General features: G+C 38.2%; 7 protein-coding genes, 2 long non-coding RNA genes and 3 pseudogenes across 38 annotated transcripts in view; 7 read left to right on the forward strand and 5 right to left on the reverse strand.

Moving 5' to 3' along the window:
- ESR1 (estrogen receptor 1) overlaps positions 1-25,244 on the forward strand; it is a 447,866-nt gene extending 422,622 nt beyond the window's left edge. For 4 of the 8 annotated variants that reach the window (XM_054686430.2, XM_003311549.5, XM_009452245.4 and 1 more), the window contains 2 exons: positions 16,350-16,533; positions 20,704-25,244. In XM_054686430.2, the coding sequence (XP_054542405.1) occupies positions 16,350-16,533; positions 20,704-20,938 (419 nt within the window). In that variant the 3' untranslated portion in view covers positions 20,939-25,244. The remainder of the gene's footprint in view (positions 1-16,349; positions 16,534-20,703) is intronic. The other 4 variants (XM_009452244.4, XM_063813580.1, XM_054686432.2 and 1 more) reach the window with 3 other exon arrangements.
- Positions 25,245-43,023: 17,779 nt separating this feature from the next.
- SYNE1 (spectrin repeat containing nuclear envelope protein 1) lies at positions 43,024-561,729 on the reverse strand. Of its 9 annotated transcripts, none has more exons than XM_016956728.4 (148): positions 561,465-561,689; positions 560,914-561,081; positions 552,877-553,166; positions 464,800-464,861; positions 450,962-451,057; positions 441,686-441,769; positions 432,802-432,822; positions 432,242-432,334; positions 431,424-431,602; positions 426,422-426,618; positions 423,859-423,968; positions 419,965-420,015; positions 409,675-409,782; positions 406,096-406,233; positions 404,350-404,514; positions 393,577-393,689; positions 392,873-393,041; positions 387,247-387,343; positions 386,517-386,719; positions 384,609-384,773; positions 383,994-384,146; positions 382,864-383,007; positions 380,025-380,198; positions 377,164-377,322; positions 376,704-376,868; positions 374,904-375,038; positions 372,353-372,511; positions 371,931-372,139; positions 370,839-370,947; positions 368,777-368,941; positions 365,700-365,867; positions 363,366-363,536; positions 362,421-362,561; positions 357,225-357,385; positions 355,082-355,232; positions 351,738-351,965; positions 351,369-351,467; positions 349,471-349,658; positions 348,959-349,082; positions 346,646-346,812; positions 340,834-340,987; positions 337,658-338,286; positions 334,627-334,806; positions 330,831-330,981; positions 330,344-330,502; positions 328,298-328,480; positions 325,505-325,606; positions 322,435-322,638; positions 320,912-321,119; positions 319,913-320,025; positions 318,070-318,275; positions 316,812-316,967; positions 312,558-312,849; positions 311,570-311,742; positions 308,320-308,629; positions 306,923-307,087; positions 302,251-302,607; positions 298,034-298,170; positions 297,639-297,816; positions 294,293-294,475; positions 290,818-290,961; positions 290,319-290,474; positions 288,565-288,729; positions 286,191-286,363; positions 283,551-283,704; positions 280,700-280,843; positions 279,758-279,922; positions 275,689-276,006; positions 274,620-274,775; positions 274,294-274,464; positions 273,049-273,375; positions 271,640-271,792; positions 271,190-271,357; positions 268,091-268,267; positions 265,110-265,256; positions 260,235-260,360; positions 257,822-257,998; positions 254,989-255,254; positions 250,693-252,853; positions 247,276-247,613; positions 246,938-247,082; positions 246,043-246,261; positions 244,456-244,715; positions 242,673-242,838; positions 242,190-242,342; positions 239,823-239,975; positions 239,041-239,223; positions 237,808-237,945; positions 231,623-231,808; positions 231,330-231,452; positions 230,768-230,950; positions 229,423-229,566; positions 222,808-223,002; positions 221,580-221,720; positions 214,953-215,120; positions 214,581-214,742; positions 205,135-205,329; positions 202,977-203,150; positions 199,273-199,464; positions 190,346-190,477; positions 189,239-189,348; positions 183,212-183,368; positions 177,816-177,947; positions 176,774-176,929; positions 176,063-176,272; positions 170,699-170,800; positions 166,090-166,209; positions 163,793-163,993; positions 161,078-161,251; positions 158,369-158,500; positions 157,657-157,853; positions 156,213-156,345; positions 155,326-155,508; positions 153,663-153,812; positions 152,939-153,115; positions 152,096-152,251; positions 147,272-147,427; positions 145,910-146,080; positions 142,860-142,993; positions 142,276-142,480; positions 140,439-140,621; positions 139,693-139,839; positions 136,392-136,546; positions 135,110-135,257; positions 132,987-133,081; positions 129,467-129,701; positions 127,663-127,857; positions 123,335-123,460; positions 110,726-110,881; positions 101,655-101,813; positions 97,913-98,079; positions 85,676-85,838; positions 77,105-77,292; positions 76,087-76,237; positions 73,154-73,336; positions 72,748-72,885; positions 70,669-70,860; positions 69,240-69,573; positions 66,677-66,745; positions 64,827-64,969; positions 62,422-62,548; positions 61,175-61,386; positions 57,959-58,159; positions 56,446-56,574; positions 54,617-54,829; positions 53,449-53,541; positions 52,050-52,108; positions 43,024-44,011 (listed from the first exon to the last, which is right to left on the reverse strand). In XM_016956728.4, exons 3-148 carry the CDS (start codon positions 552,941-552,943, stop codon positions 43,771-43,773), a joined length of 26,484 nt encoding a protein of 8,827 aa, XP_016812217.3. In that variant the 5' UTR covers positions 552,944-553,166; positions 560,914-561,081; positions 561,465-561,689; the 3' UTR covers positions 43,024-43,770. The 9 variants fall into 9 exon arrangements, with proteins under 9 accessions (XP_016812217.3, XP_016812214.3, XP_016812219.3 ...); XM_016956725.4 differs by having other exon boundaries at positions 190,346-190,480; positions 205,135-205,341; XM_016956730.4 differs by lacking the exon at positions 432,802-432,822 and having other exon boundaries at positions 190,346-190,480; positions 205,135-205,341; positions 561,465-561,729.
- Positions 471,430-471,823, forward strand: NANOGP11 (Nanog homeobox pseudogene 11; annotated as a pseudogene).
- Positions 561,730-564,984: 3,255 nt separating the features above from the next.
- LOC129144341 (uncharacterized) lies at positions 564,985-595,701 on the forward strand. Its single transcript, XR_008548710.2, has 3 exons — positions 564,985-565,129; positions 591,845-591,926; positions 592,302-595,701. It is a non-coding gene; the product is annotated as an uncharacterized LOC129144341 (long non-coding RNA).
- A 27,531-nt stretch (positions 595,702-623,232) lies between these two features.
- Positions 623,233-667,071, forward strand: MYCT1 (MYC target 1). 4 transcript variants are annotated; one of them, XM_024357479.3, is made up of 3 exons: positions 623,239-623,434; positions 643,236-643,744; positions 654,181-656,681. In XM_024357479.3, exons 1-2 carry the CDS (start codon positions 623,239-623,241, stop codon positions 643,742-643,744), a joined length of 705 nt encoding a protein of 234 aa, XP_024213247.1. In that variant the 3' UTR covers positions 654,181-656,681. The 4 variants fall into 4 exon arrangements, with proteins under 4 accessions (XP_001139772.3, XP_024213247.1, XP_063669644.1 ...); XM_063813574.1 differs by lacking the exon at positions 643,236-643,744 and adding an exon at positions 666,984-667,071 and having other exon boundaries at positions 623,296-623,434; positions 654,181-654,380; XM_063813573.1 differs by lacking the exons at positions 623,239-623,434; positions 643,236-643,744 and adding an exon at positions 647,160-647,350 and having other exon boundaries at positions 654,181-654,380; positions 655,395-658,165.
- Positions 667,072-669,632: 2,561 nt separating this feature from the next.
- On the forward strand, positions 669,633-681,042 carry VIP (vasoactive intestinal peptide). 4 transcript variants are annotated; one of them, XM_009452253.5, is made up of 7 exons: positions 669,633-672,367; positions 673,579-673,695; positions 675,571-675,693; positions 676,675-676,779; positions 677,537-677,665; positions 678,496-678,579; positions 680,309-681,042. In XM_009452253.5, exons 2-6 carry the CDS (start codon positions 673,589-673,591, stop codon positions 678,539-678,541), a joined length of 510 nt encoding a protein of 169 aa, XP_009450528.1. In that variant the 5' UTR covers positions 669,633-672,367; positions 673,579-673,588; the 3' UTR covers positions 678,542-678,579; positions 680,309-681,042. The 4 variants fall into 4 exon arrangements, with proteins under 4 accessions (XP_009450528.1, XP_527541.2, XP_009450527.1 ...); XM_527541.7 differs by having other exon boundaries at positions 670,296-672,367; positions 677,534-677,665; XM_009452252.5 differs by having other exon boundaries at positions 672,285-672,367; positions 677,534-677,665; positions 678,499-678,579; positions 680,309-680,417.
- A 112,231-nt stretch (positions 681,043-793,273) lies between these two features.
- On the forward strand, positions 793,274-801,237 carry LOC107975417 (uncharacterized). Of its 2 annotated transcripts, none has more exons than XR_001718944.3 (3): positions 793,274-793,455; positions 798,039-798,245; positions 801,110-801,237. It is a non-coding gene; the product is annotated as an uncharacterized LOC107975417 (long non-coding RNA). The 2 variants fall into 2 exon arrangements; XR_001718945.3 differs by having other exon boundaries at positions 798,039-798,161.
- A 19,182-nt stretch (positions 801,238-820,419) lies between these two features.
- LOC100610998 (tubulin beta chain-like) lies at positions 820,420-828,884 on the forward strand (annotated as a pseudogene).
- A 60,553-nt stretch (positions 828,885-889,437) lies between these two features.
- On the reverse strand, positions 889,438-890,072 carry LOC107975012 (uncharacterized protein C11orf98-like; annotated as a pseudogene).
- Positions 890,073-900,824: 10,752 nt separating this feature from the next.
- FBXO5 (F-box protein 5) lies at positions 900,825-913,931 on the reverse strand. 2 transcript variants are annotated; one of them, XM_001141083.7, is made up of 5 exons: positions 913,354-913,931; positions 905,032-905,746; positions 903,340-903,430; positions 902,564-902,746; positions 900,825-901,706 (listed from the first exon to the last, which is right to left on the reverse strand). In XM_001141083.7, exons 2-5 carry the CDS (start codon positions 905,709-905,711, stop codon positions 901,455-901,457), a joined length of 1,206 nt encoding a protein of 401 aa, XP_001141083.1. In that variant the 5' UTR covers positions 905,712-905,746; positions 913,354-913,931; the 3' UTR covers positions 900,825-901,454. The 2 variants fall into 2 exon arrangements, with proteins under 2 accessions (XP_001141083.1, XP_518817.2); XM_518817.8 differs by having other exon boundaries at positions 912,977-913,754.
- A 4,298-nt stretch (positions 913,932-918,229) lies between these two features.
- MTRF1L (mitochondrial translation release factor 1 like) lies at positions 918,230-933,502 on the reverse strand. 7 transcript variants are annotated; one of them, XR_010158229.1, is made up of 7 exons: positions 932,586-933,401; positions 928,717-928,796; positions 925,302-925,485; positions 924,681-924,844; positions 923,025-923,142; positions 921,350-921,584; positions 918,230-920,254 (listed from the first exon to the last, which is right to left on the reverse strand). XR_010158229.1 is itself a non-coding variant. In XM_518818.9 (7 exons), the coding sequence occupies exons 1-7, from the start codon at positions 932,842-932,844 to the stop codon at positions 920,054-920,056; spliced, it is 1,143 nt and encodes a 380-aa protein (XP_518818.2). In that variant the 5' UTR covers positions 932,845-933,502; the 3' UTR covers positions 918,230-920,053. The 7 variants fall into 7 exon arrangements, 5 of the variants coding, with proteins under 5 accessions (XP_518818.2, XP_009450530.1, XP_001140693.1 ...); XR_010158230.1 differs by having other exon boundaries at positions 925,410-925,485; positions 932,586-932,900; XM_518818.9 differs by having other exon boundaries at positions 921,350-921,486; positions 932,586-933,502.
- A 7,448-nt stretch (positions 933,503-940,950) lies between these two features.
- On the reverse strand, positions 940,951-1,061,177 carry RGS17 (regulator of G protein signaling 17). The gene is made up of 5 exons (XM_016956500.3): positions 1,061,019-1,061,177; positions 974,099-974,242; positions 956,641-956,730; positions 954,452-954,686; positions 940,951-941,927 (listed from the first exon to the last, which is right to left on the reverse strand). Exons 2-5 carry the CDS (start codon positions 974,215-974,217, stop codon positions 941,739-941,741), a joined length of 633 nt encoding a protein of 210 aa, XP_016811989.1. The 5' UTR covers positions 974,218-974,242; positions 1,061,019-1,061,177; the 3' UTR covers positions 940,951-941,738.
- Between the last annotated feature and the right edge of the window lie 92,256 nt (positions 1,061,178-1,153,433).

Genomic DNA, 1,153,433 nt, shown 5'->3' on the forward strand with positions numbered 1-1,153,433 from the left:
CTCTTCTTGAATTATACTCCCATAATTCCAAAGTGTTGTGAGAGGGACCTGGTGGGAAACAATTTGAATCATGAGGCCAGTTTCCCCTATACTGTTCTTGTGGTAGTGAGTAAGTCTCACAAGGTCTCATGGTTTTATCAGGGTTTCCGCTTTTGCATCTTCCTCATTTTCTCTTGCTGCTGCCGTGTAAGAAGTGCCTTTCACAAGCATAAGGAAGAAGTATACTTGCTGGAGCAGCAGGCTGTCCTTCTTCTGACGATATGGACTGCAAGTGCCTATGTTTACTTTGACCAAGATGGCCTTTCTTTTCACAGAAAGCCAGGGTTCACCCCTTGAATTTCATAAGACCTCTCTTTGCAGTGGGTTAGATACTCTTTTATATTTTTATACTCTGTCAGGAAAACTTTTTTTTTCCATTTAAAAATCAATCTTTTGGTTGCTTCCAAGATGGCTGAACAGGAACAGCTCTGGTCTGTAGCTCCCAGCGAGATCGAAGCAGAAGGCAGGTGATTTCTGCATTTCCAACTGAGGCACCTGGTTCATCTCACTGGGACTGGTTGGACAGTGGGTGCAGCCCACGGAGGGTGAGCCGAAGTGGGGCAGGGTGTCACCTCACCCACAAAGTGCAAGGGGTCAAGGGATTTCCCTTTCCTAGCCAAGGGAAGCCATGACAGACTGTAGCTGGAGAAACAGTACACTCCTGACAAAATACTGCACTTTTCCCCACAGTCTTGACAACTGGAAGACCAGGAGATACCCTCCCTTGCCTGACTCAGTGGGTCACACGCCCATGGAGCCTTGCTCACTGCTAGCGCAGCAGTCTGAGATCAACCTGCAATGCTGCTGCTTGATGTGGGGAGGGGCGTCTGCCATTGATGAAGCTTGAGTAGCTCACAGCGTAAACAAAGCAGCAGGGAAGCTTGAACTGGGCAGAGCCCACCTCAGCTCAGCAAGGCCTACTGCCTCTCTAGATTCCACCTCTGGGGGCAGCACATAGCAGAACAAAAGGCAGCAGACAGCTTCCGCAGACTTAAACATCCCTGTCTGACAGCTCTGAAGAGAGCAGTGGTTCTCTCAGCACAGTGTTCAAGCTCCAAGAACCAAGAGACCGCCACCTCAAGCAGGTCCCTGACCCCCATGTAGCCTGACTGGGAGACACCTCCCAGTAGGGGCCGACAGACACTTCAAACAGGCAGGTGCCCTCTGGGACGAAGCTTCCAGAGGAAGGATCAGGCAGCAATATTTGTTGTTCTGCAGCCTCCGCTGGTGATACCCAGGCAAACAGGGTCTGGGGTGGACCTCCAGCAAACTCCAACAGGCCTGCAGCTGAGGGGCCTGACGGTTAGAAGGAAAACTAACAAACAGAAAGGAATAGCATCAACGTCAACAAAAGGGACGTCCACACCAAAACCCCATCTGTAGGTCATCAACATCAAAGACCAAACGTAGATAAAACCACAAAGATGGGGAGAAACCAGAGCAGAAAAGTGGAAAATTCCAAAAACCAGAGCGCCTCTTCTGCTCCAAAGGATTGCAGCTCCTCACCAGCAAGGGAACAAAACTGGATGGAGAATGAGTTTGATGAGTTGACAGAAGTAGGCTTCAGAAGGTCGGTAATAACAAACTTCTCCAAGCTAAAGGAACATGTTCTAACCCATCGCAAGGAGGCTAAAAACCTTGAAAAAAGGTTAGATGAATGGCTAACTAGAATAAACAGTGTAGAGAAGAACTTAAATGACCTGATGGAGCTGAAAACCACAGCATGAGAACTTCGTGATGTATGCGCAAGCTTCGATAGCTGATTTGATCAAGTGGAAGAAAGGATATCAGTGATTGAAGATCAAATTAATGAAATAAAGTGAGAAGACAAGATGAGAGAAAAGAAGAGTGAAAAGAAACAAACAAAGCCTCCAAGAAATATGGGACTATGTGAAAAAAACAAATGTATGTTTCATTGGTGTACTGGGAAGTGATGGGGAGAATGGAACCAAGTTAGAAAACACTCTTCAGGATATTATCCAGGACAACTTCCCCAACCTAGCAAGGCAGGCCAACATTCAAATTCAGGAAATACAGAGAACACTACAAAGATACTCCTCAAGAAGAGCAACCCCAAGACACATAATTTTCAGATTTAAAAAGTATGAAATGAAGGAAAAAATGTTAAGGGCAGCCAGAGAGAAAAGTCGGGTTACCCACAAAGGGAAGCCCATCAGACTAATGGGATCTCTCAGCAGAAACCCTACAAGCCAGAAGAGAGTGGGGGCCAATATTCAACATTCTTAAAAATTCTTAAAAAAAGAAGAATTTTCAACCCAGAATCTCATATCCAGCCAAACTAAGCTTCATAAGTGAAGGAGAAATAAAATCCTTTACAGACAAGCAAATGCTGAGAGATTTTGTCACCACCAGGCCTGCCCTAAAAGAGCTCCTGAAGGAAGCACTAAACATGGAAAGGAACAAACAGTACCAGCCACTGCAAAAACATTCCAAATTGTAAAGACCATCGACGCTATGAAGAAACTGCATCAATTAACGGGCAAAATAACCAGGTAACATCAGAATGACAGGATCAAATTCAAACATAACAATATTAACCTTAAATGTAAATGGGGTAAATGCTCCAATTAAAAGACACAGACTGGCAAATTGGATAAAGAGTCAAGACTGTGCTGTATTCAGGAGACCCATCTCACGTGCAAAAATGCACATAGGCTCAAAATAAAGGGTTGAAGGAAGATCTACTGAGCAAATGGAGAGAAAAAAAAAAAGCAGGGGTTGCAATCCCAGTCTCTGATAAAACAGAATTTAAACCAACAAAGATCAAAAGAGACAAAGACAGCCACAACAAGAAGAGCTAACTACCCTAAATATATATGCACCCAGTACAGGAGCACCCAGATTCATAAAGCAAGTCCTTAGAGACCTACGAAGAGACATAGACTCCCACACAATAATAATGGGAGACTGGGAGACACCCCACAGTCAATATTAAACAGATCAACAAGACAGAAGGTTAACAAGGATATCCAGGACTTGAACTCAGCTCTAGACCAAGTGGACCCAATAGACATCTACAGAACTCTCCACCCCTAATCAACAGAATATACATTCTTCTCAGCACCACATCACACTTATTTTAAAATTGACCACATAATTGGAAGTAAAACACTCCTCAGCAAATGTAAAAGAACAGAAGTCACAACAAACTGTCTCTCAGACCACAGTGCAATCAAATTAGAACTCAGGATTAAGAAACTCACTCAAATCCACACAGCTACGTGGAAACTGAACAACCTGCTCCTGAATGACTACTGGGTAAATAACAAAATGAAGGCAGAAATAAAAATGTTCTTTGAAACCAATGAGAACAAGGACACAATGTACCAGAATTTCTGGGACACATTTAAAGCAGTGTGTAGAGGGAAATTTATAGCACTAAATGCCCACGAGAGAAAGCAGGAAAGATCTAAAATCGACACCCTAACATCATAATTGAAAGAACTAGAGAAGCAAGAGCAAACACATTCAAAAGCTAGCAGAAGGCAAGAAATAACTGAGATCAGAGCAGAACTGAAGGAGACAGAGACACAAAAAGCCGTTCAAAAAATCAATGAATCCAGGAGCTGGTTTTTTGAAAAGATCAACAAAATTGATAGACCACTAGCAAGACTAATAAAGAAGAAAAGAGAGAAGAATCAAATAGATGCAATAAAAAATGATGAAGGGATATCACCACCGATCCCACAGAAATACAAACTACCATCAGAGAATACTATAAACTCCTCTACGCAAATAAACTGGAAAATCTAGAAGAAATGGATAAATTCCTGGACACATACACCCTCCCAAGACTCAACCAGGAAGAAGTTGAATCTCTGAAGACACCAATAACAGGTACTGAACCAAGGTTTGGACCAACCAAAAATGTCCAGGACCAGATGGATTCACAGTTGAATTCTACCAGAGGTACAAAGAGGAGCTTGTACCATTCCTTCAGAAACTATTCCAATCAATAGAAAAAGAGGGACTCCTCCCTAACTCATTTTATGAGGCCAGCATCATCCTGGTACCAAAACCTGGCAGAGACACAACAAAAAAAGAGAATTTTAGGCTAATATCCCTGATGAACATCGTTGTGAAAATCCTCAATAAAATACTGGCAAACCAAATCCAGCAGCACATCAAAAAGCTTATCCACCAAAACCAAGTCAGCTTCATCCCTGGGATGCAAGACTGGTTCAACATACGCAAATAAATAAATGTAATCCATCACATAAACAGAACCAATGACAAAAACCACACGATTATCTCAATAGATGCAGAAAAGGCCTTTGACAAAATTCAACAGCCTTTCTTGCTAAAAACTCTAAATAAATTAGGTATTGATGGAACGTACCTCAAAATAATAAGAGCTATTTATGACAAACCCACAGCCAATATCATACTGAATGGGCAAAACCTGGAAGCATTCCTTTTGAAAACCAGCACAAGATAAGAACGCCCTCTCTCACCACTCCTATTCAACATAGTGTTGGAAGTTCTGGCTAGGGCAATCAGGCAAGAGAAAGAAATAAAGGGTATTCAGTTAGGAAAAGAGGAAGTCAAATTGTCTCTCTTTGCAGATGACACGATTGTATATTTAGAAAACCCCATTGTCTCAGCCCAAAATCTCCTTAAGCTGATAAGCAACTTCAGCAAAGTCTCAGGATACAAAATCAATGTGCAAAAATCACAAGCATTCCTGTACACCAATAATAGACAAACAGAGAGCCAAATCATGAGTGAACTCCCATTCAGAATTACTACAAAGAGAATAAAATACCTAGGAATCCAACTTACAAGGGATGTGAAGGACCTCTTCAAGGAGAACTACAAAACACTGCTCAACGAAATAAAAGAGGACACAAACAAATGGAAGAACATTCCATGCTCGTGGATAGGAATAATCAATATCACGAAAATGGTCATACTGCCCAAGGTAATTTATAGATTCAGTGCTATCCCCATCAAGCTACCATTGACTTTCTTCACAGACTTGGAAAAAACTACTTTAAAGCTCACGTGGAACCAAAAAAGAGCCTGCATAGCCAAGACAATCCTAAGCAAAAAGAACAAAGCTGGAGGCATCACACTACCTGACTTCAAACCATACTACAAGGCTACAGTAACTAAAACAGCATGGTACTGGTACCAAAATAGATATATAGACTAATGGAACAGAACAGAGGCCTCAGAAATGACACCACACATCTGCAACCATCTGATCTTTGACAAACCTGACAAAAACAAGAAATGGGGAAAGGATTCCCTATTTAATAAATGGTGCTGGGAAAACTGGCTAGCCATATGTAGAAAGCTGAAACTGGATCCCTTCCTTACACTGTATACAAAAATTCGCTCAAGAAGGATTAAAGACTTAAATGTAAGACCTAACACCTAGAAGAAAACCTACACAATACCATTCAGGACATAGGCATGGGCAAAGACTTTATGACTAAAACACCAAAAGCAATGGCATCAAAAGCCAAAATAGACAAATTGGATCTAATTAAACTAAAGAGCTTCTGCACAGCAAAGGAAACTATCATCAGAGTGAACAGGCAACCTACAGAGTGGGAGAAAATTTTTGCAATCCACCCATCTGACAAAGGGCTAATATCTTTGTAGAATCTGCAAAGAACTTAAACAAATTTACAAGAAAAAAACAAACCCATCAAAAAAGTGGGCAAAGGATATGAACACCTTTACACTGTTGGTGGGAGTGTAAATTACTTCAACCATTGTGGAAGACAGTGTGGTGATTCCTCAAGGATCTAGAACTAGAAATACCATTTGACCCAGTGATCTCATTAGTGGGTATATACCCAAAGGATTATAAATCATGCTACTATAAAGACACATGCACACATATGTTTATTGCAGCACTATTCACAATACCAAAGACTTGGAACCAACCCAAATGTCCATCAACGATAGACTGGATAAAGAAAATGTGGCACATATACACCATGGAATACAATGCAGCCATAAAAAAGGATGAGTTCCTGTCCTTTGCAGGGACGTGGATGAAGCTGGAAACCATCATTCTAAGCAAACTATCATGAGGACATAAAACCAAACACTGCATATTCTCACTCATAGGTGGGAATTGAACAATGAGAACACACGGACACAGCACAAGGAACATCACACACTGGGGCCTGTCAGGGGTTGGGGGGCTGGGGGAGGGATAGCATTAGGAGAAATACCTAATGTAAATGATGAGTTGATGGGTGCAGCAAACCAACATGGCACATGTATACCTATGTAACAAACCTGCACGTTGTGCACCTGTACCCTAGAACTTAAAGTATAATAAAAAAAAGAAAAGAAAAGAAAAAAAGAAGTGGCTTTTACCTCCCGCCACGATTCTAAGGCCTCTCAGCCATGTGGAACTGTAAGTCCAGTTAAACCTCTTTTTCTTCCCAGTCTCGAGTATGTCTTTATCAGCAGCGTGAAAATGAACTCATACACACACACAGAAGTATATGTTTACAGTTCCCAGGATGGACTGCAAGTTTGGCTCTAAATTTCCTTTGCCTGGCCAAAACAAAAATAACACATTTTATTATAAGGTTCACAGGCTTTTAATTGAAAAAAAAAAACCAGTTATTCAACATGAAAACTCTTTTCCAGACAAAGTTCTACAAAGTCTATTTCTCACAAGTAGGACTTTGGCAAGGATTGTGCAACTGACAATTCAAAGTCATTTATTCCGTGGTGAGAAACCGGAGTACAGATCTTTACCAGTTAGGGGATGATCCATGTGTTTTGATAATTACCTTGGTGGTGATCAGACTAAAGGTCTCCTGTGAAAACCATTAACTTCACACTATAGCTGATAGGATGCACTGAAGCCCTTACCGCTGACTGCATGGATGAGAGCTAGGCCAGAGCATTGGCAGGCAGAGTTTATAACATGGGGCAGGAAGCATTGAAATTCTATTCCACCTCTTGGTGTATCAGGTCAGGAGTCAAATCTCCTATCTTCCTCTTCTGGATCGCTTTCCTCCTGAAGTGTCTGGCATAGATGTCTAGGTATAGCTGGGCATGGTGGTGTGTGCCTATAGACCCAGCTACTTGAGAGGCTGAGGTGGGAGGATTGCTTGAGTGCAGGAGTTTGAGGCTGCAGTGAGCCATGACCACACCACTGTACTCCACCCTGGGTGACAGAGCAAGACCCTGTCTCTCTTTCTAAAAAAACAAAACAAAACAAAAAGAAAAAAAGATGTCCAAGTGTGTTCTGGTTACTGCTGCTGACTGCTAAATTTAACAGCTAGAAAAAAAAACTTTGGACTCTATGGATCATAAATTTGGATAAGACACAGAGGGAATGGCTTGTCTCATGTTCACAATGTCTAAAGTCTTAGATGGGGAGAGTCGTCAACCAGGGGTAATTTAAGAGTTATGGGCTGGAACCACCTTGAGGCATCTTTATTCATAGGCTAGCAATTGATGTTGGCTGTTGGCTGGGACGTCAGCTGGAGCTGTCAACTGGGAGACCTGTCTGATATCCCAGCATAGGACACTAGACCTCTCACAAAGTGGCGAGGGCTCCAGAAGCAAGTGTCCCAGCTGACAAAAAAAAAAAGTTTCATAGCCTTCTATGACATGCACTTAGAAGTGGTAATGTGTGACTTCCAGCCCTTTCTGTTGATTACAAGTGAGTCATGAGTCCACTCAGTTTCAAGGGAGAGGGCCCAGATCCCATATCTCCATGGGAAGAGTGCCAAGAACACCATGTAGAAAAGCTTGTGGATAGGAGATATTGGTGTGGTCATCCTTGGAAAACACAATCTTCCCCAGTGTGCAAGAGAGGCTTCCTGCTCTGCATTGTGGCTTATTGTTGAAATACCAGGCAAGAAAAGGTAGGATCCAGGGAAACAAATGTATCCAGGATGTTTTGGTCTGCCTTTTCTAGGAAAAAAGGAAACCCTCAAAGCCTCTGAGACTAGGTCACCCCAGTGGGACTAGAAGTTCCACGTGGAACCTTCTGCAAACTCCTCTGCAATAGATGGACTGTGCATTTTCCAAATGTGTCTTTACATCATCTCCTTTCTGACCTTGGGAAGATAGTAACTGACTGTGGAGTAGGAAATCCAGAACCCTGATTGTTTTAAAATATATTACAGATACAAGTAATGAAAAGAAGGCTCCTAAGGAAAATATAGATCTGTAATGGCTTTGTCCCAAAAGCTATTAGGCTATAATATTTTATTACAAAGGCTATATTTATTACAAAATGTATTTAAATAAATACTTAATATTTATTTAAATAAATAATATTTATTTTATTACTAATAATTAATATTTAAATAAATAATATTTATTTTATTATTAATAATTAATATTTAAATAAATATAATATTTCTTACAAAAATTAAAAACTGGGACTTTATATTTAAAGGTGAGACATTAAATTCTTTTTAAAAAGTGCACATTTAAGATTTTTTTCTCAAGTCAACTGAACCAGTTCATCAGTTTCACTATGAACGTGTTGATGCACCAAGTATTTACTTTCTAGAACATCTAGTAGACGTCACTAAAAAATTATACCAAGTTGAAAAATGTCACTGAATCAGAGGCATGTGGTTGGTTATGTAGTCATCTGTGCCAACTGGGTATATAGCAATACCAAATGAACAGCACTGCCATGTTCCCTTGCTGGGTTCCAGCAAAAACACTCATCTTCACTGTCATCTCTCTTTCAGACCTCTTAGAGAGGACTTTGATGAGTGTATGGTCTTATACACACTCATCATGTGTATGTCTAACAATACACATTTGCTCAAGGATTGGGTTATGAGCAGGCTCTTCACCTTTCAGGTGAACAATTACACATCAGGAGAAGGATGGAAGTTTCCTATCTATGAACAAATATTTCCCAAAGCAATAATCTCTTTATTCAACTCACATAATGAGAAGTCAGTTCCTCTGTGCCATAAAGCAATCTCTTTGAAGTCTTCAGTAATGTTGAGGGTTTTAATGTTGAGGGCTTTATCAAACTAAACATTCAAGTGTCTTAGGCTTTCCCCTTAGTTCTTTGAGCAAATTGGTTGCTATGAAGTATGTTAGTGTTCCAAATGAATGGATAGCATGATGGGGGATGTCTAGGTGGTTCCAGAATTTAGATTGTGGTTTCCATAACAAAGTGTGGCAGTATTGGCATTAGGGAAGAGAAATGACTTCTAAATAACTTCTCAAAGTTTACTAAAGCCTTAAGAATGTAGGAAATGGCCACAAAAGGAGGTATACAAAACATTCGTCTGTCTTTATTCCTCTTTATACAAACGTATTCACTTTCCCATCAGCAAGTCATAAAATACTTCTCATCTTGCATTACAGTAGGACACCTACTATAACAAATAGGCTACAAAATGTATAATGGCTCAAACACCTAGCAGTTTATTTCTTATTTACTTAACAATGCTGGGTCCATGAACATGTTAATATCATAACCCTCTTTTATGTGGTCACTCAGGGACTCAGGCTGTTGAGGGCTCTGTCATCATGAATGGGTGGCTTCCAAGGTCATCCTAAGAGTTATCTCCATTCTAACCAGTCCAGCCAGAAAGGCAGAACAGGCATGGAGGAGCAAAGATATCCATGGATAGATCATCCTCTTAAAGTCATTGTAGCATTGTGATAGGGCTCTTTTCACAAAACAAGGATACAGTCCATGTTTTCAAGATTTTACATTTTAGTAGCCACAATACAAAGAAGCTAAAATAGTCTTGTGATTTGTCATCATGGCTGTTAATGGAGAGTGTTTTAAAAGCACTGATATCAGGGCTCCACCCTCAGCTTCCAATCATCAGGTTTGGATGGAACCTGACAGCTGCATCTTGTAAAACTCCACGGGAGATTCTGAGAGACAGCCAAGTTTGAGATTCACAAACCTTAAGAGAAAAAATCTCCTTGAATTGCCATAACAAACTACCAGTCTAATAAAACATACATATTCCTTTGACTACTCTTAAATGAAACAAATAGGTAATAATTTACCTGTACATATAATTAAAAATTTAATGTATTTTATAACCATCCTATAAAGGAGAAATTATATTAAACTATATTAAAATAAAATGATATATATTTCAATGCAGATGCCCAAGCTTGACTAAAGTAGGAAACATAATAAAGTAATAAAATGCTTATATGTACTTATAATGAATGTTTGGATATGAGAAGATGATCAGAGGCTTTTTGTCCAAGAAGTACAGGCATATGAAAAAGTAGAGCAAGAGATGGACACCAGACTGAGAAAACTAAAAACTAACCAACTTATTTGTGTATGATAAAAGGAGAGAAAAAAATTGATTAGTAAAAATATGCTACCGTGTGGTCTGAATGTTTGTCCCTTCCAAAACTCATGTTGAAATTTAATCCCCCATGTGGCAGTATTGAGAAGTGGGACCTTTAAGAGGTGATTGGTTCAAGAAGATTCTGCGCTCATGAGTGGTTGAAACCATTCACGGAATAACGGGTTAATGGATCAATGAGTTATCCCAGGAGTGGGACTGGTAGCTTTATAAGAGAAGGAAGAGAGACCTGCGCTAGCACACTCAGCCTCCTTGCCATGTGAGCCATCTCGGGACCCCGCAGAGTCCCCACCAGAAAGAAGGCCCTCACCCAATGTGTCCCCTTGACCTAGGATTTCTCAACCTCCATAACTGTAGGAAATGAATTCCTTTTCTTTGTAAATTATCCAGTTTCAGGTATTCTGTTATAAACAACAGAAAATGGGCTAAAACACACGCCGAGAAAATTGAAAGACTGTGGAAGTGAAAGAAGAATTAAAAATGAAGTAATTTTGCAAATGAGTCTGGCTTTATTATAAGTGTATTGTCAAAGTGATTCCCTTTGTTATAAGATGAAAAAGAGCCAAAATGGATAGAAACATTTATCCTATCTTAATATCCCACTACATTCAAGGCAAATATTCAGTCAGTCTCTAGAACTTAACAAGGCCTTGGAGATGATATCCTTTGGATGAGCAATGGAGAAGACAAGATGGATTGGAAAAAGAAACAAACAAACAAACAAAAAAACATGTAAGAGGCTATCAGGAAAACTCTGGAGACGATGTCAATGTAAAACAGATACAAACCTCAAAATAATTTTAATATGTACATTGCACAAAAATGACTTCTTATCATGTTACAAATTTATTTTAAAACATATAGGAGGCAACAACAATATTTCATTGATGTGTACTATTTTATAATTGTTGGCTCTAATTTTATTTAGTAGAGTCTTACATCTCCTCTCTACATATTTACATCCGGTTGTATTGTTTTTGTAGTACCTGTTCAACTGCACTGAAATCATTTCAATTAAATGCATGGTTGAAAAGCTGACATAATACATTCAATTGCCAAATTGCATAAAGTGAATAAGCTATTTAATAATTTGGAGAAAATATATTCCATTTAAACTTCCTTCTCTATAACCAGTTCATACACTGGATCTTTTGGGCACAGCCATGTGAAAGCTTTTCAAAACTTTTCACTACTTTTTTTTGAGACGGAGTCTCACTCTGTCACCCAGGCTAGAGTGCAGTGGTGCGATCTCGGCTCACTGCAACCTCCACCTCCCAGGTCCAAGTGATTCTCCTGCCTCAGCCTCCCGAGTAGCTGGGATTACAGGCACCTGACACCACACCTGACTAATTTTTGTATTTTTAGTAGAGACAGGATTTCACCATGTTGGCCAGGATCGTCTTGAACTCCTCACCTCAAGTGTTCCGCCTGCCTTGGCCTCCCAAAGTGGTGGGTTACAGGCATGAGCCATTGCACCCAGCCACTGTAGATTTTTATTTGTAGTAGATTTAGTTCAGTAGGGCATTTGAGAGGCATAGGAACTGGAACAAAATCTTCATTGTTTGGGACTGTCTTGCACATTGTAGGACATCCAGTACAGTCCGTTCCACGAAGTGGCAGCAGCAGCCTCGGGCTGTCCAAACACCCTGTTAGGGACAGTGCCACTCCCGGAACCACAGAAGAACCACAATCATAGGAGAAGCATACAACAAACATGGTGTTCATCAGACGGTCAGCTTCGGTGGCACTTTTGAGCAAGCACACTATTTGGTTGTAGAATGAGTTCCTGGCAGGGCACCCGAAAGGCTGATGTGTGACTCATCCCTAGTACCTCTGAGAATGCTGAAAGCTCCTCCTTCTCCAAGCTGAGTGGCAGCTTTCTGGTCCAGACTACTTAAATTGTGACTTGAGGAATTTTCTTCACTTTTTCCTTTGAGTCATTCTGTTTTTGATCAAGATGCGATAGAATGAAGGATTCTTTCAAGGTCTGCTGTCACATCCTTCCTTTGGGAACAGATAGAAAATCTGGCCTGGCTTGAAGAGTTTGTCCTCAAACATCTGGTAAGCCATAGGCATCAGCATCTCTTACTTCTCCAGAGACATTTAGATGTGTCCCCCATCTCCATGGAGGCCCATGGCAAGGGGACCCCTAGTTGTACTAGAGCTTCCTTCTGGGCACAGCCACACTGCACAGGCACTGCAGTGTACAGCACACCTCCTCCAGCTTCCGGAAGACTCCGTTATCTAGAAAAGTGCTGAGAAATGGAGAAGGGGGTTCCTCTGGGGTGGAGATGGAAAGAGGAAAAGGAAGGGAGAATGTCCAAGCAAAATGAGAGAAGGTGAGGGACAGCAGAATTGAGAGTGAGGGAGAGGGAGAGAGCAAGAGACTGGGTTGAGATGTCTTGTACATGGGGGTGTCCTCGTGGCTTCACTCCCCTTTCGTTTATACCACTCCGTTTCCCCAGACTCTTCCTAAATATCCTCTTATTGGCTACAAGATCCAGATTGCCTAGAAGCTCAGATTTGCTGACAGCACCTCAAGACTGGATAATGACATATAGATTTTTTCTTGTTTCCATCTTTGGGATTTGGAGCAATCTCCAGAGTTGCAAAAGCCTACCTTGTTGCAATAATATTTTTGAGGGTCCACACTGTCTGCTCACTTGCTCTATGCTGCTGGGCACAGTGGTGTGGCCATCCAGGGTGGGAGAGACCACCTGGGATATGGAAATTACCAGCAGCCCTGTTTTGCTCTTGCAGTGGTTGCCAAAGCACACGAAGCATTCTGGGAATCTGAATTTCTGTTGTTTCTCCCAAATGGCCCCTGAAGGGCAACAGGCAGCAAACATGGACCACATTTTGCCAGAAAAGTCCAGAAAGAAGATGGCTGCTGTTGTCAACTATTGGCATTTCAACAGGACCTATTTTTATTTCTCAGTATATTTGCACAACTAGGAAGCATCTGCTGACAAGGATGAGATGATAAGCTGTATTGATGCCAAAACAGGACTAGAAAAACAGGCTTGTTCTGCAAATGGCCTGCATCCTGAGAGTCCGTGTTAAGAACATTCTCTCTCTCCAGGCAATATCTGCTCTTAAAACATTAACACTTGAAAGGAAGTAAGGCTTGGAATCCTTAGCACAGTCATGCACACACTAGGTTCTCAGTAAGTGCATGCTGGATGAAGGAACCCACACGCACCTTAAGGAGGATGGAACATTGGCAGCCCAAGAAAAAAGTCACTCCCCAGAGGCCGAGTGCCATGTCTTTGACCTCCATTGGCAAGGTCATGGTGAAATGCTGACTCTTGGGGTCGCTGAGGTCCCAGCACGGTGTGCCTTCACACCGTGCAAACGATAAGAAGAGAAGAGATGCACACATGTCACCTTTCCAGGCAGGGACATCCAAGCTGTTTGAGTCTCCATTCTGTGATTTCCTTGAACAAGAAAGGGATTATTGGTGAATGAGGCCAGCATCCTGGGTGGGAACAAAAAAGGAAATTGGTAGAAAGTACATCATCCAAGTTGGTCTAACTCAGCCCTGTGGCTTGGGCGGGTTCCTAGGATATCCAGCCGGAGGCAGAGGCTCTAGGGGATGTGAGGCTGCACTGGGTATGATGACACAGAGGACTGTGAGAGGCAGAGAAAAGGGGAGATAAGCTGAGGCCCTCCTAGCCCTAACCCCCCAGCTCACACCCTCTGCTATCTGCCACCTCCAGGCCAACACCACGGCCATGGGAGGTTTGCCCATTTTTCTGATAGACACATTCTTTCTCTACCAACAGCCCACATGGAACATAAGTGAAGTAATTCAGCAATTTCCTTCTTAATCTGCTGTCTCTCTGCTGCTTACTCATTCTGTGCTGTTTGCTTTAGATCAAGGTGCCCCAGGGTACCAAAAGCTACATTATCCTATTCAACTGCATGGAAACCAAGATCCCGACCATTCTGGTTTGTTGTTATTGTTACGTTAGTTTTAAACCTTAGCCATTTTCCATTCTGGGCAGTTACAACTCTGTTTACTATGAGTTCCTCTGTGTAGATGTTTCTCCCATACCCGACCTACAAACTGCTACGTGAGCAGTAACTTGTCACCATGTTATCCGCATAAAGTCAGGGATTGATAAACTTGGGAGCCTTTAGCTCTTGAAGGTGCTGATGAGGAAGGGGAGAGGGGAGGAGAAGGAATTTGTTTGTGAGATGGTCAGTGGGCTGAATAGTGGTATGACCAAAAAGTGTTACTATAAATACACATAATCTGGAAAACAAAAATACTGTCATCTCCTCCCTGCAAGGCACTGTGATTAGGCAGGATGGAGCTTATTGCTGCAGTGTTAGAAAATGCGTCCTTGTAGTCCCAAAAAAGCCTGTTCCATCCTGCCCATCTCTTGTTCTCAGTACTTCTTACTTCACTGTCACTCATTTTCTTCCTGTCCTTGGGTTGAGGTCTCAACTTCTTGTAATAGAATTTTTTCAGTTATAAGCGACAGAAATCCAACTCACACTATCTTAAGCAAAAAGGGGATTCACTGATACGTGTGTTAGGAAGAATATATGAAAGCTCAAAGGTCAAGTGAAAAAAATGTAAGAACGAAGACCTTGGTGGGGTGTGGTGGCTCACGCCTATCATCCCAGCATTTTGGGAGGCCGAGGCAGGTGGGTCACAAGGTCAGGAGTTCAAGACCAGCCTGCCCAAGATGGTGAAACCCCATCTCTACTAAAAACACAAAAATTAGCCGGGTGTGGTGGCGGGCTCGTGTATTCCCAGCTACTTGGGAGGCTGAGGCAGAGAACTGTTTAAACCTGGGAGGCAGAGGTTGCAGTGAGTTGAGATGCGCCACTGCACTCCAGCCTGGGCGGCAGAGTGAGACTCTGTCTCAAAAACAAAACAAAACAAACAAACAAACAAAAAAAAACTAAGACCTTGTGACTACTACCTACTACCTGGATCTCTCTCTCTCTCTCTCTCTCACCCCCCCACACTATCACCTCTCCTTGTTGTCAGTAGTTTCCTTTCTGCAGACAGGAGTTCCACGTGCTGGGAAGAGGGCCATTCAGAGCCTCGTATTCTCATCCTCTCAGTTTAGCAATGCTAGAAGAAAAAACTTTTGTCTCACAACCTCATATACAATCTCAGAAATAGGCTCTTATTTTCTGGCTTGAGGCTGTCCAGAAGCACCAGGCACTGTGATGGTCTCACTTTCTGTCCTGGATCTATCTGTGGGGCCCAGAGAGCAGGATCTATTTCAGAAAATAGGCGAGAGAGGAAAAACTTATGTGGCCGTAAAAAACAGCGTTTTTCAAGTGGCCTATCCCCATCCACATCATAAACTTTTCTGCTGAGGCTTAAAAGTGCTTAGACTTCAAACTTGATCTAAAACAGAAATCCTACCTGGAAAAATCACCTTCCAGTCACTTAGCCAATCGCTCATCACTCTCTGTCTCTGAATCTCACCACGAGTTTCACACATCTCCTGAGAGAGCGTCTCCTTTATCATTACCACATGTGGAGTCAGCAGATTGGGTTTCATCTAAGCTCTGCCTACCTACTATCCGAGTTCCCTAGCAGGTTAGTGACTTTCTCTGCCTTTTTGTTTCTTGATGTGAAAAGGAACAACAGTGGCTGCTCACAGGGTTGTCAATTACATGGTCAATTACATTACATGGACAATTCATGATGGTGTCAGACCTGTCTGAGAAAAGGTGGCCCATGTTACCATGACAGGCCCCAAGGCTAACAGCCCCTTTCTGGGTCATGGCTCATACAAAGGAGCCCTCCTTGGTTTGCTGGTGCTCTGAGACTTGCAAATGCATTAGGAATTTTACACTGTAACTTGGTTTTAAATGGGTCCAGAGCATCCCCATTGCTAGACTACTGTGCTAAGGAAGGGCACTGGCTCATTGTTACATCCCATGAACACTCTGGGTCTCCTAGACCTCATCCTCTTTGAGCTTCTCTCTCTCACTCTCTCTCTGCGCATTCAGGAGTGTACACATTTCTGTCCAGCACCCTGAAGTCTCTGGAAGAGAAGGACCATATCCACCGAGTCCTGGACAAGATCACAGACACTTTGATCCACCTGATGGCCAAGGCAGGCCTGACCCTGCAGCAGCAGCACCGGCGGCTGGCCCAGCTCCTCCTCATCCTCTCCCACATCAGGCACATGAGGTGAGGCATCTGTGGGCTTCCTACAGGAGAGACATAAAGAAAACATGCCCCCAAACCTATGTGACAGCTGGCCGGGAAGGACTGGTGCCTGCATATGGAGAGTGCACTTGTGACAGTTCCTGGCATAGAATAAGCATAAATGCTATAGGAGGACAGAAGAGAGAGGTTTTAAATCTGCGAGGGTCACAGGGCAAGTGTCAGAGAAGGCATAGAGGAAGCGATACTTACGCTTGGTTTAAAGCATGTGCTTTGGGGCAGTGGTTTAGAGATTGGGTGCAGTGTGCAAATAGGAGGAGGGGGCCAATCAAGAGAAGTCAGTGAATGTACACATCCCCTGAAGACACTGGGTATATCTGTTATGGTCCCTGTGTACACTCGGATATTCTAAATGAGAGACCCTGGGGCCAGATGCCTCACGGAGAGTCAATGTTGACTCCTTCATACCTGTTGAACCCCTTCTTGTCACCCCCATTGCCATTACCCTAGTCTAAGCCACCATCATTTTCTGTTGGACTTCTGTGCCAGTCACTGGATGTGTATCCCTGCCTGTAATCTAGATCCTTTCTAGATCATTCTCCATGATGTGTCCAGAGTGATCATTCTAGAACCAAATCTGATGTCATCCTCCTGCTTAAAACCCTTAAGTTCTCATTGCTTTTAGATAAAATATAAACCCTTTCACTTTGTTTTTATTACTCCTTATGATTCAGCCCTTACTTAGCTTACGAGGACTTCCTCATGTCTGAGCTCTAGCCATAATAGCTGACTGTTGGATGAGTCATCGGGGGGAGGTTCTTCTTCAGGCTGCAGATTGGCGGTCAGCCCTCCTGACCTCAGCTGGGCTCACTCACACATCTAGGAGGCAGCTGCCTGAGGCCAGGGTGACTCTGCTCTATGCCTCATGTCTCCTATCCTCCTTGTACCCACTTGTTAGCTGAGACATGTTCTCATCGCAATGGCAGAGGCATGAGAAAGTGATCCTGTTTGGGCAAGTGCATTTTACTCTTTTCTTTCACTCATGTCCACTGACATTTCATTGGCCAAGCAAGCATGTGGGGTGTCCAGAGTCAAAGATGGACATGTTGCCGGGTTCATGACTATTTCTGAGCAATAGTCTAACCTATCATAGCTCAGATCTCACTCCTTGCAGGAAGCATCTCCTAATCCTTAAGGCCTAGTTGGAACTTACACTCTGTTCTTCCCTATGGTTACTGCCCATTTTACTATTTTTCTGCCCGTTTAGACTGACAACTCTGTGAGCCATCATTGCAATACGGCTTGCTTACCCAATATCACCTAGCATGATGCAGAGCAGATAGTAAATACTCAACAAATGTTTTCTGTAAGAGCTAAGGAAGGACATCAGCAGACAAAATAGAGTCTTTCTATGCCAAAAGGTGAAAGTGGTCTCATTTCCATTCCATTGTCCTGTAATTTGGCTAGCCAAAAGCTTAGTGGATACCATTCCCATAAGTAGACCTCATCTGCAGGGAAGAGATGGGGAGACTGCTGGGTTATTTATTGCAGACTCCAGCAGGACCACAACAATGATTCAAAGTGATGACACTAGAAGGACAGGTGCCAATGGGTGATGAAGCCACAATGAAAATGTCAAGTGGTATCACTAAAAGGACAGGTACTCATGGGTGATGAAGCCTACATGACCTTGGGCTTACACCAGGACCCTAGGAATGAAAGAGATTCCTTCTCTTAGTGGCTATGAGGGAAGGCCTATGATGTCTTAAGGAGGTTGGATTCGATCATTTTTAAGGGACCTTCAAATCCTTAGACCATGATTCAAATGGCAAGAAGTTTGCTCCATTAAACTCCCAGGCACCACCCTTTCTGGAGACAACCTTAAAAAATTATTAGCTCCTGGGAAAATAGATGTATCTTATTTTCTTTGTATCCCTCACAGTGCCATATGTGAAGACTTACATATGGTATATGCCCGCAACATTACTACTGAGTGAGTGAACAAAGAAATGGGGGAATGAATGGATGAACAAATGGCTCATGGCAGGCTTTTCCCTGCCCTGTGAATTCAGCTTCTACTTGGTAAGAAGGTGATTGCAATCTCTGTTCTCAGGGTTCCCCAAGGATCCCTGTATAACAGATGAAGGAATCACATCTGTCAGGTAGAGTAGGTGACTGCATTCAGAGTATACATTTCCAGTCTCCCCTGTCTTTTTCTTTTGATGAGTATTATAGAGAGGGAAGCCATGAGTGGATTAGATGCCAAAATCCCTGGCTGAGAGAATAACCTTACCCTGGAGGAAAACATATTAGCTTTGACTCTGAGCTGGGAATTTCAGTGATGTTGTAGATTCAATGCATTGCAGTTGGCTGTTTTTATTTGTTGAAAGGAATTGCTGAATTTTCAAATCCATTAACTGCTTGTCAGCATTAGCAAGCCTAATTAGTTAATACTAAGTAAATTTGCACTAAATATACAACCCTGGCTGATTTTACTGGCCACGTCTGGCAGAGGGCAGCAGAAGGGAGAAAGCTCTGTAGAGTTTCTGTTGGAATCGTGTGAAAAGCTGGAGAGAGGTTGCTTCTCTTTCTCTCTCTCTCTCTTTCTCTCTCTCTCTGACACACACACACACACATACACACACACACAATTGTAATAATAATAATATTTTGGTTCCTCACTACAGCCAATCTAAATCGCAGAAGTCTATTTTGTTAAGTAAGCTTGGCCCCAGCCATATGTTGCTACTCAGAGAATTTAATATCAGATTTCATCTGACTGTAAACGTGAATCATCAGGTTGCACGAGGAACACAGTGGCAGATCCAGGGGGCATTTAACTTTTATAGCATTTTAAATGACAAAAAAAAAAAAAAGTAACACTTAAACAAGTAATTTAGACCATGCCGTAGGCCCTGAATAGCTTTGATGTTGTGTTTTCATGGCAAGTCTCCAACTTGAGCTGAATTTTCCCCTACTAAAAATGCAAATTTTTCTAAGATCTTCTCTTGGTCCTGCTACTCATGATACATATTTCTTTTAAAAGAAATTTCAAACTAGATAATAGTTGTTCTCCTCCCCACCCCAGCCACCAGTAGTGTGGTGGGGCAGCAGAGTTGTGGCTAGTGGAGGAGAGCAGAGGAGGAGAGTAGGGAAAGGAGAATGCCATTTGCCTACATTTCCCTCTGCCCATTTCCCCCTGCCCATTTCCCCCCTTGTTTTCCTGAACATGAACTGAGCTCTGGGCACTGTTTTAGGCCTAGCAGGGGACAGGATAAAGCCTGCTTCTCTAGGAATTCGCACTGAGGGTGTGAGTGTGTGCACGTGTGTGTTTGGAGGCGGGGAGAATAAACACAAATAAATAAAAAGGAGAATTTCAGGCAGTGATAAGAGTGCTGAGAAAAACAGAACGGTGTGAAAGAGGAAGGCTGAGCCTGCAGAGGCTTGAGGCTGCTGCCACTGGGTAGCGGTAGGCCTTTCTGAGGAGGCGGCATTTGAAGACCGGAGGAAGGTTCATCCCAGCAAGTAGGAACAGCAAGTGTAGGTCCCCTAAGTCTTGGGGGAGCTTAGTTCCTTTAAGGGCAGCACAAAAATCAGTGTGGCTCCGGAGAGCGCATTAGGGGAGAGAGGCAGGAAGTGCTTGGAGACATGGATGGAAGCTGGGCCAGTTGGGCCTTGTCGAACATGGAAAGACATTTAGATCGTATTCTGAGTTAAATGGGAAGTGACGTGAGAGATTTAACAATGGAGCGTCTTGAACTGCTTTACTCATTTAAAATACCCACTCCTGCTTGGCTGAATATCTCATGTTGTCTTTTTAGAAGCATTGGCGATCCTATCTGAATGCATTTAGATCCTATTGGAGGGGAATAGGATCTCATTTGAGGCCGTGGAGGGCCATGGAAGTCACCTGCATAGCAAATACCCTGAAAGTGGCTGCAGGGAGAGTGTGAGGGTGGGACTGCCCTCGTAGGAGGTGGAAAATGAAAACCACACGGCCATGAGTTCCACATTAGGGCTTCTGAAAGCCCTCAGCTTTCCCAGCTCCCATCCTAAAGTGGGTCTTTAAACAGGAAGAAAGATTGGCTGCTAAGTGTCTTTGGAGTTCCTCTTCCTTCCCCTTCTAGGGATTTCAGCACTCCTGGGGCTCGGGTTGGCTCTAAAGTGGTCCTCTCTGTGTCTTCCCACCTACAGTAACAAAGGCATGGAGCATCTGTACAGCATGAAGTGCAAGAACGTGGTGCCCCTCTATGACCTGCTGCTGGAGATGCTGGACGCCCACCGCCTACATGCGCCCACTAGCCGTGGAGGGGCGCCCGTGGAGGAGACGGACCAAAGCCACTTGGCCACTGCGGGCTCTACTTCATCGCATTCCTTGCAAAAGTATTACATCACGGGGGAGGCAGAGGGTTTCCCTGCCACAGTCTGAGAGTTCCCTGGCTCCCACACGGTTCAGATAATCCCTGCTGCATTTTACCCTCATCATGCACCACTTTAGCCAAATTCTGTCTCCTGCATACACTCCGGCATGCATCCAACACCAATGGCTTTCTAGATGAGTGGCCATTCATTTGCTTGCTCAGTTCTTAGTGGCACATCTTCTGTCTTCTGTTGGGAACAGCCAAAGGGATTCCAAGGCTAAATCTTTGTAACAGCTCTCTTTCCCCCTTGCTATGTTACTAAGCGTGAGGATTCCCGTAGCTCTTCACAGCTGAACTCAGTCTATGGGTTGGGGCTCAGATAACTCTGTGCATTTAAGCTACTTGTAGAGACCCAGGCCTGGAGAGTAGACATTTTGCCTCTGATAAGCACTTTTTAAATGGCTCTAAGAATAAGCCACAGCAAAGAATTTAAAGTGGCTCCTTTAATTGGTGACTTGGAGAAAGCTAGGTCAAGGGTTTATTATAGCACCCTCTTGTATTCCTATGGCAATGCATCCTTTTATGAAAGTGGTACACCTTAAAGCTTTTATATGACTGTAGCAGAGTATCTGGTGATTGTCAATTCATTCCCCCTATAGGAATACAAGGGGCACACAGGGAAGGCAGATCCCCTAGTTGGCAAGACTATTTTAACTTGATACACTGCAGCTTCAGATGTGCTGAAAGCTCTGCCTCTGGCTTTCCGGTCATGGGTTCCAGTTAATTCATGCCTCCCATGGACCTATGGAGAGCAGCAAGTTGATCTTAGTTAAGTCTCCCTATATGAGGGATAAGTTCCTGATTTTTGTTTTTATTTTTGTGTTACAAAAGAAAGCCCTCCCTCCCTGAACTTGCAGTAAGGTCAGCTTCAGGACCTGTTCCAGTGGGCACTGTACTTGGATCTTCCCGGCGTGTGTGTGCCTTACACAGGGGTGAACTGTTCACTGTGGTGATGCATGATGAGAGTAAATGGTAGTTGAAAGGAGCAGGGGCCCTGGTGTTGCATTGAGCCCTGGGGCATGGAGCTGAACAGTACTTGTGCAGGATTGTTGTGGCTACTAGAGAACAAGAGGGAAAGTAGGGCAGAAACTGGATACAGTTCTGAGGCACAGCCAGACTTGCTCAGGGTGGCCCTGCCACAGGCTGCAGCTACCTAGGAACATTCCTTGCAGACCCCGCATTGCCCTTTGGGGGTGCCCTGGGATCCCTGGGGTAGTCCAGCTCTTCTTCATTTCCCAGCGTGGCCCTGGTTGGAAGAAGCAGCTGTCACAGCTGCTGTAGACAGCTGTGTTCCTACAATTGGCCCAGCACCCTGGGGCACGGGAGAAGGGTGGGGACCGTTGCTGTCACTACTCAGGCTGACTGGGGCCTGGTCAGATTACCTATGCCCTTGGTGGTTTAGAGCTAATCCAAAATCAGGGTTTGGTTTGGGGAAGAAAATCCTCCCCCTTCCTCCCCCGCCCCGTTCCCTACCGCCTCCACTCCTGCCAGCTCATTTCCTTCAATTTCCTTTGACCTATAGGCTAAAAAAGAAAGGCTCATTCCAGCCACAGGGCAGCCTTCCCTGGGCCTTTGCTTCTCTAGCACAATTATGGGTTACTTCCTTTTTCTTAACAAAAAAGAATGTTTGATTTCCTCTGGGTGACCTTATTGTCTGTAATTGAAACCCTATTGAGAGGTGATGTCTGTGTTAGCCAATGACCCAGGTGAGCTGCTCGGGCTTCTCTTGGTATGTCTTGTTTGGAAAAGGGGATTTCATTAATTTCTGATTGTCCAGTTAAGTGATCACCAAAGGACTGAGAATCTGGGAGGGCAAAAAAAAAAAAAAGTTTTTATGTGCACTTAAATTTGGGGACAATTTTATGTATCTGTGTTAAGGATATGTTTAAGAACATAATTCTTTTGTTGCTGTTTGTTTAAGAAGCACCTTAGTTTGTTTAAGAAGCACCTTATATAGTATAATATATATTTTTTTGAAATTACATTGCTTGTTTATCAGACAATTGAATGTAGTAATTCTGTTCTGGATTTAATTTGACTGGGTTAACATGCAAAAACCAAGGAAAAATATTTAGTTTGTTTTTTTTTTTGTATACTTTTCAAGCTACCTTGTCATGTATACAGTCATTTATGCCTAAAGCCTGGTGATTATTCATTTAAATGAAGATCACATTTCATATCAACTTTTGTATCCACAGTAGACAAAATAGCACTAATCCAGATGCCTATTGTTGGATATTGAATGACAGACAATCTTATGTAGCAAAGATTATGCCTGAAAAGGAAAATTATTCAGGGCAGCTAATTTTGCTTTTACCAAAATATCAGTAGTAATATTTTTGGACAGTAGCTAATGGGTCAGTGGGTTCTTTTTAATGTTTATACTTAGATTTTCTTTTAAAAAAATTAAAATAAAACAAAAAAAAATTTCTAGGACTAGACGATGTAATACCAGCTAAAGCCAAACAATTATACAGTGGAAGGTTTTACATTATTCATCCAATGTGTTTGTATTCATGTTAAGATACTACTACATTTGAAGTGGGCAGAGAACATCAGATGATTGAAATGTTCGCCCAGGGGTCTCCAGCAACTTTGGAAATCTCTTTGTATTTTTACTTGAAGTGCCACTAATGGACAGCAGATATTTTCTGGCTGATGTTGGTATTGGGTGTAGGAACATGATTAAAAAAAAACTCTTGCCTCTGCTTTCCCCCACTCTGAGGCAAGTTAAAATTTAAAAGATGTGATTTATCTGGGGGGCTCAGGTATGGTGGGGAAATGGATTCAGGAATCTGGGGAATGGCAAATATATTAAGAAGAGTATTGAAAGTATTTGGAGGAAAATGGTTAATTCTGGGTGTGCACCAGGGTTCAGTAGAGTCCACTTCTGCCCTGGAGACCACAAATCAACTAGCTGCATTTACAGCCATTTCTAAAATGGCAGCTTCAGTTCTAGAGAAGAAAGAACAACATCAGCAGTAAAGTCCATGGAGAATAGCTAGTGGTCTGTATTTCTTTTCGCCATTGCCTAGCTTGCCGTAATGATTCTGTAATGCCATCATGCAGCAATTATGAGAGGCTAGGTCATCCAAAGAGAAGACCCTATCAATGTAGGTTGCAAAATCTAACCCCTAAGGAAGTGCAGTCTTTGATTTGATTTCCCTAGTAACCTTGCAGATATGTTTAACCACGCCATAGCCCATGCCTTTTGAGGGCTGAACAAATAAGGGACTTACTGATAATTTACTTTTGATCACATTAAGGTGTTCTCACCTTGAAATCTTATACACTGAAATGGCCATTGATTTAGGCCATTGGCTTAGAGTACTCCTTCCCCTGCATGACACTGATTACAAATCCTTTCCTATTCATACTTTCCAATTATGAGATGGACTGTGGGTACTGGGAATGATCACTAACACCATAGTAATGTCTAATATTCACAGGCAGATCTGCTTGGGGAAGCTAGTTATGTGAAAGGCAAATAGAGTCATACAGTAGCTCAAAAGGCAACCATAATTCTCTTCGGTGCAGGTCTTGGGAGCGTGATCTAGATTACACTGCACCATTCCCAAGTTAATCCCCTGAAAACTTACTCTCAACTGGAGCAAATGAACTTTGGTCCCAAATATCCATCTTTTCAGTAGCGTTAATTATGCTCTGTTTCCAACTGCATTTCCTTTCCAATTGAATTAAAGTGTGGCCTCGTTTTTAGTCATTTAAAATTGTTTTCTAAGTAATTGCTGCCTCTATTATGGCACTTCAATTTTGCACTGTCTTTTGAGATTCAAGAAAAATTTCTATTCTTTTTTTTGCATCCAATTGTGCCTGAACTTTTAAAATATGTAAATGCTGCCATGTTCCAAACCCATCGTCAGTGTGTGTGTTTAGAGCTGTGCACCCTAGAAACAACATATTGTCCCATGAGCAGGTGCCTGAGACACAGACCCCTTTGCATTCACAGAGAGGTCATTGGTTATAGAGACTTGAATTAATAAGTGACATTATGCCAGTTTCTGTTCTCTCACAGGTGATAAACAATGCTTTTTGTGCACTACATACTCTTCAGTGTAGAGCTCTTGTTTTATGGGAAAAGGCTCAAATGCCAAATCGTGTTTGATGGATTAATATGCCCTTTTGCCGATGCATACTATTACTGATGTGACTCGGTTTTGTCGCAGCTTTGCTTTGTTTAATGAAACACACTTGTAAACCTCTTTTGCACTTTGAAAAAGAATCCAGCGGGATGCTCGAGCACCTGTAAACAATTTTCTCAACCTATTTGATGTTCAAATAAAGAATTAAACTAAAGACAACGAGTTTGTTTTTTGTAAGCTCCACTTCTTGCTAGCAGTTCACCACTGATCCTCTAAAATCAAGGTGGTTAAACGATCTGTCATACACAGTGAGTCGGAATGCTAAGGCCTCTCCTCACCTCACTCCCTCTGCCCAACACCCCCAGGTGTATCAGGAAGTGTGTGGACACTGTGGTCAGGCAGAACTGGCCTCAATTCTTGGCTTCACCACTTAAAAATTTTATGATCATTGGCAGTTGATTTTTCAGAGTTTCGGCTTCCTTATCAACAATATGATGATAAGTAATAACACCTAATTCACAGGATGGTGGTGAGGACTAACTGAGGTGCTCATTAAACATAGTTGCTGTTTTTTAATGCCTGGCCCAAATCCTTCCCTGTGAGGGAGAAGAAGGATGCTTGAGAGTGGTTATTTATGAATGAATGAGTGAATGGAAGAATGAGTGATCTGAAATGATATAATTAGCTTAAAAACCTCTCCCTCATTCTGAAGGTAAAGCAGGAACAATTGGTCCACCCCCACCCCAGGTTTCCATTTCAGGACTCCCTTCCCTTTTTAGAGCTACCTGCATGCTTCCTTTACCCATTTTCTCAGATTTAACTGATGAATTGGGAGGGGGTGGGTATAGGACTTACTGAGATGCAACATAATATTCACACAGGCTCTGCAGCTAGATTACTGTTTGAATCTTCATTCTACCTTTTTTTTTTTTTTTTTTTTTTGGCATCACCTTGGGCAAGTTGAGTTCCCTGGGCCTCAGTTTCTTGACTTGTAAAGAGAGATGACAGTGCATCTGCCTGGAAGGGTTCTTTTATGAAGACCACATGGTTCGCTCATGGAGAGTATGGAAGGACCGTGGCTGACACTGCTTCTCCCTTTCCAGAGTCTTCCGAAACTGCACGTTGGACTCATTTCTTTATTAGGATGGGTTGAGGGTCTTCCCATTGTTTGAGTCACATGGATTTCAGGAAACTAATTCATTTTCTTGTCCAAGCATTCCCTTGCCAAGTTCTTCAATCCCTGTTTTCAATGGTTTCCTCATTTCTAAAATAGAAACAAGAATAGCACTTACCCTATAGCAGTACTGTGAAGATTACAAGACTGGACATGTGAAGTGCCCAGGATAGTACCGCACATAGTCAGCACTCAATCCACATTAGCTATTTTTATCACAATTATTGTTGCCCTGTCTGAGCATCTACATTTAATAGAATGATGGATATATTTAGATTTACATTTTTCATGTTATTATCGTTTTGTACATGCCTCCTGTCTTTGTTCCTCTGTTCTTACTGCCTTTCGTTGTTTTAGTGATATTATGGTACAATAAGAAATATATATTTGGTCTCTGGCCCCAGTTTCTGAGACAATTTCTAAAACTCTTGTAGACAGGGGTGCTAGGAGGCTCTTTTGTTCTAATATTTGGTCTTTGACCCTGGTTTCTAACACAGAGCTCCCAAATCCCTTGGAATTTCCTGGGCAATAGAAACTTCTTTTGTTCTAATGAGGCAGCTCCTGGTGGGCTCCTGGATAACCTCAGGATGGGGAATCAGCCATGGCATTAAAGGGTTGGAACTTTCAGCTCTACCCTTTGACCTCTGGAGAGGCTCTTGAGAGGCTCTGGAGAGGGGCTGATGGTTGAATAGATCATCAGTGGCCACTGATGTAATTAATCATGTCTATGTAATGAAGCTGCCATAAAAAACCCAGGAGGACAGTGTTGAGAGAGCTTCTAGGTTGGTGAACACTTGGGGGTGTCTGGAAGACGGCCCACCTGGAGAGGACACGGAGGCTCTTCGCACCTTCCCCCATACCTGGCTCTCTCCATCTCTTCTTTTGTCCATCTGTATCTTTTTCATTATATTATCCTTGATAATAAACTGGTAAATATAAGTGTTTCCCTAAGTTCTATGAGCCACCATAGCAAATGAATCAAGCCCAAGGAGGGGTTTGTGGAAACTCCAATTTATAACCAGTTGGTCAGAGGTATAGGTGACAACTCAGTACTTTGCAATTGGTGTCTGAGATGGGGGGCAGTCTTGTGGGACTGAGCCCTTAACCTGTGGGATCTAACAGAAAACCTTCAACCTTTTCCCCCCAAATTGTTAAATAAATATTTTTAGGGTGTCATTTTAATTCCTCTGTTGATTTAATTTTTTTTTTTTTTTTTTTTGAGATGGAGTTTTGTTCTGTCACCCAGGCTGGAGTGCAGTGGCACAATCTTGGCTCACTGCAACCTCTGCCTCCTGGGTTCAAGTGATTCTCCTGCCTCAGCCTCCCGAATAGCTGGGATTACAGGCGAGCGCCACCACACCTGGTTAATTTTCATATTTTTAGTAGAGACAGTGTTTCACCATGTTGGGAAGGCTGGTCTTGAACTCCTGACCTCAAGTGATCCGCCTGCCTCAGCCTCCCAAATTGCTCAGATTACAGGTGTGAGCCACTGGGCCCAGCCAATTTAATTATTTTTTGAATTATTTTCTTAGTGATTGTTCAGTATGCATCTTAATCTATCACAGTATATTTCAAATTAATAGTAACTTAAATCTGATGACATAAAATGAAAATATTTGCTCCAATGCAGCTCCATTCTCTTATTACCACATATATCTATATCTATATATGCTGTAAGCTCAACCATGTTATTTTATTGCCTTAAACTACTTTCTATCTTTTTAAAAAAATTGACAAGAAATGAGAAAAAAATTTATGGACTTTAGAAATACTAATCTGCGTATTTGCCAATTCCAGTGTGCCTCATTTCTTCCTGTGGATTTGAGTTACTGTCTGGTGTCGTTTTCTTTTAGCCTGAAGCAATTCATTTAGTATTTTTTGTAAGGTGGGTCTACTAGTAATGAATTATCTTGGTCTTTGTTTATCTGGTAATATATTAATTCCACCTTCATTTTTGAAGAGCGGTTTGTAGTTTTTTTGAATGTGGAATTCCTGGTTGATGATCATTGATGTTTTTGTTTCAGCACTTTTTGTTTTGTTGTTTTGTTTTGTTTTTTGAGACAGGGTGTTGCTCTCTCGCCCAGGCTGGCGTGCAGTGGCACAATCTCAGCTCACTGTAGCCTCCATGTTCCAGGCTCAAGTGATCCTTCTACCTCAGCCTCCCGAGTAGCTGGAAGTACAGGCATGTACCACCAAACCCAGCTAATTTTGTTTGTTTGCTTATTTATTTATTTATTGTAGAGATGAGGTCTCATTCTGTTGCCCAGGCTGGTCTTGAACTCCTGGGCTCCAGCAATGCTCCTGCCTTGGTCTCCCAAGGTGCTGAGATTACAAGTGTGAGCCACCATGCCCTGCCCAGCACTTTGTATATGTCATCCCATTGTCTTCAGGCCTCCATTGCTTCCAATACAAAATCAGAGCCACCCATGTTCTGATGCTCACCTGTATCTGACAAGTTACTTTTTCTTTATTGCTTTTAAGATTTTATCTTTGAACAGTATGACTATAATGTGTTTCGGTGTAGATCTTTTTGTATATATTCTACTTGGGAATCACTGAACCTCTTGAATGTGTAAAGTGATGTTTTTCATCAAACTTGGGAAGTTTTTAGCCATTGTTTTTTCAAATAATGTTTTTCCCCCTTCATCTCTCCCCTCCCTTGCTGAGACTCTCTTTACATATATGTTGGTATGCTTGATGTCAATCCCACAAATTTCTGAGCATTTATTTATTTTCTTTTGCCTTTTTTCCTCTCTGTTCTTCAAATTACATAATTTCTATTCATTTATCTTCCAGGGGACTGTTTTTTTTTTCTTCTGCCTTCTTGAATCTGAGGTTGAGCTCTTCTAGTGAATTTTCATTTCCATTATTGTATATTTCAACTACAGAATAAAAATTGATTTTTAAAAACTTATTTCTGTCTCTTAAGAATTCCCATTTGTTGATTCATTGTTGTCATACTTTAATTCTTTAAACATGGTTTCCTTCAGATATTTAAGCATATTTATAATAGCTACATGAAGTCTTTGCTAAATCCAGCATCTGGGAAACACATAGTTTCTTTTGACCTCTGCTATTCCTGAGTGTAGGCCACATTTTCCTGTTTCTTTACATATGTCCTAATTTTTATTGAAAACTGAACATTTTAGATACTCTATTGTAGCAACTCTGGATTCTTATTCTTCCCTGCTTGTTGCTACTGCTTGATTTTGTTGTTTTTATTCATTTTTTAAATAACTCATCTGAATTAAATATATGAGACTTGCCTCTACTAGTATTTGGCCTCTGATGTTTCTGCTAGGTTCTTAAATTATTATTCCTGTTTTTATTTTTAAGCCTGACTTTCTCAGAGTTGCCCCTATCTCCACAGCTGAGCATGTATCCAATGACTAGGCTCAAACACCCTAACCCAGCAAGGCTTCTGTCCTCCACCGATGGATCTGTATGTGGCTGGAGAATGCATTCAATTTTCAGGCTGTTTTCAACTCTGACTCAATTTTTTGCTGGGCCCCTTTGCATCTCCTCTGCACATGCACACAGCCGTCATGGTCAGACAGGAGTCAGGGGCTAGCTAGCCTGGGCACACTCTGATCTCCCCTAGGCATGTTTGCAGCCTAAGCCAGGAATGTGCTTGCCACGGCCACAACCTCAAGCTAGTGAAGACATTGGCCCTGCACACTCATCCACCAAATCAAGTGAGCTCCCCTGTGACTGCAGCAACAAAGCTGTCAGTCCTTCTACCTGTCTTGTTCTGTTGCTGACCAAACTGGGGGAGGTAAGGGTGGGAGCAGCCACAGGCAAGAATGCCACGAATCTGCACTGTACTTATGCAAATTTCAGCAATTTTTCAATATAAACATTTCTCAGATTGTTATACATCTTTGGTCAACTTGCAGAGTGTTGAAATAGTTGTTTTTGTCAATTTTGTTCAACCTTATAGTTTGTTTTTGGAGTGAGGATTTACCAATACTCTCTCTTAGCCATAGCTGGGGATCTCACCTCTCCACATACCCTGTCCATCCTTTATTTCTCTTATCAGAACACCAAGGAGCAGACTTGTCTACATATGCCATGTGTTATTTCTGTGGATCAGCAAGGTTTTGAGAGAATACTGAGCAATCTATGGAGCTTTTAAATGTACCCATTGGAGTGTGCCAATGTAGGAATGCCTGACTGGGGCTGGATTACATACTAGGTAAAGAGCACATTCTCCAGTGTTAGATATTCTTAAGCCTTTGGGAACATTTAAACTCAGAATTACCACGTTTAGATTTGCTTCTCCAAAAATACAGAATGTACGTTGTGTTAGCCCATTCTCACGCTGCTACAAAGAAATACCTGAGCCCGGGTAATTTATAAAGAAAAGAGGTTTAATTGGCTTACGGTTCTGCAGGCTGTACAGGAAGCATGGCAGCATCTGCTCGGCTTCTGGGGAGGCCTCAGGAAACTTTCAATCATGGCAGAAGGTGAAGGGGAAGCAAGGACTTCTTACTTTGCCAGGAGGAGAAGGCAGAGAGAGGTGGGGAGGCGCTACACACTTTTCAACAACCAGATCTCACAATAACTCACTTACTCACTATCACAAGGATAGCACCAGAGGGGATGGTGCTAACCCGTTCAGGAGAACTCCGTCCCATGATCCAATCACCTCCCACCAGGCCCCACCTCCAACAGTAGGGATTACAATTTGACATGAGATTTGACGAGGACACAGATCCAAACTACATCATACGCCTTAAATAAGTAAATTTTCATAGTTTTCATTATTTGGACTATGTGCATTAAGAAGCTAGTTTTAAGTTCACATTCACGGTGGCTTACAATTAAAATATTTGGGGCTGGGCGCAGTGGCTTACACCTGTAATCCCAGCACTTTGAGAGGCCAAGGCGGGCGGATCACCTGAGGTAGGGAGTTTGAGACCAGTCTGGGCAACGTGGAGAAACTCCGTCTCTACTAAAAAAAAAAGAAAGAAAGAAAGAAAATACAAAATTACCTGGGTGTGGTGGTGCATGCCTGTAATCCCAGCTTCTCAGGAGGCTGAGTCAGGAGAATCACTTGAATCCAGGAGGTGGAGGTTGTGGTGAGCCGAGATTGTGCCATCGCACTCCAGCCTGGGCAACAAGAGCAAAACTCTGTCTCAAACGATAACAACAACAACAAAAACAGTTGCAATATTTGTGAATACCATCAAAAGAGCAGAGCTGAGACCAGAGAAAAGATGTTCGTTCAAGACAGAGATACACTTTCTAACAGAACTGCCTATAGATAACCTGGGGCGCCGGTAGAAGGGAAGGGTGGGGAGAATTTCCTGCAACGGGAGACACCTCTGCATGGATCCATAACCATGAAGCTACAATGTTGTTGAAAAGATTCCCTCAGCAGATGGAATGTTCTTTGATTTTTCTTTCTACTGTGAGACAGCATACACACCCACATTCATACACACAAAAGCTACGTACCAGTTTTACACCACTTTTTCAGGTAATCCTCACAGCTACCATATAAGGATAAATTATTATATTTTACAGATGAAGAAACTGAAGCCTAAGGCAATTAAGCAACTCCCAAAGGTCAGAAATCTTGTGAATGGCAGACATGAAATTAGTCTTCCTGACTTTAAACATGAGTGGTACTTGTCAGACCAGGGTTGAGCTTCCTAGGAATTACTGAGAGTTGCTGAGTACATATGGAATTTTACTCAAGGACTAGAGTGAATGTTAGTTTTGCATGTAATGCCTGCCAATGGTAGACTGGATAAGGAAAATGTGGCATATATACATCATGGAATACTATGCAGCCATGAAAAGAATGAGACCATGTTCTCTGCAGGAACATGGATGGCGCTGGAGGCCATTATCCTTAGCAAACTAATGCAGGAACAGAAAACCGAATACTGCATGTTCTCACTTATAAGTGGGAGCTAAATGATGAGAACACAGGGATACATAAAGGGGAACAACACACACTGGGGCCTATCGGGGGGTGGAGGGTGGAAGGAGGGAGACAAACAGGAAAAATAATGAATGGGTACTAGACTTAATACCTGCGTGACAAAATAATTGGTATGCCAAACCCCCATGACACACATTTACCTATATAACCAACCTGCACATGTACTCCTGAACCCAAAATAAAAGTTTTTTTCAAAAATTGCATTTAAACAAGCTTTCACATTTTCTGAGGAGAAAGGAAAACTCATAAGAACTTTGAACGCAGAAGGAGTATTTCATCAAAGAAACATGACACCTTGGACAGGATGCTGAAAGCTATGCCACTCAAATCCTGGAGAAATGTGTCCCGGTTGTCTTTCTGGTGGGCAGCCGTTGGGTAGGCAAGCTTGAGGAGCACTTCCGCCATCTTCCTGGCACCTGGGGGTGCCAGTGCTCTTGGTTTCTGAGGCCCCTTTCCTGCCTCTGCTTCCTGCTGAGGAGTGGTTTTCCTCTGTACCTTGGCACCAGGAGGAGCTCTATTTCTAGCCGATGACCTGAGACCTTGAAGCCTGCAGCGGTGGCACCCTCACTAGCAGCAGGGCCTGTCTCAGCCTCTGACAGTTTCTGGGGCATGCTCACCCTCCCCCCGTTGCCACAAGACCATCTCATGGCCCAGGAAGGGACCACAGCCCACAGTGAAAGCACTTGGCATCTATGTAGAACTGACAAACTAGGAACTGTCACCTCACTAAATGGACGTGAAAAAAGATAAAACTGGAGCAAGGAAGCCTTTGGGCAAACATTTAAAAAAGTGATTTCGAAAGTGGGTGGGCTGACCTCAGTGGCCAGGCCAGGCTGGGTGCCCGGGATGCACTCCAAAGTGGCAGACGCTAGGCCCTTTGCCAAGAGCCAGTCGCCCCAAGGGTTGCAGGACAGACAGCCGTCGGAGCGACTTCCCAGACTCAGTGCGCTGCTAGGCCTTTCTGTGGACCTGCAACCTGCCATCAGCTGCCTTTTCATTGAGAAATCAGTAATTGTGGGAAAGGCCAGTGAAAGGTTTGTGAGCCGGTTAACATTTTTACAAGCTGATTAAATTCTCAAGTTCACCCCGGACTCAATGGAGTTTAAGCTGAAAAGATTCCTGAGTATTTCCACATTTCCAACCAGAAAGAACGTGGTTCAATACCCAGGGCCCCAGACCACAGGCTGGAAGGGAGGGGAGAAGGGCAGAGAGAGGGTGCAGGCAGCTGCAGGAACCGTGTCGCTGTCTCGGTAGCTGCTTTACATGTGGTCTCAGTGCCTTGAGGACGCCAGGCGCAGACCAGTTTTGGGGCTCAACCCCAGCAAGGGAAGCATTTCCTTCCAGTTGGAGGGAAGGGCTGATGGTGCCAAAATTGGAGCTGCCAGATGGTTCCCTAAGAACAGATTACAAACTAGAGTAAACACTCCATCAATTCATCTTTGAATTTATTACTAAATATTTTTAAACACCCTTTAACAATCCCTACAATCTAATCCATTCTCAAATGCTAAAGAAACGTGTATAAAGAAAAACATTAAGTGGGTTTGTCAAAAGATTGGAGGTTTGGATGGAAAAGTTTATTTTAGTTACTTGGCAATGTTGGTAGCCACTGGTTTAGCCCAGCATCACAAGAACCTGGGTCCAGGCAGCAGAAAGACCTGAACCCAAAAAGGACAGAACTCAAGGCGGCTCCAGGCTTCTGTCTATGGAAAAAGCAGCTAAACTTTGATCTAGGTTTAAAAAACAACGGAAAGGCAATGTCAGAGAACTTGAAACAATATGGAGATTTTTTTCATCTATTTTCTGTGATTGCTTAGAAGCAGAAAGTTAAAATAGATGCCCTTTCAAATTTCCTGTATCTCATTTCAAGTCAAGTGTCCCCGACTAGTGAGTTCCTCCTTTCCCCAGCAACTCTGTGACACTGGAGATTCAAGACCTCAGCAGCTACCAGGGATATTTAGGCCTCTGGAGTACACAAAGGCCACCAAAGGAAGAAAGGGCTTAACAATGCCCCCAGGATCCCATCAAGCCAATCAAAAGGATTGAAAACCCTGAATAAGCAAGGTTTATCACCAGCCAAACTATGTCACCATCCTGGTGCCACACTGCCCATTCCCACCGAGCTCTGGGAAACCACATGTGTGCTCTCCTTGCCGGAGGGACATACCCAGCCCCAGAACGAAACTCTGCAGAGGGGCCAGCTACTGGCACTCCTGATGTCAGCACCAGCAGCTGACCTGGCAGGCGCCCCAACCAGGAAACGAACAAGGGAAACTGGAAGCGGCCAAGGGATTTGCAGAACCTTCTGAGCCCACTGCAAAAGACCATGCCATTTCCATTCTGAAGACAAAAACGTGAAGTCCCTGTTCCCAAGACCCCCTACAGAATCCAAGAAAAAACAAAAAGGGAACATCAAAATGAAAGAGAGAATTCTTCATGGATGGATGTCACGAACGTGTTTTCAGGGAAGAACCCCAAATGGCAGTCAGATGGAGGTGGGGCGAGTGCTGAGCTCACCCAAAGAGGATGCCCATTCTGAGAACTGTTTCAGGAGAAAGAAGCGCAAAAGGCCGGGGCCGCTGCCTGTCCCACCCTGCCGCCAGTGCTGTGTGTCTTGGGTGGCTCTATCACAGGTCAGCAAACTTTTTCTGTACAGGGCCAAAGAGTAAGTAGTTTAGGCATTTCTGTTTGTTTGTTTGTTTGTCTCTCTTTGCTTTACAATTCTTTGAAAATATAAAACCCATTCTTAGCTCAAGGGCCTATAAAAACAGGCAGGGACTGTAATTCCCTGACCTTTGTCAGGCACCATCAAGCCACAGGTACCCTCCTGATGAAAGGAGTAAGAGTCCCTGACAGGTGGTCCTCTGCATGGGGCGGGGGGCACCTGGAAAGGGAGGGCCTGGGAAATGCACTCACCTGGGAGGGAGTCTTTCCATTCCCACTGGCTGAGTCCTCAGTTACCGCAGGGCTGTCCAGAGTCTGAGACAGAGGTCTGCCCTACAACATTGTGCTGAGAAGTAACGAACTGAGCTGTACACTGACACATTTGTGAAGAGGGAATATCTCATATTATGTGTGTGTGTGTGTGTGTGTTTAACCACAATCTTAAAAAAGAAAGAAACAACAATTTTAACAATTTTAAGAGACTTTCTCCTCATAAAAAAGATTAAAAACAAGTGTGGGAAGATCTGGTAATTCCCAATAGCGATTTCCAAAACCAAACTAGAGGAACAACTAAAATAGCGTTAACTGTCCCTCAGTCCTCATCAACACATCCTATACATTAATGTATTAACGTCATAACAACCCACGCAGGAGGCACCATTATTATCCCATTTTACAGAGGAAGAAACTGAGGAATAGAAAGTTTAAGTAAGTTGCTCAGGTTATACAGCTAGGAAGTGGCTGAGCTGGGGACTGAGCCAAGGTATTTTTGGCTCCAGAGTCTATGTTATGGAAGGAGCCTCTGTAAGATTTGGACAAAAGGGATTTTATAAATGTCCAGATCATTAGCTACTCTATCAGTTTTCCCACTGTGATTAGCAAACACCATAGGGAAGGTGTGGGAGGGAGGAACTGAGCCCCGTGCCCAAGCCAGGCTTGGGTGGGCAGAATCCTGTGTGAAGCTGTTGAACGGGAACAGATTTCAAGGCAGAAGGAAAGCAGGCTGACTCTCTGGCACCTGCATCAGGAAAGAAAGGTACAGGTAGAGAAGTTGCCTATGACTTTCGAGTCACTGTCCCTCCCCGCCCCATCATTTCTGGGGACCAGTCTGCGACTCAAGAACTGATTTCACCTGTGAGCAGGGTGACTTCTGGAGGCAGGTGGTAGTTTAGGAAGTTGCGGGGTTTTGTGAACATGTAGGTCTCATTTGGACATCTCTCCTAGGAAAGCTCATCTCCTAGGATTCATAAATCCCCCAGTCAGGGAGCCTCCTTACCTCAAATCAGGCCTTTGCTCTTATGCCATGAAACCAACCATGCATTTAAGATGAAAACCTAGAGCAAAGTCATCCATTAGAATTTGGCCACTTTTAATAAATGACTTGTTAACATTTATTTCGGGCATACCAAGAAAATTTTTTTAATTAAAAAGCAAGTCAAATGTTTCCTCATATAAGAACTGAAGTACTTTTCTTTTGTCTTTTAAAATTATCATTATTCTTATAGTAACTTGGATCTAAAAAACCAGTCATGCTCCTTGATGTAATTTAAATACAAATGTTTAAAGTGCTTTCCCCACTCTGACTGCAGTCAAAATGTCAAGCCTTATATTTCACGTCTCTCCAAACTTTCACCTTGCTTCATGCCATTACTATATACACGAGTTTTTCCCTACAAAATGGAATCATATTATTCTATATCTTGTTTTTATAAAATGTAAGAATATATAGTAGGCATTTTCCCTAATCAATACGTATAGATTGATTTCATTTTATAAAAATAGTTACACCATACTGAATACTAGGTATGCACTATAATTAATTCAACAATCCTCCTGCTGATGAACATCTAGGTTGCTAGAAAATTATAACAACAGGGGGCCTCTCTGTCTTGTCCCTGATTGGTTTTGGGACAATTATCTATTCATTTGGAGAATGACAAACTAGTTCCTTACTTCATACTAATGACAAAAATAATTCCAGATAGATTATAGACCTACTAGAAGAAAATGCAAAGCAACTTTTGCATAATCTTAAAATAAAAAAAGGCCTTCTTAATATAGACTAACTAGAATCTACCAAGGAAAAAGAACTTGCCAGGTTTGATGACATAAAAATGAAACTTTCTGTGTGACTGAAAGAACTATATGAAGTCAGGACACTTCATATCCAGATTTAATTTTTCTAATATGCAAAGAGGTCATTGAAAATAATATTAAAAGATAAAAGAAAAATAGAGCATAAAACAGACTTCACAGAAGAGGCAATACAAATGGAAAAATTATTATACAAACTAGCCATGGACATGCAAATTTTAAAAACAATGAGCTACTGTTGCTCTCAATTGGGCAATATTTTTAGAAAACTGATAGCATCTAGGCCAGCCCTTCCCAACCGTCTGCACCTGGGAATCGCCTGGGGACCTTCAAGTAACTACTGATCCCCAGCTACCAATTTAATTGGTTTGGGGTATGGCCTGGGGTTCTACATTTTTAAAAGTTTCCTGAGAGAGTCTAATGTACAGAATTTGAACATTAGTAATTTGGGAATAAGTCCTGTAATTTGGAAACCACTAGTGTACATTAAAGGAGGGTATGAGGCAAAGGAGGTTTTCATCTCTGGTGTGGGTGGGAGTGTAAATCATCACGACTTTTTTAGAAAGCAAACGGGCAGAATTTATTAAAATTTACTAAAAGAAGAATGTACATACCTTTTCATTCAGTAATTCCACTTTGAACAATACATCTTGGAGAAATAAAAGCAGCACTATCAAAAGATACACATGCATATACACGCAAGAGTGTCTACCGCAGCCGTGATTCCTAACAAACCCTGGAAGAAACCAGTGGTTGAAAAAGAGATACTGAGATCTCTAACTCAGTGAGGATGATGGCACAGGTACCAATATGTCTGTGGGACATCGTGAAGTGAAAAATGCAAGTTACAGAATAATAAGAATAGATCCAATTCTTAAAAATGTATATGTTGTTTGCATAAGAACATCAAAAGCCATAGAAAGGTAACATAAAAGCGGGAGATGATGTAGAGAGAGTAGATAGGAAACTTAGTTTTCTGTGAAACACAAGAGGATCTTTTGTAATCAAAATAATTGACTTTAACAATTAGCCTTTAAAATAGACACATACACAGCGAGAAATAAATGAGGCTTTTCCTAAGATGTATTAAAACTTGAAGTAACAAATATACTATACTACTATATTATTAGTTATAGTACATATATATTTGTATTATTTATATCTATTTTATTTTGTTTTTATATTATACAAATATATACATCATTATAATAAATTATACTACATACTGCTATAATTAAAACAGCAATGGCCAGGTAGATCTAACCATTGACTAGAGTTCAGAATAAAAATCCAGATTTATATGGAAACCAATTGTTCGGTGAAGCCAATATATTTTGAGCTAGTGGAGGAGGATGGGGAAGCTTGCTGTTACTGCTTGCTATCATGGCCAACTGGAGAGAGTTAAAGGGCCCAAAGATGGAGAAATCCAGTGCAGGTGGTAGCTTGGAAGCCCAGCCCTAGGGCTGAATGTGGTGCATTCTTAACAGGTTTCCAGGTAATAGTGATTCTTTGAGCCACAGGTGAGCCAAACCCACTCTGAAAGCCATGGCTACTTACATCACCTACAGTGTCCACTCAACCTGTAAATCCCACAAGGAGGTGTGGGGCAAGGGGTGGACATGGCCTCCACTGGGTTCCTGCCAATAAATGGGGTTTGGGGTTGGCTGCCTGGAATTGCTGTCGAAGTTGGCAGCTGCTTGGCAGCTTTGCTTTCTGAGCCCAACAACAGCTTCAAGAATGTGTCCGGCAGGATTTAAGCCTGAGCTGGGAACGCACATCTGTGAGGCTCTGATGTGAATATTCAGCAGGGAGATCTGGATTTCTTCTCGATTGCCTGTAGCATCAAATCTGTGACGAGGCTTACCCAGGACTTTCTTCTCCTGACATAATTGCGGTTTTCAAATTCAGTTATGTTCCCACTCTTGTATTAGGTAACAGGTTAAGCAAATTCATGAGCCTGATTTATTTTTCTGTGACCTTCATATTTTAGAAAGATTATATCCAAGTCCCAACCGGCTTCCTCAGCTCCCCAGATTAAATGTTCTCATTGTTCAGCTTGTGTTACAGCACATCACCCTGCTTCTCATTAATCATTCCCAACTGTCCAGCCCCCTTAGCTTCCTTCGGCTGCAGAAGGCTGCACCTTGTTCATGCACTTATTCATCTGAGTGAGGGTTCTCTCCCAAATTTAGGCCTGTCTGTGGTAGCCTCCAGTGGATTCTTGGTGCATATTTTAAAACTTCAAGGGACAGGTTAGTGAGAAGCTGGGAATTGAAGAATAGAAGTCCTTCGCTTTCAGTTTCATTATCTTTGGGTTACTTTAGGTATGACAATCAGCCACAGTTACCCCAGGGTACTACTAAATCTAAAATTGAGATGACCACACTCAGAAAAACACCTATTTCCTGAATTAACTTCTCAGTGTTATATCTAAGTGAAAAGTTGCCTCCGTGCTTATAAACCACTCCACCTGCCTCCATTTCTGCAGATGGACATTCATACTCTTCAAAAACACATCCCACTGTAATATAAACTGGGTGACCAAGAAGCTAAAAGCAGAGGAATTTGCTCATAGAAAATAGAGATCTAACAGCTTTAATCTCCCTTTCCTCCCCTAAATTAGATATTGTTTCTATTAAATTCCCTTCTAGTTTCCTCATTTGCCTTCATCCCATTTGAGGACATAACTGGTGCTGGGAAATATGGATTCTTCTCTATGTCAAAGGCCCACTGGTGACTGCTTTTAATGAGTCATTAAACAAGAACCCACCCAAATGCCCATCAATGATAGACTGGATAAAGAAAATGTGGCGTGAATACACCATGGAATACTATGCAGCCATAAAAAAGAATGAGTTCTTGTCCTTTGCAGGGACACGGATGAAGACCATCATCCTCAGCAAACTAACACAGGAACAGAAAACCAAACACCACACGTTTTCACTCATAAGTGGGAGACAAACAATGAGAACACATAGACACAGGGAAGGGAGCACCACACACTGGGGCCTGTCAGGGGGTTAGGAGGTAAGGGGTGGGGGCAAGGGGAGGGAGAGCATTAGGGCAAATACCTAATGCATGCAGGGCTTAAAACCTAGATGATGGGTTGATAGGTGCAGCAAACCACCATGGCACATGTATACCTGTGTAACAAACCTGCACATTCAGTACATGTATCCCAGAACCTAAAGTAAAATAAAAAATAAAAATAAAACAAACAAACAAACACAAGAACTTCTGAGGTCCTCCCCGAGAGGACTCCCCGAGGGAGCTTGGAGCAGTTCCTGCCACATAGTGGGCATTCAGTGAACTACTTGAGAGATTAATGGCTGTTGCTCTCCCCAGGCACTTCTGGACCTATCTGGTACACACTCAGGACATTTCAATTTCTCCACAATCCCCTGTGAAGGTTTGGCGATGGTGCTGGTGAATTGGTTGCACCGAACAAGGAACCTGTCCACTGGGCTGCTTTCAGGCAGCCCAGACCAGCCCTGGGAGGCCCGGCTTTTCTGGACACGATTAGCTTTCATAAATCATCTCTCTCCACTATTCTTTGCTTTACGATCTTTTATGTGGTTTGTCAATTAAGTTTTGTAGCTATAATGTCTTAATATTTGGCCCTGGGGTGTAGGCTATCAATCAATCTACTCTAACCTGCATTTTTATAGTAAATCTCAGGCCTCGGCATGCTGAATTTCCCATCTGGGCCTTCAGAAGCCTTCTCTTCTCACTTCTTACAAAAACAAGAGAAGCTACTGTGGGTCCATTTTCCAGGAGGGACATTCCTGCTCCTCAGCCATCATTTCCCAAAAATCCTTTCATTTCTCCCGGGATTTCTTATTAAGTTACTACTTTTAGATTCTAATGCCTTATTTTTCCATGTTAGCTATATTGGATTCTTTGTTCACTTTTCTAATATTTCGCATTTGCTTGTGCAAATCTCCTTACCACCATGTTATTAACCCTTCCCTTCCCATCCTTCCTGGTCAGTGGATGGTCTCTTTAAGCCCTTCCTCACCCAGCACTCACTTGGGACACCATTCCCTCTCTCCAGGCCACAGCAGGGCTCCTGACTGTCCTCACTGCAGAAATGGAAGGTTCTTCAGCAGCCATCAATGTCCTTTTATCTCCTTACTATTCTTTAAACCATCCCACATCCCTTCCATGAAGCTTTTTCTCTCTGTTGCCAGAGCAACCGCTGGGTGCGGGTGAGGATGCTCATGGCCCCATACCCATCTCCCCATCATCTGCGTCTGGCATGGCCCTTGCTAAATTGGCCAATCAATCATCTGGGGAAGAGCCACGACCTCATGGGTTCAATGTTTGCACTCACCAGGGTTCCTTACTTCTTCAAAGGTTCTGTTGTTTAAATCTTCAAAAATGTAATGGAAATGGATGTTCTACACCCCTTTGGGGGTTTCACAGGGTTTTGAGAAAGGCACAGATGGAATGTATGCTAAGATTTTTCTTAATTGAAACCAAATGTTTTTCTCAGCAACATTTGCCATTTGATTCTTCAGTGATGGGAGATGCCTAGGAGGAAGTCAGTTGACAGTGATGTGGAGAAGAAATGCTTCTGAAGTCTCTTGCGCTTGCCTTTTCCATGACGACACTCTTCATTGTGTGGGATTTCCATACCCCCTGAAGGGCAAAACTGCTCTGGAGGGAGGACTTCTCCTTCCAGATATTGGGAGGAGTGACAGGAAAGTGAGGGAAGAGCAAGGCCTGAAGAGTGCTCCATCTCAGATGAGGGTGCAGGGCACCCTTCAACGCCAATGGCCACCGCTGCTCACAGCCTCTCCAGAAGCAGGAAGATGGGACACTTTAACCACAAGGTGGTCTTCTCTATAAAATAACAATGGGCGGGGGGAGATCCATCGTGTTCCCTGTGGAACACGATGGGTTCATGGGCCATAAGATACAGACAACCTGACGGCAAGAAGCCGAGTAGTAGAGAGAAGTCTTAAATACAGTGTGAAAGTGATCAGGAAATTTTTCAAGAAGGAGGTGGCTTGTGAGCTGAGTCCTGTGAGGCAGGCAAGGAGGAATGAAGTTAAGGAAGTAGAGGGCAGTGCTTTTCAGCAGTTAGGAGGAATAAAGTCTCCTCAGGCATCTCTTTAAAATGCCGGCTCCCAGGCCCCATCCCAGACATTGAACTAGAAGGTCTGAAGCAAGTCCAGGACTTGGAAAATTTAGCAAGCCCCAGGAACCCTAGTTGAGATGGACTCAGACTACCTGCATTATGGAAACCGGCAGTTTCAGGCAAGTTGAAGGGCCTCAGTTTGGTTTAAATACTCAATTTAGAGCAGGATTTGTAAACTTAAATACCTCTGGGGCTAGGGTGACACAGACCTTGAGAGAAGTTGAAGGTTTACAAGTACAAATAGGAGATACTCTCTCTCTCTCTCCCAATTCTGGAAGGGACAGCAGCCAACAAGCTCCGGCAATTACTGCCATGCAGGAATATGTGCTCTGGACTAGGGCACCAGAGCTGTCTACCAGAAGAGAAGCCAGAGACCTGAGTTTTACATGCCCCAGAATTATTAAATGATACATTAAAATGCCATGAGCATCACATAATTCCATGAGGGCCACTATAGTAGGCAAGTTCAGAGGAGCAAAATAAAATCTCATTGCATATGGACTTAAAAGAAGAAAACTGTATTTTATCCGGTAGACAATGAACAGAATAGACAATGAATAGAAGGCTTTGCAGCAAAGAAGGGATCTGAACAGAAGTGTGCTTTAAGAAGATTTCTGTGGCTGTTGTCTGCTCGCAATGGAATGGAGAAGGGACCTCAGATATCAGCTCCTAGGAGGCCTCTCCCATGTGCAAAAGGAATGGAGAATAGAGGATGAAAGGTTTCTGGAAGCAAGAATTCAGGAGATTTGATTGACTATGGAAGGAAGAGGAAAAAAAGGAATCACCTGGGGTCTTCTATGTCTAAATCCACGCTGCCTCTTGCCACCCTTTTCCTTTAATATATACTAATGTTCCAGCTTCATTCAATGCACAAAAAAATGATCATTTAGGTTGCATTCTGATCAGTGCCTGCTTAATAATGAAACTTAGAGTTATTTGTTTAGGGAAAAAAACCACAGACAAAATATCTTATAATATCTATAATAAATGCAAAGAAATCAATACAAACAAAACTTGGCTTTAGCAAACTGTACATACATAAATATCTTTTTTTTTACTATAACATTCAACTTTTTTCACATAAAGCCTTCCATGATCTTATTTATTACATCTAGTTTTTCTTTGTACCTCTAAAAAAAAGTGCCTTTTAGATTTACAGCTTGTGCTTCTAAAGCAAAGGTTAAAACATCATGCCCCAAAGGAAAACAAGGTAAAAAGGAAGCTGCCATATAAGCTCTTAAAAATTGTATGTTACAAGGTTCTAAAATCTCTTCAGCACTGGTTGGTTGGTAGATTGTACGACACTGACATGGTGCTTGGGAGGGTCATTTATCTGATGGTTGGAGCAGCACCATGGGAAAGCTGCCCAGATGGTCTACTGAAGTCCTTGGCTGTGCACAGAATGGGCCAAGGGCCCAGAATTCATGAGTCCGGGGAACTCTGGAGGTCCTTACTCAATCTCCTTAGTGCTAAGGTTCAGAGTCTCAAACCAGATTTCTTCCAAACCTTCTTGTTGTCTGTTTGTTCCCCTGTCACTGTTTATCTTCCACCTCTGAAGCCATAATTTGCACACATGTGATCTGGAGGAGGGCTAAAGCTGCCACACCGAGGGCTTTCACCAAGATCAAGGTCCTCTTGTTGGTAGTTTGGGATTGCTTATGACCCGATCCTCCTTATGCTACCAGCACTTCTGCAGATGGCATCTGCTTAGTTCAGAGTGGAGGAGGGCCATTTGTGTATCTGAGCATGGGGTGGAATGACCGGGCAAAGTTGTTGGAGAGGGCACAGCTGTAGTCTTCCTCTGACATTGGTACAAGGCAGGCAAGCCCGATGAGGAGGAGCAGGAGAAGCTGAAGGGGAAGAGCTGCTCGGAGGACTCTGAACAGGAAGCCGCGGCCGGACCGACCTGGCCCTGGCTCAGAAAGGGAGGAATCGGAGCCACCTTTTGTGGACCTGAGAGAAGAATGGATATAAATTACTCAGATAACTCCAGTGTCGGATGGACGCTGCTTTTTGCCTCTGCACCTTCCTGGAAGCTAAAGGGCCATGCCAAGCACACCCCAGCCTGGCGATCAGCTGCCAGCCTTCCACAGTGTGCCCAGGTCACCCCCCACCATCAAATGAAGTTGTTGGAAACTGCACTGACGAGAAATAAACATTTAGTCAGTCAACTAAATGTAACTAATTAGGTTCAAATTCTACTCCTTTTATCCCTTAATTTGGTGAAACATTTTCTATCAACAAAAATAATTGCTCTATACACATTCTACTGGCATGAATTAAGTAGATCCAGAATAATTAAAATGTAGATATTTGATGCAGCATATTTTTGTTTTAAGAATATCACGAACACTGTTAAGCAAAATTAGTTGCTGTCAGAATCATACCAAGTATCCCATCTAGCCATCCTGGATATGCCAAAATCCATGCAGCAAAAATAAAAACAGTCTTTGTCATTTTGCACAGACCCATAAAAGCTTCATTAATCATAGAGCATATCCTGGTTTCATCTTGCACTGAATCAGCATCAGGCCCTGACATTAGCAGGTTCCAAAGCTGTACGAACAAGGAATAGCAGTGGAGTCTGTCTACAGAACACTGGTGTTGTATGATGTAGATGCTAGGCTGAGCCTATCACTGACGTCATTACTTTGGAAAATGGACACCATTTTCTGAGGAGGATGGACTGTCATCCTGCAGCCCCTTCTACACTCAAAGTGACAAGTTTTTCTATTTCACTTATATCTTCCTTTTAAACAGTGCATTAGAGATTGAGTACAGGTTTCAGAACTCTCAAGAAGGACTGCCTGGAAAATACAGAATCTGGAAGTAGATTCTGAGTTGGGTGCTACTGTTTTCTTTTTGTGAACAGCCATTACCTTTTTTTGGTTACTAGCAGAAAAGATGAAGAAAGAAATGTTGTTTACAACAGGCATTTGGTGTACACTCAGACCCATACAACATTGAATGAACAAAAATAAAAGATATAGCCAAAAGAAACATTCCCTCACAACTAGTATAAATTCCCTAAGAGTTTTAATATCACCAAGGATAAGGACATTGTATGTGAGGCTACTGAAATAATATGAGCATGTGAAAGCTGTATTGGTAACTGTAGGTTTGGTCCAGAAGAAAGCACTATGTTTGTAGCTCACCTATTACCTATTAATTTCTGAAGACAGATTACCCTAATATCGGTGGGGGATGCGGAGTGACACCTAAGAAAATAAATGTTAAAAACAGACAGAATCCCCTTAGAAGGGAACAGAGGGAGTATTCAAAACTCTTTTATTAAACCATCAAAGAAAAATGGGAGAGGGCTGGGCACAGTGGCTCCCGCCTGTAATCCCAGCGCTTTGGGAGGCTGAGGTTGGCGGATCACTTGAGGCCAGGAGTTCAAGCCAGCCTGGCCAACATGGTAAAAATACAAAAATTAGTCAGGCCTGGTGGCGTTTGCCTGTAGTCCCAGTTACTTGGGAGGCCGAGGCAGGAAATCGCTTGAACCCGGGAGGCGGAGGCTGCAGTGAGCCATGATCGGAACACCACTGCACTCCATCCTGGGCAACAGAGCGAGACTCTATCTCAAGAACAGATTGGTTCTGCAGAAACCCCAAGAAGCAGGCAGCACGCAGTGTTTCTAGTACACTTCTTGTGGTGTAAGGAAAAATCAAATCACTGGTTTAAATTGGAAGCATGTTCTTTTCTGAAGTCCACACAAGTAACGGCAGTGTAATGTAACCTTGAACAACTCACTTCATCTCTAGGTGTCAACCTCTTCACTAACCTCTTCAAATTAGCATAGATGGTCTTCTAACTTTAAAGTTCACTGTTCGATGTTTTGTCTTCTACTGATTTGTCAGTATAAATAATCTCCCAAGAAGCCACAAGAGCTCAATCACCATCTAGTGGTCAAACTGATTAACTGCCCTTGTGCTAAGACCAATGAGTTATTCCTAATAAGCTGAGGGAAAAAAAAAGTATATTTTGTGAAAATATAGTAGAACATAAAAGAAGTATGTCATATACCTTATTAATGGAAAAGGGAAATAGAAACTTCTTGAGTTACCTGAGCATAAAATATTCATGTTGAGACAGGGCCTTAGAGAGCATCCAATTTATCTCCTAATTTTGTAGGGGAGTAGCTAAGGACAGTTCATGTTTACTCTTCTAATTGCTAGGCAGCACTCTGAGCATTTATGTTGGGTTCTGTCATTTAATCCCCACAGCAGTCCTCTGCGGTGTGTACTTATTAACTTCATTTTACAGATGATGTGAAAGAAAGCTCAGGGAAGTGAAATAACTGGCTCAAGCTCACACAGCCAGTGGCAGAAGATTTCAACCCTGTGATTTTAACTACCAGAACCTGGAGACTCTAGACAGGCTGAATGATTTGCTTCAGATTCTACAATTAAAGGAAGAGGCCTAGCAGGAACTCAGGCTTCCAAAATCCCTGCCCACCGCACTCTCTGCTGTGAAATGTTTTGCTGGTTGGTGATAGGAATAATGGTAATGGTAATTCAGGTCGTATTCATTTCACAGGTATCTCACATGTAGAAGCAAAGAAGAGAATCCTGAACTTGCGTCCTAAAATATTTGGAAACAAGTGGTTTCCTCCTGTCTAAAGCCTCTGGTCGTAAGGCCTCACAGTATCCTGCAGATCATCAAATCCGTGTGTGGACGTGGGGACATTTTGTTTTGAGGCAGTTACATAACCATGGGCAAGTAAATTAGTCTCTCTGGCCTTCAGTTTTCTCATTTGCAATGATTCAATGGTTTGCCTTAAAGTGTCTTAAGAAGGATAGGATAGCTACCCACAAACTTTGGATCAAATTTTCTTCAAAATATCCTTCCCCTGACTTTAAAATATGCCCTGGCAACCAACACTCAACACCTGTAGCTAGATGAGTTATAACAGAGTGACTGAAGAGAGCTCCCACAATTCCTAGTTATTAAATACCTGACTAATTTTCATTAGGAGACATTTAAGAACTTCAGTGATGGGAAGATTTACATATATAATTGATAGTACAATCTGACAGAGCTGAATAGCTCCTGTTTGTCAACTGTTAAATTCTTTGTGCAATTAGGTCAAAGATCAAGATCAAAACAAGGGCTGCCCATTGACCTGTTCACTCCTGAGAAAAATGGCAAACCATTGAATCATAAATCATGACAGCCAAAATAATTTTAGGATATTAACGCACCCCTCATCTTTGCAAATGAGAAAACTGAAGGCCAGAGAGGCTAATTTACTTGCCCATTTTTGATAAAAATGTCACCATTTACAGAATGTGGACTCCTATGTTGGAGTCTGTTGAAGGGCATGGCACATTTAACAGCATCAGAGCATTTTTTATTAAAATTTAATTTGTGCATGACTTCTAATGCTGAAGAACGCCAAGCTAGGAAGAAGTCATGGGCTGAGATGGGGACAGAGAGAACACACAATATTCAGTGACCGTCCATGCAGCTGGCTGCCCTTGAAAATATCCGAACTATCCACTGGGAAAATGCCTGTCCCCTTGGGGTAATTACCAGAGTTTCAACATGCCCAAAGCTGCCTCATCTTCAGGGGGAACTTGTTCTAGCGATTTTAGTATCAAGAAGCTAATGGTCCCAGGGAAAGGGTTATTTTTAATATTTATCTACTGTGCTAAAAATCACCTAAGTTTCTAGAGTCTTGGGAAATTTCATAAGGGAAAGAACAAAGGCAACTTGTTGACTACCCACTGGTCATTCTCCTCTGGTCTTATTACATACATGGATGCCAGTTTAGATTGTGTTTATACAGGAAAAATTAAATGTGTGAGCCTCCTTAAGGAACATCATCAATACAGATATATCAGATAGTTCTGTCCAGCAAAAAATGTGCTTATTTGCTACAAGTAAATTTTTATTTATTTTTCTCACTTCCCTCACTCCTTCAAATTTCCAGGTAAATAGCTGCCCAGGAGTTGCTTCATCTCTGTCCCAAAATACCTAGACAATTGCGGGATAAGGAGAATGGCAGGGAGGGAGTAGTGGCTAAAATCACACCCTTCAAAAGAAAGTGTGTAGGACACACAATTGTGAGAAGTCTGAATGCCATGCACATAGGGTATGACTCACTTTGAAAATTGTATATAATCAAGGAAATGAAAATGAGTTAATTTCGTGCATGCATCATTTAAAGCCAAATGAGAAGAAACTTCTAATTTATTTTGTTACTTTTCGGCTAACACTGGCAGTGTGTAACAGATTTATTTTGCAGAAAAATCTAGATTGTCCGTGATCTTGATCCTGCCCTTATGTGTCTTGTCTTTGAAACCCAGTGTTTCCTGGATATATGGTTCAGGAGACAAGTTTCCAGAATCAAGTTAGGACCCAGGTCTTCTTTTTTTCCAAACCAAACATTCTTGCTAATCCTAAACTACCTGAGGCAGCCTGTGGTGGCCTCAGCTCTAAAACCATTGTTTAAAGGCTTCTACCCATCAATGGCCCTTCAGCAGAGTGGTATGGTTAACGGGGTAGGGTCTGGAGTCAGGGGAGACCTGGGTTCAAATCCTACATCTTTACACCTCTAATCCCCAGTGTCCTTGTCTATAAATTGGGAATATAGCCATGTCATGGGATTCTTGTGAGGGTTAAATGAGGTAAAATACATACAATGCTTAGCATGTATACAATTAAACACTAAATAATTGAAACACATTAAGTACTAAATGAATGTCAGCAACTTATCACTATTATCTGTATAATGATACCAAGGGTGTGCTGACTCATACCCTTAGGGGTTGGCTGGATTCGGCCTTTTCTCTCAGGAAAACATACCTGATTTATTAATATTTTGCTTTCAAGCATGTGATAAATTTCTCAAACTGCCTGTCTTGTTCCCTAGAAACACCAGGAAGGCCTACCTCAAATAGCAACAGAGAAACCTATTGGAGCCTTACCCTACAGCTTTCCTTGGGGCACGGGTGAGCAACCTGCCTTAGAGGGGAGAGGCTCTGTGCTGAGGCTCTTTGAATGCTTTGAATAAATAGATCCCTAGATAATGAAAAGACTTCAAAACAAATTCTACAAGAAACTGAGTAGTGTTTATAGTGAGGCCCTAGTGTACATGCAAAAAACCCCCACTGCCCTTGCTTAAATGTATCTGATTAACTGAATACATTTTTAAATGAGGGCTTTTTTCCCTCTTTCAGTGTTTCAGCCAGTCATTTGCCACTTCTCATTCCATCTTAGTTCTCTGTAAAGAAGGTGCCAGAGACCTAAGGTGCCCAAGGCAATTTTGCATTTTACAATTCTAAGCTTTAGAATGAAGTCATCAATTTGCTACATCCGGACTACAGTGCAATTATTCCTTTGCCTTGCTGGAAATTGGAGTGAAATCTTTCTAGCTGTCAATTTCAACTCAGTTGCAGTAGTGTTTTGAAGAATTAATGGCGATAAGGTTAGAAAATTTTAAGTCAAATGTAGGGGAAAAGTACCAGCTAGACCATCATAAGCATTTGCTTTGAAAGCATGCTTCTAAAGTGTGTTTAACCTCAAATAACAGTCACAAATATGGTTATTATGAATGTATGCACAGATTTTTATGTTTCTAATTTTAAGAAGTTCTAGGGAGCTCCCTGTAACGATTTAGGGAATCTCTAGATTCTGATATACTGCAAGTCTTTTAATGGTAGGAATCACATTGAATTAATTTTGTAGGCCCAGGGCCTAAATTTAGTAGGTGTTCAGTACCTATTGGCATCAATTCATATGTAGGTTTAAAATACTGTATGAAGATATAGAATCACCACCATCAAATCAAACTGAAATATGTAACAGGCTAGTATAATATTAACATCTGACTTTAAACAACAACAAAGAAACCAAATGAGTAACTCCTCCCTTCAAACTAATAGTCAGTTTCTTCCAACTCAGTCTCTTTCTCCTCTCAGGAAGAATGCATATCTAAAAATTTCCCATTGCAGACTGCTGGAAACAACATTCTAAACTATTTATGCTTCTGCAATAACCTTTCCAATTTGCTGGACCAGTGCAAGATTAAACACAAGATATCTCAAGTCTCAATGTAAAGGAACACCACGACAGCCTGGACTGTGGGTGAAGTTCACTCTTCCCCAACAGACTCTGCCCTTCATTCTCGGGGTTGGGTGTGCCCCAAACAGAGGTACCGACGGTAACGAAGCCCAAGAATGTTCAACCACAACCTGTCTGTGAAGGTGTTGGATGACGTTTGCCATTCAGGTGAAGATTATTTATGTTCCAGTCCCACCTGAGTAGCAAAGTGAACACTGTGCTGAATGCTCAGAAAGATGTTAATGAACCGTGCTGGACAGAGCAGAGCTGAAAGGCGCCTTGCGAGTGTCGTAGTGAGAATGTGGCTGTCCCAGCTGCAAAGCCCTGTTAGGAGGCATGAGGAAGCACTTGCTGCCCTAAGAAACGATGCCTTTGACATTTTCAAAAGATCTATGTGGCTGTCTGAAACAATGCGGAGAGCAGATAGACGCAATATTTGGGAACCAAAGAGTGACTGCTGTTGGCGTTGCATCATAACATAAGCGCTTTCCCCCTTCTCGTCACTATCATTTGTATCAACCAAAGAACTGATCTCTGGTATCCTTGAAGGAATGCTGTGGGGATATTCTTCATCTCTGTTCATGGTACATCAGCAATTTGTGGGGAAAAGATGGACTATATAACACAATGATCTGCCTAAAAGAAATTGTCTCTACTTAGAGGGGGCTGAGCAAACCTTAGAGCATCTGCGGGTGCTCATCATTATCTTCAAAAGTCCCCAAGAGTTTTTCTCCATATTTTATTATTGCTATTTTGTTTAGGCTAGAAAAAAAAAACTCATAAAATTGTCTTCAAACCAAACCAAAGGAAATGAAAAGAAAAAAAAACAGTAAAGGGAGGTCTAAAACCAGAGAACAAATGAAAATACGTTCTGCCTGACCTCAGCCGAGTGGGAAGGACCAAATGAAATAGCCAGTCCCTTATGTACAGCTGGAAAACTAAAATTATTACTCAAGGGTTGTTTACAGTTCTACATTTCCTCATCCCCACCCTCCTTCCAGGAATTCAGATTCCTGCTCAGTGGTGATAAGTTTCCAGAGGGACAAGCTACTTTAACAGTGAATTGCTAGGGACTGGAATGAAAACAGGCTCCGAGGACAGTGTTTTCATTTTTTAGAAAGCTGTCTGGGGAAACTTGAACTGATCAGTGGAGGAGCAGAGGAGCACAGACACCACACCGACAACAAAGAAGGCAAAGCACTGCTAACTGCGGGAGTAAGGGGCTGCTGGAGGCCAGGCAGGAAGCGTGGAGTGGCAGCTGTGAGTCGGCTCTCGGGAGGTGACTGGGCAGGGGCACTGGCTGCTGCGGGTTCCAGAGTGAGCTTGCCAAGTGCCCGGAGAGTGAGTGGCTGGGTGTGCTGGATGAAGGGAAGTTTTAGGATAAGCAGAAGAGAGAAGGTACTTATAAATTTTCAATGAACACCAAATTAGGACTTGCCATTTTGAGATTCCAAAACCCACAATCTGGATAAAACATGAAAATAAAATAAAAAGTTGGGGATGTTAGTATATTTTATTCAGATATGCGGGTTTTGTGAATGGTAAAAGAATTCACTGATCGATTACCTGTCTTATTGTAAACTCTAGAAATAAAGAGGATGATAAAAGTCTGCCATGAATCAAATGGCAGTGGTGCCACCAATTGTAATCAAATCCTTATTGACAATTTGATGAAAAGTACCAGATGGGCTATGTTGAGACAAACAGAATTTTCACGGAGTCCAAATATTTTATGCTCTGAAATTTACTTGAACATTTCATTTAGAAACATCTCTTCCAATTTACGAGGAAAGGGTGTGGACTGAAATGAGTAATTTCCCAACTACCCTGAGGCAGACCAGATATAGGCCAACCTAAGTCATGGACAATTTTCATCATCCTCTTGGGGTTCTAGAACAGTGTGGAAACCAGGAGAAGGAGGTACCTGCTATGTGGACTGCTGACAGAGGGTCCAGGCTGTGAGAGACTACACTTGCCTCGTGGCTGTTTGCAATGAACAGGGGGTAAAGAAAGAAGAATGTTCAGTCCAGGCAAATAAAGACAAGCTACTAATGAAAATTAAACTAAAAGTGCAGCAAAGGAAAAATAAATCAAATGAAATGATCAGTACCCATGAATTAAGGAAACTGGCTTTTCTTTTGTTGAAGAAGTAAAATAAATTTATATCTATGTGATTAGCCACTGATAAAACATTAAGTTGGGATTCTGGAGTCCATACTATGGTGGGCATAATTCTCATGACTTTTCATGGTAGAAACACATGTGTATATTTACATGCAATAAATGTAAAATGCACTATGCCATATCACATATTTCAAAGACACTTAATATATTTTTTTTCATCTTTTAGAATAGTAAAACAGTGTTAAAATTCTTGGCCCATAAGAAATAACAATGGCAATATGAGATTGGTCTTTGTAGTGATGAAGCCCAACTTAAATATTCAACTTAAAGAAAGGTTAAAATTTGACTTGAAAAGCCAGTATTCCTTCACATTCTTAAACTAGGATCTATAGGAAACTAGTGAATGTAGTAAAAAAAAAAAAATCCTAAAAAAGATAATACATTTATCAGCATAGAACATAAATGTTTATAACAAAAAAGTCAAATGAAATCAAAACTTCTAAAAACTAAGGAAAAATGGAATGAATATAATCATAAAGCTGGACAAAAAATATATAACAAAACAAAAAACAAGCTTCTAATTACACAGAGAAATCAAGGCATAGAGGGTAGCAGGGGCCGAATTTGTCCTTTCATCCTCTTTGTGTTCAGTGAGGCAGCCCCCGCCAAGGCCTGTGGGTGAGTTGTTGCCATTTTAGGGGCGGTACAATTGCCGCAAACCTTCAGGACCACCACCCAGAAGCGGCTTAGCTTGAGAGTCAACAGAACCTCCACTTGCCTTAACGAGTCAACGGCTCACAGGCGTTCACGGTTCTGTGCACCTCCAGCCGAGGCGCCCCGCAAGTGGAGGCCTACCTTTTAAGATAGTCGTGGCAGCCATGGCTTGAAGAAAGGAGCCACCAAAGGGACAAATGGGCACCATTCTAGAAATTTTCTTATTTGAGCAAGAAAAATAAATGTTCTCCCTGCATACCAGCCACACGTTGAGTCCTGATTCTTTTGAAAACCAGAATCGCTCTTTTCTATTCCTGAGCGCATGCTGGGAGGGGACGTGGCAGGGCTGAGGAAGCGCGCTACCCTGTGTGACAGCCCTCCTCTGGAGGGGACGCCTGCCTGTGAACCCTGTGGTGGGTGCAAATACTGTCACTTCCCAGTGTTCACTCCCACGGGCCAACTGAAAACGACCAGTGGAAAGTTACCGTTTTCTGTCTGTTTGGGGTGCTCCTTCCTGATGTGGGACTCACAGACCCTGAGGTGTCCAGTTCATCAGCAGAAGACCAGGAAGACAAATCCTATGTGGGAGAAAGATTCTTTTAACAACTCCATGTCCCAGACCCACGGGGGCCCTCTGTTGCACCACGTTATCTCCCACTCCATCTCCATCCACCCCCATGTCTCCACCATAAAAATCAAACCATTCCTTGGGGAAAATGGAACCAGACAGGTACAAGAATAGGGCCAAATTCTTCTAGTGTGTTGGGATTTCCTAGCTGTCCGTTTGGCCGTTCTGGAAAATATAGCTATGATTTTGTTATTGCTATGTTTCACTTATAGCTTTATTATTTCTTGGAGACATGGATGTGAATGAATTGATATTGGCTTGGGAGGGGAAGAAACCTGCTGTAGAGCCTGCTGGTCACTCAGGCTGAACAGAAGTCAATACATTCCAGTTGGAAACAAAAGATAGTCATCCAGGAGTCTGCCTTTTTGCATTAGAGGACTTTACTATTTCAGACACTGCTGCTATTCAGAGTAGATTGTTCTTTTGCATGCTTACAGCAGGGCAAAGCATGTGTTCATGGCAGGATTTCACAGCAGAATGGTTGAAATCTTACCAGGCATCACCACATCTCACCTGCAAATGCATTTCTCAAAACCAATAATACCACAATGGAGTTGATTGTAGAAAAAAAAATATAAAAAATTAAATGAGCAGAGGACTGTTTTTTAATTTTTTTTTTTTTTTTTTTTTTTTTTTTACTGTATACATAATGGAGAATTCATGCCTGAGAGTGGTTAAATACAAAACTCAGATACAACAATTGGTTTGCTCTACCATGGCTGTGTAATTAAAGTGTGTAAATTCTTAAACAGGGTGAAATAAAATGCCACAGCAGTTGTGGTAATAGCATTAGTAGCAACAACAAGAGAGCTTTTGGATTTAACAGAATCAAAAGCAGTGTCCTGTTGTAAAAGTTTATGTGGCTGCTTTTTTATTTTGAGATAGGACTTGTAAGAGCAGTGGCTGAAAGGAGACACTCCATTCTGACAAGTACTATATTTAAAGTCTTTCTAAAATGCATGAAGATGATGCTTCTTTGGTCTCCGGTAAGAAATGCTACACGATGATGTCTGTTTAGAGCTTACCTGCTGACTACTTGACACGTCTAATAACTTCTCCAGTTCCTTGATATGACGACTGACCTCCTTCAAGAGAAGTTTGAGCCGATTTCCAATAACATGGACTTTTTCTTTGGCTTCTAAACAGTCTGTTCCTTCAGCATTCACCAGTAGTTGGCAAGACATGTCTTGCAAAGAGGCTACTCTGAGTTGGGATTCCAACAGCTCATGCTTTATTTGCTATGCATACAAAAACAAATTAATTTTTCTAAGCATTTTTGATAATTGGCAAAAGCTCCAAAAGTGCAGAATGAAATCAACTTAACTTGGTGGGAAATTATACCTGAGCATCAAACGTGGAGCTCACACACTAAAGGATGCAGCAGCTCACGGCCTGAGTTCTAATCCTGCCTCTGCCAAAAATATTCTATAAGACCCCTGACCCTCTCTGATCTCAGTTTGATTTGATGCCTGGTCCACAGTATTATTGGAAGGTTCAAATTAGTTAATGTATATATGACAGTACTTAAAATATAGATTAGTATGCAAGTGAGATGTAAGATAATCTTTTAAACAGAAAAGCACAACATTAAATATAGCCAAGCAGAAGTATGTCTAGGTATCCTCTGATATCTAGTCAAGATTTGAAAAAAAAAAGGGGTGATTCGTCATTCACAGCTTGATGCCAGAGGTCAAAGTGAAGTAAAAATGCAGTTCCACAGCTATTTCCTCTAGGTTTCTAAGACTATTATGGTACTGAATTAAAAGGTACCAATTCTGTAGTTTAGGTGAGTGTTAAATGTTAAGACATAACATTTTAAAAATACAGAGAGCCACAAAGTGCATAATATTTTCTTCTAATGGAACTCAAATATGCTTCCTTATCTTCTATAAAGTCACTTAAATATACTGTACATTATATTGTCCAAAGATCCTTGTATAAGAGTCTACCAGTTAATTTCCTCTTGAATTTAGTGCTAGAAAAAGTTTCTCCTTCCTTGAGAAGTGGTATGTTTTGTTTTTGCCAGATAATGAAAGTAAGTTTACTCCTTGTTTCCCATTTTGTCTTGGCTTTCAGAAAACTTGATGCTAAGGTTCATGTTTAATCTGATGTATTTAATTCCTCTTTGAAAGACTTGGCTGGGTGTGGTGGCTCATGCCTGTAATCCCAGCACTTTGGGAGGCTGAGGCAGGTGGATCACCTACGGCCAGGAGTTCGAGACCAGCCTGGCCAACATGGTGAAACCCTGTCTCTACTAAAAATACAAATATTAGCGAGGCGTGGTGGCTTACACCTGTAGTCCCACCTACTCGGGAGGGTGAGGCAGGAGAATTGGCAGGAGAATTGCTCGAATCCCGGAGGCGGAGATTGCAGTGAGCCGAGATCGCACCACTGCACTCCACCCTGGGCAACAGAGTGAGACTCTGTCTCAAAAAACAACGACAACAAAAACAAACAAAAGACTTAATTGTCTCGTTCTATTCTAATATTTTAATGACCTTTTACTACAAGCCACCAAATATACTTTTGGGCCATAGATGTAACATGAAGTTTAAATTAAGCTGCCTTAATAAACAACACAAGCTAATTAAGATTGCTTGAGAACACTAAGATTTTTACAACTGAGCAACAACTTTAGAATCAGATTCTAAAGCTAGCAGATATCATCTTCTATGCACATGTTTGCTTTACAAAGATTGGAAACCACAGGGAGTTAAAAAAGTGTAAAGTAGAGACTATAATGCAAAAAGTTAAAAAAAAAAGAAACAACACTTACCACTTATATTCATTTTCTGTAAATGAAATGCAACCCTGCTAAAAATAACTGGAGGCTGCCAGAGTTCACACATCTTACCATAAGCTGTTTATGATGGTCCTGAAGTATCTCTGCATCAAGGTTAGAATCAATAGGGACAATTTCATTTTTCCTTCTGTCAATGTTCTCCAGCATAAGAAGCAAACCATGGCTCATTTCATGGAAACCCTACAGAAAACAGTTTAAAGTAACTGTAAATAAAATATTTTTATTTCTCTCAAAACTTAAATGTCTTTCAACTGCCACCATTAGCAAACATACTTGGTTTTAAGAACGTACATGCAACTCCTTTCTGAGGAAGGCACTGGTGCTGTTGTAATGACCTGATCGTGAGTTCACGTTCTTACCAAAAGCATCTAATTTATTACTTGGAGGACAATTTAGACGAAAGGAAAATTGGCATCAAAATACGTTATTTCTGTAAAAAGGGTAGTGCTATTATACAGTTTGGAAGGAAGCAACTCTGCTGCCCTCTCTTCTCTGTGTAGTCAAATCTTCCCATATTTTAAGGCCCACCTAGGCTGAATCTCATATCCCCTTCATTCATTCATTTATTCACTCATTCATTCATCCATTTATTTATTCAACATACAGTTACTAAAGATCTCCTACAGATAAGGCACTGTACTAGGAGTGGGTGCAGAGGTGACACAGCAGTTTAGGTACCCGCTTTCAAGGAACTATTATATTACTCTTGGGGCACATATAAACCTGGAGAGCAGGCTTCAACTCCTTCCAGGGCTTTCCATGGCGCTCAGAATATGATCCAATCTCCTGGCCTGGACCTACAAAGCCATCTGGTTCCTGACCACCTCCTCAGTCTTTCTTATCACTCCCTGGCTCAGCTCACCGACTACACTCTGGTCACAATGGCCTGTTTTCTGTTCCTAAAGACACTAAGTCCTTTCCTGCTTCTGGGACTTTCCATTTATTATATTACCTTCATAGCAACATCCTTCCAATGTTAGTTCAAAGAGCCAAATAAATTCCCTGACTACCCTCTCAAAGTGGCTTTTCTCAGTTACTTTTATCATCCACGTCTGCAAGTATCTGGTTTAACTATTTGCTTGCATTTTATTGATCTTGTCTTCCCCAACAAAAGCAGAGGCCATGCTGTATTCAATGTTTTAGCACCACGTCTGCCATACGGTGGACGCCCAGCAAGTAATTACAGTATGAATGGATAAACAAATATTGCAATGCTCACTTTGATGTTCAAGAAAGGTCTGCCTACTTGCCCAGTAAACATCTGTTGAATAAATAAAGGAAATAAATGAATGAGTCATAGAAGGAGCGTTGCGACGGAGATAAACATGAGGAATAGTCTCTTCTTATCTGGACAGAAGATAGGACCTAGAGATTTTGAACATGGTCATGAACATGTAGAAATGCTCCAGTAAAATGAAAAGTTTGGGCACAAGGTTATCTCACTGAAATACTGACTTTGGGGGGCAACTGCGTCCCTCTAGAAACCATGATACATCAAGTCACACACTCAGCTAAATGGCTAATGTCTCGCTCTGAGTCACCTCCTGCCCAAAGCTCTACAGACCTGGCACTGCATCAGGGCATCCTGCAGCAGGCCCCGCCACTCCTCCAGCAGAGAGCACACTCGGTCCCAGCGCCCATTCATCTGCGACAAGCGATCCTGCAGGTCCCGGCTCTCCTTGCTGTCAGCCTGGGTGAACTCAGGGCTGCAGAGATTGATGGAGAGGATGATGGCTTTGCGGTGGTCCACAGCTTTCTGGAGCTCCTGAAAAGAACAAAAAAGACAATCAAACAAGGACAATAACGACAAAGATATTTTCCCTTGAAAATGTTTCACATGAATGAAAAGATCCATTAATTTAAACTGGCCTTAACAGGATGGCTAGGTAAAAGACAGAGGGTGCATACCACTGAGAACTGTATGGCAGTTGGAAGAAATGAATTAGATGAGTACTTAACAACATGGATGAATCTTAAGAAAACAGGGTGTAGAGTGAAAACGTCAGAAACAGAATGTTACGTGGAACACAACAGCCTCAATACATTCACACACACAAATCCACATTTTTAAAGAATATATCTGAACAAAGAAGGTCTGCTACATATTTCAGAATAGCTACCATTTTGAAAATCAAATGGGAACTTAGAGTTCAGCCAGGGTAGGGGGTGCAGGGGGGAGGAATAAAGAGAAGAAGAGTCTTGTGGGAAGCAACAATAACGCTAGGCAATGACCTCATTAAGGAGTATGATTGAGTCCACACTCTGTACAGAGGTTCAACCAACAAAATTCAAATTTGTGGGCCTAAGAATGAAGCAAAGAAAACAGATGCCAGGGCCCTGGGATCCAGATGTACTGAATCTGCAGGCTCAGTGACCCACAGGCTGAGAATACTGCCTGTGCCACACTGATGTGAAGGTAGAGAGAATGAATTGGGTATTTCATGCGCTAACCAGTTAGGTTTGATTTCACAAAAACCAGGTGACTGATTTTTGGCTTTGTGCATTTCCAAAACACCCAGTGCTCAATTCCAAGAACTTGAGCACAGGAGTCTGTATTAGTAATTGAGTATCTAGGTACTGTTTAAAGTCCCCCAATCCAGTTAGGGTGAGAGATCCTGGAAGTCACATTGACCTAGGCTGCATTTTGAAATCATTTCTCACTAGCCCTGCTATGATCCCAATCTGTCTTGATTTCTCACTTTTCAATAGGTTCTTAACATACTGTAGAACAGATTCAACCACACAGACAACATGGGTTTAAGAGACACTGTGGAAAATACTTGATTATTCCACAGATTTATTCAGAGAAAATACAGACAGGAAGCATCAGGAGAAAGTACAAAGGAGGGTGTCTTTTTTCTTGTCATGCAGGATGACTTTCAAGGTCTTATTTCCCTACCCTAATCTCTCTGAGGTCTCAGACCCTGGCCAGCATTTGCTTCATCAACTTTTTAAGGAATCTGGTTATAATGCAACATGGCCTTACTAGAGTAATTTAGGGACTCTAGATAAAAATGCATTTCATAATGCAGCCATTGTAAATCTCTCTCACGTGGTACTTTGTCCTGAAATTCATGGGGTAGTGTAGAGGCCTTTCTATAGGGATGCACCTTTTGGATCACCTGGAGGGGAGATTCATTTCTCTTGTTCGAAGTTTTCTGTTTGAAAATTTAAAACAGGCCAGGCGCAATGGCTCACGCTTGTAATCCCAGCAATTTGGGAGGCCGAGGCGGGCGGATCACTTGAGGTCGGGAATTCGAGACCAGCCTGGCCAACATGGCGAAACCCTGTCTCTACTAAAAATACAGTAAATAGCCGGGCATGGTGGTGCATGCCTGTAGTCCCAGCTACTCAGGAGGCCGAGGCAGGAGAATCGCTTGAACCCAGGAGACAGAGGTTACAGTGAGCCAAGATCGCACCACTGCACTCTAGCCTGGGTGATAGAGCGAGACTCTGTCTCAAAAATAAATAAATAAATAAACAAATAAAATAAAACAAAATCACACAATCACTAAAAGCAAGCCAAAAAACATCAACCCCAGATAAAAAGCATATACTAAAACCACAGAAACACAACAGCAGCACACACTTCATTCCTTATCCTGACCCCGGAGAGCCTAGGCGGCCACATTTTGGGAGGAGCATGTCTTAATACTGTCCAAACAGGAGAAAACAAGCACTGATGGGTTTTAAAAAGAAACTGAGCTCTCAGTTCAGGAGATGCTCACAATAGTCTCCATATATCAAAGCATTTTAGTATCTGGGTTAAGGAGGATTTTAAGATCTAGACCTGGAGTTAAGGTGTACTATATCCACGCGGGCCAAGCCAAAATCAAACGCAAATGCCAGGTGTTTCACCGCAATTACTCTATAGTTTTATTTATTACAGCAAAAATTGCTTCTACCACTACTGTAATCAATTTCAGAAGTTTCACTTACTTGAGGTCAAATAACTTCATTATGTCCCCCACAAATTCATGCAGATACAATTTTGGAGAGGATTTCTCTCTAGCTCTAGATATAGACCTGTAGGAGCCTGGTCATTCTGTATTTCGCTTACAAAGAGTTCTCGTAGGTCCCAGAAGTACCTGGATGCTTCATGAAATTTTAATTGGACATTTCTTAACATATCAATTCATTAAATCGTGTGTGCTTATTTACATGGTGGATAGTTCTACAATATGGTCCCCTTTTCTGCCCTTGAAAACCATCTTTGTGGCCGGGCACGGTGGCTCACGCCTGTAATCCCAACACTTTGGGAGGCTGAGGTGGGTGGATCACCTGGGGTTAGGAGTTTGAGACCAGCCTGGCCAACATGGCAAAACCCCATCTCTACTACAAATACAAAAATTAGCCAGGCATGGTGGCGCGTGCCTGTAATCCCAGCTACTAGTGGGGCTGAGGCAGGAGGATGGCTTGAACCTGGGAGGCAGAGGTTGCACTGAGCCGAGATCATGCCACTGCACTCCAGCCTGGGCAACAGAGTGAGACTCCATCAAAAAAAAAAAAAAAAGAAAGGAAGGAAGGAAAGAGAGAGAAAGAGAAAAAGAAAGAAAGAAAGAAAGCAAGAAAGAAAGAAAGAAGAAAAAAAAGAAAACCATCTTTGTGGAATACAGGAATTTGGGATGGCTGGAGGTGAGGAAGAGCATTCTCACTCATTTTTGTTAGATCCCTTTTCTGCTGCTGTGTAAGAGCAGCTCGAACTAGAGGTGCCATCTGCACAGTCGTTCACGCGGTGGCTCTCTGTTTGTCCGCCGTGGGAAAGGCAAGGGGCAGCTACCTTGAGCTTTTTGATCTGGAGCTCAATGGTCTGGATGTCAGTGCTGAGTTCCAGACGCTGGAGCTGTTCCAACTCCTCCTCCGTGTCCCCCAGCCAGGCCCAGATGCTGTTCAAGTCTGAGTTAAACTGCTGCCACTTCTGGAGGTTCTGCTTCATCCTCAACTCCTTGCTCAATGCCTGGGCCTGGAGAAGCTCCCATCGGTCAATCACACCTGGCAAGACATGCATAGAACAGTGAGGTTATTTTCCTCTACATGTGATGTTTATGAAATGCTTTAAACATAGGTTGGCGGCCAACTTTAAATAGCAACAGAAAGAAAAGTAATTCCACTGGGCATTTTCGTTGTTGTCATCTGGAAATAACAGTTACATGGGTACAATGGCTGTGTTTTTTCTATTTGTATTTCTAATAATAATGAAGCAAAAAAGTTACATGGGCATTCACACTGTAAAGAGCTTTACGAAGTAATAAGCAGTCATGAGCACGAACTATCGTTCAATTCTTGGATCCTGTCTACAATAGGGCTCTGAGCACACACATATAAAATGCCTGATTAGATATGTGAGAAACAGTGCATTAAAATAATTGGAACATGAGAGCTGGGGTGGTAGTGCGCGCCTGTAATCCCAGCTACTCGAGGGGAGGTGGGAGGATTACTTGAGCCCAGGAGTTGGAGTCTAGTTTGGGCAACACAGCGAGACTTCATCTCACTATTAAAAATAATAATAATAAATGAAACATGGGCAAACACTACCACGATGGCATGCATCATCCCCTCACTGTCAAAGGAGACTGTTGGCCGGGCACGGTGGCTCACGCCTGCAATCCCAGCACTTTGGGAGGCCGAGGCGGGTGGATCACGAGGTCAGGAGATGGAGACCATCCTGGCTAACATGGTGAAACCCCGTCTCTACTAAAAATACAAAAAAATTTAGCTGCACGTGGTGGCAGGCACCTGTAGTCTCAGCTACTCGGGAGGCTGAGGCGGGAGAATGCCGTGAACCTGGGAGGCGGAACTTGCAGTGAGCCCAGATAGCGCCGCTGCACTCCAGCCTGGGCGACAGAGCGCCACTCCGCCTCAAAACAAAAACAAAAAAAAAAAGGAGACTGTTATAACTTGGAAGGAAGTTCTCGGGATAGAACGGTGTAGAAGAAGGCCAAGCAGCCTAAGTGGAATTTCGCTGTTAACAAAGTGCTTCAGGATCTTCTATTTCATTCACTCTTGAACTGGATGCTACGCACTCACCAGCCGTTTGGGTTTCGGTACTATGCAGGTTAACAAAGCCAGGAAGGCTCTCCTCTTCCTCCTTCAGTTTGTGCTCCAGTCTCTTCACGGAGTCTATACTGCCACTGCATTCGCCCAGCAGTTTCATCTGTTTAGACATAAACAACCGGCCCCTGTCACCCAAATCTTCATGAGTGCAAAAGCTTCCGGGGAAAATATCTTTGTAATTTCTCAGCAAGAGATGTGTCTCTGTTTGGCTCCTCTGTGCCACCCTGCTAAAAATAAGCCAAGATGGCCGAGTGTGGTGTCTCAGGCCTGTGATCCCAGCACTTTGGGAGGCCGAGGAAGATAACTCAGGAGTTTGAGACCAGGCTGGGGAACATGGCAAAACTCTGTCTCTACAAAATATATAAGAAATTTAGCTGGGCATGGTGGCATGCATCTGTAGTCTCAGCTACCTGGGAGGCTGAGGTGGATCACCTGAGTTCAGAGGGTCGAGGCTACAGTGAACAATAATTGTGCTACTGCACTCCAGCCTATGCGACAGAGTGAGACCCAGTCTCAAAAAAAAGAAAAAAGAAAAAATAAGCAGAGGTAGGCTGGGCACGGTGGCTCCTGCCTCTAATCCCAGCACTTCGGGGGCCGAGGTGGGAGGATCAGTTGAGCCTAGGAGTTTGACACCAGCCTGGGCAACATAGCAAGACCCTGTCTCTATAAAATATTTAAAAAATGAGCCAGGAGTGGTGGTGAGCACCTGTAGTCCCAGCTATTCAGGGCACTAAGGTGAGAAGGTTGCTTGAGCCCAGGAATTCAGCTGCATGCAGTGAGCTAAGACCATGACACCGCACTCAAGCCTGGGTGACAAGAGTGTGAGACCCTGTCTCTTAAAAAAAAAAATTAAATAAGCAAAGTTCAAAAACATGCCTTTTAAACGGGTGATACATTCACATATACAAAAAACAATGCCTTAAAGATATACTTTGCATACATGATTTTGCATGAGAAGTCCTTGAAGTTTCTTTACGATTCATGAATCAAAACAGATTAAACCAATCTGCAATTTAAAACTCAGAGCCCTCAGCTGGTAATGCAGTATATAATTTTTGGCAAGTTGCTCCCTCTTTCTCTTTCTTAAATTGAAATGTGGGAACGTTAATGTTACAACAAATCTCATGGGAACTTTCTTGCATTAAATAATTAAAATACTTAAAATTATAGAGCAATATTAAAGCCAGCTGTTTTATCAAAAAATGTAAGCAATGTTTAATAGGCATCAAGGGACTAAATTCTAAAGTCAAAGAAAAGCTTCCAAATTCATTTTTAATATCACATACAGTATTCAAAGATTAAAAGAACAAATCATTTCAAGATACTCCTGCTGTGCTTACCATAAATCCTTTAACAAATCACAATGCCAGTAGGACTGTTACTCTGATTACTTTTGATTGAGGTTAAGTGTAATCCCAGTGATGTCAGTATGATTACCATAAAACTATATCATAGCTATTTTTAAAAAGTGGTTTCACTATAATAGAAGTTGGTATAATAGGCCAAACTGAACAGGAAACAAACTCATAATTGACCGCTCTTCTGTAATTGTAAGGATAATAAAATCAACATATATAGCTAGAACAGTTTTCTTCCCTAATTTCAAAAAGTAGAACATGTGAGTTGTGACCAGACTTGGGGAAATTCATTTTTCTTTCCTTGTACTAACCAGTCTTTTGGATATGAAAGAAGACGTGAGGCAGAGAAGAGACTGGCTTTAAAATTCTCTTCCTTAAGTACACGTAGGAAAGCAGGTAGTTCTCTAGGGAAAATTAACTGGTCAGTAACTTGAGTAGGGCAAATAACCCTCTGCTAGACTTTATCATACACAGCCAATAGCCACATAGACAGAACTGGTAGTATATCCAATGCCTTGCTATCTTTTCCCCAAATCCCTCTTGTTAGAACTGTTTTCTTCAGAATGAGCACACTAAAAACAAGAGAAAAACATTCCCAAGGTCATTCGGCGAACCCAGGAAAAGAACTACAAAAAAACTGCATGTTAGTAATCTATTAGCTAAAATCTGCTGCTGCAAGGATAACCTTGGTCCAAAAATTATTAGTTGAATTTGGAAAAATGCCTAATGACTTTTGGGAGCCAAAGTATTTTGTTGCTCTCAATGAAAAGGATCTCCCTAAGTGCTCAGTGTAAAGGAACAGGTTTGTCATTACAACAGTTTTGTGGGCCTAAAAACAGACAAGTTCTACTCAAATGGTAACTTAATAACAGGGCTTGGCTTTGCACATCCAGGTTCACGAGTTCAAGGGCAGCATGGTATTCAGAGACCACATAAAGCCCTTACGCTGCAGACGAACTGTTCTTTGACACAGAACTGTGGTTTCGTACAGGTCGGAATCAGGATGGCCAGGATACTTACGTAGCCTTTGTAGCTGGTGTCTAGCTCCGGCCCCGTGGGAGTTTTGCTGCGAATGATATTTTCGGTTTGCTGTATCTGAAAGCGGCTATCATCCAGGGCTTTGCCCAGTTGTCGGATCTGTGACTCTAGGGCACTGTGGTCCCCTGCGGTGGCAACCATAAGAATCTTTACTGGACAAACTATTTGTCTTATTTAAAGCTTGATATTCAAGGAGAAGTTTCAGAAATGATTTCAGTTACAGCAGCATAGAAATGGCAGGTGTGGGTAATTACAAAGCAAATTTAGTACCATCGTGCCGGTAGGTTAGACATTAAAATGGCCAAACCAATGAAGGTGCTTGACTGAGAGCCCTAGCAGATTGGACGTTGCAAAATGGCTCTCCAGTCTGTTTTGAACAGCTTAGTGCACCCGACCCTCTTCCAGCTGAACCCCTGATCATCTGAATGTTGTCAGTGTGGAAGGCCTTTCTAAAAATCTGCAATGGTGTCTACTGCATCTCAGTAAGGAGAAAGCTGTTCTTTTTCTCAGGTTCTTTCTGCTATCGCTTAGTGAGCAGGGGAAGATCCTCCCTCTGATTTTTCTTCATGCACCTCAGGGGAAGATAGTGTCACGGAAGGCTCAGGTTGCTGCATCATTTACTGAAGGCATAAATTCATTAATCAAGAAAAGAGTGCCTCAGAATAGATATATACAGAGATATCAAACTAGCAACGACTTGCTTTTTATCTAAGATCTGAAACAAAACCAGGAGAAAGCTAAGATTTTAACATTTCCATCTAGGCAGGTTCTTACTCATAGCCTAGAATTCTGGCTCATTCTCCTCTCAAAGTTGTAACATTTCTTTGTAAAATTACTGAGTGCGTGTGTGTGTGTGTGTGTGTCAAAGTCTTTGAACTACACAGGAACATTTGATCATCAGAGTGAAGCTAGCATGGGGTGAAAGCAGAACAAATATTAGTAAGCTTTATTAAATGTTTTTATTTGTTTCTTAAAAAGGCCTTCTGGATACACCTAGAAGAGGTCTCTCCCTGGGAATCACCCTCTCAGTAATGTTACTTTGCTTTCTGTCCTTTTGATTTTCTTCAAAAACTGAAGCGCAAACTAGTAACTCCGTGATTCAATATCATATCACTGCGTTCAAACTCTATTCCCCGCCGACATCCCACATCACTGATCCTGAACTCCTGCACTACAGTTTGTCTAACACAACACTAAGCAAAACTACTTCCATTTTTCTTTCTTTAATTCTTCTTGTTTCAGGAATAGTTCTGTCCTTATCTATGGCTCAGCATACCGTGGAATACATTTTTCATTTCAAATTATCTTTTACGACCTCTTAAATTAAAATTACATATATTTTTTAGAGCTGAAATCTGATCTCATACGGGATTCCTGAGATGAGGACAATAAAGTGGTGGATGTGCCTAAGGTCACGCATGCAGGCTGGCGGACTTGGGACCAGAGCCTGCACCCTGAGTCTCCAGCCACAGGTAGGTCTGCGCGCAGTGAAGCTGAAATTACCACACCACGTAGAACACTAGGGCGCAGAGGCTGATGACTGGGTTTTCCTTCTCATATTTTCTGCAGTTAATGGACATGAGAGGTCTATACCTAATGAGACCAATCACCATTTAACAAGTTGAGAAGTTATTTTATTTCGCTCGATTAGTGAAATCTTATTCTTGGTGTGGATTTAACCAGCTGTTTTTTCTAGTACAGCAGTAAGAGAGGAAGGCTGTGCCTTAACATGCTAGAGCCACAAAGCTGGGAGAGAGACAGCAGATGTGCTAAGAGAGGAGGATTGCTATACAGGGGAGGGAGGGAGGCTGGCTCCGGCTTGTTGTGCCTACCGGAGGTATTTTTGATTGCATTTTCTGTGAGTTTTACATAGGCCTCAGGGCTTTCGGGGATCATTACATCTGCAAAAAAAGCACAGTCTAAGTTGACAGCTAAGTTCTGGAAACCTTGAATCCCTTGTGCAGGAAAATAACTTTCCTAGGGGAAAAAAAGGAAGTCAGTTATTCTAGACACGTAGCTCCTGAGCGCACAGAGGAGCGTGCAGGCTCACCAAAGGTTTCCTGAAATGAATCATAAGAATTCACAGTGGGCGGGGCATGGTGGCTCACGCCTGTAATCCCAGCACTTTGGGAGGCCAAGGCGGGTGGATCACCTGAGGTCAGGAATTCAAGACCAGCCTGGCCGACATGGTGGAACCCCATCTCTACTAAAAATACAAAAATTAGCCAGGTGTGGTGACAGGTGCCTGTAATCCCAGCTACATGGGAGGCTGAGGCAGGAGGATCGCTTTAACCTGGGAGGCGGAGGTTGCAGTGAGCCGAGATGGTGCCACTGCACTCCAGCCTGGGCAACAGAACTAGACTTCGTCTCAAAAAAAAAAAAAAAAAAAAAAGAACTCACAGTGACTGAGAGTGTTTTTATGAGCCAGGCTCTGGTCTGAGCACAAATTTATCACATAGAAACCCTATAGGGTACCTGGGAATGTTATTCCCATTTTATAGATGAGAAAACTGAGGCACAGAGGAATTAGGTTCCTTATCTAAGTTTAAACAGAAAGTACATGGCAGAACTGAGATTTCAGCCCAGACAGTCAGACTCCAGAGCAGCGCTGTCCCATATATTTCTATGTGAACTATATATGTAATCTTAAAGGTTTCATAGCCACATTAGAAACGTAAAAAGAAACTGATAAAATTAATTTTAACACTATATTAGATAGGGATTATAACATGTAATCAATATAATTATTAATATTTTATTTTCTTTCTTTGTACTAAGTCTTTGAAATTCATGTAAGCATGTTTTCCACGCACAACCCATCTCAATTTGCACAGTCCCATCTCAGAGCTCAACAGTCCCAATTGACCAGTGGCTGGTTTTGGACAGCTCTGCTTCAGATGCCATATGCCTGACTAATAGGCCTTACTGTAAAGACAAAATAGAAATGAGAGAAATCATTTTCTTTTTAGAACAGTGTCATCCCTTGGGAATCTGATGTGAACCACCAGAACCAAACAGAAATTCCCCAGATGTCCTTTGACAGAATGTATGAGATACATTTCCAAGTGCCACAAATCAGCCTCCAACTCTTTATTCTATTTTTATTCACCTTCCTTACAGAGTTTCTGTTTCTCTGTCCATCCCTTCACTGCATGTGTGGCTTGGGTGGTGGTCCTTCTTGTTTTCCTTCACACGCTCTTCCTGTGTGAGCTCCTCCGTTCACTCCAAGACCATTGCCATTTACATGTGAATACCTACCCAATCTGCATTTCTGGCTTCTGCACTTCACACCGTGCATCTACGACTGGACTTTTGCATTTGGATATTCTGCAGGTATCTCAAGATCAGGATGCACACAAGCAAACTCATCCCCTCCCTGCTCTCACAGCCCCACCTCCCTTGCCCACCTGTACCCACAGTGCTCCTTCCCTCTTGTGGTCCTCAGGGCCTAGGACCACCTGCATCTTTCACCAAGATGCCCAGCCCAGAAAATAGCCTCCATCCCAGTTCAACGGACTGAGAGTTCTGGAGGAGTCTTCTCTGTGTGATTTCTCACATCATTCCCATTCTCCCCATTCCCAATGCTGCTTCCCTTAGTTCAGGCCACCACCCTACTTCTGTCTGAGGTTGTAAAAGGTTTCATTTGGACTCTCTCCACCGAATATGCCCTTCTCCCTGTGGTATCCAGAAAGATACAATATGAAAATCTGCACATCCCTGAGGAGGGAGGATCCCAGCACCTCCCTCCGCAGATCCTGCTGTGGCTCCACGACCATCAGGATAGGAGCCAAAGCTCTTTTCCATGGTGAACAGGCTGCTTCACAGCCAGGCTCTTCTCCACTTTGTCCATTCCATGCCTGTCATTCCAGACAAACTGCCGATGATCAAAAGCACCAGGCCAATCACAAAGCAGGGAGGCTTCCTCTCCTTTCTTCCTTTAAGCACTTCCGAGCCCACCTGACCAACTGCAATTCACCCTCTGGACTCTGCTCCATGGTTTCTTTCCCGAAGCCTCTCCCAGGACTCCGGCTTTGTTGCCCCTGCTTGTGTGTCCTGCCACCACACTGCCATCTGAGCCCCAAACACTTCATACAGTGGTTTCTCACTGTGTCCCACACTAGAGTGGAAGCTCTGGGAGAAGAAGAGGAACTGTGTATCCCTAGAACCTGGCAAAGCGCTTGTCACCTACTACCACAAATCTACATGGAATAAATCAATGGCCACACCAAATTTTGCATTTTGTAATCACATTCATATCTAAGTGTTCACTTAGGTACAATTTCCCCGCATGAAAGAAGGAAGCAAATGATTCTGGATAGCTGTCATGTTTCCAGGGCAATATTAATTCCCTCTGACTTTCCTTTAAGCTGGCAAACTGGAGAGGCTCTTTCCTACCTGATAAGCCAACAGCTCCCCGGAGGTAGAAATCTTTGTCATCCTGACCCTCTTCATCCTCAGAGGGCAGAGCTCTGGACATTGCAGACTCCAGGTCCCGACTGAGGTCATAGTCGTGATCCCACTCCAGGGGGATGGAGTCCACACTAGCCGGGGTGTCTCGTCCTGACCGCTCGCTCCGGAGGGGCTGAGCGAGCGAGAGGGAGGGGTTGGAGGAAGGCTGTGGAGAAAGCAGGCTGTCTGCAGAGCGGTCGTGCCAGTGCAGGTCTGACAGAGCTGCAGAGTCTTCCAGCTCCAGCTCTCTGTCTGAGAGGTCATGCTCATCGTCTGGGAGCTAGAAGGGAAGTCAAGGCAACCCTGTCACTGTAGTGGTCAGACTAGCTTCTTATCTGGGCCACCTGCCTACCATGTGGGGACAATTTTTAACTTCTTATGAGCAAATAAATAAGAATCTTCTGATCACAGAAATACAGGGGACAGTGCTGCTCTAGAGTTTGACTGTCTGGGTTGAAATCTCAGTTACGCTGTGTGCTTCCTGTTTAAGCTTGGATAAGGAACTTAATTCCTCTGGGCCTCAGTTTTCTCATCTATAAAATGGGAATAACAGTCCCAGGCATCCCACAGGGTTTTTTTTTGAGTGGGAAAAAATTAAAAAGTCTTATAAGTTATCCTACATAAGCCTCAGTTTCATTGTTGGTAAAATGGGAATAACATTAAAACATACTTCAAATAATTAATATAAGATTAAATAAATATTATAAAGAAAGGCAATCCACTACCATGCCCACCACACAACACCTACACACTGGCACGGATCGGAAATAAGAGCAAATTACTAAGACCTTAGCTTGTCCTTATAGCCCAGATATAAAATAGGTTTGATCGTAGAAGATTCCAAATACTCGAATAACATCTCTATAGGTAAGATGTGATTATGGTAGCAATTAGGAAAACAGAAGAATGAAAATTCACCTAAACCTAACCTCATCAATTAAGAAGCTGTTCACTTTGCTTCCTTTTATTATATTTCTTCTACAGGCTTCTCTTATTTCTTCTAGAGGCTTCTCTAGAGCAGTGCTGCCCCATGTTTCTGTGATCAAAAGATTCTTATTTATCTTCCATAGAAGATATGAGCCAAATGTTCTTCTAAACTCTTTGTATACATTAACTCATCTAATGCTCAAAACAATCCTTTGTACAGGGTAGTTACTGCTACTAAACCACTTTCACTTTCGAGGAAGCTGAGGCAAGAAGGGTGAAGTCAGTAGCTTGCCGAAGGTGACAGCAACAATGCAGGACAAAGCTAGGACTTGAACTCAGGTGCTCCGGCTCCAGAGTCTGAGCTCTCACCCACTATCAATACAACCCAATCCCACACGATTTATTCTCTTTAGATTTAATGACAACTAAGAAAATCAATGTTACATACAGGCAGGCGGATCAGTTTCTTATGGTATCTTTCCACACGCCCGAAGACCTCCTGGCAGTACCGTCGGAGCTCATCTAGTTCCTCCTCGATGATCGCTGCATCCAAGGGCTCACTCTTTTCTATCAGCTGTTCTCCTTGGGCAATTATCTGCTCAATCTTATTGTGGTTCAGTGAAATTTCCTGCTGGAAGGCCTAGGGAGTACAAATCTCATGTGATTTTGCTATTGTTGTTGCTTACATTGATATAAAAGAATCATAATAGATGTATTTCTCATTACATTAAAAAAGACATGTAGGGGCTATTTAATTGACCATATACAATCACAAGACAAGAGGCTATTACCATCTAAAGTAAAACATACGCATTTTCAGCCAGAACAGGAGTCATAAATAGAAACATTCGAATTCCATGATCAGAAAAGCGCTTTTGGCTAATAAAATTTACCATCACAGGTAGTGTGGGTAGAGAATAACAGGGGAAAATATTCAAACCCACCGTAAGTTGACAGCACTGGTTATCCCTAATGAAAGCAATGGCAGTCAATATACTGCCACTGAAATAAATGTAGCATTTTAAAGAAATATCCCGATCATTTTAATTTCAGATGTCCTCATCCTATGTCAAAGATGACTAAGAGAAGCCATCCAATGCCACGCCTTCTTCTCAGGTGATTCTTTTATTATTTCAGAACATAGGCAGGTAAAGTTATAATGATTTGAAAAACAAGGAATTCCAGGAGGATTATTTAGACTCATTCTATGTGTTGCAAAAGATTTAAATCACTGGGTATGTTTCAGTGTTCACTTTTAATTCAATACAATAATAAATTGTGGAAGAGCTGAATTGTCCAATGGTGAAAAAGACTCCCAGGAGAGAAGGGAGGGTAGTAATAAGTTCCATCATCCTGCCAGGGTCCCAAGGGACAAGATTCAATTACCACTTGGCAGAAACTTTCTGTGGAAGGATGTAAATGTTGATTCGCCTGTGAGATGACAGGAGAGAGGAATCAGGGGAGAGGGTGAGGCAGAATAGCAGGGTTTACTGTTTCTTCCATCCTGAGAATCCATGTTTACGGGCAAATTCCTTGTTTTATTATAACAACCCAAAGGTTATGGGCGTCATGACCATTCTTTAAAAAAATCCATCTATCTTGGGAAGAAAATTTCATAAGCTGCCTTGGAAAATACTCAATTTGTTAAATACTCCCACTTTTAGGAAATCCTTACATCTAATGTATATCCCTCCTATTCGAATTTCTAGCTAGCCACTGTGTTTGAATTATATAGTGAAAAATACAAAATGTATTTAAAATTAACTTGGCATCTAAGAATGCAGACTATGAGGAATGAAATCCCAACATAGGAAAGTTGTATTGCTTTGCAACATGGAGGTTAAAGGAACCATGTGAAGGTGCTACAAACACATTAGAAAAAATAAACGAAAACAACAACAACAAGGCCAGGAAGGGTGGCTCACACCTGTAATCCCAGCACTTTGGGAGGCCAAAGCAGCCGGATCACTTGAGGTTAGGAGTTCGAGACCAGCCTGGCCAGCATAGTGAAACCCCATCTTTACTAAAAAAATACAAAAATACAAAAATTCACCGGACTTGGTGGTATGTGCCTGTAATCTCAGCTCCTTGGCAGGCTGAGGCAGGAGAATTGCTTGAACCAGGGAAGCAGAGGTTGCAGTGAGCCAAGATTGTGCCACTGCACTTCAGCCTGGGCGACAGAGTGAGACTCTCTCTAAAAAAAACAAAACAAAACAACAACAGCAGAACATCCCTAACACCCTGGCAATCAAGCTGATTGAAAATCAATCAAGCTGTTGAAAAATATCAACAACAATATCGATATCAAATAAGATAAGAGCACTACCCAGATATAAGCAATAGTGGTTATTTCTGGGTAGTGCTCTTTATCTGATTTTTTATATATTTTACATTTTCTGAATTTTTTTGCCGTCCAGAACTAATTTTTCAAAAGAAAAGTTATTTGCTATGTTCTTCACAAAAGAGCCACAAATCCTTTCCTTTTCAGGCTTTCTTCACATTGGTAACTTGAAAAATAATCTATTACCTTGAGTTGCTTTATTTTAGCTTGAACATCACACTCAGAAAAATGTTCAATATTAGTGAGCTGCAGATCCATCTCTGTGAGCCAGACCAGAATGCTGTCCCGCGCAGTCTCAAACTCCTCACGCTGGCCAATAAAATGCTGGAAGGCAAGAGGAAAGTAGTAACAATTATTTTTATTAAAAGTCCTTCTAAACATATGGAGATGGCACAGAGAATTCCAGTGTTCTGTAAAGTCATTTTCTCAGCAAGCAATGAGAAGCCTGCAATCCTTTGCTATATCACTCCCCAGTTTACTCCTCCTGCCATCCCATTCTTACAAAATCACTGAGACTGTGTCTCAAGACTGCATTCAAATGGCCCAATCCCATCCTCTGGCCTCTAAATTACAGACGAGGCATGGCAAAAACCTTGAGTCTGCGCAAGATGGAGGTGACACGCTTTTGCAGGTTGTCCCATCTCTGGTTGCCTTCGTGAACCATCTGTTTGAGGCTACACGCTGAATCAGTGCGGTTCTCCCTGGCCAGGCGGCGGTACTGCTTGTTGATCAGTTCCAGCTGCGTCAGGCACTCGTGGACCTGTCGCTGGAAAGCCTAAGGCCACAGAGAAGCATATCAGTGTGAGAAATCAGCGAAGGACTCTCAGTAGTGGCTCCTGGTTTTCTTATTGTAGCGTCTGGGAGAATGGGAAGTTACACTATCACAGAGGGAAAGAATGATGTCTAATAACGGTACACTTCCCCTTGTTAATGCAAAGTCATCTAGTCAGCGTAACTTAAAGGAAAGGGAGAATCTATCAAAAAAATATGAAAATGGGGAGTAGTAATGAATAAACACACACGCACCCAACACACATATATAGACACACACACATACATACACACACATATACACGTAGCTTTAAAAATATTTAATGTCCTGGAAACAAATATTCCCACAAAGCAAACCACTATAAAAAATATACACGTGTGTGTGGAAATGTGAGTTTGAAATGTTGACGACTTCTGCTGTCAATATGGAGAAAAAGATATCTATAATGGAACTGTTTATTTGTAAAATATGTACTTTTCTAAAAATCTAGAAATTACCTCAATTCTGCTGTCCATTAGGAAAAAACTTAAAACTACCTTTTGCAAAAGGTCTTCCAAAAAATCAAGCTGTTATAAGCTTTTAAGAAAAGTAATTTAGTAAAATACAAGTAACTTTATATTTTAAAAAATTTGGAACATGCTCTGTTTCTTTTTTGTTGTTCCTGTGATTTAATTAGTTTTTATAAAACATGTTAGAGCTAGTGTACCAGCCACACAGTAGCATCAATTTACTTTTGAGGCTATCCCAGGGTCAGTTTAGAGATTCTGAAGGTAAAATATTCTTTTCTGCCTTTTCCCTCCAATGTAGAAGAGCCCTATAGCATAAGAGTCATTTGGCCAAAATAAAATGAAGCTTTAAAAAAAATCATTTGTATGATTTATGACTGATTTTTATCTTGGCATTAGACCAAAATGAAAACTATAATTAATAAATTGAACTGCACTCATCAAATCCCCAAATTTCTGTTTTCCTTGGCTCATCACACTGTTTACATGTGACCACATTTCTGTCTCTTAAATTGCTTTCCTTGTGAGAGCTGCTTTCAGAGCCTTCATCCTAGGAAATCCTAGCTTCCAGTCTAAAAACCTTAAGTTATTTCTCCAGCAAAGGGAGTGGTAAGGAAAGTTCAGCTCTGGCCATGACTGGAAGTCCCAGTACGTGTTTGCCCACTGGGGTAAGGTTGGAGTACCCCCAGGCAGATACCCCAGCACACCCACGTCCATCCCAAACGTTCATGCGATTGGACCAGCTAAAGACTGCCCCCAAGCACAACTTCGTTTCTGCAATTCATTTCTGTCTCTTAAGAAAATTAACTACAAAATTCATGATAAATAATAAAATCAATCATTATAGAAGCTAACTATAAGGCTAACTTTTGCTTTAAAATCTGAGAGTCTAAAATAGCATCAAAAAGAATCTTATATAATCTGCTTTGCAGTATAAGCCAATTATAAAAGGTTTTAACCTTTATGAAGCGAGGGTGTAAGATGCAGTTGAGCAGCTCTCCACTAGCATTCATTCACATCGAGATGACCTGGAATCTACTGCAGAGTTTACTGTGCTTTTTACTAGTAGTTTTCTAAGGGAGTATCTTTTATATAGGAATAAAAGTGTTGTTTATTTTAATTTAGTGGTCTAGTTACATATGAATTCATTCATCATTCAGACATCAGAGTAATTCATCCATTTCAAAGTATTTGAACATTTTTCTAGATTCATATAGCTGTCCATGTACAACCCTGAGATTTTAAACTCCATAAGAATAAAAAGCGAACTTCTTATTTCCCATCATAGGCCTCAGTAAATGCCTGGTTACCTGATGTTGCAAGGTAAAAATGAATGCAGCTACATTTCATTACATTTTCAGTCTTATTTCTAAAGATCTCGAGGAACTTGGGGGCATAATTAGCAATGGTCAGAATGCTTCTGAACTCTTTGCTGTTAACATACCTGAGTACACAACTGCCTATTAGTGGGAACTGAAGGGAAAAACACCTTCAAATTTAAAAATGGTCAATTTTGGGCTAGGTCAGGTCTTCCATGAAAATGAAAGGCAGCTGAGAAGTCAGAGCTTCATTGTACAACAGTGATAGAGTGGACTCGAGATTGTGCAAGCAGGCAAGGTATTGGAATCAATTCTTGGATAACTTCTTTCTTTATGAATAGGATTACACTACAGCTATTTTCATCTCAGAGCAATTGAAAAGTTTTGGTGACTCAAGACCAGTACTACTCTTCACTGTGTAATTAGAAATGAATTCTAATGAAAATGTTTTATTCCATTCTAGAGTCAACTCTTTTATCAAACACACACACACACACACACACACACACACACATATACACGCTGCGATTAGGTAAAGAAAATACAAAAAATGTATGTGGAAGGTAGATTTTTATGGTATAAAAAAATCATATTTTAATCTTAGAAAAGATGGTTGACTGTGGAATAATTCTGAAATAAAAATCATACCAAGATCTTTTGGGAGGAATCACGATTCTTCTTTTCTAATAGAATCTCTCTTCATTACTACAGTATTTATGCTTCTTGATAATCTTAAAATAAAAACCTCTTTTTCCCCCTTCATACATATGACTATGTATGAGGTCATAATAAAGATGGCTGCAAAGTCCTCATGCAGCAATTTGAGCAGATAACGTGGTGAACAGCTAGTTTAGGTCTTGGAACTCCAACTACCAGCTGGCTACTTTAATAGCAAAATAAGGACTAAAAATTTGGAATTATAGATTACCTCAAATTTCTTTAGTTCTTCCTTGGCAACTGTATAGATCACCCCAGAAGAGCTGGGAAAAGCAGCTGTCCTTTCTGAAGACTTCAGCCAATCTTCAAAACGTGAATAGTCATCCAGAAATTTCTGCCACAATCGCCACGTCTCTTCGATTCTGGGGCAGAAAATGAAAGAACAGATTCAGATTATTGGAGACTGTTTTCGCTCCAGAACCCGGTCTGCTGCCTGCGACTGGATTAAGGGTGCCCACAGAGGCAACTGTTGTGCCAAACGATAACCATTCCTCGAGCCAAATTTGACCAGAGAGCAAGAGAGACAACTGCTTGAGCTAAAATAAAACAGCTGTTTTATTTTTTTAAAAACACGTCCTGCAACTCTGGATTTTGAATTAGTCAAATTGAAAATTACAAGCACATCACACGAGCTGCCTTGAATGTGCGCAACAAGTTTAGAAAAGCAACACCAGGTTTACAGTGTGCACTCAGGCCAGTGTCTTACGGAAATAAAGACAAGGTCGGAAAATCCATTTAAGTCCAACATTCAACTCACACTGACAAAAGTCAATCTATGACAGCAGGACAAATATTAAGCTTTCAACAGTTTACCAGAGAGCACAGCCATGATGATCACTTTGTAACACAGCACGATTTTCTGCCACCTTGAATTTCAAAGGGCTTAAAGATAAATCTGCTTTTATTATTTAATTTTTAATAAAAGAATGTTACTGTTCTCACAGCCACACATTCTGTAATGTTATGCTTGTTTGACAAGGGTGTATTTTTATGTTTCCGTATTATATTTCAACTGTTAGGTCAGACATAACTTGGCTTGTTATATTTATATATTACCTTTATACCTACTTATTTTCCCAACTAAATGTAGACAATAGTAAGTTTGGGAAGCCACAGCTATTTTTGGACATTGTAACCAACAGGAAAGAGTGAATAGTGGATACTCTGGGTGATTTTTATTTTCTTTTTGGTCTTTCCTCTTCCCTATCTGTTTCAGCATCCCAGCTCACTTCAGCCTCCTTTCCATGGACATAGCACAAATGTTTCTCCACCGCCGGTCCAGGTTTCTCGTAGCCTGCTGTATAGAGTCACACTCGGCATCAGTGGCACAGGCGTCACAGTCGTGCAGCAGGACTTCACACAGGTTGAGGACAGATGCAACACCTGTACTGTGCTTCTCTATGTCTCTCTGAAGCTCCTGCAGGGGAACGTAACAGGCTTTATTCAACAATTACATGTATACAGATGAGAGAAACTGAAGCAACCTATGTTGGTAAATGGCTAGGCTACATCTTGACAAATATTTAATTTCCTTGAATGTATGACATTTATTGAGCCTCATTTATGAAATCCAGCAAGCTCAAAAGTACTAGAAAATGGATGTAGAAATGTTTTGGCTATGCGAGCAATGCCAAAATATAGACTGAACAAATGAAATAGTCTACACCAAGAGTAAAACTAACTTCTTTAATCAATAAAAAATGAATCTTGCCCCAGACTCTACTTCACGAATACATCACTTTCATGCCAATCAATCAATCATCATCTCTTAGTATCTGTCAGGGGATTGGTTCCAGACCTTCCCTCGGACACCAAAACCCATGGATGCTTAAGTCCTTGATATTGAATGCTGTAGTATTTGCATACCTCCTACACACATCCTTCCGTACACTTTAAATCATCTTGAGATTACTTATAATACCTAATACAATGTAAATGCTATAGAAATTGTTCTTATACTGTATTGTTTAGGGAATCATGACAAGAATAAAAAGTCTGTATGTATTCAATACAGATGCAAATTGTTTTCCAAATACTTTTGATCTACGGTTGGTGGAATCCACCAGTGTAGAACCGTAGATACCGAGGGCCTGTATATATGCATGTGCTAGACCTGGCACTCAAGAACTGGGCTTTAAGATCCAAAGATTTACTTTTTTTTTTTTTTTGGGATGGAGTCTCACTCTGTCACCCAGGCTGGAGAGCAATGGCACAATATCAGCTCATGGAAACTTCTGCCTCCCGAGTTCAAGTGATTTTCCTGCCTCAGCCTCCCAAGTAGCTGGGATTACAGGTACCCGCCATCATGCCTGGCTGGTTTTTGTATTTTTGTAGAGACAGGGTTTTACCATGTTGGCCAGGCTGGTCTTGAACTCCTGACCTCAGGTGATCCACCCACCTAGGCCTTCCAAAGTGCTGGGATTACAAGTGTGAGCCACCACGCCCAGCTGATTTGCATTCTTTTTTAAACAGTTAATTCCACCATCATTAAAAGGTAACATGGTTATCAATGGACGAACAAATAAAGAAAAAGTGGCATATATATACACAATGGAATATTATTCGGTCATAAAAAAATGAAATTATGTTGTTTGCAGCAACATGGATGGAACTGGAGGTCACTATGTTAAGTGAAATAAGCCAGGTACAAAAACACAAATATCACACATTCTCACTTGTATGTGGGAGCTAAAAAAGTTGATCTCATGGAGGTAGAGAGTAGAACGCCAGATAGCAGAGGCTGGGAAGAGTGTTTGGGGGCAATGAAGTGAGGTGTCAATAGACACAAACATACAGTTAGAGGGAATAAGTCTTAACGTTCGATAGAGTAGAATGACTATAGTTAACAACAATGTACTGCATATTTCAAAATAGCTAGAAGAGAGAAATTGAAACATTCCCAACACATAGAAATAATAAATACCAGAGGTGACGGACACCCCAAATACTCTGACTTGATCATTACACAGTTTATGCATGTAACAAAATATCATATGTGCCCCACAAATATGTAGAAATACTGTTTAAGGGACCTAGGTTCTATATCATGCATGACATCAGCAGTTTCCTCAGAGAACAACTTCTTTTTTTTTTTTTTCAGATGGAGTCTCACTCTGTTGCCCAGGCTGGAGGGCAGTGGCATGATCTCAGCTCACTGCAACCTCCTGCCTGATTCTCCTCCTGATTCTCCTGCCTCAGCCTCCTGAGTAGCTGGGATTATAGGCGCCCACCACCATGCCTGGCTAATTTTTGTGTTTTTAGTAGAGACGGGGTTTCCCCATGTTGGACAGGCTGGTCTGGAACTCCTGACCAGGTGATCCGCCCACCTCGGCCTCCCAAAGTGCTGGAATTACAGGTGTGAGCCACTGCGCCTGGCATAGAGCAACTTTTAATGTAGGGCAGAAGTAAAATGTTTTATGATACAAACAAAGCATTGGATTTCCCTGGAGTCCCACAATGTGAAATCTTCATTTTAACTGTATAAAATGTAAATTCAAATTGTATGTTGTTTTCTCTATTGAACTTTTAACTCCATTTACTCCAAGTAAGTATTCCATTATTAAAAGTAAGCTCTACCGGTATCATTTTTTGTTTACTATATTCATCAATGTCCTTAATGTGTTTTCCTTTTCTTTTATCAGGAAGTTCTTGAATTTGCTTATTTTTTCTCTTGCTCTAAAAATTCCTCAATTTACGCAGATACCTGGGATTTATATTCTTGTGTTGCTCTTCCTCTTATTTTTTTCCTTGATGCCATGTTCCAACATCTATGAAAACACTAGCTATTGTCAAATGTCATAGTGCCTTTAATTAATTTTGGAGATTTTGTAAACTAGACACTAGACGATAAATTTTACTAAAATATTTATATTTTTATAAACAGTCCTTTCAAATCTCTGACATAACCTCCTTCACTTACATGAAACAATATGTCACAGGAATTGCTGTTCTAAAAAATATAAAATGAAGTAATATAAAAATTAAACTTAGTATTTGCTTAAAGATAAATATAAAGACAAATAATTCTGTAAATGAGATTACCAAGTACATTTGAGGTCTTAAACTACATTTTGTGCAAGCATATACATTTGGAAGAAGTGTTAGGCCCCTGGACATAAACCATGCATTTAAGAAAGTTAGCATTTTTATTTCATTTTCCCTAAATACTCAAAAGTTTTTGTTAAAATCAATATATGAAATAGCAACCCTAAGATTTGAGGGGATTTATAATCATACATAAGTGCCCTAAGACAAAGTTTTAGGCTCAGCTTTAACTTTTTTTTTTTTTGAGACGGAGTCTCGCTCTGTCTGCAGACTGGAGTGCAGTGGCACAATCTCGGCTCACTGCAACCTCCGCCTCCCAGGTTCAAGCAATTCTCCTGCTTCAGCCTCCTGAGTAGCTGGGACTACAGGCGCGCACCACCATGCCCAGCTAATTTTCGTATTTTTAGTAGAGACAGAATCATTCTTAAAAATTTTCCACAAGGGAAACTGTGGTAACTGTGACATGATTAAAATAAAATTTATCAAGCCCTGACTTTGTGTTAGGTAGGCACTGTGCTCAGTGCTTCTTCTTAGTAATTTGTATAATCACACTGTGTGGTGTGGACTCTGATGATTGGTGTTCTATAAATCAGGGCTCTAAGGGTTCAAATAGTTATGGCTTTGTCCCAGATCATATGGGAATGTAGTGAGGCCAAGATCTGAACCCAGAAAGTTTACTTTTAACCACTGGTGTACAGGACTTTTTAAAGTCTTAATTTAAAATTTAATTAAAAAGCTATATGTGCATATTTAACGTAGTAAAAAGTAAAAAACTACTAGCAGGTTCTGAAGAAAGCAGCATGTTTTCCACCCCGGAGTTCACCTGTTCAGCAGCAACCATTTCCATCTCTTGCAGCTCTTTCTTCTGGTATTACTTCTACCCTTTTTAATTTTTTGAGACAGGGTCTTGCTCTGTCACCCAGGCTGGAGTGCAGGGGTGTGATTATGGCTCACTGCAGCCTCAAATTCCTGGCCTCAAGTGATCCTTCTGCCTTGGCCTCTCGAAGTATTAGGATTACAGGGGTGAGCCGCCACATTCAACCTATTTCTATATTTCTCAGTAATATATAACTTCTCTATTTCTAAGTAACATAGCTACTGCTTGATTTGTCCATACTTTATGAATTCTTGTATAGTAGAGAAGAAATAAACTTCTACATGGCTGACTGAACTCTAATGACTGTTACAGTACAACTTAGAGCTAGGGTAATAATCACTGTTCTCATGATTATGGTTATTTAATATTTTTCACATTTGAGGAACAAAACATACTATGGTTATGTTTCTTTTCTTTTTTTTTTTAGACAGAGTCTCAGTCTGTCGCCAAGCTAGAGTACAGTGGCGCGATCTCCGCTCACTGCAACCTCCGACTCCCTGGTTCAAGCGATTCTCCTGCCTCAGCCTCCCGAGTAGCTGGGATTACAGGCAAGCACCACCACGCCCAGCTAAATTTTTGTATTTTTAGTAGAGACGGGGTTTCACCATGTTGGCCAGGATGGTCTCGATCTCCTGATAACTCATTTTCCTGGATTTTACAATCCTCTCTCTCTCTCAAATTTATAATGCTTGCTTCTATTATCTCTCTTATTGAACTAATAAAACTCCTTCCGGAGTGGTTAAGCCCATCAGATAATCTAGCCCCTCCTGGCTCCTCCTGGAAACATCCCTCCTAGAGCACCCAGAGCCCCTGCTCCCATCTGGACAGGTGCTGGCTTGGCTGCAGTACAGCTGTCATCAGGGACTTTCCTGCACCTTCACTCTGGGAATTCCCTTTTTCTTTCTCCTGAGTTGAATAGCATTTCCCCTCTTGCTTTAGTGCGTGTAGCACATGCAGCATATATAGCATAGTAGTACGTAGCCTGTGTAGCAAGTATGAAGTGTATTTTCCTCTCACTTTCATGTATGTAGCATACCTTTCATTAGCTTCCTGAAAATGGGTACATAGGAGGTAAAATTTGTAGATATTAAGTGGCAGGGTATAAAATTCTAAATTATAAAGAATTTTTCTCCGCTTTCTGAAGTTAGAGCCATTGTCTTCCAGCTCCCAGTATTGTTTTGGAGAAGCCAGAGTTTATTTCATCCTGGAAACCTTTAGGATCTCCTTATCCCTTGTGTTTTGCAATTTTACAGTGTGGCTTTGCTTTGTTTTACATTTTCCTGGGCACTCATACGGCCCTTATCATCTGCAAATGCATGTTTTTCATTTTAGATATATATATGAATATATATACACACACATATGTGTAATGTGTGTACACATATACGTGTAATCTTCCACAAAGTAAACAAAAAGATAAATATATGAAAAATAGGAGAGAAATATAGACATAAACATAATAAAATTAACAATAATGCGAGAGTTTCAAAATCCAATTCAGTTATTTTATCAAAGTCCCCCCAAAAAAGAATAAAGAAAATGGAGAGGAGAAAATTAACATTATAGTAATGTAACAAAAAATATAAATATATATTTAATAATAAATATATAAAATATATTTTTACATTACTACATTATTTATTTCATAATAAACATATATTATTTAATAATAAATATATATATATATTACATTACTACTATGGTCATTTTCTCCTCTGTATTTTCTTTACTTTTTTTAGCAGGGGACTTTTACAAAATAACTGAATTGGATTTTGAAACTCTGGCATTATTGTTAATTTTATTATGTTTATGTCTATATTTCTCTCCTATTTTTCATATATTTATCTTTTTGTTTTACTCTGTGGAAGATAGTCTCCATTCTGAATGCTTTTTTTAAAGAAAAATGGCATCCTATCATTTTATGAATGCAAAACCTCTCATTTCTGTGAGTTTGTTTGTTTTGTTTTGTTTATATTTTCTTTCTCTACAATGTGTTTCCTCTGATTGTTCCTTTCTTTATTTCCCTCTATTTATTTTTTTTTTCTTAATGGTAGAAGCTTTCTTAAGTGGTGAGGATTCTTGCCTACCCACACATATTCAAGAATGAGTCAGCTATAGAAGCTGTGTATGCACCTAAAGTATGTCAATTGGGAGGCTTCCCTGTGGAGAGTTAGGCAGGGGTCTGGCCTTTTCTGGGTTACCTTAAGTATCACTAATTGAAGGTACTTTTCGCTTGTCTGATCAGTTCTCCAGAAAGGATGCTCCAATCTCCTGGCTAGGGTGTAAGCCTGGGTACTGACATAGTGGGAGCCAAGCTGGGGAAGCGGGCTGGGAGCCCTAGCATTTGGTATTGAGCCATTCACATCATCTCCCCGTTTTTAACATAGTGACTCTAGCCTCCATGGTGTCCTGATCCCCAAACCCAGGGTCCCTCTGGTTTGCCTTCTCCAGAGAGTAATCATCTGGTCTTCTACCTGAGTAAAGGAAGCAGAGTTCCCTGGCTGGCTGTGCTTAGGAGGAATCTGCCAGTCTCAGCACACCTTATTCAGATTTTCAAGTAATCTTCCATTTTACAGCTCAATAGGCAACTCAACTTTCAGCTTCACCTGATCTCCACTTTCTGAGCCTTCTTCGAACTCTGTGGCATGAATCAACTTTCTCCACCCTCCATTCTGTTAACAACATCACTGATCTATCCACTTTCTATCTTGCAAAATTATGTTGGATGTCTGTCATCTCTACCATTTTCTCTCTTGTTCTCTTTGCCATTGTGGTTTTAACCTTTTTCCCTCTCTACCATCATTTTATTGGGGTTTTAGTAGTAGGTGGGGCTATAAATACATATGATCAATTTTCCATATTTAACTAGATATTTTGTTGATTTTCATACACTTGTGAAATTACGATACCCGCCATTTGCATTTCAACTCATCACTATAGACATCATTACCAAGTTCTCTGGAAGAATCTGGGAAGCCGGATGCCAACCAGGATCCCTACAATTCAATCATCAGAATCTCAAACATCACCACCCATCAGAAAACTTTAATTTCATAAAAATTGAAAAATGTCTTGCTAACAGTTTTTTTTTTTTTTTTTTTTTTTTTTTTGAGACGGAGTCTCGCTCTGTCGCCCAGGCTGGAGTGCAGTGGCGCGATCTCGGCTCACTGCAAGCTCCGCCTCCCGGGTTCACGCCATTCTCCTGCCTCAGCCTCCCGAGTAGCTGGGACTACAGGCGCCCGCTACCACGCCCGGCTAATTTTTTGTATTTTTAGTAGAGACGGGGTTTCACCGTGTTAGCCAGGATGGTCTCGATCTCCTGACCTCGTGATCCGCCCGCCTCGGCCTCCCAAAGTGCTGGGATTACAGGCGTGAGCCACCGCGCCCGGCCTCTAACAGTTTTTTTAAAGCAATGGAATATAGTGTATGTTTCAAGATAGCTAGAAGAGAAGATTTTGAGTATTGTAAGAAATGATAGATGTTTAAAGTGATAGATATGGTAATCAAATTACCTCAGTTTGTTTGATTACTACACTATGAAAATATGCATTGAAGCACCACGTTGTACCCCACACATATGTACAATTACTATATATTCATTAGAAAGAAAAAAATTTTAATGATAATTTTAATATTAAAAATACCTCAACACCCAAAACTGTATCTTGACACCTATTTCATTGGCTTAAATAGTCTGTAAAATGAAGTAAGTATATAAACTATAAGATTTTTAAAATAGGAGGTATTTACATTTTATAGCATTTTAAAATTAAGCAACTTTGCTGCAATGGCCTAAATGTAATGGAGAGAACCAGAGTGTGGATAGAATATTCAAAGCAACCTAAATGCATGGAGTAACAATACCTCTAGCGGGGGATTTACAGTGTTTGCTATTGGCAACTGGAGTCCGATATACTTAGCAAGGATAAATGAGGGGGCCTGGCACAGTGGCTCACGCCTGTAATCCCAGCACTTTGGGAGGCCGAGGGTGGGCAGATCACTTGAGGTCAGGAGTTTGAGACCAGCTTGGCCATCATGGCGAAACTCCGTCTCTATTAACAATACAAAAATTAGCCAGGCATGGTGGTGCATGCCTGTAATCTCAGCTACTTGGGAGGCTGAGGCAGGAGAATCGCTTGAACCTGGGAAGTGGAGGTTGCAGTGAGCTGAGATCGCACTACTACACTCCAGCCTGGGCAACAGAGCGAGACTCTGTCTCAGAAAAAAAAAAAAAAAGAAAGAATAAATGAGGGAGGGAATGGGAGGTGAAAATTTCTTCTGTATACATTTTCCAGGATCATCCCTTTTTGCTTTGTTGGGTTGTACGCTGCCAGTGAGATATTCTATCTTTGCTACACACATGAAAGTGGAATTACTGTGTGCGATCTGCAGGTCATGCAATTCTTTTTGCAAAACAAAATTTTTTCAACTTGAAAAATTCTAAGTATGCCTTGTAATCTTTTCCCAAACACTATACACAGGAAAAAAGTCGGGGGCAGGGGGGCTCCTTTCAGTCCTATCTAAGTGTATGGTAGTGGGCTAGGGCTAGTGACTCTCAAATAAATAAACCAATCTGTTAGCACTGTTTTAGATACGTAATTGCAACTCCACCTTACCTACCATCTTAGAAGGCTTCTTGGTGGATGGATGACACTAACTGTACAATGGCACAACCATCTTTGTAAGGCTGAACTCTGCAGTGACATGGAACCTGTTGGCCTCAATCGCCTGCCTAGGCAAAGCCCCCTTCCTCACCAGTCCTGCCTAGCTCCCTGCTGACCTTCCATCTCCAGGCACCATCTCATGCCCACCCCATCATCCTGGCCAGGAGGACAGATATTCCATGGCTTATTAATTCCATTTCCATTTTAAGTCTTACCTGCTGCTCATTAAGCTTTCTCTGTATTTCTTCCGAGTTACAGGAATCGTAGACTATTGGCTTGGCCAGCTCTGACTCGATGTGAGCGAGCCAGGTCCTCAGGCTGCTCATGTTCTTATCAAGCTGCTGCACGGCTACCAGGGTCTCCTTCAGCTTCTTCACCCTGTGGGCAGAGAAGGGGGAATGTCCCACTTCAGCGAGAGGCCCACTCATGTTTCTCTTGCGTGCAGAGGAGAACACTGGGCTTTAACAATCTTTTTAGGCAGAGAGTTAGAAACTCATGTGGAAGAAGCCAAAGACAGAAGAAAAAGGTGGATAGAAATTAGAGATGAATACAGACAAAGGAGCAAGGATGCAGAGGAGGCAGGGGTCCAGGGCACAGGAGCAGAGATAGATAAATTAGTTTTGAACACAGTTTTCCCAGTGTGAGCAGGGTGTGATCAGAAGTTTGGGAAGAACCACAGGTAGTATTTCTCAACTCCATTACTACCTACTTACAGCAAAAATCAATTATTGACTCCCTGTTAAGAGCCTGACATGGCTGAGTGTACACAGATTGCTCTAAAGAGAAAGGTCATGGTGATAATAAGCATATGATCAATGATCTATTAGTGCCCTTATTTAAAAATTGCTGCTACCTTTAGACTATGAGTCTCGCCTTTTGGTTCAGGAAATATGGCCACCTAATTGGCACTGCTCATAACAGAGGTAAACAGCAGATGAGCAAAATACTTCAAGCTGCTAGGGTGTCATCTTGGCTCAACTGAAGAGGTATCTATCTTCTTGAAAATATGTCAAGAGCAACATGACTTGTAAGACTCTAGGTTTGTGATACATTTAAAGGCAGGGATCTGCAATAGAATGTTCTCAAAGATTGACAACTTATACACTTAGAGTCATCAGATATTCGCGCCCCCCTCCCCCGCCCCCACATTACTTCCAGGCATTTAAAGAAGTGATTCTCAAGCTGGGATTGTCACACAGTCAGTGGAGGGTGCTTTCAAACCACAGGTGCCAACCACCAGCCACCACCGCCAGGTGGTTCTGATACGTTTCTCTGATCAAGACACACTGTTCTGAAGAAAATGTCTCATAATCAAAGTATTTTGAACATTTGATTTATTTTTAGTTGCTTAAAATTGATATCATCACTTCTGTTCCAGTTTCAATAAATCAATGTGTCTCTCTCAAGTGAAAATGTAGTCATTTGACAACATGATCGCTTTTCCTTTTTGTCATTTTTCCTCAAAGCACTGTCATATAAATGCTCTTAAAGGATTTTCACTATGGTCAGCTGTTAATAATATCTATATTTTAATAATTGTAATTAATAATACTTCTATTTGAATAACATTTTCAGTTTGTAAAAACCCTCGGGAGCATTATCTTTTATTGTTTTAAAAAATGTGTATTTAAAAAATTATGTTCATATTTCACAATATATTCTTTTGGTAGAAAATGAAAATATGTTGCAATGTTTATTGTGACTTACAATTCCACTCGAGATAAGATTTCCCCAATTAGCTTTATAAATACAAATTGTACCCTGTCCCCCAGACACTTCAAGGCATTGGCCTTGAACACTATTTCCAAGAACTTTTACATACAACTCACTCACATTTCTCTCATGGCTAAGACAAAATTCATCTGGGCATCAGTCAGTGAATGACAGTTTTATTATGGCTACTGGGTACAAAGCTCATGGAGTGCATTTGATCGACCACAGCATGGACATGGAATTTTACATGGCTCTGGCCATAGTGCCCCAGACTGAAAGAAGAGTTTACCATCAATAAACCCACTGGAAGAGGGCTGAAGAATGGCACACAGCACAGAGAGGTCCGTCCTGCTTTTACATCTGTAGGAATGTCTTCTCAGCAGCCTCTCCTACATGACTTCAGATTTCGTAGGATCTGAACACTTACTAGGCTTGGGGATGGTAATGTCATCAGGGTTTTACTAGAGGTTGGAGTGCTTGTTTTCTCCCTTCCTTATTTTAGTTCCCTGGTATTATTTATGCATTAATTGGTCTCCTCCATGGTAACTTCCTTGGAAAGCTGGAAATGTGAATTTCCATATTTGGCTATTTCCCTACCCCGGCCATGCTAAACTCAGTGCTTTGCACTAAACTGGGTACTGTTTAAGTGGTTGCTAAACATTAATAATGAATATTCTAAGCGAATTGTGTTTATTTAATTAACATGTTTTCATTTTAAAATTTTTATTTGATATTAAGTGTGTATTAAGTTTTACTTCTAGATTCAACATTTGCCAGTGCTCTATTTGTCAAGTACTAAAATTCATTCTTTTTTTGGTTCAAAACTCACAAATATGATCAAAAGATCCAAAGCACAAAAGGATGCAAGTAAACACTGTTCCATAAGACCATCTACATTAGAAAAATAAATTACAGGATAGCTTTTGTAATATCGAATGAGTTCCAAGTCAGAGTGGTTAGTATGCAAGATGTCAAGGGCATCATGACATGGAAATGTGTGTTCATATAGTCCATTAGGGACAAGTTCCTCTTTCAAACAAATGTGTAAATTTAGTAAAGTCGACAGGGGTGAACATTTAAGCAGTTCTTTTTCATTTTTTAAAAAATTGTGTTTTTACTACAAATAGCAAAATACAGTGTGCATGTGTGCTGGGGGAGCAGAGGTGAGCCTGTAGGGCATGGGTAGTAGGATTAATAAGCCTTGGCTTATTAAACTTGACATTTATTTGCAGGACAGGGATCACTCTTTTTTTTAGGAGAAATGTCCCATGTTTCTTTCCATTATTACTTTAAAGATAATTTTTGGGTGAAGCGTCACAGTATTTTTATTTATCTATTATCGTGAGAAGTCTGAGCAACATTACTTCTGGTAAGCATCCAGGATTATCATTCAAATTAGATACTTGCAGACGTCACATGTCTGGGTAAGTTTAGCAGCTTGATAAATCTGTAAGTCCCTGCAGCTTATGGTTCTTTCACAGTCCAGTGTGTATCACAGGCACTTGACCTTTCTTGAAAAGGATTCTACTATGAAATCCAAATGTCCAGCTTCTTAACACTGAAACATGTATATACAAACACACATAAATATGTATATACGTACTTACACATATATGCTTATATATCTATATATAGTATCTATATTTCACCACTTTCCTTCAAAGTAATTTAGTATATCCATAACCCAAAACAAAACAAAAAGTCCAAATTCTAAATATAATAGAACAAAAATTACCATTGGGTAAATCCTATTCATTTGTAGAAATTTATCTGAGGGATGATACAGTAAAGAAAAACATATTTAAAAAATTCCTGTCATATTTTTATTCTAACTAAAAAAAATCATGAACTAAACATTTGCATAATGCACTAAATTACTATTTTAGACATTAATTTGTACACTTTGCACATATATTTTATAAGCTTCATATTAGGGACTAAAACTTACTGACAAGCACAAACAAAAGCAACTATCTCAAACACACAGCATTTTCTAGAGCCCTGAAATAGTTTTATTTCATGAAAGGAAAGCTTTCAACTACAAAGCTGTGAACCAGCTAAGGCTAAATTTCAGTTTCATCAGAAGCCCATCCTTTAAATAGCAGATGATGGACTAACTGTGTCTTTTTCTGGATCGCTTTCCTGTGTCTCAGCCTCTCTACTCTAGCCATACTCCTTGTATGATGCATACGGTCCAGAGACAACTGGAATACAGAGTCATAATAAAGTCCATTAACCTTTTCGTCCAGCTCTGCATGCCCAGTAGAGGTACTAGAAAACAAACCAACGAATAACTCTTGGGAGTCCACATGGCCAGCTATCTCCCAACACCAATCCTCTTCATGTAACATTGGCAAAAACAGTTCTGGATTAAGGCTTCCAGCATCTATCCTACAAACCCCACGTAACATGAAAGCTATGTACAATGGAAGAAACTCAAGAAGATGCCTGCCTTGTGACATCGCAGTTACAATCTGGGAGATCTGCGTCCACACAGCCGTCCTCTGCCATCCTCAGGGCACTCAGGTCCTCTGCCACCACCATGAAGCTTCCACTTGCAAAAGTTAGACTCTGCAGAGCAAAAAGCTATATCCTGCGTGGGGATGAAAGTTTCCCCTTGTCTGTGTATAGAAGTATGAAAATGCTCACTGTAGACAAATGTTGGTAGTCTCTGCCCGATAACATGACACTGGGCAGTGACAAGTGGTCATGTTTCTAAATAAAACCTACATTCATTAACATGTGCCAGGCTTGATCTCCTGGAATGTAGGCCACGAGTGTAAGAAGGGGAAAAAGCTCAGTGTAATCTGTAAGGAGGAGGAAGCTACAGGTCTAAAGAAAGGACAGCAAAAACAACATCGGCTGCAGACACTCTGCTGTTCTGTAAGGACAGTCAACTTTTCTTGCGGGCAGTTTGTTATGCTGGGAAAGCTATTTAAAGAAAACAAATCATCCCACTGCAAACAAACAAAATGTCCACAAACACAGCAAATGGTAGTAGCAAAAGGAGTAACTTCCTTCTTTTTTGGGTTCAGTATGCCAGCTCGGTAGTGTATGCAAGAGTTTTAGGGGTTGTTTGCGAAGGTGGGAAAGTACATGCTCTTTATCTTTGAGTAGACTATTTGGGGAGGAAAAATAATGAAGAAATATTATTCTCCCTTACATATGCAAAACTTTTGTCCTTTAAAAATAATCATGTAGATGACAAAAATAACATTTTCATTTTAAGACAATTAAAAAAATAACTATATTCATTTGCTTGGGGGGTCTTCAGGTAACTCTTTTTCTTTTGTGAATTTCAAGAGTTTCCAAACTTTCTGCACTAAGCAGATGATAATTTAATAATTTATACTTTTAAAGAAAATAAGTCCCCAAATTATTAATTCCTATAATTCAATAAAATATGATTAATGCTGGATGCCTTACATCCTTTAGGGGATTAAAAACTACACACAAATAAATAATAAATATTAAATAAATAATGAAAATTTGCTAAGTTCTTTCCAAAAAGGACTACATGATGATTTGTAACTAAAATAAAACAAAGCATCTGGTTCTGGTCATGTGAGTTGACTGTTTTTAAAACAGAACACTACAGGAAACACATTTTCTTAATAAAAGAAATACATTGGTGGCTCACGCCTGTAATCCCAGCACTTTGAGAGGCTGAGGTTGGTGGATCACAAGGTCAGGAGATCAAGACCATCCTGGCTAACACAGTGAAACCCTGTCTCTACTAAAAATACAAAAAATTAGCTGGGTGTGGTGGCGGGCACCTGTAGTCCCAGCTACTCGGGAGGCTGAGGCAGGAGAATGGCGTGAACCTGGGAGGCGGAGCTTGCAGTGAGCTGAGATGGCGCCACTGCACTCCAGCCTGGGTGACAGAGCGAGACTCCATCTCAAAAAAAAAAAAAAAAAGGAAATACACCTGCCAGCCTGGGTTACAAAGTGACACCTCATCTCAAAAAAAAAAAAAAAAAAAAAAAAATCAAAAGATTATCCAGGCACAGTGGCATGCATCTGTAGTCCCAGGTACTGAAGTGAGAGGAAGACTGCTTGAGCCCAGGAGGCTGAGGCTGCAGTGAGCCATTACTGCACCAGTGCACTACAGCCTGGGTGACAGCGCAAACCCAATCTCAAAAAAAAAAAAAAAAAATTAAAGAAAACTGCATTTTATATAAGATATAAATTCTAGAAAACATAGTACTTAAAGATATTGTACTGTGAATTCTTTTATAAAACAATCATTCTTCTTATATTAATGTATTTTTAGTAATCAGAAATGAAAATATTTTAAACTTTGATTAAAGAAATATATTGGTTATGAATCTACCACTATAGGCAACTTTGTTTTTTTCTTGATTATGACTAACATTTTAAAAAACCTGAAGTCTTCAAAACATTTTATTGTCATAATTTCCTTAGTTTAATTTCTTTTACCTTATTTAGTTTACCTCATGGAGTTAAAAAATTTGAAATTTTTTTCATGCTTATTATTGTTAGCATAATATATGTATTCCAATGAACTAAATATGAGACAAGGCAAAGCTCTAAAGATACAATTATTGAAAGAGCAAAAATGGCAATGTTCATTGATACAGAAAATCCTAGACTAGTTGTGGTATATTTATACTATGGAATACTCTGCAGGTTTCTAAAAGAATGAGACTGGCATAGACAGTGTTTTATAGTAAACACGGTCCTTTCCCTTGCATTTTCTCATTGGAGATGTGGCAGTTAGTTTCATTAACACTTTGAAAATGAGCAACTTGAGGCTCAGAGAAGTTACTCAGTAAGACCTGGGCCACACAGCAGGAACCAGGTGGACTAAACTCAGGCCTCTTGATTAGTTCTGTGCTGTTTCTGTGCTCATCGCATCAATGCATTCCTGATCCTTACCAGGAACCTTCCGACTCAAACACCCTTAGGTAATACCAGCCGTGAATTCCAAGAATTTCATTTCCTTTGACCTCCAACGTGGGTAGAACACCCTTTAAACTGAAAGTCCTCCTGAGGGCAGCTGCTAGGAACTTCACAAAGCCTTGCTTGCACTGCATATGTGTTTTACCTCCACAGCCTTTGAACTCCCTCTGGGATGAGAGCTGACCTCTATTGAACATATTCTATGCTTAGCGGTTGATATGGTTTAGCTGTGTCACTACCCAAATCTCATCTTGACTTGTAGCTCCCACAATTCCTATGCGTTGTGGAAGGGACCCGATGGGAGATAATTGAATCATGGGGGTGGTTTCCCCCAGACTGTTCTTGTGGTAGTGAATAAATCTCATGAGATCTGATGATTTTATAAGGGGTTTCCCCTTTTGCCTGGCTTTCATTCTTTCCTGTCTGCCACCATGTAAGATGTGCCTTTCGCCTTCCACCATAATTGTGAGGCCTCCCCAGCCATGTGGAACTGTGAGTCCATTAAACCTGTTTTTCTTTATAAATCACCCAGTCTCGAGTTGTCTTTATCAGCAGCATGAAAATGGACTAATACAGTGGTAAACCACTAATCATTCTTCTGAGCTAGCTACTATTATGATTCTCATTTTATATATGTGGTAACCGAGGTGCTGAGAAGATAAGCAAGTTGGTGAAGCAGAATCACGCTATGACTCAGGCAGCTGAAGCCCGAAGCCAATGCTTTGCTTTGTGTATGCTTTCATTTGTGTGCGTACATTTTCCACCCTATGGTTTAGATTTGAGAAACTCAGCAAATACTGGAGTGACTGCTATGTGCAAAGCACAAGGTCAGGGGCTGGGACTACTATGGTGATCAAGGTTAGATACACTTACATTTTAGTAGAGAAAACAGGCTTAAAATGACTGATCACACAAGATTTCACATAGTTCAGGGAAATGCTATGAAGGAGAAGCCTACTGAGCCCGTAAGAAGAATCTGATCTAATCTGGAGAGAAGGAAAAACAGGAAGAACCAATCAGGAGCTGGCCAGGCCAGGGGCAGGCAGGAGAATGCCCAGGAAGAGAGAATAGAAAGGAAGAGGCCCTGCGGTGAGGAACGCTTGTGTACTTGCATTATGACACTTATTTGGTTAGGGACCATTTTCTTTCTCATCTTTATATCCCTAGAGCAGGCCACCTGTTTTGGTAAACAAAATTTTGTTGGAGCACTGCCATGGTTTTCTATTTACAGATTTTTCTATGGCTGCTTTCACTCTATAATAACACGCTAATAGCAACAGAGACTATTTGGCCCACAAAACTAAAAATATTTACTATCTGGTCCTCTACAGAAAACATTTGCCAACCTCTGCCCTATAGCAAGAAGCATAGTACTTCATATATAGTAGGCGTTCAATCATTTAAAAAAATTATTTGTTTTTACTCTACTTCTACAAAATGTCGAGGCAATTATAATAAATATAGAGATTAAAAACAACCAGTCACAAAAGGCCACATATTATATGACCTATGTATATGAACTATTCAGAACAGGTAAACATGTAGAAACAGAAAGTAGATTAGTAGTTTCCTAGGGCTGGGAGAAGTGGGGAAGGAAGAGGAGGGAAGAAAAGAGTGACGGCTAGTGGGTAACTGTTTTTATTTGGGACTGATGAAAGTGTTTTAAAATTGATTGGAGTAATAGATGCATAGCTTTATAAATATACTAAAATCACTGAATTACATGCTTTAGATAGATGAGTTATATGGCATGTGGATTATATCCCCAAAAAAGCTGCTATTGAGAAAAACAAAAAGATAAGAGCCAAATAACTAAAGTATGCTTTTGCCTTGGTGATGGGGATTTAGGTTTAGCAGAGAGAAAAAGAATTTTCTCTATTAGAAGGTCCAGTTACCCACTTCCCTGCCCCCAAATCATCACAACAGAGTGCACAAGTTGAATTTGACCTTCCTAGATGCTAAGATGAGAAACGTTACTTAATTCGTTGTCTGTGATAAGAAGCATTGAAGAATTAATACTAAAAAGATGGATTTCCTTTTAGTCCTGAGCTCTAGAGAAATTGCTATGTGGATTTTCTGCACTGGATTCATTGACAAAACGAGAGCCAGTATTCTTAAAGGCAGTTTTACAGAAATTAGAGTGACGCATCACCAATGACAGTTTCTTATGTTGACTTTTAATAAAAGCCAAGGGCTCAGAGGTACTTTAATTATCTAGGCCACTGCTGAACAACAGAACTTTCTGAGATGATAAAAATGTTCTGCATTGTACAGGGTCCAATAAGGTAGCCACTAGCCTCATGGGGTTATTGACCACTTAAAATGTGGCCAGTGCAACTGACCATAATTAAAATTAAGGAGTAATTTAATTTTATTCCATTTCAGTTAATTTAAATATTCTGTAATTTAAATAGCCATCCGTAGCTAGTGACTGCTGTATTACATACAGCAGATCTAGAAAGTATGGAAAGGATACTAGAACATTATTCACTGAGTCCTAAAAGTAACTGAGCAACTTTTGTTGCCCTAAAAAATTGACAATGCTTGACAACACAATTTAAAAACTCAATGCAAAGCACATCTATTTTGTACTCAGAGTAATCTAAGCTAATCTGATGGTGATGTCAAGTTGACTCTAAATTATGCGTTCTATTTTTATGTATGTAATAGATTTGTTATCAGTAAATCTTTTTCTTTTCTTTTTTGTTGCTTCTGTGATTGAATATTAAAGACACAGTTCATGTTTCTATTAGCTGAGATGTTCACCTAAAAATACTATCATCTTCAAAAATAACCTCTCCATTCCCACAAGAGCACCAATACAGGACAGAAATGTTGAAAGGCATACACTGGGTTATATTTTGCTTTAGTGCATCAGCGCTGGAAGAGGCAAGAGTGGTGAATGGACTGAATCATAGAAACCTAATACTTCAGCTGGCAGTTCACAGTTGAGGATGGGTGTGGGAAACATGCATCCAATCTGTGCACTAACGAAGCACCAATAAACAAGGAAATGCAATGCAGATGTGACAGCCGGGTGTCTTTCAGGAGAAGCTGCAAGGGCGACTGTGACTCTAACATGGTGTTAAACTCCAGGATGGCTCAATGATCAGTGCCTAATCTAGTCTAATTTGGAAGGAGGCAATTAGAAACAGGCAACATATATACAAAAATCTCCTGTGGAATTTTATCTGGGTATTCTGAGGCTTTATGTAAGAGGAAACAAAAATTAGTATTGTATAAGTGACTATAGTGAGAAGCATGTGTACCTTATAAACATGTAATTGATTCAAGTTTATTAATATGTCTTTTGGCAAAGTAAACAATTAATATCTAGAAAACTCTCCACTGAACAGCCACACAAAATATGTTATAAATAAATGTGAATTCAAGGAGACAGCAGCAAACTCATTTGCTGTAATATTGGCTCATAGTTGGGCATACACTAAGTTAGCTGCTTATGACTAGATTACATTAAATCTGATTTAAAATATCTTTGACATAGTGCATCCTTACTCTCCACATCACTGAGTCACTAAAAGTAGGAAAATAATATTAACTAGTTTAACTGGATTACGTGGAAATGTCAATCAATCTATGAGTCAAATTTGACCAAAAAACTCCCCGGGGGATGTTTACCAAACAGGCAGTTTCCCTACGAAGGATATTTATAGCTTGAAGGACTTCAATTCCTCCTTCTGAAACAGGATTTTGTTATCATTTTAGTGAGGGAGAAGTGGGACTGAACACAGCACTGGGATTTTAAAATACACATTTGTTGAAACTCCGAGACCAGTTTAAGCTAAAATATTATTTCCATCTCTTTATAGTGCCTTTTCCAGAGCTCCTATTTATCTCATTGTTTTACCCCATTCCCATCCTGAACTTCTCAAAGGAGAAGTTCTCCTTCAGTTCTGTCATTTTATCTCGACTCTCACAGTCACTGTCACATTGTAAGTACTTTACAAAGAACTGAGAAATTAGATTGTCGAGATCAAAAACAGAACTTATCTTCCATTTAACTGTCTTCGCTCTAACAGGGAAAAGGAAGTCACAAACTTGAGAGGCAGGAGGGCACAGCACTCCAGGACACGCGCTTTGGAGTCTGAGCACAGGCTGTGCCACGCAATGTGTGCGTGATGATGGACAAGCCTCAACCTTAGCCCCTGTATCTGTAAAATGGGCATAATGATAAGGCCACCTCAAAGGACATTATGAACAATACACAAAAAGATGCCTATGAAACCCGTAGCATGGTCATTGGAATCAGCAAAGTGTTCAATAAATGTTAGCTATATCAGTGCTATGGTTAAACATTTAAAAAGCTGAGGCTGGGTGCGGTGGCTCACACCTGTAATCCCAGCACTTCGGGAGGCCAAGGCGGGTGGCTCACCTGAGGTCAGGAGTTTGAGACTAGCCTGGCAAACACGGTGAAACCCCATCTCTACTAAAAATACAAAAATTAGCCAGGTGTGGTAGTGTATGCCTGTAGTCCCAGCGATTGGGAGGCTGAGGCAGGAGAATTGCTTGAACCTGGGAGGCAGAGGTTGCAGAGCTGAGATTGTGCCGCTGTACTCCAGCCTGGGTAACAGAGCAAGACTCCATCTCAAATATAAATAAATAAATATAAATAAATAAAAAGTTGATATACATTTATTCCATTTTGTTTCATTGTCACTAAAAGATAATCTCACTTTCTTGAGTTAGATACTTTTTGATAACTCTCTTATAGAAAAGAAATATATCCAATGTTTTCAAAATCAGCATACAGGGTTGTGGTGCCCACATGTGGTTTTGATGAGCACATGGTACACAGAGGACATTGTTTCACGTCCACTTTTATGCAGCACGGCTAAGGAAAGAAACCCAGATTTTAAAAGGGTATTGTGGGATGGACCCCAAATGGCACCATTTGTAACATTCCAACTCTCCTAATTGCCGTGAAGAACATTTACTCAAATATTCAAATATTCATTTATGCACTGAAGTATTCATTGAGTCCGTATTTAGGCACTGTTCTTAGTGCTTGTGATATGTAGTGAATACAATGGAGAAAGTTTCCTGACCTCAGGGTGCCTAAGTTCCAACATGAAGCCAAATTCACCTAAAATAAGACATCTCCTTTTTATATTAATAGCATAGAACATTTTTATAACATAGTGCATCATTCATATTAGACTTTTATATTGCTAGTAAATACCCTCATATATTTTTCTTTTTGACTTTCATCTCTCTTACCCAACCCTACCCTTCTGCAACAGAAAGTGAATGTAATATTCTTCTTAGGTATGAGGCAAACACTTATAGTTAGCACTAAAGCTCAACACAAAATTACTATAATGCAGCAGCTGATTTTTACAACTGAGCAGAGTGGCAATAATCAGATTTATTTCTATACCTTGCTAACTAAAAATATGGCAGAGATTTAGTAATTTTTTTTTTTTTTTTTTTTTTTGCTACTGCAGACAAAAACACTCTCCACAAATACTGGTCAGCAGTTTCTTCCTGATAGGAGTTTGAATACCCATGAAGCCCTAAAATAAAGAATTTTCTCTTGGGAATTAGTTTTGTTTGGATATGACTCTCTCTCTTTTTCTCGCAGTTACATACAAACAACATGAGATTTATAAAGTAAGAGGAGAATTTTCAAGGTAACTAAAGTGCCACTTATGAGGGGAGCATGAACAGTTTTGAAAATGGTGAGATAACCCAGGAAGAGAGACTGATTTATTGGATTATCTTTGGCTGATGAAAGGCAGACTGAAAGGCTTTAAAATACTGCCCACACGTGCCCTATTGACTCAGGTCCTCTTTACCTGGCTGCAATGAGGTCCAGGAGATGCTGCCACCGGTCGTTGACCTTTCCCAGCTTGTATTCAATCTCAGATGCTTTGCTTTCATGGCTGGCTTTAGCAAGTCGTTCTCCCATTTGTTGGAGCTGTATTTTGTTCTCTTGGGCAATAGCAATTTCCTCTTGATAATCCTGTGTAATAAATAGCCATCACAGAGGTCAGAAAACATATTCTTAATACATCCAGCCCAGCTCTACTAGAAACATGATGATTACTGTTTTCTACTGCTTGGAAGTAGTTTGAGCATAGGAATACCATGTGGACATCAGCCCATGTGCACAAGTATTAGTAGTGCCTATTATTTTTGGTATGTATGCAGAGTTGGGATTAAATTTTTATATAGAGGTTCTCAAAATAAATAGGATGCTGCTTCCTATTTACTTGAAATACATATTAAAAAACAATAAAAGATAGATATAAAAAATAAAACTTAAAAGATTTTAATATTGGAAAATTATAGCTTATTTCTCTCATCACTAACCTGATGTTATACTTAGAATAAATTCTCAGACAAATAGTTGCTGAGAGACTTATAAAATGCACACACACATATATATATGCAATTGATATATAGGTATATATGTAAATGTGAACGTGTGTGTCAATTATGTTATTTGTGAGGAATATTTTAAAAGAGTTCCTTCATTTTAAAGAGATAATCCTCTATACAATGTCAATATTTTGCAGTAAATAAATCAATGATAAATTAACTTTCAATAATAATAACTATTAACTATAGAGAATCGACAGGCCTCCAACCTTCTTGATTTACTCACTTTCTGTGCTAGCTTCTCTTAGATTGTTTGAGTTAAAGAGGACAGACTCCATATGGACTATTTGCAAGAGATAAGCACGAAATGGTATGATTTAAGTGACGATGAAAGGACGATCCCCTCCCCTGACTGCCACTGCTATCCCCAATGACCCTCTTACTCTCTTGCCACAGTGACAGGATCCGGTCTTTAGGATCAACTTTTTTATTTTTGGCTTAAGCTCCTGTTACATAATAAATAGTTTCTCAGCAAAATAATATATGAAGACGGGTATTATATGAGTGTGAACATTTTAACCTTCCCTTGGTCTAAAGTTAGTGTGGTAACAGAGCTATCCTCCCAAGTCATTTACCTAAGCCAAAGGGCCCCAGGGGAATGGTAGGGACCAACAAAACTTTATTCCATTCCAGGGCTGACTGCTGTCCTCATACCTGCAGCCCCAACCACCCTCCTTTTCATGTTATTTCAACACAATGGGATTCAAAGACCAATATGTTGAATGGATTTATTAACATTATAATATTTCAGCAAACATTTGAGATGATTTTATTGAGAAGTGTTTCTTTCAAGGGAATTACTTTAAGACTTAAAAAGTATTTACAATAAAATAATCCTCTTGGATTGTCTTTAAAATCAAACTGTTTTTGAGTGTTAATACCAACAGACACTAATATCTTGGCTTCAGTTTTTTTTTATGAATTGCCTTTTTCTTTTTCCTTCATCTTATTAGCACTTTCCAGTTGACAACTGCCTTTTTCTATGTTGCCAAAATTACCAAACCTTGATGTTATTTTCCTTTACAAAAGAGACGCCACAAAGAGGAAAACTCAAAAGCCCTTAAAAAAAAACCCATGAGTTATTAATATACGAGGTAGTATAGTTAACATTTTAAATAATATTCCTAACATTGTGCCAAACAATGTAATAAAATTATCTATATGAAAAGCTGAAATTTTTCTAAATTTTAAGTTCTGGTTATAGATTGTTCAAGAGATGGTTTTTTCCCCCACACTCTCACAATATACATCCTAAATTTAGTAAAAAAAAAAAAAAAGCAATGAGAATAGAGACAAACTTAATCGAAACTTATTCTATAGCAAATTTTACTCTACTACCTATAGTGCATGAATCACGCACTGACAGCATTCTCTGACACCCAGCAACTGAGCAAAGGGCAACCGTGAGCAGATGCTAAAATGAAATCTGTATCATCTCGGCCAAGAGTTTTAAGTTTTACAATATCAAGTAAACAAATGCTTATCCATTTGGATTTATCCAATGTATAAGCAAATTGGATACATAAAGGCTTATCTAATGGCAAATCCATTAGATTTGTAACATCATTAATAGTACATGTTGGCTTTGGATGTTTTAATTTTCTCTCTATGTGTGCATATGGATAGAAATAATTTTTCCTAATAACCATTTATATTTCTTTTCAGAATAAATGCAGTAAATACTGGCTGAGTGCTTATGAGAAGTTAGGCACTGTTTCAGGTGCAGGGGATATAGCAATAAACAAAATTAGACAAAGCCCACGCTCCTGGAAAGCTGACAGATCAGTGGGGTCTCCATTTGGACAACGAATAAGTAAATACAAAAAATACATTGTACATTAGATGGTGATATGTACTAATGAGAAGCACAAATTAAAATAACATTAAAATCACTGATTGTTCACAAGCACTGTGGAAACAACACTGAAATCACCCAATTCTTTTTTTTTTTTTTTTTTTTTTTGAGACAGAGTGTCACTCTGTCACCCAGGCTGGAGTGCAGTGGCACAATCTCGGCTCACTGCAACCTCCATCTCCTGGGTTCAAGTGATTCTCTTGCCTCGGCCTCCTGAGTAGCCAGGACTACAGGCATGTGCCACCATGCCTGGCTAATATTTTGTATTTTTAGTAGAGATGGGGTTTCACTGTGTTGGCCAGGCTGGTCTCAAAATCCTGGCCTCTGGTGATCTGCCTGTCTCACTTCCCAAAGTGCTGGGATTACAGGCGTGAGCCACCGCACCCGGCCGAAATCATCAAAAATTTTAAAATGCTAGCAAATTTGATCAGCTTTATATAGACATCAGAAATGTTTTGGATCCAAATGAATATGTAAAATAATTTGATAAGATATACATACCTTTAAAATAATATGAAGCCAAAATTATCAGAAAACTCTTAATTCCTATCTATGGTCTATAAATCATATTTTAGAGAGAAAATGTCAATTCAATTTATCTTAAGAATGTTTTCTTTCAGTTTCTCTCTAGTGGCTTTACCTTTTTAAAACAAAAAAAAATACACAAAAAACAAAAAAAAAGGAAAGAAAAATAATACATATAAAGGGTTCCTGCTGAACAGGTAATTAAGACCCCCAAATACTGAACTGAATAGTAGATGCTCTATTTCATCACAAATTGCAAGTATTCTATATATTTTATGTGTAAAGCAGGCCTTTTTATGCAAGTTTATTTTATGCTGGATATCCTTTTTTTTTTTTTTTTTTTTGAGACAGAGTCTCGTTCTGTCACCAGGCTGGAGTGCAGTGGCACGATCTCGGCTCACTGCAATCTCCACCTTCTGGGTTCAAGTGATTCCCCTGCCTCAGCCTCTAGAGTAGCTGGGACTACAGGCGCGCACCACCACGCCAGGCTAATGTTTTGTATTTTAGTAGAGACAGGGTTTCACCATGTTGGCCAGGATGGTCTTGATCTCCTGACCTCATGATCTGCCCACCTCAGCCTCCCAAAGTGCTGGGATTACAGGCGTGAGCCACTGCGCCCAGCTGCAAGTTTATTTTATATTAAAAAGATAAAATGTTTAAAATATACTGCTCCTTTGACAGGAAAGTAATTGTGAGTAAAGCCACCTTCTGTACCTGTGAAAAGTATACATAAGCCTTATGAAGAATGAAAACCTAAGTAGCCATGCATTCCATACCTTCTTGAGCTTCTCTATCATTTCTTCAATGAGAATGTCTCCATTCTGAGAAACTTTGCTTTCCATTTGAGTCAACCACTCACAGAGTTCCTTGTTCTTTTCACTGAAGACTGCCCATTCATTCAATCTTTCACCTATTTGCTGCCGCCTTAAGGAGAGCTGAAAAGTTTAAAATGGGAGAATAGGCAAAATGATTATCAGAGAGAAGCCCAAACTCCAAGGAAAATAGCAAATAAACTAGGACTACAATGAATGATAGTCATACATCTTTTTAGCCCACTGTTTCCTGAAGTCCAGGATTTGCTATTATAAAGTGGGAGACATTGAATCCTCTAGTTCTTTCCTGAAGATTCACATACACATTAGCTTATTAAAGGTTCTGGATAATGCAACTTCACACAATTGGTTCAGGATAGATAGGATACCTGACCAGTGAATGTAAAAAAGAAAGAAGAAATGGAAAAGAGTAGGGAAAGAAGAAAGGAAAGAAGGGAAGTAAAAGGAAAGAGAGATGGTAAAGAAGGGAGGAAAAAAGAAGGAAAGAAAGAAAAAAAGAATAGAAAGATGAAAGAAAAGAGTAAAAATAGGGAAGGAAGAAGAAAAGGAAGAAAAGAAGGGATGGAAGAATGAGCCTCAGGTATCTAGAGAGTGAGGAAGCGGGCAGCATCCAAGCGAAGCGGCCTGAAATGGAGGCAGGTGCCCCAAGGCTCAGCTCCATACTGACACGTGGACTCCAGGCAAGTTCCTCTACTTCTCTGCAGTTTTCATTTTTATTTATTTAATTTTGTTTCTTTTCCTTCTTTTTTTTTTTGCATGACAGATTTATTAAGATGTATTTCACATATGATACAATCACCTGTTTTAAAATGTACAATTCAGTGCTTTTTAGTATATTCACAGCATTTGTGCAATCACCACCATAATCAATTTTAGGATATTTTTATCACTCCAAAAAAAAAAAAGCCAGGTGCAGTGGCTCACGTCTGTAATCCTAACACTTTGGGAGGCCAAGGCAGGCAGAATCCTAACACTTTGGGAGGCCAAGGCAGGCAGATCACTAGAGGTCAGGAGTTCGAAACCTGCGTGGCCAACATGGTGAAACCCCATCTCTATTAAAAATACAAAAATTAGCCAGGTATGGTGGCGCACACCTGTAATCCCAGCTACTTGGGAAGCTGAGGCAGGAGAGTCGCTTGAGCCCAGGAGGCAGAGGTTGCAGTGAGCCGAGATTGTGTCACTGTGTTCCAGCCTGGGTGACAGAGCAAGACTCCACCTCAAACAACAACGACCACCACCACAACAATGAAAACCTTGTAGCCATCAGCAGTTACTCTACTGCTCCTCCTCACTTACCTCCCAGTTCTAATCTCCCTTCTGTCCCTATGGATTTTCCTATTCTGGACATTTCACATACATGGAATCATACAATATGTAGTCTTCTATGGCTGGCTTCTTTCACTTAGCATATTTTAAAGATTCATCTATATTGTAGCATGTATCAATACTTCATTCCTTTTATTGCTGACTATATTCCATTGTATGAATATACCACATTGCATTTATCAACTCATCTTATTTGGGTTGTTTCCAATTTTTTGCCTATTCTGAATAATGCTGTTATAAACATTTGTGCACAAGTGTTTGTATGAACACGTTTTCATTTCTCCTAGGTGTTTATCTAGCAGTAGAATGTCTCGGTCATATGGTAACACTATAGATTGTTTTCCAAAGTGGCTGCCCATTTCACATTCCCACCAGTAGTAGGATTCCAATTTCTCTACATCTTCACCAACACTTGATTACAGCCATCCTAATGGATGTGAAGTGGTATCTAATGATGGTTTTGATTTGCGTTTCCCTAAAGGCTAACAATACTGAGACTCTTCATGTTTCTTAGCCATTTATATATCTCCTTTGGAGAATTATCTACTCAAATCCGTTGCCTGCTTTTTAATTAGATTGCCTTTTTATTACTGAGTTCTGAGAGTTTCTTATACATTATATATATATACAATGGGCTTGTTTTCCTATCTCTAGGTCTAGAATTATCCTTTCCAGAATTCTAAAATTTTCTGATTTCAAAATATAATACTCTTGTGTTCACAGTGCTGGTTGAAATACTAAGGAATGTTTCAAGTTGAGTTAAACTACACGTTGGCAAAACATAATATGATTTGGTAAGAAGGTCTGAAGACGTTCTTCCACAGTCTTGTTCATAATGCTGGCTCTTCCACTATTCATTCCACTGCATTAAACCTGTCCCTATTGATTTTATTTTACCCTCAACATTTTATTACAAAACATTTCCGACACAGAAAAGCTGAAGGAATTGGATGGTAAGCACTCATTACATACTCCCTGGGCTCAAACTGTTAACATTTTGCTATATTTTGTTTTAAGACATTTTCCTTCCTTAATACATTTACTTTTTACATATTTCAAACAAATTTCCTTTTTAAAATGAAAATGAAAATATTTCTAAGGTATTATACACTTTCTAGTTATCAATTCTGCCTTGGATTGGCTCTGTTAATGATTAGACAGATAACACAAAACTAAATATCTGTGATTCTACATCCTTGTAAACTAGTCCAGGAGCCCAGGATACGTATCCCAAGGCCAGCCTTAGGCACAGTGAGTTGCCTAGAGAGTGAGCCCCATAACCTACCATAAATTTTGAAAGGCCACCATGAGAAATTTATTCTTTTGATTCAATTATGATCTTTTAAAGTAAAAGTTTTTCCGGGTTGGGTGACACTGGTGAATCTACTAAGTATTTCCCCATTAGTATAATTTAGTTTCTCATTGAGGTTTTTGGAGGCAGAATAATACAGAACAGTCAAAGGGCAGTGAACTCACTTGGGGTAGGTCCTACTAGAAATGGAAAAAGCTAAGGAAACAGAGATTTAAAAGTTTTGGGGACAAATTTTGTCACTTTACACCATACCCCAAATAGCACTGAAGAACATAATCCCTCCAGGACCCCTTACCCCTCTAGCTCTGAGAGCCGCGTGCACTCTGATCTTCTGCTGATCTCTCAGATTGCGAACTCTCTGGTGAATACGGCCTTTTCCCTTTCATTCACAGAGCAGCAAGAGTCAGGAGTCTGGCTGGTAGTTAAAATCCCGGTTCAATTGATGGCCAAACTGAAACTATACTCTTATTATTTGGACTGCCCAAAGTAATCATTGTCTAAGAATCGAAGCTGGGCCTGGTGGCACATGCCTGTAATCCCAGCACTTTGGGAGGCCGAGGTGGGCAGAGTTCAAGACCAGCCGGGCCAACATAGTGAAACCCCACCTCTACTAAAAAAACAAAAATTAGCCAGGCGTGGTGGCAGGCATCTGTAATCTCAGCTACTCGGGAGGCTGAGGCAGGAGAATCGCTTGAGCCCGGGAGGCGGAAGATGCAGTGAGCCAAGATCACACCACTGCACTACAGCCTGGGCAACAGAGTGAGAAGAAAAAAAAAGAAAAAGAATCGAAACTCCTGCCCTTCAGACTGAAGATGAACAAGTAACTCCTTACACTTCCCCCGAATTTTGGCCATAAGCCAAGAATGAACTCTAGGCCTTTACTCACCAATATCTGCAGGGAGGATGGTCCCATAATAGAAAAATATTACCTATTACTTTCATAGGTAAGTATTATTATCCCCATTCCAGAGACAAGGAATATGAAAGCTGGACAAATTTGGGGCACTTGTTTAGAATCAGTACAAGATAAGACCAGCAAAGTTTGAGTCTTTGACATGGGGTGCTAATATGATTAAATATCCAGAGGCAGCTGAGATTCAAAAATAGTTCATCCATCACTGACTAACTGCATGATCAGGACAAGGTCCCTCATTTTCTCTACGACTTACTCCTTTCATTTGGAAATTATTCTTATGTTTGCTCCAAAAATTCATTAAACAAATGTTTATTGTCTGTAGTAAACAAGTGTCTCTATGTGCCCAGCACTGTCCTATCAATATGGTAATATTAGACAAATAAGAGAGTAATTTAAGAAATTGACTGATATGGCCAGGCGCACCGGCTCACGCCTATTATCCCAGCACTTTCGGAGACTGAAGCAGGTGGATCACTTGAGGTCAGGAGTTTGAGACCAGCCTGGCCAACATGGTGAAACCACACCAATATTAAAAGAATACAAAATTAGCAGGGCATGGTGGCAGGTGCCTGTAATCCCAGCTACTTGGGAGGCTGAGGCAGTAGAATTGCTTGAACCCAGGAGGCACAGGTTGCAGTGAGCCAAGATCGCACCACTGCACTCCAGCCTGGGCAACAAGGGTGAAACTCTGTCTCAGGAAAAAAAAAAAAAAAAGAAAGAAAGAAATTGACTGATATATATTAAAGACCTGACAACAGCTGGCCATTACTATGCTGTTGCTACTAGTACTATTATACATGACTACAGGGCATCACTTAAGTTTAAAATTTTTTTTCCTCCCTTGACACTCATGTATTCTATATCTCCACTAAGCAGCTGGATTATACACACAGATAGATAGATAGATAGATAGATAGATAGATAGATAGATAAAATATATATTAAATCCCTTGAGTTTATCACACACCATGAAAATGTTGCTTTCATTTTCTTACCACAGAGCTATACCTTAAAAAAGACACAGTGAGGCTACAAGCACTGGGTGCAAACCCAGGCCAAACGCTTTTCAAAAGATAAGGGCAATGGCATCTTCCTTCTGGTTTGTACATCTAGTATTTAGTCTATATACTAAGTAAACATTACCATCTCTTTCTTTGGATTCAGATGAACCCTCAAATTATTTATCAGCTTAGCACCTATTTATGTTTTTGCAAGGCCACAAATACATTGCATTGCCAACAGCTGAGAAGCACCAGCTAAAACCTTCAGAGTGTGCAGCAGCTCAACAGGAAATACATCCTTTTCTGGTTGAAATATTTTTACCATGATGTTTTGACAAAGTAACGAGCAATTACGATGATGACATATACTTATATTTCAGCTAGAATTACACACAAATCTACAAACCAAAACTGAATAAAAACAAGTATAAGCTCTGGCTGTACACAGGCACAACAAAACATTTGGGGTGTCTACTTGAAAACAGATATTTTAATATATTAACTCTGCCCTGCAATGTTTACTCACGGCCTCTATTCCGCATTCTCATCGCCAGTCCCAGGTACTCCAGACTCCTCATCAACTGCTTTGGTCAGAATAGGAACAGACTACTTGCTCCTTAGTAGGGATAATGTTATGTTGAACTCAAGTTTTGACTTTTACAATGAGACATGGGCACAAGCTCATTTCCTTTTGTGGTTTCATACTTGACAGAAATTCACCAGAAACAACTAACTCAAGAACGAGAAACTAATCTATATCCTCCTTAGAGTTACATCCTGGCACCTTGATCAAACCCATGACTAAACTCTCATTGGTTTAAATATTATTTTTCAGACTGAAGTATTAATAATATAAGTACGCTTTAGCTTCAAGCATTAAGACACTTCAACATGGAAAGTTTCTAAAAACACTATGTATTCCGTTTGCTGTTTCTTTTTAACTTCTTAGTCTCCTCACAGGTGCAAGTTATTAATCTATTTACAGCATATCGCATGATCAACATCAGCTTTTGAAATATATTTTCAGATGGCTGTCTAGATATATCTAAGTCTGGAGAACAATTTTACAACATATGAATGACTACTTTAGCAATTAGTAATAACAATAATTCCATGGCATTTTTATACAACAGTTTTCCTAAATCAAGAAGTATTGCATAACCATAATCTTCTTAATCTTCAAAATATTCAAAATCTTGTCATTATTTTACACTAAGAGAAACGTAAGTATGAAGAAATAGAATCAATGCCATAATGTCTTCATTATAAACAATACGTCATGAACACTTAGCTACTCTAGACACTGAAGATGCAAAGAAATGGTCTTTGCATATCAAAGTCCTCATATTCTTGGAATGAGGTCACAAACATTAAAAAGAATAGTAACACAATGCCACATAATGGCACAACCAAAAGAGAAATGAGAATTCAGAGGACCAAGAACATACTGAGGGCTGAGAATTTCATAAATGACATAACAGGGGTTGTGGAATGTAAAAGAAAACAGGTTAGAAAATTAGAAGGGAAGGCCAGGCACGGTGGCTTACGCCTGTCATCTCAGCACTTTGGGAGGCTGAGGTGGGCAGATCACCTGGGGTCGGGAGTTGGAGACCAGCCTGACCAACATGGAGAAACCCTGTCTCTACTAAAAATACAAAATTTACAGGGCGTGGTGGCACATGCCTGTAATCTCAGTTACTTGGGAGGCTGAGGCAAGAGAATCACTTGTACCCAGGAGGTGGAGTCTGCGGTGAGCCGAGATCACACCATTGCACTCCAGCCTGGGCAACAAGAGAGCAGCTCTGTGTCAAAAAAAAAAAAAAAGAAGAAGAAGAAAATTAGAAGGGAAGAAACAGTGTCGGCAGGAAGAGTGGCATAATCCAGGTCTTTGGGGAGGGAAGTTCATGGCATGTTTGAAGCAAACAGGATCCAATCTCTAAAATATTATCTCTCTGAAGGCTTCACAGGCATCATTTTAGCTAAAGCAATAGATCTGGTCTAATTCAATTCATCCAACATGCTAAAAAATATTAAGAGAGCAGGTAGTGCTAGACTTCTCCTAAAATTAAGAAAAACAGATGAATGGGCTCACAAACGTAACTGAAGGTTGCTGCGATAATTTCCCACAATTTGTACCCACCAAATATCTTTCATTTTGATACATCATGATAAAGTCTTTACATTGCAAAATTATAGGATGATTTACTGTATAATAAGGTACTGCTTTCAGTTTGAAGAATTCAGAAATGAATCAAGCGTTGTGATTAGCATTACTACCCTCTATGCGTAACTCCATGTAAATTCCTCATTGTGTTCACTGAGAAAATGAAGCTTTGTGAAAGTAGCCAAATTCATTTTGAACTCAAATCATTAACATGTTGGTGAAAGCCATCTCATACATGTATCCCCCTTTTTAAAAAGTATATATTCATAGGAAACTGCTCACACATCTACCACGTGTGCTCCAGAGTTTTCTGTTGGCCCACGGATTGAGAAAAACATGGGTTTTCACCTGAATATACAGAGAGAAATTTTCCTGAAAATACACTTCTTGTTGATATCACATAAATCAAGAGGCTCTGAGCCGCTTAAACTCTGTTTAATGGTTCCTGAAGTATGAAGATAAGCATCTCTAAAGTCAGAGAAAGTGTGGAGGATGGGAGACAAAAGAGATCCCAGGGCAGCACAATTGGCAGGGACATAAGAGTAGGGACATAAGAGCCCCCTCTCAACAGCCCCTTCCTCAGTCTTCCCACACCAGCTTTTTCCAGCCAGTTCCTCTGCTCCAACTGCCACCTTGTCAGAGTGTTCATTTGCTTCCTCCCATCAATCAGTCTCCTCCACTCCCCTTTTCGAAACTCAATTCAAAATGTATCCATCTCAAGAAACATTTCCTTTATTCCTTGCCATCCACACTAGCCTTAGCTTGCTTACATCTTTATATAGTTTGTGTGTGTGAGAGAGAGAGAGAGAGATGGAGTTACGCTCTTGTTGCCCAGGCTGGAGTGCAATGGTGTGATCTCAGCTCACTGCAACCTCCGGCTCCTGGGTTCAAGTGATTTTCCTGCCTCAGCCTCCCAAGTAGCTGGGATTACAGGCACCCGCCACCATCCGCGGCTAATTTTTGTATTTTTAGTAGAGACGGGGTTTCACCATGTTGGCCAGGCTGGTCTTGAACTCCTGACCTCAGGTGATCCACCCGCCTCAGCCTCCCAAAGTGCTGGGACTACAGTCATAAGCCACCACACCTGGGTCCTTTAGACAGTTTTATACATTGTTTTTACCTGTTTATGCCTGGTTTTCTTCTTAACTGTACACATTCTCCTAGACTGATTTTAGTCTCAGATCAAGTTTAAACTTGACGATAGGGACATTTATTACAGTTTGTTAACATCACAATAATTAAGATGACTGATCCATTTAACAGAGATGTATCACAGCCTATTATGTGCCAGGCAGGGCACTCGGGGTATAGAAGTAACAAAGACAGGGCCCTGCTTCCTGGAGAACATAACCTCAAGGCATTTGGGTCTGTTCTTCATTATGAGCCTTTGAATCTGTTTTTCCTCTTTGCCTAGGATGTCTTCTCGCTGCCTTTCCACCAATCTTTCCCTTTCATTTCCAACTCAAAGTCAATCTGGGATTTTTTTTAAAACGTTGTGCACATAGAAGGTATTTAATAAATGAATAAAGTATGACTAAAAATAAATGAATATAAATTACCAGGAAACAACTACAGTAAATTAAAAGTGATAATAAATATTCCCTGAACAAAACCAGCTCCACAGTATTAGCTAATGTTGCAAATACAACAGTAGTTTTTCACGTTTCAAGTATATCTACCCAGCAAAATCACATCTGTGAACCATAACATTGTGCTTTCTCTTAAAAATATTATGCCAGCGGCCAGGCACGGTGGCTCACGCCTGCAATCCCAACACTTTGGGAGGGCGAGGCAGACAAATCACAAGGTCAGGAGATCGAGACCATCCTGGCTAACACGGTGAAACCCCATCCCTACTAAAAATACAAAAAATTAGCTGGGCGTGGTTGCAGGTGCCTGTAGTCCCAGCTACTCGGGAGGCTGAGGCAGGAGAATGGCGTGAACCTGGGAGGTGGAGCTTGCAGTGAGCCGAGATTGTGCCACTGCACTCCAGCCTGGGCAAAAGAGCGAGACTCTGTCTCAAAAAAAAAAAATATATATATATATATATATATATATATATATATATATAAAAATGCCAGCCAGCAAAAGTGAAAGAAAAAGAATCCAGTTTAGGTTTTTCTAAAATGTGGTAAAATATAAATATATTGATCTGAAATGTAGCCACAGTGTTCTTCCTTTGTCCGTACTAAGAATTATGGGCTGGGTCCACATGTGGGTTAACCCATCTGACGTTCAAATTCATCTCCCAATTTTCCATCATCAAGATAATTCCATTTTTAGAACTTATCTTACCTGGTGGCATAGTTCTTCCCACTGCCTTTGCAGAAGCTCTACGCGTTCATTAAGAATGGAGATATCATCAGCACTGATATAGGCAGAGAGGGTGTCCTTCAGCAGGCTCAACTGGGTCAAGTCATCTGTCCAGCTCCCAACTGCATTTTCTAATTCCTAAATAAAAAAACAAACTTGAATACCCACGGACATCTCCTGCCAATGATTTCTGAAGTGTTTTTGAATCCCCTCTTGATAGAATTTCCTTTGTATAGCCCTCAATTTAAATATCTAACTTGGGATCTAGAGGCACATCATGGCAATATTACAGATTTGGTTCCAGACCGCTGAAATAAAGTATATATCACAATAAAGTGAGTCACAAATTTTTGGTTTCTCAGTGCATATAAAAGTTATGTTTACACTATACTATTGTGTATAAAATGTGCAATAGCATATGTCTAAAAAAACCAATGTACATACCTTAATTTAAAAATACTTTATTGCTTAAAAATGCTAATGATCATCTGAGGCCTCAGCAAGTCATAATCTTCTTGCTGGTGGAAGGTCTTGGCTCAACGTGAAAGGCCGTTGACTGATCCAGTGGTGATTGATGAAGGCTAGGGTGGCTCTGGCAATTTCTTAAAATAAGACAATGAAGTTTAAGCAGCACTGATGACTCTTCCTTTTACAAAAGTTTCCTTGTAGCATGTGATGCTGTTTGAGAGCATTGTACTCACAGAACTTTTTGCAAAATTTGAGTCATCCTCTCAAACCCTACTGCTACTTTATCAACTAAGTTTATGTAATACTTGAAATCCTTTGTTGTTATCCACAGAATTTTTACCAGAAGTAGATTCCATTTCAAGAAGCCACTTTCTTGTTGACGGCCATACCACCCTAAACATGCCCAATCTTGTCTGGTCTCAGAAGAAACCACTTTTTTTATTGATCCATAAGAAGCAACTCCTTATCCATTCAAGTTTTAACATGAGATTGCAGAAACTCAATCACATCTTCAGGCTCCATCTCTAACTCTAGTTCTCTTGATGTTTCCACCTCATCTGGAGCTACTCCCTCCACCACTGAAGTCTTGAACCCCCTCAAAGTCATCCACGACAGCTGGAATCAACTTCTTCCAAACACATGTTAATGTTGACATTTTGACCTTCTCCCATGAATCATGAATGTTGCTTTTGTGAAAATAAAATTTATTTTTAATTTTTGTGGGTACATAGTAGGTGTACATATATATGGGGTATATGAGATATTTTAATAGATGATAGCAAAGTAAATACGGTATTCATCACCTGAAGCATTTATCCTTTGTGTTACAAACAATCCATTTATACCCTTTTATTTATTTAAAAATGTATGATTAAACTCTTACTGACTACATTCGCCTTGTTGTTCTATCAAATACTTTTCTATTTTTTGTAACCATTAACCTTCCTCATCACCCCTGCAGCCTCCATGTACCCTCCCAAGCTCTGGTAACCATCTTTCTACTCTCTATCTCCATGAGTTCAGCTGTTTTAATTTTTAACTCCCACACATAAGTGAAAACACTGTTGAATGACAGTGGTGAAAGTGGACATCCTTGTTGTGTTCCAGATCTTAGAGGAAAGGCTTTCAGTTTTTCCTTATTCAGTATGATGCTACCTGTGGATCTGCCATATATGGCTTTTATTATGTTGAGCTATGTTTCTTCTATGCTCAGTTTTTTGATGGTTTTTATCAGGAAAGGTTGAATTTTATCAAATGCTTTTCAGCATCAATAGAAATGATCATATAACTTTTGTCTTTCATTCTGTTGATCTGATGTACACATTGATTGATTTGAGAATGTTCAACAATCATTGCATCCCTGGGATAAATTCCACTTGGTCATGATGAATGATCTTTTTAATGCACAGTTAAATTCAGTTTGCTATTATTTTAATGAATATTTTTACATAAATGTTCATCAGAGATATTGTTCTATAATTTTCCTTTTTTTTTTTTTTTTGATGTGTCTTTGTCTGGTTTTGTTATCAGGGTAATAGTAGCCTTGTAGAATGAGTTTGGAAGTATTCCCTCCTCCTCTATTTTTCAGAATAGATTGAGTAGGATTGGTATTAGTTCTTCTTTAAATGTTTGGTAAAATTCAGTAGCGAAGCCATCAGGTCCTGGGCTTCTTTGCTGGGAGACTTTTTATTATGGCTTCAATCTTGTTACTTGCTATTGGTCTGCTTTTGGATTTCTTCATGGTTCAATCTTGGCAGGTTGAATGTCTCGAGGAAATCATCCATTTCTTCTAGGTTTCCCAATTTATTGGCATATAGTTGCTCATAATAGCTGCTAAAGATCCTTTAAATTTCTGTGGTATTGGTTGTAATGTCTCCTTTTTCATTTAGATCTTCTCTTTTTTTCTTAGTCTGGCTAATGGTTTGTCAATTTATCTTTTCAAAAAATAAACTTTTCATTTTGTTGATCTTTTGTATTGTTTTCTTCATTTCCATTTCATTTATTTCTGCTTTAAGCTCTATTATTTCTTCTACTAACTTTGAGTTTGGTTTGCTCTTGCTTTTCTAATTCTTTAAGATGCATTGTTAGGTTATTTATTTGAAGTTTTTCTTCTTTTTTGATGTAGGTGCTTGTATCTATAAACTTCCATCTTAGTACTGCTTTCACTGTATTACGTAGGTTTTGGTATGTTGTGTTTCCATTATCATTTGTTTCAAGAAATTTTTCTATTTCCTTTTTAACCTCTTCATTGACTCACTGGTCATTCAGAAACATATAGTTTAATTTCTATGTGTTTGTATAGTTTCCAAAATTCTTTTTACTATTGATTTCTAGTTTTATTCCATTATGATCAAGAAGATACTTGATAAAATTTCACTTTTGTTTGAATGTTTTAAGACTTGTTTTGTGGCCTAACATATAGTCTATCCTTGAGAATGATCCATATGCTGGGGAGGAGAATGTGTATTTTGTAGCTGTTGGATGAATGTTCTGTAAATATCTATTAGGTCCATTTGGTCTGCAGTGCAGATTAACTCCAGTGTTTTTTTGTTTATTTTCTGTCTGGATGATCTCTCCAATGCTAAAAGTGGGGTGTTGAAGACTGCAGCTATTATTGTATTTGGGTCTAATGTCTCTTTTTTAGCTCCAATAATATTTGCTTTATATACCTGGATACATGAGCATACATAGTGACAGAAAACCAAGGAAAAAAAATAAATGTATATTATTATTATTATTTGAGACAGAGTCTCAGTCTGTCACCTAGGCTGGAGTGCAGTGGTGTGATCTTGGCTCACTGTAACGTCCACCTCCTGGGTTCAAGTGATTCTCCCACCTCAGCCTCCCAAGTAGCTGGGACTACAGGAGCACACCACCATGTCTGACTAATATTTTTGTATTTTTAGTAGGGACGGGGTTTTGCCACGTTGACCAGGCTGTTCTCAAACATATAAATATATATTATATATTTATCTGGGTGGTCCAGTGTTGGGTGTATATATATTTACAAATGTTATAACTTCTGCTATATCCTCTGGCTGAATTAACCCCTTTTTCATCATATAATGACCTTCTTTGTGTCTTTTTATAGTTTTTGTCTTGAAACCTATTTTGTCTGATATAAGTATAGCTATTCCTGCCCTTTTTGCTTTCCATTTGCATAGAACATCGTTTTCCATCCCTTTATTTTCAGTGTATGTGTGTCTTTACAGATGAAGTGTGTTTCTCGTAGGCAACAGATCATTGGGTCTTATGTTTTTTAATCCATTTAGTCACTCAATGTCTTCTGAGTTTAGTTCATTTATATTAAATGTTGTTATTGATAAGTAAGGACTTAATACTGCCATTTTATTATTTGTTTTTTTCTGGTTGTTTACATGGTCTTCTCCCCCTTCCTTCCTTCCTGTCTTCTTTTCAGTGAAGGTGATTTCACTGTTGGTATGTTTTAATTTGTTGCTTTTTATTTTTTGTGTATCCACTGAATGTTTTCAGACTTGAGGTTACCATGATGTTTTCAAATAATATCTTAATACACATTATTTTAAACTGATGACAACTTAGTACTGATTGCATAAATGAGCAAACTAACAAACAAGCAAAAAGAAAACTAGTAAAAACTCTACACTTTAACTTTGTCAGCTCACTGCAATCTTTGCCTCCCAGATTCAAGCAATTCTTGTGCTTCAGCCTCCCGAGTAGCAGGGACTACAGGCACACGCCACCCCACCTGGTTAATTTTTATAATTTTATTAGAGACAGGGTTTCGCCATGTTGACCAGGCTGGTCTCAAACTCCTGGCCTCAAGTGATCCACCCACCTTGGCCTCCTAAAGTGCTGGGATTACAGGTGTGAGCCACCATGCCCAGCCATGTTGTTTCTTATTTATATCTTATCATACTTGTCTATATATTGAAAAGTTGTAGTTATTATTTTTGATCAGCTCATCTTTTCATCTTTCTACTTAAGGTATAGTTTATACAAGCCAGGTGCGGTAGCTCACACCTGTAATCCCAGCACTCTAGGGGGCCAAGGTGGGCAGATCATGAGGTCAGGAGATCGAAACCATCCTGACTAACACGGTGAAACCCTGTCTCTACTATAAAAATACAAAAAATTAGCCGGGCGTGGTGGTGGGTGCCTGTAGTCCCAGCTACTCAGGAGGCTGAGGCAGGAGAATGGCATGAACCCAGGAGGCAGAGCTTGCAGTGGGCCAAGATCCCACCACTGCACTCCAGCCTGGGCAGCAGAGCAAGACTCTGTCTCGAAAAAAAAAAAAAAAGGTATAGCTTATACAACACAATTGCAATGTTATAATATTCTATGTTTTTCTGTGTATTTACTATTACCAGTGAGTTCTGCACCTTCACATGCTTTCTTATTGCTCATTAACATTCTTTTCTTTCAGATTGAAGAACTCCTTTTAGTACTTCTTGTAGGTCAGGTCTGATGTTAATGAAATCCCTTAGCTTTTGTTTGTTTGAAAAAGTCTATTTTTCCTTCATGATTGAAAGACGTTTTCACTGGTTATACTATTCTAGGGTAATGGGTTTTTTACTTCAGCACCTTAAAAATGTCACCTCACTTTCTCCTGTTCGGTAAGGTTTCCACTGAAGAGTCTGCTGTCAGATGTACTGAAGCTCCATTTTACGTTCTTTCTTTCTTTTCTCTTGCTGCTTTTAGGATCCTTTCTTTATTTTTGACCTTCAGGAGTTTAATTATTAAATGCCTTGAGGTAATCTTCTTTGGGTTAAATCTACTTGGTGTTCTATAACCTTCTTGTACTTGGATATTGATATCTTTCTCTATGTTTGGCAAGTTCTCTGTTATCCCTTTGAATAAACTTTCTACCCCCATCTCTCTTTCTACCTCCTTTTGAAGGCCAATAAGTCTTAGATTTGCCCTCTTGAGGCTATTTTCTAGATCCTGTAGGCATGTTTCATTGATTTTTATTCCTCTTCATTTGTCTCCTCTGACTGCATAGCTTACTTCAAGCTCATGAATTCTTTCCTCTGCTTGATCAATTCTGCTATTAAGAGACTCTGATGCATTCTTCAGTATGTCAATTACATTTTTCAACTTCAGAATGTCTGATTGATTCCTTTTAGTTATTTCAATTTCTTTAATTTATCTGATATGATTCTGAATTCATTCTGTGTTTTCTTAAATTTATTTTTTTATTTTTTATTTTTTTTGAGACAGAGTCTTGCCCTGTCACCCAGGCTGGAGTGCAGTGGTGCAATCTTAGCTCACTGCAACCTCCACCTCCTGGGTTCAAGCGATTCTCATGCCTCAGCCTCCTGAGCAGCTTGGATTACACACATGTGCCACCACGCCTGGCTGATTTTTGTATTTTTAGTAGAGACAGGGTTTCTCCATGTTGGCCAGGCTGGTCTCAAACTCCTGACCTCAGGTGATCCACCCACCTCAGCCTCCCAGAATTCTAGGATTACAGGTGTGAGCCACTGCACCCAGCTCAAAAGAGCTATTTTGAATTATCTGTCTGAAAGGTTGCATATATCTGTCTCTCCAGGATTGGTCCCTGGTGTCTTATTTATTGGTGTTTGTTGGGTTAGGTCATGTTTTCCTGAATGGTCTTGATGCTTGCAGATGTTTGCTGGTGTCTTGAAGAAGACATTGAAGAATTAGGTATTTATTGTAGTTGTAGTCGGGACTTGTTTGTATTTACCCTTCTTAGGAAGGTTTTCCAGGTATTCGAAGGGACTTGGGAGTTGTGACCTAAGTTTTTAGTCACTGCAGTCAAATCTGCATCAGGGGGCACCCCAAGCCCACTAAAACTGTGGTTCTTGCAGACTGATAGAGGAACCACCTTGGTGGTCTTGGATAAGACCTGGAAGAATTATCTGGATTACCAGGCAGAGATTCTTGTTCTCTTTCCTTATTTTCTCCCAAACAAACAGAGTCTCTTTCTCTGCGCTGAGTTCCCTGGTACTGGTGGAGAGGAGAGTTACAAGTACCCCTGTGGATCCCCCACTACTACTGGAACTGTACTGGGTTAGGCCTGAAGCCAGCACAGCACTGGCTCTCTCCCAAGGCCCACTGTAACCACTACTTGGCTACTGCCTATGTTTGGTCAAGGCCCCAGGAGTCTGCAAATAGCAGGTGAAGGGCCATACAGGCTTGCGTTCTTCTCTTCAGGGCAATGAGTTCCCCCTGGCCCCAGGTGGTCGAGAGATGCCAGGGTTTGGAGTTGGAAACCTTAGAAATCTACCTGGTGCTCTGTTCTACTGCAGATAAGCTGGTACCGAAACCATAAGAAAAAGTCCTTTCCACTCTTCCCTTCCCTGTCCCAGGCTGAGAGGTCCCTCCCCAGGTCCACTGCCACAACAGAATCGTGGGGAATACTGCCAGGCCATTGCTGATGTTTACATTAGGCCCAAGGGCTCTTCAACTCAGCTTGTGGTAAATGCTGCCAGGCCTGGAACTTACCCTTCAGGGGAGTGGGCTCCCCTCTGGCCCAAGGTAGATCCAGAAATGCCACCCGAGAGCCAAGTCCTGGAATTGAGTACCCCTGGAGCCTCTTTGGTGCTCTTTCCTGTTGTTGCTATGCTGGTACCTAAGTTACAAGACAAAGTCCCCTTTGTTCTTGCCTCTCTTTTTTGTAAGCAGAAGAGGACTCTCTTCATAGCCACCACAGCTGTGAATGTGCTAGGTCACACTTGAAGCCAGCATGTCTCCGAATCTGACCCAAGGCCCACAGTGTGTACTACCTGGTTACACTGCTGACTATCCAGGGCCCATGGGCTCTTTAGTCAGCCGGTGATAGGTCTTGCCAGGACTAGGTCCTTCCCTTCAATGCAGCAGGTTCTCTTCTGGCCAAGGGTGTGTCTAGAAATGTCTGGAAACTAGGGCATGGAATGAAGGCTTCATGACTGTGCCCAGTGCCCTATCTTACTGTAATTGAGTTGGTATCCAAGTTGCAAAACAAAGTCCTCTTTACTCTTTCCTCTTTTCTCAAGCAGAAGGAAGGGGTGTCTTTTGGCGCTGCAAGCTGTATTGCCTGGGGTTGGGGGAGGACTGGCACAACAACTCCTTTAGCTGTCTTCCTGGTGTGTCACTGGGTCATGTACCCCCAAGTCCACTGGCTCCAAGCCCAGTACTGCACTAGGACCCACCTAGGAGTGTAGTACTTGTGGCCTAGACAGCCTTTCAAATTTATGTAGGACCCCAGAGCATTTTAGCCCACGGTGGCAAGTGCTTGTCAAAACTCAGATTCTGTTGGCTGGGATGGGAGCTTCCCCTTTGGCTAGGTCTTGTGTAAATGCTCCCTCCGTGGGCATCAGCTGAGTTCTGCCTGGTATTGGCAGCACTGAGCTCCAATGCAATGCAGACCAACTGCTGGGCTCTCCTTCCTCGATATGCACAGATTCTCTCTCCATGCCATGTGGCTGCTGCTGGGGCACAGAAAAGAAGAGGAGGTGTGGGCAATTCAAGGTTGTCTTTCCTACCCTCTTCATTGCCTCTTTCTGTACTATGAAGTTGAAACCAGGTAATGTGATTGCTCACCTGATTTTTTATTCTTATGAAGGCGCTTTCTTATGTAGATAGTTGTTACATTTGGTGTTCCTGCAGGGAGAACAGTCAGTGGAGAATTCTATTCAGCCATCTAGCTCTGCTTCCTCAGGTCAAATCAGGAATGTTCTTATTGCCATCTGCAATGATGAATCCTTTCCACAGGGTTTTCCATTTACTTTGCCCAGATCCATCATAGGAATCACTGTCTATGGCAGCTATAGCCTCACAAAGTGTATTTCTTAAATAATAAGACTTGGAAGTTGAAATTTTTCCTTGATCCATGGGCTACAGGATAGATATTGTGCTAGCAGGCATGAAGACAACATTAGTCTTGTACATCTCCATCTCCATCAGATATCTAGGGTGACTACGTGCATTATCAAGAAGTGGTAATACTTTGAAAGAAAGCCTTTTTTTTCTGAGCAGTGGGTCTCAAAAGTGGGCTTAAAATATCAGTAAAACTGTACTGTAAACAGATATGGTGCCATCTGGGTTTTGTTGTTCTATTTATAGAGCACAGGTAGAGTTAGCATAATTCTTAAAGGCCTTAGGATTTCCAGAATGCTAAATGAACACTGACTTTAAGTCACCAGCTCCATTTGCCCCTAACAAGAGAGTTAGCCTTTTCTCTGAAGCTTTCGAGCCAGGCATTGACTTCTTTTAAGCTATTAAATTTCTCAATGGCATCTTCTTCCAACATAGGGCTGTTTGATCTACCTCCAGCCTGGGCAACAAGAGCAAAACTCTGTCAGGAAGGGGAGAGGAGGGGAGGGGAGGGGAGAAGGAAGGAAGGATAAAAGGAAAGATGGAAAGAAAGAGGGAAGGAAGGAAAGAGGAAGGAAGGGAGGGAGGGAGGGTAACCACTTCCATCAATGATCTTAGCTAGATCTTCTGCATAACTTACTGCAGCTTCTACTTCAACACTTGCTGCTTCACCTTGCACTTTGATGTTATGGAGATGGTTTCTTTCCTTAAAACTCATGAACCAACCTCTGCCTGCTTCCATCTTTTCTTCTGCAGTTACTTCTCCTCCCTCAGCCTTCACAGAATTAAAGGGAGTTATGACCTTGCTCCAGATTAGGCTTTGCCTTAAAGGAATGTTGTGGCTGGTTGGATCTTTTATTCAGACCACTCAAAGTTTCTCTGTATCAGCAATAAGGATGTTTTGCTTTCTTCTCATCCATGCATTCACTGGAGTATTACTTTTAATTTCCTTTCAGAACTTTTCCTTTGCATTCACAACCTGGCTGTTTGTGGCACAAGAGGCCTAGCTTTTGGCCTGTTCCAGCTTTTGACATGTCTTCCTCACTAAGCTTAATCATTTCTAGCTTTTGATTTAAAGTGAGAGACATGAGATTTTTTTCAGTTGAACACTTAGAGGCCACTGTATGAATTGGCCTAATTTCAATATTGTTGTGTCTCAGCAAATAAGGAGGCCAGAGGAGAAGGAGAGAGATTGGGAATATTGTTGGTGGAGCAATCAGAACACATGCTACATTTATGAATTAAGATTGCTGACTTCTATGGGCACAGTGTGTGGTGCCACTAATTACAATAGCACCATCAAAGGTCACACTGACTGTAGATCACTGTAACAAATATAACAGTAAAGAAAAAGTTTGGAATATTGTGAGAATTACCAAAATTATGCAGACATATAAAGTGAGCACATGCTGTTGGAAAAATGGTGCTGGTAGACTTGTTCTATGCAGCAATGCCACAACCTTCAATTTGTAAAAAAAAAAAAAAAAAAAAAAAAAAAAAAACCAAAAACCAAAAAACAAAACATAGTATCTGTGAAACACACTAAAACAAGTGCAATAAAATGAGGTTTGCCCATATTTCATTTGCTTCCACATAATTTGGTAAATTGCTAAGTCCTTCTGATAAAGTATGATTGCCTGCAGAATCCTTCTGCGATCTACTCATCATTTTATTGATTTACAAATTTTTTTTCTTAAATTGAAGTTTAATCACTGTATTGATCTTCTTTACTTTAGACTGACTTCATAAACCTCTAACTTATCCTTTCTTTTTGTCCTGAATTGCTGATCACACTGATAAAATATTTTTAAAAACAGACACCTAAATTTAACTTTCATTTTCAAGCACTATAGAGTTGCTACATTCTGTGATCTATACTTATAATGTAATAGCTGAGAAGATCTGTTGCTGTTACTACTCAATTTAAAACAATGCACTGAATACATTTTCTGCAGGATCAGACATTTCTTTAAGTTACTAAAAAAGATTATGTACCCTGTCTTTTAGGGGAATGATTTAAGAAAAAAAAAATTCATATAGCAATATTTGAATGAGTTGACATTAGTTTTTACAATATTTTGACCAATTACCTGTTTTGCAATTTGTATAACCAGCTGTTGTTTTTAGATTCCAGCTAGTTTTGTGTATAAATAGAGTATTTCATGTGCCTTTTCCCCTCCCTTTATGTGTCTTTACACGGTAGAAAGGTTTCCAAAGGCAATGGCAATTAGCGGTGCTGTCTGAGGCTAACTTCCCAAGCAATTTAGGCAAACAAGATTTTAGCCTGAATTTTCCAGGTAATTGCCTTGTTTTGCTGCTAAGGGCAGTTTGGGGAAGAGTAGCAGGACTAGACTAAAATACATTTTTTAAATCTACACACTCAATAGCAGCGTGTGTTTGTAACTGTCATGTTTTTTGGGAGATAAAAAATGACGCCCCATGACAACAGTATTTGGCTGAAAGACCAAACCATCCAGGTTAATTAAATATGCAACATTTCTTCTAATACTTCTAAACATATTCAATTGTTATACCACTGGAAAGATTTTCCACTTTTCACACCAATTTCTACCCCCTCAACTCGAGCATCAGATTTGTATATGGATTTTAAAAAAAAACATAATAACACCAGCACCAAAAACCAACTGTTTCAGACGCACAGTATACCAACCCCTTAAACGAGTCAGTGTGGCAAAAATATAGCCTGTAGATACAGGCAACCCAGATATTTACTGACTTTGAAAAGTTATTAAATTTCCAGAAGCCTCAGTTTTCCCATCTGAAAAGGGGCAATAATAAATGTTTTCACGAGCTTTTGTTAATGCCAACTGAGATAACACCAATATAGTCACAGCCCCTAATAAATGCCCATTCCTGCTTTGCAGAAGTTTTCTTTAATAATTTTTAATTTATTTATTTTTTTACAGACAGGGTCTCACTCTGTCAGCCAGGCTGGATGCAGTGGTGTGATCATAGCTCACTGCAGCCTCAGATTCCTAAGTGATCCTCCTGCCTCAGCCTCCCCAGTAGCTAGGACTACAGGCAAGCACTACCACTCTGGTTAATTTTTTAATTTCTTTAGATATGGAGTCTTGCCATATTGCCCAGGCTGATCTTGAACATCTGGTCTCAAATGATCTGTTTGCCTTGGCCTCCAAAGTGCTGGGATTACAGGCATGATCCACCACACCCGGCTTCTTTATTTTTAATAAATTTATCATCACAGGTTCAAAATGTGCTTTTTAATCTTTGTAACCATTGCATACTTCTGAATGTAACAGCTCAAGATAGTACTTCTTTCACTTTCCATCCATGATGTAAAATATACTTCCTTTTAATTTTCCTAAATCTGCCTTTTTCAAGTTTCAAATAATATCCTTAGATTTTACAACTGAAGAAAAAATTCTTATAGCCACACTTTTCATGATTTCTAGACCTCTTTAACAATTATCATCTCTTAAATGCTTAGGATTTCTTTGCCAAAGTGAGGCAGAGAACTTCTAATTAAAACCCAAGTCATTTAAGTATATGCGAATTTTTAACAGAATTACCCTAGAGCAATAATTTGCAAATGACTGGGGAACATAAGGGCATGTTTAATTGGAAATAAAAACATTTTTAAAGGTACGTTTGATATGATCAGCCTATTGCTCAGCAAAGAACTGCTGTTTGGACATTTCACTTGGCTACAAAGATGTGAAAGGCATGAATCTTATAGCCACTGAATTGTGTTGGTCTCCGTGAGCTCATAATCCAGGGAGTGGTCTGTATTAGCTACTGACTTGCTTCCAAGTACCATTTGAAGTGTTGATCATAATCTTTAAGTACTTAGAGCCCTGAGCAATTTAGGGATTGTGTGTCTCTATGCAGTTACTGAGATAAGCTATTTTTCCCCCTTTCCTTGCATAATGGTCTAGAGGGCAGGGTGTGTTGTTTGGAGGGCCACTGTCTGCAGATTTTCCAGGCTGTTGATCCTTTTTTTTTTTTTTTAACTTCTTGTAGACTAGATTCTTCTGGTAGAATGACTCCCCAGTGTGGATGCTTCAAAAAAATGACTTTATTGCTCTTGACTCAGCTTTTAAATATCTTTTAATGTGTTTTAAATTTTCATTTGCTTCCTTGGAGTAATCCATAAACTAGTCTATAATTTCATCAACTGCAATAAATCAGCCATACAAGGTTCACCTGAGTTGCCTGTCCTTATGTCATATACTAGGATCTTGTATCTGCATGTAGATAACCTAAGAGTTTGACTGGATTATGGCCCCAAAGACATTCCAGCAGAGGCACACAGGTGACGGTGAAAATCTCAGTTCAGTAATTTACCTTGCAACGCATTTGTTCTGCATGGAGCTCTTCATGGTGATCCGGGAGAGACTGCGAAAGCTTCTTTTTGAAAGTTCGTAGTTTCTCCAGGGAATCTGCTATTCCTTTCTCACATTTTTCCCAGTCCTATCATGGGAATAAAAACAAATAGCATAGATGTTTTTGATGTAGGAAACTGGGCGGGGAAAAGAAAAGAAACACTCTTCTTCATTCCCAGAGAAAGAATGAAAGTTACACTGATGGCCAAGTGTGGTGGCTCACGCGTGTAATCCCAGCACTTTGGGAGGCCGAGGCGGGTGGATCACTCGAGGTCAGGAGTTTGTAACCAGTCTGGCCAACATGGTGAAACCTTGTCTCTACTAAAAACACAAAAATTAGCCAGGCATGGTGGCAGGCTCCTATAATCCCAGCTACTCGGAAGGCTGAGGCAGGAGAATTGCTTGAACCCAGGAGGCAGAAGTTGCAGTGAGCTGAGATCACACCACTGCACTCCAGTCTAGGCAAAAGAGCGAGACTCTGTCTCAAAAAAAAAAAGCAAAAAAAAAGAACAAAGTTGCGCTGATGAACAATATGAAGGTATGCCCACACTCATTGCCAGGGGAGGCAACATGCTGTTGTCATCAGAAGAGCTGAGTTCAAAACTGACTCTGTTACTGACTATCTGTGTGGCTTTAAGCAGATAATGCTCTATGTTTCCATTTTCCCTACGAAAATGGAAAAAATACAAACTCTCCATATTTATTGGAGCCCAAAGGAAGCAATGAGTGTCAAGGCATCAAGCACAATGACCAGAATATTATGGGTACCCAAGAATGTTATCTGAATCCACATCTATCTGCAGAGGTAGGACTATAATCTCAGTACCTTGTCTCTTTCTTAACCCCATCCGTAACTACACCCAATGTCTACCCTTTCCCAAATGTACTATAAGGGATTAAAAAAAAAAAAAGAGGATACGGCATGTCTTACAGAAAGAGAAATATGCACTACAAAAGCATGGCATTTTTGACTGGCTTTATCTTGTTCATCCTGAAACATATGTAGCAAAGGATTAAATGTGTAATATATAAAAACCCATGTAAATTAAGATGTAGAAGAAGAGAGATAATGCACAATTTAAGAAATCTATATCTAATATGCAAAGTAGCAGTAAGTGCTCTGGAGAGGAATAGGCCAGGGCAGGTGGTAGAGATAGGCAGTATAGAACGAGGTAGAGCTCTATGTACTGACAAAATAAAACATCTATTGTGTGGTTATGTTTTGAAAGGTTACACAGCAAACTGGTAACAATGGTTACCTCTTGAGAATATAGGAGAATTTGGATGGCACAATAAGGGAAATTTCATTTTTTACTCTGTATAGTTAAATTACTACCTAATTTTTAAAAATCAGACACACGTAATTTTTTTGTAATAAAAAAGTAGAATTTTAAAAAATGACAGGAACCACAGCAGAGCTTGATCTTTTTTATAGCACCTTATCTACACATTAACTCCTATCCGGTGTCTTAGTGCCAGTGAAAATTAATTTCAACTAAACAAGTCTCCTTCATGTTGTCCAACACTGCCCGTTTGTCAAACTCTCCAATCCAGGCCTTCCTGCTCCCCACTCATCTCCCCAGTGGCCACTCCATACACCGTGAATTACAGAATTCCAAAGCAAGACAACTAGAATCATGACTAGAATCACTTTTAGTTGTCAATATGGTGTCAAATCATGTTCCATCTTCCTTCACAATATCTCTTCCATTATCATCAGTCTTTTCTTATCTGGATTATTTCTACTTCTCTCCTGACACCTTAGTTTGAGCATAACAACCCAGAGGTGTTATTACCACAACTATTTTCTGGAAGCAGTGTTGACTAAAGTGCCCCCTTACTCAAAATGTCTTTATTCAAAAACTGAACTGAGAATTTGGCACAAGTCTCATTTCTCTTTAAAATTCCTTCATAGAACTTCTTAGAGCGCATAACCACATTCCCTCTTCCCAATTACCAAAAAAAAAATTCTTAAAAAACAAAAAAAAATTGTCTATCAGGGACAGAGTTGTTCAAATTCTCCTTTGTTTTATGATTTGTGTTCCCAGGCTACAATTAGCTTATCAATGCTAACCATAGTGAGGGTAGACAAAAAGTTTCTCTTTCTGCTTAAATTAAACAACATTCTCAATAAAACTATCAAACATCCTGAAATTGATCAACATACAGTTGATAAAAATTTATTGATCTAAAAGAGATAAGATCATCACGGGTGCTGTGACCCACACCTATAATCCTAGCACTTTGGGAGGCCAAGGAAGGGCAGATCACTTGAAGCCAAGAGTTCGAGACCAGCCTGGCCAACATGGTGAAAACCCATCTCTACTAAAAATACAAAAATTAGCCAGGCGTGGTGGCATGCACCTGTAATCCCACCTACTTGAGAGGCTGATGCACGAGAATCACTTGAACCCAGAAGAGTGGAGGTTGCAATTAGCCAAGACTGCACCACAGCACTCCAGCCTGGGTGACAGAGGGAGACTCTGTGTCAAAAAAAAAAAAAGAAAAAAAACAAAAAAGAAAGATAAAAAAGATCAGCTTCTTACTTTTCAGAACAAAATTAAGAGATGATAGTGAAGAAGGTGAACATACAGAGCATGGAATTATAATGCCTATATTTGGCATACTTACTAACAGTATTAAAAGCTAAATATAGATAAGTATTATAGCTGGGGTAAAAAACAGACTAAAATGAGGCTATATAAACATCAAAATTCAGATTCAAAAATTCCTTCTTAGGCAAACAGGATGTAGTGTTAAAAGTCACAATAAAATAAACTTTAACAAGAACAGAAGAGGGATTCCTCTTTCCAAGGATGACTTAGATTCTAAATCTATAACCAAGTCCTTTTATGACGTGAATTATAAGGAAATAACTTAATGTCATGAGCCTGCAAATATCTATTAAAGTGGATGTTTTCTACACCAACAAACAGACAGACAAGAAAAGCAAATGTAGTGACTCAGACATCATGCCTTATTAAGTCTTGGAAACATCTCCAAAAATCGCATCACAAATTTAAAAAAATATATGATTAACATGTTCTCTACAGGATGAGTTACAATGTTTTAAATCCTTTCCTAAAAGCAAAAGGAAGAAAATGAACCTGGCATATTACATTACTGATGAAACTGTGCTGTGTGCAAATAATAGTTCTTTATAGATGTTCAGTGGCATTTTTGATGGATTGCTTACTACACAGAAGGCAATATATTATTAAATAAAATTCAATAGAATAAATCCAATGGGTATGTATGCACACTTTAAGCATTAAAAAAAAAGCAAAATCTTTTCTATTAACCTTAGTCATTACCTTTGATCCAAACATGTGACAGGCCAAATTTAATAGATACTCTCACTGAAGTGTTGGTGATTATCAACATATACAGGACCATAACATTTAGGTGTCTTTACTTTTAAAGATCGTAATAACATCAACTATGATAATCACTATCATTCATTTAGCGCTCAGTATGAGCCAGGTAAGGTACCACATGATTCACTATCATTATTTCATTAAGTCCTCACAATGGCCACATGGAGGTGGTGAAATTATATACCCACTCTACCGATGAGGAAACTGAGGCTTAGATAGGCTAAGTTAACCGGGTCACTTGGTTTACCATGATTTTAACTTGAGATTATCTTATTTTAGAGGTCCTGTCCTTTTTAAACTGCTCATTTAATTATGCATTATACATGCAATTGAAGAGTGAGAGAGAAAAGCATATTGTGGGAGGTCCGGATAAATCTACATTTTCCAAAACTTACTGTGTGATCAGTATGTGATCTGTATCCAACTAAGGGCTTAATACACCTCCTGGAGATTTTATCTCATGGCAACTTGCTTGGATCAGCTAAGATAAATCAAGAGTATCTTTCTGGATTGGTTTTTCCCTTCCATAAAAGAAGAGATACCAATCTTGAAAACCACTTTAGAGTCTCAGATTAGGGAGTGGAACCTACCCTTTGAATTTCTGTATGGATTTATAAAGTCATCACATGGCTAAGGTTTCATACTGCTCATTAATCAGAATTCATAGCTTAGACAGTCTTATTAGACTTTACTTTGTTGGGAGGTTGTCCTGAAAAATTAAATGCTGAAAATTGGGAAACTTTTCCAGTTTGTGCAAGATAAGACAAAGTCTTAAATAAAATACAGAGAATCAAAATACTGCAGGGTATTATTTCATGATCTTTGCATTATTTGATTTATAGAATAACAATGGGAGGAAGTAGTACAACGACTAAAAGGGTTTTTTGGTTCGTTTTTTTCTAACTGAACTTACTTTCAACAAGAAGGCTAGTTTTTTCTTCTGTTCTTCCAGCCGCATGCTGGCTGATTTCCATTTCTCTTGGATTTCAGCGAGTTCGGCCTGCAAGGCGGCCTCAGCGCCACTGTCCGCTGAGAGAAGGAGTTGCTTGCCAGCCTCCACAGTCAGGATGTAGCTGCCTTGTTGCCGCAGAAACACTTTTTCTTTGAACTGAAAGGAACCATAGCTTTTTATTTTCTCATTCTTTCTTTCATCGTTTCCTTCCCATAAGGATTTTTAAATGGCCCTAACTTTTGCCCTCTTTCATCCAGCAAGCATTTACCGTAGTGGTGCTTTGCACATGCATGCACCAGTGAATAAATGAGTGAGAATACAATGGAGACAGGCTTAGTTTCTGTCTCCAAGGTAAGTACGATTGATGCAACAAGATAACCGCTCTTTAAGATTGATGCGTGGAAATACAGAGGGACATCTGACCCAGCAGGGGGCGCACCAAGAGGCAGAGAGGCTTCCTCAAAGCAGTAAAGGCTGAATGAGTCTTGCGAGACATGAACTTCACCAGATTAAGAAGGACCTGGTGCGGTGAGATGAGTGTGATCAGGAGTGGAGGAGAGGACACCTTCTCACAGAGAAATGAGGATGCGCACATTCACTATATGAGAAAAATATGATAAATTCAGGAAACTAAGTATGGTTTTCAGTGGCTGGAGTGTGGATGGCATGTGAGAGAGTGGTAGGAGATGAGGCCAGACGACATCTTGCAGAAATTTGGTTTTTATACTAAAAGTGACTGGGGTTCACAGAAGAATACTGATGTTGGGATTAAAGTTTTGATAAAAGCACTCAGGAATCGAGTAAAAGTAGAATGGAAGAAGGGTGTGTGTTGGATATACTAAGATTAGGAAGCTATTGTCTATCTGGGCAAGAAATCGCGAGCACCTAACCAAGGCAGTGGCAGCAGGGATGTAGAGTTAGGGAGATTAGATAAGGGGGTGATAGACAAGGAGAAGTATAGCTCTCAAATTATTCTAGGATTCCTAGACTAACGGCACTTCCTGGAAGTGTGATGGGAAAGGGAGAAAAGTTGGTCCGGAGACCACAGGTTCTGCTGGGACCCACAGGGTACAAGGCATCTGTGATGCACATAGACATAAACTCACAAGGTGGTTAGAAACACAAGTCAAAAGCACAGCAGGTAAATATGACCAGAAGATACGAATATGCCCCTTCTCTGCTGGCAGGGGGCAGTTGAAGTCATGTCTGCGAATGAGGGCTCTCAGAGAAATTTGGAGGAGAAACAAACCAAAGAACAGTGACTTTAAGGGAAGAGGAACTCATTGGATACACTGGGGAGAACTCACTAGAGTGATAGGAGATATCTGTCTAAGATGCTAGAAGCCTGAAGGTAAGGGGCAACCTGGAAACGAACAAAGAACTCAAACAGGACAGGGCTTCCTGTCTTCTTTGGAGTACTCAAGTTACGTGTTTAAATTGCTCAAGAATAAAATGTATGCAAGCAACATGAAGTTTTTCTTCCCTTGCCATTACCTTTTCATCCCTGCTGGGATTTAGTGAGCTGCGGCAGGCCATAGTGTGTGAAGTGTAAGCAGCCTTTGTGAGAGGCTGGGGCTTACTATCATTTCACCATTAGATATGGGCTTTGTATTGCAATCATTTTGTATATTTCTGTTGACATTTGAGAACAATGTTTGTCCCAGTTGCAATGTCACTCTAGAGTCCTTTTGAAAAACCGAGGCGAAGGTAAAGTGTGCGGTGGAAATGCCTAAGAGGTGTGAGAACACTGTGTTTTGCATCTTACCTGCACTTCATCAAAGAGGGTCCTTGCTTGTTGCAGTGGTATAGGAACACTTCCGAGACCACTCATGGGGAGGTAGGACACTTCAACCAACCATTTACGAAGCTTTTCTGCCATCTCCCTATAGCGCTGCCACTGGCGAATCTGGCTGTCAATGATCCCCCGCCTCTGCTGGGCCCTGCGAATCACTCCCTGCCATTGATTACTGAGGAGTGTCAATTTCAGGTTGAATTCATCCCTAGTGAAGAAATAATTACATGGTAAAAATAACACTGTTATCTTGGATGCAGTTACGCAATCAGCCAATGTCTACACTGTCAACAACCCTAAGCCCTGAGAAGTGATCTAGGGCGGTGGTTTTCGAATATCATGCCATGATCTCTTACTGGGTTTTGGGTCTATTGCAATTAATTTTTAAAATTAAACTACCAGTGTTTGCAAATGGTGAGTGTTTTCATGTCTCAGCATAGGTTGAAGGCAAACATACAATAAGGTCATTGTCCTTCACTGTCTCCCTGAGAGCATGAGAGGGGAGGAGTGGACAGCTGCAGGTGCAACGGGAATAGCTGCAAATCCTAAGCAGCTCCATAGCAACATGTGCAGCTCCTGATGATGATATCGTCTTGTGGGCCACACTGCAGGAAAATGTGTGGAACAAGGCTTATGTAGAACCTCTGTCTTCAGTTCGAATCATAAGCCACTTGAATCAAATTATGTAATTTAAAAAGATTTTTTAAAAACTGTACTCCATAAACTCTCTCAGTATTCCCTCACAATAAACAGCCCCAACCTTTAGCAAATCATTCCAGACGTTCATCTGAATTATCTCTTCTACATTGTAGGCTGACTTCACTTTATTCTTAGAAAGATGAAAACTTGTTATCATAGTCTGTATAAATGTCATTAATATATTTAGAAATAATAAATTTTACTTAAGATTTCTCAAGTTCAGGCTAAAGTATATCAGGTCTTCTAACGTGTTCTTACCTCTCTGTTTTCTGGCTTTAAAAAAATATAGGTAGTTCTTTATTACGTTTTATTTAATATTTAATTTATGGCTCTAGAACTGGCTAGTAAGAGTTTGTCCCGCATCAAACAGAATGAGTTTCTATGTAGATTACAGTGTTATTCACACATAAAGTGCAAGTAATGTTGCACTTTAATACTAAATACTTGCACTTCTCTATTATAATAGTTTTGCTTTTCTTCCTCAGATATACTATCCTCTTCTCTTGAGGGTAGCATCAACTTTGAATTGGACTTGCTATTGTGAACTTGTATCTTCTTGAAACTTCCTATTATCCAGAACCACTATAAACTTTGATTTTGTAACCAAATATGCTGTTAGTCCTAGAAACTTATTTAATGACTCAACTTAAACAAAAGATGAATAACACCCAGACAACGTCAACAAAACAAGTATTAAAAATAAAATGTACTAAGTAAAGCCTCTGCAAAAAATTTCGTATGACCTCTCATCTTAAAAATAGATCCATAATGGGCCAGGCCCGGTGACTCACGTCTTTAATCCCAGCACCTTGGGAGGCCGAGGTGGGTGGATCACCTGAGGTCAGGAGTTTGAGACCAGCCTGGCCAACATGGCGAAATCCCATCTCTATTACAAATACAAAAATTAGCCGGGCGTGGTGGTGCGTGCCTGTATTCCCAGCTACTTGGGAGGCTGAGACAGGAGAATCACTTGAACCCAGAAGGCGGAGGTTGCAGTGAGCCGAGATAGCGCCACTTCACTCTAGCCTGAGCGAAAGAGCAAGACACTGTCTCAAAAAAGAAAAAAAAAAAAATCCATGTGATAGCTACTTAGATTTTGATGATGACTTCTGTTTTTGAAAGGAAATTTTGCTGTATTAATCAATGTACTAGCATTCAAGTGTGATGAATTAGGTTCATGATACTTCCCTAAAAGTTACAAGCATCTGTCATCGCAGAAAATGTACAACTCCAGGACTTGAGAATATCGTATAATCTTGCTTTCCCTACCAGGTAACCATCCAAGGCCTCTTAGGATTCCCCACCCTCTCTTGATACAACCAAGCTGTCCCAAACTACCTGCCAGCATGAGGAATTACTTAAAACATGACACTGTTCCCTGTGCTGAACTTGAAGCTCTAAAAAACGTAACTCATAAATTAACTTTCAGAACAAAATACACTTGCAATCTGAGGCCTTCCTATTGTCAGTAGACTCTAATCTGATTTTTTTTCCCTTCAACTTTCAAAATTCTTTACCCTCAAGTCTAACCTCCCATTTTCATCTCTTTGGTCTATTTTCCCTAAATGTTAGTATTGAAAAGTTAATAGATGCTGGCTTGCATGTGAGTATTTAATTTTTATTTTACTTAATGACTCAAACATTTATAATATTGTTGTAGAGTTGGCTAAGAAATGATAAAGCAAAAGATAAAAGTTAATTGTATTTGAATTTGTTTTATTTTCAAGGCCTTAAATTCTCAGGAAAGCTCCCATTTAAGTTTGGCTTACTTAGAGTAGAATAAATATAATATCACATTCTGTTGTTCCAAGCTTAACCATGAAGATCTTTTATGTACTTCCAAAGAAATAGCCACTTAAAACTGAAATTGCTTCTACAACATTAAAGACAAAACTCTCAATAAAAATAATTTATTTTTTATTTTTTGAAAAAATATCAAGTTAATTTTAGTCACAACTACTGGTTCCTAAATATGAGAAAGGTATACATATGTAATAGAACACATGAGGCTAATACTCCAAATATCACCACGGAAAGTCGATTAGATAAAGTAAATATTGTTCCTAGGAAATGTAAATATAGTACGAAATTGTCATTTCTCATACCATAAATCTGGGGAGAAGCTAAATTTTTACCTCTCCATTTTTAATAAAGAGATAATTTGCTATTGTAAATGAAAAGGAAGAAAAGATTTCAGGCGGCATGTAATCTGACTTAAGGTAGCAAACCATTTTCAAACACAGAATTCCCATGGCATGAGAAAGCTGGCTGGTATGATCCAGTACTGACTGAAAACCAGACACGAGCTCCAGGCCTGATTCTGCTGCTACTTAGTTCTGTGACCTTGGTCAAATCAGTTCACATTTGTGGATTTCGGGTTTTTCATCTATAAGTAAGAGAGATGGGCTAGTGATCTCTATGCTCCTTTTACAAAAAAATTTCTGTAATTATATAAGAATATTAGAAGCATCTGTTTACAAACCGTTGATAGGTCATTGATATGGTTCATGCTGATCTATTCATTAATTCCATTTCCTACAGATGACTAGTGAAGGTTGGCTAGGTGATTTCCAATTACTCTATGCCCTTCATATAATATAATAGCAGCTCTCTAAAAAGATTCAATACTCAGTCATTTCAGAGATTGAGACAAGTTTCTCCTCCAATTACTGAGGCTCCACTACAGTTCAATTGCCTCAGGAAGATTGGATATATGCCCTCTAATCTGCTCATTAAAAAGAAAATGACTAATTTACTGGAACCTTTCTTTGTAATAATTTATCAAAGATCCTACCTGTCATCAACTTGACCTTGTTCTAGAAGACGTTGCCCATCAATAATGATTGAGTGCAAAATCTGCTGACGACTGAACATCTCGGCTTGAAACAACTATAATTTAGAAAAAAGAAGAACATACTTTAGAGTTCCTAATTTTAGTGATCGGTTCTCTGATAACTTTCCAAATATTCTAGTTTTCACAAGACTATGAAAGCTATCACCAGCTGAACCAGAAAATGTGTGAAATCCTGCAGTTTAGGAATCATTTATTTTTAAATCATCAATTAAGATACACTCAAAGATAAACTTTAGTGTTTGGTTTACTAAAACTAGATGACCAAAAGTAGAATTATATTTCTCTTCTTTCTTTCAAAAACACCTAATAAAGTAAGTTAATGCACAATTTGTTTTCTGGTTTATTTTGTGTATAAAATATGGTCCATATTCAAAACTTAGAGAATAGCTTAGGACTGTTAAAGAAGTCAAAGAAAAAAAATAGCCTAGTCTTTTTCTGTCTTTTAAAACTCACTGTTTTTAAGTTTTAAATTTTAAAATTAATAAATTTTAATAAACTTATTTCACTATTTAAAAAAATTCAACAGAAGGTCCTTCGAATTATTTCTGCTGGTTTTTAAACAACTTTATTGAGTAACAATTCACACACCATACAATTCACTCATTTAAAATGTTCAATTTAGTGGTGTTTATTATATTTACAGACTTTACAATCATTACCACAATCAATTTTAGAATTTTCATTGCCCCAAAAAGAAAGTCCATCCTCATTAGCAATCATTCCCCATTTCTTCCCAATCCTCCAGCCTTCAGCAACCACTCATCTATTTTATGCCTCTATGAATTACTTACTCTGGACATTTCTTATAAATGGAATCTTGCAATATGTATGTAGTCTTTTGTGACTGGTTTCTTTCCCTCAGCATAATGTTTCCAAGGTTCATACATGTTGCAACATATATCAGTACCTTATTCCTTTTTATTGCGAATAGTATTCTATTACATAGACATTTCACATTTTATTTATCCATTTATCAGTTGATGGACATTTGGGTTGTCTCCACCTTTTGGCTATTATAACTAATGCTCCTGTAAATAATGTACTTATACAAGTTTTTGTGTGGACACATATTTTCATTTATCCTGAGTATATACCTAGGAGTGGAATTGCTGGGTTATATGATTACTCTATGTAACTCTATATGGTAACTCTATGTTAACTGTTTTCCAAAGCAGCTTCACCATTTTACATTCCCATCAGCAATGTATTAGGGTTCCAATTCCTTTACACCCTCACCAAAATTTGCTATTTTTTCATCATAGTCATCCTTGTGGGTGTGAGATGCAATCTCATTGTAGTTTTTTTTCTATTATTTCATCATCTGTCAATTCAATAAAACTGGATTTAAAAATACCTTAGATATCTTTAAATTTTCTATTTAAAAAATTCTGAATTAAGTTTTTCTTTTCTCTTAGGTAAGACCTATCTCTCCATGCGCATATAATTCATAAATACACAAACTGACTTAGTTATACCGGTAAATAGCAACATATGGATTAACAGTGGGCAAATTTATTAATTTACTTTGTGTATATAGTTCTTCTCCCTCTTTGTTTCTTAAGAAATAATTATAATGCCATTTAATCAAGAGGTACACCTGGAGACATTTGATAGATTGATTTCCTGGTATAAAATTCATATACGCTCTTTGAAGATCACAAAATTGTTAAAGATTTTTGATCAAAGCATAGTCTCTTAAGCAATTGTCCTTGGCAATATTAAAGTAGTCTCTAACCCAGTTTGAAAATCGTCTAACTATCTATACACGTTCCACCAACTTTGCCTGTCTCGAGTAAGTAGCCTTTAACCACAATTCTGGCGTTATACTTTACAAGGAACTGAAGGTTGACACGTGCTTATAAACAATCATGGAGCAGCGAATAGGACTACATTTTTATAATTAAGTTATCAAAACCTCAAGCTTAAGAAAGAAGGCAAAATGATGCGTGCATTTGGACACTCGTGCAAAGGGCATGATTTTAATTCTCCCACACAGCATTTTGTAGCATCTTCCAAGGGCCTAAAAATTTCTTATTACCCCCAAATCTACTGATAAAACTTACCTCGTGTGCTCTCTGCTGTTCCAAAAGGTGCTGATAATTTCCTGAAATCTCTACTGCTAACTTTTGTTCTGTCTGAACTAGGAATTCCATCCATGTTTCACATTTTTCCAAGAAAGTCTGATGTTGTAGCAAAAATGACTGCAACTTGCTGAAAGAACAAAGGGTTATTTCACCGCTTATTCTTACATCTCTAGCATATAAAACTAGATTAAATAATCTCTGTGCTCAATTCTAATTGAACCACCACAAAGCTTTCATGTTAGGTGGTAAAATTTTTTTAAAAAAGAAGAAAGAGGCCAGTTGCAGTGGCTCACGCCTGTAATCCCAACATTTTGGGAGACTGAGGTGGGCAGATCACCTGAGGTCAGGAGTTGTAGACCAGCCTGGTCAACATGGTGAAACCCCATCTCTACTAAAAATACAAAAATTAGCCGGGTGTGGTGGTGTGTGACTGTAATCCCAGCTACTTGGGATGCTGAGACAGGAGAACTGCTTGAACCCAACATTGCAGTGAGCCGAGATTGTGCCTTTGCACTCCAGCCTGGGTGACAAGAGTGAAACTCCATCTCAAAAAAAAAAAAAAAAAAGAAGAAAGAAAGTTGAAAAAATGTAGAAGTTTAAAATGTACCTCTTTTAAAATGATAAAAATTATGTATATACTTTTAATATATTCTCACTTAAAAGAGTTTTCTGATTAAAGTGCTATTTAGTACATTAAACATGAGAAACAACTTTACAATTTGAATTTCCCACTTTTAGTTCAAATTTTGTCAGTGTTATGGGAAAGATCAGAATTTATAAACATACACAAGTCATGAGCTTATATTCTATGGATACATTGGTGCTATGGTGTGAATGTATCCCTTCCATAATTCAGGTGATGAAACTTCGTGGTGAATGTTGGTAGTATTTTGAGGCAGAGCCTTTACACGGTGATTAGGCCATGAGGACTCCTCCTTTGTGAATGGGATTAAGGGTCTTTTAAAAGAAGATTCACACAGCGTTCAGCACTGTTGTCCTTCTGCCTTCCACTGTGTGAGGACACAGCAACTCTCCCCTCCTGAGGATGCAGCAAAACCTGCCCTCTTGAAAGCAGAGAGCAGCCCTCACCAGACAACTGAATCTGCTAGCACCTTGACTGCGGACTTCCCAGTCTCCAGAACTGTGAGACTGTTCAACATTTCTGTTCTTTATAAATTATGCATTCTGTGGTATTTTGACATAGCGGCACAAACCAGACTAAGACAACTGGAGCAACCAAGACATCTCTTGTTTACTCTACCTGAATCTTTCTGTAGTCTGAGAGGAGATCAGAGACCAATGGCGGTTCAGATTCTGCATCCTTTTGATTTCCTTATCATTCAAGGGTAACCTATATCCAAGCTCATTTAGACGGTCTAAATCTGGAGCCATGCTGCTGAATTTTAACATCTGTCCCTAGAAGGAAGATTTAAAAGTAGGTTTAGCACCATGGTCAAAAAAGTCAAAACTTTTTCGAAGTGCACAGTGAATTTCTGATTTCAGGAAGTAGCTGGTCTTCGGTCTAGTGGCCTCTGCATTTCTAGGCCACTTACTTACAATCTCTAGGTACAAATAGCAAAAAGCCAAATCTACTATTCAGTCTAAACTGCTGCTGCTGCTGCTATTGCCACTCAAGCTACTCATTATCCTTTATGGACTACTTAATGTGTATTCTGTTATTTACTTGATATATTATTTACTTGTATGGATTATACATACAAGTATATTATTTACTTTATTTACACGTATTATATTATTTACTTGATTTTTATTACGTGTATTATATTACATATACTATTTACTTGATTTACTCATATGTAATTATATTACAAGTATTATATTATTTACTTGATTTATTTACTCATAGGCAATTCTTGACAGAACTGATTAAGGATGAAAATTATGCTGATAAGTAAAAGACCTTACTTCTTACCATTTACGTTTAATTTGTTCATGCTAATTTCCTCCTTTATTATTCACAACTAACAAAAGTTATAACAGTGATAGCTAACGTTTATTGAGCACTTACTATGAATCAAGCACTGACAAGAGCTTTACAAGTAAGAACTCATTTTATCCTCAAAACGATCACATAAGATAAGTCATGCTGCTATTCTCTCTTTACAAGGGAGGAAAGGGAGGCACAGAAACTAAGTAAATTGCTCCAGGCCAGCCAGCTAGTAAATGGAAGAGGGTAAACGAACCTCCTTGGGTTCTTGCTAGAGAAAATAAGATTTCACTTGAGCTGTGAAGTAACCACACATTTGAAGAGCTCCAATTTTAGGTCTCTGACCCCCCACCCCACAGCTGGTGAGACTCAACCAAAAGAGCAATCTATTCTTTCCGATCTCTTCCCTCCCTTCAAACACAGGACAATGTTGTCGGTTCTGGTTTTCCCATGGGTGTTCTTATCTCCACCTAGGAAATTGGTTACAGGAAAGAAAAAATGTCAGGCCACCTTTGGCTATGTGTGTGTCTTCTGTTTGCATGTTCTGCAAAAGACTCATGCTTTTTGAAGAAAGAATAAATCTCAAATATTGAAACCAAAATATAACCAAAATAAGATACTATTCTAGTAGTCAAAAGTGCAACAGTAGTCCCCTACTCACAGGAGTATAATTAAATGACATGATAGAGCATGGAAGAAAAACAATAGTGTGCTATGAAAATGTGTCACTGGGGGGCCTGGCCCTGGACAGACAGTGGAGACTTTCCTAAGAGAGTGACATTGAACGAAATGACCAGGACTTTACTCTTTTTAGTGAGGAGTGAGCTGACGAGGACAAGAAAACAAATCCAGAGAGAGGAAATATCACGTGCACAGTGGCACTGGAGTGGCTGGAGGGAGAGATGGGCTATGGTGCAACAGAATAAGATCCTCAGGAAAGGTGGAACCAGGATGCCGCCTTGAGAAGCCACATGGTCTTTTCCCTAAGAGCAGTGGGAAACCTTGAGGGCTTTAACCAAGGGAATAATACAACAAAATTTTCATGTCTGTTGAATTATTTTGCTTACTTGATTGAATGTTTAAAATCATTCACAATTGGCAGGGCACAGTGGCTCATGCCTGTAATCCCAGCACTTTGGGAGGCCGAGGCGGGCAGATCACAAGGTCAGGAGTTCGAGACCAGCCTGGCCAACATAGTGAACCACCCCCCTCTCCATCTCTACTAAAAATACAAAAATTAGCAGGGCATGGTGGCACATGCCTGTAGTCCCAGCTATTTGGGAGGCTGAGGCAGGAGAATTGCTTGAAACTGGGAGGCAGGGGTTGCAGTGAGCCGAGATCGCGCCACTGCACTCCAGCCTGCGCAATAGAGCAAGACTCTATCTCAAAAAAAAAAAAAATTCACAATTAAGTAAAACCTTTTTTTTTTTTTTTTTTAAAAAAAACTATTACATTAGGCCAGGTGCAGTGGCTCACGCCTGTAATCCCAGCACTTTGGGAGGCTGAGGCGGGCAGATCACAAGGTCAGGAGATCGAGACCATCCTGGCTAACATGATGAAACCCCGTCTCTACTAAAAATACAAAAAAAAATTAGCCAGGCGTGGTGGACAGTACCTGCAGTCCTAGCTACTCGGGAGGCTGAGGCAAGAGAATGGCGTGAACCTGGGAGGGAGAGCTTGCAGTGAGCCGAGATTGCACCACTGCACTCCAGCCTGGGCGACAGAGCAAGACTCCGTCACAAAAAAAAAAAAAAAAAATTTTTTTAAATTATTTTTGATGGACAAATTATAATCGTATATATTTATGGAGTATGATATGATGTTTTCACACAATGTGGAATGATTAAATCAAGCTAATTAAGTAAAACCCTTAAAAAGAACAAAAAAGGTCATTCTGACAGCCAGGAGGAGGGGAGGTTGGGTGAATGGATGCAGATCTGTGGGAGGCGGCTCTAGGGTCTCAGAGAGATAGGAGTAGCTTGAGCTAGGAGTAGATGATGTTAGAAACAGAGACGAGAGGTTCAAAAGTTAATAGAGAGGTGATGGACTGGGTACAGGAACAACATGGAGAGGGACCAGCCGTGGAAAGGAGGAGTGAGGTGGTTTCCAGCGGTGGAAAGAGGGAGGAGTGAGGTGGCTTCCAGGAGTGAGCTGGGAAATCAGCCTGTGCCCACTGCCAGCACACAGTCTACTGTTTGCCAGAGAAAGTCTCACTGGGGGCTCACTCGAAAGAAAGAGTGGGTCTACATCAGCTTTGAGTTTCCCTTAAGATTTTGAAAACAGGGCTGGGTGTGGTTGCTCATGCCTGTAATTCCAGCATTTTGGGAGGCCTGACCTCGGGTGATCAGTTCAAGACCAGTGAAACCTCATCTCTACTAAAAATACAAAAATTAGCCAGGAGTGGTGGCGTGCCCCTATAATCCTAGCTACTCGGGAGGATGAGGCAGAATCGCTTGAACCCGGAAAGCAGAGGTTGCAGTGAGCCGAGATCACACCACGGCACTCCAGCCTGGGCGACAGAGTGAGACTCCATCTCAAAAAAAAAAAAAAAAAAAGAAAAAGATTTTGAAGACAGATGGTAAAAGGTCTGGGACTCAGATTTGAACACACTTACCTTAAGTTCTTCCATCCTTTCCTGGATTGTGGAGAGGTCAGATGAGTGGCTAGGGTCCTGCCCTTGTAGTATTTCTTCAGCTTCCACTATCCAGGCCTCCAAAGCTTCTAAACTCTTGGCAAAGGTTTCATAATCAAGAACTCCAGCCTTTTTTTCCACAAAAGAAATTGGTATTTCAGTGTAAAAAAAAAAATTGGTATTTTAATAAAGTCTGGTAAAAGGGCAAGTGGATATTAAAATTATTTTTCATATTCTTGTATCAAATTGCCATTCTCAAGACGTTCCTATAAAAAAAGCTATAACAATTTAAATCTTCTTTATGTAATTTTTCTAAAAACTATAATTATTTCTATGCACCATAAGTCAATAACAATTAAAATTATTCTTTAAATACATGATCAAACAACACGTCTGAAAAATCTTCTGATTCTTGTAAAAGTCTGAGTTAAATAAACACGAATATTCATATTAAAGCTGCTTAGTGTTTATTAATTGAACAGACCATGGTGGCAGGCATTGGTTTAGGGGCTTGCATCTTAAACCAATTTTAAAATTCCTTGGCAGAGAACAGCACAAAACGTCCACCTTCATCGTCCCCACCAGAACTTCCAAAGTTTGTTTACTTGCTATTTTCTTGAGTCTTGAAGGAGGCATTGTTGCAATGACAAGGAATTCTTTTTCTGTGTTTGTGCCCAGATATTAGAGAACAGCCAATATATAGAAGATACTAAATAGGAGCTCTGTACCTGTAACGAAGTCTGCTGTTTGCAGAGAGCCTGCTCCAGGGCACACAAGTGTTGACTCAAAGAGAGTTGATCCGATTGAATAGCGGATGCTGCGGAAGCATCCACTTGTTGCTTCAGTTGCTCTCCCAGCTCATGGAGAACAAAGAGGGAATCTTTAACTGTGCCCAGTCCTTTGAGGAGGTCCTAGAAAAGGTGAAAATATGCCTACTCTGAAGCATGTTGATACTCCTTATCATAAACAGCAATCGGCAAAGGGCTACACATGTAGAAACACACCATTCCTACGGATCGTATTATTAGGCTAAATAAACTTCACCTGTGGAAAAATGATCACGCACTGAACCCCATTTTTTAAAATGCTATGTTAATATTTTAAACATACATTATACAGATATAACCTATGGCTATATATAATTACTCTTTTGTTAGTAAAAGCTATGTAGGTTCATTACAGGACCTTGGGGAAATGCAGAAAAACATACATAAACAAGAAAAAAAAAAAAAAAACATGACCCAAGCGTAGAGCCAATAACTGGAAATATTTTGGCAGTTTTTTTCCTGCCTCTTTATGTAATTTGTATCAAATTAAAAACAAAATGTTATATTTTTCCTTTTTCTATTATTATTATACACACCAGGAATTTGTCCGTGGTATCTTCTATATGTGTGGTCACATTATTGCAAGTACAGCAACCTCCTATCTCAGTAGGGTACAGAACACAGTGATGATTTTGGTGAGCAGGGGGTAAGAGTAGCCTGTATTCCCATTCTTTTCCATGGGATCTCTTTGCCTCCACTTTCTGTGGGACCCTCTTACAGGTTAAAAAATATAAGCCAATGGAAACTCCCTGTTTCTGCTTTCTATCCTATCATTGAGAGATAATAAGTGACTGCTTCTTCTACCTGTTGCTGGTATCCCACTCAGTCATGTTATGCCTAGGCAGTGACTTCTGTGAGAGAAAGAAGAACAAAGGGCTCTTTACGCTTGACACGGATAACAGACAAGGTGTATTTCAATTCAGGAGTATTAAAAATGACAGTTCTTGTATACACAAATTATGTGGATGAAAAAAGCACTGTATTATCTTTATTTTAAAATACCCATCTTTAGCTTTAAAGTGATTATTCCGGTTGAAGATATTAGAATAGGTTAAACTTTTATTTACATAGTTTTTATAGCTTGCCTAATTCTAATAAACTGATTTGGAAAAGTTTATAAAAAGATCCTTGTAACAAGCTCTTAAAAATAAAGACAGATAAGGGCAAATAGTAAGAGCCATGTAATGCTTGAAACAAGAGAAGAGCTGTTCCTTAAACCCTTAAGTAGGTTATTGGCAGCTATAGTAAAAAAGAGAATTATTAAAAAGCTATTAAAAGAAGTATACCAGTAAATTAGGAGAGAAAGACTTCTTTCTACCATTAATATCTTAGATGAAACTATTGTGTAGATGCTTACATAGGAGTTAATGAATGTAAATGGACAACATCTGGAACAGAAGATTTTTTAAAGATAGAACACTATTCCCCATATGGTCATGTCTTATATTGACCACCCCAGAAAACACAAAGAGCCTCAATCTTTCACATTGACTAAATTCCACTAGGAAAAATGAGAAAACAACTCATTTTAAAAAATAAAACAATGGGAGGAGACCTCTTAGTCTGATGCATGTGCACCTGTGTTCTGAAAATCAGGCAGGCTCTTTGATCCTAAGACAGTTATTTTTGGGTAACTGTCTCACATAGAGAGACATACCAAAGCTTACACAGACCAAAAGCTAAACTTGGGCAGTCTAAGAAGGGCATGTGGGGAAAACAAGATAGCTCCTGAACATACGTTGCAATCTTGAATCCATGTGGCAACCTCATCATCGGCGATGTCCTTGTTTGTGGCTGCCTTCAACAGCTCATTGGTTCGATCCTCCTGCTGCTGAACTGTCGAAGCACACTGTTTGGAGTAGTCCTTGTATCTTTGCCAAAGCTGAAGTAGGGCCTTGCTGGAGTGTAGCTGCTCAGCAATCTCTTCCAGCAAGTTATTCCACCTGGAAATAATAACCAACACTCATGAGCAGATTACCACCTCTCACCAAATGTTGATATGTACTATTTTATTTTTCATGATCCTGGTTCATGTGAATATAGACATACTCATTTCTAGTTAACATAATAAAAATTAATGTTTCATATTCCTAGTTTCAGGGTAGGTAATGAGGATGATGGCAATCTTTGGGTGTACAGTACTTCTAATTCTTTCTAAATCTCTTCACTACATTTATTTATCCTTAAATTCATGTTGTGAAAGAGAAGTTTAAAGGAATAGAATCTATATAGCTCAAATTCAAACTGTCATTGTTTTAATTATATCATTATTTATAATAAGGCTGTGATATAAATAGTGTGTAAAGTTAACATACTCCATACCTCATGTTGACTTCTTTCAGTGTATTGGTAAGCGTTTCTGTCACAGGTGGGTGACACTCTTTTAATAATTGGTTGGTGATAGAGCCAAATTTCTGTAAGCTCCTTTCCTGTTTTTCAAGATCATCTTGGAGATTCTGCCCAAAAAAAAAGACCCATAGATGACATAACAGGATCTAAATTCTAATAAGCAAGTTTAAAAGGAATTTGTATATGTTTTCATAAATATGTACATATACTTGTATAAACCAGGCATGACTTAGCACCAATGCTTTATCAGCTTTCTTTAGATAATCATTTATTCTCTTTTTTAGGATTTTGTTATTTTGGCTATGAGAAGAGGTTCTTAGCAATGAAGCCTTCTTCTATTGGCATTTACATTCTGCTGAAAAACTCACTCCATTGTCTGGTAGGAAGCTGCCAGAGATGGTAAATTCCTCTTCAAAGGGTTTAATTGTGTAATGTCCTTGTCCTTGGTTCAGAGGCCTCACCTCCTTGTACTTTCTTGTTTCTGGCCTGTGAGCAGCCCTCCTGCTCTTGTGTCCTGACTTGCCCAGACATGTCCAAACTTGCCTTGTGCTGTAACACAGGGACCACTCCTACCCCTCCCTCCCTTGAGAATCACATATTTACCCTAATTGGAAAAGTTTAAGTCTTAGCCAACTGGGGTCAGTTTAGATTGAGTGGTCCAACCCTAGCCAACAGGGGAAGGATGCAGGGATAGGGACTGCGTTAGGGATAAAAACTCCTTCTCTCCTTTGTTCAGTGTGCTCTCGCAGCAGCCAGAAGTGTGAGTGGCACCCTCCTGCAGAAGTAAATTTGCCTTGCTGAGAAATCCTTTAAGTGCTCATTTTCCTTGCTACCCCAAGCTCTTGTTTCTAACAAAGCCATGGCAATGGTGTATGTAATGTGCTATCTGCCAAACTGTGGATCTCTTTGACACTCAAAGCCAAAGCCAGGTCTCTATTTTGTTACATACCCACAGTGCTTCTACCACAAACTCCCGAAGATGAAGACTCTAACAAGGCACAGCTTTGCCAAGCTTTATCTCTGGGTGTTCTTCCTTGCCAAGAATTATTTTTAACTTAAAAAATGATTTTCAATTGACAAATAATAATTGTATGTATTTGTAGGGTACTATATGATGTTTTGATATATGTTTACATTGTGGAATGAATAAATTAAGATAATTAACATATCATTACCTCACATACTTATCCATTTTTGTCTAGCAAAGTTGAACTCATAGAAGTAGAGAGTAGAATGGTAGTTACCAGGGCATGGGATAAGGGATTAGATGGGGAAAAGAAAGATGTTGATCAAAAGGAACATAGTTTCAGCTACACAGGAGGGATAAGCTTTAGCGATCCACCGTACAGAATGGAGACTGTAATTAATAATAATGCACTGTATATGTCAAGATTGCTTAAAGCAAAGAATATTTATCAGACAGGTTTGGCATCTTCTACCAAGCCTATCTAAATAGTCTGCTACCAAGGACCAGTAAGGGAACTGAAAGAAAGTTGTTTCTCTGGAAATAGTGCTGAGGTGACAGACTCAGTTCTTCATAAAACTCCACAGGTGAAGTAGGCTACAAAAATCGAGTACTATTTAACACCAATATCTGATTACCCTCAAATGAAAACAGTCAAGGAAAAGACCCTTAATCCTTTCATGTCTTAAGACAGCTCTTGCAAGTATTAAACATAACATATATTAAATTAAAAAGCATTTCTAACCTCCTCAAAGTTATAAGATGTGCTTTTAAATTTACTATCCTCAGAAGAAGTTTTCGTGATCCTTAGTAACGACAATTTAAGGGTTAAGAAATTATATAGACAAATTTGTCCTTCCTCTCTTCCACCCTACCCTAAAAAAAAATATTTCCTTAAGAAAGTCGGCCGGGCACGGTGGCTCATGCCTGTAATCCCAGCACTTTGGGAGGCTGAGGCATGTGGATCATGAGGTCAGGAGTTCAAGACCAGCCTGGCCAAGATGGTGAAACTCCGTCTCTACTAAAAATACAAAAATTAGCCAGGCATGGAGGCACATGCCGTAATCCCAGCTACTCAGGAGGCTGAGGCAGAGAATTGCTTAAACCCGGGAGGCGGAGGTTGCAGTGAGCTGAGATAGCACCACTGCACTCCAGTCTGGGCGACAGAGCGAGACTCTGTCTCAAAAAGGAAGGAGGGGAGGGGAGGGAAGGAGAGGGGAAGGGAGGGGAGAAGAGGGGAGGAGAGGAAGGCAGGTTGCATCTGAGGTCAGCAACATAGAAGCTTTGATTGGCTGGCCAGGGAGGCGGACTAGATATTAGCAGGGCACATGCTGGTCTCTTGTTGGCCTCCCATCCCTTAGGGGCCTGCCCTGCCCGTCCCATAGTCTGTGTTCTTTAGCCAAGAAGAAAGAGCAGTGACAGGTGAGAGTGGCCCGGTGCACAGGAGAGTGGGGGCAGCAGGAATTTGAGGGCGGTGACCTGAGACAGGAGAGAGTGCTATATTGAAGACAAACATCAGGGATATCATTTTACATGGACACAATGACAAAGGACCCACAGGAAACCAAGCAGTAAGTGCTAGAAAGGAAGATTCTGTGGACACGCTGGATAGGCCACTGATATTTTACTGAATGGAAGAAACTGAATGGTTTAAACATTTACCACTTTTGCCGTTTTTCTCTTTGTTTTCTTTTGAACATTCCTTAGAATATGTTTGGAGATGCAGGATAAGAAGAGAAAAGGAAGACAAAAGGCAGTGACAATGAATCAAGGAGGTTCAGTTGGGCATAAAATCATTGTATAAAAGACAATGTGAATATTTTTTACAACAGGATCTTGGAAACCATTTAGTTATATACCAGCTAATCCAGAATTTGGCACACACAGGCAAGTTTGCTCAAGTAACAATAACACAGGTAAAATTAATTTTAAAGATCTTAAAAAATAATTAAACGTAAACAACATATGGCAATATTTCAGGATGATGTCTCCATTTGGTAATTTTTCAGTTTTCTAAAATTAAAATGAACGTTAAGGATGTGTTAAATTAATTCCTTACCTGAAGATTGTCCACCTGAACTTGCACAGCTTCTAAGGAGCCAGTCAGCAGACGGAATCGGGAAAGAGAGTATCTGGCCTCCATGAGGTAACTGTTTATCTTGTCAAAGGCCACTTTGTGATTACTCCATTGGTCAAGCACTGATTTCAGCAGTATCTTTAATTGTCCAACCTTTTGAAAAAGACAAATATGGCTTATAATTTCATAATATCTAGAATGATGGAATATATATTCAATTGATGGGAAAATATTAACATCTAAGAACTTCTCAGGGTTTCAGGTATCATAAACAAACGAAACTAAAAAGAAAAAGATTTAAAAGGTAAAATGTATCAACTTTGAAATTTATGCCTTCCACACTTTAAACACTCAGTTCTAAGTGGAAATGCTTAAAAGGGTAACTGATAAATGTATATATATGTATATATACACATATATACATATGTATACACATATACATATATATATACATATATACGTATATATACACATATATACGTATGTATACACATATATACGTATGTATACACATATATACGTATGTATACACATATATACGTATGTATACACATATATACGTATGTATACACATATATACATATGTATACACATATATATGTGTATACATATGTATATATATTTTTAAGTTATAAGAGGTTGATACTTTTAATAAAACAGTTTAAGAATTGTATTAAATGAGTGTTTCAAATGCATTAACTCATTTAATCCTCACAACACCTTATGAGATAGGTATAATCATTATCCCCATTTTACAGATGAGGAAACTGAGACACTAAGAGGTAATGAAAATTACCCAAGATTATACTGCTAGAATGTGAGAGATTTCAATTTGAATACAGGTAGTCAGGTCCCAGAAAGTGAAATCTATCTATAGCTATAACAATACCCATATATATCTCACATATGCGCAAACACACACACACACACCCACGCACACACACACACTCAGATAAATATCTTAAGACAAAACATCTAAGATATTCCTTCCTCATAATTATCTCTGTCAGAAAAGTGTTTAGCTTGGTTTGCATCACTTAGATACAGATATCCACTTTGTATATCCTTTCCCAGGCTGGAGACAGATGTTTGAGAATGATCTATCGCCATGGGAATGGATGAGATCATTAAGAGAGTAATGTTTAAAATAAAGGCTTATTCTAGAAAACACCAGAAACTAGACTTTAAAAAAAAAAAAGAGGATAACGAGGTGGACTTAAAAGTACAAAGAGATAATGTATAGATTTGATTATTTCCTCCGTTACTTTAGGAAAACCAAAACCCAGAGTTTGGACAGAGCTGGCAAACACAGTCCTGGAGCTGGCTTTCTGTGAGCAATATTACCATGTGATCTAAATTTGCCCAGGTTTGGCCGAGCTCTCGCAGTGTGCTCATGACAATGCCAGAGACGTCTTCTTTCTTGTTCTGAATCAAAGCAAGTCCATTCTGCTCAATTTTCTCTACTTCTTTTTCTTTTGCTTTAATCAAATCTTCCAGATCCTGAAAGATTTAAAAAATAGTCACTTTAAATTGTTCTATTATGGAACTCTGGGGTGCACTGAAATTGGGCCATTATAGTTTCATGTCCTAAAAACCTTTTACTAATCCAAAAAGCTTATCTCTTTCAGAAGAGGCACTCCGCAGAAGTACTTCCTACACTCAAATGCAAAAAAAAAAAAAAGTCATCTTTTTACACATGGCAAATTAGCATAACTTTAAAAAAGTAAAATTTGGTATTCTACCAGATAAGGAAATGGTACTATGTAATTTTCTCAAGAGGCTGTGAGGAAAGAAATACATGTCAGAAACTGTAATATTATTTATATTATTAAGTTCATATATGTTGGTATTCAAAAAGTTACACTGCCTACCTCATAGGAAGAAATGTGATTGAATGTGGTATTCTGGGCCCTAGTATCTGAGATTTAGTCACATTTCTACTACTATAAAGCTGAGTCACTTTGGGTAGGTGAGAAATTTCTACTGGGTCTCAGTTTCTTCAGATGGGAAATCAGAAGACTGACTTCAGATGGGAAAAGATCATCTGTATGATCCTCTCTCTCTAAAATACTCTGAATTCTATGTGATTCTGAAAGGCTTCAGGCTTCTTTGATGAATCAAATCCTCATTTTCTTTGGGATATGCATTCATAATTGTCAGTATAAAATGTTCAAGAATGAAAAGCAAAATGAAGAAAAGATCTGGAGCTCATACTAAACCTGTATCATAACCCTAATTTCTATTTTAATGCCATCTGAAAATTTGAGAAGCCCAGTGAAGCAGACTGAGACTGCTATCAACATTTTATAAATAAATAAATTGAAGATCAAGTCATCCGACCTGTCTTGGGTAAAAGAGCTGGTGAGGGATGGAGTGGGGATTAGAACTCAGTCTTTGGAGCCTATGGACTCCCAGCCTGATGCCAGAAGGGAGTCGGCTGAACCTCAGACTGTGGAGGGAATATAAATCCCATGTTGGGGTGATATGAAAAGCCAGGCATTAAGGCATGGTTACAGTCCCATATTCAGAAGTATACCCTCAGAACTAAAAGCAGATTTGTAGTTCTTGGAGATTCGAATGGAGAAAATTCCCAAATACTTTAACTTTGGATAACACCTCAATTGTATAAAAAATATTTTCACCCCCCTCATGATCCATACATGAGTAATAAGATTGAAATTGGATAGTGCTGCTGATAAGGTGTTAATGAGGAGTCCAGTCTCTGTTATATTAATTTCAAATGTCATGCCTCTTTAAAAATAATTTTTGCCTCTTTTATTTCTGTTTCTATTATGGTTCAACTTGTTAATCTCTCTCGACCTCATTTTTAAAATAGTAATAATAAGACATTTTCTCCTTACTCCAAGGGGATAAAATTAGGTAAATATATATAAAATATATTTTAAGCTGTCAAAAAGTAGCTAAATGTAAGATATTATTATGTTTAGCCATTTGGCAATGTGCCATGTTTCAGTGCAAATTTATTTATTTTTCTCTATTGAATTATCATGAAGCTATTTTTGTTTTGGTTAATTAGACACTCACGCATTTGGCAGCTTAAAGTGAACATTTTTGTTTTTCATACTGTTCTCTTATTTCCACTCTATAATTTTGTCACTACTTTGACAGCTTTGATAATTACCAGAGAATAAATATAGTGATTACTGGGGTTACAGGTCCTTTGTGTAGTATAGAAAATATAATTAATTTACTATTTATAACTTTTCTATTTCTGTAAAGAGATTAAAAGACCAGAAACAATCCTTCCAATATGTCTTTAATATGATTCTAAAATTCAACCATTAGAAATTGAGTTTATCCTCATTTTTCTATGATGTTAACTTTTTCTCGTGAGGAATATTAAATGAATGTTCCATTGCTTAGAAACTATTTCTAAAATGCCCTGCACACGTATGTTGGTAGAAGAGCAAAACCCATGAGGGAAACAGGGCTGAAATATATATTTTATAAAAAATAAAGGTGTGTTTCCCTTGCTTTCAATAATAATTAAAAGATGATTCAGTTTCTGATCAAAAAGGGGAAAGGCCAAACCTACCATTTTTAAAAACAATAAAACATTCTTAACTTCGATTAATTCATAAATATCAGTTTTATGTTGGTTTAAATTAATAAATCACCTATAAAAGACTGGGAAAATACTCAAGATTTTTAAAACAAAATAAAGCTGGAATCCAGTCACCAATTTAAGTATACTGGCTTGAATTTCACACTTTGGTCCAAAAAACAATTTCTCAAAAATGACAATTGTATCAGGACCTGTAGTATAGCCAAATAGAACCTTCCAGTTAGGCCATTGTGATTTATTTATATGCGTTGTCCCAAAATAATTATATGGGCTACTTTCATTCTGTCTTTTGTTTCAAAGATATGACTTTTCATTTGAAATCATGAACCGGCATCAGTACAAAGTTCTTTAAACCACACTTTAAGCTTTCCCTCCTGACACTGTCTGACCTGACTCTCTGAAAGACTAAAACTTAGGTCCTACACTTGGTAAAACATGGTCAAGCTGCTGCTATATTTTCCAGATGGTAAGGTGTCTCCCTGTTAAACAGAAGAAATGAACAGGAAAAGAAACAAAATGGAAAATGGCAGAAAAAGCTACGTTAAAGAGGAGAAAAAAATACTAAGAGAGACAAAAAGTAAAGTATGGAAGAAAAGAAGTGGAAAAAATAAAAGAAAATGCATATGATATTAATGTGGTATTTCAGTCTTTCAGCAGTAAAGTTTATCACAACCATGCAACCAGAAGGCACTCACTTTGCTAATTCTAATACGCAGAATTACCTTTCAAAATCAATGGATATATTTTAACTTAGGAACTCAACGAAAGTTATGACATTTTGTCCTCAGAAGTAAAGAGCTGAAATTCTGGATTACTTGTAGATTTTTGAATTTATGGCCTAAATCAGAAATACCACTGGCCTCTAGAAAACTGGAAATGCAATGAGACTAGCTGATGCATGTTCTTCATCTTCAGTCTTTAAGCCCCATTTTCTGACGTGAGGCTTTTTTTCTATTAAATAAAAAAACTATTATTACTTCAAGGTATTCTCTATACGATGTTTTTCTTTATCAATTTTATGCAGTCTCAAAATTGTAATCCATTAGCTGGGGAGCCAGCACTTCGCTTCCTTTTCAGAACCGAAAAGCTTTGATTAAGTGCTTACATATACCTCTCTTTATATGTGTCCCAAACAGAAAACATGATGATTGGAAGAGAGATCATTACCAAAGTTCTTTCTTTTTGAAACCCGAAATAGAAAAACAAGATTTGCAGAGAGAAGCTTTTCTGTAGAATTACTTCACTGTTTAGTTTTCAATTGTTTTTAGGAAACACTATAAGGGAACAGTCATAATCTGTAATATTATATGAATTCACAAATTATTTTCAAAAATCTTATTACTGCATTAACTGCAATAGCTCACTTTTCTTTTGGGTACACAAGAAGACCTGTGGAAAGACTGTGTGTCCCTGAGTCACTGGAAAACATCTGGAATGTTACTGCTTCACCTGAACTTTCAATCCTCATCTCTCAGAGTAGAACAAGCACACTCCGTGTACTTCTCCATGTGACAAAAAAGGAAGTAACATGGATACTTCCTATTAATTAATAATGGGATATTATTAACAATTAATTAATAGGAATTCCACTGTGAAGTGCTTGTTCAGAGGAGGGGAACGGGAATCCAACTAAGCCTCTAGTGCTAACTTCCATTTATAGGACATACAGAGGAGAGAAGAACAAATTAAACAACATCTTAAGGACATTCATAGGCCAATCCTGAACATGGCACCCATCAACAGTTTCTGTGACAGGTTATGGTCTTAAAAAAGTATTCAAAAGATTTAAGAGATCTAACAAGCAAATGTAGCATATGGAGATTGTTTGCATCCTTATTTTGAATAAGTTAACGTATAAAAGACATTTTAAAGACAACCGAGGAAATAGGATTATGGGTTGAACATAAAATAATACTAGAAATTATTAAACTTTTGGTGGTGATAATAATATGGATGCATTAAGAAAATGTCTATTTTTCAAAGATATATATTGTAGTATGTAAGAATAAAGTGACATGATGTCTGGTATTTACTATGATATCTATTTTAGAAAAAGAAATAATTTAGGCAATTTTTTTTTTTTCTTGGAAACAGGGTCTCACTCTGTCACCCAGGCTGAAGTGCCATGGTGTAAACATGGCTTACTGCAGCCTCGATCTCCTGAATTCAAGCAATCCTCCCACCTCAGCCTCCTGAGTAGCTGGGACTACAGGGCCAAGCACCACCACGTCTGGCTGATTTTTGTAGCTTTTTGTAGAGAGAGGGTTTCACCATGTTGCCCAGGCTGCAAATCTTGATAATTATTAAATCTGATGCTCAGTATACAGGGTTCATAGCATTTCTCTCTACTTATGAGTATGTTTGAAAATTTTCATAATTTCAAATTTTTAAAAACAAGTGAAAAAAACCTAATGTATTTTTTAAAAACCCTATAAACTCACAAAATCAGCAAAATTTGTTACTAAATGCAACTTTTAAATATTTAAAAAAATATTTAACTTGCAACTCTCAAGGCCTATAAACATATTAGCATACGCTATGAAATTGTGAGATGGTGCATGTTAGCCACTTGGACAAGTTACCTGACAGTCTTTCAGTGCATTTTGAACAGAAGCCTGATCTCCAATTCGATGCTGTTGTTTTAGTCTCTTTTCCTGGGTTTCAAACCATGTTTTCAGACATTGTACATTATTTTCATATTCTGACCAAGATTCCAATAAGCCTTCCAACAGCTGGATCTGAACAAACACAATAAAATGAAATTTGCAACTTTATTTTAATAAAATCAAATCATTAGCAGACTAATTATTCTAGCCAGTATTTTCTCCAAGTTAAGAATTCTTAAAATACAGTTCATCGTATATATGATTTAAAACAGGGGTGTCTAATCTTTTGGCTTCTCTGGGCCACACTGGAAGAAGAAGAATTGTCTTGAGCCACACATAAAATAAACGAACACTAACAATAGCCGATGATCTTAAAAAAAAAAAATTGCAAAAGAATCTCATAATGTTTTAAGAAAGTTTACGAATTTGTGTTGGGCTGCATTCAAGACCGTCCTGGGCCGCATGCAGCCCGTGGGCTGGGCAAGCTTGATTTAATAAATGAATTTCATAAAGTACGAATCAATGACTATTACCGGGAAGCAAGAAAGGACTAAAGTCAACTTGAAGCAAAGGCAAAATAAATCAAGAGGCATCTTTAGAAAACTGAAACACCATGAAATATACAAAGAGCAGAGAATGTATAAGAGAAAATCATCAACAGGTTAAAGAAAGTTTAGGGTGATTAACCTTCAGCGGTATTATTGGAAGCGTTCTTTGCCCAGTATAGCCACACTACTTGTGAACCCAGTCTTCCTTACAGAGTGTGCCTGTTCTTGGGGTTTTCATGTAAATCTGGACAGTGGGAAGCCACTGGCTTACCTTCTCAGTTACTAGACCTTGCAGAATTTGCCAACTTTTATTCATTGCTCCAAGTTGCTCAGCAAAATCAGTCTTATCACTACGCTTACTTTCCACATCCTGACTGCTGATTTGTAGCACGGACTGGTTCACAAAATCCACCGTCAGCTGTTTACAGTTAATGTCTATCTTAAAACCCTAAAAAAAAAGAGGAGAAAATAAGATTATACAATAAATGTCTCATTAGTTTTCCAGGAGTTGGAAAGCCTTAAGTAACCTTAATATTAATATTATCACTTCCATAACTCAGCTGAAATGGCACAATTTGTCTGTATTCACACAACCCATTATTTTTAGAAGCCGAATATATATTTGTATACGTTTATATGAACATAAACACAGATATACGTGTATGTGTGTGTGTGTGTGTGTATATATATTTAGGTAGAAGATTTAGAACTAGATAAATTATATAACCTCACTATAAAATATTTATAAATTTATTTTTATAATTTCTGTAATTCTTTAAGAATAACACAAAATTATTCAAAATCATTCCTAGTACTAGATATTTCTTCTTATTTCTATAACTGATAATGCATTTTTCTTGCTCTTGAATTCCTATCTGGTCACTGCGTAAGAAACATACATTCCAAGACTTGATTACCATAATTTGAGTTTTTTAGTTCTTTCAAATAAAATGGTCTGAAAATATGAAAAGTTAAAAACAAAAAATTTTAATTACCTTATATTTCTGAAGGTATTCATGAATTGCCTTGTAACCTATGGAATTTTTAATATTATCTTCATCCTTCTGAATAACATTTTCCATTAGAGAAATCCAACTCATGACTTCAGAAATGGCATGGCGGGAAGGCAGTTTATCCATCTGGAGCTGTCCAAGTCAGGGAGAGAACCAGTCCCAAGTGTTAAAATGGAAACCCCAACTTCTGCTAACTTAAAAACCCTACAATAATTCTTAAAAATGTACCAAGAGAGATAACACTCCTTAATGACATTTGGAGATCTTACCCTTTTTGAAAGCTTGAAGTTAAACATCAGGCAAATGCTGAACAATAATAGTCATTTTATGTTCACTTGATATCCAATACTGTAAACACTGTATAAACATTAACTAATTAATCAAAACACCAGAAAGAAGAGAATATTATTCTTATTTTATAACTAGTTTTATGAGTCTAAAAAAACTTAACCACAAAACATTCAACAGATGTATTTTATTAATTATCTTGTAAAATCTCTGCATATTATGACTCAGGAATGTTAAAAGAAGAAAGAAAAATACCACACTACGAGCTATCATTTTCTAGAGTTTTTGGCACTCTAATATTTATTCCTAAGAGCATAGCCAATTTCCTCAGTCCTTAGCTGATATACAGTACTTACAATTCGAAATCTTACTTAACATATCACACATTTATGCATATGTGTATTACGATGATTTGGAGGAACAAAAGCAATCATTTAAAATCTTTGTATATCAACTTCTGTGTGGTGCTGAAAGATACAGCAATGAACGTGGGTTGGTTCCTGCCCTCTGGGGGCGCACAGCTGTTGCTTAGGAGAGATTAGGCATGTACACAAAACACAGCTATCCTGCCTGAAACACAGTGATGAGTGTCAAAGACAGATAAAGATAAAATGTTCTGGGATTTCAGGGGAGGTGGGTGTATTTTCAGATAAGAGGATTATTTACATCTACTGAATGCCAGTTGCTCTCCTATACATAAGATATTTTTAACATATATTACGTTCTAAATCTTCATAACCACTCACTTTATGAGAAAAGTGTATGTAACTGTCCACATTTTATCTGAGAGAAAACAGAGTTTAAACAAAGCCAGACAAACATTCCAATACACATACCCACACCCACATACACACATTAAAGAAACCCTCAGAGGAAATGCCTTTGGGGCAGGGCTTTGTAGCGTAGTTCACTCTTTTTTTTTTTTGGAGACAGTCTCACTGTCACCCAGGCTGGAGTGCAGTGGCGCGATCTCGGCTCACTCCATCTGCCTCCCCAGTTCAAACAATTCTGCTGCCTCAGCCTCCCGAGTAGCTGGGACTACAGGCGCACACCGCCACGCCAGGCTAATTTTTTGTATTTTAGTAGAGACGGGGTTTCACCGTGTTGCCCAGGCTGGTCTTGAACTCCTGAGCTCAGGCAATCCACCCTCCTCAGCCTCCCTAAGTGCTAGGATTACAGGTGCGAGCCACCGCGCCCGGCCAGAGTTCACTCTTAATATTAATACAACGGGAGAGAGAAGAGGCCAGGTGTCTGGGACAAAGCTGATATAAATTTGTGAGCAAAAGCAAATTAATGTATTTCTCCATGTCAAATAGCTTAAGTCAGCTATTTCCCACGAAGGCAATCCTTTCTGTACCTGGTGGAGCTTCTCCTGGACAGCTGGGATATTGGTTAGCAGGTCAGTCCACTGGCTATCAATGCGCGACAGCTCAGAGCGCAGCGTGGCTGTGTCCACCTTTTTTAGTCGAAGGAGCTGATTTCCAGTACTCAGAACAGATGATTTCAGGGAAGACTGGGCATCCACTTCTTTAGAAAACTCCTGAAACAAGTAGCGATGTTCAAATTAGGGTTAAATAGCTAGACCATTCATTAAAAGGAAAGCGACCAATTTAGTGCATGAAACAATTTCCTTTACATCCTGGAGGGGGTTATGCTGAACACTCAAAAGAAAATGAAAGCAGTACACCCTTGCCCTCGAATGAAAGGAAACTACGAAGCCCCGACTTGAGAACTACTTGGAAGAGGCAGTGTTGAGTCACTGAGCCCTATTACTTTGCATAATTATGGAACACACATAGTCAACATTAATATATTCTCTATAGCTTAGTTTATTAAGTATATCCACTGATGGTTGACTTCCTTTCTTTTCTTTTCTTTTTTTCTTTTTAGATGGAGTCGCTCGCTCTGTTGCCCAGGCTGGAGTGCAGTGGCGCAATCTCAGCTCGCTGCAATCTCTGCCTTCCGGGTTCAAGCGATTCTCCTGCCTCAGCCTCCTGAGTAGCTGGGATTATAGGCATGCACTACCACGCCCGGCTAATATTTGTATTTTTAGTAGAGACAGGGTTTCACCATGTTGGTCAGGCTGGTCCCGAACTCCTGACCTCGTGATCTGACTGCTTGGCCTCCCAAAGTGTGGGATTACAGGTGTGAGCCACCGCACCTGGCCTGACTTCTTTTCTACTGGTGTACGGGTCAGGCCTAACTTACAGGCCTGAATCAAATGCTTTAGATTCTTAGACTTACCAGGAAAGCATTTAGATGATCACGGACCATTTCCAGCTCTTGTGGGACTGTCACAGATTGCTGAGTCCAAAATTCTAGCCGGTCTTTTGCAGATTGTAACCAGTGAATTAGATCTGCAGATTCACTTTGATATCTGTTAAGTATATTATGGAGTCCATTAAGTAAACATTTCATCCCTATCTTCTACTCACCTACGTTATTCACCAATGCCAACAGTTTTAAAACAAGAGGTCTGAAGATTTAGAAGAAAAATGCGTGAGGTTGGCACTCTGAAATTTTCTTCATATTGATACCTTTATCAAGCCTGTCTCTCTGGGTTTCCGCTGGCCTGTCTTTAAGCTGGGTATAAAAATATCTTTCCCCTACTCTTTCACATTGATGCTACTTAGAAAATATTAGATGATGGTTACAAAAAGTCCTTTGAAATAAAGGCGGCTTAGACACAGACTATGTCATTATGTAAAAATCAACCCTCCACCCTGCTGAATGCTTCCCATTGCCCTTGAGAAGCTTCTGCTTCTCAATCCATGTTTTCTCTTTCTCTCCCTCTCAGGCTTTACTGTGATATCTCAGACACAGTGATTAGGCAAGGGAGGGTGAAACTCAAAGGTAAGGTGCCTTATGCATCTGCCTCCCTGCTCACTTCTAATTATATGTTTATATGAGTATACAAGAATCCAAGTGAGGACTTTCTACTTTTCTTTTGTTTTTGAGATGGAGTTTCACTCTTGTTGCCCAGGCTGGAGTGCAATGGTGCAATCTTGGCTCACTGCAACCTCCCCTTCCCGGGTTCAAGCGATTCTCTTGCCTCAGCCTCCTGAGTAGCTGGGATTACAGGCATGCACCACCACACCTGGCTAATTTTGTATTTTTAGTAGAAATGGGGTTTCTCCATGTTGGTCAGGCTGGTCTCGAACTCCTGACCTCAGGGGATCTGCCCTCCTCAGCCTCCCAAAGTGTTGGGATTACAGGCGTGAGCCACTGCGCCTGGCCTCTGCTTATCTTTATTTTCCAAACTATACAATAAGTTTCTAGAGGAGCCATGTCACTTTCAAGTGAATATCTACTTGCCTTATTTATTTATTTATTTATTTTTGAGACACAGTCTCACTCTATTGCCCAGGCTGGAGTACAGTAGCATGATCATGGCTCACTGCAGCCTCAACCTCCCAGGCTGAAGCAATCCTCCCACTTCAGCCTCTCCAATAGCAGGGACCACAGGCATGTGCCACCATACCTAGTCCTTTTGTAATTTTTTTGTAGAGATTGGGGTCTTACTATGTTGCCCAGGCTGGTCTTGAACTCCTGGCCTCAAGCAGTCCTCCCGTATTGGCCTCCACAAGTAATGAGATTATAGGTTTGAGCCATCATCCCCCACCTGCACTAGCCTTATTAATACAATGCAGCACTTATCTAAAAATATACAAAACAGTCATTGTATTACCTGGTCCAGTGTTTCAATATTGTTTCCAGTCTGTGAAGTTCCTTAGACACTTTATTGGTGTTACTTAGCCAGCGCTCTCCAAGTTGATTTAGTTGGCTTTCTAGATCTGAGCAGCTGATGGATATCAGAAGTCGTTTCCCATCATCTAATACTTGATATAATTTGGGCTGGTATTCATTAAGGCTAGATTTTAAATGCTAAAATATTGAAATTATTGAGTTAAAAGTTTGGATATGCAATTTTTGTCTTTAAGAATTATAATTTCTCTGGTACCTACAATGTTCCCATTACCTGTTATTCAAACTTAAACTATACTCACTCAAGTAACATTGAAAACTTTAAGATGTTTCATCTATATTTAAGTATAGACAGTCTCCTTTTGTTGTTTATTATTATTTTTTTTGGTAATGACTTTAGGTGGATTTAAAACTGTCAAATTATTATTTCAAGAATTGTGTGGCATCAGCATAAACTACAGAAAACGCTTGGTGGAGCCTGAATTTTCAAAAAGAGCTCTCAGTAAAAAAAAAGAAAAAAGAAAGACTTTTAATAATGTCCAACTATAAATAACAGAAACATTATCTCCTTTCAATGTCAATAACTTGAAAGAAAAGTAAAAGTACTAATAAAATAATTGATCACAAGTTTGTTTACATTCTGTTAAAACTATTGGTAAGTTTCTAAAGGCAATGTGGCGGCTTGTAACACCAACCTGGTAGAGTGTTATGCGGTCAATAAGCCTGTCCTCGTTCTCCTCCACCAGACCCACGCTTGGGATGCTGCTTTCCACCACCTCCAGCTGTCTGCTGAGCTCCTGCTGGTCCTCATCCAGATGGGACCACGTCTAGAAACACAACATGAGTCTGTGAGCTAAAAAAACCCTCATTAGCGAAAGACATTCTTCCTTGGGTGCAAAATACGTGCTTGACAGTCTCTCCTTAAAGTTATATCAGAGATGTTTGCGTTGGGGCTTGCTTTGGGAAGCAAAAGATGGCTTTAAAGCAAGTAATCAAATGGTGACCCTTGAAAGCATTGTGAATGGGCTCTGGAATCTGCCACTAAGCCCCTTTACGACTGTGAGTAAGCTACTAAACTCTGTACCTCTTTTCCATACGTTACAATGGGGATAATAATAGCTATCTTCTCCATCATGAGGATTAAATGGAATAATGTATGCAGTGTACCTTCTATTGGGTATGCACTTTTTTTTTTTTTTAGATAGGCTCTCACTCTGTTGCCTAGGCTGGAGTACAGTGGCACAATCATGGATCACTGTAGACTCGAACTCCTGGGCTCAAGGGATCCTCCTGCTTCATCCTCCCAAGTAGCTGGGACCACAGGCGCATTCCACCACACCAGGTTAACTTAAAAATTTTTTTTTTGTAGAGATGGGGGTCTCACTATGTTGTCCAGGCTGGTCTCAAACTCCTGGCATCAAGAGATCCTCCTGCTTCAGCCTCCCAAAGTGCTGGGATTCCAGGCATGAGCCACCACATCTAGCCCAGGTATGCATGGTTTTATTCTTTACCACAGTAAGGATTTAAGTCAAAAGGATGGGGATGTTTGCCTTTCATGTAACGAGTAAACAAATTAATTACATTTGCATATGAAACATATCTATAAATATGAATATATAGTTTATATATTCTGTTAAAGAAAAATACCACATCACTTATTACTAAGTTCAGACTTTTATTTTATTTAAAACTGGAAAACACTCTTTAAAAGATCAGTTGAAGTCTTTTCCAGTAATTTACGCTGTGGGTCAGCAGTTTCTCAGTGTGAGTATGCTCACTTCACTGTGCAGTTGGAGTGGCAACAGGGCACAGTAGTAGAAACCCATGCTTTTTAAATACACTTACCAAATATCTATTGCCTGGTACTTTCAATGCCTAGGGATCTGGGAGTAAATAAAACAGACACAAACCCAGGCCTTCTAGTGAGGAGAGACAGGCAATCAATAATAAACAATAAACCAAAAACAAACAATAAGTTGTATGGTATAATACAGTTCTTGTGCTGTGGAAGAATAAAACAGAACTGGGTAGGGGTGGGAGGGAATGCCCAGGTGTGTGCCTGGTGGGGCTACAATTTAAATGGTGTCATCAGGTAAGTTTCATGGAGAAACACACATTTCAGGTCGTGAAGTCAGACAGATGAAGGTGTGATCTCTGACTCTGCCACCAATTAACCACGTGTCTTGGCAAACAGTTGCTCCCAGACTCATTGCTGAAACAGGGATTCAAAATTCTATCTCAAAGGGTTATGATAAAGATGAGATGGATTCATGTAAATGTAAGAAGTCTTGCCAGGGACCTGACATGTCAATAAAGTGTAACTATTATTACAGAGATTTCAAACGTTAAAGGTAGATGTCTCTCCAAAATATAGGGAATTCCACATCAGGGAATTCCACATCTGGGATTTGGGGGTTAGCTACCTATGAAAATGTTGGCCCAGGGAAAATCCCATTTAGAAAAAATGCAAATACGACCTGCAGGCAACCCAGTTAAGATCAGTAATATTGTGGGAGTGGGTGGGGAAGTCAACAAAGGGGAGAGAGATTATAATCTCTAAAACTTGCAAGGGAAAGAGGAAGAATGAGAAAGCAGGAACAGTTCAGGGCAACTGATACAGTTACTGAAGAAAGAAAGGGGACTGTTCCATCAATAATGTCCTACATTTCCACGGGGTTCTATAGCTTGCCAGTAGCCACCACTGAGCACTACTCTGTTCCAAGAGCAACCACATTTGGGACAGAAAAAAATATTTCTACATTTTACTTTCATTTTTTTTTTTTTTTTGAGACAGAGTTTCACTCCCGTTGCCCAGGCTGGAGTGCAATGGTGTGATCTTGGCTCACTGCAACCACTGCCTCCCGGTTCAAGCGATTCTCCTGCCTCAGCCTCCCAAGTAGCTGAGATTACAGGCACCCACGACGACGTCCGGCTAATTTTTTGTATTTTTAGTAGAGACGGGGTTTCAACATATTGGTTTGTTTCATCATGTTGGCCAGGCTGGTCTCGAACTCCTGACCTCAAGTGATCCACCCGTCTCAGCCTCCCAAAGTGCTGGGATGACAGGTGTGAGCCACTGCACCTGGCCTATTTCTACATTTTTCATACTCTTAAGTAAGCTATCAGTCTGAATATCAAAACCCCAAATATCTTCATGCATAGTCTGAAGTCAGTGTGTATCTATCTTACTTTCAACATGGCACAGCAGATAGCCAAATGTACACAGAAAACACAGGGGGAATAAGCAACACAGAACCATAGGAAAAGTGCAGTCCTGAGCCCGAGAGCGCAGCTAGTTCTGAGGTTACGTGAGGCAAACTGCATGGATAGATACATCTTGCATTAAAGGTCTATTTTGCAGCAGGAAGTTTGCAGCACAGAAGATATGACATCAATGGTCTCACCTCTAGAATGTACTCCAGCTCCACACCCCTCTTGTGAGCCCGTTTCAGTACAGCAGAAGCCTGAGCCATCAGCTCTGTATGGAACTGGGTTTCCTTTTGGACTGCAAAGCTGATTATCTTTCTGAAGAGTGTTTCAGTCAAGATCATATGAGATTCCAGGCCCTGAAAGTATTCCTGCAATTTTTCAGGGAGAAAGAAGTCAGCAACTCATTCATATATTATTTTAGAATCAAAATTGGTTTAGGGCCGGGTGCGGTGGCTCACGCCTGTAATCCCAACAGTTGGGGAGGCTGAAGTGGGTGGATTACCTGAGGTCAAGAGCTCAAGACCAGCCTGGCCAACGTGGTGGAATCCGTTTCTACTAAAAATACAAAAATTAGCCGGGCATGCTGGTGTGTGCCTGTAATCCTAGCTACTCAGGAGGCTGAGGCACAAGAATCGCTTGAACCTGGGAGGCCGAGGTTGCAGTGAGCCAAGATCGCGCCACTGCACTCCAGCCTGGGTGGAGAGGAGTTCACACCAACCCAGCGCTGGAGCTGAGTAGACAGCTCTGCATTTCTAGAGGAGAGTGAGGAGTGCACGAGGAGTCCTTGACCAGGACAAGGGAGGGCAGAGGGAGCAACTAGGACCAGGTGTAGAAATGGGCAAAAAGGAAACACAGGGAAAGGTAGAGGTAAGAACGAAGGTGGGCTCCTTTGAAGAGAGGCTCTGAGTTTTTCTTTGCCAGGACAGTTGGAGCTCTGGTTGGAGACTCCGTCTCAAAACAAACAAACAAACAAACAAAAAACATTGCTTTCCTTCCTCCACGGCTGGGCTTGGGCTCTACTTTCTGAACCTCTAGGATGTTTGTGTGCTCATTCCATGTTGTCAAGCACAGCTTTATATGCACTGATTGATATTATAAATTTGCTTTCCTTGTATTATACCTACACATAACAGAACTGTAGGCCTTGCGCCATCCTACTAATGTTTTTGAAATGTTACTGTTTGTGTATAATAGACCCTGGAGGATGGAGATTGAGCTTATCCCATTTCCTTTTCCCAGTACCATGATAAAATGGAAGAACTGGCAACTGATAATGACAGTTAACATTAATTATGTGCTTACTGTTTGCTAGGCACTCCATAAATACTTTATCTGACTCATCTCATCCTCCTAACAACTCTATAACTCTATGAGATAGGCAGTTTTGTTTCCAGTTTTACAGATGAGAACATTGAGCCCCCCCAGTCTATGTAGCTTGCCCAAGGTCACATAGCTAGTCACGGCAGAGCTTGGGGTTCAAACCCAAGGGCAGTGTGGCTTTATCTGTGCTTCTCACCAGCACTGCAGAACTCTCCCTCAGAAAATGGGCTGGTGAGTAGAAGCTAGAATCATTATTTTTAACCAACAGTTACCAAATCAGAGTCCTAAAGTTGGAGGAGACTTTGAAGTTCATCTAGCCCAACATGCAATGAAAGCTGAGATTCCTTTTACAAGCCCATCTCCCCTAAAAGCCTTGGCTGGACTTCTCATGGCCAGAAGGGCTGTCTGCTCAATGGCAGCTTACTCCTTTTATAGTTCTTTTTCTATTGAGGTTTATTTCCCTGTTATTTATACTCATTGATCCTAGTTTCCCCTCTGGAATAACTCAGAATGATCTTTTATTGCTATGGTCAACAATGTGAGAAACACCAGCTGTGGACTTTAAAGCAATGTTTTCAAAGCCAAATGATAAGGTTTTAATAAATCATGAAGCTTTGGACAAAAACGTCTGGGAAAAAATAGGAACGACAATTTGAAAAAGACAAAAAAACCCCACCTTTACAAGCCACCAGAGAGCTACACAATGGTAGAAGATTTAAACTTCTATAACCCAATGGGATTTTTTTAGTTTCCCTACAGGAAATTCCCATAGTCTAGAAGGCTGGGTTTCTGGACTGGCAAAATTGCTTTCCGTAATCATTGCCAATAATGCAAGAGCTGTGTGTGTGTGTGTGTGTGTGTGTGTGTGTGTGTGTGAGTGAAATACGCATTCTTCTACCATGGGGTAGTGTCCAACCTGAGCTTGGCTGTGGCACACAACGATGGAGTGATTTCGGGCCTCCCAAGTTTGATTACATAGTAAACGGCCTTGCTGTTCCCAGAGAGAAAGTCTGAAGTCTACAGCAACTAGAGGAGCATATGTGTAAGGGTCAGAGGATCTAAACAATGCATGTAAAAGACACCAACCCAACCCTGGATCTGAGTAGTCAGCTCTGCATTTCTAGAGGAGAGCAAGGAGTGAGCGAGGAGTCCTTGACGAGGACAAGGGAGGGCAAAGAGAGCAACTGGGACCAGGTGGACAAATGGGCAAAAAGGAAACACAGGGAAAAGTGGAGTTAAGAATGAAGGTGGGCTCCTTTGAAGAGAGGCTCTGAGTTTTCCTTTGATTTTAGCTCATCTAGGGAGAAAGCCTGGCTAATACTAGTGAGGAACTGATAGGTAAAATTACAGGTAAGTTGATTTTCTTTTTTAATTTACAACATTATAGAAACATATCCCCTATAATTTCTCTGTGCTACTGAAAGCCAGTGGGTTTGAATATAAATTTTTTGGCCATTTTTAAAGAATAACTTATACAAGTAAGAACTCATAAAAGACTGAGAATATTAGGTTTTACTAAATATATATCAGGGTTTGAGAGCATGCTTTCCAATTACATTTTCTCTCTCTCACTCTTTTTTGTTATGTACCTTATGTTTGTCAAGTAGTTGCTGGATTTCCTCTTTGGAAGACACGATGATTTTCTGGTCTCCTGCCATCTTCTCCTGACCAGTTTCTAGCAGGTCAGCCAGATCTTGTAGGGCCCTCTCATACTGACTCTTGAGTGTAAGGTTCTGATTCAGACCACTCCTCCGGGAGCCAATGGTCATCATCAGCTCATCATACATGTCCTAAGAAGCAGAGACCACAAGACTCACTCTCAATTCATATTCTGGCAACTCTCTAAAAGCATATGAACTATGAACGCACCAAGCCCAAGACCCAACCAAGAAAATGCCTTCAGGGATGTGCCTCGTGGAAACGCTCTGCCTGTAGGCCATCTGCTTGTCTTTCTATGAGCCTTACTTTGAAAACATGTTTCACAAAGAAATGACCTTTGGACCTCTATTCTCATGCCTATGATATTCGTTGTGACTTTACTGTGTCTTGATACCTGGTGGTTCAAGTTCTTTCATTAATCTTATTTGGTATTCTTATCTTGTTGTTTTAAATTTTATTTTATTTCTAACTGACAATAAAGCACAATGGAGAAACTGAAAAAAAACTGAATTCATAAAAATGTAAGTATGAAGTCACTGAAAGGATAAAATAAATATTCAATAAATAATGTGGAAACAACTCAACTCTTTGAAGAAAAATAAAGTCTTATCTCAAGCCACATATCAAAATGCAATTTAGATTGATTACAAAATAAAAATTTAATAGGTTAAAATATGAAAGGAAATAAAGATATGTCTATAAAAAATAAGGTTAATATTTTAAGATTTTAAAGGACATGTAAAAGTGTTTCCTAGAAATGATATATGAGGTAGATTTGACAACTGCTTTCTCAGGATATCAATAGTTTATGATGAGATGTGGGGTAAAACTGTTGAAAAACTGTCCATGTGGCTGAGGGACATGTCATAGAAAATGTAATTCCCATTTTTATAGTGTTCTCAACATTCATATAATTTCAGAGCTATTGAATATAATATCCTTAACATTTTCCTACTAAATAACAATCTTATTTGGGACTATCCCTCAAACAAAGAGCTAGAGAAATAGGGGAGTTTAATGGGAGCAGAAAGAGTTTCAAACTTAAGAAGGCAATATTTTTGCCAAATGTGGTGGAGTAAATAACTATTTAAACTGGAAAGACATTTTAGGAGATGATGACACACCAAACACAAAATTTATTTGAGGCATACGGACCTGATTAACATATCACATTAAGGTTTAGCAGGCCAAAATGGTTCAATCTGGAAGAGTTCAATTTTAATGCCTATTTACGGCAATGACATTTGACTCTTACACCTGATGCTTAAGTGTTGTCGGAAAACTGTCTAAAAAAGTACAAAGTGGGGGAGGTGGACTTATGATATTATGAAATGTTAGATAAAGGACAGATACAGTTAAAATAAAAATGTTCTTTTGTTTATAAGGTCTATTTTATTTTCTCAAAGAAAGAACTCACAACCCTGTACTGGACTGAGGTTACCAGTTCTCAATAGTTCTGCACACAGAGAAAATCTAACATGTGTGTCTGTGTGACTGTACACAGTTGTACACAATTTTTTCTTGATCAAACATAACTGCTTGCCTAGTTGATGCTAAATTTTGTTGGTCTAATATCCAAGGATCTTCTTCCTACCCCAATATCAGATTCTTGCCTAAATGTCAGATCTAGCAAAGGAAATTAACCCAAAGCATTATTCTCTGTTCCTGAAGGATGATAGGAAGTCTGTTTAGATTTCAACTACCTTCTAGTTTAATTTTTGTTGTTGTTGTTCTAGAATTGAAACAATGTCTCTATTCCATTCAAACATATATGGAGGATAAACTATAGTGCTTGCCTTAGAAAAAAACACTTTCTACAAAGTATTACTTTGATTATTTGCTTTTTAAAATAGTATTTGAAGACATAGTGCAATACGAGGGTAGATATCCCTTTTTTAAATTTTTCTAGGTAGGATTAAAAATTATTCTATTTTCTACAGTAGAAAATAATATGCTACAACTAAACTATACTGTAATGCTTAACCATGAGAATAATAATAAAGTAACTGTCAGAAAAACATATGAATCTTAGCAGCATGAAAACAACTCATTTTCTTGTACTAAACATGTTAAGCTTCAGAAAATTTTCTAAGAGTTGCTTGGCAGAAAGGTTAGGACCTAAGTGGCATGAATTTTATAAAGAAAGCCAAGAAAAATAAAGTGATTTTTTCTAGACTTCAAGTTTGATGTACCCCTGCAGCTGAATACTACTGGCTGAAGGCTGCACCTGGAGCTTGGAGAGTTCTTGCATGGACGGCTGCTCGACCTGTAGCTTGTCACCACGCCTCTTTAATTCAATGATTCCTGCATCGAATTCTTTGAGTCCATCTTCAGCCTGTTGTATTGCCTAAGTAAGATCCATGACATTTTATTAAAACTCCCATGAACAATTTCCCCACGGAAGGTGTGATTATTGTATCTCTTTCTGTGTTCCTCCTCTCCATGTAAAACATTCTCGATATATACAAAAGGAATCATTTCAATAAAACAAATCGAAAGCCATGTTCAGAGGGTATATAGAAAACAGAAGAAGTCCCCTCATTAGTACAGAGCAGTTATCTTACAGATAATGAGGCAGGAGAAAGTCAGGGTAGAGGGCTCGGAGAAGGATGTCTTGCTTAAACAAAAAAGGGAGTTTTGAAAAGCAATAGTTAAAAAAAGGAGCATCATTTAGGACATAGTTAAAAAAAGGTATTTGCCTGAGATTTTCTAAGGGACCATGTTCTGCTGTCCTTGAAACGTAGCTGTGAGCATCTTTGGAGAGAGATTCAGCGAGGCAACAAAACATATATTACAGCATGGTCAAAGAATCTGTGCTCCTTGTTGTGAAGTGGAAAATCAATCAGTCAACAAGTATTCAAGTGGCTGCTATTGCTAAGCCTTGTCTTCCCAGTGTGAGGTCTGTAGAAGCAGAACAAGATCTCATCCTGTCCTTCAAGGAGCTGATGGTCTGGTTAGGAAGCCAGAGTAAACAGAGAAAAATAAAGCAAGGCTGAATATAAGTAAGTACTATACTCGATAATGCAACTCATCCCCATTAGCAGAGATCAGAGAAGGGAGATACCAGACCACAAATCCTGGAGCAGCCTAGGCAGGCGTTTGGAAAGAGGGCAACAGAGGTTGCCCCTGAAGGAGGACAAAAACAAGACTCCAGATGGCAGCTGAAACACATGTGTCCAATGTTCTCTTTCCTGAAAACCCCCTACAGTCAGAGTGAGTATTTTGTTTGCTTGTTCTCTGGCATATTTTTCCCCCATAAATCTAAAAGGACAAGGGAACAGAAAAGAAAACAATGCCAACGATATGTTGGGAGCTAGAAGTCAAAAGAATACATGATAATTGACTTAGGAAATCTGGGGAAGCTGAATTCTAAACCAGTGGAGGATCTCCACCACCCACTTCAGAGCAACAGAAATCTCTGGAACTCTGGGTGAAGTAAGCTGGGGTGCTAAGTAAGGAGGGTTAGTGAAGAGCTGCTTAAAGGACAGTTAACCCACAGATGCCCCTCCTTATTCCATACTGTCCCTTTTTCTTCCCGGGTAAAAGACTGAAAGTGTGTTCTCTGGAGAAGGTAAAACAGAGTGAGGGGCACTGGACACAGCTGTGAGCTTGAGTGCTTGACTGAAAGCAAGGGATGAAATAACTGGATGCTCCCTGCATGCTGAATGTGGGGCCCCTGAGTCTTCTCTCCCTGGGGCAAGAAGTGCTGCAGTCAGGGCTCTAGTCTCCAGAGATGAGAGGGAAAAATATCTGAACACACCAATAAGACAGGCCTGACAATTTGACAGAAGGATTCTCTAACAAATAAATGGTCCATAGAGACCATCCTGCAGGAACTCTTAAAATTATCATGTTCCATCCACACACACAGTTCCCTTTCAGCTGTTTAGTCCTCCATCCTAAACCTGAATAGGCAACAAAAGATTTCAATATGCCTTTCGATGACATGAAAGATGGGGACTAACAGAAGCAAACAAATAAAAGCAAGCTGGAGGAAAACAGATTATACAGGAAAAGTAGAACTTTAAACAAAAAAAAAACCCATTAATATACCCAGAAAGATATAAACGATAATGTATTCATTAAAAAAAATAAAATATACTACAAAAAGGATCATTCAGAGAACCAAAGTGAGCTCCGGGAAAATTAAATACATGAGAGCAGAAATGCCAACTCAGTATAAGAGTCTGGAGTTGAAATTGAGGACGTTTCTCAAAAAGCGGAGCAAAAAGACAGAGAAAGGTCTCTTGGTAAGACAGTTCAAGGGTTGAACCCGAGTATCTGACAAAAAGGAGTTCTCCAGAAAAGAAGACAGGTAAAATGCAGGAAAGAAATGTATTAAATAAATCATTAGAAAATTTTCCAGAACAGAAAGATGAGAGCTGCCAAATCAGAAGAGCCCCTTGAGCTCCCAGCCCAGTGGATAAAAATAGATCCTCCCCAAGGCATGTGATTGTGAAATTTCAGGACACTGGAAACCTTTGGGAATTAGAATGTTTTTAGATTCCTTAAGACAACACTGAGAGCTAGAAAACAATGAAGAAAAAGCCTTGAAACTCCAAAAGAATTCATATTCAACAAATGACCCTGAAGGATCACATAAAAACAGCAAAGCAATCAATAAAGTGTGAACATGGTATAAGAACATTTTCAGACGTACATCTGCAAAAATACACTTATCATGTACCCTTTCTAAGAAAGGACATGCACTAACGAAACAAGGAAGCAATGCAGTAAAGAGAAAGACTTGGGATTCAGAAGAGAGAAGATCCAACATAGGAAGAAATGAAGGGATTCTCAGGATGGTGGTGAAGGGAAATCCAAGAAGACAACTGTGCACCAGGTTTATGAGGCAAGAGAACTGCTCTGGATTGGAACAGCACAATTCAAGAGATGACTATATTGAGTGAGGTGTGTCTTCCCCATGCCTTCTGCTGTTATTGCCTTTTTAATCCAAGTTGGGTAGGCATGGAATTAGCACGTTCATTAGTTGCATTCCATTTATTCAAAGAAAAAAATCTAATTGGTTATTTCTTCATCTGTGACATTCAGTTATATTGGTCAAAAATTAGTAAAAATTATTACTTGTGATCATACATATCTCATAATTCATATTAGAAATCCAAAGCAAGACATCACTACAGTTGCTCCAGTCTTTTTTGGAATCACACATACATTATAAGCCAAGAAAAAAAAAAAAGATTTTTCATGGGGAGAAATGAGAAATCTCTTTAAAAAGCAGATGAAATTATGGTCAAGAAAAATGCACGGCCGGATGCGGTGGCTCACACCGGTAATCCCAACACTTTGGGAGGCTGAGATGGGAGAAATGCTTGAGCCCAGGAGTTCAAGACCAGACCAGCCTGGGCAACAAAGTAAGACCCTATCTCCATATTAAAATATATATTTTTTATTTTATATATATATATATATATACACACACACACACATATATATTTTTTAAAATAAATAAAAAGAAAAATGCACACACAGTTTTGCAAACTATTTTGAGAGGTGTTCTTTAACACACACACACACACACACACACACACACACACATATTATATGTCAGATTATTCTCTATCGTCTATCCATAGATTCCCGGGAAGTTCGCTGAAATTAAATCAGAGAATTCTATTAAAACACATACTTCTCACAATTACTTAGCTTATGAAACAGGAGATATTCTAACATCCCTCCCATTTCTTCTATCTTCTGCATTTTCATGCCATCATGCCAGTTTGGGTTCTCATTCTTTCTCTCCAGTACAGCTACATGAAGCCTCATGATGGATCTCCTGTTTCCTGACCCTGGTGCTGTCATGTAAACTAACCAGAAGCAAGATCTAGAACTGCCATTCATTTTTACCTGCAAACATCCCCTACAACTTTCCATGGCCAGGGATCTCCCAGCTGAGTCTAAACACCCAAGAGTGTGCAAGATGATTTACCAGGATGAAACACCACATCTTTCATTTATATTCAACCACATTAATTTTCAAATTTGGTTGTAGCATGTACACAAACAAAAATTGAAAATAAATGTGGCTGAATTTAATTGTGATTTATAACATAAATTGCTTATGATTTATAAATAAATAAAAATACATACACTTATGCTGCATATTTATTTCCTTTTTTTTTTTTTTAGCTAATGAGGCATGCAACAAATAAAGTGTACAGGTAACTAGTTTATAGAATAAAGTCCAAAGTCACACATTCAACAGGCCCTACAAACTGCCTTAAATTTACATATCCAATCTTGTTTGTCCTCAGTCACTTTCATTTATCTTAAATTCAGCTAAAATAGAATTACCTGTGTTTTTCCCTAAGTGCTCAGAATTCTCTAACAATTTGTGCCTTTTTTCTTGCTGTCCTCTTTACCGTGATATCTTTCTTTCCTGTTGTTGTGTGTCCAAACTCTTAGGTTCAGTTCAAATTTCCCTCTACAAAGCTTCCCTAATCCTACCCCTGCTGGAGGCCAGAAGGGTCTGAGTACCCATAATGCTTTGTCAGTACCACTCCCAGGACAGTTTGACTTTCTGCCCTATGTCATTGAGGTTCATATCTAATCTCATCATTGGGCAGAAAACTCCTTCAGGTCAGCATCTGCCACGGATACCTTTTCCCAGCTCACATTTCCTAGTTCCGTGCAGATGTAAGTAACAGAGTCAATGTCACCTGGTATGTTATTCAAACCCAGTACTCAAAAACAAAAATACTACAAACAAAAGTGCCACTGTGAGCCATTAATCTTTCATAGAATATTCAAAATTTCATAGTAAGTCATATCTCCTCTATGCATTTTCTCTTCTAGGAAAAGGCAGCTATAAATACCTCTATTTGTTCTGCTACGGGCTGTTCAAACACATTTGCCAGTTTTTGCAGAATGATGTATTTGTTGTCAGCCAGTGATGTAAACAGCACTTTCAGATCATTCTAAGGAGGAAAGCAACAGGAAAACTCAAAATGTGTAACAGGGAATTCAAAATACTTGTAAATATAACACAGATTCTAAGAAATAACATAGAGGCACAGAAATTTAATTTCCAGGAGAAACAATACTGTGCTATGGGAAGGTAAAAGGAACTGGTAACAATTTACTTACGTGCTAAAACTGACTTCTGAAGAATCTGTTACCCAAAGTATTTTCTACATAACACAAATGAAGTTGAACCATACATGTAAAAAGCAACGCTTGTCACCCTAATCTCGTTACATCCGAAATAAACGAGCACAGTCAAACATTGCACAGAAATATTATATTAGTGGCTCTTATCTAGGGAAATAACCTATAGGTGTTATCCTGATTTGGGAAATAATATGATACTCAAGAATCATATGATTTCCATTTTGCTCTCTCCTCTTCTTCCCTCCCGCCATCAGTTTCTTCTTCTATTTTTGGAAAATTTGCACAAGCTTTAAAAAAGCCATCCAGAAGTTTAGAAAATAAATATTATCCATGATGGCCAAAAACATGTGAAGAGACAACACAAAAAGATCTTGTTAGGTATTTTGTTCAAAAATATTACTCATTTAAATGTCCAAATATATTTATATTGAGTTAGATTTGTATAAAAAGGAGACAACTATCAGAACTTTGGTACTTAATTCCACAGGGAATAATAAATTAGAAGAATATTTAAATTATAAAAAATTTTGGCCAGGTGCAGTGGTTCATCTCTGTAATACCAGAATTTTGGGTGCCTGAGGCAGATCACTTGAGGCCAGGAGTTCAAGACCAGCCTGGGCAACAAAGTGCACCCGGTCTCTACAAAAAGTTTTAAAAAAAAAATAAGTGGACACAGTGGCATGCCTGTAGTCCTATCTACTTGGGAGGCTGAAGTGGAAGGATCCCTTGAGTTCAGGAGTTTGAGGTTGAAGTGAGCTATGATCACGCCACTACATGCCAGCCTGGGTGACTTTATCTCAAAAAAAAAATTACCAAAAAAATGTATTTTTTTCTCTAAAATATCAACAAATAAGTTCTATTTCATAATAGTCAGCAAACATATATCTGTCAGAGGTTAAAGCTCAACTCAGGACCTCTTTACCAGGGCCTGATCACGCACATCACCAACATGCAAACATTCTGACTGTCTAATGAGTGGAAGGATAATCGTACCAAGGAAGAAAAACATCTATAAGAACATGTGAAGGCTTTATAATGTAAATTCAGGTCTAAAAAGCAAAATAATGGGTGCATTATGCAGTAAAAATTATAAAATTGAAAATATAGCGCTGAACATGAGAACTAGAATAGTTGCCACTAACCAAAACTCAAAGCAATCTGCAAGTCTAGTGGCTAACTAAATAGGAAATTATAATAACAGCCCTGGAAAAATCCTAGAAACAATAGTTTTACATATGAGTTACTAGGTCTGTATCATTCAACTGTGTTCAGAGTAAGGTCACGTGGGCCATTAAAACCATCACACATTTATCTGTTTTTAAACCTAGTAAAAGATGTCCTGCATTCACTTGAACAGAAGCCTACATTATCTACATATGTGTGTATAGTGACATTCGTCCAGTTAATCTAAATGAGTAGCTAAGTATATATAACATAACATGGGTTAGAAATGAAGAGTGCATATATAGGTTTCCTGTATGCCAGTTTTATGCTTTGTTTTGTTTTGTTTTGAGACAGAGTCTTGCTCTGTCACCCAGGCTGGAGTGTGGTGGCGCGATCTCGGCTCACTGGAACCTCAGCCTCCCAGGTTGAAGCAATTCTCCTGCCTCAGCCTCCCAAGTAGCTGGGACTATAGGCATGCACCACCACGTCTGGCTAATTTTTTGTATTTTTAGTAGAGACGGGGTTTCACCATCTTGCCCAGGCTGGTCGCAAACTCCTGAGCCCAGGTGATCCACCTGCCTCAGCCTCCCAAAGTGCTGGGATTACAGGCGTGAGCCACCGCACCCGGCCCATTTTTATGCTTTTAATATCATATTTTCTCTCTTAACTATGTTCTACTCAAGGCGGTAGGAAACACAGAGTTCATATTTCTGGAAGTCAGAGTGATTATTGGGAGAGACTAGTCAAGAAGACAGTAAAGCAAAGAATATGATTGATTTTAAAATTACTAAATAAAAACTTTAAGAGGTGCTAGTAATCACATGGATATTGACATTTTCTTAAAAATAAAAATGCAAAGAATTGAACTATTTTTGTATTATTACACTTGTGATACAACAGGATAATTAAGGTATCCATATATTACAAACATAAAATACATCACTTTTTTCTTATAGTCACTGGAATTATTGGCAGGGCAAAAAGGAGCAGGATTCTAGCCATTGAGAAACAGATTTGCAGAAAGTTTCAAGCTTTAAAACCAGTTGTGTCTGGGCACAGTGGTTCATGCCTGTATTCCCAGGACTTTGGGAGGTGGAGGCAGGCAGATGACCTGAGGTCGGGAGTTCAAGACCAGCTTGGCCAACATACAGTGAAAGCCCATCTCTACTAAAAAATACAAAAATTAGCTGGGCATGGCGCGCATGCCTGTAGTTCTAGCTACTTGGGAAGCTGAGGCAGAAGAATTGTTTGAACACGGGAGGCAGAGGTTGCAGTGAGCTGAGATCTCCCCATTGCACTCCAGCCTGGGCAACAAGAGCAAAACTCTGTCTCAAAATAAATAAATTAAATAAATAAATAAATAAATAATAAAATAAATAAAATCAGTTGTGCTGCCTCACTCATTCATTAAAGAATTCTTTCATTCATTTTCCAATTTTCAAAATAATTTACAATACACAATTATATGTTTGGGGAATTTGAGGTTACGTCCATGGGTAAAATTTTTAAAATACAAAATAGTTCATAATTGACTTTATTGTGATTCTATATATGTAATGTACATCTACATAACATCTATGCATCCTTCCAAATAGCCTTTTTGGTATAGAATAATGTTAGCAGTCTGGCAAAAGCTAATCCTCAAAGATTAAATGCAGAATGAAGGCATACCCTTCCAGTAACTGCTGAGGACTGACAGCATAACAAGGTGTTTGGTGCAAAGTTGAAACAAAAAGGAAAATAGTTTGTGACTTGACCTTTAATTATGTTAACATTGGAAAGTTTCTCTCAACTAAATTGGAACACAAATATTTTGAAATGTCTTTTTGTTCGTGAGCTGGCCACCAACAAATAGAAACTTGTTGGCAGAAGAAAAATAGAGAACGTGATTTAAAGAGAATTCCATGATTCTCTTAGATCCTTAAAACAAAGTAAGTTCCAGAGCATTCATGCCTAATTCATATTTTACTGTGACTGGTGATAATTACCAATAAAGTTTAAAAGTATGAAAGTACTAAAGATACTAAATGCAATTCACAAAAGATATGGGGAATGAGAGCAAAAGGGACTGCTGAGGCACTCGGGGATTCTGACTTGATCATCTTGGGGGCAGTAACTATCAGGGAAGACTGCTAGATAGCAGTGCCACTGACTCAGGGACAAGACTGAGTTGCTGGTGGTACCATCAACTGGCAAAGGATATTGGATAAAATTTAAGAGACTCTAATGAAGGCCCACATTCTCCATCTTCCCTGAGATCACCCTAATATGATAAAATACAAAAATATATATATTCTTTGAGTAAAATCCTGGCTCTAGTTCTTAATGGTTGAGTAACACTGAAGTAATTTAATCTTTCTCTTGGTTTTAGATCCTATATCTCTTATAATACTACTACTAATAACAATAACAACACTTGCTGAGTGCTTACTATGTATCAGGCACTGTTCAGAGTATTTTAAACACATCTCAACTCATTTCATCCTCACCACAGTCTATGAGGCAATTAATATGAGTATGAGTATGATTTGACAGTTGAGGATACCAAGGTTCATGGAAGTCAAGCTGCAAAGTTACACAGCAGTAAGTGACAAAGCCAGAATTTGAACCCAGACTGTTAGCTTTGGAGACTACATGTTTAATTTTTACTGTTCTGACTTTGCAAAATTATTATCAGAACAACGTCTGCAGGATGTTGCAAAGATTAAAGACAATGAATATGAGAAAATATTTTGTGAATAAAAAAATGAAACTCAAATGTTTGTGATGGTTTTACTCTGTGGTTTTAAGAATGTAGACTACCAGAAGGCAGTGGTAATTTGTGCCTCATGAAAATTCCATGTTTCTTGGCTAATGCTACATTTATGTGTAGTGGTTTTTTTTTTTTTTTGCAAATCAAAACTCTACATGAAACTCTTGGCCCTAATGACATGTCTCTATTTTATAAAATCTTTCATGTTGGTTAAAAATAACATTCAATTAAAAGTTATGTATTCTCAAAGAGTGCTTTTTATTAGGAATGAAAAATCAGCACTAAAAGTTTATCAGCAGCTTTTGCATTTGTTCCGGTATATAATCATAGGAAAAGTTTCCTAAGCACACAATAAGAATTATAATATGGGGCTAAAAGGCAGTAAGTCTGAGGAGTTAGGACTGGAAAGTAATGTAACACATTTTAACACAGGTAGAAGTAATTAGACCACAGCCACTTTCAAAGACTCTTAGGTACTACAGTCTATGGCCCTTTCTATATTCCAACACTTTCTGCATACTCTTTTTTTTTTTTTTTTTTTTTGAGACGGAGTCTTGCTCTGTCACCTAGGCTGGAGTGCAGTGGTGCAATCTCAGTTCACTGCTACCTCTGCATCCCGGGTTCAAGCAATCCTCCTGCCTCAGCCTCCAAGTAGCTGGGATTACAGGCCTGCACCACCACACCCTGCTAATTTTTGTATTTTTAGTAGAGATGGGTTGCATTATGTTGGCCAAGCTGGTCTCAAACTCCTGACCTCAAATGATTTGCCTGCCGTGGCCTCCCAAAGTGCTGGGATCACAGGCGTGAGCCACTGTGCCCGGCCATTTTCTGCATATTCTTTCGCAACGTGTTTAAACTCCGGTATTAGTAACTAAAAATTATAATTATAATGATCCATAAATTTGACTTTTATTGATTGAATTCTATTCAGTCCTTAGTTTGAAGTGGGTGGTTTTCTCAACCTTCCATTTCTAGGAGCAAAAAATCTTTAGCTTCTAATCCTTTAATTCAACCCCCTTCATTTTCTACAATGCTCTTGTTCTTCATTATGCATTTAGAAAAACAACAACCAGGTCTGTAACACAGACTCGTGACTGACTGTTACTGAATACCTAGAGAATGGTCACCTATCCTTTGATAATATCTCACTTACCTGGAAATTTAGTATTTGCTGAAGTCTTTCTTTCATCTGATGACATCGTTGATTCACTACTGAGTCTAGCAAAGATAACCTGCCCAAAAGACAACCCAAAGTATCTTCAATAACATCTCGATTATCACCATTCTCTGGAAAAGCTTGGGAAAACAAGTTTTTGTTCTTATCCATTTCTTCAGACATTTCCTTAATGTCTTTGGCAAGAATCTAGAGGTGATAAAAGGGCATTTTTCAGTGTTTAGATACATGAATTGATATGCAAATCATGTTATTTTCTCATAGAAAGTCAACTAGATCTCTCTGGCTGCTTAGTAACAATCAGACCTCAGACAACTGGAACCTCTTTCAAATACTTCTATACATTTCAGGAAGTTGCTCTCAGAGACTTTACCTCATTCACTAGTAATAATGAGCAATGTAAAGTGCTATTTAGGAATTTGGTACTTTTTTTAAGCATGTGTTTCGTATTTGGAAGATTTGTGATACATAACAGTGTTTCTACAAAGAGTTTCCCATTTTCCCCTCATACTTACACAAGACAAAGAATGAAAATGCAAACTATAAATATTCTGCATTTAAGCAATTATGTTCTGCATTATTAGAATTGTTTTATGTTTGACTTTCTTTATGCATAAAATTAATTATCCCATCAAAATGTCAAGTGCTTTGTAATGTTATACACACACAGGCAGGAACTACTAAACCTACCTCTTGGTTGAAGAGACAAGTCTCTGTTTCTTCTGGTAAAAGTGCTGTGGCAACAAATAAACGTTCTTCAACGTCATCCAACCAAGTAGAGGTGGCTGAGACTCCATCATACAACTTCTGCTCCAAGTGTATACTCTGCCTCTTTGCCCCTCCACTCTGGGAAACACAAAACAGGGTCAAATAATCAATTTCAGTGTTTTGAAAATCCAGGAAAAATATCAGGATGGGGCCGGTGCAGTGCTCACACCTGTAATCTGAGCACTTTGGTAGCCCAAAGCAGACAGATCACTTGAGGTCAGGAGTTCAAGACTGGCCTGGCCAATAGGGCAAAACCCCATCTGTACTAAAAAATACAAAAATTTGCCAGTCGTGGTGGCATGTGCCTGTAGTCCCAGCTTCTTAGGAGGCTGAAGCATGAGAATTACTTGAACCCAGGAGGTGGAGGCTGCAGTGAGCCGAGATCGTGCCACTGCACTATAGCCTGGGTGACAGTGCAAGACTCTGAAAAAAATAAAATAAAATAAAAAACAGGAAACAGGATGGGGCCAGGCGCAGTGGCTCGCGCCTGTAATCCCAGCACTTTGGGAGGCTGAGGCGGGCGGATCACGAGGTCAGGAGATCGAGACCATCCTGGCTAACATGGTGAAACCCCGTCTTCACTAAAAATAAAAAAAATTAAAAAAAATCAGCCGGGTGTGGTGGCACACGCCTGTAGTCCCAGCTATTCGGGAGGGTGAGACAGGAGAATCCCTTGAACCCAGGAGGCGGAGGTTGCAATGAGCCGAGATTGCGCCACTGCACTCCAGCTTGGGTGACAGAGTGAGACTCGGTCTAAAAAATAAATAAATAAATAAATAAATAAATAAATAAATAAATAGGATGGGACTCCAGGGTCCAGTGATCTTTGTTTCAGCGCTTATCACTAGTGTTGGGTCTCATGCTCAGGGGTGGATGGAACAGTCTCACAGAGGCCAGGCAAATCAATACAAGCAAAACAAGACTCTTATAAACCAAGCCAAACACACTGATAACACAGCCTTACCTGGGATGAAACCTCCTCGAAGGCTTGGTTCAGTCCATCCAGCAAAGATGTAACTGCAGATTTATCTTGGGTTGGCACGTCCCCTTTGTACAGTGGCACACCAGACAAGAGTCGATTTGGCCTGCTATAAAGCTGTAGGCAAACAAAGGCAGCTTGTTGAAGAGCATATGTATTATGTCCCAGTATTCTCATTTGGAAATGCATACTGAAATAGATGCTGAAAACACTGTCCATATGAAAATTTCTTCTAGAGAAATATAACTTCTACAACATACCATGTCCACTGAACACAGTGGCCAGATGCATCAATGGCAATGTTTCCATGGATGGATTTTTTTTTTTTAAGCAGTGGAAAAAAATGTCTGACAGATAGGAGGAATAAGTTCTGGTGTTCTATTACACAGGAGGTCAAACATAGTTAACTATAACATATTGTATATCTCAATAGCTAGAAGAGAGGATTCTGAATGTCTCTACCACAAAGAAGTGATAAATGTTTGAGATGATGAGTCTGCTAATTACCCTGACTTGAACATTACACACTGTATACATGTATCCAAACATCACACTATACACCAGAAATATGTACAAATATTATATACAAATAAAATAAAGCAGGCCACCCACGATGGCTCATGCCTGTAATCACAGCACTCTGGGAGGCTGAGGTGGGCAGATCATTTGAGGCCAGGAGTTCAAGACCGGCCTGGCCAACATGGTGAAACCCCGTCTCTACGAAAAATACAAAAAGTAGCCAGGTATGGTGGCATAAGCCTATAATCCCAGCAATTCAGGTGACTGAGGCACGAGAATTGCTTGAACCAGAGGCAGAAATTGCAGTGAGCTGAGATCACACCACTGCACTCCAGCCTGGGCAACAGAGCGAGACCCTGTTTCAAAACACACAAAAGATGACATTATAAAAAAAGAAAATTAAATTAAAAGGTGGCTTGCAAATTTTATGAAATAAATGACATTAAGACATAAATAAATTAGAAACAGAAAGGATGAGAACAGACATTGCTGAAAATGGAATCACTGGCATAGAGAAAACTCTTGCAATAATCAGATGAAAAGTAAATCCAAATTTTAAAAAAACAAAGATCAGTACAACTAAAAATAAGTCAATAGGTATAGAAAAAAAGATGATCTAACACAAGGATAATTGATGTCCCTGAAGCAGAGATATAATAAATATAGCATAAAATATATCTAAATCATGCCAAAAAATTCCCTAAAATTAATAAAAAAGCAAACCTTGATTCTTAAATATAAAAAAAGTACATTGTGTTACAGGAAAAATATGATAGCAGAACACTCAACATCAGACATAGCCTAGATAAGCTGTTGAAACTTAAAGAAAACTAAATAATTCTTCTGGCATCCATACAGAGAACAACAACAAAAAATAAATAAGGGGAAAAATAGTAGACTGATGTTAGATTTTTCTAAAGCTTCATTCAATGCCAGAAGAGAAAAACAGATATAAATACAAATTCTGAAGGGATAAAAGTATGACAGAAAACTGTCCATCAAATATAGAGGCAACTAGCTGATATTCCCAAACATGATAGAACCTGAGTTTTCTTGAAAAAAGTTATTTGACAATGAAATTAATACCTGAGAGCTGGATCAAAATTAAAAATTTAGGAATTAAAAAGATATGCTGAAAGGATTGGTTATGAGCACTGAGGAATTTAAAGATTAAATTGATTTACAGAATATGGGAATTGTTACAATTGTTCCTTTTCATTTTCATCTTTGCACTTGGCTGCATTATGCGAATTATTATAATGCATATATGTAGTTTTTCAAAATAATAGAGTAATTTTTCTTAAAATTGACTAAATAAAGTTATTAGCAATCATAAAGAAATCTTATCACAGCTTTCCTCTCAACTTTTCTTCTTGGTTTTAGCAGTACCTATAGTGAAATAATCCATCCTAAATACAAGACTCCTAGACTGATCTCTTTGCTTTCATTATTAACCCTATTTCCCCTAAACTCTTTTAGGTATACATATGGCTCCCCAATAAGGGCAATGATACGGTGTAGCATTCAAACTTTTGACCATGTTTTCAATCAAACTCAGTCTCCTTTTTCTTTTTTTCTTCTTCTTTTTTTTTTTTGAGATGGAGTCTTGCTCCATCACCCAGGCTGGAGTGTAGTGGTGCGATTTTGGCACACTGCAACCTCTGCCTCCCGGGTTCAAGTGATTCTCCTGTCTCAGCCGCCTGAATAGCTTGGATTACACGTGTGCACCACCACATGAAGCTAATTTTTGTATTTTTAGTAGAGACAGGGTTTCCCCATGTTGGCCAGGCTGGTCTTGAACTCCTGACCTCATGTGATCCGCCCGCCTCAGCCTCCCAAAGTGTTGGGATTACAGGTGTGAGCCACTGCACCCAGCCATCAGTCTCTTTTGACTTTTCAAAATACCTCCTCACCTTTCAGGCTGACTACTCATGATCCTGTAAATATGCCAAGCCCATTCCCCATTGCAGCTGGGATATCCTCCACCCAGCATCCCCTTAAAATCTACTACTTTAATTTCCATACCGATCATAGCAACTTTTGACTATTTTTTCTTAACTTTTGTTTCCTTTGAATTCCTGCTTATGGATCCTGTCATAGTTGCCTAATTTTTTTTTTAGAAATGTATGCACTATTTCCTTATTTGGGTTATAGGTTCCCAGAAGCAGGAGCTGTATTTCACCCTGAAGCCAAGTAGGTTGTTGTGCATGGAAGCACTAAATACATTGGAAGTAAACAGATTGAGAAAAATTGCTCTAAGAGGTTAGTGCCCTTTGACCTAGTGAACTTTAGGCCAAAATGTGCCGTTTTTACATATGAAAGTAGTAAGTATTTCTAGGATACAAAATTGCCATTAAGGTAGTATGAAAGAGGAGGGACTTAGGTAACAGAGAGATCAGCTTCCTGATTCCAGATTCACCTCTTCTTAGTCGCAAGACCCTCTCTAAGCCTCAGTTTCCAGGTCTACAAAGTAGAGATAATATTGACCTCACCACAACGTTGTTAGCGATGTTAACACCTAGAACTTAAAATGTGTTCATTATATGATCACTCCTTTCTGCCTGGAAACTGACAGCTAAATTGCTTCTTCCCTCTCTTTTCCTTCACCTTTTCACACCACAGAGAGGAACACAACCTATGAGGCACTTTGTACAAATGACCAGCGATTGCTGAAACAAAGCACTCAAATGCAAAAATGTCATTAAAAAAGAACATTCAATGCTTTTATTTCTAATCCAAAGGCAAGGGAGGCACAACATGAACCTAAATTTGAACAGTCCAGGTATTGCGGAATGTCAGTGGCAGCAGGGCAAGGTTTGTTCAGTAAGCACAGCATGGAGGACGCTGGAGGGTCGGCTCCAACTGAGAGCAAAAGCAGCTCTTGAAGATGAAAGCGGGTAATGGATGAGACCTCCAGGAGGTCTGCAGATGCCGGACGAATCACACAGGTGCTTTATGAATGGAGAATAATACGCAAGCACAGAATCTAGAAATATCGTAGATTTCTCTAACTTAAGATAGTCAGAAAAGACTGCAGTCCCTGATTCAGAACTGTACATACCTCTCCTATTCAAAGGATTGGAGGGATACTAGAATATGAAGGGAGAGCTAGCAGTCAAGTCCAGAAGATCCGTATCAGGAACAAGGAATTTGAGCTATGAGTCTGGGGGACATTTTATCAGGGATTTGAGGAAGGATGAATTAAAATACAGGGAGGAGGTCCACGCAAAAAGTATAGGGCACCATTTGCCAGGGTGGATATGATTCTGGGACACCTGCTTCCAGGAATACAGTGCTTTAAGTTTCCCAGGGCAGAGCTGGTGGCTATTTCTGCAGACAGAGGTAAAGAAGCCTCCTGGCCAGAGAGGGAAAGCGAGGGGGCAGAAAATTCACAAAAGCATGTGCTTTTATAAAAACAGAATAGAAAGCGTGGCTCTGGAGAGACGTATGTGTGGCTATCCACAGATGACAGGACACCTTATGACCTTCAGACCAGCGATCCCCAACCTTTTTGGCACCAGGGGTTGGTTTCTTGGGGGTGGGAGAGATGGTTTTAGAATGAAACTGTTCCACCTCAGATCATCAGGCATTAAATTCATAATAGAAGCATGCAACCTAGATCATTCACATGCATAGTTCACAATAGGGTTCACATTCCTATGAGCATCTAGTGCTGCCACTGTTCTAACCAGGAAGCAGAGCTCAGGCAGTAATGCTCACCTGCCTGCCGCTCACCTCTTGCTGTGAGGTCCAGTTCCTAACAGGCCACGGACCCATACCTGTCTGCAGCCTGGGGGTTGGGAAGCCCTGCTTTAGACCATCTCCTTCCATTTAACTCTGGCAGGTTGCGCCTGCTTTCTAATGCCTACTTTCTCAGCTCCAGCCTTTCCCTCCTCCAATTCACTGCAGTTATTGATACCCTTTGCTTCTGGTTTAGCCTCTCCCAGCCCCTAAGCTAGTTCTGGCCAGAGCAGAGAAACAGCAGCTTCCGCAGAGCAACAGGAAAGGTTTTAGAATTCACTCCGATAATACTGCTGACTTGGAATGAGCCTAGATGGACGCTGCTAGCCCAGGACAAGGGACTAGCCTTGTATCTGAAGAATTCCTCTGGGCCACAGCTGTGGTAGGCATCCCAGGCTGGCTTGTGTTCCTGACTCCCTCATTTGCCCTCTAACTTTCTAAGTCCTCTGACTTCCAGTTGTTCCCTGGCTTCTGCTTAGAGTGAAGTAATAGCCATTATCTGGAACCATCTGTTGCTGTCTTCAATTCCCTTGGATTTGGCATGCCCGGTGGAACCAAGCCCGACAGCACATAGTATCCCTCCCAGGAACCAGCCTTGCAGATGGGTCCGTAACTATTCCAGCTGACCACTGGCTTCACTTCCCTGCCCTAGACCCACCAACGTCCCAATGTGTTTCTCATTAAGATCTCCTGAAATTATTAAATACTGGAAGTGGCAATGGAAAATAAGATGGCCTCACAATTGAGTTCCAGATTTGTGGAAATCCTTCTGTCCTAGATGTGCATATCCTTGATTTCCATCCTTACTTTTTCAAGTTTGCAAAACACACACAAAAAGAGGGCACTTAAAATGTAATGGTTTAGGCTAATAAGGAATCAGATATTAATCATCTCTGAGGAAAAATATTGTCTATAAATCAAATAAATTTTCACATATAAATATATAATTATGAAGGGAAATGTGAAATAGACTTGTTAAGAAAAATGTAGAGTGAAAAATTGGTGTCATGTCTTAGTTTGAAATTGATCATGAAAATTAAGTTGATTGCACAGTTATAATCCCTCAGCATAAACTCTACATCTTTTATATTAGTTAATATATAATGTAAAATATTTGATACCACTTGCTCTTGTTCCTGTTCCAGAACATTCTGTAGTAGTTTCTGCTTGGTACTAAATTCTTGATGTAGGCTTTCCCATTTCATTCTCATCTGGTCTTCAGCAGATGATTTCTCCCCTTCCATCCCCAACTCCTGGGATAACACATCAGGTTTTTCGCTATTAGAAGAATAAATAATCTAAGTTTACAATGTGCACAAAAAAGTGATAAGACAGGTAACTTATTGTGTGTACCAGACCTGGCTTCTCAAATGAAATAAGATTACCTTAGTTATTAGCTTACACTTTAAAAATAACAAAAATGTTTAGGCCAATCATTAAGCAACTATATTCCTACTCATTGATAAACTGAACCATGTGCAGAAGGGATACTTAAAAATGCATTGAATAAAAATAATTGTAACATTTGGAATAAAAAATTATAGCACGATTACAGACTAGTATCCTTTGGCAAATAGCAGAAAAGTTAGTTCAAAACCTTAAAAATGTGTTAGTCTAGGGAGAGTTACGATTATGAGTCCAGAGAAAACACAGGACACAGGAGGGCGGTGCAGGACACAGGAGGGTACAACAGGACACAGAGAAATAGTACAGGGCCTGGAAAGGTAGTACAGGACAGAGGAAGGATCGTACAGGACCTGGGAAGGTAGTACAGGGCATGGAGGGATAGTACAGGACTTGGGAAGGTAGTACAGGACACGGGAATGATCATACAGGAACTGCGAAGGTAGTACAGGGCATGGAGGTATAGTAACAGGGCCTGGGAAGGAAGTATAGGACATGGAGAGATAGGACAGGACCTGAGAAGGTAGTAGAGGACCCTGAGGAATAATACAGGACCTGGGAATGTAGTACAGGGCACGGAGGGATAGTACAGGGCCTGGGAAGGTAGTACAGGACACGGGGAGATAGTACAGGGCCTGGGAAGGTGATACAGGACATGGAGGGGTGATACAGGACATGGAGGGGTAATACAGGGTCTGGGAAGGTAGTACAGGACACGGAAAGATAGTACAGGGCCTGGGAAGGTAGTACAGGACATGGAGGGATAGTACGGGACCTGGGAAGGTAGTATAGGACACGGAAAGATAGTACAGGGCCTGGGAAGGTAGTACAGGACACAGGAATTATCGTACAGGACGTGGGAAGGTAGTATAGGGCATGGAGGAATAGTACAGGGCGTGGGAAGGTAGTGCAGGACATAGGAAGGATCGTATAGAGCCTGGGAAGGTAGTACAGGACACAGAGAGACAGTACAGCACCTAGGAAGGTAGTACAGGACATGGAGGGATAGTGCAGAGAGATATGGGAGGAAGGCCCTGCAGTGTCATCCTTAAAGGTAGGCAGCAATGTGACATCTGAGATTGGTATGGCTCTTATTTATTTATTTATTTTTGAGACAGGGTTTCACTCTGTCACCCAAGCTGGTGTGGACTCGTGTGATCACAGCTCACTGTACACTCAAACTGCTGGGCTCATGCAATCCTCCCACCTCAGCCTCCCAAGTAGCCTCCCAAGTCTGGTATGCACCACCAGACCTGGCTAATTTTTTTTTTTTAATTCTTTGTAGAGACAGGGTCTCACTATGTTTCCCAGGCTGGTCTGGAACTCCTGAACTCAGATGATCCTCCTGCCTCAGCCTCCCAAATTTGTGGATTTCAGGAGTGAGCCACCATGGCTAGCCAAGTTTAACTTTTAGAGTGAGATAGACCTGGATTATGACCCTCCCTCTAGCACATTATCTGTGACACTGGGGTAATTTGTTTCACTTCTCTGTGCCTCAATCTTCTCATCTTTAAAATGAAGATAGCATCTACCTTGCATAATTATGAGAATGAAAGAGAATACATGCATAAGGCCTATAACCCTATCTGGGAAATAATGGCCACTCAATAAATGGGGGTTAATAATGACGAAAATGGGCTGGGTGTGGTGGCTCATGCCCAGCACTTTGGGAGGCCGAGGCAGGTGGATCACCTGAGATCAGGAGTTCAAGACCAGCCTGGGCAACATGATGAAACCTCATTTCTACTAAAAATACAAAAATTAGCCAGGCATGGTGGTGCACACCTGTTGTCCCAGCTACTCGGGAGGCTGAGGCAGGAGAATCACTTGAACCCAGGAAGCAGATGTTGTGGTGAGCTGAGATTGCACCACTGTACTCTTCTTGGTGACAGAGCAAGACTCCATCTCAAAAAAAAAAAAAAAGATGAAAACAGGAACAACCTAGGGTGGCTGAATTTCCATGGATCTTCATTCTTCAGGACCTTTGAAGTCCTAACTAAAACCGTGTCATCTAAAAGGAATACTAGATATTAATTAATATTTTGATGCAGGGCCTTTTGCTCAAGTGAAAAAAAAAGAATAACAAGTGTGTTGGCAGGATAATACTCTGTGGTACCCCAAAGCCAATTATTCTTAGAATAAATGTAAACACAACAGTGTCTTTAGATAAGTCTCTAGAAATAAGACTTAAAATTTCTGTAAACTAGCCAGGCACAGTGGCTCACACCTGTAATCCCAACACTTTGGGAATCTGAGGCAAGAGGATCACTTGAGCCCAGGAGTTTGAGCCCAGCCTGGGCAACATAGCCAGACCCTGTCTCTACAAAAAAAAATTCAAAAATTAGCCAGGCATGGTGGTACATGCTGGTAGTCCCAGCTACTTTGGAGGCTAAGGCAAGAAAATCATTTGAGCCTGGGAGTTCAAGGCTGCAGTAAGCTATAATCACACCACTGCACTCCGGCCTGGGTGACAGACTGAGACCCTGTCTCAAGAAAAATAAAACTCTTAAAATGTGTGATGAAGGGATTCCACTCCTAGGATATAATGCAGAGAATCTTTCCCATCTGAGAGACATGTAGGAAGTTAATTTAAACAATGCTAAAAGCAGCAATCTTAGGGCTGGGCGTGGTGGCTCACACCTGTAAATACAGCATTTTGGGAGGCCAAGGTGGGTGGATCACTTAGGTCCGGAGTTCAAGACCAGCCTGGCCAACATGGTGAAACCCCATCTCTACTGAAAACACAATTAGCCAAGCATAGTGGTGGGCACCTGTAATCCCAGCTACTCGAGAGGCTAAGGCAGGAGAATCACTTGTACCCAGGAGGCAGAGGTTGCAGTGAGCTGAGATCACATCACTGCACTCCAGCCTGGGCAATGCAGCAAGACTCTGTCTCAGAAAAAAAAAAAAAAAAGCAATAGTAACAATAATAACAATGGCAATGGCAATAGTGCAAATATCCAGCAATAAGAAAATGGGTGAATAAATTATGTTCACAAAATAAAATACTATTAAACAGTTAAAATGAAGAACTAGATCTATATCTCAACATGAATATATCTCAAAAAATAATGGCGAGTGAAAAAAATGCCAAAACATAATTGATACCTTCAGTTGAGTGTCTATAATATTAGTATCTGAATTTTTCTATTTTCTAAAAATTATTTTTAAAAAGCTTTGAAGTTCCTATGAGGTTAAATTTCTTTATTGCTTTTTTCTTTTGTGGTAATAGCCTATAGTATAGCACTTTTAATTCATTTGTATTTACATAAAAATTTGTAATAAAACCAGAGGAATATTTAATATTTATAGTCTTACATTTAATCATTGACACATGTACAACACCAGTAGCAAACCTTTTAAAACATAGCCTTTTGTTCCCCATGAAAATTATTCTTCTTTCCTTTTATATTTACATCAACAAATTTCCAGTTGTTTTTCCTTAGTAATCTTGGAAGGCACCCTCCATCAACCCTCGACAAGTAACATAGTACTTATTCCTTATACGGCAAATGTGTGACTCTATAAAGTAGGTCATGCCCTTCCCACAGAGGTTTCCTTACACAAACCAAGTCACATTTATAGTCTTAGAAAAGCAGCTGGCAAGTTAAGGGCTGAATATCATCAGGCTTTTTCCTAGCAAGGTTTATATATATATACATATATATTTACTTTGGAATGTAGATATCATTAATTCATGGTTAATTGTTTGCCTGGTACCCAAAGGCTTGAAAACAGGCTGAGCTGTTATCAACTGCATATAAAGGTGAAGTTTCTTAAAAATTTGTATAAAAGTTAAAGAATTTATAAGTAGTCTTTAAAGTGAATCTTATATAGAAAGCCAGTACTGCACTGCAAATTTATTTTTAAAATATTTTTTATATTTGAAAGAGTAACTTACAGTTGTTTGTATTTCATTTAGGTCCTTTCCAAAGCTAAAGGCCAAGGAAAGAAAAAAATATATATGGTAATAAAGTTGCAGAAGATCCCTTCTGCTCCTTTAGTGATGATACATACAGAGAGGAAACAATGCTGGATGGGTTCTTTGTCAAAATATTTGTTTGGCAAAAATATTCAGAAAACTATGCAAGATAAGTAAACGTTTTAGAGGACCTGGAATGTAACGTGAAGGCAAGTCTCGGCTCAATCAACATGAAAGAAACAGTCTCATTTTGGGTTTATTACAGACACATATTCATGGTCTAGTCAGCATCTTTAAGCATGATACACAACAGACAGTTTTTAAACTCCTTTATATTTTTAAGGCAATTTTTACAGTTTTAGGGTTATTTAAAGTCAATCCCTGCCTATAGATGCCATAATACTATTCATTCCTATTCTTTTACATTGATATTTATTAGCCATGTCAAAACTTTCACAGATTTTTGTTTTGTTTTCCTTTTCTTGAATGCCTTCCTATTTCCTACATATTTTGTCACAATATATCTGCTGCAATTGCATTTTAGTTTGTTTATTCTCCTATCACTTGCCCTCAGAATTCATATATATGTATATATGTGTGTGTATATGTAACAGACTGTACATAGTCAGCATTGACGTCATATGTCAGCACTGATTAAACTGCAAAAAAAAGTTTAATTCCTATGTCGTCCATCTCTAAAATGTTTTTTTATTATTGACAGTCTATTCTAGTTCTTATCTACACACATACTCTACTTTCAACTTTATATCACATTTTTACTTAGCATCATACATTTATTTTTTGATACGGTGACATCACTTTTGGTTAAGATTATATATGTATAAAATTTTCTTCAACTTTTTTATAGTAGTGAGCATTTATGTCTTTTTAATTATTTTGTATTACAAATAATATTTCCAAAACCACCTTCATAATACATATTTCCTCCTTTATGTTACTTCCCCTAAAAAATGACTATTCAGAAATGGGAAATGGAGTCAAAGTTATTTGCCAAAGGATACTACCAAATTACAACTTTTAGTAATACATAAACACAGAGGTTGCATGAAAACTTTTTTTTTTATGTTTTAGATTTCAAAGAAAGTTTTCCTGTATATCTTCTCAGTTGACATTCATAATTATCACAAAACTTCTGTGATGACATTAGTGGATTATTATTCTAAATTCTACAGAGGAGGCTCACAGTCGAGTGACTTTTCCAAAGTGACCTTCGTGGAACTAGAATAAAACTCAGACCTGCCTCAAAATATAGTGGTGCTTCCACACTGCTGCAATTCCTCTATGACCTTTTAAATAAAAGTCTTCAACTTGAAAATTCTCCAACTTCCTTAATTTTTCTTGACTCTTCTGTGTAGAAGACTTTGAAAGTCTTCACTCCAGACCAAGATTTCAAAATATTTAACGGGCCCCTGCATTTATTTTTTAGAATGTTGTTAGAGCAAGGTAAGCTCTTATAGAGAGAATGCTCTCCAGTTAGATATAATCATTCAATTAGAAACATCATGTATCTCATATATAATGCATTTCTTATTTGATTAAAAAGATGAACTCATGAGCATCTTTGGACAGATAGGCTGCGCACACTGGAAGGAGGGCAAACAAGTAAGCTTACTACAGGCACTATGCTCAGGCAATGCAACAAAATGTTCAAAATGCAGGTACATTTACTACCCTAAAGTAAAAATGAGATGATTAAATTTTGCAGAAGATGTTTAAAATAAAATTTTGAGTGAGATGTTTACTTTTCTTCAAATGTCAGGGAAACACAATGAAGAGAAAATGGAAGCATTTTGAAACATACCCAGCATCACCAGAAGTCTCTGCCGCCGAATGTTGAATTAGAATCTCCTCTCCACGACTGGCTACTGAGCGAAGGAGACTCTTCTGCTCGGCTAATTCCTGTTCTAACTCCTGCTCAAGGGAAAGGACAAACGCAAACACATTTGCTACTTTATGATTATTGCCTACAATCATAGTTCTAGCTATAAAATTCTCAGAGAACTTCGGTAGTGAGCTTTTAAGTTTGCATATTGCATAAAGCGTGTGGTTTATGTAAATATTCAAATGTGTCTCCAGAGTACTCTGTAGTGTTCTTTTGCTTTGATACAGGATACCTCTGAAAAATCTGGGGGTTAAAAAAAAAAAAAAAAAAAAAAAAAACCACCAATGGGAAAAGAAAATTTTGCCGGGCAATAGTGCCCTCAAGTGGTACAAAACATACTCTCATGTTTCAAAATCAATATTGTCATGCTAAAAGGATAGATCCTTGGGAAAAGTGGCTTTTTAAGTTCTCCACTTAATTGATAAATTAGGTTATCAATAGATTTGGCTTTAATTCCTCATTATTTATAATAAATCCTCTTGTTATTTGAGAAAATAAAATATTTGAATATGCTTTTTACATATAGTTAAGGTACCAATGAGAAATCATTCTTATTCATCAAAGTTCATTTGTTTCACTAGGCAACAATTAGCAATCCTATTTTGTAACGGCATCTACTTGAAAGTAAAAATACAAACTGCATTCATTAAAAAAAATAACAAACATGCAACTTACACTTTCACCAAACCTCAAAAGGCTTTCCTGAGATTTATATTAAAATTAAATAGATTCAGAGGGCAAATCTGAAAACAGAATAGGTATCTCTGGTAAAGAAGATGAGAGCCATGTTACACTATTTGTAAACCTAAACACAAGCTTTTCTTAAAGACTGGATTTTCAAATGACCAATCATCCCAGTGGTCATGAGTCAATATACTGAAACACCCACATCTTGCTTCATTCAAAGAGAAGATAAAGAGATGCTCTCTTTAGTACAGAAGCAACTTGTCTGTCCTTCTGAAATATGCCTCTCAGGTTCTTCCCTGGGCAGATCTGCAAGCTAGAGAGAGGTAGGAAACACTTTACTTTTTGTTGCTGGAGACTGCTCTGCCGCTGCTGGGTCCATGTGGTGCGAGCTTGGGCCAGCCATTCCTGGACGCCGGGGCTCTGCGTGGCTGTTAGGTCAACATCGCTCTCCTCCTTCTCCTGTGCTGTTCCCTGCTTTTAACGAGGCAGAAATCAAGTCATGCTACACACCGGAAAACCCTAACCAAAGGGGAGAGAAGGCTACTTTGGTGTGACCTATGTAATGATACCAAAGTGGCTCCACTGGGATGTGAAACCACATTTTTTAAAAAAAACAGTAACACAAAACCCATCTAAGTTATGGCATTTGCAGGAGCAAGAACAACAAACAGATAATCACACATAGAACTGTTTGAGGGGAAAACCCATGTATTTAGAGGTTAGTCTTTTAGCTGACCAATGTGGTCATCAGATATTCCAGAATTTTTTTCCACAAAAACATAACTCAAGATCCTTTGATGAGTTTAAGTCACACAAAGGTAAACTGTTTCTCAAATGATCATTACCCACAATAATTGTGTCTCTCCCGTGAAAGCATTACCCTGCCCTATGTCACTTTCTCTAATCCAGGTCCAGACAATGAAAGATTTTTAGAATAATCTTCCTAAAAATTTTTCTAAAAGATTATTAATCAAAGACATTTTAATGTCTTTGAGAAGCAAAAAGTTCACTGTTCTGTAAGGCATCATACTCTCTGGAATTCAGTAAGAACTTAAACTTGATTCTCAGTTCATATGGGAGAAAATGTACTGCAGCATAGAAGCAAGGAGTCTAAACAAGGGTTTCCCAGGCCGGCCGGACATCCTCTGTTCCACCTTTCACAGACCAGGTCTTGACCTCTGTGTCACAGAGCCTCACCTCCACCACAGGTAACTCAAGTCCCAAGACACTGAACTAGGCAGGAAGCCTCATCCCTGATACTGGTCTGTGTAAACCTTCTGTGTCTACCCTACTAGGGCGATAGATTTAAATTATTCCTAGAATTCTCTATCTTTGAGAGTCTGCTGTTTATATGATAATATTTATAGACTGACCTACATAATTAATAGACCGTACTCAAAGATGAAAACTCTTTAAGAGTCTTTCTTTCAGAACCATCAATTAGCACATTAAAAAAAGTCATTTACTGTGGGCACATGTGGTTACCATTTTACAAATTCAAAGCTTAATTGAGCCTTGAGAAGTCAGTGGTGTGATTATTAAAGGTGAGATCTCTGAAAAAGTACCCTTCACTCCCTCCATCACCATCACCAGAAACTGGCCCATTGCTAAGCTGGCTTGGAGAAAGTCTGACTAAAGGAGAAAGACCAAAGTAATGACTCAGCACCTAGGCAAGAGTTGATCCTTCCTGCCTGATTATTCTAATGGAATTTGAAAGGCCCTAAAATGTTGCCCATCAAATGGGATTAGTTCTGAATGAGAGCTTTTCTACTCACATAGATTCATCTGTCAAAGGATAAATTATAATTTCAATATAACTCATTCACTACTTATTAAGCACTCACTAGACACTGTTCTAGAAGCTGGGAGTGTTTTGGAAGCCAGATGAGGGCCCTGGCGGGGAGTTAGACTATAAACGAACAAGATAACTGAGCTGATGATAAGGCCTACAGAGACAGATAATGGGATAGAAAGTTTTAGGGAGGCCTAAGGAAGCATCTTTAGAAGAGACAATTGCACTCTGCATGAGGAGAGACCACCAGCCTTGCAAAGATCTAGAGTGAGGGCATTCAGACCCAGGGAACAGTTGGCACAAAGACCCTAAGGTGAAAGAAATTTGCCATTTCAGAGAAAACAGAGCAGTGAAGAGGACAGCGGGGCTGGCGTACCATGGGGCAGAGGAAGGATATTTTACAGGTTGCTTCCACGGAGGAGCCTCCTGCCATCTATTTCTGGAGCTGCTGCTCCCCTGCCCCTGGTTGTTCTTTGCAATGTCTGAGCACAACGTGGGACCCAGCCATTCCAGCTCATCCAACCTAACTGCCCACAGAGACCCTTCTCTCGCTCTCTTTCTTTCAGAGTTTTATACTCACCATTTTAGGGAAATAGATGGGATCTGTTTACCTTTCTGTTTCTTCTTTTTTTCATTAGAATCTCATGATTAAATTGTCTAATAGACTTTATCTTTATCTTTGCAAGGCGGTGTCAGTGCTTGAAGCTAAATGAACAGTAAAAACCTGTAGGTAATAGTATGTAAAACTTTCTCCCAGATTCTGAGCCCACCCGAGCTCAGAGGTACTTCCTTTCCTTTCAGATGATCCAGCCAGAGATTGCAGTTTAGGTAGAACAACGGGAGTGCAATGGTCTAATATATGCTAGTTGCATTTTGCAAGACCTTCAGAATGGGTGACTAGTGACACTAAATTCTCCACCTTCCGCGGAATTTCTCAAAGATAAGCAGTGATTTTCCTAAAGATGGGAAGTTTGGGTGGATGGGCATTCTCCCAGAACTGGAACCCATGATTTTCTGCATGAAAACAGATTCTCTCTCATCTAAGAATCCACCACCTTCTAAGAATAAGCTCTAAAATATCCTGGTTCTTCCAAGCAAAGTTGAAACAGCAGTTCAAAAGGAACCCATAGAAAATGGCCTCAAGAAATCAGTGGACGAGACTGAAAGTTGTCCCCATCAGAGCTGCTCCAGCTGCCAATGTAGTGGCCCTGGCCATGACCTGCTGACTTGCTTTTGTGGGATCCAGGCCACTTCCTCTCTGCTTTTCTCTTCAGCAAAAATTTGTTTTTCAGAGCCCGGCCTGAAGACTCCCTTGGAAACTTCTCCCAGCCCTGATCCCAACACACTCTTCTACGCCAGTTACTATGGTCTGATTGAGAGAGGCTGGCTCAAGTTCCTTACACCAAATTTGGATTTGGAACACTGACAATCGAAATGTTAGGTCTTAACAACTTCCTCACTTTTATATGCACAGATATACATTCAGATTCTATGTGGTTAGACTCAGTTTTTCAGTGAGTGAATTTTTCTCTGAATGATTTAGTCATTGTGAAACGTAAGACTTGGACCACAGGAAGCAAACCATGATTAAGAATCCAGTTCAAATTTCATTCTCTTTCCCCTGGGGATAAGAAGGTGCAGCCAGAAGGAATGTAATTATGGTAATTACTTTCTCTGAGGTGTGATAACAGTTTTCTGCCATACCTAGGGAATGCGGAGGTTAGGCGGTTTCTGTCACCAGTCCCCACTGGGTGGGGCTACATAAACTTTATTTTGGAAATACTAGAACAGTAACCACTTTTGCCAGGAACATTCCTTGGAAGATGAATGAGGACTGGGCAATGCTAAACATTAAATAAAACATTTCTTTATAAAGCTTTTTATTATTTTATGGGGCAATCTCTCTGTTCTTTTAATGAATGATAATGTGTGAAAAAGACCCAGCTTCATGAAGATACCACGTAATTCAGGAGATCTAACTACATGCCCTTAAGATCTTCATATAGAGAAGCAGTCTATTTGATAGGAAACAAAAAAGCATAGTCATTCACTGATACCCATGCAAGTCAAATTAGTTAAAAGGAATGGAGGTAAGAGGTATTACCATCTCCCAGCTTCAGTAGCACTAAGTAATGGTGTGCTTACAGACTTAGGAAGGTATTCCAACCCTCCTGAATCATCCAAGCCCAAATTAAAGGGCATTAACATTGCTGAGGGCTGCATTTAATGGATGATTTGTTTTCTGCAATTAACTTTAGTTAATTTCAGATTAACTCCAAATTATTTTTAGTTTTCTACATAAAGGGACATGATCCTTTTCATGGCAATAATAATGTAAACAGGGCTCCTTTTCTTCCCACAGATGGAAAAACAATCTTCCAGGAAGCTCTAATTATTTTAAAAGATCTAGTAATATTTTATATGCTGGGAACTTCATTAGATGAAAGATGATGGAATTTATAGATAGTTTAAAAATAAACAGTAACCAATTTCCATGTAGTAAAACACTACCACATTTTTCTGTATTTACACTTCACCCAATGTGGGCAGGGTCAGGACTTGACTCAGTTTAAAGAATTCCCGTGGACCTGGGCAGGATCTGCTGGGTGTGGACACCACAGTGGTGTGTACATGCTCAGTCCAGCCCGCTAAGTCTGAAGCCTGGCCTTTCAGCATAGCAGAAGCTTCTTCGTCTCAAAGAATGTGATTTGGAAACAGTTGGTTATTGTTATTAATTATTTTAACTGCTGCAATTTGAGCATTTATTGTATTACTTGCATTTAAATCCTCACTGTTTTTTTCTTTTTGATTATTTTTTCCACATGTTCTAAAGAATTTTTTTAAGTTAAATATTATTATCCATATTTTACAGATGAGAAAACTGATCCGTAAGAAAGCTGTGGGAAATTTAAGGCTCTTGCCCCAGGTCACCTCGTTAATAATGAATGGGAAAAAGATAAACAGATTTCAGTCCTGGCTTGTGGATATGCTTTCTTTGGCACACAAATTATTTTAAAATTTTAGATTTAAATGTCAACGTTTAAAAGTTGGGAGGCTTTAGAAATAAATCCACATTCCCTATCTCTTGAAAAACTAGAAGATCCAGCAATGCCACTTGTAAATTCTTGTGTGATAATAGCTAGAGCTTAGTAACAGCTGCTTCTTAGACAGGAGACCAGCTTGCCAAAGGCCAGGCTGGGCCTGCTCCCCTCATTGGTTTTGCCCTTCCCAGGCCACGAGACCTTGGAATTTGTGGTTCCTGCCTTGTTTAATCCCTCTTGTGCTTGTGAGTGAGGATCAGGCCACCCCTTCCCTTACTACCTGCCTCTAGGGGTAGGGTGGGGCAAGGGAGTAATAAGAGCTTTATAAATGATTGCTATCCTACCTAGGAAACTTTCAAGGCTTTCCCTTTATTTTAGCTTCTTTAGAAATTAAGTTCATTCAGAGATCACCACTGAAAATAGAAGAAAGCATTATGTATTAGACCTATAATAGCTGTTTACAAAACTAGGTGAATTGCTGTCTACTTTTACAGCTAGAAAATCATTCTACTTCTGTTCAGTTTTAGTATGTGTAACCTTTTCTTTTGACTTTAATTACAAAGTCACATTGCATGTGCATTTTCAAGTGTGTAAATCCAAGTGAAAAGTTATATTTTTTATTTGCATCTATTTACCCAACACAGAGTTCAAACGTCTTTTCATATGTTCATTGTCCATTTGTATTTCTTTTCCTGTGAATTATCTCTTCATATCTTTTGTCCATATTCTATTATTTGATCTTTCCTTATTGTTTTACAAAAGATTTGTGAATTGTATAGTTTCTTCCCTGTTTGTCTATGTCTTTTGTTTTATTTTGTGTTACTCATTCCTCCCTGTCTATGTCTTTCAACTTGGTTACTTTTTTGGGGGTGGGGGAGGGGGGTCATACAGAACTTTTTTATTTTTGTGTAGTAGTTTCATTTTTATTTGTTTATTTATTTATTTACTTATTCATTTTTGAGATGGAGTTTCACTCCTGTTGCCCAGGCTGGAGTGCAATGGTGTGATCTCGGCTCACTGCAACCTCTGCCTCCTCGGTTCAAGGGATTCTCTTGCCTCAGCCTCCTGAGTAGCTGGGATTACAGGTTCCCACCACCACACATGGCTAATTTTGTATTTTTAGTAGAGACGGAGTTTCACTATGTTGGCTAGGCTGGTCTTGAACTCCTGACCTCAGGTGATCCACCCGCCTCAGCCTCCCAAAGTGCTGGGATTACAGGTGGGAGCCATGGCCCATTTGTTTATTTTTTTAGTTGGCGTCTCACACTGTCACCCAGGCTGCAGTGCAGTGGCACAATCATAGCTCGCTGCAGCCTCAACCACCTGGGCTTAAGGGATTCTCCCACCTCCTCCCAGCTTCTCCCACCCCAGCTTCCTTAGTAGCTGGGACCACAGGTGTGTGCCACCACGCCCGGCTAATGTTTTTATTATTTGTAGAGATGGGGTTTTGCTATGATACCCAGGCTGGTCTTGAATTTCTGGGCTCAAGCAATTCTCCCTTCTTAGCCTCCCAAACTGCTAAGATTACAGGCATAAGCCACCAAGCCCTGCCCATGTATTAGTTTAAAAGAAGCTATAAAATTATGGGTTTGGGGTATACTGGCAAAGGTTTTCCCTATCCTAAGATTAAAAAAAAAATCATACATTGAGTACCTTGCAGACTTAAGTTTTATATTTAAATCTTTGATCCACCTGTGATACATTTTTCTGTAAAGTATGGGGTAGAAAATACAGTTTATCACGTTTCAAGTGATTATTTACAGAGTGAGTCATATTTTGTCCACTGATTTGTAATGCCACCTAAAATATTTATCAAATTCCTTTATATACCAAATCTCTTTCTGGAATAGTTCTTGTTTAATTTTCTGTTCACATATTTATTGTGCCAACACCAAACTATTTTAATTATTATAATATTGTATTTTAATATATGATTAGACTGGCCGGCCATGGTAGCTCACGCCTATAATCTCAGCACTTTGGGAGGCTGAGGTGGGTGGATTGCCTGTGCTCAGGAGTTCAAGACCAGCCTGGGCAACATTGAGAGACCTCCATCTCTACAAAAAATAAAAAAAATTAGCTGGGCATGGTGGTGCGCGCATATAGTCCCAGCTACTCGGGAGGCTGAGGTGGGAGCATTACTTGAGACTGGGAGGCAGAGGTTGCAATGAGCTGAGATTGCGTCCCTGCAACTCCAGCCTGGGTGACAGAGCAAGACCCTGTCTCAAAAAAAACCAAAAAAAAAATCCACACACATATATGATAAGACTAATAACCCCTCAAAACTCTTCATTTTAAAAATTTTATGTGGAATATTACATTATTCCTCTAACTTGTTTTTTGTCTATATAAAAACTATAAATTCTCAACTTTTTTTTTTTTTTTTTTTTTTTTGAGACAGAATTTCACTCTGTTGCCCAAGCTAGAGCACAGTGGCACAATCTCGGCTCACTTCAACCTCTGCCTCCCAGGTTCAAGCAGTTCTCATGCCTCAGCTTCCCAAGCAGCTGGGATTACAGGCATGCCCCACCACACCCGGCTAATTTTTGTATTTTTAGTAGAGATGGGGTTTCACCATGTTGGCCAGGCTGGTCTCAAACTCCCGACCTCAGGTGATCCACCTGCCTTGGCCTCCCAAATTGCTGGGGATACAGGCGTGAGCCACTGTGCTCGGTCGACTTCATTTTTTAATTTTTATTTTTTGTTGGATTCTTTTATGCTTTTCAATGACCTAACTTCATATTTTGTAATAAGCCAGTCACCTTCCTAAATTTCTCCATTGCTTCTAAATAGTTTTTAGTTGATTAAGTTTGGTTTTCCATATCATATAATCATATCATCAGCAAAAAGCCAAAAAAAAAAATACATAGGTTAGTCCTAACAATCATCCTCACACTGAGAAAACAGAAGCAATCACAGTGAACTTCCATGAAGTTTCCATAACAATATTTATGTCCTACTTCCTACCAGTATTTGTATTCCAACATAGATGCTTTCCCTCCCTCCTCATTTTACTTGGAGAACAGATTGGCCTGGTCTCAACCATTATTGCAGGAGAAAGGTGTAAATGGTAAAGGAAGGCACAGTTTGGATTAGGCCACAAGAAGGAGCAGATGATACCGTCAGATGCTTCTTATAGGGTTGGGGCAGCTAATGGGCTTCTAAACTATTTGGTCCCTGGCTTACTTAGCAAGAAGGGTAGGGAAGACCAAACTCTGCACTCTTTTTTTTTTTTTTTTTTTTTGAGACGGCATCTCCCTCTGTCTCCCAGGCTGGAGTGCAGTGGTGTGATCTCAGCTCACTGTAACCTCTGCCTCCCAGGTTCAGGTTCAGGAGATTCTCCTGCCTCAGCTTCCCAAGTAGCTGGGACTACAGGCGCCCGCCACTATGCCCGGCTAATTTTTTGTATTTTTATTAGAAATGGGGTTTCACCGTGTTAGCCAGGATGGTCTCCATCTCCTGACTTCATGATCTGCCAGCCTTGGCTTCCCAAAGTGCTGGGATTACAGGTGTGCGCACCTGGCCTGTGTACTTTTTATCCTATCCGTTTCCTCCCCAACAAGAAGATTGTTCTTGCAATCACACTCCTTTTTCTTTTTCTTTTTCTTTTTCTTTTTTTTTTTTTTTTTTTTTGTTATGAGACAGAGTCTTGCTCTGTCGCCCAGACTGGAGTGCAGTGATATAATCTCGGCTCACTGAAACCTCCACCTCCCAGGTTCAAGCAATTCTCCTGCCTCAGCCTCCCGAGTAACTGAGATTACAGGTGTCCACCACAAGGCCCAGCTAATTTTTTTTTTTTTTTTTGTATTTTTAGCAGAGATGGGGTTTCACCATGTTAGCCAGTCTGGTCTCGAACTCCTGACCTCAAGTGATCTGCCTGTCTCGGCCTCCCAAAGTGCTGGGATTACAGGCGTGAGCCACGGCGCCCTGCCCACATTCCTTTTTCACCAACTTTTCCTCTATTGAGTTATTTCCATCAACGTGTAAACTTATTATTTTTCTGATCTTAAAATGAAATACTCAAATTGTGATGAATGTAAAAGAAAAAAAGAGATAAAATTTTCTTTGACCCACTTCTCCTTATAGCTTATCTCATTCCTCTATATACCACTTTACAGCAACACTCCTGGAGTAGCCTTTACTTTCCCTCTCCAGTTCCTCTCCTCTCATTGTTACTTTCATGTCAGAGTGCTTTTTGCCTCCACCACTCTGCTGAACAGCTGTTGTTAGTAGTCCTAACAAAATCTATTTGCAAATGTTTGCCAAAGTCCAAGAGTGTAAACTTAAAGCTGCATGCTAAAATGTCAGCGTAAAGCAGGTACACACACAAGTACGCGTCACCGCCAACCTGTTCCTTTACCTGGCAAACCTTAGAAGGAGCACGTGAACAGTGTGCCAACTTTCGGCTGTGGGCCAGCGGCTGGAACCCTCACCTGCATGTTGAGCTGCTTATCATGCAGGGCTCTCTGCAGCTCCAGCAGGCTCCCCTTGAGCCTTCTCAGCTTTCCAGCCAGCTGCTCGGCCTCGTCCTTGGTGTGAGCTTTGCCCTCCAGCAGCAGGTTCTCATTGTGGACTGACAGTTCTGATAAAGCCACCACCTTCTGCTCTATTTCCACCAGCATATTCTGCAGCAACAGAAATAAGAATGAAACTCACACACCTCCCCAGCCTCTGCAAAGACTGTTTCCCACAGTGAAATACAGCCCTTTGGAGTCTTTTACGAAACGGACAGGCTTTCATGATTTTTTGTAGTTTTCCCACGGCCTTGACGAGTGAGTAGTCTGTAGGCTTTTTTTTATATTTTTAAATTTATTTTTATTTTTTTAGACAGAATCTCACTCTGTCACCCAGGCTGGAGTTTAGTGGAGCGATCTTGACTCACTGCAAGCTCCACCTCCCAGGTTCACGCCATTCTCCTGCCTCAGCCTCCCGAGTAGCTGGGACTACAGGCGCCCACCACTATGCCCGGCTACTGTTTTGTTTTTTAGTAGAGACGGGGTTTCACCTTGTTAGCTAGGATGGTCTCAATCTCCTGACCTCATGATCCGCCCACCTCGGCCTCCTAAAGTGCTGGGATTACAGGAGTGAGCCACTGCGCCTGGCCCTTTTTTGTTTTTGTTTTTTTTGAGGGAGGGTCTTGTTCTGTTGCCCAGGCTGGAGTGCATTGGCATGAACATGGCTCACTGCAGCCTCCATCTACTGGGTTCAAGGGATCCCCCTGCCTGAGCCTCCCATGTAGCTGGGATCACAGACATGTGCCACCACACTTGGCTAAATTTTTTATTTTTTCAACAGAAACAAGGTCTCACTTTGTTGCCTGGGCTGGTCTCAAACTCCTGGGCTCAGACAATGCTCCCACCTCAGCCTTCCAAAAGTGTTGGGATTACAGGTGTGAGTCACTGTGTCTGGTGACTTTTAATTGTCTGTTATGGTATTAGGGGTCCATAAAAAATTTGCCTGAGCCTCTTAATTTTTCTTTTCTTTTCTTTTTTTTTTTTTTGAGACAAGGTCTCCTCTAAAATGGAGACTAAATTAGAGAAAAAGAAAAATAGCCTTTCTTCTTCCTAGATAAGACTTAAAACAAAAAACAAAAAAGACTAAAAAAAAAACAAAAAAAAGTTTTACTTTCCTCATAAATCATTGTTTTTATATTAATTCTGCACCCTTTGAAATGTACTTTCTTCTTTAAATAAAGTAATTTGTTAATGAGAAAAGATACTTCATTTCCCTATACAAAATCAAAATTAAGAATATAAAGTCAGGCTGGGTGTGGTGGCTCTCACCTGTAATCCCAGCACTTTGGGAGGCCGAGGCAGGCAGATCGCTTGAGCTCAGGAGTTTGAGACCAGCCTGGGCAACATAGCAAAACCCCGTCTCTCCAAAAAATACAAAAAAATAAGCCAGGCGTGGTGGCACGTGCCTGTACTCCCCGCACTTGCGGGGCTGAGGTGGGAGAATTGCTTGAACCCAGGAAGTCAAGGCTGCAGTGGGCTGAGGTTGCACCACTGCTCTCCAGCCTGGGTGACAAAGTGAGACCTTGTCTCAAAAAAAAAAAAAAAAAAGAATATAACATCAAACCAAAAAACTAGAACTAAGTAGAAGAGTAATACTTTTATTAAAATAGGAATTAAAAGATGATTTCCTGAGGATTATTGTTAAGAAATTAACATAATTCTGTGCAGGGTTGATTTTACCATTAGGCACAGCAAGTACAGTGCTGAGGGTCTGTGATGCTTTTAGAGCCCCAAGAAAATGTTTGATTTTAATTTCTTTTAAAATCAAAAGAAAAAAACTGAATATAATAATATGGAATACATCACAACAAATCTATTCCGAATCATGTAAGTCTTTGTACCACAGCAATTGTAAAACTGAAAACATAATTTTTAGCACTTCCATGGGGGAAACAGCCTACAAAAATGAAGTGCCCAGACCCACAAAGGACATCACGTGGTTCCAATTCTGTGTAATAGTCGCCGTTATAATTAGCGTGCAACTGGATTCATATTAGATTTTAATTGACAAGATTTTAGCTGGCTTATATGTAAGATTTTAATTGAATCTAATTAAAATTTGAATTCATTTAATGTAGTAATTTAATATTAGATTTTTAAAAACTATTTTCTGGTGTGATTTAATATGTTTCCAGTTTCTTAAAGTAAGCTTGTCCAACCCACAGACCATGGGCCGCATGTGGCCCAGGACAGCTTTGAATGTGGCCAACACAAATTCAGAAACTTTCTTAAAATGTTATTTTTTTTTTTTTTGTAATTTTTTTTTAAGCTCATCATCTAGTGCTAGTGTATTTTATGTGTGGACCAAGACAATTCTTCTTCTTCCAGTGTGGCCCAGGGAAGCCAAAAGATTGAACACCCCTGTCTTAAAGTATGGTCAAAACACTATTTTAATACTTTGGAAAAGTATTGAAATACATTACCTGGTTTATGGACTTTATGCGTTACAATAAAAACAGATATCTTCACAAGAGAGAGGTGGCAGTATGATAAAACATAACTTTGAAATGTTAGTTTGGGTGGTAACTTCAAGTGCCAAAAGGCAATGGGCTAATAGATGTTTCTTCTCAAAAAATAAACATTAGAAAGAAGATATAAAGAGCAGAAAAACTGGCATATGGCTAATTAAACTCTATCATCATGGCAAAGAATAACAGTGCTTTGCATACACATAGATAAGTTTCCCAAAGCGTTAAAAAATCCGAATGAAAAAGATCAATATTATGAATCTCAAATCACAAATAAGAATAGCCAAAATGGCGTACCGTAAATTAAGAAAAAAGTTAGTGTGCACTAAGTAATGATTTTCACATATTTCCTCTGAGTCCAAAAAAAAAGGAATACAAAGTTGTATAAATTGATACTTAACCCTGAAGACTAGATAGGGTTTTCTAGATATTTCCTAGTTAATAAAATGAAAAAGCTTTTAAGGTATACTTCACCCATGCGCGAAGTCAAATATGGAGATCATCATTGAAGTTTGATGACAAGCATATGGGACTTCATTATCTATTCTTTATACTTATATGCATTTTTGAAAAATTCCATAATAAAGAGGTAAGAAAATAGCATTAGAATAAAGACTTTAATGCAATTACTCCTCACAGTAATTCCTAGAGCCCTAACATGGGTGGAAAACACATTCTCTGCTCCAAAAGACAGGCTTCCCATCTTCAGTCTCCCTGTTTGCCTAAAACTGACACTTGGAAAAGTTTTCCGAATAATATATCAGGATTATAACCAAAATTGCAACAGAGCACCTAGAGATACTTCCTGTTGTGTTTATTTCCAGTCTGACTGACTGCTACTGATTCTCCCCATTGGCTTTGTATTCCTTAATAAGTACTAAATATAGATACTATGGTATTTTGGTATCTACAGTTTTTAAACATGACCTTTAGGAAGCCGGAGACACTGTGGTCAATGTTTTTCAAAAAGTGAGTCCAAGTTTGGATTTCATTTAAGCTTTTATAATGTATTACTTTTCTATTCTTTAAATATATAAAGTCTATGGGTTGGGAAAAATCGTATATCCACACCAAGCCTTTTTATAGTATGTTTTCTGTAGTTTAAAAAAATGTGCTTCATGATGTTGACATATTCCTTTGAGACCATTTTGGTACCTGGCAGTCCACAAGCTGGGCCTCCATGTCCATGGGCTCCTTGGGTGGACTCAGCGCAGTGTCCAGAGTGGCCTTGGTACTCAAGAGCCAGCTGTCCAGCTCATCGGCTTCACAGCGATACCTCTGCAGGGCCTGTTCCTGCCTTTGTTCCTCCAGCTGATCATTCAACTTCTCCTGTTGAATTCAGTAGAAGGTAACATAGATCACGCTAAGGTAAAATCTTGAGAATTTAACACAGTAAAGCAATGGTTCCAGGCCCTGGCTGTACATAAGAATCACTGGTAAAACTTTGAAAAATTTCCTTTGCTTAGGCCACATCCCAGAACAACAATCAGAATTTCTAGGGGTGAGTCTCAAAATTGGTATTTTTAAAAAGACTCCCTAGTGATTTTAATGTGTACCTAGAGTTGAACAAGGTATTCTCAAATAACATACCTATAGGACCAGGCAGTAATAGAAATGATGGAAATCAGTCAAGGATTAGAACAAAACAATGGCATAAAGCGGTTGGTAAATGGCAGTAGACACCGGACCTCTATTTCTGGGAAGAGTAGGGAGTGATGGAGCCTGTGGCAAACTGAAAAACATGCGGCCTGCCTAAAACAGCAGCCACATACAGTTTCAGGCAATTGATCCCTGTGGGAAGGGGTGGCCCAGTGTTAACTTTCATCTCCAGTAAAGGCAGAAATCCAAATTTCTAGGTTAGCTCTCTGAGTTTTTCAATGATTGCAAATAATTCACGTTGAAAAAAAAAATCCACGTCAATCGCTTCATTTTGAAACCCCCACAAGTTTTTCATAGAGTTACTGGGGACAATATAAATGAATTAAAAGTTAACTTTTAAAATATTCTAAATATTTTAAAAATTATTTTATGAATAATTCATTATTTTAAAATTAATTTTATTAAGCCATTTAAAATAGAAATTAAGAAGTAGGGCAGACACATCGGCTTTAAATTTCTCTAATACAAGAAGTATTAGGTTGGTGCAGAAGTAATTGTGATTTTTGCCGTTACTTTTGCACAAATCTAATATATGGATATATTATTTGACTAATCATATAATAGGTAAAACTAGAGAGAGACTACACACCCAACGACAGGGTCATGGTTAATTGCATTATGGTGTAATTAGCAGCTAAATAAAATAATATTCAGTTCATATAATAAGAAATGTATTGAGAACCCATTATGTGCCAGAGAAGCTGCTAAGAGATACAAGATGATAGATACTATAAAGGTCTTTAGGGAGCCTCCAGTCTAACCAAACTACAGGAGCAACAATATGGTAGCCTAGAAGCTTAGGGCCAAGAATTTACGAGAGAACAAATAAAAAAGGAAGACAGCTGATTTTTAACACAGATATTACTGCTGCCCAAATTTGTCTCTATATTAAATAATATTTAAATTAAGTAATGTGGGAACCAGAATTGCAAGAGTATTTTCATGAATTACTATGAATTGGCTAACAGTGACTAAGTAGGATTTATTCTTTATAGTATTAGTAATATCATCCATCAAATACTGTCTTGGAAACATAGCAAACCATTATGCAAATCCTTTACAATTATTCTTCACAAGGCTCGTGTCTACCAAGAATTTGCTTTCCACATTCTCAATATTTCACGCCTGAAATGAGTCAGAAAGGAGTCAAAGGACATATTCATGGCTACACACTGACTGTACTCTATTTGGGAGACTGTTTTGTTTTGTTTGTTTGTTTGTTTGCTTTTTTGAGACAGAGTCTCGCTCTGTTGCCCAGGCTGGAGTGCAGTGGTGCAATCTTGGCTCACCACAACCTCTGCCTCCCAGGCTCAAGTGATTCTCCTGCCTCAGCCTCCCAAGTAGCTGGGACTACAGGCACACGCCACCATGTCTGGCTCATTTTTGTATTTTTAGTAGAGACAGGGTTTCACTATGTTAGCCAGGCTGGTTTCAAACTCCTGACCTCGTGATTCACCTGCCTCAGCCTCCCAAAGTGCTGGGATTACAGGTGTGAACCACCCCTCCCGGCCGTGGAGACCATTCTTGAAACACAATCCCAGCTTAGGAGAAGGAAGCAATGAAAATGTAAATACGTAAGTAACCCACATACTTGGTAACACAACATTAAAAGTTAACTCAGAAGTGAGGAGGCCACTTCAGAGTTATTGGTTACCTCCAAAAGCTGCCGTTTCCCCGAGGCTTTCATCCTGATGGTGGACATTCGCTCGGCTAAGACAGTGAGCGTGGACTGCAAGGCCAGCTGCTCCGCGGGGTCGGCCTCACAAGACTCGGATACCAGCTCCTCTGCGAGAGAGGACTGGAGCTCATTGATTTCATCCTGGAGCATGAGAATCTCATCCATCAATGCCTGGAGGAAAGACTGTGGAATCACACTCATGTATTCATTTCTTCACTGAGGATCATTAGCACTAGCTGAGTCTCACATCCATTGGGATTAGTGGAAGAGATTTCACCTGGGAATCATTAATCAATCAACAAATAGCAGCCTACTCACCTACATTTCTAAATGAAAGGCCAGGACTTTTCTGATTTTATGTACGTATCACTAACCAAAGTGAGTTTGAACAACTTAATTAATCTTTCTAGTTTTCAATAGGATCATCTGTAATACAAGGATCATCTGTAATATCAACTTATTTTTTATTTTTTAGAGACAGAGTCTCACTCTGTCACTCAGGCTGGAATGCAGTGGTATGATCACAGCTCACTGTAATCTTGAACTCCTGGGCTCAAGCAGCCCTCCTGCTTGAAGCTGGGACTACAGGTGTGTGCTACCACACCCGGTAGTTGTTTTTTTTTTTTTTTTTTACTTTTTGTAAAGACAGGATCATGCTATGTTGCCCAGGCTGGTCTCAAACTCCTGGCCTCAGGGAATCCTCCAGCCTGGATCACAGGCATGAGCCACCACATTTCTCAATCATTTCTAAGAGTCTCCAATACAACGTTGAAAATAAAATGTATTACTTTCTTCCTCAACATGATTTTCCCACATTAACCTATTGCTTTCCCCAAATCTGAAACAGCATTGAACTCTAGTACAAAACTCACATGGTTTCTCACAGGATGGGAGAAACCTGTAACCTATTTCTATGTCATCACACTACTCATTTTTCTCATTTACCAAACTCTAAAAAATAAGGGTCTCTCCCGGGTGATGTCTTCCATTCCCAAGACTTCAAATGCTTTCTAATCCTGAGCACTTCCAAAGGTACATCCCTAACCCAGACACCTGCCCTAAGTTTCAGGCTGTGTGTTCAACTTACCTAGTTCACGGGTGTCTGCATAGTGTTAAGTCTAATCCTGCTTCCCCGCCTGTCTTCCACCACCTCTCATTATGGCTCAAGCTGGAGACTTGGGAGTCACTCTTCACACCTTCCTCTCCTTCACTCACCAGATCCAAACCATCACCCCGTCCAATGGCTTTTATCTCAAAAATATATCTTGTATATCTGAATATCCCCACTGCCCCCACCTGAAGCCAAAGTCAACTTCCTCTCTCGATTGAGTTGCTATATAATGGTCTACTAATGAGTCTATCTGCTTACACTCTTGTTGCTCCAGTCCAGTCTATATGAAGCAATTACAGCAACCTTTTGAAAATGTCAATTAGGTCCTCTCACTCCCCTGCTTTGAAATACGTACTGGATTCTTGCTGTGAAATAAATCAAACTTGTTACTACACTCGTGTAGTCTCACTCTTCCTGCCTCGTGTGCCACACTCCCTTCTTGCTCACCATACTCCAGCCTTCTTCAGCCACTCCAGGGCCCCACTTCAGTCACTTCCTGGCTTCAGGGCCTTTGAACATGCTGTTCCCTCAACGCGGAAAACTCTTCCCGCTCTGTGTGAGATGGCTCTACTCATCCTTTGCTCTTAGGTTAATTGTCATATCTTCAGAGAGGCCTTTCATGACCACCCAATCCTAAGAAAATCTCCATCATTCTCTCTCATAGCACCCTGTTTTCCTGTCTATCATAATTATACTTGATTTTATTTCTCTTTTTTGGAGTATTTTATGACTTGCTCTTTAGATGGAATCTTCACAGGAGAAATTGTTATTTAGGATTTCAATGAAGTTGGAAAAACAGGCTCTATCACCAGAGCAGCAACTATGATTTCAAGTAAAGTAACATAGGCTTTATATTTGCCAGCATTTCATAGTTTCCAATGTGCCCTTATTTGCATAATTCCTATCTTTTCCACAGGACTGGAGGCTTCACTGTAAGTGCAGTGCCTCCTCAGAGTGGGCTCTCACAATGTTAAACAGCAAAAACCCCTTCTCTTTCCCTAATATCAAATATCATCATGACAATTAATTTTTAAATAAACTATTAATATTATATACATCTAGAAAAGTGAACAGATTATAAGCACACCAACTATATATATCCATGCTGCTGCTACCCAGATCAAGAAATGGAACATTTCCAGGATTCTATAAGCTCTTTTGACCTCCTCCTTCTTGCTACTGCTGTCTTCAAAAATCACCACTGTGTTAACTTGTAAATATCAGGGGACTTTGGCCCTTATTTGAGCTTTATAGAAATGGAATCATACACGATGCACTGCTCTGTGTCTGGTTCCTTTCATTTTGTTGCACGGAGAAAGAGTTAACCCATTTTTATCATTATACCATATTCCACTGTCGCCTAGTTGTGAATTGTTTTCACTTTAAGTTTTTCTAGTGGGTTTAATAGTGGAATCTCATTGTAATTTTAATTTCCATTTCCCCGATGACTAATGAGATTGAGTGTCTTTTGTGACTGCCTGCTAAAAATCTTTTGCCCATTTTCCATTAGAGTTGTTCCTTTTCTTATTGCTGTATGGAGTTGTTTGTATATTCTGGATAGGAGTGCCTGTGTTTCTTTTGGTCTGCATATAGCAAATAATCTGATCCCACTTTGAGGCATGGTTTTCCCTTAACGGGAAAAGACTTCCTTAATAATATCTGTTGATGGAAAGAAGTTCTTAATTTTATCTTGGTCTAATAGAATCAATATTTTCCTTTATTGTTAGGGCTTTTGGTGTACTATATAGGAAATCTTTTGCCTAATCCAAGCTCATAAATAGAATACATTCTCATAGGTTATATTCTGTAAGAATGCTACTCAAAGCGTGGTCCACGGAATAATAACAGTCTGCACAATGTTTGTTACTGGCTTATGATGAGATAAACATATTGAGAGCAAGTGCTAAGAAACTCTTATAGTAATTTGACAGTTATGACATCCAAGCAGCATTTGATTTAATTTTACTAAAGTATCCGTCTGTGATGGATTAGAATGTTTTTTAAAAAGATCATTCACCATAGATATTTTAAAGTATTATTTTCAAACTTTTTTTTTGGTAATAACTTCACATTTAGATCTACAAACCACATAAACTTAATTTTCATGTCCAGTGTAGAAAGAGGTGAAAATTCTTTTTTTTCACCCATTGTTTTGCAGTGTAATCTTTGCCACAAGTCAAGTGTCTGTATAAATGTGATTCTGCTCTGGGCTCGAATTCTGTTCCATCAACCCATTTGGCTGTTTGTGCAAATACCACACAATCTTAATTATTGTAGCTTTATAAATCTCCCTATCTGGTAGGATATATCTTTCAACTTTATTAATCTTTTTCAAGACTGTCCTGGTTATTCTTTACTTCTGGCATTTTTAATATATATTTTCCCACACATTTGCAGCATACTTTATTATTATTATTACTATTTTTGAGACAGAGTCTCACCCTGTTGCCCGTGCTGGAGTCAGTGGCAAGATCTTGGCTCACTGCAACCTCTGCCTCCCGGGTTCAAGTGATTCTCCTGCCTCAGCCTCCAGAGTAGCTTGGATTATAGGCATGCACCACCACACCCAGCTAATTTTTGTATTTTTAGTAGAGATGTGGTTTCACCATGTTGGCCAGGCTGGTCTTGAATTCCTAGGCTCAAGTGATCTGCCCGCTTCAGCCTCCCAGAGTGCTGGGATTACAGGCATGAGCCACCACACCCAGCATGCAGTATACTTTAGAATTAGCTTGTCAACCTCCACCAAAAAACCTTGCTGCAATTTTTAAAACGTGATTGCAATGAATTTACAGACTGATATTGTTTATTATATATGCAAAGTATTTTTTATACATTCAAAGTATTATACATTCAAAAACTTCCATTCAGTAAATTATTTTCCGTTATTTCATAATAATGTTTTGTGCCTGAATGCTAAAAGTATAAAACCTATATTTGGTTTGATTTTAAATGCTCCTCCATAATTAGATGGATCTTATTATGTCTTTGTTTTTTTTTTTTACACTGATCCTTCTGTACAAGCAAGAAGAGCCTCCTAACAATTTCACACTGTGTTCATTCTCATCCTCTCTTCTGTGCCTTTCCACACACATTTACATTTATAGTGCCTCCTACCCACTCCTGTTGCCATTCCAAATTTTCAAACTCTGTCTCCTCAAAGTCCTTGTTAGATCTCATTTAACCTACTTTCCACTAACTGTAGCCCACAAGCAGATTTCTGTTTTCTGTTTGATGTGTTGGTAACTCTCACCAGCACTACCTCATTAAATCTCATTGGCTTTGACCAACCAGGTGCGCACAGAAGGTATCAGCTGCCATTTAAAACTCACAATGTTCTTAAATAGCTCTCTGAATGTTCTGCAGTCAGTAATAAAGGAATTAGGAAAATCTGGAACTGTTCACTTAAATCTTTTTTTAATTTTTTTGGGAGACAGTCTCGCTCTGTCGCCCAGGCTGGAGTGCAGCGGCACGATCTCAGCTCACTGCAACCTCCGCCCTCTGAGTTCAAGCAATTCTTCTGCCTTAGCCTCTCAAGTAGCTGGGACTACAGGCTGCACCACCACGCCCAGCTAATTTTTGTATTTTCAGTAGAGACAAGGTTTCACCATGTTGGCCAGGCTGGTCTTGAACTCCTGACCTCAAGTGATCCACCTGCCTTGGCCTCCCAAAGTGCTGGGATTACAGGTGTGAGCCACTTAAATCTTGTTAGAAACAGTCCTCTCCACTCATGCTTGAGTTTACTCTTAAAGATTGGACATTTTTGGAAGGTAGCTAGAGTTTTTAACTTCAAGATCTAGCAGCCAGGCTCAGGGGGCGTGAGATTTTCTTTTGGGGTCATAAAGATGTTTTGGAACCAGAGAGAGACAGTGGTTGTACAACATTGTGAATGTACTAATACCACTAAATTGTACAATTTAAAATGGTTAATTTTATGCTATGTGAATTTCACCTCAATTAAAAAAAATTTAGCCATCAAATACGTCTTCAGTCCCATAACTCTGAGTATAAGAGCTGGTGGCCAGCAGCTACCCGACAATATATGATTCAAGATAAGGAGAAAGAGATGAAATGCATGCTTTTGGGTTTCTGATTTGTAATTGCAAACTTGGCATGTGTATGACACTTACATAGCTTAGAGAAGTTCCATGAGCTTCTCTAACATAAAAACTCTTTAATAGTAAGGGTGAAAAGAAACACGGACCTTATGTGACCTTCAGAACTGTCTACATGAACACAAGTTTTTGTTTGTTTGTTTGTTTGTTTTAGGGGGATGGAAGCTTGCTCTGTCACCTAGCTGCCATCTCTGCTCACTGTAACCTCCACCTTCCAGGTTCAAGCAATTCTGCTGTCTCAGCCTCCTGAGTAGCTGGGACTACAGGTGTGCACCACCATGCCCAGCTAATTTTTGTAGTTTTAGTAGAGATGGGGTTTCAGCATGTTGGCCAGGCTGAAATGTCTCCTATTTTATTTATTTATTTATTTATTTTTTGAGACGGAGTCTCGCTCTGTCGCTCAGGCTGGAGTGCGGTGGCGCAGTCTTGGTTCACTGCAAGTTCCGCCTCCCAGGTTCACGTCATTCTCCTGCCTCAGCCTCCCAAGTAGCTGGGACTACAAGCGCCCACCACCATGCCTGGCTAATTTTTTGTATTTTTAGTAGAGACGGGGTTTCACCGTGTTAGCCAGGATGGTCGCGATCTCCTGACCTCGTGATCCGCCCGCCTTGGCCTCCCAAAGTGCTGGGATTACAGGCATGAGCTACCGCGCCCAGCCTTTTTTTTTTTTTTTTTTTTAAGCCTACAGTAACCTGGTATTCCTGGGCAGTCTCCCATCCAAGTACTAACCAGGCCCAACCCTGCTTAACTTCCAAGATCAGATGAGAGACCACAGTTCTTCTCACATTCTATTTTAGTTGTTACATATATGAAAAAACAAAACAAAACAAAATAACCACAGACCTCTGTGCGCTATATATCACTGAGCTTTGTGTGGCAACACATGTCCCTAAAGCATCAGATGCCCATGATAATAAGGTCGCAATGACAGAGGGCTTAACAGTCAGTACAACAGCCACAAGTCAGCTCATGAACTGCATTCAAACCTTAAAATGAAATCTGTAAGATAGCCAAGCATGGTGGCTCACACCTGTAATCCCAGCACTTTGGGAGGCCGAGGTAAGTGGATCACCTGAGGTCAGGAGTTCGAGACCAGCCTGGCCAACATGGTGAAACCTCATCTCTACTAAAAATACAAAAATTAGTCCAGCGTGGTGGCAAGCACCTGTAATTCCGGCTACTCGGGAGGCTGAGGCAGGAGAATCACTTGAACCTGGGAGGCGAGGTTGCAGTGAGCCAAGATCACGTCACTACATTCCAGCCTGGGCAACAGAGTGAGACTCTGTCTCAAAAAAAAGAAATCTATAAGACAATTTAGAGAGCATAACCAGAAAGGCACAGCATTCCACACAAATTCAGTAGTTTAGACAAGTGTTTAAAGGAAAAATGTAGGAATTAGGTTACCTCCTTAAAAAAACATGAATACTTCCAAGAGAGTGTTGGGAAAGAAATAAAAACTAAAGTATTTCTATTAATTTTTAGGAAATATAAAAAACCATACTGGACTTCCTCACACCCATTCAGTTGAAATTTAGAAATAGTAATTCTATAACAGTGCTTGAAATTTTTAAAGTACCATTCCTGAAGCTAAGAACAAATTTAGATACTGTGATACCACCAGCTTTTCATGTAGGCAGCTGTGTTCCAGAACTTGTAGAACTTCTGGCACAGACAGCAAAAGGTAGCAAAAATAGCTCAGATGAAATATGTGATGATACATGAAATTATATACTAAATTCTACATTATTGCTATTTTCTTTCCCTCTCATTAGAACATTAATATGTTCTAATTATATTAATATGATATATTAATATATACAATTATATTAATATGATATATTAATATATACAATTATATTGATATATTAATATATATAATTATATTAATATGATATATTAACATAACATTAATATATTTTCTCTCTTAATAAACCATTAAGCCCCAATGACTGGTAATCTTCATTAAATTAGCTGTACCTCCTTACTGCTGTGATGGCTAGTACAACTACTACCAACTTAGAAAGGGAAAAAAAGTCATGTGGTTGGCCTTAATGACAAGAAAAGTCACAGATTCACTTCTAATTTATAATTCTCAGAATTAATGTGCAATTTTGAGTTGTCTCCATTAAATCCCTTGAACGGAATCATCATTTTGCTCCACATTCAGTTTATGTGTGTTTCCATCCTAATGCCTGAGCAACAGGGTGGTGGTGCTGATTGGAAGCTAACTTGCATTCTCATGTACGAACTCTGGAAGGGCAGAGCAGGCCACCAGTATCCTGTTTTCATGCAGCTCCTAACTATTGTGGGAGCCAGTGATGGGTCTTTGGCAATTGTGGGCAGCCTCCTGGGCCACAAGAATGGGGGCTTGAACAAAGGTGGAGATGTCCTGAAGCTGGAGAGAGGGTCAAACTACTTAAACTTTCTGCAACATCGTCATCTGATAATCTGAGTAAGTGAGTCTCAAATGCACTTTAATCCAGCCCTTGCATAATTTACACTATATTCCTTCTGAATGCTTAAAGAACGGGGCCTCCTACAGAACAGCCATCGAGGTTGGCCTGAGGAGCACGTACTCAACCTGAAGGAAGCTCTCTGGCTCCTTCCAGTACTGTGAAGCAGAGGTGCAGGGAACAGCTGGACAGACAGAACCGCAGGAGCAAGGAAGACCTAGGAGCCACAGGGAGCACACTGGAGCAACAGGGACACCCCTTCAGATGAGAAAGAGGTGGCCGCTGGCAACAGAAAACTGAAGTAGCAGCTAAAGAGAACTGGGAGACACTGAGGCCCCTTTAGAAAGGAGAGGGGTTTGGGAGACTAGCAGTCTAGTGATAAAATGGGGGAAGCTCAGAAGTAAATGGCATTGGAATAGTCCCCCAAGCCCCTGACCGTCCTCCTGACTGGTCTGGTCTTGGATAACAAGGGTTAATTCTCATTTCGTGCTTTCATAGCATCCTCTGCAAATGTGGCTAAGGGTGGGTGACTGTGGGATAGCAGAAAGACCTACAGAAGGTAGTTTTTTACCAAAATAAGGCCTAAAAATGGACGCTATGCACTTCGATCTCTAGCTTCAGAAGTCACAAGAGTGTAAAAAACCTGAAACCACTATTTCTCTATATGCTGTCTCTAGATGAAATGTTCTCATTTTTATGTTATACTGAAAGATATATACTGCAAAAGAATGCAACTTTATCTGACTACACATATGAACAAGCAGTCTATTCCAAGGTTATCCTGCTTCCAAAACTAGAAAGATGTAAAGTAGAAGAAAGACAAAGTACGTTTCACTCCTAAAGCTGTTAAGTTACCCTGTTTTGATAAACATGCTTACCATGCCATGCTTTCATAGCTCTTAATTAACATCTAAAAATATCTTTCTTTCCTCCTGCCTTCTGAAGGATTGTCACATGCTCCTGGCTTCTTGTCCCAGCCAGGCAGCATTTTCCTAATCACGGTGATGAATATGTAGGAGAATGTGTGCCTCAGTATCCTTAGACCCCAGTTATATAAAATAAATATAATTTTAACAGCGTACCTCATTAGACTGCTAAAGTATTAACCAGACTTTAATTTCTGAACATTTCTTAGCATGCATTTTAAATTGACACATTTTTAACATTATCTTTCTGCATTAGATTAATGTAATGATCTCTGTTTTTCATGTAAAGCTAATATTTTGCCTAGTTTAACCTTTTAAAAAATGATTTAAGTCAGGGACAATCACAAGATGAGACTTAGAACTTACGAAGTCTGAGATGTATTTTCTGAAGTGATAATGGAGGGGCACCCCCTGGCTAAGTTTCTTAAAACAACAATATCGAGAAAAGGTAGATTTGGAGTATATTTTATTCTTACAACAGTGGCTCACAACAAAATCAAAATAACTTGGCAACTCTAAGGAAACACATTTTGTGTAATCAAAGTTAAAAAGCAACATAAATGCATGTAGCTTTCTTTAATTAGATTCAAGATCTGAATGTCTCTCTCTCTCTCCCTCTCTCTCTTTTTCTCAGATCCCTCCCTGAATCAGTAGTAGAAATGACCACTATTAGGACCCTTGTTTACTCTGGAAGAACTGATAAGGTTAAAAAATTTTTTAAAAGTCACCTGGCTGTCTCAAACACAAGCCTGACAGGCCAACCAGTCACAAGAGTGCCTTATTCAATCAAGCAGGAAACTGAAGTCATGGCTATTTGTACCTGATGTTCAGCCATCTGGCTTTCTGGACTCCTGCCAGGCTCTGGGCTCTCACTGAGTTTCAGCTCAATAGCCTCCATCTTCGTAGAGATGGACTGGAGGGAGTCCTGGTACTTCTGCTGGCGTTCCAAAGCTTCATAGAGTGTGCGCTGCTTCTCACTGATCTACACCAGAAAAGGGATATTACCAAATGCTTCCCAGCCCCTTATCTTTCAGATTACAACATTTCTTTCTTCAGTGCTTTACCTCTGTGGCCCAACATAGGGTACTCAACTGTGGACTGGATGTGTAAACTCTCTGCATGTATTTCATAAGACAATCGCTAAGGTTACTGGTGTCTGGTGGGCATAAACTAGTCCACCTTGAAGACTTACCACATTCTTTAAGGTTTCCCAAGAACGCTGCAAATCACCCAGTTTGGCAGTAGCGGATGGCTCCAATCCCGGTTCATAGAACTCCTGGGATGCGGATGTGCTGGGGTGAATTTTTGCAGCATCTGTCTGCAACCTCTCAGCAGACAAGGCTTGGTAATATGCAATGTCCTGTGAGTGCAAAGCACAGTATTGAATTAAACAAAAAGACAAAGTCTAGATTAATATGCTCTGGGTACTGTTGGTCATGTCAAGGAAAGGTTTCAGATCTACACCTTTCATGGAGCACTACAAACTAGTAAATTAGTAAACTCTTGTGACAAGAAAAATGTAAAGACTGTATCAAAGCACACTGTAATTGTTTCAGAATTTTGGTTTATATATATCAAAAAACAACTTTACCAATATTTCAAGTTGCCAAAACTCAATCTTATTCTATGTTTGTTAAATGGAAATACAAAGGATTTAAGCAGTACACATGTATTTAAAGGTTGATTAGAATAGCAAAAAAAGAGAATCTTAATGATCTAGTTCCTAAAATGTTGTCGAATGTATTCATTAAAGTTTTAAATAATTTAAAAACTACTTGACTTAAATAAAATTAAATCTACAGATGCAGCCAGATCTTCACTATCTGTGGGTTCATCATTTGCTGAATTAATTTAAATATTTTGATATTAAATAAGAAAAATGTAATGGGGAAGTTACCACTACTCTAAGAAACAAATAATATAAAGGTTTTCTATGCATTTCCTCAAAGTATACACACAAGAAAAACAAAGTGAATGATGAAATATCATGCTTTCAAATTTTTTAAACCTATTATAAGTAACATTACATATTGTATTTGCACTGATAAAATTTACTATATCAAGAGATATAGTAAAGATGGTTTTTAACTGTTTCTATGGTTATTTATCTGTATTTCAGTAGAAATTTAATTGGGGGAGTAATTGCTATTATAAAGTTCATTGTTTTTGCAGTTGTACTGTTGAAGGGAATTATGTCAGCTTAAAATACCTGAGTCTTATTGAGAATCATGTATTGGTAAAAAGTATTGAAGAAGGCTCCAGCCGTCTGAGAAACAAATGTAGCAGTGTCATGCGGTAGAATGAATTCAGACTGGGACAGCTGAGATTCTAGCGAAATTCTCCTCTTGTGTAGCTATATAATTGGAGCAAATAACTTATATCTTGCACACTGGTTCACTCATTGGTCCAACCTTGGGTGGGATTGAGGATTATATGAAATAATATTTGAGTGACTATGACAGCTTCTACCCATTTTGTTGTTGTTCCTGAGGTCTCCAGATGAGTCCCTAACATTTATTGATGATATTGGAACATGGAGACTGCTTCCTCTTTATTCCTAACCCTGTCACTGTCTTGAGTGGATTACTCTTCATGTCCTTAATAGCTTTAGATCCATTGATCCTCACTCACTCCCACCCCACTTCAGTCCTCCACACCCTTGTATGCTGTCATCGCTCAGCTGGACTTGTAGTTATGTCTAAAGTTACTTAAACCCCTTTCTTGCCAAGACTCTTGTTTCTCTTGCTCTTTTAACCTTTACTTCATCCACTTGGAAAACCGCACACATGACTCAATCCAGAGTCATATATGCATGTGTGTGTGTTACTGACACACACACACACATACACACACACACACACACACACACACACATACACATGCAATCCAAGCTGTCAAGGAGATACTGCAACTTCTCAAATTTTCAAGTCTATGTATATTCACACTCACCCTTATCTTATGCTTTCCAGTTTCACTGCTTAAACCTGACTCTCCCACAGACTCTGAGAATCCCATAAACTGCTTTTTCAAGGATCTTGGTCTATTAACATCCTCTCTGGCTTTGTTGACTTTCTCTCTTCCATCCAAAAACACCTGCACGCACTGTTTCTTTTATTTGTTTTCTTGAAGGATATCACATTTTCTAAAAAGTCCACAGTTCACAATGTGACGGATCGTCACACGTGAATGCACTTGCACACACAGGCTCCATCCTAATTTCTTTGTTTCCTCCCTTTCATTTCATAATCCAACTTCTGAAAGGGTGATTTTCATGGGACTTTCTCACCCTCGATCCACTTCTAAATTCCAGTTTGGACTTTGATCCTGATGACTGCAGAGCTTGCTCTCACAAGCTTCTTCTTCTCTTTGACAAAAAATGATGAATTTTCATCCCTTCCCTTGCCAGACCTCTAGCATTCAATAGCACTGACAAACCCTTTCTGGAAACACTTTCTAAAAAATCTCTCTGTTCTCCTCCCAGCTTTAAAGTCATTCACTCTTTCTCTTTTATAGTTTGTTTTCCACTCACTCGCCAATATTGGTGAATTGATAAGCTCCCGACTCACATATCCAGATGTTCATGTATATCCTGTAGGCTCTTCAAAGTCAACATTTCCAAAAGGAACCAATTTAGGAAAAAACAATGAAGTATTATCCATCTTGCAATAAATGGAATGTCTTCTCACCTAAGCTGTAAACTTGGGATTTATTCCTGATTTCTCCTCCCCCTTAACATCCACTGCTTATGGGAGGATGGAGTGCTAACGATGCATATCCTGGCCACAGCCTTGGTTCAAGTTCTCATTACAGTAACAGCTTCCTAACTCAAAGGTTGCAAACTGGCAGCCTGTGGGCTGCCTCTGACCTGCACACATTTAGTGTGGCTTATACAATGTTTTAAATTGTTTAAAATCTCTCTTCATGAAGATAGAGAGATTTCATTAAAATTCACATTCGTAGCTTGTTTTGCAAACCACAAGGTATGGTAACACTGGGCCCTGTGTCTTTGTTAAAGTAACGCTAACAGAGGAGACATTGCCTCATTTATGTGGAGCAGGAGCTGTCCAGGCCTCTGTAGTCCCTCTTGGCCTGTTTCTCTCATTTTTATCACCAGGGTGGACCAAGCATGAGACTGTGTAACTTCTGTTTCTAACAGCTCCCCTGGCTCTGAATTTGCACACTTCTATTCTCCTGTCCACATTGATCCAGAAGTATCAGTTCTGTACTCAGCTTCTCATTAAATTCCCTCAGTGGTTAAATATTAGCTTCTGGAGGTAGCTGAAATTCCTTCCTGTGGCATTCAGGGCCTCCATGATGTGGTTCCCATATCCCTCTCAGTCTCATTTCCCCCTCTCCTCCTCCTCCAGTGTTTCTCCAATTACACTGAAACTATTTGCAGTTGCCTGGATGGGCCATTTTGCTTCCCGCCTCCACAGCTTCCAACAGGTGGTTTCTTCTGCCTGAAAATCTTCATCTCACATGACCCAACTGCACTCCAACTGCCTAACTGTGCTCCTCCCTTAAAACTAAAGGGGGCCATCCTTGACCTCTGCCTGACTCCAGCCAGTTTAGGTGCTTTCTCTAGGCCTTCCCACAACACTGTACTGCCCTCGGCCACACTACCTGCCACCTTCTCTTGTAAGCATTTGCCTGTCCTCACACACACTGTAAGCTCCCTAAGGGCTGTCTGGGTCACTGCTTTTCGTCTTCATCCTGAGCACGTTGTGGAGTGTTTGGCAAATAACAGGCAGGACTATATGTTCATAATAAATCATGCTTGTAAATGCACTTATATAAATTCTATTATTTTATATACATGTAAAGTAATACTATTACTGTCCATAAGGAAAAGCAGGAATGCCTTTAAATGGTGTAAACATTTTACATTAGATACTCTATTATAAATACAGAAGGCTCCCAAAAGAGCTAGAATAAAATAAATTTATTACAAATAATTTTTTTCTGGCAGTCTCCCTCTGTGTGTGTGTGTGTGTGTGTGTGCACACATGGCTCATGCCTACAGATACGAATGACAACTCCTGGTTTCTTAAAAGGATTTGAAAATATGTCACCTTTTATAGATGAATAATTTCTATTTATTTGAGGTACATACATAAATTCAATTAAAATAAATCACTCAGTACTATGAATAACTACTAAAGTCAATACTTGATGTAGTGAGGAGTCACTGTTACAAATACGTTTCTCATTGCTTATGTGCCTAAGTTATAAGACTTATGAGTAGATTCCTAAGGAAATAAATTTGGACAACTGTAGCTACTATTTGATCAGTATTTTCTAGTTTAAAAAGCACTTTCACGATTCATGTCACATTTCATTTTCACAATGCTGTGAATTAAGTAGTATTGCTTCTCACTTACAAATGAGGGTATCAAGGGACTTCCCAGGTGCACTCAGCTTAGAGGAGAAAGAGCTGCAACTCAGTGTGAGCTTTTAACTTGAAGGCCAACGATTTTCCCATTACACTCTTGCTCCCTCTTTTCAAATGTATTCCTCCCTCAACTCTTCTGCAGAGTCTAAGCCTTGGCTCGCTTCTGAGGGGTATCAAGAAGCCTGCAGCAAAATCTAGGAATGCCTCGGTATTTCTACCTTCAAGTAAGCTAAACTGTTATTACATTTTAGCTAATAGCTACTGTCAGAGACAGAATACACTGTGAGTGGGACTAGGTAGTTATATAACGGAGATCTCCTTGCAGGAACAGCAGGCACAAAACCTTTTTTTTTTTTTTTAACAACTGTGATTTTATAAAGCAGTTCTATTTGGCTGCTCCCTGAAACAGCTGTACACATTCTGTGCACAAAACTCAGGGTTTTTAATCTGAAAACTGAAACTTAAGGGGATCCTACATGTCCTCCTCAGTTTCAAGAGACAATTTTATAAATCCAGTGCATCACCCGTCATGGTGTCATATTTTTTCATTGTCTTCTAACTGACATTACTATACAAAAATAACATGTGGCCGTAATGATGGGGTTGATTTGTTTGATGAACACCAAGCATAATACATTTCCTTTTTAACAGCTCCCTCAGAGTAAAGCTGTGTGTCTTAACCTAAGTAAAGGCATTTTCCCCTACTCTGCAGCATCACATGTAAGTATTTTAGATTAACAATGCAATTTAATTGATGTTTTCCTGTGACTAGGGGAGGGGGGAAGAATTAAAACAAAGCCTAATCTCACTGAGTTTTAGGACCTGATGAAGCTTTGTGGTTAATGTCAAGAATTAATAATAGAAATATTTGCATGTTTCATCATTTTTAGGGCACTTTCATGTATCCTTTGACACTTTACAAGAAGTAGCATGGAGATTTACAGTTTTAGAAAAGGTATATTCTTTCCACAAAGTCTCATATAAGTATTTATTATTCAGTTTGAAAAATTTGAGAACCTAAACCATATTAAATAGAATAATTTTTTCTATATAATAATCAGCCGACTATAGCTTAATTTCTGTAATAACATCTGTAACCATAGGGAAGGACAAATCATCAAAGAATGAGTAATACATATTTTAAAATGAGAATTTGAAGAACACTTTCCCAAATTCCCCACGGCTCCCTGAACTTCTCCTTTTATGTTGCTGTTTTTAGTTTCCTCTGATCACATTGTTATTATCTGTCCCATGTCTGCCTTTCTCTCTAGACTGTCAGGGCCTTGCAGGTAGGGCCATGCTGACTCCTTCTCAGCTGCATCCTCAGGAACCAACACAAGGTTTCACACTGAGCAGGTGTCAGAATGTACTTGACAAATGGATGAGTTGATAATTTCCCTAGAGCTATCCTGATTTTTACCAAGAGAACAGTGTAAGTGTATTAACTAAAGGTTTCATCACCTTGACGTTCCTTTTTTTTTTTTTAATGAGGGGGGATTCTCTTTATCACAGAAATCCTATGACAGTCTGAATGCTTCTGCTTTAAAATAAAAGTAATATAATTGAATTATAATACAAGTTATAAAACATTTGCTCTGTTTAATGCTTCTCCCTTAATAATACATATCAACTTCTTTGAAAAAATGTAATTTCATAGGATAGTTTACATTTTTTAGTTGTCTTCACTAAAAAATAAAGTATTACTTAACATGCATTAAAAGTCTTTGGTTACTATAAAGGCATCTTTTTGATTTCTATCTAATATTTGACATAAAAGCTTTTTGACATTTAATTTAGTATTATCTACATTTAATACATGGTAAAAGGCTTCTTATAACTAAATGGTTATTTTATTTTCCCCATTTTATAGAAAATAAAATTTAAGATTATTGAAAGATAAGTTAAACACTCAAATCTAGTAGGCATTCTAGTATAAATATGGCAGACATTCCTTACATTGGTACACAAGTTGCAAATAAAGAAGAAGTCTGACATAATAAATGGAAGTTTCCTGTCTTCAAAATCTGAGCTGGTAAATGCCAGCACTATTCTCAATGCATGTTATAAAGCCATCGAATCATGTTATTTTACAATGGTGACACACATCTTTTATTTTCTGTTGGATGCAGAACCCCATTCCAGATGATTGCTGGAAACTAAGGCCATAATGTCTTAAAACAGAGCCTTCTGGGCTATCATTCCCATGACCTAATTTTTGTTCATCCCACTTTCTGTAGCCCAGGAGAGGAGATGACATACTGAGACACATGACAATCATAGTTTGTGCAACTATAACACCTAATAGTGTGTCCCTGGAACCAAATGCAACGAAGTCTGAGATTCATACCCACGATCTAATGGAAACAGAGAATGGAGTCCTGCATCTGCCCAGAGATTATTGCTAGAGGAATGCCAAGTGGGAGGTACCTGGTTAACAGAAGCATCTGTATTAGCCACAGGTGAAGGGGAGCGACAGGCAGGTGGAGAGGAAATCTCACTGTTGGTTCCCTCCTCCCCAGACTCCTCAGTGACCGGTGACAGCAAAGTGTGACAGCGACCTGCAGTCATCTGCCACATAAAATGTAGCCCAAAGGACATGAAAATCAATTAGCTATGTTAACATAAGTCCTGTTCAGGCACAGGCCAAAACAGAGTTAATTATAAAACGAAGGTTAAAATTACTGGGACCCGAATTCACATATTAATCCTGTGTTAGTATTTAAAAGTTCTGTCTTCAAGAGAATATGATGCTGGTAATCATTTGTAAAACAATCAGGGATGGGGGTGCATATGGACATTGAAGTTTTGTTGTTGATTAAATACTTCATTATTTTCCTTTCTTTGGAGAGTTTGTGGCTTTATAAATAACTGGAAAAATCACGAATCATACAAATGAGAAAAGGTCTGTGAAATAAAGCTTGGTCTTTTGTGGACATCTCAAGTTTCAAATATGGTAGGGAGATAAATGCACCCAAAGTACTGTATTGCCAAATGGGCTCAGGTATGGTTACTCATTACCTGAGGCACAGCACATATAAGGGAAAACACACAGCACTGGGAAACATTATAGTCACCAAAATACTCAATGCATTTTAGATGGCAAGTGTATAGGAAAATAGTGGTGCAGAATAGAAAATAACAAAGTTGATTTATTTTAATCCAAAGCCAAGCTTTAGACGGTCTGTTTTCATATTTTTCTAACAATAGCTGTTCTTCTAAATTGTATTACACATTTATACAGTAGAGTACATGCACATATGTAGTTAGCTAGTTAGCGTGGAGACCACAACTAAATATATATGCCATGAATTTCCCATCCCCCAGACAACTAAAACACTGTGCAAGTAAATTATTGTTTAAAGCTCAGAGCCTCTCAGTATTATTGCGAAATTATAAACAAATACAGGGTAGACCTCTGACATGTTAAGTAATTCAGCTGTCTCGAGCACATAGTTTCATTTTAACTGTCATTGTTTACAGTGTCAAAGATTGGCCTGGCCCAACGGTAGTCAAAGAGAGTTAAGGAAACTGTTCCTCCCTCTGAATCTGCAAGATCGAAGGCTGGTCCCTGAAATCAGCCACGGAGAGGGAACATGGAGCCACTCGCCAGGCTCCAGTCAAAGAGCAAAGCCGCGGGGACCCACTGGATCCTTACCATGACCACAGAGGGGTGGGCCGAAGGCGTGGGGAGGAGCTCCCCATCCAGGTCCTCTGTCCCTTCCGCCAGCCCCTCGACCTCGGTCACCGTCAGCAGCATGGTGGCGTGCTTGGCTTTCATCGTCAGCATCTTGCACTTGGAATTCAAAGAAGCGATCTGCTCCTGGTAGCCCTTAATTTTCTGCGCCAGCTCCTGAGGAAACATTTCCCCCACCGGGGTGTCAGAGCAGCATCAAAAGGAAACAGAAGTAGTAGCGTTCATCTTCCTGCAGGGCGAGCCAATGAGCGCGCAGAGCCGCGCGGGCCCGGGAGGCAGGATGTGGAGGCGGCGAGTCCTCCTGCATCTCGCTACCGAGCCAGACCGCAGGCTGCGCGGCGCGGCGCAGGCACAGCCAAAGTGCCCGAGCCCGCGTCCCCGCGTCGGTACAAAAGGAGAAATGAGGGGATGAGGCCGAATGAGTGGTTTCTAATCGCGAGAGGCCCCATATGGAATCATGAACTTCCGCAACATTAGGAACTGACAACTTTCTTAAAAAGCAGAAAGCATCTGAAATTTACCAGATGGTTCATGCCATGGAAATTAGGTCATGTGATGGCTAAAACCACACCAAAAAAAATGCAAGGCTCAGCTCTTACCCTACTGAGTACATTCAACAGAGATGACAGTCATTTATTTTACATAGGGTCACATAGTCAATAGCCTGTCTGTTCCTATGTCTCTTAAGAATTTTTTTTAGATAGGCTAGATATTGCATATGGAAATCCTAATTTTTAATGCAGATTGACCCCTCAAAAAAATTTTGTATATTCATCAAATTTTTTCTTGCTCACTTCATCATGTCTCAAATGTTGCTGAGGCTTTAACTAGAACTTTAAACTTGAAGTGCAATTCGGATTTAGTGTCTTTTAATTTCATTTGCTTTTGAAAAAATAATTGTTTTTTTGTTTTTGTTTTTGCTTTTGAGCAGACAAGAATGAAAAAATATATTATGAGAGATAGAGGTTTTAAATATTTTACTAAGAGCTTATTGGAAATATATTCTGGATAGCACATAACCCTTAAAAAGGTAACTATAGATTCATTTTAGGAGTATGGTAATTCTAAAATATTAAAGTTTTACTTTCTTGCTTAAATATTTTAAGTATCAAATATTAAAATTATACTTTATTGCATCTTTAAAAAATGAAAATACATATTTCAAAACATGATTCCTAAAAGTACAAAACTATTTAAATTCTTTTTTTTTTTTTATTTGGCTTCTTTGTTTCAGAGGCTGTCATTTATTGTGCACATAGAACACATTTTGTGGGCCGGGTGCAGTGGCTCATGCCTGTAATCCTAGCACTTTGTGAGGGTGAGACAAGGGCATCACTTGAGATCAGGAGTTCAAGACCAGCCTGGCCAACATGGTGAAACCCTGTCTCTACTAAAAATACAAAAATTAGCCAGAAATTGCTTGAACCTGGGAGACGGAGGTTGCAGTGAGCCAAGATTGTGCCACTGTACTCCAGCCTGGGCAACAGAGTGAGACTCTGTCTCAAAAAAAAAAAAGAACACATTTTGTGACAAAAATATTAAATTGTAATGTCTTTAAAATAATTGTGTACATACATACACATACATTCATATATATACACACACATATACACATGCACACACACATATGTACACATAGTCATCCCTCAGTAACTGAGGGGCATTGGTTCTAGGAACCCTCTTAGATACAAAATTCACAGATATTCCAGTTTCTGATGTAAAATGGCATAGTATTTGCATATAACCTATGCACATCTTCCCAAATACTTTAAATCATCTCTAGATTACTAATAATACCTAATACAATGTAGATGCTATGCATTATAAATAGGTGTTATACTGTACAATTTAGGGAATAATGACAAGAAAAGAAGATCAACATGCAGAGATGCAACCATCCTTTTTGCTCCTCAAATATTTTCTATCCATGCTTGGTTGAATTCATGGATGCAGAACCTATGGATACGGAAGGCTGACTGTATGCAAAACACACGTGTGCACACGCACACACACACACACACATTTTGTTATTATTGTTGTTTTGTTTGTTTCTTCCTGCCCAACTGAAGCCGAGTGGAGCAAAAAACAGTCCAGCAGAACTCAGCCAGCAGGCAGTCTTCTTGACTCCTAATAGTATAGGAATTTTTAAAACAAGGATTTAAAAAGTAGAAATCATTGCTTCTTTACCTCTGGGGATGCAGTTAATTAAACCGAATAGGATTTTTAAAAACAGTGATTGAATAGCTATTTACTATATCTCGTCTAGTGGCTAGCACGTGGGTACTCAATAAATGACATTTACTGCAACTAGTTAATACTAGAAAAGAGCTCTAGCAGATTACTGGACTCCTTGAATTTCAAGTCACCAAGCTTTCGCACAATGGTTTGCCATTATACAAAACTTTAAGGAATCTTTTTTATTATTTTATTTTATTTTATTTTTGAGATGGAGTCTCGCTCTGTCACCCAGGCTGGAGTGCAGTGGCGCAATCTCGGCTCACTGCAACCTCCATCTCCGGGGTTCAAGCCATTCTCTTGCCTCAGCCTCCCAAGTAGCTGGAATTATAGGCACGCGCCACCATGCCCAGCTAATTTTTGTATTTTTAGTAGGGACATGTTGGCCAAGCTGGTCTCGAACTCCTGATCTCAAGTGATTTGCCTGCCTTGGCCTCCCAAAGTGCTGAGATTACAGGCGTGAGCCACCGTGCCCGGCAACCTGAGGAATCTTTATGAAGTAGACAGTTAGTATTAGGCCTTCCACCCTTTGTAATCACATGGCTGGGCACAGCTCCCTGCTACAGTATCCTGCAAAGATGTGCCCACACTGACAGCAAGTGACCATTTCTTAAGCTGCAATTCTCAACCTTATTGTGTACAAAACTCATTTGGATTGTTTCTTTAAAAAATGCAACTCTGGTCACCACTTCCAAAGGTTCTGATTTACCAGGTGTATGACAGTCTGCACTTCATAATTAGCCCATGTGACTCCAATGCACGTGACTTCCACTGAGAAATAGTACTCTACGACTTGCTTCTATAAGTGTAAACCTCTTGTAATCTCATTACCTTTGAGGGTTGGTTATTCAAGCTGTGGTCAAATCCACTAAAATAAAATGGAACACTTGGTTTAATGTTACCCATTCTCTCTATAAAATTTCTGAAAATGTTTATAAAGGTAGGAATTTCAGGTAGAGTGGCCACTAGAAGACAAGCGGCCCTCTGTGGCCAGTCTCTGGTATTCATGAGCAGGCTTTCCGCATCAGGTGGAAAGAAAAGAGGTGTGTGTATCCTCTCCTATGATTTAAAAGTGGCAGGATGATTTTTTTCAAATTAAATGCAACTTTTGAAAAAGTATTATTATTATTATTTTTTGAGACAAGAGTCTCTCTCTGTTGCCCAGGCTGGAGTGCAGTGACACAATCTTGGCTCACTGCAACCTCCACCTCCCAGGTTCAAGCGATTCTACTGTCTCAGCCTCCCGAGTAGCTGAGACTACAGACACCCGTCACCACCCAGGCTAATTTTTGTATTTTTAGTAGAGACGGGGTTTCACCATATTGGCCAGGCTGGTCTCAAACTCCTGACCTTGTGATCTGCCCGCCTTGGCCTCCGAAAAGTACTGGGATTACAAGTGTGAGCCACCGCACCTGGCCGAAAAATTATTTTTAAAAGTTTGAATTCCTTAGGCGTAAATAAATGATCAGTTATTTTTAAAGTTATTTGTAAGAAAACTAGATTCACCATAAGATTGAAATTCAATTAAAACAAGACAGAAAATACAGGCAGAAACCCTCTTCCCAATTTGTATGTTATCATCAGTTAAGCTTTCTCCACTCAGCACTTTCCTTCCTGTGTTTGTTTTATACATACAATGAAGCTCACACAGGACTGCATCATTTTTTACATGAAAATGTGTTCTAAGTCACAGTTGGTTTAAAACTAACAAACATAACATGGATGTTCAGAACTGTGGAAGAAAATGTGACAAAATAAACAGCTCACTGGACAAAGAGTCAGGAAGACATAGTCCACTGCTGACTGAGCTGAGTTCACTCTGTGACCTTGGGGGACTCATTTATTTTCCTGGGACTTCATTATTCTCTTTTGTTTAATTAAGTAGCCCAGATAGTTTCTGTTACAGTGGAAGAAAAATCACGGAATTTGGAGACAAAGATACTGAGATTGAGTCCAATTTCAATCAGTTACTAGATTTGGGAGCTCAGGAAGTCACTTTTTTCTAAGTTCAGTTTTTTTGTCAGTAAAATAAAGATGATTTTTAAAAAATCCTTACCCCAGCCAGTCGTGGTGGCTCACTCCTGTAATCCCAACACTTTGGGAGGCCAAGGTAGATGGATCACTTGAGGTCAGGAGTTCAATGCCAGCCTGGCCAACATGGTGAAACCCCGTCTCTACTAAAAATACAAAAATTATCAGGGCATGGTGGTGTGCGCCTGTAATCCCAGCTACTCGGGAGGCTGAGGCAGGAGAATCGCCTGAACCCAGGAGGTGGAAGTTGCAATGAGCCAAGATTGCACCACTGCACTCCAGCCTGGGCAACAGAGCGAGACTCCATCTAAAAAATAAATAAATAAATAAATATAAATAAATAAATAAATACTTCTCATAGAGTTGGTATAAAAAAGTGATGTAAAATTTTGTAAGTTGCTTTAAAAAACATAAAGCTGGCTGGGCATGGTGACTCATATCTTTTATTCTAGCACTTTGGGAGGCTGAGGCAGGCATATCACTTGAGCCCAGGAGTTTGAGACCAACCTGGGTAACATGGCGAAACCCTGTCTCTACTCTACAAAAAAAAAAATGCAAAAACTAGCCTGAGGTAGTGGTACATGCTTGTAGTCCCAAATACTTGGAGGCTGAGGTGGGAGGACTGCCTGAACCCAGTAGGTAGAGACTGCAATAAGCCATGATCCCACTGTGAGCCATGATCTTGCCACTGCACTCTAGCTTGGATGATACAGCAAGACGTGTCTCAAAAAAAAAAAAAAAAAAAAAAAAAGCACAAGTTTCTTGGGGAAGAAAAACCGTACAACAAAAAATTTAGTAGTAATAACAATTATTACTCGAGAAAAGATTTTAAAAATATCTGTACCATGATAGAAGAGTTGTTACAACAAAATTTTGGATCTTCCTAGATGGGATTAAAAATAGTTTCAAAATAAATATGTAATATATAGTCTAACATATAGACCTACGTAAACAGTGGTTTCAAAAATCTACATAACATTTTCATTTAACAATTGTGTAAGAAAAATCATTAACATAGATGATGTCTACAGTTGTAGGAGTAAATGTAGATGGGATATTTAAATGATTTTGTAAGTCATATATAAATGAAAATTATTAATGTTTGTATCAAGAAATTAAATAATTAATTGCATTTGGAGAAGAGGGTGAGATTTTTCATCCTTACAAAGCAATACTTTGAATCTTTTGAGAATCTCAATGTGAGTGGTTTGGAAAAATTGTTCGTTTTTCTCATGACAAAGTTAAAATAGAGCATATGGAAGGATATACTCCATATACTCTATCCTTAGTACGGAAAAAATAAGACACCCTTCTCCCAGTTATTTACCAAAATTCACAGTGCTATGAACCAGCCCCCAAGGGAAAGAGTGAATTTGACCTATATGGAATTGACAGGTCAGGAAAGGAAATTCCCTGCTAAGCTCAATCACTCAAGGACTATGATGTCTGGGACAGGGACTGCACAAGGAGTGGTCAAGTCCTAAGGTCATAATGATGCCAAAGGAACAAGGAAAGAACATTTGAAAACGAGGCACATGTTAGCTGGCCCAATCTGAAAATTAGCAAAGTAAACAACCTGGACCATCCTCTGATTTTGGGGAGAGGAACTGAAATGACTAATATGTCAAAGAAGAAAATGTTTAAAATATTAAGTCTTGTTTGTTTGTTTGTTTGAGACTGAGTCTCACTCTGTCGCCAGGTTGGAGTGCAGTGGCGCGATCTTGGCTCACTGCAACCTCTGCATCCTGGGTTCAAGTGCTTCTCCTGCCTCAACCTCCGAAGTAGCTGGGATTACAGGCGCATGCCACCACACCCAGCTAATTTTTGTATTTTTAGTAGAGACGGGGTTTCACCATGTTGTCCAGGATGGTCTCCATCTCCTGACCTCATGATCCACCCATCTTGGCCTCCCAAAGTGCTGGGATTACAGGAGTGAGCCACCAAGACAGCGATCAATGCAGCAAAGCTTTAAGGGTTGCTGTTTCTTGTAGGCATTAAAAACAGGGTATGGACTGTATTTTAGTGTATTAACTGTGAGAATTCTGGGTGCAGGAGATGATAATCAGTGGGTCCCAAAGGATATAATGCGAACAACGTGTAGAGAGGTTATGGAATCAAAGGGAACGCACGTGTTACTGAATCAACAAAAACGGCACTCACAATGCTTAGATAGCCAAAGAGGCCTCTCAAGAGTTGAACACATTAAGTGCAGGACAGGGGAAACTGTTCTCTTCCATTCTCTAGAAACCAAACATATACTCTAATCAAGCCAGTTTCCTGCCCTCGGTATTTCGCCTACATTCCTCTCACCTCATGCCGAGAAATCTGAGCCTGCAGCTGCTGTATGTTACTGGTGGCAACAGGTTTATCCTCAATCTCTCTGTGAGCTCCTTCTATCAGTTGCTGGAGATGTTTCATTTCTTGCTCATATTGTTCATACTGCACCACAGCCTCCTTTGAAAAAAAAAAAAAAAAAACAGAAAGATAGTTTTTTTCTCTACCAATAACTAGGTAAGTGATTCTGTAGTTTAACTCCTATTTACCTGTACAGGTAGGGAATAAAGAAATGATGGGTAAAATTCCTAGATGGTTTGAATTCCTCACTTTACTTAGATATTTCAGAACTTTCTCTCTAAAATATTGTAGCAAAATTATTGATGGAATCAAAATAGTTAAGTGGTTAGGATTCTTTCTCTCTCTTTTCCCTACTGATATCATCCTGAAGATGGAACATGATGGTCAGAAAGGGTGAAACAGTGTGGGAAACATTATTTCATTTTTCCATCTAACAAATACTGAATATATAGGTAAGACACTTATCTAAGTGCTACGGTAGGGAATAAAAATACGAATTATGGGCTGGGCGCAGTGGCTCAAGCCTGTAATCTCAGCACTTTCGGAGGCCAAGGTGGCTGGATCATGTGAGCCCAGGAGTTCAATACAGCCTGGGCAACATGGTGACACCCCCATCTCTACCAAACAAAAGTATTTACACATATGAAGTATGAATGACTTTTAGCCTCAGGAATTTTCTGTCCAACAAATTACAAGATAACAGGGAGGAAAGGGTACTTGACCAAATGAGCCACTAGTGATTTTAGTGAGATGCTATTGAGACAATTTTTGGATAAAGCAAGAATTATTAGTTGAAGGGAGACATAAGGTAAACACTGTCATTTCTTCCTGGTAAATGATTTTCTCTTACTAGGCAAAGAGACTAAGAATAATACTTGAGTGCATTTTTTAGGCACTCAAAAGAAAATGGATTTAATGCTTTAATAAGCTGAAATATGAAAAAAAACTCTGTAACACAAGATAACAGTAAACCTGTATTATCAGTTTGTAGATGATTCTCAGGTGAATAATAAGAGATAAAAACATGTAATTGCATAGAAGATTAATCTTTACAAGTTATTTATTTTAAAATATCACTAAAAGATAATTTTCACCAAGGATATTTTTTATATAGCATTCCCCAGGCTTTTGTGGGTGAACCAAATAACAGCATTTTAATCTCCTAATTTTATAAAACCACAACAGCCTGTCAGATTCAACACCCTGGATGTGTTTTGATGGCTGAGCCCACACAATGCTAAGAAAAGAAGCCCATGATTCATCAGCAATTGCTCTACTGGTGTGGGTACCCTGCACCTGCCTGCATGATGTTACACTGCTGGATGGCGGTGTGCTGCAGCCGGCTGGCCTCTTCCTGCAGCCGCAGAGCAGCATGACAGAGAGGTAAGCTGGCAACCACATCCTCGGGGATCCGGAGGGCACTCTGGCAGAGCTGCACTGCTTGCACCTTCGGCTTCAGTGACTCCATCTCAGACAACAAATGCTGAAAATGCAATTTCATAGTTCAAAAATTTAATATTTAAATCATTTATTTCATAAGCAAAAGGCACTTACTAAATTATAGTTACGTTGCAAGTTATAAACATTTTGCAAAAAAAAAATGTTTAAAACAGTGTTGAGTTTAGGGGCTGGACACAGTGGTTCACGTCTGTAACCCCAGCACTTTGAGAGGCTGAGGCGGGTGGACCACATGAGCTCAGGAGTTCGAGACCAGCCTGGCCAACATAGGGATACCCTGTCTCTATTTAAAAATAAATTAAAAAAAATAAAACAGTGTTGAGTTTAGGAGGCATTTTTCCGTACTATCCTCCTTTAAAAATATAGGTCCCTGTCCCTATTTACTCCAAGTTAGTTTGGCTTACCTGCCGATGAGAGAGCTGCTCCTTGAGACTGAGACGTCCAACTTCTGGAGAAGTCAGTGTTGCCTGGGCTTGCTCCAAGGCAGCTTGTAACTTTTTCAACTCTGCTTCAAATTTTTTCATATCCTAGAGAGTCAATATCAATGTATTGTACTTGAAGTTCAAAGTCATAGGGGAAGAATAACATCACAGTCAAGAAACCACATCACAGGTGAGCACTATTTCCATAGTGGCATTGCCATTTTCTTTTAATGATAGACATTTTTTTCTGTTTCTTTTTTTTTTTCTTTTTTTACCTTAGCTGCATCTTGGAGGTTCTGCAAACGAATTTTGATCATCTGTCGCAACTCCTCAGTCTCCCGTCCCAGTTCTGCCACTTGCTGAGACATTTTTTCTGTACAGTACACGCTAGTGAGGTACTGTAATTTCTCAGTCATTGCTTCCAGCTCACTGTCAATTTCTTTGGATTCTTCTAGCAGGGTCTAGAATGAATTGTCAATATTCATGACATTGACGGGCAGGTAGAGGGGTATAGATATTCAATATAGCTTGGCATAAAATGCCCTGTGTAAGTTCTGTGTGTCCGTTATTGTGTTTAACCTTCACCCCCCCCCCCCCATGACCACTTTCTACTTGGTAGCCACTTACTATTATAACTATTTCACAGAAAAAGAAATCACAGTTTAGGAACTGTAAACAATGTGCAGAGGTCACATGTCATACTACGTGTGGGACCATGAAGCTCCTGCTCGGTCAAGCCCAAGCTGCCCCCTCGTGAGAACAGGACATAGGAATTCTAGCAGTGAAAAACTCAAACATACTACGTGTCTTATTTGTATCTCTGGGTCTCCATTTTCTCATATTTAAACTAAAGAATCACTTTTCAGCTCTCATATTCTATAAGACTGAAGTTCATATTTGTCTAAGAAATGAAAATAAGAGCAAGAGCATTACAAGCAAAAACCTTGGCTCACTTGCTTTAAGTGAGACAAAGGGGTAGAAGATACGTGCAATAACTATCAAGAGAAGCAAAAACAGCCCTGATGATTCAGAATGGTATCATCTACTGGGTCTATCAGAAATACAATGGATAAGTAACCATACAATGTACAGTCTATGAAAAGTAGAACGAAAGAGAAGCCAGTGTGAAGAGACGACTGCGACTTGGGGAAGATTGGGAGAAGGTCTCCGGGAAGAATCACATCTGAGCCCAGTCAGAAGGACTTTTGGAATCTGACAGATGAGGGGGAAGAGGAAAGACATTTCAGACAGAGAGAACAGCATATGCATAGGTACAGAGATGCGTGAATCTAGAACACACAGTTAGTGGGGTGTGTAATGTGTAAAGAGGAGAAATGACGAATAGGATATTATTCTTAGGCAATGGACTTTTTTTTTTTTTTTTTTTTTTTTTTGAGACAGAGTCTCGCTCTTTCACCCAGGCTGGAGTGCAGTGGCGCAATCTCACCTCACTGCAAGCTCCGCCTCCTGGGTTCAAACCATTCTTCCGCCTCAGCCCCCCGAGTAGCTGGGACTACAGGCACCCAGGTGCCCGCCACCACGCCCGGCTAATTTTTTGTATTTTTTAGCAGAGACGGGGTTTCATCGTGTTAGCCAGGATGGTCTCGATCTCCTGACCTCGTGATCCGCAGGCCTTGGCCTCCCAAAATGCTGGGATTACAGGCGTGAGCCACTGCGCCCAGCCGGCGATAGACTATTTTTTTGATGAAGTACTTTCTTTTCTCACAATAAATGTTTATAAATATATATTTAACAGATAAATATTTATCTGTATATGATATATGATATGTATTTATACAAGATATATTTATCTTTTTTTTTTTTTTGAGACAAAGTTTTGCTCCTGTTGCCCAGGCTGGAGTGCAATGGCGTGATCTCGGCTCACTGCAACCTGCATCTCCTGGGTTCAAGTGATTCTCCTGCCTCAGCTTCCCGAGTAGCTGGGATTACAGGCATGCGCCGCCACGCCCAGCTAATTTTGTATTTTTAGTAGAGACGGGGTTTCTCCATGTTGGTCAGGCTGGTCTCAAACTCCTGACCTTGTGATCCGCCAGCCTCAGTCCCCCAAAGTGCTGGGATTACAGATGTGACTCACTGCACCCAGCCCCTATACAAGATATATTTATTTTTAACACATAAATATATATAGTAAGGATATATATATATAATCTGTTAAATATATATTTAATGTAAATGTATAATTTAAGTATATTTATTAATAATTTAATTATTTTAAATGATTTAAATATATATTTACTATATAAATATATTAAATAGAAAATATATGACTTGGAAAATATTGAAAATATAAAGAAGAAAACAAAATATCTCATCATTTTATAACCCAGAAATAACTTTAAGAGTTAACTGCTGATACATTTGGGCACATTTTTAGGTATTAATAATTGAGGTCATAACATGACTATAGTTTTCCATCTTTCTTTTTCACCCGACCTTAGCGTTACCGGAAAAAGGTCCCAATCCAGACCCCAAAAGCGGGTTCTTGAATCTTGTGCAAGAAAGAATGTGGGGCAAATCCAGAGTAAAATGAAAGCAAGTTTATTAAGAAAGTAAAGGGATGAAAGAACGGCTACTCCATTGACAAAGCAGGGTGTTCCCAAAAGCAGGAAAAGAAATGCATCCACCTTAGGTACAATGTCTGCTTATATATAAGACAACAAAGCAAAAAATCACGGCGGAGATATGCTCTACAAGGGCCTGTGACCAAAGATTGTTAATCTTTGTGTAACTGCTGTCTTCTATAAGAATCTATGTTAAAATTATTTTTTAAATATAGATCCAAGAATGCTTTTGTTCTTAACATACCAGGATATCAGGACATTTCCTGAGTCTGTTATTTCCCAGATCTATTAAGGCCTGGGTATCTTCAGTAAGCATTATCAACCTGTCTCTTTAACCATAATTATTCTGTGACTAAGAATGCCTGACGTGGGAATGCTACCCAATAGGTGTCATCCTCATTTACCCAGCCCCTATTCAGTCCCCTACGAAGTCACTCTGGTTCTCACATCTCTGACATTAGAAAAAACACAATGGATTTTCTTTTCTTTTCTTTTCTTTTTTGAAATGGAGTCTTGCTCTGTGGCCAGGCTGGAGTGCAATGGCGCGATCTAAGCTCACTGCAACCGCTGCCTCCCAGGTTCAAGCGATTCTCCTGCCTCAGCCATCCGAGCAGCTGGAATTACAGGCACTCCCAACCACGTCCAGCTAACTTTTGTATTTTTAGTAGAGAATGGGGTTTCACTATGTTGGCCAGGCTGGTCTCGAACTCTTGACCTCAAGTGATCCACCCCTCTCGGCCTCTCAAAGAACACAATGGCTTTTCTCACAGTGCACTCTTTTTAAGTAAACACAGGCTGCTTTACTTCCTAAAGGGGGCACGTGAGAACTCACCAAAAGAGTCTACAGTCTGCGTTCTCTCTTCAGCTTCTGAGCCAGATCATCTCAGGACCTGGTGTCTTTTTCACTGTGCCCCATGATGCAGTCAACCCACCCTACTGCTCGAGTCATAGAAACCTGGGAATCATCCTTGACTCCTCCCTCTCTTTCATCATTGACTCCTTCCTCTCTTTCACCCAATTCAGTCTCCAAATTGGAGAATTCCAGCTGCTTAGTATCTCTTGACTTTGTCTTCTCCTCCTAATCTCCAAAGAGAGGCCTTGTCATCTTCTACTGAAATACTGAAACCATCTTTTATATTGTCTTACTGTCCTCAATGTGTTTTCCAAAGGCTGCTAAATTTGCTTTCTGAAAATACAAGTCTGAACTTGTCCTTTGCAGGCAGAATATCAGTTTCAGAGGCTTCAGAGTGACTTCAGGATAAAGTCCAAATTCCCAACAGACTTTTAGGATCTTTTTCTTATCTCTCTATTCTTATCTCTTATCCCTTGTACCAGCACCAGAAAACACTCCTCACATTTACTGCTAGGATTTCAGCATACATTTTTATCTAAACATATTCCACAAGTAGGCTGTCATGTTTTTCAGGACTCAGCCCATCATCACCTTTTCCTGAGAAGCCTTTCTGCACTTTCCTCTTAAACCCCTGGTGGGCGGTTGGGTTGAGCACCCTCCTGTGGGCTCCTTCAGCACCTGGGCCCTCTGTCTTTGCACAAATCACACTATATTTTACTGTTTCCTTCTATCTGTCCCCTCCCCTAAATAATCAACTCCCTGGGGTGGGGACAGGGAATATCCTTTGTACCCTAAATGCCTAACCAAAGTCCTAGTTTGGGAAAGGACTGTATGTTTGTTGAATAAATAAACAAACACTTGTATTCCCAGAATTTGGGGATGCCAAGGCGAGTAGATCGCTTGAGGCCAGGAGTTTGAGACCAGTCTGGCCAGCATGGCGAAACCCTATCTCTACTAAAAATGCAACAATTAGCCAGGTGTGATGGCACGTGCCTGTAGTTCCAGCTATTCAGGAGGCTGAGGGACAAGATTCACTTGAACCCGCCCAGGCTGTAGCTCAGTGGCGTGATCTCGGCTCACTGCAACGATGACGAGGTTGCAGTGAGCTGAGATCACGCCACTGAGCTACAGCCTGGGCGATAGAGCGAAATGCTGTCTCAAAAAAAAAAAAAAAAGTCATGATAACCTTAAGGACTTCATTGTATTTTATTATATGCAAATATTTACTTGGAAAAAAATTATTTCACATTTAAGTTTTCTTTAAACTTTCACTACAGTTATTAATACTGTGGAAAATACTTTCTATATTTTGGATTGTAGCCATAAAAAGGAGTCCAAAAGAAGCCAACAGGCCAGAGTAGTAACTAATTTTTTTTTTTTTTTTTTTTTTTTTTTTGAGATGGAGTCTCACTCTGTCACCCAGGCTGGAGTGCAGTGGCGTGATCTTGGCTCACTGCAACCTCCACCTCCCGAGTTCAAGCGATTCTCTTGCCTCAGATTCCTGAGTAGCTGGGACTACAGGTGCCCACCACCATGCCCAGCTAACTTTTGTATTTTTAGTAGAGATGGGGTTTCACCATATTGGCCAAGCTGGTCTTGAACTCCTGACCTTGTGATCCACCCACCTCGGCCTCCCAAAGTGCTGGGATTACAGGTGTGAGCCACCGCACCTGGCCCAGAGTAGCAACATTTTTGACAATCACCATACATTTTGCCAATTATTTTTCAAAGAGATTTTACCAGGATACCAGCAATGTTTGAGAGCTCTCACTTCCTTAAATATGAACTTGAAAGAAACAGTATGAATGTGACAGTTAAGTTTGTCTTTCTTCCTCTCTTTTTTTGCTGAAATTTGCATTTCTAGACTTCTAAGGATGTTGGCTTTTTTTCATTGTTTTCAAATCAGTGGTAACTTAAGTCCTGTCTGTTCATATCTAAGCATATCTTAAAGCAAAAGATTGGAGTTGCTTAAGAAAGACATTGTGGGAAGAATACGCAAGATTGATCAGAGAAGAAAGACTGTGAATATAGGGAAAAATTAGAAGCTGTTAAAGCATTCCAAAAATGGAAAAATGAGGCTTTGATCTAGAACCCTGTAAACAAGAATGGAAACAGGGATTCATTTAAAGGCCACAAGGATACATAAATAATATAAGAGACAAAATTCTAGAATACTCGATACCCATGTAACTCCTATAAAAGTCACCCTATATTTTATTATATGATAACTAGCCTATTAACTATCTGTGTCTAATTTAAGCTTAAGTTACAAAAAGATGAAATAATTTCCTGGATGACGTGACTGACAGAAAAGGAACATTTTTCTCATGTAACTTCAGAGGAAATGAACTAACATAGCCAGCATGTGATGTGGACTCATGGCTTGCTCTGGGCTGCCCGACCTCCTGTGGAAGGCCAGATGACAGGCCTGGGTGAGGGCTGAGGGAGGAGGCGGGAGATCTCCCACTGAGCACCTGCATGTGCCAGGCAGACGTTTGCACGTGTGTACCTTAAACCACTTCATCTCATAAGTCTGAAATACGAATATTATTTACATCTTCATACAAATGATGAGAAGACAGAATTCAGAGAGGCAAAGCATTCTGCTCCAAATCACACAACCCTGCATGGCGGAGCTTGGTTTTCCCACCAGTCTGAGTGTGGAGTCTAGAATCTTTCCACACTTCATTGCATCTCTTCACAGGAAAGAATTTCCCACCAGATTCCTGCAGATAATTATTTCAAAGAAGCTACAGAAAATGAGTTCTACAAGGCTGATTGGTTTGGGTCTTGGTGTAAGGAAGGTTTAGGGAAGATCAAGGATATTTATTTATTCAATTTCATGAAACTTCATGAGAAGCTCCTTTCTGTCCAACTACTGAACAACTTAGGGGTACCTTAGCATTCTTTTTATCTGGTAGCTCCAAAAATTTTACATCACAGCCCTCTAAGTGTTGTGTCAGTCTACCCAGTTAAATCAAATTGCCCTTGGTTACTTTTTAAAGATTATTTTTCCTAAGGTTACCTGATGCAAAATATATTGTTCCCGAAGCTGGCTTGCAGAATTCCATGCAATAGTTCCATGAGCCAAGACTTTAGCTTTTTCAATCCACTTCAAAATTAATTCAAGCATTTCGTTGTATTCTTCTAAATGTGATGCTGCCTGAAAAACCAGTAACATTAACGTAACAAATGTAAACTCAGTTTCTTGAGCTATAAATCAGTCTTCTCTCTCTTTGGACACAACAGTCTTAGGGGTTGATCGTTATAATATCTATGATATTCAATGGTATCAAAAAATCGTTTCCCTGTTGAAAATCTGTCAAAGCTTTCTCAGTGACCTTAGGATAAAGCTCAAGTTCTTAATATGATTGAATTATTCCTCTTTTTCTTTCTTTTTTCTCTTTTCTTTTTTTTTTTTTTTCCTCCAAGGTCTTACTGTCACCCAGGCTGGAGTGCAGTAGCAGGATCATGGTTAATTACAGCCTCAATCTTACAGGCTCAGCCTCCCACCTCAGCCTCCCACATAGCTGGGACCACAGGCATGTGCCACCATGCCCTGTTAAATTTTTGAATCTTTTGTAGGTTTCACCATGTTGCCCAGGCTGGTCTCAAACTCCTAGGCTCAAGTGATCCTTCTGCCTCAGCCTCCCAAAGTACTGGGATTATAGGTATGAGCCACCATGCCAGGCCTTCCTCTATCCCTTCCTTCACCCTCCCCTGGGTAAGGAGGTGGCAAGTGGGGATTCTAGCAGGCAAAGTTTCAAACTATAATTAATGGGTTACCAACTCCTGGTTTTAACTTGTCCCTGATTATATTAATCAATTTCAAAAGTCTAGTCTATATGCAACAATTATTACAGACGTGCAATCTGAATCTATTAAGTCAACGTAAGCTGATACATATGTAGCTTACTTAAAGGTACTTGAATTCACTCCAAACTGATTTCATAAAACATGTTAATGAGTGAATATTCATTCTACAAAATACTTCTCCATTTTACAAAATATTCACTCCAAAGTCCATTTGTAGGACCACCTTTGTCAGTGACTTTATCATATGGCTGGATATAAAATAAGTGCTGGTTTACACCTAAGTCTTAGGATCACAAGTGTAGCATGAGATAAGCTACACCTAAACTACTCTGTCATTGTCCATTTTATCTTTTTATTTATGTTAATTTATTTTCAAAAGAGAAAAGCCAAACATGGAAGTTTCTGCCTTAGACGATTTGGATTTCTGGCCCGGAACACATACCTGATTGAGCTTGGAGAGCCGATTCTCAGCTTGTCTAATGGTCTGCTGGTGAAGTTCAGTCAGCTTTCCTATCTTCTTGGCCAGTGGCTTACCCAGTTGGCCATTCTGTTCCAAGAATTTCTGTACTGCTGCATCTAATTCCATTAACTTTGAATTACAGCCATCTAATTCCTCTCCCAGCACCTTGATGGTCACCAAAATGAAAGAACATTAGAGTACAGAAAATAAATTTCTCCAGGTTTCCCGAGACCAGACTGATTTTTGTCAAAGCCAAATATTATAATGAATAATTCTACTATAATTCTACTATGATCGGCTCATTTTTGTTTCTTCGGTTGGAAAGGCAGAACAGGATATGTTGTAATGCTGGTGTTTATTTCCTATGAGGCTGAGTGAGAAGGCTAACATTTTCCTTCTGCCCCACCCAAAAAGGATTAGAGTCCCTGAACTCATCAACAGAGGAAGAACACAGATTTAGCTACCAAGGACACAATTCAGTTTGGAATTTATATACTTGTATTCCTAAATCATCACTTAGTCCTTTGACGCTCTTCTTTCGTACACACTCATGCATGTATATTTATTAATACTGTTCAATTATAATGATCAATTATGTAAGAGGATCTGTGTTGCTTCAGTTACTAAATTTCTTTACCGCCTGCTGTGACTATTTGGTTTTAAAAAAGGTTCCTAAAAGGTTTTTATCCTATATCCCCAAGTAAAACTGACTCCAAAAACTATTTAATTCATTCAGTAGTACCCTTTAAAATTCTACTTCTTACCTTTTGGTCAGTTTTAGCTTGAACTACATTATCTGTCTTCGCTTTCAGCTTAGTTAGAATAGTTGTGAGGTCTTTAGCTAACTTCTGAATTTGCCGGCTGAGTTCCTGGCTCGTGGCCTTGCTCTGCTCAACTTCTTTTATTTTGTCTTGGATCTAAAAAACCAGTAAGAACAGCAAAAAAAGCCATGGTTAAAAGTGGATAATAGATACTAAAAATCTCAAATGATGTTGACAAGACACATTTTAACTGCTTTGGCATTGAAACACCTGGTCACACCAGCGATGTGCGGTTAGTTACAAGCCCTCCTGGCTTTCCCTGACTTCACTATAAGTATTTACTGCACTCCTTGTGTTCCAGCAAAGATACAAGCAATGTGTGTAGAGAAATTCACTTATTAAATATTTACAGAATACTCATTATAGATGGTTGTGTAGACAGCTGAGTTTGAATCCTATCTTCTCCATTAACTAACGTAATGACCTTGAGCACACAAACGCCTCTAAGCCTTTTTCTTCATAAGATGGAAAATCCTCCCAAACAGTTGGAAGCACACTGATTTGTTTCCAAGCACCTTTTAATAAATGACTCTTAATGATCTGTTAACTCTTTTTGTAGCTTTCCGACTACAGCTCTATAGTATGCCAACCAAGCATTGAGTACATCCAATGGAAAGGAAGGTGAAAAAAGACAGTTCGCATTTACAAATTTCCAGTGACTTTGGTTTGAGTTGATAAGAAACATTCACACTGTTGCTTAGAATAAAATGCTGAAGAAAAGACATTAAAGAGAAGAAACATTTCTTTATGTAGTTAAAGGTCTTTAAAAAAACCTCTTTAGTAGGGAGAAAACACACCATTCAAAGAGAGTTAATGGTGTGTTTTGGCCTTCATTATTTTGAGTGTCAAAGTAAATGAAATACATATGAATAAGGCTATGATAGGAAAATTAATCCAGAGAAAAGCTTAAATTTTAACTAAAAAAACAAACAAAGAGAAACCATGGCTGTGCACAGAGGTGCACACCTGTAATCCCAGCACTTTGGGAGGCTGAGGCAGGCAGCTCACTTGAGGCCAGGAGTTTGAGACCAGGCTGCCCAACATGGCAAAACCTTGTCTCTTTTTACTAAAAATACAAAAAATTAGCCAGGTATGGTGGTGCATGCCTGGAATCCCAGCTACTTGGGAGGCTGAGGCACGAGAACTGCTTGAACCCAGGAGGTGGAGGTTGCAGTAAGCTGAGATTGTTTCACTGCACTCCATCCTGGGGGACAGAGCGAGACTCTGTCTCAAAAATATAAAGACCATGAACTTGCCAAGTCATCCTTCCCAATAGATCTTCCAATGTCTAAGAAGAAAAGCCAAATATATCAATTAAATACTTAAAATAGTAAAGAGCATTTATCAGTAGTTTAGGTCAAAGTCATGATGCAGTAGGATCAGATTTTGAAGAGATTTTTAAAACACTTTGCATCATACATTGAAGATTCCAAAAGTAGAGCACAACTGTATGAGTTTTACAGTTTGTACAATGGGATATTACTTTCTATTTCATGTAGCAGTTTAGAATTGTAGTGTGTCTTCTCTTTGTCTCATATAGAATGGTTTTCATTAAACTTTAATAGCTTTAGCATTAAGCCACCAAGAGAGTCCGAAAAATCTATTATATTTCCATACAGATGATATTTGAGCCTATTTTCACTACATGAAATTGTGCTCTTCATGAGACCAGAGATAGAGATCTCACTCTGGTCTCAACACCAAAAAGGACTATGCATTTCTTCTCAAAGAAACAAAAATATTTGTTTTTTAGAGTTATAGACAGGATTGTGTTTCTATTTACTCTTTTCCTTGGGTGTTTAGAAGCTAGGGTTAAAATGATGGCTCTTCTCTAGCAACATTAGGGGACCCACCTGCATGCATTTTAGGAAATAACTGCATCCCTGCATTGATCTTATTTTTATTTCTTTGATTTTTCCCTTTCCTCCAACATCTTCACCTACTTAACTGACATTTTGTTGCACTGCTGAAATAAAATAACAGCTGGAAGAGTCCCTGGCACACTCTGGGCATTCACTAAATATTTGTTGAACACATGAAATATATCTTACTTTTTGTTTCTTTAAGTCATTTTTTTAAAGGTGAGGGGAAGCACAAAAATTATCTTTAATTGTATGGCATTATTGGTCATATCTATGATCATCTTGCCTATGAAAAAGACTTCTAATTTAATATTATTGTTTTATAGCCATCTATTTTTTTTAACTCTGTCTCCAAGAAGACATTATTGTGAAAATCAAGAACTCTTACACAAGAGGACTGACCCTATAAACAAAATGGAAAGACACTCTTTCTTGATCATAGGTTTACCTGATCTCGGATCTTTAGATCTAATGCCACTTCAGCCAACTGAAGGGAGAGTTCAGAAGGTAATATGGTATAAAGACCTAAGTACTTCTCCTTCTGTTCTTCTGCCATTTTTTCAATGTTCTGTCGGTGATTTGTGGCTTCTGTTAGGAGAATCTGAAGAAAAGATCAAAATAAGAAATTTCTGGGAACCTTCTAAGGGGACTGTTATAGACAAGGCTGTATATTTTTCATCAACATATAATTAAGTGTGGAATTAGAAAAATATCTTAATACAACATTGTTCTTTTGTCTCTGAATATAAAGTATGTTCACTTTAAAAAACAAAGGAAAATCCCATGAAGTAATACTAAATATCTTTTATATAACACACTTCTGAAATTTTTTAATTCAATATTCAATAAATACAAACAAGTATGTTCAACTAAAATCAGGGCAATTGTTTTTGAAATGATGGGTAAAGAGAATGAGGAGACTTTTTTGTACCTGAAGTTCTTCAAGTTGAGCATCTATTTCTATTGTTGGATTCCCTAAATATTCTTTCGTTTCCTGAACCCAACATTTCACAGAATTGATCTGAGTCTCCACCATTTCTCGGTCCTTCAGCTCTTGCTTCACCAACTTTCCATTAGTCTTCACTTTCTCCTGCATGCTTCAGAAACATTACAGGGATAAAACAGAAGTGAAGTGAAAGGAACCCCCTAATACTTGGCAACATTTTATCCAATACATATATAGAAATGGGAAACCTAATATCTTTTTTGAAAGAAAAGACACTTCCTCAACACTGTTAAATAACACTGCAGTTCATGTATAAATGTCATATAAAGTAAATAACTTATCCTTGAAAAACTGAGAGTTGACTGTCTCACATGCCACTAAATTGCAATCAATTTCCTATTTAAAGTAGCCTGGAGATTATTTCATTATTTACTTCCTCTTTGGAAATCTCCTAAAATGGTACATTTAAAAGTAATGTGTAATTGGAATATATATGGCTATCTATTAGAAAGTAGTCTTTAAAGAAAAAAATCAAGCTTTGGAAATGTCATAATTAATCATGTTAATAATGTACAAATTTCAAGTCTTTATTTGAATTAATGTAAATTTGGTAAGAAGATTTTAAAAAGTGTTAGATTACCTTGACATCACCTATAAGGGAAAGAGGTGAAATGCAAGGACATGAATGAGGTAATATTTGTAAATGTAGAAATTAAATTATCAATGAATATTTTTTCTCTGGCCCAAGAAGTGAATCAGGGCTGGTTGTATATCAAGATTAACTTGCTCTTTCTACTAAATTCACTGCTAGTGAATGGCTATTATTTACCTGGACTGTGGTGTCATCTTTGCTCCTATATCCCTGTCACCCCAGATAGCCAATGAGTTCTCAATCTTCATCAAATCTAAGTTCTTAATAGCTCTCAATTGTTTCCATCTCATGCTTCATTTCTCTTGAATCACCCTTCCTCTCCCCGCATCACCCAAGGAGCTCCTTGAAAGTGACATGTTTATTCCTTTCTTACATGTCATTTCCCTGTTTGCAAAACTCAATGCCTAGCTCCAGCCCGCTCAGGCTTCTGCTTCAATTCCCCTTCTGAAGGGATGCCTTCTTTGACCCCTCTCCTCGGCTGCTTGTCTCTGCTTCGGATTCCCTCAGCTCCCTTTTCACACTTGACTAAAAAGGCTGCCTTAGTTGCCTAGCTCTCTGCTGCTTGACTGTAAACGGCATGAAGGTAGACACTGAGTCTGTATGGTTCATCATCGTATCTCTAAGTACTATCAGATATGTATTTGTCAGACAAATGATTGAAGAGTTAAGGAAACGGAAAAGCAAGAGTGATGGGAACGGATCCCCACATTTTCAAGGTGGTGTGAAGGAGCACCTTCATACTTCAGAACCTACTTATCCCTTTGGGTCAAGGCCAAGTTTAGTAACAGAATGAAAGTAGGGGCCGGGCGTGGTGGCTCACGCTTGTAATCCCAGCACTCTGGGAGGCCGAGGCGGGCGGATCACGAGGTCAGGAGATCAAGACCACGGTGAAACCCCGTCTCTACTAAAAATACAAAAAATTAGCCGGGCGTGGTGGTGGGCGCCTGTAGTCCCAGCTACTCAGAGAGGCTGAGGCAGTAGAATGGCATGAACCTGGGAGGCGGAGCTTGCAGTGAGCCGAGATCACACCTTTGCACTCCAGCCTGGGCAACAGAGCGAGACTCCGTCTCAAAAACAAACAAACAAACAAAAGAATGAAAGTAGGTGCTTAATTACTTCAGGCACCGATCTTGCATGGCGGTGATTTCCTGCATGAGCGGAGGCTCTCCCCCAGAGGTTGGGGCGGCTCCATCCTGGAGCATGCTCAGGGCTTGCTGCCGCAGCATGCCCAAGGCCGACTGCTGCTGCTCCAGCTCCAGAACGAACGTGTCGTGGTATTCAAGAAGAGTTAAGAGTTCTGCTTTCGATGCTTTCTCTGCTGAACTTCCAGGTAACTTATCTTGCAGCTGATCAATCATTTCAGTGGCCTTTTTAACCTGATGACAAATGTACATACTATGAAGTTCAATAATAAATAAACTGAAAAAAATAGGGTAACTCCCATAAAAGCCACACACTAGTGTATGAAGCCAATTAAAGATGATGACATAAATTTCACATGTTAGGAAACTGGAACCTGAGCAACCTTCTTAACATGAAAGGAGATATCACCTCTATACCTCTGGGTTTAAAGCTTTAATCTCAAAATAATATTAGGACAATCAGAGACTATACTTAATACAGAAAAAGCTTTAAAAAAAAAACTAAGCAAACAAAATACTCTTTCCAATATTTAAGTTAACATAAACGAGTGCCTTTAAATCATAAAGGAAAATAATGGCTTAAAACATTAAACCTTTAAAGATGGAAAAAGCTGCCAGGCATGTGGTGGCTCGCGCACTTTCGGAGGCCGAGACAGGCAGATCACCTGAGGTCAGGAGTTTGAGACAAGCCTGACAAACATGGAGAAACCCCGTCTCTACTAAAAATACAAAAATTAACCAGGTGTGGTGGCGGGTGCCTGTAATCCCAGCTACTCATGAGGGTGAGGCAGGAGAATTGCTTGAACCCAGGGGGTGGAGGTTGCAGTGAGCTGAGATCACACCACTGCACTCTAGCCTGAGCGACAGAGCAAGACTCCAAAAAGGAAAAAGTTGAATATACAATTTGGGTAATGAGTTAAATTTCTGCTCATTTTCAGGTTTCATGGTAAAGAAAAAGTATCTCATTCTTTTTCAAGGCCGTTAAGAAAGCAAATGGGCCGGGCGCGGTGGCTCACGCCTGTAATCCCAGCACTTTGCGGGGGCTGAGGCGGGCGGATCACGAGGTCAGGAGATTGAAAACATCCTGGCTAACACGGTGAAACCTCCTCTCTAGTAAAAATACAAAAAATTGGCCGGGCGTGGTGGCGGGCGCCTGTAGTCCCAGCTACTCGGGAGGCTGAGGCAGGAGAATGGCGTGAACCCGGGAGGCGGAGCTTGCAGTGAGCCCAGATGGCACCACTGCACTCCAGCCTGGGCAACAGAGGGAGACTCCGTCAAAAAAAAGAAAGAAAGCAAATGGGGCAAAATGGGCTTGTTCTCCTTTCAAAATTTAATTGCTTGTTTTTTCTCATTGAAATAATTTGACTGTGACTTGGGACTAAACTGCACATTGCATTTTGTACTTTGTTTCATAACTTAATTTTTATGTCACTGAAACAGATTTTAAAAAGCCTTTATTACTTTCATAAGGCTGACTTCAAAAAGGGGCAAAATACTGTGTTTCAAAATACATTATAATTAGTGAGGAAAGAAGGGTGAGCCCATGGACAGTGGAAACTACCTTGTTGTTAAAGCCCGTCCACTCATCCACTGCATCTTCCAGGATCTTCTCCTGGTCCTGAGCCACAGCTCGAAGGCGTGTCCAGCGCTGCCAGACGGTGGTCATTGACCTGCTCAGGGTGGCTTTGCTGGCATCATTTCCGGTTTTCTCCAGTTGTGAAGCTTTTTCCTCAAGGGCCACAATTTTCTCATGGAAAGAGTTAACCACTGACACTAAAGCCTAGGGTTGGGGGTGGAGGACGGAAGAGAAGAGACAAGGGAGAGATCAATTTAATTTTATAAAGTTCTATGGATCTTGGTAAAGCCCAAAATTACCTGCAAAAGGAAATGTTTCTACGTATATTTATTCTCCTCTAGGTACTCTTACCTTTATGTTTATTTTTTAACCAGAGTTAGTCTTAAAGCTTTTTAAAGAGGTAAGGTGAATATTATTTATTTATTAAAAACAAAAGTGTGTTTTGCTACTTGAGATGACATTTTTTTCATTTTTAAAAAGCAGCACAAATGCAAGTGAACCAAATGCAATATTTTAGTATGTTACATTTTTTCCTTATATTGCTCTGATAAAGGGAGACTCAGTTGTTAACGTTTTAGTTTTATTTAATCTGTTATCAACAAAAAGTATTCACTGACATTTATTAAGTGCCACATCTTATCAGAAGCAAATTGCTCTGAACATCTTAGCTGTGCATTCAAAATCTTAGCTACGCATTTCCAATGGGAATCCTAAAAGGTAATAGCATTTAATAAACTTAAAACTTCTATAAAATGTTGTTAAATGCATCCTTATCACATTGAAAAAGTCCAGGTAGAAATGAAGATTTATTGATCATGTTGCAAAGACCCATTATAATTATAGAAAAAGGATTTTTTTTTAAATGGCCCAAAACTCTGACCTTGTGTTCTGACAATTTTTCTTCCGCTTCATGACTAGACGAAGTCTTCAACAAAGAAAACTCAGACAATTTCTTTTCTGTATCATTCATCAATTCAATAACCTCTTCCCTTGCTTTCTGGTAATCGTGCCATTGAGCTGTGCATCTTGAAAGAGTCCAACAGAAATTGATAAGCAGCACGAAATCACGTATTTCTACACGAAGCTCTGGTGTCAGTATGTCTAATGATACTTAGGGAGAAACGAATTTACGTGCTAATGTATATCATTCGTGTATTACTACTTTCAGTGTGGAAATTCATTTCACTGAAACATAAAACACAAAACATCCTGAAATACCTCTGCAAGAGCTCCACTTGGGCACCAGAGTCCCGGCTCATCCTCTGGCTCCTGAGTTCCAGAGAAGCCATTTTCTGTTCTAGGTCTTCTTTGCCGGTTGGCTTGATGAGTGGGTCCAGGGTGGCTACCAGGCTGTGGAGCTCCTCCAGGTTACTATGGAACTGATCCTCTGTACTGAAAAATTCCATGTGCCTTTTGAGATTTTCCTCTGCGCTCTCCACGTCTAGGCCATTGCCTGCCAGCTGTAACATTTCTTGGGCATCCTCAAGCCAGTCATTGGCTGCTTGAAATACCTGATAATACCTTTGACACTGGCTATATATTTCAGTCAAGGTAGCCTGAAAAACAGCAATTGCAAACATAATCAACTCTCCTTTGCAATGTGTTTGCAGGAAAGAGTTTTATTCATTCATTTGTTTTCCAGTCCTTAGTCTCATGGGTGTATGTGTGTAAGTGCATTGATAAGTTAGTGGAATATTTTTGTGGTGCCATCATCATTATCCTTGATTTTTCCTTCTGCTATTCTTGTTATAATTTTATTACTGCCATTAAATTAAATAATAAGGACAGAAATGGGATAGAAATTTATGTCAGTATCTTGACTAGTTCTGAAACTTCCCTCTCTAAGAAATAATATGATGCTTAGTAATATGTGGCAGACTGAATGTTTACCAAAGTGCAGTAATGTCTCCGTTGGTTAGAAGTATAACAACACGGCCAGGCGTGCTGGTTCATGACTGTGATCTCAGCACTTTGGGAGGCTGACGGAGGCAGATCACTTGAGGCCAGGAGTTCGAGACCAGCCTGGCTAACATGGTGAAACCCTGTCTCTACTAAAAATACGAAAATTAGCTGAGTGTGGTGGCACATGCCTGTAACAGCTACTTGGGAGGTTGAGGCACAAGAATTGCTTGAACCTGAGAGGCAGAGGTTGCAGTGAGCTGAGATCGTTTCACTGCACCCCAGACTCTGTCTCTCAAAAAACAAACAAACAAACAAACATGGAAAGGAAAAGAAAAGAAAAGAAAAAAAAAAAAGAAATATAGCAACATCAAACTTCCAAACTGGCATTTACCAGACCACAGAGCCACAGAGTAATTTCTGGAAGCGAAATAGTAACCTGTGAGTCTTGTATACAGACTAAAATAGAAAAGTTGAAAAGTTTAAGTCTGGACGGCTGGTCCATTCAATTCCAGAAGGAAAAGAAACACTCTAACCAGCCATCAATGACTAGACAAGATAAGCCGCAACTGTGCAAGCGAAGATGCATAGAAAAGGTAGAGAAAGTATCCATAAGATGAGCACCAATTAAGGAAAGAACAGGGACAGCAAAGCATAGAATCAGCAGAGGGAATAAGAAATGCCCCAGGAACCATGACCTTTAGTTATTTGGACCAAGATAATCAATAAGACAAGATGGCACAAGCAGAGACATCTTAGTAGATTTAAGAGTTTGATTCAAAACTCACCAAGAGAAGCAAGCTTACCTGACAAATGTTTTTCAAGAATGAAAATTTCTGGTAACTTCTGTTCTTACTCTACATTCTAGATTCTATATCTCTATTTATACTAATAGCGCTAGAAAAATAGTTTAAAATTTGTATAAGCAATAGCCTTGAATCAACATGAAAAGGTTAAAGTGTACTAGTTTTTAGTTTAAAAAGTCAGAATTTTAAGAAGTTTATTATGATTTTATCCAATATTAAAATTTTTACTATTTAAAGTGTTAACCTTAACCTCTGCAGAAAATATAGTTAAACGAGAGCTAAGATTCATCTGAGGTTACTTCGTGTCAGACCCAATGCTAAGAAGATAAACCTAATAAAAGAATCATTAATATCTCTCTTCTACAAAGAGGGACAGAGCCTTATAGGATGTCATTTTCCTGAGATCAAACAGCTGCCATTAAAACTCAGATGTGCCCTCCTCCCAGGCTGTAGCTGCTGTATTATCCTGACGAAAGCTATCCTTTACCTAAAGGGTTGGCTGACATCTCCTAGAATCACAGGGACTAAAGACAGACATGGAGAAAATGGGCCAAGAAATTAAAGGAAATAATCCGCTAGGCACTATTTTTCGCTTCTTATTTTATTTTATTTATTTATTTATTTGACAGAGTTTCACTCTTGTTGCCTAGGCTGGAGTGCAATGGCATGATCTCGGCTCACTGCAACCTCTGCCTCCTGGGTTTAAGCGATTTTACTGCCTCAGCCTCCCAAATAGTTAGGATTACAGGTATGCACCACCAAACCCAGCTAATTTTTTTTTTTTTTTTGTATTTAGTAGAGACAGGGTTTCACCATGTTGGTCAGGCTGGTGTCAAACTCCTGACCTCAGGTGATCCACCCACCTCACCCTCCCAAAGTGCTGGGATTAAAGGCGTGAGCCACCGCGCCCGGCCCTCTTCTTATTTTTGAATGCACAGAACTTGCAAGCCCCAGAGCAAGCTGCAATTAGGCCAATCTGGGAAGTTTTGTACATGCTCCCATTTCTTTTTGTTATCCCCAAGTCAAGTAATTACGAGTATTCTAGTCTTTCTTCTGCTGTGCTACAGGGAAGCAGGAGAAGGACAGCACTCATCCCCACAGAGGGGGTGAAGAGATGGGGCAACTAATGGGATACCCCACAAAAATGTGGCTTATTAGCAAGGTCAGGGCTGCATTGTCTGCCTCTCTCCATTTAGACTCTTCATCTAGCACTGATTTTAGAAATACCAGCCTTCACATTGTTTACAAAGGGCATCACTAATTATTCATGGTTAATCAGTTGTACTATCCATGTAATAATATATAATATTAATTATGTTACTAATACCATTTATCGTCTCTTTTAAGGTGAGAAATCACTGAGGCATCACTGTTACAAGCAAAGTGAAGTCAAGATGGAAACCACACAAAATGAATATCATGCACATAAACAATTAAAATCACCTGGCCAGGCACGGTGGCTCCCGCCTATAATTCCAGCACTTTGGGAGGCCAAGGCAGGCAGATCGTTTGACGTCAGGAGTTTGAGACCAGCTTGGCCAACATAATGAAACCCTGTCTCTACTAAAAATACAAAAATTAGCTGGATGTGATGGCGGGTGCCTGTAATCCCAGCTACTCGGGAGGCTGAGGCACAAGAATCACTTGAACCCAGGAGGCGGAGGTTGCAGTAAGCCGAGATTGCACCACTGCACTCCAGCCTGGGCAACAGAGCGAGACTTCGTCTCAAAAAAACCCAAAAAACAAAACAAAACAAAACAAAATGAAAAACAATTAAAATAACCATTTAAGTCACTGCTGAAGATGCTTCTGTGTAGTATTCAGAAAGAAATATTTAAAGAAGCAATTATAACCAAGCAAACGAATTTCTTGTACCTGTTTACAAATAAGCAGAGTGGAAAAAAGAGAAGTGAAGTCCTATTATACCCACCTGTCTGGTGCGTAAGGCTTCCTGGATGTCTCCATCCAGCTCTGAGAGCTCAGCGAGGCTGTGTTCTAAATCCGCAGAAATCAGCTCCTTGGCCTTTGTGAACTTCTCCTTTTCCTTGTGACTCAGCGCATTCATGATTCTCAAGCTGGACTGGACCTCTTCCTGATGAATTTGGATTTTTCTGATTTCCTCTTGGATGTCCTGCAGGTTGAGGTCTAGGTACACGGGCCCACTGAGCTCTGCCTTCACTCTCCTCAGCCAGTCCAGGGAGCGACTCATCTCAGTCTGGAAGTCTATACTCTGCACCATTCGGCTCTCACATTCTGTCACCGTCTCACCAATGGCAGAAGTCAACAGTTTTAACTCCTCTTGCCAGGACTGGATCTGATGCCTGGCTTTCTCATAAGCCAAGGGGTCAAGGTGTGGGGCAAGATCTTCAAGATGTATGGTTACTCGTTTCAGTACAATCCCTGAGTCCTGGAGACTTCCTGCCAGGGAGTGATACATTTTGAGCTTCTCCTCTGCAGGCAGCGTTTCCTCATTCACTTTGGACTGCTCCTCTTTTACAGACTTCAGTTGTCTCTCCAGCTGTTGGCACATCTTCTCGTGTTCTTGGTAAGCACTGGTGGTGTCTTCTAATAAGCTAACCCTCTGTTCTGTTTGTCGCTTCAGCCTGTGATATAAGGTGACAAGGTGCAGCATCTTGTCTGGCTGCCAAGGCTGACCTGTGCTGCGAAAACCTTCTTTTTTCTGGTTCAGTTCATCCACCGCCTCCCCAAGGCCCGCCACCTCATCCAGAATGGCTCTGCAACCATCTTGCAGAGAAAGAGCCTCCTCAACGGCCAGGTCAGTGGGAACTTTGCTCATCCTCAAGAATTGGGCTTCAAGTTCACTCAGAGACTGGGTTGTCAACTCAATCAAGGAAGCATATTCCTTCCGAGCAAGAATTGCTTCCTGGACTTTATAGAACTTGTCTTTAGCCAAGGCAACAATTACATTAAATTGTTGAGGCAAAGCATTTAGCTTTTCACTGAGGTAGGAATGATCGACTTCATTCAGCGATGGTAATATGGTCTGCCCAGTTCTCTGCAGCGTAAGTAGAAGATTTTCATATTCTGGAGATTGTTCAAGAATGTTTTGGTATTTAGCCAGTTGTGTATGAAGCTCAGTACTCTCATTCATTAGGTTGATTTCAGGAAATGTAACAATATCTGCTTGTTTTAGCCAATGGCAAGCTTTATCAAAATCTTCCTTAAAATGCTTCCTAGAAACCAAATTCTTCTCTAGTTCTTGTAACCGGTGACTGCACTTTTGTAAAACACTGTCATAGACACTCTGCAATTCCTGAAGCTTCCCCAGCACTTCACTCTTTTCCTGCTCTGTGACTTCCTTCATTAGTTCGCGACCCTGGGCCCAAAGTCCAGTGACTTCATTTTGGTAAGTCTTGAGGCTGGCTTGTGCACTCTTACATGTTTTGACTTGTTTGCTCACATCATCTGGTAACAGACAGATGTGTTCACGGAACATTATCTTTCGCTCATGTTGCTGAATTTGGCTGGTGGCCTGGAACACTGCCATGAGAAACTGGGTTTTCTCGGACAAGGCTTTGTTTAAGTACTTTCTTCGCTGGCCCACTAAGTCACTGAGACAATTCACGTGGCTTTGTGCATCAGAGAGAGCCTTCTGGATGACCTGTCGCTCATTGAGACCAAGATCTGCCATGACCCTGTCTGCGTCCTTTATAAGCGATTTCAGGAGCATCTGCTTGGCCTCCAGTTCACTGCAGATGGCCAGGTGATCCATGAGAAGGTTCTGAGCCATATCTGGAGGAGGGCTCTGCTTAAGGGCCTCGGCGATGTTGGGTTGTTGCTCTTCTGCCCACTCCATTAGCTCCTGAAATCTGGACTGCACCACATTTAACTCCTCCAAGTTGGTGACTGACACTTGGATTTTCCTTTTAATGAGGTCCTCAAGCTGAAACCAACGTTGCTCTAAATGACTCGTCTGTTCTTTGACTAACTCCTTGTCATCTAAATTCAGATGCTCTATCATTTTCTGCTTTTGATCTTTCAGATCTTCAATAGCATACTTTCTCTCCTGCAATGCCAATGCTAACTTTTTCAAAGCTTCCAGGTGGACAGCTGTACTCTCTGCATCAGATCTGAAAATACATGGAAAGGTATAAGAGCAAATTAGCTGTAGTCAATATCGATGTTTGTTCATACTATGCTAAATTACACTTCACCATTTTCTTTTTGGAGACTGAGTTTTGCTCTTGTTTCCCAGGCTGGAGTGCAATGAATGCTCTGATCTCAGCTCACGGCAACCTCCGCCTCCCAGGTTCAAGCAATTCTCCTGCCTCAGCCTCCCAAGTAGCTGAGATTACAGGCATGTGCCACCATGCTCGGCTAATTTTCTATTTTTAGTAGAGACAGGGTTTCACCATGTTGGTCAGGCTGGTCTCTAACTCCTGACCTCAGGTGATCCACCTGCCTCAGCCTCCCAAAGTGCTAGGATTACAGGCATGAGCCACTACTCCTGGCTGACACTTCACCATTTCTTTAAGTGGATCTTCTGAGCTTAGAACAATTGAGAGTAGTTCAATTCATGGTTTGTTGACAGAAGTGCTATAATTATGGAATACAAGTCTCATCAGAAGTCAATACTAGAAGTTGAATCAAACCAAGTTGCCTACTTCTTTCTGGCTGATAATGCCTTCCAATCAAATCGGAATATGCTTTTATCTTCCTCTGGCTCTTATCAACTGAGCAGAATCTATATGGTAACAGGATCCTTGGATGGTTTGTGTAATGTTAAACAGTGAGAAGCACTGATCTAGTGTACTCTAGAAAATGATACTGAAAGAAATTAATAAGTGATGCATGATTTATGTGCTTTCTTTTGTGAAGAGGGTCCAACAAACAATATAGTTCTAGGTAGTACAATCTGTAAGGTATAACCAACAGATCTAATGGCTACTTAATTGTGTACTTGGATATTTTTTGCTTATCATTAGTAATCTTTAGTAATAAGTGTGAAATGTAAAGAATTCTCCTCCCTTTGACTATGAAGCACACATAAAAAATGGAATCTTGTAGTCTTTTTTACTAAATGATCAGTTCTGAAGTATGAAAAGCAGGGTTGGGAGGCAGTATGAGGAGTTCTGTTTTGGACCTGTTAAGTCTCAGGTGTCTGTGGGGCCTACTGTGAGCCAGAAATATGAGTTGTTAATATTTACTGGACTAATCCCAAAGACGAGTAAAATGTTAAGTATCAAAGAAAAGCAAACAAACCAGAAAATGGTATACCAAAAAAACCCCAAATCCCCACTATGATTTCATGATATCTAGAACAATATTTGCAGTTTTCTTTGCTGTAAACTAGTAAATCGGTGCAGAAGAAGTGTAGATTTTAACAATTATAGTGATCAAAAGTATGGAATGGTTTCATATAATGATCCAGTATGTGTGTGTGTATTCTTATTTTTCAAAGAAGAAAGCTAAGAGGGGTTCAATAACTACAAAATCACAAAAGACACAAATTAACTGAATTTGGATTATTCACTAATTTCTAGACTCTTACAAGAAAAAAACCTGACTGAATTACACAGAATGCATTCATTACCCTATAGACTTGATAACAAACTAGGGAGCATATAGGTTCAAGAAGGATTCATTTCATGAATTCATAGATGATATCCCATAACTTGTAATTAAACAAAATTGGAAATATTTTTAGAGTATTCTTTGAGGTCACAGAGAAAATGGTACCATTTTCAAACATTTCTCTTTTACCCACTGGTTAAATCAATATCGAGCTAGGAAAACCATGACTCTATATCCATTTGAAAACATTAGGTTCATAATGATGTTCTACTTACCAATATTAATAATAATAAACAATAGATGTTATACCTAAGACATTTTATTTTATTTTTTTGAGACAGGGTCTTGCTCTGTCACCTAGGCTGGAGTACAGTGGTGCAATCTTGGCTCACTGCAGCCTCCTCCCCCCAGGTTCAATTGATTCTCCTGCCTCAGCCTCCGAAGTAGCTGGGATTATAGGCATGCACCACCACACCCAGCTAATTTTTGTATTTTCAGTAGAGATGAGGTTTCACCACGTTGTCCAGGCTGGTCTCGAACTCCTGACCTCAACTAATCCACCCGCCTCAGCCTCCTAAAGTGCTGGGATTACAGGCATCAGCCACTGCACCTGGGCACATTTTAAATTTTTATAGATATTAAGAAATGTCTGGCTTAGCATTTTGGTGACCCATGGGAGAATTTCTGTTACCTGGCCAAGTTATCCCATTCTGTAGTAAATTTTTCTAGGAACACTTCAACGACATTCATACAGTCATGGTAATCTCTTGTTCTCTGAAGATCCTCTTCCCTTTGCAAGCACAGGTTGTTAGACTGACGGCACAAATCGAGCCACTGATCATTTAAATGATTTATTTCCTTGTGTTCAGGTGATTCCTCCTTCTTTGTTAACTTATTCACCTTTTCTATTATGGTGTTCACGGATGCCTGTTTGCTCTGTAGTTTCTTAACAAAATCCTAAAGGATAACAGCAACAAAAAATATGTAATGTGTTAAGAAATGCCCAGATAAATATAGAGAGCGACACAGACATAAGACCTTTAAACACTCTAAGTTCCTTAATATGAAAAAAACTGAAGAATGTATAATAAGTCATGGGAAACAAAGAGAAAATCTAAAAATCACCATACCTCTTTATGAACGTTAATTCCCACGTGTGCAAGATTCAGGGTAGCTGTGGTATATTCTTTTATTGTACTATTCCAAGAGGCATAAAGAAAAACTAATACATGTGAAACATTACAGTCATTAATGAAAAAAGTCATTATCTTACCTTGAAGTGCGGCCTTTGTTTTCTAAGAATTTTTAAGGAGTTCATGTTTTTCAAAATTTATTCTTAAACTAAGAGTGCTTTTATTCTCAAGACATCAGGACATTAGGACATTTCCTAGGTCTGCTAAGTCCTGGGTCTGTCAAGTTCTGGATCTGTTCAGTAAACATTATTAACCTGTTCCCTTAACTAAATATCCTGTGACTAAGAATGCCTAACTTTCTGGGAATGCAGCCCAGCAGGTCTCAGCCTCATTTTACCCAGCCCCTATTCAAGATGGAGTCGCTCTGGTTTGAACGCCTCTGACGGAAACCTTCCAAATGTCAGAGACAAGGCAAAGTAGCCTGGGTCACCAGGTGGGCAGTGGTGCTATGTACAGAGTTGGGGAAGGCTGGAGTACATTCGCAAAGTGGAAAGGCAATGGTTTAGATTCATCTACTCCCTGCATACACAGCAAAAAGAAACCTCTAAGATACCATCTCTGCCAGCCCAACATGTGGCCAGAGGATCATTTCTTTGGATAGTGTTTCCTCCAAGGGGTTGGTTCATGGGCTTCCATACTTCCCCACTGCTCACTCCCATTTCCATTTACTCCCACTACCCAAAAAACACCTCTTAAATCCCCTGACTGATATATGAAATTTTGTCCTTAAAGCTAGGTTCAATCACAATTAAAATGTTAACAAGAGTATCATCTTGAATGTTTTTATTATGTGTATATCTAAAACAAATACAGCAAAATATTGGCATTGTTTATTATCTCTGAATGGTAGTATCATAAGTGATTGTGATTTAAATTTGCTTATTAAGACATTTCTGTATTTTCTAAGCCTTTTATAATAAACAAAACTTTTCTTATAAAATACATTTTAAAAAATTAAATTTCTAGGATGGTTCACAAATTTTTTTAAAAAAGAGTTCATGCTTCTGAGAAAAAATAAATCTTATTATCCCGATCCCTATTCTCTTTTTTTTCTGTACTTGCAAACAGCACTCCAGTAGACAATATATTATTATTGACTCATAATCACAGAGAAAAAACATCTTTAAGTTTATTTAAAATCTGACCCAACTTCCAATCAAGTTAATACACTTATAATTTTCTTTTTTCTCTTTTTTTTGAGACAGAGTCTCACTCTGTGGCCCAGGCTGGAGTACAGTGGCATGATCATGGCTCACTGCAACCTCCGCCTCCCAAGTTCAAATGATTCTCGTGCCTCAGCCTCCCAAGTAGCTGAGATTATAGGCATGTGCCACGCAAGGCTAATTTTTGTATTTTTAATAGAGATGTGGTCTCACCATGTTGGCCAGCCTGGTCTCAAACTCCTGGCCTCAAGTGATCTGCCCACCTCAGCTTCCCAAAGTGCTGGGATTACAGGCATGAGCCACCACACCTGGCCACAATTTCCTATATATTTTAAATTATTTAAATTGTATATAAATATGTAATACAAACTGCATTTATATTATACTTTAAATTAATTACATATAGCTCAAATATATAACTAATGAATTGATAAGCTTACAGTCCTACAGTTTTAGCATAATATGGTGATGAAAATCTAAAAAAAGAATAATGTTCCATGTTTGCTTAGTCACAGAGTTTTCTGACTAAGCAGTCTACTCTATAGACTAAATCACACCTGCTTTTCTCAGGAATAATGTAGAGAATGAATGTCTTCTGATGCAAGTGGCCATCTGAAGCTTCAGTAATATATTTGAATGTCTACTTTATAATCTGTTTTCCCTGGCACCAAATGATGTTTGTTCAGATTTGCTATTCCTTAAAGCAGCGGTCCCCAAACTTTTTGGCACCTGGGATGGGTTTTGTGGAAAACAATTTTTCCGTGAATGGGGCTGGAGGGGGATGGTTTCAGGATGAAGCTGTTCCACCTTGAATCATCAGACATTAGTTAGACTATCATAAGGAGCATGCAACCTAGATCCCTTGCATGCGCAGTTCACAGTAGGGTTTGCGCTCCTATGAGAATCTGATGTGGCCTCTGATCTGACAGGAGGTGGAGTTCAGGCATTAATGCTTGCTCACCTCCCACTGTGCGGCCAGGTTCCTAACAGGACATGGACTTGTGCTTGTCCATAACCTGGGGCTTGGGGACCTCTGCCTTAAAGAGTTGTATTAATGTCTAAGGATTGACAGACACTCAGGCATATTGAAGTGAATAAACTGAACACATTTCAAGTTTTCTACTCTGTTGGCCTCTTTTATCTCCCTTGGGGGCAAATTAATTCCCACCTTAACTTGTGAAACCATGTTCTGTGCAATGTTCAGCTCTAGCTCAGAGTGCCTCCTCTTCATGTTCTGCAGTTGCTGATCAGCATCTTGCAGGTAAATCCAGAGCTCAGACTTCAGGTGCTTGATCTCTTCCCAACCCTGAGTTAAGTTCTGGGCCTGGACGAGCCTTTGTTCAATCTTGAGAAAACACAGAGATAAAAGTTAGCAACCATACACGGAAACATTTATGGTTAATGAATCAGAGATGGAACTTTCCAGCTGGCCTGTGCACTCATTTGACACACACATACACACACATACACACACAAACTCACACACACAAATACATAAATTTAAAAAGTATTTCTTTATTTGCTTCAGGAAAAGCAGATTTTTTTAAAAAAAATGTAGGGTTCCTAAAGACTTTAAATGTCTACAAGTTATGCTATATGGTTTTAATCAGTATTGTGAAACTCTAATAATTTTTTTTTTTTTTTTGAGACGGAGTTTCACTCTTGTTGCCCAGGCTGGAGTGCAATGGCACGATCTCGGCTCACTGCAATCTCTGCCTCCTGGGTTCAAGTGATTCTCCTGCTTCAGCCTCCTGAGTAGCTGGGATTACAGGCTTGCGCCGTCACACCCAACTAATTTTGTATTTTTAGTAGAGACAGGGTTTCTCTACGTTGGTCAGGCTGGTCTCGAACTCCCAACCTCAGATAATACGCCCGCCTTGGCCTCCCAAAGTGCTGGGATTACAGGAGTGAGCCACTGCGCCCAGCGAAACTCTAATAAGTTTGATCAATGTATTAGGTCTAAAGCTGCTCTGATGGTTTTTCGCATCGGGCATTTCAGTAGATTCATCTGTATGACTCATGAATTTGGTGTTAAGGTTAACTAGAAAAGACTTCTGTTGTTCTCTGTTGCACACTTGTTCATCCGTCTTACAACATGCTGAATTATTAATGTTTTGGATATGTCTTTAGATCTGCTTCACTGGTTTTTGAAGCTGTGTAATTTGTTTCAATAAATCATTTCTGTAAAAATAAATGGGTTACATTGGCTGGGAATGGTGGCTCATGTCTGTAATCCTAGCACTTTGGGCGGCCAAGTCAGGTGGATTGCCTGAGCTCAGGAATTCGAGACCCACCTGGGCAACACAGTGAAACCCTTTCTCTACTAAAATACCAAAAAGTAGCCAGGCATGGTGGTGTGTGCCTGTAGTCCCAGCTACTCGGGAGGCTGAGGCACAGGAATTGCTTGAACGTGGGAGGCGGAGGTTGCAGTGAGCCAAAATTGTGCCACTGTGCTCCAGCCTGGGAAACAGAGTGAGACTCTTTCTCCAAAATAAAATAAAATAAAATAAATGGGTTACATCATCTTTTGTAAGGATTTCAAAACAGATTTGATAATATTAAAGAGAAAAACCTTATTATTTTGACATTTTTTTCCTGTGAATCATTTTACTCTTCTGTGAATATTTAATAAATTAAATACCAAAACTAAGTCTTATTTTTCTTTTAAACTCAAATGTGGGCCAGGCATGGTGGCTCATGCCTGTAATCCCAGCACTTTGGTAGGCCAAGGAGGGAGGATTGCTTGAGCCCAGGAGTTCGAGACCAGCCTGGAAAACACAGCGAAGCCCTGTCTCTACAAAAAGTATAAAAATTAGCTGGGTGTGATGGTGTGTGCCTATAGTCCCAGCTACTTGGGAGGCGGAGGTGGGAGGATCACCTGAGCCCAGGAGGTTGAGGCTTCAGTCAGTGATGATAGCGCCACTGCACTCCAGACTGGTTGGCAGAGTGTCTCACAATAAAGAAACAAACAAACAAACAAACGAGCAAACAAACCCAAATGTGTTTCATGGAAGAGTTTAAGGCTGCAGTGGCAGCAGCCGGGAAAATATGCCTCCAGTGCTGCCATCTGTCTGTGTGGGCCGGTACTGCTAGCTCATCACAGCCCAGACAGTTTCAAAATCCTTCTGAACACCACACTTTACCAATGAACTAGAAGGATTGTGACAGATGGCATGCTCTTTGACATCCTTGATATAATAAAGAAAGGGTCAAGAGCCCCTTTCATATTAAGTATTGCCTAAAGAAAAAGATGGAAAAGGAGAAAAGAACAAAAAAAGGTGTGGCAAAATAGGAAAATTGAGAGAATGGTCATTAAGGAGGAGAAAAAAGAAAGGTTCTAATGGGCAGCGAATGAATGGGACTAAGTGATTCAGTCCCAATCTGATGTCATCAATGTCAGGATGTGCTTAATTTTCTATGAGTTAGCTGAAATTCGAATATCTATTTATTATAATGGCTGTAGAACCATTACATACAGCAAGAACAAGCCAAGAGCTATTTTCTTTCAATCTCACATGAAACATTCAAGCAAGAGAACATAATAAAACAAACAAATTCAATGTGATTTTTCATTTTCTTACCGTTTGCTCTGTTTGTTGAATGTCTTTTGCTGTGGTTTTCACTGAAGCATTTGACAGGTCACACATGGAGCAAAGGAGATCTAGGTAGGTCCTTGCCTGCTCTTGCAAAGCTCTGAAGTGTTTGACCTGGAAAAGGCAGTTATCAGAGTGAAAGAGATGCATCAGCTATTTAGATAGCAAATACTTGTATCATTTGGAATATTCTGTTGACATTTCAAAAATAGTCTTGCTATGCTCAGTGTTTTCACCATCGTGTTCAAGTGACATATATTAGTGACTCACAGGAAAAAATTTAAATCACCAATGGGGATTTATTTGTCCACCATTTGCTTCTCCTTGTAAGTAAACTATTCTGTATGGTCTGGGAAAGGGGAAAATGCAAGAAACTTCTATAATCTTTCCAGATTATTTGCTCACATGCCAGCTTATTTTCCATTTCAGAGAAAGAATTTGTAGCCTACTCTGGCCTGCTTCTTAACATGCTTTTGCATATCTTAGAGACAGAAGGCAAAGGTCCGTGAGTTGGTAGGTTTCACTGGAGTGAGGTTAAAACACAGATGTCTGGGCTTCTTTACATTGCAGGAGATTCATCTTGTGTTATTCTCTTTCCACAAGCCCAAGAAAGGCTTCTCCAGGTGGATCTTTAATCTATTTATAGAAACAAAGAAATGTGTTTCTTTGCAGATGCTCAGATTCTACTCAGGCTCCATTTTAGATACTGGGCATAGAGCAGCCCATAAAGCAAAACCCTTGCTCCCATGGAGTTGACATTCTTAGGAAGGAGATAAATAATATATAAATAAACAAACTTGCACTGGGATGTTTAGTAGTTTTAAATATCATGTGGGAAAATCAAGGTGCTAAGCAGATAGGGTATGAGGAAGAAGCATTGCCACTTCAGGGACAGTGTATCTCCCAGGCCCCTCTGAGGAAACGACCTGAATGCATGGCATGGCATAAGGTAAGAACATTCCAGGCGGGTGGATGTGGTGGGTAGAGAGACAGCAAATGCAAAGCCCTGAGGCTGGAGCAGAGTGAATCAGGTGTGAGCAGAGGTCGGAGGGTGGGCGGGGGCAAGCCATGGAGCCCCTTATAAGGAGAGCTGACCATACATCCCAATTTGCTGGGTTTTGTCTCTAGTCTAGAGTTTCTCAACTCAGAACTATTGACAGTTGACTCCAAATAATTCTTTGTTGTGGGGCTGACTTATACCTTGCAGAACGTCAGCAGCATCCTTCGCGTCTACCCACTTAATGCCAGCAGCGTCCCCACCACTCCCACTTGTAACAACCAACAACGTGTTCAGACAGTGCCAAATGTCCCTTGTAGGAGCAAAGTCACCATCTCCTCCATCCCAGTTGTGAACCACTGCGCTAGTCCCATTGGATTATGTAAAGCAGACTCTGTCTTATCAAGAAGGTTCCATTTGGGAAAACAAATTCTATAATCAGCCTATTCATAAGCCGTGGTAAGAAAGTTGGAATTTAAGTGTGATGGGAAAATATCGGGAGCATCATGATCTGAGACAGGCTTTCAAAGACTCCCTCCGAACATCACGTGGAGAACGGGTTGCCACAGCGGCGGCAGGCAGCAATGGTGCCCAGGTGTTAGGCTACTGCAGGGATCAGATGAACCATGAAGATGGCCTGACAGGGGGTGGTGGCTGAGGTAGTGAGAAGTGGTTCTTGATTACTACATAAATAGGGATAAATAAGGAAGGCAGTATTGACTACAAGTTGCAGGGATAAAGTTGACTTCCAGGATTTTCCCAAATCATAGAGTCAATCATGGTGCCTGATTTTGTGACTCCAATCTGAGTATTTTTCCTCTGCACTGTGTGGATTACCTAGACATGCTGTGTTCCTGTGGATATAATAAACACAGATCAATTTCCCATTAAGTCAGAAGTAGCACCTTTTCAATTGAATGTACAAGCGAACTATGGTATTGTGAGTCATCAGCCACTGTGCACAAGTTGGTGCATCAGCCATCATGCACCTATGACCCAGAGAAAGTTATTTGTCTCAAACAACTTTTGGATATGAGAAGAGAATAAGTTGTCAGAATTTGTATTTTATGAACATATTTAATTGAAAGGAATGATGGTATGATTTATATAGTTGATCTGATTCCGAAAGCATTGGAAGCAGCATATAGAGTGTTAGTGACCACACAGCTGCAAACGATGTTTGCTAAAATCAACTTTACAGAAAAATCTTACAGTACTTTTTCCCATTCCCTAAAGTTCACATTTTATGCCTTCTAAAAACATATAGCACTCTGAACGGAATCGAATCCATGTGCCATTTTCTTGTGGCAGCGGGGAGTGTATTATCTTCACATATGTATTGAGGGTTTATTGGGTTTACTAGACGGGTGGTGCTGGGGATACACACTGCATCTTGGTACCATGCCCATTGTAAGCGGATTCTCCAGTCACATATCCAAGCTCACCAGCCACTAAGGGCCTGGTCAGTTTTACATGAACACAGTAAGTCCTCATTTAATGTCGTCAGCAGATTCTTGGAAACCGTGACTTCTTTAAGCAGGAAGTTGTATAATGAAACAACTTTTGTTCTCATCAATGCTATAACAAAGCTGCATATTGAAGGACATGACATTATTTGAGGACCTGCTGTACATGGTTTTGCTTACAGTTTCAGTTTCTAAGACCTACCGATGGAATTAAGTGAGGACTTATTGCACTTGCCAAGGGAAAAACTCAAACAAAAGAAATAACAAGAAAAAATAAAAAATAAAAAAAGGGAACAAAATAAAAAACCTTTCCTCCTCAGAGTGACTGTAGTCCAAGCGTCTCCACCACCTCGAACTCCCTTCTCTGGCTACTTTCAAAGACCATTTTGAGAGACATGTGAAAGAGGCAGAAACAGGGAACCATACAGTCACATAATCTGGAAGAAGGATCAGTATCCTCCTGTGACCACGGCTTACTCTGGTATATGTAGGAAATCTCTTCCTGCTCTAGCAAAACATCACTGCCATTAATACTTTCTTCTCCCTTTATCTCTTTTATTTCTTTTTTGGTAACAAAGGAGAAAAATTAAGTGTTGATCTGAATTGTTCTGAATAAAGTGCACTGGAAACAAACAGCCACAAGACAAGGTGGCTTGTGGTTCAAGAAAACTCACAGTCTAATCAAAAAGTAGAATATAGGCAGTCTTTCATTCATTTTTCTTGATTCAAGGAAAACTATGTTTCATTTGTCCTGATTCTATTCTTATAAAGTAAAATATGAACACTTCTGTGAACCATTGAATGACAATGTAAATCATTTTAGCCTTTAGAAAGTATACTTTGGGGGACAAATTAACTAGACACATTCTTTATGTGGACTCAGTGATCAAATACATTATGCTATTCTAATTTGTGGTAAAAAAATTAAATTATTAAATACTGTTAATTCATATCTGGCAGCAATAACCTTTATAACTAAATTCCTCTAAAATATTTTCCCACGGAGTCAACACTGCATACAAAAGCTGCTTAGTACAAAAGTTTAAAAAAATATTTCCCACATATTCTGATTAAGTCTCAGCAATAACATTTCCAGCATGTGGATGTCAAATTAATATGGAATAGAATTCCTTTCACATGATAAAAACTAACATTTCATTCATCATCCATTCAATAATTATTTATGAAGCACCTTGTTTATGCCCCAAAACTATGCAAGAAGCTAGTATTACTTTTCTGTTTATAAATCACGTTTATCTGTAGTGTGATATTTGCATTTCATTATAACTTTTAGAAGTAAGTATACTTATAAATGTCACTTTTGATAGTGGGAAACTATCTCGGAGGCTTGGAGAAATTAAGCGACTTACCCATGGTCCCCCAACAGAATAAATATTAGAATTAATCTTTGGTTACAGTGCCCATTCTCTTTCTTTCGCTTTCTTTTCTTTTCTTTTTCCTTTTTTTTTTTTTTTTTTTTTTTTTTTTTTTGAGACAGAGTCTCACTCTGGTGCCCAGGCTGGAGTGCAGTGGCGCAATCTTGGCTCACTGCAACCTCCGCCTCCACCTCCCAGGTTCAAGCAATTTTCGTGCTTCAGCTTCCTTAATAGCTAGGATTACAGGCGCCTGCCACCATGCCCAGCTAATTTGTGTATTTTTAGTAGAGATGAGGTTTCACCATGTTGGCCAGGATGGTCTTGCACTCTTGAAACTGTGTGGTCGGCCCGCCTTGGCCTCTCAAAGTGTTGGGATTACAGGCATGAGCCACTATGCCCGGCCCCATTCTCTTTCTTTTTTTTTTTCTTTTTAATAGTTTATTTTTATTACTCTTTTATTTTATTTTTTATTTTTATTTTTTAATTTTTCAAGACAGAGTCTTGCTCTGTCACCCAAGCTGGAGTGCAGTGGCATGATCTTGGCTCACTGCAACCTCTGCCTCTCAGGTTCAAGCGATTCTCCTGCCTCAGCCTCCTCAGCCTCAGGCGGGTAAGTACCCTCCTACCTCAATCCCAGGGTAGCTGGGATTACAGGTGCATGCCACCATGCCCAGCTAATGTTTATATTTTTAGTAGAGATGGGGTTTCACCATGTTGGCCAGGCTGGTCTTGAACTCCTGGCCTCAAGTGATTCGCCCGTTTTGGCCTCCCAAAGTGCTGGGATTGCAGGCATGAGCCACTACGCCTGGCCCCATTCTCTTTCTAATCCACCAAGTTGGCCCCTCAGTATCATGTCCATCTTCTGGCTGGCACATGTACTCCACTAGAGCCAACCTCAGACCTTCTTCCTACTTTTAGATTCCCAGGAGTCAATACAGTTTGGCACATCATAGGTACTTCACACATTTTCATTGACGCTCTGAATGATTCACAAGAATAACACAAACTTTCAGGAGTTTACTACCTGCTTAACGGCTTCTGCCCTACTAAGAGGTGGTTGAGGACTTGGCTCTAAGTCCGGCTGGACTGCAGAAAGCCAGGCCTGGCACTGCTGCAGGGTATCTTGTCGGCTGACGTGCTTCTGAAGTTCGTGTTCCAAACTCTGGTACACCTGAGACAATACAATCATGCTGAGATTATGAGAACCGCTTTCTACCTCTATAAAGATCATTGAAATTCGATGAAACATGACCAGTACATCTAAATGGATTTTCCCCCCAAGATTCTGCAATTTCATCTAATATCTAAGGCAGTTGTATGTCTCCCCAGATGTTGCAAAATGCAATGCCTATACCCCAGTTGATAACTTCTCGGACCACACATCACAATGTAAAATCCAGATTAGGGGAAGAGAACATGAGCAGGGTAAATATAACCGTAGAGGCATGCTAGAATACATAAAATCATTGAAGTTAATTGTCATAAACATAAGTCAGAGGTTTTTGCAGCTTCTCTTCCTATAGTATAAATATTTCACTTTTTGTTTAAGCTAGCAACTAAAAGTAAAAATAAAAAATGATCTCAAAAAAGGATAACCAATGTTTCTCTAACTGAGATGCTTCTGCAATAGAGGTAGGGTAAAATTTGAACTAAATTATAACATGAGGAGTGGAGAGGTGGATGTCCTCACTTCATCTTAGAAGTTATGTTCCAGGGCAAAAATAATCCAGAATAATTCATACATTTTCTGATATGTCTATTTAATTAATTAATCCTTAACAAGCCAACCAATTTTCATTTTATCCATAAGACGTATTAAGAAAAATTATGTGTCTATTTGAGATCAAGAGAAAATATATCTGTGATGTTTCCATTTAGGAAAAAGGAAAAAAGAAGAAAATTAGTTTAACCTGGCATTTCTTTCATTATTGAGACAATAGAAACAATCATTGAATTCTACTTTTCTCTGTCATCTTTTAAATTCATCACTTTCGTCTGACATTAGGTTTATCCCTTATTTATTCTTATTCCAAGCAGAATTTTTAAAAGAATGGTGTTTTGTTCTCTTTATCACTTTTGCAAACTTTAATTATGAAGTTCTGATTATGTTCTTAGAATTTCATCCACTTTTTAAATTTTAAAAATTATGTTGGCTTTTCCAACATCCACCAATTAAAACAAATTAAACTGTATCCCTAATACAAAGAAAATGTCCACTGTGAAGGAAGACAGTGTGCAAGAAATCTCTGTTGAATGAGTGAACGAATGAACTCACCAGAAAGTTCTATGTGTAGCCTCATTTTCTCTCTTCACTCCCCCTTTTCTCCCCTTGTCATCATTTTCAATTATTTATTAGATTCTTGTAGTCCTCTTTTGTTAACCTTTGAAGGTGATTTTTTTTTAAGTCTAGGAAGTTGACTAATGTCACCCAGAATTTTTTTTATTATTATGGTGAACACGGACCATTCTAACCACATCACTGATGTATCACCAGTTCTTTTTGTTAATCTTTGAAGGTGAATTTTTTTTTTTTTTAAGTCTAGGAAGTTACTAATGTCACTCAGAATTTTTTTTATTATTATGGTGAACATGGACCATTCTAACCACGTCACTGGTATATCATCAGTTCTTACTGGCTAGTCCAGTAAACAAAAATACACAGAATACTAAGTTTAAAGGCTTATAAAAACTCTTTGTAGTGTCATTTAAAAATTCTAGAATAATAGAAAGCAATTTACCTATTTTAGTAAGTTTTTGTTAAAATAGCCATTCTTACCCCTCTTACACTTATTTCTAAAACATTAAGAATTCTGTTTTAGTGGAAGTACACCCACTTAAGTGTAAGTCATATTTGTCAGTTACTCGTTTCTCAAATTCTATATGAATGCAAACAAATATTGCTTTAGATTAGAACCCAGGCTGCATACAGTTAAAAAGAAAATAATTATTGTGAAAAATATGAAATAAATTTACTTTTGTGTTACAAAATAAATGGAAAATTAGAAAGTATTGATCGTGTGCAAAGAAAAACACATCCTCTATTCAAACACATCAACTATTTTTTTCTTTTTTAAATTTCCTCAAATTCCTTTTACCAACAAACAAATTAACTTTATTTATTTATTTTTATTTAGACGGAGTCTCACTTTGTCCCCCAGGCTGGAGTGCAGTGGCGCGATCTCGGCCCACTGCAATCTCTGCCTCCCACGTTCAAGCAATTCTGCTGCCTCAGCCTCCGGAGTAGCGGGGATTACAGGTGCTTGCCACCACGCCCAGGTAATTTTTGTATTTTTAGTGAAGACGGGGTTTCACCATGTTGGCCAGGCTGGTCTCGAGCTCCTGACCTCAAGTGATTCACCTGCTTCGGCCTCCCAAAGTGCTGGGATTATAGGCTTGAGCCACCATGCCCGGCCCAAATCAACTTTTAACAGACCTTTTCACAATCAATTCATGGAATAAACAAGTTGGATAAAACAATATCTGAAATTCGCTCACACCTGTAATCCCAGCACGTTGGGAGGCCAAGGTGGGCGGATCACGAGGTCAGGAGATCGAAACCATCCTGGCTAACACGGTGAAACCCCGTCTCTACTAAAAATACAAAAAATTAGCTGGGCGTGGTGGCGGGCGCCTGTAGTCCCAGCTACTCGGGAGGCTGAAGCAGGAGAATGGCGTGAACCTGGGAGGCGGAGCTTGCAGTGAGCTGAGATCGCGCCACTGCACTCCAGCCTGTGCGACAGAGTGAGACTCCGTCTCAAACAAAACAAAACAAAACAAAAAAACCAATATCTGAAATTCACTGCTTAGTCACATCAATCAAATACAAAATATGTTAGTTTTGTGTTCACATAGCGACTGTGAAATTTATCCTCGTATTTCCTGTCTGGCAACACACCAAAACGAATCCAAAGATTTGAGCATCGATTCTATTTGTAAAAAGTCTCTAGACTGCACAGCCTCTCCCCATAATACCTTGTCACTGTGGAATGTTCTGGGGGCACTCACCCTCTGAGCTGTGCTGCAGATCGCTGAGTAGCTGTCCTTTGTGCCCTGCAGATGAGCATGCACGTTTTGTTTAAGTTTCGCTTGCAGGTGGTCTGCACATTGGCCAATCAAAGTATCACCTTTCATTTGAAGATTGTTCAAACGGTCTTCAAAACCAGCAATTTCTTCCATCATTGCCTGCAAAAGTGAAACCAATACAGAGTTTTCAGAATTCTACTTTTAAGTAACTTATCCATCAAAGTTTCAGATAGATAATTTCACTGTTTAATATTGTTTTTGAAAGAATCTTGCAATTTACCTTAGTTATATATTAAATGAAAACAAAAGCACATGTATGTTTTCAGGGATACTCCAAGAGGAAGAGTCAATGAGTTTAAGAGATTAGTTACATAAGGAATGATGAAGTAACCTTTAACACTAGAAAGTGTTCATGGCTGGTCTCAGAGAGATAATACTCCAAGGTATTATTACCAGACAAAAAGATGTCCCTATATTTTTCAGGTTAATAAGTTAGAATTCTGGCATAATTTTTATCTAAAACAATCTAATTACTATTTCATCAACTTTATATAATATCTTATTTCTATAAGGTTGGTGCAAAAGTAGTTGCGGTTTTTTGTTTTTTGTTTTTTAAGACAGAGTGTCACTCTGCTGCCCAGGCTGGAGTGCAGTGGCGCAATTTCAGCTTACTGCAACCTCCACCTCCCAGGTTCAAGCAATTCTCCTGCCTCAGCCTCCCGAGTAGGTGGGATTACAGGTGCCCACCACCACACCTGGCTAATTTTTTTTTTTTTTTTGTATTTTTAGTAGAGATGGAGTTTTACCATGTTGGCCAGCTGGTCTTGAACTCCTGACCTCAAGTGATCTGCTGGCCTCAGCCTCCCAAAGTGCTTGGATTACAAGTGTGAGCCACCACGCCTGGCCTGTTATTACTTTTAATGGCAAAAACTGCAATTACTTTTGAACAAATATAATAATCTAATTCTAGTTTCTGTAATAATCTAATATCTAATTTTTAATTCATGTAATATCTAACTTACATCTACTACTGTTTATAATAATGAAAATAGCATTTAAACTTATCATTTATTAAGTACCTACTATAGTCCAGGAATTATATATAAGCCTGACGAATGTGTATTATCATTGTTTTATAGATGAGGAAACTGAATCACAGTGAGGTTGTACAACACAGTCAAGGTATGGCACAGCCCCCAGGCTTTAGAGATAGCTCGGCCTGATTTCACCTTACACCACCATGCCCACTTGCATTCTTTAGTGAGCATTCTTATAGATGACTCAGGGGAGAATAACTTATTTTTTAAAAATCACATTCTGGCCAGACGCGGTGGCTCACGCCTGTAATCCCAGCATTTTGGGAGGCTGAGACTGGTGGATCACCTGAGGTCAGGAGTTAGAGACCAGCCTGGCCAACATGGTGTAACCCTGTCTCTACTAAAAATACAAAAGTTAGTCGGGCATGGTGGAGGGCACCTATAATCTCAGCTACTTGGGAGGCTGAGGCAGAAGAATCGCTTGAACCCAGGAGGCAGAGGTTACAGTGAGCTGAGGTTGCACCATTGCACTCCAGCCTGGGCAACAAGAGCAAAACTCTGTCTCAAAAAAATAAAATAAAATAAAAATAAATAAATACATAAATAAATAAAATCAAGTTCTAGTGGTTTTTTTTTCTGTTATATGATGCTAATGACAAGTGACACAATCCAACATAGGGTAGCCTGGGTAACCCATCATTATATCTATAGGAAACCTGGGTGGCCCTTCAGCAGTCCAGGGTCTACAAACAGTGCTGGGCTAGCAGTTATCATATACGCTCAGTTGAAAAGAACCACTCTGTCTCTGAGTTGGAACAGAACCACTCCATCATGAGGCCATTCATGGGGTAGACTACCTTCTGGATTGTCATCTCCTCAGTGCCTACCAGAAGGTATTGTGTAGCTACTTTTTTATTCATATTTGTTAAATAAAATCCTTTCTTATAGACAGAAATGTTGCAGCCCAGAGGGGCTAACTGGCTTTCCTAAGACACACTGTCAGACACTGACCACATCATGAGTAAACTTGTTTTCCATTAAGATCACAAATCAGTTGCTCCATAAAACTGTGACCATAACATCTATCATCTGGTAAACATGATTACTAAAAATACATATTATTAAGTTCTTATCTTGATAGATTTAAATAGTGCTTTTAGCCTATCACCTATATCAAAGATAAGAACTCCTCATATTAGTTTTGTACTTTGTGATTTACAAAATGTCTTCACAAATATTATCTCCTGTGATTAGCACAACAATTATGAGATGGGCTGGTATTGTTATCATCCTAAAGGAGAAAGGACAGACTCAGATAGGCTATGTTGTCTCTCCAGGAAGGGGAAGAGTCCAGCCTAGAATCCAGACTTTCTGATGCCTTTGGCTGCATTTTCTAAAATAGACTCCATAAAGACTAAATTCTGAGATAAAAATTATTAGCTGGGGAAAATGCAGCAATGTGTTCAGAAGTTCAATGCAAGGATTCAACTCTTCTTGATTCACTTGAATATCAAGTTCAATTGTTGTCAATTGTCAGAAGTGCTTGAGACTCAGACCTTCATATGGTTTGGCTGTCTCCCCACCCAAATCTCATCTTGAATTCCCACGTGTTGTAGAAGGGACCTGGTAGGAGATAACTGAATCACGGGGACAGCTCTTTCCTGTGCTGTTCTCATGATAGCAAATAAGTCTCATGAGATCTGATGGTTTTAAAAAGGGGAGTTTCCCTGAAAACGCTCTCTTCTGTTGTCTGCTGCCATGTGAGATGTGCCTTAACCTTCCACTGTGATTGTGAGGCCTCCCCAGCCACAAGGAACTGTAAGTCCAACAAACCTCTTTCTTTTGTAAATTGCCCAGTCTCAGGTATGTCTTTTTCAGCCATGTGAAAACGGACTAACACAGACCTGATTCTCTCAGTACAATCATTATAAACCAGAGATGCACCTGTGTGTGCACCCCCACACATGCACACACATGCACAGACACACGCGTACACACACTGGTGAAGCCATCCCAAAGGCAGCCCTTTAAAGGTCAGGGGTACCTTGTGGTGGGCCAATTGCTGGGTGATTGTCTCCAGGCTGCTTGTCTCCAGGAGGTCAGGTGCCACCAGTCTGCCGGACATCTGCAGCAGCCACTTTTCGACCTCTTGGAGCTCACTGTTGTAGTCTTCATGGTCTTTGACTTTCGCCTCCAGACTGAAGACATGCTCCTGCAAAACCAGGTGTCCATCAGAGATGACTTTCAAGTGAAAAACCTACTCAAAACTGTTTTGTATTACAAAAACCCAGTGCAACTCACAGGGTAGTTAGAGCTACTTAGAAAACTACCAGGAATGGAAAACAACATAGTCATTATGCCAATTAAATATTCATCTGAATAAAAAAAAATACTAACCCGTACCAGGCCTTAAAATTACATGACAGAGAGAAAGGAGTCAGGGCCCACATTTTGGAAAATAAACCCTTTTACGGAGTCTTTCATCTCTCCTTACCTTTCCTATGCTGCACAGGTCCTGGTAATCACTTTGAAGTTGATCTATTTTGTCCTTTAAAGTGACATCCTGCACCAGTTCCAAAAGAGCTTCACCCTTCTCTCTCACTGACTTTACTGATGGTTCATGGGACAGCACCGTTTGTTGAAGTGACTTGAATTACAAAGAAAAAAAAATGAGCCTGCTCATCTCCGTGGACAAGATGAATACATACATATTCCCATGGTATGCAAGAGATGATCCACCTCAAAGAAAGATTGTTCATATTTATGAAGCAATAGGTGCAAAACATTAAAGAGAGAGCGATTTATTAAGACGAACATGGTTTCTAAATACAACAGCAGAGTCACACATCAAATGGCCCTTCCTTTGTGGAGATAAAAGGATGGGAAATAGTTATATTTTTCTAAATTAAATATAGCTTATATTTCTGGCTTCTACCTTATTCCTTTCATCAGAGAAAAAAAATCTCAACATAAAAAGGCCACTATCTTTTGATTTTGAGTTCATGAAGTTAGTTCCAGTTTGAGCTATTTATGGAGTTAGCAAGAACAATTCCAGTTGTGACCTTGCTGAGATAGGCTAAAAGCACTATTTAAATCTATCAAGAACTGAGTGGCCAGGAGGAAGAGGTTGTGATTCTTATGTGGCCTCTTCAAAGACAAGTTGTCAGGCTTGGCAGAGAAGCCAAGGATAGAAATAGACATTGGCTGGAAGAGGCCGTCACAAAAGCTTCCAACAGGGAAAGCTTTGGGGTAAGCCAGCACACTGTAATCCTTAAAAGGTATCACTCAATCATCCAGATCAAATTTATTACACAAATTATTCCACATATAAGCTTGCATAATTGCTTCAAAAATTTGAGTGGGTGAAGTACCTGTGTCTATGTCATGTATAGCTATAGCCACATCACTATTTATTCTTTCAAAAATCAGTTTCTAAGGTACTTAGCTCGAGTTTGTTAACTAGAACTTATTTTCTTCTAAATATGATATGTCATTTTCAATTTACCATAGGTCAGTTTCTAGCCTTAGGTACCAGAAGATGAAGGGAAGCCTCAATATGGGAAAGATATGGGATCCTGATGCCAGCAAGATTTTACCTGGAGGATCCAAATACCTGGCTCACGCATTGGAAAAGGTCTTCATTGATTGACAGATACATACAATCCATAAATATATTGATACAATCTTTGAGTATCAGATCTCTGAATGCAAAAATAACTCTGAGGTAGTGGATTTAACCCAATAAATCTCCACAGGTCATGGCATCACTGGTCAGCTGCAGAACGGACACATACGGGATGCATTCCAGCAGCTGTTACGGGTGACACCCAGCAAGAATCACCTCCCTCCCATTTGGTCTCTGTGTGACCTCTGCATGCATCTGTCAATGAGTAAACACACTACCTTGTATTTAGATAACTGAGCTTTTTTCTCATATAATTCCATTTTGGGTTCTTCAGGAACATGTAGGATTTCCTGGTATTCTGCTATCCACTGTGTCAGTGCTTTGCATTTATCTGAGAATTCCTTTGCTAAATGAAGACCTTTTTCCAGCGTCATGTGTTCTTTCCGGACAGTGCTGGTCAGTTCCTTCAACTGCTCCACGTGATCATGAATCTCCTTTCTTAACCTCTCTGCCTCGCTTTCCTCCAAGTATTTAACAGCCCTCTCTCCTTTCTCCCGGGCCGATTTTAGCAAACTGTGACCTTTCTCCATGTCTTTTAGCAAAACCTGAAAAAGAGAGTGAGTAGGAAGCAAAGGTAGTCTTGTTTCTTTTCTTTTCTTTTCTTTCTTTTTTTTTTTTTTTGAGATGGAGTTTCACTTTGTCACCCAGGCTAGAGTGCAGTGGCACAATCTTGGCTCACTGCAACTTCCGCCTCCTGGGTTCCAGCAATTCTCCTGCCTCAGCCTCCAAAGTAGCTGGGACAACAGGTGCGTGCCACCATGCCCAGCTAATTTTTGTATTTTTTAGTAGAGACAGGGTTTCACCATGTGGGTCAGGCTGGTCTTGAACTTCTGACCTCAAGCAATCCACCCACCTCAGCTTCCCAAAGTGCTGGGATTACAGGTGTGAGCCACTGTGCCTGGCCATTTCTTTTCCTTTTAAAGAAAGGTTTCTCAAGGCCCGTTTTTAAGCCCACCTACTTCCCTTTAAAATAAGTTGTTGACATTCATAACCAGATTTGACGTGCCAGGAATCAGGAACCCTGGCTTCTTTATTTCAATATAGGTTCTAAAAGTCTTGATCAATATATCATTTCCAAATCAGAGACTTGAAAAAGAACTTGATGTTTCTCTCATCCTTAGCAATCTCCTTCTAAAGACCTGAGTTTAAACTCTGTACAAGCACTGGGCCATTAATTTGAGAGAGATAGTTTTCTCTTAATATTGAAGTGTCACACTGGAATTCAGTGAAGACTTTCATGGGTGTCCATGTGTAAGTCATTCTGATAACAACACATCATCAATAAGTGAAAGCCAGCTTTTGGCCTTAAAGAGCCAACTTAGTATTTCAAGTAAAATGATGAGCTCAGGATCACCAATCATAACGGTTGGGATGATCACCTGTGTTTCCAGTATCTATGCAGGAGAATGGGGCAGCTTGGTGAACGGAAAGGTTGGATACAAATCTGAAGTATGCGTGCCTACCTCCAACGTCTTCAATTTCTTCCCCATCATTGCTGTATCTACTTTGTCAATCTTGGTAGCCACATTCTTGAAGTTTTTATGAGTAGAGCCATACCAATCAGAATAGGAACTGAGGGATGATTCTGATTCCTCCAAACTCTGAATCTCTTCCTCCAGGAATTTTATTTGTTCCTATGAAAGAAAAGAGAAAATTGAATGGTGAAGTAAAGGCCTGTGCCAGGGCCTTTGTTGATGAATATGTATCTTCACTGGATGTTAGTGAAAGGAAGGCTATTTTGGCTGGCGAAGTTTGCTGGTCTATGCTGAGCACCTGGTGACCCACTCACCAGCACTTGGAGAAGCAGGGCCTGGTATCTGGAAGTCAGCTGGGTGGCCTGGCAACCCATTCTGCTGTTCACGTGGCTCTCGTCCAGTATCTCCTGAGCTCTAGCTCCCACTTCCTCAACTTCATCTCTGTATGCAGTCACTTCTTCGTGCCACTTCTGAAATGACAAAGTATCGAAGGGAAAGATTCAATCTTAGCCATTCGAATAAGCCAAATGTATATCTTCTTATAGGAAATGGTTTCAGTGTATGTTTAGAAGATGTTTATTTTGAGATTTAATTTTGAAAATGCCATATGTTATCTTCATAAATATTATATTACAACAATGTGATACAAACTGTACACTTGAGTTGGATAGTTTTCTGTATCTATTACACTTCAATTCAAAAATTAGAAATGAAAACAGGCCAGGTGCGGTGGCTCACGCCTGTAGTCCCAGCTGCTTGGGAGGCTGAGGCAGGAGAATCGCTTGAACCCAGGCTACAGAGGTTACAGTGAGCTGAGACCGCACCACTGCACTCCAGCTTGGGCGACAGAGCAAGACTCTGTCTCCAAAAAAATTAAATAAAATAAATAAACATGAAAACAAAGTGGCATAATTTTTTAGACCTCCTATTGTACCTAGATCAATTTTAAAATGGGTGGATAATGAAAATAAATTCCTAAGGCTCAAGCATTATTTTAGATGTGTGCACTAAAATTGCATAAAACTTAGAATAAAACTAATTCTCAAGTACTATTTCAATGAACTATATTGGAGCAATTTCATATCAGAACCATAAACTTAAATTATTGTAATACAAGCATTCATGTATCTTCACAAAACAAGGTAATAGGGTATGGAAAGAAAATATAAAATGGTTACGTTAAACTACCTTGTATCAAAGACTAATTTATGAAATAATTGCTGTAAGAGGAATGCTCCATTGTGATTTATTTTAACTTTCTAGGTAATCAAAAAGATTTTGCAAAGCCTAAGCTTTGGATAAAAGTTACTAAATATTTTAATGAAACAAACTATGCAAGGTAACTGTAGCTTTGACAAAGATCAGTTATAACATGAGTTATACCTTCATCTGATGTAATTGTATCTCCTTGGTTGCCCTGTTAGACTGACGTCTGGTCCTGGGACTAACTTTGTCCTCTGCTGTTTTGAGCCATTCATCTACTTGCTGAAACTTTTGCTCCATTAGCCTCAATTTGTTCACCACGTTATTGAACTGAGTTCGGGTCTCGGACAGCCTGTGCTGGTAAGCCTGCCAGTCTTGCCGGAGAGACTCTAAAGCCCGGTCCTCTGCCTGTGGGATACCTGATGGGATCACATCCTCTCTGGTGTGCAGCACTGAGTTCAACAGGGCCTGCCCCTCTGCACAGTGTACCTGTAGCTCCTGCAGAGAAAAAGGTATGGCTGTCACTCTCAATCATATTTCACACTTGCATGGGTTAGCATGTCTCGCCCAAGCCAACTGTGCCCACTTGAACTTCTCATTAGAAAAAAATGATTTTATTATGCCCTATACAAAAATATGTCCCTAACCATATTTTCTCCGAAGTCAGAAGGATTCCTAAAACTTTTTCAATTAAAATAATCAACACACACACACACACACACACCCCAATATTTTTCTCAATCAACAGTTTCCGAAATTTGACTTTTTAGCTAACAGGCAAAAACACTTGTGAATAAAGGGCTATTGTTTAAAAGAATGACCTAGGCTTATTATAGCTCATAATCTGCTTAAAGTGACTTAAGCTTCTTGCTTTGACATTGAATAGCTCAGTGCTACATTTGTGACTGAGAAAGAAACAATGAACCCTCTGCTTGCTAAGGAGGAATCTTTTGCCAAAGCTGTACTCTAGGCATTGTGGTGGCCAAGAAAATTTGAACCTGGAGAGTGCAGGGCACACAAACTTGGGAAATTGGTTCATCACACCTGCCCACCAGGTGCTCTGAGGTGCAAATAAATTTCCTCCACCAAAGCCTAAGCCCCAAAGATTTACCCTACAAATTTAGTATAAATCAAGTTTTGAAGAGCATATGCTATTTTTTATAGGACAAAAAGAATCTTATATCCTTAAAGATGTTGGTAAAACAACATGGCACACTTATATTTCTGGTGATAAACATAAATCTATACTGTCACTTGATCTGATCACCCAAAGTAAAATAAATCAAGTCAAATCCCATCAACAATGTTAAAAATATCAGTATATATAGTTAAAACATAGTATTTCTCAATACTATATTTTAAAAACCACTTAAGATTGCTAAAATATTTTTCTTACAAAAATAACATTCTCACATGGTTTCAACTAATAGAAAATTTTTCTTCAAATATGATGTCACTTCAAGCATGGTATAATGTAAAGACATATGCACATGGAAAGAGAAGAACTATAGATATACATGGTAAAATGTTAATCAAATTGGCAACAAATACATAAACTTTATTCTAAAATTCTTAGACTTTTTTTCAAGATAATTTTTTATAATCATTTTCCTAATTCAAGGTTGGCAAACTTTTTCTATGAAAGGCCTGATAGTAAATAATTTGGATCTTGTGGGCCATAGGTCTCTGTTGCAATGACTTAACTCTGCCATTGTAGTATGAAAAAAACCACAGACGATACATAAATAAATGGGCGTGGCTGCATTCCAATAATATTTTATTTAAAAATACAGACACTGTGGCCCTGGAGAGTAGTTGACTAATTTATTAATCTTCTCAACATCTTTTCCATAGTTCATAAATAACCACTTTATCTATTATCCAAGTTAATATTCTATTAAATAAATTCTCATATATCCCAAATTTCAAGTCTGTATTCTGAAGGAAAAAATTGTTCAATATTTAAATAAATATATATATAATATTGTTAAATATATAAAATCTATAAGTAACATAAATGTGTGTATATAATATATTAAAATATATTAATATATTAAAAGATATTAATATATTAAAAGATATTAATATATTAAAAGATATTAATATATTAAAAGATATTAATATATTAAAAGATATTAATATATTAAAAGATATTACTATATTAAAAGATATTAATATATTAAAAGATATTACTATATTAAAAGATATTACTATATTAAAAGATATTAATATATTAAAAGATATTACTATATTAAAAGATATTAATATATTAAAAGATATTACTATATTAAAAGATATTAATATATTAAAGATATTAATATATTAAAGATATTAATATATTAAAGATATTAATATATTAAAGATATTAATATATTAAAGATATTAATATATTAAAGATATTAATATATTAAAGATATTATATTAAAATATATAAACTATATATATGTTCTATGACCCAAACTAGGCCTTCAGGTTATACAAAATAATTTCTGAATATGTTCCACACTACTGGCCAATCCCTACACCATGTACATGCTACAGAACATCAGGATCCTGAAGAAATTCTGCTTTGTGGTTGCAGCATCACAATTCTTCACCACTGCTTCCTGCCACTAGCATCTTCCTTCTTTTTTAACCTTTGTGGTGGCTCACAATAGAAAATGTAAGAATTAATCCATGGTGAAATCAGGGGGAGGTTAGGTTTGCACCACATGAATACCGGCTTAAGTGAAATATTTTCTTTTGACCAGAGCAACAGCAACATCTGCTGGTGATGGGTAACTATTGACTTAGTTCTACACAAAAGCACAGGGAGCTCAGCATTTGCTTACCAGTGATGTTGGTAGTATAGAACTAAGAAGGGTTATGTAAAGAAAATAGTCAATTCTAGTCAAATAAATTACAACAGCTAAACCTGTGGATCCTACTCTTTGGAGGCAGGATGGATGAGACCCTTAAGTAAGCTAAGGAAATTGTGACCCTTCTAACTTTTAGTATTTACTTACTTCATGAGTAGACCGTATATTTAAATAAGATTTTCTTCCATTTTGGTTAATCCTTACAACTCTGTGGATGAAATTGGGTCAGAGAAGTTGTTTCTTGCCTGAAGTCACCCAGTGTTGGGTCCCACCAAGGATTAGAGTCCCAACTTCCTAATCCCAACCCCATTCTCTTGCCATTATACGATTTCCAAGACCTAGTAGAAAAAGCCAGAAATTTTATATGTGACTGATAATCATGATGGTCCCTGATTTTCCCACCTTGTCCAAGCTGTAGGTAAAACTTATCCAATCCTGAACCAACTCTGATCAGGGCTGATGGCACATTTGTAAGTTCCAACACATCACTGGTGGGACATAAAGTGGTCTCATTGGCCTTTCTCCATCTTCTGCTGTTTGTTTTGTACATGGTGGCCCCTTCTTGATGAACTTCCTTGATGCCTACCTATTCCTTAAGGTAAGATTATGGGCCCTTCTTTGATGCTACCATAAGACCCCTTACATTAGTCTATTAATGTCCTCGCCATATTATTTATAATCACCTTTCTATGGGTTTGTATTCTCATCAGATTTCAAGTTCCTTGAAGACAGGAATCATATCTTAATCATCTTTACCTGAAGTAGCTAGCAAAGTATCTGTACTGTATTAAGTATCCAGTAAATGCTGAATGAGTAAATAAGTATATAGGTTGTGACCACTTTCTCCACCATGTCTGGCATCTCACCGTGAATTATGGCCCGCTGGCCTGGGCACTAACACTTATTTTTTTTTTAACTTCTCTAATTCCTTCTTCTAGAACTCTGAGCCCGAATCTGTACCATCAGCAATGTGGCAGGTTTTGCTTGAAACTACATGGCTCAAGATATTGCCACTAGTTTGACTTTGTGTCACCTTCTAATGACTTCTGCTGCTGTCCCCCAGATCTGATTTGATCCCTTAGGGAGAAACAGGCAGGTAAGCCAGACAACCCCATCAATTAGATCTCTAGCCATTCGTCAGGGCCACCCTAGCAGCTCTATGAATTCCCCAAGTGCTAGTCCTGTCCTATCTAAATTGCCTACAAAATGATGTCAACTAGCACATACTGCTGAGGCCTCGGAATGTTCTTGATCAAACCTTATGGGGATTGCACTTAATGTGTATCAGCTAGCCACTGGACTCAAGGTTTCTATTAACTTCCTATTGCTTAAAATAATAATTCCATATTCAGAATGAAGATTCCTTTGTTTTAGGATAAAGGAGGCTTTACCTGAAGATCACGCAATGTTGTCTCATGAGTGTGGGCATCACCTTCAAGAACTGAATACTGGTCGAGCTTTTCTTGTTCTTGCCCCAACCAAACTTCAAATGCCTTTAGGTCTCTCTGATACTCTTGGTGCAGGCGGACAAGTTTTTCAGACTTGGTTACGGCTTCCTATAATTAGCATTTAAAATAATGAAGATAGGAACACATTACTTTATAAAGCATCAATGTGCTGTAATTCACTTTTGTAATTTTAGAAAAGTATAATTATTGAGACATTGGAATATGAGTGATTTCCTAGAATCATGAATCTTCAAGATTTATGTAAAAATATAAAAACCTAATATTTCAGGAATAAAAGTGTTATTAATTATTTTGTTGAATTAACTACATGATCTCTGAACACCTTATAAAATGTAACAGGGTAAGAAATGAATTCACTTTACTAATTTCATAAAAATTCACTTTTGCTAATGAAGAAAATTGAAATTCTTATATTGTGCCTTAAATGAAGATTTGGACTTACTGTGGATTAAATTTTCCATAGTAGAATGCGCTCTGAAAAAGCATATTTATTTTCTTTGTGAGGACTAAATGAAGAATGATTAATACTATCAGTGATTATTTCCCACCTTAGAAAACTCTCATCATCAGACATAATAAGGCATTTATGAGTCTTCAATTGAAGCTGTCCAGAATATTTTTTAAGTTGGTACATTTCTAGGAATTTTTAGTTGAAAATTATCTTACTTTCATAGCTTTCATAATACTAACAATATTTGAAGGTTTTTGATTTTGCCAGTAATTCCTTTAAAATATTAAAAATTCGTTTTGCTTTTGTTCTGTTTTCCCAAGCCTGTCATTCTTGAACATAAATGAGTCTTTAAAGGAGCACAGCTCCAAACACTCCCCTTTTGGTGAGTCTACAAGGAAAGTGCTTTGTCGTACCTTGGCCCTCTCTTGGATGGCTCTGTATCGTTCCTGTAGATCTTGGAGTTCTAGCTGGGTGACATAGTGTTCTGTCATGCCAGCCCCTTTGACTTCGATGGTCTCCAGCAAGCTGCTGTAACTCAGCACTTCTTCATTTAATAACTAGAGAGCATTTAAGAAAAATAAAGTGGCCATTCATGCACCAACACATCAACGACACTGCTAAAATCAAGATATTTTAATTGTACAGTTGACAAGTGACCTCAGGTTATCTATTCGTCCATCCCTCCATCATTTTATCTATTTGACACAGATATGTGTGTGAATGCATGGATGTGTGTGTGTGTGTGTGTGTGTGTATTTTATGTCTGGTCCAGAACTTTCTCTAACATATGAATTACCAATTAACTACTTTATATTTCTACTCTTAACATTTCAAACTGATTATGTCCAGAAATGGACCCCTGATGTTCACCCTATCCCTATTCTACCCAGCCCCTATGAAGCCCCCTTCTCTTTCCATCTCTTTTCAAACAGCAAATGCCATGACCTTCCACCCAGACGGTCAACCCAGAACATGGGAATTGTTCCAGCATCCTCTCTAGCTCTCCGTCCTCTTAACCATTAGGAAATCCTGTTAGCTCTACCTCCTATTATACTGCGACATCTGTCCCCACATCTCCTGCAAACTCCCCAGCCCAGGCTGCCCTCCTCTTTCACTTGGACTTTGCAGTGGTATCCCAGGCAGATTCCTGGCCACCAATTCTTTCCCTGTCCCTTATTTCATGCTCCACACGGCAGTCTAAGTGATATAATGTCTTGCAATTAAAAGTTGAATCATGTCGCTTCTCAGCTTAAAACCTGGATTATCGTCCCAATGCTGCCGGGATCAAGTGGAAAATCCTCAGAGCAGCTGGCATGGCAATGGAGGATCAGGCTCTGTCTCTCCATCAAACTTCCCTTGCAGCCCCTCCCTGCCTACTCTCTGCTGCAACAACACCTGCCTGTTTCCTCACAGCTCCCCACTGCACCAGGATCTTTCCCTCCACAGGGCCCGAGGACCTGCTTTTTATTCTATCTAGAACGCTGGTTCCTCAACTCCTCCCCAGGCTCATTTCTCTGGCTTAAATTCTTTAGTGCATGGACTATATGTCTGCTGTTTCAGAGAGGCCTTTCCTGTCCCTCTCCCTTGGCCTCAAACAAGCTGTATGAGCCTTTTCAAAATGATTCTCTCTCACACCACACTACTTTTTTTTTCTTCATAGTACTCAGCAGTTAAAATTATTTATTTGTACATTTATTACTGAGTGCATGCATCCCCACTAACATATGCTTGACTGTTTTTACTGCTAGAATCGGGCACAATCCCTACATGTAGCAATTTCTCAATAAATGTTGATTGAATAGATGAACAATCCAATTAATTAAGCAATTAATTATTATAACAGATAATACATGCAGGTATTTATGAAGCAGATAATTATAATTATATTATTTTATGGATGCATAAATGAGACCCAGAAACATTAAGTACCTTGGCATAGGTCACATAAGATCATTTAGTTATTTAAATAACTTTTATTCAGTGTGTGTTCTGTGTCAGAGAGCCAAGTGTTGAGGATATAAAGAAAATTAAGCATCTCTATTCACTGAAGGAGAGGGACATGCAAATATATATGAAATTGATAAAGAGCTTTGAACCAAGGGCTATGAGAGAACAGAACAATGAATCAAGCCTGAGCGGTGGTGGTGTAGCATAGCTAAAATGACTTCAAAATTCATTCAGAAAGGTAAGTAGGAGGTTGCCAGGGGCAGAGACAGAGCAAGGACCTTCTGTAAAAAGAGAAGAGATTATGCAAAGACACAGAATTGTGAAGATTGTGGCATGTTCAGGAGATAGTGTGAGATTCAGCAAGGCTGGAGAGCGCAAGGGAGGAGGCTGGGAGCATGAAGGAAAGGAGCATGGCAGAGGAGCTTATTTCCATTCTTACAAACCAGGCGACGGAGATTGAGCTTATACTGTAGACAATGGGAAGCCAACACAGGACCTCAGGCAGGAAGTGAGACATTCATCTTTATAGGAGATAACAATAGATGGAGGCAAGAAACAAGGTGAAAAATTAGGAGTCTGTTCCAGTTCAGGTGAAGAGGATGGATCAGTAGGACCTACTGCCAGATGCAAAGTGGCAATGAGAAAGAAGGCACTGAGAATAATGAGGTTTCCAATGTAATATATTCAGGGTGAGGTGATACAAATGAGCAGAAATAGAGAATGTGAGAGGTTAAAGGATTTCTGTGTAGAAGATCACAAGTGCTGTTTAGGATAATGGTAAGGGGGTGATGGAACAGGCTGACCAATGATCATGCCCTGGAGTGAGGCTGCAGCTATAAACCAAAGGACTGTAAAACTTCATGTTTGAATACTACTGCCAATAAGTTTTAAGAACATGCCATTATTTATTTATTTAAAAAAATCTTTCCATGTAGTACTGTACTAATGTAAGCATTATGACGAATGCACAAAAGATAACACAAAGGGCTGTGATTAAAAAAAAAAAAAAGGAAGACTTCCTAATGATGAGCAGGCTGAAGACATTAAAAGATATTTCATGGTGCTACATTTTAAATGGTTTGTATCATAAAACATGGATCTACATGGTTTTCCTGGAAGGGAAAATTTTCACTCACTAATAAAGTAATCACAAATGAAAGTCCAGTTTAAGAAGCCTTTAGAGATTACACTAAAAGCCCCAAACGTAATTTGCTTATGTGCACTGTCCTAGGGTACATGTAATCCCATTTTTGTCTGACTGTGGCATTCTAAAGAAGCCTGTGAGAAAAAAAATGGAATCTGAAATCCAGCTCTCACCTTGGCTTTTCCGAGCATAGTTATTTTATCCCGCAGCTCCGCATGCTGCCTTTCTGATTCATTTAGGTTGGCTTCCATACTATCCATCCAACCGGAGAACTGTCGAACGTCATCCTGATAACTTGTCCATTTGGAGAGAGCTCCTTCAAGTTGGCTGAAAGGGATTTGAAAGGACAATAAATCCACATTGAGAATCCTTAGGAGTCTAAAATGTCATTGTGTCTGCTCCATCCACTCCAGTAAGCAAGGGGTCAAGAGATCAGGAAGAAGCTTGCTTGGGAGTGAGCAGGCTGCCCAGGGCTTAAGGACACTGAGTCCAGGTCTGAAGGGCAGCCTCAGGAAGCAAGGAACATTTAAACCCAGGCCAATATGCAGAAACATGGAACTAGCTATCAACTCAAGAGTCAGCGGCTGGGGGGACACGAGACACTGGGGGAGTCTCAAAGGCAAAACTGAGAGAGATCCCCTGAGTGGGTCTTTTCTGGAGCCAAAGCTCTGGGCAGGGAGAGAAGCAACACTTAACTCTATCAAACTGAGCAGGACATTCAGAGCAGGAGAGAAAAATAAGAACAGTAACCACCTAACGTGAGATTAAACATCAGAAAATCGTAATGAAATAAAAGGACAATATTTCCTGACTTGGTCTAAATATTAAAACTTAATTATTTCTTTTATCGATAAATTAAGCACTTCCCTTGCCTCAATAAACATGATAGTTTTTTTTTTTTTTTAAGACAAAGTCTTGCTGTGTCACCCAGGCTGGAGTGCAGTGGCGCAATCTCGGCTCACTGCAAGCTCTGCCTCCCGGGTTCACGCCATTCTCCTTCCTCAGCCGCCCGAGTAGCTGGGACTACAGGCCCCCGCCACCATGCCCGGCTAATTTTTTTGTACTTTTGGTAGAGACAGGGTTTCACTGTGTTAGCCAGGATGGTCTTGATCTCCTGACCTTGTGATCTGCCCGCCTCGGCCTCCCAAAGTGCTGGGAATACAGGCGTGAGCCACCACACCCGGCCTACACATGCTATATTTTAAATTTCATTAATCAGGCCGGGTGCGGTGACTCACGCCTATAATCCCAGCACTTTGGGAGGCCAAGGCGGGTGGATCACGAGGTCAGGAGATCAAGACCATCCTGGCTAACACGGTGAAACCCCGTCTCTACTAAAAATACAAAAAATTAGCCAGGCGTGGTGGCGGGCGCCTGTAGTACCCGCTACTCGGGAGGCTGAGGCAGGAGAATGGCATGAACCTGGGAGGCGGAGCTTGCAGTGAGCCGAGATCGCGCCACTGCACTGGAGCCTGGGCGACAGAGCAAGACTCCATCTCAAAATAAATAAATAAATAAATAAATAAATAAATTCCATTAATCATTTCTTCCTAATTGTACTACCAGGTTTTGGGTCCTTTTGTAGCAGACACTGTAAGTGCTCCATCCATCCATACACCCGGATCACACCACTGCAGCACAGTCCAGTTGGACTTCTAATTGCTCCTAGATCTCTTAGCTTGAAGACATTCTCTAGTCCCTGATGTACTCTCAGTTTGAGGGCAGTATAGGCACAGGGGAGCCTCACCCTGAGGGGCAGCCCTCAACTGCTCTTCTAATTCATATGAGTTTGTCTCTAAATACTCCAGATCCCCTGCCCTTGGATGGGATAACTGAGGCTCACACTGTATACCAGCTCCCAGCATTGCCTGACTGGATTAAGTTGCAGTTGCTCACAACGGTGGGCAACTTGCTTGATAACATACCTGATATGGTTAAGCTCTGTGTCCCCACCAAAATATCATCTTGAATTGTAGTTCCCATAATCCCCACATGTCATGGGAGGGACCCAATGGGAGGTAATTGAATCATGGGGGTGGTTTCCCCCATGCTGTTCTCGTGATAGTCAGTGAGTGTTCATGAGATTTGATGATTTTATAAGGGGCTTTTCCCCTTTTGCTCAGCACTTGTCTCTCTTGCTGCCATGTGAAGAAGGATGTGTTTGCTTCCCCTTCCGCCACGATTGTACGTTTCCTGAGGCCTCCCCAGCCATGAGGAATTGGGAGTCAATTAAACCTCTTTCCTTTATAAATTACCCAATCTCAGGAATATCTTCCTAGCAGAGTGAGAACGGGCTAATACAACACCCTTTACTTACTGCCCTCCCCCTGCCTGCCATTTCTTTCCCACTCCTCTATTTGTATTTCCTGGGTTTACCTCCCAAGTCCACTACTTGGTTTTAATCCTTATATTTTTACATTATGAATCTTTTTTTTTTTGTATTTTTATGTTAGCAACAACAACAAAAAGAAACATGCATTTTTAGTTATATTACCACATTGGCACAGTATTCAGGTCAATCTAAATGTGAGATTACATCTGCCAGTTTCTTTTGTTCTAATAAGAAAAAAGAAAGAAAAAGAAAGAGGAATCAAGAGAAAAGGGGGGGGAAGGAAGGAAGAAAGGAAAGGGAGTGAGGGAGGGAAGGAGGAAGGAGGAAGGAAGGAAGGGAGGGAGGGAGGGAGGGAGGAAGGAAGGAAGGAAGGAAGCAAAGGGAAGGGAAGGGAAGCCGGCCACAGGAATGGTCTGTTCAGTAGTATTATATTGATCTTTTAGTAATAGCTTCCCCAGTGCTTGGCTGTAGTTTCCCTCACCTTTTACAACGAATCCCTGCAGACAAAAGGGATGCCCACATATCCTTCACACTCTGCAGCTGCTGCTGAATAGTGGGAATGCCTTCTGGAGAAGTATTCTGAAGGACAGATTCTCCCCTGGTCACTATCATTTTCATCTGAATCTCTTTTTCCTGTTTGACTGATAATAGAGCCTGTGAAAACACATACAGAAGTCCTTTGTCATTTGTATGTTTAACATTGCTGGCTTTAAATATTGCAGAGCTCCTAAAGATCACAGAATAATATGCAATTGTGCCCAGCCCTGGAGCTCCCAGTCGGCTGAGACAGAGGGTGGGGAAGTGGCTTGCTGGTGAATGCCAGTCACCAGCTACCCGCTGGTTTTTACTAAGTGGCCTTGGTGTTGAAGGTCTCCAGTCTTCTCTGAATAATCCCTTCTTTCCAATGAAGTTTTACTTTACTGGTTTTAACAAGGGAAAAATATAGTACAGTAGAATTCATGATTTCTCAAAGGTTATAGGATGAAGAGCTTATAAATGTTATGGTCTCTATAACCAAAAAACCCCATAGAAATAGATTATATATTTCATGTTCTTCATAAGTACTATTCTTTTTCTATGTGAGAAGGAAGTTTCTTCTTTTGCTTTTTTTAGAGACAGAGTCTATCTTTCTCTCCCAGGCTTCAGTGCAGTGGTGTAATCATAGTTCACTGCAGCCTCAAACCCCTGGGATCAAGCGATCCTTCTAGCTCAGCCTCCTTGGTAGCTGGGACTACAGGCATATGCTGCCATGGCCAGCTAATTTAAATGTTTTTTTTTTTTTTTTTGTAAAGGTGAGGTCGATGCCCAGCCTGGTGTTGAACTCCTAGGCTCAAGCAATCCTCCCACTTCAGCCTCCCAAAGTGCTGGGATTGTAAGTGTAAGCCACTGCGCCCAGCCAGAAGGAAGTTTTAATTCCAAGTTATAAAACTGATAATGTTGCCTAAAAGACAAAGCTTCATCTCTCTTTATAATGTGGTTCTTGCCAACTTCCAAAGCCTCAGCTTCAGCCACCCATTGCCACCAGTTTCTGCTGTGGCAATAAGCAACTGGTAGAAATTTCTCACACACTACGCTGTTCTTTCCTCTGGCTGTTCCTCACACTTTTCCCCTCTCTGGCACCATTCCCAAGTCTCCACCCAGTTATCTTTGCCAAAATAATTCTCCCTATCATTCTTAAAAACTTGGTTTTGCCCGGGCGTGGTGGCTCACCCTGTAATCCCAGCACTTTGGGAGGCCAAGGTGGGCAGGTCACCTGAGGTCGGGAGTTTGAGACCAGCCTGACCAACATGGAGAAACCCCGTCTCTACTAAAAATACAAAATTAACCAGGCGTGGTGGTGCATGCCTGTAATCCCAGCTACTTGGGAGGCTGAGGCAAGAGAATCGCTTGAACCCAGGAGGCAGAGCTTGCGGTGAGCTGAGATCACACCATTGCACTCCAGCCTGGGCAACAAGAGCAAAACTCCGTCTAAAACAAAACAAAACAAAAACCAAAAACAGAACAAAAACTTGGTTTATAGCAGGGCGCAGTGGCTCACACCTGTAATCCCAGTACTTTGGGAGGCCAAGGCAAGAAGATTGCTTGAGTTCAGGAGTTCAAGACCAGCCTAAGCAAGAAGGCAAGACTCTGTCTTAATTTTATTTAAAAAAAAATTTAAACCCCACACAACTCGGGTTACCTATCACACTTCCTAAGAAACCTCTCCCAACTTTCAACCCCATCCCTTCTGCATGGTTCCACTCCTGTGTATGTCTATAACACCATAAATACATCTGCATCTGTGGTTGTTGTCTTCTATATTTCAACCTCCAACCTCAGACAGTAAAATCCTTGAGGAAAAAGACTATGTTATTCACCTTTGATTCCTTGGTGTCAAGACAGAGTGCCAGTCTCCTAGAAGGCACCCAGTATACAAATGAATGCAGATTCATTATTTTCATCACAAATGCAAAACGGAACTCATAACTTGGGATGGGAGGAGAATTGGCTAAATACAGGAAGACAAGTGAGTTGAAAAAGATGGAAAATGTTTTGCCCTATAAAATGTTTCCTCAAAATATTTTCCCATAATGAATATGTCTGTGATCTCATTTAAAACTAGCCTCTTAACAAGTGATCATACAAGTAATCACATTCAGGCTTTATTTTATTTTATTTTTTGGAAAACATCCGGGGTCAGATGATTCAGGAATTCTCTGGCATGTGCACCCAAGGCAGACAGCGTTGCACTCACAAAGCATCTGAGATCTATCATGGAGAGAATGTGACATCATCACCCCAGGTGTATGGAGATGGGAAATTTTGAGAAAAACAAATTCTGTAGGTTGGAGATATTTCTATGTAAAGATGCACACCTCGAGCTTGAGCGTCCTGCTGTCCAGCACACTTTTGTCAGATGTCGGGTGGCAGTATGAATCTAGCATGTGAATCGCATCCGTCATCCAGTCTTGTAATTCTTTAATCCCAAGAGAGAACTGATTGTGTTCTGCAACGATTCTATCCAGTCTTGACACTTTCTCCTGGAAATGACAGAAATGGTTTTCGAGCTGTCCATCCCACGGAGACAAATTGCAAAGCTAACGGTTTGTTTGAAACAAAGGCAATCAGTCATGGCTTCATACGCTGCACAGATACGAGGCAAGTCTGGCCTAAATCTATGAGATATGTCAAAGATCTTTCTAACTCATAAAACTATTAGAATAACTGGGTCAAAAGCAAAAAAAAAAAGTTACAATTTTATGCCTCTCCAATTCTTTATGACTATCATGATTATTTTAAATCAGTAAAATTTCTCCCTAATGCCTTGTCTGGGAGACTGGTCAAAGTAGTTTCTAGTTTTCACATATCACATTAGGCTCACCTGACACAACAACCCACATGACCTACATTGTAGCCAGAGTTCTAAAAAAAAATAATCTGAGATTTTTGTAATATCTCTAAATTTTAAAACATGGGACCATACATGTGGTTTTGTTTATCAATTATAGGTTATATCTAACACAGTGAAGACTTTGCAAGAATAATCTACAGCTCTCAAAACATTCATATATCGATTACTTTTGGTATCTAAGTAAATACAAAGGAATGGAAAGATGTTCTTCATTCATTCTAAGATGATTCATTCCTTATCTTAACTTAGATATGTGCCAGATTTTATAAAAACACCCAGAATAACAATCATAGAATAAAAATTGGTGTAAACATAGACTATTTACTCCCAAACCTAAGCTAGTGTGACCGCCTCAGTGATGTGTATTGAAGACCCAAACGAGCAGACCCTCTGTAAATCCACACTTACAGAACAGATGAGGCCAAATTAAAGACTAAATTATACCAGTGTCCCTATATTCTAACACCTGAAAGTTAAAAATATAGGAAACAAAGGTTATAAGCCACATAAAGCTCAAGATAGGTCTGCAACACACAGTTCAAAATGGGTCTACGTTATCATCTACGTCAAAATGGCTGAATGTTCTAAATGAGATTGTAGTAGGATTCCATTTATTTTCTTCTAAGCTATTTGAAAAGAGGTTTAATCAGTTGTCTGAACCATTGCCAATTTTGAGCTCTGCTCTAGAATCTGAACTGAAACTCTCAATCAACACATCCTTGACTACTATATAATGAATGCAAAGATTCAGATGAATTTTTAAAAAATATCATTATATTTAATCTAATAAAATTTAAACTGTTTAGAATCCATGTTTTTTCTAAAGTAATTTAATCTGGGATTATTTAGAACAAAAACTCTGGGATTATTTAGAACAAAAAAAATCATGTTTATGATTTGAGTCTTCCAAATCAAAGCCCTGGGAAACATATCATTTCAGTATTAAAAGGAATATCTTGTGCAATAATGAAGACTGAAAGTCTCCTCAATCTTTGAAACCTCCTTCGGCCTTTTCAGAGAGCCACATCAAGCTGATGCAACAACAATGATGAACTCAGATTGCAAGGCTAAGGAAACAGCACACACGCCCCTTACTGCTGACCTGGAGACCCACACTGTGGGCGGGTCAGGATGCAATGCACACCCTGCAGAACCTGCTGCAACTCCAATTTTGCAACATCAGTATCACACTCACACACAGCACGTGCCAGGCGTTACCTTTGTTAAATTGCTTAGCGCTAGATACTGAGAAGACAGCTGCGACACTCTGTGCCTAAAGCTCTTGCTGGCAGCTTGTCCTTCCCACAGCTGCTGAGCTTTCTCTTTCAGCCTGTTGAGCTGAGGCTCGTAGCAGTGTATTTCCTCAAGGACAGACTGAAAAGCACAAGCAAGTTACTATTCAGAGGCTGGGGAAAAGCACATCGCGGACGAAGCTTTGGCCCAGAGAACATGGAAATCAACACTGGCAGGCAGTCCGTGTACCCTGGAGGCTTTATTATCTCCAATCTACACACTGTGGAGCACAAATCATGGAAGGAAACAAATAATACTTCCAAGGAAAGTCAGAAAACATAAAATCCACCAGAAATGGGGAAAAACACACTATGTCTCACGGCAGCACAGTCTAACTCAAGGGTGCTGAGCATGCATCTGTAAGGTCGACAGAGGACGGACAAAGACTAGGTCAGATGGGGCTACGGGGAGGCGGGCTCATCACCTGGAGCTTCTGCTGCTCCCTCCTCTTTGCTGGCAGATCATAGAGGCGATTGCTGCTTTCATGGACCATCTTCTCAGTTTTACTCAGCCAGTCCTGGATAGGCTCAGCACTTACTTCAAAGTCCTTCATTTGGATCTTTAGATTCTGCAAGGTTTTAGATAGTGTCCAGGACAAGAAAATGTTTTAATAGCAAGTCCAAGGTCCTTCACTTGACATTCAAAGTCCACCCAGGCTGGGCACAGTGGCTCACGCCTGTAATCCCAGCACTTTGGGTGGCCGAGGTGAGCAGATAGCTTGAGCTCAGGAGTTCAAGACCAGCCTAGGCAACATGATGAGACCCCGTCTCTACTAAAATACAAAAAATTAGCCAGCCATGGTGGGATGTACCTGTAATCTCAGCTACTCAGGAGTCTGAGGTAGGAGAATTGCTTGAATCCAGGAGGCAGAGGTTGCAGTGAACTGAGATCATGCCACTGCACTCCAGCCTGGGTGACAGAGGGTGACTCTGTCTCAAAAAAAAAAAAATTCCACAAAAAAAAACCAAGCCCGCTCCAAAGTCTGAAACACTCCATCTTTTACCTTGGCACAAACACAATTTTTGAATATCCTTTAAGAACTTTTTAGGGTTCTCCTTTTGAAAACAGAATTTTTCCCCCCTAACTCTCTGGCCCACTTCTGAGATCACACCCATTTCTCAACTTCTAGAGCATTTGTTGTCTATACCATGCCTATATACTTCATCATAGACTAGGTTGGATTGTGGATTTTCATCTGACACAGGTGTGCCTTGTTTCCAGAACTAGACTGCAAGCTCCATGAGGGGAGGGCCTGGGTCTGACACTTCCGGAGACACACCATAGTACCTTACAGGAATGTAAAGAAATGTTAGTCAACATTTGGTTGATTTTCATTAATGAGGGTACAAGAAGTAGCATATCCATGTAGTTTACGTGATTATGTTGTTAATAAATAATTTATTCTGATTTATCAAGTGATAAGAAATACTAAATAATGTTATGTGCGTATCACATAAGAATGTCACAATACTTTCACAGTTACTATGTAGTACCCTAGGTGTAAAATGTGTTTGATAAAGTTTTATATGGTACTGTCTAACTTTAGCAAAGGTGTCTGCATCTACTGTCTCTTCCTTATAAAGTGGTAGGTGGACGTGAATGTGAATTTGTTATTTATGTTACCCTGTGAGTCAACTAAAGGCTGTAAAAACAACCAGTACTTTAGGTAGTATTGTCCAAGAGGGAGTACATAAAGGTTAGCTGAAGAATCTAAGTGGCAAGAGCTAATGAAACTTATGAGAGAATAGCTCAAGGTTCCACCTGTATCTGGTCTGGGACATCTACAATATGGGGAAAATCACATCTGCCTTACTCACCTCTGAGGGGTATGGGTTAGCTGTAAGAATCCTTTAAAAGTTAGTATCTCACAAATGTAAAATACCAAAATAACTTCTGGAGTATTCTACCAAAATTTAGGTTGCATGAAGGCAGGGACTTGGTTCTGTTTTATTCTCTGCTATAGCTCCAGAGCCTAGACTAGTCCTTCGCAAATAGAAGATGCTCAACAAATATTTGTTGAATAATTAAATTCATAAATTCAAGGTGTTTCCATCTTCCTGTTACTAGAGCCTCATGGGGCCACTTGATATGGTTTGGCTGTGCCCCCCCCCCCCAAATCTCATCTTGAATTGTAGTTCCCATAATCCCCATGTGTCTTGGGAGGGACCCAATGGGAGGTAATTGAATCATGGGGGTGGTTACCCCCATGCTGCTGTTCTCATGATAGTGAGTTCTCATGAGATCTGACAGTTTTATAATGGACTTTTCCCGCTTTTGCTCACACTTCTCCTTCCTGCCACCATATGAAGAAGGATGTATTTGCTTCCCCTTCTGCCATGATTGTAAATTTCCTGAGGCCTCCCCAGCCCTGCAGAATTGTGAGTCAATTCAACCTCTCTCCTTTATAAATTACCCAGTCTTGGGTCTGTCCTTATAACATCGTGAGAATGAACTAATACACCACAAAACAGGGCAAATGGGGGACCATGATCAGGAATTTAGGTTCTAAAAAGAAAGGAGATGAGAGGGGAGGGGAGGAGAGGAGAGGGGAAAGGGAGGGGAGGGGAGGGGAGAGGAGGGGAGGGCAAGGGGAAGAGGAAGGCAGAGAGAGAGGGGAGGGGAAGGGGGAGGGGGAGGAGAGGGGAAGGGCTTGGGGAGGGGACGGGTAGGGAGAGAGGGAGGGGAGAGGAGGGGAAGGGAAGGGGGAAGGGAGGAGAGGGGAGGGGAAGGCAGGGAAGGGAAAGGAAAGGATAAGAAAGGACAGGAAAGGACAGGACAGGACAGGAAAGAAAAGGAAAGGAAAGGAAAGGACAGGACAGGAAAGGAAAGGAAAGGAAGAGAAAGGAAGGGAAAAAGGAAAGGAAAGAATCAAAACAGATAGATACCTATTCTGAGGGGAACAGCAGATTAAGAAAACAGGCAATTCATGACCTACTCACCTACTCTTGGGCATCTCTTGAACTAGATAACCTTGTAATCAATGCTAAATATGCTACACTCAGCAGCTGATGCTTCAGAGCTCAGACCACATAGCATTAATGATCCCTGAAGGATTAAGGAAACATTTCTAGGCACAATGGTTATCACTCTGTTAAATGGAGGATGCTGGCCATGAAAAAACATTCACCATTACAAAACAGAGATCAATAGTCTTGGATCAGGAAAGAATTGAGGAAATACACATTTTCTCTTACTGAATATTATTTCTCTAGCATTATCTTTTTCCAACCTTCATTAATAATGATCACAAACAAATGAAGGATCTATTCTGTCAAAAAGTGTTTTAAAAGGAAAAGATACCCTCTATCCCTCTAAATTTTCCTCTGAAAGAAGAGTCGATACATAAAATAGATAGTCTCAGACGGAAAAAAAATAATTATATTGTGGCAGTAATTATTTTATGGTTATAATAGATTCATCTTCTATTGTGTGTGGAGAAAATAAAATTATATAAACATTGTTTCTGCATACTTAATGCCTAAAAACCTACTACCTGGTATTTGCATTAGTTATAATATACACTCTCATCTGCAGCATTTTGCAGCTTATGTAGATATTCCTGATCATTCTCCTAGACCACCTTCCAGAATTGAGACAGTTTACATGAAAGGCTAAGTGTTCTGCTGAAATGTAAAACTGGCTGTTCCTGCTGGGAGAGTGCAAGGCCAAGTCAGTGACAATAGACCCTAACATGCAGGAAGCTACTTAATTCTTCAGGGAGGCTCCCACTTCTAGCATTGGGCTATTCCTTACTGTTAGCCCATTGTCTTCTTATGTTCAGAGAGGGGTAACCAAAATCATTGACAAGGGGGCTTTGATATACAGAAACTGTGATTTCACTAACAACAACAACAATGACAAATAACACAGAATGCTTCCATGTGGTTGGCTATATATACCTCTAGAGCAGATTCTTTTTGGTGGAGATTTGAATGAAAATTTTTCCAATCTTCTTTTGCAGCTGTAACTTTGGCCTGGATCCCTTTCGCTTTCTCTTTGGTCAGCAGGGTACTCAGAAGTTCCCCTTTAGACAGCATCATGTTTAGCTTGTGCTGTCCATTTTCACTTTCTGACAAAAACTCCTGTAAAAGAAAATATAGAATTAGCCATAATGAAAATATTGTGTGTTGTTTCTATTTTTTCTTTTCTTTTTTTTTTTTTTGAGATGGAGTCTCACTCTGTCACTCAGGCTGGAGTGCAGTAATGCGATCTCGGCTCACTGCAGCCTCCGTCTTCTGGGTTCAAGCAATTCTCCTGCCTCAGCCTCCCAAGTAGCTGGGACTACAGGTGCATGCTGCCACACCCAGATAATTTTTTTGTATTTTTAGTAAAGATGGGGTTTCACCATGTTGGCCAGGATGGTCTTGATATCCTGACCTTGTGATCTGCCCACCTTGGCATCCCAAAGTGCTGGGATTACAGGCATGAGCCACCACACCCACCTTCTATTATTTCTTAATAAAGTCAAAGAAAAGGAAGTAAGCTCTTTTTACTGTATACGTTAAATGACCCAGGTTATCCTTTAATAGTCAAGTTGCAAACTACTTTATTTACCAATCTAAATTCTGACTTGTCTCAAAAAGGTGGTGAGCGATCTCATAAAATATTAAAAATTTGATAAAAATAATCAGGAGAAGAAATGAAGACCAAGGGAAGATAAGAGTTGTAAAATAAAATAAACTCTGGCTAAGACTCGTTTACAAAACAAATGCCTTGTAGTTCCATATAGTTGGTGGAGCTGGATTATGATTTTGGCTCTGAGGATCCTAGCTGCCGAAGTAAAAGAGTAAACACAACCAGGGACAAGACTCGCAGAGCCCACTGGATAAAAACACACAATCTGCTCAGCAGAAGCACAATTCTCCCTAGGAAAAGACAGCAGATGAATTTCCGTGGGGAATCTTATTCAAATAAATGCTATTAAATGGAGCAGATTACATTATTAGTAGCAGCTTATATAAAAAAATAACAAGAGAGTGTTTCATAGGGTTGTCCTTAAGAGGACAAGTCAATGACCTAGTGCAAAAGTGTAGTTTAATAAAGTGTAGCTATGGTATATACTTTTCCTTTCATGTGGCTAGATCTCAAAGAATAGTCTTCCTCTAGAAAAATGGGTAGATTCTGTATTCTACAGTCGATTCTCAATATTTTCAAGTGCTAAAGAAGAAATTGAAAGCACAAGCTCAAAGTTATTTATTCTGACAAGAAACAGAAGCATAGATATTTTGTCGTAGATTTTGATTAAAGAAACTTTGCCAGGACATTTCTCTTAACAGATGGCCATCCCTGTCCATGGAGGCATGCTGTGGTGGGAGGGTCAGAGAAAAGGCCAAAGGCTATCCTCTAAAACAGTACTAGCCATGCGCGGTGGCTCACGCCTGTAATCCCAGCACTTTGAGATGCCGAGGCGGGCACATCAGTTGAGCCCAGGACTTCGAGACCAGCCTGAGCAACATGGTGAAACCCCGTCTCTACCAAAAATACAAAAGTTAGCTGGGCGTGTTGATGCATGTCTGTAATCCCAGATACTCAGGAGGCTGAGGCAGGAGGATTGCTTGAACGTGGGAGGCAGAGGTTGCAGTGAACCAAGATAGGGCCACTGGACTCCAGCCTGGGTGACAGAGTAAACACTTTTCTCAAAAATAAATAAATAAATAAATAAAAAGAAAAGAAAAATAGCACTGTGTTTCTCCAATATAGAAAAATAGGTGATTGAGTTTCTGCAGTTCTACCCACCGGCCTGAAGCAAAACGGGAAGAATTTTACATTTTATTTTTAGTTTACTATTTTATTTTATTTTATTTTATTTATTTTATTATTTTTGAGACAGAGTCTTGCTCTATAGCCCAGGCTGGAGTGCAGTGGCGCAATCTTGGCTCACTGTAATCTCTGCCTCCTGGGTTCAGGCAATTCTCCTGTCTCAGCCTCCCAAGTAGATAGGATTACGGGCGCCTGCCACCACGCTTGGCTAATTTTTGTACTTTATTAGTAGAGACAGGGTTTCTCCATGTTGGCCAGGCTGGTCTCAAACTCCTGATCTTAAGTGATCCACCCACTGTGGCCTCCTAAAGTGCTGGGATTATAGGTGTGAGCCGCCGCGCCTGGCTTGGAAGAATTTTAAATGGAGCAAATTTTCACAGGCAGAGTTGTCCTGTTATATTAAGTTATTAACCAAGAATTTAAAAAGGTGAACTACATATGAACAATACTGTTTCAGAGTCTGCTCCTACTAGAGACACTTCAAGCACGAGTGCTTACACACAGTGTTCTACATACCTGTGCCCTCTGAAAGAAACTCAAATTTCATAACCAATCACTCAGAACTGCTGCTATGTGAAATGAGCGGACATACAGGTACGAAAGGCAATTTCAATAACTGTGCTTAAAAAGTGCTGCTATTGAATGAAGGTGGTATGTGAATTAGCACCATGAAGTTACAGTTAGGTTAAAAAAAAAGACTAGAAAAATAAACCCAAATGAACAAACATAAAATATAACCGCAGCTCTGGCTATCTTAACACACCAGCTCTGTGACCTCACTGACGCTTTTACCCTATTGTACACTGACAGTAACAAATTTACATACCTGAAATGGTTGTTGTGAAAATTAAATGAGAAAATCCACTTAGAGTGCTCAGGAACAATGCTTGTCACATAGAAAAAACGTTTTATTATTTCCTGGATCACCATTAATATATAAAAACAGTGTGCATTTATATAAATGAACTGGTTCCTCTTCATATACAGAAGCAATTGTTTAAAGTGGGGATTTATTTGAAATTTGAATTTCTTACGCAAAACTTTTATATGTTCTGCCCTTCTGAAAAGATCTAGAGAAGCGGTCCCCAGCCTTTTTGGCACCAGGGAGTGGTTTCAGGGAAGACAATTTTTCCACAGATGGGGTGGGGCAGGGGGGATGGTTTCGGGATGAAACTGTTCTACCTCAGATCATCAGGCATTAGTTAGATTCTTAGAAGGAGCACACAGCCTAGTTCCTCTGTGTGCACAGTTCACAATGGGGTTCAGGCTCCTATGAGAATCTGATGCTACCGCTGATCTGACAGGAGGCGGAGCTCAGGCAGTAACGCTCATTGGCCTGCTGCTCACCTCCTGCTGTGCGGCCTGGTTCCTAACAGGCCAGGGACATGTACCAGTCCGCGGCCCAGGAGATGGGGACCCTTGATTTAGAGGTTAACTTTAGTTCACATCAGCACTGCTACTAGAATTAATTGATAACACCCTTACCTGTATTTTCTGAAGACTAGTTGAAACTTCACTTATATTTTGAGGTATATCAAAACACTTGGCGGTAGTGATTTTTGCATTAACCAACCACTGCTGGAAATCCCTGAAGGCCTTTCGAAATCTTTGCTGTAAAATCTGTTCTTTATTCTGGCAGCCCTTGGATGCTTGCAAACAAAGACTGAAAAGGTGATGCAAAAATTTAATGGCAGGAAAAAGCGATAAAGTTGATGAAAATCATGTTTGATAGAATCACCAGTTCTTAGAATGTGCACTTACCTCACTTAGTAATATATTTAATGCTGAACTAATATTATTTGGAAATTACACCTTAAAATAAACTTCTAGCTTCTAATTTGTATAAAAATATCTTGAACACCAATAAGGTTCATGCTCACCAATTATACTCTTTAATCAAGCCAGAAACTTTTCCACTGTAGGTACTCAGGTCTCTGGAAAATCGACAAAGTTCATTCAGCTGAGACTTGAGATCCTCTGTTCTAGGCTCTGCTTTTTGCAAAGCATCCAGTATCTCCTGTTCAGAAATGAGACAAAGAAGCGAGCACTTACATTGGGTGATCTCCATATCTTCACACTATACATGCATCAATCATATTATAAATTATTAGTGAGAGAAGAACCAACATGGTAGATTCAATGAAGAAATGAAGCCTATTTTCAGGATTCCTCTGATAAATAATAGCACCTGGCTCATTTGTCCCTTTTTTCTTGCCATGGATAGACACTCTAGCATCAAATATTGCAAAGTAGTTAAGTGATTAAGTGGTGAAATGACTTGAAAATAAGACAAGAAAAAGAAAAGAGAAAATAGCCTACATTGTCTATAAATAGTCGGACTAGGCCATCAGGAGATATGTATATTGTTTAAAGGTGAAAAGAAATTATTTTAAAGAAAAGCAACACTTATTTTGGATTAAATATATATATTAAGGGCCAGGTGTGGTGGCTCATGCCTGTAATTTCAGCACTTTGGGAGGCCAAGGAGGGTGGATCACCTGAGGTCAGGAGTTTGAGACCAGCCTGACCAACATGGTGAACCCCATCTCTACTGAAAATACAAAAATTAGCCAGATATAGTGGCAGGCGCCTGTAATCCCAGCTACTTGGGAGGCTGAGGCAGGAGAATCCCTAGAACCTGGGAGGTGGAGGTTGCAGTGAGCCGAGATCGTGCCATTGCACTCCAGCCTGGGGGACAGAACGAAACTCCATCTTTAAAAAAAAAAAAAAAATATATATATATATATATATATATATATATATATCTCCAAAATTGAATCCTGTTTCAATTGATTTTATGTTGTATATACAGTTAACTTTTACATTAAAAATTTCTTATAATCCATGAATCTGGTTTAGATAGTAATTCATTTATTTCATAGTTTCATTCATAAAGTCATCAAATATTTGCTAAATGTTTACCGTGTGCCAAGCATTTTGCTGGATTCTGGGACCCAAGTCCCCCCACGAATAAAGGTAAGATTCTTGTTCTTGAAGAGCTCACAATTTAATAGATGAGGGAGACACATGAATAGCTACATTACTGTGTACACCCAATCCAAAATAAAGCCTTAGGACTTGAAAAGTACACCTCTGAAATCGAGGCCATGGTCATCTGAGTTACACAAGGTGCTTTGCACTCAGAGTGTTCCTCTCATAGGATTGTCACAAGGAGCAAATGAAATCATGAATGTCAAATACTTAGCACAGTTCCTAGCACACTAAGTGTCTAATTCATAAAATCAGAAGGAGAATGACTCCCAAATATGTAAACACTGTGGATAACAGTAGCACTGAAGCAAAAAAAAACAAAATAAATTAAGGAGGAGGGGCAAAAAGATGAGTAACTACTCAAATAACTTTGCTGTGACCATTATTGTCTGATATTTGTCAAGAGATGGCCCAGATTTGTAAAGAAACCACATCCCTCAACAAACCAGCCCTGTGCTTCATTCCTCATCCTGGTAAATGGCACCACTGTCCCCCGCTGATGTCAATCAGAAGATTAAGCATCATCCGGGCCTCTCTGTTTCCTTTCTCATTCTATGCAAGAGATATCCAGGCTAGCTTATTCTGTGTCTTAGCTCCTTTCATCATTCCCCTCTTTGCCTCTGCATGTTGACTTTCACAGACCCACTTACATATTCATTATTTCTTTTGCGGGTGGCACTACATCCTCCTAATCTGATTCCTCCTCTCTAGGTTCCTCTCTTGTGTTTTCTGATTCCTCAATGATCCTGCATCTTGATGCTGTTCCTCTACCTCACCTGACAGGTCACATTTTAATTATACCTCAAGACTCAACTCAAATAACAACTCCTTTAAGTACCCCCTGCCCTCCTTCCCACCTCTTTGGGTTTCTCATCTGAGGATACACAGGACCTTGCAGACATTCATCACAAGGAGTATCCACATTGGCTTTATGCTTGTGTATCTCCCCACCTAGGCTGTGATTATGAGAGCAGGAATGACGTTCTCTTGGTTTGTCAATTCTTTATTTAACTCGGTGTCTGGGCTGGAGGAGTCTAAGACATTTTTATTTACAAAAATTCATCAACAACTAAACAATTTCTCTCTGAAATTCCAAACACTAACCTAGGACCAACTATTTTACACCATATGGAACCTTTTACTTAAGACAGAACATTGTAAGAACTAAAGAAACTTAGCATTCAGCAAAAACATAAAAATACTGGAGATTCAAGTCAGTTACTTATGAATGGGATGACATTAAAAGTGAAAAGTTTTTGACCAAAACGTTACATTTAAAACATTTCTATAACTTCATCCTAAAGTATGTCAGTAGAGTCATTATATAAATATCAGCTTATGTATTTCTGATTCTGTTAAGTTATAGAATGCATTTTTCCACCTTATACAGCTTAAGAAAATTATTTCCAAAGCTAATATCCCAAAGGATATTAAGATAAATGAGTTTCGCAAACATAGTAAATAGAATTCTTTTTACAATATTATATTATATATTTTATAGATCATGTTTTTATGTTTTAAAGAATTTCTTGAGTATTGTCATCTAATTGCATAAAATAAATACTTTAATTCTTATTGTGATCATCAACAATGACAAGTCCTCCCTAAAAGCAAAACAATGCCCTAAGAACCCTAGTATATTTACTATTTTGTTAACATTTTCTTACATATTCATTGTGATAGAAATATCTCCACTTTTAGATAAAATGCCATTATTAGAAATAAAAGAAAACATGAATATTGAGAAGCAATGTAGCATTGTCATCAAAATCATTGACCCTGGAGTCAAATCTGGAAGCAGACATACACAGAGGGCTGTCACATTTGAACTGTTTAATACAACTGAAAACCCATATTTACTACTGCATTCTCATGTGTATTTTTATAGGCCTCAACCATTATTTTTACTAATAATATCAACGTAAAAATAATGAACAGAATAGTAATGTAATCTAGGCACAGCCAAATCTTTCCTTTTTAAAAATTTCACTCTATGACTGGAATAGAAAGAAAGGGAAAGAAAAAGGAACCAAGAAAGTGTAACTGATTTTTTCATATTATACCATGTAGAGCAATTATCAACTTCTTTGTCCCTCTGTGACAGAACTGATTTCTATGCTTTATTCTGGTACATAAATCTAAAGGACAGGAAATGGAACAGAATAACAAAAACAACCCCCCAAACCTAGAATCATTATAAATAAAGTAGCATAAAGAGGTAGAAAGCTTTATTTTATGGCATGCTGCATTTGTTTCAAATACTTGATTTAAAACCAGACACTGCTGGAAATACTACATGACTTTCTTACTGGCAGGAGCTATTTTGAAATGATTGTAATATAAATAGGAGCAGAGAAGTTTACTAAACTTCCTTTTAAGGACATCCATGAATCAGGGCATTATAAAACTGGAAATATTGAAAAGGCTTTCACAGATACTGTTTAACAGTGAAAGAAACGAAGAAGAGGTTACACTCTTGCTCATTCTTCGGTCTCCCTCGTAGGCTTCCCTTTCTCACATTCTAAAGAAGCTGCCATTAGCTTCAGAAAAAAAAAAAAAAGTCTTGGGAAGGTGACCAGGGAGTGTGACGTAGAGTTCTGTTAACAGGCTAATTCAAGAACAGCTGTCAAAACCACACAGAGGAGAGCTAATCGGGGCGATAACTATTTGCTGTGCTGTAGGAGATTACCAAGTGAGTCTTTTAAGGCTATAAATTCAATCATTTAGTTGTATGAAATAGTTAACTGGCAAGAAAACAGCTATGACTCTCTGTCTATTTATGCCCCTGCCCACAGGCCATTTTTCAGACTGAATGGCTGAATACAGTATTACAAACTCTTACACCATAGGAATGAAAGTAAAATGTCTCCACTAACAACAAATGTTTCCTACCGCAAATAATAACCCAAATCTTTATTTTTACAAAAGTTTGATATATAAGAAAAGGAAACAAATGAGACTTTGCTTATTTAATGAGATAAATACTTCTTCCAAGTGTGCATGTTGCGTGTTTTTAGTTAGCAAGATTTTTTTTTTTTAAGGAATGATGAAAGTCAAAACATTTTTTAAAGCATAACCACGAATAGAAAACAGGAAGCCAACTTACTTGTCCTTTGTGCCAGCATTCCACTATCTCCTCATCCGTGTTCTTGCCTTCCAGGAGGGTTAACTGCTGAGCCCAGGTTTTCAGAAGGGCACTGAACTCTTCCAGGGCCTGCTCCAGTTGAGCCACTTGGCCTGAGAATTCCTGCTCCGAAAGGGCCATCTGGCTGACCAGGTTCTCCAAACAGCTCTGCGTTTGGAATACACTGTCTTCCCACTGCTTCCAGTCGGCACGCAGGGCCTGCATCTCCGTGTGCATGAGCTCACACCCACTGGCAGTTGTGTTCTGTTTCACTTCGGGAGCCAGCGACTCCACTCTGCTGAGACGGCTTGCACCAATCTCTCTGGAATCTATCAGCTCCTGTAATGGAATATCACCATGGTAACTGAAGAGCCTGTGAGTCACTTGGACTGCAAGTTTTCAACTGTGTACACAGGGGGACCCTGTCCTGCTAGGAAGTTTTAACAAGTGTGCCACAAGGACCCAGAATCAATTCATCTGTCCACTCTTCAATTATAATAGCGGGAGTTGTCATCACCAGCGCATAAGGCTTATGGCAAAAAAATCCCGAGAATCCTCAATATCCTGAAACAGACTAAACAGAGACCCTGAAATCAGGCATTATTCGCACACGTGAAAATGTTTAGTGACTCAAGTGTTTGCCTGTGGTGGATTGCTCCTGTAAATGATTAAACCCATATTTCCCTCAAAGTGGATGCTCAAGTAAATAAAGATCGTGGCAGAACTGTGTTCTGCTCACGGTCTCTATCCTCAATTCATCTTCTTCAACAGGGTGGTGGCTTAAATCGCACTTCCATCCTACTAGGAATCAAGCAGACTCATCACAGCAAAAGAATGAGCCCTACTCGATTCCAAATACTTCAATACTAAGTAAACATTTTTGTAGCATATAAAATGAATAATTCATGCATAGACTGACTTACTCAAAAGTTTAAAGTAACCTCTAGACTGAGTACATTTATTAGTATTTTTTTACCTTAAAAAAGTCACTAGAAATTTAACAGTTTAGCTATAGCCAAATTAACAATTTAGCTCGATCTTAAAGCACACAAATACTCTAAAGGAAAACAAGATAAAATTAAATCACATTGTTAAATTGATATAATTGCAGCATTTCTGAGAATAGATTCTCTTACTAAAATTTTTCTTGGTGAAATAATCATCCGATGTTTATATATTTACATATCTATTGCTAAAGGCAGGATTTTGTTAATATTATTACAAAATTATGACCTTACTACCGGATTAAATAGAAATAAAAGATAATCAGGCACAAAAATGTTCAAGAAGAAAATCAATGACCAATTAGCAAGTAAAGAAACATTGGAATGTTAAGTATGAAGCATGCTTAATAAATTATGTTAAGCATAAAGTATGTCTTAACTAGTCTATATAATATAGTTTGCATCTCATTAAATTAACTTGAAATAAGTATATCTGTTCATAATTACATATAATAGAGCCATATTTTAATATAGATCATTTGAAAGTATTTAGTATTCAGTTGCGCAGTAGTCTAAATTACAATGACATGAAAATCCTTACACACAGCATGATATGCATATTCAACCTTCTCAGCAGCAGGATTCTAAAAACCATCACTGTTTATTAGTGTGTATAGTAGTTATTTGATGAAGAAAAAAATAACTTTTTAACCAGTGCTATGTCTAACTAATAGACCTTAATACTTGTAATTATTTTGCCTTTGTGAGCAATTTCAAATTTGAAGTTTACCAAAATACTCTCTTATGCTTTATCCCAATTTTCCTTAGCATGAAAATGGAACACTTCAATATTTGCAATCAGAAATCTAGTCATTCAGAATTTGAATAAGGGCATCATCATTGTCAAGAGTTTTGAAATGGCTTTTGCATATATTTTCTTATCTTGTATTTACATTTTTAAACATATGATATACACATACACACATATTATGTATATTCCCGCCCTCACACCCATATACATTTTGCTTTAGAGTTGCCTTTTCTCAGTGATTATTCCTGTGGATGTGATAGGTATGGTGTTGAAGGACAGAGGAGGTGCTTTATGTATTTCCTCCAAGGTTTTTAAAAGCACCCACACACTAACCTACATTCAGGCTGGACCTGAACTTCTGAGAGGCAGTTTCTGATAGTCTTCACTTTCTCCATCCCGATTTCTTTCTGCCAATTCCTTCTCCTATATTCCTTGTCTTTATGGAAGCACTTTATAAAGGCTTTCTCAATAAAAAAGAGTATTTGTCAACCCAGGAAGCAGCCTTTGTGAAAGAATTATCTTACTTTCTCTTATTTATTAACTTTTTGAAACATTAGTCCATTTCTGCTATCTCCTCTTCCTCACTTGCCATTTACTCCTAAATCCATGTAACCTGGTTGGTTTCTCACCTTCCCTTGCTGTGCAAATGTTTCTCAGACTGGTTGCCCAGCAGCCTCATTGTCAAACCTAGTTGGGATTCTTTAGTATTCCTCCTAATGGCAGCCTCCTGCTGTACCTGTGATGGCGACCACCTTCTCTACTTAGAGCCTCAGTGGCATCACACTGTCCTACTCTTCCCCTTCTTGTTTTTCCCCGCCCTTTTTCTCTCTACCTTTCAAATCATTTTCTCCTATGGCTCATTAAATATTGGTAGTACCCAGCTTTTGGTCCTGTGCCCATTGTTCTATTTGCTCTATACATAGGTCTTGGTTTTATCTGTTTTAGTGGCTTTAACAACAAATTAGACACTAATCACTTTCAACTCCATGTCTTCAATCCATCTTCTTAACCTGAAATTCAGGCTTGAATATGCAACTGCCCCCAAGACATTACTACTACCTGGCAGTTCAAAGTGGATCTGATCATCAATGAACAGCTCATGTCTTCACCTCTATCACCAGGCTCCTCCGCATGCAATTATTTTCCTCAGGTGGTAATAGTCCTGTGGATTCTAGGCAAAGACTTGACCATCATCCTTGACTCTTCCCACCTTGTCATGCTATAGCCCATTAATCACTCATTTACCAAATCCACTGGATTTTCTTATTGGGTGTGTTCTATGTGCCAGGCATGATGCTACAGGTTTTATGTGTATGATCTAATTTGGTTGTCAAAACAACTTTATCAGACAGGTACTATTTTCATGTATGCATTTTTTAACCAATTGAGAGGTGGAGGCTTGAGGACATCAGGTAACTTGCTGACAGACACGGCTAGAAAGCCAATAGAAGGAGGATGTGGCATTGGGTTTCTTTGATTCCAGAGCCTGAACTCTAACAGTACAGTAAGCTCTCATTACATTTTTTGTATTATTTTATAAAGACCAGTTTGTGGATCGCTGTTCCTCACTAGACTGCAAGTTCCTTAGGGAATGCACAGTCCTGGCTGAATAAATGGATAGATGGGTAGATGGATAGATGGAAGGATGGATGAATAAATCAGAATATTACTAAGAAATGTATCAAAGAAGAATTTTAAAGAATAACACACAAAAAAAGGACTTAAAAAGTGGTTTTATGTGATTATCTCAGTTAAAACATACATAGTCATAAGATTTAAATAAGATAATACTTTTAAAGCACTTAGAAGCAGATCTTCAGGGACCGGGCACCATGGCTCATGCCTGTAATTCCAGCACTTTGGGAGGCCAAGGCAGGCTGACCACCTGAGGTCAGGAGTTTGAGATCAGCCTGGCCAACATGGTGAAACCCCGTCTCTACTAAAATAAATACAAAAGTTAGCCAGACGTGGTGGTCAGCACCTGTAATTGCAGCTACTCGGGAGGCTGAGGCAGGGAGAATCGCTTGAACCCAGGAGGCAGAGGTTGCAGTGAGCCGAGATCGTGCCACTGCACTCCAGCCTGGGTGACAGAGCAAGACTCCATTTCAAAAAAAAAAAAAATAGATCTGCAAAATGTGGTTACAATTGTAACCATCAGCTATAATTTTTATGACTTTTATGTTCTGATCTTGGAATCAAAACACAATCTGAGTTTTAAATTCCTGACCACAATTACACTATTTATTCCTAACATTTCCTCCTCTAAAACTAAACAACTGAGGATTTCATTGCTGCTTCATTTTAATGTTAAAATCCATTTTCCATGGGGGAAAATGATTACAATTTAATATTTAAGCAACTAGAAATTTACTAAAAGATACCAGAGTCTGCAACTCCCCCAAAAGGTAAATTTCTGTTTTAGAAATTGTCCTTATGCAGAGTAAACGAGATGATAATTTTAAGGTCCTTTGAAGTACTCCCTTCTATTATGTTGTTGGATGTCGTCTAGAAAAGCAGAACAAAACATCCAGAATGACATTTTCAGGTTATTGTTAGAATACATTTAACTAAGTTACTATATAAACTTTTCTTCTATGGTGCTAAACAATAGTATCTGGTTTTGTCAGCCCACCAAGTTAGCCATTTCCTAGCCTGTCATATTACGGCAATAAGCACATTTGCATACAGACATGTAAAGACAATGTTACATTGTGCTCATAAGTGTAAAGTCTTTTGAATTCTTCTCATGACTCTTGTTTATGTGTACAATCAGTGAGGCATCAAATAGAAAACAGGAAGGAAACATTTTAAATAACAGAATCTTATCTACAAAATCTTTATCAAAAGTACTCAAGAAGGAATGAAGCAATGTAGATATAGCGTCTGTTCATTTCCTGACCTTAATTTTTGATAACTTTTTCTGGGTGGCTGATGAATCTCCAGACATATCTGACCACCGGTGAAGTTCTTCCTTTGCTGAATGGAGCCAATCTGTGAACTCATGGACCGCATCTAAATACATTAGATGATCTTTCACAATCTCTTCCACTTTCCTCATTTTTTCCTAGTAAACAAAGAAAAGACTACCTTAACAGTGGTCCTTTTGAGAACATGAACTCAGGTAAGACAACAGGCCTGATAGAGGTCTCTTAATACATCTCAGAAAATTTCATTCTTGTTCTTGAATTTTCTCTGAGTTTAATATCTTAAGAAGAAACTATCAAATTTAACTAAATGTCAAGGCTTTGGAAAAGCAACTATTTTCCTGTAAGTTTACTATTTTCTACCCTAGTATGGAAATCATGCTTAATTCATGTTGGCTAACATCCCTCACTAAAAATCCTCTTAATAATTATTATCATAACCATTCTAATTAAAGCAATTATTTGTTAGCTTGGTGTACAGCAGTCTGTTCAGCACTTTAAATGCATTTGGTCATTTAATCTTCATAACAGTCCTGTGAGGAAGATACTATTATTATTATCATCTTATAGGAAAAGACACTCAAGCTTAGAGAGGTTAGGTAATGGGTAATTGTGGCCAGTCACACATTCAAAAGTGTCAAAGCCAGAATTCAAACTTAACGTCTTTTTGACTTGAGTTATAGCTCTTAATCATTAACAAGATGAAAACGAAGATAAACAAGCACATCTATTAATAATCATAATGTCAAGAAGACAAGAGTTAGTTCCCAAGAAGGCAAACCAAAGAAAAGAAAAAGCAGCAAACAACAACAACTCTCTCCCTTAATTTCTATAATATTTACAAATATGCCAAAGAATAATCATGAAGGAAATGAAAGATTCATATAGAGAATTGGAAAGATATTTTTGATATTATATAAAGGAGTTTATACTTTGGAAAACAGAAACCGTTTTTACTAAGATGAGAGATGAACACAATATTTCGTACACGACTGAATCTTGACGGTAAATAGACTTGCATTTAATATAACAAATATAAGTGTAGCAAAAGAAAAACAACTTTAACAGTGACATTTGATGTGCAAAATAGATAGATTAACTAAAAAAGTGGAGAAAGAAAAAATAAGCAATAAAGAATAATCCCAAGATTGTAGAAAGAGAAAAATGAATAGGCATTCATAGTAAGAAATGATCTTTATGTCATACCCATTTACTGAATGTACAAATAGTTTTAGAGCAGCCAATTCTCCAACAATTTAATCCACAGTTTCTTCTTTACCTGACCTTGGCAACAGTCATTATATTATTAATATAAATCAATATATTATATTAATGTACTATAAAGCATCTACTTTCAATATAAAGCACTAACCTTGGCAACAGTCATTATATCATTAAACTGTGTTTTCAGCTCCTCTTGAGCTGTGTCCTTGAAAGACTCATCCTCTGTCTTTTCGTAGAGCTCCCTGGACTTCGCAATTAGACGGTGAAGGGCTCTCGTGTGATCTTCTGCCTCAGACAGGATGGACTGGAGGTGGTCAAGCAGGACGAACTTCTCTTTCAGACCTGGCTGCGGTTGTAAGGGATATTCTACTTTTTGATCCACTGATTCCATCCACTGCTCCAGCTGGTTTTTCCTCTCTCCATAGTCATTCCATTGGCTAATCACAGACTCTAAAGTGCTAGAATTAATGTCACATATTAACAAAAACGAATTATTTCGACATCTCTACTGAAAACCAATCGCAAAGTCATGACATCCATGCCAATTGTTTTATTGAATGCTACTGGAAGTGATGAAAATGTTGCTTTTGAGTGCAGGGAGAAACACTACTTCTCTGATCCATAAGATCCTTACCACAGGTCCTTTGAACAAAATCAATCTATATTAAAACATGAAATAAGAAGTTGTGGCCATACATGCATCTGGAATTTGTCTTCCAAATGCTAACTGTCCTAAATGAACAAGATACATTTATATGTTATGTTGTTAAAAATCAGCATGGGAACATCAATGAAATTTTATTTCATGTAGATCAGTTCTTAATTTTCTTGGAATTATTAATAGTTTATCTTATTAAAATCAGATGGTGATTATTTGTTGACTGGAATTCAAAACTCAAGGTATCCTTCCTGAGTAAATGATGTATCATTAGGTTGATTTTCATTTAGGGACACACACACACACACACACACACACACACACACACACACAATATACAGTGCTTTTGTGTCGAATGTGTGAATGAATGCTCAAGTATTTATAAGAAAAATAGTCACAAATATAATAGCTTTCTACGTAGTCAAACCAAATGCTCTCCAGACTGGCATTTAGGAAAAATCCCTCCATTATTAAGCATTACAAACTATTCTAAACTCATCTGCAGTGATTTCCCCAGCTCCCCCTGCATACAAGCCTATGAGTCTGAAATTAAAATCCTGTGGTAAATGAACTTCCAGCATTTGCTCAAACTGTTGCTTTTGCATCTTTGCATCCATTGATCCATTGGAACCTCATCATGCAGGCTTTACAGTCCTACCTGTTCCTCAAATAATTTTCTAAAAAGCACCCCCCGCCTTTTTTTTTTTTTTTTTTTTTTTTTTGACAGGGTCTTACTCTTGTCACCAAGGCTGTAGTGCTGTGGTGCAATCATATAGCTCATTGCAATCTCTGTGTCCTCCGATCAGGTGATCCTCCCACCGCAGCCTCCCGAGTAGCTGGGACTGCAAGTGTGTGCCACCACGCCTGGCTAATTTTTATATTTTGTTTCTCTTTCTTTGAATTTTGACTGTGACTTCAGATAATTTTTTCATATTTTGTAGAGGCATAGTTTTGCCCCGTTGCCCAGAGTAGTTTCAAACTCCTAGGCTTAAGCAATCTGCCTACCTTGGCCTCCCAAAGTGCTGGGATTACAGGCATGAGCCAAGACTCTGCATTCTTCTACAACTCCACAATGTGTTTTGAAAATGGTTAGTAACATAGTCTGAGTCAGAGTATTCCAAAATACATCCTGTGCTGGTGTCTGAGCTTTTAGAGGGCAAAAACCTTTCTGTTTTATTTCATTATTTTAATGCAATAATTTGAACATTGCTATCACTCAATATGTCACTGTCAAATTTAATTTCTTGCTGAAATAGTGGAGTCAAGGACCAGAGTCTGCTTCCTGCCTGTAACATCTTATTCTAACATCTGAAAAATATCTACCCATATTCCTATGAAGTTTTAGGAAACTGGCCTAAGCCAAGCCTCTGGAAGCTTAGTTCACGCTCCAGCAGTCTATGATATAGAGTAAGATAACGATAGCATCTGATTTTTTTTCTTTGCTGACCATTGTGAGTTATTACTAAGATGCAAAATCCTGCTGACTTTGAGAGTCACTGCCTATGCTCCATATTAAATGAAAAAACAACAATAACAACAACAAAAAAACCCTCCAAATTGTTAGTTGTAACCGGGGATTTTTGTTCACATTGCCGTGGATAACTGTAGTGTTATTTTTGTTTTGCTTTGTAATGAACTTGAATTTTCTTTAAATATTTTTAAAATTTTATTGTAGGTTCAAAGGTACGTGTGCAGAGTTGCTGTATAGGTAAACTCGTGTCATGGGGGTTTGCTGCCCAGATTTATTTCATTGCCCATGTACTAAGCCTAGCACATGACAGTTATTTTTGCTGCTCCTCTCCCTCCTCCCACCTTCCACCCTCAAGGAGGCACCAGTGTCTGTTATCCCCTTCTTTGTATGAACTTTAATCTTCTATTCATCTATTTTGTTATGATCACATTGGGCACCCAGTGTGTCAATGATCTAACAGGATATATAACCATCAGAATATGGCTCTTTTTTACTGTAATTCAGACTGATGGTCATTTGTCCAACAAATGAGCCAGATTATTTATGGATACTCTGAGAAGAGGGAGGTAGGGAGAAATCTCTCACTTATAATTACAACAACAACAAAAACACTACCTGGTATAACAATCAAGGGCTTCCCTGCTTCCTCATCAACGTCTGGTACAGATGATTTTCAACAGAGGCTCAACGGCTGGGCTCTATTCTGGATGGACTGACTGTTGGTTGTGTGAGAATGTTCCACACTTTGTAGGATATGAGCTCTCTGTGCCTCAGTCACTAAATGCCAGGGATATTCCCTCATCACTGTGACAATCAAAACCATCCTACACATTTCCTATAATGCAAATGGGCGTAGTATGACTTCTAGTTGAGGAATAGATTTACGACTAAGCTCAACAGCTGCCAATAGCTTAATTTTCCATATGTTCCTTAAGCTAAAATGTATTCAAGTTATTAAAGAACCATATATTCTTGCTTGGATGGCTTGAAAGGAGATGTTTTGCTGAGCCCATGTCACGTAAGATTCCAGAAGAGATAATAGGTAGATTTAAATATTTAAAAAATGCAAGTAAGAACACAGAAACAAAGCAATAACAAGCAAAAACCAGTCATCGCCCTATGGAAAACACAACTTAGACAAAGACAGGCATGCCTACAAGCTACAGTAAAATGCTTGGGAATTCCACCCCAGGAGACCTCAGTACTGCTCCATCATTTTACTAAGTCACTGCATTGGACTTAAACAAACACTAAAAATAGGTTCTGTACCTTTGAGCATGGACGGAGGAGCTCATGATGTCAGCCCACACTTCTTTAAGGGTCTCTAACTGAGTCTGAATCACCCTCTGACCTTCTTTGTTGCTACTTCTCAAGGCCTGTTCCCCCTTGCCAATGGCCATATTCAACTTAACTTCCCCTTCACCTTTCATCAGGAGAATATCCTGGGAAGGAAGAAAGAATACTCATGTAAAAACCTTCTTCTATTTTACAAAAATGGTAGTTTTCCATAAGAATTGAAGTAGGAATACTTTACTTACCTTAAAATGAAAACAACAAACTCTGGGCCCTATTGCAATATACTATTGACTTAAAATTAGGTATCTGGGAGTCTAGGAGTCAAAGATTAATTCCAATATAAATTCTTAGAAAACTTGGACCACTAGCCTAGAAAGTATAATTTTATTGACTTCAGTTTCAAAGAGTGAAAATACATTCTTTTGAAAATGAAGACACATCTGTCTAAAACCCAGCAGTCCCCTACATTAATTGGCTGGCTAATTTCTCTCTTTCAAGGTCAGCTTCATTGGCTATAGTCTGGGTTGGTGATCTCCTCTGAGCTTTCAATATACCCTTGATGGCTTTAATCATGGCCCCTACACACGGACTGTATTGAAAGTAACAATTTAGAGATTGGTGTCTTCCCTAGACTGTGAACTCCTAGAAAATGGGTCCTAACTTTTATCTCTATATTCCCAGCAACTTGCAGAGTGCTTGGAGCAGAGTAGATATTCAGTAACGCTTGCTGAATATTTACTAAATCAAATTTAAAATTATTTAAAGCTATTAAAATAACATTTTTCCCCTTACAAAGGGGAAAAATGATGCCTCTGTATCCTTTTTTGCCCAATTTCTCCATTTTGCCCACACAATCCTCATTTAGAGGCTTACAGAACAATTAGGACACAACACAAGCACTTGTGAATCTAATCAAATTAGCATTCAGCAGTTGTCAGTGTCTGGCTGGTGTCACATGTACCTGTATTTGTGACAGCCGTTTCTCCAGGGTGTCTTTGCTCCCAAGAGTGCTCTCTACACAGGCCAGTCTGTCCTGAATGGCCTTCACCCAGGACCACATGCTTTGCAGTGCTTCCTCCAGGGCTTCGTGCTCCTGAAGGGCCACCTGGCAGCTCCGGAGTTTCTCTTTGGTCATTCTAAGTAGGTTCTGGTGGCTTGTGAGAAGCTGGGAACACAGGCGGCCCTCCTGCCCAGCACCGTGGCCTTCTTCACTCAGAAGCTGCCCTCTCTGGGAAAGCTTATCAAGAGACTCTCTGAAAAAAAGGAAAAAAAAAAGAAAAAAAGAAAAAAAATTAATTCTGACATTCTGGAGTGCAGGGGAGTGACAAATGATTGTTGATATTGGAGCAGTAACCAGACATAGGCTCATAGCTGACATGCCTTTTAAATAAAGATGCTGGGAACTGACCTGGTTATTTCATTCTCTTATGATCTCTCCTAATGTTGTCAGTACCTATCGGGGGATAATATTCAGTCTGTGCTGTGCCTGCATCCAAATAGCAGTGGTGGAGCCTACTGTATTACTTACTGTATTTCCAGAAATTTAATTCAGAAAATGGTCCCAGCTGCCTCTTCAGGCTTCTCCGTAGCATCTCTGCATTCCTATTTAATGGTCAGATGAGGAAAAGCTCCCTGAAATTCTCAAAACCCCTGCTGTCTTGTATCTACATGGAAATTCCTCCTTTATGAAAACCCTTCTGCTCAGCACTGTTGCATTCCTAGTTGCCTGTTCAAAGCTCGGCGCAGGCATCACATCCCCAGGAGCATCCACACCAATTCAGGGTGGGTGGGGATTGTGGGACCTCTTTGTGCCCTCTGCTCCTTGTCTTGCTCTATCGCCATGTATGCCGACTATCTCAATCCAAAAGCCTTTCACTTTCTAAAAGCTAGGGCCATTATATTCATCTTATGTTCCCAAGACCTAACACAATATTGTGCAGAGACTAAGTGGAAAAAAAAATGTTCTTTCGAAAAGCTGTTGTAGGAGCACTTATGAGCTTTCTTGTTATATCTTGGGTATTGAGCTCATCTTAGTTTGGAGCCATGTTAATTAGATCAAGGGGAAAATGTAAGCACTATGTGGCTTGGTTGGTTTTATTCCCATTTTATAGAGTTCTGAATTCTTATCTGCACATTTACCAGGAAAAAGCCCAGGATATCAGAGGGTAGCATGGGATGTCTTAACATAAACTGTTGTGACTACTAGAAAAAGAACACAAAGCAAATCTCTCGTGGAAACTGAATGTTTCAAATTTTTTTGGAGTGGCTGTTATGCAAATATATCCTATGGGCCACCCTGAGATCTGCTAAGAGTTATACAACAAGACACCTACTCTGTAACAAACTTGCACATCCTGCACATGTACCCTGGAACTTATAAAATAAAATAAAATAAAAACACCTACTCTAAAAGACATTTATTATACTTGTTATCTGTTTGGTGAGACAAGAAGGTGGCTTAAGCAATGATTTGAGTTAAATAATAATTCAAGAAAAGAGATTTCCCTTCTTACTATGAGATAAATTGCTTAATGCATGATAAAAATTCAATGAGTCTTGGGCTGAGGTACTTTTATACAGGGCATTTCCTTAAAATATTTCAAGTAGTGAAATATTATGGTGAAAAGAAATCTAGAAGACTAGAAGGAGCAAGCAGCAAGCCAGTGAGAGAAGTCAGGTGGCCCCGTGGAGAACCTGAATGAGCAGAACAGTGTGTTAGGATTGTCTGCAGAAGTGGCCAGGATGGAGAGAAAGAACCCAGAAACAAGCACACTAAGATCTCTTAGCATCTGGTCCTGGAATATCAGACTGAAACTGCAAGAAGGATTGCATGCCTATCAATGCGAAAAAGTCGCAATTATTAGAAAAACAATGAGGAACATAAAAGACCTTGAATTTGCTGTTGAAGTATATTTGGGCCACTTTCTCTAACGCAGTTTTGGTGTAATGATGGCAGGAGAAGCAGATACAGAGGAAGGTAATGAGCAGCCTGTAGAGAAGAAATAAAAGCTGAGACTATGGAAAACCATTTAAAACATCTGGAAGAAGGGAAGTAGGTCTGGGTGTGTTATATTGTATCTAGACACGAATCAACATTTAAAAAGCAAAATTTAAGTGCAATGTAGTTTTCAGAAAGTTATATGGTTGCAATGATGCTATTATTCTGTTAATTCAGCAAACATTTTCTATTTTCTGGCACTATACTAGATAATGAACAGAAATGATATAGATCTTAAGTCACTGATCTTGAGAAACTCATAGCTGGAAATTGGGGTTCATAGAGTAAATGAAGAGCTTACACTATAGTAAGGGCTCATAGAGATGTTCCAATGTATTTCAGGGACAATTTATAGCAGTCATCAAACTAGCATACCAACAAGTAGTTATCAGCATGGGTTCTTTTGTGCATTTGTTTGTATGTTTGTTTTTCAAGACAAGGAATACTGGGCATGTTTGACTAAAAAGAGGACTCAGTGGAAACAGAAAATGACTATGATCTGAATTCTGGAATTTCTTTTTTATTTTTATTTTACTTTAAGTTCTGGGATACATGTGCAGAATGTGCAGGTTTGTTACATAGGTATACAAGTGCCATGGTGGTCTGCTGCACCCATCAACCTGTCATCTACATTAGGTATTTCTCTTAATGCTATCCTTCCCCTAACCCCCCATCCCCTGACAGGTCCCGTTGTGTGATGTTCCCCTCCCTGTGTCCATGTGTTCTCATTGTTTAACTCCCACTTATGAGTGAGAACATGCGGTGTTTGGTTTTCTGTTCCTGTATTAGTTTGCTGAGAATGATGGTTTCCAGCTTCATCCATGTCCCTGCAAAGGACATGAAACTCATCCTTTTTATGGCTGCATAGTATTCCATGGTGTATTTGTGCCACATTTTCTTTATCCAGTCTATCATTGATGGGCATTTGGGTTGGTTCCAAGTCTTTGCTATTGTGAACAGTGCTGCAGTAAACATACGTGTGCATGTGTCCTTATAGTAGAATGATTTCTAATATGATTGTTTCTGACTTATTTGATAAAGTAGAGTGGGTGCTATCCTCTTCTGCTTCTTATGTAGATGCACTGGCTCTTTAAGAGGACAGGTAATGAGCCCAAGGAGCCAAAGCCAAGCTGCACTTCCCTGTGGAAAGTGTCCTATCTTCCAAAGGAGAGCAAGCAACTGAAAATGCCAGGGGTGGAGCACAAATTTGGGAGCAAAGCCCTCAATGTGGTAGGGTCAAAAGCACAGATCAGGGAACTTTGCCTGGGAAAGGAGCCAGAAATGTTTTCTCAGTGGGAAGCAATGAAGAAATAAATACTGTAGTTGGGAACAGGGACCACAAAGAAAGTCAGACTTGACCATACCTTTTACTTTATTAAGATTACAAGGATGGGTGGGTGGGAAATGGAACTGGAAGCTGAAATGTGTGAATAACATATGGAAATTGACATATACAGTACTCTTTTTTTTTTCTTTTTCCTTTTTTTTTTTTTTTTTTTGAGATGGAGTCTCACTCTGTCACCCAGGCTGGAGTGCAGTGGCATGATCTCGGCTCACTGCAATCTTTGCCTCCCGGATTCAAGCAATTCTCCTGCCTCAGCCTCCCGGCTAGCTGGAATTACAGGCGCCCTCCACCATGCCCAGCTAATTTTTGTATTTTTAGTAGAGACAGGGTTTCACCATGTTGGCCAGGCTGGTCTCGAACTTCTGACCTCAGGTGATCTGCCTGCCTCGGCCTCCCAAAGTGCTGGGATTATAGGCGTGAGCCACCGCACCTGGCAAGCACTCTTTTTTTTTTTTTTTTTTAATCTTTACAGTCACTGTGATTCTGTGGTTTTCTTTCCTTCATATCAGCTTCACATTATGTTAATTGATCCTCAAAATAACCTCAGAGAGGAAAGTACAGTATTATTAACACAATGTTTAAAGGCTAAAATCAAGAGCGACAGGAGATAAGTGACCTGCCCGATTTCTTGAACAAACAGGAGGTGGATCTGGAATGCAGATGAGCTTCTTACTTCCATCCTGCACTCTCACCAGAATACTGCACTGCTGCAAAGAGTGCAGCATAGTCCTCTGTATTCCAGACATTCAAGGACAGCACAAACCACTACCCACAAACCAACTAATCAACCAATCAAAACCAAACCAAACAACCAACCAACTAGTCTAAAACATGGTAAGAGGTAAAGGACCTGTTCCATTTCTGGACCATACCTTGCAGCCAGCAGTTCTCCCAAAAACATTTCAACTTTATGAACTTCATTTTTCTTCTCAGGAATGTGCTGTTTACTCTCTCCCAAGTTTTCCGTATTGAACCTTTCTTCCATTTCATGGATCCATAAGTTCAGTTTTCTGTGCTGATCTTCAAAGCTAAGGGAAAGAAAATGCCTTAGAGAAATTCTTACATGCTTGTTATGATAAATTACTTTTAATAGCTGAGGTCACAATGTCTTTTAAATGGCAATTAAGACCTCATGAATGTTCAAGTGACAAAAACAAAACAAAACTTAACAACTAACCCACCCAAATTATCACTTACTTTAATAACAAAGTGAAAATCATGACAATTTCTTTTGAGATCCAAGCAGGAAAAGAATCATCTCACCTAGCTGAACTGATTTCATAGCTGGTAATTGCCAACAAGATCACATTCCCACGTCAATGAGCACTTAATTTTGTGTCTTACTACGAAGACCCCTGAATTGGGGCCAATGGATATGAATTGATTTCATAGCTGGTAATTGCCAACAAGATTACATTCCCATGTCAATGTGCACTTTAATTTTGTGACTTACTACAAAGACCCTTGAGTTGGGGCCAGTGAATAAGTAGGGCAGTGGAGTCCCTGGGAAGAGAAGGGAAAGTGGCCTCTGTGTCTTTGTTTCTTAAGGGATTTTCAAATATATCTCAAGAGCTCTAAGTTTTGGAAACAACGTAAGCTCTCCAAGAAAGCTGGGCAAGAGTCAGGCAAATTATTCTGCCATCAGAAAGACAATTTGATTCTACTGACATCTTTTCTCACCCTAGTCATAGGTGGCTCTTTCTCCCCTTCTAATCGTATATTCACCATATATTACTTATTGGAATCTAGATCCACAGAATTCAATCATTGTTTTCTGCTATGACTCTATCTCAAATGAAGTGGATACAAGGAAAAACCTTGTATAATCTAAAAATTGAGGTGTCAGAGCTTTATATATTGGTGAACCAAATAAAAATTATATGCATTTATATAATTTTCAGTTACTAGTAAATATAGTTTGTTTTCTCTATATTAAAAAAAGCCAAGTTATAACTTCAGAGTCCGAAAAATTGATTATTGCCCTAGTATCAACCTGTATTTATGATCAAAGCTTATTATAATTTAAACTCACAGTGTCAAACGTTATTTATTTATTCACATGACTCTTCTCTAAGCCTTTAAAAACACACTTGGTGTATGATGAAATCTATGTTTGTTAAACTAACCTACCTTCCAAGTTCTGAGGCACAGTCTTGAAGAGCCTGCTTATCTTTAAGGCATTGTTTCAGAAATGCTTGAAACTCTTCATTGGCCTTTGTGATTTGTTCCTGAATGCTACTGACAATTTGTTTAGACAAATGTGCATACAAAGTTTGTCCTTCTTGAGTCACTGCATCAAGTTTGCTCTGCCCATCACTGACTGAGTCCAAAATGTTCTGTTTCAGGAAATAAAGGTAATAGGTCCATGGGACTATGCATTACAATTGTGAGCTGAAGTAGTAAAGCAGGAGAAGAAAAACAGAGTCCAAAGGAAAATGGCTTAACAAGGCTGGAGTAAAAATGTTGCATACAATTGGGCACAACCAAGGCTCCTCACTGAGAATGGTGTCAGCCAGCCACTGGAACCACTGAGGACAAAGTGTAAACAAGGCTGAGCTGGAACCGAGGACATTCTCACCAAGGTCTTGTTCTCAGTCTCTCCCCATTCTCACTGTCCCAACATGGTCCGGGTCCACCATCTCTCAGGGTTCATGTGAGATCCTCTACCTGGTTAGCTGCCTCCAGCCCCTCCCCTGATCCACCCTGCATGCAAAATCCTCAGGCCCTTTCTTTTCCTGGTCTGCATCTCTTTCTTGGAAAATCTATGCTTGGACAGGGCTTTGACAAAGCAAAAGAATTCCAGAGTCCAGGGCTAGCCCTGCCTCTCCCCAGAGCTCTAGAGTGGTATGTCACCTGTTACTCAGGCATTTCCTTGTGGCGTTTGCTACACCTCAAGCTTTAAAGGAGACAATTCTACATCTGAATTCTCCACACCTCCTGCAAAACCAGCTTCCTTTACTATAACGATCTTTCTATCGTTAACTTCTAATCTAATGAATTTTCAACATCATTTTTATCCCCCATTAGGCCACAAAATCCTCATGGTTCTCATTAGCTTTTAAAAATGATTTATTTTGGCTGGACATGGTGGCTCATGTTTGTAACTAGCACTTTGAGAGGCCGAGGCGGGTGGATCACCTGAGGTCAGGAGTTTGAGACCAGCCTGGCCTACATGGTGAAACCTCGTCTCTACTAAAAATACAAAAATTAGCTGGGCATGGTGGCACACACCTGTAATCCCAACTACTTGGGAGGCTGAGGCAGGAGAATCACTTGAACCCAGGAGGTGGAGGTCGCAGTAAGCTGAAATCATGCCACTGCACTCCAGCCTGGGTGACAGAGCAAGACTCCATCTCAAAAAAAAAAAAAAAGAAAAAGGTTTCTTTTTATAATACTTAACATAGTGCTTTACTCGGATTAGCTGCTTGACAAGCTTGGCCAAAACCTAACTTGAGCCTATTCTTCTGTAAATCATTTCTTAACTCTACTTCACCATGGCCTTCTCCTTCCTAAGCTCATACATTTTCAGTCAGTAAAACCTATAAAACCTGTAATATCTATTATTTTAGTTTGAATATCTCCTATCTCTAACTACAGACCATAAATTACTAAAAAACACAAACCATGTCTTCTTCTTTTTAAAACTCCTCCACAATAGTCATATAATACAGATACAATTATTATACTCTTATTGTTATAAAAATTAAAACTAGGTTTAGTTTAGAATGAATTTCAAAGAATTGTCAATAGGCTAAAAAAGAGAGGAAAGGGATCTGGAAATTCTGTAGCCCCAACTTGTTTCTCAACATACTTATCATGTTATCTATTTCCTTCTGACTCAATCAGCCTAATTCTGTTAGGGACGAGGAAAAAATTGGCTCAGATAAGATTTGGGAAATGAGATAACTTAGGTCTGCCTGCAGGCACTTGAGTACATTTTGGGGAAGAAGAAAAAGGATGTCAGCTTCTATACCTGAAGATCATGGAGCTTTGCTTCTAGAACTTTGCGGTCACCGGTGCGATCTGATGATTCTTTTGCTGCTGCCTTTGCTCCCAAAAACCATTCTTGGAATTCCTGCATAGACTCTTTTGAAAGAAAAAATAAATAAATAAAAATAAAAAATCAGAAGCAAATCCAAAACATTGAATGGGCTCCCAGGATTACCACAATGAATTATTTCTGGCCTTTAGCTCATCTCCTCTTGCCTTACAAAATATTCCACAAAGAAAATAATAATATATAAAGTAATACAGTATGATCTACAGCCATGAATGTTCATGGTAGAATTGAGAAGTTATCTCAGAGGAAAGACTAAAAAGAAATGTATGTTCCTGGAATGTCTAATATCCTGTTGTGTTTTCTCTTTGGGTCAAGAAAAATAATTAATTGCCTGAATATGTAAAAAGTGCAAGGAGAGAAATGCTCCAGGGACATTAAAGCCATTTTGATGGCACAGGGAGGAACCACCTCCTCTTTTGGGGAGTGATGGTGGATCCATGTCAGGCACAGCTGTGTGGAAAGCAGAGGCAGGGCCACAGGATGGGCAATTTCCTGGACCCTATGGCTGCCCCTGTTTCATGGCTTCTACCAACATCTAAGTTTATTGTGTCACTTCATCATAGCATAAAAAATTTCAGCAGTTGTTTGGACAGTGGCTGCTGGCCACTTGAGCAGTGGAAGTAATTTTCCACACACATGAGCTATATATAGAAAATGCAGATGAAATTCAGAATCATCAAGATGGTGAACTCTTGCTTTCCTGGGAAAAAGAGGAAAAAGAAAGAAAAAATTCTGCATAGGGTGAGAGCCTCCAGCACAGCACTTCTATTGCTCAAATCGCAAAGCACAAACAAATTTGAAATGACACCCTGGAAAGTTTCCTCAAACTTTTGCTGGCAGTTTCTAGGCAGCATTTGGTTTGGATTCTTTCTCGGAAACAAACTACTCATGCTAAGGCCCCTCAGAACTCACCACTGAAGTGTTTTTCCAGAGATTCCTGCAGGCTGGCCTGGGTTTTGGAGCACAACTGGCTCACGGCTTCATGTTTCTTTATCAGACCAGTCATTGCACGGCCCAGGCTCTCCAACTCAGCTGAGTGGTACTTGCGGCACAAGCTATTGAGATTTTCTTGGGTGGAGCTGATGTTGCTTTGTTGACTTTGAAGTTCTTTTTGTATATCCTATAGAATAAAAGTATATTATGAAGGATATTCATAACTTGAGAGAAATACTCCATTTACTTCACTATGGTACTGTTTTACAATCTGAAATTGACATTGTTGAATCCACTCCATGGTGTATACATTTTGGTGCAAGTTTTTGAGTACTTGTACTAGATCTGTACTGATTCTTTCAGAATTTTGCCCAGTTCTCCTTGGGAACAAACAGCTGTTGGGAAGTAGTTAGGAGGTGAGGTATAATTTAGCATTTCAAGCAAACTGAATAGGTCCTTATAGATTCCAGTCCATGATCTTGGGTTTAGTCAATTGATTAGAGACCATCGCAGTTCACATTCTTTAATGAGACACTTGAACTTTGTTTCAGAGTCACGTGCTCACCAAAAGCACCAGTAGTTAATTTAAAAAAAAAAAAGGAAAAAAGACCTCAGTTTCTAGTACAGTAAGGAAATATGCTAAAAGAGAACAAATTGCATTTGTTGAAAAGTCAACTCAATGCTTGTCCTTTACAGATAGCTAATTAGGAATGTTATCTATTAATATGGATAGAAAACATGAAAATGGGCCAGGTGTGGTGGCTCACACCTATAATCCCAACACTTTGGGAGGCTGAGGCCAGTGGATCATTTGAGGTCAGGAGTTCGAGACCAGCCTGGCCAACATGATGAAACCCCATCTCTACTAAAAACACAAAACTTAGCTGGGCATGGTGGTGGGTGCCTGTAGTCCCAACTACTGGGGAGAGTGTGGTAGAAGAATCACTTGAACCTGGGAGGGGAGGTTGCAGTGAGCCCAGATTGTGCCACTGCACTCCAGCCTGGGTGACAGAGCGAGACTCCATCTCAAAAAATAAAAATAAAAAAATAGAAAACATGGAGATAGAATGTTTTTTCAACTTCTTCTTTTTCAAAAAATATACATTCTCTGGATGAAGAAGTCACAGTGACCAATAAATATAATTAAGTGATGAAAAACTATTGGATACTCAAGTTTGAAAATTTGTGGAAGTCAAATAGTTCTTCCACAGGCTCCACCCTTTTATAAAAAAGGAAAAAAACTTTGAACAAGCATAGACTCCGAGCAGGCGCTACAGCAACACATGCTTTCTATTTTCAAGGTATTCATTTTTGATTTCTGAACACCTGCACCCAGTTCTTCACGTGTTGCTTACTTTGCTGTGTTCAATGTCATAAATAAGTTGGTCTGGTGTTCATATGGGTAACTGAGAGCAGAGGTTATATTTTTTATTATAGTCACCACAAAATAGAACTACGATCACCATTCGAATGGAAGCACTTAATGATAGTTTATTACCTACCTTGACTTTTTTCAATGCTTCACAAGTCTCAGTTTGGGCACAGTTCATCAACGATTCTTCCACTTTTGTGAACCATGTTGTTATGTCATTAATAAACTTCTCCACTTGTGTACTTTGAGCCATGAAATCCTTCAGGGTTCCTTTTGCTACTTCAGTTATTTCTTTGGCATGCTCCAGTTTCTGCCTTAAGTCTGCTTCTATAAACTAAATATCAAGCAAGATTTCATCAATATCTCTGAAGACCAGAAGAATACTCATTCAGTAGAAATTCTCTTCATGTGAAGCTTAATTGTCAAAGCCACACAAGTCTCATCATGGAAGCCAGCTCCAATGTTAATATGCCTTTCCAAGAAGGAAAATCAGTGGACACAGTTGCCAAACACATGAAGTCATGGGCAAATAGAAAGAGGAAGGATTGTGTTAACACTGGGTGAAGAGTGGCAGCTCTAACTGAGGTTCCAGGGAAGATGTGAGAGGGTATTCTGAGAGTACAGCTAGACCTACCCAGAATTCCCAGGTGGTGACCAAAAATCTGCTCTTGATTCTCCCTGGAAATACCCATTGTCTGCTCAGATGTAACACTATCTGGGGCAAACATCACTGTAGGATTTTATCATAAAACAATTTTATTTTTGTCCCCATTGTTGCTTTAAAATATTGAGTGGGGCTAGTTATTCTCTTTTCCCTGGATGATATAGCTGAGGAGGGTCGACTTCTATGGCCCCCTAGTTAGTCAAAGGACATATAGTCACTATACATTGAAAAACAATCTCAATTCCACAATTCAAACATCCTGGCCTATTTGGTAATGAAACTTTGAACTTAACTTAAATTGAAGGCTTCTATTCTTACCCCCACCTCAGATCTGGGAGCAGGAGACCAACAGTGTGGAAGGGAGTAAATATCTTTCTTTCTCTTCCTTCGTTTTATTTCTATTCTGCCACCCTGTGTAAGGCTTCTTTCTCCCATAGGCTTGGACTGGCAGGAGGCGGGTGAGGCGTTCTGACTCACTGGATGGGCATCTGTGCCCTCTAGGCCAGGCAAGGTTTAGCATTCATTCCTCCTCCCATAGGCCTTGGTCTTGTGTTTTTCTGACTTTTTTCATGCTTGGACTTCCCAGTGAAGTTCCCTAGACATGACAGTGCGCTGTTCTTTGGCTCTTTACTTTCTCATTCCTCAGCCTGGAGGCCTTTCTTTAACTTCTCATTGCTAAGGTCTGTTTATCCTCCAGATAGCCTTCTTAGGCTACCTATAATATCCTCATATGGTGGTCTCTTCCTTTCTTTTCCTCTCCTGGTTCATATTTGGGCCAGAGTGACCTCTGGCATTTACCTCCAACTAACTTTGAGGTGCAGGACCCCACAAGCCATCATTTATCCTTTGGCAAATATAGCAGCAGTTAGCCAGCCTGTCTGTCACTTTTAGGATTCTTGGGGGGATAGAGATCAGACTCCCATGCCTGCCAAATGCAGGGGACAAATATCCTGTTCTCCAGGTGGCACTGCCGGAACCCTTCTGCCTTGAGGTAAGGTAAGCCACCCCCTCACCTCTTCCTTGAGTATACATAGGGGTGCATGTATGTGCACACGTGTGTGTGTGTGTGAGAGAGAGAAAGACAGAGAGAGAGAGAAACAGAGAGAGAGAGAGAAAGGAAGAAAGAGAAGACCAGAGTACACCAATAACTCTCTGAAGATCCTGCTCAACTCTGCAAAAGTCCAACTGTTAACCATTGATATCCCCAACACAGGCGGCATGCATAAGGACTCTTTATCTTTTTTGTATATGGATAGCACCTCCTTTGTGTCTTCTTACTTCACACGAAACTTCTAACATTCCTGTGCATGTATATCATCCCTAATGGTACTGCTGAACAAGCAGTCTCAGGTCAGAGCAAAAGCATAACTGATCAACTAGATTGATTGCTTGGCCCAAAGCAACAAATCAAAGAGAAAGCACAAGAAGAAGAAAGGAAATGTAGAGAAAATCAACAGAAGCAGCAACACATATGGAAGCTAAAGGGATGCAGCAGAATCCTGAGCCTGGAGCCAGTGGGGCTGCCAGCCAAAAGAGACCCACCATGCTGGATGCTTCCAGGGCTTGGGCACTGAAGTAGCCCAGGTGTTCTGACCAGTGCTGATCTACCCTGGCCTGCTTCATGGTTCCCGTGGATTTGTGCCATCTGAAGGGCCGTGAAGGGAGGTTTATAGTGGTGATCCCTCTAAACCCAGTTATTCAGTAACAGCATTAGGAAAATATCAATAAGAACATCAACATTCATAAGAAGGGTTTCTAGGCTGGGCGCAGTGGCTCACACCTGTAATCCCAGCACTTTGGGAGGCCGAGGCAGGCAGATTGCGTGAGCTCAGGAGTATAAGACCAGCCTTGGCAACATGGCAAAACCTCCTGTCTACAAAAAATTTAAAAAATTAGCCTGCCATGGTGGCACGTGCCTGTAGTCTCAGCTACCAGGGAGGCTGAGGTGGGAGGATTGCTTGAGCTTGGGAGGCAGAGGTTGCAGTAAGCCGAGATTGCACCACTGCACTCCACCCTGGGTGACAGAGTGAGACCCTGTCTCAATAAACAAACAAACAACCAACATCAAAAACACCAAAAAAAGAGGGGGTTCTGTTCCTGTCTAGACATGAAATGGTCCATGAGGCAACTTGGCTGAAATGCTTCCGAAATTCAGTAGGCAAAAAAAGAACTACCCTTATTATAATATTCGAGTTGGAAATATGCTATTAATACTGGCCAAAGGAATGTGAAAATATATTAATATTTTGACTCCCATGTCTGATACAATCCACGTTTCCTTGGAATTATGTTGATGATGATAACATCGAGGACATATAAAGGAGATATACATATATATGATATATATATATGAGATACATATATAGATGTATATGAGATATATATATCAGATATAGATATATATGAGATATAGATATATGAGATATATATATACACACACACACACACACACACACACAGAAAGACAGAGAAAGTCTAGTATATGGTAGTAATTACAAAATGGATGGAAGTCTAGTAGTCATTACAAAATGCTTACCTGAAGGTCTGGCGGTGTTTCTAGATTTTTAGTTAATTCTTTCAGATCATTAACTTTGGAATGCAGTTCTTCCAATCTCAATGCTTTGTTTTTAACTTCAGACTGCCAAAAGGGAAGAAACATAACTAATCAAAAACACTGACGTGCTATATTTGGCATTTAATAATTTCAAGAAGAGCTAACTTTGTCGAAATACCCTAACTTTAAGCCAGTGTAAAAAAAAATCTGTTTCATTTTTCTGAGGGCTGTTATGATGTACAAACGTGGAAAATGTTACAATTAATGTTCACTGGGAATGTGAAGGAGTGTGCAGAACTTTGTTTTTCTCCACTCCTTTGTATTAGGAAAAAAAACCTCCTGGAAAAAAATTAAACACTGACCCAAAGTCTTGAGTCAGTGGGGATTTTCAATAGGCTAACTGTCATTTATTCATTAACTTTAATATTACTGGTTACTATGGCAGCATGAAACTCTTGAAGAAGCATTTCAAAGCAAGTACACATCAGGAGTGCCTAGTTATTATAGACAATGTGTAATATGAATGAATCGTTTCAAATAAAAATTTAAAGGATATTAAAGCAGAAACAGATTCATTACGATATTGATACATAATATTTTGCCTTTTTTTGCACCAACAGTAACATAAAGAAGAGGAAAGAAGATCAAAGAATTATGAAACAAATGAGATGCTTGTAAACTTCATTAGTTATTTGAAACCACAAAGGGGCATTTAATAAACTATTCCTCTCAAAAATGGTATTTTGGTGCTTTGTGGACACTAGCAAACCTCCTGATGCCTTCAATTCAGAAAGGAATTTCCTTACTGGAAGACGTGATGAGCTGTCAGGCCCTCTGGCTTTCTCCAGAAGCTGGCCGGGCAACTGAGGAATCTCCCTACTTATCTACACTCACTATACTGCTGCGGGAATGGCCCTGTGGGCACTGGGCTGAATCTGATTCACTGATTTTATTAGCTAGTGTGTCACACGGACAGTGGGTAACATAAAGAACCCACCTCTGTGAGTAACTGAACCTGGTCATATCTAATGTGGCTCGGAAGCATATTGAATCATTGGATTTCTGAGGTCAATAGTAGTTGATTACTTTAACAACTCCTTCTCAACCTCCCACAAAGAGCCCTGATTTGTAGCATTTACCACCATGGTAAGCTACAACATGACATCACAGCACATGGAGTTGAAGACATACACAGCAGTACATTGTTCTAAATTATTTCAACCATGATACAATAGATGTCAATAACTCAAAGGCCTACGTAACAGTAGTGATATGTAGAAGAATAATGGAAAGTGATATGTTTTTAGTTGTCATTACCTTTGTATTCAATGGAACTTATTTTGTAAATTTATTTACAATTTAAGTTTTAATAATGGTTGTTTTTAACAGTGGCTCCCAAAATTCCTGAACATTTAACAATTGACTTTTGCAAGCTGGTATAAGCTGGATCCAGCACAGGTCACTTTGGAGCTGTAATGTTAGTTTAGCACCAGAGATAACAGCTGAGGACACTGCGGTATCCATCACCCCTGCCTGTACTTTTAGTCTGGATCATTTTTTCTCCTTCTGATTGCCCTCAGAGATTGGAATTAGATAATAAAACATTTAGAATGTTCTTTGGATCAGAGACAAATAAGTTAGATAATACAATTCATTCATGTATATTTTTCTGGACCAAAGTCACTATCTCCTTACTCTATTTCTCTTTACCCTACTCCACTTTTATCATAGCCCAATTACTACTTGATATTTTATATATAATATATATTGTAATATAAATAATGCAAATCCCACGAGGGTAGGACTTTCTGTTTTTCCATTATATTTTCAATGTCTAAAACAGTGCCTGACATATCTTAGGTGCTCATTAAAAATTTGAAGAATGATTAACAAATGATTGCAAGAAATAGGAATAAAAAGGTTTAAAGTGAATTGGTGACTAGAACTTTAAAAGGTCAGGGACTCTTTGTGGAAGCCTGTGACCCTCCAATCTCCAATTTTCTTCCATTTTTGAAAAGGAAGTGGAAGAACCCACTACCTGGCATAATAAGAGCACATGGTAAGGACTCAGAGAGCAGTTTGGGATTTTTTTGAATAAGGAAAAATAGGTACTAAACATTACTAAATTACAAACACTTCCAATTTGGTTTTGAAGTAGAAGGATGCCATATCCCCCGAAGAATGGGAACAATTAACTTTTACTTTTCTACTAATGATTTAAAGAGCCCTAAATAAGCATAGATAAAAATGCAAAAAAAAAACCCTTTTATTCATAACCTGTTCAAATTAAATAGCAAAAGACAGTTAAGAGTTCTCTAATGCTCTTCTATGTCTCTAAAAAGAAGAATAAGGTCTGGAACAGTGGCTCACACCTGTAATCACAGCACTTCAGGAGGCTGAGGTGGGCAGATCACCTGAGGTCAAGAGTTCAAGACCAGCCTGACCAACATGGTGAAATCCCATCTCTACCAAAAATGTAAAAATTAGCCAGGCCTGGTGGTGCATGCCTGTAATCCCAGCTACTCGGGAGGCTGAGGCAGGAGAATCGCTTGAACCCAGGAGGTGGAGGTTGCAGTGAGCCAAGATCTGGAGCACCACTGTACTCCAGTCTGGGTGACAGAGCAAAACTTTGCCTAAAATAATAATAATATAATAATAAAATAAAATAAAAAATAAAAGTTAAAAGAAGAATAAACTTTTAAGAAAGACTTTTTTTTTTCATATTCTGGTCAACAATATGCCACCAGCTCCCATATGTCAACACAGTCAATTTACCTCAAATTCTTTAAGCAGTTCTTCAGCTCTGAGGCGGTTATCCAGGTTGCTGATGTTTTCTGCCATCTGTGGAACGCAGTTGTTTGACCATCCCTCAATCTCATCTCTACTTGACAGTACATCATCCCAAATGGACAGGCTTACTCTCAGCCTATCCATGTTCTCTTCAAGTTTCTCTGATACCTAGGAGAGAAACAGAAGCCATGGCATTCATAGTCAGAGGCGTAAGATGATCATCCCCCAACCAAAGTACCAATGCTCCTTTTATCAGAAAAGTATATTCTGACTGACAAACAGTTCCACAAAAATTATTGTAATCTAATAAGTGCACCCAACTCATGTAAATGCTAACCAATACATAGATTGCTTCTGTCATTGGGAGAGTTGTTTGAATTTCTGAGACATTGCATTTTCATTTGTAAATTGGGATACTAACAACAACAGGTCCGTTGGAATCTACTATAACTCACTATAAGGTTGAATTCTACAGGACAAAGGTCCATCAAGAACAGTGTTGTATTTATTTTTGAAAGTATTAACAATAAGCATTTTTATTTGTAATGCTGAGGTATAACTAGCATTAATTAGATTCAAACGTATTTATAACATAATGCATATGAAAGCAACCAATGTTGCACATTAAAATAAAATAGTATTGCTTATCACTCTTCCTATAATGATATGCACTAAAATCCCAAAAGCTATAAATAAAACAAAAATAGCATGCTAAAAAAAAAAAAGAATGTTCTTTTTTTTTTTTTTGAGACGGAATCTCACTCTGTTTCCCAGGCTGGAGTGCAGTGGTGTGATCTCAGCTCACTGCAACCTCCGCCTCCCGGGTTCCAGCAATTCTCCCACCTCAGCCTCCACAGTAGCTAGCATTACAGGTGCTCGACACCACGCCCGGCTAATTTTTTGTATTCTTAGTAGAGATGGGGTTTCACCATGTTAGCCAGGATGGTCTCGAACTCCTGACCTGAAGTGATCTGCCCACCTCGGTCTCCCAAAGTGCTGGGATTACAGGTGTGAGCCACCACGCCCAGCCAAAGAATGTTCTTTTAAAAGTGGAAGCATGTAGGGTTTTCTGCAGTCCCCAAATTATTTTATTATATTACACAAATATCAAAGTCTAACTGGTAAATTTAGCTTAAGTAGGGGAACCACTGTACTGAAACTAGATTTTGATAGGAGGAGGGCAACAGAATCACCGAATTTTTTAGCTGGAAAGTAATGTAAAATATTTATGGATTGATATATAGAGTTCCAGAAAAATCAAGTGACTTGTTCTGTGGTCACTTAGCTAGTAAGTGACAGAACAAGAACTAAAACCCAAAGATGTAAATTACAAGTGCAATGTTTTCCAATGCAAAATTATAGCCTTATTACTTAAAATTATTACATGTTATGGTTTAATATTCTATAGAATGTTTATAAATTCTTCTTTTTTATCTATAATTTCATAGTTTGGGAAAGAAAAACATTCAGAGTTATAACTTGTTATGACTGAGTCTATCAAGTGAAATTCCCAAAAGTCTGAGAATAAGTTTTTACAAAGCAGATACATATTTTATTATTTCTAAACTTTATGTGAGCACGGTTTTTCCTCAGACTCTCATTTTGCATTTAGTACTAAATGTTAAAAGTAAAATTCAGCTGGGTGCGGTGGCTCACAAATGTAATCCCAGCACTTTGGGAGGCCAAGGCAGGCAGATCTCCTGAGGTCAGGAGTTCGAGACCAGCCTGACCAACATGGAGAAACCCCGTCTCTACTAAAAACACAAAATTAGCTGGGCATGGTGGCGCATGCCTGTAATCCCAGCTACTCTCAGGGGCTGAGGCAGGAGAATCACTTGAACCCAGAAGGCAGAGGTTGCAGTGAGCTGAGATTGCGCCATTGCACTCCAGCCTGGGCAACAAGAGTGAAACTCCGTCTCCAAAAAAAAAAAAAAAGTGAAACTCACATCCTTGAATAACGCTTTGCCCAAAAATTTGATTGGGGAATGTGAATATTTAAATAGTTCACAGAATCCCAGGTGATTATCTTACATCCAGCCATTTGTCCACGGTGCTCTCCATGTCTGTTTTCACCAAGCTGAAATCACTACTGTGAATTTTTTTCAGCTCAGATAACAAGTGTTTTCCTTTGCTGGTAAAGTTATCCAAGTCTTTCTGTTTGTAATTCATTTTGTTCTTGGCAGTTTCATGCTGTGGATAAATGATTTCTTAATTAATAAAATAGTGATAAGTCATGAGTTTAAAACCATTTGTCTCTAAGAAATTTAATTCATAATTGACCTTATGCAGAAATTAGTGATAGTGGTATTAATTAACTATATGAATATATATAACACCATTTTCTTGAATTGCTAGAAACCTAGAATGTCAGCATTCCTAGGGGAAAAAAAGTTGAGCTCATTAGCATGAATTACCCACATCTAAGTATACTGATAAGAATAGTGCAGATAACTGCTTTATGAGTAAAAACCAGATCTACTAAAGCAGAATACCAACATAAACACATTTTGAATTTTACCTTGGAAAAAGCCCATTTAAGATCCTCCTGATCTTTTATGGTAGTTCTGGTTACAATCACACTGCTGGCATTTTCTAAGACTTTAGATACAGCTGATTTCAGGTTCTGATATTCTCTCATTAAGTCAATAAGTCCACAGCACTGACCCTGACTGTAATGATTAAAGAAAATATATTATTTGGTGTCATGTATCAGGAAAAGGGAGAGTTTCCTACAATTGGACTTGACGTTTCACTACGTAAAGGTATTAATACTCATAGACGGATTCCTACATACTGTCCTCAAACTAGTGCTGCTGGTTAATCCTACTTACTCCAATGTCTAAAATATTCTCCGTGAATGAGGTATGCACGCAACCACTGAAACAAAATCTGTGAACTCAATGACCATTGAAACAAAATCTATGAACTCAGCGACAAAGAAGCAATATATGTTCTTGCCAACTCAAACTTACATAGATGAGTCATCCAAATATATCTATTTTTAATTGTCTTTTTCCATGTTGTTTTAATTATTTCATAATGGCATATGTTGTGGGAAAGAAAACAACAATAAAACAAAACATAGCCCAAAACTAACAAATAAAAAGATTACTCAGTAATTAAAGTATATATCAGATTTTCTCTTCCGTCTCAATGTAATAAATTCTCATTGGATATGACTACCCTGAAGACTGTCAAAAAGAGAAGATAGCTGTTGTTTATAAAAATAAGGTAGTCTGCAATCATATCAGCCTGAATGCACTTTCTCTCATTTGATCTTGTGAAGGTAAGCAGGGTCCAGCCTGGTTAGTACTTGGATGGGAGACCCTCTGGGAATATTGGAAGCTGTAGGCTTTTTTTTTTTTTTAAACAAACAAACAAACACACACACACACAAACAAAAAACGGCTGGGCGCCATGGATCATGCCTGTAATCCTAGCACTTTGCGAGTGCTCAAGGCAGGCTGATCACTTGAGGCCAGGAGTTCGAGACCAGCCTGGCCAATAGGGCAAAACATCGTCTCTACTAAAAATGCAAAAATCAGCCTGGCTTGGTGGCGCATGCCTGTAATCCTACTTAGGAGGCTAAGGCATGAGAAAGGCTTGAACTCGGGTGGTAGAGGTTGCAGTGAGCCAAGATCACACCACTGTGCTCCAGCCTGGGCGATAGAGGGAGACTATCTCATAAAAGAAACAACAACAAAAGAATAAAATGCCTTTGAGCAAGCAAGTTTACATCTAGAGATTTTCCAAAGAAATAAAATTATGTGCACTAAGATTTAGGTAAAGTGATATTCTTCATACCATTATTTGTAATAGGAGAAAATATAGAAATAACCAAAATGTTAAAAACAGGTCAATAATTAAATAAATCCGGATATATTCTTATGATAGGACACTGTGCAACCTCTAAGAAATCACAATGTAGGATAATGTTTAATAATATGGAATAAAGTTTGCACAACATGATTCAATTTAAAATGCCTACAGAAATAGTCTACATTATATAACGTGCTCCAAATTTTGTTTAATAGGTCTTTGTACATGATGTAAAATATATGTTGAGGGTCATTTTTTAAAATGCATATGAATGTCCAATTGTTCTAGTACCATTTATTGAAAATATTATTCTTTCTCCACCGAACTTTCTTTATATCTTTGTCAAAACAATTGACTGTATATGTCTGGGTCTATTTCTGGACTGTGTTCCACTTGTTTATATGTTTATCCTTCAGCCTGTACCACACTGAAACTTGCTAGTATAAGTCCTCCAATCCTTTTTCATTTGTTATTTATTTATTTACTTACTTATTTATTTTAGGTACCAGAGCTGCCAGCAAAGTCCTCCAATTCTTTTTGAAAACTGTACTGGCTATTCTAGTAGGTCTTGTGCTTTTATGTATACATTTTAAAATCATCTTGTCAATTTCTACAAAAATTCTGTGGGTGTTTTGATTGGGATTGTATAAAAAGACCTCAATAACAAAAAAAAATCACCCAAATCGGCCAACTTGAATATTTAAAAAGACATACAGATTGCAAATAACTTAACAAAATATGCTCAACGTCAGTCATCAGGGATATACAAATTAAAAACAAAATGTGCCAATTCTGAGCACAGTGCCTATGAGTTAGTTAGTCCTGCTCCACAAGGAGCAGTTAAAGTCACACACACACACCCACACACACACACATACACACACACATACAGAGATGGCTCTACACATCTAGTAGAATGTCAAGCAAGCAAATAAACAAAAACGTCACAATACCAAGTGTTAGAAATTATGTGGAGCAACTGGAAATCTTACACAAGACTGGTGTGAGTGCAAAATGGTGCAACTACTTTGAAAAATAGTTTGGCAGGTTCTTATAAAGTTAAACATATATTTTGCTATACAATCCAGAGTCTCACTTTTAGATTATTTACCCAAATGAAATAAAAACTTATGTACATGCAAAAACTTGAATGTGAATGTTTATAAATACTTTATTTATAATCGTCCAAACTGGAAAGAACCCAATTGTCCATCAACTAGTAAATGAATAAACTGTAGTACACCCATTCAGTGGAATATTCAGCTATAAAAAATGAATGAACTGGCTGGGTGCGGTGGCTCACACCTATAATCCTAGCACTTTGGGAGGCCGAGGCAGGTGGATCATGAGGTCAGGAGATCGAGACCATCCTGGCTAACACGGTGAAACCCCATCTCTACTAAAAATACAAAAAAATTAGCTGGGTGTGGTGGCGGGCACCTGTTATCCCAGCTACTCGGGAGGCTGAGGCAGGAGAATGGCGTGAACCTGGGAGGTGGAGCTTGCAGTGAGCAGAGATAGCGCCACCACACTCCAGCCTGGGCGACAGAGCGAGACTCCATCTCAAAAAAAAAAAAAAAAAAAAATGAATCAGCTATCGACACACACAATGACATATGTTGTGCTAAATAAAAGAAGCCAGGTCATATTCTATGTGATTTTGTTTATAAATGATTCTAAGAAAAGACAAAACTATAGATGTGGAAAACTGCTTCCTGGTTGCAAGGGGGCTAAGGGCAAGGGGAAAAGATAAGGCCATTTTTTAGGTGGTAGAACTTTCATTGTGAAATTTAATAGTTACACAACTGTATAAGTTTGTCAAAACTGATAGCATTGCGTATGAAAAAAAGTAAATTTTAGTGTGTTTAAATTATACCGCGATTACAAACAAGTACAACAAAACAAAAAAAGTAGAAAATTAAAAGTTAAGGCTGTCATGGTAGTACTTCATAACTGTTGACAACTCCTGCTTTAAGCATTCAATTTCACATGTAATTTTTTTTTTTTTTTTTGAGAAGGAGTCTTGCTCTGTCTTCCAGCCTGGAATGCTGTGGCGCAATCTTGGCTCACTGCAACCTACACCTCCAGGGTTCAAGTGATTCTCCTGCCTCGGCCTCCCAAGTAGCTGGCATTACAGGCACCCTCTACCACACTCGGCAAATTTTTGTATTTTTAGTAGAGATGGGATTTCACTATTTTGGCCAGGATGGTCTTGAACTCCTGACCTCAGGTGATTCGCCCGCCTTGGCCTCCCAAAGTGCTGGGATTACAGGCATGAGCCTCCGTGCCTGGCCTATAATTGTTATCTCAAAGCAACATTCTCAATAAAGTTCTGTAGAAATAAGTAAATTTTCAATGTTATGAAAGTGACACAGAATACCTAAAATGGTAAAAGATATTTAACTACTGATCACATCAACACAAAACAGGCAATGTCCCAATGTCACAAAATAAGTGGGAAGCTAAAAACAAGAACTGGGTGGGTTTTGACTTACTTTTCATGAATTAGTCTTTTGGTATCATCCCAGGTGACCTCTAAGCGGTTTATCTCCCTGTCAACTTCAGGTGCAAAAGCTACATCTTTCTGGGCAATTTGCTTGGCTTTGTCTTTCAACCAACATAGTTCATGCTCGTGAGAATTCAATTCATCTTCTAGCTGATTAAACACTCTTAACCTGTGAATTAAAATGTTATTTTCCTATTAATTTACTAAAAGTAGTAAATGAATATTTCTTCTCCGTAAGTATATGATGAGTCCATAAAGCACTCATTTAGACAGCTAGAAAAACTTTTAACACAGAAATTAAATTAATGTTTATCAATGGAAAAAGGTACTTTTAAAGTTAATTTTGCAAAATAACTCAGACTGTACCTCAGAAAACATTGAAAGTCATTCTTACTACTCACCATCAACCTTCTATTAAGTTTGTATTTTCTTTCTACTTTGCTTTGATGGTAGAAGATTTTCAAAACTAAGGCTGATCTCATAGGCTAACTAGGTAAATACTTATTGTAAAATCTTTGATAAGAAATGTTTCTGGGCCATGAGGTTCAATCCATGTAAATAATAGTGTTTAAGGATTACAGTTGTTTCATTCAATATCAAATTAGCTTTACTGAGCTCTGCAGAATATATATATATATATATATTTAAACTTAAATTACCTACTTTGTTGAAAAGATTACCATAAGGAAATGATCATTTTTGTCCCTAATCTATTAGTATCTCAGCATTTATAAAAAGTGGCCATATCACCAGCCACAGTGGCTCATGCCCATAATCTCAGCATTTTGGGAGGCCAAGGTGGGAGAACTGCTTGAGACCAAGAATTCAAGACCAACCTGGGCAACAGAGCAAGACCCTATTTCTACAAAAAATTAAAAAAAAAATTTAGCTGGCTGTGGTGGTACATGTGTATAGTCTCAGCTATGTGGGAGGCTGAGGCTGGAGGATCATGTGAGCCCAAAAGTTTGAGGCCGCAGTGAGCCATGATTGCAACACTGCACTCTAGCCTGGGTGACAGAGCACAACCCTGTCTCAAAGAAAAAAAAAAGTGGCCACAAAGAGGCAGCCATTTACTCTTCATTCTTACAGTTTGGTATAGCACTGTAGAGTTCACACAATGAGTCTACATGCTTTATCCCATTTAATTCCTAAAAGATGGTGGCTGGGGGCAGGTGTTCTTATTATCCCCACCTTACAAGAAGAGAGGAGGTTTTCCCAAGGTGGCACAGTGAAGCATTAGTATGGCTGGAATTTAAATAAGTCCATTAATTCAATATAACATTTTCTGCACCCGATGTGTGACTTTGGTGAGTGCAGTGTTGTGGGTACTGATGTGGCTCCTGAGCTCAACCTGGGTTTTCTACTCTGGCAATTTGAGGATCTCCTGTCTGCTTGGTCTAAGAAGGCCATGACACCCTGCAGCACCAATGATACTGCTGGCATCCAGGGTAAGTGACACTAGGCACCTTGTTCTCTCTTTATTCTGAAGGCTATTTTTTCTTCCCAAGTATCATTCCCTTTTGTAAATTGATTCTTAAACTAATCAGATAATTTATTGCCTATAAAGGGTATAACCTCAGGAGCCCAGTCCCAATATTGACTCCACTATCATCTGACTAAATCCTCGACATAATGTTTGATTCTGGTTAAAAGGAAACAACCAGCAATGGTCTTTCAGGAACAACATAATCTTTACCAATTATGAATACCTTGGCATGAATGCATTTCAGCTGTTTCTTTGCCCACTGGAAAAAATGGAAGAGAAAGTGGCCCTGAAAACAGGAGTCAGAAAGTTCTATTAAGAAGAAAAAAAATTGAAAAGAAGGCTACAGTTTTAAGAAAACAGTTACTTTTCAAATTTACTAAGGGAACTTATCTTTGACCCGTTTGCTTCTCAAATGAACTCACCTGACAAAAGCTCAGCTTTGCTTACTTAAACCCACTCCTCTGCCTCTCCATACCTCTAAGCAAACAGTTAAAAGCAGTTGTAGAGAATGACTCTGCCAAGCTGATCGCTTTCACTTTAAATGAACACAGAGCTCAAATGACAGTTCATCACCTTCCTAAGCTCCCCTCTACAAGAGAACTGTTTCACACCATTTTCTTTCCTCCAACATCTGCCCTCTCCTCTGAACTAATGAGCTTGCACCAGTCTCTACCGAGAGGCTCTCAGCCACCAAGGAGGAATTCCCTCATACTTTTTACCACCAAAACTACCAGGATCACTCCCTTTCTCTTCTGCCTTCATTCTTGTTATAGAAGATGAGTCCCTTCTCCCATCAGTAAAAAATTGTTTAAAAATAGATAATAAGATCTACATATTCTTTGCTCATAAACTGACTTTAGGGAAATCCAAAGAAATTTTAGTACTTCTCAAGTGTCAAATTAGTCGTTAATCTTATCTTCAAAGTGGTAAAAAAAAAAAAAAAAAAAAAAAAAAAAAAAAAAAGAAGAGGAAGAAGAAATTGCTAAATATGGTACTATCAACCAAAAAGTATCTGAGACAGGTCTCAATCAATTTAGAAGTTGATTTTGCCAAGGTTAAGGTCATGCCCGGAAGAAATAAATATGAAATCACAGTAACAGTCTGCGGTTTATACCTTTCTCCAAAGATGATTTTGAGGGCTTCAACACTTAAAGGGGAAAAATGGGCTGGAGGGGAAAGAGACAGGATAAGGTTAATCCATGTGTTGCAAGAGAAAAGAAGCAGGCAGGGAATAGTCAATTACGAATTCATCTCGTGCTCAGTAAATCAGCACTTTACCTAAGATAAGGTGAACATAGAGTAGCTACCTATGGAATTATTTAATCTTTTCTCTGTATCTATCTGTTTAGGAACAAAAGGAAAGGCAGCTGCTTGCATGACTCAACTCAGCTTAATTTCTTTCTTTTGGCAGAGTGAATTGGGGTCCTGAGTTTTTATTTTCCTTGGACAGTACTAGTAAAGTTTTGCATAAAAGTTAATTCCAGAACAAATACAAAAGAAAAGAGACAAGTGGCCGTGACAGTTTCCTATTTACCTCTGCTGAAGAGCTTGGCGGGTAGGTTCTTTCAATCGCTCTTTGTCAGTCCTTTCTTCAATGTCCTCAATGCTTTTCAGAAGCTCCTCTTTCTGGTCTTGGAATGCTTTTTTCAACACTGCCAGGGCATCTGCCTCACTCTGCTTGGTTCCCAGAAGGTTCTGGATCCTCTCTACCTCTCCACAGAGCTGATCAGCCGTGGCTCTGCAGGAAGTCCTTTGCTCAGAGCTCCCGATTTTCAGATGGTATTGGGCTTTGGAAAGAATGCCATCCAGACTGACGGCAGCAGATTCTAATGCTTTAGCATCTTGAAGAGCATCATTGAGGTCCTTTTCTATCAAATCAGACTCGTTCTTATTCATACTGTTGGTTGCTTCCACTGTTTGCCTCAGCTGGCGGAGAATGCCGGACAGAGAGGCATGGCTCTGGAGGAATTCTGCCAAATGGGACAGGGCAAGCTGCCGCCTCTCCACAACCTGGCTGGCCTCCTCAAACAGCTGGAAGCAGTCCTCAGCCTTTCCCTGCAGGAGGTGGAGGTCCTCAGCACGGCCCAGAGAACCCAACTTTGCTAAGTGACCCTGCAGACTCTGCAATTCGCCCTTTTTGCTCTCTACTTCTGCTGCGTGGTCCTGGAAGGGAAGAGAGAGTTATTGATACACTACAGTCTATGGCAGAGGTATTTTACAGGATTTGTGATGTGAAGAACTATTTTAGGTGCCATGGATAGTATAGTACTTAAAGGTCATCTACAGTGAATCTTAGAAAATTCACAAAATTTTCTGTTTTGCTGATCCACGTTTCTCACATAAAACACAACTCTGGGCCAGGCGCGGTGGCTCACGCCTGTAATCCCAGCACTTTGGGAGGCCGAGGCGGGCGGATCACGAGGTCAGGAGATCGAAACCATCCTGGCTAACACGGTGAAACCCCGTCTCTACTAAAAGTACAAAAAAATTATCCAGGCGTGGTGGCGGGCGCCTGTAGTCCCAGCTACTCGGGAGGCTGAGGCAGGAGAATGGCATGAACCCGGGAGGCGGAGCTTGCAGTGAGCCGAGATCGCGCCACTGCACTCCAGCCTGGGAAACAGTGTAAGACTCCGTCTCAAACAAACAAACAAACAAACAAAAAAACACAACTCTGTTTTGGAACTATGTAATTAATTCTGTGAAAAAAATTTCTTTGTGGATAGAAATTGTTAGTTAAAAGAAATAAAAACATTGGAAGATTCTTAAAGATGCTTACATATATTTTACATTTTAATTTTAACATTTTAAAGATGAATATATGTATACATTTATATACAAATATTTGTATTTAGATATCTCATATTTTTAATATTTCAACTTTAAAAATTTTTAATTTTAGAAGATGCATGTATGTGAAAAAATTTTAAATTTAAAAATTTAACAGATGTATATGTGTATACATATAAATCTTTAAAAATCTAAATGTTTAATTTTTTAACTAACAATTTCTATCCACAAAATCCATGAAGAAATCTTTTTCCATTAAATTAGTTCCAAATCCGAGTTGTATTTTATGCAAGACTTCTGTATAGGAAATTTGACTAGCTCACAATAAATCATGTTTAAAATCTAGCAGAAAATTGGCAACATTCTCAGTGGTTTCCATTAAATAGAAATTATCACCTATCTTAATCTTGACAACAATGACTTTAAGATTCCCCTGTTTGACTACTAAACTTCAGATAGGTTCCTCTTGACTGCAGATCCTGACCTTTTTTTTTTTCTTAGAGCATTTACTTTAGAAAACTTGTAATTGTAAATTTATTCTCTGCCCCTTTGAGATGTAACTCTTTTTAAAGCTCTGGCCAGTTTTTTCTACCTCTGTAATATTTTTCTGAAGGACCTGGGAGCCATCTCTTTGAAATGTAATCATCAGGGAAGATAGCTGCTCTCTCTCAGTCTGTTTGGATAGTAGAGCCTAAATTCACTGAGCACCTTCCCCCAAGATGTAAAACTATCTCCTGTCCTGAAGGTAGGAGAAAGTTGCTTTTCCCTGCCACAGAACCAATTAGTGAAACCAGCAAGGAGTGAACACTCAATAAATATGAAATATTCTATTGTTAAATGTTGCTATATGCATACTATGTAGCTTATCTCCATTATTTCAATGCTTTATGATCAATATCGGAATTTTTGAATGTTTTCTGGTGCCAGGATAGATATAAGGTGTTGGGGACCCAGAAAATGATACCCTAAAATATGTCACTTTGGACTTTAAACTGAGAGAACCTGAGGAGCAGCAAATTCAGAGAAGAGCTTTTCCTGATGCTCCCTTATCTGACTAAGGAAAGTTCCTCCAGAAGAAATATAATCATCAACCAGGGAGGAATAACTCACAGGAAAGTCCCTTAAGGTCTGACATCTCACTTGGAAAGACTGTTAGCACAGGCTGCCATCTGTAATTCTGAGGTGTGCTACCTGAGAAACTTTTTCTGCATAATAAGACAGCCTTTGTTCACAGTGCATTTCCTCCCCTCACCCTCCCATAGCTTGTCCCTACTACCCTCCTGAAGCCCCAGCCCCTATTTCTTTCTGTATAACATAAAAACTTTAGTCATCTGGTTATTCTTAGAGTCTCATATTTTGTGGGACTCCCATACAATATGCACATAATAAATGTGTTAGCCATTTCTCCTGTTAATTGGTCTATTGTCAGTTTGTTTCATAGACTCAAATTATTTGAACGTTCAGAGAGCAGAGGAAAGATCTTTTCACCCCTCCACATGCATAATTTATAAATAAGGGAAATAAGCTTTAAATCATTTTAAAGCTGAATAGTAATTCAGAAAAACTATATCCTTAAAGTATTTGAATTCAGTATTAGTTTTCAGTTTTGAAATAAAACAAACTGGGAAGCTTAAAAATGGACATTCTTATCACTTTATCCTAGAAATCATTTGCTCCACTATGAAGAGAAAGTGTCTTAAGATGGTTGCCAATTTCATCTGAAGTGGCTTTATCTGCTTAATTTGTCTGCATAATTCATTGCCTTAACTCATACGCTCAATTATTAAAACATTTTCATATAAATAAAAAGTTAAATTCTCACCATTTAAACTTTTTAAAAATGTTGCATCTCTTTTTAATTCAAGAACTTTTTTATGAAGAAATTCTTCTTCAATCTTAAAAAAAAAAAAAAAACCACTTTACCTTATGCCGAGTAAGAGCTACATGATGGTCCATTATGCTAATCTCAGAGGTAGTTTGTAATTCATTGAGAAACAGCTTAATCCAGACAGAAAAGGAAAGCAGCAGCTCATCAAATTGCTGGTGTTCAGCAACCACAGACTGAAGAAAATTAATCCTATGTAGACAAAGTATTAAAGTTAAAATGTCCCATAAGTAAACAGAAAGGATTAATGATGTATTTTGGGAATTAAGCTTACCCAAGGGCAAAAGCAATGTTGTCACACATGAACACTCTATACCTCTTGATATTTTTTACTTCCCAAACCCTGCTTTACTCGCAATCTTCCCTGTCTCAGTGAACATTGCCACCATTCACCCTGATGGTCCTATGAGGCACTCTTCATCTCGTCCTTTCTTTACGAGTGCATCTAATCTACGGATACCCTCTCAGCATAACATATGTTCCAAAATTGAATGAAATTCCTGTAATTCTGATGCCTTAGTATATGTTATCAGTAATAATTATCATCATGTTCAATTGTTGTGTGCCACAGAAGTAACCAAAGTTTTTAATCGTGTCTTTAACTATGGCTAGCCTATGACTTTTGTCATCCATAGACAATTATTATTTTACTTTTATTCTTCTCAAAAAGTGGTTTACAGTCAGCTGCAATCCAAAATTTGCTTTTTCTTTAAGGAAATTCATGGAAAGGACTCTTGCAAGTATTCTAAAATACAGATTTCTGATAACTTTGGAGACTATACTATTGAACTAAGAAAAAACTTCCATGGCTAGATGCAGTGGCTCATGCCTGTAATCCCAACAATTTGAGAGGACAAGGCAGCTGGATCACTTGAAGTCAGGAGTTTGAGACCAGCCTGGCCAACACAGCAAAACTCCATTTCTACTAAAAATACAAAAATTATCCAGGTGTGCTGGTGCACACCTGTAATCCCAGCTACTTAGGAGGCTGAGGCATGAGAATTGCTTGAACCTAGGAGGTAGAGGTTCCAGTGAGCTGAGATCATGCCACTGCACTCCAGCCTGGGTGACAGAGTGAGACTCTGTCTCAAAAGAAAAAACTTCCAGGACTCTAATTAAAAATACATTCGTGAGATTTGCTAACCCAACATTAAGCAGAATAAGATTTAATTACATAGGACTGAACTAATAGAGGCCTGAAATACTTTTTTTAGTGGTGTTTTGTTTGAAACATTGCTGATTCTTTTTATGTTTTCCTTTCCAAAGTCAAGATAACTTCTTTTTTCTTTGAATTGTCTATAGCTTACAACAAATTGGGCAAACTACACTTCTGTGAGCAAAATTTGTAGTATATTTTTTCTCTCTACTTGATTTTTCCAGAAATTGGAAACTATTTGTGAGCATTCTTAATGTATGGTAATATAGTTATTTGTATAAGTTCAATATGTTTTGTCACAGGACACAATTGGAAACATTGGTTATTTTACCAAGGCTTTGACTGGAATGGCATATTTTCAGATATGATCAGACTGCTTTGAGGAATTCAGAAAAACTTTATAGAACCAATGAAAAGCCCTTGGGAAGATTGGCCTTATACTTTTCTATGTGATGCCTTTATAAAGTTCCTGACCTGTGGTAAGTAAAGAATGTCACTTTCTGACAGGCCCAGGAATCTCAAGTTATATTAGGACCTTGAGAAGAAAGGAATTCACCCAATTCATATGGATTATCTGCAGGCACAGATAAACCTTTTGTTTGATTAACGTTGAGAGACTTTTGAAAGTCTAATCTGAGATTTCTTATGAAAAATGTAGCAGCAAAGCCAATTTTTAAAAAGCCTGTATGGCCAATCACTAATCTTGCTGCACTTTATATGCATAATTAGGCCAAGTATAATAAGACAAAAATTTATCTTGCAAATAAGTTGATCCTACTGTGATTTGTCTTTGGTAGAAATCGGGGGCTGAAGAGAGAAAAATTATGTTTTAAAAAAAACTACAGTATGTATGTTACTAGAACCTAACTTTGTTCATTGTTTTTGAGTTTTTATTATGTTCCCATAATTTGGATTGAATCCTGAATTGTTTCCTGGCCGCAAGTTTCCAAACTAAGGTTTTCCAAATCTTCCTTCCATTTTCCTTATTTTATTTATTTATTTATTTATTTATTTATTTATTGGAGATGGAGTTTCACTCTTGTTGCCCAGGCTGGAGTGCAATGGCATGATCTTGGCTCACTGCAATCTCTGCCTCCCAGATTCAAGAGATTCTCCTGCCTCAGCCTCCTGTGTAGCTGGGATTACAAGCACCTGCCACCACACCTGCCTAATTTTTGTATTATTCGTAGAGATGGAGTTTTACCACATTGGCCAGGCTGGTCTCAAACTCCTGACCTCAGGTGATCTGCCCACCTCAGCCTCCCTAAGTGCTGGGATTACAGGTGTGAGCCACCATGCTCAGCCAAAACTGCTTTTCTTAATGCCCCACAAACTGAAGCTAGGCAACTAAACTTTGGGAGAAATAACAGAAACTTGTAAGTAAACAACCTATGTGCCTGTTGATGTATTGACTTCTCAGAAAATTCACTCAACCATTCATCCGAACTGAACTACAATCCAGAAAAATCTGTTCAGATTGCTACTGCAATCTGAAGATGCTTCACAAACTCTAGAAAAACAAGTCTATAGACTACTCTAGATATTAAACTTTGTTTTTCTTCTGTTTCCTTAGAAATGTCTCTTATTAAAGATCTGTTTGCCTGCATCATATATAGAGGCCCAGCCCATTTTCAATGCCACTTTCTGAAATGGGACACAGCTATTTAACTGAACTGATCTATTCTCAGGACTAAGAGACTGACTAAAGAAGAAATGCGACAATATATTTCAGTTTGCTTTTTTTCTGTTTATCTTAATTTGCTTTTCCACTCCTTTGTCTATCTCTATGAAATAGCCTTTTTTTTCTTTTTATTTTATTGAGACAAAGTATCACTCTGTTACCCAGGCTTCAGTGCAGTGCTGTGATCACAGCTCCTTGTAACTTCAAACTCCTGGGCTCAAGCAATCCTCCTGCTTCAGCTTTCTGAGCAGCTGAGACTACAGGTACATGCCACCATGCCTGGATACTTTTTTGAAAAAAATTTCTTGTAAAGATGGGGTCTTGCTATGTTGCCCAGGCTGGTCTTGAACTCCCAGCCTTGAGCAATCCCCTCACCTTGGCCTCCCAACACTCTGGGATTATGGGCATGAGTCATCACACCCAATCTCTATCAAACAAACTTTAACACAAATCTCTTCAAAACTTTCCATTTAGCATTTCACATTAATATGTGAAATGTTTTTTAAGTTTCAAAATGGGAACTGAAGGAAATCAAAATATTTTACTCCAAAATATATTTCTTTGACAAATTCTGAAATGGCCCTGCAAAGCTGTCTTTTGGGGAATAAACTTGCTTCTGTAGATCTGTAGAGAATCTGCACTAATGCAGCTAGCCCTGCCTTTGTCCAGATCTAGGAAAGATGAACTGAGAGTCAAACACCATAAAGACCTGAAAAAGACCTTTACCATGTATTCTCTTTGAGGGCTATACCTGTGAGGTTTCATCTACATAACAAGACCAGCTTTGCTAGCCAAGCCTCTTCCTTTCTCCCTCCAATAACCTGTCTTAACATGAAAACCTGTTTTGGGCCATTTTCTGAGCTCACAATCTTTCTGTAACCTCAATATGGCATATATTCTGTATGTCAAATGTATGGAGTTTGGATCTCCATCCTGAAGGCTCCTGTGTATATACATTAAATAAATTTATATGCCTTTTCTATTAATCTCCCTCATGTCAGTGATTTTCTAACCTCTAGGGGGCCAAGGGCCTCAGCCCTATAATCCCCCCACTCCTCCCTCCCCCACAACACACACTATACACTGACTCTGCACTCTTCTCTCCATTTGCACTGCTCTCATCCTGTTCTAAACCTCTTCAGTTCTTGCCTGACCTTCAACAGCCTCCTAACTGGCTTCCTCCCTCCCACCTTTGCCTCCTTACAATATACTCTCTAGATAATAAGTAAACATGATTTCAAGTGAACAGGGCATTCCCTGTCCTTAAACACTAGGTGGTTTCCCATTGCACTTAAGAAGGCAGAACCCCAAACTCCTTACTGTGGTCTACAAGAAACCTCACATCATCTACTTCTCTGGTCTCATCTGACACAGCTCTGCCCCATGTTCCCACTGACTTCCTCTCTGTCTCCCAATAAAACCAACTCATTACTGCCTTAGAGCTTTTGCCATTTTTGCTCCCTTTGCCTGTGTGGGTCTGTTTCCTGCACAGCCCACAGATCTTAATCTGATGTCATCTCCCCAGAGAGGTCTTGCTTGACCACCATTCTAAAGATACACCATCCTGCAGTCCCTGCCATGCTACCCTGTTTTGTTGTCTTCATAATACTGAACATTGCCTGAAATCGTCTTGTTTGTTCACTGGTTTAGTTATATATTTATTTTCCGCCCAGCTCCTTCCTCCCCTCTCTCCACACCATGGACCTGCCTTGCTTACTGCTGTATCCTCGGCACCTAAAAAGGTGCCTGGGATATCATCAGGGACCAATCAATGCATGTGTAATAAATGAATTAGTTAATAAATAATAGGTGATTGGAGATCAGAATCCAAACATATTAAAAATAATTCCTTAATCAAAACTAGTATTTGTTAAAATGGTTTGTATCCAAAGTTCAACTTTTAAATCAGCTTTCACATTTTCATACTTATAAAATCTTCTACACATTATCCTTATATGCATACATTATATTTTCAATGCCTTCACACATTGGTATCACTTTAAAAGTCCCTTACTTTCCCTCTAAGGGATAGGCAAAGGGCAGCTACTGCTTTGTTTTACAGAAAATTGCTCACCTTTCAAGAGGTGGCATCAAATCTTTCCGTAAATTTCTGAACCCATTCAAATGTCCCTTTTTTTGATCCTATAATACTTCGTGTTCACCCCTCATTATTCCCACACTAATCTGTAAATTATTTGGGGTTAGGTTTTGTTTATTTTTATGGCTTTTGGTGTCTGATATGGTACCTTGTACTCAGCAGGCACCTGATATATATTTGTTGATTGATTGAATACAGGAATAAATAAATAATAGAATAAATATAAGCTCCATGAAAGCAAAGGATGAAACTCTTTATTGCTGCTATTTCCAGCACACAGAAGAGTATGCTACTCATTGTGGAAACTCAATAAATATTTGCTGAATGAATGAATTTTTTAAATGGTCAGAAAGGTTAAATGCCTAAGATCACATGGGTGATCAATATCAATTTAAAGAGAAAATTTGTTTTCTGGTATATTGGAAAGGTATAGATGCCAATTGTTAATCACCTAGTTAATTAAGATTTAATCCATTTTTGCCTCCATTTATCAATAATCTCCCTTGCTCTCTCCAAAAGATCTATATTAAAATGAAATGGACTAGCATATGTGTATAAAATGCCTCTGGTTGAGAAATGTCATGTGAGATAAAATTTTAGGTACCATTTTTTTCCTATACAAAAACAGCTTAAGCAATAAATAATACATACATTAGCAATCCTACTCTCTTTAATCTATTTCAACTGGTTTAATAACTTGCCCTTATTTTAAGACTAAATTGTGTATTGGGATTCATCAGAAATGCTCAGTTTTGTGGACCTTGATTTTCAAAATAAAAGTTTTCTTCCCTTCTGTAGTTATCAGGTGAGTAGTTGAGTTAAATAAAAGTAAACAAAACTATGCTTTCTTAATTTATATGCTCATCATTTAAAAACAAATGAACAATATTAGAAGATTTATCTTTTAGAACCAACCTTTTGTTAATTATCTGTGGTAAATCTCTCCATCTCTCATCCAACTGCTCCAAATGTAGTTTCATCATTTTCACATCATCTTTGGAGGCTACTGAGAACAATGATTCCTTCAATTGCAAAAGTTTGCTATAGAATGAGGCCTGGGATACAACTTCATTTTGCAGTGCCTGAAAAATACAAGACATTACGGATCTCATCCTAACAGGACTGAAAAGTAAGGACCATGCGGCACAGGCGGCTGTTGTCCAAAGGATTCGCATTCTTGCAAAATGCAAGTCATTCGGGCCAGGCTGAAGAGAGTTTTTATTACTTGATTTAGAAATGGATCCACTTAACCTTTTAAAGGAATTTGGTTCATCCACTTAACCTTTAGTGGAATTTGGTTCCATTCCATTAAAGGTTAAGTGGATCCATTTCTAAATCAAGTAATAAAATGCGACTAAAACCTGAATAAGTTTTCTGGAGTCTGAGTTCTAAGTTAGGCAAATCTAGAAGCTGTAGAATTTCTTTCACGATGAAGAGACTGAGTAGGCAAAGAGAATCAAAGAAAAACTATTGCCGGAGAGACTCAGTGCACAGCTAACAATAAGAGAGATGCAATTCTAGCCTAGGACATGTTCTGCCTTTCTATTTAGAGTCTAGATTAGGCCAAACTGGAGAACTTAAGGGCTCTTCATTTTACTTTTAAGCAACAGAACTCCTTCATTTTAAAAATGTAATCAGTCAACGAATCTCTTAAGTGCTGTGAGGTGCATAAAAGTTGTGGCTCTTACCTAACAAAAGATAAAATATAAACACTCCAATAGATAGGTAATAATAATAAAAAAAATATTAAGTGAAATGATAGGTATGGCACAGCAGATAGTAAATAGATACTTGTCAAAATGCTCTCCTTCCCTTCCTAGTGAGGCCACATAGGTGATACAAGCAAGATTGCTAAAGGGATTAGAGGAAGGAGTACACAGCCTGTGGATGACAGGTGAGATCATAAAGCAGAACTGCGACTTATGCTGGGTACAAAGGAAAGAAACAGCGCAGGGTGCAGAGCCAGGAGGTAGGAATGCACAAGTCAGGTCCAGCCCACGATGTGAGGCTGCCTTACTGACGCAATGTCAGGATGCAGGAGTAACAGAGTCTGCAGTCCTCTCAGTCATATGGCACTTAGTTTCCACGTGGAGATGGGCAGCAACAGTTTTACATGCCCATGTAGCCTTGAGTCAGTGTCTTCATTTATAAGGAAAAGAGCTGTGAAGTCCCTCCCCTCTGGGAATACCCCACATGTATTTGCAAGAAGACAGGAACCAGATTGTAGATCAGGATTGCCCTTTATGGTCAGGGCAGGAAACAGTCACTACAGGTTTCTGAGAAGAGACTTTGTGGAAGATGAGTGCAGACACCAGTGTTTAATAGACCAGAAAGCCAGGAGAACCAGAAGAATGGAGTACCCCCCAAGTCAAGGAAGGAGAACATTTAAAGGTGGAGCCACAGATTCCGATGCTATAGACACTGGTGACAGAGTTTTCAGAGAAGCGATTACAAAAGGCAAAAGAATGTAGCTTCCTCTTAAACGTCTTATAAAAGTTGATGGAAGAAAGTTGGAGTATAAATCTGTAATACAATAAATCTCTTTTGAGAAGCAATTTTGACTGTTGAATTTTCCAGCATAGACAGTATCATTTAAGGCAAGTTATTAATCTCTAGAAATCAGTAACATTGCCTTTAGCTTCAATTATACTCAAAGATTTTCTTTCTTTAAGTTTAAAAAATTGGCTTCTTCAAGTATGAAATAAACTTTGTCTTTCTACCTATTACCTACATTTGTGCTCATTCATTTTTTTCTGTCTTCCATGAGAACAATCATTACTGTGACTTCTTTCTACATTCTATTACTTATTTCTTTAAAAGAACACCCTTTATTGCCCAAACATCATATAATTACAAAAGTAGAGAGATTATACCTATTTCCAGCCTCAGAAATTATGAACTGATAGCCAACCTCTTTCATCTATATTCCTACCCATCCTTTCCTCAACTCCTTTGCCAAATCATGTCATTCAGATGCCGGGCATTACATTACAGGATTTTCTAACACATCATGGAAATTGATCATCACAAAGTTCTCATTGTTAGTTTCTCTCCCTTTCAGGTCATGGTTGCTTTCTTCTTTTCGGAACACCCTGATGTCAAATGATGCTTCAGGAATCACAAAACCAAAGCAAGAAGGGAGGTACAAGTTTATTTTATTATTTTAAATAATGTAACTGTAACAAAAAGCATTTTATTTTTTCCATCCTCACACTTCCTTGAACTTGCCTGTATTAACTGAAGTTCACCTTCCACTTTGACTCTGTCTGCAGAAATGTCCATTTCTGGGGAATTGGCTATAGCTTCACCCCGCTCTAACCAGGTCAAAAAGGATGATAGTTCTTTCTCTAGCCTAAAGGAAGCAGAGAGCAGAAACAAATTTATTGAAAATTATCATGCTAGCAGATTAAACCTTTCTGAAGTTGGAGGGTCCAACACAAACCATAGTAAATACAGCCTCAGTTATCTCAGTCTTAGATATGCCAGCACAAAAATCACTCCTTTTATTTTCATTTATGTCCCTGCACTCACGTTTATATTGGATAATATGTAAAGACCCATATACATCCTCTCCACTCTCGGGAATCTTTGCCTTATAACAAAGATCAAGAGTTTCCTACAGTAGACCCACAAGTTCACGTCTTTTGCATCTGGGATAACTACTCCCCATCACTTTAAGAACTGCTAATCCAGAATTTCCTATTTAGTAGTGCAGCAACTCAAGGAAAAGTGCTGCTCACCTCTGCCAGTGGGCCAGCAGATTCTCCAGCGCCGTCTGTCTCTCCTTCGCCCTCCTTAGGATGTCCTCGTATTGCTGCTGTAGAGCCGCAGCCTCCTGAACACAGGAATCTCTGTTCACAACCTTCCTGGCACTGGCTGAGAAGGCAGTGATCGCGCTGCTCAGTGACTCCAGGGCCTGGCAGAGATCCTAAGAAGAGTGCGAGAAGAATGCAATGAAAGCACGGGAGCCAACGAGGCCTGCGTTTTTCTTTGACACCCATCATCGCAAAATATTTTCCCTCAGTCATAATAAACAGGAATAGTACTAAGAATGGGTACAAATATACAGTTTGATAGAAGAAATGAGACTTAGTGTTCAATAGATTAGTAGGGGGACTATAGGTTACAATAATCTATCCTATACTTCAAAATAGCTAGAAAATAGTTTGAATGTTTCTTGAATAAATAAAACACAAATATTTTAGGTGATGAAGGTCCCAATTCCACTGATTTTACTTTTACAAATTATATGAATATATTAAATTATCACATGTGCACCCCCAAAAACAAATGAGTTATATCTATTTTAAAAGGTCTGTGCCCATGATTTGCAGCAAGACATAGTGAAAATGAGAAGAAAGTGACTCCATAAATACAGAAATCAAAAACGAAAATGGAGACACTTCTTCAAATAAGAATGCGCTGCTATTTATCTAAAAACTTTTAACTTTCCCTTAACAATTTAGGTAACTTGTGAAGATTATTAGTCATTTTATGCTAAATATGTATTTAAAAACCCTATTCTTAACTTACAAAACCCACATGTAACATGCTATAATCGCTCCAAAAAATACATACAAAAAGAATTATGGCTGAAGAAGCTACTGTCTATCTCAATAGTAATAATAATAATAATAATAATAATGACACAGTGCCTCAGAATGTGGCAGGCCCTGCATTACCTGCTTCCCATGTATTGACTCTTTCCATCTTCCTGAGAACCCTAAGAGGTATGTTCTTTCATTACCTTCATTTTACAGATTAGAAAATCAAGACACAGAAAAACAACTTGCTTTAGGAAATCTAAATATCGGAAAAGTAGAATATTAGCCTCTTTGGTCCTCCATTATTAACTTAGTTGTCTATAAAAATAATTTCATCACACTGAATTCTCCTACTTTTCCTCATTTTTTGTATTAAGAAATTACGAATAAGTAACACAAAAGTGTATTCTCATTATCAATATTTAAACAATAGAAATCTCACTCCCTCTTCCAGATGTGCCTTTGTCAATGGCTTGTTTTCTATTACATACACCTTTATAAATGCTCGTGCACACATGAATGTGCAATAGGAATCATATTTGTATTTTTGTTTATTAATTAACATATGGTAGTATTTCTTTGTGCATAATTCTCCCCCTTTGTTCCTCCCCCTAAATTCTGCCAGAGCCATCTGTCTGTAGCCTTGCAGAAGGTTCGCAATGATGAGAAAAACCAATCATTGGAAACAGATCAGTGAGGATATATTCCTTAAACATCTGAGTACAGTGGGTTAAAATATGAAGACAGCTATACACATATATTTTTCCTTGCACATATACTTTTTTATAATGCTGGCAAGAGGTAACAGGGTTTGTTAAAGCTAAGCTCTAAAAATGTTACTCATTCTAATTAAAAGAGAGAAATATATTTGAAATGAATACTCCTTTAATATACATCTTTAATGAAAATTTATTCACATCCTTACATGTCTTGGATTATATAAAGTGAATACATTAGATCTATATAATTACTCAACTAATATAAACATTTTTCCAATTTCAACTCTCTTAAAAAGTTTACTGTATTTTCTTTTCAAGTGGGAATTATCAAATTTTAAGTTGGTAAATAGTAGAAATGTTGAAGCATACTCTTACCATATGTTCTTGAAGAACTTTGTATGTTTCTGTAGCTGAAGAACATATTTTAATTGGAACAGCAAGTTTATCTTCAAATTCAGACACAGATTGCTGGATCTAAAACATTGGTGCAATATAAAAATAACAGTGGGAAAGATACATAGCAAGACAAAAAAAAAGTTACTGAGAAAATGGCATACCTACCTTTTATGGATAACTTTTAATGTAATTATAAAATGCATTCTTTAAACATCTAAAATCAACATGTCCCATTATTTCACAAATTATGTCTTTCTCTTATTCCACTATTTGTAAAGTATTTATTGCATTTACCCACAAATACAATGTGAAATATGTAAACTTAAGTATAGGTGGATCAATTCTTACCTTTCTAAGGTTCTCTTCAAACTTTTGCTGCTGAGATAAATGTCCCAGGATTGTTCCTTCCAGACACTGTGCATGCTCTCGAAGCTCTTCCCAGTATCTTCTTATTTGTGTCAACTTGGCTTTAATTCGAGCAGATTCTCCAGTGGTAACAAATTGAGCAAAAGACTGGGCTTCTTCTTCTAATCCTACAATGCTGCTGAGCTTACTTTCTATTTCCTGAATTGTGACCTAATAGTTAAAACAAGAAAAATGACAACGTAGGCTGAGCAAGCTTGCCTTCCTGAAATGATACAATTATCTGCAAAGAGGGAATATTTTCTTAACTGATATTTGAAGACTTGGATGGTTAGAGCGCAGCTGTGAGCAAACACCATGTGTTTGGGGAGATGAGATATGCCAAAAATGTCTGCAAAATACAGTGATGGGTTGGGGGGTGCTTGCTGGATAGAGCATACGGAGAAATAGCTACTCTTGCTTGCAGTGAAGTAAGCAAGGAGATGTCCCTGGGACACTTACAGTATCTCTGAAGGTACAGAGAATTATGTTTACGTTATGAATTAGGCGTTTTAATTAACTGAGCTGGGGAAGCATTGTGTTTCAGTAACTCATTAGAATGCTAAATATTGACATTCACTTATTTTTCTAAAATTCAGTTGAGTATTTTATATGTTACTAAAAGGTTTAATAACTGCACACCTACCTAAAAGCAGTTTTCCTTTTTCAAATTTATCATCTATTCTTGATGCCAGTGGTTTCCAAAGCTAGAATGCACTAGGACCATCTGGTCCCTATTCTCCAGGATTCAGACTTACTAAGTCTAAGGTGGGGCTCAAGAATTTTCATTTCTAACAAATCTCCAGCTGATGCTGAGGCTGCTGATCCAGGGACCTCATTGCTATGTACTTGACAGAGAAAAGCCCACATACTGTCATTTCAATTTATTTCAATTGAGGGAAGAAAGGACATTTTACATGTTAACCAACATCTGAAAAATACTGATAACTATTAAGGAAGTGTGTGCATGTGCACATGTGTTTATGTGTGTCTGTGGAGTGTCTCTCACAAACATAGAAGCTTGTTTGTATATAAGAAGATGAAAATTATTTCTCTGAGAAAAAGGGCCAAATTATTCAATCAAAATACATCAAAAATTCAGCCAAGTCTCTGTTTCAGATTATTTAAATGGAAAATACTATTACCCTAGGAAAAAAATAAAGTTTTGACTTCTGTCTAGATGAGACACCATAGTCAGAAATAATTTCTGCCTAGTTGAGGCAATCAGAAATAATTTACATAAATGTCGGATATGCATCACTTATTTTTATTTTTCATATGAATGAATGAAGTGGTATATCTCATCAATATTTGTTATTTGAGCATTTATACAGGCTTCCTTTGTTTTGCTGTTTTTTAAGATTATATTTTTTAGAAAAATTAATCATAAATTCAAAAAATATAGGTTGTCTACAAAGCACTAATAATTGTTCTAGTTGCTTGTAACACATCGGTGAAACAAACTTAGTTAAGAACCAAGCTCTTAGTTATTAGAGTAATACTTGCCATCAACAAATTCATATATACGAATCACTCAATCATATTGTTGGATTGTAGTAAAAATAAATCCATCCAAGAGAAGAAGATGGAAGACGAACCCAGCATATGTTCTATCATTTATCACCCAGCATATGTTCTATCATTTATCAATTATAAGTTAGGAATAAGAAATCAGTCATTTGAAATGGCATGTAATAATGAACAAAAGTGGGCTTAGTGTATTTATCTTCCAACAAGGCAAATGCTTCATTACTTTTAATCCTAAGATCGTTTTAAAGGAAAAATATTACAAGTGTTACTATATTTTAAACCTTTTCTATAATGTAGTCTTATGTTTGGAAATAAAACGTGAACCTAATAGACCAATTTCCATAGGACAGTGTATTCCACTGTAACTTTGCTTATTTCTAGCAAATATCTTTTTCCTGGTATTCATATTCACTTACATATTTTAGATAGTTTTAAAAATGCCTTATTGGACGTATTGAAATGTATTTCTAGTCTGATAAAATAAAAATAGACAATTGAATATATATTTTAAGAAACCATGTAATCTTTTTTTCTGGAGAATAACAATGAGATGACATTAGATAGTTGATATATTCCAGAAGCTCTGGAATAAGGGTGGAAATAATAGTAAATGAATTATAGAAAAAATAAATATGTTGAAAAATGTGTGTTAGTTTTCAAAAGGGGACATTTTTGAGACAAAACTATTTAAATGTGCTATTCTTTTTTCTTAGAATTTAGTGAAAATGATTAAAGACAACTTTTAAAAACAATTTTAACAATTAAAAATATTTAATGAATATTCTTCCATGGCCTCACATCTATTTTTCCTGGTATACCAAAGAAGACATAGCAGACTGTATATATGAAACTCCATGTATGCTTGATTGCAGAAGATGTGTGAGAAGCAAGGCTGATCTGCACAGCGGGTAATCTTATCTGAGCAACATTGCACCCTCCCACCCTCCACATGGTAATGACTTGTTCTGAGCCACAGTGTGAAATGTTCCCTCACCTTGGTATTTATTTTACTATATTTAATTGAATGAAATAGCAGAGGGTTTTCCCATTCCAAAAAAAAAAAAAAAAGCTGAGGTAGAAAAAGTGGCTGAATTTTGAAAATGTGTGGTATAAAATTGTATAAAAGAAAGAGAAATAAACACTCCAAGCCCCCGTAAGCCCATTTTTCTTCTTGAACTGTCTGAATGAAGTGGCCAATGATAGTCTATCCACCTGGTCATTTTAGAACTGGGAGAGCTAAGGAATCAGAGGACCTCTGTCCATGCTCCAAGGTCATAAATGAAAACATCATAACCATGGAGTAGAACTGCTTCACTTAAGAAAGATGCTTTTCAAACTCCTCCTTGTGATTGGTGTGGGTAAGTACCACTAATACTTGAACTAGACATTGGGAATGGGATTTTAGAGTTGTACAGGATGAATACATTTCATGTTGTATAATGAACCGGCAGAGCATTCTATTGAGGTTAATTCAAAATCAAGGAAAAGAATTAATGTAACCATAAAAATATTTTAATGATATTTCACACAATATTAACTTTGAATGCACAAGTCAGACAATGTGAATACATAATTCCAACTATAAATGTTGCCCAGTATTAATCCAGACCTCTTAGCTTGATAAAATGTATGAATTTAATTTTAATAGTCACATTGCAATGAAAGTCTTGTCCTGGGACCGAACAGCATTTGATGAAATGTAAGAAAGTAGTTCCTAAAAGCTAGACATGGATTATAAATATAACGTGTGAGCAGGTCACCTTAATTTGGCTGATTTGCATGTCCATGGCAGATGACGAAGTTTCCAAGGCATTGAGTTCTTTTTCTTTCTCAGTTATCCAGACGGACAGAGTCTCAAAATTACTGCCAAAATGATCCCACTTGGTTTTCACCATTTCCATGGTTTTAATACTAAAATTAACCAAATTAAGTAAATAAAACTCAGTATTTTAATAGAGAACAACAACACATTTTCCTTGAAATCACCAGGTGAAGAGATAATGAAGACATATGTGACCATTTCAAAGTTGAAACTATTCACGCTAAAAAAAAAATTGCACAGTTGTTCTGAGTAGTTTATCAGGTTTTCCTATCTTCTCTGAGAATGAACATTTAATGAGGCAGTATCTACACTTTGAGTGAAACTGCACTTTGAACAAAATATTGCTGGGTCCAAAGGGGTTTGAATCCAGGTAGAATCTAATTAAACTCTGCATGTGACCAGTTGTTGCCAAGACTTATTTTTATAAACTATGCCAGAAAAGATTTCAGTGTACACAGCTTTTCAATAGTCCTATTTCCAAAGAAATGTTCTTCTTACACTTAAAGGAGAGACACTGCAGTGATGCTTTCTATAGAAATACCTTTATAAACTGCATCTTATCAATCAAGACAGAGCTCGTGATCTCAATCCCATGCTGCCGGGCAAGAACTGTTTCTATTATTAGAGCTAATCCTGCGATGTATAATCTTTGTGACTTCAGCCATTTTCATAAATGTCTTATGGTCCTGATTCCAAAAGACATTTATAAATTATTGTACATGAGCACCCTAACTACTTTTAGACAACTTAGGTTTTATTTGTAACAAATCTAGTGAACAGAATTTCAACTATAGATTTCTAATTTGTATTAGCTATGCATGTATAACCAGGTGACTATGGCTTTCAGTTTAGAAAAAGACTAAGAAACTAACAGTATATAATTGAACTGGTAAGTCCTTGGGTTAAAAAAAAAAAAAAGTGAAAGAATGCTCCTGTTTACCAAAAGGCACTTGAAGACATCAAGAAAAATACAGTGGCATCATTGATTGTCAAATTAAATAATATTGCAGTCTCAAATTTATACCCTGAATGTGCCTAATGCTGTCAGCAGTACAGGTAATGCAAGCTGTGTTATATTGCAACTTTTTAAATTAAATAAAGGTTAAAATGGCTATTCTTAATAGAAGTACATTCCTTTCTAATAAACTGTTTTACTATTTCCATAACTTGATAGAGAATATTTAATGTAATATAAAGTCCTCAAAATTTCAAGTCATAATTTGTTTTAAATAAAATATGTATCAAATTTTAAAGTTTAGGCAAATGTAAAATGTTAATTTTAAGCTGTTAATAGTATTAAAAACACATTTTACATTTTAAAACCCACCTTAGAAATGATGGCCTGTCCCTTAATAATAATATGCTATTATGTATCATTGATTTGCCACTAAATTATGTTAAAAATAGAAATGTTTAGCCATATTGTTTTGAATAATATTGGCTGTATCCTCATATGTTTTTCCCCTCCAAACTTTTTTGTATATATTGGGTATATAACAGGATATCAATGGGCCAAGCAGTTATTTTTTTTCAGATAAACAAACATTAAAAGTTTAAAAATAAAATATTTTAAAGTTAATTTCCGGAAAGAGCATATTAGTCAGGATAACTTGAATACCGAGGCACTGTAAACAAGCTCCAGGAGCTTCTTCAGGTTGGAGATATATGGTCTATGTGATGTGTATTTAGGCCTGGAATCTACACTAACAAAATATCTCCTTTTCGCTCTAAATGGTGACAGCAGAATAATATAGTAAAAAAATTATTTTAAATATTAGTTCTTTTTCAAGATTCCCTCTACAATGTACAAAGGCCACAGAATAGAATAGATATGGCTTTCTCATGAACATGATCAGTTTAAGATGCAAAACCCACATCCTTTATATTTTTTGGGCTCTGTTATAGATATTGGTTTCTGTATTAGCGATACTTTCTTTTGAACTGTGAGTTGTTTCCTCAAAACATGCTGAAATACACAGACACTTTGAGATTTTAAAAGAGTGTTTTGAATACAAGGTACAGGAAAGATTGTATGAAACTTTATCTCAGAGAAGAAAGTTTAGGACTTGTCAATCACATACTCTTCTTCAAGCGTGTCTTCTAATTTTTTGACTTGTTCTTTGATTGACTTGGCCTGCTGTTGAAGCAGCTGCTTATTTTGGGGCCCAAGCGGTATCTCTGAAGCTTCCTTTACAAGGTTCTCAGCCTGGACTGCAATACTTTCTGTCCGTTTAGAAAACTCCTAGAAAAAATATTATGATCATTAGGTAGGCACTTTATATTATTTATCTCTGCCCTCAAATAAAGTGCACATATTGCATACAGAACAGATGGGTGGATGAAGACATAGAGTCATACATGTATGGATCTTACATTGTTCTTAACAATAAATCTGACTTATTTCCATATGGCCAAAATAGACACTTTGCTAACAGTTTTTTATTTTATTTCATTTTTTTTGAGATAGGGTCTTGCTCTTTTGCCCATGCTGGAATGCAGTGGTGCAATCATGGCTCACTGCAGCTTCCAACTCCTGGGCTTATATGATTTTCCTACCTCAACCTCCTGAGTAGCTGGGACCATAGGCAGGCACTGCCGCACCTGGCTAATTTTCTGATTTTTGTAGAGATGAGGTCTCACTATGTTGCCCAGGTTGATCTTGAACTCCTGGGCTCAAGTGATCCTCCAGTCTTGACCTCCCAAAATGCTGGGATCACAGGCAGGTGCCACCATGCCTGGCTAACTTTTTAATTTTCTATACACAACCAGCTATTTACCTTCATAGTTTTCCAATAATACTCACAAAAATTGTTTCTCCTTTGTTTCCTGGTTTTGTCTCATTGTTTAGAATTCTTAGATCCATTATAATAATTAATTTATTCACAAATATGTTTACTTATTACAGGCCAGTTCACAAAATCAATAGTGATTGATCATAGACATAATAGATTTCTAGGCCAATGAATAGAAACATTTATTTCTTTAATGTAATATCTTAGTCAAAAGAGACTATCAATGATCTTTGGCCAGGCATGATGGCTCATGCCTTTAACTCCAAAATTTTGGGAGGCTGAGGCAGGAGGATCACTTGAGGCCAGGAGTTTGAGACTAGCCTTGGCAAAATGGCAAGACCTCTAACTCCAGGGAAACAAAAAAAGTGACCAGGCATGATGGTGCATGCCTGTAGTCCTGGCTACTCAGGAGGCTGAGGTGAGAGGAGATAGAGGCTGCAGTGAGCAGGCATAATGGTGCCGCTACATTCCAGCCCAGGCAACAGAGCAAGAATTTGTCTCAAAAAAAAAAAAAAAAAGAGAGAGAGAGAGAAGTAATCAAGCCATTTTGTTAACTAGTTCTCTGAAAAGAGCTATAATCTAATCTTAGTGCTGTTAAATCTTATTTATTACATACACGTGTATCACATGATGGAAAGAGAATTTAAGTTTTGAACCAGTCAAGCCTGGGCTAGAATCCAGGATCACTAGTTGTTTGACTTTGGTGAATTATTTTCAGGCTCTTTCATGTAAAATGCAGATGATAATGCTTTTCTTAGAAGGTTACTGTTAGCATTCTATTAGCAATCTTACTTTTAAAGTGCCTAACACTCTGGGAGATACTGATTATTGTTTTTTATGTCTCTCATACAAACTTGAGGACAAAATGATTTATTAAGCCAATATACTTATTTTCAACTATTTTAAAATATTGAAAATACTTATTTTCAACTATTTTAATTGAAAAGTTGATTTAGTATGTATGTGGCTGGTAAATATTAGATGTTACCTGAATTTTGTCAAGTAATTATATTGAATGCTGAATTAGAAAAGGTAAACCCAGTAATAACCTAAGTGAAGAAAATGTACTTGGTATCTCACTTCTTCTCATGTAAGATAATCTCACAGGAGGTTTAAATTTTGATCAACTCCCTTCTCCTAAATGAATAATGTAGAAATATAAGTATTTTTCCAAAGTCAGCTTTTCAGTAAGAGCATCTCCTAGAACATAGTACCATATAAGATAGAGTTACTAAATAATACTATTATATCTTCACGTTTAAAAGACTTAATGTTCTCATAGAAATATCACGAGTTCGGCCAACAAATATCAGTGTTGGCCGAGATTGTGCCACTGCACTCCAGCCTAGGTGACAGAGTGAGACTCTGTCTCAAAAAAGAAGAAGAAAAAAATCAATGTTACTTCAGAGAACTACGTTGCAATTTAAGAGAATAAAAATGAATAAGTACAGCTTCCTTATGGCATAGAGATTTATAGTACACTAAAATATGGTAGTTGCTAATGTCACAACATTAAATTCTTTGGATAAAAGCACCCACTGTTACTATATCTGACAGTCATTGTAGATTCAATTGTGGAGATTACAAATCACCACATGATCTCTTAGAATCCCATGAATATAATCAGAAGTGAAAAATAAAGTGTTTTATTTTTTTCTGCTACTGTTTCTCAGAACCCAGGAAAAACATGGAAAAAGTAATGTTTGAAAATGCTTATATACATTCAATTTTAGAGCTTTTTATGTGAGCTATGTATGGAAAAAGCATAATGCAGAGAAATCGAAAGAGCAGAATGATGGAGATAAAAAAACAAAATTAAACAAAAACAGAATAACATTGTAAGGCCTTATCTCTAACTTCTTAGAAAACATATGAGTGGCAGGCAGCAGGATGCATCAGGTAAAAATTGACTCACATTAGATTGATCTGGGATGAAACCTAGGCTCCGACCTTCACTAGCTGAGTGACCTTTGGCCACATCTCTCTGAATTTTCCTTTCTTCATCACTAAAGCCATACCTTATTTTCAAGATTAAACATGATATTGCTATGAACCCTCTATCACACACACCAGTACACAGAGGACACTCAAGTCCCTTAGCATAACCATTCCTTAGCACAACTACTCAAGGGCTATCAACTTGAATAAAGGTTTGTAATAACAAAGCAAAGTGAGCAAAGAACTACAGGAGAACAATGATTCTAGATTGGCAGTGAGCATAGGCAATTAGTAAAATGGCTCTGTTTTTTGAATGAAAAAATAACGTAGTGACTAAAGATGTGGGCTCTGGAAAAGGACCTTTTGGATTGAAATCCCAACCTCACCATTTAGTGACCCACAGATCTTGAGTGAGTTCATCACCAACTTTGTGCCTTACGTGTCCTTCTTCATATAACATGATTGATAATGATACCTATTTCTTAGGACTGTTTTGAGGATTAAAGGCGATGATAAACATCAAATAATTAATTCGGCATATTATATGTGTTTGATAAATGTTACCTCATATTATTACATCAATCCCAAAGTATAGAAGACCATGGACAAAGGAGAATTTGAATAACAAGACTCAAAAGATTCCATTTGTTTCAATCTACAGGTACTTAAACTGATCCAAAGGGATTAGTGCAAATGGAATCATAGGGGGTCAGAAACTCTGGATGGAACGTGGTCAGAAACATTTAGGAAATTAACCCAATAAATATCTTTGTATTTATAAAAGGCACCTGATATGTTTTTAATACACGAAATAATTTATTTATTTTTTAAAATAGAGATGGGGTATTGCTATATTGACCAGGCTGGTCTCAACTCCTGGCCTCAAGCAATCCTCCCATCTCAGCCTCCCAAAGTTTTAGGATTACAGGCATGAGCCATCATACCCGGCCAAATAATTTAAATTAAAAATTAAAATAATGTTCTATTTAAATGGCTGATGAATATTGTATAGACTTGAAAGAGTCTGTGGTCTTAGAAAACTTCAAAATCCTCAGTGAGTTTTTAGGAGAAACAAAAAATTAGCAGTATGGGAGAGAGTGAAGCCTTTTGCAGGTAAGAAAACAGAAACACAAAGGTTTTCTTGCTAAAGGCTAGGGAAGGGTGGGCACAAGGCTCTTCTTTCTAAGACACCGGTTAGCTCATTTCTCTACTAATTCAGTCTTTCTATAAACCCCAAAGAGGCACCACAGGAACTTCAATGCTTGGTACAAATTGGTTGGTCTGCTTAGAGTGTCCAAGGTGTTTGAGCTTGTAGGGTTGGGTTCACCAAGTACACCTACTAAATACGGTCTGTTTGATGCCCCATTGGAGTCTCAAAATCGCTACCTCCAAAATGAAGTTGGTCATCTTTTCCCATGAACAGCTTCTCGTTCACATTCCCCATCTCACTTCCATTGTCTCCGTCAGACTCAAAACCTCGAGTATCAACATTTTCGTCACTCACTCTGTCTGGTTAGTTTCCCTATCTTCCTGTGAACTCCACATCTTTTGTATCTGTTTCTGTGTATCACCTGCCACCCCACCGCCCTTATTTATGCCCATATTAACTCCCATATGCCCATATGCAATAACTTAAATGGATCCCATGACCCCAGTCTTTCACACTTTCAGTCACTTTTCTACACCTGCCTAAAAATTCATCCAAAGCCCAGCTCTGATCGTGTGGCTTTTCCTTTTAAGCCTTCAACAAGTCTGGCTCCATGTTGCCTAGAAAGCAATGCTTTAGGTCTTCAAGACTCTGAAATATGGGCCAAATTTCCTTTACAAATTCATTTCCCATTGTTCTATTTTACAACACAGAATTCCTATTCAGAACACTTGTATGCTCTATGCCATTCCACCTTCCAAAGAATGTCTGTATTTTGCTCCAAACTCTACTAAGTTTTACTGACCTTTAAGGTTCAGTTAAAAAATATTATTGCCTCCAGATTTTTTTTTTTTTTGAGATGGAGTCTCACTCTGTTGCCAGGCTGGAGTGCAGTGGTGCCATCTCGGCTCACTGCAACCTCTGCCTCCCCGGTTCAGGTGATTCTCCTGCCTCAGCCTCCCGAGTAGCTGAGGACTACAGGTGAGTGTCACCATGGCCAGCTACTTTTTGTATTTTTAGTAGGGATGGGGTTTCACCATGTTGGTCAGGATGGTCTCAATCTCTTTACCTCATGATCTGCCCTCCTCAGTCTCCCAAAATGCTGAGATTACAGGAGTTGAGTCACAGCGCCCGGCTTGCCTCCAGATTTTAAAAACTCTATACACATCTATTAGGGAACTAACCATTTTCCAATTTGATAAAAATCTTTGTTTTACTTCTTGATGTTTAATCCTACTTATGTTTTCATTCTCCAATATGTTGAAAGAATGGGTCATCAATAAATAGTAAGTATCGATTAAATTAACAATAACAATTAATAGTAATAATGGAGGAAAAATCATTTTGTTTGTTTTGCTTTGCTTTCTCTGAATATTGGGTACCAAGGAGCCATAATATACCTTTGTTTGTTCCAGTTCTGAAGATAAACTTTCCAAACTGCTAAAACTCAAGAAGCGTTCATGACTGGAACCTGTTTGAAAAAGGTATCTTACTACTGTTTCTTTGTTTGTTTCAAATCGCTCCCATTTTCTTAATGTGACCTAAATTTGAAAAAATAAACAACAATTGGGTTACAAATGTCACACAATACTATCACATTTTCATTCGTTTGCAAAACTGTCAACTTTCAGCGAATTCTCATTTCAAATTTCACACAGTCACAATGAATAGAGATGATTCTAGTATCTTCTGTAAGAATTTCTTTTCTCTATGTTAATGTTTTCATCTACAAAAAGAGAGGACACATGGACTCAGATGATTTCTGAGTTTTTTATAATTTGTAAAGTCTTAGAAATGTAAAGATATTACTTAAAATGTAGATAAGTGACAAAAAAATAAAAAAGGCCTCTCAATCTGTCTCAAACAAGAAAGGAAGCACAGAAGAAGGTAGGGAGAGGGACAAGGAGATGAAGAGAGAGCATTAAGCAGTTGGCAAAAACTCAGAAACATTTTTAAAGGTAATGTGTCAACATCCCAATAAAGCATAAAGGTGGCATAAATGTGTGGCTGCATGGCTTCCTGGAAAAGTGAAATGGTATGATCAAATTTCTGGATTCAGAAAAGTGTGGATGAAATCCTGGCTTTATTATTGATCAGTGCTGTGTGATACAGCACCTAGTCCTCAAACTCTTTCTTCTTAAGCATCCACACTTGCAAAATGTGCTAATTCCAATATCCATCTCTAAGGCTGATGTGATGATTAAAAGATGGTTCACGTACAGAATTTAACACAGGGCTGAAACATCAGAGGCGGTAACAAAGGTTCGCCTTGGTGTTATGAGGCACAACCGGAAGTGAACACTGCCCAGCCTCTGTTTAAATGGCCCCTAACTTCCGGCTCCTACCTGGATGCGGCGTTCCTGCCTCTCCCGGCTGCGCTCCAGGCCATCCAGGGTGCTCTCCAGCTTCCGCAGCTCCTCGTGGCCTCGGTCAGGCAGCCCCCCTTCTCCCTGCTGCGCCTGCGTGATCTGCTGCTGCACATCTCTCTTCTTTGCTGAGATCCGCTTTGTCTTTTGCTAGAGGCATTTATTCAACAGATGGATATAAATTGTGCTCTCTAAACAGCTAAGTAGGGACATCAACACCCACGCTTAACAGAAGTACAGAAAGGTGGGCCCGAAATGTATTTTAAAGCTAAGATTAACAGTTGAAATGGTAGTCGGTTGCTATATTAGTCAAAGATGAACATTATTTATAAATATTGTATGTTTTTAATGGTAAACAACATAAATAATTTGGCTTTCGTGTTTTGTGTGCAAATTTGGAGAACATTTAGCATTTTGTGCAATACTCTAGGAAGAGTCTGGCAAAACAATTCATCTGACATGATTCTTCTTAAATAATTATTTTCTGCTTAAAAACACAAAAGTCCCAACTCCAATTTTTAAAAATCATTTATTTTATTAAAATGCAAATATTAAGAGATTTATGGCCAGGGGCGGTGCAGTGGCTCACACCTGTAATCCTAGCATTTTGGGAGGCCAAAGCTGGAGGACTGTTTGGGGCCAAAAGCTTGGAACAGCCTGGGCAACATAGCAAGACCCTGTTTCTACAAAAATATTAAAAAATTAGCCAAGTGTGGTGGTACATGCCTGTGGTCCCAGCTACTCGGAAGGCTGAGGTGGGAGGGTCACTTGAACCCAGGAGTTCAAGGCTTCAGTGAACTATGATTGTGCCACTACACTCCAGCCTGTGTGGCAGAGTGAGACACTGTCTCCAAAAATAAATAAATAAATATTTATTTCCTGAGTATATTCGGAATGGTTAATTTGCTGAGATTTTGTGGGGGGAAATTGTCTTAAAGTAAACTTTTTATTGAAGTATAATCTTCAAATAGAATAGTACATAAATCTCAGATATGCAGCTTATAAATTTTCACAAAGTAAATGCACCCATATAAAAAGTACCTGGCCTAAGCCTTTTAAAATATTAACATAAATATCTATAATCTTAAATTTATTGGACCTAAAGTAAATGGAAACCCAAAAAACCATTTCACAATGATTGAGAACAATGTAACACCAAATATTAATTTTTTATACTCAGCCATTTTCTAGACAGAGTCTTGCTCTGTCGCCCAGGCTGGAGTGCAGTGGGGCAATCTCGGCTCATTGCAAGCTCCGTCTCCCAGGTTCATGCCATTCTCCTGCCTCAGCCTCCTGAGTAGCTGGGACCACAGGCGCCCACCACCACGCCCGGCTAATTTTTTGTATATTTAGTAGAGACGGGGTTTCACCATGTTAGCCAGGATGGTCTCGATCTGCTGACCTCGTGATGTGCCCGCCTCGGCCTCCCAAAGTGCTGGGATTACAGGCGTGAGCCACCGTGCCCGGCCTATACTCAGCCTTTTTATAATTATTAAGTAAATCTAGAAATCCTGAAGGCTGGGATTTTAAACATACTTTTAATGCGACTTCCATTTTTATATATTACAGAATATATATGTATATAATACACACACGAACATATATAAATTAGCTACCATTTTGCTACTGTGTATCAGGTTAGCTAGAATTTTTCATTAAAATATTTTATTTGAATCAAATTTCCATTTATATTGCATTTAACAAGGTATATATTCCTTTTATGCAAACATTTGTAATGTGCACTACCAGCCTATCAGAAATTAAGTTGATTAAAATAGTTTCTTATCAGGATATATACCAGAATTTCTTTATTTCTAGTTCTAATCTTTATAAGAGTGTGCACTCCAGGAAGGTCTAGTACTTCAAGTAAGTCATCATTTCTCAAACTAAAGTGTGTTCAACGTTGTAAGTTGAAGAGAAAGATTTTAATATAATGACAAAAGAACAGTGATCTCAAATAGGAAGCAATTGGTCCATCTATGCCTTTCCATCTGTTTTGAAAAGGAGAATCTAGCAAGTTTTGTGCAGTTTTTCATAGCTAAATCAATTTTCTCTCCACAGTATTCCTTGAACTTTTTTATGTCATCGAGTCACTTGGTCTGGAAATTTATGTTGCAGAATATCCTGAAATGTTTAATATTTAACAGAGAAAGCAAAACCCAGAAGCGCCAAATTCTTTTAGCCATTCAACTCTTCCTTCCCACGCCCCCTCACCCACTCCCTCAAGCCAGTGGTTGTATTCTTTATCTCTCCGGTTCTTTCAGTAGCAAATCAACTTTACATAATCTTGTTGGAAGAAAGAGGCATTTTTACCTGGTGATGAAGAAGTAACTGCTGTGCTTCAAACAGATTTTCAGTATCCAAGATCTTCTCAGCTTGTTCCTGGACTTCTTTAGAGCCAGAAATTAATTCTTCGAGAGAATTTTTGACTATTTCTTTGTACTGGACACAGTCCCCAAAATTGCTTAGCATCTTTTCAACCTATATTTTCATGAAAAAAAAAACACGTAAATCATATGCTACTTGTTGAAGTTTGTATAATTTTTTTGGTAAGGTATGATTGACAAATAAACATTGTATATATTTAAGGTGTACTACGTGACTGTGAAATGATTCTCCACATCAGGCTAATTAGCCTATCATCTCACATATTTCTCCTTTTGTTTTTTTGTGAGAACACTTAAGGTCCACTCTCGTAGCAAGTTTCAAGTATACAATAGGTAATATTAACTGCAGTCACCACCAGAACTTTTTCATCTTAGAACTTAATGTTTGTACTCTTCGATCAAAACCCCCCTGTTGAAGATCGTGTAATCTTACATATTTTAGGACTGTGCACAAAGTCTACCTCAACCACTTGACATATAAACACAGATCTTTAACTTTTATTCTTTCTCATATTACTCAGGCTTATTCCATTATCATTAAATTTCATAATCATTTATGGGGCTTGCAGGCTTTATTCAATATGGTGCTCTGTGGCATATTAAAAACCCATTCAACCTGGTAATCAAGGAAGGATAACAAAACTGTATATATTATATATATATATTGCCTTTTAGGTCTCTTTAATTATAATTGCATGACTAAAACCTAATTATAAAAGTGCCTTACAAGAAAGTGAGTCCGTATTATTTAAAACAAATAGGAAAACATTTGTAGAGTTGAAAAAGAGAATAAAAGAGTATTTGTTATAAATGTATTTCCAATATTCCTACATAAAAATAAATATAATTTACAATTTTGTAGTCATCTAATGGATTCTCTTCCTTATCATTTCCCTAAATTTTGAATTTTCTTGTCTAATTTCTGCTTCCTCTATTTCAGTTTTACCAACATCCTTTGTTTTTGAAGCCTATCCTTTATCTTCACTAAGATCCTCATTTTTACATGTTGTCATTTGTTTTCCACAGAAGCCTTCCAGTTTCTTCTTCTTTTATCCTATCTTTTTTCTTTGACTCTCTTCTGATCTAAGTTTTTCCAAGGAGAGCAATCTGTTCTCCAAACAAGCAGCAATGAGACCTTACGAAAACCACAAACTCCCAATTTCAATATAAATCAGAGCAAATCTATTGAAATAATGACTCTTCACTGTATCTTGTGCATCCATCCACAGTCTTTTTTTTTTCTTACACTGGACAATTGCAAACACATTGTGTTCAACATTAATTTAAATACTAAATGAATTATTATCAAAGAAAGGGGCTGAATGTGCCACATCCATCTCTTCATACAAATCCATCTGTAAACAAAATGTGTTTTTCTCCTTTCCTCTCTTTCTGCTTTCACTAAGTAAGTGATCAAGTAGTGGAAAAGGGTATTAATATAAATTATGCAGAAGTTTAAGGCAGATGAGTGTGTAAAAAATTAATGTCTGTATGAACATTCATTAGAGAGAGATTCTTACTACAAGTCCTGGGGCAAAATCATGACAGTACTTGGAAGATAAAGCAAATGGCCTTGGTAAATGTTAGGGAAACTACTGACTTCTAACTTTAAAGACAGTCAATTTTTTTTTTTTTTTTTTTGGTGAGACAAAATATATTACAAGCTTGTCTGTGAATAACGACAAGTATTTGTTTGATCTTGGCTCAAAGATCACCTTCATATACACTAACTTTTTAGAATGTTGTTTTTACTTTTCCTGTCACCAAAAGAGGGAAGGAAAGAGCAAAAGAGGCAACTGCCAAATTTTCACTAAAGGTATGGTTGTGGCAACTGGCTCAATTTGACCGTTGCTTTGAAAGACGGATAATCAAAGGATTGAAATAGATTATGTTCCAAAATTTGATTAATCATAGAACTATTTTCAATTTGTCAAAAACTCATAGGGAAACTCTAATTTATATATAAAAATTCTCACATAAAACTAAAATCGTAAGCAGTTCAGAGTATTTTTGGCTTATGTAAATTCAGCACTAGAGTCTCAAGCAGATTTAAATGGATTAAAAACATGAAGGTTAACAGATGAATTGTTAGATGAGAAATCTCTATGGAGAATTTCAGATTTTCAGAAACAGAGCTTTGTGGTCATTTTCTTGTAATCCATTAGGCCATTTTGCCATGCAAGTTTCTACTTAAATGATTTCAAGAAATACTGGTAAATATCTATTCTACTTTACGCTCTTACATTATCTTGCAAAGCACAAACTTAGATTTATATAAAAACCTGGTCAGTAAAAATATTTTTGCTGATGGTGGAAGTGGCCCTACTGGAAATGAAGTAGATGGGTTTGTATATTTTAATCTATAAAGGAATAGAAAAACATTAAAATGCATATCAAGGCACTAGGAAGAGAATTTCACTGGCCTGCTGATTAAACACTGAATATTTTATTATTACTAAGAACCAGCTATTGAGCATTTACTCTGTTTCAGGAACTACACTATGTGCTTAACATACATTACTGCATTTAATTCATGATACTTCTTTTTAGAGTGAGTATTTTTAACCCTGTGTTATAAATAAGGAAATCAAGACCTAGATGTTACGTAAGTTGAAGGTTACCTAGGAGGTAGGGTATCACATTTAAACTCTAATCCTGGATTTCTTTGACCCTAAGCCTTATTCTTAGCCTCCATGATTTATCTTAAGCTGACCATAAAATAACAATGCTTTTTATAAGAGTAAAAACAGTGGATTTGACAAGTTTTATATTTCAGATATAGGTCATGAACCTGAACTAACATTTCCAATAATGGCACAGACCATACATCAAACATCCTCTTCATCTTTCCCAACAAGCTTCATACAAAAAAAGCATAACAACAATTCTGTTTCAACTATGGTTTCTTTATAAAATTACTTGCTAAACTACAACCAGAAGAAAAAGAACCTTCCAGATGCCTCACTCAGAACTGTCTGTTTAGAGTGTGAGTAAACGCTGTACCTCTGACAGCAGCGTCACAAGAGCCTTGAAAGAGCTGGATAATTTTGCCAGCTCATCTCCCTGCTTTTGGGCTTCATTCTCAGAAGAAACTTCTGTCAAAACTTTCAGCCTGGATTTCAGCCAGCTGAGGGTCTCACCCCTTTTGGTAACACCATTTCTGATCTCCTGAAATGAGAGGACACTTTTGATGAACACAGTGCAATTGTGAAATCATAACTTTCCAGCAATAAAGGACTCAGCCTAAAAAGGTTTGCAGGTAGAGCAGAATAGAGCCAGACATCATTCAGCAATACAGTGCCTGATTAGTTTACTTTTTGTATGTACTTTTAACAAAAGTCCACAAGTGCTTGAAAGAAAACTGTTGTCTATTCTTGAATCAGCTTCATAATTAGATTGGTTAGATACTTATAGATATGTCCTTGATGGGAAAAAAGATGATTCTAAAAATACTGTAGAAAAATATGAGATGCCACAATTGGCAACTATAACATACATACACTTTGTTATCTCACTTCCTTTAAGCCGGAAAGAAGATGATATTTTGTGAAAAAATAATGAAAGTTCTTTTTTTCAACCAGCTGATTTCTTTTATTGAAGAGTCTACTTGTTGAATATTGTTATGGATGCTCTAAAGATTTATTTTAACTTCATTAACTTACATTTTCTGCTGAATTTTTATTCGCTTTTAGAAGCCAGTACCCCATATAGCAAGAAGTATAAATGGGAGCACAGCTCTAATTTAGGAAGCGAGGCTTTATTGATAAGAAAATGCTAGAAAGACTCCAGGGCTTCAGACCTTGAAGGGCTGCTGACTGAGGGAGTGGTGACTGGAGCAGCCTGTCCTCCCTACAGCAGTTCTGGGGTGGCTCAAGAGCAGGGGTTCCCAACCAGGGCCACTCCAGGGCTTTGCCAGGGCAAATGCACACCAGCCAGGAAACTGTTGGTTCCAGACCCCAGTGATCTCTTCATTCTAGGATGTGAATTTTTTTTGTGCGATGCAAGCAACCAGTAGCAAATGTAGATATCCTTCCATATGCATACCATGATATTGAGCACCACTAGCATTTGAGGGGATTGTATAATTTAATTGAAAAAGAAATGGGCCAAGGGCAATAGCTCACACCTGTAATCCCAGCACTTTGGGAGGCCGAGTAGGGCGGATCGCTTGAGCCCAGGAGTTTGAGACTAGCCTGAGCAACATGGCAAAACCCTACCTCTACAAAAAATACAAACATTAGCCAGGCATAGTGGCATGTGACTACAGTCCCAGCTACTCAAGTGGCTGAGGTGGGAGGATTGCTTAAGCCCAGGAGGTCGAGGCTGAAGTGAGCTATGAAGGTGCCACTGCACTCCAAACCTGGGTGACAGAGACCTTGTCTCAAAAAACAAACAAACAAACACTCAAAGGACAGGAACAGAAAGGAAATATATTCTCCCCAACAGCAACTATGTGGCAACTATGTGACGTGCAAGGGTTAAAAATGTTCAAAGATGAAGACTTTTTACAACATTATGTGTCTAAGAGTGAGAGAGTGCCATTTACAGAATGCAAACTGTGTTTGAGCCTGAGGCTCTGTGGCCCTGGTGGGGTTTCTCAGGCTGTACCCACACTCATAGAGGCTGAAATGAACCAATCCAGCTTAATGTCACATAGAAAGGATGCCTAGAGACCTTGCCCAGCTCCCTGATCTTTCTGTGACCTGCCTTTTGCATGGCTGAAAATGTATTGTATAAACGCATACAGTGTTCTTGTTTTCCATGATGATTCTTAAGTTTCTACTGGGTTATACGCCCATGCATGCAATTTTCCACTCAGGACTCCCCATTAGCTAAAGATGCATTTGTGGCACCACGGAGCATGACTAACCCTCAAAGCTACCAAGGATTCAATAGGAAAATACTCTACAATGCTCCACAGTAATATAAGGGGACTTATTTTAAAGACAATTTTCAAGAACTTATTTTTTTTTCCAGAAAGAAAAAAGCAGAGAACCGTTAGATTCTCTAACATTATTTTTCCACTATGAGAAATTTTCCTAGCAAATAATGACCCTGAACTTACTTCAACGGCACGTTTAACCTCTCCGTGGTTGGCAGTATCGATGGCCTCACCCTTGATCCCCTTTAATTGTGTCTCATTTGTAGATATCCAAGATGAGAACTCAGAGAATCTGAAATAACATAAGCACTTTCTTATTAAAGGGAGAACATACCAGAATGATTAGAATATGTTTTCTATTTTGAATTCACTCATGGAAATTTAACAATTAAATGACTTCCAAATTGATTAACAACTTTTTTGGAAACTATTCTTTTAACATGAAGCTCATGTTAAAGGGCAGGGGTGGCCGCCTCTATGCTCAGTTACTAGGGGAAGGGTGATGGGGGAGCTCAGCTAAGGAAAAAGATGTGTTCTAGGGAATGAACACCTGAAAAGAAGGAAGGGACCACTTGAGGTCTGGCCTCGTGTGTCCCCACCAGGGTGAGACACGAACCTATAGAGGAAGAAGCCACCCTTTAGGGATATGAGGTTATACAGTTTGGCTGTGTTGCCACCCAAATCTCATCTTGAATTGTAGTTTCCATAATCCCCACATGTCATGAGAGGGACCTGGGGGGAGGTAATTGAATCATGGGGGCAGTTACCCCCCTGATGCTGTTCTCATGACAGTGAGTGAGTGCTCACAAGATCTGATGGTTTCATAAGGGGCCTTTCCCCCTTTTGCTCTGCACTTCCCCTTCCTGCCATCATGTGAAGAAGGACATGTTTGCTTCCCCTTCTGGCATGATTGTAAGTTTCCTGAGGCCTCCCCAGCCATGCTGATCTGTGAGTCAATTAAACCTCTTTTCTTTATAAATTACACAGTCTCAGGTATGTCTTTATTAGCAATGTGAGAAAGGACTAATACATAAGGATATTGGGGAGAAAGGGATTGGCCAACTTTGCCTCAAAGAGATAACATCTGGGTCACTTGGAAACAAAGTGCCTTACCCTGATTCGGACTAAAATCCATTCCTTTTATTAAATGAAGGATTTTTGTACGAGAACATGAGCAAGAAATATGAAATAAGTTATTTCTTGTTTTGTCATGATCTCTGAACTAACAGAATTAAGTTTGACTACACCCCTCTCTGGAGGCCATTCTGAGGCTACCTGCTAGTGTAGTCCTTCCACTTGTCTGGGTCTTCCATGAGCTTCCTGTAGGTGCTGTCAATGGCAGCTCTGAGCTCTTTGAGAGTCACGTGACAGGTTCCAGGTGTGTCCCTTACTGGGTCCCGCACTGGGAGTTTCACACAGAGTTCCTCAATGAGCTGTAACCTTTTCTCACAGAGATGATGAGGACCTTTGTCACTGAAGAAAACCTAATGTGTAATAAATGTTTTTATAATCCCTGTGAGAAGCCACACAGTACTTCTACATTTTCACAGAAAAACCAAAGGAAGATTCCCACGCAGACTACCAAGGTAGAGTAATTAAGCTATTATTTTTCAGACTCAAACCAAAATATTAGTAATATCCTTTATGGAACAATGTGACTTGACACGGCTATCCACATTGTGGTGTGGGAGACGTACCCTGTGCTCTTTAATTATCTTTTCACTGCCTTCCTGGGGCATCAGCTTGGTCTCTCGATCCAGCTCAGTTCTGCATTCTTCTACAGAGGCTAAGAACCTATTCTTCTCCACATCAATCTTCAGATGAAGCAAATGATAAGGGGCTTCTCCTTGAAGATCCTACATTCCATAGGAAGATTCAGAAAATTAGGATGAAGTTCCTGATTATGTACATTCCCAATTGAAGTGGCAAAAAAAAAAAAAAAATCCATAACATATTCCTTTTAGGGCCAGTGTGAATGGGTCACTACTTTCCACACCTAGTCTCTCTACTTTGTATTTTTCCAAGTACCAGGACCACAGCAAATCCTTTCAGTCTGCTGTGGGTTAGGTGTTTCCTCAGTGATTACTTGATTTAATTTTCACAGCAGCCCTGCACCATATTTTTTTTATTTTTATTTTTATTTTTATTTTTGGTGAGATGGAGTCTCGCTCTGTCACCCAGGGTGGAGTACAGTGGTGCAATCTTGGCTCACTGCAACCTCCGCATCCTGGGTTCAAGCGATTCTCCTGTCTCAGCCTCCTGAGTAGCTGGGACTACAGGCAGCACCACCACGCCCAGCCACTTTTTGTACATTTAGTTGAGACAGGGTTTCACCAAGTTGGTCAGGATGGTCTTGAACTCCTGACCTAGGTGATCCACCTACCTCAGCTTCCCAAAGTGCTGGGATTATAGGTGTGAGCCACTAAGTCTGGCCAGTGCTGCACAGTATTAATGTTCTTATTTTACAGATTACATCATTAAGTCTCAGGGGTAAGTACAAAAGCTAGGATTTTACCATAGATTTAAATCATACCCTTTCCCCTGTATGTGTCCCTTTTGATTTTGTCAATGACCTTGTGAGGTAGGAGGGGCAGATATTATACCCACTTCAAAAAGAAAGAACATGAGGAAAGCTTATTAGTGAAAAAAAGTTTTAAAAAGAAAAGAAAAAAAAAAGTAAACATAGCCCAGGCTGCTGACCACCTGCCATATCCTCTTTTCCTTAGATCATACATTGAGAAACAAGTAAGCAAGCACTCAAACACTACATAACATTTCATGTTCTTTTAAATGATAAACATAAGCTTCATCATTAACTTTCGTCCCATAATTAATTTTAACTAACTTCTATCCTATGGCATTTTAAAGGATTACCTTTGAAAGAGAATACTAAGATGACTGATGAGAAAAATGAGGTGGGCCTATGGAAAGTCCCACCTAGATTAAATCCTAGAGGTGTGTGTGTGTGTGTGTGTGTGTGTAATAAAATACAACCTTCAGTTATAGTCTTTATTCCATAATACATTTACAATATGATATGCTTCAAAGACATCTAACAAAGCTTGGATTTCTTTAAGAATCCTTTTTTTAATGAAAAACTTGAATTTTCAAATTTAGTAATATAGCAAGTAAAAAGGATATTTCTTTAACTGTGTTTTTCTTGTGCACAGGGATAATTATTTAGCTTATGTTACTGAGATCTTAAAAATACACAAAGTGAGACAACCTGATGGAGAGAGTTTCAGCTGCCAATCTTCTGAACTCCAAAACTCCTCCATGTAGCGCATGTGAAATATCACCTCAAGGTAGTACACACTCACCTAAAGCTAGAGCTGTCTTCCTCCTGTCTACCTCAAGGAAGACAGCCTTCCATGGGTCTCCACTGTGCTGCAGCTACTTCCAGAATCTGACATGCAGTCTGAAGTCAGCCTCCATGGGACAGACTCAGCTCATCTCCCATGGGTCTTCCACAGCCCATGACACACAAGTCAGACGGAAGCCCGCGGGCCCCCGCGTCCCCCTGCATGCTCTCCTGCTTTCTCTCTTCTGTACTGTTGTGTCACCCCCTGCTTACTCCCATTTCTGCTTCTTCTGTAAAGTTCTGGCTCAAAACTAGTTACCTGATTCGCTGTTTTCCAATTTCCAAGTGGGTCCACCTCCCTCTTTCAAAGCTTTCATAAATATATGCACATTTGGATTTATCATATTTATACTTGTATTATTTGCAACTAATTATCTCCTTTACTGAACTCTTAAGCTCTTGGGGGGAAGAGGGGTATGCTTTGTTCATCATTGAATTCTTGACTACAAAATGTTTTCATTTATATTTTTTGATCATAGCTATCTCAACTAGATGATAAAATCTTTGGGGGGCAGAAACTATAAATACATGTTTTATGACTTCAGTAGGTATACCTAGCAAGATTTATTCAGCAGAGAGAAGCTTATGAAATGTTGCTAGAATAAGTTAAATGTTCTTGCACCCTGGATTAAAAAAAAAAATCAGGAAACCAAAAAGAATGCTCGAGTAATAGGATAAAATTGATGCTGATAATAAATAGGAATAACACAATTCTATCATATATTATCAGGTTTTATTTAAGTCCAGTTTTGTGATTTTTTAAATGAGCGAAATAGTTACAGTGACTTTCCAGGAATTTCTAAATTTCTCTTACATTTGGACCTTAACACGCTCAAGCTTCTCCCTTCATTGAGGATGCACGGTGTCTCCGTCCTGTCCTGACTCACCTTCCATTGTTTGTGGAGCTTTCGAACAGCTTCCTGCAGCCCCTGCTGCTCCTGCTCTGGAAGGATGTCGGTGAGTTCATCACAAGCTTTCAGGAAAGCATTGAGCACCCTCTGATCCAGCTGACTGAAAAACTCCTGACATGGAAGGGGAAAGTGGGTAAGAGTGTTGGACAGATGAAAAGGCAGCATCAGGCACAATCAGCCTCTAAGCCTCTAAACAAGCATCTCAGCCAGCTGCTGCCCTCTTGGAGACTTCCAGGCACCCACTATTGTTTTTTAAGGATGAACTATGTGCACCTATAGTTATGAATCAGAAGCCATCATATCTGAAATTCTACTAGTATTTTTTATTTTTTAGAAAAATTCTTTGTGATTTTCAAATTTGGTAGAATATTCCAAAAGGAATATCTCATCTTCCAAGGGGAGATGCCAAAACCTTGATTCTGTAGCGATAGAGCTTTGGTTCCCCTTTGGTGAAGTCAGAAGAACAGAACAGAAGCCAGGACTTAGCCTCATAATTCCACACTCCCCAACGACAGTGCTTCAGGGCCTGATGCTTCATCATGACCCATTGTCACATTCACACATGTGCACACAGAAGCACACATGTACACACATAGGCACACATGCTAGCACCAAATTGTGTTCTTCTTCAGACTCATATGGTATTTGGAGATGGGAACTTTGGAAGGTGGTTAGGTTCAGATGAGGTCAGGGGGATGGGGTCCTCATGATAGGATTAGTGCCCTTATGAGGAGGGACACCAGAAAGCTTGCTAGCTCACTCTCTCTGCCATGTGAGGGCACAGGGAAAAGGTAGCCATCTGCAAGCCAGGAAGAGGGCCCTCCCCAGAACCCTACTATATTAGCACCTGATCACAGATTTCCCTTCTCCAGAACTGTGAGAACATAAGTTTCTGTTGCTTTGGCCACCCGTCTATGGTATTTTGCTATGGCAGTCAAGCAGATAAAGACAATACACATGTACATATTACATATGACTAAGTCTCACACAGTCTCAGGAGTAGACATGCAGAATTATTTTGTAAAAACGGTGATTCAAAACAAAAAGTACCATACTGTAGAGGTGAATAAACTGAATGAGATGTTTTGTGTTTTGTGGTCACAGACATTAACCCTAAATCTAGTCTGCAGAATCATAAATACATTGCATATATCATTTGAGAGTGTGGTTTATACAAATAGCCACTGAAATGTCAGGAAAGATAACTCAAATACACGTTCTCAGAGTGCTGGTTATTTCCATATACCATTCATGAACATTATGACTAATGTTCCCAATATTGATATTGAAATGATAAACATGAAGATGGCTTTTCATGATAAACATGAAGATGATAAACATGAAGATACTGGGACAAGTTGTGTATCAGCCACCAGACTTCAAGTGACACAGTATCTATACTATGATATGGTGAATGTATAAAATGAGCACAAAGGACTTAGCTAGTCACCTCGAGTTATCTGTTTAAAAGAATCTTTAGTTATAGAAGAATTTGTAAGCTAAATAATGAATTAGTAATTTGGATAACTTGAATTATTCTATGACTCTCTACTATTCTGGGGACTTAGGAATGGCCAATGACAAGTCAGCTCACCAACTCTCTTGAAGTTCTTTTTGCTCACCATATCTTTGGGTCTCATACCGAAAAAGTCTCTGCTTCCCTGACTCATCTGCCCGCTCCCCTTCTGTATCAGATCGGCATGCCTTTTTTAAGCTTTCCTCCCAGGTTGTTTGTCCATGTATTCAGGTCAAGTGTCCCCTAAAGGGTGGACTCACAGTGTGTCTCCGCAGGAGCTCCTCCGGATCCCCCTTTTCCTCCAGGCCTTCCTGAGCAATCCGTAGTACCTTCTCCAACTCTGCTCGAGACTCCTCAAACTTCTTCATCAAGCGACTGTTGGTTTCCACGTGCTTCTTCCAGTCTCCAGTTTTCTTTACCATACTCTTGATGTGAAAAACAATCATAATGTGATGCTGCTTTCTCATTACTGAAAGGATCATTTTGTTAGAGGGTATTATTCATTTAAAAAGCACTTGGAAAAAAGACGTTTCATCATCATGGGAATAATTAACTCTTTTCAATATTAATTAATATTAGGTAAAAGAGTAGGACAATGATTGGCTTCCAAACACCAGCAGGTAAGGCGTTTTAGCAAGACCAAAAGCACGAGTGATGGTTTCTTGTCCTCACTCTGCATTTTCCCTGGCTCACAGCTCTAAAGCAGGGAGAGCAAATTACCTGAAAAGCAACATGAACATCTGCAATCTGTCTTTGTAGCCTCGTGTGATCAAAATGCTTTAACACGTTGCTCAAGGTCACAAACTTTTGAACACTTTGACTGCCTTTCTCAATAAGTGTCAAGGTTTTCTTACAGTTTTCTTGACAAGCTAACAGTTCCTATAACGAAATGAAACCCCACAACAATGTTATTTACAAGACAGAGTGAGAGAGAAAGAAAGAGAGTGACCATTACAGATAATAAGAACAACATTATATAGCTTTTAGGCTTCTAACACCAATAAGTAAAACCAAAAGTATGGTGGAACATTTCAAAAGATCTCAATTTTAAACAATCACTGAAGTCAGTGCTTTCTTATATAAGGCATTTAAATGTTACAAAGAGTTTTTCTTTGAGATTTTTAAATACCTCATGTACATTTTATTGTCATTAAGAAAATGATAGAGCATCAAAAGTTGTCTAGGTCTGCATTCCTCTAGTAAGATGATAGGCCTGTGGTTTATTGAGAGAACAATCATGAAATCAATGAATACATATCAGGTTTTAATGTGACTAAACAAATTAAGCATCAATGCACATTCACTTTGCTGAAAGAGATGCACTACATATATATATATAGTATATCCTAAATTTATAATATTTGAAGGTGTACAACCTATCAGCCTTATTAATGAAATGGTAGGGTTCAGATCCTAATAAAAAAAGGCAGCAGACCGATGCACTTGGGGAAGACTTGCAACTGTTGCACATCTGCAGGACAAGATGCAATGGTGACTTACAGACACCTCCACCTCTAACTTGTAGCCTGCAATTGTGATTTTGGCAGTAGACAGCATGGAAATCATTGAGCCCAGCATAAGGCAGAGGGTCATTTTTGGCTTGAATTACACCATTTGCATTTCAGTATCCTCAACTGCGTTAAAAAAATACTTCAAACTGCTCATTTGGATGCCATTTTTGGATATCCAGATGCAAATATCAAGAGCGTGGTTTTTTTGTTTGTTTGTTTTGGGAAGAACAGAATAAAGACAAACTTTTTCCTTTTGAAAACTTAGGAGATAAAAGGGTAATATAAGTCCAAAATGTATTATTAGATTTTATTATTAATAATGCTATGAACATTATTTTAATTATGGAAAGATTGTATAATGACAACTTGTACAAATTTAGAAATGTAGGAGATATCACCATGTCTAAAAATGAAAGATAATCTCTATCCAATACAATGAGAATGCAGTTTGGTGGTATAATCATTGTGGCTTCACTACAGATAATAATAATAATAATGCTATCAGTCATATAGTGCCACTTATTATATGCTAGTGACATTATGGTGTATCTAATGTAATATCTGCAATAAGCTTTATACTCAGGTATTATAGCCTTCATCTTAAAGTGAGGAAGTTAAAGCTAATCAAAGCTTCCTAATTTGCAATATTAGATCTAAGATCTGAATATCTGTCAGACTCATTTCAGACACTCTCGGCTCTTTCTACTAATGATGCTACCTTCCTCCCATGAATCTATGTCAATTAATGCAGTGGCAAACCTTTTGTACATTAGTGTCTCTCTCCTCTGATGGATAGTTTCATTATAATAAACCAAATAACTCAATTAACTACAACACTCAGTAGGAGACTGTTATGCATACAATCTGTTTACTAAAAATTAAACAAAGAAAAATGATTGTCACATCAAACACATTTCCAGAGTTTCAAGGTTGTTTAAACTGTCGTATTTCAAGAAGCAAAGTAAAGATCTCATAAGTAAGAGGTTATGGATACTGGATGAAAATGGAAAGCAATTGTTTTTATTATATGTATATAAATATATATCAAATTATCTATCTATCTATCTGTTTTCAAAGTATCAAGAAATGAAGGCACATATGCCTTTTTAAGTGAAATTAACCATTTCGTCAATCAGCGAGGCAGCAGGTAATGCCTAAAGCTATGTGTGGGAAGCAACAGTAAATGATTCTCCAAAAGAAAGTCAATATAAGAATGAAAATATTATATCTGTATATATAATACAAATATTTATATATTTTATATAAATATCCTCTCTGTATAAGTTTTATATGTATAAAATTTATATATATTTATCTTTTAGTTATTTAATATAGAGACAGGATATTTATTTAATTTTCTTATAGTGTCTTTCTACTAGCGAACCTAGGGATCACGTTTCATGAACAAAGCCCATAAAAAGTTTAATGTAAATAAATTTTCATTTGTATTTTTAAAAGGATAGACTATATGTGGTCTATTGCTAATAGACAGGAACTATAAGAAAAGTAAATAAATACAAAGCAGAGAAATAATAGAAAGTCCTTTGATTATGGGTACCCTTAATGTTTGAAGTTAGAGTAGCGGATTTGGCTCCATCTCTATAACACATCCCTTATTTCACAGAGACATTGTGAACTTTGCACTTTCTGTAGTTGGGGCTCAGGATGCATGGCTCACGCGTGCACACAGCAGATGTTTATAAATGCTTGCTGAGTATTGCCAGATCACAATGTTGCTCCATTGATAGAAAGGGGTGCTGGGTGCTCAAAACAAACCATTTTTTCTAACTTTGCTCAACTCAGTGAACTTACTGATTCAGATGAATAGAGCCTGGTTTGCACCTGAGTCCAGCTAGACCATTCCCTGGAAACAAACAGCTCACATAGCCCCTCCACTGACAGTGAATGGATTTTCATCTTTGGACAAGACATGTATTTTTGTTTTGAGTTAGTAGTACTATTCTAGAAAAATGTTTCTTGTCCTCACTGAATTTCTATTCCTGTAAGCAACACCCTGGTCTTGTTACACATGCTTTAGAATAATTGTCTTCTGAAAAGGATTGTTCTCACCTGATGTTTTTGTTTAAAAAGAGCACTCGATTGTGCCTCACGCTCAAGAACGGTGATAATTTCATTGATTTTCCCAAGTGAGTCATAAAAGGACGTCATCTGCTTTTCTAATTCCTCCAACGGAATCAACAGCTGCTGAGACTCATAAAGGAGTGGGGAGTAACATTCTTTGACCTTTAAAAACATAAAGACAAAAATTCCATGAAAGACCATTAAGTGCCACTAGCTCAGGGAACGTTCATAGCTCTGAGGAACATTTTCTTTAGTGACATGATCATTTGGTGCTTACAAATATCCAAAGACATTTCTTTAATGATATTTCCTCTATATTGTCAAATTTTGCTGTGAAAAATAATAGTGCTGTACCACTGAGACAAATAAATGGCTACTGAGTTTTCTCATGAAAATTCATCTAAATCGTCCATCTGGATAGCACTTTCTCATCTAAATGATTGTTTTTAGTGAACCAGATGGCATCAAATTATACTTCATAAACCATGCAACTCATTTTCACTTTGGCCTTGAAATCTGACCTAAGACAGTCACGAATTATTATTATATTACCTAGACCAACCTGTGTCTTCCAGCTTTGTTTTCAAGAGATCGCCTACTTGAACCCTTGACTGCTGATAAACTTAGAAACCTGTTGACTCACTCTTCCCAGACAGGCCTGTGCTTTCCTGCCTCCCACCAGCTCCATGCTTTGCTGCTCCCTGCTTATCAACATCCTACTCATCCGAAGCACTAAAGTCACACCAATTTACTCATGAAGCTTCCCATGCTAGGGGAGGGCTCTGTAGTCCGAACTGATGCAGCCCTTACCTGTCACTTGTCTTGTAAAATATGTTTTAGTTTATAGAGCTGCATTGTCTTAAAGATGAGGCCACTAGCTCCTGGAAATCAAGAGCTCCAGGAGGTGTCTACTCTTCATCCTCCAAGAATTTCCCACCTCTTCTCATACTTTCAGATAATCAGGGAGAGGAAATTAATCAGTATTTGTTAGTAAGCCATACTTCGTTTTTCATATAGTGTAAAGACAATAATGTTCTAACCAGATGAGGCATATTCCAAAAAATAATCCTTGAAGAAAGCGGGAGAGGGCAACATTTTGCTCTACTGTTAAACATAGAATTATGTATGAAGAAACGTTTTTATGTTCTAGGATATACTGCCTGAAGTATACACTCATCAAAAGAAAGTTACCATCCTGCTACTGCAACAAGACTCTGATATAATTACCTTGAACAAAACCAAGAGAGTCTACTAATGTGTATACAAATCAGTGTGTTTTATTGATCTCTCCTGGGTAGAAGAGAAAACCTATCAAGATGCTGCATCTGAAACAGTAAAAAGGCAAATGACAATTTGCTTTCTCAAGGGTTGTCCTGAACACCTAAGCATGGCTCAGGCTAAGATGTGCAAGCCCAGCTATGGCCCTGAAAGCTGCTGGGGAGTTATCAAATTGGAAATGTTGACTTCAAATTGTACTCATTGTTTAGCAGCTTTTACTAGTAGCCAATATTATCATTATTGCCCACAACCTTTAAATTAGAAATAATTCTAACTTGAATGTTAAAATAAAATGAACTGAACATAAATATTCTCATACATACCAGATTGATAGATAAAATTTTCTCTTTTTTATGGTCATGATTTTTCCTATTTTAGCTTTTTGAATGCATTCTTTTTCATTAATTGCCTACCACTGATGTCACAAAGGTTATTCTCTTCCTTTCTACCTTTCTTTCCTATTTAACAGGGTCTTCTACTTTGTTTCTACTTTGTTTTCCCATTCTTCATTTTAAAATATTTCCATTCATTTATTATAATCACTTCTCTCTTTTACTAGAAATTAATTACCCAATCTAGGTGGATTTTGCAAACAATACCATCTTCCTAAAATTCATATTTGGATAGATAACAAATCCCAATGGAACTTCCAAAGCTCTTAAGGAAAATCATTGAATAGACTAGAAAATGCTTATGACTAGTACTTACATCCATCTAGTTCCCTGTACAGAAAAGGTATAAATGTATATAATCTTTTTTTTTTTTTTTTTTTTTTTTTTTTTGAGACAGAGTCTCGCCCTGTCACCTAGGCTGGAGTGAAATGGCGCGATCTGGGCTCACTGCAACCTCTGCCTCCCGGGTTCAAGTGATTCTCCTGCCTCAGGCTCCTGAGTAGCTGGGATTATAGGTGCACGACACCATGCCCGGCTAATTTTTGTATTTTTAAGTAGAGACGATGTTTCATCATGTTGGTCAGGCTGGTCTCGAACTCCTGACGTTGTGATCTGCTCACCTCGGCCTCCCAAAGTGCTGGGATTATAGGCGTGAGCCACCGCGCCTGGCCTAAATGTATATATTCTAAGCCTAAGTGAGCTCCATGAGATGAGGAAGTCAGAATTTCCACGGCTTTGTGGCTATGCTTGCAGAAAATTGCACAAATAAGTTTGGAGTGGAGATATATCAAACAAATCTTAACCAATTCTCATTTAAATTTATGATCCCCTCTTCTTCCTCCTCCTCATCTCCTGTTTCTCTTTATCTCTCTTTCCCTCTCTTGGTTTTATCACATGTAACTGTTCCCCAAAAGTATCTAACTTTCTATTAAAATATAGCTATAATACTTCTAAATTAACAGAGGTAATACTTGGTATCAGCATCATAGTTTTATTTTTTTTAATTCATGACAAAGTTACTAAATTGAGAATCCCAATTAGAAACAAAAGCATTGTTAACAAGTAAACACTTTGCCCATGGGGAGAAGGAGGTAGCAAGCAAGCTGAAGGCACTGTTGGTGTCACACAGCCTATTGTGCATTAAATTATTTTCGCACCTTGGTTAGCTGCTCTTTGAGCTTTGACATGGTCGCAAACATTTCTTTTCCTTCTTCTTGGGGGCTTTCTTTGGTAATGAGGTGTGCTGTCTTTGTAATTATCTTGTATTGGGCATCCATCACAGGCACCCTCTGCTCAATATCCTGCATGAATCATTGAAACAGCCAGATTCACACATGACACATTTCCTCTTAACTTCAGGATTCCACAGAAGGCAGAACAAAAATCAATATGCACTGTATAAAATCCAATACTTACACTAAACTTTCGACGATTCCAGTTTTTGCTTCCCTTCATTACTAATAAATATTTGTAATATTATATAGTTAATAAAATTTTCCTTTAAAAGTGACCAAAACATCAAGATTAGCTGAAATGATCTTTGTACTTTCCAAAACAAATCCCATGTTAATATAGTATGGAAATATAAAATAAAATGTAAATGTATATTTAAAATGTGGGGGAATTCTGACTTTAAAAATTAGACTGGTTTTCTTTAAAAAAAAAAGTAACTCATTGCCATTATAAAAACTTATAAATTAGAAATATTAGGATAATGACAATTTAAATTACTTATAGTCTTCTCCCACAGTAAAAGCCAAAGCCAACATCTTATCTATACATCATTAAGTTTTTTTTCCTGTGTTTACATCCATTTTAAAATTTTTACAAAGACAAAAGAATGATACTGTTGTTTTTCTCATGTAACAATATATTGCAAAATCTTACCGTGTCATTAAAAATTCTTCCACTACTTCATTTTTGAGAGCTGCAGGCTATTCAAAATATGCAAATACCACAGTTCATGCAATAAATCCTTTACTATTGAAAGTATTTAGGTGCGGGTGCTATCTATAAATGTCTCCTGTTTTTTCCTAATACTTTATAACTTGGTTGTAGAAAAAAAATCTCCAAACTGAGAAACAATTTGAAGTTACTTTATATGATCAAGACATGTCTTTTTTATGTTCAATACTTTTTTTCTGACAGGTGCAAATTGGGACATACAGACATGTCAAAATGATGCCCAGGAGACACAGAAACAGCTTTTGCAATGATCTGAATAAACTTGCTGATCTTTCCTCTCACAACAGAGTAGGCTTTTCATTTTGATTCAGAAACCCCTCACCTCCAAGTCTTGAATTAATAGCTTGACATTCATAAAAGAGACTTCTAAGGGTTCAGAAAGTTTCTTATGGGCTTCCGTTGCAAAAGCAGACAGGGTAACAACACAGTCTGTGTATTCCTTCTTCATTCTGTCCATCTCATCAGCTTGAGCATACTGTTAAGGAAAGGGAGGAGGGAACATCGTGAAAGCCATTTAGCCGCGACCACTGGAACCACAACTTTCACTTTCACATATTCGCTGGAATTGTTATCCGGTAAGAAAGACTCTAATCTTTGATTCTCATTTTAGATAAATTTGAAGTAAGTCCAATTAGTTTGAAAGAAAAAAAGAAACTAGCATGAAAATGAAGAAATATGATTTGAAATGAGAATCATTCCATATAAGTAGGCTCCATATGTCAACATAATCCTTAATCAAACTAATGCATTTCTGTAATATTCCTCCATTATACATGGAAAAGAATGAATAATCAACCATAAAACACACAGGTTTTAAACATATCTATGCTTTGCCTTAATAAACCCGTGCTCTAAAAATAGCATTCTCTCTAAACAGACTACTTATCACATTTGTAACACATACACGTTGAGGTTTATATAGATTTGAAAGACATACTTGCTTGACTTCCATAAACAACTCCCTCCACCGCCCATTTAGCAACAGTAATTGCTGCTTCAGGTCACGGGAAACCATCTCATCACAGGTTTCAATTAGAAAATTGCCAGCGTCGTTCATGGCAGTATGCTGCTGAATCCAATGAGGTAAATTTCGAAAAAAATCCTAAACAATAAATAATGCACAATATCATAAACCATAAACCAAATATCAGTGACTGATATGAAAGTGACTAAAGTAGGAAAAATATTTTTGTTTTAACATTCATGTGAATTTTAAGATAAATCATAAATCTCTTTAAAATGCACATTTTTGATAAAAAGTTTCAAAATGTGAGCTAGAGATACTGAGTGTCTTTTTTTATAGGAACAGTTGTGCCATATCATTTGCCGAAAACAAAACAAAACATGATGACCATTTTCTGTTATTTCTGTTTTACAGATTAAAAAGCTGAATTTCTGTAAGTGTAAGAGACCTGTGCATAACCTTCAGGCTAGTAAATACCAGTGCCAGAGTCATATAAAAGGCACAATACATTAGGGAAATATATAGCTTCCTTTTTTATTTGTATAAATTGATGGGGTATGAGTACAATTTTGTTACATGCATAGATCGTGTGGTGGTAAAGTTGGGGCTTTTATTCCTTTTTAAAGAAAGAATAGCTTTCTTTAATAATTTCTTTTTGACCTGCTACTTTTGATTTTTAAATTTCAGTGTAGTACATTAAGATAATTAGCAATCATGGAGATAAACCATCGAAGCAAAAAATTTTAAATTAAATATCTGAGTCAAGAGCACTTAGTACAATAACACACTTTCTTATTTATTTAAGGGTTCCCTCTTGGCAATGAAACAGTTTCCAACTCATTTTAAATAAAGCGTATGTGTGCACACGCACACACACAACACACATCACAGTGAAAAACAAGGATACCAAAGATAATTCAAAATCCATTTCGTAAGCCTTGTGTGGGAGGACTTCCTACATATATAAATAGATTAGAACACTTCTGTTTCTGGTGGTTATATTTCTTTGGATCAAATTAACACGTATGACATCCACTAGGGCACTGCCAGTCTAATCAGGAAAGCCAAAATCTGTATGGGTACATAGTTATTGCCTCCCTCAGCTACACAAGAATAGTTGATCTACATGAAATATGGAATGGTAAAACATTTAAAAGTGATACATCTACTTGTCCAAACAATAATAGATGAACCAATCTTGGATGGCATGTGGTAATTCTAATGCATGCATTTTTAGTATCACTTACATATAAATTGATTTTCCATGTAAAAATGCCAGGCTCCCATTAGGAAGTATATAAGCAGAAATCAGTCCATTTCATGTGACATTTACATATAAGTGACATCAACATAAAACAGTAACTCTCACAGGCACACACACATACACACTTATAACTGGCCAAAAAATAAATCACTCCTACCCAGAATGAGACCCTTGCTTGAAGGTTGATAAAATCCAAAACAGAATATCTAACGAGATACAAATGTCATGGTCCAGTTGTTCAACTGGTGTATGCTACCACATAGATCCAGTAGTATGTGTTTCAGCACTACGTGAAAACAAAGTTGTTTTCATCCTCTCTTAAATCAGGAAATCCATGAAGGCTGGGGCCCTAGACACTCCCCTTCATAGACAGACTTCAGGGTAATATAGTGCCCTCCCCTTTGCTGCCCATTGGATTTACTCAACCCTCCATCAGCTTCTATTAAGCAGTGTATTTATTGGTCTGTTGCTAACCTGAAAGTGCAACTTTTCAGGCAAAGTCAAGATTCTTGAGTGACACTTGTAAATATATGCGACCCCCTAGTGAGCTACGCTGTAAAAGTCTCTCATTTTTACATACATCAAACGTCTTTTCTTTTTGCATGAACCAATCTTACCTTTTTGGCATTTTCTGATTGATTGAGCATTTTTTCAGCATCCTCTAGCCAGGCTTGCAGACTAGCCACTGTATTGCCATAGCGATCCCAGTTAGAGATCACTTCTTCCAGCATGCTCCTCACACTCCTCACTTCTACTGAGAGATTCCTCCACTGAGCGGTGGTTTCATTCATGAATTTCATCACATTCTCAGCTTCTTCCACTGAAACAGATAAAACCAATTATAACCCTTATCTTATATTTTAAATCCTCCACACCTTTTTTTCTATGGTCTTAGACATTGGTGTGCAATAGTATCCATCACAAATGCCAGAGTTCATTTCCAACAAATATGACAGACATAATTACAAATGGAAAACAAATGTATTTTACAAATTGTGTCTTTACACTAATTAATTTCTCATTTACTTGATTGGTAATACTTAACTTATTCTATGCTTTTGCCTTTAATCCTTAGATGCAATTTAGAAAATGAATGCTTATTTTGTTCTCTCTTAGAAGAACACACACACACACACACACACACACACACACACACACACAGAATGATTATGCAGGTTAGGCATTGTACAAAGCCAAGGGAACTGAATCCAGTATGTGTTCTCCTGGCCAAGGGCAAGGTCACTCAAAAATTCCACGGACAGAAAGAATGATCTGATCAGATAGAAACCTGCAGGCTCTAAATTCTACTGCAGTCTACGTTGCAACAAATTCTGTAGTATGTTTTACCTGAACCATCTGCTTTGACATACATCTCAGCTGTCTGTTTCAAGATCTGGTATGTCACCTCATATTGTTCAAAGAACTTGCTATTTTCTATAAAAGACTAGAAAAGGAGGAATGGTTAGAAGATAGCAAACATTAGGCTCATGTAGAATGCCAAAGTCAATTTTCTTCAGTATAGCTATAAGCACAGTTTACCCAAATTTGTTAATCTCAGTCTTCTTGAAAACATAAAATTAATTCCACTGCTACAAATTACCTAAGATCATTCTGAACACATAAATTGATTCCACGCTTTTGATTCTAACCCAGTACAGGACTGAGAAAATATTCTGTTTCTTCAAAAAGGGTTTGCTTTTTGAAGAGACCGAAATTTCTCCAGAGAACTTGGGTCTAACATTTAGAAAGCACTAAATTTAGAAGAATATTTTAAAGTGTCCCACTGTGTCTCAGCTGCGGAATTCTGTTGCTCTTTGAACATTAATCTTGGTGAATGACTGCTCTGAGGAACTCCAGATTATAAATAAATGACAGTGCACAAATGCTTCCCTTAAAATAAAAAGTCAGTAGAAAAATTGGAAATAATTACATATTCTATCCATGTTATCAATGGTCTCACATTTCAATGACCTATTATAGAAAAATTGCAGTAAGACATGTTTATATATCTATTTGTAATTTATATATATAATAGAATCACTACTGGAAAGTGAATACTATAAAATTGAGAATAGACAAAAAAGTCCTTAGGTAAATGTTATTATTGTTCACTTTTAGGAATATAAAATAATGTGCGTTTCAAAGATTATTACTACTTCTTGAAAGTAGAAAATTAATGCAATTACAGTTAAGAACATATCATCAAAGGCTCTTTAATTTCTTGCGATAGTATAATGAGTTCCTATGATTTGAATCTATTAAAATACTTGATAAATGTCACGGTCATAAATACAAAATTAGCCTTCAAAAACCAGCTGAATTCTTGTATAGCATGCTGATGAATGCTTAATATAGAGATGCAAGACACTTGTGTGCAGAGGAAACATTATTCATACAGCAATTTCATAGAAATCTCTGGATTTTTATTGATAACTGCTTATCATGTTTTGAGATAACATTTTAAAAATTGTATCTATAACATATTTCATATCATTTTATGTTTATAAAGCATTTACTTATAAATTAACTATTCCTAGGGATAAAGTGAATAGAAAAAGCTGGAATGAGAGGTTCCATGATGAATACTACATTCAATAACTTTAATTGGCTTTATTTTATTTGTTTGAGAATGAAGTCAGACAATAGTATTCTGATTAATTCACTATTTAGCCTTATATCTTCTTATTACAACCCAGTTGAGAAAAGAATAATTTACTAGAATTTAAATTTTGAATAATTGAACTAAACAAGCAATTCATTATTTGATCAAAAATGGAAAATTATACCTAATGTTCAAGATACTGCGTAAGAAATTGAAGAAATAATTATATTTGGCAAAGTTTAGAAAAGAGTCTGCATTTAGTATTGGTACAAATTTCAAGAAGCTAATAGCAAAACAATTTTTCTAAGTGTCAAAGAAATGGGAAATAGTGCATGTGGTGCACAGGAAGACTTAAATATGCTTTTGCCAGAGAAGTTTACAAAATAATTAAAAATCAACAAGTGAGAAAAGCTTATTTCCAATTTAATTTCTGGTCCACGAGGCAGGAAAGAGGGGAGAATGTTTTCAGAAAGAATGTTTTATAAATGCTGTAGACATTCATTAATGCATTTTTGAATTTGGCTATTAGGAAGACTGGATGATTAATTTTTAAAGAAAGATACCTATTTTGTATTTTAAATTTGTATTGGTCCATTTAATTTGGTCCTTTTTTTCTGAATATGGAGTAAATGCATTTAGCAATATGGATTATTTTATCTATTGAATCACTTTGGCAGAACTGCTAAATCTCCATTTTACTGTAAGCTGTTTAGACACACCTGTCAGAAAAATACAAATGCATGTTTAAAATAATAATAACAAGATTCATTTATTTATTTCAAAATGAGGTTGAAACTTGGATCCCAAGTTCAACAAATAAGCCATTTTAGTCAGGGGACTTTTAAAGTTGATGGTGCTTCAAGAAAAGTAAGTGGCATACTTATTTTTGGTATTTAACTTTAGTGTTAGTGACCGCATTTCTACTTTCACAAGATGAGTGTAAATATAATAAATATGAAGCTCATCAATTTCACTTGAATGAAACTATGCCAGATTATTCGAGATATTTAAAATTAACATTGAGGAGAGGTTTATCAAGACTATTTACATTAAAATATAATTATGAATAATAAAATGAATATTCACACTATGTTGCATTCACACAGTCCACAATTTCAAGAGCTGTTTTTTTTTCTTTCATGTGAAAGATTGAAATATTAGCCTCTTTTTTCCATGGTGAAATGGAAGCACATGTTTTGGTCATTGTCAACAATTCTGACAGCAAGGACTAAACCAATTACCTTTTGGTCTGCATTACAGCATGCAATCACTTACCAATGGCATGTGGCCTAAATTAACGACAGAAAGGATTTGTGAAGTATTTTCCAAGAATTCTTTAAGCACTCAGTGGCTGCATATCTGAGCTAGGATGTACATTCTCTTTCTCTAACACTTAAAAAAAGTATTCTTTCTTTTTTGCAGGATGGATAAGTCTGAATTGAGAATTATGACTAAGGAAAATATAATTACAGAAAATTTATGGCCCAAATATTACTTTGGTTATTAGATGATGTAGAAGCATGTAGCTTATTATAATACTTTATTTTTATTTTTATTTTTATTTTTTTGAAATAGGGTCTCACTCTGTAGCTCAGGCTGAAGTGCAGCAGCAAGATCATAGCTCACTGCAGCCGTGAACTCCAGGGCTCAAGCCATCCTCCTGCCTCAGCCTCCTGAGTGGTTGAAACTACAGGTGCACACCATGACACCAGGCTAAATTTTTAAAATTTTTTGTAGAGACAGAGTCTCACTATATTTCCTGGGCTGGTCTCAAACTCCTGGCCTCAAGTGACTCTTCAACCTAAGCCTCCCAAAGTGCTAGGATTACAGGTGTGTGTGAGCTGCTGCCCCCAGCCCTTTTTTGGGGGAGTGTGGGGGGTGTAAACCAAGGAAAGAATTGCACTTACAAAACTGACTTCGGTGATTTGTGATTTTATTTGAAAGTTTTCAGCCTCTTTGAAATAGCCTGTTCTATAATGAATGATTTTCCATAACACTCTAAAAGGATAAGAGAGGCTCTATGAGGTGTTAACATAGAATAAAATCAGTATATGTCAGTCTTTATTCCCTAGAAAAATTCCTACCATTTTATTATTATTATCATCATCATCATCATCATCATTATTAAACATTGGGGAAAGACTAAGCCTTCTAGAAATTAAGTTATTCACAGACACATGGGTGCTCAGTAGCTAAACCATGACCAAACACATTTCTAGTGGCTGGTATCTGCACTTCATCAGTTCCCCACCACTACAACCATGCTGCCTCATATATAACTAATAGCAACTATGAGGCTTTCACAGTACACTTATAGGTATGTAAGTGTAAAATATTGTCAGGTATGGACCAATATTAAATTGAACAGATATTTATGTGAATTACATTCTTTAGATCACTAAGACGTAAGATACCATATCAATGATTTGGTCTGTTAAGTTAAAAATTTTTTTTACAATTTTTTTTAGATTGTGATATTCAGCACTTAAGCTCAAGGGCTTTTGATTTGGAAAGATATGGATTCAATTTCTGATTCCACAATTTACCATCTGGAGCGTGTGCCGCCAGGAGCAAGTGACTTGAGTCTATGGAACCTCAGTGCTCCTGCACTGGCTCCTTGGTATCTAAAACAATGTGAAACCCCCAGCCTGTAGGGCCATCACTGAAATGAAAAATGATGCATGTTAAACACTTGGCATGTGGGAAATGCTCCATACTCCACGGTTATCAAAACTATTAAACAAAATTACCTTAAAACCCTTCACAGAAAAGAAACACGAGTGATAAGTAGGTATTCTTCAGTAGCAGATGAGAGTACTAGGAAATGTTAATTAAAGCATGCTACGTATGTAGGTTAATCAGCAATTTTATGAATAGTTATGAAAGTTACAAGGCAGTTTGGAATTAGTAGCTGAGTGAACTTGATGAAGTAGGCAGGGAGTACTAACGTTTTTATAATTAATAATTGTTTATTCACATATCATTTGAGAAAAAGAGAATTATTAATATCATTGTGTTGGAACATTAACCTGGTGGAATAGTCTTATTAGCTGTTTAAATCTGATTGGCTGTTCTGAAATATCCAGAACAAAGACTGTGTCTGGTATAAATAACTACTGGGCTGAGAGGGTATCATTTGGCATGACTAAATCTGAAAATATACATGCATATTTGTATTTCATATTTGAAGAACTAACGTAATTGCTTGAAGCTTAAAATCAAGTTTTTCATAACTTTCCAAAACAACTAAAAATGAGTAAAGGAACATAACACATTTTGCATTTTGGAACAAATGTTTCCTAGACAATTTTAGTAAATCTAGGGAAAGATTTTACTGTAAAGCAGTTAAATCATTTTTTTCTCAACTGTATGTTGTTCACTCGTCACAGAAAATGAAATTAAAATGTAGCAAAACAGATTATAGTTCTAAGATGCTTCAGTGAAAATATGGTTTCAATAAGTACTTCAAGCAGAACATGTTTTAGAGTCACTGTGACTAATCAAGTTACAAATGGGTTTATATTTTAAAAGGTCATTGATTTATCATAGTATTTGTGTTTAAACATAAATGAAACAGTACAAGACTAAGATACTCTATTAACATTAATTTTATGAGCAAATTTGCATTGAAAATTAATTTGTAGGATGGCCATGTTTAATTAACTAAGAAATAACCTGTCTTTAGTATCTATAATACACTAATTACATGTAAGTGAAAACTGCTAGTTACAGAGCAAACAAATTCTTTCATCAATGCAGGTCTATGATTCTAGTAAACATAGAATTATCTATATTGATAGCCCAAAATGTGAGGTAATCTTTAAAAATTAAGTTGGTACAGAGATTCATAGACAAAATGTTACTCTTCCAGGGTGCACACAAGAGGCAATGAAGCCCAGGGAATTACGGTAAAAAAAGACACAGTGGACACAATGTAAAAAAAATAGATAGTTCCCATTTGGACACTTGAGAATGGTTCTAAACTAGTCATAGTTGAATTTTAAAAGACATGAAGGTAATCTTTAAGTATTTTAATGTAGTTGAAATGGTGACCTCCAATAAAAAATGTGGGTATGCCATACAAAAACTTTTTTTAAAAATCAATAAAGCCAGTCAGGATGGTCCCATATGATTAATGCAGCAAAGCATTAAACTAAACTGAACTAGGGGATTTTAAATAATCAAATTCCAAAGAAATAGGTTTAGATTTCAGATAATTCTGAAAAGCTCATAAACTTCTATCTAACCCATTTAACACACGCTATCTTTATGTTTAAATTCAAGAATTAAAATAACAACATCAAAGAAACTGAACCGTGTTGCTAAATCCATGGCTCATAGGAATTCTCTGTCAAAGCACCGGGGACTCACCACGTAGTTTTGTAGAAGCTGCTCCACTGACTCTCTCCTCCCGTACTTAATGATCCAAGACTTCAGCTTTGACTCTGCAAGAACCAGCAGTGAGAGCAGACGGTACTTTAATTCTAAAAATTCCATTTTCATTAGGTGTAGCTCTGATGTGGAGGAAACAAAATGAAACCTAGAAATAAAACAGGGAGAATTTATAGAATGTAACTAATAGTAACAGAACTGATGCTTACTTAACCTGTTACATGTCAGCCTTAAATAGAATGCAGCCACAAGCTCTTCTAACTCTGGCTGATCATTTTCTGGAAATCCGATTCCTTTTCTAGCTCTGGATTTAAAAGCAAAACATGAATGATTGAAGTCTTCGATTTAGTTCTTTCCCCTGCCAACACATCTCTCGTCTGTTTCTTTTATAAGCTGTTTTTGCAATATTACATAATGTTCCTTACAGTACTGAACAAAAATACAGCCTCTGAAGAAACCATTTCTGTGATTTCTAGGCTGTGGATAAATTCAGAGTCACTCTTTTCAGTTAATAATACATTAGAATGGTGGCATTCTTAGCATGTCTTATGGGAGCCCGCTTTCTATTTACCAAAGGTAGGCGACTCTGTTAAAAAAAAATCATGAAAAAATAAAAGAAATATAAAAAGCATCCACCTAGTGTTTTAAAAAGAGACTTCATTTAAATGCAGATATTCTCTTACCTCTCGGCCATGTCCTCTAATTGATCAGGTGGCACTGGAATCCCGTTAACAGACCTGGTCCGGTAGATTTCATGGAATGCTCTTTTGTGGGCATCTGTGTTTTGAAGCAGATCCTAAGATACAGTTTAAAAAAAATAAAAAATGAAAAACATGTTTCACAGAGGGCTAAGAAGCATAATTTCCAGCCCGCACCGATGAGTCAGTGTATTCAACAATTTGATCCCGCTGCCACATTCAGAGGCAGCTTGGTGCCTGTCAAAGGCTCTTACCTTGAATAGGAGCTGGGTGCTTGTACTTAAAACACTATGCTGGAACTGCATCTAATAATTATGCATCTTTTAAACACACATGACACTTGCACAGCAATGCATTCAGACGTTTTAAAGGCACATGATCCAAAGGAAAATGTAATTACTGCTATGAAATGATTTTAGTATTTTTTTGCCTTTCTGGATATGTTGGTTTTTAAAAGCTTAAAACTGAGCATGACAAATTGAAACCTTTAATGGCAAAAGAGATTAGGCTTTCTACTGTTATTTTATTTTGAATGCATGCAGACTATTATAAAGTGGTATTTGCTTGCCATCTAAAGTAAATCAGTCATATTACAATATATTTTGAAATACCCTTTTGATTAGAAAATTTCAAACAAGTGCAGGGAATACCCCATAGGTAACACAGTGAGAAGATTAAATGTGATGTTAATAAATATTAATTATAGACTGTATAGAACTCCACAGGTTTGATTCATTTATTTAGGTTAATTTGAATCTTCTTTGATTTGTTTGCTGTGTTTTTCATCATTGACAAACTAATTTCTAAAAAGATGTACATGTATTTTACACTCCCTCACCAATTTCTCACATAGAAGCAAGGAAGAAGTCAGGTGAAAGGAGATTCATGCCTTAATTTCTAGAGCTTAGTTTGTGTCTTGATTGCAGAATAAATACAGTACTTAAAAATGTGTCACTCATTGAAAAAGTAAGACATATTAGACCACCAAAATAATACATTAAAATTAATATTTTTATCTCATACTAAAATTTAGCAAATTAGAGAAATTAGTAGCAAAACCAGCCTAAAATCAAGAGACACACTTGGTGGGACAAGTGAAGACTTTTCTATTATAAATTAAAATGTTCAGGTTTGTATATGCTTGCCCACATATGACATTTTAACATGGTAGAAAAACCTTAGGGCCAAACTATTTCTAACCTGATATATTTTGCTATGATCACATTTTGACCTGCTTTGACTCTGAAGGTAAGTGCAGAGATACTCACAAGTCATGTGTGCTTCAAGGGAGGGTACTATGTGAAGCCAAGAACTCATCACAGGAGGGTAGAGAACAAACAGGTGTTCTTAGAGCAGCTATTGATGATGAGTATTCTAGCCATTCTCTACCTCCTTTACCACACACAGACACATTACTGTAGCTTATGGTTGGGCTGAAACTTTCCCAAGTGACTGCAGAGCACACTTGGAGTTATCACCCCAGCTAGCTCTGATTTGTGACAGTTTTTAAGTATCTACTATATTGAAAAAGTCTTTACAAGCTACCCAAACAAAAACATTTTCACACATATGATAAAAGAACTTCTTAGGCCGGGTGTGGTGGCTCATGTCTGTAATCCCCGCACTTTGGGTGGCGGACGCTGGTGGATCACGAGGTCAGGAGTTCGAGATCAGCCTGGCCAACATGGTGAAACCCCATCTCTACTAAAGATACAAAAAATTAGCCAGGCATGGTGGCGTGCACCTGTAGTCCCAGCTACTTGGAAGGCTGAGGCAGGAGAATCACTTGAACCCAGGAGGTGGAGGTCGCAGTGAGGGAAGATCACACCATTGCACTCCAGCCTGGGCAACAGGGTAAGACTCTGTCTCAAAAAAAAAAAGAACTTCAACAGTTGGCATGATGTCACTGATTCCTCTGAAAGGCCATCTCACTATAAAGCAGCTAGATGCTGGGCAAAATATATGATTTTAATTCACCTTGCTGGGTTCACAGGAAGTAAATGAAATATTTTAGGTCCCCCATTCTTAGTAAAACATGACCCAAAAACTAGATCACAGACCTGTAGGCAAAAAACAAATAGACAAATCCGGATTGTCCTGGGCAAATATCTACACCACTGCTGAGAGAGATTGAGTCTTGGAATGTAAACAGGATGAGGACACTGAAATGAGATCTCCTCCATTTAGTCAGAACCCTCAATGAGGGCTAACATCAGGTTATTAGCAAATGCAAATACAATAGGAGGAAAGCAGAGACCACGAACCACAGGAAACAACCCACCATGAGAGAGAACCAGCAGAAACAACAAACTTATCATGCTAGAAAAATGTCAATAATTTAATACTTGACAACAATGTGTACGATAAAAAGGAGAGTGGTTTGGTTAAAGTATTCATAATTCCTTATATTGATTAAGAGGAGGTTAAGATATGGCTAACTTTCAATTTTGTTAAATATCTAAGGTCAAATTTTGAGGGCAATCATACTGTACAACTAGAGTTTATAACTTTCATGCTAGTAGAAATAAAACCATGGAATAAGAAAAATGAGGAAGGAGACAAAAAGCAAAACCTCCTTAATCAACTTATAAATAGCTAGAAAGTAGAAAAGAAGAAAAAGTAGAACAGTTAGAAAGCAAAGACTCAGATGCTAGAAACAAATTCAAGTATATCAATAATAATAAATAAATGTGAATAAAGTAGAAATTTACAGTTAAAAGACAGAGATTACCAGATTGGACAAACAAACAAAACAGAACTATCTTCTTTTTACGAAAGATACACCTAATCATTAAGAACATGGATAGGTTAAAATTAATAAAATGGAACACATGTCAGGCAAATACTAAGAGAAATCTGATATAAACGCATTAATATCAGACAAAACGGATTTCAGAACAGAAGTATTACAAGTACAGACACTCCTTGACTCATGATGGGGTTATGTCCCAATAAAACTCATTGTAAGTTGAAAATATTGTAAGTCAAAAATGTATTTAATACGCCTAAACCAACCAAACATTATAGCTTAGCTTCACCTACATTAAATGTGCTCAGAACACTCACATTAGCCTACAGTTTGGCAAAATTATCTAACATAAAGCCAAATTTTATAATAAAATGTTGAATATCTCATATAAGCATACCATATCACATGTCATTGCTGAATGTATATTGCTTTTGCACCACTGTAAAGTCAAAAATTGTAAGTTGAATCACTATAAGTTGGAAACCACCTATAATTAATTGCATAAAGATTAAACTTTCAACTTACTAGAAGGTACATTATTCCTGAACTTGAGCATGCCCATTAAACCTCAAAATATATAAAGGAAAAACTGATAGAACTGTAAGGAGAACCTGAACTATCAACATCACTGTGGGGTTTATCAACATGCCTCTCTAAATGAGATAGAGCAAAGGAAGCAAGTGTTATAGCAGCTTGTTGGGTAAAGAAGGGAAAGGGCTGCAGGAATGGTCTTTATAAGAACTTCTGGGGTTTTGATAATGGAAGCCAGCTAGGAATTTTGAGCAGATTGGTGAAATTATCTCAGCTGCATTTTAAGGATCACTGTGGCAATTCTTCTGAAAATACCCTATCCTCCATACGTTTGCTTCCCATGGCTTCTAAGACAACACTGTAGCTGGATTTCCTCCAACTTCACTGGTTGCTCCTTCTCAGACTTTTATTGGTTCTTCTACTCTTCAATCTCTTAATACTGGATTCCCTCCAGGATCAGTCCTTGGTCCCTTGCTCTTCTCTGTATATACTTCTTTATTTAATTTCTCCAGTCTCAGAGCTTTAAACATCCCTCTAGATGCCAATGACTCCGAATTTTTATCTCCAGGCTGTACTTCTTCCCTGAGCTCTCTTACCTATTGCTTACTCCACATATCCTCTTGGATGAGAAAAAGACTCAACATGCCCCAAGCTGAATTCCTGATCTTTCCTCCCAAAGCCGCTTCATTGTCTCCTATTCTTGATAGAAACTGTTTTTTCAGTTGCACAGCCCCCAAATCATAGTGCCATTTATGACTCTTCTTCTTTCATGGTATGTATCTAATGCTGAAAATTGTTCTTCCCTCAAAACGTATTCAGTCTGTCCATTTCTCACCATCTCTACAGCTACTTCCCTTGTTCAAAGCACTCTAATTGGATGATGGAAATGGTACCCTGGCTTCTGGTCTCCATTCCTAACCCAGTCTATTCTCACATAGCAGCCATATCATGAAAATACTGTCATTCCTTTGGGAAAAAAAAAATGGGGCTGGGTGCTGTGGCTTACGTGTGTAATTCCAGCACTTGAGGAGGGTGGGCAGATCACTTGCACCCAGGAGTTTGAGACCAGGCTGGGCAACATGGTGAAACCCTATCTCTCCAAAAAGTACAAAAATTAGTCAGGTGTGGTGGCCCATGCCTGTAGTCCCACCTACTCGGGAGGCTAAGGTGGAAGGATCACTGGATTCTGGGAGGCAGAGGCTGCAGTGAGCCATGACCACACCACTACACTCCTGCCTGGGCAACACAGCCAGACCCTATCTAAAAAAAAAAAAGAAAAGAAAAGAAAGAAAGAAAGAAAATGGATGAAAAAAGAAGGTTAGAACATTGTGGAGCAAATCAACAATGCCAAAGTGTGATTAAGGAAAGTGAGGCGGTTCAAAGAAACAATATTGGGGAAATATACATAGGCACAGAAAACACCACAAAATACATAAAACAATATTTTGAACAATTTTATGCTAATAATTCTGAAGACTTAGTCAAATGCACACATTTTTAGAAAGTATGCATTATCAATATTGACCCAATTGCAATTTTGAGAACCTGAATATGGGGAGACAACAGTGAAAAAAATCAATAACTCCCACTTTTATGGAGTTGACATTATAGTGCAGAAAATCAAGCAAAAGATAAGACAAATGATTAAAACAGGTAACAGTTGAGATGATGATAAATGCTAAAGAGAAACATCAAATGGGAAAGGGGAAGGGGAGTTTGGGGGAAGTTGTAATTTCAAAAGAGGTGGCCAGAAAAGGGTGGACGAAGAGGGGACCTTTTAGTAAAGGCCTTAAAGAGATGAAGAAGAACATAACGGGAATATCAGTAAGAGGATGTTTCAGACTGAGGGATGAGAACATTCCAGAAGGATGGCAAGGGTAAAGACCTCAAGGTAGGGAATATGCTTGCCTGTTTGATGTCATCTTTTCAATGAGGCTTCACTGACAACCCTATTTAAAATTGCAACAACACCTAATATCCCATGTCCTTTTACTTTCTAACCTAAATGTACTTATTTTTTATATTTATTATTTTTATCGGCCTCCTCTCACTAGAAGGTAAATTATCTAAGGGAAGGGATTTTTGTCTGTTTTGCTTACAGATGTATCACAAATGCCTAAAACACTGCTTTGCAACTGAGAAAGTTCAACAGATATTTGTTGAAAGAATAGGGAAGACCAGAAAGGTACAGCCAGGGGAGTAGGAAGGAAACTACAAGTGGCACAATCATAGCTTACCCACTGCAGCCTTTAATTCCTGGGCTCAAGCGATCCTCCTGCCTCAGCCTCCCGAGTAGCTGGGACTACAGGCATGCACCACTATGCCTAATTTTTTATTTTTATTTTTTGTAGAGACAGAGTCTCGCTTTGTTGGCCAGGTTGGTCTCAAACTTCTGGACTCATGTGCTCCTCCTGCCTTGGCTTCTCAACATGCTGGGATTATAAGTATGAGCCACCATGCCTTAAAGAAAGTCTTTCAAGGGTAAAGGGACAACTATGTGAAATGTTTGTGACAGGTGATGTAAGAAGACTGAGAACTGGCCATTGAGTGAGGAATGAGGCAAAGCCTGATAAACTTCACATGGTAGATGGCAAGATAAAAGCTTGATTGGAATGGATTTTAGAAAGAATGAGAAGAGAATTTAGAAAGAAGAAGGAGCCAATTCTCTCAAAGAGCTTTGCTGTAAAAGGAAGGAAGAAAATTGGACAGTAGCTGGGAGGGGAAGTGGGGCTAAGAAAAAGACTTTTAAAGATGAGTTAATGGCAGCATATTTGTATGTGGATGAGTAAACTCTAACAAAGAAAGAAAGAGAAAAAAATAGAGAAGGGAGGAAGGACAGGAATTACCTTTTGGAGAGAGGGTGGGATCTAATGTACACATAGAGAGGTTGGCCTCAGCCCAGAGCACAGATGGTTCACCCATAGTAACAGAAGTGAAGAGCGCGTATTTGGGCACAGATGCAAGTAGGTGGGTTGATGTGGCCGTGGGAGCTGGTGGAAATTCTTTTCTGATTGCTTCTATTTTCTCAAAGAAAAAGGAAGTAATGTCATCAGCTAAGAGTGAGGATGGGGAGGAGGTGTGGAAGGTTTGAAGAGACAAGATATGAAATAGTTGTCCCAGAAATGAAGAGGGAATGGAGTCGGGAAATGCCTTCTGATTGCCAGGCACCATTAAGGGCCCACTTGGGTTAGTCATCGCGCCTGGGGGTGTGTTTTTCTCCAGCCACAGTCAGCTACATGTGTGTGGGCATGAACTAGGCAAAGAGCTGGCTTTCACTGGCATTGTGTTTTTACCAGGACAGTAAAACAAAGTGAAATACGGACAAGGCAAGCGAGGATGTGGACGAGTGGGGCTTTTACATTGCATTTAAGCAGAGCACAAAGGGAGATGGTGAAGAGAACAGGATACAGTGAAAAGGTGGTAGGGTAACAGATTATAGGGCACAGAGGAGATGAAGCCTTGTCTGACTGGAGAGGAAGGTACTTGACAAAGAGCTTGTGGAGGGGTCTCATTTACTGGTGATGAGCATTCTAGGCTATGACTGTGGAGTGAGTGGCTAGGGTTGGGTGTAGGACAGGATCCTGGGGGAAGAGGTCAAGAACCTGAGAGGTCATGATATTGGGAGGATCATCTCTAGGTTACTGAAGTTATTAAGAATTATGACATGCATTCTCATCCAGGAAATAAAATCTTCAAGAAAGGAAGGCAAGTGACCTAGGTAGGGTTGGTAACTGCAATAAGGATGTGTAGCAAGTGGCAGAGCCTAATGGCTACTTTCATGATTCCTTATGACTGAAAGCCTTACTTTGCCAAATCAATACTAAGAATAATAAATTAGTCAGTATAATCACTCTACAAGTACGATAAGCAATAGCTTTGTGGTCACATTTTAAGCCTAGTGCTGAAGACAACCTGGCTCATCAGCTATGTGACCTTGGGCAAGTCACTTAACCTCTCTCTGCCTACACTTTCCTCATCAGCAAAAAAGGATAATAATACCTATCTCACATCCATCATGTTAAGTGTTTGGTAAAAATCAAATACTTAGGACTGAAACATGGTTAAGTCCTCCATAATAGTTGGCTATGGTTATTGTTATTTTTCTAGATAACTGAACATTAGGGTAACTGGAAAATAGAAAAGATAATACAGGTACAATATGTTTTGCAGAATAAATAAGTTCTTACATATATATACATATATATGTTAATTTTTCAGAAATAGTAAAACAAAACCACTGGCAGAACCATTCACGAAGTGAACTCTCGGAAACACACCTTTAAAAAATGATCTGAATCCAACTTGCAAACGTTGCCTAGGCATTAAGTGTTGAAATTGTGTTACTTTTTTAAAAGGTGTGAAGAATGAAAAAAACCAAGCATTGTAACTTTGATAGCCTGTTCAAGTTTTCTTGACAAAAACCAGAATTACTTTTTAGACCAAGATGGGAAGACAATATTCCCAAACATTCTTGATCATACATCAATGATTCCTAAATTGTGATTTTCCTAATTTATTGCATCTCCAAGTGAGCCCAATATACCAGCACAGAGGTGTTACATCAAATCGAGAGACTGAGTTGGTGCCATTGAGGAAACTTATAATTTTTAGTTGTTTTAATAAGTCAAACTTGGCCAGGCGTGGTGGCTCATGCCTGTAATCCCAGCGCTTTGGGAGGCTGAGGCAGGCGGATCACTTGAGGTCAGGAGTTCAAGGCCAGCCTGGCCAACACGGTGAAACCACATATCTACTAAAAATACAAATATTAGCCAGGCATGGTGGTGGATGCCTGAAATCCCAGCTACATGGGAGGCTGAGGCAGGAGAATCGCTTGAACCTGGGAAGTAGAGGTTGCAACGAGCCAAGATCGCGCCATTGCATTCCAGCCTGAGAGTGACATAGTGAGCCTCCATTTCAATAATAATAATAATTCAAGCTTTTCACCCTCAAAACTTAGCTTATTATAGGCTCCTAATATATATTTTTCAATAAATGAGAATTGATTTTAAAATTGACAATTTAATTGTTTTATGAGCTACTTTAAGTACCCATGCCCAGGCCTAGTAAAAGTTCCTACCTCAATGAAAAGATCATTCTAATATTCACCTTGAACTTGGCCTGAGCCCCTATCTCTGCTTTTTACCTTTATCTCTTTATTACATTCCTTAGTTTTCTCTTTAGTCTAGTCCTTTCTGGGTGTTTGTTTGTTTGTTTGCCTCAGATAACCATTTTCTCCAACTCCTGCCCCTCTCTCTCTCTCCCTGATCCACTTCATTTCTGGTTTTTATGCTTTGTTCACTAGACTTTGGCAGAGAGATTGTTCTAGCTGTATTCTTGGGGGTTGGCACAGGGTGTCTCTCTCTCACTGTCTCTCGAGGGAGCTAGAAGGGCTCATGAAGGGCCTGAAATCATATAGCCATTGAAACACACAGACAGCATGTGCATTGGTCAACTTAGGACTCACTCCCCCGTAGGAGATACTACTGCCTATAGTGTGCCTTGAATTAATATTTCTACAAACTGTTATAATTAACTAGTAAATAGCAGTTACATTGTCAGGCATTTTCTCTGTGGTGGGACATTTAAGTCAAAGTTAAAGGTATTATACAAAGAACAATTGTGTAGATGCTTCTCAGACCTCTAGATTGGAGCACCACAAACGCCTGGACCTCGTCTGTGCCCCTCACCTGTTGCCCTGGAGCTGAAAACCTGCACATAGTAGGAATATTTGCTACCATGCCTATTTGCTGAATTAACGTATTTAATTCTCAATAAATATACATTCTACATTTCATTTAAAATTCTAAATTGACTTCTTTAGTATCAAATATTTACATCAATTAAAATAGTTTCATATGTAGGTAATAGGTACACTAGAATCCTAATCCCCACCATTATGTAATATACTCATGTAAGAAACATGCGCATGTACCCCCTGAATCTGCAATTTAAAAATAAATAAATAAACAAATGCCAGTTAAGGTAAAAAAATAGTTTCAATTAAGTTTTCCATGAAAAAATTATTGTGTGTTATATATGCTTAGTTTCTAATTTGCTAAAGATGTTATTGTTTGTGTAATACTATTTTCACACTTTCCTCTATTTTTAATATACTGGGGTGGTTCAAAATTGACATGGCCCATGAAACTGATTCAATCCCAGGAAAATTCTTGTGACTTGATCTCGTATGAGGCCTGAACTCTGGGTCCCTTACGGCATAGCTGCCCCCACTTTAGGGCACTAAGGCACAGATAAGCAGGCCCAGCTTTTATTTGTGAGTATCTGCACAGATGAAGAAGACCCCAAAGTCATGCTTGCATCTGAGAAGCCACATGACAGAGAGTTCAGTGTGTGTGTTTGTCCGCATTGGTGGTTGGGGGAGGAGAGGAGCTAAGAGATAATCAGCAACTTTAAAAGTGTCTAAAGGCACTGAGTATCAGAAAAGGCCAAGAGGAAATGGAGGCAGGACCCTGAGTGACGGCCTCTGCAGATCATCAAATCTTGCCGTGGCCATCTGGTTTGATGAGTTTGTCTGAGGTTGAGTCTGTCAAGTTGAAATGGCCAAGATCGGCAATGGCATCACATCTCTGTGTCTCTGTATATCTAGCTCCAAAAGTAAAGCCCCAGAGAGGCATAAAATAATAAAAGGCAATAAAATCTGTTGTAAATTTGCTTTACGATCTTGTCTAGAATACAGGACAGTGTATTTCCTTGGGGTAATTTTTTAAAAATATCAATAATTTGGCAGAAAATATACATGGGCTATACATTGCCCATGTGTAGTCAGGAGTAGAAATCTCTATTTTTCACATATGCAGGAATACCCCACCACATTACAGCAAATGAAGTATACAAATTCAATTGCATAAAATGCAAGATTGCATTAATGTGATGTTAATGAAAAACAGCATTTTTAGTTAGGCCTGTAATATCACAAAACGCAAAGAGGAAATATATTGGAAATTATACCATATACAACTGATCATATATTAAGTTTAAAACATCCCAAATGACTAAGAGACCATTAAAGCCTAACCCCATCACTTTCTACAGCCTCCATTCCTTCTACCCCCACCCCACAACACCAGGACATAAGAACTTTTGCCTGCCTTCCTTGGAGAATGGAGGCAGAAATGAGGTCTGGAGCCAATGGCTGGCCACATTATTATGTAAATGCATACCATCTATGCTATCTTTTGAAAAATAACATATAACAACAGAAATAACAAAGATAGCTGCAGATGAAAAAAATACCACACAGGTATGGAAAATATCTCAGGAAATCAACCCACTGGAACCGTCATTAACCAGTGTAAGAAAGAAACAATCAAATTAGAGAACTCTAAGAAGGTGTGAGGTCTCTGATCATGTAGAATTAATATTTGGGGCATCCCCGCCACAGCAGGTTGTAACTAGGCTACCTCTCCAGACCACACTAGGGCTGTTATGCTGCAAGGTTTTCCAACCAGAATTTTTACCTTATGTTGCTCAAGTTTCCGTTGTATCGTGTTTGCTGTTTCCTCGTGGACCTGTTGAATGGTTATTTCCTCTCTCAGGGCCACCTCCGCTCTGTACAGCCAGGCACCTATGGTGCCCAGAGGTGCAGGAAGAGATTTATCCAGCTGTATATGCCAGTCAAAGAGCTGAAATTTAAAAAGCAGAAAAGTAAAATATCTTTAATACAGATGGCAATTTATAAAATTACACCCAAATAATAGTAAAGCATACATAAAGCTTTAAGTTAATGATTTCAGGCTAAGTTAATAAATATCAAATAAGCAAATGTCTGTGTTCTGAGTTTGACACTTTAGGGATGGGGAGAAAATTATAGTTAAAAGCAAATTTTGAAGAAACTGAAAATACATCTTAAACACGGAAGAATATTATCAGAAGTGTAAGCAATTTTCCTCTTACAGGAGTAGCATGAAGCACCCACTGATTTTCAGTGTGGCTTTTGCTGAAAGGGAAGGGATCAGGTTTGGTGACATGCTTGGAGGATGCAGCAGTTATACACCTGGCACATGTGTATCTTGGTCGTCGGAATGAGAATCCCAGTAAAACCTCCCACATGATCAGAACAAGTTCAGAAAAATGAGGATTATCTAAGCAGCTCTGGACAAAAATGGGTTTAAAGGATTCTTTCTATAATCCTATGATTGTCTACCCTTCTCTCCATCTCTTCCATTTTACCCAATTCTCAGACACATTTACTAGCTTATTGGAAAGCCAGGTGGGATGAGTTGAGGTGCTTAGGAACTAGCCTATTCTTTAATGGAGTCACTAGAAAAAATGAGACTATCAAAAAAAATTAGGCTGGGTGCAGTGGCTCACTCCAGTAATCCCAGAAATTTGGGAAGCCAAGATGGGTGAGATGCTTGAGCCCAGGAGTTTAAAACCACCCTGGGCAATATAGTGAGATCTCATCTCTACAAAAAAAAAAAAAAAAAAAAAATTAGCCAAGTATGGTGGTACATGCCTGTGGTCCCAGCTACTTGGGAGGCTGAGGTAGGATGATTGCTTGAGCCAAGGAGGTTGAAGCTGCAGTGAGCTGTGATTGTGCCACTGCACTTTAGCCTGGGTGACAGAGCAAGACACTATCTCAAAAACAAAATAAAATAAAATAAAGAATATATGGTAAGTTCAAGACAAATATTCTTATTAGTGATAGAAGTGTTCCAGGGGTTTGAAATCTTGGCCTTTAAGCATGAAGAATATGAATATGAAAGATATTGAGCAATTTTCCTTCAGATTCATGATCAGATAAAAAGAGATGCTTGAATTAAAGAATGCAAAACTGTATGTCAACACAGGAAGGTCATTAACTGTTGATGAAACATGATTTTGGAATACAAGAAGTTGCTGTGGCTCCGCTCTGGAGAATCTGCTACAAGACCAGAGAGTCACCTCTTCTAAACCACCCAGAAGGAAGTTGTGTAAAGTGTGAAGTGATCCAGATGGTCTCAGGATTTTAATCTATCATCTAGTTAATGGCTGATATCACATAGAGGGAAGCCAAGGCAAGAAAATAGCTGTTAAACCAAAGACTTCCATTAACTTACAGGAAAACTAGACAAGGAGGCAAAGATTCTCCCATAGTTAAGTCTTTCTAGCCTCAGACAGAGGCAGTAGAACCTGTTGCCATATCACTGTGTAGAAATAGATGATGAAAAATATTCTTTTCTAAATTTATTAAGCTCAGTACAACTAATTGTGGGAGAACTTACCCTGGAGGTCACTCTATCCCAAGATTGTTTTACCAATGCTTGGTCAAGTGACAATTTACCGTCTCTGTGTAATGGTTGTATTAAATGTTCAATCTGTTTCCTCTTCATTTCATATTGAACTCTGAAGTGCTTAAATGACTAAAAGAGGAAAAACAGCAACAGTATGGCAATGAGTCAAAAAAAGCAAAAGCAAAGGAAAGCACATTTCCTAAATAACAATCTTTTCTATTTGGATAACACTCAATATATGTTGTTGATAATAATAATGGTAGTTATGATACTAATAGCAGCTGTCATTCATCAAGCCCTGACATAGCTTGACCCTGTGCTAAGTGCTTTCTTCATATTATCCTCTCTGGTTCTCTCTATCACCCCACACATGCATTATTATTCTGAAGCCCAGAAATGACTTATCAAGGACAAGTAGTAGAGGTAGGACTAAAGCCTAGGATTTCTCATTTCTAGTAAAGTAATTTGTGTACCAGTATATGTGTGTCAGGAAATCATAGTAAACAGGAGTATAAATCTTAGCTAATAATCAAGATAGTTGCTTTACTTCAAGTACCAAACAATTTACAAATAGAAATTGCATATATCAAAATAATGCAGAATTAAAGCTGTCTAGATTTGTGTTTAAGTAAGCCTGCATAAAGAGGTTTACTTTAGGGGACCATGTTTACATGATAATCCTTTGCTTTAATTTCATGGTATTAAAATATTAAGTATATCACAGTACAGTTGACATCAATGTATTATATGTAGACTTAACTATAAGCTTAATGCTAACATTAAAACAATTTTTAAAGTTTTATATTTTACGTTAATTAAATTAACCCATCCTAAAATATGACTCCAAATCTAAACATAAAATGAAAATATAATTAAAATGTGCAATTATGTTACAGGAGAATGGCCCCACAAAAGTTAGCAGATAACACAACTAAAAGAATTTCAAAATTATAAACAAACATGTAAATTCACATGAAGAACACTGGGGGGAGATAGTGAACTAGAATTTTACCTACAAGGTTTTCTTCCATTTTCTCTAACTGAATGGAATTTTAAAAATACCAAAACATAGGCTGGGCACGGTGGCTCACACCTGTAACCCCAGCACTTTTGGAGATCGAGGCGGGCGGATCATGAGGTCAAGAGATTGAGACCATCCTGGCCAACATGGTGAAACCCCGTCTCCATTAAAAATACAAAAATTAGCTGAGCGTAGTGGCGCATGCCTGTAGTTCCAGCTACTCAGGAGGCTGAGGCAGGAGAATCGCTTGAACCTGGGAGGCAGAGGTTGCAGTGAGCTGAGATCACGATCATGCCACTACACTCCAGCTTGGCGACAGAGTGAGACTCTGTCTAAAAAAAAAATATTAAAAAAAAACAAAAAATAAAAATAAATTTAAAAACAAAACAAAACATAAAATCAACTTTTAAATTTTATTCCACAGGATTCTGAGTGAAAAAACTGGAAAATGCAGCATTTGCTACAGATTGAAAGAGATTTAAAATGCTGATTACAGAATGTAAAGATGAAATGAAATTTTCCCTAAATTCAGATTTCAGATAGACTCTAAACCCATTTTTAAGAGACTAGTGATCACCTTCGGGCTGAAAGGAGGATTTCTGTTTTCTGTTTTTCTAAGCCTTTGTTTCCCTCATGAACTAGCATCTGTATAACAGATAGCTTTATAACTTGGAATTTATTTTTTGATAATTGGTGCCAAACCTAAACCTCATCAGTGGACTAAATAAGTATATTCACTCTGTTCTTGCAATTCTTTTCTCCATTTACTGGCTTAATCATTTTTTAATGGATCTCAGCCCAGAAAATTTTATTTTGGGGAAAAAAGCTTACACTGAATTTCAAAGCAAAAGAGTACATGCATATTAACCACATATTTATTGCTTTGCTAAGTTTGACAAATATAATATTGATGCTATCATCCACCTAAATTCAGGCATATTTTAAAGATACGATTATATAAAATCACTAATGCCATAGATAAATCTTTTGTCTACCATGTTGAAGTTCTCACTTCATTTGACCTTTTTCTGTAGCAGAAATGACTGAAATATGATGTCGAGTAGAATATATTACAGAATATAATTCAGAATATACTATATTTAATTTTGCCACTAAAATGGACTGATGTTTTACATTGGGGAAAATGATAATGCTGCATCAAATAAATCACAATTTTTATTAATTTTTATTTTTTCTTCAACTTTTATTTTAAGTTCTAGGGTACATGTACAGGAAGATTTGTTACATAGGTAATCATGTGCCATGGTGGTTTGCTGCACAGATCAACCCATCATCTAGGTACTAAGCCCAGCATCCATTAGCTATTCTTCCTGATGCTCTCCTTCTCCCACTCCCCCACAGGCCCCAGTGTGTGTTGTTCCTCCATGTGTCCATGTGTACTCATTGTTCAGCTCCCACTTATAAGTGAGAACATGCAGGGTTTGGTTTTCTGTTCCTGCATTAGTTTGCTGAGGATAATGACTCCCAGTTCCATCCATGTCCCTGCAAAGGGCATGATCTTCTTCCTTTATATGGCAGCCTAGTATTCCATGGCATATATGTACCACATTTTATTTCTCCAGTCTACATTGATGGGCATTTGGGTTGATTCTGTGTCTTTGCTATTGAAATCACACTTTTTAAATGGGAATAAACCGTGTTTTGTGTCTTGGAAGTGAAAATCAGAAGCAGAAGTCCAATTAATGACACTGAAGCCAGACTGGAGAAAAACATTAACTCTGAGCTCAACTCGAATGCAATGGTGTTGGACTAGGCAGGTCGCAGTCGAAACTGATCCCTTTAATGGACCCTCCAATACTCACGTTGCAATCCTTTGTTAAATTCAGTTTATTTTATACTAATTTTCAATTTGACTCAAATCTTTGTTCTTGGTAGATTTTTGGGTTAGGTGAGATCTATAAGATCATGAGTTCTGGCCGGGCATGGTGGCTCACACCTGTAATCCCAGCACTTTGGGAGGCCGAGGCAGGTGGATCCCGAGGTCAGGAGATTGAGACCATCCTGGCTAACATGGTGAAACCCCGTCTCTACTAAAAATACAAAAAATTAGCTAGGTGTGGTGGTGGGCGCCTGTAGTCCCAGCTACTCGGGAGGCTGAGGCAGGAGAATGGTGTGAACCCAGGAGGCGGAGCTTGCAGTGAGCCAAGATCACGCCATTGCACTCTAGCCTGGGAGACAGAGTGAGACTCCGTCTCAAAAAAAAAAAAAAAAAAAAAAAAAAATCATGAGTTCTATAAACACAATGACTCTGCATTTGTTTTCCAAGTCATCTATAAGACTGAGTTATGGAAAAGTGATGAAGCCTCAGTGCTCCATATATAGTGTGAACACAATGCAACTTAAGACTATCTACATAAGTTAGAAATACAATTATTAAATTATATGCAAACTTAGGGTAATGAATGTTATGTCTTTAAAGACCTTTCTCATTAATGTAATTTGAAGCATTAAATGGAGATCAAATGACATATATAAATATTAGTCAAAAATAGCTTTTGAAAAATTCAAAAACCTTCTCCATACATTACCTGATATTTATCCTGTAAATTTGATTCCACCATCTGTGCTCTTGTCAAGTCTCTCTCAAATTGTTCTATCCAAACTTTCATTTCCTTAAAAATTAGCCTGTCTTCTCTCTGGAAATGAGGAGACATTACAATTTTATTAGTATCTGTGCATTTATTTAATTGCTGATTAATACTTGACTGATTCTAGAAGAGACTTAATATTTAGTAAGTCCCAACTGTCTCTGAAAAATTTCCTTTCTCCTCACCCCCACCTTTAGGACAGTAAGAAGCAAAAGTTAACTCTAGAAAAGTACCTTAGTTATCTTATTGAATAACGAAATTAACCAACTCCATTTTTTTTTTTTGCCAAGTAACGCTAATTTAATAAAGAAAATGTGACCAGGAGGGAATTTCCTAAGTACACAAATAATAAGAGTAATAGCTGGAGTAGAAACACAGTCCTGTGGGTTGCTTCCTACCCAAAGCCATTGGTAACCCAGAAGACAGTTCTAGATGGGATTCATTTTGACTGAATTTGAGGAGTTACACCCAGAATACCATTAGGTGACTTGTCTATATTACTATTTAAACTGATATTAGGTATTACAATCTCCATGTGGACAGAAAACACATTTATCTTGTTCAACACAGTATTCCTAGACCCTGGGAACATAATACCTATTAGAGATTTATCAAGTTATTTGGTGAATAAATGTATCCAGGTCACCACTCATCTCAAAAATGAAAAATAAAATTGGGATTTTCATACTTATTTTCACAAATAATGACAAGGGCCATTCTATAATAGCACTGATTTAGTGAAAATATCCTAACTTTTCATCAAGATGTAGTGTCTCATAAGAATGCCAAGTATTCATAATCATACTGTACATGATTTTTCATCATTTACAAAATGCAACTCCAGCATCTCACTTGCTGCTGACAGTGCTGTGACACAGGTAAAATGACTGTTCCCCTTGGCAGGTGATGTTTCAGAATGGAAAGAATGCCATTTATGGAGGCAGGCTAAACTGGTTTCAAATTCTGGCTTTGCCATGCATTAGCTCTGTGAGCTTGGTGTATCTTTTTTTTTTGTTTTTTTCGTTAACCTCTCTACTGTTGTACTACAGGATGTACTAAAGGGTGTGTTAAATCATCACGGACCCTTTCAATGGTTTTGCTGAGAATTAGAGGTAATCTATGTAGCATGTCTAGTACAGAGGTTGTCACATTCTCATGATCCATGCCTTCTCTCACTTTCTTGTCTTGCAAAAGCAGTTGTCTTCTGCCTAAACACTTACCACATTTTCCCTTGGATAATGCCTTTTTCAGAACTCCGCTCAGGCACAACCTACTCTAGGAAGATTTTCTAACCCAGAAGTCTGAGTGAGGGCATCTGTTTCCTATGCCAGTGGTTCTCTCACTTAGTACACACTAGAAATCATCTGAGGGGTTATAAAAACACAAATTGCTGGGCACCACCCCCAGAGTTTCTGGCTGAGTGGATGTTGGGCAGAGCCAAAAATCCGTATGTCTAAGTTCCCAAGTGAATCTGATGCTGCTGGTGAAGGAATCCTATATTGAGAACACTTCTCTATGATCCTGTGACAACCTCAGCGCTAATATTCACCCAAATGCATTATATAAAGTCAGCCCTCTGTTTTCTTAGATCCAATCAACAGCAGATTGAAAATATTCAGAAAATAAACAATAAAAATAACAATACAGCAACAAAGATAATACAAACAAAATACAACACAGTATAACAGCTATTTAAATAGCATTTACATTGTGTTAGGTATTATACATAATCTACAGATTAAAGTATATGGGAGGATATGTGTAGGTTATATGCAAATACTACACTATTTTATATCAGGAACCTGAGCATCATAAATTTTGCTATCTTGGGGGTCCTGGAACCAATCCCTTGTGAATATCTAGGGACGACTACACAAAATCCTTGTCAGGCCTCTGAGCCCAAGTCTGCACGTATACATCCAGATGGCCTGAGGCAACTGAAGAACCACAAAATAAGTGAAAATGGCTGGTTCCTGCCTTAACCGATGACATTCCACCATTGTGATTTGTTCCTGCCCCATCCTAACTGATCAATCGATCTTGTGAAATTCTTTCTCTGGACAATGAATCTCGGAAGCTCCCCATTCAGCACCTTGTAACCCCTGCCTCTGTCTGCAAGAGAAAAACCCCCTATGACTGTAATTTTCCACTACCCACCTAAATCCTATAAAACTGCCCCACCCCTATCTACCTTTGCTGACTCCTTTTTCGGATTCAGTCGGCCTGCACTTGGGTGATTAAAAAGCTTTATTGCTCGCACAAAGCCTGTTTGGTGGGCTCTTCACACGGACACACGTGACATTTGGTGCTGAAGATCTGGGACAGGGGGATTCCTTCAGGAGACCAGTCCCCTGTCCTCACCCTCACTCCATGAGAAGATCCACCTATGACCTTGGGTCCTCAGGCCAGCCCAAGGAACATCTTACCAATCTCAAATCGGGCAAGCAGTCTTTTCACTCTCTTCTCCAGCTTCTCTCGCTACCTTTCAATCTCCCTGTCCTTCCAACTCCAGTTATTTTTCCTCTCTAATAGAGACAAAGGAGACACATTTTATCTGTGGACACAAAACTCTGGCATGGGTCACGGACTTGGGAAGACAGTCTTCCCTTGGTGTTTAATCACCGTGTGGACGCCTGCCCTGATCATTCACCCACATTCCATTGGTGTCTGATCACTGTGGGGATGCCTGCCTGATTATTCACCCACATTCCACTAGTGTCTGATCACTGTGGGGATGCCTGCCTTGGTCATTCACCCACATTCCCTTGGTGGCAAGTCAATTGTGGGGACGCCTGCTTTGGCTGCTCACCCACATTACAGCCCAGGGCTGCTCACCACCCCCTTCTCTGTGTCTCTACCTTTCTCTTTAAACTTACCTCCTTCACTATGGGCAAGCTTCCACCCTCCATTCCCCCTTCTTCTCCCTTAGCCTGTGTTCTCAAGAACTTAAAACCTCTTCATCTCACGCCTGACCTAAAACCTTACCGCCTTATTTTCTTCTGCAACACCACTTGGCCCCAATACAAACTCAACAATGGTTCTAAATGGCCAGAAAACAGCACTTTTGATTTCTCCATCTTACAAGACCTGGATGATTTTTGTCGAAAAATGTGCAAATGGTCTGAGGTGCCTGACATCCAGGCATTCTTTTACACATCAGTCCCTCCCTAGTCTCTGCTCCCAGTGCGACTCGTCACAAATCTTTCTTCTTTCTCTCCTGTCTGTTCCTTCAGTTTCCACCCCAAGCTCTGAGTCCTTTGAATCCTCCTTTTCTATGGACCCATCTGACCTCTCCCCTCCTCCCCAGGCTGCTCCTCGCCAGGCTGAGCCAGGTCCTAATTCTTCCTCAGCCTCCACTCCCCAGCCCTATAATCCTTCTATCACCTCCCCCTCCTCACACCCTGTCTGGCTTATAGTTTTGTTCCACAACTAGCCCTCCCCGACCTGCCCAACAATTTCCTCTTACAGAGGTGGCTGCAGCTCAAGGCAGAGTCAAGGTTAACCCTCCTTTTTCTTTATCTGACCTCTCTCAAATCAGTTAGCGTTTAGGCTCTTTTTCATCAAATATAAAAGCCCAGCCCAGTTCATGGCCTGTTTGGCAACAACCCTTAGATGCTTTACCGCCCTAGACCCAGAGGGGCCAGAAGGCCATTCTATTCTCAATATGCATTTTATTACTCAACCCACTCCCAACATTAGAAAAAGCTCCAAAAATTAGATTCTGGCCCTCAAACCCCACAACAAGACTTAATCAATCTCGCCTTCAAGGTGTACAATAATAGAGAAGAGGCAGCCAAGTGGCAACTTATTTCTGAGTTGCAATTACTTGCCTCCACTGTGAGAGAAACCCCAGCCACATCTCCAGCACACAAGAACTTCAAAATACCTAAACCACAGTGGCCAGGCATTCCTCCAGGACCTTCTCCCCCAGGATCTTGCTTCAAGTGCTGGAAATCTGGCCACTGGGCCAAGGAATGCCCACAGCCTGGGATTCCTCCTAAGCCATGTCCCACTTGTGCAGGAACCCACTGGAAATAGGACTGTCCAACTTGCCTGGAAGCCACTCCCAGAGCCCCTGGAACTCTGGCCCAAGGCTCTCTGACTGACTCCTTCCCAGATCTTCTCAGCTGAGCGGCTGAAGACTGACACAGCCCAATCACCTCGGAAGCCTCCTGGACCATCACAGATGCTTTAGGTAACTCTTACAGTGGAGTGTAAGTCCATACCCTTCTTAATCAATACAGAGGCTACCCACTCCACATTACCTTCTTTTCAAGGGCCTGTTTACCTTGCCCCCATAACTGTTGTGGATATTGATGGCCAGGCTGCTGGACCCTTTAAAACTCCCCCACTCTGGTGTCAACTTGGAAAACATTCTTTTATGCCTCTTTTTTAGTTATCCCCATCTGCCCAGTTCCCTTATTAGATCAAGACATTTTAAGTAAATTATCTGCTTCTCTGACTATTCCTGGGCTACAGCCACATCTCATTGCTACCCTTTCCCCCGTTCAAAACCTCCTTCATGTCTTCCTCTTGTATCCCCTGCACCTTAACCCACAAGTATGAGACAACTCTACTCCCTCCCTAGCAATTGACCACATGCACATTACTATCCCATTAAAATCTAATCATCCTTACCCTGCTCAACACCAGTATCCCATCCCACAACAGGCTTTGAGAGGACTAAAGCCTGTCCAGGATCTTCACCTTATCAACAAAATTGTCTTGCCTATCCACCCCGTGGTGCCAAACCCATATACTCTCCTATCCTCAATACCTCCCTCCACAACCCCTTATTCTGTTCTGGATTTCAAAGATGCTTTCTTTGCTATTCCTTTACACCCTTCATCCCAGCCTCTCTTCGCTTTCATTTGGACTGACCCTGATACCCATCAGTCTCAGCAACTTACCTGGGCTGTACTGCTGCAAGGCCTCAGGGACAGTGCCCATTACTTCAGTCAAGCCCTTTCTCATACTTTACTTTCTTTCTGTCCATCTGCTTCTCACCTTATTGAATATTTTGACAACCTTCTACTTTATAGCCCCTCCTACAGATCTTCCCAATAGGACACCCTCCTGCTCCTCCAACATCTATTCTCAAAAGGATAATGCAACTCCCCCATCAAAGCCCAAATTTCTTCCTCATCCATTACCTATCTCAGCATAATTCTTCATAAAAGCACACATGCTATCCCTGCTGATCGTGTCCGGCTAATCTCCCAAACCCCAACCCCTTCTACAAAGAAACAACTCCTTTCCTTCCTAGGCGTAGTTAGGTACTTTCGCCTTTGGATATCTGTTTTTGCCATCCTGACTAAACCATTATACAAAAGGAAACCTAGCTGACCCCATAGATCCTAAATCCTTTCCCCACTCGTCTTTCCGTTCCTTAAAAACTGTCCTAAAAGCTGCTCCCACACTAGCTCTCCCTAACTCATCCCAACCCTTTTCATTACACGCAGCCAAAGTACAGGACTGTGCAGTCAGAATTCTTACACAAGAGCCAAGACTGCACTCTGTAGCCTTTCTATCCGAACAACCTGACCGCACAGTTCTGAGCTGGCCTTCATGTCTGTATGCAGTGACAGCCACCACTTTAATACTTTTAGAGGCCATCAAAATCACAAGCTATGCTCCGTTTACTCTACAGTTCCCATAACTTTCAAAGTCTATTTTCCTCCTCACACTTGATGCGTATACTTTCTGCTCCCTAGCTCCTTCAACTGTACTCACTATTTGTTGAATCTCCCACAATTACCATTGTTCCTGGCCTGGACTTCAATCTGGCCTCCCACATTATTCCTGCTACCACACCTGACCCCCATGATTGTATCTCTCTGATCCACCTGGCATTCACTCCGTTTCCCCATATTTCCTTCTTTCCTGTTCCTCACCCTGATCACACTTGGTTTATTGATGGCAGTTCCACCAGCCCTAATTGCCACTCACCAGCAAAGGCAGGCTATGCTATAGTATCTTCCACATCTATCATTCAGGCTACTGCTCCGCCCTCCTCCACTACCTCTCAGCAAGCCAAACTCATTGCCTTAACTCAGGCCCTCACTCTTGCAAAGGGACTACACGTCAATATTTATACTGACTCTAAATATGCCTTCCATATCCTGCACCACCATGCTGTTACATGGGCTGAAAGAGTTTTCCTCACCATGCAAGGGTCCTCCATCGTTAATGACTCTTTAATAAAAACTCTTCTCAAGGCTGCTTTACTTCCAAAGGAAGCTGGAGTCCTTCACTGCAAAGGCCATCAAAAGGCCTCAGACCCCATTGCTCAAGGCAACAATTATGCTGATAAGACAGCTAAAGAAGCAGCCAGTATTCCTACTTATGTCCCTCATGGCCAGTTTTTCTCCTTCTCATCAGTCACTCCTACTCACTCTCCCACTGAAGTTTCCACCTATCAATCCCTCCCTACTCAAGGCAAATAGTTCTTGGACCAAGGAAAATTCCTCCTTCCAGCCTTACAGCTCATTCCATTCTATCGTTTTTCATAACCTCTTCCATGTAGGTTACAAGCCACTAGCCCGCCTCTTAGAACCTCTCATTTCCTTTCCATCATGGAAATCTATCCTCAAGGAAATCACTTCTCAGTGTTCCATTTGCTATTCTCCCACTCCTCAGGGAGTTCGCCCCTGCCCGGGATTGGCAGATTGACTTTACCCACATGCCCCGAGTCAGGAAACTAAAATATCTCTTGGTCTGTGCAGACACTTTCACTGGATGGGTAGAGGCCTTTCCCTCAGGGTCTGAGAAGGCCACCGTGGTCATCTCCTCCCTTCTGTTGACATAATTCCTCAATTTAGCCTCCCGCTCTACCCAGTTGTCCCATCAATCCCCATTACAACTTCTAATGGCTGCTGCCCTAGCTGGATCCCTAGTATTAGATATGAGTTCTAAATTTCTTTTCAAAGAATCAATATGTCAGTAGGTTCAATTCTTTGCCTTCTACTTTTAAACTTAACTTCCTCGTAAAGCAAACTTTTTCAATTACCTGCTCCACCCTGACTCATTTCAATCACCCGCTCCACACTGACTCATTCCGATTACCTGCTCCACCCTGACTCATTCCGATTACCTGCTCCACCCTGACTCATTCTGATTACCTGTTCCACCCTGACTCATTCCAATGACCTGCTGTCATAACCATTTTTCCTGCCAAACCACTCACCCTGTCACTCTCTTTAAATTAGCCAATTGAAATTAGTTTAGCCTGTGCGGTCTAACCCTAGCCAATAGGGGAAGGATGCAGCAGCAGGGGCCACATGCATCAGGGATAAGAACCCCTTCCCGTCCCTTGTCCAAGTGTGTGCTCACCATTGCTCCATCTGTAAGGGCGCAACCTTCTATAGAAGTAACTTGCCTTGCTGAGAATTAAAAAGAAAATTTTATATTCGAGTGCTATTTCTTTTGTGGCACAGAAACTTCATATATAATACTAGGAGTCTGGGTACAAGACACCTCTTTTAGTGCTCTTTCTCATTTTTTCACTTTGCATTTCCAGTGTTGCCTTGCACAAGGTCTCTTCTTCTGTGACTCCTCTACCTACATGTGTCTACCTGCTAATAGGACAGGCACGTGCACACTAGTTTTCCTTACTCCCAAAATTCAATTTGCAAATAGGACCGAACAGCTTCCTCTTCCCCTCATGACACCAACACTTCACCACTATTTTGTTTTATTTTTCTTATTAATATAAGAAGACAGGAATAGGCCTCGACTTACTGCTGAAAAAGGAGAACTCTGTATATTTTTAAATGAAGAGTGTTGTTTTTACCCAAATCAATCTGGCCTGGTGTATGACAACATAAAAAAACTCAAGGATAGAGTCCAAAAACTTGCCAACCAAGCAAATAATTACGCTGAACCACCTTGGGCACTCTCCAACTGGATGTCCTGGTTCCTCCCAGTTCTTAGTCCTTTATTACCTCTTTTTCTCCTTCTCTTATTCAGACCTTGTGTCTTCTGTTTAGTTTCTCAACTCATACAAAACCACATCCAGGCCATCACCAATCATTCTACATGACAAATGCTCCTTCTAACAACCCCACGATATCACCCCTTACCCCAAAATCTTTCTTCAGTTTAATCTCTCCCACTCTAGGTTCCCACATCAGCCCAATCCTGCTCGAAGCAGCCCTGAGAAACATCCCCCACAAATTTTCAATGCCCCAACACTTCACCACTATTTTGTTTTGTTTTTCTTATTAATATAAGAAGACAGGAATGTCAGGTCTCTGAGTCCAAGTCTGCACGTATACATTCAGATGGCTGAGGCAACTGAAGAACCACAAAAGAAGTGAAAATGGCTGGTTCCTGCCTTAACCGATGACATTCCACCATTGTGGTTTGTTCCTGCCCCACCCTAACTGGTCAATTGACCTTGTGAAATTCTTTCTCCTGGACAATGAATCTCGGAAGCTCCCCACCGAGCACCTTGTAACACCTGCCCCTGTCTGCAAGAGAAAAAACCCCTTTGACTGTAATTTTCCACTACCCACCCAAATCCTATAAAACTGCCCCACCTCTGTCTCCCTTTGCTGACTCCTTTTTCGGACTCAGTCTGCCTGCACTTGGATGATTAAAAAGCTTTATTGCTCGTACAAAGCCTGTTTGGTGGGCTCTTCACATGGACACGTTTGACACCCCTTATGTATCTTTTTAATCTCCATCATCTAACACAGTGTCTGGCACTCAGAATCACTCAATATATGATTGCAGAATAAGCAATAAGTTAGAAACTCAGTTAAAAGTAGAAACAAATGGAACTGGAGCCCAAGACTACAAAGCTTCAATTCTTCCCAGGATGTCTTTTCTGAATGAACAGGTGAATATAATTAAGGTACATGTTTTATTATCAGTTGATTCTCATGCCCAGAAAAGCATTGATACCACATTCTTATGAGCTCAGAGAGAAAACTCGTTCTTGATGTGTCCCCAAGGTACCAGAGGTCAGTGTGGCCACCAGAAGTGACCCATCTAACAGTGAGCACAAGACTTCATTGTGAGCCTGAGGACAGGCTGCTCACCAACTTCTGCATTTAAACAGCACTTGACTGCCCTGAAGAGGAGCTATTTGTTACACAAAGTCATCTGAGAGAAAAGGGTTATGTTCTTAAAATAACTTTATTAGAGCCTATTTAGTAAATGACTTTCTAATGGTTGGAAAGTGTCTAGCAGATTGCAATAAGGTGAGAAGGATGTCGCTATTTATATACTCAACATTCTCCTTTCTAAGAGAAAAATGAAGTACAAAACAATATTTATAGCCCATTAGTCTAGGGCTTTTCTTCAACTGATAACTTTAACACACATTCAGAAGACGTGGCAACCTATTGCTTATATCTAAATTCCAAGCAGCTATACTGCCAGCATTCTCTCTACTTTTTCTTTCACTTTATTGTTTTTCTTTCTCTCTCATTCACTCATACACACACACACACACAAACACACACACATAAGTCACATTTACATTTGTGTACCATGTTCACATATACATAAACTCATACTTTATGAAGCATGATATTTAAAAAATTTACTATTCGATATGAAATTAGTTGCTTCTGATTTTTCTATTCCAATGTTGATATAAATACAAATATCCTTAACCTGTGGCCTAGATGGAACATAAAGAAAAACGGAAAAGCTGAAATATGGGACATGTATTCAATAACTTGGATATGGACAGGAATTCATAACCATTCATTCTGCTAATATCTTTTGAGCACCCACGACATGTCATGAATTTTACTAAACCATGAGACCCAATACTGAGCAGAAGAGAGTGAGGAAACTCAGACTGACAAGCTGATCGAATACTTACCTTGTTCATTGATTCTCTGCTAACATTTTAAGATACAAAACTAAACCTTTATTTTGTTTTTATTTTCTGTGTCACATTTAAAGACACCATACGTAGTTACTGTAAGTCCTTTTTATTAGTGTTATTAAGTATTATAAAGAAGAAATTGACAGATACCATTTTATAATGAAAGATTAATGGGTAAGTCCATGGGAGTAGCTTAGACTATCACTAACATTTGATAACACATATGTATGTTATTCGTTCTGTTAGAAAGGAAATGCAAATGATGTGATTAAAGTATTAAGAGAAATGTATACATAAAGACAAAAACATGCAAGGGAATGACTAAAATGCTACAGAATGCAGGATGTTTGAAAGAGGTCATCAATGCAAGATTACTTAAATCTTACCTTAAAATTTTGTACAGAATTTGCAAAAGATGGGATACCTGGAAGTATTTCCTAACAATATGAAAAGATAATATATAGAAATATAATATAAATCAGGGTCAAAAATTATTTAGAAAACAAGAATAAAATCAATGGAAAGGCATCCGCCTTTAGAGAAATAGGCAATCATTTCAAGGGTATATTTACTTTAAGACATTTTCATAGCTTTTGAAACTACAAAAATATTCAACTCCAATAAGGCAACATCATTTCCTAGAATATCACATTTTTAATTTGAAATAGTCATATGTAGCTATATATTTTGTAAACATATCTCAAAATAACATTAAATATTTTAGAAGGTAAACTATGTAAAGAAGAGGTATATGGACTCATATTACTTTCCCTATAAATACACACAGCACACATGTTTCTTTGTCCTCATAAGAATTAAGAATGTGTTGTGCTTCTTAGGGCAGTCAGGAATGTTTGTTGCAATGGAAGAACAGATGGGTGAAAAAATAAATGAAAGTTTAGAAGGTGAATGAGATAAGCCAATAGACCTATTTTATTTATTTATGACTGAGTGCTAATTATTCAAGAAATATCTTAAGGGGAAAAGTTTATCAGTTTTATTGGATGAGATTAAAAAAACCCATGGTGATGTCGATTTTCAGTAAGAAAATCATATTTAAAATGGTATCGATAAAATATTTAATTCAAATAAAATCACAAAGGGGATATATAAATCAAATACACACAAAAATGAAAGCCTGGCAGATACGTTCATGCCAAGAATTTTTAAAAAACTGAATTAAGAGAGTAAGAGCTGAGTGACAAATACTGAGTACTTTGAGGTGAGGGCTCAAAACTAATACGCATAGTTTACAAAATATTAAAGGTTCACTAGACAGAATCAGGTTACCATTAACTGTTAAATATAAGCCCTATGTCATAACAAAAAAATACATTATTCAACATATTCAGTTTTAGATGCTTATGTACTACATGACAAATGCCACTAAAAAAGGGCAAAGCTTCCAATACATTTTCCTCAAAATTAATTTTTGAGATAATAAGCCTGTATAAATCATATGCATCCTCTTTTTAGGAAAGGGATAGAGGGAATTTTTTTAACGACCAGAATTTATTTTCTGGATGATTAAAGTAACCTCTGAAAATAATAAAGCTTCTTTAGTAAAGTATATTAAAAAGCTTATATCAATAGATTGTGTGTTTCAAATCTCTAAGGATTTTTGCATTAAACTCCTGCTCATGAGCATTAACTAAAGCATCTCCTTTTGTTTTTTTAGATGCTTCCAGCCACAAAGTTTACTAATCTGGAGAGATGATTAATGTCAGAGACTCTAAAACAGTAAAACCTCAGACACCAAATTAGATATAAATCCATCTGGGTAATATAAGGACTTCACGTATAAAAACCAGATGGAAGTTTGGATGGATTTTCTCTGTGCTATATGAGGTAAGTCTAATGTGTTTTCTTATAGAGTTTCTTATTCACACAGCAATATTGTCAAAACCCAGCAAGCCCCAGATGACTCCAAAATATTTGCATCAATCCATGCCAGCATTTGCACATGGAGTCTTTGCTTTAGCCATTTGTGGTGCTTTTTAGAAACAATTACTTTACTAATAATAACTATAGATAAGTCATTCTGGTGGCCAATGTTTGTGCCCCAATCCTGGCAAGGAACAAAAGAGGTTCCCTGAACTTATTGTTTTTAAGAAGCTAACATATTTCTATCAAATGCCAAATTAATTTCATTTAGAGACCTAGGAAACAGCAGTTACCTCTATTTTGCTCATTCTTTTATGAAGTCACTGATTTCTAACTATTGGCGTGACGTCTACTTGTAAGCTTTTGGTTATGCTCCTTAGCCTTTTTCTTCTTTATATATGTTTCTAAGTCTATTTAGAAAACATATTGACCAGGTGTGGTGGCTCACGCCTGTAATCCCAGCACTTTGGGAGGCCGAGGTGAGAGGATCATGAGGTCAGGAGATCAAGACCATCCTGGTTAACACAGTGAAACCCCGTCTCCACTAAAAAATACAAAAAAATTAGCCAGGCGTGGTGGCGGGCGCCTGTAGTCCCAGCTACTCGGGAGGCTGAGGCAGGAGAATGGCGTGAACCCGGGAGGCGGAGCTTGCAGTGAGCCGAGATCACACCACTGCACTCCAGCCTGGGCGACAGAGCGAGACTCCATCTCAAAAAAAAAAAAAAAAAGAAAACATATTTTACATTTTTTGGTTTTCTTATTACTTTTCATTGTCATCTCAAACTGCTCTGAAAACTCCAGTTGAGACCTGAACAGTGAAGACAGACAGTTTTTCACACATCTTGAAAATTCCATTTCTTATTTTTCCTGATGTCATTTGCCTTATAATTATTTTTTTCAGGAAGAAAGGAGAAAGGAAGAGGAGGAGCAACTTCTAATTAATTTAAAATTCCGCAGTGAATCCACCTCTCTATGTAATTAAAAATAGAATACAATACTACTTCAAAAATATTAAAAGAATGGTCATGTCCGTTGTTTAAAAAAACAGGAAAACAGGCAGTCTGGTGTCTTGGAGTGTGAAATAGGACAAACTTTCTGGTTGGAGTGTGAAATAGGACAAACTTTCTACAAGGCAACACGAAAAACATTTTTAAAAGCATTAAAATTTTGTATGCCCTTTAGCCTAGGAATTCCACTTCTAAAGAAGAATCTTGGCCAGGCGTGGTGGCTCATGCCTGTGATCCCAGCACTTTGGGAGGCAGAGGCAGGCAGACCACTTGAGGTCAGGAGTCTGAGACTAGCCTGGCCAACATGTGAAACCCAATCTCTACTAGAAACAGAAAACAATAGCTGGGCATGGTGATGTGCAACTGAAATCACAGCTACTTAGGAGGCTGAGGCAGGAGAATTGTTTGAACCTGGCTGGCAGAGGTTGCAGTGAGCCAAGATTGTGCTACTGCACTCCAGCCTGGGTGAAAGAGCAAGACTCCATCTCACAAAAAAAAAAAAAAAAAAAAGAAAGAATCTCGGAACAATGTTGTATTACAAGATTGTTCATAAAAGCATTGCTTATAACAACAAAAATTATAAATTAAAACAAGATTGAGTAATAAATTAATGTACATACATATGATGACCTGCAGAATTCTTTATAATGTTCATGGAAGAAGAAAATTATAAAATTATATGTATACCATAATTCTATTTTTATTAAAATATTGTATGTATCTGTCATATATAATACAAACGTTGGGAATTAACATCAACATATTAATTTTTCTCTGGTATAGGTTCTCTCTAGAAGGTCAAATACAGAAAATGTTTTCCTTTCCCTTTTTTTCTTGATTTAAAAAATTTATGACAATTAACATATGTAATTTGAGCAGCATGAAAAATGTTAATGTTATTTAAATTATTTAAAGGCTGAAAAATCTAATGACAGTGAATAATTAGAACTTTTACAAATTGTGTCTTACTTCCATATGTTTGCTGTCAATAGATGTAATAAAATCCAAAAGTCAAAACTAGATTTGATCAGATCAACCAGAGCGAGCGGATTCAAGATCTAGATTTGCAAATGCTATGACAGAAATACAATTACGTCAATTCTCAGATCACTAAAATGGAGTTCCCAACACTGCTATCTTTTCTGTTTTAGTGTATCAGTATCACATACCTTACATTTGTTATTAGCAATGCTTTCTCTAATATATCCAACATACAAACCAGAAAAACCCTTTCCTCTAATCATCACCCCATTTGGTGATAGCTTTTTAAAATCAGTTGGTCTCATATTAAAATGCATTCAAATTTAATTTTTTGAGAACAGTATACTCAAAAAGCTGAGTCACTGTCATTGCATATACCAGTGATACTTGAAGAAAGCAAATACCTACATCATCCTCTTGCCCATCAGTGCCTGCATTGTGGATGTCAGGATAATGTTTCAGAAACTGGGCTACATAGGTCATAATAGACTTCTCATCTGGTTTATCCACATCAACATCTGAAAAAACAAAAAAGAAATGTGAATAAATCAATTAGCATTCATTGGATTTTGATAATACAAGTTTGGTATCTAGCTATCACACCAAAAACGCTAAACGCAGAAGGAAAACAGAAGTACTATTTAGAATTTTGGACGGGGAGGAGGGTAAACCAAATTTAGTCTGGATATTACACGACGAAAATTATATTACTCAGAAAGATGACACATTTAAACAAACAGCGTTTAAGAAAGTAGCATATATGTCATTTAAATAAGACATACAATATCTCATGAGACAGTATCTCCCAAGTGGGTGAGATACGGTATGATTACTCATACAGTATCTCATACTAGTTCTATTCATACTAGTGAATAGAACACAAATAATATGTAAATTTTAGAACTGGCATAAATAGGAATTACAAAAATGCTTACAAGTGTGACACTGAATGACATATATATATATATACACACACATTATATATGGCCAAATATAGACAAGCCCCCTCTCTGCCCCCACAAATTTCACTTTAGAAGAAAGGCAGATGCCTTATATTCAATTTCCTGGGCAGCCTCTTCTTTCTGGAGCATTCTCTCCAAATTACAGTGCTTTGAGCAATCAAGCACTCTTCGAGGGAAACTGCCTGAGAAGCCCTCAATCACTGTGATTTTGAAGCTTATAGATATTTATCTAATACAAATGGTAAAAATCAGGCAAATAAATTCATACAGATTTAGTAATTATACATGGAGGTAAGAATGCATAAGTAAAACATGTTGTAAACAAGTCTTTTAAATATCAATTTTAAAGGCAATAGAAATGATTATATCTTACAGAGCAATTTATAGAGCAGAAAGCAAACCAAATTGCCACAATGAAGTATAAAACTAATCTAATCTTTCGTAAAAGTTCTTTTTGATTAGAGGTATAATTTGTAGAGACTTGCAATATAGGGTTTAAAGAGTGCTGCAACTCATACCATTTAAAAGGAAGCAAAGATAATGTATTCTGAAATTTGTTAAATGACTCAAAGGTGATGAGTCAAACCGTTGAGTAAAACTTTTTTTTCAGGAAATATGAAAGTGGAAAGAAAAGCAATATTTAATACATGATTTAACATAGTATATGCTGTTAACTATATATGTAAATCATAAAATAATTATTATAATAGCTTTTGGTCTACTTAATCTGTATCCCTAAAAGCTTATACATCCAAGTTGGCTAAATAACTTTTTGAAGGGGAAGTTCTCATTAAGAAATTAGAGGAATGTCTTATATCTAGGATAGCCTTGTATTTAGGCAACCTCAGTTTCTAATCATCAAAGAAAATATTAAGATCTTCTGGTCTGGTGGATATGAAAGAATCATGTATATTCTCCTTTCATCCCACTCTAGGAATAATGTCAGCTCTGATACACCCTCTGAAGTCGATGACTGGAATATGTGTTTTTCCCTTGATTTATTTTTGTGCAGAAAGAAGGCAGAAAGCCCTTTGATATCCTAGTGAAAGTGGGGGTGGGGGCAGAGTGGGACTCAAAAACAGAATCCTAAAATGGCAAGGAATCTCCATGGGGCCCTTCATCTCAGAGGAAACCTAACTGGGTCTCTGTAACTTACTCTTGGAAACACAAGTCTATCCTCTTTGTTTTAGAGCTAGGGAAGTTCAGTCTGAAATTCCATCGTTAAAAATAATTTTTGGTGGATCCCATGAAGACAGAGAGTAGATTGGTGGTTACCAGAGGCCAGGAAGGGTAGGGAGGAGAGGGGAAAAATAATTTGCTTTCACTGTATATTTACATTTCTGCATTCACTGGTAGAAATGTCCATAATTGCCAACCCAAATAAGAAATTATCTGTGACATTTGGAAACTTCACTTTGATACTTTTGTTTCAACATAACAACTTATTAGTTTATAAAAGTTTATCAAAGGCATCTAAATTGTCTTTTAAAGGCTTGAAAGAGTTCACTCCATTTCCAAAAAGTCTTAGCACTCACGCCCTTACCAAAAAATGTGCCAAACAATTGAAATGACAAATATTAGTCAAACATTTGTGAAGTTTGCTGATTGACACCAAAACACTGCATGGTTAACAACATTTCTAAGTATGAATAATCTACATCTTTCAGACCTCTGAGATTATATACAGTAATTATATTATCCTGTCACCTACCCCTCATACACACACTTCTAAAACTTTCATTCCACCCTTAAGTATATTGAGTCCAGTTCACCCGACTGACATACCAATGCCAAAGTGCTGTTTGGAGCAATGGAATCATATTTTACCCCAACCATGGTGGTAGATATTTATCCAGAAGAAAATTGATGCAGGAAAATACCATTACTTGCCACTTTTCTCCAGCTTTCTGGCCTCCAGTAGAATCTTGGAAGTCATGTGTATTTCTGGGTTTAAGACATAAAAACCCTCCATGTTAAGGTATATAACAGTCAATGAATATTCAGCCTACCTTCAGGATCTAGCAGTCTTGGGATCCCCAGTTCTGTTTCAGCGATAGTGAAAGCATCCTCCAAATTTTCTCGGTTGGATCTGCCTTTCACTGTCTCCAAGTCCACCAATTCGGGTCGAATGGCATGAATAACTGAATGAAAGGCAACCCCGCTTCTCCAACTCTTCCCAAAATCTTTTACTTCTATTCCAGTCTGCCTTTGTGTTATAAAAACATAAAATGATGTCACATTCTGAATAGATACAAGCACTTTCTTCAAGGCCTTATGCAAAATCCAGTGCTTTTCACCAACGATATGCAGAGAGCTGTATCAGTTCATTGTATTTGAGAAAAATTAAGGGAAACAAAATTTTTAGGGGGCAACAAGATAAGATGTCGAAATTCTGGTTCTATATTTAGAGATTTCTATGTTGGATTTTTCAGCAATTAAGATAGTTAATTTAAAGCATATTTTTACATTTATTTTATACTCAAACCCCTACAGTCCTCTGCTCTACCAGCTGAGCTATTGAAGGATGTTTACATTTATTTTATAAAGAAAAATCAATTTAGAGAAAAATGTCTGAAAAAATTTTAAGAAAACAAATTATAAAGATGCCAAAAGTGACAGTAATTAACCACTGTATATTTTTTGTAGAAAGAGCTAACACGTTTCTAATGGGAAGCAGCACTGTGTTGTACACAGGTTATCACAGACTAAGATAATGTGGCTGAATACTTTCAAATGCAATAGAATAGACAAATGCAAATATTGCAATTATATCTCAAAGTGTTCACAAAGGACCCTGTATTCCACCTAAATGCAAACAATAATTCCAATTACTCCACCAATAAAATTGTTTTTAAGCTCCTTTTTGGTAATTGTCTTGAGGGTAAAGCCATGGTGGTAAATCTTTTTTCTTTGGTGGCAGATTTGATTAACTCAAAGCCAGTTATTAAGAAACTGATTCAAGTTGGTAGCCATATTTTGCCCTTGGAAAACAGAAGCGAGGCAAGCTCACAATGAATGATTTTTTTTTCTACATGTAACTTATCAATTATAAAGGCAGTTCCGAAAACAGAGTTGTAAAGATGATTTTGAGCATCGGCTGCACCCCTTGAATAAGTGGAGGGCCTGCAAATATGATCACTTAATTAGGGAACATTCAATGGATAAAGTCATCTAGTAGCTTCTTTTTAAAAAGTTAGTCTCATTAACCTTATGGATGTCTCTAACTAAAGCAAAAATATTGCTCAATTAATTTTTACTAGAATCTCAAAATTTTCATGAAAAAATACAACCTGAATGGTATGCTGATTAATATAATAAGTTTGTAAGTGTCCATTATTATTATTATTATTATTATTGAGACAGAATCTCACTCATTCTGTTGCCCAGGCTGGAGTGCAGTGGCACAATCTCGGCTCACTGCAACCTCCACCCCCCAGGCTCAAGGGATTCTTGCACCTCAGCCTCCCAAGTAACTGGGATTTCAGGCATGTGCCACAACGCCTGGCTAATTTTTGTATTATTGAATACAAAAAATACATTAAGAATACAAACATTTTGTATTATTCATCATGTTGGCCAGGCTGGTCTCAAATTCCTGGCCTCAAGTGATCCACCTGCCTCGGCCCCCCAAAGTGCTGGGATTACAGGTGTGAGCCATTGTACACAGCCTATCCTTAAATTTTATTGTAGACAACTTATCATTCACTTTAAAACATGTTTTACCAATGTACACTGTTTGCATAAAATATATTATGCATCATTGAGCTTGATCATTGGCTTCATCAATAAATATCCTAAAAACAATTTTATGAGACTCCAGAAATTGTAAAGTAATCTTGAATCTTCTCTTATTTTCAAGCTTGTCTCTGGTAGTACAGATATAATTTTTTTCAGCAGACAGCTGACAATCATGCAGGTCGAACAGTATGTCCTTTCTATCTACTCATTTGTAATCCATCTCTGACTTCATTTTATTTTTCTTTGTCCACATTTCCTCATTTAAAAATGTTTTTTATCTTGTTAAGCCACCTCAGATTAGTTTTTAACAAAATTAAGTGGGGTGTAAATAAATAATTAGCTAATAAATATTCACCTGTAATTAGCTATTTCTAATTTTCTTGAACTTATGTATTGTTTTAGACATTTTCAAAGAGAAACACATAATATGCTTTTCTAAATATTTACTGTAATGAAATAATTAAAAATGTTTCAGCACATTTTATTTCTTCTATATTTGTTGAAAAAATATATGTAGGTATGCACACACACACATACACACACACTGTTTCCTATTGTATCAGTTAAAGTAGTAGGTAATATTCCTTAAAAGTTTTAGTTTTAGTTCAAACCTCTTCTTTGAGAATTTTAGATATGAACCAAAAGAAAGACACACCATTTAAAGAAGTGATGAACAGTGCCCAATTTATAAGCATTTCTGACCTCTAATATGTATTTACTTCAAGCTACTTTGAATAACTACGTATATGCATATATTTATTTATTTTGTTACCTTACTAATTTTTGTCAGAAAATATAATTGTTCTTCTTATAAATGTGACAATAGTTATGCAAATGTAAGATATGCTATAACTTAAAGCTTTTATTTCTGATAATATGTATTGATAGTGGATGAAATTAGTTTTAGCAATTAGAGGGCTTAACTATCTTATGTTACTGAAATCATTTTTAAATTTATTTCTCAAATATTTTTAAACTTTATATGAAAACAGTGGATACATCCTGATAACTAGTCTAGTGTTTACTGGATGTTTTATCATTTCCCACCATCTTCAATCTTATGAGTGTGATGAACTTCCAAACTAGAGTCCCACGAAATATTATGATTTTAGGAATAACATCACTCATACCTCAAAATGGATACAGATTCTAAAGTCTTTTACACATGTTAGACAATAAGTTGCTTGAAAAGTACATACTGGGATAGTGTAAAAAGCAGTTTTTAGAAAAAATTATCAACAGTTTGGTAGCATCATGGAATCATGTGTTCATTACAGAATTTTTATGGCAGAGAAAAGTCATCGCCCCAAACCTCTACAATTTATGCAGCTACAAAAGAAATGGATTTTATTGATTGCTCACGGGTGGAGAACCCTCAGGCCCAGGATTCTGGACATTGGCCCAGATAAGGAAAGTAGAACTTCCACTGATGTTACCAACATATAAGTTGTAGCAATGACTTTGAGCTGTCACCAGACTCTTGCACATCTTTGAAACCCAACATAGCATGCATGAAACTAAATTAAATGCTGGATAACTCCAACAGCATTAAATTTGAGTTTACTTCAAGCTACTGTTTTATTAAAAGAAAATCAATTTGTTTTTGGTTAATTTAATGCCGTGTGAAGCAATGGACCACAGAATATCACCTTGACATTATTAGAAAGTTTAATTGCAATAGCATCGTGACACATCAGTGTGCAGTCACCAGTCTTCTCCCTACCCAGTTAAGTTGTAAGAGAGATTAGTAATGCCACTGTGGATGCAATTAAACAGTGTTCCAGCAATGTGGGAAGGGTTTTTTATTTCATTTCTACTTCAGATTCTAAAGAGCCACAAAGCTTTGTTTTCAGAAATATATTTGACTACAACTTGAATCATGAAAACATAGCCCAAATTAGAAAACCAGCAACACACTTTAAAAGTTAAACAAAACAACATAAATTAGTAACACTAATTACATCCTTTGTTTCTCTTTTTATTTTTTTATTTTTGCTCTTCAAACACCTTAAATATAGAACTCCCTATGTTTAGTACCTCAATATTTTATAATAAGTACTTGTTTACAACTATTTTCCAGAAGTAGAGAATCAAATTTAGATTACATTTAAGCATGCAAAACAAGATAAAAAATGAGTAATTTTACATGTTGTTTAGGAAAATCAAACAAAAGCATACTCTACATGAAAGGACTTACCCCGACCACATCAGACTACAAAATACTTACATGATCAACTGAAAACTCCATTGAAATTGCTATGAGAAAGTACTTTTTGAGAGCACTCTTTTTCTTTTCTTTTTCTCTTTCTTTTTTTCTTTCTTTTCTTTTTTTTTTTTTGAGATGGAGTCTAGCTCTGTCGCTCAGACTGGAGTGCAATGGCACAATCTTGATCTCAGCTCACTGCAACCTCCACCTCCCAGGTTCAAGCGATTCTGGTGCCTCAGCCTCCCGAGTAGCTGGGATTACAGGCATGCGCCACCACGCCCAGCTAATTTTTGTACTTTTAGTAGAGATGGGGTTTCACCAGATTGGCCAGGCTGGTCTCGATCTCCTGACCTCAGGTGATCTGCCCACCTCAGCCTACCGAAGAGCTGGGATTATAGGCATGAGTCACTGCGTCTGGCTGAGAGCAGTCATTTTCTATCCACTATTATCATATAAATGTATACACATGTAAATTTATTATGCCTAGAGGAAAACTGAAAACTAGATGCAAATTCTCAGCTCACACAGCTACAGTTGACAAAAAAAATCTACACTCTAGATAAAAAATGAGACCAAAGGGAAAAAATTTAAAAACTAAAATTGCCAGAAAGTTTCAGAACATAAAAAAAAAAAAAATGTTTTTGGAATGTGTACCTTAGTTCACACTGTTCTTAAATAGAACATAATAGTCTCATGAAGAGATAACCAAGTTTAAACTTCAAATTTATTTATATAAAGATTATTTAATAGGAGCAGAAACTCTAAACAATGACCTAAATAGAATTATCCCTCATGCTACTCAAAGTTTAGGATTAGTCAGTTTAATTAATTAGGCCCAATCACATGAATAAAGAAAAAATTAATTTTTTAAGAGCATATTTTCCTAGAGTATTAGTGGCGATTTGTGTTTATATCTCAATTCAAGGCAAGAGTGAAACAAGCGCTAAAGCAAAGCCATTCATTCAAATGTCTCTTCACATTTCGCAATCATTAGAAGTTGCAATTAGTAACATTCATAACTCAAATTATTTAACGGTTTCAAATTTAGACAAACTCTTGATACTTACTTGCCAGCTATGTACTGAACCCACTTTAATAAAGCCTTCTTAGCATTTCCTTGGATCTTGGTGGTCACCTTCCGTTTACTTGGTGGGCTGGGAGTCTCAGAGCTAACTATGCTGTCCACGGAGGATGCGCTGCTGGACAAAGACTGGAGCTGGGGCAGGTTGCTGGTCAACTCTTCAATCTGTTTGTGAGTTAACAGCCAGCAAAAATATAAGCATTATCTTTGTTATTATTTCCTCAGATGTTTTACTTTTCCAGCAACAAATGAGTTATGTTAACACTCTTGACATTCCTGACAAAATGCAAGCTCTTAAAGGGCATGATTGATATCTTACTCCTCTTTGCACTTCCCATTGCACCCCTAGTGTATCTTACATACAATAATCCATATTTGTAGAATACATGAATGAATTAATCAACTAAAACCTAATGGTTAGAACAATTATTCTGAATAGAATGGCAAGTTCATTCCTCCCCTTCATGTCTAAAAGGAGTTTAGAAGTGCTCCCTTCCAAAGAAAAAAGAAAATTTTCCTGAGCTCCTTCTGCAACAATATTTCATCTCCATCTTGAGGTGCTCGCTTTTCAGATTGGGCACCTCTGCTGGAGTTCTTCGGGGTGTGAGGTTCCACATGCAACAGCTTTGCAAGGGAGAAGAGGAAATTCTCCTACCAAAGAAACAACGTATGTGTGAAAGGTACATTTCTGCTAAGTTAAGGATCAACCCCAAAGATATGGCAAATGAGACCATTATTAAAATGGCCACCATGATCTCCCTCTGAGACATTGCATCAACTGAAAGAGGAACTGTAGCACAATACCTGGAAATATAGAATAATGGTCCACATCAATCCAAGAACTATTGAGGGTCGGCCATCAGCTATATCGGTGGAGTTAATGTTGACTAATTTAATCTGTTTAAAAAAGAGAAACTGTACTAGTAATGTACTAGAATATTATAACTCATTTAATTATGTAACAATTAGGCCTTTAGTAGACATCAATAAGATTTGGTCATGCCTATGTAATAGTACATGGGAGTAAGTAGAATGAGGCACCGAAACAAACAAGCACAAGGTTTCAGTGAAAATTTCAGGGGGATTTGTTAGGTGTACAAAGTAAAAACTATAAAATGGATTTCAGAAACTTCTTTTGTTTAAAGCTGAAAAAATACAACATGCAGGCAATTACCAACAAAAATGTCAAACAGAAAAAAAATGTTATTATTTATATTTAGAGGTTGACTGGAGCTTAAAAGAAACTGCAATGAGAAGTTTAAGAAGATGCACTTACTTTGAAGTTTGTTACCAAATAGCAGGTAACTTATGTTCCCTTTTACCTATAAAAATCAGGAGTTAAGAATTCTAAAATTTGTACTAACCGGTGATCCTCTGTGCATGGACTGACATGAAAAACAAAGGGAGAAGATAATAGATATACATAAATCATCTTTCAAAATCAGCATTATTTGTTCAAAGGGAATAAAGAGGTAGGTAGTCAGTTTAGAACCTGACTGTGGTAATACGTTTTAAAGAAAAACAAAGGAAAGGCAAGAAATAGCAAAACAGAGCCTATTAGCATTCAGTTCCCTACTTTTGGGTGATGACATATAAAGCATTAAGGAGAGACGTCAATCTATGTACAATTGACCCCAATTATTCATGCTAATGTTTTCCATCCACTACAAAGTTGTTTGCTAAGTCCCAACAAAATGGACTTATATGGTTAAGTCTATCTCATTCAATTTCTATAGCCTACCATCAAAAACATCCTTTTAATAATTCCTAACAAATGAAAACAAATAATAATAAAGTACCCCTCAGACCTCTAGCTCAATAATTCTCAGCCAAGATTTCATGAAGTGTGTTATTAATAAAAAGCTCAGATGTTTGTACATTTTTTACTTAAATTTGTGTCAGATGCAAAATCATTTCACAAATACTTTACTCTTGAAAGTTTAAATTTAGTAGTTTTACATCACAGAGGTGGAGTAAAAGCTAGCAAAAAATCATTGTAAATGATTTGAGATATACCTATGGGATTTTTGTCTCACTGGTGAAGTTCATTCATCAGGTTCAATGACAAAAAATAAAAATTGAGAACTGGTATAGATTACAAACTTGTATATCTACTTCCTTTGAATCAATCAGTATAAGACGTTTAAGATATCTTTACGAAAAATAAAGAACATCAAATTTTTTACCTTTTTATGAAAGAATCTACTATGATCTCTAGGATCATTTTGAGAGCTTCATTTTACAACTTCTCCAGAATTTTCTCCACATCCATTTTAGCATACATACACAAAAAATTTATAATATATGCTAATATCCATAAGATTAATGAATTTCACAGGGGAAAATTTCTTCCTTTTCCTTGTGCATCATTTTTTAAAAAGTGCTATTGAATATAATTTGATTATCCTACCTCGACCCAGTTTCAATTGTACTTGAAATTGTACATTATTAACATATTCAATTTATTACAGAAGCTAAAGGATCTTTTGCCTAACTTGTGAAGAAAAATGTTTTTCATGATTATCTGCCCCAAAATGTGTTTCACAATGAGTTTAGGGAGCACAGGTTGGTTTGTCTGTTTATTTAACCTCCCATCTCTTGCAAAATCCTATTGAACTTACAATACATTCTTAGTAGCCTAGGAGGGTAGGATGGGCAATAGAGACACATCCAAAGAGACTGAAGAATTTCCAGAAGCCAGAAGGAAGATGGGACCATATTGACAGATAAAACCAGAGCAGAAGGATGTTGAGCCAGATGTTCTCAAAGGGTGATTCCCAGAGTTGCAGCAAGCACGTCACCTGGAAACTTCTTAGAGATATAGAATCTGAGACTTCACCTTGGACCCATTAAACCAGAAACTAAGGAAGTGAGCCTCTGGAAAGTGTCTTAAAACCTTCAGGTGATTCTGATGCACATTAGTGCTTGAGAATCCTGGACTAGACCATTGTACCTGGCCCATGTAATCTGGAGAAGTCTGAGTTATAAGACAGAGGCTTGAATGGAATGAATTATTATTTGTGTCCCTCCAAAATTCATATTTTGAAATGTAACTCCCAATGTGACTGTATTTGGAGAATGAGTCTTTAAAGAGATAATTGAAGTTAAATGAGTTCATAAGCATGGGGCCCTAATCTAATCAGATTTTTTTTTTTTTTTTAGATTAGTCTCACTCTGTTGCCTAGGAGGGAATGCAGTGGCACGATCTTGGCTCACTGCAACCTCCACCTCCCAGGTTCAAGCGATTCTCCTGCCTCAACTGGGATTACAGGCATGCGCCACCACACCCGGCTAATTTTTGCATTTTTAGTAGAGATGAAGTTTTGCCATGTTGGCCAGGCTGGTCTCGAACTCCTGACATCAAGCAATCTGGCCACCTTGGCCTCCCAAAGTGCTGGTATTACAGGAGTGAGCCACCATGCTGGGCCCAGTGAGATTAGTGTTCTTAACAAAGATGAAGAAAAACTATCATCAGAGTGAACAGGCAACCTACAGAATGGGAGAAAATTTTTGCAATCTATCCATCTGACAGAGGGCTAATATCCAGAATCTACAAGGAACTTAAAAAAATTTACAAGAAAAAAACAAACAACCCCATCAAAAAGTGGGCAAAGGACATGAGCAGACACTTCTCAAAAGAAGACATCTATGAGGCCAACAAACATGAAAAAAAGCTCATCATCACTGGTCATTAGAGAAATGCAAATAAAAACCACAACGAGATACCATCTCACACCAGTTAGAATGGCGATTATTAAAAAGTCAGGAAACAACTGATGCTGGAGAGGATGTGGAGAAGTAGGAACGCATTTACACTGTTGGTGGGAGTGTAAATTAGTTCAACCATTGTGGAAGACAGTGTGGTGATTCCTCAAAGATCTAGAACCAGAAATACCATTTGACCCAGCAACCCCATTACTGGGTATATACCCAAAGGATTATAAATCATTCTACTATAAGGGCACATGCACATGTATGTTTATTGCAGCACTATTCACAATAGCAAAGACTTGGAACCAATCCAAATGCCCAACAGTGATAGACTGGATAAGGAAAATGTGGCACAAATACACCATGGAATACTATGCAGCCATAAAAAAGGATGAGTTCATGTTCTTTGCAGGGACATGGATAAAGCTGGAAACCATCATTCTCAGCAAACTAACACAAGAACAGAAAACCAAGCTCTGCATGTTCTCACTCATAAGTGGGAGTTGAACAATGAGAACACATGGACACAGGGAGGGGAACATCACACACCAGTGCCTGTCAGGGGGTAGGGGACTAGGGGAGGGATAGCATTAGGAAATACCTAATGTAGATGATGGGTTGGTGGGTGCAGCAAACCACCATGGCATGTGTATACCTATGTAACAAACCTGCACGTTCTGCACATGTATCCCAGAACTTGAAGTATAATTTAAAAAAATAATAAAAAAAAACAATGAATACCAAAAAAAAAAAAAAAAAAATGAAGAGACGCCAAAGATTGATCTTCCTCTCTACACTCACACAAAGAAAATGTCATGCAAGGACGCAAAGAGAAGGGAACTGTCTACAAGCCAGGAAGAGGAGCTTCCCCAGAAAACAACCCTGAGGCACCTTAATCCTGGACTTCTTGCCTCCAAAACGCTGACAAAATAAATTTCTGTAGTTTAAGCCACCCAGTCTGTGATACTCTGCTATGGCAGCCAAAGCGGACTAATACACAGCTCACAGATGTTTAAAAAAATATTTGAGACCAGGCATGGTGGCTCACGCCTGTAATCCCAGCATTTTGGGAGGCCAAGGCAGGCAGATAGCTTGAGGTCGGGAGTTCGAGACCAGCCTGGCCAATGTGGTGAAACTCTGTCACTACTAAAAATACAAAAATTAGCTAGGCTTGGTGGCGCATGCCTGTAGTCCCAGCTACTCGGGAGGCTGAGGCAGGAGAATCGCTTGAACCTGAGAGGTGGAGGTTGCAGTGAGCCTAGTTCGTGCCTCTGCACTCCAGCCTGGGTGACAAAGCAAGAGTCTGTCTCAGAAAAGAAAAGAAAAGAAAAGAAAAAAAGTAAAAAATTTGAATTATTTGGAAATAAATTTCAAAAAACTCTCAGTAAACATCCATGTTACTAGCTTTTCTTCATAAATTTGAAAACTTAATGAATAAATCCATTACTGCTTTCCACTAGTTGCTTTCTACAATGAGGTATCAGGTACCTCATTCTCAACAATAATGCAAGTAGTCAACTGCCTGCCTTATTTAATACACAATTTAAAGGAATTTTAAACATTAATTACATTTTAATAAAAGTCCAGACGACTGACTCTTCTTTGTAAATTAGAAAACCAGGGATCACAGTTCTTGCAGTTCACTGAGGTTACTTTAGTTGGAACTATTTGCTCCCCTCTTCCAGACAGGACGCAGGACCACTCAGTTCTCCTGTTACCACAGTTAGCCTGGATCTCACCTCATTCCTTTACATCACCTTTCTGGACCTCACAGGAATCTGAATTTATGTCCCCTGTCTGCACTATGATGGTCAGTGGTTGGCTCCCTGTATTACTGTGCTGAATGATCTGCCTGACACCTCGTTGGAGAAAGAAACTTGTGGCAAATGGTGATGAATCTGTTCACCACAGTCACATTTACACATTTCTCATCAGATTCTTACATAAGTTTTTTCAATAGCCCTGCAAATAAGAGAAAAGCTAAGGACACTGTTAGGGTTTCCCCAGTAAAATGAGGAATACCTTCATTATTCCCTAAGTCAAACTAAATAAGAATAAAAGGACTAAATAAATGTCCTGTTATGAAAAGAAAAAAATTCCAAATGGAAGACAAAGTCAGTACAAAGATCAAAGACAAATTTCTAAAAATATGATTGAGACATAAGTTTTAACTTGTAAAGATCAATGCTAAGATAATAAGTGGGAGGGCACTAAAGAACCTTCCAAAACTCATTACTTCCCACAGGCAAACATTTTGTGAGGCCGTAGGATACAGAAGTGCAAGAGAGTGTGGCCGACAAGAATGTTTCAGGGAGATGTAGGGAGGGGGTGACTTTAAAAAGATTAAGAGACTTGTGGGGAAAAAAGAGAAATTCTTTCATTTTGTTCTGATTCTCAAGACACTACTTTTGGTGCTTAGCAAATATATTTAAACTTTATTTTTTTTACTTTGGGTTGTTCCGTGAAAATGGACATTGTGAAAACAAGTCTTCTTTATAAACAATGCCTTTCATAGGTGAAGTTGTTAAAGTTTTCACCAAGGCTTCCAAGTTAATAAGAGGAATTTTGTTTTTGTATTCCAGCCAATCAAGATAACTCGGAATGAAGTAGGACACTGTTGTCATACAGCTGAAATGGGAGAATGAATGACCTGAAAAACTCTATCTTTATTTTTTATTTTTATTTTTTTTAAGAGAAAGAGTCTCACTCTGACGCTCAGGCTGGAGTGCAATCACAGTTCACTGTAGCCTCAACCTCCCAGGCTCAAGAGATCCTCCCACCTCAGCCTCTCGAGTAGCTGGGACCATAGGCGCATGCCACCACATCTGGCTAATTTGTTTGTTTCTTTGTTTAGAGACAAGGTCTCACCATGTTGCCCAGGCTGATCTCAAACTCCAGGGCTCAAGCCATTCACCCACCCTTCCCTCCCAAAGTGCTGGGATTAGAGGTGTGAGCCACTGCATCTGGTCCTGAAAAACTCTAAATATCCTGTTTAACAAGGCTTCATTCAGCTTTCAATGAAAAATTAATGAAGGGTGAGCAGAAAGAAGAGAAACGCTTCAATAAGAATGAGATTAGTGTGATCTGGAAACACTGCCTGATATTGCATAAGAAGCTAAAATTGTTTTGCACACTATCCTAATGCCTGGAATCTCTCTTGGGCATGAAATTTGCACAATTGACTGAAATGTATACTGATTCATCGTATTACCAACTTATCAACAATGTAGATTATTTAAGGGCTAGAATCTAAGTTTTCTGTAAATTTGTATTTTCTAGAGTGCCTGTCTTATAGAAAGTCATCAATTATACATTTGTAATCTAATTAATTCAGTACATATAAACTGAGAAGGAAATAACTGAATGGGTCTATTTTCCAGAAGTATCTGGATCTCCATTTATAAAACTAGTTTTGGTATTACCAAGCACAGGCTTCCTCAATTCCCACAAATTAGAAAAGGCTAAATGTAAGAGGATTGGTGCAACCCTTTTGGAGGGAAATATGGTAATATCTACCAAAATTACACGTGCATTTACCTTTTGACTTAGCAAGCACACTTCTAGAAATTTACCTAGGAGATACACTTCCAATTATATGGAAGCACTTATGCACATAGTTATTAACTGCATCATTGTTTGTGTTTTAAAAATACTAGAAACAACCCAATTCCCATTCATAAGAGAGTGGTTGAATAAACTATGGCATATCTAGGCAATGGGACACTGTGTAACTGTAAAAATGAGTAGAGAAATCACTATGAACTGATGTGGGATGATTTCCAGGATATATTGATAAGTGAAAAAAGCAAAATGCATCTACGGTATGCTATCCTTCATGTAAGAAAGACGGGGATATATGAAAACACATCTTATTTGTGGAAAAAATGCAAAATGTATGTCAGAAACCAGAAAGACTGGTTATCTAAAGGTAGGAAATGCAGTTAGAGGCAGGGAATGAGAATGGAGTAGTAGGGATGAGAAAGGAGTTTGACTTCTTTAAATAAAACGTTTATTATTTTAGAACCATAATAATGTCCCACTCTTTAAAACAAATAAAATCGACCAGGATGGGGGTGGGGCACAAAATAGAACACAAACAACAACAAATAAACCTATCTCTATAACAGATAATGACATAATCCCACTGACGGGAATGGGGAAGAATAGAACTAACCTAAGAACATTTCAAAAATAGTTTTTTGACTGGATACTGTAATGCTAAAGACAAAAAGAACTACACACAAATCCTGTTCTCTAGTTTGTAAATCTGTTTCTCACAGGGGCACGGGTTAGTGAGATACTAGATGTGTATACTAGGTGATATAGTTTGTATATATGTCCCCATTCAAATTTCATATTGAAATGTGATCCCCAATGTTGAAAGTGAACCCTGGTGGGAAGCGATTGAACAGGAGGGCGAGTTCTTATGAATAGGTTAGCACCATCCCTCTTGGGTACTCTCCACACAATAGTGAGTGAGTTCTCGTAAGACGTGGTTGTTTAAAAGTGTGCAGCACCTCGCCCCTTGCTCTCTTGCTCCTGCTCTGGCCATGTGACGTCCCTGCTCCCCTTCACCTTCCGCCATGATTGTAAGCTTCCTGAGGCCTTTCCGGAAACTGATGCCAGAGCTATGCTTCCTGAGCAGCCTGCAGAACCATGAGCCAATTAAACCTCATTTCTTTATAAATTACTCAGTCTTGGGTATTTCTTTATAGCATGTGAGAATGGACTAACACACTAGGGTTGAAAAAATAAGTAAATATATTGTAGATGAGAGTAAGCCTTCTCATTATCAGAGAAAGCAGAAACAAGGACATAAGGCCAGAGTAAAACTTGCAGTGTTTAACTTGAATCAGAGGTATTAGTCTGAACTAATGTTTTACCCACACGTGCGAGAAGCTACATATGTATATGTGTATATACATGTACACACATACAGAGATAGAGAGAGAGAGAGAGGAGAGAGAGAGAAGCACAGATATATGTATATATATGAGTTAATAAACATATACAATTGAACAATGAGAGCACATGGACATAGGAAGGGGAACATCACCCACCCGGGACTGTTGTAGGGTGGGGGGAGGGGGGAGGGATAGCATTAGGAGATATACCTAATGCTAAATGACAAGCTAATGCGTGCAGCACACCAACATGGCACATGTATACATATGTAACAAACCTGCACATTGTGCACATGTACCCTAAAACTTAAAGTATAATAATAATTTTAAAAAAGAAAATAAATAAATAAACATGTACATTTTCTAATCTATTTGCTGAGAGGGCCTAGGAGAAATGATGCCCCAGTAGCAATGAAATACTTAGTTAGCATTTAGATCTTGGTTTCTAAATGTCACTCATCACTAAAAGGAACGAAGCCTCTTTAGAGAAGTGGTTGATTCCAGGACTGGGGAGGGAAAATTTAAGAAAAACCTGGAATATCTGTAGTTCTAGCAAATAAAAATCTGCTTGAAAAATTATGAGCCAATATTAAAAAGGTACAGGTGCAAGCCTGAAGGAGCTCTTAGTGGTCAAAGCTAGAACAATTTGAGTGACAAAATAATAACAATGAGTATAATGATGAATTTTAACTACGTAACAAAATAAATATACATGTGTCCCTACTGGAATAAATAATTGAATAAATAAGTAAATTGTAGGGGAGGACATCTTTTTCTTACAGAATAATTCCAATTAATAAATATAGAAGGAATGAGGAAAACAGAAAATCATTAGGCAAGTAGCACAGAAATAATTATTGAAGGCAATGGATACTAAAATCAGTGAGCAAAAGTTTGAGGAAAAGCAGAAACTTAGCATAGTCTCAATTATCTCTCCTAAGTTATTTCCCAACTATAAAGGGAAAAACAGTGACTCTACCATAGGAAAGCATGGCAGACACCACATTACCAAGTATTCAAAGTTAATGTAACCAATAACAAGACATATCAGCACCCTACATTTACTAATATGGTGCACTGGGAAGAATATGACATCGCTTTCTTGGGACTTTTTCCAAAAATGTCTAAACTCAACCTAATCACGAGAAAATATCATACAAACTGAAATTGAGAGACATTATGCAAAATAACTGACCAGTAGTTATCAAAAGTGTCAAAGTCATGAAAGACAAGGAAAGAATGAAGACCTGTCATAGAATGGAAGACACAACTAAATGCAAGATGTGATACTAGAGTGGATCCTGGAACAGACACAGACAATAGAGGGAACATGGATGAACTTGGACTAATGTCCATGTTTTAGTTAATAGTATCATCCCAATTTTAATGTCCTTACTTTGATAATTGTATTATGGTTATGTAAGCTCTTAACACTAGACACTGAAATGAACTGTAGAAATAAAATTTCTTTTTTGCAACTTCTCCATAAATCTAAGAGTATTTTATAATACAGTGATATTGTATGTCTAGGCTGTATAGATTACATGCAGTGTTTTGACCTATAGCCAATACTGAAAACATAAGTATGCCCACACCTTCTTCCTTGGGCATTTTGTTTTTGTTTCTCTCTTACCTTTCTTCCTTCGAGGAACTTGAGTGCCGTGCCAATGTTAGCCACAGCATGGATTCGCTTCATCCGGCGTCCTTGTTCACAAGGCTGTAAAAAGTGGGGTAAAAAAGGGAATGAGACAAAATCTGCATATTAAAATGTTAGTTATAAGATCTATTTATATGGATTAAAAATATACTTGAAGAATATTCAAAAGCAACTAACATTGTTCACTTTCTATAAAGGTTAGCAAATACATAAAGGGGTGTTCCCCATGGCACTCTGAAGATATACTAATTCACTCAATAAGTGCATTCATTCTCAGATTATCTGTTAATGCATTTGCCTTTTAGTCTTCTGTATGTCTAAGAGCAGAAATTATTTACTGAGACCTCTGTTAGACACGACACAGTCTCATCATTGGTCTGTGCACAGCCCACTTATTTAGTTTATTAGTTAATTATTTTTAAAAATGTAAAACACACCCAGAACCTGCAACCTAAAACAAAGTCAGGACCCACAACTAAGTATGAAAGCCATATCCCAAAATATGACCACCATTAATCCCATCCTCCTATCTGACTACATTGAGGGCACCCATCACACTAACTCTAGTCCAGTGTTTGCCATTTCATAGAGATTCATTTCTTTCACATGCTTTCTTAAAAAGAATGCTTAGTTTTTAATTTTATATGAAGAGTATCACTGTATTAATCATTTGAGACCTACTTTTCCACATTATATTGCTAAGATTCATCATATCATTGCCTTTCACTGTATTTCATTCATTTCGAAAGCTATATAATGTGCTATTTCTATACTCTCCTTCCGATATGAATGTGCTATTTCCAGGTTATTGATATTTTGATATGTTGATAGATTATTCTTGTACTTCTCACCTTTTGTACAAGCACAGTTTCTCTTGGACATGTACCTAAGAGTAGAATTGCTGAGTCGAAGGGAATGTGACTTCCATTTGTAAAGTAATATCAAACTCTCCTAAAATGGTTGTACTACTTTTTACTCTGATCAGCATTGCAAAAATAATCCTGCTAATCTGTATCCTCTCCAACATTTGATTTTGACAGATACCTTAAACAAACTTTTTTCAATTGAATATAAGTAAAATGTATATGTACTCTTTTTCATTGCAGTCTCCATTTACATTTCCCTGATCAGCAGCAATGTGGACTTCTCCTCCTCTGTTCATTGGTGATGCGTATTTCTTCTGTAAAATGCCTTTTCACATCTGTTGCCCAGGTTTTCCTTTGGGTTGTTTGCACCCATATTGTTTTGAAGATGTATTTTATATATTCCTGATTTAATCCTTTTACAACATGAATTGTGAATATCTTCGACAAGTTTGTAACTTCTGCCAGTTGTTTTAAAGGTTTTTAATTGTTAAGATAGTCTTAATTTTAATATATTAAATATAGCAATCTTTTATTGTCAATATTTTTGTGTCTTATTGAATAATTGTTTTCTTATCCCTGTGTCTAAAACATATTCACCCATGTTTTCTACTAAGAGTTTAAAGTGTTACTGTCAGTAGGTCCTTAATTCATGTAGATTTAATTTTTGTATAGGCCATGAGATAAGAATTCAATTTTACCTTTTTCTGCTAGAATGAACTTAATTTCCTGTTCCATTTTTTTTAACTTCAATAACTTCTAGGGTACAATTGGTTTTTGGTTACATGAAGGAATAATATAGTGGTGAGGTCTCAGATTGTAGTGCACCTGTCACCCAACATTTAGTTTTTGATCCCTCACCCCTCTCTTACCCTCATCCTTCTGAGTCTCCAAAGTCCATTATACCATTCTATATGCCTTCGTGTACCCATAGCTTAGCTCTCACTTACAAGTGAGAATATATAGTATTTAGTTTTCAATCCTGAATTACTTCGCTTAGAATAGTGGACTCCAACTCCATCCAAATTGCTGCAAAAGACATTATTTCATTCTTTTTTTATGACTGAGTAGTATTCCATGGTTGTATGTATATCACGTTTTCTTTATCCACTCATTGGTCAGTGGCCACTTAGGTTGGGTCCATATCTTTGCAATTGTGAATTGTGCCGCTATAAATATCAGTGTGCAGGTGTCTTTGAAATAATGACTTCTTTTCCTTTGGGTAGACACCCAGTAGTGGGATTGCTGTATCAAATGGTAGATCTACTTTTAGTTCTTTAAGAAATCACACCGTTTTTCCATAGAGGTTGTATTAATTTACATTCCCACCAGCAGTGTATAAGAGTTCCCTTTACAACACTTCCATGCCAACATCTATTGTTTTTTGACTTTTTAATAATGGCGATTCTTGCAGGGGTAAGGTGATATCTCATTGTGGTTTTAATTTGCATTTCCCTGATGACAAGTTATGTTGTACATTTTTTCATGTGTATTACTTATTTGTATCTTGTTTTGAGAAATATCTATTCATGTCATTTGCCCACGTTTTGATGGTATTGTTTGTCTTTTTTCTTGCTGATTTGTTTGAGTTCCTTGTAGATTCTGAACATTAGTCCTTTGTCAGATGCATAGTTTGCAAATATTTTCTCCCATTCTGTGGGTTGTCCGTTTACTCTGATGATAATTTCTTTTGCTTGCAGAAACTTTTTAGTTTAATTAGGTCCATTTATCTATTTCTATTTTTGTTGCATTTGCTCTTAGGGTCTTAGTAAAAAATTATTTGCCTAGGCCAATGTCTAGAGATTTTTTTCTAGTTTTTTTTTTTCTAGAATTTGTATGGGGTTTCAGGTCTTAGATTTAAGTATTTGAGCCATCCTGAGTTGATTTTTGTATAAGGCGAGAGATAGGGGTCCAGTTTCATTCTTTTACATGTGACTATCCAGTTTTCCCAGCACCATTTATTAAATAGGATGTCATTTCTTCAATCTACATTTTTGAATGCTTTGTCAAAGATCATTTGATTGTAAGTATTTGGCTTTATTTCTGAGTTCTCTATTCTGTTCCATTGGTCTATGTATCTACTTTTATACCAGTATCATGCTGTGTTGGTAACTATAGCCTTGTAGTATAATTCAAAGTCAGATAATGTGATGCCTCAAATTGTTCTTTCTGCTTAGGATTGCTTTACCTATTTGGGGTCTTTTTTGGTTCCACGTGAATTTTAGAATTGTTTTTTCTAATTCTGTGAAAAATGATGTTGGTATTTTGATAGGAATTGCATTGAATCTGTAGATTTCTTTGGGCAGTATGGTCATTTTCACAACATTGATTCTTCCAATCTATGAGTATGAGAAGTGTTTCCATTTGTTTGTGTCATCTATTATTTCTTTCAGCAGTATTTTGTAGTTCTCCTTGCAGAGATCTTTCATCTCCTTGATTAAATATGTTCCTAGATATTTTTTGCAGCTATTTTAAAAGGAATTGAATTACTGATATTATTCTCGGCTTGGTGGCTGTTGCTATACAGCAGTGCTACTGACTTGTGCACATTGATTTTGTAACCTGAGACTTTATTGAATTTGTTTATCAAATCTAAGAATTTTAGAGGAGTCTTTAGGGTTTTCTAGGTATCCAATCACATCATCAGCAAACAATGATAGTTTGACTTACTCTTTTCCAATTTGGATGCCCCTTATTTCATTTCCTTGCCTGATTGTTCTGGCTAGGACTTCCAGTAACATGTTTAAAAGAAGTGGCAAAAGTGAGCATCCTTGTCTTGTTCCAGTTCTCAAGGGGAATGTTTTCAACTTTTCCCCATTCAGTATGATGTTAGCTGTGGATTTGTCATATATGGCTTTTATTATTTTGAGGTATGTCCCTTCTATGACTAGTTTGTTGGGTTTTTTATCATTAAAAGATGCTAGATTTTATCAAATGCTTTTTCTACACTTATTGAGATGCCCATATAGATTTTGTTTTTAATTCTGTTTGTATGATGTATCACATTTATTGACTTGCATATGTTAAACCATCCCTGCATCCCTGGGATGAAACCCACTTGATTATGGTATACTATTTTTGATATGATGTTAGATTCAGTTTGCTGGTATTTTGTTGAGGATCTTTGCATCTATGTTCATCAGGGATATTTTTCGTTACATCATTTCCTAGTTTTTGTATAAGGTTGCCACTGGCTTCTCAGAATGAGTTAGGGAGAATTCCCTCTTTCTTAATCTTTTGGAATAATTTCAGTAGGTTTAAAACCAATTCTTCTTTGCATGTGTGGTAGAATTCAGCTGTGAACCCATCTGGCCCTGGGCTTTGTTGTTGTTGTTGTTGGCAATTTTTCTATTACTGATTCAATTTTCGCTGGTTGTTTTTAGCCTCTTCAGGGTTTCTATTTCTTCCTGATTTAACCTAGGAGAGTTGTGTGTTTCCAGAAATTTATCCATTTCCTATAGATTTTCTAGTTTGTATGCATAGAGGTGTTCATAGTAGTCCTGAGTTATCTTTTGTATTTCTGTGGTGTTGGTTGTAATGTCTCCATTATCAATTCTAATTGAGTTCATTTGACTCTTCTCTCTTCTTGGTCAATCTAGCAAATGGTCTATTATCTTTTTAAAGACTGCAGTTTTTGTTTCATTGGTCTTTTGTATTTTCTGTTAGTTTGTTTCCATTTCATTTAGTTCAGCACTGATCTTTGTTATTTCTTTTCTCCTACTAGCTTTGGATTTGATTTGTTTTGGCTTCTCTAGCTCCTTGAGATATGATGTTAGGTTGTCAATTTGTGATTTTTCAGACTTTTTGATGTAGGAATTTAACACTATAAACTTTCCTCTTAGTACTGCTTTTGCTGTATCCTAGAAGTTTTGATAACTTGTGTCACTATTACCATTCATTTCAAATAATTTTTAAATTTCCATCTTGGATTCATTGTTAATCCAAAAATCATTCAGGAACATACTGTTTAATTTTCATGTGTTTGTATAGTTTTGGGGTTCCTTTTGAAGTTGATTTCTCGTTTTATTTCACTGTGGGCTGAGATGATACTTGATGTAATTTCGACTTTTTAAAATTTATTGAGACTTGCTTTGTGACTTATCATATGGTCTATCCTGGAGAATATTCCGTGTGTTAATGAGAAGAATGTATATTCTGCAGTTCTTTGGTCAAGTGTTCTATAAATACCTGTTAGGTCCATTTGTTCTGAGTGTAGTTTAAATCCACTGTTTCTTTTTTGACTTTCTACCTCAAGGATCTGTCTAGTGCTGTCAGTGAAGTGTTGAAGTCCCCCACAATTATTTTGTGGCTGTCCATCTGATTTCTTAGGTCTAATAGTAACTGTTTTATGAATCTGGAAGCTTCAGAGTTATACACATATATATTTAGGATTGTAATATCTTCTTGTTGAATTTGTCCTTTTATCATTACCTAATGACCTTCTCTGTCATTTTTAACATTGTTTCTTTAAAAATCTGTTTTATCTGATGTAAGAATAGCTACTCCTGTTCACTTTTGGTTTCCATTTGCATGGAATATTTTTGCCACTCATTTATCTGGAGTTTATAAAATTCTTTATACGTTAGGTGAGTCTCTTGAAGAAAGCAAATATTTTGGTTTGTCATTTTGTTATCCATTCTGCCAATCTGTATTTTTTAAGTGGAGCATTTAGGCCATTTATGTTCAATGTTAATATTGAGATGAGAGGTTGTGGTCCAGTCATCATGTTGATTGTAACCTAGATACTTTATTAGTTATGTTATTGTTTTACAGACCTTGTGAGTTTTATGCTTTCAAGATGTGCATATCCACCTTCTGTTTCAAGGTTTAGAACTCCTTTTAGCATTTCTTGTAAGGCTGGTCTGGTAGTGACAAATTATCTCAGCATTTCTTTGTCTGAAAAGACAATTTCTCCTTCATTTATGAAATTTAGTTTTGCTGGATACAAAATTCTGGGTTGACAATTATTCTGTTTCAGGAGGCTAAAGATAGGACCCCAGTCCCTTCTGGCTTGTAAGGTTTCTTTTGAGCTGTTCCACTTATTGAACAGTTTCCCACTCTGCACACCCATATCTGACATCCACCTTTGACATATACTAAAGTTCTATTCATGCCTTGGCTTGTTTCTGGACTGTATGGTATTTGTCAATATGCTCATCTCTGTACCAAGACCACACTGTCCAAAGTGATATAGCTTCATAGTAAGATCTGATATCTAGTAGGGCAAATACTTTCTCCCTGTTTTTCTTCTTCAGATGTGTCCTGGCTAAGTGAGAAAGATACAAACACTTATTGTATTGTTCTACCGTATATTTGCATCTATTTTCACACAACTTAACCTATTATAATATAATTATTATCCCTATCAGGCTATAATCTCTTTGAGGGCACTGACTATATCTCATTCATCTGTGTTTTTCTTAGAGGGCATAAGATAGTGCCTTATCCATAATAGGGACTCCAGAAATGTTAGTTGAATGATTATTAAACAATGACAAATACCACTGGAGAATTGAGTTCTACTCTAAATAAATGATCAATGACTAACAGGGTTACCTGGTGAACATGCAGGGAAGTTTGACACTCAAGATTTTCTGAGCATCCATCATTCATTTCTAAATGGATTATTACCCTTCTCTTGAAAGGCAAAGTGTTCAAGAGTCTTTTGCAAAAATACTCTTCAGAAGGTTACTAACATAGATAAGAAAGAAGTTCTTCTGCAGCCCTTAATCTCTACTCATATTGTTTCTATTGTTTCTGTTTCAGTAGTAATTCCTCACATTCTTAAAAAAACTCTTAAGTGCAACGTTAAATTTAGTTTTCCTATGTTTATGTGCAATTGCAGCTACATAATTACTGATCCATTCAAAGAATAAATGTTTCACAAATAATATTCAAGGGATGTAGAAAAATCCAAGAATAAGAATTTTAATTTTTTATAACTCCCTAATACCTTAAATAAAATCATAGACAAGGGAGTCACAATAGGCTATTAAAGGGTACTAGGATATTGAAATTCCACTCTTACCCTAAGATGCTGGCAATAGAAAGGATGCTAAACCATTTGGCCACATTTATCAGATGATCATAATCAGATCCAGAATCCTGACCTATGTGAACTGTGACATTAAGTATAGCGTTCTCAGTAAGGTTCTATCACATAATTACATTCCTGACCAATATTAACACTCCTAAGGGAAACACTCTTGCCCATATTGTCCCTTTGAAAAGCTCTAAAATAATGCCTAGGATGTTCATACCTTTCAATGATGCTCTTCATCTTAGTGTGGTCCTGAACAATAATACAAACATGTACAAAATTTAAATAACCTTTGTCACAGCATATTTATGATTTCAGAATGATTTTATTTTACCTAATTCAGACTCTTGAAGAATTCAATATAAATAAACAATAAAGGTTAAATCAGAAACTGTTGTTCTATGCACCAGTTTCCCTATCTGTTGAATGAGAAAGCTAAGATTTTTTTCTGAAATCCCTGCTAGCTTTAAGATCCCATAATTCTAACTATATCTGAATGAGTAGGGCACTTAAAACAGCAGTAGGATTGTCATGTCAAAAATATATGCTTTTTTCTAGAATAATTTAGCCTGGCAGTTAAATGCCCATCAAGATTTCTGTACACTGTATTGTACTGTCAAGTATAACAGCAGAATTATAATGACACTTAGAATGACACATTAACTTCTTGAATACCCACATGAATATTCACATAAAGATTCCTTTAACCTTCAAGAAAATAGCTTAATTCAAGAGGATATATCTAAATGGCCAGTTATATCAGGTAATCAAGGGAGTATGTATTTCAATCTAATGACTCCCACAACCTAATGCTTATCTAGTATCTTTAGCTAATGCATATGCCTATATACATTCCAAATTGCCTGTTCATATATGTCTAGCTTGATTCCTTCCAAAGCAGAGCTTGAGACAAGCACTTGGGTGCATGTAGCTTACTAGGGAGGTGACCCCAGGTGGCAAGAATGAGGATGTGTGGAGAGTGAGATGGGGAAGGAGGAAAAGCTAACAAAGGATGTGCTATTGAGGGTTACTGCTATTGGCAACTGGAACTCAGTCCCACTGGTGACTCTATGGGAACTCTATAAGATATGTGTAAAATATGCCTCAGAATCACCTGTCTCAGAATTACCCTAATAATTTTAGGGTGGAGCATTTATTCATAGACTCCCATATCCATTGGTTGAGGGTCCCTTGGTACTACTAACTCCCCAACACTTCAAAGCTGCTCTGTGCAACTTGTGCCTTTAAGAAAAGCCCTGAGGCAGAAAGCCAGACGGATACTACGAGTGCTTGAAGAAAGAAGCTGTCAGAGTATATGGGAATGTCTACCACTGATGTAGCTGAGATGAGACATGGGGTGCCAGAAGCATCTGCTACCTGGGAATCCAATTACTTAAACGACCGATGCAAAATTATTACTAGTTTATGTTTTTCAACAAACAACTCTTACAAAAGCTATTTGAGGGCTCCCTGTACAAAATGAATGGAAATTAATTTTGAAGAGGTAAAAATCCTCTTTTAAAAACTCAGTTATCCAAGTAATAATGATTGTGTCATTATTGCCAAGATACAAGTGATAAAGAAAAAATGGACTTTCAATTTTGGACTCTGTGTCTAGTGTGTTATCCAACATCTTGAAAATTATTTCCTGAATTCCTTTTTCCAAATTATGGTAAACATTATTTATAAATAATTTATGTTTACAAACTACTTAATGCTCTACTACTCTGAAATGAAAAAGAGATAAGCAAGAAGAGATAATTTATTATTTGACAATGTAGAAAATGTACTTTCTAGCTCACTGTTAATGTTGTTTTTCACTCTGCTGGTTCCACAGCACATAAAAACAACTCTGAACAGGCTGTTCTTGCTACAAATGATGGATGATGGGTGATGTCAACAAGAATATGAAAAATGCCACACTGGTTTCCTGCTTAATTTTCAATAAACAACTATATAAATACACAGATATGGACCAACATTTCTTTCTAAATGGAAGACAAACACTTAAAGTGAGGGAGATGGTAATTTGCAACTAATCTTCTTGTATACCATATAGATACAATGGTTAATCATGTTAAGTTACTGATGAAGTTCTTTACTCTTAATTGTAAGGTTGTTATTATAAACATAACATTTTAAATGCACTAGGGGTTTGCAGGAACAAGAAGGGAAATATATTCCTTGCACCTAGAAGTAGAAGTGCCAGCAGTGTTTCCAGTATACTACCAACCACAACAAATAACTTTCTTTTACCTGGGCAGCACATCCTAGCACTCTCAACTCCACAGTCCCCAAATTCCAAATGGAAACAATTTGACAAGTATGATCACACAAAAAAATTCTTACCAGTTTCTGCCCAGACAGGACCTCCAGAAGGGCAAGCAGTTTAACACCATCTTTCATGTCTTCAAAAAGATCGTCCACCACCATTGGAGGTTTCCGCTGTAAAAGCAAAGAGGAGTAAGTGCAGAAAATATCTCTTCCCTCTCTGTTTCTCTCTTTCTCTCTCTCACCTTTGTTACTTATGGTGGTGAAATTTGTAGGAGAGGCTTCTATATACTTTAATTCTTTATTTTGGATTGAGTTGCCAATTGCCTTTCGATAACTGTGAGAAGAAAAACAATCCAGTGGAGATAAAACTCGATATTCAAAAACCTCAGAAGATTTCATGCTTGAGCCTTAATGTATGTACCAGCTTCTTTCTAGAAAGTGATTTTTGACAAGGGCAGGATGGTGTGGGATAAGGGAAGGAAAAGAGGGTACTATCAACCTAAAAGATAAGAGAGAGATTATAGCAGGATGTAAAAGCAGAGCAAGAGCTGCATGGACCAACCTCAGCTTAACTTTGTGCAAGACACATTACTGGGGCTTAACAAGGTGCAGCCCTTCTATAGGACATTCTCACCACAGCAACCTCATTAGCTCAGTGACCTGCTACAGGAGCACTGTCGGCACAGCTAAGGTTGCAGGTTCAATCTTCCTGTGGGTTAGTTAGCTGTTATGTTGTGTTCTACAGCCTGGTGAATCTAGCGAACCTTCTTTCAGTGTGGCATTGAACCCAAAAGATCATAAGCACAAAAGTACAGACTGATCAGTGCAAATCTATCATCGCTGCTGGAAAAATAAGCCAAAGACCACATTTAATTCATGGAGCATCTTTTATTTTTTTATGAAGGTTATTAAAATACTCAATATACGGGAATTCATCAAACATTGAATTAGGGTCTATCTTGGCTCAGGATAAAGTAAAGAAGCCATTATGCCAATGTTGATGGTCAATAGAGGGGAGGTGTTCACTGATTTATCACAGAATCAGAATTTGTTTTCCATTTAGCATCTGAACTCAAACTTTATAGTTTTCTGATTCTTACTGAATCTTGTTAAAGGCCTAATGCTCAATTCCTGACTTTCAATGTTCTTTCTTTCTTTAAAAAATAATGTGTTCTATGTAAGAGATTTAACTGCAAATGTTTGGTTGAAATGTAACTTTTTTTCTCTACCAACTGACGTAGAGCATTTATATTTCTCTTACAACTGCATGAATTATAATGTCTGAATAGTACAATTCTAAGTTAAAATGTATTTTTCTCTCATTATAAAATGAACAGCTGAATACATTTTGTTCTCATGCTGTGAAATACATGTTCAAAAATAACAGAGTTTTCATTTTTGATCATTCTCTTTCAAATTCCACCATTCACGCTGCTTCTTACTTACATAGCAAAAATGTAATAGTGACTTCATATTCTAAGCATATAAATAAAATTCATCAGAATAAAAGAAGCCATTACAAAGAAAACTATTTGGTGCAATAAGAATCAAAATTATTGTATTAGCCATATACGGTCATTAAAAACGCAGTCTATTTATCATTCAAAGTAACCACTTTACCCAAATTATTTAAATCAAGCAAAACAATGAGGAACAAGTTCATAAATGTTTGACACATTGAGTGAGCAAATGCAAATAAAATTTTTCATGCATTGTTATAAATATGCAAAAAGTAAGGAAAGCAGGGAATTCTCATGAAATAATAAAGATTTCCAGAAATTTTACACCCAAAAATGATACAATGCACATCTTCATCTGTTTCGATTTTAAAAATACGCAGGTGTCTGCCACGTTGAGGAACATGTCCTCTCGCCTCACTTCTGCCTCTCTTCTTTCCCTCCTCTGTTGCTACTCATGCTGCAGGTGCTTTCCTTTTCCCTCCAGCTGTTCCCTCCACAAGGCTCCTGGAATTGGCCTTCCGATCAGCAGCGACAGCTGAACAGCTCAGCAGCCTACTGGCCCCTCTGCATGGGACATTGCCAATACCATTCTCTCCCTGATCTGTTCCTACCCAAAACTCGGTGACCAGACTGCCTAGTTCACAGCCCTTTCTCTTTCTTTCTCCTCTCTTCTTCCTAACCGTGGCCATTCACCACTCAATCCTGAGTCCTTTGTTCTTTACAATTTTTTTTCTGCTTATACATGACTCTTCAATCCAGGTAAGCGACCTCTCCTAAACTTTGTCAAACATGTGGCAGGCACTTCATATCTATTGCTGGCTTGCTGGCTGACTGACTGACTGACTGAATGAATGAATGAATGTAAATATTGTGTGAAACCAATAAAGAGACTTTATTACACCAGAATAAAAAAATTAGTAATTACTGGACAAGTTTTGCCATCCAGTTTGTATAAGGTATTGTTTATATATACCAAACAATCAGTTAGGGGGACCTTTACTATGATGACTACCTCACATTTAATTTTTGGAACAATATTTTAATAGAAAATCTTTCAGCTAAAATATTTCTCCTGTCACATGTACAAATATTTATACCAGCAATATGGTGACTTTGGTAAGACTTGGGTCATGGTACTGAAGGTCAAAAGGGAGAGTTAGAGATGCAGATAATTTATTGGCTCTTGACTTAATGGAAAATAAAGATGTGACTTGAGCTGGCTTGTGTCCATGCCAGTATATGTTAGATATGTTAGTACATATGATGCTTCTATTATTACGTTTTTAGTCTTTCTTAAATTCACTTTTAGAAGTTAATAAAGTTAGTGTTTCTAGTAGAGTAGCAGGCACTTCAGCTGATCAGTCAGTACTTTTTCTATTGATAATAAATATGAATTACATTTATGGGTTTGTGTATTATTCAGGAAAAATTAATGTTAATACCATCATTTTTATACTAAGATTCCTGTCTAACAAGGTGACTCAAAGTATAAAATCCTGGGCTCTAATCTGAGTCACTTAGTGTCTCTGAGATTCAGATTCCTTGCTTTTAAAGAGAGGGTGGTGTTCCCATAGGTAGTGGCTGTGAATATTAAACAAGATAGCAGGTAGGAGTCCACAGAACAGCACTCAGCACACTTAGATGTTTAACAATATTTTATTCATTTTTTCTTCTCTTCCTATTTTATTAGCTTTCTCCTTTTATCCTTATTAAACACTCACTAAATTTGAGTAATATCTAAGTCATAGAAATACCTACTAAATATTGGAATTTATATATTGTATGTAGTCTATAGAAGGACTATTTTGTCATAATTACTTTATGCATGAACATTTTTTATTTCATATATAATACTTAAATGTGAGAACTTCTTAAATTTTCATTTTATACTGTATGTGAGTGGCCTGAGCTGGGCCCATCATATTCTCTGCTTGGGTCCAGAAGATGTCTGGGATTACATTGTCCCATGGCAGTGACCTAGGGACTAGTGTCATCAGGTCATGCTGCTGAGGTCCCAAGAGCCATTCTGACTGTCTTTCTCGCAACTGGGTTAGTCAGTGTGTTGGGGGCTCCCAAGAACACTTTCAGGCTTGATGATTCACTAGGACTCAGAACTCAGAAGTGCTGCTGAACTCATGGTTACAGCTTATGACAGCAAAAAGATACAGATTATAATCAGCAAAGCAAAAAGATACATGTAGTGAAGTCCAGGAGAAACTATGCACAGGCTTTCAGAGGTGAATGACCTCTCCCTTCCCAGTGGAGTCACATGAGGATGTACTTATATTTCCTAGCAATGACATGTGACAACCCATGTGAAGTGTTCCCAACCAGCGAAGTTCCCCCAAGTCTTAGTGTCCAGGGTTTTACTGGGGGGTCTATGACATACACAAGCAATATCCATGTGACTGACCTCAGCTACTCAGCTCCAGCTCTCTCCCACACCCTCAAACCCAGCAAAAAAAAGTTAACCCAAATCACATTATTAACATAAAAAGATCTATCAAGGTGGTACAGCATGGCCAAGGCCCCAGGACAAACAAAAACTGATGTTCACTATAAATATAGTGTGGCTCAAGGTCTCAGGCATAGAAAACCACACTACTGGGGCAGAATATTCCAAGGTCTCAGATTATCTCCCAGAAGCCAGCCAAGGTCTATTCTTAAAGACAGGCCCGTCTTTGGAACACAGCATCTGAGCACTGCAGGCCTGCTGAGTTAAGTCTGTCTTGCCCAGTTGGCTTTTCCTTCTCATACTTTGAGACAACTAGTAGCCTTTCAATAGCTCTTTCTTCTTGGTTAAATCATCTAAAATTAATTTTATTTACTTGCAACAAAATGAGGCACAACTGACATGTGTCTAATTTCTTAGTGTGTAAACACTACTCTGAGTGTAACAATTTAAATATCAGTGTCTCCCCACTCCCACTCACATAAGTGACCAAAAGTAAATTTGTTCTGTAAAACAGAAGTGCATATCTTCAGAAGAACCTAATTGTATGGTTTTTTTTTTTTTTTACTAAAACAGTCCCCCTTTATGTGCAGTTTCAATTACCTAGGGTCAACTGTAGTCTGAAAATGTTAAACAAAAAATTCCAGAAAGAAACAATTCATAAGTTTTAAATTGCACACTGTTCTGCATAGTGTGATGAAATTTTTTTTTTTTTTTTTTTTTGAGACGGAGTCTCGCTCTGTGGCCCAGTCTGTAGTGCAGTGGTGCAATCTTGGCTCACTGCAACCTCTGCCTCCCGGGTTCACACCATTGTCCTGCCTCAGCCTCCCAAGTAGCTGGGACTACAGGCGCCCACCACCACACCCGGTTAATTTTTTTTGTATTTTTAGTAGACACGGGGTTTCACCGTGTTAGCCAGGATGGTCTCAATCTCCTGACCTCATGATCTGCCCGCCTCAGCCTCCCAAAGTGCTGGGATTACAGGCATGAGCCACTGCGCGCTGCCGTGTGATGAAATCTTAAGCTGTCCCTGCCTGGGACATGAATCATCCCTTTGCCCAGGGTATTCATGCTGTCTACTCAACCTGACCCACCTGCTTGTCCCTTCATAGTTGTCTAGGTTATCAGATCAACTGCCTCGGTATCACAGTGCCTGTGTTCAAGTCATCCTTATTTTACTTAATAATGACCACGAAGTGCAAGTGTAGTGATGCTGTCAATTTGGATATGCCGACAAGATGCTGTAAAGTGCTTCCTTTAAGTGAAAAGATGAAAGTTCTCAATAAGAAAATGAAAAAAAAAATTGAGATTGCTAAGATCCATGGTAAGAATAAATCTTTTATTTGTGAAACTGTGAAAAAGGAAAATTGGCTGTCACACCTCAACAAAAGTTACGGCCAGAGTAAATGATAAGTGCTGAGTTAAGATGGAAAAGGTGTTACATTGGTGGGTAGAGGACATGAACAGAAATGTGTTCTAGCGGACAGTGATCAGGTTCAGTACCATCTGTGGCTTCAGGCATCTACTGGGGATTGAGACACATCCCTTTTGAATGTAGTTTAACTTTTTAATTTTTAAATGTGCTAAAATACACATAATATAAAATGTGCCATGTTAATCTTCTGAAGCATACAGTTCAGTAGTGTTAAATATTTCCACATTATTGTGCAACTGATCTCCACCATTTTCATTTTGTGAAATTGAAACTCTGTACCCATTAAACAACAACTAGCCATTCCCTCTGCCCTTCAGCCCCTACCATTCTACCACTCTATTTTCTTTTGAATGATTTTGACTACTCTGGATACCTCTTATAAGTAGAATCACACAGTATCTGTCATTTTGTGACTGGCTTATTTCACTTATTATAACGTCCTCAAGGTTCATCCATGTTGTAGCAGGTGCCAGAATTCCATCCTTTTTAAAGGCTGAATCGTATTCCATTGTATGGATATACCACATATTTTGTATCCATTCATCCATCAATGGGCATCTGCATTGTTTCCATTTTCTGGCTATTGTGATTAATGCTACTATGAGCGTGAGTGTATTAATATCTCCTGAAGACCCTGCTTTCAATTTTTGTAGATATATACCCAGAAGTGGAATTGCTGAACTACATGTTAATTCTATTTTTATCTTATTTTTTGAAAAACCGACATATTGTTTTACATAGTGGCTGCTTTGTGGAAGAATAGAAACCTACTTTGAAACATTACTAGCATATCATCACTGTATGAGGTACAAATTTCTACAAATCTTCTACAATCTTAGAATCCCTATTGACCAATATCATGCAGCTATAAAGTAGATTTTCAGTATTAATAATTTAGTATTTAACAAAGAAAATGATAAAAATCACCTGTCTCACACCAGGACCATCTAGGTCCTCATTTGCCATCATCCATAATCACTTTTAGTCTTCTAGTAAATGGTTTTTCCTTTTGAGAAAAGAGCTCTCAAAACATTTTATCATCAAAAAAAGCTACAATATTTTACTTTAAAATACTAAACACATATCCTATGGCTTAATATTTGTGATTGCTAGGTACCTAGTGATACCAATAAAACTGAACCAGAAAATGCTTAGAAGAATAGCGCATGCCACAGTTAAGTATTTACTTCAGTTGAGGCACACACACTATTGAGCACAGTCAGGGTTGCTGAACAGGATGAAGAGTCATGACCTGAGATAGTCACAACATTTTCTTCTGCAGAGCATGTAGGGAGGTCTCAAGGCAAGGGTTGACTCTCCATGTGCATTCTGTGCACCCTTGAAACCTCTGTGCACAGAACGACCCATAACTTCTAGAACCAGATAAACCACTACTTCTGGTTTATATAAGTTTCAGGTAGGAATTATTTCACAAGCTAAGAGATTGTATATGTAGAAAAATTCCCATCCCAGGACCAGTCTGGAGTTTTTGCATGCTCTGATGATTATCTTCTGGGTGGGAGCAGCAAGTTAAACAACAGTAATATAGAGAAGTGGGAAGGAAGAGAGGTTAACCAGCAGATATGGAGTAAGTGGCCTCCCCAAAGGTTGGCAAAGAACCCTCCACAGTATATGTATCAAAATGCCAAAGTATCCTTGGACCAGATCAAGTAAATCATGATTATAACCACTGACAGTAGTCAAATAAAATTAATGTCCAATAGGTTTTGTCATTTTATTCAGCAAATCTAATTGAATGTTTCCAATATCTTCAGAAACAAGGTGTAGTAATTTAAAAATTGTATGTGTAATCTGCTTCTCTTTCACTGCCTTTATAACAGCACTGTTGTGATCATTTTCCACTTCTGCTTGGCAAAGGTGGGAAGGTCGTTCCCATTCTTTTTTGTTTCCTGTGACAGATAGCATAATCCTTTCCACTTCCTCGATTATTTAATTCAATTCCGAATAAATATTCCAAAGGCAATAATTGCCCTCTAGCTCAGCTTTAAATCTGCTTGGAAAACTCAGCTCTTAACAATTTTCAGATGTAATAAAGTTTGTTTTACTATATAGTATAAAAGCATTATTGTACCAAGTTATTTATTTGGTACAAGTTGGGGTTACCCTTGACTCCTCTCTTTTGCTCACACTCAATATCTGATTCATCAACAAATCTTGTTGGCTTCATTTTCAAAAGTCTTCCAGTATCCAACCACCTCTCATCACCTCTACTGCTACTATCTTGGTCCAAGTCACCAGTACCTTGGCCAGATGGCTTCAATAACCTCTAACTTATCTCCCTCCTTCTGCCCTTGCTTCTCTTCAGTCTACGTTCAGCAGAAGAGCTTCTTGATCTTCTTTACTGTCCATCTCCCCCATTAGGATATAAGCTTCATAATGAGATGGTTATTTTTTTTCTGTTTTGGTCACTGCTACATTTTCAGCACCTAGAATATTCTCTAGCTTATTAAACAGCATTTTAAAATATTTATTGAATAAATGTATGATAAATAAAATATATTTCTGGTTGGGCACGGTGGCTTACAGCTGTAATCCCAGCATTTTGGGAGGCTGAGGTTGGTGAATTATTTGAGGTCAGGAGTTCGGGACCAGCCTGGCCAACATGGTAAAACCTCGTCTCTACTTAAAATACAAAAACTAGCTGGGCATGGCGGTGGGCACCTGTAATCCCAGCTACTCAGGAGGCTAAGGCAGGAAAATTACTTGAACTCGGGAGGAGGAGGTTGCAGTGATCCAAGCCATGCCACTGCACTCCAGCCTGGGCAACAGAGCAAGACTCTGTCTCAAAAAAATAAATAAATGAATGAATGAATGAATAAATAAATAAATAAATAAATAAATAAAATAATATATTTCTAAAGAAGGAACTTTGACAAATATTAATATTAGCAAAATGTTTATTAATCTGCATAAACTTTGTGAGATCTAGATCTTTGTTATCCATAAACTAATATATTCTATAAATAAATTAACAAATGCTATTCATTTTGAAATGGGAATTTTCCTTTATAACATTTTAATTACATATTTGGAAATAACTAATTTATTAGAATGTTTAGGGTTGACAAATTAAAGTGGGTTATTTTTTCCCTGGCTTTATTAAGATATAATTGACAAATAAAAATTGTATATATTTGTTATATAAGATGATATCTTGGTATGTGCACACATTGTGAAATGATTAAATCAAGCTAATTAACATATCCATCATCTCACCTACTTATTGTAGCTTGAGAAAAACAACTAAAAAATTATTTGGGGGGGTGAATTATTGCATTTACCTTTTCCTCTTTGCCTCTTTATCTTCCTGTCTGAGCTCATTAATAGTCTCACCAAAATGTGTACAAGGAAACAGATGGGAGTAAAATTCTATTCGGAACATGTTTCCATGTTATCTTTCAGCACTGCTGGTGGAAAGACAACTAAAGAAGATGAAAGCCACCACTAAAGTGATATTTTATGACTATAAAGATGTCATTTAAATTCATGATTAGCATGGATTTGTTTTTAGAAAAAACATGGAAAATCCAAAATGTTCCTTTTAAAAGACTGTATGCATCTAACTTGGTATTAAAACAAAATGTGCTCTCAATGGAATCTGTTATAGGTTGAATTGTGCCTACTCACCAGAGATATGCTGAAATCTTAACCCCCCAAAATGCTGCAGAATGCAGCCTTATTTGGAAATAGAGTCTTTAGAGAGGTAATCAAGTTAAAATGAGGTCATTAGCATGGGTCCTAATCCAATATGACTAGTGCCCTCACACAGTGGGGAAATTTGGACACAGACATGCACAGAGGCAGAGACTGAAATAATGCAGCTACCCAGAGACTTAGAAGGAGCCTGGCCTTCGAGTCTCCAGAACTCTGAGATAACAAATTTCTCATTTTAAGCCACCCAGTATGTGGTACTTTGTTATGGCAATCCCAGCAATTAATAGGGAACCTAAATAATGTTTTATAAATTTTTTTTCTGCAGTTTTTCTGAAAAGTGAGAAGATGCTCATATCATGCCTGAGTTCATCCCAAACACAGTATTTAAAATGTTCAGTGCCTTTTGTTGATGGCTCCATAAATTTTAGGCTGACAGAAGGATAAAGGACTGCTCATTCTATATTGAAAAGAAGCTCCATTTATAGAAACACTAAAACATGGCTATTTGAGACCTATTTTTCCTCAAAGGGCTTAGTGACAAGCAATCTATTTATCTCACAGTCAAATATCATAAGATTGAATCAAGGGTGTTTAAATAAAGATACAATATTCCATTCTATTTGATAAAATGAGAGAAAATATGAAACTGCAAGCATTTGATAATAGAAAATAATCAATATAAATATTAAGATTGCTTATACATGCCTAATTTTAAACATCTAAGTTTTTACAAAGGGTTTTTAAAGATTGTTCCCTTTGGGTGGCTGAAGTACTAAATAACTACAACAGTCTATGAATTTTATATAAAACGTAGGAATTTTTTAAGATAAATTTTAAAATGTGAAAGAACTATTTTTAACTGTCGAATTTTAAATATATTCATCGTAACATAACTTCTTTGCCTAAAATGCAAGGCCTATGCTGTTAGGCCTAAGACATCCGTGGTCATTAGGTGAGAATTCCTTCAAATTTAAGTCCATGCCACCTCTGTCTTCATCTCTCTGCTTATCCCAAAGTTAGACACAGCCACACCCACTTTCCTATTCCCAATGCTAGTCTCAGAGAAGGGGAGATGTCTCTGCTCTGGAACAAACTTACACCCTCCACCTCTGCTCTTGATTTCTTCTCTCATTCTGCCTCCTCGGGCGCCTTGTTCCTTCAGAATCCCATTCATTGCCTTCTTTTTCAGCCTCTCCCTCTCTACAAGCTCTTGATCATTCCCTTCTATACAGATGCAGGCTCATGACCACCCTTTATTAAAACAGCTTTTACCAAATCCAATGTTTTGCACCAATATATATAGTAATATATATATTTATATATATAAATATATATAGTAATATATATTTATGTATAAATATATAGTAATATATATAAATATATATATTACTATATATAAATATACTATATATATTTATATATATATAGTAATATATATTAAGTGTACTAACATCCTTACCTCTCATTTACTCATCAGCTTGCTAGAGCCTAGTTTCTACTATAACATGGCCACTCCCAATGGCGGCCAATGACTTCCAAACTGTCAAATCGAATGGGTTCACCTTTACCAACTAATTTCTCCTTCTAAACTGAATTTCCTAGCTTTCCCCCCAAGCCTCTTGTATTCCTTATATCTGTGAATAATCTCAATCATTTGCTCAAGCCAGAAATCTAGAAGTCATTCTTGATTCCTTCCCCTCCAAGATTCCAATTAATTACTCAGTTCTATCAAGTCCACTCCTAAACATCTTTTCAGTCTATCCATTTTTCTCCATTTAAGCTTAGAACTCTAAGCTTCTGGTTCATAATCTACAAAATAATAAAAATAATGCATTTTCTTGTGTGAGGGTTAAATAAATAAGAGATAAAGTTGCTAAGTCACTGTAATTGGCAGTGATAAGAATTTAGGAACACGTTTTCTCAATAAGTGCTGATAAGCTAGATGTGAGTCAGAAACCTGACTTTGAAAAACCATCACTAAAAATCAATATTGGGCTAATTTAATAAAATACTCCACCTTCTTTCATTAACAGAGCTAACAGAATAGAAAGATACTGGTTTCTTCTTGAAAAGTGAGAAAATTATAGGTTCAGTGTCTAACAATAGAGCCCCATCCCTGCAAGAAATTCTCAGGTATATGAAATAACAACAACCCACCAATTGTTAATGTTATATCAACAATTTGTGATTTGCAATGTTTTACATAATTGGAGAAGCATTAAGACTTCAATTTGATAATAAACATCAAAAAAGAACAGATAATTATACCCACAAGTTTTAATGATCTAACATTTGTGTAGTAAAAATAGAATAAAAACACAAACACACAAAATCCTTAGGTTTTTTCTTACTTATAATAAGATTTTTGTTTTAAGAAAAGCATATTTTTACTTATAATAATTAACAAATGTAAAAAAGAAAAAAATAAAAGCATATTTTAAAAAACAGATTGCAATCTCATTTGCATACTATCTCTTCTTATTGCTGTCATAATATTTATAAAGAAATGTTACACTAGAATAAAATGTCATCAGTAAAAGATTTTTTATTTAATTAAAAGTCAAAAGTATATTAATTTGCAACTGAGCAAAGCAGTCAAGCACAAAAATAAAAATTCCTATTAAAAAGCGCCCCTAGATATACAATCGTGTCATCGGCAAACAGGAACAATTTGACTTCCTCTTTTCCTAATTGAATACCCTTTATTTCTTTCTCCTGCCTGATTGCCTAAGCATCTTCTGAACAGCTCCCAGTGCTCCCAAGATTGAAGAACTTTAGGAGAAAAGGATCAACTTCCTTTCTTCTCAACTAAACATTCCAGCTCTTAAACCTGCCACTACCTATTATTAAAGCTATATTTGGAAATGGTAAATTTAACTTATAAACGGTTTGGTTGTCAGTTTATCTGAAAACATTCCAAAGCACAGAGCTATGTATACCTGGATTACCATGCAAGGAAACATCAAACATGAAAGGGGAGACAAGCTCATCACTGCCATTATTCCAGGGTTGAGTTCCAACCTCTAACTGTTAAAAACTTTGAAGGGTGTTTTAATAGTGCAAGGAAATGGGGATTCTTAGAAGATCTTAGAATATATTAAAATCATAATTGTGCATAGCTGTTGACTACCTACTTCTAGAAATTTATCCTAAGAAGAAAATATCATACAAGTGTTCAAACAACGTATACCAGGACTTTCACTGTAGTATTTTATATATGAAACAACTGAAAACCACCTAAATAACCCTCCACAGACAACTGGCTAACTCATCACAGATAAACATGACAAAGTTTATTTAGCCATTACAATAATTACATAGTTCTATCTATTGTCATGGATTGACGTGTTGGGTGAAATAGAGGCTCCAGAACAATATCCTATAAAACCACTTATATGAAACTGTGTGTAGAAAAGTGTTGTCCAGTATCTTAATGATGACTGTATCTGGATTATGTGATATAAGATTACTTTTACTTTCTTTACACTTTCTAAAAGTTTCATTATTAATATTATTTTCAATTACGTAACCTCTGTACACTATGAAAAAATAATAACTCTTTTCATTTTGAAAAAAAAAAAAACCTTTTCCCCAATCGATGACAATTCCATAGTACAAATAGCTGCCAGATGGGACCAACGGAAGCTTTAAAAAATAAGCCCCAAAGTCATCAATCCTATGTATCCACTGCCTTTTTACAGAGCAGATTGTGGGGCAACTACTGGGCCAAATTCCCTTCTCATCAAGTGCTGTGGGGAAGAGAGCATAGGAAAGATGACCCTGGTTTATCCTATATCTAGACAGGTCGCTCTAGGCTTCTTTCATGGCTGGATTGGGAGCTTCTCGGGGCCTGGGAAAGTGTTTTACTAATTTTTTCATGTCTTCAAAGGCTAGCGCAGACACAAAGTAAGCAGTGAATCTGTAGAATGGGACTAAAATCAACTGTCATGCTTTGTTTGCTTCTGCGCTATCAAAATGGCTTTGGGGAAGCCCCTGATCAAAACCTGCTTGTAGGGTTGGGCTTTACATACTACAGGCACCACTCTCAGCAAAAGTGAGAATAAAAAATTTGAAGATAAAATTGTTTTATCATCTAATTCATTTAACCAATTATTGACTTGAAGGGAGAGTCAACATAACTTCCACTATATAATCATATAGACTACTCCTTTAAAAATTATCAGCAAATCCTCTAACTGAATTCAGACACAATTGTCCCATCATCTGAATTTATTTTTACAAATATGATGTCTCTTGGCTTGCTTATTTTTTCATCAGCAGTACAAGAGATTAATTTTATTATACTGTATCAAGATTAAGATTTATTTTATATTAGTATTTATGTTCAAAGACATTATAATATATAGACATATAGTCACATAATATCACTGAATGACAGAGTGGATAATACTAGAATGATTTTAGCCTTTTCATGTCCTATTACCATGGTTACTTTTTTAAATCAAAGCACCAGAGATGAGAGCACTGATACTATCATAATCTCTTTAGCTAAAATCTTTTGCTTAGCATAGATCACTTACACTTTCTTTGTGTTCCAAATAGGAACAAACACACACAAACAAAAATCCAGCACAAATTCTCCTTTTGATATGACACACACATTCGTATTAGAAAAAATAATTGGATGAAATAGTTTCTCAAGATTCACAGAATTGACATGAAGTAACTACTCTAGCTATAAGTTCATTTCTTCCCAGAAGCAGTGTTAGCAAATTCCACTCTCAGGCAACAGCTAGACCAACCAATAAGACTACAGTATCATTGATTCCCAACAGTGACAACAGGGACAGAAGCATTTTGTTATACTGGACATTTAATGATTTACTGGCTCAACCTAAGTAAACCTGTAATGCTGGGTAGTTTCCTTTACCTTGGCCAGATGAGAGTTGATCCATTTTGTGAAAGTTCGTTTTTGTACTATCTCTTGCTCATCTAGAAGGAAAAAGAAATCTGGTTAAATAATGTAATATTTCATGAAGTTGTATAATGAGAAAAAGTCCTGTTTACACAAATCTGGAAGGAATCGTGAAATCGTTTTCTCATTCATTTTACCAATTATTGTCTCGAACGGAAAAGTCAACAAAAGTCGATCTATATAATCATATAGACTATTCCTTTAAAAAATTATCTGCAAATGCTTTAAAATTTGCCATATGTTAGCCCTATGTTTACCTTCATCCACTTACTTAAAATTCACTGATGACTTATACTTCAACAAAGCTGTTAAAAATGAAAATTCACCAAGACCACTAAGTGCTGAATTTTATGCTAAATGCAAAGGAATACAGACGGTTGAATAGGGCAAGGTCCCTGCTATAAAATATCTAGAGGTGGAAATGGACAAGCAAGGGCTATGCATAGTAGAGGGTTACACAGTAATGCAATAAGATAGAGCCGTATACATGAAGCACAAAAGGAACTTCACCCAGATGAGAATGTGGTGACTACACACTGGAGTGACCCCCAAAAATTCCCACCACATGGAGTCCCCATTTTTGTGTCGGCAGAATGTGGGTAGAACCTGTGATTTGCGTCTAGCCAATAGGATATGACAAAGGTGATGAGATGTCACACTTGTGATCATGTTACTTTATGATACTCCAGCTTAGCTGACTGGAGTGAGAGATTCTCCTGCTGGCCTAGAAGAAGCAACCAGCCAGGTTGTGAAGTTCGTTGGCAGAGGGTCAATGGCAAGGAACTAGAGGCTCCCTTCAGGAGTGAAGTGCAATCTCAGTGAACAGCCAGTAAGACACCAGGCCCTTGTCAAACAGTCACAAGGAATGAATTCTGCTAACATTGTGACAGAGCCCAAAAGTGGATTCTTCCACAGTTGAGCATCCAGATAAGAATGAAATCCAGCTGATGCCTTATTTATAGCTTTGTAAGACCCTGAACAGATAATGCAGCTAAGCTTTGCATGGACTCCTGACATGCAAACATTTGGAGATAATAAATCATTGTTGCTTTAAACTTCAAGGTTTGCGGTACTTTGCTATGTAACAAGAGGAACTAATATAGAAAGGAAAAGAGGTAGGGTTTGGGTAGGCTTTAATTAAAGGTATAAAGAGATAATAATGATGTTGGTAGTTTGACAGGAACAGCGTTGAATCTGTAGATTGCTTTGGGCAGTATGGATATTTTAACAATATTGATTCTTCTCATCCATAAGCATGGGATGCTTTTCCATTTGTTTGTATCATCTATGATTTCTTTCAGCAGTGTTTTATGGTTCTTCTGGTAGAGATCTTTCACCTCTTTAGTTAGATGTATTCCAAGGTATTTTATTGTGTGTGTGTGGCTATTGTAAATGGGGTTGTATCCTTGATTTGGCTGTCAGGTTACAAGTTGTTGGTGTATAGAAATGCCACTGAATTGGCCAGGCGCGGCAGCTCACGCCTGTAATCCCAGCACTTTGGGAGGCCGAGGCAGGCAGATCACGAGGTCAGGAGGTCAAGACCATCCTGGCTAACACGGTGAAACCCTGCCTCTACTAAAAATACAAAAAATTAGCCAGGTGTGGTGGCGGGCCCTGTAGTCCCAGCTACTCGGGAGGCTGAGGCAGGAGAATGGTGTGAACCTGTGAGGCAGAGCTTGCAGTGAGCCGAGATCGTATCACTGCACTCCAGCCTGGGCGTCAGAGTGAGACTCCATCTCAAAAAAAAAAAAGCCACAGAATTTTGTACATTGATTTTGTATCCTGGGAGGGGGTGTGGGTTGAAAAACTACCTATTGGGTAATATGCTCACTAACCGGGTGACAAGACCATTCATACACAAAACTCAGCGACACACAATTTACTCATGTAACAAACCTAGACATGTAACCCCTGCACCTAAAATAAAAGTTGAAAAAAAAAGAGAGAAAAGCCACACAGAAGTAGTTTAATACCTTCAAAAGAAGAATTGAATTTTATCCACCCCACCAGCATGTACTAAGTATCAGCTGTTCACAAACTAGTAAACGCTATGTTGTGGGGGACATAAACAAGAAATAATTTCAATCCCTCGCCCTTTGAGGGATGATACCCAAATCTCTGTCTTTGTCTCTGACCTTGTCTGTGCTTCAGCCCAGACCATTTGCTTGTCTACTAGAATGTAAAGCCCAGGAGGACAGCAACCTGGTTCCCAATGCCTGCAAGTATGACCAATAAGAATGAATGAATAAAGAAAATAAATACAAAACCTTTTAATTTGGAGAAATTTTGAATCTATCTATAAAATTGACAGAATCCATGACCTCTAATATATTTTAACATGCTCATTTTCAAGTGTATATAAAAAACAAATTGGTATAAAAATAAGTAGCACTTCCTATATACCAGGCACTGACGTTTAGATAAATCAATCACTTGATATTTTAATTATCATTTATTTATCATTATATATTACATATAATATTATATATGTATTAATCCATTAATTCTTGTCAAGATCTATGAGCAGGAACTATTATAATGCCCATTTTACATATAAAACTGTCAAGACACTGAACTACCAAGGTCATCCAGCAGCACAGCCACGTTGTAGACTTCAGATATCTAGTAGTATACTATGCCATTATACTGTCACTCAAGGGTAGCATAAAAATTACCACATTCATCTATCAAATATTAATCTCATGAAAATTATAAATTTATAGTTCAAATTTTTTGACCTGAGAATCTTTAGGTTGTCTAAATAAAGTTAGGTAGCGCGGCAAAATGATCTTAACCAATCAAGGTAGGTTGGATGGAATTTGGAACTTTATAATGCATAAAATCCAATTCAAAATCTAAAATAGACACAGTTAGATTATATGTAAATTGTTTACACTCAACTTGAGATTATACATTCTTTTATAAACATCACAAAATACCACTGTTTAAAAATGTTAATATAAATTGGCATAATATGTTAATGTTATACTGTCATAAAATTAAATATATAATCTGATGATATATTACTTCTTAATATAAATTGTTATATTTTCACTATTATAACCTTTAATGAAATAATAATAGTATTGTAACAATTTCATCTGGTGGTAAATCTCTGAGTTTATAGTTAGACTTCAGCTAAATGGCCTTTTTTAGAATCCTCAAATTATCTTTTTTGTAGCACAGCATATATTTAAATGTTAAATTCTTTACGTGTTTCCTTTTTTACTATGGTTGCAAAAACAGATTTTACTAGGTCCTACAATTCACTTTTTGTATTATCAAACGTAGTCAGCTGAATTCTAGGTAAATATTTTTCTGATTTTACTTACTATTTTCCTGAAAGAAAAAAATTGTTTAATTTAATTATTCAGCAAACCCTCATTTTTTATGTAAAACTTGAAAACCTTACTCCCAAGATTTGGTAGTTAAATCTGATACCAACAACATAAAATGTTCAATTTGTAGAAGTAACAGAAACATGCAACGGATGTCTATCAACTTGTGTTAAAAGTTTAATGAACAATAACATTTCTTTTTAATGCTGTTGACAGGGAACAAAATGAACCTTCACGACTAGGTCTATAAAGTTCTTAAGTACAGTCATGCACTGCATAATGATTTTTTGGCCAATGACGAACCTCATAGATGACAGTAGTGCCATAAGATTATAAACACAACTGAAAAATTCCAGTTGTCTAGTGATGTCCTGCCATTGTAGGGCAACCCATTGCTTTTTCTATATTTAGACATGTTCAGATACACAAAATACTTACCATGTGCTACAATTGCTTACAATATTCAGTACAGTCACATGCTGTACAAGTTTGTAGCCTAGGAATAATAGGCTATATCATGTAGCCTAGATGTGTAATAGTCTATACCCTCTAGGTTTGCACAAGTACACTCTACAGAGTTCCCACAATGATGAATTCACCTAGAAGACAAATTTCTCAGAATATAACTCCATCATTAAGCTACACATGACTTTATATGTCATTATATTTAAGAAAACAGTTTAAATATATTTAACAAGTAACAACTTTATTAACAATGTTTCTGTCTTCAGCTTTTCTGCTTAAGAAGAGTTATGAGAATTCAGACCAATTGCAAAGGCATCGTAAAATGGATGAGATGACAGCAGCGTCAGGGTAGAGGAGAGGTGTGGCTGGGGAAGCCACACTATAATTTGGGTGCCGCACAGCTGTGATAGGCTCTGATTTAAGACCAGTTTTTGGTGTGGGTGATTATTACTGGGTAGAATTGGTTCAAATTCTCCTTCTCTCTTATAACCTAAATCGTAATTGGTTCCTAAAGGCCAGACCGTGTAACATTAAAAGCAACAACCACAGAGGAGTTCCAAATACTCTCTGGGTCCTTCATCCTTGAGGCTCGCATTGCTTGTATTTCAAAAGCAGTTGGTCCTACAGACCTCAGGAATTGGAGTCAGCTGAGGCTATATAAACACCTAGCTCTGGGTAATATTATACCGTAGTATCCCTCTGTAGAAATGAGTTAAAAAAAAAAGGGTTCTGACTCAGATATTCAATTTCTGCATTTCTTTGCCCATTTTTAGATATTTTCTCAGTGTTTTGCCATTTCAGGGCAAGATCATGACATACAACAAATGCACAAATGAGGCCCAATTTAGCAACTGTGATTCCATTTGACTATTAGGAAACTCTCATAACTGATGATAGTTCACATGGTTTTCTTCCTGATGAGTTATACTAATAGTCACCTGTGGGTACTGCACAATTGTGGTTTACTCTAGGTGACTTAAACATGCACCTGGAAGCACAAAGATCATAATAAAAGGTGGCTTGGGTTACTGTGCAGCCATTGCAATCAATCACAAATAATATATTGTCTAGAAACATGTTAAATATACTTTTAATTTTACCTTACACAACAAATGTACCAACTAAAATGTGATGTAAAACTGTGTCACAGGGTCCTATGACCACTGACTTTTAAATAGATTTACTAAATTACAAAAATATTAAAATACATGACAATATCCACTTAACAGATGGTATGTTTAAAATTTGGACAGTAAATGAAATTAGTATATTTTAATATATTGAGTACATTCTTCCATAATAATTTATTACTGAGTGATATAGCATTTCATGTATCAGTATGTACATAATAATGCATATGTATTTTCATCAGAATCATAAAATATCATAAAGAGCAAAATAGTAAATGTCTAGAAGTATCCATCTGTAATTAATATCACATTTAATATATATATTACCAGGAAGAGTCTGGGTGCTGTGGCTCATGCCTGTAATCCCAGCACTTTGCAAGGCCCAGGCAGGAGGATCACTTTGAGGTCAAGAGTTTGAGACTAGCCTGGCCAACATGGTGAAACCCTGTCTCTATGAATAATATAAAAATTAGCCAGACATGGTGGTGGGCACCTGTAATCCCAGCTACTCGGGAGGCTAAGAAAGGAGAATCACTTGAACCTGGGAGGCAGAGGTTGCAGTGAGCAGAGATCACGCCACTGCACTCCAGCCTGAGTGACAGAGTAAAACTGTATCTCAAAAATAAATTAATTAATTAATACTAAGAAGAAAGAAATGCTGTTTACATAATTATATATAGGTAAGCATGAAATTGCAATCTCTGGCAAAATAAATACATAAATAGTACCATGCATTGATACATTTATAGGAGCTTGCAATAGGTTATGATAAACTTTTTGGGGTTTTATTTGCAGATTATTATTATGCCTAATAGGTTTCTTTAATGATAATGATAGCTTAAATACATGTCTTAAGGATTTAAATTATCTAAAAATATAAATGTAAATTTTCATTTAAAACAAATCACACATTTAAAATCACATTATTCCTGGTAGTATCTAATAAAGATTTTTCATCATTTTCGTTGCAGGCAAATACACCTCAATAAAATATTGGAATGAAATTGAAAAAATAGACAAATGCAGATTGAATTTCTTCCCACAACCAAATGATGTGAATACAAAGGGGAAAACAACAGCAAAGGCATACAGTGACAAGGTAATGATTACTAATTACCAAACACAGTCAAATGACTTGATTTGGGAACAGAATTATATTATCCAGATTGCATATCTACAATTACTAAAATTACCACCAACTTCATTATATATGGGTAGGGAATAAAGTATATTGAATAGTCCAACACAAGAAAATGAACAATTTACAGGTGCTTATAATTACTCAATGATAAGATTTTAAAATTGAATATATAAATGAAAGACATTTACAGGACCAGGCTGTGGCAGATTTCCAAATATGACCATAAATCCTTCCCATTGTGATCAGCGCATCCTTTGCAATGTGATTTTATTGCCTCTTCTCTTAGGAGGTGGTCTCATTTCCCCAGACCTTGAGTCTGGGCTGGTATTGAGATCTGCATTGATCAATAATATGACAGAAGTGATTTTAAGTGACATCTGAGGCTGGGCCTTAAGAGGACTTGAGATTCCACTTTGGCTATATTGGAATTCAACTCTGCTCTGAGACCTCTACACAAGGAAACTGGTCTAAGATCCTCGTGAATAAGAAGTCACTTGGAGGATAGATTCTAAACCTCAAGAATAAGAAATAAAAGTACAAATTGGTGTGATGAAGGTATATTCCTATTTTTGGGGATTGGGAGGCTTTACTTATTTTTAAAAACTCTATTGAGGTAAAGAGTTAAGCTGTAACATACTTCATTGATTTCCTCACCCTTTTTGGCTCTGTTTTACTATATCCCCTAATTTGTTGGTTGTGCTAATATTTGTAGAAAGAGGTCTTGTATTTGCTGCATCATAATGACGTTTGTGCTACTTTGACTGGTTTAAGTACAAATGAATGAAACAACCATTTTTCCTTAGTTGACTTTACCCTGATTTCACCTAGTGTTTCAATGAGTAAAAATACAGCTAAAAAGAAAAGAAAAGAAAAGAAAAAAAGTCACTTGGAGGAGAACTGAGGTACCTCAGATGGCAGCCAGCAACAGCTGCCTGATACATGAGTGAGCCGCCCTGGACCTGTCAGTCCAACTGATACCCCAGCTGCATGTAGCCATGTGAATGGGCCCAGGCACAGCTGGCAGAAGGAACACCCAACTCACTCACAGAAACATGAGAAATCCTAAACTGTTGTTGCTCCACACCACTAAGATTTGGTGGTGGTTTGTTGCACAGGAAAAGCTAACCAAAACAGAAATTGCTACCAGGAGTGTGGTGTTGCTCTAACAAAAATCTAAGACATATGGCATTGGTCTTGGAACCAAATAGGGGAAGGAGATTGGAAGGACACAAAGAGCCTATTAGTGGAGGCTGATTGGGCAGTGAGGGAACCGCTATTGGAAATTGGAGAAAGAGCCGTACATATTTTGTACATTATATATCCTGTCACCTGCAGTAACTTGAACTCATGATTCTGGCTAGGGAGATTTCCTTGCAGAATGCTGAAAGTGTCAACTGGCTTCTTTTAGCTGAACATTATAAGGTGCTGGAAGAGACAGAAATGAGCTGTTTCATTTGCAGGCACAAGGCAGAGGAAACACAGAGGCCTAGGATATGATGGACTGAAAAATAAGATATTTTGTTATTCCTAGTCTTTCCAAAAAAAAGATTTGCAAAGTAAGAAAACGCTTCAGGGTAACAGCAAATCGAAGGTATGAGTATTGTTGAAAACTCAGAAAGAGTTTGACTTGTTTAAACTCCACATATAAATGATATCACACAGTACCTTTCATTCTGTATCTCACTTATTTAATTTAGCATAATGTCCTTCAGGTTCATCCATGTCATTGCAAATGGTAGGATTTCCTTATTTTTTTATGGAGGAATAATATTCAATTGTATGTTTGTGTCATGTTTTCTTTATCTGTCATAATGGATGTGTTAATTGACTGTGGTAATCATTTCACAATTTATATGTATATCAAATCATCACACTGTACAACTTAAATGTATGTAAGTTGTATTCATCAATTATACCTCAGTAAGGCTGGGGAAAAAAGAGAACATTTGGAAAGATTTAAGGTAGTGCCCAGTTGACCTTCTCAACTAGACAAACCAGCTTTTAAGAATCTTAAGGGCACTGCCCACAGCAGCCTCATATGTGTCCAATCTTTATTTCAAAGCTGAGATTTTGGGGGCACAGAATGCACTACAGACAAGTTTTTAGGAAGCCAGCTTTCACTGAAGGGACAGCACCACTCCAAATGAACAGGAGACTGGAACCACAACTTTGTGTGCCTAGGAAGAAAGCTAAGAAACTATCAGTTGCAATCTTGAGCCATCTCTTACCAAGATAGCAAGGAACATGCCTTGCCCCTGGACGAAAGGAACTGGCCATGTGTGGCTCACTGGATTTCAGAATGGCTGGACCACAATTGCTCCCTCTGTTCAATTCTCTCACTCCTTGGACAGAAGCATCTATTGAAGTGACCCCACTCCTGCCTCATCACTGCATGTCGAAGAAGTGGGGAGCAGGTAACTTCTCTTTTTAGTTAACGGGTCTATGGATTGAGAGAAATTTCACCTGAGGAACCTCATCTCTATCTGGACAAGATGCAAATGATGCAACACAGGACTTAGAGCTTGATGCCAAACCGAAGGCTGGAGGAGACTTTTGATACCTTGAGAATGGATGAATGTACTTTCCATGCAGGAAGAAAACAAACAGTAGTGACCAGAGGACAGATTTTAAATTATGGCCACAAAATCCTGTGGTCCAACTATGCATCCTCTTTTGTATGGTGACTTTGTCCTTCCCATCCAGGAGTAGAATCAATTTCCCTTCCCCTTGAATCTGAACTCGTATGGTACTTGCTTTAATTAATAATGCAGCAGAAATTACTTTATGTCATCTGATTCTAGGCCTTAAGAGGTTTTGAAGCTTCTGTTGTAGCTGTCTTGGATATCCATCCTAAAACCTCTGTGCAAAGAAAGCAGTTTATATTAGAAGATGTTTCCATCTGTGGAAGAATTCAGATATCTCATTTGTTAGCTGGAACTAACCACCAGGCACGTGAATGAGGTCACCTTGGATCTTCAAGCTCAGTCAGCCCTGCAGATGAACTCAGCCACAGGTGAACCCAAGTGAAGTCAACAAACTGAGGCCTAAGACTTCGAGGCTGATGTGTCTGATACCTCCTCTCTCTCACATCCATACATACCTGATACAAATTCCTTGTGGGAAGAAAGCATTTTTCTCAATATCGTATTCCTAAAGTCAGCCCCCTGCCTGGTATATTGTCTTATATATGTGTCCTTATGAAACCATCCATATTTAACTGAACTAACCAGCAAATCCACATACTGTCAGAAAGGATGAATTCTGATTGGCTTAAGCCACAGAATTTTGGAGTAGTTTGTTACACAGCAAAGGCTAACTGAAATAAAGGCATTTACATGTGTGGGGGGGCGGTGGGGGTGGAGGGGTCCTTCTCTTCCTCCCTCACTCTGTTTTCCATAATGAAAAGATTCTAGGCTTACTTCTTTGGGCCTGTCTCCTAGGCTTTTCCTGTTTTAATCAGTCAAGTAATGGATTAAAAGTTGCAAAGAACAAGGGCAATCAAAGTTACTCTGCATGAGTTCTGACATGGATTGATGCGAAGGGACAGACGAGAAGAGAGAAAATTAATAGCTATCTACAGCTGTGGGCTTGAGGGAAAAGATGAGTTAAGAGAATTTTTAGGGAGTCTTGCCTGTGTTGAGTCCTCTAATGACTGCTTCAATTTTTTTTTTCAAGTGAATGTCAGTAAAGACTTACATTGCTCTTAAGACTTTCAGAATTGGAGTTGCATTTCTTTTGTATTTAAAACCAGTGGCTAGATTGAAAGAGCCCAATTTCATTAAAGTTATATTTGCAAAATGTAGTATCATTTCACTTTAAATCTAAGGCAGATGGGATGAAAGGAATATAATTATCTCCGTTCCTAAGTTACAGTTGCTTAACCTCAGCACTATTGACATTTAGGCAAGATGATTCTTTGTCGTGGGAGGTGGTCTTGTGCATTATAGGATGTCTAGCAATGTCACTGGCCTTTACACATTAGATACTGGCAGTACCCTACACCCTAGTGATATATCTATTTGAAAAGTGACAAAATATAGTAAATCTAAGACCTTTGCTGAAAGGTTATATAGAAATTATACAATTTTTCCAATATGAATTAAAGTATCTTATGATGTCTGAAATTATGTCATTCAAATCTGGAAAGTTTGGTCTCATGCGGTGGGAAGGTATAAGTGGGAGAGGGTCGATAGATCTGATAGTGTGTTTGATTTATCTTATAATTCTAAACCTCTAAAAAATATTTTAGAACTATATAAAGCAAAGTCTATTTTTTAAAAAACAAATATTTTAAAAATCTTAAAATTTACCAAATTTTAATGTATTTGTCACAATGGTGGCAGTTATATAAGGACACATATATTAGAAAATGTGCTAGGCACTGGGTTGGCTTCTAGGGTGACAACAATGTGGAAATGCTTTCATCTCACGAAGAATTTGTCATCTCGTATGTATGGGGGTGTGGGAGAGAGGAGGGGACAGATGCATCAGCCTTGAAGCCTTGGATGGGCCTCAGTTTTGTAACTTTGCAGTAAATAATTTGGTAGCAAAAAATTGACCTGAATTGAGAAAAGACTATTTATAGTCTTTCATTATTCCACTTAATGTGAAAATTCATACTTTTCTCTGCAGAAATATCAACATCTTTGATTGCAAGGTGCTGCCACAGACTCTGATTGAGAGTGAACCATAATAAATAGTATGTGCACCGTATCACGTTTCTAAAATCCAAAAGATTCTGAGTTTGAAAACAAAGCTGGGGTCCTTAGACTTTCGGATAAAGGGTTGTGTGAATCACACAGAAGTGCAGGGATGGAGATGTGCACTCAGAGAGTAATAATCACAATAGAGAGAACAAAGCAATCAATACAATGGGAGGAAAAACAGCACAGCTTATTGTGGTACTTCAAACCTTTTAGTTCTAAATCAAGACCACATTTGAACAGTTTCAAGCAGAACTTTTGTGGATTTTTTCCTGACACCTTTTCCTTCCTCTATTTGTGGATATAATGTTGCAGGAGACAATGATCGGATAGTAAAGTAATGAAAATACCTTTTACCTTGTATCTGTACAGCACTTGAACTTATTCATGTTTTGTATACATTTCTCATTTGGGTTCTCACAAATAACCTGCCACGTACACAGAGAAGACCATTAACTCGGATGTGAACAAGGAAGCTAAAGAATAGTGGGGGTGAGGAAATACGCCAGAAATCTAGAAACTGGAATGAAGGCTGAAGAGTTACAGAATAATGAACAGTATTTAGTAGTCAGATTCTTACCCTAATCTAATTTTGACCAGATCAATTTGCTGATTATTTGATTCACTAATTTAATAAATTCCACTGTGCCCCTCACGTGTACCAGCCGTTCTGCTGACCAGCTGTGGATGCAATCTGAGAGGATGGGTTTGGTCCCTGAGAGTCCATCAGGGTAAACAGGAATCAAAAAGAATTACATCACAGTCCAAGTTTTGTAAATGCAAAGAAAAGTTCAGAACAGTGACATGAAATATATTAGTATATTTAAAAAATATCACTTCTACATGATTAAAGATTATTCTTGTGGAAAACATGAAAGCCTACCCTCCTACTGTTTGCTACAATGGAAGCTAAGGAGAAAATGCTGCCTTCACATCTAAGAGTTTTCCTGCTGAATTACATATAAAGGTACATGTTAATGAAAACATGAAGACAACTGATCTCTTGGATGAAAGGTTATTTCCAATCAGAGAGCACACACAGAAGCCTTGAGAAGGACTTCAAGCTGAGGCTGGACAAACTTGCCACATGTAGCCAGCTCCCTCCTGTAAAATGTGGCATCTCCTGCTTTTGCAAGAAAGCCACCAAAACTATGAAATATTTTCCTGTTATGAGCTCTTAGCAATACCAGGGCACCAGAAAGAAAGGGAGTCTTGAAAAATGTCCTGAAATACTACCTTCATAGAACCACTTTATTTTAACCTGAAACTGTATTCCAATACCAAGAGTTTCAACAATTCAAAATACATTGTTTGGTGTGGAATGGGGAAAAGGGGGGAGAAAAGCTGGTCACAGTGTTCGTATATTTTATGTCCAATATTTAATCCAGACTTTTTAAAAACCCACAGTTCTCTCAAACAAACATGACTGTTCTCAGAGAGTGCTTTCAAAGTTTGGTCATTGCTTTTCATCAAATTACTGCTCTTTATCTTAAGTAGGTTCAGGATTCTACAATTTTACATTTTCACATTTTGGGATTTTGCATTTCAAATTACTGCTAATATTATTTCTTAGTCTCACCCTGTGATCTAAATGTTCCTTCTCTCTCTCTCTCTCTCTCTCTCTCTCATATAAATATTTATATTTATATATTTACATATTTATATTATATATTTATATATTATTTTACCAGTATCCAGCACGGATACAATAATTTGACACAATTTCACCTATATTTTATACTACCTGTCCCCTTGACAAGATGTAAAGAGAGCTACAATTTTAACAACAAAACTCATAAATCTCAGATGGAGATGAAATGAAAAACAGCAAGCACCTAAAAGAGTGAACCTGAGAAATAAGGTCAAATCACAGAGTTTAAAGAGCCAGTGTTAGAAATTGCAATCTCAAATTCAACCCCCGCCATGTAATTCAATTAGCCACTTGGAAGACCTGCACTCAGTGGTTAATCCTGCACAGAGCACCAGGTGGTGCTGTTGCTTTCCGCTGCTTCAGATCTAGCGTGGTGTTAGTGACCTTCCTCATAATAGAAGATCCACTGGACTCCAGAACCTGTGGCCACCGCGGCAGCTGCAGGGGTTTCCACATGAGACAGCAGCTGGTGGATGTCACAAATAAATTTCCTGAGTGTCAATCCAACCTCACATGCTCAAGTTTATTCGTATAGTAATGAATAATTTTAAAGGTTACTTTTAATAATAATAGAAATCTATCTTCTATTTAGAATGTATGTGGCAGGCATATGTTGCATATATTTACTACACATATTATCTAATTAAAACTTTGCAATAACCGTATGAGGAAATATCCTCCACCCTCACCAATTTTACACGTAAAGAGACTGGAGCAAACGAGGTTCATCAACTCCCTTGAGGTGACACAGACACTAAACGCGGAGCATGGATATCTGTCTGCCTCAAAAGCCCATATCTTCAATCACTTCATTCTACTCTCATGTCCAAATTGCCCATTGGGGTTTCCAGAATAACTTTACATATCACAACCTATCTGGAGATAGGCAATGTAGACGCAATTCCCAACTCACAGATGAGGAAACCGTGTCAGAAATGGGTATCTCAGCAAGCAAGTGCCAAAGTCAAATGAAACCCTCCTTACTCCCTTTCCCTGTACTATATTAAAAACGATATGGCCAGAATCCAGCTGGTCAATAGAGCACCTCCAAGCTAGGCCATGATGCTCAGTTATCTTCCTGAGCTACAAACTACAAAGAGTTCTTCTATCCACGGACATCTTGACCGCCTATCTCCAGTTCTTCAACCTTGTCTATCCTCATTCTCAGCCCATCTTACTACTACTCGAGCCTCCTCAACAGAGCAGGAAATGTTTATGGGAATTGGCTCACCTATGAATCCACAGAATAATCTTCCTTTCACATGTCTATATTTGCATCTGCCTTGGTATTATTATTATATCATGTGTCACAGGTCAGGATAACAGGGAAACAAATTCTAGAAGGAATTTTGTCAGCAGGAGGTTTTTTAGCATGTGCTCTCAAGAACTAAAAACTAAGTGTGGAGAAGCAGAATTAGGACACAGGGAGATGCTGGACTCATGCAATTATGCAGCTGAAGCTAGGAGAGTCTTTCAGAGATGTCCAAAATGAAGGCAAGGGGCTGGGACTTTGCATCCAGGTATTGGCCAGTTGCTGGATATGGGGTGGCCCTGGGAGGAGCTATAACTTGAGAAAGGCAGATCCCCGGGGCTGAGGACCAGTCCTAGGGAGAGGCTCAGCTGTGAGTCTTCAGCAGGCAACACTTGGAGAGCTGGGAATGAGGGCCTCAGAGCTGAGGGGCATGGTCTGCACTGTGCCCCAGTCATCTGCTGCACCAGCTACAATGTTAACTACTAAGCTCTGAAAATTTAAACAGTCCCAGTAACAATGAGAATAGCAGCACGGTCCCAATAATAATGAGATCAGTAGTTCTCATTAGTTGTATGCTATGTTCGATACACTGCATTCAAAGGGGGTCAAGATTTGCTCCTATTTCTATTTGGGACTACAGCCAAACACTTGACCACCAAGAGATGCTGCCTCCTCCATTTATTTCAAAATGAACAAAGTGTTCAAGGCCCACTTTTGCACTTTTCTGAGGACTGGATCAAAAGTCTGAGGACTTCTGGATCGAAAGATCGATAGTGCAAGGACAGGGAAGGGGCCATAGCTTTCTTGAGGCAGCCAATCATGGAGTTCTCCAAACCATCTTAGACATCTTAGTTTTTTTATCAGTTTCTTACTAATTCATATGCTTCCTCAGTTTAACCAACCAAACTTGATTGTATATTTCTACCCTCTGAGCCTGCCTATCTAAGGTACCATTTTACTTCTCTAACCAGACAACTTTGGCAGCCACTATCTAGTTCTCCCCTCTGACCTCCATATCATCATCCACCCTTTGCATAACTATTTCTCCTGAATATGATGCCATTTTTCCAGCTCTTAAACATCATCACCCAAGAGCCTACACAAATAAAAAACATGGATTGCCAAGTAGTGGCATGTAGGCAGAATCTGGGCCCCAAATGTATTTTCCTTCATCCCGCAACCTTCCAAGAAAACATTTTAATTTAAATGTTTGTAGGTAGGACTTAAGTTCTAATTTTTACACAGACCCATCACTTTCTTTTGTCTTTAACCAGTTACTTCTCAAATCACCAGAAGGTAATGAGGTTTAAGACATCTTAAAAGAGGAAGACTTATATTTCAAATACTCATAAGTGGGAAGTGAGATTTTGAAAAAGCAACATGATGAGAAATCTTAGGAAGAGCAAAGAAGTAAAATAGAGACTCTTGATTTTAAAATAAACTCATATTTTTTGTTACAATTATTATATCTTTGTCATAGATATGTTGTGTCTTTGGGGAAATTGGAAAAGATATTCTGTTTACATTCTCAATTCGTTCCCCCAGTATAAGCATATATCACATAACATTTCAGCCAATGATGGACCACATATACAATTGTGGTCCCATGAAATTATAATAATGTATTTTTACTGTACTTTTTATGTTTAGATATGTTTAGACACACAAATATTTAACATTGTAGTACAATTGCCTACAGTGTTCAGTACAGTAACATGCTATTCAGGTTGATAGCCTAGGAGTAAAAGGCTATTAACACATAGCCAAGGTGTGTAGTAGGCTATGCCATCTAGGCTTGTGTAAGTACCCTCTATGATGTATGCACAATGACAAAACTGCCTAATAATACATTTCTCAGAATGTATCTTCATTGTTAAGCAATACCTGATTGCATTTTAAATTAGTATATGTTAAACAAGTATATTATTTCACTGAAACCCAGAACAATTGGAACCCAAGAAAAGTTACTTGCAATGATGTAAAGACATGAATGAATTCATGTAATTTGATAAATAACAATATAACATGTTGGTATTTTTATATATAAACAAACATCATAACTAAATTTCAATGAGTTATAAGAATGCATGATATATTTTATATAAAACTTTAGAAAATATGAGAATCTACATCCAGAGTAAGCTTGTTATCAGTAAATTCCATGTAGAAAAACCACAATAAAACTTACTACTGTATCTACATTTGTTTCCTAGTAAGGAAAATGGTTCAGCTACCTATGTCCTGAAGGTTGTCACCGAAGAGAAACTGCTGTGATGCCAGAGGCAAACTTGAGTGCATCTGATTATCATCTTATATGTAAACATAGTGAAAAAGAGGTAAAATTCTGAGGCATCCTCACATTTTAAAAGAGATCTGAAAACAAAGTGATATCAGCAAGATGGCATAATAGCAGTTTCCAGTGCTCATTTCCTCACAGAGACATCAATTTGAACAACCCATTCACATGCAACAAAAATATCTGCCTGAGAGCTAAGGAATATAGTGCCTGAGTAGAGCACAGAAATAAACACATACATTGAAGAGGGTATGAAGAACAGTTTTATATTACCCACCCATATCACCCCCTTCCCAAGCCTGTACTGCATACCATGGAGAGATAACTTCCATATGAGGGAGAATAGTGAAGTGAGCACTTGACTTCAAAGTAGACTCCAGCACTTGCCCCAGTGAACTCTAGTGTCAAGTTGGCCCCTTCAGACCGAGGATTTGGGCCTGCCCATGCAGATCTGTGTTTCAGGACTGCCCTCACAGACCCAAGTGCCAGACCAACTCCAGTACAGGATGACCCCCATGAACTCAGACCAAAAGCCCACCCCACTGCCTGACTGTTTTCTGTGGACTCAGGTTTTAGGCCATCCTCCACAGACCCAGTCACCAGGCCCACCACAATGGACCATAGTCCCAGCTTTACTCCCATGGTCCAAAATATCAAGTCAGCCCCTATAAGCTAAGATGATGAGAGGACCATCTGTCCCCTGACGAAAACATCAGGCCAGTCCTCCCAAGGATTTCAGCAGCATGCCTATCCATGAACCCTTCCAGCTGACCTTTTCAGAATCCTTGGTCAGGCTGACTGATGAAGGGCTTTCCCTGCTAAGGCCAGTCTGAAGACTGGCAAATGTGCCTATGTCTTCAAATGCATAGGCACCAGCTCAAGGCCACAACAAACCAAATATCAGAGAAATATGACACTACCAAAGGGGCAAGTAAAGTACTAGTAACTGACCTTAAAGAAATGGATATCTATGAACTGCTTGAGAAATAATTTAACATAATCTTCTAACAAAGAAGCTAAGTGAGCTAAAGGAGAACACAGAAAGGCAACTAACCCAAATCAGGAAACAACACCTGAAAAAAATCAGAAGTTCAACAGAGAGACAGAAACCATACAAAAGAACAAAACAAAAATTCTGGAGCTGATGAACACAATAACTGAACTGAAAAAATTGCATAGACAGCTTCAACAGTAGGTTCAATCAAATAGAAGAAAGAATCAGAAAGCTTGAAGACAGGCTTGACATTATTCAGTCAGAGGATCAAGAATGGAAAAAAAGGATGAAAAGGGGAGAAGAAAGCCTATGGAACATATGAAACACCATGAAGCTAATCAATATACATATTATGGGAGTTTCAGGGAAGCAGAGATGGAGAAAGAAGAAGAAAGCTTGTTTAAAAAAAATAATGTCAGAAAACTTCCCAAATCTAGATTGGGAAATAAACATTAATATCCATGAATACCAAGAGCCCTAAAAAGATTAAACATAAATAGATCTTCACCAAGATACATTATAATCAAATTTTCAAAAGTCAAAGACAAAAAATTTTGAAAGCAACTAGAGAAAAGTGATTTGTTATGTATAAGGGAAACTCCGTAAGATTACAAGCAGTTTTCTCAGTAGAGACTTGCAGGCCAGGAGAAAGTGGGATAATATAGTCAAAGTGCTGGTGGGGGAAAAATACTGTCAACCAATAATACTATATCCAGAAAAGCTGTCTTTAAGAAATGAAGGAGTGATAAAGACCTTCCTAGATAAACAAAAACTGTGGATGTTAGTCCCTACTAGAACTACCTTACAAAAAATTAATGTTAGAGTTCTTTGAGTTAAAATAAAAGAAAGCTAATTAACAAAATGAAAATATATGAAAGTAAAATCTCATTGTAAAGGTAACAGTATAGTCAAATTCACAATATCCTAATACTGTAATGGTGCCATACAAGTCACTTTAATATAAAAGTTAAAAGACAAAAGTATTAAAGACAACTAAAGCTACAACAATTTGTTAATGGATACACAATATAAAAAGATGTAAATTGTGACATTAATAACATAAAACATGGGGAGAGGAGAAGTTAAAGTGTAGTTTTTGTTTGCAGTCAAAGTTAAATTGTTACCAGCTTAAAGCAGACTATTATAACTATAAGAGGTTTCATGTAAGCCTCATGTTACCACAAAGAAAAAATCTGTAAGTAGATACATAAAGATAAAGGAATTAAAACATACCACCACAAAAAAATCATCAGATCACAAGAGGATGGCAAGAGAGGAAGAATGGAATAAAGTAACTCCAAAATAGAAAACAACAGTTTGTCAGTACTGGGTCCTTGCCTACCAATAATTATCTTAAAAGTAAATAGACTAAATTCTTTAATCAAAAGACAAAGAGTGGCCAAATGGATTAAAAAGTATAAGATCTAACTATATGCTGCCTACAAGAGATTCACTTTAGCTTTAAGGAAGCACATAGTCTGAAAGTAAAGTTATGGCTTAAGAAATTCCATGTAAATGGTAACCAAAGGAGAACAAGGATGGCTATCCTTATATCGCACAATGTAGATTTTAAGTCAAACACTGTCAAAAGAGACAAAGAAGATCATTATATAATGACAAAAGGATCAATTCATCAAGAGCACATAATAATGTAAGTATATATTTACCCAACATCGGAGCACCTAAATATATAAAATGAATGCTAACAGAATCGAAGGAAATAAACAGCAATATGATTAATAGTAGCAGATTTCAGTACTTCACGTTTGATAATGGATAGATCATCCTGACAGAAACTCAACAAGGAAACAATAGATTTGAAGAACACTATAAACCTAAACAATGTAACAGATGTATATAGAATATTCCATCCAGCAACAGCAGAATACACATTATTTTCAAGTGCACACAGACAATTCTCCAGGATAGATAATATATTAATATATTAGACCACGAAACAAGTCTTAACATATTTAATTTTTACTTATTTATTTATTTATTTTTAGAGAGAGGGTCGCATCTGTTGCCTAGGCTAGAGTGCAGTGGCACTCACTGTTGCCTGGGCTAGAGTGCAGTGGCACTCACTGTTGCCTGGGCTAGAGTGCAGTGGCACTCACTGTTGCCTGGGCTAGAGTGCAGTGGCACTCACTGTTGCTTGGGCTAGAGTGCAGTGGCACTCACTGTAGCCTAGAACTCCTGGGCTCAAGCAATCCTCCCACCTCAGCCTCCTGAGTAGCTGCTGGGATTACAGCTGAGTGCCACAATGCCAAGCTAATGTTTTAAAATTTTTTTGTAGAGACAGGGTCTCACTGTGTTGCCCAGGCTGGTCTAGAACTCCTTACCTCAAGCAATCCTCCCACCTCAGCCTCCTAAAATGCTGTGATTACAGGCATGAGCTATTGCTGTCTGGCCTTTTATCACATTTAAGAAAGTTGAAATCATGTCTTCTCTTTTCTGACCACAAAAAAACATAAAACAAGAGATCAGTAATGTGAAGAAAATTTGAAAATTCTCAAATATGTGGAAATTAAACAATTCATTGAACAATCAATGGGCCAAAAAATAAAAGGGAAACCAAAAAATATCTTGAGATGAATGAAAATGGAAATACTACCTACAAAAACTTAGGAGATGCAACAAAATAAGTTCTAAGAGGATGGTTTATAGTAATAAATGCCTACATTTTTAAAAAAGAAAGATTTTAAGCAACCTAATTTTATACCTCAAGGAGCTAGCAAAAGGAGAAAGACTAAGCCCAAACTTAGGAGAAGGAAGGAAATAACAAAGATCAGAGCAGAAATAAATGGAATCAAGACTAGAAAACAAGAGAAAACAATCAATGAAACTAAGAGTTGGTTTTTGAAAAGATAAACACAATTACAAACTTTTAGCTAGACTAAAGAAAAGAGAGGAGATTCAAATAAATAAAATAAGAGATATTACAACTGATACTACAGAAATATAAGGGATCATAAGAGAATATATGAACAATTGTATATCAACAAATTGGATAATCTAGAAGAAATGGATAAATTCCAGACACGTACAACCTACCAAAACTGAATCAAGAAGAAATAGAAGGCTGGGCATGGTGGCTCACACCCGAAATCCCAGCACTGTGGGAGGCCGAGGTGGGCAGATCACTTGAGGTCAGGAGTTCAAGACCAGCCTGAACAACATGGTGAAACCCCATCTCTATCAAAAATACAAAAAATAAATAAATAAATTAGCTGGGTGTGGTGGCATGCACCTATAGTCCCAGCTACTCGGGAGGCTGAGGTGGGAGAATCACTTAAACCTGGGAGGCAGAGGTTGCAGTGAGCTGAGATGGTGCCATTGCACTCCCGCCTGTGTGACAGAGCGAGACTCCATCTCAAAAAGAAAAATAAAAGAAGAAGAAGAAATAGAAAATCTGAGCAGGCCAATAATGAGGAAGGAGATTGAAGTAGTAAGAAAAAATCTTTCAACAAAGAAAATCCCAGGACCTGATGGTTTTATGCGTGAGTTCCACCAAACATTTAAAGAAAAACTAATATCAATCTTTCCCAAACTGTTTAAAAAGTTAATGAGAATGAACCACTTCCACACTCATTTTATAAGGCCAGCATTACTCTGATACTAAAGCCAGATAAGAATACAAGAAAAGAAAATTACAAGCCAATATCCCTGATAAACATAGACATGAAAATTCTCAATGAAACACTAGCAAACCAAATTCAACATGACCATGGTCAATGGGATTTATACCTGAGATTCAAGAATGGTTCAATATATGCAAATTAATCAATGTGATATACCATAATAATAGAATGAAAGATAAAAGTCGTAACATCATCTCAATAGATGCATGAAAAGCATCTGACAAAACTCAACATACTTTTATGATTAAAAACTCAAAACATTAGGTACAGGAGGAATGTATCTCAACACAATAAAGACCACATAAGAAAAGCCTACAACTAATAGTATAGTGAATGGTAAAATGTTGAAAATTTTTCCTCCAAGATCAGTGAAAAGACAAGGCTGCCCACTCTCACAGAGTGCTATGTTCTATTCAACATAACACTGAAATTCCTACCCAAATCAATTAAGCAAGCAAAAGCAATAAAAGGCATCAAAATCAGAAAGGAATACATAAACTTTTGTTTGCAGATGACATTATCTCAAATAGAGTAAACCCTAGACTCCACCAAAAAAATGGTTATAACTGATAAATTTAGTTAAGTTATAAGGTACAAAATTAACATACAAAATTCAGTTGCATGTCTATACATAAACAATGAACTATCCAAAAAGACATTTTTTTCAAAAAATAAATTTTAAAAATATTCTATTCACAATAGCATAAAAAAGAATAAAATACTTAGGAGTAAATTTAACCAAGGAGATAAAAGATCTGTATAATGAAACAATAAAGCATTGATGCAAAAAACGGACAAGGCAAATACATGGAAAGATATTTCCTTTTATGGATCACAAGAATCAATATTGTCAAAATGGTCATATTACCTTAAATGACCTACAGATTCAATGTAATTCCTATCAAAATTCCAACGGCATTTTTAATAGAAATAGAAAAAAAAGTCCTAAAAATTGTATGGAACCATCAAAGACCATGAAGCAATTTTAAGGAAAAAGAACAAAGCTGGAGGCATATTTCCTGATTTTAAATTATATTATATAGCTATAGTGATCAAAACTGCATGGTACTGGCATAAAAAAACAATACATGGATTGGAACAGAAAGCACAGAAATAAACCCATATATAATATTCAGTCAATTAATCTTTGAAAAAGGCATCAAGAATACACAATGGAGAAAGACTGTCCCTTCAGGAAATGGTGTTAGGAAAACTGGCTATCCACATGCAAATAAGTGAAACTGGATCCTTATTTTACAACATTCACAAAAATCAACTCAAGACAGATTAAAGATTTAAACGTAAGTCCTGAAATCATAAATGTACTAGAAGAAAACATGGGCAAAATAGCTTCTTGATATTGGACTAGACAATGATTTTCTGGATATGACCTTATAAGCACAGCCAACAAAGCAAAAATAGGCAAATAGAATTGCACCAAACTAAAAAGCTTCTGCACAGCAAAGGGAACATCAACAGAGGGAAGAGACAACCTAGGGAGTGGAGAAAATATTTGCAAACCACACAATTGATAAGGGATTAATATGCAAAACATGTTAGAAACTCAAAAACTTAATAGCAGAAAAACAAACAAAAAAAACGGGCAAAGGACCTGACTAGACATTTCTCAAAAGAATACATACGAATGGCCAATTACAAGAAAAAATGCTCAACATCACAAAACATCAGGGAAAGCAAGTTCAAACAACCATGAGACATCACCTCATGCATTAGGATGTATATTATCAAAATAGCAAAAGATAACAAGTGTTGGTGAGGATGTGGAGAAAAGGGAACCCTTGGACATTGTTGGTGAGAATGTAAATTATTACAGACATTATGGAAAACAGTATGAAGATTTCTCAAAAAAATTAAAAATAGAAGTACCATATGATCCAGTAGTCCCACTACTGAGTATATATCCAAAGGAAATGAAATCAGATATCACTGAGACATCTGCACCACCATACGCCCTGCACACTATTCACAACAGCTAAGATGTGGAATCAACCTGTCTATTGACAGACAAATGGATAAGAGGGATAGCATTAGGAGAAATACCTAATGTAGATGATGGGTTGATGGGTGCAGCAAACCACCATGGCACATGTATACCTATGTAACAAACCTGCACGTTCTGCACTTGTATCCCAGGACTTAAAGTATATATTTTTTAAAAAAACTCTCAATATCAATCATCTAAATTTTCACTATTCAGGCTTTCACTATAAATGCTGGTTTTAGATTTTCCAAAATGATGAATGTAAATCAGTATTATTCATTTCACTTCCACTAGTTTTAGGTTCAGATACAATAGGAAGAAAAGATTTTAAACTTTTAGAGTTCTTTTAAAGTCTACTCCACACATTCATCTTTTGGTACCAAGTATTTCAACTCAAATTATAATAGAGGAAAAAGAGTACACACACGCACACACACACACACATACACACAGAAACACACACACACAGAGAAAGAGAAAGAGACGGAGAAACACACATAGAGACAACAATAACAAAATAGTACCTTTTATCATACCCGGAGTCTTGTAGATTGTTTTTATCATATCTCACCTATTTTACTGATTTTGGTAAATTATCCTAATTCAGTCGTATCTAAACCAAACACAGCTTTCACCAAGGGAACTTCCAACTCTCCTAGCAGCATTCTCCTGATATTATCACTATAGCAACATCTCTATAAAAGCATACTATTCTTCCCTCATTCTTCATCCTTACCCCCTGCTTACTAGCCAAATGCACCGCTCCCCAGTGCCAGCGTGTCTACAAAGACAGTGCTCATATCGATTTATTAAAAGTGCTTCAGATGCACTTTTGTGAAAAAAAAAGAGACATTTTTCATTTGATATTTAGAAAATTAGGCATTTTGTCTTATTAAAATCCTAGTGTTGATTGTGGTAATTGTTTCACAATGAGAAATATATCAACTCATCACATTGCACACCTTGAAAAGATATATTGACACGATTTTTATGTCATCTCAATAAAGCTGGAAAAAATTTTAAAAATCTTAATAACTTTTAAGGGATTTTTGTTGGAAAAAAAATCATCCAACTTATAAAAACTTCCGGAATTGTTACTTTCGAAATTTAATTCTATAATTTGGGAGAAGAAATTAAATGGACATTTTTTAGATCACTATTACATAGGCATTTAATTTCTAGTATTTATATTTACAAAAGATATAATCTTGTTTATTTCTGATTTGTTCTTTGAACTTTCTGGAATTTTTCCCAAATATCTAATATTGCAAAACACTCATTACAAATTATAATTGCCATACTAGAGATACACATAGCAAGTTGCCAAGAGAATCACACCATTTTTTTGAAACTTGCAAACAATATTGGAGAGGTTTGACATTACTTAAGCACATAAAATATCAGTTAAAGAAAGAGCCTTACAAAAGACAAACAAATATAGGTGTAAGAATGTACAAAGAATATTTTTAAATTCCATTTTATACTGCCTAAGACAATCAAAGACTAGATTTTTAAGCAAGAAATGTTTACAGATGAGTGAGACTCTCCAGGTCTAGAATCAAATAATTTCTTGGCCTGGGATTTCAAGGAAAAACACGAATCAGTTGTAGCCTACTCATGCCTATTAAAACAACACCACAAACAAAATCACTGGTGAAAATGTTTTCATTTTTCTGACTCATTTAGAGTAAGAAATGTTTGTTTTTTGTTTGTTGTGGTTTGGTTTTGGTTTGAGACAGGGTCTCACTCTGTCACCCAGACAGGAGCGCAGTGGCATGCTCTCGGCTCAATATAGCCTCAACCTCCTGGGCTCCAGCAATCCTCCTGCCTCAGCCTCCCAAGTAGCTGGGACTAGAGGGGCATGCCACCACACCTGGCTAATTTTTGTATTTTTTGTAGAGACGGGGTTTTGCCATGTTGCCTAGGCTGGTCTTGAGCTCCTGAACTCAAGTGATCTGCCCACCTTGGCCTCCAAAAATGCTAGGATTACAGGCGTGAGCCACCGTGCCTGGACAGGAACGCTTATTATAACATCAAATTTGTTAACCCCCAAAAGTTTGCTTATAAAAAATGTTAACTATTCTCATGATTTCTAGGGAAAAAAAAAATCAAACTCACTCTTCAGTAGAGGCCAAAAGAAATATGAATTTCCTCAACAGACTTTGGGGTCTAGGAGTGCAACAGATCCGACTCGGGATCCCAGCATCATCATTTACTGCGAGAATTTCAAAAGGTGACTTAGCCACTTTATAGCTTCATTTAGCCATATGTAAACTAGAGACAAAAATAATAATGAAAACCTCCTAGAATCACTGTAAATATTAAGTTAGATATTTTATGTAAATGCTGTGTCCAACACTTATCACATAGTATTCATTCATCAATAAATGTTAGTTACTTGTTATACTTGTTTTTACTCTTATTGATTTAAACATGATAGCAGCAATTAACTTCTCTTAAGGGAATAGAACAGATCATTGCTTTCTTTTATTATTAGAATATGTATTTAATAAAGACAGGGAAGCGAAGAAGTTTCTAGAAGCCAGGAGAAACCTGATCATTAATTTATATGGTTCCTTTTGCCTCCACCAGCTTCAACACTAAGAAAGAGGGCCTCTTGTGGAATTTAGACATTCAAGGGTATATTTACTGAGCAAATCCAAATCATTGGTTTCAATTTATCTTGACATGTTCAGGCCAATTAAGTTAGTTAATTACTGGGAATAAAGTAATCCTGAATCCTTAAAAGCTGGGCCTACCACCTAGTATTCATTCCTAAGGGCTAGCAGATTTGTCCTCCAGTATGGCATATGCAGCAATTTAAAGTCAGGGAAAGGTACGGACTTATTAATACTCTTTGGCATTTACTGGCACTGCTATTTACCCTCTATTATGTGCTAAGTGTCTGACGACCCAATACCCATATATTCAACATTAAATCTTCAACCTTATAATTCTTGAAATTCTCATTTGGTATTCACTCAAGACCCAGAAAAGGGTCAAAGGTTGCTAAACTTTACTTCGCTTTAAAATCTTCCCTTATTCAGACAAGTCTCTGCTGAAATTTAAAAAAAAAAAAAAAAGGGAGGCTCTAAGGAAGGGCATATTTCTAAAAAACTGAAAAAATAAGAGGGAGATGGTTTTCAGTTGTTTTACAAATAGGATTTCTTGTCCTTTTCAATTTCTCACTTAAGCCTTATTTCCATTTGGAAATCCAGCTACTCAGTGCCAACTAAGGGGGAGGAACTGTGGGGTTTAAAAGTTAGAATAAACATGGTTTGTAGCCTTAAATGAGGACCAGTCTTCTTAAATGACTCAAGAAACATTTACTGCACACAAATTATGTGCAAAGCACTGACTACATACATGGGTGATGGGAGCAGAGGGCACAGGGGCAAGGAGAAAAATAAGATACAAAACCTAAACCTAATGTCCTTGTAAACTTAGTTCCTTTACATCCTTGAAAAATTATTTTTTTTCTTCCACAGCACTACAGCTGTGTATAGGGAAAAATAGGGGAAGAAGAACCAAGCAAATGTAGCAGCTTCTAGCTCCTTACCCCTCCAGTGTTGAACCTGGGGTGTGTGTGAAAAACCAAGGTTAAGCATCACAGCCCACTGAGATAAGAGTGAAGGAACAAGGGATGACGCAAGGTAACACAGAGATGCTGGCAGGTTTGAGAAAAACATGTTCTTGCTTCTCAAGCTGAAGCGAGCAACTAGCATGACCTTTCTTTGTATTTTCGTTTTGCACTGTCAAGGGCAACGTTGTTTCTTTTCAGGAAGAAACAATACCAGCTTTGAGAAAAAAATATCCACATTAAAAAAAAATAGCAGCAATTAAGAAGTGTGAGAGGAAGGAGGTGCAGAGGGGACACAGGAAGATCCAAGAGCAGCAAAATATAGGTTCAGAGGCAATTTGAGTCCAATCCACCACCTTTCAAATTAAATTAAAAGCATGGTTAAAAGAGCATTTTTGGCACAAAATCTTAAATTCACGGTGCTGTAGGATAAGGCTTAGTGGGATTATCAACAGAGTGTGGATGCCAAATGGACATCAGGCAGGAAGAGAAACCACAGATGCATTTTCAGCAAGGTGTCTTTATAGGATTACTCCACCTAGAGCTTGGCCTGACTCAAATATTAATTTCACAAACAACCGCAGTTGTAAGAGTGACTTCCATTATTTAAGGGCCTAATCTCGGGTAGAATAACAATCCACAAACACTTTTTTTGTGGCACCGCCAAGCATCTTTTGTTTTTCAACATATGATTTTAAACATTAACTTGTTATTGTATATATTTAAGTTGTATTACATGATGTTTTGATACACATAGTGAAATAATTACTACGGCCAAGAAAACTAACATATTCATCTCTTCACATACTGTGTGTGTGTGTGTGTGTGTGTGTGTGTGTGTATGCGTGTGTGGCAACTGTATACCCTTTGTCCCCCATCTCCCTAACCTGCTCCATCCCTCTGCACCTGTTAACTGCTGTTTCACTCTCTGTTTCTATGCATTTGCCTTTTTTTAGATTTACTGTGTAAGTGTCATGCAGTATTTTTCACTTAGCTCAAGTCTTCTAGGTTCATCTATGTTGTCAAAAGTCGCAGGACCTCCTTCTTTTTAAAAGCTGAATAATATCCCATTATATATATGCCACAATTTCTTCATCCATTCATTTGTAGATGGATGAATGCTAAGCATAACCATTTTATTCATTCTATTAATAACTCAGCCAATGAAAAAGATTTTTTTCCCATTATAATATAAAACTGTACGTTATTTTGTTTTCCTAACCTACACAGTGCTTACATGTTGCTTTAATAGTAAAGATCGTTATTAGCCTATAGTGAAGTATATATAACAGATAATTTGGATGCTTCTATTGATTTTTTTGTCTCCATTATTACCACTGAGTCCTTCTACCATCTGCTGAAGCAAAGGCAACAGAGAAGAATAAAAGAAGAACAGAGTATTTTTTCAACTGCCATGATGTCTTCAGCCTGAAACTCTCCTTCTATTCCAATGCTAACTAGTTATTATAGCAGTAACTTTGCACTTACAGATTTTTGTGCAAAATCCAAGAAAAAAAAGTAATCTTTATTGTCAAAAAATAGCTTCCTGGGTGCTTTCTGGAGAAAAGGAGGGCGGTCTGACTTCCTCATGTAGAAAATCTCATATATGAAAAGGAAAAGTAACAAGGGAAGGGAACACATCGCTTGTCCTATCAAATATTAAAAATAAAATGTAAAAGGTGCATTAATTAAAGCAATGTGGTAACAGAGAAAGAACACACCATAGAATGCAATGAAATACACAGTCCAGAAAGAGACTTGTGTCTATCTAGACAAAATGAGAAAGATCATTTGATGAATAGTTTAGGGAAAACTAGAGGGCAAATGAAAATAGAAAAAAAAAATCATTGAGAACCTCTCTTTACACCAAAATAAATTCCAAATGGTTTAGGGAATTAAAATAAACTATAACAACTACCTGAAAATATAGTAAATATGCTTAATAATGAAGACAGACATTTTAGGCCTAAAAATAACTAAAGAGGAATAGGTTTCATTGCATAAAAATCAAAAATACATATCCAACATATTATAAACATAAAGGCAAAGAGTATAGTGGGAAAATATGTGCTAAAAATATGAGTTAAATTTTTATTTTATTTTATTCTTTTTTTTTTTTTTTTTTGAGATAGCATCTCTCGCTCTTTTGCTCAAGCTGGCTGAAGTACAGTGGCGAGATCTCGGCTCACTGCAACCTCTACCTCCTGGGTCCAAGTAATTCTTGTGCCTCAGCCTCCCAAGTAGCTGGGACTACAAATGCGTACCACCACACTCGGCTAATTTTTGTATTTTTAGTAGAGATGGGGTTTCACCATCTTGGCTAGAGTGGTCATGCACTCCTGACCTCAGTTGATCCACCTGCCTTGTCCTCCCGAAGTGCTGGGATTACAGGCATGAGCCACTGCACCTGGCCTATTTATTTACATTTAGAGACAGGGTCTCTCTATGTACCCAAAATAGAGTGCAGTGGCTATTCATGGGTGCAATCAGCACACTGCAGCCTCCAACTCCTCGTCTCAGGGATCCTCCTGTCTCAGACTCCTGAGTAGCTAGAACTACAGGCTCTTGCCACTGCACCTGGCTTAGAATTTTAAATAAAATCAATGAGAAAAACTTTCAGTCCCATTACATTTGTAAGCAAAGATATGGACCAGCAATTCACAAAATGGTCTTTAAAACGTGAAATAAAGTTTTACATTATTCAATTTAAAAAACAATGAGATAAGCATAATATCCAGGGGTAACTTTTAAACAAAAGAAAGAGATTTTGAGCTGTAATAAGTTGCCATTTTTGAAAGCCAGTATTTTTAACTCTTATAATGAAGATTAAGTAACATTAATGAATTCGTTCTTTATTGCTCCTAGTCTCAGTATTATCACACATCAGTGGTCCTTAAAGTGCCCAGAGCAGCAGCATCAGCACCACCTGGGAACTTGTTAGAAATGTAAATTCCTGGCTCCAATCCTGACCTACAGAAGCAGATCAGCAATCGGCTTTAACAAGATACCCAGGTGATTCTTATGCACAATCAAATTTTGGGATCACTGTATGGATCATAAGCTGTAGAAAATTTTGTGGTGCAGTGGTTCCCAGCATGCATCCAATTTCCTGGGTTTAGTTTAATCATCACCTTATGGGCAAGTTATCTAGATTCTCCTTTCAGTTTCCTCATCTGTGAAATGGAGGTAATGATGGCACTTGCCTCATAAGGTTGTTGGTAGGATAACAGAAGTTTATGTTTGAAAAGCACATGTATCAGTGCTTATATATCTTAGCCCATTGTTAAATTTAAATTTTTTAAGTAAGTTTAATAAAGAAAAGACCATATTTTAAAGATTTAAAAGTAAAGATAATCAATAATTACACTGTGAGAAATGACAACTAGATTTGCATATCTGTAGTAGAATAGAAAAAATGGGTCATAAGCAGCTTTAGGGATGATGATAAGAAATGGAGGAAGAAAAAAGAATATACACAAGCTGCATCCAAAATACTCTCAAATACTCTGCCAGTGGAGAGCCACACGTATAATTAATTCAGAGATCTTCTTGGAGATGGCCCTAGAATTGTGAATTCTTGCACTCTGCCTAAAACAATTTGGGTGTATAAACCACCTCTCTTTGATGGTAAAGATATGTTTGTTTGATTTTTGATGCTAGTAAAATAGCTGTAGAAACAAGTCTTGAGGCCATACTTTCATAAAATAAATACACCTTTATTAAATTACAGGTGATCTGAATATGATCTTAGCCTGTCATTAAGATGTGTTCTTATTTCAGTCTACTGAATAGACTGACCTGCAATTTAGTTTACAATTTAGTTTCTGAAATAATTTAAAAACAAAAAGCATAAGTCTAGCAATTATTTCGTGTTGTCTAGACCCTGTGTGACAACTCTGCTGAATTCTTCAATTATTTCCATGTTAATAATAACTAAATAGATCATTATGAAGTCACAGCAAAATAAAAAACACAATCTTCCATTTTCTGTTGCTCCTATGTTCTTTCTCAGCACCAAGCTATATAAAAGTTAAAACAGTTTATTTCCTCTATATTATGTAGGTATTTGATTGTCCCGAACACATCAAAATATTACGCTTTCAGAAAAATCTTTTGAATCTCTGCCTATAAAACCATTACTATATCATATATAAAACTCATACTCTTCCTTCTCTGTGTATAATATTTAGATTCTCTCCTGTGAACAGGATAGCCAGGGAATTAGCATACCTTTTGGGTCAGGTAGATGGGGTAGTCAGTGAGATCTCCGAAAAACAAAAAGGTTGCTTGTTAAAGGCCAACGTGGTCAACTTGACCCTTTTGGGGAGGTGCAGCCTTGCCAGCACTAGAGGCTGGACTTGCTGAGGCCACGTTGGATCTCCAGTCTCTCAGCACTGGGTTATTTTAGTCCTTCATCCCAACAAACTTCGGGATGGGTGGTGTGCTGCACCTATTCCCACCAGGAAGCGGGTCTTGCAGATTACTAACAGCTGTTCCCTTAATCAGAGGCAATCAAAACAATGGTATCCCCTTCCTTCTACAAATTAATAAAGGGAGCTATCTAGGAAGGTTCAGTCCTTACTATCATGGTAAGAAGTCTTTCTTTTGTAGTGTACCTCACTAAAGAGAAAGACAAACAAGCAAACAAAAAAACTCCTACTCACAGCAATAAGTAAGGTAAGCATCTATCTAGGAGCTCTCTCCTAAAGGCAGCCAGATGTGGAGGAATTCACATGAGACCGCCCTGCCCAGTCTCAGAAAGGGATGCACAAAGGGAGATTCATCCCATTGCTCAGAAAGCAAGAAGGGAAGGGACTTTGCTCAGAAATCAAGCTGCTTATTTAATTTGATGTTTACTCTGGTCTTTTTTGACCTACACAGTAATACAGAGATATTTTTCAATTGACAACTTTCTATCTCAGTTACTTAGTTTCAATAAATTTAACCTGTAAACATTACCTTACAATGTGTTCCATTCTGAGGTTTCTTTTAACCCAATGGAATAGAAATGACCCCTACTGGGTTTGTCTTCTGAGATTGCTTAAGAACAGGAAACAAAGTACTGATTACTAGGCTTGCTTTTAAAATAACAGCCTTGGCAATGATCTCTAGCTGAGAACTGGCTCTTGTGTTGACTCTAGGTCTTCAGAAAAGGAAAATCAAGGGAAGAAAGAAAAATTCAATGTGCAGAAACAAACAAACAAAAAATGCCAGCAATTTCTGAAGGAATGGAGAATACATGTATATAAATCCTGTAGCACCATGAAATTTAGAGCTACACACCTACAATCCTTCAGAGGCATTTCATGACAGCTGCATGATGAAGGGGGAGGATTTATATTTAATTTCTATATGTGTATACTTTTCACCCTAAAAAAAAGTAAGGAAGAAAGCATGCAAATTACCTTCTTGTCACTAATAAAATGGTGTGATTTAACCCAAAATCCATGACTGTAAAGTACTCACAAAGAGAAAGAAAATGGGTCTCAGGAAACAAAATTGTTTTATTATGGCTGTATCTGTATTGGGTCAATTACTGTGACGAAAGAGGCATTTTCCCTGGCAGAGAAAAGATTAACATTTTAGTGTATTTTCTTAAATAATTAAAAAAGGAAAGAGTAACATGTAACTAAATTTAGTTTTTAATCATTTTCTACTTACTTGCTATATGCAACTAACTTGTTATTTTCAATGCATTTTTTAAATTCTTCAATGCTAGTTTGTGCATCATCACAGTTTTTAAAAATTTCCTTGCCAGGAAATTATCATATTTGTAATTACAATAACAAAACTCTAGTCACTTCCTGAATTAAAGAAGGGATTGGGGTGGGGGCAGCTTTATCACCGCAATCTTGGACTGATCTTTTGCCTGAAGCATTTGAAAAGGCAAGTAGAAATCAAATATATTTTTTGCAATGCCTACATCTTTAATGACACTTCTGAGGTGTCTGAGTGATATTTCTATTGTCATTGCATAATATAATACTTAGCATTTTACTGTAATGAAGTGTAACAATTGAGGTAATGTTACTACCATCTTACGTAAATTCAAACTTACAAACCAAAGTATGTTCTATTTTTGTCCATTTTGCCAATTCAGTTCTCCTCACTATTCTTAAAGGAGGGGTCCATTAATCACATGTATCCAAAATGCACAACAATCTAATTAGCTGTTAGAATGACTCACTTCAGTCCTAAATGTCTTGCTTTTTGTAAAAGTGCTCATTTTCCTATGCCTTATGGGAGAAATTGTTTGGATTGGAAGAGCTTCAAAGCCAATAAACAGAATAAGGGGACTCCCAGAATAATAGATTTCTAGAATAAGAGCACTTTTTATGGATTAGGAAACAGCTCCAGAGTCTATGACCCGCCCAATGTCACAAAACCAGAATGTCAGTAATACTACTCATCATTGCCGGATACTCAAAAGCTCCTTCCTCTGCAGTTGGAAAGATTCGTTCCAGAAAAAGTCTTTCCTGAAGGGCAACTCACTTTCACTAGGGATGAAGAGTAACTTAAAAAGGAGAGAGAGCGGAGGTAAGGGGAATGAATTGATGTAATGCCAAAAGCTATGGAATAAAAGTTATTCTATGGTATTTGTTCATGGGTGTTGTGTGTGAATGATGTGTGTTGATGTTTTCTGGGTCATTTAGTTTATGAGGGAAGGCAGGAAACGCCAACAGAGCATACAAAAACAAATCAGCCACAAATTCTGAAAGAGGGAGTTGCCTTTGGTCTAATAAACATTTTAGGAATGTAAACACCTTCTGGGAAGGATACGTCTATTTGACATTCACACCTCATTGTCAACTGCTCGAATTAGATAACACCTTGTTGAATATCCTCAGGCAATGAAAAATTAAGGGTAAAGAAAGAGAAAGGAATACTTTTCTAAGGGCGAGGCACTTAGAGGTGGAGACTCCCCTCTGGGCAGTACCTACTTGAGGTCTCTATAGAGGAGGCTGATTTTTTTTTTAATTTTATTATTATTATACTTTAAGTTTTAGGGTACATGTGCACAACGTGCAGGTTTGTTACATATGTATACATATGCCATGTTGGTGTGCTGCACCCATTAACTCGTCATTTAGCATTAGGTATATCTCCTAATGCTATCCCTCCCCCCTCCCCCCACCCCACAACAGGCCCTGGTGTGTGATGGTCCCCTTCCTGTGTCCACGTGTTCTCATTGTTCAATTCCCACCTATAAGTGAGAACATGCGGTGTTTGGTTTTTTGTCCTTGCGGTAGTTTGCTGAGAATGATGGTTTCCAAGGCTGACATTTTTAACTGAAACTGAAGAGAAGTGATGAAAAAGCAGGTTAGATTCCATTGCTCACAACTCTTCTTCCCTCAGATGACCCCAACTTACCATTCTCTAATTTTGAAAACAGGGAAAAATGTTCAAGAAGATTTAGAACCTATCTTCAAGAAATGTCAAGAATGTAATATTGGGACTCTCATAAATCATAACTTTTCTGCCTACATTTTCTGAAGATTTCCCTATAAAAGTCTGTTACCTTGACACTCTAATTCATATGCTCAAGAATTAGGTTAATTATTTTTTAAAACTTTGAAGAAAATGATCAAACTAACAGTAACAATAGCATCTACCCATCCTAAAAGAGTATGTATCATATACAGCAAACTTCTATGACTAAGAAACAAAACAGGTTCATTGTTAGATACAGCATAATAGCATCAAAGCTCTGTTTCACCTGTTGGAACCACAGAACATATTTTAACTTTACGGGCTGTGGGAGCTGGGGGAAGCAAAAACATTAGAGATGTTCAACCAAGCTCTGAGTCATCTCTTTATGAGTTACAGATTCTTAAAAACAAATTACATGAAGTCCCCAGCTGTAACTATGATTTGAGCCTCATAACGGGGTGAGAATGGAGAAAATGGGCCAAATCTACAGTTATGGAATATATACACATATATATATGACAGATATAACAAGGTAGGCCTTAGAAGTTAGTTTGGTGGCAAAAGGAGTAGGTTTAGAGAGGAAATATATATAATATATATAAATATACATATATATTATATATATATTTGTTGTTTTCGTAGATGAGAGCTGGAGAGTTGCCTCAGAAACGTGTCTGCACCTCTGCAAAGGCATCCCCAAGCTCAACCCTGTGTAATTACCTCCTCTTTGCTCTTGTTCTTGCCTTTCCTTTCTGCACCTGACAGTTAATTGCTGTAATTGAACAACAAGGACTGGGATGCCCTTCCTCCTCTTGCTCTCACTTCTTTCATGACTCTCTTCAGTCTTTGTTGGTTGATTAAGCCTAAGCAGTCTGGTAATCAATCCAAATCTTTTCTCATTAATTGGACTAAATGAAGCTTTGAGGGAAGGAAAGGAGATGAGCATAATAGGTGCTAAGTAAATACCGTAGTTGTTTCTCAACCACGGAAAACCCCACTTGAAGGATATATACTTTATATGTTTGTGTGAAAGTATTAAGGTATTTGAAGTAACTAAGGTAATCAAAGTAATTTTCCCCAATGTATAATCTAACCTGTTTTTTTTCAGGCACACTAACACTTTCAGATCCTTGGGACAGGCACCATTCAGTCAAATCCTTATAGAGCAGGACTCTTGAAACGTCAGTTCACTCTTAGCTATTTTTGGTTTGTTTTTTGTTTGGCTTGTTTGTTTTTAATTTTGTTTGCTTTTCATTTCTGTGGCTTTAGGTTCTTTAAGCCACCATGGAAGTACTTATTTTAAGAGAATAACCATTGGAATTGTGCTTTCTTAAGAAAAATAAATGTGAATGAATGTATCAAAACATGAAATGTAAGAACTCTTCCATCTAAGCTATAATCCCATCCCTGAATGACACATGATGGCAGAGTGTACAGTTGATGAGGTTTTCTCTAACTCCGGTGGTATAGGATGGTGGTCTTCAATCTGGGAATGTAATAAATGCCCTAAAGGACTATTTCAAGGAGCAACACCTGATAAAGTTTTTCCTAATGTCATACTGCATTGAGCAGAACAATTCTGAATGAAGCTTTTATTTAGTGGTCTGGGCTGAATTACATGCCTCTAGATTTGTATCTGTCAAAATGTGTTTCACGGACGAATGACATCAGAATGCAATGCTCACTAGAGATGGAGCTTCCTGGGTTCTGCATTAGATGCCCCGAGACTCTCTGAGACAAGGCTTAGAGGTCTGCATTGGAACACACTCCTCATGTCATTCTTATCCGAACTAGAATTCAAAAACCACAGCTTTAGAATCTTAAAATAGTTGTTCAACAATTTGTTTATGCAAACTGCTGAAAAGATGAAAAAGAGAAGTTATATTGCATTTCACTACAGTTCAGTACTCCAATAGGCTGTTGTTCCGTTTTAAGATTGTGGTGTCAACATAAATAAACATGATCTTTGCCGTCAGAACAGCCTAGATTTGCCACAACTTACTAGCTATGCAACCTTGAACAAGTTTCTCAGCCTATCAGAACATCAGTTTCATCATCACTGTAATGAGGAAACTATTAACAGCTACCTCACAGGGTTGCTTGAAAGCTAAATGAACAATGTATATGCAAAACACATAGCACAGTGCCTGGAATGTAATAGGCATTTGATGCATGCTACATTATTACTTTCTATCTTAGCAACTTGAGGTGACTGTAATCTCTTTTAAAATATTCAGTGTAAACAAACTTTCTCTTATAATTCTTGCAGCATTATTAGTAATGTTCTGGGAAACGGCTATTGCATAATCTGCCAAATAAGAACAAAGTGGACCTCGGCTAATCAGCAAACATGCCTGTGCATGTCTTTCTGGTAGCAATTCAGTCAGCTATTAAATTGTTCCTGCTGTGGTTTTTCAAAAAAATAAGTACCAACCCATCTTTCTTTGCCAATGTTAACTCTAATCGGCGTTAGCTGCTTGCTTTTGCAGTTATTGGTATGCATTCACATTCTGTATCTATAGGATATAAATAAAATCAATAGAACTTGCTTTGCGTGAGCCAGTGTTCAAGGTCCAACTACAGATTGGGAATAAGGAATTAGTAGGCATTTACAGCAGAAATACTAGCACATAGCACAGTCTTGGTTTTTGAGTCCTGCTATGCAGTTTACAACACTCCCATGTATTTAGACAGTGTTAGGTTTTTCTTCCAATCACTCAGTTTCCAAGAGTACATTATACTCAAATTTCTTGATGACAAATCCTATGCAATTTGGTGTGTTTTCCTTTCTAACCCTACTCCTTTTGCCACCAGATTAACTTCTAAGGCCTATGTTGTTAGATCTGTCAGAGGTAAGTAACTAAATAATTAACTACTAGGGGATGCAGGCTACCCCAAAAAGACACAGGTATTTTCCAAGTGACACAGGGGCACACAGAACAAAGGCTTTCAAAACCTTGTCATATTTTCAGTCACAGCAGGTATAAGGACAGATAGCCAGATTCTTGACCTTCCTATTCAAATTAGCTACAGGAAGTGGGAAAATTATTTTACACTCCTCTAAATCTGGCTGTCAAGAATTAGTGGAAAAATCCAACTTTGAATTTGTGCTTCCCTGAGTGTAATCACATTTAGTCCGATTAGATTAAAGAAGAGTAGATCACCCTCAAAGCAAACAGGAAATGGAGACCCAATTTGACTTCATGATTGAGCACTAACAAAAGATATATGGAAAATAGATTGGGGTCTAAAGCAAATAGCATTTTTAGTAATTTAAAAATAACTTGAGGGACACATACACATATAAAATGCCAGCTTTTATTGTCAGACAATCAAAATTGTTCATATGTTAAGAAGGCTTTTTTTTTTTGTCATTTCTTTAAATTAATTTGAGCTTCAGATAGGAAGGCTACAATCACTGCAGCTAATAAAGTGTTTTTGTTCTTGACAAAGAATAAAACTTGCTGTTGTAAGTGGCTCAACGATAGAAAGAATCTTATTAGAAGTATAATTAATGCAGGGCTTTAAAGAAGTCACATTGCTAACCTAGGGTGCATGGTTTTAGGCAGAAATATGAACACAATTGCCACTTTGCAAGAACTCACCAAGATCCATGAAAACAATTGAGTCTAAGAAATGACAACGTTACTGCATTTTAAATCATAAAAATATTCTTGGCTGGGCGCGGTGGCTCGCGCCTGTAATCCCAGCACTTTGGGAGGCCGGGGCAGGTGGATCACAAGGTCAGGAGATCGAGACCATTCTGGCTAACACACTGAAACCCCGTCTCTACTAAAAACATAAAATAATTAGCTGGGCATGGTGGCGGGCGCCTGTAGTTGCAGCTACTCGGGAGGCTGAGGCAGGAGAATGGCGTGACCCCGGGAGGCGGAGCTTGCAGTGAGCCGAGATGGTGCCACTGCACTCCAGCCTTGGGGACAGAGCAAGACTCCATCTCAACGACAACAAAAGAAAAAAAAATTCTCTAACTATGAAAATGCTTCTAAACTCTGGTGATTTTCCAGACGGGAGTTGGAGTGAAGGTCTACATTCACTTAGACTGTATCACAACTCCCCATTATTACAAGCTTGAGTTTTCTGTTTTGTTTTTTTTTAATTTAGATTTGTAAGCAATATGCCAATGAAATAATTTACTTATTTACTAAACTATACCTTGCCTACTTGCAAAATGCTTATAGTATCCAACAGGCCTTACTTAGAAAGTAACAACCGGAAGCAAATGTTTCTTGGAATAACAAACTCCACATCTTCTCTACATCCTGCATTTTTCCCTGTATATTCTGTGATTTGATGCGGTGTTTTTGTGAGTGTGGGAGTATATGTGTAAAGCGTCATTCTTTCTACTAAATATATAAATCTAGATAGCAAAAATGGTTTTTTTGCTACAATAGGCAGTGAAACAATTGCAAACTATTTTTCTTTTGTTAAATTCATGAAATCTGAAACTTTATATTTTTTTCACTTTTCAAAAAGTTTTTAAATTATGAAATATTTACAGATTCACAGGAAGTTACATGGAAATACACAGGAAGATCCCATGTACACCTTCACCCGGTCTGCCCCAATGTTAACATCTTTCATTACCACAATATAATATAAAAACTTCATATCCTTGGCCTGGCGTGGTAGCTCATGCCTGTAATCCCAGCACTTCAGGAAGCTGAGGTGGGCAGATCACTTGAGGTCAGAAATTCAAGACCAGCCTGGCCAACATGGTGAAATCCCGTTTCCACAAAAAATACAAAAATTAGCCAGGTGTGGTGGCATGTGCCTCTAATCCCAGCTACTTGGAGGCTGAGGCAGGAGAATCACTTGAACGTGGGAGGCAGAGGTTGCAGTGAGCAGAGATTGTGCCACTGCACTATGGCTGGGCAGCAGAGTGAGACTCCATCTCAAAAAACAAAATAAAAAAACAAAAACAAAAACAAAACCCTTCATATTCTTTAATTCCAGTATCTAACTTTGATTTCAAGATTCCCTTTGAAATGTTTAAGGCTTATTAACCCTATGAAGTCTATAACCCTGTTTTCCTGTTAACTTTCATAATTAAGAATTTGACCTCTAATTACTACGCATACATCTCTTTTATGAATTTATCTAATAACATTTTATATGACTGTCACTTCTCTGTTTATTTCATTAACTTTTTATTTTTTTTAACAGTAAGAGCCATCTTTTGTTTCCAGGTTATTTATTTAAAAATCCATCAAGTCTTTGGAAACAGATGTTAAGTTAATATTCTAATTTATTTCAGAAGAGATTTGACTTCATATGCCTATAACCAAGAAATGCAAATCTATAGTAAAGATAATGATATTTTACTTGCTACTTCTCACAAAATAGGCTCCATTGGTTTAAATTTAGTAACTATTTCTTTTTTTAAGTCATATTGTAGAAGATTGCATTTTCCAAAGATGACAACAATAATATTTCTGGTCTTACATGCTCTTCCAGCACCTTGTTACTACCCCATTAAGAGGTAGAAATTTTTTTCCTTCCCCTTGAAGTTGGGTGAGCTATTGGGACTGCTGTGACAAGTAGGATATGTAAGAAGTGAGGCTGTGTGACTTCTGAGACTAAGTCTTAAAGGCAAAAAGTTCTGTCTGGCTCTTTCTCTTGAGTCACCTGCCTTTGGATCTCAGCTACTATGTTGTGAGGATACCCAGGCCACAGGCAGAGGCCATGTGGCAGATGTTCCAGCTAAAGTCTCAGCCACAGGCCTGAATCAACTGCCAGATGTAATAAGAGAGCTTTCAGAAGATTCCAGCCACCAGCATTTTCTTTTCCTTTCTTACTGTGTCACTTTTTTTTTCTTTCCAACTTTTATTTTAGGTTCAGGGGGTGCATGTACAGGTTTGTTACATGGGTAAATTGCATGTGTTGGGGGTTTACTATACAGATTATTTTGTCACCCAGGTAATGAGCGTAGTACTCAATAGGTAGTTTTTCAATCCTCACCCTCCTCCCATCCTCTACCCTCAAGTAGACCCTGGTGTCTATGTTATTCTCTTCTTTGTGTCCATATGCACTTGATGTTTAGCTCCCACTTACAGGTAACAACATGTGGTACTTGGTTTTCTTTTCCTGTGTTAATTCGCTTAGGGTAATGGCCTCCAGCTCCATCCATGTTGCTGTAAATAGCATGATTTCATTCTTGTTATGGCTGTGTATTATTCCATGGTGTGTATGTACCACATTTTCTTTGCCCGGTCCATCATCGATGGGCCGATTCCATGTCTTCGCGATTGTGAAGAGTGCTGCAATGAACATCTGCATGAATGTGTCTTTATGGTAGAACAATTTATATTCATTTGGGTACATACCCAGTAATGGGATTGCTGTGTCAAATGGTAATTCTGCTTTAAGTTATTGGAGAAATCTCCAAACTGCTTTCCACAGTGGCTGAACTGATTTACATTCCCACCAGCAATGTATAGGTGTTCCCTTTTTCTCCACAACCTTACCAGCATCTGTCATTTCTTGACTTTTTAGTAATAGCTATTATAACTGGTGTAAGATGGCATCTCATCATGGTTTTGATTTGCATTTTTCTGACGATGAGTGATGTCGAACATTTTTTCATATACTTGTCCACATGCATGTCTTCTTATAGAAACGTCTGTTCATGTCCTTTGCCCATTTTTCAATGAAGTTGTTTAGTTTTTGCTTGTTGATTTGTTTAAGTTCCTTATGGATTCTGGATATTAGATCTTTGTCAGATGCATAGTTTGCAAATATTTTCTCCCATTCTGTAGGTTGTCTGTTTACTCAGTTGATAGTGTCTTTTGCTATGCAGAAGCTCTTTAGTTTAATTAGGCCCTGCTTGTCAATGTTTGTTTTTGTTGCAATTGCGTTTGGAGTCTTCATCATGAAATTTTGCCAGGGCCTATGTCTAGAATAGTATTTCTTAGGTTTTCTTCTACAGTTTTATAGTTTTAGATTTTACCTTTACATCTTTGGTCCACATTGAGTTGATTTTTGTATATGGTGAAAGGAAGGGGTCTAGTGTCACTCTTCTGCATATTAGCCATCAGTATTTAAGTCTTCTAGCTGAGGACACAGGCATTGTGGAGCAGAGATAAGCCATTCCTACTGAGCCCTACCCAAAATTCCTGATCCTCAAAATGTGTGAGAATAAAAGTGATTGTTTTTTGCTACTGAGTTTTCTAATTTGTTACAGAGCCACAAATGACCAGAACACATGTACACTTAGATGTAAACATTTGCAGGAAGAGTATTTGGCACTCATTGGGCTACATCTGTTAATACCTGTAATGTTGCTCTTCTCTTGGCTTCTTATACAATGTGTTCCATTCTTCATTGATCAGTTAGTCTCTGCTTTGTAAACTTCAGCAAAACCTACCTAGTTAAAATGAACAATACATCTTCCAGAGAGACCTCAGGAACTACTGATGTGTGCAAAGACCTGCTTCCCTGAGAATGCCCTCAACATAGCACTGACAGCTCTCTGAATTCCCGGCGAAGTGCAGCAGGCTAAACCATGTATGGGCCTGAATCAACTAGGACTTTTATTTGCACAAGTAAGAGGGGATGCCCTAGTGGGCCAGGGACTGGAATATTGTGAGAGGGCTTCTCCATCAGCCACAACCTGCAGCCTGTACCTCAAATCAAATGACCTCCCAGTTACCCAGAGAGAGACCAGAAGTCTCACCAGTAAGTACACAGGAGTCTCTGAGGGTGCAAAGAATAATGTCATTCCACAAATATTTACTAAGTAGCCACTGCATCCTAAAAGGATGATGTAGGGACTTCAGAGTAGGAAAATAACCATGTAAACATGCAGTTACTGTGTGGTGAGTACTATAGCAGACATAAGCACACCAACTTCCCACTGCTCATGGCCCCTCTCGCTACACCAATGTCTCATCCGTCACCTTTGCTTTCATTCCTTGTCCTGTCCTCAGACCTCCCTTTCCAGTTTTAGTGCAAACACCTCATCACTTTCCCTTGATGTTTCTTAAAGGGAACCTAGTTGTCCACCAGCCCAAGAATGCCTTGGGGGTTTTGTCAATATTGCAGACCCCTGGCTCACTCCAGACTCACTGAGTCAAAATCACCAGTGGTGGGATCCAGGGTTTGAATTTTTGTAAATGTCCCCTGCTGATTCTTATGCATCTATTCTTGTCTTCCCCACTCTAGTCTCTGCTATCCAATTCACTCTTCTTGTGAACACTAGATTAATTTTTCAGAGCTTGACTCTGATAATATCACTCCCTTGCCACCTTAAAATGGGTTACCAGTGCCTAGCAGGCTTTTTGCTCTATATCCCAGTACTCAAAACTTTTTCCAATCTGGCCTCAACCTACTTCCTAGTCATGTCACCAATAACCCACATAGAGCTAGTTGTATGACATACAGCTTGCTTCTGCCAAATCGTATCCCCCTCCACCCCCTACTTCCCAAACATAGCCAGGACTTCCCACCAGCTGCCTGCCTGAAGGGAAGTTTTGCAAGTTAGCCTGACACTCTGAATACCTTCAGCTCTTCTGTGGCAGCTGGTAAAAATTCTCCTTAGTACCTAGTTCAAAGGTAAGATCTCCCATAATATCATCATATCTGGAAGTTCTCTTTCCCTTCTCTGTAGCACCTTGTCTTAAACATTCTCATAGTATCTCTCACATCTCTCCTTGTAATAACAATATCAATACTTACCTAGTCCCACTCACCCCCTAAAAGTATTCAAATATGTGTATATATACATGTGTGTGCATGAGTGTGTACACACACTGAGTTAAATTTTAAGTCAAATTTATATATATACACACACACATATATTACATATTACATATACATGTTGCCAGCTTAAAATGGGTTACCAGTGCTCAAAACTTTATACATATATATAAATAAATATATATATAACTTTATTTTATTTTAGATCCATGGGGTACATGTGCATGTTTGTCACAAGAGAATATTAGGTACTGGTGAAGACTGGGCTTCTAGTGTACCCATTACCCAAACAGTGAAAACTATCTGATAAGTTATTTTTCAATCATCAGCCTCCTTCCATCCTTCCCTTTTTTGGAGTTTTCAGTGTCTATTACTTCCATCTTTTTTTAAAATTACTTCATCTTTGTTAAAGAGAATACTGGCCACTTACATATATTGTGGCCTTTTCAAAATTTGCTGAAATCTGTAATTCTACAATATAAATTTATTTCATAATTTCTAAATACTTTGTAGAAGGTTGCAATCATATTTAAAATTTTTCATCAGAGTATTCTATTTAGTAATTGTTTTGCTATGAATACAGACAAAATCATGAAGTGCTATTAAAATCAAGTGGTCACTTTGTTAGAGTGGAGAGATTCTGAAGTGTTATAAATCTTATACATTTTATAATTATTTTATTGACAAAGACCAGTAAATAAGCTGCTACTGAGTAATATAAAAGTTACTTTGCACCAAAGGGAACACATTAAATATATATTTTGAGTTACCTTTACTCAGATCCTAAATCAGTGACCCGCATTAAGGAACCACTGTGTGTTGGGACTTCTAGTGTGCCCCGGCTTCATGCGTCACATCCTAAAATGAAGGTCACTCAGGGTGGAGGGGCCTTTAGGATCATCACAACTTTCCCTTTCTCACACCCTCAACCCATATCTGCCTCCCTGGGAGGACAGGCTTTGCAGTGACATCTCTATCATTACTAGTTGGGCATCATTACCTCACTGTACTGAGCCCCATTCCCTTATTATGAGGATAAAAATAGTGTCACCAGCTTTCTAAGGTTACTGTGAGGATTGTGCAGAAAAATAGGAGATCTATAAATGTTGCCTGTTTTATTACAACAATTCCAATGTGTGGGACCTTTATCAGAAAACTTAGAGAAACAGAAGACGCCTTACTTCCAGAGACTGGTAAAATAGGCTGTGTCTGTTTTTACAGGTTCCAGAAATTCTCCTATCTCAAATCCCCCTATCAGCCTCCAATCCCCTGAAAGCTGGCAGTGACTCAGATGAGCCTGTCAGTCTGGAATCAGTGGTTCATTTCTGTTGTAAAAGGGACATTGGAAGAGAGTACTATGCCTCATTGGTCATTTGACTGAATTTATCAGCTCTTTTCCTGAGAGCAAACGTGAGTGAATTAGACCTGGGTGGGCCTGTGGCAGAGAGTAAAAAAGCAGGGATGGACTGGAGGTGAGGAGTCCTAACAAATATGTTTATCCTACTCAACATTGCCTAAAAACTAGATATAGCCACACAAGGAAGGAGAAAAATATCTCTTCTGTGTGCATCTTTGCGATGGATTTAGAGGCAATGTATAGGAAGGCATTATTGCCTGGGGGTTATGAACAGAAGCTCTGGTACCAGACTGCCTGCTTTCAAATCCTGGCACTGGCACTCCCTAGCTCTGTGATCTTTGGCAGATTATGACACTTGTGCCTCGATACCCTTATCTGCTAAATCGGGGAGCACAATAATTAAAGTTTTCCTTAGGGTTCTGGTGAGATTTAAATAAGATGACACACGTCATATACACTTGCAGTAGTGCCTGGCCACAAAGTTTCAATAAATATGGAGAGAGAGAGAAAGAGACAGAGAGAAAGAAAGAGATCACAAAATCGGATCATACTATACTTTAACTTTTTATACTTAATTTAGTGTGATTTATAATTTATAATCTAAGTAGAGATAACCCAAAATACATATTTAATGTATTCCCCTTGGTGCAAAATAACATCTGCTTCTCTGTATCCCTACTTATTTTATTTATTTATTTTGTTTTTTGAGACAGGGCCTTGCTCTGTCACCCAGGCTGGACTGCAATGGCACTGTCAGACCTCACTGGGAGCACAGTAGCTGGGACCACAGGTGTGCACCACCATGCCCAACTAATTTTTTTGATTTTTAGTAGAGACGAGGTCTCGCTACGTTGCCCAGGCTGCTCTACACTTCTGGGCTCAAGTGATCCTCCCTCCTCGCCCTCTCAAAATGCTGGGGTTACAGGCATGAGCCACTGCACCCGGCCTTATACTTTTCATATCTTATTTAATATAGCAAGTTAACATAATATTTATATGTACCCCTACACTCTTGTGAAGAAAATATGCAGAAAATATTTCTGGAATAAAAATGTACACATGCTTCTGCATCTTCACATTACATTACATTTAAATCTTCATCATATTTTAATAGCTGCATAATGTTGCATGGTATGAATGCATTTTTCTATTCATAAAGAGTTCCTTATAGGGAAACTTAAGATGTTTTCAGCTGATATGGCTTGGCTATGTCTCCATCCAAATCTTATCTTGAATTGTAGTTCCCGTAATCCCTACGTGTCATGAGAGGGACCCGGTGGGAGGTAATTTAATCATAGGGGTGGTTATCCTCATGCTATTCTGCTAATAGTGAGTGAGTTCTCATGAGAGTTGAGGGTTTTATAAGGGGCTTTCCCCCCTATTGCTCGGCACTTCTTTCCTTGCTGCCGCCACGTGAAGAAGAACGTGTTTGCTTCTCTTTCTGCCATGACTGTAAGTTTCCTGAGGCCTCCCCAACCATGCTGAACTGTGAGTCGATTAAACTTCTTTCCTTTATAAATTACCCAGTCTCAGGTATGTCTTTATTAGCAGCATGAGAACAGACTAATACACTAGCATTATCAAAAATGTTGCAATTAACAACTTTGTGGTCTAGTTTTGCATGCAAATGCAAATAGATCCATGGGATAAAATCATAGAAACAAAATTACTGACTCAATTTTTATGCACGTCTCTAATTGGAGGAATATTGCCTAAGTGCAGATGTTTTCGTCTTTTGCCTATTTTCTACTGACTGGTTTTCCTTTTTGTAATGATTTATAAAGACCTTTGTCTATTACAAAATTATATAACTTCTGTCATATTTGTGACACATTTTTCCCCAACTTTCTCATTTGCTCTTTATTTATACATTTTGTTGTGCAGATATTTTTAGGCACTGAAATGTACAAATCAGTTTCTTTTTGGTTCTGGGTTTCTGACAAGCTAAGAAAGGATTTCCCCATTACGAGATTATAAAAGAAAAAGAAAAACACCGCCATGCTTTTTAAAATAGTTCTATGGTTTCATCTTTTAAAATTTAGGTTAAGCCATATGAAATCGTAAAAATAAGTGATTTTAGCCTACAAAATGTCAGTTGCAGACAAATGTATCTAAACCTTTGGTCTGCTTGAAATCGCATGTGTTTGTGTTTGTGTGTATGTGTGCATGTGTTTGGGGTGTATGTGTGTGCTGTGTGAAATACAAAGACATGAAGTAATAAGTCAGCTCCTTTCTTCTGCTTCCCTATCCAAGTGTCTCCAAATGATGTCATGAATATTCTCATCTCTTACATATTTGGACCTATTTTGAACTACATATTCCACCGTGAGTATATATATGTCTAAATTACTATGGTTGGCAAGTATATTCCAATATCTAATAGAATTAGGTTTCCCTCATAACTCTTTTGTAGACTTTTTTCTATATACCATATAATGTTTATTTTTCTGAATTAATATAATTATTTCTAACAATTCAAATTTTTTAAAAGTCTTGCTCAAGAGTGCAATTTTAGCTTACTTTGTTATGTGACATCTTTATTGTGAGTTTTCTTGTCCAGGAACAAGTTATGTCTTTCAATTTAGTCCAAGTCCTCTTCTATATATTCCTCAAAAGACGGTGTCAGATTTTTCCTCATATACTTTCTCCGCATTTGACATCTTCCACCTTCTTAAATTCTCTTGCTGTTTTTTTAACAGCTTTTCGGTTAATTCCTTTATGTCTTCCAGTCATACATTGATAATATATGTAACTAATGATAGGTTTGCCATACCACTTCCAATTATTTTTGTTATTTATTTGTACCCAATTATATTGGCTGGTATGTGACTACTGACTTTGGTGGGAATGTTCTTAAAACTTAGCACTGATGCTGGCTATATACAAACATACTCTCATACACACACACACACACACACACACACCACACTATGAAGATTTTATACAAATCAGAATTAAGTGCAAATTTCATAGAACTTATTTTGCATTTGGATGGGTACAGAGTTTCTTCTTTGGGTTATTACTAAGATAAATTATATTAATATAATTCATAATATTGAATTATCCCTACATTCCTAGAAGGCTCCCCCATTTGGTAACACATTACTGTATTAACAAACTGCTAAGTCTATTCTAGGTCACAGAAAATAATTGCAGCTCTATGTTGTCTTCTTCAGCCCTGATTCTCTGATGTTCTTCAGAAAGAAAATCGGTCTGTATTAGAACATTCTCCACATCTACAATGGCTTCCCATGGGCCAAGTCATATCTTTGTAAAGGGTTATTTTGGGACCATTTCGCTTATCTTTAGAGAAGTCCATATCCTAACTGAGCTTCAGAGTGGTATGTATCAGTCTTTGATGTCTTTCACTTGATCTGATCCAATTATCATTATTATTTGACAGATAGAGATATTCCTATCCTAAAGATTTGGGTAGGAGTATGATTATTTTCAAGTTTACCAATGTTGAATTTTTTCCACAATTTTTGCATTCCTTTTTGTTGCTTTTGATAAGTCTCAGGGAAAAATAAAAATATCCTTCCTTATCATCTTTTACCAGAACTCCTACACCATTATTCCAAGGGCTAGCTGCTGCTCCTTTGAATGGCTGTACTTAAATTATCTAACCAATATCCCATTTTTAGATATTTAGGTTATGCCAAACTTTCACTGTGATACATATCACTGAAAAGAAAGAACATTTTAAAAGACCAATATTGGAGAAAATCAAATTCACACAAAATAGTGACTAGTAGAAAAGCAAAGGATGCCTGTAGAATAACGAAAAAACTAATGAAAAAGAGCTGCTTTTGTGGGGTGAGTTGCTCAGGCAGAAAGGAACAGAAAGGGAACTAAATCTCTTTAGCAACTTCCTCTTATTTAATCTCTTCTCTTTCCCCTTCCCACATCCTCTCTTGTAGAGGGTCTGCTGTGGCAATATTGCTGTGTGAGATTAGGACACCTCTCTCTGATGTGTAAGGTGCAAGCTAGATTGTGGTGGCAGGCAGCCTTATGTGTTTCCATTCTCTTGAGTTCTCACTTACTGGAAAATCCAGGATAGCCATTAGTAATCACAGAAATGGTTTTAAAACCATTGTCCGGAAGAAATTCCTTTTCTGCCACATGGAACTCAACTGCTATAAATTATGATTTTGGGAATAGTACATTGATTTAAGTAAGAGGGACAGTCACCTTGAATCAAAGAACCAAATCTTACATTGGGCTGGTAAATGTTTTTCTGTTTAAGAATAATAATAGCAGGATTTAACTGGACACTTATCTTAGACATAGATGCCATAAAATTTCAAGACTGCTTCACCTTTATCACTTGTCTGTCTGAAGAACCTAGAGATTTACACAGTCTAGCTGACATTCAAGTTCTTTAACTTCTCACCCCCAGCTGCTTCATCAGATACAGATGTCTCAAATCAGACTTAGCACTAAGGTGGGCAGCAGTGAATAAAACATAAATGTCAAAAACAAAACCCACAAGAAAATTTAAAATAACTTTCTTGTTGAGGGTCTGTACTGGGCATTAAGGATAAAGAAGTATCTTATATAATCTGTGCCTTGAAGAAGCTTACACCGTGCTGGGCTAAATAGAGATGACAATTTTCAAGATTGAAATGATCAGTGATACAATGTCACACAGAAAGGCAAGAACTATTCTATTAAAAGTTCTTTGGTCTGGATTTTTTGTGTGTGTGCTTTTACTCCCTGAGTAGATGGACAGCCAATGAGAGTCCTGATCAGTAGCTAACTAGGTTCTAGGACAAGCAACGTCAAGATTAGACTTGCAGAAGAAAAAAGAATCCTCTCAGCAGGTCAAGCTGCCCCTACATTATGGATAGGAAGGGTTGGGGAGGAGGGATGTGTGGGATGTCAGACTTGCCAGAGGAGCTCTTTTGAAACTCACATGTCCAGGCTTCCTCGCTTTGCAGTTCTGGTGAACATTAGAAGGGAGAAGGAAAGGCAGGCACATTTTGAAGTCTTCTAGGTAATTAACTTTCTTTCCTCTTCACCCTGCATCCAAAAGAGGCTGGTAGGGACACCCTGCAAAGGTCCATCCAGGTGGGTCCCTGGGAGGGCACCCAGCACTAAGGGCACCTTTTGAAAAATAAGCCAGGCTTAACCCTCTACAGCCACATAACAAGCAAGAAATCAGGAAAGCCAAGAGTTTTAAATGTTTGTATTCTTTTTCTCTTTTTTTTTTTCAACAGAGACTTGTTCTGTTGTCTAGGCTGGAGTGCAGAGGCATGATCTTGGCTTACTGCAACCTCTACCTCCCTGGTTCAAGCAACCCCACCACGCCTGGATCATTTTTGTGTTTTTAGTAGAGACGGGATTTTACCACATTGGCCAGGCTGGTCTCAAACTCCTGACCTCAGGTAATCCACTCATTTTGGGCTCCCAAAGTGCTGGGATTACAGGAGTGAGCCACCATGCCTGGCCAAATGCTGTATTCTAATCCTTCCTTTTAGTGGCGATCACGGGTATTTGTTAGCCATTTCATGGGATTATGTAATCATGAAATATATTATTATTAGTTTTGATTATCTGAGAAAGGCTACTAGTAATCTCAGAAAACCATTTTCTACCATGAAATTTAATGTAAATATTGTTTATTTTAAAGTCTTATTTTTTATGGTGGCTTTCAGTAAAAACCTGTTAGTGTGAAAACTCTTCATCTTCTCATCAGAAAATCAATCATAAAAATGAGTTTTGGTAATAAATGGATCTAAACCGGTAGAAGTGCAGGTCAGAAGTTACAATGTTAAAGGTACAAAAATAGAACCATATGGGAACTTTTTTCTAAAAAGTCTGCAGTCAACATTTCATCCATCAATTCATATCACCATTAATATTTGGAAGCTTTGAGTCAAGCAAGAATCACATGTGCATGTGACCAGCCCTAAGGGACTCCCCTTTAGAGAGGCAGCAAAGGCCCGGCATAACCATCTAGCATGGCTCTCTTAATTAATATGAATTGCAGTTACCCACTTGAAACATTAATGCAAAATGAAACTACTACTTTAGCAAACCTTAGCTGGATCCATTTTTTCAATACACATTCTTTCATATTCCACCAGTTTGCTGTTTGAACCTACTGTCTCAATATATAAAAGCATACTTCACTCAGCGGAGGAACCAGAACCAATTTGTCCCTAAACATTTCTTTTTTTTTTTTTTTTAAAGACAGGGTCTCATTCTATCACCCAGGCTAGGGCACCTAGTGGTGCCACCATAGCTCACTGTAACCTCGAACCCTAGGCTCAAGCAACCCTCTTGCCTCGGTCTCAGGAGTAGCTGGGACTACAGGTGCATGCCACCACACCTGGCTAATTATTATTATTATTGTTATTTTGTAGAGATGGGATCTCACTCTGTTGCCAGGCCTCAAGACATCCTCCCACCTTGGCCTTCCAAAAGTGCTGGGATTACAGGTGTGAGCCACTGTGCCCAGCTAAAAAAAATTATGTCTTATTACTATAACTTTGTAAACTGTATTCATCTGAATGAAATAGTCACCTGAGGCATAACAAAATATAATCTTAGATTATAACAACACATTTAAATTAAGACATGTATGAGAGAAAATCCATTTATTTTTTTCGGAACATTCCATATAGGTCATAGCATACTACCTAATTTTTTATGTTAAATGTTTTATTTTACTGTGTCAAAAAGACAAAAACTATTATTATTATATTATTCTTATAATTACAAATGTAATTTATATTTACCAAAAAACTACAAGCTTCCCATAGTTTCTACAATTATTACTTAAAAAAAAAAGTCCTGTATGGTTTCTTGTTGCCAAGTGCAAAATAATAGTCTTATATTTGTGGGTGTGGTTCTGGCTTTCCTAACTTGTCTGTCACTGATCACTAATAAACATCCTTTGTCCCATCTAAACTGAGTTATAGGATGTGTCCCAATTTACCTTAAGGTTTCCCACCTCCACTCCATTGCTTATGCTAGTTCTCTGCCTGCCAATGGACAATCTAATTCACTTATCCTTTGAAACTCATCTCACATACTAATTCATTAAAAATATCAAGTTCTGGCTTTGTTCTTTTTGCTTAAGATTGCTTTGACTATTTGGGCTCTTTTCTGGTTCCACAGGAATTTTAGAATAGTTTTTTTCTAATTCTGTGAAAAATGTCATTGGTAGTCCGATAAGAATAGCATTGAATCTCTCAATTGCTTTGTGCAGTACGGCCATTTTTACGATGTTGATTCTTTCAATCTATGAGTATGGAATGTTTTTCCACTTATTTATGTTGTCTCTGATTTCTTTCAGCAGTGTTTTGTAATTCTCCTTTTAGAGATCTTTAACCTCTTTGGGTAGGTGCATTCCTGGGTATTTCATTTTCTTTGTGGCTATTGCGAGTGGGGTTGTGTTGTTTATTTCACTCTCAGCCCGGATGTTGTTGGTGTACAGAAATGCTACTGAAGAACAAAGCTGGAGTTATCACACTACCCATCTTTAAACTATACTATACAGCCACAGTAACCAAAACAGCATGTTTTTGGTACAAAAACAGACATATAGACTGATGGAACAGAATAGAAAATTTAGAAATAAAGCCACACACCTACAACCATCTGATCTTCAACAAGGCTAACAAAAACAAGCAATGGGAAAAGGACTTCCTATTCAATAAATGGTGCTGGGATAACTGGCTAGCCCTAGGCTGAAGATTGAAACAGGACCCCTACCTTTCACCATATACAAAAATTAACTCAAAATATATTAAAGATTTAAATGTAAGACCTCAAAATGTAAAAATCCTGGAAGACAACCTAGGAAATATTCTTCTTAACATTGGTGCTGGAAAAGAATTTTTGGCTCAGTTCCCAAAAGCAATTGCAACAAAACCAAAAATTGACAGGTGGGAACTAATCAAACTAAAGAGTTTCTGCACAGCAAAAGAATCTATCAACAGAGCAAACAGGCATCCTACAGAATAAGAGCAGACATTCACAAACCGTGCATCTGAGAAATGCCTAATATCCAGAATCTATAGGGAACTTAAATCAACAGCAAAAAAAATAAAATAAAATAAACAAAAAACCCCATAAAAAATGGGCAAAAATCATGAACAGACACTTCTCTAAAGAAGATGCACATGTAGCCAACAAGTATATAAGAAATGCTCAACATCATTAATCATCAGAAAAATGCAAATCAAAAGCATAATGAGATACCATCTCACACTAGTCAGAATGGCTCTTATTAAAAACTCAAAAACAACAGATGCTGGCCAGGCTCCAGAGAAAATGGAATGCTTATACACTGCTGGTAGGAATGTAAATTAGTCCAGCCACTTTGGAAAGCAGTTTGGAGATTTCTCAAAGAACTTAAAACAAATCTACCATTCGACCCAGCAATCATATTACTGGGTATATGCTGGGTATATACTGGGTATTTTTTGCATATACTGGGTATATGCAAAAAATAAATAAATATATCACTCTATCAAAAAGACACATGCACTCATAGGTTCCTTGCTGTACCATTCACAATAACAGAGACATGGAATCAACTCTGGTGTCCATCAGTGGTAGACTGGATAAAGAAAATGTAGTACATATACACCATGGAATTCTATGCAGCCATAAAAACAATGAAATCATGTCCTTTGCAGCAACATGGATGGAGCTGGAGGCCATAATCCCTAAGCAAATTAACACAGGAATAGAAAACCAAATACTGCATGTTTTCACTTATAAGTGGGAACTAAGCATTGAAAACACATGGACATAAATTTGGGAACAATAGACACTATAGACTACTAGAAGGTGGAGGGAGGAAGTGAGTTAAAAAACTGTCCATGGGGTACTATGTTCACTGCCAGGGTGATGGGATCTGTACTCCAAACCTCAGCATCACACAATATTGCCATGTATCAAATCTGCACAGGTACCCTCTGTATCTAAAATAAAAGTAGAAAAGAAAATCAAAGTCCTTCACTTGATATTATCCTCTCCACCTTCACTCACAGATGAGAGGGCAGAGAATTTATTAGAGCCTCTCTTCCAGATTATCCATCACATCACACCTTATATAATCATCTGTGTATTTATTAAGTGAACTGGCATGTCTTCATGGGCCCAGTGTGAGTGAATGTGGGTGTGGGTGTGAGTGTGCCCTGCAATGAGACAGCAGCCTGGCTGGGGCAGTTCCCACCTGAGCTCCTGGGGTGGGCTCTGACCACCCGCAACCCTGAACTAGAATATGTAGGTATTTATCTTTCTTAAATGTATGTACAACTCATTTATTTCAATGTTTAATATGATAAGTATTTTGGTCTTTATTTAGAAGTTTGGTGAAACTTTTGCAACCAGAAATATGCCACAGGAGCTTGACTCCTGTTTATATCAATTAACTTGTGGTCAAATGGGTTTCCTTATAAGTCATCTCACTTGAAGTTACAGTTTGCAGTTTCCAAGAATCTATTGATAGCATTCAATGAGGACTTATTGTACCATAAAGAAAATTATACTATAATGAAATGTGTTATGAAATGACATAGCTTGGGCTGGGCACGGTGGCTTATGCCTGTAATCCCAGCACTTTGGGAGGCCAAGGTGGGCGGATCACGAGGTCAGGAGATCAAGACCATCCTGGCTAACATGGTGAAACCCCATCTCAACAAAAACTACAAAAAAATTAGCCTGGGTGTGGTGACGTGTGCCTGTAGTCCCAGCTATTCGGAAGGCTGAGGTGGGAGAATGGCGTGAACCCGGGAGGCAGAGCTTATAGTGAGCTGAGATTGTGCCACTGCACTCCAGCCTGGGTGACAGAGTGAGACTCCGTCTCAAAAAAAAAAAAAAAAAAGACATAGCTTGAAGACATAGAGGGTGGAAAACATTCAAGGACTCTACAGTTGTGATCTCAGTGCATTGAGAAATGCCAGGTTGAGTCTAAGAGAGACTTGAGGTCAGACAGACTGTGATTTTTAATGTTGATGGTGCCATTTGTAAACCACGTGGCCTTGACCAATTTACTATATTTAGAGTTTGGGGCCTTTATTTTCTCATTTATTAAACAGAGATAGAAATGCCTACTTACAGGGTTGTGAAAATCGTATGAGATCATTAAGTAGAGCACCTAGATGTGTTCGCAGCACGTTAGTAACATGGGCCTCCACAAACAAGAGCTCTTTAATCACTAAGGTCTGGAAAAAACCATAGTGAGCAGAACCCACCCACCTTCTCATTAACTTCTTTTTACCAATGTTTTAGATGAGGACAAGATTCTTCCCCCACCCCCTGCCCCCACCCCATCCTATTCTGCTCAATTTTCATTTTCTTTGTTTCTGGAAAGGCTTCAGTAGCTGGAGGGAGGAGTCATTGTCAGGTGCACAAAGTCAAGGGAAGAGGTGAAGTCCCATAAAGTCTACTGGTCTTGCCATTCTGTGTGGGACAGGGATCACTGTAAGGAATAGTCATAAGACTGATTTTTTAGTTTGAAACCAAATCATACAAAGAATGGACAGGGGACATGAGAGTGTTGACCTGTAAGAGAGGAACGCTGAGGAGACCAGCGTCACCTCGTGTGCAGGAACAGCCAGACAAGGTCCCCTGAGGCCCAATGGGATAAAACTAGGACACATGAATGAAGTTACAAAGAGACATATTTCTGTTCAGTATACATAAAGAACTGGGTTTTGGATGTTTGCTCTATCCAAAGATGGACAGGGAAGTGGTTCTAAAAGGTCAGATTATATTACCTTTAGGAGGTATTCTAAACTTAATATCCAATGAATCTATGAAATCTTCAAGAAACTTTGTTTTGATGCTACACAAGACCCAGCTTATAGGAAACAGGGTGAATTATTTTAAATTACAGAATTGTGTCCCATATTTATCGTAAACTATCTAAAAACAATTCATTAAAATAAATACCTCCCTTGATGTCACATCTCCCTCCAGCTACCATCAGTTTCCCAACTCTCTTGTACAAAAAACTCTTCCAAGGAATTTCTACTGAGTCAGTCTCCACCTCCTCAACTCTCAGTCTCTCCTGAGCCTAAGCCAATCAGACTTTCATCTTCACGATTTTAATGAAAACATTCTTATCAATTCCCAGTCTCTCCTGAGCCTAGGCCAATCAGACTTTCATCTTCACTATTTTAATGAAAACATTCTTATCAATGCCACACCTTCACCGTACCACATTCCAAGCTTCATTTTCAGTTCTCATATGACATGACCTTTCAGCACATTACCATTGCTAGTTTACACCCTCATTCTTAAAACTCCAATAGCCTGGATGCCCAGCCATCCTCTTCTCCTGTTTTTGGCTTGTTATTTACGGTACTGCTGCTCCTTTTCAGGTTCCTTTGCGGTCTCCTGTCTTTTCTTCTGAACTAAAAATACTGGGGAGGACCAAGTGAACAATGATCACTTCTACATTCTTCCTTCAGTAAATCTCATCTGGATAAATGTCATCTTTATGCTCCCAAATCATAAACACATATCCCCACCCTTGAACTCTCTTCTGAGCCCCAGCCTGTTCAATAAAACTGATTTCTCAACATCTCCACTGGATGTGAACTTTTCAAGGCACAACTGCTTGATTTCACGCATCATCATCCAAGCTCCAGATACACTGGTTCAATTTATTACAAGAACCTTTATGTTTGTTATTTACTCAGCCTGGAATGCCTTCCCCGCTTTCAAGGCTCTGTCCTTCTCATGCAGGTCTCAGATGCAACATCAACTCGTTAGCATGCTTTTGCTGACACCCCTATCTCAAGTAGGATTGTAGAAGTTTATTAAATAGTAGGCGAATGAATAAATGAGCAGTCTGGTTTTTTTAATCGTAATACTTAAAAATGTTGCCACTAGCTATTCCAAACTGCCTTGCCAGAAACTATATATTCTTTCCCGAATTTGGAAACACTGAAACAGAAATCTGTTAACAGAGCTGTTGTGGGAAAATGCAATTGGCTCTACATCTGCCCCTAGTGGGAACTCTGGAAACTTTACAGCAGCAGCCAATCCAGAGTTTAGGCTCTGACAAAGCAGTAAACTTCAAGGTCACAGCTGCCTCACCTGTACGATGTGGCTGCTGGGTCTATGTTCTCTAAGGTCTAGTCCCACTCTGAAATTCTATGCTATTATGTTTCAAATATTCTATATCCTGAATAGCTAAATGGGGACCTTGTCCTTACATCTGCTTGTACATAGAATGAGAAGAGAGATGGAGCTAGCTGCCCTGATCAGGCCATCACAGTGGAGAACTGAGGGCTCCAACCGAGGGGTTGATTCTACAGATTTCTTTCTGATTCCTTGCACTTCTATCCCATAAGAGTGTGCCTGGCAAAAAGGGCAATCTAAAAAAAAAAAAAAAAAAGAAAAGCCTCCTGTGATCTCTGTCTCTGGGTGGAACTTAGAGAAGAACAATTGTCAGTATTTACTTTAAGGCCAATTTTACATTATGAGGTATTTTTTGACTATTTTCTTGTTTTAAAAAGTTATGATTACAGTTTTTTGTTTGTTTTTTTTTTTGAGATGGCATCTCACTGTGTTGCCCAGGCGATCTCAGCTCACTGCAACCTTCACCTCCCAGGGGAGTTCAAGAGATGCTCATGCCTGAGCATCTTGAGTAGCTGGGATTACAGGGGTGTGCCACCATGCCCAGCTAATTTTTGTAGTTTTAGTAGAGACAGGGTTTCACCATGTTAGCCATGCTGGTCTTGAACTCTTGACCTCGAGTGATCCGCCCGCCTTGGCCTCCCAAAGTGCTGGGATTACAGGAGTGAGCCAGTGCGCCCGGCCAAGTTATCATTATAGTTTTAACTTTTTTATTATTATTCTGATTTCTTGAAGCTTTCCACTATGCATGGTGACTGGGAGTGTTCACTGCTTAGTTACTTTCAAGGTAAGTATTGCACGTAAGCAGAATGAAAGGAAAAGGTATGGGAAGCATGATATGTAAAGGATTTATATCTTGTTAACGATGGTATTCACAAAACAACATGTTTAAAAATTAATTGAAAAGAGATCTTTCTTCTTATCATCTTCCCTTCCTGTTGAATTTGACAGTCAAATACATTTGGCATTACAGACTTTCGAACTTACCAGAGCAGTTGGTTTATTTCACAAAGGACTGGTTCTCTCTAAAGGCACAGACAAAGGCACAAGCAAAAACTGCTCATCCTCTGTGCCAGGAACATGAGGGCCTCCATATGTCTGGGGAAAATGTGGGCACTAAATTGGTAGACAAAATAAAATTCAATAAGATCACTCTTACCCTCTTCTCCAATCATAGGTATTTCTCTAATAGCATAAAAAATTTTTGTTAAATTGATATGAAGTGGTAGATTTCATTTACACGCACTTGCTCTGGGAGGCTCTAGATATTTTAGTAAACCAACAGACATTTGATTTTTGAGCAACATGTTTTCCCATTGAGCATATGGAGAGAAATTTATTTTTAAACATTAAATAGACGTGCATCTTACAGTAACTAAATACCTAAAGCACTTTCCTGTTTGCCTCAAACTTTCTTTTTTCTAGAGACAGTGTCTCACTCTGGTTTCCGAGGCTGGAGGGCAGTGACATGATCAGGGCTCACTGCAGCCTCGACCTTGTGGGTTCAAGTGATCCTTCTACCACCTCAGCCTCCTGAGTAGCTGGGACTACAGATGTGCACCACCACGTCTGATTAATTTTTTTATTTTTATTTTTTGTGGAAATGGCATCTCGCTATGTTCCCCAGGCTGGTCTTGAACTCTTGGCCTCAAGTGATCCTCCTGCCTTGGCCTCCTATAGTTTGGCAAGTACAAGATAAACAGCTGTTGAATTGGATTTAATTCAGCAGCCAGATATCTGCTGTGTTCAGAATGAGTGAGCACAAACTCCAGAGACCATGTGACTATTATACAATTATAGACTGCATGTCCACTGAAGAAACAGCTACTTGTAATGAATTCCTTCTTTTGTTGTAGCTATTATGAATATATTTATAAGGAAAAATCCCTAAAATACATGCTTAAATATGTAGTATATATTACAGTCAAGCGATGTTTTTCTCCTCTAGAAAATCTCCATTTTTCTTTCGCTATAGCAACTATGGTAGTGAGTATTATTTACTTTTTATATCATGATGATTTTTATAAATACATACATATTTCATTTTTCTAAGACTAGGAATTGATCCACGAGCTCCATCTAATTTAGTATCAGTATCACTGCATTGATGAAATGGTAACGAAGGCACCATCCCTTATTACATTTAAACGAGGTAAGAAAAAGGAAATATTTCCCGGGCCTTAGGGAGAAAAAAGCTCAGGCTCAGATATTCACATTCAGAAATTGATATGGTTTGGCTGTGTCCCCACCCAAATCTAATCTTGAATTATAGCTCCCGTGATTCCCATGTGTTGTAGGAGGGACCTGGTGGGAGGTAATTGAATCATGGGGGCGGGCCTTTCCTGCGCTATTCTCATGATAGTGAACAAGTCTCACGAGATCTGATGGTTTTATAAAGGGGAGTTTCCCTGCACAAGCTCTCTTATCTTGCCTGCTGCCATGTGAGACGTGTCTTCCACCTTCCACCATTGTTGTGAGGCCTCCCCAGCCACGTGGAACTGTGAGCCCGTTAAACCTCTTTCTTTTGTAAATTGCCCTGTCTAGGGTATGTCTTTATCAGCAGTGTGAAAACTGACTAATACAGAAACTGAATATACACATTAAAATATTAAAACAATTCTTCTTTAAGTAATTTAATTAAGTCACATTTGCCAGTTTTTCATAAACTCAATGGTCTCTTAGCAATACTTCCCATAATGAATCAGCTTCAAGAGTTTCAAAATAGCATCATGGGAATGTGGTGTCCTCTTCATTTGCAAAGTTAAAAGAAAGTCTGCCATTTGTAGAGTGCAAGAAGGGACAATGTGGCAATTAGTCATCAGAGTTGACGAATCTCAAGAATTCAAAATTCTTGAATCTGGGTAAGTCTGGTCTTTGTATGCAGAAACAGAAGCAGGTAACATATAAATATACATTCAATATGTGATCTATCTGACAGATAATACAATAGCCAAGAAGAGTATTTTATGATATAATTAACAGTGTTATTTTTCATCTAGCTGTGCTTCCATGTTAATCCAGATGTTTTGCTGCTGTTCATCTTTGTCACAGAGAGAAGCCTAATAATAACAAATTCGAGTGATGTTATTATCTTTCTTAATAGATCAGAGGCCTCTTCTGAGTCTTATACCATAATCAAACAGAGAACAAACATCTGGATTTAATTTTCACCCTTCTCGTGAGATAATAAACAGCACAGTCCAAGGAAATTTACTGTTTCTTTAATAATTTCAATACTACAAATTCACAGGAGAGAAAAATTATCGTTCTGAATGTATTAAAAACACTAAATCCAGCCCCTTGAGTCCTCAAATGATCACCAATTTTAAAATGGACAAGCCACTGGCTCATAATGACTACACAAGCCTGCCAAGGAAAACATCACTGTAGGCTGCTCTAGTAAGTGCTTGGAATACAGAGGAAGAATGCTCTTTGTGCAGTACTATTTGGATCTACTTATCTGATGGCATTAGGTTATCACACACCCACAGGGCTTTCCAGAACTCCTCCCACTTCCCGCCCTTGACATGCTGAGCAGTCCTACATTGGTGACACTATCAGATCAAAGAACTAAAAATGTCTTTGGTTCCCAAAGGAATAACGACAAAAGAACAATAAATGCTTGGAATTAGTGCTGTGGACACTCTGTCTACCAGAGCCAGATACATCAGGGTTTTTTGCCTAATTTTTAGATAAACATGAATAAATTGTGAAAAGTTGAAAGAAGCTTGGTCAATTCCTTTGGTAAGAATCCCAAACTACTGACTATAAAACTGCTCATTATGTAACTAAAATTCTGCTGCCTTTCTATAGTAAGAATTAAAATCCATTGGCCAGATTCATTTGAGTCAAGTGTATTCAAGGATATTATTTTATTTACATTGCTATGTCTTCTATTGTTTACTTATCCTACAAAAGCAATGGCATTATGAAATCATATACGTATCCTATAGCATAGAAAGTCAGACACAAACACTCTAACAAGGTGCTACAAGTCAATAGATGAAGATGAAATACATGAAATGATATCTGGTAGGTGAAATGTAGAAGATGAGGTAACTGGAGACACAAGAACTACCTGGAAGATAAAAGGTACGACTTGGGTTGAACCAAAAAATAATGTGAGACCTGAAGAGATTCAGTAAATTCTATAAAATGTCTCCCCTTTAGTGCCAACAAGAGCCAGTAAAGTCCGGTAATACTCATCAGGACTGACGACTCCATTAAATGCAGTAGCAGTTGACAAGCCCTATGACTTCACATATAGTAAGTAACAAAGGCGAACAGTTTAACAGGAGGATAGCTCTGATATGGCACAAACCTCAGAAGAGGTGACGAAACAAAACAACAGATGGCGAGAGGCTAAGGAACAGTTGCCATGACCCAGGTGAGAAGGAACTGAGAGTCCAAACAGATCTCACCTATGCATGGCTTTCTTTTAGACACTGGGGTATAAAATGTATAATCCAAACAATACTTTTTACTCAAATGGTTGGTAAAGGGTGATAATTTTTTTTAAAAAGCTTACAATTTTAAAATTGTTCCTATTTTTTTAAAAAGCAAACATCTTCTCCTTTGGCATCTTCTCCTTTGTCTTATATAGAAACTTAAGTGCAGAATTTTAAGACTGATTACAGATGAGTAGAAGCTATGGTAACTTTTTTCCCTTGGGGTTGAAGTATCTGTTTGCTGGCAAATAATGCAAAAAAGAAACAAATGGATCTGCTGAAAATCTACTTCTGTATTTCTCTCTTAACTAATGACAATCATTTAGCTCCAATTTTCATGTTCATGTTTCCCTTTCTTCTTGGCTTTGCTTCAGGTCTAAATTTTCCTTGATGTTCAGAGAAACGAAGAGATGGGAAGGAATTGGGGTCACTGGAGGAAAGTTTTCCTCCAGATGGCTCTTTATTTTATAAAGAATAAAAGAGATATAGTCAGAAAATTTTTCAGTAATTCAGAATATGAATGTGTGCACTGTGAAATTAAAAACTCTTACTTAAATGAAGCTACAGTAAAAATGATATTTTAATAAAGAACTAAATGTCCAGTGAAGGTCTGAACAAACAGTTTCATCTTTTCTAGATGGGAAACATGCTGTGATTCTTCCCACGTATTTACAATGTCTTAAAGTTGCAAGCTTAAAATCAGACAATCTGGGAAGATCACTTTCCAAATCTAACAAAACAGCTAAAGAAACTTCTCCCTCTGAGAAGTGAGGAAGCTTTGCTCATTCAAATGGATATGGGATATATGCTAAATGGTTTACACCAAGCTAGGGAGCAGCCATTCAAATCAAAAGCAGAAACATTGGTAGAGTTCAACAGTGAGTCAAGTCAAATGCCTAAAAATAGGAAGCAAAGCATTTGATAATTACTGGGAGACAAGATTTATATATGATGTGATCATTGTCAAGGCCATGATCAATAGTAGACCTGGCTAGGCATAGGGTTAATTTAATTGAAGAAATTGAGGTTCACCTAATCCATGGGTTAATAAATATATTTTAGGCAAACCAAAGAAGAAGGAACAATAGGCTGAGGTTGACATTTAATTGGCAATGCCATCGAGATATCTGGTAGGGCAAAAAAGGCAAATACAAGACATCCCAGTGTCGCCTACACAAGGTGAGGAAACTTCGCAGCAGGATTAGAATGTGGATGCCTAACTTTTCCAATATACAAAGAACCCAGGCAGGCTGCTATCCTGCTGAACGGGTATGGGTAAAAATGAAGTTCAGGCCATAGGCAGGAGGAGCCCTTAAACACCCACAGAAAACACGACAAACCATCATTGAAACGCTTGCGGAATCACTAGACTTAGCAATAGTTCTGGGAATCTAACCGGAGTTGCAGTTTGAATGGAAGTTAAGTGTCATCGAGAGGACTGGTTCCTATGATGAGATCCCAGCAGTAGATGAAATGAGAACATCTAAACAGGAGTGAGGAGAATGTCCACTCATTACTGATTCCATATACTCAGAAGTAGGCTGTGTGTAAAAAGTGACACCTGCCTTTGAAATTCATCCCCGGGGTTCACCTGGCCATTCTCATCTTGCCTACCCACATGCTGCTTGTCCTGGATGGTCTTGCCCCTGGGTCTCCACTCATTTTGATCCAGTGCCTGTGCTCCTTTGATGCCAAAGTCAGGAGCTTGGAGATAAGTTACCTAATGCATCTTCTGTACTCTCCTCTCTGCCTCCATCCCAATTTCCTCAACCCTCAGCTTGAGAAAGACTTGGATATTGATATGGGTTAAGTTGTGCCACCTCCACCCACTGCCACCACCAAATTCATCTGTTGAAGTTCTAACCTCCAGGACTTCAGAATGTGACCTTATTTGGAGATAAAAGTCTTTCAAGTTAAAGTAAGCTCATTAGGGTGGGCCCTAATCTACGATAACTAGTGTCCTCAGAAAGAGGGGAAATTTGGACACAGAAATACCCATAGGAAGACAATATGAAGAAGAGATAGGGAGAAGACAGCCATCTACAAACCAGGGAGAGAGGCTTGGAACAGATCCTTCCCTCCCAACCCTCAGAAGGAGTCACCCTACTGAAATCTTGATTTTGGACTTCTAGCTTCCAGAACCAAGAGACAATGCATTTCCATTGTTCAAGTCACCCAGTTATGGTACTTTAATATGACCATCCTAGCAAGGTAATACAGGTACATCTGCACAAAGTGAACAATGAAGGTGATGTTAATTAGTACTTTCCACAGGCCCATGTTACTCAATTCTTCATTTAAACAAAATGCCTCTGATTATATGTGTTTTTGTTATTTTCAATCCTTTCTGGAACAAGTAGGGTATAAATACAGATTTCTTGTGATCTGAAACCAGACCCACAGTTGCTTCCTCTTTTTATTCATACCTGTTGAGTTTTAAGTAGCTACTATTCATAGAAAGAAGGAAAAAAGAAAGAAAAAAGGGAGAGGGAGAGGAAAAGGAGGGAGAGACGTAACAAAAATTGATGAAGGTGTGTGTGTGCCTTTCTGAGGCAGCAGGAAAGAGAAGTTCTCCTGTAAGAGCTGGCTTAAATGGAGAGGTGCCCCTTTTGTGGCATTTCAAGGAAAGACAAACAAGCCATACCCATAAAATGAAGAAAAGAACAGGAGGAGCATATATGAGCCAGACCAGGGTGGAGAAGCAGCACCAGGGGTCAACCAGGGCAGAGGATCTGTGAATTTCAGACTCAGATCACTAGCCTGCAGGTGAAATAATCATTGCCAGGAACATGAGACAGGACTTTAGCTTCTTGGGGCCCATTTCTTTGAAGATTTCTCCCAACTTCTCACTCTCACTCACAACACAAGTTGATGAGGCTGAGCACTGAGGCAGCTGCTGGGTGATTCAAGCAACAGGAAAATTAACTCCAGTATCTATGCCTATATATTACATCAGAGTTGAGGGAGACTTTTTTGGCCTCCCTCCCTGATTTCCATGCCATATTCTGCAACATAATGACTAAATTTGGCTTTAACATATCACAGGTGGTTATTTTGCAAAAATGAGTTTACACGATTTTAAATGAAAATGCTATGGACTGTTCTGTCCTTAGCCCCAGGATGATAAGTCTGATCAAAGGAAATGAAGCCACATCTCCTGACATAAGTTTCCTTTCAGAACTTCCCATGCAAGTTGGGGGATGTGGATGTGACAGGAGTTATTCTGTTTCTGGGTTAGGTAGTTCTGGGTTAGGTAGTTTGGCTGTATTTGAAGAAAATGGTTGGAGACTTTATCTGAAAATATTCCACAGTAATGGAAAAGTTATGCAAATTCATCTCCCTATTCTATATCTAGATTACATATGTATATATGTTCTAGAATATATAGATATGTATATCTATACATACAAATATATGTGGATTATTTAAGCCCAGGAATTCAAGGGTTATATAAACTTGTCTCTCTATTTATTTTATATACATACAGAGAGAGTATATATATATAGATATACTATCTATATATACGTATATGTATATATAGATATACTGTCTATATATACATATATGTATATATAAATATGTATATCTCTATATCTGTATCTATATCTGTATATATACATATGTATATCTATATCTAGAACATATATATGTATGTATGTTCATATATGTATGTTTATATGTATATATGTTCTAGATATAAAAGAGTGATGAGTTTGCATAAATTTTCCATTACTATGGAATGTTTTCAGATAAAGTCTCCAACCCTTTATGTGTGTGTGTGTGTATGTAGTGGTATTAGGAAGGGATTATCACTTTATTCTTTATACTGTTCTATGTTGGTTGAATTTTAAGGAACTTGCATTACTATATAATCTGAGGAAATTAAGCTTTATTTATTTATTTATTTTTGAGACAGGGTCTCACTCTGTCACCCAGGCTGGAGTGCAGTAGTGTGATCACAGCTCACCGCAGCCTTGACCTCCTGGGCTCAGGTGATCCTCCCATCTCAGTCTCCCAAGTAGCTGGGATTACAGGGTGTGCACCACCTCATCTGGCTAATTTTCTATTTTTTGTAGCGATAAGGTTTTGCCATGTTGCCCAGGCTGGTCTTGAATTTCTAGACTCAAACAATCCACCCACTCTGGCCTCCCAAAGTGCTAGAATTACAGGCATGAGCCACTGTGCCCATCCCAGCTATTTTAATTTTGGAAAAAAGTTATAGAAACCTATCTAATAATTTTTGGGGGCAGGGCACAGTGGCTCACACCTATAGTCCTAGTACTTTGGGAAGTCAAGGCAGGTGGATCACTTGAGCCTAGAAGTTTGAGACCAGCCTGGGAAACATAGTGAGGCCCCCTTCCCACTGTCCCTACAAAAAATAAAAAATAAAAAATAAATAGCTGGTTGTGGTGGTGTGTGCCTGTAGTCCCAGCTACTCGGGAGGCTGAAGTAGGAGGATAACTTGAGCCCAGGAGGTCAAGTCTGCAGTGACCAGAGATCATGCCACTGCACTCAAACAGTGAGACCCTATCTCACAAAGAAAGAAAGAAAGAAAGAGAGAGAGGGAGGGAGGGAGGGAGGCAGGCAGGAAGGAAGGAAGGAAGGAGAAAGGAAAAATTCTATTAATGGTTAATGCCATTAATAGAATTCTAAAAAATAACAACTATATTTTATAAAGAATATCTCTGCTTAAAATACAGAAACCTTACTAGTTTTCCACTTGAACTTATTTCTCATCTAAAGAAGCAATGATGAAATCTTGTATCTTCTAGGCATCACATTTTCTACGTTAAATTATTAAATAGCTAACTAGGAATGAAGAAATAAAAAATGGAATCATGTTTCCTCTCTTAAATCAGAAACAAAAGCTACTTGGTCCTTCAAAGTACTGATTGTCCTTGAGATGTAAAGGGAGTGTCTAATGTTCCACATCAATAATCTGACCCACATCAGAAGCTATTTTGGATAACAGGAAATAGTTATCTTTATCAAACATATAAAAGTTCACATTAATATGTGGCTGATTGTAAAGCGACCCTGCCAAGAAGAAATGCATTAGAGCATTTCAGTCTGGTGACCTGTACTTGAGGCTGAGTCAACACTTCCATGATACAACTTCATCTTTGAGGCTTCAATAACTGAGCCAATTAAAACCAATTCCAGGTTAAAACTCCACACGTAGCTTTCTGGGCAGAAAGGTTCTTTTTATAGAAACAATTTTACTTTTCTAAATGCACATCTTTAAAGGTATTTTTATAGTTGTAATTAAGGCTTGGTGTTTTTGCTAATTTAAAAAGGTATTTTTTTTCTTTTTCTTGGATGTGTATGTGTTCATTAGAGTATTGCTTGGTTTTAAATAAAATAGGCGGAGTATGTTATTCAAGTAGTTCATACCTTCCCAAAGCCAAAGTTAAAATATTAAGTTCAGGAAAGTAATAATTAACAACTATTCTTCCTAAATGTCTTGGACATGAAACCAGAGCCAATTTCCCCTAGGATAATGTAGAGTATGTTAACATTACAAATCTGTGGTTTAAATACCCTCCATGTTCACAGTCTGTGGCTTGGCAGTGCTTGGAGAGAAAAAGCCACAGTTTGTTGACTGTGACCCAGTGGCCATCTGTAGTGTGGCAAGAAGGGGATCTCATTGGCATTTCTGTCATAATGTGGCCTAGTTCCTAAAACCTGGCATGAGGATTAAAGTGATGAAGGGCCAGGGTCCAAGCCAGACACGAAGCGTAGCAGTACACAGGGAGACTCTGGGGGCTACCCGGCATTAGCCCAGGAAGGACCTAAACCAGCTTCCAAAGAGTCCATTGCCCCCTGTCCAGAGCAACTCACTGCAAAATTCTTCAAGGGCAAAATTGTGGTTACAACTTGGTCGTAACTTTACAGTTCCTGAAGGCCCAGGACATAGCTGTCAGTTGCAGAGTTAGAATCTTACCTTTAACAGTATCTGGACCACAGGAGATGCTCAATTTATATGTCATGGGAATAAAGTATCTGCTAAATTGCCACTCTGACTGCATTTTACCAATAGAAGAGCACACAAATGCAAAGAAGCGAATCAATCATATGGCAAAGTTTTCAAAAGAGAGTGTCCTGGTTTTTCTGGGGTTTTTGTTTTTTTGTTTGTTTGTTTGTTTGTTTGTTTGTTTGTTTGTTTTTTGAGACGGAGCCTGGCTCTGTCGCCCAGGCTGGAGTGCAGTGGCGCGATCTCGGCTCACTGCAAGCTCCGCCTCCCGGGTTCATGCCATTCTCCTGCCTCAGCCTCCCAAGTGGCTGGGACTACGGGCGCCCGCCACCACGCCCGGCTAATTTTTTTTTTTTAATATTTTTAGTAGAGATGGGGTTTCACCATGTTAGCCAGGATGGTCTCGATCTCCTGACCTTGTGATCCACCTGCCTTGGCCTCCCAAAGTGCTGGGATTACAGGCGTGAGCCACCGCGCCCGGCAAAATGAAAGGCATGCCTCGGTTCTTTTTTTTTTTTTTTTTTTTTTTTTTTTTTTTTTTTTTTTTTTTTTTTTTGGAGACAGCGTCTCGCTCTGTCGCCCAGGCTGGAGTGCAGTGGTGCGATCTCGGCTCACTGCAAGCTCCACCTCCCGGGTTCACGCCATTCTCCTGCCTCAGCCTCCCGAGTAGGTGGGACTACAGGCGCCGGCGACCACGCCTGGCTAATTTTTTGTATTTTTAGTAGAGACAGGGTTTCACCGTGTTAGCCAGGATGGTTTCGATCTCCTGAGTTTTTGATCCACCTGCCTCAGCCTCCCAAAGTGCTGGGATTACAGGCGTGAGCCACCACGCCTGGCCGAATGTCCTTTTTTTAACCTATAGCCTGATAGTTAAAATTTACTAGTTCATGTGACTACAGTGAGAAGGAAGTCCTATAGAAAAGTGTTTGCAACAGCCCTTCTGAAGCAACAGAAAAAAACTGATGTCAAGATTTTTTTTTCATATGTTTGTTGGTCAACATCATGGATCATTAGAGAAATGCAAATCAAAACCACAATGAGATATCATCTCATGCCAGTCAGAATGCTGATTATTAAAAAGTCAAGAAACAATAGATGCTGGCAAGGCTGTGGAGAAATAGGAACGCTTTTACACTGTTGGTGGGAGTGTAAATTAGTTCACCATGTGGAAGACAGTGTGGTGATTCCTCAAGGAATCAGAAATACCATTTGACCCAACAATCCCATTACTGGGTATATACCCAAAGGAACCTAAATCATTCTATTACCAAGATACATGCACACATATATTTATTGTGGCACTATTTACAATAGCAAAGACATAGAACCAACCCAGATGCCCATCAGTGATAGACTGGATAAAGAAAATGTGGTACATATACACCATGGAATGCTATACAGCCATAAAAAGAAATGAGATCATGTCCTTTGCAGGGATATGAATGAAGCTGGAAGCCATCATCCTCAGCAAACTAACACAGGAACAGAAAACCAAACACTGCCTGTTGTCACTCATAAGTGGGAGCTGAACAATGAAAACACACGGACACAGGGAGAGGAACAACACACACTGGGGCCTGTCGAGGGGTGAGGGGCAAGGGGAGGGAACCTAGATGATGGGTTAATAGGTACAGAAGACCACCATGGCACATGTATACCTATGTAAAAAACCTGCACATTTGGCACATGTATACTGGAACTTAAAATAAATAAAAAATAAATAATAAAAAACATTAAAGTGATGAACTAAAGTGTATGTGCTCTCTTGCTTGCTCGCTCGCTCTCTTCAAAGGCACACAATGGACAAGGTGAATTCACTAATATCCATTCAGTAAATATTTAGTGACTATTCACCTGATTTTGCAAAGTTGAAAAAGATACTGGCTATGGCCTCAATAGCTCTAACTATTTATAATAAGTGCTCTAATTACAGGTAAATGTAGTGTTCATAATTTTATATAAATTAAGCACACACTAAATATTAGTTATGCTTTTCAACTCAGAACAGAGCTAAAAAGGCCATGTTTCTTAATGAAGTATATAATTTTATCACAAGGGAAAATACTTACAATTTCATAACTCTGGAGAGGGTCAGACACTCTAGAATCCAGTCCTATTTTGCCTTAACTAAATGCTTGACTTTGTACCCATCAATCTTTAGGAACCTCAGTTACTTGTCTTTAAAAATTGGAGTTAGGGCAGGGCACAGTGGCTCACGCCTATAATGCCAGCACTTTGGGAAGCCAAGGCAGGCAGATCATGAGGTCAGGAGATGGAGACCATCCTGGCCAACACGGTCAAACCTCATCTCTACTAAAAATACAAAAATTAGCTGGGTGTGGTGGCACATGCCTGTAGTCCCAGTTTCTCAGAAGCTGAGGCAGGAGAATCACTTGAACCCAGAAGGCAGAGGTTGCAGTGAGCCAAGGTCACGCCACTGCACTCCAGCATGGTGACAGAGTGAGACTCTGTGGGAAAAAATAAAAAAATAAAAAAATAATCAGAGTTAGGCAAGCTGATTTTGAAAGATTTTTCCAGACCCATTCCAAAATGGCCGAATAGGAAGAGCTCCAGTCTGCAGCTCCCAGAGTGATTGACACAGAAGATGGGTGATTTCTGCATTTCCAACTGAGGTACCTGGTTCATCTCATTGGGACTGGTTGGACAGCAGGTGCAGCCCACGGAGGGTGAGCTGAGGAAGCAGGGCGGGGCACCGCCTCACCTCGGAAGTGCAAGGGGTTGGAGGATTTCCCTTTCTTAGCCAAGGGAAGCCGTGATAGACTGTACCTGGAAAAACAGGACACTCTTGCCCAAATAGTGCACTTTTCCCAAGGTCTTAGCAACCGGAAGACAAGGAGATTCTCTCCTGAGGCTGGCTCAGCAGGTCCCACACTCACAGAGCCTTGCTCACTGCTAGTGCAACACTCTGAGATTGAACAGTGAGGCAGCAGCCTGTCTGGAGGAGGAGCGTCCGCCGTTGCTGAGGCTTGAGTAGGTAAACAAAGTGACTGGGAAGTTCAAACTGGGTGGAGCCCACACAGGTCAGCAAGACCTACTGCCTCTGTAGACTCCACCTCTGTGGGCAGGGCATAGCTGAACAAAAGGCAGCAGACAGCTTCTGCAGACTTAAATGTCCCTGTCTGACAGCACTGAAGACAGCAGTGGTTCTCCCAGCACGGCGTTTGAGCTCTGAGAAAGGACAGACTGTCTCCTCAAGTGGGTCCCTGACCCCCATGTAGCCTAACTGGGATACACCTCCCAGTAGGGGCCAACAGACACCTCATATAGGCGGGTCTATATGGGGACGAAGCTTCCAGGGGAACGATCAGGCAGCAATATTTGCTCTTCTGCAATATTTGCTGTTCTCCAGCCTCCACTGGTAAAACCCAAGCAAACAGGGTCTGGAGTGGACCTCCAGCAAACTCCAACAGACTTGTAGCTGAGGGACCTGACTGTTGAAAGGAAAACTAACAAACAGAAAGGAACAGCACCAGCATTAACAAAAAGGACATCTACAGCAAAATCCCATCTGTAGGTCACCAACATCAAAGACAAAGGTAAATAAAACCACAAAGATGGGGAGAAACCAGAGCAGAAAAGCTGAAAATTCTAAACACCAGAGTGCCTCTTCTCCTCCAAAGGATCACAGCTCCTCGCCAGCAATGGAACAAAGCTGGATGGAGAATGAGTTTGGCAAGTTAACAGAGTAGGCTTCAGAAGGTTCGTAATAACAAACTTCTCCAAGCTAAAGGAGCATGTTCAAACCCATTGCAAGGAAGCTAAAAACCTTGAAAAAAGATTAGATGAATGGCTAACTAGAATAAACACTGTAGAGACAACCTTAAATGACCTGAAGGAGCTGAAAACCATGGCATGAGAACTCCGAGATGCATGCATAAGCTTCAATAGCCGACTCGATCAAGTGGAAGAAAGGATATCAGTGATTGAAGATCAAATTAATGAAATTAGGTGAGAAGACAAGGTCAGAGAAAAAAGAGTAAAAAGAAATGAGCAAAGCCTACAAAAATAGGGGACTATGTGAAAAGACCAAATCTACGTTTGATTGGTGTACCTGAAAGTGATGGGGAGAATGGAACCAAGTTGGAAAACACTCTTCAGGGTATTATCCAGGAGAACTTCCCCAACCTAGCAAGGCAGGCCAACATTCAAATACAGGAAGTTCATAGAACACCACAAAGATACTCCTCGAGAAGAGCAACCCCAAGACACACAATTGTCAGATTCAGCAAGGTTGAAATGAAGTAAAAATGGTAAGGGCAGCCAGAGAGAAAGGTCGGGTTACCCATAAAGGGAAGCCCATCAGACTAACAGTGGATCTCTCAGCAGAAACCCTACCAGCCAGAAGAGAGTGGGGGCCAATATTCAACATTCTTAAAGAAAAGAATTTTCAACCCAGAATTTCATATCCAGCCAAACTAATCTTCATAAGTAAAGGAGAAATAAAATCCTTCACAGACAAGCAAATGTGAGAGATTTTTGTCACCATCAGGCCTGCCTTACAAGAGCTCATGAAGGAAGCAGTAAACATGGAAAGAAACAATCGCCACCAGCCACTGTAAAAACATGCCAAATTGTAAAGACCATTGATGCTATGAAGAAACTGCATCAGTTAGCAGGCAAAATAACCAGCTAACATCATAATGACATGATCAAATTCACACATAACAATATTAACCTTAAATGTAAATGGGCTAAATGCCTCAATTAAAAGACACAGACTCACAAATTGGATAAAGAGTCAACACCTATCAGTGTGCTATATTCAGGAGACCCATCTCACATGCAGAGACACACATAGGCTCAAAATAAAGGGAAGGAGGAAGATCTACCAAGCAAACGGAAAGCAAAAAAAAGCAGGAGTTGCAATCCTAGTTCCTGATAAAACAGACTTTAAACCAACAAAGATCAAAGGAGACAAAGAAGGCCATTACATAATGGTAAAGGGATCAATTAAACAAGAAGAGCTAACTATCCTAAATATATATGCACCCAATACAAGAGCACCCAGATTCATAAAGCAAGTCCTTAGAGACCTATAAAGAGACTTAGACTCCCACAGAATAATAATGGGAGACTTTAACACCCCACTGTCAACATTAGACAGATCAATGAGACAGAAGGTTAACAAGGATATCCAGGACTTGAACTCAGCTCTGCACCAAGGAGACCTAATAGACATCTACAGAACTCTCCACCCCAAATCAACAGAATATACATTCTTCTCAGCACTACATAGCACTTATTCTAAAATTGACCACATAATTGGAAGTAAAACACTCCTCAGCAAATGTAAAAGAACAGAAATCACAACAAACTGTCTCTCAGACCACACTGCAATCAAATTAGAACTCAGGATTAAGAAACTCACTCAAAACTGCACAACTACATGGAAACTGAACAACCTACTCCTGAATGACTGCTGGGTAAATAACAAAACGAAGGCAGAAATAAAGATGTTCTTTGAAACCAATGAGAACAAAGACACAGCATACCAGAATCTCTGGGACACATTTAAAGCAGTGTGTAGAGGGAAATTTTTAGCACTAAATGCCCACAGAGAAAGCAGGAAAGATCTAAAATGGATACCCTAACATCACAATTAAAAGAACTAGAGAAACAAGACCAAATAAATTCAAAAGCAAGCAGAAGGCAAGAAATAACTAAGATCAGAGCAGAACTGGAAGAGATAGGGAAACAAAAAGCCCTTCAAAAAATCAATGAATCTAACAGCTGGTTTTTTTTGAAAGGATCAACAAAATTGATAGACTGCTAGCAAGACTAATAAAGAAGAAAAGAGATAAGAATCAAATAGTTGCAATAAAAAATGATAAAGGGGATATCACCACAGATCCCACAGAAATACAAACTATAATCAGAGAATACTATAAACACCTCTATGCAAATAAACTAGAAAATCTAGAAGAAATGGATAAATTCCTGGACACATACATCCTCCCAAGACTAAATCAGGAAGAAGCTGAATCCCTGAATAGACCAATAACAGGCTCTGAAATTGAGGCAATAATTAACGGCCTACCAACCAAAAAAAGTCCAGGACCAGAAATGGATTCGCAGCTGAATTCTACCAGAAGTACAAAGAGGAGTTGGTACCATTCCCTTTGAAACTATTCCAGTCAATAGAAAAAGAGTGAATCCTCCCTAACTCATTTTATGAGTCTGGGATCATCCTGATACCAAAGCCTGGCAGAGACACACAGAAAAAAGAATTTTAGACCAATATCCCTGATGAACATCGATGTGAAAATCCTCAATAAAATACTGGCAAACTGAATCCAGCATCCCATCAAAAAGCTTATCCACCATGATCAAGTTGGCTTCACCCCTGGAATGCAAGGCTGATTGAACATATGCAAATCAGTAAACACAATCCATTACGTAAACAGAACCAATGACAAAAACCACATGATTATCTCAATAGATGCAGAAAAGGCCTTCGACAAAATTCAACAGTGCTTCATGCTAAAAAATCTCAATAAACTAGGTATTGAGGGAACATATCTCAAAATAATAAGAGCTATTTATGACAAGCCCACAGCCAATATCATACTGAATGGGCAAAAACTGGAAGCGTTCCCTTTGAAAACCGGCACAAGACAAGGATGCCCTCTCTCACCACTCCTATTCAACATAGTGTTGGAAGTTCTGGCCAGGGCACTCACTGAAGAGAAAGAAATAAAGGATATTCAATTAGGAAAAGAGGAAGTCAAATTGTCCCTGTTTGCAGATGACATGATTGTATATTTAGAAAACCCCATCGTCTCAGCCCCAATTCTCCTTAAGCTGATAAGCAACTTCAGCAGAGTCTCAGGATTACAAAATCAATGTGCAAAAGTCACAAGCATTCCTATAAACCAACAACAGACAAACAGAGAGCCAAATCATAAGTGAACTCCCATTCACAATTGCTTCAAAGAGAATAAAATATCTAGGAATCCAACTTACAAGGGAGGTGAAGGACGTCTTCAAGGAGAACTACAAACCACTGCTCAACAGTATAAAAGAGGACACAAACAAATGGAAGAATATTCCATGCTCATGGATAGGTAGAATTAATATTGTGAAAATGGCCATACTGCCCAAGGTAATTAATAGATTCAATGCTACCAATGACTTTCTCCACAGAATTGAAAAAAACTACTTTAAAGTTTATATGGAACCAAAATAGAGCCCACATTGCCAAGAAAATCCTAAGCAAAAAGAACAAAGCTGGAGGCATCATGCTACTTGACTTCAAACTATACTACAAGGCTACAGTAACCAAAACAGCATAGTACTGGTACCAAAACAGATATATAGAGCAATGGAACAGAACAGAGGCCTCAGAAATAACATCACACATCTACAAACATCTGATCTTTGACAAACCTGACAGAAACAAGAAATGGGGAAAGGATTTCCTATTTAACAAATGGTGCTGGGAAAACTGACTAGCCATATGTAGAAAGCTGAAACTGGATCCCTTCCTTACACCTTATACAAAAATTAATTCAAGATGGATTATAGACTTAAATGTTAGACTTAAAACCACAGAAACCCTAGAAGAAAGCCTAGGCAATACCATTCAGGACATGGGCATGGGCAAGGACTTCATGACTAAAACACCAAAAGCAATGGCAACAAAAGCCAAAATAGACAAATGGTATCTAATTAAACTAAAGAGCTTCTGCACAGCAAAAGAAACTACCATCAGAGTGAACAGGCAACCTACAGAATGGGAGAAAATTTTTGCAATCTACCCACCTGACAAAGGGCTAATATCCAGAATCTACAAAGAACTCAAATGTACAAGAAAAAAACAACCCCATCAAAAAGTGGGCAAAGGATATAAACAGACACTTTTCAAAAGAAGACATTTATGCAGCCAACAGACACATGAAAAAATGCTTATCATCACTTGTCATCAGAAAAATGCAAATCAAAACCACAAGGAGATACCATCTCACACCAGTAAGAATGGTGATTATTAAAGTCAGAAAACAGCAGATGCTGGGGAGGATATGGAGAAATAGGAACGCTTTTACACGGTTGGTGGGAGTGTAAATTAATTCAACCATTGTGGAAGACAATGTGGCAATTCCTCAAGGATCTAGAACTAGAAATACCATTTGACCCAGCAATCCCATTACTGGGTAAATACCCAAAGGATTATAAATCATGCTACTATAAGGATACATGCACACGTATGTTTATTGCAGCACTATTCACAATAGCAAAGACTTGGAACAAACCCAGATGTCCATCAATGATAGACCGAATTAAGAAAATGTGGCACATATACACCATGGAATACTATGTAGTCATAAAAAAAGACGAGTTCATGTCCTTTGCAGGGGCATGGATGAAGCTGGAAACCATCATTCTCAGCAAACTATCACAAAGACAGAAAACCAAATACCGAATGTTCTCACTCATAGGTGGGAACTGAACAATGAGAACACTTGGAGATGGGGGGCAGGGGAGAACATCACATACCGGGGCCTGTCTGTGGGGGCTGGAGGAGGGATAGCATTAGGAGAAATACCTAATGTAAATGACAAGTTGATGGGTGCAGCAAACTAACATGGCACATGTATACCTACGTATAAACCTGCACATGTACCCTTTATTAAAGTATAATAAAAAAAGAAAGATTTTTTTCCATCAAAATTATGAAATTGTATAACTCTTTCAGGATCACAACATTTCAACCATTAAGTGTCACCTAGGAAGCTATTTTAAAATGCATATCTATTCCTGCTAGTGAAGTTTGCTTTTTAAAAAATGCAGATCATTGTATAGGTAATGTTAACTTGTCAAAGTAGGATGTTTAATATTATTAGCCGTCTTCCAAATATTTATAAATATTTAATGGAGTTTTGTACAACTATTGTTATCATCATATTAAATGCATAAAGATGACTCCAAGACTCAATGTTGTCTTGAAACTATTTTTTTTAAAAGCACAAAGTAATAGGAGAACAAAATATACAAAACTTTCAAATATATCAGAAATAACATTCCTTCTTTGATTATTATTATGGTGCTAAGAATTATTGTTTTGAAAAGGAGCCATTTTATCACACAGTTGAGACATATTTCATAAGAAACAAAAACATAAAATCAAATAAAAGTTGTTAGAGTATTATTTGTACACATGCATTTCCAGTCTGATTAAAACATCTTTTACATTAATTTGTTATTAAATTTATTAATTATGCATAGGTGTTTACCTACAATAATTATATACTCAAAGAAGTGTCATACCATTAGAACACAAAATGATCTCAGAATATCTGACTCTTACTCAAGAGTTTGGCAATTCTTTCTCAACAAAGTGTTTTCACACCTTTTGACTTTTACAGACACAAGAGCAAAGCACTCTTTAGGAATTTTTTACATCTTCACTGAATAAGACAAAGTCCAGAGACAGAAATTTTCACCAGTGTTTTTGTATGCCATGCATCACATTTCCTACTAATTGTTGGAACAGAGAAATTAAAGACATATAATTAGCATGAATGTATCCAGAAATAAGCAAAGTAATTACTAGTTTCTCATCATGATTATTCAGTATGACTTAAATGTTTTTGGTGGGAAACTTGATATTGAAATAATTAATATTCAAAATGATCTTTCCTTGTAAAGAAATGTATAGGCAAGCTTCACTTCATTAAATAACCATGAAATCATCTTTATAATAAGTTATTTTGAACCCGGAAAGATAAAGTTGTAAGTGATGGGTGGGCTCCCAGGTCCTCTGTATAAGTAAGCCGTAGACAGGTTGCCTGACAGTGCTAAGGAGCTAGTGTTGGGCCGGGCACGGTCACTCACACCTGTAATCCCAACACTTTGGGAGGTTGGGCAGGAGCATCGCTTGATGCCAGGAGTTCAAGACCACCCTACACAGCATAGTGAGACCTCGTCTCTACAAAAATTTTTTTAAAAATTAGCCAGGCATGGTGGCATATGCCTGTCATCCCAGCTACTTGGGAGGCTGAGGTGGGAGGATTGCTTGAGCCCAGGAGGTTGAGGCTGCAGTGAGCTGTGATTGCACCACTGCACTCCAGCCTGGATGACAGAGTGAGACTCTGTCTCAAAACAAAACAACAACAACAACAAAGCTAGTGTTGATTCTGGTCAAGGGAGCATTGAGATGAGGATGAGACAGTCTCCCTTTTACAAGATTGATTCCAGATACAATTTGAAACAGCTAATGGCTCTCTTTGATGTTTTACTTCCATTCTTCTTCATACTTTTCTACCTCTTAATTCCTCTTCTGCAATGACCCTAAAGTCTTCAGGGTCCCAGGTCCTCCAAATTCTGACCTCCTCCCAGGACTAGCTTCATGGTGTGTGACCTGAGTGGTTGCACAGGGTCCTGCACTCTGATGGGCCCTGCACACAGTTTTATGCCCTGTTGTGTATTAATTACTCCTAATAACTGTTTATTTTGTGCTGGATCCTGAAAATAAGGTAGCCAGGCTTGCCGCCTATCCATAATGATCATGTGGTCATTAACAGCTATGCAAAAGAACAATCTTGAAAGAATATGCATGAATATATGAATACTGAGTTACCCCTCAATTCTCTCGGAAACTGAAGTCCCTCAAATATCTACTTAGGAACTCGGTTTGCCACTTAACCACTCTAGAACTCTGTTATTTCATCTGCAAAATAAGAACAGCAAATTATGAACTATAAGTACCTTCCCATCTAAACAACCACACCAGCCTATAGGGACTTGTGCTTTTTAAAGGGAAGGTGTTTTTGCAGAGTAAAAGATGACATGAAAATCATTTAGACCATCCAGTAGAGTGCTACCCTGGTTAATTTCCTTAATTATATGTGTTTGTTTCTGTAGAAGTTTTAGTTTTTCAACTATTCATTAAATAAATACTTACCCATAGTATCTACCACTCAGTTTTTAAATTTCTCCAATTATTATGTCACTCTCATAGACCACAGCTCCATGAGGAAACAAAGTCTGTAAGTTACGTTTACATTTGCTTTCAGAAGACTTGAGCACAGTAGATTCCCAACAAATATTTGTTAAATGCATGAATGTATGATTGAATAAACTAAGTACCTACCAAATGTCAGCTGAAAAAAATATGAGTACCTACTTGTGCTTAGTACTGGATATCCGAAGTTGAATAAGACAAGATGCCTACTTTCAAGGTTCTAATACACTAATGGGGACAGAGCTTCTTACATAAACCCTTACAGACTAATGCAGTCAACACCTTAATAGAAACATGTTCAAAGTAGAGTACAAACGAGGAATCCTCTCACTCTGGCTGGTGGTATTAGGAAAGGCTTCACAGAGGAGGCAGGATTTGAGCTGAGTCTTGAAACTTGAGAAAGGCAAAAGGTAAAAAGAACATGTAAGGCAGGGAAATGAGATTGAGATTGGCTTGAAGGAATCTAGAAATTGTTCGGGGGATTGCAACACCATAGTTTATAGAGGCTGAGTAGAAATGAAAAAAGGAAGGTTAATCGAAGTCAGGCAATGAACACCCTTCCAACCATAATGAGTTTATCTGGAAGGTTATAGTGAGTCCTTGCAAGCTTCTAAGCAGGGAAGAAGACAATGGATGTCACTGGAGTTGTGTTTTGAAAGATCTGTCTTATTACAATATTGGGATGTGGTCTAGTTGAATTCCTAGGTTTCTGGATGTATTGTAAGAATTCCACTTTTTTCTGTTGAATAGTAGAGCAAGGAATGCTCATATCAGCCAAAATTGGATAAAATGAAAATAATCTGTGAGAAGCCCCAGAAAAGTAAAGGAGCTGAAAAAGCAGGCCATGAATACGGAATCAGTGTAATTCTTGGCAAGATGAACACAGTGGCTCATAACTTATAACAACAACAACATATAACAAATACAACATCAACAAATAACAACAATGACAACAACAAAGAACACGAAGATAGGTCCTGAGAATCTCAAAATTCTTCCCAAGTCAGTAAACAAGTCAACAGTAGAATAAAGAATAGGCAGATGAAAGGAACTCAAAGTGCCAGTGACACATGTGAGGAGAAAGGAAGCAAATGAATGGAAGGCAATTGCATAATTCTAGGTAAATAACTTTTTTAATGTGGGTGGAGACCACTGTTTACTAAATACGAAAGATTAATATCAGCAGAGGAAGGAATTGTTTGTTTTTAATCCAAGAGGTCATTGTGAACAATAAAAAACAAAAAAGAACATAAGTTACCACAGAAACCATTTGTTGAATACTTAACAAACTTCACGACATCAAAATAATTCAAAATTGTACATGGATAATTTGAAACTGAATCTGTCTGGGGCAGTCACCAACTTCTTTGAGATGTTTCCATGTATTTATTTGAGAAGAAACAAATAGAAAATTATCATTGTCTATCCTCGGCATTATGGGAAGGCTGCATATATTCTTATACAGTAAATTCTCAACAATTTAAAATAAATTACTACCTATGATTAACTGAATACTTATGATTAACACTGAATACTTATGATTAACAATTGCTTAATTAAACTACAGACTGTCATACAAAGATCAGAAACTAGGTATTTAGGTGTGAGAATCTCACACACACACAAAGTGTAATATCCTCATTAGCCCCAATCTGAAAGAATATAAAAGAGAATAATAATAACCTGGGATGTGAATTGTTTTTCTAAGTTTCTTAAGATATATGAGGGATTTGTCACATGAAACTGAAAGTCTGGTTCCCCCCTTTATAAGTACATATTACCTTAAATTATACATTCATGGAACTCTAAACTTCATGGGCTCTGGCGTGGTCTTCACTCCTCTTACAGAGACCACGCCAAGGCCTCAGCTCTGATCCAACATACACAGGGTCACACAGCCACCAGCACAGTGGCTAACAGAGTTTTTCCAGATGCAGATGCAATTTCCCCAATTCAATTGCCTTACTTTTGGGGAGGGTTCCATCCAGGTTTTCATGGAGAGGAAATCCCAGAGTTTACAATGTTCCAGACAATCCAGTCACCTGTAGTGCCATACTTTCTCTTTTCTTTTCATAAATTTGAGCCCTGGCAGAGCTAATTAAACAATGACGAAAGCAAGGAAAATAGACATTTCTGACTCCATAAAGAACTTCCCCAAAACACAAGCAGGAATAATACTAGTTTAGTTACATAGCAAAGATCTAGAGAAATAATGTCAAGGGGTGCAAGTGGAGACGTCTAAGGGGAGGGTTGCCCAAGGAAAGAAGGCACTGAGAGGCGGGGCAGTGACACACAAGTGTCCAAGATGGTACCAACAGGAGAATTTCACAAGAGTCATTGTCAGCTCATAGCACGGTCCCCAACTCAACAAGAGAGGGAGGCTGATTGAGGGAGGGCCTGAAAGAAGAGACGTCTTACTCTTAGGACTTACGTCTAAATGGGCTCTACATAAGGTATAGAATTATATTTAACGCGTTCTTAAAGAATTGCTCCTAACCAGTGAATTTCTGAGCATCTTGAACCTCCTTGTGGGCAATGCACAAAGCCATTCTTTATTTTTCCAGAAATGATTTTAAATGATAGGCAGGCACACGCGCACCTGCTCAGACCTGATATTTATATATAAAATGCACATACTCTTTTTATATATTATGAACATGTAGAAACATGTACATGTAAAGAAAATTAACAACATTAACACAGTTGATCACTCCCTCCTTGAACTCATTCTTTGTTTGGCTTTCAGACCTTCCTTTGTCTTTTTTCTTCCTACCACACAGGCTGCAGCTTCTTAGTCTCATATGTGGGACTCTCCTCATTCCCCACTTCCCTCAGTGTTGAGTGCCCCATTTCACAAACCTCTTTTCTTCTTATCTGTCCTGGCTCCCTGGGTGGTGCCAACCAATCTCACAGCTTTAAACACTATCTCTGTGCTGACAACGTCCAAATGTTTTCTCCTGCTGTGTCTCCTCCATTGATCTCTACAGTTACATACATATACTCAACTCCTTTCCTGGAAATCTACCAGGCATCTAAAATGTAACATGTCCAAAATAAGGTCTCAGTTTTCCTCCTCACTGCTGTTCCACACAACAGTTTTTCTTTATTTCAAAACTAAAAGTGAGAGGACCAAGTTTAATTTTTTTCTCTTATACACCAAACCGAATTCATCAACACATTGTTTTAGTCTTACCTTCAAAATATATCTAGAATATTACCAACTCTCTCCCCATCCACCGTTCAACCCATCATCTGTCTCTTGACTTGTCAAAAATAACCTCTATTCTGGCCTCCCAGCTTCCCCCATTGAAAATAAATATAATATTAACTATTTATATTATATGCACTTAACAAATACTTATGAAGTGTCCATATTATGAAATGCACTATGCTAGACAATATGTAGGGCACTGATGTGAGTTTGACCCAATTCCTGTCCTCAAAGTTTTTATATTCTGGGTGAATAGGTTAGATACATACACGCAACCCAATACAAAGCAACAGAAGATAATTGTCATATTGTGCTATAAAGAGCTAGAGGGGTTTAGAGGAAGGAGAGGAAATTTCTGATTGTATTGGCAATAAAGCCTTTGCTGAGGAGGTTGCATTGAAGGTGGGCCTTGAAGATAAGTCAGGTTTTAGGAACAGTGACTTGAGCTCATTCCAGAAAGTGCCCCAGAAGGAGATGAAAGAGTCAGGACATCTTCCGAGCATGGAAAGTAGTAACGTTTGGCTGACATAGGTGGATATATAGGGGAGCTAGAGGAAAAAGCTGTTACAGTTAAAATGGACTTAGAATATGGAATCCCAGCCAAAGAAGTTGGGACTTTAACAGGGAGGTCAAAGAAGTAATTTTGTTATATGTGTTTAATGTTACATCATAAGAGTAACAAAAGTAAGGTAATATGTTTAAAAAAATTCATGTGGAGGTAACATGATATAGAGGGATACTTTATGTTTGATTTGTAGACCTTAGACACTTACTTTTAGAGGCCTGCCACACACTATATCAAAGGTGCAATAAAGTGAATTTACATGCCATATAAAATATACTGACACATATATAATTTTTGAATTGATTTGATTTACATTTGACTGCTTGCCATAATTTAGTATTTGTAAACCTTTGCTTTTTTTTTTTATTTAACTGTTTTCTTTTTCTATTTGAGAGCGAATATTTTATAGGTCACTGAAGACCCTGAAGGCCTGAAGCACTTTCTCCATGAAGCGCAATGGATGAAATAGGTTGGCAAACAGAGGGGCTTAGAGGACCAAGCACTACACGAATGTAAACACTTTCATAAATTTATTAATAAAAGTGATGTGAACAAGTAATATACCATTTAAAAGGAAAATGTGCTCAAAACATTGTATCTACAAAAACAACAAACACATCACTCATTCAGGCAAGATGTGTATCTTTAAACTGATTTTATAGTAAAAAACCACTCTTGATTAAAACAAAAATTCAGATACACATTCTTCAAAAAGAGGGCAGGTAAAGTAGGACCCAATGTAATTGATTTAATTGGTTAATTGCCTTGATCAATTTTATCTTCAATTCATTAAGTTAGGCATAATGATTTATTCATTTATTTATCAAAAATGTATTTAACTATGATGTTCCAAAATATAAAGAAATGATCACTGTTTTGTATCATACTTAAATTTGAGATAATTTTACACAATATTTATGTGGGAAAAGAGAGATTAAACCCAAAGGGATTTCAGCCTAAATATAATACATGAGTTTTTGACACTGTTTTGTGTTTTAATAAGAAGAGTCATTAAGTTAGAGTAATAAAGTATAAAGTTTTTTTAACTTTTATTTTAAGTTTAGGGGTACATGTGCAGGTATGTTACATAGGTAAATTTGTGTCATGGAGGCTTGTTGTACGGATTATTTCATCATCCAGATATCAAGCATAGTACTTATTAGTTATTTTTCTGATCCTCTCCCTCCTCCTAGCCTCCACCCTCCAATGGGCCACAGTGTCTGTTATTCCCCTCTATGTGTCCATGTATTCTCATCATGTAGCTCCCACTTATAATGAGAACATACAGTATTTGGTTTTCTGTTCCTGTATCAGTTTGCTAAGGATAATGACCTCTAGCTCCATCCATGTCCCTGCAAAAAACATGATCTTTTTCTTTTTATGGCTGCATAGTATTCCATGGCATATATGTACCACATTTTTTTGTGCCGTCTACCATTAATGGGCATTTAGATGGATGCAATGTCTTTACTATTGTGAGTAGTGCTGCGATGAACATATGAGTGCATGTTTCTTTATAATAGAATGATTTATATTCCTTTGGGTATATACCCAGTAATGGGATTGCTGGGTTGAATGGTATTTTTGTCTTTAGGTCTTTGGGGAATCACCGCACTGTCTTCCACAAAGGTTGAACTAATTTACACTCCCACCAACAGCATGTAAGCATTCCTTTTTCTCCACAAGCTCGCCAATATCAGTTACTTTTTTTACTTTCTAGTAAGAGCCATTCTGACTGTTGTGAGATGGTTTTGGCTTTGATTGGCATGTCTCTAATCATCAGTGATGCCGAGCTTTTTTTCATATGAAAGCCAAGGCGTCCTAAGCAAAAGAACAAAGCTGGAGGCATCATGCTACCCAACTTCAAACCATACTGCAGGGCTACAGTAACCAAAACAGCATAGTACTGGTACAAAAACAGACACATAAGTCAATGGAACAGAACAGAGAACCCAGAAATAAGACCACATAGCAACAAACATCTGATCTTTGACAAACCTGACAAAAACAAGCAATGGGGAAAGGCTTTACTATTCAATAAATGATGCTGGAATAACTGGCTAGCCACATGCAGAAGACTGAAACTGGACCTCTTCCTTACCCCATATACAAAAATTAACTCAAGATATATACAAAAATTAACTCAAGATATATTAAAGACTAAAATGTAAAACACAAAACTATAAAAACCACAGAAGACAACCTGGGCAATACCATTCATGACACAGGCACAGACAAAGATTACATGATGAAGATGCCAAAAGCAACTGCAACAAAAACAAAAATTGACAAATGGGATATAATTAAACTAAAGAGCTTCTACACAGCAAAAGAAACTCATCACAGTGAACAGACAACCTACAGAATGGGAGAAAATTTTTGCAAACTATGCAACTGACAAAGGTCTAATATCCAGCATCTATAAGGAACTTAAATTTACAAGAAAAATCACAACGCCATTAAAAAGTGGGCAAAAAACATGAACAGACACTTTGCAAAAGAAGAAGATATACATGCGGCCAACAATCATTAGTATAAAAATTAATCAAGGCATTATAAAAACATTTCAATCTTCACAGGATGCCAAGCTTTTTCTTTTCCAAGCTATGATCATAGCCAATGATGCTAAATTAAAAGAAAGTTACATTTTCATCAATTATTTATTATTATTTCATTTGACTTTTCAGTATACTTCTGTTAGTCTGAAGTTTTCTTTTGTGTAATGAACTTATAAGAAATATTATACTTAAAACAAAAAAGGTTTAAGGTTTTTATTACTCATAAAAAATTTTCAAGAGGAGATTGTGATTACTTTATACTGAACAATTAGCAAATTTCATAGCTATATCTCCAAGGGTAAATGCTTATCCTTTTTTGTTTGTTTGTTTCTCTTTCAATCTATTCACAAGGTTTAATAATCAAAATTTGTCCTTGCAGTGAATAATCCTACTCTCCTATTAATTTTTTTGTATATACAACACCTAAGCATGCACATTTTAATGTTTTCTGGCATTTACCACTTGTTCTGTAAGATTGCGTTGATGTCACCCCATCCTACAATAACCAACACTGATATGTTCATTTTAGAAACATAAAGTTTAATACAGTATGTTCACATTTAAAATGTAGTTAATAAAAGTCAGTCAACAAGTTCTTTTTAAGTAACTATGAAAAATTACAAAAAAGCCTTAAAATGTTGTCACTATCTAAAAGAAGTTTATAATCCAAAGAGTTCAGCCATTTATTTTCTTAGTTGTGACTAAGTGACTCCATAAGCCACCTGTTAAATGGATCCCCTTTAGTTGGTCTTGAATAGCAGAAAATGTATGTACTAATTATGTGCATTTAAAGTTTTAATACCCCTTTATTATACTATTGTCCTGTATTTGCTTTTACGGTTATATTTAAATTGATTAAAGTTCCAGAAACATTCATTATTCTTAAAAGCAAACGAAACTCTGCATTGCAGTCTGACTGCTCATCCATAATTCAGTATCCCAGCCTAAAACATTGTGCTCAAACAAGCACAAATATTGGCAAAGGTGAAATATTGAATGACTACTGTTGCAGCTAAATTATGTAGCAATCTCTGTGTGTGCTTTAATTTCCTAGCCCTAGAAATAAAAATTAAAAGCAGGAAAAATAGTCAGCAATTATGGGTGTAAGCTAAATAAGCAAGGGAGTAGTGCCAAGTTGCAATTATTCAAAGCTGCATGCTCTTTATTAGTTATGCACAGGTCTGAAATGACAATGAAACCCAAAAATGGGGAAAAAAAACCTCAAACACATTAGTTACTCATTATACATATCTAGACAAAGAAAAAGGATTCTAGGAGAATGTTCTTATGAATTTGAACTTTGAAAATTAGCAACTCTGGTTCTGTTTACGTTAATGGAAATTTACTTTTCCTCAAATTTGTCTTAATTATCTGGGCAATAATACCAGCCCTCCATTTATTAGGATCTTGGGCACTTGTTTGGAGGTTCCAGCAGGTAAGCAGGGTTACTAAATACCCTTGACAGAGGACAGATCTCCTCTTTCTGTGGAGATTGGCCCCTCTTTGGACTTAAAGCATTAGTAAATAATCACAGTGACAACTGAGAGCAAGAGACCTGCACGTCACCAACTGAATCAGCAGAATTAATCCAGCTGATCAATTTGTTAAGACACACTCGCCAGATCACTTTCACTTCCTGCCATTTCACCCAGTTTCCTTTGATGCAGGCTAGATGTGTTGCATTTTGTAGCAGTACAGACTTTACATTTTGTAGCCAACATAACCTATAGACATGAAGTAATTGATACCAAAGGCTAGTGATAAGTATCTAGTGCTCAGGAGTTTTGTCTTCTGAATTTTCAGGCTTACTCTTCTAACTTTGTCAGGTACCCTTATGCCACCTTATAACTCTCTCTTTTATAGAAATAAAAGCTAATTAATGCAATAAGTATAGTTACTTTATTGTGTAATAAAATTACTAGTTTTATACAGCACAGAGTGTACAAAACTATTAACATTCCTCCAAAAATCTGGATAGTTAGAAAAATTTGCAGGAAAAAATTGAACAAATTATCAGGCTGTGCCTTCTCATCCAGTTTTCTTCCATGACTATTTGAATGGCTCACCATATCACAGCATTTATAATTTTTAAATCTCCTTTAGTAAATTATCTCATTGAGCTTCACAACAGTTCTGAGAGGGGCTAAGCAGATGGGGGCAATCCACATTTTGCAAATGGGGCACCTAGACACGTAGATGTTAAATAGGGCATCCACTGTCACAGGCCTATTTGTGTGATAGGGTGAGAGGCTCCAGCTCTTTCCTCCATGCCACAGATTTCTCAAGCAAAACTAAATCTACTATAAAAACATAATAAAACACAACATTAAATCATCCATACTCTTCACTTTCCTCTCACCCCTAGCCCAATTATCTTAATAAAAAGGACTTCCACTCAAACTAATATCAGAATGAAGAGTAGAGTGTTTGTAGGAACACAGTCTGATTCTGATTGAGTTTATTCAAATTTGCTGTTTGCAACTTTCACTTATGGTCAAGATGTATGTCATCCAGAGAATGTTCACATCTAATATACTCAAAGGAAAATCTGCTTTACTACCTTATTATCTTCCCCACACTTTTGTAAGGGACTCACCGACTTCCTTTCCATCATTTCATAGATGATGTCATTGAGGCACAAAATGGTTCAACAATTTACCCTCAGACAAACAGCCGAGACAAACATAGACAGTGGAATGGAACTCATATTCAGCATTGCATCTACCCAGGTGAAGATGTACAACTTAAATCTGAGATCCTTGGTGCTGGTCAGACCCAAGCAGAGAAATTTTCAGCCCATGGAAAAGGTCTAGACCCATCTATATATTCAGCAAGGATCTTTTATCTAACAAGGCTCTTTCTGGCATGACATGTGGGATTGGTCAACAAGAAATAGGAAACATGTACCACTCACACTGAAGCATCACAAACCAGTCCAGGCAGATAAACACGAGTGGGGGGTCACTTGAACACAGAAGCTCTCAATCAAGTTGGTGATCTCTGGACAGACATGGAGAAACTCCTAGTTCCACCAATATCCTGATTTTCTATAGCTGTGAGCATGTTCTGGGTCATGAATACCCCGATTTAAGAGCTTGGTATGTATTTGAAGGTCAAGAATGCTTAACTGGAAATTACTGCTATGCACAGCAAATGCATTATAAGCAAAGAAAGTGGGTCTGTGACAAATTAATATCATTGATACTGTGCAAAACCACAATGATCATTTGTCGGAGATACTAGAAAACCTAAAAGTCAAGCTATAACATTATGTTTAAGCTTTCTTAGCAAAGACTAGCACAAAACTCTTCTAAATTGGGGTATTTTTATACCTTGAAACCATGCATTTGAAGGCTGGGCTTATGACATTGAATATATCGTTAGGATTCTGACAATGAAGCAGTGAATATATCATTGGGATTATGACAAAGAAGCAATATCTTTAGATAACTACAGGTGATAATTATATTTGTTTCAAGGAATATTGAAACATAAATGTAAAGAAAATTGACAATTAGAATCTGTTCACCTATGAGTTTCTATAGTATTTCCCTGTTAGTTCTCTTCTAGAAAGCAGAGAAGAGCAGCTGGGCATGGTGGCTCATGCCTGTAATCCCAGGACTTTGGGAGGCCAAGGCAGGCAGATCACCTGAGGTCAGGAGTTTGAGGCCAGCCTGGCCAACATGGTGAAACCCTATCTCTACTAAAAAAAAAAAAATTAAAAAATTAAAAAAAAAAAATTAGCCGGGCATGGTGGCACATGCCTGTAATCCCAGCTACTTGTGAGGCTGAGGGAGGAGAATCACTTGAACAGGGAGATGGAGGTTGGAGTGAGCCGAGACAGCGCTACTGCCCTCCAGCCTGGAAGACAGAGCAAGATTCCATCTTAAAAAAAATCAAAAGCAGAGAAGAGAACCACTGTTGTTTGTTGTTGTAGAAGAGCATCACTGAGGGATGCAGGACTAGTCTGTACCCTGCCACGAACAATTCATCTCATCACATCGTTTCATTTCTTTGGGCCTCTTTTGCCTCATTTTTCTTAAAAAAATTCTAAATATCTAAGGGTCTTCTAGTTGGGAAATGCCACTGGTTCACCTATTTGACAATAGCATATAGTTATATGTCCACAACTTGTCCATAATCTATCAAAACAACTGAGAATGTATTGTCACTGGTATTATTGAACAACAGCAGCAGTACATTTGGCAATAACTCTTAATTCCCAACTGGACAATGAATAACCATGTAAGACATGCTAATGCAGATACAAAATTACAAAAAAAAAAAGCTGTATTTTTATCTTTTCCTTCTATGTAATGAAGACAGCATCTGAAGACAGCATGGCCCTGTTTGAAAACACTGGAATAAAGACATCCATCCCATTCTGGGCTATAATTCCATAAAAGTGAGTAAAACCCCAAACAAATTTAACTGATTGTGGGTTAAGATGGTATTTGAATTTTTTTAAAACCTGAAATTTCTTCCCCCTACCTTGCAGCCTCTGCATCACATTGGCGATATCCCGAGGACACCGGGAGGCCCCTCTGGAGGTTGCCATGGTCCCTCCGGAAGCACGAAGCCAACACCAAGAGACTCTTCACTGGAGGCAGCACAGGGCTACACCCCTCTAGAAAACATGCTTGGACTTTTCTAGATCTATTCTGTCATAAATGAATTCCAGGCCTTTGCAGCACTCAACAAGGAGGCAGCTCTCCCAAAGACTGAACTGCTTCTTTTTCTTCTTCCGTTTTAAGACTGTCCTCTTACATGAACTCAAGAACCTGAAAAACAAAAAAGAAAAGGTACAACATAAAAAAAAAATCTACGAAGGTCACCACAGTGCTAAAAGGAGAAATATTTCTATTTAATTTGAATGCCTGGTCCATTATCAAGTGAAACAACTTAGTGAAATCACTTATAAACTACAAAGTACTATGCAAATGTTAGGAATTCCCATGATATTTAATAAAATAAATACATAAATGAGACATATAAAATTGGGTTGCTAAAAGAAGAAATGTTCACTTTCATTCCATGTTTTCTTTTTAAACTATCACCTTTTTCCATTGACCTATGAAAGTGGTTTCCCTTATACTAAAAACACTCAATTCTAGTTTTCAATATGCACGGGTTCTCTAATCTGCTAATTTAGCCTGCTTTGCACATGTTTTGCTCTGTTGTGTTGTACTCTTTCCAGGAATGGGACCAAATCCTTGTTTCTCATACCAATTTGATGAATTAAAGCAGTATAAATGTAAAAACCATTTCATTCTAAAAATTTGAGTTTCAAGTACTCCAATTTTAGAAGCCAAATGGGTATGATTTAGTTTTTTTCCTCCCTATGTATAAAGACTCAAAAGTTTTAAGGCTAGGGTGGGGTGGGCGAAGCAGAGTGGACATTTTCCTTCTAAATTCTCTGCATTGGTTAAGTTTTTGTTTTTGTTTTTGTTTTGGGACAGTCTCACTCTGTCATCCAGGCTGGGGTACAGTGGCGTGATCTCAGCAAGCTCCACTTCCCGGGTTCAAGCAATTCTCATGCCTCAGCCTCCTAAGTTGCTGGGATTACAGGCGTATACCACCACGCCTGGCTAATTTTTGTGTTTTTTAGTAGAGACGGGGTTTCACCATGTTAGCCAGACTCGTCTCAAACTCCTGACTTCAAGTGATCTGCCCACCTCGGCCTCCCAAACTGTTGGGATTACAGGTGTGAGCCACCGCGCCTGGCTGGTTAAGTTTCATTGCCGGGGGTGGGAGGGGAGGGGAGGAGGGGGTGCAGTGGGCTTTGGGAAGAGGTAGGAGAGTAGTCGTTGAAATCTTGATATTGCAAAATGTACTTTAAATAAGAATTTCCTAACCCTAGGTTTAGCTGAAGAGAAGGTATTGCCATAAACGAAATAATTAGACAGAAAGAAGAGGGGGTGAATAATGCACCAAGAGAAAGAAACGGCCTCCGAAGAGGCCCACAGGGAGGTGATACTTGATTACAGTTCCCATTGCATTTCTAGGTTATGATGATGAAGGTTAAAAAAAGGAATGGGGGAAGAGAGGAAGAAGGGGAGAATGGCAAAAGCAAATCTCCTAAAGAAAGCTCATACATGTGAGATGGTGCACCTTCCTGAAGGAAAAAAGAAAATGAGAGGAGCCTGTGAGTGCTGTAAAAATTATATTATAACTTGGATTATAGTCCATAAAAGGACATTGCTCATGAAGGATTGGTTAAGTAATAGAGTGCAATTATGAATTACAATTTATTTTAAAATGGCATTACTAATACTATTATATATTGGTATCTGGTCAGAATGTATGAATGCAAAGCTAGTAACATGCTTTTTAGCCTATTATCTAAAAAAAAAAAAAAGATGCAAACCTTGGCACATTGCTGCTGCCCCATGTGCAATGCATCAGAAGGATGTACTGGAGCAAGAAAGCATTACTAACTTAGCAAGACAGGGGACAGCGATGCAGTGAACGGAAGTCATTGGTAGGAAGATAGAGGCAAACTTCTCTTGGCTACTTGAAAGGAGTATATACTAGAAGTAGTACCCAATACTTGGTGTCTTATAGGCTAGAGAGGTACTTCTCAGTGGGTAACTCTCCAAGGGATTCTTCATGGAGAAATAATTACTTGTGGTTGGGCTGTCACATACATACCTATAGCCCTGCTGGAATTGTGTGCCCATTAGCAGCCTGTATATCCTGGGGAAAAATATTCCACCTGCCTACATACAAAAGCTATCTTAATTTGGGAGAATAATAGATAGTGAAAAGTGCCTGAAGGACCTTATAAATGGATCCCCTAAGCTATTAGGAAGTTAGGTTTTCAAATGCAAAAATATAACTTTCTGAAATCAATCAATCAACCAATCTACCTATTATCTATATCATTTATCTGCATGTATGTTAAAGACATTCACTTCATTTCAGATACCCCACTCCAAGCTGGGCTCAGCACTGGAGCTCACAGATGATTAACACACAGTCCCCACCTTCAATCAAGAATTATGGAATTAAAAGGGATTTCAGTTAAATCATTGCAACAGAAATCACTCTGCCTCTATCCTCTTCTAATTCACATTCACATAGCTTGGTAGATTAATCTGAAATACTGTGCATGCCCTCTCTCTCTCTCTCGTTACATTAAACTCAGAATTTCCCTGCATGTGCCCAGTATTCATCCAGTCTTACTTTCACAGCATAACTAACACATTCAGAGTGCCAGAGCTCAATGCTGGGATTACTAAGGTGGATATGACACAGAGACTATTTTTGAAGAGCTTAGGACACAGTGGGAGATAAAACATAGAAAAGATAATATAAAAATACCAGGGCTAAGTGCAAATACAAAGATGGGAAGATACAGAGGATGGTGGCTAAGCCAGTGTGGGTGTTCTGGAAAGGTGTCCTTCTTGGCAAGGAGCAGACACTTGAGCTGAGTCTTGGTAAATGGGTTAGTCACTCAGGTGAAACATATGAAAGACACATCCAGGGCAGGGTGAAGAGCTTGAGCAAAGGCCTCGGCATGAGAAACAGCATGACTGGGACATGGAACTATCACCAGTCAGACACTGAGAAACTCTACAAGGTGACATTGTGGAAAAGAGGGCGGAGAGTGAGGTGGTGTCCGGATGGCGGAGGGCCCTGAGTGCTATGCTCAGAAGTTTGGTTCTGGTTCTCTAGCAGGCAACAGGAAGGCACTGAGAGATCTTAAGGTGGAAGTGAGAAGGTATGATTGGGATTATTCTAGCTATGATTTTAAAGGATGTATTTGAGAAGGACAAAACTGGAAGATCCAGAAAGATCAGTTAGGAAAGTATCTCAGGAATCCAGGTAGAAGATGACCAAAGACGGAAATCAGACAGAGGTAGCAGAGTGAGTGGAGAATCAAATATAACACAGCTTTAGGGAGCAAAATTTGTAAGACTTGGTGATTGGTCACCCAGGGGTGGAGGTGGGTATAGGTAGAAGGAGGTGGGGTTTCCAGAGTGTATATCTGAGGAGTCTCAGATGACTCTCAGGATTTGGGGTGCCATTAATTGAGCTCAGCAGAAGAGGGGCCGTATAGGTTTTACATCCAAACACTCTCCCCTTCATGCTTCATATCTTTGGAACAACTCAGGAGCAATTTCTTCATTACCCCTTCACATCATCCCTCTGAAGAACACTTTCAGCTGAACAAATGGAAATACCTAGCCCAGGATCCACATACCACTTGAAGCTTTTCCTAAACACACCAACCAACACTCACCATTATTTTCCACTGAGGCCTCTAACATCAACGATCCATACTATCCTAGGTACAATTTGGCTTCTATCTTTCACTACTGCTAGTCTTACCTCACTCTAAAGAAACGGTGAACATTTCACTGGTATAGAGGCTATAACATTGCAAAATCTCATTACTGACACCAAGTATATCCCTGACCACATCCTAGGCCCCCGATATATATTTTTTGTTTCATTGAATCAAGTTCATAATACTTTACATTTATGAGAAAATCCCCAGAAAACCTCTTCCTCTTCAATGCAAAAAAAAGTGGATGCAATATCCTTCCTTTTTCAGACATTAAACATTTTGCTTTCATCATTCACATGTACACATATTTCCTATTTTGTGAAATCATGATTTTCTTGCTTTTTACTGATACTTTATCTAATTACATGGTTTAATAAGAAATTTAAATGATGTTAATAAAAAGAAGGTAATAAAAGGAGACTGGGAATTAGGAAATATCAGTTCTAGGCTAAACTTTATCCCAGCTAGTTGGGTGATTTTGAGCTGGTTCTATGTATGAAGGTCCTCAACAACTACCTATTGGAGGAGAGTGTGGTACCAGGAAATGCACAGACTTTGATCTAAGAAAGACCTGGAGCTGAATCTTAATTCTATCTCTTACTGTGCACGCAGGCTTAAGAAAAATGAGCTTTTCTGAGCCCTTCTTTCATCATCTGTAAAATGAGGTACAGATGATGCTTATGCCAAATTAGGTTTAATTTTATTCTGCTTAAATTAATTTTTTTAAAAGATAAATATGTCATGTTTCCAGCAGATTGACTGGCATGTAGCAGAGTTTCAGCAAATACTAGTTTCCATTTTCCTTCCCCTGTTCCCAGTTTCTCCAGCTGCAATATGAGAGACGGCCCTAAAATGCAGAGGTACTCCCAAGTGTGCTCTTCTGTTCCAAAACCAATAGCAGCACAAGGCACAGCTAAAACAACGACTGGTGCAAGGTCATGAGATCCTCCAACAGACTGTTTACCTAGCAGTGTTCTGGCTATGGACATGACAGAACCAGAACACCAGAGGCAGATCCAGAACATCAATAAACTCACTATTCCCAAGATTATTAAAACAGTTTTTAATAGGTGCAGGATACTGCGGGAGCACGAAGGAGAGGGAATGAAGAGTGAAGCTAGGCATTGGGATGGAATTGGAGAATTTGATGGACATTCATGGGCTGTATACCAATAAATAGTCCCTGCACCATCTCCAAATTTTTCCAGGGGAAGGAACTAAGATTATGATGCAGCTAAATACATCCAGAAAGGTAAGATTCCTGTATTTATTATTTCACAATAAATATGTATTGAGTAGCTATTTGTAAGGGACCATGGTACTGAGTAAACAGCAGTCAACAAGAGAGACAAGCCCCTCTTACAGCTTATGTGCCAGTAGAGGAAGATGATATAAACAATGTTACAACAAAGGAGGGCAAGTATTGTAATGGAAAAGTCCAGGCTACTATGGAAGCAAACAAAACACCCACCCAATCAATAACCATCTGCTGCATTTTTTTTTGTTCAGGACACAGAGGGAATTTGGACTATCTGCTATTTGGGATGCTCCCAGTTGAAAGGCATACTCTTCTTAACATCACTCCCTGTGAAAAAACACAGTTGTGAAATAGCACAACTCAATTTTTTCTGTCTCTTGGCAGAATGGACATTGGCTCTTAAAGCAGTTTCTTGTTTGTGTGACTAAAAAGGAATACACTAAGAAAAGCACTGAAGAAATACTACTGAGCCACAAGAATATATATAAGCAATGCAACTGAATTTCTAGGTATTAGGAAACTACTGCAGAAAATTTCAAACCCTGCAATGACCAGAGACAACGTGGCTCATTTCTAACCAAAAAGAAAATGAACTGAGAACATAAACACATAAACAGATTCACAACAGCAGGAAGTACAGATATTACTAATTAAATGTCTAAACATGTATAAGAATAGCACTAATATTGAAACCCACTATTGAATAAAATTTTTAGTCATGAATAAATTTCAGTTTCCCTTCTATTCAAGTCTTTTGCTGAAGAGAGTTCACATACTGTTTAATTTTAAATTTAATTATTTTTTTCCCTATTCGCCCATTAATAATGGTACTAATTAATGAACACTAAGATGGCTAAAAGGTAGAGAAGAACAGGGATATCTTTGAATTAATGTAAGTATATTACTAATAAATGTGTGCAGGTTATCAGGGAACAATGCTGTTTCTTATTCACTGGTATGAATTATACAGAGTAACAATAAGAAATGATCTTTTCCCTAGAAGAACATGAACAAGTAAGCAAAAGACAAAGTGTATAGCAGAAATCAGCATGAAAGATATTCAGTGTCATAATTAAATTTTGTTTATTGTAAGCCTAAAGTATAAATTACGACCAAAGACATCTGCAACCTTCTTTTTTTCCCTTGCTACAGTATATATTGCACGCCTTGCCAAACATTAGTTCTCCTTAGATTAGACCACAAAGAAGTACACATTTAAGAGGAGACACACAGAGGACCCCTCAGAGGCGTTTGGGCCCTGCATGCCTGTCACATTCAGACCACAGGGTGTGGCTGCAGTAGCTAGAGCTGGAGTTGTGAAAATGCCACCAACCTTGCCCAGTTATGGGCTTCCTACATCCTGTGACAGTCACACCTCCTTTCATTTCCAAGATGCTGTGTGTGCAGCATAGTTATCAGAAAGTAGGCCCAGTGCAGCACCAAACAATTCTTGAACATTTTTAAATGGCAAACTAGCTTTTTCCAATCTCCACTCCCTGGCAGGAAGGACTCAAGTAAAAAAGAGTTCTTAAATGAGGTCAATGAGGACAGAAGAAAACCAGTTTGTGAAAATCATTAGTTCAGAAAGATGAAAGTGAGACTATAAAATAAGAGCTAGGCAAATATTTCCAAAGCCTAGCAAATATTGTTATCTGGGTCAGTCTGAAGCTGTTTCTTAATCTTCAGCATGAAACATATTAAATTAGTATAGATCTCTCACATTTTGTTCTAAATCTGCCACAAAGTAATGAACAGAAAAGAAAAAATAGATATGTATTTTGTCACACTGTTCCGGTGATATCAGGAACTTTTTAGCCATATTACAAATCTTTTTTCACCATGGGGAATAAAAAGCCTCTCAAAGAACAATCGTCATGACTCGTGATTAAATTCGCATTTTATGAAGATGTAGGTCATATTAGTGACCTTTGCCTCATTGAAAATTATTATACTTTCTCTTGCATAGGTCTGGCTTCTGTATACGAATGTTGTCTTTAGGAAAGTCATTCTCAGATGAAGACAAAAAATGGATGGGCATTAAAGAAGAGAAAAATAATTCATTTTTAACTTTCTTAACATTCACAGGAACATTTCAGATACAAGTTTTCCACCCCAAAACGAAAAGCTCAGAAATGAACATTGTGGGATGCTAAGGCTTCATTGCTGATATTTCCCTCTGGGCTGGACCTGACTCTATTTACGGAAGGAGGCAGAACTTCCAGCATCCAAAGTCTGGGATCCCAGTCATCACACCCAGCCTGCCTTCCCAAGGGGCTTTCCTTCCTGTGCGGCTGATGGCTGCTTCGTTTTGCACGGATGCCTGCCCGTTGGGATGCACCTGGCCGCCTGTGCACCACCATTTCCCAGAACTCCTCCGCCAGCAATGCAAGATCTCTCTATGTGAAACGTATCTTTCTAAAGAGGAGACGAAAGTTCTCTTGCCCTCTAGTGCAGGCTCTGCCGGGAGGCAACTGCACCATGACAGCGCCGCTGGAGTCTGACGCGCCAGGGCCTCCGCGCAGCCTTCAAGCCATTTCCCTCCCCCAGCCCTTCCTAAAATAGTCAGGGGGTGGAGGAAGGGAGGCTCCTAGAATCTGTTCAACGCCCTACCTCTCCCATCTGATAGTAGCAACAGTACCGACCATCACAATAAGAGGCTGGCTGCCTTTTGCTTCTGCACCATTGGAGCCCAGGGGATGTGCCACAAGCGGAAATGACAACTCAGAGAGGGGGATATTAATAGGGACATCTACGTACGAGATGCAAAGAGGCTCCCCAACCTCCTAGTCTCCTTATCTATGAGTATCGCACACGTACACACATCACTGCCACCACCCCCTCCCATCAAGCACGCAGAGCCCCAGCGTGCAGGCACAAACTTTCTGACAATTTGTCTGCAATGTGTTCGTCTTGCACCTCTCTCTCCTCTCCCTGTCTCTGTCTCTCTCTGTCTCCCAGTCTCTGTCTTTCCTTTTACCTTCTCTCTCGGCCTCGTTCAGTTTCCCAGCAGCAAGGCGAAGCGAGCGAACGTCTCCTCCCGGCTCGCTGCGCCCAGGCTCGGCGGGACCCCGGAGATGCGCGGCTGTCCGCCCGCCCTGTCGCCGGGATCGGGCGCGGTCTGCAGAACTGCGGGAGCCCAGCCGCCCTGGTGACAGAGGACAACAATCTCAGCCCGCTGCGGCCGGCGGCCGCGGCCCGGCGCCCGCGCTCACCCTGGCTGGCTCGCCCACACTCACTCCCGCGCCGGGCTGCTCAGCCGCGCTCCCCGCCCTCCGCGACCGGTTCCTCCTCCCGGCTGCACGCTATGGGGTGAGGCCTCCCCCTTCGCCCTCCCCCACGCATCTACTGCTCCTGTCGGGAAGGAAGGTCGCCCAGGCCGGTTCAGCCTCTGGGCAGGGTCCCTGCACCGCCCTGGCCCGCCACACCCCCTCCCCGGCTCCGTGCCCCGCGCCCCGCGCCCGGCTCCGGGATGCGCCGGTGCCTGGAAGAGCTGGGGGCGGGGACCCGGAGGCTCGCAGGCTTCCCTGCCTCCTGGAGATGCACGGCCTTGGGCGTTTCTCCGCAGCTGCAAAGCTGTGCTGTGACCCACCCGCTCAGCGAGCCTTTATACCGGGACCACCTCCCGGGGGTCGAGGTGGGAAGGAAATGTCCCTGAGAGCCGGGACGCGCTGCCTCCGCTGCCTGGAGGAGCTGCGCTGTCCTGCCAGCTAACTTTTGCCCACGGTTTCCACTGCCCGGGTGACCTTTCTGAGCGGAACCTATCCTGACAGGCTGGGAGGTTCCCTGATGGTCCCAGGAAGGGCGTGATGCAGAGCAAAGAGCAAAATCCGCCGGCTCCTTTTTCATCAACTTCCGAAAGATCCTAAATCGTTTTGGCTGCCAAGTCAATAGCAAATAACTTAATTTGAGGGAGACTGGTCAGGCTTTATAGATTTTTTTTAATGTTATTTATAAAGTTTAGACTTCTTGAGAAAGCGCTTGACATCTTTAATTCTTGACTGTTTATTATGATGATTCTAAAAACTACTTTTAGGTTCTTCAGGTGCACTGTATGCACCCTGTACATTGCGGAGCCATTTGTATCTTTGGCCACAAGTCCTTCTCGTGGTGTAAGAGATCTTGGTGTTGCCTGGTAGCATTCAGGAGAATTTATTTTGTTGTGGTTTTATGGTATCCAGGCAAAGTCAAACACAGTCTCTCTTCACCAACAGTGAAGTCCAAGTCCAACAGGATGATTGCAGCTAAAATAATCGAAGCCATGTTGCAATAATCTTAAAAGTAATAATTCCCCCCTTGAATCTCCAATCTGAACAAAACAGTCATTTATCCTCTAAATTTGCTGAAAGGAAGGAGCAGTTTATAAAGTAGATGAAGTTTCTCTTTGCTGCCTGCCTTTCCCTTACCTGCTGCCAACATTCCCACTGCCTAGCTTTCCATTTTCTTCAAATTCTCCTTCTTCTGGATTGTGTCAAAATAATAACATCTGAAACAAATCTGGTAAACCAATCTGATGTGTTCCTCTTCTTTGTGCTGACTTTTGTTTTTTTTTTAGAGAGAGAAACCAAACAATGGATCTCTATTTGCAGAACTTGCTACATCCAAAAGTTGGGCCTGGAGGAGGAGTGTTTGGGATCACTCTCAATGTATGCCCTGCCTCTGCCTGAGGGCAACAATCCTGGGGCACCCCCAGAGCCCCTTGTGGAGACAACCACCAGAGCATAATCATTCCAGGTCAGCCCTCTGTGCCCAGTGGCCACAAAATGGGGTCCAGATTTCCAGGCTTGCCACTCAGAAGAAACAGATCAGAATGGCTCAGCTCACCCTCTCAATCCCTACCTTCATAGAATCAATCCACCCTGCCAGCTTTTGAAGATGGGTAGAAAGTTATTGTGCCAACTTTGCCATTCTTTTTGTTTGTTTGTTTGTTTGTTTGAGATGGAGTTTCGCTCTTGTTCCCCAGGCTGGGGTGCAATGGTGCGATCTCGGCTCACTGCAACCTCTGCCTCCCAGGTTCAAGCAATTATCCTGCCTCAGCCTCCTGAGTAGCTGAGATTACAGGGATGCGTCACCACACCTGGCTAATTTTGTATTTTTAGTAGAGACAGGGTTCCTTCATGTTGGTCAGGCTGGTCTCAAACTTCCGACCTCAGGTGACCCATCCAGCTCGGCCTCCCAAAGTGCTGGGATTACAGGTGTGAGCCACTGCACCTGGCCACCAACTTGCTATTCTACACGTTAAGCAACTACTTTCTTGGGTTTACTTACTTGAGAAGTGAGCCACTTAAAACACAAGCCTGAAACATTGCTTCCACCAACTAAAACTCCTCTACTAGGCCTAATCTCTGTTCTCGCAGGCTGAGACAGACAGAAGCATAGAGCTGTCTTGCTGGCATTGATTCCCTATACAGCTGAAATCCCATTCTCAGCTAAACTTTATCCTCTAGAAGGACTAAGCACATTTTAGAGTTTTGCAAAGGGCTTGTCAGTTTCACACACCCCAGGGAAGGGTATTGTAGCTCCATTTACTCAACAGCTATTGCTTGAACACTTACCACGTAACAAATATTGTCCTAAGTGCTGGGGCTACCATGGTAAGCAAACTCTGACCGGGCTCTTGCCTTCATGGAGCTTACAGTATGATGGGGGAAGAGCCAGACATTCATCAGAGAACCACACAAATACTTATAAAACCCCATTCTCCAAGCAAAGGCAAATGTTGCTATGAGAGCTTTCAAGAACGGGAGTTGGCCAGGCATGGTGGCTCACACCTGTAATCCCAGCATTTTGGGAGGCCAAGGCAGGCAGATCACTTGAGGACAGGAGTTCGAGACCAGCCTGGCCAACATGGTGAAACCCCATCTCTACTAAAAATACAAAAATTGCCCAGGCATGGTGGCTCATGCATGTAATCCCAGCACTTTGGAAGGCCGAGGCAGGCGGATCACAAGGTCAAGAGATCAAGACCAGCTTCACCAACATGGTGAAACCCCATCTCTACTAAAAATATAAAAAATTAGTTGGGCGTGGTGGCGCATGCCTGTAGGCCCAGCTACTCAGGAGGCTGAGGCAGGAGAAACACTTGAAGCTGGGAGGCGGAGGTTGCAGTGAGCCAAGATTGCACCACTGCACTCCAGCCTGGCGACAGAGTGAGACTCTGTCAAAAAAAAAAAAAATTAGCCAGCGTGGTTGTAGGCACCTATAATCTGAGCTACTCGGGAGGCTGAGGCAGGATAATTGCTTGAACCTGGAAAGCGAAGGTTGCAGTGAGCTGAGATCGTGCCACTGCACTCCAGCCTGGGTGACAGAGCAAGACTCAGGAAAAAAAAAAGGAGGGGAATTAATTTATTTCAGGGATTAGAAAGGCTTTGCTAAGGGAGTGACATCTGAACAGTGAGGTGCAGGAACTAGGTGAACGTGAGCAGGTGGGAAATTGGGACAGCGCTCCAGACAGAGGGAACAGCATATGCAGAGGCTCTATGGAAGAAAAGCACATGGTGCATTGCAGGAACTGAGGAAGACTGATGAGGTTGCAGAAGAAAAAGCAAGGGAGGGGCCAGGAGGTTTAGGGAATGGTGGGCCCAGTACAGCTGGAAACAGAGCCAAGGGCAGACTATGCCAGTCTTAAAAACTGAACCAAAGGGATGGTCCTTTACATGAAGCCATTAAAGTGTTCTCAGTGCAACATGATTAGATTTATGTTTTAAAATTTTCTCTTTGGCTAAAATGTGAAAAAACAGTTTAGAAGTGGAGGCAGAATCAATAAACATGGACCAGTTAGGAAGGTGGTGCTGTAATCCTTTAGAAAAGACCGTGGTATTTATTATTAGAGTGATGGTGGTGGGAAAATGTAGACAGATTTGAGAGATATTTAATAGATAAAACTTACAGGGCATAAGGCCATGTTGTGCTATAGACTGAATAGGTATGTTCCCCCACCCCCAAACTCATATGTTGAAACCTATCCCCAGTGTCATGGTATTAGGAGGTGTGGCCTTTGGGGGTGATTAGGTCATAAGGGTAGAACCCTCATGCATAGAATTAGTGTGCTAATAAAAGGAACTTGGAGAAGTCCTTGCCCCTTCCACCATGTGAGAACACATCAAGAAGACAGCCATCTATCAACCAGGAAGTGGGTTCTCACCAGACACTGAATTTGAAGGTGCCTTGATCCTGGACTTCCAGCCTCCAGAACTGTGAGTAGTAAGTGTCTGTTGTTTGTATTACGTTACAGCAGCCCGAACAGACTAAGACATGTGTCAAAAGGAAGTTAGAAAAGTATAATGGTTAAAGTATTGGGTTTTAAAGCAAGAAAGGCCTGGGTTTGAGTCCCAGCTTTACCATTAAGTGCCTATGTGATTTTTAGCTAGGAATTTAACCTCTTGTGAATTCAGGTTTACAACCCTGCAATTCAGGATTCTAATAGTATCTCATTCATAGAGCTGTTGTGGGGACTACATGAGCTAATGCCTGAATAGCACTCAGCACTTCAGTGCCTGGCATGTGGTCAATAAATGAAAGATATAATTAGCATCATTATTATGCTTCTAGTTATTATTACTATTAGTCTAGATGTTTCTGAAGTTGGCAAACCATCACTCTCCATTTCACATTGCGATAGCCTAATAGAGCTAGGACACCAGTTCCTGAGAGCAACAAAATACAACCCCAGGGCCATCACAGGCTGAGAGACAGCTGCCAGGACAGCAACCTGACTTCCTCCTCCACCAGGCCCAGGGCCTGTCCTCCTCATCCGTCTTTTCATTCTGTCTCACTTTACAAAGAATCTTCTTCTTATATATCACTGTAGTTGGGCCCCCAAGGTCCCCTGTCTGCATTAGCAAGAGGTACCAAAGATAGCAACAGTTGCAGATTGCCTTCAGCCCAGCTTCATCCCAATGCCTGCATCATGGTGTTCTATACATTTGTAAAATATGAGACATTGTGCCCATATGAAATCAGAGAAAAATCATTTCTTTCCTTTTTTTTTTTTTTTTTTTTTTTTTTTGGAAACGGAGTTTTGCTCTTGTTGCCCAAACTGGAGTGCAATGGCGCAATCTTGGCTCACCACAACCTCTGCCTCCCGGGTTCAAGTGATTCTCCTGCCTCAGCCTCCTGAGTAGCTGGGATTACAGGCATGCGCCACCACACCTGGCTAACTTTTTGTATCTTTTAGTAGAAACAGGGTTTCACCATGTTAGCCAGGCTGGTCTCGAACTCCTGACCTCAGGTGATCTGCCCGCCTTGGCCTCCCAAAGTGCTGGGATTACAGGAGTGAGCCATTGCGCCCAACCCGAATAATCATTTCTACTTCTGTCATTCCTACTTTAAGTATCTGTGTTGATACCATGACAAAACTTGCCGTAAATAAAATATGTTGTGGATTTATCAAAAGCAGCGGCCCCAGGATCTACCAGAAGTGCATCTTTATTCAAATGAACACGTGTGCAACTCAACAAATGGCTCTCTTCTTCCACCTCCCTCCCTTAGTCTTAAATCTCTTCAAAACCAACTTGTACACACAGTGCAGTGAAACTTCAATCAAAGTAGCTCTCTTACTTTTTAAAGGTTAAGGGGCATTTTATCAGTCAGGGTCTTGATGTAGTCAGTAGAGGTCCGGCTTGGTCTTGTAGAAATCTAGGAGCCACTTGTTAGGTAATGGCCTGTAGTGGAATCAATAGTCTGTTGACAAGGGAGAAAGGACAAACGAGGACAGAGGGACTTATTTTCCTGACAAGTAAGTGCCTTAGGAGGATTTGCATTCAAAGTCCTCGGATTCACCCAAATCCTCCAAATGCCCCTGTTCCAGTTCTCATAGCCCACTCTTTACAATAAGAACTTTAGCTTTCATGTAAGAGACTTGGCAAGTCTTTGAATTTATTTTATGCTGTAATTTTGCAACATGCAGAAGCGGACCTTAGGTCTGATTTTTGGCTATATCAACAATGTAGCTACAAGGGTCCTAGAAGTCCTCTAGTTCTTGACCAGGCCTTGATCCAAAAGTGTAAAGTTTCCCAGCTTGCCATTTTCTTTCTATGGTCTCTGGTGCAGTCGGAAGTAGATGACACACCCCATGGTCCTTCTCATTCTCTTTCCTACTTTCAGACTCTACAGCAGCGGTCAACTTAGTCTCCTCAATTCTTGATTTCAATAGGTCCTTCACTTCCGACAACCACAGGTGTTAATTCAAGGAAGTGTTTGCCACCATGTGCCATGTCTCTTCATAATTCTATTTTGCACTAGAATTAGGCAATTAGGTCATCACTGTAAGCAAATGCAACCAGGTCAGACAACAAGATTCTCATCTTTGAAGCTCTGGAACCAATCTTGGCATGAAATATTGTGTCAGTCCAGATTCATTAAAGAAAAATCAAAGCAACTTAAGGAGTGTTGGAAAGGCTAGAGAAGTGATCATCATCAGGCTGCCTTCAGCTTTCAGGTAAGCACCATTGCGAGTGCAATCCAGAGCTCGGCAAGTTGCTGCTGCCACCCAGAGGTCAAGATACTGCAGCAAACTGCCAACAGCATCACAGCCGCCCTTGCTCAGAGGCTAGGCCTGGTGAGGGAGCTGGGTGTTCAGCCAGCCTCTGTAAAACTACTGCCATTGCTGCTGGAGGGAGAATTTCTCAGTGTCTACATTGCCTTCCAAATCTCATGTGAGAGCACTGGCAGAATGCAAATTTCACCCAAACCCCTCAGGAAAGGGAGCCTGAGAAATGTAATGCCCAAACTTCTAGCTCCAGAGATACAGGAGAGAGCACAGAAAGAGGAGTGAATGCAGGTTGTTTGCCAAGAAACAGTATCCAGTACAAACACAGACTTGGGTGAACTGGTGAATGCAAATGTTTACTGAAATTAACATTTACAGAAATTCTAGGCTGGCCGCGGTGGCTCATGTCTGTCATCCCAGCACTTTGGGAGGCTGAGGTGGGTGGATTACTTGAGTTTAGGAGTTCGAGACCAGGTGGGCCAATGTGGTGAAACCCTGTCTCTACTGAAACTGCAAAAACAAAAATAGCTAAATATGGTAGCACACGGCTGTAATCTCAGCTACTCAGGAGGCCAAGGCAGGAGAATCGCTTCAATTTATGAAACAGAGGTTGCAGTGAGTCAAGATTGTGCTCTGTACTCCAGCCTGGGCCACAGAGCAAGACTGTCTCAAAAAAAAAAAAAGAAAAAAAAAAAAAGAAAAATGTACAGAAATTCTACTTTAATAAGTTAAATCTTTTAAATCTCTTATAACTCTAACATTAATATTGTTTTAGAATTTTAAAAGTTAAGATTTTAATACTTTTTAAAAAATGAAACATTTTAGCATTGCTGAATAAATTTTAAAATATTAATTCCCCAGTGAAATGTTCTTGTCCCTTTCTCCCCGTGCTTCCTTCAGGAGTTGATCTTCTTAGATCATTGGTCTCTCCTCTGCTTAGCCACCCACTCCCGTGATCATAGTCTTGACCTTGTCATGATGAACAGTAACAATTATTTGTGATGATAATCTCAACTGGAAACACTTCACTCTCTGATCACTGACTCTTTTGTTCCCAGTACTCTCCCTGTTGCATTCCAATTCCAATAACCCCTCAACTGAATAGGACCTCACATCCATTGGCAGGGTCACCGGTGGCCCTTGGGATGCCTTTGTTTGAATTCTTCAAGATTTTTTTTTTTTTTTTCTGTGAGACAGAGTCTCACTCTGTTACCCAGGCTGGACTGCAGTGGTGCAATCTCAGCTCACTGCAGCCTCGACCTCCTGTGCTCAAGCAATCCTCCCACCTCAGCCTCTGAGTAGCTGGGACTTCAGGCGCTTGCCACCATGCCTGGCTGATTTTGTTTTTATTTTTTGTAGAGACAAGGTTTCATTATGTTGCCCAGGCTGGTCTTGAACTTCTGGGCTCAATCAGTCTTCCCACCTTGGCCTCCCAAAATGTTAGGATTACGGGCACGAACCACCATGCCTAGCAGATATTTCAACTCCATCTTTTGGAAACTATTGTAAAAGATCACTTTTGATAAAACAAAATGGTTGAGTGCCATCTTTCAGAAAATTACAATGCGTACCCGAATCTTAAATTCCATTTATGGATGGTGCCCACCTGAAAGATGTTACCTTACGTGCATGTAGTGCATAACCCACATTAACCATATGTGGCTGCTCAGTGACAGTTGATTCTGCAATTTTTTTCATTGTCTATCTCCCCCTTTATGTTCATCCCTTTTAAAATGGTTTAAATTCCACATGTAACCATCCTACTCACCTCTTGAATTTATCCTCAAGCACTGTCCCTCTCGCCTTGTCATACTCACTTGGCTAACACACATCCCTTGTTAAATTCGGCTCTGCCTACTTCGTGCCTGCACCCACACTCCTGAGGATGGCTGGGGGAACACTACCTTATGCTAACTGGTCTTTGCCTTTATGGCAAATCACTAAATCAAATGCCCCTGAATGCTCTATTTCTGTAACCAATATACTCTCCCACTTCCCTAAACAAATCTCATACTTTTTCCTATCTTCCCAGATTTCCCCAAATGTTCCCCCATATCTAAATTTTCAGCTATTAACTTTGTTTCCTATTTATTATTTTAAGCAATCAAAGAGAATTTCCACAAGCTGCCACTAGCATATGCATACATGTTGTCAGTGCCTGCATATAATGTTCCAATTTGTCTTCTGTTGCTAGGAATGAACTCTTTAAGCTTCTAGTTAAGGCCACCTCCTCCACTTATATATTCGATCTATCCCTTCCTGTCAACAATGTTTTTCTCTATTCCTAGCATCATGACTTTCTTTTCTCTTTGCTAGTTCATTCCCATCAGCATATAAACATGCTATTCCTCCCATATTAACAAAAACAAACTTTCTTGTTCACCACCTAAACTCCAAATACTACCTCATTTCTCTCCTAATTTTTAAGAAAAATTTCTTGAAAGAGTGGTCTACACTCTGTTGGCAATTTCTCTCTTCCCACTTGCTCCCGAACTCACCACAGGCCAGCTTTCACCCCCAGCATGCCACCTTAGCTAGGTTACCAGCGACTTCTTTGCTAAACCTAATATTCCTATCTCTGTCCCTATCTTGATCTATTAGAAGCATTTAGTTATTTCCTCTTTCCTTCTCAAGATAGTTTTCTCACTTGGCTTCTGAACCTACCTCTTCCCTCACTTTCTCTCTTCTGGCTGCTTCTTGGTCTCCTTTGCTGCGTCCCTCTTATCTCCTCTAGACTTTGGGGGACCAAGAGCTCCATCTTTGGTGCTTTTCTATTTCCCAGCTGCACTAATTCCTAGGGGATTTTATTCAATTTCATGGTGTTAAATATCATGTATATGCTACGAACTCCCAAATTTAGGTATCTAACCCAGATATCTCTTCTGAACTCCAGACTTCTATATCCAATTGCCTTCCCAGGCAGTTTAAGAGGCATCCCAAATAAAGCTGGTCCAAAACTAAATCTGTGACCTTTTCTTCCAAACTTGCCCCTTTGTTTGGCTTCCTCACATCATTTAATGGTAACTTCCATCCTTTTCAGTTGCTCAAGCCTAAAGTCTTGGCATCATACTTGACAATTCTTTTTTTCTCATTGCTCACCTTCAGTCCATTGGCAAACATGTTGATGCTATTTTTAAAACATATTCAGAGAACGTCCTTGTTCTTAGAAAATAGACTCTAAAATACTTAGCAATTGTAGGGCATGATGTCTCTAACATCCTTTCAAGTAGTTCAGAAAACATAATATAATGAAACATAGAGAAGGATGGTTAAAGAAAGTAAATGGAGCAAAATGTCAGCAAACTGATGAATCTGGTTGGAAGGCATACAGGGAGTTTTGTGTAATACTCTTGAAACTTTTCTGTAGGTTACAAAAAGTCTAATGAATCTAAAATCTATTACTTATCAACTCCACCATTACTACCCTAGACATCATCTCTAGCCTTCAAGCTACCCTTTTTTTCTTTTCTTTTTTTTTTTTTTTTTTTTTTTTTTTTTTTAGACAGAGTCTCGCTCTGTCGCCCAGGCTGGAGTGCAGTGGTGCGATTTCAGCTCACTGCAACCTCCACTTCCTGGGTTCAAGCAATTCTCTACCTCAGCCTCCCAAGTAGCTGGGATTACAGGCACCTGCCACCATGCCTGGCTAATTTTTTGTATTTTTAGTAGAGACAGGGTTTCACCATCTTTGCCAGGTTGGTCTTGAACTCCTGACCTTGTGATCCACCCTCCTCGGCCTCCCAAACTGCTAGGATTACAGGCGTGAGCATCCGTGCCTGGCTGCCTTCAGGCTACTCTTAACGTAACAGTCACATAAATCTTATTATATCATAAACCAGATGATGTCACTCCTTTGCTCAAAGCCCTCTAATAGCATTCCATATTACTTACAGTGAAGTCCTCTTATGATCTATAAAGCCCTATATGATTTGCCCCATCTCCTCATTAACTACCTAGCCCCATCTTCAACCCTCCCCTTCACTTACTGACCCGCAGCTTGCATGCATTCCTTGATGTTCCTGAAGGTTACTAGGCAAGCTCCCACTGCAGGACCTTTTTCCATGATATTCTCTCTGCGGGCAAATTCAATTCTGAAAGTTGCTCATATTCACATGTCTGGCCTTCTAACTTTTTTCAGGTCTTTCATCAAAGCATTACCCTCTCAGTGAACTCTTTCCTGAATGTCCTGTATAAAATTTTTAAACACCCTCCACTCTTCTTTGAACATTCTACCTTTATGCCATACTTTATTTTTTTCTGCAGCACTTAGCACTAACATTGTATATATATTTTCTTACTTATCTAATTTATTTTGTGTCTGTCCCTAAAATGTAAGTTCCATGAGGGCAGCTATTTCAGTATATTTGTTAACTCTTATGTTCTTAGCATTTAAAACAAGCACATAAAAGATACTCAATTTATGTTTGTTGAATAAATAAATGAATGAACATACCAATCTCACTATGCCTTATGGAATTCTACATACCATCAATTATAAAGTTACGTTATTATCAAACCCATTAGAAACTGATTGCTCAAATCTCTGGGACATCCTGATCTTCAATGGGTCATCAATTAGGATATTCCCATGTTTCATGGTATAAAGTAATAGAAAAATATATTTTTTCCCTTCAGCTCTTAATATTATTCTTTCTTCTTGGTTCATAATTTTTTAACTACTCTAAAGCACTTCTGTCATTGTACTTTTGGCTCTGTTTGGATATACAGTTCTATGTCTGAAATGGTTTCTGATAAGTAGACAGCTCTGAAATCCCCTGATACATCCACTTCTGAGATGTTGTAGAGCTTTTCACATTCCCCTTGAGTTTGTGTAATTATTTAGGAATATTGGCAACTTTTCTTTGCCTTTATCATATATTAATTAATATCATCTACCTTTTGTCTGCCCTTATTTTTATTTTTTTTCTCAAAGGTTCTTAACATTTTCTGGATCATTTAAAAAGCTTTTTTATAGGCCACTATCAGTCTATCTGACTTGTGCATAATGGCTTTGCTAAATACTATTTAGAACTGAGCTTTTGTTTACAAGATAACTGTGCCAGTAATGACATTAGGTTGTAGCTGAGTTTGCAGTGGGAGAGGATCATGTGGATTACATAATTTCTTAACTGGATTCCTACCAAGAGTGTTCCAGAGTGACTGAATGAACTCACTAGCACACACAGTTTTATCCACCACTTGGAAATACTTCAAGGAGCCTCCGAAAAGGAAAGATGATCTTTTCTTGTGAGTTTCTCCTTCCTGGTTTATTTCATTACCCATATCTATTTCCAGCTGGAAAATTTGTGAGAAATCACCAGATGAACATGTATCAGTTCAGATGCATTGTGATGCCAGGAAAAGAAAAGCCAGTGGACACAGGCAAAAATAAAAATAAAGGAGATTTATTAGCTTGCAAAAATCCAAAAGGATAAGTTTCAGGATTCATTCCAGTTTACATCAATGATCTGGTTTCTTTCTATTCTTCTCTTCTGCTGTCCACATGTTGAGTTCATTCTAAGGCTGATCCTTATGTTTGTTGGATATGTACCAGCAATAATTATTCTGGTACATACTTTTGTTTCACCCACTGAGAGAGAAAGTATTTGTGTCTAAAATTCTATGCAAATATCTTGAATATTGCTCTAATTAGTCTAGCTTAGGTTGTGTGCCTAGTGGCCTCCTCCCAATCACTTTGGTCAAGAAAAATAAAATGTTCTGATTGCCTTTCACACAATCAGACCCATCATTGGCATAACATCTTCCCGAAGCAAATGGCCTACATAGCAAAGTGTAGATACCTGTATTTAGCCCCAAAAGGAAAGGGAAGTCAGAAGTCACCAACGCTAGATGAGGGTAATTTGAGGTGAAGTCCATTTTATTTTGGTTTGTTTTATTCAAAGGGCCAAATTACAAAGTGTGAAGGGGGAATAGTGGAACCATAAGACATAGCCAGGGAACTTAGAGTGAGCAAGAGCAGAGCTGCTACTGATCCCAGGCCCAGAGGAAATCAGGGAGGGAGAGCTTACTGGAATGCAAAGGAAGAGTCCTGTAGAGAATAATATATTGATAGGAGCAATGACCCTGGGAGAACACAGGTAACCTCAGAGGAGCTTAGGGAGGGAACTAGGGAAATTAGCACTCTGATATTCTTGTTTTCTCCTGTTTCTACTGGGATTCCCCATTGTTTAAAACAAACCAGAAGCCTGAGGATGCAGGAGCAGTGTGATGCTGCCCACGCTGGTCATTCTTTCAGGACAGAGCAGAATGGAAAAGGACAGGAACAAATGGGAAGCATTCTGTGCAGTATCTGAATTAAAATGTGGGTACTGCAAAGAAGATAGGAGAGGACAATAAATGCTGGAGAGACAGCCAATCAATGCTGCCTACAGACCAGAAGTGTTTGACTCACTAATCTTACCTAGACGCCTTCAGATAATTATGACACCACTTAGTATTCCAAAAAATAATACAAAACAAAAAGCCTTTTAAGTATAATGTCTATCTATCTATCTATCTATCTATCTATCTATCTATCTAAATATTCTCCTACCTCAGTGGTGAGAAGCATAGACCAACTATTTATCTTAATTAACCATATTGATTGTCATCAGCTATATCAGCAGTTACAGAAAGGATATTAACTAATGATGGGTCATATTGCTTAACTTCTAGGACAGCTTCATGGCTGAAAATGTTCTGCATGTGAAAGATGATCATGTGGATGATAGAGAATTTATATTCTCTCTTTCTTGAAGATCAAATAAGAGAAAAATGAGTTCACTAAGCAGGAAATATTTTGATAAAATAGAGATAGACATTCTTGATAATAGGATACATTAAACCCTAAAAGGTTTTTTTTTTTTCTCCTGATTATCTTTGAGCACCATTTTGCAATTTCTCTGCCTATGTTCTAAAATCCATCTGGCAACCAACGGGGCCTAAAATGGATATAATTAATTTCGGCTCCCCAAGCACAGAATTGCTATGTGTCCCGGGGGGGTCCCATTGTGACAGCTGCTGTGGTTGTAGGGGCAGTGGACTTCATTCCATCTCCATCCAGAGCTAGCCTTGGGCAATTCAGATGGCCAAGCCATTACACTGCAGAGCAGGGTCCTCAGCTGCCTCCTTCATTCACTTCATGTGTCATGATAGGGACAAAAGCATAAAATGATAGGCTAGACCAGCAAATGCAGGCTCAAAATCCAGGCAGATATGCCGAGTTAGGGTATACAACATTCGTTCAGTCACTCAATATTTATTGAGTACCTACTACATATGGGCCAGGCAGTGTTTTTTTGTGCTTTCTAGAGCAGTGCACAGGAGAAAAAAAAAAAAAGAAAGAAAGAAAACTTTGCATTCATAAAGTTTATCTTCTAGTGGAAAATGTAGACAGCAAACAATGTCTATACAAATATATACCATATTGGATAATAATGGCTGCTAGGGAGAAAAAATATAGCAGAGAAGAGACAAAAGATGTGTCAAGTCAATGGCTGAAATTTTAGTGTAATTTCTGAAAATAGTCCTGAAAAAAGTAAATGAGGATGTCGTAAGGAGGATAGCTGGGGAAAACATTCTGGGGAGAGCAAAGAGCAAGGGTGAAGGCCCTGAGGTTGAAAACTCCTTGTTCTATTTAAGGAATGGGAAGGAAGCTAGAGTAGCCAGAATGGAGTGGGTGAGGGGGAGATGAAGTCATAGAAATGATGGTGGTGGTGAAGCATAAACTGTATAAGCCTGGTAGGTCATTATAGGGAATTTGCCATTATTCCAAGAGAGGTGGGAATCCCCTGGATAGCCCTGAACACAAGAATGACATGAAGTGACTTGTGTTTGCAGGAGATAACTGACTACTGTGTTGAGAATAGATGGATAGATTAAAGTCAGAAGGAGAGAGACCAATTAAGAGTCCATTGCTGCAACACAGTGAGAGAGGATGGTGGCTTGGAAGAGGGTTGTGGTGATGAAGGTGGTGAGAAGTGATCAAATTCTAATATGTTTGGGAACTTGTAAGATTTATTCACAGTCTGGATGTGAATAAAGATAGAAAAATCATCAGGATATTAAGATCAGAGGAATGTTTCCAAAGATTTCTCATGAAAAAATTGGAGTTCTAACAGGTCTGAAATTAAAAGGGCATCATTCTCATAGGGTAAGTTCCAAGTGAAATTCTGGGCCAATCAAAATGTGCAGAATAACAAAGATTCTAAGCCCAGGATAAGATCCAGAGTGAATCAAGGTGATGTAAGAATGGCTGAGAAAGTGATTGGCAATTCTATATCAGATGATCGGCACATCTCCAGGCAAGAAGGCATTAGGCATATCTAAGAACATGCATCACGGTAATTTTGACTGTGGCAAATTTGGAGTATTAGGCAGTAGTTTGGTCATTGTGGAAAAAGACAGCCACTCATTGGTTCAGAGAAGGGGCTAGTTACAGAGAATTAAGGCTAGATCTGGGCTGGCAGCATAACCAATACGCTGCTTAGCTACTGAGCTACAGCCCTACGGTCCTCTTTATATTGCTTTAGCTAATCAAGGTCTGATATTAGAGGCCGGGGCTGGGCTGAAACCTAATGGGAAGTATAGCGGGTTAAATGACAGGAAGCCAGGCAAGCTAAGAGCCAGAAGCAATGCACCTGGAAGTCTTATCTCTCTTGAAGACTCAAATACTAACAGAACGGGAAGGTCAGTAATAATGACAGAGGCATTTTTATACTTCTGGGGCTCCTACAGCCTCTACTGCTTCGGCTGCTGCCCCAAGGACTTTCTGATGGTGCATCAGTCTGCGTATACTAGAGGTGGCTCCCGGGACTTCTTTAGACTGGGTTCCTGCTACTCCTGACTGTTATTGGGTTAAAGAAAAGAAGTAACTTTCCAGATAGAGATATATAAATTGCAAAAAGCGTGGACGTAAGAAATTATTTGGCATGTGTAGAAATGATGAGGAGTCATATTTTGTTGAAATAGGGGACTGGCAAAAGCTGAATCCAGGAAGAATGGCTTTTAAGACCAGGGTGATTCATCTCTATGTGGAGTCATTAATGATTCGTGAGGAAAGAAGTAACAGCATGGGTGCTGCATTTGAAAAAGCTTTATGCAACCTCAGGGAAAGGATGGATTTGTCTGCTACAGCTGCCAGAGCAAAATACCTGACACTGAGTGGCTGAAACTACAGAAATGTATTGTCTCACAGTTCTGGAGGCTGGAAGCCTGAAACCGAGGAACTACCAGCATTGGTTTCTACGAAGGCCTCTCTCCTTGGCTTGCAGGTGGCTGGTAGCCTTCTCACTGTGTCCTCACATGGCCTTTTCTCTGTGCCTGAGCATCCCTGGTGTCTCTATGTCTCCTCATAAGGACACCAGTCATTTTGGATTCATGTCCCCATCCTTATAACTTCATTTAACCTTCATTACCTTTGCGAAGGCGCTATCTCCAAATATAGTCACATTGAAGGTTAGGACTTCAACATATGAATTTGGGGGGCACACAATCAATCCAAAACAGAGGGTCATGAAAGCAAAGCCAAGAATATTGTTATCAGTTTACTGCGGGGAGGAAATTAGGATCTGAACTAAGCTGATCATAGTGGAAAGGAAAAGAAGGTGGCTCTGAAAGACATTTCATAGGTAAAAGCTATAATGACTGAGCAGCTGATTGAATGTAGAAGCCAAGAGAGAGAAATCAATCATAAATCATAAGTATTCAACCTGGGTAGCAAGGAGAAAGATATTGACCTTAAACAAACATGGGTTCTTTTTCTATGTGTATTTGCGTCTTTCACTTTGTCCTTCATTTATTTTCTCTAGATACCACACTTCCACCCTAATTTATTTCTCTATTTCTATCTCCTCCAAATTGCTACTGCAGCAGAAATTCTGACATTCTCCACTTGGTTAATTTTCCTTAAGACAATTCCAGGAAACAAATCCTCCATATAAACAAATCCAACATATCACTTCTACTGTGCCCTGTTCTGTCCCTCTTCCTACGTTCTCAGGCAGTGCAGTTGTTTCTTTTTGATTGCTTTATCTGTTTACTAGTTCTTCTGTTGCTCTTGGTTAATCTTCCTCCCTCCTATTTCTGTTGTCATTTTTTATTCAGTCTCAGCTATTGCCAAAACCATCAAGTCCAAGTTATTACTTGATGATTTACATATAAAGAGATCATTTTAAAGGTAGTTTATTATCAAGGAGGGAAACACAGTACAAATAAAAAGAACCACTTTATAAATGATCTGTTGTACTTTTGGAACTCAATCTCCCGAAGTAGTACTGACTAAAATATGGTAGGTTACACAAACTCAGAAATGAGGGACCCCACATAGAAGATTATGAAAGAGGTGGATTAGACAAATTTATGGACCGTTGTTAAAAAAACAGGTTATAATGTAGACCAATGGAACAGAACAGGGGCCTCAGAAATAACACCACATATCTACAACCATCTGATCATCGACAAACCTGACAAAAACAAGCAATGGGGAAAGGATTCCCTATTTAATAAATGGTGCTGGGGAAACTGGCTAGCCATATGCAGCAAATTGAAACTGGACCCTTTCCTTACACCTTATACAAAAATTAACTCGAGGTGGATTGAAGACTTAAATGTAAAACCCAAAACCATAAAAACCCTAGAAGAAAACCTAGGCAATACCATTCAGGACATAGGCATGGGCAAAGACTTCATGACTAAAACACCAAAAGCAATGGCAACAAAAGCCAAAATTGACAAATTGGATCTAATCAAACTAAAGAGCTTCTGCACAGCAAAAGAAACTACCAACAGAGTGAACAGGCAACCTACAGAATGGGAGAAGATTTTTGCAATCTACCCATCTAACAAAGGGCTAATATCCAGAATCTACAAAGAACTCAAACAAATTTACAAGAAAAAAAAAAAACCCCATCAAAAAGCGGGCAAAGGATATGAACAGACACTTCTCAAAAGAAGACATTTATGAGGCCAACAAGCATATGAAAAAAAGCTCATCATCACTGGTCATTAGAGAAATGCAAATCAAAACCAGAGTGAGATACCATCTCACACCAGTTAGAATGGTGATCATTAAAAAGTCAGGGAACAACGGATGCTGGCGAGGCTGTGGAGAAATAGGAATGCTTTTACACTGTTGGTGGGAGTGTAAATTAGTTCAAACAGTGCGGAAGACAATGTGGAGATTCCTCAAGGATCTAGAAACAGAAATACCATTTGACCCAGCAATCCCATTACTGGGTATATACCCAAAGGATTATAAATCATTCTACTATAAAGACACATGCAGGCGTATGTTTATTGCAGCACTATTTACAATAGAAAAGACTTAGAACCAATCCAAATGCCCATCAATGATAGACTGGATAAAGAAAATGTAGCACATATACACCATGTAATATTTTGCAGCCATGAAAAAGAATGAGTTCATGTCCATTGCAGGGACATGGATGAAGCTGGAAACCATCATTCTCAGCAAACTAACACAGGAACAGAAAAGCAAACACCGCATGTTCTCATTCATAAGTGGGGGTTGAACAATAAGAACACATGGACACAGGGAGGGGATCATCACACTTAGGACCCTGTGGGGGGTGTTGGGGCAAAGGGAGGGAGAGCATTAGGACACATACCTAATGCATGCGGGCTTAAAACCTAGATAGGCTGGGCGTGGTGGCTCACACCTGTAATCCCAACACTTTGGGAGGCTGAGGCAGGCGGATCATGAGGTTAGGAGTTCGAGACCAGCCTGACCAACATGGCAAAACACCGTCTCTACTGAAAATACAAAAATTAGCCCAGCGTGGTGGCACACGCCTGTAATCCCAGCTACTCAGGAGGCTGAGGCAGGAGAATTGCTTGAACCCGGGAGGCAGAGGTTGCAGTGAGGGGAGATAGCACCACTGCACTCCAGCTTGGGTGACAGAGCGAGACTCCATCTCAAAAAAAAAAAAAAGAAAAACCTAGATGATGGGTTGATAGGTGCAGCAAACCACCATGGCACACGTATACCTTTATAACAAACCTGCATGTTGTGCACATGTATCCCAGAACTTAAAGTAAAATTAAAAAAAGAAAATAGATTATAATGGAAATTGTATTATTTGAAGATATTTTCCTCTACATTTTCTGACTTATGTGTTAGCAATGCTTTCCAAATGTTATATCTAAATTATCCAAGGAAAACAAAAGATAAAATTAAGAAATGGGCAAGGGACCTGAATAGACATTTTTCAAAAGAAGACATACAAATATATTTAGCCAACAGATATATGAAAAAATGCTCCACACCACTAATCATTACAGAGATGCAAATTGCAACCACAATGAGATATTATCTCACACCTGTTGAATAGCTATATCAAAAGGACAAAAGATAACAAGTGTTGCCAAAGATGTGGAGAAGAGGGAACCTATGTACACTGTTGGTGGAGATGTAAATTAGTACAGCCATTATGGAAAAAAGTATGGAGGCTCTTCAAAAACCTAAAAGTAGAATGACCATATTATTCGATAATCCCACTTCTGGGTATTTACCCAAAAGACTTGAAATCTATATGTTTAAGAGATGTCTGCACTCCCATGTTTATTGTAATACCATTCACCATGGTCAAGTTATGGAATCAATCTAAGCATCTATCAACAGATAAACCAATAAACAAAATGTGGTGTATATACACAATAGAATATTAGTTATCCTTCAGAAATGAAGAAATCCTGTCATTTGTGACAACATGGATGGAAGTAGAGAATATTACACTGATTGAAATAAGCCAAACACAGAAAGACAAATACTGCGTGTTCTCACTTATTTGCGAGATCTAAAACAATTGAACTCATAGAAGTACAGAGTAGAATGGTGGTTATCAGAGGCTAGGAGATAATAGTCAAAGGGTAAAAATCTTCAGTTACATAGGAGGGATAGTCTGATATTTTGAAGGTATATTCCACAGTATGGTGAATATAGTTGATAATTGAGTATTGTACATTTTGACATTGCTAAGAGAGTAAATTTCAAACGTTCTCATCACAAAAATGTTAAATATTTGCAGAGATGGATGTGTTAATTAGCTTGATTTAATCATCTCATATTATATGAAAAATTATAACCTTACTTTTTACCCCATAAACATATATAACTAGAATTTGTCAATATAAAAAATAGGAGTATATTTGGGTTGAAGCACATGTAAGGCTAGTGGAGTGACTGGGCATGAACTGACTATCACATTTTCTTTGCTATAAATTGTATCCTATGATCAGAGGTGATATGTGCTATACTATCATGTCTTAGTCTGTTTGGGCTTTTATAACAAACTATTATAAACCAGGAGTCTTACAAACAACAAAAACTTATTTCTCATAGTTCTGGAGGGGAGGAGATCTAAACACCCGTAGATTCAGTGTCTAGTGAGGGCCCCTTTTCTGGTTCATAGATGGCACCTCCTCACTGTGTCCTCACATGATGGTTGGGACAAGGCAGCTCTTGGGGCTCCTTTTATAAGTCACTAATCTCACCCATTAGAGCACTGCTCTCATAATTTAATCACTTCTCAAAGGCCTCACCTCCTAATATGATCACATTGGTGATTAGGTTTCAATATATGAATTTGGAAGGGACAAGAACATTCAGACCATAGCAGATGGTACAGACAATCTTAACATTGATGAATGGAGGAGATACTAATGAAGTTAATGAGTGAGGAGGCAAATCTTGACATAAATTTTGCTTCCATTCCTATATGTATAGATAAATCACTGTCCTCTGTATGATGGAAGAATCCAGTAGGTGGCTGGCTGTATTGAGTCACAGTTAGTTGCTGCTGTTTGCAGACTGGGTACCTAGCAGTTGTAGCAGACAGGTCAGCCTTAGTGACAGGAAGTCCATGTTTTTGAGTTCATGCCTAGGCTGCATCTATGTCACATGGTCACTTTGCACATAGGCCCTATCAGCAGCACAGGGCATGGGAAAAAGACTGACTCACATCCATTGAGAAGTAATCTTGTCTACCTTATTACTGAGAATTTTCTCCACCTCGGTGTGCCCTTGGTAAGCATTAGGTGGAAAACAAATACTTTCATACTTTCTTCTTTTTACAAAGCCTCCAACTAACTAACTAAATATATATATATAGTTAGTTATATATATACACACACACATACATATATATACACACATATATAGTTCCCCTCCAAACCACTATATAGTTCTCCTCCAAATTTTCTTATAATCAATTTTCTAATTTTCTTCTTTTCAAGTCCCTCTTCAGGTGACAAACCTGCTAGTTTGTCCAAGAGTCATGGTAGATCAATAGCTTAGGTCCTCTCTTCTTCTACACAAAGTAACACTTGAAAGCCTGCCAGCTGGGAGGACTTTCCATCACTACTATTTTTCCAGAGGCATCTCTGTGTGAGCTTTAGTACATCAGCTGCTCACTTTCAACTGGGCTGGCACAGCAGGAATTCATCTTTGTATGAGACCCAAGATTTTCTTGTAACTTTTCATAGGAAATTCCCCAAGAAGTCCTCGGTTTGGGACAAGGGTGAGGCAGCAAAGTAGTAAACTGAGAGTCTGCGCTTCATGCAATGCATTTGCCTTCCAGACACCCTGGGGCCAGCCCTCATGGATACCACTTCCGCTTTACAATGTAATTTTGCTGTGTATACTCAAGTTTATGGTTTCATGGTCAGTTCAAAACATGAAACGCAGGTCACATGGTAACTCATTGTATTAGTTTCCTAGGACTGCCAGAACAAAGTACAACAAACTGGGAGGCTTAAAACAACAGAACTTTTTTCTCCCATAATCTGGAACCTAGAGGTTCCAAATCAAGGTGTTGGCAGGGCCATACACTCCCTGAAGGCTCTAGAGGTGAATTTGGTCCTTGGCTTTCTCTTGGCTTCCAGTGTCGCTGCCAATCCTTGGTGTTCCTTGACTTGTGGACCCATCACTCCAATCTCTGCCTCTGTTGTCACATGACATTCTACATTCTCCTCGTGTGTCTGGCTTTGTGTCTTCTTCTTTTCTTGTAAGGACACCCATCACAGTGGGTTAAGGGCCCAACATATTCCGGTATCATCTCAGGTAAGTACATCTGCAATGACCCTACTTTCAAGTAAGGTTGTTCTGAGGTTGCAGGAGGGATATGAATTTTAAGGGGACACCATTCAACCCAGTATACCTATGGTCCCATGGTTGGGTGTTCAGACTCCACCAAAGCCAAAAATCCTTCTTTTCTAATGAAGAATGGTGGTTTGGCTGAGCGCGGTGGCTCACGTCTGTAAATCCTAGCCCTCAGGGAGGCTGAGGCAGGTGGATCACTTAAGGCCAGGAGTTCAAGACCAGCCTGGCCAACATGGTGAAACCCCCTCTCCACTAAACATACAAAAAATTAGCCAGGCGTGGTGGCACCCACCTGTAAACCCAGCTACTCTGGAGGCTGAGGCGCCAGAATCACTTTAACCCAAGAGGTGGAGGTTGAAGTGAGCCGAGATTGTACCACTGCACTCCAGCTGGGTGACAGAGCGAGACTCTACGAAAAAAAAAAAAAAGGATGGTGGTTTGCAGAAGAGGGCAAGACGACCTTGCTCCCCAAATCCCAAGGGTCTGCACTATTATTCTTTTAATGGGACTATTCAGAGGCTTTATACATCTGTCTGCCCCAGAGACTTCTGCTACCTGCTGCATCATAAGGCCCAAGGATCAGGATGGCTGCCAGAGCCCGGACCTGCTGCAGAGCCTTTTCTTCCTCTGAGCCCTATTCAAAACTAGTAGCTTTATCAATTACAGTAAATGGACTAGAACAACTTGATCAAAGCTGGTATTGTTACCTCCAAAATCCCAGGAAGCTCAACACATATCACACTTCTTGTTCCACAGTGAGCTGTGCAAGGCACAGCAACAATCCTGTTACTCTAGAAGGGATATTACCATGTTTCATATCACTGGGCCCCTAGCAATGTAACAAGAGAGTTAGGCTGCTGAACTTACAGAACATTTATTTTTTATCTGAGTATGTAATGTTTTTATTTATGGATGTAATAACTTAAATCACTCTTAGAATATTAATCAGGCTTCCTCTATTGGTTTCCTCTAAGAACAATTTTGTTTGTTTATTAATGTATGTCTGTCTTTCCCCTTTAAACAGCCAATTATTCTCATACAGCTGCCAATTCTTGAGTATCTGTTTACACTTAAGAAAGAGGACAGAAGAAGGGTGTGGGTTTTCTTTCTATGATACATAAATGTCTTTATTCTTTTTCTCTTTTTGCTAATTAAGAATTTCTAATTAAGTCCTGTGTGGGGAAGGGGTGGGCTGTGTGTTATTCAATAGGCATCACTTTTGTTGAGTGATTATCTAGTTGCAGATTAGCAGATTGAAGAGAACTTTCCTCTTGGGCATCAACATTGACAATAGAAGCCTTAGTCTCCCCCAGAAAGCTCATTAAAATTATTTAGGAGGAGTTCTAGGATTTGCTTCTCCCCATCCCACCCTCCTTAAATCTTAGGCAAGCTGAGACAGTTAATCGTCTTAGTTAGGGCACCTATATTGGCACAATCAGGTGGGGAAAAGGTATAGGAGTACCACCTGGAGTATTTGTTGTGTATACAGGTCTTCAATTAACTTCTTTTCAGCATTACTTCTCATTCCCACTCTGCTTATCTTCCTGACTTTGAGGTAGGGTTCCTGGTTTGCTCTATAGAAACCAAGTTGGGTATTCGTGACTGTGGCTTTCTTAGCTGGTTTCATCCTTACACGTGCGTGCGCACACATACACACACACACAATTCCTAAAGTCTCCCGGAAATCTGTTGTAGTCTCTCCCCTTCTCAAGGTATTAATTCCTAATATATGTCTCATTTTGTGGTTATTCCTTTTTTGTGTTTCTATTCTTTGATTTCACTGTGATGTCAGAAAGGATGGGGGCTCACGAATATGCTCTCTTGAAGCAGGTATTTCTTTTCCTTTTTATTAACAAGATTCTATTTGTGGCTTTCTACATTTTTATAATAAAACATTTTTAAACAAATATAGAAGTAGAGAGAACTCCCATATGCCCATTATCTAATTTTAACAATCTTCAAGACTTTGCTATATTTGTTTCATCCATACTTAAAAGTTTTTTCATTTGATAAATCATTTTTAGGCAAATTGTAGACATCAAGTTATTTCACCCTTACACAGATCAGTATGCATCTCTAAAAATGACATTTTCTTATATAACTGCAGTACTATTATCAGTAACAAAATTAGCAATAGCATTTTGATGCATCTAATATTCAATCTATAATTAAATATTCATCATTGTTCGAAAATGCTTTTTACAGTGATTTTAACGTGGGATCAAACATGGTTGAATTATGCATTTGGTTGTTAAATCTCTTTAGTATAGAGCAGTTGTCCTTTTCCGTCTTATTTTTCCTGCCATTGATTTCTTACTGAAACTGGATCAATTGTCTTGCATAATGTCTGAAGGCATCAGTCAGCGCTCTCCAGAGAAACTGAACCAATAATCAATCAGCAGGGTCTTACTTTCACCCACTCTGTGACTGTCAACCTTTTAACTGGAAGGTTTAGAGCTTTACTGTCCAATACAGTAGCTATTAGCTACTTGAAATGTGCTTAGTCCAAATTGCTATATACTTGTAAAAATACATACTGGATTTCAAAGATGTTCCAAAAGAAAGAATGCAATATTTTTCATTAATAATTTTTAGATTGATTGCATGTTTAAACAATATCTGGACATATCAGCATCTTTTTATTTGTTTAATGTGGCTAAAATTTTTTAAATGGTAAAATGACTTACTATATTCCTATTAGCAGTACTATTTTATAGCATTAACTCTTAATGCAATTACTTATATAGTTTCACTGACGTCTACTATTTTGTTATTTGTTTTCTACTTGTTCCCCTCTGTTTTTAAATTCTCAGTTCAGTATTTTTCATAGTCCTCAGGTAGGCTTTTCTTTGGTGCTTTGGGGAGTGGATTTTCCAAGAGTTTTTAGTTGTAACTAGCAGAAAGGATGCGCTGCAGTGGACTTACATGCCCTTAAGAGAACTGAAACTAGTCTAATTACATTTGAAAGTAAGAATACTGCTAGTTCTACTTTTACTTATTTTAATTTACTGAGATTGTTATTGTGGTTTAATGTAAGGTCAATTGCCTTTAATGTTCCATAGGAGTTTAAAAAGTAAGGTGATTCTCTATTTTTAAGGTCTAGTTTTTGATGTGCATAGGAATTAGATTTATAATATTGATTTTTTTTTTTTTACATATGGCTGGTGGCAGAAACTGCCCTTCAAACCTATTTCCTCTTATTTTTGAGCACTCAACAAGAAGCCTCATTTGCAATGAAATAAGGACTATGTGATTGAGTTTGGACCAATGGAATATAGGCAAAAAATGATGTACCCCACTTCCTGGCCTGGACCCTAGAACCTCCTATACAACCATCCATGATCTCTTTCCCCTTTGCCAGTTGAGTGAAGGTGACAAGGTTCCAGATGATGGTGGGACAACATGATGATAGAGCATGCATCCCTGAATGACTGCATAGAGCAGTCTTCCTCTCCCCACTAATGTGCATTGGGCAGCAATTAGAGTGATCAATAAGCTGAGCTTTGGAGGTAGTTAGTAAAATAGCTGGAGTTTCTTACCCTAGCTAACATAGAACTCTACTATCCTATTGATATGGTTTGGTTATGTGACCCGACTGAAATCTCAAGTGAAATTTTAATCCCCATGTATCAAGGGAGTGACCTAGTAAGAGGTGATTGGATTATAGGGGAAGATTTTCTCATGCTGTTCTTGTAAATTGTCAGTTTCCCCTGCATTCTCTCTCTCTCCTGCCACCATGTAAGACATGCCTTGCTTCCCCTTCGCATTCTGGCGTGATTGTAAGTTTCCTGAGGCCTCCCCAGATATGAAGAACAGTGAGTCAATTAGACCTCTTTTCTTTATAAACTACCCAGTCTCAGGGAGTATCTTTATAGCACTTTGAAAATGGATTAATACACCTATGTAATGGGTTGAATGGTGACCCTCCCTTCTCCATCCACTACAAAAACATGTCCACCTGGAATCTGTGAATGTAACCTGATTTGGGAGAGAAAAAAAAAGGTTTTATTCAGATGTAATTAAGTTTAGGATCTTGAAATGAGGGCATCCTGGATTATTGAGGTGGGCTCTAAATCCAACCACAAGTGTCCCTCTAAGAAGGGGAGAAAACATGGAACCACAGAGAAAAAGGTGATAAAGGAAGGAGGCAGAGGTCAAAGTAATGTAACTACAAGGAATGCCAAGGCTCTTTATTTACACTTCAAACCTACTATTCTGTACTCAGATTTGTGATCTGCAGCCTTTTAGGTGACACAGGAGCATTGTATCCCTGATAGTACTATATTTTTGTTGTTGCTTATATATGAGGTAACTATATGTGAGGAAAGTGCAGTAGTTACTTTTTGAATTCAGCATATTAAAAGAACAAAGGAGAAAAATGAGATCTTCAAAATATTTTTGAGGCTGGATCGTACTGATCTAGTTGACTTTCTAGTGGTGTTTTGAAGAAGACGTTTTATTGTTTTTTAAAAGGTTCTTTAACATTATTTGAAATAGTTAATATAAATATTAACTCTTTAACCCACTTTTCTCTAAACTCTAAATAGTTTATTTAGTTAGTTGACTAAAATTTAGATTCATTTGTGGCTTACACTGAATGAGGTTGAGAAGCCCGAATGCCCCTGACATAAGAGGTCCTATCACTAAGGCATTGAGAAATACCTGGTGAGGTGAGTAGCAGCATCCTTGAAAAGCTCTGTGTTGGCTGTCCTTTGACACCTGGATATGATGGTGAGAGGTGGGCTCATTGATTTTTCTCAGGATAATGGTGTGACATAATGGTGTGGCAGAGGTTATGGCAGCTCCTAATCACCAAAGACAAGGTGAGTACACTTACCTTAGTGGATAAGAGGTTGAAAATATCAGCATATTTTGTCCTGAAGGAATCTTTGGTGGGGGCTATTTATTTGATCACAGTATCCCTAGGGTTGAAATAGATTGATAGCCTACTTAAATGTTCTTGATCCAAATAACAGAAAAATATGTCTAAGTTTGGATTCCAAATAGAAGAATTACTTTACTTACAGCCTCTTAAGAAGGGAAGATGAAATTCTTTCGAGGAAGGACACTGGAGAATTAACACAAGATTATACTGTAGATCTTCTTTCCAAGACATTTTCTAGAGTCATGTGTGCAGAGGAAAAAGGATATATTTGGACTTTATACGGACTGTTGGACACTAGCTCCAAGTTGATGTAAATGCCGAAGGATTCAAAATGCTGTTTTGTTTCATCACTCAACAGGAGGTCTATAGTGGACAGAAAATGAATGGAGTTTTGTCCCAAATTTGAAGTACAGTCGTTCATTAGTCCATCTGTGGTTAGTTCTCCATTTCTGGAATGCGTAACTGGAAAAGACATATGCAGCAACTTATAGAATCCCACTTTGGCTCTCTGACCTATGGAAGAAGGACCTTTATGGTAGGAAGGATCAAGCAGAAGTTACTGAAACTTTCTCTTCTTCAAAATAGTAAGCCCAGGAATTGCTTTGGATTGTGCCTTCAGACTTGAGAAATACAAGCGTGCTGAAACTTAGCACATTCCCATTTATTTTTTCAGAGATCTTGGTACTATGCCCATGCGGACCCTCCACCAAGCTTGGAGGTACCAGCACCAGCCAAGCAGGGCTCTTTACTCAGGGTTTGAGTTTTAGCTCTATGGAGCTGTTCTTTGAAACTTATAAGTTTTATAACTCCAATCTCTTTCCTTTGTTTCTTCAGCTTTAGGAGTGGTAGCTGCTTCCTGAAGTTGCACTCTCTGTGATTCCTTGGTGTTGGTGTTCCTTTTGGCCTTTCAGTTCTTTAATACTGTAATAAAGGGCCTGACTCGATATATTTTGATGTTTGTCACCTTTCTTTCTTTCCTTTCTGCTCACCTGTGGGCAAGCTGATGAGAAACCCTGGGTGTTCCCTCCTTTAGTTCTAGAGGGAAGTTCAAACTATAGAAACTCTGCCCACATCAGAATTCTCACCTTGGCCCCGCCCCACCCTCTAAATATCACAAAAACATCTATTTGTCTTCTTTCTCTGTTTTCTAAAGACTTTTTGGACCTTTCTGGTAAGTTTGCCCTGCTGTTCCTAGAAAACCTCATGATGTGATGATAAACTTTTCTATACTGTCTTGGTGTGTGTGAGGCATCATCAGTCTTGACATCTAAACAGAATTTTGGTTGGGGGTCCCTCCTGTTTCTGAGAAATAACCACAACAAATACCTAGTTAAGAATTCTTTTTTTTTTTTTTTTTTTTTTTTTTTTGAGACGGAGTCTCGCTCTGTCACCCAGGCTGGAGTGCAGTGGCGCAATCTCGGCTCACTGCAAGCCCAGCCTCCCGGGTTCAGGCCATTCTCCTGCCTCAGCCTCCCGAATAGCTGGGACTACAGGCACCCGCCACCACACCCGGCTAATTTTTTGTATTTTTAGTAGAGACGGGGTTTCACTGTGTTAGCCAGGATGGTCTCAATCTCCTGACCTCGTGATCCGCCCGCCTCTGCCTCCCAAAGTGCTAAGATTACAGGTGTGAGCCACTGCACCCGGCCAAGAATTCTTTATATTAAATTATCTCTGTTAAAATAACTGTGGGTTCCTCCCTCTTGACTGGATGCAAACTGATACAGTAGGTGAATTAAAGACTTCCATTCCTAATGTGTTTCTATTTTCTTTTTATTTCCTGTGGTTTACATTTTGCTTAATGAGTTTTGATGTGATATTAGTTGATAAACATCCCATAGCTGTCATAATTTCATTGTGTATTTCTCACTCTATAGTTATAAGATACTTTTCTGTTTTGTTTAATGCTTTTTTTTTTTTACTTTAATTTACCCTGTCTGATACCAAGAGTGTGAATTTGTTATTTTTGTTGTTAATATTTGCTTGGTACTTTTTTGCTTATTTAAAAATACTTCAAACTTTCAGAGTTATTCTATTTTAAATGTATCTCTTGTGTACAACAGACTCAAATTTTGTTTTGAGAGTCAATCTGAAATTTCTTTTTATTAATAGATAAGTTTAGACTATTTGCATTTCTTCATATAAAAGATGTAGTTCATCTTTATTCTATCATGATAATTTGTTAATCTTGCTTGTTTGTGTGTATGTCTTTATTATTTCCTTCCTTCTGCTAAATTTGGGCTTAGTTCTTCTTTTTCTAATTCCTTGAGGTGTAAAGTTAGGTCACTTAGTTCAAATTTTTCTTCTTTTTTATTATAGGTGTTTATGGCTATATATTTCCCTCTTAGTGTTACTTTTGCTGCATCCCTTAAATTTTGATGTGTTGTGTTCCATTTTCATTTGTCTCAAGGTATTTTTAAAATTCCCTTTTGATTTTGTCTTTGATTCAATTTCCACATATTCGTGTTGTTTATTTTGTATGTATTTGTGAATATGCTGATTTTCTTACTGTTGTCAATTTCCAGTTTTATTCCATTGTGGTTGGAAAAGTTATGTAGCATGATGTCAATCTTCTTAAATTTGTTGAGGCTTGTTTTGTAATTTAACATTATATATCCTGGAGAATGTTCCATGTGCACCTTTTCATCCTTTTACTTTCATTCTATGTGTTTCATTAAATCTGTAGTGAGTCTTTAGTAAACAGCACTTTACTGGATCCTGTATTTTAAATCCATTCAGCCATTCCATGCCTTTTGATTGGGGAGTTTAATACCTTTACATTTTAAGTAATTATTGATGAGTGAGGGCTTACTATTGCTAGTTCATTAATTGTTTTCTGTGTGTTTTGCATTTGTGTTGTTTCTCTCTTTCTCTCTTGCTTTTTTCCTTTATTATTTGATATTTTTTGGGTGAGTGATTTAATTCTTTTCTCTTTGTACTTTGTGTATCTATTATAGGTATTTTTTCCTTTGTGATTACTTCAAGGCTTACATAAAATATCTTATAGTTATAACCATCTATTTTAAATTGATGACAACTTAACTTGAATCACATACAAAACTCTACACTTTTATTGCCCACCTTCATACTTTGTATTTTTGTGGCCAGAGTTAATTTCTTTTTATATTGTGTCCATTAACAAGTATTTATCTTTTAGCTTTTATATTAGGGTTAGAATAACTTATGTACCACCACGACAGTGTTACCTTATTCTGTATTTGTCCATGTGTTTATCTTTACCAGTGAAATTTATGCTTTTGTATGTTATGTTCCTTGCAGAGTGTTTTTGTTCCAATTTAAAGAACTCCTTCACGTATTTTTTGTAATATAAGTCTCCTCTGGCTTGCCATAGATATATATGTATTTTTTTTTTTTTTTGCTGAGAGATCCATTGATAGTCTTATAGTGATTTCCTTATATGTGATGAGTTGTTTTTCTCTTACTGCTTTTAAAGTTCTCTTTTTCCTTGATTTTTATTATAATGATTTGATTATAATGTCTTGGAAGAGTCTTCTTTAGGCTAATCCTCTTTGGAAATGTTGAGCTTCATAAATCTAGATGTCTATTTTCTTCCCCAGATTTGGAACCTTTTTGGTCATTATGTCTTCAAATAACCTTCTTTCCCTATTTTCTCTCTCTTCTCCTTCTGGGTATCCTGTAGGCATAAGTTAGTTTGCTTGCTTGTGTCCCATAAGTACTGTAGGGTTTCTTCACTCTTTTTCATTATTTTTTTTCTCCTCTGACTTGATAATTTCAAACGATCTGTCTTTGAGTTCACTTATTCTTTTTTCTGTTTGATTGGGTCAACCATTGAAGCTCTTTATTTTTTAAACTCCTTTCATTGAATTTTTAAACTCCACAACTTGTTTAGTTCTTTTTTATGATTTCTATCTATTTGTTGGACCTCTCTTTTTTTCATGTATTGTTTTCTTGATTTTGTTGAGTTGTCTATCTGTATTCTCTTGTAACTCACTAAGCCTCTTTAAAACAATTATTTTGAAGGCTAGGTGTGGTGGCTCACTCCTGCAATCCCAACATTTTGGGAGGCCAAGGTGGGTGGATCGCTTGAGCTCAGGAGTTCAAGACCAGCCTGGGCAACATGGTGAAACCCCATCTCTACCAAAACACACCAAAATTAGCTGGGCATGGTGGTGCATGCCTGTAGTTCCAGCTACTCAGGAAGCTGAGGTGGGAGGACCACTTGAGCCTGAGAGGCAGAGGTTGCAGTGAGCTGAGATTGTGCCACTGCACTCCAACCTGGGTGACAGAGTGAGAACCCACCTCAGAAAAAGAAAGAAAAACTATTCTGAATTCTTCATTTTGCAATTCATAGATCTCCATTTCTTTGATGTTGGTTACTGGAAATTTACTATGCTCTTTTGGAGATGTTATATTTTCCTGATTTTTCTTGTTATTCAAAGGCTTGTCTGTGTATTTGATGGAACACTCACCTTTTCCAGACTTTATGAACTGACTTCTATGAGGAAAGATCTTCACCTGCTGGTGAGTACAAGGATGCTAGGTGGGTGGGATACACAAATTTTGGGGACATGTTTGGGCACCAGTTTCAGGGATCCATAGGGACACTGGTTCTGGGGGCACACAGTAGTGATGGATCTGATTTGGGGTGCATTGATATTTGGTTCAAAGGATATGGGCAGCATCAGACCCAGGGTGGATGGCATCAGATTTGGGGGATGGTTGTGCATGTGATGGTGCCAGGGCAGGAGGGCAGGGCACAATGGCATGAACTCCATGTAGCTCAATTAGCTGAGATCTGCATTGGCAAAGACTGTGGGGATTTTCTGTGGTGAAGGCTGTGGGTATCTGTGGCAGTGGTAAGGACCACGGTATCTTTCTATCCTCCTTTTTCACCAGGGGATGAAGTGGCAACCAAGAAGATTTCTCTTGATGCTGAGCTATGCAGGCCTGAGATATGAGGTTACACAAGTAAAATGCTTCCTACTCTTTTCTATGAGGCGATCCTCAGTTTTTGTGCCCCACGGGCTTGGTACAGCTTCTTTATTAGACTCTGGAGCTCTCCCAGAGTTATTTTTGGCCTACGAATAGTGGTTAAGTTACTCTTTTTGTAGAAAGACAAGGGCTGAGATTGCCTACTCCACTATCTTGCTGATGTTACATCTACCTAACTCTATTTAGTATTTCCATAGTCTCTATATGTTTAGACAGTATCTATTGACTCTTAGATATGAGCAATGCAGATTTAGTGTATTTTTTCTTCTTTTCCTCCTATTATCTAGCCTACTTACAGCAATATCATATTATTTTTCTTACTGCTTATCCTTATATATTTAATATATTTAAACTTAAATTACTTGGTTTATTAACTCTTATTTAAAGTTTGACAGAGGCTGCTCATCAAATTTGGTAATATTTATGGATTCATATTATAACTGATAACTTTTCAAAGGATTCCTGGAAATATCAATGGAGAGGAAAATTATGGCACAGTCAGGAATTTTTGCTCATTAGAGATGGTACACCTTCAAGATATAGAATATTACTCTTAATGAATCAAGGGTAGATATAGCATTAACAAAAATCAGGACGTCTGGATTACAAATTGATTTGCCTGTAAAAATATATACTTTTGATCTACTTAGTTGAATCTTTTTTCAAATCTGTAAAAATTTTTTTGTTATTATTAATAATAACATTAATAATGCATGCCTGGTTTTCTGGATTCACCACAAAAATAGAACTTCCCTTTGCAGAGAAGGGGAAAACCATTCTTTCTGTTTTTAGTATGTCAGAACAATGATACGTCACTGACTTCATTTCTTATCCAGTTCCATCATTTTATAGTGAGTAAAATTTCTCCTAAATTATGGATGTTGTTTGAGTTTCATTCCCACAATTTTGACTGGTTTTGGTGCTCTAATGTATTTTAGTGTTAAGTTTGGAAGAAATGCAACAAATACTGCTTGAGTATTTGGCCATTTTCTACATAGTACACAAGAACTTTAGTGCATTTATTTTTTACAAACTGCCTATTCAACCTATCTCTATTGGGAACTATAATGTATTTTTTACTTCCATAAAGAGAAGAGCAAACTTTTACAGTTTTTATTATGTCTCCCTTTTTTTTAGAGTTTTAACTCTAATCAACCACAACATCAACTGAAATTAAACACAAATCCTTATTATTCAACCACTTTTAGATGTCTAGGGTAATAATACTTTTCTGCTTGAATAGATAATAGGTTTCTTCCACATTTTAATGAATATGACTGACTCACTCATGATTTTAGATTATTATTGCTATATTCATATTAAGGATAACTCAGTTGACTTCAATAGTTGAATATTTAGCTGGTTCCATTAAAAAAACTGACGAAATAACTGAAATATTTTTATTTTGAGTTTAAAATGGAAAACAAAACCTACTTTGCGTAACTCATTAAAGCTAAAATTTTGAATTGCCTTTCAAGAAAAATAAAAAACACTTGAATATTTTTATGATACAATACATACATATTGAGGCTAAAGTTTCAAATGTAAAAACAACTAATTTTTATAGGACAATTGTATTAATACTTTATATTCATAAATTTTGCCATTGTTGAATCTTCTACATTGTTCAAAATAAGAAAAGGATAAAGAGAGCAAGTAGACCAAAGAGATGTCTTGCTATGGGCCTTCAGATTTGAGATTTTTATAACATTGCACTTTTTAGCTACCTACTTATCAATAAAATCCTGTAAATCTGATAATACTTATACTGCCTGGTGATCATAATATACATAGCATGCCTGATGCAAACAACTAAAATAAAAAGTGTTATTTGCAATTGTAATAGAGGTGTCATAGGAGTCTTTAGGTTTACCTTTTGGCCTTAGCAATTATAACAGCAGAGATAGGAGGTTATGTATTGCCATCTTCTGGTGAGTTTCATTAACTCCTTGCAGTACTTAATCAGATGGTGGATACGGTTTTACAATAGGCTCTTTACATGACTGATTTTTCCAAACAAATGCCTTTATCAGTAAGAATATATGTGTTTATTAAACTAACAATATTAACAGTGATTGAAATAAAATTACCTGTTTTTAGACACAGATGGTTAAGTTTCAAAAGGCTGGGATTGTGATAGTTTTGGTCATCATTGCATCCTCAGTACTTGATACTTTTATGCCAAATATGGGGATTCAATACACACATGTTGGGTTATATTAATAGGTCTCAATTTTATCTTTATTTGATCTTGACTTTACTTCCCCAGATCAAATGGAAATTTATTGCTGAGTCTGAGAACTCTGGACTGTTTCAAAATTTTCTGCCCAAATTTTTCACTCTGCTTCTTGTTTCATCCAAATTCTGGATGTTAAAAAGCCCCAGTCTTATATAAAAGGGATGATTTGCTTTCCTTTCCAAACACCTTATCTCTTCCAGTGTCCAGGTTAAATTCAAGCAGCTGGTTTCCCCATGGAATATACAGGCAATGCCTGAGATCCCTCCCTAGCTCTGCAGCTTTATCACATTGACTCCTTAATTCTCCATTATGGAAGCTTTGGCCACAGTGACATGTGACTCTTCTGTTCTCCATTACTGTGTTATCCTTCATATATGCCCCTCCTGGCAATTGAGCCACATGACTTTACAGGAGTGCCTTTTTGTGATGAAACTTCTCAGAGAGTGCACATTTTGGTCGTCAAAGCCAAACTTCTTACCATGAACAATATATACTAAATCTGGAGGGATTAAATATCTAATTCATCCTACTCATTTTATGTATTAAAAACAGTGGCACATCAGTTTAGAAGGACATGCATAAGGTTAAAAACACACCAGAAGTAGATGTTCTGCAGCAGTTTTGCCTTCTTTTTTTCTCTTTAATCTTTTAGATTTATATGCTTCTCTAGCACAGGAAAAATAATTTTATAGAAAAGCTGTTTCCTCACAGTCTTGTAGTAAGAAATCATTTTCCCTTCCCTATTTGATTGTGTCATTATGTTTTCACATATCTTTCTGGTATATTTCCAGGAGGAACTGTATCTGAGATTATTTCTTCCTTTCTATTCTTGCATATTTGCGTCCTTCTTTATTATCTCTGTCTTTTCCGCTTCATACCATTTAAAATTCTCATTATCCTCTTCCTGACTCACTGATTCCTTTGTGGTTATATATTTTCCTATCCTTGCTTGGTCATTTCCTCACTATTCTGTGATTACTATGGTCACAAACATTTTTGGTGTGATACTATGAAAATGAACTGAGCTTATATGTTTTCTAGAAAATAAAGATTCACCTTTTATGCAAAAGTATGACTTGTGTCTGTGACCACCGACAGCTTTACTGTCTTCTCCTTTGTTAATTAATAAAAACAATAACAACCGTAAGTTAATGCCAACTATGTGTCAGGCACCATAGGAAGCACCTTTACGTACGTTATTTCTAATATTTATAAACTTCTTATGAGGCAAGCATTTTGCTACCTCATTTTGCAAATGAAGGAACAAAAGCTTAGAAACGAAAAGTAGTATGTCCAAGGTCAGTCAGCAGAGTTAAGATTAGAATCTAGACTGATGTGAGTCTGAATTTTGTGTTCTTCTCAGGAGGTTACAGAGCCTTTCAATACTATAGAAGAATATTTCTACTATGTCATTGCTATTTTACAGAATATGGATAACCTCAAATACGTAATACATAATTTCATGGGTAACTTAAAAAAATCTGGTGATTATAAAACCACACTGTCCAGCAGAGTTTTCTGTGCTGATGGAAATCTGTATCTATGATGTCCATATGGCAGCTGCTAGTTACAAGTGAATGAAAGCTTGCTAGCTACAAGCATATGAAGCATGACTAGCATTACTGAAAAACTGAATTTTAATTTAATTTAGTCTTAATTAACTTAAATTTAAATGGACAAATGTGGCCACCGTATTGGATAATGTGGTTACAGAATAAACAAGCTTTCTTGTGATTGTTTTATAATTATTCCAGTATTATAGCATCACCTGCCCACTTTTAGGTCTTCTGTTCCGCTCAGCCACTTTGAAACCATTGTTAGAAGGACAGAAAAAATGAATTCTTGACTGTATCCATAGTAATGAGTGTTAATGGCAATCACTTTGAAATGTCAATTTCTAAGAGCAATATTATGGCATCACAATGTGTCTTTGTTCGTGTCTAGCTTCTTTTCACTTAATGTGAAAAAGGTAACATTTTTGTCTTTAATTGAGACAATTAGCATCAACGTGTAATGTAAAGGGTTTCCTTTAACACCACTACTTCACAGCTTATTTTCCTTGTTGCAGAGCATCATTTCTTTCTGTCTGTATGTTCCGTAGTTATATGGTGCAAAGAGGCTGAGGTTATACCTTCTACACCCTGGGTTATTATCTCCATGTCAAAAATTACATGTTAACATGTACAGATGCTCTTGGACTTACTCCAATAAACCTATCATAAGTTGAAAATATTGGCCGGGCGCGGTGGCTCACGCCTGTAATCCCAGCATTTTGGGAGGCCGAGGCGGGTGGATCACAAGGTCAGGAGATCGAGTCCATCCTGACTAACACGGTGAAACCCCGTCTCTACTAAAAATACAAAAAAAAATTAGCCGGGCCTGGTGGCAGGCACCTGTAGTCCCAGCTACTCGGGAGGCTGAGGCAGGAGAATGGCGCGAACCCAGGAGGCAGAGCTTGCAGTGAGCAGAGATCGTGCCACTGCACTGCAGCCTGGGCAACAGAGCGAGACTCTGTCTCAAAAAAAAAAAAAAAAAGAAAATATTGTAAGTCAAGAATGCATTTAATACACCTAACCTACAGAGCATCATAGCTTAGCCTAACGTACATTAAACATGCTCAGAACACTTATATTAGCCTACAGTTGGGCAAAATCATCTAATACAAGGCCTATTTTAGAATAAAATGTTGAATATCTCCTGTAATTTACTGAATATCATACTGAAAGTGAAAGCAGAATGCAATTTTTATTATTTTAAGACAAAGTCATTGTCAGTTCTTTTCAAAAAGCAAAACAAATGGCAGCCCGCACCATTGTAAAGTCAAAAAATTATCAATCAAACCATCATAAGTTGGGAACCATCTATAATTTATGCACCAAAACTTTTTGTTTGTTTGTTTTAAAGAACTTCTAATGAATTGGGGTAAAGCTATTATTCATAATTGTTTTTTAAAAAGATGTTCTTCACAAAATACATTTTTTTCTTTTCTTTTTTTTTTTTTTTTTTTTTTTTTTGAGACGGAGTCTCACTGTTGCCCAGGCTACAGTGCAGTGGCGCGATCTCAGCTCACAGCAAGCTCCGCCTCCCGGGTTCACGCCATTCTCCCGCCTCAGCCTCCCGAGTAGCTGGGACTACAGGCGCCCGCCATCACGCCCGGCTAATTTTTTGTATTTTTAGTAGAGACAAGATTTCACCGTGTTAGCCAGGATGGTCTCAAACTCCTGACCTCGTGATCCGCCCACCTCGGCCTCCCAAAGTGCTGGGATTACAGGCGTGAGCGACCACGCTCGGCCCACAAAATACATTTTTTAACAGCTAAAACATACAATAAAATCTGTTTGAAATAAAATTTAGGCCAGGCGCGGTGGCTCACCCCTGTAATCCCAGCACTTTGGGAGGCCGAGGCGGGCGGATCACGAGGTCAGGAGATCGAGACCATCCTGGCTAACATGGTGAAACCCCGTCTCTACTAAAAATACAAAAAAAATTAGTCAGGCGTGGTGGCGGGCGCCTGTAGTCCCAGCTACTCGGGAGGCTGAGGCAGGAGAATGGTGTGAACCCGGGAGGCAGCGCTTGCAGTGAGCCGAGATGGCGCCACTGCACTCCAGCCTGGGCGACAGAGAGAGACTCCGTCTCAAAAAATAAAAAAAGAGATAAAATTTAAAGTTATGTAAAAATATAGACCCACACAATACATCTCTATCTTATTGTAAAGTGTCCCTTATTTGATTCCTTTCTATTATAAAATTAGTCATTATGTTACAAAAACAATCCTCTAAAAGCTCCTTTAAATCATGAACTCCCAAGTGTTATTAAAAGATTACCATTATTTTTAAGGAAGCATATCTATTGCCTGTATGATACACCTAAAATTAGTTTGATGAGGGTTAATTCAGGTTATAATAATAAACCAGAGTTGTTTCAAGCAATAGTTTGCACTTCAGAGTGTTTAACACAATCTCAGTTAGGAGATGAAAAGTATTTGGAAATTGAGAACTTTGGATTTATGGGGATTCATTACCCACTAATGTAAACTGTGTGTGATAAAAAAAAAAAAAAAACTCCCAGTGGAATACAATTCCACTGATTACACACACACTTTCAAGGATATTTCTCTACTGTGTCCTTCCCTGGAATTCCTCTCATAAGGGTGTGAACCAAGTAAGAGGAAATGAGTCTTTAATATGCTTAAAAACAACTACTTCAGCACTGACTTGCATTTTGCTTTCAAAATTTCAATGACCAGTAAGAGACAGAGAAGAGACTGATGGAAGCAAAAGTCAGAGGAAAAAAAATTCATTATTATATTTACTATGGTACCTTTCCAAAGCTCAGACAGCATTTTTATTGATGACAAAAAAGTACATTCTGTAGACAACACTATTGGGAACATTTTGTATCTGGATGATTTATCTGAGCCAGTTAGACATATGCTTCTACATGTCATCAATTCCCCTGGAACAAATTGGTATAGTAAAACATATTTTTTCTTCCTATGGGAAAACACAAACTATCTTCTTTATTGTTTACCTACATTTTTTCAAGGTAAAATTATTGTAAATTATTCAAAAGCATTAAATCATGCTACTATTCCCATGTAAAAATTAATAATTTATGTTCAAATGTAATATTTACTGAAAAAATTTCCTACCGTTGTTTTACTGTTTCCTTTTTCTGTTTCTACTAGTCATTTAATTTTCGGTGCTATTGCATAAATATAATTTCTACAAAAATACTGATTGAGACATTTAATAAACCCATTTTGTCTCTGTTAAAGTCCACTACCATTGTTTCATTTTAAATAACTATCTTCTCATATTAATAGCCTGACATTTAAAAAATACACAAGAACTCACTATAATTAGATAATAATTACCATAAAATTAGGTCAAAATAATAGCTAGAATAGCTTAGAGATTTTCTAATACAAATTCTTTCATAAGACATTAATAATAGGGCTTTGTGTATATCAGGCACTAATTACAACTACTGTATATTGACCTAATGATCGAAATGCTTTAAATGGGTCATTTCATTAGATCACTTCTCAGTTCTGTGTGATGAGTGTTATTGTCACCCCTATTAACAAATGAAGAAATTTAAATTCGGAGAAGCAAACATGGAGGAAAGAGTGGAAGGAATGAAAGAAGGAAATCAGTTGGCAAAGAACCAAGGATGTAAAATGCCAGTGATGTAGTCAAGACACGTGCCAGCTCCTAAAACAAGAATATAAACAGAATATAAACAGAAAAATCATAAATAGTGGTAGGCTGCTGGAAAACTTACTAATAACAGAATGCAAATTTTAGCTAAAAACTAATTTTTGTTTATTAAACTTTAAGTTCTGGGATACATGTGCAGAATGTGCAGGTTTGTTACAGAGGTATACATGTGCCATGGTGGTTTGCTGCACCCATCAACCCGTCATCTATATTAGGTATTTCTCCTAATGGTATCCCTACACTAGCCCCCCAGTCCCCGACAGGCCTCGGTGTGTGACATTCCCCTCCCTGTGTCCATGTATTCTCATTGTTCAACTCCCACTCATGAGTGAGAACATGTGGTGTTTGGTTTTCTGTTCCTGTGTTAGTTTTCTGAGAAAAGTGGTTTCCAGCTTCATCCATGTCCCTGCGAAGGACACGAACTCATCCTTTTTTATAGTTGCATAGTATTCCATGGTGTATGTGTGCCACATTCTCTTTATCCAGTCTATAATTGATGGGCATTTGGGTTGGTTCTAGTCTTTGCTATTGTGAACAGTGCTGCAATAAACATACGTGTGCATGTGTTTTTAGAGTAGAATGATTTATAATCCTTTGAGTATATACCCAGTAATGGGATTGCTGGGTCAAATTGTATTTCTGGTTCTAGAAACTTGAGGAATTGCTACACTGTCTTCCACAATGTATTCGAAGTTCTGGCCAGGGCAATCATGCAAGAGAAAGAAATAATGGGTATTCAAATAGGAAGAGAGGAAGTCAAATTGTCTCTTTTTGCAGATGACATGATTGTATATTTAGAAAACCCCATCATCTCAGCCCAAAATCTCCTTAAGCTGATAAGCAACTTCAGCAAAGTCTCAGGATACAAAATCAATGTGCAAAAATCACAAGCCTTCCTATACACCAATAATAGACAGAGAGCCAAATCATGAGTGAACTCCCATTCACAATTACTACAAAGAGAATAAAATACCTAGGAATACAACTTGCAAGGGATGGGAAGGACCTCTTCAAGGAGAACTACAAACCACTGCTCAAGGAAATAAGAGAGGACACAAACAAATGGAAAAATATTCCACGCTCATGGATAGGAATAATCAATATCATGAAAATGGCCATACTGCCAAACGTAATTTATAGATTCAATCCTATCCCCATCAAGATACCATTGACTTTCTTCACAGAATTAGAAAAAACTGCTTTAAATTTCATATGGAACTGAAAAAGAGCCAGTATAGCCACGACAACCCTAAGCACAAAGAACAAAGCTGGAGGCATCATGCTAATTGACTTCGAACTATACTGCAAGGCTACAGTAACAAAACAGCATGGTACTGGTACCAAAACAGATTTATAGACTAATGGAACAGAACAGAGGCCTGAGAAATAATGCTACATATCTACAACGATCTGACCTTTGACAAACCTGACAAAAACAAGCAATGGGGAAAGGATTCCCTATTTAATAAATGGTGTTGGGAAAACTGGCTAGCCATATGCAGAAAACTGAAATGACCCCTTCCTTACACCTTATACAAAAATTAATTCAAGATGGATTAAAGACTTAAAAGTAAGACCTAAAACCATAAAAACCCTAGAAGAAAACCTAGACAATATCATTCAGGACATAGGCATGGGCAAAGACTTCATGACTAAAACACCAAAAGCAATGGCAACAAAAGCCAAAATTGACAAATGGTATCTAATTAAACTAAAGAGCTTCTGCACAGCAAAAGAAACTATCATCAGAGTGAACAGGCAACTTAAAGAATGGGAGAAAAATTTTGCTATTTATCCATCTGAAAAAGGGCTAATATCCAGAATCTACAAAAAAAATAAAAAAATAAAAAAGTGGGCAAAGGATATGAACAGACACTTCTAGAAAGAAGATATTTATGTGGCCAAGAAACATATGAAAAAAAGCTCATCATCACTGGTCATTAGAGAAATGCAAATCAAAACCACAATCAGATACCATCTCACTCCAGTTAGAATGGTAATCATTAAAAAGTCAGGAAACAACAGATTCTGGAGAGGATGTGGAGAAATAGGGACACTTTTACATTGTTGGTGGGAGTCTAAATTGTTATATTTAAGAAGAAATACAAATTAGAACTGACTTTAAAGATAAAAATGAAGCTCTTATGGTTTCCCATAGAAGTGTTCTATTGTAAGCCCTTTGGCACTTGGTAACTAATTATTATGTAAAATGAGCTTTTAAGGCAAATAGAATTTAGTGATACTGGCTTTAGATTAAATTGTTGGAGCCCATTTTACTGGTTAGGAAAAAGGCTCACTGGAGTTCCATGACCACCAGTGACTCCTTTAGTACCTGAATGTCGACGAGAAAGTCTAGCCCAGGGTCTGGTGTCTCAGAGCAGGAGATTATGGAAGGGGGAAAAAAAAGAGATGCTTACCTCCTTCACTCCTTAGAGTCATTTCCAACATTCCAATTATTTGAGAGGAGGAAAGAGTTCCTGATTCCAACTCTACCAGCTGCCTTGATGTCACGGCAGACAGGCAAAGAAAGAATCTGGGCAGGTGATCTGAATGTGAATCCTCATGAAAACAAAACCATGGAGCACCCTCTGGCCAAGTGAAAACCTGAGCAAGGGTGGAAGGGGCATAGCAGGAGTGGCTGCATTGAGAAGAGAGGACTATGAGCTGCGGTAGCCACTGCACTTAGCACTTTAGCCATCTCTAGTCACTCCCCACTCCCACCTGGTGTCTTCAGCCCTGCTCTCCATTTTGCTCTCTCCTCCTTAGGTTTAACACTGTTGTCGTTGTTGCTGTATTTTTACTAACCAAACCTTGCATAGCCTGCTATGTGTTGCGAATCTGGGTTCATATCTACTCCCTTATTTAATTCTTGCCATACTCATATACACCAAATATTACCAGAATCCTCGTTTTACAGAGAAGACCTATGCTTTATTATGAGTGGATGGGGAGATGGCTGTTGCTCTATGAAATCCCACAAATGCTAGGGTTCATAGGCTTTACTCTGGAGCATGGACTTCCTAGACTAGGTGTCTTGCTTTTCCCTAAAAAGTTCACAGAACCTTTTTGGAAAGGACATCACTTTTTACCTGGGGTGAGGAAGGGGTGGGTGAGGAGGGGTGAGGAGGGAGAGGAGTGGAGAGTGGCAGTAGAGGAGTGGGCTTTGGGGACATGGTATGGGAGAATGCCTGGATACTAGGCTGTCAGATGCTCTTCTCAGGCTGGGGACTTGTAGGGGAAATGGGGAGCAGTCTGCACAAGGAACATACTTATAGTTAATCTCTTTATTTACATTCCCATATCTCACACATACTTTTACTCAAATCAGGCATATTCATGTCCCAAGGTTCTTTGAGGTTTGGCAAGGTAGATGGGTTTGATTCCTAATGAGCTTCTCTCTGCCTTCTTTTATTCACCATGCCATCATTCATGTCAGTCTTCAGAAAGCATTGAAATTCCTTACTAAATCCAATTGTGTATTTTTTCTAGTGAATTTCTATACTCTCATTCTTTTTTTTAAATTAAGCTTTTTATTTTGAGATAATTATAAATGTGCATACAGTTCTATGAAGTAATATGGAGGGATCCCTTGAATCATTTACCCAGTTTCACCCAATAGAAACATCTTGCAAAACTATAGTTTTGTAATGTGCAACATTACGACTGGGATATTGACATGGATACAATCCATTGATCTTATTTAGATTTTTCCAGCTTTACATACATCTATGTGCATGTGTGTGTGCATGCATTTGCTTATTTCTCTGCAATTTTATCACATGTGTAAGTTCATGTATCCACCAGTCAAGATACAAAACAGTTCCATCACCACAAAGATTTTCTCCTATTGCTCTTGTATAACCACACTTACTTCCCTCCCACCCTCACCCTCCATTCCTAACACCTGACCACCACTAGTCAGTTTTCTATCTCTAAAATTTTGTCATTTTAAGAATGTCTTATAAACAGAATCACACATTATATAACCTTTTGGAATTGGCTTTTTTCACGCAATATAATTCCCCCAAGATCCAACCAAGCTGTTGCATGGAACTACAATTTGTCCCTTTTTATTGCTGAGTAATATTCCATGGTATGGACATATCACAATTTGTTTGACCATTTACCCATTGATTGAAGGACATGCAAATTATTTCCCATTTGGGGCTATTATGAGTAAAGCTGCTATCAACACTCTTGTACTGGTCCTTTGTCAGATATATGGTTTGCAAATATTTCCCCCAAATCTGTAGCTTTCCTTTTTTATCCTCAGGTTTTTTCCAGAGAGCAAAAATTTTAAAGTTTGATGAGATCTAATTTTTACATTTTTCCTTTTATGGATTATACTTTTGGTGTCTAATCTAAGAATTCCTCACTTAGTCCTAGATTTCAAATGTTTACTCCTATGTTTTAAAAAAAATCCACATTTTTTGGTTATATATTTTACGTTCTTATAGTTTTACATTAAAGCCTGTGATTTATTTTTAGTCATTTTTGCACAAGGCATGAGACTTGGGCTGAAATTTTGCTGTTGTTTGTCTGCGGATGTCCAGTTGCTCCAGCACTACTTGTTGGAAGATGACTCTGCACTGAATTGCTTTTGTACATTTATAAAAAAATCACTTATGCATATTTGTGTGCTTCTACTTCTGGGTCTGTATCCTGTTCTTTGATCTGTGTGTCTATTGCTCACCAATGCCACATCGTCTTGATTACTGAAGCTATGTAGTTAACCTTAATATTGAGTAGAGTGACTCCTTCAACTTTATTATTATTTTTCAGATTGTTTCAGCTAATCTGTAACCTCTGCCTTTCCATGTAAATTTTAGAGTAAACTTGTCTATGTTTACTACAAATTTTGCTGAGATTTTGACAATAATTTTATGAAATCTATAGATAAATGGGAAAAATTGATATCCTTACTATATTGAGTTTCACTTTCTTTTTAAAATGTATTTTCTCCTTAACGTGCATACCAGTACACCCATCTGGGTTTCTCTCTTTTGCTGCTACCTTTATCTTATCCTTCTGCGTCATCTTCCTCTACCTAGATTTTAAGTATCAGTTTCTTGAAGTTCAATCCTAGAATCACTTTTTCCTCTCTATGTGCTCTCAGACTGAACACATCAACATCCATCTCTTCAATGACCATCAAAGCAAAAATAATGACACACACAAAGACTCACTCAAGTTTATATCCACAAGCTACTTCTCTTCAGAACCCTGGACATTATATGAAATTGCCTAACTGAAATCTCTGCTTGAATATCCCAGAGACACCTTAAAGTCAACTTGCCCCAAACTAAACCATTGATCTTTCCAAGAATCTACCCGCATCCAGGTCTCCTTAACCATCATTTACATATGCCAGCAATCCTGTTCTATTGATCCCATCCAATTCTCAACAACATCTGTTCATTTTTATCTTCTAAATATGTGTTGAATATGAGAGTTTTCTACAGCTCTATTGCCACTAGGTTAGAACATATTACAAAAAATACTTTTCCCAAATGAGTGCAATAGCAGTCATCTATATTTATCTACTTGTTTTCCTCAGCTACACATCCCTCAATCTAGTTTCCATTCTGCAGACAAAAAACAAAAACAAAAACAAAAAAACCTTTCTGAAATGAAATTATTCCATCTCCCCTCCCCTCACACACATTCTCTTCACTCCTGTATTCCTCCAAATCAATGAACATTTCTCTTAGGATAAAAATAAAATCAATACTTTTAAATGAATTTCTGAGCTCTCTGGAAAGTAAGAGACATGTCCAAAGGCAAAAACAAAAACAACTAATGACAACAGACATAACAAACAATAGGGAACTGAAACTGTAGAAGGAAGCAAGCTCTAAAGTTAGGGTTGGTTAGGAACAAACATTGAAAGAAGGAATTCACAGTCTGGAAAATTTTGAGTTGACAGGATATAAGAAAGATAGGCCTTGGGCCAGGTGTGGTGCCTCATGTCTGTAATCTCAGCACTTTGGGAGGCCAAGGCGGGCAGATCACTAGAGGTCAGGTGTTTGAGACCCACCTGGCCAAAATAGTGAAACTCTGTCTCTACTAAAAATACAAAAATTAGCCAGGCATGGCGGCACATGCCTGTAGTCTCAGCTACTCTGGAGGCTGAGGCACAAGAATCGCTTGAATCCAGGAGGCAAATGTGGCAGTGAGCCGAGATCATGCCACTGCACTGCAGACTGGGTGAGAGAGGGACTCAAAGAAAGACAGAAGGACCAAAGAAAGAGAAAGAGAGAGATGAAAGAAAGACAGAGAGAAAGAAAGACGAAAGAAAGAAAGAAGAAAAAGAAAGAAAGAAGAGAAAGAAAGAAAGAAAGAAAGAAAGAAGAGAAAGAAAGAAAGAAAGAAAGAAAAGAAAAGAAAAGAAATGAAGGAAGGAAGGAGGAAGGGAGGGAGGGAGGAAAGAAGGGAAAGGAAGGGAGGGAGGGTAGAAGGGAAAGGAAAGAAGGGAGGGAGGGAGGAAGGAAGGAAAGAAAGGGAAAGAAAGAAGAGAGAGAGGGACAGAGGGAGGGAGGGAGGAAGGAAGGAAGGAAAAAGAAAGAAAGAAAAAGAAAGAAAGAGAAGAAAGAAAGAAGGAAAGAAAGAAAAGAAAAGAAAGACAGAGAAAGAAAGAAAAAGAAAAGGAAAGGAAACAGAAAGAGAGAGAAGGGAGGGGAGGGGAGAGGAGGAACCTGAAACCCTGGCATCAAGCTGCAATTCTTAACAAAATCCCACCTTAGTGAAAGAGTGGTCAAAAAAAATCTGCCTGTAGGCAAAGAAAGATAATGAGAAAAACGTCTGCTCTGCTCAGCTATAGCTCCAAGGCTTCCAGAGAGCTGTTTTCCCTGAGAATTTGTAATCATTGATCTGCCCTCATGCTGTATGGGCTTAAAATTTACAGCACCTGTGGAAAAACCCTACACCATGATAACAATTAAAGTGGTCCCAGGTTGGAAGGACACTCACTGTCAGCAGAGAGAAAAATGCAAATCTATTCTAGAGGAAAGCAGCCTCGATCCTGCCACTCAAGATTCTCATAATCTTCAGCCAAACATGAACTTACAACTAAAAAAAGGACCAAATACATGAGGAAGTAAGTAAGTATGAATGAAACTCGATTAAAAGGACAAAAAACTACATTTACATCCTAAGAACTTGGAATCAGAATCAAAATTAACTCCAACGATTATGCATGAAATGTTTAAAGAAACAAAAGACAATAAAAATGAGCAGGGAACAAATGACTCTAAATATGACCCAAGGTGTGTCTATGAAAGAGACCTTTGAAATGTGTTCCTCATTAATAAGTGAAAAACGGTTGCACTCACCACAGAAAGCTATTGAATTGAATAACTGCCATACAACAGACCAGATGTTCACACAGAAAAATGGATGGGACTGAAAAACACAGTGCCATGTGGAAAAAGGTAAGAGACAAAATGAAGCTTAAAGTACAATGATGCCTATTAAAAATGTATGCATTCAAACCCTCTGTATGTTTTAGAGGATCATTCCAAGTAAATGATACATAGGTCACACATTAGAATAATGGTTGGAGTGTAATGCCCAACCTGGTTTTTACTAACCCTGTTTTCAGACTCTCCCTTTCCTTTAATCACCTAGCCTTGTTTCCACCTGAATTGACTCTCCCTTAGCTAAAAGAACCAGACAGACTCCATCTTGGCTCTTTCATTGGCAGCCCCTTCCTCAAGGACTTAACTTGTGCAAGCTGAATCCCAGCACATCCAAGAATGCAATTAACTGATAAGATACTGTGGCAAGCTATACCCGCAGTCCCCAAGAATTCGTCTGATTGGTAACGCCCAAAGCCCCGCGTCTATCACCTTGTAATAGTCTTAAAGCCTCTGCACCTGGAACTGTTTACTTTCCTGGAACCATTTATCCTTTTAACTTTTTGCCTACTTTACTTCTGTAAAATTGTTTTAACTAGACCCCCCTCCCCGTCCTAAACCAAGATATAAAAGTTAATATCGGCCCCCCTCTTCCTCCGGGCCGAGAGAATTTTGAGCGTTAGCCGTCTCTCGGTCGCCGGCTAATAAAGGACTCTTAATTCGTCTCAAAGTGTGGCGTTTTTCTAACTCGCTCAAGTACAACAAGAGCAAGGGAAATAGAAGTGCTGAATGAGGATGAAAGGAGTAAATCAATAATAATAAATGATGGGTGAAAATAAACACAAAAGAATGTTAGAAAGCATGAACTGATGATGAAGCATCTTATGAAGGGATGAGTATGGCCAACCCAATCCTCTAAGTCTAAGGACCTCTGCCTGAAAAAAGCAGCAAAATTAAAGGACATCCCCAGATCAGCACAACCCACTACTTTACTGGCTCTCACTCTATGAAAAATGTGCAATTACCTAGAGAAACAGGTCACAGAAACAATCTGTCAGGCCTCTGAGCCCAAGCTAAGCCACCGTAACCCCTGTGACCTGCACGTATACATTCAGATGGCCTGAAGTAACTGAAGAATCACAAAAGAAGTGAAATTTAAATGGCCTGTTCCTGCCTTAACTGATGACATTCCACCACAAAAGAAGTGAAAATGGCCGGTCCCTGCCTTAACTGATAACCTTGTGAAATTCCTTCTCCTGGCTCATCCTGGCTCAAAAGCTCCCCCACTGAGCACCTTGTGACCCCACCCCGCCCGCCAGAGAACAACCCCCCTTTGACTGTAACTTTCCTTTACCTACCCAAATCTTATAAAAACGGCCCCACCCCTATCTCCCTTTGCTGACTCTCTTTTCGGACTTAGCCCGCCTGCACCCAGGTGAAATAAACAGCCTTGTTGCTCACACAAAGCCTGTTTGGTGGTCTCTTCACATGGACGCGAGTGAAACAATCCTTTGCTGATGAATTCCATTTAGAGAAGTATGGGGTAAGTATAGTAGATTGTGAAATAAAATGATTTTTAATGAACATTTTAATTCTCAGATGAAGATACTTTCTAAGTTTGCTCTAATATTTCATTCAGAAGCCTTCAAACTGTCAATAAGGCTATATTCCATTCTCTCAAGAATCAACAAACTTTATCATGCATCATTAAATATACATTGTTTTTATTATATTTGTATAAATGTATAATAGAAAATTACTAGTATTATTTTAATTTCAATACTTAATTTTATTAAGTTAATATTCAATAATCAAAATAGTTAATAAGTCATACATCATATCAATTATTGAATAAACAAGGTAAATAAGATAGTTATTAAGTAACTATTTTATGCCAGAGAGACAGTGTAAGATTTTTAAAATATGAAGGAGACACACAGCATGCATCATGATCTGAGGAGAAAAACTCAACATATGGAAGGCATTTAGAAAATAATCAGTTAGACAATTTCATAATTAACTAAAATTTCAACAGGAATTCAGAAAAGGATAAGAAAAGGTTTTATGAAAAATGGAGCTGAAGCTAACTCAGGAAAAAGGCAATATATGGCTAGGCGTGGTGGCTCATCCCTGTAATCCCAGCACTTTGAGAAGTTGAGGCCGGTGGATCACTTGAGTCCAGGAGTTTGAGACCAGCCTGGGTAACAAAGTGAGATCCCGTCTCTACCAAAATACAAACAAACCAAAAGCTGCATGTGATGGCCTGCACCTGTAGTCCCAGTTACTTGAGAAGCTGAGGTGGCAGGATTGCTTGAGCAGAGGAGGTCAAGGGTGCAATGAGCTATGATCGTGCCACTGTACTCCAGCCTGTGTAACAGAGCGAGGCCTTGTCTCTTTTTTTTTTTTTTTTTTTTGAGGCAGAGTCTCACTCTGTCCCCCAGGCTGGAGTGCAGTGGCGCAATCTCGGCTCACTGCAAGCTCTGCCTCCCAGATTCACACCATTCTCCTGCCTCAGCCTCCCTAGTAGCTGGGACTACAGGCACCCGCCACCATGCCCGGATAATTTTTTGTATTTTCAGTACAGACGGGGTTTCACCGTGTTAGCCAGGATGGTCTGGATCTCCTGACTTCGTGATCCGCCGCCTCAGCCTCCCAAAGTGCTGGGATTACAGGCGTGAGCCACCATGCCCAGCCTTTTTTTTTTTTTAAGCAATATGTGAAAAAGTAAGGAAAAATAGAAAAATAGGCACAAGAATATGCTATACATTTACAGAAATGTAAAAAACACAAAATGACACTTGAAAATCTAATAACATAATTTTTAAAAATTTGTGATCACAGCCAGGTCAAAGGAAGTAAAAGCCAATGATGCAGTGAAGAAACCGAAATCTTCAGCTCTTCTTTTTCTTTTTCTAGTTAAGGATACAGATCTTTAGACTGAAAGGGGAAACTAAAGATTGAAAAGAAAGAATTGAAGTCTGGTGTCTCAAAAGACTATATATTAATATTTAGCTGCTTCAAATGAGTAATATCTTCTGGGTCTGAGCAATTGGGATTCTAGCCTAATGAGAATTTGAATATCAATCTATCAAATGTAGGTTTAGAAAATCAGAGCAACTCGGAAACTTTTTATTTAAAAAATGAAATTGATTTCTAAAATTTAATATAAGTATTTGCCATCAATCCTAATGGGTTTCAGAATGAGTTTTTAAATAAATGACTTAAGGGGTATTCAGGAATGAACACTATTTTTCAGATGTATTTTGGGAACCTGTATTATTTCAATACAGCAAATCATGTCATGCTAAAGCAATTTTCTTATTAAAATACGCCTAGGCTGTAGGACCCCCTACTATAAACTATGCTCATATGAGCAAAGTCAAATATTCATATGAGTGAGGGAAAATCAGTGAAGCATCACTACTCACCCAGCCGTAGTGAATTATTCAGGCCCTACCAGGTGGCTTCCTGCTGTGGCTTGAATGTTTGCCCCCTCCAAAACTCATGTTGAAATTTAATTGTCATCGTAACAGTATTAAGAAATGGAACCTTTGGGTCCGGGCGCGGTGGCTCACGCCTGTAATCCCAGCACTTTGGGAGGCCGAGGCGGGCGGATCACGAGGTCAGGAGATCGAGATCACGGTGAAACCCCGTCTCTACTAAAAAAAAAAATACAAAAAATTAGCTGGGCGTGGTGGCAGGTGCCTGTAGTCCCAGCTACTCAGGAGGCTGAGGCAGGAGAATGGCGTGAACCCGGGAGGCGGGGCTTGCAGTGAGCCGAGATTGCGCCACTGCACTCCAGCCTGGGCGACAGAGAGAGACTCCGTCTCAAAAAAAAAAAACAAAGAAAGAAAGAAATGGAACCTTTAAGCATTAATGAGGTCATGAGGGTTCTGCCCTCATGAATGGGATTAAGGCTATAAAAGGGCAAGTTCACTCCCCTCTTTCACTCTTGCCCTTCTACCTTCTGCCATGTTGAGATGGGATTATTACCTTGACCCTGACCCCCTTCATGGGCAAGAACTAGAGCGGCTCATTTCACTCGGCTGGCCGCTGACCACTCCCCTTTAGAGGGAGCTTGAAAGTAAGCAAGTACGGAACCTGAGGGAACGCTGGAACCTGCGGGTCGCTCCTCTCTGGCGGAAGCAGGCTCTGAGCAGACCCCGCAGGAGCACCCAAGCCCCTGCCCTCTAGACACCCGGGTTCCTGTCTAGCATCCAGGAAGAATCAGATTACATGAATGGATTGAAGGGTGGTGTATGTGGAGGATTTTATTGGGTGATGGAAGTGGCTCTCGGTGGGACGGGAGTTGGAAAGGGGATGGTACGGGAAGAAGGTGATCTTTCGCTGAAGCTGCACCATCAGAAGTCAGCCACTTGTATCCCCACCGCTCAGCAGCTTGTGCTGCTTTGCCAGCTGAAGTCTTTTCACGGGCACAGGATAGGGGTGTGGCAGGCCAAAAGGGCAACATTTGGGCAGAAAAATGGGGTCAGCTGTTTTCACTTAGTTCCAGGCTTATGTGTGGGGGTTTAGCTGGGAGCACAGCAGTTCTTTATCAATGTGATGATACAGGAAGAAAGCTTTTGCCACATGGCGATGCTTTTTGATCTTGGATTTAGCCTCTAGAATTCTGAGCCAATAAAATTCTGTTCATTATTTATTACCCAGGCTCAGGTGTTCTGTTATAGCAGCACAAAACATACCACAACAGTCTCAATGCCTGTCCCATCACCATGAGTGCCAGATCATCTCCTCTCCCCGAATTTGGTTATAGCTTGAGGACATGCAAAGGAAATATTGAACAGTCTATTTGATGCAGTTACTGGGCAAACCAAAGCAATGAATGAACTCTTGAACTCAACCATGAAAGAGCTCTTAAACTCATGCAGACATATGGAGTAAACTTTGATGCAAACTTTAATATTTGCATCAAAATGTTAAGTAGTTGGATATTGATTAATTTACCTTTGCATTTCATTTAAGTTATAAATACATTTTGTTTCACTTTTTCTATAAATATTTCATAAAAAAACTGTAACTCACATTTGTGGCAGATCAGTGTATGGTGGATATAAACCTAAGTATTTTTATATGTGATAACTCATTTAAACCCTTACAGCAATCTTATAATCAGTAAAGATACTTGCTTAAAGGTGAGGGAACAGAGGTACACAGAGACAAAATTAACTTGTTCAAGGTCATACAAAAGAAGTGGCAGGGCTGTGATTCAAATCCACACAGGGATCACACTCTTAACCACTATACTAGATTAAATCTGTAATATAGTATCCATAGGTTGAAAAAACATGTTACTTTAAAGAAACAAAAAAAGCTTTCTTCAGACATAGTAGATAAAAATTTTAATTTCCAAAATCTGTTTATCTTCAAATTTTATTTTTTATAATAAAGACATTTTAATTGATTTTTTAGATATTTCCCTCCCAAATTTTCAAATCTATTCTAAAGAGTTTTGAATGTTTCTTCATTTCTTTCAAGTGACAGTAAATGAAGTAACACTTTTATTTTTAAGTCAAACAAGAGTATCTAGAGTTTCATTTCCAAACACTTTATAATAAATTCTTTATTACTTACTTAGCAAGTGACCCATACACTTTAAATTTGAGGTAACTGTAAATAGCAAATCAATGACAGCAAACAACTCAGTGCACATGCATGTTTGAATAGCCTTTGAATATTTCCCCAATTTGATAATTTGTTGTTCAGTATGGCTTCGACTCTTGTTTTGAATATACAATCCATCAAAGTTTTACATATTATGGTGATATCATCATATCTATCATATAAAAGCTTGGTTTGCTAAGATAAGTTACTTCTATAAATTCTGTATTATCCAGTGCATTGTTAAGCACCAGTAAATATTATGGTAGGGCAGATATAATTTTGCTTACTGTGACACAGAACCCAAATAATAGTGGTTTAAAGAAAATAATAGTATTTCTTTCTTTCTTTCTTTTTTGAGACAGAGTCTCACTCTGTGCCAGGCTGGAGTGCAGTGGTGCGATCTCGGCTTACTGCAACCTCCACCTCCCGGGTTCAAGTGATTCTCCTGCCTCAGCCTCTCAAGCAGCTGGGACTACAGGCGCCCACTACCACGCCCAGCTAATTTTTGTATTTTTAGTAGAAACGGGGTTTCACCATGTTGGCCAGGATGGTCTCGATCTCTTGACCTCGTGATCCACCTGCCGCGGCCTCCCAAAGTGCTGAGATTACAGGCGTGAGCCACTGCGCCTGGCCAAGAAGATAATAGTATTTCTTACTATTATTTATTACTATGTAATGGCATTGGTAGGAGATCCAGACTGGATGGCACCTCCAATTATCAGGAACCCGAGCCCCCTTCTTTTGGTTCTACCATTCTCAACTTGTTGCTATCATTTCATGGTCCTAGATGGCTGCCCAGCAACTTCCACATCATATGCATTCCAGCAAGAAGAAATGAAAAATGCAGGGAGAGGGGTTATTTATCCTAACGTTAAGTCAGGACCAGGAAGTGGCCCTTGGCACTTCCGTTTATGTCTGATTGGCCAGCACTTAATTGCCTGCTGCGCCTGGTTCTGTGGGATACTGGAACGTTAGGCTTTAGCTGGGAGGCTATGCAAGAGTTAAAAATCCATTTTCCGGGATACGAAGAGAATGCTTTTTGGAGGTACAATGAGCAATTGAACCTCATGAACTAATAATGCATCACATTTTCTTTTTAAAGATAATAACTCAAGGTACACATTAAAATTTATTTGTAAAAGGTGTTAAAGTAAAAATCCCCCTTAACATTCCACTCCATATCCATTTTCCTCCACAGACTTAATCACTGTTAACATTTTGATGCTTTCTTCTTTGTATTTTCATGTAATAACATATCATATTTACTACGCACCTATTCAACTGCCTTTTTTAACCAAATAAAAATGTTATTACATAGTCTGGTTTTTCATTTAACTATATGTCTTAGAGATTGTCCTATTTTGTTTTGTATGGTTTTATCTAAATCTACTAAGCTGATGCATAGAATTTGACAGTGTAGTCATACCATATATGATTTAACTGGTCCCCATTAATAGACATTTAGGCTGTTTCTAATTTGTTTGCAATTCAAAAATTTATTTCACAAAGATACTGAATTTTATGACCAGAGCCTGTGTTATAGTAAACTGTGGGTATATTTCTATGGAATAGATCTATTGAGAGCAGTTTATGCATCAAAGTATATATTCATTTAAACATTCTTGCATATTTACTTTTTCATGAGAACTTTGGAAACAGCAAATCCAATAAAATACATTTTCTTAACAAAATCTTTGTAAATTAATCTTTGGTATTTTTGAAGGCTGATGTAATATCTCGGTTCTTGTCTTTTTAGTTTAAAAGAATTCAAACAAGAGACACACAGCAAAAGAAGTGTAGCATAATTTATTGCAAAAGAAAACAGTATTTTGAAAGCTGGGTGCGGAATAGGTAGCGCACCCTGAGAGAGACAGAATTCAGGGCAGGAAGCTCATAAGGATGGGACAGCAAAGACTGGCACTAGGGATAGCCATGATTATTCATAAGGAGGTGGAAAGAGGTGTAACTAGAAAGCATGTTCTAGGTGGTCCTCGGGGTGCACATGTGCAGTAGCTGTACATGTTTCTTCATATGTAGCATGTCTCATCAGCATCTTAAATCTCCACCCAAGCGTGCCTTTTTTACTATTAAAATGAGCAAAAGGTCAGTTTGAGGACAGATAAAATCAAAATGAGCATCCTCTCTAGAGGGGAAAGTTCCTACTGAAGATAACTGTTCTTGAATGAGCTCAATTACAATGTGAATGCTGAGGCTTATTGTGTTGACTGTATGGTCACCACAGTGACCTGAGAATATGGTCACTTCCTTGACGGACCTATCCTGCCTCAGTATTACTTTGAATATAATGGAAGAAACATATCTTTATGTGATTTTCCCATTCCAAGAGCATAGTGTCTTTTTTTTATAAATTTAAGTTTTCTTTCATGAACAATTTCAATTTTGTCATTTTCTTGATATAGGTATTATACAATAAAAATTAAGTATCTCCTTAAGCATTTGGTTGTTTTTCTTATTAAGGTGACTATATTCTATTACACTTTCAGAAGCCACAGCGTGGCTTAGCTGATTTTTCTGCTCCAGGTCTCATAAGACTAAAATCAAGAGGTCAGCAGAGCTGTACCCACTACTCAAGGTGCTGGAGAAGAATCTGTTTCCAAGCTCATTCAGGTTGCTGTCTAAGTTCAGGTCCTTGTGACTGCAGGACTAATATACCCATTTCTTTGCTGGCTGTCAGTTGAGGGCTGCCCTTGGCTCCTATAAGCCTTTTTCTGGTCTTTGCACATTTTGGAACCAGCCAGGGCATGCTGGGAATCATCTCTCTGCCTTCCATGTGGCGCTCTCTCATACTCATTCTCTCTCTTCTCTTCCACCACATCTCTCTGACTCCAAGCAGAGGAAGTTCTTTGCTTCTAAGAGTTTAAGTGATTAACTTGAGCCCCTCCTGCCCCAGATAATCCAGGATAATCTCCCTTAATTACATCGGCAAAGTCCCTTTTCCATGTAATGTGACATTCACAGGTTCCAGAAATTTGGGAATGAACATCTTTGGGAAGTCATTCTGCCTAGTACGTGTGCATACTGACTTTTTTTCCAATTTTAAGTTCATGTTTCTTAGAATTTATCTCTGGGAATTCTTTGATACCTTGATTTAAAGTGTGCTTCTTTTTTTTTTTTTAGACACAGTCTCACTCTGTCGCCCAGGCTGGAGTGCAGTGGCACCATCTCGGCTCACTGCAACCTCCACCTCCGAGTTCTAGCGATTCTCCTGCCTCAGCCTCCTGAGTAGCTGGGATTATAGGCACACGCCACCATCCCCAGCTAAGTTTTGTATTTTTAGTAGAGATGGGATTTCACCACGTTGGTCAGGCTGATCTCAAACTCCTGACCTGATGATCTCTCTGCCTCAGCCTCCCAAAGTGCTTGGATTACAGGCATGAGCCACTGCAACCAGCCTAAAGTGTGTTTCTTTAGAAAGTTTATTTCTCAAGGCATGTTGGTCACTGCTAATGCCACTGACTAAACTATAGTTGCAGCCTGAAGTCTCACAGCCGTCCTCAGGGTAAATATCAACTCAAACAATTTTTGTCAACTTTATTAAGATATAATTGACAAATAAAAATTTTATGTATTTAAGGTGATATATTCATGCATTATAAAATGATCACTGCAATCAAGCTAATTAGCAGATCCATCATTTCACAGCCACCATGTTTTTCTTTCATGAGAACTCTTAAGATCTACCCTCTTAACAAATATCGAGTGTACAGTACGGTATCGTTTACTATAGCCAAAGCTGTACATTAGACCTCCAGAACTTACTCATCTTGTATAACCAAAACTTTGTGCTCTTTGACCAACATCTCCCATTTGCCCTTCCTTCAGCCCCTGGCAACCACCATTCTGTCTGCTTCTATGAGTTTGACTGTTTTATTTTATTTTATTTACTTATTTTTTGTTTGTTTTTTTGAGACAGAGTCTCGCTCTGTCACCCAAACTGGAGCGCAGTGGTGCAATCTCAGCTCATTGCAACCTCCACTTTCTGGGTTCAAGTGATTCTCCTGCCTCAGCCTCCCTAGTAGCTGAGATTACAGGTGTGCACCACCATACCAAGCTAATTTTTGTATATTTAGTAGAGACAGGCTTTCACCTTGTTGGCCAGGCTGGTCTCGAACTCCTGACCTCAGGTGATCCTCCCGCCTCAGCCTCCCAAAGTGCTGGGATTACAGGCGTGAGCTATTGTGCCCAGCCAAGTTTGACTATTTTAGATTCCACCTAAAAACGAGATTATACAGTATTTTTCTTTCTTTAGCTTATTTCACTTAGCATAACATCTTCCAGGTTCATCTCTGTTGTCACAAATGCTAATATTTCCTTCTTTTTAAAGGTTGAATAATATTCTTTTGTATATATGTGCCACATTTTCATTACTCATTCAGGTGTCAATGGACACTTAGGTTGTTTTCATATCTTGGCTATTTTGCATAATGCTTGCAATGAACATGGCAGTGCAGGAATCTTTTTGAGATACTGATTACATTTCCTGTGGCTGTGTACTCACTAGCGGAGTCGCTGGATAATATGGTAGTTCTATTTTTTATTTTTTAAGGAACTTTCATACCATTTTCCATAATGGCTGTACCAATGTACATTTTCACCAACAGGGTACAAGGATCCCAATTTCTCCAAATCCTCACTGATACTTGTTTTCTTCTGTCTTTTCGATAATAGCCATTCCAACAGGTGTGAGGTGATATCTCCTTGTGGTTTTGATTTGCACTTCCCTGAATGATTAATCATGTTGAGCACCTTTTCATACACTTGTTGGCTGTTTGTATGCCTTCTTTTGAGAGATGTCTATTCAGATCCTTTGCCCATTTTTAAATCATGTTATTTGGTTTTTATCGTTGCTGTTGTTTCAGTTCCTTACATGTTTTGGATATTAACTGCTTCTCAGATACATGGTTTGTAAATATTTTCTCCCAGTCTGTAGGTTGTCTTTTCAGTCTGTTGATGGTTTCCTTTGCTGTGCAGAAGCTTTTCAGTTTGATGTAATTCCATTTGTATAGTTTTGCTTTCGTTGCCTGCACTCTTGATGTCATAGCCAACAAATTTGTTGCCCAGACCAGTGTCAAGAAGCTTTTCCCCTGTGTTTTCTTTTTAGTCTTTTGATGATTTTAAGTTTTATATTTAAGTGTTTAATCCATTTTGAGTTGACTTTTGTATATGGTGTGAGATAAAGGTCCAATTTCTTTCCTCTGCGTGTAGGTATCTAGTTTTTCCAATACCATTTGTTGAAGAGACTATACTTTTTCATTATGTCTTCTTGGCATTATTTTCATAGACCACTTAATTGTAGGTGCATAGATTTATTGCTGGGCTCTCTGTTATCTTCTTTTGGTCTGTTTTTCTGTATTTATGTTAATTCCATACTGATTTGATTACTGTTTCTTTGTAGTATATTTTGAAATCAGGTACTGGAATGCCTTCAGCTTTGTTCTTCTTGCTTAAGATTGTTTTGGCTATACAGGGTCTTCTGTGATTCCATATAAATTTTAAGATTTTTTTTCTATTTCTGTAACAAATACCATTAAGATATTGATAGGGATTGCATTGAGTCTTTAGATCACTTTGGGCAAGTGAGCATTGTAACAATATTAATAATTCCAAATGATGACATTGGCATGTCTTTTCATTTACCTGGGTTTTCTTTAATTTCCTTCATCAGAATGTTATAATTTTCAGTGTAAAAATGTTTCACCTCTTTAGTTAAGTTTATTCCTAAGTATTTTATTCTTTTTAATGCTATTGTAAATGGAATTGTTTTCTTAATTTCCTTTTCAGATTTTTCATTGTGTATAGAATACCATTGATTTTTGTATGTTGATTTTGTAGCCTGCAAATGTACTGATTTCAAACATTCAAAGAATAACAATTGTCCTACATTCTCACAAAAAAACAGAAGAGAGGGAATGCTTCTAAACTCATTTTATGAGGCCACCACCCTAATACCAAAGCCAGACAAACCTACCACAAAAAAAGAAAAATATAGGCCAATATCCCTAGTGAAAATACATGCAAAAATCCTCAGTAAATGCTAGCAAACCAAATTCAAGAGTGCATTAAAGGGATTATACACCATGATCAAGTGGGATTTATCTCTGGGATGAAAGGGAATTCAACGTATGAAAATTAATCAATGTGACACTTGCATTAAGAAAATGAAGCTTAAAAACCATACACGATTTTCTCAATAGATGAAGAAAAAGCATTTGAGAAAATTCAACATGAATTCATGATAAAGCCCCTCAGAGAAACAGATATAGAAAGAATAATAAAAGCCATATATGAAAATCCCACAGCCAACATAATAATCAATGGGAAAAAAACTTAAAACTTTTCCTTTAAGACCGGGAACAAGGCAAGAATGCCCCCTTTTGCTGCATCTATTTAACGTAGTACTGGACGTCTAGCCGGAGACTAGAGAAGAAAATGTAATCAAAGCATACACATCAGAAAAGAAGAAGTAAAAATATTTTTATTTGCAGATGATTTAGCCATATATGTAGAAAACCCTGAAGACTCAGCCAAAAAACTATCAGAACTGATTTCAGCACTTTCTCCCTGTGCCTCTAGCTCTGACTCTCGTTGTTCAGATTTAAGTCAATTTCCCTCTCAGATCTGATCATCACTTTCCATAGCCACAATCAGACATTCATGAAGACTTATTTACTGAGAAAAAAATTAATGACACTGACCTTGGGAAATTATCTTTACTTCCACTGTAGTTTGTAAAATCTTAAAACTTAACAGCTAGATTTTCACCTGACCTCTATTTTAGTGTTGTCATCATCACCTCTATTCTTAATTTTGTCATTCTCCCTACCAAAGTGAATGAATTTAAGGAGAAAGAAAAAGAAGACCAACATTTATACCATGTAAACAAAGAAGAAAAAAGGCATAACTCTGTTAAAATGACATGTTCATATTTTTAGTCATCCTCCTAATTACTTTCTAAAAACTTGAATTAAAAAATAGATTTAAAATTTTAATTTTTTGTGGGGAGTTCTTATAGGTTTTGAGAGTACTCCCAGTTTACTGAAACTGTTTGGGTCAGTTTAATATTGGGAAGATAAAACCTATTATAGTTTTAAAATATAAAGCTAAAAAAGGAAATTCAATGTCAAATATGTACCTTCTCTTAAATGTGATGATGTTCTTTTGTATCATTTGATATTAAGTTATAAGTTAAAATGTAAAAATATTATAATGCATGTGAATAGAGATTTTTAACTTGTTTTTTAGTGTCTAGTGACACTTTTATTACCTTGGAGTGTCCAAAATACTTTCATTTTGAGAGCCCTTCAAATTATTTCATTTCCCTATTTAATAAATATTTATGAAGAGCCTATTGCATCCCAGGCACTATTTTAGCCACTGGAGTTCAGTTTGTGAACAAAATCAGTAAAGCTCCTATCCTCATGAAACTTATTTCTGGTGGAAGAGACAAAACACAACCAAAAAAGCAAAGCATTTTTATGTACCCTGAATGCTTACATTCCCCCAAAATTAATATGTTGAATCCTCCCCACCAAGGTGATGGTAGGAAGAGGTGGGAACTTTGGGAGTGATTGGGTTATCCAGCCCTCATGAATGGGATTAGTGTCCTTATAAAAGAGGCTGAAAGTGACCCTTCACCTCTTGCGCAGTGTGGGGTTACAACGAGAAGATGACTGTCAACAAGACAGCGAGCCCTCAACAGACACTGACCTGCCAATCCCTTGATCTTAAACTTCCCAGCCTCTAGAATTGTGAGAAATAAATTTCTGTTGTTTTAAAGCCACCCAGTTTAGGATATTTTGTTATAGCAGCTGGAACAGACTAAGACACATATATAGCATAATGTCAGGGAATGATAAATAACATAGGGTCAGGCGGCAGAGCATGGTTTTAAGTGGGAACACTTTAGACAGGGTGGTTAGCAAGTGCCTGTTGAAGAGGTGACTTCTGGCCAGAGACGTGAATGAGGAGAGTGAGGAAGTCATGTGAATATCTGAGGCAAGAACAAACTTCTCAATGTATTTTATGACCACTGGAGAACCCAGACCTAAAGACCCAGGTTATGAAATAATGAGCAGTAGAAAAGCAAACCTAACAGTTTTGTAAAGATAAAAATCAAGTTCCTGTTGTGGCATGACAAGTCATGGGACTCAAAAATCACGTAGACATAAACATTCACTTAGATGGATCCATGCCAGGGAAAGGTATGAACCCTTACCAAGCAAATTACATACACGGACAAGAGCCAGTGCTATCCACAAGCAAGCTATTCCTAGGTCATAAACTGATTTAAGAAACACATTTTCTTTAGAGTTTTGACTGGGTTGTGGCCATCTGCAAAAATGAAAACCCATTGGGAGAAAATCTGCATAGTTAAACATGGAACAATGAAAGGAAGTGTCAGCCTGTATCCCAGCCCTGAAATGGAATGAGCTCTGTTTCTGCACAGAAGGCAGTTGAGACAATGTCAGTTACCCATTCCACTCATTTTGGTTTATTTTAAGGAAAATGCAATCTATGCAGTGTTTAGGAAATTATATACACCTTTGAAATTAGGATTTATTGCAATCAGGTAGCCTTTAATAATGCAAAATGTGTATTTAAAAATACATTTAGTAATTAAGAATCGTACTCGATGCTTTTAGGACAGTAAAGTGATTAGTATTTCAATATACTTTCATCCAGATTACATTTTTTTCAGAAATAACATGTTCTTTTAATTTTCTATTTTTATGAACTTTGTTAACAATATTGAAAAGTAAAGGCAACTGTTGAAATGTAAGCCCTTTTTGTCTGTTAAGTAATAGTAGGAGCTTTTATTTACTGGATTATTTGAAAATAAACTTTAACAAGAATATTACAGAGGTGAGTCTTTATATTTGCTCAGTGAATTCTCTAAATTTTCTATGACATTTTATAATTCTCTTAGATGATTTATATTTTAATTTCTAATAAATTTATACTTAAATTCACAAAAAAATGAGACTGATCAGAAACAACCTCATTTTGGAAGAAGCAGGACTGCAAAAATTAATATAACTGTCTTTTTTTTGTTGTTTTCTTAGAACTACTCAGGAATATATTACAGACTTCACAAAGAAGAATACTACTTTGCACTAAGTCATATTCTAATGACTAATAAGTTAGAATATGATTAATACAAGATATATGCAAGAGTTCGGGCTAGAGTTACTCAAAGATTGATGAAGCCAGATCATGGAATGCAGTTTAGCGCAGTTACTAGGTGCAGTTTGACACGTTATTCACAATTTCCAGTGCTTCCAAAGTCCTCAGAGGATCCAGTCTAAACAAGCAAAGCTTGCGGAAAGACTCTTGAAATGTTAACTAACTTGTGTTTCTCAAAATGTTTCATGTAACTCTTTCCTATATCAGTTCTCAAACTTCTCTATAAAAAACAAATTCCTGAGATCGTTGTACCCTTTGCTACAGCACTTCACAAACTTTGTGATGAAAAATTTTGCATTTATGTTTTCCCTCCTTGATTTTAAATATATTTCTTCAATGTAGAAACTGTTTTTTCATACTAAATACTAAGTAAAGAGTAACACAAATTTTATATAAATTACACTTAGATATTTATGAAATGAATTAAATAACTTTCAAAATTTGTATACCAAATAGAGAAACAGACATGTTAAGAATTTAGTGGCCGGGCCCAGTGGCGCATGGCTGTAATCCCAGCACTTTGGGAGGCCAAAGCAGGTGGATCACTTGAGGTCAGGCCTAGTTCATGACCAGCCTGGCCAACATGGTGAAACTCCATCTTTAGTAAAAATACAAAAATTAGCCAGGTGTGGTGGCACGCGCCTGTAATCCCAGCTACTCCGGAGGCTGAGGCAGGAGAATCGCTTGAACCTGGGAGGGGGAGGTTGCAGTGAGCCGAGATCGTACCACTGCACTCCAGCCTGGGCGACAGAGCGAGACTAAGTCTCAAAAACAACAACAACAACAACAACAACAACAACAAAGAATTTAGTAAGTATCTGAGTTTTGAATAGTCCTTTCCCCCAATTTACTATATAAATTTAATTTTCAAGCATTGGAACGTGGTCTATTTCTCAATTCTGTATACATTTAATTCAAGGTGCTGTAGCTGAGAGTTTGGAGTCTTCCTTTCCATGTCAGTAGGGGATGAGGAAACACACAAACACACACACACACACACACACACACACACACACAACCCTGTTATCCTAAAAGCAGTTTTGGAGGTGGCTGAGAGGAGAGAACTTAGGAACTTAGCTGAGGAAATGATGAAAAGGACATTGTTTTGTGTCTCAGGAACCATGTGGAATTCCAAGATAAGAAAAACAGTTGCTAATTTGAGTATAAAAGCAGGAAACATGATACACTTATTTCCTTTTATGCGAACACAAGTATATGAGGGGTTGTGTAAAAATTATTTTTCTCTTGCTGCACTACAAAGAGATAGAATCAAACTGCTTTTTTTCGACATACTGGTTTTTCTTTCTGTTTTTCTTCTTTTTCTTCTATTTCTTGTGGATATTATGGCTAATAACACAACAAGTTTAGGGAGTCCATGGCCAGAAAACTTTTGGGGTAAGGTATTTTCTTTTACTGTTTAAAATTTAAAATTAGGATGTAAGAAATGCACTGCGTGATTATTAAAACAGTGAAAATCTCTGAGACATTTTGTTTATTATAACGTGATTACTTAAAGTTTTCATGTTTATTAACAGAAATCTATTTCATACGTTTATTAGCAGAAATATATTTATAGATATAAATACATACTTATATATTTATTTGTCTTTATAGTGTTCTATGAAGATATTCAAGAAGAATCTGGGTATTAAGTACAGATTTTGGCTGGTGTTACAAAATATAATTAGGAAATAGTGAGGATAAAAATAAAAAACATAAGGTGGAGGTAATTCCTGCTTAGAATATGGCATGTAGATTGTGTTGGAAAAATTAACTTTCATTTGTTTGAAGGTTATAGATTATATATTTTATTTTATGAAACCGAGATTTTCCATAGAGGCTATTTTCACTTATGTTGTGAATGTTATATGCTTTAATTTCCAAAGTGAATCCTAATAACATCTGTACTTAAATGAGTGAATTTAAAGTGCAATAACACAGGTAAAATAAATGAATGACTTTAGAGTATAACAAATAAAACATGGAATAATATGAAATTTGAGAAAACTATAGTAGAAAAGCTTAAGTAGAAATAACTTCACGTGTAACATTCAATGGAATCCTATCACAGGGGGGTGGGGGGAAAGAACAATACAAAAGTATTTTTTGGAGTATTTTTTGTCTGAGTCCAGCCACAGCTAACAGTCCAGTGTTCCCTGATGTTGACAATGGGACTGTGCTGAGGTCAAATTCAGTTGCTCCAGGTTAGAGGTACAAAGAAGAAGGGCTCACATGGGGAGTTGACATGTACTCTTGGGTTCAGGGAAATTTTTTATATTAAAGGAGGTAATTTAAATTAAATTCAGAAAAACACTTTAATGAAGAAAATAGTGTATATGCACAGATCTGTTTATATGCCCAGAACAAGTTTTTAATCCTCTCAGTGTACAGTTCAGACTTTCTGCTGTGATTCAAGGTGGGGTTTTGGGAACTTTTACATAAACAGTGAGCAGTAGTGGCCGACTTTTCCCAGCAATCTGTATGTCTGGGAACCATCACAAAAATTTGCATGAAAAGAATTCACTCCAGTCCTTTAACCTATGTACTTTCTTAGATGAAAAATGTGGGGACAAATATTTATTGGTTTTAAAAGATATTAAAATTCAGCATAAGAAAAAAAAGAATTAACTCATTCTTTTTTTCTCACCTACATTTATGTTTGCTGGAAGACTGAAAAGGAAGGATATTGGTGAGCTCCTAATAAATTTATGTAACAGAATTAAGAAGAAGAAAAAAGATTATTCTAGTACATTGTAAAGAAAGGCTTTGGTAATAGGTTATTTTAGGTAGCTAGCACTAGACAGAAGCCTTTGAATTGTAGATGTCTGATTATATGCTTGTTAAAATATTATTTGCTGTCCTCACTTACAGAGAAAATAAGTGCTAAATACACACTGAAAAAGAGCTAGAGTCTGTCTAAATCAAATTCATCATTATAAAAATGTTCTGTATAAATTATTCAAAAGTAAAGTAGTTTTTGCAAAAATTAATATGTAGAAGTCAATCTATTTTTTTCAAACCATTCAAAATTAAATTTCAGGTTTACTTAAAAAAACAAATCATTATTCACTGACTAAAAGATTAAAATAAACTTGATATTAATAAGAGAATGTTTAGTTGGAGTCCACCTATTGATTCTAAAAATTTAGATATTTTTAATATGGAAATCTGTGCTTAAGAGGGAATTAAAACCTATTATTTCAAAGCCAAATACTAGTTTTTCCTTTCTCTTGTTATGTGACTGTAATGAAAATTAGATGAAAATAATGAAAACCAGAAAGGGGAGTGTTACATTGATAAACATTAACAAAGCCAATGGAAACATGGAGAGCAGATATAATGTTTGATGATTTTAGGAAAATATATAAAAGATTGTATTATTGCCTCTGGGGTAAAAATATGAAGTATAAAATGTGAATAAAAATATAAACATATAAAATGTATACATTTCCTGAAATATAAATGTCAATCTTTTAAATTTCCATTGCTTTTGTGTATCTAAATTGATGTCTATTTTGACCACTGACTCCTCAAAAATATTATTTTGAGAATCTTGTACAATGCAGTGTAATGCATTGTTATTGCTTCCAAAATCAGTCATCTGCTTGGCACATTGAATTTGGAAAATAAAGAAAAACAGCTTAGAAAAGGAAAACTTGTACATTGAACCATATAAATTGCTCAGATGTAGCACACTTTAAGGTACAGAAAAAGTTGTTTTCCCAATATAACTTTTCTGGTTTACTTTAATGAGCGCTAAATGATGGCATAATAATATCAGGTTATTACCAAAAACAATAGCTTGCATTTTCATAGCTATCACCCACTAAAACTTCCTAAAGGTGTGCAAGCATTTAAGTGCAAGGGTTGGCAACAAAGTTAGCCTGAAAGTGACAACACAGATGCAGACTATCACCTTCCACTCCCTATTTTTGCTTTCTTTAATGCACTTCCTTTCTCTATAAACATTCCCATAAAAGCTGCAGGAAACATGGCCCGTGAAAATTTACCATGTCCTCCTCTAAGGCAATAGGAGACAAATACTGAACTCAGTTATTCTCTTAGTACTTGAGAGTCCTGTAGAAGACGTAGTTTTGGTTGTTTCTGCTGTCTTGCTTTGCATTTTTTTCCTTATGGCTAGCTTTGTGAAAAGTTGGGGGAAGATATGGTTGCAGGAGTTTGCATTTATTCACTTAATTCAATTCTCACCAAAAGTACAATGTCTGTCTCAAAAGGATTATGCTCTTAGAGGCAATTATGTGTCTATACATACGCTACATATGCACATACAAACCTATATAGTTGTGGAATAATACAGGATAACATATGATAAAATAGCAATGGTTGATAATATGAGTTAAAACAATATATGGCAGAAATAATCCCTAAACCTTTCTCAGAAAAAAAATGAGGTGCTATCTGTTCCTAGAAAGATAAATTTCAGACAGGGAGATAATTCTAAGAAGGACATTCTAGTCATTCATTTTTTTCCCTCATCAACTCATTCTCATCCAGTTCATTAGTTCACTCAGAAGCGTTCGCTGACCATATTAGGCAATGTGTTAGGAGTCAGTGACACAAATAAGGCATTTCAAGAGGTTTGGGGAGCTCAGGAAAAATGTCACCAGCAAATATGCAGAAGTAGAAACACCCAGGCATGTTTGTGGAGAAAAGAACGGCTTGGCTAGAGAGTCTGTGTGTGGTCGTTTCAGGGACATAGTTTGTAAGGCAGGTTGGAGGCAGATTTCTGCAAGATTTGAATGTCAGCGTAAAAGTTTGATCTAATTTAGCCTGATCACTTGCAATCCAGTGATTTATAATCTCTCCATATTCCTCCCTCTGGGAATTTTCTTTAAGGTTGGAGAGGGTGTGTGGATGGGTGGAGGGGTGGAGGGGTTATATTCTGTGTATTGGAGAGAGGGGACCTTGGTGCTTGATCAAGTTCTGGCCTCTGCTGACATCTACTGACATGTATTTCTCATCAGCTTTTGAGACATTGCCCTTTCTCTGATTTTCACTGCCGAAATCTCCTACTATAAAATCTGGCTCACATGATCTGTGTAGTATTAGCTAACAGCATGGCTTTTCCTTTCTGTAAATCCCTCTGGTCTACTGGCCCTTATTCGGGTACTTCTCCATCTGTCTCAATGGCACAGAATAATTTTCAATATTGTCCCGTAACCCTAGAGCTGCAGGAGCCTTCCTTAGGAGGTTGGGCTACATCAGGTGCCCTTGGCCTGGATGCAGTAACACCATGTCCCCTGCTCCCTACCTCACTTCTTTATCTGCCCTTCAGATACCCAAGGGTTCTCAGAGCGGCTTGCCATCTTTCCCAGGAAGCTGGAAATGAGTACCAATTCCTCTGGGACTCCCTAATCAATCTGTAGCTCATCACAGGGAGGGCTGGAGAGTGATGCTTCCCTTCTCCAAAACCCTTACAAGTCGTATTCTATATAGCTCTTCTCTTTGTCTCCCCAAAGCTCCTCCTCTTTAGATGCATGGAAATTGACTCATAGGCCATGGTTTATTCTTTCCTATACTGTTTATGATAAAAAGTTATGTTCTTAAGTCCTTTAGGCTCTTAGCATTTAGAAACTGAACCAAACAAAGAAAATCAAAGCACTCTTTTCTATTTCAAAATATCCAACTATTGCAGTAAAAATGTTGGCTTTCAAACAATTATTTATTCTATATGTTTAAAAAATTATTTAGTAATTTAAATGTGAAGTATTGACTTTTCTTTTTTCTATGCATCCTTGCTAACAGACTTAATTCTCTCTAAGGTAATGGATGAGATGCAGGGTTGTGAACTGATTTGTTGGGGATCAAGTGCTGTCAAGAGGAGGGATCCCTGGCTACTAGCAGCAAATATTGTTCTTTAGCCTGTAGAAAAATATGGCCCTTAGGCACCACCCCAGCAGATGGGCATAGGATGTTCCCCAAGAAGTTAAGAGGGGAACATGTTTATGGCCTGGGCATATGTCCCAAGAATTTCCACTATATCTTCCCCAAATTTGGAAACAAATACTATTTCTCAAATTCGTTTTTTCAATTTGTATTTTAAAAAGAAATGTCCGTATTGCATATTAATAGTCTATTCATTAGTTCCCCTATCTCAGTTACCTAGAAAGTTTGAAAAACAAACATTTACAAATGCTTGTCTTCGAAATGCATCAGAATTACTAAGAATTATGAAAACTCATCTCACTGGACTCCATGCTCAGAGATTATGATTCAACAGATGTGAGATGGAACCCATGAGACTGGACTTTTTAATTCATCCCTGACCTCAAACTTCTGCATCTAAATTCATGAGAGAAAGTGGCCTATAACTGTCCTTTCTCTGATAGCTTTGTCAGGTATCAATGTTATGCAAGCCTTGTAAAACAAACTGGGATGTTTTCCCTACTTTTCCATTACTGGGAAAAGTTTGTATAAGAGGGCATTGTTTATTGTTTAAGTGCTTGGGAAAATTCCCTATTGTAACTATATGTAGTATTTTCAATTGGAGGGTTTTAAATGGCACATTCCATTTCTTTAACAATGGTGAACTACTCAGATTTTCTATCAATTCTGTTAGTTAAGGGAGTTTGTGTTTTCCAGGAATTTGACCATTTGAATTAAATTTCAAAATATATTGCTTAAATGTTGTTTATGCCATTCTCAGTTTTTCAACATTTTATTATGAAAATCTTCAAACATACATAAATATTTGAAGAATTCTACAGTGAACACCCATATACCTTACCATCTGAATTCTATCTGTAACATTTTTATAATACTCATTTTCTTTGTCATTCTATTAGTCAATATATTTCAAAGTAAACTAAAGGCATCAATACTGTTCCCCCTAATTACTTTAGTATGCATATCATTAACAGGAATTCAATTATGTTTTACAACTCTTTTCCTTTTAAAGTCAAATTTACATACAATGAAACATAAGGTGAATAAAAATGAAGTGTACAAATCATAACAGAACATTCGTAGAATTTTGACACACACGCTTGAGTAACCCAAAGCCCAATCAAGATACATAATCACTGGCCCAAAAAGTTTCCAAATGCCCCCTCCCAGTCTAAAGGCTTTAAGACTTTAAAATTTTAGCTTTCATATTTAGGATCCATAACTGTCCACTTCAAATTAAATTTTTGCATATAGTGTAGAAATCGAGGGATTGTTTTCATATTGATATCCAGCTTTTTCTGCACAATTTCTTGAAAATATTTTCTCTGTTTTTAAATTTTAATTTATTTTATTTTATTTTATTTTATTTTATTTTATTTTATTTTTGAGACAGGGTCTCACTCTGTCACGCGGGTGGAGTGCAGTGGTGCAATCGCAGCTCACTGCAGCTTCAACTTCCTGGGCTCAAGTGATCATCCCACCTCAGCCTCCCACATAGCTGGGACTACAGGTGTGTGCCACCGCACCAGGCTAATTTTTTTCTTTTTGTATTTGTAGAGACGAGGCTTTGCAATGTTGCCCAGACTGGTCTCAAACTCCTGGGCTCAAGCGATTTGCCCACCTTGGCCTCCCAAAGTGCTGGGATTACAGGCCTGAGCCACTGTGTCCAGCCAAGACTTTCTCTATTCAAGTCCTTTGGCACCTTTGTTGAAAATCAAATGGTCATGTAAGTGTAAGCCTGTTGCTGAGATCTCCATTCTGTTTCATTTGTTGGTTTTTATAGTAAGTGTTGAAGTTACATAAATCTTCCAACTTCGTTCTCCTTTTTATTTTTTAAACAATTTTTATCACATAATTGTACATACTTATGGGGTACAGAGTGAAACACCAAAACAAGTATACAATGTGTAATGATCAAATCAGGGTAATCAGCACATCCATCACTGCAAACATTTATTATTTCTTTGTGCAAGAACATTCAAAATATCTTCTAGATATTTGAAACTATACAATATATTATTAACTGTTTTTCTCTTTCAAGATTACTTTGGCTTTTCGTGACCTTTTGTATTTTCTCACTCCCAGGCTTTATTGAGGTATAATTGGCAAATAAAAACAATATATTTAAGGTGTCCAACATGATATTTTGATATACATATATATTGTAAAATGATTACCACAATCAAGCTAATTAATACAACCATCACCTCAGGTAGTTAGCTTTATTTTTGGTGGTAAGAACATCTAAGACCTACTTTTTTGGCCAATTTCAAGTATAAGAAATAATTTAATAACTACAGTCACTATATTGTATGTTAGGGCTCCAAGCTCCTGCGCAACTGAAATTGCATTTTTTTCTCAGCATCTCCCTTTTTCCCTCACCCCCAAATCACTGGCAATCATAATTCTCTGCTTTTATAACTTCATCTTTTTTACATTCCACAAATAAGTGCAATCATGCAGTACAGATGCTCGTCCATTTACGATGGGGTTATATCCAGACAAACTCCTTGTAAGTTGAAAATATCAGATTGAAACTGTATTTACTAGAGCTAAGCTACTGAACATCATAGCTTAGCATAGCCTAACTTAAATGTGCTCAGAACACTTACATTAGCCTACAGTTGAGCAAAATCATCTAACACCAAGCCTATTTTATTAAAAAATGTTAAATATCTCATGTAGTTTGTTGAACGCTATACTGAAAGTGAAAAACGAAATGGTCATATGGGTACTGGAAGTACAGTTTCTACTGAATGCTTATGGCTTTTGCACCATCGTAGCCAAAAAAATCCCAGATCTAACCATGGTAAGTTGGAGGCTGGCTGTATTTGTCCTTCTGTGCCTGGTTTATTTCACTTAGCATAATGTCCTCCAGGTTCATCTAGGTTGCTGAAAATGACAGGATTTTTTTTTAATGCTGAGTAATAACATTCCCTTATTATATACAGATGGTCCCTGACTTATGATAGTTCAACTTACAATTTTTTTGACTTTAAGATGATATGAAAATGATACACATTCAGTAGAAACTGTATTTTGAATTTTGATCTTTAATGTTTATTATTTTAATTTATTATTATTATTATAAAATTTTCCCCTGCTTTGGTGCATTCCAGCCTTGGACTCATAGACTCCAGCTGACTGAGATAAAAAAATTGGTATAGAAATTATTAAAAGAACACTCAAAATTCCAACAATGACCATTGCTAAGAATGCAAGTGTTGAAAGATCTTTGATAGTTCAGAAAATTATGCAAAGTTCCTCAGAAGTTGGTTACGATGCTATGGTCAGAGATTTTCTGAATATGGTGGAAAAAGCAATTATTGACCCAACAAAGATTGTGAGAGCTGCTTTATCGGATGCTGCTGGTGTGGCCTCTCCGTTAACTACAGCAGAAATTGTAGTCACAAAAATTCCTAAAAAAGAGAAGGACCCTGGAATGGGTGCAATGGGTGGAATGGGAGGTGGTATGAGAGGTGGCATGTTCTAACTCCTAGAATAGTGCTTTACCTTTATTAATGAACTGTGACAGGAAGCCCAAGGCAGTGTTCCTCACCAATAACTTCAGAGAAGTCAGTTGGAGAAAATGAAGGAAAGGCTGGCTGATGTTTAAGAAATCACTGTAACCATCAGCTACTGGTTTCAGTTGACAAACTATATAATGGTTTACTGCTGTCATTGTTCATGCCTACAGATAATTTATTTTGTATTTTTGGAAAAAAAGACATTTGTATATTCCTGATACTGGGTACAAGAGCCATGTACAATGTACTGCTTTCAACTTAAATCACTGAGGTATTTTTACTACTATTTTGTTAAAATCAGGATTTTGGTGCTTGCCACCACCAGATGAGAAGTTAAGCAGCCTTTCTGTGGAGAGTGAGAATAATCGTGTACAAAGTAGACAAATATCCAATTATGTGACAACTTTTGTGTAATAAAAGTTTGTTTAAAGTTAAAAATACTACCTTTTATTATTATAAAGCTGGATTTTGTTAGATGATTTTGCCTAATTTTAGGCCAATGTAAGTATTGTGTGCATATTTAAGGTAGGCTAAGCTAAGCTATGAAGTTTGGTAAGTTAGTGGTATTAAATGCATTTTTGACTTATGGTATTTTCAATGTACGATGGATTTATCTAAATCCAACCTCATCATAAGTCTAAGAGCATCTGAAATATAACATTCCCATTATAGAAACCATATATATATATGTGTGTGTGTGTGTGTGTGTGTGTATGCATATATATGTCACCATATTTATCCATTCATCTGATGATGGACACTTAGGTGGATTATGTATTTTCGCCATTGGGACAATGCTGCAATGAACGTGGAAGTGCAGATATCTCTTAGAGATTCTGATCTCATTTCCTTTTAATGTACACCTGGAGGGATTGCTGAATTCTATGGTAGTTCTATTTTTAATTTTTGAGGAACCTTCATACTATTTTCCACAATGACTGCATCAATTTACATTTTCATCAACACCGTACAGTTTCCTTTTCTCCACATCCTCACCAGCACTCATTATCTTTTGTCTTTTTGATAATAGGCATTTTGGCATGTGTGAGATGATATTCCATTGTGGCTTTGATTTGCGTTTCCCTGATGAGTAGTTATGTTGAGCATTTTTTCATCTACCTATTGGTCATTTGTGGGGCTTCTTTTGAGAGATGTCTATTCAGGTCTTTTGCTCATTTTGTAAACAGATTATTTGTTTTCTTGCTTTTGTGTTGTGTGAGCTTCTTACATACTTTAGATGTTAACTTCTTATCAGATATACGGTTTGCAAATATTTTCTCTCATTCTGTAGGCATCTCTTCTCTCTGTTGATTATTTCCTTTACTGTGCAGAAGCTTTGTAGTTTGACACAATTCTACTTGTCTATTTTTGCTTTTTTCCTGTGCTGTCATATGCAAAAATATAATTGCCCAGATCAATATCAAGCTTTTTCCCTATGTTGTCCTCTAGTAGTTTTTTGGGTTTCTGGTCTTAGGTTTGTATCTTTAATCCAGTTTGACTTGATTTTTCTATATGGTATGAGATAAGGGTCCAATTTTATTCTTCTCCATGTGGATATGCAGTTTTCCCATTACCTTTTATTGAAGAGGCAATAATTTCCCCATTGTGCATTTTTGATACTGTTGTCAAATACCAGTTGTCACAAATGCATGGATTTATTACTGGGCTTCCTCCCTATTATGTTTCATTAATCTAAATGTCTATGTAAATGCCAGTACATTGCTGTTTTAACTATTATAGCTTTGTAGTATATTTTAAAATCAAGTGGTGTGATGCTTCCAGCTTTGCTTTTATTGTTCCTTTGTATTGTCATCATATACAAATTAGGGTCATTTGTAAAATAATACAAACAGCCTGTTTATTGGAATTTTAGTTGATTTAGTTATATAAATTTATTTATATAAATAAATTTAAGGGCAGTTGGCATCTTAATAATATTGAGGCTTGTAATTCACAAATATAGTATATCTCTCCACTTTTTAGACCTTTAATTTATTTCAGTAGTATTTCAAAATTTGTGGTGCAGACATCTTGCATACATTTTGTAAAAAAAGATTCCTAGGTATGTTATGCTTAATGATGCTATTGTAATGGTGTAATTATACTTTCCAGTTGTTTGCTGCTAGTATATAAACATATTTTTATATATAAGTCTTATATTCTGCGATCTTGCTTAATATAATTTGTAGTTATATTTTAGAATACATAAGATTTTCAATATAAAAAACAAGCTAATAGCTGAGTGCATTGGTGTGTGCCTGTAGTCTCAGTTACTTGGAGACTGAGGTGGGAGGGTCATTTGAGCCCAAAACTTTGAGACCAGCCTGGATGATATAGTAAGTCCCTGTCTCTAAAATCTCTTAAAAACTAAATCAATCAATCAAGCTAATAGATTTATTTATATCCTGTCCCAATTCTTTGTATTATAATTATTACATATTAAATCTATATAAACTATACATTTCATATGAAAATATTTTAATTTTTGCTGTAGCTAGAAAAATGTATTTTAAAGAAATTGATGGAAAAGAGTCTTCTATATTTACTCTGATACTATTTCTGATGGTCTTAATTTCTTCTTAAAGATCCCAGTTTTCATTATCCCCAGACTAAGGATTTTCTTCAGTACATGTTTTAGTGTAGGTGTGCTGGTGATTAATTTGAATTCTGTTTCATCTGAAAGAGTATTTATTTCACTATTATACTTAAGGAATACTTTTGCTGGATATAAAATTCTGAGTTGACAGCTTTTTTTAAATCACTTTAAAATATCACTGTGTCTTATTAAAAGTAAGTATTGAAATAATTGTCTTTTATGAACGTAGTGTTATTATTTGTAATTTGGCTGTGTTCAAGTTTTTTTTGTTAACCTTTGATCTTCAGCTGTTTGACTATGACGTGCATAGTTCTTTATATATTTTCTGCTTGATGTTACTGAGACTCTTGATTTGTAGATTAATTTGTTTCAGTAATTTTGAAAAATTTCAGCCTCATTTATTCAAAATGTTTTTAGCTCCATCCACCCTTTCCTCTGTTTTGGGGATTATAATTGCACATTTGTTAAATATTTTTATATAGTTCCACAAGTCCTAGAGGCTTGCTTTTTCCCCCCAATATTTTTCTCCATTTTTCAAATTGGATAAGTTCTATTAATACACCTTTAAGTTGGCCGATTCTTTTCTCTCTCATTTTAATTTCACTGTTAAGCTCATGGTATAAATTTTTTAGTTCTCATTTTTTTAGTTTTAGAATATCCATTTTGTTATTTCTTATAGTTTCTATTTCTTTGCTGAAATTTCCTATCATTTTATTCATTGTGAGTGTTTTACTTGAAATCATTGAATATGGACATATGAGTTGCTTTAAAATTTTTGTCTGCTAATTATGTCTGGGTCATCTTAAAGTTTGTTTTTGTTGACTGTCTTTTCTCTTGAGAATGGATCACATTTTCCTGTTTCTCCATGTGCCCAGTAATTTCATATTGTATCTTGAACATTTTGAATGGATTCTGCTATATTACCCTGAAGAGTGTTATGATGTATGTTTTCCCCTTAGTTTATTTTCACAGGCAAATAACTCTGTGGAACTACAACTACAGAAACCTATAAAGCCTGTCCCTTGGGCAGCAGCTTAAATCTCACTTTAGTTTATTTTTTTGTTCTCTAGTGCTGTTTGGAATACATCCCACGTATGTGTGATTCAGGAGTCAACCAAAGATATGTGAAATGTTTATAAATAAAATTTGGGGATTCTCCTCTCTGGCTTTCTCTTCTCCAAGATTTCCCTCTCACATTCTCAGCAGCTCTTGTTTCCACAATCTCTGTCCTTTGTTTCTCAAGATCAGAAACAGTGCAGGTTTTCGACTGTAGCTTTACCTGTCCCAGACTGGAAGCTTCCCTCAGGTTAAAAGGTTTGAAAACTGGAGCTTGACTAGTACTTGCTGTTCTTTTCTTCCAGGTCTCAACTCCTCTCCAGTAGCTACAAGCATTTGGTCATTCTTAAGGCCTTTAGGTAGAATTTTTTTTTGTATTGTTTTCAGTGTTCATAGTCATTATTACTTGAAAGGGTCAGTTCATAAAAGCTGATTTGGAATCCTAGCTTGATGTTTTTATTGCCTGTATCTGTTCTAATGTCACATTTCTTACTCTTGATATTGGTGATTTTCTCTTTCTCTCTGTCTCTTTCTCTTGCTCCTGCCCACTCTTTTTCCCTCTTTCTCTTTCTCTCCTCTTTCCATCCTTGTCGTTCCAATTAGTATTTTATTCATTTTTATTAGATTTTTTTCATATCTGGCTTTGATAATTTCCTCTATTTTTTCTTTTTCTTTTTTTCTTTTTTTTTGCCCCTGTTTCATTAAGTTCTGCTTTCTCTTATTTACTGTATGCTACTTTACTTATGTTTCAGCTAGTGATCTTTTCTTAGCTTCTTAATATGGAAACTGAAATAATTGTTTTTTTAGGCTTTCTTATTTTAAAATGTATACCTATAAAGCTATAAATGTTCTTACGAATGTAGCTTTAGGCACATCTCACATGTTTCGATATTTCACAATTTTATCAGAATTCAGTTAAAATATTTTATAATTTTCATTAGATATTTTATTTAATTATCTTTATTAGATCCTCAATCTCTGAAAATGTTTAACTTGTTAATTTTTTAAACACATTAATCAAGTTATTTTAATATTTTTGTCTGATAATTCAAATGTTTTCATAACTTACAGATTTTTTCCATTTTCTATTTGTTCTTTTAGTTTTTGTTTACTTTGTCTTGCCTCTTAGGATGACTTGTAATTTATTATTTATAACACATATATATATAACATTATTAGGTATATATAAATTTATTTAAATATATAACTTTCTATTTTATATATATGTATAAAACTTTCCTTCTGGCAGTTAGGGGAAGATCACCTCAGTCCAACTTGGGATTGATCTATATTTTTATCTTTGTGAGGTCTGGTCTTTCTCCTGTTTACCGTTAATCTTAGGGAGTAGATCCTAGGGGGCCTAATTCCAGATTCTGGGATGTTTCCTAGGGTCCAACTTCCTTGGCAGCCCCTGAACACCAACTTATGTTTTCTAAGCTTACTTATAGTGCACAACATTCTACTCAGATATTTTTGTTTCTTTTTACAGACTATTGTGATGAAATATTTTCTTTTCTCCTGGAATTTGCTCCTTCGATTTAACAGTTTTGATAAGTCTCTGATGGCTTCAAACAAATTTAAGAAAATATTTTATTCTCCATTGTAAGCTTGCTCTCAGTGGTTTGATACATGTTAGTCTATCATATACAGAAAGGGGTGTGCTACCTTGATACTTTTGAATTTGCCCTCACCTCTAGCAATACTGTTAACTAATTATATTCAGAATATGGCTTGTGCTTTATAATTTTGATCAAAACTACTTTCAAATCTCCAAGCCTTTTGTTTATTTGACCACTACCATTCACAAAAAGGCATCTGCAATTTATTTTTTCCATGAAGCTTTTTTAAGCCTTCCAGATATATGTTATCCCCCTATCTTTCAAACATAATGACATTTTCAGCTCATAATGGTTATGCGTCTCATTCACATTTTCTTAAAGAGTATAAATTAATGAATATGGTTTCCATTAACCAGGAAGGAAAAAAGAAAAACAAGAGTTCCATTTAGCCTTCAGAGGTGGGACAGGGTGTCATTTTAGGTGGAGCAGCAAGGGTAGACTTCAATGAGAAAGTTACATATGAGCAAAAGACCTGAAATTAACCGTACAGATAGCTGAGGAAATAATTTTAGGAATAGATTACAACCAGGGATGGGCCCTAAGTCAGGAGCCAGCCCATCTGATGTACTTAAGGAATGGTGAGGGAGGAAGTGCAGACAGAGCTGAGTGACCCAAAGGAAGAGTAGAGGAGATGGGCTCAGATAATTGGGAGCCTATCAAGTAGGGACTTTTAGGATATTCTTAGGCATTTGTTTTTACTCTGGGAGAAGTGGAGGATTTAGAACAGAAGATTGATATGATTTGACTTACATTTTAAAATGTTCTCTCTGACTACTGCATTGAGCACATTGTTGGGGTGTGAGGGATATGGCAAGGACAGAAGCAGGAAGACCATATTCCAGGTCACAGATGTGGGAATGTGGCCACTTGGATCAGTGAAGTCACAGAGTGGGTAGTGAGAAGTTGAATTCTGGATTTCTTTTTGTTTGTGAAAACAGACCCAATAAGATGTTCTGGCACATGAGATATAATGGAAAATACTCCTTGGCTGTTGAAATTATTATAATCAATCAAATTTCTATGCCCTAAATATTATTCTCCCTAAAAATCCTTTTCGTCAAAAGTAGTTCTATTGCCTGAACCATTCTCCTATACACTCTATGATACCAAGGACTTCATGGCCTGCTTTGGTGAACATTGAACTTATGATTCTTAACAACTGCAAAGGGTTTTTGAATGTTTTAAACAATGTTTCATTCTGCCATCACTGATAAATCACTTTCAGAGTTGGAATGCTTCAACTCAAGGCCACTAGATGGTGACCTCTACTAAATTTTAATACCAGTGGATGGAATTTGAGGTATTGATTATATTTACTAAAAATCATATTCAATATTACAATATTAAAATTGGAAGACACGAACGTGGCTGTTATTATCAGGCCAAGAAGGGTCAAATGACTTGAGGAAATTACACAACTATTAGCAGTAAGAGCCAGTGTTCATTGAGGGCTTGTTATGTGCCATCTACTTGCTAGTTTTGTAGGTACATATTACAAATTAGGATGACATATATTTAATTTATATGGCATAGCTGACCAATGTTAGAGTTTTTTCCTTCTGCTTTCAAAAGGAAAGTTAACATTTTTAAAAGTAATCATTTGATCTCATAAGTTGCATTATATTGCAATTATTAAGAAGAAAGATTATGGCTCATTTTTCTTCTCAGATTGTTGAGAAGTAAGAAGGCATATCATTTTTTAAAAAGTAATATCTTTGCCAATGTCTTTTTTTTCAGTTACATTTTCTTCTACACTAGGTTTTAAAAAAGGCTCCCAAAATACATTGTCAAAAGTCTGCCAGAATGGAATTACATATATGAAAATTTAAAGCTGTATGACCAGTAGATGCTGCTTTCATCACACAGTTTCTAAATTCTAGTTTGGGCAGGTCAGAAAAATCATCAACTATAATTAAACGAAAAAAAAAAATGTGTATGAAAACCACCCCTGTTATTTAACTCAGCATCTCTTTCTCATTGCCTTTCTGCATTTCTACATTTGCCTTTGCTGTTTGGACTTAAGGGAGCTTAAGAAGATAGATAAGTATTTTACCATATACCTCAGGAAGTCTTAGAAATTCTTCTGTCAGCAGTATTATTTGTAGGTGTTTTAATATTCTGCAAGGTATAAGAATTAGTGCAATGATTTCTGATATGGTTTGGCTGTGTCCCCACCCAAATCTCATTTTGAATTCCCACATGTTGTGGGAGGGACCTGGGGGAAGGTAATGGAATCATGGGGGCAGGAATTTCCTGTGCTGTTCTCGTGATACTGAGTAAGTCTCACGAGATCTGATGGTTATTATAAGGGGGAGTTTCCCTGCACAAGCTGTCTTCGTCTGCTGCCATCCATGCAAGATGTGGCTTGCTCCTGCTTGTCTTCCACCAGGATTGTGAGGCCTCCCCAGCCATGTGGAAATGTAAGTCCAATTAAACCTCTTTCTTTTGTAAATTGCCCAGTCTCAGGTATGTCTTTATCAGCAGCATGAAAACAGACTAATACAATTTCTAAAGTGTGTATTTAACTGACTTTATGGATTAAGAAGTCGTTTTCATGATACGTGTACTCTACTGAGCAAAAATTAAACAAATCCATATCAAAAGCAATTTTTTTGTAATTTTTATAATTTCTGTTGCACCCCCATCTTATCCTACTTTATATTCATTCAAAATTTAAATAGCCTATTATTGTGTGTATATATTATTATGATGATTCTCACGTACATTTTAAATTCATTATTTAATCCTTTCTGGATATCTATATAACCCAATATTTGATGACATTTTAAGTCATTTCCCCAAATTTTGGGCATAGACAATAGGTTTACCATATCAAATCAAAGTATTACCAAGCCACAGAGAATGATCATTTTAAATAGGTTTGTTGTCAAATTCCTCTCATGGAAATATTGTTATAGTTTTAGTGCCACAAAAATAATCTTTTTAGTTCCCAAACTGAAACTTGTCATTTAAGAAGATTGTGGTGGTCCAATATATTCTATAATAACTTGCCCATTAGAGTTTGGATATTATCCCAGTTTTCTTACATCAGAACAATAATGTATTTTGGAAATAAAACAGTCATCTGAAATATAAATATATTTCTCACTCCATGTATTTTTGTTGTTTTTGCTAATATACTCAATTGCTGTATTTTATTTAATTAATTTATTTTTACTTTTTGTAGAGGCAGGTCCCATTATGTTGCCCAGGCTGGTCTGGGCTCAAGCGATCCTCTCACCTCGGCCTCGCAAAGTGCTGGGATTATAGGCATGAGCCACTGCACCTGGCCTCAATCACAATAATAGACAAGAAATTATTTTTCATTGATTGTGTATTTAAATAGTTTCTATTTTTTTTCTCGAATCTGAAGTTTGCTTTTATTCCACTATAAATAACATTTATATTGGGAATATCTGATTTGTCAGAAGATGAGAAGCTCAAAGGGTGTACACAGAGACCATGTATAAGGACTCTTGTAATCTTTAAATACTTTCATTGAGTAACTGAATATATTTTCTCCTTTCAGATTCTGGTTTTAACTCCATTTTGCTGAAATCAAGGAAACATCTCTTTTTACATTTTATCTATTATGCCTGCTTATATACTGAGATATTTAGAGTCTTCAGTCAGACTCTAGTAGTGGTTAGGTACGTTTACACATAGGAAGGACATATACTTTGTAAATTTGAGTATTTGTCTTCTCATTTATATCATACACTAGTGTAACTAATAGTTCCCTAACCATCGATACTTGCCAATCAATTATTACAATAAATCAAGTGTTAATTCTACCACATGAACCTTAGCTTCTGTTTCAATATCTATAAAATGAGGAATTTATGTCCAACACATTTTCAAAAGCTTGTTTTAGCTGAAACTCCATTTCTATGAGTCCATAGCTGAGCTTGTTGATATTTAAAAGTCTCCACTAAAGGCTATTGATTCATGGAAATATATCTGTAGAACACACAATATTATTTAACCACCATTCTCTCAAGTATTTCTGTTCATAACAGGCTGCAAGATACTCTGGTATTGAATCGACCAATTTTTATGCAATTTATATTGCTCATTTTCATTTTAGATTAATGTTTTCTTACCTTACACTTAGAAAATAAATAAGCAATTTAGCTATTAATTAAGATGCTTTGGTCTCAAATCCTTACTTGACCTTCACCAGGTGTGGGACTATGGGCTTGTTACTTACCTCTCAGTAGCCACAACTATTAAATGGGAATAACGCTAGCATTTCCTTTATTGGGATGTTTGAGGATTAAGTGATATAATACACTAAAAAATGTGCCTGGGAACTTTGCATAAAGCCATTGCTTTAGAGAATGTTGATATAACTATTTGTACAGATAATTGTGAAAGTAGGACACAATAAATGTAGCTTTTCCACAGGAGATAAATGTGACAATATATGGTGGAAGGACACTGAACTATATCCCAAAATTAGACAGCAGTGATTATTCCTTTGTAGTTATTAACATTAGTTTGTTTTGTTATTTCTGTATTCTAGGTAGTCTACATATTATCATAGATTACAATATGCTAAAAAGAACCTTGGCAATCATAAAATCTAACTCCTTTATATATATGTATAATGAAATCAGTGGGTCTAAACAAATTCCCTAAAAATCACAAAACATATTAGGAACAGAGCTGAGTTTGGAACCCTTTATCAGAGAGCTTTTGCCATGTAACAATCCATCCCCAAACATAGTAGCTTAAACTAATAATAATTTGCTTAGCTCACAATCCTGTGGATTGGTAATTTGAGATGAAATCAGCTTGGCGGATTTTCTGCTGGTCTTTGCTCATGTGTCACAGTCATTTGGTGAGTTGACTAGCATCTGAATTATCTAGGATGACACCATTCATATGTCCAGGTTAGCAGGCTCTTGGCTAGGGCAGTAGGGGTTCCTGGGCCATGTGTCTCTCATCATCTGGCAGGCTAGTCTGGCCTTATTTATATGCTGACAATGGCAGGGGTCCCAAGAGAAGGAAGGGTGGATGCTGAGCCTCTTGTAGCTTAGGCTTGAACTTGTATAGCTTCAATTCCATTGCATCCTACTCGTCAAAGCAAGTCATGAAGCCTGCCCAGATTCAAGGGGTGGGGAAATAGACTCTATCTCTTGATGGGAGGAACAGCAAAACGTTTGTGGCTATTTTCTCCTCCTCTTCCCCAGTCTCACAACACCCATCAGCTAATTTTCAGGCTATGGCTCTCTCAATACAGACTACCTACATAAGCAATTAGATATGATAGCTTACCTTTCTACTTAGCAGTAACTTATTTTTGTCTAGGAAATGTAGGAGTCTTTACTGAAGATGTGATACTTGAAGGTAGAGCTTGAAGAATTTTTCCAGACAGAAGCTTAAAAAATTGAATTCAGATATAAGGAAAAATATGTGGAAAAGCTCAGAGTTTTAGAGAGAATGACAGGCTTTGGTACAGTGAGAAACGAGCATGACTTGTGGGTTAGATCATGGAGGGGAAACGTTGGGGACAAGGGGTTTGATCATGGAGGGGAAATGTGGGGGACCAACAGGCTGGAGGAGTCTTCTAATACCCAGAATTTTTCTTTGCAAAGTGGTGTGGTGAGGGGAGACTCAGTTACCTAGTTTCATTCAAGAATATGTATTTAGTTTATAAGAGGCAATAAGGTAGCATTTCCATTAGGAAAAGGCATTTTTCTCCCCAGAAAGGGAAATCTGAACAAATTACAAGTTCTACAAATTACAGAATACTGGTACGTAGCCGAGGCTCTATGGAGGTTCAGGTGACAGGAATTTCATCATCACAAGGGCATAACAGAAGCATGAGCTGGAACCTGGGAAACAAGAAAGAGCCCAGTAGTCTGCACAGGTCAAGTCATCAAAGAGTCAGAGATATAGGTGACTGTCTGGGAGTTCAGGAAATATGACATAAATCAGTCAGCTGGCCAGATGGTTCTATCCCAGCACTTCCTATCTCAGAAAGAGCAAAGGAAGTGAGGCATCATGAAGACTGCAGGTGGCAGAAATCAATGTGATTGATGAAAGCAGACAGAGGAAAAGGCAACGTTAAAGTGATGACAAAATTCTTTATCAATCTGGCACATTAGTTACTACTATAACTCAAAAGGAAATCAACTTTGGGCTACATTTGCAGCTCTGTAAAAAATGGATGAACTAAATGCCATAAATTAATGACATCAAGTAAGACTACTTTTATCTTTTATTTCTTAAAGATGATAAAACAGGTTAAGTGACCTGGAATGCCACAGCTGAAAGTTTTATTTTGTATCTTTCTGCTTGAATAAATGGAAGCATTATCAGCTTCCATTTATTCATATCCACCTAACACTGTCTTCTATTTCCCTAATTCAAAGTATGTTTAAATTAATCATGTATTCTTTGAATTACAGTATATATGCTGACCCTTGTTTTTAGTTGAAAACCTATTTAAAAATTGATTTAGCAATTTGTTTTCTTTGTTTCAGAGGACCTTATCATGTCCTTCACCGTATCCATGGCAATTGGGCTGGTACTTGGAGGATTTATTTGGGCTGTGTTCATTTGTCTGTCTCGAAGAAGAGCTAGTGCTCCCATCTCACAGTGGAGTTCAAGCAGGAGATCTAGGTCTTCTTACACCCACGGCCTCAACAGAACTGGATTTTACCGCCACAGTGGCTGTGAACGTCGAAGCAACCTCAGCCTGGCCAGTCTCACCTTCCAGCGACAAGCTTCCCTGGAACAAGCAAATTCCTTTCCAAGAAAATCAAGTTTCAGAGCTTCTACTTTCCATCCCTTTCTGCAATGTCCACCACTTCCTGTGGAAACTGAGAGTCAGCTGGTGACTCTCCCTTCTTCCAATATCTCTCCCGCCATCAGCACTTCCCACAGTCTGAGCCGTCCTGACTACTGGTCCAGTAACAGTCTTCGAGTGGGCCTTTCAACACCGCCCCCACCTGCCTATGAGTCCATCATCAAGGCATTCCCAGATTCCTGAGTAGGGTGGCTTTTGGTTTTTGTTTCTTTCTTGTCTTGTCTTTTATTGAAAGGAAATCATAAATAGGCTAAACAGAATTTTGAGGGCATGGCCCAAATAACTCATGAGTTCCAAGTTGAAACATGGTTATGCAAGTTGGACATTACAATGTAAAACACATTTTCTTCAAACACGTTTTCCCTTTTGCTTCAAAAAATGTAATATTTTCCCCCAAGGGTTTTATATTTATGTATTTTGTATTCAATGTGAGGCTTATTAAAAATAGTGATTCTAATGTAAGAATCAGCTAAGATGCATTATATATATTTTAATTAAAATTAAAACTTCAGATATTTGTGGATTACAATCCTCATTTACTTCCAATGTGACTAGAAAGAGAAAAAAAAATCACTGTGTCACTTTAAAGAAAAATCTTCTAAGGGATTTGGATTTTACTTTCTTTAGAATGACAAGTGAATCATATTGACATTTTAGAATCTTGGATTTTTCTTTTTTTTTCTTTTGAGACAGGGTCTTGTTCCGTCGCCCAGGCGGGAGTTGCAGTAGCATGATCAGGACTCACTGCAGCCTCTATCTCCCAGGCTCAAGTAATCCTCCCATCTTAGTGCCCCAAGTAGCTGGGACTACAGGGGTGCACTACCACACCGGGTTGAATTTTTTTTGAATTTTAGTAGAGATGAAGTGTCACTATGTTACCAAGGCTGGTCTCAAACTCCTAAACTCAAATGATCCTCCTGCCTCGGCCTCCCAAAGTGCTGGAATTAGCCTGGCCAATCTTGGATTTTTAATGGAATATGTGGGCACAAAATGACAGAACATAGGACATTCTAAAGTTCCTTGATTTGATCATTATAAGAAGTGTGGGACTCAAGCACAGGAAACTGAACTCTTTTGGTGTCATTGGATGTTTCATTTTTGACACTAATTTTTTCTGGACAAACTCTTTATGTGTTTTTCCCAAGAATAGTTATCTACTTCCTGGAGGCAAAATCCTTGGATTTACTAACATGATGATTTACCTTTTCTTCACCGTTGTCGTTACATTGTTGGAAAAGCAACAGGAAAAAATCCAATTCATTTGACCTAAAAACAAGCCTCAAGTTTAAAACCAAGCTCACGTTTTTCTTAAGGGAAAAATTTTCTGTCTTAAACTTACATCTAGCAACTTGGAAAGCACTTTCTCTGGGGATCTTCTTTTGTAACTTTGCAGACAAATAAGTATGAGTCAGTGGGGAGAGAGTTTGTTATTGAAATAGATGTTGCCTATGAAGAATTCTCCTTCCTGGATTGACTCTTAATCATCAGGCATCATTCCTGGTTTGCTTCTCTACGAATCTCAATTCCAACTTCTCTGCAGAGTCTGTACAGTGATTAAGCCATGCCAGATGGTCTTTGGTGCACACAGTTATTTAAGAATCCACTTCCACAGGTGGCTGCCCTTGTAAGGAAGAATGCATCCCTAAATGTGGGCACCAGAGAGCTCCAGTGGGCAGATGTCTGTGGCTGCCCTTCTCATTTAAGGACATGAGTTCACTGGAGTATTACTCAAAAAGTCTGTGGTTCATTTCCAGTATTGTGAATATTTAGTTTATTTGGCCGTTTCTTTGTTTCTTTGAACACTCGGATTTTCAGTGAAAAAGTACCCTCTTTCATTTCCTATTGCAGTGGTCACAGCTAATAGTGTCTGAACATGGTTCAAGAATAAGAGATTCCATGTAGCATTTTCTTTATTATTTTCATTTCCCTTATATTATCCATCATTCCTTAAGGACAATTATTCTTAATAATGCTTATAGAAAATGTTCTCTAATTAAACATGCCAAAAGGAAAAAGTAAGGGAAAGAGGGAGCAAGAAGAAAATGGAAGAAAAAGGGAAAAAAGCTAACTGGATAACCAATTTGTTATAAGTTGGTTTTCAACAAAGAAATTTAGCAGCCAAGTAAGGTTTCAAGGGAATATTAACTTGGTATCAGGGCTACTTTTTTTTTTTTTTTACTTGCATGTCATCCTTAATGTCTAACATGAAAAATCAGCAAAGAGTATGGTTTTTATCAAGAATTTGTGTTGGGAGTAAAAACTGCTTTATAGCTCCCAAATTAGGAAGAGAAGAGCAGAAATCCTCTGGGGCATTTAACCATCTGGCAGAATTGTTGCTGCACCCTTATCCCAGTTATAAGACAGTCAAAATGACTATTTCCTAAATATTGTGAGTGTATGAAATGTGAAATTAAAGCAAAAACTGGAGACTTTTAATGTATTTCTTTAATTTGAAATGTTTTGTGGATTGTGAAATAAAAATAAATTGATGTCAAGTTTTATTCAAAATTCATTTATGAAATAATGCCAACACTGTTCTAAAAAGCAAGGAGTCAAGAAATTATAAAATTCAGATTAAATCAGGAAAACACATTAGATGGAAAATTATACTATAGAATTTGAGCTTATTAAAATTTATTGAATAAGAAAAGTCTCCTTTTTACTTTGGTATTTAAACCTAATCTAGAGTATTTGTAAATGAATGGACTGAGACACAAATCCTTTTTCATATAAAAATGTATAATGGAGAAAGGGAACATCACAAATAAATTTTACAAGATTTTTAAAATTAATGCAGATGGAAGAATTAGTGAATTATTTATTTAAAACATGAACTTAGAGTCTTATCTCATTAGCTAAATATATAATTACAGAATTATTTAATTATTTTATTTAGAGAATAAGCATTTTAAATAATGGCTATCTAAAAAATAGAGGAAATTTGAAATAAATGTTTAGCAAATCTATGAAATAGAAAAGGGGTACTTTTTAAGAGCCAAAGGGATGAAATAAATTACAAAGGAAAATATTAACAGTTTTGATTATTTAAAAAAATTTAAAATTCTGTTCATTAAAAGATAAATTTATCCAAAATCTAAAAACAAGCAAAAACAAAAAAAGAAGTTAAGTTAATATAAATATGGCAAACATGGCCAATATCTTGAAGTCATGATTAGCACACATAAATACATATGGAAAATACTCAGTTGTAAATAGATAAATTAGTAATGGACCAAAACAAGCAATTCACCAAAGAGAAAAATTAATTGATTTACAAGTTTGTGGTAAAATACTGCATGTTACTACTAAGAAAGTGCCCATGTACATTTAAACAACACTCTAGTAGTTTTTTCTATCACATTAGCTAATTATTATTATTATTTGAATAAAGACGGTGTTTTGCCAAGTTGGCCAGGCTGGTCTTAAACTCCTGGCTTCAAGAGATCCGCCCACCTCAGCTTCCCAAAGCACTGAGATCACAGGTGTGAGCCACCATGCCCGGCCCACAATAGCTAACTATTTATGAAATAATGAATCTCCTCACTGTTGGCAAATGTACTAAGAAGGGAGTGCTCCTACATATTTCTGGTGGCAAGGTAAACTGGCATTGCCCTTCTGGAAGGCAGTTTGATGAAATGTATCAGGAGTCTTGCACTAGGCAGACCACGAAGTCTCCTAGCACCTGCCAGGTACACGGTTTTCTCTGAGAAAAGTGGCGATGAACTTGTATGGAGACCAAGCCTGCTATACTAGCCGTGTGGGACTGGATCAGAGCATTCCGTATCAGATGTGAGTAACCGACCGAACTAGATCTTCCCTGCTTTGTGTGAGAGGGTGGGGATGAAGGGAGAGAATGGGAGAACTGCCACTGAGAGACCTCGAAGGGAAAGGAGATACTAAAATAACAAAGACCTGGAGTAAAATGGCTGCAGTATCTTTTGAATAAACTTCCATCACTTAAGATTACTCATATCTTTTTACAATGTTACAACTTGAAATAAATTCACCCGAGTACCAGTTCAAAGAATGAGTGATGGCCGGGCGCGGTGGCTCACGCCTGTAATCCCAGCACTTTGGGAGGCCGAGGCGGGCAGATCACCTGAGGTCAGGAGTTTGAGACCAGCCTGACCAACATGGAGAAACCCTGTCTCTACTAAAAATACAAAATTAGCCAGGCCGTGGTGGCACATGCCTGTAATCCCAGCTACTCAGGAGGCTGAGGTAGGAGAATCGCTTGAACCTGGGAGGCAAAGGTTACAGTGAGCCGAGATTGTGCAATTGCATTCCAGCTTGGGCAAGAAGAACAAAACTCTGTCTCAAAAAAAAAAAAAAAAAAGAATGGCTGATGATAAATAGACCCTCACAGTCTAGACACTGGGATACTTCCACCCTCACCCAGGCAAGTGGGACCCATGCCTCATGGGGCCCCACACTTCAGATTACCTTCTTTGAAGTTTTCTAAATCACAGTTCAGTGTGTAGAACTGGCCAGGACTGGCAATGCCAACTGGACAGGGCACATGAGCCTACACCAAGACCTGTGTGGATGCTAGTCCTTTTTTGTTTTTTTCGTTCCCTTTCAGGTGATCTTTGACCAGTATCTAGCATGTCAGGTCAACCAGCTATCTCAGAAGCTCTCCAGGACTTTTATCTATGCGGTCTCTGTGATTGAACCCCAGTTTCAGGAGGACAGCCTGGCAATCAGGTCACTGCTACTGATGGGAGTGTATTTCTTTCACAGAATCACATGATACTGGACAGCCAGGATGGTACTGCCATGCTGATCTGGGGTGACTTTAACTCAGAATGAAGAATCTCTGGGTAATAACTATCTAAGTACTTCTTCTCAACTTACTTAAAATATTTATGGAGGCCGGGTGCGGTGGCTCATGCCTGTAATCCCAGCACTTTGGGAGGGCTGGAGTTTGAAATCAGCCTGGCCAAGATGGTGAAACCTTGTCTCTACTAAAAATAAAGAAAATTAGCCAGGCATGGTGGCGGGTGCCTGTAGTCCCAGATACTCGGGAGGCTGAGGCAGGAGAATCGCTTGAACCTGGGAGGCAGAGGTTGCAGTGAGCCGAGATCACACCACTGCACTCCTGCCTGGGTGACAGAGTGAGACTCAGTCTCAAAAAAAAAAAAAAAATTATGGAAAGATCACTAAACCTCATTTGCGCCCATGAATTTTGTAAAACATTTTTAACTAATTTTTAAAATACAAGATAAGGCCCTGCACAAAATATTTGTCCAGGGCCTCACACACTGTAGCTCTGTCCCTGTGCTGAGATGATACGGGGAGACACAAAGTATGAGCCTAATGTGATTTGAAAAGCAAGTAGTCCATACTTTGTTGTGGTAAAATTCTGATCATCTCTCATCCTTGTGGTATAGACATTGTGTCTGTAACCACAGAAGAGCTTAGAATATTGTAGCTATAGCTTGAGAGTGGTTCTGAGAGTTGAAGCCATGCTGGAAGAACAGATTTAATGAGATCTTCATTGTGGTGTAAGTAAAATAGAGAACGGCCATGCAAGTGCACTAGCATATGGTGCACTTTTGTAAGGTATGTTGGGGAAAGGATAGATGCAAGTTCCAAAATGCCTGACCAGGAGCTAGAGCTGCAGGGCCAGCAGGTGTCACTGCTGCCAGTGACAAATCCCTGCTCCCAATGGCTGTCACTCTGACACTACTGAGAAGCTACAGCAGAAATGGACACCTTTATGAACTGTGGGATTCTCAGAGTGCCAGGGACTCAGGGACTTCAAGACTGGGAGGAGTCTTTATTGAAAAATCAGGCTTCAGGCCGGGCGTGGTGGCTCACGCCTGTAATCCCAGCACTTTGGTAGACGGAGACAGGCAGATCACTTGAGGTCAGGAATTTGTGACCCGCCTGGCCAACATGATGAAACGCCGTCTCTACTCAAAATACAAAAATTAGCCAGGCGTGGTGGTGTGGGCCTGTAATCCCAGCTACTTGGGAGGCTGAGGCAGGAGAATCCCTTGAATCTAGAAGGCAGAGGTTGCAATGAGCCGAGATCATGCCATTGCACTCCAGCCTGGGCAACAGAGTGAGACTCTGTCTGAAAAAAAAAAAAAAGGAAAAAGCAGGCTTCATAGGTAAGCCTCTGCTTAGCTAAAATAGAGAACAAGAGGGCTGAAACTTAAATTAGATTATTGACTACAGTTGGGCAGGAAGAATGGGCAATGGGTGCCATTAAGTAACAGAAGTCAAACAGCCAAATGGTCAATGAGAATCTGAGAGTATAGGACTGTAGGGTATGATGGGAGTAGCCTAAGGTATTTGTTCAAAGCTGAGGAGCAAATTGAGGGGAAAAAATTCACAAAATGCATGACAAGGAGTTAATGCTTTTACATAAAGAGCTCACAGGATCAATGGGAAAAATCGTTGTAAGAAAGAAATCAAGAAATTCACTGGTGAAAATGAGCATAAAGAATTCTAAGTAGAAAAAAAAAAAACCTTTAACAACACTGAAAGTGGAAAAACTAAAAACTCCTATTAAGAATTCACAAAGAGGCAGGGCGTGGTGGCTCATGCCTGTAATCCCAGTACTTTGGGAGTGTGAGGCAGGAGGATCACTTGAGCTCAGGAGTTTGAGACCAGCCTGGGCAACATAGCAAGACCTCATCTCTACTAAAAATAAAAAAACTAGCCAGGCTTGTAATCCCAGCTACTCGGGAGGCTGTATTCCCAACTACTTGGGAGGTTGAGGTGAGGGCATAGCTTGAGCCCAGGGGGTTGAGGCTTCAGTGAGCTGTGATCGTGCCACTGTACTCTAGCCTGGGTGACAGAGTGAGACCCTGTCTCAAATAAATAGATAATAAATTAATTAAAAAGAATTCACAAAGAATAGCAACAAAATACAGTCAAATTTTGATGATTTACAAGGATATCAAGAATCAAGAACAACATGTGCTTTCCAGCTTAGGGACACAGTGTGATTTGTGGAGAATGAGTTAAGTGGACAAAACTGTCATCTCTCTGAATATCCAGTTTGGAGAAACACTCATGTTTTGAAGCAATTAGGAATAGAATTTTTCAAATTAAGGAAAAGAACTCTAACAATATCTGAAAACCGCTATAAAAATTCTATGCAAAGCTATAAGTATTGACTCACACTGATGCTAGGCACGAATATTCTTTGGAATTTTAACTACACTAATATTATTACTAGGATTGTTAGTTTTGGTTAGTGCTCCAGTGACAAATTTCCACAGGTTTTTTTTTTAAGTGGTTTGTCTTTAACCTTATTTTTCTATAAGCCCTGCTATTTTTAGCTCTTGGTTTTGTACAACCTGAGGAATACATATACAGTGTCACAACAAAAACATAAACACCTAAGTCTGTATACATAAGTATGAAAAATTTCAAAAGTTAAATGATTGCTCTTAAATATGAATGTCTTATCACCAAAGTATCTTGCTGAATGTCTTATCACCAAATCATCGAAGTATAATGCAGAGAACCAAGCTGAAATCCAAGGTACAGCTGCCACATAATTCAGGAACATTTCGTGGTAGGATGAAATTGGCCACAGTTAGAAAAACACAAATTAAAGAGGAAACTGCAGAGTCAAAACTCAGACTGCAGACTCCCCCTGCTTTATCCAGTTGGTGTGCTGAATATTCAAGCCTACATATTTAAACCTTGTGATCTGCTGAGCACCTACACCACAGGTGCTCAACAGACCAAAAGGGTCTGAGGGAAACAAGGGATTCCACCACATTCTAACTGGGCAAATCGCAGACTTGGGTAAATCCAGTGGCCTTTGCAAAGTGTTTTGGGGTAGGGATCCAGACAGAGTCAGGCAAATATCTTCCAGATGGCTCAAACTATAAAAAGTAAAATTTAAAAGCCCCTTTCTTCAACATGGAAAGAAAGGAATTAAACTAACCCTCAGAGAGAGGCAGTAAAATGTAGATGTGCCAATCACATTGAAATTCTTAGTGTAACCAGGCAGCTTAACTTCAAAATGCATTTTAAAACTTGCATTTTTCTTTTTCTTGGACTTCAAGATATAATCTTGCAGCAAACTGCAGAAGCATTTTCCTTAGCCTTAAAATAGATTCCATGTTCTACCCTTTCTCACCATATATACTCCCTTCACATTTATCTAACTGTATGCTAGCATCTAATTATGTGCCATCTTAGAAGTTCCAAGGGCCAATCTTCAGACAGAAAGTCCAAATCTGGACCCAGGTGCAAAATTCCAGAGATTACTTCAAAGTGGCTAGTCAACAACTTGGCCATTGTCGAAATGACACCAGCCCACGCTCCCCGGTGGACTGAAACCCAAGATAGCCCCTGGAACAAGACACACAGACATTGTACTCCGCACAATTTTTGCGTGCCATCCATTATCAAGTTTTCCCTTTTTAAGCCCTTGCCTTGCCCCTCAAAATTGAAGTGGTTGCTTTGGATGGGAATCTGGCCACGTCTCCATTACTACTTTTGTTTAATAAAATCACTTTCTACCAGACCTTACTCTTGTTAATTGGATTTTGCGAGTGGGAAGCAACCAGACTTGCATTTGGTTACATTGGTCCCTGCAGTCCCTGAAGCCTAGCTATTGAATATCTCTCTTTCCTTCATAGATAATGAAATCTTTATTGGAATCTACTAGATACCACAATCGCCTTTTATCAAATTTTCATTTTTATATAAACAACATTAGATTAGGTCACAATAACTTGCTGAAAAGATTTCTAACCAATACAGGGATTCAATATATACTGCTTTATTTCTGAAGCTGATAAATTGAGAAATATGTGTCTAAGCATATTATCTGAAATTATATTAGCAACTGCTGGCAAAATTAAATATAGATGATCTCTTTTGGGAAAATAGGCATGTAGACAAATAAAGCATAGGTTATACAACAAATGGTAGAAACAGAAAATAATAATGAAAACAAAAATTTAAAGCATAAGATATCAGAATTAAAATAGATTACTGTCTTTATAAAAATAAATACAATGAGACACACACACATACACAAGACAGAAGACTTCTTTTCAATCAAAAAATTCTACCTTCAAGTCAATAAATCTTGCCTAAAGTGAAGTGGCTCAGAAAATGTGAAAGTAAAAGGGCAGGCAAAAGTATGTTAGTGTGTACCTAGCGTGAAAAAAAAGTTGGGCAAGATGAAATATGTGAAATAGGACAAAGAATATTACTTTAAATTTTTTGTGTGTGTTTAATTAAATTTTTATTTATTATATCATTGCTAATCTAATAGATTGTACATGGTAGCTCAAAGCGGTTTTAGTTTGCATTTCTCTATTTTTTTTTTATACTTTAAGTTCTAGGGTACATGTGCACAACATGCAGGTTTGTTACCTATGTATACATGTGCCATGTTGGTGTGCTGCACCCATTAACTCGTCATTTACATTAGGTGTATCTCCTAATGCTATCCCTTCCCCCTCCCCCTATCCCAGACAGGCCCTGGTGTGTGGTGTTCCTCACCCTGTGTCCAAGTGTTCTCATTGTTCAATTCCCACCTATGAGTAAAAACATGGGGTGTTTGGTTTTCTGTCCTTGTGATAGTTTGCTCAGAATGATGGTTTCTAGCTTCATCCATACTTTAAATTATTGAAGAGCCCACTCCCAGTGAGGTATAAAGCATCACGAGTAAGCATCAGAGAACGCCATTTTTTTTTTTGAGACTGGGTATCTCCATGTTGTCCAGGCTGGAGTGCAGTGGCGCGATATCAGCTCGCTGCTACCTCTGCATCCCAGGCTCAAGCTATCCTCCCACCTCAGCCTCCCAAATAGCTGGGACTATAGGGCACATGCCACCACACCTGGCCAATTTTTATATTTTTTATAGAGATGAGGTTTCACCATGTGGCCTAGGCTGCAGAAATGACTTTATAAAACAAACTACAGAGTGAAGGATGCAAAAGAATATACAAGTAAGTTTGGAAGGCTTATTTGTGGATAAGAAGTCTAACATTTTAAGACAGTTTATACCCAAATTAATTTATAATTCAATGTGATGAAAGACCGAATTCTGACATAGAGACTTTTGTTTTGGTTTTTATATTTGCTTTTGTTTGTCTTTTAACTTAGATGAAGATAAAATGTCATGTGGAAATAAAACTTAAGAAACAATGTCATCAAAATTCTGACAAAGAAAAGTAACAGAAGATCCTCGGCCTAACAGATATGAAACTGGTCTTAAAGCTAAAATAAAAATTAAAAGTCATGCAAATCAACAGAAGAAAATAAATAATACTAAAATAGAACTAGGCAAATATGGGAAATTAGTTATGATGAGAGTGGTATTTTCAACAAATTAAGACAATTGATTAATTAATGTTTGGGAGAAAATTAGCTGTAGAGAAAAGTCTCTTTGATTCAAAATAAGTTCAAAATGGATAAAGAATGTAAACAAAAAATGAAATAGTGGCATGCAATAAAAATACATAAATATGTAAAAATATTTACATGGGAAAAACTTTTCTAAACTAGTCTTTGAACAATGTAATTTCAGATTCTTTTAATTTTGAAATTAGTTTTTAAAAAACTAAAGTTTTCAAATATAGATTCAAAACAATTAGGATTTATTATAAGTGTGTAGTATGTATTTATTACAGCAAGTGGCCTTATAAGAAAGGCAGAGGAAGATTTGGCACAGACACAAAGAAGAGAAGGTGATGTGAAAATGGGACAGAAAGAGATTTCTGGAAATACTGATCTTGAATATTGGAGTGAAGCAGCCACAAGCCAAGGAATGCCAGACCCTGTCAGAACATGGAAGATGCAAGGAATGGATGCTCTTGTGCACAACCTTAAGGTGAGCTAAAGTTAAAACATTAGCGCCTTCTCACAGCCTTCCTGGGCATACACATGGCCCTTCACATGTGTGTGGGTTTCTAGATTCCCCAGGAATATGTCAGAGCTTTTCCCTATAGACACTTCATTTTTTATTTTTGTGTGTGTGGTTTTGTTTTTATTTGTTTTTTGTTTTGTTTGCTTGTTCTTTTGTTTGTTTTTTTGTTTCTTTGTTTGTTTTTGAGACAGGGTCTCTGTCACCCAGGTTGGAGTACGGTGGCATGATCTCGGCGCACTGCAACCTTCACCTCCTAGGCTCAGGTGATCCTGCCACGTCAGCCTCCGGAGAGGCTGGGATGACAGACGCATGCCACCATGCCTGGCTAATTTTTGTATTTTTTGTAGACATGGGGTTTTACCATGTTGCCAGGCTGTTCTCAAACTCCTGAGCTCAAGCAATCTTCCTGCCTTGGCCTCCCAAAATGCTGGGATTACAGGCATAAGCCACCATGCCTGGCCTTCCATGGTTTTCTTAAACATTTTTTGCTCAGCCTCTTTCTACTCCAACTGGTGTCTCTTTATCAGGCAGCTACAAAATCAAACAGTTGCTGCTGACTGTTTTTAACAAGTGCCTTAGAGGAAAAAGGGAGCTTTCCACCTAGTGAGCTCTGAATGAAGTTATATAAAGACAAGCCCTGTGAATGGGGTTTTCAAGAAGTTGCTAGTCAGGTCAAATAGTGACTACTGCTGAGGCATGGAGCTTTTTAAAGAAGCTCTAACCCATTTTGACTTCTCTGATGACTGTTAGGCTGTTGGTTTCTGTAAGCCTGCTGATTTTCATGGCTACCTTGGAGCTGGCAAGAAGGAATTGGGAATAGGCAAGTTAAAATGTCACTAAGGTCTCTGTTCTTAACAAGATTCAGTTGCTTTTCTTGAATAAATGCTCCTCGAGTTGTCACAAGTCTTTGGTTAATTTCCAGAGTACTGAACAAGTTGCTTTTTCTTTTGCCATTTATTTCCACTGTTTTTATGGCAGAGAAAATGTTCAGAAGACCTTATCCCATCACTCCAGAAGTGCTTCTGCTTGTTAACATTTTGGCATACAGACAGTCTTGCCTCTTAAAGTCTACTGGCACAAAGAGCCAGGTCCTAAAAATTAAAAAGAGCCCATCAATCCTTCACCAGAATACTGTGGTGATTTCTCCTGTCTCTGCTTTTCTTATGCTGTGAAATGAAATGTGGGATTCAAGACTATCCTTTAGAGGTAGGTGATTGCTTTTAAGAGCATACTCTTCCTCAATCATAAGTATCTTGTGAGACCAGATTGTGGAATTCCTACTGATGGTTAAAAGGTTCCCACATCATATCTCAGTTTTAAAACAGGAACTATATTATTCTAAGGATTTCAGTCCTCCAACTCTTCAGAATAAATCTCCGACTTCATGAAACTTATTTCTGGTTAAGCGCAAAACTTATGGTTCAAATTCCTCCGCAAAAGTTTCGGAAGAGAGGAGATGCTCATGTGTGTTAAACACTAAAGGCAACTGTGTTGCTTGGAAAAACTGCAATGTTGGTGTTTAGACACTTCCATTCACCTGCCTGGAAGGGAACATAGTCATGAGCAGTGTTCTTTCTGGGTGGAAATAAGAGGTGGGAGCTGCGTGCAGTGACTCATTTGTCCTTTTTCTTTCCCTATGTGCATGCATGCTTTTCCACAGATTATAACTCATGGAAATTCTCATTGGAAAAGACACTTCAGTAACATTTCCCACATGCTTTGACATTTTTTTTTTTAGGAAAATGTTTCATTCTATTAGGTTAATTCCACCCCAAGGTATTTGCATAAGTGGCGTGGGTCTGGCCTTTGACGTTATCTTCCTGAATGATCTCTGATTGCTCACTCAGGCGTATTGTAGACTCTTGGTCTCATTGAATCTTGTGCTATCTTTACCAAATCAAATCTGTAAAGTTCACTGGCAATTTAATGTATTGTTCTTGAGTCATCTTGACATTTTGACTTCTTAAGTGTAAACTGAAAAATGCATTTACTGGAAATTTGGAAATTTGTTTTTTAAAATAAAACAACATATGCCAGATCCCTAATCTACAGATGATTTATAAAATCAGGCAATGCTTATGAGGTAATGCTGCTGAAAGAAGGTTTCTAAAAAGGAAATTTATCTCCAATGTTTCTAAAGCACATAAAAGAACAAGACTGTTTTTAACAGGGGAATAAAACATACAAAGAAGGGTGTAAATTATTAGGATATCATCCAGTTTTTTTGTAAGGCAGGTAGAGAGGAGGCTCAAATGCTAAAAGGGTAAAAATATTTAGTTTAGCATTGTTGAAAGAACTGGAGAAGATTGTCTTTATTTCAAAGTTGTAAATATTATAAATAGATAAACTTTTTGGTAAGTGAGCCTTTATTAAGAAATCAATGCATATTGGTTTGGATTAATAGAACCTTTGGATATTTCATAATAAATAAGATCTTATTTTGTAGTAATATTGAAAGTTGAAATTTTCCTAGTAGATACTTTTTATTATTAACTTAAGTAGTCTAGAGTTAATTCTTGCTACCGAATTGGATCACCATATGATGAATTCTGTCACTACATTTATATTAAACATTAAGCTATATCCATGGACATTGATGTTTAGAGGTAAACAAAATGCCTAAATAGAGGTGAAGAGGAACTCCAAATATGCTTACCTCATGCATTCTAAAGTTTAGAAGTTTTGGCAACTGAGATTTCGCAATCACCAATGGATCACACAAATTGACAAGATAATTGTTATTACTCTTTTCTGTTTTAATATAAATTTTCTAAAGTATTATAACATTTTGAAATAGAAAGTTTAAGATATTTGTTTACTTAATTTCAGAATTAAGTATTTAATTAATTGCTGACTTTGATGAGATCAGGCACACTCAGGGTGGTACAGCCATAGATGAATTGCTTACTTTGAATGAAATTGAATGTAAAGGAATGTAACAGTTAAAAGAAAAAAGCCCTTTTTTTCTTCATTTTATTCTTTCATTCCATCTTTTATTTCTTTCCTCTTTGCATTGTTATATGATATTTATAAAAAGGGTTCTAAACAAGATAACAAAAATATAAAGTAGATGATAGAGTTGGGGCCAAGGGGAAGCAAAGTGGAGCCGGTAATAAGGTTAGTGCTAAAAACCAGAGTCTTACATCGTTAAAACCAACAAAGGGCCATGGATTTAGCTCTTAGCTTCTTAGCTGTGCACTTAATGAAAGGAATAGGAACAGATATATATTCACAGAGCTCATAAGATAAAGACAAATTATTCATTCCCGAGCACAGTGAGTTCTGATTTTAGGTCCTAACGATATTTGAATTTTATCATAAAAAGGATCCTGTGTGATGCAATGAACAAATTACTAAGTAATACCCTTAGGATAAATACAGCAAGGAATTTTATGTGGATGTGTCTTAATTTAGGGAGTTGTCATCATGACAGAAAAAAAATCAGTGAAAATAATCCTGTTGAGGCAAACCCCACCGTATCAATGAGGCAGGATTCACTTCCATGGTCCTGTGAGGGGACTATTAGAGTATCTGGAGAGAACTTCCTGACCAGGTTCAAGACCCCAAAGGGAATCGATAAATTTTGAAAGAGAGCTCTAGGAAATCCGGTAAATTGTGTACGTCGGTGGGTGTATAAGGTCATGGATGCATTTTTCTGAAAACAGGGTTTGCATTTTTTAACAAAAGAAACTTTGCCCTAGAAAAGGTTGAGAGAAAAGAATAGGCTGCACATCCATTATTAATACACTTAAAAAAAAAAAGAAATTCGTGAACATGCATGATCATTAGTTTTGAGAGTGTGCTCCATGCCTACTTCTCGGAATAAAAAATTTCTGTATGACACCTTAAAGAATAAAAACATATGCTCTAAGAATCAGTCAACAAGGGTGGTTTGTACTTCCTCTTAAGAAAGTTGACATGCTGATTTAGTGCTAATTGGTAGAGAACCCTGCTTCATATATGTTTGGAAGTAAGCACAGGGTATATTCCTAGGAAAGATATAGATCTTAACAGAAAATGATGTTGTGAGCCTTCCAAATGAAATTATAAAACTTTGAGTTTTTATCATGTAGTGTGTTAATAAGTTTAACACAAGTATTTTTAAAGCAGGTATAACCAAAAGCTTATCTTGAACATTACAAAAGAAAGAGTTGAATAAGTCACTCATAGACTGTCTGGCTTTGAGCAATGCAATTTCCTGGAACAATATACTAAGATAAATTGCTTGCAAAATGTACTTCTCTGTCACTGAATTTGATACCTTGCTGAATGGGGTTGTTAGCTATAAATAGATTAAAAGTTTTTTTTCTGGCAATAGAGAGTTGAGGTAGAAGCTTCTTAAGGTCTTGGCTAGATCATGAGAATAAAATTACTATGCATCTTATGTATGTGTGTTTTTATATATAAATTAAGATTTAGTATTATATATTGTATATTAAGAAAAATATTGGAGATATCTATATCTATTTCTAAAGTCTCCCAGAGAGATTGGATAACTTGCATAAGGTCTTATACTGTATTTATGTGGTGGAGCTGGGATTCAAGCAAGGGCAGTGCAGCTCCAGAGCACCTGTCTTAGCCATTACACTATGCTCCCTCTATGTACAAAAATATGATCATACTATTTGCTTATGAAGGAATGTTCACTCTCCACTGTCTGTGAAAGGGATCTAGGAGAGGAACAAGGCATCATCTATTTCATTCAAAATGCTATTATGTCATAAAAGAACAAGTTATTGTGAATGAAAGAATAAACCCTCTTATTTACTACTAGAAATTAGTAATTGCTCTTTCAAGACCTGGTATAATGCATATGTTGTTTAAGGTTTCACAATTAAGAGGCATCCAGAGCAGCTAATATAATAGCTGTATCTCTTCATTTAGCCAGTGACTGTTGAAGTGTAGGAAGTATTGTTTCACTTGTACAAAATTAAGAGAGTTTATTTAAGTGATTTATTTTCTTCTCTCAGTTTCTCCAGCCAGCTTTGTGACTCTTTGCACCAGTTGAATAGCAATTCTATTTCTAGGAATTTATCCCAATCAAATAATTTAAGGAAAGCAAAAAGCCATATTCATGAAGATATCTAGAATATCTTTATTTGTAACAGAAAATAAGAAAACATTAGTGGGGAAAACCATGGGTCTTACATTAAGGGACATAAAAACAGCTATATAAACACAAATATAAATAATTATAAAAATTCTGTAAAAGCATGGAAAATGTCTGGCTAAATGTCAAGAAAAAACAGCATTAACAACTATCATAGACATATATTTAACATATATAGACATGCTTTGAACATATATTATAGACATATGTTTAACATCTATTATACTTTCAGCAAGTAAAATGTATACTTGTGAAAGGAAATATGGAGAAAATGGAAATAGTTATATTGTAATAAACTTACAATTATTTTGTTGTTCTTTCCTTAATATTGTGGTTTTTATCTTCCAGTGAATTTTGCCAATTCCTTGACAAGTTCCTAGGTTTTCACTAGAGGTTTTCAGGATTTCACTGGCCATTAATGGAATTCCTACCTTTCAAATACTGGCTTCTCCACTCATTAACTGAATGACACTCTGCCAGTTAATTAACTTCTTTATACCATATTTTTTTTCCTGCTGAATATGGAGCGAATAATGCTTACTTCATAGAGTTGTTGAGATCAAATGAGATAATGCAAATTAATCCTTAAGTTTACAGCGTTTCCCAGCACATAGTATGTGCTTAAAAGAAACAAAACAACCCAAATGGATTAGCACATTTAGCTACCATTTGTTGAGTATTCAGAAGGTTGGACTAATGTGTGAGACATTACCGTTTTAATGGTGAAAGAAAAAAATGTAATTAACATGTCAGAACAAAATTTAGTTTTGTTTTTAAAGCCATGCTGATAAAAAATATATAATGCATCACAGAATTTTAAATATAAGGCACCATTACAGTTTTTCTAGTCTTTTAGAAACAAAGGTATTCCAATTAAATGCAGCTCAAAATCAATAATAAAAATTTGAAAAATAGAGAAAAGAATGAAAAAAAGAAAGTATTATCAATGGCATCATCCAAAATACAGCTCCTGTTAACATTTTGGGGGTTTATTTTTAGGATACACAAAGGATACCTTTAAAAAAATAAAATTATATTGGGAGTTTTATATTTCTCTTTACACTTAACACTAGAAGTGGTTTCTTCGTTGCCAAATAGTTTCCCTAAAAAAAAAGCCTACATTATTTTATATTGATTGGAGATTATAATTTATTAAAATATTCTACAAGTAGTTTTTAGAATATTTTAATAAATTATAATCTGCAATCAATAGTATACCTTTTCACAATTAAAACTATTCTAAATATTTTTGTTTTTTTTTTTTTTGCTGTAGGATTATTTTTATTACTTCCTTAGCATAGTTTTCTAGAGATAGAATCATTGGTTTAAATTATGAATATTTTTAATGATTTTGATATAGATTGATGTATCACATTGCCAGCAAAGAATGAAGAGAATTTAAAAATTTTGCAAGATGAGAGTTTCTATAATTTTAACTTAAGCCTCTTTCATTTTTGATCAAAGGTAATGATTTATGATGGAACATTTAACTATGTTAATTGATCATTTTAAGTTTTTATTGCATGAATTTTCTATTCATATCGTTTCTCCTTTTTTTAGGCATTTAATATTTATTACCCATTTGCAATGAATGCTTTAGGTTTGGAAAATATTAACTTTCTGTCATATATTCAAGTAAGCCCATAACTTCCTTTGCAATTTTTAATTTTACTTGAAATTTGAAATATTTTTTTAAAGTCATAAACTTGATATTCAATTCTATGTTTTAAAAAATACTAAGTTGTCAGGCAGTTTCATTTATTTGTATGTAACTCTTTAGTTTGGTGAAAATTGAATCCAATTGGCTGTTCATTTCATCTATCTGAGGAAGGTGTTTATATTCACTTCCAAGATTCTTTCTCTTTAGAATTCTTGATTCAGAGTAAGAAGCAAAAATAAAAATAAACATACAGACTCCTTCTTAAATATTTTATATATGTATATTGTTATTGTTATTATTATTATTATTGTTATTATTTGCGATGGAGTTTCGCTCTTGTTGCCCAGGCTGGAGTGCAATGGTGCAATCTCAGCTCACCACAACCTCTGCCTCCCAGGTTCAAGCGATTCTCCTGCCTCAGCCTCCGGAGTGAGTAGCTGGGATTACAAGCATGCGCCACCATGCCCGGCTAATTTTGTATTTTTAGTAGAGACGGGGTTTCTCCATGTTGGTCAGGCTGGTCTTGAACTCCCAACCTCAGGGCATTGGCCCACCTCAGCCTCCCAAAGTGCTGGGATTATAGGCGTGAGCCACCGTACCAGGCCAGAAATATTATAATTATTATCCCTATCAAAAAAAGCATGATAACTTCCATTTCACTTTCTAAAAGTGCTTAGAAATTTGCTTCTTTTCTTACTGTTTAACCATATAGAATTTTTGGCAAACTGACAAGAGAGCCTTAAATAACCAAAAGTAGACATTGTACAGAAATAGAAATATAAACTTGAAAAATAAGAAGTAATAAAATAGTTCTAACTTTTATGAAGTGTTGGAAATTAAAGTATACATCTGACGTAAATGCATAATTAGTTGACACCATTTCAGTAAGTTACTCTTCCAAAAGAGGCTCCAGTTTGTTTTAAACAAGTACACATCTCCCAGATGAAATCCTTTTTAGGTGGAGCTGTCTTACAAGAAAGTGAGAACAAAAAGACGAATATTTTTTACTTTTGAAAAACTAATTTCTTTATATAAAAATTTACAGCATATTTAGTTATATTTGATTTATAGATATATTTTTCTTTAGCCATAAGCACATTCTTAATAAGAATAATTGTAGAAATATGAAGTTAATTTTGAAAGGTCTTTATAGGTCAAGTTTGTAAAGACAGTTAACAAAGCTGAGAGAGGAGTTTCAGGAAAACCCCAGCCACTTTTTATTTCCTGTGATAAATGTATATGAGCTATAGAATTTAAGAAGTGTGGGATAAGTATATCAAGTTCTAAAAACAATGTGAATTTCTAAATAATTTCTCCCTAATGTGATGCATTGACTTGAAGTTATTTCACAGAACAAAGAAAAAAAATCCCAACTTTGTCAATGTTTCCAGTCTAGGTAAAGTGACTAACACGTTTTGACATCGAATATGCCCATTCATGCTAAGAAAAACTCTTAAACAGTCTAAATAGAACCCCCTTTGCTTTTGAGTGAAGTGAAGATTTTAGATCCTGGAATTACTATAGAGGCTTTAAAACATTAATTGGAACTCTTTTTCACATAAGAACATTTCCAGATTGTTTTCTTTTTGCTTCAGCAAAAAGGAGGAGATTCAACATTAAGATTAAGTAATACTGGCTGCAAAAATAAACATCAAAAAAACCTTTCCACTTTTCCACCTTGAATGTTTATTCTGATCAGCGCTCATTTGGGAGCAACTTATAATGTACCAGGTATTGGGGATATAATGATACATAAGACAGTTTCAGTAAGAGGCATAATTAAATCAATTGATTATGTAAGTGTGCTGTAGAAAATATTATCACAAAAAATACAGATAAAATGCAATAAAAGCAAGGCTGGAAAGGCATTCTAAAGGGGTAATGAATCATAGAATTTAAAAATTGTATGATTTTTATAGAAAATATTCCCTTTTCTGTTGTGAAGTTACACTACTTTTGTTTTTAACAGGACCTGGAAAAACATTTATGCATTTAAAAATACGTCCCAATATATGAATCAAGCATTATTCAGATGACTTAAAGGACTAAGAAAACGACTATCATTGAATGAAACTTAGCCTAGAGAAAAAAAGAAACATGGCTGAGAAATCTTTAAAAACAAAGCTGGTAGGATTTGAGTAATAGCCATCCTGTACAAAGACTAAGTTTTATTTGAGAATAGGAAAGAAGTATTGAACATTGGACCCAAAGAACTGAAAACTAAAACAATAAAAGTTTTTTAAAAAGACTTGAGGTCCAAACCAAATAGAGTTGAAATAAGTACAATTTCAATCTCATTCATTCGCTCATCTGAAATAGTTACTGAGCACCTATTACGTGACAGCAACACGCTTTTGCATGCTAAAAGTGTCTGGTGATGGAGGAAATGTCATTGTATGTCACTGTAGTGATCCAACATGCTCAGTGTTAGGCTGGGGGAAATACGGGGTTAAACAAGGGCCCAAAATCACAGCACCTCACCCAAATTTGATGGGAGAATGGGTTACAGTCTTTCTGGAAAAAAATGTTCTACTGTAAGCTGAGACCCGAAGGATAAAAAGAGATTGGAGTAGGTGTTTCTGAGGGAGGAAATGGTATGTGTGAAAAGCCAGAGACATGAGAGAATACGGTACTTTTGAGAACCTGAAAGTTGTTCCACGTGGCTGAGAATAGATTGTGGGTGGATGGGGAGGGGACAATGAGGGGCCATTGATGAGAATAGCATGATCCAGGCTTGCAAGCCTGTTTCCTTCAAGAGCAATAGGGAACCACAGAAAGATTATAAACAAGGGAATGATATGATCAAAGACATTTTGGGGGAAGATCACTTTAGCAGCATTATGGAAAAGAGCTTGGAAGAAAAAAGGTTGTAACTAGTGGAACCCTATTTGAGTCTATAGAAGTTGCACAGGAGAGGGAGAATGGAGGCCGGGCCTTCTTTAGTTGGATCCTCAGTTTTGTCATCCAAAGAACTTGGAATCCCACATTGATTTCCCCCATCACACATAATGTATGATTGTATATGTGTAAGTATGATTGTCAGAGGCAGAGGTCATTGATACCTGTTTATACACATAAGTATGATTGTCAGAGGCAGAGGTCATTGATATCTGTTTCTAGAAACTCTGATGACTGCAAAAGTGTTTCTCATTTCCTTATTAAGAAAAATGCCAAGAATAGTCCTTGTGAATGTAGAGAAGAAAGAAGCACCCTGTGCCTTCTCTATCTAATACTTAGGCTCAGCACTGTTTTGACAGAAAAAGCGGCTTTCTCTCTTTCCCTCCATGGCATTTCGATTATTTTGTAGTTGTTGTTGTTGTTGTTGTTTTGACAGAATCTCGCTCTGTCACCCAGACTGGAGTGCAGTCACATGATCTCAGCTCACTGCAACCTCTTCCTCCTAGGTTTAAGCAATTTTGCTTAATTCTCCTGCCTCAGCCTCCCATGTAGTTGGGAACACAGGCGTGCACCACCACGCCCGGCTGATTTTTGTATTTATAGTAGAGACAGGGTTATGCCATGTTGGTCAGGCTGGTTTTGAACTCCTGGCCTCAAGCAATCCACCTGCCTCAGCCTCTCAAAGTGCTGGGATTATAGGCATGAGCCACTGTGCCCGGCCCTTGCGTGGTATTTCTTTGAGACACCCTAAAGGCACTGCAGCCACAGAAAGGAGTGTGGACCTAGGTAGCGACTCCCCGTTAGGATGCATCTCAACAACATTTCTTTTGGTTGTCATTTGGGGTAAGAACTATTTGCAAGCAAATGTAAATCACTGGATTGAACTGCCTGTTAACATCATCACTACACATTGCTCAACCGTCCCGGTAAATCCGGAGGGTCACAGCAGCAAGGCAACCATGCCCCCCTCCCCACTCTCCATGCTCTATTCTGTGGGTTTTGAATTTGCTGGCCTCACAACCCACTTGAAGAGAAAGGTGAAAGGTCCAGATCTCAGCTCCGCTACTCATTGGAAGTCACTTGCCTTTTTTCAGTTATGAAGTTGCTAAAATTTCTCAAAACAAAGTGACAGGACTAAATTACCTTAAATTCTTTCTAGCTGAAAATGATGGTTTTATGAGTCAGAAATGAGAACATTAGTGTTCCAGACTTGGAAGTACAGGGAAGTAACTACAGATACAGGATATTAGAATATATGATTAAGAAGAATGGTGATTTTAAAAGCTTATCAAATAGCTGCAGCTCCTGCTTCCTTGACAGGGAGAGTTTCTTTCCTGAGGGCCAGGCGCCAGCAGCCCTGGAGACGCAGGGCCCAGTTTGCCTCAAGTCTCCTTCCCAAGGCTACTCTACACCTCCTCACAAAGACCCCATGAGGATTTGGTGTCTGGCTTCTGGCAGCACATTGACCTTTTCTCTGCAATTGTGTCAGCAATGGATCCAGCTTCTTTTCCTGGAGGGACTTGAGGAGCATCAAGGGCCTGAATGAACTTCTAATGTATTTGTGTTTCAGCAGCAGTCTTCAGAAATCAATTGTTCACCAATTGGACAGACCTGCTCGGGGCTAGAGTGCCCTTCCTCCAAGTTCCCACATTGATTATTTTAAGAATTCTTCCAACTCAAATGAAAAATACCAAAAATTTTAAAACGTGCAGGCCTTCTGAAGCTATCCAATCCTAAAATTAAATATTGGGTGTGGGAATGGGAGTACACTAGGAAGGGTCCAGGAAGGACTCTGAAGGCTCTTTCCAAAGGTGAATTGAGGAGAGTTTAATAAAGAGGTAGAAGTAGTGAGGTAGCGAGTAATCCATGAATGAGCCTCAGCAGGGAGCCGTTGGCCCCTCTAGGGCTGCAGGAGAGAGGCCACCCTGCAGAAACTGAATCTTGCGGGAGGAATGTAGTCTCTTCCAAGCCATGGCCTAGGGGAATAAATACCCAGAGCTCTCTTTCCCTCCTCTTTGGTCCTTTCATTTCCAACCAGCACGTCTCTTTTGCTGAGCCCAGCCAGCAGCCAGAGGACCAGGGTGTGGACGATGTAGTCCATAAAGGTCAGCCTTCAAGGAAATAGCAGCAGTGAAGAAGAGCAGAGAGGGTTCCCAGCAGAGGCGGGAGCTGGGGGGAGAGCCTGTGGCGTCAGATCTCTCCCAAGAGTAAGCCGAAACTCAGGGCTCCTGGGAGGTCCTCTAGGGCTGAGGCAAACTGAAAGAAACAGGTTTAGCTTTAGGGCCAAGGAATGGGTTGAAGAAGCCTAAGGTGAGGAACCAGGTGGCAAAGTTGGAGACCAGCTGGAACAACTGAAGAACAAAGAGAGGGAGGGAGACATGTGGCCTCCAGGGTCAGGGCAGGCCTCCATCCTGCCCCCGTGCTCCATTCTAGGACAAATCTCAAAGTTACCAAGCTTCGGTCCCAGGGCCTCTTTGAAACTGGTTTTAACACTAAGTAGGATATAGGGTCCCTGGCAGGCTCTTCCCAGGCAAACCATGACTATACACAATTCAAGGCCATTGTAAAGTAATGGTGAGTATATATTTTCACAGGCCACAGAGTAAAATGAACACAAAAATTTGTTTTTAAAAATGTTTACCTCTGCCAGGTGCAGTGGCTCACACCTGTAATCTTGGCGGCATGGGAGGCTGAAGCAGGAGGATCGCTTGAGCTCAGGAGTTGGAGGCTGCCTTGAGCTACAGTTGTGCCACTGCCATCCAGCCTGGGTTACAGAGACAGACTCCAAGTCTAGGGGAAAAAAAGTTTAACTTGATCATTTCTAGGTAAAGGCAATACTTTTCAGATTTAAAATTCTATCATTTCAGATTTTCTGTCATTTCAAATGTTGTCTTTCCAGATTTGAAAAGAGGATTTGTCTCCTCTTTTCCCTCAGAGTAGCATCTAAGCTTCTGACAGAGCAATGTGAAATCTGGGAGGCTTCCTCTGGGCACTTTGGAGATGGTCTAGGGCTGGCTGTCATCGACTGAAATATGCAGTGACATCTGGTCCCTGGGTGTGGACACCCACGCTGGCTCTTGGTAGGTTGTTTAAAACCTGTCCGTTGCTAGGCCCTTTCCACTCTTTGTTCCTTGGATGGTATTTTGGGTTTTCCTAAGCAGAGTGTGCAACTATCATCCAGGTTTGTCTCCCGTACCATTATGCAGAGTGTTTCTCCATGATTTGCTTTGTCTTATATCAACCAGATGTGAAATGAAGCCAAGTTAGCCTCTATTGTTCAGTCCCTACACTTGATAACACAGGGTTCTGTCATCCATCCCTTCCACTCTACCATAAACTCACACCAGCTTCCCCATCTCAGAGGCTCTTCCCTGGCCTGTGGAGAATAGATGTAGTGGTAGAGGGGCCATGAAAACTCACTCAGAAAATATTCTTGCCAAATCTTCATTCTAACATCCAGACTGCAGCTTTCTTAAGGTTAAAAGCCAGAAATTAGACATGGTTGTTTTTCATTTGATCCATATAGTAAACACAGAGGGTGATTGAGTTGAAGGCTGGTTGCATGGAATGTGTACAGTCATCTCCCAACACCCCGGCAGACGCCTGAAACCACTGACAGCACCTAACCCTACATAAACCATGTATTTTCCATCTGTCACCAAATTGGCTAAGTGACTACCTGGGAGGTAGCATAGACAGCACAGATATGCTGGACAAAGGGCTGATTCACATCCCAGGCTGGACTGGGCAGGATGGCAGAAGATTTCATCATGCTATTTGGAATGGCACACAGTTTAAAGCAAATAAATGGTTTATTTCTGGAATTTTCCATTAATATTTTCAGACTGCTGTTGACCACAGGTAACTGAAATCATGGAAAGAGAAACTGCAGATAAGGGAGGACTACTCTATGTGGTGGGGGAACATATACATAAGAGATGACATTGTGAAGTAGGTAAAATTGGTTTTAAAATCTTTAATACTCTATTTTTCAACTTCCACATCTTAGTATTGTGTGTTCCTGTGATTTCTCTGTAGCCTTCTTTTTGAAATCTATTTTCAGGAAATCGTCTGATACATACAACCCTAATAAAGTTCGAATGACTTGCAGCACTTGCATTATTCTTTCTACATGTAATTTGATTTGAAGCAAAAAAATTCTGAGACAAAGGAATAATTTTCTCTAAACTCAGCATCAGTAAGTGGGACAGATAACGAGGTTTTGGAGTTAAGGGAGAAGTTGTCCTCGATCATATCATTTAGATCATTATTTGTTTTGCTTTATATTTGCTGATATATTTTTAGATTCCGGAATGAATTCTAATAGGTAACTTTAAAGGGAAAATTTACCTTTATTGTAATATTATTTTCATCAAATCACTAATATGACAAGAATACAAAATCCTGAAAATAAGTTCAAATTTTCTAATTTAAAAGAATTGAAAGTGTTTATATATACTCTAATATATATGCTTTAAATATATAAACTTTTAATATGCTATACAAATATACATATGTATATACATCTTATGCAAATGTACACTTTTAGTAAAAGTATACATGTATATTAAATGTATGTATATATTCTGTATGTTATACATATATACATGTATAATATATTGTATAGAACATATGTATTTATGTATATATAACATATACAGTACATAATACATTATACATTAGGTATATACAATATATATATGCAAATATATATTTCCTAATACAAGTTATTGAAAGATATTGGATTTAAGACTATTAAAGCAAACATATCATCTTAAATATCTGCCAAACAGGAGGATCTAGGGGATTGAAAAACTTTTTTTGTGAAAGATCAAATAGTAATTATTTTAACCTTTGAGAGCTATGCAGTTTGTTGCAACTATCCAACTTTGCCGTTGTAGCACAAAAGCAGCTATAGAGAATACATATATGATGAAATGCTTTTATGTTCCAACAAAACTTTATGGACACTGACGTTTAAATTATATATAAGTTTTGGCCAGGGAGGTGGCTCACACCTGTAATCACAGCACTTTGGGAGTCCGAGGCAGGCGAATCACTTGAGCTCAGGAGTTCCAGACCAAAGCCCGACCAACATGGTGGGCACCAGTGGTCCCAGCTACTCTGGGGGCTGAGGCACGAGAATCGCTTGAATCCGGGAAGCAGAGGTTGCAGTGCACCAAGATTGCACCACTGTACTCCAGCCTGGATGACAGAGTGCATGAGACTCCGTCTCAAAATAAAATAAAATAATAACGTATAATTGTCATGTGTCACAAAAAGTTCATTTAATTTTTTTAACCATTTAAAAATATAAACATCATTCTTAGCTTGAGAGACGTAAACAAACAAAAACAAATGAATGAAGAAACAAACAAACAAAATCCAGAGGGGTCAGTCTATTTAGCTCACAGCCTGTAGTTTCCAGACCTCTGATCTAGACTTACCCACTCAGGATTACCAACGCAGACATTGGCTAAGTCTCAGGACTGGAGGTGAAATAGGGTGAATTAGGCAGGTAAAACCATCATACAAAGAGGCAGAAGAGCACAAGCTTAGGCATTTAATCCATAATAAGAATATGGACCCTCTATTAGTATTTTGCACTAAAGAAAAAAAGGCAAATTTGGATTTCTGCTAATATCCTGAGCTTGAAAATCCCTTCCATCTAATTTCCTTGCATCCAGTATGTTTGAATTTAGAATGCCAGTTTTATTTCCCTGCTCTTGGTTCTGTTGGTGAAAAAAGGGGAGAGGAGATGCCAATATTTTTATGAGCTGTCAATTTCCGTATCTGACCTGCTAGCATCAAAAAGGTGATAGCAACAATTACAGAATATTACCAATTCTAAATTGAAAGAATGCTGACTCAAAATCAGACGGTCTATCTTCCAATCTCGTATTTGTTATTAACCACCTGAGTGGCAAAAATTACTGAAACTTTCTGGATACCAGTTTACTTATTTGTAAAAGAAGGATCTTGAAGATTTTTCTATCCATGTGAATGAATTATAGCTCCCCTTATTACAAACATCACTTTACTGAGAAGGCCTAAGGCAAAAATAAACTTTGCCAGAAATGTAGGCAAATTATGGAAGAATATGTCAAAGTACGGAAAAGACACATTTAAACAGTAAATTCAAGTTTGTATCTTTGTACTTATTTACTAAGTTTTATGGTAACCGAGAATTCAGGATAAATTTGACTGCAGTACTTTTTCTTATGTTTATTTTTTCTGGAAGCATCCAAAAGTTAAGCCGGCTACAGGACCTCTGGTTTACAATTCATTTCCTTGAAAGAAAAGAAGAAATAAACACAATTCTATAAAGTCTGTGAATTAAAACTTTGAACCTGCAGATGGTGCTATGATTCCATTTTCAAATTGTTTTGCTTTCTAGTTTAAATTCATAAGAGAAAATGCAGTTGTTTGGTTGAGTTTACTTTTATTCAGAGGTAATAAAATTGAATTATTTCTTTTTATTTTAGTTTATTATTATTATAATAGAAGCATTTGTCTTTTGTATTGGGAAAAGCTGCTATAGTTACTCTTTGTAAATGCTAAGTGCTTGCCTAGGCCAAATAATGATCAGCTTTACATCTCTTATGTTTAAAATTTTTCTTCTTATCATTCAGCAGTCATTTGTCTGTGACCCTCAATTAAGTTGCTTTGCTGTTTCTGCTCTTAAATAAAATTGGTTCACTAAGAATTGGGTGATGAAGAGCTAAGGATAAAAAAATTCCATATGAGAACTGTTTCAACCTCTAGTTTGTAATAATCAGGTAAAAAAGATTTCCTGGAATTAAGCCACAGGAACTCTGGCTTAAGTCAGAGCTGTCAACTGGGAAACAAATTTCCAGACATTTTGAAACTTAATTCATTTAATTTTTCTGGTAACTGGATTAGAAAATATGATTAAGCATAGCAGGATATTCTTTTACTGGATCAGTCTGACTTTGAACGAAGGAAATAGATACTAAAATCTTAAAGTAGAAGAAAGAGGACTGTAAAGCCATTCTTTCTTATGAAACTTAGAAACAAAATGTAAAAATAATACGCACGGCAGAAAGTCTTTAAAATAAAAGGAAAAATGGCATTTTCCTCTGTTGTTTAGGAAATTTTTCATGTGGCTGCATTTTTACCTTAAACTCTGATTGAATGTGTGCTAGACTACCTTTAGTTACAAATCCACAAATAGAAGTGAAGTATTTATCAAAGTACTATATAAATGCTTTTCAACTATTTGAAGCCACCTGTCAAGTGATTGAATCAGAAATGTTCAAAACTGGTTTGAGTATATGTGTGTGTTGGGGATGAGGGTAGAAAACTAATTCTACATTATGCAAAGACTTATAAAAGTGATGAGGAAAATCTTTAAAAAGAAAAGACAATTAAATTCCTTGAGGTATATAGTCTGACAACAATTTATTTTTTGGATCATTTGACACAGTGTATGTAAAAGTGCATTGGGAATTGTGCCATTTTATACAAATATGAAATAGCACTACTTGTACTGCTTTGTACAACAGCGTGCATATCTTACTATCTTAGAGACTTTCTGAAACACTTATCTTGGAATTAGTTTCAACAAAAACAAAATGTAATAATAGGAAGGTGAAAATTATCTCGAGCTTTTAAAGTTAGGATAGATTTCAAGAAAGATTAAATCTGGAACTATATGAATAGCATAAAAATTAAAAATATTAAGAGAATTGATACTTTGTAATAAAGTATAATTATACATTTATAAGCATAATGAACATAAGTGTTTGTTGCTTTATGCATTTGTTTCTACACATGAAGTCTTTATTTTCTGAAGGAATCCCAATGGCCCTGGCTATAACACTACAATCATTTTCTTATTTTACAATTAATTAAAGGTTAAAACATTTCACATTGAGCTTGCTACTTTGTTTGTTTAAAGAAAAGTAAATTTCCTCTTATCTTACATTTTGAAGTTGCTCACTATAAACTTATATAAATTAGACATAATGACAATTAAGTAAGAACTTCAAGCCCTATTCATCCCATGGCCGTCATACTGTGACGTCTTTCAGAGCACTTTGTGATTGCTCAGTCCTAAGTATAAGCCCTATAAAATGATGGGCTTTGAAATGCTGGTCAGGGTAGAGTGAGAAGCACCAGCAGGCAGTAACAGCCAACCCTTAGCCATTGCTAAGGGCAGAGAACTGGTGGAGCCTTTCTCTTACTCCCAGGACTTCAGCACCTAAGACAGCTCCAAAACAAACCAGAACAGTCAGCTCCGGGGGAGCACGACTGGGCGAGGTAAGTGAAAACTTTACCTTTCCTCTTCTTTTTCCCTCCTGCCTCTGGAACTTTTCTCACAAAATAATGAATTTTTCTCTCTTGAAAAGAATTTGATAGTGCTTTGCTTTTGCAACAGCAAAAAGACAAGTTTCTCAAGTCACCTGGTAAGGATAGAAATACTTCAATTTCTCTCATATGGATAGATTTTCTGAATTCTTTTGTTTGTAAGATGCTTTACCCTGCTTGCTCTTTTACTGAATACTGATTTTTACAAATAATTCATTCAAGTAAAGTTTACTTGTATGTAGATTTTTGACTGAAAATTTCAGTGGGAACATTTGCTTTTGAAATTTTCAACTTATTTTTAAAGTGCTTTTTTTTTCCTATTTCGTATGTTGGTTAAGTGAATCTAAGATGCATTTATTTTTTCCTTAAGTTTAAATTCCATAATTTTTATAGGCAGCAAGAGAAACAGACCTTGAACTCCTAGGCTTTTAATCTAGAAACTAGAAATGAAATGTGTAAGTTGATTAAATGCAAGAAATGCAAGCTTTGCTTTTAATATATATTTTCCTCTTATGGAAAAATTTATTTCAATGACAACATATGATTCAGTAATATTTTGAGTATTAATATTCACTACTGAGTTAAGAAGTTCAAATCCAGGTGTAAGGAAATAAGTTTCCGTAATATCTACAATTGAAAGAGGAAAAAGTAATGTATATACAAAATCTTTTTAAAAATTATATGTATATATACACATTATATTTATACATTTGCACACACACGAGCAGAATAATTATTAAATAGATGATACTCTAGTCTTATATTAGTCAGATACTGAAATTTTAAAGCAGAAGAAAATCAATGTCTTGAAGCTGTTTCCTTCGTCAAAAAATACACTAAGCTTGAGTGGTACATCCCTGTTATGAAAAGATTGTCCCCAGGGTTATTTCCAGCACTATAGAAGTATGGCATTCAATAGATACTGGGGCCAACCATGTGCCCAGACAGCAGGTGGAAAGGATTCTAATTTTTATTCAAGCACCTGTCACTGAGAGAAATACTGATTTTTGAATGTATCATCTTGCAATTTAACTCTTTCTACAAGATGAAAATTACTCTTTACAAACTCTGCAAGAGCCATTGAAAATTACTGCTAGACAATCAGAATTACCTTGCTGGTGACATCTTTGGTTGGAAGAGCTGAGGTGATTCTCTCTCTTTAGAGGCACAGAAATGGACACCAGAAATAAGGCCCAGCTCCTTGTGCTCCTGACTCTTCTCAGTGTGCTCTTCTCGCAGACGTCGGCATGGCCTCTTTACAGGGCACCTTCTGCTCTCAGGTAAGTTCCCTTTCAATTCAAACATCTGAACATTCCTTCCTCATCTAAATGGGAATTTCCTATACATTTTGTTGGACAACTAAATAGTATAAATTATGTATTATGTATTTAAATTTTTCCTTGATGTGTTGAGTGAGAGGTGTTTGTCAACATCAGGTCATTCTGAGTCCTGGAATTCACTTTCAGGGCATGAGAGACACTGTCAGTTATTAGTTTTATGGGCTGAGTGGATCACATTCCCAAACATGGTGAAAGGAGGCTTTCACTTTCTTTTTATTCAAAACCATCTTTAGATAAATAATAAGCTTTTATCCATTGTTATCTCAAGTCAGTTCAATTTCTGGTGGAAAAAAAGCTGTTTAGTTGCCAACCACATTTTAGTTTATTTTCAAGATTAATCAGTAAATAATCATAAGACTAGTAGTTGATTAGTGAAACATGTATAAAATCATGTTGCACAGAAATCTATCTAGGCAGAGTCAATTTGCCAATATTAAATATGGGGTAATTGATCTATTGAGATACACTCCCCCAATAGGAAAATTTTGATATACTTTGTTTGGACCATAAATCCTTAGTTTTATTGTTCTATATGTTATATTTTATATTCCAAATCTATAAAGTATAACACAACTCTTATTTAAAACTTTATTAATGTATGCTAAAGAAGTAAACAATAAATGAAAACTATATTAGCTTGAATTTTCCTTTCAGTTTACGGGCACCACTGTATCTCCAAAGGAAAAATAATAATTGGGTTGGTTTCCTTCTTTGCTTATTTGGTCATTCTTGATTTTTTGCTTAAGGTAGACTTATGCTCAATAGAGAGAATAACCTCTTAGCTATTAGTGTTCTCTGTGAAATCTGTTTAAATACAGCTCCTGCGTTGCTTTGATAACTAAATAAAATGGTTCTATCTGAATAGTTCTACCACAGCAGATGAACAATCATAAGAATGTGGACATTCGTGTTGATTGCTAAGCTTCAGACCCACAGAGGACTAGTTGCTAGTGACTCCCAACTCCCAAATCACTGAAAGATACACAAGTGTCCAGGAGCTGACACGCTCCTTGGATGTTTGCCCTAACAGTGAAAATCTGCACACACAAAATTATAAGAGTTGCCGGTGATTGAAATATGCATGCATCCACAAATATAGTCATATTCCATATATGCATTTGACTATTCTTAGTCTTTCAGTGTAACATTGTACATCCCTTATTAAAGTTGTGTTAATACATAAGATTAGAAAAAAGAAGGCCCCATAAAATTTATTGAATTCAAATTCATCTTCATAGATGAGCTATCCATCTATGGAGACATTCTTTGAACTCTGTCAATACAGAGAAATATATAATGCCAAAGTAAATATTTGAAGCAAAGCTTGGGGGTCGAGAGAGAGAGAAGCAGTTAATACTCTGTTCTTCAGAGATGTTTGGAACAGGTAATACTGAACATCACCAAATCCATAAATTGTTATCAGTTCTCATTCAATATTAGTTTTTTGCAAGTTTCTATTTTGCATAAAATATTTCTACATACGAAATTTGACTTTGCAAAGTGAAGATATTCTTGGCATAGTAAATTACACCAAAGAAGTATAGTTTGCTCTGATAAGATTGAATTAAGTAGCTCTTGCGTTTTGTATATTCAGCTTATAAAAGTCATATGGCATCTACTTTATAGGATAATAGGAATTTCCTATTTATACTCTCATTAACTATATGAGCCATTAAGTCAAATTATGCTATTCTCATATTATGACTGGGTAATACTTCCCAAGAGTTTAAGTATCTTATTTTAAATGGTTGCAGAACCATACACACTGTCTTCTGAAAAAAGAATGTATTATTCTCGTGTAACTTTCCCCATCAGGTTGGGTGACAGAATACCCTTTGAGGGAGCAAATGAACCTGATCAAGTTTCATTAAAAGAAGACATTGACATGTTGCAAAATGCATTAGCTGAAAATGACACACCCTATTATGATGTATCCAGGTGAGTTTATTTTTATAAAACTATCCATTGAGTTTTATTTTAGAAAATGTGTTTAAGAACTATAAACGTGCTAATTTTATCTCACCATGAAGCTATTCCGATAGCAAAACACTAGAGGTTTCTATGTGTCATGGCTTCATTCATCCTGATTTACTGCAGATCTTACAGCTGTACATAATTTTCATACTGAAAGGTTGTAACAAGCCAGGATGAACACACCATTCACTTCCATTCTGTTGCACATAATTCCAACATCACAGATTGTACCAATTCTGATAAAAGTACAGCATTTAGCATTCCAATGATGGAAGAGTTGCCAATGAGTTTTGTCTCTATATAAAGAAAAGATACCTGATAGAGCTGTTCATTCATAGAGCTGTTTGGCTAGAGCATCATTTCAAGTACAGACCAAGTAGCTGTATAGTACTTGGTACAGACAAAGTATAAAAGGTGCTTCATTTGAAAGAGAAAAGGTGGGATGATAGGCCTTAATGCCTTCTCTATCTTAAGAGATTTTGTTTCCAAATATTTTGGAAAAAGAAAAAAAAAAGGTGTACTGGGGTTTATGAACTTTCCAAAATCAGAATATTTTCCCATTGTGAATGTCTTTATTCAGTGGGGCAGACACAAAGCACCATGTACAAATAGCAGCTAATTTAAATAGATCATATTTTTACACCAATATTTCTTAGAAAAAAATAGTTATAAAGATTCAACCATGGAGGAATATTGAAATATGCTCCTAGAAATGCCTGTTTCTTTAATTTTTCAGTGTCTTGGGCTAGAAATATAGGGTATATCTTGATATAAGTGACTAGAAGATCTCTTTTGTTAGGGTGTTAAGAAATCTCCTTTTGAACTTTAGTTTTAATGAGAAGCTTTCATAATAAGCCCATAATTTTTTTGTTATTTAATGAGCCATAATAATATTCTAGAAAGCCATTTACAAAATAATAGCTATTTTTTTCTTCCTTGTTTTAGAAATGCCAGGCATGCTGATGGAGTTTTCACCAGTGACTTCAGTAAACTCTTGGGTCAACTTTCTGCCAAAAAGTACCTTGAGTCTCTTATGGGAAAACGTGTTAGGTAAAGAGAATTTATTATTTTTATAAAATATGTTATCATTATTCAATCTGAATATTGTATTTTCACTCTTAACAAGTTATTTACTTTGTTTGAAATTGAAGACTCGTTGATAATGTTTAATTTAGTTAAATGAAATAACTTGTATTCTTCAATAACATCTATCAAGCCCATGGACTAAGACTTTTTCATAATATCATATTCATTGACTCCAGACACACATTTTTCTCAAGTAGCAATCATTTACCAATCTGCAATCAAATTGAACAAGACTCAGTAAAACAATCAAAAAGAGATAGTACAGACTGAGGTAAATTTTAAGGTTAAACAGAATATTCTTTTTACTTCCTGCTCAAATTAAATGGAGAATTCCAAATAGCCAACAGTCAAATATTTAGATGACGTTGCTCAGGGTAGCATAGCTTCTAAAGAAGTAATTATGTTTTTAAAAAAAAAAATTTCTCCCAATGGCAGAGCACAACTTCAGCTATTCCCAAATTTTTATTTTTGGATGAATTATTTGCTCAGCTGTACAGAATGTGTCATAAAACAGTCCCAGGCCATGCCAAAATATGGCAGATGATTCCTTGCTTTCCTTCATCCTTAGGTTTAGTTGTATTTTTCTTTTAGTCTTTTTATGATAGAAAATTAGTTGGGTGGGAATTGCTTTTTATGTGGCTCCAAGAAACCTGGAACATGTGTGTATTTATCATTTCTTGTGAAAACTCTTTGATTTCCTTTTCCTCATGTTCCTTAGCAGTAACATCTCAGAAGACCCTGTACCAGTCAAACGTCACTCAGATGCAGTCTTCACCGACAACTATACCCGCCTTAGAAAACAAATGGCTGTAAAGAAATATTTGAACTCAATTCTGAATGGAAAGAGGAGGTAAAGAAAAAGAGAACTTGCTAAAATGAGGAATCATGACTGACTTTCAAAATAGAAGCTGCACATGGAGACCTCTCTATCTCACTTATCTAGCTATACTACGTGAAGCAGTGATTTTCAACCTTGGCTGACATTAGACTACCCCGCAGAACTTTACAAATACAGATGTCTGGGCCTTCTCCCAAACCAATTGCCAGGAAACTGGTGTCTTCGGTGGTGTGGCCCTAGACATGCATTTCTTTTAAGAGTTCCCCAGTTGACTTTACTATGCTGCCAGTGTTAAAAATCATGACTATACAGACATCTAGTCTGAATCTAAGAGCAAGTTTCATCAAAAGTGATGATTTTTAAAACATGTAAAGCATAGTCAATTGCAATTTGGTAACACATGGAACTCACTTCGTGTGCATATTCACTACTCTTATTTAATCAAATTAAACCATTAGGTATTTTGTATATTTAGATTCTGTAAAATCTATATCTCTCTATGGTGTGTAAATATTGGACACAATATATAAACAGTGTAGTGTTCTGTCTTTTTATTCCAATTGTTTTTGTTTAAGTGATGAGTATTAAGGATAATTCTGTTTGGGTGTGATCAGACAAGATGACCTCTTTGTCCACTAGATGATAATTCTGTAAGAATAATTTTAGAAACTCTAAGATTGATGAATAATTCATAGGTACTAACAAACCTCAAAGATAATTGTTTAGCCTCCCCATACACTTTCAGAGCACAGAGAACAGCACATTCATTATGTCATAATAGTTTCTTTAGACCCTTTCTCATCTGAGAGCCTTAATATGTACAATGTTTTTCTGGTCTGCAGCAGTGAGGGAGAATCTCCCGACTTTCCAGAAGAGTTAGAAAAATGATGAAAAAGCCCTTTGGAGCAAAGCACAACTTCCCAGTGGTGGGTATATTCATGCATTCCTTCTGTATTCTTATGGCTGTCTCTGATTATATGAGTAGCTAAGAGTCACTTAGTAAGAAACATCTTAGGGTTAAATAGTTTCTCATCATGAGACCTCATCCAAGACAGACACTTCTACAACAGTGGACCCCAACCCAGTAAACAGCTTAGAATGATTCATGCAATTTTTTTGATCTTGTAAAAGAGAGCACTCACAATAAGCAAATGTTTTGAGATCTGAATAGTGTTCCTGGCTTACTTGGGGTTATTTCTACCTTTGTATCAAGATAAAAAAACAGAGGAGGCTGACTCACACTGACAAGAAAAATGGGCTTTCCTTTTGAGGATCGACCCATGCTGCTTTTATTAATTGAAGGTTTAGTCTCACAATTGACTGTTAGCTCCTCACTTAATTAAGTATAGGGAAATAGCACCAAATTAGAGCATGGCCCATTACTATGAAAATATCAAGGCATTCTGGGTCTAACTATATTCCTTGAAACATGGCAAACTTCATAGAGCAAAAGTTAAATTTAGCTTGTTTTACCTGTAGGTTTGTTTTACCTATATGACTCCAATAGCATTCTCTGCAAACATTTTTTTTGAGCAGAAAAAACATGGATAGACTTTTTTTCTTTGTGAAGTAATAAGCTTGCTATCAAAATTGATTTTATATAAATGTGGGTTCAAGACATATTTCTTTCCTGAGTTACGTTACATTAATATTCACATTAGCTCATAAAAAATCTATAATACTGGGCAAGTGCTTAAAGAAATTTCATGCTGTCACCATATCAAAGGTTAGCAGATTTTAAAGGGCTATGGAGTAAAATATGTTTGGCTTTGCGAGCCATCTATTTTCTGTTAGAGTGACTTAACTCTGCTATGGTAGCACAAAAGCAGCCACAGTTAGATGTAAAACGAATAGGAGTGACTGTGTTCCAATAAAACTTTATTCATAAAACCTGAAGGTGAGCCAGATTCCAATCCCTAACTAGGTTAAGGAGATTAAATTCACCCATGCTCAAACTAAAGGCAATTCATGGCCTTACCTCAGTTCCTGATGGGGTTATCTAAGGTTTTCAACAGTCATCAAGAGTGGACATGGTGTCTGGGAAGATACCTGCCTAATTGACTGCTTTTGTCCACTAACTACCCTTAGACATCTAAGAGAAAGCAGAGGCAGGAGTGTGGCCCACATCAACTCTTTATCTTTTATAGACATCTCAGAGAAACAAGTCCCTTTGCTCAAAGAAGAAAGTTAATTACATATAGCTTTTCTAAGAGTGTTTATAAGAAGGCTTCTCCATCAAATTAAGAAACACGGTAGGCACTAAAATATAAAGGAGAATTGATTAATCACACTGTGCTTTGTAAATGGTAAGATCACTTATGAGATTCCATCCTCCATTCTTTTCTTTTTTAAATGGGTGGCTTTGGACAAATTCTTTGAAGAGGAAATCATGTGGGTCATCCATTAGTGAAAATTACAAGTGAATCATTAATAATGGTTAGTTAGACATCTTTTCACATTCCAGTTCCTCTCTGATAATCAGTCCTCTAGAAGCTGCTCTCTTGGTATGTCCCAGGACATGATCCCCTGCCACAGGCTGTTAACAAGGGACAAAGAGAAATAAGTGTTTATGAGATAAGTAAATCAGTGAATGAAACTAAGATGCTAGAAATAAAATATATTTTATGCCTAAAGCAACAATTTTTTCTTTTTCAGAATTCTTGAAGGAAAACGATACGCAACATAATTAAATTTTGAGTTCTACATAAGTAATTCAAGAAAACAACTTCAATATCCAAACCAAATAAAAATATTGTGTTGTGAATGTTGTGATGTATTCTAGCTAATGTAATAACTGTGATGTTTACATTGTAAATAGTATTTGAGAGTTCTAAATTTTGTCTTTAACTCATAAAAAGCCTGCAATTTCATATGCTGTATATCCTTTCTAACAAAAAAATATATTTAATGATAAGTAAATGCTAGGTTAATTCCAATTATATGAGACGTTTTTGGAAGAGTAGTAATAGAGCAAAATTGATGTGTTTATTTATAGAGTGTACTTAACTATTCAGGAGAGTAGAACAGATAATCAGTGTGTCTAAATTTGAATGTTAAGCAGATGGAATGCTGTGTTAAATAAACCTCAAAATGTCTAAGATAGTAACAATGAAGATAAAAAGACATTCTTCCAAAAAGATTTTCAGAAAATATTATGTGTTTCCATATTTTATAGGCAACCTTTATTTTTAATGGTGTTTTAAAAAATCTCAAATTTGGATTGCTAATCACCAAAGGCTCTCTCCTGATAGTCTTTCAGTTAAGGAGAACGACCCCTGCTTCTGACACTGAAACTTCCCTTTCTGCTTGTGTTAAGTATGTGTAAAATGTGAAGTGAATGAAACACTCAGTTGTTCAATAATAAATATTTTTGCCATAATGACTCAGAATATTGCTTTGGTCATATGAGCTTCCTTTTGTGAAAGTACATTTGGAGACACAACTATTTTTCCAAAATAATTTTAAGAAATCAAAGAGAGAAAATAAAGACCTTGATTATGATTGCAGATAATTTTTTGTTTGATTATTTTATATGATTCAGCAGTAACTCATTTTAGCTGTAAAGTTCTAGGCACTAGATAGCTTTTGTGGTATTTGATTGTGTGCAAGTTCTAAAATAATGATGGCTTAAAATAAAAGAGAAATTTCTTTCTCACGTAAGTCAAGAAGTAACATGTCAGGGTTATTATAATGGTTCTGCTCAGCAAAACCCTCAATAACTTACACCCCTTTCAGCTCATCCCTCATCTCCAATGGTGTGGCACTTTTCCTCATGATCCAAAATTAGAGCTAGCATTCCAGCCATCACATATGCATTCCAGGCAGCAGGCTATACGAAGAAAAAAGGGAGCAAATATTATATGCCAGTTCTCTTTGAACTGATATCTTATACTAACATCCCCTTTACTAGTACATAGTCTTATGGCCACAGTCATTTGCAAGAGAGGCTGGGAAATGTAGTATGTTTTCTTTTCTTTTTCTGGGTGATCATGTACCCAACTTAAAACTAAGACTCTATTAATATAAAACAAGGAAAGAATAAATTTATGCAGCGATTAAAAATAATTCCAGGCTTGGATCTTAAATTCTCACCCAAAAAGCTTAAAGAAATAATAAAGAGAGTGAGAGTCAGACCCTAACCATTAATGAAGAAGCATTATCCCCATAAGGCAAAGTTTTGCTTGGTTTCATTTTCTACAATTAGGACAAATGGCCACATCAGGAGGAACTAGTCTAGAAGTACCAGTAATTGCAAAGTAGTTTTCACAAGTTGAAGTAAATTGAGCTTCTTGTATCTCTTTTTCTTATCTGATTCTTCAAATTATTAAATATTTATTAAGTGACATTTTTATGAGAAGCACTGCAGTGAAAACAGACAATTTCTAAGTGTTAAATGTACATTAAAAGCTTGTAAAGATGAAATGGAGCCATAATTTGAGTGTGTAACTAAAGAGTTTTAATTTTATTTTATTAATATGAATCTTTTCAATTTATTCCCTATTGCTTCAAGAAGTTCATTGAAGAAATATTCACTGAATGACTATGATGTGCTATGTAGCTATCTGAGAGATTGTTCTGGGCTGAGGGAACAGCAAGTGCAAATGAGGGAACAGTCCTGACATATCTGGAGAGCAAGGAAGCCCATGTGGCTGGAGCAGAGTATGCTGGACAGGGACTCAGTAGGAGAGGAGGTCAAAGAAGTTACTAAGGACTGGACCTTGTAGGGCCTCACAGGCCACCGTAATTGTTTGTGAAGTGAGATGAGGTATGGCAGAGTTTTGGACAGAGGTGTGATATTATCTGAACTGCACTTTAACAGGATCTTTCTGGATACTCCAATGGGAGAAGAGTGAAGGAGTGCTAAGGGTGGAAGCAGGGGTACAAACTAGGGGGCAAGTGCTATAAATCAAGTGGCAGATGATGGTGCCACCAAGGCAGAAGCACTGGAGGTATTGAGAAGTATATCTGAATAGATCTTGAAAGAAGAGTCAGGTTTTCTGAGAATGGATTGAAGACAAGAAATAGGAGAGGCTGGGCATGGTGGGTCATGCCTGTAATCCTAGTACTTTGGGAGGCTGAGGCAGGAGGATTGCTTGAGGCCAGGAGTTCAAGAAGGAGGAAAGTCAAGAATGACATCCAAGGTAAATCACCTGAGGCAACTTGAAGGATGGGATTGCTATAGACAGAGAAGACTGGGAGGAACGAGGTTTCAGGGAAAGGTGAGCTTAGTTTGGATGCACTAAGGCAGATGTTGAGTAGGGAGTTGGAGATGTCATGAAGAGGAGATGCTGAGCTGTAGATGGGCAAGTGGGAGATTTCGCATATAGACGGGATTTAGAAACACAAGACTGGACGAGATCAGCAAGAGAGCAAGTGTTGCTAAACAACAAAACACAACAAAAACAGAAACCTCAACACATAATCCTTGAGTGTTTTTATTTCCTAGTGCCACCATAAGAAGGCACTGCAGACCAGGTGTCTCAAACAAAGAAATCAATTGTCTCACAGTTCTGGAGACAAAAAACGCTAGAGCAAGGTGTCAACAGGGCAGGCTCCTTCTGAGAGCTGTGAGGAAGAATCTGATCCATGCCTCTCCTCTCGTTTCAGGTGGTTTGCAGGCAATCTTTGGCTGATAGAAGCATCACTTCTATCTCTGCCGTGACCTTCAGGTAGCGTTCTCCCTGGTGTGTGCATGTCTCCAAATATTCACTTTACATAAGGACATCAGTCATTTTGGATTAGGGCCAATGCTAATAATCTCATTTTAAGTTGATTTCCTCTGTAGAAACCCTATCTGAAAATAAGGCTACATTCTGAAGGACTAGGGTTAAGGACTTTCACATATGAATTTTTGGGGACACAATTCAGCCAATAATCCTGGGGCATGCCAACATTAAGAGTTTGGAGTTTTGAGAAACAAATGGGATAAAAATGGACTGGAAGAAGAAGCTATTGAAATAGGAGAAAAATTGGAGACCATGTCATCTGGAAAACAAGTGAAGAAGATCTTTCAAGGAAGAGGGTATCATTAACAGAGTCAAATCCTGCTGCAGGGTAGATTACGATTCATTTATTTAATTCTTCTGCAAGTATTTATAAGGAACTTACTATCTACCCAGCACCATTTTAAGTTCTGATGATATAGTAGTGAATAATACAGATCAAAATTCCTGCCCTCAAGGAGCTTGCATTCTTTGATTTGAAACAAATAAAATAGTCAAGTAAAATATAGTCAAGTAAAATATATATTGTTTTAGAAAGTGATAAATGCAAAGGAGACAAATTATGGACTTACAGTTCCATATGGCTGGGGAGGCCTCACAATCATGACAGAAGGCAAGGAGGAGCAAGTCATATCTTACGAGGATGGCAGCAGGCAAAAACAGAGCTTGTGCAGGGAAACTCTCCCTTATAAAACCACCAGATCTCATGAGACTTATTCACTATTACAAGAACAGCACGGGAAAGACCCACCCCATGATTCAATTACCTCCCACCGGGTCCCTCCCACAACACGCGGGCATTGTGGGAGCTACAATTCAAGATGAGATTTGGTGGGGACACAGCCAAACCATATCAGAAGGTGTCAATTTGGCTTTATGTCAGAGAAACATCAAAAGCACGTTTGCATGCTGAGGGGAGAGATGCAAGATAGGGAAAATTGGTGATGCAGAAGGTAAAGTGGGGTTTTACTTGAGTGATGTCCTTGAGAAGAGAGAGGAAGTGGGTGATTCAAAAATAGAGGGATTGACCTTTGCTTGGCACAAGCTCTCTTCAACCACACTAACAGGCAGAGTGGTTGGGTCCGAGGTGGATGAATGGAAGAACTGGTGGAAGTTTATGGAATGCCTCTTCTGATTACACCTGTTTTCTCAGGGAAATAGCTGAGAGTAAGGATAAGTGAGGAGATGTGAAGAAAGTAAAAGAAAAATATGAAAGAGTTTGCTGGATGAGTGGGAGAGTAAATAACTAGGAAAATATGTTTCTTATACTTAGAGTCCAGTGATGACTGAGGTAACTTAGAAAAATGGGTCAAATTAAGTAGTCCAAGATTTTTTTTTATTATTTTGAAAACTTAATGAAAACTAGGGACCTTTTTCCAGAAATACATATGTGTATATACACACACATGCAAACACACACACACACACACACACATATAATACTTTCAGAGCATTCACCAAATCTTACATGCCCATGCATGAAATTTCACAGTGCTCAGCACCTGCTGTTTAAGATCCTTACTCCAGAATAATGTAGTGGTTGGAGTCATGTGGAGACCACCCTACAGCTTGGGAAAATGGTATGTAGACTACATTTATCAGGGGTGAGATAATAAAGATCTGGATTTAGACTGGTGGAAGTGAGAAAGAATAGAACTTGAGTCTAGCGCCCACTGCTTTAGGGAAGGCTGCATCAGCAAACCACTGAAATAAAATGCTTGTTGGGACATGAGTTTAATTCCGGGAAGAGAGGAAGTGTCAAAACCCAGATTTGCTAGGGTAATCCTGAATTGATTAAGATGATTATAAAATTGACTGAAATTATTTTTTCAGTATTTTTTTAACATAAGGGCTGTTGAGGATACAAATTAATTTCAGTTATAAAAATTCAGCCATATTGCTGCATACATGAGTTTGAAGTGAGACTAAGATTAATGCCCTCTAAAATTATGTTAGAAATCATTCTCTATGGATCTGAAAATAACATTCTATCTTCTCCTTTCCTTTCAGTAGATACACACAAAATCTGCCAAAAAAAAAAAAAAAAAAAAAAAAGGAGAGACATAATATGCCTGGAGTTTCTCAGGTTTAATATGGTATATTGAGCTCATGAACATGTCTCCCTTTCCTTGCCGAAGAAATACTGTCCCATGCAATCAAAACAAGAAAAAGGGAGCCATAAATGGTCAAGAGATTGCAGTACATTTCTGGGGAAAGACGGGCAGTGGATTGAAGAGCGGATCCAGGAAATTGACAAGGCAACTTCAATGTTGAACTAATGTGGACAGTTTGTAGCAGATTAACTGTCCTATGGAAAAGCTCAGATTTGACAAATACAAGTAGACATTTCTTCCTGATATTTCTGGGAGAATGTATACACTTTCACAAGTTCTGAATCCCAAAAGAAATCAGTTGCAAAATCAGGAATGCAAGAATTAAAGCTTAACATTCAACGTAAAAGCGCTACTCATTTGGAGGCATCCTCTTGTGTTGATTCGCTAAGGTTGCCATAACAAAGAATCATTGAATGGGGAGCTTAAACAACAGAAATTTATTTTCTCACAAGGAGGCTAGAAGTCTGAGATCAAGGTGTCAGCAGGATTGGTTTCTCCTGAGGCCTCTCTTCTGGGCCTGTGTCTTCACATAGTCCCCCCTCCATGTACATCTGTTCTCAAATGTCCTCTTCTTATAAGGACATTAGTCATACTGAATTAGTGTGCTCACCCTAAAGACCCCATTTTAATTTAATTACTTCTTTAAAGACCTTATCTCCAAACACATCCACATTCTGTGGTCACATTCTGTAGGGTTAGGACTTTAACATATAAAATTTAGGGGGACCCAATTCAGCCCATGACACTATTGATGTCAAGTCAAAAGCAAGAGCAGGAAACGCTGATTGGTGGAGTTGCCTTTTTTTGATGTTTTTTTATTATCAAATATCTTTATCAGAAAGAAATTATTTTCACATGTTATTGAAAGATAACAATATTATATACCCATCACAATATATGGGTATATAATAACAAGCCATGTATTTATTATGCTGTTTTTGTTACAGAAAATCTCTGAAACATTTAGTGTGATCCCATCACAGAAAAATTTTCATGGTTGCAGTTTGATTATTTTTATTATTTTAAAACATATAAATAATGTGTTATGAAAAATGCAAAACTACTTATAAGTTTGGAAATTCCTAAGAATTCCTGCCAATTCTGATTGACCTTTCCTGAATACCAAAGATTAATATTTGTCAGGAATTTGGAAACACTATAACTGAGGGCAAGCTTATGGAAGGGCCTGAATATAGGGGCATAAATTGAAGGCTTACCTACAAGATTATTGATCTCCCATTCCTGCTACAGAATGCTGAAATTCCTGGATGATCAGAAGAGAAATAATTACAGAGTTATTCGCTAAAGAAATGCGGTCAGGGCAGAGGGAGTAGCTGCCATGGGAGAACTAGGATGACAATTGTGAGAGTCGAACCCAGAGTTAAGCCTTTGTCTATGTGGGGTCACCCTGGTTGCATCGGGCTTCCTACACCTGCTCAGCCTAAAAAGAAACCTGCCTTCAAATAACTTCATCCACATGGAGAAATCCCACATGTCGTAGTCAGACTTTCTAGCTCCCCCTCCCCTTCCCTCCCCTCCCCTAACCTCCCCTCCCCTGACGTCCCTTCCCCTCCCCTCTCCTTCCCCTCTCCTTCCCCTTCCCCTTCCCTTTCCCTTTCCCTTTCCCTTCCCTTCCTTTCCCTTTCCATTTTACCCAAGAGATTTTAAATTAATGGTGGAAGGGGCTATCATAAATGGTGTCTATAACTGAACAACAAAAGATGTCCTGGCATTTGAAGAAAACTTAAAGAATATGTAGTGAAAAGAGATGCTAGATAATAAAAGATAAAGTCTAACCGAGAATGAATAATATTGCACGTATAAAGCAAGAACCTGATGCAGTGTATTAGTCAAGGTTCTCTAGAAGGAGAGGATTAACAGGATAGATGTATATATGAAAGGGAGTTTATTAAGGAGTATTGACTCACATGATCACCAGGTGCAATCGCACAGTAGGCCATCTGCAAGCTGAGGAATAAGGAAGCCAGTCCGCGTCTCCAAACCTCAAAAGTAGGGAAGCCAACAATACAACATTTAGTCTGTGGCCAAAGGCCCAAGAGCCCCTCGCAAGCCACTGGTGTAAATCCAAAAAAGTCCAAATGCTGAAGAACTTGAAGTCTGATGTTCAAGGGCGGGAAGCATCCAGCACCGGAGAAAGATGAAGGCCAGAAGACTCAGCCAGTCTTGTCCTTCCACATTCCTCTGCCTGCTTTTATGCTAGCCATGCTGGCAGCTGATTAGATGGTGCCCACCCAGATTAAGGGTGGGTCTGCCTCTCCCAGTCCACTGACTCAAATGTTAATCTCCTTTGGCAACACCCTCACAGACATACGTAGGAACAATGCTTTGCATCCTTCAGTCCAATCAAGTTGACGTTCAATATTAACCATGACATTCAGGAACAGAGAAAAAAAGCTCATGGAGTTTAAATACTGCCTAAATTAAAATAAAATTTAATTTAAAAGTATGTCAAAATGAAACAAATTCTTAAAGTATTAGAGATAAAGTAGAGATTAAGGATAAGTCATAGAAAATCAATAGAGGTCTTGGATTTGATAAATAGAAGTTTCAGAAAAAGAAAATGGAGAAGAGAGGGGAGAAAATAAAGAAATATCAGAAATGTAATGTTACCTTCCCTAGATTGTACTTCATGTGAGATCTGGATGCACGCTTATTTTATTCATGAATAAATGCATATTGCATACTATATTAACTGTTTCAGGTGTTGAATTTGTAAGTTGGAAACTACGCTCTTTGGTGAAGGACACCAAATTTTCTTTAATAATCACTTAAGATAACTCAAAATGTTTCTAGACATCTTAAATGTGATTATATTTTCAATATCTGGGAAAGTAAATTCTAAATACTTAGTTTTCTAACACATCTGAAAGGATTAAGGTGAATCTATCCATTTTAGTAATCAAAGTTACACCTTTTCTTCTATACGTTTTTATGTAGCAGATATAATATATATGACTATGATTACAACTGTATTCTATATTAATATTAATACTAACACATACACACATACACACACATGTACACATACACACTCTGGTTTTGGGCTTCAGAAGCAGAAACTATCTTACAGGATATCTCAAAGACAGATACTAAGAGTTCTATAATCGTGTCTATGAGTTCCTAAGACCCTTAGAGCTGCACATTTCAGTAGATCTAGATTTTAGAAAAATATACTCTAATTACTTATTTCCCTATTCTTGTTTGGTGTTCCACACTCAAATGGTCTCCTAGCTGGTTAACTGATAACAGCTGCAGTTTTTGGAAAGGAGAAAGAGGGAAAGGATACATGAAAAGCATCTGCCTTTTCACAAACCTCTGTGAACAGCTTTTTCTCCCTGTTAGAGAGAAAACATTTCCTTGGTCCTTCTCTTTTGCCTTATGTAATTGCAAATCTCTGGCAAGATGCATCTCTTTTCAGACTTTAACTTGTCTCATTTTTCCCCCACACAATTGTGCTCTTTCTTTTCTTGTTCCTTGGAAACTCGCCCTCGTTTCATAATTTTGCTTCTTCCCCCTTTGCTGTTCTGTTCTCTACAGAGTTACGGGTTCATTCTCTCGGGTATCTTATTCTGCCTCATGCCGTATCTACATGTTAACCTCATCTGTTCCAGAGACAGAAAATGGATCTATATCTCTCCAGATTTCCTTTTGTCTCTTAACTTTTCTTTGCATGGGATCTTAGACAGATGCATGACACTTGTTAAAGTATCTTTCTCAATTTACATTTCATTTACCTTTCTGCTTTAAAAACATAGAATCTTTGAGCTAGAAGTTGCCATTATCTGTAAGTTTGTAGTTGATGTCTAAGGAAATTACTATGCCATTATTCCTAATTTTTCTTCAAAGACATTTCCCCTTACCTTGATTCTTATAAAGAAATGTTAGCTATACCCTTATAAATTTGGGTAGACATTAATGAAATAAGGATTTGGAGCAACAGGCATATGCCAAAAAAGAGAGCTTATCATAGAAGGGTAAATCTGAAATTGTGTGTAGGTAGTGAAGATAAGACTAATGGAAGAGAACTGTGAAAATTCCCATTTTAAGATCTTAGGTCTCATGAGGACTCAAACGCATGAGAATGATATAATGGACTTTGGGGACTCGGGAAAGGGTGGGAGGGCATGAGGGATAAAAGGCTACACACTGGGTACAGTGCACACAGCTCAGGTGAGAGGTGCATCACAATCTCAGAAGTCACCACTGAGGAACTTATCCATGTAACCAAAAACCACCAAAATTAAATTAAATTTCCCAAAAACTATTGAAATTTTAAAAATAAATAAATATAAAAACAAACAAAAAGAAATAAAAAAGAAAAAGAAGTGAATCTTGGTTTTAAAAAAAAGATCTGGCCGGGCACAGTGGCTCATGCCTGTAATCCCAGCACTTTGGGAAGCTGAGGCGGGCGGATCATGAGGTCAGGAGATTGAGACCATCCTGGCTATCACAGTGAAAACCCGTCTCTACTAAAAATAAAAAAATTAGCTGGGCATGGTGGCGGGTGCCTGTAGTCCCAGCTACTCAGGAGGCTGAGGCAGGAGAATGGTGTGAACCCGGGGGGAGGAGCTTACAGCGAGCCGAGATTGTGCCACTGCACTCCAGCCTGGGCGACAAAGCAAGACTCCCTCTCAAAAAAAAGAAAAAAGAAAAAAAAAAGAAAAAAGATCTTAGCTCTTGTTGAGCAGCTGCTTATAGGAGAGGCTGGGCTGAGAATATACCTGAAAAGTAAAGGAAAACTGTAAATAAATAAAAGATGACATTAGAAGTTGGGTTATATGTAGTGGTTATAATGACAATATTTTAAAACATTATGATGAAAGTATATAATGATTTTTACAAATAAAATATAAATATTTTACTTCCCAAATTGAATACAATTTACTAAATTGTGGGACATAACTACTAATTTGTTTCTAATTGGAAAATGTTTGGAAACTAAATAATAATGGAAATAATTTGTAGTGAAGTGATGTTGTATGGATTATACTAATTTAGTGATGTTGCAGGTGGAAAGGTAATTCAAGCTACCAAGGTTCACACTTCCTTTTGGGAAGTAATAAATAAGTATTGATGATACAAGATGTATTGGAACAAACGACAAAGTATAAATATCATTTTTCTTTGTCCCATGACTCTCAGTGGGGCACTAACAGCAGGGGCTAAAAAGGAGAGGCTATTTCTCAACAGTCACTGTCTATGTACGTAGCCAACAACTTCCGTCCACCATTAGCTTGAATAAACTAGAATATTAATGTCATTAGTCATCATGTATTTGTGATAAGAAAAATTGCTAATTAGTGACTCTCCTTAACAGTCCATATTATCAGAAAGAAAACATGACTCTAAAAGGACGGGTGATGAATAAAGAATACATGCAAATATTCTCTGGTTTTCCTAGAACTGGGAGACGGCCACCCCATGTGACTCAATGGCTTTGGAGCATGAAGATGAAGGTTTAGATTCCTCCCTTTTTGATAACTTCTAATGTCACTATGCAGTCTCATGGGAACCCAGGAACTCATTCTCAGGTTTGCAAATGAAGCCTCTGTCTGTAACTATAAAAATGAAGCATCAGAATAGAACTGAGAGCCCAAGTCTGTTACAGAATCTGGTGAGGTTCACACCAGAGTAATCGAAGTGCCCACACATACGTTGACATGCAAGTCATAGGTTGATGCAATTTTCATACCTACATTATTGTTGCCTGATATGGGTGGTGAGTTGCTACAAGACAGAACAGAGGCTCACCTTCCCCCCAGAATTAAGGAGTCACAAGGATATCAGCCTCACTGCCTGGAAGATACAAAAATGATTCAGCTTCAGGACATTGAATTGAGTGTTTAAAAACTGCATGGTACATCTACAGTCCCAGACCGGCTGAGAAGCAAGATTCACTTTTCCAGGAATCAAACACTCAGGGTATTAAAGCAGTAGCTGGTTTGCATCAGGACTCTGTCCCGAGGGCCCTCTGCAGCCCAGGAGCTGCCCAAGTCAGGGTTTGCCTTTGGTCTCACTTGGTTCAGTGACCTTTCTTTCCTTTGGTCCATTTGCCAGTACAGGGCCAGCATCTCTGCTTTGAAGGGGGTTGCATGGCCTCAAGAGCCTGCTTCAACCTTGGTCAACAGTTCATTTCTGCTCAAGCGCCAAACTGCAAAGATCAATTGCTTACCAATCTGACCCACAGACCAACTCAGAGACAGAAATAGCTCTTCCTAGTTCCAGGAAGGGTCAATATTCACTAAAGCACAGTGCATATGGACCCTTGGTGTTTATTTTTTCCTAAAACATAGCCACAGGAGTTCACACAATAGGTCTCTGTTCCATGCTTACAGTGCCCATATTTCTTTAGCTATTTTTCACGTATAATCCCAAAGATGCTTGCAAGGAAATCACAGAATAAGATTTGAGGGAAAAAAAAATCAGTAAGTCCACGTGTTAAATTTATAATTCAGCTCAGATAAAAAGGAATCCGATCACAAATTGTAACCATGATTCAGAGCACAGAAAATTGTTTTGGAATTTGGATTACTCAATGTGAATTCATCCTGCTCCCTCTTATTTTAATAAACTCATTTCAATTCTTAAATTATTAGTAGGACAAAAATTAAAAGAAAGAAATGTTGTGGAAAGTATGTGGAAAATAAGATGTTAAAACTATTTTTTAAATATGCTTTGCTGCAGGCAAAACCCAGTGTTCTCATCAGCTTAGTGTATTAAAACCTCATCAAATTCCAAATTCCCTATTCCAATAAAATAATGTAAGAATTACTTAACTTCGTTAACTGGTCCAGATAGCCACCAGAATTTAGAGTTGCACTTCTATGGATACTGCTACTGTTGAAACTGTTTCTTAGTTTATCTTTTCAGATGATTATGACAGCCTTCCTTCAAAAAGTAGTTCATTAAGAGAGGAGATTAGAAAATTTAAAGGAGTTGGGAAAATCGTGTCAATAATTGGATCTCCACAGCTACTGTAAGCCCCTTGCCTGTCTCTATTACTCTCTGAGGCTACTCGAGAATGTAGAATTACATACAATATTTCCCATATTTCTTGTCTATAGGGGGGATGTAGTCTACAAGCTACAACTGAATTGCTGGGTCTCTATAGCCTAGGAGAGGTGGGAGTGGTGAAGGGCTGACTTTGGAATGCGGTGTTGTGGAGATCACAGCTCACCTAGCCAGCTCTCTCACTGTGCCCTGAGCTGGGTAAGTCAGTCTTACTGCCTCCTAAGTGCCCTCAGCAACTTGAATGGAATCGTTACCTTCCCATATACAAGAGGACTGACCAGCTCTCTCAGATTCTCATGCCCTGAGGAAAGCTTATGAACCTCCAGAGTCCTCCCTCAGCTGGAGGGCCCTTTTAACCTCAGCCTATGCAGAGATAGATTCATTCTTTCCGGTTTACCTCTTACTAGACCACTAGTGTCTGAAGGAAACCACTAGCCAGACCTCCAGCATTGAGGGTGTCAAACCCAAATGATTTCAAGAGTCAGGTCATTAAAACACATGCGAGAGAATCTGCACACTCTTCTATCATAAGACTGGTAGAAGTTTTGATCTGTTGGAGAGGAAATATCCTATATAAAGCCATATCATTTTTTTAAAGTATATTTTGTCCAAACAATCCAAGTATTTGGGCCAAATTTAGGTCTAGGTGTTAGTTTATAACTCCTGAATTCTATTATAAACTGACATTACTAAGAATAAGAATACAGCAAATTAGGGTTATACTTTCAAGAGTAATGAGCAGCTTGAAAGAGGAAGATCTGGTTGAAAAATCAGATTAAATGAAAGAAACAGGAGAGACTATGATGGGGGAATTCAGACATATAAATATAGAAATTTATAACATAGGATTTTATCTTAATGAAGTTTAAGGCAGCTCCCAATGGAAAGGCCACGGTATGAATTTAAGATATAAGTGTTAGAAGTTAGAAAATATTAATATTGTCTTTTGATGAAGAGATACTTCCATTTTGACAACTTCAGTTTATTAATTTTCTATTCTATGGTTAGTTTTTGTTGTGTTTTTTTTCCTAAGAAATCTTCACCTGTCCCAAGGTTGTGGAGTGTGTTTGCATGTAGAAGTTTTATGGTTCTAAATTTATAGTTAAATTTATGATCTCAAATTAGTGTTTAGAAATGGAGTTAAGTAGTAGCAGTTGAGGCTTTTTCCCATTGAACATCCTGTTGCCTTAATATTTGTTAAAAATATTTTTCTTAGCCTGGTATGGTGGCTCACACCTGTAATCCCCTCACTTTGGGAGGCTGAGGCAGGAGGATCACTTGAGGTCAGGAGTTCGAGACCAGCCTGGCCAACATGGTGAAACCCCATCTCCACTAAAAATATAAAAATTAGCTGGGCATGGTGGCACACACCTGTAATCCCTGCTACTCGGGAGGCTGAGGCAGGATAATTGCTTGAACCTGGGAAGCGGAGGTTGCATTGAGCCGAGGTCGTACCATTGCACTCTGCACTCCACACTCCAGCCTGGGCGACAGAGTGAGTCCATCTCAAAAAAAAAAAAAATTCTTTTGCTCATTTAACTGACTTGGCTTCTTGATTTAAAAATTATCAATGGACAGTATATGTGTGGGTCTCTTTATGGCTGTGTGTTCTCTTCTCTTTATTTAGTTATCTATACTAATCCCAGTGCCACAGTGCTTTGACTACTGTAGCTTTATCATAAGTCTTGAAATAATGTAGCAGGAGTCTGCCACCATTGCCTTCTTTTTCAATAATGTTTTGGTCAGTCTAGGTCTTTGGCATTCCATATTCATTTTAGAATGAGTTTGTCAGTTTCTTCAAAAAACAAAGCACCATTCACTTTATCCCATCATCAGTATAGTCTTATAATTGCAGGAGTAGGTGCTGGAGCTGGGACTTAGCTTTTAGGTAGCAGCCCCAACAAAAGAGCATGTCAGGGGTTTTCATGGAGAAAGGAAATGTCTAAATGGAAGGGTGAGACAAAATTAGAGGCACCACAAGATGTGATATGAGAGGAGACATGAACAGATTCCTGACAATTGGCTTTACCACTCACCAAGCCCTCACTGGAGTTTCAGTGACTTTATAAAAGAGCCACTGGTACTCCAGACACCGAAGGAACAAAACACAAACAAAAGAACAAAGAAATACAATGATAATAGTACTTGTTCCCTTCTCCAGGATAAGATAACGTAAAATGTCAGTTCAAACACAACTTGCAGGAGAACTACACATTGTGAAAATCAGACACTAAAAGGGTGAGTGCAGAGATGCCTGTGGTCACTCTTTGACTGCTGTGGAGAAATAAACAGCCTCAAAGGAAAGAGCCGCTTGGCCGGTGATACTTGACTTATGTATCATTCTATTGCCAGAGGTGAGCACCTAGCTGATTAATAACCTGTTTTGCTCTCGAGGAAATCCTTACGTATCCTGAAGCTATCTTTAACTTGTTGTAGATTTTACAGCATTTGGCACTGAACTCTATTATAGTCTCAGAAGTGGAGGCAATTGGTAAATAACTTTTGCACAGCTGTGGTATATAGTCCCACACACCTCCACCTAGGATGGTAGTTACTATTTTAATTGACAGAGTCCATAGGTTTCTAGGGCTGTTTGAAGGTGGTAAGAGGATCCTTTGATAATTTAAACTAGATCACCTTGAAAGAAGTGTAGGTAACTGGTTTTGAAAATGTGTCAGGTGCAGTGTTGTACATTAGACCTACTGAGAAATTATTACAAAAATAAAAATATAAAGCCAGGCGTGGTGGCTCACGCCTGTAATCCCAGCACTTTGGGTGGCCGAGGCGGGCATATCATGAGGTCAGGAGATCAAGACCATCCTGGCTAACACAGTGAAATCCCGTCTCTACTAAAATACAAAAAAAATTAGCCAGGGGTGGTGGCAGACACCTGTAGTCCCAGTTACTCAGAAGGCTGAGGCAGGAGAATGGTGTGAGCCCAGGAGGTGGAGCTTGCAGTGAGCTGAGATCGTGCCACTGCACTCCAGCCTGGGCAACAGACCGAGACTCAGTCTCAAAAATAAATAAATAAATAAAAATATAAGAAAAGATGAAAACTCGAATGAAGGCAGTGACAGTGGAAATAAATAAAAGACAGATATTTAGAGATATTAAAGTGGTGGCCGGGCATGGTGGCTCACGCCTGTAATCTCAGCACTTTTGAGGCCAAAGCCGGCAGATCACCTGAGGTCAGGAGTTCAAGACTAGCCTAGCCAACATGATGAAACTCTGTCTCTACTAAAAATACAAAAATTAGCTGGGTGTGGTGGCACGTGCCTGTAGACCCAGCTACTCGGGAGGCTGAGGCAGGAGAATTGCTTGAACCCAGGAGGTGGAGGTTGCAGTGAGCGGATATAGTGCCAATGCACTCCAGCCTGGGCGACAGAGCGAGACTCCATCTCAAAAAAAAAAAAAAAAGATATTAAAGTGGTAAAGTCGACACCACTTGATGATTAAAAGAATGTGGGGTGAGGGAAGGAGATAGGGACAAATTTCTTAATAAGAAATATCATGTATTGAATAATTACCATGCACCAGGAATATTGCTTTACATATACTTTGTATGTAATTGTAAAAATCCTAGAAGTAGGTAATATTACCAACCCAGTTTAATGAAAAAGAAAATAGAAGAGTACCGAAATTAAGTAACAATTCTAAAAACACATTGTATGCAAGAGAATTTGTAATCAGACGAGCTAACTCCCCAGCTCTTGCCTTTGTCTACTAGGCTACATAAACCATAGATTTCTGGCCATTGGTGGGTCAGGATGGTGGTACCAATAGCAAACATAGGATGAGAAGGGTTTGGGGAGAAAGATAATGGCTTCAAGTGATGAAGAAATTGAAATTTGAAATTGAGGTGTATAGGGTCTCCACGTGGAGATATCTAGTAGCTCAGAAGAGATAACTTAGCTGAAGTTATAAATGTTGGATTCATATGCTTATAGGAAAGAGTTAATGCTATGAAAACTGATGAGGTATTACAGGAAGATCCAGCTAGTGAAAGAAGAAGTTTAAGGCTGTGAATTGGTAACACCAGCATTTAAAGGACAGAGGAAGAAGACTAGATACTTTGTTTCCTCATAAATCATAAATGTACCACTCCATGAACTTTCACAAAGTGAATATGCCCAAATAACAGCATCTAGATCAAGAAAGAGGCCATTATCAGCACCCTACTTGCCCCATTTCAAGTAATACACATCCCCAAGGGTAACCACTGCACTAATTTCTAACAATATAGATCAGTTTGCCTGATTTTGAACGTGACATAAATGGAATTCCACAGTAAATGCTCTTTTGTGTCCAGCTTCTTTGACTCAGCATTGTTTTAATTTATCCATGTTAATTCCCATTGCAATAAAGAATTCTAGTCTGTGGCAGACACACCCTGAAGGCCCACAATGAGCCATGGCCCCTTCCCTCAAGTGAGGAAAGACCTGTGACCTGTCTCTAACCAACAGGATATGTCAAAGAAGATGAAGTGTCATTCCCATCCTGCTGGCCTTGAAGAAGCCACCAGCTCTGCTGTAAATTCCCCAAGGAGAAGGCCATGTGGCAGGGAACTGCAGGCTGCCAGTAAGAAGCCAGAGCCCTCAGTCACACAGCCACAAAGAAGGGAATTTTGCCAACAGCCTGAATGCACTTAGATGCAGATTCTTCCCTAATAGAGCCCTCAGATGACAGCACAGCCTGGCCAGCACCTGAGCAGAGGACCCAGTTAAGTTGTGCTAAGACTCCAGACCCATGGAAACTATGGATAATAACTGTGTGTTGTTTTACTATTCACAATAGCAAAGGCATGGAATCAACCCAAATGCCCATCAATGAGAGACTGGATAAAGAAAATGTGGTACATTTACACCACAGAATACTATGCAGCCATAAAAGAAATGAGATCATGTCCTTTGTAGGGCCATGGATGGAGCTTGAAGCCATTGTCCTTAGCAAACTAACGCAGGAACAGAAAACTAAACACTGCATGTTCTCACTTATAAGTGGGAGCTGAACAATGAGAACACATGGACATAGGAGTGCGGAACAACACACACTGGGGCCTATCGGGGGTGCAGTGGGAGGAGGGAAACTATTAGGAAAAATAGCTAATGCATGCAGGGCTTAATACTTAGGGGATGGGTTGATAGGTGCAGCAAACCACCATGGCACACGTTCACCTATGTAACAAACCTGCACATCCTACACATGTGTCCCAGAACTTAAAATAAAAATAAAAAATAAATAACTGTGACTTAGTTTGTTATACAGCAACAGAAATCAAATATATACTGTATAAATATACTATAATTAATTTAATTTACCATTCAATTATTAATAAGTATTTCAGTAGCTTTCCATTTTTGTCTATTAAACGGTGATGCTATAAATATTCTTGTGTGTGTATGTGTGTGTGTGTGTGTGTGTGTGTGTGTGTATATATATGTATTTGTGGGGGTGTTGTGTCAGTCAAGGTCCACTCAGAAAACAGAAACAACAAAATAATTTGAACAGGGATGTTTCATGCAAAAAAAAATTATTGACTATTTGTAGGGGATTAACTACTAAACAGGGAATAAAAGAGAGCTGTACAAAGTCCCTAATGCAAAGGGAGACAAAAACTTGGAAGAGGACCCCTCTCTAAGGATGGGATTCAGATCTCAATGGAGAGGATGAAGTTAAAACCCAGTGGAGGCTGAAGTTAGCCGAGTGGCCCCAGGCCTGAGCTGCTCCATTACAGCAGGTGGAGGCCAAGGACTGGGACTGGGAAGCTGGAAAGCTCCCACTGGGGTGCTAGTGGGCAGAAAACCCCCTGCTGCAGTGCCTATGACATTTATGAAGAATTTGGAGGGAGGTGAAATTCTCTGGGAAGTAGGCTTGGGTCACTGTAGGACTTACTGGGAAATCACCCACAGGAGATGCTGGGAAGTACCCATGGGGACGTCATTGAAACCAGCTGGTGGTGAGTTCCACTCGGTGTCCCACAGCCTAGCCTTGCACTGTAGGAACAAAAACAACAACAAAAAAAGCAGGCACTTTACAGGAAGAATCTTCTTCCTGCAGCATCCCTTCCAGACCCTCTAACGGCAAAGGAAGAATATTTAGTAACTCCAGCTCCAGTATCCTCAGCAGGGCAATGAACACTGGTTTTGTGGCTGAGAGACAATAAACTGACAACTGGTACAGGTGTACACCCATAAGAGACTCGTAATCTTTTTATCCTCTTTTAAATTAGTGTGAAAGTATGAAATAAAAATTATTTAAAAATTTTATGGCCAGGCGTGGTGGCTCACACCTGTAATCCCAGCACTTTGGAAGGTGGAGGTGGGAGGATCACTATGTCAAGAGATCAAGACCATCCTGGCCAACATGATGAAACCCCGTCTCTACTAAAAAAACAAAAATTAGCCGGGCGTGGTGGCGCATGCCTGTAGTCCCAGCTACTCAGGAGGCTGAGGCAGGAGAATTGCTTGAACCTGGGAAGCAAAGGTTGCAGCAAGCTGAGATCGCACCACTGCACTCCAGCCTGGCAACAGAGTGAGACTCCGTCTCAAAAAAAAAAAAAAAAATTACATCATAATGTCTTATCTTTACCTATGTTAGACAAAATAAAGACAACAGCAGAAATCAATAAAGTAGAAAATAAGGAAATTATAGAAAAGATCTACAAACCTCTTTTAGCTCTTTGAAAATATTAATGAAGTTGAAAAAAGAACTTTGGCAAAATTAATCCAGAAAAGTAGAAAGAAGGTGCAAAGGTATATACCAAAATATTAAGCATGAGAATGAGGAACTAACTGCACATGGAGAAGAGATTAAAATATAATAATAAACTAAGGAGATCATCTTTTATGCCAAAAAATTTGAAATTATAGGCACAATGAAAAATATATCTGAGTAAGAATAGAGTAAATTACTTTACAATTATTAAGGAAACTTTATAAGTTGTTTAACATTGCTGTGGACCGAATGTGTCCTCTTAAATGTCATATGTTGGAGCCCTAATCCCCATTGTGACAGTATTTGGAAATGGGGCTTCTGGGAAGTAATGAGGGTTAGATCAAGTCATGAGGGTGGGGTCCTCATGATGGGCTGGGCCCCCATAAGAAATGACACCAGAGAACTTGCGCTCTCTCTCTTCCTGCCACGTGAAGACACATTAAAAAGACTGCCTTCTACAAGACAGGGAGGAGCCCCTACCAGAAACCAACCATGCTGGCTTGAGGATCTGGGACTTCTAGACTCCAGAATAGCAAGAAAATAAATTTCTATTGTTTAAGCCACACTGTCTATGGTGTTTTGTTCTGGCAGCCTGAGCTGACTAAGACAAACATAATTTCACAAAGGAGACCCCAGATGCAGTGTCTTGTATATTTATTTATTTATCTATTTTTTTGAGACGCAGTTTCACACTTGTTGCCCAGGCTGGAGTGCAATGGTGCAATCTTGTCTCACTGCAACCTCCGCCTCCCGGCTTCAAGCGATTCTCCTGCCTCAGCCTCCTGAGTAGCCGGGATTACAGGTGCTTGCCACCATGCCCGGCTAACTTTTTTGGCATTTTTGGTAGAGACGGGGTTTCACCATGTTGGCCAGGCTGGTCTCAAACTCCTGACCTCAGGTCATCTACCCGCCTTGGCCTCCCAAAGTGCTGAGATTACAGGTGTTAGCCACCGCGCCCGGCCTCTTGTATATTTATATCTGACCAAACATTTAAGGGACAGATTAGCTCAACCTCAGGTACATTTCCAGGGAATTGAAGAAGGATTCCTATCTAACTCATTCTATGAAGTCAGCATAATGTTTGATGCTAAAACTAGATTTTAAAATGCATGAGAAAGGAGTGCTACAGGCCAGTCTTACTCATAAACATAGATGCAAAATCCCAAATAAAATATTTTAAAAATTATTTTTAATTTTTTTTGACAAATTGTAATTGTATAGAATTATGGGATACACAGTGATATGACATATGTGTGTTGTGCAATGATTGAATCAAATGAATTAACATACCCATCATCTTAAATATTTATTTCTTCCTCCTGTTTAACTGTGACTTTCTATCCTTTGACTGACATTGCCCCATTCCACCACACTTATCCTCTGGTAACCACCCTTCTACTCTCTGCTTCTATGAATTCAATTGTTTTAGATTCCACATATAAGTGAGAGCATGTGGTTTTTGTCTTTCTCAGACTCACTTACTTTACCCAGTTTAATGTTCTCCAGGTCCATCCATGCTGCTGCAGATGAAAAAATTTTCTTCCTTTTTGTGGCTGAATAGTATTCCATTGCATATATAATATGGTTTGGCTGTGTTCCTACCCAAATCTCATCTTGAATTGTAGCTCCCACAATTCCCATGTCATGGGAGGGACCAAGTGGGAGGTAACTGAATCAGGGGGCGGGTCTTACCCCATACTGTTCTCTTGGTATTGAATAAGTCTCACGAGATCTGATGGTTTTATAAGTGGTTTCCCTTTCTGCTTGGCTTTCACTCTCGCTTTTCCTGCTGCCATGTAAGGCGTAACTTTGCTTCTCCTTTGCCTTCCGTCATGACTATGGAATTCCCCAGCCATATGGAACTGTGAGTCAATTAAAACTCTTTCCTTTATAAATCACCCAGTCTCAGGCATGTCTTTATCAGCAGCATGAAAATGGACTAATACAGTATATATACCACATTTTCTTTATCCTTTCATCTGCTGATGGACACTTCAGTTGATTCCATAACTTGGCTATTGTGAATAGCGCTGCAATGAATGTGGGCGTGCAGATATCTCTTCAATGTAGTTTCTGGATTATATGGTAATTCTATTGTTAGTTTTTTGAAGAACCTCCATGCTGTTTTCTATAATGGCTATGTTTACATTCTCACCAACAGTGTGTGTAATCTTTGTCTTTTTAATAAGACATTTAATCACCATTTCGATGGGTATGAGATGATATTTCACTGTGGTTTTAATCTGCATTTCCCTAATGATTAGTGACGTTGAACATTTTTTCTTGCTTGGTAGAAATGCGTGGTTGAGGTTTGCCTCTTCATCTGGGCAGAGCTTTAGGGTGAGCTTTGAGGCTGCACTGAGCCATTGTTTGAAAGCCTGGATGGTACAAGTCTAGTGCCTGAGCTTTGCTAAAAGGGGCCTTGAGGCTGAGGATGGAGGCTAGCCATCTAGGAACTCAAGCCAGGCCAGCCTTTGTGGCTCACATCTACAATCCCAGCACTTTAAGAGGCCCAGGTGGCAGAGTTGTTTGAGGCCAGGAGTTTGACACCAGCCTGGGCAATATGGTGAGACCTCATCTCTACAAAAAATAAATAACCGAGCATGATGGCATGTCCCTGTGGTCTCAGCTACTTGGGACGCTGAGGCAGGAGGATCTCTTGAGCCCAGAAGTTCCAGGCTACAATGATCTATGATCATGCCACTGCACTCCAGCTTGGGTAACAGAGGGAGACACTGTCTCTAATAAATAAACAAACAAACAAAGACTCAAGCCTAATTAATGTGCTCTGGGAGCAATCAGCCTGGCTCTGCTTGTGGGCTGTGCTGTTGGCACCTCTGATCCGCACCTCTGCTGGCAGTAATATGGAGCTACCACCAAGATCTGGGTGCAGGTCACTGTGGGCAGTGCCTCCTTGCTTTGTTTCTATCTGACCCTGGGCAGTCTAGTCATGTCTTTCTCCCCTGTATTCCCTGTGTTCCCCATGAGACAAGATCAAAGTGGGCTTTGGCTTGGCGAGAGGCTAGGGGACCTGGATGTGAGGTTTTGGTTCTCTTTTCCCGCTGTTGGTCCTCTGTGTGTGGTGCTGCATCGACTTGGAGGATGTGAAGAGGCAACACCTGTCTAATGCTGTTCTTATTCAGTTCCATGGTCCATTCAGGTGTCTCAAGCTTATTCTCAAGTTTTGAGATTTTCACCAAGGTGTTCTTATCAGTGGATAGTTGTAGTTGAGCTTTCTATGCGGGGGAGAGCAGCCTGGGACCTCCTATTCTACCATCTTCCCCTGAGTATCCCAAACAAAGTACTTGCAAACCAAATTCACCTGTGTTTCTAAGATAACACGAATTGATTAAGTTGGGTTCCCAGGAATTCAAAAGTATTCTAATGTTAGCAAACCTAAAAATGCTATTCATATTAGCAGATTGAAGCACATAAAACTATATGACAATAGGTGCACATATTTCAGTACCCATTCATGGTAAAAAAAAAAATTAACAAAGTAGAAATATATAACTTGGTAAAGGTTTATACCAAAAAATTACAGCAAACATAATTTTGAATGGGAAAACATTAGAAGTATCTCTTTAAAAATTAAGACTACGTCAGAGATACAGTTGTTTTTTCTATTCAACTTTGTACTATAGGCCCTAGTCAGAGAAGACAATAAAAGTAAACTCTTGTATATAATCACCAGCAGATATGTACATGAATATTCCTAGCAACACTATTTGTAATATCTTCAAACTGGAAACAGCAAATAATGAGAAATATGAGATTTAGATATTCTTTACTGCCCTAGGACCCTTGTATAATTTAATCTGTATGTAACTTTTCTGGTTATGTATAGACCATGGTATCTTTTTCTTGTTTGAGAGGGAGAGATTTTTTTCTTTTATGCATACACTACATTGCTTATAATTTAAATCAACATATTAAGTATTTAAAAATAATTAGCAAATCAATAGCAGTAATAATTACTTATAGAAGAGTTAATATTTTCATATTTTATGTAACATTATATATATATTTACAGTGTATGTTTGTGAAATTATCATGTAACATTTGAAGCCAATCTTATTTTTGAAGAATTATATTTAATATTTTCTGTTCTAGTAACCAGTTTCACATTATTCTAATTTATCCTTCTGTGAATTTTTGAGTGTAATATAGATATTTTAAATGAAATTAAATATAAACATATGTGAATATCTTTGGACCTTTATAGATGTATGGGTTATAAAATTACTCACATAGAAAAACATAATGATGCCCAAAGGGAACATAAATATTGCAGATCATAAGTAATTACACTCTCAAATGCTCATGGAATTGTTAATCCTATTCATGACTAGCAATTCACTCACTAAAATTTCCAATTCATCGTTTACACTAGTGAACTATTAAAATGTTGCCAACCTGACAACTTAACATTGTCAAAAACTTAGCTGATTTTAGTTGACTTGTATGTAGGAAGGCTTAATGCAATTTATGTGCAATGAAGATATGGTACAAAGCCTAAGAAGATATGAAAAATAACCTGCTCTTGGAATGATTCACCTTATTTTCAGTGGACAGCTGAAACCCAACTGAGACCACAATTTAAATTGGGAAATAATTTGTTGTTAGTTTCTACTCCCAGAGCCAACAGCCTACCTAGAGCCACCCTACTGGGCATCCATCAGTTATATTTCTTGGTCGACAAGCAGAGTGTAGTAGAGTTCATTTTGAATTTAATTTCAAACCCCATGGTCTTAACCATTTTCCCATTCCTTTCTGTGGCCTCTTAGTTCATCCCTGAGAGTTAGAGACTTATGTTTTTATGAGTGGTGATGAATGCTTAGAAAAAAATCTGGGGACATTTAGTAGATTCCTTCAGGCCCAGCACTGACTGAGTTGACAGAAGCCTCTTGTTTTTTAATTGCTCTGGGACTGGGGTTTTGAATTGTTGGCCACAGCAAAAACTTTGGTTCTACCTCTGAAATGTGATTCCAGAAAGGAGGAGAGAGAAGAAAGAAGAAATGTTACACCAAAATGTAAACTCTATGACAGCAGAATTTTTTTTCTTTTCTTTTTCTTTTTTTTTTTTTTTTTTGAGACAGAGTCTTGCTCTGTCGCCCAGGCTGAAGTACAGTGGCATAAACTCGGCTCACTGCAACCTCCACCTCCCAGGTTCAAGCAATTCTCCTGCCTCAGCCTCCCGAGTAGCTGGAATTACAGATGCCCACCACCACACCTGGCTAATTTTTGTATTTTTAGCAGAGATGGGATTTCACCATGTTGGCCAGGCTGATCTCGAACTCCTGACCTCCTGATCCACCCACCTTGGCCCATGGTGTTTCAAGCCTATAATCCTAGCACTTTGAGAGCAGAATTTTTAAAAATCTCCTTTGTTCACTAATATATCCTGAGGGCCTAAAATAGTGTTAACACAAAGTTGTTCTGTAAATATTTGCAGAAGGAATGACAGAAGAAAGAAAAGGAAGAAAGAGGAGAGAGATACCTGGGTGACCAGGCGTTCCTGTGACAGGCCACCATCTGCCTGGCTCTCCTGTGACTCCGTCTGGTTGCTCGCCTCCAGTGCTTCAATTCTCTGTCTAAACTTCCTGACTTCTAAAGCTGCAGCTTTCTAAGGCCACTTGTCTCGCCCTTGGAGGATGTGGCTTCCTGCTTTTAAAAGGCACTTTTTAAGCACCCAGTTACCTACTGAGGGTGAGACAAGCATCGGGTTTGCCCCACTTAACAAGCTATTTTGAATATATGGAATATATTCAGCCTTAAAAAAAGGAGATTGGAAATTGTGGCACATGCTACAACATGAATGAACCTTAAGGAGGTTATGTGAAATACACCATAGTCAAACTCATTGAAACAGAAAGTAGAATGATGTTTGCTAGGGGCTTGGAGGAGAAAAAAGTGGAAAGTTGTTGTTTAATGAGTAATAGAGGTTCAGTTTTGTGAGATGAATAGTTCTAGAGACTGGTTGCACGACAACGCGAAGGTATTTAATATATTACTGAACGGTACAACAAAAAACATATCAAACTTCTCATTGGGTCTGTCGGAAAAAGTCACATTAAAAACAACAAGCTGAAGTCAAGCCAGAAAAGGTCATAGGTTTTCAGAAAGCTTATCACAAGCAAAACTTTGCTATAAAAGTGAAAATCAGATAATTTCATCTCAAAGATTTTAATTACAAAGGACTAAATTATTGAGCTCTCTGTTTTTTCCTTTCTTGAAATAGGAAATGTTCTAAGAAATAAAACCCTTAAAACATAGCAATGATCCTGGCTGAGTTGTGGCAATTTCACCAGGATTTCTGTGAAGGACTTGAATTAACTTATTATTTCCCATTGCATGTCAAAGTTCAGGTTTATGAGGTTAGTCTAGCTACCATTCTAGCAAACTTTAGAGGAGAACAGCAAACAAAATGGCTAGCTATCGATTGTACATAAATTTACAAGATGAAAGGATTTTGGTATATTTGGGGTAATTTCCAAAAGCTGTGACATTGAAGTCGACTCCTCACTCACACAAGTTGTTTGAGGCTGACAACTGTGTTCTTTGAGTATGCAGAATTGAAAACAATTAGATCCCTCTGATTTCTGTAAGACACTTTTGAAATTTAAGCATGAGTCATGACTTGCCTTGTAGCTAACCTAATGATCCGACTTTAATTAATGGACCGCTGCTCTAACAGAAGCATGCTACCATGGTGTATTTTGTCTATTTCTATTGGCCAAATTAGCATTATTTTGTTAGCTGTCCTCCCTTTTATCCATCCACCCATCCATTCATTTGCTAGTCTATTTATTTATTTATTCACCAAAAATTCAGCAAAACTTTATAGAACATCTATCTGCTGTATACTTAGGAGGGACTAAGCTATGAAAACGAATATGAGTAAAACACCCATGAAGACATTCTACCCTCAAGGATGGATGTCACATTGTATTTAGGAACTTGAAAGACTGGTCTCTAGTTCTATTCTTTTTCTCTCCATTTCCAATCTATTTGGAACTGCCTTCTTTTTCTTTTCATGCCATTGGTCTCAGTTCCCTTACTTTATTTAACGTAGGTCATTTTGGTCTTGCACAACTCAATATCTTTTCATTGGAACTATTTTCATTGGTGTTCCACGCCAACTTATTTAAGTATACTAGCAATTAACTAAACTTCAGTGGTTCTGTACACCTTTTCCTCCTAAAATGTGCCTCATTTTGGAAAAAGATTCTGATTTCCCTTTGGGAGGATTGTCTTTGTTCCACAGAATACAGTCTATTTAGTGTCCTAGTAAGTACAGTCTGCAAATCAAGGCACTTAGCCCTTCTGTAGCCAAAGAATGAGCACACAACTGAAGCTAGACTAAAGAGTTGATCTTTCTGGAATTTAAGTCATGAACAGAGTGAAAACAGAACAAAAATTCACACAGGCGGCAGGTCTAAGGGGATATCTATTGGCATCCAGAGCTATGCTGATTCCTGCCTTATTCTGCTTTCTCCTTGAATCTGTGAGCTACACTCCATCACACTAATGATTTTCTTTCCTATTGGATCACATGAGTGGCTGTCTGAAGTTTTCATCCAGAAAACCCTAATTGATTGATGTTTCCCTATTTGTGAAATCTCCAGATCTCCAGAGATTATTTGCAGAGTTGTGTCTCCAACATTTTCATGGAGACCATAAGAAATATCTCATGAGGACTCACCAGTCAGTGCTCTCAACTTTAAGTGGTGCCTCTGGGCATGATGGTCCCACCAAAGTGTAGCCACCACCTGCTGAAGTTGACCTCCGCTGATCACCCAAACCCTTTGTGTACCAAAGCTGGCTCTGACTTCCTGATCTTCACATTCTGAAGCCAGGCCATGTTCTTTGCCAACATGACATAAATCTCTTTACCAGTTGTATTAGTCTGTTTTCACACTGCTGATAAAGACATACCTGACACTGGGTAAATTACAAAGGAAAGAGGTTTAATGGACTCACAATTCCACATGACTGGGGAGGACTCACAGTCATGGAGGAAGATGAAGGAAGGGCAAAGGGACGTCTTACGTGGCCGCTGGCAAAGACAGAATTTGCACAGGGAAACTCCCCTTATGAAACCATCAGATCTTGTGAGACTTATTCACTATCATGACACCAGCACGGGAAAGACTCACCCACATGATTCAATTATCTCCTACCAGGTACCTCCCATGACATGTGGGAATTGTGGGAGCTACAATTTAGGATGAGATTTGGGTGGGGACACAGCCAAACTGTATCACCAGTAGTCCTGTTCTACTGCATGGGCTTAAGACTTGTGCTGCCTTGATTCCCAGTGTCTTAGAGATACTTAAATAGAATCACCCTTTATATTTTTACTTAAATTTTTTGTCTAGAGGACTGAGAAAATATTCATGGGAGCTGGACCTTGAAAAAGACAAGAATTAGGCAAAAATTTATTTCCCTGATTGAACCCTGGGAGTGGTGATTAAAACTGCTCTTTGTGAGCTAAACATGTTTCCTTTGATTCTACTGAGAGGTTTTGAAATGACTGCAGAAGCCAACACCTGCTCACCTAAATAATGCATTTGTGTCTCATTGAAGATTTGCCTCAATGTCTAAAATATTTAGCTGTTTAAAAGGTCAGGTGGGAACCTTGTATGAATAGTATGACTATATTTGGAATTTTCCCACCTGTGATATTGAGTAATGCCCATTCCTGCTATTGTATTTTTTTATTTTTAATTTTTTTATCTCAATAGGTTTTGGGGGTAACAGGTAGTGTTTGGTTACATGAATAAATTCTTTAGTGGCGATTTCTGAAATTTTGGTGGACCCACCACCCAAGCAGTGTTCACTCTACCCAATGTGTAGTCTTTTATCCCTTGCTACCCCCACCCTTTCCCCCCATGTCCCCAAAGTTCAATGTATCATTCTTATGACTTTGTGTCTCATAGCTTAGCTCCCACATATGAATGAGAACATATGATGTTTGGTTTTCCATTCCCAAGTTACTTCACTTAGAATAATAATCTCCAATTCCATTAAGATTGCTGCAAATGCCATTATTTCATTCCTTTTTATGGTTGAGTAGTATTCAGTTATATATATGTATATACGTGTGTGTGTGTGTATATATATACATATAAAACATTTATCGATTCATTGATTGGATAAAGAAATTTACTTTCTTCTATAAATATAAATGTTTATTTATTTATTTATTTATTTAGACAGAGTTTCACTCTTGTCACCTGGGCTGGAGTGCAATGGCGCGATCTTGGCTCACTGCAACCTCTGCCATCTGGATTCAAGCGATTCTCCCGCCTCAGCCTCCCAAAGTAGCTGGGATTACAGGTGCCCGCCACCATGCCCAGGTAATTGTTTTGTATTTTTAGTTGAAATGGGTTTTCTCCATGTTGGCCAAGCTGGTCTTGAACTCCTGACCTCAGGTGGTCCACCTGCCTCGGCCTCCCAAAATGCTGGAATTACAGGTGTAAGCCACTGCACCTGGCCTATAAATGTTTATTTATGGCAGAAGATGATTGACTTTATTCCATAAATACAAACTCCTTAATATAAATGTTATATATGTATAACATTTTCTTTATCCACTCACTGATTGATGAACATTTGGGCTGATACCCATATTTTTGCAATTGCAAATTGTGCTGCCATAAACATGTGTATGCAAATATCATTTTCATATAATGACTTTTTTCCTCTGGGTAGATAGTCAGTATTGGGATTTCTGGATCAAATGGTAGATCTACTTTTAGTTCTTTAAGGAATCTTCACACTGTTTTCCACAGTGGTACTATGTTTACATTCCCACCAGCAGTGTAAAAGTATTCCTTTTTCACTGCATCCATGCCAATATCTATTATCTTTTGTTCTTTTGATTATGGCCCTTCTTGCAGGAGTGAGGTAGTATTGCATTGTGGTTTTGATTTGTATTTCCCTGATAATTAGTGATGTTGAGCATTTTTCCACACGCTTAGTCTGTTCACATCCTTAGCCCACTTTTTGATGGGACTGTTTGTTTTTTTCTTGCTGATTTGTTTGAGTTCTTTGTAGATTCTAGATATCAGTCCTTTGTCGAATGTACAGATTGTGAAGATTTTTTCTCACTCTGTGGGTTGTCTGTTAACTCTGCGATTATTATTATTATTATTATATGCTGTGCAAAAGCTTTTTAGTTTAATTAAGTCTCATCTATTTATCTGTGTTTTTATTGCATTTGCTTTTGGGTTCTTGATCATAAAGTCTTTGCCTAAGCCAATGTCTAGAAGGGTTTTTCCAATGTTATCTGTTAGAATCTTTATGGTTTCAGGTTTTACATTTAAGTCTTTGATCTATCTTGAGTTGATTTTTTAATAAGGTGAGAGGTGAGGATCTAGTTTCATTCTTCTACACGTGGCTTGCCAATTATCTCAGCACCATTTGTTGAATAGGGTGTCCTTTCTCCACTTGATGTTTTTGTTTGCTATGTCAACAATCAGTTGGCTGTAAGTATTTGGGTTTATTTCCAGGTTCTTTATTCTGTTCCATTGGTCTATGTGCCTATTTTTATACCACTACCATGCTGTTTTGGTGACTATGACCTTATAGTATAGTTTGAAGTCAGGTAATGTGATGCCTCCAGATTTGTTCTTTTTGTTTAGTCTTGCTTTGGGTATCCAGGCTCTTTTTTGGTTCCATATGAATTTTAGAATTTTTTTTTTCTAGTTCTGTGAAGAATGATGGCGGTATTTTGATGAGAATTGCATTGAATTTGTAGATTGCTTTTGGCAATATGGTTATTTTCACAATATTGATTTTGCCATCCATGAGCATGGGATGTCCTTCTATTGTACAGGTGTGGCAATTTCTGAGTCCTCTGGAACGTCAGCACTCTCTACTCAAATGGCCTCACGTATCTGTATTATCATCCACTTCTCCTTACTTTCTTTAAAAATATAGTTATCACTTCTGATTACTTTGGTATCCTTTATTCACCACAAGAAAAAAAAATCCAATCTATGGCTGCTGTATTAAGCATATACATGATACAATGTCTTTAGATTTTTTAAAATGTAACATCTCTTATTTTTTCTGTCTCACAGTTTGCCTAATGGAGAGTATTTGATAGTTTACTGTGTCATCTTTTCAAATGTTTTGCCTGCTGCAGTAATGTTTGATCCTTATTAATATAGAATTCTCATTATTCATACATATTTTCCCATTGATTTTTTTAACTTCTTTTAGTTTCACTCAATTTCTGCTGTTCTCTAATCAGTATTTATTATAAGCTTAGAAGAAGTATTGTATTACAGACACTTTGTCTATTCCACTAATCACTGAGTGCTTATGTCTCAACCAAAAGTTCAACATTGTGACTTAAACAGTAGAAAAACCAAATGTGTTACCCAATTCTTATCTTTTGATGCCAAGAAATAGAGCTGGACAGATAAAATGATAATCTATAAAATTGTTGATATGCATAACAAAATGCAGCAGATTAAACACTGTGGGCATGAGCTGTTAGTGTAGAGGAGCTATGAGCTGGGGAAACAATGAAGATTAAAGTAGCTCAAAGTTGGCATTGGGGAATCTGTAGAGATGCTATTGGGGCCCACCCAGATCACCTTCACCAGTCCAGCTATATAGCCCCCAGGTGCTGTGAGTGTCTCTGCTTCCCTCACAGTGGCATGCTTTACCTGAGAATCACCCTCAGCTGAATAGGTGCTGCTTTTTTTTTTTTTTCTCCTTGAGATAGAGTCTCACTCTCTCTCATAGGCTGGAGTGCAGTGGTGTGATCTCAGCTCACTGCAACCTCTGCCTCCTGGGTTCTAGCAATTCTCCTGCCGCAGCCTCCCGAGGTAGCTGGGATTACAGGCATAAACCACCATGCCTGACTAATTTTTGTATTTTTAGTAGAGATGGGGTTTTGCCATGTTGGCCAGGCTGTTCTCGAACTCCTGACCTCAGGTGTTTTTTTATTTGAACTGCCTCAGCCTCCCGAAGTGTTGAGATTACAGGCGTGAGCCACAGCACTCTTCTAACAGGACCTTACTTCTTACTTCGAGAGGACAGAGGTTAATAACTGACTGATCCAGGAGGAGAAAAGGCCAGCTCCTTTGTCTCAAAACGGAACAATTTCTAGGGTATATACTTTCCGCTTCTGAGCGGAAAGAAAGTATATACTTTCTTGCTTGCCTTCCTTCCTGTCCTGCATCTTTTCCTGTCCTGCATCCTTTCCTGTCCTGCATCCTTTCCTGTCCTGCATCCTTTCCTGTCCTGCATGCCCTTTCTTCTGCAAATCCTCCTCAAAATGGCAGGCCCAGGCAGACTAATCTACAATTTACAGCAAAGTGTGAGTGTCCAAGGGCCTCCTTAGCTGCACTGACAGATATTCATCTCCTGCAGCCAAGGGGCAAACATAGCTGAAGATCAGGCACAAACTTCATTAGAAAAATGACAGTTTTCTAAGAATTAATTCTGAACCTAGACAATTCCTCCAAGTCAAAGTCAAGGCCCTGATAGGGAAGAAGGGCTATTTGATAGGATGATTTTACTCTGGAGACTCTGGTCCCCCTTGACTTCCCTGAATCCTCCTGGCTTTCAGAAGTGGCTCCAACTCCCTTGATGTAAGGGAGATGACCCCTTTCTTGAATGCTATGCAGAGACCTCAAATGAGGCATTTCACAAGGCAATCAATGATTGTCCTCTTCAGGATCTGCCTTACTTCTCCTCATGGCCACCATAACTAACAGTAAGGTTAAATATCAGCATGACCAACCCTATTGGGAAGTGCTGGGCCTGTAAGAGCTGCTATCAAGGTATATTACCATATATTTATTGTCTCATTAATTTTTCTGTGAGAAATATGCAAAAGGTACTTGTGATTGAAAAAAGTCTAGGTGAACTTCACGGAGATGGGGCATTTCCCAGTATGATTTCCTCAGAATAATGGTCCAGTGAAATAGCCCATCAAAGAAGGCTCAGAAAAATTTGTAGGGAATAAACCTTGGTTTATCCCAGTGTTTCTTAAACCTAGTTTAATTATGAGAAAACTCTTACTTTTCACCTTTTTTTGTTTTCAACCTGTTAGTGTTCTGAATAACCAATATTTAAAGGATTCCACATCAGGAAATTCTGATAAAGAAAAAAACACAAGTCTTTTAAGTAATGAGAATAAAATTTTAGGGCAATTTCTGCCTTTCACTATCATACAATATGGGTTTCACTTTTCTGGCTCCAAATTTCTTTCTATATTTTTATCTATTTATCTTTGTCTGTCTGTTTATCTATCATAATCTATCTTGATATCTATCTAACTTTTTATTTTGAAATAATGTTAGATTTACAGAAGAGTTGGAAGGATAGCAGAGTGTTGCTGTATAGCCTACATTCAACTTCTACCAGTGTTCATATTGCACATAACTGTGGTACATTTATCAAAACTAAGAAGCTAGCATTGATGTAATACTATTAATTATAGACTTTATTAAGATTTCATCTGTTTTCTCACTATTGACCTTTTTCTATTCCAGGATCCAATCCAGAATAACACATTCATTTAGGAATTCCTTTTATTTTTGTGAGGGAGTTCAACATGACTTACTCTAAGTATTATTCCAATATCCCCAACTGCAAATAATTGAAACTTAAATTTGAGATTCCAGGAGTCTCAATAAATGGGAATGAGCAGGCTGCAGCAGGGATAAACAATGAAGTATTCAGTAACTTCCCTACCAGATGCTCGCTGGCCTCACTGGAGACACAGTTCCCAAGTCCATTATCTGTGCCCTCAGATGAAGTCCTCAAGAGACAGGCAATGTGATTGGCTCTTAGTCAACCACATGAGTAACTGCCTTCCCTATAAGTCCTGACCCAATTAGCTGAGGCCAAAGTGGAGGGGGTGATTCCTTATATAGAGAAACTCTCTTCCATGACTGTGAATGAAGCAAATTAACCCATGAGGGAAGTGATATATGGCAGAGAAATTAATGTCTCTGCCATAGATTGAATACAAGTTCCATTCTGTTGTAATGTTCTGTTGATTCTACTGTTTTCCCGCACTCCTAAAAAATTTCCCATGAGAATTTAACTAATTTGCACAATAATACTTTTCTATTTTATAGTCTCTGAGTCGGCCATGTGAAATCACTGGATATCCGAGTGGTGAACTGAACTCTTCTTGATAAAAACAAAACAAAACTATACATCATAACTGTCCTAATTATATAATCTAGCTACATTTTTATTAGTACCAGAAAAATAGTAGCTATTGTCTAGCTTTTTCTGTGTTCCAAATTATTTTTCTTTCATAATTCTGGAACCATCCACTAAGATTCCCTAGCAATCCGAACAGAGAAACACAAGTGGGTACTTCTTAAATACTTGTCAGTGATGATAAAACTGCCACATTAAAATACCATTTGTTATGTATTAGGTAAGAAAATTTCTTGTAGATTTGTCAGTATGAATGCTCTAGTTTGAACTGTCATGCAGCAATGTGTTGAAGTCAGGCTTAAAGAATAGTCACATACTGGAGAAATAATTTGAGTATAAGGAATTGTTTCTGTCCATGAGGCAGAGTCACAATTAAAAACAGGATTAGTATATATTGGCCATCTAAATTGCATAAGGAATAAATTCTGTGTTTATACAGTTTGTGAAGGACTTTTAATGAGACATTTAACTTTTCAGCCACATAATTAACATTCCCTATATATTGCTAAATTCAGATGAAAAGGAGAGCAGCCATGCATCTCATAAGGTAATGTTTGAAACTGGCTGCTACTAACAATCCATTCACTCATAAACTAAAAGATGTAGGAAAATTGTATCCTCAGTGTCTTATTTTGGAAAACTGTAATGTGATCTAAAGAGTTTATCTTTACATAAGTGTGGAGGGAAGAAAAAAGGAAAGGAGGGTTTGTTGCTGAAACTTTTATAACCTTAATATTGGGCACGAGAATTATTTTGAGGGATGTAACACTCTTTGTAGAGATAAATGTCTTGAACAGCTTTGGTAAAAGGTGAGAACTCCAAGGCATAGGTAATATTAGGAGTTTAGGCAAACTTAGAATTGGCCAAACTTGTAGGAAATGGCCAAACTGTTTTGTAAAAAATGATTTGGGTTTTTGTTTCATTTTGTTTTTGTTTTTTTGGGTTTTGTTTTCTTTTTTGATACTTAGAGAAAAGAAGAGGGGGGGAAAGGAGCAATGCAAAAGAGAGAAAGAAGGTATGAACCTGGGTACCACTCAGAGAGCAACAGGCAGAAAGCAAATCTGAAAGCTGGGACAATTAAAGAACTTTTAAGAACTGGAGTGACTAACGTTGAAGTTGAAGCTGTGTTGTAATGTTGACCACTCCTCTATCCTCCTCTACCAAATTATTATCAAATCTATAATATTTCTAAAGGCCCCGGGAATAGTTTGGAGGGAGGAGCCATAGATAGCATCATTATATAAGTTTCACGTGTGACTCTATGTGTTGCCCAAATACAGAGAGAGCTTCTGGGATGGTTAGGTGATTCATAACTTGAATGAATTTGACCAGTGCAGAAGTCTGAAGCCAAAGATGCATGTGCATTTTACTTGTTATCGACTAGCACCCTAGTGAGATTTAAAGAAATTTAGGGGATCTTTGGAATATTAAAGAAATACATTGCCTGGGGGAAAATTCAAGGCATCTTTACATATACTCTAAAAATCAGGGAGTCATCAACTGATATCTCATTCAGTGAATACTCAGGATGGATAAATGCGAGAAAATAGTGCCTACCTGAAAAAAGAACAATAAATGCAAATGATTTAGTCATTGTGCTGGACATGACTAGTTCATTCTCAGTCACTTAACTATAGTAAGCACATAATAAAGAAAGGTGATATTATTATTCTACCATTGTATCCTTTCTATTAGATTCCACAGCGTTTATATCTCCCACACTATTCTCAACACTAACATTCTTCTGATGTAAAATGAAGAGCATTTTCTTTCCAATGATACTGACTTCTCAAAGGGGACATTAAATTTTAAATAAATGAAAAGCAGTGAAAATATAATTACATATTCTCCTTTGATTCTTAAAAATTTCTTGTTTATGAAATATCTTTCCACTCGTTGCTTGAGCTCCTGCATTTGACTATAATGTATATTCCATGTTTTACTGTCTTCTTCTTATTTGGAAAAACTTCTTGCTTATTGTGTAATGAATTACTTTCTCATCTGCATGCAATATTGTTTCTTAAGAGAAGACAGGAATTAATACTCGTGAATACCTGATAAACATGAGGCATTGTATTGGGTTCTACAAATGGATTATTTTCATTTGAATAAAATTCTCCTGTGAACGTAGCACCAATGTATAAACTGTATAAACTGATTTCATGGGTACATTTGTGGTAGCATATCTTATTTGAAGATGTTTTTTAAAGCTAGCAAATAGGTCAAAATAGAATTTTAAATTACTCTAAAAAAGTCCTTAAACTACTTTTTACTTACATTATATGTTGTTACTTACATTTATATATTTACATATATTATATATTTAAACCTATATTTAAATATGGACTTATCAATGTATAATATATACTATAACATATAGTGCATATGTTAATATATTCTATAATATTTTAATCACTAAAAAGAGAGAAGTATAATTGAATTTGTGTAAGTTACTCATTAACATTGCAAATGTTGAGATATTTTATTTTTAAACATTGAAGATTAATTTTTCTTGTAAAAGTATCCTAGAATAAACAAATCAGAAAGAAAGATACAAGTAGCGAGTCTCATAATCAATTACAAAAATGCAGAAAAAGTGCCTCAGGTTAAGTGTAAGAAACTTGAAAGACAATTACATTTGAAAGTTTGAAATGAATAATGAAAAATTATTCCATATCTTCTTACTTCAAATTTTATCTTCTCAAAAGTCAGCTTTTCTGACCTACAGTAATGAGATTTCTGTCATTTAAGGCTCATTCCAAAAATCCTGCTTCTAATGTGTTAGGTTAACCATTTTAAATTCTCCATTGCTGTCCCAAATGTCAGTGAACTAATTTGGCAGTGAGTGACTTCTTTCACAGATGAATGCCATTTCCTGACTCCAGCTTAGTTAGAAATGCAGGGCCATTGCATGATTCTTTGTTGGCTCTTCCTCTCTTGTTTATAGTGAAAAATAAGTGTAGGAAAATTAATAACCTCAAAATAGAGGAATTTCTGTTGTTTTAGGAAACAAGATTTTGACTCATATCATCTCTTGGTCTTTGACCTTAAAAATGCAAAAAGTTCTTGCCCTATTATAACTATTCTCTATTAATAAAATTTGGCACATGCCATTTTCTGCTGGGAGAAATATTTTTCAGGATTTGTACTAGGTTTAAAGATCTATTGTAAAGCTAGGTGGTGAGAGTAGTAAGCCATCCCTTCATATCCAGAGTTGCTAACAGGTTCACTGAACACCATGATGCCAAATCACACTTTCAAAATACTTGCATGTGAGTGGCAGACTCAGAACATAGGATGGTAGCTGGAAGTGGATGTGGAGTTTAAGGATTGTTTTTGAGCCTTTGTCTTAGTTTTCCATTTTTTTAAGAAAAGATGGCTGTTGAACAGGAGAGGAAAAAGCAAGTACTTGGTGCAGACTTTCAGCCTGTTCCATCAGCAGTTAGCCTTGAAAGCAACAAATGTTTCAGATTTCCATTCTGAATTAGACAACACGCTACTTCTTTAGAACTTTCTGAGAATACCCATTGCATTTTGATAGCACGGTGGTCTTGTTATTCCTTGTTATAACTTTCAGTTTTTATTGTGAGAAAGAGGCTGCCCTGTGGAGAACCCTGAATTCTTAATCCATTGGCCATCCCCTGGCCCAGAGAATCTCACCTCTGAGATTTTCTCAGTTTCGAACCTGGGTCCTGTTTGAGGTTAGTGTCTGTTTGATAAAAAGGGAATCCACGTGTGATTTCTAAACCCAAGCTTTAGCCTGCTCTTACAAAGCCTTGTTTCAAGTGGTGAGAATTTTTTTAAAAAGTTATTTTCCCAAATTAAGAATGTGTTTCCTTGTCTGAGAAGCGAGATGCATGAGTCAAAGAGGCTAACTTTTTAGATGCCAAATGGGTCTGTATTCAAAAGAATTCCCAAGATAAAAGGCATGATTTCATTTCAGGATTAAATGATTCAGAAATGATGACAAATCTTGTGTGTTATTCCTTCAATTTTCTGGAAGAGTCAAAAAGAATAAGCACCTCGATTTATCATTCACTGTGGGCTTATAGGGTCTTAGGAGCTTTCCTTCCTATGTGGCATTCTTCAAGCCTGACACAAAACTAACCTGTTGTCCTACCTATGCCACCACCTAAGACCAGAGGCTTCAATCTGTATATCTAAGTGTCAAAAGCTGGAACAGGACACAAGCAAACTATAGTGTGTGTCGCTTGTTTGCTGGTGGACTTGGCAAATGACATTAAGAAATGTGATTAAAAAAAAAACTAAAAATAATACATGGATTTTTTTCCCTCTTTCTCAAGAATCCAAGGATAGGAAATGTGAAATAAATTAGGAAAAATGTGACTGTTTTCTCGGGAAAAAATGTGACTATATTAGTCCATTTTCACACTGCTATAAAGAACTACCTAAGACTGAGTAATTTATAAAGAAAAGAGGTTTAATTGACTCACAGTTCCACATTGCTGGGGAGGCCTCAGGAAACTTCCAATTGTGATGGAAGGTGAAGGGGAAGCAAGGCACATCTTACATGGTGGCAGGAGGGAGAGAGAGTGTGAGGGTCAAAGTGCCAGACATTTATCAAACAACCAGCAAGGGAGAAGTCCAACCTCACAACTCAATCACCTCCCACGAGTCCACTACCGCAACATGTAGGGATTACAGTTCACAATAAGATTTGGGTGGGGACACACAGCCAAATCGTACCAGTGACAATCTTTATGAAGAAGTTTACCTTTATCTCCTTGGCCAGGAACATGGTCCCCACTGCACAGGAGAGGCATACCTTATCTGTCCTGCCCCTTGCTCCCTGGGGGAAGAGAAATAGATTCTCTAGCCTCAGCCAAAAGGTGCATTTTCCCCAGAAGGTGCTGCCCATGAAGTTTAAATTTAATGAAAGAGATGTGGCAAGTTCACACCACATACCCTGTGCCAAAAGATGCCATTGTCATTTGCACATGAAAGATGCTCTTCTTGAATTGCTGTTTGTTGAATCCGCATCTGTATAATTCTCAGAGAAAACCTATTTGTTGACCCTCCCTCCTTCTACTATATTTGTAGACTTTGTTCCTTCCCATTTGGAGAATTTATGCCAGTCAAGGAGCAAATTGTCATCCAATGATCTTAGAAAATTAACAACATATTGGATATTATATTCTATATCAAAGCATACGCATTCCCATGCAAAATATGTCTCTTTTCACTTAAAGGCCCTAAATCATGTCAGACCTGGGCTTCAAGAAAAGTTCAATATTCTGTATTTTACCTTTCTCTTTGATTTCTCTGACATTATTTCTGCGATGAGATTCTCTTTCTAGGGGCTGCAATGTTTACCCTCTTAGTTGTGTGAGCCCTCAAACCTCATATTTTTTTCTGAAAACTTGTAGCTAATTAAATCTGTTTATAGTTTAATAACGTGTTCTATTTGGACACTGGTTTTACACATGTTAAATTCCTAATCCAGGTAGACTTCTTTTTTTGGCATGTTCTCTGAGGTAGATAATAGCATCTTGAACTTCTATAATTCCACTGACTTCCTCGCTTCTAATTTGAGTGCTGGCATAATCCTTAGCCTACAAGAGATTCTCAATATAAAGCAGTTAACCCATTGATGTGTGATTTGGGAAACAATTTAAAATGCGATGATGCAAATAAAGAAATAAAGGGATGGATAATTGGGGGCAGGTCAGGCTTATGAATTGGTGTAGAGCTCCATTCCCCAAATATCCCCTTAATTAGAGTGTTTTCATTAGAGTCATTTTGGAAATTGTCACAATGCTCACTGTAATGATGTTACAATTCTGTGTCATGAATGCTCCATGTAAAAGCAAAAATGCCTTCATTTAATCATTTAGTAAAAATGTCAAAGAGGGATATGATCACTGAAAACTGGAAGTATTAAGTAAAATAATAAAATCATTCAAGGAACACAAACTCTTGCTTAAGTAAGCTTACCTACCTTCCTTTCTCCCTTCCTGGCAAAATTTCTGTGAATAGTCATCTTTACCTTCTCTCCTCTTAAGAGCATTTATCCTTCAGCTCGGTTAAATACTGATCTTGCCCTTTTGTACCATCTAAAACATTCTTTGGTTACCAGAGGCTGGGAAGGGAAATGGGAGTGAGGTTGGAGGGAGATGAGGATGGTTAATCAATACAAAAAATAATTAGAAAGAATGAATAAGACCTACTTTTGATACACCAGCAGGGTGACTACGGTCAATAACAATTTAATTGTGCATTTAAAAATGACTAAAAAAGTATAATTGGATTGTTTCTAACACAAAAGATAAGTGCTTGAGGGAATGGATACCCTATTCTTCATGATGTGATTATTATACATTGCATGCCTGTATTGAAACATCTCATGTACCCCATAAATATATACACCTACTATGTACCCAAAAAAAAGAAAGCAAAAACTAAAAAAAAAAAAAAATTGCTCTAATTTACTAGTGACAGCTCAAAAGTGAAATCCAATCCAAATCCAATAGTGAAAATCCGTCTTCATCCTACTTGACTACTCTTCAATGAATCTCATACTTTGTCAAGCTTGCCCCTCGCTCAGCATCTAGAACTTCATTCACTTGTATCTCTTCATACTTCCAAGATTATTGGTTTTTTGTCTTTTTGGGGAGCCCTTCTTGAGTTTAAGCTAACTAAAGTAGAAACAATATCTTCTCAATCACAATATAACCTACCACTTACAATACATTTTCGAACAAAATAGGTGTGTTTATTTAAATGAATGGATTTTTTAAAATGAATTAATATCAGAAATAAAAGGAAATGGTTTCTCATCTAGCTCATTGTTGAGGTATAGAAATGAGATTGATGGAAATTCAGTGACTAGTCCATGGTCACAGAGTCAATTACCAACAGAAATGGAACAGGAACTGAGGTCTCCTTCATGCAAATTCTACGTTCTCTTCTTATACCACCACAAAATAAATGCAAATATTTTTTCCCTAGTAAGCCTCCACAGAGTTAAAGTCATGCCTATTTTATCTGAAATCCCATAGGAGACTAGAAATTGAAAAAATCCAAAGCTGCCATGTCATCTAAATCATTCTTTATTCATACAAATATGTGTATTAAAAATATACCTCTAAGACGCCTAGTTCATAATGCCACTATGTATTAAGTCTTTTTAATTATTCCTCCAAATATGTTTTTTCTTATTTCCTTGGCTTTTTTTCCAAAATGAAACTACACTTTACTAATCTTACTGCTTTTATTTTAGAAATAAGCCCAAATCACTTGGCTAGTTTGCCAAACAGTGGAAGGGCTACAATGAATCAGAGAGTAATGTTTGTCCCTTAAGCCATTGAGTCACTTCAGAGGATCATCTTAAGAAACATTAGAATCATAGAATCTTCTCATTAAAAGGGACCAGCAAGGTCATCTACCTTGAAATTTCTCTAAAGCTGTAATTCATCAATGACCATTTACTTTGTAATAGATCATAGTTCTGAAGCTCTGCTGCAATTCTTCTCATTTCTCTCAGTGCAAGCTGGTGTTTTCTTCTCCAAAAGGCTCTATATTTCATAGGAGTGATTAGTTGGTTTTTCAGAGCAAAACAGTCTGAATTCAATCCTTTCTTTGCCACTTAATAGCTATGCAATCTTGGGCAAATGTACTAATACCTCTAAATCTTAGTATTTCTCATTTCTAAAACAGAGATGCTTAATCACATAACAAAAGTAGGAGAAGCTACGATCATGCTGTATAGTAGCAAAGCTTCAATAAGTAGTAATCATCATTGTATAGTAAACAATTACTTGAGAATTCTCTCTCCCCATCATGTTCCCTTGCTGGCAATTTCTTGATGCTGGTTTTAATTCTCTAACTTCTTTCAAGTTCATTTCTTCTCTCTAGAGATTTTTCCCTTTCTCCATTGAGCTTGAGCACAGAGGAGCTTTTGTAAGCTTTTATGTTCTCCACTCTAAAGTTTCCCAACTTCCATGTAGAGTTTACATTAAATAGTCATCATCTCAGACACAAAGACAAATTAAGCATTTGCTAGGGGGGTGCATAGGAAGGTATCCATACCAGTACTTCATATGTCCTAGACCTCGAATCAGACAAATTGCCTCATGTTCTCCCTTGAAAATTTCACATGGAAATTTCCATGGCTGCCAGATTTTTAGGTGTCTAATTTTGTGGAGGACCTCAAAGTTCTGATTTTAAATCTATTAGATGGCTTCCCTTTCCTTGGTTCTTCCTGCCAAAAGTCACTGTCAAGCCTGGTCTCCCTTGGAAAACATAGGAGCATATATACATATGTATATGTACATATACATACACATATATACATATACATACATATATACCTGTATATACACACACATACACACACATAACACCAGTCAACTTTTACAGGAGTGTGGCTCTTCTAAGATATTTGCCCAGGGCTTGGGATTTCAATTAAATGATCTCATTGCCATACTTATCAGTCAATGCTTAGGTTCCATGCATCTACTTTGCTATCTCGGTGCTCCAAAGCTTTGTGAATTTCTTAATCATTATCCACCATATCTTCCAGCGAAAAGTTTATTTATATCAAAAGTTGTGTGATTCCAGTCTTATTTCTGGTATGAATTCCACTTATGAATGAATGAGAAAGAAAGCTAGTAGATGGCCCAAAGCAAATTTGTAAAGTCTTCTGTCTCTCTTTCCATTTCCTATGTGTGCCTGTCCTCCCTTTGTTGTTCTCATTCCAGTTTACCTTAATTCCATGAGCATTTTTCCACCTCCTCCCTCCAGACAGAGACTTGTCCTTCTGTAGTTCCACTTGTTTTTATTTCCTGTGGTTACCTGCATCTTTCTTGAGTAAAATTTGGATACAAAAGGGATTTGAGAAAGTCCACGCTCAGTAATACCACTTCTGGGAATTTAAAGAAACAAATCATGAGAAGTAAAAAGTCATTCTGACAAAGAAATTTATAATATTTACAATGATAAACTGAAACAATCTAAATATCATAGTATATATCAACCAGATGGAATGTTATGTGGCTTTTACAAAATTCAAGGCTTTGCAGTAACAAAAAACTGAGTGAAATAATATTATGGAAAATATATAATGTAAAATTATATTACATATAATTAGAACAATTTCATTTCACAGAAAAAATATTAATGCTAGTATAAGCACCTTAATAAGGTTGTACCCAAATAGTTTGCCCTTTTTTCATGTTAATTTCTCTGTTGATTAAATATTGATGCCTAATACTTTCATCTATTATGAGTCATGAATTTTTCTAAGGCCTTTCCATGCATTTAATTTTTACATCTCATTTAATCTTCATAATAATTCCCTAATGAAAGTGATAAAATATGTCCATTTTACAGATGAATTCAAAGAAGATCAGGCACAAAGAACTAACTTGTTCAACTAGCTAATTTAGAATTTAATCCAGGTAGTCTATCACCAGAATCCATTCTTTTAATCATAATACTGTGCTAACTCTGATGTTTACATTGGTTTATTAATGTATTGTTTTTGTCAAATTAGTTAAAAAAATAACACTAATTTATTTAAGCTATAATTTGACAATGTTTTTAAAAGTGTTAATATGTCACGGTAATGATATCAACACACACACACACAAGCAATGCACTGATTTCAACCATGTAAAACCCCACCTGACTCTATTTATATTAATTACTGGTTGAAATAAAAAATCTAGGAAGGAGAACAGGGTGACCCTGATAGAATTATATTAATATTTTCATTTAAAGCCATTTAATATTATTATAACATCATATTATGTGAAATAGAAAAACAAAAAATAAAATAAAACAAAAACTTGCCTATTGTGAGGTCTATTTCCATGAAGATTTATAGGGAAAAGATTTGAAGAAGCCAATTTTTTTCTGAGGACCAGAAAATCAAGATCCAATTTCAATAATGATAGCAATATTCGGTGAATTATAGATTACCAAATTCAATATCATATAAGTTTGATTCTAATGAGGTAAGACAAGGAATATTTTCTCTACAATTTACGTATAAATAAAGCTATTATTGCCCACTCATCTGAGAATTTTTTTTTACTTTTCCTTTTAATAAATTTTTTTGGGGGATTCAGTGGGTACATGTGCAGGGTTGTTACATGGGTATATTATGTGATGCTGAGGTTTGGGATACAGATGGTCCCATCAACCAGGTGGTAAGCGTAGTACCCAATAGGTAGTTTTTCAGCCCATACACCCCTGTCTAGCAGTCCCAGGTGCCTACTGTTCTCATCTTTATGTTTATATGTATTCAATGTTTAGCTCCCACTAATAAATGAGAACATGTGGTATTTGGTTTTCTGTTCTTGTGTTAATTTGCTTAGGATAATGGCCTCCAGCTGCATCCATGTTGCTGCAAAGGACATGATTTTCTTCTTTTTATGGCTGCATAGTATTGTATGGTGTACAATTTCTTTATCCAATTCACTATTGTTGGGCATCTAGGTTGATTCCATATCTTTGCTATTATGAGCAGTGTTGTAATGAATATGTGATTGCATGTGTCTTTTTGATAGAATGAATTATTTTCCTTTGGGTATATACCCAGTAGTGGCACTGCTGGGTTGAATGGTAGTTCTGCTTTAAGTTCTTTGAGAAATCTCCAAACTGCTTATACAGTGGCTGAACTAGTTTGCATTCCCATCAAAAGCATTTCTTTTCTATGCAGCCTTGTCAGCATCTGTTTATTTTTTTTTTGACTTTTTAGTAATAGCCATTCTGACTGGTGTGAGATAGCATCTCTTTGTGGTTCTCATTTACATTTCTCTGATAATTAGTTATGTTGAGCATTTTTTCATATGTTTATTGGTTGCTTGTATGTCTTCTTTTGAGAAGTATCTGTTCATGTCCTTTGCCTATTTTTAAATTGGATTATTTTTTGCTTGTTGGTTTGTTTAAGTTTCTTGTAGATTCTAGATTCTGGATATTAGATCTTTGTCAAATGTATAGTTTGCAAATATTTCCTCCCATTCTGTAGGCTGTCTGTTCATTCTGTTGGTAATTTTTTTTTTTTTTTTTTTTTTTTGCTATGTAGAACTCTTTAGTCTAATTAGGTGCCACTTGTCAATTTTTGTTTTTGTTGCACTTGCTTTTGGGGACTTAGTCATACATTTTTTGCCAAAGCCCATGACAAGAAGGATATTTCCTAGGTTGTCTTCCAGAATTTTTATAGGTTGAGGTCTTACATTTAAATCCTTAATCCATTTTAAGATTCGTATATGGTGAGGGTAGGGGTCAGGTTCTTTCTGCATATGGCTACCCAGTTATCCCAGCACTATTTATTGAAAGCGAGTCCTTTCTCTATTGCTTATTTTTGTCGATTTTGTTGAAGATCAGATGATTTTGCATGTGCGGGTTTATTTCTTGGTCTTATTCTGTTCCATTGGTCTATGTGCCTGTTTTTGAACCAGTGTCATGCTGTTTTGATTACTGTAGCCTTAGAGTATAGTTTGAAGTCAGGTAATGTGATGCCTCTAGCTTTGTCCTTCTTTCTTAGAATTGCTTTGTCTATTCAGGCATTTTTTTAGATTTCATATTAATTTTAGAATAGATTTTGTTTAATTCTGTAAACGTTGGGGTTGGTAATTTAATCTGTAGATTGCTTTGGGCAATATAGCCATTTTATGATACTGATTCTTTAAATCCATGAGTATGGAATTTTTTCCATTTGTTTGTGTCATCTCTGATTTATTTCAGCAATGTTGTGTAGTTATCCTTATGGAGATCTTTAACCTCCTTGGTTAGATGCATTTCTTTTTTTTTTTTTTTTTTTAATTTTTATTTCATTTTATTTAATTTTTTTTAAATTGATCATTCTTGGGCGTTTCTCACAGAGGGGGATTTGCCAGGGTCATAGGACAATAGTGGAGGGAAGGTCAGCGAATAAACAAGTGAACAAAGGTCGCTGGTTTTCCTAGGCAGAGGACCCTGCGGCCTTCTGCTGTTTTTGTGTCCCTGGGTACTTGAGATTAGGGAGTGGTGATGACTCTTAACGAGCATGCTGCCTTCAAGCATCTGTTTAACAAAGCACATCTTGCACAGCCCTTAATCCATTCAACCCTGAGTGGACACAGCACATGTTACAGAGAGCACAGGGTTGGGGGTAAGGTCACAGATCAACAGGATCCCAAGGCAGAAGAATTTTTCTTAGTACAGAACCAAAAGAAAAGTCTCCCATGTCTACTTCTTTCTACACAGACACGGCAACCATCCGATTTCTCAATCTTTTCCCCACCCTTCCCCCCTTTCTATTCCACAAAACCGCCACTGTCATCATGGCCTGTTCTCAATGAGCCGCTGGGCACACCTCCCAGACTGGGTGGTGGCCAGGCAGAGGGGCTCCTCACTTCCCAGCAGGAGCGGCCGGGCAGAGGCGCCCCTCACTTCCCGGATGGGGCGGCTGGCCGGGCGGGGGGCTGACACCCCCACCTCCCTCCCGGATGGGGCAGGTGGCCGGGCAGAGGGGCTCCTCACTTCCCAGTAGGGGCGGCCGGGCAGAGGCACCCCTCACCTCCCGGATGGGGCGGCTGGCCGGGCGGGGGGCTGACCCCCTCACCTCCCTCCCGGACGGGGCGGCTGGCCGGGCAGAGGGGCTCCTCACTTCCCAGTAGGGGCAGCCGGGCAGAGGTGCCCCTCACCTCCCGGATGGGGCAGCTGGCCGGGCGGGGGGCTGACCCCCCCACCTCCCTCCCGGACGGGGCGGCTGGCCGGGCGGGGGGTTGACCCCCCCACCTCCCTCCCCGGGGGGGGCGGCTGGCCGGGCGGGGGGCTGACCCCCCACCTCCCTCCTGGACAGGGTGGCTGCCGGGCGGAGACGCTCCTCACTTCCCAGACGGGGTGGCTGCTGGGCGGAGGGGCTCCTCACTTCTCAGACGGGGTGGCTGCTGGGCTGAGGGGCTCCTCACTTCTCAGATGGGGCGGTTGCCAGGCAGAGGGTCTCCTCACTTCTCAGATGGGGCGGCCAGGCAGAGACGCTCCTCACCTCCCAGACGGGGTCACGGCCAGGCAGAGGCGCTCCTCACATCCCAGACGGGGCAGCGGGTCAGAGGCGCCCCCCACATCTCAGACGATGGGCCGCCGGGCAGAGATGCTCCTCACTTCCTAGATGGGATGGCGGCCGGGAAGAGGCGCTCCTCACTTCCTAGATGGGATGGCGGCCGGGCAGAGATGCTCCTCAGTTTCCAGACTGGGCAGCCAGGCAGAGGAGCTCCTCACATCCCAGACGATGGGCGGCCAGGCAGAGGCTGCAATCTCGGCACTTTGGGAGGCCAAGGCAGGCGGCTGGGAGGTGGAGGCTGTAGCGAGCTGAGATCACGCCACTGCACTCCAGCCTGGGCACCATTGAGCACTGAGTGAGCGAGACTCCGTCTGCAATCCCGGCACCTCGGGAGGCCAAGGCTGGCAGATCACTCGCGGTTAGGAGCTGGAGACCAGCCCGGCCAACACAGCGAAACCCGGTCTCCACCAAAAAAATACGAAAACCAGTCAGGTGTGGTGGTGCGCGCCTGCAATCACAGGCACTCGGCAGGCTGAGGCAGGAGAACCAGGCAGGGAGGCTGCTGTGAGCCGAGATGGCAGCAGTACAGTCCAGCTTCGGCTCGGCATCAGAGGGAGACCGTGCAAAGAGAGGGAGAGGGAGAACGTGGGAGAGGGAGAACGTGGGAGAGGGAGGGAGAGGGAGAGGGAGAGAGGGAGAGGGAGAGGGAGAGGGAGAGTGTTAGATGTATTTCTATGTATGTGTGTGGAGTCGGAGAGATGGGGGTGTGTGGGGGTTGGGTGTGTGGCTATTGTAAATGGGATTGTGTTCTTGATTTGTCTTTAAGCTAGAACATTATTAGTGTACAGAAATGCTACTGGTTTTTGTAGGTTGATTTTATATCCTGAAACTTTACTGAAGTCATTTGTCAGTTCCAAGGTCCCTTAGGCAGAGTCTTTAGGGTCTTCTAGGTAATAGAATTATATTGTCAGCAAAGAGAGGTGGTTTAACTTCATCTTTTCCTATTTGGATGTCTTTTATTTCATTATCTTGCCTGATTGCTCTGGTTAGGATTTCTCAATAACACTTGAAATTATCTTTTAAGCCTTAGTAGAGTTTTATTTAAAAAAGAATTTTACTTTACTATTTTCTAACCTCTTTAGGTTAAATTGAACATATTTACAAATGAAAGTACTCTAAATTTTTAGTGTTTATAAAGTATTACATCTTCATTTGCTAGTAGAATCTCAAGATTCTCTTCTGAATGAGTGTACTCACCATTGTCTAAATATTTTTTAATGCTTATGTTGCATAATTTCCCGATGAGAATTGATATGGTTTGGCTGTGTCCCCACCCAAATCTCCTCTTGAATTCCCACAAGTTGTGGGAGACACCCAGTAGGAGGTGATTGAATCATGGGGGCAGGTTTTCCTATGCTGTTCTCATGATAGTGAATAAGTCTCATGAGATCTGATGTTTTTTAAAAATGGGAGTTTCCCTGCACAAGGTTCTCTCTCTTTGCCTGCAAACATCCACATAAGATGTGACTTGCTCCTCCTTGCCTTCCGCCATGATTGTGAGGCCTTCCCAGCCATGTGGAACTGTAAGTGCAATTGAACCTTTTTTTTTGTAAATTGCCCAGTCTCGGGTATGTCTTTATCAGCAGTGTGAAAATGGACTAATACAAAAATTATATAAGTTATTTAATATAGATAAACTTCTAGTGAACAGCTTCTTTTGACTGTGTACATCCTGCTTGATTAACAGGGGGCAATAACAATTCTGGCTCCTTTCCAACACTTGAACTCCTGGACCTACATGAAAGGTGCGGGAATTGGAGAAACAGTTACAGGCCACACTAAGATCTCTGAAATCCAGACACTTCACTATAGCAGAAATGTTTGCTGTGAGTCTGAACAGTAAGGACTTAAAACTGAAAGTTCTACCTGATGAAGTACAGAATGTTTTGTTGTTTATTTCTTTGAGTAATTCAGCTTTTTCTAAACTGAAGAGTGAAGGAATACTTGGTAAAATCATATCAGAGGAGAAGACCACTGTTTTATGTGTTTCTAAAAAAAAAAAAAGCAATTAGTGTTGTCCTTGAATTAGTTTATCAATCATGCGTATTAAAAAAAAAATAAGAGCCTCAGTCAGAAGCTAACTTTGCCCTTGCACAGAGCATTACAAAAAACCAGATTTTAATTTATTAGAGGAAAACATTATTCTTCAATTTATCATGCAAATTCAAAATTTCATTATAACCAAGAAAAAAGAGTTTCTGAATGATCTTAGAGCTGCTGTCAGTGAATTCAATCTATGAAATTGATAATAAAGATTTTTTCTTTCATTTTTAACTTTTTATGAATAAAAAGCTTAAGTCACAACCATGAATACTGAATCAACACATAATACATTTCCCTAGATTTTTTTCCAAGCATTTAGAAAGCTTCAAGGCTTTGATTATTTCATTTGAAACCCGGAAGTACCTATTGAATAATCAAATTTTTAAAATTTGGCATTCCTTTTGCTGTCATCTGGCTTTTATAGTTTCTGTTAAGAAATCACCCATCAGCCTGGTTGTTATTCCCTTGAAAGTAATCTATTCCTTCTCTTTGTCAGATAATTGTTTGTTTGTTTTTCTGCTTCATATTTATTTTTCTATTTTAAAGATATATAAAGATTTTGTATATAAAAAATCTAGGGAAATGTATTATGTGTTGATTCAGTATTCATGGTTGTGACTTAAGCTTTTTATTCATAAAAAGTTAAAATTGAAAGAAAAATCTTTATATTAACTGTTTATAGTTAAGGAGACCAAGAATCTTAAATCATGTGTCTATTTCTAGCAGCTTAGTACACATTTCACTAACTCTTTCCCTGAAAGAAATAAAGAAAAAACCTAAAATTATTGGATAAAATATTTAAAATTTTTTGAATACATGAATGAGCTGATAAAAGAGTGAGAAATCTCTGATGTGAAGTACTTTAAAACATTCACTTGAAAATCACATTCAGTGGAAAGTTTTGATAAATTCATAGCAATCTACGCACCCAAACTGGGAGCTTCACCTCCTGAATGACTAGATGGAATGTAAACTCCATTTTCTGTTACCATATAGTTCTTCGGTTATTCGTTTGATGGCTTTAACAAAATAACAAGGGAGCCACACACATCAATTTTCTTTTTTGTATTGTAAATCCTCAGGGCAGGTGGGTGGGCAGTTCTCAGAACTGTTTGCAGGTAGCTCTTTTCATTTTGCAACTTGATTGTGCGATTCAACTGTTCTGTTAAACTCATACAGAGAGGGCTACAGGAGTAAGGATAGTATTTGATTAAAATCCTATCTAATATTTATTAATTATGTGATCTTTGCAATTATTTTGAATCCAATTTCCTCTACTGTAAAATTATGATAACTCCTTCGTCGTGGTATTGTTTTAAGGATCAAACAATATATGGTTTGGAAAGCACCATGCCTACTGCATGGTAAAAATATTTAACAGATGTTAATTTGTCACTGTCATATGGAATCTAAGATGATTTTCAAAATAGAGCTCAATGATGTAAAAATTATTCTTTTTCCTTTGTATTAATAGAAAAAATCCTATTTTATGTTTGCTAAAAAATATTAAAATATATTACATTAAAAAGGAACTCTTGAAAGTACAATTCAGACTTCAGGAAGGAGTATTTCTTATAATGTCAAAAAGTTGTATTTTATCTATTCCCCACTCACTCTGAGTAAAGTAATCAGACTCTATTATGAGAGAGAATAAAAAAATCGGGGTGTGCAGGAAAAAGAATAAAATGAGTAAAAGTTTTGAGACCATCCTGTTAATAAACTCCATTGGAATACAAGTAGTAATATGCAAACAGAAAATGAAATATGAGCTACAGTTGCAAATAATAACCATTTACATATTTTGCAGAGTTTTCTATAATATTCTATTATCATAGACTAGCATTAAGATCAAGACCTTGAAAAATACCAGGAAAAAAAAACACTAAATAAACTATAGATTGGTTAAAAAAATCATAATTCAGAAAACAGAGGATTAATAGTTAAAGTATAAGTTTTAAGAGATGAAAAACTCAGACTAGAAAGAAGTAACCAAAAGTTGGAGAAATGCCAACTAAATTAGCAAGATATGCTTTCTACCAATCAGACTATTTAAAAATACTTTAAAAATTTGTATTGCTGACAGAGATCAGGTGAAGATTATTATAATACATTGCCGTTACAGGATATGTAGCAGCTTTGGGTGCAGAAATATATAACCTATTAAGTTAAAAATCATTTGTCTTTTAATCTGAAAACCCCACTTCTAGAAATATATCCCATAGGAGTCAAAGTACCAGGATACAACATTGCTCACAGTGATAAAGCACTTCAACAACGGAATGACTGAACAAATTATGGCATAAGCATGCAGTGAAACATCACGCATACATTATACCATGTATTCATTAATAAGAACAAATCATTTCACTTGGATAGCTTTCCACAAAGAGTTGTTGAATATGAAAAGATGCAGATGGGGATGTAAAATCTTATTCTGTTTTAGAAAAGAAAACATGGAGAAAGTATAGACTGCTATATACTAGGCTGTCACATGAGTTACCAGTGGAGGGGAGTGTGAAGAGGGTGGCTCGGGAAAGAAGAGGCAGCAAGCCAAACAAAAATGGAGACAAGAAATAGACTGCTACGCTAATTTCTACAAATGTTTGTAAGCACTTTTATCTAAAGTTAGATGCATGTGTCTGTAATAAAAATTTAAAAATTAATCAGAAACAGCTCTCTAACCCCAAAGTATCTCCAGTCCCCGAATTTGGAAGTCTTATGTGGTTTAGCTAGTGAACAGCAACTCCTCCCTCCATTTTCATTTCCAATTTAAAACATGGAGAAATCGTCGGTGAGATGTAGTGATAGGAGGTAAATAAGTGTGCTCCTCAATTCTAAATTCAAAGGATATATTTGCCAACTTCTTCATCTATCAGAATCATTTTATTAATTTACACTTCACTTCAAACATACCACGAAGAATCTGACTGACCCTGACAAATCTAGGGGGTTGGAAGGGAGTGCATTTTGTTATTAACGGACTCAAAGAAGAATATTTGTAAGCAAGGGTCCACGTTCCCTTTTTCTCTTAAAATTAGTACTAGTTTTCCATGAAACATGAACAAAACAGAAACAATAATTGAGATTCATGAAAAAATTCTGGGGATAAAAAAACAAAAGAAAGAAGAAAAATCCTAGAGCTAATACTCACCCTAGAATGTCCAATATATGAGAGGCAGTATTTTTTATTTTTTATTTTTTTGAGATGGAGTCTCGCTCTGTCCCCCAGGCTGGAGTGCAGTGGCGCGATCTCAGCTCACTGCAAGCTCCGCCTCCCGGGTTCACGCCATTCTCCTGCCTCAGCCTCTCGGGTAGCGCGTTTCACCGTGTTAGCCAGGATGGTCTCGATCTCCTGACCTCGTGATCTGCCCGCCTCGGCCTCCCAAAGTGTTGGGATTACAGGGGTGAGCCACCGCGCCCGGCGAGAGGCAGTATTTTAAGGCAAAAATGTTATTTATTTTCAGGGAGATAAAACAAAGCATCACAGCTATGAGAATTAATTTTTTAAATGAACCGGTAAAGATTTCTATGGAAAGCAGATGTAAAAGAATCAATTCTTTCAAAGTGAAGGTAAATGATGGAAGGTGGAGCTAATAATAAATAGGGAAAAAAATAACAATGAAGAGAATGAGACAAAAATGTCAGGTGTGGAATAAAAACAAGAAAGAAAACATTCAATAATAGAAATTACTAAGGAACAAAACGGAGAAGGAAAAAGTTTTATAGTAAAAGTCATGAGGCAAACTAAAAAACCAATATCATTGGATATTCAAAGTGCTTTTGATATCCGAGCAAAATTCATAGGAAGTCAGCACTTCATAGTTTGGTGCAATTCTTTAAAGGTTAAAAAAAGTCTTCAAGCTTTTATATAAAGAAAACTTAGTTTCAGGGCATTAAAATCAGGACTCCTTTCAACCTCATCACAAATAGAGTATCAATCAATGGCCTGGTCTCTGAAAGGAAAAAGATCTCAACCAAGACACTCAGGAAATGTGTCATTTGTGTGTGAAAACAATAGGAAGACATTCTTCGAACTACGGACTCCCACTTTCCTACCTAGAAATTCCTTCTGCAAAATACACAGCAGGATATAAACCAGAACTCCAAAAGACTGAATTACATGTAAGCTCTCCAATTGGATTATGGATTGGAAAAAAACAAACAAAAACGTTTGATGGCCATTAAAACCATGTTCCCATTACAGAGCAGTCACTAAAGTGTATGATTATTGTTTGATAATAGTAAGTAAGGGTCTAACAAGGGAAGACGTGCTGTAAGTCTAAATAACTGGAGTAAATTTTAGAAAAAAAAGTAGAATAAACATTTTAAATAATAAAATAAAAGTTTATTTAAAGGTTAAAAAATGGGATTTCAGATTCCAAAATTTAGATAATGAGCTAGGAGAAGCCACATGCCTTTGAGGTTACACCCTGCTTTCCTTAGAAGATAATTGAGAGTAACAACAAAAATAAATAAATAATAACAACATTAGAAGAGCTAAAGGGAGTTTGAGATAATCATTATGAAAGCAAAACAATAAAAACAGCATAATTAATGATTCAAAATTACTGAGAGAGATTAAAAGAAGCACAAAATAAATTTAATTATTGACACTAATACGATATTTATTTTTAAAACTATGGAAATAAGGAAAAATGTTTACAATGCTACATTAATACAATATGAAGCAAAAGGAACAAATTGATAAATTGTACATATATGTCTGTGGACAAACCAGCACAAAAATAGAAATAAGCATACTATAATGTAACATTATGGGTAATTGCTTTATTTACTCATACAGCTTAAAAAACTTTTAAAAACAAATAAAAACAACTCTCTTAATTTCATTGTTAAATTACATTAAGGCAAGATTAAACATTTAAAAAATATGCCAAATTCAATTTTAAGACGCAGCATATATTGCCACTTTTAACAGATAGTAATTTAACTGCAGAGAAAGACTTTCGTTTCTTTCTTATTATAAAAAAAAGGAAAGAATTATTCACCATTGTCTTATCATTACTTTAGAAGACAAGCTATTTGGTGAATCTGTACAATCTATGTATTAAGTAAAGATATTTTTGCGCTTGGGTAAATAGGTCCCTCAAAGCTGGCAGGGCCTCTAACTAAATATACAGCATGTGCAGGTTATTGAAGTAAAAACGGAAGGTCTGTGTGTGACATTTGCAGATACTAAAAATGATGCTTAAATACAAACATGATTTTCCCATTGGAGAACGAGGGCTTGCCACTAAGATAAGAATACTGCTTTCAGAATTTCCTTCTGAACTTTCTAGGCAAGCCTCTCTAGTATGCATTCTCCAAAATCAGATATATTACTGAACTATCATATAGTCCAAGATTGTAAATCTTTGGTTCATACAATGTCAGGGATCATGGAGAAATTTAACATTTAGGAAAAAAAAAGTTATCTGTGGATATTGAAGAAGACTTTATAATCATATTACTCTTTCATTTTATTCATGATCCTAATTTCAAAAATTAATCTTGCTTCCCCCTCTACCTTTCCTGTACATCCTCCATATCAACTAGATTGCCCTTGTTTTAATTTTTCACTTTTTTAAAGAGCAGTTTTAGGTTTACAGCAAAATTGGGAGGAAGGTATAGAGATTTCCCATATATCTTCTGCCCTGACATGTGTACAGCCTCCCCAATTATCAGTATCCCCTACAGAGTGGTACATTGTTACAACTGATGAACCTACACTGACATACCACAGTCACCGAAACTTCATGGTTTACATTACGGCTCCCTCTTGGTTTTATACCATCTATGGGTTTGTACAAATACATAATGACATGTCTCCACCATTATAGTGTACACACAGAGTATATACACTGCCCTAAAAATCCTGTGTTCTGTCTACTCATCTCTCTCTCCCCTCCAACCCCTGACAACCATTGGTCTTTTTACTGTCTTCATAGTTTTGCCTTTTCCAGAATGTCATATAGCCTTTTGATGTTGACTTCTTTCACTGAGTAATATACATTTATATTTCCTCTATGTCTTTTCATAGCTCTTTTTTTTTTTTTTTGTCACTGAACATTTCTTTGCCTGGATGTACCACAGTTTATTCATCCATTCACCTACTGAGGAACATCTTGGTTGCTTCCAGATTTGGGCAGTTGTAAATAAGGCTGCTATAAGGATCCGTATGAAGATTTTTGTGTGGGTATAAGTTTTCAACATTTTGGGTAAATATCAAAGAATGTGTTGGCTAGATCCTATGGTAAGAGTATGTTTCGTTTTGTGAGAAAACACCAAACTGTCTTTTAAAGTTGCTGTGCCACTTTGCATTCCTACCAGCAACGAGTGGGAGTTCTTGCTGCTTCACATCTTCCCCAGCATTAGGTGTTGTCAGTGTACTGGATTTCGGCCACACAAACAGGTGTCTCATTATTGTTTCAGTTTTCGTTTTCCTGATGACATAATGTGGAGCATCTCTTCACATGCTTGTTTGTCATTTATACAACTTGTTTCACGAAGTGTCTGTTAAGTTATTTGGCTTATTTTTAAATCTGGTTTCCTTCCTTCCTTCCTTCCTCCTTCTCTCCTTTTCTTTGTCTCTCTCTTTCTCTTTCTTTCTTTCTCTTTCCTTCCTTCCTTCCTCCCTCCCTCGCTCCCTCCCTTCCTTTCTTCCTTCCTTCCTCCTCCTCTTCTCTTTCCTTCCTTCCTTTCTCCTCCTCCTTCCTTCTTTCTCTTTCCTTCCTTCCTTCCTCCCTCGCTCCCTCCTTCCTCCCTTCCTTCCGTCCTCCTCCTCCTTTTCTTTCTCTTTCCTTCCTTCCTTTCTCCTCCTCCTTCCTTCTTTCTCTTTCCTTCCTTCCTTCCTCCCTCCTTCCCTCCTTTCTTTTCTTTCTTTCTTCCTTCCTTCTTCTCCTCCTCCTTTTCTTTCTTTCTTTCCTCCTTCCTTCCTTCCTTTCCTTTCCTTTCTTTCCTTCCTTCCTTCCTTCTTGATAGGATCTCACTTGTTACCCAGGATGAAATGCAGTGGCAGTCACTGTGCCTTAAACTCCTGCGCTTAGATGATTCTCCCACCTCAGCCTCCCGAATAGCTGGGGCTACAGGTGCACCACCATGCTCAGCTAATTTTTTGTAGAGACAGGGTTTCATCATGTTGCCCTAGTTGGTCTCAAACTCCCAGGCTCAAGTCATCTGCCCATCTCAGCCTCCCAAAGTGTTAGGATTACAGACATAAGCTACCACACCCAGACTTGTATTCTTACTGTTGAGTTTTAAGAGTTCTTTGTAAACTTGGATAACAGACCTTTACAAGATGTGTCTTTTGTAAATATCCTATCCCAGTCTGTGGGTTGTCTGCTCATTCTCTTGATATTGTCTCTCACAGTGTGGAAGTTTTTAATTTTAATGAAGTCCAGCTTATCATTTTTTATCATAAATCATGCCTTTGGAGTTGTATCTAATAAATTACTACCATATCCAAAGTCATCTAAATTTTCTCCTATAGTATCTTCTAAAAGTTTCTAGTTTTGCATTTTACATTTAGGTCTATGATTCATTTTAAGTTGGTTTTCAGAAAAGATGTAAGGTCTATGTCTAAATTCATGACTATTCTTCTTTAGCCTATTGATGTGATTGATTACATTAATTGATTTTTTTATTGTTGAACTGGCCTTGCATATCTGTGATAAATGCCAGTTGGTCATGGTGTATAATTATTTTTATACATGGTTGTATCTGAATTGCTAACATTTTGTTGAGATTTTTTGCATCAATGTTCATGAGAGATATTGGTCTGTAGTTTTCCTTTTTTGCAATGTTTTTGTCTAGTTTCAGTATTAGGGTAAGCTGGCCTCATAGAATGAGTTAGGAAGTATGCCCTCTGCTTTTATCTTCTAAAACAGATCTTACAGGATTCCTCTAATTCCTTCCTTAAATGTTTAGTAGAATTCATCCCAGTGAACCCATGAAGGCCCAAGACTTTATGTTTTGTAAGGTTATTAATTATTTATTCAATTTCTACAATAGACATAGATCCATTCAGATTGTCTATTTCTCCTTTTACAAATATTGGCAGATGGCATCTTTCATAAAATTGTTTCACTACAATCAACCAATAATCAAATCTGTGGGCAAACAGTTGTGCATAAAATTCCTTTATGACCCTTTAATGTCCAGGACATTTTTACTTTGTACCCTCAGTCAAAACTGTAGAACATACATATGATCTTTGTACTTGTTGAAAAATATTTGTTGCCTTTCTTTTCAAAAAATTACCTAAAATAAGTAAGAGTTCTTATTTTTCACTTAAACAAATGGAACACTTTATTATTGTGTGTGCATTTAGTTGGCTGTTATTTCCACTTAAATTTCTCATTTTTTATTTCAGTGGTATTAATCAAAAGCATTGTGCCATGTGGCTGTATATTCTCTTGGATAAGCAAAAGGATGCTGGACTTGTACAATATGTGCCTGTGATCACATATATTCTTAAATAAATGTGAAGGGCATGGCTTTGTAAAGAGGCTTTGAATTTCTTGACTTCAAGTTTCACTTCTAATCATTAAATCAACTGGAATTTTCTTTAAGGTCATTTTAGAGACTATTATAAGCTGTTACTATTTACCGGCTTTTCAGAATTAAAGAACTTGAAGTTTTCCCTTTTATCTTTGAAAGGAGGCAAGCATCTCTATTGTCACAATCAGCCTCCACACAGCATGATGGGGATGGCCATGTTTTTCTCCCTAGGAGTATTGCATTGTCACTTGAGCTGTTCAAGATTTGGGATGTGATATTTTTAATCTGAACTTCCAAGAACCCATAAATATAATTAAATGATTCTGATGAAGCCAGTCCCAAATATCTGGGCCATGGCATTTACTTCATCATTTAATTGGGCAGAGAAACAAACATTAATAGAATAAATTGGAAATCTTAATCATACAAACATGCAGATATGGAGAAAATCTTCACATTCCCTTGCACAGCTCATCCTCGTTATTGCCTCTGTCTTCTTTCCCTCTGTTATTATTCTACCGCTAACCTGAAAATGTCTTCTTACATTCTTTCCATTATTCAAATGCATCCATCATGCAAAATAATAATTTATTCATTCATTTTCTGAGCTCAGTAACCTACAAGGGAATGCTTAATTGTTGGCCATATCTTTTTTCTCTAGTAATTTCATACATGCCTCTGTTTCTAAATCATTGTTACGCTTCTGAAGAATAAGGATCATAAAATGGTGGTACACAACCCTTAAAGATGTAAGAAATTTGAGCAATATTTAGACATGATACAAGGATCATTTTCAATATGGAGAAACTGAGCCCCAGAAGATTTAAATTCATTCAATCATGTATTTGGTAAGTGAGCATTCACATTGTGGCTGGTACTGTGTTGAATGCCGTGTATACAATGCAGACCAAAAAATAACAGAGTTTCTGTTCTCATGGACTTCAGTCTGAAGGAGGGATTCAGCCACTAATCAAATAGACACTTAAGAGGTAAAATTTTAAATTGTGATCAGCATTTTCGGAAAGCATCTATAGTGATACAAGAGAATTTACTAGGGGAAATGGACCATTCCTTAGGTTCTACCATCAGCTAGAACAGAGTATAAATTAGAACCCAGATTTTCTTCTTCACAAATAATCCCTTAGATTGTTGACCGCATAGTTTACATTAGATGAATTCTTCCCAATCAGTTGATTCACTATCGTTCAGGTGATCTGCAGTTGCAGATAAGCGTGGTATACAAATTTGAGTACTGAGGCCATTTATCTCTTTAGCCGTGGTTTCATATAGCTGATTTTCTGCTCTCTTAGGAACCAGTTCTGAGAAAAATATATAGGAGTTGTTATTTACACTGAATTTTGCCAGCATGAGGTAGGCCAACCAATCAGACCTATAGCTTCTGTGTTCTCTGACCAGGCTCCCACCAAAACATGTTTAACCATCACCTAGTACTTGAAATTCGAATTCAGCATAACAGCTACATGACTACCTGGTGTATTTTTGTACTTCTCTGGCATTGAGAAGAGCTCTCTTAAGGCCACACATTCCATATTCAGATAGATCTTTTAGAGTTGTAAAGATGTTTGTTTAATATAATGCGTTAAAGTGTAGCTACCTTCCAAGAGTTAGAACTCAGTATTAGCACCATATTCTCATCCAGCCACTGAGATATGTGACAAGTGAAAAGTGGTGTAAGATATATATGCACACATATATTCCTGGTGGAGACAGGCTATGACAACTTTCTGACTTTAATCTTGCAAATGATGGGGTACTTGACAATGCTGAATCACAGAAAAAAATCCAAAGCTTGCTCTGTGTATTAAAACATCCATTTAAAAATATTTAGAAAGAGCCACCAAGCACTTGTGAGCATATGTGCATATGCCTGCAGTTCCCTTTGCTCTGGAAAATATTCAAGTGGAAAGCTACTGCTCTGTTTCATAAGCAACAGCAATTTGTGACAAGCATGGAATATGCTGGGCATCATCAACTGCATTGTTATCAGCTGCAGTACAATTTAATTAGCGAGGCTGAGTTTGATTATCTGCCAGTGCATGCTACCTTAACTGCTCTGTTCCAGTTTGAGGACTAAATTTTGTCTGATCATGTTAACATATTTGAGAGCATACCTCAACATTCTCAAGTGTTTTGTTCGTCATATTATGCTCCTGCATCAACAAAATTGTATTAAAAGCCTTGACATCAGCTCAAAATATTCTGAAGTGAATCAAAAGCTTATTATTTCTAGACGTAAGAATACCTTGACTTCATGTTAGATAAGATTTCCTCATTTACAGTGCTGCTTAAATCAGATGAATGTAAAAGGATATACTGGTCACTATAATTTCAAGATTTTTTTAGATTTAGGTGTGTTTGTGTGCATGTTTCAGAATGAGTGTAGTTCCAGCTTCAGATAAGGAAAGGAAGTTTAGGGTGACAGGAAGAGAACACAGTAGCCAGAAAGCCAGATGACAAATAATAAGATTGTCCAGGCAAGGTATCAGAATCAAGGCAGTCCAGGAAAGGGCTAACAGGGCATCTCCCAGAGCAAACGCAGATGAAAACAGATGTCACATCAGCAAGCACTGGTCAGAGTCGTTTGTGTCTGGACTTCAGATGCTAGAAACAGCAAACTAGAGGGCTTTGGCCTTTTCAGTTTGGCTCTTGACAAAGACATTTTCCATTTGTAGACGCTGTCAAACACTCATTCTTTTCATCTGTGCACTCTCACATGTAAAATTAATGGCAACAATTAGAAGCGAATGACCGGACCTAACACATAAAATATCGACTTAAAGAAAACATATAAGAGGAGCTGGCTGAAGAAAATATGAGAAGGTTTAACATATGGTATTTAATTTTTTCTAACATTGCACAAATGCAATATTTTCTTTAAAATGTTTCATATAAATGTTGGCAGAATTTATATTGTTAATCGACTTCTGTCTTTTTAGATAACTTAAGTGCTTGTATATTACCCCCGGCCAATTGTAAATGCTTGGAAAGGAAGCCTTATCGTATATGCCTTTGTTTATTTGTGTTTTTTTGAGACGAAGTCTCGCTCTGTCGCCCAGGCTGGAGTGCAGTGGCATAATCTCGGCTCACTGCAAGCTCCGCCCCCCGGGTTCACGCCGTTCTCCTGCCTCAGCCTCCAGAGTAGCTGAGACTACAGATGCCCGCCACCACGCCCGGCTAATTTTTTGTTTTTTTTTTTTTTTTTTTTTTTTTTAGTAGAGACGGGGTTTCACCATGTTGGCCAGGATGGTCTCAATCTCCTGACCTCGTGATCTGCCTGCCTCGGCGTCCCAAAGTGCTGGGATTACAGGCGTGAGCCACCGCGCCCAGCGTATATGCCTTTGTTACACAGTGTCTATGTTACCTGGCACTGTGTGAATTATAGGGCATCTGCCCAACCAAGACTCGATAAATTTAATATTTAGTGTGTATACCATAAACTAAAATCCTAATAAAGTGCTAAGTGCAGTATGAAAGCCTTAAGGGAGGAAAAAAAGCAAAATTCACATTATGTTAAATCTCGTCTCACGTAAGTGCACCTGGCTTACAGAGTAGATAACTCAATGGGGTCAAAACTGAACATTTTTATTTTCCTCCAATCACTGCCCTTAACAAGACTCTGTCTAGTATTTCTTTCCCATCACATAATGGCATCTTTGAAGCTGTGATCCCAAATTTTATCTAACGCTGTCTTCTTTTCCTATCAAGAAGGAACCTATGTGAGGAAGAGCCAATGTCTGATCTTCCTCTTCTCCTCTCACATCAGGGTCTTTGAGAAGACTGAGGGGGAAGGTAAAAGTATGTGGACTTCTCTTATTTACACACCTTCTTCTCTTTCTCTTCTGGGTCTAGCTTTTCTTGGGGTATGGCAGAGAGAAGAAAAGGGAAACTAAAGAATCTTCAGGTTTTGCAGACCTGGCCGTGTATTGGCGGTGGGGAGGCAACTCTGGTGCCATGCAGGCTTCATCTAGAGACCCCAGTCTTACTCCGGCACAAACTCTTCTTTTCTGCTGCTAGTGGTGTCATCACCTTAGATGTTTCCCTGATGCTGATGTGGATGGCTTCCTTAGGGTGATCTTTAGAACATTCTTAGTGAGACACAGACACATCTCCCTATAACCCACCTATGCCTTAGGCTCATTCATGGGCCTTTATCTTACTTTGTCTACTTATCTCCTGGGTGGGGACCTTGTCTCCTGCCCTCTCCCCTAAACTCATGTTTCTTCACATAAAAACACAGAAATAGGAACTCTTTTACACTGCTGGTGGGAGTGTAAATTAGTTCAACCATTGTGGAAGACAATGTGGCAATTCCTCAAGAATTGCCCGAAATAATATTTGAACCAAAAATAATATTTGACCCAGCAATACCATTACTGGGTATACATCCAAAGGATTATAAATCATTCTACTATAAAGACACATGCACATGTATGTTTATTGCAGCACTGTTCACAATAGGAAAGACTTGGAGTCAACCCAAATGCCCATCAATGATAGACTAAATTAAGAAAATTGTGGCACATATACACCATGGAATACTATGCAGCCATAAAAAAGAATGAGTTCATGACCTTTGTAGGGACATGGATGATGCTGGAAACCATCATTCTCAGCAAACTAACACAGGTACAGAAAACCAAATACCACATGTCCTCACTCATAAGTGGGAGTTGAACAATGAGAACACATGGACACGAGGGTGGGGGTGGCATCACACACCGAGGCCTGTCAGGGAGTGGGGGGCAAGGGGAGAGATAGCATTAGGAGAAACACCTAATGTAGATGACGGGTTGATGGGTGCAGCAAACCACCATGGCACATGTATACCTATGTAACAAACCTGTACATTCTGCACATATGTCCCAGAACTTAAAGTATAATAATAATAATAATAATAAAACAGAACTTTGAAGTTCTCTTCTACAGCTTTGAGAGCTTTGGATAACTGGAATGAAGGCATGGGGTTACCTCCGTCTTCTTCCTGGCACAACAGAGCAACTGCCCCTTTTGCCATGCTCTTATGAATGCTTCAGGCAAGTGTGATTCCCAGGAATCTTCAGGTGAAAAGCAGACACCAGCCTCTCCTTCATCTATACCTGCAAGCTCCAGAGAGCAGATGGTAAGCTTTCTCCTCCCTCCCTTCCCTGGGGCAAGCATTTCATTCTCTTCTGAGGGTGACACTCTTGTGCCTGCAGGTACTACTGCCAGCATGACTGTCCCTGGGACTCTCGCTCATGCAAACCCCATAAATAATCATGAAAAGTCCTAAAAAAACACTCATGCTGATTTTTTTTTACTTCGTAGACAGTTCTTAGAAATGAATAGATCCCCTACCTATCATCATATACTTTTACTCTTAATTTGTGTTTAAAAATAATTAAGTTATAATAAAAAAGGCAAAAATAATCTACTTGAGATTCAGCAAAAAAAAAAAAAATCATTATAGCAAAGAATTCTTAGTCTTAGATGTCAGAGTGAATTCCTGCATAAAGCTTTATAATCTTCTCACTAAAAGTCATTAACATTCATTATACATAGAAATAGTGAAGAGAATAGTTAAAACAGCTGTGTACATTAATAGATAATTTTAAAAAGTATTCTGGGTAAAGAACATTCTGCACTGTGGCATTGTAGTTAAAAATATGGAACCCTGAGTGAGAAGAATCTGGGTTCAGGTTATGAACTGTGGCCTTGAGCGCATTATGCAACCTCCCGAGCTTCAGTTTCCTCATCAATAAAATGGGCATAGTGGTTCCTAGCCCAGAATTATTGTAGGAATTGAAACAGATAAGGCATGTAGACATGCAAAAAGCCCTTAATAAGTAGTAAACATCACCTTGTACCCCACAAATATATATAAATTGTTCATTAAAAATTAAATAAAATAAGTAGTAATATCTTTATTATTTTGACAAAATATAATCCTCTATTATCCTATGTACTTGATTTGTGGAAAGACACAATTATCCTCTATACGTGATTTGTGGAAAGACAGTCTAAAGCCAAGAGAGAGAGAAATTCTTCTAATAATTCTTTTAAACAAAGTAATTTCATTTTGAAAAAGAATGCCAGTTATTCTTCTGCTTCAAACTTAAGCATTCAGTTATCTTAAGACTTCAGGCTTCAAACTTAAGTATTCGGTTATTTTAAGACTATCCAAGGATATATCAGGATAAATGTACAGAATATCAATATTTCACTGAGATGGTGTGTTTCACTAAGTCATTTGCATTGTATAATGTAAGATATCATCTTCTAGGTGGGAAATGAGAAATACATTCCATAGATGATGAGTTTGGAAACATTTTGACCCGAAAGGAATTAATATGGAAGACAAGTTTTAGAAATGCTGAGGCTCAGACTTTGGAGCCCATGTTCTACCCTATCTAGTGTGTGCATGTATGTGATCACATTGCCTCACATAATATAATGCAGAGGTCAAACTGTGTCATTTCTAACGTCCCTTCGGCTCTAGCTTTCCACAATTAAGTGAGTGGAATCCTGCTGAATGCAGTTGTTCTATTTTTAAGTTTCATTTTTGTCTGTACTTTTCCTAAAGCAAAGATCACCTCGTCTAAACTTCAAGAATTATAAGATGCTTTTTTCTCAGTCAGAAAACCCCTACCCAACACTTGAGAATTTTGTGTCCCTATCAGTATTACCTAATTAGTATTTCCTATCTATTCCAATCTAAAAAAAAAAATCATAACAAAAAGAATATTCTATACTCTATATCACTTATTTTTATTTCATAATAAGGCAAAGCTGTTATCATATGTGAAACCCTACTCGTCCCTGAAAATCCTGGTCTTTAATGAAAAGTAAAAATAAATAATAACTTCTTTTGTGGTTATGTTGTGATACTCCTTTTTATCAATTGGTATTACCAAGTTAAGGGATTAATACAATAATTGAGCTCTGTTTTGAATTCAGAATGATCCAACTTATTCAGTGTGAGAAAGAATTTAGAAAAAAAGAAGGTAAATTTAGTTTCACACTAAGGAACTCGTATTAATATTAGCCCTATTAATAATGATAAACATAATGGTTAATACTTGTTGGGTTGGGCACTGCTGTGCAAAAGGCAGTGTTCTGGGCATTTTGCATACACTGATTCGGTCTATCCCTAGAGCATCCCCAGGAGGTAGGTATCAATCGTGTTTCCTCATTATTGTAGTGAGGAAACTGATAAACAGGAATTTTAGCCACTTACTCAGGTTTGCCTAGATTGTGAGTAACACAGACAGTACATTGGAAAAAACAACATTTGTGAAAAATATTTTACCTGTGATTCTGAGCTGCAAATATTTTTAAAATTGTACAATGTACTCTAAAAATTGATGATGATAATTTACTATAGTAATTATATTGTAAAATAGAATGCTCTTAAATTATGTAAAACTAAAAATGTAAAACAACATACAAATGCATTTAAAATGTTAAAAGGAAAGTAAATATATTTACAATAAATAACATTTAGAATCTATATAATTAGTATGTTTAATGAGTACTAAATCTTTCTCTTTACAGAGTTACAGGAAATTCTGGTTTTGAGATTCTGTAATTTGTACAAACTCATTTTATTAAGGAGAGAAAATGGTGTTTAGAAATAGTCACTGAGAAATTGTTCTCTATTTCTACTAAGGAACCACCGTCTTCCTCTAGGCTATAAACTGGATCTTTTCCCTAACCCCCTACTTTTTTAAATAAAGCAGGAAAGTAATGATCTGGGCCACTTTTAAAGCACATTAGTATAATATTTGAATTTAAGGTGTATTAAACATTCTGACATTAAGTGTCATCATTCTCATAGTCCCTAGGCCTGGGAACGTAGCCTGGCATGGAGGCACCATGAGGGAAGCAGGTAGCTGCATGACGTTCCCTAGGAGAAAAGAGGTTCAGGAAGCTGAGACAGACACAAGAAAGCTGGGAAAGCATAGCAAGGGGGAGGGAGAGAGAAGAGGTCTGGGTTGAAATCACGGAATGAGCAGGTTAGAAGAAAATGAACCTGCTAAGGAGGTCCAGGAGGAGGAGCCAGAAGCAAGGGAAATGAGAGGAAAATGCAGACACCACTAGAGAGCAGTTTGGTTGACCTGCCAAATGATTCAGAAGACTCGGAAGTGGAAAAATCTTCTTTTCCCATCTGCAGCCTCTCCAGAGAGAGATGATGATGATCCAGGAGCTGAGCTCAACGAAGACAGAAGTACATGCTCCTCTCTCCTCAAAGGGAAACATCAATGAAATTCACCTTGCTGAATGCTCAGACATTAATTTTCAAGGAAGGGTTCCAGCTCAGGATGGGGCTTAGAGTGTGGCCTATGAGGCACTCTCCTGGGGCACAAAATTTTAAAGGGTGCTAGAAATTCCAGTAATCAAGATAAATAATATTTTAATGCAATATTTTTAAAAACTGAAATTAATACAAAAAATCTGGGATGCAAAAAATATCAGAAAGTTTAATAAATCCGGGCTGTTTTACCATGTGGCATTGTTGTGCAACAGCAATTGTCTCAGCCCATGTCCAGGGCATCTGAATGTTGACAATGGTGTGAAAACGGATTGGGCAGCACGGATTCATATATAGTCATATTTTTAAAAAATATAGAGCTGTTATTGACCTCTCCACTTGGCCCAAACTATAAGAAGGTATTTTGATATATGTATATGAGGTTCGTATTTTTCTTTATACTTTAGGCTCTAATGTGGGACTGCTTCTGAAAGCATATATTTGATGAGGCAAAATTAAAAAGGGAAGGCAAGCAGGCTAAATACTTGAAGATGTTAATTTTAAAAATAAGGAGCTGGGCACAGGGACCATTCCCTAAATTGCATTAGAGAATTGTATTGATGGGTTGAACATAGGGGTAAGGGGGAATTTAGAACTAGATGAAACCAATTTGACTTGATCTCTCCATTTTACAAGATAATTTTGTTTGCAGTAAATACTAACAAAGTAGCTAGAGATTTTAGAGAAACCAAGAAGTGGTCTTTAAAGAGGCCACGGAAGAAAAGTTATTGAGTAAAAGTCATTCCCTAGAAAATAACACATTAATTAACATATCCAGGCATAGACACTTGACAGTTTGACAAAGGTGGGCTCGAAAAGAGGAGAAGACAAATGAATTAAATGACAAATTCTACACGGTTCCTGCAGTGATGCCTTTGCTTAGGCAGTAATACAGATTAGAATTTTAAAATGAAGAAAACGAACTGGACCAGCCTCCTAAAATTATCAATAATAAATTTATGCTTCATTCAGACTCAATATGACTGAGGTTAGACAGTTCTCCGTTATAAAAGAAAATGTATCTATTAACTTGTTATCTTCAAGAACTGGGATTTTGCATTTTCAATGGTTTTGAGTCAAAAGTTTTTGTAGATTCCTTTTAAACATTTACTGCTTATTTACAAGTATGTTTATCATTTACTTAACCTCAGTTGAAGCATATTCTGCTTACATGTTATTAGATGTCTTGTTATAAATAAATGGATAGTATTTTAAGGTGAAAAATTTCATATATTAATGTTCACTGCTTAAAACTAAAAGGTGAAAGTTAAAATTATTTTATTAAAACATTTATTTCTATGTTTGGATAATTTCATTTTGTTTAAAATGGCCTTCATTAGCAGAGAAGGGATCTTGCACTGACATTTTAAATGGTGGGATCTTTGCTTGTGGCCTTGGTTTCTGAGTGAAAAAAGGAAAGCCAAGTGGTATATAAATAAAATTTAGATAAAATAATCAAAAATTTAAAACTAAAGTATTTGAGTCATTATTCTCAATTTTTTTGGGTTAAACCCAAACATAAATGGACATTCACTGTACAAAACAAAAATGTAATATTTTTTGGAATTTAAAATATATATGTAATTAAAATTCATGACTACTATAAACAAACCAAGATTGCAGGTATAGCCTTCAGAGTAAGCATTAATAAAATATGTGACTAACAAATTAATAAGAAATTAGTGGACAAATAGAACTTTTGATTAATTAAAGAAAAAAGAATGTAGAGAAAGAGGACCATAAACTCAGGGAGTCAAGTGGAAATAACTGGTAAGACATAAACACAACTATATCAGATATTACATTAAATATAAGTTAAACTAAATAAACCAAATAAGAAATAAAATACATTGAATAAGAAAGAAAGCCCAGCAATACGCAGCATAGAAGAAACACGTTTTACATACAAGAACATATAAAATTAAAAGTAAGAGAACAGAAAATGTTTACTATGAAAAACATTCACAAAAAAAGATCATCTAGCTATGCTAAGATCAGAAAAGTATGCTTTAAGGAAACGAGCTTTATAAAAGTTAAAGAAGGGCATTTCAGAATGATAAAGGGGTCATTGAAACAATAGAGTGACATACTCCTGGGTCTGCATGTACTCAGTGACAAGGTTTCAAAATATATGACAGAAATGGAAGGAAATAAACGTGAAACAGACTTCCAAAAGCTGATAGAATAAAGGGACAAAAAAAATTTAGTAAGGTTTGAAAAGATTTGAATATCATCATTAATTTGACCTAGTTAACATATATAGAATAGTGCACTGAACAACAAGGAAATGAATGACTACGTGCAATGGATACCAATATTAACTATATGCTGGCCACAAATTAAGTCTTACCAAAGAATTTACTATTTCAGAATATATTCTCTGATTACATCAGAATTAAGACAAAATAATGAGAAGAAAGCTACCAAAATCTCCGCCTGCTTAGAAATTAAGCAATAAATGTCTATTCAATACATAGACCAAAAAAGAAATCAAAACAGACATTAGAAAATATATTTAACTAAATGATAATAAAGGCATAGCATATAAAAATCTCATGAGATACAGCAAAAGAGGTGCTTAAATAAAATTCTATGATCTTATGTTGATCCAAGGGTACCAACTTTCTGTTATAAAAATAAGATCTGGGGATCTAATGTACAGCATGGTGACAATAGTTAATAATATTGTATTGTATACTTGGAATTAGCTAAGAGAGTTTATCTTGAGTTCTCATCAAAAAAACAAAAATTAAAAAGGGAAACTACGTGAGTTGAGGGAAGAATATGCTAATTAACTTGATTGTGGTAATCACTTTACAATATATACCTGTATTGAATCTTCATGTTGTACACTTTAAATATACACTTTATTTATTTATTTATTTATTTATTGTGACAGAATCTTGCTGTTTCACCCAGGCCTGGTCGGGAGTTCGAGACCAACCTGGACAACATAGCTAAATATATACTTCAAATATGTGAATTTTATTTTTCAGTTATTCCTTAACAAGCTGAAATTTTTTATAATTTTAAATGTACATATTAAAAGGGATGAGAAAGATTCATCAGTATTTGCTGCTTCACATTGCACAATTATGTTATGGAGGTGGCTTCTTTCCTTAAACCTCATGTACCCACCTCTGCTGGCTTACAACTTTTTTCTGTGGCTTCCTCACCTCTCTCAGCCTCCATAGAAGTTCTTGCTCTGGATTAGGCTTCAGCTTAAGGGAATGTTGTGGTGGGTTTGACCTTCTAACCAGACCACTAAAACTTTTTCCATATCAGCAATAAGGCTGTTTTGCTTTCTTATCATTCATATGTTCACTGGAGAAGTACTTTGAATTTCCTTCAAGAAAGTTTCCTTTGCATTCAGAAGTTGGCCAACTGTTTTTTTGCAAGAGGTTTAGTTTTTGGCCTATCTTGGTTTTCAACATGCCTTCCTCACTAACCATGTCTAGCTTTTGATTTAAAGTGAAAGACATGTGACTCTTCCTTTCACTTAGAGGGCACCGTACTCATTTGCCTAAATTCAATACTGTTGTGTCTCAGGGAACAGGGAAGCCCAAGGAGAGGGAGAGAGACAGGGGAATGGCTGGTTGGTGGAGCAGTCAGAACGCACATAACATTGATTAAGTTCACCATCTTACATGGGCACAGTTCATGGTGCTCCAAAACAATTACCATAGTAACATCAAGGATCACTGACCACAGATCACCATAACAGACGTAATGATAATTTAAAAAGTTTGAAATATTGAAGAAATTGCAAAAAATGTGACACAAAGACACAAAGTGAGCATATGCTGTTGGAAAAATGGCACCAATAGACTTGCTCGAAGCAGGATTGTTGCAAACCTTTAATTTGTGAAAAATGCAGTATCTCTGAAGCACAATAAAGTGAAGCATGATAAAATAAGGTTTTTCTATATTTTATATATATATATATATATATGTATACATACAAAAAACTACCAAAAGAGGAGATGGCAAACTATGGCCCAAGAGCAAATCTTGTTCACAGCCTGTTTCTTGAAGCTAGATATGGTTTTTATATTTTTTAATCTTTATGAATAAGAAAAGAAGGAGAAATAGGAGAAGATTTGCTATACAACATAGTGCCTGTAAATAACACTGGTATTGTGCACCTGAATATTTAAGACTGTAGACTTATGTTAAGTCTCCAAACAATGATGTAATCTTTCGTTGAATTTAAAATATATATAATTAAAATTCATAACTACAATAAACAAATCAAGAATGCAGGTATAGCCTTCAGAGTAAGCACTAATAGAATGTATGACATACACACACATGTATACACACAGACACACACATAAAGGGGCATAGGGAAACTTTTGGAGGTGATGCACGTGTTTATTACCTTGATTTTGATGATGGTATCACAGTTGTGTGCCTACGTCCAAATGCTTCAAGTTGTACACATTTAGCATGTGCATTTTTTATACAGTTATACCCCAATAAAGCTGATAAAGGTACATTAGGGAGTTTATTAATAAAATATTGAGTTATTTGCATTTTTAATATTTGTGGTGTTCATCAACTTTTATAATTAGTAACTGAGGAAGATATTTTTACTCATTCTAAATAAATATTTACTTTTGTTCCTAATTTTGGGTTTCTTGTTTTGCATTTTTAAAAAAGTTCCTCCCAATTGTCAAAGTTTCTGGGCCCACAAAATCTGGACCTGCTCCTAATTTTTTGCCACATATCTGAGTCTGGGTATTTTCTTCGTGGCTTTTAGGGGGCTTTGGGGTTCTACTGCCATGCCTGTGATTCCTAGTATTTGGAAGGTAACTAGAGGTTGCAGACCAGAAGGAACAGAAAGCCACCTGACCTAAGCTCTAGCGGTGGTAGAAAAAGGTGGTGTGTAGGCCTGCTATGGTGACATAGGGCTAGTTACTTTACCTGTCCCTTCGCTCTACACAACTGATACTATGCATAGTTCCTTCTACCTCAATCCAGGCCCTGTTACCTCTGTATTGTATCAGCAAAAAATAATAATAATAATAAAAAGGGCTCAAATATGCCAAGATTTTGTTTTATTTCGTTATTATTTTTTTGAGACAGGATCTCACTCTGTTGCCCAGGCTGGGGTGCAGTAGTGCATTCACGAGTCACTGCTGCCTGGACCTCCAGGGCTCAAGCAAACCTTCTGCCTCAGCCTCCCAAGTAGCTGGAACTACAGGCCACAGTGCCTAATTTTTACAATCATTTTTGTGGAGAGAGGGTCTCACATGTTGCTCAGGCTGATCTCAAACTCCTGGGCTCAAGCGATCCTCCTGCCTCGGCCTCTCAGGCATGAATCACTGCACTTGGCCTCCATGATGTTAAAATGAGATATTTGTGATATACAGCATGCTGAACAATCTCTAACATGATAATTAGAATAACCTTCAAATATGTAAATTCTATCCATACCTTAGAGCACATTTTAAAATTCCCTGTCTTCTATTATATCAACTGCTCCCAAATATTCAAAATTATTAATTCAATTGATTGATTCTGAGAAGACGGTAGGGTGATGGCTTAGTTTTTCAATCTCTCTAAATCTCCACACAAAAATAGAGGGAACAGTAAAGAACCAAAAATCTGGGCATCTGTTAGGATTTAGTATATATTTTTTACTATTTACCTATGATATGCTCTATTTCATGTGAATATAGTTTGTTTTACTACTATAATTCCTTATAACCAAGACTAATATGATAGATTTTCTGTATTCTCCAGTAGATCTAAGTGAGTTTCCACTTCATATTGAATCATCACTAAGTAAACCTATTTATATTCCTGAGGAAATTTATATTTGAGAACAACTGGGAAAGCATGCCCTGAAGTAGGTGGTAATGATAAAAGTTAATTTTGATGGAGTGGCGTTTTCAAATGAGTCAAATGTGGCCAGTACCTCCTCATCTATAAAAAATACAAAAGTAAATTCAGCCCTAATTTGGTGAATCAATCACTTTTTCATTTCATTGACTCTTGAACCAAGGGATTATGTTCACTCTTGAATATAAAACCTCATTCATTAAAAGACAGCCTTTGACCAAACCAATTCCATTTATACAAATGCAATTAATTTAAAGGAGCTGAGTGCTCCTTTGCACAATGCTTTGCACCAGTAGTATGCTCATCAAATCCAATGTGGTTGTTTACAGTTATTATAGAAACATTATCTCCAATGAGCCAAAACTACTTCTAGGAAATGTAGTAGTTATATTTATCTCCAAAATATTTTCTTTCTCAAAATTATTTTATCTGTAAATGATAAAACAGCAAGATTTATCACTTTTTACTTCTACAAGTTACAAATACTGAAATGTTGCACATAAACCTTGTTCAGTTATGAACACATTTATGAACCATAAGTTATGGTGTCTTCAAACCATTTGCATTTTTGGAGCAATAATTTTTAAATGTTATTTCCTCATGCAATTCATGACAGATGATGTTCAAATATGGATGCACTCCTTCTCATGCATACAATTATATTTTGATGAAACCTAATATTTACAGGGACATAAACTACTGCAGTAATTCATGCATACTGCTTTTATTAATGACAGGTGGTTCCCAGATGGGACCATCAACTGCCGGTACAAGGCACAGTGTCCTGGCCATAATCCAACCCTATCTCCCCAACTCAGGAAAATTTACCAAAACACAATAATATTAGTATGACAATAACCATGTTCTACTCTGCAAAAATGTTATGAGTTAAAATTTTACTTTAAATATTTGTGGAAATAGTCACTTGCAGTACTTTGGATTAGTATGTCATGAACCAGAGATTAAGAATTACAGTTTGAGGTTATAATCAGATCTCTCTATTCAATTTCCTGCCATAAACTTTTCATTTAAAAACAAGTCAGGATTCAATCTATGTTTGCTATATAAAGGCATTAAGTATATGAGGAAAATAAGGGTATATATATTAATATTGCAATTATATGTCTTTGGAGCTCAGAGAGATTAAATTATCAAGCCTGTGCTCAGCCAGGATTAGAAACAATTCTTTTTAATTCCAATTACTTTAAATTTTACTAAAACCTACTGACTAAATCCAAAAGTAAAAAAAGTACTGAATTTTGCAAGAAATGAAATTTTATAAACATTTTTAGAAAACATTATGTCACACGTACTAAAAAGTTGCAAAAATTATACAAAGAACTTTAGGAGGCCAAGGTGGGCGGTTCACTTGAGCCCAGGAGTTCAAGATCAGCCTGGGCAACATGGTGAAACCCCATCTCTACTAAAAATACAACAATTAGCCGGGCACGGTGGCTCGTGCCTGTAATCCCAGCTACTCAGGAGGCTGAAGCAGGAGAATTGCTTGAGCATGGGAGGCAGAGGTTGCAGTGAGCCGAGATCACGCCACCGCCCTCCAGCCTGGGTGACACAGCGAGACTCCATCTCAAAAAAAAAAAAAAAAAATTATACAAAGAATCTCTGTCAACACTTTGCTAAAGGCCTCAAATGTTAACATTTCACATTTTCTTTACTCTCTCTCTCCACAGATAGAGATACAAGTTATATATAAAAAATATCTATATTGTATTTATATACATATATGTATATATATAAATTTGTTATATTAACACATACATATGTTATATATATAACAAATTTATACATACACATACATATGTGTGTGTATATACATATACATATGTGTGTGTATATACATATACATATATATATATATATTCTGAGTCATTTAGGAGTAAATTATAGAGATATATCCCTTTATTCCTAAATTATTCAGTTTGTATTTCCTGGAAAACAAATTCTCTTATATAAACACCTGACAGTGATTAAAACTAGGAAATTAACTTTGATATAATGTTATTATCTCATGTACAGACTTTATTCAAATTTCACCAACTTCCCATTAATATTCTTTAAAGAAAGGGCAAAAAATAGTTTCTTCTGCAAAATCTAATATAAGGTTCTTTTTTTATTTAGTTATTGTGCACCTTTGGTCTCTTTTGACCTGGAACTGTCTTTTATGACCTTCACATTTTGAAGAGCACAGATCACTTATTACAAAGAATATTGTTCATTTTGTTTTTATCTGATGTTTCCTCAGAGTTAGATTTCAGTTATGGGTTTTGTGCAGAGTAGCACAAAAGTGATGTTGTGTACTTAGCGCCTGATATGAGAATGTACATTATAGTACACAATTGTTCCATCTTGATCCCTTGGTTAAGATGCTGTCTGCCAGGTTCCTCCATTGTAGAGTCACCATCTTCACTTTGTCACTAATAAGTATTTTATGAAGGAGATGCTTTGAGGTTATATAAATATTATCTTTCTCATCAATTTGCATCCATTAGTTTTTAGCTTTCATGGATGTTTCTTGCCAGAAACAATTATTATGGTGTTTGCCAAATGTTGATCTTGTATCTCATTTTTCTTTTAAAATGTATTAGCTGTCATTGTCCTATAAATAATGCCTTCATTTATCCATTTATCATTTTTTATTTCAGTGGGTTATAATTCTTTACTGACATTTTTATCCTCAGAGTTATCCTATATTTGGCCAGTGGGATGCCTTTCAAACAGACTCCTATGTCCTTTTCACATTGTCCCATCATTCTTTGAGCACGTTCTTACTTTCTGACACAGAAAGCTTCTCCAGGTTCATCTTGTATTTTTTCATTCCATGCCCGAGAATTAGCCAGTTCTCCAGGGAGCCCTGGATCTTTTTAGAGACGAAAGGTATTTATAAACGAAGAGCTAAGGGCTATACGAACCCTGTAGCAATCTACTTTGTAAAAACATTTGTCTTTGTAAAAACATTTATTTATACATACACACCAATATCTGTCTATACATTAATCTAATATATATCATTTATCTTTATAACTATGAGCTCATCCCCATCCCTCCAATTCTAACAAAATACCATATGCCATTCTAGTGTCTTTCAGACTTGGAATTTGATTTTGGGTTATTTTAACGAGTTAGCCTGCCACTGTTTCATGGATGCTAATAGAAGATACAAGACTTCTGAGTCAGAGACAAAGGACATTTTACTCACAGCACAGCAAGCAACATGATTTGCGTGGGATCCTCTTGCTCTCAAGTCCCATGGGGATGATGTGCGGGCCGCAGATGGGAACTGGATACACAGTGGATTTGCAGCATGGCTGAAGAACTTATTGGTTTGTAGCAAAATAAGCAAACCTGTTTTTTGTCTTGTAGGGAGTCATGACTTCATCTCTCAAAACTGCTTGCACATCCAACGCTGAGAAACGGCCTGGATGAAAATTGGCGAGGGTGTTGCATTCCTGGCACACCCAGCAATGATGCACAGGGATGCCCAGAGCCCTTCGTGGATTGCTGCTCCAAACGCTTACCCTTCTCATTTTGTGATACTCTTTTCTGATAATACCAAACCTGACTTCTACTACGCTTAATTCATTTATGTATCTGCTCAATCCTACAGTATGCACTAAGAAGTTTCAGAATTTCTAAACTATACCTCTGAAACACTAACCTACCAACTACTAACTTGTTTGCCATTTTTTTTTAGCCAGAAAGTATATAGTCAAAATACCAAATTCAAGAAGTAATTGGGTTAGTTCCTTATTTCTCAGTTGAGTGTATTATGTTATTCATTTCTTTCTGTTTGTATTCTATGGTACCCCTCCCTTTTTATTTATTTTATTTACTTTTGAAGATTAAAAAAAACATGTTCTTTCCCTGAAAATTTCAAAAAAAAAGAAAAAGAAAAAGAAAAACATAGCATGTTCTAACAGACATAGGGGCCGATTTGAGGGTGAATGGTGGGAGAAGGGAGAGGATCAGGAAAAATACTTATCAAGTATGATGTTGATTACCTGGGTGATGAAATAATCCATACACCAAACTTCTGTGACACATAATTTGCTTATATGACAAACCTGCGCATGTACTCCTGAACCTAAAATAAAAGTTAGAATTAATTAATTAATTAAATAGCATATTCTAAAAATCAAATCCATACCAAACATATACTAGGAAAAATGTCACTCCGTTGTTACCCTATCCCTATCCCTTCTCCCCATAATTTCTATCTCATTTCAAACCACCCTGGTGAAAGACCAGTTTCTCATTTTATTTCTTCTTCTCAAGTTCACCAGCTTTTCATTGTCGATGTTCTGAATCACATAATTTTTGGATAAGAAATTACTTTCTAGACAACCAATCATATTTTTACAAAATATTATACTCTCTTTAGCTATTCATAACCAAGTGAAAATGAAAGAAATCAACTTCAAACAATTTTGTCCCTCTTGAAAATAGGAAATCAAATCAAATTAGAACTGTTTTCTAATGCCCGCTATGTTGGAAAGCTCTTGATAAGGATATACAAATCTTCCTAGTTTATTAGGAATAAATTTGGGAATTAAGCATCTATTCTGCCTTTCTTGTACAAAGTGCATTTGTGACTAATCAATCAGTTGATAAAAGAACCTTCTTTCTGAAATAATTCTAAACAAATTCAGAAAGAATTTAAAATACGTGTAATATTTTTCCTAATAAAATCATAGATCTAGGTAACATTCATCAGTTTTAAAATCCTTAGGTGGGGGAGGAGCCAAGATGGCCGAATAGGAACAGCTCCGGTCTACAGCTCCCAGCCTGAGCGACGCAGAAGACGGGTGATTTCTGCATTTCCATCTGAGGTACCGGGTTCATCTCACTAGGGAGTGCCAGACAGTGGGCACAGGTCAGTGGGTGCGCGCACCGTGCGCGAGCCGAAGCAGGGCGAAGCATTGCCTCACTCCGGAAGCGCAAGGGGTCTGGGAGTTCCCTTTCCTAATCAAAGAAAGGGGTGACGGACGGCACCTGGAGAATCGGGTCACTCCCACCCGAATACTGCGCTTTTCCGACGGGCTTAAAAAACGGCGCACCACGAGAGTATATCCCGCACCTGGCTCGGAGGGTCCTACCCCACGGAGTCTCGCTGATTGCTAGCACAGCAGTCTGAGATCAAACTGCAAGGCGGCAGCAAGGCTGGGGGAGGGGCGCCCGCCATTGCCCAGGCTTGCTTAGGTAAACAAAGCAGCCAGGAAGCTCGAACTGGGTGGAGCCCACCACAGCTCAAGGAGGCCTGCCTGCCTGCCTCTGTAGGCTCCACCTCTGGGGGCAGGGCACAGACAAACAAAAAGACAGCAGTAACCTCTGCAGGCTTAAATGTCCCTGTCTGACAGCTTTGAAGAGAGCAGTGGTTCTCCCAGTACGCAGCTGGAGATCTGAGAACGGGCAGACTGCCTCCTCAAGTGGGTCCCTGACCCCTGACCCCCGAGCAGCCTAACTGGGAGGCACCCTCCAGCAGAGGCACACTGACACCTCACACTGCAGGGTACTCCAACAGACCTGCAGCTGAGGGTCCTGTCTGTTAGAAGGAAAACTAACAAACAGAAAGGACATCCACACCAAAAACCCATCTGTACATCACCATCATCAAAGACCAAAAGTAGATGAAACCACAAAGATGGGGAAAAAACAGAACAGAAAAACTGGAAACTCTAAAAATCAGAGGGCCTCTCCTCCTCCAAAGGAACGCAGCTCCTCACCAGCAATGGAACAAAGCTGGACGGAGAATGACTTTGACGAGCTGAGAGAAGAAGGCTTCAGACGATTACTCTGAGCTACGGGAGGACATTCAAACCAAAGGCAAAGAAGTTGAAAACTTTGAAAAAAATTTAGAAGAATGTATAACTAGAATAACCAATACAGAGAAGTGCTTAAAGGAGCTGATGGAGCTGAAAACCAAGGCTCGAGAACTACGTGAAGAATGCAGAAGCCTCAGGAGCTGATGTGATCAACTGGAAGAAAGGGTATCAGCAATGGAAGATGAAATGAATGAAATGAAGCGAGAAGGAAAGTTTAGAGAAAAAAGAATAAAAAGAAACGAGCAAAGCCTCCAAGAAATACGGGACTATGTGAAAAGACCAAATCTACGTCTGATTGGTGTACCTGAAAGTGATGGGGAGAATGGAACCAAGTTGGAAAACACTCTGCAGGATATTATCCAGGAGAATTTCCCCAATCTAGCAAGGCAGACCAACGTTCAGATTCAGGAAATACAGAGAACGCCACAAAGATACTCCTTGAGAAGAGCAACTCCAAGACACATAATTGTCAGATTCACCAAAGTTGAAATGAAGGAAAAAATGTTAAGGGCAGCCAGAGAGAAAGGTCGGGTTACCCTCAAAGGGAAGCCCGTCAGACTAACAGCGGATCTCTCGGCAGAAACCCTACAAGCCAGAAGAGAGTGGGGGCCGATATTCAACATTCTTAAAGAAAAGAATTTTCAACCCAGAATTTCATATCCAGCCAAACTAAGCTTCATAAGTGAAGGAGAAATAAAATACTTTACAGACAAGCAAATGCTGAGAGATTTTTTCACCACCAGGCCTGCCCTAAAAGAGCTCCTGAAGGAAGCGCTAAACATGGAAAGGAACAACCGGTACCAGCCGCTGCAAAATCATGCCAAAATGTAACGACCATAGAGACTAGGAAGAAACTGCATCAACTAACGAGCAAAATAACCAGCTAACATCATAATGACAGGATCAAATTCACACATAACACTATTAACTTTAAATATAAATGGACTAAATGCTCCAATTAAAAGACACAGACTGGCAAATTGGATAAAGAGTCAAGACCCATCAGTGTGCTGTATTCAGGAAACCCATCTCACATGCAGAGACACACATAGGCTCAAAATAAAAGGATGGAGGAAGATCTACCAAGCAAATGGAAAACAAAAAAAGGCAGGGGTTGCAATCCTAGTCTCTGATAAAACAGACTTTAAACCAACAAAGATCAAAAGAGACAAAGAAGGCCATTACATAATGGTAAAGGGGTCAATTCAACAAGAAGAGCTAACTATCCTAAATATATATGCACCCAATACAGGAGCACCCAGATTCATAAAGCAAGTCCTGAGTGACCTACAAAGAGACTTAGACTCCCACACATTAATAATGGGAGACTTTAACACCCCACTGTCAACATTAGACAGATCAACGAGACAGAAAGTCAACAAGGATACCCAGGAATTGAACTCAGCTCTGCACCAAGCGGACCTAATAGACATCTACAGAACTCTCCACCCCGAATCAACAGAACATACATTTTTTTCAGCACCACACCACACCTATTCCAAAATTGACCACATACTTGGAAGTAAAGCTCTCCTCAGCAAATGTAAAAGAACAGAAATTATAACAAACTATCTCTCAGACCACAGTGCAATCAAACTAGAACTCAGGATTAAAAATCTCACTCACAACCGCTCAACTACATGGAAACTGAACAACCTGCTCCTGAATGACTACTGGGTACATAACGAAATGAAGGCAGAACTAAAGATGTTCTTTGAAACCAACGAGAACAAAGACACAACATGCCAGAATCTCTGGGACACATTCAAAGCAGTGTGTAGAGGGAAATTTATAGCACTAAATGCCCACAAGAGAAAGTAGGAAAGATCCAAAATTGACACCCTAACATCACAATTAAAAGAACTAGAAAAGCAAGAGCAAACACATTCAAAAGCTAGCAGAAGGCAAGAAATAACTAAAATCAGAGCAGAACTGAAGGAAATAGAGACACAAAAAACCCTTCAAAAAATTAATGAATCCAGGAGCTGGTTTTTTGAAAGGATCAACAAAATTGATAGACCACTAGCAAGACTAATAAAGAAAAAAAGAGAGAAGAATCAAGTAGACGCAATAAAAAATGACAAAGGGGATATCACCACCGATCCCACAGAAATACAAACTACCATCAGAGAATACTACTAACACCTCTACGCAAATAAACTAGAAAATCTAGAAGAAATGGATAAATTCCTTGAAACATACACTCTCCCAAGACTAAACCAGGAAGAAGTTGAATCTCTGAATAGACCAATAACAGGATCTGAAATTGTGGCAATAATCAATAGCTTACCAACCAAAAAGAGTCCAGGACCAGATGGATTCACAGCCGAATTCTACCAGAGGTACAAGGAGGAGTTGCTACCATTCCTTCTGAAACTATTCCAATCAATAGAAAAAGAGGGAATCCTCCCTAACTCATTTTATGAGGCCAGCATCATTCTGATACCAAAGCCAGGCAGAGAAACAACCAAAAAAGAGAATTTTAGACCAATATCCTTGATGAACATTGATGCAAAAATCCTCAATAAAATACTGGCAAACCGAATCCAGCAGCACATCAAAAAGCTTATCCACCATGATCAAGTGGGCTTCATCCCTGGGATGCAAGGCTGGTTCAATATATGCAAATCAATAAATGTAATCCAGCATATAAACAGAGCCGAAGACAAAAACCACATGATTATCTCAATAGATGCAGAAAAGGCCTTTGACAAAATTCAACAACCCTTCATGCTAAAAAAATCTCAATAAATTAGGTATTGATGGGACATATTTCAAAATAATAAGAGCTATCTATAACAAACCCACAGCCAATATCATACTGAATGGGCAAAACCTGGAAGCATTCCCTTTGAAAACTGGCACAAGACGGGGATGCCCTCTCTCACCACTCCTATTCAACATAGTGTTGGAAGTTCTGGTCAGGGCAATTAGGCAGGAGAAGGAAATAAAGGGTATTCAATTAGGAAAAGAGGAAGTCAAACTGTCCCTGTTTGCAGATGACATGATTGTATATCTAGAAAACCCCATTGTCTCAGCCCAAAATCTCCTTAAGCTGATAAGCAACTTCAGCAAAGTCTCAGGATACAAAATCAATGTGCAAAAATCACAAGCATTCCTATACACCAACAACAGACAAACAGAGAGCCAAATCATGATGAACTCCCATTCACAATTGCTTCAAAGAGAATAAAATACCTAGGAATCCAACTTACAAGGGAAATGAAGGACCTCTTCAAGGAGAACTACAAACCGCTGCTCAAAGAAATAAAAGAGGATACAAACAAATGGAAGAACATTCCATGCTCATGGGTAGGAAGAATCAATATCGTGAAAATGGCCATACTGCCCAAGGTAATTTACAGATTCAATGCCAACCCCTTCAAGCTACCAATGCCTTTCTTCACAGAATTGGAAAAAACTACTTTAAAGTTCATATGGAACCAAAAAAGAGCCTGCATCGCCAAGTCAATCCTAAGCCAAAAGAACAAAGCTGGAGGCATCACACTACCTGACTTCAAACTATACTACAAGGCTACAGTAACCAAAACAGCATGGTACTGGTACCAAAACAGAGATGTAGATCAATGGAACAGAACAGAGCCCTCAGAAATAAAGCTGCATATCTACAACTATCTGATCTTTGACAAACCTGAGAAAAACAAGCAATGGGGAAAGGATTCCCTATTTAATAAATGGTGCTGGGAAAACTGGCTAGCCATATGTAGAAAGCTGAAACTGGATCCCTTCCTTACACCTTATACAAAAATCAATTCAAGATGGATTAAAGACTTAAACGTTAGACCTAAAACCATAAAAACCCTAGAAGAAAACCTAGGCATTACCATTCAGGACATAGGCATGGGCAAGGACTTCACGTCTAAAACACCAAAAGCAATGGCAACAAAAGACAAAATTGACAAATGGGATCTCATTAAACTAAAGAGCGTCTGCACAGCAAAAGAAACTACCATCAGAGTGAATAGGCAACCTACAGGATGGGAGAAAATTTTTGCAACCTACTCATCTGACAAAGGGCTAATATCCAGAATCTACAATGAACTCAAACAAATTTACAAGAAAAAAACAAACAACCCCATCAAAAAGTGGGCGAAGGACATGAACAGACACTTCTCAAAAGAAGACATTTATGCAGCCAAAAAACACATGAAAAAATGCTCACCATCACTGGCCATCAGAGAAATGCAAATCAAAACCACAGTGAGATACCATCTCACACCAGTTAGAATGGCAATCATTAAAAAGTCAGGAAACAACAGGTGCTGGAGAGGATATGGAGAAATAGGAACACTTTTACACTGTTGGTGGGACTGTAAACTAGTTCAACCATTGTGGAAGTCAGTGTGGCGATTCCTCAGGGATCTAGAACTAGAAATACCATTTGACCCAGCCATCCCATTACTGGGTATATACCCAAAGGACTATAAATCATGCTGCTATAAAGACACATGCACACGTATGTTTATTGAGGCATTATTCACAATAGCAAAGACTTGGAAGCAACCCAAATGTTCAACAATGATAGACTGGATTAAGAAAATGTGGCACATATACACCATGGAATACTATGCAGCCATAAAAAATGATGAGTTCATGTCCTTTGTAGGGACATGGATGAAATTGGAAATCATCATTCTCAGTAAACTATCGCAAGAACAAAAAACCAAACACCGCATATTCTCACTCATAGGTGGGAATTGAACAATGAGATCACATGGACACAGGAAGGGGAACATCACACTCTGGGGACTGTTGTGGGGTGGGGGGAGGGTGGAGGGATAGCATTGGGAGATACACCTAATGCTAGATGACGAGTTAGTGGGTGCAGCGCACCAGCATGGCACATGTATACGTATGTAACTAACCTGCACAATGTGCACATGTACCCTAAAACTTAAAGTATAATAATAAAAAATAAATAAATAAATAAATAAATAATGCAGAAAAAAAATAATTTGAAGACTTTGAGCAAAAGGTGAAATTGAGAGATTCCTCTGAAATAGCTCGTGCCAAGCCAACAATAACTGACCATAAATCTTGGATAGGGATGTGATGGGAGTGAGGAGTAGAGAGACCACAGTGTCCATCTAAGGCAGAATTGTCATAGCTCAGAATGAAACCTTTATTCAAGGTGCCTAGCTTTAACTTCTAGCTTCCACTACCTTCTAGCCATAGAGTCTGGGGAAACCTGCCTGTCTTCGGTACGCAGTTTTGTCATCTGTAAAATGGAGATAGCAATAGCACTTACCTCATAAGGCTGATGGGAAGGTTTACTCAAGTCATGTGTATAACACACTTAGCACAGTGCCTGGCACATAGCAGACACATGGAGATGTATTATTTATTAAAAGAGTGCTATAATTTAAAAAAAAATCCTTAGGTGAAGGCCAATAGGAAATCTTACAATGGATGGATCAGGTTGATCACACATGAATTCACAGATCAATCTTAATATCAAGTAAAAGGGATTGAAACAAGACATCATGTACCATCTGATACAGAGCAATAGAAAGCACTCACAACCACCTATGAAATGTTCTTGTCAAAAGGAATTTAGTTAAGCATCTAGATCTGACTTTCAGTTCATAGGACATTCATAGAGTAAATGAGCATGTTTAAAACAATACCATGATGCTGCTATTCAGATTGTGGGAAATTCCAACAAACAAACAGCAAGAAAAAATGAAGGAGAAAAACTATAATATATCAACAGAGGTTAAGAGGCATATTACACAAAGGCAATGTGTAGACTTTGTATCTTCATTTGAATAAGCCAACTGAAACAATGCATTCACAATAGAACCAGCAAAATTGGAACACTATTTAGATACAATTTTATGTTCTGGAATTGTTGTTTTTAGGTGCGATAATGACATTCTCCTCATATTTTTTTAAAGTCCCTGCCCTTTAATGATACACTGTTAGGTATTTACAGATGAAATGATATCATATCTAGGAATTCAATTAAACTATGCCAATGGGGGTGATTAGGCAGAAATATGAATTAAACTACATTTTTATGTTTAAAGTTTTTCACAATAAAAACATGTTTTTAAAAACCATTTTTTAGGCTTTTTTCCTTAGGGACATTAAAAATTTTAAATAGAAATTTGGACATTTGTAAAACTAAGTTTTAAAGATTACAGCTATTAAATAAAATAGTTGCTTTGCTAAACTTTATCAAGCTAAAAAGGCTCGAATATTTATGAAGACCAGCTTCGTTTTACTTGAGTCACCTCCTTATTTTTATGACTTCATGTATCATTTGTTTTTGGATCCTGCAGTCTGAGTATAGCAAGAGAGTGCCGGAAACATGGAGAGCCAGAACTAACTGATATGGGCTGATTTTGAAAATACTATTACTTGTTTGAAGTTGAGATTACCTCAGACCAATTTTCTCAAGCGGCTAGTGTCTATGTTTTCTATAGCTAAATTTATTTCATATTGCAAGTATTTTAACCTGGGCATGGTGGCTCACGCCTCTAATCCCAGCACTTTGGGAGGCCGAGGCAGGCAGATTGCTTGAGCTCAGGAGTTTGAGACCAGCCTGAGCAACATGGTGAAACCATATCTCCACAAAAAACACAAAAATTAGCTGGGCATGGTGGCCTGTGTACCTGTAGTTCAGCTACTTGGGAGGCTGTGGTGGGAGATCACTTGAGCCTGGGAGGCAGAGGTTGCAGTGGGCTGAGATCGTGCCACTGCACTCCAGCCTGAGTGACAGAGACAGACCCTGGCTTAAAAAAGCCACAACAAAAACCAAAGTATTCTAAAATTCAAGGTGTAAAATGTTGATTCATATTAAATTTTAAATAACATTTTATTAAAAGGTCAAATAGTAGTAATCTGGCAAATTATGTGTGTGTGTGTTTGTATGTGTGTGTGAATATATATATAGAGAGAGACACAGCTTACTCTATTACTGTTTTATTTTATCTTCAATTGACGAATGATTGTGAGAGGTGACAGAGTGCCGGCAGTCCTCAGAGCCCTCGCTTGCTCTCGGCACCTCCCCTGCCTGGGCTCCCACTTTGGCGGCATTTGAGGAGCCCTTCAGCCCCCCCCCCACTGCACGGTGGGAGCCACTTTCTGGGCTGGCCAAGGCTGGAGCCCACTCCCTCAGCTTGCAGGGAGGTGTGGAGGGAGAGGCGCGACCTGGAACTGGGGCTGCGTGCGGCGCTTGCGGGCCAGCTGGAGTTCCAGGTGGGCGTGGGCTTAGTGGGCCCCGCACTCGGAGCAGCCGGCCAGCCCTGCTGGCCCCGGGCAATGAGGGACTTAGCACCCGGGCCAGCGGCTGTGGAGGGTGTACTGGGTCCCCCAGCAGTGCCAGCCCACCGGCGCTGCGCTCGATTTCTCACCGAGCCTTAGCTGCCTTCCCGCAGGGCAGGGCTGGGGACCTGCAGCCGGCCATGCCTGAGCCTCCCACCCACTCCATGGGCTCCTGTGTGGCCCGAGCCTCCCAGACGAGCACCACCCCCTGCTCCATGGCGCCCAGTCCCATCGACCACCCAAGGGCTGAGGAATGCGAGCGCAGGGCACGGGACTGGCAGGCAGCTCCACCTGCAGCCCCGGTGCGGGATCCACTAGGTGAAGCCAGCTGGGCTCCTGAGTCTGGTGAGGACGTGGAGAGTCTTTATATCTAGCTCAGGGATTGTAAATACACCAATCAGCACCCTGTGTTTAGCTCAAGGTTTGTGAGTGCACCAATCGACACTCTGTGTCTAGCTGCTCTGGTGGGGCCTTGGAGAACCTGTGTGTGGAAACTCTGTATCTAACTAATCTGATGGGGACTTGGAGAACTTTTATGTCTAGCTCAAGGATTGTAAATACACCAATCGGCACTCTGTATCTAGCTTAAGGTTTGTAAACATACCAATCAGCACCCTGTGTTTAGCTCAAGGTTTATGAATGCACCAATCGACACTCTGTATCTAGCTGCTCTGGTGGGGCCTTGGAGAACCTGTGTGTGGAAACTCTGTATCTAACTAATCTGATAGGGACGTGGAGAACCATTGTATCTAGCTCAGGGATTGTAAACGCACCAGTCAGCGCCTTGACAAAAGAGGCCTCTCGGCTCTACCAATCAGCAGGATGTGGGTGGGGCCAGATAAGAGAATAAATGCAGGGTGCCCGAGCCAGCATTGGCAACCCGCTGGGGTCCCCTTCCACACTGTAGAAGCTTTGTTCTTTCGCTCTTTGCAATAAATCTTGCTACTGCTCACTCTTTGGGTCCACGCTGCTTTTATGAGCTGTAACACTCACCGTGAAGGTCTGCAGCTTCACTCCTGAGCCAGCGGGACCACGAACCCACCAGAAGGAAGAAACTCCGAACACATCTGAACATCAGAAGGGACAGACTCCAAATGCGCCACCTTAAGAGCTGTAACACTCACCACGAGGGTCCGTGGCTTCATTCTTGAAGTCAGTGAGACCAAGAACCCACCAATTCTGGACATAATTGTATGTATTTATGGGGTACAGTGTGATGTTTTGATACACGTATACAGTTTGTAATGATTAAATCAGGGTGGTTAGCATATTTGTCTACTGTATTAGTCTGTTTTCACACTGCTATAAAGATACTACCTGAGACTGGGTAATTTATAAAGGAAAGAGATTTAATTGTCTCACAGTTCCACATGGCTAAGGAGGCCTCAGGAAACTTACAATCATGGCGGAAGGCGAAGGGAAAGCAAGCACCTTCCTCACAGGCAGCAGGAGAGAGAAAAAGCAAGCGAACGAGGAAGTGTCACACGTTTGTTTGTTTTTTTTTTTGAGATGGATTACACTCTTGTTGCCCAGGCTGGAGTGCAACGGTGCCATCTCGGCTCACTGCAACCTCTGCCTCCTGGGTTCAAGCAATTCTCCTGCCTCAGCCTCCCAAGTAACTAGATTACAGGCACCCTCTACCACACCCGGCTAATTTTTTGAATTTTTAGTAGAGACAGGATTTCACCATGTTGCCCAGGCTGGTCTTGAACTCCTGATCTCAGGTGATCCAGCCGCCTCAGCCTCCCAAAATGCTGGGATTACAGGCATGAACCACCACGCCCAGCCAGTGCCACACTTTTAAAACCATTAGATCTCGTGAGAACTCCCTCACTATCATGAGAACAGCATGGCAGAATCTGCCCCTGTGATCCAATCGCCTCCCTCCCTCGACAGGTGGGGATTACAGGTTCCTTCCTTGACTCGCGGGGATTACAATTCGAGATGAGATTTGGGTGAGGACAAGGAAATATATTAATATATATTAATATAAAGAATATAAAATTATTCAAAGAATAATTTGAAATAAAAGAACTTGGTTATAAAAATGAACAGATCTATAAAAGAGACACTGTAATAGATAAAAGTTCTTCATCTCATCTACATTTTACACTTACTCAGTACCATCTCCTCATACCCCTTCCATATGGTACCTCTCCTAATGTAACCATAGTACTAAAATATAGAGGACTCTAGAATTGTAAATCCTCACGGTAGCAATTCACACCCCTTGGCTTGACAAGGCTATTCTTTTTAGCCCTCCCCAGGGGGTATTCTCTAAACATAAAGACTAATTCCTGTAAGGAATGCCTCTTCCCACAGGTCTCTGCTTTGTACTCTAATACTGGGGGACTTCAATCTACTTAAGGGAGAATGTCAACTCCTAATTGAGTGGAAGATATTTCTAGAAGTCTCATAGAAAATGAGTTCTTAGTAAACAGATACCATTGCCAAACATGCATCTCCAGAGATCTCTGAAGTAGAGATTTTGATAGAGGCCTTAAAAATTCGTTCTTTGGGGAGGTAAGTGATATTTTTGATACCCAATAGATTCTTTTTATAGTTTGGTTTCAACTATGAAAAGTTATTTCAGGGTCACAGCAGACTTAATTGAAGATAATAAGGGATGTTTATAATTAGATGAAAGGCCCCTGACTTCATTGGGTGCAACCTTTGTTAAACAGCAGTTTCCTGTGTACAAATAGCTTGGAAATTGGAAATTATTCAGGAAATTGTTCAAAAATGACAGAATGGCTTAACATTTTAATGTCAAGGAGTTTAAACAGTTGTACTGGAGACATACAAAACTCTGAGGTCAATTCTGAATTGCACAATTGAGTTATATACCTCAGCATCTAGAATCTATTCTACTACAGGAGGTTGAAAGATTAATCATAAAGATTAGGAAGAAAGATTAAAGAATAATTTGAAATAAAAGAACTTGGTTATAAAAATGAGCAGATCTATAAAAGAGACACTGTAGTAGATAAAAGTTCTTCAAATCCTATATTTCAGAGGCAAAAATGGCCTATAACTGTTGAGTGAAGACAGGATTATCAAAAATTCTGGAAAGATTTGAGTCAACATTACTGAATTAGGCATGGTAAATCTCAAGTGAGCTCTGGACCATGGGCAGCTTTAAATGGCAGACACAAACATGACTTTAATTGCTCAATTATAAAGCAAATATTTTTTCTAATTTTAGACAGGTAACATCTATTTGTTTTAATATAAGTATACTTATTCCAAGGGAAATAACTCATATGTGAATTCTGACATACATTTTCAAACATAAAGAATATAAAAGACAAGCAGAGAAAACCAGAAATCCTAGTTCAAGAACTAAGATGCTCCTGTGCTGTAGACTATAAAATTAATGTTTCAGAAAGCTCATTCATACCCTCTTTCCATAAAAAAATTAAGCTACTTTTCAGCTCCTATATAAAATAGTGGATGTTCAGTTTTAGAATTACACCTGGTATTAGGAGATAAATGGAAAGAAATATAAATCTGGCTTTGGCTCAGGGTTTATTCCCAACGTCTTTTACATCTTCATCTTGTGTCTTTTTTATCTTCAGCTTATGGGAGGAGAGTAAAAAATTCTCAGAAAAAAATAAAAAGGCTTGTTAATTTCTCCAAAACATATTGGACTATAGTAGCTTTAACAGCATGGATAATCTTGCAAATATTCCTAACATCATTCTTTGCATGACCTAATCAAAGAACTGCTGACATTTTGAGACAAATAATACTGAGACTAGCTTCCAAATTTACTTGTTCTCATATTTTCAGAATTCCAATGGATATGTTTTTGTGTCTGGGGGTATTACTGAAATGCTTTCATTATCTGTAACCCAACTGTCTTTTAGGTGGGGTGGGTCCTGCCAAATGAAAATCATTGATGAATCTGATTATGCAAATTTTAGCTGTAGAAATGAGAGAGATGTAAATAGCTACCAAAGGAGAATTGACAAGTCTGAGCAGAAGAAGCACAGATATCAAAAGGCAGAGGAGGAGGAAGACTTGGTGAGATAGTAAAAGTCCACACACTCAAATGAGAATCTCTTTCTAAACCTTCAACAAGGATTATTAATCTCACAAAAGTATATATTGATTTTTTACAGGAAAAACAAAAGGTAGCGACTAAGTTGTCTGAGTCTGATCTGACATGAACAAAACAAACCAAGGTATGAGGGATCTTCAAAAAGTTCATGGAAAAATGAAATTAAACAAAAAATAAGAAATATCAACTTTATTTTTCAATCTAAGCTCCATCACGTTCAAGACACTTTTGTAAGCAATGACACCGACATTTCGTCCATCCCTAAAGAACTGAGGATCCTGGGAATTTAACCACATCAATGCAGCCTTTTTTACACTATTAACTGAAGAAAAATGGATGCCCTTTACAGATTTTTTAAATTAGGGGGGAAAAAAGTTGCAGCCAAATCAGGACTATAAGGTGGATGCCTATTTAACATCAAAACTCTCAAACTTGCCCTTGTTTGATGAGAGCACTGAGCAGGAGCATTGTTGTTGTAGAGGACTCTCTCATGAAGTTTCCCAGGCATTTTTCTGCTAAAGCTTTGACTTTCTCAAAACACTCTCATAATGAGCAAGACATTATTGTTCTTTGGCCCTCCAGAATATTCAGAAGCAAAATGCCTTGAGTATCCCAAAACACTGTTGCCACGACCTTTGCTCTTGACCAGTCCACTTTTGCTTTGATTGGGCCCTTTCCACCTCTCAGTAGCCATTGCTTTGATTGTGTTTTGTATTTAGGATCATACTGGTAAGGCCATGTTTCATCTCCTGTTAACAATTCGAAGAAATGCTTCAGAATCTTGATCTGCTTGTTTCAAAATTCCAGTGAAAGCTCTGCTCTTGTCTGCAGCTGATCTGGGCACAATGGTTTTGATACTCACTGACTGAAAACTTTGCTCACTTTTAATTTTTCAGCCAGAATTGTGTAAGCTGAACCAATTGAGATGTCTAGGGTGTTGGCTATTGTTTCTATTGTTAACAATTGGTCCTCTTCAATTAGGGCACAAATGTTTTTTCCTTGCAAATTATTGTGGGTGGTCTGCTGCTGCACGCTTCATCTTCAACATCACTATTCCCTTCTTAAAACAAGCAGTCTATTTGTAAATTGCTGGTTTCTTTGGGGCTTTGTCCCCATAAACTTTTCAAAAAGCATCAGTGATTTCACTGTTCTTCCACCCAAGCTTTACCATCAATAGATGTTTGTTCTTAATTTTAGCAGAACTCATGTTGCTCTGATAGAGACTCTTTGTAAACTAATGTCTTATCCTTCTTACTATCTCAAACTATATCCTGTTCAGATACGTTATAACAGGTTAGTATGAGTTTATTTTGGTGCAAAAAAGTTTTGAAGTCCATGCACGGTTTTTTTCTTAATAAGCATTTTCCGTGAATCTTTGAAGACTCACATATATGAGTTAAGGAGCCTGGCACAGAAGAGTGGGAGAACACCAAGATATTAGCAGATATGATAGAAGGGCATTGAACTTCCAAGGGAAATCTGAAGATATCTAAGTTTCAGAGAGTAAAGAGGGCTCCAAATGACTTTTGAGTTACAAAACATTTGGAGATATGTATGCAACTTTATGCTTCAAAAAAATTAAAATCACTTCTAGTTTATTTGTAGGACATATGGAAGAAAAGCAGAGCTGAAAATTTATAACTAATTTTTTCACCTTGTTCTGATAACTTCTAGAATCACTGTGAGGAAGTACAGTTCTCACTATTTTTCTTCCTTAGAACTATAGACTTAAAGGAATATTTTACCTGTAATGACAATATATGCCTAACAAGTGCGATCTTTTCTCCAAAAATAAAGTTGGTGTAGATCACATAGAACCTGAAAATATAAAGAAAGTAAACAGATATCTATGGAAATGTCAACTCTTACTTTATTTTAGTTTAGTTTAGTTTGGTTTTGATTTTGCTTCAAAGAATTGCCTAAAGGAACACGTTTACATGTAACACCGAAGTCAGTTTAAGAGGGCAGAGTAAACTAAATGTTTAGCAAACAAAAGAACTTCTGAGGGTAGAAAAATAAAAAGAATAATATTATAAGAATGCCTTTCTTCTATATATAGGAAATATTTTTCTTGTCCAGTTTTTAAAAAGCAGAGGGAAGACTACATCAGGAGAGCAGATCAGCTTTAAGAGTACTTAGCCCTTCCTGCAGAAATCTTCACCCTCTCAGCTCTTATGGCTGTGAAGACCAACCCTTCCATTCTTGCCTCAGGAACCTAAGGGTTTTGGGGTTTAGCAGATTTTTTTTATGTCAGTCTCGAAAGGGAGAAATCAGATTTTCAAAGTTATCACATATTATTTTAAATATCCAATTACAACAAACAATGTATGAGGCATGTGCTGGGTGAGGAGTCAGAGCCGCAGCAACGTGAAGTGATCAGCTTACAGGTAGTAAGAAGAATTTACCGACAATAGTATAGGTTGGAAATCCTTTTATTAGATAGGATTGAAGTCTATGGTATTTATGGACCTTAAAGCAGGAGCTTAAGGATAATTTGAACCATATTGGCCATGTAGGTCATGATAAATGATTACATTTATAGACATTTTGGTGCCTTAATATTAGCAAGCGTTGCAGAATGAGTTTCAATATGAATGCATTCCAGAGATGTATAGACATTCTAGTTATTTACAAATTTTAGGAAAGAAGCCTAGTAGCAGATGCTGGCTTTGGATAATAGGGAAGTCTAATTACTTCTAAATTCCTCAGATAAGGAATTTTGCCTCTGGACGGTCTGCTTGATGGCCAAGTGATCTTGGCTCTCCTCTGTATGTAAAGAAACTAGAAACTATGGTTCATACGTAGGAAAAAAACGTGGCCATTAGAAACTGTCTCTAAGGAAGTCCAGACAATGATTTCCTAGGTGAAGTCTTTGAATCAGCTATTGCAAATATGTTCAAAGAAGTAAAGTAAACCATGTCTTAATAACTAAAGGAAAGCATGAGAGTGATATCTCACCAAATAGAGAACACCAGTACAGAGTCAGAAACTATAAAAAAGAACTAAATAAAAATTTTGAAGTTAAAAAGTAAAATAATTCAAATGAAAATTTCACCAGGTAGTCTCAACAGCCTATTTGAACTGGCAGAATAAACCATTGGTAAATTCAAATATAGGCAGTTCAAATTATCTAGCCTTAGAAACAGAAATAAAAACTAAAGAAAAGGAAATGAATATAGCCTCAGAGACCTGTGGGACATCATCAAGTGTATCAATATACAAATAATGGAAGTCCTAGAGGGAGAGGAAAGAAAGAACAAATAACATATTTGAAGAAATAATGGCCAAAAGCTTCCCAAGATTTATGAAAAGATTCATTTATATGTGTAAGAAGCTTCGTAAATTCCACATAGGATAAACTCACAGAGATCTATACATCATAATCTAAATGAGACCGTGAAAGCTGTGAGAGAGAAGCAATCTATCAGGTACAAGGGATCCATAAGATCAGCAGCTGATTTCCCAGCAGAAAACGTGGAGGCCAGAAGGCAGTGAGATTACATATTCAAAGCGCAGGAAGGGAGAAAGGTAGGCTGTCATTATCTTATATTTCTCTGAGTTCCAGAACTGCCATCATCTTGGTGAGGATTCTTTGCCTCATCCTTGATTCTTCAGTTCAGAAATCATTTTTATCTTTTTCCCCCACCCCCATCCATTTGCCTTAACTCTGATAGGGTAAAACTGGAAAAAATAAGGCAATGACTTCAAACAATTGGAATTAATGAGAGGCTCAAGTAATATGCACACATGCCAGAATAGTAGAACTAACTAAAAACAGAGAAAGTAAAAAGATTAGTGATGATGTTGCTGAAATATGAAAAGAGACAAGGTTCTGAGTCAGATGAATTTTTACATTTTGATTCTTCATTTCTGTTTTTCTCCCAAGGAGAAGTCCTATTACTCTCTCTTGAATTTTAAGAGATTAATAAAGATTCTAATGGATCCTGAAGTTCAGAATCAGCAGAAAGTTTCGAAGGGGATTTTCCAGGTGGGAAGAAAGTATGCAGAACAGAAAGAGATGGAACAGTCAAAAGACAAGTGTTGGTGAAGATGTGGAGAAACTGGAACCCTTGCACACTGCTGGTGGGAATGCAAAATAATGCAGTTGCTATAAAAAACACAGTATGGATATTCCTCAAAAAATTAAAAATAGAATGATTATATAATCCAGCAATCCCATTTCTGCATATTTATCTAAAAGATTGAAATTTAGATCTTTAAGAGATGTTAGCACTCATGTTTTATTGCAGGTCTATTCACAATAGCCAAGATGTGGAAACAACCTATTATGCCCATCAACAGATGACTGGATAAAAAAATTGTGGGATAATATACACAATGGAATACTACTCAACCTTTAAAAAACAGGAAATTCTTCAATACACACAACACGGATGAATCCTGAGAACATGATGCTAAGTTAAATAAGCCAGTCACAGAAAGACAAATGCTGCTTGATTCCACTTGTATGAGGTATCTAAAATAGTGAAATTCATAGTATCAGAGTGCAATGATGGTTACTGGGAGCTGGGGATGGGGGAGAGGAAACGGTGAGTTAAAATTTCAGTCAAGCCAAATAAATAAACTCTAGAGATCTGCTGAACAACATTGTACCTGTATTCAACAATTATGTATTATGCACTTAAAATTTTAAGAAGGTGTAGTTTCTTACCACACTAAAAAAAAAAAGAGAGAGAGAGATGAGACAACGAAGAGGGACTTTGCCTGCCTTAGTATTAAGCTAAAAGTCAATTCTACTCCAAAGACTCTTTAATCTATGTCACTAGGATGCATATCTCTGTACTAAATCCTTTTAGGGGAATTAAAGCAAATAGTGGCTCTTTCAGATGGCTGTTATCAAATATCTTTTATTATAAAGATAGAAATTTGAGTACCTAATTTGGGAACTTAAAATTTTCATAAAACTTTTCAATAATTTTTTACTAAATACATAGTTATGATTCTGTCCTCACCAAAAATAAGAATGCTCCTCAGGGCACTCAACGCAAGTATAAAAGATATCTATAAGTAAATAACTACCAAAAGATTACATTATAATTTTTTTTGAGATGGATTCCCATTCTGTTGCCCAGGCTGGAATGCAATGGTGCGACCTTGGCTCACTACAACCTTCACCTCCCGACTCAAGAGAGCCTCCTGCCTCAGCCTCCAAGTTGCTGGGACTATAGATGCATGCCACCACACCTGGGCTAATTTTTGTATTTTTTGATAGAAAAGGGGTCTCACTATGTTGTCCAGGCTGGTCTTAAGCTCTTGACTTCAAGCAGTCCTCCTGCCTCAGCCTCCCTAAATGCTGGGATTACACAAATGAGCCACTGCGCCCTACTACAGTATAATTTTAATAAAGGATTAAACCTCATATAAACTTTATCATTTAGAGGATATTTACCTAAAATCAGTGCTTAAATATACTAAGAAAATGTAGCCTGAATACCATGATGGGGCAAAGAGAGTGAGTGAGTGATTGATTTTTCTTGAATTAGGACAATTCAAGTTTTTAAAAAATGTCACTCAACATCTGAGGCATTCAAAAAGATGCATAAATAACAATAAAATATATACCCATGATTCCCTCAACTTATAAAGCCTTTTATTTATTTTTTTTAATTTTTTTTATTATTATTATACTTTAAGTTTTAGGGTACATGTGCACAATGTGCAGGTTAGTTATATATGTATACATGTGCCATGCTAGTGCGCTGCACCCACTAACTCGTCATCTAGCATTAGGTGTATCTCCCAATGCTATCCCTCCACCCTCCCCCCACCCCACAACAGTCCCCAGAGTGTGATGTTCCCCTTCCTGTGTCCATGTGTTCTCATTGTTCAATTCCCACCTATGAGTGAGAATATGTGGTGTTTGGTTTTTTGTTCTTGCGATAGTTTACTGAGAATGATGATTTCCAGTTTCATCCATGTCCCTACAAATGACATGAACTCATCATTTTTATGGCTGCATAGTATTCCATGGTGTATATGTGCCACATTTCCTTAATCCAGTCTATCACTGTTGGACATTTGGGTTGGTTCAAAGTCTTTGCTATTGTGAATAGTGCCGTAATAAACATACGTGTGCATGTGTCTTTATAGCAGCATGATTTATAGTCCTTTGGGTATATACCCAGTAATGGGATAGCTGGGTCAAATGGTATTTCTAGTTCTAGATCCCTGAGGAATCACCACACTGACTTCCACAATGGTTGAACTAGTTTACAGTCCCACCAACAGTGTAAAAAAAAAAAATAAAGCCTTTTATTAACACTCCTGCTGTGAAGCCTGCTATGCACCTATTCCTGCTATGAATCATTCTGTCACCAAAGGCAACCACTGTCCTGAATTCATTGTTTTTCATTCCTATATCTTTAATATTTAAGTTGTTTTCATGTTTTTAAATGGTATATAAATATTTTATGCCATACATATTTTGGCAACTATTATTTTACTCTATGTTGGAGATATCCATGCATATAGGATAATGTAGCTCTAGTTCACATGTTCCCTGCTACATAGTTCAGTTGAATGTACGTGTTCATTTATTCAGTCACCAATTATTCATTGAGTATCTATAATGCATTGTTTAGGTGCTAGGGATATATCACCCAGCTTTTCTAAATTTTACATTCTCGTTACAGTCTATGTGCCGGTGTCCCCACAAAATCCTAATCCCCAAGATGATGGTGTTTGACAGTAAGACTTTTGAGAGTTTCCTACTTAGGGTATTTCATGTATCAGCAGGTTGGTGATGAGGAGTCATTTTATAGGTGTAGAGGGTCTTACTTAATACTCTGAAATCAAAAGAATTAGTGGGTAGTTTATTTATTTGTTCACTTCTTTATTCACAGCTGTAATCCCAAGCCATCTCTAAGTATGTTCATTCTGGAGTCCAGACATTCTGAAAACCAAATGGAAGAAAAGGAGCCAAGGTGACTAAGAAGGATCAGCAAGAAAGGAATGAGGAAAAGCAGGAGTGCCCAGAACCTCAAAAGCTGAGAGAGAGTGAACTTCAAAGAACAGAAGTGCATCTGGGTAGATATCCTAAAGACTTGAAATCAGTATGTGGAAGAGGCATCTTCATTGCTATGTTCATTGCAGCATTATTCACAATAACCCAGATGTTGAATCAACCTAAGTGTCTATCCATAGATGAATGAATGAAGGAAATATGATCTGTATACATAATGAAATACTATTCAGCCATAAAAAAGAGTGAAATCCTGTCAGTTGCATCATGGAACTGAAGGACATAATGGAATACTATTTAGCCTGAAAACAGAATTCATGCTCCAAGCCCCACAATACGCAATATACCTTTGTAACAAGCCTGTACATGTACCCCTGATTCTAAAATAAAACCTGAATAAGAAGAAGAAAATCCTGTCATTTTTTGACAACATGACTGAATGGCTGAACCTGGAGGACATTTTGATAAGTGAAATAGGCGAATCACAGAAAGACAAAAGCCATGTTTTCACTTATACGTGGAATTTGAAACAAACTCATAATAGCAGCAAGTAGAATGGTGGTTGCAGAGGCTGGGAGTGGAAGGCATGGGGAGGTGATCCAAGGCTAGAAAGTTGTGGTTAGACAGGAGGAATAGATGATGGGTATTTAAGGGGATGGATATGTTAATTAGCTTGATTCAATCATCCCATGCTATATACATATATCTTAACATCACTGTGTGGCATATAATTATACACGGTTAAAATGTGTCAAAAAATAAAATATAATAAGTCTGAAGCAAATCAAAAAAATTAAAAAGATGATATGGTCTATTTTATAGCTGTGCCATACTATCTTTAGCTAGTTCTCTATTGCCCCAATTTTACTATTTTAAATCAATCTGTGTATGAACAACAACAAAAGACAAAAGTGGAGAGTGGGGTCAATGGTGCTCAGAATCAAATAAAATGATGACAGTGTTCACTGAATTGAGCAACGTGGAAGTCATTCTTGACCTTAGAAAAAGCTTATACAGACATTTTTGGGCAGAAGGCAATTGGCAATGGATTAAGGTGAGTATGGAATATATTACAGAGGGCACTTTTACTGTGGGCTACTGTTCCCAGTGATTTAACTAACAGAAGACGTTTATAATGGTAGGCAGATGTCACGCCAAGTGTCAGGTTCTAGCCCAAGCTGAGGTCTGAGGGAAGTGGGTGGGTGAGTGGTGGGTAGCTGGAAAAACACTTGAGAAATCCTAGGCAACCATGGCATGGCTTTATTCTCTTTCTGGGTGCAAGCCGTATGTACAGCATCAGCAGGGTAGTTATACCTTCTACAGACAACAGTGGCTCCAAGCCAAGCATGAGCTCACGTGAGTGTTCACCTAATGCGCCTCACATGGCATGGTTACATAATGTGCAGGGTTGTGCGCCTGCGCTCCAAACCCTCTGAGTCATGCTGCATGGGAAGGCCACCTCGGCCTGCTCTTGACTAAAGCACAGCCATTTCCCTTACAGCAGAGTGCTTCCTGCTACCCAAACACAGACCCAGACCAGGTTTGGTGACCTTCTCATGTTTGCATACAGGAAAAAAAAAAAGCCATTTGTTTCTTGGTTTTATATATTTAAAAGGTTTTCAACACAAAACTTGCTTTTACTTGAATTTCGAATTTCTTCATTGTAAATATTTTAGGCAGTGAAGAGTTATTTTCTATACCTTTTTGTTATAAAGGATTTTGTAATTGAAGAACAAATTTTTCAACATGTAGCCTGATTAAAACATGGTAATTTTCCCCTTTGTCTCATTCTCAAATATTAATTGATTTTAAAATGTTCCTAAAGAAAGAGCAGACTATTGTTTTAAGTGTATACTATGTCATTGAGAATCAAGCAACAGGAGCACAACACAATGTGAGAATACATAACATTTTATAAGATGAATTCCAAAGCAGCATAAAATAAAATTATCAGCGAGTAATGAAATAGAGAGAAATATGGATCTGTAGTTGGTGTTCAGAGACTCGGAAATCTAATCATCACAATTGAAGTGAAAGAAATGCATCTTAATGAGTCCTTCAACGTCCCCTCAAGATTTCAGTATATAAATATTTAAAAGCAGGTGACTTAAGCAACTCTACAACAGTTTCGTTCCAGTCCAAAGTATTGAAAGAATCTAACTTGTTCTTTTTCTGCCTAAAGTATTGAGAGATACTAGCACAAGTCTATGATACAATCTAATTTCCTGTACATTTGTAATAGTTCATTAGACTGTGGAGGAACTAAAATTTCCTCTAGAATATAAACATGTAGGGCCTGTAATCTCAGCACTTTGGGAGGCCAAGGCAGGCAGATCACTTCAGGTCAGGAGTTCAAGACAAGCCTGGCCAACATGGTGAAACCTTGTCTCTACAAAAAATACAAAAATTAGCCGGGTGTGGTGGCACCTGACTATGATCCCAGCTACTTGGGAGGCTGAGGCAGGAGAATTACTTGAGCCTGGGAGTCAGAAGTTGCAGTGAGCCGAGATTGTGCCACTGCACCCCAACCTGGGTGACGTCTCAAAAAAAAAATATATATATATATATATACACACACACACACACACACTTAAAGAACATAAATGGTCTTCTTAATATTTCTAGCATGTGCAAATTTTAGAAAGTCACGTAGTAAACATATTATCATGAAACTTTATAGCTTTATTTTCTATGTAGAACACCTCTCTTAAAGATTGTGATTTTTAAAAAAATTTCTATAGTCAGAACATCTTATTTTATTCATAATACATGACTAAGTTATTAGTCAAATATGTTTTGAAAATCATCCTAATTTCTTTTACTGTAGCTGTTAGATATCTTGGTGGAAACACATGGTTATGTTTTAACAGGCAGCTCCCACTGACATATTAACAATGAGGTTTAGTGAGCAGTGTGATGTAGGAAGAAGGTGCTGCTTTGATTCTGATTAGGAAAGTCAGGTGGGAGGATGAGAAACACTAGCTGATAAAACAAAGAACTTGAGCAGGATCAGGAACTTCGCCAAGGAATTAGCCTTTGCAAAGAGAGATGTCTACTTCTCTGAGAAGAAGAAAGGGAAGATGGGTTCACATCCACTCCTTTTGAGAAGGAAGGGAGACAGTTGAGGCAATTTACAGTAAATAATCTCAAACTTCATAAAATTTCAATAGGTCACTGGCAAAGAACAGAGGGATAGTGGTGGAGTAGAGGGGTGTGAACGAAAGGAACATTTAGAAAAGCTACTGTAGGTGGTGCAACAGATATGCTACTGTAAAAAAAAAAATCTAGCAATAGTAAAGGTACAGCTGAGCTTGCAAAGAATGGCTTCAATCATTCACTCTGCTGTTGTGACTTGAACCATCAGCACTTATAAATACATCTAAAGCATAAACAGAGACTCTAATGCTAGGTTAGGGACTAATTTGATGCTTACAATGGAATGGACAAAGACATGAGCTTTCAGTGGTGTTCAACACGTGTGAACAGCCACTGCAGGGACTTGGTGCACGTGTGTTTCATGGGTGAAGAACGAATGAATAAATGAAAGTACATTTCCTTCCCTCTCAGTGTTCATTTTCCAGGTGTCTACTATAGCCTATCATTTGACTTTTTGTTGAGAATAGCTATGTAGAAAGATGTGCCAACATTTTGCAAAATTTGTGACTGTCTGAGGAGAAATAGTCACTATTTCTTAATGAGAGAATTCTGGAAAGAGGTATGGTGACTGTAATTTTTGAAAATTACTAAAAGATTTATTGTGTTTAGAACTTCTCTCTTTCTGGACTCAATTTTCTTATCTAAGTACAAGAGGTAAGAATATTGATCATTGGTACTATTGCCCAGCACTAAACCATTTTACAAACAAGATTTCATTTAATTTTTATAATAGTCCTAAGACATAGGCACTATATTCACCTCCATTGTTTAGATGAGAAAACTGAGGAATAAAGTAGCTCAATTTCACATCAAGAAAATGAAGGAGCTGGGTTTTAAACCTAGAATGCAAAGAGATGGGCCTGTAGGCCTACGAACTGTGCTAAATATATTTATAGTTATATACTTTAATAAATTTGGAATTGTGAATTTTAAGATTATTGGAGGACAAAACTATAGATGGTCATCAGGAAGAACTTATAAGAAAGTTTTCACTATCTGCCAAATTCAGAAAAGAGTAACTTTTCAAAGGGAAAAAAGAAAAAAAAACTTAAAATTTTTTTTGTGTGTTTTGAGATAGTCTCATTCTGTTGCCCAGGCTAGAGTACAGTGGTATGATCTCAGCTCACTGCAACCTCTCCCTCCTGGGCCTAAGTGATTCTCCGGCCTCAGCCTCCCCTGTAACTGGGACTACCGGTGCGCACAACCATGCCTGGCTAATTTTTGTAATTTTTAGTAGATACAGGATTCGCCACATTGGCCAGGCTGGTCTCCAACTCCTGACCTCAAATGATCCACCCACCTCAGCTTTCCAAAGTGCTGGGATTACAGGCATGAGCCACTGCCCACTGTGCCCTGCCCTAAATAAATAAAATTTGAGGCAACTGAAGTCATAATTTTTTACAAGGAATCTTCCCTTGTACTTCAGATTTGGAATGCACAAATCCCAGGCATATGAAAGAGTGTGGCAAGGTATACTCAAATAAACGGTATAAACTCAAAAAGGGTTTTACACATAATTTTCCCCTAGGCCATAATTTGAGTATTACGATAATATTAAAAAATTACCTTTTTAATTGGAATATAAAACTAGTATACTTTTTAAACTAAAACCTGGGACTTAATGTTCACTTTTCCATGATCTTAGGCTATGTAGCTATCCTTCTTAGTATTTACTTTCTTCTACCTTTAAACTTGTACTAGGAAAGTTTTTGAAAACCATTGTTCAAGGGCAGTAAGAAGATGTGGCACAATTTATCTAGCAATTAAAGATAACATGATGTTATCTTTACGAAGAAAACCCTAAGGCACTCAAATAATTCTAAAATATATGGAGGTTGTGTTTTCTTGATCTCTGCTCCTGAGTGGTTAGAATGATCCATGAATTGGAAGGACTTCAGTTTGCATTGCAGGGACAGGAGTGCCGAATCCAGATCTTTGTAATAATTAATTTGCATCACTGCTCAGTACTGAGAATACAAGTGCAGAAAGAGAAGCTGAGACATAATTGCTGACAAATACGCTGTGTGTATTGAAAACCAGAAAATTTGCAGCTGCCTCACAGACGCCCTCATTGTGCAGATTTACAATGAACCACAAAAGAGACATGAGGTAAATGTAGGGTGTGTGCTGCAAGCCATTTTGATGAAATATCTGGGGGACAATTTAATATGAAATATCAGTTGGTAAAAGAGACCAGCTGCCCATTAAGAAGGATGACTCAAGCTAAAAATTCTAGCTCCTATTTTATAATGAAAGATTGCCGATATATAAACCTTCATTTGGGATATAAAATAGTGCTGGGTTTGAATGTGTAATGGCTATGCATGCAATCTTCCAAAAATCTGAAGGAACAGTTTTTTTTCTGAATCTGGTCAAAAGTCAAAACTTCTTTGGAAATCCAGCATGCAGGAACTCAGAAACTATCTTAGATGACTTTCCTTTATTCCTAAATCTTTCTGTGTGCATGCATGGGATCTCAATGTACTCTCAGCTATAGAATTCTGAATTATTTTTATGTAGACAACCAACCAATCCTTCTGTTCCAGCCTCCCATGAATCTCCCTATTCAAGATAATAGATGTATCTAGCTGCTGAGCTTTCTGAGGTTTTGCAGTGCAAATCATCTTACTTCTAACACTCACTTCCAGCTTAGCTTTGAGCTTCCTTCAGCCTGCGAAGTTGATTACCACGTGTTCCTATTCTTTCCAGTTTCCAGAATTTTGTTGCTGTCATCTTCTGTTCTGTTCTCTTTGTTCTTGTGGGTTAAAGCCCTTATAAATATGTCCCTTCAATCCACCAATGTTAGCTACACATTCTGCTAGCTCTTACCAGAAAACATTTGAACAAATAAATCTGTTTTAAATGTTGAAACTCTGAGCATCTTGACAACAACAAAGGGAGGAATTTGAGGACTAAGGATCTTCCTGGAGTTCTTTACTGTATCTATGTGGAAATAAAAGCATGTTTTTAAATGAACTTTAGATTCCTGTTGAATGCAAGGTTTATAAATGACCTCTACTTTCATGTTAAGACTTTTCAACTCCCGGCCAGGCACAGTGACTCACACCTGTAATCCCAGCGCTTCGGGAGGCCGAGGCAGGCACATCGCTTGAGATCAGGAGTTCAAGACCAGCATGGCCAACATGGTGAAACCCCATCTCTACTAAACGCACAAAAATTAGCCAAGCATGGTGGCACACGCCTTTAATCCCAGCTACTGGGGAGGCTAGGCAGGAGGATCCCTTGAACCTGGGAGGCAGAGGTTGCAGTGAGTCGAGATCGCACCACTGCACTCCAGCCTGGGTGACAGAGTGAGACTCCATCTCAAAAAAAAAAGAAAAAAAAAATTCAACTCCTTTGAAAATGTGTTTATCTCTGAATCCTACCTCTGTGAAACTTTCCTACTGACTTCTTTCTAGTTCATACACTTGCTGCTGGATATTAGAGTGCTTATCGTTTTAAGCAACAGGCCCTTAAAAGGAAACACGTCTTTCCCCAGCTCCTTTCTATATCTTTGTTTAGTAGCATTTGTTTTATCAGTCTTAAGTCGAACTATTAATCCTTATTGGCCATCACCTTGCTCAGTCCTTAGTGCCCATCCCCTTGCCAGGATGCTAACTTTCCACTGGGACTCGGCTCGATTCTAAAGAGAATATTACCAACCTTCACCCATCCTAACAGAACTAGAACTCACAGTCCTTGAAAATATCAATGATAGAAGTGAAGAATCCCTAAAGCTATTGCCATTTTAAACTGAGTGTGTTCCAAATGGCCCTGGTAGCTGAGAAGTAGAGATTCTTTGATTCAGTTTCCTAAAATAGCTCACTTCTCTCTCATCTCTCTGTTGCTCTTGCTGTCCAGGCTGCCCGCAATGCTCTATCACACAGGTGTCATTTTCCATTCCAGCCTTCTGTTTGTGCAGAAGCATAAGTTCTCTTCCCTCCCTTCTTCCCTTCTCCATTCCTCCCTTCTCCCTTCCTTTCTTCCTCCCTTCCTCTCTGTTTTTGCTATCATATTAAGATCATATTGTACACACAATTTGTACCTTACTTTTCTGTCAAAGCATTTTCCAACACCATTGGCTCTTCCGTGAGGATATTGTTTTAGTGGCTGATACTTCACCATTTAAACTTTCCTCAATTCATAAATTTCACTCATTCCTTTCCCTCCTGCTTTAAATCCATGTACATCTTCTCCATGGTGCTTCTTCCTGACTCTCTCTGAGAGTGATGCTGCTTCTCTCTTTCTTTTCAAGTAAAAACATGCACTCTTGATTCCACAGCCTCTATTGTTTCTCCTTAATGCTCTTTTTGTTTCTGCTTTTTGATCTTTCAATTTCTGAAATCTGACTCTTTGCCTAATCATCTCAGGTCTTCCCATCAACAAGTAACCAACCCCAAAACCTTATTTGACTTTGCTATGCTCTCAAAGCATGTTCTAAGTGTTTTTCTTAACACATACACTAATTTGTCTCATTGTCTGGTCACCCCAACCACTCTTTAACTTCTTTAGTTAAATTTCTGTTGTCTCCATTCAACTTAAACTGCACTCAAGGCTACGAGAAACCTCCTAGCAGGTCCAGGAGCCTAAACTTACCTAGTGGCCTTTAATCAGTTTTTCTTTTCCTCAACATTCTTCAAAATACCATGGCATTTGCCCTTTCATCTCCCAGTCTCTGTAACCCCTCCCTCACTGTCTTTATTTATGTCTTCTCTACCAGCTCCCATTTTAACTTCTATTCCATTCTGTTTATGCTTAGTTTGTTAATGGTGTGCTTGTTTGTTTGTGGCAACCAAGTAAAGTAGCATAAAAATTTTGGAATTTGAATTGTAGTCTTCCCAAATGGGTTTACTAATACCTTCTATCTGTCACCAGTAATGGTTAGTATGAGAAGCAAGTATCTGTATGTGTTCATTGTGCATATCTAGAATTAAATATTTTTAAATTTCATTAAACTGAATTATGCAATGTTCTAATGTCTGTGTGTGTGTGTGTGTGTGTGTGTGTACACAGAGAGAAAGCGAGTGCCTTAAGGCTAGCGAACATAGCTAAAAAAAATTGCTGAGAATCAGAAGGATTATTTCACACAAAATTTTAAATGTATGGGGAAAGAAAGGATTTAATAAGAATCACCAAAAGAAAAAACTTCTGGTAAATAGATTCCAAGCTAAATTTGTTTTCGCTAATATGCAGATAAAATAACTAGTGGGCCTCTTCTTAATTTATAGATGTGTGAAAATTAACCTAAAGAAAAAGTAAGAGGGAAAATTGATTTAAGGTATAATAAGTGGCTTGGAGTCAAGCAAAATTGATAAGATAAACCAGATCTCTTTTAAGCTTGCTTCTGCAGGCAAAATAAGCTTTAATTCAAAACCTCATTGAATCTGTATTAGTGAGTATGTAGAGTATATAGCAACTAGATCATAGGAAAGGTCAGTCTCACTATTCCCTGAGGCAGAGTTGGTTGTTCTTACATTACACAGTTGCCTTTGAAGCAAAGGTTAACATCACTGTTATATTAAAGTCTCTCTGCATCCTACAAAGGGACCCTTCAGCCGTGTCTGTCATGAGAACAATGTGGTTTTCTCTTTCTCTCTCCTCAGTTAGGTTATGCATGTTTTATTATATCTCCTTAGTTTATCAAGTCCAGGGATATAGATCTTTAAAAATAGATCACGTCTCCATGATAAGACTCCCTGTGAAGGTCTCTGGGAATAAAAACATCATGATGTTTATGTCCTACAGTACCAGCCCATCCTGCGATACTTATAAATGTAACATCTGCCTGCACATGAAATCATGTGGTTATAAACTGAAGTATGTAGCTGAGAGGCTTTTGTGCAGATGCCCCTGACTTGTAAGTGAAAGTATGAGTACTTACGTTGAAGATTGTCTTAGAAAAGAGGTTCTTAAAAAGGCTGTCACAAGTTTAGAATCTGGCCCTCAAGGAAGGTCAGTCCTCCTTGCTCTCAGGGTGTCTGGTCTCTGCTTCCTTTGGCCTTTTAACAAACTTGTTTGAAAAACAGATTTACAAACATCTGATAGTTCTTTGCCATTCTGATTTCTTAAAAAGTGGCCAGGTGCAGTGGCTCACGCCTGTAATCCCAGCACTTTGGGATACTGATGTGAGCAGATCAGCTGAGGTCAGGAGTTCGAGAAAAGCCTGGCCAACATGGTAAAACCTGACTCTACTGAAAATATGAAAATTACCCTGGCATCTTGGCATGTGCCTACAATCTCCACTAGTTGGGAGGCTGAGGCAGGAGAATCGCCTTGAACCTGGGAGGCAGAGGTTGGAGTGAATCGAGATCGCACCACTGCATTCTAGCCTGGGTGACAGAGTGAGACTCTGTCTCAAAAAAAAAAAAAGAGTGCCTGAAAAGATCCACCTATATCTTTAGATGTTCAAGACTATAAGCTACCTCAGGAAGAATATATAGTACAACCTACACAGAAATTAACTTTATTGAAAGAACATTTAAAAAACCAATCATGCTTCAGGAGTTGAAATATCATTACATTTATCTTAAATATTTATTTACTTCAAAACAAGTTTAAAGGCAACCACCAGAATCTGCTCAGTTCTGGTCTTTTACATGTTTACTATCCAACACCTGAGGCACATGAAGGCTCAACCCTCCTCCTACTCCTGTTCCCAAGGCCAAGATGGATCCTAAAGAGGGTGAGGGTGAGGGAGAGGAGTGAGGATGGGGGTGGGCAGACTTCGGGAGCTGCATGTCAGAATGGGTGACATCCCAGCACAGTAACTGCTAGTTCCCACCTGACCTCGGGTTCCACAGACAATCCCACAGTTTGGTTTCCCTATACTTAAGCGTGTGTCTCGGACTTCTGTCTAGTATACTAAAGGGGACCTCTCACATTCATTAATTCATTTATTGACTCATTCAGTCAACACTGACAGTGCTTAATATGTGTCAGATACTAGGCTGTTTGTTATAATAGAAAGATGAACAGGTGTCTACTCACAGCAATGGAAGGGAAAAAAAAATGACCCAAACATCTTGGATGAGCTTACCTTTCTTGACAATCTCCTGCCGTCAGACCCACTGTGGCTTGGCTAGATGATTCCTTTCCCAATTCTTTCACTCTTTCTCTTACAAAACAGACCCTTCCTGCATCTTAAGTAGTCTTTAGTTTATTTTTCTTCAAGACAGAGTCTTGCTCTGTCACCCAGGCTGGAGTGCAGTGGCATGGATCTCGGGTCACTGCAATCTCCGCCTCCCAGGTTCAAGTGATTCTTCAGCCTCAGCCTCCCATGTATCTGGGATGACAGGAGCACGCCACCACACCTGGCTAATTTTTTGTATTTTTAGTAGAGATAGGGTTTTGCCATGTTGGCCAGGCTGGTCTTGAACTTCTGGCCTCAAGCAATCCGCCCACCTCGGTCTCCCAAAGTGCTGGAATTACAGGCATGAGTCACCACACCTGGCCAATAATGTGATTATTTTATATGATGTTTCTAATAATGCTTTTTCACTTAATATAAGAAGAATGTTTTCTCTCATCATTAAATAGTCTTTTAAATCTAGTTTTAATAGAATCATAAAGTCCCCCTGTGACAGGTATCCCATTATTAACTAGTTCCATTTTCTAATTAATTTTTCTTAAATTTTTTATTACAAATTACTCTGTGGTGGACATCCTATAAATATATGTCTGCATAAATGTAGCACTGTCAAACTATTCGTTGCCTGTCCAATATCCACTATCCCCTTCTTCCTTAATGAAAGAACCCTGAGCAGCACCCTGAACATTGAAAATATCACAGCCCCGATCCCACTGTCTGCAGCAACTTGGCGTGGTCATTTGCCCCAGTGCTGGCTAATGATATATAAGCAGAAGTGTACTAGCTATTAGGTTGGTGCAAAAGTAATTGTGGTTTTCACCATTACTTTTAAAAACCGCAATTACTTTTGCACCAACCTAATAGAACTTCCGGATTAAAATAATCTAAATCAGGGTGTCCCATGCCTTTTGTTCTGCAACGTCCTTCTTCCTGTCTAGAACATGGACCTGATTCCCAGAGGTGCATTGGCCAGCGTGCAAGCCTGAGGAAGGAAGCCACACCATGAGGACAGTGAGGCCTGATCCTTGATGATGTCTGTCCTTGAACTAGCCATCCACAGAGTGCTCCCATACATCCCCTTATATGAGCAATGTAAACCTGTTTTAATGTAATTCTTCTCAAATCCTCCACATGGCTATGTTTCACTATTTTCTTTGAGTGGTGGCTAAACAGAATATAATTTTTATGGAGTTTATTATTTTAAAATATGTTCAATTAAAACTCAATTATAAGACAAAGAATCCAAATAAAATATTTGAACCTAACAATTTGAGTACACATTTCACTAAGGAGAAGAAAAAAGACAAAGAGGAGAAGGAAAAGAAATGTAAATGGCTAATAAACACATAAAATGTTCAACATTATTAATTGTTAGGAAAATGCAAAATAAAATCACAGTAACATGCCAAGAAATTACTAATAAATTTTCATTTATTACAATGGTTATAATTAAAAGAGACAGACAATATCATGCGCTGGCAAAGATTGGAGAACTGGAATTCTATTGCACAGCCATTAGGAATTAAAATGGCATAGCCACTTTGGAAAACAGTTTAACAGTTTCTCACAAAATTAAACATAAATTACCATCCGACCCAGCAATTCTACTTCTAGGAATCTATCCAAGAGAAATAAAACCATACATTCACGGGAAAACATGAACACTAACTTTCATAGCAGCATTATTTATAATAGCCAAAATGTGAAATTATCCAAATGGTTCCTGAATAAATGACCAGTGCATGAATCATAGACAGACAGTGAAGTCTATATAGCAATAAAAATAAAAGATGCACTACTACTGCGACAACATGGATGAAACTCAAAAACAGTGAGCTAAGTTGAAGAAGCATCCAGATGCAACAGTCTGCATAGTGTATAATTCCCTTTACATGAAATATGTGGAAAAGCAAATTTACAGAGCCGGAAAACAGATTCACGGTTGCTGAAGACTGGTGGTAGAGGCTAGGAATAACTGCAGAACAGCACTAGTGGACATTTGGAGTGATGGAAATGTCTAAAAATGGGTGTGGTGATGGTTGTACAACTATAAATTTACTAAAATCATCGAACTATACACTTACAAAGGGTGAATTTTGTTTTATGTAAACTAGACCTCAATAAATCTGTTTTTAAAAATATATCCAAATATTTTCACTACAAGTGTACTATTGTGGTTAAAATTTTTGTTGTTGCCAAAACATTAAAGCCTAATGGTAGAGATAAATTATGCTTGAGACAGTTTGAAAGTTTTCCTTAAGCATGAGATACTCTTTGTGCAGAAGAAAAATCTCATGCTGCAAATGTGAATGACTAGGAATAGAATGAAGAAAAGAACTCCTGAGATATATATGGACCAAAATGTAAAAAAACAAACAAACAAAAAGACTGCAATTTAGGTCACTTCACTTTGGAAAGCCGAAATGATATTTTGAAACCTTCCCAAATGAACAGATGGCCTAAACCCTTGGTCCAAAAATGGAACCATTTATTTAATTCTTACTATGCATCAGGCACTGTGTTAAACAAACAGTTTTCAACATTTGTTCCTTACTAACTCACAACTCCATGAGGTATTAAACATCTCCACTTTACAAATGAGAAAACGGAGACTCAAGGAGGCTTAGCCTCCTCCCCAATAGCAGGAGATGGCAAAGCAGAGCCTCTGATCAAACCCCAGCATAATTCCAATGCTGAAGCCTACACTGTTAACCTCTACAATGGACCACTTTCAAATCACCATGCCTCATCTCAGAGCTCCAGTGCCTAGAAAAACAAAAGGCACTTAGTAGGTAATCAGCAAACATTTGTCAAATGCATTTTAGTTGAGATATACATGGAAGTAATATACTGTGCTCTTAATAACCTTGTAGAAATAAGCTGATTATTATCAATTTTTTTTGTTTTCTTCTATTCTCAATTAGTAACACAAATGGGAGCATTTTATAATGTGGATCCTCCTCAGGGCATTCTTGTTCGCTTGCTGTTGTTTTTACCCAAACCAATGTTCCAGATTTTAGATCCTGACTAACTCCTCCTCCTTTAGGAGGTTAGCTTTTTTGATTTAGGAATACATCATTGGGTCATCTTTCCCAAACTTCAGCTCTATACTTCTAGAATTCTATTATACATGTACCTCTGTGTGTCCTGACAAATCAAATCTTTTCCACCAGTCTCCTCTTCCTCGTTTTCTTATATCTGTTAATGGCAACAAAAATCTACCCTGTCAAAAATCTATCCTGTCGCAATTTGATAACCGTGTTTAGTAAATGTCCAATTCCTATCATTTCTACCACCGCAAGTTCTCCACATCATCTGAATCCAATTCCTATATGTAACTCTCTCGTCATATGACATCTTATCTCACTGGACTTCTGTTACCAAGGAATTGATCCCTGGATGTCAACTTTCATTTTCATCCCATAGACAATTACCCTAGAGGAAAGTTCTTAATATCTTGTCAACTCCAACTCTGTTACTTCTCCTGAACGTGGCTGGTTATAACTCAAATTGAAACCAGATGTAAACGGAGCCAAAACAAGTGCAACCGCAAGTCAAAATGTCAAGTGTCAATGTCAAGGAACTCACATAGCATGTGCTGTGTGTCTGACTTATTTATTGTTGTTGTTTGATTTTTTTTCTTAGTTTGGGGAGAGAAGAGGGAGCTTTGGTGAAAGCGTTTGATTGTAAGCTACCTCTCAATGACAATGACAGAAAAATATGATGAAGCAGGAATATCAATGTTCAAAAATGAGCTGGAAATACCTGCTTAGGGTGGGCTGTAGCTGATATTGACTAGCATGTTAGAGAATTGAACTTATTTCAGTATAAATTATGTAATAAAAAGATAAATCAGTAGTTATACAAAATGTTTCATGGTAATTCTTATTTTCACACACAAAAGTATATTTTTCTTTGAAATGCCATCATTTTCCTCTGGAGAAACTGGAATCAAACAAATACACTATTTAGAAAAATTAAATCTCAGAATACATTTTTAAGACATAACAATAACACAAAAAATTCTGATTTCCAAAATATTTATCTATCACAAAACATAGTTTGCTAACTTATTTGTCTATGTACAGCTCACAGCAATGCTCTTCTCCTTTATCACAGAGTTCACAAATAAACTGTGGGTAGCCTAGAATATTCAGAGCTTCAATTGCCAAAGCTGCTGAATACCCAGAATTTCATTTTATTGGACTTTTATGCAAAATTCATATGGAGTTACATAAAATTCTGCCTCTGAGCATTTTCAATGTAATATTTGTTTCTTCATTGAAGACTGTTTTTCACTTTCTAGGTTTATATATGAATTCATTTTCAGAGTGCCTTTATCTTGGTTTCTACTACATAGTCTCATCTCAGTGGAGCTCTGTGTTGCATTACCAATGGTGGGCTATCATTCTCCAGGTGTATGTATTGTCAGTAATTTTACTATTGGGCTTTCTTTGTCTCTCTAGTAACTTCCATATAATACCAATTAATTGTTCTGCTGTAACTATTATTATTGTCAATTTAGCCTTTACTAGAACTTTGGTTTATTGTTAAGAATTTATTTCGCCTGATAAGAATTTGTTAATATACTAACAAACTTAAAGTGATTTATTGAGCACCTACCTGTGCCAGATATTTGGCTAGACCCAGGAGAATTCAAAAACAAGTCAGAACAAGCCAGAGGCCTCACATAACCTGACTTCAAAAGATATTACAAGGCTATAGTAACTAAAACCGCATGGTATTAGCATAAAAATAGACACATACACCAATGAACGGAATAGAAAATCCAGAATTAAAGACACACATTTACAGCCAAGTGATTCTCAACAAAGCCAACAAGAACTTACATTGGGGGAAAACACCCTCTTTGATAAACGATGCTGGGAAAATTGGATAGCCACATGAAGAATGAAACTGCACCCATGTCCTTTATCATGCACAAAAATTAACTCAAAATACATTACAGACTTAAATGTAAGACCCAAAACTACAAAAAATACTCAAAACAAACAAACAAAGAAAAACCTAGGTAAAACTCTCCTGGACCTTGGTCTAGGCAAAGAATTTGTGACTAAGACATCAAAAGTACAGGCAATAAAAACAAAAATAGCCAATGGAACTTAATTAAACTAAAAAGCTTCTGCACAACCAAAGAAATAATCAAGAGTGAAGAGACACCCTGTTGAATAGGAGAAAATATCTGGAGACTATTCATCCAACAGGAAATAATATCCAGAATATACAAGGAACTCAAACAACTCAATAACAACAACTAAATAATCCCACTAAAAAGCGAACAAAGACATGAATAGACATTGCTTAAAAGAAGACATACAAATGGGTCACAGGTATGTGAAAAAATACTCAACATTACTAATCATAAGAGAAATGCAAATCAAAACCACAACGCGATAATCATTTTATCGAGTCAAAATGGCTATTTAAAAAAAGACAAAATAATAGATGCTGGTGAGGATGTGGAGAAAAGGAAACCCTTATACACTGTTGGTAAGAATGTAAACCAGTACATCCCCTGTAGAAAGCAGTATGGAGATTTCTCAAAATCTAAAAATAGAATTACCATTTGACCCAGCAATGCCACTACTTGGTTTCTACCCAAGCAAAAAGAAATGAAAGGGATACCTGCACTTGCATGTTTATTGCAGTATTATTCACAATAGCAGAGATATGAAATCAACCTAAGCATCCATCAGTGGATGAATGGATAAAGAAAATGTGGTATATATACACAATAGAATATTATATGACCATAAAAAAGAATGAAATCATGCCATTTGCAGCAACATGGATGGAACTGGAGGCCATTATCTTAAGTGAAATAATCCATGCACAAAAAGACAAATATCACATGTTCTCACTTATATGTGGGAGCTAAATTTGATTACATGGAGGTAGAGAGTGGAAAGATAACAGAGACTGGTAAAAATGGGGAGGAGGATGAAGAGAAGTGGCTTAAAAGTGCAAACATACAATTGAATAGAAGGATTAAATACAGTGTTTGATTGCAGAGTAGGGTGACTATAGTTAACAAAAATGTATTGTACTTTGACTTGATCACTCTGTCTTATATACATGTAACAGCATTTCACAAGTACCCCATGAATCTGTACAAATAAAAAAGACACAAACATTTGCTCCAGTGAGGATAAAATATGATAAGATGAAAGGTCTTTCCTTAAATAACAGTGTGAGCTAACCAGAGATTATCAACTTGATCATCTTTTTTCCCTCTGATATAGACCAACAAATGACTAGCTGTTTGTTGTTATACAGAAACATATTATAATCAAACAGATACCATTGTCTGAATTTGCTGGTTTGGCTAGTCTAGTATTATACAATAAAAAAAAAGAACTACAACTAGAAATTAGAATTCTAGAATTTCAAAAATGCCTTTTACATGCATTATTTTATTTATGCATCACAAACCCTAAACATTAAAGAAAACAGACCTTTCCTACCTGCCTTACACTATAGTAAGACACCAGGTGCTCACAGACACCAAGATTATTGTTTGAAGAAGTGTGTAAATATAAGCCTCCAGGACAGCTTATTCCTAGTTGGTTTTTATTTCAAGACATTATATGGGAGTTGGCAGTTATACATTATAGACATTTAATAAATATAAGTTCGATAAATAATATTATTAAGAATTTTTATTAATACTTATTATCAAAATTATTATTCTTAATAATAAATTTCTGATACTTAGTGCTACAATTTCATTCAAATCCAATATGCTTGCATGAGGTCTGCCTATTTGAAAGGTTTTTCATGCACAATAATAATAATTAAAGAAACCCTCAAATCAAGTGCAATGAAGGGTTTCTTTCCATGGAGAAAATTCTTTAAACTGCACTCTAAATTCCACAATAAAGAAATGTCTCATTTCAAAAATCAATATTAGATTCTTCTCACAACAACAAAAGTACATTAATATTATGGAAAGTGCTCTTCAGAACTATCAGATAGCAGAATCCTGGCATGTCATTGTTATTCTTTCTCCTTTGTCATCTTTAATGAGAAGACCTTTTATATCACGATGTTATGTTTTAGAACATTGAAAACATATCAGACAATAGATAAAATATCATCTGGCTCTACAGTGAATCTTTTAGAATTTTTATTTTTAATGTGCTAAGATTCTGCATCTGTTAATTCCCAGTTGATTACTCAGAATTGTTTCTCCTGCCAAATATCAACTACCAAGTCTTTATTTTTATTTCTAAGTCCTGACAGTTCCTCTCCTAATAAATTAAGAATATGAAAACCTACAGAAGGAATTACAATTTCCCTACCTTACAGGATTGTGTCAAAGTTAATGAAATAATCAACTACTAAGTTCATTAATAGTTCATGACTTTCATAAGACAGGTATGACAATAAATGCAAAGTTTTACTCATCACACCAAAGTGTCATCATTTATGCTTTGTCAAAAATTAAAAATATGGCATAAAAACTTTCCTGAAATCAGCTGATTGTTCCTAAAAGAATGACTGTTGCTTTCATTTCTTGTACTGAAGTATATCCATTTACTATGACCTTTAATAATGGAGACTTTTTATTGGGTCACATAATATACTAGTATGTGTCATAATAGGCCCATTCTTGGCACAGTGACTAGATGGAGCACATTTAGCTTGGCTACTGGACAGCCTTCATCAGCGACTCATGATGCTCATCTCTACAGCCCAGAGGACATTTAAAGAACTAAATAAAGATATAGAAGGCGGCCCCTTCTCTCATCAGTAAGCCTTACCATCTAAGGGACACTCTGGACATCGGAATATTCCAAGTCGTCTGTTATGGTATAGAAATATTTGTAGAGAATTTTCGAAAGACGGATGATTTGTTTCTGTCTTTCTCTCAAAACACCCGGGGCCAGTACTTCATCACTATGTCTAGGCCTTGTATTGCCTAAAATAAGCATCCACTTACAAAATGGTGGTTTCTTCCTTTATTTGGAGAGGAATATTCTCTGAAACAACTTACCAAAGGCTTCATCTTCAATGGGGCCATCTATTAGTGACATAGTTGGGAAAAGCCAATTAATGCAAGGATGGTGCATAACTGCAAATAAGCGCAATACAATATTATACAATACCTTGAATTACTCGTTTCAATTGGCCACTTGAGGGCGCCAAAGCAGAAGCAATAAGAGTCCTTAGTCAGCACTTCAGAGAACTGCTTGCTTTCTCTACATTTCTGTTTACAGAGATGGTCTTGCTTCAAACACCACTGCATGGTAAACAGTATCTTTAAAACTGGCAGATATGATAAAATGAATATTTTCTCATTCCTGCTTTTGGTTACTTCTAAACTGTGCAACAAAGCTAAGAGTTTGTGTTATCGCATGGAAACACATTCCTTTATTCTCAGCATGAACTTCGCATGAAACCAAGACTTCCATCCAAACACACTGAACATAATTTAATTCATTTTCTTTCAAACTTCTTACTTCACCTTCAATTTTTTTATGACTATTTCTTTCCCACTAGCATTTTTCTACTACTCTGACTCCATTGTACAATCAAGGATTTAAATTCCATTTGTTACATTAGTCTCAAAGCCATTTAAGTAATGACATAGCAGTCTGCTTGCTAGAATGCATGGTGGATACTTTAGTCTTCCTTCTTTTCAAGAGCCATGGTGCTCTGAAGCTTTAAGCTCTTATGTCTTTATGCTCTTTATGTCTTTATGATCTTTAAGTTCTTATGTCTCCATATTTTGATTATTTACATATCTTTTCCTATTAAACTATGAGTTCTTTGAGTGCAAGAAATGGGCCTTAAATGTACCTTTCTGTCTTCTGTATAAGCTCTCAATAATAGCTGGCTAAGTGAGAAAAGAAGAACATGATTCCTGATCTCAAGTAGAATTTAGTCTGATAGGGAACGTGAGTCAGGCACCTTGAAAAGTTAAATAATATTAAAGAAGTTAATACAATGTCAAAATATGAGTTGTCTACAGTGGTGTTGTCCAACAGAAACATAACTGAAAGTTTTCTAGTAGCTACATTAAAAAGGTAAAAGGTAACAAGTAAAAATAATTTTAATAGTATATTTATTTAATCAAGTATACCCAAAATATTATCATTTCAACATTTGACTGATAGAAAATATTTATTATGATATACTTTACATTTTTTGTCTTTGAAATTCAGTATGTATATCTAGATAGATAGAAAGTTGATAGGTGGATGGATAGATAGATAGATAGATAGATAGATAGATAGATAGATAGACAGGTTTTTTTGTTTGTTTGTTTGTTTGTTTGTTTTTGAGATGGAGTCTCCCTCTGTCACCCAGGCTGGAGTGCAGAGGCATGATGTCGACTCACTGCAACCTCCGTCTTCTGGATTCAAACAATTCTCCTGCCTCAGCATCCCAAGTAACTGGGATTACAGATGCCCACCACCACGCCCAGCTAATTATTGTATTTTCGGTAGAGATGGGGTTTCACCATGTTGGCCAGGCTGGACTCAAACTCCTGAGCTCAAGTGATCCACCCTCCGTGGCCTCCAAAAGTGCTAGGATTACAGGCATGAGCCACTGCACCCACCCTGAAATACAGTGTATATTTTACACTTAAAGGACAACTCAATTCAGACATAATATTTTCATCAGAAATACTTGATCTGTACTGAGATTACTTACAATTTACAATTGAAAAGTAGATTCACATACTCAATGTATTTGTTCCAAATACATTTTAAAACTTTTCCAATAATTTGAGTACCAAAACATTATTTTTGTTTAATATTCATATGCACATTGACAAAACTGGTTTGTTTTTTAAAAAGAATTTTTTAGACTTTGAAGCAAAATCATATACCTTTAAAACTATAGCTCCCCAAGTTATGTAAACTCACTAACTCTTAAGTCAACCAGTTATTAACATTGAATTCAGACTGTTGTGTAAATTAAAAATCAACTCCTAATCAATCAATATCAACAAAGCATTCTTCATGTTTTTCATGTAGTTTGTGCAGCCAATTTATATAAAACTGTCAATTACAATTAAAATCTTCTGAATACTGATTTATAAATATTTGTAAAATCTTTAGTATTGTTTAGAAGTATAAAAAGGTTTAATTTCAACAGAAGTTCTCATGCATGTCTACCTAATCACAAATATGCTTTTTCTTTCTATTGGAGCTTCAAATTTATATTATTCACATGTAGTGTGGTATCAGTGACAGAATATAAACCACATTGTCATTTCTTTTGTCTTTAATTATTAAATATATGGTAAACATTTATTAGTTTCAAGAAAATCTTGAATTGGAATTAGCAGCACAGGAAATTTTGTAAAAAGTCTTCCATGACTTAATGCATCAGCTTTGGTCAAAGAACTTGAGATCATTAGAGTCCTAATCTCGTGTTTCTTTCAGCAGTCCTCTAAACTTGCAGTGATTCCTAGCATACACCCATATGTACTGAACAAGCATACCCATTAAATATTTCGAGGAGTCTGTCTGAAAAAACTGCATACATACTCTATGTATCATAGCACAGAATGAAAGAAGAAAGAAAAATTCTCGTTTTAAAATTCCAGTACACTAGAGCAGTTTCATCACAACAGAAATTATTTTTTTCATAATTAGCTTAAATTCTTCTTTGGAGATATGAAAGAATCAAAAATATCTATGCCGTGCAGTTGTGAAACTACACTTCTTCATATCTTTGGAAGTAAATCCTTTGAGACAAAAGGCACCCACATTGCTAATTGAACAGTATCTCTTCTATTGCAAGACTCAACTAAAGTGAAAAGAAAGTGCTTTCAATTTTTCCAATTTGGATTCATTAGATCATTGATACGGTTAGAAGGGTCTTGTATTATGAAGCAACTGTTCGGTTAATTAACTGTAGATATTTCACTTTTTATAAAATACCCTTTTAAGGCTTTTCTTCAAGATTTGAGAACAGAAGTTCCATATCTGACATAGTGACTCCTCTTATATTCCTTCATCTAAAAATGGCTTTCTTTTTTATACAAATATATAAGCCATTTAATAGCTGGCCCTAGTTACAAGGTCAGATTTACTTAAACATTATAATATTTTCATTGTGATGACTGGACTGTTCATCCTTATTTTTGCCAACTAATTTTTTTAATTCTTTTTTAACTTGTAACTGTTGAGAGGAAAGTTATCATTAAATTCACTGTGTATTTCCTGAAAATACATCTAAATATTATCCACTTTATTAACATAAAATCTTTTTTCACAACAGCTTTGAAAGCTTTTTAGGTTTTGCTCTCCCACAACAAATTGCAATTGCCATTCATCATTGGGACATATCTTCTTCCAATTTCTGTCTCTCACTCTTTCTCTGTCTTCCAGTCTTCTGGGCATAGTGCTAGCTTCTGCAACTCTTGATTTTAAATCAGCAGCATGCCTTCATTTTAAATCTAAAAATATATGTCCATACTTACTTTTTAACAAGAAAAATAATTTAATTATACTATAATTAAAATATAATAGATATCCCCAACATAGTACCATAATCACACCTACCTTACAATTAGTTACTGTGACTTTGGCTGTCTGTCTCAACAACTCGAATACCTTACACTGTTTTATCAGTGCTTAGAAAACATATTTGGAACTGAGTCAGTTCAGTGATATTGACTGGATGGATGATGCGTTTATCTAGAAATGAAGTCCATACCCCCATCCACCCTCACCTCACATACATTGCGATATAATAATGTTTTATGTGGTACAACAAAAAAATAAAATATTGTCCTACCAAAAAACAGAGTTGTGTTTAATAAAAAATGTTATTTGCATTGCTTCAGATTCTAAATTCGGATATAAATTAATTAAAACTAAATAAAATAACAAACTCGATGTCTCAGTCATAGGAACCACATTTCTAGTGCTCAATAGCCTCAGGTGGTGAGCAGCCTCCCAACTGAACAGTGCAGGTGTAGGCTGTGCATTCCCCAAGATTATGGGTTAAACATAACATTTTTGTTGTCCACCATACCCAGCACATAAACAACTATGGATTGAATTTGGTATCCTGTTGCCATACATGATTAAAGTGAGAACAAATATGTGTTTGCAAATGCTTCAAGTTCATAAAGAAGACTTCGCAAAAGAATTGAGACTTTAACTGGTATTAAATACTTAAAGGCAGAAAGGAACAGAGAAAGTGCACTTTAAGCAGCTAAGTAACAAACCAAAACAGAGCACAGATGGGAGAAGAATGAGGAAGGTAAAAATCTGGAACGTTAGATTGAGGTCAGGAGCAGAAAGCCAGAAGTGGTCATTAGCTAACTGGTAGTGCGGGATTTCTAAGAATTGTAAACAGGAAAGTTATTATGAAAGACACATTTTAGGACTTATCACATTAGAGTGATATTCTTCTAATTTTTTTTTTAGGAGGATTCATCTGGCAACTCAGCAGATTAGTGAAGAAAAAGTTAGAAGAATATTACCCTAAATCAGGGTCAGGTGATAAGGGTCTGCATTATGACAGCTGGAACTGAAGTGAATGAAATAAATGTGAGCACCACAAAGGAAGTCTCATCAGGGCTTGGCTGAATATAAAGAGAGGGAGGAATTAAAATGTGTTCTGTTTTTCATGTGGTAAGAAGGGATTGGTTTACAATTGTCCCAATGGTCCTTGTATCCCTGCTAAGGAAATATCATAATTATTTATCTTTATTTCCCTTCCTACCAAATTAAGAAATCAAATTTGAAGAAAAACCATGGCTAATCACATACGTGAAGGAGTCTCTCTCTGTCGCTCAGGCTGGAGTGCAGTGGCACAATCTTGGCTCGCTGCAACCTCCGCCTTCTGGGTTCAAGCGATTCTCCTGCCTCAGCCTCCCGAGTAGCTGGAATTACAGGCGCGCACTAACGCGTCTGGCTAATTTTTGTATTTTTAGTAGAGACGGGGTTGCGTTATGTTGACCAGGCTGGTCTTGAACTCCTGACCTCAGGTGATCCACCCACCTCGGCTTGCCAAAGTGCTGGGATTTAAGGTGTGAACCACCGTGGCTGGTCTGTGGAGGAGACTTCTGTACAATAGTGCACAGGGAGCTGGAGCGTTGAAGTTTTATGAGCCCACAAGTTATCTGAGGAATAAGGAAGGGGTCAAGAAAAATGACTCAGGAAGTAGTCTTCAAAAATGCACACAGTTCAGGAACTAAAAGAGAAAGGGAAATAAGAAAAGTAAGAGACCCAGAAAAATGTTGTGCTATGGCGGTCCAACCAGGAAAAAAAAAGTGTTGTAAAAAGGAAAAAATTGAGCTGGGCGCGATGGCTCATGCCTGTAATCCCAGCACTTTGTGAGGCCTAGGCGGGCGGATTACCTGAGGTCAGGAGTTTGAGACCAGCCTGACCAACATGGTGAAACCCTGTCTCTATTAAAAATACAAAAATTAGCCGAGCATGGTGGCAGACAACCGTAATCCCAGCTACTCTGGGAGGCTGAGGCACGATAATCGCTTGAACCTGGGAGGCAGAGGTTGCAGTGAGCTGAGATCGTGCCATTGCACTCCATCCTGGGAGAAAAGAATGAACGAAAGAAAAGAAAAGAGAAAAAATTAGCTGGGCGCAGTGGCTCATGCCTGTAATCCCAGTACTTTGGGAGGCCAAGGTGGAAGGATTGTTTGAGGCTGAGAGTTCACGACCAGCCTGGGCAATGTAGTGAAACCTTGCCACTACAAAAACTTTCAAAAATTAGCCGGGTGTGGTGGCTCCTGCGAGTGTGGTCCCAGCTACTTGGGAGGCTGAGTTGGGAGGATCACTTGAGCCCAGGAGATCAAGGCTGAAGTCAGCCATGATCACGCCACTGCACTCAAGCCTGGGTGACAGAGCGGGACCCTGTCTCAAAAAGGCAAAAACTGTCAATAGTTTAAAAAAGCATTGGTATACCAGTAAGGGGCTTACAACTTTGTTTTTTTAGACTACAGTTTTTCAGTTTGTGGTCTTTTAGCAATATTTGCTGATATTTTTCTGTCCTGGCTAATATTTTTTCAAATGTAATTCTAAGTACTTATCAATTTGTAAATAAACATTGTTCTCTTTATTAATGAATAAAAGGTAATATCTCCAACTCCAATCTTAAACTTTTAAGTTATATGAAAAATTTATACATTTTATGTGCTTCATGAAAAAAATACGAATTTTTACCATCTACTAGAATTAAAATACCTTAGAAGTAGAAAGTACTTATTTTATTCTCCACACATCCTTAAATAGCCCATGCAATTACAAAGTAGTTAGTAAGTATATGAACTAAACAAAAATGATTCATATATGAGTACCAATATATAAATATATGCATCCTGAAATAGGTTACCATTGACTTCTGAAGAAGAATGTGTAATTCTATCAACCATTCAGGTCTACATCATTTTTTTATTCTTAGCTGTACCACAGGAGACTAAACCAATAAATACAGCAATTTTTAAAATCAATTCACCTGGTATTCAAGGTTTTATTCTTCTCTTCTATAGCTATTGCTACAAATGTTTAAAGAGTCAAATGAAAAGATTACATTGAATTAAACATTAAGTTCATTTTAAAATACAGAAAAAATACAATACTATTGAAATGTCATATAAATTATTTTACATCTGGTGAAATAAAATATTATAGAATAGATAAATGGAGACACACAAAGCCAGATACACATGTTAAAAAAAATTATGTATGGACTAATAGAGAGGAAATCATGCTAAAATGACCACACCCTGTATGTTTAAGTATGTTGGAACTAGGTAGGGTTTTTTCATCTTTTCCTGTTTTACCAAAATGTCTATATTGAGGGTAACCTTCTGTAAACAAATTTGAATGTATACATTTAAAAACAAAGCTCTAAATAACCTCTCTAGGTTCGCCTTGCTCCTGAATCTTCTGCAGTCTGTTTAAAGCAACTGGCCTGCACATGCTGATGCTCTCACAGATTTAAGAGTTTAAGAAGAAATCCACAAATTCAAGCATATACATCTAATAAGTTAATTGAGTTTTTAATGGCATTTATTTGTATTTTGATAACTAGTTAGCAAATGAAAAGTGCACTGGAAAGAATGCATTAAATTACTTAGGTGAAGGAATGACATACATAAAAATTGTCAAAGGGATGACGGAGGAAAATAAACCAGTTTCATTAAACCAACACCTAACACATGGAGTGAAAAACCCCTTGTTCTGATGGCAATGAACGTTGTATTTCTATCTTAACACTTTGCATTACGACTGTCCAATGCATTGTATAGTTTTCAAGGACCCAATCATACTCTTAAAGTACTTCCTTAATAAGAGGTAAATTATATAATAGTAGAACACAGCTGTGTTTGCTACAAAAATTCAATAAAACAATTTAATAATCTTCATAAAGTATTTATCTACTTGAGTGAATTAACTAAGTACTCAATAGAAATTGCTTTAGTTCTCCACAGCCATTTACTCATGTGGTATATCCTCTGTGCACATTTCTCAAGTGCTCCTCTGAGGTGTGGACAGCATTCCACACACATTGGACAAAGACTGCTGAACCAGCCGAAATCTACAGATGAAGACTCCATAAAAGTAACAAGCAAGGAAAAATAAACTACATGACATGCCTTGATTCCATGTCTCTTTTTGTCATGTTATATATTTTTCTTGTGAAATAAGGTTTGGAAGAATCTGAGGGCCAAAACTGAAACCAAAAAGTACATGGCAAAAAATAATATATAAATAACTCTTAAAATATGAGGGAAAACATAAAAATATAAAAACCAGATGAAGAAAATAGGCAAAGGGCACAAATAACTCCCCTGCCTCCTCACTCCCCAGCTCTCTCTCTCTCTCTCGCACTCTCTCTCTCTCTCACAAAGACATATAAATAAATGATACTCAAACTTATGAAAACGTGTTCAACCTCACTTAAACACATGAAAAGATGTTCAACACAAGAGAAACAAAAATAAGCAGACATCATGTATGGCATCTATCACATTCTCAAATATCATTACACACTGTCAACAAGACTATGGGAAACGGGTTCTATGGTACATTACTGGTTCTGTCATACATAATTTCATACACACATGCAAAATGGTGAAATCTACATGGAGCAGAATTTAGCAATAACTCACAAAACAACATATCCATTTACCTTTTGCTGCAGCAATCTCATTTTTCTAGAAATTAATGCTAAACGTATATCTCCAACAATACAAAAACATACGAATTAGAGTTTTTACTGTGGCACTATGTCTAAACTGCAAAATACTAGAAACAACCTCATTGCTCATAAATAGGAGAAGAGTTGAATAAACTACATTACATCCACACAATGAAATACTCTACCACTGGAAAGAATAGGTAGGTCTGTAATTTTTGATATGGCATGATTTTTAACATACTTATTAAATGATAAAAGCAAAAAAAAGTATGCAACTTTTATTTTAAAAAGAGAAGAGGAGAGATATATATGTATTTGCTTCTTTGTACAGAAAAAAACCTGGGAAGGTAGGAAGGAAGGGTAAATCTAAAATTAATGTCATGGATTACCACAAAACGGTAGGGGAAATGAGAAAATAAATCAAGAGGAGAATAAGATTTATCTGAGCATATCTTTTTATATAAACTTTACTTTTGAACATGTTACTACTTTCACAGTCCCAAAAATAAAACAACATTCACAAGAATTGGAGAAAAAAACTAAAATAGGACACCAGTCAGAAAAAAATGAGCCTATATAGCTTTATCAAATTAATAAAGTGATCATATAGAAAAATATTAAATCAAGTAACTTGATTATACCCTAAGTGGGATATATCCTGATTATTCCCTAAGTGGGATATATTCTGAAAACAGAAAGGGCGTATAGTCTAAAGACAAAAAGGACTGCCAAGAAATCATGAACTTTACTTGGTTAGTTTGCTGTTGATGTGATATCAGCGGAGCAATTCTGAAAATATTTTTTGTATTATAGATAAGAGTCAATGGTATGTACGTTGATATTGTCGAACAAGATATGGAAATGGAGAGGAAGAATTCTATATATTGAATGAAAATTCTAGATATCAGTCTGAACTACTCACTCTCAATAGATGGATAATTGACAGGTAGATTTATATGATAGATTTATAAATAGATTTATATATAGTCTAGAAGCAGTGACACCTGCAGTAGCAATAAGCACATCGGTCAGAAGAAGAAAAGTACAATGAGAGAACAGAACATTTTGTTTTGCCACAAAGTAAGAAAGTGCCCCAAAACAAGATCCAAGGGTTACCATTAGCAAAATGTGGGTGAACTTCAGTAAAAAATAATGATCAAAACAATATATTATAAGGCATAAAATTTTAAAATAAATAGAGTTCTGGGCCGGGCGCAGTGGCCCACGCCTGTAATTCCAGCACTTTGGGAGGCTGAAGCTGGTGGATCACTTGAGGTCAGGAGTTCAAGACCAACCTGACCAACATGACAAAACCCTGTCTCTACTAAAAATACAAAATTAGCTGGGTGTGTTGGTGCATGCCTATAATCCCAGCTACTTGAGAGGCTGAGATAGGAGAATCGCTTGAACCCGGGAGGCGGAGGTTGCAGTGAGCAGAGATCGTGCCATTGCACTCCAGCCTGGGCAACAAGGGCAAAACTTCGTCTCAAATAAATAAATAAACAAATAAAAAGTTCTGAATGATTGATATTCAAAAAAGGCAGGGAAAGGAAGGAAAGCACACTCTTCTTGACAAAAGAATGACAGCTAATACGTCCAGAAGAAATTCTGGAATTAGAAAATTACTGTTTTGGAATTCCCAGTGGAATCACTGATTCAGGCAACAATCATCAATGTATGCTAAAACCATTGGGTCAAATTTTCTTGTAAAACAGGATATTCATATCATTTAAAGGTGTTACCCCAAAAACGATGAACTAATTACACAGTGTAGAAAGTTGTTTTTATGGAAGAATACCAAGTGATCAAATGTAACAGTAATAGGACAAGCTGATATTATTTGCTTCCTAATGTAATCCACTGGTAAGAACACCATTTCACCTATGACTATTCTTCCCAAAAAATGTTTCAAAGAGAATCTGGTAATGAGGAAACAATCAAAGAAATCCTAATCATAGACATATGTAATTGTGGGACAATGCACAAAACCACTGCACAAAATCAGTGTCACAAAGGGCGTATGTGGAAGAGCCATTCTAGAACAAAGAGTCTAAAGAGACATAACTACAAAACCCAGTATTTGATTGGCTTCTAAATCCAAAATTTAAAAAATAAACTAAAAAGGATATTTTGTGGGAAATTGGAATAGGACCTTTCACAAAATTATTGAATTGATACACCTGTGATTGCAAAATAATCAATATACTGTCTTAATTATGAGGGAGAGAAAATAAAAGTAATTTAATATAAAATAACATATAAGTCAATATTTTGTTATGAACGTACAAATATATTTGAGTTTGAATACATGATAAGACAGTCAGATGTTTGTCGCTGAATACAGACTCATCATGGGTGAGACAGCTGTACATGGAGTCTACTATCAGTGTGCTGTGTTAACACAAGCGCCATGAATGACACGCATGTTACTGCCTTTAGTTTTCGCAATAGTGAACAATGACTGGGAAAATTCCAAACGAAACACAACACAAACTTCTTTCATTTTACATTGTAGTTGCATTGCTAATAAAAATCAGTAAAACATAAAATCTTGCAAAATATACTCTGCAATTATATATTTAAAATACCTCCGTTCTAGGCTCTGAAAATTATAAAGTTTTCTAAGTACATGAATGTCTGGTGGTGTATTTTTAAAAATTGTACAAAATCAAGACTATTATTTGCTGGGCAAGACAGTCCTCATTGCAGGATGTTGGGCATACCTGGGCCCTTCCCACTATATACTAAAGGTGCCCTAAGGTAGGTGGGAGCCAACTCTGAGGTGGAGATCAATATGCAGGACTTTATTGAAAAGTGTTCTTGGTTTCAACACAGTGGAAGGGAAGGAAGTAAGATTGGGCAGAGAGGGAAATTAGTCTCCAAGAAGTCCTCAGATTATCCCATGGGACATTCTGAAGTGAGGAGCCTTCCAGCATGGACAGAGTATTGGGCCAGGATACCCCCAGATCAGTTATTGGATGTGGGCTGCTCTGGGAATAGGGTGGGTTCTTGGACAAGGTGGCTGTTGTCAGCAGAGAGAATCCTGAAGAGAGCTGACAGCTGAGAGCTATCAGACGGCAGCACAGCCAGCAGCTGGAGTGACAATCCTCCACGCCTGAAGGGGGAGCTGGGTACAGATAACAAAGTCCACTATACATTCCTAAGAAGTATGACAATAAAAGTAAAAGCCAATGTTTTAATCTATATAAAATGTAACTCTCTGTATTTTCCACCGAAAGTGTAGGACACTCTTAAGATTTTTTTAAATTTTTGTAAAGATGATTTTTTAGTTTCCTTCCCCATCACCCCTTGTACACACACAAACACACATGCACAATACACACACACCTCTTAGATTTGGAATTGGAACGACATTAAATTCATAAATTAATTGACAAGAAAATTGTCTCCTCATTCGGGAAAATGGCAGAGGTTTTCACTTAATTGTAACTAAATAAAATAGATATTAATAGTTTAAAAAACCCTGATAACTGCTAATAAAGGAGAAGTCCCTTAATTTACTGTAAATTATCTGCAAAAGAATTCAGTTTTTGCAGATTCACCTACTGGCTGAAATTTGTCACCCAAAATCAGTTCTGCACTTTTGCAGACATTGACAGGCACCTGTAGAGCACTGCAAAATTTGACTCACCAATCCTCACGTTCTCAGCTGAAGGTGAACAGACCTTGCTTTGCCTTTTTGTTTCAGTACTCATACTGTAAAAAAGTGTCCTTTCCACCGGGCGCGGTGGCTCACGCCTGTAATCCCAGCACTTAGGGAGGCCGAGGCGGGCGGATCACGAGGTCAGGAGATCGAAACCATCCTGGCTAACACGGTGAAACCCCGTCTGTACTGTAAATACAAAAAATTAGCCGGGCGTGGTGGCGGGCGCCTATAGTCCCAGCTACTCGGGAGGCTGAGGCAGGAAAATGGCGCGAACCCAGGAGGCGGAGCTTGCAGTGAGCCGAGATCGCGCCACTACACTCCAGCCTGGGCGACAGAGCGAGACTCCGTCTCAGGAAAAAAAAAAAAAAAAAAAAAAAAGTGTCCTTTCCTTGGTTTGTTTAGTGCCACGTTGTTGTATTTTTATTGGCGATTATACTGTTTAAAACATCCCCCAAGCATAGTGCTGAAGTGCTATCTACTGTTACAAAGCCAGAAAGCTGTGATATGCCTTATGTAGAAAAATATGTGCCACATAAACTTTATTCAGGCATCAGTTACAGTGTCGAATGCCATGAGTTCGATGCTAATGAATCAACAATATATATTAAACAAGATTACGTGGATATATTGATTTAAAAAGTTGTGATCAGAGGTGCACAGCAACTTAACCCTGTATTTCTCCTTGGAGCAATGATTCAGCATTCACTAATCCAATGTCTGTCACTACCTTATAGGATATAACTTACAGCATCTTATGGAATAGAACTACTATGAATAATGATAATGAAATGTATAAGGGTTAGAAAGGAAAGAATGAAACAGTCCTTATTTGCAAATGATATTAGTATTAACATAGAAAATCCAAAAGAATCCATAAGGATTATAATTAATAAGTACACTTAATAAGTAAATTAATAAGTAATATTTCTATTTACAAATGTTTTATATAAAAATCAATTATGGGGGAGGGATAAAAGACTATAAATTGGGTTCAGTGTATACTGCTCAGGTTATAGGTACACCAAAATCTCACAAATCACCACTAAAGAACTTACTCATGTAACCAAACACCACCTGTTCCCCCCAAAACCTATGGAAATAAAAAAATAAAAATAAATACAAATTAAAAAATAATTTTAAAAGTCAATTTCATTTCTATGTAACACAAAATAGAAACGTAAAATTTAAAAACACATCACTTATAATAGCGTCAAACAATTACCAATAGTTGGAATAAATCTAACAAAAGTCATGTAAGATCACTACAAAGATAGCTATAAGACGTTGATAGACAAATTTAAAACCTCAAAATCAAAGAGTGTACTATGTACGTGATTTGGAAAACTCAATCACGTTACCATATTGATTCTCTGCAAATTTATCTATAGATTCAGTAAATTGTCAATTAAAATCCTAGCAAGATTTTTTATAGAAAATGTCAAGATGATCTTAAAATATATATGAAAATGCAAAAGTCCAGGAAAAAACCAAAATTGTCTTATGGAAAAAGAATAAAGTTAGAAGAGTTGTGTTATGATAAATCAATAGTTGACTGGTAATATTAACTGGCAATACTAAAATAGTATAAGATTGGTGCAAAGCTACAAAAATAGACTGTGAAACAAAACAGAGAGTCTAAAAACAGACCTGCACATATGTGAACACTTGATTTTTGTGAAAAGTGGCACTGCAAAGCAATAGGGAAATGGTATTTTTTTTCAATAGATAGTGCTATTTAAATGTACATTAAAATAGAAAAAAATAGAAACTTGATTCCTAACATTGTACTTTTTATAAAAATCAATTCCACATTTGCTATAGAGCTAAATATAAAAGGGTACATAATAAAGCTTCTGGAAGATATTATAGAAGAATATCTCTATGACTTTGTGGTTAGCAAAAACTCCATAATGAAAACACAATAATGCAAAAGTCATAAAATGAAGTAGAGAAATTCAGCTTCATTAAAATTTAATAATTCTGTTTACCAAATGATAAAATTAAGGAAGTGAAAAATTGATCCATAGGTTGGGTATATATATCTGTAATTCATATATTAGCAAAAGGTTGATTTGTAGCTGTAATATATAAGAACTCTTGTAAATCAATAAGAAACAAAATTTAACAGTAAAAGAGAACAGTCAAATGGTCAAAAAACAAAAACAAAATAAAGCAAACAATGAAAATGTGCTTATTTCTCATTTGTCAGCAGGAAAATGCAAATAAAATCACAGTAAATGCCATTACATCTTTACTAGAGTGGCTAAAATTAAAACATCTGATGATAATTGCAGAATAGATGAAATTCTCACAGACTGCTGGTGGGAGTGCAAATTGTTACAATCACCTGTAAGAAGTGTTTATCAGCATCTACCAAATCTGAATATATGCAGGAATACCTACCCTATGACCCAGCAAATCCACAGCACACTCCTAAATAACCAGTAGAAATGTATACACATATTCAAAAATGTATATAAAAGAACAAATGTCCATAAGCAGTAGAATGGTTAAATTATGGTATACATGGTAATTGAAAACTATACAGCATGAAAATGAAAAAAAAAAAAAAAAAAAGCCCTGGTATTTGAAAAAAAAAAGCATTATAATCTTACAAACATATTATTCAAAATAACAAGATACAAAAACAACACAAGCTGCATGATTCCATTTATTAAAGCCAAACACAAGCAGAAGTAATCTATGATGTTAGAGGTCAATGTTAGAGGTCAGGAGAGTGGTCACCTCTGAGGAGAAAGAAGGGCATGCAATTGGCATAAGGCAGAGGAGCTTCTGAAATGCTGCCTGTATTCATTCCTGATCTAAGTGTTGGTTACTTGAGTTTATTTTCTTTGTAATATGCCATCAAACTATTATAATTTGTACATGTTTCTGATTGTGTTTTGTTTCCATTTTAAAAATTTAAACTAATAATTATTGTTCCATACAAACCATCCTCATCAGTGCCCAGGTCCACACACTTTCTCTTTTTCTGCATACATCCAATTCCAAACATGATACATGTAGTCCCATGCAAATATTCTATGCTCAACTGAAAATAAATAATACACTATTGTCTTTTCAAGGAGACACCAACAGTCATGTCCAGTTTCTGGGTTCTGTGGTGAGTTTAAGAGCTCTGGGGGCGTGAATTCTTCTTGGTTAGTTCCAGTTGTGGTTCCTCATGGCCCAACAAGTAGTCAATGGTCCCAATTAATGAGAAATCTTATCATCCCAACACACTCAAAGTACCACCTTCAAAGATAACAATATCCTCATCATAATAAGAGCTTCCCTTGAAAAATAGAGAAGAGGAAGAGCCGCAGAGTGCTGATTGGTCTGTGATACTCATCCCCGTGGGAAGGAAGGGTAATGATTCCTTGCTCTACGGTAAAATGAGGCCCCCAGAGGCAATCTGGTTGGTTACAGTTGTTCTTGCTCTGAAGACTTTCTTGACACACCTGAAGGGACCCTGGGGGTGGGGGAGCAGGGAGTCAGGGGCAGAGGGATGGAGGATGATTCTCTTCTGGGGCTGCATGGCTTTAGGACCTTTCTTCCTTTTGGCATACTTGGAAGAGCTGATGATTGCTTTTGATTATAAGCAGTCAAGACTCTCTTTTTAGATTTTGGCATTTCCTAGCAATAAGTCCCTTAAAAATTCAATTTGATGATGAACTTTAATTCATTCCACAAATATTTACTGAGAGTGTATGATTGTCTAGGCTTTATTCTAGATACTTGGGATATATCAGGGAACAAAACAAATGTAAATCCTAAACCCCAGGAGATTGTGTTCTGGAGGGAGCAGGCTGAGATTCAACAAACAACACAATAATAAGTAAATTATATGCTGTAGAAGGTAATTCGTGCTGGTAATAAAGAAGAAGTAAAGCATGACCTACCATAGAAAGGAAGGTTGGAATTGGAGGACAGCAAGATGGTGGAAGGGGAAATGGTAAAAGTTTAGTATTAATATTGTCAGTAGAGGCCACTTTGCAAAGGTGAAATTTAAGCAAAGACTTGAGTTAGAGAGGGAGTCAGACAAGCAGTTATCTGAGGCAAGAGAATCCAAAGGAGTGGAAAACATAACAAACATACCCTAAGGGGAAGCATGATTGACCTGTCTAAGGATTGTAAAGGGTCATGGTGGCTGGAGGAAATGAGGGCTGGTTGAATAAGAAGTATGAGGAAGTAGCAAATGCAAAAGAACTGAAACCATAACAAACAGTCTCTTGGGCCACAGCTCAAACAAATTAGAACTCAAGATTAAGAAACGCACTCAAAACCACACAACCACATGGACATTGAACAATCTACCTCTGAATGACTCCTGGGTAAATAATGAGATTAAGGCAGAAATCCAGTTCTTTGAAACCAATGAGAACAAAGAGACAATATACCAGAATCTCTGGGATACAGCTAAAGCAGTGTTAAGAGGGAAATTGATAGCACTAAATGCCCACATCAAAAAGCTAGAAAGATCTCAAAGTGATACCCTAACATCACAACTAAAAGAACTAGAGAGCCATGAGCAAACAAACCCCAAAGATAGCAGAGGCCAAGAAATAATCAAAAGCAGAGATGAACTGAAGGAGATAAGGACATGAAAACCCCTTCAAAAAATCAGCAAATCCAGGAGCTGGTTTTTTTGAAAAAATAAAATAAAATAGACCATTAGCTAGACTAATAAAGAAGAAAAGAGAGAAAAATCAAGTAGACACAACAAAAAATAATAAAGGGAATATCACCACTGACCCCACAAAAATACAAACAACCATCAGAGAACACTATAAACATCTCTATGTAAATAAACTAAAAAATCAAGAAGAAATGGATAAATTCCTGGACACATACACCCTCCCAGGACTGAACCAGGAAGAAGTTGAATCTCTGAATAGGCCAATAATAAAGTCTGAAATTGAAGCAGTAATGTATAACCTTCCAACCAAAAAAAAAAAAAAAAAAAAAAAAGCCCAGGATCAGATGGATTTACAGCTGAATTCTACCAGAGGTACAAAGAGGAGCTGGTACCATTTCTTTTGAAACTATTCCAAACAATTGAAAAGGAGGGACTCATTCCTAACTCACTTTATGAGGCCAGCATCATCCTGATATCAAAACCTGGCGGAGATACAGCAAAAAAAGAAAAGTTCAGGCCAATATACCTGATGAACATTGATGCAAAAATCATCAATAAAATACTGGCAAACTGAATCCAACAACAGCGTATCAAAAAGTTTATCCACCAAAATTAAGTCGGCTTTATCCCCAGGATGCAAGGCTGGCTCAACATATGCAAATCAATTAACGTAATTCATCACATAAACAGAACTAAAGACAAAAACCACATGATTATTGCAATAGATACAGAAAAGGCCTTCAATAAAATTAAACATCCTTTCATGTTAAAAACTGTCAATAAACTAGGTATTGACGGAACATGCCTCAAAATAATAAGAGCCATTTATGGCAAACCCACAGCCAGTATACTGAATGGGCAAAAGCTGGAAGCATTCTCCTTGAAAACTGGCACAAGACAAAGATGAACTCTCTCACCACTCCTATTTAACATAGTAAAAGAAGTTCTGGTCAGGGCAATCAAACAGGAGAAAGAAATGAAGCATATTCACATAGGAAGAGAGGAAGTCAAACTGTCTCTGTTTGTCAATGACACAATCCTACATCTAGTAAACCTCATCATCTCAGCCCAAAAGCTTCTTAAGGTGATAAGCAACTTCAGCAGTCTCAGGATACAAAATTAATGTGCCAAAATCACAAGCATTCCTATACACCAACAATAGAGAAGCAAAGAGCCAAATCATAAATTAACTCCCATTCACAATTGCTACAAAGAGAATAAAATACCTAGGAATACAGCTAACGAGGGAAGTGAAGGACGTCTTCAAGGAGAGCTACAAACCTCTGCTCAAGGCAATCAGAGAGGACACAAATGAATGGGAAAATATTCCATGCCCATGGACAGGAAGAATCAATATTGTGAAAATAGCCATACTGCCAAGGTAATTTATAGATTCAATGCTATTCCCATTAAACTACCACTGATATTCTCCACAGAATTAGAAAAAAAAACTTTAAATTTCACATGGAACCAAAAAAGAGACCTTATAGCCAAGATAATCCTAAGCAAAAAGAACAAAGCTGGAGGCATCACACTACATGACTTCAAATTATATGACAAGGCTACAGTAACCAGTAACCAAAGCAGCATGTTACTGGTACAAAAACAGATACATGGCCCAATGGCACAGAATAGAAATCTCAGAAATAAGATGGCACAGCCACACCATCTGATCTTCAACAAACCTGACAAAAACAAGCAATGACGAAAGGATTCCCTTTTCAGTGCTGGAAGAACTGGACAGCCATACGCAGAAAATTGAAACTGGATCCCTTCCTTACACCTTATACAAAAATTAACTCAAGATGGATTAAAGACTTAATTATCCATTTGGATAACTAAAGACTCTAGTTATCCATTTGTCTAATCTTTTTTCAAGGTAAAACCTAAAATTGTAAAAACCCTAGAAGACAATCTAGGCAATACCATTCAGGACATAGGCACAGGCAAAGATTTCATGATGAAAATGTCAAAAGCAATGGCAACCAAAGCAAAAATTGACAAATGGGATATAATTAAACTAAAGAGCTTCTGCACAGCAAAAGAAACTATCATCAGAGTGAACAGAAAACCTACAGAATGGGAGAAAATTTTTGCAATCTACCCATCTGACAAAGGTCTAATATCCAGAATCTACAAGGAACTTAAACACATTTACAAGAAAAAAAAAAGACATTACAAAGTGAGCAAAGGACATGAACAGACACTTCCCAAAAGAAGACATTTACGTGGACAACAAATGTGACAAAAAGCTCAACATCTCTGATTATCAGAGAAATGCAAATCAAAACCACAATGAGATACCATCTAACACCAGTCAGAATGGCAATTATAAAAAAGTCAAGAAACAACAGATGCTGGTGAGGCTGTGGAGAAATAGGAACTCTTTTATATGGTGATTTCTGCATTTCCAACTGAGGTACCTGGTTCATCTCATTGGGACTGGTTGGACAGTGAGTGCAGCCCATGGAGGGCAAGCCAAAGCAGGGCGGGGCATTGCCTCACCCGGGAAGTGCAAGGGGTCAGGGGATTTCTCTTTCCTAGCCAAGGGAAGCCGTGACAGAGTGTACCTGGAAAATCAGGACACTCCCACCCAAATACTGTGCTTTTCCAACAGTCATAGCAAATGGCACACCAGGAGATTATATCCCGTGCATGGCTCAGCGGGTCTGACGCCCATGCAGCCTTGCTCACTGCTAGCCCAGCAGTCTGAGATCGACCTGCAAGGCAGCAGGCTCCACCATGGCTGAGGCTTGAGTAAGTAAACAAAGCGGCCGGGGAAGCTCAAACTGGGTGGAGCCCACTGCAGTTCTGCAAGGCCTACTGCCCACCTCTGGGGCGGGGCAGAGCTGAATAAAAGGCAGCAGAAACTTCTGCAGACTTAAATGTCCCTGTCTGACAGCTCTGAAGAGAGCAGTGGTTCTCCCAGCATGGCGTTTGAACTCAGAGAATGGACAGACTGCCTCCTTAAGTGGGTCTGTGACCCCTGTGTAGCCTAACTGGGAGACACCTCCCAGTAGTGGCCAACTGCCACTTCACACAGGTGGCTGCCCCTCTGGGACAAAGCTTCCAGAGGAAGGATCAGTCAGCAATATTTGCTGTTCTGCAATATTTGCTGTTCTGCAGCCTCTGCTGGTGATACCCAGGCAAACAGGGTCTACAGTGGACCTCCAGCAAATTCCAACGGACCTGCAGCTGAGGTACCTGACTCTTAGAAGGAAAACTAACAAACAGAAAGGAATAGCATCAACATCAACAAAAAGGACATCCACACCAAAAGCCCACAGGTCACCAGCATCAAAGACCAAAGGTAGATAAAACCACAAAGATGGGGAGAAACCAGAGGAGAAAGCTGAAAATTCTAAAAACCAGAGCACCTCTTCTCCTTCAAAGGATCACAGCTCCTCGCCAGCAACAGAACAAAGCTGGACAGAGAATGACTTTGATGAGCTGACAGAAGTAGGTTTCAGAAGTTCGGTAATAACAAACTTTTCCAAGCTAAAGAAGGATATTAGAATCCATCACAAGGAAGCTAAAAACCTTGAAAAAAGATTAGACAAATGGATAACTAGAGTAAACAGTGTAGAGAAGACCTTAAATGACCTAATGGAGCTGAAAACCATGGCATGAGAACTATGGGATGCATGCACAAGCTTCAATAACCGATTCAATAAAGTGGAAGAAAGTGTATCAGTAATTGAAGATCAAATTAATGAAATAAAGCAAGAGGAGAGGTTTAGAGAAAAAAGAGTAAAAGAAACGAACAGAGCCTCCAAGAAATATGGGACTATGTGAAAAGACCAAATATATGTTCTATTAGTGTACTGGAAAGTGACAGGGAGAATGGAACCAAGTTGGAAAATACTCGTCAGGATATTATCCAGGAGAACTTCCCCAACCTAGCAAGGCAGGCCAACATTCAAATTCAGGAAATACAGAGAACAACACAAAGATACTCCTCAAGAAGAACAACCCCAAGACACATAATTGTCAGATTCACCAAGGTTGAAATGAAGGAAAAAATGCTAAGGGCAGCCAGAGAGAAAGGTCGGGTTACCCACAAAGGGAAGCCCATCAGACTAACAGCAGATCTCTCAGCAGAAACTCTACAAGCCAGAAGAGAGTGGAGGCCAATATTCAACATTCTTAAAGAAAAGAATTTTCAACCCATAATTTCATATCCAGCCAAACTAAGCTTCAAAAGTGAAGGAGAAATAAAATCCTTTACAGACAAGCAAATGCTGAGAGATTTTGTCACCACCAGGCCTGCCTTAAAAGAGCTCCTGAAGGAAGCACTAAACATGGAAAGGAACAACCGGTACCAGCCATTGCAAAAACATGCCAAATTGTAAAGACCATCGATGCTAGGAAGAAATCACATCAACTAACAGGCAAAATAACTAGCTAACATCATAATGACATGATCAAATTCACACATAACAATATTACCTTTAAGTGTAAATGGGCTAAATGTCCCAATTAAAAGACACAAACTGGCAAATTGGATAAACAGTCAAGACCCATCAGTGTGCTATATCCAGGAGACCCATCTCATGTGCAGAGACACACATAGGCTCAAAATAAAGGGATGGAGGAAGATCTACCAAGCAAATGGAAAGCAAAAAAAAGCAGGGGTTGCAATCCTAATCTCTGATAAAACAGAATTTAAACCAATAAAGATCAAAAGAGACAAGGCCATTACATAATGGTAAAGGGATCAATTCAACAAGAAGACTAACTATCCTAAATATATATATGCACCCAATACAGGAGCACCCAGATTCATAAAGCAAATCCTTAGAGACCTACAAAGAGACTTAGACTCCCACACAATAATAATGGGAGACTTTAACACCCACTGTCAATATTAGACAGATCAATGAGACAGAAGGTTAACAAGGATATCCAGGACTTGAACTCAAGTCTGCACCAACCGGACCTAATAGACATCTACAGAACTCTCCACCCCAAATCAACAGAATATACATTCTTCTCAGCACCACATTGCACTTATTCCAAAATTGACCACATAATTGGAAGTAAAGCACTCCTCAGCAAATGTAAAAGAACAGAAATCACAACAAACTGTCTCTCAGACCACAGTGCAATCAAATTAGAACTCATGATTAAGAAACTCACTCAAAACCGCACGACTACATGGGAACTGAACAACCTGGTCCTGAGTGACTACTGGGTAAATAACAAAATGAAGGCAGAAATAAAAATGTTCTTTGAAACCAATGAGAACAAAGACACAACGTACCAGAATCTCTCGGGCACATTTAAAGCAGTGTGTAGAGGGAAATTTATAGCACTAAATGCCTACAAGAGAAAGCAGGAAAGATCTAAAATCGACACCCTAACATCACAATTAAAAGAACTAGAGAAGCAACAGCAAACACATTCAAAAGCTAGCAGAAGGCAAGAAATAACTAAGATCAGAGCAGAACTGAAGGAGATAGAGACACAAAAAAACCCTTCAAAAAATCAATGAATCCAGGAGCTGGTTTTTTGAAAAGATCAACAAAATTGATAGACCACTAGCAAGACTAATAAAGAAGAAAAGAGAGAAGAATCAAATAGATGCAATAAAAAATGATAAAGGGGATATCACCACCGATCCCACAGAAATATAAACTACCATCAGAGAATACTATAAACACTTCTACGCAAATAAACTAGAAAATCTAGAACAAATGGATAAATTCCTGGACACAAACACCCTCCCAAGACTAAACCAGGAAGAAGTTGAATCTCTGAATAGACCAATAACAGACTCTAAAATTGAGGCAATAATTAATAGCCTTCCATCAAAAAAAAGTCCAGGACCAAATCGATTCACAGCCACATGCACACGTATGTTTATTGCGGCACTATTCACAATAGCAAAGACTTGGAACCAACCCAAATGTCCATCAGTGATAGACTGGATTAAGAAAATGTGGCACATATACACCATGGAATACTATGCAGCCATAAAAAAGGATGAGTTCATGTCCTTTGTAGGGACATGGATGAAGCTGGAAACCGTCATTCTGAGCAAACTATCACAAGGACAGAAAACCAAACACCGCATGTTCTCACTCATAGGTGGGAATTGAACAAGAACACTTGGACACAGGAAGGGGAACATCACACACAGGGGCCTGTCATGGGGTGGGGGGCAAGGGGAGGGATAGCATTAGGAGAAATATCTAATGTAAATGACGAGTTAACGGGTGCAGCAAACCAACATGGCACATGTATACCTATGTAAAAAACCTGCATGTTGGGCACATGTAACCTAGAACTTAAAGTATAACAGAGAAAAAAAAAGTTCATACCACCTGGGAGGCTGAGGTTGTAGTGAGCTGAGGTCTAGCCACTGCACTCCAGCCTAGAGACAGAGCGAGACTCCATCTCAAAAAAAAAAAATTCATGCCTTCTCTCCTAGCAATTCTGCCATAACTGCTCTTAATCACAGTATTATGTGTAATGGAGAAAAATGGCAACAGCGTACATGTCTGATGGTGATGGCTGAAATAAACTGTTACATCATAAAAATTAAAAAATAATAATCATGTAAAGATTTTAATACATTATCTGTCACACAGGAAAGACTCAAAGGTTTGTTCTAAGTATTACTGTTATTAGTTTATTAATAAGAATTGCTCTTGGGCAGATGAGAATAATTGCAAAAAGACCCTAAATATTTTAAGTATAGACTGTCATTATAATTCATAATTCCTAATAAGTCATGCCATTAAATGCCACAAGTAATTTTAATACCATTCATTTATAGTTTTAAATGTAAAAGTGAGAAAGCCAAAGAAATACTGAGCTATTCAGAAGACAAATTGTTGTGTAACATATCACATTAATATAAAGTGTGACTTAAAATATACCTACCCATGTTTTAATTATAAGAAATTTAATAAATCAGTCGAAAACTATTTTAAGTGCTATTGACAAAGACTCTTCCTTGACCTAACTCTAAGTCAGTCTTCTCTGAAGTCTTCTAAACTAAGCTCTGACTTTTGGGCTTTTGGGTTCATCTGGTTTAGTCCAGTTCTAGCAAGAATCCTGCTGGATCAGGTTAGCAAAAATCCACCACCCTTGATATCTGATCGAATTCCCCACTTCTCCCACCCTCAGTATCTTATCACTCTGGCCTGCCTTCAGCAATCATCCTGGCAAGTGGGCTTAGCGAGCATTATTCTCACCCCTGATGTTTTCCTCTTAGTAATTTTCTATCCGCTTGACGACCTCACCCCCCAACCCAACTCCTTGGCTAGAAATCTCCACTTGTCTTTATTGTATTTGGAGTTGAGACTGATCTCTCTCTTACCACAAAACCCGTTTGTAGTAGGGAAGTCTTCTCTACCGTCTTTATCAAGTGTCATGAATGATATTTTTCTTTAACATAGACGTGCCAGAAAATGTGCTTCATTTTACAAAAGGTCTGTGTTAAGGAACCAACTTCTGTTAAATGATGAGGATGCTATTTGCACTTTCTGCTAACAATGAAATATTGTGCAATTAGCATAGAGGACTATTTGAGTGGATTGAGGGATGAACTGCATAATGAGAAGCTAATTACAGGGAGAGATCCTCTCTGCAGATATTTGTAGAATATTTTCGTTTTGACAAAAATGCAGAATATTTATCTGGCATTTACATAAATCAGTTGATGTCTGGGATGAAATTGTACAGGAAAAGATTGTTATCCTAAACCAAGAGGAAGTATTCTCTGTGCCCGTTATTTCATAATTAAATTTCATGTTCTCTTGTAATCAACCAAAATATAAATATTGATTTTGCCACCTGTGTTTTTAAGTACAGCTGAGAAAGACTTATCTGAAATCGTTTTTCACCCGAAAGTATGTGTAATCTGTGGACTGTTAAGGAACTATTTTCTAACTCTTGAAGTTTGTGATAAACAATTTTTTGCCCATGAGACAATAAGTTAGAATCACTAAATGAGTAAAACACTTAGTTTACATTATCTTCCCTGTATTTAATGACTCAATCTCTGTTTCTGTGTGTTTAAAAATTTCTCAAAAAATACGACAACAACAACACGTTCCCGCCTCTCTTGGTTCCACCCTATCCAACCCCCTCAAGAAGCTCAATAGCCACTAGAACCTTCTGAAGTTGACCCAGGAAAGCTAGGCTATAATAAACAAACCATGAATATCGATGAGGCACATACTTTGAAATTTATGTTACTTTTAATAAGTCTAGGTTTTAATTAAATGAATTTAGAAACTGATTGTGGTGTATAGGTTTATAATTGATTATTGTATATTACAAAGCAAAAATCAGGTTCCATAGTCTAACACCAGTTTGACAATGGGCAGAAGATATGACATCCAGACTGCTCCCAGAATATCTCTTTTGAATGTTCATGATAAATACATTTGAAATGTATTATAAATAACTGTAACATAAATTTATTTTTATACAATACCTTGCAATTTCCAAATTACCTCTGCATATGTTATTGCCTTCCTCACTACACTGTGAGCATCTTAAGAACAGAGATTTCTGTTCATCTATATTATAGCCTTAAGTTTCTCGGGTTCCGTGGGTACCCTCTTGCAAGTTCCTGAGGTGCTACTTGGTAGCCCCAAACATTCCTCCTCATTAGTCCAGATCCCAATTTTACACGCTCTTCTATTGACTTCTAAATTTAATAATCCCAGTCTTTTTTCTTTTTCCCAAGCCCTAGGGGAAAACCGGCTTCCTGCAGTTACCACCTTTGCCCTATGATTTGAAGGTGTCCTCTCCAAAATTCAGGTGTTGAAACTTAATGGCCAATGTGATGATAGTAAGAGGTGGAACCTTTAAGAGGTGATTAGATTTTGAGGGCTCCTCCATCATAAGTGGTATTAAGACCCTTATAGAAGGGGCTTCATGCATTGTTCCGGCTCATTTGCCCTTCTGCCTTCCTCCATGTGAGGACACCATGTTCCTCTTCTCCTGAGGATGCATAGCAAGGCTCCATCTTGGAAGCAGAGAGCAGCCCTCACCAGAAACCCCAACCTGACAATGCCTTGATCTTAGATTTCCTAGCCATCAGAAGTGTGAGGAATAAATTTCTGTTTTTCATAAACTATCCAGTCTCATGTATTTTGTTATAGCAGCACTAAAACACTCTTTGAATCACTACTTTTACCTATTTAAATGTTCAGTTCCCTAAAAAGTGATTGGTAATTCTTCATATTAAAGTCTGTTAAACTAACTGGTATGATTTTTCTTTCTTGATTGGACCCTGACTAACAGAAGAGAGAGAATTGCAATACTGTCAGAAAGACTGGAATGATTGTATTGGCTGAGTTTATTATTTTGAAAGCTTAACACTGCACTTTACATCCAGGTCTTTGTACATAAATCCTTTTTTTAATGGACTTTTCCACTGGAAACTTGCTATTGAGTTGCATCAACTCGAACATCCCACTTCTTCAATTGGTGAACACTTTAGGGCTTCTAATAATTATTATACATTTTCTGATACTGGCTAATTTTTTTGAAAACAGATGCCTGCGGCTTCAGTTTTACCACCTCGTTTTGTGAGTGACACTGTAAAGCTTTTTTGTTCTTATGGCCAAGAGGACAAAGAGAAATAAATGAAGAAACGAACACAAACTTATTTCCTTTAGTCCCTTTCCTTAATGAAAAGGAAAAGAAATACACAACACCAAGAGTCCAAGCCTGGTTATCAGCTGCATTGTAGAAGAAATGGTCAGGTGAATAGGTCTTTTGCTTGTTAGGGAGTTTTATTGAGCACTTCGGAAAAAAACTCAGTTCTCTGTGTATTGAAATGGAAAAATAGTGTCCAACGTCAAGGTCTCTCTTGAAAGAAAGTGTTTCAAATATTCTGAAAAAATGTTTCTGAGGGGTCAATTTCTAAAGCTAGCTGATTTAGTTTCTTTTGACCTAAAAACAGGCAAATACTATGGGGAGTAAGGTATTGCACACACTGTTTTTAAAAACATAGTTTTGTTGTGGCCTAACTCATGTCGGCCAAATAATTCCTATTTATAAACAGTCCACCAAGTCCCATCTATAAACAATCTACCAAAGTTGTGACTAGATAGAAAGACTAAGCATTATCATTTTTATGGTCCTCCTTGCAATATTCCCTCTTTTCACCATTACAACCAATTATTCTTCTTTTTAGAAAAATTTTCTGTAATTAACATTTTCAAGAAAAGTCTTAATATGCTTTCAAATCACTACTTTCTAAGAAAAGAATAAACCTCTGAAAATCACATGACTTTCTTATACCTCCAGTTCCAAATGCAGCATCTGCACTATATCTCTCTTATTCAATAAGCATTTTTAGTCACCTACTATGTGCCAGGCCTGTGTCACTGTGCCAAGGGCTGAAAACAGAGAAAACCCAGACCTAGACCTGCCTCAAGAAGCTCACAGCCTCTTAAGTTGGATAAATGGCTATGCAAGACAATGAAATATGATGACTACCTAAAGAGATGAACAAATAGCTATGAAAGTCCAGGAGAGGGAAAGATACATCTCAAGTGGGGAAGATCAGAATTGGAAGAGGTGACATTTGGATTAACTTAATGCTAGTGTATTTCATCACACAGACACATGGGTGGCATGTTAACTGTCACAGGATGGATGAGGCTTACCTGAGTTAAGGCTTAAAATAAGATCTACCCACAAGATAGGAACTGAACTTAGGGAAATTAACCTAGTTCTAGGTTCTCTTCCTTAGAGTGTGGCCCAGCAGTAATTGTATCAGAAAGACTTGCTTACTTCTTAAAAATGTAGATTCCTATGACCAATTCCCAGGGTTTCTGATTTATTGACTGGAGTGAGTGAATGCAAAAATCTATTTAACTCATGCTGCAGTTGATCACTATCCTGTCTAAATTTGCAAGGATTTGTCAAGCAACAAGTGGGAGTGCAGAAAGCTCAAGTTAGGGACATCCGATATAATAAAATTAGATATTCTGACAGACAGGTGGAGACAGAGCAAGGACAGTGCCAGGGAACCCAGGAGCAGGCAAGATTGCACATCCAAAGAGACCTGCAGCAAGGTGTCCTGTCCCCTCCATATCGCCCTGGGTATTGGGATTTCAAGTTTAGGACTTTCTTCCAGGTGAGAATATAGGGAGAAAGCCAATTGGAGATAACAAAGTAAATCACACAGTTTTGTGGTGTGTGTGTGTGTGTGTGTGTGTGTGTGTTTGAGACAGAGTCTCACTCTGTCACCCAGGCTGGAGTGCAGTGGCACAGTCTCAGCTCACTGCAACCTCCGCCTCCTGGGTTCAAGTGACTCTCCCGATTCTCCTGCCTCAACCTCCCGAATAGCTGGGATTACAGGTGTGCACTGCCATGCCTGGCTAATTTTTGTATTTTTAGTAGAGATAGGGTTTTGCCATGTTGGCCAGGCTGGTCTCAAATTCCTGGCCTCAAGAGATCTGCCCACCTTGGCCTTTCAAAGTGCTGGGATTACAGGCATGTGCCACTGTGCCTGGCCAATAGCACAGTTTTAAAGTTTTCTACGCAGTGTGTCAAAAAAAGGATGTGGGCACTAATCGAACTTACCCATGATTTGGTTCCTAGGAATGGGGGCAAGATAAAAATGCCAGAATCTAGTTATGAGAAGCAAGACCAGAAGCATATCTTTTTCTGGTTTTAATTCTGGTTCTTTAATATTAGGTTGGTGCAAAAGTAATTGTGGGTTTTGCTATAGAAAGTAAAGGTAAAAACCGTAATTACTTTTGCACCAACCTAAATAGAATCACCTAAGAAGCTTTATAAAAACATGTACTCCTAAGATTCACACTGGACTTAGAAAATCAGAATGGTTAAGACAGAAATGTGAATTTTTATAAGCTCTTCTAGTAATTCTGGAAATTATTCAAGTTTAAAAAGCAATAAACAAGGACTCCTTTTCTCTGCCCACAACAACCACAGCCCCCACCAATCACAGGTCACAAACGGAGCCTGCAGTAGGAATCCTGTGGCAGATACTGGGAAGAAAAGAAGCCCATGGATCAAGCAGTTAACATAAAAATCTCACGGCAAGAAGAAATGCCAGCTTGCAAGTTCTGTGAGTCTTGCAGCAAACAAGATATTTCCAGCACAGAATGCCAGCAAAGTTTCTTGTTGCTGTTGTTTTGTTTTATTATAGTATTTAAAATAGTTCTTCAGCATATCAATACTTAAAATAGTAAAAATCCCATTGTCCCTGTCTTAGTGTGTTCCAGTTGCTGCAACAAGATATCATAAACTGAGTGGCTTATAAAGAACAGAAATGTATTTTTAACAGTTCTGGAAGCTGGGAAGTCCAAGATCAAACTGCCAGTAGATTTGGTGTCTCCGGACACCCAATCCACATTGGGAGGACCTAATCAGCTTACAAAGGCCCATCTCCTAATACCATCAGGTTGGAGGTTAGGATTTGAGCATTTGAGCATTAGAATTTCAAGGGGACACATTCAGACCAAAGCAGGCCCATTCTCTTACTCCAGCTCAACAGAAGAATCTCATTTACAGACATCACTGAGCCTTCTCCCTGTCTGAATTTTTTTTTTTTTTTTTACCTAGTGACTATTGACAAAGAGCAGTATTGAATATGATACTAACTTCAACCAAACAACATTGGCAGCATGTAGAGTATTTGCTCATTCCATGGTCTCATGTCACATCATGCTATTTTTAAATCAAATTCTGCTTTTAATCTTTAGTTTTAATTTACCTTTATCTGAAACATAAATGTCATTAATCACATAGAAGGAAAGTAGGAGCTAGCAGGATAGTAATCTAGCTAAGCTGCAAGCAAGTGAAGCTTTTTTGTAAGGAAAGAGCTGTAGAATCACAAGACAATCTGTATCACAAACCAGCAAATATATGCTAAATAGTGTCTAATTTCACGGGGTGCCTCCCAATTGAAATTGAGCCAGGCCACCTGATTCCTTATTCCACTGGTAAAGACCATCTCATGTGAACCAGCTGCCATGGATGTGGTTCAGAAAGCTGTCCCTGAAAAGAACTCTGGGCCATCTGTGCTTACAGTTCTATTAATAGAATGTTCTCCAAATCATAGACCTTCATCTGCAACCTCACATCAAGACTTTCTCAAACATGAGACCCGGAGAACATCACTCATCAGCATTCTTTGTGATCTATTGGGAAGCACCATGATTTGAAGGCAAGGGTCAAAGGCGGGGTGGGAGCCGGATGAGACTGTGAACTCTCTGAAGCCAGGGGCATTCCTTTTCCCCCTTACCTTGCCAGGGTCAGGCCCTGTGATGACACAATTGTGTGTTGAGTTGTACTGAAGCATTTTGTAAGTGCCAAGCCAGTGGAAGCAGCTTTACAAGGTTATTAAATAATGGGAAAAGTCGTGTTCATTATTAAAGGAAGATGAGGAAAGGGAGGTTCATCAGTTAAGTAACTTCCCCACGTTGACACATCCTGAGTAGTAGGGCCAAGATTCAGATACGGGTTCTCTGACTCCACACCTGAATTTGATGGCCTGCACCGTCTCATACGTTTTTGTTTTCCATTCATTTTGGTTGTACTTGGGAACTTCGACTTTGATTGTGATTTATTTTTCTTGAGCCAACCCTGATGGAGTTTTTTATGACTCTAGAGAAAGGTGAAATGACTAATACAAGGAAGCTGAAATAGCATTAACATTTCTTAAAATTAGTTGTTAAGAAATATAGAGGCTTAAACCATATAGAAATAATAGCAGATGACATGAGACACCAGATGGAGTTCACCTAGGCACACAATGCCTGTTTGATAAACTTAAGAGAAATTGTAGAACACGCTAAAAGAAAAAAATGGAAAAAATAGTCATAATGTTTAGATCTTTTAAAAAAATATATTTTGCTAAGGCCATCATTTTCTCTTTAAGACCATAGAAAATTAGTGGCTACCAGAAACATTGCAAAGATAACTAAAGATATTGATGTGAAACATGGAAGCAGCATCCTCTTACTTAATGTGCTGCTAACGAAATAAATATAAGTAAACCAAGGCTGACTACATATCCCTTATGTTATTTTCCCACCATGGTTCTAATCTTAAGAACATCAAATATATGAGACATGATGAGTGACAATAACAAAGATACTTTGCAATACAGTCTAAACCAAAGCATATGGCATGTGACATATATAGATATGTATAGATCCATTTATTGATATGTGTGTATATATATCTATGTATCTGTATCTCATATGACATATAATAACATACTGCCAAGAACAAGAGTAGAAGTTATTAAAATATGTAAAAAAAAAAACTAATACGAAAGTTAGGATACAAGTCAAGAGAACAAATAATCTAAGAAAAATGGGAATATAGTTTCTTCAGTTGTTTATTCATATGCCAGACAGTGCTAAGTGTTAGAGGTTAAGGATGTGTAACATCTAGTTCACTTCTATATATGCTTACAGTTTGGTAAAGAAGATACAAATCTGTTAAGCAATGCCTTACACTAGTGGGAAAATTAGAAAAGATTTCCAGATTGGGTGCAGTGGTTCACACCTGTAATCCCAGAACTTTGGGAGGCCGAGGCAGGCAGATCACTTGAGGCAAAGAGTTCAAGACCAGCCTGGCTAACGTGGTGAAACCCCATCTCTACTAAAAATACAAAAATTAACCGGGTGTAATGGCGCATGCCTATAGTCCCAGCTAGAGTTCAAGAATCACTTGAATCCAGGAGGCAGAGATTGCAGTGATCCAAGATTGCACCACTGCACTCTAGCCTGGGCGACAGAGGGAGACTCTGTCTCAAACAAACAAACAAACAACAACAGAAAGACTTCCAAGAGATTGTAAACAAACATGTAAAGTAGAAAATTAGACCAATGAGAATTCTTGAAGTATATTTTGAAGAGTTAAAAAAGCCCAAAAAACAAAAAGGAGAAAATAAATGATTTAAATGTCTCTTTTTAAATGTAAGACAAAGGCAATAAAGCTGTTCCTGTAACCAAATTTCTGTGTAGTAGCTCTGTATTGTTACCACAACATGCCAATGAGAACTCTGGTTCCACGGAGGAAAACCTTTTCTGTGACCCTCTAGAATAGCAAACTCAGTGCCAATGGGGGAATTACAGAGTTCTTTTATGGTTTCCTGTGTTTTGTCTGTTTGTCAATATTAATGCTAAGGACATTAATTGAGATACATGCTTCTAATTCCCCTTACTTGTATAGAAGTACTGTAGATTAGAGAAAGGATTTCCAAAACTGGGGGAAAAAAGAGTCCCTAAAAAGCAGCACCATAAAGAATTGTAAAAGAGGAGAATCATGTCCTCAAATGTTAAAAGAAGACTTATGGATTAGCCAAGGAAATTCTCACCTTTAAAGAAAAATGAGACATTATGTCAATGATTATGGGGAGGCGGGAGAAAGACAGAAATGCCTCAGAATTGTCTGGATGGTTTTATAAAACCACACCACACACTACACACGTGCATAAACACACACACACCACACATATGTACCTGTATGATCTGATGTGCTTATGACAGTGGCATGATCTCATGACTCAGAACCAGGGCCATGATGAACCACTATCATTTGGGGAATATGTCTTATCCCTCAGGTGTGCTGGAGATCACAGAGTTATTTAAAAATCAGAGGGCAAGTAGCAGAAGAACTAAGTTAAAAGGAGATGCCTTGTAAAATACATTAACAATAACAGTTAAAGCAACAGAATCAACTCCCACCAATGGAAGAGTAGGGTAAGAGTAGGATACCCTGGTACTTGCCTCACTGAAAATCATCTAGAGCCAATTTAAAAGGAAAGCACAAACAACCCTCCAAAACAAATCCAACATAATCATTTTGTGAAGGGTAAAAACAGCCCCCAAATTACAGAAATGATGCATTTTTTAATTCAACAGAAGACAAGATCAGGAAAAAAATGAGAACAGCGGGCTATAAGTGAAATTTTTGATATTATGCACTTATGAGACACTGAAATATGCAATCCATTTTATTTATTGCTGTGGAAAGTAGTGTGTATATTACTTTATAGTAGAGTTCTACAGGTAGAAATTTTATAATTGAAGTAGGTATTAATTATTACACATAAATGTTACTATTTTTTATTTGAGTTTGGTTATTTTTAGTTAGAAACTGCCTATAATTTAACCCTGATAACACGGTTAAATTTTTACTTACAAATACAGTAAACTAAAAGGGCTTTTTCATTCTAGCATGCCCATATTGTGGGCTTATGTTTTCACCCTCTGCAATATTCCAAACTTGTCTTTAAAGGAAAATGAGACATTATATCAATGATTATGGGGAGGTAGGGGAAAGACAGAAATGCCTTAGAATTATCTGGGTGATTTTACAAAACCACACCACACGGATGCACACGCGTGAGCAAGTGTGCACACATGCATGCGCGTACACACACACACAGACGTAGAGGTCCTATTTCTTCAAAGTAAAAACAAGTTGAGTGTTCATACTCTGTATCAGAAAAAAATACCAAAAGTTTAATGAAGAGTTTACTCCCCTTTTAATTTACTGAAATCATCTATCTATACATATTTTTAATTGTCAACATTATTTTGGATTTTATCTTTCCAGCTACTGTTTTCTTGTTGCTCCTTGAAGAAATTATTGTGGGAAATATGAAGCTTCATGTTTACAGAATTGCAGACCCTTTGATAACACAAGAGGATGACAGAACTGCCTCAGGTTATCTTCTGAGCTGGCAGACTTCTCAAATTTGCACAGACACAACCTTTAGTGACCTTTGGAGCTCTGAAACTACATGAATCATCATTAAAGGCAAATTGAACCAAAGCCACTGGGAAGTTCATTTTTCAGAGGACTAACTTCGTTTTGTTTCATACATAAGCAATGAAGGTATGTATAGATCCATGTCATTTCTCAGGTCAAGTTAAACTGTCCTGTGATTTAAAAGTTATAGTAAGTATATGATTTTATTTGAAACTCTATATGGCTAATAAAGACAAAGAGAACAGCTAATTCGAAATTGCCTGCACAAGAAAATTAAAATTTCCAAAATCTATTATAATTTTGTCACTCTAAATGAAGATTCATGTGACATGTTGGACTCCCATACAGAAGACTACTTCAGGATTGTCTTTCTATAATTACGACTTTCACTTCATTAATAATTATAATGCCTTTTCCTATATGCATCTGTCCATCAGCAAGTGAAGACAGGAATTGCCTGACCTTACACGAAAAATAAACTCTCAATTCAAATCATAATGAAGTTGGTAAAACAGTTTGGCTTTAGGGAGATGAAGATGATGTATTGTGGGGAAAAAAGTCTCTTATTACTAAAGTATATTTTATCCCCATATAAAGTAGCAAAATAATATTATTTATTCATAAACAAAAAGGAGTGATCTAAAGGTTTTCCCAAGTTATTTTAGGTTGGTGCAGAAGTAATTGCAGTTTTGCCGTTATTTTGATGGCAAATAATATTAACACATCAACATATATAGGATATCAGATCTGAATTTGAAAGGTCAGTTTATAAATTGTATATCGTTCTCTCCCGATATAAAGTGGATTCCAGCACTCTGCACGCCTGAGCCTCTGCTCCTGTGACTATCCTGCCGCCTCTATCCTCACTGCTGCCACCTTGAGGGAGATCGTGCACCTGCAGGCTGGTGAGTTTGGCAACTAGTTCTACGGGGTGATCAGTGATGAGCATGCCATCGAGCCTACTGGCACTTAGCATGGGGATAGCAACCTGCAGCTGGAGTGCATCAGTGTGTACTGCAATGAGACCACCGGTGGCAAGTATGTGCCCCACGCTGAGCTCATGGATCTGGAGCCCAGCACCGGGGACTCTGGTGTGCTCAGGCTCCTTCGTGCAGATCTTACGGCTGGACAACTTCATCTTCCATCAGAGTGGTGCCGGAAACAACTGGGCCAATGGGCACCACGCAGAAGGTGCGGAGCTGGTGGATTCGGTACTGGACATTGTGAGGAGGGAGGCTGAGAGCTGTGACTGCCTGCAGGATTTCCAGCTGACCCACTCCCTAGGAGCAGGGACTGGGCCTAAGAGGGGTACCCCTCTCATCAGCAAGATCCCAGAGAAGTATCCAGACAGGATCTGGAACAAGTTCAGTGTGCCCTTACGCAAGGTGTCAGACATGGGGGTGGAGCCCTAAAACATCACCTTCTCAGTCCACCAACTGGTAGAAAACACAGATATGACCTATTTCATTGATAATGAAACTCTCCATAACGTCTGCTTCAGAACCCTAAAGCTGACCACACCCACCTATGGTGACTTGAACCACTTGGTGTCTGCCGCCATAAGTGGGGTCACTACCTGACTAGGCTTCCCCAACCAGCTCAATGCTGACCTGCAGAAGCTGGCTATGTACATGGTCCCATTCCCTACCTGCACTTCTTTATGCCTGTCTTCACCCTGCTGACCATCCACAGCAGCCAGCATTACCAGGCCCTCATAGTGCCTGAGCTCACCCAGCAGATGGTTGATGCCAAGAACATGATGGTTCCCTGAGACCCCTGCCATGGCCACTACCTAAAGGTGGCCACAGTGTTCACGGACTACATGTCCATGAAGGAGTTGGATGAGCAAATGCTTAATGTCCGAAACAAGAACAGCAGCTACTTTGTTGAGTGAATCCCCAACTATGTGAAAACAGCTGTCTGTGACATCCCACTCTTGGGGCTATAAATGTCTGCCACCTTCATCAGCAACAGTGTGGCCATCCAGGAGCTGTTCAAGCACATCTCTGAGTGGTCATGTTTCGGTGCAAAGCCTTTCTGCACTGGCACATGGGCAAGAGCATGGACTAGATGGAGTTCACCAAGGCTGACAGCAACATGAACAACCTGGTGTCCCGGTACCAGTAATACCAGGACACCTCAGCCAAGGAGGAGAGAAAGGTTGAGAAGGAGGCCAAGAAGAAGGTGGCCTAGAGCCTCCAGACATGGACACTGGGTAAAGTGGGGAAGCAGTGGGAATTCTATTTACTCACAATCTTTTCTCTGATAACCAGGTCTCACTGTGTGTACACTTGGAGCTCTTCCCGACTTCATAGCACACACTGTACAGACACCATCATTAAAAGCATTTTCATAGTGAAAAGAAAGTGCATCCCCCAAGAACCATCTCAAATTCATCTCTATTGGCCAGGCACAGTGGCTCACACCTGTGATCCCAGCACTTTGGGAGTCCAAGGCAGGCGGATCACCTGAGGTCAGGAGTTTGAGACCAGCTTGGCCAACGTGGTGAAACCCCATCTCTACTAAAAATACAAAAAAAAATAGCCAGGCATGGTGGTGCATGCCTGTAATCCCAGCTACTTGGGAGGCTGAGGCAGGAGAATCTCTTGAACCCAGGAGGCGGAGGTTGCAGTGAGCCGAAATCATGCCACTACACTCCAGCCTGGGCAACAAGAGCAGATCTCCATCTCAAAAAAAAAAAAAAAAAAAAAAAAGTTAATCATTTGTCTCTGTGAGGCTTTGCAAATTTCAAAGCATCCTCGGCATTCTCAGGGGGCTTTCTCTCCTGAGCCTCTGGGATGCATCTCAATCAATTTTATTGCATTTAGTTTGTAGAATGGGTAAATTTGGACAACATGTCAATATCCTAAACACTGAAAATCCTAAATCCTTGAGGGTGGAAGTTCTTATCACTTCAAACGTACTAGTGCAGGACCTGGATATAGTAGGTGCATGATATTAAAAAAAAAAAATCAAAGTAGAGATCTTTCACCTCCCTAGTTAGCTGTATTCCTACATAAATTATTTTGTGTGTGTGTGGCTATTGTAAATAGGATTGCATTCTTGATTTGGCACTCATCTTGAATGTTGTTGGTGTATGGAAATGCTACTGTTTTCTGTACACAGGTTTTTTGTGCCCTGAAACTTTGCTGAAGTGGTTTATTAGATGTAAGAGCTTATGTGCAGAGACTCATTAGGGGTTTTCTAAGTATAAAATCATGCTGTCTGCAGAGATAGTTTGACTTCCTCTCTTTCTATTTGGATGCTTTTTATTTCTTTCTCTTGCCAAATTGCTCTGCCTAGGCCCTCCAATACTACATTGAATAGGAGTGGTGAGAGTAGGCATCCTTGTCTTATTCCAGTTTCAAAAGGAATGCTTCCAGCTTTTGCCTGTTCAGTATGATGTTGGCTGTGGGTTTGTTATAGATGGCTCTTATTATTTTGAAGTATGTTCCTTAAATGCCTGGTTTGTTGAAGGTTTTTAACATGAAGGGATGTTAAATTTTATCAAAAGCCTTTTCTGCATCTATTGAGATGATCATGTGGTTTTTGTTTTTAGTTCTGTTTACATTATAAATCACATTTATTGATTTGCATATGTTGAACCAATCTTGCATCCCAGGGATAATGCCTACTTGATTGTGGTTAATTAGGTTTTTTGATATGCTGCTGGATTATTAACTTTTCTATCAGTGTTTGAATAAAGTAAAAGTCATATGCCTCATGGAAATGCCATTGAGAAACTTCTTAGAAGTTTGGATTCCTGAATTACATCTTCCATAGACTTCCCAGGATCCACATGACAACAAAATGTACACTCCACTGGTACCATTTAAATTAATAGAACATTGTGCTGGAATTAAGTTGAAAAGCACATTCTTAACATCCCTATTTCAATGATGTAAAAAAAAAGAAGAAAGAAAGAAATGAAAAGAAAATAAAAAAGAAAAGAAAGGCTTCCTAGAACATCATGGACTACGGAATAAAATTCAAAGAACTCTTTCATTCAACACAATGTAAATTATATTATGGTTCCTTTCCCAAAGCTGACCCTTGCTTATGACATGTTCTGTATTCATAATGTTCGTATTCATGAGACTGTCACCTGATAACTTTTGCATAAGTTGTTTGCACCAAGTACCACGACAAAAGCATTTTCATTGTCTTTTTGTTAAAAAACTGATACACAGGAAATAAATCAAGCAAATCATTACATTATCATCATCAGTCCAAATTGTTCATATGTAGATGGAATAAAGTCTTTTATTATTCCAAATATTTTATAAATGTTTAATTGGAATAGTAAAAAATAGAATATTTCCAACTTATTAATTCATTCTCATTCTTTCCTTCTGACCAGGCTTAGGAAACAGAAAAGCAATTTTCTTACCCTACTTCAAAGAGTCCCATGAGACTCATTTCCCCAACAAAAAACTCCCAAATCATCATTAAACCTATAGGTAACAGAAACAAAGATGAAGTTAGTGAGACAAATAATAGTCAAGCCTATGATGTAACAAAAAGTTCTTTATTCTCAGAAACCTCTTTAGTAAATGAATTGTTCTGTTTGTGAGATATCAGTCTAGACTATAATTCTATTTAGAAAGAGGCTTGGGATTTTACCTCAATGAATGGACTAGTTAGATATCACAATGGAAATTATTATAACCAGGGCCTCTGGAGACAACAAATATAACTTTGTAAGGATTTCCTACTTGGTAATGGAGATAAGAATGTCAGAGTTGTTCAAGGAAAGTTACAATCCACAATCTCTGTTCTCTTTCTAGCAAATATATATTATATAATATATCTTAGTATATATTATAAGAAATATACTTACTATATGTATTTGTATATATAGTAAGAAGTAATGGTAAATAAAAGGAAGACAGAGCTAATGAAGAAAAGATTCTTTCACCTTATTCGTGCAGGGCCGAAACTGTTAAATATGTGTTGCTTATTAAGAAACTAATGTCTGAAATGGATGCACTTGTCTAATTTTAGCATTTTCAATGTATTATTTTAACATATCTCGGAAAAAGGGACTATAAATCCTAATTCAACTGTGTTACTATAGTAAACATCATATTTACAAGTCATTCTGTGGGAATTCTGCAAAGCCGCGTCTCCATTAACACTCCCTTTGTTTCCTCCATTGCCAAATGGAAGAACAGAATAGATACCAACACAATCTTGGGTTAAAAAGAATATCTCTCTAGGAAACAAAGCTGAAGGGGGGTTGGTAGGGGAATGAAGTTACTCAAGGGGCATCCGATTAAATGAAAGAAGCCAGGGCAGACAGAAGCACAGAGGGTAATAGCTATTTTGATCCAGTGAGTATTGACCACAAAGAAAAAAAAAAAAAGAGGATCTACATTGTCACAATTACTCCTATGTGACAAAGTCTAAACGTTTCTAGGTCACCACGTACCGAGTTTTACCAAAGTGACTTTCAGATGTCACATAACTATATAATTTCTCTTTTGGCTGAAGTTAATCACATAAACTAGGAGGTCTTTGAAGACCAGATTGACCCTGATCTGGATGTATTCATTCTTTAGAGCTTGTTCAATGAGGAAACTATTGCAGTCTTAGGCAGTCTTAAAAATAACAGAAAGAACATTTTCACAAGAACCTATACATTAGGTGGGGAAGAAATAACCACTTTCAAATAGCTTTTCTTTCCTCCACTTGATTACACTCATTATGTTTTGACGTTAGACTTTCAAGCTGGTCAACATTTATGGAGACAAGAAAAAAAGGGGTTACAACGACTGGCCACAAACACCACACTTTGATTGGAAAGGAAGAATAATGTCCAAGAATGTGGTGAAATTAGCATACCTAGAGTACTGGGAATATCCAGCTTCAACCTGGAGGATCACAAGAAAGATTTTCCTGAGTGACAAGATGTCAAGGGAAGCACCTCATCTGACTACAGAAAACAACGACATCTGGAGAAGTTATTTCCTTCATAATCAGGAAAAAGAAATGAATCAATCACTTTTAAAACAGGTTCTTCCTTTTCTACTGTCATCTATGCGTCATTAATGATTCACTCAAACTACTGAGTTTAAGTTGAGTAACATTTAGATGAACTTATATGGACTATGGCATATTTAGTCACAATTATTCACTTATTTTTCTTAGCTTGTGTTAATCTTCCCAAATCTCACTTAGGTATGATCAGATATGTTTAATCATTTATGAATAAATTGTGTAGTTTTTAATTTTAAAATATTTTGTCAGTTATACATGCACGTATTCAGTCAAACAGTTCTACAAAATCATATATATTTAATGAGTCAAATCGTTGTACATGACTTACTAAGAAAAACATAGCTTCCTTCCACACCTCTTGCCTCCATTCCATCCTCCAGGCAACTATTTTAACTCTTCTAGTTCTTTATCTCTATATAACCTACTTAAACTGCCACACTCTGAATTTTCAGTTTTAGGCGTAATCTATGGATTTGGCAGTATGGAAACAGAGACTTACTTCTTTTTCTCTACCCGTACCAAACCCATAAGCACACTCATTTCTCCATTTCCCCAGTATTGTTACATTATCTTGGTGGTTTTATATTCAGTACTAAGCCACACAGTACACAATGGTGATTTGCACAATTGTTTTCTCCCTGCAGTCTTGCATTACTTGCTTCCTTTGTTTATTACGTTTCTAATTCGTCTCCCTCATGCTCCTTATTTGTATAACTCCTTTTTCATTAAGTTGAAACCTGTTACATAGATTCTATTAATTTTATCCCCTGGAGACAACTTCCCAAAGTCTCCTGACCTGGTCCAATATGGACTGCCTGGCTGCTGGGTGCTGCATGGGTCATCAACCTGAGAGCTTTCTGACCACAATCTTGGGTCTCCCACATGTCTCCCTGCATGTCTCTTGTGTATTTTATGTCTCTTTTGTCCTCTTTAGATGTCCTCCCATTTTAGTGGAATGCATTTTCCAGTAGATTCCTGGTAAAGAACCATGGACTTTGTTTCATCATCTTGAAATGTTACTAACGAGAAATTCAATTACATTTTGTTTCTTGATCCTTTTAAGCTACGTTTTTCAGTTTTGGAAGTGGTTAGAATCTTCTTGTTCCAAATATTCTGAAATTTCTCAATAATATACTATGTGGATTTTGTTTCCATTTGTTTCTCACAGCACCTCTTGTGAACATCTTCGGTATGGAAACATAGGTCATTCAGGAGCAGGAAATTATGTTTTGACAATTTTCTCCCTTTTGTTTTCTTCATTCTTTCTTTTCAGTTTCCTAGTATATGGATGTTGGTCCTACCATACAAATCCTCTAGTTTTCTTATCCTCTTGCTCCTAGTTTTTATATCTGCCTTTTAACCTATTTTGTAGGATATTTTACCTTTTGAATGTTTTACTCACTTTTAAATTTCTGCATTATATATTTAATTCCCATGGGCTCTTTCTTATTCTCTGCTTTTTGTATAGTACTGTGTTCTTGTTTCAGGGATACTATTACATTTCTTTCTGTTTCTTCACTCTCTTTCTCTATATTTTTTCAAATTGTTTTCATTTTTGTTGGTTTTTGGTTAGTGATTTTATTATAACTTGTTTGTTTCACATAGAAGTTTTCTTAAGATGACCATTGAGTCTGAACTGTCAAGTCATAGATAAAAGTAGAACAAAAAGAGCTGATGGAGTTTTGCATGAGAATGGAGCTTTCCACCTATGGGCTTCCCTTAGGAGCTCTGTACTGTGGGGAAGACAGATCTTGAGAGGAATCATCAGTCTTTGCAAGACAACTACTTCAAGGAAACCATCACAATGTCTACAAGCTAAGGGACACTAACTTCCAGGAGAGAACAGTGTTCTTTTAGAGGCCTAGGAGTCTTGGCAGAATTTATGATTCCATTTTCCCAGCTTCCTAAAAATCTGCTCAAATGTTATCATTCTAATTTTCAATGATCCCACTCCTTCACAACCAATACCCTAACTTTAACCTAAGATACTCTGTGAGATTAAAGATAGAATTCATTTTATTATTCAGCCAAATGAAGTATTAGACTTTGGATTTGGTTTCCAGAAACCTTGATCCTGTAATTATAGGAAATAAGGTTTCTTTTAGGGCAGTTACAGAAGCTCTGACCTTTTGCTTATACCTTGATCCTGAACTTAAATTTTCTTTCTCCAAGTTGGTTCCTCTTAGAAATCACCTACAAAACATTATAGTTCTTATGTCCACTAAAAAGTCCTATGGAAGCACCTACATAGTCAACCAAAATCTTGTCTTCTGTAGACATTTGATTACAGGTGACTCTGGGTTATAATTTAAGTAAGCCTTTTTCCACCACATACCGTGAAATACCATGTTTGCCTTGATATTGTCAACAAAGTCATTTTAACCAATCAGATCACAGAACCAATTCCAGATTCCCATTGTTAAGTTTCTGCTCCTCTGCAACCTCTAGAAATATCATTTAGGGATTAATCAAAAAACAAAACTATTATGAGCATTATGAAATAAAGGATTTATTATAGGAATAAAATCTTATACAATTTTTTTAAAAGCTAGGAAATAAAAGTCTTAAGGGAGCATTGGAGAATTAGGGAGAGGTCACTAACCAGCCTTCCTGAAACATTGGTAGGCATAGATAAGTCAGAGTCTACAAGGAAATATGTCAAAATAAGCACATCCTGTTGCCACAGCAAGACTGCATAGATTAGAGCTGGTAAGAAAGTCCATGGAAGGTGACTGACTCTGTGTTGGGTGGCGATCTAGGATACTCTTTCTACCCAGAGCTAGTAGAAGAAAAACTGGACTTGGAGACAGAAAGAACCAGGACAAGATGGAATTTGTGGGTACCTCTGCATCTGTCTCTCACCACAACTAACATGTTGACCCTCAGAAAGCAATGGTTGTTGCGTCACTTCTGCCTTAAAAATCCCGTAAAACATTTTCATTTGGCCAACTCTAGCCTGGAACTGTACAGAGAGGAGGATTCTGGGTGTTGTAGTTTCAGCTTATCCAAACTGACACCATGCAGAATCCATTACAGGTTATGTGTTAAATAACTGACTTGGCAGAAACTTATTATTAAATGAAGAACTATGTTTTCCACACAAAATCCTTAAATGTATGATACTACTAATCCCATCTCTTGTTTATATGGTCCCTCTACACTTTGATCTTTCTCTTTTTACATCTGTATTCTCAAATTTCTCAATTTTTTAATGCTGGAATGAGAAAAAATAAAATCTTATAGTTTTAAAACTTCACCAATAAGTCATCTAAAGATCAGATAATGTGAAACCTAAAATTAGTAGTTAAAATAAAATTAATATATTTTTTAGTTTTTCCACTTTGCAGATTTAAGCGAAAATTGATATTGGGGAACTCTTCTTTTAGTTCTTAATTCACTTGAAGTAGAAGAAATATCATTTCAGCTTTTTTGTTGTGTTTATTTGGTAATGAGTTTTCTGTACTTTACTACTTTGATAACTCTTCCAAGGTTTTTTTTTTGGACTGAGTCGCTCTATCGCCCAGGCTGGAGTGCAGTGGCGATCTTGGCTCACTGCAACCTCCGCCTCCCAGGTTCAAGTGATTCTTGTGCCTCAGCCTCCCGAGTAAGTGGGATTACAGGTATCTGCCACTATGCCCAGCTAATTTTTTTTTGTATTTTTAGTAGAGAAGGGATTTCACCATGTTGGCCAGGCTGGTCTTGAACTCCTGACCTCAAATGACCCACCCACCTCAGCCTCCCAAAGTGCTGGGACTATAGGCTTGAGCCACTGCGCCCGGCCTCTTCCAAGGTCTTAGACAGTGTTTTGTTCATCTTTTTTCTTTAACCATTTATAATAATTTATGCACAGTAGTTAATAAAAAAAAGAATTACAGTGAAATAGTAAAATAAAAATCCTGATATACAGTAATGTCAAATGAAAACAATATTAGTTGAATATTAATATTCAACTAATAATGATTTATGTAATGAACATGCATGTAAAAAGCACATAGAAGGTTATTATTATAGTAATTAATCATCAGAATGCATATAATTGAATGTAAGTTTGGAGAAGACAGAAACCGAAGAGACGCAAATTACCCTAGAAAATACCTACTCTGAACCAGGGCCATTCATATCTTCCCACAAAAAGCTATTCTATCTCCTACCTGAAAAAAGATAAATGTCTTTAGAGACATGCAATAAAATCAAGGTCATTTCTAAAATGTGGGGCTAGCTTAAAAGTAAATTTTGTGAAGCGATCCTGGAAGAAGAATATAAACAGGTTAGAGGAAAGGTGAACTCAATTAATTCGATCTTCTTTCAAGTGGAATTCTTCAGATCATAGAGAGAAAGCAGATGGATAGATGACTATCAAGAAATAACACCAAAGATTACAAGGGCTTTTGCTTCATGCTTATTTACGATATTTGTTTTAAAGATTTATAAACATTCATATTTATATGAACTTACATGTGGATCTTATGGGTTTATAGAACAGATAAAGACAATGTTAGAGTTAATATTACAAATACATTTAGGCTGTGAGTAATTTTCTCGAATTTTAATGAAATCCTATATAATAGCTTACTTCAAGTTGCCAAACAAAATTTAAATTTCTTCCTACTAATGTTGCAATAACATTATTCTGAAAATCTTTTTACTTGATTTAAATTGTTTCTTTTCCATTGACTTCATTATTTTTATATGTTTTACCCATGATAATACTAAAAGGGACAAATTGGCCTACTAGTTTTCTCACTACTTTCCCCTTCAACAATTTCTCTACAGAAAAGGTTTCTTTAGTTATTTAGTTAATTGCATTCTGTTATAAAGTCATCAAGATAATTTTATAAGTTTGAATCAAATGCTAATATTTTCTATTCTGGACAAACAAATGTTGCACATGTAGGGTGGGAAATGGGATCTGCATTTATAATCCCTAAATGGCTTAATATCAAACTTTCTGATTTGTACTAATTAGCTTTTTTTTAAGGAAAATAAAATATAGAACTATCAGACATAAGAACCGTAATGGAATTCATTCAGCATCAGTTACTGAACTCCCTAAGTTACCATTTTGAAATATCAGTTAAAAGCCATGATAGATGACATTTTTTGATAACTGACTCTTTAATCCATTTTTGACAAAATTAAAATTAAATTAGTTTTTAAGTTGTAAGTGACCATTAAACTATTAATTTGGCTCAAGAGAGATTTAGCTTGGTTTACTATTATGTAGTGTTTTTGTTGCAGTTATTAGCCTTGAGAACAAGGACTTCATTGAACTTGTTTGCTGTTATATGCTAAGTGCCTATAGTTATACCTGTTCCAGATTCATCACTCAATGAGTAGTTGTGGAAGGATGAAAGAAAGGAAGAAAAGAATTTCCCTTTTACTCAGATTTTTCTCAGAATATAGTGAGCTCTCACCAACATGAAAGACTTGCACATTTGTAGAGTGCTATTATGTTTATTAATGTATTTTCACATGTACTGTTAAAATACAATTTCATAGTAACTTTGATTATAGAATAGGCAGTTTTATTTCCATTTATTTATTTTTAATAAATGTTATTTTAGATTTATTTTTAATAAACTGTTATTGTTGATTCACAAGTGATATGGGCAAATTTGTTATATAGGTAAAATGCATGCCACAGAGGTTTAGTGTACAGATCATTTTGCCACCCAGGAAATAAGCATAAGACCCAATAGTCTTTTGACGCTTGCCCTCCTTCATCCCTGTACCGTCAAGTAAGCCCTGGAGTCTGTTGTTCCCTTCTTTGTGTCCATATGTACTCAAGGTTTAGCTCCCACTTATAAGTGAAAACATGTGATATTTGATATACCATTCCTGTGTTGGTTCACTGAGGATAATGGCCTCTAGCTCCATCCATGTTGCTACAAAGTACATGATCTCATTCTTTTTTATTGCTGCTTAGTATTCCATGGTGTATATGTGCCACATCTTCTTTATCCAGTCTACTGATGGGCATTTAGGTTGATTCCATGTCTTTGCTATTGTGAATAGTGCTACAATGAACATACAAGTGCATCTATCTTTATGGTAGAATGATTAACATTCCTCTGGGTGCATACCCAGTAATGGGGTTCGTGGTTTGCATGGCGATTCTGCTTTGAGTTAGTTGAGAAATCTCCAAACTGCTTTCCACAATGCTGAAACTTATTTACATTTTCACCAGCAGAATAGAAGCACTCTCTTTTCTCTGCAACATCACTGGCATCTGTTTTTTTGACTTAATAATAGCCATACGGATTGATGTGAGATAGTATCTCATTGTGTTTTTGCTTTGCATTTCCCTAATGATTAGTGATGCTGAGCATTTTTTCATGTGTTTGTTAGCCATGTGTATGTCTTTTTTTGAAGTGTCTGTTCATGTCCTTTGCCCACTTTTTAATGGGGTTGTTTGGTTTTTGCTTGTTAATTTGTTAAATTTCCTTATATATGCTGGATATTAGACCTTTGTCAGATGCATAGTCTACAAATATTTTCTCCCATTCTGTAAGTTGTCTGTTTACTCTGTTGATAGTTTCTTTTGCTGTGCAGAAGCTCCTTAGTTTAATTAGGTCCCATTTGTCAATTTTCATTTTGTTACAACTGCTTTTAGCATCTGTGATGGTTAATATTGGGTGTCAACTTGATTGGACTGAAGGATGCAAAGTATTATTCCTGGGTGTGTTTGTCAGGGTGTTGCCAAAGGAGATTAACATTTGAGTGAGTGGACTGGGAGAGGCAGATGCACCCTCAATCTGGGTGGGCACCATCTAATCAGCTGCCAGCTGCAGCCAGAATAAAGGCAGGCAGAAGAACATGAAAAGACTGGACTGGCTTAGTGTTCTGGCCTCCATCTTTCTCCCATGCTGGATTCTTCCTGCCCTCAAACATCAGACTCCAGGTTCTTCAGCTTTGGGACTCTTGGACCTTCAACCACAGACTGCAGGCTGCACTGTCAGCTTCCCTGCTTTTGAGGTTTTGGGACTCAGACTGGCTTCCTTGCTCCTCAGTTTGCAGACAGCCTATTGTGGGACCTCACCTTGTGATCGTGTGAGTCAACATTTCTTAATAAACTCCATTTTATATATACATCTATCCTATTAGTTCTGTCCCTTTAGAAAACCCTGACTCATATAGCATCTTTGTCATAAAATTGTTCCCAGGGGCTATGTCCAGAATGATATTTTTTAAGTTTTCTTCGTGAGTTTTTACAGTTTTAGGGTTTACACTTAAGTCTTTAATCCATCTTGAGTTGATTTTTGAACATGGTAGAAGGGGTCCAGTTTCAGTGTTCTGCCAATGGCTACCCAGTTATTCCAGCACCATTTATTGAATAGAAAGTCCTTTCCCTACTGCTTGTTTTTTTGTCAATTTTGTTGAAGATCAGATGGTTGTAAGTGTGTGTCTTTATTTCTGGACTCTCCATTCTGTTCCGTTGGTCTATGTGCCTGTTTTTGTACCAGTACCAAGCTGTTCTGGTTACTGTAACCTGGCAGTACAATTTGAAGTTGAATAATGTGATACATCCAGCTTTTCTCTTTTTCTTAGGATTGTATTGGTTATTTGGGCTGTTTTTTGGTTCCATGTAAATTTTAGAATAATTTTTTTCTAATTCTTTGAAAATATTATTGGTAGTTTGATAAGAATAGCATTGAATCTGTAAATTGCTTTGGGCAGTATGGCCATTTTAACAATATTGATTCTTCCTATTCATGAGCATGGAATGCTTTTCCATTCCTTTTATAGTCTCTGATTTTTATTTTCAGCTGTTGTAGAGATCTTTCACTGCCCTGGTTAGCTGTATCCCAAGGTATTTTATTATTCTTGTGGCTGTTGTGAACGGGATTGTGTTCTTGATTTGGCACTCAGCTTGAATGTTGTTGGTGTATAGAAATGCTACTAATTTTTGTGCATTGATTTTGTATGAACTTTGCTGAAGTTGTTTATCAGATTTAGGTGTCTTCGGGCAGAGACTGGGGTTTTCTAGGTATAAAATCATATTGTCTGCAAACAGAGATAGTTTCACTTCCTGTCTTCCTATTTGGATACATTTCATCTCTTTCTCTTGCCCGACTGCTCTGGCTACAACTTCCAGTACTATGTTAAAGAGGAGTGGTGAGAGTGGCCATCCTGGTCTTGTTCCAGTTTCAGGGGGAATGCTTCCAGCTTTGGCCATTCGGTATAATGTTGGCTGTGGGTTTGTCATAGCTTTTATTACTTTGAGGTATGTTCCTTTGATCTCTAGTTTGTTGAGGGTTTTTAACATGAAGGGATGTTGAATTTATCTACAGCCTTTTCCTTATCTATTGAGATGATCATGTGTTTTTTGTTTATAGCTCTGTTTATATGATGAATCACATTTATTGATTTGTGAATGTAGAGAAGAGCCAAACTTACATCTCAGGAATAAAACCTACTTGATCATGATGGAGTCACTTTTTGACGTGCTGCTAGATACAGTTTGCTAGTGTTTTGCTGAGGGCTTTTGCATCTATATTCGTCAAAGAGATCAGCCTGAAGTTTTCTTTTTTGGTTGTGTCTCTGCCAGATTTTGGTTTTGGAATAAAGCCGGCCTCAACTATGAATCAGAGGAGTCCCTCCTTCTCAATTTTTTGGAATAATGTCAGTAGGATTGCTACCAGCTCTTCCTCATACATCCAGTAGAATTCAGCTGTGAATCTGTCTGGTCCAGGGCTTTTTCTTGTTGATAAGCTTTTTATTACTAATTCAATTTTGGAGCTCATTATTGGTCTGTTTAGGGTTTCAGTTTCTTTCTGGTTCAATCTTGGGCAGTTGTATGTTTCCAAGAATGTATCCATCTCTTCTAGGTTTTCTAGCTTGCATGCATAGAGGTGTTTACAATACTCTCTGAGGGCTTCTGGTATTTCTGTGGGGTAGATGGTAATGTGCCCTTTGTCATTTCTGATTGTGTTTATTTGGAGCTTCTCCTTTGTTATTAGTTCAGCTAGCAGTCTATCTATCTTAGTAATTCTTTCAAAGAACCAAACCTGGATTTGTTGATCTTTTGTATGATTTTCCACCTCTCAGTTTCCTTCAGTTCAGCTCTGATTTTGGTTATTTCTTATCCTCTTCTACTTGCAAAGATTTGCTTTTGTTTTTTAGTTCCTCTAGATGTGATATTAGGTTGTTGATTTGAAATCTTTCTAACTTTTTGATATGGTGTTTAGTGCTGTAAACTTTCCTCTTAACAATGCTTTAAGCTGGAAAAAGTGATTTATGCCTGTAATCCCAGCACTTTGGGAGGTTGAGGTGGGCAGATTGCTCGAGTCTGTAAGTTTGAGACCAGCCTGGGCAACATAGCAAGACCCTGTCTCAAATAAATAAATAAATAAATAAATAGGCCTTTGCTGTTTCCCAGAGATCCTAGTATGCTGTATCTTCTGTTTTCATTAGTTTCAATGAATTTCTTGAATAATACCTTTATTTCATTGTCTATCCAAAAGTCATCCAGGAGAACATTGTTTAGTTTCCATGTAATTGTTTGGTTTTGAGAGATCTTCTTAGTATTGATTTTTATTTTTAATGCACTGTGGTTTGAGAGTATGGTTGGTATGATTTCAGTTTTTTTAATTTTTTGAGAATTGTTTTATGGCCGATTGTGTGGTTGATTTTAGAGTATGTGCTGTGTGCAGATGAGAAGAATATTCTCATACTATATTCTGTTGTTGAAAGGAGTGTTCTTTAGATGTCTGTTAGGTTCATTTGGTCAAGTGTTGAGTTCAGGTCCTGAATATTGTTTTAGTTTTCTGCTTTGATGATCTGTCTAATACTATCAGTGGGGTGTTGAAGTCTCCCACTATTATTGTGTGGTTATCTAAGTCTGTTTGTAGATCTCTAGGAATGCATTTTATGAATCTGGGTGATCCAGTGTTGGATGCATATATATTTAGGATAGTTAAGTCTTGCTGAATTGTACCCTTTTTCATTATGTAATGCCTTTTATTATTATTATTATTGTTGTTGGTTTAAAGTCTGTTTTGTCTGAAATCAGAGTAGCAACTCCTTTTGTATTTTCAGTCTGCTTAGTATATTTTTATCTATCCCTTTTCTTTGATCCTATGGGTGGCATTGCATGTGACATGGGTCTCTTGAAAACAGCATACAGTCAGGTCTTTCTTCTGTATTCAACATGCCTCTACGCCCTTTCAGTGGGGCATTTAGCCCATTTATGTTCAAGGATAATATTGATATGGGCAGATTTGATCCTGTCATCATGTTGTTAACTGGTTTTTATGCAAGCTTGATCTTGTAGTTGTTTTATACTGTCAATGGTCTGTATGCTTAAGTGTGTTTTTTGTGGTGGCTGGCAATGATCTTTCCTTTCCATGTTTAGCACTTCTTTAAGGACCTCTTGTAAGATAGGTCTGGCGGTAATGTATTCCCTTAGCATTTACTTGTCTGAAAAGGATCTTATTTTTCTTTTGCTTATGAAGCTTAGTTTGGCTGGATATAAAATTCTTGGTTGGAATTTGTTTCCTTTAAGGATCCTAAATATTGGTGCTCAATCTTTTCTGGCTGGTAGCGTTTCTGCTGAAGGGTCTGCTGTTAGCCCAATGGTGTTCTCTTTGTAGGTGACCTGCCCCTTTTCTCTAGCTGCCTTTAATATTTTTTTATTCACATTGACCTTGGAGAACCTGATGACTATGTGGGGATGATCGTCTTGTGTAGTATCTCACAGGAATTCTCTGAATTTTCTGAGTTTAACTGTTGACCTCTCTAGGGACTTTGGGGAAATTTTCATGGACAATATCCTTAAACTTGTTTTCCAAGTTGCTTGCTCTTTCCTTCTCTTTCAGGGACACCAATGAGTCATAGGTTTGGTCTCTTTATATAATCCCATATTTCTCAGGTTTTGTTCATTCTTTATTTGAGAGAGAGTCTAGCTGTGTCACCCAGGCTGGACTGCAGTGGCACAATCTCGGCTCACTGCTGCAATCTTCGCTCCTGAGTTCAAGTGATTCTCCTGCGTCAGTCTCCTGAGTAGCTGGGATTACAGGCTCTCACCACCACACCTGGCTAATTTTTGTACTTTTAGTAGAAACAGGGTTTCACTATGTTGGCCAGGCCAGTATTGAACTCCTGGCCTCAAGTGATCCACCCTCCTCAGCCTCCCAAAGTGCTGGAATTACAGGTATGAGCCACCATGCCTGTCAGGTTTTGTTCTTTTTCTTGTATGGTTGTATTGAATTCCTTAGATTCCTTGCATTAGGTTTTGATTTTCTACTGAGTCTCAACGATCTTCGTTCTTATCCAGAGTCTTTTTTCAGACTGGTTAAGAACAGCTGCTGGTGAACTAGTATGGTCATTTGGAGGTAAGAAGACACTCTGGCTTTTTGAGTTGCCAGAGTTCTTGCACAGGTTGTTTCTCATTTGTGTGGGCTGATGTTACTTTAATCTTTGAAGCTGCTCTCCTTGGATAAATTTATTTGCTTTTACATTCCTTGATCCCATTGACAGTTTGACTGTGGTATAAGGTAGGTTCAATCACCTAGCTTTGTTTCTGTAAGATTTCAGGTGGCCAATACTCAACTTAGAGCTTCTGGACTCATGCTCTAGCCCTAGGGGGCTGGAGCCAGGCAGACAGCTTGGTTCTCTGACCCCTTGAGGTTAGGAACCCACTGCATTGGAGAAGCCAAAGTGTTCCAGGTCCATTGGCAACAAGACTCCAGTGAAGCAGTGCCAACCAAAGCACTTCATTAGTGCCATGGCAGCAGGGTAGACACTTGCACACACAGGCCAGCAGCAACAGCAGCATGGCAGGATGTATGTGCATTGGTGAGGGCAGGGCACAGGTGAAGGTGGGGCAGTGGTGTCCATGTGTGCTTGTGCTCTCAGCAGCAACATGGTGGGGTGAGCGCACATGCCTGCCTTTGGGGGCAGTGCAGTGTGGTCCATCCATACACACTCCAGCAAAGTGGTGGGGAAGCTATGAGCAAGTTCATGCCAGCAAAGCGATGGGAGAAGGCTGCAGGGCCAGGAGGATGTGGGTAGGGGTAAGCATAAATAACTTTAAAGAACCTCAAAGGCATCAAGATTTACATAGTTCTTTCTAAAAGAATGCATAAAAATGCACTTCATTTTTGCATCTCAGCTAAAATATGTAATTAAAACTCTGTGGTCTAATACTACCACATAGCTACATGGAAAATGACAAAATTCAGGCACGTGACTCCAAATGCTATCTTATTTATTATAAGATAAAGTGCCAGCTTTAAATAAGACTGTCTTCAAGATCATGGTGGAAATCATAAAGAATAAGTAGAAACCTGTTGACTATTTTACTCTCTTCAGCAGTTTCTCTTCACAACTGAATGTTTCATGTTGCTAACAGAGAGCAGGCACTGGAATGGAGATAAATCTATGTATACATGTTTTTCTCAGCACAAAATTAGGGGGAATGACCTAGAAAATCATGGAATTAGCAATTTTCTAGTGTTAATATAATTATGATTATAATTATTATACATTCTATTTTTAAAAACTTAGAAACAAAAGTATTCCAGAGAAAATTGACCATAATCACATCAAGCACTGACAGTCACACTTTCTGCATTTCTTGCTATTCTTCTATGCATAATTTATATCATTTTGTAAATGTCTTTACTGTGTTTGCACAAGTAACCTGGTTCTAGGGGGATAAAAAGTATGTATCCAGACATTGACATTCTTTGTTACTGTGACTAAAGTAGCATGACTTTGGGGAGTGGAAGGTAGGAGAAATTCAATTGCTTCTGAGGCAGCTGCTGTTGCACATGTACCTTATCAATGTGGTCATTTATATACATAATTTCTGATTTTGCTTCATCTTGTTTTTACAGGAAAGAAGGGGTTAATAATCCACATGTTAAGGTAATTTTTAATGGTAAACACTATGTCTTCTTTTCCCCCTTTTATTCTGTCATTTTTCTAGTGGCTCTGCTATGGTGTAAATAGGCATAGATGGTAAGTAAATTCTTGCTATTAATAGTTAGATTATGAATGTGTGTACATGACTCACATTATTATAAGTTAGAATGGATGAACTGTACTTTCATCAGCTTGAATTCTAATGTGCTTTCTGAGCAGTAGTGACAGGAAGGATGGAGTTGAAATGGGCACGGTGGATTTGGACACAGCCCCAGGCACAGCTGTGGAATGTGCTGTGTGTGAATGTTCCATGGGGAGTATCACCTCAGAGAGGAGCTGAAATACCTATTGTACTACATCTTCTCCTTTTTGTCTTTCTAGGGGGAAATACAAATTAAAAATAAGAGGCTTAACTTTACCTTTTTAAAATAATGGAAGGGACTCCTTGCTACCCCACCCCCATCCTTTTATTTCAGCTTTTGTTTTAGAAAACTTTGTGAAAATTGTAATTTCTGTTTCTGACCCTTTGAGATTTATGAAATTCTTTCTAAAATGATTTCTTTAAAATATGCCTTTTGCCAGTTTTACCACAAAGGAGTATTTCTCTCAGGGAACATTTCTACATTGCTGGTGGGAATGTAACTAGCACAACCACTGTGGAAAACAATGTGGAGATTCCTTAAAGAACTAAAAGTAGAACTACCACTTGATCCAGCAGTCCCATTACTGGGTATCTACCCAGAGGACAAGAAGTCATTATACGAGAAAGATACTTGCACACACGTTTGTAGCAGCACAATTCGCATTTGCAAAAATATGGAACCAACTCAAATGCCCATCAATCAACAAGTGGATAAAGAAACTGTGGTACATATATATATGATGGACTACTACTCAGCCATAAAAACGAATGAATTAATGGCATTCACAATGACCTGGATGGGATTGGAGACTATTATTATTAATTATTATTATTATTTGAGACAGAGTCTTGCTCTATCGCCCACGCTGGAATGCAGGGGCATGATCTTCATTCACTGCAACCTCCACCTTCTGGGTTCAAGCAATTCTCCTGCCTCAGCCTCCCGAGTACCTGGGATTACAGGTGTCTGCCACCATGCCTGGCTAATTTTCGTATTTTTAGTAGAGACAGGGTTTCACCATGTTGGCCAGGCTGGTCTCAAACTCCCGACATCAGGTAATCTGCCCACCTCAGCCTCCCAAAGTGCTGGGATTACAGGCATGAGCCACTGTGCCCGGCCTGGAGACTATTATTCTGAGTGAAGTAACTCAGGAATGGAAAACTCAACATTGTATGCTCTCACTTATAAGTGAGAGCTAAGCTATGAGGATGCAAAGGCATAAGAATGACACAATGGACTTTGGGGTGTCAGGGGGAAAGGGTGGGAAAGGGGTGAGGGATAAAAGACTACAAATAGGGTTCAGTACGTACTGTTTGAGTGATGGGTGGACCAAAATCTCACAAATCACCACTAAAGAACTTACTCATGTAACCAAATACCACCTGTTCCCCAAAAACCTATGGAAATAATTTTTTTTTAAAAAAGGAATATTTTTCTCGAGATCTAGATCTTTTTGTAATGTAATCATCAAGGAAGATAGAGTATTTATCTCCCTGTTTCTGTGGGAGGCTAGAAGCCTTGATTCAGCTTGCAAAACTACCTTCTGTCATAAAAATATGACAATTGTGTTTTTTACATAAAAGTAATTATCAAACATGGATGGTTACCCCAATTACTGAGTGAAATTATCAGGAACATGAACTGGAGCAGTCAACTCCTCTCACTTGATGTCTAGTTATCGTTTATCTTGAGACAATGTATGTAACAGATTGGATTTGTAAATATCTGTCTGCAATGTAAAAGGGTAAAATTTCTGTTTTTGCAATCCTCTTTAGCAGATTGCTTGTGATGTGACTCACATTCTGATTTAATGCTCATTCAATAATGAAACTTTTTCTTCTTCTTTTTTTTTTTTTTGGAGAGGATCTTTTGGGTTAGGAGGTGTTATGGACTGAATTTTGCCCCCCTAAAATTAATATGTAGAAGTTCTAACCCTCAACACCTCAAAATGTGACTGTATTTGGAGACAGATAGGGTCTTTAAAGTGGTAATTTAGTTAAAATTAGGTCCTAAGGGTGGGGCCCTAATTCAATATAACTGAGGACCTTATAAGAAAAGGAGATTAAGACACAGATACACACAGAGGGAGGACAACATGAAGACACGTGGAGAACATTGACATCTACAAGGCAACCTTAAGAGGCCTCAGAAGAAACAAGCCTGCTAACCCCTTGATCTCAAATTTCTGGCCTCCAGAAGTGTGGGAAAATTAATTTATGTTATTTAACCCACCCAGTCTATGATCCTTTGTTATGGCAGCCCTAGCAAACTAATACAGCCCATTTTGTTTTTCATTTTTGGGGGGAAATTTCATTTCCCCATAACCTCGCATTCTTAGTTTCCTCCTTCATTAATTCTTGCCCTCCACAAATATTTACTGAACATGTATTATATACGTCATGTTATTGGCTAGGTTCTAGCAAGGCAAAGTTGAATAAAACATTACCTTTTCCCGATAGAATTTAAGACTACAGTAAAAGACAAACAAAGAAATGAAAAAACATTAAGTGTAACAGATAAGGCTGAGAGCTTCATTTATGTTGTTCCACAATACATTCAGTGCCTAACTCAGGGCACAATCCATAATAAGCACTAAATAAATACTTGTTAAGTGAATGAGGGCATGCAAAGAGAAGGAGCATACAAACTAGACTTGTGGATTAGGAAGGGCATCTGTATTAGTTTGTTCTCATGCTGCTAATAAAGACATACCAAAGACCAGGTAATTTATAAAGGAAAGAGGTTTAATTGACTCACAGTTCAGCAGGGCTGGGGAGATCTCAGTAAACTTACAATTATGGTGGAAAGAAAAGTAAACATGTCCTTCTTCACATGGCGGCAGGGAGAAGAACGAGTGCCCAGTGAAGGGAGTAGCCCCTTATAAAACCATCAGATCTCGTGAGATCAAACTCACTATCATGAGAACAGGATAGGGGAAACTGCACCCATGATTCAATTATCTCCACCGGCCCCTCCCATGACACATGGGGATTTATTAACTTCTAAGAGAAAAAATATTTAAGTTGCATTTTAAAGAGGAAATAGGAGTAAACTATTTGTAGGTAGGAAAAAAATTCCAGGATAACGAAACAGCATGTTTTCCTACAATATGGTGTAAATCAGCAGAATACAATTAAGGGACTTTCCACTGTAATTGGAGCAAAGAATGTTAATGTAGAAGTGAAAAATATGAGATTTCAGAATTAGGCTGACCCTTTACCATCTGGGTCCAATCTTATTGCTTGTCTTTTGTCCCCAAAACTAAGAAAAACTACTAAAGAATTTATATACAGCAAGTGACATTATGGGGCCAATTTAGAAACAGAAAATCGGTGATTGCAGATGAATGAGATGAGAAGGAGTGAAGGCATGTAATACAACAAAGGCAGACAGAAAGAAAACAAGCACAAGAACAGGTGAGAAAACAATCACGAAAGGAAAGGTTGTTTGAGCAGGAATCCTACAGGATATTAATCGCATAAGTAAGTTAGTAAATCAGGAAACAGGAAGCTATATGCGATTGTTACTACTCTTACTTTCACACTTTCCATTGTAGACATTTCATCAGACAAGTAATGAAAGGATTTCTAAAAAGGATTTATGAACTCCTAAAACTAAAACAGTCTATTTGTTCTATTTTTTCCGTGAAAATAGTGCCCTTTTCAGTTTGTTTTCATGAGATTTTATTTTGTTGGTGGTGGTTTTGTTGATGCTGTTGTTTTATTTTCATGAGATTGTAAACAGTCCCCGTTAGATACCATACTCTGACAATCTATAAAACAAATGAAATAATCAACATATGCTTGGCTTTATGAAAAAGAAAATACTATTCCACATTAACTGTAAAGACAGCAAAAAAGGAATCACAGTGGGAAAAACTGAGTGTAGTTGCTTTAGAACAGAAATTATTAACTGTTATAATACATAAACATGTAAAAATGAAAGGCAGCTCCCACCTCAGTCAACCAAATCTCTAATGGTAGAGCAACCATCATAGATCCCACTAGCACAAGTGAGTATTGAGTTGAAGGCTGCAAATTTGCAACACCCACTAAAACCATTTACATGTAAATGACCCTTTCCCTTGCACATAGTCGATTTTAGACTGCTCGGCATCAAACTTTTTAGCATGCAGTTTGTGCAGCGTAATGAGGTGAGTGGAGAAGGAGAAAGAATTAGTATAAACTGCTGCACTTTCCTGGGACTTGTATTGCTTTTGCCTTTTTCTGGAACAGTGGTTTCCTGGCCTTTTCTCTTACTCAATGTACCTTCTCCATGAAAAGCTAATAGCAAATAACAAAGTAACCTAAGATGGAGAAAAGGAGATATGAACTTTAGAAACTCACTATTTGCAGCTCAGAAATTGTGTTAGGTATTTTCTTGGGCTCTCTAATTTAATTTAAATTGCAATAGCAAATTTAGGCAAACTCTACCTCAATCTCTCTTCATTTTTTTTCCAAGACACATTCACTTCAACCAGACACATTACATTCACTTTGAAAAATTAATGCAAATGTCTCAAAGGCATCCTGGATTGTTTTATTTATTTTGTTAACAATTCACGTGTTTTATTGCTTATTTTATTTATATATTTTTTAAGATGGGGTCTTGCTATGTTGCCCAGGCTGCACATGAACTCTTGGGCCTGAGCAAACATCGTGCCTTGGCCTCCCAAGTAGCTGGGAATACAGGCATGCACCAACCACTCCCTGTGCTGGTTTATTTTAATCCCATTTTTGTATTTGGCATTTCTTCCTCTAAAAAGTTTAAACTTTTTAAAACTCTATGTTCATTTCCTTACATATTCATAAGCCTTAAATTATTCTGGTTATGATTTTACCCATCTGAGGATAAAGTCTGTTCTCTCTCTAAGACATACTAAAAGGCTGAGAATATTTCATTATGCCTCTCTCATCGCCTTGTCCCTCATAGCCGCTCCCCTTCAACCCCTCTATCCTATCACCTTACCCAAATTGTTTTTCTTCACTCCTTTTGATAAACTCCAAATTGTGCAAACAATAGCTTCAAATCTAAGAAAAATTGTTTCTACTTCAAAAGAATTATCTTTGACCAACTACTCCCAAAACTAGCAGAACTTCAGCTGACCCCTCCACCTACACCCTGTAAAACGTTTTGTCATCCTTCGCCAGATCGGAATGCTCCATTGGAGCTTTCTCATGCCCAGGATTCTTGAATAAAGTATTATGCTAGCAGTAAACTAGTTTCAAAAACATTTTTCTGCTTTTTGCACAAGAGAATGAGTGCTACCTGTTAGTTTTTTAATGTTGTATCATTGAATGCCTGATGATAGAAATTAGAACCAGTAAGTTAACACTGAATTTTGCAAAATACCATCAGTCAAGGGCCTAGCAGGAAACAGCTGGCACACATAAAAGGTTGTAACTGAAGAAAATCTTAATGGGATGAGTATTTACAGAGCTGTAGGCAGAGTTGTGCTGAACCAGTAACAACAGGAAGCCACTACTAACCCAAGGCCCAGAGCCATGAAAAAGAGGCAGACAAAGTCTTGACCCAGCCACTTCCAGAACCATGAGGAAAAAAAGAAGATGGGAAATTTGTAAATACCACGGTCCCACTCTCCTCCCACCCTCTGATCTCCTGTTGGTTTTTAGGGTGGGCTGAAGACAACAGGAAACCAGAAAGCATGGGAGCCCAAAAGATGCTTCTTTTAGAGATGAGCCTGTGAGAGCAGAGCAGGGCAGAGAAGAGCAACGGGTTGACCTGTGATATGGTTTTGCTGTGTCTCCACCCAAATCTCATCTTGAATTTCCATGTGTTGCAGGAGGGACTTGAAGGGAGGTAATTGAATCACTGAGGCAGGACTTTCCTGTGCTGTTCTCATGACAGTGAATAAGTCTCACCAGACCTGATGGTTTTAAAAGGGGGAGTTTCCCTGTATAAGCTCTCTTCTCTTGCCTGCCATAATGTAAGACGTGCCTTTCACCTTCCACCATGATTGTGAGGCCTCCCCAGCCACGTGAGTGGCTGTATGTCCATTAAAACTCTTTCTTTTGTAAATTGCTCAGGCTTGGGTATGTCCTTATCAGCAGCATGAAAACGGACTAATACAATCTGACATGGAAAATGCAGGCCGGGCGTGGTGGCTTATGCCTGTAATCCCAGCACTTTGGGAGGCCAAGGCGGGTGGATCATGAGGTCAAGAGATCGAGACCATCCTGGCTAACACAGTGAAACCCTGTCTCTACTAAAAATACAAAAAATTAGCCGGGCGTGGTGGTGGGTGCCTGTAGTCCCAGCTACTCGGGAGGCTGAGGCAGGAGAATGGCCTGAACCCCGGGGTGGGGAGCCTGCAGTGAGCCGAGATTGCACCACTGCACTCCAGCCTGGGCGACAGAGCGAGACTTCGTCTCAAAAAAAAAAAAAAAATGCAACACAACTATTGTTCATTCAAAAAGATTTGAATGTAGGAAGTTAGCAGGAAGACACTCTTGAGAACAACACTCAAGGGAGGGAAGCATGATGGAGTGAGGCAAAAATTGAGCTGCAATGCAGTCAGAGCAACAACTTCAGCTGATCCTTCAAGGGCTCTGAAGCTGGGGTAGGCCTTCAGAAATGTTCTGAATGGGGAAGAGTGACCTTGGTGTTTGTTCCCAGCTTGGTCAATCACTGGAAGCTGTCTGCTGCAGGGGAGAGAGAATAGCCTCCACCAAGGCAGTTCCCTTCAGCCAAGGTCTATTCTGAGGTAGAAATTTGGCTGTGAGCTCTCTGGCAGCCAAAGCTGCCAGATCTGGGGAAAGGACATCTGGTCGGAAGGCCAACCCATGTGGCACATGACAGTTTCCATTCTAATATGTCCTTAAAACAATCCAGAAAAACAGTCACATGGGGCACTGGGGAATTTAATTTTCTATCTTAATAGAAATATATTTATTTCCTAATTTTTATTTTATGAAATATCTTGAGAAAAATCTATCTTTGTATCAGTTAAACCACTTCAAGATGGACGTGATTTTTGTGAAGTTGAGCTTTTGAGGACTAGCCAATAACTTTAAAATGAAACTCTAATCCGAAAACAGGCGCCCAACCTCATGAGGACTCTCTCCTCAGGAGGGCAAAACCATGCCCTCTCATCGCCCACCTCCATTGTTATCTCCATTTCCTATATTTTTAATCCTTTGGGACACTACAACTTCTATAACATGAGTCAAATAGAGTGTAATAGGCAGTAATATCTTGCTTCCTGAAATGTGCACGCAAAAAAGTTATATAGGTGAAAGCAGACGTAAGCACATAGGGAACGATAAGGACCAGTGCATTACCCAAAAGAACACAAGGACTGTAGCTGATTCTCTGGAGCACCTGATTCTCTAGCAGCAGCAACTCTTCCTGGATCCAATCCAATGACTCAATTCTTTCTTTTTTTTTTTTTAATTACACTTTAAGTTTTAGGGTACATGTGCACAATGTGCAGGTTTGTTACATATGTATACGTGTGCCATGTTGGTGTGCTGCACCCATTAACTCGTCATTTAACATTAGGTATATCTCCTAATGCTATCCCTCCACCCTCCCCCCACTCCACAACAGGCCCTGGTGTGTGATGTTCCCCTTCCTGTGTCCATGTGTTCTCATTGTTCAATTCCCACATATGAGTGAGAACATGCGGTGTTTGGTTTTTTGTCCTTGCAATAGTTTGCTGAGAATGATGGTTTCCAGCTTCATCCATGTCCCTACAAAGGACATGAACTCATCATTTTTTATGGCTGCATAGTATCCCATGGCGTATATGTGCCACATTTTCTTAATCCAGTCTATCGTTGTTGGACATTTGGCTTGGTTCCAAGTCTTTGCTATTGTGAATAGTGCCACAATAAACATATGTGTGCATGTGTCTTTATAGCGGCATGATTCATAATCCTTTGGGTATATACTCAGTAATGAGATTGCTGGGTCAAATGGTATTTCTAGTTCTAGATCCCTGAGGAATCACCAAACTGACTTCCACAATGGTTGAACTAGTTTACAGTCCCGCCTGGGATCTAATTAAACCAACGACTCAATTCTAACAGCATTTAAGATCTCATGTTAGTCACATTAGATGCAAATCTACTAAAAAGTATAATTACTTCTTCGATTTATGAAATCAACCCATATTCTTCTCCAGATCTGGGTTAAAAGTTGGGTCATCACCTAAGGCAGTTATAAGAAAAACCAAGGACATTCCTCAAATATTATCTAAAAGCAGGGAAATGTCCCAGACAGATCTTACTGTTTGTAGACAGAAAGGCATCACTTCATTAAATTTCCTAAAACACAAAGCTTAAAAATATCTCTAAGTACAGTTTTCAGTAGGAACCAGGGCAAGGTCTTAGAAACAACTTCCTTGACAAGTTCAAGAACGATGCCATGAGGCAGAAGCAGAAAATCATAAGGAAAAGAGAGAGTGTGAGATCAAGTCAAAAATGGAGAGTGAGTTGACCAAAGTAAGTAGAGAATTTTAGAAAATGAAAAGTGCAAGAGAAGAATTAAAGCTGTATTGTTTATAATCGACCCTGCAAAAGTGAAATCAGTGATCAGGAAAACAAACGCATATGCCCTTCAACAAGAAAAAGGAAAAGGGGCAAAACTAATGTCAAAGACAACAAGATGCTGGGCATGGTGGCTCACACCTGTAATCCCAGCACATTGGGAGGCCAAGGCAGGAGGATCACCAGAGGTCAAGAGTTTGAGACCAGCCAGGCCAACATGGTGAAACCCCATCTCTACTAAAAATACAAAAAAAGGTAAGCCAGGCATGGTGGTGGGCACCTGTAATGCCAGCTACTTGGGAGGCTGAAGCAGGAGAATCGCTTGAACCCGGGAGGCAGAGGTTGCAGTGAGCCGAGATCACGCCTCTGCACTCCAGCTTGGGTGACAGAGAGAGACTCTGTCTCAAAAAAAAAAAAGACAATGACAAATAAATGATAGTAGAAATATTGAACTGAGGAAAAGACAAAAATTCTAGAAGTAGCCACAATCACAGAAATAATAAAAGCACACTTAACTGAGTTAAAAGCAATATAACTTGAGTCTGCAAGTGAAACCTATGGCATGTGAAAAGCTCTTCTCAGAGGTAGCCTTATATTTTAATTATTTTGTTTATAAGCAACAGAAGCAGTAAGTTAGTTGGAGAAAATATAAGAAAATGTCAAACATCCAGATGACACAGTGAACTGGAGAATATTTATATACACATAATAGTTTAGTGTGCAGGCTCTAAGACAGACTTCCTGAATTGGAAATGAGTTGTCAATTTTTAGCACGGTAACATTTAGAAAGTTTGTTGCTGGAGACTTCTGGTTTTCATTCTGACATGTAAAGAGCTTGGAAGGTGTCACTCTCATCCAACAAGAAAACTTGAAACAACAACTAAAATAGCTGAAAACACTGAGAAACAACAACTCTTCCTAGATCCATCAGAAAACTGAGGTCACAGGACAAGCTACTGCCCTGAGAACCAGAGAGAGAGGTGCATAGAGGGAATCACAGGTTTCCCAGAGCAGAAGCCTGCTGCTAGAGCCAGCCGGGTAGAAACACGTAGCTGTACTTGACGAACTGCTACAGTCTCAGTGTGAACTAGCCTGGGTTAAAAACTCTGGGGATCCCAGTCTTAAGAGGACCCCCATTGTATCATAAGATTTAAAAACATATAATGGCTTCTAACACAATAAAAATCATGAATTTAAAATAAAGAAAAGAGATCTAATATGTCTGCCCACCTTCTAGCATTATGCCTTTCAATAGGAATCAAGTTACAATAGATTTCTAGTTTTTAGAGCAGGCAGGTGTTCTGTAGATAATAAATTCTAAGTATGTAAATGGATTTTCCAAAATAAGCTTTACAGGGAAAGCATAGTTCTATTATTTTTTATGGAAATACCAACTACCATAGAAGCAACAATTCGAGAATTATTTTAAAAGCCGTTCAAAAGCAATAAATGTTTAGAATTTCAGAATAAGAGACTTCTAACTCAGACTAAGAACTCAAGAGCTAATAACTGAAAATTAAACATTCAGACAGTGGAATACCTCCTCTTCTAACCACAATGTAGTAATAAAGGTTAGATTTATCCTTTAACATTAAACACATGGAATGCTGGACAAAGTATATAGTACAACTGTTTTCAAACATTAATCAACAGGCAACACAGGACTTGGATCCCTGAGATATGAGATGCAATGGAGGTTGTCTTCTGACCACACAGATTTTTTGCTTAAAGGCAGATTATTGACTACAAAAGAGGGAGGGGGAACCTTCACAAATTACAGTGGTTTTGCTCAGTTGAAGAGACAGAAATCAGAGTTCAGGTAGTCTAATGCAGCAGAATGTGAAGAGCAGAATTCTGAAAAAGAGAGAACTATGCAAAAAAAGAGCTACAGAAATAAAAATTTGATATGCTTTTTCTGAACACTAAGATGTACATTCGTCGGTGGCTCACGCCTGTAGTCTCAGCACTTTGGGAGGCCGGGGCTGGCAGATCGCCTGAGGTCAGGAGTTCTAAACCAGCCTGGCCAACATGGTGAAACCCCGTCTCTACTAAAAATACAAAAATTAGCCTGGCATGGTGGCACGCACCTGTAATCCCAGCTACTCGGGAGGCTGAAGCAGGAGAATCACTTGAACCTAGGAGGCAGAGATTGTAGTGAGCCGAGAACACGCCATTATGCTCCAGCCTGGGCAACAAGAGCAAGACTTCGTCTCAAAAAAAAAAAAAAAATTCTTGAGGTGGTTATTTATTTAGCTCATTACTCCTTGGTTTTACCTGTTAAATTACTATAATTTGAATATTTTGAATTTGAATGCTTTTATAAATCAAAAACGTGATTTGCATTTACTAACCTGAAAAATTATTGATACAGTTTCGTTCTGTGTCCCTACCCAAATCTCATCTCCCATAATCCCCATTGCAATCCGCATAATCCCTGCCAGTAGAGGGAGGGAGCAGGTGGGAGGTAATTAGATCATGGGAGTGGTTTCCACCATGCAGTTCTCATGATAGTGAGTTCTCAGAGATATGATGGTTTTTTAAGGGGTTCTTCCCCTTTTGCTCTTAGCTCTGTCTTTCCTGATGCCATGTGATAAGGTTTGAACTTGCTTCCCCTTTGCCTTCCACCATGATTGCAAGTTTTCTGAGGCCTCCCCAGTCAGGTAGCACTGTGAGACAATCAAACCTCTTTTCTTTATAAATTATCCAGTCTTGGGTATTTCTTTATAGCAGTGTGAAAACAGACCAATACAATGATATCATGATTATTACCAGATTCACAATTTTCAAAATACTATGAAAAGATAAATTGTTCATCCTAGTATTAAAAAGTAAAGATAGAACACAGAAATTTAATTTTTAAAGTATAGTAGTCATTCAGTATTAGAAGCTGAAGATGACTAAAAGTAAGCTAATAGGAATATACAAATTAAAACCATTACAAAGAAAAGTAACAATCTAGACAATTATGTATAAAAATTAACTTGATAAATGTTCATTGTCATAATGAAACCATTAAGCCCTTACTAAATGTTATCTCCAAAATTTTTATGGAAAAATTCTTTCTTAAAGTTTTGTAAAATTTGTTTAAGCCATTTTGACTAATTAATTATTAAATAATGTGACACAACTGAATATTGCTTCAATATAAAATATAAAAACATACATTCAAGTTTCTCCTAAAACAGCAGAGGATGAGTTACTACTACTGCTTGACGACACTAAACAGGATTAAGTTACAGATCACAATTTCTTATTCAAATGGCTCTATCATTGCAGAAGAAAGTAAAGACATGAAGGGGGATTAAAATCAGAACATAGTCAACTATCTTTGTTTTTATTTCCATGGTCACAAATAGATCCATGTGGGTCTCTGACACTTCAAATACTTAATTTGGTTACTTAAACTTAAGTGATTCCTAAGATGCACCAGGAAGTATTTCAACCAACTTGTGCATCCTGACATCTAGATTAGTTATTAAAGAGCTCTTTAGAATGTATCTTCCCCTATGTCATTTCAAATTCAAAACTGTAGATTAATAATTAGATTAGCCTTCCTGCTTCTCAAATCATAAGAACAAATCTTAGAGCTTTATTAAAAACTAAGAAGTAGCATAAAACAAAGATCAATAAGATCTGAAATGAGGCTGTAAGTTTCTAAGCAAAAGCAACAAATATTCAATATTTAAAATATTTTTCCCTATATAAGTGGCTATAACTCAATTTAGACCATGCATAATTTAAATAATAATTTATTCCATTTTAATTAATATTTAATATCATTTAATGCATTACATTTTCCAAAATTTTCTGTCAGTGTATTCAAAGCTCCTTCTCCATAACCAGTATGTGTCATGGAAAGTGAGTATGCTTTGAAATTAGACTTCATAGGTTTGAACTCCTCCTCTTTATAAGCTTGGTGATGTTAAGCAAGTCATTTAACCTTTTTCAGCTTAGGCCTGTATAGAAATGGCAATAACAATGGAACCTATTTCATTAACAGGTCGGCCAGGTGTGGTGGCTCACACCTGTAATCCCAGCACTTTGGGAGGCTGAGGCGGGCAGATCTTCTGAGGTCAGGAATTTGAGACCAGCCTGGTCAACGTGGTGAAACCCTGTCTCTACTAAAAATACAAAAAATAGCCGGGCATGGTGGCGCATGCCTGTAATCCCAGCTACTTGGGAGGCTGAGACAGGAGAATCGCTTGAGCTCAGGGGGCGGAGGTTGCAGTGAGCTGAGATTGTGCCATTGCACTCCAGCCTGGGCAACAAGAACAAAACTCTGTCTCAAAAAAAAAGAAAAAAAAAATGTAATGTCTGTTGAGTTCCTAGGACACATGACTATACATTTAGCTATTATTCTACTTCAAGTTTTTAGAAGAGGCCAAGTCAATAAAATGACTTGGCCCCCAATTGCCAAAGGAGCCGAGAAACCAAGAAGAAGGGGGCAGATAAATCCATTTTGTCAGCACAGGTGGATTTATTAAGGGAACTTACTGTCAACAGAAGCATGGTCTTGGATGCCCACAAGACAGGAGATCTCTGCACTGTTATTCCCTAATCCACGGCTTACATGCCATAGAAAATGGATATATGTGATCTAACAAGACAATTAAAGGCACTCTCCATGACAGGCAAGAATGCTACGTGCATCACAGCCTATAAAGTATGTGGTAACATCAAGATTGCTTTGGCCTAAATGTAGGAGTACATGTTCTTACATTAGGGACAATAAATAAAACAGAAGCCTGGAGACACTCCCGGAACTGGGGTTAATCATAAGTCAACTGGTGGATTGGTATCCAAGATGGAGTCACTTTTTTCTCCACAACTGCACTTATTGGTTTTCTGAATTATCGTTAAATTTGAAACTGTGCAATTATGCACAAAAGTCATACTTGTTTTTACTTTAGTACAATCCATTTTGAAACTTTAGGAATATTGTAGGAAAATACAAAAATACCCGATAAAATTTAATGATCATGCTTTATAAAAGTAGTTTGAAATTTCTTTAAATTTTGGGAATTCAATTAAACAATAATGATTACACCTAGAAATGAGCATGTGCACCTAGCAGTGCCTTACATGAGATTGGTTTTTCTCTTTTTTCTTTTTTTTTTAACAAGGTTTCACCCTGTTGCTCAGGCTGGAGTGCAGCGGCATGATCACAGCTCGCTGCAGCCTCGGCTTTCCGAGCTCAAGCAATCCTCCCACCTCAGCCTTCCGAGTAGCTGGGACTACAGACGTGCACCACCATGCCTGGCTAATTATTTTTCTATATTTTGTAGAGATGGGGTCTCACTATGTTGCCTAGCTGGACTTGAACTCCTGAGCTCAAGTGATCCTCCCACCTTGGTCTCCCAAAATGCTTGGATTACAGGCGTGGGCCATGTGTCTGGCCTGAGATTGTTCTTCTAATTCAAACTTTTAAAGTAAACTTAATGAATTATAAAATACCCGTTTGGTATCATCATTGCATGATGGGAAAAATGGTTGACCTGGCATTTGAGTACATATGAATCGAAGAATAAATGGCTCTATCAGGATTGAGGAACCACATGGTGGTTTTACTCAGTCTTATCTTCATTAGAAGATACATGAAAGAGAAAATAGGAATTTGCCTGCAAAAAACCTGGGATTATTTAAACTGAGTAGCAGTTTCAGTGTCAAAATTAAGTGTCAAGACTACACAATGGGGAAAGGATAGTCTTTACAACAATGGTGCTGGGAAAACTGGATATGTACATGTAAAAGAATGAAACTAGATCCATATCTTGCATCGTACACAAAAATCAACTCAAAATGGATTAAAGACTTAAATGTAAGACAAGAACTATAAAACTCCTAGAAGAAAACATAAGGGAAAGCTTCATAACATTGGTTTCGGTGATGATTTCTTAGATATGCCAACAAAAGCACAGGGAACAATAGCAAAAATAGACAAATGGACTATATCATACTAAAAAGTGTCTGTAGAGCAAAGGAGACCATCAACATAGTGAAAACACAAGCTACCAAATGAGACAACATATTTTCAAGCATATAAGGAATTAATATTCAAAATATGTGAAGAACTTCTATAACTCAATAGTAAAATAAATAACCCAATTAAAAATGAACAAAGAATTTTAATAGATATTTCTTCAGATAAGACATACAAATGTCCAGAAAATATGTTAAAAGATTCTCAACATCATTAATCACCTGAGAAATGCAAATCAAAACCACAGTAAGAAATCACTTTATACCTATTAGGGTGGTCATTATTAATAAAAGAAAGGCAGAAAGAAAAGAAAAGAAGTGTTGGCAAGGATGTAGAGAAATTGGAACCCTTGTGCACTGTTGGTGGGAATGTAAAATGGTATAGCCACTGTGGAAAACGGTATGGAGGTTCCTCAAAAAATTAAAAATAGAACTACCAGGCTGGATGTGGTGGCTCACACCTGTAATCCCAGAACTCTGGGAGGCCTAGGTAGGTGGATCATTTGAGGTCAGGAGTTTGAGACCAGCCTGGCCAACATGGTGAAATCTTGTCTCTACTAAAATTACAAAAATTAGTCGGGTGTGATGGCATGTACCTGTTGTCCCAGCTATTCGGGAGTTTGAGGCAGGAGAATTGCTTGAACCCGGGAGGCGGAGGTTGCAGTGAGCCAAGATCACACCACTGCATTCCAGCCTGGGTGACAGAGCAAGACACGGTCTCAAAAAAAAAAAAAAAAAAAAAAAAAAAAAAAAAAAAAGGAGCATCATATGCACCAGGAATCCCACTTCTGGGTATTTATTCAGAAGACTTGAAATTAGGCTCCAGAAGAGACATTTGCATTCCCATGTTCAGTGCAGCATTTTTCACAATAACCAAGGTGTGCAAACAATCTAAATGTCTCAATGTGATGAATGAATACATAAATGTGATATATATACACAATAAAATATTTTTCAGCCTTTAAGAAAAAGGAAATCCTGGGAGGCCGAGGCGGGCGGATCACGAGGTCAGGAGATCGAGACCATCCTGGCTAACACGGTGAAACCCCGTCTCTACTAAAAATACAAAAAATTAGCCGGGCGTGGTAGCGGGCGCCTGTAGTCCCAGCTACTCGGGAGGCTGAGGCAGGAGAATGGCGTGAACCCGGGAGGCGGAACTTGCAGTGAGCCGAGATCGCGCCACTGCACTCCAGCCTGGGCGACAGAGCGAGACTCCGTCTCAAAAAAAAAAAAAAAAAAAAAAAAAAAAGAAAAAGGAAATCCTGTCATATGTTACGACATAAATGAATCTGGAGGTCTTTAAAAATATGTGAAATAAGCCATTCACAGAAAGACAAATACTGCATGATTTCATTTACATGAGGTATCCAAAACAGTCAAATTCACAGAAGCAGAAAGTAGAAGAGTGGTTGCCAGAGGCTGTGAAGGAAGAGATGGAGAGTTGCTGTTCAACAGGTATAGTTTCAGTCATGCAAGATGAAAAAGTTCTAGAGATTTGCTGTGTAACAATGTACCTATAGTTAAAAAATACTATACTGTACACTCAAAAATTTAAGAAGTTTCATGTTACGTACTTTTATCACACTAAAAAAAAAATAGGCCCAACAAGCAGATTTTTAGCCTGCTTGCTTTGCATAATCTGTGAAACTTCACCCAACCTCTGCTGGATGTTGATGAGTTAGATTCAAAACTGCTTTGCCCTTCGGAACTCCCTGGTCCGGAAACTTCCCACTATGCTGCTGAGAAACATCACCTAGACACATAGGAACATAAAATGTCTGTCTGATCTTCCTCTCTCCCGGGAGTCCTCTTGCCCTCCTCCCTTTCTGGATGGTGGCCTCCATGTAGCCTTTGGACAGACTGCTGCTGTGAGCAATTTCCTCTCTCAGGTGACCTTGTCCAAGTACCACCCGATAAAGCTTACAGCATGTCACTGCCTCCTGTGGGCATATATTTTTCCTTGATTAACCCCAAACACCTAACACTCATGATCAGTCTAAAGCTATCCAAAGCTTACTTGCAAGGAGCCCAATTTCTGCTTTTAATGGTCTGCCTTTTAGGCTGATGGAGAATTTGAGGAGCCGATAGCTGAAGAAGGAACAGGTGATGCTGTCTGTAAATTGACTGCTGGATGTTACCAAGAAGACAATAAAAACAATACGTGCCATACCTGGAGGCGAAACTCCAGTGGACAGCAGTAGTCTGTTACGTAATATGGACTATGCTTTTTATTTGTGTAGAACTTCTAGTTTAAACTCTCATATCAAATCAGATAATGAAAAAACCCTTTGTCTGACAACACCTCTATATTCCTGCAGGAACATCTTCATGAAAGTGCAATATACAACTGTATTACCAGCCATTGTCACGTATTGATATAAGAAAGAGACATTATTTTAAAATGTTCTATATAATTGTACTCTACGTGAAGTTGCACTAGTTTTGCTAATTGCCCTCACACAAAGACAAACATGATACATTTAGTGTTATGAAAATAAGATGATTTTCTTGGGAAAGTTTCATGATCCAGCTTATTAGATGAGAGCTCAATTATAGTAGGGCTTTTTTTTTTTTTGGTCTGGGTTTTCTTTTTATATCTGCCTCCACCCAATGCAGGACTCTTATTTCTTTATCAGAATTGCAATGATTTTGTGGTCTAATTGCATTTGTTTTTTTCTTATTGCATTAGAGCACTTTGTTCATATCAGCACTGTAGTACTGACTACATGTATTATAGTTAATTGCCAGCCTCCACTAGACAGTGAGCTTTTTGGGTGCAGAGAACACATCTTATTCATTTCGGTATCCCCATCACATAGCGCTGTGTGCTTCTGTTGGGATAGAAAAACACCAATTCATTTTCATTGATTTCCGTCATTGAACTTTTGTAAGCCACCTCAAATTCTTTGGGTAATAGGCAAAGTAAAACATAAGTAGCGATTTTAAGTCAGATATCAGAAAGTGTGTCAGTCTTTGTTGACATAAGAATAGAATGCATATTTACTGCCTTCTAGTAAAACATAATTTCCTATGCTATTTTTATAAACAAGAATTTGGTAAAGAATACTAAATGATGTCAGTACAGATTCATTCTCTCAACAAAATATGGTGAGCATCTCTTCTACATAAATCTCTATTGTAAGCACTGGGAGGAAATGGGGAATTTGACAGAAGCTTAAAGAATAGTGAGAAAGATATGATTTATCATATCAGGATTCTATCAATTGGCCCCAAGTTTCCGGCACTTCTTAGGAATATGATAACTTAAAGGTAGTAAATATGGTATGTCCTTAATCCGTCCTTTACAGAATCTCTTTAAACATCAAGAGGGGGCTTTGAAATAAGTGTCATTTAGGCAAACATGAGATGGTGTAGCAGCACAAATCTATTTCCTGTAACACTCCTTTAAAAGAAACTTATCTTGACAGTAAGAGACCCATGGAACTAAAGCCAAAGTTATCATGAAGTGATTGTGTAGAAAGACTTTATTCAGTCGCCAGGTTTGACGGGGTCCAGAATGTTGCAGGAAGGTAAGAGGGAATACAGAATTCCAGGATTCTAGTTCACAGGTTCTTGATAACCTCAGGAGAGTCACTTTTTCTTGGCACTGTGTATAAAACTTTAGGTAGAGTGTAAGAGATGTAATAAGTACTAATATTTTCTAACTTCCTTCTTCTTTCTCTATCTTACTAAATATTAAATGATTATTTCATATCTCTTCTTCCCAAAATGAGAAGAATGGATCCATAACATCAAGCTAGCAAAGAAATTTACACTGAAAGTAAGATAAATATAGTGATTTAAATTTAATGGCTAGTATTAGTCAAAAGGGTGGATTTAATGGCAAAATAATGTTCTTTCTTATTTTAAAGAAATGGAGAACAGAAGGAATGGGGAATGCTGTCTTTGAGTTGTATTTAGAAGTGACAAAAGCTAACAGTCTCACAAAACTGAAAAGACCGGTTTTGGTGGTCTTTTCAGGCACAAACTTTCTGGAATAAACTAAAACTCACGATGTTTTTAGGCTATTAAATATGGCTGGAAATCTAAGAGTTTCTCTGTTCACGTTTAGATTATGCCCTTTTCTATGAAAGAAAAGACCTTAAAAAATGTTGATTATGATTGTCAAATCCTAAGTGTGATGCAAACTGGAAAAATATACCTATCCTAGTTCCCTACCTCATTTACAACCAGCCAGTATCTTCGCACTGGGCTTGGAATGAAATCCCAACTCCTAACTGTAGTCTACAAAGCTTGCAGAAGCTCAACCTCAGCCATCTCATCTCCTACCCTTCCTCCTCCTTGCTGATTCTCTGGGTCCTCTGGCCTTCTTGTCTTCCACGAGTATCCTGAGTCCAAGCCCAGCTTAGGACCTTTGCCCTTGCTACTTACCCTGCCTGTGATGCTCTTCCCCTAGATTTCAAAAGGCTATTTCCTTCCATCACTCAAGTTTCAGTACCCGTTTGGCCCTCTCAAAAGAGACTTCCCTAACTCCCTTGTTTGAAAATATAGACTCTAACTTGGCCACTTTCTTTCCTTTTGCCTTGTTTTGTTTTCCTCACAGTGATTCTTGATATCTGAAATTCTTACCTTATGAGTTTATTTATTATTGTCCTATCACCTACCATAAGGTAAGAACAAACAGACTGGAGATCTTGGCTATCTTGTACATTGTTGCTGCTCCATAAGTACTTGTTGAAGAGATGAATGAATGAATGCATGCATGCATGAACCTAATTCCGTCTTTAAAATATCTCCAAAGGGGGATCACATTTTAACAGTCTAGTTTAACTTGTGAGGAAGTGTTTTTCCTGATATCTATTCAAAAATATTTATCTTTTGGCTAGTGCTGACTTTTTCTTGTTCTTCTCATGATAGATTTCATATACTTGAATTTTTTTCTCTAGACCAAGTAATTTCTCTTCCTTGAGTCTTCTCGTCTTCTCTCTTGGATTTTAGGCATCAATATGTTAACAGTGTAGATGACTGTTTCTTCCAAATCTATTCACATTTTCTTTTTTTTTCTTTTTTTTTTTGAGATGGAGTCCCACTTTGTCACCAGGCTGGAGTCCAGTGGCAGGATCTCAGCTCACTGCAACCTCTGCCTCCCGGGTTCAAGCGATTCCCTTGCCTTAACCTCCCTAGTAGCTGGGACTACAGCTGCGTGCCACCACGCCCAGCTAATTTTTGTATTTTTAGTAGAGATGGAGTTTCACCATGTTGGCCAGGATGGTCTTGATCTCCTGACCTCGTGATCCGCCCTCCTCGGCCTCCCAAAGTGCTGGGATTACAGGCATAAGCCACCTCACCCAGGCATTTTCTTTCTTTCTTTCTTTCTTTTCTTTCTTTTTTCTTTCTTTCTTTCTTTCTTTTTTTTAATTTTTTTTTTATTATTATACTTTAAGTTTTAGGGTACATGTGCACATTGTGCAGGTTAGTTACATACATGTCCAACAATGATAGACTGGATTAAGAAAATGTGGCACATATACACCATGGAATACTATGCAGCCATAAAAAATGATGAGTTCATGTCCTTTGTAGGGACATGGATGAAATTGGAAACCATCATTCTCAGTAAACTATTGCAAGAACAAAAAACCAAACACCGCATATTCTCACTCATAGGTGGGAATTGAACAATGAGATCACATGGACACAGGAAGGGGAACATCACACTCTGGGGACTGTTGTGGGGTGGGGGGAGAGGGGAGGGATAGCATTGGGAGATATACCTAATGCTAGATGACGAGTTAGTGGGTGCAGCACACCAGCATGGCACATGTATACGTATGTAATCTTTCTTTCTTTCTTTCTTTCTTTTGTCTCTCTCTCTCTCTCTTTTTTTTTTTTTTTTTTTTTTTTTTTTTTTTTTGACAGAGTCTCGCTTTGTTGCCAGACTGGAGTGCAGTGGCAGGATCTCGGCTCACTGCAACTGCCGCCTCCCAGTTTCAAGTGATTCCCCTGCTTCAACTCCCAAGTGACTACAGGTGCACGCCACCATGCCCAGCTAATTTTCATATTTTTAGTAGAGATGGGGTTTCACCATGTTGGCCAGGATGGTCTGGATCTCCTGACCTCATGATCCACCCGCTTCTGCCTCCCAAAGTGCTGGGATTACAGGCGTGAGCCACCATGCCCAGCCAAAGTCTATTCACATTTTCTACCTTGCTCTAAATTTTAGAAACATGGAAAAGTAGCCATTATATGAATAATGTTCTGACCAGTGTTGAAGGCATATGCATCATCATTTAATTCACGAAGGGGTAGACTGAGAACTAATTTGTTTACTTTATCTTTTCCTAATGAAAATTAAAATTTCATTACTGTGGTACTCGTGCATGTAGACATATTTTAAAGTTATATTATTTATAGTCATAATTTCCTATTTTCATCATTTTTGAAAAGTAATAAAAATGTTTTACTGTTTCCAGACTTTTAAAATGTATCTGAATAACCTTTAAAAATGTGAGTAACCATAAACAAATGTTTTCTTCAAATCCTAATTGACAATTAGTCCCTTTTTGTCCTTCCTTTTTTGTCATGAGTTTCAATAATATTACATTCAATTTGCTGAGTGGTCTCTGACATCTGGGCTGTACAAATCCAATCAATGACATTTGACATTATGGAGCTGCTCATGGCATGCCAGACACCATGTCACCTTTGAAGCAGTCTCTTAAAGTATCCGAAAGCGATCAGGTCCCGTTTCATGAATATAGTTAGAATGCTATTTGCTTTGCAAGTAAAAAGAACATCATCATGTAGGAATAAGCCCTCTGATATTAGCTATATTCTTTCTGATATTAAATAGATGTACAGAAAAGATTAAAGAATTTTCTAATTTTCTGAGGATGATAGCTCAGTCATCCCACTATTTTGCTAAAAGTGAAAACTCTGTCCTCTCTCTCTTTTTTTTTTTTTTTTTTTTTGAGATGGAATCTTGCTGTGTCGTCCAGGCTGGAGTGCAGTGGCAAAATCTTGGCTCACTGCAACCTCTGCCTCCTGGGTTCAAGTGATTCTTCTGCCTCAGCCTCCCGAGTAGCTGGGACTACAGGCACACGCCACTATGCCTAGCTAATTTTTTATATTTGGCCAGACTTGTCTTGAACTCCTGACCTTGTGATCTGCCCACCTTGGCCTCCCAAAGTGCTGGGATTACAGGTGTGAGCCACCATGCCCAGCCCAAATCTGCCCTTCTTTTATCCTTACCAAAATTTTTATTGTGTAATAACTCTTTACCAACCCAAATCTGAAGTTTTATGGATATAAAATGTATAAGGCAGCTAGTCCCTTTGCTAAGAGGAAAAAAATCTTTCCAGTGTGCAAAAAATGAGAGTCACTAAGGTATTTTAATATCTGAATATTTTTTAATTACATTTTGCTGCTTTCTTTGCCTTTTTCTTCTTTCATTCTTATGAAAGCTGTGTGTACACAGGATTTATGAGTAGATTCCACTGAAAAGAGAGAATGACCTCCAAGTCCCTCCTTCCCTTGACTCCATGTATGTGGACTATCATCACCTGATTCACTTTCCTGCACTCTGATATCAATGTCAGTCTGTCTCACACATTCTCTGTGGCTACCTAAACCATTTTCTTGGTGGTGTCCAGATTCTCATAATTTGGCCTTGTACCACCCAACTTAATTTTCCAATAAACTGCCAAATATATTATCCACTAATGTGCTATGTCCTCCTGCCTAGAGAATCTTCTCTTTCCTCATCCATCGTAATGGCCATCCTTCAAAGCCCAAATCAAATTACATCCCTTCCCATGAAATCTTCCCAAATTTTCATCTTTCTCTCTCCTGATAACCCAATACTCTCTATCCGAATCAAGTCTCCATTGACTTTCCTCTTCTGGGAATCTCTGTATTCCAAGCACCTCTCAAATCTATTAGCATTATATCAATCTATTGACTGATTGATTTGTTACAGGTAAATTTTTATGTCCTAAGTATTGAAAAGAAGTGACAAAAGTGGTATGGACATAAAGGAAGCAGTATTATGGACAAGACGTGACAAAATAGAGAAGCCCAAAGTAGCAACTTTTGGAGAGTAAAAATTTTAAGTATTTACAAGGCTAATACACTCTATTACCTATTCAGAAACATTTATTGATTGGTATCAATCAGTTCCACAAGTCATCTATAAGCCTGCAAACAAATGGTGCCTAATTTGCACAGCTGGTTGTCATACATGATACGCCGGAGATCTGTTCTCACTAAACTAACAAGGACTTTGTTTTTTCCACTTTGTATGCCCTGAACACAGCACAGTGCTTGGCACATAGTAGTTGTCCAGTAAGTATTTGTTGACTGAAATAATCAACTAATAAATTTTTAAAACTTTGAATTGTGAGCATTGATACTGAATCAGGCTAGCTACTTAAGCTGAATTTAATTTTGTTACTAAAATTTAGTTAACATTGTCAAACCTGAGCAACCTTGAAATTACAGAAATAAGCATTTTAAGTTCCACTAAATAAAACGTTTTAAATGTTTACATTTTTTAAAGTGCATGAAGCTAAGCCAAAACAAAGAAGAATTCCAACCAGGAGAAAAAAGTTAAAGCTGTTTTTTAACATCCAGTCAATAACTTGAGTCTCTGGTGCTTTTACTCCAGAGTAGCCATGCCAACCCATAAGCCGAAAAGGTAGATCCAAAATTAACAGTTGTGTTCAAAGACAAAAGCCCAGTGAAATTATAAGTGATGTGATCCAAGGACTGAGCAAAGATAATTGCATTTACTCAATGTTAGTTTGCATTATAATTGCTATTGTAGCCATCATCATCATTAACACCATCATCATTCATAGTACCTATCTATGTGGTGTGGGATAGACTACTGACAATGAGCCAAGGAATTAGGGAGGATGATGGTTAGGTCAGGTTCAGGGTCCAGACACTCAGGCATTAATAAAAGCCAGGTAACCCATCAACAATACTCATGGTACCAAAGACAGAGAAAGAGCCCCAGCAAGACATAACTGAGCCAGAGAGTTACTGACACTGAGATCCTTATACATACCGAGATTCTTATACACACTAAGATCACTCTCATAACAAACATTTGGCAAAATTGCCCTGGTGGGATGAGGAAAATTCAGATACGGAGTTACGGGTTAAATGAGCTCAATGACTGAAGGTTTACAGACTGTGAGGGATGAAAAAGTTGGACAGGCCATTGCAATTAATGGAGCTTACCCAGCGGAGTTCAGACTTCAAAAAGTTATCAACATCCTTTTTTTTTTTTTTTTTTGAGACAGAGTCTCACTCTGTCGCCCGGGCTGGAGTGCAGTGGCGCGATCTCGGCTCACTGCAAGCTCCGCCTCCCGAGTTTGTGCCATTCTCCTGCCTCAGCCTCCCGAGTAGCTGGGACTACAGGCGCCTGCCACCATGCCCGGCTAAATTTTTTTTGTATTTTTAGTAGGGACGGGGTTTCACCGTGTTAGCCAGGATGGTCTCGATGTCCTGACCTTGTGACCCGCCCGCCTCGGCCTCTCAAAGTGCTGGGATTACAGGCGTGAGCCACCGTGCCCAACCAAAGTTATCAACATCTTGATTCAGAATGTATAGACTACCAATTCCATGAGTGAAGACATACGTATTTTGTTAACTGTTTCCTGTGTCGACTACAATGCTAGGTACAAAGATAAATATTTGTTAAAGGAATAAATTAACTAGCAACTGTTGCCATGCACGGTGGCTCACGCCTGTAATGCTAGCACTATGGGAGGCTGAGGCGGGCGGATCACGAGGTCAGGAGTTTGAGACCAGCCTGGCCAACATGGTCAAACCCCATCTCCACTAAAAATACAAAAAATAGGCAGCATGGTGGCATGCACCTGTAATCCCAGCTACTCGGGAGGCTGAGGCAGGAGAATCGCTTGAACGTGGGAAGCGGAGGTTGCAGTGAGCTGAGATCGTGCCACTGCACTCCAGCCTGAGCAACAAGAGCAAGACTCCTTCTAAAAAAAAATAATAAAATAAAATAAAAATAAATAAATTAGCAACTGTTAATAATTGCTGATTAATTCAACTATAATTCTTTTTGTGCTCACCATAAAATAGGTGCCAGAAAATCTTTACATTTAACATACAGTTACTGATTACTCACAACTTGTCGTTTTTCTGAAGTCTATGCTAGCTTTCCAAGCCAAAAGAAAAAAAAAAGCTGTATCTAATTTTTCATAACCCTAGAGATATAAGCCATCAGCATCTTCTTCTCCGGAAAAAGAAAATTGTTTTCATCTATTCTTCTACCTTCTTTTAACTCTCATTTTCACAAGAAAAAAATATATATATAATCCACTCTACATAAAGCAGCCAGCGCAATCTACCAAAACAGCAAATCTGACCATGTCCTTTCCCTGTGTACAGCCTTCTGTGAAAGGTTGCCATTGGCATTTAAGGGACTTCATACCTGGCTTACCAGAGCTGCCAGGAACTGGAGAGCAGGCATCCAGCCTGACCTCCCTCCATGCAGACTTCCTTTCACCAGCCATGCCCCCTCCTATCTCTGGGCCTTGAAACATATTCTGCCTGCCTGAAATGCTTTTTCTCACTCTCTCTCAAAGCTCTATAGAGGTATAATTTATACACAAAGAACCATATATATTTAACATGTACTACTTGATGAGTTTAGACATATCTGAACACCTGTAATATCATCATCACAATCACCACAATCAAGACAATATGATTTAAAGAGAAACCAGAGTACTCCATCAAGACAATAGACATATCCAACACCTCCTGAAGTTTCCTCATGTTCCCTTTTTTGTTTGCTAGTGGTAAGAACACCAGTATTCTCTAATGCTTATCAATAAAAGAACGTCTCTGAAGCCCTACATCTTTCAAAAACATTTTAAGAAGAAATTTTTGAATAGCAACATATAGTAGCATCTAATAATCAGAAATGCATACTTTAAAGATAAACATATACTCAAAATTCGGAAAGAGCAAAAGAACATATTTTGGCAGGTGAGTAGATGTTCCTGTCTGTCTTGCATAATGCCTCTGGATAACATTTGGTCAATCTATCCCTTTATTATTTTCCAATTATGTTTTTTATTATTATATAATGTTAATGAGCATATTAGAATAATAAATGAAATTACTTAATGTATTTTGGCATTACATTTTAATTGTAAGAGAAAAATAAGGCTATTAAGGGTGTTCTAGACCTTTAAAATCTTTTTTTCTCTTTCAGTTCTGGTAACTAAGGACTGAATTACTCAAAGCTATATCTCAAAATAATATACACAGATCTCACTCATGCTCGTGCTATTCAATCTGCCTGAATAAATCTGTCACTTTTAATAATGTGCTCAGTATTTTAACATTAACAATTATTTCCAGAGAGTAATGCTTTGCTGTATAAAAGCTATAAAACCAATAGTGTCACACAGCAAAAGATTATACTATACTATACGCACGGTTCAAATAAATTTAAAGAACAATTGGTAAAGCACTTAAGATAAACTTGGTATAAAATGAAAACTACAGAAAAAAATGAGAAATAGGTGTTATTTCCCCTAAATTGACACACAGTGCTCATGTACAAATAAGCAAAAAGAATTACCAATATGAAAGTCAATCATATGATGGCAGCTCAAATTTAAAATATCATTTTATCCCTCTGATATGTCATTTCTCTTATAATCGTGTTTAAAATGTATCATAAAAAATGAAGTTTTGAAATATGTTGAAGAATGTGATTTTTAAAAAACAATAATTCTGTCCACACCCTGTATTTGATGAAAGGTAGATTATCCTAAAATATAACTGCCATCTGGGAATAGATACATTATCATTTTCTTCCTATGACTCACTTATACATCATCCGTAGCCTCCATTTTTTTTCCTTCATCTGAGATGGTTGTTATAGCTCCAGGAGTGGAGAGCTAAAAAGCCAATAGTGTCCATAAAGGTCAGTCTTAGTCATAAAGGAGTAGAGATCTGTGGGTTATGATTTCAGAGGCCTCAAGGAAGGTTCCTGTTCCCAAAATATCTTCTTAAGGATCCCAAAGTTTATTCCACAAGATGTATTATTTTACCTCAGTTAGGAATAAGACTGAAATTATGAGTCCTCCAAAGGCATGGCATTTTGACTTAAATTTATAGCAATGTTTAGTATCAAAGCTATTCTAAATAGAAAGAGTAGGTAGAAAGGCAGAGAGAGGAAGCAAAGTGCAAAGATGCTAGGTCCCCATGGTGGGAGGAGTTGACAGGAGGTTGCCGCACGTTCAAGCCCAAGGGCACACAGTCTTGCCAGTCAGATAAACCTGGGCTTAAGTTACTTCACCTTTGAGAGTCCCCAGGTAAACATTTGTAACATGAGAGGCAAAAAAAGCACCTGGCTGAAAGAGTTTAGGAGTTTTTTGTCGGGGGTGGAGGAGGGAGTTAGATGAGTAAAATGAGTTTATACCATGTAAAGTGCTTAGCTTAATGCCTAACACAGAGAAGGCACTCAGTGATGTTAGTTGCCATAATTATCCCTGTTTCTGAAAGTAGAACAGAAAAATTCTCATCGCAGATAAATCAGGTATACCTGGCTGCATGCCTGGAAAACTCGTAAAGGAAACTTTATTAGACTAGAGGCTATTTAAAATTGCATCCTGCCATGAGATATTCTGGTCCTATGATGGTTTGTTCAACTAGTTATTCACTTAATGATACCAGTAGTTCAGAAAGCCATGCTTCAACTATGCTGGAGAGAAAGAGAACATCGTTTTGCTTTGACTCCTCATGCAAACCTGCACAAGGTTTTATTCTCAGGGGAAACTTAAGTCAATAAAAGTTATATGTTTGACACTTGGTATAGAATATTCCAAATTTGGATACAGTGATGCTTCCATCAGTAATTCCACAGGAATGAAGTTTTTTTATTAAATAAACCATAAATTGTGGTTAGGATATAGGGGAATAAACCCTCAAACAACATATGAACATAGAATATGCAATAATCATCTACTCTTAGAAATGCCCATGTGTAACTAATGTTACTCTACAAAAAATAAGAGCAAAATTAGAGAGGCATGGTGGCGTGTGCCTGTAGTCCCAGCTACTTGGGAGGTTGAGGTGGAAGGATTGCTTGAGCCTAGGACATTGAGGCTGCAGTGAGCCATGATCGTGCCACTGCACTCCAGGCTGGGCAACTATCTATCTAAGTTCCTATCTAAAAGAGTAAGATCCTATCGAAAAGAGAAAAGAAAAGTCAAAACGTTTTTTAAAAGTTTGTAAAGTAAAAAGCTTACAGTAAGTTAAGGTTAATTTATTATTAAAAAATAAAAAATCTTTTAAAATAAATGTAGTGTAGCCTTACTGTACAGACTTTATAAAGTCTACAGCAATTAGTAATGTCCTATGCCTTCACCTTTACTCACCACTCACTCATTGACTCACCCAGAGCAATTTCCAGTCCAGCAAGCCCTGTGCATGGTAAGTAGCTTAAACAGGTATACCATTTTTTATCTTTTATACCATGTTTTTACTGTACCTTTTGTATGTTTAGACACACAAATAATTACCATTGTGTTACAGTTGCCTACAGTATTCAGTGAAGTAACAAGATGTACAAGTTTGAAGCCTAGGAGCAATAGGCTGTACCATACAGCTAGGTGCGCAGTAGGCTATAGGTTTGTGTAAGTATACTCTATGATGTTTGTGCAATGATGAAATTGCCTAAGGACACATTACTCAGAAACTATCCCTGTTGTTATAGTAGCAATAATGCAAGAGGAAATAGATATATCCCTAACCATAGCAAGAAATTTTAGTATACCTCTATGAAAATTGATAGATAAAACAGTCAAAAAATAGTAAGAATTTAGAAAGCTTAAATAATACAATTAACAAGCACAAATAGCAGTCTATATTCAACAAGTAGAGAATACACACTTGTTGAAAGTAAACATGGAACACTTATAGAATTGGACTACACACTAGTCTCCAAAACAAATATCAAAAAATCAATATCATGTATACCACCTTCTCACTGTATGTTCTATAGTAAAATAAAATTCAAAATCAAAATCCAAAAGACACATCTGAAATTCTATTCATTTAGAAATTTAAAAGTATTTATTTATAAGTAATGTTTGAGTCTAAAAAGTTAGTAATGGGAATAATAAAACATTTATAATGAAATGCCAGTGGAAAAAAATACATATTAAAACTTTTGGCCTAGAGTTGATGTAATATTGGGAAAGAAATTCATAGCCCTAATTGCATATGCTTAAAAAGAAAGATTGAAAATTGATCATTTAGTTATTTAACTCAAGAGAAAGAACTAGAACAGTGGCAGGAGTACAAAGACATAAAAAGAAGGAAATTGCAAGAACAAGAACAGAAACTCATAATGTAGAAATCAATAAAATAAGGAGATGCACAAAAAAGCCGAAAGCTGATATTTTTTAAAGACTAATAAAAATATTTTTAAGAGGCTGGATAAAGACAAAAGGAATTATCAAATAAAATATATTAGGACTGAAAAAGGTAAAGTAACTGTAGAGAAAAATTAAAAGAATTAAAAGAGCATACTATGACTCTATGACAATACATTGTAAAACAAACAAAAATAAAAATTCATAAACCTGGTTCAAACAAAATAAACTAAAGATACACATATCTTTTGTGTTTGCTTTTGCTTTTATTACTTTTTTCTTTTCTTTTTTTTCTTCTTTTTTTGGGATACATATATCTTTATATGTATATGTGTGTATAGATACATATGTGTGTGTGTATATATGTCTGTGCGTAATTGAAATGATTTTTGAGCTCACATCTATTCACCAAAGAAGCTGACCCTTTGTAAAGCATTACTCCCATGGCTATCACAGAATTGAAACCTCCTTAAGGATGGGACTATTTTGTCCTGAGATTTTCTTCCTCCAGAGTATCTAGCACATAATCTGATTTACTTTTAAAAAACACCACTCTTCTACTGGGTGATTTGATGAGACTAGAGCAACATTTTCAGTTAACGAGTTCTTGACATGGTCTTGCTGTGGGTAAAAATGTTCATATTACTCTATCGATTTGAGCATCATGCTTTGCTTATTAGTCTTCAGAGATCAAATTTCCATGAAATTTATTTAACTGACAAAAAAACAAGGTATTTATTTCCTTATATCTGTTGTTCTCTTTTCTTACAGATATTAAATCATAAGACTTGGACCTTAACTGTGAACTCCACAGTACACTAAAACTAGTTTCAAATGAAACAAAACAGGAGTATACTAAAATAAACAAGTGTATAAAAAGTATTTTTCCCATTGATAATTATCTAAACTATTGATATCGAGGGAATTCTCCAATTTGACTACATTTCCAAAGATCACTACAGCACTGCCAATGCATAGAAGTGCAGTTTCTATGGACTCATCATTGAAAAACAAGAGGGAGAGAAAAAAGCAGTTAGCACAACTGTCTTCAAAAACAAATACAAAACTATTTTCAGCAGAATAGAGCACCTGCTTTATTGAAGTAAATACAAAATAGAAAGGTAAAGCACAGTATTTTCCAGGTGAACTCACTGCAGCCACCGATGATGTCAGTTCGTTTCCTTCCCTTTTCCTTTGGCAGAAGGGAAAGAATCCTCAAATGTTCAATGAGCCAACCAATGCTGCCAGTTTATTCAATAACATTTGAAGTAAGGACAAAACATTAGAAATATAAAATCTATGGCCTTGTGCAAATTCATAGCAATTTAATGGGAAAAACAATACTATCATTTTGGTTTTGAACCAAACCAAAAGTTATTTCAGAGATGATCTAACCAAAATATTCTATATATTACAGATGAGTCAGTTTCAAGTCACAGAGGCACAAGTGACGGCTAAAATGCAGTAACCAGGTCATATTTTAAAAAGAAAAAGTTCAGTTTTTCAGATGAAAAATCATGTGTAGATGAAGGAAAATTTGTAAATCATTGGAGGAAATCGCTTTATTACTATTGTTATTGCTAGTTTATTAATAATTTTTAGTTGTACTGGACTATACAGATATGAGTGAACACTAAAAAAACTCTACCAAGATATGCCGGTACTAATACTCTGGTATAATTTTTAAAAGTAGGCCAGGAGCTGTGGCTTATGCCTGTAATCCTAGCACTTTGGGAGGGTAAGGCAGGAGAATCACTTGAGCCCAGGAGTTCAACACCAGCCTCGGCAACATAGGGAGACTTTGTCTCTACAAAAAAAAATAAAATTTGAAAAAAAAATTTTAACTATTTACAAAGACAAATATCTATTTTTATTATAAAAAATTATATTTTGGTGACTATAAACTTGTGAAAAGACATGAAAAGGCATAACACATTTTATAAAAATGATTTGTATTTAATGATATTACATGTAAACCACTAAAATGATAGCTATAGATGTCTACATATACAAAATATGCATATATGCATGCATGTATAATATATGTATACATGTATTATATATAGTATAGTATATTAAGCAGAAATGTTTTTCAATATATTTCCATGTAACTAAACCTTGTATATATCACTGCAGATTTCTTTGTCTTTTCGTAGACAGAAATGTTTTATAACTTGACATGAGACATCTGTCACAGAGAATGACAGTCTCATACATTTTAGCCTGGCTCCCCACCTCCGCCTTGGATTTAAGGAAAACATTTTGATGATTCACACACAGTGTAAGGATAATATGACAATAAAATGACTTCAGGCTATGTAAGCCCATAAATAAAGGGAAATCAAACCTTTCATACAAGTAAATCCATGCAAGAAATCAATTTGTAAAATTGAAAAAACTACTTCTAAATGGGCATGATGGGTGTAAGTCTCTAAAAAGAATAAACACATCCATTTGCAGTTTCATTTTTTAACACATTCTCTCAGAGTTTCATTCACCCCCTCCCCAAAAAATATTTTGGAGTTTTATGGTGCCCAGCATAAATTTCCTTCTAATTTCTTGCTTTTGAAACATTCTCAATGTGATGTGATTTATTAGTTGATAGGAATCAATCATTTGTTTTCCACAGTTAACCATATTGGCTAGAGCAGAGTTTCCCCAACCTTAATATGCATATAAATTACCTGGGGACCTTATTAAAATGCTAATTCTGATGCAATAGCCATGGGATGGGACTCCATTTCTGGTAAGTTTCCAGGTGACACTGAAGCTGCTGGTCAGCAGCCTGCTCATCATATGCTGAAGGACTAGAAAATTTCGGCTATAGTTATTTGTTTTCTTTCCCTCTCATACACAGGCATTCAACAAACATATGCTGAGCATGAACTGTGAATCAGCCATTGAGCTCTCAGAAAATGTGAATTTAAATGTAAGCAGCTTTATGAAGTTTTTTTTCCTTTATATTTTGCTTATTCCATTCGGTTATGGAAAATAGACTTCAAAATGCCTAAGGGAAAATATGATTTACGAATATTTGTTAGACTTGATTGGAAGTAACTAATCTGTTAAGTTATTTTTTTTCAAACTACCATTGAAATCTTGGTGAAACAGTCTTCATAAAGCCTTACTAAAAAAAATACCTTACAGTCTCCCTCCTAACAGAAAAACTCAGCCAGGCAGTTCATTTGTGAGAGTCAACCAAAAGTTCATTTTCTTCAACCCTGTCAAAAGAAAGTTGGTTTGCAATTAGATAGATTTGGGTGAAAGTACAACATATTTCACTTACTTGTATGATCCTGGGCAACTTTTATCAACTTCCTGAGTTTCCATTTTTCTTACCTGTATACATGAGTTAAAAAAGTTCTCTTCCATTCATTTAAAACATATTTATTGAGCACCTACCATGTGTTAGGCACTGTTCTAGCACTTGGGATGAACCAGTGAGCAAACGAACATAGACTTCTTCCTCATATATCTCTTGGATAGAAATGATGCACATTAAGTAGCCCTTGCCACACGCCTAACACTCTATTTAGTAGCTTTCAACTCTTTGATGCTTTCCAAGTAACTCCCAGGTAAGTAAAATTGTCATTTTCTTAAAATTTGAGATAATTTATCCTTAGTGCTTTATTATATGCCAGACATATTCCAAGTACTTTGGATATGTGTCTAAACTCATGTAATCCTCGCAGCAGCCCAAAAGGAAGATTGGTATGCTCATTTTACAAGAACACTTACTCAGAAAGGAAATTAAGGAATTCTCCAAGATCACAGAGCTAGTAAATAGCAGAGCTGGGATCCAAACTCAGTATGGCCTCAGACACCCCACTCTTAACCACAACACCTTGGAGTAATGAAATTAGAACCACCGTAAACAAGTCCAGAAAGTTACACTTCGTGTACTGAATAGCTCTAAACTGTGTATTAGCTAGGCTTATTGTGCCCTCTGGTGGAAATCCAAGGAAGTAAATGAAAAGGAATATTAAGTGCAATAGAAAAAGAAAACGGCGAGTTTACTGACATCCTGAGCTTTTGAAAAGTTTTCAAGCTCATGAACATGGCAGGAAAATCTTCCAGGAACAAGACATAAGAATACCAGCAAGAGTCTAAGGAATCAGCAGGCTGTAGATGCCTCACACGCTGACTCCACACAGCAGAGCCTTCAGAGTGACAACTGTGCAAAGGAAACTGAAGATAAAATCTCAAGGGATAATATCAGAGTTAGCAATCTTAGTAGAAATAATTTTAAGTAAAAATATATTTATCAGCGTGCCAAAAAGCATTATCACGAATCTACTGTACACCACCTTCTCAGGAATGAATTGCTAACGGGAAATGTGACGTTCCTTTCTTTGTACTGCTAGAATTGTCAAGATTCGTGGGTTTCTGAGACGATGCCCTCCTAAGGCCTTAGGAACCGCTTCCGCACTCCTTACCCACCCCTTAGTTCCAGGTAAAGCCTATGTGGAATAATATATTATTTCTTTGTTCATCAGAGTTTGCAGTCAAGCAATTAAAGTCAATGGGCATTAAATGCAAGTTGACTGGTCCAACTCAACGACTGCACAGCATTTTATATGAAGTTACTAGTGCTGTTCCTGTATACGGGCATCTGAGGAAGGGCGGGAACTGTTACTGTCCTCTTCCCTCTTCCCTTTGGTCTCGAAAGTGACAAGCTCCTTGTTGCCAGGACTCAGAATGACTCTGTCACTATTCTCTGTATTCCCTGTAGTAGTGAGAAACTGTTACCCTCAACTACCCTCTTTGGCTAGGGATTCTCCTTTCTTTATTGAGGTCTCTCAGGAAGATGGTGTTGACACTGGACATTGCTTGTGCATCCATCTTCTGAGACTGTGTGACTTTTATGTAAATGTTAGTTTATCTAGAAAGAAAGAATATGATCTTATATGCCTGGTCCTAGAAAATTAATTTTTCAGTAGAGAAATCCACTAGCATTATACCATATCTACTTGCTTACCCTCCTCCAATTCACCATCTACTTATTTATTTATTTTTTAAAATGTTCATTTATTTATTCATTTATTTTGAGACGGAGCCTTGCTCTGTCACCAGACTGGAGTGCAGTGGTGCGATCTCAGCTCACTGCAACCTCCGCCTCCCGGGTTGAAGCGATTCTCCTGCCTCAGCCTCCCAAGTAGCTGGGACTACAGGCACATGCCACCACGCCCAGCTAATTTTTTTGTAGAGACAGGGTTTCACCATGTTGTCCACGATGATCGTGATCTCTGACCTCGTGATCCGCGCGCCTCAGCCTCCCAAAGTGCTGGGATTACAGGCGTCAGCCACCGCGCCGGGCCCACCGCCTACTTATTTTAAATGCTTCTAATTTATGGGAGAATCATTTGAGCCCAGGAGTTTCAGGCTGCAGTGAGCTATGGTCATGCCACTACACTCCAGGCTAGGCAACAGAACAAGACCTTGTCTCAAAGAAAAAGAAAAAACAAAAAAGTTTAGTTAAAAAGATTAGCATTAGTCCTTAAAAATAAATAACTACTTAGGTGTGTTTAGAACTTGGGTCACTAATGCATGTCTTTCTCTGGGGTGTCACAATCTCTAATGTCACCCCTGAGTTTTCCCTTCGGCTATCCTATTCTTAGGGCTTTAAAAAAGCTTTCTATGGAATTTTCCTAACTCTTAGAGTGAAATAGATATTGGTTTTCATAGTATGAGGAGAAAATAAATTATGACATTTACTTTTTTTCACAGTAGCAAAGGAATTTCTGAAGGCATCCGCCTTCCCACTCTGAATTCACACAGTAATTTGCTAGTGTACCCCTCAATAGCCCTTACCACTTCTCCAGAAACCACATAAGCTTCTTGACCATTTCACCCCTGAAACAATCCCAGGACATAATACAATAGGTTGCACATTTTAAAGAGGAGAAAGAACAAAAAAAAAAAGGGTAATGATTTTCATCATTCAGGATTCCCTTCAGTAATTTATTTGTTCTGATCATCTTGTTAGGAGTAATTTTCCTTCCGTTCCATTTTATATTTTGCTTATTTTGCATTTATTTCATTTTATCTTCTATTTTAATTAGTATATATTTTTGGTTTTTCTCCCTGCCTCCTAGACTTTCTCAGGTGGACTTCCTACCTGGCCATACAACCCAGAAACTTATTTACGTGATGATTTTCCTAATTTCCTCAAGGAAGGTACATAACTTGTACCATTCTAGATGCCTAGGAAAAATGTTAACTCATTACATATAATAGACGCACTAGATTATGAAAGTTCAGTTCTCTCCTGGACACCTGGTTGAGAAAGGCTCTGCATTAGACGTCACCCAGCATAGTTCATTATGCATAGAAGGCACTCAATAAGCGTTTTTGTAAACAAACAGATAAATGAATGGCTCTAAACTTTTAAGTGTGAGCTTTGAATTCATTTTAAGATCCATTCAGTCCACACTTTAACAGAATTATTTTCTAGTCGTAAGTTTACTTTCTCTGCTTATCTACTGAGGACAAAAAAGCTTTTCAATTCTCAGAAGTAAATAAAATATGAGATAGAAAATTTAGCATCAGATTATTCCAGTCTTATCAAAATTCTAGAATTATATATTAAGGGACTTCATTATTTTGACTATCATACACGTACAGATAGTTGTAAGCATTAACACTTTGGCCTTAATAAAAGATCTACAACAGCTACACGCATTTATTTTGTGTCAGAAATTGCATTAGTATTTTATCTGTATTTTCAAATTTAATCATTTTGTTAATAATATCAGATAGGCAATATTGCCTTCTCTTTATAAGTATGAAAACTGAAGCTCTTAGATGTTAAAAATTTGCCCAAGGTTAAATAGTATGTGGAAAGGTTAGAATTGCAAACCAGAGATATCTAATGGTAAAATATCATTCTTTACATTTTGGGACACTATTATCCCACAGGTACTTTATGTAAATAAAAGTTCGGATATATCTAATATATGACTATGTACCCTCTTCTACTCATGGATAGAGTTATCTTTTGCATATTGTCAACATAAAAAGAATTATATTGGCCAGGCGCGGTGGCTCACGCCTGTAATCCCAGCACTTTGGGAGGTGAGGTGGGCAGATCACGAGGTCGAGAGATCGAGACCATCCTGGCCAACATGGTGAAACTCCATCTCTACTAAAAATACAAAAATTAGCTGGGCATGGTGGTGCGCGCCTGTAGTCTCAGCTACTCAGGAGGCTGAGGCAGGAGAAGTGCTTGAACCCAGGAGGTGGAGGTTGCAGTGAGCCAAGATCGCACCACTGCATGCCAGCTCGGGTGACAGAGCAAGACTGTTGCAAAAAAAAAAAAAATTATATTAACAAAATGTAGTGGATATTTAACTATCAGTGCTTAAAAGAAAGGAGTGAATAGTTTCTTCCATTTGCACTTTCATTCTAATGACCAGGCACTTCTTTTTATTACTTTGTCTATTCTCTAATCCTCACATGAATATAAAGTCCAAGCCTTTGGAAACCAAATGATAAAGTGTAGCTGGACTCTTTGACTATTATCTTCATTCCTATCTGTCTCCAATAGGTAAATGGATTTGGGACCAAAATATAAGCCTTAGAAACCAAAACAAATGAGGCATTAGCAAAGTAAAATTTTGCAAACCTAGACTTACAGATTCTTGAGAGACTTCAAAGCTCAGGATGAAGGGAAAAGTTTACTTCTGAGGAAAGTGAGTAGAGGAGGCATTTGAAAAGGTCACAGCAGGTTCTAATGCAGAGGCAAAGCCAAGTTTAATGGCACTCCATTCACACTCAGAGAAGATGTCTACCTGAATCTATCTAGTCATCCTTTCATTCATTGATTCATTCCAGAAATATTTACTGACCACTTTCTAGGTGACCTTTGTTGATAACAGTAGTTTCCTGTCAGTTTAAGGGCAGAAGCCAAATGAGGAGTCAGTCACTGCAAAACCACGAGGGGTAGGAGTTTGGAAGGATAGTATTACAGTCAATTCAAATGAAATCTGTTCCTTCTTTTATTTAGGAAATGCCCTCCAATCTCCATATCTAGAACTTGACTTGTCTTTTAAAATTATGAGAGATCTGGGTATTAGGTTACTATTAGGTTACCATACCATGACATATTTAGGTTTTGGTGCCAGAAAAGACTCCTCTGGTACTTATTTATTGTGTGGTCTTAGACCAACACAGTCCAATAGAAACATAAAGAAGTGGGTCATATATAATTCAAAATTTTCCTGTAGTCCCAGCACTTTGGGAGGCAGAGTTGGGCGGATCACCTGAGGTCAGGAGTTTGAGACCAGCCAGGTCAACATGGTGAAACCCAAGGAGAATTGCTTGAACCCAGGAGGTGGAGGCTGCAATGAGCCGAGATCACGCCATCGCACTCCAGCCTGGGCGGCAGAGTGAAACTCCGTCTCAAAAAAAAAATTCTAATTGCCACACACAAAAAAAAGTAAAAATAAACAAGTACAATTAATGCTCATAGTATTTTTTTTTACTCCACTATATCCAACATACCGTTATTTCAACATGTAGTCGATTTAAAATTACTGAGATTTTGCTTTTCTTCATTCCCTGTGTGCAGTATGTAGTGTTTATTTTACACTTACAGCACATCTCAATTTGGCTTTGAAAGAGCCACATTTCAAGTGTGTGGTAGCCACATGTTGCTACCGCATTGCGTAGTGCAGATCTAGACTTTAAATATAAGCAGTGGATAAAAATGAAGAAGAGAAACAAGATTTGTGTCTTTCGTACTCAAGACCAAAAAATAAATTGTTTATATCTTCCTATCTTAGCTTAACACTTCATGCAGACTTCATTTTATATTCTGACAATGTACATTGAATAGAATAGCAGTAATATTGTTTCATCCCTTTTTACAGTCAACTTCACATGAATAGACAAATTCAAAAGTATGATGTTATAACAGCACCATCTTGTGGCGTTGCATTTACATTGCTGAAGCAGAATTGGGGAAAAAGGGAATAATGCCAAACAGTCAAGATAGAATTAGGAGTTTAAGAAATTAGTAGAGGTACTATCATTTTTCTTTCTCTTATATGCAGTCTTTTTTTTTTTTTTTTTTGAGGCAGAGTTTCACTCTTGTTGCCCAGGCTGGAGTGCAGTGGCACGATCTCGGCTCACCACAACCTCCACCTCCCGGGTTCAAGCGAATCTCCTGCCTCAGCCTCCCGAGTAGCTGGGATTACAGGCATGTGCCACCACGCCCGGCTAATTTTCTGTTTTTAGTAGAGACGGGGTTTCTCCATGTTGGTCAGTCTGGTCTCGAACTCCTGACCTCAGGTGATCCACCCACCTCAGCCTCCCAAAGTGCTGGGATTACAGGCGTGAGCCACCGCACCAGACCTTATACGCAGTCTTTATGGCAGGTCTTCAAGTTGTATATACTGGGTATGACACACTTTCTGGACATAGGACATGAAAATGCTAATTTCTGAATTCCAGATAACACTCCAACATGAGCGTTGGAGAATGGCAAGCAGGCTTCAGTGCTAATATGTTAATATGGTATTTGTTTCACTGAATTGTGTGAGACGAAAGCTGAGAACACCCACAAAACACCAGTGCATATGAACACACTGAGATTTTAACACTGCAATGTAATCCCCGCCATTTATAAATACCAACTGAGCTACTACAGGGCTGCCAACCCTAAACTTTCCTCATCAGAATAAAGGCTTCAATGAAGCTGCATCTGCCATTAAATAATCACTCAACCAATCTGAAATTCCAGTTGGTCCCATACTATGTTAGGATGGCCAGATATAACCATGTGAGAACACAGCCTGGTAAGTGGTTTGACCAGAAGTCACTCCAGAGCTGGCCTTCAAGCTCAGCCCATATTTGGCCAGGGTAAGCTTAAGGACCTTTCTGAGTCTTGTCATGTATTCTTGCCACGATGTAAGCCATCTAATGAATCTTTCAAAATAGACTTTATTTAATTCAATCTAGAAAACACATAGGTCTTCTTTGGATGCTGGAATACAAAGAAAGAAGTTTCAGTAAGCTTGAAGCTAGTAGAAGGACTTTCTGTAAAGAATGAATAATTTTTAAAAGTAGCATATGTATCACAGGAACCATGAAAATACATCTAGACGTTATCCATTCTCCCTTATGTAACAAGATCAAAATAGTCCATTTTTGTGATTAGACCAGTCTTAAACCTATTTTGGCCTGGGGAGAGTGAGCTCTTTTTTGAAGAACACTCTATACAGCCACAAGGTGGCTGTCATCCTGTACCTAAGCCAGTATCAATTCCACGTCAAACAATTACATGTCTCAGAGTCCTGGGGAAGACCTAGTCTTTTCAATATTAGTTACTATAGCAAATCAATAGATGTGAGACAGCTGCTCATCTTTCTCTTGCCCACTTCTCCTAGAAGGGTGGGCCCACTCTTATGAGTTATTTATTCCTGCATAACAAGTTATTCCAAAACTTAGAAGCTTAAAACAACAAATGTTGGTTGGACACAGCGGGTCACACCTATAATCCCAGCACTTTGGGAGGCTGAGGTGAGTGAATCACTTGAGGTTAAGAGTTTGAGACCATCTTGGCCAACACAGTGAAAACTCATCTTTACTAAAAATATAAAAATTACCTGGTGTGGTGGTGCATGCCTGTAATCCCAGCTACTTGGGAGGCTGAAGTTGCAGGGAGCCGAGATTGCCCCACTGCACTCCAGCCTGGGCAACAGAGCGAGATTCTATCTCAAAAGTCAGGAATTTGGGAGCAGTTCGGCTTTGTAGTTCAGGTTGCACTCAGGATGTCAGCAGGGACTAAAGTTGCCGAAAGGCTTGCCTGGAGCTAGAGAATCTGCTTCTAAGAAGACTCACAGACCTAGTAATTGACAGGAAGCATCAGTTTTTCTCCACTCAGGACTTCCAAAGACCTCAGTTTCTCATAGTGTAGGCCTCTCCATAGGCTGCTCATAATTGACAGCTACCTTCCTGCAGAGTGAGTGATCCAAAAGAGAAAAAGAGAGGCAGAAAGCACAAGGTCTGTTAGAATCTAGTCTCAAAAGTGACATGCCATCCCATAGACCAAACATGATACAGCATGGGAGAGGATTACACAAAGATGTGAATACCAAAAGGTTGGGATCTTTGGAGACAATTTCAGAAGCTGACTGCCACAGTCTCCTCTGGTCCTCAGTGACTCACATCCTTCTCACAGGAAAAATACACTTACCCTTTCCCCAGACTCTCAAAAGTTTGGAAAAAACTTATATTATCCCGTTATAGCTTCAGCTCAAAAGACAGAATCATATTTAAATTAGGTCCTGGTATAGATGAGGCTCTTCAGGTATGTTCCTCACATACAATTCCTCAAGTATGGTTCCTCTCAATTTAAAAATCTATAGACTAAAGGGATAATTTATTTGTCCTTCAAATACCCAACATACAATGGTGGCACAGCCAGAGGAGTGCCCTATGATCAGGAACAAGTCAAAGATGTCCACTGTTATCACTTTTTATTCAACATTGTATTTGAAGTTCCAGCTAAAGCAATTAGACAAGAAAAATAAATAAAACCCACCCAAACTGCAAAGGAAGAACTGGAATCCTTACACATTGCTGGTGGGAATGTAAAATAATGTGCTGCTGTGAAAAACAGTTCAGCAGTTCCTCAAAAACCTAGACATAGAGTTACCATATGACCCAGAAATTCCACTCCTAGGTAAACCCAAGAGAAGTGAAAACATATGTTTACATAAAAAACTTGCATATGAATTTTCTTATAAGCAGTATTCATAATAGCCAAAAAGTGGAAACAAGTCAAACATCTATTAACTGCTGAATATATAAACAAACCGTAGCATATCTTTACAGTGGACTATTGTTTAGTTAGAAAAATAAACGATGTACTTACATATGCTACAACACGGATGACCTTGAAGACATTATGTTAAGTGAAAGAAGCCAGGCCGGGTGTGGTGGCTCACACCTGTAATCCCAGCACTTTGGAAGGTCACGGCAGATGGATCACCTGAGGTCAGGAGTTCTAGACCAGCCTGAATAATATAATGAAACCCCGTCTCTATTAAAAAAAGAAATACAAAAATTAGCTGGGCGTGGTGGCACGTGCCTGTAGTCCCAGCTACTCAGGAGACTGAGGCCGGAGAATCGCTTGAAACAGGGAGGTGGAGGTTGCGGTGAGCTGAGATTGCGCCGCTGCACTCCAGCCTGGTGACAGAGCGAGACTCCGTCTCAAAACAAAACAAAACAAAACAGGAATTTGAAGAATTCTCAGCCTGGCCATGTGGTAGAGAATGAAAGAATATTTTCAGGAAAGGGAACCAAGAGTGTGGCCAAGTAACTGATTGATAAGGAGATTAGTATGGATAGAACGAAGCCAGAGCTACTAATTAGGACAATGGGAGAATAACCTCAAAGGTACTTTGGAGATTACTGGCGTAGCCCCTCCCATCGTAGGCCCAGAGTGTCATGATCTGAGGGAAGGAAATCCTGCAAAAGAGAGCCTAGGGTGCCCTGAAGATCTTGGGGTTTACTTCCCAGGGCTGCCTCAAGTCTCTGCTTCCCACATTCTGAGGCAGCACTCCTTGACCACCCCAGGTATGGTTTAAAGGAGTTCAGGTGTGGCTTTGGCTCCAGCTTCAGAAGGTGTAAGTGGCAGTATCCACATGATGTTATGTCTGCAGGTGTGCAGAATGCAAAAGCTGTGGGGGAATGGTTTCCTCCACCTAGATTTCAATGAACATCAGGGACAACCTGGGAACACAGGCAGTAGACTGTTGCAGGGCTGGAGCCACCGTCGAGAGCCCCCACTAGGGCAATGGCTAGTAGAGCTATAAAGGTGGGTCCACCCCCAAGACACTAGAACTACAATGTGCAACACCAGCCTGGGATAGCTGCAGTCACCTGACTCCAACGCATATACCCAGCAAAGCCATAGGAGTGGGACTAGCTGAGGCCTTAGGGGCTCAACTCCCACCCCAGTGTACCCAGAAGGTGGGCATAAAGTCAAGGAGGATTATTCTTGGAGCTTTAAAATTTAATGTTATTGGCCTGGCTCAGTGACACTCATTCCTATAATCCCAGCACTTTGGGAAGCAGAGGTGGGTGGATTGCTTGAGCCCAGGAGTTTGAGACTAGCCTGGGCCACATAGCACAAACTCCTATCCCTATTTAAAAAAAAATTGTTAGGCATAGTAGTGTGCATCTGCAGTTCTAGCTGCTCTGGAGGCCAAGGTGAGAGGATCACTTGTGCCTGGAAGGTTGAGGCTACAGTGAGCTGTGATGTAGCTACTGCACTCAGCCTGGGCAATAGAGTGAGAGCCTGTCTAAAAAAATTAAATCGATAACATTGTTTACCACATTGGCTTTTGGACTTACTTGGGACCAGTTATCTCTTTCTCCTTGCTTATTTTTCCCTTTTGGAATGGGAATGTTGATGGTGATTGTGAATCCTAGGTTTTTGTCTTCTAGGTTAAAAGAATTTCAACAAGAGACACACAGCAATAAACAGCATGAAGCAATATATTGCAAAAGAATAAGTATATTCTGAAAGGTAGGTGCAAAAGCAATAATAGTACAGTCTGAGAGCTGAGTCAGAGTAGGCTGCTCGAGAGTGAGACAGCATTGACTATTACAAGGGAAACTCTCTTTATGGAAGTCTTACATGATCATTCATAAGGGGGTGGGAAAAGGCATTGCTATTGGGTTGGTGCAAAAGTAATTGCAGTTTTTGCTGTATTTTTAATGGCAGAACCACAATTACTTTTACATCAGCCTAATAGTAAGTATATTACAGGTGGTTCTCTGGGTACACATGCTCAGTAGCTGTATATGCTTGCTTTGTTTTTGTTTTCGTTTTTGTTTTTGTTTTTGAGATGGAGTCTCACTCTGTCGCCCAGGCTGGAGTGCAGTGGGGCAATCTCAGCTCACTGCAACCTTCACCTCCCAGGTTCAAGCAGTTATCTTGCCTCAGCTTCCCACGTAGCCAGTATTACAAGTATGCGCCACCACACCTGGCTAATTTTTGTACTTTTGGTAGAGATGGGGTTTCACCATGTTGGCCAGGCTGGTCTCGAACTCCTGACCTCAAGTGATCCACCCACCTTGGCCTCCCAAAGTGCTGGGATTATAAGTGTGACCCACTATGCCCAGCCATGTACATGCTTGTTTATACACTGTGGGTCCCATTCACATCTTAAATCTCCTCCCAGTGGTGTGTTTTTTACTATCATAATGAGCAATGAGTCAGTCTGCGGACAAGTAATATTAAAATGTGCATACTGTCTACAGGATAAATTTCCTGGCCAGGCGCAGTGGCTCATGCCTGTAATCTCAGCACTTTGGCAGGCTGAGGCGGGTGGATCACTGGGTCAGGAGTTCGAGACCAACATGGTGAAACTCCGGCTCTAATAAAGATACAAAAATTAGCTAGGCGTGGTGGCGCATGCCTATAGTCCCAGCTACTCCGGAGGCTGAGGCAGGAGAATAGCTTGAACCTGGGAGCCAGAGGTTGCAGTGAGCCAGGATCATGCCATTGTACTCCAGCCTAAGAGACAGAGCGAGACTCCATCTCTAAAAAAAAGAAAAAAAGAAAAATTCCTACTGAGGATAGTTCTGTGCTTGATTATGAAGCCAGTAGTGAGTGCTCTTTGTTTGTTTGTTTTCCAGAGTGCCAGGGTTTTATCACAAATGGAGTTGACTGCTAGAGAGGCCCTTCTCCAATCTTTCTTCTGTACCCTCTTCCCTCCCAAAGACATCCCTCCAGGGGAAGTCAGTAGGCCATTAGAAAGGAGGAAATATGGAGAGTGAAAAGGGGCACTGCTTTTGTCAACATCCTCTGAAACAACCACTGAGTCCTTTGGGCTCTAGTTGAGAATCTTCTAGTTGAAGAGGTTTAGCTCTCATCTTCAAGGTCCTTCATTTCTATGTCCTGGGGGACTTTTGTCTTCTTTTGCATTTTGAGCTGTGGTTTGATAGTCCTAGCTGGCTTTGAGGGGCTTCCACCTCCATGGCTGCCTTCTCTATCTGGGCAAGCCGGATCTGCTTGCTTCTTCCCCTACAGAGTAATGTTGGCACGTGCACTGGATGCCTGCTTCTTGAGGTGGTGCCGCGTGATCAGCGCTTGATCTATCACAGCCTCGACCACCCAGTGCCTCAGACGCTGCTTGCGGTTCAACACCGGCCTGCGCTGATCAGCTTTTTCTTCAGCTCGGTTCGGCGCCAGTTGATTTTTCCCCCCGGGATCCCCCACAGTTGCTCGGCAACGCCAATACGCGGTCCGTACTTCCGCCTGGGGTTTGTTGTATTGGTGTGGTTTTCACGTCCCGAGGACATGGTTGTGGGGCTTGTTGTGTTGATAGTGCAGTCGCTGAGTCCCAAAGACATGGTTACTTCCCTGAGTACCTATCTTGCCTCAGGAATGTCTATGCTATGCCTGTCCCACCACTGTATTTTGGAAGCACATAACGCTTGGAAGCACATAACTTGCTTGATTCCACAGGCTCATGCCTGAAGGAAATTGCCTCTTTGCTATCCTGCCTTGACTTTCGCCTATATCTTATTTAGATGAGACTCTGGGCTTTGTACTTTTGAGTTGATGCTGGAATGATTTAAGACTTTTGGGGGCTATTAGATGAAATGCATGTATCTTGTGAGAAAGACATGAATTTGGGGGCCCAAGGGAACAAAAAGGCTATGGTTTGAATGTGTCCTCAAAAAAGCATGTGTGGGCTGAGCACCGTTGCTTACACCTGTAATCTCAACATTTTGGGAGGCCAAGGTAGGAGGATTGCTTTAGCCCAGGGGTTCAAGACCGGCCTGAGTAACATGGTGAGACTCTGTCTCTACCAAAAAAAAAAATCATAAGAAAAATTTAGCTGGGCATGGTGGTGTACACCTGTAGTCCCAGCTAGTGGGGAGGCTGAGGTGAGAGGATCAGTTGAGTGTGGGAGATTGAGGTTGCAGTGAACCATGATAGTACCACTGTACTGCAGCCTGGGTAACAGAGTGAGACCCTCTCTCAAAAATAAATTAATTAATTAAAAGCATTTGTTAGAAACTTAATTTCCAATCTAATAGTGTTGAAAGGTAGAACCTAATAGAAGATGTTTAGGCTATAAGGGCTCCACCACTTATAAGTGGATTAAGGTTGATTACAAAGGGGCTTCAGGCTGCAAGTTCAATCTCTTGCCCCCTTTTTTTTTTTTTTTTTTTTTTTGGAGATGGAGTCTAGCTCTGTCACCCCCAGGCTGGAGTGCAATGGCACAATCTTGGCTCACTGAAACTTCCACCTCCCAGGCTCAAGCAATTCTCCTGCCTCAGCCTCTGGAGTAGCTGGGATTACAGGTGCATACCACCACACCCGGCTAATTTTTGTATTTTAGTAGAGACAGGGTTTCACCAGGTTGCCCAGGCTGGTCTTGAACTCCTGACCTCAGGTGATCTGCCTGCCTCGGCCTCCCAAAGTGCTGGGATTACAGACGTGAGCCACCGTGCCCAGCCTTCTTGCCTTTTCTTTGCCCTTTTGTCAAAAAAGAGTGCAGCAAAAAAGGTCCCTGTCAAATGTCAGCCCTTTGATCTTGGACTTCTCAGCCTTCTGAACTGTGAGCCAATAAATTTCTGTTCATTATAAATTACCCTGTTTCAGATAATCTGTTATAGCAGCACAAAATCAAGTGAAAAACTTGGTGAATAACCCTATTAATGTCTTATTGAATTCAGTTTACTAGTGTTTTGTTGAGGATTTTTGCATGTATGTTCACCAGAGATTTTGGCCTATAATTGTCTTTTTTTGTAATGTCCTTGACTGGCTTTGATTTCAGTAAAGTTGCAGGATACAAAATTAACATATTAAAATTAGTATCATTGCTATACACTAACAACAAACTATTCACAAAAGAAATCAAGAAAACAATCCTATTTGTGATAGCATTAATGAAAAACTTAGAAATACATTTAACCAAGAATACAATTAACCAAATACATTCAGTGTATGAGAGATCCATACACTGAATACTATAAAACATTGATGAGATAAATTTAAGAGAAAAACAAATGAAAATATATACAGTATTCATGGATTGGAGGAATTAACATTGTTAAAATGTCCATATTACCCCAGTGATCTAAAGATTCAATGCAATCCCTGTCAAAAGTGAAATGACCTTTTCCCAGAAATAGAAAAGAACAACCCTAAAGTTTGTATAGGAAAACAAAAGACCTCAAATAGTCAAAGCAATTTTTAGGAAAACAAAGCTGGAGGCATCACAATACCTGACTTGAAAATGTACCAAAAAGCTGTAATAATCAAAACAGCCCATACTGTCATAAAAGCAGACATATAGACCAAAGAAATAGAAAACAGAGCCCACACATTTACAGTCAACTGATTTTCAGCAAAGCTGTCAAGGACATACAATAAGGAAAGGACATTCTCTTCAATATGTTGGGAAAATTAGATATCAACACCCAGAAGAATGAAATTAGACCCTGAATCTTGTCCCAAGTACACAAGTCAAATCATAATGGGTTAATGTCTTAAATATAAGATCTGAAACTATAAAACCACTAAGGGAAAACAGAGGGAAAGAGCTTCTTAACATTGGATTTGGCAATAATTTTTTGGATACAACCCCAAAAACACATGCAACAAAAGCAATATTAGACTAATTGGATTGTACCAAACTAATGAGCTTCTGCACACCAAAGGCAACAATCAACAGAGTGAAGAGACTATCTGTGGGATGGGGAGAAAATATTTGCAAACCATACATCTGATAAGGGGCCAATATCCAAAATATTTAAGAAACTCAAACAACTCAATAGCAAGAAAACAACCAGTTTAAAAAATGGGTAGGAACCTGAATAGATATTTCTCAAAAGAAGACATGTGAATGGCCAACAGGTATATGAAAAGATGTTCAACATCACTAATAATCAATCAGGGAAATGCAAATGAAAGCCACAATGAGATATCATCTCACTAGAATAGTCTTTATCAAAAAAATAAAAGATAACAAGTGTTAACAAAAATGTGGAGAAAAGGGAACCCTAGTACATTGTTGGTGGGAATGTTAATTAGCATAATTATTTTGGAAAACAGTATGGAGGTTCCCCCCAAAATTAAAAATAAAACTATTGTATGATTCAACAATTATCTTTCTCAGTATGTAACCAAAGGAAATGAAGAGATATTCCCTCCTCCATGTTCATTTCAGTATTATTCATAATAGTAAAGATATGGAGTCAACCTAAGTGTTTATCAACTGATAAATGGATAAAGAAAATGTGATATATATACATAGCATGATACTATTCAGCCTTATGAAAAGAAAGATATCTTGCCTTCCACATGGCAGTCTTGCAACAACATGGATGAATGTGGAAGACATCATCCTAAGTGAAATAAACCAGGCACAGAAAGACAAAAGACAAACTGAATGATCTCACTTTTATGTGAAATCAAGAGTAGAATGGAGGTTACCAGGGACTAGGGTGGGTGATAGTGAGGTGGAAAATGGAGAAATATTGGTTAAAGGATAAAAAGCTTAGTTAGATAGGAGGAATAAGTTCTGGAGATCCACTGTGAAGCATGGAGGCAATAGTGAATAATAATGTATTGTATGTATATTTGAAGACTGCTAAGAACATAGATTTTTAAATGTTCTCACCACAAAAAAAGATAAGTATGTGAGGTGATGGATATGTTAAATCATTCTACAGTGTGTATGTGTGTGTACATATATCAAAGCATCACATACCCCATAAATATATAGAATCATTTGTTAATTAAAAATAACTTTAAAATGACAAAAACAAAGATGTTTTCACATGTACAAAGGCTGAAAAAAATCAAAGACCAGCATATCTGTGTTATAAGAAAAATTAAAGGAAGTCCTTCAGGCACAAGGAAAGTTTTATCAGATAGAAATATATTTATTTCTACCCAAAGGAATGAAGATACCAGAAATGACAACAGTGTGGGCAAATACAAGTATAAGAAAACCTTCTCATTACATAAATATCTTAGATGATAAACAAAGAAACAAAAATAACGTAGTGTATGTATATATTTGTGTATATATATATATACACATATATATTGCACTAACATGTATGATAACAGCACAAAGCTTAGAGGGAAGAAATAGTATGGCAGTTTTATACTATATATAAAAGGGTACAATAATATTTGAAGCTAGACTCAAATAAGTTAAAAAGAAATACTATAAATCCAGAGGTAATAGCTAAAATCACAAAATAGAATTACAGCTAATTAGCTAATAAACTAGATATAAAGGAACCATAAAAATAATCAAAAGATGGCAAAAAAGAGAAAAAAATGGAACAATGAACAATTACCAAATAGAAAACAAATATCAAGAAAGTAGGTTTAAATCCAACCATATCAATAATCCCATCAAGTGAAAATTGTCTAATTATCTCAAAAGACAAACATTTTTGAAGTAGATTAAAAAAATAATTGAATACTTGACTATATGCTCTCTGTAAGAAACACACTACCATAGAAAACTACAAAAAAAGTTAAAAATGGATGAAAAAATATACTATGCCAATATTAATTTCAAAAAAAAAACTGGAGTGCTTATTTTAATATAAAACAATGTAGATTCCATAGAAAAGCCACATCCAGGGATAAAAAGGTCATTTAAAAATGATAAAGTGTTCATTTTACTAAGAGAACATAACAATCTTAAATATTTATGCAACTAATGACAGAGCTTCAAAATACAGACAGCCTCTGACTTACAAATTTTCAACTTTACAATGTGCAAAAGGGATACACATTCAGTATGCTTTTTGACTTATGAAGTTGTGCACAGATAAACACACTGTAAGTTCAAACAGTGGGTGTATCCAGACATAACCACATTGTCTGTACTTAAAAGCAAAAACTGATAGAATTACAAGAAGAAATAGACAAATCCACAATTACAGCTAGGGATCTGAACACTTCTCACTCAATAATAGCACAAATAGATAGACATCAGTAAGGATATAGAAGATATGGAGAGCACTATCAACCAAGTTGAGCCAATTGATATGTATAGGTCATTTTACCAAAGAACAGCAAAACACACCATATTCCCTTCATAGAGCATATTATAGGCCATAAACAAATACTCAATAAATTTGTAAGAATTGAGTCACACAACTGTTTTCTCTGACCACCATGAAATTAGAAGTTAATAAAAAGATATATGAACAATTCCAGAATATTGGAAAAGTAAATAACAGACTTATACATAACCTACACATCAAAGAAGAAATCAAAAGGAAAATTATAGAACACTTACAAATGAATAAAAAGAAAAGGACAAAATATCAGATTTAGTGGTATGCCGCTAGAATAGAATTTGGAGGAAACTTTTAGGACTAAATATTTATATTGGGAAAGAATAAGGGTCTGAAATCAATGAACTCAACATTTACCTTAAGAATCCAGAAAAAGAATGTAGAAAAAGGACAAATTAAAGTCCTTCAGGCACAAGGAAACAGAAGAAATAAAACAAAAAATCAATTATAAGGAAAAACAGGGAAAAATCTGAAACCAAAAATGAGTTATTTGAGATCCATCTAAGTGATAAACCTGTAGTCAGACTGATCAGTATAAGGGGAGAAAAGACAGAATTTATCAATATTGGAATGCAAGAGATGACATTAGTACACATTCTATAAATATTAAAGATACTAGAATATTGTGATGACTTTATTCCAATAAATACAATAAATTAAATTAAAAATGCATTGAAATATACAAACTACTAAAGCTCACTCAAGAAGAAATAGATAACCTGAATAGCCCTTTATCTATTAAAAAACTGTATTTCAAACATACACAAAGAAAATGACAGACTTAGATAGTTCCATTGTACAATTCCAGCAATAGTAAGGGAAGAAATAATACCAATTCTACACAAACATCCAGAAAATTGAAAAGAAAAGAATATGTCCCAAAGACATTGTATGAAAACTACAGACCAATATTCATCATAAATATAAATACAAATTTTTAACAAATATATATTTATACATATTTAAATATATAATGTTTAAAAAGGATAATACATTGTGATGAAGTGGCATTAACCCCAGGAATGCGAGATTGCTTTAACATTTGAAAATCAATCAATGTAATTCATATTAACGAATCCAGAGAGAATAACCATATGGTCATATGAATTGATGGAAAAAAAAAGTTGACAAAATCCAACAGCCATTTCTGATAAAAATTCTCAACAAACTAGGAATACAATGGAACATCATCTTGATAAGAGGATATGTGAAAAACCTACAGCTAACATCATTCTGAATGTTTTCCCCTAACATCTGGAACAAGGCAAGGGTATTCTCATCAACATTTTTTATTTCTATTTTACTGGAGGTTTTAGCCAGTACAAATTGGCAAGGAAGATAAATACAAACCATATAGATTGAAATGGAAGAAATAAAACTGTATTTATTTGTAGAAGACAAAAATCACCTACAGAGAACAAGTGATAGACTTTCAATTATAACTGAGGTTTGCAAGGTTGGAGAATACAAGATCAATATGAGAATAAATTGTATTTCAATACATTAGCAATAAATCATTGAAAATTGAAATTAAAATGCCATTTACAATAGCACAAAAAACAGGGATAAATCTGATGTAAAGTGCACAAGACATACAATGAAAAGATAAAACTTTGCTAAGAGAGATTTTGAAATATGGAAATCAGTGGAAGAACTCTATGTTAATGGATTGAAAAACTCAAGGTTGCTAAATGTCAGTTCTGTATAAATTGATCTATAGACTCATTGTAATCCCACCGAGCCCACACCCACCCGGAACTGGCCCTGGCCCACAAGCACCGTGCGCAGCCCCGGTCCCCACCCACGCCTCTCCCTCCACACCTCCCCGCAAGCTGAGGGAGCCGGCTCCGGCCTTGGCCAGCCCAGAAAGGGGCTCCCACGGTGCAGTGGCAGGCTGAAGGGCTCCTCAAGTGCCCCCAAAGTGGGAGCCCAGGCAGAGGAGGCGCCGAGAGTGATCGAGGGCTGTGAGGACTGCCAGCACACTTTCACCTCTCAATGCTATCCCTCCCCCAGTCCCCCCGCCCCAACAGGCCCCGGTGTGTGATGCCACCCCCTTCTCCTCATGTCCATGTGTTCTCATTGTTCAACTCCCACTTATGAGTGAGGACATGTGGTGTTTTGTTTTCTGTTCTTGTGTTAGTTTGCTGAGATTGATGGTTTCCAGCTTCATCCATGTCCCTGCAAAGAACACGAACTCATCCTTTTTTATGGCTGCGTAGTGTTCCATGGTGTATATGTGCCACATTTTCTTTATCCAGTCTATCATTGATGGGCATTTGGGTTGGTTCCAAGTCTTTGCTATTGTGAATAGTGCCACAGTAAACACACGTGTGCATGTGTCTTTATAGTAGAATGATTTATAACTCTCTGGGTATATACCCAGTAATGGGATTGTTGGGTCAGATGGTATTTCTGGTTCTAGTTCCTTGAGGTATCGCCACACTGTCTTCCACAGTGGTTGAACTAATTTACACTCCCACCAATAGCGTAAAAGCTTTCCTATTTCTCCACATCCTCTCCAGTACCTGTTGTTTCCTGACTTTTTAATGATCGCCATTCTAACTGGCGTGAGATGGTATTTCCTCGTGGCTTTGATTTGCATTTCTCTAATGACCGGTGATGATGAGCTTTTTTTCGTATGTTTGTTGGCTGCATAAATGTCTTCTTTTGAGAAATGTCTGCTCAGATCCTTCACTTACTTTTTGATGGGGGTTTTTCTTGTAAATTTGTTTAAGCTCTTTGTAGATTCTGGATATTAGCGCTTTGTCAGATGGATAGATTGCAAAAATTTTCCTCCATTCTGTAGGTTGCATCTTCACTCTGATGATAGTTTCTTTTGCTGTGCAGAAGCTCTTTAGTTTAATTAGATCCCAATTGTCAATTTTGGCTTTTGTTGCCATGGCTTTTGGTGTTTTGTTCACGAAGTAATTGCCCATGCCTATGTTCTGAATGGTATTGCATAGGTTTTCTTCTAGAGTTTTTATGGTTTTAGGTCTTATGTTTAAGTCGTTAATCCATCTTGAGTTAATTTTTGTATAAGGTATAAGGAAGGGATCCAGTTTCACCTTTCTACATGTGGCTACCCAGTTTTCCCAACATCATTTATTACACAGGAAATCCTTTCCTCATTGCTTGTTTTTGTCAGGTTTGTCAAAGATCAGATGGTTGTAATTGTGTGGTGTTATTTCTGAGGCCTCTGTTCTGTTCCATTGGTCTATATACCTGTTTTGGTACCAGTACCATGCTTTTTGTTACTGTAGCCTTGTAGTATAGTTTGAAGTCAGGTAGCATGATGCTTTCAGTTTTGTTCTTTTTGCTTAGGATTGTCTTGGCTATGCGGGGTCTTTTTTGGTTCCATATGAAATTTAAAGCAGTTTTTTCCAATTCTGTAAGAAAGTCAATGGTAGCATGAAGGGGATAGCATTGAATCTATAAATTACTTTGGGCAGTATGGCCATTTTCACCATATTGATTCTTCCTATCCATGAGCATGGAATGTTTTCCCATTTGTTTGTGTCCTCTCTTATTTCCTTGAGCAGTGTTTTGTAGTTCTCCTTGAAAAGGTCCTTCACATCCCTTGTAAGTTGTATTCCTCGGTATTTTATTCTCTTTGTGGTAATTGTGAATGGGAGTTCACTTGTGATTTGGCTGTTATTGGTGTATAGGAATGCTTGTGATTTTTGCACACTGATTTTGTATCCTGAGACTTTGCTGAAGTTGCTTATCAGCTTAAGGAGATTTTGGGCTGAGATGACAGGGTTTTCTAAATATACAATCATATCATCTGCAAACAGAGACAATTTGACTTCCTCTTTTCCTGATTGAATATCCTTAATTTATTTTCTTGCCTGATTGCCCTGGCCAGAACTTCCAACACTATGTTGAATAGGAGTGGTGAGAGAGGGCATCCTTGTCTTGTGCCGGTTTTCAAAGGGAATGCTTCCAGTTTTTGCCCATTTGGTATGATATTGGCTGTGGGATAGTCATAAATAGCTCTTATTATTTTGAGATATGTTCCATCAATACCTAATTTTATTGAGAGTTTTTAGCATGAAGGGCTGTTGAATTTAGTTGAAGGCCTTTTCTGTATCTATTGAGATAATCATGTGGTTTTTGTCATTGGCTCTGTTTGTGATGGATTACGTTTATTGATTTGCACATGTTGAACCAGCCTTGCATCCCAGGGACGAAGCCGACTTGATCATGGTGGATAGGCTTTTTGAGGTGCTGCTGGATTCAGTTTGCCAGTATCTTATTGAGGGTTTTTGCATTGATGTTCATCAGGGATATTGGCCTGAAATTCTTTTTGTTGTCTCTCTGCCAGGTTTTGGTACCACGATGATGCTGGCCTCGTAAAATGAGTTAGGGAGAATTCCCTCTTTTTCTATTGTTTGGAATAGTTTCAGAAGGAATGGTACCAGCTCCTCTCTGTACCTCTGGTAGAATTTCAGCTGTGAATCTGTCCCTTCCTGGACTTTTTTTGGTTGGTAGGCTATCAATTACCGCCTCAATTTCAGAACTTGTTATTGGTCTATTCAGGGATTCGACTTCTTCTTGGTTTAGTCTTGGGAGGGAGTGTATGTCCAGGAATTTATCCATTTCTTCTAGATTTTCTAGTTTATTTGCGTAGAGGCGTTTATTCTCTGATGGTAGTTTGCATTTCTGTGGGATCGGTGGTGATATCCCCTTTATCATTTTTTATTGCGTCTATTTGATTCTTCTCTTTTCTTCATTAGTCTGGCTAGCGGTCTATTTTGTTGATCTTCTGAAAACATCAGCTCCTGGATTCACTGATTTTTTGAAGGGTTTTTCATGTCTCTATCTCCTTCAGTTTTGCTTAGTTCTTTCTTATCTTCTGCTAGCTTTTGAATTTGTTTGTTCTTGCTCCTCTAGTTATTTTAGGTGTGATATTAGGTATCAATTTTAGATCTTTCTGCTTTCTCCTGTGTGCATTTAGTGCTATAAATTTCCCTCTATACACTGCTTTAAATGTGTCCAGAGAATGATACCAGAGAATCTGGTATGTTGTGTCTTTGTTCTCATTGGTTTCAAGGAGCATCTTTATTTCTGCCTCAATTTCGTTATTCACCCAGTAGTCATTCTGGAGCAGGTTTTTCAGTTTCCATGTGGTTGTGCGGTTCTGAGTGAGTTTCTTAATCCTGAGTTCTAATTTGATTGCACTGACAGCACCTTACTTGTAACAGCAGAAAATGGAGTAAAGAGCCAAACATCCATCAACTGGTGAACTGGTATATCCAACAGCATACTGCCTTGTAAGAAAAGAGCATTAACTACTGATGCACACGCACAGATGAGTGTCAAAATAGCCTTCAGTGAGAGCAAACTTTGACTCCATTTATAGAAAATCCTTGAAAAGTCTGCAGTGACAAAGATCAGTGATTGCCTGGGAGTTGACAGGAGGGACCCTCTACCTTAGGTTTTTGTTGAGACGAAAGGCAAAGCCCTTAAACATCTTTGGGGCCCAACTGATAGCATCCGAGGCCCACCCTTGGATCTTTGGAGGGCCTAGTCTGAATTCAACCTCTTAGGATTTCCCCACATTCGTAATTGAAACTGAAACATAACTAACTTTGGAATTAGGAATAAAGACACCCTTGTTCTGGGCTCTTGTTATTAGCACAAATGTTTGACTGCAGCCAAGATGGCATCTTATTCTATACAATTTAAATCCTTCTAGCTTTTTGAGGGGGATGGGGTGCTATGTAATCCATAGTTCAGCTGGTTTAGTGATAGACAAATTAGCACATCAGTATTTATCAGTGTCTTTTATGGTCTTCCTGTATTGAATCATCTCGAGATGTTTATCTCAAGACCCAACCCCACAACTACTGAATTAAGCTATTGAGTGGGAAAAACCGGGATCAGGGTACTGCCCAAAAATCTCACAAGCTCCCCAGAAAAACCATCACAAAAATCCATTCAATGCCTTCACACAAACAAATGCAGTCTACTGCAGCTTCCTAATTCAGTTGTTTCCAGGATTACAATGTTTATAAAAGGTATACATTAAGCTTACAACAATTTTATTAGCAAAATTTATTTTTATATGTACATACAAGAGACATATTCTTTGACATATAAAAAATACAGAAATATTTACATGTATACAAAAATATTAAAACAGATTTCAGAAATAAGGAAAACAAGCAAGTTTTTACAAAGGATACTTTCTTGGGAAATACACACAATGAAAAAAAGCTTTAGAAAGGTGACAACACATTTAATAGACTCCAGAAGTTGATATTTCTGTTGGTATCAATTGAGTAAGAGGAATATAAAATGTCTGAAATGCTAACAGATGGAAAACCAGACTTATATTTAAGACTGTCTAGGTAAAATTGCATGGGTTTCCTTTACCATAAAATTCAATCAATTTTTTTTTACCCTCAGTATCACTATCTACTTTTCCTTTTTTCTTAAAATATTTAAATTGTTTGATTTGTATTGAGAATTTTAAACTTTTTCTCATTAAATTGTAAAAATATTTTAAGAGGTTGTCTATCCTCTTTATCTTCTGGGGGGAAAAAAACCTCAGGATACTATACTGATTTCAACATAAAATTGAATATCACAATACAATTTTTTTTTAAGTTAAAACCTAACATTTTCTAACTAACATTCATGATCAGTAACAATTGATTTAATAAGAGATCACAATCTTCGTAAATTCTTTTTGCTTTTCTTTGTACCAGGCAGGGGACCTATTTTACAACTGGCTTTGAGGAGCTTGCCATCTGAACAGTCTTTAGTAGTATGATAATTACAGAGACACTTCGTACAATAATCAAATCCACAGCCTTCTCGTTTGCAGGTTGCCCGTTGTAAATAGCAATCATATTTTGCAGGTGAATTACAGCGAATACAGGCTTTGAGGCTTTCGTTCTTTTTCAATGTCTTGGCAACCTAAAAAGAAAAAAAAAACCCATTAACAAATTTCAGCAAGAATTACATGTACTTTAGTTAATAAAACCAAGGACACCCTTGCACCTTCCCCAATTCATGTATGAAATATCACTGTCACACATACGATAACTACTGCCATAACTATTGCCCTTTATCTATGCAGTATCTGACAGATGCTCAATAAATGCTTTTTGAATAAATCTGTATGTTGCATTAGTCATTATGGCATAAAATTTAAGACTAGTTTTATTATGTAGGATTTATATTTACTGATCAACATGAATCAGAAAATATTCTATAATTTTGGTAAGTTATCTAAATTAAGCTTGCAAAGTTATCTACATTTGAGTAGAACTTTTAGCACACATCATTCACTGATCTGAAGGTATAATATAAGGCCTTCAAGTTCAGAAAGCTTGCCTTTTTCCACTTAACTCTCTTCCTCGGTTCTTAAAGGCAGAAAATGCAAAATGTAGTACTGAGTAATTTTATAAGAAATCTAGGTTTTTCATTATTTCCTCAGTGTTTCTAAATTAGAACTCAAAATCACTGAACTTTCAAACAATGCCAAGCAGTACCTAATATTCATAGAAATACATTTCTACGTACTTTCCTAATTTCATGTTTCTTTTGTTTTCCACATTGAGAGCGAAATGAAGAGGACACTAATGAAATCCCTAATAGTTCTAATTATACTATAATTAAATTTAAATGATCATCAATATCAGGTTTCTTAATGTCAGAGAATAAATTAGTTATTATCTAGAGCCAAGTTACATTTTGACCTTGAGAGTTCTTTTACATTTCTTACTCTAAATCTCTTATGTTTTAAGATTTATGATTAGACAAAAAATTACCTCAGAGAATTCATTGTGTCGACTATAAGTAGAACCTTTCTGATCACCTTGATTGGATAACTTGGTTTGAGCATCTTTTTTGAGAGAAGTCTGGGCTGCTGATTTCTGAACAGAAGCCAGTGGGGTTCTGAACATAACATATTCTCTGGTTGAAGCATGAGGTGAAAATTTATTGTTGTTTTCCTAATTTAAAAAAAAGTTTCAATACAATTTAGAAATTATTTCCTGTATCCTCAATGAGACATTTTTATGTTTGTACATATAAGAAATGACAAACAAGATTAGGTAAGAGACTTATCCCTACATGCAATTTACCTGCACGTACTTAAACAAAGCAAAACCTAAATACTCACACATATCAAGCCTAACTTATAGACAGAAACTGTGAACCAAATACTATGGGAAATCACTTTAGATGCAGTCTATATGGTACTTAATACCTAAAAAGTGAAACAGCTTTTCCAAATTTTCCAGATGTTATAAAATACACATACACACAACTGGCAACTAAGATTGACTAAATGGTCGACTCCATCTGAGAAGTAAGTAATTTTCCCTTTGTTACTTTAGACATTCTATTTCTAGGAAGAATCCAAGAAATAAATGATTGAGTTGAGATTTCTTTATTTTTGAATGTGGTTTCTAAGTTCCAGTATAAGGCTGAAATACTTTATGACTGTAAAGAAGGGTTTCCAGATTACCTCTTTTCTTTTCTATTTCTAGAAGAGCAGTTAACAGTGCATTTTTAACTAAAAACATCATCTGCAAACACTTACGGTAACTCTTTGTATTGCTTTACTGTACAACTGGAATGCCCCCTTATCATCTTCTAGGATCTTCTTCCAAGTTGTGCTCACTTTAGACACACTGGAAAAGTAAATCACCATAAATGAAATAATTAAAGCATCACAAAGAGCTAAGATGAATACAGTAGAAAAACATCAGCAGTGCAAAAAGATATTTTATATTACTAGTGCCTCTCAAACCTGACCACATTACAACTGCCTGGCGGTTTTAACTGGTCTAAAATGAAGCTCAGGGCTCTGTATTTTTAAAAAGCTCCCTCCTCATTAAGTAATTCTAAGTGCATTGAGGCTTAAGAACCACTGCTTTGTACAGTATTTTTTCACAATATCTGCAAACATCAAATAGTAGCCCCCACTGTATATATGATACCATGTTAGCTATCTGGTAAAAGTAATAGACAAATTTCAAAGTACTCTAGGCACACTGCTATTAGCAATCAACTTTAGAAACTCACTATGTTAACAGAAAAAGTAGAATCTGTGGTACTGATTTGACTGTCCCTCAAGAAGCTATTTAGGCTCATGCCTGTAATCCCAGCACTTTGGGAGGCCGAAGCGGGCAGATCACGAGGTCAAGATATCGAGATACCCTCCTGGCCAACATGGTGAAACCCCGTGTCTACTAAAAATACAAAAATTCGCTGGGCGTGGTGGCACACGCCTGTAGTCCCAGCTACTCAGGAGGCAGAAGAATCACTTGAGCCCGGGAGGCAGAGGTTGCAGTGAGCCGAGATCGTGCCACTGCACTCCAACCTGATGACAGGGCGAGACTCCGTCCCCAAAAAAAATTTAAAAAAAGAAGCTGTTTTTATCTGTTTTGCTTTAGCTCTGTTTCATAAAGACCAGTGTAAACTCACACTTGCAAAGAGTACCTCTAGATAATTTTTCAAAAAGCCAAAAAAAAAAAACAACCCCAGTTAAGTCCTATCTAATTCTAGCCTGCATAATCACCTTAATTCTCAAAGTTATCTGACTAAGTGATTTTCCTTGGTAGATTGAGAAAGAAATGGTGGTTAGCACCAGGTTTCTAAGAAATTGTCATAAACAGAGCCTGGGAGGTGGAGGTTGCAGTAAGCCAAGATTGCACCATTGCACTCCAGCCTGGGTGACTGGAGTGAAACCCTGTCTCAAAAAAAAAAAAAAAGTCACAAATCTCTATTTGTGGATCTTTAGAAATTTCAAAACTAAAAGGAACAAAGATCCTAATCCAACAGAAATAGTTTTGTAATAGCATGAATATAAAATTTGAAATGACTAGGTTAAATGCATAATTCAAGTTTTCTTTCATCTTAGTGGCACAGAGGTAGCAAAACACCAGCAAGTCATTACCGCAATTAAACAACATTGTAAGGTTATCTACAACAGGTTGAGCATCTCTAATCCAAAAATCTGAAAACTTTTGAATGCTGACATGATGCTCAAAGGAAATGCACATTGGAGCACTTGCGGATTTTGGATTAGGGATGTTCAACTGTTTAACCTGTAGGGTATAATACAAATATTCCAAAATTTGAAAAACATCTGAAATCCTTCTGGTACTAAGCATTTCAGATGAGGGACACTCAACCTGTACAACAGCCTTTGCCTGAGCTGGTGGTACTGAGCCACTAACAGCAACGTTCAGTGTATTATGCTAATATGTATATTCAAAACAGTACTTACTTGATTAAGTCCATGTCACTGAGTTGTGCTAAAATAGTTGCTAAGACATGTCTGAGTCCCCTTCGAAAGAGTTCGCTGAGAATATCTACACATTCTAGGCCCATTTTTCTGCCAATTATATTCTGCAGTCTAAAATTTCCTCTGGCTATAATTTCCTTCAGCATCTCCCGATCTACTTTAGGATTTCGTTTTGCATTCTTTTTTAATGTTGAACAAACCACTTTTTCAAAATGAAGAACTGGCAGCAAGTTTTTGTTGGGATATTGGTCTGGGCTTTGTATTTGTAGCAGGCAGGATTGTAGACTGTCACCGAAATTCTCCTCCAGGAGGCTACCTTCTTCATGTTCACTGAGGCCACTTTGTTGAGAAAATGAGGAATAGCCACTGTCTTCATAAAGTCTACTGGTCTCTAGTGCTTCTATTTCATTTGTACTATTAAGTGTCTGTTGCACATGTTGATTTTCCTTGTTATGCAAGGGCTTGCTTTCAGTTTCAAGTTCTACAATCCTAGGGCTCACAATCGGTGACCCAATACATGACAGCCTTTCATAGTCTTTAATGCAGTCTTTACAGGAACCTTCCAAATATGCAGGGGTGTAGGAAACTAGTCTTCCAATGTCATCAGGTTTTACCAGTTTAAGTCCGGAATGAACATGGTTACAATTAAAATCACACTTCATTTTGACAGAAAGGGTAGAACTTTCTTCTTTACAACCTATAAAAAGAACATAACATTTACATCTTAACGGCAAAATTTCCACACATCCCTACTTCTTAAATTGGGATATACAAAGATTACTTTGCAATCTCTCAGCATTAGGTATTGTCTACATGTACTTGCTTACATAGCTGTGATGTTATTCAAGTTTAATTATTGATATGACAATAATATGTGAAAATATTACTTAAATCTTATAAGTATATACTTATTATATTATTCTTGAGAAGGCACTTCAGAACAGACTGCTTTTGGATCTGCCTGGCTGTAACATCTGACTGTTGTCTATAACTGATTGAGTAAAAAATAGTGGAAAAAGGGGCTATATAATAAACATCTGTGTTTATGGAACAAATGAAGAAATGTGATGTATCAAAAGAGTAGGCGCTACGGTCAAAGTTATCCTTAAAGTAACCACAAATACTTTTAGATTCAGTGTTTATTCCTTGGACTTGAAATGACATTACGGTTCTCTTTGACGTAAGCACAACCCAAGCCACTGACAGCAAAAGTGGTTAAGATTAGTACAGGAGGACAACGTATAAGGGTGGGAATAATCTTGATAAAAATAATAAAAATTTTGTGTATTATTTCACTATTAGCAATGATTGCAAGCCTTAAAATAACTATTCAAGAAATCTATAGGTAGCTTGGAGAAAAGAACTAATAACACATTTAAACATCTATAAATTAAAGTCTACCTGAATTCCTACAGCTCTTATCTCCAGTTTTATTCTGATGGGTGCTCCTAGTGACCTTCTAATATATTCAAAGCGTTTGTCTACCTTACTGGATAGTAAACTCGAGTACAGGGACATCTCCCTGTACCTTGTCTAATATGTGCTGGAAACTGCTCTTTAATCACTGAACAAAGACATTCCACGACTAATTTACCAAAGAACCGTAAGTATGAATAGTTCTGCTATCAATCAAAAGTAAGTGTTGGTAAATAAGAATGACACTCTAATCAATTAACCAGATTTAAGAATATGAGTGATAGGGCAGCAGGTGTAAATTACTGTTCAATTGCTTTAAATAACTTAAGATAAACTTGCTATTAATGATAAATAGAAAAAAGGGAAAGACTTGTTCAGGGTTTTATTACCACCCTGCTCCAACCCCCAGGATCTAAGAAATCAGTTAAGACACAATGGAGCAGGCAGCATCTTAAGATAGCTTTAAAGCAAGATTTCACCATCCCTGTGCTACAGACATTTTGCAGTGAATACCTCTTTGTTCTCAGGGGCTGTCCTGTGCATTGTAGGATGTTAAGCAGCCTTTACCCATTAGACACCAGTGGCAGCCCCCACTCCCAAGATGCAATGTCTCCAGTTACCAGTTATTGCCAAATACTGGGCAGGGAAAAAGGCCAGATGCAAAATTTCCTCTATTCTTCAGTTGAGAACCACAACTCTAAAAAATGATTAGGATTTTGTCAGACAACAGTGGCCTGGGAAGGGCATTCACAATTTGAGCAACGGCACAATGCTGGGAAGGAATATGGTAGATGGGTTCAGAAAACTGTTTAGCATTGTTGAACGCAGAGAGTAAGAGTAGGCAAACAATGGGGACATGAGCTAAGAAAGCCTGAATCTTAAATGCCAGGTAAAAATGTGCCCCATCTACCATCCCCACACAAGCCAATCATATATAGCTAACAATTTATCCTGTAAGTAAATGTATATAGCATCAGTATGTTTAGTCTGCACTAAATATTGGTAATGCGTTCATATAAAACTTAACCATTTTTTACATAGAGCAAAACTTTTTAACTCAAAGTAGAAATGGATACCTTCATAGCAAGTAACTTGTAGAGAGAAACTGCTTGTAAATTCCCAATGTTAATACAGTGAAAGACACATAGTATGTGCTCCAGGATCCTACTAAACCTAAAATTAAGGGTTCAGCTGCATAAAAAGCAAAGAATATACAAATTCTAGCTCCCTAATTAACCCTAAACCTAGAACAAATGATTCTGAGTGGTTTAGTTTTATTCAGAGGAAAAGTAAAAAATGCCAAGAGATTGCCTCTATTTTTGCCTCAAACCAACTAAAGAATTAGGTTTGATTTATATATGACCACAATTTACATGAGAGGATAAAAAAGCAGAAGCCACTTATGAAGGGCACACTCTGCTTTGTTTAGCTGCCTAAACCAAAAAGGCCTGAAAATACTTCAGGAATTCAAAGTCATTCTCTTTCTGCTGTCTTTAGAACAGTTACTGGGAGGTTGTCCTATAGAACCTCTTTCATTCAACACTGTTCTTTGAATATGGACAGTTCCTTAAAATTAGAGCTAATAATGATGCAAATCCTTTATATTTGTTTAGAAGTTTGCAATTTCCAATGCTTACAAACCTTTTGAGGTAGGATGGGGAATTGTTATTTTTACAATTGAGCACACTGAAGTGTAGCTTAGTTTGCCCAATACAGGCAGTTAATTAAATGAGCCAGATTTCTCTTCCTCATTATAATGAGGTGCTCTGGAAAAACAGATCTTACAAATAACATTCATACTGTTTATAAAAATGATAGAAAAGTCAGAATTTATGGTGCAAGCGCACTTAAGGTACTAAAGAAGAAAATGTGTACGTTTCTTTTCTCATGTGAGCTGGCCCTTTTCCAGTCCTTGGTAACAATGACCTTTCCATCCCAGGGGCTTTGTACATCAAGCCTTTCCCTGCTTAGAATATCTTTTCCGCTTCCTTTGCTTATTTAGCTTCTAATCCATTACTCATGGAGAGCTTCATTTTTTTGGGGCGGGGGGGCGGGGGACTTCTCAGACCTCATCAAACTCTACTCTAAAGCACTACCAAATTGAAATTTTAAAAAGTACTTTAATTTCCTTAAAGGCCAGACATAACTGTTACTGCTTATGACAAAATCCAAGCAAATGGCAGTGCCTGACACAATGAAGACATATGATATAAAAATGTGTTTCCCATTTTTTTTTGTTAGCTAATACCAACATTAGAATCTGTACTCTTCCTCACGAAATTAGCACTTAAGGAGTTAAAATGACTACCACATTCCTCTTGCAACAACAGTATTTTCACATGAATAATTAGATTTAGTATTTAGGTAAGGTGCAGTGGCTCATGCCTATAATCCCAACACTTTGGGAGGCTGAGGTTGGGGGACTGCTTGAGCTCAGGAGTTCAGACCAGTCTGGGCAACATAAAGAGACTCCATCTCTACAACAATTAAAAAAAGAAACTAGCTGGGCATGGTGGCATGCGCCTTTGGTCCCAACTACTAGGGAGGCTGAGGCGGGAGAATTGCTTGAGCCCGGGAGGTTGAGGCTGCAGGGAGTTGTGATCATACCACTGCATTCCAGCCTGGAAGACAGAGGGAAACCCTGTCTTTAAAAAAAAGGAAAAAGAAAAAAAAAGGTTTAGTATTTTAAAAGAATTTTAATAAACTTATTTGAATTCACAGAAAAGCTGCAAGGATAGTGCAGAATTCCTGTACACCCATTGCTTAACTTATATTACTAACAGTAATGCATGTCACAACAAATTAACCAATATTGTTGCATTATTAACTAAAATCCCTATTTTATGTGGACTGCTGTAGTTTCTACCTAAAATCTTTTTTCTGTTCCAGGGTCTTATCCAGGATACATTACATTTAGTCATATCTCCTTAGGCTCCTCTTGACTATGACAATTTCCTTGTTTATAATTACCTTGACAACTCTGAGAAATACTGGTTATTTTGTAGCCTGTTCCACAATTAGGATTTGTCAAGTTTTTCTCAGCCTTAGTCTGGGGCTGTGGGTTTTTAGACCAGAGGTAAGGTGCTATGATTTGAACTGTTGTTAGCCTTGATTACTTGGCTGAGGTAGTATTTCTGAGCTTGCTCCAAATGTAAAGTTACTCCTTTTTGTTCTTTTTCCATTTGAAACTTTTTGGAAGGAAGTCACTATGTACAGCTCACACTTAAAGGAGTGGGGAGTAAATTTATAAATCATTTGGAATTCTTCTGTACAGCAGATTTGTCCATTAATCTCCTATTTATTCATACTACCAATCATTTATATCAGTATAAACTCATAGACTTTGGGTTATAATCCAATACTATTTATTGTATTGCTCAAATTGTTCCAGCTTTTGCTATTGTGAGCTCTTGCAGTTGACATTGGTGTCCATTTCACATACTTAAATCATTTTGTGTTTTGAACATCCCTTACTTTCTGGGACTACAAGATGCTCTAAGCGCATCTTATAATTTCCGTTTCAGCCCTAGAATCAGTAATTTCTCCAAGCACTGTGGTTTCCTTTTTTTTGGAAAAAGGTATTAAATGAGAGTGAAATCTGGATGTTGGTTGTAGATTTAATTTTAAAATATGATATTAATGTATTTTTCATTTCCATAACAATACTGCAGAAGAAATAGAATAGCATCATATTTTATAAAAATGGAAGCTGAAGCAACTGTTTGCAAAAGGTTAAATCCATTCCTTTTAACTAGCTAAGTGTTTTCCAATGACCAGGCCAAATTTGGGAAATATGTGAAGTATTCATATAATTGATTTATTATCCAGAAAGACAGAAAATATTATATGGCTTCATAACCTCTTGAATGAAACAGATGAGGGCTAAGAGTTCAGTTGAACCATTTCACTTATTTATCCAACATCCATTCAGTGACAGGGTAGGGAGAGAGAGAGATATTAATTAGGGATGATCTTTCAGCAAAGCTGACATTCTGAGATCTGAACACCTTATGGAAATCTGGTGGAGTTCCAGATGGTGGGAGACACAGGAAGCAAGGAAAAAATGTGAGTGTTCAAGGAAGAGAAATATCTGTAGGGCTGAGTTGGAGGAGGTTATTGAAAATTATAGTTGAAGAGGTAGAATGATCTGCACATTTGTGGGGTAGGCTGGGTCAAAAGTGGAGAAATTTGGTTTACATTTTTAAAAGATCATTGGCAATTGTGGAGAATGAATTGCAGGAAGGTAAAGTAGAAGCAGAGAGAATAGTTAGAAGTGTTTATCACAGAAGTAGAGTGTGGGAAACCCAGACTAGAAGGATTGTAGCGGAAATGAAAATAACTGCATAGACTCAAGGTCTGTTATTTAGAAGGGTAAAGTTAACTTGCTGCTAATCTACTAGATCTGGATATGAAGAAAAGGAGAGTGAAAAAACACCCTGGGGTTTAAGTCTTGAGTATCGAAGGTATACAGTGCTATTTTGAGTATGGAAAACTGAAGAAGTTAACTCTTAAAACCTCAGTTTCCTCATCCATAAAATGGGAGTAAGACAATGAAACAGGACTAAATGCAAGGCAAAGTCCCTATCACAAGGGTCTAGTCAATACAATCTATTTTTAATCACATAAGCCAAATCCCTTCATATTCCTTACATTGCCAATCATTAACATTTAAAAGTAGTAAAACACATTTCACAAAGAAGTATATATTTCAGAGTAACACATACTTTTCCATTAGAATGTATAGATTTAAGAATCAGATCCAAGTTTGAATGAAAATCCTTGCTTAGCCTTTTGACTAGCTTTGTGAACTTGGAATGTCCTATTCCTATTTTTCCCCCAAGTGCAGACACTAATAAGACTCATACATGGCATTGTTTAAACTTCTCATTTACCAACTCCCAGCCCAGTCATATAGAGAAAAGTAAATTTTACAATGTTTGATCTTACATTTAACTTTTCAATATAGACCTGATCCTCCATATCAAATATCATAAATAAGGCTGCAGTCCTTAAAAATCTTTGTAACTCTTCTGTTAAATAATTAAGTTCCAGTCTCTAATACCTACAGATAACGACCATGTGGTCAACGTTAGGCATGGCTATTCCTTAAGAATTTAAGAGGCCCAATGCTTGTGACCATAAAGTAATCTTTAAGAGAAAATTTTACAAAAGCCTCCGTTGAAAACTACTTGGAAGTAACATATATGTATTTTTAATTTCATCTCCTCAAACCTGTAAACTGGGGAAAAAATTCCAACAGGCAGTCATTTCTTTCTGAGGAGCAAGGTAGTAAAGACAATTGGAGTTATCAAAAAAGAAAAAAAAAAACCCTCATAAGGCCATCAAGCTTCAGAATTTCGATGGTAGACTGACGATCCAGGATCTTCTAGAAATATATTTAATCTATTAAAATTAAAATTAAGTATTTTTTTCTAGAGTTCTTTTTTAATAATAGAGTCATTACAAAATAGTACAATGCCGAATTGCTAAATTTTTTCATTTTGGGTTATTTCTCAGGTAAAAATAAGTGTATATAGATTTTATTTAGAGGTAGCAACAAAGAGGATAAAAATAAGCATTTGAGAGCCTTCCATTCTCTGCAAGCTTTGAAATAAAGGACTATCTAATTCTTCATGAGTTATCGGGAAAAAGTCACCAATTCTTCGATTCTTACAGAATCATCTTAATACTATGGACAAATTCAAGGTTCGTAGTAAAAATTGCTTTTTTTAAAGTCTTCCCTTTCCACTCCAGGCCCTGAGACTGGGTTAACGGGCAAAGGGAGAAAAAAATGGGAAAAAGTAACGTTTTTGTTTGGATGTCCCAGTTGAGTTTCGTCCAATGAGTTGGGGGGGGTCTCTTCATTTGGCGGGAGTGGGGAGGGAGACCCTGGAACTCCTGAGGGATCGGTGGGGCTGCCCCTCAGGGCGCGGGACACGCGGAGGAGGCGGGAGATAACCGCGAGCGCGATCTCCCGCGCCCGCCAGCAAGGCTGGGACCGCGAAAAATCGGGGAAACTGCCTTTGGCTGTGAGGGTGCGGGGCAGATGTAGAAAAGGGGTGCAGGGGGAGAAGGTGAGGCACCTGGCCAGGCCCTGGGGGCTGCTCGCTCGCAGCCCTGTCACCGCCGGGGGCCCCGGGGTGGGGGAGGGGAGGGGCATTTGGCGCCTATTCAAGCAGGGTGGGGTAGGTGGGTCTTCCGAGGAGGAAAAAGGGCGCCCTGGGATGCCACGACCCGCACCTCCCGGGGCTGGAGTCCACGGTCGGCGTGGGTGGCGGGACCCCGCGGCCCGCCATCCCGCCCCTGCACATCTGGCTCATCTGGCTTCCCCCCGACACCCAGCCGCCCTCCTCCCGGACCCAGGAACCGCTGCCGCCGCCCGAGGCCCGGCGTGTGGCGTGGCCGCGCGTCCAGGCTCCGAGGGACGTCGGGTCAGGGTCTCAGGCTGCGCCCCTCCCCGTGCACCCCTCCTGGCGTGCGCGCCCCCCTCGCGACCGCTCCCCTCACTCACTATCCGAGGGTCGAGGGCGCCCGGCGGCTGTCACTGCGCTGGGGCTGGCGCTGCAGGAGCAGCGGGGTGGCCGTAGGGCGCAGCTGCAGGGGCGCCGGCTCATGCCAGCCGACGTGGAGTCCGCCTCAGGTGGAGGAACCGCTCCGGGGGCAGCTGAGCAACCTGCCTGCTTCACAGACCTGTATCTCTTAAAAGGCGCCAGCTGGTACTTTTAAAATCTTTGAATTTGGTGCCTAAATCCGCGCGGTCCAATGAGACGCGTCGCTTGCATGCGCGCACCAATAGAAGGGCAGTGGGTGGGGGCGCCCTCGTCCGCGCCCAATTGGAGGCTGCCGAGGCGGGGCCGAGCCGCGAAGCCCAGCCCCCTTCCAGCTTACCGGCTCCCCACGTCCGGAAAGATGCTACGGCCGGGGGCGGGACCTCCGAGCACGGGGAGGCCGCGGCCCGGCCACACGTGTGGAGGGTCTATCACGCATGCGTGCGCCCGCCAAGATTCCTTCCGCCGTCTTCTGGACCGGCCTCCTGCAAGTCCTAATCTCATCCCAAATTCAGCGCTGGCTTCCATCTGGAGCTCTTTGATGGGTACAAATGGTAGCCGACTTTCTTCGATCATCTCTCGAACGGGAGTTGGGTGAGCGGCAACTCGGCTCGTCCGGGAATCCAGACTTTCCGGAAGACGGACCCTCCCCCCAGTCCAGCTTAGCCCGCCTCTCTAGGATTTACGCGCGCGCTCCGCTCTCCCTCCTAACTCGACCCTCCTCTTGACCCACGCCTCTGCGCAGGCGCCTTGGCGGGCTGTGGCTGCGGAGTTGGCGGGTCGGCGCCTGCGCACTGGAGTCCCCCGCGATTTTTCCCTCGGGGGTGGGCGAGGGGGCTGTGCCGCCTTTCCTGCGCCGGGCTGACAGCGGCTGTAGCAGGAGACCTGCGGCCGCATCTCCCAGGGCCTTCCGGCGGGGCCGAGGGTAGGACCGAGGCACTTCTTCCTTGCAAGCGCGTTTATTTGTATTTTCAACCACACTTCAGACGCTATTGGTTTATGGGAACGTTAAGTTTACTGAGTGTGCAGCTACGCTCTCCTGGGTTTTTGTTCCTTTCCTTAAAGGGCCAGGCGTAGGAGACAGTAGTCCTGCTCCCAAAAAAAGAATAAATATAAGTGCCCGCCCTCTTGGGCTGGACCCCCGTGGCCAAGGGAGTTTTTAGTGATGGCTGGCATGGACGTCAGTATGAAAGTGTACCGGAGTATTAGTGATGCTTAACTTTTCACAATTTGAATATGCACTTAAGTAGGGCAGTGCATTCCCTGAACTCAGCTTTATGGCTACAGCCCAGTGAAGCAACGGGATGTGAACTCCAAAACGGCGAATCCTCCTTTGCTGTTTCCCTCTGGTGCCTTTCTGCAGCCTCGGAGTGAGTTCTTGGCTGTAGTCAGTGTTCAGTACCGTTAGTGACGAGTCCGGTGGGGCGCGGCCAGGATTAGGATGAATCATACAAGTGCTGGGTGGATCCTGTCTTTACCTAAAATTTTGATAATTAGTTGTGGGGCGCGGCCAGGATTAGGATGAATCATACAAGTGCTGGGTGGATCCTGTCTTTACCTAAAATTTTGATAATTAGTTCATCATGGGTTTTTTGCCTTTTTCATTTGTAAAAATGTTAAAATAGTGTCACTCTTGATGACTTAAATTTTTTTCATCCCCGTAAACGCACCTGAGGCCTGTGCTTCCTTGCCTCACCCTAACCTGGCCCTGGGGCTAGATCCTGGAGATTCAGGGTTGAAAAGACAAAGTCCTGTCCTTTAGGGAGTTTACAGAGACCAATGGGAAAGAAGTTGACAGTGAACAATTTCAGAACACGAAAGAGGATATGAAAGAATGTAATCGGGGGTAGAGAATGCAGATTAGTATAGGTTAAGGATTTTGGATGGTCAGGACGCTTTCTGAGGCTTTGAACCCAGATGCGTTGAACTGGCAATGCAGGGCTGCATAATAAGCAGAGGGAATAATAAGCAGAGGGAATGCCTGACTACAACTTAGTGAACAAGAAAGAGAGGAGATGAGGTTAGAGAGGTAGGCAGAAGCCAGATCCTGTGGGACCTTGTAGTTTTTCCATGCAGAGTTTAGACTTTCTTCTGATTGCAGTGGTTAGCTGTTGGAAGGATTTTGGCAAGGTAGTTATTTGTTGATAGAATATTGAAATTTTAATAGCTTTTTTATGTAAAAAAAAGAATGTAAATGTTAGCCTTTCGTTCTCACAATAGGTTAGCATTATTTTCAGTGTACAATGGTCGTGCTTCTCAGTGTGAGTTAATTCTCACTGTGGCTACCAAAACCACACAGCTAGCAAGCGGAGATTCTAGTGCCCGTCTGCAGGATTCAAAAAGTCCATGTCCTTTCCTCTTATGCTATGCTAGCCTATAACACTATCTGCTGGAGTCCTGGTTGGTTTTAGTACATTTCACATTACTTCACAGTTTGACCTTAGAGATAACTGTATTCACCTCTTCTATTTTCAGATGCTGGCAGAAATACAAAATTCGAAGCAGGCAAGGTTTCTCATTACATTAGTTTTTATTTTTATTTTTTTGAGACTGAGTCTCGCTCTGTAGCCCAGGCTGGAGTGCAGTGGCGCGATCTTGGCCCGCTGCAGTCCCTGCCTCCTGGTTCAAGCGATTCTCCTGCCTCAGCCTCCCAAGTAGCTGGGATTATAGGCATGCGCCACCACGCCTGGCTAATTTTTATATTTTTAGTAGAGACGGGGTTTCACCTTTTTGGCCAGGCTGGTCTTGAACTCCTGATCTCAACTGATCCATCCACCTCGGCCTCCCAAAGTGCTGGGTGGCATGAGCCACCGAGCCTGGCTCATTAAATTAGCTGAGCATCTGGAATATAACCTTTGGATCTTATTCCTCAGCTTAGATTTGTTCTTCAGCAGTTTTTTTATTCTCTAGAAAAAGGCTGATATATTATTGGAGAAATCAAAATTTCTGTCATAATGTAATATAAAGAACCAAGCATGTTTTGTTGCATGCTAGAATAATTTGTTAGGTTTTTTTTTCAGCTTATTGGGTTACTGCATCATTGACATTAAATAATGTTTGAGCTTTAATTATTATATTATTCATAACTGTCAATAGGTTCAGTTTACTGGCACCTGTTAAAATTCTCATCTAAGTGAGAAACTTAGGGCCACTCTGGCGGGGTGTGGTGGCTCATGCCTGTAACCCCAGCACTTTGGGAGTCAGAGGCAGGAGGATTGCTTGAGCCCAGGAGTCAACATGGTGAAATCCCATCTCTACCAAAAACAAAAAAAGCAAAAATTAGCCAGGCATGGTGGTGCATACCTGTAGTCCCAGCTACTTGGGAGGCCGAGGTGGGAGGATGGCTTGAGCCCAGAGGCAGAGGTTGCAGTGAGCTGAGATCGCATCACTGCACTCCAGCCTGGCGACCAAAAAATAAAGGGCAGGGGGACATTCTGAATTTTACTAGAAGCCAATAGATGTATACACCTCATTTTTCAAATCAGCATCAATCAGTTGTTGGGTGTTTAGGTGGAACATGAAGTGCAGAGAGAACTGCCCTCATTCTTTCGTAAAATTCTTATCGCAGACCTACCACATGCAAAACAATGGGATATATGGAAATAAACGGGACATGATACCTGCCCTTGTGCTTATTATCTGTGGGCTTGCCACATAATAGCCATAATAGGTGTTCAGTAAATAATTTCTGAATACGAATCATGAGGCATATCTGGGGGGGTAAGGTGTATAAAATAAAGCTATGTGGAACACTGGATGAGTCAAATACATTTAAATTTGTGGAAATTTTGGCCAGGACTGGTGGCTCACACCTGTAATCCCAGCACTTGGAAGGCCTAGGTGGGCAGATCACCTGAGGTCAGAAGTTCAAGACCAGCCTGGCCAACATTGTGAAACCCCATCTCTACTAAAAATACAAAAAATTGGCCAGGCGTCGGGGCGGGTGCCTGTAATCCCAGCTACTTGGGAGGCTGAGGCAGGAGAATCATTTGAACCCAGGAGGCGGAGGTTGCAGTGAGCCGAGGTTGCAGTGAGCCGAGATCGCGCCATTGCACTCCAGCCTGGCCAGCAAGAGTGAAACTCCATGTCAGAAAGAAAAAAAAAAAAAATTGTGGAAATTTTCATAGAAAAAAAGGAGTTACTTCTATGTACCAGGATAAGGGAATAATCTGTAGGACAGGGTTTCTTAACCTCAGCACATTTTGGGCCAGATAATTGTTGTAGGATGTTTAGCAGCATCTCTTTTATTCCATCTTCCAGTTGTGGTAACTGTCTCTAAACGTTGTCAGATGTCTCCTGCGGGGGCAAAAGACCCTCTGGATGAGAACCATGGCTGTAGGGGATGTCTTCTGAAGAAATGGGCACAAAGGAGGCCTTCTACAACGTAAAGAACAAAATAAGGGAAAGGGTAAATGCAGTTGCATTTATCAGGATAATTTAATTTGATGTGGCATGGGGGGTGGTGTATAAAGTGAGCTAATACAAAATGATGCTGGATACAGATCATGGATGTATTGTATATACAGTGGAAAGCTGGTTTTATTTGGGAGACAATGGGAGCTTTTACATTTTTGAGCAAAGGAGTGATGAGATCAGTCTTGCTTTTTAGAAAGATTAGTTTGGCAGTTACTTATTTGTAACCAGAATTAGACAGCAAATAGGATGCAGGGGAGAAGTCAGGTGACTATTAGTCTGCGAAGTAATTCTGGACAAGAGCAGTGGTAATGGAATTGAAAAGGATTAAAAGTGTTTACCAGGTTTTAGCAATAAATCCAATGCGAGGAAGAGGAACATAAGATGACATTTTAAATTTGAGAGTGGTAGTACCATTAAAAACTAATGAATTTTGATTAACTAGTGCTTTAGGCCCTTTGAAATTATGTTGAATTTTGGTTCTTTCTGAACAATGCACCAGATTTCTAGACAAATACTTGAAGTGTTTTTAGACATCTATTTAGTGCCTATTATAGCATGGTGTTAGCTTCCGAAGAGACAAGAATGATGAAAATACAATCTTATCCATTAGTGGCATTGTGAGAGGTCTAGCAGTAACTTGTTCATCCTATGCCCTGATCCACCCTTTTTCATTTCCTTATTAAGCACACAATACTGAGACCAGAATAAAGCAGTGCATTTACTACCTTGTGAAGAATGTTCAGGTGTTCAGGTATGGTATCTTCATTTTGTGCTGCTATAACAGAATACAGGAGACTGGGTAATTTGTAAGGAACAGAAATGTATTTCTCACAGTTCTGGAGGATGGGAAGTCTAAGATCAAGGAGCTGGCACTTGTTGACTAGGGCTTTCTTGCTGTGTTCTCACATACAGAAGGCAAGCTAGCAGGATGCTCCCTGAAACCTCTTTTATTATGGGCCTTCATCCCAGTCCTAAGAGAATCCCTCATGGCCTAGTGATCTCTTAAAGGCCCCACCTCTTAATGCTGTCACATTGGCAACAATTGAATTTGAGGGGACACATACAAGCCATAGCAAACTGAACATTTCTCCCATGCCAGATAGCACCATGTTCTTTGTCAGTAGGTGGTGGTAGAGGGGCACTGCAGGATAAAGGGGCTTCTTTCACTTCTAAGATGATACTGTGACAGTTAATTTTATGTGTCAACTTGGCAGGGCCACAGGTGCCTAGCTACTGGGTCATACTTTTTTTTTTTTTTTTTTAGAGATTTAACTTTTGCTCTGATTTTCCAATTATAAGGTCAAACATTATTCTAGGTGTTTCTGTGAGGGTGTTTTTACATGAGATTGACATTTAAATCAATCAGTGAACTCTGAGTAATGCAGACTGTCCTCCTCGATGTTAGTGGGCTTGATCCAGTTAGGTGAAGGTCTGAAGAGAAAAAAAGACCGTCCTCTTCCCAGAACAAGAGAATCCTCCAACAGATACCTTTGGACTGGACCTTGCACCATCAGCTTTCCTGGGTTTCCAGCCTCCTGCCTCACACTCCAGCTTTCGGACTTGTTAGACTTAATAATAGTAACACAAGCCAATCCTTTTAAGGAAGTTTGTCTGGAGAATCTTGACAAACACAAACATCTACTGAGAGTTCCTGTCCAAGTTTTGCTCACACCCTAGCAAGAGGCTTCTGGCTTACCAGTCGGGAGTGTGAGGTTCTTTGCTTGTAAGACCTGATCCACCAGCGGTACACCAGCTCTGGCCCAGGGCAAGACAGGGAATTTCCCAATCACTGAGTAGGCTGTAGCCACTCTCTCCATTAGGCCTGACTTCACCATGGGGAAGGGGAGACCCTTTCAAGGGTATTCCTTCCTGGGGTACTCTCAATCCTAGGACATCATAGCTCTCTTTCATCCCTCTTAAAAGTTAATATCATTATCAGTTAACAGTTTTTTATATTAAAATTATCCCTGTTCAAGTTAATGGTATGGTTTCTGTATCCTGACTGGATATTAGGATACAGTATTTACTGTCTTATTTCTACTACTTTATGTTTAAAGTTTTTCATAATGTTTAAACTGAAGTTTTGATCATTCATTAAATATTTACACAGAACAGGACAAAGGATGGTTTTCCTTTGTCTAGTTATTGTAAGGTAGCGTCCAAGATTTACCACCACGTCATGATTACAGATGGTCACCAACTTACGTTTTAGGATTTTTTGACTTTATGATGGGTTTATAGGGATGCAGCCCCATTTCAAGCTGAGGAGCTCCTTAGGACTTAGGAATCATACCTCTTTCACACCATGGTAAAGTTGGAAAATTGTTAAGTCAAGCTGTCATTAATTAGGAGACTGCTGTGTTGCTAACGTTTTATGCATTTTTAACTTATGATGGGTTTATTGGGAATTAACCACAATGTAAATCGAGGACCATCTGTATATTGTATGATTTTTGCTAATGCATTGAGAGAGATCTGTGTAAATTATCTATGACTTCAGAATATGCATATTACCTCCAACTGTGTTAACTCATGTTTTTTAAGAGAATAAGGGTATTTTCACCCTATGTGGATGTACTGTAGAATTTTTCTAAGCTACGAAAGTCTATAAATAACAAATCAACTTAAACTTTTTGGGAAATAATTTCTACTAAAGATTCATAATCGGCGTATTCCTTCAATGACTGTACAAGTTCATCCAGTAGATAATCTCCTTGCATAAAAGTTTCAAGATCATGCAGCGTCTTGTTTATTCTGTGATCTGTGACCCGGTTCTGTGGAAAATTATATGTTCTTATTTTCTCTGATCTTCCTTTACTTCCAATCTGTATATAGAGAAAAAGATGAGATGCAGTTAGATTCAGGGCAATTTAAACCTACAAATTTAACTTATTTGGAGACTTAAGTTCTTGATTTATAACATGAATCAAAATGTGAGAACCAGGTTTTAAACACTTAGAATTTCAAATGACATGGGAACATGATATAGAAAAAAGAACACGTGCTCTAAAATCAGATTAATATCTGAATCCTGCCTCAGCCACTTCAATGTTCTATGACCTCGGGCAACTTAGTTTCCCGATCTGCAAAATACAGTGTCTACTACACAGTGATGATGACTATAGAGCCTGGCACATAGTTGCTATTCCTATAGTCGCTGAATACATATAATCTCTGTGAATTAATGCAGTCATCTTCCGTGGTAACAAGGTGGTGAGTTTCCCATATTGAGGAATTCTTAAAAGGCTCTGTAGTTATAAAATTAAATACCGGCCAGGCGCAGTGGCTCACACCTGTAATCCCAGCACTTTGGGAGGCTGAGGTGGGCGGAGCACCTGAGGTCAGGAGTTCGAGACCAGCCTGCCCAACATGGCGAAACCCCGTCTCTACTAAAAAGACAAAAAATTAGCCGGGTGTGGTGGCAGGCACCTATAATCCCAGCTACTCAGGAGGCTGCGGCAGGAGAATTGCTTGAACCCGGGGGGCGGAGGTCGCAGTGAGCCGAGATCGCGCCACTGCACTCCAGCCTGGGTGACAAGAGCGAAACTCCATCTCAATAACAAACAACAACAACAAAAACTAAATACAGGAAGAAAAAAACAGGAAGAAAGCCAAGTTGAGTTCACTTTCCAACTTTCTTGCATAATTAAAATTTCAAAGGATTAAAAATGAATGAGGACTCAGTATATATCTTTATTTTTAGTAACGGATTAAAAGTCTGAGAAAAATACCTTTGAATATAGAAAACAGGGCAGAGATGTAAGATTACTATCAAAGAAGGATAGCCCTTAGACTACTTGAATTGTTTTCAACACAGGTTAAAACAAATATGATATATAAAAACTGAGTTATTAAAAAAAAGCTGAGTTATATAAAAATATTTCTATCCTTTAAAAGCATTTTTAAAATTCATTTTTTACCTGAATTTTTCTAGCATTCTGTCTTTTATTTGTTTCTTCTTCTAGATGCATGCTGTACAGTTTTGCACGTAACTTTGTCATAGCCAGCTCTTTATTTTTCAGCTGAGATCTCTCTTGTTGACATTCAGAAACAACACCTGAATAGTGTTACGAGAATTAAAAAGTTTTAATTAAAAAATCTTCTTTACTTATTATCAAGGAATACTCCTTTTCCTCCTCATCCTTTTTCTTCTTCCTTTATGAGGGGGAAAAACAGAGGACTCTAATAAAAAAGGGAGAGACTATAAGCTTAACTTTTGCAGAGTTTATCAGAAAACTGAAAATTTAAGTTTTGAGCAATAGCACAAATAGCACAAAGTATTTCTTTCTTTCTTTTTTTGTTTGAGATGGCGTCTCGCTCTGTCGCCCAGGCTGGAGTGCAGTGGCGCGATCTCGGCTCACTGCAAGCTCTGCCTCCCGGGTTCAAGCGATTCTCCTGCCTCAGCCTCCCGAGTAGCTGGGACTACAGGCACCTGCCACCATGCCTGGCTAATTTTTTTTTGTATTTTTAGTAGAGACGGGGTTTCACCTTGTTAGCCAGGATGGTCTCGATCTCCTGACCTCGTGATCCGCCTGCCTTGGCCTCCCAAAGTGCTGGGATTACAGGCGTGAGCCACCGCGCCTGGCCTAGCACAAATTATTTCTATACTGAAGGCATACATACTAAACAATAAGCATAAATCATTTAATACAGATTGTTTCCCCTCAGCTAGCCACCATGTTTTAAAAGTAACAACTACTTATAGAAACTATGATATATGAAAAATCCTATTACTAGAGAAAATCACTTAATTTTTTTAGGCTATCCATTTTTTCCCCCAATTTTTGTTTCATATTCTGTATTACCTAAGACATCATCCAGTTTAACATAAGGATATTCTCATAATTAAAATAACAAAATCGTAACAATCCAGTACTGGCCTCAACCACTATTAGTTAATAGGGACTATGCCCATTTGAGATCAGTCACAGTAAGAGATTCTTGTTTCCTTTCTAGATAACTGAGATTTGCTATCCCTATGCTCTTTATCACATGTGAATCACTGTGGTGATACCTGTGAAAGACGTTTAGTTTGAGCTACAGTATACTGGAGATTTCGATATAGTCCCTTTGCCTAACTATCTAGAATCAGATCCCCTCGAAGTATGTGAATGAACTTAATGGAAAGAAGCCCCTGCAATTATATGCAAAACTGTATATGTGTTTCTGAGTAGGAGGTCCAATGCTTTCATATCATTTTTTTTTTAAAGGAAGCCATGTTCCCCTCCCCCTGCAAAAAGGCTCAGAACCAACGATTTAGAGCATTTTCTGATAAAGAACCCATGATAATTACTTCATTGTGAGAATTTTCTTTTTAAGTGTAAAACTCAGAACTCCACCTGAAAGGACCATCCACACCTTCTATAAATAGTAATTAATACAGACATTCCCTGAGTTTGGATCCCTCCCTCTTCCTCGCCTTGCAGTTATCCCACAGAGTATCAGGTAAGGATTCTAAGTAAATCAAATATTTAATAACAATCCTTAGAAGTATATACTTCTCTGGTAACCGAGGATCTATTTCAGTGGAAAATTAGTCAAATTATTCCAAAATTGATTTCTTTGGTGTCATATATTGAAGGAATAAGTACACACCTGTTGGAAGATGAACTATCCGGACAGCACTGTCCGTGGTATTTACATGCTGCCCCCCAGCTCCACTGGCTCGCTTAGTGTCAATTCTCAAATCTTTCGGATTAATCACCAGATTAATCTATACAGAAGATAAGTTGGGATTTTAAAAGATTACATGTATCAACTTTATAAAGGCAAGAGCGACCCATTTATGAATATACAACATGTACAGAATTCATATATTTGGGAGGTTTAATTTTAAGACTAGAGAGTAGCTAGAAGGATACCATTTTAAAACTTTTTTGCTTTTTGGAAGAGTAGGGAATCGAAATAGCACAGGACTGTACAGTTTTGAAAAACAAATCCTTTCTAGTCCTCAAAAACCTGGCTTCCCTTTACCCATTTCTTACCACAGAAACAGCAGAACTTGATACTATTCTGCCTACTTTTAGAACTGAATGTTTAAGGTTTTTTCAAATTTTTCTGAGTTTAAAGAGCCTAGCAGCAGGAAAAAAAATGGTAGCTTGAGAACTGTGGGAAGGGTCTGTTTCGTTTTATTTCAAACATATTTGGAGGCAAAGATGAGCCAAATGGAAATGGGATGGCCAAGAAGTCATGAGTCTCAATTCCTCAACACACTGGGATCTGAGGTCAAGGTAATGCTTTGTCCTAGGAGCCACCATCAAAAGCACTGTTTCATGAACAACTAAGAACCATTCTGTGACATCTCTGCAATGCTGACAGTAAGAATCCTACCATTCTCTGGGCCTTCTACCTCTATGTCTCCCTGTGTTGACTCCCTCTTATGGTTGCTAGAGGAATTAGATGATACATGGACCTCAGTCTCTCATCTTTTCCTGAAAACTTCCACCCCAAGATGGTTAAACATAAGTGACTAGGTTTCTAGGTGTGGCTCCTGCCACTTATTCTACTTTACTCTCTCCCTTAACTGCTTAGTTTCTCACCTATGCTTCACACAAAAATTAGATCTAAAGAAACTAATAAGACCTAAAGAAAGGAACTCCATTAAACCTATTACAGAGCCAAATAGCACTTTTTCCCAAAATTAGCATAGGAACCACTAAGAGTTCCTTCTCAAAGCATTCACACTTCATTCCGAAAAACAAGTCAGATATCTGCTATCACTTTTCAGCAGAAGGGAAATGAGGCAAAACAGAACTCCTACACTAAGTTATCTTAAAAATATAGACTGAGAATTTGCTTTGTGAGAATAAAGTATACTCATTATGAACAGTATAACAATATACTTTCATTTTAATGTAACTGGGTTATGAAGCAGCAATTCTGTTAAGTAATTACCTTTGTTAAATAGGATTGTTGCTGTTAATACCCCACAAACCAGTCACACAAGGCAGAAGTCATTATAAAGGCAACCAGTCCATATTTAAATAGGTTATTATTTCACCCACAGAGATGATCTCACAATAACTACTTATTAGGAAAATACTAATACACAGACAATGCAACATTGTATCATTTACAAATCCTTAATTTTTTAGCATTATAAAATTATATTTTTTAGACTGAGATAATATGCAACTCAAAATACACAAGGAAGACCAAACAGATACTCAATTCAGTAAACTGTGAATGTTACTCTGGGGACAAGGCACTGTGCTAGGCCCAGGATTCCAAGGAGAGGGGCTTGTGCCTTACCTCAGTAGGCTGGGGTAATATTGCTACAGTCATGGTGCTAGTATGGACGCGGCCTTGCTTTTCTGTCTTTGGCACTCTTTGTACTCTGTGAACACCTCCTTCAAATTTCATGTGCCTATAGGCTTCTGAACCCCCAATGCTGGCAGATGCATGTCTAAGGCCACCTTGAAAATACAGGGAAATAGAATTATTTTTATTATTCCTGCCATTTATAAATAATTGACCATCACATCTACTATCTTGAGGTATATTTTTAAAGTCATAAAAGGAGATAAACATGGAGACTGTAAAACATATTAAAATATTCAATGTTTTAATATTTATCTTTACTGCTTACAAGTACTAAACAGCATTTATGGGGCTAATCAATTGACATCAGTAACACATCTAAGACTACTTTTAAAGACTGTTATCAATTCGATGGTTAGTATTATTGAAAGACTCTCCATTAGATTTTATAGGTCATCTCAAAATTACTGTATGTGCATTCAAATTTATTAGGTAAATGATGAGCATAAAACTACATAAGCATCCTTACAGATAAGTTCTAAAGCCTAGTCATGGTCTTTCCAACTCTTTTCCTAAACACTTTACCTGAAACAAAATGAATAGTTTACTGACCTAGTTCACTTGGAAAATATTCCAGGGTTTCAAAATGCCATCTTTTAAATGCAGCATATTGCTGATACATATCAAATATCTCTGATGTAAACAACATTGCCTCCTGACCTCCAACTCCTGCAGTTACTTCCAGGATCAAATCATTTTCATCTGTTTCTTCTGAGGGAACCAAAAGTAAGATAATCTGTAAATATAAAAATATCACCCCTCCTATAATTAAGATTTAAAATTTATCAAAAAATAAAAAGCTAAATGATTAGATTCAGGAATTTTAAATATTTAAGTTTCACCAAGCAAATAATGTAATATTACTGAGTACTGTTCAACCACCTTGCCAATTAGAACTGTATAATGTGTAACTTCCATAAAGTATTAATGTTACAACCATATTATAAATGCTGTTTAGATTCAGCTAAAACTTCAGGCTTGTTTTATTGTCTGTTGGAGTTCTTGTATGCTTTGTATCAGTTCTCTCTTCAGTTAATAAGAACTAAGTACTTGCTCTGATTAGGAGATTATACTGTTGTGGAAAGCAAAAGAAGATTCTAGATCCATCTTCTTGAAAATTAAGGCCTAATATGGCAGAAAACCAAAAGCACTCAAAACTGCATTTGTATTATTTTAAGATTTCTTATTATGGAAGAGAAACTTGTAATTTTGAAACTAAAAAGGCCCTTAGAGATTATCTGGTCCAATTCTCTAATTATACATGTAAAGGAAACAGAGCTTAACAGAGATTAAATGACTTGTTTAAGGGCAAAGTGTTAGTTACTGGCCAAGCAGGCACAAGAACACAAAACCTTTGTGCCTAGATCAGTCTTCCCTCCATTACAATAGTGTGTTTCTAATCAAGGGGATCTAGAACAAAGACTTCTTAGATTAGGTCAATTAATAAGAAAAGCTACCAACATTTTATTGGTTCTTTAATATATGGCAGGCATTCTAAGCCCTGTACATACTGTAATTCTTAAAACAATCTTGGGTAAGTATTATTAACAGTTCTACCTTAAGATGTGAAACTAACTTTACAGGGGTTGAATAATCTAGTGGCTCAGCATTACCCAACTCAAAAGTTAAGTGGAAGAGCTAGAATTGAACCTGAATATACCTGAGTACACTGCTATCACACTTGACATTGGTCAGAAGCTATGCTAGTTACTACTTTTCCATCTCTCTAGCCTATGCCAATACAACATTATCATTCAAATTTTGAACAAATAATGGATTTTACTTCTGTTTGTTGATTACTAGACACTGAACAGAAACATTTAATACACATATCCTTCTTATTCACACAAAATTTAATTTAGAAAATGGGTAAAATGCGAGCTACACTACACTTTTCACCTTATAGTGGAATTCTCCCCCTCTAACATAGGTTATAGGAACATTAATTTTTAGTAATTTTCACATTTGGCTAAAGGGGAAGCAGATTCTCAAAAATAAGTACCCCCTTTCCTGGCTCCTTCCTTACCTAACATATTCTTTCACTTATCCCCAACGGTAATTGCTGTCAACCTTTAGTCTCTGCTTTACAGAATTAGCAAAGAGTGGCTCTAATTTCATATAATTATTCTTCATTAACTCTATATGTTCTGTAATTCACAAAGATGTACAACCAAAGCAATGTAATCCAATTCTTAAAATCGTGAGGGCTTACTCTAGGTCTGGCATTCCAAATAGTGTGAGAGAGGCAAAATAAGTATTCCTGGCCCTGAGGAGCTCACAGTCTACTATCACTCTACCAGGGGACTTCAAGAAGTTGTATTTCAAAGTTATTTTGTAACAAAATAAACTCGTGCTAACTTGTTATAACAAGTCACAGGCTCTAGTTTGAGGTACTAAAAAGGGTATCAGTTTGCAAAGAGCCCCATCAGAGCAATATGAACTCTGTTAAATTGAAGCAAGAACAAACATTAAATTGCTCGTGAAGCTTGGGTGGAAGAATGGTGAAATCATTGATGCTTTATGAAAAGTTTATGGGGACGATGCCCTGAAGAAATCAGCAGTTTACAAATGGATAACTCATTTTAAGTAGAGACAAGATGATGTTGAAGAAGAAGTCCACAGTGGCAGACCATCCGCATCAATTTGTGAGGGAAAAAATTATCTTATTCGTGCCCTAATTGAAGAAGACTGATGATTAACAGCAGAAACAATAGCCAAACCACAGACAGCTCAACTGGTTCAGCTTATAAAATTCTGACAAAAAAATTAAAGGTGAGCAAACTTTCCACTGGATGGGTGCCAGAACCTTTGCATGCAGATCAGCTGGAGGCAAGAGCAGAGCTTTCAATAGAAATTTTAAACAAATTGGATCAAGATCCTAAAGCATTTCTTTGAATTATAACCAGAAGTGAAACATGGCTTTACCAGTATGATCCTGGAGACAAAGTACAATCAAAACAATGGCCACCAAGAGGTGGAAGGGGTCCAGTCAAAGCAAAAGCAGACTGGCTAGGGGCAAAAGTCATGGCAATAGTCTTTTTGGGGATTCTCAAGGCACCTTGCTTATTGACATTCTGGAGGGCCAAAGAACAGTATCTGCTTACTATGAGGGTTTTGAGAAAGCCAAGTTTTAGCAAAATACCAGGGACAGCTTCACCAGAGTCCTCTCCTACACCAGTGCTCCTGCTCATTCCTCTCATCAAACAGGCAATTTTGAGAGCTTCAATGGGAAATCCACAGGCACTCATGTTACAGTCCTTATTTGGCTCCTCCTTTTTTTTGTTTCCTGATCTTAAAAAACTTGTAAAGGGTACCCATTTTTTTTTAGTTAATAATATAAAAAAGACTACATTGACATGGTTAAATTCCCAGGACCCTCAGTTCTTTAGGGATGCATAAAATGCTGGTATATCACCTTTTTGCTTACCAAAGTGTCCTGAACTTGATAGCTGGTGGCACTTATGTCAATAAAGTTTATATATATATTTTTATCTTTTAATTCCAGTTTTCCACAAACTTTTGAAGTCCTTTCATATAACCTCTTCTGCCCCATGTCTACCTCCAGTCTTCTTAAAAAAAAAAAAAAAAAAAAAGAGGGAAGATATGCCACTATTTCGCTGCCTTTCCAGAAAATACTATCACTGTGACATTTATCTTTCTGTGAGAGCTCTACAGTACTTTTAGTATGATGAAAACAGGACCATGTGAAGTTTGTTCTTTAAAAACCAGTTTATTGATAGTCATAATCATTTCAAAATGTATGCATATATGAAAACATCACATCATATACCTTAAATATATGCAATTTTGGGGGTCAATTTATACCTCAATAAATCTAGAAAATAAATTTTAAAAACCCAGTTTATTCTAAACAGTAACAAGCTAGTCACTTGTTTTTATAAACCTTTAATAAACTTTAATGCCTAAGAATAGCACAAATGCTTTATTCTTTGCAGAAATACCATACCTGATGCTTCAGCTGGGTTATTTCTTTTTGACACAAAGTGATTTCATTCTCTGCAAGTTTCCTTAAATCTTCATTCTCATCTAGGAAAAAAAGGGCAGAAGTTAAGGTTTTCCTTAATTAGTGTTAAACTGCCAGCAGACTTCTAGGAAATGGTTTTATGGTTATTAGAGCTGAAGGGAAAAATAAAATGTCTATCTTGTCCTTTCAATAAATGCCATTCAATAAATGCCTTTCAATAAATGTCCTTTCAATCAATTTCACCATTTTATATATTAGTTTTCATAAGCATGTAAGTATAAAATTTTTTTTCTGATAAAGTACAAGTACAAATTTCTATAAAAATATAAAGAAGTTAAACTCTTCCATAATTTCATCTCCATGAAATATTCACCTTAATAAATATGCTTTTAGACTTCCAACTTAGACTGTATAATAACGAATGCATTTAGCTAATAAGACAGAAGGGATACAGAAGGTTACACCAGGAAAACTAAAATTCAATTACAAAGTAGAAATTTATTCTCTTATAAGCAAATGTTTCATTAGTATTTTAGTATCCACCCAAAAACATTTATTAGATTCTGCCTAATGTATACAGAATGTTTATACGAAGTACTCCTCTCTCTCTCTCTCTGGCTTTACCTTTATTGTTGTTTCATCTTTGAATTTTCATTTTTACCTTATAAAACATACTTTCTCATTCCTCTACCCTATAGATGATATGCAGCCTATATAAAGGAGGAGGAAAGGGAAAATTTCTGGCTATTAACAAATTGTTCTCTCTATTGAAAGTTCAAACTCTTACAAAGCATCAGTTTGTATGCTTATCTATTAAGAACCAACCATGCTGGGAAGTGGGATAATACATATATAAGAGCTGCCCTCAAGAGAGCATTATAGATAATTTTAGTTTCCTTATATTTTTCTAGAAGAGAAAAACAAAAAATAACCTAAACCCTTATGTGACATGGTTTGGCTGTGTCCCCACCCAAATCTCATTTTGATTTGTAGCTCCCACAATTCCCACCTGTTGTGGGAGGGACCCAGTGAGAGGTAACTGAATCATGGGGGCAGGTATTTCCCGTGCTGTTCTTATGATAGTGAATAAATCTTACAAGATCTGATGGTTTTATAAAGAAGAGTTCCCCTGCACAAGTTATCTCTCTTGTCTGCTGCCATGTAAGACGTGCCTTTTGCCTTCCACCATGATTGGGAGCCCTCCCCAGCCACGTGGAACTGTTAGTCTATTAAACCTCTTTTTCTTAAAAATTACCCCGTCTTGGGTATGTCTTTATCAGCAGTGTGAAAACAGACTAATACACTATGTGATTAAATATTAAAACAGTTGTGCCTTGAAGGAATCTTTGGTTTTGGAATGGGCAGAAAAAGGAAAGAAAGATTAACTCGAGGAGAGAGAATAACAACAGCAAAACTGAGATAAGCAAGTACAGGAAGCACTGCTGAAAATTATTTTGGCAAGCATATGGTATGGAAGAAATTTGGTAGAATGGAAAATGTGTTGAGTTAGGAAAAGCAAAAATGAATTCTAGCCCTAGCTTAATCGCTAAGGTACTGTTAGGGCAATAGGCTCAACTTCTCTCAGTTATGACAAGAATGAAATGAAAGTTCTGAGCTGGATGATCTCTAAGGTGCCTTTCAGTTCTGCAAAGCTAAGGAGATTGGAACTAGAGTCTAGAAGTAATTTAATTTTAATACTATATTTTATTTAACCCAATATGCTCCAAATATTATTTCAACATGTAATTAACATAAAAATATTACTTTTTATACCAAGTGTTTGAAATCTATATGTATTTTACACTTACACACCTGAATTCAGACTAGCCACAAATTGCTCAACAGCTGTGTGGCTACTGGCTACTATATTGGACAGTGCAGCTCTAAAGGGTTTAGAATTAGGAGTTACTCACAGGCAATGGTAATATACTACTTTAATTTCTCTTGAATATTATAAATCAACATATGTTTACTGGACACCTACCATGTGCCTGCCTTCCCCTTTGCCTACAAAGATGTTTATGGTTTCCCATTCTAAATGGGTCCTTTTCTTTTCAACCCTTTAAGTAGCTGCTTATTGTCACCCCTCTTTTCCCACCCAGATTTCTGGAGATAAAATGCCATTTTTATAACTTTTCTCCTGTTAACTCTAATTTACTTCTCAAGCTGTTACACTGGATTCTATAATCATATCAAGACCATTTTTATTCAAGTTACCAATGACAAAATTGCCAAATCTAAAGACTTATTTCAGTGTGAGCTGAAAAGGTTGTTTTACCTTTCTATGTCAGGTACTAAGGATTTTTTTTTTTTTTTTTTTGAGGCAGGGTCTTGCACTGTCACCCAGGCTGGAATGCAGTGGCACCATCTTGGCTCACTGCAACCTCCACCTCCCGGGTTCAAGCGATTCTCCCACCTCAGCCTCTCAAGTAGCTGGGACCACAGGCACGCACCACCATGCCCAGCTAATTTTGCATTGTTTGTAGAGACAGGGTTTTGCCATGTTGCCCAGGCTGGTCTTGAACTCCTGGGCTCAAGTGATCGGCCCACCTGAGCCTCTCAAAGTGCTGGAATTAGAGGCGTGAGCCACCACGCCTGGCCAAGGAGCTCTTCTTGAAATTTTCTATTGGCTTCTACAGCTTCATTTATTTATCTACTTCAAGGTCACAAAGCTCTGGCTGTTTTTTTCTTGACCTTTTATAGCCTTCTTCTCTGCCTGCTCCTCAAATACTGTGTATTTCTGGCCTTGTTAGACTTGTTTCTATCTTAACACATTTTCCCTGAGTGTTCTCATCTACTTCTAAGGTTTAATTTACCATGTACTGTATATCTCGAGAGCTCTCATATGATTATTTGGGCTCAATTTTTCTCCTATGTCAGTAATTTTTTCTCCTAGACTAGTACAGATATCTTTATTGGAATTCCTTTTCACAGGTGTTTTTAACTTAATATGGCATTCAATGCAAAACTCGTCTTTTTAAAAAATTCGGTCCAACTTTTATACTTTCATCTTAATTAACAGTACCACTCGTGCTGAAGCCAGAAACCTAAGACTTTTCTTAGAACTAACTCTCTCCTTCATCCTTCTCAGGGCATAAGCCACTAAATCCTAACTTGTTTCTCAAAATGTTTTGTGAGTCAGAACTATGCCTATCACCATTTCTTCTTTGGATTGTTTCAACTGCCTCCTCCCTGGCCTGTCAGCCACCAGGGTTTCTGGAGAATACTCCAATTTATCCTCAGCGCATGCCACCATTAACTTTTCTTTACAAAGACGTGAATTCTCTGCTTAAAAACATTTGCTAACTTTCTATGGTCTATAAAAAATAAATCCAAATTCTTTGTCTTGCAAGGTTCTTAACTATTTTTCTGGCTTCATGTTTCTATGACATCATCTCCCACCTATTCTATACTTAGGCCATACTGAATTTCCCAATTTAGTACCTTTACCCACGTATAGGTCTGAGATTCTGAGTCCTAAGTCTGCTATTAACAAGCACTGCCCTGATACTACTGCAAATGGGTCTCCACACCACACTTTGAGAAACACCGCTGTGGAGCCCATCACAGGGACAGTGCCTTATTTATCCTTGCTGAGCTAATGAGCTCTTGCCCGAGTCCACAACTAATAAGCATGTAAAAGGGGGCAGAGCACCGTGGCAAAGGAGCACAAGAGAGCCCACAGGAGAGGATGGGATCACAGCACGTAATGATGTCCTGACCTCTGATCCAAAATAAAAACGGCTGCAAGTGAGTAAAGAGTTTCAAACTCGGGTAGTGTGGGCAGTAGAAAAGTCAAACGAAGAGTCAAGAATGTGCTCTGACGCCTCTCCCCCGGGCCCGACCCTTACCGTGCAGCAAGTGCTCAGTCTCCCGCAGCTCCTGCTCCTTCTCGTTCAGCAGTCTGATCACCGCCAGCAACTCGGGCCTCCTGACCTTCAAGTGGGCTTCAGACCCCGAATGGCGCTCGAGGAAGGTCCGCAAGGGCCCGCCCCGGGCGAACAGCTCCTCCAGCGGCGGGCTACCGGAGCTCAGGGGCCGGCGGGCTGGGCCAACGGCCCGGCGGGGCCAGAGCCACCGGGCAGCGCCCCACAGAACCCGGGACCGCATCGTTAGGCCGAGACCGCGGACCCTGACCGGAACCGGAAGTTCCGGACAGAGCGACAACACCCGGAACTTGGAGATAAGGGTGAGAGCGCACCAAGCCCCGCCCAGCGCAAGCGCTGTTTTTTAAAGGATTTTCCGGAAGCCTTGGCGGGAACTTCCTGCCAAGCGTGAGAACGCTGCGAACTTCCCGGAGGCCAAAAGTTGAGGGGGCTGAGCGGAGCGTGATTGGGGAGGGGCGGGCCTGGGAGACCTTGGGCGCCTCCTCTGAAAGCCTCTTCGTAGGTACCCGGTTGATGGGTGACGTGTTGGGCCGGAAAGGGAGAGCAGCAAATTGCCCCTCTGTTTTCTGATAGTGAGGATTTCTTTCCCATGCACTGAGTCGGGGCCTCCAGAGCCGCAGTGCAGGGCAGTCGAGGGTCCGCTGCAGGGCGGAGGTCACAGCCGCGCAAGTCGTCAGTCTCCGGTGCAGGGCTGCCGCTGAGTCTTCAAGAGCGAGTTTTATTATGGACAGGCGTGTGTTTATTCCTCCTCCTTTTTTCCTGCTTATGTTTCTCTTGTCCACGGTGGGTGAGGTTCGTGTTAATAAGGACGTGATAAGTGTATTATGAGATAACCACTGAATGAATTTGCACAATAGACATGCGTGCCCTTCATCTGCCGCGTCATTTACTTGCTTTCAAAGGACTTTATTATTCACCTGCCCATTCATTTTCACTTAGTCCCACTTATCGTCAGCTTTTTTAAAGAGGTGGAGTTGATTCCGTGTTACGGCAACCTACAGCCCAACAAAGCCTTCAGATATCTGCCTCCAGGAGTCCAACCCTCATCCCTTTCCAAAGAACTGGTAGCGGATAGGTGCCAGCAATACCGACATTTATTGGCACAATGCTTTGCACTTTTCAAAAGACCTGTTCACAGCTCAACGGAGAAATAAATATGAGGGAATAAACACAACCAAGACAGTCCTGGGAATGCGAGGGCTAAACGCTCAATCTGAGAACTGCCACTACCTAACTGGTTTGGGCAGCGTCTACTAAGTGGTATTTCACTGTTGAGAGAGGTGATATATTAGAAGTACGAAACTTCTAATTTATTCATAAAAAATAAAATGGTAAAAAATGGGAACCCTTATCAAAGTTAAAATATCCTTAGTTCATCTAATCGAAACTGTTAAGTATAAACATTCTTAGAAAATAACGTTTGCATTGCCTCTCTCTTTTCACCTCTTAGCACGATAACAAATGCAGAGTGAGTGGAAGAATGAAATGACTCTTCAAACATCAGGAAGCAAAAATAGTTTTTTGCTACTTAAAGGCTCCACCTAATTATCTCAGTTCTTTTCACTTTGTGTATTCAAGCTACACAACTTTATACAATCGTTCTGCTGTTGAAACCCATTTTATTTTAATCGTGATCTGAGGATAGAACAGGACTGATCAGGATGTTTTTATCTCTATTAGAACAATTGTTTCCCAAGTCTGAACTTAACTTTGAATTTATTTTAACCATGGAAATGGTGAGAATCACTTGAACTCAACATGGTTTATCTCTCAGTTGAGTTCTCAGAACATAAGTCATTTCAACAATATATTTTATTATTTATAAAAGGTGAAACATTTTAATAATTAAAACCTTATAGAACAATGTAAAGAATCTAGCCAGAATTTATTTTCCCCCAAGTGCATAAGCAATTTAAGTAACACATAGAAGTGTACCTTTTATTCCTATAGTGTTATATACCAATGAGGAAACAGTAACTTTCTAAGGATACATTGTTGAATTCTTTATTAATTCAAAACATTTTAAGAAAGTCAGTGTAATGCATATGCATTTTACAATAACATCCATAGGTTTCCACAATCTAGTAAAATGAAAACAGCTGTATTTTGATTTACTTTGAAAACTCAAACCTATAGTTCGAGATTTCTGAATATTTTTACATTACTGTCATGCTCAAATTCTGTTACATGGTGAAAATTCTAGCATTTTCCAGAAGTATATTATTGTACATAGGTAAAATGATAAAATTGATTCTAGGAAGGGGGAAAAAAAAACCCAGAAAAACTTAAATTGGAGGAAACATAATCTGGATTATCTATTCATTTTGTGAATACCCACCGTTATTCTGGCATTGCAAAATAACCAAGTGTGGTGCCTCTTAAGTTGCATTCATGCATTCAAAACTTCTTTATTGTCCACTGATAAATATTGGTGGAGTACAATATATGGATATAGATTAAGTGTGATGAACATGGTAGTAAAAAATTATACACATTCGAAATGTAATTTTACAAAACCAAACACATTGAAATTCTTTTTAATATTTAGCAAACATTTAAAAATCATATACAAGAAAGGTGTTTATGACAAATCAGTTAAAGCTAGCGGGAAATAGGTCTTTTACATTATTTCAATATTCAGTGTTCATTGATTAGTGGAGGGCAATATAAAAATGCAATAAGCAAAATGGTTAGTTTAAATTTAAATTACCTCTTATGACAATTAGTAAGACTAAGATCTTTAATATCCAAAGTATGTGGAGGATTATTGTAATTAATTGCGCAGACAGTTCAAGGGAAAAATTCACTTTCACCTCTATTAGGTGAATATTCAGGCTAAGACTTCTGGAGTTTTATTTTTCCACTTCACTGTATTTTCTTTATAGCATTTATTAGTAATCACTTAGTGGAACCTAATATTAGTGTTTAGAATTTGTTTAGCTCAGTGTAAATGTCCAGAAAATTTACCTTCAATATAATCTCTTTAAAAACGCATTACTTTACAGTGGAGAAATATAATAGATGCTACCTCAGCTAAGTGATCAAGGTTAACATCAACAGCTAAGAGTAGCCTAAAGTTTGAGAAACTGTCACAGCTAAGACGAGTCCCGGTGATGGCATGTACCTTTGATACCATGTGATGAGCATGGCACTTTACCGTTGTGTTCTTTCAAAAGCCAAAAACCTGTGTCTAGTCACGAGAAAAACATCAGACAAATCCCCATAGAAGGACATTCTACAAAATATCAGTTTATTTCTCAAAACTGTCATCAAAAACAAGGAAAGTTGCAGAAACTGTCACAGCCAAGGGAAGCCTAAGGAAACATGACAACTAAATGTAATGTGGTATCCTGAATGGGATCCTGGGACAGAAAAAGGACATTAGGTTATAAACTAAGGAAATCTGAATGAAGTATGAACCTAATGATCAATATTGGTTCATTAATGCCCATAGATGTATATGGGACCTCTCTATTTGCAGCTTTTCTGTAAATCTAAAACTACTCTAAAATAAAAGGTTTAATGGACACATTACTATTTTAAATTTTATACATTTTATTTTTTTCTTAAGAGTCAGGGTCTCACTTTGTTGCATAGACATGTCTGGAACTCCTGGGCTCAAGTGATCCTCACGCCTTAGTCTCCCAAAGTGCTGGGATTGTATGCGTGAGCCACCGTGCCTGGCCCATTACCACCTTTTATTAAGTTTTTATTTTCATTGTAAAATTGTTAAAGAAAATCATACCACCTTAATATTAAAAAGAGTGTTTTCTAATTGTCAATCTCTTATAACTTAGTCTTAGCCCTATAACTCATTTATATATTTAGCAAGTAATTTGATATTATTTCTGTCCTTGGGAATGTTGTTTTATTTTCTTTGGAAATAAAACTTTCAAATGATTGATCTTATTTAAACTTTAATTTTAACCTATAATTGTATATCCATTTATCATCTATCTATCATCTATCTATCTATCTATCTATCTATCTATCATCTGTCTATCTATGTCATTGAAAGAAACATTTCTATAGATTTGAGGTGATGGTGAACTGAAAGTACTGATTTGGGATCACATTATTGAGAAAAGCAATAACACTGATATAGTGTTCCATCTTAAAACATGATTATATGTTTTGATGAGTAGCTAAATCAGATGTTTAATGTATGTTTTGGGAAAAAATAGGGGAAAGTGCATTAAAATGACATTTAATACAAGTATACAATAACAATTATTGACGTGAAGCACTTTGATAAAATAATAATGTATGCCACACTTTATTCTTTCCATGTTTGTTTTATTTAATGCTCATAGTTATCCTGATAATTACGTATTTTATTTGTCATTTGCAGATGAGGAAATGAACTCAGAGAAGATAAATGATTTTCCCAAAGTCACATGAGACAGAAATATAACTTGAAATCAAATTTGTAATTTTAAGTTCCTGATGTTTTTTACACTATGCTCCCTAAGTGAATCTGTGGACATACATTTCCATTAGTAAGCTTACTCATCTTATAGCTTTTGTCATAGGAATAAAATCAGCTCCTAAACTGGGAACTTCTATCACTTAAGGCAACATTTTGCCTTTTGTAGTGTTTTCAGTAGAGTCAAAGTCTTGAACAACCCCCTTGAATTCATCTGAAAAGATGTTACTTGGGGCTGGAGAGGACTACACCTGTAAGAGTAATAATTTCAGAAATACTTATAAATAAATCAAATCTGGGTATTTAGAAATAATACTTGTTATTGTGCACTGTCTTGTGTTGCAAGGATATTTTAAGCACTGCAGAGAAAATCTGAAGCAAGTTTTGGTCAGTTTTATTGATAAATATTTGCAGTTGTAGCAAGTGAAGAATTAAAAATTTTTGCAGATTGGATATTGTTTTTGCAGGAGAACAAACCCATTGGTCAGAAATTTGAAGATGGAAAACACAAAAATACATGTTTGAAAAATATACTTAGAAAATTATGGTTGTAAACTGTCAATGTAAACAGGCAAAAATATTTTTTGGAAATATCTTTACCATCTTTCAAAATAATTAGGCAATGTGTCAAGATCAAAGTATTCAAAATACATGTTTGATAGGCTTCTATCTATAGGCATTTTCTGTCTAAGACTTAAAAATATTATTATTATAATTATTATTATTATTTTGAGATGGAGTCTCACTCTGTTGCCAAGGCTGGAGTGCAGTGGCATGATATCAGCTCACTGCGACCTCTGCCTCCTGGGTTCAAGCGATTCTCCTGCCTCAGCCTCTCAAGTAGCCGGGATTAAAGGCACCCACCACCATGCCCAGCTAATTTTGTATTTTTACTAGAGTCGGGGTTTCACCATGTTGGCCAGTCTGGTCTCAAACTCCTGAGCTCAAGTGATCCGCCCTCTTTGGCTTCCCAAAGTGCTGGGATTACAGGCTTGAGCCACTGTGCCTGGCCAAGAAATTTTAGGTGGTTTTCAAATACGTTTTATTTTTGACTTTTTGATTGTATTTTAAATTCCTTCTCTTTTACATTTCAACACCAACGCATCTAATAATTGGTATTTTTTGAGATATAATTTGTCACAATTGCAATATGATTTTTTAAAGTATAAATAAGTTAAAGATATAGAAAAATGGATAAACTCAAAAGTAAAAATCAGGCATTATTTTAAATCAGCTTAATGGGATGAAAATGTATTTTTGCTCCTAATAAATAAACATTATTCACTTATCCCTATAGTCCTTTGGCAAAACTGAACTATCAGGTAGATAAACAACACGTATTTCATTCTGTAAGTCAGAACCTAGGCAGCATTAAAGGATACTAATAAACATCCATGCACTATGACGGCATATCAGAACTGGTCATTCTATGTACATATTTTAAGATTTCAAAAAAAAATCACATTATGGTCTTGACTTCTGCATTTTATAACTTTAGTATCAAAGTTGTGTTTTGCTCTTGTTGTTCATGTGCACACTCCAACACTGTCAGAGCATCTCTACTACCTTTGGATAACATCATAACAGCCCGAGTAAAGAAGTGCCATCCATCCATTACTGGTGTGATTAATGTACAAGATCAATCTCTGAAGAAATCTGGCTCTCCAATTTATTTATATATACATAATCTGTATCCTCTACTTTCTTTTATAGATACATCTAAAGTTAGGCACTGTAAAAAGTGCATTAATCTCTTTCTGTGTGCATCAGCAAATTCTAATAGTATACAAAGATACCTTGGCAATTGGAAACACAAAGTGTCCATTTTAAAGTGCTAATTTTTCCCCAGGGAGGAATTTACTCACTAGGAAAACTCAAATTCTAAGAAAACAAATATTGTGCTCTTGGAATGGTAGCATAGACACCAGTTGAAGGCTCTTTTGTTTATTTATAATAGCTCTGTAACTTAAACAGAAGGAATTATATCATACTTAGAAAATTAGTAGAGTTGCAAATATACAGACATACTCTTAAATGAGAAACCCTCCCCTCACCCAAAAATATGAGTTTAGCACAGAAATGCTCACATAGCATGGTTATCAACATCTGATGTGTAAATCTGCTCTAGAATCTTTTTTAACACAACTTCCTAATCAGGTTTCAAAAGGATATACCAACTTTAAAATCTGTGTTCTACAAATGCCCAGGTTAGAGATTAGGACTCTTTATAAGGGCCCTTATCTTTTACATTTGGTAAAATATTAAAGATATTGTCAAACAGACAATTCATCTAATAGTCCAAAGTATCTTATAAAGATAACTTATGACTAGCAGGTCACCATCATATATAGTAACAACGAGAATATAAAGTCTACATTTAAAAAGATGGATGCATGCAGTGTATCACAGTATATTACATATGTTCTAGTCATGTGCACCAATTTGTTGTGCCTCACACACAGAAACAAATATGATACTACACCATACATGTGTATATATCATAGTAGCATAAGAAACTCAATTCTAAGCAAGAAAAAAATTAAATAATTTAGGAACAATAGAACTTCACAATAGAAGTGATGATTCTTTTAGGTTTTTCTTTACTCTTTAGGAAAAAATATGACTTTTTGTAAACATCTTCATAGCTATCTTTTTTTCAACATATTACTGAAAACTTATTCAAATAGTATTTAAATGACATGAATAAAATATGTCTTAACACACTAACACTTTCAGAAAACACAGGCATTTGTTAAAAGAAATGATTATTATAAATATTTTCTATCTTGCATTTTAACTGCATTTTCATAAATAACGTATTTAAAAGTGCTGAATATGGTAGGATAGTCAGCAACGCCAGTGTAAACAGAATATTTTGTTTTCTACTCTGCAATTTTTTAAAAATCCCATTTTGTCAAACACTGCAACAGTTAAAATATTTGCATAGGGAATAGATAATAGCCCTTTTATTCATGTCTCCTGAATTCTATATAAATTAGAAAATCATACTTGCTTAAAAAAACCATTTTTGAAATGTTTTAAGTTTATGGAAAAAGAAACTTATGATGCCAACCTTTCAAGTAAAATAAATTTAAAAAGAAACCCCCAAACTTGTTTTTTTTAAAAAATATGTTTAATAAATTAAAAAATGAGAGGTAGTTAAAAAAATGACAAAGAAAACCTGTAACTGTAATATCATCCTTAATATAAGGCCAGTGTTCTCAGTGGATATAAATCTTTTTAAAACTTTCATTTTAGGTTACTCAGTATTATATTCATTCAGTTTAATATTAAAAAAATAGTCTTCAGGGGATATTAATATTCAAATGTAACACTTTGATATAAATATGACACTGATTATTTTAATTATCACTTTTATGCATGACAGAATATTGTTTCCTTGAAGGTCAGAAGTACATGACAATGTCAGGCAAGTGTTTTGTCGTAAAGATTTAGTGTACTTATAAAAAATAATATGGCAGCTGGAAGATTTGAGCACTGTACTGCCTTTTAATGATGGATGAAAACTAATAGTTTGGTTTAAACATCTTTAAAATGTCATCCTTAAGATATTATGTGAAAACAGTTAAGGTCTGAAGTAGAGGATTATTTTCTTCATAACCCTTATAAAACTTTTCCTGGTAAAAACTTAGCTTTTCATTGGATTTCACTTTCAAGGAAAATATGCCACAGGACAGATGCTATTCATCAAAATGTTTTACAGTGCTACATGTAGGCATTCCTTTATTAAGTCCTTTTCTTTATATTCCAAAACTAAGTTATCAAGCTTATTATTTTTTTTCTTGCTGAAGTACATAACTTTACACAACCATTTTAAAACTGGAGAGCCAGTCTTTAATAAATTAATTACAGTATTGGACATCTGATATATACATAAATTCATTTTCTTCTATTACAATTAAAAGCAATATCACTCTTTGATTTGTCATTGAGATAGGATATCTTCAAATTGTTTTGTGCTTTTTTTCTTCTTCCTTTTTTTTTTTTTGTTTTTTGTTTTTTGCTTTTAGCATACTAAACTCTCCTGTAATGAAAATGCCACAGTTTTGGCAGTGAACAACCAGAGGAATCCCCATTAGGATTTTCCAACAAACAGAGATAAATAGCTCTTTTTCATGTACAGAAATATTGGCTTCAAAATTAGTGTACTAAACACAGTATATAGAATGTTGAATACCATTGTTACATAGTAAAAATTGCTTTTTTTCTGTCTTAGATTATGTTAAAAAATGCAAACCATGGCCGATTTTTTTGGCAATTATTTCTTAAGACCATATTGCACAAAAGTCCTTAAATACAGATATAAGTTATGCTACTGGATTAAATATTACAACAACTATGTGGCAAATGAAGCATTTTACTTTGCACATGCAGTCTCTGGAGATACACGAGGAGACTGTTCATAGGACTACAAATACACTTCGCTTGCAAGTAGAATGAGTCTTGAATAAAACAAACAATTTGGCAATTCATTGTTTTGTGTGGTATTTTCTCCAAACTTAACCATGGAAAACCTTGATAAAAATGGAGACAAAGACCATAATGGTTGTGTTTTCACAGTAGCCTGAGGAATGCTAAACTGTAGTTCTCCAGGAACTCAGTTTCTGATGTTATTTAACTACTTTTATTTCCCATCTCAGCCCTCCAAAATGATTGTTTTTAAATGAACATTAAGATTCAGAAGAAGAGCCAGCAGTACTTTCAACAAATGACTTATAAATTTGAGAGTTCAAAAACCTTGGAAAAGAATCTCTGTGCATTAAAGTATATATCTGAAGTTGGGCATCTTCATACATGTGAGGATTGGGATCCAACAGATTTCTATTGATCACCTCTCTAACTCGAGAATCAAGACTGACCTAAAAAGAAACAAGAGCAAATACATTAAATAATATTTTTTTCAAAAGACCTCAATTAAGTAACTGTAGGTTTGTGACATTTTAGAGAAACTTTAAAGAGCAAATCCAACTATCAAAAGTCTTGAGTTCATCTTTTGAGACTACACAACCTTATGTACTTTTCTCCTTCAAAATTTGCACTAAATAAACAAAAAAAATCCAATTAAGTCTTTTAAACCAGAAATTTAGTTTACAGATGTCTTTGCTTACTTGGTTTTATGGTTTCTATGCATTCATTCAGGAGTTTTTGACAATTTCTAATCATGGTTGAGATACCAGAAATTTCCTAGCCAGAATGTGAATTCACCTCCTCCTATTCTGTGACTGGGGGAGGTTGGCAATATTGATAAGAAGATAAAAATCTACTGGCAGAAAAGAGTTCCCTGGCAAAAATTAACATGCATATAAAATGCCACCTCCCCAGTTTTGTATCCTAACAAGTCCTACTGTGTCAAAAGTAGGAAACCAAGAGTGTGGCAGGGCATGCAATGAGCAGGTATGCTTCATGTCTCACATCTACCTGGCAAGGACTAGCAAACATCCTTATATATCCAAAGACCTCTTACTAATGATGAAGCAGATCAGTTGCTTGGAGTGAGATCTTTGAGAGGAGAAATAGGAATAGGAATGCAGAATAACCATTAAGATAATGAATACAATGTTATTTGAAAAGTGTACAGAGATTAAATTCTGCAATGATTTAGGATTTTCCCCCTTCCTCACTAAATGCAAATCCTCTTGGAATTGGTAAAACATGTTGGATAGGGAAATGGGGAAAAATACTTGGCAATAAGGGCATAGTTGGAGGAACAGAACTAAAGCCCTGTGCTGAAACACCATGTTAGAACAACCCTACAAGTGGTAAACAACCACTCAAAGTCCAGATTGTTTTCCTCGATCCTCACTATTTAGCAAGGAATAGGACCTGTGAACCATAGTTATTTCATGATATATTCACATAAAACCTTCCATATTTATATTTAAACATGTTGTCATAAGCATTCTGCAAATGCCTTTTAGTTCTGGCTTCTTTTCCCACCACTGTTCGGACTAAGTCTGGGAACTAATACAGTCTCTTATTGAAGCCTCTCCTATTCCATCCAGTGTCCCCAGGTTCCTGACCTCAACAGACCACGTGGATTTGGGTTGATTGCTACACCCCAGGGATGGCTACTAGATTTGTTGGGAGATGGCAATCCAGACTACATTTCTGTGGCTTAGCCAGACCAACTCATACAGGGACACCTCATTTTACTGCGCTTCCCTTTATTTAGTTTTTCGCAGATACTGCGTTTGTTACAATTGAAGGCTTGTGGTGATCCTGTGTCAAGAAAGTCGACTGGCACCATTTTTCCAATAGCGTGTGCTCACTCTGTGTCTCCGTGTCACATTTTGGTAGTTCCCATAATATTTCACAATTTTCATCATTATTATATATTTTATTATATTATATTATATATATAATATATAATATAATATATATTATATAAGGTGATCTGTGATCAGTGACCTTCGATGTTACTCTTGCAATTGTTTTAGGAGGCCATGAACCATGCCCATATAAGACTTAATTAATTCTTAATTGATGACTACAGTGTGTATACTGACTGTTCCACTGACCTGCTATTCCCATATCTTTGTCCCTCTCCTCAGGCCTTCCTATTTCCCACAGAGAAAACAATATTGAAATTAGGCCAGTTAATAACCCGCCAGTGGCCTCTAAGTGTTTAATTGAAAGGAAGATTCACACATCTGTCACATTAAATAAAAAGCTAAGAAATGGTTAGTTAAACTTAATGAGGAAGGCATGTCGAAAGCTGAGACTGGCCAAAAGCTGGGCCTCTTTTGAAAGTTAGCCAAGTTGTGTAGGCAAAGGAAATGTTCTCAAAGGAAATTAAAAGTGCTACTCCAGTGAACATGTGAGTAAGAAAGCAAAACAACCTGTTGCTGAAAGCAAAACAACCTGTTGCTGAAATGTAAAAAGTCTGAGTGGTCTGGATAGAAGATCAAACAAGCCACAACATTCCCTTAAGCCAAACCCTAATCCAGAGCAAGGTCCTAACTCTCTTCAATTCTGTGGAGACTGAGAGAGGTAAGGAAGCTGTGTAAGAAAAGTTTGAAGCTCACAGATGTTGGTTCATGAGGTGTAGGGAAAGAAGTTATCTCCATAACATAAAAGTTCAAGGTGAAGCAGCAAATGGCTGATGTAGAAACTGCAGTAATTTATTCAGAAGATCTAGCTAAGATAATTGATGGAGGTGGCTACACTAAACAGCAGGTTTTCAATATAGACAAAACAGCCTTATATTGGAAGAAGATGCTATCTAGGACTTTCAGAGCCAGAGAGAAGTCAATGCCTGATTTCAAAGATTCAAGGACAGGCTGACTCTGCTGTTAAGGGCTAATACTAACTGGTAACTTTAAACAGATACGAATGCTTATTTACCATTCTGTAAATCCTAGAGCCCTTAAGAATTATGCTAAATCTACTCTGCCTGTGAACTATAAATGGAACAACAAAGCCTAGATGACAGCACATCTGTTTATAGCATGTCTTACTGGATGTTTTAAGCCCACTGTTGAGCCCTACTGCTCAAAGAAAAAAAGATTCCTTTTAAAGTTCTACAGCTCATTGACAATGCTCCTGGTCATCCGAGAGCTTTGATGAAGATGCACGAGGAAATTAGTATTGTTTTCATGCCTGCTAACACAGCATCCATTCTGCAGCCCATGGATCAAGAAGTAATTTCAACTCACAAGTATTATTTAAGAAATACATTTCAGAGGCCAGGCGCGGTGGCTCACGCCTGTAATCCCAGCACTTTGGGAGGCTGAAGTGGGTGGATCACGAGGTTAGGAGATCGAGACCATCCTGGCTAACACGGTGAAACCCCGTCTCTACTAAAAATACGAAAAATTAGCCAGGTGTGGTGGTGGGTGCCTGTAGTCCCAGCTACTTGGGAGGCTGAGGCAGGAGAATGGCATGAACCTGGGAGGCAGAGCTTGCAGTGAGTCTTGATCGCGTTGCTGCACTCCAGACTGGGCTACAGAGTGAGACTCCGTCTCAAAAAAAAAAAAAAAAAGAAATACATTTCATAAAGCTATCGCCGCCATAGTGATTCCTCTGATAGATCTAGGCAAAGCAAATGAAAAGCCTTCTGGAAAGAATTCACCATTCTAGTCATTAAGAACATTTGTGATTCATCGAAGGAGGTCAAAATATCAACATTAACAGGAATTTAGAAAAAGTTGATTCCAACCCTCCTGGATGATTTTGAGGAGTTCAAGACTTCAGTGGAGGAACTAACTGCAGATGTGGTGGAAATGGTAATAGAACTAGAATTAGAAGTGGAGCCTGAGGATAGGACTGATTGCTCCGATTTCATAATAAAACTCTAAAGAATGGGGGCTTGCTTCTTATAGATGAGCAAAGAAAGTGGTTTCTTGAGATGGAATCTATTCCTGCTGAAGATGCTGTGAACATTGTTGAAATGACAACAAAGGATTTAGATTACATAAACTGAGTTGATAAAGCAGCAGGGTTTGAGAGGATTGACTCCTATTTTGAAAGAAGCTCTACTGTGGGTAAAATGCTACCAAACAGCATTACATGCTACAGAGAAATCTTTTATGAAAGGAAGTCAATCGATGTGGCAAACTTCATTGTTTTCTTATTTGAATAAATTGCCACAGCCACCCCAACCTTCAGCAATACCAGCCTGATGAGTCAGCAGCCATCAATGTCGAAGCAAGACCCTCTCTCCACCAGCAAAAAGATTATGACTTTCTAAAAGCTCAGATGACTGTTAGCGGTTTTTATCAATAAGGTATTTTAAAATTAAGGTATCCACATTTTTAAGACATAATGCTGTTGCTATGCTATTGCCAAGTATTGTTTATACTATGACTACGGTATAGTATATCTTTTTTTTTTTTTTTTTTTTTTTTTTAGTCTCGCTCTGTCGCCCAGGCTGGAGTGCAGTGGCGCGATCTCGGCTCACTGCAAGCTCCGCCTCCCGGGTTCACGCCATTCTCCTGCCTCAGCCTCCCGAGCAGCTGGGACTACGCCCGGCTACTTTTTTGTATTTTTAGTAGAGATGGGGTTTCACCGTGTTAGCCAGGATGGTCTCAATCTCCCGACCTCGTGATCTGCCCGCCTCGGCCTCCCAAAGTGCTGGGATTACAGGCGTGAGCCACCGCGCCCGGCCAAGCATATCTTTTATATGCATTGGGAAGCCAAAATATTTGTGCGACTTGTTTTGTGGTATTTGCTTTATTGTGGTTGTCTGTAACTGAACCTGCAGTATTGCTGAAGCAAGCCTAAAAAACATTACTTGGCTGAACTACACATTTGTCTTTATTGAGAATTCTTTGAAAATAAAAATGTTCTGGAAATGAATTGTTCAGTTTTTATTTTCTGTTATTACCACGAGGTCACTATCAAGTACAAAGTAATTTTAAAAAGCACAGAATATTTTTCCCCAACGTTTTTATTTTATCTGAAAATATATTTTTGCATTTATATGCCAGAGGGAAATGCTGACACTGGAGTTTAAACTGAGATAAACTGATTTATCTTATTCTGAAACATCATGTTATGGTAAGGTAAATTCTTACCAAACACACTCCTCTGTTTTCTTTCAAACTTGAGAAAACTTTTTGTTTCAATAGAGCAGGAAACCTTACATTAGAGATTTAAAAAGGGGGGGTCATTTACTTCTTAAATAGTAGTATCATTAAATATAGTGTAAAAGTTTCTTCTCAGTAGAAGGAATCATATTATTATCTTAAGACAAATAAAATAAACTATTAAATGGCTTATGTCCTCATTGTTTAATTTTTAATTTTTTTGCAAGCTAAAAACAGTAGTGAAATATTGTAAAGTCATACAGTTCAATATTTAGTAATCTATAACAAAAATGCATTTGTTATTTCTATTTAAAGAATAAAATATTTACCTTAATATCAGGTTGTTTGTCTGAAAAGGCTGTCGATCAGTCAAAAGAAGTGTAGCGAGGTCAAATAATAAGGATAAACCCCATGGGGATAACAATCTATTGTTTCATCTTGTGGCATCTTTGTGCTTCAGAATGTGGATCATCTATAATACAAGGTATTGGTGGTGGATCCCAGTTGGGCCTGGGCCACAGTCACCCTAGGATTCAGGTGTGTCTGGATGGCTTCTAAAGCCATCTTATCTGGGCTCCATTGCATGAGGGACTGAGGAATTTCCTGTAAAGAACTCATCCTAAGGGAAGAGAAAGTTGAGTAGCACAAGATAAGAGCTATCCTCGGGCAATGCATGTCTCCTCTTATCTCAGGCCACATAGACCCATACCGAGGTGGTGTGGAGAAAAGAGTGCATTCCAGCAATAACAGAATTTATAGCACAAAAGCACTACCCTTGTGAGACAGGGCACAAGACAGCATGACAGCTTTGACCACATTTAACTGGCAGTTTTAGCAGTGCTGAAAAGTCCGGCAATGTTGAGACATAGCAACTGAAGTTTTAAAAAGACACAAGTGACTTTGCAATAGGTCTCGGTGAACTTGGAAGCATTCATTCCCACAGGGAGCAGGAGACAGGGAGGCAGAAAAGCAAGGGACTTGCAAGCAAAAAGTCATGAGAGCGAAGTGGTCAACAAAAGTATGGAGGTAAAGCGAGGAGAAAGAAGACAGAGAAATCTTGTTAGTGTGGCTTGGGAAAATCTGGGCTAAACTGAGTCATATACCCCGGTTAATCTTACTAGATTTCCTATTCATTGAAGGAGGACATGAAGGTGGGTTAGCATTGCTGAAAGGGGGTACACCAACTTTTGACCCTGCCTTTTTATTCCAGTCATCAAGATGCAAGGGAAAATTTGATCCTATGGACATTTTTGGCATAATTATACGAGAATAATGAATTTTCACTGAAAGTCTTTTTCTCTGTAGAGAACCTTTCTTTATGTTATTTAATTCCCTGAACAATGTTTTTCACGTATCACATCCAAGTGTTTTCTCCATTTTTCTCTCTTATTTTTACTGTTACTGAAGTTGCTTTATTTAGAATTCCTTTCCAAGTAAAATTCTGATTAATTTTTTCCCTTTATAAGTCCATATCAAATTTTACCAATGGTAACATCTGCCACTGGAAATTTTCTTTTCTGCTTTTAATTTGAACTAAATTTGGTATTCCTATGTTAAATTTTATAAATCTAAAGAATACGTGATCCTCCTATCAATTTTAATTTTTACTTTGTGTACATTTAGTCACATTTTATTTTGTGCTTGTTATTTCTCCTGAAAATAATGACACATTGCAAATAAGACCAGTTGTTTGAATTTCTCTCTTAGAACAAAGATTATTGGTAGGGTAAACTGTAATGTAATACTCTTGGTGGTGTCTGGATGATAGGAAAGTATATCCTGCTGGTCTAGGGGAGGGTTCAGGCCTGTGGTTAAGGTTGCTATTTCTCATCATGTGTGAAGTTCTACGGTTGGGTTTATAGAAATCTAAGGTAACATCAGGAAGAAAATATTAGGCAATGGAAGAATTAATCAGCATGGTATATTTGGAAAAGCACCACATTTGGAATCAGAAGATCTTGAGCTTGCATTCTATCTCTACCAGATATATTTATAATTTCCTCAAACACTCATTTCACCTCTTTGAGTATCAGTTTCTTTTGCTGTAAAGTGGTACCATCTGTCCTCGTGGCTGAAAGATTGTTGTGAGACTCAGACTGTAATAATATAGGCAAGATCACTGTGCCAATAATGAAGCCAATGTAAAGTAATTAATAATAATTGATCATAATTATGACATCATCTTGATCAAACCCAATGTGTTTGGCTTTTGCATCAATTTGAATTTTACCTTCTCAGAATGACCTTACCTGACTACTTCTATTCCATCTAATTCAATCTCCAGCCCATCACAATTTTTAGTTACTTATTTCAACAAGATTTGTCTGTCTTCCTAAAATGTAAGCTCCATTAAGGGATCGGCCAGTGTCTCTTGTTTATCATCATATCCCCAACATCTAGTCCAGTGCTTGACTCATAGGAAATAGTCAATATTTTTTGAATGATAATATGCATGCATAAAAATACATTTAGGAAAATACAGTCAAGTGAGTTCTGTTTAGAAAAACTGACAAATCATTGAATGTGCTAAATTCACATAATTTCATTTAAAGACACATCTACATGGACACACAGAATCTGCATGTCTATCACATAAGCATTATTTTGTAGATAATTCTGGTGTTCAAATAGGTCTATTACTTTTTTCTCTCAGATGGTAACTGGGAAGTTAGAAAAATCAGAAAAAGCAAACTCCTACTACGATTACAATTACCATTCCCCAGAGCTTGAACATCACAGATATCACGGGTTTTTGGGCTTTCCCCATGCCTTCATTCATAACACTAGGACGTGGAGGTTCCAGCGCACTAAAGCGAGCTGCTAAGTGGCTCACAGATGGTAAATGACAGATCCAGTTTATAGTCCTGGTAACGACAACGCCATCACTAGGCAGATTTCTACATAACTGGACCACAGTTTTCTTCAATTCAGATATATATCTTATATTTGTTGAAGGATTTATAGTTATTTCTTTGTTCAATAGCTTAATAATGTTTACAGTTGATAAGAGCCTCTAAGTAGATTTTTTATTCAAGTTATTTATTTTGCTAGGTTTGTCTTTTGATATCGTTTGGATGTTTGTTCCCGCCCTAATCACAGGTTGAAATGTGATCCCCAGTGTTGGAGATGGGGTCTGGTGGGAGATGACTGGTTCATGGGGGCAGATTTCTCATGAATGCTTTAGCACCATCTTCTTGGTTCTGTCCTTGTGATAGTGAGTGAATTCTTGCGAGATCTGGTTATTTAAAAGTGAGTGGCACCTCCCCACCCCTTGCTCCTGCTTTGCCCATGTGATGTACTTGATCTCCCTTCATCTTATGCCATGATTATAAGCTTCCTGAGGCCTCCCTAGAAGCTGAGCTGATGCCAGCACCTTGCTTCCTGTGAAGCCTGCAGAACTGTGAGCCAATTAAACCACTTTTCCTTATAAATTACCCAGTTTCAGGTACTTCTTTATAGCAATGCAAGATTGGCCTAACACATCTTTTCAATAATAAATATAAGCTGCCACCAAAATCTGCAATGTGGAGCAAGTCTACTATTAGGCTTAAAGGCCTCTTTATTATCTTCATTTGTTTTGCCCTTGAAGACATCACTTTTAAAAAATTTACTTTTTAAAACAAATGTGTAAATTTCTAGTTTTTTTTTTTAGTTTGGCCTTTTCCTTCATAAAATGTACACTATACCAAGAACAGAAGTTATGTCACCTCCTAATTGCAAATATCTTAAAAAAAAAAAAAATATATATATATATATATATATATATATACTTTTTTTTTTTTTTTTTTTGAGACAGAGTCTCGCACTTTTGCCCAGGCTGGAGTGCAGTGGCACGATCTTGGCTCACTGCAACCTCCGCCTCCCAGGTTCAAGTGATTCTCTTGCCTCAGCCTCCCAAGTAGCTGGGATTACAGGTGCCCGCCACCACACCCAGCTAATTTTTTGTATTTTTAGTAGAGATGGGGTTTCACTATGTTGGCCAGGCTGGTCTCGAACGCCTGACCTTGTAATCCACCCGACTTGGCCTCCCAAAGTGCTGGGATTACAGGCGTGAGCCACCATGCCCGGTGATATCTCTTATTTTATAACATAATGCTCAAATTATTACAAATGCATAAAACATATTCTTAAAATAAGGTAATGTAATTTTTAGCACATTGACTTCAATAGTTTCATTAGGGGAAAAAGTTATCTATATATAAATAATTTTTAAAATGTAGTTGTTTTTCTATATTTAACAAAGAGGAACACAAATACGCAATCAAATTAAGGTAAAATGAAAGTCTAGTGAAGAAAAATGGCCTTCTGTTTAATAGTAAAATCATGACAATTTTTAGTTATTACCATTTTATAATGATTCAAATGCTCATGTTCTTTAAAAATATTCTGAATAAGTAGAAACATACATAGAATTTCAAAGGTAGAAAGCCAAGATTGTCTAACCCCAAAATGAGAAACAGATAGGAACTCAGATTGGTATTAACTGCCTTGAGCACTGTGTTTAAGTAGATTCTGAGGTTCAGTGTGGGGACAGCAGTAAGGAGGACCGTGATGGATAAGCTATGCCATTAGGTAGAGAGGATGAAGTAGTAGCACAAATACTCTGAATAAATAGAAACATGTATAGAATTTCAGAGGTAGAAAGCCCAGAACGGCCTAACAGACCTTTTCAAAAGCTTCATAGCCTTACAGTTGCCATTATGCATTTGGTTTATTAGTTTCTGTGCTTATTTTTATTGTTATTTTTGTAAACAAATGAACTGAATGTTGAGACTCAGAGAGGTAAAGTGATTTATCCCAGGCCACACAACTGGGATGTAGCAAAGGCAGGATTAAAATCCTGTGCACCTGAATATTAGTCCAGTGCTCTAATTCCAGTATAATCAGGGCTCTCTCAATCTGACATGTGCTCTCTCCAATGTTAGAAAACAAAATCTGAAGAGTGGTAACTTGATGTAAGTCAGTAATGTATTGTGGCTGATTAGAAATGGATGACTTTTTGCACAGGAAGTTCAGTGAGGTACATAATAGATTGAACAGGCTTCGGAATAGCCGGAAAGTGCATGCCATGCGCTGAGTATATCAATGAGTCGAGTCAATGAACAGGATACCTTGGTTTAAAACATAGCTTTTTAACAATTATCTTTTATAACTGAAAATATCTACTTTTGTTTGTTTTTGCCATTAAACAATGATCAAATTTAATTACTCTGTTGACAGGATAGAAATCAGCTGGCTAAACAATGGCACTTCAATGGTCTATTAATTTCTATATCAAGAGTTAATTACAAGTCGGCAAAATTAGAACAAGTTGAATTTCACCTCTGTCTGTGTTTCTTTGTGATATTTTGAGGATATTAAAGAATGGGTAATGGCCAAAATATGGGTATTAGGAAACATAAAGGAGAGAGTAAATATGGTTACGACACTAAACATTAGTGTATGTCATTCTGGAAAGGTCATGTTCTTGATCAGGAAATGAGATTTTAGTGACTTTCTGGTGAAACTTGTGTTCAAAAGAAAGAAATTAGGTGAAAACGGCCAGGCGCAGTGGCTCACACCCGTAATCCCAGCACTTTGGGAGGCTGAGGCAGGCAGGTCACTTGAGGTCAGGAGTTCGAGAGCAGCCTGGCCAACATGGTGAAACCCTGTCACCACTAAAAATACAGTAATTAGCCCGGAGTGTTGGTGGGTGCCTGTAATCCCAGCTACTTGGGCGGCTGAGGCAGGAGATTCGCTTGAACCCAGGAGGTGGAGGTTGCAGTGAGCTGAGATCGTGCCACTGCACTACAGCCTGGGTGGCACAGTGAGACTCCGTCTCAAAAAACATTAGATGAAAACAAACCTCTATTACTTTAGCAAAAAGAATGGAAACTCACTAGTTTATATTTAAATAATCACTATTGTAACTCTAAACACGGCTCAAAGAGAAAAAATTAAGTATTTTACAAAGCTCCATCAATCAGTGACATCAGAAAATCAGGGGCTGTGTGGATAATAAGAAAATGTTTTACATAAAAAACTAAACATTAAAGAACAGAAACTGTAAAAATAAGGGACATAGTATGGAGAATATTTTTTCTCCTAACACTGAAAAAGAATGGAACAGTCATCATTTTAAGATGCTACAAATATAGCACAAAGGAATGGACTAAGTAATCTAGACAACTATCACTTTAAGATGTCACATCTTACATACTTTGGGGGCAGAAATGGGCTAGATAATCTTCCCAAAGACTCTCATTTTGTATAATTACAGGCAAAAGAAGCACATATTTGGGCACATTTGGATCGTCTGGTTTATTTGCTATGTGTAATAACTTTAAAATAATAAAAATTAGCATAAAATTATTATACTGATAAAATACAAGTAGAGTTGTTTAGATACTAAAATTCGAGGCAGGCTAAAAGCCTGAAGAATGCAGTTTTAGGATGCAGAATTATGCCGGTGTTAGAAATACAGTGTGACATCAGTAACAAATGTGTTGAGGCTACATATTTATTACTGATGTCACACTGTATTACATTTATTAAATTCTCCCCACCTTGCTTTTATGAATACATTTTTCATGTTCATGTAGGAAATAAAAAAATAAATCAATCCTTTGTGCGTCTAATTCTAGAAGGTTTCTCATTTTGTAGAGACAATAGTCCTGGAGCACTCTGGAATACCAATGGCATTTTAACCTAACTAATTAAAAAAAACTATATAACTTAGGTACTGTATATCTTATTAGAAGTGAAATAGTTTATGTAGCATTCCAAACTTAGAGGTTAATAAAATAGACACTAATTCCTTTTATAGATCTCAAAGCAAGGAGTGTAAGGCAGCCTGGGACCATGCCAAGTATTGGAGGAGGAACAGATGACTGTAGCCCATAAATGTTCAGGTGCACAAGAGAGGGGCATGCCATTTAAATGCAAAGGTAAAAATCACAGTTGTTTAGGCGAAACAAAAAAGACAAAAAGAGGCTGGGATGGAAAAGAGAAGACATTCTAGGAACCTCTATGTTCTCTAAGTGCTTTGAAGCCCTCTGGAGCTCCATCACACAGGGCTCCAAGGGCCTGGCCACATTATTAACCACTCTTTCACCAAATGCTTTTAACTCTGTTAGCTGGAACATTTCTCAAGAACAAATTAAGTTTTAAACAGTCAATGGAAAAGTGTTATTTGGTTGCTAGAAGTATTGCTTATTGATTAGGTACATTTTGGCAACGGGAAAGACGCTTGCACTTTCAATAACAGAAAACCTAGAATAAGTAAAATAATTTCCATTTCCCCCCTAAGAATATTAGTGGTCAAGGATCATTTTTCATTTCTGTAAAGAGTCAGTCATAAACATCAACAAACATGTCAGATTTCTTTTTTTTGAGTACCTATACCAGAGGTTTTCCAACTAGTATAAAGTGCAGATTTCTGGGTCCTATTTCCAAAAATTCAGATTCAGAAGTCCTGGTTAGGCCTTAAGAATTTGTTTTTTAAACAAATGCTCCAGGTGATTCTCATTCACATGATCTAGGGGTCATGCTTTGCGAAATACCACCCTAAAATACATTCTCTCTTTCCATTTTCGTTTGTCACAGCAAATTGTGTTTAAGCAGGCTCCTTGGTGTTAGTTCTGAAAAGCAAGTGAACTACCACACGAGTCAGCTAGAGATAAACAGTCAAAGCATAGTAGGGAAACCTAGCCTTCAAACATGTGTTCAAGGAAATTCTCCCGACAGAAGCTGAATTATCTACCCAGTGAAATCTTCTACCCTCTCCACATCCCATGCCCTACCCAATGTGGACAGCCATCCCTTGACGGTTATCCTTGGTCTTAGGAAGCCCACCTCAATGTTTTCCAGATTTTTACCTCTTTTGGTGATAGTATAGAAATGTAATCTTCATATATCATCCTAGCCTTTTCTTCGATTACTTTTTTGTTCTGCTCCTTCTTTAAGTCTTCACAAGCAAGCCAGAAAAGTAGGTTCTCTTCACTGTATTCTGTTCGGAGGAACTCTCTGAAAAGGTTTCTTCCTGCTGGGGCCTTCATCATCTTGTCAAAATTTTGAGACCAGGACAAGACTTCCTCTGCAGTGGGGTTTTGGCTGCAGAGACAGAACGGGGCCGTGATCAAAGGGAACTTTGTGACCAGCGAATGCTAGACCAGGTAAGGAGAGGAGCAGATAGAAATTCTATCAATTTGCTGCCATCTAGTGGTCAGTATTTTGCCACTCAGTCCAGCCTGATCTGGCAAATAAGTATCTGTCAGGACGACATCAGTTATTTCAGGGTTTTGACAAAAATTCACACAGGCATAAGAGACCTGTAGGGAGACAAGCATTCAAACAGCAAGGGGCCTAAACATAATATGCATGCAGTCATCGTACATTCCTAATGAAGCTTGGAAATGTTCAAACTTTAACAATGTGTTGCAAGTTGATAGAAACTGTCTGTAAGTGACTAAGGACAACACGAATTTTTTCTTTGCCTCTAATCAGGATTTCAATTTTCCAGCCATAAGATACAGTTTTTTTTTCTCATCTCTGGTGGCCATTTTTTTCATTTGTCACTTGATTTAAAATAAGAATACACTGTGTGCACTTGTCACATATTTTCCTAAACTTTAATAATTTTTCTGTTGGGCACGGTGGTTCATGCCTATAATCCCAATGCTTTGGGAGGCTGAGGTGGGAGGATCTCGAGTCCAGGAGTTTGAGGTCAGCCTGGGAAACATAGCAAGATCCTGTCTCTGCAAAAAAAAAAATTAAAAAATTAGCTGGGTGTGCTGGCATGTGCCTGTAGTCCCAGCTATTTGGGAGTTGAGGCAGGAGAATCACTTGAGACAGGAGCTTCAGGTTACAGTGAGCTATTACCATCCCATTGCACTCCTGGCTAGGCAACAAAATGAGATCCTGCCTCTAAAAAAAAAAAAAAGGTTTTTTTCCTATGAAAAGTTAATGTATGAATTGTTAGTCATGAATGGAGTTATCATAATTGGAAGCAGAGTGCTTCTATAATGACACTGACATTGGGGAATTTAAAACTATATACAGATCTTTTAGTGACTAGGTGACTGCAGAAACCACTAGTAATTAATCCACTTGCTTATACATTAAAGAAGTAGAAGACAGAAACTTGGAGAGTCTTATGGTTAAAATGATTCTGATCTTCCTTTCCTATTCAATGATTTACTTAATAATTTTCCAATCTAAAAGACATTTGGCCAAAGAAGTATGTTTATATATATATATATAAACATAAATATAAACATATATATATAAACATATATATAAACATATATATACACCTATATATAAAAACATATATATAAACATATATATGGTAAATACATATACACATAAAAAGGTAAATACATATATAAAGGTAAATATATATGTATTTACCTTTTTAACCAGGTATTTCAAATAGATTGTTACTGTTCCATAATCTCTGCACTTCCTCATTCACTTAAAACAATTTTTAATTTTAAAAAGCTTAAAAATGACCATGAAGCATCATTAAAACCTTCTCATAAAAAGCAGAAAAAGAAAGCACTTACAATTATATGACTGGACTATTTGTATTTTGATTTTAGTCCATAGGTACCTCTCGTTTGGGAGGCAGCACGTGGGGAGAGTCTGCTCTGGTAGAAAAGGAACCAGGAGTCGCTGGGTGCCCTTCCTCACTCACTGGGACATTCCATATCATTTGTGTGTGTGTTTAGACACTTCTCTTATAAAGAGAAAAACTTGAATTCTCAGAAATGAGAAGTAATGAATTAGGGCAATTTTGGGTGCTAATTCATAAGACAATCTTTATTTTTTTTAAAGAGAAAAGTAAATTTAGATCATGTTTTAGCCAATAACTTAACATAGCTAATGGAAAAATTGCTGAAAAGCAACGGCAATGACAAAATAAGATCTTCCAGATTGAATCTGCATTCACTTCCCAAAATCATTTTGAAGAGTACCATGAAGCAAGGGGTAATACTGAGGCACGCAGTTGATGTAAATGGCATATAAATGCAAGAAACAATAGCTACGTGGTTCTCACACTCACCATTCCTCTAGGACCTGGATACTCTCCATTTTTGTAGTGTGTGTGGGTCTTCCCGCATTTTCCCCTCTTTCTTCATTCCTCACAGTGAGGCTGTAATGTAACAGAACATTTAATTTTGTCAAGGGAAATTCAATCAGTTGAAGAAAAGAATAAATTTTTCTGGAGAAACATTTCACAGGAGATCTTATATTCAACTATGTGAGAATATTTAAAGTATAAAAGAGCAATACCATTTTTAAATGATGGGCAAGCCCATGTCAAAGGGAAGAGAATAATTTTTAAATAAAATTATATAGTAAATCAGACTCCCAAAAGTGGATATTGTTAAACATTCTGACTTCATCCTTACATAATCTGAATTACTGAATATTTCTGAGATATATGATTAAATGCTTTAATATATATATATGTATATACACACACACATAGGATTACCTTACTCTTTAAACAAAATGTCATTTTGATTTTTGGTTAATTCTATTCATAGTCTGTTTTCCATTAATTTTCCCCGATTGAGAGCTAATAAGATGCAATGTGTCAGAATCTAATACAGATTTTGCTAAATTTACATTGTTACCGATAATATCATTCCTTCAATTGCTAAAATCAAGCTACCAGATTTATATTTGACTTTGTTTTTGCCCTTTCACCCCAGTCAATCAATGTCCAAGGTCTTGAAAGGGACAGACCAGTAACTGAGCATTTGGAACAGGTGAGCATTGGGTGGGAGGAGTGTGTATCTGTGTGGCATAGGTTTGGGAATTCTACAGCATCATAGAGGACAGAGGATAATGCCGAAGGTTTTAGTAGCCCAGAACAAGAATAAGAATAAGAATTGTCCAATGACAATTGCTCCCTAAAGCTGAGCAGTGCTTTAGGGCAGAACACCGAAAACTCTAGGTGTAGACTAGAAACAACAGGTGAGGTCATGGGAGATACTAAGAAGCAGCGTAGAGAGAGTAACTCAGTGGCTCGGGAAAATTTGAGCTCCCAAATTAGCCAACTGATCCCTCTGTCTAGAAGCCGAGGAGCTTAAGAGCCTGGCAGAGAGCACAAGAAGTTCAGATAACATCTCTCATTTGTTCCTTCTTTCACTTACTTCCTCAAAATAAGAGGCAATGGAAATGATGATTTTCTAGTGCCTGTTATGTGCTGGGCACCATTCTTTTACCATTAATATTATTATCCCCATTTTACAGATGAGCAAAGTGAGGTGCAGACCCGTCTGGGAGGCTGGCCCAAAACTGAACATTAAATAGGTGGTATAGTTGGAATTGGAAGCCTACCCTGTTCAACAACCCTGTATTTCTGAGTGCCTGCTATGAACCATGGCTGCTGATAGACACTGAGGTCACAGACCACTTACTATGTGAATGCAAAGAAGGGTCACTAAACATCGTTGGTATGGAAAGAAAGTGTTTAGGAAGAGGTGCCCAACAAGCAGTTATTCTCGATCTGGAAAGTCTGATAAGAGAAACCAAGACAATGTCTCCTTAATTCCTCTTTCATTCTCAAGTGCAAGCGTGAGGACGGAGAGAATGGAGCAAAGGGAAATATTAATTTCTGACAAGCAGGCCCATCTACAATGGAAAGTGAGGCTAGATAGGAAAACTGACCTGAGAGAGCAGACTCACTGGAAAAAGGAGAACCCAATAGGAATTGAAAAGGATTCTGTAGTCAGGAAAAGGACATAGAAAACACAGGATTTCATAGTGAAATACATTGAGTTTGCCTCTACCCATTTCTAGGGACAGGGGCAGGTTTATTGGTGTCGAACCATGGAGGGAAAGGTAATGTAGCCCAGAAGGATTCTGGGGAGCAGAAACTAGAGTGGATGGTCCCTTGGACCTGCTGCACATTGACTAGACCCTTGCTGGCCGCAGCAGTCCCAGGGTTAGAGACAGCAAAGCCTTCAGCATAGTGTAATTTTGGGGAGGAATTCAGAGAGAGCACATAATTTTGGAGGTATTTGCGTGTGAGTGCTGTGAATGTGTTTGAGGTTTGAGATAGCCTAGGAAACCTCAGTCCTCTATGTCACTATACAAATAGGCCAGATAAGTATTTCAGAGGAGATTCATGAATGAGTAAGAAAGTTCTTCTCTGGAATTCGATGTATTTCCAGTCATGATGGGAAAAGTGGATGAGGGGGGGATACACTGCTGACAAAATTCTGTAAAACTTCCTGTATATATAAAATGTACAATTTTTTGGTAAATTCTATTCAGCTCTTTTTAAAATAGGAAATTGATACTCATTCTGCCAACCTTTATTGAGCTTCTATGTGTGTGTGCAAACACATATTAAGGCACTATAACACAACTAGCAAAAGAGCTCTCATCCCCTGCTTAAATAATAAACTCCTTGAGTTTATTTTTATTACATTTCCACACAGTGTCCTACAGAAGGCAGTACACATGACGCAGGTATACTTCATTTCATTAAACATCTTTGAGAAATTTTTTTCTCCGTTGTGCCTTTGCTGTAGAGTGACAAATCTGGAGTCTACAGGCATGAATCACGAGTTTCTGAACATGAATTCTGGCTCTTCTATCTGTTTCTGTGATATTTACGAACATCCCAAATGCTACCATATTAGAGCGATCATTACAAAATATTAGGTTGAGTTTACATCTTTCTTTTCTACAGATGGTAAAATATGGACACACATTTGGACTAAAACTACTTACAACAGACATTCAGTAAATGTTTAACTGTTCACTGTGCAGCTCTTGATCTACTATCGGCCACAGTCTTGCCCTGTAGAAATTGAACTTTGGCAACAGACAAATTGTCCTTTTTATTAACTGTCCTTTACTACCGGTCTTAAAAAATGGGTTTCAAGGTTTCAGTTATCAAGAACTGCTGAAAATACCATTTTAAGTTAAAGAGAAATGGAGAAAATAGACAAGGGATTAATACTTAACAGTTTGTCTGTCTTGATATTGACTAATGTCTGTCCTACCTGGTCCTGCTCCAAGTAGTGCATTGTTGTTGTTGTTTTTATTAATTCACTGGAAATATTTGCTCTAGACCAACTTATATACGTTATATGTGTTTGAGGAAAGCCCTAAAAGGAAAATACCAGATCAACAGTTTTGAGGGTCCCATAGAGACACTTTTTTTTTTCTTTTTCTTTTTCTTTTTTTTTTTAAGACGGAGTGTTGCTCTGTTGCCCAGGCTGGAGTGCAATGGCATGATCTCAGCTTACTGCAAGCTCCGCCTCCCGGGTTCAAGTGATTCTCCTGCCTCAGCTTCCTGAGTAGCTGGGATTACAGGCACCCGCCACCACGCCCAGCTAATTTTTGTATTTTTAGTAGAGACAGGGTTTCACCATGTTGGTCAGGCTGGTCTTGAACTCCTGACCTTGTGATCCACCCACTTTGGCCTCCCAAAATGCTGGGATTACATGTCTTGTTTTTTCTTTTTAGCCCACATCTCTCCAAGAAGAGACACTCCCCCACTGACTTTTATGTATGTAACATTTAAAACTAACATTTCTACTTTTTAAGCAATAAAAGCCACAAAGAGAACTAAACACATACACAGTGCTCACTGTGAGGGTCTTGATCAAACCTTAAATACTTTATGGAAGAAAAGTGCCAATATCCTTGGCCAAATATACTAAAATAAGCATTTAAAATCCCATTAGAGATTTTCTAAATAGTGACTTTGAAAAGGGAGGAAAAATACTTGTGACATTTGAGAACTTAAGAAAATGTGCCCCCTCTCTATGGGCGTGGATTGTTTGTTTACAGGGGAGTGTGGACAGTGGAGTGAGAAAAAACATTACCTGCTGCCAATTATACAGTTTATCTACTGATCTGTCATCATGGATATGCGCAGGGTCTATTTTGGAAGACACTCTTCTATTGTAAGGAAAACAATTGGTTCTTAAGAAAAACTGTTAAAATGGTTGCAAAGAAGATAAAACTTACCAGTAGCCATGGTAACTCTGGGATAGAGGCTGGTCAGGAAACCACATATATTTACAGAAAAATTAAACTGAAGAATCAATAAGATGCCTAAATTTAATACAGTGTGACATCAAGGCTCCAAGAGAGAACTACTGTCACTGGTAAAAGCAGTCTATTCAATATTGAAATAGTCTCACACTGTGATATCAATCTTTTCTTTTTATTTAACAGCTTCTACCTCAAAGTTCCTGGTGCAAAAATGAAATCAACATCCTTCAGGCTCTGAAAATGAATTGGTAGATTATTCTTTAAATACTTCATTTTCAGCATTCAAGATATCACAGTAAATACTAGAGGAGTTAGCAATACTTTAGTAATGTGTATGAAACACTGGCTCATGCAACGTTCCCTGGTTGGACATAAAAGGTGAATAAGACAAAGGCTCTGCTACTGAGGAGCTCAGACGGGTAAATAAACATCACATGGCATTGTGATAAGAACTCGGACAGAACTGTGCATATGGGGTTTCTTAGACACCCTTGATGGTACCTGTGCTTTTGCATAAGAGAATTGAGAAAGGCTTCACAGAAGAGGTAATGATTAAATTGGGTTGAAAATGGGCAGTTGTTTGCCAGATGGAGGCCTGGACAAAGGGGATCTCATTCAGAGTGGGGATAAAATCATGCAGGGGCACAATACAAATGTAGAACAGAATGGACATATCAGATGTTGCAGGGCTGGAGCAGGAGAATAAAACAGGCAGCAAAGTATGTGTTATCCAAGAAAATGATGAGGTGGACTCCAAAGGTAGAATATACCTCCTTTAGGATGGTTTAAGCTTTCCATGCTTTGTTTTCACCATTCATAATGGGGATAATGGCAATGAACTACTTCACAAGGATGTAAAACAAAAAATAAAAGCTTGTGACAAAAAGGCCCATTATTACAGATGCTTAGTTGAATGGAAGGGCAAGTTGGTTGCATATTAAAATTCCAATTCCAAGTTTACCAAAGAGCTTTTTATTTCCACCTGAGTAAATAGAGACTTCTCCTTTGTCATTATTACACAACACTTCCTCATCCATTACCTTGTCACTTCCTCCTCACAATAGTCCTTGAAGGTAAGCAGGGGAGTTGTTATTAGTCATTCTTGTTTTATTTACAAGGAAACAGTTATTGGGGTTGACTTACACGATACCCACAACTCAAAATTATTAGAACTAGGATTGGAATTCCCATCTTCTGACTTCCTGTCTCAGGCTCATTTTCACTCTGCAATGCCATTTCTCTTTACATAGAAGAGTTAATTGTGGTATTGCAAGTGTTTACACAAGTGATTTTTCTTAAGGTTTGGAAAAATAAACCTCCTAGTACAATCCAGTGCATTGAGTATAAATGCCCTCTCTGAGTATCATCCCACAGCTATCACTCCATAGGAGCTGTTGCCCAGAGGCCTGAGTTTGCAGTAGAATCTGATGAAGAGTAACTTCTCAATTCCCTGGAATTTGAGATGAACAAAAAGGAGTTGTTATAGAAGGTTTTGACAGCAAAGTGTGAAAGAGGAAGGACAAAAGTAACACCGTTAATGACTGCAGATGGTGTTGCTATGGCTGAGGAGGGCCATCCTGGGAAGTATGACTTTCTTCCATTAGCAAAGATAACTTCAGGACAGGGCAACAAGGAAAGGAGAATAGAACTGATGTTTCACTTACAAAAGACTACCCACCCCCCAAAAAAACTAAAACCCCAAACCAAAAAGACACCAGAAGATGGGCTGGTAACCACATAACATACAACATTTCAGACACATAGAAACTCAATGTTAAACCTATGATTTGAACTTCACCTCTTTCATTTCTACATTTTTATAATAGAGTATGGTTTTGAGTGGGGTGTGTGGGGATGGGAACAGTGGTTAGAAATTTGGGTCTGGAAATGTTATAAAACACCTGCCTAAAAATACCCCATGTTGCCCCTCTAAAGGCTCACTCCACATTTTGTAATCATGCGCCGTGTGTCATGAAACAAGTATTTCATTTGGCTTAAGCTTTTGTTTCATGAACTTAAACTCAAGTAAAATAATCAGCTATCAAATATCTGTCCACTAGATGGCTGTGTTACCTTTATAAATACAATATTTTAACCAAGTCAGAATAAAGGAAAAACTGAAAAAAAGTTTCTGCGGGTAAATATCCTTATTTGGAAAAAAAAAAAAGTCTATTCATTCTCTTAAGGAGTTTTGATAATTATATCTTTCTAAGGAATCTAAAAGGAGTCATTCAGTTTTTCGGTGAGTGTTAATAATCAAACTCGAAGAGGATAAACTTAATCTTGGGAGGTTTGCATAACTGCAACCATTTTTCCTTTTTGGTATTTACAAAATATTCGGAATAGACCCCGGCCCAAAGTCATTTGATTTGGGAATACTTTAGTCTTAAAAACAGGCAGGCATACTGTTATTAACATTGTCATTATCCTTTCCGATAAGAAGTCGTTTTGCATTCCACCGTCTCATGCTGGGATAATACAGAACTTAGGTCATACATTCTTAGAACAAATAAATGAGAAAAGGGTTTTAACTACCAATAGGTAGGAAATATTTTAAATTTACAATATTTTAAAAGAGCCATCCTGAGAATGGATTCTCCACACTATTTCAATTTCTGTTTGGGTGGTACGTGAACATTCATTTCTTCTTTTGACCCATGGAAACTGAAGACAAATTTCTTCATTCTCTGATTCTCTCTCTCAGTTGCCAATTTCTTTCTATATACGCATCTGTTCGAAAAGATGGGTATCAAAAATTCCATCTTTTTATCTATATTCAATTTTCATTTGAAACTCCAAGCACTGGATTTCCTTCATGGACATATTGATTTGATTTGGAATGCCAACTTCATTTACCAAGTAATTACATGCTGAAAATAGAAATCTACACTGTACATTTATGTTCAGTTAGATGACCAAAGCTTCTTATTTAGCATAAACAGAGTTTATTTTTCCTTAAAATTAAGAGAATTACAGGTCTGAATACAAAGATATACTTTACATAATACACGCCAGGCCAAGCATGGTGGCTCATGCTTGTAATCCCAGCACTTTGGGAGGCCAAGGTGGGCAGATCGCCTGAGCTCAGGAGTTCGAGACCACCCTAGGTAACATGGTGAAACCCTGTCTCTACTAAAATACAAAAAAATTAGTCAGGCATAGTGGCGTGCGCCTGTAGCCCCAGCTACTCAGGAGGCTGAGGCACAGAAATCGCTTGAGCCCCAGAGGTGGAGGTTGCAGTGAGCTGAGATGGCACCACTGCACTCCAGCTTGGGCTACAGAGTGAGACTTCATCTCAAAATAAATAAATAAATAAAAATAAAATAAAAATAAAAAATACATGCCAATCATTGGAATCTTCTACACCTCAGTTCTCACGTTGATTAAAATCCTATTTTAAGCTATTCCTTCAACCCACTGTAATTTTACCTATAATTTATAACTAAGTGAATGCCTTAATGGGAAAGCAAATATCTTAGATGTGAAAAGGCCAAATGGACTTCTATTTAGTTAGGAGCAGTAACAGTGTGACTGTTATTAAAATGGCATACGATCATTTGTGTCATGTGCATTAATTCAATTGGAGCTCAAGCTTCTGACTTTAGAAGGCTGGGTCCCTATCATAAAAAGGAGAGTGAAAAAGTTAAAACCCTGTTAGTGAATATTCAGAAATATATCTGATAGCTGGCAGGACTGCTCATTCATCTACCCATTCATCCTTTCCCTCGCATTTTCCAGTTAGTGTGTGTGTGTGTGAATACGTAAGGGATGAATGTGCGGGGCTTCCTTGAGAACAGACACCATGGAAGACAACAATCTTGATCTGTAGAGAAACAAAACCCTGCTATATAAAAGTTACAACACTCTGGGAATCCTGCGACTGTGCAGTGCATGCTCCAGGGCTGCTCTGACGTATACCTGTGCCGATTAATGTGAGAGCTGGGAAGCGCGAAGTGATACAGACTGAAGAAACAGCATCCGCTACCTTAACTGACAACATGCAAACAGAACCTTGCCAAGCCTGCAACAGCCAGATCCTACACAGTCTGGTAAATTCCTCTGGGCCTGAGACTTGTAAAGGGACAGAAATAATACCTATCAATAAAGGATTACGCAGGGATTTGTGTACATTACTAATCGCATTTTACTGAGGAAGAAACCGAGGCTCAGAGGTAGTAAGTAACTTGCCAAAGGTTTCATAGTTACATGTGATAAAACTGGAATGTACTCAGGTCTGTAAAATTCCAGTGCCATGGGTCTTTCCTTATCCCATACAGCCTCTTGAAAGTCAGCTTTCCGAGGAAGACACGCCATTAGAATTTGCATGTAATTGTCAAATATGGCAAGACTACCTCTAGAACGAAACACATGAAGTTACTGTTCCACTATTACGATGGAATTGGCAGTTAAATGGCTCTGTACTTTTAAATAATCTATATTACTTTGGCTGCGAGCGGCGGCTGATGCCTATAATCCCAACAATTTGGGAGGCTGAGGCAGGCAGATCACTTGAGGTCAGGAGTTTGAGGCTAGCCTGGCCAACATGGTGAAACCCTGTCTCCACTAAAAATACAAAAAAAAATTAGCCAGGTGTGGTGGTGCATGCCTGCAGTCCCAGCTACTCGGGAGGCTGAGGCAAGAGAATTGCTTGAACCTGGCAGGCAGAGGTTGCAGTGGGCCAAGATCGCACCACTGCACTGCAGCCTGGGTGACAGAGCAAGACTCTCTCACAAAAAAAAAAAAAAAGTATATTGCTTTATACACAAAGTGTCAGTGACAGAAATTTGTGTTTCACTTAGGAACAGATATTCCCATGCAAAAAGATGTACATTAATATGTAACATATTAATGTCTGAAACAAAGATATGGACTTTCTAGCATTTATACATGCTATAATGTATAGCACCCAGTCCGGCATGATTATTATAAAATCAATTTCATTTTCACAAAAAGTGAATTTGATTGTCTTATCTGACAAAAACAGAACAAGTAATTCTTGAATCATGTCCTAAAATAGCAGGCAGATTGTAATAGGTCTACCACACCTAGACCATGAAAGACAGTAGGTTAGGCCCATAAGAAATAATGAAGAATTTTAATGAGAGAAGCAAAAGTAGGGTTAATACTTAATTTGATCAGGTGTAACACAACTATGAAATTTTATAAATAAGGGTAGCAAAGAAGTCAACCTCATTTTTGCATTATTGATTGGAATTTTCTGGAGGAATTTGTTAAATATTGTCCAGGTAGCTAATAAAGTTGACCTGGATTTGGAATGGTTGAATTTCATATTGCCTTGGAAAATGAATAATTTGCTTTGAATGAGTCAGGAAGGAAAATCCAACTTCTCTCAAAGCAAACCTTCACCCTGAAGGAGGAGCATATGGGGTCTTAAGAGTCTTCAAAGAGGGGCTCACTCATTTTCTCTGTCAGTAGCTTTTCTTTCTCCAAGTTCTTCCTCGTTGTACATCTTACAGAGAAGCTTGGTTCTCTCAAAGTTCACCAAGAAGCCCCCCTGGCTGGTCAAATCACAAAATGTTTTATGATTCTTATTGTATTGGACTTCTCTGGTGTATTTGCAACCTCAGACTTCCCTTTGTGAAACTCTCAATTCTCTTGGCTTCTGTAACAGTCCCTTGTTGTGTTTTATTTTATTTTTCTGAGACAGGGTCTCACTCAGGCTTGAGTGCAGTCATGTGGTCATGGCTCACTGCAGCCTCAACTCTTGGGCTCAAGCCATCCTCCTACAACACTCTCCTGAGTAGCTGGGACTACAGGTGTGTATTACCACACTCGGCTAATTTTTAAAATTTTTTGTAGAGATGGGGACTCACTATGTTGCCTAGGCTGGTCTCGAACTCCTGGATTCAAGCTTTCCTCCTGCCATGTCCTCCCAAAGTGCTAGGATTACAGTTGTGGGCCACTGTGCCCGGCCCCCTTGCTGCGTTTTGCATGTCATTTCTCACATCACTTCTTCTCCACTGTGTTTGCAACTCTCTCACTCCTCCATTGTTCTTTAAATGTGGTGTGTCCTGAGGTTTCTGTCTGTAGCTCCCTGCTTTTCACCCTGGAATACTCACCAGGGCCAATCATTCTCATCTCTTGCAACTGGTGAGTCCCAGATTGTCATATTTCATCCACGCTTGTCTTGCAAGCTTCAAATTCATTTATACAACTAACTCTTGGATACCTCAATCAGAGCAAGTTGAACTCATCTTTGTATCCTTGGCCTAAATAACTTCCTATTGCAGTGTCCTCTCATTTGATGGGATCACCAGCAACCCAGCTACTCATGCAAGCAATATGGAGTCATCCTTCTCTTTCTTGTCTATCATTAATTCTTGGCAGTATATCCTAATTTTTTCTTGAATATGCACTTCTCTCCATCCCTTTTATTGTCTCTTTCTGTTGGGCCCCACCATCTCTCACCAAGGCTATTATAAAAGTCTCTTAACATCCCCCTTACTTTTTGTATTTTCTTCCATACATTTTCCATTCCCTCAGGAGAATACTAAAAATATAAAATGGACTTTGTCCCCTCCTTACGTAAAACGCTTCAATTGCTTCCCATCTCTAAAAAGGTGTAAACTCCTTAATAAGGTGGAAAAGATATTTGATTATTTGTCATTGCCTATCTCCCTAGTCTTCTATTTTGTTCTTCTTGACTTTATATCCCAGAAATGCTAAACAGATTTAGTGCTCCCTCCCCAAATTCATTCCCTCTGTACTACTAATTGGTAGTACTACTACCTTTAAAACACACACACACACACACACACACAGACACACAGACACACACACACACACAGGAGCATGAAGAAAAATGGTACATAAAAAAAAATCTGGTGGCCTGGGAGAATGTGCCTGTAATTTTTGAAAAGAATTTCTGTGACACAAGTTTTTATATTTCATAAAGTAGGCTCAGTTGGCAAATCCAAATCCGTCACCCATTCAACAAATGTTAAACACCTACTAATACTGGCCAAATAATGTAAGCCAAAATATGCATTTTTTACTTTTTTTTTTTTTTGAGACAGAGTCTCTCTGTTGCCCAGGCTGGAGTGCAGTGGCGCAATCTTGGCTCACTGCAACCTCAGCCCCCCAGGTTCAAGCGATTCTCCTGCCTCCGCCTCCTGAGTAGCTGGGATTACAGGCGCATGCCACCACACCCGGCTAATTTTTGTATTTTTAGTACAGACAGGGTTTCACCATGTTGGTCAGGCTGGTCTCAAACTCCTGACCTCATGATCCACCCACCTCGGCCTCCCAAAGGGCTGGGATTACAGGCATAAGCCACCACACCCGGCCTATTTTTTGCTATTTTAATGCATGAAACTTCAGTTATCTGTTTACAAAAATGCCTGGCAGCAATGACCAATATGGAGTTTTGTGAATTCAAATACAAGATCTATGTAATATAATTTTTACCGAAGGTATTAACCTAAAAAACAACAACATGGGGCAGACAGGAGTATCACTCGTATAAAAAATGGTTCAGTGGGTTGGTGAGTCAAACTCTGACCTTTCACGTGTTCAGCCTTCTCTAGGGCAGAGGGAGCCATGGCCATGGGTATGAACAGCACCAGTCTATTACCAAGGTCATCTCCGAAGCTCTGGTACATCCTGGCCCATCCAGACATAGATAGTCCTCACTGCATTGCCATGTAGAGTGAGTCAGCTTTGGCTGAAATTTGAGTTTTTTGTCCGGGTCTGAACCTTGAGGCTGACTGGGGTATCTGGGGTCAGCAGACCTCACCGTGCAGAGCCCTGTCACCAAATGCACCTGCCACCTCTTTATCTACAATTTCTTCCTCCTGGCTTCTTGGGACTCTGGACTTCTTCACCAGAGTGAGGCTCCTTCTACCATTAACTCTCATTCAGTCCATAGTCCTATTGTCCACTCTGGTTTTGTGTATATGGCCTGAGAAACTTGGGTTCATTTTGATAGATGTCTTTTGATTGTGTAAAGTTGATATAACTGATAAAAACATTGAGGAAATTTACCCATGCCATGGCAAGATGGAGTTTCCAAACTGGAGACTTCTGTATTGCTACTTTGTAAGTGATATGTATGATGGTCTGTTTACAAGTACTCTGGAAATCTTGTGCAGTGTGAGTTATTCTGCAGGAATAATGTATTCTGCCATGTGAGATGAATCAGCTCTCTGAGGGTGACAGGCACAGAGGAAACCATGTATTCCCTGGTGCCTCAGATGAAATGATTCACCTTGCCTGTGTGAGGAGTTTTATTTCCAGGGAGTGGTTTCTTTACCATGGTGCAGGCATGGATTTTTGTTTTTCCTTTCAAAAAATATCCTTTGACTTTTAAAGCATGCATCTTAGTATTTCCTTTGGCAGAGAGCGAAAGTGTGACAGCATCAGAGGATAAAACAGGACATTATTTTTGCACTGTTTTGAATTACAGAGGCCATGGTACTTGTTAGAAACGGAGGGAGGGGCAGCCCAAAGCATATTTATGAAGCACTTAACATTTACTCAGTGAGATCCATCCCATGGTCTGGAAACTCTGGGAACTAATGTATCCAAAAAAGAGACAATTTTAGCTTTCAAAAGGCTAGTTAATTTACTAAATTCAGTCTGTGACCAATTTCTCTTGAGAAGAGTCCAGCGCAGTGGGCCAAATCTCGTGGGCAATACCGGGAGAGCATGAGATTGTGAATTCAACTGAGAAAGTTGTGTTTGGAAATGGCTCATATCAAACCTGGAAATGAAACGCTTGGAAGCGTCACATTAAAGTGGACCAAACAACGGGACTAGACATTCAGAGGCTTGCATCTCAGTTCCACCTCGATCCCTAATGGGTCTACTGACATCAGCAAGCCATCAGTTTCCTTACCTGTAAAAATAGACACAACATTTTCCAAACGTTGTTGTTGTTGTTGTTTTTTCAAATGAAAGCTTATACCTAAGTCTAATTTATAAAGTAGCTAAAGACAGAACCATTCTCTTGGAAACTGCAAGCTGGAGCCAGGGCTGTGGCCAGTGATACTTCATTCTTCTCCTCTCCACAGCCATCATCTCACCACCATGATGTGCCAAGCAGAGGGCAACGTAAACATTTTGGAGAGATGGTAGCTGAGGTCTCTGAAGTTCTAATTTTTACACACAGGGAACCCTGTTTTGCTTGATGGGACACCCACAGAAGCGTCAGTATTAAAAGAGGAATTAGTACCTGAAGATTTTATGTGAAAAAGTAGCATGGGTTATTTTAACGCAACCTCCGAATGATGTTGCAAGAGAGTTCGTAGGACAATTTGAAAATGAGCTTTAAGCTCATAATAAACTTTGAAAGCTCTGCCTTTCCTATGGCCATTTTGATGCCCCTCCTTTTTGTAAGCACACAGCAGTTTCTAGTCTGCCCTGCACTTTTATATGTGTTATCTCACATGTGAGCATCTGAACAACCTCACTGCTTCACGCTGTCCTGACTGAAGGCAGTTTGAGAGGAGCCTTCAGTATCTTTCAAAGTTTTCTTTCTTATAAAGAAAAGGGAAGAAGGTTACTATCTGAAGAAACGAGACATTCCACTTGCCAGTGTCAACCTTGAACCTGTAGACAAATGGTCTTGACAAAATGGTCTCTTCACCCTAGCTTGGTCCCATGAATAGAAGGTCTTGCATGTTTATAGAGTGTCCATTTTATGCCCTGGATTTGGGCATCCATTGCTTGTGTATTTAAGGATGTTAATGGTTCTAAACCACATCCTCCTGTTTTCTCTTCTTTAATTGCAAGGGCTATGAGGAGAAAAGGGAGATAAGGAGAGAGACTGACATGGGGGGAGAAAGTGCCTCTATGACAGAGATAGAGAATGGACCAGCTTAAATCACTATGAAGCCTAAATTCTAAACAGTTTAGAATTTTGAAAGAAACTGTGGAAACATTCAGCAGTTATGTACTCACTCTCTGTATCCTCCCCGCAAAAAATGTGGTGGTAATGTTATAAAGACAGGAATCTATTTAAAAATGAGAGAAGAGCTGACAATGAAATATGAATGAGAAGTGCAAATTTGAGGGAAATATTACACTGTTTAAAAACCCATAACATGAAGCTTAGGGTGAGGTATTTATATTTATTACTAGATACAGAAATTTATTTTCTTACCACTCTATTTCCTTAAAAGGAAGTAAATTCAGCCACATGACAACTGGTCCCATTCACGAATGACAGTTACTTCATATTTTGATTTCTAACTTTTTTTTTTTAGTCCCTAAATTACATTTTTAGTGTTTCTTTTTGTTCTGCTCCTTTGACCTAGCCTGGAAAATCTGAAGAACATTTATTTCTTTTTCTTTTTACTTCAGAAAGCCTGTACAATTTTCTTTTATAAACTTGAAGTATAAAAATAATAATATTTTAAAAACATATGGGTAAAGGACATTTTCATTTGCAATAAGACAATATAGTCATAATTAAAATCCATAGTTCAAGGAACTTTAACTTTTATCCTTTTAAAAAAATTAAGTGGCCAGGCACAGTGGCTCATGGCTGTAAATCTCAGCACTTTTGAGAGGCTGAGGCATTTTAGGATTGCTTGAGCCCAGGAGTTCAAGACCAGCCCAAGCAACATAGCAAGACGCTGACTCCACTAAAAAAAAAAAAAAAAAAATTAGCCAGGTGTGGTGGCATGCACCTGTAGTCCCAGCTACTGGGGAGGCTGAGGAGTTGGAGCTTACAGTGAGCTGTGACTGTGCCACTGCAATCAAGCCTGCATGACAGAGCAGATTTTGTCTCAAATACAAATAAATAAATAAATAAATAATCAAGTGGTTTATAATAATTAGAAATTTTCTATCATTTATCATATATAGAAGGACTTGTAAATTTACAGACTGTATATTTTATGGCCTAGACTCAGGCATCCAATGTTCATTGACAAGAAATGCAGTTCCTAACAAGGGCATTGCTAGTCTAGAGCTAACAGAGCATGCAGCCAATGTACCCAATGTTTGGGGATCTACTCTAGAGGTGTAGAGAGTTGATGCAGCTTCTGAAAGCTGTTTTGTTCTCCATCTATTGTCTGTGTACTGCAATAATCTCTTGCTCATGTGCTAATGTTAAATGTTTTGTTATTTAATGTGTCCTTTAAAAATTGATAAAAGCAAATCTCACTAAATATTTATATGGCAGCTAATACATATAGCACAAAGAAACTTCAGTATTCTATCTGTTCTGGTGTTTTAATCCCAAAGCAATTTAGAAATAAGTTTTGGCAGCTAAGGAAAATCATATACCGATTACAGGAACCTGGTATAGTGCAAATGAGCACTAGAAGTCTATTCCTCAACCTTGTGTAACAATATATTGGTGATGTTTTATACAGAATTTAAAATAAAATAGCTTTCTTTTCCAAGATAATTTTTGTGTTATAGCCACAAACTGATCTTTTTTAAAAACAGTATTTCAAGCCAGTTCCTCTTTAAAGTGATCTTCATTTTCCAATATGAAGTGTTCCATAGCCCAGAGAGCTAACTCTTATTAAATGCTTACTGTGTGTCAGACACTGCTCTTGGCTTGTTATGTATTTTATCTCATTTAATTTTACAATGGCCTTACGAGGCAGGGATTTTTATTACTGGCATTTAACTAACTTGCTGAAGGTCACACAGATAGAGATGGGTGAGGATAAGATTTGAACCCCGGCAGTCTGACTTCAGAACCACTATAGTAAGTCATTACATGGTACTTCACAGATTAAGACCAGAGCTAGATAATCTCTTTAGGCATGACACAGAAAAAGATTACACAACTATGATTGAAATATTTACTTCATCTCAAACTCTGTTTCCTCCATCTTAAATTATTAAGGCTTAATAATGAAAGAAAACAAATTATGTATATGATATGGTTTGGCCGTGTCCCCACCCAAATCTCATTTGAATTGTAGCTCTCATAATCCCCATGTGTCATGGGAAGGATGCGGTGGCAGGTAATTGAATCATGGGGATGGTTTTTTTTCCCACGCTGTCCTCATGACAGTGAATAAATCTGACGAGATCTGATGGTTTTATAAAGGGCAGTTCCCCTGCACATGCACTCTTGCCTGCCACAATGTAAGACAAGCCTTTGCTCCTCCTTTACCTTCTGCCATGATTGTGAGGCCTCCCCAGCCCTGTGGAACTGTGAGTCCATTAAACCTCTTTTTCTTTATAAATTACCCAGCCTCAGGTACTTCTTTATAGCAGCATAAAAATGGACTAATACAGTATGACTTTCTGTAACAAAGAATCATCATCTGGGAAGCAATATTGATATCTATAAAAACTACTTAAGCTTTCCAGATTACTACAATGACTGATGTTTTTCTGAAACTGGAGTTTTCTAGAGTGGATGGAACTTGTTCATCACCAAGGGTACCACTCTAGTACAGCCCTCTTTACCTTCTTTTGGCCACAATGATACAACGTTTTGCCATATCAAAAAAGAAACCTCAATATATGTTGGGAAACTGTAGAGATAATACACAGAGAGATGACTCCAACATATGGGCCTTTCTCTAGGTTCTGAATTAGTCTGGGGAGACCCAGAAGACCACTGCTGGGCTAGAAGATCCACTTGTAAACTGTATGTTAAAAGACCCCAAAATGTATGGTTCAAAGGAAAGTTCCATGAAGTCTAGCATCCCCTTGAGGAATCTCATCTGCATAAATGTTAGGCACTTTATGAATCCGGAACTCGAGCAGGTTCTCTGAGCTCCCTGGATCACGGATGTTTAGCACTAGATGGCACCTTGGGAATTAGCTTGTCTAACTCTTCATCATTTTGCCAATGAGGAAATCAAAGGACAAAGAGATTATGAGTTTGCATGATGTCCCAGAGCCTGCCAGTGATAACACCACAATGGGAAGCAGGTTCTCTGGCTCTAATTTCAGGATTTTTCAATGAACTGAGTTGGACTTCATTCCAAGCACAGCCACTGACCTTTTAGATAGGTAGTTGTGAGTCAATGACTCTTCTCTCTGTCCTTATTGGCAGGAATTCTGGGCAGAGGTTGTTACCCTGACTTACAGTTATCTGGTCATACAGCTGAATGCTCAACACCCTATCAAGTAGCAGCAGAGAACTAAAAAAAAAAAAAAACACATTCAATACTACATGCAATATTACTAGATGTTATTTTAATGTTCTTGACTGTAACATTGGAGAATATTGCTTATTGATAAATACAAATGTAACTAAAATCTTATTTTTACCCATATCTTTAAGAAGCATGGATGGAGAAAAACATGATATAAAACACCTCTTCATTTTTTTTACCTTATTATCAATTTAAATGTAGATTTTGGGGAAATATTATATATTTTGTTTGTGAAAGTATTTGCATTAAACCAATGATAGTCTTCAATAAGTCCTACTTGCAAAGAAAGAACAAAAAAAGACATGTTGAGCAGTTTCTACAGTTCTGAGATTTGGCATGCATGTTCACACTAGTGCCTGCCAAGCCTGGGTGTGGCATCCTACAGGTAACATGACATACCAGGAGCAGCTGCAACAACAGCACCAACAAAAGCAACAGGTGTTGTTGGGCCTCTGGTTTCCAGGCGCTTGAGACACGGCAGGTGTTCCTTCATTTTGGGACTGCTGCCTTTTTCGCATTTCAGCTACTTCAGGACCCAGTTGGCTGAAAGAGATAAAACAAACAATTGGGTATGAAAAAAGCAATAAGGATAAGTTGCGTATGCTGAAGGAAGGCTCATTTCACTATGGAAGGAGGGAGGTAATTTAAGAAAAGGTAAAATAAGGAAGCTTGAGAGGCCAAACTAAAAATTCTCGGGAAAACTTTTTAGAAGAATATACTAAAAACTTTGGGGAGGAACGTCTACCTTGATCTGCTGCATAAAATTATAGCAGCAAAGTTGCCACGTAATCAAGATTGTTGGTAAAGTAAATATGATAAGGTTTGAAAATTTATTTTTAACTTCCTTCTTTACTCAAGAATGATTAAATCTGCCTTTTTTATGGACACCATTCGGTGATTATAGAGGGTGTATGTAACTCGTTTTTCCACTAATGTTTACAGTAAGGTAAATTGAGCTTTATAAATGATTGTTGCATGGTTTCTAACTATATAAGAGTATGAGGAAGATCAAGTTTATTCTTGGCGCCCTCTCACTTCCTTTGAAACACAATATCCTTTTTGGCACTTTTGACTCATCCTCCAGAGGCCTAACCTTAATAACATTACCAAAAGGCCTTATTTTCTGTTAGGTGTCAGTGTTGCAAAGGCATTAGCTTCTCTTCTTCCATCCCCCAAATTTATTTTTATTTAACGGAGGCTTGGGGGAAAATAAAAGTCATTAAATTCAGGGGAATTACTCTGGTGGAATTTATATATCATGGCAGATAAAATAAATATTGGGATACAGAATGTCCTATCTGTGATCTTACAAATAAGGCCAAATGAGTTGCTACCTATTTATAGGACCAATCCTGATCTAAGACTGTATTGAGGATTAAAATAAAAAGTTTTGTCTTTGAGTAATATCAAATTTAGCATGAACTCTTAGAAAAAGTAATGCAATCTACTGAATGATGTTTTTCATAAATAGGCAATGTATGTAAATCATACACATATATTGTCAAATGTGTGGCTGAGAGCAGTACTTATTAAAACTATAAAGTGCTTCAGGTTATTTTGGCATTATGAGCTATTATTTTAAAATGATATTTTCAGTTCTGAATACAATGATAAACACTTTAAAAAATACTGTATTCTTGAAAACCAGATAAACATATTTTTCGACCAGAAACAGAGCAGAAAACCACAGTCGTAGGTGAATGGGGTCTAAAGCCACAGTAATTCTGCAATTCAGATATTGAAACAGAAGCGGGCAAAGGTCCACACTCCAGTGAGGTGTCAGATGCTCCCCTAGGAGGAGTGGGAGTCTGATTCCAGGTTGCCTGCAAAAAATCAGGGGCTGTGATTGTGCCATTCATAAAAAGGTACTGAAAAAATAATTTCTACTATTCAGTAATGCCTAGCTGCAGAAAGGGTAGGATGCAGAGAAAGCCATCCAGATCAGACTTCAGCCAATCAGCTTATTTGTTCAGTGACTGGGTCAGGGAATTTTCCAAAATCACTGGCAGATGGCAGGGAATCCTGAGATACTGATAAAAGAGCTGCTTCAAGACTAAGGGTCTTAAGGGATTAGTGGAAACAAATGAAAAGCATTACATTATGAAGAGTAAGTGACAGTAAGAAATACATCTCTCACTCAATGTGTTACCTGAAAGCAAAAATCCATATTAACACCAGAAAACAGACAACCAACTCAACAATTAGGAGATTAATATATTCCTGATCAAATGCTAATAACAGAATCACCCAAAATTAGTTTAACAAATATATATTTAAGATAAACAATGTGATAAATGAAAGGATACAATTTAAATGGGAGAACAATAAATTATAAAACATATCTGACTTCCCCTTTTCTAATTTGGATGCCTTTTGGATACGTGCACCTCTATGTTGACTGCAGCACTATTCACAATAGCCAAGATATGGAATCAACCAAGGTGTCCAAAACCAGATTAATGAATAAAGAAAATGCGGTATATATACATCATGGAATACTAATTTAGCCATTAAAAATAATGAAACCCTGTCATTCACAGCAACATGGATGGAACTGGAAGATATTATATTAAGTGAAATAAGCAAGGAACAGAAGTTAAATACCACATATTCTCACTCATATGTAGAAGTTTAAAAAACATTGATTTCATAGAAGTAAAAAGAAGGACATAGCATACCAGAGGCTGGGAAGGGTAGGAGTAAGGGAGGGATATGGATACATTTTTTAAGGGATATAAAATGGCAGCTAGATAGGAGGAATAAGTTATAGTGTTCCACATCGCTGTAGGATGACTAAAGTTAACAATAATATATAGTTTTAAATAGCTGGAAGGAGGATATTGAAAATTCCCAACACAGAGTAACGATAAATGTTTAAGACGATGAATATGGTAATGATCCTTTATTACCATAGAGTGATAAGTGACCTTATCACTCTACATTTTATGTACTGGAACATCATTATGTACCCCATGAATATGTACAATTATTATTTGTCAATTAAAAATAAATAATAAAATAAAATAAATTATAAAACAAAAATTGGCAAATATGAAATAAGAAAAGACATAACGGGAATGTAAAAACAAACACAAATAGCTATTAAAAGATTTACACATAATCATTTCTTTCCCAAACCATCCTGAAGATGGTGCCAAGTAATATACTCAGAATTCAGCAAAGAGTGATGAAAAGCTACAACATGAAAAGAGAATTGAGATAAGCAGACCAGTAACATTGAAAGGCCCCAATATATACCCAACAAGATTTTCTTCATAAGGGGAAAAATAATGGATTGTCAGGAAAGTCATAATATTTTAAGGAAAATTGGCCAAGAACTCCCTAGAACTGGAAGAAAACAAAACAGAACAAAGCCTCACATAAAGGAGTATACCACATGCTGAGTAGGATGAATAAAAATAAAAATAAATCTACACTTATAAACAAAATAGTAAGAACACATCTAGATGATAAAGACAAAAGCTGAATTACCCACACACAAGTAATGCTTTGATTGCCAGTGGACTTTCCATGAGCAATATTAGATGCTGAAGATGGTGGGCAATGGAGTTATGTATTCCAAGTGTTGAGGGATAATAATCATCCTACAATTTTATATGCATCTAAGTAAAAATTCAAGAGTGAAGATTATTTCTGATAAACTCACTGAGTTGATTACTCAAATATTTGCTGGAACCTACTTCAGTCAGAAGAAAACAAAATTAGAGGGAAGGGGTAGAATATAAGAAACAGAACTGAAATTGGTAAAATAGGATGCTGAACTTAATGACCTGGCTAAAATAAAAGTCTACGTTTCTCTGTTTAGATACACTCAAGAATTAAATTTAAGACTATATCAATTATGAAAATGGGTGGGCTGCCCTAACCCTCTAATGAAACAGATTTTGTAGACATCTCAATGTCCCCATATTATTAAGTCCAAGAGTTATTTTGCCATCTCCTTCTGGGCCAACAGCATTTTACACTACAATGGACAGAATTTGCCCTTGCAAAATATATTTGTTGAAGTCCAAACCCCAATTGTGATGGATAAAAGCTGGGGCCTTTGGGAGGTAATTAGCTCATGATAGCTGAGCTCTCATGAATGGGATTAGTGCCCTTATAAGAAGAGGCCAGGGAACTGGATTGCTTTTCCCCACCATGTGAGGATACAGAAAGACAATCTTCTACAACCAGGAAGCAGGCCCTCACCAGACACCAAATAGGCCACCATCTTGATCTTATACTTCCCAGCCAACAAAACTGTGAAAAACAAATTTACGTTGTTTTTAAGCTACCCAACTATGATACTTTGTCTACAGTAGTCCAAACTGACTATTTTAACTCCACCCTCTTTGAAATACTTTCTTCTCTTGCCTCCTGGGCACCATACTCACCTGTCTGCTTTCTCATCACTTCTTTGCAGTCTACTTTCTTGTTTCCTTTTCATCTTCCTCGCTTCCAAATTTTGAATGGCCACAGTGTTCTGTCTTTCTTCTCTATCACTTCTTTGATGAACTCATTGAGACTTTTTTGGGTCTACCAGCTTTCTGCACAAAATCCTCAAATTTACATGCCCAGTGAAGATAATTTTCCTGAATTCAGGATGCAAATATCCAACTACCTACTCAATATCTTCACTTGGCTTTCTCAAACTTAACATGCTCTAATCTGCCCTCAGTATCTTTTCCCAAAAACGTGTTCTTCCCACAGTTTCTCCAATTTTACTGAATGAAAAGCCTCATCCTTCTCATTTTTCACACCAAAAAATCCTGGACTCATCCTTGATTCCTCTATTTCATCTGGATGTCACATCAGCAGATCAGCAAATGTGAGACTTCTTAACTGGTATCTGCTACCCATCTTCTGTTTCTACCACCTCCTATCTCCTTCTATTACAATTCCATTTTATTCTATTCTCAAGACAGCAGCCAGGATGAGCCTTTCAAACCTAAGTCAGATAATTTCAGCAAAGACTCTTCCATTCAAATCCAATCCAAAACTTCCAGTGGCTTACCATCTTATTCAGAGTGAAGTTCTTACAGTCTGCTTTTTTGTTACTCCCCTGAATGTATCTCCTTTTCTCTGCCTCTTGTTGTCTGTTTCAATCACAATGGCCTCCTTGCTGCTCCTCAGCCATGCTTGGTACAATTACGTGTCAAGACCTTTGCACTTGTTTCACACTTAGGGTTTCACTCCTTCCAGTATTTACTGAAATGTTACATTCTCCTTGAAGCCTTCATGACCATCTTATTTAAAAATGAACTCCCTCACCCCATCCCCAGTATGACCTGTTACCCTTTCCTGTTTAAGTTGTCTCCATATAATGTATCATCACTAGTCATACTACAAGTTTTACCTGTTTGTTTGTCTAACCAAGTAGCCAATAAATTTGATGAAGGTAGACACTTTTGTCTGTTTTGTTCATTGTTGTAACAATGCTTGGCACATACTAGGTACACAAATATTTGTAGAATGGTGAATTTTACAGCATTCCTATTAACGATAAGAAGAAAACAATAAAGTCTATATACTCAACATTCAAAATTATTAATTTTGCAGCCAATGCAACAAAATTAGAAAAAATAAATAAAAATTGGAAAAGAAAATACAAACTTTACTATTTACAAATGATATGGTTATCAACATAAAACTTCCAAGAGATTTGGCAGATAAGTTATTAGAGGCAGTTCAAGAGGGATGCCAGTTTAAGCTTTAAAATATCATATACTTCTAATACACTAGTAATAATGAATTTGAATATATAAGAGAAATAAAAGCATAGTTCAATAGCAAAACCAAAACAGTAACTGGTAATATTTATAACAAAAATTGTATAAGAACTCTATAGAAATATTACAAAACTTTATCAAAAAACATAAAATAAGAGCTGAATACAGAGTTGGGTTATCTTCTCAAGTGGGAAGACCAAAATCTTAATTGTCCTAAATTATTTTATAAATTCAAGGCCGGGCATGGTGGCTCACACCTGTAATCCCAGCACTTTGGGAGGCCGAGGTGGGTGGATCACGAGGTCAGGAGATCGAGACCATCCTGGCTAACATGGTGAAACCCCGTCTCTACTAAAAATACAAAAAATTAGCCAGGTGTGGTGGCGGGCGACTGTAGTCCCAGCTACTTGGGAGGCTGAGGCAGGAGAATGGCATGAACCTGGGAGGAGGAGCTTGCAGTGAGCCAAGATCGCACCACTGCACTCCAGCCTGGGCAACAGAGTGAGACTCCTTCTCAAAATAAATAAATAAATAAATAAATTCAATGTGATCGCAGTAAAAATTCTAATTCAATCATTCATGGAACTTAACAAATGAATTCTAAAACTTACATGGAAGACTGAAGACATGTCTGAAAATAAAAATAAGTGGGGGTGTTTGTTCTATCAATAATATAGAAGTCATAATAATTAGGCAATGGCATGGGAACAGATATGTAGATCAAAATAATAAAACTCTCAGAGAGCTGAGTAACCTTCAGGCATTTATGCAATCCTGGCTTAAATTAAGAGTATGCATCTTTATCATTCAGGAATGACAGACTACTCAAAAATGGTGTTGAGATATTTGCACTTACATATAAAAAATTACACCTCCAAGTGATAATACATGCAAAAATAAACTCAAAACATGAATACAAAAATAGATGTTACAAATTCTAAAACTGTCATAAAAATGTAGACTATAGCTTCAGAGCAGAAAAGAATTTCTTACTATAAGATCAAGCTCAAAAGGAAAAGCTTTTTTTTATATATTTTAATTTATTAAAAAGTTTTGAGCAAATAAGGAAACAGTAAAATAGAAACAAGAAAAATAGAGAATCATACTGGAAGATACAAAGGAATATTATCCATAATAATAAGTAACACATTGCAATTTAACAACATAAAAACCTAATAGAAAAATTGGCAAACAAATTTGCAGGCGGGTCATAAAAGAGGAAAATATAAATACTCCAAATTAAATGAATAGATGCTCAGAACTATTAATCAGAGAAATGTGGATAAAAAAGTATTCCACATCCAAATTTTCCACTGTTAAAAAGTCATACAATATCAATTTTGGAAGAGTACTTGGGTAAATTAAAAACTCCTCACACTAATGGTAGGAATATACATTGAGAAATCACTTTGAAGAACAATATTGACTACATGTAGTTCACAATACACATAACCTATGACAAATTCCATTTTTATGTTTATACACTGGAGAAACTCAAACCTTTATATGAAGACACTAATTACAGTATATTTAACACCTTAAATTGGAAACAACCTGTTATGGACTGAATGTTTATGTCCCCCTCAAATTCATATGTTGAAATGTAATCCCAAATGTAATGATATTTGGAGACGGGGCCAAATATAATGATATTTGGAGGTGGGGCCTTTCAGAGGCAATTAGGTCACAAGAGCAGAGCCTTCATGAATGGGATTAGTGCTCTTACAGGAAGAGGCCAGAGAGTTGGTTCTTCTTCTCTCCATGTGAGGACACAGAAAGAAGATAGTCATCTACAACCAGGCAGCAGGCCCTCACCAGACACCAAATAGGCCATCACCTTGATCTTGAACTTTCCAGCCCCCAGAACTGTGAGAAATAAATGTCTGTTATTGATAAGCCACCCTACATATGGTATTTTATTATAGCAGCCCAAACTAAGAGAGAAATTGGTACTGAGAAGTGGAGTGCTGCTATAACAAATACCTAAAAATGTGAAAGCAGCTTTGGAACTAACCAAGAGTTGTGAAGTACATCTAGAAGAAGCCAAGATTGTCATGAAGGGACTTTTAAAGGTGATTTGGTTAGGGCTCAGAAAGGGAAGAGAAGAGCTGTAGAGAAAGCTTCCATCTTCTTAAAGAATACATATGTAATCATGGACTGAATGTTAGTAGAAATATGGATAGTAAATGTCATTTTGATGAATTCTCAGACTGAAGTAAAAGCATGTTATTATCTTCATTAACACTAAATTTCACTGTCCTTTTCTCCATCTTGTGCAATGGAGAACAGGCAATCCTTGTTATTAAGCGGCAAACAACTTGGCTGAATTGTGTTCATATTATTAGTGTTTTGTGGAAGTTGGGACTTGTGAGCAATGAAGTTGGCTATTTAGCTGAGGATATTTCTCAGCTAAGTACTGAAGGCACGGCTTTGTTCCTCCTGACTGTTTAGTAAAATGTGATAAGAGAGAAATGATGTGAAGAGGGACTTATCAAACAACAAGAAACTAGAACTTATGAGCTTGGAAAATTCTCAGCCAATCCATATTGCACAAAATGAGAAAGCATGTTGAAAAGAGAACACTAAGAGTATTACCAAGCCACCATTTGATAAGATTAGCATGGTGTGAAGCATGGACTGAATTAGCTACCTCAGCAGGAAAACTGCCAGTTTGAACTGAATGGGAAGGAATGAAGAAATGTTGTCAGATTTTTTGGATTTTACAGGGAAGACCATAAAACTTTTCAGCTGCAAACATGATCTATTCTTCAAGACAAGGGAAGAATGACCACAAAAAAATGATTCAGAGATCATCAGGGCTTCATCCTATGTTGCAAAGGGTGGAGGAAGAATTGCCTGATTTTCAACAAGTTAGATTACCTCCAATCAAAGGCATGGGGGTAGGACTGGGAGGAGCTGTGGAGGTTTGGTGCCTGCCCAGCAGAATCCTGGGATTGAGATCCCAATTTGGCAGAAGTGCAGAGCAATATCTCAACTCTACTGGGTCTGGAAAATGGGACCTCTGCCCCAGTGGGCCTGGAGTGCACAGCATCAAGCACAAGAGGATTATTCTCCAGCCCTGAGATATGGAGTTTGACTTGCTAGGTTCTGGACTTACTTAAAAGCTATCACTCTTTTCTTCTTTCCTATTCCTTTGCTTCTGAAATGGGGATATCTATTCTACATCTGTCCCACTACTGTAGTTTGGAAGCACATAACTTATTAGGTTGGTGCAAAAGTAATTGTGGTTTTTTGCCATTAAAAGTAGCAAAAATCGCAATTACTTTTGCACCAACCTAATATTTGGTTTTACATGTTCATAGCTGGAGAGGAGTTCTGTCTTTGAATGAATGATACCTTAAGAATCACTCATATCTGATTTAGATGATAGTTAGATAAGACTTTGGACTTCAGACTTGAGAACCAATGCTAGAACAAGTTAAGACTTTTGAGGCTACTGGGATGGAAATAATGTATTCTGCATGTGAAGACATGAATTGTGGAGGGCCAGGAGCAGAATGTTAAATACTGAATGTGTGTGTCCTCCTCAAACACATATGTTGAAATCTAATCTCAGGGTGATATTAAGAGGTGGGGCCTATGGACGGGGTCATTAGACAATGACGGTGGAGGCCTCATGAATGAGATTAGTGCCCTTAAAAAAGGGACCCCCAGATTACTCTCCTGCTCTCTTTCCATCCTGTGGGGATAAAATGAGATATCAGTAGTCTGCAGCCTAAAAGAGGGCCCTCACCAGAACCCAACCATACTGGCACCTTGATCTCAGACTTTCAACTTTCAGAGAAATACTGTGAAAAATAAATTTCTGTTAAGTTATCCAGCTTATGGCATTTTGTTATAGCAGCCTGAGCTAAGACACAACCAATATTCTCATTTTTCCAGGAATGAATTTTAAAATGGTGATATTGTTATATGTTAATATATAAAACAGCTCTTAAAATGAGTAACTTAGATCTATATGAATCAACTTGAGGCAATCACAAAACAATGTTGAATAAAAAAGCTGCAAAATATTAAATACAGTATCAACATAATTTTCATAAGGATACAAAACAAACAATAATACATATCTTTTCTGGAGAACATGTGTAACATACGCAGTTACAGAGCATGGACTGGATCCATTACTGGGTGTTTGGGAAGATAACGATCAGGGTGTGATTGCAAAAGAAAGAATTTCAACTTTAATCATTTCTTTAAAAAAGATCTGAAGAAAAAGCAAAATATTTACAGTTACATAAATTTGGTATTGAGGCAGAGCACAGTGGCTCATATCTGTAATTCCAGCCCTTTGGGAGGACCACTTGAGGCCAAGAGTTTGAGACCAGCCTGGTAACACAGTGAGCCTCCATCTTTACAGAAAATAAAAAATTTAACCAGGTATGGTGGCATACATATGTAGTCCTAGGTACTTGCTACTTGGGAAGCTGAGGTAGGAGGATTGCTTGAACCCAGGTGTTCGAGGCTGCAGTGACCTAGGATTGCACCACATACTCTAGCCTGGGTGACAAAGCAAGAGCCTGTCTCAAAAAAGAAAAGAAAAAAGAAAAAGAAAGAAAGAAAAATAGAGTTTTGGGTATGGGAGTATTTATTTTATTATGTTTTATACTTATCTATATTTTCTTTTTCACATACATACATACACACATTATATATATATACACATATATATGTATATATGTGTATAATATATATACATATATATACACACACAATATTTTATATATATATATATATATATATATATATATATATATACAGCTTTATACCAGGCAGGAATTTCTTATTTATATCCTGAAAATTTGCAGAAAGACTCAAAAACTTTCTTGAGAATTGAATACCTTAATTTTCTCACTGTTAAATAATCTTGAAACATTCAGAGGTAAATGTCATCTTGGATATCCATTTATTCACGAAATCTCTGAGATTGTTGTGGTTTGAAATCACTGTAGAGGGGTTCAAATATTATTTGTTAGATTTGCAAGACCGAGGCAGGGCATGGTGGCTCATGCCTGAAATCCCGCACTTTGGGAGGTTGAGATGAGCACATCACTTCAGGTCAGGAGTTCAAGACCAGCCTGACCATACATGGTGAAACCCCATCTCTACTAAAAATACAAAAATTAGCCAGGCATGGTGGCGGGAGCCTGTGACCCCAGCTACTTGGGAGGCTGAGGCAGGAGAACTGCTTGAACCCAGAGGGTGGAGGTTGCAGTGAGTCGAGATCACGCCACTCTACTCCAGCCTGGGCAACAGTGCATGACTTCATCTCAAATAAATAAATAAATAAATAAAAAGATTTGCAAGACTTTCACTCTCTTCTAAGTCTTTCAACCCGCTTAAAAACTCACAGGCAAACGCTTTATTTGTGCTCTTCTGAAGTAATTGTGTATGTTGTCCCATAATCATCTTCCTTCTGGAAACAAATTCCTACTCATTGATTTCCTTTGTGTAGTTCCCATACCATTAACAGATCACTCCTATTTTTCTGACTGACAGAGAATTCTCTAAGTCCCTGAATACCAGCAGTTCAGCATCTTATCTGTGTTTCCAGTCTAAACTTCTGGACCGCCCAGCAAGCAATGAGGTATAATATTTTGCTACATAGCTGGGGCGTCTGAATAATTAGACACACAGAGCAGGCGGAAGATGCACTATCTCAAAGAGCTGCTTAGTGACAGTGCCTAGGAAGGTCTTTCCCAAATCCCTGAACGTGGTAAGTAAGCATGGAAAATTGCTGCATGCCCTCAGGTGATCACATCCTGGAACCCCTATTTGCTTCTACTTCCTGTGCACCACTGCAAACTGGTGCTGAGGGGATTGGTGTGGGTTTATCAGTAAATACAGAGGGAAAAAATCTGTCTGCTATTTTTTTTCCTTGAGTTCACCAATTCTAATTTTTTAAGCCAAACACATTTTCTTAATAAGTTAAAAAATGAAAAGTTATATAAAATGAAGCATAACTATGGACTGAAACTCTCAAATATTTTTGAATATGTGGAGGTCAATTCTTTTTTTGTCATCCCTACCTCCCTATAGAGGAAGAGTATCAAAAACCCATTTGACTTCACATGGTGGAGAAGAACAAGGCAGGAGAAACTGGTCTCTCCTTTGCAAAGAAGGACATACCTGTGCACAAAACTGGGACTTCAGATTTTTTTTTGAGCTGAGCAAGGATGGAAAGTGTTTTACAGCTGGCATCCTACCCGTAAAAACACTTCATCTAGTCCTTATGGTGAGGTGCAGGGAAAGTTGGTATGGAATAAATACTAACGGACCCAAGCATAATGGTTTTCCCCTCAAAGCTTAGGCAAATTTATTAATAAGGAACACACATAAATCAGGTGTACTAATCAGAGAAGGTTTTTCATTGTCATGCATTAGTTATATCTTCCAAGAAATGAGGGGAAATTCTGCTCTAACTTCTAGCTGTCCACAGTTTTACTCTGTTACTTCTTTCCCTTCCCCAGGGTCAGGTGCAATGATCAAAACCATCTCACAGGTTGAACAATGGGCCAAATAAAACAAAATACAATGTAAAAAGGATAAATGTAAGGATATGAACTTAGGTCTAAAAACACTGTTAAGGCTAGGATGGGAGAAACATGCTTTAACAGGAGCATATGAAAAATTCGGGACAGTAAATTCAGCATTAACCAACAGTGTGATGTTAAAATAGTCAATGGCAATTTAGAATGCATTAACAGAAATACGTTTTCTAAAACAAGATGTAATAGATATTCTCTGGGCTGGTTAAACAGTTATGTTCAATTCTGCTCACTACAATTTAAGAAATAAATTGAAATATGTTCAGAAGACTAAAAGGAGGAGAGTTAACAAAAACTCATGAGCGTCTCATAAGAACACTACTTTTAGAACAAAGGTGTTTCCTCTAAAGAAGAGAAAGATAATCAGAATCATAATTTTCTAATCACTGAGATCAGTGACGCCATGTAGAAGAGGATAAGAGGATATGCATTCACTTGTAAGATCCCAAAGGTTAGAACATGGATTAACAAATAGAAGCAATAGAAAGACTCTTTATTCCATATATGGAAAGTCTGACTGATACTCAGATAAGATCTTAATTCACCTGTAAGAAGAGCCTCAAGTCAAGCATTCTTGAGTATTTAACTTACTGGTGAACAAGTCCTTGAAAGAGGTTGATTTAAAGGGGCCTCAAGTTTACATAGATGATTAGACAGAAAATCTCTCTTGGTTCTGAGGTTACTATTCCTGAAATGGGCTGCCTAACCTAACTGCTCTCTTCAAAATACAACTGGGAGTGAGATGATGAATCCCTATTTCTATCAATTTGTACATTCTTATAGATTATGTTGTCAATCTTTGCGCATTGACTAATATTATTCTTCATCCTTTTGTTTAGATATTGTTTTCCAATAAGATTGAAAAACTCTTAAGAGGAAGGGCTGTGTGTGTGTGTGTGTGTGTTTTCCTGGAATCCTAGTGTTCTCTATTGTAGATGCAAAATAAATATTAATTATTGAGGATGATGAATATGACAGATTTCTCTGATTATTAAAAATATCTATTTTCCCAAGGCAGAGATTTGGAAGTTTCACATACAATTCTTACAGCCCTAAAGCACAGTGTCAAGTTCGAATGGTGCTCCTCATGCTTTCCCAAAGTATCCCTCACAGAGGAAGGGAAAAATTAAGTCTGAATGACCTGCTGCAATGTAAACTCTTATATTTTATTTTAAAATCCACATAACATCTGGGTATTTTGATATATATTATATATAAATATAAAAATAAAAGCCTCATATTCTTAACTTGGGAAGAAAAAGAATGCTCCTCCATCTTTCTTAATGGTCAAGATGCCGTTGCAGTAAGATCAATTTTGGAAAATTAGGCTGAAGTGGAAAAGAAATGAGTCTACACATCAGAATTAGCTCTCATCTCACTCTTGAAGTCACCAAATTTTTAGGACTTATACTTACAAATATAAACAGGGCAGTCTCTTGTATCACCACTCCCAAGCTGTATTACAATATGGTGAGTAAACAAGCTCTAGAGTCAGGCTGCCTCTGTACAAATCTTGCCTCTGTTATCAACTGGATGACCTTTGGTTAGTTACTCCAGCGGTCCCCAACTTTTTTGGCACCAGGGACCAGTTTCATGGAAGACAATTTTTCCACGGATGGGTGTGGGGGATGGTTTTGGGATGATTCAAGCACATTATATTTATTGTGCACTTTATTTCTATTATTATTACATTGTAATATATAAAGAAATAATTATGCAACTCACCATAATGTAGAGTCAGTGGGAGCTTTCAGCTTGTTTTCCTGCAACTAGACACTCCCACCTGGGGGTGTTGGGACACGATAACAGATCATCAGGCATTACATTCTCATAAAAAGTGTGCAACCTAGATCCCTCACATGTGCAGTTCACAACAGGATTCATGCTCCTATGGGAATTTAAAGCCACTGCTGATTTGACGGGAGGCAGAGCTCAGGTAGTAAAGCTCGCTGGCCTGCTGCTCACTTCCTACTATATATCCCAGTTCCTAACAGGTCACAGACCAATACCTGTCCACGGACCAGGGGTTGGGGACCCCTGACTTTACCTATTCTTATCCTTGTTTCCTCATTGGCAGATAATAATTGATAATAATAGAACACATAAGTACATCCATTCTGCTATAAGGGCTGAATGAATTTGACACATAAATACTTGGAACAAATCTTTGCAATTACAGTAAGTGCGCAGTATGTGGTAGCTCTTTCAAGGTAACACTGAGGAGAGTTGTTCATAATGTTGCCAAAAAGTGTGGTTCAATGTTTTAGTGCTACAGATGTTGAAGGTTTTCATCATTATCTTCCTGCTGAGAGATCATTTCACTTATATGGTGGGATGTAAAGTTTTTGTATCCATTGGCTGGGATCTTCCTATCTCAGGGTTCTACACAGAGGCTTAGTCAGTGAGGAAGAAAGACTAATGGTTTGGTTTATTATTTCACCATTGACACTGTACTTTTTATCACATGTAAATGAACTGAGTCTAAAGTGACTCATAGTACCCACAATCAACTCGTTATCCAACAATCAAACTTCATTATAACCGTTGCTGTCTTGTCATGGTTGTTGAAAGCATCCGGTTTTACCATGTAGTTGTTGATTCAGTGTGGGGCCCCACAAAGTTATCTGCTAAATAAGCCAAATTTGTGAAGCCCACTTTAGCACTGGGGTGGACAAGGAAGCAATTCACCAAGTACAGATAGTTATTCTTAGTTGTGACGAATTTTTCCTGTGAGGAAAAGCAACTCACTTCTCAATTTAAAATTTCTGATAACTACCCTGCTTCAGCTAAGCCAGCATTTATCTATGCAACTGAGCAAGCTTTCAATGTCACTTCTTAGTTCGTGACCCATTTACCTAAAAAGAGTTGTCCTGGAGTAATACTACTACTCCTGGAAGGGTATACTCGTTAGTGCATTTTTTTTTTTTCAAAATCACCATTTTTATGATTAAAATGATCAGAAATTCAAGAAATAAATTCTTTGTGCATTCAGAGTGAATAATTGCTAAGAATATGGTTCTGCTCCTTACTCTGGGTGGTCACAGTCTGGCTCCATCAGTGAATATACCCATGTAATTTCTTTTCCTACTTGATATACAATCTTCGCTGAAATGTCACTTGATGGTGAGTCAGCAATTCTCTCTTCATGTTCATAACATTTATATATACTTAGTTACATATAAATATATAAAAAGACTGTAAAATAGTTGCTCCGGTGCTTTCCCCTATTAAAGTACTGAATCAGATTAGCACCAGCTGCCTCCTTGTTTTGGCTCATGTATATCTATTGGTTGCATTTAAAAGCATTATTCAACAGAGCTGTTTGACAGGGGCACCTTGTGTAGCTCAGCTGCTAGTTTTCATCCCCAGAAGGTTAAGCCATTTCTATGCTACAGGTCATCACATTTTTTACTCTTATTATTCTGCACTTCTATCAACTTTCTATTTGCTTCTTTTGACTATGCCCTTTAGGGGGTATTGGCTCTGGAGTAAGAGAGATCTGGAATTGAATCACAAAGTTCTGCCTTGTACTGGCTGTGTGGCATTGAATTAGTCACTTAACCTCTGCCTTTGTTTGCAAAATAGGAAAATATTTACTTCACTCAGTAATTGTAAGGAATAAAAGAAACCCTATTTATTGCTAGTTTTTACTAACAACTGTAACAAGGAGCCAAGTGAAAAGCACTTGATAATTTGTAATCCCAACTGTAACAATTGTTCCTAATGTTATTATTACTCCCGGACCAACTTCTGTTTCCATATTTACAATAAAAAGCTGATGATATTTCTTCAGAATTTCATAATGGGTTTTTAAATATCAATGCAAGGGTGATAGATGTATTTGGTAATTACCAAATAACAATTTTAACATAAGTCAAAATTTGGGTCTTTGCTATTCAAAATGTAGTTCCTGGACCAGCAGGTGGCATTCCACCATCTGGGAGGTTGTTAGAAATGAGGATCTCAAGCCCCACTTGAGGCTCCTGTGTCTCAATCTGCATGTTAACAGTATCAACCAATACAGAGTTACAGGTCAGGTCTCAGGTCACTGAGACCTAGGAAGCACTGGCTCAGGCCACACTGAGTTGTGACCCTGAAGGTCTCACCTACTAGGCATTGTGATTGGTGTCTAGGGGAAGTCTGTTTCCCAGAGTCAGAAGGACACGGAGTGTCCTAGTGAAGCCCCAAGTGAGAGAAAAGATTAAGGGCTTGTTGAACTTCTATTCTGTGTTTCACCCTCTCTTTCTGCTCTTTGGGCAGAAATAGGCCCTCTCAGTGTTCACACATAGTACTGTGCACCTGCCACTTTGAGTTGTATTTATGTACAAGCTGGCTTCTCTCACTGGACTCGGACATCCTAAACAGTCTCACCCTTTTTGGTCTCACCAGCACCTGGCAGAGGCACTTCCCCCAGAAAATCTTTGCAGACCCTCCTGGCCTTTGGGAAGGTGCCCAGCACTGCTCCATCTTCTTTGGCCTGTAATTCCCTACTGACTTAGAGTTTTGCCATTTGTAGGTTTTTCCTACAAGGCTCTGAGCTCTTTGAGGGCAGAGGCTGGGTCATTCATCTTAGTACTCTTGGTACACAAGAAAAAATAATTATAAGTTTCAATTAAGTTCCAACCAAGCACTGATATTTTGTGAGCTGGAGCCATTGTTCTATTTTGCTCAGAGAGGAAAAAATAATCTAATCAGGAGAAATGTCTCTACTAAGGTTTATCGCACTTTTTTTTTTTCTTAAAATGTCGGTGCCTACTAATGTTTGTGTATTTTGGAATTCCAAATACACAATAAATCTATCACAATAAATCTATCTTGCAGTGATATTTAAAAACCCATTATGAAATTCTGAACCCAGTATTTCATCTAGAACAACCATTTAAAAATTATTTTGATGCTAGTATTTTGAGAATGCCATGTGATAAGAAGCATCATGAATAACCTTGAGAACCAGTGAGTTCAGTAAATGTATGTTAAATGAGTGAAAAAAGGAGAATGAGAAGGCATCTTTCTAGTGTAGGTGAGCACTTAGGTTCTCTAACAGAGGCCAGATATGTACAGTTAAAATGAAGTGGAAAGTCATTCAATTGCTTAGAAATTTTAGAAAGACTGGAAGACAAATATGGACAAAGTAATGCTTTTAAAAATCCAATTTTTACCTGACTTATTCAGGCTTTGTTTTATTTTAGAACAGCAGCATTAGCTTGGGGTGAACATCTTAATGGAGACAAAAATGCATTACAGTTACAGCAGCTTTTGTCAGAAATACTGCATGGTGACAACAAGAACCTTTAGAATGGCCCTATTACATTCACTGTGCCATTCTAAAATAAAAACTCTCTGTTTAATATACAGTCATAATGTGTTTACTTAGGAAAATACTGACAGCACTTTCATCTATGTGACATGTTCATTTTGAGATTCATAAAACTGTTTTTCAGAGAGCAGACATGCTCAATATTTCAATACACGTAAAGAAGATAAGGTTAAAATAAGGAAAGAAGAAAAACCACTTAAAATGTGAAAAAATATGCAAAACAAAAACAATAACATTTGAAAAAGGGTATTCCAGAGACTGTTTCCCCTAATAGTTATTATTCATATAATGATTTAAGATACTTATACAAACAGGGATAACAGCTGTGGAAATTCAATACAAGACAATGTTTAAATATCTTAAATGGGAATGAAAAGATTAATACTATGTGGAAATATCCCCAGAAGGAGTTAAAACACATGAAATGTATCCCATTTATGTTTGTGTTTAATGTAACATACCTATATGTTATTTTTTTTTACAACTAAAACAATGTAGGTTACCTGTGATTCTCTCTTTTGTACTTCATAATACCTGTATATTGAAGAACAGCTTTACTTGGCCATCTCTCCAGATATTAAGCATATGAGAGCAAACATTATGCTTTCCAAAGCTACATTCTGTATATTCTGTCTTAAACCTAGCCGATATCTATACGAAAGATAGAATCAAATAATCAGTTAACCTTTTCAAAAAATCTGTGTTCTACTCAAGGTAAAAATTTGTTGGAGAGTGAATAAAGATGGCATTGAGAAGGTGGAGCAAGATGGCAGATCCCCGTGCCTCCCGCCCACCCCACCCTTCACAAGGACACCAATTAACAACTATCTACACAAGAAGAGCATGTCATAAGAACTAAAAATCAGGTGCATACTCACAATACCTGGTTTTAATATCATGTCACTGAAAGAGGTACTGAAGAGGTAGAGAGAAACAGACTTGAACCACCATGTAAACTGCCACCTCTCCTCCCTACCCCCAGCAGTGGCCAGGTGCGAAGAGCATCTCTAGGCTCTAAGGGAGGGACAACACAACAATTGTAAGGCTTTGAACTCAGTGCTGTACTGTTAGAGAAGAAGGGAAAACTGGACCAAATTCAGCTGATGCCCTCCCACAGAGGGTGTGTTTATATTAGCCCTAGCTGGAGGGGAATCACTACTCCCAGAGGCTGGAACTTGAGTTCCCTCAAACCTTGCCACTGTGGGCTAAAGTACCCTAGGGCCCTAATGAACTTGAAAGGCAGTCTAAGCTACAAGGACTACAACTTTTACAGGAGTCCTAGTGCTGAATTGGGTGCAGAGATAGTAGACTCGGGGGCACGTGACCTATCAAGACACCAGCCAGGGTGGCTACCAGCTACTGGAATGCTGTTATTCCCCTCTTCTAACCACAGGCTGCACAGCTTGTGGTTCCAAAATAGATACCTTCTTTCCACTTGAGGAGAGGAGAGGGAAGAGTGGGGAAGACTTTGTCTTGCATCTTGGATACCAGCTCAGCCAAACAGGATATGGCACTAATCGGAGTCATGAGGTGCTCTTTTAAGGCCCTAGCTTCTGTATGACATTGCTAGACACACCCTGGGCCAGAAGGGAACATGCTGCCTTGAAGGGAAGCACCCAGTCCTGGCAGGATTCATCACCTGCTAACTAAAGAGCCCAGGACCATCAAGGCAGTACCTGTACAAGTCTGCAAGAACCACAGCATTACTGGGCTCGGGGTGCCCCCTAAAGCAGACACAACTAACATCACAACACCCAAGTCCTATCTGCAAAGTTATCCTGAGAAGGATGGGTACAAAGGAGCCCAGGCAGTGACGACTACAATAAATACTTAACTCTTTAATGCCCAGACACAGACAAACATCTACAACTATCAAGACACTGTTGATAGTTGTAGGAAAAAAAGGACCTCACCAAATGAACTAAATAAGCCACCAAGGATTAATCTTGAAGAAACAGAGATATATGACCTTTTGGACAGAGAATTCAAAATATCTGTTTTGAGGAAACCCAAAGAAATTCAAGAGAACACAGAGAAGGAATTCAGAATTCTATCAGACAAATTTAACAAAGAGAATGAAATAATTAAAAAGAATCAAGCAGACATTCTGGAGCTGAAAAATGCAATTGGCATAATGAAGAATGCATCTGAGTCTCAAAAGCAGAATTGATCAAGCTGAAGAAAGAATTAGTGAACTTGAAGACAGGCTGTTTGGAAATATGCAGTCAGAGGAGACAAAAGAAAAAAGAATAAAAAACAATGAAGCATGCCTACAGGATCTAGAAAATAGACTCAACAGGGCAAATCTAAGAGTTGTTGGCCTTAGAGAGAAGGTAGAGAAAGAGAAGGGTAGAAAGTTTATTCAAAGGGATAACAGAGAACTTCCCAAACCTAGAGAAAGATATCAATATCCAATTACAAGAAGGTTACAGAAGGTTACAGAATACCAAGTAGATTTAACCCAAAGAAGATTATCGCAAGGCATTTAATAAATAAATTCCCAAAGGTCAAGGATGAAGAAAGGATCCTAAAAGCAGCAAGAGAAAAGAAACAACATACAATGGACTTCCAATATATCTGGTAGCAGACTTTTCAGTGGAAATGTTACAGGCCAGGAGAGAGTGGCATAACATATGTAAAGTGCTGAAGGAAAAAGAAAACTTTTACCCTAGAATAATAAATATGACAAAAATATCCTTCAAACATGAAGGAGAAATAAAGACTTTCCCAAACAAACAAAAGCTGAAGGATTTCATCAACACTAGACCTATCTTACAAGAAATGCTAACAGAGTACTTCAATCAGAAAGAAAAGGAAGTTAAGAAGTAATAAGTAATCACCTGAAGGTACAAAACTCACTGAAAGTACACAGAAAAACACAGAGTACTATAACATTGTAACTGTGGTATGTAAACTACTCTTATTCTAAGCAGAAAGACTAAACTATGAACCAGTCAAAAATAATAACTTCAACAACTTTTCAAGACATAGACAGTACAATAAGATATAAATAGAAACAAAAAGTTAAAAAGTGGGGGGATGGGCAAGGCACGGTGGCTCACGCCTGTAATCCCAGCACTTTGGGAGGCTGAGGCAGGTGGATCATGAGGTGAGGAGATTGAGACCATCCTGGCTAACATGGTGAAACCCCGTCTCTACTAAAAATACAAAAAATTAGCCGGGTGTGGTGGCGGACGCCAGTAGTCCCAGCTACTCGGCAGGCTGAGGCAGGAGAATGGTGTGAACTCAGGAGGCAGAGCTTGCAGTGAGCTGAGATCCTGCCACTACAGTCCAGCCTGGTCAACAGAGCAAGACTACATCTCAAAAAAAAAAAAGTGGGAGGATGAAGTTAAGGCCTAGAGTGTTCATTAATTTTCATTTTGCTTCTTTATTTGTTTATGCAAACAGTGTTAAGTTGTTATCAGTTTAAAATTAAGGATAATAATATAGTATTTGCAAGCCTCATGGTAACCTCAAACCAAAATACATACAATGAATGCACAAAAAATACAAAAAACAAGAAACTAAATCATGTCACCAGAGAAAATCACCTTCACTAAAAGAAGACAAGAAGGAAAGAAAGAAGAAAGAGAAGACCACAATACAACCAGAAAACAACAAAATGGCAAGAGTAAACCCTTACTTATCAATAATAACATCGAATGTAAAGGGACTAAACTCTCCAATCAAAACATACAGAGTGCCTGAATGGATAAAAACATAAGACCCCTTGATCTGTTGCCTATAAGAAACAGACTTCTATAAAGACACACATAGACTTAAAATAAAGGGATGGAATAAGGTATTCCATGCCAACAGAAATCAAAAAAGAGCAGGAGTAGCTACACTTATATCAGTCAAAATGAATCTCAATACAAAAACTGTAAGGAGAGACAAGGTCACTATATAATGATAAAGAGGGTAATTCAATAAGAGGATATAACAATTTTAAATATATGTGCATCCAACATAAAACAACCAGATATATACAGCAAATATGATTAGATCTAAAGAAACAGGCCCCAGTACAGTAATAGCTAGAGACTTCAACACTCCAGTTTCAGCATTGGATAAGTCTTCCAGACAGAAAGTCAATAATCATCAGACTTAATCTGCACTATAGACCAAACAGACTTAACAGATATTTACAGAACATTTCACACATACTCTTTTCCTCAGCACATGGATCATTCTCAAGGATAGATCACATGTTAGGTCATAAAACAAGTCTTAAAACATTAAAAAACTGAAATAATATCAACCATCTTTTCTGATTGCAATGAAATAAAACTAGAAATCAGTAACAAGAGGAATTTTGGAAACTATGAAAATATATGGAAATCAAACAACATGCTCCTGAATGACCAGTGGGTCAATGAAGAAATTAAGAAGGAAATTGAGAAATTTCTCAAAACAAGTGGTTATAATAACACAAAACACCAAAACCTATAGGATACAGTAAAAGCAGTACTAAGAGTGAAGTTTATAGATATAAGTGCCTACATCAACAAAGAAGAAAAACTTCAAATGAATAACCTAATGATGCATCTTAAAGAACTAGAAAAGCAAGATAATACCAAACCTCAAATTAGTAGAAGAAAAGAAATAATAAAGATCAGAGAGAAATAAATGAATTTGAAATGAGGAAAACAATAAAAAAGGATCACTGAAACAAAAATTTGGTTTCTTGAAAAGTTAAACAAAATAGGAAAACCTTTAGCTAGACTAAGAAAAAAAGAGAGAAGATCCAAATAAACAAAGTCAAAAATGAAAAAGGAGACATTACAGCTGATGCCGCAAACATTCAAAGGATCATTAGAGGCTACTATGAGTAACCATGTACTGATAAATTGGAAAATCTAGAAGAAACGGACAAATTCTTAGACACATACAACCTACCACGATTGAACCAGAAAGAAATCCAAAATCTGAACAGATGTGGAGAAAAGGGGGAACCATTGTACACTGTTGGTGGGAACGTAAGATTATAAGAATGTAAGTTGGTGGGAACAATAACAAGTAACAAGATCAAAGTCATAATAAAAAGTCTCCCTGTAAAAAAAAGCCTGGGACCTGATGGCTTCACTACTGAATTCCATCAAACATTTAAAGAAGAACCAATAACAATCCTACTCAAACTATTCTGAAAAATAGAGGAGGAGGGAATACTTCCATTCCATGAGGCCAGTATTATCTTGATACCAAAACCAGACAAAGACACATCAAAAAAAGAAAACTACAGGTCAATATATCTGATGACTATTGATGCAAAAGTCCTCAACAAAATACTAGCAAACCAAATTCAACAATACATTAAAAAGATCATTCATCATGACCCAGTAGGATTTATCCCTAGAATGCAAAAATGAATTCAATATATGCAAATCGATCAATGTGATATATCACATCAACAGAATGAAGGACAAAAAACATATGAACATGTCAGCTGGGTGCGGTGGCTCACACCTGTAATCCCAGCACTTTGGGAGGCCAAGGAGGGTGGATTAAGAGGTCAGGAGATCGAGACCATCCTGGCTAACATGGTGAAACCCTGTCTCTACTAAAAATACAAAAATTAGCAGGGCGTGGTGGTGGGCAGCTGTAGTCCCAGCTACTCGGGAGGCTGAGGCAGGAGAATGGCGTGAACCTGGGAGGTGGAGCTTGCAATGAGCTGAGATCGCACCAATGCACTCCAGCCTGGGTGACAGAGTGAGACTCTGTCTCAAAAACAAAACAAACAAACAAACAAACAAAGAACATGTCAATTGATGCTGAAAAATCATCTGATATTATAAAATTCAACATTCCTTAATGATTAAAAACCCTCAAAAAACCAGGTATAGAAGAAACATAATTCAACATAATAAAAGCCATATATGACAGAAACACAGCTAGTATACTGAATGGGAAAAAAAATGGAAAGCCTTTCCTCTAAAATCTGGAACATGACAAGGATGCACATTTTAACCACCGTAATTAAACATAGTACTGGAAGTCCTGAGTAGAGCAATCAGATTAGAGAAAGAAATAAAGGGCATTCAAATTGGAAAGGAAGAAGTCAAATTTTCCTTGTTTGCAGACGATGTGATCTTATATTTGGAAAAACCTAAAGATTCCACTTAAAAAAAATTAGAACTGATAAATTCAGTAAAGTTGCAGTGTATAAAATCAACATAGAAAAATCAGTAGCATTTCTACATGCCAACAGCAAACAATCTGAAAAGGAAACCAAAAAAAGTAATCCCATTACAACAACCACAAATAAAATTAAATACCTAGGAATTAAGTTAACCAAAGCAGTGAAAGATCTTTATAAGGAAAATCATAAAACACTGATGAAATAAATTGAAGAGGACACCAAAAAATGGAAAGATATTTCTTGTCCATGGATTGGAAGAATCAATATTGTTAAAATGTCCATACTACCCCAAACAATCTAAAGATTCTATGCAATCTCTATCAAAGTACCAAACACATTTCTCAGAGAAATAGTAAAAGCTATCTTAAAATTTATATGGAACCACAAAAGACCCAGAATAGCCACAGCTACCCTGAGCAAAAAGAAAAACTGGAGGAATCACATTACCTGATTTCAAATTATTCTACAGAGCTATAGTAACCAAAACAGCATGGTACTGGCATAAAAACAGACACACAGATCAATAGAACAGAATAGAGAATCCAGAAATAAATCAACACACCTACAATGAACTCATTTTTGACAAAGGTACCAAGAACATACACAGAGGAAAAGACAGTCTCTTCAATAAATGGTGCTGGAAAAACTGGATATCCAAACGCAGAAGAATGAAACTAGATCCCTATCTTTCACCATATACAAAAAATCAAATCAAAATGAATTAAAGGTGGCTCATGCCTGCAATCCCAGCACTTTGGGAGGCCAAGGCGGGTAGATCACCTGAGGTCAGGAATTTGAGACCAGCCTGACAAACATGGTGAACCCCCCATTGCTACTAAAAATACAAAAAATTAGCTGGGCATGGTGGTGCATGCCTGCAGTCCCAGCTACTTGGGAGGCTGGGGCAGGAGAATCACTTGAACCCAGGAGGCAGAGGTTGGAGTGAACCGAGATTGCACCACTGCACTCCAGCCTGAGTGACAGAGTGAGACTCCATCTCAAACAAACAAAATGAATTAAAGACTTCATCTAAGACATCAGACTATGAAACTTTTACAAGAAAACACTAGGGAACATCTCTAGTACACTGGGCTGGACAAAAATTCCTGAGTAGTATCCCACAAGCATAGGCAACCAACGCAAAAATAGACAAGAGGGATCACATCAAGTTAAAAAGCTTCTCCACAACAAAGGAAACAATCAACATAGTGAAACGACAAGACACATAATGGGGGATAATATTTGCAAACTGCCTATCTGACAAGGGATTGATAACCAGAATATATAAAAAGATCAAACAAATTCATAGGACAAAATATAATAATCTGATCAAAAAATGGGCAAAACATCTGAATAGATATTTCTCAAAAGAAGACAGAGACACGGCAAACAGGCATGTGAAAATTTGCTCAACATCAAAGATCATCATAGAAATGCAAATCACAGCTACAATGAGATATCATCTCACCCCAGTTAGAAGGGCTTATATCCAAAAGACAGGCCATAACAAATGCTGGTAAAGATGTGGAGAAAAGGGAACCATTGTACACTGTTGCTGAGAATGTAAATTACTACAACCACTATGGAGAAGAGTTGGGAGGTTCCTCCAAAAACTAAAAGTAGAGCTACCATATGATCCAGCAACCCCACTGCTGGGTACATACCCAAAAGAAAGGAAATCAGCATATTGAAGAGATATCTGCACTCCCTTGTTTGTTGTGGCACTGTTTACAATAGCCAAGATTTGGAAGCAACCTAAGTGTCCAGCTACAGAATGAATAAAGAAAATATGGTACATATACACAATGGAGTAATATTCAGCCATAAAAAGAATGAGATCCTGTAATTTGCAACAACATGAATGGAACTGGAGTTCATTATGTTAAGTAAAATAAGCCAGGTACAGAAAGAAAAACATTGCATGTTCTCACTTATTTGTGGGATCTGAAAATCAAAACAATTGAATTCATGGACACAGAGAGTAGAGGGATGGTTACCAGAGGCCAGGAAGGGTATTGGGGTGTGGGGTGGGAGATAGGTGGGAATGGATAATGGGTGGAAAAAAAATAGTTAGAAGGAATGAATAAGACCTACCATTTGATAGCACAACAGTGTGACTGTAGTTAATAATAACTTAATTGTACATTTTAAAATCACTAAAAGAGTATAATTGGATAGTTTGTAACACAAAGGATAAATGCTTGAGAGGATATGCCGTTCTCCATGATATAATTATTATGGATTGCATGCCTGTATCATAACATTTCATGTACCCCATACATATATACACCTCTTGTGTGTGTGTGTGTGTGTGTGTATCTACTGTGTAGCCACAAAAATTAAAAGCTAAAAAAAATTGTTGGAGAGGATTTATGGTCTTCTTTCACTTCAGTACGTTATTTATTATGTCTGTTGAATCAAAATCATGTCTTCCCATTATTCTACCTTTAATATAATGTATTCTCAGCAAACTGGTCCTGTTACAAAGCTCATGCTGGTTCCATCTTTGTCCTTTTTGTTTTTTAAAAAAACACATCAACTTCCAGGAAGTATACAAGTGATAGAATCAATTCACTCAGCACTCCTCACATAGCAAAACATTTTTGCTCATTCCAGGAAGAGTGGGCAGCAGCTACTAGAAAGACTTTGCATGATGATGAAGGAATAAAGGCTCTACTCAGCAGCCCTGACACAGCTATTCCCAACCTCCCACTAAAGTACTCTCTGGTATACAGAAGAAATAATAAGTAAAATGACAAGTTGTTTTCTTTTTTGGTGGGGGTGTAGGGAAGTATGATGATTCTCTATTCTCACATATCCATGGAAGAGCACTGGTAATGAAAGCAGCCCAGTTGGTTCAGCTTTTCACAAAGAATAACTCTTGGGAGAGAAGTGGATATTGGCAGCAAAATATAGAACATAATCAGATAAAGGAGGCACAACAAATATCTACTTTATAAATTTCTAGGATGTTAAATAGTTATGTCTATGTATACAAGTTGTCTCTCCATAACTGTGGGTTCCACATCTGTGATTAAATTAACAGTGGATTTGATCTGATCCCTCAAAACCTGAGCATACAGGACCTGTGGATATGGAGGACCAACTGTAAGGGACTTGAACATCAAGAGTTTTGATATTCTTGGGGGTTCTAGAATCAATCTTCCATGGATACTGGCTGTATATATACAGCCATCCCTCAGTACCACATGGAAGATTGTGTGTGTGTGTGTGTATGTATATACATATATATACACATATACATATACACATACATAGATGTATATGTGTGTATGTATATACATATACACATATACATATATACACATACATATACATATACACATATACATATATACACATACATATACATATACACAATACATATATAACATACATATGCCCATATACGCATATGTACATATGCGTATATGTACATATGTGTACATGTGTATGTGTACATGCACATATGTGTATATCTACATGTGTATGTACACGTGTATATGTACACGTGTGTGTATATGTACATATGTGTATATGCACGTATGTGTATATGTACATATACGTATATGTACATATGTGTATACGCATATGTACATATACGTATATGTACACATGTATATATACACACTCATATATATCTTAATATATAAGTACATATTGTATACGTACATATGTGTATATGTACATATACACACTCATATATATCTTATATATATCAATATATATACACACAGTCTATAGACATAGATATAAACACACATACACATAAACTATAAGGTACTGAGCATATATATATATATGGTACTATAAACACACATACACATAAACTATAAGGTACTAAGCATAACAATGGGCACAGAGTTATGGCCCATTGTTATGGGCTCTCATCAGCTATTCATATTGTCATCATAATTCCTACTTCATCCATGACACTTTCCAACCTCACTAATCCTCCTGGTTAGAAGAGTGACTCTATCAATGGTGTAGGACCAAGGTGGTTTTTATGTTGTTTTGTTTTTAAATTTCCAATCAGCCATGGAGCACTACTTTTGTCAAATACAATAAAAATGAATAATAAAGTGAAAAAAACTTGCAAAACACAAGCCCCAATTAGTTTTCACTATTAGATTTAATAGACATAAAACTGCTGTGTCAAATTGCTATAAAGGTTTCTAAATGCTTGTTCTCAATTTCTGTCTTTGTTATTGGTTTAGAGAAATAATAACCAATAACAACTGTTTTGCAAATGAGCACAGGCCCACAGATTACATATTGAGTAGCCATGTTCTAACACTTCTTGTCTGTACCAAATATCAGAACTAGCATTGTTAGGGATAATCTATTTTATAGTAGTAGCTGACAGTTAAAACTGTACCTCTACCTCTCACTCTTTGGGCAAGTTATCTAAACTATTTCAAGCACTAAGTCATGCAATTATAAAATTGAGATATTAATTAATTTACCAGGTTGTTGTTTGGATTGTGAGTATTAAATAATAAGATCTTTGTAATTAGCACAGCACTGGGCACATAGTGAGCTGTCAATTGATGTTAAGTCTCCTTATTTTTATACTTTTGTACTTTCTCTACAAGTCTTTTGAGGCTAAGAATCCTATCACATTATTACTTGTATTCCCAGCATCTAAGGGAGTGTCCAACTGTCCAGGCTGCTCAGTTAATGACGATTATTTGTCATGAAGAAGCAGAAATATTAAGAAATATGAAAAAATATAAGCAATTCACCACACTGATGGAAAACATATAATAGCATTGCTCTATTCCAAATAATTCATAAGTAATTAAAGCATTAACAAATAACACACATAGGTTATCATAGGTCTCAGCAAAAGTCAGTCTCATGAAGTAAAGGTCTTCAGCAATGTGTTACCCAGTTGGGTAGAAATAGGTAATATAATTAAATAGAAATGGGATGCACGTAGCTCTTCTTTTATTGAGGAGTTTTTACATAGATTGTCATACAACTCTCGTAACAAACCTATAGGGTAGACATTGCCATTTGATAAATAAGGAAACTGAAATCAGAGAGATCACTTCGTTACTGGATGTCCAGTTAATATCCCTGCACATTTAAATTTAAGACTGGTATCTCCAGAGTCTCTGATCCTTCTTTCTCTGTCAAGAATTCCTAGGCAACATGATCTAGCACAAACTTCCAGGGCTAAGCCCTTATAGGGCTCAAGAAGTTATCACAGCTAGCAGAAGTAGAGGCCTCATGCCCTGAAAGGTTGGTTGGCTGAGTCCATCCACGATGCATGAATTGTCAATCTTCCTCCATGGTCTAGGCTTCCATACTTTTCTGTAATAACTTGGAATCACTAGAGTTAAATTATTTTATTCAGCAAGGGAGCCTATAAATTCAGCACTTAAATACCTGTTCATGGTTTATCACACACATAAACTTACAGTATTTGATTTCCATTTCATATGAGTTGTGAAATATTTGATCCAAAGTTAAAAAATATATGTCTTATGGCTTATAACTAAAGCTTTACAAACTCAGAAAATCAGCAAACATGCATGTATTAAGTTCCTACTACACACACATCAGGCCAAAGGCAGTGTCTTGCTTTCCATCTCGATGACATAACAATTCCATTGAGTTAGTTTGTAATGAAAGTTTGTAGGATGTAGGTGTCCCCTTCACTGCAAATGCATCTACCAATGGGCTTCTAATATATTTCAGAAAACAGTGTAAATGTTATTTCACTAGAATTACCATAAGGAAATGCATCTCTCATCTTCTGTGCAATCATCCTGCTCTGCTCCATTGTCTCTTTCAACCCCTTCTCCACCCCAGCCCAGGAGATGCAGTAACTGTCTTTTCCTCCAAATGGGCTTGCTCCACTTTAGAGAGTCTTATCAGCATCTACGACTTTTTGATTCAGCTTGAGGTGCCACAGACATGCCTTTGAAAATCTGAGGATACTCTATCAAAGAAGGTTTAGCAGTCAGGGTCCCAGAAAGTAACCAAGGGCACAGTCAAACTTAGAGTGTTTAGAAATGGGTTGTTTAAAAACGGTGTTGGCAAATGTTGAGAAACCCCAGGGACAGTGCAGCACCCTGGGATTAGGTGATAAGCAGTAGGTGATACTACCCTTCTGAGGCATGCAGGCACAAGGAGAGAAAGTAGTTAACAGAATCTAGTGACAGAGAGGGATGGGTGGAGAGTGGTCTTCCCACCAAAGCTGTGAATATAGGTAGGTCAAGAGAAGCCATCAGCTTAGGTGACTGTGCAGGAAACAAATATTCCCAGCCACTCCATCCTCCCTTTCATCTCCTGTCAGTGCTTGCTATGGGTCCAACCAATTGATGTAACCATTATAGATCAGTCTCCTGGGACAGAGGAGGAAAGGGAGAGAAGGTAATATTCTGCAGGGGCAAATGGTGGATATCCAGCCAGGAGGACTGTCCTGTTGGACCATTTTCCCTCAGGTTCTGTGTACTGATTGCTTGATGACAAAATATAATGAGAGAGATTTCAAGCTTACTGTATGTTGCTAAGTGTAATATCCAGACCTAAAATAAGAAGGAAATGAAACTCAGATCTACCTCAAGTTGTGTAACAATTCCGTTGCATTTTAGCACTATTAAGACAAGTATTTCATGTCACTCGATATATAAAAACAAGACTGTTTTCAGCGTTTAAAACATTCTTGATGAGGAAATGAACCCCAACATCCTCCAGAAAAGAGCTACCCCTACTTATGAGACAAACTTACACAATTTTTTTACATTTCCAAAACTGATCGTGTTTTCTGTGGCTTGTTTGTATAACACTGAATTTACTTCTGGCTGTTCATTTATACACAATCAGCACAGCCAGCAGTGCTCTGTTGATTGCAAGTTAGTGTTTCAGGGTTTTAACAGGTGGGCAAAATCAATTCAACATGAGTAATCTTTCTCTTAATGCATCGTCTTCATTTAGTTTGGCTCTGCATCCTTAACTTTAACCAGTCACATAAAAAGTTACTAAGAACACTCTTCATTTCCAACAGCTTCCTCACTACAAAACTCCCTGTTAAAGCAGAATGGATGTTGGAAATCGCTGGAACTCTTTAATTACCATGTTGATACAACTGTGGAGCAGATGGAATAAAAAATGTTTCTTTAATTCCGTAATTGATGGGGGAAAAGGCTGCCTTCATAGTTGCCAGGTATATAGACGTTATAAACAGGATACGGTTTATTAGAAATTCCTTCTTAGTTTTTGTAAATTGGATGTTGTCAGCAATCTTCGCTCTCATCATTAATTGGGCTAATATTTTAAAAAGGATTTTTTGGTATATACAACAGTCCATGGTTGGTATCAGAGACAGATTATTTACTGACTGACTGGTAGTCTGCTTTCTATATGGATATCTCAGTTTGGGAAGAAAACTAAAATCCACTCTTTAAGCTTTTCTTTGGAAGCACACTTTTACGAAAGACTTGGCGAGGCAGGGACCATCATCTGCTCCCGGTTTAGTGCAGTTCAGCATGAAACCCTGCACTGCCCTCCCCTGGATGCTGATTAGTACTAAGAGCAAGATTGGGCTGATTATTTCACTTGGATGAATTTATGAAATGATGAGTAAGAAACAATATAGATAAATGAGTTCATACATTTTATTCTGTGTTATATTTAAAAAGTATTTGCAAAGATAAATTAAGTAATCTAGCTTTAAGTAAACGGAAACTTTTGTTTAAACTTTTGTTTAACTGTCCAACATTAATCCTAGCAACTTGATAAAGGTAGAACACCAACAACATCCCAGCAATTTTGCTTCTGATAAAAATGAGACCCTGACTTGTAAGTTGCATCTGAACTAGGGAGAATTGTAAATAAGTTATAAGTACCTTCACTTTTGTAACTGGGCATACGTCTCATGGAGACCCTGAAAACTGTGTCTATTCAACTGTTCCAAGAGATACTGGCTTCTGTGGGAGGCTGGGTGCCTCCCCACCAGCCTCCTCCCCCATCCCTACCTCTACCCTGTCTGATGTGGATCTCACGTTCTTGCACCTGAGATGTGTCACCTACAGAAAAGAGCTCTTGAACTGCCTTGTGGGCTGTCACTGGCACGGACTGCTGCATGGAACAATAGAGAGAAACAACTGATGTTGCCCCCAGGGTTCTCATCCTTTATCCTTCTAAGCAGACTGAGAGTCTTCTGAGTCTGAATGGTTAGTAGAGCCTAAGAAAACTCCCTGGAGGGCACTGCACATCTATAATATGGAGAACTGTGCATCTGGTAAAAAAATGAGAAAGATCTCTATAAACTGATATCGAGTAATTTTCAGCATATGTGTTAAATGAGAAATGAAAAAGAAAACAATGTATTCATTTGTGTATGTGTATAAAAAAGAAAAGTTTTTGTGTGTGTATACACATACATACACATTCATACATACCTGCATACATATTTGCTTACTTTTACAAAACAATGACACATAGGGGACAAACCAGATAGTAATAATGCTTATTTACAGTAGGCGGGTGGGAATACAGTAGTGGAAATAGGGACAGTTAGAAGTCAGATTTCTTAGAGTGTAACTTTTTACAGAACTTTGACTTTTGAGCTATGTATTTCATGCTCAAAATTTTTTAATTCTAAAACTGAATACAAACACAAATAAACCTTAATATATGCTAAATTGTTAATATAACTATACATGGAAGAATCCATTTAGGCAAATTTTAAACATTACATTCTGTATATCCTTGGTTGGATATAAACAAGGAAATCTTAAATTTCACCTGGTAGGATTCTGTTGGTAGTGACACTGTTATTGTCATTATGAAACTATTATATGCAATATAATAATAAAATATATAAAAATATAAGTAAATGGAATATTCTTATGAACCAATATTATCAACGTAAGAGAAAAGAGAAATATAGAAGTTAAGAAAAACTGTAATATTGCAACTGAATTAGAACTATTCACAGGATCCTGTGATTTTTAAAATGTATTTCCTTGCTCTTTCCACTGGAAAGTCTCAGAAGCAATGATACGGCAGTAGCGATGAACATATCTAGAGTATCTGGATCCTGGGTTCTAAATACCATTCCCCACAAAAAGGAACCAGAACTGGATGGAGAAATAGTGATTCAAGGTCTGACACAGAAAAATCCTAAGACGAGCCAAGGGCATCTTGTGCCAGACAGTAGAGAAGTGCTTAAAGACCAATGGGTTCACATAAACAGAAACAGAAGTCAGTTTGAAGAGGCTCCTGGCCAAAGTCAGAGTAATTTAAGCATCTAACGAATAATATATGCAATAGATTTTACTAGACTGAATAAATACAAATTCATGTCCACAGTAACACTAAATAGGGGAATACAAGGCTTCGTCTTACAGAAGAGTGCGAGCTAATGATAGAATGAAAAAACATCATTTTTCCCCAATAAAATAATTGATTTACTCAATGATTACCAATGGATTCTGAAACTGTAACATGAAAGACTGAGAACAAAACCTTTGTATGGGGCCCAAATATCACATATTCTGTACTAATTACAAGGGAAAAAATGTACTTTCATCATGAAGCAATGTTTTAGTGACCACTTTTAGAAAACATCACTAATGAGGGACCACCTGACATTGTGTGCCTCATAACTGATGCAACAGGAGATACTCACTCATCTACTAGTCTTCCCACAAAGTATTTAACTTGAATATCACCAAGTTTCTAGACATAATTTTCAAGTTACAGAAACAAAAAAGACAACGGAAGAAGTTAAATGATATTAAGAAGAAACAATAGGACATATCAAACATGGGAATTTCTAAAATACAGTTCTCTTGGGCTCCTTGCAAAATCAATGCTGTGTAGGGGAAAAATACAGGGAGATTGTTCTAGGTGAGTTTGGATTAGATCCTGCATGGGAAAAAAATAGCTGTATATAATACTTGGGACAATTGGGGAAACTCTGGATATTAGATGAGAGTATAGAATTATTGCTAATTTGACTAGCTGTGATAATGGTACTGTGATTAAGTAGGAGATGACCTTTGTTCTTTGATAATATATACTGAAGTAGTTCAGGACTAGTTTTATGACATCTGTGGCCTTTTAAATGGTATATCTTTCTGTAGGTTTTAAAATTTCATTATTAGAAAGTCGGGGCAAAAAATAAAAGGAAGAAAATTATCATTGACAACAAAACTAAACTGTGGTATCTTTCTGTATGTTTTAAAATTTCATAATTAGAAAGTTGGGGCAAAAAAATAAAAGGAAGAAAATTATCATTGACAACAAAACTAAATTGTAGCTACTTAGAATTACGATGAAGTTAAATTTATTAATTTTTTCTCTCATGGCTTATGCTTTTTGTCTTCCAAGACATACTGACCATGTATCTGTGAGTTTATTTTTGGAGTCTCTAATGTGAGCAAATGACTTACAGTATCTTTTTTTTTTTTTTTTTTTTTGAGACAGAGACTCGCTCCATCACCCAGGCTGGGGTGCAATGGCATGATCTCAGCTCAACGCAACCTCTGCCTCCCAGGTTCAAGCAATTCTCCTGCCTCAGCCTCCCAAGTAGTTGGGATTCCAGGCACCCACCACCACGTCTGGCTTATTTTTGTATTTTTAGTGGAGAAGGCGATTCACAATGTTGGCCAGGCTGGTCTCGAACTCCTGACCTCAGGTGATTTGCCTGCCTTGGCCTCCCAAAGTGCTGGGATTACTGAGCCACTGCGCCCAGCTGACTTACACTATCTTTATAGGAAATTTATCATCAGCTTTTGTAAGCCTCTCTACTTTGTGCTTCTACTTCAAAATTGTTTTGGATAGTCTGGATGCTTTGCATTTCTGTATATATTTATAGAATCACTTTGTCAATTTCTACAAAAAACCTTTTGGGATCTTCATTGAGGTTGAATTAGATTAACTAGGGGAAATTAAAGATCCTAAAAATATTAATTCTACTGGTCCATGAACATGGTATCTCTTCATATATTTATATCTTTTTAAATTTCTCAGTGCTGTTTTATTGTTTTTTCAGAGTTTAGGTCTTGCACGTTTTTTCCTTTTAAAAATATTTTATTACTTATAAAATACAATAGGGTTTATAATGACACATAAGAAACAATATAAACTTACAAATTGCTTTTAAAAGTTGGTGTCATAATTTTATATATTAAAATAATAATACTTTATTAATGTGATATATTGAGTAATCATAAAACTTTCTGGCTCACTTTTCTATAAATTAATGAGGTTAACAAAATTTATACTTTTAGCAACTTTATTTTCAATCATATAAATGAAAACAATGTCAGGTGCTTTTGGTAAATGGCATTACATACTGTAAAAAGATTTATCTATATATATTTCAGATTTTAAGTAATATTATAAATGGTATCATTTAGTTCCAATTTCTAGTCATTCATTGCCAGCATACAGAAATACAGTAGGTTTGGGCATCTTAATTTTGTATCCTGACTAAATTTACATCTTAACTCTAGTAGTTAAGAAAAAAAAAAAAAAAGAATGTGTTTATTTAAAAAAAAAAAAAAGAAAAAGAAAAAAAATCCTCAGGATATTCTACAAAAACCATGTCTTCTATAAATAAAGGCAGCTTTTCTTCTTCCTTTTCTATCTGTATTTCTTTTTCTCACCTTATTACACTGGTTAGAGTATCTAAAACAATGTTGAAAAGAAGTGATACAAATTTTTTTTTTTTTTTTTTTTTGAGATAGAGTCTTGCTCTGTCACCCAGGCTGGAGTGCAGTGGTCCAATGTGGCTCACTGCAATCTCTGCCTGCTGGGTTCAAGCAATTCTCCTGCCTCAGCCTCCTGAGTAGCTGGGACTACAGGCATGTGACACCACGTCTGGCTAATCTTTGTATTTTAGAGATGAGGTTTCACCATGTTGTCCAGGGTGGTCTTGAACTCCTGAACTCAGGTGATCTGCCCGCCTCTGCCTCCCAAAATGCTAGGATTACAGGTGTGAGCCGCAGCGCCCGGCCAACATTCTTGGTTTGTTCTTAATCGTAATAAAAAGGAAGCAGATTTCACCACTGTTGTGGTGTTTGCTATTGATTTGTCATAAATGCTAACAGATTGTGGGAATTCTATTTCTACTTTGCTAATTTCTTTTTAATCACAAATGAATGTTGAATTATGTAATTTCTTAAATATGTACTGATGTGATCATACGGCTTTTTTATTTCACTAATACAAGAAATTCTATTAACTGACTTTGAAGTATCAAATCAAACTCATAATTCTGGAATAAACCTCAGTTTGTCATGATCTCTTATCTTTTCTATATATTGCTGGATATGAATAGCTAATATATTTTAAAGGTTTTTTGTATCTATCAATATAAAGGATATTGATCTGTAGGTTTTTTTTATTTAATGTTCATACAAGGGCAGTGATGGTCTCATTAAATGAATTGAGAAGTGTTCCTCCTTTTATTTTTTGAAATACTTTGTGAAGATTCATATTAATTCTTTAAATATTTGAGATAATTAACCAGTTATTTGGACCTTATTTGGGGAGAAGTTTTAAAGTTTTGGATTCCAAACTTAATAGTTATAGAGACATTTAGATTTTTCTGTTTTTTCTTTTTATTTATTTTTTTAGACGGAGTCTTGCTCTGTCGCCAGGCTGGAGGGCAGTGGTGCGATCTCAGCTCACGGCAACCTCCGCCTTCTGGGTTCAAGTGATTCTCCTGCCTCAGCCTCCTGAGTAGCTGGGACTACAGGCACACACCACCATACCCAGCTAATTTTTGTATTTTTAGTAGAGACGGGGTTTCACCATGTTGGCCAGGGAAGTCTCCATCTCTTGACCTCCTGATCAGCCTGCCTCGGGCTCCCAAAGTGCTGGGATTACAGGCGTGCGCCACCATGCCCAGCCTCTGTTTCTCATTTTGATGTCTTTTAAGAAATTTATGTAAGCTGTTCATCATTGGCATAAAGTTGCTGATAGCATTTCTTTATTCTTTCAATAATTATAAGATTTATCGCGCTACCCTCCTCTTTTTTTCATTCTTGATATTGGTAATTTCTGTTCCCTCCCCTTCAGTCTCATTAGAGGTTTATCAGTTTTATTATTATTACAGTTAACCATCTTTTATCAATTATCTCTATTGTTTGCTGGATTTTTATGATTTCTAATCTTAAGTCATTATGATTATCAATATTGTATTAATTCTTATCAATTCTGTTTGCCTGATTTTCATGATTTCTGCCTTAAATCATTATTTCATTCTAATTTTGAATTAAAATTTCTCTTATTATTTTAGCTTATTTTTTTGAAATTGTAGGTAATTGAGTTCTTTCTTCCTTACTAACATAAGAAGCATTGAATGCTGTAAAATGTCACCTAAGCACTACTTTAGCTGCATTATAAAAATTATGTTATTTTCATCAGTTCAAAACATTTTCTCATTTCTCCTGTTTTTTTTTTTAATCCATGATTTATTTGGAAAGGTGTAGTTTGACTACTATTTGTTGTATTTTTCAGATATCTTTCTCTTGTTAATTTCTAATTTAATTCCATTTTGGAATAAATATACTGTGTATATTTAAAATTTTACCTTAAATTTAGATTTTTTTAAATTTAAGAATAATTGGTTAATAAATGGTTAGATATATAAATATATATCTATTGTGATATATATTTATGTGTACTTGAAAAGAATGTATACTCTGCTGCATTTGGATGCAGTGTTTTATAAATTTCAATTAGATTGGCTGACAGTGCTATTCACTCTTCTTTATCCTTTCTCTAGCCTTTTACTTGTTCTACCAATTATTCAGAAAGGAAGGTTAAAATCTCCAATTATTATTGTCAATTTTTCTGTTTCTCCTGTCAGTTCTGTTAGTTTCCTTTTTGGATACCTTGAAGTCCTCTTATTGTTTACATGCACATTTATCATTGTTATGTCTTCTTGATTAAATGTCCTCTTTTTGGCTGTATTCTTTATTCTGAACTCCAGGTCTCTGATATTCATATGTTCTTCCAGATTTCTTATGGTTACTGATTTGGCAGTATATCTTTGTTTATCCTTTTAATCTTCGCCTACTTGTACCTTATATTTTAAGTGAGTATTTTTGTAGATCATGTATATGGTTGGGTCTTGATAATGTCTAGCTTCTAAGTGAAACGTTTAGAACGTTTGTATTTAAAGTGATTATTTATATGGTTGGTTTTAGTCTACCACCTTGCCATTTATTTTCTATTTGCCTCATCTCCTTCTTTTTTTCCCCTCTTTTTTCTTTCTTGAGCATACTTTGATTTTACATGCCCCCAGTTCCCTGTGCTACTATTGTTTTACATGGTATTTTTACATGTTATTAATCCTACAATACATGTTACTCTTTTTGTTTTAACCAATCAACAAATATTTAAGGAAAAAAAGAAAAGGAAAGAAAGTATTTCATGTTTACCCACATTTTCCATTTAAGACAGACTTCACTGCTTTGTGCAGATCTGTTTCTACATGGTATTACTTACTTTGTTGCTGAATAACTTTAATATTTCTTGCATTACAGTTCTGTTTGACACATATTTTCTCAGTTATTGATGACTGGATAAAGCTTTTATTTAGGCTTCAATCTTGAACGATAGATTGGGGAGAATATAAAGATTCCTGGTTGTTTCTTTCAGCACTTTAAAATGTCATTCCATTATCTTCTGGCTTGCATAGTGTTTGGGAGAAGTTTGTAGTCATACTTACTTCTGTTTCTCCATACACTGTGCATGTATCTGGTTTCTGGCTCTTTTTAAGACTACTGTTTATTACTGGCTTTTACTAATAGTGTATATTGGCGTGGTTTATCTTTTTTGGAGTTTATTGAACTCTTTGGAACTGTGACTTTACAGAATTCATCAAATTTGGAAAACTGTTGGCTATTAGTTCTTCAAATAAATTTTGTGCACTGCTCCCTGCCAAATTCTGGAAGTTCGATTACATATATGTTACACAGCTTGACACGGAGGCTGTGTCAATTTTCATTTCAGTATTTTTTTTCCTCTCTGTGTCTTAAGCTGGATAAATTCTATCACTAAATCTTCAATTATCACTAAATCTTCCATTTTTTCCACAATCTAATCTTTTGTTAAGCCCATCCAATGGTTTTATTTGAATTTTTACCTATGAGTTTTACTTTGTAATTTTTTTATATCTGCCATTTTCCTTCTCATCATGTTCATGTTTTCATTTAAAGTCCTAAACATTGTTATAACTGCTATGGTATTTATATGCTAGTTCCATAATCTATATTCTTTTAAAATTCTGTTTCTCTTGGCTGATATTTCTCCTGGCTAAGAATCATATTTTACTGTGTTTTTGCATCTCTAGTAATCTTTCACTGGATACTATGTTAATTTTACATCATTAGATACATAAATTTTGTTCTCATCTTTTAATGGAAGTTAGACTTAGTCCTGACAGGCCATTAATCATACCAATCAAGGCCTATATTTAAGCTTTACTGGATGAGTCTAGAGTAGCCATCATTCCAGGGCCAGTGCAGTCCTACCAGCAGGCCTGACCCCACCAGAGTCCACAAGTTCCAGGTGATCACTTTGGACTCTGTGTCCATTCTGGCTGGAGTCTGAATGGCTTTCTGCCTACTGTAAGACCTGGGAACCTTTTGGTTTACAGCTCTTCTCTTGTTTTTAGCTTGGCTTTGTAGAATTTCACTTTTACATTCATGGCCTAGTACTCCGTAAAGACTCAAGAAGACCGTAGGCAGATTTCTGAAGTTCTTTATCTGAAAAGTTCCCTCCTCTGAAACTCTCCCCTACAAATTCTTGTCACCATCTTCTCCAAGATAAGATTGTATCTCTAATTAAATGTTTATCTGAATTGCAATGGTGAGAAAACATTTGTGTCTTGTTTACAAAGAATACATCATGGACTATGAAAATTAGTTTTCTTCATTAACTTTCAGGAAATAGAGTAAAGAAAATAGTTACAGTTGTCATAATAGATTTTTTAAAATTCTCTTTTGGAAAAAAGCCGAAACAAACCAAGGTCTATGCCGTTGCCAGATTTATGGAGACAAACATTTTCTAATTTCTTTTTAATTTTTAACTAATGGATCATTTCCTAACAGGCAAGCTTGCAGAAGAAAAAGCTGGCAGAGTGGTTAAGTCTGTTTTTATGGAAATAAGGTAATTAGTACTAATCTTTGATGGACACAATTCATTAACTTTTGGACAATATTTATAGGGGAGGACAGAAAGGGAAACAAACAAGAAACTGAATCAGTAAATACCACTTTATGGCTTGGATCTTGGAATTGAAATGCAAGTAAAGTATTGCTACCACATCAATTACATTTAAACAGAGGAGCCTTATTTTAACAAAGAAAAATCTGAAATGGCAAACTGAACTTGCTTGAATTTGTTGATGCCACAAATTATATAATGATATTCTCATTTTGCATAAACAATGTTAGTTTTGCCACATGAAAAACTGTAATACAGCTCTCCTGATAAAGGGCTTATTTTTGAAGACATACACACACCTATAAAATATGCATAAATATTAAAAATCATTGTAAATCTCATTTTATGAAATAGGAATATTTGCAGTATTGATGCATAACATTCAGGTGTGACAGGTGGCCTCAGGCTGTCAGCATGTAGTGATGAATAACTCACTGAAATTTTGATGAATGACTAGTTCCTTTATTTAGCAGAAGGAGGAGACAGCCACAATGGGGAGAATTGGTCTTCTGGCATACAAGGTAGTAGAAGGATTTGGTTACTCAAGGATGAGAGTAGCAGAGCTACTACCATCCAGCCTGGAGCTTTATCAATGCAGAACAGAAGTAGCAGTGGTGTTTTCTCTACAGTTGCTCCATTTGGGTCTTACTCCTAGATGATCAGTTATAGAGCCTGTCTTCCTGGCCCTCTTAGAGACCTGGGTGCTACATAAAATCCCTTAACAAATTTGTTTTCTATTTTATTCTAGAGTGGATTCTAAAACCAACTGACACAGAAATAAAGAGTCAATGGATTTAATTACATGGGGGTCATTGCAACCAGAGAAGGCCTGGGCTGTTAACAGAGACATAGGGTGGTGGACTGATTGAAGGCGGGTGAGGGACAGAGAAGTGAGCAAAGGGAGCCACTTGGCTTAAATGACTCATTCTAAAAGGTTGTGAAAGGGAAAGGAATGATAGAGAACAGCTGGAAAAGGCTGCAGGGTTAAGGGAGGAAATTTTATTTTTAAAAATGGAAGTGATTTAAGGTTCCTCAGAAGACTGGAATACAATCTCAAGGAGAGGTGGACAGACAGCTTTAGCTAGGAGGAGCTGTGCCTCCATTAATGTAATAGGACGTTTTGTAAGCACTGTCCAGCGAATGGTGTCTTTGACCGGAGTGGCCAGAAGTATACACACATTTGCTCTGGAAAAGCCTTAAGTGGTGCAAGAACAAGGAACTGAGAGATGCCATAGGAAATTCCAAATAGTGAAAATACGGCAGTTCCATCCATTAAAGTACTTAGAAAAAGACTTAAAATCGTACGGATATTATTTTTGAGTACGTTTGTATGCTATTTATTTATATTTGTAAATAAGATAACGTTACAAAAATTTAGATAAAGAAACAAAATGAATGTACAAGTCATAGTTTCAGAATGCTTTAAAACTGTGTTTTAATTTACGCTCAGTCTTCTCTCTTATATGTACTTTTCCATGGTTGTAGTAAGGTATATATACAAATGGCACAGGACATACTGTTTGTTTTACTTATTATAATCATGTTTCTATCTTGTATAGTATCCATAGTCAACACTTTGATACTGATATTTAATTTCCATGATTGACTTAGCCTTTTCTCTATTGCTAGCCATGGCTATAACTAACGTAAATGTAATCATTGCATAAATTTGAATTATAGCTCTTCGAGGGACTTCAGAGATTATCAGGTACCACATCCTCCTCACGCAGAGAAGACCAAGATACAAATCACTTAAGTGAATTCCATCAGGATAACACTGGAAATGAGCAGCTGGGTCAAAACCAGACCCTTGTGCCATAACATGTACAGAGGGCAGGAAACAGAAGTGACGTCACCTGCAATACTCCAGCTCAGTACTGCTCAAAGTTCCGGTCTGTAAAATGTTTATTACCAGTTCACACTGAGATAAGGGGCTTGCAAAAGAATAAGGGAAGCAGTGCATTAATTTATATTCTGTTGCTGATCAGAAGCTATCAGTCACATACCAGGATTAGTCCAAGGATAATAACTTTTGAGTAGCACAACTCTGAAAGAAAAATCACAAAATGTCTGATTCTCTCCGTAACGATGAATGGCATTAATAAATATTACTGAAGTTTCATAGCTACATTTCCTTCATTACTCTTACATTTTTTTCTTTAACAAATCCATTAAGTGTCCAAGAGATTACCCTTTAAAAAATAGAGTCCATGTACCCAGTCTGCAAGTATGAAAATTATGAGCTTACCATGCAGATTTAAATGACTTTATTTAGAGAGATTCATACAGGAAAAACAACTGTAGAGGGGGCAGGCTGTCCTTCTAACCTGGTCACTTTTATTGTCTGACAATTCAGGAAAGTTCTTGGGAGTTCATGGGATCATATTTATCTGTGTATGTCTGAGAGACAGACTTTTGAAAGATAATTACATCCCTACTAACTCATGGGTTTCAGCTATCCTGATTACTGCTAAAATAATTGTTTTAGAATTATTTTATAAATTTAATCATCACATGAATCATGATCATCTGATTCTTGTATTTTTCTAGACAGAAAAAATGAAAAATACTAAAAAAACACAGAATGACATGATGCCATGATTCATCATACTCAATATGAATTGATTTTTGGAACTAATGATAAATTTTGATGTAGTGGTTTTAGAAGTATGTTTTATAACTCATAGGCTATCTGAAAGTTCATTCTAAGTATGAAAAAAATTACTATTGTATCACCAGGGTAAAACAAAATACCAGTGATGACTGATTTCATTTTTCACTTTATAAATTGGCCTGCCCGTAAGTTATGCTGAAAGGAAACTGTGAACAATCTCTAGAGGAAGAAGTCATGCCACAAACACTTTGATAGATAATACATTTATAACCACCTTGAAGGAAACGCTAAGTCCTACAATGTTGCTTCCAGAACAGGTATCTTCTTTCGGTTCCATGTGCTTACACACTATTATTACTATTGCTAATAGCAGCAGGCAAAATTCTAAGCACACAGAATATATTAAATCACTTAACTGTTACAAACACATCAAGAGGTAGGCATTATTATTTAACTAACTCCATCATATAGAGGAAGAAATTAAGATACAGCGAGGTTAATAACATAACTTGCCCTAGACTAAACATACACACACATGTCCCATATGAACCCAGGAGTTCATCATGCAACCTTCTCATTATGACTTAGCTTTCACATTATTATTCATGCAGGAAAAGAATGCTAGCAGTAATATTTCTTGACATGAATTAGTAAGTTGGTAGTATAATTTACACTTTTTTTGGTCTTGTGATCTGATAGTAAAAATCAGTTCATTACATCATCATTGGGTATTTGAATTAAGTAAGTTTTCTCCCATCCTTAAGAAAAATACAAAAGGCCGGGCACAATGGCTCACACCTGTAATCCCAGCACTTTGGGAGGCTGAGGCGGGCAGATCACCTGAGGTCAGAAGTTTGAGATCAACCTGGCCAACATGGCGAAACCCCATCTCTACTAAAAATACAAAAATTAGCTGGGCGTGGTGGTGCACGCTTGTAATCCCAGCTACTCAGGAGGGTGAGGCAGGAGAATCACTTGGAGGCAGAGGTTGCAGTGAGCCAAGATCGTGCCACTGCACTCCAGCCTGGGCAACAGAGCGAGACTCCGTCTAAAACAAACAAACAAACAAACAAACAGCTAAAAATGTGTACTGGAGACGATGTAGAAAACACAGATATACATAATGATGAAAAATATTTCACAACCTAGGAATAATGCTTAATGTTTGACTATCTATCGAAAGCTATCTATCGAATCTATATCCTCTAATCTTCTATAAAAACAAATACACATACTAGTCAGCTGCAAACACATGCTGCCATTCCAAAGTAAAGAAAAGATAACTCAGGCAGATCTGAGAGCCATGGAAAATCATTTCTAGGCTTTGTGATCTATTGAAGAACTTTCAACATTTGCCCAGTTGGATGTCAGGATTTCTAAGAATCAGTGGCTTTTTTGAGCTTTCCATTTCCCCTTTCTGAAATGTTTATAAGCAGTTATCCTTTGTGTGTCTTACCACTGTGTGTTGGGTGTGTGGGAGGCAGATAATGTCTCATCTCTTCAGTCTGCAGTGAAGAGAGAGGATACTTAATGAGCTCTAATTAAGAAACTATCCAAGAAGCCTCCTCCATCCCTGGATCTAATTTCCAGGTGATTATGTAAAGGGAGAAGACTTCTGAGGACCTTGAGATCACCCATAATGATCCCTGCCTTCTGGTATTCCACACCAATGTATAATCCTCTCCTCTTGAATGTGGGTTACATTTACTGACTCACCTCTAAGGAAGAGAATAAGACCAAAGTGATGAGATGTTGCTTCCAAGGTTAGGTTATTAAAAGATCATGGCTTCTGTTTTGGGCTCCCTCTCCCTTCCATTCCTCACTTTGTCATTTCATGCCAGGGCACAGGTAGCAAGGAACGGACACAGTCCTTGCTAGAGGACCAACAATCAGGGTGGACTAGGGGTCTCCTGCTAACATCCATGTAAGTGAGTTTGGAAGTCAATTTTTCCCTAGTTGAGCCTTGAGATTACTGTTGCCCACAGCGAACACCTTAATTACAGCTTTGTGAGATGTTCTAAGCCAGAAGCACTCAGGTAAACTGTGCCTCAATTCCTGACCCACAGGAACTGTGAGATAGTATTTACTGGTTTTGCTCCTAGATTTTGGGGCAATTTGTTATATAACAGTAAATAACTAATACAGATGTTGAGTTTGATATAAGACTGAACCCTTATTTTGTTACTCTGATTAAAGATTTCATATGCATTGAACTTGACCAATTATTCATAAGTTTACAAATAAATGCATAAATTTAAATAAAGCACATTTTTCTTAAATTGCTTTTTTATTCCCAATATGTCTAATTGTTTCCTTTTTATATGTTTATTTTATAAGCGAGATATTTGGATCTTATAAACTGAGGAAATCATTATTCTTATGTTAGAGTCTTTTATTTTGTTTTCTCAGGTGTCAGTTCTTCAGCTTGTTGGCATCTCTTTCACGGTACTGGTGGTCTTCCTTCTACTCTTCCTGGCATGAGAGATTCCTTATTTGCCCATGTGCAGATGCTTTTGGTGACTGTGGGGTGCAGAGTGTGGCATACTGGAAGTAACTGTGCAGGTAGCTTATTTTGGGGGTATATCCAAAATAGTTTATCCATTCATATTTCAGATTAGACCTCCCTGAGATAGTACCATGTATTTTTAGCTAGATTCAGTACTTTGGCCTAGGGTAAACACTGCAGCTGTCCGCAGATTATTATAAGGGAAAAAGAAATGAGTAATATTTCAACTATTCGAAATTGCTCACCTAATGATTTTCCCTGGAACACATCCTACTTTGTGTATTTTGTGACTATGTGTTTGCAGAATCTCAAGAACTGCTCCCACCTATAAAAGGATTTTTTTCAAACACTGTTTGGACTGTGCTTTTTTTCTTATAGTGTGTCTTTTAGGGATGCTTCAAAGTCTCTGATCACAATGGTACACTTTTTTTTTCTTTCTGCATTATTGGTATGCATGCATTATGAAACACATGTTTTACAAATGTGCATAGGTATATATGTATATATGTATATATATATTTATTTCTTATTAAGAGGTTTGAGTAGGGGGAAGTAGACATATGTGGTTTTTGCCAATAGAATCCAATTAATAAAAAACATTCATATTTTTGAAATTAGAACTCTAAGAGTTCATCTAGAAATAGAAATAAGTCCATTTTTGATAAAAATGAAAATAATGGATCTAACCCAACTGTAATACTGGTGATTAAGCAGTCAAAATGAACAATTAGGAAGTGGTCCAGTCATTTAGTGAATGTTGCTTCTGCCATCAACACATTAAGGAGACATGGTACTTTAGTCTGCATGTAAGAAAATGATATTTAGAAAATCTAAGTAGATGTGTCCAAAAAGTGTTATTCTGAAGTTGATAAAGACGACTTGGTGATTTTTTTTTCCTAAGGGAAATTAACCACATTCATGATCTGTTTGGACTTAGTTTTTCTCTGCTATCACTGTATATTTTACAAGCTGTTAAATAAATAAATCTGGTAATAGTTTAACTGACTGTAGAGAAAAGATAAAGATGCATTAAGTTTTTTAAAAAACACCTATACCTGTATATGTAATATAAGTATATATAATTTAAAAAATTATTTTTTAACTTTTATAGCATGCTGTTTAATATGTCTAGATTAAGTCTACCAAATGTGTTATGAATATTTTTTTCCACATAAAAGATAAACTGTTAATAAATCTTTTCCAGGCATCAGTGTCTAGTCCACATAATCATTAGCAGACAACTCCCTTGGCAGCAGCATCTTACTCTTGATTAACTGCTTCTCTTAGATTAACTGAAGGATTGAACAGTGTATGAATAATCATTTTCTATTCCCAGTTTAAATTTTCCTTTTCATAACTGCTATCTGCTGTATGATGTTAAGGAAACCGATCAGTTTAGCTAAAATAAAAATTATTATCAATTTATGAAAAAGGAAAAGTTGGGAAACTGGTAACTTCTTGGTTACTGAAGGTGTTTGCTTCTAAAACAGGTAGAGGTAAAAATATAATACCCGACTCTCTTAACTGTGGTTTGGCTTTCTGTGGTTTTAGTTACTCAAGGTCAACTGTGGTCCAAAAATATTAAATCAAAAATTCCAGGCCCGGCATGGTGGCTCACATCTGTAATTCAAGGACTTCAGGAGGCCGAGGCAGTAGGATCTGCTGGGCCCAAGAGTTTGACAACAGCCTGGGCAATAGTGAAACCTCATCTCTACTGAAAAAAAAAAAAAAAAAAAAAGTAGCCAGCCGTGGTGGCACACCCCTGTAGTTCCAGCTACTCAGGAGACTGAGGCAGGAGGATCACTTGAACCCAGGAGTTGGAGGCTGCAGGGCTGCAGTGAGCTATGATTGAGCCACTACACTCCAGCCTGGGCAACGAAATGAGGCCCTGTCTCAAAAAAAAAAAGGAAAGAAAATTGCAGAAATAAACAATGCATAAGATTGAAATTGTGCACTGTTCTGAGTAGCATGATTAAGTCTCATGCTGTCTCCAGCCCAGGATGTGAATCATCCCTTTGTCCAGCGTGTCCATGCTGTATATGCTACCGTCCATCAGTCACAGCTGTTTCAGTAATCAGATTGAAAAAACACAGCACATACAGGGTTCAGTAAAAAAACATAGTATATATAGGGTTCTGTGGTTTCAGGTGTCCACAGGGGTCTTGGAACTAATCCCCTGAGGATAAAGGGACTACTGTACACATTTTCCTCTAGTGGCTTATGCCCTACAATAAGAACATTTAACAAAGTAAGACCATTTAACAAAACAATTTAAAAATAATAAATCAATGATTTAGGCAAGGATGAAAATATTCATAAATACCAAGTAATGTAAACATTTATATATATTTTAAAGAAAATTTTGGAATTTGCATTTCCTTAATTATATAGCCAGAAAGTTACAAGGGAAAAAGAATTTGGTTTAGAAATAGCATGAACCTGGGATAGATTCCCACTCATTAATCTTACTTCAGAATGATATTCACATGTTGTTGCTGCCTAGGAAAACAATCTAAAGGCACAATTGATTCTAAACTACACTCCCCTGGTTTCTTGAGATGTTGCATTCCACTCTTGAACGTGAAGATAATGGCTAGTTTGGAGAACTGTCTCAAATGATTTTGCCAAGTGTAAATACATGAATATTTTTAAGAAAATGTCTTCATTAATGGCTGTTGAGCTAAAATCTCCATAACTACATATTATGCAAAGATATGACACTGAACATCCATACTTTACAGATTCTTTTTTTTTTTGAGACGGAGTCTCGCTCTGTCACACAGGCTAGAGTACACAGGCTGTGTCACACAGGCTCTGTCACACAGGCTCTGTCACACAGGATTGCACACAGGTGCAATCTCGGCTCACTGCAACCTCTGTCTCCTGGGTTCAAGCAATTCTCCTGCCTCAGCCTCCCGAGCAGCTGAGGTTACAGATGTGTGCCACTACACATGGCTAATTTTTGTATTTTTAGTAGAGACGGGGTTTCTCCATGTTACCCAGGCTGGTCTCGGACTCTTGACCTCAAGTGATCTGCCCGCCTTGGCCTCCCAAAGTGCTAGGATTACAGGCAGGAGCCACCGTGCCCAGCCGGCATACTTCAAAGATTCTAATAAAAGTACTTGACCTTAAAATATTGTTTCCATTTAATCATATTCTGTAAATCTGGGGAAATGAAAAACAAGAATCTCAATTTTTAATCAATATTTGACCAGACACATCTTTAGATCAAGCCACGAGCTTTTTAGATAAAACAGAAAAAAATTCCCACCTTTGGGAAAACCAGTAGAAATGCGATGTCCAGATTCAGCTGGATATATCTCAAGATCGATATTTACCACTATACTTATTACTACCTGAAACTCTTAAGCCAATCATTAAAAAAATTCCAAAAGATTACTGGACTTACTCTTTGAATTTTTGTCTTTTAAAAATATAGACATAATTCAGCTTCTTTAAACCCATCTACACAAGTCCTGTGTTCAAATTTTACAGGGCATAGAACCGTTCACTTGGGGTACTTCTTTGCCTGTATAAAATGCTGTCATGTTGATATATCTAAACACCAAGGTACAAATTTAACTATACGATTTTGAAGGAAGCAGTTGAAGACTCAGGTAACACTGCTTTAGCACAAGTCAAAAGAGAGTTTGCTGTTTGGCTTTTGATACTGAAGTTTCTTACCAATATGTTTTATGAAGCTCTCTCTAGGAAACCACAGTATTTTGGTATCAGTTTTCTAAAGCAACTGCCTGTGAGTTAATGTGGTTGTTTTGTCACAGTGTGCCTTTTGTCTCCACCCGCCTCCAGTCCCATCTTTACTCATTCTGCCTTTTGGATAAAACATGTACAATTATATATGGCTTGGTGCAGAATGGGCTTGGGATGCCACAAAACTAAAGTGGCACACTTAAAAAATACCTCTCAGCTACAGAGTCAAATAAGACTTGGAAATGCTAGAGGTCAGAACATTGCTCACAAATTATCCTGGTTCAATTTAGCCTGTGAATGTTTTGGAATTATACAAACAATGTCTGATGACTCATATAACTTGTACCTTAAGTGCGTTTTGCTGTTGTGCATCCTTTTAGTCCAGCTACCCCCTAAGGAACAAAGTGTTACAGAAGCAGTTATGGTTTCAATTTCCCTCTATGATTCGCTTTCATTTGAAAACCAGTGAAAGGTGGGGGGAAATGGACTGACTAACTCCTGACATTACCAGGGCTTCAGATTACTCAATTTCCACGCTTCCTCTATCAGGGGAGAGAGTCCTAACAAAGACTAAAAATAACTTAAAGAAACCAAAAAACATAAAGATGCTACTTAGGAAATATTATTATCAAGAATTAGTCTTCCAACCAAGTATTATGTACTTGAAACATTCTTTTATTTTTTAAGATATCATACCTCTAGTGTCTCATTTGATTCTAATTTTGAATAGTCATTAATACAATAGAGATTTGCAGCATTAATAGCTATTTAATGGCTACGAAAACAGTGGCTATTGTGTGAATGGCTATAAAAACAATGGCTCTTTTTATGGTGCGTTCATGCTATCTACAGGCAGATGAACTGCATTTTAGATTATCAATCTGATCTGATTTTCTCTGTATCTCTGAAACTCATGGTTCTCCAAGGATGACTTCTCACGGGTACCCAGTGTGGTGAAGCTTTTTGTAAGTCAATGCAATATTTGCGACTATAGTCTTGGTTTGGTTCATCTTTCTTTTTTCCACTAGGAAAATGTTCACTTTATCTTCCACAAGCTTCTTCAGTACCAGGCAAGGGACTCAACTCCTGATTATGATCATTTCTTGCCTTACTTTAAGGATGAGGACTAAACAAGGGAAAAAGTGGTGAGAATACTGGAACACATTTCGGGCAAGGTTCCTAAGGGGGAGGATAAATCGTACACACACTTTACAGAATCCACATAGTCAAAGAGAACAGAAAGGCACCCAGAATGGCACCTACTCAACACAATCTTGACTTGGTAGATAAGGGGATTAATATACAATAAATTTCCTTTTGCAGCTTTCTGGAGACTCAAAGTGCTCTAGTGTAAAGATCATTGATCTTGCAGTCAGGGGACTTGAACTTCAGCCCTACCTATACTAAAACCCTGGGTAAGCTTTGACAAGTCACTTAAATTTACTTGGCCTTAGTTTTCCCAACTGTAAAAATAGGAATGAAATTCTCTAGTACCCCACAGGATTGTTCTCAGGCCCAAATGTCACAATGTATATGAAAGTGCATTATATAAATACGATTATGTAATATCTGGTATCATCAATGGAGGAGGCTTTCCATATGTACTATACCTAAATATATTACACACGTCTATACTGAACTTTTTTATTTTTTTTTGACTGACTCTCATTCTGTCGCCCAGGCTGGAGTGCAGTGGCATGATCTTGGCTCACTGCAATCTCTGCCTCCCGGGTTCAAGCGATTCTCATGCCTCAGCCTCCTGGGTAGCCGGGACCACAGGCACATACCACCACGCCCAGCTAATTTTTGTATTTTTTTTAGTACAGATGGGGTTTTGCTATGTTGGCCAGGCTGGTTTTGAACTCCTGGGCTCAAGCAATCCACTCGCTTCAGCCTCCCGAACTGCAAGGATTACAGGCGTGAGCATTGTGCTCAGTGGCCTACTGAACTCTTTAAATGATATGCGTTTAAAGTTGATAATTAGATAATATCATAATATAATAATGTTGATAATTAGATAATATTATAGATAACTTCTCATCCTTGTACCTTTGCTTTTCTCTACCTAATTTCCATGTTTTCATTTTGATACTTTTTGAAAATCAAATAAGAAAATTCAGAACACTGAACACTTTTAAGAAGGTTGACTCAGGATTACTAGGAAAAAGATCAGCTTCAACATAATAATTTTAATTTTTTGTCAGGCTTTTCTTGTAGTGTTTTGAGATATTCTCGATATGTCAGTAATTTGAAAATTACACAATCAATCAATGGGAGAAAGAATGGCAGGTGGTCTCAAAATAATTTTTTGGCTCTCTTTCTTTCTTCTCCCTTCCTCATTTACACATGGCACATATCTTCATGGAGGGCTTTTATACCTTCTTTCAAAGAGTATAACCAGTTTTATCAATGAAAGCTCTATAAATAATTTCTGAATTAGAATGTTTAATTTTTAAACATTTTAAATCACTTTTTATAATTACTACATTCACAATATAATTGTGAATTGAATTTTGTGGTTAACATAATCTTCATACATAAAAGAAGATAACTACTTGTCTCCAAAAATAAAAATATTAATAATGATGCATAATCTCAGATATATCCATTAAGAGTTTAATATGGTTGGCTTGGTATGTGTTTCCGGGAATTTCTGAAAGAGTCATGTTTTTAAGAAAATAATTTGGGAAAAATAGAAATTTAAGTGGCTCATTTTTTGTGGTTAGGTTAGTATTTATGAAATTTGGTTTTGTTTACTTCTCAGCGAATCATTGAGATCCTGAGTAACAGAAAGAGAAAACCATTATGTTTCATGATGAAATATTCTTGGATATTGAAGATAGTCTATTAAGACATTTAAGTGTTATATCTTGGTCACCATGTAACAGATATTTTTTAAAAACCAAAGTGGCAAAAAGAACACAACATGAATAAAATAGGAAAAACATTTCTGAAATAGAATTGTTATGTTCACAATTTAAAATGTTTCTACTTTGTGCTCTGGAAAAATGCACACTTAAAAAATAAATTTTGAAATTAAATACGAGGTGTATTTACTCTAGGAAGATGTACCCACTTAATAATTGAATCTGTAATATAGCAGGCTGTGGGATATTAGATACATTATTTTATAGAGATATAAAATTGAATTTCGAAAACTACTTCATGGGATTCTCTAAAGTAAGTATTTAAAGAGGAAAGATATCAAACTGGTTACCAGAATGCTATATGTACAATTTTATTGGCAGATTATGAGAAGTGATCTAATTATACATATTATTCATATTTGTTGAGGAATAAAAGGACGTATAAATCTCTGTATGGGAAGGCACTTAATTCTTTAGAGTCTATAATAATACTTATAGCTTGATTTGCAAAACATTACAAATGATACTTAGGATCCAAATTGTTTTCATCTCTTAAAATTCAAAGCAGCTTCATCTTTCTAAAACACACAGTTTGTCTGTAGTGTTATAATACACATCCAATTAACATGGTAGGCATCTTCTGTGTTCTAGATATGTGTTAGGTCTAAGAAATGTAAGGAAAAATGATAAGCAGGAGTTTTCAAGGAGCAAATAGTCTTGTGGGAAGAAAGATCTGGGTAGAAATCTTATAATCTGGGTAGAAATAATTTACAAGATAAACAGCTTTGACAGAGCTTTGAACAACGTGCTACTGGAACTCAGAGGAAGGCTGGAGTGGCTTCTCCAAGTCATGATGCTTCAGCTGGCTGCTAAGACGAGGGAAGGAGGGTCAGCAGGCCTGCCAGATGGAAGATACATCATCTGCAAGGGCATAATGTTAGCCAAGAGTAGCAAGTGCTGAGGAAAAGTGGAGTTCAATGTGGCTGAGGTCTGGCTCTGTCGTTATCTTGCTGTGTAATATAGAAATGTTATTTAGCCTCTCTGGGCTGTTTCCTCATTTAAGACAATAAAACCTATCCTCACTGAGGGTTTTGCAATGCATGTAAAGTGCTTGGCAAAGTGTTTACTCCCGACTTAAATGCTCAATAAGCATTAATGGCTGCAGATTGGAGATTCTGAGTGTCAGTTTGTGTTCATTTCTTTATCACGTCAAGCTGGCCATTTAATCTCTTTGGGCTTCCTTTTCACTTTTCTGTAACAGGCAAGCAATCAAACTAGATGTTGATCTCAAGTCCCTTCCAATTCAAAGACTGTCACAGCTATATGATCGTTGCCACATAAGTAAAAATTCACATTAAAATGTATGTAAACTTTAGGAAATTTTTTCTATGAGGAATATTTTATATTACACCTTTTAACATATCAAGTTGGATGAATAATAGGGTCATAGAACTGGCTTTTAGGTCTTCAGGTTGGATGATTTATTCAAAACTGAACACCTCTAACTTTAATTTCTATTTCAGGTAAATTTACTTTTTTTGAAAGATTTCAGAAAGATGATAGATAGCATCTGAAAAACATGGCCCAAAGTGGACTCTGTCCCTTCTTCATACCAGGGCCTCTTCCTCTAAATATAACAACATTGATAATAGGGGAAGCATCAAGAACCTGTTTGTTTTCTGGCTGTTTCAACAAGCTGCAACTTGTTGGCTTGCAACTTCAGAACAAAACGTAATAGCTTAACAGGCACTTTGATTTATTTGTTCCTTAATCATGGAAAAAGTAAACTAGTCAGCTATTCTTTGTGGCTTTTAATAAAATGTTTGTAATTGCATGAAACAATTATCAAATATTTCTTATGAGCAAAAGCAAGGAAAAATGACCTATGGATGTAAATTTTGATCCCAAATGTTTTCTCTCCTTTAATTCAATGGTTATTGAACAACCATTATTTGCTTGGTAGGGCTTAGACAATAGCGTTTTTTTGTTGTTGTTTTTTGTTTTGTTTTTGTTTTTTGGAGACAGAATCTCACTGAGTCGCCCAGGCTGGAGTGCAGTGGCACCATCTCAGCTCACTGCAACCTCCACCTCCTAGGCTCAACCAATTCTCCTGCCGCAGCCTCCCACAATAGTGATTTATAAATGATTTGTTTTAAAAGAAAACTTTGGCACCCAGGAATGATAGGACATTAAGGGACTAAAGAACAGTAAGTTCATGAATTTTAGGTCCTTGTGTAGCCAAAGGATCCTTGGAAGCCTGGGAGCAGGACGTGCAGTGGGGTCAAAGACTTGGGCAACACTGAGATTCTGGAGGTGTTGTAGACTGAATTCATGCCTCAGTCTAAGGAGATATGACATGGGAGTGAATGTCTAGTATAGTGTGGAGGACAAGATCACTAGGAAAGAGAAGGTCAAGAAACTCTAGGAGGGATCTCTGAAGTGATTAGAAAGAGGAGGAAGGCTGTGAGAGTGACAGTATGCCTGGAGTGAAGATTGGTGAAAATTAGGGTGAGTGACACAGGAGTAAGAAAATGATGGCAATAATGAGTGGTACAGGGTGATCTAATCTGATGATGTGGGATTCAAATTTGGAGATTTTAAGGGAGCTCTTGCAAATGACAGTTTTTCACCCCTTTCTACCACTGTTCAATAGGTGGAATAAGTAATTCTTCTCACTCCTCATTGCCTCTTTTCTGCCTCTTGTGTAGTGGTAGAAACGGGTGAAAAACTATCACTTCCAAGAGCTGCCAGGAAAGTAATGACTTAATGGAAAAGTCAGGTTTCTTAGATCAAGAAAGTAAAAGGAGCATCCAGAAAAGAGGGTGGATGTACAGTGATTACTGCTGCTGCTGAAGGCCTATCAGCAATTAAAGAGAAGTGGGTTACAGGAATAAAAGAGGGAAATATAGAGTCTTTCAGGTATTGGAGTATGGATGAGGGGGTGACCTTAGTCAGGAGGAGTTCCTGTAGTGACTTACATAAGGGGAGAGAAAGTAAACATTTCCGTGATGACCAACTAATATCTTCAATGATGACATAACAGGAACCACTGCTTTTAGATTTCTCACTTAAATTTGTTTTGGAAAAATTTATTCCAGATTTTAACACTTCCCACTCTTAAAACCGAATATGCATTCAACATATTTATTGATTCTAAAATGTTATAAAATATCTGCTTTTGTTTGGCACTTTGCTTGTCTCCTTCTTATATCATTATTGTATCTTTCATGCAGTGATTTCTGTGGTCTCAGCCCCCCACATGGTGATCAGCTACCTCGGGGAAGTCCTGTGCTACTTTGCTTCTCTCCATGAATTATAAACCTAAGTGACAGGCAATTGAGAGGAACCACAAAGAGTTCAAAGTAAACAGTGTTTAATCAATGTATCAGATGCCGGGTGGCAACTCTGTTTTAAAAGTCAAAGTCAAGTTAAAGTGTGGGGTTGTCTGCCACATAAGGGGACCTCAAAAATCAGATTTTTAATAAAGTCGCTTCCAATAAGAATACTATCATTCTATGATCTTAACAGACTAAACCTGAATCTGAAATTGACATTATAAACCAGAAAATTAGCCAGAACTACACCTGGTGCATTGATGGAGTAAAAGAGAAGGAACCGACAAAAATACTAGAGCAGAAGATTTTTGGGGTCAATGTTAAGTGATCATTTATTCTGATTTGCTTGGAGATGTTCATGGTTGTATCTCTTGTCCCCCCCTCCAAAAAAAATGTTTCCAGTGCCCCTTTTCACTTTCTAAAATGAAATTGACTTGGATGATGAATTATCTGATCACTCGAGATACAGTGGATTGAAAAATGAAAATGAACACACCAGTAAGATACACAGACACTAAATACACATGATTTAGTTGAAATAAAAGTGCCATCTACTCACTCTGCACACACTTTTAAAATGAAAGCATGACTTTCATGCTTCACCTTCTCTTTTTCTCCTAGCAAGAGAGAAAAGCAACTTTGTCTCTTTATTTTTAACATTTACTACTTATTGATTTATGTTTAGATAGCTTTAGGACTTTTAATTAATCTTTATTTGAAGACTTAGTGGAGAATATTTGGGCTAAATTTTAAATATCTCTGTACAGACAATTAAGTTCAAATAAGTATTACCCTGACTTAACTTGAATTATTTTTTTTAACCCTGCTATAATTAGAGAAGCATAAGTGAGACAAACCCTTTTCTAAAATATATTCAGAAAAAAAAATTGCTGTATCTGTCCTAGAGGAAGTGTGCATTTTGTCCATACCAAGTTTCTCCCTTGCTGGAATCTGAGTGATTTTGTATTTCACAAGTGGCTTTGTGAAGAACAATATAAAAGCGTTTGGGTAGAAAAAAAAGATGTCAGGATTTGTAATCAGAAGTCCTGTATTTGTTTCTGGTTGCACCATTCATTAGTTCAGTAACTAAGCGTAAGCAGATTACCTAAATTCTCTACACTTCAGTTTCCTTATCTGTACAATTATTATTCCACAAGCAGAAAAGCACTTTCAGAGTGGGTGAAGATTAAATAAGAAAATATGTATGAAAGGGCTTATCACAGCACCTGGCACCCAGTCCCTCAAATGTCACATAGCGACTCTACTTCCAGTTTCTGTTTCAATCTATAGCTTGTTATATGAGAACTGCTATTAATAACGATATTTTCAAGATGCTACTAGTTCCCAAATCAAGGGCTATATTTAGTACATTCTCCTTGATAGGGCAGAAAGGGAAATTAATACACTTTCAATTTGGCAATAATTTTTCCTAAGAAATTAAAGAAGACTTAATAAATAAAGAAGCCTTAATTAACCTGGCAGACCATTTATCTAAAGACTACATACCCTGGGCATTCTGATTAATCCAAATTTTATATGAGGCTAATATCAGGCAATTTATGTAATTAAAGACCAAATTAATTTTATTTATGTGCACATACTGCCACGTTTTTCTTGTCTACATCATATATTTTTTGTAAGAGGCAATAATAAACTCCTATTCGTCACATAGTTTATCTGTTCTTTCTTCCAGAAACTTGTTATTTCTCCTAGATACTTGTTTATATCCTGACATAATTCTCCGTATCAACCTTTGACTAGAATCAAATGTTAGAACTGCAATTAGAATTCATACAGCAAAAGGCTAATTATCCCAATTTGATCATTATACATTGTATACACATATTATCAAACTATCACTCTATATCCTATATGTATGTAAAATTATTACCCATCACCTAAAAAGAAAAAGAAAAAAAGGAAAGGAAAGAAAAAAAGGAAATAGTTTAAATGCCAATATATCTAAGAATTATTGCTAGAAGTCTTCCTTTTATCTAACTTACTTCTTATAGGAATGTTCCTAGAGGAATGTCTACCAGGTAAATGTTCTCTCCATTTTAGAAGTTGTTAAATCAAGTTTAGCCTAAAGCAGCCCCTTAAATATTTTAAATTTGGCTTAAAGCTTTCCCCAGACATCATGAACTATAACCTAAATGAAGGTGTAAACAGACCGTAACCTACTCTTGTGCCAATCTCCAAGTTTTGGCCAAAGGTGGTCAACTGTTCAAAACACGTTCAAAAAAGGCAAATGCCAAGCTGTACCCAATCTGGCTGTTTCTGCCCTCAGTTCTGTTTTCTGAGCATCACTTTCCTTTTTCTGTCCATAAATCTTCTAACATGTGGCTGTACTGGAGTCTCTCTGAGCCTATTCAGGCTCAGAGGCTACCAGATTCACGAATCATTCTTTGCTCAAACTCAGTTAAACTTAATTTGGCTATGGTATTGCTTTTAACAAAATGAAATCTGAGTTTTGAAAAATTTAAGTAATTTGTCCATGTTCCAAGCAACGGAATAAAAATTTGAACCTAGTGTGTCAGATTTCAAAGACTCTGAATACTCTATACAGCTGACCCTTGAACAACACGGATTTGAACTGCGGAGTCCACTTATACACAGTTTTATTTTTTTCAACCAAAAGTGACCTGCAAGTACAGTATTCACAGGATGCGAAACTGCATAGTATAAGAAGCACTGACTTTTCCCATATGTGGGTTTTGCAGGGCCAACTGGGGACTTGAGTGTACATGGATTTGGTTATCCTCGGGTGGTCATGGAACCAATCCGCCATGGAGACCAAGGGAAGACTGCATCTATTAGTGATCATATTGTATGCTATCGATTTAAAAGTGATGGCAGATGTCACTTCTATATACAGAAGAATTCCTTCATAAAATGCAACTGGAGACTGGTAGGGTTGGCCTTAGCAGTTAACAGTATATGCTACTGTTGGTGACTACATATGTTATGTGGTGATATGGTTTGGCTCTGCGTCCCCACCCAAGTCTCATCTTGAACAGTAATCCCCACACGTTGAGGGAGGGGTCTGGTGGGAGGTGACTGAATCATGGGGGCAGACTTCCTCCTTGCTGTTCTTGTGACAGGGAGTGAGTTCTCTTAAGATCTGGTTGTTTGAAAGTATGTGGTACTTCCCCCTTCACTCTCTCTCTCTCCTGCCACCAAAAGAAGACATGCCTTGTTTCCCCATCACCTTCTGCCATGATTATAAGTTTTCCTCAGACCCCCAAGTCATGCTTCCTGTTAAGTCGGCAGAACTGTGAGTCAATTAAACCTTTCCTTGATAAATTACCTAATCTCAGGTAGTTCTTTATAGCAGTGTGAAAATGGACTAATACAGGTGGTTATGAATTGGTACCTACCAACAAGGTATCAAATCCATTGTTTGGCATTTCTGCCATCAATGCAACGATCTGCCTTTGTACTCGAAGGCATTTTGCTTCTGCACAGTCTTCTATTAAGGGAAATGATAAGCCTTATCACTTAACTCAGTGCTAACAGTTGGACCCCAGATGATGCTCTGAGAGAGTCTGATGGGACACCAGCAGGGAGGACAGGAAATGGAACATGACAGAGACACACTTTGTCTCTAGTTTTTCTCTAGGGGTAAAACAGGCAAAATTAACACATCTTACCTGTCAAGTAAAATTACAAGAATAACGTGTATGTATGTACGTGAACCTGTGTGAAAATTCAGACAGACTAGTTCTAGAGTTGTCACATTCTTACCGATGTGATTTGGACTATGCAGGAACAAACCAATCAATTATACTGGAACTCTATATATTGATACATATCTTTACTAGTAAAACAAACAGGGTCTGATATGGTTTGGCTCTGCGTCCCACTCAAATCTCATCTCCTGTTGAGGGAGGGACCTGGTGAGAGGTGATTGGATCATGGGGGCGGCTTCCCCCATGCCGTTCTCATGATAGTGAGTGAGTAACGCTGTCAATGTCACAGAGATGGTTCCTTAGAGTTTCTCCAGGCCCCTCTCCACATGTGGAGGAATCTAATCACAGTTGTCAACTGAGGCCTGGCCTATGTGGGCAGATCCTCGAATGTTTTTCTTTTCTGAATATTATTTTCTTTCAAATGCTAATAAGGGTTAGGCCCAAAGCATTTTGTTGTCCCCTTCAAATAAAGAACAACTACAATGCAAACATTAGGCATTCCATGTTCATTGCGTATGTGTCTTGTTTTATGCATTCTATCTTAAAATATTTGTTTTTAGTCACTGCCCTGATACTCAGTGGCTGGCAGTTAGTAGACTCTCAGCCATAACTGCTGAATGAATAAAATGAATTCTACAACAAGCTTTTGCTATTGAAAAGCATTATGGTGGTATATTACATCCATCTCAGAATTTTTATAGCTCAGTGAATAAAGAATATGGCTAATGGGCGTAGAATTTCTTACAATAACCCAGACAGCACTCTTCAGTTATTCTTTTCCAATTTCGTTAGCTGAAAACCAGGGACAATACAATAAATCACAAGATATACAGGAGGATCCAACATTTGAGTAATGACCTGCTGCTGGACTGTAACACAGCATTAGGAGTTTCAGTTTAATAGAACAGTGGTTAAGGAATAATGGGCTGAGATGTTTCATATCTTTATGATGACATCTCTAGAAGTAATTTTTTATTCCCTTTGTGTTCATAATTTATTTAATATATGCCATAATTATTACCACTGATACGATAGTTATATTTCCGTGACCTTCAGCAGAAGGCGGGATGGAGGATGCTGTTGTGAGCTGTTGGCTTCTGTCACCGGCTCCTCCAGGACAGCAGAGCCACACTTCCTCTCAAGTGCTGCTACCACCCTTTTCTCCTAGCAACCATATTATGTTAAAGTGCAGTTGCTGAGGTTGCCAGGATATTCGTCTATTCTTGTCCTCCATGATCAAACCAAAGGCAAGAGAAAGTGTAAACCAAACTGAGGCAAACACACAGGTAGAGAGACCCCGAAAAACCAAATGCCAGCCTATTCTTGAGAAGAAATAAATTGAGCAAATTATTCTGTTGTTAATGCTTTAAAAATGTATCTTTTCTTTTCTTTTGGGTAAAATCAGAAAACAAATTTTAAAGACAATCCACAAAAGAATGGCTATTAAACGTTTTAAGACAAAACCACATTATCATTAGTCAGTAGAAGCTACTTTTTCCCAGTAGAGGAAGAGAGGTAAACATCTTAAAATTGTCAGAGTGACCTGGAAGATTCTAAACCATAATTACCATCCAGCTTCACATATAAAAGCTTTGAAGAGGATACCACATCTTATTGAACCAAAGATATCATTGATTGTAAAATGTGTACTGATTTCTGGAATGTGAAAAATATGTATCTTAGAATTATTGAAACATGACACATTACTCATTTGATATTTCAATCAGTTGTGAGATAAGATATCCTATGTATTTACAGAAAAAGAGCAGAACCCAGGTTTTCAGAGTCACATAGCTAATAAGGGGTAGAGACATAATTCAAATCCGTATCTGTTTGACGATTATGTTCAAACTCATCTCAATTCAATGCTGTTTCTTCAATTCATTGCACAGATAGTAGATAAAAAGTGTTATTGAATAACATGCTTATAGAACTCGATAGCTGTTGACATGTTTGTTATACTCCTAGTAATTCACTAGGTATCACTAGGCCTGTTTTTATAAATGGGAATAACTGGGCCTAAAAAAATTGAATGACTCACTCAAGGTCATATAATTAGAAAGTAACAGAGCCAGGAGTGAAACCCAAGATAAATGACTCTGAATCCAGAACATGTTTGACTAAGGTCAGACATTAACCAGCTCCCAGATCTGAAATTAGAACATGGACGTAAAGATAATTCGAAGAGAAATGTATCTGTTGGATACATAGGAAAAGCTGTTGCACATGTCAGACGGATTCATTGATTTATTCAATAAACATTTACTGAATGGTTACTGTGAGTTAGGCTCTATTTTAGTACCTAGGATACAGTAGTGAATAAAATACCTAAAATCACATGGAACATTTAAGAGTTATAGAGAGAAACAGGTTGGAAGGAGGAGGATGGGGGAATTTATATTTTAAATAGTGGCTAAGGAAGGTGCTTGCAGTGAGCAGAGATCACGCCACTGCACTCCAGCCTGGGCTACAGAGCGAGACTCTTGTCTCAAAAAAAAAAAAAAGAAAAGAAAAGAAAAGAAAAGGAAGGCACCCCTGAAAAAGGTTACATCTGAGAAAGAAAAAGGAGATAAGAAAGTGAGCTACATGGATATCTGGGGAAGGAACATTTCAGGCAGGAAGAAGGAAAATGGCCTGGTTGTGAATGTCCTGGCTCATTATTGCATGAACAGCTGAGAGGCTGGATGGCCAGAGTAGAATCAGAAAGGAAGAGCCTGGAAGGTGATCAGTACTAAAGGCATGGGGGTGGACAGACAGATCACACTGGGCCTTGAGGGCCAATGTAAGGACTTTGGGATTTACACAGAACTAAATGATGACCTTAGGGACAGCAGCCTCATGGAATTCAGAACCCAGTCAGGTTCAATAACTCTGTCCTAGGCATCCCAAATACGTCTACTTCATCGTCCAATTTAATCTCAGGCTACCTGCCATGTAGTTGTTGTTCTGTCTACCTTGTTGCTGTGCTATAAACTGTGGCTTATTCTAGAGAGGGTTGACAGCTCCATGGACAGCTAACAAATAAATATTTATTAAAGACCTATTATCTGTGCTGGGCATTTAGAAAAGCGCCTACCGCATCCTGCTGCCACCCCGGGCTCAGCCTCCTACCAAAAATAAAATAAAATAAAAAATAAAAAGATGATTTAGTTGCCACTCACAATGAGCTTATAACTTAGCTGTGAAATCATGAAGGTCTATACCAAGTGTTCGCTGCTGGAGAGGCAAGCTCAGAATTATGATCATGCCAGGAGTAGCCAGAGACAGTTTAATTTAAAAAAATGCTTGAGGTGAGGTCTGGCAGCAGTATGTAAGGTGAAGTCTTCCAAGTGGATGAAGGCAGGTAAAACATCTCATCCAGAGGTGACAGCATGGACAAAAACAAGGAGGCCTAAATAGCATGGCTTACTTTTTAAAGATTCATTCATTCATCAGTGTGGCTGAGGCATAAGGTGTCTGAGAGGTGGTGGCAACCAAGGACAGACAGGCAGAAGGAATCAGGGGAGGAGCCATGCAAAAATCTCTAGATTTCATTCTGTAGGTAACGGGGAGGCACTGAATGCTTTCAGACTGTAGTGTGGCATCAGGAGTCTCATGTGAACACTTCGGCACCTGCATGGAAGAGAAGTGGAGCGAAATGGCAATGGAGGCAGGGAAGCTGCCACAACAGTCCAGGCAAGAGGATGATGGGAACTGGGAGAGCAGAAACGGAGAAACAGAACAGAGGTAAGGAGTCCTGAAGAGGTAGACTGAGCCCTGGTTATGGATAGTTTACATATGGGTGTAACTGAGAAGGGGGTCAAGGTCAACTCCTGGGGACTGTGTAGAAGCCACCCTTTGGTAAGAGTATGAGAAGGAAAGGGGTTACTCATAGAGAAGACAGGAATGCACATGTCACGTTCTGATGCAGGCAGTTTCAATGGAAGCGGACATCACTATGAGGTGGCCAGGCAAGGAATCATAAAGGCCTCAGGACTTTACCTTAGACCTTAAAGGATGGTTGGGACTTAGAAAAGTGAAGGGAAGCATGCACAGCATTTCAGGCTGAAAACAGCTGAGCAAAGGCACACAGAAGTGGCAAAAGAGAAACAATTTTCTGGGGTAAGTATATGGGATTTTGCAAGCAGGAGAGGGTAGAAGAAAAGGGATGAAGAGGCTGGCCCTTGAATGGTTTGGGGTTTACATTCAGGACTTTTTTTTTTTTCAGGAAGGGAGAATTCACTAAGTTCACTGTTTTGTAAGGCAACTGGTTTCACTGTTGATCAACAATCCTGGAGAGTAATGGTAGCCATCATAAACGTGCCAATGACATTAATTCATCGTAATTATATATACATAGACATGGAGTTTCCCTCTTGTTGCCCAAGCTGGAGTGCAATGGTGCGATTTCAGCTCATTACAACCTCCACCTCCCGGTTTCAAGCAATTCTCCTGCCTCAGCCTCCTGAGTAGCTGAGAATACAGGCACACCCAGCTAATTTTTTGTATTTTTAGTAGAAATGCGGTTTCACCATGTTAGCCAGGCTGGTCTTGAACTCTTGACCTCAGGTGATCTGCCCACCTCGGCCTCCCAAAGTGCTGGGATTATAGGCGTCAGCCACCATGCCTGGCCGTATGTATAATTCTCTGTCATACTAGGATTCACAGAGTTCTACAGCCAGAGCTAGAACTCATTTCTCTTGATGCCATCTCTGGATTAAAATAATATTTTAGTAGTTTGGTATTCATAAGCCGGGCATGGTGGCTCACGCCTGTAATCCCAGCACTTTGGGAGGCCGAAGAGGGTTAATCACCTGAGGTCAGAAGTTCAAGACCAGCCTGGTCAATATGGTGAAACCCCGTCTCTACTCAATAAACAAAAATTAGCCGGGCATGGTGGTGGGCGCCTGTAATCCTAGCTACTCGGGAGGCTGAGGCAGGAGAATCGCTTGAACCCGGGAGGTGGAGCTTGCAGTGAGCCGAGATCGTGCCATTGCACTCCAGCCTGGGCAATAACAGTGAAAATTTTGTCTCAAAAGAAAAGTAGTTTGGTATTCATAATCACTGGCACCATGTTCTCTCCAAACACCTAATATTGTAGTTATGTCTGAAATGTCAAAAACAAGTTTAATACAAGTTTAACAATACTTTATTTAAATATTTTATTTCATCTTGGAGCCTTTAGCTGTTTTTATAAGTTAAACCAAATAAATTCTGTAATGAATGTTTTATGCTGTTTGTAAAAAAAAAATTCAAGTACAAAATCAACTTCTTAAAGCCTATATTATATTATCTATTATATTGGGGACTATGGTAATGAAATTTTAACTCCACCCAAACACACAACTTAAAAAAAATAATATTTAAAAGTCTTAGCTGTAAAAATATCACTTGCTCTGTTTCACCTTAAATCGTTGCAAGTGTTGGTTGGGTACCTGCTACGTCTTCTCCACATCTATCATTTCAAAACAAATAAAACACCAACAGGTGCATTAGCTATCATTACATATTTTCCTGGAATACATTCAGATTCTTTTCTTTCATTTCCCCTTAGCAGCAATCAAATCCCTAACAGCTCTTGATAATTTCTCATTTCTTGCTTCAGTGCCATTCTTGAAAACAAAGCCATCCGTTATTGTGTATATGTCATTTAAAAAAATCACAGGTAAAAGGGGAGCTCAGATTGCTCCAAATGAGTGCTTTCAGGAAATAGTGCTTCTCCTATGATATGACTGGAAACCCTGAGTTCATGTCAGTTATGGGGCAATCTCCAAAATATCCATCCTCTCCCGTCCCCCAAAAAGTGCCACCTCCTTTTTTGTTATTTGAGGCTGCTTCTGCTCTTCATTCATTTCATTCCCATTCTGGCTGAGCACATTATACAGCCTCCGTACATAATTTTCCCAAAAGTTTAGACAAAATAAAATTGCTGCATTCCATCTTATCACCTAATATGCATCTGAGGAACATATTCCTTTAGGTTTTCTCTCTCCATTAAATGTGATCTAAATTTTCTGGTATACCTCAAAATTCTTCTGCTTCAGTTAATTATGCTCTAAATTCTCAGAAATGTACCTCAGAATACTAGGAAACAAGTTTGGCAGGCAAACGGCAGAAATGGCACAGGGATGAAGATGAAACAGGCATTCATTCCTGGGAAATTCCTGGAGGGAAGTCAGATTTCCAGCCTGAGAAAAAATGAGCTCACTTCTCCCCCTTGTGCCCAGAACTTCAGATGCTATGAGCCATACATTTCCTTGAATGAGAGAAGGCAAGAGGGTGGAATCTCCTTCTTCTGACCTCTCATTCCAATATTTCTATACTGCAATTAATACATTTGTAGTAGTACCATATATTGGTTTGAAACAGACTGATGTCAGTTTTTAAAACAATTAAGGTAGAAAATTCCCCTACATTCCAATCTGATACAGCCACTATGCCTCTGGTACCCCTTCACTTAGCCTTATGTATTTGTACCTAATTAATGTATGAATGCAAGAGTGTGCATGTGTGTGTTTGCGTGTAGACAGACAGATCAATCTTTATAGCCTTGCTCTACAAAGGAGTCCAAATGGAGCTCTATGAACCAATTAAAAAAACCTCAAAGAGCAAGTATAGCCATCTCATGGGGGCAGGCATTTTTGTCTGTTTTGTTCCCTAGTCAATCTGCATCTCTCAGAACAGTGCTAGCACATAGTGGGTGCTCAATAAGTAATCTGTTTAATCAAAATCACTTACTCCCTTTCCCAGACTATTTCTATAAAAGCCAAATGCAATCAAACATTAGAAACAAGCAAATAAACGATAAAACAATACAGGAAGTAAATGTAGTTTCTTACTCCATGGTTTGAAAAATCTGCAGCTAAACGCCTTTTTTTTCATTTTTATTATTTCAACTTCAATTTCCTGTTTATCCCCTTCTTTTGAATGACAGTTCACTGTTCTGCCTTCACATGAGACGAGTGTATATTAAAATCTACCTTATTTCACATTTGCATTCCAAAGGGTACTTTCCCAATGAGTTTATGAGGCAATTATTTTTCCTTTAAATGTTCATTTCCATTTTTTAAGAGTATCTTCTTACCTGGTCAATTGCACACAGGCAACATTCACTAGATTGGACATCCTCTTGTGGAACAATCTAACAAATTATAGTCAGGAAAGTCTTTGCTTACTTGTGTGTTTGTTTTAGCAGCCGCACATTTGGTTAATGGACTAAGTAATACAGATAATATCACGATCAAACCTCCTCTTTCAGCATGGAAGGAAAATTAGATTGTATTTTAATCTGTCCTTTGCAAAGCTGTAAATACTTTTTGTCATTTCAGATGCTTCAAGTAAAGCCATTAGAAAAAAACCAATTTGTAACATTTGTCTCACAACATCTTTCTTCTGGTTAGGAGTTAAAATATTAGAGATAAGGAGATGAGGAAAAAAAGGACCCATGGACTCGGAGAGTGTCAGGGTGCCACTTAAACTTATCATGCTATATGAGTCTAAAACCTTTCGCTTGTCCGGAACCTTGGGGAAATTCCACTATCTCTAAACTGCAAACTTGCCCCCTGGGGCCCTGAGGCAAAGCCCAACATGGTGCCTGAATAATCAAAATTTCTTCCAAACATGAGCTCTAACCTAAAAAACATACAAATAGATAAACAAATGAATCCATAAAAATGATATACTGTTTCCTAATATTTGTTTTTACTTTGATATGGAAACATTTTAAATTTCTCAAGAATGAATAACATTGATATTCTAGGAAATACCATGGTATTTTTCCTGACCCTTCTCCATTGATAATTTTGCTTTTCACGGCCAAGAAGCTCCATAGACCCAACATCAGTGTCAAGAGAGTTTTGTTTGGTTCTACGACCCACCTCAGGCTGCTGTTAAGTTTCCTCTAGTTACTCTTCTCCTCTCCGTAGTTCTTTTAAACAACCAGTCCACATTCAAAGAGATGTTTGGCTTACTTCCTAGTCTATCTCCAGTCTTTCCTTTCCTGGTTCTAGTTTCCTCTTCAATTCAGATGAGCTTCTCTCTATCAGCATCTCTGCTTTTACATTTGTATGTCAGCAACTTGCTTTATATTTTAGGCAATTTTGATGGACTCTTTACTGCCAACACATACACACACACACACACACACACACACACACACACACACTCTCTTCAATATAATAAGGGTTTTGTTGTTAGCTACCAGGAAGGGTCATAAAAGGATGCATTGACTAATGACTCTTAGAACCCTGTGACATTATTAATGCAATAATAGCACAGATAGTCTCCAAAATTTAAATGGGCACTATATTAGTCTGTTTTCACACTGCTATAAAGAAATACCTGGTGGCTGGCAAGATGGCCAAATAGGAACAGCTCCAGTCTGCAAGTCACAGTGAGATCAACGCAGAAGGCAGGTGATTTCTGCATTTCCAACTGAGGTACCCAGCTCATCTCATTGGGACTGCTTAGACAGTGGGTCCAGCCCACAGAGGGCGAGCCGAAGCAGGATAGGGCATCGTCTCACCAGGGAAGCGCAAGCGGTTGGGGAACTCCCTCCCCTAGCCAAGGGAAACCATGAGGAAATGTGCTGTGAGGAATGGTGCACTCCGGCCCAGGTACTACACTTTTCCCACGGTCTTTACAACCCGCAGACCAGGAGATTCCCTCAGGTGCCTACACCACCAGGGCCCTGGGTTTCGAGCACAAAACTGGGCAGCCATTTGGGCAAACACCAAGCTAGCTGCAGGAGTGTTTTTTTTCATACCCCAGCGGTGCCTGGAATGCCAGTGAGACACAACTGTTCACTCCCCTGGAAAGGGGGCTGAAGCCAGGGAGCCAAGTGGTCTAGCTCAGCAGATCCCACCCCCACGGAGCCCAGCAAGCTAAGCTCCACTGGCTTGAAATTCTTGCTGCCAGCACAACAGTCTGAACTTGCTGGGATGCTCAAGCTTAGTGGGGGGAGGGGCGTCCGCCATTACTGAGGCTTGAGTAGGCAGTTTTCCCCTCACAGTCTAAACAAAGCCGCCAGGAAGTTCAAACTGGGCTGACCCCACCACAGCTCTGCAAGGCCGCTGTAGCCAGACTGCCTCTCTAGATTCCTCCACTCTGGGCAGGGCATCTCTGAAAGAAAGGCAGCAGCCCCAGTCAGGGGCTTATAGATAAAGCTCCCATGTCCCTGGGACAGAGCACTTGGGGGAAGGGGTGGCTGTGGGTGCAGCTTCAGCAGATTTAAATGTTCCTGCCTGCCGGCTCTGAAGAGAGCAGCGGATCTTCCAGCACAGCACCTGAGCTCTGCTAAGGGACCGACTGCCTCCTCAAGTGGGTCCCTGACCCCCATGCCTCCTGACTGGGAGACACCTCCCAGCAGGGGTTGACAGACACCTCATACAGGAGAGCTACAGCTGGCATCTGGTGGGTGCCCCTCTGGGACAAAGCTTCCAGAGGAAGGAACAGGCAGCAATCTTTGCTGTTCTGCAGCCTCCGCTGGTGATACCCAGGCAAACAGGGTCTGGAGTGGACCTCCTGTAAACTCCAGCATACCTGTAGCAGGGGGGCCTGACTGTTAGAAGCAAAACTAGCAAACAGAAAGGAATAGCATCAACATCAACAAAAAGGACATCCACACAAACCCATCCGAAGGTCACCAACATCAAAGACCAAAGGTAGATAAATCCACAAAGATGAGGAAAAGCCAGCACAAGAAGGCTGAAAATTCCAAAATCCAGAAAGCCTCTTCTCCTCCAAAGGATCACAACTCCTCACCAGCAAGGGAACAAAACTGGATGGAGAATGAGTTTGACGAACTGACAGAAGTAGGCTTCAGAAGGTGTGTAATAACAAGCTCCTCTGAGCTAAAGAAGCATGTTCTAACCCAATATAAGAACCTTGAAAAAAGGTTATAGGAATTGCTAACTAGAATAACCATTTTAGAGAAGAACAAAAGTGACCTGATGGCACTGAAAAACAACATGAGAACATTGTGAAGCATACACAAGTATCAATAGCCATATTGATCAAGCGAAGAAAGGATATCAGAGATTGAAGAGCAACTTAATGAAATAAAACCTGAAGACAAGATTAGAGAAAAAAGAATGAAAAGGAATGAATAATGCCTCCAAGAAATATGGGACTATGGAAAAGACCAAATCTACGTTTGATTGGTGTACCTGAAAGTGACAGGGAGAATAGAACCAAGTTGGAAAACACTCTTCAGGATATTATCCAGGAGAACTTCCCCAACCTATCAAGACAAGCCAACATTCCAATTCAGGAAATACAGAGAACACCACAAAGATACTCCTCGAGAAGAGCAACCCCAAGACACCTAATCGTCAGATTCACCAAGGTTGAAATGAAGGAAAAAATGTTAAGGGCAGCCAGAGAAAAAGGTCGGGTTACCCACAAAGGGAAGCCCATCAGACTAATAGCAGATGTCTCTGCAGAAACCCTACAAGCCAGAAGAGAGTGGGTGCCAATATTCAACATTCTTAAAGAAAGCAATCTTCAACCCAGAATTTCATATCCAGCAAAACTAAGCTTCATGAGCAAAGGAGAAATGAAATCCTTTACAGACAAGCACATGCTGAGAGATTTTGTCACCACCAGACCTGCCTTACAAGAGCCCCTGAAGGAAGCACTAAATATGGAAAGGAAAAACCAGTACCAGCCACTGCAAAACATACCAAATTGTAAAGCCCATCAACACTATGAAGAAACTGCATCAACTAACGGGCAAAATAACCATCTAGCATCATAATGACAGAATCAAATTCACATATATCAATATTAATCTTAAAGGTAAATGGGCTAAATGCTCCATCCAATTAGAAGACACAGACTGGTAAATTGGATGAAGAATCAAGACCCAACAGTGTGCTGTATCCAGGAGACCCATCTCATGTGCAAAGACACACATAAGCTGAAAATAAAGGAATGGAAGAATATTTATCAAGCAAAGGGAAAGAAAAAGAAAAAAAAGCAGGGTTGGCCATCCTAGTCTCTGATAAAACAGACTTTAAACCAACAAAGATCAAAAAAGACAAAGATGGGCATTACATAATGGTAAAGGGATCAATGCAGCAAGAAGAGCTAACTATCCTAAATACATATGCACCCAATACAGGAGCACCCAGTTTGATAAAGTAAGTTCTTAGAGGCCTATTAGGGACTTACACTCCCAAACGATAATAGTGGGATACTTTAACACCCCACTGTCAATATTAGACAGATCAACGAGACAGAAAATTAACAAGGATATTCAGGACTTCAACTCAGCTCTGGACCAAGTGGACCTAATAGACATCTACAGAACTCTCCACCACAAATCAACAGAATATATATTCTTCTTAGCACCACAATGCACTTATTCTAAAATTGACCACATAATTGGAAGTAAAACACTCCTCAGCAAATGCAAAAGAATGGAAATCATAACAAACAGTCTCTAGACCACAGTCCAGTCAAATTAGAACTCAGGATTAAGAAACTCACTCCAAACCACTCAACTACATGGAAACTGAACAACCTGCTCCTGAAAGACTACCGCGTAAATAATAAAATTAAGGCAGAAATAAATAAGTTCTTTGAAACCAATGAGAACAAAGACACAAAGGACCAGAATCTCTGAGACACAGGTAAAGCAGTGTTTAGAGGGAAATTTATAGCACTAAAATGCCCACAGGAGAAAGCAGGAAAGATCTAAAATCAAAACCCTAACATCATAATTAAAAGAACTAGAGAGGCAAGAGCAAACAAATTCAAAAGCTAGCAAAAGATAAGAAAGAACTAAGATCAGAGCAAAACTGAAGGAGACAGAGACACAAAAACCCCTTCAAAAAAATCAATGAATCCAGGAACTGGTTTTTTTTAAAAGATTAGCAAAATAGATAAGACTGCTAGCCAGATTAATCAAGAAGAAGAGAGGGAAGGATCAAATAGACACAATACAAAATGATTAAGGGGATATCACCACTGATCCCAGAGAAATACAAACTACATCAGAGAATACTATAAACGCCTCTACACAAATAAGCTAGAAAATGTAGAAGAAATGGATAAATTCCTGGACACATACACCCTCCCAAGACTAAACCAGAAAGAAGTCTCATCCCAGAATAGACCAATAATAAGTTCTGAAACTGAGGCAGTAATTAATAGCCTACCAACCAAAAAAAGCCCAGGACCAGATGGATTCACAGCTGAATTCTACCAGAGATACAAAGAGGAGCTGATATCATTTCTTCCAAAACTATTCCAAACCACAGAAAAAGAGGGAATCTTCCCTAACTCATCCTATGAGGCTGGCATCATCCTGATACCAAAACCTGGCAGAGACAAAACAAAAAGAAAATTTCAGGCCAATATCCCTGATGAACATCGATGTGAAAATCCTCAATAAGATACTGGCAAACTGAATCCAGCAGCACATTAACAAGCTTATCCACCATGATCAAGACAGCTTCATCCCGGGGATGCAAGGCTAGTTCAACATATGGAAATCAATATATGCAATCCATCACATAAACAGAACCAATGACCAAAAACACATGATTATCTCAATTGATGCAGAAAAGGCCTTCAATAAAATTCAACACCCCTTCATGCTAAAAACTCTCAATTAACTAGGTATTGATGGAACGTATCTCAAAATAATAAGAGCTATTTATGACAAACCCACAGCCAATATCATACTGAATGGGCAAAAGCTGGAAGCATTCCCTTTGAAAACTGGCACAAGACAAGGATGCCCTCTCTCACCACTCCTATTCAACATAGTATTGGAAGTTCTGGCCAGGGCAACCAGGCAAGAGAAAAAAAATAAAGGATATTCATATAGGGAGAGAGGAAGTAAAATTGTCTGTTTGCAGATAACGTGATTGTATATTTAGAAAACCCCATCATTTCAGCCCAATATCTCCTTAAGCTGATAAGCAACTTCAGCAAAGTCTCAGGATACAAAATCAATGTGCAAAAATCACAAGCATTCCTATACACCAATAATAGACAAACAGAAAGCCAAATCATGAGTGTACTCCCATTCACAATTGCCACAAGGAGAATAAAATACCTAGGAATACAACTTACAAGGGATGTGAAGGACCTCTTCAAGGAGAACTACAAACCACTGCTCAAGGAAATAAGAGAGGACACAAACAAATGGTAAAACATTCCATGATCATGGATAGGAAAAATCAATATCGTGAAAACAGCCATACTGCCCAAAGTAATTTATAGATTCAATGCTATCCCCATCTAGCTACCATTGACTTTCTTCACAGAATTAGGAAAAACTACTTTAAATTTCATATGGAACCAAAAAAGAGCCCGTATAGCCAAGACAATCCTAAGCAAAAAGAACAAAGCTGGAGGCATCACACTACCTGACTTCAAACTATACTACAAGGCTACAGTAACAAAAACAGCATTGTACTGCTACCAAAGCAGATATATAGAGCAATGGAACAGAACAGAAGCCTCAGAAATAATGCCACATCTACAACCATCTGATCTTTGACAAACCTGAGAAAAACAAGCAATGGGGAAAGGATTCCCTGTTTAATAAATGGTGTTGGGAAAACTGGCTAGCCATATGCAGAAAACTGAAACTGGACACCTTCCTTACACCTTATACAAAAATTAACTAAAGATAGATTAAAGACTTAAACATAAAACCTAAATCTGTAGAAACCCTAGAAGAAAACCTAGGCAATACCATTCAGGATATGGGCATGGGCAAAAACTTCATGAGTAAAACACCAAAAGCAATGGCAATGAAAGCCAAAATTGACAAATGGGATCTAATTAAACTAAAGAGCTTCTGCACAGCAAAAAAACTATCATCAGAGTGAACAGGCAACCTACAGAATGGGGGAAAATTTTTACAATCTGTCTGTCTGACAAAGGGCTAATATCCAGAATCTACAAGGAACTTAAACAAATTTACAAGAAAAAAGCAAACAACCCCATCAAAAAGTGGGTGAAGGATATGAACAGACACTTCTCAAAAGAAGACATTTACGCAGCCAACAAACACATGAAAAAAAGCTCATCATCACTGGTCATTAGAGAAAAGCAAATCAAAACCACAAGGAGATACCATTTCACGCCAGTTAGAATGGTGATCATTAAAAAGTCAGGAAACAACATCTTTACTATAAAGACACATGCACATGTATGTTTACTGCAGCACTTTCCACAATAGCAAAGACTTGGAACCAACCCAAATGCCCATGAATGACAGACTGGATAAAGAAAATGTGGCATATATACACCATGGAATACTAAGCCACCATAAAAAAGGATGAGTTCATGTCCTTTGCAGGGACATGGATGAAGCTAGAAACCATCATTCTCAGCAAACTAACACAGGAACAGAAAACCAAACACCACATGTTCTCACTCATAAGTGGGAGTTGAACAATGAGAACACACGGACACAGGAAGTGGAACATCACACACCAAGGCCTGTCAGGAGGTGGGGGACTAGGGGAGGGATAGCATTAGGAGAAATACCTAATGTAGATAACGGGTTGATGGGTGCCACAAACCACCATGGCACGTGCATACCTATGTAACAAACCTGCACGTTCTGCACATGTATCCCAGAACTTAAAGTATAATAATTTAAAAAAAGAAAAAATATAAATACCCGAGACTGGGTAATTTATAAAGGAAAGGGATTTAATTGACTCACAGTTCTGCATGGCTGGGGAGGCCTCAAGAAACTTACAATCATGGCGGAAGGTGAAGGGGAAGCAAGCTTGGACTTTCTCACATGGCAGCAGGAGAGAGAAGAATGAGAGTGAAAGGGGAAGAGCCTCTTATAAAACCATTAGATCTTGTGAGAACTCATTCACTATCATGAAAACAGCATGGGGAAAACCGCCCCCATGATCCAATCAGCACCCACCAGGTCTCTCCCTAAACACGTGGGGATTATGGGAATTACAAATCAAGATGAAATTTGGGTGGGGACACAAAGCCTAACCATGTCAGGCACTATCAAACAATCTCATCCAATATGAGAGGAAAAGGGGTTTGCCATGATATAGGACTCTTTGTACTCTTCCCACTTAGGCTCCGCCCCTTATAATCATGATCAATTCATATTAGTACCATTAATATTAGTACTCCTGCACCTTGTGAGTGGACAGAAAAGTATACAGAGAATATGTGCTCTTCCTCCAAACCCCAGTGTTCTTGATATTCTCAGGACAAAATTATGTCCTTATCATAATTATCATCTTCTTCTCAGCTAACATTTTAGGAAGCATTTACTCCATGCCCAATACTACCATCCTATTTATTATCACATCAGTACTGAGCTGAGTTCTTTCCCATTCATAAAACATTCATTCCTTCAACATATCAATCACTGGCACTGCTTGGTGTACTAGCTTACATTCTAGTTTCTGGAATGAGGGAGACTAATAATAAATACAATAATTTAACAGAGCAGTAAATACTGTTAAATAAAATGGATTACTGTTAGAGAGTGAGAGATATGAGGAGGGATGAAGAAGGGACCACATTAGGAAGACAGTTCTTAGAGTCTCTTTGAAGTGGTGACATTTGAATGGAAACTTGAATGATGAGAAAGACTGGGGGACAGCTTGTTAGGCAGAGGGAGTGGCAAGTGCCAAGGAAAGGAGGTTGCAGGGCACTTGGTGCTGTCTCTCCTCACGTTCATGGAACTATCCTTGCATCTCCTCTCTTGGATGTCCTCTTCCCTAATGCTCTCTTATGCTGATTTTTCACACCCAGGAGTATTCAGATGCCCATCTGGTCTATGCCCACAAGAAATATTACTGCCTTATTGGCTTTTACCAACCTCATCTTAATATTGCACACTTGACCTTCAAGGCCTTAAAGAAACAGCAATTTAAAGCAAACCTGCATCTTCAGCAGAACCACTGTTCATCACATTGTCTAACATGTCACTGTCTCTTATCTAAGAATGTATGGGATATACTCCTCATAGAATTTAGTGCCAGGAAACAAAAATTCTTCTGAAGATCTGTTTTCCTTTGTTAACCAATGAATTATAGGTAATCTTTCCTGTTATCCTTTTATTTTGGCTGCCAGGAACCACACAGCTAAAACGTAGTGCTCCTATTACAAAAAGGATCTTACCCAGGTTTTGTGGTACATTCACTATTTCCCCCATTTATTTCTCTTGGTGGTTTCTCATCTTTATTTTGCTTTTTTACTGCCTTGTGTGAAAGTGCTTTTATTTAAGCTGCCCCAAACTTTTTGGAAATAGATGATGTATAAATCATTAATCACCAAGTGCTTTCTGAACAATCACAAGTAACTTCCTCATTGCAAAATCTGATGTGTCATCCTGGTCTTGATCTTACTCACCCTTTCTGCCACATGACATAACTCAGCTGATCTTTCTAATCTTTGGTGTAGGATTATTATACATATGAATAAAACTGGTAAAAAAAAAATCTCCACATCCTCGGTTTTATGGCATATTACAGTGTCTTCATTCTCTTTATAACACATTTTTATCCTATCTTATGTATGAATGTGTACATATATGAATATATGCATGTATACATGTATGTATGCATGTGTATATATTTAGTTTCCTTCTTTTTCCACATGTCCATTCATGCAGATATGCTCCAGGATTCTATTCAAAGCTCACCTGCTCTCTGCTCTCTTTCCTTTGACACTTTTCTACTATTGTTACCTGGAGGTAAAAGACTTTCAAGTTTTATTTCTAGCTCTAGTCATTCTCTTGGGTTTGCAGTCCAAATTCTCTGGTACCATCTGGACCTCAGAGTTAGAATGAGGCCTTGTAGTTCATTCACCCTCTCAGTCATTGAGTTTCCTCCATGACATCTCTGCCAAGTATTTGTCCACCCTACATTTTTTCAGTGACATTAAACTTGCTACCTTTCAAGGCAGCTTACCTAACCAGCTGGCTATGACTCTTAAAAGTTATTTCAAGCCAGGCGCGGTGGCTCATGCCTGTAATCCCAGCAATTTGGGAGACTGAGGCGGGTGGATCGCCTGAGGTCGGAGTTTGAGACAAGCCTGACCAACGTGGTGAAACCCTGTCTCTACTAAAAATACAAAAAAAATTAGCTGGCTGTGGTGGTGGGCACCTGTAATCGCAGCTACTTTGGAGGCTGGGGCAAGAGAATTGCTTGAACCTGGGAGGTGGAGGTTGCAGTGAGCCGAGATCACGCCATTGCACTCCAGCCTGGGCAACAAGAGCAAGACTCCATCTCAAAAAAGAAAAAACAGTTATTTCCAATAGGATGGCAACATCTCTGTGATACATGTCCGCTGATTCTAATGCTATTCCTAAGGTAACAATAAGAGCTAAGACACATTGAATATGAAATGTGTTCCAGGGGCACTGCACATATTATCTCTCCACAACTCTGCAAGGTGGTTTTATTATTTTCATCATATCATTGGGACAATTTAGAAGGTATAATCTTTTTCCACGGCTTTTCTCCAAATGGTGAAACACACATATCTTCCAGGGAAACCACTGTCTTCCAGGTTAAGAAAGTACAAATTCCTCCAACCATGTCTCACACAAATTATTTTGTTTTGTAAGTGAATTTCACCACCTATATTCTTCACCTCTAACCATGGTGTCAAAAATAAGTTCAAAATAACATTGCAATTGTGACTTGGATATGCAGAATAGAACATAACGATTGCCAACTTCATTCTGGACGCTATATGGCTCTACCGACATAGCCTAAGATCATACTTGTTACTTCCTACTTAATCAAATAATACCCCTGAGGCTTTTTAATCAATGGCGTGCTAAACATCTGCAAGAATTCTGATGGCTATGTCAAACTACTGAACTCAATTTATTTCCTCACTAACCTCTTCATGAGTTTGACTTGTCCATGTCTTATGACATCCTTATTTCCCAGACTCATAGGCTAAAATGCTCCCTGACAGCTTTATAGTTCCTCTTACAACTTCTAGATCTTTTTGTTCACCAAGTCTTGAAGGCTCTGACTCAAACATTTTCTCACATCATCATCTTCCCATGGACCCTGCCCTTTGCTGTTTCTCAGTTTAGGCCTCTTCTCTCACCTGGACAGCTGAAATTGTGGTGTTCCTACTTCCCTTGACCGCCCTCCTGCATGGACTGATGAAGCGCCTGTCCCATAGCACAGCTCCCACCCGGTAATCCTCTGCTTAGAGAGCTTCAGCAGCACTCTGCCTAGCAAGGAAAATTCCACCTTTTTACTCTGATATTAACAGCTGCCAGTATATGTCTTCTTTTTTAGCCTTATCATCTAGTGATTTCCTGCGAGTACTGTATGCTTTTGAAATATTGTGCACAAAATGGTTTTAATTTTCCTGATTCTGCATCTATCTTTATTTACATTGTTTTTGAGCCTGGAGACACCTTTCTTTGTCTGTCAAAATTCTATCTTTCAATAATCCGAGAAAATGTCACAACCTCTATGACACTTTTGCCAGATCCTGGTCTAGCCACTTAAAATTAATCTCATGCTGCTGAGTTCTCACAGCATTTTAGTTCTCTCCTAGAATATAATAATAACAGAAATTTACATATAGGTCTTATCTCTTTATTCTTTAGGCTCCCTCAGACTTGTTCATGTTTTTTTTTTTTAATTTTGCTATTCTTTGGTACAGAGTAAGGATTGAATTACACAGCACATTAATTAAGAAAAAGGAGGCAGAAAACAGAAGAGGTAAAACTGATGAGTAGCAGAAACTGAAGAAAACTTGGAAATCTAATGCAAACACTTGGAAATTCAGACCCACACAGGCTGTATTTACCAATGCACCGAAAGACTTTTCTCTCTTTCCTTTGTTGCTGCCTCTCTCTAACATAACATTTTAGACTGTATCCTCTGAACTCTACTTTCAGGAACATAACCTCTTTCTTTTTCCCTAAAATCTAACCAGACTAGAACTCTCTTGGGGGCAACAGTCAGAGGCCAGCACACCAAGTGCCAAAGTTGATTTTGGTTGCAATCAGCCGCCTCACTGAGTAACTACATTCAGTGATCCTACTAAGCCATAAATCCACATTCTCTTAAAAATAATCTCAGTGGCAATGAGCAGACAAGCTTTTCCAATCTCACTTGTTACTCCCCCAAAGTCTTAATAAATATTTTAGATATTAAGTCATTGCAATGTCCTGTTGCTCAATAAAAAAAAAAGCTTATCATACACATTTATTCATTGCTGGTATTTTGAAACAAGACATAAAGATCTTTACATCACAAAGATACAGTTGATTTTATATAAGATGTACTCGAAATAGTTGCATTTAGAAAGAAAACTTGGGAATAGATTCTTTATCAATGTGATTGAATTTCAGTATCACCTACGAGAATTTTAAACTATTTAACATAACCTATGTTAGGTCAAGAAAAGTGCTTCACATTTTTTCCTTCCTGGAATTAACATTTATTTAATGGAATTCTACCTTATGAAACCCCACTTGCATTACTCAGATGTTCAGTCAATGAAATTACTGAATTAATGGGAAAAAATTACCTTCTTAAGATTAGGTCACATGAATTCACAAAACTGGAAGTGGTTACATAATATAGCAGAGTTACATAATAACGTATTGAATGATATTATACTTTAAGATATAATGAGTTTTTAACTAATAGTCTTGTTTTCTGAGCCCAGCCTTCCTGCTTTTTACTTGACTCTCCTTCTCATCTCATTTGTGCCTCCCCCTCTATTCTCAAGTATGTATCCTTTCTTCCTGAATATTTGGCTATGATTACGTAGGCACCATATCAGTTGTTTCCCATAAATAAAAGGGGAAACATACATATATGTATACATTGACACATAAAATAATCTTTTCAAAATATTACATTTTGGAGAAAATTCCAGTGTCGGAAGGATTTCTCTATTGTTTGGTTTTGAGTATTCAAAATGATAAATAAATGTAACTTTCAACTAAATCCATCATTTATATAAACATAGGTGGGTCATTAGACATTGAATTTACTGAAAGTAATTTAGTTTAAAATATTTCTTCATCAGTGAAAATTGAAGTTACTGGACTTGAGTAGATGAAGAAAACATGGACTCCAACAGCTTGAGTCAAAATTGCCAATATTATTTACTGATAAACTAGCATAGAAATTACAATCAGGGCAGTTTATTCCTACCAGAAGAAAATAAGACAGTAGGGTTTTTTGTTTGTTTGTTTTTTCCTGGCAGATAGAACATTTGAGCTCTTGATATGTTTTAAATTTCAGGCAACAAAATTATGTAAATATCCTAAAATTACATAAAATATGAGTAAACACCTATTTTTCTATGAACTATTAGATATACGAAAAGCAAAGATACTCCTTTCTCCTCAATTTATCTATTTAGAAATACTAATAACAATAATAATCATAAGAGAGAGTGGGGAAAATCAAATGTCAAGCCTCACCCAAACAGTAGGTAGGGAAAATGTTAGTATTCCAATTCACAATGAAGCCTTTTACTCCAATGTACATTGGAGTAAATTGGAGTATTTAATACTCCAATGTACACTGGAGTACACTGGAGTACATCAGAGTACATTGGAGTATTTAATACTCCAATGTACACTGGAGTACATCAGAGTATTTAATACTCCACAATACGGCATTCAGTTAATCATAATAGTTTGTAAATTATATAGGTCATTGTATTGCTTTATAGCATGTCTATGCCTTAGTGCCCTAATAAAAGATACTAGTTTTCCTTTGCTTTTATCTAGTGAATTTTGATCATACTAAACTCATAGGTCACAGGTAAATTACTGTATGGTAGTGCTGAGTGGAAATAAATTGAGAAAGAAATAGGTTCAAATCTTACATTAGAATACATTTTTACTTATTAAGAGCCTGGTCAAAGATTTAATGACAAGAATGTTAAATGTAGTGGCTGACAGGAGTGCTGAGCTTACCTTCAAGTTAATTCATTCCTAATGTCAATGTCTTTCATTTCCATACTTAGATATATTAACTATATATTCATCACATGTTTCTAGAAAGGGTTTGAAGTCTTCACTCTGATCTTATAAATCATACAAAATCTTTCCAGATTGGAGCAAATCTAACTGCTAGATTTAGAAATTGCCCTAGTGATTTTAACAAGTTGATATTGAAGATGGTTTTCTTTCTCAAACTTAAATGTATTTATTTTTCATCCAAACTGAGGATTCTGGGGTTTTGGTCAAGGTACTATATTATAAACAGATTGTAATCAAAGATGGAACTGCAGCAGTATCAGGAAAAAATTCTAAAATATTGCTAGTGCATGGGAAATGTGGACCCTGAAGAAGGGCAGGGATCTCACTCTCCTTCCCCTTTGTTCATCCCCTACACCAGCGTTTTAGAATATCTTACATTACAATGATTACGCAGGGTAGCCTACAAGTGAGAGGGGAAAAGGCATGGTACAGATGTATGTACACATTTTCTTTATTTCAATGAGAAGGAATTGGGTGTTGAGGTCGGTTCACAAAGAGGGTTAAGCCTCCAGTCTGTTGTTGTTCTGATACTATGGTGGAGGTTGTTAAATCATCCACCAACAGAGCCACTTCCTGCTTTTCTTCCCCTTATCTCTGAGTCTCTGCTTAGCAGCTTGCTTGAACATTAGTTGTAGAGGCTCCTAAATTTTGAGATCAATTGGTCTATTGCTAAACCCTAAGGAAATCATTGCCTATTACTCCTATGACTTCAAAGCTTAGAATGACCAGTACTCACTAGATAAAAGAAAAATAACTTGAAGAAGCTTATATGTGAACTCCTTGTGGAAAGGGGCCACGTTTAATTAATCTTTGTATCCAAAAATATTACACAGCCTAGCACATAGTGGGTGCTCAAATATGTTTGTAAGCAGGTTGGTGAAACAAACTAGTCAGGAAAGGATAACACAGGAAATACATGGAGAACAACCTAAACATTAATAAGGACCAATTAGTTAAGACAAATACTGGCACGAAATTAAAACCCCTTCAAGCCCTTATTGTTTACATGATGTTTCTTGTATCTATTTTGATTTATTAAGTCTAGTACAATACCTAACACTTCCATACTGAGTACCAATATATGAAGGATTTTATAGACATAATTTCTTTTAATCCTTTAACATTTTTAAATTGTCTTCAGTTTTACAGATAATGATACTAAGGCTCAAAGAAGTGAAGGCTAAATCCCTGGTTATTTGAATCTAAAACCTGGGCTCTTTCCACCAAATTACATTCTCTGCTTTTAAAGTCTCCTTCTTTTAAGGGCAATTTTCCATAAGCTTTTTTACTTTATGTGAATTAAATAACATGGATTGCTGTGTTTCAAATAGCAAACTTTCAAATATTTGCTGAGTTTGATTAATCAAATCCTGAAAAAATAGGAGAGTTTAGGGTAATAGGACGTGGACATAGGGTCGTCTACCAAGAGCCAAAACTGACTCATAAAATCTGTAGATTACATGACTTATCATAAATACACCAAAATAACAGGCTCCCACCTTTCATAGAGACTGGAAAATAGAGAAAGTGACAACTTTCACAAGAGACTTCACTGGATTTAACTCACTATATTATTGGGAAGATTCAAGATAATTTTTAAAATGAAATAAACACTCACCTGCTCATTCCATTTATGTCATAATTTCCCCCAGGTTGTGTCTGTTTTACTGTAATGCCATGGCTCTTGAATTATAACCTGTGTATTTCAACAGCCAATCAGCAGTACTGTACTGTGAAAAGCCTGTGACCCAAGATAAGGAAGTAAATATTTGCTTTGTGAACCACAATCATTGACTACAATAGAATTATATTTACTGACACAGGGAATTTTTAAAAATCTCACATACAAAGCTTAAGAAATTCAGCGATTTTAGATATTTATTAATCATGCTAGAATACTAAGTATAAAATACTTCTATAATTTCATGAAAAAGCCTGCATATCTAATAAATAGTAGAGTAAAAATTCAAATCCATTTCTATTTGAAATAGATTTTATTTTCCACCATAGGTCACTGCTTCTCCTATAGGGACCTCCCATCATTATAAATTCTGAATTACTCAGGTTTTACTGTATTTGATAAACTGGTACCACTGATAATTATAAAATTTTACACTTTCAGCTGGGCGCAGTGGCTCACGCCTGTAATCCAGCACTTTGGGAGGCTGAGGTGGGTGGATTGCTTGAGCCCAGGAGTTCAAGACAAGCAAAACCCCGACTCTACAAATAATACAAAAATTAGCTGGGCGTCGTGGTACACACCTGTAGTCCCAGCTCCTGAGGTGGCAAGATCACCTGAGCCCAGGGAGGTTGAGGCTACAGTGAGCCATGACTGAGCCACTGCACTCCAGCCTGGGTGACAGAGTGAGACTCTGTCTCAAAAAACAAAACAAAAACATTTATACTTTCTAGATAGTTTAATACCTAAGGACTTTATAGATTTTCCAAGCTAGATAATTAAACTTCTGAAACCAAATTTGTCAAAAGTTATAGAACTTAAAAAGTCAAAAACAGGAGCTTACAAGACCACTGAATCATGTGAAACATCGCAGATACAGAGCTCGTTAAGGTAACACATTAAATTCTTACTTTTAACATGTGTAAATTTCACCTAGAGCTTAGTAGTTGAAGTAAGGTATGATTCTAACCTGACATGGTTTTATAATTTAGCTTAACTGACTCATTCTGATGAGAAATCAAATGAATGTCCCTATGATCTCTATGTACTCCCATCTTTCCTTTCAACCCCTTTATCTCAGAAAAACTCAGAAGTTCTTCCATAACATTGGCAACTGGCAGAAACAATCCATGACTATCTGGGAACTCTTCAGACACAAGCTTCTCATAGTAAGGTGTTTGTGAGCAAATTGTTTACTGATTCCGGACTTCTAAAAAGAAGTGTAAAGGTTGGAAAACTCAGGGGTGTAGCAGTATATGATGAACCCCAATACCCTGGCTGATCCAGCTTTTCTGGTTTAGCCACAGTGATCTTTGTCACTGAGCATTTCCTTTCCTTGTTTGCTTCTGCCTTTTAAAAAATTAATATTAGCACTCAAACAAATAAGAAAAATGTACCAGAACAGCAGTGGAAACACAGGCTAAAGACTTGAATGAGCCATCCTCAAAGACAAAAACTGCTTATCAGTATGTCAAAAAGTAATCAGTCTTATTGGTAGCCAAAGAAATAAAAGTTTGAAAAATATTATTTTCACCTATCAAGTTAGCAAAGATTTTTTAAAGAATGGCATTATGTTGGCAAGAACTAGCTGTTCTAAGCATCGTGCCCAAAGGAGAAACTGCAATAGAGATACGCATACAAAATTTAGGCATGAGGATCAAAATCCAAAGATAAAAGAATGGCTAAATAAAGACATTCATAAGGTGAACTATTTTGCAGTCACTAAATCGCATTAAAAATATCAATTTTAATTTCTTGAGAAACAGCAACAAAGGAATGTTAATTTTTTTAGAAATATGAAGTTCTAAAACAGCCATCCCAACCTTTTTGGCACCAGGGACCGGTTTCATGGAAGACAATTTTTCCACGGATGGCAGTGGGGGTGGGGGAATAGTTCTGGAATGAAACTGTTCCACGTCAGCTCATCAGGCATTAGATTCTCATAAGGAGTGCACAACCTCAATTCCTTGCATGCGCAGTTCACAATAGGGGTCACGCTCCTATGAGAATCTAATGCCAGCCGCTGATCAGACAGGAGGAGGAGCTCAGGAGGTAATGCTCACTTACCAGCCACTCACCTCCTGCTGCGCTGCTGGCTTCCCAACAAGTCATGGGCTGGTACCGGTCTGCAGCTCAGGGGTTGGGGACCCCTGTTCTAGAATATGATTCAAATTCTTAAAACAATGGTACATTTATATAAAGGAAATAAACTTGTGGTAAACCATGCTGTGTTTTCAATAGCAGTTCTTTAGGTATTGAGATAATTATAAGCACTCAGTACATGCCAAGCACTATGTTCAGTACTTTATATACATCGCATTGTATTTATGCTTGCATCCTGCCTTCATCCCTCTTGTATGTCTGAGGAAACTGAGGCTCAGGACAGATTAGTAACTTGCCTACAGCAATAAAGTTTTTAAAGGGAGGAGCCACAATACAAGCTAAAGCCAGCTTGACCCAAAATTCATGCTCTTCACATCCATATCTGCCTATAGGTAATTTTGTATCATAGGGGATCTAAGATAAGCAAATATAGAGCTTTTATAATTGGGAAACAAATCAGTAATATAAATGTTGTATTAAACACATATATATTCCCAAAACGACAATTCTGAAAATTGCTTCCTCCAAAGATGTAGGACCATAAACACGAGTTTTAGGAGCCCAACTAGTGTACTTGGTAAACAGTGTAAGTGCTGATTTTAAAAATGCAATTCTTACCTTGGAAGACTTTTGCGAGCCATGTCGACCCTGCAAAATTTATTAATTTAGGAAAAATTATTTTACACCTGCCTTTGCCACATACTGTGCCAGGTGCTGGCACAATAGCAGGAATGATCGTCTAAATGAATTTCTTTGGAAGTTAGGAAAGTGTCTTTTTTTCAGAGATAAGTGTGGGTAGGGAGAGAAGGAAGGTGGGAGTATCCATCAATCTCACATTGAAAGTCTTGGCTACCTATTGGCTACCTATAGCAAAGGATTATTTTAAGGTTTTCCATAAAAATATATTTGTCTGAGGACCCTTGACACTCCCTTGGAAATGTCATATAATTTTACGCCTCCACAATGCATTCACACTTACACTCTAACTATACCAATCACGTGAAATAAAATACTTTTAACATCACATAGCATTATTCTCATCCTCTGGGTATATAGTGGTCCTTCGATTTGCCCTCTTTGGTAGTGTAGTATTCTCAGTGTTAAGTAAGCAGAGTTGGAGAGTATCAGAAACAGGATTCTCAGCAGAAATGTGGTTGAATGGACTCCCAGCCCTCTTAGCATCGTACCTCATCATCCATGCCTACCTTCCTTTTCCAGGAAAGCCCATGTATTTTAGCAAACGGACTTCTGACACAAAGGCCATTATCTCTACGGCTTTAGATTAAAAGGTAAATTCTTTCTTAGACTTTACTCTGCAAGTCAACCAGAATTTTGATCAATTCAGATTTAAAATTTTCACTTTTACTTGGCTGTTACAATAAGATCAAACGGGTAAGAATATATATTTCTCCTTTTCTTCAAAGACCGTGGCCTTCGTAGTAGGAAATGTTAAGGAAGGTTTATTATTATTATTATTTATTATTATGCAAAAGTATAAAATGGTCACAGGAATGATAAGGAACTTAGACCTTAAACATGATGAATTCAAATAAATAAGTACCTCAGAGGAAGAGCCCTACAACCAAAGAGATACCTATTTGAGAAGGAAATGCTGTTTGCCTTAGAATGAACAGGATAGTAAATTAACTCTCCTTGTTAATTCCCTTCCGTGGGGACTAAACGCCAAGGAGTAGTTGCGGAACTATAGCAAAAAGGGTCGAAATCAATCAGCATAACAGACACCTTATGTTATTTGTTCTGTAAATTCGACGGTTTTCTTAATCGTTCAGACTAATTTCAGGAGGAAGGATGAGTGCCCCTGGCTCTGAGATCACGTGTCATTGCCATGGAGATTTATCTTATTTAATAAATAATACCACTCAATCTTTTTGTAATAACAAACACTTCTTTTCTTGTTACCTCAAACTAAATAAACTACTCTCCTATGGTGGCTCTAAGTGCGGGTTTCAAAAGACTATAAAAACTAGTGAATAAATCCAGTCTCCCATGAGTGTGCTAATTACTGTTTTAGTTCATGTTAACAGAAGAAATGGCTTAACAACAGTAACAACTGGAGGAGGTCAAACTTCTCATTCATTTGTATTAAATCACCCTTTCATTAGATAGGAGTGCTATAATGCATATTTCTTGGATAATACTCTCACTACAGAAGACTTCGGAAACAAGTACAATGTACTTTAGATGTTTCACGGTTTGCAAATTATTTCGTACACGCAGCGTCTGGCAGTTGTGAATCGAGGAGGAAAGCATTATTTTCCACTACACTAATAAAAATCAATTCTCACGTCTTCAATTAAATGATTTTCAGAAGGGTTCATCACCCGGAAAACCAGTATGTATGAACGCCGGAAATGCAGATGGCACCCAGCCTCAGAACTGCTTATTCTAGATGGGAACCAAACTAAGATTTCTCTTTATTATTTGTGAAAGCCATCCCACGCTGGAGAGAATCTCGCCGTAAAACAATTTACGAAAAGAAAGAAATAACTCTGAAGAGTGTGAAGTTCTCCAGACAAATCTTATAGTGACTCTTTTGAAAGAAGCATTTATGGAAAGGTCAGGGGAGGTCAGGAGAGTTATGCCAGGAGCCAGGGTCAATCGTCCCCGGGCGACAGGGGTTCTCCCACGTGAACCGACGTCCCGGGCTCCGGGCGAGGCGCAGGGCTCAGGGCGCAGGGCGGGTCCCGTACGCAGGGCGGGCGCGCGGGCATCTTTGTGGCCAGGCGACCCCGGCTCGCTCTCCCGGAGCCCAGGGACTCCCGAGGCTGGCGCGGGCTGCCCGCGACAAGGTGCCAGCAGCCTCGGGCTCGCGAGGAGCAGCTCCCACCCGCGGCTTCCGAGTCCAGCTCTGTCCCTCCGCCATCCCCTAGTCCTCCGGCATTTATTCAGGGAGACAGGGAGGCAGAGAGAAGAGGAGAAAGCGGCCGTGTCTGCACCCAGCCTCTGCCGCAGCACTCGATGAGGGACAGCAGGGAGGCTGGCGGGGAGGCAGAGATTAAACTATGATTCCATCGATCACGGAAAGACCACCATCACCTACAGCAAAGGAGGCTCCGATGCGCCCACCCGGGCAGCGACTCGCGGTTGGTGGGCGTTCCTCGTCCTCGCCCCCTCGGTGGCTGTGGAATCCACCCCGCGCCGCACACGCCAGGACTCCCTTTCCTTTGACTAAGGGGAGGGGAAGGAACAAAAGAGACCCCCCACCCCCTATACATACACACACACACACACACACACACACACACACCCCTCCGGTATTTTACTGCTGGTCAAAGGATTCATTTTCGCAACCTCTTCTTCGAACACCTTCCCCACCTGAGCAGTGCATTTTCCCAAAGGTAAAGAGAGATAAGGGAGGAAACACAGCACCCGAGGTGATCAGTCGATTGGACACTGTTGATGGCACATTCTCCTCGTTCCCAACCAACCGCACAAAACCCGCAACACCTCGCGTCCCCGCGGGGTCTCCCGCGCCCCTGGCCCGGCCCTCCCGGCCGCCCCCAGCAGGCGCCCCGCTCTCCGCGGGAACTCTGGGACCTGGCCGAGCGTTCCCCGGCGGGCAGGACACTCGCCCGGTTCCCCGCAGCAGCTGAGGGCGGCGAGCGGACCGCGTCCAGGCAGCGACGCGGGATTCAACTTCCCGGACCCGCGGCGCGGCCCCCGCTCCCGCTCAGGGCGCCGTGGCCACAGCTGAGACCCCAGCGCCGCGCAGCCGCCCCCGCCGGGGCATGGGCGGTCGCGCTCTCCGCCCCCTTCTTCCTTCACCTCCCCCCTACCTTGAAAAAAATCCATCCATTGGTGCAAAGCAGACATTTTGATGTCATTTACTTAGCACCGCTTGTTTTGGAGGCAGCGTCTTACCCGGTCGCCTGGAGGTGTGGGCAGCGCGCCGATGGGTCCGGGGGAGCGGGGCTGGGCGGCTCGGTCCTCTAGCGGAGCCGGTTTGCTGCCATCCGCCCAACTTCAGCACCCAGCGGGCGAGGAGAGAGGGAGAGCGGCGAGGATGCAGAGGAGGGGGAGGGGGAGGAGGGAGCGGTGGGCGGGGAGGGAGCGAGAGCCGCTCGGCAGCGCGCATGCGCCTCGCGGGCCGGCGCAGCCCCTCGCCCGGCGCGGCCGGAGGGGCAGCTTCCCAGCCCCTGCGCGCGGCCGCGAGAGTCCCGGCCCCGCCCCCTCCCCGGGCGGCCCCCGGCCCCGCCCGACCTCGCGCGCTCGCCTGGGCGCGGCGCCCACCGTGCGGAGGGGCTCGGCCGGGACTTTCGGCTTCGGTGACGCCCGTCCGGAGCTTCGCGGGAGGCCCGGAGTCCCGAGAGCTTCCCTGGGTGACAGCGGCTCTCCGCCCGGGCCCCTGCAACTCCACTCGCCCGTAGCCCGCGCGCTGCTGTCCTGGGCTGCGCGAGAGCCTTGCACCCAGGAGCCGGCCTGCCAGGCAGAGCAGCCTGCCTGCTCCGGGTCCCGGAGGAAGCATTCCCTGCGTGGGGGTTCAAGGAAGTGTGAAGTTAAGCAAGTTTTGCTTCCCGAAGGACTTTATGAAGCGTCCTTTACTTTATTGACTTCCTCACCCAGAAAGAGGACCTTTTCTCCTAAGAATCAGTGCAGGTGCTCTCTGGCCTAGCCCGTGCCAGCTGCCTCAGGCGCCCGGACCACTCGCTGGAGCAGAGTTTTGAGTGAGAAAAGCCGATGACAAGGCAAGAGTGGAGAATTATTAACGGAGGTGCTGATGCTTGGGGCCTAGAGCATCCTTAGGGGACAGCTTGGTAGTTACCAGGTCTGATAATCGTTCTGTGCCCAAGTGGAGCCCAGCTTGGTAGGGAAGGAGCTTGGGATACTTAATGCAACCCGAGCGCTAGATTGCATCTCCTATGATTAGACTAAAGTGTTTGTGTGGAGGAAGTGGAGAAGCAGTGTCTTGCTCTTCAGATACCACATCTGTGGGAAGAGGAGGGAGTTCCTGCAGGAGTGAATGGGCTTTTTTTCTTACACCTAATTAAAACAGATTACTTGTAAATCTGTGTGAGTTCCCCTTGCTTGTGTGTTCATGTAAGCAAGCGTTGTGTTATTTCAGCCTACTGAACTCTCCTGTGCCTCCATCCTCATACACTCACGGGTACTTGAGTTAAATATGTCTCAGGGCCTCCTCCAGGGCCTCCCATGGCTTTGAGTACTAGTGCTCTTCAAAGTGTCTTCATTTTTGTTGGATTTCACAGAAGTATTTGTCTTTGTCTTCCAGGCTGCTATAACAAAATACCATAGACTGGATGGCTTATAAACAACAGAAACTGATTTCTTACAGTTCTGGAGACTGGGAAGTCCAAGATCAAGATGTAGGCAGATTCCTTATTTGGTGAGGGCCCAATTCCGAGCTCATGAACTGCTGACTCCTTGCTGTGTCTTCACGTGGTGGAAGTGAGCAAGGGAGCTCTCTGGGATCTCTTTTATAAGGACACTAGTCCCATTCATGAGGGCTCCACCCTCATGACCTAACCACCTTCCAAAGGTTCCACCTCTTTATATCATCACCTTGAGGGTTAGAATGTGAACATATGAATTTTGGAGAGACAAACACGGCTAGTCCACTGCAGTATTGATTCGCGGTGGATAAAGATAAAAGTTCTTCACCAAAAATGGTTTGAGCAGCATTGAATCCTATATAACTTTCAGATTTATGTCTTCAGTCCTGTCCTGGCCTCACACAGAACTCTTATGTCCTTCACTACCTTTACATCTCCACTTGAGGAATAATTGTCGTAGCTGGTATTTATTGAACAATTACTACATGCTAGGTACAGATCTAAATTCTCCTCATATTTCGTATTCGTTGTTCACAACAACCCTACAAGGTAGATACTATTATTATCATGGTTAACAGGCATCTCAGAAGCAGAACTCCGGATATCCACCCCCTCCAAACCTGTTCCTCCTCAAATTGTTCTACTCTGTTGTTCATTCCAAAAATTTAGAAGTCATCCTTGTTTTGTTGCTTTCTTTCATCCCCACACTCAATTAATTAGTCATGTTTTCTTCACCTCCAAAATATATTTCCAAGTCATCTACTTTGCTCCCACTCTACTGCCATAACCTTAGTCCAAGCTATTGTCATCTCTCACCTGGGCAACCACAAAAGCCCCTATTCTGTCTGCTCATTTCTATCCTCCACAACCCCGAACAACACCCTCCTAATGAGAGGTGACAGCGTGCTGGCAGTCCTCACAGCCCTCGCTCGCTCTGGGCGCCTCCTCTGCCTGGACTCCCACTTTGGCGGCACTTGAGGAACCCTTCAGCCCACCGCTGCACTGTGGGAGCCCCTTTCTGGGCTGGCCAAGGCCAGAGCCGGCTCCCTCAGCTTGCAGGGAGGTGTGGAGGGGGAGGCGCGAGCGGGAACCCGGGCTGCGTGCGGCGCTTGCGGGCCAGCTGGAGTTCCGGGTGGGCGTGGGCTTGGCGGGCCCCGCACTCGGAGCAGCCGGCCGGCCCTGCTGGCCCCGGGCAATGAGGGGTTTAGCACCCGGGCCAGCGGCTGCGGAGGGTGTACTGGGTCACCCAGCAGTGCCAGCCCACCGGCGCTGCGCTCGATTTCTCACCGGGCCTTAGCTGCCTTCCCGCGGGGCAGGGCTCGGGATCTGCAGCCTGCCATGCCTGAGCCTCCCACCCCCTCCATGGGCTCTTCTGCGGCCCGAGCCTCCCCGACGAGCGCCACCCCCTGCTCCACGGCACCCAGTCCCATCGACCACCCAGGGGTTGAGGAGTGTGGGTGCAGGGCACGGGACTGGCAGGCAGCTCCACCTGCAGCCCCAGTAGGGGATCCACTGGGTGAAGCCAGCTGGGCTCCTGTGTCTGCTGGGGACGTGGAGAACCTTTATGTCTAGCTCAGGGATTGTAAATACACCAATTGGCACTCTGTATCTAGCTCAAGGTTTGTAAACACACCAATCAGCACCCTGTGTCTAGCTCAGGGTTTGTGAATGCACCAATCGACACTCTGTATCTAGCTACTCTGGTGGGGCCTTGGAGAACCTTTGTGTCCACACTCTGTATCTAGTTAATCTAGTGGGGAAGTGGAGAACCTTTGTGTCTAGCTAAGGGATTGTAAACGCACCAGTCAGCGCCCTGTCAAAACAGACCACTCGGCTCTACCAATCAGCAGGATGTGGGTGGGGCCAGATAAGAGGAGAAAAGCAGGCTGCTGGAGCCAGCAGTGGTAATCCACTCCGGTCTGCTTCCACACTGTGGAAGCTTTGTTCTTTTGCTCTTTGCAATAAATCTTGCTACTTGCTCACTCTTTGGGTCCACGCTGATTTTATGAGCTGTAACACTCACCGCGAAGGTCTGCAGCTTCACTCCTGAAACCAGCGAGACCACGAGCCCACCCAGAGGAACGAACAACTCCAGACGCGCTGCCTTAAGAGCCGTAACACTCACCGCGAAGGTCTGCAGCTTCACTCCTGAGCCAGCAAGACCATGAACCCCCCAGAAGGAAGAAACTCCGAACACATCCGAACATCAGAAGGAACAAACTCCAGACGCGCTACCTTAAGAGCTGTAACACTCACCGCGAGGGTCCGCGGCTTCATTCTTGAAGTCAGTGAGACCAAGAACCCACCAATTCCGGACACACTAAGAGCTGAAGGATCTTTTAAAAACAATCAGAGGCCGGGCGCGGTGGCTCACGCCTGTAATCCCAGTACTTTGGGAGGCCAAGGCAGGTGGATCACGAGGTCAGGAGATCGAGACCATCCTGGCTAATACAGTGAAACCCTGTCTCTACTCATACAAAAAATTAGGCGGGCATGGTGGCGGGCGCCTATAGTCCCAGCTACTCGGGAGGTTGAGGCAGGAACATGGCGTGAACCCGGGAGGCGGAGTTTGCAGTGAGCCGAGATGGCGCCACGGCACTCCAGCCTGGGCGACTGAGTGAGACTCTGACTCAAAAAATATAAAAATAAAAAATAAATAAAAACAATCAGGTTGTGTCATACCCTTTATTAACACGCTCAAATGAGTTTTTTTTTTCATTGCACTTCAAACACAATTTGTAATTCTTAAGACAGCCTGGAAGGTTCTATATAGTATTGTCCCTAACTAGTTATCTTATACCACGCTTCTGTAGATCATAGCTAGTGTGTTTTAGCCATGTAGACCTGCTTATTTGGGTTTCTTGAAGAAATCTAACTTGTAATATTTGCTGTTCTTTCTGTTGGGAATCCTCTGCACCAGATCTTTGCATAGTAGACTCCTTAATATCACATAAGTGTCTCCGGAAATAATCACTTTTCAGAAGGCTTCATCTGACCACCCAATCTAATCTGCCCCAGCTAGTTCTTTTCTGTTGGATCCCCTTATTTCATTGTCTTTAAAACACTTCACTATCTGAATCAGCTTGGATTCATTTGTTTGCTTATTCATTCTCCTCAGCCCCTGCTAAAATAAAGAATCTCAGGAGCTTTGCTTTCACTTTTCAGTGTTTTATCTCTAGTGCCCAGAACAAGATTTGACACATAGTATATGCTTAGTGAATGAAGGATGGATCGAATAAATAACAAACTTAGAAAAAGTGTTCTTTATTGTTTGCTGATGCTTCTTCTTGGATCCTAATTGCCGCCTTTCAGAATCTGTTGCTTTTCAGAAGTGAACAGATAGACCTATCTGCCCAACCTGTCACAGATGGTGCCATGATAGACTACACTGTTTCCTCTGCCTAGCTCATCACACATGGCTGCATGCAGGGGTGCTCCTTTAAACTAGATGATAGGTTAAGGTTCCCAGAACCCACTTTTAAAACAAGCATATTCAATAAAAAAGGGACCCTTCCATAAATTCTTATAATGGCTGTTTGGGCAATTTTTGTATGACAACTTGGCTATTCTGCTATTCATTTAATTGCTTAAGCCAAATGTAACCCCTTGGTGACTTTCTTTCATGGTTGTAGTTTTTTGTGTAATCCCTTATGCATGAGCCAGAATCTGTAATAATAGTATTCTAGGACTGAAAATGTTGCCTACCATCTTAGAGTTGACTAGATGGGTGGAAACAACCACAGCTTTAATGACATTCACCTTGTGGAGTCTGATCACTTGCACTCCCTGTGTATATCTTGGTGGTATGGTTTGAGTTTGTCCCCTCCAAAACTCGTATTGAAATTTGATCCCCAACTTGGTGGTGTTGGGAAGTGGGGCCTAGCAGGAGGTGTTTGGGTGCTGAGGGTGGATCCCTCATGAATGGCTTGGTGCAGTTCTCCAGGTAGTGAGTGAATTCTCACTTGGAGGAGACTGGAAAAGTTCTCATGGGAATAAACAAGTTCCCTAGAGGGGAGATTCTTACAAAACCAGGATGCTCCTCAGGCCTTGTCTCTTTGCATGTGTCCACTTCCCCTTTGACCTTCTTTGCCCTGTTGTGATGCAGCCTAGAAGCCCTCAGTGGAAGGCAGGGCCATGCCCTTGAATTTCCCAGCCTGTGGAACTGTGAGCTAAATAAACCAGATTACTCAGTCTCAGGTATTCTGTTGTAGCAACACGAAACAGACCAGGACACTTGGTCTAGGGAGTTATCGGCAACCCCACTGACATCAAGTGATGACCAGATCAATAATTCAATTCAGTAAACTTCATTAATATCTACTATATGCCTGGTATTATGTCTTCAAATTTTTTGCAAAAAATGTAAATGTTATATAAAATTATCCTACAGGACTCAGAAATGGATTTCAGTTCATTTTGGCAATGGGGATGCCTTCTCTTTATACAGAATTTCAGAGCTCACTGGGCCAGTCATCATTAAACAGCTATGTGGTAATTATGAAAAGGAGCATTTGATCATGAGCATTTCCCTACCATAATGAATGTGTTTTTTTTCAAGTAGAGAAATTCTGGACACAGCAGCAGTTTAGGTATAATGGCTTTACAGTAAGGCACGAAGGAGATTTGCAGAGAAGATATTTGCAGACAGAAAATATTGCAAAAGTGCAGACTATCAACATCAAAGTATTTAGTGTACATTTATCCATAATTAGGAATATTTGTCATTATTAGGAGAGCTGGAAATTACCTCAGTGAGTTTGGTACCCTACAAAAGTATTTCCAGGAAGAAACTATGTAGCATTTTAAAATTTCATTCTCTTTTCCTACATGCTTATTTATTTAAAAGAAGCTGTTTTTCCTTTGAAAAGCAGAGGGAAAGGAAATTAATTGTTTGCTTGAATCTAGAAAACCCTGACTGCTCCAGCCAGGCAAACTTCTCCAGAGTGGAATGTGGAAGGATAATTAGAACATGACTGCTTCAGCAGACTTCTTCTATACTTTTAGTAAATAGGACTAAACATGTTTCTCCAACTGATTTTAATCAAACCATTGAGACAGGTTCATCCCAGGGAATTTATTTAGATGGAAAATACTTGTGTTTCTTCATCAGTATTCAAAGAAGAGAAGAGAAAAGAGAAAAAGGAAAGATAGCCTGTTCCCCAAAAGCTAAAAAATGAAATATAGAATTTTATATTTTCTATGTAATGTACTTAATTATGTTTTTCTGTTTTTTCTTTTACTTTTTTTTTTTTTTTTTTTTTGAGGTGTAGTTTCACTCTTGTTGCCCAGGCTGGAGTGCAATGGCGCGATCTTGGCTCACTGCAACGTCCGCCTCCCGGGTTCAAGCAATTCTGCCTCAGCCTCCCGAGTAGCTGGGATTACAGGAGTGCACCACCACGCCTGGCTAATTTTGTATTTTTGTGGAGACGGGGTTTCTCCACGTTGGTCAGGCAGCTCTCGAATTCCTGACTTCAGGTGTTTTGCCCACCTCAGCCTCTGAAAGTGCTGGGATTATAGATGTGAGCCACTGTGCCCGGCCTGTACTTAATTTTGAATAAATCATTAGCTATTAATGTTCCTTTAATTGTTTAACTTACCAACTTTGAACTTAAAAGTCTCACTGTTACTCTTTCAGAATAGTGCTAGTAAATTTATATCTCAAGGTAATTGAGTGAGTCCCTAGAAATAGATATAAACATCTTTATGGGATTTTAAAAATCATTTATGCCCAATTTTGTATATCATATATTCCCACAATATTCCCACAATGGCTTGACAATGTAGAGTTGGTTTGGGGTCACCCTAAATACTTCATAAAAGTATTATTTAGATGGACCCTGCATATTCCCATTCAGCAAACCTATCATATCTATCATATTGTTGGATAACAGTCTTCCTTGGAAAATAAAGCAAAATTATCTTATCTAGAGAACATGACAATGTTTAATTGTTATAGTCAGATTTGCCTAGTATTTCAAATATCTGTTTTAGTCAAGAGACTCAAATAATTTGGAAAAAGGGGATTCACAAGTATCAGGGCCATAGTTCTTGAAGAACCCCCACACTGTTGTTTTCCCTCCAAAATTAGTACTTTGAGAACAATGAATTCACTTGGTGAATAAGCTTGGGTAATAAAAAATTGACTTCTAAATTCATTTCTTAGGATTTGATACATACATTGGCATATTAACATCTCTGAAAAGCCCCTTGATCAAAAAAAGGCACAATGCCTTCTACATACACGCAAATTCTCTCTCTCTCTCATACATACACATACACACACACCACATACACACAACACATAGTAGAACCAGAAATCAACCCCTTGCTTTCTACAGACCTTGATTCAAAATATCACCTTGTCAGTGAGGTCTTCTTTGCAACCCTACATATAATTCCTAACCCCTTCTAGCTCACATGCACACATATATAGATATATACACATATGCATATATATGTGGTATCAAGGATCTCAATTTTATTGACAGTGTAATCTAAAATTAAAATTAACTTCAGTCATAGTCAGAATCTGCTCTACACAGACGTGTACTACAGCTCTAGTTTTCTTAATTCATTCAGCCAATATACGCTGAGCATTTATTATGTGGCTGTTTGACAGACTCTGTCCCAGGTACTGAGAATACAGCAAGGAACAAAAACAAACAAAAGTCTCTGCCCATACAGGGCTTATATTCTAATGAGGTAGACAGACAAATATCAATGTAAATAAGAAAAAAATATAGAATTTGACAATTATAAATGCTAAAGGAAAAAAGCAGGTCAGGAAAAGGGGATAGGAAGTATGTATGCATGTGAGTAGGAAGGGGTTATGAATTACATGTAGGGGTGCAAAAAAGACCTCACTGAGAAGGTGAAATTTTGAGTTAAGGTCTGAAGAAAGCAAGGGGTTGAGTTCTGGATCTCTGGAGAGAGAGCATTCCAGCAGAGAAAACAGCTGGGGCAAAGGCCCTCAGGTCAGGTTATGCCAGTCATAGACAAAGAACAGCAAGGAACAAATGAAGGGAGTGGCAAGAGATGATATTAGAGAAAAGGAAGGTAATTATGTACCACCTTTAGCTTAGGAGGTTGGCTTGTACTCTGGGTGACTTGGAGATGTATTAAAGGATTTTCACTGAAGGACTGCCGTACAAAAAACTGCTAAATGTAAGTAAGAAAGAGACAATAACCAAATAGAAAATGAGGCAGAATAAGAATAGAATGATGCTGGCTACTGCATTGGGGATAGGCTGTATGGGGATGGACAGAATGCGGAAGGCGCTGGGCTATTGGAGTTGACTATGCGAGGGATGATGATGGCAAGGACTGGAGTACTAGAAGTGAAAGTGTTCAAGAGTAGTCAGATGCTGGAGATATTTTCAAGGTTGAGTTTGTAGGATTTGCTGTTTGGATATGTGGCATAAAATAATTTGAGGAATCAAGGAAGACTTCACTGGCGTCGGTCTAATCACAGAAACTTTCCTTTAATAATGATGTGCTTGAATTCCTGCTCCTAGAGCCCTCCAGTCCCCACAACTGAGACCAATAAATTCCTGTGAATAGGCTTAACTCACTGTCCCTGCGGGGCTGCCAGGTATAAAGAACAAAAGGGATTCCAGACAAAGGAAATTCAGAGGGGCCTAAAGCACAGCCTGGCGGCTCAGCATCTGTCAGCCTCATACTGGTGCAGCTCGAGCCTTGTACCCCGGCTTCAGACCTTGCTCTTTTGTGTCAATCCTCATGCCTCTGAATGCCCATTTTTGTTGTCTGGGATAGGAGTGACATTCTATCACCCAAGTCCTTCAACAGGATGAGGTCTTGATATAGTGCTGTACTGCTGGCTACCTACTTCCAAAATCCTTGATGCCAACCACCTGCCTGCCTGATTTTCCATCTATTTCCTGTTGCTAAATCTGTTGATACAGGGCCTGCCTGACTGCCAGGACATCTGCCTGCTGCCTATGGTTGGACCTCTATGATGCTGGCACCTTGCCATCCTGGCCTGGACCTTTGCCAGTTGCCCACTGTCACTGTCCCCTAAAGCTCTGTGGCTCTTTCCACGTGTTCAGTCTTACCAGTTCTTGAGTTAATTCATTCATTTAAGGATTGACTCATTCATGTTTGTATTTGTGCATTCAGACTAACTGTGGTTAGTTTACTAAAGGCTAACTGTGGTTCATCTGTCTCTTAGGTTCATCTGCAAAAGAAAGGTGAATAATTTAAAAAAGGATGGAGTCTTCCGTATGCTTTATTGTCTAAGTCCTAGAGAACCTCTTATAGTCGAGAAGGACATAGGCTAATGGTGAAGACAGATATTTGAAAGGGAACTGTGATAATTTCCCTCTATCTATAATCATCTTTTTTTAAAAAACTGAGACTTTTTTTTTTCCTTGAAAATAGTGTGGTGCAGTGTTTTACAGCTTGGGATTGGAGTTAATCTGATTGAGGCTGGAGTTTTGGCTCTCCCACTTCCTAGCTGAGTTTCATTGGCAAGTTAATTTACCTCTGATTCCTTCATCTTTAAAATGGGAATAACAACTAGATGTCTTAGTGTTTTGGGGAAAATTAAATAACGTGTTCATGTAAAGTGTTTTACCATAGCTTCTGACACGTACTAAGACCACAATAAATTTTAACATGTCTTCATTTTCTTCTTCTCTACCTCCTCTTCCTTTTTCTAACAGTCTAAATGGGGGCAAAAGGAGCAGAGAAAGGGAATTCTTGGTAGAAGGAAAACATTCTCTGATCACAGTGGCCTGGATAGGAATCCAGGCTTCTCGTAGTGACCTGCTCTGATCTCAGTCATAACATGGTTTAGTAATTGCCTGTTTATTTGACCCTCTCCCTCATGAGACTTTTGTCTCTGTGGGCAGGGACTTTGCTTGCTAACATTGGCAGTTCCAGCCTCTTGCACAGTGGCATGTATGACGAAGTGCCCAATAAATATTTGTTAAATAATAATAACAATAAAAAATAATAGAAGAATTCCTGATAGTGATGTCAGTTGCATAAATTTAAAAAAAAAGAATTCATCAGATGAAGGAAGAGCCAGATTGTTTCAAGCATTAAGGATAATGTGAGCAGAGAAGTAAGATATGAGACCTTTCCATGTGTTTAAGCAATCTGAAGTAGTGCTGGAGTCCAGGATATAGGATATTTATCTATCTATGTGGTGCATGAAATTATGAATCTTGAAAGGTTGGCAGTAATCAAATCAAAAAGGATTTGATTTGATTACTGGTGCTGGGCACGTTGGCTTATGCCTGTAATCCTAGCACTTTGGGAGGCCGAGGCAGGTGGATCACCTGAGATCAGGAGCTCGAGACCAGCCTGGCCAACATGGGGAAACTCTGTCTCTACTAAAAATATGAAAATAGCCGAGCGTGGTGTCAGGCGCTTGTAATCCCAGATACTTGGGAGGCTGAGGCAGGAGAATCGTTTGAACCCAGGAGGCAGAGGTTGCAGTGAGCCGAGATGGCGCCACTTCACTCCGGCCTGGGCGAAAGAGCGAGACCCCGTCTCAAAAAACAAAACAAAACAAAAACAAAAAACAAAAACAAAAAAACAAAAAGGACCTTGGATGTATGCTAGCTAAAGAGTTTGTACCTTTTTCTGGTATGCAGAACACATAAGAGTAGGAACTAGGCCGGGCGCAGAGGCTCACACCTGTAATCCCAGCACTTTGGGAGGCCAAGGTCGGCAGATCACCTGAGGTCGGGACCAGCCTGACCAACATGGAGAAACCCCATCTCTACTAAAAGTACAAAATTAGCCAGGCATGGTGGCGCATGCCTGTAATCCCAGCTACTCGGGAGGTGGAGGCAGGAGAATCGCTTGAGCCTGGGAGCAGGAGCAAGATCGTGCCACTGCACTCCAGTCTGGGTGACAGAGTGAAAACCTGTCTCAAAAAAAAAAAAAAAAAAAAAGAGTAGGAACTAGGTACTTGAAGCTTTTCACCATTTAGTCCTTACTTCTCTTTTTCAGACTTTTCTCCTTGACTAAAAATTTACGCTCTGGCAACACCAAAATGTTTGTATACCACCCGTCCCCAACCCTGCTGACATCACAATGCTTGTTTCTCTTGCTTTGTTTCTTTGCTTATGTTGTTCTCACTGCCTGAAATGTTCCCTTCCACTCCATCACCAATACCACAATTCCCCCATCACCAGCATCTCTTTCTGTTGTTACTCACACTTTAGCCCTTACTCCCAGCCAGTCATTAAACTTCACATTCAGTAAGAGCTCACATGTGTCAAGCCTCCTGGTGAGTACTTTGTATCCATAATTCGATGTAATCCTCGCAATAATCCTATAAATAGGTACTATTATTATTTTTTTTAAGTTGCAAACTTAAAAACGTACTTTAAGAAATTATTCTACATTTTATGCATAAGTAAACTGAAGTTTAGATACGTTATCTACAGTGAAAGAGTGGTTAAACTATGGCCCTTGATAAAGGAGCTACAATCCCCCTTGAGTTTTAGCATTACATTCTGCTGCTTAGCGGAGATCATGTGACCCTGCCCTGTGACCCCATAAATATCTGTGTAACATCGTTTTTAGCAGTCTTGGTTGGGTAGAATATGAAGTTGACAGTCTTCTTTTTTTCAAATACAGTTTTAAACTTTTCTGTGTGAAATTCCTTTTCCCATTCCTTTATGATATCTTGGGCAGATTCCATAATTATCTGGTCACTTTCCATTATTAAACTAACTCCAGTACAGTTTAAAATTTTAATTTATCTGTTCTACAACTTTTTTTCTTATTACAGGACAGGCTTTTGGCTGAAGGGACTTGGAATGCAGACCGGGTACAGTCTGCTCCGTCATTCCCTTCCCCACCTCCTTGTGCTACGGTCCAGTTCCACAGGGTGGGAGGGATCAGGGAGGAAAGATGTAGAGAAAAGGGCAAGCATGTCTTTGCTTAACTGGTCGTGGCCACAGTTCTCTCCCTGTGGCTGTTTGTGCTTTGGAGACAGACACTATTAGGCTGGCATGTTCATGGGTGTGGTGAGGACCAGACACTGGGAATATCAGGGACTACAGGTGCACCATTGGGTTCTTCGGAGGGGTAGTGCACAGACGTCTCCTGTACAGTTCCCTGATATTTCAGATGCAGCTGCTGCTCCAGTACTGCTACAAGCCCCTCTCACACCAGTTTATGCCACAGGGGGTCTCCCAGCAGACTTTTATTGCTGAGGCCTGCTCAGTGAGTAGATGGCCTTCGTGACTGGGACTCCAGTAAGTTGGCTCACAGGTAAGTTTCATGATCTCTACACAATCATGAGAAATTCACACAGCCTTGCTATCCCAAAGGGTAGAGAACACAGGAAGCTCTCCTGCCATCTCCACTCTCTGCCCTGTTATCCATCTAGTCACAGGGCATTGAGAAAATTCCCATCTAGGAGATGTCCATTCAGTGTACTCAAGGTGATGCTCCTCTGCAGCAGACACTCTAGCCTATAGCTTTTGTCTTTAAACAGTTTTTTTAAATATAAAATATATCATTTAGATTGGGCATGGTGGCTCATGCCTGTAATCCCAGTGCTTTGGGACACCAGGGTAGAAGAATCACTTGAGATCAGGGGTTTCAGCCCAACCTGGGCAGCATAGCAAGATCCCATCCCTAAAAAAAAATTAGCTTGGCATGGTGGTGTGCACCTGTAGTCCCAGCTACTTGGGAGGCTTATATACACTTTATTATGAAATACATTTCATAATAAATATATACATTTTATAATAATGTCTATATATATTTCATAAGTATATATTTCATTATTGAGGTACTCTTCTATTTATCGTGCTTGCTGCCTGAATACCTTGGGTTTTTTTTTCATTGTGTTATTGTTATTTAGGTCCTGTGAGATTTATGCTTTAAAGAGATTCCATTTTGGTGTATTTCAAGGATTTGTTTCAAGATTTAGAGATCCTTTTAACAGTTCTTGTAGTTCTGGCTTGGTAGTGACAAATTCTCTCAGCATTTGTTTGTCTGGAAAAGACTGTATCTTTTCTTCATTTATGAAGCTTAGTTTCACTGGATAAAACGGTCTTGGCTGATAATTGTTTGATTGAAGGAGACTAAAAATAGGACCCCAATCTCATCTAACTTTTAAGGTTTCTGCTGAGAAATCTGCTGTTAATCTGATAGGTTTTCTTTATAGGTTACCTGATGCTTTTGCCTCACAGCTCTTAAGATTCTTTCATTTGTCTTTACTTTAGATAACCTGATGACTATGTGCCTAGTTGATGATCTTTTTGCAATGAACTTCCCAGGTGTTCTTTCAGCTTCTTGTATTTGGACGTCTAGATCTCTAGCAGGCCAGGGAAGCTTTCCTCGATGATTCCCTCAAATATGTTTTCCAAACTTTTAGATTTCTCTTCTTCCTTAGGAACACTAATTATTCTTAGGTTTGGATGTTTGACATAGTCCCAAACTTCTTGGAGGCTTTGTTCATTTTTTAAAATTCCTTTTTCTTTGTCTCTGATGGATTGTGTTAATTTGAAAGCCTTGTCTTCAAGCTCTGAAGTTCTTTCTTCTGTTTGTTCGGTTCTATTGCTGAGACTTTCCAGTGCGTTTTGCATTTCTCTAAGTGTGTCCTTGATTTCCAGAAATTGTGATTGTTTTTTATTTATGCTCTCTATTTCACCGAGCAATTTTCCTTTCATATCCTGTGTCATCTCTTTTATTTCTTTAAGTTAGACTTTACCTTTCTCTGGTGCGTTCTTGATTAGCTTAATAATCGACCTTCTGAATTCCTTTTCTGACAATTCAGATATTTTATTTTGGTTTGGATCCATTGCTGGTGAGCTAGTATGATCATTTAGGGGTGTGAAAGAACCCTATTTTGTCATATTACCATAATTGTTTTTCTGGTTCCTTCTCATTTGGGTAGACTGTGTCAAAGGGAAGATCTGAGATTCAAGGGCTGCTGTTCAGATTTTTTTCGTCCCACAGCGTGCTCCCTTGAAGTGGCATTCTCCCCTTCCCCTACGAATGGGGCTTCCTGAGAGCCAAACTGTAGTAATTGGTTTTGCTCTTCTGGGTCTAGCCACCCAGCAGAGCTACCAGGCACTGAGCTGGTACCGAGGAGTGTCTGCAAAGAGTCCTGTGATGTGATCCATCTTCAGGTCTTGCAGCCATGGATACCAGCACCTGCTCTGGCAGAGGTAGCAGGGGTGTCAAGTGGACTCTCTGATGGTCCTTGGTTGTGTTTTTGTTTAGTGCACTGGTTTCGTGTTAGTTGGCCTCTAGCCAGCAGGTGGTGCTTTCAAGAGCACATCAGCTGCAGTCCTGTAGAGAGCATGCAAACTTGCCTTAGGGACACCTGGCTAAGTATTCAGGTTTCTCAGGCAGTGGGCAGGGCCATAGAGCTTCCAAGAGATTATGACCTTTGTCTTTGGCCACCAGGGTGGGTAGAGAAAGACCATCATGTGGGTCAGGGATAGATGTGTCTGAGCTCAGCTTCTCCTTGGAGGGAGCTTGCTGCAGCTGCTGAAAGGGATGGGGATATGGTTCCTAGTCCAATGGAGTTATATTCCCAGAGGGATTATGGCTGCCTCTGCTGAGTCATACAGGTTGCCAGGGAAGTGGGGGGAAAACCAGCAGTCACTGGCCTCACCCCGCTGCCATGCAGCCAACAGTCCTAAAGGCCAGTCTCACTCCCACTGTGCCCCCCTAATGGCACAAAGTCTATTTCCAGGCAGCTGGTGACCAGGGCTGAGAACTTTCCCCAGATAATGAACCTCCCCTTTGAGAAAGCAAGCCCATTAACAGTTTTTCAGCAACTCAGGGAGCCTGCAACAGTAATCCAGTTCCTTCAAAGTGTCTGCAGTCTCTTGGCTTTCCTAGTAATTTCCTGTAGTAGTTCTTAGAGCAAAAGTTCACAGTGTGAGTCTCCACATGCTGCTCTGTCCATCCAAACAGGAGCTGCAAGCTAGTCCTGCTTCTTCCTGTCTGCCATCATAATCCACAACTCCTCCAAAATATTTTTTGAAAATATATACATGTGGTAGGCAGAACAATGCATCTCTCCCACCAGATATCTACACCTATTCCCTGGAACCTGTGAATATAGTTTTACCTTACATAGCAAAAAGTACCTTACATGGCAAAAAATATCTTGTAATTATGATGACATCAAAGACCTTGAGATGAGGAGATTGTCCAGGTGAACCCAATCTAATGACATGGAACCTTAAAGGCATAAAATCTTTTCCATCTGTGGTTAAAGGGAGCCATGACTAAGAAAGAGGAGTCAGAGACAGGCATTGTTGCTGGTTTCAAAGGTGGAAAATGATCATGAGCCAAGGAATGTGGGTGGCCTCTGGAAACTGGAAAAGGCAAGGAAATAGACTCTCCCTGAGAGCCTCCAGAAGGAAATGCAGCCCTATGGACACCTTGATTTCAGCCCAGCAAGACCCACATTAGACTCCAAACCTACAGAACTATAAGATCATATATTTGTACTGCTTTAGGCCACCAAGTTTGTGGTAATTTATTACAGAAGTAGTAGAAAACAAATACAATATACATGTAGCAAAGTTATTTTTTAATATACAAGAGTGAATCAACACAAAATCCAGAATTAAAGAGTGTGCTCAGGGACTTCTGAGGTATTGGCAAATGTTTTAATTCTCCAAAGTGTACATACACATTATTTTGTATTAATATGTTTTAAATTGCTTATATACTCTTTATTATGAAATATATATGCACCTGTTGTCCCAATACTACATTGGTACTACATCCCAATACTACATTGGGACTACATCCCAATACTAACATTGACTATAAATGGCCTAAATGCTCCTCTTAAAAGATACATAATAGCAGAATGGATAAGAATTAATGAACTAAGTTTCTGTTGTTTTCAGGAGACTCATCTAAAACACAAGGACTCACATAAACTTAAAGGGTAGAAAAATATATTCTGTGCAAATGTACACCAAAAGCAAGCAAAAGTAGCTATTATTATATCATATGAAACAAACTTTAAAGCAACAGCTGTTAAAAAAGACAAAGAGGGACATTATATAATGATAAAAGGACTAGTCCGACAGGAAAATATCGCAATTCTACATATATATGCACCTAACACTGGAGCTCCCAAATTTATAAAACAATTACTACTCGACCTAAGAAATGAGATAGATGGCAACACAATAATAGTGGGAGACTTTAATAGACCACTAACAGCACTAGACAGGTCATCAAGACAGAAAGTCAACAAAGAAACAATGGATTTAAACTATACCTTTGAACAAATGGGTTTAACAGATATTTACAGAACATTCTACCCAACAATTACAGAATATACATTTTATTGATCAACACCTAGAACATTCTCCAAGATAAACCATCTGATAGGCTACCAAACAAGCCTCAGTATATTTAAGAAAATTGAAATTATATCAAGTACTCTCTCAGACCACAGTGGAATAAAATTGGAAATCAACTCCAAAAGGAACTCTCAAAACCATGGAAATACATGGAACTTAAATAACCTGCTCCTGAACGATCACTGGATCAACAATGAAATCAAGATGGAAATTTAAAAATTCTTTGAACTGAATAATAATAGCTACACAACATATCAAAATCTCTGGGATAAAGCAAAACCAGTGCTAAGATGAAAGTTCATAGTATTAAATGCCTACATCGAAAAGTCTGAAAGAGCACAAATAGACAATCTAAGGTCACACCTCATGGAACTAGAGAAACAAGAACAATCCAAACCCAAACCCAGCAGAATAAAAGAAATAACAAAGATCAGAGCAGAACCAAATGAAACTGAAACAACAACAATGAAAACAATACAAAAGATACATGAAGGAAAAATCTGGTTCTTTGAAAAGATAAATTGATAGACTATTAGTGAGATTAACAAAGAAGAGAGACAACCCAAATAAGCTCAATTAGAAATGAAACAAGAGATATTACAACTGATGCCACAGAAACACAAAAGATTATTCAAGGCTACTATGAACACCTTTATGTGCATAAATTAGAAAACCTAGAGGAGACGGATAAATTCCTGGAAATATACAACCCTCCTAGATTAAACCAGGAAGATATAGAATCTCTGAACAGACCAATAACAAGCAGCGAGATTGAAATGGTAATAAAAAAATTGCCAACAAAAAAAAGTCGAGGACCAGATGGATTCACAGCAGAATTCTATCAGACATCAAAGAAGAATTGGTTCTAATCCTGTTAATACTATTCCAAAAGATAGAGAAAGAGGGAATCCTCCCCAAAGTATTCTCTGAAGAGAATGTTCAGTTTCCTCTTCCTGAGTTACTTCACTTAGAATAATGGTCTCCAATTCCATCCGGGTTGCTGTGAATTGAATGCCATTATTTTGTTTCTTTTTATGGCGTCAGAGAATACTTTAGGGAGGATTCCCTCTTTCTCTATCTTTTGGAATAGTATTAATAGGATTAGAACCAATTCTTCTTTGATGTCTGATAGAATTCTGCTGTGAATCCATCTGGTCCTCGACTTTTTTTTGTTGGCAGTTTTTTTATTACCATTTCAATCTCGCTGCTTGTTATTGGTCTGTTCAGAGATTCTATATCTTCCTGGTTTAATCTAGGAGGGTTGTATATTTCCAGGAATTTATCCGTCTCCTCTAGGTTTTCTAATTTATGCACATAAAGGTGTGCAGAAATCATATGGCAAGAGAGGAAGCAGGAGGTGGGGAGGTGCCAGGCTCTTTTTAACAACCAGCTGTCATGGAAAGTAATAGCATGAAAATTCACTCACTCCCGACAAGGGAAAGTATAAATCTATTCATGAAGAGTTTGCCATCATGACCCAAACACCTCTCATTAAGCATGGGTATTATGCTATGTTATGTGCAAATGTTTATAGCAAGTCCTGGGTAGCTCCAACACTTTAAAAGGCATCATGATTTTTATAATGTGAAGGTCAGTGGTGAAGCAACAAGTGCCAATACTGAAGGTAATGAAGCTTTTAAGGAAAAGCTGCATAGGATAATGTGGCTGAGAAATATTTGCCAGAGTAAATATTTAATGTTGATGAAACAGATTGTTCTGGAAGTGTATGCAGAGCATACTATACTCTTCTGTTTTGCATTGCTATAAAGGAATACCTGAGACTGGGTAATTTGTAAAGAAGAGAGGTTTATTTGGCTCATGGTTCTGCAGGAGGCACAAGCATGGCACCAGCATCTGCTTGTCTTCTGGTGAGGCCTCAGGAAGCTTTTACTCATGGCAGAAAGCAAAGGAGAGGCAGATGTGTTATATGGCAAGACAGAGAGAAGGAGGTGTCAAGCTCTTTTTAAACAGCCAGCTCTTGGGTGAACTAATAGTGAGAATTCACTCTTTATTGCAGGGAGGGCACCAAGTCATTTATGAAGGATGCACCCCCCATAACCCAAACACCTCCCACTAGGCCCCATCTCCAACAGTGGGGATCACAGAGGTGAGCCACAACAAGGCTCGCCCTGGTGCCCAGAGACAGAAAGAGTGAAGCTGCTGACCCTGAAGGCGAGGGACAGCTGGCCATGCAGCTGCAGGCGTGGGGGTGGCAGGTGCCACAGAGCCAGAACAAACAGCTGAGATAAAGGTGAACAGTGTAGAGAGCTAGTGTGAGGAAGCTGCTGATGAGAGCTGCTGCTGAATAAAATCAACTTTTACCTGCCTACGGCTCCCTGAGTGTTCTTTCTGCTCATTCACCCACTCCCCTCGGGCTTCAGCATGGGCTGGACCTTGACCACAGGATCTGACAATTGGCCATGAGGATGGGATGAGGTGAGTGGGTCTTCAGCCCCTGAGGGCTCCTGGGTCGGCTATGTGGCCGCAGCAAGAGCTGTGGTACCTGGTGGCAGTGGTGCTGCTTGGATGGGTCCCAATGGAAACGTGGGAGACGGTGCACTGGTCTCCCATGAGTGTGGAGAAGGAGCTGAAGCACCTGGAAGTGCACAGCACCGAGAAGTATGCCTTTGCCGCAGAGTCAGATGGGCGTTTGTGACTGTGCTGGTGGGAGGTGCATGCCCAGTCCCTGCGGGACACAGCACAGGGAGAAGGAAGAAACCCCGTTGCAGGCTCGCCCAGGGATGCACCGGAAAATAGAGCATGAGCAGCTATTGGGCCCCAAGGGTGGGCCCAGAGCCCCTCTACTGTGGTGGAGCACACTTCCTCTGGTCCCTGTGCCCCCGCTGAGTTGTGGGAGTGAAGTAAGTAATGTCGGCAGTCATGTACAAACTTACTGCAAGTCATTCGGGAGAAGGACATTGCTGCGCAACCCGGTCCTGCCCAAGAGTTCCAGTTCAAAAAGTACCCGCTGCAGCTGGCGGAAGTGTAAAGCCTTTTCTGTTTGATAAGAGAACTGGCCGAGATGCCTGGCTTGTGCGGGGCACCAGACAACCAGAGCCACATGTGGACCTGGCAATCTACTGGTCCCTGAATCTGCGTAAGTTTTCAGGCAGAGCTGCATTTATTAATGGCTATACAGGCTGGTCAGTGAAAGTGAAACCTCTGTCTCTGCATCTTGGCATTGGCCGCTTGGCTCTCCGCTTATGCCCTGTGTATGTCTCTCCCATACCTGAGGACACTCCGGGGGCGGATGTTTTGCATGGCTCGGCAGCTGTGCTGTCTGTCACGGACTTAATGGACCATTTGACAACGGAACTGAGACAATCCACCGAGAGCCTGGAACAGTTTGCCTTCACGGCAGGGCGACAATGGACTTTTACAGTGTTGCTGCCGGGCTATGTGCATAGCCCCATCGTGTGTCATGATTTTGTTAATGACGTTATGTTAACTTCCAATTCTCTTGCAGGTTTAGAAGCGGTAACACCCCCTTTTGCCTGAGATTGGGATGATAAGGCTGAGACAGCCTTTCTAACCAAGGATGCCCATTTACACTAGATGTACATGTAATCACAGATAGTTTTGGCTAGGGCCTATAGCAGTGCATGGAATGCTTGGAAGCTCCAGTGGGCTGTTAGTCCCAACTATGGAAGGGAGCTGAGCTCTGGTATTCCTTAATAAAGAAGCAGTTTAATAGCAGGATGGGTGTGTTCATGGATAACCACTACCTCGGACTGGGAAAGCAGTTGGTAACTGTATATACTGCCCTTCAGGCTCATAAGAGTGTGGCGGGATGGGCTACAGTCGTCGTGCAGATGACTTACCTGACAGCAGGGTGGGTGCGTTCATGGGTTACAAGCCCTCAAACTGGGACGGTACAGACATCCACTTTAGCGAAGTGGAGCGCCTATTTAGAGCAGTAAAGTACACTGAGTACAAGTCCCTTACCAGCCGAGTTACAAGAGATTTTAGGGTCTGTAGCCCTAATGCAAGATAAAGCCATGGGGCCTGAGGCACCCCTAGACCCTGAGCCTTTACCATAAGGAAGAGCATACCCCCATTCCTGATGGGGCATGGTATACAGATAGATCCAGCCAGAGTACTGCTGCTGCTGCAGTATTGACAACAGCCTAGTACTGACACCATATGGTTTAAAACCAGGTGTGGGCGAAGTAGCTAATAAGCTAAACTCAGGGCAGTATGAGTGGTAATCACCAAGGAGGAGATATCTGTGGTAACCTGCATCAATCGCCAGTTTATCAAAGCCTATGTGTATGTATCGGGCCCGTGTGCCCAAACCTGTGTATCAAGCTTGCATGCCCATAGCTTGTGTGTGAGGCTTATGTGTCAAGCCTATGTGCATGTATCGGGCCTGCGTGCCCAAAGTTGATATGTCAGGCCTATGTGCCAAACCTGTGTATCAAACCTGTGTGTTCTAGGCCTATGTCTCCCTCGGCCTAGAGGGTGGAGTGTAAGGTACATGAATGTGCTTTGGTCAAGGAATAGGCCGAGGCGGATGTCCAGGCCTGCATGACTCAGTGAGTTTGGGGCACAGGTGCACACCTCCATTTGTTATATAACCTGTTTGTGTAAGTTCATACTTGGCTCTGAGCCACTATCGTCTGTAAAAGGTATAATTGCCTTGCTAACACTGTACAGGGGCTCTTGAGGCTCGGCTTGGCTCAACATGGCTTAACACAGCGGGTGCACTGGCACCCAGAGAAAGAGAGAAAGAGAACCAGAGCTGTCCTTCCTGTAGGTGGACAGAGGGGAGCCACAGCACAGCTCGCACTGGTGCCCAGAGACAGAAGGAGTGAAGCTGTTGACCCTGAAGGCAAGGGAGAGCTGTCCATGCAGCTGCAGGTGTGGGGGCGGCAGGAGCCACAGAGCCCCAGCAAACAGCCGAGATAAAGGTGAGCAGTGTAGAGAGCTAGTGTGAGGAAGCTGCTGATGAGAGCTGCTGCTGAATAAAATAATCTTTTACCTGCCTACGGCCCCCCGAGTGTTCTTTCTGCTCATCAACCCACTCCCCTCGGACTTCAGCATAGGCTGGACCCAGACCCCAAAATCTGACACACAGTATGCTATGCTTTTTTTTTATTTCAGGAAATATTTTTCAATTATAATTTTAAATATTTCTTCTTTTTCATTATTTTTATTTTCTTCTTTGAAGACATCAATTTTATGTATGTTAGCCCTTAGGTTTCCTATATTGTATGTCTATCACATTGTATTCATTTCCTATTGCTGATGTTTGTAGCAAATTATCACAAGCTTAGTGGCTTAAAACAACACAAATTTATTTTCTTATAGTTCTGGAAGTCAGAAATCTAAAATGGGTGGGCAGAGCTGTGTTCCTTCTGCAGGCTCCAGAGGAGAATCAGTTTCATGCCTTTTCCAGTCTCTAGAAGCTGTCTGTATGACCTGACTCCGGGCCTATATCCCTAGAACCTCTCCTTCCATTGTCACCTCTCCTCTGACTCTAAACCTGCTGCCTCTAAGTACCCTGGTAATGATATTGCACCCACCTGGATAATCAAGAATAATCACTTCATCTGGACATCCTCAGTTTAACCACATCTCTAATGTCCTTTTGCCATGCAGGGCAACTCTCATAGGCCTCAGGGTTTAGGATGTAGACATCTTTGTGGGGCCATTATTCTGCCTATCAGGCAAATATTTCTCAAATCCTTTTTTTTGAATCATTAAAAAATTTGTTTCATTTCCCCTCAATTTTCTTCCTTCTTTGTTCTTATTTACTTTACTCTACCTTTTATGGTGTCATTTTGCTTTTGTGTTTTTCTAATTTAGTCCTCTTTTGTGAAATTATTTTTTTCTTAATTTTTTACTGATTATTCACTTGTTCTGAGCTTTTTCTATTGCTTGTTGGTGATGTTTTTGTCAAAGCTTTCATTCTTCTCTAATGCTTAAATATTACAGTTTTCATCTGTTCCATGACCTCATTTTTCTGACGAATTCTCTCTGTCTTAATTTTATTAAGACCTCATTCAACTTTTTATTGTAATAATTTGGTATGGTGCTAGAAAGCATTTTTTTTTTTTTTGTCCACGATGTTTGAACGAGGAACAAAATAAGATGGAACTTTCTGGGTTAACAGGAGAAAGACAAGACAAGGTAGCTTTCTCTGTAGCACAGTTTAAGAATTTTTTCTCTGTTTTTACCAGGAAAGGTTAAAAATATGTCCTCTCTCTACGAGTCACTTTGTTTCTCCTAGCCATATCTGGTTAAGAAAGGTTTCCCTGGCTGGGTGTGGTGGTTCATGCCTGTAATCCCAGCACTTTGGGAGGCCGAGGTGGGCCAATCATGAGGTCAGGGGTTCGACACCAGCCTGGCCAACATGGTGAAACCCTGTCTCTACTAAAAATACAAAAAATTAGCTGGGTGTAGTGACCGGCGACTGTAATCCCAGCTACTCGGGAGGCTGAGGCAGGAGAATTGCTTGAACCTGGGAGGTGGAGATTGCAGTGAGCCGAGATCGCGCCATTGCTGCACTCCAGCCTGGGCGACAGCGTGAGGCTCTGTCTCAAAAAAAAAAAAAAAAAAAAAAAAAAAGAAAGGCTTCCCTGCCATTCATCTGTGAGGTCCACTGTCTTGTCCTCCATGGCTGTGCTCTCAGTATCAGGTCTTGCATTTACTCTTTTTGCTCTATTTTTATTTATCCGTTAATAATAAATATTTTCCTGTATATTCTGAATTCTTTTTTTAAAAAATTGGATTGTGTATATTTGAAGATTACAGCATGATGTTATGTAGATAGTAAAATGGTTACTATAGTGAAGCAAATTAACATATCCATCATCTCATATAGCAACTTTTTTTTTGGTGGCAAGAGTAGCTAAAAAGCATTTGCTCTTGAAGTACTTCCTGAGACTTCCTTTCTCTGAGCTTGTCAAACATTCTCTCATTCTCTCTCTCTCATTTCTCATGGTTCCTTCCTTTTTCAGTTTTGCTATTTCCAATGGGATGAGGCATTGTCCTACTGGAGGGAAGTATGTGAGATTTTACTGAAGGCCAGAACCACCATACCCATGTTAGTTTCCCCAACATCTGTGTAATTTTGGCACTGATCTGCAGCTCTGAGGCTGTGAGGACTTTTTCCATTATCACGAATTGTTCTTAGACATTTTTTTCTTCCCAGATTTCCTCTCAGGGCAAAATCTTTTCTTTTCTTTTTTGAGGCAGGGGCAGCGGGGGTCATGTTCATTTATTACTGACTTTTTGGTTTTTATGACTTTTAAGCTATTTAGCTGTCTTTCACTTCATGCTCTCTCACCACAACTGTTGATCGTGCATGTCCTGCTGCTGTAGCTGCTTCGTCCCCAAGATATACCCACACTCTTGGGGCTGTTGTTCCCATCGTCTTAGCTATACTAGCTTCTCTATTTGATTTTCAAGAGAAGTTTGGGACACTTAAAACAACTACACTGCTGACATAATCACTTTACAGAAATTCTGACATACATTTCAAGAGAATCACTATGATTCCTGGGTTGAGATTAGACTATAGCAGAATGAGTAAGGAAGCAGGGAGAATAATTTTTAGACCATTGCAATAATCCAAGTAACAGATGATGATCACTTGGAAGATGGCTGTCAAAGTTAGATTCTGGATGTCTTCTGAAGGTGGAACCATAAGATTCTCTGATGGATTGGATGTTGGATGTTAAAGAAAAAGAGGAGGTGGAAATAGCATTGAGTCTTTTATTTTAATATTTCAAGGGATGGAGTTGTCATTAGCTGGGATGTGGCAAATGTGGCTAAACCAGGTTGAGTGTCGTATTAGGTTAGGGTTAGGCCATACTGCAGTAACAAACCCTAAACAATTAATTTATTGCGTAACAAATAAGAAGGTGGTGGGGAAGGGGGGCCCTCCTTTATCATTTAGCCCTGCCATCATGAATACATTTTCTTTGCTTTTGTTTTAGCAGAGGGAAAGCTAGCTGGAGGATCAGAGAGTGGGGTTGGCAGCTGCTTCCACTTCTGTACCTTCTATTCCTTTTTGTTTTCCTCCTTCTCTTTGCCTACCCTCTCTTCTTCCTCTTACAATTTTTTTTCTCCTCCTCCATTTTATTTCCTTCTTTTCCCAGAACCATAAGTGGCATTCATCACTTCTGCCCATATCCCATTTTCCAAAACTCAGTTATGTGCACCCAATCTAATGGCCAATGAGATGGAAAATTTATTTGCTGCCCATTTGAATTTCATTTTCAGTGAATTGCTGTTCAAATGCTTTACTAATTTTTCAATTTTTTATGTATAGTTTTTAATAAACTCTGAAAAAATAACTTATTGCATGTTAATATGTTTCAAACATCTTCTCTAGTCTATTGCTTGTTTCTTAGCCTTGTTTATAACTACTTTGTCATGTGGAATATGTTAATTTTGTAGTGTATTCTTTGTGATTTGAGTTTCCTACATTTTCTTTAAGAAATTTCTCCCTGTCTTAATATCATAAAAATATTCTTCTATATTTTTGTCTGAGTTTTGAATTACTTGGCTTGTTTTATGTACTTGTTTATTTAATGCATTTAGGATAGTGTTTTATTTTATTTTTCCATCTGACTTAATTCATGACACTGCCTTTGTCATATATGGAGTTTTTATTTATGTGCAGGTTTATTTTTGGTTCTTTGTTTCCATTGTTTCCAAAGTTGTCTCCGTTGATATATTTGCTTCTCCCTGTGGAATAACAAAATGTTTTAGTTGCCATTATTATAAAATAAGTCCTGCTTCTTTATTTAGTATTTTGTCATTTAATTTCTTGGTTCTTCTTATACATGTACAAAATTTTTCACACGCATTTTAGAATCAGCTTGTCAATTTTTAGCAAAAATTTTATTGGTATGTTGATTTAGATTGCATTGAATTGTATATATAAACTTGGGGAGAAGTGAAATATATATAATATTAAATTCTTTCTTCTAGGACATTGGCATATCTTGCCATTTGTCCATTTATGTCTTTCAATGATATTTTCCAATTTTCTTCATATAGGTGTTATCCATCGTCTATTTGGTTATTCCTAGCTTTTTTTATCTATTTATTTATTTTGGGAACTAGATTTTTTCTTTTAAAAAATATTGTATTATTTACAGGAACATTGTTTTATTGTGTATGTTATGCACACATCCAACTGCTTGCCAGACTTTAAAAAATTACAATATTTTACCTAAATAATCTATTTTTTTGTAAAAATGTAGTTTTTGTTAAGAATTTATTTTCACTAAGTTATTTTATATACATATATAAACAGCTTAGTAAAGTGTCTGATACAATAAGGGCCTAATAAATGTTAAATTGTATTATAATTGTTTTCATTACTATTATTTTCTTGGTATGCAAATGTGTCACTTGAAAATGACACATTTTTGTTTATTTAAATATTTACATCTCATTTCTTTTTCTTGATTTATTGTGTTAGTTTGGAATAGCATAAATGATAATAGGAATGCATTTATATTTCAACATGAGGTGCGATTTTTTGCTACTGTGGTTGGTTAATTCTTTTATTGGGTTAAGGAAGTTAACTTCTATTTCTTTTTGGCTAAGAGCTTTTGAACAATCATGAATACAAGTTGGTTTTCACAGGATGATACTGTTTGCATTTATTAAAAGAAGGTTTATGCTCCTTTGGTAGTTACTGTGCAAATTCCATTTCCAGTCACTGAAATATAGGAAGGAAAGCCCAAGAGAGGGCTAGAATTGGTGTTGGGTGAGCCAATGTATCATCTGTGCCCCACTACATCCTTTGGACCTTTCAACATTTCATCCCTCTCCATCTTCTGATATTTAAAGTTCCAAATAAACTCATCATAACTTCAAAGTGCTACTGCCTAACATAATGCATCTATTCCTTGTACAAATAAAAACAAACCATCTCTTTGAAAGTGATGACACAGTCTCATCAGTTCTTGCATTAGTTTCTGCTTTATGTTTATCCTCTTTTTAGTTTATAACTCAGCAGCATTTTGGTATCCTGTAATCTCTGCACTGAGATATTAGCTATACATCCTGTATAAAATCACAGATAGAAGGGAGGGTGGAAAATAAAAGGAATTATATAAAAATGAGAACATAACAGAGCAATGAAAAAAATAGGGGTCCTCATGATAGTTCTCATTTTTACAGCTTTTCATGAGGTCATGTTTGATATACAATAATTTCTTTTGTAACTACTCATTTCATATTTCCTTTGCTTTCAGCCAACACCTTTATTGGAAAGTTTCCTGAGCTGACAGGTCACTTGAAATTTATTCCTGAGAAGTTTGCATTCTTGATCCTGCATTTATAAGATGCTGAGTTGTTTCCTTCACTCCTTCAACTGCATGTGGGCAGACTAGGAGGCAACTAGCAGGATTCCCTGAATAATAGACATACTCCTCCTTATCTCCAATCATACATTAACAATCCTACCTCTCTCCTTGATAGTAAGAATCATTTAGCATAGATAACACAATAGATAAGGAATATGGTAATTGAAGTTCTTCCCACTTGAAGGTGTTTCCATTCCCATTGTCCTTTTGGACCACTGAAAATCGTAAAAGCAGAGGCCTAACGATCCAATTTTGTGTGGTGCCAGGATGCCATGAAGAACCATCCGTGAACCAGACTTGAGGGTTTTTTTTTTTTTTTTTTCTGAACTAGTCAGAGGGAATTCTGAATGATGCCCAGGTGTTTCCTAGGGGCTAACTACTAACATACAGCAGGAGTAGGCGTTGACACGGTTTGGCTGTGTCCCCACCCAAATCTCATCTTGAATTGTAGCTTCCATAATTCCCACATATTGTGGGAGCGTCCCAGTGGGAGACAACTGAATCACAGGGGGAGGGAGGGCGATTACCCCCATACTGTTCTTGTGGTAGTGAATAAGTCTCATGAGATCTGATGGTTTTATAAGGGGAAACCCCTTTCGCTTGATTCTCTCATTCTCTCGCTTGCCTGCTGCCCTGTAAGACATGCCTTTCACCTTCCACCATGATTGTGATTCCTCCCCAGCCATTTGGAACTGTGAGTCTATTAAACCTCTTTTTCTTTACAAATCACTGAGTCTAGGGTATGTCTTTATCAGCAGCGTGAAAACGGACTAAGACAGACATCCTGGAAATGTGAAGATCCCACCCATGTTACTGTGAACACATTCAGGAGCTGCCAAAGCCTGATAAAGTACATATCTTTCCTACTTGGAAACAGAGGCTTATTTAGTCCTGCCTGTCTTCAGTAAGTCTGTAGTATATCAGATGACACCCACTTGATGTCATGCTCAGGTCACTTGATCACTTGGTGTCTATATTCATGTGTTTAGTCTGTATCAGGATTTTAACAACAAGCCAGGAGCAGTTTCTCCCTTCCAAATACTAACCAGGCCCCACCCTGCTTAGCTTCCAAGATCACACGAGTTCAGGTGTGTTCAGGGTGCTATGGCCATAGACAGGATCCATTTCCCAAAAAGAGAGCAGCTACTTGTTAAGGAGGGCCTGTAATCCCAGCACTTTGGGAGGCCAAGGCGAGCTGATCATCTGAGCCCAGGAGTTCAAGACCAGTCTTGGCAACATGGTGGGACCCCATCTCTACAAAAAATACAAAAATTAGCTGGCCATGGTGTCCCAGTACCTGTAGTCCCAGCTACTCCAGAGGCTGAGGTGGGAGGATTGTGTGAGCCTGGGAGTTGGAGGCTACAGTGAGCCAAGATTGTGTCACCGCACTCCCGGCTAGACAACAGAGCAAGACCCTGTCTTAAAAAAAAAAAAAAAAAAAAGGAGGGCATACCTTTGTCCACAGCTATGATTTTGAATGTAAGGCCTACCATAGGGTTGTTACAGAAACCTGTTCAGCCACAGATAATTTGAGTGCTTTGGATCCATTGACTATCATAGATTAACGATGGCTGCATTTTCATTACAACACTCACTGAAAAGTTTTCTAATCACTCTCTGCTTGAATCTGGTCTAGCTTATTAACTTGCTTAACCAATAAGGTATGGCAGAAGTGATGCATATCCAATTCTGAGGATAGCCTCTTAAAGGACCGGCAGATTCTACTTTTCCCACTTAGAGCCCTGAGCATCCATAAGGGAAATTCAAATATCCTAAAGGTGTCATGCTGTAGGGAAATGCAAGCAACATGGAAAGATCATAGGTAGAGACCACATGGAACGATTCCAGTCCCCAGCCATTTGCGTTAGCTCAACTGAGGCCCAGACATTGTAGATGAGGGATGAGTCTTCTCCATAGAGCCCTGCCCAAATTTCAGATTTGTGAGTTAAAGACATGATTGTTGTGGTTTTAAATAATTATGATTTGGGGTTATTTGTTATGGCATAATAGATTACTGGACAATAGTTCATAGAGACTAGTTAACATGGCTTCTTACATTGGGACTTGACCCAGCTGAATTCAGTTTTACTGTCTTTACTTGTACAGATTCCACTCAAAGCTGTCAGCCTCATGGGCTATTTGGTAAATAGAGCAGAATATCCTAATGCAGTATGTAGTGCCTCCAAAGTTCAAAGAGGCAACCGAGTGTTGTGACATTCTCTTAGCGATGGAATGTACAAAATAAAGCAACATGCATTTCATTGTGGACCTGAAAGGAACAGTTCAAACATTAGATACCTAAAATTTTGTTGTGGTTACAGCTCCCTGAATTTCCTGGTAGTTTATCATCTGTACTCTGGAATACACATTTCTTAACAAGGTACTGAGGATACACACATGCTACTTCCTGCTCACTAGGTCCCATTAGTGAGATGTCATAAATATGGTGAGCCATTGTGATTTTCATAGACACCATGCTGTTGTTCAGTGTTTATTCAACCTTCAACAAAGACAGAAGTCTAAGACAATTCCCTTTTCTGACCTAGATCCAGGAGGAAGACAATATTTATTTTGGTTTTGGGTGGTCATTAGGCATTTGTTTTGTGTTCCCTGGGCTACTCTTGTGGGTTTTGAGATCACTGATTTTGCTAGAAAATAAGAGTAATAAAGTTTTTTGTTGAACGCTGCAGCTTTATTTTAACCGTGCACTGAACAATTAATAGCATTGTTTATGCTCATTTGAGAAGCAAGAGTCTGGAAAACGTTATTGTTAGACATCGGATGAAGACTTGAGAAAGGTGGAGCAGTGATTAAGTAGTCATCATAGGTGAAAACTGGCCGCAAAGACAAATGTGAGATATCTCTTTTGAGTACCAGCAAGACTGTAGATTCCCAATGTGAAAAAAAATGGTCTTTGCATTTTTAATTTATATATTAAAAGGGAAGTTCTTCTCTCCTGAAAGCTGGAGAAGATGGATTTAAATACATCCTTGAATATTAGGTCTAGGGGTATTTAGATGACAATAAGGTTTGGGTCTGTTCTCACCCAAATCTCACCTTGAATTGTAATAATCCTCAGATGTCAAGGTTGGGGCCAGGTGGAGATAATTGAATCATGGGGGAAGTTTCCCTCATACTGTTCTTGTGGTAGCGAATAAGTCTCACAAGATCTGATGGTTTTATAAGTGGGAGTTCCCCGGCACACACTCTCTTGCCTGGCGCCATGTAAGACGTCCTTTTGCTCTTCCTTCACCTTCCTCCATGATTGTGAGGCCTCCCCAGCCATGTGGAACTGTGAGTCTATTAAACCTCTTTCCTTTATAATTGCCCAATCTCAGGTATGTCTTTATTTGCAGCATGAGAGCAGACTAATACATATGAAATATAAAATTACAAAACTAAGTGTGGTATAGTAAAAGATATACCATAGCATGCTCATTATTATACATGTTATAACTAAAACAACTGAAAATACATTCCTGTTTGAGATATCCGTGCCAATTTATCAAGAGAAGCTGGAAGTATTTGTGTATGATTGATGTTTAGTAGCACCATTATTTTCATTTGCTTAATTTACGGCAAATGAGAACTCCAGGTGATGTACTATGACTGATCAAAATATCCAAGCATTTCTTTTGGTAAAGATATATAGCAGAGAACTAATTCCTTATCTCACTCTCAGATATGCTTTTGAATAGAGACAGATAGGGAGAGAGAGAGAACTCATATATTCCTTAGGATTTCTCAGGTAATTAGCTAACAGCAGAACCCCTTTGATCACTTAAATGACTGCTTTACAATTCAGGCAGAGTAAATTAGTGAAAAGCTCTTGCCTGAGAGTCTCCTGACTTTGCTCCTTAGGGCTCGTCCTGGAGTTTGCAATCATGTCTGAAAGAAAAACGAAGATGGAGCTTCCTCAGTGGCACATCCTTTTTTAAGCATTAGGGTGAATTGGGTGTTACAGTTCTCTCGGGCAAGCTGAAGTGCACCTGGTCAGTACTTCGCTCACTATGACCTTACAGAAACCTTGGGATGTTGCTGCAATATAGTATTATGTTTCCTTATCCCACTTTGTAAGTTAAGTCCCTTAGAATCAGACACGATTTAGCAATTTCCTCTAGGAGCAAAGGCAAACATTCTAAGTATATACATATAATTGTTGTTAGGATGACACATCCTAGCCAAGTGGTCAAGATGTATTTTACCCTCATTAGTAGATGTAAGACTAGTTCAGACCAGTGTAAAACACTTGCCAGCTTTTTATTTTTAGGCCAGATATTTCTATTTTCTGTCTTCTTGGTGAATATTCAGTCCATTAGTACACGGTATTACTTAAAGAATTGTTGGTGAAGGGCATTCATTAGGGGCTTCTGGACCATAAGTATTTTCAACCTACCAATAATTGTTTATGTTTTAAAGTAGGATGATAGTAAGTAAAAGCCACACTCCCCTTTTTAAAGTTAGGGCTGATAAAGGATCCTCCCCTGCTCACTACTACAATGATTTGTGTGTGAGCATATGTTTTGGGAAAGAAGCTTTTCTCTGTGTATTTTTCAGGATTAGTATCTGTTTAATCCTCCAGAAGGAGCTGGAAGTGAAGCAACCCACTCCTGTGTTCACATCACAGACATACATCCTTCGCATTTGCAGCATGTCTATTTCAATGCTTTCGAGTGGGAGAGGTTTGTTGGTGAGTGTGGCTGTTGGAAACAGATAAAGAGGAAAAACTTAAAGATAAATTGGCAATCCTTTTCCTAAGTGACTTTCATTTTTAAAAAGAGAAAACAGAAAAGCTTCTATTACTCCTTGCTTTAGAACTTTTAATGGAATGCCATTAAGAAATGAGATGTGTGTATTTCATAGTTACTGGACTACTGAAAATAATTTAATCATAGTATGTTCAACCATTACTCATTTCTTTCTCCATACTAGTACAAATTAGGAAATTAGGAACTATTAAATTAATATATACTTTAATGGAGAATAAATTATGAAAACAAAAAGTTCTTTGGAGGGAGCTATATGTTAATATCAGGAACAGGTAATCTGCATGTCTCTACACAGAGTACATAGTTTAATGCATTTAAATTACTGGATGTCTAAATTATAGGTTAATTATGAAGTTATCTACATATCATACTTGTAGAATCACTTTGCTTATGTTTAAAGTATGATAATTAGTTCCGGGTTGTCATGTACAAAGGCGCCTAAAAAATAAATTCCAAGTTTTACACTTTGAGAAAAATAAAATAAGAATATGAACACAGGCGTCAATTGGAAAAGGGATTAAGCTTAAAGACAGGCAATTTTTTTGTGTGTCTTACAAAGTTTTATGGACTAGATGACATTCTTAAGGTATTTTAAAATAAAGTTACATTTTTTTAATAATCAGGCATGTACTTTTAGTCAAGGAAGGAACAATGGAAGGAAAAGTCCTTTATATAACCTTTGAAAGAGTCTCTCATAAAACTGTAACAGTGTCATATACTATTTAAATCAGGTGGATGAGAAGTTGTTATTAAAGAGCGTGACAGTATCTGGATTTGAAGGTGTTCTCTGCTGCTGTGAGTTTTGTTTGAAATGCTTCATTCATATTTGTACTTTAAAAAAATTACTTTTGCACCAACCTAATAAAACTATATTTTCATCATGATATTGCTGAATTTTGGCTCTAGGATATATTGCAAATTTAAAATGCCAGTGAGTTTATTCTCTCTTATAAAATACATTTTAAAATATTGAACTAAGAATATAAAGTTTTAAAGGCAACTCAAGAAAATAAAATATTAGAAATAAACATTTAGAACCATATAATATTAATTATTGTATTAAAGGTGGTTTTTACAAATAAATTGGCATTAGTAATTAGGGAAATGCAAATCAAAATCACAATGAGCTATCACTTCACAGCTACTAGGATGGGTATAATTTAGAAAAAGCAAAATAACAAGTGTTGTTAAGGATGTAGAGAGACTGAAATCTCCTTTACATTGTGAATAGGAATATAAAATGGTGCAGCCATTGCGAAAATGTTTGGTAGTTTCTGAAAAAGTTAAACACTGAATAGAATACGATTCAGCAACTCCCATCATAGGCATACACTCAAAATAATTGAAAAAAAAAAGACTCAAAGAGATAGTTGTATGACAATGTTCACTTGTTCACTGCATCATTTTTCACAATAAACATAAAACATGAAACATAAAAAACCAATCATAGTGAGAACTTGTATCAACTAAGTCTAGTTTTAGTAACTTTAAAAATAAACATTATAACATTTATTTGCTAATGAAATCCTAAATATTTGATACATTGTGCGTACATGAAAATTAATACAATATGAAAATAGGAAAGAGTTGAGAGAAAGGTTAGTCTATTCCAAATTATCTGCACAATTGGAGTAGGTGATGAAACAATCCTAACTAGACAATAATACAGAAACCAATTATTTTGATATTCGTTAAATTTTTAAACTTTCTTGTGAATATGGTCTGGTGGTCTGGGATCATTCAACCTTTGGAACCAAAGAGAAGCATGGGAAAGGTGTCCAGCTTCCCCCGTTCCACACCTGCATGCAGAATCATTGTGGCACTGTGCTTTGTTCTCCAATTCATCAAGTACTCACATTTGTGGTTGCTTCTCCACCACATTTGCAATGAGTCTTTCAGCCCACACCAGTGCTTACCTGTACTATTGCTTTTCAAGTTGGCCTCATCTCTCACTGAGAGCTTCTTTTCTACCAGCAGCTGAAGGCAGGATCTCCCTACTGCCTCCATTAAAAAGTGCCCATTGCAAGAACACATGGACACAGGGAGGGGAACATCACACACCGGGGCCCGTTGGGGAGTAGAAGGGCAAGGGGAGAGATAGCATTAGGACAAATACCTAATGCATGTGGGGCTTAAAACCTAGATGATGGGTTGATGGGTGCAGCAAACCACCATGGCACATGTATACCTATGTAACAAACCTGCACGTTCTGCACATGTATCCCAGAACTTAAAGTATATACACATAAAAATAAGTGCTCATTGCTAAGTTCTGGCACCTCAGTCCTCTAACTCCTGCCTTGCTTTCCAAAATGTGGTTTGGGGCTGGTCTTTTCTCTGTCCATCACCTTCCCTTGTTCATGAGTCTTGACTCTAATTAGACACTTTGGATGACTACTGTATTAGTCTGTTCTCATGATGCTAATAAAGACATACCCAAGTCTGGGTAATTTATAAAGGAAAGAAGTTTAATTGACCCACAGTTCCACATAGCTGGGGAGGCCTCACAATCATGGTTGAAGATGAATGAGCAGCAAAGTTACATCTTACATGGCAGCAGGCAAGAGAGCGTGTGCAGAGGAAATCCCCTTTATAAAACCATCAGATCTCATGAGACTTATTCATTATCATGAGAACAGCACGGGAAAGACACACCCTTATGATTCAATTACCTCCCGCTAGGTCCCTCTCATGACATGTGGGAATTATGGGAGCTACAATTCAAGATGAGATTTGGGTGGGGACACAGCCAAACCATATCAGATACCTTAGCTGCAATGATTATTTACTTGGCTTTGACTTCAATTTTTACCAACAGTGGTGGAAGAATAAGGGGGTGGTGGTGGACTGGGGCACAGATCAAACAGATAAGATGTCCAGTCTTAGGCTGTTGCTTTCCCGAGTCCATTGAAATAGACTTTTAATTGGTTTTATGCTCTTCAAACTCTCTGTATTGTCTTTCAAAAATATTTTTCCAAATGCAGATGTGAAAATGTCCTCTGCTTAAAAATATTGTATGAATTCCTGTGACGACATATTTTCTTTACAATTCTATTTCATAAAATAATGGCAGGATAGGAATTACCTATCTATGATGTGTCTACCATTCTAAATAAAGTCACTTTTCAAGTTAAGCTTCCTGGTTCTAAGTATTTATATTGAATAATCAAATAGATATACAGATTATTATAAACCCACTTCTGGTATTAACTATGCAGAACATCTCATGATTTCTATCTTGTACAACCTCTATTTATTGGACAATCAATGTAAATAGAGCAGGACAAGAAAGAGGAAGGTCCTACAGTTTAGGAGGACTCCCTATTTTAACTCACCAAGACTTGGTTTTAACAAAAATCAAGTAAATTTGCACATTCTATCATGTCTTCTCTTGAAGAGGGTTTTAATAGGGCCACTAAAATCCATAGTAGTACTTCTGCAACATAGTACTTTCTGAAATATTCCAATTGTTTTTCTATGTCTATTGTTAATTTTCTCCTTTCAGAGTTTCAGCAGTTCTTGTCACTAAGTGTGAGATCTGTAGAGTGATTGACTGGGTCTAGCACTTCCCCAGTGTGACTTTTCAGAAAAGTGGCAGCCATTTTTGGTTGTGACAGTCCTTCACCGATTATGTGACATGGCCTTGCCTAATATTTCAGATTCTCATAAACAGACTGCACTGGCTATATTCTGTAATCTTAAGCATCAGTCCCAAAAAAGGACTCTGTTGCCTCAGTTTATATTCCTTTGCACACCACCCTAATAAAGTGAGGTTGGTTTTTGTTCTCAAGCAGTGTTTTAATTATATAGCTTGCATTTATAAGAGTAATTATGACTTAAGTAGATATGAATGATAATTGTTGGTTTCTTTTCCACATTAATCTATCATCTCTCAACTTCATTGATTAGAACATACTAACTTATGAAAAACTCCTCATGATCATGACTTGATCCTCAAACAAACTGCCTTGAAAAGATGACCATGCAGCCTAATGTGAATAGAATGATTTATCAGAACTGTCTATAATCTTGCTAAGCAAGCAGCCAAGTTGGAAAATCTTTTCTGCTTCCTATCTTGTGAAACGAAGGGCTGAAAATCTGTGTGGCCCTGAATGATTTGGGAATCGCAGTAAAATGACCCCAGTGGATGAATGGGGTCATTTTACTGAATGAGTAAAATGATGAGTAATACAAAATTGTCCTGTTAAGCTGCTCGTTACCTAGAGTCCCTGCTAAGCTGCAGGAAGTCAGCAAGAGTCCTCAGCCACCAGTGCTGAAAAATATTGATGGCCTAAATCATTTTGTGGAGTAAATCTATACATAATTATAGGAGATTGTTTAGAAATTATAGTAATTTGATATTATGTTGATTTTCATAAACATTTAAAAATTAATATAAATATCTTGTGCTATATGTTTGTTTTCCTGGAATGTACTTGTTAAAAATTAAGCGCTGACTCACAGAAACATCTGGGCAAGAGTGTGGATGACTCAGGACAAACTCATCACTGTTATTGAAACAGAGAGTATGGCTTCCTGAAAATGAGTTGTGAACATTATATTCTCATAAAATGGGCAGTGGTCTCAACTATTTCTCCACCCTACTCATGCATCTCAGTCCTCCCCACATGATTTGGATAGATGTGCAGCCTTCACTGGTGGAATATTGGCAATAGAATGAAAGCATGCTGCTTTTATCTTAAGCTTTTTGCTTGCATTGTTTAATGACTTTTCACAGTAGTAACCACAGAAACATAATTTCTTTTTACAAATGACACTGATAAAGTCATGAAATAGGAGAATCGTGAATAACATGGAATACTAATTTTTTTGGTTATTGCTCACCATGGAAATTCAAGAAAAAACAGAGAGGCAGTTCGCCATTTTCATGTAAACTAATCCTAATGATTAACCTTGCTAGTCTCAAGAAAAATTACTGAAAAACTTTATCACTGCTATATCTAAGCCATAGTTTTCATGATAGTGGTTAATGTATAAATAAGATTGCACACACTCTTTTTAGATTGAGTAAAGTACAGAATTGCATAAACATGTCTTTTAAAAATTCTTGTCTTAAATATGTTTCTAATTGTGCGATACTCCTGTGCTTACAGTATTTAGACCACATGTTTAAATCAGAGTTTTTAGTAAGGGATTAGAGCACTTCTATTCCAAAGAGTGCTGGCTTTCTTCTTTCCTTTCTTTATAAAGCCTGCCACTGTTTGACACAGGCTGAATCTTTGATGTACATATAAGGTTTGATTTTTACTTTAATGTTTTAGTTTATGATCTATTTTGTACATTGAGGATGACATTCTGGGGTTGAAAAAAATGGTGAAGTTATTTCTAGAAAGAAAAAAAAATCCTTCACCCTGGAGCAGCCATTTGGAAATTATTTAATCACACTAAGAGTAACCTTAAAAACATTAGGTTATTTTCAAATGATATTCCCAGAGGTGAGCAGCCAAATTCTCACTAAGAATAAGTTCATCTAGCATTGACGTTGCTTCAGTATCAAAAGCACAAAGTACTACTGAGCCATGACAGTTTCGTTTAACCAATGATTTTAGAGAAATCTGGGTGGTTTTCCATGTGTTGCCTGGTGCTGGGCAGGTTGACTGTTGCATGTTTGTAAGGTTCAGCTGTGTCCAGAGAGAAATATAAAATAATTTAATTTAATACTGTCTCTGAATTCTAATAACATAGTGTACTATTTGTTCCTTAAAAATGTGAAAAAAATGTTCCATAAAGTTAGATCCTTAGACAAGTTTGCTATAAAGAGTATAAAAAACAAATTAACTTGGTCAGAATTTTATAAACAGTGATTTATTTAAAAATTAAACACAAAGAAAATTGCAGCTGAATTTTGCACATGGTCAGGATTTATTAGCAAATAAAACATTATGCCTATATAATAATTGTGAGAATCCTCCTGCATTTGCTGAGGACTTACTATGTACCCACTGTCGCAGTACTATTGCTGGTATACTTTCCCTTCCATTTTGTATTGGGAGCTTGGTCTTGTTAGTGGGTCTGTATTCTTCTACTCTTTACTTTTTTTTTCCCTACTTGGTTTACCTAAATGCTTTCTAGGACCTAAGGATGTTGAGGGAGCAGCATCTCTGTGGCCCGGGGCACACAGATTACAGGGTTAACACTTGGTATCTAGTTTACATCTTGGATTTCAGAGTGAACTTTTCAAGTTTTTATGGACTGTGACCAGCGAAACTGAAATACTAAGATCATTGGCATATTTAATAACAATAATTTTGTTTAAGAGAAAAGCTATGGATGGATTCTAGGGTCATAAATTTAGTAGCAATTATTTTTATTTATCCTAATATATAAAGTTTGTAGTTCACTTATTCATTAAACATTGACTTATTATATCTATGTGCCAGATACTGTGTTGGACCCTGGGGACACAAAAATGAGTCCTAATAGACGTCATTTCTGTCATCACAGAGCTCAAAGTTGGGGGTCGGGAGAAGACAAGAAACACAGAGAGAAAGACATAACCAAATAACGACACACACACTAATACAAAATTGCATCTCTGATAAATACGTGAAGGAGTGATTCACATGCTTTCAGAGTTCTAATTGTAGGATGTAGCAGACAGAGGAAAGCATGCTCTTAGGAAATGATTTCTGAGCTAAGATCCAAGGAATTATTCAGAGTTAAGTGTGAAAAACGTGGGATGAATCCAGGGAGAAGAACGTGTGCAAAGGTCCTGTGGCATGAGAGACAGTGGCAAGAAGAAGGATTGAAAGAAGGCTGGAGTAAATAGCAAAGGAAGAGAGGTTGGAAAAACATGATGCTGGGTTGTTAGGTGGAATCCAAATTGAGATCTTCATAGTTTACATAAAAACATTTCGTTTTGTCTTAAAAATAATAGGTCTTAAAATGGGAGGGTGGGTTTTAATTAGAGGTGGGAGGGTGACACAGTTAGGTGTAATTTTTTTCATAATCACGTTTGAGAGAGACCAGAGTGGATGCTGGTAGACCTGGAGCAATTTAACATAGTTGTCTAGTTGAAAGATGATAGTAGGTTTTACATCTGGTTCTTTAAAAAGTCTACATTTCTTTAAGCACAAATATGAAATGAAATAGTTTTATTTTATCCCCTTACTTCTTTCAAGTAAACCTTGTCAGATCTCATTTTCCCATCCCTTAGTGACATCTGAACAGATCCATACCGAGTGCACATGTTTAATCATTTAGTCCAGTTCACGTTGGGCCCATTTAAAACTTCAGTCTCATGTTCACATTCGAATGCTCCTCTCTTCCAGCTTTGGCTAAAGAACCTCCAAAAATGACAAAGTGCTATCTGTGCTTCCATACCTTCTCCCCATTCCACTAGCCATTTCTCCTTTCGTATGTTGAGAACTTGGAGAAGAGATGAAGGGAGAAGGGGTCAGATGCTTTTTCTCTTAGTGGTGATGACGATGCCATCCTCTCTTGACCATCATTGTTTTTCTGGTGAATTCTAATGTGCTTCAAGTGTCCCCTTTGGGACAGCTCCCCAAATGCCACCATCTTCCATGGAGCATGTGTGGGTTCTTTCCGTAGCACATAGTGGGGCTCCTTGCTGCCTCGTTGCTCCACTGCCCTTGCTCCCATCTCTCATGTCCTGCTTGTGCCTTCTTACTGCTGGCTCTTCCTTGCCCAGCAGCCACCATCCTGCATAAGGTGCTGGCAAGATGAGTCACACCCAAGGAACTTCCACAGTGTCTACCAGACCCATGGGACACTTACTCATCCTTGCCCAAGCAAAGGTAGGAAATCAGGCTGTTTCTGGGCTGCCTCTCTAAATTGACATCTCTTTTTCAGTTCTTTATTTTCTTCACTTAAATAGGCACAAGTGTACTGTGACTACTTAAGTATATGTAAACTGTATAAACAAATCTACCAGAAAAAGAGAAGCCAATGAAAATCCATCTTCCAATCTCTACAAGAGATTTTCTTGGAGCCCACTTCACCTGAGTTTATGGGAGTAGGGATGGTGTCAGTGGCGGTAATGGTGCATCACAAAACTACAGACCAATGCTGTAACCATAACTTCTACTATTCTCCTTGAGTCCTTTCCTTCCTCATAGTCATCTTATTATATAGACTGGAGGGAGTTGATGGGATGATAGCTGTAGGTTTTAGCTGGTTTGGATGTTTAATAAATCCCAAGGATGTATCTGGTCCCCAAATGCTTTCTGGGGTGTTTAGCATGTGAAGTAATTTTTACTTTATATTCCCAACTCTGGCTTTTGCTTTGATCTAGTGTGGCAAAAAGCAACTTATTCAGAATTCTGTATGGTTTGGACCTGTAATGATGTCAAAGGACATGGAAACACTGGGCTAGGCCAGAAGAATACCTGATAAAACACATGTTACGGCTGGGTGTGGTGGCTCACACCTGTAATCCTAGCACTTTCGGAGGCCAAGGCTGGTGGATCACCTGAGGTCAGGAGTTCGAGACCAGCCTGACCAATATGGTAAAATCCCGTCTCTACTAAAAATACAACGATTAGCTGGGCGTGGTGGCACAACACCTGTAGTCTCAGCTACTTGGGAGGCTGAGACAGGAGAATTGCTTGATCCTGGACGACAGAGGTGGAGGTTGCAGTGAGCCAAGATTGTGCCACTGCACTCCAGCCTGGGCAACAGAGTGAGACTCCGTCCCAGAAAAACAAACAAACAAAAACAAACAAAACACAAATTATATGGTGATCGATTGAATATCGAGGGTGAGGAAGAAGAAGGAAACAAGATGACTGTTAAGTGTCTGTTTTATACTCTATGTACCCAGTGGATGCTGGTATAATGGAAAACACTGAAAGAGGCCCAAGGTTCCCCATAATTGCTTCCTGCCCCATGGGAAGACGGAGCCACAGGATGGCATGATGTGTGTTCAGTTTGGATATTTTGAGAAGACATTGAATAGACAAGGCTGGAGCTCAGAAGAATTATTTGGGCTGAAGGTGCACATCTGTGAGCTATTTTTTATTGGCGATAACTGAAGCTATGAGTATGGATGGCATTGCCAGAGAGAGAGTTTATAGTGAGACGTGTGCAGTGTATACACACACACGAATGTGAATGTGTGTGTGTGTACACTGTGAATATAGACACTGTGTGTGCAGTGTCTGTGTGTGTGTACAGTGTGAATATAGACACCTACAGAAACACACACAAAAATTAGATAAATTTTTAAAGGTTTGTAGACTTACTGTCATTATGAGTAGTTACATACTCTAACTCTCTATTTCTATATGTCTATGAAATGTGATATGGTTTATCCTATAATCCCAAGAAACTAATTGGTGAGCCCACGTATTGCTTCTAGATCCAAAAGGTGTATAACTTCCTTTGATAACAAACACGACTCAATTATTTTTGAATACAGCATTCAGACAGGAATAAGGGAGCAGGGAATAGAGACTAGTCCCTTACAAAATATGGCTGGGTTATAAATCTAACTTTTCTGGGATTCTAAACTCCATATTTTGTCGGGAGGCATTTGCACCCACCTTAGGACAGAGGTCCCGGTGGGAACAGCATTGTGCCAGTCTCAGGGTGTGGTTGCATCCAGGCACAATGATGCCTCGAGGAGGGAGGAGCCCCATGGCAGAGAGGGGCAAGCAGAGACTGCAGCTGCAGCAGATAGGATTTTGAACAAGACTGGGGACTCTGCTGGCGAACTTGGAGGGGAAGATTCAGGGATTTTGATAGAAGTGGTTCAGAACTGAGAATGGTTTTGTTTTGCTTTGCTGTTATTAGTAAACATTTTCCTCCTAAAATAATGATTTTAAAAATTAGCATGGGATCTCTAAGATCACCTATTAAAGCTGCAAGAAGAGATGTAATAATAAATAATAATGGCAGCAATGCACACAATTAACATTGTTCACATCTTCCCTCATACTAAGTGAAAGGTTCCCTTTTGGTGCTTGGAGAATGGAAGCTGAACCTGCCTCCCAGATGCCTCCCAGATGGCTGTGATTGTCACATGGCTCTGCCCTGGTGAAATCTCCTGTGACAGCAGGTTAGAGACTGCTGTGCAGCTCCACCTGTGATCTATTCAGAGGCTGGAAGCTGTTCACACACTAAAATGTAAATCCAAAATGCTCCAAGCACAGTCAGGTAATGGGAACTTTACTTTGAAAACCTGGCCTGCCCAGAGAATGTGTCCTGATGCATTATTAATAATCCTCTCTTACTTTGGGAAAGAAAGATTTATGCTAATTTAATTGGTATTGTGCTATAATCATTTGAGGCTGTAAGAAAGGAGTACATTTTACTTAAGAGCACAGTTGCATTTTAATTGGCATGTTTGGGGTGATTTTAGGACTTTTAGGACATGGCTAACTTTGCAATAAAAAATAGCTATTTACTCTAGTGATTTTCACACTGTTTTTCATGAAGAGAAGCTTTTGAAAGAGGTTAATTAATTATTTTGCCTAAAATATCCCAACTAATGGAAGAGATTTATTGTTAAGCCTTTGGGCTTCTTTTTCTTCTTCTTCTTCTTTTTTTTTTGTCTTTTACATTGTTAATAAAATAATTTGATTTTGGCATGCAATAGTCTCATTAAGAGCAGTTTAGGCCGGGCGCGGTGGCTTACGCCCGTAATCCCAGCACTTTGGAAGGCCCAGGCGGGCAGATCACGAGGTCAGGAGATCGAGACCATCCTGGCTAACACGGTGAAACCCTGTCTCTACTAAAAATACAAAAAAATTAGCCAGGCGTGGTTGCAGGCGCCTGTAGTCCCAGCTAAGCGGGAGGCTGAGCCAGGAGAATGGCCTGAACCCGGGAGGCGGATATTGCAGTGAGCGGAGATCGCGCCACTGCACTCCAGCCTGGGCAACAGAGCGAGCCTCCGTCTCAAAAAAAAAAAAAAAAAAAAAAAAAAAGAGCAGTTTATCCTCTTAAAATTAGTTTTATTATATGGCTTCATTTTCCTGGCTCCGAATTTATTCAGTCATGAGAAAATCTCTGCTGTTACAAAGATCCTTAAATGTCCAACGGGGAGATGTGGGGAAGACAGTGCCAGAGTCTCAATGGAGTAGCTTCTCCTATGTGACAGTTTTCCAGGTAGCTTTTGTTGTTTAGGTGGCCAAAAAAACTGTGAATTGCCCACGATCCTCCATTATGGTTCAGGTTATGTTTCCTAGAATAGAAATGGGATCCCTCTGGCTTTATGCGTATGCAGAGGCCAGGGGTGAAGAAAATAGGCTACCTTTGCAGAAATATAAATAACTTAGTATAGAGGGGTGTACACATAGGGAGAGAAAGAGAAAATATTATTTTATGTAAAGCAGCATTTTCCATGCTGCATGCTGTGAACTATGGCACCCCTCCACAAGCGTGAAGATGTCTCCCAGGAAGCAGAGGTAGACAGACACTCAACAGAGAGCAACAGCCCGGCGCATCAACACTAACGAAGCAGTTCTTTTTTTTAACCTCCATGTTCATGTTTGAGAGCTATGACAGCATAATTTAAAAATGCTGCTTGCATGAATTTGAAAATCTGTGCATATGAGACGAGTAGAAGGTTTGAGGATTTGGGTGAATAATCTTCTGGTGATTTTTTAAAAAGAATAAATGGAATATTTTATTAAAGCATAATCTAAAATATTAATTATCGATATTTGAGACATTCTCTAAGGCAAACAGGTGCTGCATGTCACTCATACTGATTGGTCATGAATGAGTTGTAGGTGTCCAGAGATACTGATTCCTTCTCTTCTCAGGAAAGGCCAGGCGGGGCCTGGGGCAGCTCCAGCTGCCAATACTCTGGTTGGTTTCATTCTTGTGCTGTATGAATATTGTCCTTTTCTCTGAATGTCATGATGGGAAATGGATGGGAAGCACTGTGCTAAGGTCCTTTTCTTGATTTTATCACCAGTGTATTTCTGTACTGTCTGTGGAATTTTGATCTGCAGATGTCAATGTGTCTTCTACTAAAGAGAGATTGTACCCTCTCACACTGTAAGAATTCAGCCGCATTTTTGAAATATAAACACCTTACATAAAACCGTTATGAAATATTTGATAATCAGTTATTTCTGTTTCATGAAGCCTTAGGGGAAAATAACATTATTATGTAATTACTGAGCAGACACTACATGCCAGGCACCCTGATAATCTGTGAGACTGGTCTATTATTTGCCGTTAGAAGACATACAAGTGAGTGTAATGAGCAGGTTAAAATTCTAGCACCACCATTCACCAGCTTCAGCAAGTTACTTAACATCTCTGTCCCTCAGTTTCCTAATCTATGTAATGGGGCTAATCATAGGATGTGCCTCATTAGTCAGTTGATCAAAATGAACAACCCTATTAGTTACCTGATAAAAGTAAGTCATCTTTGTGTAATGTTGTGAGGATTATTATGTATGTGGGGTTTAGAAAAGTGCCAGTCACGTGGTAAGTGCTATAAAAATATTAGCTATTGTATTTATTTTCAGAGATCCCCAAGGTAGGTGGCAGGCATGGTCATCAAGGTGTTCCTGCCTGGGTAAGAATTCAAAGATTCAGCGGGTATGTCTGAACTGCTTCCCTGCATCTAAGATGCCTGTGCTGCAGGCTCCAGAGATGTTGTCTTAAGCAGAATGTTCCTGTGTGTTATTTCACTTCCCCTGATTTCTGAGCCTTTTATGAGCCTATAGTGGGGCTACTCTTCAGGCTTTGAGCAATCCAGTAGCCTTCTAATACATTGCTTTCTGTTTGATTTAGTCTGAGTTGGTCTCTGTTGTTTGTAAACAAAAACTCAGATTAGTACATCCCTATTTGATATTTAAGAAAAAGAGGCTCAGAAGGATTACAAGTCTTACTCAAGTTCTTGAAACTAGTAAAGAATTAAGAGAGAATTCAGCATGCATTATCCCTACTGCAATACCGTGAGCTCCTTTTACTAGAATAAATCCTTGCAAATGCTTCCTTTAAAATAATGACTGAGTTTTGTTAAGTTTTCTGTGAAAAGATTAATCAATATTTTTATTTAGTGAATGATTAAATAGGGTTCTTTGATATTTGAAAGAGGGTTGTGTTTTGTTTTGTTTGTTTTGAGCAATGTGAGGCAACTACCACTGGAATACTAAGATATTTACTGAAACTTCATTATGTGACACTTTTGTTGGTAAATGCTCTGCCCAATATTATTATGATCTTGATGTCTCTGTCTCTCGTTCTGGAGTACCCTCTGTTGTACAAAGGTCAGTGTAAAATAAGTAAGTTTTCAGATATGATACAATGTGTGCAATAAAGATTAAGTGATGAAGTGTGAATTACAGAATTTTACCGTATTAATTTAGTTAATTGGTAAAAGTGAACTCTAACTTAAATAGTTAACGTAGTTACTAGAGAAATTTTAGGATATAGTATGAATGGAAGGGAGCCCTAGAAAGACCCTTCAGAGAATGATGAATGCTATGAATTTAAATTAACTAGGTTTCTGGCTGGGTGACATTTCCTTAATCTGAACTATCCTGTATATACCTATTAAGTTATGACATCAATTCGTGAGCCTCAGGGGGTGTCACTGCAATGTCTTCAGAATTGTATGGTGTCTTGTAGAAATGATTTGGTCTATGGCAGTCTCACACTGTGGTGTTTAGGTTTTGATGATGATGATGGGGTCACCAAGGTAGTTTAGGGCAAAAAATGCCAAAACCAAACCATAAATCCGGGGGATAAGCAGGAATTGGAATTGGGTTATTAAACCAGAGACAGATCTTGAGACAAGTCCAGGTTGAATGTCGTTAAAATAAAGAAGGCCACAATCTGTCAAGAAAGGATGACAAACGTGGAGGATCAGAGACAGGAAGAATTGGGGAGATGAGTAGTGGACAGAGCCGAGAGAAGAGGCAGTGAGCCTTCTGTCTGGACTGTCTAAATGAGTGCTGCCCAAGATGGCGATTCTCCACCTTGGGCCACACACAACGACTCTGTGATGAAACATGTGGGATTTTGGCTGGGAGTTTCTGGGTAGATGGATCTGACCTTTTCATATCCTTAAGGACTGTGTAGTCAACCCAATGCTTGTACCAATTGGGAAACTAATTCAATAAGTTATGGCTCATGACATCTAAACATTGGAAATCCAGCCACTAGTCAGAGAAAATTGTTCTCTCTTCCACTAATCTCCTTTAACATTTTAATATTAATATTTTCAATCAATTTGTGTACCAGATACAAATGAAATAAAACAGAAAGATTTTTCTTTTCTTTCTTTATTTTTTTGAGACAGAGTCTCACTCTGTTGTCCAGGCTGGAGTGCAGTGGTGCCATCTCGGCTCACTGCAATTTCCATCTCCTGGGTTTGAGCAATTCTCCTGGCTTAGCCTCCTGAGTAGCTGGGATTACAGGCACATGCCACCACGCCTGGCTAATTTTTGTATTTTTAGTAGAAATGGGGTTTCACCATAGTGGCCAGGTTGGTCTTGAACTCCTGACCTCAAGTGATCCACCCACCTCGGCCTCCCAAAGTGCTAGGATTACAGGCGTGAGCCACTGTGCCCAGCCAGAAAGACTTATTAGAATAGAAAAACAATAGTCCCCTGTATAACTTCGACATTTCCAGTTCCATTTTCCAGAGAAAACTAATATGAAGAATTCACATATTTTTTGTTTTGGTAATTTACTCTCTTGTATCATTTGATTTGCTGATTTACCTATTTGCTTAGATTCAAAAGAATAGGATTTAGCTTACCGTATGCTCTCCCCTCCTCTTATTATACTTTTTGATAAGGCTCTTCTTTAGTTACACTAAGTAATAGGCTCTATTTCTTATTCCATCAAATTTAAGCAATATCACTTGAGACCCTTGACCCCCTTGAAGGATGATGCTACCAGTGACTCTACCATTGTCTTTGCTTCTGCTTCTCCCAGCTCTCCCACCTTATATCAACTCTGCCTTTACTTTTACATTCTCAGGGTTACATTTGTACTAAACTTGCAACCACAAGAAATATTTCATCTGTGCTCATAGGCTGATTCCAAAAAAAAAAAAAAAACAAAACTATACTATTTAGTCTGTTCCATGTGTTCTCTTGGAGGTTTTTCTTTCTTTTATTTTTTAGGGCTATTGTTTTTCTCCATGTGCCTGGTAATCTTTAGTTGTTTGTTCACGTCTAAGATTCAGGACTTGGTCGAATTTGAAGGAAGCTAGTCTGGGTTGCTCTCCCAATGTTGTGTGTCTAGGGTGTTTTCCCACTAGGTCTTAGTGAATAGAAAACATGACTGTGATCTCTGTGTCTGGGAAAGGGCTTATCAATGGCAGGCTTCACTTGAGGATGAGCAGGAAAGGAGCTGGTTTTTAGACTGGGACCTCCAACCTGCCAGAATGGGTAAGGTTTTCCTGGAGCTCCAGAAATCTTCCCATCAGCCCTTCATTTCCATAGTTATTTGGTAGATTTATCTGGAGTTCTCAAGTGTTTGCCAGGGTAAAACCTGGACTGCCTTGGGAGTGTGAAATGAAGGAGATTTCAAGCTTAAGGCACTAGTTCTGAAGGTTCTATATCATGCCCCCTTTGTTCTTGTGTCGTCCTTTTTGCTTGTTAACCTGTGTCTGGAGCCTCTCTGGACTCTGTCTTAAAGATAAAATCTCTCCTTTGCTGTCATATTCCTGTGCATATTTTTCAATGCTGTTTTAAATCTGTCAACAAGCTTTTACTCTGTTTCTGTCTTTCAGAAATTTGTTAAAAACCTCTTGTCTTAGGATGGACCATTCTCTCTGATGTAGCAAGCTTGTTTATGTGTGATTATTTTATTGGGGTCATTGGAAGTAATGGAAACAAGCATTTACTCTAAGTCTGCACTCTTGATGAGACTTGCTCAGACTTGATCAGACTCGATCTGAAAACTAACAATGACTTTTTGACACCTCTTTGGAAAGATTTTACAAACTCTCCTGAAATTAAAAGTAAAAGAAATTAGTTGCTATATTTATAATGCTTTGAAATATGCATGAAGCTACTTACATTTTTAATATTATTCATCAAGGACATAGAGCTACATCCTAATCTGATATAATTGAGGCATCAGTTTTCTCTGTCAAGTGAACCCCTGAAAGTTTCCTGGAAGATGAGAGTAAGATAGACATCTAAATCTTATAGCAAATTATGATATCTTCCATGATGACTGAGGTTGTTTTTGTTTGCCTAATACCTGTTATCTAGAGTGACAAAGAATAATTGAAAAAAATCTCAAGGCAACTTTTACTGGAAGTCTTTAAAACCCAGCTTCTTTCGTTTCATGTTTCTTTGCTGGTTGACTTTGAAATTTCAGTATGCCTCAGAGAAGAGTCAGATGACCATGAATTGAGAATAGAACTGAGGCATTTCAGTTTACATGGTGAGGATGAGAGAAGCAGGCTTCATCAACAAAAGGATTAAAATAAGCATGAGATCAAAGATTTCTAACAAATGGAAATTAGGGAAGGACTCTTAGCTGCAATACAAAATGGAAGCTTAGGAATGTAGCATTATTGAACAATCTAGCTGCAGATTTCATGTTTCCAGGCGTGGGGTACGTTTGGGTCAAGAACTAAAAATCATTTGTTAAGAGTTAGTTTGTTCATTTATGTATTTAATCATCTTTTATTCATTCTACAAATATTTATTGAGCAACAATTAAGCTCTTATTATGAGAATTCTGGGGATCCAGTGGGGAAAATGTAGACTTGGTTTCTGTTCATTGAAAGATTAAGATCTGATGTGGGGTGCAACAATTAAAGAGACAATAGTCTTTGCTAAAATCTAGCTAGAGCCAAAGCACATCAGGATAAGTCAACAATTTCTGCCATGACAGATGTGTTTTTATATGCTGAGTATAGTTAAGTAATTTGTTAGTTTTTTTTTCAAAAATAGATGCTGGCATTAATAAAGTAAATACATTCGACAGTGTGGGCAGCCTTAACTATCAGCTGAAAGTTACCTCAGTAATGTACTGTTCTCAGCAATATTCATGTACAAATCATGTGGGTTCCCAAAAGTTTGTAAAGAGAAGCTATAGGTATTTTCCAAAGCCTAATGGCACTGAGCGGTTTTGATGGACACTTGAACTTCCAGCTGAGGAAATGGAAATGTAACCACTGGTTCACTCTGGCCAGATTCCAAAATCATTGTGTTGGTTTTTGTTTGTTTGTTTTTTTTTTGTTTTTGAGACAGAGTTTCGCTCTTGTTACCCAGGCTGGAGTGCAATGACACAATCTTGGCTCACTGCAACCTCTGCCTCCCGGGTTCAAGTGATTCTCCTGCCTCAGCCTCCTGAGTAGCTGGGATTACAGGCATGTGCCACCACACCCAGCTAATTTTGTATTTTTAGTAGAGATGGGGTTTCTCCATGTTGGTCAGGCTGGTCTCGAACTCTTGACCTCAGGTGATCCACCCACTTCGACCTCCCAAAGTGCTGGGATTACAGATTTGAGCCACCACACCCGCCGTGTGTTGGCTTTTGATCGATGCTTGCATTCCCCTTGTCCTTGCAGGTCCTTACCTGAATGTTTGCAATTCTGAGATTTGATAGGGCAAGTGGAAGAGTTAGAGGTGGGTCTAAAAATGCTGTCTACCTTTAGGAATCAGGCTGAGAAAAAGTTCGATAGGAATAAATTGAGCATGCATTTAACAAGCTAAATCTACATCAAAGGGACAGAAAGGAGCCACTTGATAATAAAAATGTTGCTTTGATTGAAACTGGGCAAAAAGCCAAAGGTACTGGAAGAAGACTCTGAAACATACTGAATTGTTTTTGATCAAACACTCCATGAATCTAGGGTAAAATGTGAAATTTTTCCAGTAAATTGTGAGGCTACATCAAAATGGTCCTCTTGCTGAGCTCCAGAGTTGAGCTCTTGTTCATAAAGTCCTTTTCTCTCTAATGAAATAACAGATATAGATACATGCATTAATTCAAAATAGATTTACTGAATATCAATCATGTACAAGAATTTCTTATCAGGAATTATGATGAGAAGTTACAGGTTTCTTCTTTCACTCATTTCTTTGATTATAAAGAAGTAATTTAACAGATTTCACCAAAAATTCTTATTAAAACAAACAAGCATTCTTAGAGTGTAACAGTACTCATTTGTAAAGCAACTTTATTTGGACATAATAAAATTAACAACACACTATATTATATTTCAGGCTATGTTATTCACTGCTTTGTCAGTGTTTGGGAATAACTGTTTAAGATTTGTTTCCTTTATTATACTGTAAAATGCTGGAACAGGAACTATGATTATTTTTTTTCAAGACTAGCCCATAATAGGGAATCAATAAAATGCTACCAAATGAAGCTGTCATACATCGGGATATATTGAGAAAACTAATTTGTATGACTTGATATCATCTTTCTATATAACCATGGTTTGTGTCTAAGTGGGAGAGAATTGATAAGATTTAGAGAATTTTCATATGAATCCATCTAGCTCATAATCAGAGACATTAGAGATAAAATGATGAAAATCTAATAAGACAAAATTAAGTGCAGGTCCAGATAGTTAATTGGTGTCTTAGAGGTAAAACAGCTTATGAAGCAAAAACAAAACAAAACAAAAAAACACTTTCTCCTGGGGAGGCTGAGTGTCAGGTAGCCAGGAAATTCTCCACTGGAGACCTGTGATAACCCTGATATCCATAGTCATCAAGCATTTAGGAGCTCCAAAGGCAGGCTTGGTGCAGGGCAGTGTTAGACAAAAGTTAGTTTTACCTACGGATGTGTCTGCTTTCTGCAGCCCAAGTGACAATATCCAAGAAAACATACAAAATAAAGTTCTAGTGTAGCTGATGTCAATTTGAAGGGAACAGGGTGAAACAAATTGCCCTTGCAAGGGTTTCTAAGAAAAAAATCATCTTTTGTATTGGATGGATACCAGAGCCAATTAGCAACAACAGGTAACATTTTCTGATACCTGGTAAAAAATGTTTGATACAGGTAACATTATTTGATAATGGCACTTACTATTTGCAAGCACACTATGAAATAGTTTGCATGCATCATCTATTTCAATCCTCACAAACTCTGTAAATTCTACACTCATTAGGTCCATTTTACGGATAAGGAAACTGAAGATAAGACAAGTCAAATTGACCAAGAAGGGGCAGAGGGAGGACCCAGATTCAGGCTACTTGTCTCCAAATCTCACAGCCTTGAGCTCTGTGTAACACTGCCTCATCTCGGAGAAGAATGAGCATAAGGGCGAAAGAACAGAAACATACCCTGGGGAATGAGCCTGGCAGGTGCTGTACAATGAGCATCAGAGTGGAACAGCTTTGAGGGAAGAGCCTGTAAACCAGTAAAGAAGGTTTGCTAAGAATAGTGGTTTAGATAGGGAGACTGCAGCTAGATGTTCATGTGGATACCTCATACTCTATTCTGTTGCAGGTATAAGGTAGCAGAGAAAGCACTTCTGCTTAGTAAGGAAGGTGGTTTCATTATAATGCCAAATCCATTACTGTCCTAGGAAACTGATAATCCATTGCTGCGCCCAGAAAAGTGGTGTCCCTATTGCTCTTCATTATACGATGCCAAGTCAAATCTTTTTTTTTTCTTTCTCTAAGTATGATACAAACAATACAGAGAGTTTGGGTTGAGGAAAGTTGTTATTGTTTGAAGATATTCAATTTATTAATATATTTAATAAATACCTATTTATTAAATAGATATGGAGGTATCTAAACAAATATCTCTCATGTGCCAGACATTGATCTGGAGGCATAAAATATACTATCAAACAAATAGACATATGTTTTTATGTACTTTGACCAGACAACAAATAATGAATATAATACAGTCATAAACTGTATGGAATATTAGAAGGTATTGTGGAAAAATTAATCAGGGTACAGGTGGGTTTGGTATTGGAAGTGCATTCTTATTCTAACTAGTTTGGGCAGACTAGAACTCTCAGAGAAGGTGACATCTGAGCATTTATTTGAAGGGGGGGAATACATTGGTCCTGGGGATATCGCAAGGAAGAGTGCTTCAGCAATAGGAACAGCCAATGCAAAGGTTTGTGATGTCCTATATGTTCTATATTTGCTCCACATATGTGCTGTATGTGTTCCCGGGTAGAGGTGATGGTGGTGTCCATGAATGTTCTTCTCTGATTGCTTCTATTTTCTCAGTGAAATAATAAGCAGGATTGTTAGCTGAGAGTGAGGATGGTGGAAAAGGGAAAGGCGGTTTGAAGGAAGATGAGAGTGGGTGATACAGTCCTCTATCAGTATGGGAGAGGGAATGGGCGTGTCAGTCTGCTAGGGCTGCCATAATAGAGTACCATACTGGTGCTTAAACAACAGAAATTTATTTTCTCACAGTCCGGGAGGCTGGAAGTCTGAGTAAGCTTTAAGGCAAAGATCTGTTCCAGGCCTCTCTCCTTCGTTTGTCAACGGCTGCCTTCTCCTTGAGTCTTCACGTAGTCTGCCCTCTGCACCCAACTGTGTTTACATTTCCTTTTATTCAAAGGACCTCAGTCATGTTTGATTAGGGCTCATCCTAATGATCTCATTTTAACTCAATTACTTCTTTAAAGACCTTGTCTCCAAATACAGTGACATTTGAGGTACTGGGAGTTTGGACTCAATATATGAATTTTGGGAGGACACAATTCATTCCATAACAATGGACAATATACAGCTAGAAGAGTCAGGAGTTAAGAATTAATGAGAAAGAACTTCACTAGGGGTGAGAATTGAGAGTTTATATTCAATTTTTAAATAACCTCTACTCAGAAGCTCTGGATGTAGCACTTTAAAATTTCTCACCAATATCCGAGAAGACACAGACAAATGTGAAAGCTCAAATGGCAACATAAAAATAAAACAAAACAACAACTGACCTAACAATTAACAAGACATAGAGGACAAAAAAAAAAGACACACAAAAAAACGTGGAACAAGCATGGCAAAAGTGGGTTCTGTGTATGAGATTTATTTTTTTTTTAACTCAGAGAAATGAAATAATGAATAGACGAAAAGAATCAACCCCAGTGAAGCAAAACTGCACCAAATAAAGTATCACTGGAGACTAGATATTGACCTTGGGATTCTGCACAGTAACCTGCTCTCTAGCTATAAACCTGAGAACACAATTGATCTGTCACTCACATAAGATTAGCAGTGTCATGGGCAAATCACATAACAGATCTGTTGGCAAACGCTTCATCTCTATATGTTCTGCTTTATTGGAAAAAGAGAAAAGTAATAAAATCCTGTGAAGAAACAGTGCAGAACCAGGGTAAGAAACATCATCATGAAGATGCAGGGGAGAAGGTGAATTTAAAAATTATTACTAAAGCATTGACTAGAACACATTAGGTAGATAACAAAAAATCCTAATAGGATGCAATAATACATCATTCCAATGAAACAATCGAAAAAACCCTAAAAGGAGATACAGGATGTGATGACAAAATATATACCTGAGACAAAGAAGGACAGCAAGGAAAATAGAATAATAATCCACCCTGGATTGGGTAACCGTCAGAATTAAAAAGGGAGAAATGGGAATAATTGTTTGGAAGATAATATTTACAAGTTTTTTGAGAATGCAGAGGTAAATGACAGCAATAAGAAAATAAAAGAACTGATCTTATTGCTGAAAAAAATATTAAAAATGAATAGGAGAGAGACAATAGTTAAAGCTATAACTGATTAAAACTACCTTGCATGTGCAAATTGAAAGGCTCGTTAATAATGAGAACAGATTCACACTGTGACATATCCTAAGTCTGTACAAAGAAAGCAAAATTAAAAAATCAAATGACCAACCCCTTCCAGTATAACAAACTCCTTATAAAACATCCATGGAGAAAAAAACATCATCTACTAAAATGTTTGATGCAATCCAAAATGCCAAAAATATAGAGCATATTTTGCAAAATTGTAATTCGATCTAATAATTGTATAATTAGCCAACTTGTCTTTTGTTTGTTAAGGGAGATAAAAGTATATTCAAATATAGAAATGGTACATAAAAGTGCCACCATTATGATATTCTTTTAAAAAATCACTTAATAACACCAGTTCACAGAAGTGAAATGAAAATCAGATGTTGAATGACAGGTTGAGGAGATAAAAAAAAGTAATATAAACTGTAGTATATTGTGATTCAGTGGAATGATGAAGAATATTGAAATATTTTATTTTCTAAAATGTATAATTGACATATAATAATTCTGCATATTTATGGGAAACAAGGTGATGTTTTCATACATGTATACATTTTGTAATGATCAAGTCAGTGTAATTAGCATATCCATCACTTTGAACATTTATCATTTCTTTGTGATGCGAATATTCAAAAATTTCTTTTCTAGCTATTTTGAAATTTACAGTATACATTATTGTTAACCCTAGTCATCCTACTATAGATGCAATAGACCACCAGAACTTATCTCTTCTTTCTAACTGTAGCTTTGTACCCATTAACCAAACTCTCACAAAACCCCTTTTCCCCATTCTCTGGTTATCACTATTCTACTCTCTACCTCTGTGAAAACAACTTTGTATACTTCAGAGTGAGATCATGCAATATTTCTCTTTCTGGAGACTGAAGATACTCTCCAGATTCATCCACAAAGACTGCATTCTTTTATGTGGCCAAATGATACTGCATTGTGTATATATACCACTTTTTTTTTTTTTTTTTTTTTTTTTTTTGAGGAGGAGGAGTATCTGTCTGTCGCCCAGGCTGGAGTGCAGTGGCGCGATCTCGGCTCACTGCAAGCTCTGCCTCCCAGGTTCATGCCATTCTCTTGCCTCAGCCTCCTGAGTAGCTGGGACTACAGGTGCCTGCCACCATGACAGGCTAATTTTTTTTGTATTTTTAGTAGAGACAGGGTTTCACTGTGTTAGCCAGGATGGTCTCGATCTCCTGACCTTGTGATCCGCCTGCCTCAGCCTCCCAAAATACAACTTTTTTTTCATTCATCCATTGATGGACATTTAGGTTTATTCCGTATCTTGGCTATTGGAATAATGCTGCAATAAACATAGAGTGCAGATATATCTTTGACATACTGATTTCATTTCTTTCGGATATATACCCAGTAGTGCGGTTGCTGGATCACATAGTAGTTCTATTTTTAATATTTTGAGGAACCTTTATAATGTTTTCCATAATAGCTGTATTAATTTACATTCCCACAAGCAGTGTGTAAAGGGTATAAAGGTTCCCTTTCCCCACAACATCATCAACACTTGTTATCTTTTGATTTTTTGATAGTCATTATTCTGATTGGATAGTGCCTGATCTCCTGGTAGTTTTGATTTGCGTGTCCCTGATCATTAGAGTCATTGAGCATTTTTAAATGTATCTGTTGGCTATTTGTCTTGTTTTGATAAATATTTATTTAGGTCTTTTGCCCATTTTAAAATTGGGTTACTTGCTTTGTTGTTGTTGAGTTGTTTCAATTCTTTATAATTTTGGATATTTGCTGCAAATAAACTCTTTCATTCTGTAGGTTGTTTCTTTGCTCTGTTGATTGTTACCTTTGCTGTGCAGACGCTTTTTAGTTTGACATAGCCCCATTTGTCTGTATTTGCTTTTGTTGCTCATGCTTTGAGGTTTTATCCAAAAAATCCTTGCTTAAAACGATTTCAGGGAGTTTTCTCCTGTTTTCTACTAGTAGTTTCACAGTTTCAGGTCTTATGTTTAAATCTCTAGTTTATTTTGAGTAATTGATAAGAGTCTAGTTTCATTCTTCTATATGTGGATTTCTACTTTTCCCAGCACCATTTATGAAAGAGGCTGTTCTTTCTCCGTGGTGTACTTAGCACCTTTGCTGAAAATCAATTGGCTGTAGTTGTGTGTGTTTATTTCTAGGCTTTCTCAATTCAGTATCATTTTTCTATGTACCTGTTTTTATGCCAGTACCATGTTGTTTTGGTTACTATAGCTTTGTGGTATATTTTGAAGCGAGGTGGAGTGATGCCATCCAAAAACAGACAAACCCAAAATAAGTGGAAGGGAAAACATAATAAATATTGGAGCAAAAGTAAATAAAATACAGAAAAAAAGCCCAAGAGAACAAAAAAAGTTGGCTTTTGAGAAGATAAACAAAATTGGCAAACTTTTAGCTAGACTTAAAAAAAAGAGAAGACTCAAATAAATGAAGTCAGAGATGAAAAAGGAATCTACTAACAACAATTAAATTAAATAAAAAGTGAAATTGACATGTACCTATGCATAAAACTATTTGCTATAACTTGGGTACATTGTGTATTTCTAAAGAAACTAAAAATCTATCAAGCTCTAAAAAAGAAAAGAAAAGAAAATGGAGTCTGGCATCACAAGATACAAAAGATCATTAGATACTATTACGAACAATTATATACCAACAAATGGGGAATCCTAGAAGAAATGGACAAATTCCTGGACATATACAATTTATTCAGATTGAATAATGAAGAAATAGAAAATCTCAATATACCAGTGAGTAACAAATTAAATCAGTGATAAAAAGTCTTTCATCAAAGAAAATCCCAGGATCAGATGGCTTCACAGCTAAATTCTACAAAACACTTAAAGTGGAACTTATACTAATTCTTCTCAAATTATTGCAAAAAAATCAAAGTGGAGTAAATTCTTCCAAATTAATTCTATGAGGCCAGCATTGCCCTGACACCAAAACCAGACAATACAATGACACAACAGAAAAAGAAAACTAAAGGACAATATTTCCGATGAACATATATGCAAAAATTCTTTTTTTTAATTTAATTTAATTTTATTATTATTATACTTTAAGGTTTAGGGTACATGTGCACAATGTGCAGGTTAGTTACATATGTATACATGTGCCATGCTGGTGTGCTGCACCCATTAACTCATCATTTAGCATTAGGTATATCTCCCAAAGCTATGCCTCCCCCCTCCCCCCACCCCACAACAGTCCCCAGAGTCTGATGATCCCCTTCCTGTGTCCATGTGTTCTCATTGTTCAATTCCCACCTATGAGTGAGAATATGTGGTGTTTGGTTTTTTGTTCTTGTGATAGTTTGCTGAGAATGATGATTTCCAATTTCATCCATGTCCCTACAAAGGACATGAACTCATCATTTTTTATGGCTGCATAGTATTCCATGGTGTATATGTGCCACATTTTCTTAATCCAGTTTATCGTTGTTGGACATTTGGGTTGGTTCCAAGTCTTTGCTATTGTGAATAGTGCCGCAATAAACATATGTGTGCATGTGTCTTTATAGCAGCATGATTTATAGTCCTTTGGGTATATACTCAGTAATGGGATGGCTGGGTCAAATGGTATTTCTAGTTCTAGATCCCTGAGGAATCACCACACTGACTTCCACAATGGTTGAACTAGTTTGCAGTCCCACCAACAGTGTAAAAGTGTTCCTATTTCTCCACATCCTCTCCAGCACCTGTTGTTTCCTGACTTTTTAATGATTGCCATTCTAACTGGTGTGAGATGGTATCTCATTGTGGTTTTGATTTGCATTTCTCTGATGGCCAGTGATGATGAGCATTTTTTCATGTGTTTTTTGGCTGCATAAATGTCTTCTTTTGAGAAGTGTCTGTTCATATCCTTTGCCCACTTTTTGATGCGGTTGTTTGGTTTTTTCTTGTAAATTTGTTTGAGTTCATTGTAGATTCTGGATATTAGCCCTTTGTCAGATGAGTAGGTTGCGAAAATTTTCTCCCATTTTGTAGGTTGCCTGTTCACTCTGATGGTAGTTTCTTTTGCTGAGCAGAAGCTCCTTAGTTTAATTAGATCCCATTTGTCAATTTTGGCCTTTGTTGCCATTGCTTTTGGTGTTTTAGACATGAAGTCCTTGCCCATGCCTATGTCCTGAATGGTAATGGCAAAAATTCTTAACAAAATACTAGCAAACCAAATCCAACAGTATATGAAAAATTGTTCACCATGGCCAAATGGAATTAATCCCAGGGATATAAGGATGGTTCAACATATGCAAATCAACAAACATGATACAATACATCAATGCAATGAAGGACAAAAACCGTCTGATCATCTCAATAGAAACAAACAAACAAACAAAAAAGAATTTGAAAAAATTTAACATCACTTCCTGGTAAAAACTCTCAACAAAGTGGGTATAGAAGGAACATACCACAACATAATAAAGGCCATACATAAACAATCCATAGCTATTATCATACTACATGGGAGAAAGCTAAAAGCTTTCTTTCTAAGATCTGGAACAAGACAAGGATGCCCACTTTCACCACTTTCATTCAACATAGTACTGAAAGTTCTATCCAGAATAATCAGGCAAGAGAAAGAAAGGGCATCCAAATTAGAAAAGAGAAAGTCAAATTTTCTCTGTTCGCAGACAACACGATCTAATATACAGAAAACCCCAAAGACTCCACCCCCACCCAAAATGAAACTAATACATTTAGTAAAGTTGTAGGATACAAAATCAACATACAAAAATTAGTAGCATTTCTATATGCCAATATAGAGTTACCTGAAAAAGAAATCACAAAGCAATCCCTTTTACAATAAGTACAAAAAAACACTAGAAATAAATTTAACCAAAGAGGCGAAAGATCTTTACATCAAGAACTAGAAAACATTTATCAAATAAATTGAAGAAGACACACAAAAAATGGAAAGATATCCCCTGCTCATGGGTTGGAATGGACATTGTTAAAATATCCATACTAACCAAAGCAATCTATAAATTCAATGCATTCCCCATCAAAATACCAATGATATTTTTTTTTAAAAAAAGAAAACAAAAATCCTAAAATCTGTGTGGAACCACAAAAGACCCTGAATAACTAAAGCAATCTTGAGCAAAAAGAACAAAATCAAAATATTTTCTAAATTAAAATGAAGACATTTAAAACATATAATATTAACAGCAATTGCCGTATAATTGCTGATGTAATATTACATTAACAAAGACCAGTATGGGATAGAAAAACTCAAAAAACTTAAAGGTTAACACAATAGAATAGAATGTATAGCTTCTGAAACACTGCAGATCCTGTAAGTAAAATAAAACTTCTAAAGACCCTATATAGTAAAGAAAACAAAAGAAACAGCAAGATCCTGAAACAAGAAAACAGAAGCTAGAGCAGATATATGAGCTAAAATTGAGCTAAGAAAAAAACATTTGTGTGTTCTGTTTGAGAGGAATGAGTTATTATAAGCAATAGCATTAAAAAGATACCCATTGTAAATACTTTGTGGCAATTTTTAAAATCACAAAGGTAAAGAAAAATATTCTAAAATCATATAAAATATTTCAGAAGGCTGTTTTAATTTAAAGATGGAGCTCTTTGGTAAGGTAAACACAAAAATCTTACTTATTAAGAGTGTCATAAAAAAAGTACAAAAGAATTTCCAAATAAAAGAATAGGCAAAGATTTACCAGGCAAACGAAAGGTTTACAATATTAGTGTTAGAGATTTAGAATTCCAGGTAAAAGTCATTTAATAGTTGGAAATCATTAAGTGGGGCAAAGGAAAATTAAAATAAATCAATGATAAAATTAAAAGGCAAAGGCAAATCTGGGAAATATTTGCAATGTTTACTACAGTCAATAAGCTTTCAGTATTTAAAAAAAAAACACCTCTTCAAGGCAACATAAATAATTGAGGAAAAAAATAAGGAGTAAATAAGTGTGAAAAAGTTTAACCCACTTAGAGAGCAAAGAAATGCAAAATAAAGTGACAATCTGTTTTTCACCTACTAATATGACAAGTATGGATTTATTTTTTGTCATTTTGTTTTTAAAATAATAATGGCAACTTCGAGTTTGTAGGTAATTGAAAATTCTAATACATTGTTGATAGATCTATGAATTACCAGTCTTTTTTGAAGGGAGAAATATTCATTTCCTTTGATTCAGTAATTTCACTTCTCAGCATTTATTTTAGGGGAAAAAAGCAGGTAGTCACACAATAATGTGTTACAAGAGAGTTCATCATAGTGGCATTTGTGCTACTACAAAACAAAAACAGGTTTTTCTTTCCTATTTTACTAAAGACAAATTTTAAAGTAGACTATGTTGTAACCATTTAAAGTTATGTTTCTGAAATATATATGATGACAGAGACAATCCCCATAGTTAATAATGTTAAATAATAAAGAGCAGGTTAATAGATTTTCATTTCAAATTCTAAAGTATCTTTATAGAAAAAATAAAACAAAATATAAGAATAGAAGTGGATATTTAAGCATGGTAGAATTCTGAGTGATTTTTGTTTTACTTTTTATTTGTTGTATTTCCAAAATTAACTGTAATCATAAATAAAATAATGTGGATTTTTTCCTTAGCTTGAATAATTTGACTATTTTTCGAACTCAAAGTTATTCCTGATTCCTCAGGTAGAATTATGTTTTGTGTCAACTACAGTATGCTTTATGCATTTCCCTGAATATACCTAAACTGTGGGGTTTTTTGGACTTAGCTGATAACATATTTGTCTCTATCTTTAGGACTATGACTATATTAGTCCGTTCTCACACTGTATAAAGAACTACCTGAGACTGGGTAATTTATAAAGAAAAGAGGTTTAATTGCCTCATGTTTCCACAGGCTGTACAGGAAGCATGGCAGCATCTGCTTTTGGGGGGGCTTCAGGGACCTTTTACTGACGGTGGAAGGCAAAGAGAGAGCAGATGTCTTACGTGGCAGGAGCTGGAGGTGTCACACGCTTTTAAACAACCAGATCTCACGAGAACTCACTCACTCACTCACTATGATGAGAACAGCACCAGGAGATGGTGTTAAACCATTCATGAGAATTCTGTCCCCATGATCCAATCACCTCCCACCTAGCCCCTTCTCCAACATTGAGAAGAACAGTTGGACATGAGATTTGGCTGGGGACACAGATCCAAACCATATCAGGGACTATGAGCCCCTCAGTTTGAGGTATCCTATTCTATTAATATTTTAATATGAAATGCCTCAACAATGGGCTGTTTCCCACATATTGATAATGCTTATCAAATATTGGCTGAATTGAATGAATTTATTCTACTTTGATTATGGAGATAGAAACTTACAGGCAGAATAAGTGGTTTATAAAATCAGTTAATAATACAAAGCACTTTGGATGTGGGTTTTTTAATGTTGTATTCTCCTAATTTACCAACTTAACCTATTTCCTGCTTACCCTGAGAAATAAGCTCTGGCAGCAAGCTGCACTTTTCTTTCTTTCTTTCTTTTTTTCTAAATGGGAAACAGATTAAATATTTATGTGTTCAGGTAATTTGGTCCCATCTTATTTATCTTCTCTATTTCATAGATATGATATAGTTCTAAGTAACCTACATAAAAATCATTTTACTTACACATTTTTAGTAAATACTGGGCTTGAAAAAATGTATAATTTAAAAATCTCATAGTTTCATAATTAAAAAGCCATCATGCTTGAATTGAAGACTGTCCTACTAAAAGGTGCAATGATTTCCCACAAATTGAAATGCCTACAGTCAGTAGAATTTACTAATTTTCATATATATTACATTTCTCCTTTACATAAAGACTTAATATTTTTTCTTTCTTTGGAAATTTAAAAGAGGGAAAATAATGTGGTAGTGTGTATCAGGGAAACTAGCTGGATGACCTCACGGTATCATTGATGTGTAAGGGCACAAACAGCAAGTATGCCTTGGGGAAGAGTGTAATAAATATGAACTGGAAAAAAACTACCTGAAAGGATATTGCAGCTATAATTAGTGAACCCTCTATAGAAAGAGTCTTTTATATTTATCATTTTACTCCAGTCAATCAAGTGATATTTTTAAGGTCTCTTCGGTACTGTTTTGTGATACATGGAGACTTAGAATTTAATTGGGCAGAGTAAACAGAAAAAAAATGATAAAACTATCTGAATGTATGAGGAGTATGTGGTTCATGCCTATTTTCTCAGGGTAATTATTAATAGCATTTATTTTCACTCATCTATGTGTCAAGGATAATTTTTATGGTCACCTTAGTGTGATGGTTAATATTAAGTGTCAACTTGATTGGACTGAAGGATGCAAAGTACTGTTCCTGAGTGTGTCTGTGAGGGTGTGACCAAAGGAGATTAACATTTGAGTCAGTGGACTGAGAGAAGCAGAGACACCCTCAGTATGTGTGGGCACCACCAATCAACTGCCAGCCCAGCTAGGGTAAAGCAGGCAGAAGAAGGTGGGAGAAACTGACTTGCTGAGGCTTCTGACCTTCATCTGTCTCCTGTGCTGAATGCTTCCTGCCCTTGAACATCAGACACCAAAGTTTTCAGCTTTTGGACTCTTGGACTTACTCCAGTGGCTCTCGGGCCTTCTGAAGGCTGCCCGGTTGGCTTCCCTATTTTTGAGGTTTTGGGACTTGGACTAAGCCACTGCTGGCTTCCTCGCTCCTCAAATTGCAGATGGCCTATTGCAGGACTTCACCTTGTGAGCATATGAGTCGATTCTCCTTAATAAGCTCCCTTTCATATAGACATCTATCCTGCTAGTTGTGTCCCTCTAGAGAACCCTGACGGATAGGGTACATTTAAAAAAGACAAATGATGGATAGATATATGTAAAACTGAAGGACTTGAGACCTGAGATTTTTCCACTATGGCCTTCATATACCCCTGTCCGTGGCAACTGTTCCAGCCTCTCTGGCATGTAACATAAACCCTAACTATTTCTCTTCACTCTTTTGATAAAATCCAGGCTGCCCAAACAATGGCTGCTAATCCACATGAAAAATCCTTCTGGAAATGAGAAGCGTTTCCAGAAAGAGTTGAACTTTGACCAACCTCAAAGTTTCCTAAAATATTTCACTCCCTTCCCCAATTTAGAGTGTTTCTACCCTCCTTCACAGTCTTCTCCTGCCAGATATTTTTGAATAAAGTCTTATGGGAATGGTGCGCTGGTTGATTTTCTTCCCCAAGCAGAAAATACTACAGGAATTCAGAGTTGAGGTGGGTGAGATTATTTTGAGCTTCTGTGATCAAAGGAGATTAAGGGAGTGAGGAAGTATTTGAATTCAGCTTAAATGAGTGAATTATTTACAGATTAAAAAATAGATTTTATATGAATTATTTACAGATTAAAAAATGGATTTTATATATTTAGAGTTTATTATTGGAGATAAGTTTTACCCAAGTGTTCCTACATATATCAAGGCTAAAAATATGTGTAAGACAAAATTAGAACCTGGAAAGCTCCTTGTGAAGGTAAATATATGAATATATGCACCAATTAAAATGTAAATAAAGCCAGGAACTGTGGAAAGCCTTATTGCAGACAGTACTTCAGTTTGAGCCATTTTTTTTTTAGTACTGATGTGGATTTCTAAAACCTGCATACATTCTAATCCACAGAGTCTCAAAAATTTCACTTCAAAAGGAATTTTTAAATGAAAAACCATTACTTGGCATGGCAAAAGAGCCAGAGCTTTCAAAGAAATATTTTTAAAACCCTTTGATTTATTATAATGTGACAAGAACATTATCACTAAAAACAAATATAAATGTGTTATTTAAGGTATAAATGCAGAAACAATATAATCATCAGAATATTTATGTTAAGTTCTCAGCCACTTCTAACAGCCAGGTTAAACATGTGTTCATTCCTGCAAATTTCAATTGCCCCTAAATGTATTCTTTTGTCCTAGTCATTATGCGTTTCAGTGCAGAGTACTGTTCTTTTCAGATATGGAAGAAATAAAGTGGGACCTATTTCTGTCTCTTTCAAGTGGGATTTGAGTGTAGTTACAGAGCATTGTGTTTACCTGGTCTACTCTTTGGGTATCTATGGTCTGAATGTTCATGGTCCTCAATGCAATAGTATTAAGGTGTGGGGCCTTTAGGAGGTACCTAGGTCATGATGGCAGAGCCCTCATGAATGGGATTAGTGTCCTTAGAAAAGAGGCCCAGAGAACTGTCTCTTCCTTCTACCAAGTGAGAAGGCACCATCTGTGAACTAGTGAGCCTTCAACAGACATCAAATCTGCTGGTGCATTGACTATAGTTCCCCAGCCTTTAGAACTGCAAGGAATAAATTTCTGTTATTTATAAATTACCTAGTTTATGGTATTTTTGTCATAGGAGTTAGAATGGACTAAGGTAATATTTTAGATTAAAGGACCAAGGCTCTGCTTATGGACCAGTGGTGTGTTGGTAAATGTTTTAACAACAGGCTGTTCTAAAAAAAAAGTAGGGAACTGATTTGTAGTGTTTGCCAATTTTCGTGCTATAAATACTATCACTATGGCCGTTTCAAACTACCAATGCAATGTCACCGAAATACAGCTAGAAAGAGATGTACTGAGGGACACCATTATAAATATTTTCATCGCACAGGCATGACAGACGTGAATAACTTCAAGGGCATAGATCAAAGTAAATGTAGGAAATTAATTAGGAAGTGATGAGTTTTGCATATTTATTTTCTTTGCTTTAGTATTATTTATCTAATTAGAAGTTCATGTAATTTAACTTTTAATAACCACTATGGTTTTTTTTTTGCTATACAAATGCATACATTTTACTAATTGGATACAGAATCCATTAAAACTCTTAAGAGATAAGAATTGAAAATATTTGTAGACAGAAGACAATCAGCCAGTCAACTGAGGTCTTTACCGAACCTTTAAAATAGAGTTTGGCAGAGAATGGTTTCTAGATTTTTTTTTTTTTAGGAATAAAATTCCATTTATATCTTTGGGTGCCACAAACTTAGAAACTACCATCAGAGTGAACAGGCAACCTACAAAATGGGAGAAAATTTTCGCAACCTACTCATCTGACAAAGGGCTAATATCCAGAATCTACAATGAACTCAAACAAATTTACAAGAAAAAACCAAACAACCCCATCAAAAAGTGGGCAAAGGATATGAACAGACACTTCTCAAAAGAAGACATTTATGCAGCCAAAAAACACATGAAAAAATGCTCACCATCACTGGCCATCAGAGAAATGCAAATCAAAACCACAATGAGATACCATCTCATACCAGTTAGAATGGCAATCATTAAAAAGTCAGGAAACAACAGGTGCTGGAGAGGATGTGGAGAAATAGGAACACTTTTACACTGTTGGTGGGACTGTAAACTAGTTCAACCATTGTGGAAGTCAGTGTGGCGATTCCTCAGGGATCTAGAACTAGAAATACCATTTGACCAAGCCATCCCATTACTGAGTATATACCCAAAGGACTATAAATCATGCTGCTATAAAGACACATGCACACATATGTTTATTGTGGCACTATTCACAATAGCAAAGACTTGGAACCAACCCAAATCTCCAACAATGATAGACTGGATTAAGAAAACGTGGCACATATACACAATGGAATACTATGCAGCCATAAAAAATGATGAGTTCATGTCCTTTGTAGGGACATGGATGAAACTGGAAACCATCATTCTCAGCAAACTATCACAAGGACAAAAAACCAAACATCGCATATTCTCACTCATAGGTGGGAATTGAACAATGAGAACACATGGACACAGGAAGGGGAACATCACACTCTGGGGACTGTTGTGGGGTGGGGGGAGGGGGGAGGGATAGCATTAGGAGATATACCTAATGTTAAATGATGAGTTAATGGGTGCAGCACACCAACATGGCACATGTATACATATGTAACTAACCTGCACATTGTGCACATGTACCCTAAAACTTAAAGTATAATAATAATAAAAAAAAAGAGAGAGAGAACTGGGATAACCACTATGTTTAACAACCAGCTTGCAAAATTCCTGAAAATTTAACAACAGGTTTCCATAAACTGGTAAGAGCAGGCTCCAGAGCAGCACATGTTTTGTGTTTACTCCTTTGTTTTCGAAATATGGTCCTACAGACTGACACTTCATCAACACCACCTAGAAATCTGTTATAAATGCAGAATCTGAAGTTCCATGCCAGATATACCTAATCAGATTCTTCATTTAATAATATGTTCAGATAATTTCTACTCAAGTTACAGTTTTAGAAGTCCTGGAAATTTTACTCTAAGTCCATGCCAGGCTCAAGGATGGGACAGTTCTTGATTAACTGAAAAGTGTACTGCTAACACAAGTTTTCAAATTTGGAGGGATATATTTTTAAAGCCTGTAACTGAAAAACTCAATCAGATTTTAAATCTTGAAAGCTAGGGGGAACATGGAATTGGGACACAGGTTAAAGTAGTTGTCTATGTGTATAATCCACATGACTTTAGATATAACCCAATTAAAAATAAATACCTACTTAATTGTCACAGCCATAGGAAATGCCTAATGATATAACAAAGAGTGTGTGTGTTATGGCACTTATGTCTTCCATGATGAAAACATCTAATTTTAAGTTGGATGTCAACAATCAAATTTTTCTTCCTAAAAGTAAGTATTTAAAATTCTATTCATAATGAACAGATCTGCACATGAAGAATGGAAACACTGGAAAAGACAAAAATGCAGAGATGGACTGAAAGTACTACTGAATGTAGCATTCCATAGACAGGCAAAGTAGGAGTCCTGAATTTTGCAGAGGATTTTGGAGAAAGGTGTTCCTCTCTTTTTTCTTTCTTTCTTTTTTTTTTTTTGAAACGGGGTCTCGCTCTTGTCACCCAGGCTAGAGTGCAGTGGCGTGATGCCTCACTGCAACCTCTGCCTCCCCCAGGTTCAAGCAATTCTCCTGCCTCAGCCTCCTGAGAAGCTGGGATTACAGGTGCCTGCCACCACGCCCGGCTAATTTTTTTGTATTTTTAGTAGATACGGGATTTCTCCATGTTGGTCAGGCTGGTCTTGAACTCCCAACCTCAGGGGATCCGCCTGCCTCGGCCTCCCAAGTGCTGGGATTACAGGCGTAAGCCACCACACCCAGCCCGAAAGCTGTTCTTAACAATTTCAATAATCAGATGGATAACTTTAGGTGGATATCAATCTGCATATTCCTCCACCCGCTCAGTGCTTGATTTTCGATGACCTCGGAACAGAGAGACCGTGATGATAGAGATGAAGCTTCTCTATGAGCAGAACAACCGAGGCTTTCCCTTCAAATAGGCTGTTGTGGCTACTGATTATTGCTGAGTACCCAGCCTCCCCAAAATAGAGAGTAAGGCTGGATCCTCAATGTGGCACTGAAGCCTGGGTGATCCAGCCCGAGGCGTGGTGGCTGAGAGGTTACACCAAACTGCTTCCATCATGGTGGGTATAGAGCCACCTTCACTGGATAAGGTATGCATTCTGCATATAAATTTACCTTCCCTGACTGTGACATTTTTGCCAGTATGACTGTCCATGAACTCACAAAATGCACTATCTACAGTCATGATATCCTGCTCAGCATTGCTTCTTCTTCTTCGTTTTTTTTTTTTTTTTTTTTTTTTTTTTTTTTTTTTTTTTGAGACAGAGTTTCACTCTTGTTGCCCAGGACAGAGTGCAGTGGGGTGATCTTGGCTCACTCCAGCCTCCGTCTCCCAGGTTCAAGCGATTCTCCTGCCTCAGCCTCCTGAGTAGTTGGGATTACAGGTGCCCACCTCCACACCCGGCTAATTTTGTATTTTTAGTAGACACGGGGTTTCACCATGTTGGCCAGGCTGGTCACCAGCTCCTGACCTCACGTGATCCACCTGCCTCGGCCTCCCAGAGTGCTGGGATTACAGGCCTGAGCCACCACGCCTCTGATCAAGGAACTCATTTCATAGCGAAGGAAGTGCAGCAGTGCCTCATACCCACGGAATTCACTGGTCTTCAGACATACACTATCAACTGGTCTACTGGAAAGGTGGAATGGCTTCCTGAGGTCTCAGTGACAATGCTACTTAGAAGACTACACCTTGAGAGGAGGGGCTTTTATCTTATAGGACACAGTATATTCTTTGAATCAGCACTATGGGATGTTTTCTCCCCCTTAGTTATAAGACCTGGGTCTGGGAATCAAGAAGTAGAAGCTGGGTGGCTGTAATATCATTGAAGTCGATATAGGTATGTAGATATGACAGATATAAAGGAGGAGCTTATGCCAGTTATTAATTTATTGCCTCTCAGCTCCCAACTCACCCTGGTTTGCCTTGCTTTGTGATGTTGCAACTACACCCTGAAGATTGCATGTGCCTGCACCAGCTGGCTTGAGGTTAGGCTCTCCTGAGAAGACACTGGAGCGCTGGAAGAGGAGGGAGGGATTTTTCAGCTCCTGTATTCTGTTTCCCATGGAACATTAAGGACGTTGGCATGAAGGGGACACAGCAGCACACCCCTTAGCTGCAGTGCCCTCTGTGGTTTACTCAAGACACTCCCTGGCACATATGTTCATCACCACTGCAGTGAACTGCTTCTGTGCTTCATGAGCAGCATCCTCTACCAAGGTTCTTGGTCGCTAAAACGACAAGATATTCTCGTGGTTCCACCATGAGTGGTTCCATTACGTTTCTCCATGACCCAGTGGTGGCAGCATGTGGCACTCATGCCATCTCCTCCAAGGTTTAAATCTCAGACTTGCAGCCTCCTCAACATTTCTTTTTTTCTTTTCTTTTTCTTTTTCTTTTTTTGAGAAGGAGTCTTGTGCTGTCTCCCAGGCTGGAGTGCAACGGCGCAATCTCAGCTAACTGAAACCTCCACCTCCCAGGTTCATGCAATTCTCCTGCCTCAGCCTCCTGAGTAGCTGGGATTATGGGTGCACACCACCATGCCCAGCTAATTTTTTTTTTTTTTGTATTTTTAGTAGAGATGGGGATTTCACTAGGTTGGCCAGGCTGGTCTTAAACTCGTGATCCTCCTGCCTCGGCCTCCCAAAGTGCTAGGATTACAGGCCTGATCCACCTCGCCCAGCCCTTCTTCGATATTTCTAAGTTTCTTCCTTGTTCATCATTCCCTCGGCCCTGGGAAGATTTGCTGGTCTGTGGCTGCTCCCTCTGTATCCCTTGCAACCAGGTTTTACCTCTTAGATATTCTTTCCATTTTCCCTTTTCAAATTCCTGATGGAGTTTCTGTCTTCTGATTGGATCCTGACTGGTAAATATAACTTGCTTCTTAAAAAATTTTTCTTGGGTATGAACTTCTCACAATAGCCTCTGTAATTTATTAAAATACTTATTGAGTTAAAGCTTAGAATTAAATGGAGTTCTCATGCTACTGTATGGGTTTTAAACTAATCCTTTTGTGGAACTGAAGAACTCTTCTGTGTATTGTTATATATACACACTCATTCTCTGGGACTTTTTACTGTCATTATTGTTTTTAATGTTTTACCACAGTACCAAAGTTTTCTAGGTCTGTTCTAACAACAATTGACTACAACTGGGTGGCATAAACAATAGGAATTTAATCTCTCATAGTTCTTGATTTCACATTTGTAGTGTTAAATGCATAGGGGAAATCCTGAGTAACCTGTAGGGGAATCCTTTCTTGCAGCCTCTGAACTTCTAATGGATTGCTGGAGGTTTTTGGCATTCCTTGGCTTGTGGCAGCCTCTCTCCACGCAGCCTTCATTATTGTATGGCCTTCCCCCATGTGCCTCTGTCTTCAGGTAGCCATCTTGTTACAAGGACGTCAGTTGTTTAGGTTAGGGCCCATTTTAGTCCAGTACAATGTCATCTTGACTCATTACTTCTGTAACTACTCTGCTTCCAAATCAGGTCACATTCTGAGGTACCAGGGGTTAGAACCTCAGCGTATCTTTTTGAGTGAGATCTATTTCAGCCCAAAACACTTTCCAATAATGAAATATTAGCCATTAAATTTTTTGACATGTAAGTATCCTCCTGAAATACTACCAGGCAAGAAACTAGGTTATTAAATAGGCTTTATCCCATTTTTCTAAAAGAAAATACATGTTTTATGATTAGAAAATATATATTAGTTTATCTACTTAAAATGATAACAATAGTTGTCTCTGCATTAAGGAATAGTGGGATTATAAAAAATTTACCTATTTATATTTTATAATTTTTCCCCAGTGAGTTTGTATGAATTCTGTGATAACAGTTTTTTAAATTTAAAATTGCTAACGATGTTGTTATAGATAATGCATTTGTGGGAAAGCCTACTTTCCAGTTTTTAAAAACATTTTGCATTTTTAAAAATCCAATGTTTTAGACAAGGTATTGGTGGCAATAAGTAGTGGTAAAATGGGAAAGGAAATTCTGGCTTGATTGCAGACTTGAGTGTTCGAATCAGGCTCTGGGATAACTGATTGGGTTGTAGAGATGAACAATTGTCTAGAATTGTGGTAGGGGTTGGGGGAGTCAGGGTGAGATTTTTTTCTTGTTCTACATGACTCAAAAATTAAGCTTTGACACAAATACACAAATATGGGTGTGGCCAACTTGCTGTTGTCTGTGCTAAAATTGTTTCAGAGTGACCAAATTAAACTTAAAGGATTAGACATGAAGAAGTCGCTGCAATCTGTCTCTTGTAAATGATGCTAAACCATAAATAAAGTCTATGCACTTATGTCTCTCTCTTGCAGTATTTCCAGAAAAAAGTTATTTGCGGAGTTGTTCCAAAGTGATATGAGAGTCATGGCCAATGCAGGCGTTTACTTTTCGATTTCTGGATTCTACATCTCTGTGGCTTCTGATTTGAATTTCTATCCCTCTAAATGATTCCCTCTAAATAAAGGAAGGCTTAGTGAAGAGGTATTTTGGTTGTAAGGCAGGATAAAACACTACAACTCTAAGCATAAAAGTCAATACAAATAATATTAATCCCTGTATCTGGCATATTTGGCAAGAGTTCACTGAGAATTAACATAGGTAGTTTTCAGACATCAAAAAAAGGGCCCTTAGATAGTTTTTTAAAATACTTCAGCATAAGGAAAGCATAGTTATGGAGTTTGGCTAAAGACTAAAATAAGTTGGGCAAGTAAATATCTGGGCCACTTCCCCAAATTTACTTGGTATGGTCCATATAACTTCTGGATACTTCCTAGGGAAATTTCAGGGGACATTCCTTAACTGCTTTTGGTATTCCTTTATGAAGAGTTGAAGCTTAAGATGTCAGGAAATAAAGTAGTGAGTTAAAGTTGGTTTACCTAGATGGTATCTACCCAGTTCATTTCTCTCTGGAGACTCAACTCTCTCACCCACCACACGTCACAGGTCAAGTCTTATCACTTAGCAGCCAGTTTAATGATATGTCACTTTGCTCCCTTGGCCATAGATACTCGGACTAAGGTTGAATACTTGATCCAAACTGGGCATAGTCTATTTGGCAGTCAACTTGGATTGCTCAGTAAGAGATTGTAGTCTTTGCTTTGCTGGTCTCTATCTACAAAACCTTGAGATCATTTCAGAAACGTATGTCACTATATAACAGTGTAAAAATGAGCAGAATTCCATGAAATCAACTCAAATACAATCAATTTATTTTACATGGATTTCTTCAGGCAATTAATTAAGTACACAGAGGGTTACCAGAAATTTTGTATATTTTCCTAGCACCTTTATATTAGGTTGGTGCAAAAGTAGCTGTGGTTTTTGCCATTAAAAAGGGTAAAAAATGCAGACTTTTGTCATTCAGGGACTTCCAAAAACTTGTGCATTTCAGCTCCAGTCAAGTTGAAATGTCATCTCTTCTCTTCCCTGTGGTTGGCCCAAACTTCATTGCAGGCTACATTGTTGTCTGCTCTGCTCATTGTCTGTCTGAGGTCTGCTTATTGAAACTTTCTCCGTTGTCACCATCTCAGAATTGAATTTTTTTTGCTGGTGTTTTCCATTCTTCGTTTAGCAAATGTGTATTAAGTACCTGCTTTCTGCTAGAAGCTGGATATAGAACTGGCAAGCTGTAGTGACAGGACAATCTTCTGTTCTCACTGAGCTCACATCTTGGAGAACAGAAACATTAATAAAATATGTATGTATTTTTTCAAATTGAAAAACACAAACCCTATATATTTATAGTGGACAACAGGATGTTTTGAAGTAATTATATGTTGGAGAATGGCTAAATCAAGCTAATTAACATATGCATTACTTCACATATTTATTTTCGTGTGTTTGGTGAGAACACTTAAAATCTACCCTCTTGGCAATTTTCAAGCTTACAATACATTGTTATTAATTATAGCACCAAGAATCGAAATCAGTTTGTTTAACAAATTTAGTAAATACTTATTATTTCCTATGTATTCCTCACTGTTCTAGATGTCAATAATAAAGTGTGAAAAAAAATGATAAAATACCTGTTCTCAAGGAGGTTACTTTGTAGTTGATATAAAATTATAAACACTGATACAAATGCAAAGAAATACTACAGAGTTCAATTGTGACATATGCCAGGGAGACATAATCTGAACGAGCAGTTTGAGACGATCTCCTGAGTTGTGATGTCTAAGCTGAGCCCTGAAAGCTCAATTAGGCAAAGAGGATGAGCAGTGGAAAATATTTCAAGTAGGGAAAAAACATTAAGAATCTGAGCTAGTTACCAAGTAATCATGAGAAAAGTGCTGAAATATGAAAATTCAAAGGTAATTAAAAGTACTAGCAATTAGTCCTAAATCCCTAATCAATTAAAATTAATTAAGTGACCATAGAGCTAGTTTCTCTTGAGACTATTTCCAACATTCAATTTATGTTAAAAATATTTTATTTATATTATTAAAAAATATATATTATTCTTGCTGTATTTGAAAATGAATATTCATTAGGGAATTCTTATCAAGGATAGGAAACTATAGAAGATTAGATTTAGGATAAACTCAGTTATGTAGAAATATGTTAAAATTGGATTGCCAAGATGCAAGCACAAATTCATAGTCTATATAGTTTTGAAGTTAGTGTATTTAAGATACATGTGCACTATTGACTTTTTTTTTCTTTTTTACAAAAGAAAATAACAGCATCGAAATATTTCTTTTTTCTATTGTTGAGCTTAAATGATGATTGCAGGTTAGAAAATCAGAAAGTTATATTCTAAGTCTGTGACTTTATATTGTTGAAAACATAAAGATTCATATGAATTTTCATGGTATAAACGATTATGAAGTGAAATAAATTTTCTAGTATTATGATTATTCTTGAGGATAATATAAAATATAATAGTCTAATACAAAATATTCATAATGCATTATAGATATGAGATTTAATAGAATTAGCTGAGTAATGAGGACACTAACAATTGTTAGATTAAAATGTGTTTGATTATCCCCTCTCTGTTTATGTATCCTAACTTCTTAGTTTTTCATATTAGTTTCACTATAGTAATTTGTTCTTCTCTAATTACACATGTTCATTTTTTTCTTCTAAAAAAATCCAATGGCCTAGGATAAAACAAGGAATACTTATAATACAGATATAATAATTGATAGGGTGGAAAGTAAAATTTTCACCAAGGACAATGTAGAAGATGACTTGTTAATGAGGTTTCACAATGCACTAAACATCCTGTCCACAGGTAGGTTTGTGACTTGGGTGCATTCAATCCTATTTCTTCACCTCCTTTTCCAGGCTGCCCCAGGTGATTGTTGTCATTCAAACAAGTTCAGCCAAGGTTATTACTACATGTGTAGATGTGGAGTGAGAAAGGGTCATTTTTTTTTTCTCTGTAGGTATCAGAAGCCTAGAGCTTCTCTTGACCATTTTTTTTTCTACTACATGGAGTACGTCTGCCTAAGAATAAGGTAATCACAAAAGAAGGCAGAGCTGAGTAGTGAAGAACGGTATAGAGGCTGCAAGACTACATTTGAGCACTTGAAGCAGGAAGAGTTCAAAGTCAATTATGTAACTCTGGACTTGTCAGTTCTATCAGCCAACATGAATGTATGTATTATGTGTTTGTGCTTAATGCAGTTTAGATTGGGCTTCTGATAATTAAAACCAAGCTGAAGAGATGTGACAGGTGATAGCCATCAAATTTTACAGAAACAGATAATTTATATATTATTTAAGCTCCCTGGGGACATAGAGGTCTTCCCAATCCAACTTGACAGCAAAACTTCTGTAGTTTTCTCCAAACATACACCATATTACAGAGATATTCCACTTATAACTATAGACAAAAATATTAAACATGAGTAAATAAAGCCAAATACCACAAAAATAATTGAATAGCACTAATGATTTTTTTAAGGAATTCATCAATAGGAATCGTATTAACATAGTTTTTCATATTCATATCCAAGGGAGACTTTTTGATCATCTTGATAAATATCAAGTTATATAAAATGCAACTTCATTCTAGATTATAAAATAGAATGAAAAGATTTTCATTTTATAAGAAATATCTTGAATTAATAGCTAGCTTTATATTACATTTTTAAAATTAGAAACATCTACAATCTATTTTGGAACAAGAAATTGTTTTATAAGTTATAGCACATTGAATTAGACACAAAACCATAAATAGTAGTTATGTTATTTTCAGACCACGTCATTACATAGATGAAAAGTATAAAATGGCCAAATCAAATAATATTTGTTTGATTGAAAAGGAAATACGTAAATGAAAATAGTCATCATTAAATAGTTTAAAAGTATAATAAAAAAGATATAGCATTCACAATAAAATCCACTTCATAAATTTCTCAGGAATAAGATTTAAAAAAATTTTCTGCTAGGTTGAATATTTCTACCTTATATTAAACTCCTTTATAGAGCTTTCATCCCTGAACACAGATCATGGTAGACTAATTTTACTAATGATTTATGTTGATGGCCTCCCTGTATTCCATTGTATTTTGCACTATAACTTAGCATTCCTCTTCCACCCTGACTTGGCTCAGTCATGTGTCTTGCTTGGGCCAAGAAGAAGTGAGCCAGTGTGATATAACATAGACTTGAGGGATTCTTACACATTAGGACTTATCCTTTTGTCCTTGCTCTCTTTCTTCTCTTTGGTTCCAACCAAAGCCATCCTAGGCTATTCTAGGACCACCTGGCCCCCAGTACATGAAGGAACTCACCCAGGATCCTCGAGTTTTCCACCCACTTTGAAGCTAGCTGTAGGTATGTGATTGAGCTCAGCAGTGATCAGAAAGCACTCTAACTGACTTTCAGGCTCCTAAACAAGACTAAATTCTTAGTGTTTGGGTCACTGAGCTTTGTGGGGTTTTCTTATACAGCAAGAGTTAATTTAAACACAAATAAAGAGATTAGAAAAGACAAACCTTGGGGTCTTTAGAGGAAAAGAGTGATTCTTTAATACGTGGTAACTGGGTAACGTTTTTGAAAATAAATTGGCAAGCTAATCAAGTTAGAAACACACCTCCCATCTTAGGCCATACTGAATTTGAGATGAATAAAAATATTGGAAATAGAAAGAATGTTCATTGTAAGCATCACCTTACATAGAAATTTTAATTAAAATATTATATTTCATTAAGTAATGAAATAAAAAATCTTTTGCTCCATGAAATTCTCCTTAGGAAAAAACTTACCTGTGTTTTGGAGGATGCTCTGTGTAAAGCACTTTATCCACTAGACCTGAATGTTCACCCTGGCAAACACACTCCTAAAAATGAAGGAACTTGCCTTGCAGTAGTGTAGATAGCCTGAAAGATTACACAACACATGTTGATTGATTAGTTTTGGATGGTACAATTAAGATTTAATTTACTTTTCTTTACATGGCTTTGTGCATTTCTTGCTTTTTTTCTGTATCCTCTATTTTTTGAAAAATACCACTTTCATAATCATGCAGTTCTAAATATTTTGTACTGTGTATTATTATTTTCTCCTTAACCCACAAGTTATTTGTGAGTGAATTCTTTTTTTAGGTTCTTAACTTATGTTGTTTTGATAGGAAGAGCTTATTGACTTGTAATTTTTTTGGAATGGGTTAACGAACAATATATGTGATAATAACTTTGGGCCTCATTGAGACATCATGTAGTTGATTTAAAGCACATTATTGCTATTTTTTTTTGGGGGGGGAAGAGGGGTTATATAGGAGACTAGATCTCTGTTAGCTCAAACTTATTAATCGTGTTCCTCAAATCTTCGTTACCTTCTCTATTTTTGTCTGCTTGGTCCAGGAGTTTCTGAGAGCCGTGTGCCAATACATCCTGATAATGATTTTGGAGGTGTCAAACTCCCATTAAAGTTTTATCTATTTTAACTATGTTTTTAGGGACATATGGATAATTGTTATATAGTCAACTTTCTCAGTAACTATGCAACACGTCCTCCTCTTTCCTCAACTCTTCAATATCCACTTCCTTATTCTCAGCTGATAGCTTACTGAGAAAATAGAGACAACCAGAAGAGGCTTTCCACATTCTTTCTCCATCAAATCTGCCAAACCAGTGCTACCTGACATCCTTCTTGTCACAATGAGTGATTGCCCATCTCTTCAAGAGCATAGTCATCCTTCTAGAGAACACAAAGGTTTGCCCCTGCAATTGTCTCTTTCCTTCATCATTAATTTCTGCCTGTAGTTCTATTTTCTTTACAACCTCCCATCTCCTGTTATTTTTCACATAAATTACCTTCATTCAAATGAAACCAGCATGGCAGCCCCTCCTTTCTTGACCACATTGTATGAGATATCATGGGATCTTCCTCGGATTAGCCTTTTGCTGATTCCAAGTGCTGGGGGTAGTTTGAATTCTATTTTATTGGACGGGGGTAAAGGGTAAAAATGCATCTGGTTTTTCACTTCCAGTTATTCCATGGCAGTGATCCTTCCTAAAACACACAAAGGTAAACATACTTTGTCGATACAAGAATTAATTTTGTTTCTGCTGGAGACTGCTGGTTTACGTGAGGGATGCACATTCTTTCTGCGAATATAACTTCCTTGCAAAAATGATGTAGTTGACCCTGCTATGTAAATACACATTCTTTCTTGGCCTGATTTTTATTTTAAAGGCTTATCATCTTAATTAACAAAGACACAACTGCCATGAAGGAAAGTGTTCTATTTCTATCCTAATAGAAGGGTAGGGTATGTATATGTGGGACTGGGAGCTGGGTGAAGAAAACTGAAGTTGAGGAATGTTCAGCTTACTTTGTCCTAACAGTAGGCTTATAAATCTGTCTATTTCTAAAGGATTCAAGCTGCTTTTATAGTCTCACAGAAGCTGTTCTTCACCTCATCTGTTTTGAAGACCATGGCCGCTGTTGATTTCTCCTCTCTCATGATTATAAAGAAATGGAAGACTCACTAATCTGATGGGTTTTGGGGGTTCACCCAGTTCTCCTAGAAATCCTGGTTGGATATAATGACAGAATTTCAGGTCATGCAGAACTGGATACAAAATTTTATTTCTCCACTTACTGTCTGTGTGATTTGAGCAAAGTTATTTAGTCTCTGTCTCTGTTTATAAAAACAGGAAAATCTCATGGCTTGCGGGAGAATGATATTCTACAGGGTTTTTGTTAGGGATTGCATGAAATGACAGGCATAAATTGCCTGGCACAGTGCTTGTCGTGTATTAAGTACCCTATAGATGTTTCATTTTCTCCTGCTGAGTGTATGCAGACACTGGAGCCCTCCACCTGCAGAATTATGTTAAGATTCCATTCAGGGGACTTGAAAAGTATCTTAGCTTTTTCTATTTTTATTGTCCCCCCACCCCCCTTGATATTCATGTCCCCTTTCACAAGTGATACAGTCAAGCCACACTTTTGTACAGCCTATATAAAGTCTGTAACTTTACCCCAGTCCTTAAGTTAGTGGGGTGGGAAATATATTGGACACCCCAGCCAGTGCTTAGGGGATGTCTTTAAGACACTCACTTGAGTAGGACAACCTTCAAGATTGCACTAGGAGAGGAAGTTCTGTTTTGCATTTCCCTCAAGCAGACTCTGCCGTGGTCTCATTTGTACATGATCTATATCCAAATTGGAACAGAGTACCTTTCCAGAAAATCCTTTTTTCCCTTTCTTTTAGAAAGGCTCATTTATCCCAAATCGCATCCCACATGCTTAGGAAACACTTGATGGCTTGACTCGCAAGCCTGGAGAGACACTTGCACGTAGTCATTGCATGTTCTCAGATGACAGCTGGAGAGCCTCTCCTGCGCAGCTGCTCCCTCTGTCGCAGCCAATCCAGCTGGCAGGGGACAGCACGGCCCTTTCCTCCATCAAGTGCAGCACAGGGGCTGTCTTTCCTAGTTGCTTGCCCTACATAGGACTGCTTGTCTGCTAACCAGAGACAAAGGATAAAGTGGCTTCACTCCATCTTAGACACAGAAAGGATTTTACAGAGAAAATGAAGACAGCCAATATTCTCTCATGTCTGCTTTGGAAGTAGTCACTAATTTCAGTAGTTAATGTTAGCAGGAATATCTTAACGGCTGGTAACCATTATTGGTTACAGCACAGAATATTGTTAGGGTTATAATTGCTTTTTTAGAGCAGAGGTGTGGGTTGATTTCCAGTCTTAAGAATTAGCAATACACTTTTCTGACAATATCTGCAACTACCAACCCAACAGAGATTCCAGTTATTAATAGTTATGGTGTGCTCATTTTCACTGGACTTCTGGCATGCGATAACACTTATATTTTATGCCTGTTTGGAAAAGGATAGTAACACTTTTTAAATTATTCTTGTTGTATTAGTTTCCTGTGGCTATTATAACAAGTTATCACAGACTTGGTGAGTTAAAATAACAAAAATTTATTCTCTCGCAGTTTTGGAGGCTGGAAGTCTGAAGTGAAGGTGTTGGCAGGGCCATGCCCCCTCCAGAGGCTTTAGGGGAGGATCCTTTCTTGTATCTTCCAGTTTCTGGGGGCTGCTGGCATTCCTTGGCTTGTGGCCACATCACTCCAATCTCTGTTTCCATCTTCACAATGCCTGTGTGTGTTGGGGGGAGAGATCCCTCTGTCTTTCCTATAAGAACGTGTGTAATAGCATTTAGGGATCTCCCAGGTAATCTAACACAGCATCCCCATCTCAACACCTTTATGTGAACTGCATCTACAAAGTCCAAATTTCTAAATAAGGTGACATCATTTCCAGGTTCCAGGGATTAGGACTTGACATTTTGGAGGCCACTGTTTAGTCAGTATACTTGGTAAGCAGCACTGTAAATTGATGGTAAATATGATACATATGATTTTAAATATGGTAGTATTTGAAGAAAAGGGACTTAAAAGTTTATTTACTTCTTTTGGACACTTTTTAAATTTAATTTTTTCCTTGTCACTGACACATAATAGTTGTACATATTTATGGGGTACAAGGTAATGTTTCACTGCATGTATACATAGGATAATTGTCAAATTATGGTGATTACCATACATAAATAAATTTAAAATATATCCTAAGGTAAATAGCAAAAACGTGTATAAGACCAAGAGAAAAATAAATTTGTGAATGAGATTGTGAGGGACGGCAAGGCGAACAGACAGAAGAGAAAGGAGAAGCCAAGAAACTGGCTTCTGAAAGCATTCGAATAATTCTCATTGCTAAGGAAACCACAATTTCCTGTCTCTATCTCAGCTCTGAACAGCTGCTTTACTTATAATTTGGCTTCTCTGAAGGACTTTAATTGCTAGGTGAAGAAAAGCCAGAGTACCAAAGTTAGAATGGAAAGAAAAATTATGGTGATACAAAATGACATAAAAACAAATTATTTAAGATAATTTGTAAAGCTGGTGCTTTTAAAAAGGAGGTTATTGCTCCTCTCTTTCTTCCTACAAGTACCCTAAGGATGGTGACAAAGTTATTGAAAGTGATTGCTTAAAAGCAGTGCTTTTAACCTTTCTACAGATGAAAAAACATGAGGTGATAATGTTAATTCATTTTTCTCAGCTGGAACTGCCTGTATCAAATGGATATTTTGCTCCTTCACCCTCTTTCCCTTCTGTTAAGTATTTTATTAAAGGAAGTCAAAATGAATGGATTGCTGAAGAACCTCAAAGTGCCTCTGTGAATGGGAAGAAAACCTCAAAGTTTGCTAGCTCCAGCTCTATGGGAATGTAGTTTTATCTTGGGCTTTTTCATGTAGAGTTCTATTAAGAGAATCTTCTTTTCCATTCTCCTTTTTCATTTTCCTCTTTGATTCCACAGAAGAGACCAACAGCTTTCCTCCTCCTCCTCTGCTCCAACATTAGTGGGAAGTTTGAGCCTCTCTTTTCCATTCTATTTTTCTGCCAAAAATTATTTTTTTCTATTTAAATAATTCTTACAAAATAGAGGGTAGTTATGGATATTAATAATTGCAAGCTATTTAAATACGTTTTTGTGCATAGATAATACCAAACAAAAATTCAGAATTACTTTATCTTTTACTTAGTGAAAACTCAGGATGCTCTGGCAGAAATAATCAAGTAATACTTTCAGCATCAACTTAAAAATGTCTCTAGATCAATAGCATCCAATAGATCTATAATAAGAGAAATGTTCACATTCTCCGTTGCCCTATATGATAGCTACAAGCTGCCAGTTGCTGTTAAGCACTTGAAATGTGGCTGATGTGGCTGAGAAAAGTAATTCTAAATTTCATTTAATTTTAACGCATTAAATTTAAATAGTTGGTGTAGCTAGTGGTTACTGTATTGGACTGTGAGGCTGTAGATGGTTTGCACTGGCATTATTTTCTTCATTCTTATTCCACAATATTTCTGGCTATGTTGCTGCTTTTCACCCAGTGAGGGTAAGCTACATCAAAAGATACTTTTGCATTTAGAAAAAAATGTTAAATCCTGAAAAAACTCAAAATGCATTTGGAAAGAACACTAGGATAATTCTGTGCACATACTTGACTTGGTAGTAATTTAGGTGATACATGGTGGGGAAAAAGTTGTAACAATATTATAGACATGATCTTATCATTTTATTTCAGTTAATAGCTGCCTACTCATATACAACTAATACGTGCTGAAGATTAAAGCTGGCTTTTCAGTATCTCAAGTTTGTCCTTGACTATGGGTTATCTAAATCGCAACCCTTAGGAAAAGGACAGATACAGGCTAAACACATAGTCTTAAGTCATGCTCTTGAGTAAGAGGGTAGGATGGAAGGAAGTGCTAGAATATTTGGAAAATTACATGCCCTAGGAAAAAAATGTCTCCATCTCATCATTTCAAGAGCTACTGAAATCTCATTCTGTTGTAAAATCTGCCCAGATCTGTTGGAAATCCAGACAAGAAGTGTGCCAACTTAACCTGTACTTGCCCTCAGCCCCCAGTCCCTATGTAGCTATTCATCTGATCAGGAATCATTCTCCTTCACAGTTACTAAAAACTGCCTTTGATTTTGATATGTTATTGCCCTTCTGGTATTATGAAGAATAACAGTATAATACCAGAAGGGCAATAATATATCAATATATTCTTTATAAATAAAACAAAATGATATATCATAGATTGTAAACTTCTAGGGGGCAGGGATTATGCCTTCCTCATTATTGAAGTTCATTATCAACTTTAACATCACAAAGGTTTAAATAGTTAATAAAAAACCCTTTCTGTCTTGCTGCTGTATGAATGAGAAGAGCTCCAAGCTGCAGCAAAAACATCATTTCTTTTTTTACAATTGATATTCCTCAATGATCATGTCCAGCATGACTTGGAAAAATGTTAAATATTTTGGAAGTTGAGAGTGAGGAAAATAAAAGGAGTCTGGTGTATAGCAAGGAGTGCAGTTGCTTCTGGAAACCCATGAGCCTGGAAAGGGAGTCTACTTTGCAGAGAGGTGAATGGGGAGAGGGGGACAACAGAGGAGAAAATGTAGCTTCTTCCTGTTTTTCCTTTCAAATCATCTTGCTGTTAAGCAATAAAAAAATCTAAATTTCCTAATCTGAGTTCAATGACTTACCATGGTATATTCATGCTTGGTTCATTTTCACTGTATATTATAAAATGGACCCTGTGTGTTGGTTATTTTAAATTGTGAATATGATGCTGCAGAGTGAAAAATAAGAACTGACATACCTGGTTTTCCAAACCAAACAGAGCTCCTACCCTCTTTTCTATATCTAGTAAGTCACTCTGGTGTCCCCTCCTCCCCATCCACTCTGTGATGGAATCCCTATTTCTGACTCTGGCAATCCTGAGATTTGAGTTGCCGTATATCAGGATGCTTGAGCTTTGGCAATTAGCTGTTGGTTCCCACGTGTTGATTATTAAAAGAAGTGAAAATGAGTGTTAATTGCCACTCCATTTAAGAGGTCTAAAAATAACTAATGAAAGTCTTTTCCATAAGGAATATAATGAGATTACCAATTAATTTTATGAAAGCCTTACAGAGGCTACCATATGATTCCTTGAACTGTTTTGTCCGGGTAATGAGGGGTGATTTCCCTTTAAAACTCAGCATTTGTGTTAGAAAAAAAAAGACAATATCCTGAGTTTATTTAAAAAGTAAAGAATGCTAATATCCTAGTGAATTAATATAAATCCTAAAGAAAACATTCATTTCCAATTAGTACAACAGAAAAAAAACACAAAATCCAATTAAACTCAGCTTTCAATTTTTCATTACTGCATATATGTATGTACGTTTATGTAAATATCTGTATATACATACGTGTGTGTGTGTACGTGTGTGTGTGTACGTGTGTGTGTGTAATACTAGTTTTCTAGTGTTGCCATAACCAAATACCACAGAGTGGGTGACTTAAAAAACAGAAATTTGTTTTCTCACAATTCTGGCAGCTGGAAGTTCCGGATCAAGGTGTCGACTGGTTTGATTTCTGAAGCCTCTTGCCTTAGCTTGTAGATGGCTGTCTTCTCCCTTTGTTTCCAACATGGTCTTCTCTTTGTTCGTGTCTGTGTTCTAATCTCCTCCTGTTGTAATGACACCAAGTCACAGTGGATTAGGATTCATACTGAGGACCTCGTTTTAACCTAATCACCTTTATAAAGACCTTATCTCCAAATACAGTCACATTCTGAGGTACTGGGGATTAAGACTTCAAGGTATACATTTTGCGGAGATGCAATGCAGCCCATAACATATAGTTCCTCAAAACTCACTTATCTTGAATTCTTTTTGCTTCCTCAAGAATTTACTTATTATTTTATAAGGTGCAATATAAGTAAATGGGACAAAATTGTAAGAGGCATAAAGTATCTGGAGTCTCTTTCAAAGACCACCAGCACTCATCCTCAGAAGCAGCCACTGTTATCAGTCGCTTGTTTAATCTTCCAAGAGATGTCTGTGTGTGTTCATGTATTATTAGGTAGAAGCAAGCAGGATGCAGAGGAGCGCGCATAGTGTTTCTATGTGTATTTTAAAAATAAAATACCTACAAGTATATATGTATATGTGTTTACGTATATGTTGAATTATGTTGCCATGGTTTTATAATTTAAAACAATTTAAATGTTTGATGCCTTTGGAATTTATTTATGTTTAGGCATCGTTTGGATCCCACTGACATATATATTTCCAAGTATTTATCTCACTGTCTCAAAACTGTTTGCTTGAGTAATCTATCTTTCCTCCATCATTTGGGATTCTACCTTTATCATGTACTGAATCCCTATATGTGTTTGGATCTTTTAATGAACTTTTTCTTCCAATTTGTGGAGAGACAGTTGTCCCCTGCTATCCCTGATAGCTCTCTCTGCATTGCCTGACAGCACACTAGTGGAGACCTGTGGCTTCTCTTCCTCCTGGTATGAAGGGTTCACTTGGCTTCAATTTTCCACAAGGTCTTCGGGTGCTTCTAGCACAATTGTGCAGCTTCTTTGGCCAGACAGCATCTATATCAACCTACAGGAATGAGAGCAGCAGGCTGGTAAGGTCTTACTGTCGGAGCACATTCCACGATAAAAGTGTAACTTGCCCAGCCCAAGTTTGTGTCTCCATGGGATTGGGAGAGATGGGAAACAGCTGTGTCCTCTTCCTGTGGGTTCCCACTCACACTCTGTGATGTTTGTAGAAATAGCCCCAGACCTTCTCACAACACTGTTGATTTCAAATAAGATTGGAATTTTGTAGCTTTATATTTGAATATGTTCTAAAGTTAGTCTTCCCCTTATTATTCTGTTTTTCAGATTTTCCTGTTTTCACTTATTTTCTTCTATAGTTCCAAGAACATTAATTTATAAAATATTCTCTCTTTATAGAGTAGATGTTTATTCTCTCTGTCTATGAGACAGCTTAAGGGTTTGAGACTGACTCTCACTAAGAGAAACATAAAAACAAGAGGCTGGGGCTGCCTCTGCTTGATAATGGAGTAAAGGCGCCTGCATGGAGTGACATTTACTGTTCTGTAGATAACAGTGCAGTGATACAGGTGTCTCGGGACCAGATGTGACTCCTGTGAAAGGGACATAGCATGAGGTTATCTTGAAAGGAATCTCACTGGACAGCACTGCTTGGAGGGAAGATGTGACCCTGAGTGGGTGGGTCGCAAGGGCCCAACACCCGAGGAAGTGGTCATTAAGTTGACAGTCAGAGGCAAGGCACTGCCCTCACGAAGAGGATGTGCCTGCAATGAGGTTTTCTGTTTCCTCATTCCAAGTCCATTTGCAGCTCTTCAGCCTCAGCGCCTGTGTGCTGTACTACTGTGCATTGGGAGAACCAGGGCAACAATCTTAATGGCATTTGTAGAATTGCATTTAGGAGTTGGAGCCCTCTCCAATTGCTCTTACATGGGATATTCTCACACGTTCATAGATCATCCCCTAGTGGAATCAGTTATCTCATGTTCCCTGCTTTTAGTCAAGAGGCAGGCACCACCATTGGCCGCCTTCTGTGAGTGTGCAGAGATACAGACAGAAGGATCCGGAAAGTAGACAAAGGTCCTTTAGCCCACAAATGCTGTCATAATCTAGGCATTTATAGGCCTTAAGTTGTAAAATTTGAAAAGGTGGTATTTATGTTGTTCAAATATTTTTTATTTTTTAAAACTTGACTGATTTATCAATTACTAAGACCCATGTTAAAAATTACCTTATGATGGTGAATTTGTCAATTTAGCATTGCATTTTTGCAATACAAATGACCAAATTGCCCACACAAGATACAGAAACTGATACTTCAGAAAAATTATTTTTACAAAGGAACAATAGCCAATTATGGCAGTGTTTTAAAAATTATTCTGAGGCTGGGCACAGTGGCTCATGCCTGTAATCTTTGGGAGGCTGAGCCGGGCAAATCACCTGAAGTCAGGAGTCTTGAGACCAGTCTGGCTAACATGGTGAAACCCTGTTTCTACTAAAAATACAAAAAATTAGCCAGGTGTGGTGGTGGGCACCTGTAATCCCAGCTACTTGGGAGGCTGAGGCAGGAGAATCACCTGAACCTGGGAGGCAGAGGTTGCAGTGAGCTGAAATCGCACCATTGCACTCCAGCTTGGACAACAAGAGTGAAACTCTATCTCAAAAAAAAAAAAAATTATTCTGGAGTTGGAAAAAATAATGAACATTTAAAAATCTTTTTATGAAATTAGATGATTGACACTGAAACCTAAAGATAAGGTAATACAAACAAAACACAAACAAAATAAAACTATAGTTCAGTTTAATTATAAATAATTAAGGTTAATTATAAATAAATATAAGGTTAAAAAATTCTAAATTTAGCAAACAGTGCATCAACATATTAAAAGATGATTTCATCATAAATACATCCATTATAGAACTAATAAGATAGTTCAACATTAGGAAATAAATGAATAAAATTCATATTAATAGAAAAAAATAGAAAAAACAGAGATAAGTTAACATTTACTAAAAAAGGAAGAAATATGTTCATGATACTTCACACTTTAATATGTTAAGTTGTACATCTGTCTATTCTTTATCTAAATTTGTATTTGCTTTGCATTTTACTGAATGGACTAAACTCAAAGAGGTACAAGTAGCAAATGTGTTTGTCTCTTTGCCCTCAAACATTTTCTGCCTATTTCTCCTTTCCCCATTTCTTTAATAGTATTTGAGGCCGATCCATCCACTTAGAGGTATTAAGGTTTCCAATCAGGTTCAAGCTCACATCGGATGGAAGCCTTCTCCTTCTCTCCAGCTCAAGCCCCAGCTATCATTAGTGGGCCTGCAGCAGAGAAGAGTGGGAGGAAGTCTGTTTATTCTGTTCTTCCTTGCTTTTCACTTCCACTTTCCCATCATTTCGATGCTTCCAAGTTTCCCTTTCTTCCTTGGTTACCAAATCCAGGGCATCCAAGTTGAACTCTCCCAAGAACTCTTTTACCAGTTGACTTTGGCGCACTGGTGTGGAAATAAACATCAAGCCAGGGAGGGAGGTGCCAACTTCTCATTCTTACAGAAAACTTCCATCTCTTCAAGCAGATCTCTTGGAGAGCCCTCTTTTGGAGCTCTCTGTGAGCAGGGGGCAGCATCTCTCCTCTTTTCTTCATCCATAGGCCAAAAACCTACTTCCAGCACAGGTTCTTTCTTCTAGACATACCTCAGTCTTCTGCTGATATGGGCTGGACAGGGTGACAACTGGTTGCATTGCTGGACAATCCCTGGAGAGATAAGAGTGGCAGCTTCTTGATCACTCCCTAGAATGCAGAATTCCTACCTACTCCTCTGCTTTGAGGTTTAGACAAAATTTTAAGAACAATAAATTTCTCATTATATAACTTATTAGGTATATATAGTCCTGGGTTTTCTAGAGTTTAAATCCTGATCTGTGGGCTGTTTTCTAGTTTCTGGACAAAATTTGGGGCAGGCAACTTCATAATTTTTTGTCATTTAAAGATGGTTTTGGCATAGTTTCATAATTACATAAATTTTATAACATCACAATTTCAGCCTTATCTCATTCAAAGCTTCCCTCAGGCTCAGCACGGTGGCTCATGCCTATAATCTCAGCACTTTGGGAAGGCAAGGTGAGAGGATTCCCTGAGACCAGGAGTTCTAGACCAGTCTGGGCAACATGGTGAAAACTTATCTCTATAAAAATTTTAAAAATTAGCTGGACGTGGTGGTGTATACCTGTAATCTCAGCTACTTGGGAGGTTGAGGTGGGAGGATTACCTGAGCCTGGAGTGGTCAAGTCTGCAGTAAGCCGTGATTGAGTCACTGCACTCCAGCCTGGGAGCCAGAGTAAGACCCTGTCTCAAAAAAATAAAAATCAAAAGATAAAATAAAGCTTCCCTCATCTACAGTGTGAGCATGTTTAGAATCCATACTTCCATGCTATGCAAAATGGTGGAAGGCCAGTCTTCCCCAATTGCTGACCTTTCTCCTCACTTTGCTAAAGCAGGCTGCTTTAGCCAAGGTGGTAAGTACTTACCATAAAAGGTAATAATCTCTGAGTGGCCTCTCATAAGAGGCAGTCTCCTGCGACAAGAGGACCCCCAGTGCTAAGATCATGTGGGATGGACTCTAGAGCCTTGAGCCTGAGGGCAAGTCCCAAGAGGACAGCTGGAGCATGTCCTGTTCACATTAAGGGCAAATGTGTAAAACAGAGAAATCTCTGGAGAGATCTACAAAGACTGAAATTTAGTTGGAAATAATTAACAAAATATTACTTTTAACTGCTATGTGTTATGAAGTTGAAAAATTAAAACTAATCATAACTCAAAAATAATTTTGAAATTTAGAAACTATTTTGAACTAAATGATAGCAAAAATATATATCAAATCTTATGGATACAGCTAAAGTAGTACTTACAAAAAATTTATAGAGCTTCCCTCCCCTCCCCTCCACTTCCCTCCACTCCCCTCCACTTCCCTCCCTTCCCTCCCTTCCCCTCCCCTCCTCTTCCTTTCTCTTCTCTTCCCTTCCCTTTTTTGACAGGGTCTTGATGTGTCACCCAGGCTGGATTGGTGCAGTGGTGCGATCACGGCTCACTGCAGCCTCGACCTCCTGGGCTCAAGGGATCCTCTCGCCTTAGCCTCCAGAGCAACTGGGACTACAGATGTGTGCCACCATACCCAGCAAAAAATTTTTAGTCTTAAATTCTTATTTTAGGAAGACTTCTTAAGGATAGAAGAATGCAAAAGAAATAATGATAATGAAGTCATAATTGAGAGGATCAAAAAGGTACAAGAATCTTTTAAAGAAAAATCAGTTCAACAAACTTTTGACAAAATTGATCAGAATAACAAGAAAACAGTCAGAAATACTTTGTTAAGAAATGATTAAGGGGGCACAATTTAGCTACAGTGCATATTAAAAAGATAACATAGAATATCATAACTTGGTTTACTGAAATCTGAAAACTTAGGATGAGTGAACATATTTGTAGAAAAATTACTATCCAAACTGAATTCAGAATAAATAGAAAGGTGAATCATCTTATATCATTAAAGAAGCTAAATTATTGGTAACAATCTTTACATTTACACAAACCCATACTCATATGAATAAGATGAAAACAACACATGGCAAGGACAATTTTATAGATAAGTTACTCCAAACTTTCAAAGAATAGGTAATTATGATTTTTAAATCCAAACATTTTATGTTCTCACTCAAAGTGGGAGCTAAGTTAGGAGGATGCAAAGGCATAAGAATGATACAATGGACTTTGGGAACTCAGGAGAAAGAGTGAGATGGGGTGAGGGATAAAAGACTCCACATTGAGTACAGTGTACACTGCTCAGGTGATGGGTACACCAAAATCTCAGCAATCACTACTAAAGAACTTATTTGTGTAATCAAACAATGCCTGTTCCCCAAAAACCTATTGAAATAAGAAAAGAAAACTTGAAAAAAAAGAAAACAAACCACCATGTTTAAAAAAAAAATGTAGAAGTGCAAATTGTGTGTCTCTCTTCTCAATGCAGACAATTTATTGATTATTGGTACCCTTAAATCAGACACGATGGAATAATTATACCACAGAAATAGGCAAATGTTATAAGTCAGGGTTTTGAAGACAATCAGTTAATTATTTACCTGTATGCCATTGGGTGGGGGAACTTACTTTATTTTGGATTATATTCTAATCAAAACAATATGATATTCACACAGAAAAGAACAAGTATAAAAATGGAACAGAATATAGGGACCAACAGTAGATATAAATATATGTGAGAAATTAAAATATGACAAGGTTGGTGTTGCAATTCAGTTGCAAAAGAATGGCTTATTAAGTATATGATGTTAATGTAACTAGCAATTCTTCAACAAAATCAGAGATACACTCTCAGCTTACACTACATAGAAAATAAGTCCTAGTTAGACTGATCACTGATACAAAATGAAATGATAAAAATTTTAAAAGAAAATTTGTAAGGTACTTGTAGGTGATTTGGTTGAAAGAGTAAAGAAATTATGGAAGAAAATTTTTTTCCAATCCCCAATTTTAGAATGTATATGGCAAAAGTCAGCTAAGAAAACTTTAAAAAAGTAGAAAAAGTACTTGTAACAAACATTTATTTTCCCTAACATAAATTCTTCCTAGAAATTTATAATTAAAAAATAAAGGCCAGGGGCAGTGGTTCACACTTATAATTCTAGGACTATAATTTAGGAGGCTGAGGCAGGAGGATCCCTTGAGTCCAGGAGTTCCGGACCAGCTTGGCCAACATAGCAAGACCCCATCTCTAAAAAGAAAACAGAAAAACAAACAAAAAACAATACTAGAGTAAAAAGCAAACATAAATAGGCATGACAAAAGAAAAACTACAAACACCTAATAAAATTATGAAAATGTACATAATTCAAATGTAGTCCAAGAAATGAAATGAAGGCAACTGTTAAATATTATTTTTACCATTCAACCAAAATTAAAGGAATGCGTAAGATCAAGGCTAGTGAAATGTAGGGAAACTAGCTTCTGCAAGTATTATAGCATTAAATTTCTACAGCTTTTTTTTAGAAAGCAATTTGGCAATAGTTACTAAAAGTAAGAAAACACAACAGCACACATGCACGTTTTTAGGAGACAATTTTCTATGGGTCTACCCTACTTCTGTACTTCTTGAAAACAGAGACACTGATTGCCTTTGTTCCAAACTATATTTTCAAAAATACTTGTATCGTGAAGAACCTTGGAAGACAGAGCTGGTGTCTCCATCTGGAGCAAAAAGCAGGTGCATTTACTGCTAATTATGAGAGATTCACGTTTCTTTTACTTTTCTTTCTTATCTATTTATTTATTTTATTTTTTCGAGACACAGTCTCGCTGTCACCTAGGCTGGAGTGCAATAACATAATCCCTTCTCACTACAACCACCGCCACCTGGTTCAAGCGATTCTCCTGCCTCAGCCTCCTGAATAACTGGGATTACAGGTGTGCACCACCGCACCTGACTAATTTTTGTATTTTTAGTAGAGACGGGGTTTCCTCATGTTGATAAGCTAGTCTCGAAGTTTTGACCTTGTGATCTGTCAGCCTTGGCCTCCCAAAATGCTGGGATTACAGGCATGAGCCACCATGCCTGGTCTCAAGTTTCTTAAGTTTAGTTTCCTCTGTTGTAACCAAACCCACTGTGAGTGCCTGGTCCTTTCTACATCACACTACGGGAATTGCGACTTGAGGAACTGGTGGAAATGCTACTGCTATAAGTAATAAACCATTGTTTTTCTCTCACCCTTGGATCTCATGTCATCTGCCAACATTCATGAAATTGTTGCAGGCTACCTTGTTAGCTTGCAGGAAGGGAGAAAATCTGAATTTTCACAGTTCTTTACACTTTCGGCCCAGCAAACATGTTTTTTTTAGAATCTATGCTATGGAAATAAAAATAATAAGGCATAAAAATATAATAATAAGAAAACAATGGTCAAATAACTAGAAACAATCTGGATGTGCATCCATATTGAAATGAAACCATTTGTACTCTACTTATCTTATTAAATATTATGAAGCATAACAAATGAAGTTGAATTTATATCTTTTGAAATTTAGCGTAACTATTCACATAAAAAAACTAATTGTAAAAACAAGCTGGGATCAATGTGTTTGATTCCATTTTTTGTAAATTAAAACAAAATGAAACTGATCTAAGTGTTTGAACATGGAAAGAGGTCTAGAATTTCTCATCCTTGATTACTTGAAGGGAAAGCCCTTTCTAAATTCTACCAATTATTTTCTATGAACGTTTCAATTTTCTGGCTGCAAGTAGCTTGCCTTGGGAGTTCTGACTGGGATTCCCCAAACCAAGACCACGTCCATAAGGCTGTTTGCATTAGGTGGAGCCAGGTGGAAGCTTTGTACCAGCTAAGACAATAGGTCTGGCATCTTTGTAAGAAATTTGGTGTCCACTTAAGAGTCAAATGCCTGGCATTTCCGAGGAAGCTTAAAACATTTTCTCAATTGAGTTAACTGGGATAACATTGCGCAAATTTGGTTTTCTGCCTGGAACATCCAGGACCAAACCATGCATTCCCCTAAACTGAAATTCCAACTTCAATGTGGTCTCCACACACGCCCTTTTATTTTCTGGTGGTGGCCCAAAACCATCCCTGCTCATGCGGGGCCCAGATTTTCCCTTTCTTCCTTTCTTCAGAATTTAGGAAGACTTGGTGCAAATAAATAAGCAGCTCAGATTGAGGCTGGTAATTTAAATCTGAAATCCAGCTGGGTATGACACCTTGGCTTTAAATCTTGGCTTCAAACCTTGGCTTTAACTCCCATTACCACCATCAAATATAACACTTGGAAATGCTGACCTGGGTGACTCAACCCCACTGTTGAAAGGGAAACGTCCTGGAAAGCAAGAGTAATTTCAAAATCATACAATAATGGGAACACTTGGTCCTCAACAGGGCTTAAAACCTCCCTGAATTTCCTTTTCTGTCCACCTGACTCACCCCAAAGCTGCTCCCATGCCCATCATTCTCCAGGCCACAATTTTTCTGTAACCTTTGTGAATCTCACATTTTCCTCATACCCTCTTGCCTTCCTCCAATTCTTTCTCACAAAAGCCAAAACACCAGGTCTAATAAGAAAGGTCCCCCATAAAGCAGAGTGGGTAGAAAAGAGAACCAAATGGGACAACTTAGAAGATCCTGTATGAGGGTAGGGCAAAGGAAGGTTGGGAGCACTTGTAAGTTAATGATTTTTATACTGACATAGGGACAATTTAATATTCATCTTTTTAATATTAAACAGAGAGTATAATTATATGATCAATCTTAAAGTCTGTGGATCTGAAGCCACTGGCAGGTTCCTAGGTCATCCAAACATCTGTATCTATTGCTCACGTAGACTACAGACAAAGCTTTTATATTCCTGAACAAGAGAAACTGTTTCTCTTAAGCAGCCAGCCATAGGTATTCATTACCCTTATTCCTCCATTAATACTTGTTTGATGAACAGATTCTGGAACTTCAGTTTCCATTGACATAAGGTAGCTATTGACAGAAGTGCTTAGAATAAATTACTTTACATTCAATATAAAATCAATAGATATAATGGGATAGCCTTAGAAAACTCACAAAAGTGGTGCAGTCTGGGTTTTTTTTCTTCCATATATACTTTCTTGGGAAGAAAGATAAGTGGACTATTTTTAACTTCAGAAATAAACTCCAATTATCATAATCAGATGACCAAGTAATGGAAACTGCTAAGTCCCTTCTCAGTCCTGCAGTTTGACACTCAATAAGAGATTGCAAAGTGCTGAAAGTTTCATTAGAGTCAGTCAATGCACATCAATGAGGCTTCCACCCAAAGAAAGAGGACTCTGAAAGCAACCAGCTACACAGTGAAGGCAGCCATGGATAATTCACAGAACTTTAATGTTGTTTATAAACAAAAACTAGAAACGGTGTCACAGTAGTTTTCTACTTACAGAAAGATAAATCAACAGATGAGAGCAGCAGGAAAACCAACAGAGTGGGTCAGATGGAGACATCCTGTAGCGTAAAAGATAA

This window comes from Pan troglodytes, chromosome 5, assembly GCF_028858775.2.
Source record: "Pan troglodytes isolate AG18354 chromosome 5, NHGRI_mPanTro3-v2.0_pri, whole genome shotgun sequence".
NCBI lineage: Eukaryota > Metazoa > Chordata > Mammalia > Primates > Hominidae > Pan > Pan troglodytes.

Bases quoted from the DNA above. Each gene is read 5' to 3' on its own strand.
- SYNE1 (XM_016956725.4), bottom strand. From the start codon at position 552,943: ATGGCAACCTCCAGAGGGGCCTCCCGGTGTCCTCGGGATATCGCCAAT. The intron at 271,793-273,048 runs GTAGTGTGTTTA...TTGTAATTCAAG, and splicing joins CTCAGTTATCTAAATACAAG to TCACTTCAACAAACGGTGCT. The intron at 153,813-155,325 runs GTACAGAAAGGA...TGACTTGGACAG, and splicing joins TCCAGGAGAAGCTCCACCAG to CTCCAGATGGATAAACTGCC.
- MYCT1 (XM_001139772.6), top strand. From the start codon at position 623,239: ATGCGAACACAAGTATATGAGGGGTTGTGTAAAAATTATTTTTCTCTT. The intron at 623,435-643,235 runs GTAAGGTATTTT...TCTTTGTTTCAG, and splicing joins ATGGCCAGAAAACTTTTGGG to AGGACCTTATCATGTCCTTC.
- VIP (XM_527541.7), top strand. From the start codon at position 673,589: ATGGACACCAGAAATAAGGCCCAGCTCCTTGTGCTCCTGACTCTTCTC. The intron at 676,780-677,533 runs GTAAAGAGAATT...CATGTTCCTTAG, and splicing joins CTTATGGGAAAACGTGTTAG to CAGTAACATCTCAGAAGACC. The intron at 677,666-678,495 runs GTAAAGAAAAAG...TCTGGTCTGCAG, and splicing joins ATTCTGAATGGAAAGAGGAG to CAGTGAGGGAGAATCTCCCG.
- FBXO5 (XM_518817.8), bottom strand. From the start codon at position 913,079: ATGAGCCGGCGCCCCTGCAGCTGCGCCCTACGGCCACCCCGCTGCTCC. The intron at 903,431-905,031 runs GTAAGTACTGTT...TTACTTTTCCAG, and splicing joins AGTGACATGGACTTAATCAA to TGTGTCTAAAGTGAGCACAA. The intron at 901,707-902,563 runs GTAATTTTTTGT...TTTTCTTTTTAG, and splicing joins GACACAATGAATTCTCTGAG to GTTGCCAAGACATTGAAAAA.
- MTRF1L (XM_518818.9), bottom strand. From the start codon at position 932,844: ATGCGGTCCCGGGTTCTGTGGGGCGCTGCCCGGTGGCTCTGGCCCCGC. The intron at 924,845-925,301 runs GTCAGTAAACTA...TGTATTTTCAAG, and splicing joins ATATTTTCCAAGTGAACTAG to GTGGCCTTAGACATGCATCT. The intron at 921,487-923,024 runs GTGTGTACTTAT...AACACTATTCAG, and splicing joins GATAGTTCATCTTCCAACAG to GTGTTGTTTCTGAATGTCAA.
- RGS17 (XM_016956500.3), bottom strand. From the start codon at position 974,217: ATGCGAAAAAGGCAGCAGTCCCAAAATGAAGGAACACCTGCCGTGTCT. The intron at 956,731-974,098 runs GTATGTCATGTT...GTTACATTACAG, and splicing joins TGTTGTTGCAGCTGCTCCTG to CCTCACTGTGAGGAATGAAG. The intron at 954,687-956,640 runs GTGAGTGTGAGA...CTGTCTCTGCAG, and splicing joins ATCCAGGTCCTAGAGGAATG to CCAAAACCCCACTGCAGAGG.